At 40.3% G+C, this 1153433-nt stretch overlaps 6 protein-coding genes and 1 long non-coding RNA gene across 15 annotated transcripts; 3 read left to right on the top strand and 4 right to left on the bottom strand.

Moving 5' to 3' along the window:
* The first annotated feature begins 305916 nt into the window (after positions 1 to 305916).
* ADGRL3 (adhesion G protein-coupled receptor L3) lies at positions 305917 to 994096 on the top strand. Of its 5 annotated transcripts, XM_070741950.1 has the most exons (25): positions 305917 to 306001; positions 465626 to 465691; positions 532940 to 533074; positions 549852 to 550095; positions 584885 to 585098; positions 629060 to 629169; positions 677522 to 678322; positions 735980 to 736060; positions 749330 to 749632; positions 753944 to 754047; positions 760268 to 760453; positions 773532 to 773570; positions 775659 to 775842; positions 784409 to 784531; positions 785953 to 786161; positions 786562 to 786738; positions 797043 to 797252; positions 805673 to 805893; positions 851087 to 851153; positions 853860 to 853951; positions 866908 to 866934; positions 880159 to 880327; positions 896756 to 896881; positions 917599 to 917695; positions 991737 to 994096. In XM_070741950.1, exons 4-25 carry the CDS (start codon positions 550038 to 550040, stop codon positions 992531 to 992533), a joined length of 4395 nt encoding a protein of 1464 aa, XP_070598051.1. In that variant the 5' UTR covers positions 305917 to 306001; positions 465626 to 465691; positions 532940 to 533074; positions 549852 to 550037; the 3' UTR covers positions 992534 to 994096. The 5 variants fall into 5 exon arrangements, with proteins under 5 accessions (XP_070598051.1, XP_070598052.1, XP_070598053.1 ...); XM_070741951.1 differs by lacking the exons at positions 866908 to 866934; positions 991737 to 994096 and adding an exon at positions 947296 to 947627; XM_070741952.1 differs by lacking the exons at positions 866908 to 866934; positions 991737 to 994096 and adding an exon at positions 929651 to 929837.
* On the bottom strand, positions 397433 to 465882 carry LOC139162019 (uncharacterized). The gene is made up of 3 exons (XR_011558218.1): positions 465813 to 465882; positions 417308 to 417380; positions 397433 to 397524 (listed from the first exon to the last, which is right to left on the bottom strand). It is a non-coding gene; the product is annotated as an uncharacterized lncRNA (long non-coding RNA).
* A 27733-nt stretch (positions 994097 to 1021829) lies between the features above and the next one.
* On the bottom strand, positions 1021830 to 1029288 carry SYCE3 (synaptonemal complex central element protein 3). Of its 2 annotated transcripts, none has more exons than XM_070741956.1 (3): positions 1028737 to 1029288; positions 1023993 to 1024101; positions 1021830 to 1022085 (listed from the first exon to the last, which is right to left on the bottom strand). In XM_070741956.1, exons 1-3 carry the CDS (start codon positions 1028749 to 1028751, stop codon positions 1021922 to 1021924), a joined length of 288 nt encoding a protein of 95 aa, XP_070598057.1. In that variant the 5' UTR covers positions 1028752 to 1029288; the 3' UTR covers positions 1021830 to 1021921. The 2 variants fall into 2 exon arrangements, with proteins under 2 accessions (XP_070598057.1, XP_070598058.1); XM_070741957.1 differs by lacking the exon at positions 1028737 to 1029288 and adding an exon at positions 1028435 to 1028729.
* A 2771-nt stretch (positions 1029289 to 1032059) lies between these two features.
* On the bottom strand, positions 1032060 to 1049989 carry FBXO40 (F-box protein 40). Its single transcript, XM_070741943.1, is given in 5 exon segments — positions 1032060 to 1032395; positions 1039184 to 1039434; positions 1039437 to 1041066; positions 1043044 to 1043073; positions 1049923 to 1049989. Coding segments are annotated over 4 exon segments (2130 nt in total). The 5' UTR covers positions 1043047 to 1043073; positions 1049923 to 1049989; the 3' UTR covers positions 1032060 to 1032149.
* A 29833-nt stretch (positions 1049990 to 1079822) lies between these two features.
* Positions 1079823 to 1117789, top strand: KPNA1 (karyopherin subunit alpha 1). Of its 4 annotated transcripts, XM_070741947.1 has the most exons (15): positions 1079978 to 1080062; positions 1088892 to 1089025; positions 1092842 to 1092949; positions 1093649 to 1093748; positions 1095719 to 1095867; positions 1099910 to 1100004; positions 1103702 to 1103833; positions 1104156 to 1104244; positions 1104637 to 1104736; positions 1106850 to 1107013; positions 1108839 to 1108917; positions 1113032 to 1113157; positions 1113635 to 1113762; positions 1114448 to 1114626; positions 1115323 to 1117789. In XM_070741947.1, the coding sequence occupies exons 5-15, from the start codon at positions 1095768 to 1095770 to the stop codon at positions 1115508 to 1115510; spliced, it is 1380 nt and encodes a 459-aa protein (XP_070598048.1). In that variant the 5' UTR covers positions 1079978 to 1080062; positions 1088892 to 1089025; positions 1092842 to 1092949; positions 1093649 to 1093748; positions 1095719 to 1095767; the 3' UTR covers positions 1115511 to 1117789. The 4 variants fall into 4 exon arrangements, with proteins under 4 accessions (XP_070598046.1, XP_070598047.1, XP_070598048.1 ...); XM_070741945.1 differs by lacking the exon at positions 1095719 to 1095867 and having other exon boundaries at positions 1079823 to 1080062; XM_070741946.1 differs by lacking the exons at positions 1095719 to 1095867; positions 1113032 to 1113157 and having other exon boundaries at positions 1079951 to 1080062.
* Positions 1117790 to 1121476: 3687 nt separating this feature from the next.
* FAM162A (family with sequence similarity 162 member A) lies at positions 1121477 to 1129421 on the bottom strand. The gene is made up of 5 exons (XM_070741949.1): positions 1129314 to 1129421; positions 1128977 to 1129111; positions 1127188 to 1127290; positions 1124126 to 1124234; positions 1121477 to 1121890 (listed from the first exon to the last, which is right to left on the bottom strand). Exons 1-5 carry the CDS (start codon positions 1129336 to 1129338, stop codon positions 1121801 to 1121803), a joined length of 462 nt encoding a protein of 153 aa, XP_070598050.1. The 5' UTR covers positions 1129339 to 1129421; the 3' UTR covers positions 1121477 to 1121800.
* Positions 1129422 to 1133412: 3991 nt separating this feature from the next.
* Positions 1133413 to 1149939, top strand: MIX23 (mitochondrial matrix import factor 23). Its single transcript, XM_070736156.1, has 5 exons — positions 1133413 to 1133549; positions 1138944 to 1139069; positions 1145785 to 1145931; positions 1148999 to 1149058; positions 1149689 to 1149939. The coding sequence occupies exons 1-5, from the start codon at positions 1133499 to 1133501 to the stop codon at positions 1149737 to 1149739; spliced, it is 435 nt and encodes a 144-aa protein (XP_070592257.1). The 5' UTR covers positions 1133413 to 1133498; the 3' UTR covers positions 1149740 to 1149939.
* Positions 1149940 to 1153433: the final 3494 nt, after the last annotated feature.

Raw genomic sequence — 1153433 nt, 5'->3', positions numbered from 1 at the left:
TGGGTCAAAGTGTTTTTGCAAAGAATTTTGATGGGGGTTTGAATTGGATGAAGGGAACAATTGTACAACAAACTGCTCCTAAAACATATATTGTAAAATTGGAAGATGGTCGAATGTGGAAGCGGCACATTGACCATGTACGAAAGCGCATTGAAACCTCCCCTGAGCAAACCGCTAAAACAGACTCTCCCACTCTAATGGACTGTAACACGCAACACGCCTTAATGGACATTCAAATGGACTTATCGAGCCAGGAAGGGTCCTCCAGCGACGCCGAGCCATCTTCGTCCTCAGAGGTCGTGTTGTGCCTGCCCAATCGACTCAGCGGGCCGGAGCCCAAACTAGGCCCCAGCCGCACTGGGGAAGTACAGGCGAACCGACCTCCACCGTTGGAAGCGAGGACTCAAATGAACTGCGCAGGTCGGAGCGAGCCCTGCGTAGATCGAGCAGATTGGAGGATTTCGTCACGTGGCTTACTTGATTGATGTATTCTGACTAAGGAGGGAGGGGTGTTGAATCCTATGTAAATAGTTGGTTCCCGGAGAAACGCTGTCTGAGCTGGAAACAGGAAGTCGCGCCTGATTGGCTCAGACGCGGGCTGCTCTCTTTTGGCGGGAGCCGCAAATGTATAAAAGAGCGGCTTCTCTCCAGGTTAAGCGAGACGTGTTCCCGCTGATTGTCACTTCCCTTTTAAGAGCTGAATAAAGGAACCGTCTTTACTTAAGCCTTGTCTCTGGACTTTTCACATCTCATATGATGTATGGGGACTTTCCCCCCCTTCATTAACCAGGTGTGGACAAGATAAAATGATGTATCTGGTCTGCGGGCCAGGAGTTTGACAGCCTTGCACTAAAGGTCTTTCAGGTTGTTCAGCATGTCCACTCAGTGGGCTAGGTTTCTAATTCTGACCATATTAGTCCTGCAGGACCCAACACAGCCTCTCACTTTATAACTTCAATCAGGGATTACCAGATTTCCCTGTACCTCTAATTTGGAACATATGAGATACATCAGGCAGCTTCAACAAAACCAGGCTCTCTTTCATTCTTTTCTTTTTTGCTTGTGAGTGAACTTGTGACGCAGACTTTCCAAAGGCTTCACCCTGAGGGGTTCCCATCAATGACATAAAAAGGAGCTCAAAAGCAAATGACTTTCAGTTTATCCTTGGTTCTTTTGCTGTTCTTCTTTTAGGCATTCTCAGAGGCCGTCAGGCAGGCAGGCAGGCAGGCAGGCAGGGAGGGAGGGAAGGAGGGAGGGAAGGAAGGAAGGAAGGAAGGAAGGAAGGAAGGAAGGAAGGAAGGAAGGAAGGAAGGAAGGAAGGAAGGAAACCTTATTTGGTTACTACACCATAATATTACAATGCCAAACTCAAAGAGACCAATGACACTCATTCCCCCACTCAATCATACTTTGTCAGGTTCTGAAAATCACAATATCAACATTTATAATTCATTAGGAACTGTACACAAGTACTAATTATTACATGTGCTAATACTTGGTAACAACCTGCAAATAAATCAATACAAAATTTACCATTTCTTAAATGTACACTTGAGCTCAGTATCAACAAACACAAGAGGGTGCATATACATTATAAACTTGGAAAAATGGAATTTGACAAATAAATTGAACCAGCAAGGACCCTTATTTGCATTTTAAATGTATAGTTAATATTCCAAATCCACAGGCAGAAGAGCATGAACAGAATGTATACACATTTTTAAAAAGAAAACCTTAAACCAGCCCAAGATCAGAGTAGATGAAAATCAATCTGTTGGTGATCTAGTCTCTTCCTTTCATGTGCTATGGGAATAATTAACCATCTTGCAGATCATGAGAATGCTGGTTCAATTTATGGAACTGACAAATCATGCCAGATGGCTGCTATGCTTGCTCCAAGTATGCCAGGTCAAGTATCTTGTTGTAAAGTAACATCTTTCCAGGTCAGGCTGTACTTGTGTCTACAGCCTCATCTGCTTGGTCTTGTCCAACCTTCACCAATATATGGTGCTGGAGAAGCAAGCCACGTGTGCCCCGCTACAACTAGACCACTTGACTGATACGAAATCCACTTCTCCCTGTATTGATTATTCAGGGGTAGTTCCCTCTGGCTTTTAAAGATAACACCTAAATGAATCTACAATTAGAAGGCAAACAAACAAAGCAGGCAACTGGAATCTGGCATGCTACACCATCGTGAACTGATTGCTCAGAGCTGCACAATAATGTCTGATACCTCTGGATCACTTTGCTCTTGCTTCTTGTGGCTGATTCAAACTAGTGGTGGAATGGAGAAAATATTTTGAGTTTCTATTTAAAATTGCTGGGGGGGAGAGTCTCTTTAATGTATGTAATGTAGCACAGCAATGCTACTAAGTACATGGACAACACATAATTGGAAAAATTATGGAAAAATTAAGGAACAAACTTCCTCCGGAGATACGTGCCACCCCATCCCTCCTGAAGACTTTTTGTAAAGCTCTGAAGACCTACCTCTGCCAGTGGGCATGGGGGCCGTAAGCAAGGAGACTGTCTCCAGCCGATGTTGTGTATGATTGAATTGGATGAATGTGGATGACTGTACATGGGGTTTTTAGAATTTTTTATTAATTTTGTATAATTCATTTTTAAAACAATTAGATTTTGTCACATACATTGTCTGCATTTACAATGTTGTATGCCGCTCTGAGTCACTTCGAGAAGGGTGGCATAGAAGTCTAATAAATAAATAAATTTATTTTATTTATTTATAAAATAAATAAATTCCAAATCTGTGGAGAGGGGCGACATATATATATGACGGTCTTGGTATATTCAGGTTTCTTCCCATGTAGGATTTGGAAATTTCTGGCAACATTTCGACGAGGTCCCACTCGTCATCTTCAGGCTGGTGTTTCCATCCTTGTTCTAAGGCGAACACTGCGAGACCTAAGCTGCCTTCCTTCTATAAATACTGGTGGCTGGGTGTGATTTGATGGCTCAGCAATTGCCTGCTGTGTAGAAACTTCCTGATGAGTCAGTGGGGTAACATCTGGGGTCATTGATGTAGCTATTGGTTGTTGATTAGGCGTGATATCCTGAGTAGTTGGAGCTTGCAGGCTACTTGATTGTTTTGCAATATGTGTTCTGAGTCTAGTTTCTGTTTTTATGGCTGGGTTACGTTTGAGGGCTGGTTTCCAGATGTCTGGTAGCCGGGAGGTATCATCCCGCTTGTTCAGATTTTGGGGATATTTTTCTATCTCGATGGCTTCCATTATTATTCTTTTTCTGTAGTGTTCTGTTTTGGAAATTAATTTAGTACTGTCAAAATCAATTTCATGTCCTGTAGTTTTGAAGTGTTGGAAAAGGGAGGTGGTTTTTTCTTTTTTCCTTTAATGCATTCTTATGTTCTGCAACACGTGCATTTACTCTCCTGTTAGTTTGTCCAATGTATGTGGCTGGGCAGATTTTACACGGTATTTGATAAACTCCCTGGTTTTCTAGCTGGATATTGTCTTTCGGGTTTCTTAGGATGTTGGCTATTTTCTTATCTGTACCAAAGGCTGTCCTGATGTTGTGTTTGCGGAGAATTTTACTGATTTTATCTGTGGTGCCTTTGATGTAAGGGAGGAGGGCGATGCCTTTGTCCTGTTCTGTGCCTTGGTTCTTGGGGGGTGTCTCTTTTTGGATTAAGTTGTTGATTGCCTCTCTTTGGAATCCATTGGAAATTAATACATTTGTGAGACTGTGTAATTCAGGTTCCAGGTGGTCTTTGTCGGCCAAAAAGAGACACCCCCCAATTATCTGTTTTATTTAAACTAAATTTACTAGCATAAAGTGTAATTTATTATGACTGCATACTAACAACCTCATACAATCCGCCCTCACATTTTCCCTCAGTAGAAAATGCATAGTAGAATACTATAAAGTGTGTCAGGCCAGAGATCCCACATAAAATGGCTTCGGCCTGGTAGAGAGAATAGTAAGTGAGTACTTGGCTGAGAATAATTAACCTTCTTCTCCAGGCCATATTTCTCTGCCTTTTCAAATTGAATTGTGCACCCCCTTTGTTCAGCCTGTCAGAATTATTGAAAGAAAAGTAGAATTAGCTCCCTTCTCTTGGACACAGAGCTTTCCCAACTTGCTATCAATACGGCCATGCAGATAAGAGGAGGGGAATAGCAAGCTGTTCTGGCTACCTTTCTCTGAGGAAAACTAGCTAATTGCTCCTGAGAAGCAACTGAACTAAACAATAAAGGGTTTGTCTGTACCTTAATTCAGGACCATACACAGTCATACTAGTTAAATCAGGATTCCCTCCCCCCCCCCCCCAAAAAAAAGCATTAAAGAAGATAAAGTGCAATCCTAGGCTGTTGCAATAGGAAAGACTCAAGGCAGTGCAACACAAACAAGCATTTGAGTACAGCACAAGAGAGCAGTTTTATTCAAAAACTTTCAAAAGTCTTTTTGGAAAAAGTTTTTTTTGTTTTGACACAGAATTCTCAGAAGGATGGGATTAGAGTGGGTGCAAAACAGTATGTGTCTTTTGCACATTCCCTATATTGCACTATGATCTTAAAGAATGCAGAAACAGGGTAATGGATGGTTTCCTGCTTCAATCAGACTAACTGGAACTATCTTTCAGGCAGCCACTGAACCAATTAAAACACATTTCCTATCAGCCAAAATGGGCAAATGGTAGACTCCATATGTCCCCACACACCCTTTCAATGTATGTTGTCCTAGGATTATCAAAAGATATTTGGCTCTTCCTGTGTCACAGCAGAGGGTGTTTCAGAACCTCTTGCTGAAAGGTGGAAAAATATGTTGTGCTCTGGATTTTCACCCTGACATCTCGGTTGGACACAGTCAGAGATCTAGAGAATACTGAGAAAAGAAGTGCATTAAGAGCCCAGAAGTGTCTTCCCATTTTTATAGTAAAGCATATGAGTATTGGGCAGTCATGGCTCCCCTCCCCCCCCCATGTTTTGTGAAGTGAGATGAGAATTTTAAGTGGGGAAAAGACAGGTAGGGATTATTCACTGATCAAAAGAGAACAAGCCATATTAAAAGAAAGGAAATGCAAACCAACAAATCCCACTGTAAAATTCTGTAATTAAGCCCTTTCATCAAAGATAGATTTCTTCCCACTTCCTTCTATTTTGGTGCTGTTTTAAACATAGAAAATATTACAGCAGTTAGAGGGAGGATTAGTACAAACAACAAAACATATGGTATCGAAGAAATATAAAAGAAGCATAGACAAGTACTGTATTCTTTTTTATTTAAAACAAAAGTTTGAGAATAGCTATAATTTCCTCTAAAAAGAATGAAAAAGAAGCTCCTAATGATGTTGATATAATAAAATAAATCTCTAACACCAATTAACACTCTGAGGCTTTCTCTGTTGAAAAGATAGCACAATTCAGTCCTTTGGAATGCTCTAATGTTTCACATAAATGATGGTCATTAACAAAATTGAGAGGGATCTGTCTCTATTATCATAAGAAACCACTGAATTCAAGAGAACAGCATCAAGCTATTTATTGTCAGGTATTCATTACTTTAACTGTATTTTGTTCCCTAGAATTCTGTAAAATTCATGTGACTCAGAACAAATCCTTTGAAAAGTAGCCTTGACATCAATCGCCTCAGTGAGAAGGCCAGTGTAGAAATTTGATAAGTAAATAAAATATGCTATCCATATAGTGCAAATATGAGCAGTAAATTGGCTGGACCCTTTAATGTCTCCTGTTAATCACTGACTTGAGTCCAACAGATCCATAAATAAAGAGGCAATAGGTAATTGGCTCAACTCCAAATGATGGATTCACAGTTGGTGAATGTAACCTACTTGATCTGTTCAGTCTTTTCAACATTCCTGTTCCACTGGCCCCTTTTACCATGCCTTCTAAGAGCCTGGACTTGTAGAATCCTTTCCCTCACAATTACAGTGACTCTTAGTTGATGGCTGCAGTTCTATTTTCCTCCCATATCTTTCATTTCCCTTGGACTTCTCTTATGCCAATTACTTTGTCATTCCAGAAGATTTGTTCTCAGCATAGACACTGTGACATGGATTAAGATGATCATAATAATTGAAGATATATTAAACAAACCGAAGACTTCTGCTTAATAGAAAATTATCTGAGAGAAGAGTTAGAAAGACTATATTATCTAATCATGGGTCCAAATACTCCATTCTGCTGCTAAAATATTCTAAAAAATATTAGACTTTTCCATTTTTCTTCAGGAATGCTTCTATCTGGTCATAGAATCACAGGGCTGGAAGTACCTTTGTCATTCTAGAACTAGTTCCATAATCTTCCAGAACTAAGCCTTCCAGAACAAGAAGTAATTTATGTTGCATAAAGTATTAAAGGATCTTCCTGGATTCAAAACTTATGAAAAAAGTACAATAATTTATTCATAAACCCATGAGATTTTATAAATCAAGGTCATTAGCAATATATCAAAGGTACATATAAATTTAATTTACAATCAGAATAGCTTTCATATTATCCAAAGCTCTCATAGTCCATATAAGGGAGAAAAGTCAAGCAGTTTCTCGTCAGCAAGTAAACAAGAGTTTGAAAGTGAAATTAAAAAGCAGGACAAGACTAGGAAGACGCCAGTAATCAGATAAACTCTGTGTTCCAAGGAACTTTGTGCTTAGCTTTATAGAATGAAAAGCTTATCTTCTGTGCAGCTGCTGATTACAAGGGATGTTCTTGAGAGATGCTGCATATGGATGAATGGCTGCTTCTTGATGTGTAAGCAGAGGTAGCTATGGAGGCTGTGGAAAGAATATAAGGCTTCCAGGGTATTTTTTTAATGAATCAGTGAACAGCCACATGTTGGATGCAGGACAGCGAAAAGGGGAGAGATCTGGGGGAATTGATGGGGTGGAGGGACTGACAGTTCTTCCCTTGTCTTGGAAGAACTGAGACTCAGGGCTGGGAGGGCTGGGAGGGACCAAGTCCAGAAATTCTTGGATTGGGTTGGCGTGAGTTGAGGTTGCAGTGAGTCCTTATTTGGTGATGGCAGTGGGGAGTGCCAGGATTACTCTACATTAATGAAACATCACTTTTATGACCACGTTGCTTAGAGGTGAAAGATCTGGTGCCAATTGCCATTGTAACTGAAGGACTACCAGTAATTATCCTGACTTCTGTTTTGGAAATAAATGTTGCAAGGATGATCCTTCATGGAAATTACTGACTTGTCCTCTGAATATAACTTTCTTCTTCAGAGGATGAAGAAAGGGTGAAGAAGACCAGCTATCCTTTACTTGATACTTCAATGAAAGTCTCCAGTGGCAAAATGGAAAAAGCAGAAACATTGAAGGAAAAAGATACATATAGAATCAAGCATTGCTTATTAAAAGGTATCTTAGCACTGCTTCTTTTTCTCCTTCACTGGAGTTGTTTGTAATTGAGTTTTTAGTATTTACCTAAAAAATAATAATCTTCCGCCTCTCTTGAACTGCTTTTCCACAGGTTTCTCCTGCCATGGAGTCCTATCTACCTTTACCCTAGAGTTCATAAAAAAAATCTATTTTCCTGAAGTCCAATGTATGCATTTAAATATGTTACGCTTTACTTAAAAACAAGAGCTTCTTCATTATATAATCATTCTCTCATGTTTATACCTCAAAGATAAGTTTCATGCAGGACTTGAGTGATGGATTTACTATCAGAAACCTTTATTTCAGAGAGAACCAAACATCCTCAAATCCTAGTGAAATATTATATTTATCATAGTCAACAGTTCAACACAAAGTGGAATCTCTTCAATCAAATTATATGGTTCTGAAAATATGTTCCTATATGCTTAAAAGATTTCACCTGGTCAATGATATTCCTATCATATCCCTTCAATATGTTTACTCACCTTCCCTAAATAACCAGAACAGCAGTATTAGCTTCCCATTAGTTCAAAGACAGAATGAAATGTGTGTATATGTACATGTGATTCTGTATATGGTGAGGATTGTGTGTGGAGCCTCACACACATACACAAAGCAGGCTAAGAACTAATCTTACTTTACCTCTGCTGACATTCAGATATTATTGATCAAATGCCCATCTGAAAATATGCATGTTTTACAATTTGTGGTGTATGAAGAGTCTTATTAAGTATAAGCTATCTCTCATCAGTGGTCAGGGTAAGATGTTTATTCCCCAAAAAAATCTCTATGAATATTATCAAGGGCTGCTCTCAAATCAATAAAAGCAGCATAGAGCTGAGATTTAGAATGTTAAATGTATTACAGGTAAAATGATTGAGAATGAAGATTTGTCCTAGTGACTGAAGATCTATGTTATCTGAAATCTGCTTGCTCAGAGATATAGGGCCTATCCAGTCAATTATTTTTAATAAGAATTTTTGAGTAAATCTTTACAAAGGATGCAAAGGAAACTATTAGAATAGTACTTGCCAGGATGAGATGTTCCTCTTTTCTTATAGATGAGGATCATAAAATGACATCCCAACTATACTAGTGAAATAGACAGCACTGACAATCTCAGGTGTGTCAAACTTGATTGCCACCAAGTGAGATCCCTTGGCCAAATTCCACAATATTAGCTGAAGAGAAAACATATACAGAGGTATCCTTCCCATTTCCATTTTTAATATTTTGATTAGAATAAGAGGTTTTTAATTACTTTTAAATATTAGATTTGTTGTACATTGTTTTATTATTGCTGTGAGCCACCCCGAGTCTATGGAGAGGGGCAGCATACAAATCTAATAAATAAATAAATAGAATCCCAGGGAATCTTGGTCTCCAATTTTAAATTCCAAAGAGGTATACTTTTATTTTCTCAAAAGTGTTAGTTAGTATAATTTCCTTTATACTATTTTTGTTTAAGGCTCCTTATTGACCTTGACTATAGATCATAAAGACTATAGACCAGTGATGGCGAACCTATGGCACGGGTGCCACAAGTAGCATGCAGAGTCATATCTGCTGGCACATGAACTGTTGCCCTAGCTCAGCTCCAATGTGCATGTATGTGCCAGCCAGCTGGTTTTTGGCTCACACAGAGGCTCTGGGAGGGTATTTTTTGGCTTCCAGAGAGTCTCCGGGGAGACAGGGGAGAGCGTTTTTACCCTTGCCCGACTCCAGGGAAACCTTTGTAGCCTGAGGAGGGTGAAATATGAGTCTACTGGGCCCACCAGAAGTTGGGAAACAGGCAATTTCCCACCTCCAGAGAGGTAGGGGAAGCTGTGTTCACCCTTCCCAGGCATTGAATTATGGGTGTGGGCACACCTGCATGCTCTTTTGGCACCCGAGGAAAATAAGGTTTGCCACCACTGCAATAGACTGTATGATCCTGATTATAGTCAGTTGCTCAGTTTTATATACATGTAGCCCATCAAAAATCTTACTTTGATGGTTTGTTTGTATTAATATGCTGCCCACTCCAAAAAGGACTCAGAGCAGCCAACAATAGTCATAAATACTGCAACAATGAAAATACAGCAATAAAATCAACAGTGCAATAATAGTGCAAAATCTCACATACCCTCCGATATGGGTGTTCATGCCCCCTGTGGCATATGTGCCATAGGTTCGCCATTACGGACGGTTACATTCCAATATACACAGCATGAAACACACTCAAGGATATGTGGAAACATCTGAACAAGTATTTATTTCTTTTTATTTATTTGCAGGTATTGGTATGAATATAAACAAAAACAAAGTAGGTATAGGTACATTTGGACAATAGGACAGGAACAGTAGGCACAACAGTGCACTTATACACACCTCTTACAAGTACTCCTTACAAGTACTCCTCCAGAGTTTCTTAGTCAAGTAAAGTGGGAATCCACTTGTAAACTACTTCATTGGAGAATAGACGTGACTGATCCACAACTGAGGTTGCTAAACATGTAAGTCTACACTTTGCATCTCAAATTCAGATTCACTTAATTAAAAGTTGCATTTTTTTAAAAGAAACCTTCCCGGTTGATGGATTGCTTTATCTGAGCCCCTTTAAGGGGAATAGGCTCAGTTAAACTAGAAAATACAGTTATTTTGTTAATCACACATGACACTCTGAGTGTGTTAAAGTGATTAATTAATCTAGGCGATAACCTCCTCTCAAATCCTTAAGGTAGAAATCTTTACCCCATCTAATAATCCCTCTAAAGCAGTATTCTCTGGGTGCAATGCACTGGGGACTTGGGTAAGATCTTTCAGATCACCCTATTTCCAAATGCACTGCAGGTGTTAGCTAGCTATTGGAGAGCAATGCATGGATGGGTGCATGCATTCAAATAGGATTTCATAACATAATGATACAAGAGTGTTAGAATTTTCAATTTGCAAATAGTCTCTTTGGAGACCACCTTTGCAACAATCTTTTAAAAACATAAATGATAGTGGCAGAGTTCACTGTCATGGAAACTAAAGACAAAGCAATAGCGGCTAGAATGAGGATTGGGTGAATTTCTCCACAGAATTGCTAAATGGGTTTAGCTTTTCTCAAGACTGCATAAGTGCTATTAGTTGTATGCTCGCAGAATGAAAAGACCAATTGTCTCATTTTTCTGTCAATTGAATTTATATAATGCTACTAGCAGAAACCTGTGTCATTGCTGTATACAATTATCTTTCCCATTGTTTTACAATGAACACTAAATCCCAGCATGTGATGACATGCTTTGTTACTGGGAGATCATTCATCTGCAGAAAGATAAGGATATCAGTGCATTATGGAAAAAGAGAGTGATTCATTCACCGTTCCTTTCATGAATACCTCAGCATCAGGGCCCATAATGCCGTTTGCAGTTTTGTGTGATGAATCTAAGCTTTCATCCATAAAATATAGCTGTAAAAATTGAACAGATTCATGCCTTATTTTTCACATAAATCCAGGGGCAAAGGTTTCGGTGTCAGAGTTACCGCTACCTTCAATCAGAAAGACAAATGCTGGTCTATTTTGCTTTTTAAAAATGGATATTATGTTATAAAAAAATACAGATAACATAAAGAACAGACAATAACATACATCATTGATAGGGTTTTTTAAGAATAAACCATCTCGAAAGCCTTTATAAGTAATGTTCAAATTAGATGTCCAGGGAAGCAGTACCTTTTGAAGTTTCTCTGTAGATGCAAAGATTCCTATCTACCGATCAGATTTAATCTAACTAATCCCCAGGGTAGTTTATTGAAGTTCTACCCTTTCACCAAAATTCTTCCTATTGCCCAAATTCACACTTCACATTTCCTAGCAGGAAAAACAGATCTTAGAAAAAACATATCACTGAGCAGTAGGACAGGCCGGGGTGGATGGGAGTTGCCCTATCAGAAATACAGTATGCCCAGCTGGGTTTAGTGTGGCACCAGTCAAGAGCCCAGGGGAAGAGAGAGAGCAATTTTAATCCAGTAATCTCTGGTGGCTGTCAGGGGCCCTGAGAAACAAGTTGCCAGTGGGGAGACCCTGTTCCTAAAGTTAGGCTCATGGGAACAGTTGGGATTGTTGCTACTGTACCAGCCTCTTTGCTGCATAGCAACTTCCCTGCCTGAGTTCCCCAGGTTTATTAAATTAGATTAGATTGATAGAGTTGAAAGGGAACTTGTACGTTATCTCGTCCAACCTCCTGTCCAAGCAGAAGACCATACACCATTTCTGAGAAATGGCAGTCTCGTCTCTTCTTGAAAGCCACACGAGCTCCTGGGGATGTGCCTAGGTATACCCACATCCAGGGCCGCCATCAGGAATTTTGGGGCCCCATACAGCCTAAGTGTCTGCCCCCCCCCCGGGCCATTTTAAAACTACTGCCCCCCAAATCCCGTGCCATGCCACCATGGCCACACACCCTGGGCAAGCCCTCCCCTGGCCCTCTGAGGTCAAACACAGCCCTGATGTGGCCCTCAATGAAATTGAGTTTGACACCCCTGGCCTAGAGGCTAAATCCTATGACCAAGGGCTAAGAGAACGAGTATGTTTAGCTCAACAAATAGAAAACTGAGGGGGAATAGAATAGTAGTTTCCCAATCCTTAAAGGGCTGCCACAGAGCAGATGGCATCTATTTATTCTCCATGCCACCTGAAGGTAGTACAAGAAGCAATGTGCGGAACCTCACCAAGAAGAAATGCAATCTGGAAATAAAGAAAAACTTGGGACTGGGCAGCATAGAAATAAATAAATAAATAAATAAATAAATAAATAAATCCCTTCATTTTTATTAAAAGAAATTAATAATTTTAAAAAACCAAAATCCATTACTATTAAAACTAAAACAACCAGCAAAACTATTAATAAAGACAGGTGAGGGCTGGGGTTTTTTCTCTGTTATTATTTAAGTGCTTTTACCATATGCTTTAAATCAAGAGTCACTTCTCTCTCTGTTTCTCTCTCTTTTCCGTCATTCTCTGCCTCAATCATTTTCTCATTTCTCTTTTTTTCTCCCCTTTTTTCTATCATTTCTCTCTCTCTTCCTTTTACTCTTCTCTCTCTCTCTTTCTTCCTCTCTTTCACTCTTTTCCTTCCTCTCTCATCTCTTTCTTTCTTTCTTTCTCTTTCTCTCTCTTGCTTTCTTTCTCTTTCTCTCACTCTCTTCCTTCCTCTCTCATCTCTTTCTTTCTCTCTCTATCTTGCTTTCTTCCTCTCTCTCACTCTCTTCCTTCCTCTCCCATCTCTTTCTTTCTTTCTCTCTCTATCTTGCTTTCTTCCTCTCTCTCACTCTCTTCCTTCCTCTCTCATCTCTTTCTTTCTCTTTCTTTCTTTCCTTCTCTCTCTCTCTTTCTCTCTCTTGCTTTCTTCCTCTCTCACACTCTCTTCCTTCCTCTCTCATCTCTCTCTCTCTCTCTCTTTCTCTCTCTTGCTTTCTTTCTCTTTCTGTCACTCTCTTCCTTCCTCTCTCAACTCTTTCTTTCTTTCTCTATCTATCTTGCTTTCTTCCTCTCTCTCACTCTCTTCCCTCTCTCATCTCTCTCTCTCTCTTTCTCTATGTTGCTTTCTTCCTCTCTCTCTCTTTCTTTCTTTCTCTCTTTCTCTCTCTTGCTTTCTTCCTCTGTCTCTCTCTCTCTTTCTCTCTCTCTCTCTCTAACTTGCTTTCTTCCTCTCTCTCATTCTCTTCCTTCCTCTTTCATCTCTCTCTCTTTCTTTCTTTCTCTCTCTCTTTCTCTATCTTGCTTTCTTCCTCTCTCTCTCTTTCTCTATCTTGCTTTCTTCCTCTCACTCTCTTCCTTCCTCTCTCATCTCTTTCTTTCTTTCTCTCTTTCTCTATCTCTCCCCCTCTTTCTCTCTCTCTTTTTCTCACTTTCCCTCTCTTGTTTTCTCTCTCTCTCTTGCTTTCTCTCTCACATTCTTTCTCTCTTGTTTTCTTTCTCTCACTCTTTCTCTCTCGTTCTCTCTCTCTTGCTATCTCTTTCTCTCCCCCTATTTTTTTCTCTCTCTCTCTTTCTCACTTTCTCTCTATCTTGTTCTGTCCTCGCTCTCACTCTCTCTCATTCTCCGGAGGCTGGCAAAAGTGATATTCAATGTCGGGCACGCGGGCTGATGCGCTCTCTCCCCATCCCCCTGCTGCCAGCCCGCCCGGAACATTCAAAGTAAGAAAAACCTTCACTCTTACTTTGAATGTTTTGGGCGGGCTGGCAGGGAGATGGGGAGAGTGCGCATCAGCCCGCTGGAGCTGAGCGATTCTGATGGCGATGGGTGAGTCGAAGGCGGCGGGCCGCTTTAGGGCTCCTGCGGCACCTCGGCCACGCTCCGTCCTGGGGGAGGTGGGGGTCCTGGCGTTTCTCCGACCTCCGGCTGTTGCTGCTGCCTCCTCTGGCACGAGGGTGGGCATTTCGCCCCCCTGTTCCGCCTCGTCCACCCGGCTCCCTCCTCACGCGAGGCCCGAGGGTCGTGCCGGAACAGGCCCACGGCTCTGGCCGTGGCCTGCTTGAGAGCTGAAGGCAGGAAATGGTGGGGCTCGACGGGAGGGCCGCGCTGGGGGGGCGAGAATGAGCTTCACATTTCTGCCTCCTCGCATCCCGGTGATTCTTCAGCCCTTCAAACCCAATGGGCTCTTTATTTATTTACTCATTGGACTCATATGCCACCCCTCTCCGTGGACTCAGGGCAGATTACAACATTTCAATAAAAATACAATATATAAAACACAAATTAATAGAAATAATTCAGTTAAAATTATCTTAAAAAGCGAAACATTTAAGAATCAAAACATCCACATGCCGGATGTCCCGGATAAGGCGAGCGCCCGACCGCCCAAGCCTCGTTCCCAAATGGATTTTTTTACACAGAAGGCTGCTTAGGAAAGAAACAAAATTTAACACAAGCGCAACTAATGTTTGCAAACGGCTTTTTTTTTTTTTTGAGCGACTGGGATGATTGGCTGGTAAAAGGAATTGGGGTGCAAAAGCAAACTACTCGTGCCGGCCCGGGCCCGGATGAGGCGAGCTGCTCACTGGGCACAAATTACTGCAGGCGCCAGGAGGCCCGCCGGCAAAACCAGGCTCCCCTCATTTTTCAATGTGGCCGAGCCCCTGACGCCACTCCCAGTAGTACCGGCCTATCGGTGGCCCTGCCCACATCACACAAATACTCTGCGAGCTGCACTGACTCCCAATCAGTCTCTGGAAGCAATTTAGGTGTTTATTATCAGCTATAAAGCCCTACATGTCTCAGGGGCAGACTATTTATGGGAGCACCTTCTGCTGCATACCTCCAATTAGGCCACAGGGTTGGCCTTCTCTGGGTCCCATCAACTAGACAGTGTTGAATGGCAGGACCATGTGGGAGAGCTTTCTCTGTGGCACCTCCGGCTCTCTGAAACCAACTGTCCCAGAGATTTGGACTGCCCCACCCTCCTAGCCTTCCAGAAAGCTGTGACAACCTGGCTTTGTTGGCAGGCTTGGGGCCATTGAGCAATACCATCTAGCTCAGGCCAAGAAGAAATGAATGTTTTTATTTTTAGGGGGTTTAATTGTTTTAATTGTTGTATACCGTCCAGAGTCCAGCAGGAGTTAGGTGGCTTAGAAATCTAATAAATGAAATGAAATGAAATGAATTGAAGCCTCCATTGATGAAGCTGCCACAACTTCTGAAGGTAAGCTGTTTCATTGGTTGATTATTCTCACTGTCAGAAAGTTCCTCCTTATTTCTATATTGAATCTCTTCTTGATCAGTTTCCATCCATTATTTCTTGTCTGGCTTTTGGGTGCCTTGGAAAATAATTTGAGTTCCTCCTCCCTGTGGCAGCCCCTCAAATATTGGAACACTGCTATCATGTCTCCCCTGGTCCTTCACTGTACAAGCCGTGCCCAGTTCCTGCAAATGTTCTTCATATGTTTCAGTTTCCAGTCCCCTAATCACCCTGGTTGCATTTCTATGCACTTTTTCTAGAATCTCAACATCTTTTTTTATAGTGTGGTGACCAGAACTGGATGCAGTATTCTAGGTGTGGTCTTTCTTCTTATAGTCCTAAGACTTATAATCTTTATAGACTTCAACTTGCTGTCCCTGGGGTAGAAATCCAAAGTAGCATGGGAGCTCATAGACTCCATGATAGCCATGGGCTTCCCCCAAGTCATCCATCCATCCATCCATTTCCTGCCTTTATTAGCAGTCTAATATGCTAAATGCTATTATTTTCACAAATAACTCAAGGAGGCAAACATATCCAACACACTTTCCTCCTCCTTTACACCCACAACAACAACTCTGTGAGGTGAGTTCAGCTAAGAGAGAGTGACTGGCCCAAGGTCACCCAGCTGGATGTCATGGTCAAGCCAGGATTAGAACACACAGTCTCTTGCTTTGTAGCCTAGACCTGACTTGGGACAATGGCCTCAGATTTGGTTTTCTTCTTGGGAGTATGTATGTACGTACGTATGTATGTACGTACGTACGTACGTACGTACGTATGTATGTATGTATGTATGTATGTATTTACGTATTTACTTACTTATTTATTTATTTATTTGTTTGTTTGTTTGTTTGTTTATTTGATTTGATTTGATTTGATTTGATTTGTATGCCGCCCCTCTCCGTAGACTCTGTAGAGTAGTGCAATGTGAGTTGAGAGAGAAGCTTTCCTTAGCTCCTCCATCACAGTAAGATCACACCCTGGTGACTTTGGGCTTCTCTTATATAACCCACCCACCCACCCTCACTCCAAAGGAGACTGGACCCATTCAATTTATCTTCCCCTGGCAACCGATGGATCCAGCTGGGTTTCAAAGGGAGCAAGGAAAAATACTTGCCGATATGTTGAAAGGTCCTGTAGAGGCTTTGGCAGCAGCCTGGATTTAGAAATCTGCCAGAACATTAGACCAGATTGTGCTATGTAGCCTATCCTGGCCCTTCATTCCCATTGCCTGTAATTCACAGAAGAGTTGAAAAAAGTCAAGAGATGCCTAGAGCACTTCTGGAAGAAAACGAAGAACAAATGTGATGAAACATGAGTTAAAGCTGCTATTAACTTTTACCTCATGGTGGTATGAACAATAAAACACCAATACTTCTCTCTTATTGCATTCACTGAATGTCACCCAGCAACCCTGTTTAGGGTCATCCAGACTCCAGTTAAGACTGCCTGGGAGGTATAATGAGGATGGGTCCAAGTGATAGTGAATTCACCCTTGTTGGAGGGGTGTTCCTGGCTCTTTTTTAAAAGGGGCTGTTACACCCTCTATTCAAGAAGCCATCTCTGCACCCCACCATTCTGGATATTTTTTGTCCCGTTTCCCACCTCCTCTTTCTATGAAAGATTTTATTTATTTATTTATTAATAGAGTTGAAAGGGACCGTTAGGTCATCGAGTCCAACCCCCTGCCTGAGCAGGAAACCCTACAGCACCCCAGCCAAATGGAAGTCCAATCTCCTCTTGAAGGTGTCCAGAGTTGGGGAGTTCACCACCTCCCCTGGCAGGCAGTTCCATTGGTTGATCGCTCTGACCGTCAGGAAGTTCTTCCTTATTTCCAGGTTGAATCTCTCCTTGGTCAGCTTCCAACCATTGTTCCTCGTCCGGCCCTCTGGTGCCCTGGGGATTAAAGAGACCCCCTCCTCACCGTGGCAACCCCTCAAGTATCTGTAAACTGCTATCATGTCCCCTGTACACCTTCTTTTTTCTAGGCTGTCCATACCCAGTTCTCTCAATCTCTCTTCGTAAGTCTTGGTTTCGAGTCCCCTAATCATTTTGGTTGCTCTTTTTTGCACCTTAAGACGTTCTGGACCTTTTTAAGTCACATTTCAGGGCTGAATATGGGACTCAAACTGCATTAGTTGCAATCATGGATTATCTCTGGCAGAAGTAGGGCGGAGATGGTGCATCCATCCTAGCTGTCATTGACCTCTCATCTGTTTTCAATACAATCAACTACAGTACCTTTTGGGTTGACTTAGGGAAACAGGAGTGGGTCAGTGGTGGGTTTCTCCCAGTTCAGCCTGGTTCAGCAAACTGATAGTGGCGGCAGCAGGAGGCTCCACCTACCCACCCAGGACACTTCTGTCCATGCACAGAAGCATTGTGCACATGCGCGAGCACACATGTGAATGGTAATGATGGGATGTAGAGCCCACTACTGAAGTGGGTGGTACAGTTTAGTGTTGATTCCTCCGAGGCCAGTTCCAATTGATTTTAATGAATAGTGAAAGTTCCAACTCATGGCCCCTGCCTTGTGGGTACCACAGGACATGGTGCTCTTTCTTCTGCTTTTTAACATCTACATGAAACTGCTGGGTAAAATCATCCATCAATACAGGATGGGGTATCATCAGTACCAGGCAAGGGTTGCCACTCCTGCCGCTCCCGGTGTGCTGCATTCACAGTTTTAGGTGTCCTGTGTGCGCATGTATCCCAGCAAGATTTTGCTGCACATGTGCAGGAAGCACAATCTTGTGAGGAGACATGTGTGTGAGAGAGGGTTTTTTGCTTCCGTGCATGCGCAGAAGCGAAATCTTGCTGGGATGTGCATGTGCACATGCCGGACACCTAAAGTTGCGCACACAGCTCCCATTTTACTACGGGTGCAAAGTGTGGTACACTGATGATACCCAGTTATAAATCTCTGTCCCAGATTAAGTGAGTGATCTAGTGCAGTGTTTCCCAACCTTGGCAACTTGAAGATATTTGGACTTCAACTCCCAGAATTCCCCAGCCAGCATTTGCTGGCTGGGGAATTCTGGGAGTTGAAGTCCAAATATCTTCAAGTTGCCAAGGTTGGGAAACACTGATCTAGTGGACTCACTTTATGGTGCCTGGAGGCTGTGGGGGCCTGGATGGGGAACAACAGGCTTCAGCTGATACCTGGTAAGATGACATCTGGTAAGATGAAGTAGTTGTGGGCAGACTCCTCTGAATCCCCCCCACAACTACCTGGGTGGGAGGTTTTCATCTTTCATTTTGGGATTGCACCAGATAGACTTGGTGCAGAATTTGGGGGGCCTCTTGGACTCACAACTCCTGCTCATCGAGCAAGTGGCAGTTGTGGCTAAGAGGATCTTTGGTCAACTTCATGCTAAGTGCCAGTTACACCTTTTCCTTTTCCTTCTCCGTATGTCCAGTGGGTGCCAGTTTGTTTCTGGATCCAATTCAAGATATTGGTTATGATGTACAAAGCCCTACATGGCATGGGGCTAGGCCAGTGATGGCTCGGTGTTAAAAGGGTGTCCATGTGCCCACACCCATAATGCAATGCCTTCCCCCCCATGCGCTCCCCCCCTGTACACAAGCCTCACTGAAGCCTCCAGACTTCCAGCTGGGCCATTTTCTCCCATCCCTCGGCCTCAGGAGTCTTTCCTGAAGCCTGGGGAAAGTGAAAATGGCCAAAAAGAAGTCCAAAAATCATCTGGCCAGTGAGCACCTGCACACTGGAGCTAACATAGGGCAACACCCCATGTGCCCTCAAATATGGCTCCATGTGCCACCTGTGGCACTTGTGCCATAGGTTAGCCATCACTGGTCTAGGTTACCCTCAAATCCAGCTTTTCCCATCACATCAGCCCATCCTACCCAATCAGACAGGAAATAAGTACCGGTATGTTTCAGACTCCATCAGTTAAATAACTCTGATTGGCAGAGTCTAGGAAAAGAGCCTTCTCTGCCATTCTCCATGCCCTATGGAATGATCTTCCCTCAGAGGTGAGGCAGACCTCCCATTCTCTCGGCTTTCCAAAAAGGTATTAAAACATGGCCTCGTGCAGGGAGCCCAAAGGAGCACCCAGTCCTAAGTTGGGGGGTACTGCGAGAGCCCCCCCTTTACCTTTGTCAACTGATTTGTAACAGTATTTGATTATTCTTGCCTCCTTGATTTTGTTAAAAAAAATAATTTTAAAAATTATATTTAAAATTTTAATTAAAACATTTTCATTTTTATATACTGCTTTATATTTTGATCTTTCATTTTACCCCACCCAGATTGCTTCTTTGAGGGAGATGGGCAATTCAGAAATGAGAAAAATCAATCAATCAATCACTCAATCTATGTGTTTTCTTTCCAACCTGAAGCCTTCTTCCTTTGCTTCTTCAACCACTAAAATCCTTAGTTTTTTTTCTCTGCTCTGTCAACCACTTCTGACTGAAGCAAAACACATCCATTTCATTATGCATGGCTAAAAAGATACCAAACACACATTTCAGTTCAGTTTATATCAGTGATATAAACATTTCAGACAGTTAATATCACCCAAAAGCAGCTCTTTTGTCTACTGAGTATAGGGAATATTTTGTTTATTCCTATAGGCAGCCAGCACTGAAAGGTGATGGAAATTTCTTGAAAAGATTATTTATTCTTCAGAAAGTCTTGGTCTCACACTTAAAGAACAAATAAAACTGACATATTTCAATTTCAGTAGCGTTGACACTTCAAGATGTGCCAGGAAGTAGCTATCTCATGAAGATGATCATCCACTTTTCGGATGCATTCGGATGAATTAAGAGATGTTTAAAACTATTCTTTTTGCAATGTTTCCAACAACAAGGTCATGTGTGAGAATGGTTAGTCCAAGGGAAAAAGTGAGGTCGAAGAATCTGGGCAAAAATTGAAGGTAAACCAACTCCCAATTTTCTTCTTTGTATCAATGTAGATTTTAAGTAAACATTATTTGTGGAACCTTGCCATTCTGATCAAATCATACATTTTTTCAATAGTGTGGATTCCTTTCTTATCCATTCAGTAGGTATGTAGATATAAAAATAAATTTAAATATCATACAAATTATATTTTTCTTGAATGTGTCAGAAACAAATATCAAAAGATTACAGCTTCAGAATATAGAAAACATTAAGTTTGGGAAGGAAGGAAGGAAAAAAAGAAGGAAAACCATTTCTGCCCAATGTTTGCCTGAATTAGATTAACATGGTTGAGTTTCTTCATTCTGACTTGACTCCATGTTTTTCCAACAAATGCTAACAAAATTTCAAAAGCAGTACACAATAAAAGGAAAAGCCAGTTAACATGCTGGAGCCAAGGAATTTGACCCGGTGCCCAAAAAACAATTTAAAGTCAATGCTGCCAGTCAGATATTTGTGGTGGGAATGTCAGAAACTCAACACTCTTGGTGATCTCTGAGCCTGGTTGTATCCTTGCAGGTTCTCCCAATATATTTTAAGATTCAGGCAGGCTTGGCTTGGGAGAGACATTCAGTATGCTTGCTGTCACCAGCAGGTTGCTACTAGTTTGGGCAAAACAATCTGAACTAGGAGGAACCCACCCCTGTTGTTGGCCATCCAGCAGCTGATTTCTGTATTCCTTGACTATACAGGTAGTCCTTGACTTACAATCACAGTTGGGCCCAAAATTTTCAAGTGAGTTTTAGTTTTGCCTAGTTTAGTTATTTGTGAAGCATATACAAGATTACAAATAAAATTATAAACATGATTGTGAATACACGAAATATATAAACATGATTATGAATACATGATATGGTTATGAATACATGGGGACATTAGGAGAGGGACAATAGGCACTTGGTGCACTTACGCACGGCCCTTAGAGACCTCTTAGGAATGGAGTGAGATGAATGGTAGACAGTTTAAGGTTAAAGGTTTGGGGGTTTGGAGAAGAAACCACAGTGTCAGGTAGAGCATTCCAGGCATTTGCCACTCTGTTGCTGAAGTCGTATTTTCTGCAATTTGGAGTGGTTACTTTAAATTGGTATCTGTTGTGTGCTCATGTAGTGTTGCGGTTGAATCTGAAGCAGTCATTGACATTGACATTGTAGCAGATAGTTTTATGTACTACATTCAGGTCAGACCAAAGGTGGCATAGTTCTAAATTGTCTAATCTATATTAATTGTTCTGGTTTCTGGTAGAATTTTAGTAATTACAAATAACTCTCATTAAATGCATCATTTCATGAATAAAGCACAAATTTAAAGCAACTCCGTTTATTTCTCTGCTCTCCTGTATTTCAACACATTCCAGACATCACTCGGTCAGTTATCTCTCTCTTAGCCGCATTTCTCACATTACTTTTTCTGCTTCACTTAGACAAGATTTATTTCCTAACTACATAGCTTTAAAAAAACAGCAGCACTGACTAAATACAATACAAAATGCTTTGGCTTACTTTAGCGTGGCGAAAACACATCCATATTTCTTTTCAGCAACGTTGAAACTCCACTCTTCTTCTCCACTAGCCCCCTGATGTGCCAAATACCTCACTACAATATTTAACCCATTCCTTAATATCTTCTTCCAGACCTTTGCTCTCTACGTTTCTGAATCCTTCTGAATTTAGGGTTAACCCAGCGTGCGTCTGATTCTCCCTCACTAGATCCTGAACTCATAGCCCCATCCTGTGGCTGGCCTCCCACCTGTTCTACTACCTGTAACCCTGGGCCCCCCCACTACTTCATAAACACTATCTGAATCCGAGTCCTCAATATCTTCATCATCCTCCAACTGATCAAGAGTATGTATAACATTAATAAAAATGTAAATGTATCTTAGTTAGACAGGGCTAATCTCAAAAAGTACTTTACCGATTGCTTTCAAATTTTGACACAGCATTCCTTTCAAACAGTCCTTTTGACATACCTGTATTATATAGATATCACACCTGTGACAGGTAAAAATTGATCAAAAACATAGGATTTCCTGGTGATTTTGATTTCCCATTTTGATTGGCTGGTGAAAAGACAAGTAGTTGCTTTGCATGGAGACTGGTGACAAAAATAGCAGGTGCATTTTGATTGGCTGCTGATCAACTGCCACAGAAAAGTCTCCTCAGAACATAAAGGAACCAGGTTTGACTGCAAACCATGGGGTTTGCCACCCATGCTTGGGTAGAGCCAAGAATCCTGTGAGGTAGGCCAATCTTATCATATTTTGGCAGATGGGTCAGGACAATCTCTTAAACCAGGAAGGGGACAGGGAGGGAGAGATATGTACAAATATCACCCCGCTCTCTAATGTCAATCCCTTCAAACTCTATGATATAATTGAGCAGGGGGACTGGACTAGAGCACCTCCAACATCCCTTCCAACTCTGAATAAATTGAGCAGGGGGTTCCAAAATGTATATGTGCACTTTCTCATTTCTTTCTTTTCCACTTAACTAGACTGAGCCACAGCAACGTATGGCTGGGTACAGCTCGTATATAATATATAATCTTTCTTCCACAGTTATTAAGCAAATCACTGTAATTGCTAAGTTAGTAACATGGTTGTAAAGTGAATCTGGCTTCCCCATTGACTTTGTCAGAAGGTTGCATAAAGTGGTCATGTGACCCTGGGCACTGCAGCCATCATGAATATGAACTAGTTGCCAAGCATCCAAACCAGCATTTAGTGGGTATGTTGCAGCAATCATAGGGGAGCAGGGGAAAGGTCATAAGCCACCTATTTCAGTTCTGTTGTAACTTTGAATAGTTACTAAACAAGGACTATCTGTTATTTTGCTATACAGTGATCCCTCGATTAGCGCGGGGGTTACGTTCCAAGACCTCCCGCGCTAATCGATTTCCGCGTTATAGTGGTGCGGAAGTAAAAACACCATCTGCGCATGCGCGCCCTTTTTTTTTCATGGCCGCACATGCGCAGATGGTGGAGTTTGCGTGTGGGCGGCGGGGAAGACCAAGGGAAGGTTCCTTCGGCCACCCAACAGCTGATCTGCTCCGCAGCGCGGAAGCAGCGAGGAGCCGAAGATGGGGTTTCCCCGTTGCCCAGGCAAAGGGGAAACCCCATCTTCGGCTCCACGCTGCTGCCGCGCTGCGGAGCGGATCAGGTGTTGGGCGGCCGAAGGAACCTTCCCTGGCTCTTCCCGCCGCCCAGGCAAAGGGGAAACCCCAAGATCGTTTGCCGCTTGCCGTATTGCAGCTTGGAGCCTTGCTTCGCCTCCTTCGCTGCAATACGGCAAGCGGCAAGTGGCAAGCGATCTTGGGGTTTCCCCTTTGCCTGGGCGGCACTGGGGCCATGCAGAGCCACTCATCTAGGGGGGCGTGGACCGGCAAGGTGCCCTCCGCTCTCTCTCTTTCTCTCCCTGTTACCGGTGTGGTATAAGAGAGAGAAAGAGAGAGAAAGGAGGGCGACTTGCCAGTCCACGCCCCCCTGGATGAGCGGCCCCGCATGGCCCCAGCACCGGACTCCGCCGTTGCCTCCGCCCTTGTTCGGCTCTGCAGCTGAGAGGCCACGTCCACCCCCTCCTCGGTGTCCCCGGCACCCAGCGTCCCCACGCCGCCTCCACCTCCCGGTAATGCGCCCGACCTCTGCCTCTCTCTTTCTCTCTCATATACCACGCCGGCAACAGGGAGAGAAAGAGAGAGAGCGGAGGGCGACTTGCCAGTCCACGCCCCCCTGGATGAACAGCCTCGCATGGCCCCAGCGCCAGGCTCCGCTGTTGCCTCCGCCCCCATTCGGCTCTGCAGCTGAGAGGCAGTAGCTACGTTCACTCCTTTGTCCTCCCCAGCACCTAGTGTCCGGCCCCACGCCACCTCCAGCTCCCGGTAACACACCCAACCTCTACTTGCAGGAACGGGTGGTGGGGCGGCGCAAAGGGGCAAATGTTTCTGTGCAAGGTGGTCGCACAAGCAGCTTAGAAGGAACAATAACGGCGCGGCCACCTCGCCGCTGACACAGCCCTTCCCGGCAGAGCCCTCCCCAACAGCTCCCGCCGCCAGCGCAAAAAAGAAAAGAAAAAAAATCCCCAAAAGAGGCAGGCACAAAGCGGGGGCACAAGGGGAGCTGCCCGGCAGAGGTTGCTTTTTTTCTTCTCGTGGGCAAGTGGAGGGGGGGAGAGAGAAGGGAGAAAGAGAGTGTGAGAGAGGAAGAAAGAGAGAGAGAAATGATAGAAAAAAGGGGAGAAAAAAAGAGAAATGAGAAAATGATTGAAGCAGAGAATGACAGGAAAGAAAGAGAAAGAGACAGAGAAGTGACTCTTGGTGATGACGTATGACGTCATCGGGTGGGAAAAACCGTGGTATAGCAAAAAAACCGTGGAGTATTTTTTAATTAATATTTTTTGAAAAATCGTGTTGTAGCGTTTCGCACTAATCGAGACCATGCTAATCGAGGGATCACTGTACTAATTCTTGATCTAACTAACTATTGAGGGGCAAATGGATTCTATTACGTATATCTAAATGTCCATTAGATCTAGTTTTATATCACAGATGTACATTCATACAAGTGATTAAAAAAACCCTTAATAGTTAATTTTTTGAGTGATGTACTGTATTTAGGTGCAAACAATGTATCAAAATAGTTTGATTATATCAAATTTCCAGCCTACTTCAGAAATAGTGGAGTTTATTATTTGGGGATGAATTTTGAAATAAAATTCTTCCTTAAATCTGCTGAATAGAGAGCTGGAGAATTCACATATTTACTACATTCCAATTGCAAGCATGAACAGTCCATTTGGAATTGGCAGCATATAAATATTACTAATAAATAAATAAATAAATAAATATAAATAAACACACACACACACACACACACACACACACACACATACATACATAAATACATAAATAAATGCATTCATGCATTCATGCATACATACATACATACATACATACATACATACATACATACATACATACTGAATAGCAGTTCTAGATGATTAATCAATAGAAAGTGATGAAGGGCACCTCTGGACCTTTAAGGAGGAGTAGGAGGTGTTAGGAGGTATCAGATGTGGAGATCCTCTGTCTACAAAACCTCCATGTTCTGGCGATTCAGCTTCAGTTTGTATGCCTTCATTCTGCCCTTTATTAAGATTTCTTTTCCTAGAAGCTGGTATTGATGGAACTCCTGAAGCCTTCTTGCTGAGTTCCTTGATACTTTCCAGCATCCCCATTGTTCTCTTGTCTACACATTTCCAATCTCTTATGCCGTAGTGCAACAATGTCATTTATTTGAAAATGAATATTTTTGCAAATACTTTCTCTGTGTTTATGCTACTATCACTGGAAATCAATCAGAGAGAAGATAAGGTGTACCAAAATAGCAATGCAATTCAGTTCAGTATTTTCTCCCAAAAACATATAACTTCATTTAAGATCAGTGAATAGCATTTAAAGAAGCATATCTCCAACAGGGGCCAAAATTGCTAATATAGATTTTTAAGTCAACTGCAGGTCCATTTCTTACAAGAGTATATCTTAGAAGAGTTTTTCATGTTGTTTACAAAGGGAAACAATGCACGATTCTCTGTACAGTATGAGAATCACACCTTCTGGGGAATAGATGCTTGCAATATATATATTTTTCTCCATAGAGGCATAAAATTATTGTCTGATCATTGATCCATGCTCTCTAAAAGCTGATTTTTAAAAAAAAAAAATACACTAGATTTTCAAAGACTGTTGTGGCAGGGAATAAGGAAAGAATCCTTATCTATATAACAAGAAGGAGGGGTGAGATGTGAGGTAAAATAGTGGTGGAAAGTCAAAAGTGAAGATGCATATGTCTTTTATTTGTTGTTTCTTGGCAACTCAGGTGTAATCATTATTTACAGCTAGTGAGACTTTAATCCATGTGGCCATCTATAATTTGTATTCCTTCTTTTTGAGCATTGGGGAAGAAGAAAGATATTTCATTATTTATGAGGGAAAATACTATTTTCTCAGTGACTAATTAGATGCTTTTTTAAAAAAAATCTCTGCTATGAATCTCTGACTGAATTTTATATAAACACAAAATTGTTCATATACATGCATCTTACAATATTTTAACCTATCCGCTTGCCTGCTCTTTTAAATTCCATTTCTTGATTGTAGCATAATTAAGTGTAGATTTATTTATGCTCTGCCACTGATTACCAAGCTGTGTTGCTGGATAGTCAAACACTTTCACTGATTCTTCTCACTCTCACAAAATCTACTCCATCTTTTCTGTTCTTTCTTTCTACAGTTCTTTACTATAACCCTTTTCCTATCTCTTCTTTATTACTGGTAAACAGTTATTACTTATTCTTCATACTCCACTAAACTTTTTATTTCTAAATTTACACCCCATTGTTTAATAATAAATTGTTACTCCAGGCAGAAAAGCTATTTATGCTATTGTATTTTTATTATTCAACTAATAATAAAAATGCAATAGCATAAATAACATGATAACACAAGATCTAACAGCAGAGGTAAATTTCCAGGATATTAAATAAAAATGGCTGTCAATGATAGATTGTTGAGTTTAGATTAAACGGACCGATAGTATGTAAAATCTGGTATTAAACTGTAGTATTAATATAGGATGTTGCTTCTTTTCTATCCAGATCAGGCACCCACTTGAGGCCACATAATTGTAACCCAGTCCAATCATCATGAGGAGACCTTACTGAAGACTAATTTCTCAGAAGGAAATCATTCTTACATCCCTATATCTCATAGTTTCCTCCTCCTCCTCTCCCCTCTCCTCCTCAATAAAAAAGTTGACCATCAGATCTAAGTTCAACTTTAAAAACTGGACTAGGGCCAGGAAATTGTACTGGTCCAGTATCTCAACCAGTTGATGGATGACCTTTTGACTCAGCAACAATTCTTCAATAGGTTTCAACAATGTGTCCATCTCAATATTCAGCAAAAACTACATAGCTGAGAAGTCTGTTTGTTTGCTTTATTTATTATTTATTTATTTAATTTGACATCTGTGCCTCCCAATTCCAAAGGACTCAGGGCGGCTTACAACAATATAAAATTACAACAGCAATAAAAAGAAGTCAAGAAAGAAAACAATCTGAGTACTAAAACACTAATTAAAACTCATAGTATAACAACTCAACAACATGCAAACATACTGTTCATACAGATTCATGCACGTGATCAAGCTAGTTGTTGCTTTAGGCCCCCCAGGCCTGCTGACATAGGCAGGTCTTTGTGGCCTTACGATAAGCCAGCAGGGTGGGGGCAGTATGGACATCGGGGGGGACTTGATTCCAAAGAGCCAGGGCAGTAACAGAGAAGGCCCTCCCCCACAGTCCTGCCAATCTGCATTGCTTAGCTGACAGGACCTGGAGGAGGCTAACTCTGTGTGCTCTAATTGGTCTCTTGGAGGTATGTGGAAGAGACAATCCTGTTATTAATCTGGCCCTAAGCCATATATGGCTTCAACCAACACCTTGAATTATGCCTGGAGACTAATAGGAAGCCAGTGCAGCTCGCGGAGTATAGGTGTTATATGAGTGTACCGAGGTGCACCCATGAAAACCTGTGCGGCTGCATTCTGGACAATTTGGAGTTTCCAAACACTCTTCAAGGGTAGCCCCATATAGAGCACATTGCAATAATTAAGGCAGGAGGTGATGAGGGCCTGAGCAACTGTGCGTAGAGCCTCTTGGTCCAAATAGGGTCACAGCTGGTACACCAGGCAAACCTGGGCAAAGGTCCTCCTGGCCACAGCTGAGAGATGATGGTCAAGGTTCAGCCGTGGGTCCAGGAGAATATCTAAGTTGCGGACCCTATCTGAGGGGGTCACTGTTTCTTCCACCCAGAACAATGGATGGACAGATCGAATAGTCCTTAGGAGGAAATGCCCACAGCCACTCGGTGTTGTCTGGGTTGAGCTTGAGCCTGTTGGCCCCCATCCAGACCCTTATAGCTTCCAGGCACCTGCACATCATATCCACAGCTTCACTGAATTGGCATGGGGTGGAGATGTATAACTGGGTATCATCAGCATACTGATGATACCTCACCCCCATGCTGGCAGATGATATCACTCAGTGTCTTCATGTAGATATTAAATAGTAGGGGGGGAGAGGACAGACCCCTGCAGCATCCCACAAAGGAGAGGCTGAGGGTTGGACCTATGACCCCCCCCTAACACCGACTGCAAGCAACAGAGAGATAGGAGGAGAACCCCGATAAAACGGTGCCTCCCACTCCCAGCCCCTCCAGCCGTCGCAGAAGGATACCATGGTCGATGTGGAATGTCCCCTATCCCGGGCCCACCAGGGATCATCCATCAGCATGACCAAAGCTGTTTCTGTGCTTTTGTATCTATTTTTTCTGAAAATTAAAATAAGAACAAGAAATAGAAATGCAAAATAGAAACAAAGCCCACCAACATCATCAGAGCTGAGTTCTCAAAATGTGAAGTGCATGCAACAGCCTCTACTATGACAGAAATGCCACCTTCTGGCTCCTCACACTTACAATTTAATTGCAAGATGCTTACCAAGATTCCTGAAAAGATTCACACCTTCCCTGACTTATAGTTGAAGACATTTTCTGTTCTGTCTCCTGGTTTCTCATCCCAACCACAAAGTAACTGGACTGTTATACATATTATACAATAGGCTTGTGTATTCCTGAGCACTGAGAAGTTTCAGTAATTTTAGCATTCATACAAAATTCAGTTTCTGTTGTGGTTGGCTCTGGCCCAGCTCCTGCCCCAAAGAATGTGGAGGTGGAGGCAGGGGAAACGTCAACATGTCCTAGGCCTGTTTTGTTGCCTGCAGAGTCAGGGAGTGTAGTTTCCTTGGACAAAGAAGAAGGTGGGGGTGACTTGGAGGATGGGGGCTTGGGACACAGCCCAGAAAGCCAATCACCATTATCTTCGGTCGATTCGGATGACAAAGTGTTAAACCCACACAGGCACAGACTTATGCATCAAAGAGGCCAATTGAGGAAATATTACACCAGATAGGAGAGGCCACCTGTGTTTGGGTGGGGCACCAGTAATTAGAGCTGCTGCTATAAATAGCAGCGTGCTAGTTTGGCCATTGTGGAAGGTTATCTGATCACAGTTCTTCAGGATCGTGCCTCGCTGTTTCTGAACTTTGTTTGTGGATTTTTCACGCCTTTGACACCAAAGCAGAGTAAAGTGTGTGTGTGTTTCACTTCATGGGAAGAAGGAGGGCTGTGACGTTTCTTCAAAGCTACTAGCTAAGTATTTAAGGACTGATTAAGGGACTTGTACAGCCTACAAGGTTGTTTTGGGGAAGAGTGCTCTTTGCAATACAAAAAGGGTGCTTTGTTTCTTTTGAATTTTGTGATAAAGGACATTGTTTTGAACTTTCAAACGTGTGTGTGTCTGAAATTTGTACCCATGAATTTTCGGGAGGCTTCTACCAGAGAGCCCGGCAGAACAGTTTCCATGGAAGATATCTGCTGGACGCTTGTAGCTTTACTATGAGATATATCACCTACAATGATATATTGCTACTACAATAAATTCTTGCTTTCCATCTGATTTCTGTGGGAATTTATAGTCCCTACTGGTTCTGTATAGCAAGTGCTTGACTCTGCTCTCTTTCCTGACCCAATTCTAACACCAAATGACTTCTCACTGTGTACACAAGTCTTACTCCTCAGAGATGAGTTGTCTCAATGCATCACCCATGTCTTCTTGAGCAACCTATGTCTCAGTGATATGCATCATCAGAATATTTTCAGCTTCAATGGGCAGCTGAACAAAGAAGTTAACATTCCTCAGCTCTGTCTGTCTCTAAATCATCCAGCCCTACGAACTTTGCTTGCAGCTTCCACCAACTTTTGCCGAGTCTGTTGGACAAAGCAGAGAAATTTGGCCAATATTATCATTATGCAACTTGTATTTATTCTGAACAAAAATTGGGGAGACTAAAGTATATTAATCTGTATGCAATTATGCTATGTTCCGAAGGAGAACAAATAGCTAAGTAATCAGCAATTGAAACATATAGCATAACCATAAAATTAAAATTCCAAAACCAGAGATTTTAACTTTTTTCAATAGCTTTTATTTTCTAAGGGAGACGTCAATTTTAGCTTCTTGTATGGTTTTTGTTTCTAGTTATTTTTCTCTTCTATTTTAATTTATTTATTCTCCTTTTTAAGATATTATTTTATAGGTTCTAATTTGCATACCACCACAAAAGCAGAGTCATTTTGCATTGACAGGGTATAATTTAAAAAGCTACAGGGAATACAATGCCCTAACCCCAGTACCATTACACACACACACACACATACCATACACTATTTAAAATAGAAGTTGGGAGGTTTGGCCCACAGTGACTAATGCTGCTGCAACCAGCAGAATCCAGTTACATGGGCACCATGGTGAGGATGTCAACTGAACAGTGGTAGACTCTACAAAAATTTTCATATAATTCCAGAAGTTCATTTCACATTTTAATGTCCTGGAAACAATTAATTAGCAGGAATCATGCCTGAACTCAAAATTAGTCATCAGTGATATTATTTAAAATATACGAACTGACGATTCTGCATGTAAAAATGAAGGATTATTTCATCCCTAGTTTTATTATTTATTATTAGATTTCTATGCCGCCCTTCTCAAAATAATAATAATAATAATAATAATAATAATAATAATAATAATAATTTATTAGATTTGTATGCCGCCCTTCTCCGAAGACTCAGGGCGGGTGGGGGGAGCCTCAAACTGCTGCCGCTACCAGTTCTCTGGATCACTGTCTCCTACCCAAACCAGACTGAACCAGTAGCATTTCATCCCTGGATCCAATGTACAGTGGTACCTCTACTTAAGACTTAATTTGTTCTGTGACCAGGTTCTTAATTAGAAAAGTTTGTAAGTAGAAGCAATTTTTCCCATAGGAATCAATGTAAAAGCAAATAATATATGCAAATTGATTAGGAAAGAAAAAAAAGCTCGTAATTTGGGTGGGGGGAGGAGGAGGAGGAAGAGGAGGAGGAGGACAGTCGCTGCTGAAGGAAGAAGGTGAGGTGAGGGGAATTTTTAAAAATCCAAAATGTTAAGGCTTAAAAAAAGAAAGAGGGACTCTGAGGCGGCAAGGAGGAGCACACGCCTCCCACACATCTGGCACGCAGCTGCCTCCCATACACTGCGTCAGAGAGAGAAACCCAGTGGAAATGGCAGGAAAATGGCCGGGCCTTTGTGCTTTCTCAAATTTCCTGGGAATTTTTTTCTGGACTTGGGTTCTTAAGTAGAAAATGGTTCTTAAGAAGATGGGAAAAAATCTTGAACACCCGGTTCTTATCTAGAAAAGTTCTTAAGTAGAGGCGTTCTTAAGTGGAGGTACCACTGTACCTTTCAACCATACAGAATAGCAGCAATCACTCCTGCAGCTAGAAAAATCTTATATTAAACTCTAACAGCAGGGAACTCAACATTCTAAAACTTGTATCAAAGCATCATTAGGCTTTAACACAAATATTATACATTATTCACAATTAGGAAAAAAACAATTAAGATTAGAGAGAATGTACACACAAAAAAACCTCTATCTTTTAACTATCTAGATTTAAATTTATCTATATACCTAGATCTATACCTATAAAACCTTGAATAATTATTTTTTAATTAAAATTATATTCCAACTTTTGTTAAAGAGTTCAAGGCAAGGTGATTTCCACCTATCAGTACAATCCAGTAAAATGGAGATAGACAGTGGCTAAAAATAATCCTTATGTTGATTGAGGATTTGCTGCTTAGCCTAAATAGTTTTTGCATTTCTTAAATAATAAAGGTATTTCATACTTTCAACTATCATTCACTCATAGTTATCAAGCACATGCACTTTTAAAGTGCTTTATGATTTAAAATAATTTATAAATTGCTTTGGATAAAAATGGTGTGAAATGTCACCCATTTTAAAATGTCAGAATGAATAATTATTGCAACAACATATAAATTTTCCATGTCTTTGGTTGGGTAGTAACCCACTAAACTTTTTAATTTAGAAACTGGCATCAATGTCAGATGATATAAAAAAACCATTTTTTTTCAGCTGCAGAATTTTACTATATTTTTCTAGAAGGTCATATTTAAGAGTTTAATCACAAACCAAAAATAACTAGGAAGAACTTTAAGTAGAATAAAAATGCATTCAACATTTGCAATCATAATTGTGTCATGAAATATCCGTATCTTAGATACATTTCACTTTGGTTCTTCTTCTATTCCGTTGATTTGAACAAAAATTTTAATGGTCAGAATCCCCCCCCCCTTTCTAGAGTCTTTAGAAACAATTTTATTTTATCAGTCTGCTGTTGTTGTTGTTTTGCCTCCAAATTCTGCCTAAGGTTACAGTGAATTGATTGCTTAAACAGGACACCCAGTCAAGCCTAGCTGAAATAACTGAAGAGGGAAGGGGGGAGAAAGATACTTGAGGGAGATTTTCCTTTACACTTTGGAGTCTATCTCCAGGGATATTTCAAACTCAGGAATTGAGAACATGCTTTCTTCTTTTTTAGAAAATCAGCCCTGTCAGCAGAGAACTAGGGCTGGCTACACTTCCAAGTAGGTTGAAGCAGAGACATTGCTGAGCTGGCAATGAGTAGCAGAATCCAACAATGATGTCAGCTACAAGCCTTATATTCTTATCAACTTGCCTGAGGTGTGGTTGAAGATCTAACTCAGGAGTGTCAAACTGCAACGGCGTGTCCAATAACGGGTATACCAAGGTATGCCCATATTATTCCAACTTTATGCAAGCTGCATTGGTTGCCAATCAGTCTCTGAATGCAATTCAAGGTGTTGGTTGTTACCTTTAAAGCCCTAAATGGCTCAGGGCCAGACTACTTGCGGAACCACCTCCTCCCTCATACCTCGCTAAGGGCCCACAGAGTCGGCCTTCTCCAGGTCCCATCTGCCAAACAATGTTGATTGGTGGGACCTCATGGAAGAGCCTTCTCTGTGGCAGCTCCGGCCATTTGGAATCAACTGCCCCCAGAGATCCGCACTATCCACCTACCAGTCTTCCAGAAAGCTGTTAAGGCCTGGCTTTTCCAGCAGGCCTGAATTAGGTTGATTGCAAGTATGTATGGGGGGGGGGGGTGTTTCACAACAGTACTGTTTTTATAATATAATATTGTTAATTTTGTTAGATTTTAACTGTTTTTTATTGCTGTTGTATTTATCTCTGCTGCTAGCCCCTCTGAGTCCATTTTGGAGTGAGCAGCATATAAATAAATATAAATGAATGAATGAATGAATGAACAAACAAACAAACAAACAAAAAACAAACAAAAAATGAAATGTATTTGAGGTTGAACGTAGTAGTTGTCCTCTGAGAGCAGACTGGTGGGGAGGTGGGACATTCCCCTCTCTCAGCACTCTGCTGGCCAAAATGGGTGCAGAGGGACACGAGGGGGGGTGAATCTGGCCCACCTGCATCCCGTTTTGGTCCAGCAGAGTGCTACAGGAGTTCATCCAGGCCAAAAATAGGATGCCGCAGGCTGGTCTCTTGCTAGCTCCAGGCTGGCTGTGTGGACCAGATCTATGGACCCTGTGGGCCGGATGACCCCTTGGGCACCCCTGATCTAACTGTAAGACCATTTTATCATGAATCAAATCAGCTGAAATGGTCCTTGGAACCAGAAACAAGAGGAAATTAGGGGAAGAATAGTGGATAAAAGCAAAGTAGAGAGAAGAAAGATGGAGTGAAGAGGCAAGAAGAAGAAGAAAGAATGCTGAAGAGACAAAAGATGTGGGAAGGAAGGAGAAAACGGACAGACCATCAAAGAGACCAAAAGAGGCAAAACTATTCAGATGAATGAAAGAAAAAGAAAGTTAAATCATGAAGTAGAGGAGAGAATGAATTCAACCAGCTTGGATGGAAAATAAAGAAGTACCTCATCTTCTCTTTATCAGAGAAGTAAGATGTGTCCTGAAGAGGCCAATTTTATTTCTTCTAAATTTCTCATTTTACTGCGAGCTCTCTAGGCCCTACAAATACAGTGAAGAGAAAACATTTGCTACACATACTGGTATATGCACACATACTTTAGCATGCACTTTCATTTGAGTATGTGTAAAGGAGGTAGAAAAATATACACATTATAAATGCAAACAATATATTTTGAGCATACTGTTTTCTAACTTCCATATTTTTAGCTGTTGACAACAACATAAAAATATGAAAAAATATGGATTTTACTGCAAATATGTTGCAGATCTTTTTCATTTAGAAGGGCTGACCACCTAAAAATTCTGATAGATTGTGTTTTGTTCCATCAAGCTGTGACTTCCCCTGGACAGTTATATATGATGATTTGTGAGATATGATTAGGGGAGGGGGGTTAATCAAGAAATACCCTGGACAGAAAAAAAAAATCATGAAATAGGTTTCGCCTTGGAGATGAAAAGAGTGAAAAGAAGGGGGCAGGTGTTCTGTTTGGGTGCCCCCAGACTTCAACACCAACTGGAAAAAGCAGCCAGACACGCTGGTAAAAGCAAAAGCACTTTATAGTTTGAAAAATAAACACAGAGAAAAACCTGTTCTTCCCAACAGGCAGGCTATGAGACTTCACAGCAGAGTCCTGATGGCCAGACAATACAGCAGACTTCTTGCTGGCACACCCACCACTGTAGAGAATAAGACCCACACCTTTTCCCCCCAAGGTTTCAGTATTCAAAGTCACAAACCAGAATTCCAAGACGCCAAAGATCACAGCCAGGTCCCAGGACTCCCAAAGATAATACTCCACAAGCCAGGAAGGGTGGGTCTGCCTTTTCAGCCTTTCCAGAGAGCACCACACCCAAACCCAGCTGTTGCCTCTTTAGTGCTGAAAGTACCTGGCTAATTGTCCCCTTCGTTGTGTTGCTCTTCTCTGCCGGAGATCGATTATTGCTTGTGCATTTTCATCTAAGGAATCCAGGCTGCTTGCTGGGGAGAGCTCCCTCTCGGGGGACTCTGGCTGTCCTCCCTCTCCCTCAGCCTGAGATTCCTCCTCCCCGTCTGCCTGAACCTCCTGTTCCTCATCCTCCCCCTCTGAGCAGGAAGCCGGCAGAGGATCAGCCGTTCCCTGAGGGGCCTCAGACGGAATCACAACAGCAGGAAAGAACCCTAAACCAATGTTCCCTCTAACACGCGCAGCGTGCTGGGGCGCAGGCAAAAACCAAGCTCAGCCCAGAGTTTTCCAAGCCCCCCTGGCTTCTCCAGCTCTGTTGCTGCGTGCCGCTTCCCCGGGCAGCCTTGATGTCAGCAGGTCCCTGTGCCTCAGGGGGGGGGGTGCGTGCAAGCCCCTTGCCTCCACTGCCTCCTCTTCCACCATCCCGCTGCCTGAGCCCATTTACAAGGGGCTGGTGGAAGATCCGATGTCGCTTTTGCTCCTTTTTTTGCCTACCTTTAGCAAAAGCGACATTGGGTCTTCCACCAGCCCCTTGTAAATGGGCTCAGGCAGTGGAGCGGTGGAAGAGGAGGCGGTGGAGGCAAGGGGCTTGCAAGTGCAAGGCCATGGCACAAGGCCAGCATGGCGGTCAGGGCAGCAGGGGAATCTGCTCCGGGATGATCTTTCCTTTATTTCTTTATTGGCCAAGTGTGACTGGACACACAAGGGAGGAGAGAGAAACAAATGAGAGAGTGAAGGGGGAAAAGAGGGAGAGGACGCAGGAATGAGAGAGACCTGGAAGGAGAGAATGAGAGAGAGGGAAAAGAGAGAAAAAGAAAGAAAAGAGAAAGAGGGAGGGAAAGAGAGAAGTGGAGAGGAAGGAAGGAAGGAAGGAAGGAAGGAAGGAGAAATGGAGGGAGGAAGGAGGAAGAATGAATGGAGGGAAAGAGGTTGGGAGGATTTTTGGGGGGGGTAATTTTTTTTATTTTTCTGTCAACATACATTCAAACAATACAGTGTACTATCTAATTTTCCATGAATAAAATGCAGTATTTTCTTAGTAACTAATATCAATCATCCCAAAGGTTGCAAAAGATTTTTTTTCTAATTTTGTCATCCAGTTACATACATTTTCTTTTAGTTAAATTCCCTCCTTAATGTTCCTTCAAAAAGTACACCAATTATATTTCTAACTTATTAACCAGTATGCCAAAATGCTAAATTCAATTCAATTTATGCATTAATCCAAATCAGTATCACCTACTGCATATCTTATTATAATCAATACTTCTAACTTTATTAAAACAGATCAGCAATTCCTAAATTCATATATCTAAATATAAAAAATAATTTAAGTTAAAAAAGAGCAAACAAAACAATACTCCAAGCTTAATCAACCCTTCTCAAACTCCAATTTCTTCAATCTGAGCAGAATTTTGAACCAAACCTTTTTCTTTTTTATTTTTTGTATCCCCTTTTAATCCCCTTTTCCTTTGTATTATTTCTATTTTTCTTTCTAGGAAAAAGGATTTTGTTAGAAAAATAAAGGGGTTATTGGATCAAACTTTGGGCACTTGACAAGTTAGTTATGACAGTGGCCATGTACCAGGGTTATGTGAACACCTTTTGGGATTTTCTGACAGGCAGCTGCAGGGATTCACTTAACGACTGTGGCAAGAAAGGTGGTAAAGTGTGGCAGAACTCACTTAATAACCATCTTACTCAGGAGATAGAAATGTTGGCCTCCATTGGGGTCAGAACAGAAGTCGAGGATTATATGTCTGACCAGTGCACTCTTTTAGAAGCAGATCAGAAGATCAGGAGTCCATTTTGAAGCTCCCCAGAAAACATCTAGGGGGGGAGGCAGGTTGTCCTCGACTTACAATGGTTCATTTACTGACTGTTCAAAGTTGCAACGGCCCTGAAAAAAGTGACTTATGCTGCTTTTTCACACTTAGGACCTTCACAGCAGCCCGATGATCGCAGGATCAAAACTTTGCTGCCGTTTCATTTTTATGACTGTTGCTGTGTGTCCTGAGGTCACGTGACCCCCTTTTGTTTCTAACCGATCCACGTCCAGGCATGGAAATGTGCCGCTCAGACATTATACTTTTCTGCTCACACCGGAAAAAAATTAGAGGGAACACTGCCCTAAACTATATTACCTTGTGAGTCCTTTAATGTGCTACTAAGTCTGATAACGGAGAAATTGATCTGAGCCATAAAACTCTAAAAAGCATAGAAGCAAATGTTTATTTTGGATTTCTATTTGAAATTAATGAGGAATGTTTTTATGTCAACAGCCCCATTAAATATTAGGAGACTTATTTCCAAGTAAACATCCACAGAATTATGTTTCTCTTTTTGCCTTATGTCTATATGCCACTCTCTTAGAACAAGCTAGAACAGTGATGGCAAACCTATGGCATGGGTGCCACAGTTGGCATGCGGAGCCATATCTGCTGGCACGCAGGCTGTTGCCCTAGCTCAACTCCAAAATGCATGTGTGTGCTGGCCAGCTGATTTTTGGCTTGCATATAGGCTCTGGGAGGGCATTTTTTGCTTCCAGAGAACCTCCTGTGGGATGGAGGAGGGCATTTTACCCTCCTCCGGCTCCAGGGAAGCCTTTGGAGTCTAGGGAGGGTTAAACACAAGCCTACTGGGCACATCAGAAGTGAGGAAACAGGCCATTTCCAGCCTCCAGAAGGCCTCTAGTGGGTGGGGGAAGGTGTTTTCGCCCTTCCCAGGCATTGAATTTTGGGTGTCGGCATTCACGCATGGAAAAAATGGTTCGCTATCACTTACCTAAAACAAGGGTCTCCAACCTTGGCAAGTTTAAGACTTATGAACTTTAACCCCCAGAATTCTGGGAGTTGAAATCCACAAGTCTTAAAGTTGCCAAGGCTGGAGACCCCTGACCTACAATATATTTGGGACCAATGATACATGAAGATAGGCCAGGTGTCAACATCTAAGCTCTATTAATTGGACAGGATGAGCATTAATCAGATCAATGAGAGGTGCTGTTTTGTTACAACAGAGGAAACAAATCTCCATAAGCAAGACAATCAAAGGAGCAAGCCTGTTAGATGAGAATGACAACTAGAAGCAAAGGCATAAAAGATACACTCTACTGCTGGAACTCACAAATAGTTTTCAGTCCCTTACAAAGAAAGAGGGGCTGAGTTTTCAAGTTGATAAAAAGGAAATTTTTGAGCAGGAAGTTTGTTCCTTGAAAGGCAGAAGGAATACAACAGTGCCCTATAGAATTGTGGTTAGCTAATAACTAATTACTAGGAGGAACAAAAACTAATATGTGCAGTCTAGGTGAAGGGTGCAGCAGAAACCCAAGTTCTAATAGTTGATAATTTACTGCTCTGAGGAACTGAACTGAAGCTGTGCCAGTAAGATAGGTCACGTAGGCTGCCTCCTAAACTCAGGGATGATACAGAAAATCTAGATTTACCACTGATAATTCTTTTTTCCTACTAATCCCTGTGGAACAAACTGAACTGCAAAGAGCAACTTCAAACAACCAGGTCATTGAAGATCTAGGAAGGAAGCCCAAGCACCTGGGAACTCAAATAATTATCTGGATGATGAAAGGCAGGCACAGCAAGGGATTTATTAAATTTTGTCTTTGGCCAAAGTATGATGAGTTTGATCAGGGGGACTTTAAAATGAATCTTCTCAGGGTCTGAAGGTAAAAACCTTGAAGTGTGGATTTCAGATTATTATTTGTACAATGTAAATGGACATAGGAACCTATTAAAACACTAAAAGTTAAATCAGAAAAATAATTAAGTCATAAATTTTGCAGTATTTGTTGTCTATGTACTAATGCTCAGATTATGGAAACATTCAAGAGGAACTTTTAGTAAAAGCAAGTGCACTGTTACAGAATTCAGTTCCTGATAAGTATGTGAAGGAGACTGTGCAGTTTGCTCTTTGAGCTTGGTGGGTTTTTTTGAAGATGTTTCATTACCCAAACTAACATCACCAGTGCTATTAAGGAGTGGGGTTTGCTCTCAATTTATATTCTAGTGCAGTGATGGTGAACCTTTTTTCCCACCTGTGCCAAAAGTGTGTGCGCATGTGCTGTCGCATGCATACATGTGCCTACACCCATAATCCAATGCCTCTCACATGCCCCCCTGCTCATGTGCATGCAAATTCCTGGTGCTTCCCTATTCCCTGTACATGACCCCCCCCTGCCCCGTTTCCTGACTACTGGTGGGCTTGGTAGGCCTGTTTTTGCCCTCCCCAGGCTCTAGGTGCTGATTGCTGGTGGGGAGGTGCTTTAGTCTTTTTGTTCACTTTTTAGCTTGTTGATGGTCTCTTTTGCTTGGTATATAGAAATTGTTTATATCTATGTGTCTATTGATGGCTAATTTGTCAGAGTGTCAAGCTTCTAGAATTCCCCAGCATTTTTAGACTTGGCTTGGTCTAGGATAGTCACAGTTTTCCAACTGAAACTATGGTTAAGTCTGCCAACTGTTGTGAAATTAAAGGGTTTTTGTTAGATAGGGTGAATGGAAGAGGCAGTCAGAAGTGGCTTCAAAACAACAGCTCTTTATTTGGCAACTATTTACAACCCAGCAAAGGCTCTGTCTGACAGCCAGCCCTTTTATGGGGAGCTGCCAGATAGTCTAGCCAATCAGTAGTTAGTATTTTCCCTGCAAAATGGAATACATGAAGCCTATGTGCTTCAGTATGAGACTGTAAGAGTTTTCATCACCTTTTTTGACTGCTACTTGCTGTTCATATTCATACTTGTCCTACACTTGCCTGCCTGCCTGCCTGCCTGCCTGCCTGCCTGCCTGCCTGCCTGCCTGCCTGCCTATCTATCTATCTATCTATCTATCTATCTATCTATCTATCTATCTATCTATCTATTAGATTTCTATGCCGCCCTTCTCACGGTGACTCAGGGTGGCGTACAAAATTATAAATACAACAATAGGTAAAGAAATCTAAATTACTATAAAAGAATTATTCAAATTACTAAAACATATTTAAAATCCCATATACAGTCATGCATATTCATCCAATTAAATCATACATAGCAGAAATAATCTCATCACTCGTGGCCCCCATGTCCGCCGGCAGAGGTAGGTCTCTACGAAAGCTTTGCGAAAGACCAGGAGTGGGGCGGGCAGTACAAGAGCAATTTCACAAAGAAATTATAGCCCTATGACCTAAGGAAGTGATGAGCTCCCCTTCTGGGCAGAATGGCTTGATTAATTTGGATTCCTACTGAGTAAAAACCTCCAAGCTAGGTGGGGACTTGCATTTCTCAATGTCACATTCTGTTATCCAAATCCACATTTTGGATTTGTTTCCATTTCCTGTATTTCAAATGTATTAAACCTTTTTCATTTTTCATTGTTGCAAAGAATGTTTGCAAACATTTTGAAGTGCACAACATTTTGCTTTAAATTTTTGCCTAATATATATTTTTTTAAAAAACATTTTCCCTATTTGAGTAAAACTGTGAGCCAACTGGCAAAATTCTCAGAAGAAGAAGAGTTTGGAAGTACGTATAAGAAAGTGTTGGTTTATGTATTTCTCTAAACATGTATCACTACACAATTTCACATTCACTGCAAAGAAAATGAACTTCAATCCTTAATCTCCACACAGTAACATTCATATATTATGCATTCGTGATTGTCTATAGTATATTGTTTTTAGCAGAATGAATTTAACCTTACTAAAGAAGGTTCAAGGATGTATAAACTTGAAGAAAAATGAACATGGCAAGAAAAAAATATTCTGTTCTTTTCAAAAATAAAAATCTACCTGGGATTAATGAAAGGAAACAATGTGTCCTTTCATTGTGTAGGAACTTGCTGCTGTTTACAATATTGCATCTATCTTCTAATGAGTTTTTTCAGGATCAAATGGTGATTACATCTTTGGGGCCCAAGGACAAATCAAAGTCTAACAGTATTTCATCCTCAGGACAACTATAGTCTTAACAATCTCACTCAAACATGATTGCTAGTCATACAGATTATTCTTTTCAAACATTTCTGTGTTATATATGCCTTTTATTTATATTGATCAACCTGTAAAATATATGCCTTTTATTTATACTTATCCACCATCTTAAGTCCTGGACTCTATCCAACAAGATGCAGGCTCACTGGAGAGAAAAGTAAGATTCTGCACTTAGGAAAAACCAAATGCACAGGTACAGAATAGGCAGTGCTTATTAGAGGGATTTAAGTGTCCTAGTGCACTGCCAATTTAGTAGGAGAAAGCAATGTGCCGCAGCTGCCAAAAAAGCCAATGTAGTCCTGGGTTGCATCAACACAGGGATAGCATCAAGCTCACAAGAAGAGAGAGGACTGTGCAATACTGCACTAGTGAAGTCGCATTTGGAATACTGTGTCCAGTTCTGGCCACTTCAATACCAATAAGTTCGTAGAAAGAGTGCAAAGAACAGCAACTATGATAAAAGGAATGGAGGCTAAACTATATGCTGAATGGCTAAGAGAACTAACTATGTTTAGCCTAACATACGATGACACATTAGCTATCTTCCAATGCTTGAAGGGCTGTTATAGAGAAGAGGGGGGTTGGTTTGTTTTTCAAAGCACCAGAGAGCAGGACAAGAAGTAATGGGTTGAAGCTGTTAAGAGGACGATCCAATCTTGAAATGAGGAGGAATTTCCTGATAGTAAGAATGAATAAAAGCTTGAATCCCAGCAGTTATGGATACTCCATTATTGGAGGTTTTCAAGAAAAGATTACACAACCATTTGTCTGGGATTGAATAAGTACTCCTGTCTTGGATGCATTAGAAGACCTTCTACAAAATCCCTTCCAGCCCTATGATTCTATGACCTGTACTTGTGGTGTTAAAGAATATTTTTATAAAGAACTAGATCTTCTATAATGCAATTGCATGTTAGCATTTTATGTACAATTTCTTTTTAAAGTAAAGTGTCTAATAATATTAATCAGGAACTAGGATCAGCAGCATATTAAAATGGCTATAAAACAAGTTCTGAATATTACTAGTATTTATTTTTGTATAATAAAAGAAATGTTTTTGCAAGATTTTTTCATAACAAATATGTCTTTTCATATCAACAGAAATCTAATTAGGTTTGTCACAAAATAAAGATTCATCGGGAAGTTGGATTCATGTTTATTAATTATTTATAGCACAATTTTTATTCCTCCCAAATGCATATTTTCTAAAACAACTACAAATAATATTTTTAAGACATGTAATACTTCATGACTTTAAAAACAGCAAAATATTTAAACCAAAGTTCTAAGCACAAAGGGAGAGAGAGGTATAAAATAGTTTTCAATGAACTATATGTAAATGTAGACACAATCATCCAGGCCAACAGCATATAAAAGGTTATGTCATGGCAATCGGAGCAAAGTTTATTAAACTGAGAGGTTTTGTTATTCATCCAAGTAACTTCTTCAGTCAAAGTTAGGAGTTAGGCATAGAGCTCTCTGACTCTATGCTTAACCATTTTAAGCTTTGTCAAAGCTATGCTTTGTCATTTTGACTAAAGAAGTTACTTGTATGAGGAACAAAATGACTTAGATTAATAAACTTAAGTCCAGTTGCCATGATTTAACCTTTTATTTGCAATGAACTGTTGTTACTTGGTTTATTTATGCTTGAATCCTAAATTATCTTTTCGGGGGTTTTTTTTGTTTTTTTTTTAAAACCTTCATTAAGTTGGTAGGTTAAAAGTGTGGGAAAGAAAAGGGGAAAAAACTTCCAACTTTTCCTCAGTACAGATATAGTTTTATAATTAAATAATCTCTTATTCTAAATTAAATATAACATAACCAATATCTAATTCTAACAACATGTACAATATTTCTACAATCTTAAACAAATTTAATTTTCCAGTGATTAATTCAAAAGTACTCATTATCAAATAATTATAAAAATAATCTCTATATTAAAAAGAAACATTAAAAAAACTCCTTAAAATAACCAAATAGTCAATAATAACATATCCATCAATTCATTTTTCCAAATCCACTCTTTCATTACTAACTGTTATGTTTCTTTCATCTCTGTACATTATGTCACCACACTAATGTAATCCTAAGAAAAAACAAAGTCCCGTATTTCCTGCCTTCTGTTCATTCATCATAGCAAAAGATCAGTACTCTCAATGACACTTTGTCTTTACATTTTATAAAAATCTCATTTAAAATACAGTTCACCATAATCTTCACTCTTTAAGCCCACATATTTATCAGTCATCAAAATTAATTGATATAGACCACATTCCCAGGAGGGAGAGACTATATTCCACCACAGATATATATATACACAGGGGTGGGCTACTGCCCGGAAGGGGGGAGGACGCAGTGGGGCAGTGAAAATGGAGCTCCTCCCCAGAGCACCCAATTTGCACTGAAAGATAGTGAAAGAAAATGCAGGATGTCTTGTATAAGCCAGGCCCACAGTGGGATAGTAAAAATTTTGGTATCCCTTCATTGCATATACACACCCTTAGCAAACATATCTTTCCTTTTATAATTGCCATTACTAAACCAAAATTTTATTTCAATAGAGGCCATTTGTACATTGTGCTAAATCCATTTTTTTAAAAATGTTTTTGGAGAGAAGAAGCCATTTTATTATAAATCTGTACCAAACCTTCAATATAGCACGTCCAAAAATAAACATTAAAATCTCTATAGAAAGCACATCTTAAGTAAGCATGTTACTTCAGTCTTATATCTTATGTTTCCGATAAACACCTCTTTTCCTTTATAACTTCCAATCCTTCATCCATAATCTCCCGGCTGTTGCTGGTCGTGTATCCCCTTCTGCTCCATTTATGTACAGAAGTCTAATACAGAATACAGAAAACATATACAGACATACATTTGATTGGTGCATTTCCTCTTGTTGCTGCTTCTATCATCAAGTGAGATTGTCACCTTGTCCACATGGATGTCCCAAGTGAGAAGGGGAGGCCCTCAACAGGCCCTACTTAGATTGCCATTTCACCTGCTCAGTTAGAGCCCTTGAAAGAAGAACTGGCATCCAATTAGTAATTGGAAGGCCATTGCTGGAGAGACGGAGTAACGACACGGACACCAGAGCTGGATTTAAATTGGGTCATTTTTATTAATATAAATTTGCATAATTTATTCAATACTTTGCATAAATTAGCATAATCAACTATGACCCGAAAATGGACCTGCAGGGTCAAACAAATACTTCCGGGACGGAAATGACGTTATGCCAAAAAACATTCCTGGGCAACTCATGGGCGTATCTCGATGCAAGTCCAGGTGAGGGCCAGGCCGTCACCTGCGACCCTGCCATGCTGTGCATGAGGGGGGTCCCACCGGCTAACCGGAATCCGGGAATTAAAGGTGCAGGACCCAAAGACAGGTTCCCCCCAGCTGCTCAGGCAGAAACTCCCTCCATGAGCTTGCGGAGAACCTGTCAATCATCCCCAAAGATGCCCAAGGGAGAACGCGCGGTTGCTAAACCACCCCAGTTTTCCACCCCTAACCTGCCTACCCAAATGACCAAAGGTAAGCCAATTAACCTAATAAATGCAAGCACCCCCTAACCGCTCATCCATCACCTCAGTGTGGAATGGGCGAAAAAACAGCTCGGCTAAGAGGCAGGACTGCAAAAAATTCCCATTCGGCCCCCTAAGGGCGACCCCTAAGCACACTGCAAAATAGTGGAGGGCGGGCGGGTGTCTGCTCGAGGCTCTGCAGTCCGGGCGAAAAGGGAGAGCCCCGGGCCTGCTCGCCCTTATATAGGGCAAGCAGGCCCCGCCCGGACCAATCAGGAGCCTGGCCAATTAGGCCTGATCTCCCGAGCGAAGTCTCGCATCGCGAGACTTCGCCCGGGATCCAAAATGGCGGCCGCCATGAGGGACCGTGTCTCCCGGTCCCTCCAGCAAAGCCTGCCGCCGGGTAAGTCCAGCGCTGCCATTGCTGGAGAGACGGAGTAATGACACGGACACCAGAGCTGGATTTAAATTGGGTCATTTTTATTAACATAAATTTGCATAATTTATTCAATACTTTGCATAAATTAGCATAATCAACTATGACCCGGAAATGGACCTGCAGGGTCAAACAAATACTTCCGGGGCGGAAATGACGTTATGCCAAAAAACATTCCTGGGCAACTCATGGGCGTATCTCGATGCAAGTCCAGGTGAGGGCCAGGCCGTCACCTGCGACCCTGCCATGCTGTGCATGAGGGGGGTCCCATCGGCTAACCGGAATCCGGGAATTAAAGGTGCAGGACCCAAAGACAGGTTCCCCCCAGCTGCTCAGGCAGAAACTCCCTCCATGAGCTTGCGGAGAACCTGTCAATCATCCCCAAAGATGCCCAAGGGAGAACGCGCGGTTGCTAAACCACCCCAGTTTTCCGCCCCTAACCTGCCACAGGAGTGGGGGTCAGATCTCTATCTTGGCCCCCCGACTCCCCCCTCTAGCTGCGCCAGCTCACGCAGAGACCGCTGCAGGTCCTGTAAGAAAATGGCGTTCCCCCATTCAGACAGGTGAACGCCATCGGCCCGGTAAAGCCACGGCCGGTCTATTGTGATAAGGGGATGGGGCACTACAATCCCACCTAGTTCCCTAACTGTTTTACCCATAGCCCTATTCACCCGTCGTCTAGCCCGGTGAATGGCCCTAAGCGAAGAGGCGTCCCTCCACACAAGCCTAGGTAATATTTCTGACCACACCACTTGCGTGGTGGGCCAAACCTCACGAAGCCTTCGCAGGTCTTCGTGTGCCTGGATGATCAGCGCCAGGCCTCCCAGTATGCACAGGTCATTGCCACCTAAGTGCAATACCAGCCACCTGGGTGCGGCCACAGGACGCTGCCCACCCAAACCCACTTGGGCACGACTCCAGGAGCCGCCCCCCATACTGCCGGGCGCAGCCACAGAATGCTGACCGCCCAGCAACGCCGGTAGGAGACCCTCCCACCGCATACCTCTCCGGCCCATCCAGGCAACCTTGACCCACTGCCCCAGGGACAGCTGGGTCCCGATGGCGCTCCTGGCTGCCGAGCGGCCGGCCCAGAAAATCATGCTGTGGCCACACAGCAGCGCCGTCGGTTTCATGTTAGCCTGGGGACCTGAAAGAGGACACACACAGAGAGAGGTTACCTAGCCTAAGCCCTGCCTGGGATCCTCAGCGGGCCTAACACAACCCAAATATGCCGCTGACCGCCAGCGGCCGATCTCCCGAATCCGATGGGCCGGGAAACCAGAAAGTGCCGCGCTAGTGGCGGCGCCGATACGGAACGAATGCGTTCCGTAACCGGCGGGATCCATGCCCACCTGGGCCATTGCCCTGGATACTAGCGCCCAAAATTGGAAACGGGTCAGAGGGGTACCGTCCCAATGCCTAAACAGGTACCCCTGACCTGACCCCCGCAGCCCACAATAAAGCTGTAGGGCGGCCACCGGACACACCGACTGGTCGGTGGCCGCACTAAGTTGGATGGTAACCCCTCTGCGCAGCTGATCTGTCTTAGACCGCCTTACTACAAGGGACACCCCCCCTTGTCTAAAGGCCAGATCAGCATACTGGAAGGCACGGAGCGAAGTATCAGCCTGAGATGAAGCCATGGCCTCGCTGACCCTAAGGGCCCCAAAAAACATGACACAAGTCGCTGCCCTAAAAAGACGGGCCTCGTACAATGAGGAACACAGACTGCCAAGAACCACGTTGATTAAAGACAGCTGCTCCACCGTCAGAGCCTGACGAGTGTCACCAGGGGCCCCAGCTTGCTCCCTAAGCCAGCCTTCCAGCATCTTCCGGATGCGAAAGTCACCCGAAAGATCTGCAACCCCCCCCCCCCCCCGCCTTGGACAGAAAGGCGAGGCCGGCTAACCGGGACCGAATCGTCCTAACTGACAGGCCACGCTGCCTAAGCTGGACGCAAAACTCGGCCAAGTGCTCTACAGAGACAGGCCAACTAAGCTGGTAACCCCTGCCCTGCCTGAACTCCCCAAACTCCTTACCTGCACGCTGGTATGCCCTGAGGGTGCCGGGCGCTACAGACAAGGAGATTGCCCGGGATGCCTCGTCTCTCCACCACTCTGGATCCCCCCAGACTCCAGAGGTGGCTGGGGAACGCTTCTGGCAACTCTCGGGCCCACGGGGCCAGGGTCCGAAACCTGGACAACTGACCACGGGACAAGGCATCAGCGACCCCATTATCCAACCCGGGGACATGCTTAGCCAAAAACAATGCATTTAGAGACAAGGACCTGTGTACAAAATGGCGGACAAGCCGCATGACCCTGTCGCTCTTCGAGGACAGGGCATTCACCACATGGACAACCGCTAGGTTGTCACACCAAAAGTGCACGGTCTTGTCCCTAAACTGCTCCCCCCAAAGCTCTAAGGCCACTATTAAGGGGAAGAGCTCCAAGAACGTCAGGTCCTTAACCAACGAAGAGGCACTCCATTCCGGAGGCCATGCCGACCAGCACCACTGGTCACCTAACACTACCCCAAAACCACAAGTCCCCGCGGCATCAGAGCAGAGCTGCAACTCAGCTTCCAAAAGAAGCTCGTGCCTCCAGAAAGACAAACCATTAAACCTGACCAAGAAATCCCGCCACACGCCGAGGTCAGCCCTGACCCCAGCGCAGAGGCGGGTACGATGATGGGGCAAACGGAGCCCCTTCATCGCGTCATACAACCTCCTGGAAAAAGCCCTACCAGGCACAACTACCCGACAGGCAAAATTAAGAATGCCTGCCAATTCCTGAAGCTGCCGTAGGGTCACCTTCCGGCAGCCCAGCACCTCATCCAACTTCCTTTTAATCTTGACCAACTTCTCTAGGGGCAATCTGGAAGATTGCTCCTCTGAGTCCAATTCAATACCCAGAAAGGTAATCCTGGTGGCGGGGCCTTTGGTCTTCTCAGAAGCTAAAGGCACCCCTAATTGAGCACAAAGGGCTTCGAAGTCCCGCATCAGAGCAAAATATTGCTCCGAATGCGCAGGCCCCGCCAACAGGAAATCATCAAGGTAGTGAACGACAGTACCCAGACCACTTTGCCTCCTGAGCGCCCACTCCAAAAAGGTGCTAAAACTCTCGAAAAGCGAGCACGAGACAGAGCAACCCATGGGCAAGGCTCTGTCCACGTAATAACCCCCCTCGAAATGGAAGCCCAACAGCTCAAAGTCGTCTGGGTGTATGGGGAGGAGCCGGAATGCCAACTTAATGTCGCATTTACCCATAAGGGCTCCCACCCCACACTTCCTAACCATAGTCGCGGCTGCATCAAAGGACGCATACCGGACTGAACACAGCTCGTCAGGAATGAAATCATTCACTGACTCCCCTTTTGGAAAAGACAAATGGTGGATCAACCTAAATTCACCACTCGCCTTTTTGGGGACCACACCTAAGGGAGACACACGAAGATTCGGGAAGGGCGGTTCCGGGAAGGGCCCGAGGACCCTGCCCTCGGCCACCTCCTTCCGAATCTTCTCCCTAACAATGTCTTCATGACCAACAACCGACCTAAGGTTGTCAGACATGAAGGCCCTCCTAACACCCATGTAAGGGATCCTAAATCCCTCCGAAAAACCTAGCAAGAGAGCGGCCGCTCTCGAGCGAGGGTGGTAGTCACCCAACCAACCCTCAAGCACTCGCAAATCAATTGGGCTGGGCCCCTTTTCCCCCAGCAGGCGGGGGAGGCTTTGGAAGACCCAAGCCCTTCTTTTCAGCCCCCTTCTTGGGGCGGGGGCACACGGCTGCGGAATGGTTCCCCCCACAACTCCCGCAGGCATGACGAAACCTGCAAATGGGACGAAAACACGCCCCCTTTGCAGCGAACTCGTGACACACCAAAGAGGCCCCTTTCCCGATGGCACCCGCCACAGCCACGGGCTCCTCTTCCATAAAGTGACCGCTATCGGTCCTATCACAGCCCTCCTTCCCTGACATATGCGTGGCCTGGAACCACAGGTCCGGAACCACCATATCCCAGGGCAAGTAGGGGTCATGAGCAATACGCATCCTGAACCCCTTATCGTAATGCCTCCATATGGTGCCCCCATATTCAAAGTGGGCCCTCGCTATAAGGTCGATGTACTTCAGCAAGGCAGCAGCCCTACCCGGCTGCCTCTGAATTACCACCGACGCAAAGGTCAAAAAAGTGTACAGCCAAGAGCTGAAACACTTTGTGACCTTTGTTTTCTTAACCTTCTCCCCAGGCACCACCTCCTTGTCTTGCTTGGGGACCTCCCTGTTTAGAATGGAGAAAAGGTCGACATACTCCCCCCGCCATATTGCTTCCTTCACCGACGGGTGGAGATGATAACCTAAAGGTGTTGCGGGCAACCCACAAGGGATGGCCCCAGGCTTGATGCTGGCGAACGGGTCCCACACCGTGGTGGCCCCCGACCCCAGCACACCAAGCCCCGAAGGATACACAAAAGGGGGCGGTGGCATAATGGCCGGTGGGGGAGAGATCCAACCCCCCACCCCCGCCCCAGGTGGGAAAGACACCCCTGGCGCCCCCACTGGCGGGGCAGGCGGAGACCAGACCTGCCCGCATGTGCCCGCAGCAGCCCCCATGAAGCTGTTGCCACTCCCCAATGCAGGCGGGATAAACCCGGGACCCTGCACAGGCAGGAGCGGTGATGTGCCTACATGTGGTGCGACCTCACCTGCCCCGTAAGGGGTAGAAGCCATCCACGGTGGGCCCATCCTTGTTGGGCCCTGGAACGATGACCACTGCCCCGACTGGGCCATCTGCCCGGTGTGGGCCGTCTGCCCGGTGTGGGCCGTCTGCCCGGTGTGGGCCGTCTGCCCGGTGTGGGCCGTCAGCGTGTTGTGGGCCACTTGCCCCTCTGGGGTTGACTCCTCTTCGGGGTCGGTGCCCCATGCTGCGGTGGCAGTCGAGGGAAGCCCCTCCGGGCCTGCACCCGACCGCCACCTCTCCAAGTCATCAAGCCGCTCCAAGACCCTGGCCCAGGAGAGAGAAGGGGAAATCTCGGGTTGAGGGACTGTGGGCATAAACCCCACCACCACCCCCGCCGGGATCCCACCCGGGGGGCCCTCTGCCGCAGCCCGAGCCCGGGCAGACGGCCTGGCAGCCCTCCTGGGCCGCACCACTGGTTGGGGCGGAGGGCCCTGAGCTTGACGCTTTTTAGGAGCCATGACCCTAGTAGCAAACCAAATAGGAGAAGAGGGCGTGACAAATCCCCCCCGAAGGCCCTGCACTCCCAGGCAAGGCCTGCCCTAACCAGCAGGCCTCGAAGCGCAAACCTCCCAGGAGGCCAAACCACCAACCCCTCCCAGACGGTGGCAGGAAGCCCCACCACCAGGCCTTTTATGACAAGGCCTCAAGCCCCCAGGAAGACCCCCGCGGGCCCGCGAGGCCACCCAAGGGCAGCACACCACACCACCACCAACGATGCTAATGCGGCTCCAAACCGGAGCGGAGCCCAGCCGATGCTGGCTCCGCTGTGACAAGAAGGGCTTCTCGCTGTCCTACAGGCCACAAAATGGCGCCTCGCACGAGGCTGTCCACAAAATGGCCGCCGCGAGCAGACTAACAAATGTCTGCTCGAGGCTCTGCAGTCCGGGCGAAAAGGGAGAGCCCCGGGCCTGCTCGCCCTTATATAGGGCAAGCAGGCCCCGCCCGGACCAATCAGGAGCCTGGCCAATTAGGCCTGATCTCCCGAGCGAAGTCTCGCATCGCGAGACTTCGCCCGGGATCCAAAATGGCGGCCGCCATGAGGGACCGTGTCTCCCGGTCCCTCCAGCAAAGCCTGCCGCCGGGTAAGTCCGGCGCTGCCATTATCTATATAACTATGCATTTTTAATTTATAAATATACTAGTAGCTGGATACCTGTGCTTCGCTACGAAACTATGTGATTGGGTTTGATAAATTGACAGTTAAAGCTTGAAAATTAATGAGTAGTTATGATTGGGCTTGAAGCTTGAAAAGCTTGAAAATTTATGTAGAATGTATAACTCCTTAGCATCAGAGCATGTTAATATAAAGCAACTGGCAGTTAGAAGAAGGTTCTTTTCAGGTGGGAGGGGGAGTAGACTGTCTAACTTCCCAGCCCACAGACTGGATAAGTCACACGTGGCCATGCCCATGCCTGGTTTAGTGAAGGAGTAGCATCAGAGCATGTTAATATAAGGCATCTGGCAGTTGGAACAGAGTTCTTTTCAGGTGGGATGGGGAGTAGAATGTCTAAACTCTCAGCCTACAGACTGGATGAATCATGCACTGGCCACACCCATGCCCAGTTTAGCAAAACAAAGAAAAAGGTAGGCTAATATGTTAATATAAGGCAACTGACAGGTGGGAAAGAGTTCTTCTAAGGTGGGGAGGGGGAGTAGAATGTCTACCTCCTTAGAATCAGAACATGTTAATATAACACTGTATAAGAAATACTAATAATCTGATGATCATTTTGAAAAATCCTTTTTTACTGAGGACCAAAAGGAACATATATGTCAAGTTTCAGGTTTGTCAGCTTTATGGTTCTGGAGATTTTATGATGAGTGAGTGGTATTTGGCTTTGATATATATAGATAACTGAGTATATTTAATTTAGTCTATGTATTTTTAGTTTATACTTGTACTAGTTTATACTTTTTCTTGTTCTGTCTGCATTTTGCTTTTTAAATTTGGCCTCTGACTCTAAATGGAATAAAATAAATATTCTTCCAAGGTAGATTGTAATATTTGCAAAGATTATTGCAAGATATTTTGTTCCAAACGGAGGTGTTAGTTTTTCATGAGTTCTATTTCTGTTTTTATCTTTGATCTCTGTAATTGCCCTCAAGTTTCTATATATTACAACTTCATGCTACAGATCACTTAATCAAACAAGGCTTTCTGCAAAACATATGTTTCATTTAATTGCCTTTCATTGCTATTACTTTTGTTTGTATGCAAATAAAATTGTTAGACCAAATTCATTTCTTTCCTATAACTAACCCCCAATCATGTGGATCATGTTTGAGCAGACAGGCATAAATGTGAAATACCCCAACTCTACTGCAGGTGGAATTCCAGCGGATCCTCCCAAAAAATAAGGGTGACAGTACATATTTGTTCAACCAAATTCAGTTTGTTCCAATTAAGTGTAATGCTACAAAATGGATATGACAATAGCAATAGCATTTAGAATTGTATACCATTTTATAGTGCTTTATAGCCCTCTCTAAGCGGTTTATAGAGTCAATATATTGCCCCCAGCAATCTGGGTCCCCAACCTATTTTATTTTATGTATTTATTTTATTTTGTCAAGTATGTATTGGTGGTACATATAACACTTTATATACTTGAGATGGGTACTAATAAGAGGGAAACATTAGGACAGGGATGGTAGGCATGCAGATGCACTTCTGCAAATTCCTTACTGACCTCTTAGGAATCGGGTGAGATCAACAGTGGATAGTCTAAGAGTAAAGTTTGGGAGGGTTGGTGATGAAACTACAGAGTCAGGTAGTGAGTTCTTAACTCACTATTGACTACTTGGTTGCTGAAGTCGTATTTTCTACAGCCAAGTTTGGAGCAGTTTACTTTGAGTTTCTATCTGTTGTTTGCTTGTGTATTGTTGTAGTTGAAGCTGAAGTAGTCATTGGCAGGAAGGATGTTGTAGCAGATGGTTTTATGAGCTATGTTTAGGTCGTGTTGAAGGCGACGTAGTTCTAAGCTTTCTAAGCCTAGGATTTGAAGTCTGGTTGCGTAAGATATTCTGTTGTGAGGAGTGGAGGGCTCTTCTTGTAAAGTATCTCTGGACACTTTCCAATGTATTTAAGCTGGGTTGGCGCAGCAGGTAGAGTGCTGTAATGCAGGCCACTGAAGCTGATTGTAGATCTGTAGGTCAGCGGTTCAAATCTGATCATCGGCTGAAGGGTTGACTCAGCCTTCCATCCTTCCAAGGTAAGTAAAATGAGGACCCAGATTGTGGGGGCAATATGCTGGCTCTGTTACAAATTGCTAATGCTAACATGTTGTAAGCTGCCCTGAGTCTAAGGAGAAGGGCGGCATAAAAATTGAATAAATAAATAAATAAATACATTTATGTCTGAAATACGGTGTGGGTTCCAAGAAGATGAGCTGTATTCAAGGATTGGTCTGGCAAAAGTTTTGTATGTTCTAGTTAGTAGTGTGATATTGGAGAAGAAGCTACGTAAGATTAGATTAACAACTCTTGAAGCCTTTTTGGAGATGTTTTTGCAGTGGGCTTTGGCACTTAGATCATTTGAAATGAGTATTTATAGAGTGAGGGTTATCTGCAAGGTCTTGTCTATTCAGCTTGATATTCTGATGCTTTTTGCCAATGTGTAGGATAGAGCATTTATAAGTTGAGATTTGTAGTTGCCAGATGTTTGACCATTCTGACACAAAGTCAAGGTCTTTTGGGAGGGTAACAGTGTTATCAGTGGTGTTGAATAATTTTACATCATCAGCAAAGAGAACACAGTTGCTTGTAAGTTGATTGCAAAGGTCTTTGTATAGCATATGAAGAGTGTAGGTCCTAGTACACTGCCTTGGGGTACACCACTGTTAACAGGAACAGAATTAGATAGAGCATTCCCTATTTTGATCACTTGTTTGTTTGATTGGAATGCAGTTATCCAGTCATGTAGGAGTCCAGAGATGCTGTAGGATTTCAGTTTTAGAAATAGTTTGTTATGAACCACTGAGTCAAAGGGTTTACAGAAATCTATGTAAATTGCATCTATTGATTTGCCCTGATCGAGATAGGTAGTCCATATGTTTTTTGCAGCGTAGGAATTGCAGGTAACAGGATTTTTTTTTTCTGAAACTAAGTTGTTTGTTAGAGAGTAGGTTGTTAATTTCTAGATAGAGGGTAATGGATTAGTTTATGGTTGATTCCATGACTTTGTATATGACACAGCATAGAAATATTGATCTATAGTTTCCTACTAGACTAGGATCTCCTTTTTTGAAGATGAGGATGGACGACAAGTTTAGTAGGGTACTGGGCCTGAAGGATTTTTCAATGGTTCAGCTATGGTTGTGGAGAGCTTTTTTAGAAAGTATGCACATAGTCTATCAGGCCTGATTGATAGAAAAGGTTTTAGGCCGTGTAGTGCTTTTTCAACATTGTCTTCAGTGAAGTCTATTTGTGTTAAATGGTTGTGAGTATTTGTGGTACGACTTGGGAATTTTGGGCATGAGCCATTACTGTTTACAAAGACTGAGCCAAAGAATGTGTTGAATAAGTTAGCTAACCTAGAATGCTACTTTCATCATAGTATTTTTTGTTGTTGAGTCCTTTTAGTGGTCTCAAGTCCTTAATTTTTTAATTTACAAAGTTGTAGAAGGTGCGGTTGAATTTGGTGCACAGAAGTTTTTCCTCTTGTTTGCTGTGATAGTTGAAGCATTCCATCTTTATTTGGTGGCATATACTTTGTAGCAGTTTTTGAAGTTGATTACGTAGCCTATTTTGTTTTTTTGCCAAAGGGATTTTTGTTTTGGGATTGTAGCTTCCTTATTGCATACTTTTGTGATGTCAGACTCGTCATTTTCTTCTAGTCCAAATAAAATTACATTATGACATTTTTGCTTGCACTCAATGGAATTTTTGACTATAGTGTAGATGTCAGTGGTTGAGTTGGTAGGTCCTTGTGTTTGATGATGGTGGAGTGTTGTTGAGTATTTGGCTTGTTTTGATTTTTCCCCCCCAAGATGTAAAACATGGTTCTACGTATGTTAGTAGTCATGATTCTAGGCATGCCTGTAGTCGGGTTTCTAATTTTATTTCAATGCTTTCTATGGTTGTTTTTTGGGTCTTTGTGGTTGTTTCTAAGGTATGGATCCTGTACCTTACTAATAACTAAATAATGTAATAAATTAGAACAAAGACTCTGTCTCTCATAAGGCTTATTTTCTATCTCTCTTTCACAGGAGTCTGATCTAGATGTTAATAGACTCACAACCAATTATGTTAATAGACTCACAACCAATTAGTCAATGTTGCAAAGTTCACAGTAATTAATCTATTAACAGTAGATCAGTAAACAATGACATACTAATCAATTCAATAATTACATTCTAATTAATTATTTAAATTCTAGTAAATCAATCTAAACTATTAATTAATTAACAATTAATTAATAATCAAGTATTGAAGTAATTAAGTAGGCAACAATTAATCAGTTGGACAATCAATCAATTAGGCATTGCTAATCAGATAATTAATACATCATTAATAACTTAAAATTATCATTTAATCAATGATGATTAATTATTCTGTTAACAATAGATCAGCAAACAATATAACTCTAATCAATTAATATCAATTAAAATAATTAAACTCTAATTATTTAATTTCTAATAAATCAATCTAGACTATTTAACTATTATTTATTATTTATTTATTTATTTATTTATTTATTAGATTTGTATGCCGCCCCTCTCCGAAGACTTGGGGCGGCTCACAACACGTGGAAACAAATCATAAATAATCTGACAAATTTAAAATATTTAAAGATTTAAAAAAGACCCCATATACTAACAGACATACACACAAGCATACCATATATAAATTAAACATGCCCAGGGGGAGATGTTTCAGTTCCCCCATGCCTGACGGCAAAGGTGGGTTTTAAGGAGTTTACGGAAGGCAGGAAGAGTAGGGGCAGTTCTAATCTCCGGGAGTAGTTGGTTCCAGAGGGCCGGTGCCACCACAGAGAAGGCTCTTCCCCTGGGGCCCGCCAACCGACATTGTTTAGTTGACGGGACCCGGAGAAGGCCCACTCTGTGGGACCTAATCGGTCACTGGGATTCATGCGGCAGGAGGCGGTCTCGGAGATATTCTGGTCCAATGCCATGAAGGGCTTTAAAGGTCATAACCAACACTTTGAATTGTGACCGGAAACTGATTGGCAGCCAATGCAGACTGCGGAGTGATGGTGAAACATGGGCATATCTAGGTAAGCCCATGACTGCTCTCGCAGCTGCATTCTGCACGATCTGAAGTTTCCGAACACTTTTCAAAGGTAGCCCCATGTAGAGAGCATTACAGTAGTCGAACCTCGAGGTGATGAGGGCATGAGTGACTGTGAGTAGTGAGTCCCGGTCCAGATAGGGCCGCAACTGGTGCACCAGGCGAACCTGGGCAAACACCCCCCTCGCCACAGCTGAGAGATGTTTTTCTAATGTGAGCTGTGGATCGAGGAGGACGCCCAAGTTGCGGACCCTCTCTGAGGGGATCAATAATTCCCCCCCCCAGGGTGATGGACGGACAGATGGGATTGTCCTTGGGAGGCAAAACCCACAGCCACTCCGTCTTATCCGGGTTGAGCTTGAGTCTGTTGACACCCATCCAGGCCCCAACAGTCTATTATATGGTTAACTATTAATTAACCATATAATAATTAATCAGCTGGACAATTAATTAATTAAGCATTGCTATTCAAGTAACCAATACTTCATTAATATCTTAAAATTATGATTAATCAATGGGTGATGAATTAAAGTAGTGTAGTAGGATGAAAGGGAAGATTTTTGTAATAAGTGACTTTTACTCCCTGATATAGTATTGCTGTATTTCTACATGTGGTTATTGCTTGTCCTTTGGAGTTGCTTCAGTCAGAGGATTCTGATCTGGTGTAGTTTTAAAGTGGTGGTGAATTGAAATCTAGTCCAATGGAAGTTTAAATGCAATCTGAGGAGTTTTAAGGATTCTTTATACCAATTTTTGTGAGAATTTTAAGATGATAGTAAGGATTTTGCCTCATTCTTTTTTTTTTTAAATAATTTTTTATTGATTTTATAGGTTTACAAAAAACAAACATATAACAGTGCACAGTGCATGTGCCCATCACCAAACAACACACACACCCCCTCACCCCCACCACCCCTATAGGAGGATTCAAAGACTTTTAAGTTATTTGTCTATCTATTGATCCTTGGCTCTATCTTGAACGCTTTTTTACTAAAAGAGTGATTGTAGTTTATTTTCCGTATTTACATCACAGATTCTACTTAACATATAATCTTTTACCTTGTTCCATCGCACCATCAGCTTCTCTAGTTTATTCTCATCAAAATTATTTAATCTTATTTCCATAATTTCAAAATGTATGTAATCCACCATGTACCAGTACCAATTCTGTAGTGTCCATTTTGTAGAGTCTTTCCATCCTAATACTATCACCGCTTGAGCACTTTCCAATGCTACAGTTTTAATTTCTTTAAATTCTCCTAGTTCCCTATATTTAATTAGGATTGCTGTTTCTTTTGTAATTATCCAATTAATATTTAACATTTTATTAATTTCATTCTGGACTACCTTCCAGAATTTCTGTATTTCTGTACATTCCCAGATCATATGCATAAAGATTCCTTTTTTTCTGGCATCCATGCCAGCATTTACCCTTCTCTTTCCCCTGGAAGTGTGCAAGTTGTGCAGGTGTATAGTACCACTTATGTAAGATTTTTCTTCTCATCTCTTTAACTCTCGTGTTTTTAATCTTATATATATTTACTATTATTTCTTCCATTTCTCTTTCGTCTATTTGTAAGTCATCCTGCCAACATCTTGTTAAACTTTTAACTACTTCTTCTTGCCTCTGCAATAGCATTCTGTATATGTTACTGGCTTGTGCTTTACTTTCATTTATCTTTACCCTTATTATTTTTTCCAAGCTATTTTCTTCTCATAAGAAGGCTTCTTTATTCTCACTTTTATTTAAATATGTACATATTGCATTAATCTGCAACCAATGCTGTTTACCGATCAACCATTCCAATCTAGTTCTACTAACTCTTCCACCTTTCTCATATAACTGTTCCATTCTCATTACCCCTTTACTATTTAATATTTTAATAATTCTAGTTAAATTAGCCTCATCCCCTATATTCAGTGCATGTAACGTTGATAGCTTGGATATCTTTATTCCACTTGTCCTCTGCCATTTAAGCCATATTTCTAAACATGCTTTAAAGGAATCACTTAGGGTACTGGTTTCAATTCTATTCCAACTTTTAAATAATAATTCTTTATTATTTATATTATTAATTTCTCTTTCTAATTCTACCCATTTCTTTTCCCTCCATAACTGTAGCTTGATTAACCTTTCGATTTGAAATGCATTTCTATATAGTACTAGGGATTGGCTTCCCCAACCTCCTGCTTTTTCTTGTGCATACTGCCAATGCTTCCTTAATCTAGATTTTTTCTCTCCTTCAATCCAAAAGTTTAGTCTATTATCCCATTCTCTTAATTTTGCCTCGGGAAAACTGCCCGGTAAAACTTGAAACAAATACATCATCTTTGGTATTATCATCATCTTAAGGGCCCTTATCTTAGCCATTCTTCCTAATTTTTTACCCTTCCAATTTTTGATCTGCTTCTGGATTTTTTTCCATATTAAGTTATAATTGGCCGTTGTTATTTTTGATGGATTTTTAAATAACCAAATTCCCAAATATTTCATTTTTTTACAACCTAATTTCAATCCTGAGATTTTTTGAATTTCAATTTGCTCTTTGGGGCCAGTATTTAAGCATATTATCTCTGATTTTTCTATATTAACCTTAAGCCCAGATTGATCTTTAAATTCCTGAAGTAATATCATTATTTTTTTCATCATTTCAATTGGGGTTTCAGACATTACTATAGCATCATCTGCAAATAAGTTTAATTTCAATTCAAGTTCCCCTATTTGATAGCCTCTCCATTCCTTATCATTTCTAATTTTATTTGCTAAGGTCTCGATTGCTAATGCAAATAGCATTGGGGATAATGGGCAACCCTGTTTAGTTCCATTTTGAATTTTAATCATTTCTGTTCTATTGCCATTTACTCTAATTTGAGCTACATTATCCTTATATATTGTTTCTATAACTTTACAAAATTTATTTCCCATATTTAAATCTTTACATAGTTGAAATAGGTATTCATGATTAACTTTATCAAAGGCCTTATAAACATCTAATTTTAAAATGCTTAATTTCCTTTTGGTACTGGTAGCATGATGTAGAACAGCGTTTCCCAACCGCTGTGCCGCGGCACAGTAGTGTGCCGCGAAGTTCCGCTTCCAAACCGGAAGTTGAGTGTCCCGGCTTGCTTCTTCACACCTTCATTTTCGCGCCTTTCTTCTTCGTGCCTTCCTTCTTTGCAGCAGGTGAGCTTGGGACTCGGCGGGATGGTAATAGCAGCGGCTGAGGCTTTCACTTGTGGCATCGGGAGTGCTAATAGCGGCGGCGGTGGGAATAGCGGGGGGGGCTCCTGCAAGTGGAAGCCTCAGCCCTGGAGCCCCCTCGCTCCCATGGCTTCTCGTCGATGCCTCTGCCTGCCCGATCCGCGGGAGTGGTAATAGCGGCGGCGGCGGGAATAGCGGGGGGGGCTCCTGCCCGCCGCTGCTATTAGCACTCCCGCGGATCGGGCAGGCAGAGACATCGACGAGAAGCCATGGGCGCGAGGGGGCTCCAGGGCTGAGGCTTCCACTTGCAGGAGCCCCCCCCCCGCTATTCCCGCCGCCGCCGCTATTACCACTCCCACGGATCAGGCAGGCAGAGGCATCGACGAGAAGCCATGGGAGTGAGGGGGCTCCAGGGCTGAGGCTTCCACTTGTGGCTGTCCCCGCCCGCCCGATCCTTCCTTCTCTCCGGATTTTTTGGGGTGCGGCTTCTTCCACAGCGGTGGCTGCAGTGGCGCTGGCGATCCGGCCGCTAGCCGCTCTAAGCGCTGTGGGAACGCCCACCCCTCTCACAGTCCCGTCCCGGGCTGTCAGTAAAGGGGCTGCTTGCTTGGAACATTCAAACTAAGGGAAACCTTCGCTGGCCTCCACAGAGAAGAAAGGAAGAGAGAGAACGAGAGAGAGCAACAGAGAGAGAGAGAGTGAGAAAGAACAAGAGAGAGAAAGCATGAAAGAGAGAGAAAGAAAATAAGAGAGAACAAGAGAGAGAGAGACTAAGAGAGAGAGAAAGCATGAAAGAGAGAGAAAGAAAATAAGAGAATGAGAGAGAGCAACAGAGAGAGAGAAAGAACAAGAAAAAGCACGAGAGAAGAAAAGCAAGAGAGAAAAAGAGAGATAGCAAGAGATACTGAAAGAAAGCAAGAGAGAGAGAGAAAAAAAAGAAAGCAAGAGAGACAGGAAGAGGAAAGGAGAGAGAGAGAGAAATGAGAACAAAAAGGGGAGGAGAAATGAGAAAATGATTGAGGCAGAGAATGAGAGGAGAGAGAAACGAGAGAGAGAGAGAGGTGATTCTTGAAGCATATGGTAAAAAGCACCCAAATAATAAGAAACCCCCCCCAGCCCTCACCTGTTTTTGAAAAGAATAAAAGAGAATTAAACCCCAGCCCTCACCTGGTTTTGGAAATGGTTGGAGTGTGTATAGAATACACACACATAAGGGGGGGAGAGAGACAGGGATGGAAAAAGAGGAGAAGTGAGAGGGAGAAGGAATGAGGGAAAAAGGGAGGAAGAGAGAGAAATGAGAAACATGAGAGAGAAAAGGGGGAAAGACAGGAGAAGTACCCATAAATGAGACAGTGGTATAAATTTCAGGAGGGATGATTGATGATTGACTGTATTTATAAGGGGATGTTACATGGGATTGTATATATGAGGGGGTTATTTATGTATGTATGTATGTATGTATGTATGTATGTATGTATGCATGCATGCATGCATGCATGCATTTATTTATTTATTTATTTATTTATTTATTTATTTATTTATTTATTTATTTATTTATTTATTTATTTATTTGATTTGTGTCATTTTGGTTGGTGGTGTGCCCCAGGATTTTGTAAATGTAAAAAGTGTGCCGCGGCTCAAAAAAGGTTGAAAATCACTGATGTAGAACATTAATCACGTTTCTTATTGGTTCAAAGATTTTCCTTCCTTTCACAAATCCATATTGATCTTCTCCAATTATTTTTGGTAATATATTCTCCACCCTATTTGCCAATATTTTCATAAATATCTTGTAGTCCTGATTTAACAAGCTAATGGGGCGATAGGAACTAGGATCCGTTAAATCACGATCTGGTTTTGGGACCGTTATAATTTCTGACATTTTCCACGTCTGTGGAGTTTCAAAAGTTTCCATTACATTATTAAACAATTTCTCCATATACGGTAATAATTCATTCATATACACTTTATAATATTCAGCTGTAAAACCATCTGGACCAGGAGCTTTAGCAGGTTTCAATCCCTTAATAACTCTAGATATCGCCTCACTTGTAATTTTTGCATTTAACATTTGACTGTCCTCTTTCTTTAATTGCTTTTTAACCTCTGAAGTTTGTGAAACAACATACTCTTTTTTGTATAATTCCCCATAAAAGTCTCTCATTATTTTTTCCATTTCTACAGTATTACGTTTTATTAGACCATCCTTATCTTTTAAAGCAGAGATAAAAGATTTCTATTTTCTTTTTTTTAAATAATGTACCATTTGCTTCATAGATTTATTGTTCCAGCTTCTAATTCTATGTTTCATAATCATCTTCATTTTATTCCAATTTTCCTCATCAAGTAATTGTAATTGCTTTTTCTTAAATGATAATAATAAATTCCATTCTCTGTTTCTTGTAATTTTTAAGGTTTCTTGGATTAATTCTATCTCTTTTAATAGATTATTCCTCTTAACATTCCAGGATTTCCTAAGGAAAGCTTCCGTACTAATGCAGTTACCCCTCATCACTGCTTTATGTGTATCCCAGACTATTGTTTCTTTAATCTTGCCTGTTGCATTAATACTAAAAAATCCATTGAGTTCCTTTTGTAATTTAGTTCTACTCTCCTCATTTGCAGAGACAATGGGGTTATACCTCCAAATTCTTTGTTTGTTACAAACCCCTATTTCTAACACAGCTAACATAGGAGCATGATCTGATAGCCAGATAGCTTTCACTTCTGCTTTCTTCAACTTAACCTTATCTGTTTTATTAATTAACATGTAATCTATACAGCTAAATTTATTATGTCTTGCAGAATAGAAAATATCTCTTTTAACTACATTTTGATGAAAGTCCATCATATTAATTTTATTTAAATGTAACTTTTTCTTATCCCCCTTCCCTGTTGTTAATTCCAAATTAAAATCACCTGCTAAAACCACTATACCTTCCGCAAAGTTATCTAATTTCCGTTTTACATTTATTATAAATTGTTTTGCATTTACGTTAGGGGCATAAATAACCGCTAGAGTTACTAGATTATTTCTTATTTTCCCCTTAATAAATAACATTCTACCATCCTTGTCTCTCTTAATATTGCTTAACTGAAAATCCACTCTTCTGTGAACCAAAATTGCTATCCCTTTTGATTTATTCGTTCCTTTTGACTGATAAACTTTTTCCCATTCTATATTTGTTACTAATTTATTTGTTTTTCCCTTCCCTTATGGGTCTCTGAAAGGAATAAAATATCTGCCTTACAGTCTTTAGCCAGCTTCATGATTCTACATCGCTTTTTCTGTGATGAAAGACCATTTACATTGAGATATAGAAGGCCTAAATCACCCATTTACATAAACTAAATGCATTTCCTCTTTCAACAAAACAGAGCCTGCCGGAGAATTGTTTATTTTCCCAATGAATCCACACCCTGGTGCCCCTAACCTGACCTCCCCGCAGGGGAAGGCAACGGAAAAAAAACCTTCCGTTACTGAGAGGCACTCTTAGATCTCCCCCATTTTACAAGACAATAAAAGATTCCCCCCTCCTTCCCTCCTCTCCCCTTATTAACTAGCATGAACCCCCAACAAGAAGTACAAAAGTATGGGGAAAAAAAGTTAATTAGTTGAAAAACTTAATACCATATTAGCATGACAACTCAGTTCAGTTTATTATTTTTTTCTTCTGTCTGGTGACACGCGGCTCATCTCGCTTCTCCGATTGCAGTGAGGCCAATTCTCTTTGAAGCTCGGCGATTTTCTCCTCTTTGGTTTGTTCTGACTCGCGAAACGGTTCTGCTGCATCTGGCCGGTCGATCGATGCCTGGGTCTGCATTGCTTCCTCTGGATTTAATCCCAATTGTAAAAGCAGCTTTCTTCCTTCTTCTAATGACTTTGCCTGAAAAAATTTGGTATCTTTAAACACAATAATGGTGGCTGGATATCTCCAAGAAAATTTGATCCCATTTTCATACAGCTGAGAAGAGACCTCTCTCATCTGATTTCTCATCTTGAGAGTCTCGGCAGATAAATCTTTTAAAACACGTATTGGAAAAGCTTTGTAGCGTAAGTTTAAAATCTGTTTGAGTTCTTTAAAAATCTCTGCAGTCTTCTTTCTGAAACAAATCTGATAACAATGTCTTTTGAATTACCCTTGCGAGGTCCAAAAGCCCAATGCGCTCTTTCAAATTCTTGCAACTCACATGTAACTTTGTTCTCGATAAACCACTGGAGGATTTCTTGAATAAGTTGTTTGCCCCCCCCCCCAAAATCTTTGGGGAAGCCTCTCAAGCGTATGTTAGCACGACACTGTCTATCTTCAAGATTTATGATGCGAATTTCCTGGCGAGATTTCCCAGCTTCCAACTTTCCAATCCTTTGATCTTGGGTTTTAGTTTGTTGTTTCAATTCCGCCATTCCAGCTCCCAGTGCCGATAAATCTTTTTTCATCTCTTGGAGCAATTTGCCCATATCAGCAAAACCTTTAAGCAGCGAGTCCATCTTCTCCTCCAGCTCCACAGCAGACGCCATTTTCCCTTTGTGCTCAGTTCTTCCCCCAACCGCGTTAAAAAAAGTTGTTTGCTTCAACTTTTAACTCCTTCTGGTAAAGTTTTCCAACAGCTTATTCAATCCACTTTTGGTAAGCTAGAGAGGGTAGTTAAGGGTTAACTTTTATTTTTTCTTCTTCATATGGGAGAGCTTTCCCTCAGTGCGTCTAGTTCAGGCGACGCATGCGTAGATCTATCGGATTTTGCCTCATTCAATGATTGTTTGGATCAGGAGCTCACTTCAGATAAGGATCAAACTGCTTTTAGACATTTATACTGTAAAGTATAAATCCCCTATAGATATGAGAAAAATCCCCTTTTGATTTGTGTAGGTTCCTTGAGAGCTGTAGTGGCAGAGTGGTTCAAATGCAGTATTGAAGAGAAATTCTGCTGACTGGCAGCAGTTCAATTCTCACCGCCTCAAGGTTGACTCAGCCTTCCATCCTTCCAAGGAAAACTGAGGGCCCAGATTGTTTGGAGCATGCTGACTCTCTAAACCACTTAAAGAGGGCTGTAAAACACTGTGAAGTAGTATATAAGTCTAAGTACTATTGCTATTTCCTTCTTTTCATCCCCATTCAGCTTTTTTCATTCTTGCCATATTTATTCTTCATTAGTGTCTATTGTATTTTTTTTTCTTGTTTTTAACATTTTTATTTATAAGCATCCAGAATTGTTTGGGAGTCAGGCAGCATATAAATGCAGCCACGTTTTATAAGCAGCTTTTTGATTTGGATTCTTTTCAGTCAGAATTCAATAGACCTGGGCTATAATATTGAGGTTAATTACACTTATGGATGATCTTTGGAGGTCTTGGAATGGAGATAATGTGTCCATCCTGGTTCTTCTGGTTCTCTCAGCAGCTTTTGATACCACTGAACATAGTATATTGTAGAATCAGCTTCAGAAGTTGAGAATGGGGGGCATTATCTTGTGGTAGCTTCTGCCCCTTTTTCTACAGCCAGTATCAGTCATTCTAGTGAGAGAGAAGAGTCCAATCCTAGGCCCCTACTATGTGGATTGCCTCAGGACTCTCTTCTATTTAAGCATCTATATGAACATTGGGAGACATCATCCACGTAGGTGGATTTCAGTATCATCAGTATGCTGATGATACCCAATTACACATCTGTTGCCTATGCATTCACACTGTTTAGATGCTGGTTTCAGTGCCTAGAGAGGGATGATGAACCTTTTTTCCCTCGGATGCCGAAAGAGAGTGGGCATGTGCTATTGTGCATGCATGAGTGCCCACACCCATAATTCAATACTTGGGGAGGGCGAAAACAGCTTTCCTCGACCCCCCTCTGGAGGCTGGAAACAGCCTGTTTGCCAACTTCTGGTGGGCCCAGTAGGCTCGTGTTTCGCCCTCCCCAGGCTCCAAAGGCTTCCCGGGACCCAGGGGAGGGTAAAAACGCCCTCCACCATCCCCATGGAGGCTCTCTGGAAGCCTCTGTGCGAGCCAAAACCCAGCTAGTCAGCACACACATGCACCTTGGAGCTGAGCTAGGGCAATGGCTCATTTGCCAGCAGATATGGCTCTGCATGCCACCTGCGGCACCTGTGCCATAGGTTCGCCATCACTGGCCTAGAGGTTATGAAAGCCTAGATGCCTGTGACTTAATCCTAGCAAAACAGAGTAATTGAGGAATTTGGGGGGCCCAGAGTCTAAGAGAGTTGACAACTTTGGTTCTTGAAAGGCTAATGCTGTCACACAGAGATCTTGTGCAAATTTGGGTCCTCTTGGATTCACAGATCCTGCTGAAAGAGCAAGTGACAGTAGTGGCCAGAAGATCTCTTTATTCATTCATCTTGTACACCAATTCTGCCCATTTCTGGTACTGGAGGCCTTGTTCAAAATCACCCATGCCTTAGTCACTTCCAACTTTGATTATTCCAATGTTCTGTACCTGGGACTGCCCTTGAAGACTATTCATAACTTGCAACTGATCCACAATGCAGTCGCACCTGAATTTTGGTTGCCCCGGGGCTTACCCAAGTAAGACCACTGTTGCGTGAGCAGCACTGGCTTCCAGTCACTTTCTGATGCAATTCACGGTGCTGATTATCACCTTTAAAGACCTATATGACTTGCCCATGTTACTTGCAGGACTGTCTCTCCCTGAGGGTATCTGCCCACCCTACTAGGTTAGAAATGAAGGGTACACTCCAGGTCCCCTCTATTAAACATTGTCATCAGATGGGATCTCAAAAATGCATCTTCTCGATGATCACCCCACATGGGCTAGAGGATGAACTGCAAGGGTGATTAGTCTGGAGCCTGGCTTGGGTGGACAGGGAGGATGTTTTGTTTTAATTATTTATTTATTCAATTTCTATTCTAAGCTATGTTTTTATGGATTGTTGTGAGTTGCCCAGAGTCAACATATGAGATAGGCTGCCATATATGTCCTGTAAATAGATAAATAAACAGTCAGATCACCAGCAGCTATCTACTATAATGCTGTGCTATAAAATAGTTTTTACATTATCTTCCAAGGATCCAATGCAAACAGTATTCATCTTCATTCTAACTCATGGCGATTTTCAACTAAATGCAATTGCTGAAATTCCAGGAACTGATATGTCCAATATACACCTAATCATATACTTGGAAGATACTAGACTGAGATATTATGAAACATTCCCAGAAATGAAGACGTGATAACGTTGTTAGTCTCCAAAAAACATGCTTATTAGAAATATAAGTTTCAAATTTGATTATCTCAACAATGAAAACTGAAACACTAAGATTAATGGGACCTACTAGAGCAATGTTACATCAGCTGGCAACTTCATTATTTTGCTTGATAATTTATTTAACTGAAATTGAGAATGATGTCAAAGCAGAGAATATTGATAAAGATGGAAAAAATAAAGTGATCTTCCCAAGGATATACTGTAACTGCCTAATTAGCATACATTTTTTTATTTAAAGGAATAGACAGTTTGCAGAAGAAAAGTCAGGATAGGGGAGTATCATTGGCCGTTTCTATTTAAACTTACAATAAGCCACAAAGTATCTTAGAAGTGTTTAAAGTCTTCAAGTAAGATAAGCACCACTCACCGATTTATACAAAGCTATTGTAATGGTTGCTTAGGAATTTGCTTAAGATGCTCAAGTAAGATTCTTTTTTGACTTTCACTCTCAAGATGGAAAAAAGTAATCCTCAATTTACAACTACAATTGAATCCAAAGCTAAGGTGAGTTTTGCCCCATATCACAACTTTTCTTGCCTCAGTTGTTCAATGAATCACTGCAGTTATTAAGTTATTAACACAGTTGTTAATTGACTGGGACTTGATTCCAGAATTCTGCAGGAATTGGCAGATGTGATCTCAGAACCATTGAACCATATATTTCAAAGATCCTGTAGCACTGAGGAAGTACCTGAGGATTGGAAAAGGGCTGATGAGGTTCCCATCTTCAAAAACATAGATTCAGGAAACTACAGACCAATCAGCCTGCATCAATACTTGGGAAGATCCTGGAAAAGATATTTAGAAATAGATCTGCGAAATATGACAAATGGATTTGTCAAAAATAGATCATGACAAACAAATCTTATTTCATTCTTTGATAAAGTGACTAAGCTAGTGGACCAGAAAAATGCAGTAGACATAGTATACTTGGATTTCAGTAAGGCATTTGACAACCTACTTCTTGGTAAGCTTTTAAAAATATAGGATAGACATCACCACCAGGGAGATTTGTAAATGGGTGACCAATTCAGAAGCAATTATAGGTAGTCCTCAATGGAATTTGTTCATTTGTTTGTTTGTTAGAGTTGAAAGGGACCTTGCAGATTATCAAGTCCAACTCTCTGCCCAAGCAGGAAATCCTACAGCACCCTAGCCAAATGACAATCCAATCTCCTCTTGAAAATGTCCAAAGTTGGGGAGTTCACAACCTCCTCTGGCAGGCCATTCCACTGGTTGATCGCTCTGACCATCAGGAAGTTCTTATAATAATAATAATTATAATTTATTAGATTTGTATGCCGCCCCTCTCCGAAGACTTGGGGCGGCTCACAACAATAATAAAAACAATGTTACAGTGGAACAAATCTAATATTAAAAGGGGGAAAAAAATAACCCCATCATTTAAAACCAAACAACACATACATACCAAACATAAAATATAAAAGCCTGGGGGAGGTGTCTCTGTTTCCCCATGCCTTGCGATACAGGTGGGTCTTGAATAAGACAAGAAGGGTGGGGGCAGTTCTAATCTCCGGGGGGAGTTGATTCCAGAGGGCCAGGGCCACCATAGAGAAGGTTCTTCCCCTGGGGCCCGCCAAACAACATAGTTTAGTCGACGCGACCCGGAAAAGGCCAACTCTGTGGGACCTTATCGGTCGCTGGGATTCGTGCGGTAGCAGGCGGTTCCAGAGGTACTCTGGTCCAATGCCATGTAGGGCTTTAAAGATCATAACCAACACTTTGAATTGTGACCGGAAACTGATCGGCAGCCAGTGCAGGCTACGGAGTGTTGTAGAAATGTGGGCGAATCTGGGAAGTCCCACAATGGCTCTCGCAGCTGCATTCTGCATGATCTGAAGTTTACAAACACTTTTCAAAGGTAGCCCCATGTAGAGAGCATTGCAGTAATCGAACCTCGAGGTGATGAGGGCATGAGTGACTGTGAGCAATGACTCCCTGTCCAAATAGGGCCGCAACTGGTGCACCAGGCGAACCTGGGCAAACGCCCTCCTCGCCACAGCCGAAAGATGGTGTTCCAATGTTAGCTGTGGATCGAGGAGGACGCCCAAGTTGCCAATAATTCCCCCCCAGGGTAATGGATGGACAGATGGAATTGTCCTTGGGAAGCAAGACCCACAGCCACTTCATCTTGTCTGGATTGAGTTTGAGCTTGTTGACACCCATCCAGACCCCAACAGCCTCCAGGCACCGGCACATCACTTCCACTGCTTCGTTGACTGGACATGGAGTGGAGATGTATAACTGGATATCATTGGCATACTGATGATACCTCCCCCCATGCCCTTGGATGTTCTCACCCAGCGGTTTCATGTAGATATTAAATAGCAGGGGGGAGAGGACCGACCCCTGAGGCACCCCAAAAGGGAGAGACCTAGAGGTCGACCTCTGACCCCCCCCCACTAACACTGACTGCGACTGACCGGAGAGGTAGGAGGAGAACCGCTGGAGAACAGTGCCTCCACTCCCAACCCCTCCAAACAGCGTAGAAGGATACCATGGTCGATGGTATCGAAAGCCGCTGAGAGGTCAAGAAGCACCAGGACAGAGCACAACCCCTGTCCCGGGCCCGCCAGAGATCATTCATCAAAGCGACCAAAGCAGTTTCTTCCTTATTTCTAGGTTGAATCTCTCCTTGGTCAGCTTCCAACCATTGTTCCTTGCCTGGTCCTCTAGTGCCCTGGAAAACAAGGCTCACTTACTTCCCTCTATGTAGAATTAAGTCTACATAGAGGGAAGTAAGCACCCCAAGGTTTCTTTTTAGGCTCAGTACTCTTTGACATCTTTATTCCCTCATCTAAACTCTTTAGGGAATAGTTTATTCCCTAAATGAAAGGGGAACCCATCAAATTTGCAGATGACACTAAATTGTCAGGAATAGCCAACCCCCAAGAAGGTAGGGTCAAGATCCAGATGAATCTTGACCAATTTGAACACTGGGCCCTATCTAACAAAATGAAATTCAATGTAGATAAAAGTAAGGTGTTAAGTCAGGACAGACGAGACTGAATTTGGACATGTAGGCAGTCCATGTCTCATTTTGTGAGTTTAAAAATGAGTTTTTTGAGTTGATAAAATCAAGATCATGTGAAGTATTAGTATCACTTTATTCATCAGAATACTATGTCAAATTTTGGTCATCATAATATTTAAAAAAATGTAGAGATTCTGGAAAGCATGCAGAAAAAAAATCCAACAAAGTTGATTAGGGGGCTGGAAACTAAAACATGTGACAAATGATTGCAGGAATTGGATTTATTCAGTCTAATGAAAAGAAGAGATGATGTGATAGCACCTCAATATTTGAGGGGCTACCACAAAGACAACAGGCTAAACCTATTCTCCAAAGCACTAGAAGGCAAGGCAAGAAACAATGGATGGAAACTAATCAAGGAGAGAAACAACCTAGAACTAGGGAGAAATTTCCTAACATTGCAAACAATTAATCAATGGAACTGGTTTTCAGAAGCTGAGGGTGCTTCATCACTGGAGGCTTTTAAGAAGAGACTGGACAGCCACTTGCCTGGAATGATAGAGTCTCCTGCTTGAGCAAAGGGTTGGACAAGAAGACCTCCAAGGTCCTTTTCAACTTTGTTTGCTTCCTCCTGCACCACATAAGCATGCCTTGTGGGTGCACATAAGCGCACATGCAGTGCAACCCGCCCCCCCCAATTTTTAAAAAACCCATCAAAAACAAAATAGTGATGCATGCACAGTGTTAGGCCAAAAACATTGTTTTGAGTTGGAGACTTTGACCTGCCACAAGAAGTATAGTACTATGGGAATTGGGGAGGGATGGTTGCATGAGAGGGAAAAATATTAGCCACAACAAATTATTTCCAGAGATTCAAGGTCATCCTTTGTTCAGCACCAGCCAGAAGTACAGGGGAGGATCGTGGGCATTGAGAGAACTGGAGTGGTCCATGTGATGAACATGTGGGTAGGGCACAAGGGATGAACCTTAACCTGGGTGGAGAACTGTAGGAAAAGTTAGTATTGGGTTGACTACAGTTCGTAATTAACATGGCTCTGTTAATAAATTGGAACTTGGAAAAAAGGCCAAGGTTTGGATTCTGATTTATTCCTCAGTTGTTAATTGGAATGCTGACATGCAGTGCTAGAAACTCAGCTTCTACCCATGCACCAAATAAATTGTTTTTTTTTTTTTTTTTAAAAAGATGGCGGTGCTCATGGACTGGCACCACCCAATCCGGTTTGGTGATGTCATTGTGATGTCACCAGTGGGTCACTACTGGTTCAAGCGAACCGTTCCAAACTGGGAGGAACCCGCCTCATAGATGGATGGATGGATGGATGGATGGATAGGATAGGATAGGATAGGATAACATATCTCATTATGCAGTCATTGACTCTAGGAGATGTGATTAACTAGAGCAGTGTTTCTGAACCTTAGCAATTTTCAGATGTGTGGATTTCAACTCCCAGAATTCCTCAACTGGGGAAGTCCACACTTCAGAAAATTGCCAAGGTTGAGAAACACTGGTATAGAGCATCTAGTTGCTTAATAAATTCATTTTGCTCACACCTTTTGCAATTCATGGAGCTGGAAAGCTGATAAATTTGATCTCAAAGAGATTTCTTAGCTAAGCAAACTTCCTCCAAAGGAAATCTATTCTAGTTTGGGTTCACAGTGAGGGGGCGGTTATTGTTGCTGTTAAAATGCACTAATTTTGGTACATTTTTACTAAATGCATTTTGGGAAATTACATTATGTAAGCAGAATAAAAAAAATCATTTATCATTAACCTAACTGTTCTCATATCTATGGGTGGTATGTGACTTCCTCAATTTCAGGTCCTCTACCAGAACACTTGGAATTTGAGGGCTTTGCCCAAGATCTTAGATTTTCCCTAGCACTGCAGTCTTCTGGACAGAGACCTCTAATGGCATTCCTGGGAGCTGTTCCAGCTCCTGTTCCAGCTTAGGAGTCACAGCCCCAAGTGATCCTACCACCACTTTCTATGATGTATTTTTTACATCAACTCTGGTTCCTCCTTCAAGCTCTGATACTTAACCAGCTTCTCATCGTCCTTCTTCCTTATGTTGCTATCCCTTGGCATTGTTAAGGAGTGTGCAGAACCCTTGAGTTATCTAGGACATGCACAGAGGAAAATGTGGGATTCTAGCAGATATCCAGGAGGTATGAGTAATTATTCAGTCATACAAGACAGATAGTATGACAGTGTATAAAATAGTGTTTACTTTAGAAATAGCACAATCAAGTTAAATAGTCAGTATTTCTCAATACAATAATAATATTACAAGCTTGTCTTTGTCTTATATATCAGACATACATTACAGCTTACAAATACATCAAATAATGATCAAGCTTACTCAGTCTCAGTGAATCAGCAAAAGGAACAGAGAAAGTAGAGAGAAAGAATCATGCTTTCTGTCTCTCTCTTATGGCAATTTGCAACACAACCTCTTAAAGCTATAATACTTCAATACAAACAAACATTCATTGTTAGCTTGTTTATATATTGCAAACCCAACTGTTTTGTACTAACAGACATTACTACATCTATTACCACCTGTTGTGGTTGGCTCTGGGCCAGCTCCTGCCCCAAGGACGATGGGGCAGGAGATGTGGGTGAATCCTCCCAGTGTCAAAGGCCTGTTTTACTGCCGACTGCTTCGGACAGCGAAGTATAATCAGAAGCAGGGAGTGACTGTGAAATGGGACCCTCAGAGGGGGTCAAGGCAGACAGCCGATTAGGAAGCAATTCATCCTCCTCCTTATCATCACTGGACTCTGATGAAGAAGCAGTTATAGACACACACATGCGAAGGGCCATGAATAGAAGAGAGCAGCTACATAGGTATTACAAGAGATAAGAGAGTTCAGCTGTGGTTGGGTGTGGTTCAACTAAATAGGGCTGTGGTTAAATGGGCAGCATGCCGGCCTCTCAGTGTGGAAGATTATCTGTTCATGATAGTGGATGTGGCTTGACTCTCCGGATTCTCCAAGGACTATGTGCTTTGATATCAGGACTCTGAACATAAATCATAGTTAAACATGTGACTTTGGACCACGTCTGAAGGAGATTAGCTGTGATGACTTCACAGCTACTTGTTAATTGCTTTGAGTTTGGTTTTTTTTGTTATTTCACTGTATTCAAGTCTGGTTGCTTTGAAAGTGAGCCCTTTGACTACAAAAAGGGGGTTTTGCTTCTATTTTTCTGTGGGTAAAGAAAGTATTCTTGACTTTTCACGTGTGTGTGCCTGTTTTGGCTACCTTTGCATTTAATTAGAGGCTCATGCAGAGAGCCGGCAGAACACCACCATTGTGTTCTGGTCCTTGTCTACTACCACACTGTCTGGTCATTTGGCTAGTACCTGCCTGCCTGTCTAGATATGGATATCTCACAGGATCTTAGCTCTCTTGTTCTCCATAATCTTCTGTGGGATCTTTTCATCTGGACTTAAGAGGGTCTAGCCCCGTGATGGCAAACCTATGGTATACAAGTGGCATACGGAGCCCTCTCTGCAGGCACGTGAGCCATTGACCAGCTCAGCTCCACTGCACATGTGCAACTGCCTCCTGCTTGCTGGCTGATTTGGGGGTCAGAAAAGCTCATGCTTTCTCCTCACTTTCTGCCACCCGTACCTTCCCAGATCTCTGGAGATTCCACCCCAGTGCTGTTTGGGCACATAATGCTTTTTCCTCTCTCTCAGCTCCATTTGGGGAAAGAGGCTTCTCCCCCCACCCAGCTCTATTTAGGGATGGGAGACTTTTCCTCTCTCCCACCACTGGGATGTGAGGCCAAAGCTGGGGGAGGGGGGAATTGCATGTGCATCACGGTGGATCACAAGCACATGTGCAGGGGGGGGCATTTGAGAGGAGCACTGCATTATGGATGTGGGCACTCATGCACGTGCAACAGTGCATGCACACACACTTTAGGCACTCAAGGGGAAAAAAAGGTTCAACATCACTGGTCTAGCCCATATTCTATGCAGAAGTTCCTATACAATTCTCCTGGATATTCTGGGTTTGACACTTTCCGACCTCAATCTCCTTCTTGATGGCTAGTGTGCAGTTTGGGTTTTGGATTTGGTAGAAACCTTTGTACTTTGTCAGGAACTTCCAGGTCTTCACATCAGCAGTTTCCATGTCCTTCTTTGGCCAGCCTCTTCAGGATCTCTTATTCTGGGAAGTTGTTGTCTACCGAACCTCCTAATTGAGGTGCCTGTATGACTGTAGAATATCAAAATTGGTCTGTATGTATGATGTCTGGCCCTCTAATAAGTTTGCCCCACCAGTCTTAACTACCTTCCCTTTCTTGACTACCATCCAGCCCTCAGAGAATGCATAGTGATCCAGTTCTATGGAGGTTTGAGGAAATGTTCTGTCCCCATCAAAGAAAGTTACATCCTTTTTGATAAAATAAACTTTATCAACAGTTTAAAAATAACATAAAAACCAATGTAAACTAATACAATAATGGAGAGAACAAAGAAAAAGGATAGGGGGGAAAGAAAAATAAAAGTGCACCGAGAAATAATAAAAAGAAATATATTGTAGTTTTGATGATTAATATAAAAGGTTATTGGAAAAATATGAGCTTTTTTATAATTATAGCCTAAGAGAAAAGTTGTAATCATTCTTATAAAATATTTGCTGCAGAAGATATCAAGATTCTGCCTCCCAGTTCTTTTTATTCTGCATCCTTTCTCTTTGACAAGAATTGTTTTACCTCCATGGCACAAAATGTCTGGTGAAGGCACATCAAAGCCACACCGTGTCACACCATTAAGTCAAAGTTTTGTTATCACAAAGCCCTCGTCTTGCAGAATACTTTGACTGATTCCAAACCCACCCACCCCACAAAATATTTATCAAAAGCATTTTGGAAGGTAAGTAAGGCATATTTCTGTCGGATCAATGTATAAGCCCTAAGGAGAAACAAATGTCTAAATACACCTGAAAGTCAAGTTCTACTAGCAGGCAACTCAAATTGAGCAAATTCTCAGTGTGCTTTGAGGAGGAATTAAGTGCTTTTAAATGCACATAGCAAATTAAACATGATTAACTTGCTTAAAGTTTAAAATACATCAGTTTAATTATATTTATATATTTGGTTGATTAATTGATTCTCAGTATTTTCCTTTTGCAGTTTAAATGGTGGCAGTGAGAACTCCAGATAGCCCTCAACTTACAACTGTTAATTTAACAACAGTTCAAAGTTATGGCTACCTCACTAATCTGTTTTTGAAATTATTACTTCAAGAGTAATAACCACATTGACAGAGTGGTTAGAGGGCAGTACTGCAGGCTACTTCTGCTGACTACCAGCAATTTGTCAGTTTGTGTCTTACCAGGCTCAAGGTTGACTCAACCTTCCATTCTTCCAAGATCGGTAAAATGAGAATCCAGATTGTTGAGGGCAATAAATTGCTTACAGAAGGCTGTAAAAGCACTATGAAGTGGTACATAAGATTAAGCATGATTGCTATTGCTATTACCATCACACATGAACACAATTTGGGTATTTGGCAAACTAGATGACACTTGAAATGGTTACAGTGTCTTGCGGCAACAAGGAAACTCAATTGTGGAATCCAGATTCCAGTAATGACTGTGTGATTCATTTAATGTCTATGATTCAATCTTAAAATGAGCTCTGGTCACATGATTCATTTAAGAATCGCATCACTTAGTGACTGAAATTCTTGCCCCAATTGTGATAATAAATTAAGGACTATCTGTACCAAAGCACTTACAAATACTACCAAAAAAAGGGCTAAATAAAAATTTGTATCTCTTCTGGGGGATGAATTTTGAACCCTTCAGCTTTCTCTTCAGCCATTCCATTACAAAAACTTTACTAGCTTTCCTATTGTTATATTTTATTTCAAGCTTCTGATCAAGTAGAAGCTCTATTTCTTTATAAAGAATGTTATTGAAAATGGAACACAAGTTCATTTCTGTAATTAATCAGCTATGCTCACCAACACAAACAGCAATTAGTATCAGAGAATTAGATACAGACTTTTTTTAAATAAACAGGGATACCAAACAAATATACCTATTCTATTTTACTCAATGTAATTAAAGCAACATTAGCACTGAGTATTATTAATAATATTAGTATTAAGGGCCTCAATATAAAAATTGGACATAATATAATTAATCTCTTTGATATGGTCTTTTTTCTTAAAGAATTAGGTTTTGTTGCAGTTCTTAGTTAAAATAAATTTCATGCAATTGTTGGTTTATAAGTTGACTGTAATAAATCTTTGCTTTGTTAATTAAATTCAGTAAAGAATAATAAAACAGCTTCAAGAAGTTCCTGGACTTCAGATTGAAATGGACCAAAGTATGGAAGAGTAATTATCACAAAGGTTCCACATCAATTATAAATGTGTAATTAAGACCTCTTTTGCTGAAGATTAAAACACAACTGAAGTCCTGCCAACATTTTTCATTATCACTGTTTGATAGACAAGCAGCTGTTAAAATGACTATGCTTCTCCTTTTTTTATAGAGGTAAAACTTCTATTCCATTGCCCCTTGGTTTCCTAAATGACAATAGACTCTGTTTTCTTCATTTACACATTAATTATTAAAAACCAAGTAATATGCAAACTATACAGTATAATAGAAGTCTAGGAATATCACATTTCAAACATTATTTTAATATATTTCAGATAAGTCAATTCATTCATGTCATTATAAAATCAAATTTGCTTGCATTCCAAATTTATATGGCTGCACAATTCACATGAAATACTTTGTGCAGGATATAATAAATACAAAAGCCATTAAAAACGTTTAAAACTGTAAATGTAAAGATAAAACCACAGCAGGAAAAGTGTTACACATAATTCAGACAACATATGGGCTCCATATTATCTAGGAATCCCCAGAGAGCTGAAAAACCAAGTTGTAAGGATTCCTACAAGACTGTATGGGTGGAGCTAACTTCACTTTGAGGGGGATGAAGGTGGATGCCATGGGAGAAAACACTCACCTCCCAGGTTCTGTCCAATGAAATTCTTTTGCAGCATGCCTCTTTTGCCAGACCTGATAGGACAGGAAAATGTAATCAGGAAGAAATGGTAGCTCAGATAACCTGGTGCCATGCAATGTAGGGCTTTAAAGGTCAAAACCACACCTACAGAGGTGTAATATATATTCTCTTAAGGGCACACCTAACTATCCTTGAGTTAATAGAAACAAAAACAAATTTCATCTACGTAACATCATTGTCGTTTGCCTTAATCCACTCCATACACATCTCCTTCTAGATCAGGGCAGCCAAACTCATGGCTCGGATGTATCATATGCTGGCTACATATACACCCAGTTTAGCAAAAGGGGGGAAAGTCCTGATACGTCACGTGATACTGCCATGATGCCGCAAGTTTGACATCACTGCTCTAGATCAACCCCTATAAGAAACTTTCAGAAGCAATTATAGGTAATCCTCAAATTACAATTTGTGTAGTGACGATTCAAAGTTACAGCAGCACTGAAAAAAAGACATCCCAAAGATCCTGGGATCAAAATTCAGACCCCTGGCATCCTATTTAAGATGGTTGCAGTCTTCCAGGTCACGTGATCACCTTTTGTGACCTTCTGACAAGCAAAGTCAATAAAGAAGTCACATTCACTTAACACCATGTTACTAAAATAACAACTGCAGCTTCACCTGCGGCAAGAAAGGTCATAAAATGGGACAAAACTCACTCAATAAATGTCTCATGTAGTAACAGAAATTTTAGGCACATTTGTGGTCATATTAAGTTGCGGACTCTCTGCATAGTGAGAAATAGCATAAAATGACTTTGTAATGAAATTAATGCAATTAGTAACCATCTAATCTCTCTCTCTCCTCTCCCCAGCCTCCTTCCCTCTCTCTTCTCTCTCTCTCTCTGGCTCATTCATATTTCTTTTCTCCAGAAGCTTTTTTTGTTAATTAATAAATTAATTAATATACTGACACATAAACATTGTTTAGAAAGTTAAATATGGGCTGGATTATAAATTTCCTTGATGAATACATCAAAAGCTCCTCACCAAAGTGCCATGAGGCATTGGGTAGGGTAACTCACAATTTACAATTTCGTTCTACTAAGTTCAAGATTTCTATTAATGACTTGAGAAAGAGAATGCAGAAACAAAATGAAACAACGAAATTGTTCAAATATAGACGGAGACAAAAGACATTTCTTCATTTAGGAAAAAAAATCAAAAGCACAAGCACAGTGTGAAAAGTAATGTCATTTTTAATATATGTGTGTGAAAATAGATTATAGTGGATTAGAAGCAGAATATGAATCAAGATTTAATGCTGCTGCAAAAGGCCAAACTTCATTTTAGTTTGCATCAGTAGAGATAGCTTCCAAGGTAGGGAAATGAATAATTGTATGGGTAGTTCTACCTAGCAATCACTGACTGTTCAAAGTTACAAAGGCTCTGAATGAGGAGACTTATGACTAGGGATCATTGCAGTGTCTCCATAGTCACGTGATCATGGTCCAGGCCAGGGGTGGGTTCTTATTTTCTTCACGGATGGTTTGATCCTTTATGTGCCAAGTGGGTACGCGCAGGTACAAGTGCACAGTGCTAAAAACCCAGCTTCTGCACATGCGCAGGAGCAAAAAACAAGGTGGCACCTATGGTACCAAGAGAGCCAGTTCAAGGGTGTGGCAAGCCTGGGTCGCTGTCATTCTAGTGACTCAGGTCACCAAGTTACTACCAATTCCATAGAACCGGTCCAAAGCAGGAGGAACTCATCTCTGGTCCAGGCAGTTGGCAACTAGCTTGCAGTTACAATGATACAGGATCCTGCAGTCATATGAACACCATTTGTGACTTTCACTGTCCACTTCCAAACAAGAAGAAGATAGTAGGAAGTTGCAAATCATGGCCATGTGACATTGCAATTAATGACTGCAGGACTTACTTAACACCTACTACTGGAACTGCCATTGCAAGTTGGCACAGCCGAGAGATTTTTTCCTTTACAACCACGTTGCTTAGCGACCGAGTTCCCGTTCCCAGATACAGCTGTTTACTGAAGCCTATATGTAGTTTATTTTGCAATTGTATCCAGTTCTGAGGACTACCTTTTAAGAATAATCTGGAAGAGTTGCAAAACTCTTGTGGGCTGCCCAGAATCCCCTTTGGGGGAAATAAATGGCTATATAAATTTAATACATAAACAAAAAGAAAAAGAACAGAAGCTTCAAAACTAAGTCTTATAAGCAAAGATTAAGTTTCTGTTTGTGTTTAGCCTAGAGAAAAGATAACTTTGGGAGAGGGCGGGCGACTGGCATAATATCATAACAGCAACAACAACAAAGCCATAATTGCTTTGTAGTAAAGATTTTGATGTATAGAAAGATTCCACAGAATGTTAGAAACAATTTTCTAATTGCAAGAGTAAGTCAGTAGCAAATCAAGTTAGCTAGAATTGATACTCTGTAAAAGCAAAATTTAGTTAGTCATTTGGCTGAGTTTCTTGCCTTTTGATTACTGCACTGAGCAAGCAGCTGGAATCAATGGCCTTAAATGGCTTATTCCAGCTTGATGAGTCTATGATCCAGGCACCAGAGGCAGAAAATGAGCAAGGAATAAGCTATCATAGACACAGGATGCAGGCAGTAAAACAGATGAGGAAATGAAGTTACTATATATGATCTGCAAAAATCCAGAAGACCAGTAGAGGGCAACAAAGAGAATGACATTTTCATCCTACATTACTGCCATGCTGTGCCATTCTGTGCTTATCCAGATTTTTATATCCTAGATCCGTAATGGCGAACCTATGGCATGCATGCCACAGGTGGTACATGGAGTCATATCTGAGGGCATGCAAGGCATTGCCCTATGTCAGAGAGCTGAGGTGGTGAAGTGGTTAGAATGCAGCACTGCAGACTACTTCAGCTAACTGTTAGCTGTAGTTCAGCAGTTCAAATCTCACCACCGACTCAAGGTTGACTCAGCTTTCCATCCTTCCGAGGTGGGTAAAGTTAGGACTGCTGGTTCTGTAAACCACTTGGAGAAGGCTGCAAAAGCACTATGAAACAGTATATGTCTAAATGCTATTGCTATTGTCAGCTCCAGTGTGCTTCCGGTAGGCCTCTTGGGTCCATTTATCACACCCACAAGCTCCAGAAGCTTTCCTGAAGCAGGGGGAAGGCAAAAATGACCTCCTCTCCCCCCATCCACCCTCCAGAAGGCCAAAAATCAGCTGGAATCCATTTTTTGCCATCCACAGGCTCCAGAGGCTTCAGTGAGCCCTCTGTGCATGCTTGGGGGGGGGCAATCAGGGGGTTGTGTGTGCATGCACAGGGACGGCATTGCATTATGGGTGTGGGCATGTGCAGTGAAGGGCTACCAAAAAATTTACTACCACACTGTGGGCGTGGCTTATGCAGGATGCTCTGCATTTTCTTTCAACATCTTTCAGTGCAAATTGGGTGCTTCGGGGTGGAGCTCCATTTTTGCTACCCCATTGCATTCCCCTCCCTCCGGACAGTAGGCCACCCCTGGGCATGTGTGCATGCACTATCATGTGTGCATGCACCCTTTTGCACCTGAGCAAATCACAGTTTGCAATCACTGTTCTAGATGCAATAGTCCTATTTTCTTATCAATTTTACTGCCCCCCCCCCCAGGAAAACTACTCTTTTCCCACATTCATTTTCCACATGTACATTGCTTAAAGTCATAGGTGCCTAAAGGCATTCTACATTTCAGTTTCCACACAATTTTCCTTCTTTGTCTGATAATATGAAAAGAACCATCTTTGCTGCACCTTGCACCTTGCTACTTGAAACCTCAGCAAATGTGCCACAATAAGTTGAGAAAAAGCATGAGGTGCAAAGTGATTGCATCAGAGACAAATCAGAAAAGGTGAAATATAACTACAGGAGGAAACAAGGCAGCCTGATTTCCAAGTTAGACACTAATGAAGATTTGAAAAGCGATAAGTTTAACCCCAAATAATTATTTGATAAGGTCAGAGCTTTGTGAATTGACAGCCCTAAAACTAGAAGTTAATATGCTAGCTGTGTTTGAAATAAAAGTGGTTTGCTTTGGCAGCTGAAGATAAGAAATCAGTATGGATGGGGGTCTTTCTCTAGGAAAGTTTGCATTGTTTGACAATAAAACATTCTGTATGAAATGTATGGAATGTAGAAACCATGTATATTGTAGATGTGGGTCTCAATAAGAACTTGAGAGTGTTGTTGTTGTTGTTGTTATTTGGTGGTCACACAGTCAGTCAGATGTTTACACTGGATTTAGCATTTTTATCTACATATGGATAGGCTGATGTTGTTTGATGGGGTTAAAGGTATCAAGCTGTTTCAAGTAAAGCTGCATTTTGCAATTGACTAATGGTAATTTTGCCAGTGCCAGTGGTATTCAAGTGCTACTGTAGATATTTTGGATTTCACTCAAGGCACCTTTTAATATTGGTACTATCTTTGCTTTCTGTTGCCATGATACTTCTACTTCTATTTACAGGTCTTTTTATTCTGTAATTTTCTCCACTTCTTTCTCCTTTATTCTGCTGTCTCCAGGTACTGTAACATTCACTATTCAGACTCCTCTAGTCTTTCTTATTGACAGCAGCAGCTATACATAAAATATACCAGAATTTCCCAGATGCCGTGTTTTTCAGAATATAACACACATCTTTTTCCTCCCTAAAAGAGGCTGAAAATTTGGGTGCATCTTATACTTCGAATGTAGCTTTTTCAAAGCTTTTTTTTCCAGCTCTAACTAGGTGCTAATGATCTTCCTGGTTTCCTATTCCCTCTGAATAAGGTTTTTTCCAGCCCTAAGTGTTTGCAGACTTGCTTGCATTCCTACTCCCTCTGAAAAAGGCTTTTTCAGCCCTAACCAGGAAAGAAAATAATGTGCTGAAGCTGAACAGACTAAGGATGCTAGCCAGATGAATACCTGGTAGGTAGATTTTTCCCCTCTATTTCCCTCCCCAAAACCCAAGGTGCGTCTTATACTCCAGTGCATTTTATACTCTGAAAAATACAGTATTTTGTCAGGTAAGGAGTTATAAAATGAGTCCACATGTCCTTATAGAGGGTACAATATAACAGGACATGAGCTGTGGTTCAAGGGTGCCTTATCCACATGGGCACAATCTGAGCTTCTATGGGATTTTTTCGTACCAGACTTCCCTCATTGTGGAAGGACATGCTAGAGTTAGTGCTCTCCGAAATTTACAATTATATAAATTCTCTCTGTGTCTCTTTGTCTCTGTCTGTCTGTCTACCTCTCTCTCTCTCTTTCTCTTTCTTCCCACCACACACACTTTTAATGTCATCATTACTCTGATGATATTATATTCAAAGTAGTAGGAACTATATTCTTTCTAATTCTAATTCTTTTTTATGTCTGTGGAAATTTGAAACAAGGATGAACATACATTTCAGCTCCAGAAATAAGGTGGTAATGTCCCTACACTGCAAATTAAAGCTGTTTTTTTTTAGAAACAGGAAAGAAAGCTTGGGACTACTGTGAGTAAGGAGTGGAGAGATCGTGTTTCACTCATCCTAGGCAGATTCAAAAAGAGTGTCAGTTGAGAGATAAAAGGCTGACCATAGACAGATGAGGACAGTTCATTGAGTTAATGGGGTATTGTTGAATCAATAGCATATATATATAGCAATATAGCAATATATAGCCGCTCCGAGTCTCCAGAGAGGGGCAGCATACAAATCTAATACATTAAATTAAATTAATATTATGAAGAATAGCAGCTTCTAACAGAAATGATGGCAACCTGGCAGCTGAGGACAAAATGGCTGCACAGGTCAAATGCAGCCATTATGAGAGAATGAGTGTGCCAGGTAATGCAGCCAATCAGAGCTGGGACCGCCACCGGGTCAAAGTGGATCACTTCACACACACACACACCAAATGACTTAAGATAGTTCAGGCCAGAAATGTTGAACCAAATTGGGAAATTTGAGCAGAGGTTACATTTGTACAAGGGTGGAAAAGGAAGGAAAATGACAACATTATTTGCTGCATTCAAGAAGCCTGGGTGGCCAATATAGATGATGATGGACCAAGCAGAAAGGGCAGCCCGGTCCCTATTTGATGGATCAGAGGATTCCCACTGGACCTTGGGAGAATTATCTGGTCCCTGCCCTGCAATCCTAGACACTGTCTCCAAGTCTGTGAGAACACTGTAATTCCTGACTTCAGCACTGAAGAAGACAAAGAGTACAGTTACAGTGGGAGACATTCCTTGGATAGGGTACTTTAGGATCATTGCTCTTGATTACCTCTCGTCCCCAAATAGCCCAGCAATTTCAGTTCAGTCTGAGCAGTACCAACACAGGGTTTAGATGGAGACTGGTAGATTTTGAGGGGGGAAAGGGCTGATTCCAATATTGAAGGGTCTGGCTACTGAATGATTGTCCATCACTAGCGTTCCTGGAGGCAGATGTGCATGTGTGTGGCAGACGGGTGGGTATTGGGGCATAATTTGGTTTCTGTACATGCGCAGGAAGCCAAATCTTGCAAAACAGTGGTGAAAATTGCTGAAATCTCACGCGGGCAAGCATCCTCGTGCGAGATTTAGCTTCCTGCGCAGAAGCCAAATCTTGCACGGGGGCACATGTGCGTCTGCTGGTCATGTGCCGCTGTGCACATATTCTTGATTTTACTACCACTCTATAGACTGGCCTGCACTGGCAGCAGCCCATCATTGGGTCTGGCCTTGCCTGCTAAAATCAAAAAAAGCTCTGGTTTCCTGTAGAAAGCAGGAAAGATCAGAAATCTGATACCCCTGTTTGCCTACTCTTTGAATCCTAAACACAAAGTGTTCGGCGTGACCATACCATTTTTTTTTTAAACAACTTTGCTATGACAATTTCTTGCAAAGTGATTTGACTCAGGATTGCCTGAGGCGCAACCTGAGACATTGAGCAGGAGGAGAACATCCTGGTTGTGAGGGCTGTGCAGACCATTCATTTCCAAGACATGTTGTACAACTGCAATGCTCCTGAAGCACTGAGCAACACTTGTTTCCCCAGCTGTCTGTGCATTTGTGTCAATGCACATATCACAGTTCCACTAGTATGCCAGTCAAGCAGAGCAGAAAAGGAATTCCGGATGGCTGCTTGAAAGGCTTTTAAAGTAAATTTGGTGGTACAGAAAGTTCCCGAGGGATTTGTAATACTGTAATCCCAAATCTATCTCCCAATTTTTTTTTTACAACTTTCAAGTTAATTTGTCATGCTTAGTGTAAGAAAATTATATGACATTGATGAGATTTCTTTGCTGTTAAATGAAATGGATACACACCTTATTTTAAATGTTTAATAGTCTCAACTGAAAAATCTTGGCGTTTTGGAAAGGAGTGATTGAACTTTATTCATCTGGGACCAAACTGACACTTGTAATCTGCTTGCAAAATGTATTCATTTTAACCAGGAGTGGATTCCCATTTTTGCCACTACCGGTGCACTGCGCATGCAGCTTCTGTTCTCCTGTGTGCATGCATCCCAGCATGTTTTTGCTTCTGCGCATGCAAAATCTAATGAGGGGATGCACGCACAAGAGAGATTTTGGATTTTTTTTGCCTCTGCGCATGTGCAGAAACGATTGCTGAGATATCGTGCATGCATGTGCCCCCTCATGAGATTTTGCTTCCTGCACATGCACAGAAGCAAAGACACACTGAGACAAACACACACACGCGCAGGAGAACAGAAGCTGCACACACAGCGCAACTTTCTCTACTGATGCGCCATCCTCAACCATACCAAATAGCAAATCGCTACGGATTTTAATCCTATAAAACGTTCTTCCTTTTTGTCTCTGGCCAATTTATCAACAAATTTCAATATGAAAGTAAAGAAAGTAAAGAAAAAGAGAAAAAATATATAATAAGTTTTAAATACAGGTCTGAGATGCATTCAGTGAAACATTATATAATTTTCTTATGATAGGAATTGTCTTACTGGTAGTTGAAAAACATTCAAAGAAAGATTCAGATTTGACACTGCTAAGCCTTCCTTATGTTTATTAATATTTGATGTAATGCTTAATATTTTTTATATTAATAAAGAATTACTTAAACCCATGTAAAGAGCAGTCGAATTGGGAGTTGGAAAAAACCCAACATTTGTATAAGTATAATGATTTTAATTTTGTCATCAAGCCCTAATAATAGAAAATATTGCTGCCACTTTAGCTTCATTTTAGTCTTGCACAAAAAAGAGCCATGATTATATTTTAAATTTTGAATTTAAATTTAATTAAGTTAAATCATTTGTAATAATTATTTCTAAATATCTTCCTCTTGGATTAATGTGAAGTCCAGTCACTCTTGAAACACTTTCTGTGATTCTTTATCAGTGTTAATTATTAACACAGCAAAAAATGTGACAAGTTCACTTCTCAACTTACTGTGAGTTCATTTAATTCAGATTTCAATTGAGACATATCTCTGGTTGCACTTTTAAGAAAATGAGCATATCATCTTGAAACAAATCCATTATGGTTAAGTTCTATTTTTATATTTTGGCCTTAAATATTTTTATTCTATCATTCTCTGCTTCTATAATGTTCCCACATAGTTATTAAAGTTGTAGATCCTTTTAAGGAAAATGTACTACTGTAGTTCTCATTAGTACATTAATACACGGGGATTCAGAGCCAGATGTTTTGAGATGGAATTCTCTGACCTACACTGAGCAGTTTCACTTTCTCTGTCAAATGTGTAATTTCTCCATGTGAGATTGAAATACAATCTGAAGATCCTCTTGGACTCATAAGTCAAATAACAGGTGGCAGCTGCAGTCTTAAAGGGCCTTTGCACAGGTTCATGTTCTGGATCAGTCACACTTGTTCCTGGACTGGGAAAGCCTCTATGGTCATCTTCAATTGGATTACTGCAATGTGCTCTAAAAGGGGCTGCCCTTGAAGACTACTCATGAGCTGCATCTAATCTAGAATGAGTGATGTGGACAGTGATGGGTATGTCTCAGTATGAGCACATCTCTACTGCTTTGCAAGCTGCACTGGTTCCCAGTTGGCTTTTGGGTGGCTGTCTCTCCGTTGCTTTTTGATAGTAGATGTTCTACATGCAGTTACCTTGCTCTCAGATCCCTAGAGGAGAGACATGTTGGGCACCTCTCAAGAGAAGGAGCTGCAAAAGATGCAGCAATGATCCCCCTGTTGGCATCTTCATGTCTTTTTCTTTTTAATGCTTCTCCTTTTTCCTCTTTGCCTCATAATATTGGTCTTTACTGGTCTGTGGCCTTTTGAAAACCTCTTCTCTCTTAATTTAAAATATTGAATTTCAGTTTCAGAATATTTCAACTGCATTTTAAAGAGAGAAATCCTAACCGCAAAAGCATTTTAGAATTGATTATGCAAGGAGATATTGCAGCTCACTGGATAGAAGAGTGGGAAGGACATAGTCTTCCCCTCAGACAAACAAAACACATTGTGCACTGAAAGAAGCGACCAATTTACTTCCGCATAGAGTGGTGATGGTGGAAGGAAAAGCCTATTCAGAGAGTTGCTTGATGCCTTGTCAGTATGCTTTTGCAGAAACTGAAAGGTGACACAACTCTGCAGGCATACTGATTAGAATTTCAAGGTTGAGTTCCAAAGTCCTGAGTATGGTCTGTCAGACAGAGCGGCATACCTGAATTGCCAGATCCTTTAACAGCAATACAACCTCTTTGCTTCACCTCTCTCATTCTGGAGGCTTTCTTATAAACTCAACATCAATAAATTGCTTTTAGGTTATGTTTATGTTTGGCTCATTTCCTAAATATTGAATTTGTCTTTGTCCCCCCTGCTAAAACTGGCATGAGACAGAACCAAAGTCCCCTCTGTGCAACTTTTTACCCTAGTTAACACCCATGATTAAATTAATGCTGTTAATAATATATGATAACGGAGGTTCTGGCAGGCACTCCAGCTCTTAGTCAATGCTTTCTGTTCAGCATAAAATTGCTTCTCACTCAAGACAATTGTTACTCTCCTTCTGTTTATACAGGCTGAAACTGGTTGATAATAAATGCCAGTATTTGTTGAAAAAAATGCCATTATTCAAGATATTGTATAATTTGATGAATGGGCTCTTTGTGCCTCTTGGGAGTTGGATAGGAGGCTACCATTTATTATCTAGGATTTCATGGGGTGCAATAAATATATAGCTTGCTTCTCATCTCCCCATTTGTCTATTTAAAACTTGATTCTTGGTGTCTTCATGGATATGTTTATGTCATTTCCTTTGCAACAACAGGGAAGTAGTTTGCTACAGCAGCTGCCTGGGAGACCATTCGTTATTTTGCGTTTTTGTCTGCCCAGCAAAACCTGCAGTCCTGTTAATCTTTGGAAATCTTATTTCCAAATACTAAAAAAGCCAAACTCTTATTAGTCCCTGCTCCAATAGGATCATCCAGGTGCTGCCACCTGCAGAAAGACATATCTTTTACATTTATGTTTCATTTTGTAGAGCAGTGTGGTGATGACGAAGTTTGCCTCCCACTTGGAAGTTTAAGAATTCAATTCTTGGTAGTGGCAGAGGTTTCTCTCCTAAGATGGAAAGAAAAACTATCTGCTCCAAACTCCACATGGCATCAAGAAGCCAATTTGGCCAGTAAGTACTCAGCTCCATCCAGTTGCCCCAACTCTATCCCAAATTAAGGGATACAAAGTTGTAAAAAATACCATCACATTTTGTAGTGATGACAAACCCAACTGAGATCTGCTGATCCCTTCAGCAAACACTCGCAGGCCTAAATGTACACGCAAGTACACACACACACAGGATTAAATAAACACTCTACCCAGTTTGTTGTGTCTTGGTCAATGGCCCATTTTGTGTACCAAGATCAAGAAACCTGGAAGGAAAGACAAAGCCCCCTCAGATTTGAGAGGCCAGGAGCCCTTGGTGGCAGGCTGACATTTGCATTGGTGCCAGACGTCATGGCACTGACTTCCTGATTGATTGGGAGGTCTCGCGCAGCAGCACGAGATCTCCCAGCATCCTCTGCACAGCCCCACGTGGCCAGAAGGGACATGGGGGGAGCGAGCGGCCATTTTAAAGGCCTGCAAGCTGCTCAGCTCTCCCCTTTTTCTGCCTGGTTGCAAGCAAGAGCAGACACTCACCCATTCTCCATTCAATCCAGGGTGCTTAAAGGGTCGCCCATCTGTGGGCCAAGTAGGAATTTTTGCAACTGCAGCACATTTGAGTCTAGATTGTTTTTCGCCCACTTCTCCTGTGCGAAGAAGTGAATTTTGGTTATGTGGTGTGTCTGGGGTTAAATAAGTCGGCATGTAGCAATTGACTAATTTCTTCTCGGTCACTGTTTGGCAGTAACAGGGTGGGAAAGGGTATCAGTAGCAACCATGTGTTTTCTCTTGGGCATCTTTTGGAAGATGATGGGTTGCCCCTTTCCACAACTCAAGATGTCTACATAACCAGGGTGGTGGAGAGGGGGTGCTTTTGGGGCTCACTTACGTCATTTCTGGTTCCAGGTCATGAGGGTGAGCCCTCCCACATGCTTGAGGCATGGCTTACATGGCTGGACATAGACTTAAGAGTTATGCCCATTTATATTGTACATAGGGTACATTGTACATTTAGTGACCTCTGCAGGTCTCTATGTTTTTTATTTAATAAAGTGACCCTTATTACCCAGCTTTCATGTCCATGTGTTATTCCGCATCCAACACAATTGCCCTCTTTGTAATGAAGTACTCAACCATATTTCTTCTCAACATTTTCTGTGATTGCTTTCAGTCAAATGCTCTGGACAATTACATATGACAAGGCAACAGTGAGACATGTGCATTTAAAAGGCATCCTCAAGGGCATGATTGGAGATACAACAGCCATATCTCCTGTTGTCCCTCCATCTCCCAAGAAGTGCCAATGAGTATTAGTGAAGAAAACACGGGATAAACATGAAGATCTACCAAATTTGGTTTTTATTATTTTTTTGCTATTATGTGTTGACTATAAAGTCATCTTAGTTGAACATTTCTCTGTTCTACCAAATTTGTGCACCTCAACTATAGCAGACTTTACATTATGAAAAGTTAAACAGGTTGCTTAATGTGCCTCCTAGGAGTTGACTACACAGCTGTCATACAAAGATAGTTATCAAATTTGGTCTAAAAAAAAATCAGCCAATTAATCATTCCAGAAATATATAACAACTTATGCTCTTGACCCAGCTTAGGTTATTCTTCATAACAAACACAATGTAAATTGAGAAGAAGCTGAGCAACAGCTCTCCTGTTTTGTACACAGGGAAAAAAATAAGATCAACTAAGCAACTAGTTGGAAAGCACTGTTAAATTTCAATTAAGGGCAGTACCTAGACTGAGACTTGAGGCATTCTGTAGATTGGGATAGGGAACTCTATCCCCTTTATGACTTGTGCACTACAATGCCCAGAATACCAGAGGCAGTTCCTCCCAGTTCGGACTGGTTTGCCCAAACCAGTATTGATCGGCTGGTGACGTCATGATGATCTGGTTAGGTCGGTACCAGTCCATGGGCGCCACCATCTCTTTTTTAATTTTAAAAAATTCATTTCCAGCATTGCACATGCATCATCATCTTGTTTTCAGCTTCTTCTTCTTTTGCGCTCGTGGGAAGGAAACAAACCAAGTAAGATAGAATTAACCCCTGCAGAATACCTGAACCATGCAGGCTCAGGAATTCTGGGAGTTGAAGTCCACAAGTCATAGAGGGGCCATAGTTCCCCACCTCTGTTGTATATGAAGATCCCCTTTCAGTGTTTTAATCATGCCCTTTTTGGGACTGAAAAATATAACATATTCTAAAGAAAAGAGTATGCTAAGAGGGAGTTTTTCCAACTATCGGCATAGGGCTGGCTATATGTTGTCACAATTGCATGCTTTGGCCTCAGCTGCCACAACTGCATTTTTAAAAGGAATCTGGCAATAGGCCAAACCTAGTCAAAAAACCCTAAACATTCTCTAATGCAGTCACCAACTGGTGGTCCATAAGAAAATTTTGGTGGTCCGCAGATAAATTATTTGCATTTTTATATTGTACTAAATCAGGGGTTCCCAAACTTAACAACCAAGACTTGTGGACTTCAACTCCCAGAATTCTCCATCTGGGAGAATTGCCAAGTTTGAAGAACTCTGCACTAAATATTATTTATCTTTTTTTAAAAAAAATCATATTAATGATCCACAAGATTTAAAATTGTGAATTTAACAGTCCCTGAGGTCCAAAGGATTGGTGACCCCTGCTCTGATGGGCCATGATATAGGACGGCTATGTTTATTATTTATTAAGTTATTTAATTTTGAGCCAGACTTTGCTTTTGATAAAATATGATACTGTTGATATTAAAATTTTTAGATACTTTTACTTTGCTGTAATTTTATGTTATATTTAATATAATAACTGTAATTTAATACTGTCTAGACAGGATCCTGCATCTCACTTATAGACAGGTGTAGGCTGCTGCCCAGATTGGGGTGGTGGTGGAACGCAATGGGGTAGCAAAAATGGAGCTCCACCCCAGAGCACCCAATTTGCACTGAAAGATGTTGAAATAAAATGCAGAGCGTCTTGCATAAGCTACAAGCACAGTGTGGTAGTAAAAATTTTGGTAGCCCTCTGCGCTTATAGATGTTAGTTTGGTTGTTTTGCAAATGCATTTTAAGTCTGTCTTAAATTTTTATTTCTATTATATTTACAATAAATTGGAATTGAAATTGAATAAATTAGAATTGATATCACACACATCGAATACTCCTGTTTCCCAAACCTAGCCCAATTCTTTAGTCTCTACACCAAACTGACACTCTTAGTTGCTATCTTGATTTCAGTAGTATATTGAGAAATTACCTCCTCCAAGAAGATCGTAAGGAGCGATAGCACTTCTCTATTCATTTTCCAGTGTGCAATGAAACAAATTAAAATATTTTAAAGACAATCATTTTATTAAATATTTTAAAACATACCATAATTAAGAAGAGAAATAGCAATAACAAACAATAGAGCATGGATTGTAAATTGAAATAATAATAATACTTAAACCATAACTCTATTTTTTAAATCTGAATTTAGCATGTCATTAACAAAGCCAGACGTGTTCCTTGCTGAAGTCACTTTCCGAAAGAGCTGAACCTAATAAAGAGTTTCTTTGGAACCGACTGCCTCAGACTTTTCACTGGCAATGCCGGACGGTCGGACCTACGATCTTCCACAATGAACAACCTGCCTGTCGGACAGGGTCCTGATTTCTTTGACCCAGAAAAGTCTACCTGGGACAACTACATAGCAAAATTCGATATCTTCCTGGAAGCCACGGGAATGAAGGATGCTGACAGCGACAGTAAGAGAGCCATCTTCCTCAATTATTGCGGCTCCAAAATCTACGACCTAGCCCAGACACTGACAGAACCGCTGCCGGTGAACTCCATGACATGGGACACCTTGAAGTCCAAGCTCGCCTCCCATTTCAACCCCACCAAACTGGCCATCGTATACCAGCACTAGTTCTCACGGATGAGTCAACACGACAGCGAATCCATCAATCAATACGCGACCCGTCTTCGCACCGTCATGTCAAAATGCAAGTTTGACAACCCTGAAGCCTGGCTCAACGATGCCTTAATATTCGGCATGAAGAATGCAGCCGTATGAAACAAACTCCTCACAGAAGATGAGCCATCCCTAGAAACGGTGATTAAGACGGCTCAAACTGCTGAGATCTCTGAAGCTGCCGCTAAAGAGCTGAAACAAAATGACAAGCAGGAAGTCGTCTCAAAGATAAAAAAACAGCCTACCCAGTCCGATTTCTCAGAGGAGCAAAATCTACCAGCCAATGCCGATGAAACCTGCTTCCTACTGAAATCTGACCCCTCAAGACAACAAAGACAACCACGACCCATCTTCCCCTGCCCCGGCTGCCGAGGGAACCATCTGCGCCTGAAGTGCCCTTTTCGAGATTCAATCTGCCGCCGATGCGACTGCCGAGGACACATTGCAGAGGCCTGCAGAGCCCCCCTGCCCGAGGACTCCTTCTCCACCCAGCGACCTCCTCACCCTCAGGGTCAGCCTGGCCAGATGCGCAACAGCTGCACTCCTCGTTTTCCTGCCTGCAGAAACAACGCCAACACCAACCGAGACTACGTACGAGGTAACCTTGCTCATTTGGTTAATAGCACTGTAACCAAGGACTTGAACAAAATTGTCATTTCACTGTTTCTTTTTTTTTTTTTCAAATCTTTTTATTAATTTTCTTTAAAATGACAAACAAACTTACAAACATTTAACATACATTGTAGGGATGTATCATCCCTGCTCTTCTCAAAAGTATAATTGCAGATACAGAAAAAGGAATACACAGTTGAATATCTAATTCAATGCTACTAATACAAAAAATATCTAGTAAAAAAATTAACTGTCATATAAAAATTTCTAATTAATTTCAAGTCAAAAAAATCTTTAGAAAAAACAAATTTCTATTCTATCTATGTAAACTAAATCTAATATAAATCTTAATAAGAAAAGATCATCTAAAATATCTATACTTGTTACTACTCTTCTTTCTTTATTTTTTTATTCTTATCTATCCATTCATAAACATTGTTCCATGTTGCGTAAAATTTGGTTTCTTCCTGTTCATTCAAGCGTCTTGTCATCATGTCCATTTCCGCGCAGTCTAATATTTTTGCATTAACTCCCTCTTCTTTGGGGATATCTTCCCCTTTCCAATTTTGCGCGTATATAATCCTTGCCGCTGTAAAAATATGTATAATCAAGTACAAAATTTCTTTTTTATAATTTTGGTTAGTAATTCCTAGCAAACAAAACTCCGGGGTGAAATCTATTTTCTGCTTTGTAATTTCTTTTGTCATTTTTTCTATCATTTTCCAATACATTTTAGCTTTATTACATGTCCACCATTGATGGTAATAGGATCCTATTTCTTTCTTACATTTCCAGCACAGAGGTGATGTCTTTGGGAACATTTTTGCTAATCTACTTGGTGGGAGATGCCATCTATAAAACATTTTAATTTGGTTCTCTTTCAAAGAAACTGATTTAGTCATTCTCCAATTGCACATCCAAACTTTCTCCCATGTATCTAAATCAATTTCTTTACCTATGTTTCTACACCAATGTATCATACTATCTTTTAATGTTAATTCAATATTCTTGTGGGTAATCAAATATTTATATATTTTTCCAATTACTCTGTTGTGGTTTTTAGTGATTAACTCACTTAACAGGTTTTTACTTTTGTTAAATATATAGAGTGTACTATCTTTCTGGTATCTGGATCTAATCTGCGCGTAATGCCACCAATCAATTTGTATCCCTTCATCTTGTAATTTAATTCTAGATTTTAATTTCATTTGATTGTCTAACAAGTCTTTATATCTTATATTTCTTGAGTCATTAATGGAATTTGGATGTATTATTGCGTCCAAGGGGGTAACCCAATCTGGAATTGTTAAAAAGTGGTTTTTCTTTATGTCTTTCCAGACATCAAATAAATATTTTCTCAGCGTGTGTCTTTTAAAGTAAGAATGGTTTTTATCTTTATCGTACCACACAAAAGCATGCCAGCCAAGCATGAGGTCATGTCCTTCTAATATTGATGTTCTCATGTCCTCTAAAGTTATCCAGTTTTTAATCCATGTTAAAGCGGCTGCCTGATAATATAGTTTCCAATTTGGGAGCGCGAAACCCCCCCTCTCTTTTATATCTTCTAACATATTTATCTTAATTCTTGCCTTTTTCCCTTGCCATAGAAATTTTTTAACCACATTTGTTAAGTTTTTAAAAAAGTTAGCCCCTGGATTGATTGGGATCACTTGAAATAAAAATAATACCTTAGGTAAGATATTCATCTTAATCGTAGCAATTCTTCCCAAAAATGATATTTTTAGATTGTTCCATATTTCTAGATCCTTTTTAATTTCATTAATTAATTTTATATAATTATCATTTTTTAATGTTATTGTTTTGGCTGTTAGCCATATTCCCAAATATTTTACTTTTTTAACTATTTGCATTCCAGTAATACATTCTAAATTGCTTTCTTGTATTTTACTCATGTTTTTAGTTATAATTTTTGTTTTATTTTTATTTATTTTCAAACCTGCCACCTTGCCATATTGTTCTATTGTTTGGATTAATCTTGGTGCTGTGACTAACGGATCTTCCATTATAAAAGTCAAATCATCTGCAAAGGCCTGGACTTTGTATATCTCTTTTCTAACTGTTAAACCTTTTATCTTTGGATCTGATCTTATTTTTATTAAGAGTGCTTCTAAAGTCATAATGAAAAGAAGAGGTGATATGGGACATCCTTGCCGCACTCCTTTATTTATTTTAAACGCTTCTAATTGTTCATTATTTAATATAATTTTTGTCGTTTGTTCTGAATAAATAGCGTCTATTAAATTAACAAATTTGGGGCCGAATCTCATTTTATTTAATTGCATCTTTATAAATGTCCAATTCACGTTATCAAAAGCTTTTTGCGTGTCTAAGAACATTAAAGATAATGTTTTATCTGAATGTTGCTCATAATACTCTAATACATTAATAATTGTTCTAAGATTATTTTTAATTTGTCTACCTGGAAGGAAACCATTTTGGTCTGAGTGAATTTTGCTATTTATCACATTTTTCAATCTATCTGCGTATATTGCTATAAAAATTTTATAATCTACATTCAATAAAGATATTGGTCTATAGTTTTTAATTTTTTCTTTTGGTGTATCTGGTTTGTGAATTAAAGTTATCAAAGATTCCGACCATGATTAAGGAATTTTACCATCTACTCTACATTCATTAAAAATTTGGAGCATATTATTTCTTAATACTTCATTTTCTATTTTATACCACTCTGCCGGGATAGCGTCCGGTCCCGTGGCTTTGTTGTTTTTCTGCTTTTTAATAACTATAAGGAGTTCTTCCATCGTTATTGGACTCTCCATCTTTTCTTGTTGCTCTTCTGTTATTTGTGGTAACTCTGCACTCTCTAGGTATTTAAATACGGCTTCTTCTTCAATATTATCATCTTTATACAATTCTTTAAAAAAGTTTTGAACTATATTTGCTTTTCCCTCTGGGTCATATTTTATTATTCCATCTTTATCTTCTAATTTTCTAATTAATTTAGATTGTCTCTGTTTTCTCAGTTTATATGCTAACCATCTACCTGATTTATTGGCGTGCTCAAAATATTGTTGCTTAGCTTTCTTTATTTTTTCCAATAGCTGATTTTGTTCTTGTAATCTAATTTTGTGTTTAATTAAATTTATTTTTTCCCCAAATCTTTATTTTTCACATTTTGTTGTGATAGAAACTCTAGTTGTTTTAATTCATTTATTAATTGTTCATATTTTCTTTTTCTTTCTTTATTATATTTTGCAGTATAGGATATTGTTAATCCTCTTATGTATGCTTTAGTTGCATCCCACAAGTTCTGAGCGGTGGTGTCTGTATTTTTATTAATTTCGAAAAATATTTTTAATTCCTTTTCAATCCATTCTTTATATTCTTTCTCTTTCAAAATATTTCTATTCATTTGCCAATTGCGATGTTTTTTAATATTTCTCATATAGACTATAACTGGGTTATGATCTGCCCAAGTATTAACATCTATTTCTACGTCTTGTATGTACTCTGCTGTTGTTTTGGGAGCCCACACCATATCTATTCTAGTCCAAATTTTGTGGGGGTTTGAGTAAAAAGTATATTGCCTGCTATGAGGATGCCTTTCCCTCCATATATCATTCAATAGCAATTCTGCTTTCATTTTTTGAAAAGTTGAGGGCAGTAAATTCTTTTTTTTCTTTTTACAACTTTTCTTCACCCCCGAATGGTCTAATTGTCTATTTGTTATGGCATTAAAATCTCCAATAATTAACATATTTTCCAAATTTAATTCTAAAATTTTTTGATGTAATTTTTCATAAAATGCAATTTGGTCATCATTTGGGGCATATATAGAAACAATAGCAAGCGATTTGGGTTCAATATCAATCTGGACAATCAAAATTCTACCTTCATCATCACTATATAGTTGTTTGGAATTTATAGAACTCTCAACATACATTGCCACTCCTCTTTTCTTTTGGTCTGCTAACGCAGCATACATCTTTCCAATTTTATTATTTAACAATAAATTCCGATTACTTTTTTTTATATGCACTTCTTGGAGTATCACAATTTGAGCTTTTTGATTCTTAATTTTGGAAAACATTTGTTTTCTTTTTTTTGGTTCATTAAGTCCATTGACATTTACTGAAAAGATTTTTAAATCTCTCAATGTAGTCATTTGTTGTATTTCTTGGTTTCGCGTTGAGGTTGCTTTCTTCTGGTCCCTTGGTCCTGGTCCTCCACTTGTGCAAGTGCCCCCATGGCTTCGGCCTGCATTGCTTCCAGTTCTTTTGTTATCTGTTCCATTTCGCATATTCCACTGTTTTCATAAAAGTCTCTTGCTTGGTCTAGATTCTCCAATTTATATCTCGTTGATTTCCATGTCAATGATAGACCTTGTGGAATAAGCCAACGAAAAGTTATGTTTTCTTTGATCAGAAGTTTGGTCAAGAAATGATAGTCTCTTCTAGTCTCTCGAACACGTCTTGGGATTTGTTTTAATATTTTTATTTCTTTGCCTTGGTGTTGTAGTTGTCCCGCTCTTGACCAATGCAATATATCATCTCTCATGCTTTTTCTTACAAATTTGATGTGAATCTCGGGTGGAAGATTAAAACGGCGAATATAGCTGTTAGAAATTCTGAAGACTTCATCGATTTCTCTTTTTATGTCATCTGGGTCCATCTGGAGGATTTTCCCAATAATGTCAGCCATAATGGCCTTTAAATCTTCATCTTTTTCTTCTATTACGTTTTGAAATCGAAGTCCATATGACACACGTTGCATTTCCAGATGTGTAATTGATTCATCATACCCTCTGTAACGTGAAGCAGCTTTGTCCTCCAAGTGACCAATTCTTTTCTCCACCTTTTCCGCCTTTTCTTTCACTGCCTTCATTCGTACTTCATTATCTTGCAAGGCTTGCTTAATCTCCTTCATCTGGTCTTTCATTTCACCTGTGTCAACTTTCATTTCCGCCATCTCTGCTTTAATTTCATCTCTCTGTTGTGTTGCGTCTTGTTGAGATTTTAGCATAAAGTCATTTAATGTTGTTAATGTCTCTTGGATTGAAGCCAGAGATGGTTGTTTCTCCCTGTCCTTTTCCTTGGTGAACATAGTTGCAGATAAAGTCTGCTGTGCGGGAGATGGATGTGGTGAACTTTGCGGGGAAGAAATAACAGTTGTTTGCTTCTTCATTGTTTTAGTATGGGTGGAAGAACTTGACATTTTCAAATTTAAATTTAGTGTTATTTTATGTTAGCAGTATGTAAAGAGATTCTATAAATTCCAAACCCACAGTAACAGTCATACTAAATCAATAGCACTTAATTAATAGCAATAAAAGTTCTAATTCAAATAAAAGGCTAAATTTCAAATACACTTAAAATTTAAAATATATCTAATTAATGCTCAACTTATTTATTCTTATTACTCTAGTCAAAGTTTATATCAAGAAGATGTGAAGAAGAAGAGGGGGAAAAGGGGGAAAGGTTAGTTTAACACAGCTGCAAAGATAAGGAGGAAAAGTCAGCACAGTGAGAGGGAGGGTAAAAGCATGTGAAGAAAGGGGGCAATCAGAGTTAAAGACTATTATTCAATTAGGAGGAACAGGGGACCAAAGACCAAAAGAAAATTTAGCAATGCATAAACAGAACCAATTGTAATATAATGTAATATAGAATTAAAATTCAAAAATTGAAATTATCAAAGGGAAAACGCAAGAGGAAAAAAAAACAATTGATTGAAGATCTAATTTGTTGTCAGAAACACCTTAATGAGTACTGCAAAGGTATTCCGTTTTTTGAAGAAGGGTATAGTCTTTAGAAAATTTATAAAACTTTTTCCAAGCAAATGCAGTTTACTTTCACGAAGTTAAAATGAAGTCGGTCCGTCTCTCACAGCCCAGGAAGAAATCTCTCCGCAGTAAATCCAATGAAAATGCTGTTAATCCACAAACCGCTATTAATCCAAACGAAATCCAATGGAAATAGTCCAACAGAATAATCCAAAAAAAAAATGTCGATTAAATAATCCAAATTTTAAAGTTCTCAAATGTAGGAAAAGAGTTTTTTTTCCCTTTATAAATGTTTATTCAGAATTTGTAGGTAAATAGTGAGCAGTCTGGTCCTTCCGCTAGAAAAATCCCAGCCCGGACTTCATTTTTCAACTTTCGGTAACCAAATGTTTCAAAAATGTTTCAAAAGAGGAAAAAAAATTTTTTCAACCAAATAATGTCATTTTGTAAATAATAAATCCTTTAATGTCTCATTCTAAAATCTTCTAGATCTCCTTGTTTGCAAAAATTTAACAGTTCAAAACAAGTGAAAGTGGTTAGAATAAGTTCCGGCTGTTAATTCGCGCCTGGATACAATGTTGTTTTAACAACTTTCTCTTTCGCCTTCGTTTAGACTCCGATTCAAATTTCTTGTTTTTTAAACTTCTTGTTTAGCATGGAACATAGAAAAAACTTTTACCTTAATTGTAGCTTCTTTGGCAATATTCCTTTTTCGATTAGGGTTGTTCAGTTTCTCTGCTTTTTACTCTCTTGATGTTTCTTGCTTCCCACTGGTTAGGTGGGATCGCAATGGCCGTGTCCTCTTGGGAGAGGACCGGTGCTCCCTGCACCAGAGCTGCAGGATGAACCCTCTGTCCTGGAGCCTCGGCGATGGCTCCCCGGGCAGAGGGGAATCCCCTTTTCTAGGATCGAGCCATCCGGACTCGATCCGATCGCGCTGGGGCAACCTCTGGGAGGGTTGGAGGGGTCTAGAGGCAGAGCCCTGCCAAGAGACTCCGCTGCGATCCTCAGCGAAACCGGAAGCCAATTTCACTGTTTCTTAATGAAAGACCTTGCCAGATGGAACTAGACACTGGGTTTAGATTTACCATAATGCCTTGGGAAAAACTTAAGTTATGCATGCCTGCTCTTACACAGGCTAAATTAGAACCAACTGCTCTTGTGATTAGGGATTTTCAGGGGGGAATTATTCCTGTTATGGGAAAGATTAATGTACCTGTAGCTTTTAAAAATGTGAAATGTATGCTACCTATGATTGTGGTGTCTGGAGCCAGACACTCCCTCTTGGGCTTACAATGGATGGCTCCCCTGGGTATTATGATTACTGGTATTCACAATATAACTGAGCTGAAATCCCCTAAGTTCCTACAGGAGTTTCCTGATGTCTTTAGCTCCACCTTGGGCTCCTACAAAGGCCCACCAATCTCCTTTTCCCTAGACCCTAAAGTTCCCCCTGTGAGGCTTAAACCACGTAGAGTCCCCCTGCCTCTACTTGCCAAACTAGACCAGCAACTGGACAAACTAATAGCGCAGGGCATCCTGGTCCCTGTTGACCATGCCCCTTGGGAAACCCCCATAGTTACCCCGTTAAAACCTGATGGTTCATTGAGGGTTTGTGCTGACTATAAGTCAACTCTTAATAAGGCCCTGCAACACCACTCTTATCCAATTCCTGTTGTCCAGCAATTGCGCCATTCCTTGGGGGAAGGGAAGATATTTTAAAAAATCGATTTAGCCCAGGCATACCAGCAATTGCCTGTAGATGAGCCAACTGCCCTCGCGCAAACCATAGTAACACACAGGGGTGCATTTAAATGCACAAGATTGCAGTTTGGGGTGAGCGTAGCCCCTGGAATCTTCCAAAGCTTAATGGAAAGGCTACTATGTGGAATTAAAGGGGCCATACCCTATTTTGATGATATATTAATATCAGGAGAAAATCAACTTCAACTAAACCATAGAATAAGGGAAGTTCTAAAAAGATTGCAGCAAAAGGACCTTAGAATTAGAGCAGATAAATGTGTGTGGGGTACCCACAGTGTGGAATTCCTAGGGTACCGAATTGATGTAGAAGGCATTCACCTAACCCCAGATAAGATAAGGGCAATAAGAGAAGCTCCAGAGCCCCAGAACAAAACTGAATTACAAGCATTTCTAGGCCTTCTTAATTTCTATTCTGTTTTTTTAAAACAGAAAGCTACAGCAGCTGAGCCTCTCCACAAATTACTACAGAAGGGAACATCTTGGACCTGGGGGGGAAACAGAACACGAAGCATTTACCAAAATAAAGAACCTTTTATCATCAAACAGTGTAGTGGTCCAATATAGCACCTTGCTATCGATGAGATTAACATGCGATGCTTCGCAGTATGGGGTGGGAGCTGTTTTGGCACATGTATTGCCAAATGGCACAGAAGCCCCGATAGCTTATTTTTCAAGGACTCTCTCTAGCACAGAATGAAATTATAGCCAATTAGATAAAGAGGCCTTAGCCCTAGTAGCCGGGGTTAAGAAATTCCACAGTTATATTTTTGGGCGCAAATTTGAACTAGTAACAGATAATAAAAACCCTTATTGGGACTCTTAGCAGAAAATAAACCCACACCTCCATTTATGTCACCCCGTCTAATTAGGTGGACTATATTCTTAGCAGCTTATAACTATGAACTCAAACATAAGGGAGGGAAAGAAATTAATCACGCAGATGGTCTAAGCAGGTGCCCCATGACCTTAGCAGTAGAAGACCCAGCCCCAGCTTCAGATGTCTTAGTCTTAGAATTAGAGGATAACCCAATTACTACTGCTAAAGAAATAGCTGAACACACAAGACAAGATCCTGTATTGCAAAAAGTAGTCAACTATGTATTAAGGGAATGACCTAATGAGAGCCATGATGATTGCTTGAAAGACTTCAAAAACAAACAGCAAGAATTGTCTTATCTTAAAGGGTGTCTCTTGTGGGGAGACAGGGTCATTATTCCTTCTAAATTAAGAAACAAGGTTTTGGAATTATTGCATAGGGGACACCCAGGTATTGTGCGAATGAAGAGTTTGGCCAGAGGACATTTATGGTGGCTAGGGCTTGATTCAGAAATTGAGAAATGGGTAGCCACTTGTGATCCCTGCCAAGAGTCTAGGCCAAACCCTCCCAAAACCACCCCAATGGAGTGGGAACAACCAAAGGGACCATGGTCAAGGATTCATATAGATTTTGCAGGCCCAATTGGGTCACAATCCTTTCTAGTAATTGTGGATGCTTATTCTAAATGGGTAGAAATCATTGCCATGGGCAGCATCACCACTAGCGCCACCATTAAGGCCCTGCGCCATCTTTTTGCCACACATGGCTGCCCTGATATATTAGTGTCAGATAATGGTCCCCAATTAACTGCCAGGCAAATGGAGTTGTTTTTAGACCAATTAGGCATTAGGCATGCGCTCATCTCACCTTATTCCCCTTGGGCTAATGGATTGGCTGAGAGATACGTGCGTGTGGCCAAAGAAGCCCTGCATAGGTCAGGACCAGGGGAAGTGCAAGAACACCTTGACCAATTTTTATTAACCCAGCACATCACCCCAAATGCTAAAACTCAAAAAAGTCCTGCTGAACTCTTGACGGGGAGAAAACTAAGGTCCCCAATAGATAGGCTTCATCCCTTGTATTGTGAAAATAAAAATAACCTTGTAAATCCTGAAAGAACATTGTATTTGGGTCAAACTGTATTTGCTAAAAACTTTGATGGTGGACTTAATTGGATAAAAGGGACTATAATGCAGGAAACCGCGCCAAAGACTTATTATGTACATTTGGACGATGACCGAGTGTGGAAAAGGCACATCGACCATCTACGAAGGCGCCAAGAGTCAACAACTGTACCAAACTTTCAAACTGTTCAGGATAATAACTTGGATTGTTCATCCTCGCTTCCTACAGAAGATTCCAACAGACGGACTTTGCAACAGAACTAAATGGATATCCAAATCTACTCACCAAATCCACGATCTTCTTCCAGCGATGCACAGCCAGCATCCCTGGAGGCCGGTGCTGTGTCCGCGGACTCAACACTGGGGGCCATTCCGCAACCGAGGCCCTGGACTTCCAGTGGAGATACTAACGAGCTGACCTCCTCTTCGGCCGATTGCCAAGACTCAAATGATCTGCGCAGGTCCGAAAGGACTGCACGCAGACCAAGCCGATTGGATGATTTTGTCACCTGGCTTTCTGTGTAACCTTTTGTTGAACTAAGGAGGGAGTGGTGTTAAATATGCATTGAAGCAATGTAAATAAGTAAATGTGTGTTGAACGTTTTGATTGGTCGAGACATTGACAGTTGGGTTTCGGCGGGAAGTTGAAAAGTATATAAGGAGCATCTGGCTCTGTGTTAAAGCCAGACGTGTTCTTTGCTGAAGTCACTTTCCGAAAGAGCTGAACCTAATAAAGAGTTTCTTTGGAACCGACTGCCTCAGACTTTTCACTTACAATTTAATTTGCCATTCTTCTATAGAAAGGGTTATGGAGTACTTAATGCTCTCTAAGCTTGATTGTTTGCTTGCAGATATTTCATTACCTGACTAGGGAACATCATCAGTGTTATTTAGTAAGGGAATGTCTATAAGTAAACAGCCAAGCTCATAGAACACAAAGGACTTCACAATCCAACCTTGAGCTATGTACTATATATTCCATTGCCTAAGCAAAAAGAGCTATTGTTTAAGTCCATAATAAGTTAATATTCAGAAACAGCTGGGACAGATATCTCCCCAATACACTGAATTGAAAGGAGGAGGAAACACAGCACAGTCTTACAACTTTCTGTTATTATATCCATGCTCAATAAAAGTAGCTTTAGCATTCCTGTAGAGTTGATTGCCTGTTCTCCGAGTGAGTCTTCTACATATTGGGGCTTACAGTATTCTTGCAGCTGTAACCATATTCAAAACCAGTTCAGTATACTTCGTGAAAATATGAAGTGTGATAATAGTCACTTGAAAAGTAGCAGGTTCAGAAAGTGAATCCAGTCTTTAGCATTCATTTTATTCTGTTTTATATCATTTTCTAGAAGCTAGAATTTTAATGTAGCCTCCATGGAATGAAAAAAATTAATCACCCTGATTATTACATTTCCACCAATTTTTAGACAATGAAATACCTTTATTACTTCAGTATTGAAGTAATATACCATCAATAAAACATCTTGAATGGTTTTCTCCAGCTGTAATACTCACTGTAAATTTAATATTATTCTATTGGTATTCCCATTGTTGCATGTCACTTGTTTTGTTCGTTTCTGCATTCATTTAATCATATTGTCATTGACTTGTTCAGTTTCTGAATCCTGTCTGAAGCAACTCTAGCAGTTGTTTGAAGTTTTCTATCGCAAGTTTTTCTAATTCTGATAAGTCTTTAAGTATTCTGCTTCAATTTTGAAATTATACTTTAGAATTATCAATTATGCAGAGATATTGAAACCACTTACATAAGTGATGGCAAACCTACAGGTGGCATGCAGAGCTATATCTGCTGGCATGAGAGCTATTGCCCTAGCTCAGCAACAACGTGCATATGTGTGCCGGCCAGCTGATTTTTGGCTCGCTCACGGTCTCCGGGAGGGCATTTTTGGCTTCCAGAGAGACTCTGGGGGAGGGAAGGCATTTTTATCCTCCTCTGGCTCCAGGGAAGCCTTTGGTGCTTGTGGAGGGCAAAACACAAGCTTACTGGGGCCACCATAAGTTGGGAAACAGGCCATTTCTGGCCTCCAGAGGGCCTCCTGGGGGGCAGGGGAAGCTGTTTTCGCCCTACCCAGGCATTGAATTATGGGTGTGGGCACTTGGGAATGTGTGATAGTGCACACACACGCTTTTTCAGCACCCAAGGGAAAAAAAGGGTTGCCATCACTGACTTAGGTGATTGTGAACATTTTAAAGAAAAAAAATCAGAAAAGATTCCACATTTTTCTTATTTAAGTGTTAGATTTTGCAGCCTTTGCAAGTTAGTGTCTCTCCACTGGTCACATTTTTTGTACATTCACTTTCATGGAAATAGATATTTAATACAGAAGCAAGAAGCCTGATCTAGTTATATACTTTTAATATTCTGCTTATTATTGAATTTCTCTTACAGGCTTTATTTTTTCATTTGTATTCAACCAAATATTTATGCAAACGAACTGGAAGTCTTGTTCTCTCAATTGAAACTCTTTACCCATGACATCAGCAAAGGGCTGTCGTCTTCGGCGCTACTGGTGCGCCCTCTGAGGCCGCCGTGGATGCGTGCACATTGACGTGAGATTTGGCTTCTGCGCATGTGCAGCAAGTGAAATATTGTATGAGGATGTTCACGCAAGTGAGATTTTGGCAATTTTCGTTGATATTTTTGCTTTATGTGCAGAAGCAAAAAATCACCAAAATCTCTCTTCACACAAGATTTTGCTTGCTGCACATCCTCCAGAAGCCAAAAGTCATGTGTGTGTGCGTCGAGGATGTGCACCTCTGTGAGCATCCCCAAAAGTACTACCAGAATGTAGCACCCTACCGTTCTGGTAGCAGGCCATCACTGCATAACATGATATAATCTAGCCAGTAATCCAAGTTAAAAAGATAGCTGGGTAACACTGGTTTTATTTTGATAATGCCTGATTCTTTTGAATGTTGAGAAACCTTAAGCTTGATACCCAGTCTATTAGATCATATAAAATTAGACATTGGTCTCTATTAGTCTCTCATAATTTTTAGAATGATTTCAAATGGACAAGTTGACAAAGTGTTAATATTTACTGCTGCAATTCTTCATAACAAATAGAGCTTTAATTTTGTCCATTTTTGGGTACCGACTATTATAATTTTCCAAGTTTGCAAACAAGTCTTCTTAAATAAATTATTCATATTTGTTGTTGTTGAAAACTATTCTCAGGTACTTAATCTTTTTATGGACCCATCTTTTCAATCAAATTGCTATCTATTGGCATTTATATATTTTGCACTTCGGTTTGCAAAGATTACATCAACATCATCATTATCATTATCATCATCATCACCTATTTGGGTCATTGAACAATAAAATTTACATTAATTACTAAAATTAAAGCCATCCCATTGTTCCAATAGTTAAGCCAACCTCTACCATAAGAATCATTAAAATTGAAGGTGTTAGCATGTATGAAAGATAATACTAAGCCAGTCCTAAAACCCGCTTCTCAATCACTGAGGTAACATATTATCATTTCCATTAATCTGCCAATTTCTAGCATTTATGACTAGCTTATAATATGTGGAATAATGATTTTATGACTTCCCCCTTTTTATATATAAAGGCTACAATTGCTTGCCTCTAAATTTAACCTATTTACCAACTGCATTAAATGTAGACTCATGATATTGCCTCTTTTGCCCTTAGATTGTCTTACATCAACATTAGTTAAATCTCAGTCAGGTGCCATGGAATGAATAAGTCATTATTTGCATCCATTTTAGCTCTGATGTCTCCCAGCTAATATCGAAATTTTATTAATTTAAATAGATGTTCTTTAAGCTAGTTCCGTATCTCCTTTATCTGCAATATACTTTGAGAGGAGATCAACATTAATTGCAGAAGGAAATGTGCTGTAACCATGATGCAATTAGGTAGTATAATATTAATCCAAGGACTTCATAAATGAGGCCATAAGCTTCAAGGATACAAAAATAGCTCATTTAAACTTTGGAAGGCCCCAATACTATCAGTCAGGGGAAACTGTTTTTCCTCTGCCATCACACTTCCAACTGACTTAGCTTTCTTTCAGCATGAAAACTCTTCTCAAATTTAACTTGGTAGTTCATCCAAAGCAGATGGTGAAATTCCTGTCCTTTGGAACACTTGTTGCTCTTCATTCATAACTATGCCAGGCAAGTGCTTTTTTTTTTTTAAAGCTCTTTCTTCTCCAGTCTGTGTGCATGTCACAGCACTTTTACTATTAGGAATATTCATTCATTGGCTAAAAATAAGCAGAGGCCTTTTTATAAAATAAGAGGTAGAAAGTGGCTACAAGTTTTACATATTTTGACTTCTAGAAGGAGTAGAAATCAGTTCTTTCTTGTTTAATGGAAATGGAAATATGAGGATTATGGCTCATTCTGATATGATATCAGCCCCCCCCCCTTGCAAACAACCTTATCAGTAGGTCCTTGTGATCTGTCGCTGAAAATGGTTCTCCTTTTCCAGAATCCCATGGGATTGGGTGGCATAAAAGTCGAATCAAATAAAATAAATAAAATAAAATAAATAAAATAAATAAAATAAATAAAATAAATAAAATAAATAAAATAAATAAAATAAATAAAATAAATAAAATAAATAAAATAAATAAAATAAATAAAATAAATAAAATAAATAAAATAAATAAAATAAAATAAATAAAATAAATAAAATAAATAAAATAAATAAAATAAATAAAATAAATAAAATAAATAAAATAAATAAAATAAATAAAATAAATAAAATAAATAAAATAAATAAAATAAATAAAATAAATAAAATAAATAAAATAAATAAATAATAGGCAGAATCTGAATCTGTAGAACAACCTTTGTAATTGATCACTGTTTCGCTTTGTTTTGATGTCCTTCTCTTAGTTTTCCATCCAGTGATCTCCCAGACTGCAGATTGCTCAGGTGAAAGTCACAGGAGATTTGAATACCTTGAGGGGATTCTAGCTTTGCACTCTCTGCCCTTTAATGCCATAAAATGCTGAAAAGATCAGAAATGTCAGGAAGATGCTGACATATTGCCTACCCTAACCAAATTTTAAAAATCGCAAAAATGTTTCATAGTGCAAATACAGCATGAAACTATACTTTTCTCTTTTCCTAAGTTGTGCTTCAACAGGGCAAATGTTTGTTTGGTTGACTATATCCCATCAGAAATCAATGGAGGTGAACTTGAAACTTGTAAGGCCACAGTGAAATGGCAAGCTACTTCGTAAATTTCTAGAAATACAGGCAACTCTCTGTATGGAGCCATTTGGTCAATCAGCCTACACTTTATTTATACTGAATTATTGCTCCAATTCCTTCAGCAAGAAGGAAAAAGCAAATTAAACTTAACAAATAGTAAAGCATTGAGATTCTCTGAAACTCAGGAAACAGGGAAACTAGTGACTCTTGTTATCCTAGATGAGTAATAATTTATCCAAACTGACCTGCATGAGACATTTTTAGTACTCTGTTAAATCTACCCTCCAATTTCTCAAGTGTTTTATTTCTGTGCAAAACGTATTAGTTTTTCTTCCTCAGTGTCAGGGCTTATTTTCTTTTGGTGATTCAGGCAGCCCTTGTTATTCACAGTGATTGTTCCATCCAGGAAAAACTACACTTAAAGTGACCATAGATAATACAATTATGAGAAAACATACTTTATACATGCACAAAAGTCTGTCTACCATTTTTCAGATATCTAAACTCTACAACACTCAAATTGCAGCTATGTGAAATCCTTCACTGTGGATAACAAGGTCTGGTCTGCATTTTCTAGCCATGGATACAGCAGATAACAAGACCACGGATAATGAGGGCCTCCTGGTTTCATTTTTTTTTCTTTTCTTTTTTTTCTTTTACTATTGTGTGATGACAGAGGAAACGTATTCTTGTTTGTTTTATAGCTGCTGCAATATGATACCCATTTTTGCCTTTGAAGATGCTTAATCATTTTTTCCTCCTTTTTTCCTCCTATTCTTCCTTCAAGTCAACACACCCAGAGATTGTGAACTGTATGTACTGTCAAACACTGTGCAATCAATCGGATTTGGATAAATGATGGTATCACTGATGGTAAATGAAGTCCCTGGAGAGAGAGGTTAAGTCATAGAATCCAGTCAGATATCATAAATGAACTGGAGGTCCAAAAAAGTTGCGGAGAGAACAAGGGAGCTTCGATGCTACTGCTGTTTTTCATAGAGCAATTCTTCCCCTTCCCATTTTATCTTTACAATATCCTTGTCACCCTCATGGAATATGAGTTGATCTGGTAATCTTGGAAGTTCTTCTTCATATCTGTTCTCCCTTTACAGAAACCTCAGAAGCCAATGGACCCCTAGAGCACCATTTACTCAGATTCTTCACATCACCTCTTTGTCATTTTGCACGACACAGTAGTGTCCTGTCCCCTTTCTACTTAACAGACATCTTCTATTCTCTTGTTCTTCAGTGCTTCAGTGCCTCTTTTTGTTCCCAAAGGGTTAGAGTCTGTTTCTTCTGCAAGCTTTTTCTTCTTTCCAGCATTACAAAATATATTTTATGGTTCTTGTTTCTAAGTTGTTACTGTCTGGCATGGGGCGTAGTCTTTTTAAAAGACCTCTTCCTTTGGAGAATTGCTTCTCTATCAGATCCTTCCTACACACACACACACACACACACACATACACACACATCTGATCAGTTTTGTCCTCTGATTGCTTGGAATTTCCCACTTGCAGTTTTGGTCCTCTGACTTTTTGTTTCCAAAGAATGGCTACAAGCTAGTAATTGCTGCAAAAGGGGCGTTCACAGTGAAGGGTAACCAAATTTTTTACTACCACACTGTGGGTGTGGCTATGCAGGATGCCCTGTATTTTCTTTCAACATCTTTCAGTGCAAATTGGGTGCTCTGGGGTGGAGCTCCATTTTCGCTGCTCCACTGCGTTCCCCTACTCCCGTCCGGGCAATAGCCCACCCTTGGGCATGCATAAGCACACCATTGGGCCTATCATCCCTGTCCTACCTCCCTGTTGTCCAATTTACCTGTACCTTCTTCACTTTTATGTTTATACCAATTCCTGCTATCTTGTACATGTTTTGACCAAAAAACAAACAAACAAACAAACAAATAAATGCCTGAAGCATTGCATACCTTGACTGTAGTGTCTTGGCCATTCATCTTTGAATGAATTTTGAAGATACCACTAGTAGAAGGCGTTTCCTCTGTGGGTCCAAGTTTGTACTGTTAATTCAGAGGTGTTTTGGGGTTGTTGTTTTTTTAATAAAAATCCCTGTTTAAGTTTGCCAATCTTCCCTGGGAAACTCTGGTTCTTAAAGAGAACTTTTACAAAATGGTGTAACATCTGTATATGGCATCAAAGAAATTGTCTAGAATGGGGTTCTCAGCTCCCAGACCATGGCTCATTAAACTGGGATATGGAAGCGGTGGGCAAGCACGTGCATAGTTGCACTTGTGTGCACAGTGGGCAGGCAAGCATGTGGGCACAACTCCATTTGTGCGAGCAGCAGATATGTGTGCTTGCCACTTGTGCAAATGGAACTGCATGTACGTTTTCGCACTTGCCCACCGCTCATCACAACCATTCTTTCCCCACTCTAGGCCAGTCCAGAAAACTGGAATGGTTGGAGACTACTGGTCTAGAATAAATAAAAGCACTTCAAATTTATGTGAACAAGAAGAGTCTGGGATAAAATAAAATAAAAATAAAATATGTATGATAATTGCAGCAAGGTTATTGTACACACAGAATGAAAAGATTTGGCAATATCTACAATGGAGAAATGGCTGGTGAAGGTAATACACTTTGTTCAGATGTCCAAATTAATTTGCTTGGTTGGCGAAAATATGTACAATTTGTTAACTGGAAATCCCTAATGGACTTTTAGCTAGCTTCTCCTGAAGTTCCACCCAGGTGACAGTCTCCACGGTGTCGGGCTTGACCAGTGTGGTAGTGAGGCTGTAGATCGCAGGGCCGCAGTAGTTCAAGAAGATAGCACGCTTCCTGTCATCGGAAGCATCTTGGAGGTGGCTTGCTTGAAGAAATATTATGAATTTGGACATATAGGTCATCCAAGTGTCTTGATCGGGGTTAAAGAAAGCCGGCGCTTGTGCCATGGAGGAGGCCATTGGGAACGTGTAGGTCGGGCACCCTCGTCGCCACTGTTAAATCAGCAGACTGGAGACCACAGGCTAATAATCAGCTCTTTTATTAGCAGTGATAGTAGAAGTGTTTAGCTCAACTCTCAGTCTCCAACACAGACAGTGGCTCGAAACCGCAGCTATTTATACTCTTTGGGAAAGTGGGAAACACTTTGACAGTTCGTTGAATTTGGCGGCAAGTCTATTCGACTTGCCACGTCTTAGCCAATCAGCGTTTGTTTGAGAAATGGTTTACAGAAGACATAACAGTATGACTTATAGTTTTGATGGTGAGTTAGGATAAATTATAGAAAGGGGATGGTGTAGCTTTGGAGAAAGAAGCAAAATTATAATTGTACAGTATTTATAATTGTTGAAAAAATTGAAAGTTGCTTTTTGTATTTTTTTTCCCTTATCTTTTTTTCTTTCTTGCAGTCTTACCTCTGTCTTTTGAGTTTTTTCTTCTTCTTTATATACTGGAAGTCAGTTCAGTCACATAATTAGCTCCCTTATGGTCATTATGAGTCTCAGGAGAAGGGCGGCATAGAAATCTAATAAATAAATAAATTACACACAGTAGTCTTCAAGTAACAACCTTAATAAAGCTTACCTCCTTACCTTCTATGTGACTGAACTGTCTTCCAATATATAAAGGGGGAAAAAAGGGGGGGGAATCAAGGATAGAGGTAAGACTGGTCGTTAAATGAACTCTATAGTTTCCAAATGAACCAATGATTTCCTTTGGGCTGGTTTTGACGAAAACTGTAAAATAAATGCCAGTTTTCACTAAATTCATAGCAAAACATGGTTGTCATGAGGCACAGCAAATGGCTGTAAATGTAGACTAGTAGGTGATTAGTCAAATTGTAGTCATCTGATTATGGGCCTCTTCATAGGAGCTTTGAATCCAGGTTATAAGTATCCCCCGGGGATATCTATTATAATTTTGACAAGTTCTAAGTACGGGACTATCTGTGTACTCCAGTGATGGGCTACCAAAAATTTTACTACTACACTGTGGGCATGACTTATGCATTTTGTTTCAACATCTTTCAGTGCAAATTGGGTGCTCTGGGATGGAGCTCCAAATTTTGCTACCGGAACTTCGTTCCTGACCGTTCCCATAGGAGCCCATCACTGGTGTACTCATTTAATTGATGGAACCAGTGGTGAAATCAATTTTTTTAAACTACCAGTTCTGTGGGCGTGACTTGGTGGGCTTGGTGGGCATGGCAGGAGAAGGATACTGCAAATTTCCCATTCCCTCCCCACTCCTGGAGGATGGATATTGCAAAATATTCATTCCCACCCCACTCTGGGGCTTGCCAGAAGTGGTGTTTGCCCCATTCTCCGAACTACTCAAAATTTCCACTACTGGTTCTCCAGAACCTGTCAGAACATGCTGGATTTCACCCCTGGATGAACCCTTGTACTTGCTTCTTTTTAATTTTTCTCTTCTTACTAATCACGAAGCCATGACTAGCAACTTGCAAGATAAACCCAAGATCTTTTCAGCACTCACAACTGACCCCATCTCTCAGAATACAAAACTTTTCCATCGGACCTCATCTCTGCCTTATCTTTTGCTCTTGTTGAGCTCTCCTATTGGCAAACTCCAATCTGTTTGCTGAGTGATCATTAGAAGCAATTTACAAGAGTTTTACATTTTGCCTAAAAGTTGAGCTGAGAGTTGAGCAAGAGGAGCAATGATAATATACAGCAATTTCTGTACTGCCTGTAGATAGCAAACATTGTTAACCAATGGATGATGGAGGTCAATGGGCCATAGAGTCATTAGGTTATTTAACAATGTATTGTGTGTTATAAGAAGACTGGGTACACTAATGACATTCACTGTTTCTGCTGCAGGAAATGGCTTCTGTGAGCAAAGATAAGCATTCATAGCCCAGAATGTATGTAACAGCCAATCATCCAAATGAGAAAAATTCACTTGAGTGGTATTTAATCCACTTACTTATCCAGACCTTTCATGAAAATAGAACTCTTAGTAATTTGCCAGCTAGGAAACTTGCTGTTCAAAGAACAGGGTATTAGTGCTAGGCAAAGCTCATCTCAATTTAAAATGGGTTAAACTGAAGTACTCACAATCAGGTCTTTACTATAGGCATTAGTCTGAGATGAGCCAGGATCCAAAACATGGATGCCAAACAAAAAGTGATCAAATTCAGGAATAAATTAGAAGCAAACCACCAACAATGAGGTAAATAAGATTAGGGTGAGCTTCAAAAATTTTAGGAAGCATTTTTTCTGCTCGGTTGCTGGGTGAGTATGGCCATGGTGATTGTGGCCTAGTTGGCCTCCTGCACACGGTAGGTCACTTTTTCACCCTCCTGAAGCCTCCACATGCACCCTGCACTTACCTGCATCCAAAAGAGGCCACATGGGGATTTCTGGGAGAGGAGGAGAGGGGTGCAGGGCCAGCCAGGAGTGGGATTTTGGGGTTCTCCAAACTGCAAAGAATCTTAGCTAGATGTTCCCCCGAACCCCTGTGAACCCTCAGGATCCCACCCCTGCATAAGAGATACAAATGTAGTTTCATAATGCCAATGAAGAACAAAAGACAATGTAGGAAATAATGTAAGATTGTCATGAAAGCAAGAGAGGGTTTAAAGTGTGGAAAAACAGAGTATCAATGGCATTTATCTACTTAGATTGGTCCAGTTTGCTCAGTTTCTTTTTAAAAGGGCTCATTTTGCTAAACCCAGGTCTGCTGCACTATCAGCAGTCAGCTACCCAGGCACTTCTGGGTAATCATCAAAATCCATGGTACTGATAGAGACAAATCTTGGTGCAACATAGAGTGCCACATAAACCTTTTGTAGCTTCTGCCTAAGCTAGACATGCTACTTCTTCTTTTCTCCTTCACTTTCTCTTCCTCCTCTCCAACAGCGGCAACTGGAAACCCAAGGTGTCCAAATGTATTCTTCCTGCCATACCTTCTCCCTAGGCGCCAGTCCCCAGGCACAGGGGTGGGCTACTGCCTGGGGGGGATGCAGGGGGGTAGCGAAAATGGAACTCCACCCAGAGTACCCAATTTACACTGAAAGATGTTGAAAGAAAATGCAGGGCATCCTGCATAAGCCACGCCCACAGTGTGGTAGTAAAAAATATGGTAGCCCTTCACTGCCCAGGCATCACTTTCCAATTCTAAGCCTTTAGAATGATAAGTCAGTAGGTAGACAGGTGTCTTTGTAAGGGGAAGAGACTAAATTTGGCACAGAACAGTTGTCTGGTCCTGGCCCTACCTTAAAGTGAAGCCTTAATAATAAGTTTCACATGTCAGAATAGAATGAGGTAGACCATATACAATTCTGATATTTTAAGGGCTTTACAGTTTTGTAGTAAGAACATGAATCCATGTGCGGGCATGGGCTTGTGTATGTTTGTGTGTGTGTATGTGTGTGTGTGTGTGCATACAATGAAATGTTGATGGCTGGTTCTCTTAAATGGGTAATCAACAGTAGATGGAATCAATGAGTTGCAGTAAACACAGCTAAGAGGTCAGTGAATGGAGTTACAAACTGCAAACTGCCTCCGCTTCTTCTTGTTCTTCAGAGCAGGCAACCTTACAGTATATCACTAAATATAACAAGACTCTATGTGCCAAAACCTGGGTGCCTGGAGAGGGAGAAAGTCTATAAAATATAGATTATGAGAAGATAAAATGAAAGTGAATGGGGAAAAAACCCAGCCATAATAGGAGGGAAGTTTAGAGTTCCTAGAAAGGATAGAAAATACTGAGGATTGAATATAGAAATACGAATGGATTAAATATACAAAACGGAAAAAAACTAAGAGAGGTAAAATGTAAGGGAAGTAAAATGTATATTTCAAAAGTATGGAATATATGGATTTGGATGAAAGGAGATGTAAATATTATGTATGAATTACTCTTATAATGATATGGCAAAGAATAGATACCCGGTATGTAAATAATAGGCAGATGAGGACAATTATGCATAAAATATGGAAAATTATTAATGAATTTCTATAAAATATGGGGGGGGGGGACAAGAAAAATATTTGAAAAAAAAAGAAAATACTGAGGGTTATTCTCTGGGAAACGGAGAAAATATGAAAAGCCATGGAAAATCATAAAGATAGCAAGGAGTTGTTAGTTCTTGGATGACACCTCCACATATGCCTAAAATTACTCTTGATACCCAGAATACCAGATGAAATTTAGCTTTTAGATTTTTGAATTTAAAAATTAAACTAGTTTTGACTAGAAAAATACTGTAGTTTTTTTAAAATACAAGATTATTTGCATTTGATAATTTACTATGTGCGGTAATGGGCAGCCAAAATTTTTACTGCCACACTGTGGGTGTGGCTTATTTTGTGGGTGTGGCTTAATGGTCATGTGACTGGGTAGGAGTGGCTTGCCAGCCATGTGATCAGGTGGGAGTGGTTTGAACAATCATCATCATTCAAGTGAACTGTTAAGTCCTCGACTTACAACCTTACCAGTGTCACTTGCTGGGTGACAATTTGCTTTGTGTTTCTCGAGTTCTCCTTCCTGGGTCGCCCCCCTCCCTGCCTCAGGCTGGGTAGCTAGGTGAATGGGTGCTGTCAGAAGTATAAATGCTGCCAGCAGCGCTTCCACCCACACTTTCTGCTTGCACCTCAGGCAGGAAGTGGCCAGTTGAGGCTGGAGGGGAGCTGGGCAGGAGAGAGGGAAGCTCGTCTGAGGCCAGGAAGGAGGAAAGAGGAAAAAAGCAGATGCAGCAACAAGGAAAAAAGGAGAGCTGAGCCGAGACCAGTAATCCAGGAAGTGACAGCAGCCAATCAGCTGGAGCTGCGTACGCATCTTCATTTCTGCTGGTGGAACTGCGTTCCACCCCGTCCTGCCTGCTGCCCACCCCTGACTATGTGTTAATAAAATTAAGATGAGAATATTTGACAAATATTGGATTTCTGGTGTGTTGATTATTAGTATTTTAAGACATATTATAAATTGGGGTTACTTGTTTAAAGTGTGAGAGAGTGGAAATTGTATTATTTCTGTTTTAAAAGAAAGTCAGGAATCAAATTTGTTATACATTTACTTGATATATTTTTTATAGTTTTTAAAATTGTTTTGTAATTCCCTTTCCCCTTGCCCTTTATGATGTTTGTATTTTAACGTTTGATGTTAAACTTTAATAAAAATATACATTAAAAAGTAAAACTATCTAAGTGCCAAAGCTCTCTGGGCTCATTACAACACAAATGTAAAAAAAAACCAGAAAAGTAAAGAAAGAATGAACTATATTGAACACTGGAAAATATAAAACAAAAAGTAAGTACTTCCACAAATAATGTCCTCATTATCTCAAAATATCTGCAAGGGTGCTTTAAGAAACAGAATAAAAATTGGAAAATTAAGACATTTTTTAAATAATTAAAAATAGAAGACAATTTTAGGAAGATTATTGAAAAATTGAAACTCTTGCAAACAACACTTCATATAGCCTAGTATTGCCCCAAGGATATTTTTATTTGGAAATTTCTGGCGACGTTTCGACGAGGTCTCACTCGTCATCTTCAGGCTGGTGTTTCTGTCCTTCTAGGGCGAACACTCGCCCTAGAAGAAGGACAGAAACACCAGCCTGAAGATGACGAGTGAGACCTCGTCGAAACGTCGCCAGAAATTTCCAAATCCTACAAGGGAAGAAACCCGAATATACCAAGACCATCATACCTGTACCCGTGAAAATCTACGAAAACAAATATATATACAGTGTGTGTGTGTGTGTGTATGTATGTGTGTGTATATATATATGTATATATATATATATATATGTATATATATATATATATATATATATATATATATATATATATATATACCTCAAGATGTACTTTTAAATATCTGTAATATTTTTTTAAAAGGAAGCCAAAATAAATAAATATATTAAAATGGCAATAATAGGATGGGACCAGGGGTGTGCCTGGACAGGGGAGGGGGGGACTCATTGGGGTAGCAAAAATGGAGCTCCACCCCAGAGCACCCAATTTGCATTGAAAGATGTTGAAAGAAAATGCATAAGCCACGCCCACAGTGTGGTAGTAAAAATTTTGGTAGCCTTTCACTGGATGGGACCAAATGTTATTTTAATCATATACTTATAGATGTAGACTTAATATTAAAATGATATATAAATAGCCTTTATTAAAACTTTATCTCTGTCCAGGATGTCCTTCATTTCTTTTTTCCTTCTTTTGGTTTAATTAAACAAATATAAGACAGTTAAGTCCAGGGATTGAAGAGGCTTGAGAGAGGCTTCAAGACTACAGCTATTTATTAACCATGTACATGATCTAGCAGAGAGCTAGGCTGACAGCTTCCCCTTTTATAGGGAGCTGTCAGATGGCTCAGCCAATCAGTGATCTCTACTTTCCTACTTGGTTATTCCAAGGTCCACTATTCAAGCGAAAAAATGGAGATCATTGATTGGCTGAGCCATCTGACAGCTCCCAATATTCAACAAAGACAAAACATATGGAGATGAAAACCATTAGTGAAAACTATTCACTATCAGTGGCTGTTGACCTTACTGAATCATGAAGCAAAATGAAGTAAAACTCATTGGTGTTTTGATGTCCTCCAAATTAATGTTATTACAATCCAATACAGCTCATCTCAGAAATGGAAGAAAACAGACAGATATTTTATTTATTTGTGAAATTTATAACCATATAAATGTATACTTGTGTGTAATACAATACACAAAGAGCTATGAGGACTCAACTACACAGTACAAGCTGGATCCACTGGAAGGTTATCACCATGCTGGACAATAAGGATAAATGTGGTTGCTGAAAGAGAGTCCAATTGTCGAAAGGGCATCACATCTGTTTGGTAACTGATACAGTGTCTCAAGATGACATCTAAGAAAAGACGATCTGAATAGAAACAAGGGGCAACATCATGCATTATAGAAAATTATATTCCCCTGTTTTGCAATCCTAGAATTTAAAATTAACCCTTGAAATTATTTGCAGTAATCTTTTGTATCACTTTTGTAAAGATAAAAGAAAAAAGATTATTCAAAATTAATGTATGAATTCAGTGTCACAGAATATGATGATCAATATTAGTTGTGATTCTTTTAAAGTAGGATTAGCAATACTTTTCCTTACTGAATTTCACAGTACTGTACCTGCAAGTTAATACAGTTACTTGTATCTATGCAACCTTTGAGCTTGGAGATGATGTGGCTCTGAATACCAATAGCAAGGGAACAGAAACTTTTTTCCTTTAATTGACTTCCAAAACTCCCTTGTGACAACGCCAGTGTTCTTCATTCTTCCTGAATACTGCCAAATACAGATGCAGCCAAATCTACATGAATTCACATCCTGGGCTGATTTCCCCTAGGGCTCAGCCTTGTGTCAAATGGGTTTTGCAGATACAATCTGAAAGACAGTTGATGAGGTATTGATTGATCTGCTTGAATTTCTTTCTTTAGAATCTCTTCTATACCCATTACACTCCTAAAATCTCTGTTTGGTGAAAATCATTTCATCTTCAAGTAGTTGGCAAACAACAACGACAAATTATCCTTGGGAAATATCCCAAAAGATTACAGTTTTAGGTTGTTAAAACTAGGACTTTTTTATATAAAAAGAGCATCTGACCATTTCTGAGTCCTGCTTGCTTGATTTGAGCAATAGGCCAAACTGTAAACTTGATTTAGTTTTTCTGTTACCAGTATAAACTCTTCAGTTTCCCTTTGATGATGGTGATTTCCATTCAGTCAAATCCAACTCTTGGCCATTTGGTGGGCCAGATTTGACCTGGCACTATTTCTTTGAGTTTTTATATGCTCTGGCTTTGTCAGCTTTGATAGTTTCCCTGTATCTGTTATGTTTCTTTTCCCACTTCTATCCTCCCAAATTATTTGAGCTTCTAGATGAAACAAATTAATTTTAAATGGGCAATGAATGAATATGACATTTAAAACGTATATATTACTGTGTGGTTCTTTTATTCCCTACAAATGAAACAAATAAGACCGATTCATTTTCATTAATTGGCATATTAATGAATGCTTCTAATGCAGCTACAGCTGTGAAAAGCACATAACTGTATTTCATAGGAAAGAGCAGCTTTGACCCTTAAAATACAATCATGTCTTGAAGTTTAAGCAATTGTATCATTCATTCATTCATTCAATCAATCAATCAATTAATCAATCAATCAAATGTATTATAATTAACCAAATAAAACAGACTCTTGTTCAACCCAAGAAAAGTGGCCAGTCTTTTCAAGCATACTTTCATCAATTGACATACTCTTTGCAAATTAAGCCTCCCATTTTTCCATCTTTTACCAGTATTATTTTAAAACTCTTCTTCCTGCTATAAATCTATTAATAACTATTTTATTTTTAGGGTGAACTATGAAGCTACCAATGCTGCCATCCAGTATCGGGTTCCTAGCGTACCAGTAGCAAAAATGGAGATGTGTGCGCAGCTCTGGATGACCGGCAGGCAAGCACATGCATCAGAATGAGATTTGACTTCTACACATGCACAGGAAGCAAAATCTCATGAAAGGACTCATGCGTGCGAGAGATTTCGGTGGGTTTTGGCAATTTTTTACTTCCGTGCATGCGCTGAAGCAAAAGAATTGCTGAAATCTTGCACACCCATGCATCTTCTCGCAAGATTTGCTTCCTGTGCATGTACAAAAGCCAAATATCGCTCCGACACATGTGCATGCCCACCTGTCACCCAGAGCTGCACGCACATCAGCACCAATAGCGGTGTTAAATTGGAACCCCCACCTGCTGCCATCCACCCGCACCCCCAAGTGTATGCAATAGACTTCAACATTTGCAGTTTGAAGATGTGTCAATTTCAACTTGTAGAATTCCCCAGCAAGCATTCTGGGGGAATTAAAGTCCACACATCTTCAAACTGCCAAGCTTGATAAACACTGTAATAGGATGAAATCTTAACTATTTTCCATGAAAAAATCTTTCTCTTTTTAAATAAGTTTTATGACTCCTTATTAGCATTGAAGCTTCTGCAGGAGAAGTCAGGGATGCTACGAAGTGACACGTTGGGAGAGATTGTTATATCATTATGCAGTGTTGTTCCTCAAAAGAATTCTAGGAAACACTCTTTGAAGAAGTGGCAAAGTCTCAATGGGAATTTCATGCCTGATGAAAAGTAACACTGTTTCCAGAGACAATGTCTGGAAAAACCCAAGGACAGTAATTATCTGTTCTAGAATGTAGGTACAGTATGACGGCCATTTGTCTGGCTTTTGTTTTTCGTCTATCCATAGTATTCTCAAGAGTCATCTCCAACACCAAAAGCATTAATACTGTACAACAGAGCTCAATTAAAGCTAAAGTCTTCTTATGGAAATGGTGGCTAAGCAATATTTTGTCACCTTATTTTAGATTTCTGAGGATTTATTATCTAGTTTTAAAAATATGTTATTTTTCATAGTACAGGTGGATCAAGTTACAAGGAGGGTTAATATTTGTTGAGAGCAATGTGTAATGTACAGTACAATGGTTAGCTTAGCAGAGCAAGTGATGTTGGTTCACCAGCACTCTCAGTAGGAGTGCTTTCCACTTTTCTTTGCTACCGGTTTAGGAAAGGGGGTTCACGCATGCAATGCTTCTGTGCATGAAGCTTCTGCACATGTACAGAGCATTTTTCATGATGTCTGGGTAGATGGGTGGTGCCTCACACCACCTCCACTACCTGTTTGCCAAACCAGTGTGAACTGGTAGCAACCCACCACTGCTCTCAATGCAATGACAACTTTGATTCTGGAAAGGAAGATTGTTGTCTTGAATTTGTTTTGTGACTGAAAAGACTGGTAACAGATTGCTCGCTGCAGCCCCTCTCATTGAAATACTAATAAAACTGAATAAAATACTCTTGACTGAATAAAAAATGGGCCAGTTTGAAACATTTGCATCAACTTAATGATAAGACCTATGAATCACTCAAAATATGAAGAAATGTAAAGAACTGTCCCCCTGAGCATTTCATGTCACCCTTAATTTTTATGAGCATTCATATCACCATGATCGCTGGCCCACTAATAATATATGGAGTAGTATAGGTCCCAGAATTGAGCATAATGGCATTGCATTTTATCTCACTTTAGATGATCTGCTCTAGAATCTTCTCAAAAATCAGTGTCAGACTGACTAGTTTACAAATCCTTATGTTCCCCTTATTTTGGACATAGAGGCGATTAATTATTGTCTTCAAGCAATTCATCATTTCTCAAAAATAATAAATGTTATCCAGATTATCAGCAGTATTGATCATTTTCTCCCACTACAATGCTAGCATGCACAATCTTTGTTAGCACCTCAACAGCAGCAGCAGTAGCACCATATAATAATATGGAAAGTGGATTGTCAGCTAGAAATGGGGGGTGGAATTCAGCTCCTGTGAGGCGTTATACAATTTCAACTAGTTCTTCTATGTCACTGAAACCACTACTGATGAGTGGGCAGTAACAGCTTCCAACGCCCAATTTCAAAGCTGATTACAAAGTCTGAGTGGTGGAAAGGATCCAACATTATGTACCTAAGATCAGAATTTACAAATAGCCATTTATTTATCAAAAGACTGGGGAGACTCTTTCTTGTCTTAATGCATTGTGCCACCAGGGTTTCAGTTAATGCTTGGTTTTTAGTATTTTGGAGAACTGGATTAAATTTCAAACTATTTTAATATTAAAGATGATTTTATATTATTCCCATTTATGCAAGCTCCCTTGGAAGGCAGTCTAGAAATTGAATGAATGAATGAATATATGAATACAGTGTTCCCTCGATTTTTGCGGGTTCGAACTTCACGAATAGCCTATACCACGGTTTTTAAAAAAATATTAATTAAAAAATACTTCGCAGTTTTTTTCCTATACTACAGTTTTTCCCACCCAATGACGTCATACGTCATTGCCAAACTAATAATTTTTGCAAATAAATAACAAAGAAATAATTATTGTTAATAAATAATTATGTTTATAAATATCAGGATCACTAAGTGTCTTATTCAATGGTGAGTACCAGTAATAATGGTGAGTAAATGGTTGTTAAGGGAATGGGAAATGGTAATTTAGGGGTTTAAAGTGTTAAGGGATGGCTTGTGATACTGTCCATAGCCAAAAATGGTGTATTTACCTCCGCATCTCTACTTCGCGGAAATTCGTCTTTCCCGGGTGTTCTCGGAACGCATCCCCCGCGGAAATTGAGGGAACACTGTACATGAATACATACATACATACATACATACATACATACATACATACATACATACATACATACATTTTCTGTGGGTTCAAGAGGACATGCTGTTGCACATTTCATCTGTTGATACAGAGGTGATTCTGAAGTCCCAATCTGCAAGTGCAGTCTATTTATTTATTTTATTTATTTTTATTTATTTGATTTTTATGCCGCCCTTCTCCTTAGACTCAGGGCGGCTTATAACATGTTAGCAATAGCACTTTTTAACAGAGCCAGCATATTGCCCCCACAATTTGGGTCCTCATTTTACCCACCTCGGAAGGATGGAAGGCTGAGTCAACCTTGAGCCGGTGATGAGATTTGAACCGCTGACCTGCAGATCTACAGTCAGCTTCAGTGGCCTGCAGTACAGCACTCTACCTGCTGCGCCACCCCGGCTCAGTCCTAGCACAACAGGGCCACTGAAAGTTCTTTTTTAAAAAAAGCAATTGTGGGTGTTGTTCTGTGATGCTGTTCAGCGTTTTCTATCAGTCTATCAGCATCCATCTTCAAAGCCAGTGGAAGTTTCATAGCACAAGGCAGTGGGTTCTGTCAGTGGCTACAACTTCTACAGTAGATTCTAGGCTGGGTATCAAGTGGCTTAGGGTCTCTTTCACAGCATCTTTGTAGTGTGTGTGTGATTGACCTCAGGGTCAACCTGATAACTTGGGACTCGATGCTAGTGGACTCAGTACAATCCAAGATATCCATCTCCTCATTTAGTTCAGGACTAGCCTTCTGGAAAAAAATGTCAAAATTATCTAACATCTTTTTTTCCTTGTTCTTCCTACAGACTGTCTTTAGATATTTCTTTGCCTTACATTTCCCCAAGACTACCATATTTCAGTGGTACCAGCCTAATCCTTTTTTTAAATTCAGTGCTCAGATTCCTCTATTTTAATGGGAATTTAAGATAAAGTGCCTGCCTACAATATGCTTCTCCAAATGTCTCTAGCACATGCATTTTCCCCTATATTTTTTATATGTTTTATTCTATGCTGGTAATCTATTTTAAATTTAGAAATGTTTTAGAAAAAATTAGAAATATCTTCTTCCCCTGCTGGAACCCAATATTTTGTAGAGTCTCAGCAAATTTTCCAGATTCTTTCAAATGCTAACTATGGCACAACTTTTGTAAAGGTGTGCGTGAAATAAAAAAGCCAAATACAAAACAACAGACTTTGAGAAGGTTATGTTCCAACTCACTCAAATATGTTGAGCAATGGTGTAATGAGGATTCCCTTCTTGTTTTCAGCACAGAACTTTAGGGTGGTCATCCAGCCTGAATGTTATCTTCTGTGCAAACTATTCATATTTTTTTAATAACACCACTAACCACAGGAAGCTACCCACTTTCTACTGCTTTCCTGAAGAAATAGCTGAATAATAGGGTTCAGCTCCAAAATCATTGTGGTAGAGTCATTTTGACTTTTCTAATTGTGAACTTGAGACTTGTTTATGCAGATGCCTAGTACTTTTTTGGGGGGGGCACTAGGCAGCCTGCTTGCAAAAACAACACAAATAATGTTACAGATTATTATGTATTTAGCGACCTGAAAATATTATCTGTTACTTACATGTACAATGTTTATAAATTTGACATTTCTGTACCTGGTAATCTGTTTAAGAGGAAGAACACATCACAGAATAGAATGATGTAAAACATCCTACCTAACTATGAGATACTCATGCATTAACTTTTAACTTCCTTTGTAAAGTCAAAGCGGTTCTTGGAATCAGTATGGGAAAATATTTTAGCAATCATCTAAACTAACCCACAATTCAGGGCAGGTTGTGTTCATATTTACAATAGAATAAATCTGGAAGGTCTTCCAGTCCAATCCCCTGGTCACACAGGAGACCCTAAACCCAAGATGGCAAACCTATGGCATGAGAGCCACTGCTGTAAATCAGCTCCAGCATGCATGTGCATGCTGGCCAGCTGATTTTCAGTTGTCCATGCCCCCTTCCCTCCCAGGAATCTCCAGCGGCCCATTTTGAGGGAAGCAAAGGGCTCACTCAGAGGCTCTGGGAGGGTGTTTCTGGCCTCTGGAGGGCCTCTGGGGAGGGGGGAGGCCATTTTTGCCTTCCCCAGGCTTCTAGAAAGCCTCTGCAGCCTGGAAACAGGGAAAAAGAGACATTCTGATCTCACTGGAAGTCGGCAAACAGGCTGTTTCTGGTCTCCATAGGGCCTCCGAGGGAGTGGGGAAGGTTGTTTTCATCCTCCGCAGGCTTCTAGAAAGCCTCTGGAGCAGTGAAGGGCTACCAAAATTTTTATTACCACACTGTGGGCGTGGCTTCTGCAAGACGCCCTGCATTTTCTTTCAACATCTTACAGAGCTCCATTTTGGCTACCCCACTGCATTTCCCCCCATCCAGGCAGTGGACCACCCCTGCTATGGAGCCTGTGGAGATTGAAAAATGGCCCCACCGTGCCATTGTGTGCCAAAAAGCGGGGGAGCATGAGGGACATTGAATTATGGGTGTGGGCATATGCAGGTGTGACCCCCCAACATTCCTTCCACAATGGCAAAAAGTTTAGCCATCACTGCCCTATACTATTTCAGATGGATGGCTGTCCAGTCTCTTCTTAAAACCTGATTAATTATTCTCACTGTTAGAAGGTTTCTCCTTTCTTCCAATAAAAGAGGCCTCCTATTCCACTAACCAAGAGCTCTTACCATCAGAAAATACATCCTAATGTCCAGCCTGAATCTATTTCCCCAGTTCCATTATTTTGGTTTTGGTTGATGTCTCCAGGGTTACAAAGCCTTTTCTCTTTTCTCAATGATAACTCTTTAGAAACTGAAAACTTGTATTATATGTCCCTTCAGTCTTCTCCTCCAAACATACCCAGTTCCTTGAACCAGTGATTACAGAACCAGTTTTACAGTGCCTCACTTCCTTCTGAACTCATTCAGTGCCTCACTTCCTTCTGAACTCATTCTGTTTTGTCAATGTCTTTTAGATTATGTGTTCAGTATTAATGCAGTATTCCAAGTGGGACCTTGCCATAACAGAGGGAGTGGTTGATTGTGTGTCTGTGGTAAAGTCATTGACAACTCTTAGCAACCACATAGATAAGATTTTTCTCCAGATAACCTGATCCTTCAACTCTTCCCTCAACATTGCCAAACTATGTACTAAGTCTGCATTGCTATTAATCTTCTCATCATTCCCATCACACATCTTTTCCTACAAATGACTGTATGACTGTAATTTTGTCGCTTGTATCCTTACAATTTATATTGACTGGTTACTAATATGATTGGATTGCTTATTTTTACCCAGACTATCATTATGTGTTGTACCCAGGGGGTGTGCCACCATTCCTGGCCATACCGGAAAGGCTGGGAGCACGTATGCATGGGCCTGGTGCGACATTTCCGGATATTTTAGTTTCTGTGCATACGCAGAAGCAAAAAGGCCTGGAAATAGGCCAAAATTAGGTAGATGACTGCCGCCGCTCACCCCACTGCCTCCATTGCTCACCCAGCTGTCCCCCCTGCTTGCCGCCACTCACCCTGCTGCCCCCGCTGCTCACTGCTGCTTACCCCGCTGCCCCCACTGCTTGCTGCCACTCGCCCTGCTGCTCCTGCTGTTCGCTGTCACTCCCCTTACTCTCCGCAGCTCCTGCCATGATTGGTAGCTCCACCATGAGTGGCTCACCCACCCCCCGCTCTGCCACCCCGCCCAGCCCTTACCTTGCTCTAGTGTGTGACCTCCTAGAGGGGCAAGGAGAAGATGGGCTATGGTGCAGGGAGCAGGGCGGGTGGCCCTGAGCTCCAGCCACACAGCCTCTCTGTGCTGTCCCACACTGCAGGCATCTCTCTCCTGTGGCACAGGAGAGAAGAGAGCAGGCTACGTGGCTGGAGCCCAGGCAGGCCACATTTGTTTCTTGCCCCAGCTGCCACTCTAGGAATCACAATGAGATTCTTGTGCGCGGACATCCTTCCGGCAGCAAAAATTGCCAGTTTATTTGCTTCCACGCATGCGCAGAAGCAAAAAAAATTGCTAATTTTTACCAGAATTGCACCAGTTGCACACCCAGCAGCAATGAAGCTAACCTACACGCTCCATTGCCATCACTGGAACGGCATTCCCGTCATTTCAGCATATAGCCCATCCCTGGTTGAACCTTATGATTCTTGGCAAACTTATCTTTTCTTTTATGTACACTGAGAACATATGTACCAAGACACATTCTTTGGGTGTCTAATCACACTCAACCAATAAAAATTCCATTCCATTCTGTTCCATTCCATTCCCCCATCATTACTGTAATTGAGTTTATCTACCTGCCAGTTATTCTCTTCTACTTTTTTCTTCTACCTTTCCCAGCATTAGAGATTTTTTCTAGAGATCTAGGGCTCTGCATAATGTATCCAAAGTACAATAATGTGACCCTGGACATTTGTGCTTCAAATGAGAATTGAATTATTTGTCCAATAAGCCATTTTGTTTCTATGGCTCCCATGCCATAGGTTCGCCATTTTTTTTCTTTAGCTGAATTCAGAATAGATTGGGACAATCATTTCCTGTTATCTACTCTTTTCATCCTATAAATACATCCAAAAATAGCACTTGCCTGTTTAGCAGCTGCATCACATTTTTGGATCATATTCAGCTTGTGATCTGATAGAACACCCAGGGCCTTTTCGCATGATTTACTATTAAGGCAGGGCCTTGTATTTGTGTCTTCTCTTTTTCTCCCAAATCAGTAATTCATATTTCATCCTATTCATTTCAGCCTGTTGAAGCCTGGCAGGATATAGTTTTCTTTTTTAAAATCATCTCTTTTTCATCTGAGGTGTTATCTACTCCATCATGTTTTCTGTTATTTACAGTACAGGTCTGATACAACACCTCAACCCCTTCATTCTAGGCATTAATAAAATAGGTGAGCAGCAGACGGCACAGCGCAGAGCAACAGGGCTGTCTATGAAGTGCAAGTTGGTCTAAAGCCATTTATGAGTATTCTCTGGGGACAATAATTTGGCCAATCTATCCACTATTTGTATCATCTAGCCCAGGGTCTCCAATCTTAGCAACTTTAAGATTTGTGGACTTCAACTCCTAGAATTCTTGGAGTTGAAGTCCACAAGCCTTAAAGTTGCCAAGGTTGGAGACCCCTAATCTAGCCCCTACTTTACCATTTTAGTAATAAGTATTTTGTTTATGTTCCCATCAAAGACAGGCAGATGGAATATTGTGAGTTAAGACATTCTGCCATTACATGCTATTAATTTACCCCTTTCTCCATGCAACAGCCATCAGCCCCTTTTTGTTTCTTAGTTACCCCAAATACTTTTTCCATTTCCCCCGAAAAGAGATTTTTCACAGGTTTTCTTCCCCATAAGCTTCATTTCATTTCATTTCAATTCCTAAAGTGCTTGGTGACTATTTTGCAGCTTTTGTAGGTGCTATGCCCCTTCTCCCATTTCCTATATATGTCTCCTTTGTTCCTTCTTCTATGTTCTGTCAAATGAAGTTGCCAGTAAAAGAGCACAGGAATTTATTTGTTGGACCTCAAACATTGGCCAATTTAGATTTCCAATAGATGTCAGTGTAGTTGAAATCACTCATTGTCACTATTGTCTGTTTCAGGCTGGCAGCTGGTCATCTGCTGTCCAGGCTGTCTATAATAAACTCCCATGACAGCATCACTTTTGTTTCTCTCTCTTTTTATTCTTATCCAAACACTCTCAACAAGAGTTCCATGCTGTGGTTCATTGACTTTGGTGGAGGTACATGGTATGCTTTCTTCATGTGCAACACCATCACAGATCCTTTCTGCTGAGTCAATTATTTTATTTTATCATGTTTTGGCCAATGATTTCATACTGCATTTGTCCTCTTGAGGTAGAGAAGTTCCTCCCATTTGCAAGAAATTTGGAGGTCTAAAACATCATTAATTACATCAACACACTAATTAACAACTAAAAGCCACACACAACCATATAGCGATAATATTTAGACTTATATACCACTCACGTGCTTTACAGCCTTTTCTAAACAGTTTACAGAGTCGGTATATTGCTCCCAATAATCTGGGTCCTCATTTTACCCACCTCAGAAGGATGGAAGGCTGAGTCAACCTTGAGCCTGGTGAGATTTAAATTGCCAAATTGTAGGCAGGCAGCAGGCAGCAGAAGTAACCTGCAGTAATGCACTCTAACCACTGTGCCACTGTGACACTTATTTATTTATTTATTTGTTGGTTGGTTGGTTGGTTGGTTGGTTGGTTGGTTGGTTGGTTGGTTGGTTGTCAAGTACGTATTTGTAATATACATAGATATAACATTGTTTATGTATATAAAATGGGTACTGATAAGAGGGAACATTAGGACAGGGACGATAGGCACGCTGGTTCATGCCCCTTACTGACCTCTTAGGAATCGGGTGAGGTCAACAGTGGACAGTCTAATAGTAAAGTTTTTGGGGTTTGGTGATGAAACCACAGAATCAGGTACTGAGTTCCAGGCATTAACCACTCAGTTGCTGAAGTTGTACTGTATTTTTTACAGTCAAGTTTGGAGTGGTTCACTTGAGTTTGTATCTGTTGGGTGCTTGTGTATTGTTATGGTTTAAGCTAAAGAAGTCATTGACAGGAAGGATGTTTTAGCAGATAATTTTATGAGCTATGCTTAGGTCATGCCGAAGGTGACGTAGTTTTATTTATTTGTTTGTTTGTTTGTTTGTTTGTTTGTTTGTTTGTTTGCTTGTTTGTTTATTTATTTATCAAACAAGTATAGTATTATAGTACATATTAACATAACATAAGATAATGTAAGTAGAACGTAGTAATAGAAAGGATAATAAGACAGTAGGACAGGGACATTAGGCACATAAGTGCACCTAACACTTAACGCTCTAAGTTCTAAGCTTACATAACTGCAATGCATAGAAGAGCCCTGTGCACATATTCTGGAGAGAGAGAGGAGTTTCCTGAGGATGGACTCCAGCACAAGCATAAAAGTTTGGAAGAATAAACCTTTGGTCCCAGTAATTGACCCAGATCGAATCCTGCATCATGAAACTTGAGACCACAGTGTTCCCAAGATTGTGGTACATTTCTATAGTTGAGAATATATACAGATGGGATATGAAGTTTTAAGGGTTCTTTGAGACTATTTTCATTTGCACACCTTTCATTACCTGTTTTGGTAATATAAAGGAAAAACCATTCTCAACCCATGTATTAAGTCTAGTTCCATTACACTCCAAGTGGAACCTGTATTTTTTGCATTTGTTACATGTTTTCTAGTGCCTAAAAGAAATCTAACCCCTTCACCTGTGAACCATAATTCACCCACAGAAATTGTCCAGCTTCATTAATCTAGTTCTCTCTGCACTTGGAATATGCATCATTTCAGACAAAGCTTTCTTGAGCTTTTGGGATTTCAATTTCCCAGTAAGAAACTTTACTGGCACAATCCAAAACCCTCCCAATGACCTCTCTCCCTTTCACTTATACAAACATACAAACTTACTCCATAGCCCCCCTGGGCAGGAATTTTCACATTAATCAATTTCATATTCTCTGTATTTCTAACATTAGCTGGCTGCAATTCCAATATTTTGTTAATTTCTAGGCATTTTACAGGGCAACATTAATTTCCCCATTTTTTTATTTTTTAAAAAAATGTGCATTTCCCTAAAGCAAGTTTTTCAAAGCAAATTTCCACAATATAAGCTCTCTTTTAAAATCTTGACTAATGGAGAAAGTATAATAAGGTGACATTCACAGATGTATTCATCTTTAATACTCTAATGCCTACAATACAATCACTATACTAATTTATTCCTACAGGGATTATATTAAATTTTATGTAGCAATAGAGATAAATATCAGGTTGGGCTACCAGATCAGATCTACAAACTTTCCAGTAGCATTAATCAATTTCACCTTTAGAGCAAGGAACCATATTCAGAAAATTGACCTATTCATGGCAATCTATCCCCTTTCTAAATTCTCCTGGTTTGGTTTACTCTCTTAGCACATTTGTTTGAGATTTATTGTGAAAACACATCCCATGAAAATTGCAATATTTTTTATTTTTCACAGTGTGCCTTCATTCACGTGCAAATCGACTGGGTGAAATAGGATTAGGATTCTATTCAGGGCATAAGAATAATAATTTATGGCACACTCAGTCTCTTTTTTAATTCATAATAGAAGAGAACTCGGTTTTTTGGAGTTGAAATTTTTCTATTGAACTGTTAACTGGAGCAATTGATATAAATGGGAGAAAACTTCATCTTCTTCCTTAAAATAAAAGAAAAATCTTCCCATTGGTTTTAGTAGCAAAAACTATATTTAGACGATATTCCAAATTAATCCATACCTCTTTCTTGATTAACTGTGGCCTACGAATGTCCCATTCAAAAGATTTTGCTACCTTGCCCTTTGCTTGAGTTTCCATGTATTGCCTGCAAAAATCTGGATGACCATTAGTATTGGGTTCCTTACCAGTACAGGCTACTCTGCGCACTGGTAGTGAAAACCACGATGTGCGCACAGATCCGGGTGACCGGCAGGGGGGCACATGCGTCCTGGTGAGATTTTGCTTCTGCGCATGGGCAAGAATCAAAATTTTGCCAGGATGCACGTACCCGCTGATCACCCAGAGCTGTGCATGCATTGCACCAGTAGTGGCGGTGAGGAGGAACCCCTGCCTGATTACCATTAGAGGGCTCCTTTAACACCCTCAACTCTCCCTGGTTATATCAGCTCCCCTAGAACAAGAGCTTCACAAAGGTCAGGTACATCATTCAGTCACAACTCTAAATTCCACAAATGGATAAATCATTCAGTAAGGCTATCTTTAGTGAAACTGGGTGTTTTTCTTCCATCTAATTCCTCCTTTGTGCTACTGTATAATTTTGAAGTCACGTTTGTAAGTAATACATATTTTTCAGATACCATTCTTGGATTTTTGATGTTTTCTCCTAGTGCAAAGTCCGAGGTCAAGTCCAAAAGAATTTGTGACAGAATTATTTTACAGCTTGACAGCTGAGTTCAGCCCATGGTTCTATGTCCCAGGCTATTTACAGAAAGCGTGATATATAGTTTTTCTACCAGGTGGTACATTAAATGAGATCTACACGATCACAGACCTAGCTATCTCTGTCTCTGAGTATCAAATTACCCACTAGTCCTCCACTTCCAAAAGTGAAATCCTGGGCATCTGAAGAATGTATTCATCCTGCAAGGAAGGCATTACTTCAAAAGATTGACTCCCTTCTTCCTTAGTGTGACATTTTCCTTCCTTGAGACCTTTCCCTATAAAAGGAGAGAAGGTTACCCCCTGAGAGGGAGACATCATGATTACGTCCATTTATCCACCAGATTCTCCATTTCTCTCCCTCCCTCTCCATTTCTCCACAGCAACAACTTATTCCCCGAGAAGCAAGAGCTATTTCACAGTGTGTGCAATTGGAAATGTGGTTCAGCAGGCAGATAATCATACACCTGAGATAGTCAGGGACAAACAACCCCACTTCAATGAAATTCCAGAAACAGAGTGTTGCATGCTGGCCATTCATTGGTCAGTGTATCACACTTACAGTATTCCTTTCTCCACACTATTTTGCAGAAATTATTTTTTTCAGAACCATCCTATCCCTTTCTGGTCTTTAATTCATCAGCTGTTGAATTCAAGGCATTGCAATGCAATTAGGCCAGGGGTGGGGTCCTCCCACTTCAGATTGGATCTCCCGAACCGGTAGTGAGTGACCCGCTCGTGATGTCCGATTCGGTTGGTGCCGGTCCACGGGAGCTGCCAACTTTAAAAAAAAAGAAATTGCGGATTTTTCCCTGTTTGGATGGCTTCTCCTCTTTCGCTGCTTGGAAAAAGGGCCATCCCGCTTGAACCCGGGTTAATACTAACCTATATTCCTTTGCCCTAAGCATAGCTGATCAGCTCCTCTGCTGGCGGGCATGGGGGCCGTGAGTGTTGAGATCGTCTCCGGCCGATATTATTAATGATTGAATTGGATAAATGTGTATGACTGCATATGGGGTTTCTCTGGCATTTTTGGTAGTTTTGTATAGTTCTTTTTAACGTAATTTAGATTTCTTTATATATATTGTTCCATTTATAATGTATGCCGCCCTGAGTCATCTCAAGAAGCGCGGCATAGAAATCAATCAATCAAATAAATATAAATAAATAAATAAATAAATAAATAAATAAATAAATACATACATACATACATACATACATACATACATACATACATACATACATACATAAATACTGAGCATGAGCAGAAGCAAAATTGCACTAGGGGATGTGCATGCTCATGTGAGTGGAGTGTGCACGCACAAAATATCATAATGCAAACCAGTAGTGAAAGTCAGTGGAACCTATACCTGAATTAGGCCTTTAGGTATTTAAGGGATTGGACTTCAGCCAGAAAAGCCAGGTCAAGGGTAACTGTAAGTAAGAATTTTTTTTTAAATCACACACATTCTTTTTAAAAAGAACCAGAACCAGAGCTTCAATTCCACAGTTATATTTGCCATTTTGACTTTCTTTCCACTCCCTTGCAGAACCAACCAGTTAATAAAGTCTTAAGTCTTTATGGGAATACTGGGTGAGCTTGGGGGACTATTCAACCTCTCACCTTGCTTTACTTCATAGGGTTGCTGTGGGGAGGAAATTTAGAAGAGGCATAAGCCATCTTGAGTCAATAAATAACGAAGATAAATATCCACAACAAATATACTTCAAGTGCTGTAAGGATGGTATGGATTTAGTTGGATTTGGAGGGTTTTGTTTTGTTTTTTGAAAGTTGAATATGTTGAACTCCTAGGAATATAGTTTGCTGCTTTTTTTAAATTCAATAGTGTGGATTAAGGACTTTTTGAAATAATAACAGAAAAGGAAAATAAACAAAAAGAACAAAACACAAAAATACATTATGAAAAAAGTATATCAAAGCATTTTTAAAATAAAAAACTATAACAGAAAAAAATAAAATATGCAGCAATATAGAACACTAAATATAGTTCAGTGCATAATTGCCTAATGCAAAAATTATTCAAATACAAGCAAACATGCACACCCCAAATATGCACATGTATTCTATTACACTTATATAATTCATGGTTTATGTGTAACCTGAAACTATATTTTTGATATTTATTCATACAAAACCTACATTTACCAGCAATCTGCTCATAGACAGGAAATGTAATTAGATCTTGTCTCTCTGTGTGTGTGTGTAGGTCTTGACATATTCAGGTTTCTTCCCATGTAAGTTTCAGAATCACCCTGGTATATTGAAGGAACATCACAAACTATATTCTGTATGTGTCACATAGCTGATGAGGCCAGAATAAGGCTAAAATAGGTCTATCCTAGTCTCCCTTAATTTTCAAATTCAGCAAAAATATGTAACAAATACATAATATAGTTTGTCAGCTATCAATAAATTAACTGCCTTGGAAATGGCCCTGGGTTGGGCCGAGAGGCAAAAAAGGAGCTGTGATGTTCCTTCAATATACCAGGGTGATTCGACACAAAAAACATGTAACCCTTCCCTGGTACAGAGCTGAAGGGATTGGATATTGTAGCCAGGAGGTTAATTCTATGCCTTACAAGGCAAAGGCTGCAAGTTATTATTATTATTATTATTATTATTATTATTATTATTATTATTATTATTATTATTATTATTTAGATTTGTATGCCGCCCCTCTGCGTAGACTCGGGGTGGCTAGTTCAAGTCCCAGTGAGGGTATGGCTAGTTGATGAGGCCAAAATAATGCCGAAATAGATCTATTCTAGTCTCCCTTAATTTTCAAATTCAGCAAAAACATGTGACAAATACAGAATATAGTTTGTCGGCTATCAATAAATTAACTGCATTGGAAATGGCACTGGGTTGGGCTGAGAGGCAAAAAAGGAGCTGTGATGTTCCTTCAATATACCAGGGTGATTCGACACAAAAATATGTAACCCTTCCCTGGTACAGAGCTGAAGGGATTGGATAATGAAGCCTAGAGGTTAATTCTCTGCCTTACAAGGCAAAGGTTGCAGGTTCAAGTCCCAGTGAGGGTATAGCTAACTGATGAGGCCAAAATAAGGCCAAAATAGTTCTATCCTAGTCTCCCTTAATTTTCAAATTCAGCAAAAACATGTGACACACACACACGTGTGTGTGTGTGTGTGTGTGTGTGTAGATTGTTCTGAGTTCGGGTTTTGCCCCGTGTAATATTTTGCATGTCTATGCGACGTTTCGGTGAAATCACATTCACCATCATCAGGCTGAAGTTGTAAGCAAAAAAAACAAAAAACAAAAAAACATATAGCCCCTCCCTGGTACAGAGCTAAAGGGATCAGGTCTGGTGGCTCAGCTGTTAATTCTCTGCCTTACAAGGCAGAAGCTGCCAGATCAAATCCCAGTAAGGGTGTGGCTAGCTGATGAGGCCAGAACAAGGCCGAAATGGTGCCATCCTAGTCTCCCTTAATTTTAAAATTTCAGCAAAAAACATGTCAGGTATATATATATATATATATATGTTGTTGGTTTTTTTGGTTTTTTTTATGTCGGATCACCCTGGTATATTGAAGGAACGTCACGGCTCTTTTTTGCCTCTAGGCCCAACCCAGGACCATTTCAAGGCAGTTAATTTATTTATAGCCGACAACTAAATTCTGTATGTGTCAAATGTTTTCTTTTTCCCGACATAAAAAACAAAAACAAAAAACATATAGCCCCTCCCTGGTACAGAGCTGGAAGGGATCTGATCTGATAGCTCAACTGCTAATGCTCTGCCTTACAAGGCAGAGTCCACCGGATCGAATCCCAGTAAGGAAGGGTGTGGCTAGCTGATGAGGCCAGAACAAGGCTGAAATGGGACCATCCTAGTCTCCCTTAATTTTAAAATTCCAGCTAAAAAAACATTTGACATATATATGTTTATATGTGTGTGTGTGTGTGTGTGTGTGTGTATCAAATGTTTTTAGTTTTATATATATGTAGGATGCTCTGCATTTTCTTTCAACATCTTTCAATGCAAATTGGATGCTCTGGGGTGGAGCTCCATTTTTGCTACCCCACCACGGCCCCCCATCCGGGCAGCACCCCACCCCTGCTGGGGAGGTACAGGTTTGTTCCCTGCATGAATAAGACTATTTTTCCCAAGTGCCCCAATATTTTTTTAGTTTTTAAATAAAGATCTAAATATGCAGCTTTTGGTGGAGAGTACAACCCGCAGTCAACGAATGCACCCAATAACTTCAAAGGCTTGTGCTTCACAAATACACAAACTTTCTTCTTTTGAGACTCCATGAACTTCCCATCTCTTACCATGAAGCCTAGTTCTTCAAACCAAGCTCTAGAAAAAGCTCTTCTGAGAAGTTGTTAAATATTTTTTTTCCCTAACTGGGAGGCTGATTTGTGTTGAGCCAGCCACTTTAGAGACTTGACACATTTAAGTGCTGCAATATCATCTTGGGGAGCCACATCAATAATTCTTTGTTTGGAAGCTTCCTTGGCCTTTAGAGTTGATTGGATTGGGAATTGGAGGGAGAATCCATACTGAGAGATGACATTTGAAAGTTGGGTGGCCCAAGGTTGCTTGTTGTGTGAGTGTTCTTCGAAGCACAGCTTGTTTAATATAGGAACTTCTCTTTATTCCACTCATCTCTTACCATCTGCATATCAATAACATAACATAATAATAAATAACAAATAACTATAGAGAGTAATAGGAGGAGGCTTTTTTATTATTTTTAAAAGATTTAACCAGTTGTTTTAGAAGCTAAAAATGCTGCTGGCCCAAACAATATTGTTAACAGATGTAGCTGGACATATTGCTACCGAGTTACATCTGATAGATAATATTTGTCTCTTAGCATAGCATGTTTTAAATATTCATTGGTATCATCTATCAAGTGATCCAAAGTCAATATTCTTGTTTTCGTCCAATTTTTCCAGATTACTCCCCCACTCCATTTTTAAAGTTGGATTTCCCCATAAAGTCAATTTAGCATGGAAAAAAGCAGATATCTTTTTTAAAGATATTACATGCCAAAGCTTTTAAACTTAATATGATTGTTTTTAGAGATACTAGAGTTCTGTTAATAAATTCATCTGGCTTGTTTAGCAGTTAAGACAAACACAAATTTATCAGAGTGCCCTGGAAATTTAAATAAAAGAGGGGTAATCTATTGGTAATTATCTAAAGAGTGTCCCTATAGAACTGACAATAGAAGAAGAACATGGGTTGTGGTTACTATGGCACCCATGTCACAAGGGCAGTATTGGATTTCATATCAAGTTATCATTCTTCCTGCATATAAAGCCTCAGAAAGTGTTGTGATGATGACATCGTTCTGTAGCATGGCAACCAGAAGCTTTTCCCAACAACTGCAACCAGAATTCTCAACAGTAATGGAATGCTTCTGTATATGTGTGTATGGTGGGGGGGGGAGTAATGATTCATTTGTGTCCAGATGGTGGGGTGGGGGGCTAAGGTAAGCATTTGGTGTAGATGTATATACGAATAGGCAGGCAAGGCAGATTTTGAAATGGTTAGCTAATGATGAGAAACTGACCAAAAGTCTTAGGAACAGACAAGCCCATCAATAAAGTTGACTCTACTGTCTTGGTATTATTGGACTTCACACTGGCGACTTATAAATTAAATTACTTAAATGATATTACTTAATTTAATTTAATCTAGTAAATTCAAAAGGCGAGCTGCTCAAATGATAAAATTCTTTTACAGTGATACCCAGCTAAACCCATTTGAAGTTTAAGAGAAATATAAATGTTCCAAAGTGTTCATAAGAATCATTCTACTTCCTAAATGGGGTCACCAATGAGAGTTTAGGCACAAGATCCCAGAATCTGCATATTAAAGCTACTATATTTGGGTCAGTCTTCACCAAACTACCTATGATGTTCCTGCAGGTGGCCCAAGGCTTCTTAGCTCCCATTTTGATGTTCCTAAAGTATCCCCCTTGTATTTTATGAACAATACAGTGTATTGAAACATCAAGAAAAAGGAACGGTACAGGTGAAGTTTCATGAAAAGGCTATGGCATCCTATTATATTCCTATTTTAACATTTATTAAATGCCTTTCTCCTGCTGTTATAAAATAATATGTGGCATTGCATATGGTAAATGCATTGTGGGGGAGGGGGAGAGAGAGGGAGAATGGTTTTACGCATAAGTTGACATTTCAGTTCTGTAATATGTATCATAACATATTACAGAGAACAACTCAATCTTATTTAAATAGAAGTCAATGGCTATTAAGGATAAATGCCACAAGGGTTTAAACTCTCTTGGAATTAATTTTAGGGTTAATTATCATATTTGCTTGTATGTTTCACCAAAGAAAATGAATTAATTTGAAGCTTATGAATTTGCATATTATTAAAAAAAGGTCTGAAATGTGACTCAACATACTTTTATCTTGAAATTCAGGAAAAACATGGATGACAAATACTTTATTAGCCACTCATCTATAACCTGTCCCCTTACGTTTTTCTTAAGAAGCAGGTGCCACCCATCACTTAGACGTCACCTTGACTCAGAGGTCCATGTGCCTTTTTTAAATTAATCACAGATGGCCAAGGCACTCCTATGTCAAAATCAATTGACAAACTAGCTAACCTGGTAAAACAAGGAGGTTACCTGAACTCAGGGACCTAGCAATTTGCAAGCCTAGAGAGATGTATCTCTATAAAGTAGAAATATTTTCAAATTCACTACCAAAGGCTTTTGACATAAGGCCACCATAGTAATTAACATAAGTAAATTAGTAACTAAATAGTGGTTCCTTTGAGGGAATATTCCAAGAGATTGTTTTGAGAAACTATGATTCATCTACACCAGGAGTCCCCAAACTTGGCAACTATAAAACTTGTGGACTTAATTCTCAGAATACTCCAACCAGCTATGCTGGCTGGAGAATTCTGGGAATTGAAGTCCATTAGTCTTAAAGTTGCCAGGTTTGAAGACTTCTGATCTACCCTAAATAATATAGTTCCCATGTAAAAACTGCTTAAAAAATCACAAAATTTGAAATTATCCAAAGCAGCTCATCATATACACAAAATGGTTGCTTTCAATTTTGATAACATTTCCCCCCCACACAGACCAACATGATTCTATTTGCTTAAAGATTTCTGGGTTTAGATGTTTAGGGTAGAATTGTGGGGTGGGGTTGGGTGTGTGTGTGTGTGTGTGACATTTTTCTACTATTTAAAAAGAAAGACATCTTATTTGGAATGCTCTGTTTCTGCCAGACAATCAGGTGATTATATGCAATTTTGCTTTCTGTCTTATATGTATATATCTGCAGTTATCTGGGCTTGCAAATGGTTTTCATGAGTTCAACCATATGATTTTTGTCCCAGTTCGAAAATGTTTTGGAAGGTTCAGGCATGGTACAAGCAGAGCTCAACTGGCTACTTGATAAAGGGCCACAACTTTTTTCATGTTTCCACATGCATCTTTTACAAAACGTACCACTGTTTAATAATTAGTTTTAATGAGTGGATTCATTGTATGTAGTGTTTCATCTTTTCTCGGCCACCTTCCTTTTCTAGATGCTTCATATCTTTCGGAGCGGTAGAAGTGATCTGTCACCTGTCATATTCTAAGGTGGATCACATTTCTGTATTTATATTATGTACATTCATCTGTATTATCCTGATCTTGACATTTTATAAAAACAAATCAAACTAAATGAAATAACAAGCTTGAATTAAGTTCTGAAATTGCTTAATAAGCTACTGAATCTTATATGAAAAAAGTAAAATATATGTAAAATATTTAATAATAATTTATCAACAAGCCAGAATAGAAAAATATTTTAAGTACTCAATGTAATGTAGTCACAAGAGATATTGGCTTGAAATTTGCATGTGCCTCTGAAGGAGAAACTTGCTTACTGCAACTGTTAATTGCTAATCAGTTGCATCTCTTTGGTGTTTTGCTTCTTTCCCCACTAAATTTCTCAGTGAACTTTCAAAGGCTTAGCATTTAAAAAGATACACTAATTACTTTTTTTTATTCCCAACCACGTTACATAACTTGTGCTGTTTGATTTATTAGCATTTTCAGACGATACAGTCTTGTATTTAGATTATAAGTCATGACACGATGGAAGAAGGACTAGAAAAACAAGGCAATTCTTTTGGAATTATTTGTTCCATTCCATTCAGTATGTCTCTATTTTGTTCCTAGATTGCCCAGTTCTCTTACTTTTTAGATTTTAGGATATGGGATTAGTATTGGGAAATAAAGAATTGGGTCTTATACATTGCCTTTGCTATTTCATTTTTTAAAAATGTTATAGCATAATTACTGGATAATTTATAAATGTAATAAATATTAATAAATGCTCCTAAAAGACACAGAATGAGGAAGGGTATGAAATGGAGAGGATGGATTCAACTAGTTGGAAAGTTAGTAAGAAAAGGGCAGACACTGCAAAGAAAATGAGAGAGAAAGTAGTCAGCATCAACAGTGCTACAGGTTTTTGCTTTTAATTAACTTTTGTGAGTCAACTGAATTGACATATTATGCTATAGAGAAAGAGCTAAGGTTTGAAGGGTTTGCCATTTTTTGTTTCCTGCTTTTGTTGTATCTTCAGTAACTCAGCACATTTTAATGTTAAAATGGTTATAAATCATTGGAGTTTGGATTGACTCTACTCTGTCTCCTCTAGGCTCATGCATCTGTTGTAGCAGAAGCCCAATATTGGACTATATCAGGTTGGTTTTAAAAGAGATTTTGAATTACTCTGGATGGTGTAGATGTCTCTTAACTTGCAGTATCTTTCACCATTTTACCTTTGGATTCTTGCCTAGATTGGCTTATAACATCTGGCTGGGAAGTTATAGAAACATACCTCCTTTTAGTACTGACAATGCCTCTCTCAGGGAGCATCCTTCCTTGTTTAAAAGAGGCAATTATTTAAAAACAATTATAGACCTGCTCTAACTGTCTATGGTTGGGTAAAGAAACGTAAAAGGGGCATCTTAGCTGCAAGTTGTCCTAGAAGAAGGCAATTACCTTTCAAACTGAGTTCAGAGCAGGCTTCAAGGTTAAGATAGGCTTGGTGGCCTAACAGATTTTCTTTATCTAGGGATCAACAAAGCGAGTGTAATTCTTTTGGTTCTTTGTGGTCATTCAGCAGCTTTTGATACATACAGGTTTGGATTACCTGAGAGATACTATTTCTCACGAGGATTTCATTTTGTCATTGGAGATAGTCGACCCTTAAAGCAGATATTATGTTTTGGTTTCCCAAAGAACTCTGTCTAGTCTCCAGTGATTTTTAATATCTATTTGTAATCATTGGAGGAAATCTTCAATAGATCTGGAACTGAATACTGTTAGTATGTTGAATCTAGTCCTCTATGTCTATGACATCTTCAGGATATGCTGTGGCTGACCTGAATACTTGCTTCAAAAGACTGGAAAAAGACTGAATGAGGGATAATAAAAACAATCTAGACAAGAATAAGATACTCATTGAGAAGAGCCGTAAGTCCAAAGAAATAGTAGTTTTTCCTTTTCTAAATATGCAGAATCTTCCAGAAGAAGCAGGTATTTGTTGGTAGTTGTAGACCAGGAGTGTCAAACTCAAGGCCCAGTGGCCGAATCCGGCCCACAGGATGCTTAGACCTGGCCTGCGGTCTATCAGCAAAGGACCAGCCCATGGAGCCTCTCCCAACAAAAAATGGAGCAAAGGACTGCAGGAGGCCATTGTGGCCAAAAACAGTGCTCAGGAGGCAGTTTTTGCTGACAAAAACTGCCCCGGATGCAAGAGATGTCAAGTTGCCCATGCCCATCCTGGCCACGGCCACCCTGGCCCCTGAGGTGAAATTCAACCCTGATGCAGCCCTCAATTAAATCAAGTTTAGACATCCCTGTTCCAGACCCAATTCTTTCTCTGTTTTCCCAGATTGACAGAATAATGAGTACCTTTTCTTTGTGTCCTCCAGTGAAGGGCTACCAAAACTTTTACTACCACACTGTGGGTGTGGCTTATCCAAGATGCTCTGCATTTTCTTTCAACATCTTTCAGTGCAAATTGAGTGCTCTGGGTGGAGCTTCATTTTTGCTACCCAACTGCATTCCCAACCATCCGGGCAGCAGCCCACCCCTGGTTTTCCTCTCAGTTCAGACTAGTTCAAACCAGTTCACTCGAACCAGTAGTGACCTGCTGGTGATGTTATGGTGATGTCATTGAACCGAATCGGACGGTGCCACTCCATGGGAACTACCAATTTTTTAAAAAAATATTTTTTGATTTTTTTTCATTTCAGTTTCTTTCTGAGCATGTGCAGATGTTGAGTTCTGGCACTGTGCATGTGGTTGTCCTCTGTTTTTCAGCTTTGCTTTGCCTTTTTTTTTTGCCATGTGGCATGGGAGGAAGAAAACTGCCAGCAAGGTAAGTTAGAACCCACCTCTGCTTCCAGAGTCCCCCCAAGCCTCTTTTGGCTCCCAGGGTGCTGTAGGGAGGCTTGCTAGGCCCAAAAGAGAGTGCAGGGGGGTTGCATCATCCTCCTACACTCCTTTTGGGTCCCAAGGGACTGTAAGGAGGCTTACAAGGCCCAAAACGGGGTGCGGATGGATGCAGCGTTCCGCTGTGTACACCTTTTGGCTCCCTGGGGGCTGTAAGGTAAGGTGACCAGACGTCCCGCTTTTGGATGATTTGTCCCGCATCCCAGGGCCTTTGAAAAATGTCCCGCTGGATACGGCGGTCCGGAGGCAGCCATGCAGCTCCTCTGTCTGAGAGAGGCTCAGGATGTGCCATTCACCTCGGCCTCTTAATCTGGGGGAAGCTTCAAACAGGTTGGCCCACTTCGGGGCTGGCACTGAGCCCCCAAATGAAGTAGGGAGCCTCCCACAGCTGCCCCTCTGCTCCAGCCCAGCCTCCCAAAGGGGTGCCAGGGGGGGGCTGTTGTGTCCCGGCAGATTCCATCCCTCTGGGCAGGACAAGGGGACAGTGGTGGTGGTGGTAGTTTCCCTTCGAGGAGCAGCAGCAGAGCCAGGAATGTCACATCCACGGCCTCCCCCGCTGCCACCACCACCACCAGTGTCTCCGCTGGGACTGGCTAACTCAGGGTGGAGGCTGATGGAGCCGAGCCCCATCCACCAGATGATCGAAGCTGCCTCACAGGCTCCTCCGCCGGCTGGATACGTTGGGGGGATGCCCGCCTGCTTCTCAGAAGCTGCTGCCATGCACCCCGCCTCAACTTCCTGGTGGCGGGCATTCTGGGCATTCCTCGCGGGGTCCCTGCTGGCACTGCCCCAGCAGCAGTGGTGGCTGTTCCCAGGGCCACCCAGCAGTCATCAGCTGGAGGCCGGCAGCTCGGCCCCAGGGATGAGTGGGGCACATGGCATCCAGCCAGAGGAGGAGCCCACAGGGCAGCTTCAATCATCTGGTGTACAAGGCTCGGCTCCATCAGCCCCCACCCAGGGCCACCATCAGGAATTTTGGGGCCCCATACAGCCTAAGTGTCTGCCCCCCCCCGGCCATTTTAAAACTACTGCCCCCCAAATCCCGTGCCATGCCCACCATGGCCACACACCCTGGACAAGCCCTCCCCCGGCCCTCTGAGGTCAAACACAGCCCTGATGTGGCCCTCAATGAAATTGAGTTTGACACCCCTGGCCTAGAGGCTAAATCCTATGAACAAGGGCTTAGAGAATGAGTATGTTTAGCTCAATAAATAGAAAACTCAGGGGGAATATAATAGTAGTTTCCCAATCCTTAAAGGGCTGCCACAGAGTAGATGGCATCTATTTATTCTCCATGCCACCTGAAGGTAGTACAAGAAGCAATGGGCGGAACCTCACCAAGAAGAAATGCAATCTGGAAATAAGGAAAAACTTGGGACTGGGCGGCATAGAAATAAATAAATAATAAATAAATAAATAAATCCCTTCTTTTTTATTAAAAGAAATTAATAGAAACATAGAAGACTGATGGCAGAAAAAGACCTCATGGTCCATCTAGTCTGCCCTTATACTATTTCCTGTATTTTATCTTAGGATGGATATATGTTTATCCCAGGCATGTTTAAATTCAGTTACTGTGGATTTACCAACCACGTCTGCTGGAAGTTTGTTCCAAGCATCTACTACTCTTTCAGTGAAATAATGTTTTCTCAGGTTGCTTTTGATCTTTCCCCCAACTAACTTCAGATTGTGTCCCCTTGTCCTTGTGTTCACTTTCCTATTAAAAACACTTCTCTCCTGGACCTTATTTAACCCTTTAACATATTTAAATGTTTCGATCATGTCCCCCCTTTTCCTTCTGTCCTCCAGACTATACAGATTGAGTTCATGAAGTCTTTCCTGATACGTTTTATGCTTAAGACCTTCCACCATTCTTGTAGTCCGTCTTTGGACCCGTTCAATTTTGTCAATAATAATTTAAAAAAACCAAAATCCATTACTATTAAACCTAAAACAACCAGCAAAACTATTAATAAAAACAGGTGAGGGCTGGGTTTTTTTCTCTGTTATTATTTAAGTGCTTTTACCATATGCTTTAAATCAAGAATCACTTCTCTCTCTGTTTCTCTCTCTTTTCTGTCATTCTCTGCCTCAATCATTTTCTCATTTCTCTTTTTTCTCCCCTTTTTTTCTATCATTTCTCTCTCTCTTCCTTCCACTCTTCTCTCTCTCTTTCTTCCTCTCTCATCTCTTTCTTTCTCTTTCTCTCTCTTGCTTTCTTTCTCTTTCTCTCACTCTCTTCCTTCCTCTCTCATCTCTTTCTTTCTTTCTCTATCTTGCTTTCTTCCTCTCTCACTCTCTTCCTTCCTCTCTCATTTCTCTTTCTTCCCCTCTCTCTCTTTCTCTATCTTGCTTTCTTCCTCTCTCTGACTCTCTTCCTTCCTCTCTCATCTCTCTCTCTCTCTTTCTCTCTCTTGCTTTCTTATTCTCTCTCTCTCTATCTATCTATTGCTTTCTTCCTCTCTCTCTCTTCCTTCCTCTCTCATCTCTTACTTTCTTTCTTTCTCTCTCTCTTTCTCTATCTTGCTTTCTCCCTCTCTCTCCCTCTTCCTTCCTATCTCATCTCTCTCTTTTCTTTCTCTCTCTTTCTCTATCTCTCCCTCTTTCTCTCTCTCTCTCTTTCTCACTTTCCCTCTCTTGTTTTCTTTCTCTCTCTCTCTTGCTTTCTCTCTCACACTCTTTCTCTCTCTCGTTCCCTTTCTCTTGCTATCTCTTTCTCTCCCCCTCTTTCTCTCTCTCTCTCTCTCTCTCTCTCTCACTTTCTCTCTATCTTGTTCTTTCATTGCTCTCACTCTCTCTCGTTCTCCGGAGGGTGGCGAAAGTAATTTTCAATTACTTTCAATTGTAATTTTCAATTACAATCAACCTATCTCTCCTTCCTTCCTTTCCCCCCTCCCTCTTTTCCTTTCCTTCCTTCCCTTCCCCTTTCTCCTTCTTTCCCTTCTTCCTTCATTCCAACCAACCTCTCTTCTTCCTGTTTCCTTCTCCTCCCTCTTCCCCTTCCTTCCCCTCCGTCTTTCCCTTCCTTCCCTCCCTATTTTTCCTTCCTTCCTTCCCTTCTGTGTCCTCCCGGCCCTCTCTTCCCCTCCCCTCCCTTTCCCCGACAAGGGCAGCCCGTAGAGTCACACCCATCCCGGGCCGAGTTACAAGAGCTGCAGCTGGGCGGGGAGCGCCCCACTCGCTTCGTTCCCGCGGCAGGGCTTGGTCGGGAGCCCGCTGGTCAGGGCTCGGTCGCCGCCACCAGGAATCCAAGAAACCGGGGTCAGGGGTCTCTGGGGCGTCGCACCGGGACGGCGCCTGGAATGTCGGGCGCGCGGGCTGACGCGCGCTCTCCCCATCCCCTGCTGCAAGCCCAACCCGGAAAATTCAAAGTAACAAAAACCTTCGCTCTTTCTTTGAATGCTCCGGGCAGGCTAGCAGGGAGATGGAGAGAGCTCGGTGGCCCCCGCTGTGAGAATGCCTGCAGGGAAGAGAGGCGGAGCGGACGGGTGGGCGAGGGCAGCGGCGAGTAGCCACGGGGGCGCGAGGGGGCTAGAGGCGCGGGGGGGGCGGCCGCGGCTTCGTGCGCGCCCTTGGAAAAGGGTGCGCAGGGGGCCTTTTGGGGGACGCTGGTGCACGCGTGCGAAGCCTACAACTTGCGCTTGTGTGAAATTTTGTTTCTTTCCTAAGCAGCCTTCTGTGTAAAAAAATCCATTTGGGAACGACTCGTTCCCAAATGGATTTTTTTACACAGAAGGCTGCTTAGGAAAGAAACAAAATTTAACACAAGCGCAAGTTGCAACCGCCACCCTGAAGGGGCTCCTACCTTCGCCGCACGCTTTACTCTGGGACTGGAGGACCGCACTGCCAAAGGCTCCGTCGGGGCTTCGAGTCCTGCCTCGCGAGTGCCAGAGGGCCCGCCTTTTTCATTGGTGAGGCAGCCAGCCGGCAAGAGAGGGCCCGTACTGCGCATGTGCGACAGCGGGCAAAACCGGGCTCCCCTCATGGCCGGGCCCGGTACACCACTCCCAGTAGTATCGCCCTATCGGCGGCCCTGCCCCCACCCCAATCTCCCACCTTTGTGGGTGCCTTTGGGAGGGTGCAGCAGTCAGTGAAGGTGCTGCAAGCAAAGCTGCCTCAGCTTGGGAATTCTGCAGCTGGTGCCCTCTGCTCGGAGCACCTTTGCCAACTGCTACACCCTCCCAAAGGTGCCCCCAAAGGTGGGAAATTAGGGTGGGGGCTGATGGAGCCAAGCCCCATCCACCAGATGATCAAAGCTTCCCTGCAGGCTCCTCCGTTGGCTGGATGCCATGCACCCCACTCATCCCCTGGAGGACAAGCTAAGAAGAAGTTGGGGGGAGGGAAGTGAGAGAGGGAGGGAATGTGAGAGAAAAGGAGAAAGAGAAAAATGAGAAACTGGTGAAGGGAAAGAACGGGGGAGAGGAAGAACAAACAAATGAGAGAGAGAAGGGATGAGAAGGAAAAAGAGAGGGAGAGGGAAGAGAAAAACAGAAATGAAAGGGAGAGAGTGAGAGAGAAATGAGGGAAAGATTGAGGGAGAGAGAATGAGAGAGAGAGAAGAGGGAAACAAATGAGAGATTTGTGGGTGGGGGGGTCGCCTGCCTCGGGAATCTTTGCATCCTTTCTCTCCCTTTGCAGCCCGGGAAGGTTTAAGGGAGGGGTGGTGGGCAAGGCTCGGCTGAGTCAAAAGGGCAGGAGGAATTTGTGGAGGGGTTGCCTTTGCTGTTTGTGGCGAGGCCGAGGCTCTCTGCCTCCCCAAGTGGGAATTCTGGCTTCTTGTCCAGCTCTCTCTCTCTCTCTCTCTCTCTCTCTCTCTCTCCCCCTCTCTCTCCCTCTCCCTCTCCCCACCCCAGCCCAGGGTGCCTGGGACCCTGCTGGTAATTTGGGGAGGAGGATGGAAACGCCTCTGACCCCACCCCCACCTCAATTCCTTCCCCAGGCTAAAATAGCTGGGAAGAAAACAGAGACCCCCACCTCCTGCCCGCCTGTTCGGTATATCGGTTGTGAATTTGCTATGGCAGCCTAAGCAGCACGCTGTCCATGCTGGAGTACTGGACAGACATGTGAACTATTGTAAAAAGGGGGGGAGGGAGGGAGACAGAGAGAGAGAGAGAGAGACAGCGAGAGAAAGAGAGAGAAAGAGAGAGAAAGAGATCAGGAGAGAGAGAGAAAGAGAGAGAGAGGGAGAGAGAAAGAAAGAAAGCAAGAGAGAGAAAGAGAAAGAGAGTGAGAAAGAGAAAGCGGGAGAGAGAGAAAGAGAGGGGGAGAGAAAAAGAGAGAGATAGCAAGAGAGAGAAAGAGCAAGAGAAGAGGGAGAGAGAAAGAGTGAGAAAGATCAAGAGAGAGAGAAAGAAAGAGAGGGGGAGGGAGAGAGAAAGAGAGAAAGGGAGGAAGAGAGAGAGAAAAGGAGAGGAAGGAAGAAAAAGAGAAAGGGAGCGAGAGGGAGGAAAAGAGGGAGAGAGAAAGAAAGAGACAAGGAGGATGGAAGAGAGAGAGAAAGAGAGAAAAAAGAGAGGAAGGGAGGAAGAGAGAAAGAAAGAGGGAGGGAGGGAGAGAGAGAGAGAGAGAGAGAGAGAAAGAATTTTTTTGCTAATTTTTTTGGCTAAACTTTTTTTACCCCCACTCCCACTCCACTCAATGGTGTCCCTCTTTCCCAATCTTAAAATATGATCACTTTACTGTAAGGAGGTTTGCTAGGCCTAATGTTGAATGCCCCCCAATGCAGGGGGCCTTCAAGGGATAAAGAAAGAAAGAAACCCTCACTATTTGGGGATCCCCACATGCATGGATTTTAAGTTGACAGCTTATTGTAAGTGGCTGCTAAGTTATCCTCCTCACACTAAGCTAATCAACAGTGGAGCTCTATGAATGCCAGATGATCAATGGGCATGTTCTCAGTTTCAAGTCTGGTTTCAAGTCTGGTTTTTTCCTGTTGCCAAAGACCTTCTGGGGGTTTTCACAGGAAGGGAGAAAGGGAGGGAGGGAGGGAGGGAAGAGTAAACTCTTTTATTCACACTTCATCCTCACTGTTTGGAGATCCCCATGTGCAGAGTTTTGTTGAGAGCTTATTGTAAGTGCTAAGCTATCTTTCCCAGACTAAGTTAATCAACAGTGGCTTTCCTTCCTGCTACCAAAGACCTTCTTGGGTTCTTCATAGGGAGGGAGAGAGGGAGGGAGAGAGAAAGAGAGAAAGAGAGAGAGAGAAAGAGAGAGAGAGAGAAAGAGAGAAAGAGAGGAAGAGAGGAAGAGAGGAAGAGAGGAAGAGAGGAAGAGAGGAAGAGAGGAAGAGAGGAAGAGAGGGAGAGAGAGAGAGAGAGAGAGAGAGAAAGAGAGAAAGAGAGAAAGAGAGAAAGAGAGAAAGAGAGAAAGAGAGAAAGAGAGAAAGAGAGAAAGAGAGAAAGAGAGAAAGAGAGAAAGAGAGAAAGAGAGAAAGAGAGAAGAGAGAGAAAGAGAGAAAGAGAGAAAGAGAGAAAGAGAGAAAGAGAGAAAGAGAGAAAGAGAGAAAGAGAGAAAGAGGAAGGGAGGGAGACAAGAAAGAAAAAGAGAGAAAGAAAAAGGAAGGAAGGGGGGGAGAGAGAGAGAGATAGGAAGAAGAGGAAGGAAGCACCAAAACCCTGCCACTAGATGTGGTTTCAGAAGACACTTTGAAACAGCACAGCAGTTTAGGGCTGGAAGATATCTTGGAGGTTCTGTAGTCCAACCCCGTGCTGCAACAGGAAACCTTCCACTGTCTGGATTATTTTGGTGCCTCTAACAGAGAGAAAAATATCTAGAAAGAAGAAGGAGTTTAGTAGGACAAGTCTGCCATGCAGAGGAATGCAGGTATAGTTCTTTACTTATGACCACAATTGAGCCCCAAATTTCGATTGCTAAGCAAAAGAGTTGTTAAGTGAGTTAAGTGAGCCTTTGAAGTGAGGAAAAGCCAGGCACCCTAACCCTAACTCTTTATGTGAGTGACTTCAAGTTGGCCACGGCCACCCAGTCACATAACCATTCAGTCAAATGATCATTCAGCAACCCCACCCACCCATGCCCATAGAGTGGTACCCAAAAATTTTGCAACCCACCTTTGGTTTAGTGTGTTCGTTTCTGGAAGAAAAAGTTTTTTTTATTACTTGTTGTACTTTGTGGTTACCTCCTAGCTTGATATGTGTAATGTACTCCACATGGTGCTGCTTTGTGATTAGTCCAAAAGACTCAATATAAAAGTTGGCAATAAGTTGGTTTCAGGGAAAATGCCAGGAACCTCTATTCCAACTGTCATTAGATCCAATTTGTTTCTGGACAATATACCCTAATGTTAAAGCCCTCCATAGATTAGCTCCAGGCTATTTGTGGAAACTTTTATATGAACCTTCACACTTAATGAGATCATCTGAGGAAATTTTCCGACAGTCACTTTGAGCCTTTTCTGATGCTGTCCTAATACACTGGAAAGTATACGATACTCTGCAAAGTTCTAATGTTTTTACGATACTCTGCAAAGTTCAATGTTTTTATTTTTCTCACCAGTTGCTTAACCATTTTTAATATCGTATATATGTGATTTTTTAAAATTGCCAGAACACATCTATACTCAGTGGTATATCAAGTTAAATAAATAAATCTCTCCTCAAAACAGATACAGGGAGAATATTCCAATATTTTATTGCGGTGAAACTCTTAAATAAGTCTTGGTACATAAGTTAATGCCCACTAAAGAATCAACCTTCTCTCTTGTTTTCATATTATTTTACAAAAAAATGAAGTGTTTGCAGATAATTGATAGTTTCTTGTAATAGCCAATTGATTCATCTTTTTTTCCAAATTGAATTCCGAAAACAAGTTGGACTTCAAATCATACATTCAAATCAAATCATGCCCTCTTCAAATCTCGGCCTCCAATGAAAATTGAATTAAGGCAGATTTGCCCAGACTTAAGACTCTAGATATTGATTGTGCCAGGATAGATTTTTCAGTTTGTATCTTCCTCTTCCTATCCCTCCTTTTCTTCAACCACTTGTGACTCCCTCTTCCCTTAGAACACTGGCAGTGGCTTATGGTTATCCACACTATTGCTGGGCCATCAGGAATACATACATACATACATACATACATACATACATACATACATACATACATACATAATATCAAAAAGTCATCAAAAAAGTACAACAAAGTATGTTCTTTCTGCGCCAACTCAGGAAGCTCCAACTGCCCAAAGAGCTGCTGATACAGTTCTACAGAGGAATCACTGAGTCTGTCATCTACACCTCTAAAACTGTCTGGTTTGGTTCTGCAACCCAACAAGACTGACACAGACTTCAGAGGATAGTCAGAACTGCAGAAAAAACAATTGCTGCCAACTTGCCTTCCATTGAGGATCTGTATACTGCACGAGTCAAAAAAGAGGGCTGTGAACATATTTGTTGACCCCTCACATCCTGAACATAAATTGTTTCAACTCCTACCCTCAAAACGTCGCTACAGAGCACTGCACACCAAGACAACTAGATACAAGAACAGTTTTTCCCCCAAACGCCATCACTCTGCTAAACAAATAATTCCCTCAACATTATCAAACTATTTACTAAGTCTGCACTACTATTACTAGTAGTTTTTTCTTATCATTCCTATCACCCATTTCCTCCCACTTATGACTGTATGACTATAACTTGTTGCTTGTATCCTTAAGATTTTTATTAATATTGATTGTTTCCTCATTGCTTATTTGACCCCTATGACAATCATTAAGTGTTGTACCTCATGATTCTTGACAAATGTATATTTTCTTTTATTTAGCCTGAGAGCGTATGCACCAAAGACAAATTCTTTGTGTGTTCAATCATACTTGGCCAATAAATTATTCTATTCTATTCTGTTCTGTTCTGTTCTATTCTATTCTATTCTATTCTATTCTAGTCTAGTCTAGTCTAGTCTAGTCTAGTCCAGTCCAGTCCAGTCCAGTCCAGTCCAGTCCAGTCCAGTCCAGTCCAGTCTAGTGTAGTGTATTTCTGACAGTGAGAATGATCAGAGGTTGTGAAAGCTCCAACACTTGAGACTTTCAAAGGGAGATTAGACTGCCATTTGTCTGAAATAGTGTAGGGGCTCCTGCTTGAGCAGGGGGCGGGGGGGTTGGACTAGATGATCTACAAGGTTCCTTTCAACTTTAATAATAATCTAATCTAAATCTCCTTCTTTGCAGGTGCAGAGGTGCAAAGACAAAGGATGACTTTGGCTTTCTAGAAAGAATTTGTTTCAGCTACATACTAACAACCTGATACAATTCCCCTCTCCCATTTTGCCACAGTAGAAAATGAATAGTAGAATAGTATAAAATGTGGCAGGCCAAAGATCCCCCCCAAAAATGGTTTTGGCCTGACAGGTATCACCAATTTCTCTCTAGACCAGATGGCAACATGCCTCTCACCATCTGGAAAAGCTCAGATGGATAATGCTGGGAAGATGTGTTTAGCAGTGATAAAGAAATGTTTTACCACTTATTTCCAAAGAAGGACTCAGCAATACTTCTTGAAGGGAGGGGATTCTATTGCTATGGCGACTGAACACAGCCATCCTGTTTCTTTTGCTTCCTGCTGCATCTGATCTCCCCTTCTGCGCTCCTGCCTTGACGCTACAGACCTCGCAATGAGTTGCATGTCACAACAGACTCTGAGAGTGGGTGGTAAACCAAGACAAAAACTTTAAGAGAATTAACACCTTGAACTGTTTGCTGTAGTTCTTCATTTCTCTGGGTTTATTCCCTATTCTAACTTGGGTCTCCAGATATGAGGTCATGCTTAATTTATAATGCAAAGAGTTGTAATGCACATCAGTCCCATAATTTAGTATTAATCTCAATGTTTAGTGGCATAATTAATCTAATTTTATTTCAAGGTTAACAATATGAATATTAGATTTGAGAAGGGAATTAATAGTAGGAAATAGAAGCAGCATTGCTAAATTTTACCAAGAGGACTCAAGCTGATGACAATGATTGACAGGGCAAAGCAGCAAATTCTAACCCAGGGGTCCCCAAACTTGGCAACTTTAAGACTTGTGGACTTCAACTCCCAGAATTCTCCGGCCAGCATAACTGGGAGTTGAAGTCCACAAGTCTTAAAGTTGCCAAGTTTGAAGACCTCTGCTCTAACCTTTACCACCATTTCTGGGATATTGATGTCAGAGGGTCTATCTGAAAATCAAATCAATGTCATTGTGATGAAATCCAATTCTGTTCAATTTCTCAAGATTATATTTATTTTTATGCCACCTTTTAAAATGAAGTTTACCCAAGCTGGATGAGAATAATTTAAATCAGATCATTTTTGAATAATAATAAAAACATACTATAAATACATTAATAAAAACAATAAAAGCAGCAGACAACTTGGTGAAAATGTCCTATGCAGCATATGTATAAATATAAAATGAGCAAAAAAATCTTACTCTTGGGAGAATAAAACGTTTTTATTCTCTCAAGAGAGCTAGAAAGGCTATCTTTTGAAATACTCACTGGGAAAAATATTCAAGAATCAGGGGGTCAACAGATCTAGAGCAAGTTAATATAAAAGAATCTCTTCATACAAACAAGCTTGATGAGACAGATACTGTGATCCATTAGCTATGGAAACTTCAGGTAACTACATAGTATATCCTACCTATGAACAAATAATGACTTTAGCTGTCAATAACGATAATAAGAAATTGTCATAGCTCATATTCCAAATCCACTATTTTGTATTCACTAGAATTTCCAGATTTTCCTCAGTTATTCCCATAATTTGAGAAAAGGGGATGTTATTGTATAAAAGTACACACATGCATATAAACATAACCTTTATAATTTTTTTAAAAAGTTTTCTATTGATTAATGAGTATTATCAATGAAAAATATCAGTATGCGAGACAGACAGTATACTCTTTTTATTTATTCAACCTGCATCTGGAACTATATTGAGGGAAGCTGTATTAGAATAAGATAAGCGTAGTCTTGAAAGTGGACGAGAAAACATAAATAACCTGTGCTATGCTGATGGCATAGTCATCAAAATTATAGGTTACTGAAGCATCATTTGCTGTAGTAAGTCTATATGTTCAAACATAAATGTAGTTAGTACATCAGTTTATATTAATAAAAAATACTTCATCTATAGGAGCACTCTTCTGCATGCAGTTAACGACAAGGGTACATATAAAAGTACCTTCAAAGAATGGACCTGATCTCACACAAAGCAGCACCACCCAATTCAGAAAGTACTGTATTTCAAGAATGGTATTAGGTGAATTCACTGTGTCTTCAACATAGGTCATCCTACTGTACAAGGCAACCAAGAATCTAAACAATCGGTTTCATGAAGGAGTGTTTGTTTCTGATCAGTCACCACTCTTGGAGCAGCTTCCCAAGATGAACCATTGCCCACAAGTAGTGTTGGGCGAACCGAACTTTGCAAAGTTCGGCATGCCAAACCCGAACCCGAACTTTTTTAAAAGTTTGGGTTTGGCGTCTGCTCGAACACCGCGAAGTGCAGCCCCCCGGGAGGAGATTGGGAATCCCATCTTGGGATTCCCCACCTCCTTTTGCTTGTGGCACTGCAAGCAAAAGGAGGTGGAAAATCCCATGATGGGATTCCAGGGGCAGGCATTTGACGTCACGGGGACTCCTTCCTGGCCAGCCGAAATGGGGAAGAAGAAGTCTCCGTGATGTCAAAGCCCCGCCCCTGGAATCCCATCGTGGGATTCCCCACTTCCTTTTGCTTGCAGCACCGCTGCAGCATCCTTTTCTGTAAAAATAAAAGGAAGCAAAAGGAGGTGGTGAATTCCCCACCTCCTTGTTTATTTTTACAGAAAAGGATGCCACAGCGGCACTGTTCAGATTTAGGTTCGGCTTCGGGTTCACCCGAACTTCACAGCAAAGTTCAAGTGAGTTCGCCGAACCCAAACTTCATTGGGTACGCCCAACACTACCCACAAGATTAAAATTAATCAGGTCTGAATCATGGGGTTTTTTTCAAGACATCTCGAAAGGGCTCCTTTACTGATGCCAAGCCCCCTTGCCTTTAACCATGACACAATGATTCCTTGGCACAAGCATGACACTGTTTTCATCTTCTCCCCAACCCATGGTAAAGATAGGATTATTGCATCCCTAGCTCTACCAGCTTTCCTGTTTATAACAAAATTCTGAAAAGTAAAATTAATGTGGAGTGAATTTAAGTGGATAGAAACAGAGAAGTACTTATGGGATGTGATAGAGGGTATCTTTCCTCTTCTTCAGTCCCAGCCAGTCTCTGCCATTGTCTCCTTAATAGATTGCACCAACCCCAAATTTTTAAAGGGCTCATAAGATATATCCAAGAACAACAGATCACTTTACCCAGCAAGGCTGAAACCATTTAACCAGGAAACAACGGGATCAACCCCTTTCCTATGCTATTTTTGCCATCAGAACACAACACAGAGAAATTCAGACATTTATAAGGATAACTGTATAGGAAGGGGAAAAAAGCAAAATCCTATATAAAAACTCTCCCCAAAGAGCCACTGTCAGAACTCTCTTCTATTCATGCTTTTGCACGCTTTATTCAGCTTGTTTTTGACAAATAAGAGGAGTTATCTCTGTCAAGTGGTGTGTGTGTGTGCGTGTGTGTGTGTGTGTGTGTGTGTGTAGAAAAAAAAAACAATTTCTAACAGAAATAGCTGACAGAGACTCAGTGAAAGATCCATCCTTCTACTGTGCTGTGATGGGTGGATGTTTTTCACACTGTCTGGTGACAAACTAAAGGTCTACTGAACCAGTCACTTTGTTATCACACACTGCACGATATTCGGGCAATGGAATAAAGAAAGGATAAGGATTGGCACCAGGGACAGCAAATTTCATGCAAATATTGTTTTTTCGTCAACTCAAGGATATGTCAATAACTCTTTAATTGTATAGTGAGAAAAGGCTCTGAGGCTAGGAATGCACCTTTTTATAAGGATCACAGATGGCCACAGATGAGCCTCCCATTCCTACAAGAGGTAATCAATCTAATGGGCAAGGTTCAAACAAGCAGGTCAAACGCTTCCAGATACTGCATCTAAGACATCAAATCCATGAAAGAGAACCTGACTAGAAAAATGGCCACTAGTTTAATTTGGCCAATTAATGGCCAAAGTGGCAGTCTAGGTCATAATTAAAATTTATTTCAAAGTATCTAGCCAACACATGTGGGATTTGCTAGATCAGATCTCCAAAGATCTCCCATAACTTGAAAAAGAGGAAAGGAGAATAGTTACTTTTTTGCCTTTTATTATAGCAAACGGTACCTTTTATAATTCTTAATCAAGACTGAGATTAGTTTTCCTCTTCCCATATTCTTGTCAACTGCCAGTTTACTTCATTGCTTACAGCTGTGGTTATATCAAGAGGCTGAATGAGCTCTGCATATAAGGAGAGCGAGTTCAAGAGGCATTCTTCCATCTGTTTAGTTTATCTCTGTATTCCAGAGGGCAATACAAGGTCTTTGACAAGGACATTTCCCATACAGGTCAGAAAATCCTTTAAAGGTCTCTAGAATCCATTGGAATCCTCTTGCCCCTGGAGGTAGATTATGCTACATCCCAGCCACATATTAGAATGAACCATCAACAAAGTTGTTTTGTTTTAACTGGGGAAAAAACAAGAAAGATAATATAAAAATAAAATAAAGGAATCTCTTAGATCTTGGAAGGAGAGAAGATAAGTGTCAAAACAATTATTGTGTGTTAGTCGTAAAGAAATTAATTGCATATATATGGATTTTCTAACCAACTTCAACATTAACATATTTTCCTTTGATCCCACTTTCAACGTTTACCCATGCTGAGCCTTAGTTGCAGATATCTGAAGACCCACTGGCCCTTGGATTGCAAGGTTAGGGCCTGCGAAGCCTCCAAATCAAAGTTTGACTGCTCTGTGCAGCCCATAACCCTGGTCGTGAATCAAGTTCCTCTTCAGGTCTACTGAAGGTATGAAGCAGGGGCGGATTCCCATTCCCACCGCTACCGGTGCACTGTGTGCGCGGCTTCACTTCTCTTGCATCCACATGCACATGTCCCAGCATGTTTTTGCTTTGAGCAATGCGCAGGGGGATGCACACACGCACACAATTTTGGTGATTTGTTTGCTTCCACGCTTGCACAAAAGCAAAAAATCACTGAAATCTCTCATGCGCATGCATCCCCTCAAAAGATTTTGCTTCCTGCGCATGGGCAGAAACAAAACATGCTGAGATGCACACGCGCATGCAGGAGAACAGAAGCTGCATGCACAGGGCCACTGTCGCTACCGGTGCGCTGTCCTCATTCATACCGGTAGCACCCCAATACTGTTATGAAGTCAGGAATAGAACCGGGGTGGCGCAGCAGGTAGAGTACTGCAGGCCACTAAAGCTGACTGTAGATCTGCAGGTCAGCGGTTCAAGTCTCATCACCAGCTCAAGGTTGACTCAGCCTTCCATCCTTCCGAGGTGGTTAAAGTGAGGACCCGGATTGTGGGGGCAATATGTTGGCTCTGTTAAAAAGTGCTATTGCTAACATGTTGTAAGCTGAGTCTAAGGAGAAGGTCAGCATAAAAAAATCAAATTAAAAAAAATACATGGGACATTGGGACATTGTATGCATAAGGCTGTGTGACTACTCACCTATGCTTTTTCGCTTCTCATGAATTCAGGTAAACACTTGAATCTGTGTGCAACCATGGCCAGTAAATCAGTTTATGTAAAATGTTAATTTGAAAACCCAGACTATAATTCATGTGAGAAGAGAGATGAGAATGGGAGGATAATATGGGAAATGATGGCTTATTACCAGTGAAGGGCTACCAAAGTGTTTACTACCGCACTGTGGACATAGCTCATGCAGGACGCCCTGCATTTTCTTTCAATGTGTTTCAGTGAAAATTGGGTGCTCTGGGGTGGAGCTCCCTTTTTGCTACCCCACTGCGTTCTCCCCTGTCCGGGCAGTAGCCCACCCCTGTTTATTAGTATAATGCCATATATAGCAACTGGCAAGGATAAAAGCATTTTTTTTCTATATAAATCTTTCCAGTAAACTGTTTCCCAAGAGGGAAGAAATGACTATGAATCCGGTTTGAAGATCAAGAAGACATTGACAAGTCACAGAAAAATGTCAGAGCTGAAAATATTAGACTACCACACAGTTTTATCCAATGAAAGCCTCTCAGTCAAAGGCATCCGTTAAGACAACAGACAGACCCTTTAATCCATATGAATCCTGCAATGAAAATTGACCTTAATAATGACAGGTAGATGCATGTAGAACTGTGAGGAAGAAACGTTGACAGTAATCCAGTCATATTCATTTTAATAAAAAGGCTTCTCCTTTGGAAGTCTTGAAGCAAGAATAAATTTGCTGTCTTAAAATTTCCCAAATACATAAACATGCTTCCCCCTCACCCCGGCCTGCTATGCGTCGTGTTTTACTCCATAAGTCTGTTTTCCCATGAAGCCCTCTCACATGAGAATGAATTTGATTGTTTGGCTATTGCACAAGAGTGAAATAGGGACCTTATTTATTTAGATGCAAGGCATTATAAGCATGGCTGTAGATAACAAATCTGAAAAGTTTCAGGATGGCAGAAATGGCTTTTGTGAAAACAAGCCTCTAAATTGAAATAAAATGTTTCATTTGGGGGAAATGGCATTTATCATGGATTAATATTTAGACAACATTCTTAATTTTATTCAGGCATACTATAAAATTGGCTCATGATTTCTCTCTGGCATAAAATATGAGTTTTTAAATTGAGAAGCTGCTTTTCATGCTGACCTCTTGTCAACAAGGCCAAGATGGTGTGACAGCTGGCATTTTCATAGTATTTGAGAAATGCCAATTACTAGTAACAGTAACAGCAATGCAGCTATTGCAAGTATCCTCAGCACATTTACTAAATTCTGCAGCAGACTTGTTTTCTTTTTTTTAAAGATGCGTAGAGCTATGCTTGGGATTTGATCATTGATATTCCACAGACTCTCCCCTCCCCCCACAAAAAAAGATGCTGTGGGCAGCAATTGGTTGGAGACATACAATCATATCAGAAAGCTAATATGGTCACAATGATAGAGATATGGAATCTTTTAATAACTTAGCTGAAAAATGTGGGGCTACACCGTAAGGATTGTTATATGATCATTTGTCTCATAGCTGCATCCTCTAGGTGAATACCTTTTCAAGTATTTGGGGAACTATTCAAATTGAGGTTTTGAGTGCTTTGCAGCTATTACTAGGTAACCTTTCATGAATATTATCTGTACTTAGAACCTAGGATATCTTATAAATTGCATATTTCTTAATTTATGGAAAGCATAATTAATCTCCAGTGAAGACTTTCAGCTGTGTAAAGCTGTATGTTCTATTTTTTAATGTCCTGTTTTTTCCCTTGAAGCAGCTCTCAAGTAATTCACAATTAAATAATATAGTGAAAATTTCAACATTAAAACAAACCTATAAAATAACTGGCAAGTATAATCCATTAAAATAAAACAAACTATTATAGAATGCCTATCATAAATGAAGACCAAGAGAATAGCTGAATCAAAAACCTTAATGATAAAATTGTTTTAATGATCCTTTTGAAAGCTCCTGAAATGGAATCTGTTGTTATTAAAAGGATGTCGCTAAACATTGAATTCAGAAGTTTCTCTACGCTTCTGTTTTCTTGCAGGGTTTTCTACAAATGCTTCTCTGCATACACCATAGAGCAGAATTATTTGTATACTTATAATTGAAGTTGTACTTGCCTTAATTTCACAACTCAGAACCCTCCCTTCACCTGCAATAAAAATTGAATATAAGAACTCAAGAATTCACAGAAATAGTGAATTTTATGACTGCAGCCAATAAATACAGAGATTGGGAGAAATACTATAACAGATCTTGAAATAATACCAAAATGCAGAGAAATCACACTGATAAAGGATCATGTTGTCAAAACCAAGATTTTCCCAATTGTACCATCAGAAAGCTGTGGTATCAGAAACAATCAAAAACAAGTGATGCCTCTGAATTGTATTAGAAAAATGACTGAGAATATCTTGGACTGCAAGAAGGAATTATCATTTGATTCTAGATTTCTAGATGAAATCAAATAATTAGAAAAAATACCGATAGTGAAGTCAAAGCTAGATATTTTGTACATATCATGAGACGGCAAGAGTAATTGGACATAAGTTTCATAAAAATCAGTGGTTGAGCATGTCCTTTAAGTTAGTATTGACAACTGACAACTACCTGTGTTAACTAAATGCCTGGCTGATTCATTGAATCAAGCAAAAAAAAAGTCTGGGAAGGCTTTAAAATATTCATTGGTCAATGCAAATTCTAACACATCTAACATTTGTGTCCATGCTTTGTCTTTCCCATTACAGTGGTACTTCGGTTTTAGAACGATTTACAATTCGAACAAATCGGTATTCGACCAAGAAATTCAACAAAATTTTGCCCTGAAATCCGAACAAACATTTGGAACTCAAACACCCATTCAGCCCGGTGCGTCTCGCCCGCATCATCAATACGAGTCAAAGCTGGGGGCTTTGCTGAGCTCTAGGTGCAGGTGGTGGCGCCAGAGGCTGGAGCGGAGGCTGCGGCAGCAGGAAGTGCAATGTGGGTAGAAGACGTGGGCTGCCAGATAGCTGAGAGGCCCTGCGGCGGCAAGATCGGCGGTGGCAGTGGCAGGGATCATGTGGGCCGCCACACAGCTGAGAGGCCTAGTGGCGGCAAGATCTAAGGTGGTGGCCGACAGAAGACACATGGGCCACCAGGCAGCTGAGAGGCCCTGCAGAAGCGAAATCGGCTGTGGTGGTGGCAGGGGTCATGTGGGCCGCCAAACAGTTGAGGACCCTGCGGCGGTGAGATCGGTGACGGCAGCAGTAGCAGGAATGTGTGTTTCAGTTCTCGACCAAATTGGTTCTTGACCACACTTCCGGAAACAATTGTAGTCAAGAACCGAAGTACCACCATATATTCTTAGCATTATGATATGTTTTCTTCATTATAAACTGAGGAGTGGCTTTTTAAAATATTATAATGAAGTAAAGAGTATAAAAATTCACAAAAAGTTCACATCTTTGGACTAAACTAATCTGTTCTGGTTACTGCATTCCTTCTGTTATCACATAGGTGTGCAAGCAAGTATTTACCAACCTTCCTTCCCCGTTTCTGAAGACCAGAAATACTGCTACTCCTGAATTGTTCCCTGTAGTTTTCTTGCTAAGATTTTCAGAAGTGCTTTGTCATTGCCTTCCACCTAGGTCTCAGAAAGAGTGACTGGCTCAAAATCATGTGTCAGACGAAACTATAACTCTTCTGTCTTGTGGTTTCTACAGTTGGCTCTGTAAAAAGCAGTCAATCAAAAATAGCCCAACAAAAAATAATGTAGTTATATACAATCAGTGATGACCCAAACATATGCTTTCCAGAACTCAAATAAATAATATTAATATAACATTCTGACAAAATAATGCCCATTGAGTCATGAAAAGTCAAAAGCAACTGAGCTACTGAGGAACTTATAATCCAAGGTGTTCCAAAGTTTTTAGAAACACAAAAAACTTTTCTAATCTTATCCTAGAAGCAATATCATTAATAAAGGGATAGCTTTGGAGAATATAAACATTTTATTAAATGCTTTTTCTTATTGTTCTTCTTCAAGTCTGCATTGCTATTGGAACTGCTCCTTGTTTGTTGGTGGCCCCATTTTCTATTGAGAGAGTAGGGGAGAAATTGTTCAGTAAGAGAGAAAGCATAGGATATTTTGTCTTTTATGCTTGCATTAAATGCTTTTTCAGACATTTGAGAAGCGAGCAAAGCAACTTTGCATTACCTCTCCCATTCTGCCTTATGAGAAAATGTGATAAGGTAAACATACAATCGAGTCACAAATGTATATGTTTTTAACATCTTTTAAAGCTATGAAAGGCCAGAAAATGCCAGACATCCTTCTGAAAATGCATTTTCTGTGAAATATTTAAATATTAGTTTTAAAATATATAATAGAATAGCTGAAATTATTAAAGTAAATTTAGGTTGTGGTCTAGTATATATTATTTACTGCCATAACTGGAAAGATGGAGATCAGTCCACTCTTATAATCAGTCCCAGCCCTACCTCACTGACTTTGAAATTCTAGTTTAAAAATTAGTACAAAGCATGAATCTAGTAATGTTATATCCCTCAGAGTTAAATACCTCAGAACCATGAGAAGGGCAGCAAATAAATTTAATGAATGAATGAATGAATGAATTATTCAAGAAGCCCTCATTTTAAAAAGTGTGGCATAGTATGAAAAGTAAGCCCCCTGGAATGTTTGAATTGGTGGCACACAAATATCACGAGGCAAATTTGTTGGGGTCCCACCTTCATACCTGCCCCATTTTTTGTTCTCCAAAACAGATTTAATTAAAGAAAACAGCCCATGACCGAACATTTCGGCATTTTAAAATTGCTCTATTATTTATTACTCTTTTCTCAAAATCCAAGACTTCTACCACAGCATAGCTTTCAAAAGTATTAATTACAGTAGCAAATTGAACTCTTTATATTCTTTCTTATCAGTTGATTCTTGAGAGGAAGTGTGTGTAATTACTCAGACAGTAAATTATTAGGAGGAATATAGAAAGAAACTCAACTGTCAGCCACAATCAGTTTGGAGAACAGAAATTACATGAGTTTCTGGAAATTATCAAGACTGAAAATGGACACCACAAAACTGCCAAAATGAATTGTTGCCACTGTCACAGTGAAGCCAATTATGGAATTTTCTAAAAGTTCTTGAAAAATTGCTCTCACTTGTTCACAATTAATATAATACAGCTGCCAATTGCCCTTGCAAACATATTTAGTCCTTGATTTGAGACATGACATAATAAAAGCAATACTGTTAAAGTCTACTACCAGCTACCCAACAAAAGAGAAGATAGGGATGCTACTTCTGAAAAACAAATTGGAGAGGGTCTAAAGTGGCATGAAATAGTATTGATGGGAATTTTGTTATTTAATTATATATCTATTGGGAGTGAAATATTTAAGGACTGATTTCTCTAGGACAGTGTTTTTCAACCAGTGTGCCGCGGCACACTAGTGTGCCGTGAGACATGGTCAGGTGTGCTGCAAAGCTCAGAGAGAGAGAGAAAACAAGAGAGAGAGAGAAAGAAAGAAAGAAAGAAAGAGAGAGAGAGAGAAAGCAAGAGAGAGGGAAAGAAAAGAGAGAGAGAGAGAGAAAGCAAGAGAGGGAAAAAGAAAGAGAATGAGAGAGAGATAAAGAAAGGAAGAAAGAGAGAGAGAAAGAGAGAGAGGGAAGGTGGGAGAGAGGAAGAGAGAGAGGGAGGGAGGGAGAGGGAAAGAGAGCAAAACAGAGGGAGGAAGGAAGAGAGAAAGAAAGAGGGAAGGAGGGAGAGAGAAAAAAGAGAAAGAGGGAGTGAGGGAGCGAGAAATAGAGCGAAAGGGAGGGAGAGAGAGAGAGAGAGAGAGAATTTTTTTGTCCAAACTTTTTTTAGCCACCCCCCTATCCCCACTCATTGTGCCCCATGGTTTTGTAAATGTAAAAAATGTGCCGCGGCTCAAAAAAGATTGAAAATCACTGCTCTAGGACATTCTGGACTCTTCTTCATGAGCGATCTGCAGAGAGGAATAACTGCCAGTTTCAAATAACCCATAATCTCAGATTACAAAAAGTCTTCATTAAAATAGAGCTAGTGTGTATATAAACTGAATTATGGGGCTAAAGGTATTGTCATGATTCTGTTCATTTTGCAACTAATACCTATTCTTGCTTTACAGTATTTTCAGACAACAAACACTTGCACTGACTAATGCAGTGATGGTGAACCTTTTTTCCCTCAGGTGCCAAAAGAGAATGTGTGCACACTATTGCGCATGCATGAGTGCCCACATCCATAATTCAATGCCTGGGGAGGGAAAAAACAGCTTTCCTCACCCCCAGAGCCCCTCTGGAGGCGGGAAACGACCTGTTTCCCAACTTCTGGTGGGCCCAGTAGGCTTGTGTTTCGCTCTCCCCAGGCTCCAAAGGCTTCCCTGGAGCTGGGGGAGGGTAAAAAGCCCTCCCCCATCCTCCCGGAGGCTCTCTGGAAGCCAAAAACGCCCTCCCAGAACCTCTGTGTGAGCCAAAAATCAGCTGGCCAGCATACCCATACACGTTGGAGCTGAGCTAGGGCAACGGTTCATGTGCCAGCAGATATGGCTCCGCGTGCCACCGGTGACACCTGTGCCATAGGTTCGCCATCACTGGACTAGTGCATACACTTCCTAATATCTTTTATTTTTATGTACACTGAGAACAAATGCACCAAAGACAAAATCCTTGTGTGTCCAATCACACTTGGCCAATAAAGAATTCTAATTCTAGTAGGAAGCAATTGCAGTCCTTTTTTTTAATGTCTCAGAAGGCTTTTGCTAGCAGCTTGTTTACAAAAAACAAAACAAAACAGTAGAAATAAGCACAAATTTGTAGATTTTTTAATCTCTGTTCTAAATATCAAAATATATTCTGTGTATCAAATAATATTCATTATAAAAAATCTCACTAAGGCTTCAGAAGATGGAGAGGCGGATGTTTATCCTAGTGTCAGACTCTGCAGGTTCCCTATTTTTAGTAAAAACTGCAGTCTTAAAACTCAGAGTTCTGCAGACAATCATTGTTGATAATAAAGATGGACTGTGGTCTGAATCAATAAAAAAAATTCTCATGCTGCTGGACCAGCTTCCCAAGAAAACATATGGAGCTGTTAGTTTAATTAAAAAGACATCTGTGTTTCAATCTTGGAATGTGGCAGTGAACAAGGCACACACAGAACTCCTCCTTTGAAGTTCTACAAAGTACCCCATAACATTCTGATTAGTAAGCCAGTTAAATGTGGATTGAAAGACATATTTATTATATGCAAGGCACAGCTGGCTTGAAAAGTGTATTCAAAGAGAGCTCGTCAGTGTGGATGAATTATCAAATGTGGGTTGCAAGGGTCAACTTGGTGTCTTTCAGTATTTTTATTAATGACTTGAATGCAGTGAGAGAAGGAAATTCTTCTAAGATTGGTGTATATCATTAATTTGGATAGAGTAGCTGGTACCTGGCAAGACAGAGATAAAGTTCAACATGGGTTTGGTAGTTTAACGAAATGAATTTAGCAGAATGAAATTTAACAGACACAAATAGCAATATTTTCTCCTTTTTTCCAAGAAACGGAAATAAAATAGCAGGTTAGGGTAGAGGTATCTGGCTTGATTGTAGTACTTGTGAAAAGGAACATGGGCTACTTACTGGCTATCAGCAGTGTGACCTGGGAGAAAATGGCAAAAATTAAATTTAAGATTGAATTAATAAACGCTTCAAAATCAAAGAAAATAATAGAATTTGCATTCTGTGCTACATTGATTAAATCCTTCCTTTTAAGCATCATGTAAAATAGAAATTACCTCCCTTAAACAATGTATTCGTTCAAAATTTAAGAGTAGGAATATTGATGTGATGAGTGCAGTGTGATTTATTTGAATAAAGTTTCTCTGAATATAAAATATGTCAGTCTTCTCTTAATTTATAAATGGTACCTTTAAATAAATTAAACTTCATCTCTTGCCATCTTCAGGCAGAAAGGGAAAGAATGGAATTTGGTGAGTTTTTGATATGCTATCATTTCTTAGAATAATGTAACTTAGTGCAAGAATTCTGTTGATAATACTACAAGACCACAAGCAGCCCCAAATCATGCTTTGGTGCAAAATGCATAGGAGCTTGAAAGGGGACTAATATAACCTGCATAAACCCAGCAGTCTAATGACAATACCACACTATCTGCTTAGCCAGGAACAATGCTATAAGCAGCTAATTAACAACAACAAAAAAGGAGATAAAATCAGCTATGGCTTTCGCTAATCCCAATGTTACAACAAAGAACCCAATTCTTTTTAGGTGCATCATAACAGGCCACCCTAGAAATGCTCCACTTCATGTGAAGAACTACCTATTGAGAGAAGCCTGGGGAAAACATTACAGCAAACTCTGTAGAGGGTGCACAGCATGCTCTATCAACCCTGAGAGAACTAAAAGTAAAGCAGTAGGATGTGTCTCCTTTTTTATAGCCATCAACAAATATGGACGCATTTCAACAACTGGGAACTAGCTTATCCCTGTGTCATTGTATAAGAAGGACAGTAAAACTGACTCTGCTGAACCCATTAGTTTCTTAAATATTTTCAGTAAACTCTATGGGAGACACCTGCAATGAAGATTTGGGCACTAGCGGAAACAGGGAGATCTGCTTGCACAACAAGCTGGCCCTGACTGATCAGTACCGCAGGCTTCAACATACAGTATCTTTGACAAATTCACTTTGTAGTATATGTAGCTCTCTCTTCGCTTAACTTTTACTGATCTTAAAGCAGCACTGAATTCCATTTCCCAGACTAAGATGGACCAACTGAAAAATAATTTGCACTTAATATCATGCCAGTGCTATTTGGCATCATAGAGGTTATTCAACATCCCAGTCTAGGGTTCAAAAAGCAATACTGGTCCTAAGAAACCCTATCAGCTTTTATATCAAAGGGCAGGCAAAAACTTGGGTATGACCAATATGGCTATCCAACTCACTCTTGGTGCTTCTGGGTGGCTTACAAGAATAAAACTGAAATACAAAAAAAAAAAATCCAACCCAATAACTCCTCGACCTTCTGGCAAGAAGAATCAAATGAGCCACTTGAAGAGCTCCATATCACTCAAAGGGTCCCCAGGCCCATTGGCAGAACCATGTCTTCAGGGCCTTGTAAAAGAATGTAAAAGTGAGAGCCACATTTTATCCCTGTAGGGATGTTGTTCCACTGGGAGGGAGTCACCACAGAGGCCTTTCTTCTCGGTCCTGCTAGACATATTTCCTTAGGAGAGTGAACCCATAGCATTCCCTTCCTTACCACTCTAATGTGTTGTGTAAAGATGATTTGTCAAGATAATCTTGTGTTGTGGGTTTTTGGCCACCAGCTTCTTTGGGAGCTGAATCAGATGAGGAGGCAACATGGGAGTCAGTGTCAGGGTTCCAAGTAACATTGCCAGCAGAAATAAAACTCCAAGACAGGCATTCTGCCACATACCTCCCAGAGACCAAAAAGAGCACACAGAGTTGGCCTCCTCCAGGTCCTGTTGACTAAACAATGCAGGTTGGCAGGACCATGGGGGAGAGCCTTTTCTGCAGCTGCCCCGATTCTATGGAACCAACTACTCCCCGAAGTCCGTACTGCTCCCACTTTACTGGCCTTCCGCAAGGCCACAAAGACCTGTCTTTGCCGGCAGGCCTGGGGGACATGAATCTTTCATGGCCAAACTGTATGAATGGTGTGTATGTATAAGATTTGACTGCTTTTTTATATAAATGGGTTTTATCACGGGTTTAGTTTTAGAGATTATATTCAACTTCTTTTTATTGCTTGTATTTTTTTAATAGATTGTTATTTTGTAAGCTGCCCTGAGTCCTTCGGGATTGGGTGGCATAGAAGTCAAATAAATAAATAAATAAATAAATACAGTGGTCCCTCGAGTTTCGCGATCTCGATCTTCGCGAAACGCTATATCGCGAGTTTTCAACCCGGAAGTAAACTCCACCATCTGCGCATGCGTGCCCTTCCACGCATGCGTAGATGGTGGAGTTTCCCCGCCGGGCAGAGGCTTCCCTGGGTCTTCCCCCTCTTGCCCCGGTAAGGCGCGAGCAACGGCGTGGGCGGGTGGGCGGCACACGCGCGGGGAAACCCCAGGGCCGCTTCTCAGCTGAGAAGCGGCCCCAGCAACAGCGCGGGGGGCGGGCGGCACGCGCGCGCGGGGGGGAAACCCCAGGGCTGCTTCTCAGCTGAGAAGCAGCCCCAGCAACAGCGTGGGGGGGGCGGGCGGCACGCGCGCGCGGGGGAAACCCCAGGGCCGCTTCTCAGCTGAGAAGCGGCCCCAGCAACAGCGCGGGGGGCGGGCGGCACGCGCGCGCGCGGGGAAACCCCAGGGCCGCTTCTCAGCTGAGAAGCGGCCCCAGCAACAGCGCGGGGGGGCGGGCGGCACGCGCGCGCGCGGGGAAACCCCAGGGCCGCTTCTCAGCTGAGAAGCGGCCCCAGCAACAGCGCGGGGGGGCGGGCGGCACGCGCGCGCGCGGGGAAACCCCAGGGCCGCTTCTCAGCTGAGAAGCGGCCCCAGCAACAGCGCGGGGGGGCGGGCGGCACGCGCGCGCGCGGGGAAACCCCAGGGCCGCTTCTCAGCTGAGAAGCGGCCCCAGCAACAGCGCGGGGGGCGGGCGGCACGCGCGCGCGCGGGGAAACCCCAGGGCCGCTTCTCAGCTGAGAAGCGGCCCCAGCAACAGCGCGGGGGGGCGGGCGGCACGCGCGCGCGCGGGGAAACCCCAGGGCCGCTTCTCAGCTGAGAAGCGGCCCCAGCAACAGCGCGGGGGGGGGGGGCGGGCGGCACGCGCGCGGACAAGCAGCAGCAGCGAGGCGGCGGGGAAACCCAATCTTCGGCTCCTCGCTGCTGCGGTGGAAATAAAAACACCATCTGCGCATGCGCAGATGGTGTTTTTACTTCCGCACCGCTACTTCGCGACAAATCGATCATCGCGAGGGGTCCTGGAACGGAACCCTCGCGATGATCGAGGGACCACTGTACATACATACATACATACATACATACATACATACAAACATACATACATACATACATACATACTCAAAGTTCTATCTTATTGGAGATGTCATATTGGTACATCTGGGAAAACCTGAATTTGAAAGGCCTCCAGGTTCCCCCCCCCAATTCAATATCAGAGTTCTTTCCCCATGTCCATCACATGGTCCCATTGTGTCCCTGTCCCAACTGCTTTCCAGTCACGCCTCTCCAGGTGCAGGCTGAACATCTTTGACTCCCAGGGAAAAGAACGTTGTTATGGCAATACATCTTCCCTTGTCTCTTCCCAACCCCCTCCCATTTCCCACACCACGCCCATCCACCATGTGTGGTAGCCCTGAAGATCCAAAGTAAAATATGGCTTCCAGGGCTTAAAGTCAGAACCAGCATCAAGGCAATCTGAGAGCTCCGAGGGGGGAGAGGGAATGGAGCTGTTAGAGACAGAGACAGAGCTTGAGCCATCCATCAGCCCTCAGATGGAGAGTCAACAGCTCCCAGGACTGGAGGTGGCTGATGAGGAAAAGGAGGAACAGCTAGGTCCAGTGCTTGACATACAGATATGCAGAAGGCAGAGAAGAGGAGAGCATTGGAAATCTATGGGCTGCTCCTTGGGATGGAAGAGTCCCCACTGCTAGCAAAGCCCCACCCTAGCTTTGGGAATAAAAGTCAGGGGGCGGAGATGAATAGGTGTGGCAGACAACTATTCATCTCCTTGCCAGTCCACCATTGATAGCCTGCACTTCCGAATCCAGTCTGGAAATTATCAGAATTCTTCTTGGAATCTACAGCACCTTCTGAGCACTGTGGGTGTTTCTGCTGCTGGAAGAAAGCAAGTGCACCTTCCATGACTTTCTTTGCAAGTGTGAGAAAAGAGAGACTCCTGGTGTGTTGGGCCAGTTCAGGAGGAAAGGGAGCGAGTGTCACTTTCCACAGGACTTAGAGACTTTGTAGCCTGCTGTGAGAGAGCAACTGCTGACACTCTCCTAATAAAGGAGACGTTTCGTTAACTACAAAGGTCTTGCCGTATTTGGGAGCTGGGTTAGAATAGTTGTCTCAAGTCATGTGGGGCTTTCAAGGTGACAACCAGCACTTTGAATTGGGCCTGGAAGCAAACTGGCAGCCAATTCAACTCCTAAAGGAGAGGTGACACATGCACAAATCTAGGCTTGCCTCAAATTCTGCGGGCTGCCATCTTGCCAGCATCTTACCTATTACACCATATTGGCTATCATATTCAGGATTTCCATTGTCATCATTTTCAGCCTAGGTGCCATGCAAGTTTCCATCTCTTGTGGCTTTAACATATGAACACCTAAATATAACACTTATTCAAAGAATTGTATATGTGTGTTAAATAGATTCAACGGCTTTGTATATTTGATGAATGAGGGTCATAGACCAGAACACAAGGTTCTGACAACCAGGAAAAATTTCCCCTCAGATGTTGGTCCTCTTATTATACTGCCATTTGCAAAACTGTGAATGCAGATGGGTTTTTGAAATTTTGTATTGGTGATTGGGCTGCCTGTTTCTTCTTTTATATGTTTTTAAATTTATTTTTGGTGGGAGAGAGTTGCTTTAATCTGTGGTAGGGATGGGTTTTATGATGTTTTATGGTTCAGACTGTTTTTGCATGCAACCCAAATCTGGAGATATGGATGGTATAAAATTATTGTTAACAATTAAATTAAATTAAATATTCATTTTAATACTGACTACATGATTTTTTTCACTAACACTATACTGTAGTTACACATGTCTTACAAAATAGACAACCATCAGTTACCATTTAACAAAAACTAGGTCATTATAAAGAAAAATCATGGCCACTGGTAAAATGTAAAATAGCAGCAAACCCACTTTAAACTTTCTTAAGGATACTCATTTTATCACCTTCTTAAAAACTTAAAGCTCATACAGTAAGATGAAATCCAAACATAATTTATATATATTTAATGAAAAAATAATCTCTCATCTCATATAGTTCATTTAAAACCTTGGTATACAATCTCATCATAAAATAATTTTTACCAAATATACATCATAAATCTGTTCTGTGGAGCTCATTTCTCTGGAGATGCTGGTACTGAATGTAATTTACTTTCTTATTGCTCTACCTGGTACTTATCACGGCTAACGCAATTGAGCCTGTAACGCTAGACAAATTTAAAGGTGTAAATCTCTAGTATGCTCTATTAAAATATTTGTATCTTGCTAAACAATCTTGCTGTATGGGCTTTTTACAAATACATATTTAAGCAGTTATATAGAGATGTTAATTAGTGCATGTCTACATCTCTTATAAAAAAGATTACAAAATAATTTTCATTAAATCATTGAGAAGCTCTGCAATTTAAATGAAAATATTCAAAAGCTCTCTATGTAACAATGCAGCACTTAGATCAGGTCCATCTGGATTAGTAATTACTTTTCTGCAGTTATGTTTCATGTTGCTACATTTGCAGGAACTATTAATGTAATATATTAAAGGAACATTCTCAACTTGATTTAAAATTTGTCTATTTTCTCATAACTGTTTTAAAGTTTGTACAAATATTAACCCATATACCTAAATCGCAGTACTACAAATGGTATAATCGATACCATTTGTGACATTATACATAATATAAAGTATTTAGTATATAATAATTGAGTAACCTTACTGCAATGTTCTTAATTATTTCAGGATGAGATCTATGCATATATGTATAAAATAAATAAGCTCCTAATTTATGTACCTTCCTGTATCTTGAAGTAGCAGCTGAGTGACAGGTTGCTAGGATCCTAAATTTAATTTTTATGTACCATTTCTTAATAAGAAAGAATACAGAATTATATTTTCAATTAACACTGGTTCTCTATTTATCTTGTTTGAAAAAGATCTGAAAACACTAGTCTTTGTACCACTATAAGTAAACATTTTATGATATTTTCAAAGTTTCAGTTCTTCATAGCCATCCATATGGCAAATTCTCCATAGATTAAATTTGATGAAAACTTGTATAACATTAAAAAAAAATCCACCAGATTTTTGAAATTATACAAAGAGGTCTTTTTTTCTGTGTTCTGATCTTATGCATCTACTATTACACATAATTTGCATTAAAACTATGCTCTCATTTCTACCTTTTTAATTCATTAAAAGTCAACTTCTCAATTCCTTGATATATTATTTACAGTTGGAAAGTTATAAACAGAAGATAGCTGTCCTATAAATGACCTATGAAGGAAATACCTAGAGCTCGAACAAATTTAAGACCATAGACAATAGAGCAACAAATATTCATCTTATGTAAGTATAATGTAACTATCTGGACTAATGTTAATTAATATGATTAGCAAATTGAGACAGGTACAAAACTACAGCTAGCACTGATTTTTATATAAGTGCTCATTTTAAACTATGAATTTTGAGCCTGGGTAGAAGGCATGGAGAATGCTGGACAACCTTCTAAACTGGCTCCAAAAATTGGGAGTGTTTTATGGTAGTTCTCTTTCCTTTATCAGTGATTCCACTGACATTTTGGAGGAAAAGCAGTAATGGGCAGCCAAAATTTTTACTGCCACATTGTGGGTGTAGCTTATTTTGTGGGTGTGGCTTAATTGTCATGTGACTGGGTAGGAGTGGCTTGTCCACCATGTGATCAGGTGGGAGTGGCTCGAACGATCATCATCGTTCAAGTGAACTGTTAAGTCCTCAACTTACAACTTTACCAGTGTCGCTCGCAGGGGTGACAATTTGCTTCGTGTTTCCCGCACTCTCTTTCCTGGGTCGCCCTCCCGCCTCAGCCTGGGTAGCTAGGCGAACAGGTGCTGCCAGAAGCCTAAATGCTGCCAGCGTTGCTTCCACCCATACCTTCTGCTTGCACCTCAGGCAGAAGGTGGCCATGTGAAGCTGGAGGAGAGTGGGGCAGGAGAGAGAGAAGCTTGTCCAAGGCCACGAAGGAAGGAAGAGGGGAAAAGCAGGGAGCACAGATGCAGCAGCAGGGGGGGAAAAGAGATGTTAGCCGAGACCAGTAATCCAGGAAGTGACAGCTGCCGATCTTCATTTCCGCTGGTGGAATTGTGTTCCACCCTGTCCTGCCTGCTGCCCAACCCTGAGGGAAGGGTCTATCCCTAAATTCCTACAATGTGGGGCACTCCAGGGCTTAGATCTCTCACTGTTCCTCTAACATCTGTGTGAACCAGGTGGGAGTGGCCACTCCCGCTGCTACCGGTGCACTGCATGTGCAGCTTCAGGTGTCCAGCATGCGCACATGCATATCCCAGTGAGTTTTGTTTCTGCACATGCACAAGAAGCAAAATTTCATGAAGGGATGTGCGCACATGCGACATTTCAGCAATTTTATTAGCTTCTGTTCTGCCTGACTGGGCTCAGGCAATGCGTAACAGTCCAAGGAAGAGAAATCAAACACACACATGCTCTGCTAATCAGCAAACTTGTATTAGATAAACAAAAAAGGGTTACTCAAAAACAGTTCTTAGTGTCCAAAAACAATGAGAGTGCAAGGCTTACTTTAGCCGCATACAAAAACACAGGAAAAAACAAACAACCTGGAATGAGCAACGACGTTTCAGGAGTCCTTTTGAATCTTTGGAGCAAACAGCAAGTCCCAGAGTTTTCACCTCCCACTTGTCTGAAAAAGCTGGGTTGAAAACTCCAACGGCACGGAACAGAAACATCAGAGCAGGAACCACAAAATAACACAGATAAACAGCCACAGTTTGCCTTGGCATTTGTTCCCTTTTATCCCTTTAGCCCTCATTAAGGGAACCACACCCAGCCCTCAGTATAAGAACCACACCCAGTCCAGGTGCTCCTACAATGACTTGTAATACTCCTTAAAGCGATCCCTTCTTTGCATAGCTCTTCGGCTACGCAGATCAATATATTGATCTGCAGAAGAACCCAGGGACGAAAGACTGTCTGAGGGATTGCATGCCAAATCCCCTGGGCTGTCTGCTGAATCCTGCATCCCAGTGGCCTCGTCCTCCTGGCTGTCTGCCACGTCTTCCTGGCTGTCTGCCACATCTTCCTGGCTGTCAGCCAGGCTTTCGCATTCACTTTGTGCCATGTCTCTCCCATCTGTGGGAGCAACGGCTGGCCCAGGCCCAAACACAACAGCTTCAACACATGTACGGAAGCAAAAAATTGCCAAAATCTTATGCGTGTGTCCTCCCTCACAGGATTTTGCTTCCTGTGCATACACACACACACACACACACCAGACACCCAAAGCTGCACGTGCAGCTCCCATTTTATTACCGGTGTGCAGTGTGGCCCATACCGAGTAGGAACCCGATATTGGTGTGAACCCACTGGATGATGCCATCTGTATGGTAATGATATCCAGCTATACATCTCCATCCTTGGTAGAGAGGTGATGCTATTTCAGTTCTGACCCAGTGCCTGGAGCAGAGGTGGAATTCAGCAGGTTCTGATCAGTTCTGGAGAATCAGTAGCGGAATGTTTCAGTAGTTCAGAAAACTAGTAAATGCCACATATGACTGGCCCCACCACCATCTATTCTTTGCCTCTCGAGTTTCAATTGATTGGGAGGAAATTGAGATTTTGTAGCATCCTTCCTCTGCCATGTCCACCAAGCCAGGTCCACCAAGCACACCATGCCAACCAAACCACGTCTACAGAACTGGTATGGGAAAAAATTGAATCCCACCACTGGCCTAGAGGCTGTGAAAGTTTTTGGGGAGGAACTGGATCCTGTCCAAACTAGCAAGATCGGTTTTTGTGCTCCTGGTTCTGATGAAGTGTTATTTTTGTCTCTTCAGGAGAGAGCACTTCCCCAGACAGAGCTGGTATACAATTTGGGACAGGGGCGGGTTCCTCTTACCTTTTTCTATCATCCCTAGCACAATTTTGCTTCCATGCATGTGCAGAGGTACAATTTTACTTCTGTGCATGCTCAGAGAGCTGAAAAATCACCATAAATTAGGGGGGGGGGGGAGATGGCAGCACATATGGATTGGCAAAGACAGCACCAGAGCTGTCACACCAAAATTGCATCATCAGCAGGCCACTACCAGAGTGGTAGATCAGTTTCAGCTAAAGAAACTTTTGGGATTAACAAGCCATACCACAATATAATTAGACAATATATATATAAATGTGTGTGTGTACACACACATTTATATAAATAAATATAATATATATTTTGCTTAAACAAATGTTGGCAGGGGTTTATCCAAATACCCTAACCTTAACCAGTTAATAAGCAACATTTAACTTGCAAGACAACAGGAATGAATAATAATTGCAGTATAGAACAGATTTTTGAAGACATATCATTTGAATTGTGATACTTTGTTATATGTATAATTAATTGTCTAATTATATAGTTGTATGTCCTGTTAATCCCGAAAGGTTTCTTTAGCTGAAACTGATCATTTGAATTCTGCAATGCTCTTATGATTGGGGGGGGGGGGGGAAGCAAATTAAAATTTCATTAGGTAAAACTATAGGGGAATGTTTTTGGGAATTTCCTTTCATGCAGTTGTTGAAAAATACATGCAAAGCAGATATATAATATCATTTTTACAGGAAATAAAGGAACATGGCAACTCACTGCAGTGATTTAGAATTCAGACTCTCTTGATGGTCAAAAGCTCAGCTCATAGATTTCCAAATATCTGTCAGAAATCTAGAAATTTAAAGGATAATACAAAATTATACCTTTGAATAAGGCATATTTAACTGGTTTTTCTAATATTGGGCCTTCTAAAATAATTCTGATAAATATAAAGTTGTTGAATGTTACATTTTAAGCTCGTGATGGCGAACCTATGGCATGCACGTGGCACACAGAGCTATATTTTAGGGCACACGAGATGTTGCCCTATGTCAGCTACATCTGACCAGCTGATTTTCAGCCTGAAGCCCCAGAGTGCAAAACAACTACCCAACAGAAAACCAGAAGTTCGGAAAATGCACTTCCTTTTTAATAGTTGTGCTGTTTTTTGCACTCCAGAGGGTCCAGGGAAGCTTCCTGAAGCCTGGAGTGCAAAATACAGCACAACAGGCAAACTGGAAGTGTGTTTTCTGAATTTCTGGTTTGCCTATTTGGCCATTTTGCAGGAGAGGCGGAGTAACGACACGGACAGAAGAGCTGGATTTAAAACTGGGTCATTTTTATTGAAATAAATTTGCATAATTTATTTTAAATAAATTAGCATAATTAGCATAATTAACTATAACCCTAACAAGGACCCGCAGGGTCAAACAATTGCTTCCGGGGCAGAAAATGACGTAGAATAAACTTCCGGGGCAACTTATGGGCGTAGCTCCATGCTAATCCAGGTGAGGGACCACTCCCTCACCTGAGACCATTGCCATGCACTTGCATGTGGGAGGTCCCGCTGGCTAACCCCTACAAGGGGAATTACATGGGCGGGACCTAAAGACAGGTTCCCCCAACTGCTCAGGTCGCCAAAACCACAAGCCTTTGGAGAGAACCTGTCAATCATCCCCAAAGATGCCCAACGGAGAACACATAGTTGATAAACCACCACCCAGTTTTCCGCCCCTAACCTGCCTACCCAAATGACCAAAGGTAAACCAATTAGCCTAAACAGGTGCAAGCACCCCCTAACCGCTTATCCGTCTCTACAGTGTGGAATAGGCGAAAAAACGGTCGCGGCTAAATGCCATGACCGCCAAAAATTCCTATTCGGCCCCATAGGGCGACCCCCAATTGGCACACTGCAAGATAGGGAGGGCGGGCGGGTGTCTGCAGAGACGGAGTCTGGGCGAAAAGGCTGACTCTGAGCCTGCCCACCCTTTTATAGGGCTGGCAGGCCCCACCTGGACGCATCACTGATCAGACCACTCTGGTCTGATCATTCGGCCGAGATCTTGCGAAGCCTCGCAAGATCTCGGCCGATTCCAAAATGGCGGCGGCCACCGGTCTCTGTGTCCCCCGGGCCTCCTGCAAAATGCGCCGGGGGATGAAGACCACCGGCGGTATTTTTACATCCCAGGCTTCAGTGAGGCCTGTTAGCATGCATGGGGAATGGGTGGTTGTGTACATGCGCAGGGGCAGCACAGGAGATGTGTACATGCATGGGGGGGAGAAGAAGTGTAGGCACGCATGCTAGCACACCCACACCCACCCTTTTGGCACATGGACCAAAAAACGTTTGCCATCACTGTTTTAAGCAGTTAGGCTCAGGAGAACAATTCACTAAATATAGAGCTGTTTTGGTTGTTAAATACTAGATCACTTAAGATTGACAATAAGTTTGACTGCACTCAACTGGGCTTACTTCTGAGTAGACCAGTTCTATAGTGCACTGCAAGCATTGCATATGAGTTAGAAATTAAAGACATTAGGAAGATACTGTTCCATTTGGGGATAGGTTTATGCTTGCTAAATCATCTTCCCAGCATCTGAAATAGCTATGTATTATCTTTTTTGTCACATAATGAAGGTCTGCCTATCTAACAATATAAATATAAACAACACACACACGCACATACACGAGACACCTTTTGTTTTGTGACCTTTTCTGGCTGACTTCCACTGATCACCAGATACTAGGACCAGACTAAGAAACGTAGATTTTTTTTCCTCTCATTTTAGGTGTTACCTGCTTTCCCCCTAAATCATTTCTGTTTCATTGTCCTGTGAGCAAATAAGTGTTTGGAGGTTTTTTGCACTTAGATTCTTTAATATCACCTACTGGTCCAGATGATGTTTCAACTATCATAAGAGATAAAATAACAAGTATTAATTCCTGCCTCCTCTATCATAAAATATGACTCCAAATGGAAAGTAACTTACATTTGGTTTTCTTTCTTTTTCTTTCTTTCTTTCTTTCCTTTTTTTCTTTCTTTCTTTCTTTAGTTATTAATTAATTAATTAATTAATTAATTTATTTATTTATTTATTTGGTTCTTTATTTGGTTCTTTATTTATTTATTTATTTCGCTAGTTAGCTAGCTAGCAAGCCTATGGTGATGTTACATTAGCTAAAATACTACAATGCTAATGCAGAGAAATAGTTTGGCTTCCTAGGACTGCTAGCCCTGTTCGGTTCATGTTTTTGTGCTTTCTAAAGTATGCCAGAGGGGGTGAGCTAGCTAATAATTTAGGGGATGCTAATTTAGGGAATACTAATACCACCATATAAAACCTTAGTTAGACGACACCTAGAGTACTGCATCCAGGTTTGATCACCACACACACACACAAAAAGACATTGAAACTCTAAAGAAAGTGCAACCAGGGTGATAAGGAGACTGGAAACTAAAACATACGAAGGACAGTTGAAGGAACTGAGAATTACGAAGAGAAGGAACAGAGGCAGGGGTGGGCTACTGCCCGTATGTAGGGGGAAGGGTGCAGCGGGGTAGCGAAAATGGAGCTCCGCCCCAGAGCACCCAATTTGCACTGAAAGATGTTGAAAGAAAATGCACGGCGTCCTGAATAAGCCACGTCCACAGTGTGGGGGTAAAAACTTTGGTAGCCCTTCACTGAACAGGAGTGACATCCAGTAGTGGGTTCCTGCCAGTACGGCTAATTGCCACAGTTCTGGCAAAGAAGTACTGAAAGATAGTAATGAACTACAGGCAGGCCTGGCAATAGAGCATTTTAAATTCCATCAAAGACTAAAGAGATAAAATAATCAACACAGAAGCATGTGCTAAGACAGGACAGTTTAAATGTCCATTCACACAGAAGTTGCATGAGCAGAAAACATACTGTAAATTAACTGACATTTCATCTTGATTTGAATTATGAGGATATTTATGTTAGCTGCAATGATGTCAGGGCTCATCGTGTACTGAAGAATTCGAAATATGAACCTGCTGATTTTGAGTTTCGACAGCCATCGTTATTGCTACCCACAATAGCATCTCTGCATTTGTCTTTTTCATGATAGTGTTTGAAGAGCTAAAGCGTACCTCAATTGCCTGATTAATTAACCCCAAGGGCCACCTATTAAACTTGGCAGGACTAATTATTTATTGCAGTATCTTTCCTCTGTCCCTACCAAAAAGATTCCTTCTGCTGAAGGTCAAATCCAATCTCCCATCCAGGCAAAGAGATTTAATGAGGCAGTAAGAGGAGGGGGGAGGAATCTTGGTATATTCAGAAATAAAAGGACATTTGGCTAGGCTATTCATATTCTGCCTGACTGTTTCCAACATTATTCAAGGAAGAGGTGTCACCTGTACTCAACAGCACAAGTTTCAACCACAATTGTGCAGGGGGGAAAAACACTTTCATTTCTTTTCTCATTTATTGCCTATGAAGCAGTATTGCTGCCTGAAACTCTCAATGCATTAATAGGACTGAATTAAACTTAAAACATTTCTTACATAATAAAGAAAGGAAATGTAGGAAGAATTTTAAAATGGCAAAGAAAATCTTATCGAGACAAAGCAAGAATGGCTGACTTACTAGTCCCCAAGGAAATTAAGAGAAGATGAGGTGTAACCCAGAAACCTTTTTATCATGGGACACAGTCATCATAATTCCCCACCAGGGCCACAACATTATTTTAAGTGGGTTGCTTCAAGAACTTTGGGAAATGTTCCAAGAAAGACACTCTCATTTGCTGTTAATCAAATGAGATTTTAGTTAAATGGTTCAAATCTGATGTGTTGTATTTCCATTGAAAGTTCTGTGAAATACTGTACTTTGCATTTGGAAACTTGAAACAATATACTCTAAAGAACTTGAAAGTTCTGTCACAGCTTTTGTGTTTGGTATAATCTTTGAAATGTTTCTAATGGTCACTTGAAACCCAGTTCCAACCGTACCATCCTTGAGGAATCTATTTATGGATTCTAGCAGCATAAGCTTGCCGTAATTCCAAGAGATTCCTTTTTAATGTAAATTTAGTTTAACATTTTCCAGGTGTGTGTGTTGTCTGTAATATATTTTTGCTGATAATGAAAAAGAAGGGAGACTAGTATAGATCTATTTCAAGCTATTTTGCTCTCATCAGCTAGCCATACCCTTACCGCAATTTGAACCTCACCCTGGTATATTCAGCAAAAATATATGAGATGATAGATAGATAGATAGATAGATAGATAGATAGATAGATAGATAGATAGATAGATAGACAGACAGACAGACATATAGATATAGATATAGATATAGATATAGATATAGATATAGATATTTGTTTTCATAGATTTTCACGGGTACAGGTATGAAGGTCTTGGCATATTCGGGTTTCTTCCCATGTAGGATTCAGATATTTGCCAGAAATATCTGAATCCTACACGGGAAGAAACCCGAATATGTCAAGACCTTCATATATATATGTATATATGTATGTATGTATGTATGTAGGTAGGTAGGTAGGTAGGTAGATAGATAGATAGATAGATAGATAGATAGATAGATAGATAGATAGATAGATAGATAGATGGATAGTGTTCAAATATCTCAGGTATATATATGTTTTAGTCTCTAGGCTCCTAATCATCTTTGTTGCTCTTCTCTGCATTTTTTCTAGAGTCTCAACAACCTTATTTGCATCATGGTGATCAAAACTGAATGCAATATTCCATGTGTGGCCTTACTAAGGCCTTATAAAGTGGTATTAACACTTCACATGATCTTGATTTTATCCCTCTGTTAATGCAGCCTAGACCTGTGTTGGCTTATTTGGCAGCTGCTGCACACTACTGGCTCATATTTAAATGGTTGTCTACTAGGACTCCAAGATCCCTCTCACAGTTACTACTAAAGAAGGAGCATATATAAAATATAAAGTAGGAGCAGGAACACGAACGTAAATATTCATTTAAGTTCATGTTCCTGCTGCTACTTTATCACCATTTGATGGATGGTTATTTCATCTACCTTTTGATCAAATCATACCTGTGGTGGTAATCCAATAGATACAATGGATGAAATTATCAATCTGATTTCTTTTCAGACTGACTTTTTTATTATTAAAATAGTTTTTGTTTTCTTCTCATGCTGTTCCAAACTGGGAATAACCTTCAAGGGATTGTGTAGAGAAATGTGCTATAAGAACATTTGTGACTCCTTGTTCCCCTTTTCAGAATGGAGTTTTTCCAAATTCACCCTGCAGTATTTAGGCATATTAAATATATTTCAAGAAAAAGGGGAAAAAAACATGTTATTTACACTTATTTAAATACTTTGTATTTTATTTGTGCGGCCTCCCAAAGAGATGAACAGAAGAAGTGAGAAATGTGGTACAAATTAAAAGTGATCACAACATTGTTCTGCTGACATATGGAATCAATCAACATCAGCCCTGGGGTCGGGGGGGATGACAAAATGTAAGTCAATTGTTTCAACATTTGGGGGCATTGCTTTTGAGTGAAGGATGACGACTGAGAATAACCACAGGACTTTCTAACATTGAAGCCCAGTTGGTACTAATCAATCCGATTATACTGCACGATCACACAGGAAATAATAAAAGACAAACTTTCATCAAGACAACATATTTCAAGCATCAGTTGTTGGAATTTTTCACTTGTTAAAAAATATTAAGGCAAGATTAACTGGGGCTCAAATATACAAAAAGTCTTCCATGTAGCACTGACACTGTCTAAACTAATTCATATGAAGCATTTTAATACAGAATACAGACATATTTACCGGTCGGCAGTTTGGATGCCGGCCGGCATTTGCGGTGGGAGCCAGAAGGAGTGGCTCTCTTCAACACATGGTCTGGGCGATCCCAGGGCATGCTGGGATTGCCCAGAATGCAGCATGGCTGCTCGTGCATGGCTGCTCTATGCTGGCCAGGGGGGTGGGACCCAGGCCTAGATAAAAGGATTTGCACTCCCCAGTCTCTTCCTTTTCAGATCTTCATCACTGGCACCCGCCCACCCTCCCCTTGCGTCAGTGTGACTGTTGGTCGCTGGTTGGGGCTGAGTAGGAAATTTTTTTGCAACTGCAGCATTTTATCCCACAGCCGTTTTTTCACCTGCTTCACACTGAGAATTAGGGTGGGTTTTCCAGCTACCATTAGCTCTATTTGGCTTCCATTTGTCTTAATTCCCCTCGGTCACTGGAGTGGCAGTAAGGGACGGAAAGGGATGTTAGCAGCAGCTGCATGTTCTCCTTTAGGGCACCTTTCGGAAGGTGATGGCTGCCCCTCACCAGAAGCCCCGGGAATGTAGGGCCTGAGTGACAGAGAGGGAGTGCCCTTGGAGCTCATCTACTCAGGTCTTTGTAAGGGGATTTGGGGGGTGAGCCTTCCTACATGCCATGTGGTGTGGCAGAGAGCAAGGAGCTTCACTTATAGTTGCTTAGAAATATTAATTGACAGGGAATTCTGCCCCATTTAGGTTTTACCTCTGCAGGTCTATATTATTTGTATCACAATAAAAGTGACCCATTAATACTAGCTCTCTTGTTTGTGTGTTTCTTTCCATGTCCAAAGCAATCAGTCAGTTACTGTTGCTTTATACATAACATAAACTGCATGTTTTACTTTAAAATACATGTGAGTAAAGGCTCCATTCTGTTTACTGTAATTTATTTGTTCTATATGACTTTCATTTTCAATAGGGATCTACCATATTTCAGCATCATTACAGTTCTTTTCACTTTAGCCAAGTACAATACAGCATTTACTAAGATGCTGGAAAAATATTATTTATTACTCATTGTATAGGCAAAAATGTCAAGGCTACAATGTTCTTGTTTTAAGTAAGGGTTTTTTATTTTGTTTTGTTTTTGGGGGGGGGTTGGGGGTTGGTTTTTTTTTTTTTTGCATTTTCAGATTATTTTTGCATTGGTCTAACTTCATAAAGGCCAAAATATAGAAACCAAAATGTGCATATTGTATATTAAAGCAGTTTAAAAGTCATAAATAAAATAGATGTAAAATCCAAATCAGCTTACTGGAAATCTAAATATCAGCAATGCTAGACAATTAAATACCTAATAATAGTTGCAATTAATTTAGCAACCCATCAGGACATCTGGTGATCTATCACCTAACAGAAGGCAAATAATTTTCTCCTCTGATCTTGCATGTCTTTGGGTTAAAAGAGATGCTTTTAGTTAATTTTGTCACATCATGTAGAAAGGTCATTACAATAGAATATGTAAGATTTTTTTTCAATTTTTTTTTTAAACAATGTGACTCTTCTTTGGGTTACAGAAAATTGCTGGCTAAGTATTTAGTATGAGGGAGTCCACTGTTTACAAACAAGAATTTATCGTTAAATGTCAGTACTGAAGGCCTGTTCCAACCAGCTCTCTCTGGACCAGGTGAAACTTAGATAAAAATTACCATGGGAAATGCCCACTTTAGTTTGTACTCATCACAGTCCCAGTCAATCCACTTTTAGACAAAAGCAAGCAATTTGAGTGAATTGAACCATTCAACAAAGCCAGTAGAAGTATTTAGCCTAAGATGGGCACTTTTCCCCCCCTCTGATGTGGCTCCCAATGGCTCTGTCATGGCAGAAGGATGAAAGAGTTGTCACCCAGTTGTGGGAGCGAAGTGCCTTTGTACTTGCCTTTGCATGGAAACAGGATTCTGCCTGGTACATTTGCTGTTGCCATCAGCAAAGAGGGCTGGGAGAGAACAGCAGGGGCAGATCTTGCAGGGTGGGGGCTATGTCCCAAGCCTGGCCTTCCTCCTCCCTCATCAGCAAGGCCAAGAGGAGAAGGGGGAGGCGTGGGGAAGTGCTCCCCTCCCTGGCCAAGCACCAAGCACAAACGCCCAGTGGGGGGTTGGCTGGTCCGGTAGAAGCATCCATGGTGAGTCAGAGGGTTAGAGAGGCCTGGCCCTGCCCTCACAACTGTCCCACTCTTCGGTACCTCCAATGCGAGCTGCCACCTTTGAAATGCACTACGCCTTTCAGGAAACTGGGCAGCAATGGCTGGGGCCATAGGGGTGGGGTAGCAGAAACATCAGGGCTCCTTTCCCCTCTCCTCAGCAATTCAGGCCTGAAGAAGCATAGAGCGTTGTGGGTGGAGCTCCAGAGGGTCGCTTCAGTGCGTGTTTCCAGCTCCTGTCCCAAAGTAGGATTGAGTAGGGGGTAGGGGAAAGGAAGCAGGGAGCAGGGGAAGTGTAAGGGGGCTTTGAAGAAGCCTAGCTGACTTTCCTCTTGCATGGGGTGGGGAAAAGACACGATACCCCCTCCATAGCTTCCCTGCTGCTCTCCCAGGGGTTGTGTACAGCACAGTGAAAGCGCACTTCACAATGGAAGAGATTGGGTACCCTCCCCCTCCTGGAGCCCATTCCCTGCCCCACCTGCCCAAAAAAATGTGTTGTTGTCCCATACTTTGCCTGCCAAGTGTCTTTGGGGGTGCCCAGGAAGGGAGGAAAAGAAGAGAGGACAGAGAGAGTAATAAAGAAAGAAAAAGAGAGAGAAAGAGAGAGACATAGAGAGAGTGCATGAAAAAAGAGAGAAAAAGAGATGAGAGAAAAATTAGAGGGAAAGAGGGAGATAGGATGAGAGATGAGGAAAAAAAGAGAGATGGGAGAGAGGGGGAAAAGAGAGGGAGAAAGAGAGATGGGAGAAGGAAGAAGAGAGGCAGGGAGAGAGAGAGAGAGAGAGAGAGACCTGTTTCCCATAGGAAAGAAAACAGAAAATACCGGGAGCCACAAAATATGGGTAGATATGGCGGGGGGGGGGGATGTCATGTGACTGGATGGCAGTGAGGGACATTGAGTTGGCCATGCCTACCCAGATTTTGTGGCTCCAAGGGTTTTGCTTCCTGTGGGAAACAGGTCCAAATGGCTTTTTGAATGTTTAAGGTTGCAGACCCCGGCCTAGTATTTCAACCCACAAAGCAGAGGTGAGTTCCTCCCAGTTTTGCACCAGTTTTCTAGAACTAGTAGCAAACTGCTGATGATGTCACAATGACATCACAGAATTGGTTCTGTCAGTGCCAGTCCATGAATACTGCCATCTTTTGGGAGGATTTTTAAAAAAACTTTCCCCCAGTTTTCTTTCTTCTGCACATGCGCAGAAGCTAGGTTCCCGCACTGCGCATGTGTTGGCATCTTGTTTTTGGCTTTGGGGGGGGATTGGATTTTTCAGCACTGCGCATGTGCATGCACACAACCACATGCACCAACAAGGCAAAGCCACACAGCACGGGAGGAAATGAACCAGCAGCGAGGTAAGTTAGAACCCACCCTTGCCACAAAACTATATTCAGGCCTTGGATGAAATTGCTCTGGATTCTGAACTTGAATAAAGGCTAGATATGCTAAACTAAACTAAAACATACTACACTAAAATTCATGTTTTTAGAAATTTACATGAAATTGCCTCAACGGGTTGTCATGGTAAGAAAATTGTGCACCATGGAGCAAACGACCAGTGAACCTTGGCTCTAAACATTTTCATGTCAGCTGAGACATGCTTATTTCCATTAATGGCTGCCAAAATACAGAATGGCATTTGAAAGCATATAAACCCAGGCACAGATAACCCTTCATTGTTCATTCCAGGTCATTGCGGCATTGAAGAAAATACCCAGATATTTGAGTGCCCTAAATTGGTCAGTGCTATTAATTTTCCAATGGTTAATGGTCCCTTGGAGAAAATGAATGCTTTGGGCTTATTGTAATTGAGGATAGGTTGCTCTTCTCTGCAATATTGGGCAACGGCTAAATAAACTAAACTGTGTTGTTTCTCCATATCATATAATATATGTTGGTATATGCATAATTTTATGTTTGTTTGTTTGTTTGTTTGTTTGTTTGTTTGTTGTGTCATGTTTATGTCGTATATATTAGTGGTAGAGACCTTTTGAGAGCTGTATGCAGGGGTTGGGTACTGCCCGGATAAGGGGGAACGCAGAGGGGTAATGAAAATGGAGCTCCACTGCAGAGCACCCAATTTGCACTGAAAGATCTTGAAAGAAAATCAGTGATGGGCTACCAAAATTTTTACTACCACACCGTGGGTATGGCTTATTCATTTTGTTTCAACATCTTTCAGTGCAAATTGGGTGCCCTGGAGTGGAGCTCCAAATTTTGTTACCGGAACTGCATTCCTGATCATCCCCGTAGGAGCCCATCACTGAAGAAAATGCAGGGTGTCCTGCATAATCCATGCCCACAGTATGGTAGTAAAAATTTTGGTAGCCCTTCACTAGCTGTATGCAACAAAATAACTTTAACCTTAGACTGCCTACTGTTGACCTCACCCCATTCTTAAGAGGTCTGTAAGGGGCATGCATAAGTGCACCAACGTACCTACCATCCCTGTCCAGTTGTTCCCCCTTTATTTGTATTCATTTCCTGTACTCATAATCACGTTTATATTTATAAAATAATAAAGATAGTGTTCTGTCCCCACGCCAAGCCCACCAATAAATACACCCATACAAACTGATTTAAACACTAATTATTTACTCCTAATATTTTCTTAGCAATTGGGTCTTTTTTAAAAGTTCAAGAAATCATAAAGAAGGCTGTTCGATGAGACAGCTGCTAATTAATGTCTTAACAACTGGCCAGAGTCCAAGCAGATATTATTCCCTGGAACTTATGCAAGGTTGGCAGAAAGCCTAGAGGTCATTAGCAGAATTCAGGAAAGGTGGGGGGGGGTTACAAGCTGAATAAGAATGTCAGAGAGAGAACTGTTATGTAATGTCGTTGACTTCTGTACTAAAGCATCATGTGGCTAAGCCTTAAATAATCTATGGATGTGGCCAATTAGCCTGCAGCTCTATTCACAAAGAAACCGCCTCTTGCATAACCACTCCTGCCTTCTAACAGCCCTGCATGCCCTAGCATCAAGAAGAGGCTCCTCCTCTTCTCCTGAGTCACTCATGTGCATCTGAAGAGGTGCAGATTGCCCTGGTTGGCTTTCAGCCTCTGACACCAAATCCTTTCCAACATCCTTGCTATTGTGCTTGGGTGCCAGGTGCATTGACCAATGGTAGTGCCACAACCACCTCTCAATCCTCGGGATCCATGACCAGCTGTGCAGGACATGGACGGGCCACAACAGACAGTCGAAAAGAGGGCAGTGAAAATATTTATGGACCCCTCACATCCTGGACATAAACTGTTTCAACTCCTACCCTCAAAGTGTCACTACAAAGCACTGCACACCAAGATATCTAGACACAAGAACAGTATTTTTCTGAACACTATCACTATCTGCTAAACAAATAATTCCCTCAATACTGTCAAACTATTTACTAAACCTGCACTACTATTACTGGTAGATTTTTCTCATCATTTCTATCACCCATTTCCTCCCACTTATGACTGTATGACTGTAACCTGTTGCTTGTATCCTTAAGATTTTATTAATATTGGTTGTTTCTTCATTGCTATGATAATCATTAAGTGTTATATCTCACGATTCTCGGCAAATGTATTTTTTTCTTTTATGTACACTGTGTGTCCAATCACACTTGGCCAATAAAGAATTCTATTCTATTCTATTCTATCTTCCACAAGTTCTACAGTGATGAGGGAATGTAACAAAATATGTAGAAAATTTTAAATTATATATTAATTGTGCTGGATGCTTAATTCATATAAATTTTAATATGTACTGTCAAGATAAATATTTAAAAATGTAGCATGACTGCTTCTACCTGGAATTTGTTTGCAAGAAGTATACTCAGATATTGTACGCATTTTTGTTTGTTTGTGCTTTTTTGTTAAGAAATATATAATAACTGTACCTAGTTCTTTCTTTCCTCCATGAATTTAAGCTATGTTCCACCACCACCCTTATCCATTATCCTCCATGTTTAGTCTGCCACAATCCACGTTGTGAGCCTCCATAACAGAAGGACAAATTGAAGCTGAATTCTTCCTTTCCTCCCAGGAGTGGGCTGCTGGAGGTTCTCGGCATTTGGGAGAGACTCTAGCCAAGATTCTGTGCAGTTCAGAGAACCCCCAAATCCCACTCCTGGTTGGCCCTGCCCACCCGGCCCCTCCCCATCAAGAAGTCCCCAAGCAGCCCATTTTGGATGCAAGTAAGTGCAGGGCTAGCCCGGAGCTCTGAGAGGGCGAAACATTGTTCTACTGGAAGTTTGGGAGGGCTGGAAATGGGCCTGTTTCTGGCCTCCAGAGAGCCTCTGGAACTGGGGAGACCATTTTCACCCTCCCAGAGGCTTGAGGAAAGCCTCCAGAGCCCGGGGAGGGCAAATCCCTCCCCCACTGTCAGGCAGGAGGCTGAGTAGGCCATGCCCACCTTGAGCATGGCCACCCAGCAGCCAGGCAGAGGACCCCTGGCTAAAAATTTTGAAGCCCACCCTGAGTCCTCCCCTATCTCAACCACAACATTGACCAATTGACTGTTCATAGTCATTCTAACAGATTTTGGTTGTCTTCCATAGTGGGATGTAGGTCACCTTTAATTTGTGTTATTCATAATTCTAGATTGAGTAATCTTTTGACAGCCAGATTCTTTGCAATGAAAACATCTGCCTGATGTTTTCACTTGACTAGAAACTTGTTTCTGAGTTCTTGGTCTCCTTACTATTTTCTTTTTCTGTTGACTATATTCATCCTTCTGATTAAGTCTAGTGTGTTTTAATATCAAGTCACGTTCTGGTCTGGGCTAGAAGACATAAATCACAGCACCCTATAATTCAGGGAGACTACACTGCAGTAGTTCTTTTACATCTGTAAACATGGAATTCACATTTTTCTACATTTCTTGTATCCACTCATCAGTCTCATCCCAGACACTATGAAGAACAAGCACATTTTGCTATTTAAATTTGTGCCACATATCCCTATTCATGATTTATCATCTTAAAGAATAAACAACAACTGATAATGTATCTTGCTAGCCTCTGATGGCTAAAAATGTTGGAAAGGGAATTGCAATCAAAGATTTCATTAGAAGAAAGCAATTTGCATTCCGGAGTCGCCATTAAAAATGCAAGGCTGTACAAATCCTTCAAAAAGATGTGCGAGCCTTGAAAATGATTTTGCAGCTTGAGAAGTTGGGAAAGAGATGCTCTGTACTAAGGCTGTGATTTGGATTAAAGAAGGAGTGAAATGTTCCTGGTTTGCTTGTGCCTGACGGTCGTTGGAGAGCCAGTTGCGAAGGGAGCATGAGGTTCTGCTCACCTGCCCAGACGCCGCCATTTGGGTTCTTTTACCCTCTGTGCATGCGCAAAGGATAAAAGAACCCAAATGGCAGCATCCGGGTGGGTGGGTGGAGCCTCACACTCCATTCGCAATTGGCTCTCTGATGACTGACAAGCATGAGCGAACTGGAGCATTTCATTTCCGGATTAAAGGGCTCAGGAATGTACACACACACTCTACTCAACAACAGTTTCTTATACCAAACATGTCTTTCCTGAGTTCACAATGCAGCTGTGGAGGGCAGAATACATGATGCTGAGGGAAAAGGTAGCCACTTTTAGGAGCTGTCAACAGTCACTAGGTGAGCATCCCCTACTTGCTCAAAAGCACCTATTTCATTTTAAATCTAAGCATTGCACAGCCTTAGTTTATGCACATTCCCACACATTCTGAAAAACCCTTTTCATATAATCTGTTCAGTGATAGGTGTGGCTGCTGAAAAGGCAAGTGTAGGAGTTGGTGGAATGGCCTCCCTGGATCCATAGAGAGGAAATAGATTGCATTAGAACTGAGGGGTTTTTTGTCTGATCCCTCTTCTCGCCTCAAGTTACAATGTCAGCAGTCTCTTATTTTAAAACCACCGCAACCAAATGCTGATTCAGAAGACAACTGTCAATCAGGATTTAATCCTGGAAAAGTACATTGATCCCAGACAAAATCCTGGTGTGGCAGACAAAGTGGTATTCTGTCAAAGATCTGTCTGCTTGGTTTTCAGAGGACATCGCTGCAAGGTGGGACCAGAGTTCCTTATTGATTTATTGTGGAGTTGAGTCAATAAAGTGACAGAACAATAGAGCTTTGAATTTTATGGAACATAAGCTAAAGTTCACTTTACAGGCTCAGCTATGATGCCAGTGACATCAAAGATGGAACATTTTTCAGTCAGCAATATGCTTGCCCAGAGGTATTTATCCAGCAGAGCTGAGTTTACAATAAAGTAATGGACATTGTTGTTTAGCATATGACCTCTATCCTATGAAATTATCACCCTTCTGTGGTGCTGCAAACCTCAATGCAGACACACTTAGTCATTTTACATTGGCTTTTCCCAGCATTAACCTTAACATTTGTTTTTAATAGATTGTTTTTAATTTTAGTTTTTATTCTGAGTTTATTGCATTTATAAAATATTTCAGGAATTTTTTTTTCCATTGAGAAGCATTATAAAATACTATATACAAACCAATGAAATCTATGATAACCAGACCACAGTGCAAAAGAAGTATCTTGAGGGAACATGAAGTTACGTGACTGTTTATTCTACGGTTAAATCAATGGAACTGGTGCAAATTAGTAACTTGAAAGAAACACATGGAAATTATGCAGACTTCAATTTAGGTGGCGCCCAACTACAAATTGATTCTGGGTGGCTTACAACATAACAAACAAAATAACAAATACAAATACAAAACTTGAATAGAAACAGTAAACATGGAACAAGATGACAAATCTGCTCAACATTAATATACACCCAACTTGGATCTCCTATCATCCTAGCCCAGAGCATGGGGAAAGAACCAGAACTTTAAGACCTTAAGGAACACAATCAAGGTGGGAGTCCCCTGGATTTCAAGGGGGACCTTATTCCAGAGGGCAGGTGCTGTGATAGGGAAGGCATGCTTTGGGGCGATCCAAAAGAAAGTATTGCTTAATCAAAGGGACCAGGAATGCACTGATCTAGGCAGATCAAACCCTATGTTATCGGTCTTTAGAGTTTTATAGGCTTTATAGACAACCCTTTACTTCTTGTGCTATCCATATATTCTGACCAGATCCCTCAATGTCTTCAACACTGACTTCTGTATAGTGCCTTCACTGGAAAAGTAGGGATACATTCAGAGGTCTATCTAGGTTAAAAATAACCCATGTTGAAGGGGTTAGCCCAATCAACCATCAATACAGCAATGTTTTATGACATTTTGTAAAGGCAGTCCACAACAATTCACTTAGTGATCATTTGAAGTCACACTGAAGCACTGAAAAAGGAGTATATAGATAAATGAGATCTCAAATCATACCTGGAAGCAATCTGGTAACCAGTGCTGTTCATGTAGGAAAGAGGTCACATGGGGTGGTACTGAGGTATACCCATTACTGCCTGTGCTGTTGCATTCTGGACTTGTTCTGAATCATTTTCAAGGATAGCCTTATGTAAAGCAGGGGTCTCCAACCTTGGCAACTTTATGACTTATGGACTTCAACTCCCAGAATTCCTCAGACAGCATAATCCAATATTATGGTAAACTATATACTAAATATGAAATAAAAGGAAAGGATATACAAAACTACCTGCAAGATACAAATATAGAACAGATAACTGAAATGGAAAAAGAAATTCTAGATGAGGAAATTACAATGTCTGAATTGGAAAACGGAATTCACAAACAAGAAAATAATAAGACACCAGGCCCAGACGGTATCCTGGGAGAATGTTACAAAGAATTACAAAATGTTTTTTAAAATTTATTATTAGCAACATACAATGAAGGTCTACAAAAAGGAGAAATCCCAAATTCATGGACAGAGTCACTAATTACTTTAATTTCTAAGGAGGTAGAAGAAAGACAAAAATCCAAAATTACAGGCCAATTTCGCTGCTAAATGCCAATTATAAGATTTTCACATCAATTATGGCAGAAAGGTTAAACAAGTATTAAGCAGGACCATTTATCTGGATCAGAATGGTTTCCTCCCAAAAAGATACATTAAAATAATACAAAATCAATATTGGACATATTAGAATATTACTAATCAAATCCCGGAAAACCTGCAGCACTAGTATTCCTAGATGCACAAAAAGCATTCAATAATTTAAATTGGGAATTTTTTATTAATAAATTTGAAAAGATGAATTTTGGAGAAAGATATATTAGAAAGCTTCAAACAATTTACTCAAAACAAACAGCAAGAATAATGATTATCAGAGATATAACTGACAAATTTAACATTTGTTAAAGGAGTACAACAGGGCTGTCCATTATTTCTCCTGCTTTTCATATTTGCGATTGAATCGTTATTACAACAAAGTAGAGAAACCCCAGAAATTAAAGAACTATGGATAAAAGATCAGGAATATAAATTACAGGCCTTTGCCAATGATGTAATTTTTAATATAGAAGACCCAATAGAAATAGCACCAAAATTATTAGATGAAATTAACAAATTTGGAGATGTGGCGGGCCTAAAAATTAATACAAAGAAAACCAAAATTATAACCCAAGATTTTCCAAATAAACAAATACAAGAATTGGAAGGCAAGTTGGGAATTCAAATAGTAAAGAGAATTTAGGTATAAATTTGACAGCTAAATCTACCACAATCAAGGAAGATCACTATGAAGAATTACTTAAACAGAAAGAAATTTAAATAACTGGAATAAAATGCAAATTTATCTAATTGGATGAATGTGTACAATTAAAATGTCAATTTTATCTAATTTTTTATATTTATTTCAAACTATACCAATAAAACTGGATAACAAATATTTTGATCATTTAAGTAATATAGTAATAAAATTTATTTGGGCTGGGGGGGAAAACAGATTAAAATACCTACAAGACAAAAGGCAACAAGGGGGATTTGGAGTGCCCAACTAGGAACTCTATCAGGCCTGTGCATTGCAATGGATCAAAAATTGATTACACTTAGAAAACAAAAGAATATTATTGCTCAAGGGATATGATCTGCAAGTTAGATGGCATGCATTTGTTTGGGACAAAAAACATAAAACACATAAACATTTTCTAAACCACAAAATTAGAGATTCACTACACAAAACTTGGACAAAAATTAAAAGACATAATTATAGAGAGATTCCAACCTGGTTCTCTGGAATGGAAGCAATAATACATCCAACAATAACAGTTTTGCATAAACCTGTTTGCATAAAATGATTAAATATTTGGACATTTTGGATGGGAAAGGAGAAATAAAAGAGATGCCAGAATTAATAAAACAAGAAATCAAAATAGATTGGTAGCCCTTACTACCAAATTAAATCAAGGCTAAAAGATGACAAAAAGAAATTTAGAATTGCAAAAGAAAAATCAGAATTGGACAGAAATTTATTATTATAAGAAGAAAAAATAACAAAAACTTATAAATTTCTCATAAACTATAAAATGGAGGAAGAAACCGTAAAGGATTGGGCGAAATTTTTTGGATATAATATAGATCAATGGGACAGAATCTGGAACAAAAACTAAAAAAATCAACTGCCTATAAGGAAAACATTTATAAAATATACTATAGATAGCATTTATCCCCAGCGAGATTGACCAAAATGAATTCTAATTTGACAGCAAGATCCTTAGAGATGTATTGATTATAATGATAGTAGAAATGTATGTCAGGTTTTTTGTTTGTATTGTGTTTCATTTGTCTGTTTTTTCTTTTATGTTTTTAAAGTTTATAAATTAATTTTAATTTTTTTTTAAAGAGTACACTCTACTTTTGCCTCTTGTTCCTTAAATTCATCTAAAGAGAGTATTCAGGAGTAGATGTTCACAACTCGCTTCATGATTTTCCTCTGGATTAAGCTGTAATTTGCTAGTTATAATTCCTACCTGGAGCACCCCCCCCCCGGTGTGCCTTATATATCGAATACAGCCATTTTTGGCCTCCCAAAGCTCCGCCCCTCCCATTTTTGCAAAAAATGGGCCATTGAAAAAATTAGCATTCTTGCCCAGCGGGAGGTGAAGCGTTGGGGTGGGGGATGTCAGGCAAGCCCTCCTGCCTCCCCCCCCCCAGCCAAAAACCCAAAGCCTCGCTGCCGCAGCAGCCACTGCAGGAAGCTTAAGCCTCCCGGTCCTCCCCGCCCCTCACCCGTGGCCAGCAGAACTGCCTCCCGAACACTCTTGCCCAACAGGAGTTGAAGTGCCAGGCAAGAGGGCTCAAGAGGCAGTTCTGCCAGCCATGGGTGAGGGGCAGGGAGGACCGGGAGGCTTAAGCCTCCTGCAGTGGTGGTGAGGCTTTGGGTTTTTGGCTGGAGGGATAGCAGGGGGGCTGGCCTGATACCCCCCATCCCAGCACTTCGCCTCCCATTGGGCAAGAGCGCTCGGGAGGCAGTTCTGCCAGCCACGGGCAAGGGGCGGGGAGGACGGGGAGGCTTAAGCCTCCTTCGGTGGCAGCGGCAAGGCTTTGCATTTTTGGCTGGGGGAGAGGCAGGAGGGCCGGCCTGACACCCCCCACCCCAGCACTTCACCTCCAGCCGGGCAAGAGGGCTCAGGAGACAGTTCTGTCGGCCTACTATGGGGGATCCTTCCAGCCGAGAGCGATGTGCGGGAGGGTCGGGAAGGACTGGGATGCTCAAGCCTCCTTCCATGGTGAGGTCCCGGCTTCCGGGTTTCTGAGTTTTGGGCTTGCATGCATTATTCACTTTTACACTGATTCCTATGGGAAACATTGTTTCATCTTACGAACTTTTCACCTTATGAACCTCATCCCAGAACCAATTAAGTTCGTAAGACAATGTATTACTGTATATACTTTCATACGCAGCCACTTCCTTTACAATAAGGCTATGTAGCATTTGACTAACAATATGCTGATGCTAAAGGCAAAGCACCTATAAGAAATTTTCCTCCTACCTTGACCGCCAGAGTATTTAAAACTATCATACTATGGTATCTATGGGAGCTGAGAAAGATGCTCTATGCTCTATCTTCCTTACTGTACTTAGCTCTCCTTGATCTACGTGACAGCTCTGGAATAAACTTTGCTTTTCCTATTGAGACATACTGTAGTTATTTCAGAATAGACTGCCTTGAAACTGAGTGCTCCTTATAAATCCCCAAAACCCACATAAAAAGCCACACTGCTGAACGATGCTTTTCTTTGAATTGGTCAATTTATGATTTGCTTTGGATAGTTGTAATTTGTATACAGAAGTGATTGGCGCTTTCACATTTGTTGGAGCCATCTCCATTAACTCTAATTTCATATTCATTTGCACTTAGTATTATTAGTGAGTTATTTTCAGTGGTGAAAGAACTTAATTTCAGCGTTCGGTTAATCATCCACACATTCTATAATAGGTTGGGTTTCTCACATTCCTTTAGCTTTCTATATCCCCTTTCCACTTTTTCCATCATAATTGTTTCTCCTCTATTCTTCATTCTCTAGAGTACAAAGACAGCCTCTTTGCTACTTCAAAGGTCTCTCCCAACTGATTCTGCACTTCTGTGTATTTACTGTGCTTGGTTTCTAAATGTTCAAATAGATTTGTAGTTCATTTCAGAATTCACACATTGCTCAATTTGCTTTTGCTAGAATTGCAAACAAAAGAAAATAATTTCCCTTGCTTCAATATATTATTCACAATCTCTCCCCAACCTCCACTACCCCTAGATGGCATAGAAATTAGCAAATGTTGGGAAGATTTTCTGCCTTGAAAGATAGGATATATATATTTGAAATAAATTGTCATTAAGAATGCAATCCTAAACATATTTCAATGGGCTTGCTTTCAGCCTTAGTATGCATGTTAATTTTTAATTTCACATAAACATATATACTGTCACATCAGTATTTAGAATTATAATGGTAATATTCAAGGATTTAAATGGTTTTAGACCACATTACTTGAATATACCCATACAAATTTATCTTAGCTTTAGGATTAACATTTTAAACCTTGTTGCTCAATCCCCCAAAAAACCAAAATGGCCTGACAATTTTAAAATGCTCTCTCCTCAAAGTATCCAAAGATTTTTTTTTGCTGCTCCATAGAAAATTATACTATTCTAGTTTTCATTGAGTGCCCTTTGCTTAGTTTTATCTGCTGTAATTATTTCTATATTTTAATTATTTGAGTATTAAACGTTATTTTCAGAGTTTGGTTATAATTTATATTTTAATTACATTGCAAACCTATGTGACATTTTTAAAAGCACAATGAATATAATAAATCATTTTTAAAAAATTTGTCCATTCATTTCTAGCCCACAATTGGGCCTCAAGGCAGCTTATTCTTATTTATGAAAAAATAATGATACAGCCACACAAAATGGAGTTCAAAACAACCAGTAAATACGCTCATGATAGGATGGTGGTAGAGGCAATAAAAGATCAACATAATCCAAATGCTTGGAGAAATAAACATATGTTCATGTTTCATTGAAAAACCGATTGAGACAGAAGCGTGTCAGACTTCCTGTGGGAGAGATTCCACATTCTAGGGAGAGCGTTTTAATAAGCCACATGCTCCATCCATGTCAATTGAATTTCTGAGAGAAACAGAACAAAGCCATGAACAAATTGGCAGACCCAGCAGATTAAACAACAGTAAAATGATGTCTTGGAGAGCAAAACACCAGGTATTGTATTTTGCACCGGATAATGCTTCTGGATATTTTTCCATAGCACATTTAGGAATCAAATCTATAGCTAATGATAGAATATAAATGTAACAATGGATTTGGAATCTCTGTCACAAAACCAAAGATTTATCTATATACAAACCACTTCAGAAAGTTATCACATCAAAGTTGTACCATCTGTTACAATGTTACTACTGTTGGAAATTTGGAAATTGAAAAGACACAGAAGCATACTTTATTCCAGTCCAGAACAATAATTCAGATTAAGGCTCTCCCTGAGTTTTTGAACAAAGCATTTTAACAGATGCTTGGACTTTTAGTATTAGTTGATAGCCTAATGAATGCCTCCAGTAAGGAAAGCAAATTAAAAGTAACAGCAAATAGCTGAAATAGTATTAACTCGGAGTGTGTAAGATCATTATAGAAATCAAAGAGCGGGATGGCTATATGGATTTTCAACCTCTTTTCATGGACCCTTTCCAGGTCTTCATACCATGATGGTGCTAAACCAAAAGTAGGCTCCGTTTTGCAATTGTGGCCACTCCCAATATGTTTGTTTTGTCACATACATTTTGGTGGTATACAAATATATAATATTTATATACATGATACTAGTAAAAGAGAAACATTAGGACAGGGGACAGAAGGCACTCTGGTGCACTTATGCATGCCCCTCACTGACCTCTTAGGAATCAGGAGAGGTCAACAGTGGACAGTCTAAGCGTAAAGTTTTGGGAGGTAGGTGATGATACTACAGAGTCTGGTAGTGAGTTCCATGCATCAACTACTCGGTTACTAAAGTCGTAGTTCCTGCAGTTGAGTTTAGAGCAGTTTACTTTAAGTTTGTATCTGTTGTGTGCTTGTGTGTTGTTGTGGTTGAAGCTGAAGTAGTTGTTGACAGGAAGGATGTTGTAGCAAATGATTTTATAGGCTATGCATAGGTCGTGTTTATGATGACATACAGTAGTTCTAAGCTTTCTAAACCTAGGATTGTAAATCTAGTTGCATAGGGTGTTCTGTTGCGAGTGGAGGAGTGGAGGGCTCTTCTAGTAAAGTATCTCTGGACATTTTCTAGAGTGTTTATGTCCGAAATGTGATATGGGTTCCAGACAGATGAGCTGTATTCAAGGATTGGTCTGGCTAAAGTTTTGTATGCTCTGGTTAGTAGTGTGAGATTACCAGAGCAGAAGCTACATAGGATTAGGTTAATAATTCTTAAAGCCTTTTTGGCGATGTTGTTGCAGTGAGCTTTGGCACTTAGGTCATTTGATATGAGTATTCCAAGGTCTTTAACAGAGTGAAGGTTGTCTGCAAGGTCTTGTTTTTTCAGCTTGTATTTGGTGTTCTGGTTCTTTTTGCCAATGTGTAGGACAGAGCATTTTTTGGTTAGATTTGGAGTTGCCAAGTCAAGGTCTTGTTATCAGTGTGGTTGAAAAGTTTTATATCATCGGCGAAGAGAATGTAGTTGCTTGTAATTCAGTTTCCAGGAATGGCATGGAGCTGTCTCTGAATAGGAAGGCTGTGTGGCAGACTGGTTGCTTCTCTTTGGGAAATATAATCTTTAGAAAAATTAAGTGAAAAAATACATGATGGGGGAAAGGGTGGGAGAGGAGACCCAGCAGGACAGGATGCTGTACCTCAGAGGATGATGAAAGCCCAGGGTGGTCCACATGTGACCTGGGGAGGTGGCTGCAGTGCAGCTCTTCCACACCACCTAAGGAACCATATGCTACACTTAATGACAGTATATTGTAGTTGCTTAACAACCTCAACACCTTGGGATTAGTTAAGTAAGGCAATCACATGGGCATCTCAGTTAATGACTACCACGTTCATAATTCCATTCTCAATTGTGGTCATAAGTCAAAGACTACCTGTAATGGAAAACAATCAAATTTATTTTCTTGTCACAGATATCTGTAATATCTGTTTAAAATTTGAGAAGACTCAGATTTAAGAGAGAATTTTATTAAATGGTTAAGAACACTTTACGCATCCCAGGAAACACAAACAACTGTCAATGAAGAACTAAAAAAACCCTGTGAGATCCAAAAAGGAACGAGACAAGGATGCCCAATATCTCCTCTCCTGTTTATTTTAGTTCTTGAAATACTAAATACCTAAAAAAAAATGAGAACTGGGAATTGTGGGAGTAAAGATTTTTAAAAGAAACTTATAAGTTGAGGACATTTACTGATGACTTGATTTTGATTTTGTAAGCTGCATTAAAATAAATAGAAAAATTAATAGAAAAATAAAAATAATTTGGTCCTTTAGCAAGTTTTAAGATTAATAACCAGAAGATGAAGATATTATCAAAACACATGAAAATAGAGGATTAAACAGAAATAATGAAGAAAACAGATTTTAAAATAGAGAAAAAAGTAAAATATCTAGGTACATATTTTAAAATAATTATCATGAATGAAGGTAAATTATACATGTCCCACTCCTGCAAAATAATTATGTTAGAGTATGGAATGAAGTTTTAAAAATATGTGTTTAAATAGAAGACAATACAACTGTCATTTTTGGGTTGAATTCCTGTGATAAGAATGAATATTTTGCCTAGAATGATATTTTTGTTTCAGATAATACCTGTTTTGACAACAAATCCACAATTTAAACAATTAAAATGATATATCTAATGTTGTATGGCAAGTAAAACACCACAAGTAAAATATAATTTGTTACAACCTGCAAACCAAAGGGAAAGGTTGGTTAATCTGATTTGAAGTTGTATTTTGCAGCTTCTGGGAACTTGGAACTACAAGATTGAAGTGGATTTTTAGAATTACTACATTAGATAAGCCATATTGAGACTATCTAATAGATACAAATACAGGTTGTATCTGGAAACACCTTTGTGGCTATATGGACAATACTTTTTTATACAGAAGTAATAAGAGATAAGCACAAACGTTGGACGTACTGTGAGAGACTAGTATTCTGTGAAGTGAATACAAACACATAGTTGTTACTGATTTTACTATTTACAATTATCAAAATTAAAAGTAGACAAAAGCATTAATTATTTTAAGACTGATTTGAAATGAAATTGTGTACAAATGATGAACATGTGATCACTAAATCATATAAACTTTACTAAAATTTGAAACAGATAAAAACAAGAGAAAGAAGAGTGTTGGTAATGACCTTTAAAGCCCTACATGGCATCGTACCAGAATACCTCTGGAACCGTCTTCTGCCGCACGAATCCTAGCGGCCGATAAGGTCCCACAGAGTTAGGCTTTTCTGGGTCCCGTCAACTAAACAATGTCATTTGGCGGGCCCCAGGGGAAAAGCCTTCTCTGTGGCGGCCCTGGCCCTCTGGAATCAACTCCCTCCAAAGATTAGAGCTGCCTCCTTGTCTTTCGCAAATTACTGAAGACCCACCTATATCGGCAGGCATGGGGGAATTGAGACATCTCCCCCAGGCTTTTATAGTTTTATGTATGGTAGGCATGTGTTGCATGGTTTTTAAATGATGGGTTTTTTAGATGTTTTTTAATATTAGATTTGTTTACATTGTAACACTGTTATTATTGTTGTTGTAAGCCACCCCAAGTCTTCGGAGAGGGGCGACATACAACTCTAATAAATTATTATTATTATTATTATTATTATTATTATTATTATTATTATTATTATTATTATGTCAATACAACACAGCAAACGAGATCACTATGCTGGATTTCGTATTTTATCACCAGTCTGGCACTTCCCAAGCACCTAGGACTGTGTGATATAGCGGCGAGTTATGTTTGCCGATCCCAGTAAAGCGGCCTTTTGCAATTGACAGATGGAGATTTTGTCAATTCCGATGGTTTTCAAATGTCCGCTGAGATCCTTTGGCATTGCGCCCAGCGTGCCAAGTACCACTGGGATCACTTTCACTGGCTTATGCCAGAGTCGTTGCAGCTCGATTTTTAGATCTTCGTATTTCACTAATTTCTCTAGCTGCTTCTCCTCAATTCTGCTGTCCCCTGGGATTGTGATGTCGATGATCCATACTTCCTTTTTCTCCACAATCAGGATGTCTGGTGTGTTATGCTTCAGAATTCAGTCAGTCTGAAATATGAAGTCCCACAGTAGTTTTGCTTGCTCATTTTCGACCACCTTTTCCGGCTTATGATCCCACCAGTTCTTTGCCACTGGTAAATGGTAGTTCCGGCACAAGTTCCAGTGGATCATCTGTGCCACAGCATCACGTCTATGCTTGTAGTCGGTCTGTGCGATCTTTTTGCAGCAGCTGAGTATGTGATCGATTGTTTCATCTGTTTCTTTACAGCGTCTGCACTTTGGATCGTCTGTTGATTTTTCAATTCTGGCTTTGACAGCATTTGTTCTAATGGCCTGTTCTTGTGCCACCAGTATTAGTCCTTCTGTCTCCTTTTTGAGTGTTCCACTTGTAAGCCATGACCAGGTGTTTTTTATTATTATTATTATTATTATTATTATTATTATTATTATTATTATTATTATTATAAAATGGACTGAATTTTTGGTGATGATATACAAATAGAACAATGGAAAAATGTATGACTGAAAAGATTGACATTTACCCTATGTTATAAACTTAAATATTTTCTATAAAAAGAGATACACCATTTTCTGTAAAAAAAATGGTGTATAATTTTCCTGATTTAGCATAGGATAAATTATAGGTAGGATAGATTATAGAAAAAAGAGAATCATGATGTAATTTTAGACAAGTAATTTTGCAGTTGTAAAGAGGATTGGAAGGCACTTATATGTTTATACTTTCTTTTCTATTTTTCTTCTACTATTTTTTTTTCTTTTTGCACTTTAGCATTCTCATTTATTTCTTTTTCTTTTCCATTCTACTTTAGTTAACTTTTACTCTTATTTTTAAAACTTTCAATATAATTATATTTTTAAAGAAAGAATCACTGATTCTACCAATATGAAGATCTGCTGGAGATCAGCTACTGTTTTGGACTGAGAATGGTTAATGCTAGGAAGAAAAATCCATGGTAATCCAAATTAAGTTTAATTTGTCTTCTTTTGAAAGACTCAGACCTATTTAATAAGGTAAAGTGGAAAGATGTTCACCAAAGAATTTGCTTTAGTTAGTAACTAAGGTGGCATAACCCCAGAATGGGCCCCAGAGGAAAGACAGCCTAATTCTTAATGAATAAGAGAATTAAGGATGGAATAAGGAACAAAATTATTGCCTTTAAGAATTCAGATGGTTCTAATACTGAAGAGACTTGGAGACAGAATAACTGTCTAATAACTCTTAATTGTAGAAGTCAAGCAAAGGAACTAGCTGTCTCTTTAAATAGAGGGCTGCCGACTGGTTCAACCAATCAGCAGTCTTGCTTTTCCCACTTGGCAGAGCGGACCTTGGAGTAAACTGGTTCAATTCATTCAATTCAAACCTTAATATATAACAAATGGAATATTTTTGGGCTCAAAACATCCCCATAAAAACACATTAAACTAAAAACTTCAATCTTTAATAGTTTAATGGCTGATGGTACATAGTTGTTGTCATGTTGACTTGCATATCTAAATTGCAAATAACTCTTTGAGGGTCTCTTATAAGAAGGAACTTTTCTTGATTGGTAGAAGATTGAAAGTAAATACCTAAATACCTAAGTCATGACCTACTCATAGATCTTCTATTGATCTTGGAGACCTGAAGCACTTTCTAGAGTTATTAAAATCTTTGTGATTAAGAGTAATTAATTTCAAGGTGTTCCCTAAAGCACTGAGAAGGTTATGCTTCAAATAATCTATTGAAGCTACCCGTGTTATAGAATGAATAGTTACATTGTCAGTATGGAGAAGAATAGGGAGAGGACAATGGACAGAAGATGGTTAATGAAATTCTGATTTAGCAAAAACAATTACAATATAGTACTTGTTTTTGCTAAATCAGTAAATCAAGTACAATATAATCAATACATAGGTTAAACAATAATGGGACATGAATATGGCCAGTGGTGGGCTATGAGCCGGAATGCTAAATTGAGTTCGCCGCCCGTGGCTCGTAAGTTCTTGCAGGACTAGTGTGATTTTGCTGCTGCACCTGTGGAGATAGCAAAATCACCCACGGAACCGCAGGTAAAACCTTGCCGAAACATGGGCGCACCACAGCTGCAGCAGCAAAATCGTGCTGGTCCTGCAAGAACTTAAGAGCCGTGGCAGCGAGTGCAATTTAGTGTTCCGGCTCGTAGCCCACCACTGAATACAGCCCTATTTTGTACATGTAAAGGTGGGCATTTGTATGGTGGTACTAACATAGATGACAATTAATGGCCTAAAGTTGAAGGACCAGGTCTAAATTCTATCCAATCCAAGAATATAAAAGTAAACCACTTCATTAATTATGGGTAAAAAACAGATAATTTGCTGTATCTCATTTGTCCCCTTTTTTCTTGTACAGAAAGAATAATGAATTATGTCAATCTTAGGGAATTTGTAAGGAGTTATTTAAGGCACTAAAAAGGACAGCTAGAAGATGCCTACCAAACAGTTAAGTTTTAGAAGTTCTTTTAAAATAATGTCTTTGCCAGGGACCTTGCTATTTTTTCAGTTGGGAAATTAATTTTTGAACTTAATATGTAGACTGGAGGCCATTCTGGAAGGGGGTCATCTGGTGGCAGAATGTACAAATCACCACCTGGTGATGTATTAAATAGGCCATAGAAGTATCTATTTCAAGACTCAGAAGAGATCAAGTTGTTATTAGCTGGGTTAGATTTTACTGAGGATTGGGAAATGAGAACAGACAGCCATCTTTATTTGTTATAGCTTGTTGGATTTTGGTCAGGCTCTTTATTTCTTTTTATTTTGTTTCATCTTCTTTAGAAGTTCTTTTATAGCTGTTTTTGTCTTTGTACAAATACGTTTCTTGGAAGAAATATCATTGTTACTTTGAACATTCTTAGATCTAAGTATTACTAATCCTTTCACTGTGACTCCTTCTATATTAAACCAAGACTTAGACTGATTGCTGATTAAGGAGGAGAGTTGATCATGTTTTAGATTTACTTGAGCTAAATCAATAATTTTTTTTAAATTGCAGTGATTTATTCAAAGACATTGTTAGACACCTTTACAGCCTGTTGAGATGGCCAACTAGAAAGAGCTGAGCTGTAACCACAATTAATTAAATTACTAGCCAAGGATCTTAGGAGGGAGGGGGCAGGTCACATGGAAAAGCATCAGTAATGTTAACAGTGAGAGGCAAACGTATTAAAATTAACATATAATCCAAGGAAAGATTCCTCTAGAACCCTAAAAGATTAATTTTCCCTCTTGACCACTAGGCAGAGGCCCATTAAAGGAACCTCATATTTAAAAAACCCACAATAAATGTTGTATTATGCAGAAACTGAGGGCTGGGAACTATCTTCCATTTATTTGCATTTATTTAAATGATTACTTTCTTGTTTCCATGGGAACATTCCAGTGTACCTTCAGTCAAATGAAGCACCAACCTAAAGATAATATTTGAAAAAGTGAATCAAAAGCAGTCATGAGAGTAAAATTAATTCCACACATAATTTTAAATAAGTTTCTCTAAATAAGAAATATTAAAGAAGGATGTAAATAAAAACTTTTCTTCAATCTCCAATGCCTTCTTATTTTAATCATTCTGAGAAACAGTCCAATCTCTAGTAAAAACAGTAAAAAATTATTTAAGATGTTCACAATGCATAAGTGCACTAATGTACCTATTGTCCTTGTCACATTTTAACTTTTTTTCATTTTGCTCATTCAAATTTGTAAATTTCATTTGACAAACAAACAAACTGGAATTGGGAAAGGAAGTGAGTTTTCAGCATTGAAACTTCTAAGAAACTGCTAAACTTTTAGTACCTCTTCTTGCCCTCTTTGCAGTCCTAATTTTCTGTGGATTTCTTTCTGCAGTCTATTTGCCATTATTCAGCTTTCTCTTCCCAAATCTGCCATCCCAGAATGCAACCTTATAACCAGTCATGAACCCCTTTGAACTTAATGGAATGCAGTTCTGGATAAACATGTCCAGAATTGGCCTGTCTGGCTGTAAATAATCTCTGGCAACAACTCAGGCACTTTCAGGGTTTTTTTGGAAATAAGTAATTAATCCAGCCTTTTCATCTTTGAACACAATTAGTTGATTGAAAAGTCTTAAGAATATTTCACAACTGTTCCCAAAGTGGCTTCATGATTGACTTTAACTTTATTCGCTTTGTTCATGTTTCAATAGTATTGAGCTGAATGCTCACGTTGTCCAATGTATGACAGTAGGCCTAGTATCTGCTTAGAAAATGCAAAGCATTCAAGCATTCATTCAATGATTAAATCTACTTTGCTTGCATTCTATCTGAGCAATCTGCCTCCAATATCTGAACTCTGTATCTTCTAGTAATCCAATTTATTTCCTAACAACATTATCATTTTTTTTCCAAATCTGCTTTCATAAGCTTGTGATGTTTGCCCCACCTAAAATTATTTTGACAGCAAAGGTAACAGAGCATCAAACATATTTTATTTTAGTTTCTATCCTACAACTGTTAGAACAGTTACCTTGAACAGTTATTCATTCAACGACCATAGCAGAATTTTAATTCAACCTTTTGGAAATAGTTATGGGTGGGGTTAATATGTATTAATGACAAATGCATGGGTTAAGGAGGAAGGTTAACCTGTTCAAACCTGAAGGAGAAGCATTCTTTTATTTATGATTTGCTTTCATTTTACAAGCCCTTAGATAACATAATTTTAACTATTCCCCTTCTTTTTAAAGGAGAATTAGCCACAGCTGATTCAAATTTCACCATTGGTTTTGTCGATAATTATTTTATGATACTCTGCTGTTATGTGTGTTTATTTTATATTATGTATTTTGCTTTATTGAAAGCCCACAGAGTTATGCATGTGAGATGAAGGACTATATAAATTGAACAAGTAAATAAATAATTTGTCTGTGACAATAGTAGAGCCAGTTTGGTTTGATGGTCAAGCCACAAGGCTAGAAGCCAGGAGAGTGTGAGTCCTATCTTAGGCATGAAAGTGAGCTGGGTGACTTTGGGTCACTTACTTTCTGTAACTTGGGTTACAAGCCGGTCAGCCATTGCAACTCAATGGCTCATACTCGGTTGATCTGAAAAAAGGCAAACCCTGAATGCAGAAAAAGACTAAAGAAGGGGGTAAAATTGTGACAGTAGTATGACCAGCGATGGGCTACGAGCCAGAATGCTAAATTCTGCTCGCCACCGCGGCTTGTAAGTTCTTGCGGGGCCAGCATGATTTTGCTACTGCACCTGTGGGGGTAGCAAAATCACGCATGGAGCCACAGGTGTGTCCATGTTTCGGCATGCGCAGAAGCAAAAAACCCTCACTGAAACACGGGCGCACCTGCGTTTCATGCATAACTTTGCTACCTCCACAGGTGCAGCAGCAAAATCGCGCTGGCCCCACAAGAACTTATGAGTCGCAGCGGTGACTCAATTTAGTGTTCCAGCTCATAGCCCACCTCTGGGAATGACTCTTTTTTGAGATTAACTTCCAATTTGTTTGATTCATCCTTTTCCCAATAAGCTTACTAAGGGCGGCATACAAATCTAAATAATAATAATAATAATAATAATAATTATTATTATTATTATTATTATTATTATTATTATTATTATTATTATTATTATTATTCCCATGGAATTGACATTGATTTCAACATTTCATAAGTGGTTGCTAATTTTTCAGAGTAATAGAGCAATGCAGGACATTCTTGTCACTGTGGCTGCACTGTTAAGGCTACATCACCAGATGGCACACTTAGCTACATTCTGGGGCTACCTGATAAGGTCCAGACACAGGTAATTGTTCTTTGGTCTTGGTCAACTCCATTCCTCACAGCCTTAGCCTTAAACCTACTCAGGTTGTATGGAGGTAGTAACTCCATATGAATCAAGGACACAGATGTATTTTCATTATATTGTTTCTCATGCTGATTTGGCTATCACTTCTCCTTCTGTCACTAAAAGCATGACTCAAGAAATTTACATCCAAGAAAGCAAATAGATATACAATGGAACTGTTTATGATTATTTTTTAGTATTATGTAAAAAGTATATTGTCTCTTACACTTTAAACATGTACATATGTTTTGTTTTATCTATTTAGGTGATGCAGCAACTTTTTTAGAAGCTTGAAAAGCTTGCTTTTATTATAAATATGAATCATAAAACACATTTCCATCTTTGTCAATTTCCCACAATTAGAGTAGCATTCATTTATATACAGGGATATCAATAAATCCCTAAATGTCACTTTAATGTCCACATTAATAGGAAAGAAGGCCATTCCAATTCTTTTCTAACAATATGTTTTTAAATCGTTGCAGATCTTCTTAATAATTTAAATTATTATGAATTAAAATCAGATTGTATGAAAGCTGCAAATAGATGGGAGTAAAAGTTGTGTTTGCATTAAAACACATTGTCATTTTCAGTTGTGGTGCATTATATGCCACATAAAAGTAAAAAGAAAGTAGGCCTTCTCTTGACGCCACAGGCACAACTATAAATTTTTGAGGAACAATATGTCTGTGGTTTCCCCTTGTCTTGTATTATATTGTTTTCTCATTTCCCTACCAAGCCTACAGCCTTCCAATTCCCTGGTCATCTCCCAGGCCTGATCAATAGCTTCCAAGTCCAGAAACAAATGGCCAAATGCTGCCGCAGTGCTATGGCAAGTTTGTATGACCAATCACATGGTTTAAGCAGAGTATGCAAACATAGCAATCTGGCTTTGAAAACTGCAGACACCATTGGCAGTTGAGAATTCAAGACAACAGATGGTTGACACCCTGTAAATCAGCACATTTTGCACTCAATTGAATTGTGCCAAAGGACACTGAATTAGAAGTCTGATACCATTCCTGTTCAGTAGAAAAATCCTTTCTTTTGTGTTCAGATTTTAGCATGGTGCTACAACATCCTTTTGTGTTCAGATTTTAGCACAGTGCTACAACATATTAACTAGATTCCATTATTCATTAAGTGTATTTGACAAGAAGCAGTTCTCCTTGGGGGAGAAATCAACAACCTCATCAATATCTCAATAATGAAAGGAATTCCCCTGTAGATCCTACTCAAGTTGAAATATAAAAGACCCATGCTTAGATTCATCTGTGATGGCACTATACAGTATTCCCATCTTTTTCAGTTCTTGGTTTGTTCAGCTCAGTATGATGACCTTATTTTTTAATGTTTCAGTCAACTGATCTAGCAAACAATTTTAGATTGAATTTCAATGTAGCAACTGCAGTCTGTATTTACTGTCTCCTCAACCATTTGGTCAACAGGAATGAATCCAAAGTAATTGCTGGCATGTTGCTGAATAGAAAAGTATCCATTTATGAAACTGTAATATTACTCCAGGTGTTCCACAGATAGTATTGCTAACAGATCTGTGCAAAGCTGTTACAGATTCATTTTGTAAAGGAATTCATGCCATGAAGATAACATGATTAGCTTCAGCAAAGTAAAAAGGTCGCCCAATTTCCCACAACAAAGCAATTTGGGTGCCCTCTGAGTACTTTAGGGAAGTGGGGTTGGAGAAGGCATTTTCTGAGTGATTGGGTTCATAGGAGCTTAATTCAGCTTCTTCCCGAGAAATCACAACTTGTCAAGATAGGAATCATATAATTACTAGACTTCAGTACACACAGCATAACATACTCTACAAGGCTACGCTCTGGAAACATAACCAGAGGCAGAGGTAGGTTCGGACTGGTTCACAATGATGTCACAAAACCAATTCAGTCGGTGCTGGTCCATGGGCGACACCATCTCTTTTTTTAAAAAAATTATTTATTTATTTATTTATTTATTTATTTATTTATTTTGAAAAGTTTTTTTTTTAAAAAAAAATTCTGCTGAGCATGCACAAAAGCCGAGTTTCCAGCATCTTATTTTTGGTTTTTTCTTTTTCTTTTCAGATTTTTCTGAAAAATTCTGAATGATTTAGCTTTACTAGATAAATGGTTAAAGCAATGGAAACTGCAGTTTAATGTTTCCAAATGTAAAATAATGTACTTGCGCAATAGGAATCCTCAATCTGAGTATTGTTTTGGCAATTCTGTGCTAGCAAAAACTTCAGAAGAGAAGGATTTAGGGGTAGTGATTTCTGACAGTCTCAAAATGGGTGAACAGTGCAGTCAGGCGGTAAGGAAAGCGAGGAGAATGCTTGGCTGCATAGCTAGAGGTATAACAAACAGGGAGATTGTGATCCCGCTGTATAGAGTGCTGGTGAGACCACATTTGGAATACTGTGTTCAGTTATGGAGACCTCACCTACAAAAAGATATTGATAAAATTGAATGGGTCCAAAGACAAGCTACAAAAATGGTGGAAGGTCTTAGGCATAAAACTTATCAGGAAAGACTTAATGAACTCAATCTGTATAGTTTGGAGGACAGAATGAAAAGGGGGGACATCATCGAAACATTTAAATATGTTAAAGGTTTAAATAAGGTTCAGGAGAGAAGTGTTTTAATAGGAAAGTGAACACAAGAACAAGGGGACACAATCTGAAGTTAGTTGGGGGAAAGATTAGAAGTAACGTGAGAAAATATTATTTTACTGAAAGAGTAGTAGATGCTCGGAACAAACGTCCAGCAGACGTCATTAGTAAATCCACAGTAACTGAATTTAAACAAGCCTGGGATAAACATATATCCATCCTAAGATAAAATACAGGAAATAGTATAAGGGCAGACTAGATGGACCATGAGGTCTTTTTCTGCCACCAATCTTCTATGTTTCTATGTTTTCGGTACTACACATGTGGACATGTGAAGCACATGCAGTGCGCCCATGTGGTGTACCCATGCAGTATGCCCACGCAGCTCACCCATGTGGCACGGGAAGAAACAAACTGGCAGCAAGCTAAGTTAGAACCCACACCAAGCAGAGCATCAGTGAGTGCAAAGTAGTATTCACTACTTGATTACTAGCCAATCCAAACATACTGATTCCATCCATTTTCAGTTAAAATGTTGAACAATTTGGAATGCAGAATATTGAAATCAGGCCTGGAGAAGAGGAGTCCCATGAGGAGGATGTATTGACCTTATATCCAAGCAAGAATTTACAATTTTGGGGATTTTTAAAACATAAATTTAGCATTGTAAAGTTTTAAATAGCTCAACTACTGAAACTTTTGGGATGCAACCTGATAGAAAACTAAACCAATGAGCTTCTCACTAATTGACTATGAACTGACATCAAAAGACTGGACATTCTATTTTAACTGTATAGAAAGCTAGCAGGAGGAGGATTTGTTTCTGAGATCCTAAGTCTCACTCTTGAATCAAAGCTCCCACAAACGACCTGGGAAAACAGCATGACTTGCTGCAATGCTGCTTCCTAATGAATATTTCTGTTCTGTTGCTCTGGCCAAACTTCAATTTGGAGCACTGCTCTGGCTTGTCAAGTACATGTTTCAATGATTAGTAATTTAAAACAGAAATGGCTGAATGGGTAGGTGACCCACATGCTCACCACTTGGGCTCAAGAGGTGACTTTCAAAGGCAGATTCTTTCCAAAAGAATCATCAGGTCAGGGCTAAGGATTAGAAAAGTTTTCATTATTTTAATAGTCCCATAAAAATTGCCTCAATGGCTGTACCTTCTTGCTTGATTCTTCAGTATATTGTTCTGCATCAGATTAGCAGAATCTACCCATAACTTTTACAAGTTCTATTTATAGGCCTGATCTTGAAAAATGAACCTGATAGATTGACTGACTAATGAACTCAAAAAAATTATAGATAAGGAATTATAGTAAAATAATAACTGTCTTGTGGTTAGCAAACATTCCCATATGAAAATGAGAAATGTGCAATGCAGAACAGTGGTATATTGTTCACTGGCCCCAGTTACTGTGTACAAAGCTAGTTTACATCAGCAACTTATTCTTATGTAGTTAGCAATGTAAGAGAATCTCAGGAAACTCAGACATGGCTAAATCTGAGTAGTACTTACACACACACACACATATATATGCAAAAAGAATTGGGTAATCGCGTAATATTTTCCTACCTACAGATATTGAAAACAAAAATGTGTTGTGCCCATGTAAAACATATCTGATAGTATAATTCTAAGCAGTTTACAGTCTCATCCATGGACATCCGGTTGCATTCCAGGATTGGCTCTCACCACTCCAAATCCATAAATATCTTTTGGATGTGAATTTGGGAGGGTTGGGGGTTTTATTAGATAGATTGTTGCAGCAATGGCTTTGACTCATCCATCTAGTGGTAATTCCACAGTGATACCTCATCTTACGAACTTAATTGGTTCTGGGATGAGGTTTGTAAAGTGAAAAGTTTGTAAGATGAAACAATGTTTCCTATAGGAATCAATGGAAAAGCGATTAATGCGTGCAAACCCAAAACTCGCCCCTTTTGCCAGCCGACGTGCCCATTTTTGTGCTGCTGGGATTCCCCTGAGGCTCCCCTCCATGGGAAACCCCACCTTGCTTTAAGCAACCAAAAGTCTAGAAGTGTATTGAAAACTGTGCACAGCTTTTTGGACCAATGGACCCCAACTATTTTTTTTTTCAAAATAAATGCATCAGATTGACATGGGAAATTATTTTCTTTGACTTTGGGATCTTTCCCCCCACATCTTAAGTATCCTGACATTTCTTTCTTATTATATTACTCAACAGTATATTTTGTGTTGTTTATTCAGTATAGCTTGATGAAGTTAGTATAATGGTAATGTACTTGAGTGAAAATGCAAAAAGTAGTTGATTTTGATTAGATCATATTCCAGAAATGTTTGTGAACTACCATTGTTATATTTACCAGAAAGGAATATGAGGAACCCCCCCCCCAAAAAAAACAACAACTACTGTATGTGGGGAGGGCCAGATTTTTTACATCCCTTGAGGAAACAATCATAGCTGAGGTCATAGTTGAAGGCAGTGGATGAACAGGAGATGCAATTAAGTGGCTTAAGTCTGGCAGGAACCAGGGAGGAGCCACTGCTGTTATTCCAAAGGAGTGAGCACATTCATTCTTCTGTCTTCCTTTTGTTGCTTAGAAGACATTAACATAGGAAGAAGTTGCTTAAAATAAGCAAACTAGAGTGTGTGAGAGAGTGTCTGTGTTCAAATAATGGAATTCAAAGCAGGAGAAGCCACTGATACAATATTGTATGCAGTGAAGGGCTACCAAAACATTTTACTACCACACCATGGGCATGGCTTATTTTGTGGGTGTGGCCTGATGGTCGTGTGACCAGGTAGGAGTGGCTTGCATTAGATTTCAAACATTTATTTTATTTTCTAGACCAGGGTCCCCAATTTGGCAACTTTAAGACTTGTGAATTTCAACTCCCAGAATTCTCCAGCCAGCTATGAAGACCTCTGTTCTAGAGAATACTATAGCCACTCAGAAAGGAGGGGGAGGCAGAAACCCAGTTCACGTAGAATTAATTCCAGATCTTATCTCCCTATACTTTTCCTAGCCACTTTTGTTTGTAGCAGAATCGCAAGCTTTGGGGTTTTTAAATGCTTTTGGGAAGAACGCAAAGACTGCCCAAAGACTTTTCTTTCAACATCTTTTAGTGCAAATTGGGTGCTCTGGGGTGGAGCTCCATTTTTGCTACCCCACTATGCCCCCCCCCACACAATCCAGGCAGCAGCCCATCCCTGGTTGTATGAGTTGGAGACAAGCTCTTTTGTCAACTTTTATTTTCAGATAGTGAAGGTTGTTAAGACTCTTTTGACTCTGGAAGCTCTCAAGGTACAAAGAGGACTCAGGAAAATCCAAATCCTCCTACTACTACTGATAGTATAGAATTGCATGGATAGAGAAGTTCTCCATTAAAGATTTTCTTCTATATATATTGCAAGAATCAGGAAGAAAGTGGTGCTAGCACAGTGACTGAAAAAGATTAATGGTCTTCAATCTATAAGCTGCTGAATTCAATGGGGCATATTTACAGAATAATCACACAGAGATGCTTGAGCTTGGAGCCCACCACAAAGGCCAGTAGAAGGGGAAAAGAAATAGCCCAAGGATACCATTCCATATTTTCATACCAGCTTGCTTAGCATAAGCAGAACTAAACAGATTGATTAACTTCACAGAAGTAGCTCACACATACTTATCTGAGAATAATTGGGTCTTTGCTAGGGAATAAGCCTAGGTTTAAGTGTATTTCAAGCAACTTTCTGCATGTGAGTACTGTATATACTTGTATGTGTATACATGAGAAAGTAGTCTATGAGTCTATTCATCTGCACTCAGCTTCTTAGATAAAGGAGGTGCAAAAAACAATATAGGGAAAAATTGCAGTTAGGGTACTATAGAAAAATATTAAGTTTTATGGGTTTACAGTATATGATGTTTATTTAGGAGACATAGTCAAGTAGTTTTCTTTGATAGATCTTTATTGAAAAGTAATTTAATGCTCACTAACCACATTTATTTGAGGACTGTCGTATATCACATGCCAATGCATAGCTACATTTGAAGGAAAATGAAGACTTCTCAATTGTTGCATGTGATGTTTCTACCCAAGAGATTATTTGCAAAGTTTCTATAAACCACTGCTCTCTGCTTTCATTGCTTTTATTACCAATTTGAGTTTTATAGAATATTCTAAGGCAGAAGTTGAAGTTGTAGAGTTGAAGTCCACAAGTCTTAAAGTTGCCAAGTTTGAAGAACTCTGTTCTAAGGCTTGTGATGGGGGTCCTAAAAGTATAATTCTAAATGCTGTTATTCAGTGAAAGTCATGTATTTTGAAAATAAATGTCCATTTTAAAATAGATGTCCACACACACCTTAAGGACAGTATTGACTCTTAGTGATTGCCTACACATGTTCTTGAAGTTTTGGTGGCAAGATCCTGGAAATGGGTTCCCTTGCCTGCTTTAGAGGGTTAAGGAAGAATGACTGCTCCAAGGTCACTCAGCTGGTTTTGTATTTAAGGCAGGATTAGAACTCACATTCTCCAAGTTTCTAGACTGATGTCTTAACCACTACACCAAACTGACTCTTTTAAGAAGACAAAGTGTGCCGGGGTGGGTGGGGTGTCAAGCCCTCCCTTCACACATCCTTCCCTCTGTGATTCAAAATCACAAATTAGAGTAAGCTCCAGACAAACATCAAAGTGCAACAGGAAACACCAAATGTGATCAGGTAAATATTCCTTTTTATCTAATCCTAACCTGACATCTCTTTGACCAACTAAGAAAAATATATTTTCCTGAAAGAAACTCCTGCCTTCAACCAACAAGTACAAACCCACATTCAACAGGAAGCCTGACCACAAAGGTGTCACTTCCTGGAAAACCAGCTAGGTGCATTTTCTTAGAATTCTTAGAGGGTGAGCTTTTGTCATCAAGGAACAGAAACAATACTTTTCTATATAAGGCACTATTGAGAAAGATTTAAACTGTGGCCACCTTCAACAGATGATTGGGCATGGTGCACTTGAAATTAACATCATCTTTGATTCAAGCAACTACCTGTGTTCTTTACTCCCAGCTCGGAGTACAAACCTGGTAGACTTCTTTATAACAAAAGGCAATAGGAATTTTGCTTTTTTTGATAGCAAAGAAGTAAAGAGGGTGGGAATTTTTTGTTTTCTTTCTCTCTTCAAAACAGTTAAATGCGGGCAGTGACTCACGGAAAGAAAGCAATGATTAATCCAAAGGGCGAAGGCAGGGTTATGAAGGATGAGCACATTTTTGTGCCAATAACATTTAGAATTTTGAAGCAATGGACTTTCCTATACTAATAGGTAGCTGTGAAAACCATCCCGCAAGAGAGTGCAAAAAACCTGTGGACTGCAATTATGACAAATCATCACTATTGTGTTCCTACCTGGATGAGAGGAGGGGCGTTCAGGTAGCGAAAACAGAACTGCATGTACAGCTCCTGGTGATCCCCGGGGTCGGGTGGGCGCATGGATTAGAGTGAGATTTGGCTTATCCAAATGCACAGGAAGCAAAATCTCATGAGAAGACACATGGGCGTGCAAAATTTTGCCAATCGCTGAAATCTCGCGCACCCGCGCTTCTCCTCACAAGATTTACTCCATCACATGCGCAGGAGCCAAATCTCGCTCTGATGCCAGACATTCCTACGCACCCGCCAGTAACTTGGCAACTGCACTGGTAGCTGAGGTAAGCAGGAACCCCCACCTGCAAATCACGGCTTGAGCTATCTTGCCTTGCATGACATGAGTCTCTCTCACACATTAAATTTCACCTTTTAAGTTGCATTACTGAAATAAATGAACTTTTGCACAATATTCTATTTTTTTGCGTTTCACCTGTATTGTTAGGTTCCTGCACTCCTCTATTTATTCAGTACAAAGACTTCAGAGGCCAATGTGACAAATCTGGATTACCTTCCTGAGCTCAGCAATTTAGGTTCACAAACAGTCAGCTTTGCATTTCAGAATGTGCGTTTTGCAGGTTTGTCAAAATCGAGATTTAAAAAATGTTAGTCCATGGGGCGTGCATAAGCGCAAGGAGCGTGCATAAGCGCACCACTGTGCCTACCGTCCCTGTCCTATTGTCTTCTTTTGTTACTTTTTATCATTATTTATCTAATGTTTTATTTGTACAAATTACCACCCTATAATTGTTTGACAAAATAAATAAATAAATAAATAAATAAATAAATAAATAAATAAATAAATAAATAAATAAATAAATAAATAAATAAATAAATAAATAAATAAATAAATAAATAAATAAATAAATAAATAAATAAATAAATAAATAAATAAATAAATAAATAAATAAATAAATAAATAAATAAATAAATAAATAAATAAATAAATAAATAAATAAATAAATAAATAAATAAATAAATAAATAAGCAAGCAAGCAAGCCTTCTATCCCTCAAGCCATTTGCTTCCTTGACTGTTAGTTTAACAATGTTTCCTTAAAACATGCCTTCATTTTCTAGAAATCCCTTAAAGATACCCATGGACAATTTTCACTCCCATAGGGTATGCCTTGCTGTTGATATTCTAAGTTAGGAATTGAAAGGGTAGCCCCTTTGAGATGGTGTTTTTCCCATTGTAGAGTAAAGTAAAGTAAAAGTCTCCCTTGAGCTACTCCTGGTGACTATTTCTAGGCAACAATAAGGAAATGGTTTGTCATTACCTTCTTCCCTGAATGCCTCAGGAAATTGTAAGAGTGGCAGGAGACTCATAACTGCAATGGTAAGTCTCATGGCCATATGAAGAGGGAAAGTTCTGAAAATGTTTTTCTCAAGCCTGCCATTAAGTGATGATAAACTTCTCCCACTCCCCCAGCAAAGTGCCTCTTTCATTGCTTCTGAAATCAAAAGATAGCTGGCAAGGTCTGTTTTTACAGCCTTGGCCCTAATCTGAAAAGAAAATAAAGCTCCAGCACAGCAATGCCTCTTTGTCTATTCACCCCTTGTTCCCTATTCTTTATGCCCTTTCTCACAAACCTGCTTCCTAATCTTCGAATATTCCTAGAAAATAGCCTATCATTCCAGATTTTGAGCACTACTTATTTAGTGTGCAGTTGCCCAAGCAAAAACATTAAAAAAAAAGGTTTCCAAAGCAGGCAAGCAGTGAAGGATACTGAATGGTAATAGGGCCATGCAGTTTTCAACAGGGCACTTGGCTTCACCACAGCAACTGCTCAAACTGCTTTGTGAACCAAGAACCCTCTTGTACGTATGTAAAACTGAAGCAAAAGAGTCTCTCTTTTTTCTTCCACCCACCTCAACTGGCACTTGAAACCATTAGAAAGCGTGTACAGTCTATGCACAGAAGCCACATCCACCATAGCTTCTGGTTATCTACTGAAAGCTTCTTATGTCCATTGATAATGCCAATGGATGCTGTGAGGTTAAACAAGAAGTCTCATTCAGGCCAAAAAAAATTGTGTCATCAGCTTGATTAAGAGAATTGTGTCACAACCAGACTTGCCAATTTGATTAAGGCACCAAGCTAGAAGCCAGGAGGATATGAATTCTAGTCCCATTTCATGCATGAAAGCCAGCTATGTGACATTGGACAAGTCCTTTTATCTCGGTGCAACTCACCTCACAGAGTGATTGTTGTGGGGGAAACAGGAGGAGGAAGGAGTAATTAAATGTGTGTTGCCTTGAGTTATTGATAAAATTAATAAAGGTGGGATAAATACTGGATTTATTTTAATGCACAGCATTAAATGTATGTGGTAGCAGAAAAAAATTACACATTAGAACCAGGATTTTGTGCTGTTGGGAAAATGGGCTTCACAATAGATATTAAAATATATAAGAAACAATGAAAGAGAACATTAAGATCGTCTCCTTTCAACTACGTAAGCAGCTGTAAATGTTTATTCATAATTTGAATTACCCAGAACAGGTGTGTCAAATTCACAGAGTCATGGCATCATCACATGACGTATTGGGACTTTTTCTCCCTTCACTAAACCAGGTGTGACTCGAATGTGATGCATCCAGCCCATGGGTCAGGAGTTTGACAGCCCTGACCTAGAAGTATTATTTCTCTTTTTTTAATTTGTAGATTTATACACTGCCTTTCCATCGTGATAAGGGAATCTCTACTATAGCATTGGGTGCCATTCCTTCTCTCTCACTATAATCAACACATCAAAATCCCCCCCCCCAATTTTGTTTTTAAATCCCAAGATGGTTAGATTGTCATCTTGTGAAACTGGGGGTGGAGAGAAGTAAGTCTGATAAAATTCTTCAAGCAACATCTGCTCTCTTGCATTTGCTAAGTCTTTGGTTGTGTGGCCTCTTCAATCATCCATAAGAACACAGATGCCCTAGGATGCCATTCAGTGAGTGATGGCATATTGTGATAAATATACTGGTATTCGTTTTCTGACTCAACTCAAATTCTGTTTCTGGTTATAGATTTCAACATGGCACTTGTGCTAATGAGATGTTCAACATCAGTGCTATGAAGCTTAGCTGCTAGGAGACGTGCTATGAGTGTTGTCACATTTCTGTCTTCATTGAATATGAAAGAAAATGGACTAAATGGCATGTCATTGTAGGAAGAACACTGATATTGTCAAGTTGAAGTGTCTCCTCATATTCTCATGACAGCTCTGCCAGATCAATGTTTGTTCCTAGCCCTGCATGGCTTTCCAACTTTACTGAGGATTGGAATGTAGTGAAAGCTTCATAATCAGGTCAGGATCAGCTTGAAAAGACTGACTCAAGAACTCAACAAGAGAACGAACCATTTCATTTCAAATACAAACATTTATCCTGTCAGATACATACTGTTGGCATTTCTTGTTCATGTGGTTTGTTGCCAGATGAATTTCTTTCAGCTTTGCTGATCCATCTGGCTGCATAATCATTTCATCTCTGAAAGCTGAGAGTCAGAGTTTTTCAGGTCAGGATAGACTTTACCACATTCGGTTCCTTATTCATTAATAGCAGAAACTTCAGAATTTAACATAGTCAGACACATTGATTGAACTTAGAAATGTATGTATGCATGTTTTTATGCCAATTTAATCAAAGAAATCTACTGTATTTTTTGGAGTATAAGATGCACTGGAGTATAAGATGCATCCAGTGAAGGGCTACCAAAATTTTTACTACCACACTGTGGCATTTTCTTTCAACATCTTTCAGTGCAACTTGGGTGCTCTGGGGTGGAGCTCCATTTTCGCTACCCTACTGCATTCCCCCCTGTCCAGGCAGCAGTCCACCAACTTAGTTTTTGGAGAGGAAAATAGGAAAAAATAATCTGCCTACCAGGTATTCATCTGGCTAGTCCTTTGTCTGGTTAACTTCAGCACATTAGTTTGCTGGTTTGAGAGCATGTGCTTGCTTTTTATCTCCTGGTTGAGGATAAAAAAGTTTCTAAAATACTTCACTTCTCTCTCTCTTCAGAGAAAGAAACAATGAGAAAAGCAGGCAAAGGGAAGATCACTTACTAGCAAGTCACGGAAGATTGCTTCACTGGTGTTAGGGCTGAAAAAGGCCCAGAAGCCCAGCTGAAGGTCAGAAGGGAGCAGCTATGAAAAAAGCAGGCAAAGGAAAGATTGCTTAGTTAGCAAAGCACGGATGATCGCTTCATTGGTTAGCACCTCATTAGGGCTGAAACAAAGCTTAGTAACAGCTACATTCGGAGTATAAGATGCACTCACATTCTCAGCCTCATTTAGAGGGGGAAAGTGTGTCTTATAATTTGAAAATACAGTAAGTGGCATAAAACTGTAAGAATTTATCATGTAAAAACTCAGTGTACCTTTTTTTTAAAAATCAGACTTATTCATAAAAAGATCTAGAAAATCCCAGGGCACTAAGATAAAAGTACAAATGAGAGGAAAAATTATATCCAGATGATTTGAAACTGTTGGGGAATGAAAAGGAGTGGACAATTAACTTCTGCAGTGTCAAATTCAAGTTCCTTGAATCTCAGCCATGAAGTGTGCAAGTATGTGCTAAGGTCTGTAAGCTGTTGAAATATGTATTAAATTTTGATTACTAAATTATTTACAGATCAATCTAAAATGTTTGTTCAATGAGCACTACACCAGACTTTCAATAAATGGTAGAAAGATTCTTCATTACGCCTCCTTTTAGATTGGAAGACAGTCCATAAACCAGACATCTCACTGATGTTCATCTGTGTTCAGTGAAATTGCCTGCATGATTAAAATATTATTTCTAATTATTCACATTGTGTGTTATTGTATTTCACTGTGAGTCACCAAGAGTTGTCTGGAGTCAGGCAGCACTTAAATTGAATACATTAAACTGAATGATTAGATGTTGTGGTCTAACTGCCTTGCTGCAGGCATTTTCAAACTGCAAACAACACTCTTTTTCTTCCACAGTTATAGGATTCACTAAAAAAAAATGTTTCTCATCACCAGATTTTGTTATGACTTTTACTACTACATACAATTCTGATTCAATTCATACTTCCATCACTCTTCAGGGGAATATCAATGATTCTTTAGTCAATTTCTTGATTAGACAGCTCTTGCTACTTTCTGAATGTTTTGCAGAAGTTCTGTACAGTCATTTGGAGACAAAAGACCACTTCAGTCCTAGATATCGATTCTGCTTTATTTAAGGAAAAAACAGACAGCCAACTTGCTCCCAACTACTTTTGCAGAACATAAATTTGCACATACAGTCTATTTTTTTAGTATTCCCTATATCTGTAAAAGGAAGGAAGCAATTTTCCTTGGTAAGTTTTTATTAGGCTTTGGATAAGTCTGGAAACCTGTGCTGATTCTACATGTGTAAGAGTTGACAACTGGAACCCTTAATACTTTTACTGTGCTAAGGTTGTTCCAAATGTTTCTGAATGTTCTCATTTCTTGTAAACAGCCAACCTTTTGTCATAAATGACATGTGAGTATTATAATAATTACAACTGGATTGGAAGGGACCTTGGAGGTCTTCTAATCCAATCTTCTGCTTGGGCAGGAGACCCTACACTACTTCAGACAAATGGTTATCCAACATCTTCTTAAAAACTTCCAGTGTTGGAGCACTCACAACTTCTGGAGGCAAGCTGTTCCACTGATCAGAAATTTTCTCCTTAGTACTAAATTGCTTTTCTCCTTGATTTTTTTGCAAACAGTGTAGCTTATCATGAAACATGTACCTAATGTAGCCAATCTCCAAGTGGAGATTCTCAGCCATCCAGGTCATTGTTGTCCCAAAGATGCTTTTTCAGTAGGCAACTGGACTTCTGTGGGTTTTTGTTTTGTTTTCTTTGAAGACCTTTCACTTCTCATCCAAGAAATTTCTTCAGTTCTGACTGGATGGAGGGGAATGGAAGGATTTATACTCCTTGCAGACAGCTGGTTATTTCCATTCTTTTAGAGAGTCATTGAGAACAGTTGGAGGTTTATCTATGTCCCCAGGGTCACCTAAATAGTGATAATGTGTACGGAGCTTTCTTGGCTGCAGGCTGTTTTCTGCCCTGTGTCCCTTCACTTTTGAACACAGGCACAGATTATTGGTGATGAGATTAGGATAGAATAGAATAGAATAGAATAGAATAGAATTCTTTATGATTGGACACCCAAGGAATTTGTCTTTGATGCATATGCTCTCAGTGTACATAAAAGAAAAAGATACATTTGTCAAGAATCATGTGGTACAACACTTAATGATTGTCTGTGTTGACTGAGTCTGTGTTGACTGCCTCTCAAACCGAAATGCAAATGGTTCCTGTAGTCTGCCATTTTTCGGGAAATCTATTCATGTTCCTCCACTATATGAAGTGTGTTCATCCCAAAGTGCATAGCTTAATGTCAATGGAGATTCTTAGTCATCCAGGTTATGGTTGTCCCAAAGGTTCTTTTTCAGGAGGCAACTGGACTTTCTTATTGTTGTTGGGGGTTTTTTAAGACATTTTGCTTCTCATCCAAGAAGCTGCATGTTCATCTGTCTGGATGATGGGGCATAGAAGACGTTTCAAGAAAAAAAAATCATGAAAGTCCAGTTGCCTCCTGAAAAAGCACCTTTAAGGCAATGTAGCCAAAAGTTGTTGTTGTTGTTGTTGTGAATTAGATATGTATGCCACCCCTCTCCAAGGACTCAAACATATGACCAGGTTTTTCTTGGAAGTTGGTTTTATAGCAGTGTTGCAAACTTATTCAACCAGTATCTCCAGCCATTACCCCCGGAAGCCGAGTAACGACGCTGAGACATGTTGTGGATTAAATACGGGTCATTTATTGAATTAACATAAATTTAAATAAATTTGAATACGTCAATTTAAATATTTAAATTCAGAACGAACTAAGGACCTGCAGAGGCCAAAACTAACGGGGCGGAAATTCCTACAATAAAATTCCTTGGCAACTTTGGGCAAAACTCCTTGCTGAACCAGGTGAAGGTACCACCTTCACCTGGATCCAAGCCACGCCCCTTCGTCGTGTGGGAGGAATTCACCCTCCAATCCCTGTGGGAAATTGGATCCGGTGATTCCCATGGACATCCTCTCTCCAATCCCCGACGTTGTTCCAACCTCTAGTTCCTGGAGAGAGGCGGTCCATCACCCTTTGAAGGATGCCCAAAAGGAGCATGCGCAGTCACTTCTAATTACCCATTTCCGCCCCTAACCTGCCAAACCCCAATGACCAAAGGGAGGCCTATACCACTAAGTGCGCCGCACCCCCTAACCAATCCAGTCCGCACCGTCAGTGTGGAATAGGCGAAAAAACGGCCGCCTCTAAAGGGGAGGCCGCAAAAAATTCCTATTCAGCCCCGAAGCGACCTCCTCAGGACACACTATTGATAGCAGAGGGTGGGCGGGTGTTCGCTGGAGGGCGCCAGAGCAAGGGGGAGGTCCCGCCTGGATCGCCCTTAAATAGGGCAATCTAGGACCTCCCTATAGACCCAGCAGGAAGCGCGCCACCCTGGCGTGCTGCCGAAAGCCGAACTTCCGGGTTCCAGAGGAACCCGGAAGTACGGAGCTCAGGAAGCTGCCGGCAGCGTCTCCTGGGCTCCGAAGGTAATTTCGGCCAGCGGTTTTACGCCGCTGGCCGGGCATTAGTGGCAGCTTCCTCAAATTGCCTCCTGATTATTGGCAAAGTCATATGAGGGCTTTACAAGATACTTTATTAATATCAACAGCTACATATAAGAGTTTATCAGCAGCTGCTACTTTTGCTGTGGATGATGAAACAATAGGCAGTGAAGTGTTGAGGAATTAAGAGTGCATAAATCAAGAGATTGTTGTTAAATTTTAAGCTTTTAAAGATTGAAAACTGAAAGCTTTCTTTGAAGCTCCAGTTAAGTGTTGTAGCCAAATTAGCAGAGGTGAGAATTACAGAAGTGATTTTTCCTTCCTCCCCATCAGCAGGTAGCAGCATCAAGCTAACCATGGCTGATTGCAGAAAAGGTCGAGTTACTCAGTCATTGTTCATACTTTGACAGGTATCACTGGGAAATCCCAGGACTGCAGGTTAAACAGAGAAGTCGCAAAAATCTTCTGGAAGAAGGCAGTGACATGTCTATGGAGTCACTATGATTCAACCTAATTTGAGGTAGTCTAATTGTCTTTTTAACCAAAGCACAGTATGTCAATATAGATTTGCAAGGCTGAGTAATTGAATTTAATAGTATTGAATTTATATTCTGCATTTCTTCCAGGAGTTCAAGTTAGTGAATGAAACACTCCCTTCTCTTCTTTTTCCTCACAGTAACAACACTATGAAGTAGTTGGGCTGGGAATGAGTGACTGGCCAAAATCACAGTCCAATAATTTTCTATTTGTGGATGTCCCTGCTCCTACTTTAAACCACTGTACACATTGGCTCTTATTGGGGTTGTTGTTGTTGTTTGGGGGGGACGGACAAATGTTTTGCAGAAAGTTCAAATTAAACAATGAACACAAAAAAGCATTACTTCAGGATAGGAATTCATTCTATCTGAAGTTTCAGCTTGCAGTAATTCAAGAGCAGAAAGTTCTCTTTCAAGAAACATCAATTGTTTAGATTTTAGGTAGCTACCAGTCAGTTACCATAATATGATATTTCTTCCAGCTTACTTTGTTGAAATATTGAAAGGTGGGCAAGGTATGTGTTCCTGGGTATTTTTGGACAGATCATACTAAATCTCGTTTCTGGCTGTCCTATACTCCTACAGGACAGTGATCAGTTCCATTTCTTCAAGCAAGCAGACTTTAATGGATCCTCTGCATATAATCTATCATTGCCTGGGTCCGTAATGGTATGTAGCCCACAGTAGGATTGTTGGTAGGGCAAGATCCTCAGAAGAGACCCTCCTCTGTTTCTTGGGCTTTAAGGACACAGCATAAATATGCTTTCAGACTTGCAAGATTCTATTCATGTAACCTTACCACAAAGTAGAATTAGTTCATCTGGTTTGTTTCGTGTCTGAACTACGCAAGACTTAACAATAACTAAGGATGCTATCTTTTTTGATTCTCGCCCAGCCACCCTGTTTAGGGTGACCCGTTCCCTCCTGAATAAGATGGAGATGGTAGAACACTTGCAGGGCAGAGCTGAGGAGTTTGTTCAGTTTCTTGCAGATAAAGTCGCTCAGATTCAGAATGATCTGGACTCCAATTGGGCAATTCAGACCAAGCAACAGGGTCAGATATTAGTCCTGTTATTTGGAACAAGTTTGACCTGGTAACCTCTGAGGAAATAGACAAGGCCAATGAAGCTGTGAGTTCCTCCACCTGCTTACTGGACCCATGCCCCTCCTGGTTGGTCTCAACCAGTTGGGAGGTCACACACGACTGGATCCAGGCATTGATTAACGCTTCCTTGAGTGAGGGGTTGTTCCTGCAGCTGTTGAAAGAAGCGGTTGTGTGACCCCTCCTCAAGAAACTGTCCCTGGTTCCAGCCGAATTGAAGAACTATAGGCCCCATCTCCAACCTGTCCTTTTAAGGTAAGGTTGTTGGTGGCACTCCAGCTTCGGCGGTTCTTGGATGAAGCTGATTATCTGAATTCCTTCCAGTCTGGCTTTAGGACCAGTCACAGCACAGAAAATGGTTTGGTCATGCTGATGGATGATCTATGGTGGGCCTGGGATAGGGGACATTCCTCTATCCGGGTGCTCCTTGACCTCTCAACAGCCTTTGATACCATTCACCATGGTATCCATCTGCAATGGCTGGAGGGAGTGGGAGTGGGAGGCACCAATTTATGGTGGTTCTCCTCCTATGTCTCCGGTCATTCGCAGTCAGTGTTAGTGGGGGGGGCAGAGGTCCACCCCTTAGCCTCTCCTTTGTGGGGTGCTGCAGTGGTCTGTCTTCTCCCCCCCACACACACACACACTATTTAACATCTACATGAAGCTGCTGGGTGAGATCATCCAATGGCATGGGGTGAGGTATCATCAGTACGCTGATGATACCCAGTTATACATCTCTACCCCATGCCAATTCAGTGAAGCCGTGGATGTGATGTGCTGGTGCCTGGAGTCTGTAAGGGTCTGGGTGGGGATCAAGAGGCTCAAGCTCAACCCAGACAAGACCGAGTGGCTGTGGGCATTTCCTCCTAAGGACTATTCGATCTGTTCGTCCATTGTCCTGGAGGGAGAAACTCTAACCCCCTCAGATAGAGTCCGCAACTTGGGTGTCCTTCTGGATTCACAGCTGAACCTTGAACACCATCTCTCAGCTGTGGCCAGGAGGACCTTTGCCCAGGTTCACCTGGTGTACCAGTTGCAGCCCTATTTGGACCAGGAGGCTCTACGCATGGTCAGGCCCTCCTCACCTCCTGTCTTGATTATTGCAATGTGCTCTACATGGGGCTACCCTTGAAGAGTATTTGGAGACTCCAAATTGTCCAGAATGCAGCTGCACGAGTTGTCCTGGTGCATGACACCCATATAACACCTATACTCCATGACTTCCGGTTTGGGAATGGAGCTGTAGCGGGAGCTCCGGGACAGGTCTCTGTCCCCGATGTTCCCTTCCCCCCCCCCAAAGATCGCATTGTGTGGTTAGATCGGATCTGGATGGTCCGATCGAAGAACAGGGGGCTCCCCAGATCCTGAGGAGCTAACGCCAAAGCTCCAAAGGGAAGGGTTTGCCACGCAGCTTTGGGGACGGAAAAACCGTGTCTCGGTTCCCCGAAGACATGGCCATAGCAGCACGACCACACCAGCGGAAGAGAAGAAGATGAGAAGAAGAAGTCAAAAATTGAAGTAGCAGCACAGAAAAGGAAATAAGAAGAAAAGAAGAAAAGAAGGTACAAGTTTATTTCGACAGTTTCAAAACGCTTAGAAGTATTAATTTTTTAAAATAGAAGGCGAACAAGAAAGCAATAAAGGAAAAGAACCATATCCTTGGGCAAAAAGAACTTGTAGTTGGAACTTCTTTACTAAGTAAAACGGCTAAAAATATAAGAATAGAACTAAAGATTACAAATACTACTGTTTGAAATTGAATTTTCATCTCTGAAGAGGATTCTAGGAGATGAGAGTAAATTAAAAAATCAAAGAATTCAAAGACGAAAGGAAAAAGTTTAAATCGGCAGCAGTTCCTGGAACTTTTTCTTTATACTAGTTGCGGAAGGATCGCTTTCTGAAATCATCTTGAAAATAAAAGTATGAAAAGAAAGAATAAATACTGCAAAATAAAAGATACAAACAGAAAATAAAGGTGAGAGTTGGTATGGATTAATTTTACTTTTATAGAAAATTGGAATATACTTCCTGGTGAAACAACAGGAATAAACTTCTTCAAAAGAAAGTGGAACATCTGAACTATTTGTACTGTCTGGAAGGAACCATTATAATAAACGCTTAAATTGCAACAGATACAACACCTATACTCCGCAAGCTGCATTGGCTTCCTATTAGTCTCTGAGCACAATTCAAGGTATTGGTTATTACCTATAAAGCTCTACCTGGCTTAGGGTCAGACTATTTACGAGCCATCTCTTGCCACATACCTCCCAGAGACCAATTAGAGCACACAGTCGGCCTCCTCCAGGTCCCATCAACTAAGTAATGCAGGGCCTTCTCTGTTGCCATCCTGGCTCTATGGAATCAACTCCCCCTGACATCCGCACTGCTCCCACCCTGCTGCCTTTCCATAAGGCCACGAAGACCTGGCTATGCCAGCAGGCCTGAGGGCCTTGAATCAACAACTAGCTCGGCCATGTATATGAATGTGTATGAATGGCATGTATGCATGTTATTGAGTTATTATGAGTCTTAATGAGAGTTTTAGAGTTTAGATTGTATTTTTTGACATCTTTTTATTGTTTTGTCATTTTTTATTGTTGTAAGCCACTCTGAGTCATTCAGGATTGGGTGGCATAGAAGTCAAATTAAATATATAAGTAAGTAAGTAAGTAAGTAAGTAAGTAAGTAAGTAAGTAAGTAAGTAAGTAAGTAAGTAAGTAAGTAAGTAAGTAAATAAATAAATAAATAAATATCTTAATTGCGGCTGCGGACTTCCTTTGCCATTAAACACTCCTGTCTCCTCTTGGCTGCTCTTAAGCACATTGTCTCACATTCTGCAATGTATCCTTAGAAATTATATTGACTGGTTCCTAATATGATTTGACTGTTTATTTGTACCCAGACTATCATTAAGTGTTGTATCTTATGATTCTTGATGAACATATATTTTCTTTTATGTACATTGAGAGCAGATGCACCAAGAAAAATGCTTTGTGTGTCCAATCACACTTGGCCAATAAAAAATTCTATTCTATTTTATTCAATACTTATCCACTCAGAATAGAGAGACAAGTAGCAAATAAGAGAAGATTTGCAGAAGGAGAGATAAACATTTGGGGGAAAGTGGAAGAAGAATGAGAATGCATGCACCGAGACTAACAGGGGACTAGATCAGTTAAATAAAAGGATTAATAATATATGGATTGGAGAACTCTAAGGAGAATCCAAAATATGAACAAACACTTGAACAAGATATAATCAAAATGAGCTACTGAACAATCTCTACTATTCGTAAGTTCTCTATAAACAAGAAGTTTTCCACAGTGAACAAGGGACAACAATAAAAATCTTCCAATGAATTTGAGTCTTGGAACTTGTTTGCTTGTCTGAGGAAACCATTCCACTTTTTCATAGGACTTAGTGCTTTCGTACATTCCTGATTCCATGGTGTTTATCAGCCTAAATGGCAATTTAAGTGAATTGCATCCAAATGAGAAATTAGACATCATTTTTCTTTAATTTAGTGAAAGGGATATGCATCCATCTGCTGTTTGTTCACCACATATTTAAAATAAAATGATTTCAGGATCTGGTAAACAGGTAATCTTTAGTTAACGACCACTGGTTCAGTGACCAATACAATGGCACTGAATAAGTGATACCTACAACTGGTCTCCAAAGTTCTGGCTCTCCCAGCACTCTCCCAGTCATGTATTCATGATTTTTGTGCTTGGCAATTGGCTCACACTCACACTTGGATAAAACAAGAATATAGAAATGTATAAAAGTGTCAATAAACCTAGCAGATAAAGAAGATAGGTATACATGTAAATATATGTATGTATGTATGTATGTATGTATGTATGTATGTATGTATGTATGTATCACATGTTTTTGCTGAATTTTTAAAATTAAGAAAGACTAGGATAGCACTATTTCAGCCTTTTTCTGGCCTCATCAGCTATTTATGTAAATATATATATTTATACAAACACATATACACATATACATATTATTACTTCAATTCTTCAGTCCTTGCTTAAGATATTGTCATTGCTAATGTCTGTGAATGAAGAATGGCCAGCAATATTTCAAAGTGACCCTCCATGTATCACAGCATTATGTCTCAATGCAAACAGAATACAAGTTACTTAAGGCAGATCAAGTTTTACTCAGGAAGTCCTCAATTACCAAATCAGCTGCGTTACTGGCCACCAGTGCAGTCCTTAATGTCTGGGAACAGCAGTTGAGGTAGAAACTGTATACTTAATGATATGTTCAGAGGAAATATAATTTAATTTAATACATTTCATCTGGTCAAATCCACCACCATCAACACAACCCTAATCCATTCCTGTAATTACGCTAGGCGTTGTGACATGCTCTCTATTCCCCTTGCTGCTTCAAATCAAAATGTTAAAAAGAGGAAGCATGTTAACAGGTCCAGCATCAACGCTGCCCTTCCTACCAAATCATTTTAAACATGTAGATCTTTGCATTAGCAGGAGGTAGTGCCGTGTAGCCTAGTATATTGCCCTTGAGCCAGCACTGCATTCAGGCTTCAATTTAGTTTGGGCCTCCAACTTCAAATAAAGCAGTGCCTTTCAGTTCTTGATGCCTTCAGATTGGTGAGCCCTGGTGTTGCAGTGGTTAGAGTGCAGTACTGCAGGCTACTTCTGTTGCCTGCCGGCTGCCTGCAATTTGGCAGTTCAAATCTCACCAGGCTCAAGGTTGACACAGCATTCCATATTTTCGATATTGGTAAAATGAGGACCCAGATTGTTGGGGAAAATACGCTGACTCTGTAAACCACTTAAAGAGGGCTGTAAAGCACTGTAAAGCGGTATATAAGTCTAAGTGCTATTGCTATTGAGAAATCAAGAGCAATCACTGCACTCCTACTTACCCCATCATTGTCCTGATACAAGTCATCTAGTCCAACAGTCACCAACTGGTGGTCCATGGACCACTGGTGGGCTGTGAGAAAATTTTGGTGGTCTGCAGAAAAATTATTTGCATTTTTTATATTGCACTAAATCAGGGGTCCTCAATCTGCTGGATACGTGTAATGAACGCTTGTGTTTCTGCAGAGTCTCCCCCTTCGGCGTCCTTTTGTGCAGGTCAGAGAGGGGAAGAAATTCTGACCTGCGGTCTGCTTTGGGCTCCTGATATGGGGCTGGAGGGAAGTGCCACTAGTAGCGAAGAGCTAGGGGGCCTTATTCCAGTGTGGCTGCATCATGGCCTTGCACTGCCACAGGTCTTCCCTCTGTTTGAAAAGCCTATGCTCATAGTCCTCAGTGAGGTGCGTCTGCTGAGCCTCCTTCTCGGTCAGATCCAATTTGAACTGAGCCAGATGTTTTGCCAACTCTTTCTCATGGTGGCTGCTCAGCTCCAAGTACTGATTCCTGTTGGAGCCCTAAAGAGCTTGGGAGGGCAGGAGAGGAGTGGCTAGGAGGGAAGGGGCAAGTAGAGGCCAGTGGGTGACATCAGCTTGGCCATGCCCCCCCAGTCACATGACTACCTAGCCACATCCACCTAGTTGATCATTAGGTAGATCATACTAGTGGTCCACGGGATTTAAAAGAATGAATTTAGGTTGGTGACCCCTGATCAGGTAATCAAGACAAATTCAGATTTTAAATTCTATTTGTAAAGCAGTAGTAGGATGTGGATCTATGTCACCATTGTAACCAAGTTCCTTAGTTGAGGTTCATACATCACTGCTGCTATGGAGGTATGGGCTCCAATGCTAACAGGATTTGTAAGTTAAGTCAAAAGGAAGGTTAATCATTTTGGATTATCTATGACTTCATTGAAAATATTCAAACTTTTCTATAGTGTAAAATCAATTACATAATAACTGATGTTACAATCCTGGTACTAGCAAGCTTAAAAGAATAGATTTCAGTCCTCTGAACATACATTATAATACTGTCTATTCTAGATCTCACAGTAGCTAGGAGATAGCGGCATAATTGTAATGATACATTGGGATAATTCATTTATAGTCACATCCTTTGATTTTGCTAGCACAGGTGACTTCATTGCTATCCAATTATCACTATGGAAATATCAGCAATTTGCTTCCCCAGACTCATTCCTAATATGTTTAAAATTTAGTCACTGAAATAAATAAACCTTTTCAAAGCATCATTATAGAAACTGCATTTGGAAACTTTTTCTGTTAAGCTGTGAAAACAGTACCATTTTAACTGCCCTTTCAAACTTATTCCTACATGTTCAGCTAATTTCTTTCTGTATAACATATCCTTTATTCACAGTTCAACAAATCGTATCCTAGATAATCTGAAGACTTTATATGAACTCTATACACACAAAATATTAAGCCTCCTCTTAGCTCATTTATTTATTAATTAAATGAAAATGAATAGTTTCCTATCTACCAGAAGCAACTTTAAAGCAGTGAACAATATAAAAACACAACACAATAAACCTACAATTTAAAACAACAAACAACTTCAGACCTCAATAAAACATGGCTTCTTCCATCAACCACATCATGCTGGTTCTATTTCCTGGCTCAAGTGCCTTTTCTGAAGGCCAACAAGGTGGAGAACATCCATATCTCCAGGGAATGCTGTTTCATACGGCAGTTTCCATGACACAAAAAACTCCACCTGAAAAAATAGCTTCACTTGAGCCTAGGCTCCTGCCACTGGAGGGATTCCCTAGGCTTGTCTCGCAGCTGTGTGGAGTGGGTGAGCCTTAACTCTTTGTATGGCATGCTATTAAGAATTTCCACTCCCCTGGCTCTTCCCAGTCTGCAACCCTCCAGGACTTCCATTTGCTCCCTTGAATCACGGCAACTCCAGATGGAACCAGGGAGAACTCCAATTTGGCTGCCTTCCCTACATGCAGTGGTGGCTGCTCCATCTTCTCCGCTCTCACTTTGGATTGGGTTACCAGCATCAGCATCCAGGCATCCACTTGAGCAACTACTGATGCCTCCCGAGGAGGGAGAAATCCAGGCTTCATTGGGGCAGGCATCAGCTTTTCGCTCAATTCTGGACATTGTTAGGTGACAACTCTCTTGGGGTTATCCAAGTAGACTGAGTTGAGTTAAGAGAGCTGGTTTAATGTCAACTGTCCAATTAGTGACTCCAAAACAAGGAAACACTCTCAGGATAATTGAATTCCCAAAGTAAAACTTTATTGGATACACCATATTGGTACTGAAGAAACAAAACCAGCTCGGGTTTCCCGTTCAAATGCTTGCCCTGTTAACAATATTTTCTCCTTCTCCCCATGCCTGGTTGATCACATTGTCCAATTATGACACTGTCTTTTGTTATGAGAACAGTGACCTTGCTGGCTCCATGCTCTCACAATCTCTGCATACATTCACCACACTCCATTCACACACCCACAAATTCATTGGGAAGTTGAAGAGCATTGGGTTTCAAAGAAGCAATCTGTTCAATCTTGACAAATACAGTTAAACTTATCTGAGGGACTGACATCTAGCCACTGCAAAGAATCTACATTTATCTCAATAATTTGTTTCAAATGGTTATGAGGAAGCCTTTTCCTATAATTTAGGGAGAAATTGCCTTCTTGTAACAAATCATTATTTGTCCTGCAATCTAAAGCAAGAGAGTACTGTATTTTTCAGAGTATAAGATGCACCTTTTTCGCCTCTAAAAGAAGCTGAAAATTTGGGTGCATCTTATACCCTGAATGTAGGGTGCATCTGATATTCCCAATGTAGCTTTTTCAAAGCTTCCCCCCCTCCAGCCCTAACTACATGCTAATGATCTTCCTGGCCTCCTACTCCCTCTGAAGAAGGTTCTTTCCAGCCCTAAGTCTTTGCGGGCTTGTTTTCATTCCTACTCCCTCTAAAAGAGTTCATTCAGCCCTAACACAGTGCTAATGATCTTCATGGCTTGCAGCATTTTTTTTATTCCTACTCCCTCCGAAACAGTTTTTTCAGCCCTAAGTCTTTGCAGCCTTGTTTTCATTCCTACTCTCAGTTTTTTTCAGCCCTAACAAGGAGATAAAATTTAATGTGCTGAAGCTGACCAGACTAAGGATGCTAACCAGATCTATCTACTTGCTAGGTAGATTCCCCCCCCCTATTTTCCTCCCCCCCAAACTAAGGTGTATCTTATACTCCGCTGCATCATAAGTCCCAAAAATATGGTGTGAGTGGGTGTATTTCTCTGTAACATGATTTTAAGTATTTCTTCAATATTTGATGAGCCTAGGAGTAAATCTTATGGCACTCTTCACTCATTTGATGAGAACCCACTGAGAGAAGAGTCTTTCAGTTTAGCTTTCAAGCCTGTTGTGGATCCACCAAACAGCCTTGCCATTCAGCTCATACTTACGATAAGCTCTGTGTAATGAATTTTTTATCAAGATAGGAAAATCAAGAAATTAGGGATAGGGCCAATCTTTTTTCACCAGACTTTTGCTCAAATAATAGGATTAGTCTTTTCTTTCCTCTCCCCTGTACCTTACCCAGATCTGACGTGAAAATCTAAATCCCTCCAGAGTAAAACTAGGGTGGGAGAATATCCATTGTGCTGTGAAATCTTCCATCAATGGATGGAGATACTTGAATACAAATCTGTAACTTTAGATTATTTTAAAAATAATTTCTTCTTGGACTGTGACATCTCAAACATTTCTGAAGCAATTTATCACTATAAATCTATAATAAAATAATCTATTAAATAAACATGCCAGAAAGAATTCATGGCTAGAGGAAACTTGTTAGAAATGGCTTTTAAAATTATGCCTGAAATGTGGTCTGTCATACCAAACTAGGGAGAAGGGACTGGTGCTGCTAAGAAACTTTTCTCCTTTTTCTTTATCATGTAAAATGATTTCACCTACTTTTTCGTATTGTCTAATTTTGTACTGTCACATTAATTTTCTTTATTAACATTTTAAGGGGAAGAAATTGAAATAGAAGACCTTTATAACAGCTTTAACTAAAGGAATAATTTCTGACACAAAACTAAATATTTTCCCATCGGTCAATAATTCCTTCATTGTAAATTTTATATAAATCTATTATTGCTGTATTTTTATTGATTAGGCATTCCCATTTATACTTCAAAGTTAAATTGGTGTTGATTGATACTCTCTATTGTATTAATGTCTGAAATAAAGTGAGGATTCCAGACAGGTAAGCAGTATTCAAGGTTAGGTCTGGGAAACGTTTTAGTCTAGTTAGAAATATAACATTACCAGAGACAAAACTTCGTAAAATAATGTTAACAACTCTTAAATGCCTTTTTTAAATAAGAATTATTGCCATATTGGCAAATATAATCACTTCCAGTATGGCTTCTAAGTAGGTCTAAATGCTTATATAATGCCTTGACTCTTGACAATTGCCTGGAGAAATCTCTGCAGTTTTCTTGGTGATATTATAGAATTAGTTTACTCTTGCCTCCTTCCCAGGACTGAAAGAAGGGCAGCGCCGGACTTACCCGGCAGGCAGGCTTTGCTGGAGGGACCGGGAGACACGGTCCCTCATGGCGGCCGCCATTTTGGATCCCGGGCGAAGTCTCGCGATGCGAGACTTCGCTCGGGAGATCAGGGCCTGATTGGCCAAGGCCCTGATTGGTCCGGGCGGGGCCTGCTTGCCCTATATAAGGGCGAGCAGGCCCGAGGCTCTTCCTTTTCACCCGGACCGAGCTACTGAGCAGACGTTCGTTCGTCTGCTCCGGCGGCCATTTTAGGTGGCGACCTCGTGCGAGGCGCCATTTTGTGGCCTGTGGTCTAAGCGAAGAGCCTTTTCAGCGTTTAGCGGAGCCAGCATCAGCTGGACTCCGCTCCGGTTTGGAGCCTCATTGCCTGTTTGGGGGTGGTGGGGGTGCTGCCTTTGGGAGGCCCCGCGGGCTTGTGGTGTCCTGGGGGTGGCTTGTGGCCACCGCAGCTTGGGGCGCAGACCCCGAAGAGGAGCCGGCCCCAACTGGGCAAGTGGCCCACGAAGTACAGATGGCGGGCACCGGACAGGCGGGCAGCACTGGGCAGACGGGCCATGCTGGACAGATGGCCCAGCCTGGGCAATGGTCGTCGTTCCAGGGCCCAACCAGGATGGGCCCACCGTGGATGGCTTCTACCCCTTACGGGGCAGGTGAGGTTGCACCACATGCAGGCACATCTCCGCTCCTGCCCATTCAGGGTCCCGGGTTCATCCCGCCAGCTTTAGGGGGTGGCAACACCTTCACGGGGGATGCTGCAGGTACCTGTGGTCAGGTCTGGTCCCCGCCAGCTCTGCCAGTGGGGGCGCTGGGGGTACCTGTCCCACCTGGGGCGGGGGTGGGGGGTTGGATTCCTCCTCCACCGGCCGTTATGCCACCGCTCCCATTCATGTATCCACCGGGGCTTGGGGTGCTGGGCTCGGGGGCCACCACGGTGTGGGACCCGTTCGCCAGCATCAAGCCTGGGGCCATCCCTTGCGGGTTGCCCGCCACACCTTTAGGGTACCATCTGCACCCGTCAGTTAAGGAGGCAATCTGGCGGGGGGAGTACGTTGATTTGTTCTCCATCTTGAACAGGGAGGTCCCTAAACAAGATAAGGAGGTTGTCCCGGGGGAGAAGGTGAAAAAGACAAAGGTCACGAAATGCTTCAGCTCGTGGCTGTATGCCTTTCTGACCTTTGCGTCGGTGGTCATTCAGAGGCAGCCGGGGAGGGCCGCTGCCTTGCTGAAGTACATCGACTTGATAGCGAGGGCCCATTTTGAGTATGGGGGCACCATATGGAGGCATTACGACAAGGGCTTCCGTATGCGTATTGCCCATGACCCCTACTTGCCTTGGGATATGGTGGTTCCGGACCTGTGGTTCCAGGCCACTCATATGTCCGGGAAGGAGGGCTGTGATAGGACCGATAGCGGTCACTTTATGGAGGAGGAGCCTGCGACGCCCGCGCCGGCCAAGGCCGTGGCGGGCGCCATTAGTAAAGGGGCCTCTTTAATATGTCACGAGTTCGCTGCAAAGGGGGCGTGTTTTCGCCCCATTTGCAGGTTTCGTCACGCCTGCGGAAGTTGTGGGGGAAACCATTCCGCAGCCGTGTGCCCCCGCCCCAAGAAGGGGATTGAAAAGAAAGGCTCGGGTCCCCCAAAGCCTCCCCCACCTGCTGGGGGAAAAGGGGCCCAGCCCAATTAATTTAGGGGTGCTTGAGGGTTGGTTGGGCGACTACCACCCTCGCTCGAGAGCGGCCGCTCTCTTGCTAGGTTTTTCAGAGGGATTTAGGATCCCTTATCAGGGTGTTAGGAAGGCCTTCATGTCTGACAACCTTAGGTCGGTTGTTGGTCATGAAGACATTGTTAGGGAGAAGATCGGGAAGGAGGTTGCCGAAGGCAGGGTCCTGGGGCCCTTCTCGGAGCCGCCCTTCCCGAATCTTCGTGTGTCTCCCTTAGGTGTGGTCCCCAAAAAGGCGAGTGGTGAATTTAGGTTGATTCACCATTTGTCTTTTCCAAAAGGGGAGTCAGTGAATGATTTCATTCCTGACGAGTTGTGTTCAGTCCGGTATGCATCCTTTGATGCAGCCGTGACTATGGTTAGGAAGTGTGGGGTGGGAGCCCTTATGGGTAAATGCGACATTAAGTCTGCATTCCGGCTCCTCCCCATACACCCAGACGACTTTGAGCTGTTGGGCTTCCATTTCGAGGGGGGCTATTACGTGGACAGGGCTTTGCCCATGGGGTGCTCTGTCTCGTGCTCTCTTTTCGAGAGTTTTAGCACCTTCTTGGAGTGGGCGCTCAGGAGGCAAAGTGGTCTGGGTACGGTCGTTCACTACCTTGATGATTTCTTGTTGGCGGGGCCTGCGCATTCAGAGCAATGTTTTGCTTTGATGCGGGACTTCGAAGCCCTTTGTGCTCAATTAGGGGTGCCTTTAGCCTCTGAGAAGACCGAAGGCCCCGCCACCAGGATTACCTTTCTGGGTATTGAATTGGACTCAGAGGAGCAATCTTCCAGATTGCCCCTGGAGAAGTTGGTAAAGATTAAGCGGAAGCTTGATGAGGTCCTGGGCTGCCGGAAGGTGACCCTACGGCAGCTTCAGGAATTGGCAGGCATTCTTAATTTTGCCTGTCGGGTAGTTGTTCCTGGAAGGGCTTTTTCCAGGAGGTTGTATGATGCGATGAAGGGGCTCCGTTTGCCCCATCATCGTACCCGCCTTTGCGCTGGGGTCAGGGCTGACCTCGGCGTGTGGCGGGATTTTTTGGATAGATTTAACGGGTTGTCTTTCTGGAGGCACGAGCTTCTGTTGGAAGCTGAGTTGCAGCTCTGCTCTGACGCCGCGGGGACTTGTGGTTTCGGGGTAGTGTTAGGTGACCAGTGGTGCTGGTCGGCATGGCCTCCGGAATGGAGTGCCTCTTCGTTGGTTAAGGACCTTACGTTCCTGGAGCTCTTCCCCTTAATAGTGGCCTTAGAGCTTTGGGGGGAGCAGTTTAGGGACAAGACTGTGCACTTTTGGTGTGACAACCTAGCGGTTGTCCATGTGGTGAATGCCCTGTCCTCAAAGAGCGACAGGGTCATGCGGCTTGTCCGCCATTTTGTGCACAGGTCCTTGTCTCTAAACGCATTGTTTTTGGCTAAGCATGTCCCCGGGTTAGATAACGGGGTTGCTGATGCCTTGTCCCGTGGTCAGTTGTCCAGGTTTCGGACCCTGGCCCCGTGGGCCCGAGAACTGCCAGAAGCGTTCCCCAGCCACCTCTGGAGTCTGGGAGGGATCCAGAGTGGTGGAGAGGCGAGGCATCCCGGGCAATCTCCTTGTCTGTAGCGCCCGGCACCCTCAGGGCATACCAGCGTGCAGGTAAGGAGTTTGGGGAGTTTAGGCAGGGCAGGGGTTACCAGCTTAGTTGGCCTGTCCCTGTAGAGCATTTGGCCGAGTTTTGCGTCCAACTTAGGCAGCGTGGCCTGTCAGTTAGGACGATCCGGTCCCGGTTAGCCGGCCTCGCCTTTCTGTCCAAGGCGGGGGGGTTTGCAGATCTTTCGGGTGACTTTCGCATCCGGAAGATGCTGGAGGGCTGGCTTAGGGAGCAAGCGGGGGCCCCAGGTGACACTCGTCAGCCCCTGACGGTGGAGCAGCTGTCATCAATCAACGTGGTTTTTGGCAGTCTGTGTTCCTCATTGTACGAGGCCCGTCTTTTCAGGGCAGCGGCTTGTGTCATGTTCTTTGGGGCCCTTCGGGTCAGCGAGGCCATGGCTTCGTCTCAGGCTGACACTTCGCTCCGGGCCTTCCAGTTCGCTGATCTGGCCTTTAGACAAGGGGGGGTGTCCCTTGTAGTGAGAAGGTCTAAAACGGATCAGCTGCACAGAGGGGTTGCCTTACAACTTAGTGCGGCCACCGACCAGTTGGTGTGTCCGGTGGCCGCCCTACGGCTTTATTGTGGTATGAGGGGGTCAGGCCAGGGGTACCTGTTTAGGCATTGTGACGGTACCCCTCTGACCCGTTTCCAATTCTGGGCTTTAGTATCTAGGGCGATGGCCCAGGTGGGCATGGATCCCGCCGGTTATGGAACGCATTCGTTCCGCATCGGCGCCGCCACTAGTGCGGCACTTTCTGGTTTCCCGGCCCATCGGATTCGGGAGATCGGCCGCTGGCGGTCAGCGGCATATTTGGGTTATGTTAGGCCCGCTGAGGATCCCAGGCAGGGCTTAGGCTAGGTAACCTCTCTGTGTCTGTGTCCTCTTGCAGGTCCCCAGGCTAACACGAAACCGACGGCGCTGCTGTGTGGCCACAGCATGATTTTCTGGGCCGGCCGCGCGGCAGCCAGGAGCGCCATCGGGACCCACCTGTCCCTGGGGCGGTGGGTCAACGTTACCTGGATGGGCCGGAGAGGTATGCGGTGGGAGGGTCTCCTACCGGCGTTGCTGGGCGGTCAGCATTCTGTGGCTGCGCCCGGCAATATGGGGGGCGGCTCCTGGAGTCGCGCCCAAAGGGGTCTGGGTGGGCAGCGTCCTGTGGCCGCACCCAGGTGGCTGGTATTGCACTTAGGTGGCAATGACCTGTGCATACTGGGAGGCCTGGCGCTGCTCATCCAGGCACGCGAAGACCTGCGAAGGCTTCGTGAGGTCTGGCCCACCACGCAAGTGGTGTGGTCAGAAATATTACCCAGGCTTGTGTGGAGGGATGCCTCTTCCCTTAGGGCCATTCACCGGGCTAGGCGGCGGGTGAATAGGGCTATGGGTAAAACGGTTAGAGAATTGGGTGGAGTGGTGATACCTCATCCCCTTATATCAATAGATAAGCCATGGCTCTACCGTGACGATGGCGTTCACCTGTCTGACCAGGGGAACGCCATCTTCTTACAGGACCTGCAGCGGTCTCTGCGTGAGCTGGCGCAGCTAGAGGGGGGAGTCGGGGGGCCAAGATAGAGATCTGACCCCCGCTCCTGTGGCAGGTTAGGGGCGGAAAATTGGGTGGTTTAGCAACCGCGCGTTCTCCCTTGGGCATCTTTGGGGATGATTGACAGGTTCTCCGCAAGCTCATGGAGGGAGTTTCTGCCTGAGCAGCTGGGGGGAACCTGTCTTTGGGTCCTACACCTTTAATTCCCCGATTCGGGTTAGCCGGTGGGACCCCCCTCATGCACAGCATGGCAGAAAAGGTCACAGGTGACGGCCTGGCCCTCACCTGGACCTTGCATCGAGATACGCCCATGAGTTGCCCAGGAATGTTTGCTGGCATACGTCATTTCCGCCCCGGAAGTATTTGTTTGACCCTGCAGGTCCAGTTCCGGGTCATAGTTGTTTATGCTAATTTATGCAAAAGTATTTGAATAAATTATGCAAATTTATGTTAATAAAAATGACCCAATTTTAAATCCAGCTCTGGTGTCCGTGTCGTTACTCCGTCTCTCCAGCAAAGTGACTACCTCAAAGTCACTCAGTTAGCTTTATGTCTAAGGCAAGACCAGAACTGCTGGTTTCGTAGTTTCTAGCCTGGTACTTTAGCCATTACACTAAATTGGCTTACTAATGCTTATAAACACCACAAAGTGGTAAAGGCAAAAAAGAGAGAATTTACGAACCAGATAGCTTTTTTATTTTTACTTTTCTTTTTGTTGCTCTTTATATTTATTTTTCTTTTTTTCCTTAGTATGTACAAAAGTAATGAGTAGAGCAGAGATCGTAAAATCATATATTAAGGTTAAGAAAAGGCTATTTTTATATAATAATCTATTTTGCAGTTGTTTATTAATGTCACTTTTAGGTATGATGGAGCAGCTGAATTTTATACTTATCAACGGTTAATGTTTTAGAAATAATAATTAATATAAACTCTGTCTTTTAATTTATCTTTAAAGGCTTAGGTTATCTAAATATAACAGTGTTAGTAAATAAAAATAAAAATCTGGTCAATGCTGTCTAAATACTACAATACCAAATAATAATAATATACTACTTGTTTTTATAATAATGCAATAAAACAATAGACTAGACTAGACTAGACTAGAATAGACTAGAATAGAATAGAATAGAATAGAATAGAATAGAATAGAATTTTATTGGCCAAATATCATTGGATACACAGGGAATTTGTCGGTGTACATGCCCTCAGTATAAAAAAACTTGTGTTACTTGAAGATGTATGTATGTATTTATTTATTTATTTTATTTTGTTCAATACACAATAATATACAATGAAGCTTATAGAGATATAGTAGAGAAGATATAGGAGATATAGGAGAGACTATAGGACAGGGGACGGAAAGCACTCTAGTGCGCTTATGTATGCCTCTTATTTATTTTATCAACTCTCCCACAATTAAGTTTTAGTGAATGATCCTGAGTTTTAAGAAAAGAGGAAAATCCATACAAGCTGTATATACTTTTTTGTAGCCTCGCTTTTTCCTCCTAATCTATTTGGCTCTCTCTTTTTAAAAAAAGTTAAGCTAAAAAGCCTTAAACATTATACCTTCTCTTCACAGGGGAGTTGTTCCTACCCTTTGACCATTTTGCTTGCCTTTCTCTACAACTTTTTCAGCTCTACAATATCATTCTGCATCCTTAACTCCATCTCCTTTATGAACAAATTTAAAAGCACATCTCAATACAGACTCCCTGGTGTGTTCTATTTACTTCACTGCATCACAAGAACCGGCCATTGATTTCTACAGTCTGCTCCCCCCCCCCCCCTTTAAACAGAAAGTTATTTTAAAAGGTTTTGTGTGATTCCAAAGTCTTCTTAGGAGTTCTTGTAGCAGATTACCAAAAGCTTTGAGAAGGCCTTTTGTATACAAGTCATCCCACCTACACTTTTAGCTACTTTATTTTATATAGTAGGATACAAAGCTTTTATACTATTTTATGATTTTGACTTGTGAAGTATTCCACCAAATGACAAGGAAGATATATTAATTAGTTTGCTAGATATAATGTAAGTTTTCTGTTAATACAAGGTATGACAGAAATCCAAGCATAAAACTATATTTCAACCACTGTAAGTCAGCCCCTTGTGAATGGAACAAGGATAACACAGGCATACTTTGCACCAGTGGTAGGTTCTAAAACAGATTTCCACCAGTTCGCATACGTGTACCACGCTTCTGTGTCTGGATGGTAGGCAGAGCCTCCCACCACCGCTGCTACCAGTTCTAAAAACCAATCCAAACCGGGAGCAACCCACCACTGCTTTGCACCCTAATACCCTTACCTGCTTTATGAAATGCAGCATTTCAGAAGATATCATTACTCCCTTATGAAATATGTTTTCTGCCATCAAGGTTCTTTAATAGAAAGGTATATTTTGGACCCTATAAATAGTTATCATACTTGGATATATAATGCAGGTTCTTTAATGTTGCTTCTTTAAATTTGTGAATCGAAACTGAAGTAGCTATATCACATTTATCTTTGAACACCTATATTTGAACCAAATAGATTCTTTCTCGTTTCAACACCAAATGTACAGATAGTTCGCAACTTACAATACATCTAGTGACCATTCAAAGTTGCAGTGACACTGAAAAAAAGTGGCTTATGACCATTTTTCACACTTATGACAGCCATCCTATAATCATGTGATCAAAATTCAGATGCTTAGCAACTGATTCATATTTATGACCGTTGCTGTGTTCCAAAGGTCATGTGATCATCTTTTGCAAACTTTTGGCATGCAAAGTCAATGGGAAAGCCAGATTCACTTAACAGCAGAGTTACTAACTTATCATAGGTGGTGATTCACTTAACCACAGTGGCAAAAAAAACTCATAAAAAGGGACAAGACTCAGTTAACAAATGTCTCACTTAACAACAAAAATGTTGGGCTCAATTGTGACTGTAATTCATTATTCATTCATGTATTTCCATTATTTTTTTTAATAATACTGCTTTTAGATTGAATTAAATATAAAGGGAGGGGATAAATATGCCTCATTTCCTATTTCTTCTGGATTTAACCATAAATAATATCAACTATCTTTACATATCTATTTTCACTATTCTTGGGGGAAGGAAAGGAGATGAGAATGAATATTAGCACTATATCTGTTTTATTTGCATGGCAAATATATTAGTGATAGGTGTGGAAGTGATAGCAATCAAAATATTACCAATTTGAGATACACAAAGGACACCGCTTTGCTGAAAATAAAGGAGACTTAGAAGAGCTCATAAATAAGGAATGCAAACTTATGCTAATTGTTATGAAGGGCAAGGTGAACCTCCATGCTTAGTGGACTTACAATTGACAGTGAAGGGGGTAAGTTTTGTATTCTTTGATTGCTATAGTAAATCAAGATGGATAGTGTATTAGAGATTTGGAAATAATAGCGCCGGTGGACCTTACTCACTGGCGCCTTTTGCTGGAGGGCTCGGGCAGACACAGGACACATGGCGTAGCCGCCATGTTTTCTCAGCCGAAATTTCACGAGATCACGAGATTTCGGCCGATGATCAGGCCAGGGTGGCCTGATCAATGACGTGTCCGGGCGGGGCCTGCCAGCCCTATAAAAGGGCGGGCAGGCCCGGGCTCAGCCTTTTCGCCCGGACCATCATCGCGAGCAGACACCCGCCCGCCCTCCCTATTTTACAGTGTGCTATTCTGGGTCGCCCTTAGGGGGCCGAATAGGAATTTTTGGCAGTCTGGCCTCTTAGCTATGGCCGTTTTTTCGCCTATTCCACACTGTGGAGAAGGATAAGCAGTTAGGGGGTGCTTGCACCTATTAGGTTAATTGGCTTACCTTTGGTCATTTGGGTAGGCATGTTGGGGCGGAAAACTGGGTGGTGGTTTAGCAACTGCGTGTTCTCTGTTGGGCATCTTTGGGGATGATTGACAGGTTCTCTCCAAGCTTGTGGTATTGGCGACCTGAGCAGTTGGGGGGAACCTGTCTTTGGGTCCCGCCCATTTAAGTCCCCTTCTAGGGGTTAGCCGGCAGGACCTCCCACATGCAAGTGCATGGCAAAGTCTCAGGTGAGGGAGAGGTCCCTCACCTGGATTAGCATGGAGCTACGCCCATAAGTTGCCCCGGAAGTTTATTCTACGTCATTTTCCGCCCCGGAAGCAATTGTTTGACCCTGCGGGTCCTTGTTAGGGTCATAGTTAATTATGCTAGTTATGCTAATTTAATTAATAAATTATGCAAATTTATGTTAAATAAAATGACCCAGTTTTAAATCCAGCTCTTGTGTCCGTGTCGTTACTCCGCCTCTCCTGCAATATGAATTCTAGGAGGAAACAATGACTAGATAAGATTATGAAGAATAAAGATATTTCAATGCAACGAAGCTCTGAATACTTAGAGCAATAGATTTCTAGCAGCTGAGAGAGCTGTACACCAAGGAGTGAGAGATAGAAGACAGATGCCTTTGAATTATGGATTTGGAGATAATTACTGGGAGTACCATGGACTATAAGAAGTATCAGTCAATCCATCACAAACCAAATAAAGGCTGATGGATCTCCTGAGCAAACGAAAACATTTTGGATGTATGGTTTGAGCAGATTATAAAATAGAAAAAGTAACTCTTCTACACAGGATAGAGAGACGTAAAGAAGAGGAAAACAATAACTATGGCAGATGGATAGGATCTGAGATATTAATATCTATAGAAGAGTTACTATTTTTGCTGAGGGCGAGGAAAGCCTGATTAAGTGCCATCTATATGACTATTATTTCTATACTTTCCTTTCCTCTAATATTAAAGTGCAGTTTATTTTCTTATGTGTCTTAATATGTACTTAATAATACATATTACCTTTTTATCTTCTGCTATCCATTCTTCATTTTATATTTATTACCATCCATAATGACTTTGCAGCTCAGTAATCTATTTTTAATTGGTCACCCATTAAGTTTAATTTCCTTTTCCCATATACACACTCTCCTCTTTTTGATATAGAAACACTTGTTTTCTTTTTTATCATATTCCATGAGTGCACATTATTATCTATTCCTTTTACAGAAGCCACCTTCTAATCCACTCTGATCACTTTACTGATGGAATGGAAAGGGGATGTAAAAACCAAAACAAAGGAAGGTTATACACGGTCCTAAATTAACCTTCATGGGTAGCTGGGACTAAAACAGCTTATCCAGTTGGTATATTCTTTTCCCCTGTCTGTTTTATCAGTAAAACTTAATTACAAGTAGGAAAACTGTATTTTTGTCATAGAGAAAATTAGGGCGGGAGTAAACTGTGCAGGGGCGGATTCCTCTTACCTTTCCTACAGGTGCGCATCGCAATCTCCTTGCGCGATTTTACTTCCGTTCATGCTCAGAAAGCTGAAAAATCACACACAAAATTTTTTTTTAAATGGTGGTGCACACAGACTGGCAAAGACAGTAATGGCATAATCGGCGGGCCACACCAGTAAGAACCCACTTCTGCAACTGTGCTAGTTTTTTCCCTCCGCTGCTGCTTGAAAAAGGGCCCTCCCGCCTGTCCACTGGGTTTGTATTTACCTTTATTCCTTACCTACCAACAACAGTGTCCATATTTTTTTTACTAATGGCATTCAGTTTGGGGAGGGGCAGGTTTTTTAACTTGCTTGCCAATTAAATTGTACAATGCCACAGTTTTCTGATTGCAACCTTTTAAAACCTGTGCTTTGGAAAGAATCCTCGCACTTGTTTGGGGGCTAAAAGGTCACAAAATGCCCTCTTTCTATTCTGCAAAATAAAGCTTTTAAAGAGATTTCTGCCTTGCGTGACTGATTGGTCTTTGCACACCAGGCTTGTTAAGGTCCTCTTCGAAAACGATAGACGAACATCATCATCATCAAGAAACCCAGATCCTGCTAACTCGGACAACATTATTTTTCCTTAAGCTTTTCAATATTGTCTTCCCTTCTCCATAGTTTGAACTCTGTATAATTACAAACCTCTATAAACATTAAAACTGAGCAGGAAACTCTAGCAATAATGTTTCACAAAGGGTCATTTCCATCTCCATTCCCCAAAATTTTTGGATTTAAATAAGCCAGTACTTCACTGAGCAAGTGAACAAAGCGTGCTAATATCAGAGTTTTGCAGAAAAGCCTTTGGAGAAATTGGTTCGTCTGCCTGGCTGCTGCTTTCTACAGACAGCTTCCTCACCACTGCCAGCCCACTGTGAGCGTCTGAATGCACCATGCTGAGCAAACAGAAGCTCTTTCAGAGACCCTGAATCAAGGGCGCACAATTGCCATTGGCTCAGGCTCTGTACTAGGCTTTGTGTGGCCTGTAAAGGCCTGCTCTTCTTGAGGGGGAAGGGCGTGCATTATTTCTTTACTTTCTCCTATTTTCTTTTACAACGCTTTGGGTCATATGATAGAATGGGAAGATGAAAAGAAAGACTGTAAAACACACAAAAGCTGGAACAAAAGGTAAAAGGTCATATGTAGGCTGAAATGAAGAATACATGTTTGCTGAAATAAGCAAAAAATGGCTACGTACAAGACCAGGCTTCCGTCCACTTCATGATATGGAAATGAGGTTTGGGTTTATGAGAAGAAACATAAAGTGACTTAAATGCAAGGAGAATGGGACATTTGAGAAGTATGTGTGGAAAGGCTATGTTGAGGTTGCAAAAATGTATATGTAAGATGAGCAAATGATTGAGAAAAAGGAAAAAACAGAACATAGCTTTAAAAAGGTTTAAAGAATAAAAAGCCTCATGTTAAGCAAAATATAGACATGGTAAATAAAACAAGATAGTTGGCAAAGATAGAAAAGGTACAGAAAAATATAGTAAATAATGTTGGTGTAAATTTTTATTTTGTTTATGTATCAATAAATATAACTGTATTTATCAAATTACTTTTTATTCTTGCCTTCAATTTCTTTTGCCTACTATTTCTATACTCTGCAAATATCTTATTCTGAAAAAGAATTACATGATGTATTGGTACGTGCTTCATTTGAAATCTTTCTATATTCATTTTACTTTATTAACTTTATTTATGTTTAGATTTGTTTAATGTTAAATTTTACTCAGAGGGAGTTATAAAAGTAAACTTTCAAAAAAACTGCATAATTTTTCTTCGCTAATAGGTAATGGTCTGACATTCTACCATTTTTTGACAGCGTCTTGTGCTGATTAACATTCACAGCATTTTTGGAAGTAATGGGAGCTAAAATGTATTCTAGAAAACTAGGGGCACTTCAACAGACATCTTCATTTCAATTGCTTCACTTCAGATGATTGGAGATTGAAGATTCTTATAGTCTGACAAAGGAACTGTTGCAGCATTACAAGAGACGTTATCAAACAAAAAAAACAAGCTCAATGAATAGAAAAGATTATCAGAAAAAGAAGATTAATGAGAGAGTGTGATGTGAACTTCTGAAGAGCCCTGTAGAGCAGTAAGGATGCAACTGCTAGTAGTTGCAAAATAAAGAAAATAATAGGAGGGTTCTGACTTAGTGCCAGAAGGAAAAGAAATAAAGATGTCACCAGAACATTTGGCTCATAGGTATGTTAACCAACAGGGATGGAATTGAGATAGGACAAACTCCTGATGAAATTCACCAATAATTAATGACCACTCATGCATATAAGAACAATTGAGTCATCAAATTGAGCCATCAAAAATAACTACATTTATTTTACCACATATTTTTAAATTCCAGGAAGAAAGTTCAAGAACTTAAGACATATTTTCATCTGGTTTTGTAGTCCTGTTGGGAGGCAAATTAAATCATTCAATAAAAAATAAGGAAAAAAACCCAAAATCTTTATTTTTAAAAAATAGAAATGTCATGAAATCAGCTGCCCTTATTATCTGGGCACTAACATTCAGAGCATAAGGGGGGAGAAAATCAAAATTAGATCTAAGAAGGCACATGTGCTATTATAGGAATAGCTAAACTAGCAGGATGAATAGCTGTAATGTAAAAATTGAAAAATTATATTATAGAATTGTATTATATATTGAAAATGTTCATACTTCCTCAGAAATACAAGAAAATAGATTTCAAAATACCCTTCTATTCCATATTCCATACTTTCTATATTGTATTTAGTAATTTAGCCATGCCAAGGAGAAGAAATGGGAGATGTTGGCCAAAAACAACTTGTGGATCTTTAGAAAAAACTTGGGAAAGTTGATTATTCTACAGTCTATTAGGCAATTGGCAAGCATTCTTGACTCCTTCAAAAGTTGAAGTACAGTACATAGGGACAAGGTGTTTTTTTTTACTTTATACTAACCGGTTAAAAAAAACCTAATCAGTAAAATGAAAGTAGCAACAATATTCAGGGAAGTGGCATCTTAATGAGAGCATTTTTAAGAGGAAATAATGTTGAGTAAGAATAAACATCTTGGACTTCGTGTAAGTTATTTTAATAAGCTCAGAGAAACTAATATAAAAAAGATAATATGAGGAGGAATTCCTAATAAGGGGGAATATTATAGGAATAGTTTCAAGAAACTGGTAGAAGCCAATGAAGCTGCAGAAAATAAATTAGTGATGATCTGAAAATAAACAAGGAGAGAAATTAGAAATTGGAAAGAGGAACATACCAAGTAAGAGTATCTCCAAGGATCCTGAAATTGTAATTATGGTGTCAAAATCAAAAGGATAGTTACTTTGGCAAAGGACACCAACAAAATGGTTTCTTCAGATATGTTCTGAAAAACAATAGACAGATGCAGGTTCTTTAGTCTATTTGCAGGAAAGATGACAACTTACTAACTGATAACGAGGAACAGGCAGAGATCTTCTATTCCTGTTCTGATTCAGGATTTGGCAATTGTGCATAGGAGGTTGAAGGAACAAAATCATAGGTGTCAGCCAGAGGGATGGGGAGAGTGCAAAAATGAATGCCATAATGTCATGACAGAAACCCAATGTGTCACAAGTATGATGAAGTTTGCACTGGGTTATAACAATGTATGTTTTGTTATTTTTATGTCATTGAGGTCACTAGCAAATGCCCATCAGGTGGACAGCAGCATAATGATGAAAGGACAGTCAGAAAAATATGTTTATTTCGAATAAATTCAAAAGTCCAGGGCTAGAATAAATGCATTATAGGATATTGAAGCAACATGGCTCAGTTGAGATGTATTATCTTTGAAAATTCTAGAGAAGTGCCAGACAATTGAATGAAGATAAATATACTTATTTTCAAAAAGAAAAAAAGAAGTATTTGGGGAACCAGATTAGTCAGTCTAATATCAGTATATAGGGAGATTTTGAGACTGAGAGCTGATCAATAAGTACTTCAAAATTAATGCAGCAATTAATAAAAGTCCTCAGTGATTTCTCAATAAAGATATGAATTCTTAAGTTTCCAGGATTCTACCTCTATCTAGCTCTTTTTCTAGAGGGTTGGTTTTAAGACATAAGCATCACAATCATGCTTATGACCCAAGAAAAGCAAACAAAGTGAAATCAGTGGGTCTAGAATCACAAAAAAATGATTTGGGGGGAGTCATATGCAGTCCATATAGTGCCCTTATGTGGTCAAAAAACAATGTGAGTATGTGTTGTGAGTATTATGCATTTGATTTGCCATATAATCTGCTGTTTCCCTGATTTTCTCATCTGACGCTATCTGCTAGTATAGCATATAATTTTGCCTTTTTCTTTTTGCTAGAAATTTGGGTCTGGGTCATTTGGGCTTTGTCCTGGTCTCCCCAGCCATACTCTGCCAAACTATTACCACAATTTTATCAACTGTATCAAGAATGCATAATAAAATTGGGGAATGAATGCAGGAACGCTACACATATGTTTATAAATAAAAATCATGCAGATTACCATATTAATGAAAACATTTATTTCCTTGAGGTTCTTCTCACTTCGTGTGTGTAGGTGCATGTGTATGTGTGTGTGTGTGTGTGTGTGTGTGTGTGTGTGTGTGTGAAATGCCTAAATTTGCTGACATGTTTTCATAAGCAGCTTCCTAAGTATTAGGACTGTTATATGCCAGGAAATTAATATTTCTTCTGTAGTACTTGTTGTATGCAAACCCAGCTAGCATCTCTTCTGACCGGAATAAAGCACAATCCATGACTGCAAAATCAGGACAGGATTTGGTTCAAAGTGATGGCCAAAGTAGAATTAATTCTCTTATCTCCCAGTTTTCTGCATTTTTTATTAGTTAGTCCTCAAATTTCTTTACATATTCTGAAGGCTCAAAGTCTCCAGGTTCAATGCAACCCCGTCAGCTGAGTTTCTATCTTGACCAGACTGAAACTACAAAAATATAATGGCATGAACCATTTTTCTTCACCTGATGACAAAAGTTGGTTCTGTTAATACGTTAGGTGTTGTGGTGAATTTTATGAGTGTTCTCACTGTCCATCCTTCAGAATAGGTCAGATAAGGGTTAGAGCTAGGGTTAGGGTTAGGGTTAAAAATACGAACTGTAATAAAATAGTTTTTATAATTATAAAGCATTATAATTAATTAAAACGGGGGGGGGAGATGTCATTCTTACAAAAATAGATTTAGGGTAAAATCAGTGGTTACAGGCTGGTTTACTTATTTATTGCACTGGGGAAAGCTTTATTCATGAGTCTGTAATTCTGAATGGATATAACTATTGCAACAAAGGAAGTTTTAATGGATAAGAGATGTAATAATTGCAACAAAGGAAGTTTTATGAATGTAACTAATCTGTGGCCTTCGCAAGATTATGCAGCAAACTGTGGCAGTGTTTCCAGAAGCTTACATTTAATATTGCTGCTGGAATGTTTTTCCTTGTCTTTTATTATTCTTGGAAAGGCAACCAAAAGCCATTAACCCTCCTTGTCTAAATGCACTGACTTGGACTGAACCCAATTCCTAAAGGAGAGGTCTAAGTTATGTGAAACATCCACGCGGTTAGCAGTAAATGACACTATACCTGACATTTCCATTAGAAAGCTGAAAGACTGGGTGATAGGAACTGGTCTATGACAGAGATATGTGCTACTTCGAGATGCCCTGGTAGTGTGTGAAAGTGTGAATTTGAAATCTCCAGAGGCCTCCATGGGCTATTTCATTTTGAAAGTATGATAGATAATTTTAGGTGGAAATGTTTTAGCCTCTGTACATCAACCTGGCACTGCAGTTCTTGAATAAGTACAGGTAGACTAAACTCTTGGGTTTAAACTCAGCTGACAACAACATAGCACAAATGGATAAGAAACCTTATTGTATGCTAGGAAGAAGGCATTAAAAGAGGTGATTGCCCTATTACCTTCATAATAGCCCCCTTCATTACCACCCTTCCCAGTTTAATAGACTTTTTCCCCCTCTGCTTTTCCAGCTGAGAAGCTGAACAACTTTTTCATTGACACCTGAGAAATCCTGATTCACGCCTTTGGGAAAGATATGCTACTAATCCAGTCTAATTTCCACACATGCAAATGAATGAGATGGTAAAGAAGAGGTAGCAGTTTGAATAATAGAAGGGACCCTACTATTTTGGACTGAAAGTGGAGAGCAAGCAAACAGCAAACATAAAGGTGTTTTTGGACACAAGTTTATATATATCCCACAGTGTCAATATGGCATATCTAGTATTTATATTGAGGACCTGGATACTGCATGAGTCAAAAAGAGAGCAGTGAAAATATTTACTGACCCCTCGCATCCTGGACACAAACTGTGTCAACTCCTACCCTCAAAACATCGCTACAGAGCACACCAAGACAACTAGACACAAGAACAGTTTTTTCCCGAACGCCATCACTCTACGAAACAAATAATTCCCTCAACACTGTCAGACTTTTTACTAAATCTGCACTTTTTTTCTACTAGTTTTTTCTCATCGTTTCTATCATCCTTTTCCTCCCACTTGGGATGGTATGACTGTAACCTGTTGCTTGTAAAAATCCTAAGATTTTTATTAATATTGATTGTTTCTTCATGGCTTATTTGACCCCTATGACAATCATTAAGTGTTGTACCACATGGTTCTTGACAAATGTATTTTTTTCTTTTATGTACGCTGAGAGCATATGCAACAAAACAAATTCCTTGTGTGTCCAATCACATTTGGCCAATAAAATTCTATTCTATTCTATCCAATTCTATTCTATTCTATTCTAATAAAATTATTTTTAAAGTTCATGTTAATTTGAATTATCATATCATAATACCCACACCATCTCAGGCTGTGGCCTTCTAACCATAAAAGTTTCTTATTTCCCAACAATATATATTCCTTCATTTGCACCAAACAACAAGCAATGAAATACAATTTTACGTTCTCCTTTTTTGCTTGCATCTCATAAAACTTTATGTTTAGCTCTTGTTTTTTCCTACTTGTATATCTAAATATACAAAGTTACAATGGTACTGAAAAAATGACTTGCAACCAGCCATTATGCCTAACAACCATTGTGGCATCTCCAGAATCACGTGATTCAGGAACTTGGTAACAAGCACATAAACGCATCACTGTGCCTACTGTCTCTGTCTTACTGCCCTATTGTCCAAATTTACTGAACCTACTTTGATTTACTTTATTTTTATACCAATTCCTGCTATCTTGTACATGTTTTGGCAAAATAAATAAATAAAATAAAATATTTACAATGGTTGCAGCATTCCATGGACATGCAATTGCCATCTGTTACGAGGAAGCCAAATTCATTTAACGACCACATATTTGCACTTAACTGCAGAGATTTGCTTAACAAAACAGATTATGAAATTGAGCTGCAACTCAATTAATAACTGCTTTGCTTGCCAGTAGAATTTCTAATCCCAATTTTGATTGCAAGTCAAAATGATCTGTACATTTTTTTGCCATTATTTAATGACACACCCATTGTTAAGGTTTCAATTCAAGCTTTGGTTTTATTATTATTTAAGAAAAAATTAGGGATGCAATGGTTTAGTGCAGTGTTTCCCAACCTTGGCAACTTGAAGAGATATGGACTTCAACTCCCAGAATTCCCCAGCTAGCATTCACTGGCTGGGGAATTTTGGGAGTTGAAGTCCAGATCTCTTCAAGATGCCAAGGTTGGGAAACACTGGTTTAGTGGTTAAAGACACTGACCTTGTCAACTGGAAAGCTGACAACCCGGGTTTGGGACCCAATCACTGCATGATGGGATGAATACCTGTTACAAAAGGATATGTGAAGTATGTAAATAGATAAATAGGCACCACTTTGCTGAGAAGGTAACAGCATTCTGTGTGTCTTGGCATACTGTCATGCTGGCCACACGGCCACAGAAGTGTCTTTGGAGAATGCTGGCTTCTTTGGCTATGAAATGGAGGTAGATACAATTTTCTAGAGTCAGACACAACTGGACAGGGGAAAATGTTACCTTTACTTTTTATTTCAGAAAATAAGCCTACTCAGCTTTTATGAGTCCCACCAATTTAAAGATATCCACTGGTAACTTCATATATTTTAAGTATATGCAACTTGTGAACCTGTCAGAGGGTTTTTTATGTTGAAGACAAAGTGAAGCAACCAGAGAAGGGTAAGTCAAAAAATAGGACAAAGGGGAAAATACAGAGAAAGCCCTAGATAATAACAATGATTGAGAACAAAAATTGAAATTTCCGGACAGTTAGAACAATTAATCAGTGGAACAGCTTGACTCCAGAAGTTGTGAATGCCCTAACACCGGAAGTTCTTAAGAAGATGTTAGATAACCATTTGTCTGAAGTGGTGTAGGGTTTCCTGCCTAAGCAGGGGGTTGGACTCCAAGGTCCCTTCCAACTCTGTTAATTCTATTCCATTCTATTCTATTTTATTCTATTCTACTCTATGCTACTCTACTTTATTCTATTCTAAAAAAAGAGGTAATGGAAAAATTATAAAACTTCCCTGCTCTTTCATATGCAATCTACCTGGACATCAGATTCTTCAAACAAACAAAAAACCCACAAAGTTATGTGCCTGTGTAAGATGTAGTTGGACTTTTGGAGGAGCCACAGGGTTTTATTTTTAGTAGTTATTTTTAAATAAACCTTATTTGATAGAGCATTAATTTTTTATAAACCATTGCAAGTTTATAAATGGAAATATAATTTACTCAATAAATGTATTTCTTTCCCTAAACTCTTTTTCTCCTTTTGTTTTGCTGACTGCAGGTCAATTATAGAGTTGGAGGGGGGAAATTGACCCTTGTCTTTGGTGGAATATTCAGGGGCAATGCTATATATATATTGCCATTTTTGAAATTTGTTTTGTATTAAAATTAATGTGGCTGTCAGTATGTAGATATACTATAATTTAAACCCTTTCTAATAATAGAGACTGTGCTAAATCACTTCTTTGTTTACTACCATAGTGACAAGGAAATTGTGTCATCACCCATGAAAATGGTGTGGTGTTCTACTAGATATTGTAGCAATTTTTCTTCATTGAGAGAGTCAAATTGATTCTAAATTGAAGAAGCACATTTTTCAGGATTGTGAGTGCCTCTGCTAAATACTGTATCTGTTTCTCCATCATAGTCATCTAGTAAATATGTGAATCAGATCAATCTACTGTACTTCAGACAGATATTTTTGATTGTAAAAAGCAAAATAAGATGAATCCCATCCAAATCTATAAGTGATTGAGTGCTTTAGATGTGCACATGTTTTCAGTTCTCTGTATAGATCTACAATGGGGAAAGAGGGAGGAAGAAGAATGACATTAAATGATTGAATTCTGTGCCATCTAATTCTGGTGCAATTTAATACTGTCTAGCAATATCACGGAACCTACAGGTTCTGTCCTGGGCAGCGTTTGTAACCTAGAAGACCTTCAAGACCTCATAGTTGGCTGTATTACCACAACCAAAAGGTCCTTATTAATGATTGGGGTTTGAACAAAAGTATCAAATGAAACACTATGGGGCTTTTCTTTTTCTTTTCTTTTTTTGGTTCTGGAGCCATCTTCTTCACCTTTTCTGTAAATGAGCTGAAGAAAGTGAGAAAGTCTGCAGATGATATAAAACTGCTGAGTCTGCAGATGCACAAAATTAGATGGTAGCTAATACATTAGATGAGAAAGAGAAGATTAAAAAAAATCTAGATAGGTTTAATTAATAGGTTGACATAAATGTAATGGAATTTAAGTTCTTCATCTGGGCAGAAAAAATGCAAGGCAGAAGAATAGGGTGGGAGATACCTGGTCTGGAAGTAGTAAATGTAAAAGGACCTGGGTGCCCTTATTGAAGTTAGATATGAGCCAGCAATCTGACACAATTGTTAAAATAGCAAATTCTCTTTTGGGGTTAATAGGACCACAGGAGTCCAGTTCATGGGAAAGAGTTGCTTCATTCTATTCTGTCTTGTTGGTCAAATCTAATTTAGTTTGGGCTTTAACTGTGATAAATGGGTGCAAGTTTGGAGACAGCCTAACAAGAGGGGGAACAGATGTACAATAAAGTGCCATGAGGAATAGTGAAAGGATCTATGTTTCTTATCCAGCAGTCTCCAGATGTCTGACTTGTTGTCACACATAGGCTAATTCTCTGTTGCTCAAGAGGGCAAAGTTGGAATCAGTGGATTAAAACTACAACAAAGAAGGTCCATGCTTACAACACTAGCATTTAGATTTATATACTGATTCACCATGCTTTATATCCCTCTCTAAGTGGTTTAAAGAGTCAGCATATTGCCTCGCTCATTTTACCCACCTCGGAAGGATGGAAGGCCCGGTGAAATTTGAACCGCTAAATTGCAGGCAGCTGGCAGGCAGCAGAAGTAGCCTGCAGTACTGCACTCTAATCACTGCACTACCATGGGTAATCATTATCAGGAAGAATTTATTGACCATACAACTTGTCACCCAACTATGGAGGCTGTTACTAGATATCTTCAAATGAAGGCTAGATAGTTGTCTGAGAGAGAGATGCATCAAGTATGGGATTAGGCTAGATGAGCTCAAAGGTCCTTTACATCTCTGATTCTATGAAAAATAGTCAGGTCTCTGTTTGAATGCATCCAATAAAGATAATCCTACTATGGTATCAGGCTGAATTACTGGTTCTATTACTGACCTGTAATTTGCTGATCGGTAATATTCTGCTGATAAGAATGTTAAAAACATTCAACTAGAATCCACTGCCTGTTACTTTAAACTATTATTTGGCATCCTGCACTATGTAATGAAAGAAAATAAGTCCTGACCTTCTATGTCCCATTCCTTCAAAGCACTTGAAAAGTACTTTCAATTCCCGCTCTGTATTCTCTTCTCAAAGCAAATATTAACACTTCTTTCAATCTCTCTTCAAAGCACTTAGTGTCTGGTCCCCTCTCATTTTCTGAATTAGTTCTACTGTATCTGAAGTCATCTTAAACTGTGGTACCCAAAGCTCAACACAATCCAGAATCAAGCTCAAGAAACAGCTAAAGGATTAACACAATGCTGCCCATCACTTCATTCTGAAATGTCATTGAATCAAAGTACCTATTCAATATTCCTTATTTTGCTTTCAGGAATCATTTTGAGACCAAACTATATGCTCAGGCAATGGCATTCCTTGCAAATATCATTTTATTCCGTTCAAGAGCCTCTCCATGTCATTTTATAATTTGAAAGACTTTCTGCCAAAGGGAACCTATAAAATTGCTATAGTTTTCATAGATGTTGCCCATCAAAAATTCGGGGAGCTTATTGATTTTTTTAACTGCCCCAATGTTTTAAATATTGATTTTGGACAAAAGGGTTTTGTTTTGTTTAAAATTTGATAAGCTTTTTATCCACCAGAGGAAAGTCTGTTTGCAAACTCTTATGTCGAGAACATTACATCCTTTTTTTTCTTTAGAAAGAAAATAGAATTAAGACAATCCATCACTGTGAAATGCCTGAAATTGGACATATTTCTTGGTAGATAGCGACCTCTACAAGATTAACCTTCTCCCTTTTGTCTAAAGTTTTAGGTGTTTTCTTCAAACGTTTTAATGGGCCTATAGAACTTTTCTGTTGAAAAGTTACTATTATTGTTGGGTTTCCTATGCTACTCAGTGGAATTCATAAATCAGTTTAATCTCTGTTAAACCAATATATTTTCTGAAGGATCAATCTGAAAGATCAATCTACAGGGATGGGCTGTTCATAAACTTGTGTTGTTGTTGTTAAGTCTCAAGAGAATGCATTATTAACAGTGGCAAATCACCAAGCAGTAGAAACAGAGTAAATTCCCTGTCTGACTTAATGCATAGTCTTTCCAAACTACAGTCAGAAAGGTCTCAAAATAAGTCTACTTCACTCATTTGTGTGACATCATTAATTAATCAATCAATTAATTAATCAGATTTATATAGCTGTCCATGTCATGAAAAGTGATTTTGGATAGCATATGATAGTTGAAAAAAACAACATACAAAAATATAAAATATAACAATCTATATTAAAAGATAAGTATTATATTATAAAAACAAGCCATAGGCAAAGAGAAGATAAACCTAAGCATATATAGATCATAGAGTAATAGCATTGGAAGTTTACTAGTCCAAAACCCTACTTAAGCAGAAGACCCTACACCTGTGATGGTAAACCTATGGTGCGTGTGCCACAAGTGGTACGCAGAGCCATATCAGTGGTACGCAAGCTCAGATCCAGCACGCATGCACACACCAGCCAAGTGATGTTCGCAACTTCTGGGCCCACTGGGAGTCAGGAAACAGCCTGTTTTCAGCCTCTGGAGGGGTGCGGGACACCCGTTTTTTGCTCTCTCAAGCTCCAGAGCCTAATCCTGTCAGTTTCTGTTGTTTATTGACTTTATTCAAGGCACGTGTCACCTGCTTCCAACTGCAACATAGTAGTCTGTTAAATGGTTCTCAGCTGTCTGCCCCGAGCTATTAACTGAAGGGCAGAAGAAGAAAAATAAACCTCTCTTGCACTTTATTTTCAGCTGGTTCTCCGAACTGCACAATCAATTAACTAAATGGTTCAGGTAAACTGGTGTGAACTGTCTGAATCCCCCCCTACTGCCTATATTGCTGCATTCTATACCAGCTGAAGCTTCTAGACACTCTTCAAGGGTAGTCCCACGTAGAGCATATTATACATGACTGATTGTAAGCAGGGTCTGCTGATCCAGGAATGGGTGCAACTCGTGCACAAGGCAAAGCTGTACCAAGCCCTTCCTAGCCATGACTGCCACCTTCTGATCAAGCAGGTGTCATGAATCTAGGAGTACACATTGGGTCTCTCTAGGGCCGTGCCACACCATCTGGCACTAAAAATAGTAAAATTCTGGAATGAGTGGGCCCTAAAATTCAGAGCCACTCAATCTTGCCTGGGTTCATCTGAAGCCTGGTATTCTCTATCCAGGCCCTCACAGCCTACAGACACTGAGATAAGATTCACAGCATTGTTTAATTCACCACAGATGGGATGTTCAAACGGATATCATCAGCATACTAATGATACCTCGACCCATGGTGATTGGATGGACTCATCCAATCTCATGTGGATATTAAAGAAGAAATGATACGATACCAAAGCCTTTGCATTCCACATAGTAGGGGCTGAGGGTGGGATCTCTTTTCCCCAATCATCATGGCTGGAATTGACCCTGAAGAAAGGAAGTGAACAAGTACAATATTGGCCCACCCACTGCCTATCTTACTTCCTGCCTGGTCATTGCAACCTTCCGCCACTGAATTTGATAAACAACTACCATCAAATATCATTCCATCTCTGCAAAAATGTATATATTATACAGATTATACAGAATGCACAAGGAAACTCAGACACACATTTTAGTTTGGGTTCTTTGCCATGATGGATGCTAATGAATATAATGAGCAGCTAAGTAACCATCTTCCCTTTCCTAATCAGCTTACTAGGATTTCCTGCATGATGCTTTCCTCAGTAGGATTCAGGTAAAGTGTATCCAGATGTCTTAAAACAGGAATAGGGTGGTTTTGTTTTCCTTTATTTTGTTTAGCAAAACTCCAGGGAGCTGCATAATTTACAACATATACAGGCAGGTTAAAATACAAGACCAGATATTTGGTTATATTTATAGGTGCTCTGACTGTTTTCATATACAAATTAGGCAATGTCCATCATCAGTCTGGAATGCTTAGGGTACCCAGCAGTATTTACAATTATGAAGGAACCATCATGTTCCTATTTAATAGGCAAGTTGCTACTGGAGATATCTTAGGAATTATAGTTGAGTTTCCTATTGTCTTAGCCACAATTTCCTCTTTCTGTACCGTTGTTCTCTTTAACTGGACAGTAAATCAATTTCAATATGAAAAGTGCTCAGTTTGCTTCTACTGCTTATTCTGAACATTTCTCAAAATAGGTTAAGAAAATATAATCTTGAATGTAAATAATGACTTAAGAACAATATTGCTGATGTTGGATTTGCTGTTGCCGAAACTGTATTGTAATATATTATTTGGAAACTTGGAAAGTGTTGATTTCACTGTGTTGTGTTCTCCAATAATTGCTTGCAAAGCATTGTTAAAATCCTGAACAAACCTTTCAATCAATGTATTTGGTGACAGAGTGTTGGCATCCCATTCTTTTTGGGGAATTTCTAAAACTGTTGTTGGTGACAGACTATTCTGGAATATCTGTTTTCACAAGGAGTTCTGTCAGTACATCTATGATATGTGTGTGACTGTTCCTGAAGTTGCTCACCTGAGGACACTGAACATCCATCCTACACAGCTGAGCAAGTTGTGCTCATAAGTGGTCCTAAAAAGTCTATTTAAATTTTTATCTATTTATTTAATTGATTTCTATAGCCATTTATTGCAGCAAAAAACTCTGGGTGGCTCACAATTCAAAAACAATTAAAACCCCCAAAACAGTTTAAAACAATGAAAACAATAAAGCCATTAAAATACTTTTTTAAAAAAAATCCCGTTGTATGACAGGATATTCCCGTGACTGAACTGCCCCTGTCTTTTGAACATGTCTGAAATTGAGCAATTCATTGCAGGTTGTTCAATATGTTACTGTATTCCAAGCCATCAGAAAAACAACCAGCTAGCACCTTCAATTACTCCATAGGTGCTATGATGACCCTCTCAATCCACATATGAGATGAACAGGGTTAAACATGAGTTAATCATGGCACTGATAAAGCTCAATATGCCAATGTTTTTGTTTGCATTCCATTTTACTGTGGCTTCTTGTGCACTCTTGATCTAGATGGTAGAAAATATATCAAATATTATGTTTGATAATTCTACAGGGGCCTTCCTAAGCTCCGTTTTCACTGGCAGAGGCATTGTGGGCAAGTCTTTCACTGTTTCCAGGGCGTCCCTACAGGCCAGATCTAAACAATCCACAGGCCGGATCTGGCCCACGGGCCTTGAATTTGACACTCCTGTTCTAGAAGATTCAAAACTTTTTAACTCTTCTGCTATATCTAAATTCCACACTGCCGAATTCAAAATAAGGCATCACTGGTGACAGGAATATCCACTTTTGTTTTATTCATTGCTTCATTTTTATTACATATTAGCTACTTTGTTTTAGGTGATGCACATTTTTTACCTTCTAGATTGTATTATTATTTTAGATTGAATTGTGTTTTTTTAAATAAATTGTATTGAGTTATATACATATTTAAAAATACACATAAACAGAACATTGTGTTATTAGTTCGTGAGATTGAATTGTTATTTTTGCAGAGGTAATTAGCCTACCATTTTAATAGTGTATGTTACATTTTAAAATTATTGTTATGCCAGCATTTTATCTTGCCCATTTGATTTTACCTTTGTCTTATCCCCCCCCCCATTTTTGCTCATCACTGACTGATTAAATATTATTTCATTACATAGCAAAGGAATATCCATCTTGAAGAGTCCAGAGACAAGACTTAAACAAGACAGTTCCTTTATTCAGCTCTTAAAGACAAGTGACAATCAGTGGGAACACGTCTGGCTTTACATGGAGAGCAGCCGCTCTTTTATACTTTTGCGGCTCCCGCCAAAAGAGAACTGTCAGCGTCTGAGCCAATCAGGCGCGACTTCAGATTCTGCATAGAGACAGCGTTTTTTCATGGAACCAACTATTTACATAGGATTCAACACCCCTCCCTCCTTAGTCAGGAATACATCAATCAAGTAAGTCATGTGACGAAATCCTCCAATCTGCTCGGTCTACGCAGGGTTCTCTCCGACCTGCGCAGATCATTTGAGTCCTGGCTTCCAACGGTGGAGGTCGGTTCGCCTGTACCTCCACAGTGCGGCTGGGGCCGAGTTTGGGCTCCGGCCCGCTGAGTCAAGTGGGCAGGCACAACACCAGCCTCTGAGGACGAAGAGGGCTCGGTGTCGCTGGAGGACCTTTTCTGGCTCGGTAAGTCCATTTGAATGTCCCTTAAAGCGGGTTGCGCGTTAAAGTCTATTAGAGGGGAAGAGTCTGTATTAGCGGTTTGCACAGGGGAGGTTTCAATGCGCCTTCGTAAATGGTCAATGTGCTGCTTCCACATTCGACCATCTTCCAATTTTACAGTATATGTTTTAGGAGCAGTTTGTTGTACAATTGTTCCCTTCATCCAATTCAAACCCCCATCAAAATTCTTTGCAAAAATACTTTGACCCAAGTACAATTGTCTTTCAGGATTTACATACATAGAATTATGAGTACAATACTTGGGGTGTAATCTATCAAGTGGGGATCTAAGTTTCCTTCCCATTAGTATTTCAGCAGGACTTATGTGTGTGTGGGAATTTGGTGTAATATGCTGTGTTAACAAAAATTGGTCCAGATGCTGTTGTACATCTCCAGGGCCTGACCTGCGCAATGCCTCTTTTGCAACCCGAACATACCGTTCTGCCAACCCGTTAGCCCAGGGCGAGTAAGGCGAGATGAGAGCATGTCTGACCCCCAAGTTATCTAAAAACAATTCAAATTGCCTGGCTGTCAATTGGGGCCCATTGTCTGACACTAAGATGTCAGGACAGCCATGGGTGGCAAACAAATGGCGCAGAACCTTAATTGTAGCACTAGTGGTTATATTATTCATTGCAATGATTTCAACCCACCTGGAAAATGCATCTACCACTATTAAGAAATATTGAGACCCCACTGGCCCTGCAAAATCAATATGGACCCTGGACCAAGGCCCTGCAGGTTGCTCCCACTCAGCTGGAGTTGTTTTGGGGGGATTGGGTTGAGACTCTTGGCATGGATCACACTTGGCTACCCACTTTTCAATATCAGTATCCAGACCTGGCCACCATAAGTGCCCCCTAGCTAGACCCTTCATCCTGACAATACCAGGGTGGCCCACATGTAGCATAGTGAGTACTTTGGTCTTTAGACTTTCAGGAATGATTACTCTATCACCCCACAACAGGCAACCTTTAACATATGACAATTCCAATCTTTTGGTTTTAAATTCACTTAAGTTTGTTTCTACAGAGTCATTTTGCCACCCCTTGAGTACACAGTTTACCACCTTTTTCAAAATTGGGTCTTGCTGCGTGTGCACAGCCACCTCCCTTGCTGTTGTTAGTGGGTTATCTTCGAGTTCTATCATCAAAACATCAGCAGATGGAGCAGGGTCCTCTACTAACTCTGCCATTGGGCACCTACTAAGACCATCTGCGTGGTTGATGGTTTTACCCCCTTTGTGAATGAGCTCGTACTGGTACCCTGAAAGAAACAAGGCCCACCTAATTAGTCTTGGAGACATAAATGGGGGAGTTGGTTTGTTAGGGGCTAGGAGGCCTAGTAAGGGCTTGTGGTCGGTAACCAATTCAAAGCTCCTGCCAAAAAGATAGTTATGAAACTTCTTCACCCCAGCCACTAACGCTAGAGCCTCCTTATCTAGTTGGCTGTAATTTCTCTCAGTATTGGTCATTGTTCTGGAAAAGAACGCAATTGGGGCCTCTGTATTATTCGGCAAAACATGTGCCAAGACCCCTCCCATGCCATATGGGGACACATCGCACGTAAGCCTGACGGGTAGCAAAGTGCTATACTGGACTACTACACTTGTGGAAGTTAACAACTGCTTTATTTGTGAAAAGGCTTCGTGCTCAGTTCTCCCCCATGTCCAAAGGGTTCCTTTCTGAAGCAGCCGGTGTAGAGGCTCTGCTGCTGTTGCCTTCTGTTTTAAAAAAACAGAGTAAAAGTTTAGAAGGCCTAAAAATGCCTGCAATTCTGTTTTATTCTGTGGCTCTGGGGCTTCCCTGATGGCTTTTAATTTTTTAGTAGTGGGGTGGATGCCTTCCCCATCGATTCTATATCCTAAGAATTCTACACTGCTGGTTCCCCACACACATTTGTCAGGTTTGATCCTTAGCCCCTTATCTTGTAGCCTATGTAAAACTTCTCTTATTCTTTTGTTGAGTTGAGATTGGTTTTCTCCTGAAATTAAAATGTCATCAAAATAGGGAATGGTCCCTTTAATTCCTGACAATAAACGTTCCATTATGCTTTGAAAAATCCCAGGGGCTATGCTTACCCCAAATTGTAATCTGGTACATTTAAACGCACCCCTGTGGGTGACAATGGTTTGTGCGAGTGCTGTCGGTTCATCGACAGGAAGTTGCTGGTAAGCTTGGGCTAAATCGATTTTTGCGAACACTTTCCCTTCCCCAGGGAGTGAAGGAGCTGTTGTACCACTGGAATGGGTTGGAGGGATTTGTTGAGCGTTGACTTATAGTCAGCGCAAACCCTCAAAGAGCCATCAGGTTTAAGAGGCGTGACTATGGGTGTTTCCCAAGGCCCCTGCTCTACAGGAACTAAAATGCTCTGGCTTATGAGCTTATCTAGCTGTAGGTCAAGCTTGGGAAGGAGCGGGAGGGGTACCCTGTGTGGTTTGAGCCTGACAGGAGGAACCTTGGGGTCAATAGAAAAGGAGATAGGAGGCCCTTTATACGATCCCAAGGTGGGGCTAAACACCTCTGGGAATTCCTGTAAGAAATTTGGAATGCTATCAGAGTTAACAGTACAAATACCAGAAATTTCAATTCCCAATGGTTCCATCCAAGCCAACCCCAGGAGAGAGTGTCTAGCCCATGCAACAACAACCATAGGAAGGGTACATTTAACAGTTTTAAACATAATAGGTACATTCACTTGGCCCAGTACAGGTATTATCCCCCCTTGAAAATCTCTAATTACCAATGAAGTTTGTAAAAGGTCAGACTTTGAGAGGCTAGGCATGTACATTATAAGCTTTTCCCATGGCATAATAGTTTATTTAGACCCCGTGTCAAGTTCCATAGTGCATGGCTTGTTGTTTAGAAGCAGTGAGATTAAAATCTTGCTCCCATTTTTCGTTGCCGTGCTATTTACAGAAAATCGATTGTTACCTCTTGAGTAGTCGCGGTTAGCGGTTGAGTAGTTCTTGCGGCCGGAAAACCGAGGAAACCGGTTTTTGCCCGGTTGAGGTGTTTGGGTCTGGAACCGAGGAGGACGAGGTGTGGAAAAAGATTCCTCAGGCAAGGGTGCTCTGCAGGCTTCGGCGATGTGGCCGCGTTTGTTGCAGCGGCGGCAAATGGCGTCCCGGAAAGGGCAGCATTGGCGTGGATGGTTCCCTCGGCAGCCGGAGCAGGGGGCGACGGGGCGAGGGTATCTGAGTTGTCTCAGCTGGTCCTGTTGCAGCAGAAAACAGCTGTCCTCGTTGAGGGCAGGTGGGCTGAGGTCGTCTGGGGCCTCTGCGCGGGAAACCGTGGAGTCGATCTTGGCGACGACTTCCCGCTTGTCATGCTCCTTCAGCTCTTTGGCAGCAGCGTCGGCGACCTCTGCGGTTTGTGCCAGCTTGATTACTGCCTGGAGAGACGGCTCGTCTTCGGTGAGGAGCTTGTTTCGGACCGTGGCATTTCTCATGCCAAAGATTAGGGCATCAGTGAGGCGAGCTTCCGGGCTGTCAAACTTGCATTTTGACAGCACCGTTCGAAGACGCGTAGCGAACTGGTTAATGGATTCTGATTCGAGCTGGGCCATTCTTGAGAACTGGTGCCGGAAAACGACGGCTGCTTTCGTAGGCTTGAAGTGGCTCGTGAGCTTGGTTTGCAGGACGTCCCAAGCGACGGATTTGGCTGGAAGCAGATCGGTGAGAGTCTGGGTGAGATCGAATATCTCTGGGCCGCAGTAATTCAGGAAAATTGCCCGCTTCCTTTCGGCGTCAGCGTCCCTCATTCCGGCAGCTTCGAGGAAGATCTCGAACTTGGCCATGTAGGCGTCCCAGGAGGATTTCTCCGGATCGAAGAACTCAGGAGCCCGGCCGATTTGAAGGTTGTTCATCTTGCACGCGTGGTTCTTCCGTCTGTCGTCGCCAGTGAAGAGTCCAGAGACAAGACTTAAACAAGACGGTTCCTTTATTCAGCTCTTAAAGACAAGTGACAATCAGCAGGAACACGTCTGGCTTTACATGGAGAGCAGCCGCTCTTTTATACTTTTGCGGCTCCCGCCAAAAGAGAACTGTCAGCATCTGAGCCAATCAGGCGCGACTTCAGATTCTGCATAGAGACAGAGTTTTTTCATGAAACCAACTATTTACATAGGATTCAATACATCTGATGTGGACTTTTGGGACTGTCTAATTTACCACTATTGGGTTAACAATTTATTCCTATTTGAATAATTGCCTGGATTACTGAATTCTATTTTATATAGGTTTCTCCAAGGAGCAATGCCTGGAACACTTGTTGAAAATTAAAACTTAAAATTTAAATTTAAAAAAATTGCCAGTAGTGACTGATAAGCAGTAACAAGGATGACCCGCCATCTTCCATACAATCACTGAGAGAAACATTTAATTTCTCAACTAAACTCTGCACTTCCATTCTTTTTTGTCCCTTATTTTTCTCTGCAACTGTATGTGTGGTGTAAAAGCTATTGGGTATTCACTGCCACCTTTCATAACATATGACATAATTGCACCGATCCCATTTTGCGAAGCATCATAAGCCAATTTCACCAGTAAGTGCAGGTTATAATGGATGAACACTGCATCCGATGTCATCATTTTCTTTGTGTCTGTGAAAGCTTTTTCAAATGGTTTTGTCCACTGCCATACCCTCTTTGCTTGTAATTCAAAGTGTTGAGTGCCGAGGCTAAAGTTGGCAAAAATCTCTTATATAAATTAATTAACCTAAAAAATAACACATTTTCAGAATTGAGAAGGCCTTGGTAATTATGACTGCTTGAAATGGGTCAGTCTTATGTATCACATACTATTAGGTTCCAAGAAATAGCATTTGTTTGCTTGAAGACCGTAGACAGCCACTCTGTAGAATGCTGCCTTGATGTTTTGCAGATGCACCTCACTATTTTCTCAGGAATCAGGGATGTCATTGCATTAGAGTCCCACAACATTCATGTATATGTGGTCCCTGGCTCTATGGCAAAGTGCTGCAGTTAATGCTATTCCAAAAATGAATCTGCTACAATTATGGAAATTTTGCATCTTTTTACACTAAAAAGTACAGTGATACCTTGTCTTACAAACTTAATTGGTTCCGGGACAAGGTTCTTAAGATGAAAAGTTTGTAAGACGAAACAATGTTTCCCATAGGAATCAATAGAAAAGCGATTAATGTGTGCAACCCCAAAATTCACCTCTTTTGCCAGCCAAAGCGCCCATTTTTGCACTGCTGGGATTCCCCTGAGGGTCCCCTCATGGGAAACCCCACCTCCGGACTTCGGTTGCCAGCAAAGCGCCTGTTTTTGCGCTGCTGGGATTCCCCTGCTGGGATTCCCCTGCAGCATCACAAAAACACGGAAGTCCGGAGGTGGTGTTTCCCATGGAGGGGAGCCTCAGGGGAATCCCAGCAGCACAAAAACGGGTGCTTCGCTGGCAACGGAAGTCCAGAGGTGGGGCATCCCAGCAGCGACGGTGGGTTTGTAAGGTGAAAATAGTTTGTAAGAAGAGGCAAAAAAATCTTAAACCTCGGGTTTGTATCTCGAAAAGTTTGTATGACGAGGCATTTGTAAGATGAGGTATCACTGTACTTTCAAATCCCCCCCCCCTTCTATATGTAATTGAGAAAGTTGCAACGGAGTTGCAAATGGATAGATCTGGTGTAAAGTGGTAGGTGCTTGCAGTGAGAAGCAAGGAAATTAACCTGGGTGTGAGGAATCTGACTGTATTCATCTGTAATGAAGAAGCTCCAGCAAAAGAAAGCAGGATCCTTAGATATTAAAGTAAAGAATAGCAATAGCACTTGGACTTATATACCACTCCATAGTGCTTTACAGCACTCTCTGGGTGGTTTACAGAGTCAGCACATTGCCCCCAACAGTCTGGTTCCTTATTTTACCAACTTTGGAAGTCTTGAGTCAACATTGAGCCTACTGAGATTCAATCTGCCAGAATTGAACTCCTGAAAGGAAATATATCTTGAACTTCTTTACAAAAACAGCATGGAATCTATAATAAAATTGGAACTGGATACTTATGCAAGGAATGGGGAGATTGTTCCAAGCAATCTTAAAGGACATTAAGAATCTTAAAGTTTTTATCTTTTCTATCTCTACTTTACACTTATATTATGTTAAACATACTACAATACAATACTATATTTGTATGACAAATAAAAATTTAAAAATAAATAAATAAATAAACAGAAACAAAACTGAAAGAGTAAGTAAGGGCATAAAGCGATGGATTCTCTCCCTTGGGCAAAACTGTACAACCAGATACTCAGAGAGAAGGAAAAAGAGAGAAGCAGAAGTTGTGGCTAGGAAAAAAAGAAGAAATAGTATATAAGGTACATCTTAAGCAGTAAAGGGATAACAGTCAAATTTAAAGCAAGAGAGGTGGAAAAACAATTTACGGGTAAGAGGTAAACAGGAAGAAAGCACAAAGCCTGCTTCCCAAGGCGAACTAGCACTTCGAAGAGGAAGCAAAGTGGGCTGAATTCAGATAGGCCAGAATGAGGATGGATAGGCAAATCACATGACACTTTTTGCAAAGGCAAGCTATAACCTTGAGCATCTTTGTCTCAGATTGGTCTAACACCTGGCAACTTCAAATATCAACCAACAAATGCTCTACCCTCCACATCGGCAAAAAGAATCCAAACCTTATATATGAACTGAATAAACAAATTCTCACAGCCAACCCACTCTCAGTAAAAGACCTTGGAATACTAATATCAAATGACCTAAGTGCTAAAGCCCACTGCAACAATATCGCCAAAAAGGCTTCTAGAGTTGTTAACCTGATCCTACGTAGCTTCTGCTCCGGCAATCTCACACTACTCACAAGAGCCTACAAAACTTTTGCCACACCCATTCTTGAATACAGCTTATCTGTCTGGAACCCATACCACATCTCGGACATCAACACCCTTGAAAACGTCCAAAGATATTTCACCAGAAGAGCCCTTCACTCCTCCACTCGAAACAGAATACCCTACGAAAATAAACTAACAATCCTGGGTCTAGAAAGCTTAGGACTACGGCGCCTAATACACGATTTAAGTATTACCCACAAGATCATATGCTGCAACGTCCTACCGGTCAATGACTACTTCAGCTTCAACCGCAACAACACAAGAGCACGCAACAGATTCGAACTTAATATTAACCGCTCCAAACTTGACTGTAAAAATATGACTTTAACAATCGAGTTGTCGAAGTGTGGAACTCATTACCGGACTCAATAGTGTCAACCCCTAACCCCCAAAATTTCTCCCTTAGACTCTCCACGATTGACCTCTCCAGGTTCCTAAGAGGTCAGTAAGGGGCGTACATAAATGCCCTAGTGTGCCTTTCATCCCCTGTCCAATTGTCTTTCCTTTATCTCATATATCATATATATTTTCTTCCTTTCATATATCTTCTCTATTTTTGCATATTATCTTTATATATATTACTTCATGTCTATTCTCTTCCATATGTATTGTGTATTGGACAAATGAATAAATAAAATTAAAATAAAATCTTTATTAAGTGAGTGGGGACAGAACTGGATTGCTCAAACTCATACTGTTTAAAGTGTAATCCTCTTAAGGAGGTTAACACCACTGAGCAAGTTTTTCAGACTGTATGAATTCATGTCTCCAGGACCAGTTTATTCAGCTCAGTATGTCTGGTTGTTTAAAGTTATTCTTGTACACCTACATCATTGTCTGTATACCTGCATGGATATTAGACCTTAATGGAAGTTGCAAAGTAAAACTGTTATTTTCATAATCGGAGCTTTATATTCTTCCTATTGGGTCCATGGAGGGGTAAATCACCTCTTAGTGCTCCTCTTATTAACTAAAGAGTTGGCAACTGGTTTGTTCATAATGAAATGGATCAATTCAAGGAATCCTGCTGAAAGATCCCTTTGGGAAATGCTTCTGAAACTCAGGTCTAACCCTTTCATTAAAGTATGAGCTATATATGAGCTACAAGTAAATAAGCCTTCTAAGTCTAATGCTGAAAGTTAATAGGTAGAGTACTTAGCTACGTATCCACTAGAAACAGAGACCCAAAAACAGCTGGATTGGGTCTGTGTGTGTGGTTACGTTACACAGCTGAACTGCTGAATTTATGATCGATATTAATGATATGATATATGATATGATGTGATGTGATATATGAATGTATTATATTATGTATTGTATTATATTATATTATACTATATTATACTATACTATACTATATCATATTTTATCTTCCCATGGTCCTATTATTTTAGGAATGTATATTGGCATCCCATAAAATAGCTGAGGTATAATATTTGCTTCATAAATCTTTAATGCTGCTGGAATAAGCTACTTGTGCTACAGACTTTAAGAACTGTTATTGTTGCTAACCTAGTAGTTCATATGTGACTACCAACATAATATTTCTTAGAAGATTACACCAATATTCTAATAAAGTTACATTCCCACCAATTGGCTTTACCTTTTCTTCTTTTGCAGAGACTAGAATTTTTTAAAAGAATTAATGGCCAGCTGCTCTGCTATCTACTTAATCAGGACCTAGTATTTTTTATTCTGACTGATGAGAGAGATTAATAAACAAACATCCTCATCTGCACATACTATAGTAAGTCTTTTAAAGGTCTATTGGCAATCCTAGGGGACAGAAAAATATTTAACAACTTAATTTATATAGAATTTCAACAAAGTAAAATTATATTCTTGTCTCATATCTTAATAAATAAAATTATATTCTTGTCTCATAGCCTGATGATCTCATTCACACATAGATATTATCATATAATGAGTTACTATACAAAATGAAAATGGAAGTTTCTTTCTAATTCTTTCTTCCAAAAATTGAGCCCACCACAGATCTGAAATCCACAAAGTTGCTTCTAAAGACTCTTAGACAGAATGTATATATTTATTAACCAAATAGTTGAAATCAAGTCTTGATTTATTGTCCTTTGTTTTGCATTAAATCCCATCGGCATGAGCCATCTTACTATGCAACCAATCTAGAAATTTGCAGTAAAAACATCTAATACACATTTTTAAAACACACAATTTATTTATGACATGTAACAACCAGTGCCAGTTGTATGTCACTTTATTAAATGGATAAAGATCCCAAGCCTTTGGCCTTTGGGCATATTCTCTATACCCTCTACATGCTAAGAAGAGTGGCAAGTATGATAATCCACCATTCAAATGTTCTGGGGCTATAAAGCCAGTAGCTTTCCCAGACTGCAACTGTGAAGTAAACTGACACAAGTCGGAAGATGTAGCAAGCAACCATTCCAGTAATAGATAGATCCAATTAAAGATTCATTTCTGGAATCTATTGTGAAGATGGAACTAAAATATTCATGCCAGACATCAGCTGAGATCAAAAAGTCAGTACAGGGTCCATTACCCAATGCATCCCCACTAATCAATGCCAAAAATGGCAGACCTTTTTAGCTTAGCAGCTGAAATATTGGTTGCCAGTTGCCTCCAAGGCATTCATCTTTTGCTATCTAATTAAAGCTTTGTAGTGTGATTTCTGCAAATGCGGTGTTTATGGATGACTTAGGCCCATTTTTTTCCTGCAAAATTCCCTGGCAGAGAATCATGTTGAGTTCAAATTCATCTTTGACATCATCTTTGACATCTTTGACTATTACTAATTCCAGTTAGTATATAGTCGGACATTTTATGTTATCATTCTGGTATCACGACTTATATGGACACATTGAGGAGTCATGTGCAGATCCTCAGTGGGGCACAGTACAGAAGGTACAAAGTACTCTTTAATATATAGTAGCTGCTGACTCTTTTTCTGCCTTCAGCAGCCTGCCAGTCAATTTCTAATCAACACCCTAGTGCAAGTTGCTCTAAATGAGAATTTCTAACCATTGCTGCTATTCATGTTTATGGTTTTTGCCAATTTTCTGTTAATTATAAAATGATTTCATTGAATTCGATGCATTTGGCAGCTATTCATATTGTTTTTATAAAAGAAAGATGGGATGTATGTAACAGCCAGAATGTTGTGTGGCTGTCACTCTAGGCGGTTTAAGAGGGTCATAATCTAATCACATCTAATTCTGGAAGATGCTATTTGGTTTTTGGAATACTTGTGGGACTGTGGTGTAATCCATTTTCATGTTAGTCAACTATCTTTTTTGCTGTCACTTTTCATACTTGCTTCAATTTCAGCTACTGAGATAGTTGGATCCCATCCTTCCCCAGTGTGGAATAGCCTCCAAGTAACAGAGATTGCCAGAGTTCCCAGTCATCATGCCCATTCCATTAACTTCTGATAGTTCAGTCCATTTAGCAATGGTGTCAAACTGGTGGTCTGCAGACCAAATGCATCACACACAGGCCACACTTACCCTGACTCTGCAAAGAAAAAAAATGTCATGTTACATCATGTGGCATCACGTGACGCATTCCAGTTTGACTCCCGTGGCTTAGCTGGACTTGCAGAGGTCTGAATTTACCAGAAACATATAGAGGTATTATTTCTATGACATTTATTTATTTATTATTTATTTATTCAATTTTTATGCCGCCCTTCTCTTTAGACTCAGGGCGGCTTACAACATGTTAGCAATAGCACTTTTTAACAGAGCCAGTATATTGCCCCCACAACCCGGGTCCTCATTTTACCCACCTCGAAAAGATGGAAGGCTGAGTCAACCTTGAGCCGGTGATGAGATTTGAACCGCTGACCTACAGATCTACAGTCAGCTTAGTACAGCACTCTACTTGCTGCGCCACCCCAGCTCTATATTATTCATTCATTCATTCATTCATTTGATTGATTGATTGGTTGATTTGAATGCCACTCCTCTCCATAGACTCGTTAGCTACAATGTCATAAGTAGCATAAAACAGTTGTAGTGCAAGGGGGATAATAACTATGGTTTTTAAATTAATATTCTGCATTAGGTTAATGTTCAGAATAACCTTCAAATTACAGAAATCTTGTGCCCAACCCTGTCAAGCATATCTATCAGGCCTGATGTTTCTGGATTGCTGAATTGTTTGTTTGTTTGTTTGTTTGTTTGTTTGTTTGTTTGTTTATTGGATTTGTATGCCGCCCCGCTCCGTAGACTTGATTGATGAACTTGTAGGATTTAATCTGATTTTGTTTCACCCTATTCAGATTCCAAATACTAGTTCAGGAATTTCTCTTTATTTGGGGTGCCAATGTGTAACTGAATGTCATCAATGTACTGATGGTACCAGATTTCAAACCAATGAACTTCTCTCAAAGACTTCTTATTCTACCTACATAGAAAACTTGTAAAATAGACAACTCAGTGATCCACGACAAACTACTCCTAAAACTCAAATCCTATGGCATCTCAGGATCCCTCCATAGCTGGATTACAGCATTCCTGTCAAATAGACAACAAGTGGTAAAATTAGGAAGCACCATATCCACCCCATCCCAGTTAAAAGCGGTGTTCCCCAAGGTATTGTACTGGGACCAACGCTCTTCATTCTCTACATTAATGACCTTTGCGATTACATCACAAGTAACTGTGTCCTCTTCGCCGATGATGTAAAACTCTTCAACACCACCGATAACACAACTATTCTCCAAAAAGACCTGAACTCTGTTTCCAAGTGGTCTAACACATGGCAACTCCAAATTTCAACTAGCAAATGCTCTGTCTTACACATTGGGAAGAAGAATTTGAACTTCAAATACGAACTGAATAATCAAATTATCACAGATAATCTCCACTCGGTTAAAGACCTCGGTATACTAATAACAAAAGATTTAGGTGCCAAAGCCCACTGCAACAACATAACCAAGAAGGTTTCAAGAGTTGTAAACCTAATCCTACATAGCTTCTGCTCTGGCAATCTCACACTGTTTACCAGAGCTTACCAAACTTTTGCCAGACCCATCCTCAAATACAGCTCATCTGTTTGGAACCCATATTGCATCTCAAACATTAACACCCTTGAAAATGTCCAAAGATACTTCACCAGAAGAGCACTTCACTCCTCCACTCAAAATAGAATACCCTACGAGACTAGACTTTCAATCCTGGGCCTAGAAAGTCTAGAACTAAGACACCTTAAAAAAAATCTAGGTATTGCCCACAAGATCATATGCTGCAACATCCTGCCTGTCGGCGACTACTTCAGCTTCAACCACAACAACACAAGAGCACACAACAGATTTAAACTTAATATTAACCGCTCCAAACTTGACTGTAAAAAATATGACTTCAGTAACCGAGTTGTCAAAGTGTGGAACTCATTATCGGACTCCATAGTGTCATCCCCAAACCCCCAACACTTTACCCTTAGATTATCTACGGTTGACCTATCCAGATTCCTAAGAGGTCAGTAAGGGGCGAGTACAAGTGCACTAGAGTGCCTTCCGTCCCCTGTCCTATTCCTCTCCTATATCTCCTATACCTTTCTTCTATTCCTATAAATAAATAAATAAATAAATAAATAAATAAATAAATAAATAAATAAATAAATAAATAAATAAATAAATAAATAAATAAATAAATAAATAAATAAATAAATAAATAAATAAATAAATAAATGAGCTTCATAGGTGAGCAATGATGAAAATACAATTTTTTAAATCTATAAAATACAGACTTGACAAACATTCCTCCACAGCATAGCACAGTTGCTTGAATTTGAACATTAACTGCACACACATAGTGTTTTCGTATCACAAATCCCTCTCCAGAAGGAGGGATGGAGCTTCAAAACAGAGTTTAGTTCTGGAACATTATCCCAGTAAACTAACGTATGACTTTGGGTCTGTCAGCTCAGCTCACATTGTCCCATAGAGGCTGTTCTTGCTATAGGAACTGATGTAGGAAATGTTCACCGGATATATTTCCTGCATGGCAATGGATTGCTGAACTCCTCAGGAGAAAACATTTCTTCCATAGCCATGTAAGTCATGGGCAACATCAGTAAACAAAGAAGTATAAACTCAGAACCTCATTAAAAATTCAATAGTCCAGTTTCCAAAAAAGCACCCAAAGTGTTGTCCGTACACTACAGATTTTATCTTCAGAAGTACAAGATATTACATTTCTTCTTGCTGTTTCTGTTCAAGACATAAATCCAAGAATCCAAGCCCATAGCTCTGTGTCAGAAAGTATGGTATGTCAAGATTAGTAAGTGCCATTCATTCTGTCATTAATTAAGTTACATACAGTGTATTTAAAAATCTTTAAAGGCTGTGACAAAAAGAATCCATGATATAGACTAAAATATTTTTACCTAGAGCAACTGTGATATTGAGAAAGATATTTAGATCTGTTTAGACTCTTGCATAATATTAGAAATATAGGTATTCTGTTCTGAAAATAATTCTGCACACCAAATTGCATAGCAAAGAGTATATAAACTCTTTCTGAAAAATGCTTTGAAAGTATTGTTAGCATTGATGCTATTGTATATATATATATGCTGGTCCGGCATTAATTTAAAATATATTTGTCTCCTCCAATCTGTGAATGGAGGGAATGTCAGCTCAGATTTGCTGAGAATATAGTAACAGAGAAAGAAGTTGCTGAAAATGAATGGATGAATGGGTTGGATACACAAATTGTAATGAAAGCAAGTGGCTAGAATGGAAAAGGCGAGGGAGAAGCTGCTACCTTCATTTCAAGGACTTGAGATGGAGTGTTGACCCTGCTACCCTTCTTGCTGTCATTACACGAGTAGAAGAAGCCATGAAAGGAAATGGTTGGAACTCTGGAAGGACAGAGAGGAAATACTGTTTTTGTTCTTTATGGAGAGCTTCTCTTGCACCACTCTACGTGCACATGGTGAGTGGCTATCTGTGAAAGTCTTCTGTATTCAAAGGCCTCTCCCTCCATAATTCAGTGGTTCTCAACCTTTTAATGCCTCATGATGTGGTGACCACCCCTCCCAACCATACGTCTACCACCAATTCTCCCAACAGAGCTTTAAGGTGATTGGCAGGAAGGACAGAGGGACACCCCCACTGTAAAAACCTGATTGGTCAGATTGTAAAAATATGTTCCAGGTTGCGAAAATAGATGCTTTAGTTTCTAACATCATGGGAAATTTGTCTTTTCCCATGGTCTTAGATGACCCCTGTGAAATGGTCATTTGACCCCCCCCAAAGGTTGAGAAAAACTGCTCCAGGTGAGGACTCTGGAAAACTAGGATCTCAATCAGTGGAAATTCCATTGATAGAGAAGGTCTCCAAGACTGACATTCACCCTCTACAAATGCAGGGGAACCAAGCTAGAAGTCCTAACCATATTTACTTGGGGAATAAGAACTGTCATAGTAGATACCCATTCCAATCTGCATTCATGCTCAAAATATGCAAAATCACAATGTAAATTCCTCCTTGCATACCTTTCTCCTGCAACATCATAAGGAAATATTAAAGAACAGAGTTTGTTTTAGGGTATTGTGACTTAGTTTGGGATACTTGCTATACTGAATTTAATGAGAGTTATCACAGTAATAAGTATTCATGAGCCATCTTGTTTACCTGGTTGTAATCAGGGAGAAGAAGATGTCCCAAGGATACTACTTAAGTTTTCATCTTAATGTATAACGAGTAAGCCAGGAATAAGTAAATCTTGCAAACCATTAACCTGGGGACAAGCAATATGTAATTCATAGAATTTAGTATAGATTAAGCATACATAGTTAATACTTCCTGGACCCAAATGTCCATAGTCTGAGTCAGAGAGAACTGGAGAAGTCTGTAAGAAATGTTTATGTGTGTGCATACAGATAGGGAATCAATTAATTTTACAAAGGGTGTACATTTTTCCACAGGCAATTAATTTGAATCAATAGCCATTTATTTATTGGGCTGTATTTTTTTTCTCCTGGTTTATTTATTTATTTATTTGTTTGTTTGTTTGTTTATTTATTTATTAATTAATTATTTATTAGATTTGTATGCCGCCCCTCTCCACAGACTCGGAGCGACCTTGATCTGCTTATGTAGCTTCTGGCTATTTATACAAGAAAGCACATAAATAACCCCTCCCCCACACACACAAAGACAACATATCTTTCATATCTGACTTGCATGGAATTTTGAACTATAATAGAACCCCTTCAGTATGTAACTTTTCCTTGATATGTAGAACTTTCCCCTTCAAATCTTCAAGAGAATGGGCATTGTCTGACATTCAGAATTGTCCCAGGAGGTGAGGGAGATAGGTTAGGTAGGTGGTTGAGTCTGCTGCCTCTCAAGTACAAGGATATTTGCCAATTTGGACTCTCTACAGCAGTGTTTCCCAACCTTTTTTGAGCTGTGGCACATTATTCATATTTTCAAAATCCTGGGGGACACTGAACGGGGGGACGGGGGCGTGCGTGGGGGGCTAAAGAAAAGTTTGGATAAAAAAAATATCTCTTCCTCCATTTCACTCTATTTCTCCCTCTCTCTTTCTCTCTCGTCCTTCCTTCCCTTCTTTCTCTCTCTCCATCCCTCTTTCTTCCTCTCTTTTTTGCTCTCTTTCTCTCTCCCTCCTTCCCTCCCTCTATGTCTTTCTCTCTCCCTTGCTCTCTCTCTGCCTCTCTTGCTATCTCTTTCATTCTCTCTCTTTCTCACTCTTTCTCTGTCTCTCTTGCTATGTCTCTTTCTTTCTCTCTCTCTCTTTCTTTCTCTCTTTCTCTGTCTCTCTCTCTGTCTCTCTTGCTATCTTTCTCTCTCTCTCTGTCTGTCTCTCTTTCTCTCTCTTTCTCTCTCTCTTTCTCTCTCTTTCTGTGTCTCTTGCTATCTCTCTTTCTTTCTCGCTCTCTATCTTTCTCTCTTTCTCTGTCTCTCTCTCTGTCTCTCTTGCTATCTCTTTCTCTGTCTCTCTTGCTATCTTTTTCTTTCTCTCTCTCTCTCTCTATCTCTTTCTCTCTCTCTCTCTTGCTATGTCTCTCTTTCTCTCTCTCTCGGGCGGGGGGTGGAGTCTTCGGAGAGGGGCGGCATACAAATCTAAGTAATAAATAAATAAAGAAAAGTTTGGACAAAAAAAAATCTCTTCCTCCATTTCACTCTATTTCTCCCTCCCTCTTTCCTCCCTCCCTCTTTCCATTGTATCTCTCCCTCCCTCTTTCCTTTCTATCTCTCCCTCCCTCTTTCCTCCCTCCCTCTTTCCTTTCTATTTTCTTTCTATCTCTCCCTCCCTCTTTCCATTGTATCTCTCCCTCCCTCTTTCCTCCCTCCCTCTTTCCTTTCTATCTCTCCCTCCCTCTTTCCTCCCTCCCTCTTTGCTTTCTATCTCTTTTCTTTCTATCTCTCCCTCCCTCTTTCCTCCCCCTCCCTCCCTCCCTCTTTCCCTCCCTCTTTCCGTCCCTCAGCAGCGGCAAAGAAGAAGGAAGGCAGGCTGCAGAGGGCACCGAGGACAAGAGCGCTCGCTCGCTCCCTCGCCCTCTGACTTCCCTCCCTCGCTGCTGAAGGGACGAGCGCGGGCACGAGCGCGCGCGCGGGCCTGTTGCAAGAAGTTTTTGTTTGTTTGTTTTTTCCTTCCCCCGGCTCACAGGAGAGAGAGAGAGAGAAAGAAAGAGTGCAGCCAGGGAAAGAGGCCTCGAGCCGAGTGCGAACTGCAGGATGCGGCAAAGGACTCCTTGCCAACCAAAAAGGGGGTGGGGGTGGTGAAGGCAAAGCCTGGGAGGCGAGGAAGGGAAGAGCGGGAGAACCCCAGACAGAACGGCTGAGGGGAAGGAAAGACGGAAGGAGGGTGGGATTGAGAAGTGAAGCCAGGGAGGGCTGAGAGAAAAGGGGAGCGGCGCGCGCGAGAGAGGGGGGGCGGGCATTCCCGAAACGGACGGAGAAAACCCTCTCTCGCAGCGAAAGCGCTCCCAGCCAGGGGGCTGCGAGAGAGGGCATTCTCCATCCGTTTCGGGAAAGCCCGCCCCGGCACCCGCAGCACCCCGCCCAGCTGGAGCTTCCCTAGGAGCTCCGCGGCACACTGGTTGGGAAACGCTGCTCTACAGCAATAATCTGGCTATGTTTAAATAGATATACAGTGATACCTCAAGAGAGGAGAAAGTTGTGGGGGAGATGAGCAGAGTGAGGGGGACAAAAACGGGAGGGAAAGACTCATGGAGCTCAAGAGAGGAGAAAGGTGTGGAGGAGATGAGCAGAGTGGGGGGGGACAAAAACAGGAGGCAAAGGCTCATGGAGCTCAAGAGAGGCTCTTTTCGCCTTGCTTTGTTGGGACTGCCAGCTCTTGCCACCTCTGGCTGTCCCTCCCCCCACTCCATTCGCCTCAGCTTCGTCTGCCTGCTGCTTTTTTTTTAAAGCCTTAATGTTTTGGATTTTCCTAATGGGCTTGCATCCATCATTGGCTTTTCCATTGATTTCTATGGGAAACATTGTTTTATCTTGCGAACTTTTCACCTTATGAACCTTGTCCCAGAACCAATTAAGTTCGTAAGACAAGGTATCACTGTATACCTTTTCACTTATATATACTCTATTTTTGAAGTATAACACACACTCCCCCCCACACACAAAAGAGGCTGAAAATTTGGGTGTGTCTTATACTCTGAATGTAGCTTTTTTGAAGGGTTTTTTTCCAGCCATAACAAGGCGCTAATGATCTTCCTGGCACTTACTGGCTTGCAGGCTTTTCCATTGCTACTCTCTCCAAAGGTGGGTTTTTTCCAGCCCTAAGTCTTTGCAGGCTTTTTTTTTCATGGTTACTCACTCTGAATAAGGTTTTTTTAAAGCTCTAACCAATCAATACTGAAGCTGACCAGACTAAGGATGCTAGCCAGATGAATACCTGGTAGGCAGATCCCCCCTCCTATTTTCCTCCCCCAAAACTATGGTGCGTCTTATACTCCGATGCATCTTATACTCCAAAAATACAGTAAATATATGATGTTTAGGTTTCCATTATGTACCAGATTTGGCTGACTATGTTAAATATAGCATTGTTTTAAAATATTTTGGTTTTTTCAAAGTACAGTGGTACTCGAACGCTTTGGTTCTCGTACATTTCGGATAACGAACAAAATTTTCAGCAAAAATTTGCTTCGGTATCTGAACAAAAATTCAAATACCGAACAGCCAGAGAAAATTTTATTCATTATCCGGCAGCTTCGGGGGGGCTGAGGAGCTCTATAAGAGCTCCAAGCTGCAGGAAGGGTGGGGGCTGCTGCAATTCCGGCAGCTTAAAGGGGCTGAGGAGCTCTATAAGAGCTCCAAGCTGCAGGAAGGGTGGGGGCTGCTGCAATCCCACTCCTTTCTGCTCCTTTCCTTTCCTCAATGCTTCCTCTTATTACCTGTAAGCAGCTGCAAAACTTTCTCCCTCCCGTCAGCTGCAACGGCTTCCCTTCGAGGAACAACAGCGCCGGGAACGTCACGTGATGAAGGGAAGCCACCGGAGCCATCTCAGCAGTTGCCGCCGCTCCAGCAGCTTCCCTTCATTATGTGACGTTCCCAGCGCTGTTGTTCCTCGAAGGGAAGCCGTTGCAGCCAACGGGAGGGAGAAAGTTTTGCAGCTGCTTACAGGTAATAAGAGGAAGCATTGAGGAAAGGAAAGGAGCAGAAAGGAGTGGGATTGCAGCAGCCCCCACCCTTCCTGCAGCTTGGAGCTCTTATAGAGCTCCTCAACCCCTTTAAGCTGCCGGGATTGCAGCAGCCCCCACCCTTCCTGCAGCTTGGAGCTCATATAGAGCTCCTCAGCCCCTTTAAGCTGCCGGGATTGCAGCAGCCCCCACACTTCCTGCAGCTTGGAGTACCGAATTTATTTATCCCATTGGAAATAAAGAAAATAGATTTAATTGGTTCCCAGCGAATTAACAGGGGCTGGGAATCAATTAAATCCATTTCCATTTTTTCCTATGGGATAAATAAATTCGGTACTCGACCAAATCGGTTCTCAACCACACTTCTGGAACGAATTGTGGTCGAGTACCGAGGTACCACTGTATTTTATAATCTTCACTGTAAGATGTTTATGAAAGCATGTGAAACAATTGGTCTATAAAGTCTCTTAATAGCCATGCAGAAATAAAAGTACATGATGCAGCAAACATGCAAACAGTGTGTACATGAATGGTTTTAATAAATAACTTGCATGCTGGGAAGATGTGTATATTGTAATGGGGTGCATGCTGAGGGGATAGAGAATAAAGGCTTTTTCTTGGAAGGAACAATGCAGCATGATATCTTTGAAAATTTCTGTCCTGTTGCATCCATGCCGACTACTTTGGAATGACTGGTGACTTTAGTCGATGTGACTACAAAGCTGTCAGTTTCCTTAAATGTGCTTTTATCTAAAGTGTGTTTGTGCGTACGCGCATGCACACAAAATGTAGCTTACTATTATTTGTTTATTCATTCATTTTACATCACACATCAAAGTGGTTTACAGTAAAAAACAAAACACAAATCCAACTGTATAATAATAAAACACAAGATAATAAAACATTACCTTCAATTTGTGCCTAAAATATATAACAAAAGAATTTAATTGCAACTAGGAAAGGGCAGGCACCACAAGAACAACAATCTCCCTGTAGCATACATATCACAATTTTGTTTGATTTAACTTAATTAAACAAGACATGGTTTTGCCATTGGGTAAGGAGACCCAGAGTGATGCTTCAAGTGCCTTATTTGATTATGGTTGTCAGGGGAGTGGGGCTCACTGGGTTTTGTATTGGGGTTTACTTCTGTAAATTGCCCGGAATCACAGTGAGTGGGTTGATGGTCATTATGTATTTTTTGAGTCGGTTGAAAAGGCCGGCATAGAAATCTAAATAAATAAATTAATACATAAATACACACAGTAATGGGCAGCCAAAATTTTTACTGCCACACTGTGGGTGTGGCTTATTTTGTGGATGTGGCTTGATGGTCATGTGCCTGGGTAGGAATGGCTAGCTGGCCATGTGAGCAGGTGGGAGTGGTTTGAACAATCATTGTCGATCAAGTGAACTGTTAAGTCCTCAATTTACAACCTCATCAGTGTCGCTTGCTGGGGTGACAATTTGCTTCGTATTTCCTGCTTTTTTCCTCTTTCCTCCTTCCTGGCCTTGGTAGGGGGCCATGTGAGGCTGGAGGGAAGCTGGGCAGGAGAGAGGGAAGCTCATCCGAGGCTAGGAAGGAGGAAAGAGGAAAAAAGTGAGGAGCGTGCAGCAGCAGAGGGAAAAAAGGAGAGCCGAGCCAAGACCAGAAAACCAGAAATTGACTGCCACCGGTCAGCTGGAGCTGTGCACACAGCTTCATTTCTGCTGGTGCAATTGTGTCCCACCCCATCCTGCCTGCTGCCCACCCCTGCATACACACCCACCCACACACACACATACACACATAATATAAACCAGGCCAACAATAGCTCAGGGAGTGTTGTCAGATGTCTTGGTTCTAGGTTTTCTAGGGTTATAACTCTCAAAAGCAGAACCTTTAACCTGGATTGATAGTTATGTAGTAACCCCTCAATGGCTGAATTCATACAAGTTGCCAAACCCAAGCTAGATAAACTATCTACAATTTAGTATGTTGAGTTAATCAGGCCATGTACTCCTTCCTCAGGTGTCTGCTAGATTTCAGCACTCATCATTTTGGAATCAAAGGAGAAAGAAAAGTTTATTGGAGCAAGTAGAATCTTTGCCAGTATCCTCTTCTGCCTTGGCAGAACAATATTTCAGTCCACACTTTGTCTAAATAGTTTTCTTTTAAAACTGTTCCTCTAGCTTTCAAATCTAATCCTGTTTCCCTGGGTCTCCATAACTGGTAGGTGATTTTTAAAAAAAATATCCCCTCAAGCTATTCCTATTCCAACAAACACCACCTGCATTTAAAATCAAGGATGAAATTCAAACCTCTTCCCTACCGGTTCAATGGGCATGGCTTGGCGGGCACGACAAGGAAAGCATACTGCAAAATCTCCATTCCCTCCCTACTCTGGGACCAGACAGGGGTGGTATTTGCCAGTTCTCAGAACTACTCAAAACCTCTGCTATCAATTCTCCAGAACCTGTCAGAACCTGCTGAATTTCACCTCTGATTTAGATGGACAATACCTGGTGAGGAAACTTAGTAATGTCCCTTGAGATTAAACTCTAACAGCAATCCTTCATATAAAATCCTTCATACCAACGCGCCTACCATCCCTGTCTTAATGTACCCATGTACTGTATTCGTAAAATTTCCTGTACTCATAACCATGCTTGTACTTCTTATATATTTACAATCATGTTTACACTTTATACGTACTTATATATAGGAATGAGTGAGTGTATGCATGGTTTTTACTGTTTTTATGTATTTTATATTACTTGCTGTTTTTACTATTGTCAGATTTTTACATTGTTTTTAGTAGCTGTGGTTATTGTTAGCCACCCAGATTTCTGTTGGAGTGGGGTAGCATATAAATATCACTAATAAAATAAAATAAAATAAAATAAAAACTGTGTGTGTAATCATATACATGCTTAACTAAATACATACATACACACATACATACATACACACACAGCAGTTTCCTCATGTAATAGTTCTACCCATCACACCCTGCTTGAATTTCTTACCAAAATGTTTTGAGGCAGAGAACACGAAAGCAGGACTTGACTTCCATGAAATCCCCAATGTATCACCAGGGCTACCTGTGGAGCACGTTCAATAACATAGGGCAGTGATGATGAACCTAAGTGGCATGCGGAGCCATATCTGCTGGCATGCAAGCCATTGCCCTACCTTAGCTCCAACATGCATGTGTGTGCTGGCCAGCTGATTTTTTGGCACACACAGAGGCTTTGGGAGGGCATTTTTGGCTTCCAGAGAGCCTCCGGGGTGATGGGGAAGGTCATTTTTACCCTTTGGAGACTGGGGAGAGTGAAATATGAGCCTACTGGGTCCACCAGAAGTTGGAAAACAGGCCATTTCCAGCCTCCAGAGGGCCTCTGGGGGTGGGGAAAGCTGTTTTCTCCCTCCCCAGGCATTGAATTATGTGTGGGCACTCACGCATGCACAATAATGTGCACCCACCCTCTTTCAGCACCCCTCTTCAGATGCAAAAAAAGTTCACCATCACTGACATAGGGAATCAAATTCCACCCTACTCCACTCTGCTCCCGATTTCAGCATTTGAAAGGGGGAGTTTGAAGACACAAGCATCCTCCAACTACTGTAGTACTCAGACCTCTTTCCCCAACAGTGGGCCTTTCTCCACCCCCTTTCCTGCCCGGTCGCACAGCCGGGCATGCCTGCCCCATTCACCCACCCACTCAGGGAGGTGGAGGGTAACTCCCTCTGCTCTTCCATTTATGCAGCTGTCTGGCTCAGGAAATGTAAGAACTATTTCTCCCAGTGTTGCGACTCACACCAAAGAAAGAGGCTCACCAGAAAGGAAGTCCAAAAGAGGCATCAAGTTTCTTCCCTGAACGGAAGCTACAGCTGCTTGCTTCCTTCAGTTATGCTACGCTGCTGCCCTGTCCATGACCCAATTCTGCTTGCTTGACAAGTGCCATGACCAACTGGTCCCTTTTTTCCTCCCACTGAAGAAGAAATGCGCCAAGGACTTGAGCAATCTCTTCCCAGGAGCGCTCCGCCATCGGCTTAAGAAAAAAATAACAGGACAGCGGACTGGACTGCATCTTCTTCCTGTTTCTAGAGCAAGTGAGGCGCTGGGGAGGGGGCTTCTTTCACCTCTTCGTCAGCGACTTGCTAGTTGTCCCTGAATGGGCACAAATGTAGGAGCCAAAGTCCACCTGAGAAGGGCCACTGTCGCCCTCACAGGCGGCAGATGTCGCTTTGCCTATCTTGCCTTCAGAAGTCATGTGCAAGTGTATGAATGAGCAAGTTGCAGTGGAAGTGGACGGCCACCACCGCCACCATTTAGGCTTTTGGGTAGACTCCCATTCCTGCCTCCTAAGTACCTCCCCTGCCCAGATCATAAGAAGCAAAGGGTACAATCAACTTAATTAAAGTGCATCTGTGACTTCCAGTAACTTGGCACCCCAGATGTTAAAGGATTTTAATTTTATCTGCTGCAAAAGATAAAATACCCAAAGTATCGGGGAACTGATCCAAGGTGTAACAAATAGAATAGAATAATATTCTTGATTGGCCAAGGGTGATTGGACACATAAAGAATTTGTCTTTTGTGCATATGCTTTCACTGTGTATAAAAAGAAAATAAATACTTTAATCAAGAATCATAACATACTAATAAGCAATCAAATCATACTAGGATACAATATAAATTATAAAGATACAAGCAACATAGTTATGGTCATAAGTGGGAGGAGATAGGTAATAGGAAGGATGAGAATAATAACAACAATACTGTCTTAGTAAACCGTTTGACAGTATTGTGGGAATTAGTTATTTAGCAGAGTGATGGCATTTGGGGAAAAAGCTGTCCTTGTGTCTAGTTGTTCTGGTGTGCAGTACCCTATATCAGTGATGGCGAACCTATGGCACAGGTGCCACAGGTGGCACATGGAGTCATATCTGCTGGCATATGAACTGTTGCCCTAGCTCAGCTCCAACATGCATGTGTGTGCCAGCCAGATGATTTTTGGCTCACGCAAAGGGTCTGGGAGGGTGTTTTTGGTTTCCAGAGAGCTGGGGGATGGGGGAGAGTGTTTTACCCACTCCCAGCTCCAGGGAAGCCTTTGGAGCCTGGGGAAGGCAAAACACGAGCATACTGGGCCCACCAGAAGTTGGGAAACAGTCTGTTTCCACCTACAGAGGGCCTCCAGGGATGGGGAAAGCTGTTTTTGCCCTCCCCAGCATTGGATTATGGGTGTGGGCACTCACACATGTGTGAGAGCGTGTATGCATGCTCTTTTGGCACCCGAGGAAGAAAAGGTTTGCCATCATTGCCCTATAGCATTGTTTTGAGGGTAGAAGGTACAAACCAGCTTCTGGCTGGACAAAAAAAGGCTACTTAATACTTACTTACTACTTATTAGAAGTAGTAAGGCTCAAAATCTGAGCCTTAATCTAATTCCAAATAGTGGCACTATATAACACTATAAGATATTTATGCGGCATCTTATACAATGTTTTTTTTCTGGAGTCTATGCTTGTTTTAAATGTGATATGTATGTATATTTATTGTTTTCTGTCTTTTCTTTTTCTTTCTTTTGCTCTTCTTTTCTTTTCTGTCATTTTAATGTATATACTTAATAAAGATTATTTTCAAAAGTAGGAGGCTAGAGAGAGATAAAAGTATTTCTTTTCATTCTCACAGGATGAAACCTGAAACAATGTTGGTGATTCCCAATTTGCAGTAAGCTTGATATGACGACAATTTTTGTCTTCACAGATTTATCATAATTAACTCATTGGTATCAATGGTTACACCAACCATTGAGTTGCTTTAGCATATTATGGAGCATCTGGATTGTGAATTCTAATATTTATGAATTCCTGGAACTACATTATTAGGAAAAAATTAAGTCACACCAAATAGTTATTATACTGTAGGGTATCCAAGTGTAAACTATTGGTTTCTGTTGTGTATACTCCCTTGCAGCTTGAGGAATGTTCAGATTCAGAGGATGAGTGGGATTTAGAGATCATAAATTTCCCTGTTCTACCAACAGTTAGCAATGTTAGTGAAGACTACGGAGCTAATGACATAGACATGAGTTTGGGTGACTCAAACGGTGACTAAAACGGTGGAGACAATAGATGGAGGGATGCTCATTTCAGACACTTTCGGAGATGTTTGGAAGAAAGAGGGAGGAGATATTACAGAGTAATTAATTAATCAATTACCTCACATCCAGGTGTAAAATGGAAGAGAAGCTAAATTCGTTTAATCTTGCAATCTAAAGATGGTCGCATCCAGGACTTGCTCCAGAACATAAGCTATCATGTGTGATTTATTACTTGCTTTTTTATGACTCCTGGCAGCCCTGATTAGCCCATAAATTTTAGAATGACTTGTGGAATGTTTTTTATGTTACTGCCAAGCTTATCTATTTAATTGCTGAGATAGAGATGAGGAGAGAAGAAAACTGCACGCAAAGTTGATGTGTTAAAAGGAGAAATAAAGAGGATGTATTTTACAATGAGACGCATTGAGAAATCATCTATTCCAAGTATTATCTGTATGAGCCTGAAATCAGAACAGGTTCTACTACAGCGAAGGAAAGTAATACAAGGAATTATAATCCTATTCCATTTAGCGTAGTGCATTAGAAGACTAGCATTGCAACTCAGATCTGATACTGGTACCATGCATGATTCTTTTACAGTACATCATTAATCAGAAGCTGTGATATTGGGCATTTTATAATGTGAAGTGCTGCAATAGAGATGATTCACTCAAAACTGTTCAGTCCTGAAACCAGACTGCACCAGAAAAAAAATAGCTATGATAAACGAGGGGCTGATTAAACTGATCATATACTATTCTGTTTTTGGAGGATTTACTTGCATTATGCTTAACTGATTGACTGTCACAGTTAATTTTATGAAAGTAAGTTTAATTTTGAAATGCTGAATTCTTTGAGAAAATTTTGCACCTTCCATATTCACTTCTACCCATTGGTTCTTCACTTCTACCCATAAAGTTCCACCGTTGTTTACTATTATTTCTTTGTTATCCTTGCAAGAATGGTAGGACCAAGCAAAATCTATTAAAGACTGGATAGAATAAGCACAGAAGTAATTAGCGAGCAAATGAAGCACCCTACATAATTTTTCAGTTCATTAGAAATACTGCACTAATTCTACATCAACTCAATTAAAAATGTGCTTATATTAAAATATATATAAATATAAACCATGGATTACTGAGTAGAATGTATGAACGTGCAAAAAAACAGTATGAACAGTGGATAATTACAGGGAAAGCAACTGGGGACATGTTATTACTTCCAATATTAGATTTCGTTTCTTCACACATTTTGTTTTCAAACTGCAAGGATGACATTTTCCTCTAAAGCTATTATTTGTAATGACAGTCAGTAAAAGTCAAGCATTCAACATTATATATTATTGAGCTATTGTTCTGTTTTCATATTTATTGTTATATATTTTCAATCCTATTTCTATGCTGCTTCAAGTTCCTCATAATTAGGCAACTTTACAAACTGACTAACAAATAGATACAGATATTAAATTACTCCTGGAAAAAGAAAATTTCACATAGAGATAATTATGTAGGTACATTCAGGATTCAGGAATTTTGAAATCTAAAAACACAAGTTTTTGCAAGAGACACAGAAGGAACTTTGTATTTCAGAAAAGTCACATAAGAAGAATAGCAAAGTAGTGAACAGGGCAAGAAAAAACTGGGAGCTGGGCTTGGGTCCACGTATACTTTCCCCTAACTTCTTGAAAGGAAAGGCTGAATCTCCTTTTAGGAACCTGAATTTCCAAACATGCTAAAGGAAATAATAAAGAAAACCACCTTTCTTTTCTCGTTGCTGGTGTAACCAGTAGAGGTCAAGACTAGGAAATTGGAATGCAAACTCATTAAGAAGCCATTATTTCAATTCTTTTCCACCCATCCATTTGTCTTTTGTGTCAGATCTTTCAGAGTATAAATCTGCCAGCAGTAAATTTTTCAGTCGTAATTGTTCATTTGTTACATATATGCCGTATATTAAAACTGTATATAGTTTAAGAAGCCAATGCAACGTATTTCCAATATTCATATTTATCCCTTCTTACTTCCCTTTCTTGTTATTTTCTTCCAGTTTATTAAGTTAGAAATTAATTGAAAGAATTAAGAAATTAGAAATTAATTGGATTTAAAAATACATCAAGGAAGACTCATTGTCTATTCCATTTTTAAATTTTTGAAAAAGGATACACTCAACTCTTGTCTTTCTTTTCTCTAGACTCGTCATACCCAATTCCTGAAACTGTTCTTCATTTCTTTTTGTCTCCAAGCCCTTAATCGACTTAGTTGCTCTTTGTACTTTTTCCAAATGTCAACATCTTTTTTGTAATGTGGTAACCAAAAATGGATGCAGTAGTCCAGGTACAGATTTAAAGTGATATTAATTAATTAATTAAATTATTTATTAGATTTGTATGCCGCCCCTTTCCAAGGACTCATGACTTCACGTGACTTAGATTCTATGCCTCTATTTATAGAACCAAGAATTGTATTAACCTTTTTGACTGCTGCTGCACACTGCTGACTCATGTTTAAGTGATCATTCACTAAGACTCCAAGATCCCTGTCACATTTTCTGTTTTTGAGCCAGGTTTCACCTAATCTGTACATGTATCTTTGCTTTCTTCCTGCCCAAATGCAACACCTTGCTTTTCTCCATATTAAATTTCATATTGTTGGACAGACCCATTGTTCAAGTCTATCAATATGTTTTTGGATCCTGAGCTTGTCTTGGTTATTCCTGCCAGTTTAGTGTCATTTGGAAATTTGATGAGTTCACCTTATATTTCATCATCTAAGTCATTTATGAAGATATTGAAGAGTACCGGGCCTAAAATGGAACTGTGTGGTACTCCACTACTTATTTCCCTCCATGTAGATGTTGTACCATTAAGGACTGCTCATTGAGTATGGTTTGTCATCCAGTTACAAATTTGGTGGTGATGCTGTTTTTTGCAAGTCTTTGTTCATTCTGAGCCTTTGCTTTCCTGGTGACATTTTGCCTTAGTTATATGTTCTTCTTCCATTTTTTTTTAAAAAATATCCTTTTTTCTTTCAGTGATATTGTGTTGAGCTAGGCTTTTAGGGTAATATTTTTCAGAGTTTCCCATGCTTCTTGAGTTGCTTTCCCCTTTAAGATTTTCATCCGTGGGATTTTTTTTTAGGTTCTCTCTGAATTTGTTAAAATCAATTCATTTAAATTTTAAGACAGTGGTTGAATTATATTGTACTGCTTGTGTTTGCATTATATTGAAATCCAATATGACACAATCACGCATGTGACCACATCACAAGGAATCATTTATGATCTACACGAACTTATTAAAAGTCATTCCTCCACCCCACCCCCCAAATGCAACTGTGCCATTAGGAGATACAGAAACAAGGAACAGATGAACCCAGGGAAGCTCTTTTATAGTTTTATACTATTTCAGCCTTTCTACACCAGCTGATCATTATATAAGATGAGAAAGATTTTTAATGTCCTGCCGTTATTTTCAGAAAATTCCATTACTGCTAATAAAATCCAAACTATGCATTCCTGTATTCATTTACTACAAACAAATCAAGAAGTAAACCTTTCAAATGTGGAAAAAATATATTAAAAACTGCTGAGATGTATTAGGTTGGCCATTTCTGTATCTTCGGATTTTTTAGATGGTTTGGAGTTGTCTTCTATTTTGACAATACTGGTTTTACAAATTCTGGGCCATTTCCAAGATTATGTTCTTTGACATTTATTGCTTTAAAAAGCACATGTAACTAGAAAGCTGGTAAAAAAAAACCACAAATATACTGGCCAGCTGTCACAAACTCTAGAATTGACATACTTTTCAAAGTCCTACCTGAAGTGAATCCTTACCTTGGTAAATTCCAGATTTTCTTTTGCTGAAGGAGGATAACTAGCTATAAACACATCAGGGTTCCAAATAGCATCCAAAATTAAATCAGAGCTCAAGGCAAAGTATTCCTCAAAGTTCCAATTTATTAACAGAGTCATGTTGGTGTATCTGGGTAAAACCCAAATCTGAAGTCCTCCATGGTTCACCATCCAGTTGAAAGTTCAAGTCCTAGCCCCCACACCCACAAATCCATCACGTTGTCCAATCTCCAATTGCCATACTGGCAGAGTCCACCCATCTCCTTTGGTGTAGGTGCAGAGATGCAGAAACAAAGAATGACCTTGTCTTTCCAGAAATAATTTGTTATGGCTACATACTAACCTCCTCATACAATCCCCCCTCCATTTTCCTACAATAGAAAATGTATAATAGAATGATATAAAGTGTGGCAGGCCCATGATCCCAAATAAAATGGCTTCTTCTGTTTTGTTTCAATGGATTTTTTTTTCTCCCTACAATTCTTCTAGTAGAGCAATGTAAAGAGGAAAGATAGGGAGAGAAGATACATAAGAAGCTAAGGAGACAAATTAGAGTTACCCTGAGACTTAACATGCAGAGCAGAAAATAATGTGTCTGAGGGATGGAATCACTAATGGATAGCAGGTAATTCTTTCCACTATGGGAATATTTTATTCTTTCAGTTCTCACTTCCTTCCTTCGAATCCCAGGAAGTCAACCACCACAGCATCTATAACAGATAGCTATCAAAGTTAGTTAAATATACAAAGCTAAGGAGATTCTGTCCTCTTCTCAGACAAACTGTTCCATTTTTGAACAACTCTTATCATTGTGTCATTTTTCTTGAAGTTCAACAAAAAGTGCAACCTTATAATGTTAATTAATTTCTTATTTGGTCTTCTACATGGCAGCCCTTCAGGTGGTTGAATACAGGCATCATGTTTCCCTGCAGTTTTGTCTTCTTCAGACCAAACATACCTCATGCCTGTACTTGTTCTTGAAAGTGTTTTCCTCTACATTCCTCATTATCCTGGTTGTTCTCTTCCATTTCATAAAATGCTGCCTTAGAAATGAATGTAATAGTCTATGTGCCGCTTAACCAATGTAGGATAAGGAATGGTGATTTCTCTTGATCTCGACACTGCATCACTATTGATGCAGTAGAGGATTTTGGGAGTTTTGTCCTTGATCACCACATTAGCTCACATTTAGCATGTGCTTCACCAAGACACCCAGATCCTTTTCACATACACTGCTGCCAGTATATTGTCTCCTGCCATGATATACTATTGCCTTTGTTTTTCGTATCAAATTGCATTTTTCTCTGTTGAAATTTATTCTTTTGGATTTTGTCCAGTGTTTCTGCTTATAAAAATCCCCTGAATTTTAATACCGTCCTCCAAAGTGTATGTTATTTCCTCTATCATTCTGTCATTTGCAGATTGGACCATCCTTTTTTTTCATGCCTTATCAGTCATTTTCAAGATACCTTAAAGAGCACAGGGTTTCCAAGGGCAGAGATCTCTACCCATGGCAGAGCTGACATTTACCAACCAATCTGAAAATTGCCTCTTGTCTGTTTCTCTGTTAGAAAAACAGTCTTAATGAAGTTTACATCTGCTATTTATAGATTGTGAACCTGTTTCCAAAATGAAGGACTGTAACTATAATTATTATTATTTATTAGATTTGTATGCCGCCCCTCTCCGAAGACTCGGGATGGCTCACAACAATAGAAACAATATAACAGTGAAACAAATATAATATTAAAAATAAAACATATATAAAACCCCAGCAATTAAAACCACACAACACATACATACCAAACATAAAATTCAATTCAATTTATTAGATTTGTATGCCACCCCTCTCCAAAGACTCGGGGCGGTCTTCTATAAAAGACTCAGGGGAGGATGTTTCAGTTCCCCCATGCCTGGCGATATAGGTGGGTCTTGAGTTATTTATTTATGTATTTATTTATGTATTTATGTATTTATGTATGTATGTATGTATGTATGTATGTATGTATGTATGTATTCATTCATTCATTCATTCATTCATTTATTTATTGGATTTGTATGCCGTCCCTCTCCGCAGACTCCGGGCGGCTAACAACAATGATAAAAAACAACATGTAACAATCCAATTTAATAAAACAACTAAAAACACTTTTATAGAAACCAAACATACAGACAAACATACCATACATAATAACTTTGTGAAAGACAAGGAGGGTGGGGGCCATTCTAATCTCTGGGGGGAGTTGATTCCAGAGGGCCGGGGCCGCCACAGAGAAGGCTCTTTCCCTGGGGCCCGCCAAATGACATTGTTTGGTCGATGGGACCCAGAGAACGCCTACTCTGTGGGACCTTATCGGCTGCTGGGATTCATGCGGTAGAAGGCGTTTCCGGAGGTATTCTGGTCCAATGCCATGTAGGGCTTTAAAGGTCATTACCAACACTTTGAATTGTGACCGGAAACCGATCGGCAGCCAACGCAGGCCATGGAGTGTTGCAGAAACGTGCACGAATCTAGAGAGCCCCACGATGGCTCTCGCGGCTGCATTCTGCACGATCTAAAGTTTCCGAACACTTTTCAAGGATAGCCCCATGTAGAGAACGTTGCAGTAATGTTACCCCTCTTTTTGACATGAAAGAAGAGGAAATCTTGACCTTCAAGTAAGTAAGACTAGGAAAGTTGCAAGTCTGAAAAAAAACCCTGAAGACGCGCTACTGTTCAGCACAGACAATATTAAACCAAGACACGGATTATTATCATTACTGTAACCGTTCCCTGCCTTCTTTCCCAGCAACCTCAAGAAATTATTGCAACTTCGCATTATTTTGTTCATTCATTTGAAATTATGACATTAATTGGAATTTCAAATATGGCTGTCAAAGTTGGGTCATCAGAGAAACTGAATACAGTTAAATGGATGTCTCTGAATAATGGCCCTGGAGAAAATTGAGTAAAACCTGAAGATTCACCAGAAGCACTAATAATGAAGCCAAGGTTTAAAATATTTTGAACACATCACATAAAGGCAAGAGTCACTAGAAAAAACATTAATGTTTGGGAAATTGAAGGCAATAAAAAAAAGAGGTTGAGACAAAGTAGGTTGAATAGATGCTATCACTTATGACACAAGCCTATGCTTGCAAAAACTCAAAGAAGCAATTATTGCAAATGGGCATGCTGATGTCCATTGGGTCACAAAGAATCCAAAGTAATGAATAATAACAAAGGGTTGGCTAAGTTTGTAACAATCAGCTCCAGAGGCTGAGTGTTAACAAGACAATTAGACAGAACTTGTAAATAACTAATTGAGTTGGAGAAAGAACATTAGTTGAGAGTTCTACTAAAATAATATTGAAGTAAGGGCTAAATGATTTTAAAATTAAGGATTATATAATATGAAGCAATACTGGTCTGCAATTTGCAAGATTTCAGGAATTAACAGAATAGTGATTTTGCAGCTTCATGAGGTGATTTTTTTTCATGAAGAGTCAATTAATTGCAAAATATAGTATGGCTATTAAAATGTTTGATAAGATTGATAGTAACAATTAAAATTTATTAAAATACAATTGAGATGTTTTTGATGTGTTAGAGAATAATGGCAAGTTTATACATTTGTATATGTGCTCGTCATTATTAATATAACAACATTAGTGTTATGTATGTAATATCATTTTCTAGCATATCTGTTATTTGATTAATCATTGTTCAAATTTGTGCCCTCCAGATGTTTTGGAATTAAATACAGCTGAGAATTCTGAAGGTAAAGTCCAATACATTTGGAGGGCACTGGATTGGAAACAGCTGCAATGCAAGAAGAGCAAAGAATTATTAATATTTTATTTGTACTGGGGAGAAAGCAAAATTAAATAAGAAAGTAGCATGTAATTCCTGGGAGAGCAGCTGAGGAAGGGAGCAGCTGGCTTAAGTGACTGAGCCGGACACTGCTTAACACTTGGAGCATATTCATTTTGGGATCTGAATCAATTCTTAAATCTTGAAGCAGCTTCAATAAAATTAGTATGGCCTCAAATGTTGAGCTACAGATTTGAATCTTGAATCCCCATCAAAATTGAATCAAGTCTGATTGCCACAGGTGTCACATGATCCCTGTGCTTTGCATTACTTAGCAGCTTAGCTGCTGATTTTGGGCCAAATGAAACTTCTGGACACCTGTTTATTTTTTCTGAGGGAGTGCACCCCCATCCTATACAGGCTGAATCATATCATCCAAGACTGATTTTGTATTGAGAAATTGTACTTTTATTTGCCTGAAATTATTTTATTAAAGTACAGAGAAGTGAACCTAATAAGGGTAACTTCATAAGTCATGCAAACAAAATAGAAGATTGAGCATTGGTATCAGATAGCCAAACTTTAGTGACAATTGATACCTTGGATATACTGGATTTTTCAGAGTATAAGACGCACCGGAGTGAAAGACACGCCTGGATTTCAGAAGTGGAAACAAGGAAAAAAGTGGAAAAGTGAACCAAATGGTGTAGTAATATATTATTTAATAAAATACCAGTGTAGCAGAATACTATTATAAACATGTATACTTTTCACAACCATGTACACTTTTTATAAATTTCAAACCTGACAGCTTTAAAACTTGTGGACTTCAACTCCCAGAATTCCTCCTCCAGTCATGCTAGCTCAGAAAGGGGAGTTGAAGTCCACAAGTCTTAAATGTGTCAAGTTTGAAGGCCCTTGCACTCCTAAGCCCTAACTGAGGTGTCTTCAAACATGACAGCTTTAGGACTAGTGGACTTCAACTCCCAGAATTCCTTCTTCAGTCCTGCTAGATGGGGTAATTAGAAGGCAAAAACAGGGCAATTTTTGCCCATTTTTTCACAAAAATGAGGTGAGCAAAAGGTCTGGGAAACCTGTAGAAAGCTTTCTGCAGGCCTCCCGGACCCTCTGTCCAAAAATGGGATGTGGGGGTGGGACTTCGGGACAGCAAACAAATGTTTGTATTGGGAATATAAGACGCACCAACATTTCCACCCTCTTTTAGGGGTCAAGAGGTGCGTGTTATACTCTGAAAAATACGATATTTAAAGGGACTTTGGCAGGATCATTGAGGATCATTATATTTACTTATTTATTTATTTATTTATTCACTTACTTATTTATTTTTGCTAGAGCAGTTGATGTATATGCTGGGCAGCAATAAATAAGCTGACGTTTTCTAATGGTCCATTTTAGGGGCTTCCCAGAGGTGTTTCTTAAGCTCTGTTGAAATAGGAAGTTAATGTACAGAATGCTATGGTTTCTTTTGATCCAGCCTGCCTTTTCTTGTATTCTTAAGCAATTCATTTGATAGCTCGGCTCTAAGAGCAAGTTATCTGGATGACAGATTGCTTGCATGAGATGGATGGTACCTAACAGAGACTGACAAAAATGTATTTGGTTTAAGATAGTAAACTTTACCAGAAGGGCTTTACAGTGAATGCTGTGAGGGATGAGATAAAAACGCAGAAATAAAGATCTTAGATAAAGACTTATGCTTCATAGAAGGAGATAGAAGTCTGTTAATATACCTATGAAATAATCCATTTAAAAATCAGAAAAAAACACTTTCATAAAATATGTTGCCTTTATTATGAGTATGGTACATTAAAGCTGAATTTACTTTTGGTAGAGACTTAGAGCAATCGCTGAGAATTCCGATCAAGAAATTTGAGAAAGGTTGGTAAAACCTTTCTCAAGCAATTTTTTTTGGATGGGGAAGAAGAAGATGCTGTTGCACAAACTGAAAAAGTTTATAGAATAAATTCTAGATTTTCCAGAACCAGAAATGTTCCAAGGGATGTTATGGTACATTTTTGTTAAGAAGGCAGAAGAATAGGTTTTACAGCAGCTTTTTTTTCTTCAAGTTTTTAATTTTTTTAAATTTAACATCAGTATCTACATGGACTGGTATTGTCTGGGTACAGTTCATTTTAAGAAATAATAGTAATAATAATATTCATAACATTGATGGTGATCACATAATAATATTATTTACTTGTACATAGTAACTAAAATAATTTCCACCATATAACAATTTATAATAACCTTTTCCAAGTTTTTGATTTTTAGCTCTATTTCCTGATCTTTAATAAAACAGTTTGCACCAGCTTTTTAATATAAAATTTAGAGTACAGATATAATTGCTTTAAATTTAAAATACTGTAATTCCTATCAGAATTTTATGCGAGAGAAGATCCCATTATGGTGAGACAAATTGGAAGGTATGATTGTTTATTTTTAAACAACAGAGATTTTGAATTAATTCTGTTCAGAAGGTAAGAGAGTTTCTAGAAGATTTAAAGGAGAATTGGAAGAGATCCAAATGGAAGTGTTAGAAGAAATTACATAAAGATTGCAATAGATGTAACAAGAATGTGAAAGACATGGTACTGAATTGGGCGCTGCATGTATTGACTTTTCTAAATTTTTGGCCTGATCATAAATTACAAATGGAACATGGAATATAAATGGGAGTAGATGCTCCTCAAAAGAGGATTTTTCTAATGGAAACTGGTGTTTGATGCAGGATTGGAATGGAGTGACCCCCACTACTAAATGGACAGAACGTATGAGAAAAATATTAAAATCACTCAAGACAAATTACCTTTTAGATGGCTTTTAGATGGCTATTAATTAAAATGTTACATAAATAAGCAATAATGGAAGGCTGCAAAAACACATTTAAATATTTTTTGAAACTAATTGAAATAAAGGCACTGATTTAAGAATGATTTAGGATGCAAGTAATAGTTTTATTAGAGGTTATTTAATGCAACATTATACTGAACTTAAGAAGCAACAGAAAGGATGAAATACCTGTACTCTGGATGAGAGAAAAAGAAAAGAAAAGAGTTAGAAACTTCCACAGAAGATAAGTATATCTCTCAACAAATTAAGCTTTCATAGCAACAGCTATCTATATTAACATTAAGAGACATGGAAAAACATTAAACTATGTAAAGCAAAACAACAACAACAACAACAACAACAACTTTGAATTTGTGAGTAAACCAGGGAACTGACTGGCATTTAAACTAAGATAATTAAACCTAAGAAAAGAAAGAGAAACCAAACTGTGTTGAAACATCAAGAGGGTGATACTGTTATGAATAGACAATATGGCTTTGCAGAAAGTGTTACATCAGTATTATTCCAGTTTATATAAAGGACATGATACTTCTTTGGAGAAAATAGATGAATAGCTTAGAAAATAAAATTTACCAAGGATTGCAGAAAAATAAAGACAAATTATGAATAGACCTATAGTATAACAATAAGGAAAATTTTGGAAGCTATGAAAAAGAATAAACCAAGAAAGGTACCTGGATGGATTATCAGGTTTGTATTATAAATGTTTTGAAGATGAACTTTTACAACCCCTATAAAACAATAATTTTTAAACTGTAAGGAGAGGTGATGTCAGAAATTGGGAAAGAGGCCAGTGTAACAAAGAGGGATAAGATCTGTCTCTAATAAGAAATATAGACCAATACAATTATTTTAACTGAAAGACTGAAAATATTTTTGCAAACATTTATTCATAAGGATTAATACAGGCTTTTATGTAAAAGACAGTTAAAAGGTAATGTCAGAACTCTGGATATTTGGAACATTAGGAACAATATAATGAAAAACAAGCTGCATTGATTGTTTTATATGCGGGAAAGGCTTTTTACAATTTGAACTTGACTTTCCTACTTAAACGTTTTGGAAGATATGAATGTTAAGATGAATTTTATAAAATGGGTAAAATCAATTTATACCTCACAGAAAGCATAAACAGTTGTTACTGTAGATCTAACAAAACCATATGAAATCAGGAGTAAGACAAGTCTACTCACTGTCCTTGTTTATTTTGTTTCTTGAAACACTGCATGGAGACATAAGATAGGATGAGAAAAATTGTTGGAGCAAATATTAAACAAAAGATTTATAGATTAAGAGCATTTGCATTTGATTTGGTGCTTGTCCCTTAACAAGAACTGAAATATTAATGGGTATCTTAAAAAATGATGCATTGGCAGAGTCTAATATTAATAATCAGAAGATGAAGATGTTAACAAATATAAGAAAATCTAAGATCAAACATAATTGGTGGGTAAAACAGGTTTTAAAATTGAAAGTTATTTATTTATTTATTTATTTATTTATTTGATTGATTGATTGATTGATTGGATTTGTATGCTGTCCCTCTCCGTGGACTCAGGGCAGCTCACAGCATATGCCAAAAGCATAACAATACAGCTTATCCAATTAATATGCTAAAAAGATTCTTAAATATTCTAACTTTAAAACATTCATTTGCATTCATTCAATAATCACACTAACAACATTCATTGGTCAGGGGGAAGGTCTAATGTCCCCAGGCCTGGCAGCAAATATGTGTTTTTAAACTCTTTCGGAAGGCAAGGAGGGTGGGGGCAGTGCGAATCTCCAGGGGGAACTGATTCCAGAGGGCCGCTCCCCCCACAGAGAAGGCTCTTCCCCTAGGCCCCACCAGCCGACATTGTTTGGTCGATGGGACCTTAAAGAGACCAACTCTGTCGGACCTCACTGGATGCTGGGATTCGGATCTGGTTTTCTTCCAATGCTTCTCTAGACTTCTCTTCTAGTGTTTCATTCCCCGGAGCTCCTCGGTAAACCAAGGAGATCTCCAGGGTCTGTTGCCACAGAGAGGTGGCAAAGGCACAATTCGTTCTAGAGCCTCCATCGCAGCTGTATTCCAGGCTGCAGCAAGAGTTTCTGCTGAACTGTGTACAAGTGAATCCAGCAAAACCCCAAGCGCCCTTTGAAAACCTTCTGGATCAGGCGTCTGGGGCGGAACCTCCTAATCGGTTCCGCCTCCCTGCGGGGGAGGATTGGAGCCTTAAAATCAAGCTGCTATAGAAAATGATCTGACCATGACCAAGGCAACATCTCTAAGCCCCTTAATATCAGATCATTACTCAGCTGCCCCGAGAGGAAAACCATGTTGAACGTGTGCCCCCTCTCATGGGTTGGGCCCTGAACTACTTGGGTCAGGTCCATGGTTGCCATGGCAGCCATGAACTCCTGCGCCAACCCAGAGGATTCACCGAGTGACAGCAGATTAAAATCCCCCAAGACAATAAGCTTGGGGGACTCCACTGCCAGCCCGGCTACCTCCTTGAGTACCACAGGCATGGCTGTTGCCATGCAGTTGGGAGGCAGGTACATGAGCAACAAGTCCACCTGTATCCCTAAGTCCAACCTCATAAGAAGGGACTCACAACCTGCAATCACAGAAGCAGTGGGCCTACGTAGCTTGATGGTCTTTGTGGCTATAATTGCCACTCCTCCGCCCCTTCCCTGTGGTTGTGGCTGGTGTCATACCTTAAACCAGGCTGGGCAAATTTCCGAGAGGGGAACTCCTTCCTCTGGGCCCAGCCAGGTCTCAGTCACACATGCCAGATCTGCCTCCTCCTCCAGGAGTAAATCCTGGATGAGGGGAGCTTTATTTATAGGAGACCTGGCATTAAGCAGCAACAGCCTGCGCCCAGGGTCCAGATTTCGCTTGTCACCAGTGCTCCGAGTTGGTCCATGGGGCCAGAACAAAGGACTACTTTCAAGCAGCGGTCCCTTTTCCCCATGGCAACAGCAGATATGTCTCATGCCATATCTGCCTCTCCCCAACAAGACTGCCCCAGAGATAGCCCCCCCCTCCTCCTGTCTTTGGGCCGCCATGTAAGCTGACCCCACTCATCCAATCATTCATCCTATTTCTACCTCCCATCCAATCCATTCCAACCAATCCCCTTAAAAAACCCCATAAATTAGTTAAGATTAATTTAAAAATTAATTAAAAATTAATTAAAAGTAACTTTAAAAAGATTATAAAATACTATGACAGATATGAATTGTTATTTCAAAATAATTGTGTTAAAACAATGGAATGAAAAAAGTTATATTAAGATGGAAGAAAATGCAATTATTGCTGCAGAGAATTTCTGAGGTTAAGAAGAATATTTTACCTAGCATATCATTTTTGTTTGAGACAATACCTGTTTTGACATTGACATCTTGACAACGGCAGAAGAGTGTATATAAATATGAAAGAATGATTGATTCTGAGAAATAGAAAGCATTTGGAATTAGAGTGAAATAGAAAGCATTTGGAGTAAGATTTGGATGGCATAAATATTTGTGGTATGACAAAACTTAGGTTAATGTTTTAAAAATCATTATGTCAGATATCCCATATTGTAAAGTAAATTTGGAATATAAGTAGGCTTCAACTACAATTGAGTCCAAAATTTATGTTGCTAAGCAAGACAGTTATGTGAGTTGTGTCCCATTTTACTTTTTCTTGCCACAGTTAAGTTAGTAACGTTAAGTGAATCTGGCTTTCCCATTGACTTTGCTTGTGACAAGGACACAAAAAGTGACTCTGGGACACTGCAATGGTCACAAGTACGAAACAGTTTCCAAGCATCTGGATTTTGATCACATGACTGTGGGGATGCTGCAATGATCATAAATGTGAAAAATGATCATAACTTACTTTTTTCAGTGCCATTATAACTTTGAATGGTCACTAAATAAGTAATTATAAGTCAAGGACTATCTATAGATACAAATTAGGTTGTGTCCGAAGAACGACTTTATGATTCAGCACAAGAAGCATTGTATAGATGAGAAATGGTAACAAATGGCTAACTTATTGTAAGACAGAGGTATCAAACTCAGGCTGGATGTGTCATGCACTGGCTAAGCCCACCCACAGTTTAGTGAAGGTGAAAAAGATCACAATATGTCATGTGACAATGTGACACTGTGAGTTTAATACTCCTATTGTAAGATATTAGGATTCTTTCAAGTGTGTTTAAAGGTAAAATCAAGACAAGTGTTGGGAGTAAAGGCATATATTTTTGTCAATCATTTTCTTAATTATTAGAAAGGTTTAAAGTAAATAATTTGAAATAGAACTCTGTACAAATGATGAACACTGACAATTGTCAAAATGTATAAACTTCACTGAAATTTGAAATAGAAGAAAAACACATGAAAGCATATACTGTACAGTATGATAAAATAGGCTATAGTACTTGGTTACAATATATAAATGGAAAATGTATAAATTTCAAATCTATGTTGGAAATACAAACAACATGAAGATACATTTTATCATGCTTGGTAGACTTGTATAAATTTTAAAAGTTTTAGATACAACAATTCAGAGGATCTTAAAGATTAACACATAATTGAAACCAGAGACTTTTGGTTTGGGATTGATAGATTAGTAGTTGGGGGGGGAAAGTGGAACTTTGCTTTTATATATAATTTTAGCAAGATTATTTATATGCATAAAGATAGAAAGAATCGGCACAGTGGGATCATGGGTGGTACACAGGATGGAACTTGTAAAGATGACTGCATTATCCTATAAGTGATTTCCTTAATTAGAAAAAAAACAATATCTAGGTTTACTGGACTGGAAACCCCTTGTAGACCTTTTTGTGTGAACTAGAAAAAAAATAATTTGCAATTTATGGCTTTGATTATTAGAAAAAATAGACAATAGAAAAAGAGAGGTTTTAGTCTTTGAACCATAGAATAAGAAGTCATTTTTTTTTGGTACTTATAATTATTATAAAGAAAATTTGAAGCTACTTCTTTCTTTTTCTTTCTTTTATTCTTCTTTTTTGCATGCTTGGCTTTTTCTTTCTTTTCTTTTTTTCCTTTGTATTAGCTTTTGCTAGTTATTACCTTCATTTCAAAATATTTAATAAATGTTATTTTACATTAAAAACTATGTAATAAACTGTAGCTGTTATATAGAAAAGTAAATATTATTAAATAAACATAACATATATCTTATAAAATAATTTCCTGGTTTGGATGATAGCACACCAATTGTTCAAAAGAAATAGAGTATCCATATAGCATATAAAATGTATCTATACTTTTATCAGAAACCTGAGTTGAATAAACCAAGTGAAACTATTAAAAATATCTGGATTAAAATAAGTGAATGAAGGAATTCATAAAAACTGTTCTGTAGTTGTTGTCTCATATTTCTTGCCCAATCAAAGAGAAAGTCAATTGCAGAGAGTCAATTGCAAATCCAAAGAGATCTGTCACGGATTTGGTAACAGAAATGATAAGACTTGAAGAATGTTGCTTAGAAAGCCAAGTAATTCCTACAGACTTAAAAGATAAAACCCATGTGAAATTAAGAGTGCCGTTTTCTTTGAAAAATAATATTAGATCTACTTACCGAATGAGGCATTTCTAAATAATGAGGATGACTAGTAAGAAGCAATGGCCAGATAATAAAAAGAAAGACCATCTTTCCTGCTTCCCTTAAATGTAGAAAGCAAGCACAATTTAGAGGAAGCTACACTGATTTTGCAAAATTTATTTCTGGTTAAATCATTACCCTAATATAACCAGATAGTTTGTTGGTTAAACTACAGGGCTAAATTGCTTGGACCAACTTAGGGTTTATGCTATCTCCAGCATGCTAAAGGTGGGAAAGAAAAAAAAAACAATCTGGAGACTAATTGATACCTTCCCCACTTTTAACACTGGATGCTCCAACACATAATGGAGAACATCCACACATTGATGCAAAAAACAGAACAAAACCCCTCTTAAGATGTCATATACATAAGTCTTCGAACTTGGCAACTTTAAGACTTGTGGACTTCAACTCCCAGCTATACTGGCTGGAGAATTCTGGGAATTGAAGTTCACAAGTCTTAAAGTTGCCAAGTTAGGGGACACCTGTGCTAGAAGAATAAGGAACAAAGCTATTTTCTTTGGAAAATAAATTAATATAAATTTATATCTATTACTAGAAGAGAACCTAAACAAACATTCCATTATGAGAGCTAGATTTTTAAAAAGTGGTGAATGTTTTATTAAAAACCTGAAGATAGAAAAAGAAAGCCAAGAGATACTAATTTTACAAGAGATAGTATGGAAACCTCTAAATTTACATTATTAAAGTACCGATACTTAACTCTTCACAGAATAATTCTAAGTTTCATACACATGAAAACACACATAATTTCATGTAAATTACAAATTACAAATCTGTAATTTGAATTATGCATTTGGAAATGTTTACTGAAAGAAAACCCAGTCAATCCTAGATCAAATAAATGCTGACTGTTCCCTTGAAGTAATGAACTGAAAGGAGAAATGCACAAATTATTAGATGTAATAAGGACTACAGTAGGCAAAAAATGTGTATTTTAGATAGGTAGGAGGAAAAGAGAATACAAATTCCCAGACACTGGAAATTACTTGGAGAGTCCATTCCTGGTTTTGCTTTAACTTTTCCTTGGGAAAAACTAATTAACATGGAATCACCTTTTTCTGAGTGTCACAAGCACTTTGACAAAATTGTTTTATATTACTGTAATTCAGTTTATGCTTGTTTGTATGACTACCAGGCCTGGGAATAAGAATCTACATAATTGACTCTGGAGGAGGAAGATATCCGGTACAAAACTGTGTGCCCCATTCCTAAATCCTGGAACTGGTCCAGATGGATACCATGATTAATGATGTTGAAAGATCCATGAGAACCAGGATAGCCATCCTCACTCCTGCTGGTGGTTATTCACAAGCATAATAAATGCTCTTTTAGTCCATAGAATCAAACTCGGACCAGACTGCTCAACTTCATGGCACTTGCATTAAGGCCCGAATTCAACAAGGAGAGAACACCAGTGACTTTATGCAACAGATGATGAATATATTCCATAGGTGACCTGTAAATGAGCCTTCAGCTACTGCTTCTTCCCAAGAAGGGATCAGCATCATCAAAACTGGATTGCTGGACAACTGTCTGCAGTCACAACACAGGTGAAAAAGTATTAGCATTTTGCCACCCTTACTACTATTGTGGTCCATCCACGTCCTGTGCAGCTGATCACAGATTCCAACGATTGAGAGACGATGTGGATTGGTATCCTAGGTCAATGTACCTGGCACCCAAGTCTGATAACATGGAGGTTGGAGAGGATGTGGGGTCAGAGGCTGAAAGCCAGCCAGGGCCTATTGCATCTCCAGAGGTGCTCATGAGTGACTCAGAAGAGGAGGAGCCTCTTCTTGATGCCAGGGTACGCAGAAGTGTCAGAAGGCATGAGTGGCTGAGCAAGAGGAGATCTCTGCATGAATAGATCTCTGGAAGACTTGACCATGCCTTTCGGCTCTTTAAGGGTGAGCCTCGTGACGAGCCAGTGTGGAAGTCAACTTTTGAATGTGCTACATGGATGATCAGATCATGCTTTTGAACTATTTATGTTTAATTTCAAATGGAGAAGTGGAATATTTGTTTCTAGGTTTCCTGTCAACTCAGAGTGAGTCGTGTTAATTGAGAGATTTGTGATCAAAGAGAAATATTTGGGGAATTTGATTTATTGCTTGAGACTCTAATGAACAGCTGTGACAAATGGACTTGTTTCTTGCTTTGCTGATGCCTTTAAAAAAAATTAAACTTCCTTGCTACTAAACTATTAGAATTACATGCTTAAATCTTGTCAAATCCGTGTGTGTAGACCTATTTCTTGGGGGGGGGCTCATTGCTGGGACAGAACTACTACTATGAAATAGGTCTTTTTAGTGACTTTAGCACATAGGGTCATCCCCTATCAAGCTCCAACAGAGCTCTGTGCATCTCTTGATCTATCTTACCACTTTGAAGTTCAAGGGAACTTCAGGATCTATAAGAAAACACATACAATCTAAGGTCCCCACCATTCTTTGCAAGGATTGACCAAAACATCTGTTTGGACTATGCCCGAAACCTTCAGGAACAAGGTCAATCTGAATCCCATTCAGGTCCATCAGATACCTGGAATGGACAGAGGAAACAGGTCTTGCTTCCCTTCCATAGAGAGCAAGCAGTTCAGAAACATTCCAAGACAATCAAAAAGGGGTTTCTTTTTTTTAAACATTGTTTTATTGCATAAATGTTTTGACAGATTGTTTGAACAGAAATTGCACAAAAATGAAGATACAGAAAACAAAATAGGAAGTAAGTCAGTACTAATAAAGTATAAGTAAAAATATCATGAAAAAGACTTGGTAACTCATTTTCCCTTATCATTTATTTCCCAACTGTTAACCCCTCTTTAAATATTCCTACTGTACTTTGAATTTTAAACATTGGAGGCTATTGCTAATATATATTCAAATCAATTTATCTATTGCTTTTTATCTCAATATCTCCCAGTTCTGAATCAGTGGCAAAGTTTAATTTTTTTCAGTGATGTGCAAATCTATTCTTGTAGCTATCAACATATATCTTAGTATATTCTGATACTTATCATTTGTTTTCTGGTATTATTCATAATAGAAAATATTTGTGCTTTCAGTCCAATTTTCATTTTTTTAATTTTTCAGAAGCTTTTGATCTATTTTTTCTTGTACTTTTGAGGGATTTTTTTTTTACATGAGCACTGTTTTTGATAAAATGTTCTTTCTTTATTGTAGCATTTCCAACATTTATTACATGATTTGGTTATATAGGTGGAGTTAGGCACCATTTGTAAAACATTTTATAGCAATTTTCCTTTGAATTAAAGCTTGGAGTAAACGTTATTAATTTTTTAGAAGTGAAGAATACAAACTGAGGTCTTCACAGATGATCTAGTGTTCTTAAAAGATTCTTTGGAAACAGGGCAAATATTAATTAAAAAAATAGAAGCATACGGAGAATTTTAGTCTGCCGGACTAAAAATTAACAAACAAAAAACTAAATTTCTGACAAAGAACATGACAGCAAAGCAAAAGGAAGAATTAGAAAAAAGGTTAGGCCTGCAAAGCATAAAGAAAAGAAAATATCTGGGAATAAACCAATAGATACTCATCTATTAAAGAAGACAATTATACAAAATTGGTATATCAAACAAAGATTGAATTAGAAAAATGGGACAATTTACAATTATCACTATTAGGAAGGATATTAATTAATTGAGCATACTTCCAAAATTCCTATTTCTTTTTCAAACCATTCCCATTAAATCAGAAACAATTGTTTTCACAAATCTGAATAGAATATCTCCAAATATACTGTATATGGCAGGGCAAAAAGCCAAGAATTAAGCTAACTAACCTACAGGTCAATAAGAGCAGAGATGGCTTTGGACTACCTGATTGGAAGATATATTATAAAGCAGCCTCCTTAACTTGGAACAGAGATTGGATAAATTTAAGAAATAAACATATACTACAATTAGAAGGCCATGACTGAGAGAAAGGATGGCATGATTATCTATGGGACATTGGAAATAAAACACAGAAATATTTTAATTGGCACCTAATCAGAGATTCCCTTAAATACTTGGCAAGAAATTAAAAGAAAACTTTATTTATTTATTTATTTATTTAATTTATTTGGTTGGTTATTTATTTATTTAAATTTATAGGCTGCCATTCTTTTGATGGACTCAGGGTGACATACAACAGTAAAACCATTGCAAAAATGAAAAAATTATAGATTCCTAACTGGCTCTCAACCATGGAGATGCTAATATATCCAAATACAATATATGTGACCAAAACAATTAAATATAAAGAAATATTAGACCCATTCGGAAAATGGGAAAATGGCAAAAGAAGGTACAAAGATCGAGTGGTGGCCCTATTTACAAATACAAGAAGGAATTGGTATTGATAGGGAAACCCAACAATTGGATAAATTACTAATGGGCCCAGGGGGAAAAATAATATCCAATATCTATAAGTACTTGCTGGAATTTGATAAACATGAAGATAGTAAAAGGGCCAATGATTGATGGGCAAAAAACATCAGACATAATATACACCGGGTGGACTGGGAGCAAATTTGGACTAGGAATATTAAATTAACAAAATCAACAGCATATAAAGAAAAATATTACAAAATGTTCTATCAGTGGCACTTGGCCCCAACAAGATTGGCGAAAATATACCCATATTCTAATCAAAGCAAGGTACCTTCTTTCCTATGTGATGGATGTGTCCCGAAGCTAAACGGGATTGGAGGATAAGTGGATGCAGGAAATAACAGAAACAATGACAGAATATACACCTGAATTCTTTTTATTAGCAATTATTAGGAAACAATATACTAAAAACATCAAAATACTACACACTGGGACAGGGGCAAGGATCACATATGCACAATGATGGAAAGATTCTCAGATACCTCTGGAAAAGAAAATAATAAAAAATATATGACTGTGCTGAGATGGACAAACTAACGATGGAGTTAAATGGACAAAAAGTGCTACTCTGAGTACCATAACATATGGATTAAATGGTATGAATGGATAAAGAAAAGAAAGATTAAGAGACAATGAGGGATGGAAATAGAAGAAGAAACAATAAGGAAAAGCAATGCATAATGTATAGGTTATATAAGTAAGGCCTATATATGGATGTAGATCTGCTCAGAAATATTAAGAAATATTAAGATGTGGAAAATATGAAATTTAATTAAAAAAAATTAAGTTATTAATTTTTTTCACAGGTTTCAAAGTTTTTTTACTGTGATTTCTTCTTTCAATTTTGGCATCCACTTTATCATGTAACAATTTTTTTATTTGTTCCATTTTCATATCATATTTGAATTATATATACATCCCAGGTAGAAGAACTTAGTTTTTTAAAATATTTGAAATGCTGCCATCTTTCTTCAGGTCCTTTCTTTCTTTTTTCCTTGAGATCACTTTGTATTCTTCCAGCAACTTATAAATACATCTGCTATAGAAGATATTCTAGTAGTAAATATACTAGAGTATATTTTTATCTTCCTTAGGCAGTACTGTACTTGCTAGGCTGACAAATTATTTCTTGAGTCTGAACATACAATATGGACATATGTCATTAAAATCTAACCCTAGATTTTCCTTTATGGATCAGACTTAAGCTGCACACCAAATTCACTATTCTTAGAGTAGTTCAATTGTAAATAACGATATCAAATATGTAATACATAAAGCAGAGTGCTTTATTTTCTCTCTCTTATTTTCTTTCACACCTATCTCTCTTTCTAGTCACCTTTTCTTTTTTCTTTATTTAAATCTTTGTGTATGTATTGTTGTATTATATGTATTGTTGTTGTGTGATTTTATTGTAAATACTTAATAAACTTTTTTCAAAAAAAAAAAAAAAAATCTAACCCTAGTTGTCCCTGAAGTAAAAAGCATTTGACAGTGATGCTAATGATGAGATTATCGGATTCCTCTTATCCCTTCAAATTCTTTTCTATTGTTTCTTTATATCACAAATACCTATGAAATCCAATAGTTAAACCAGTTCTATGACTGCTGTTCAGAGATTTTATTCATTTTATTGCCATGGTAGAAAATTTGCTTAATAATATTATTTAAAGATGGGACAGGCAAGTCCATCAATTTATTTTGAATCTTGCCAAATTTTGAATCTTACTCAGTTTTCCCCCTGCCCATTGCATATATCTTTTATTAATTATTCTCTGCCAGTTCTGCAAGCTTTTGTCTATGACTGAAATTAGTGCCACCTGGAATGAGAAATCGATTTAGGGAAGATTATTATGTTTTATGTAAGTCTAGCCCAGAATACTTTAATTTTTCCAAAGTTATTGGGATCTTATTTTATTTCCTCCCCATAATTTTATCATTAAACAAAATGATACAAAATGTTCTGTTTTGGTCTTCTGGCCATGATAACTTTTTTGATCCCAGATCACACCACTCCTGCCCCAACAGGGAAGTCAATTCCAAATGTGATCATAGTTACACACTGGGCCCTTGAAGATTTGAGTCAGTTGAGATTGTGGCCATTAAAATATCTTAAACCAGTGCTTATGTAGAAATGAGCATGTATAATGGGCTAAAAAATTTACCATCAATTCAGGGAAGGCAGTTATTAAAGAATTAAGGACATTAAATGGATTTATTCTTGGATCTATCATTGTCATTAGTCACCATGGCTCAGAAATCTGTTATTAGATCAGGCTGATAAAATCCTATTTGGACTGAGATAGCCTAACAAGTACTATGTTTAGGATGCTGAAGTTATACACAAAGCTTTACTCTCTCTCTAGATAGCACTAAGATTTAGTAGAGTGATGATCCCTGTTGCCTATCTCTGAATTGTTCCAAATTATCTGAATTAATGTGTAGTGCCTAGAACTGAATACAGTATTTGAGGTGAATAATCCTCTTTCAAATAGAACTATTGCTTCCCTTGATCTGGAAGCTCTGCTTCCATTGATGTAACATAAAATAGTATTTGGCTTTTTGGCATCTACAATACTGATCATGTTCAGTTTGTAACCAATTACTATTGAAAGATTTATTTTATAAGTGGTATTACCAGGCCAGGTAATACCTAAGCATATGATTTCTCTTTTCAATGTTTCACTTTTTTATTTCCAGCATATTTCTCTAAATAAGCAAGATAATTCTGTCTTCTACAGAATTAGTTATCCCATTCATTTATTGTCTGTGGGGAAAAAAAGAATTGTGGGATGAAATGCAATATTTTGTGTATAAAGGAAAATGTAAATCATACAATAAAGCATGCCACAGATATTGCTATAATTTTGCCTTCAGATAACAAATGCAAAAAAATTGTATTGTATAGGCAGGTTACCAAATGCAAAGCTTCACCATGCCTGTATTGTAAATCCCTCATTTTAAGTTCTTGACCTCCTGTTATAGAGTACCTAACACTTCTTGAAAGCAATAGGTTATTATCATAGGTGTTTTTTCCACAGAAGTGTGCCACTTCGTATCTTGTCAAGTTTATAAAATTATCTACATTTATAAAAATGTAGATAATTCAAACTGATAACTTGTGGCTAATTGATCATACAGATAAAAGAATATACACACATTCCAGTGTCTATCTGTCTCACTTCAGTCAAAAGGCTATTCAATCCTTTTTCCAATCCAAATCCTTTTATTATCCTATTTATGATATTTGATTCAGTAATACTTCACCATGCATACACGATAACCTAAATTATTTTATAGTTTCCCCTTCTGATATTGATTATGAGAAGACTGGAAAAGATAATATTCACAGTGCTCAAGGAGGAGAGGATCCAGTTGTGCTGTAAAGACTATATGCCAATGAATCCTTACAGGAAAGCGTCTTCTGATAGTTGCATCCAGCAGCAATCCTCAGAGAAAAGGCTATTATACATGTACATTGTACAGTACAGCAATAGTGTAAAACCATACACCGATAAGTTAAGATGGTACAAATCCTAGCTACAAAAGATCATTTTTATTTATTGCAGAGCTGCACCAGTTATGCCAAAAGAGGAATAGGGGGAAGCAAATAGAGTTGTACATGTGGAAGGGTGAAATGTCAGCATCCCCTTTTTTTTTTTTACAAATGACTTTGTAGCCAACCTATTAGTCTGCCCTCACTTCTCAGCCTGATCTGAGTCATAACACTGGTACTGCTGCAATTTTTGTGTGTGTGTTGTTTACTCTGGGGAGGTGTGTGGGGGAGTAAGTGGTGACAATACAGGGGAAAAACATTGACAAGGATAGAGATGTCTGTGATTCAGGCAAGTCCCTGATGCAGGAAGAAAATGGTCTTATGGAAAGCAAGAAAAAAATATGTGTATGCAGGTGGGATGGAGAGGGAGGGAAGGAAAGATATATATACAGTATATATAATATCGAAGAGGTGCATTCTTTTTAACTGGAAACTGGCAGCTCTTTCATGCAATGCCTACAGAGAATGCTAATGCATCAACAAGAAAAAAAATGACCAAAGGAGACTTGGGAGTTACAGAGGTGGGGGGAAAAATTCGTAAATGTTGTTGAAGATGAGGGGTGGAAAAAAGAAAGAAACGCGGCTTGCAATCCCCTCCCCCCAACGTACTCGACAGTAAGAAAAAGCGAAGGAGGAGATTTAACCGTCCAACAGAGCCGGGGAATCTATCGCCACTATTAGCCCAAGGAACCAAAGTCGGACGGAGCACGCTGCGTTTTTTTTACCTCCTCACCCCCTTCCCCTGCTCACTCGAGGGCGCCAAGCTGTAGGTGGAGCTCGCAACTCCAGTGAATCCAGATCCAGATTTTCCCAGCGCGCCTTTTTCTCCCTCTCCTCCTCCACCTCCCCCCGCTCTTGCTCGGCTCTGTGGGGCTTCGGTCCGGGGGGCTACGAGCGGCGTTCATTGGGGAGGGGTGCTGCCTCCCTTCCTCCATCCATCCCTCCAGGCATCGTAGTCTTGGACGTCGGCCCACAGCACTTCCGGGAGGGGGTGTATCTCACTTGTCCTTCGCTCCTGTTCCTGCGCCCAGGACACCGGCGGGAGCGTCGGTCGGACGGTCGCTTAGGGCTCCGTTAAGACCCTCGCCCAGTTCTCTCTCTCTCTCTCCCGGGGAAGGGGGAGGCCAGTCCGGGCTTTGCTTGGAGAAGAGCGAGGAGGGCAAGGGGCCCGCTGGAGAGGAGCCCACCGGCGGCGGGGATGGCGCTGACCGGAGGCTCGCCGTGCCCGGACAGGTGGCGGCGACGGCGGCGCTGCAGCGGCTCTTCTGAGCACTGAGCGGAGCGCAGCCGCAGCGGAGTGGGGGGCGCGCGCGCGCGCGCTAGGGCGCAAGGCTGGCCGTCGCGGCGAGCGAGGCGGAGGGAAAGCGAAGAGGAGTATACAGCGCGGCCCGCCGTGCGGGGCGGCCTCTCCCTGGATTCTGGCTTCGGGCGGGCGCGGCGGTGCGGGACTCGCTCCTCTGGACCCTGCGGAAAGGTAACCCCGGATCGCCCCTCCTTTTCTTTGGAGCTTTTCTGTCGGCGGTGCCGCCACCGGCGGCGGTCCCTCCCTCCCTCCTCCCTCCCTCCCTGCTGCGTCTCTCCCGCGGGGGACTGGCGGTGTTGTGTTCCGTCTTCTTGGGCGTGAAAGGTTCGAAAGTCTCCTTGTCGGCGGGGAGAGGTGCCGGGCATGTGCCAAGGAGGCTACCCGGAAAATGGCCCGTAGATGGGCGTTTGGATGCCATCCGCGGCAGCAGCGCTGAGAGAGGAGGGGAGGGGGAGAGCGAGACGAGGGACAGCGCTTTGTACTGGGGCTGAGCGATGATGCCCCTCTTCCGCTGCAGCAATCTGATCCTAGCTGGCGGCAGGTAACGGCAGTGCCCCCCTTTCTCCGGGAAGGGTTTTGCGTGCATCAGGCGGGAGGAGGTCAGCTACCCAGCTCTGCGGCGGAGCTAATGTGCTAGGAAGCCAAGGCGGTGATGCCATGAAAGGATGGCATCGCGCTTGCTTCCCTTCCCTCCTCTCCCCTCCCCGCTCTGTTTGGGTCGCAGGTAACGCTGAGAAGCTCCATCTTTTAAAAGGCGGGAGAGGCTGGCAGAGGGACTGGTATCTTTTGGCCCTGGCAGCCTTTAAAAGGGAAGCGGGTGAGGAAAAGATCGCCCGATGGACTCGTAGGGAAGGTGTGCTTCTCTCAGTCAGTCAGTCGTTGGATGGTTCTGGTGCCTGCTCGCCTTGGTGGGTCTTTTGAAGCCTGAACATGGTCGAATTGGAGAGGAATTTTTCCCCTTCCCTTCCTTCAGTGACTGTTAATGGAGCCTGCTTTACAGCGCCCCAAGTCTTGGCCCTACCTGGCGTTGTTCTCATTAACGGGCGGGAATTCAATGTCGCCAATAGCAACGGTTCAGCTTCTTCTTTTCAAGCCGCCATAAAAATGCCGTGGCCCAGATGTTTAGATTTTCTTCTCCAGTTGCAAAGATGGGGGAGTCTCTATTTGGTCTATGAGAACGTGGGAGAATGTTAACAGTATTTTGCTTTTACCTACCAGTTCTTCTATGCAGAAGTTACTGTATAAACCTTGAGAAGAAAGGGACAGGTGAAAGTCTCTTAGCTGTCCAAACATCCTTATCCTACACTTCAATGAATGAAATGATACATTTGTTAGTCCTACCTTTCCTCCAGGAATTTAAGCCATAGTGCATTTTCCCTCAGAACAGCAATGCTGGGAACCAGGTTGGACGAAGGAAGGAAGGAAGGAAGGAAGGAAGAAGAAAGAAAGAAAGAAAGAGAAAGAAAGAAAGAAAGAAAGAGTCAACCTAACTCAGGACTGACTTAAACCTAGGGAAGAGTAGTCCTGGTTTTAACTTAACTCTCCATACTTCTGCTTTTTCTGCCATTAATTATCCAGGAGAGATAACTATTTCCTAGTCTCTTCAGATAGATGTTAACATAAGTGTTCTACTTTTATTAGGACAAATAATAATAATAATAATAATAATCTGTCAGGTGTGCCTATAAATTACACTACCTGCTTTCCCTATAAATGCTTTCTTCAGATTGGAAGAGCATTTTTCAGGGCCAAGCTGGTGATTAAAGAACAGAAGCAAACAATGCCTTTCGATTTCTCTTGTGTTTTTAAAGGTAAATCAGCTGTCCTTACAATCTTGCCTCTACTGTGTTACTATCACTGAGGTGATGCAACTTCTCTCTTGTGGCTTCAGCTGCTGCTGTTTTGTTGTTTGTCATGAGTGTTATTCCTTTTTTAGCTTAGCATTCTCAATGGAACTCTATTTTGTTGCATCCTGTTAAAGTATAAAGTAAAAAGAAGATTGGTATTCACAACTAATCTACAGCTGTGCAGAGTGCCTTTTTTATGTATAGGCCTATATACACATTAATTCAAACTGAATTTAAAAAAAATTGAAATCAAAGTATTTGATTTATGAGAATCTACAGGATTTCAGCAGATATGATCAAAACAATATATTGTGAAACTATGAGTAATTTTCATTACTTTAAATGCAGTTGCCTGCAAACTCCTCAGACATATTGATGTAAAGAAATTATTATTTTTTATAATTTCTTTACATTGTGATGTTTATAACTTTGAAGGGTTACCAAGCAGCATTTATCTTCCAAGATAATTTGGTGGTACATCGGGGCCTTCTGGAAGATGAGATTTGATCCATGTCCTTTGTTTTCTGACAGCCAGTATTTTAGTTTGCTTGTATATTCTATAGACCGTGATATCATCTGGAAAATGAACATCAACTTGTATTCTATTGCCATAAAGAACTAAGATGGTGCAATTTTAGGGCACCCTTTGTGTGTGTACCGCCTTTATCCTTGGGTTTGATTGTACAAAAAATTATTTGGATATAGCTTGGAATTTAATTATGTATATTGCCTCTAACTTGGACCTATAACAAATAAATTTGGAATTAAAATTTGCATTGGCTAAGGTATAAAAAAACCCCCTGATAGTTACATCCCTATCTCTCTTTAGCCTGAAATCTATGTATGAAAAACAACAGCAGAGTTGATTCCCCCTATTGGGAATTTGCAGTTATGATTGTTCAAGGGAGCCCTTTGGAGTGCAGAAAGGGAAGAATACATATGCTAACACATAGTTGAGACTGCCCAGAATGTCCTTCATTCACTCATGTTTGTTATTTATTAACACATGATGGGTGAATCTCTACAGGAAAATGGGAGCTTCTGACAAAGGAGTTGTGTTTCTTAAATCTAGCTCAACCTAGCAGTAATAATTTCCTTAGAAATGAAATAGCTTGCTGGTCACTGGAGACCAGCATTTTACCATGTTATTGATTCCTTTCTGATGGGAAAGATTATCTTAGTCTTCCCTAAACTCTTACTCTTTTTTTTACTTCAGATACCTGCTTTAATTGGACTGAAACTAAGATGTAAATTGCCTAATTTTAGGAACTTTTTAGAATTCTTCTGAATTCATTAATGACCTATTTATATCCATTTCATGATACTGTTTGAAAGACTTATTTTAATTATGCATATTTAGTACAATTTCTGCATATAGTTAATTCTGGTTGACTTCTATGGAGAAACAATAGGTGTTTTGTTTTTGCCAACAATGCATTGCAGAGGTGACCAGTTTTTGGCCCAGAATGGTCTGCACAGGCAATTTACAATGTACAAGTTTACAGTAATTTAAGAATTGAAAACATATGTGCGCATGCATGTAAATTAAAAACAGAAGGAACATAGTCCTTTAAAGAAATCAAGTTATTATATTTTATATAGCTTAAAAGCCATGTGGAGCAAAGTGCATGTTAGTAGTCAACCTAAAACCAAATGAAGAAGGTAGCATTCTAATCACATCAAAGATAAAGTCTTGTTTTATATTCCCACTCATCTAGTATGTTTTGATGATGGGACAGCAAGAGGCTTTTCAGATATTTTGGCCCCAAATCACTTATAAGTAATAGCCAACAGGATGACTTATGCCCACAGGCTACTTGGCAATGGAATTGTTTGGACTGTGGCCAACCTGACTTACAAAGATCTTTCCTCTCATGAAGTCACATTAGTTTGCTTCTCTGAAGCATCATAGCAGAGCCAATCGACTGGTAAGATTTGCATTGCTTTCAGATAAGAGCCTTTGGTCATCAAAACTAGAAGTCACTTTTGATGACTAAAGCAGTGCTCCAAGGCCACTTAATTCTGCTGGTTAAAAGCAAAGTGCTGTAGTGTTTCATATTTCACAAGGCCTTTAAAGGAGGAGGGAACTTCAACTGAAGTACTGTTTCAAAGTTCTGCATAGTTCTAGCAGTAGCCAGCATCATTGATAAAAAACTAAAGTGGTTTTTCAATAATATACAATAGATGCCAATCTGGTACAACATTTTGCACTGTTCTAAATCCCGAGCACTCCACAAACAGTTCCTCCCATATCAAGTGTTCCCCCCCACTCATCATTCCCACTGTAGTCATAGATGAGCTGACCTGCCAGGGAGCCCTTTTTATTCTTACCCAACTAGAGCCTGGCCTGTCATTGCCCCTCCTCTCATCCATGGATAAGAGGCAGCTGGGCTGACACTGACAAATGAGGGTCTATAGAGCAATGGGCAAGCAAGACAAGCTATGATTTTAGTTTTGGATTTTTATAGTCAGCTTTCTTTGCTAAATTTTTAGATCATGTTTAGTTAAAAATTAGATTTTCCACAAATTGGCATTTCTGCAAGAGATAGGAAAATAAGCTACTTTGGCATGGGGTAAAGAAGGCCTAGTCAGCAAAATTATTGTTGTTGCCCAAACACATTTGCCGGGATGAGAAACAAATGGCTGGGCCACAAATTTACCTCTCTGACTTTTTGCTTATTTTTCTCCCTTAGCTATTCTTCTGATCCTCTTCCTTTGTCAGTTGCCTCTCCCATTTCAAATCAGAGAAGAGCTCATTGCTTTGTTCTCGTATGCCATCCATCTCATACCCTTCCAGCCCAATTAGAGTAGGTGGGTGGCAGAGTGGAAAAACAATAGCACATGATCATTATCTACTAGAAGAGGAGGTGAGGTTTGTTGCCATGTGCTCTCTTGCATCTAATCACTCAGTGGCAAACATGTCCTGGCTCACTGTGCCACCCATCCTGGTGGTTCAGCTGCTTTCCTACATACAAGACACCATCCTCATGCAGGGAGATGAGATAGTGACTCAATTAGACATATTTGTGACTTAATGCTCTGTTTTATTCAAGACAAACAGTGCCTGAGTTACAGTCATTTTGACAATTAAATTTCCAGATTGTTTTCGCAGCAAAAGTTTCAGAATGGGGAAAAACTGAAAATCTGTCATCAGACACACAATGTGCAAAAATTAACATTTAGGCTTGTCAGTCCTGGAACTAGGAAAAAGTCAATGTGCAAAGGTAAACATGCAATAAAGTAACATTTCAAAGTATTTTAAATCTTTTAAGCAAGAATCACTGCTGCCTTAAAGACTACTTGAAACAGCTTTATTTTCTGTAGTAAATTTAAAATGCTCAAGTTATTTAATGTGCCTTAGTAATGCTTACACTAAACCTGAATGCTAATCTTTTATACCTTTGTGACGTTATGTCTGTATCTGAGTCCTACATAAGTCAAAGAGGATGAAGTTGATTCTTAAATGTGCAATACAGTGAACCCTCGAGTTTCGCGTCCTCAAGGATCGCGAAAGGGCTATTTCGCTAGTTTTCAACCCGGAAGTAAACTCCACCATCTGCGCATGCGTGCCCTTCCACGCATGCGTAGATGGTGGAGTTTCCCCGCCGGGCAGAGGCTTCCCTGGGTCTTCCCCCTCTTGCCCCGGTAAGACCCCAGCGGCGGTGGGCTGGAGCGCGAGCTTGGGGCACCCTAGCTCCGCTTCCCAGCTGGGAAGCGGAGCCGGCAACAGCGTGGGCGGGCGGGCGGCGCGCGCGAGCTTGGGGCAGCCTAGCTCTGCTTCCCAGCTGGGAAGCGGAGCCGGCAACAGCGTGGGCGGGCGGGCGGCGCGCGCGAGCTTGGGGCAGCCTAGCTCCGCTTCCCAGCTGGGAAGCGGAGCCGGCAACAGCGTGGGCGGGCGGGCGGCGCGCGCGAGCTTGGGGCAGCCTAGCTCCGCTTCCCAGCTGGGAAGCGGAGCTAGGGTTTCCCCAAGCGCGCGCGCACCCCAGGCGCGAGCAACGGGGTGGGCGGGCGGAGGGCGGGCGGCAGTGGAAGTAAAAACACCACCTGCGCACGCGCAGATGGTGTTTTTACTTCCGCACCGCTACTTCGCGAAAAATCGATCATCGCTTGGGGTCCTGGAACGGAACCCTCGCGATGATCGAGGGTTCACTGTATATATAGAATTCTGGGTCTGTGATCTTTCAGAGTCTATTAATACTTCTTATAACAAACCACCACAATCACCACAGAATTAAACGGAAGGATTGGAAGATTCCTTAGAAATTATTTAGTGCAATCTTTACACAGTTTAGGAATCCACTATGACATTTCCAAAAGATGACTATCCAACCTCACTTCCAGTGACAGAAAGTGTACTACTTCATTAGGAAATCTGTTGAATATATTTAATTTTTAGAAAATATTTATTATGTTCAGCCAAAATTTACTTCTTTACAATTCAAACTCATTGCTTCTTCCCCTGTCGTATGGAACAATTGTGAAATATTTGGCTTTGTATGAAACCCTGAGAAACCCAAAACAATTATTATGTTTCCCTGACATTATTCTATGTCTATTCTATGTCTGAGTGATATAGAATGAACAGGATAACTGCTTATCTTAAGGTTGGCATGAAACTTTTGATGATGCAGCCCATGATTGCATTTGCATGTTTTTAAGCTGATCACATTGTTGACTCATGTTCAACTTGTGATCTACCAAGACAATCAGATCTTTTTTTAAGGTACTCCTGCCCAGTATGGACACTCCTTTTCTTTGTTAATGTTTCTGGGCATTCTATCCAAATGAAGTTATACTTGCATTTCTGGGAGTTTTTTCTGTTGTTCCATGGTATTCTTGAATCAATATATTGTTCTATATTTGCTATTCCTTATTTTTTTTGCATCATGTGCAAACTTAATAGCACTGCTTTCTAATTTTTCATTCAATGTATTTGTAAATGGATTGCAAAGGCCAGGGCTACATACTATGCTCATATTTCTCTTTAAGTAGTATCTTAAATCCCAGGATGATATAATTACTTTCTCCATTGCTTTTGACTTTTCAATCAACTCTTTCTAGTGGTTAGGATTAAATCAAGAAGAGGCAAAAAACCCTTATCTCTTTGTTGACAACTTGGAAAACTAATTGGTTAGCAAGATCAATTAATTAGTTAGCAAGAGTGCCAGTTCAGTCTAGTCATTCAAGCACCAGGCTAAAAAACCAGAAGAGTGTGAGTTCTAGTGCTGCCTTAAGTATGAAAGCCTACTGGGTAACTTTGGAATAGTCAAAAGAACTATGTCATCTGGGAGTTCAAGATACTACTGAAAGGAAAATAGCATAATTTGGGACCCTGTACTGTGCAGGGGGGAAATTCAGTATGTTCTGGGGAAGTGGAAATTTTGAGTAGTTTGGGGAACTGGCAAATATCACCTCTGGCTGATCCCAAAGTGGGGTGGGAGTTTGTCACATTCATATTCCTAGATAAACACGTGTACCTCCTTCACATGTCTCCCATTTCTCCCTTCCATCACTTTTGTATAGCCTATCCCTTTTTAGCAATCTTCAGTCATTGTGCTGCATGAATGAATTTCATCCCAATATATTTCATTAACGCATTTTGGATCTTGCTTTAAGATTTCTAATTTTTTTTGGTTGTGCACTGTGGTCTGCATATATAGAAAGACTCTGGGATCTTTGGGTCATCCAGCTTAATACATTCTTCCTGTATTTACATGGACATTATTGCAGACATTTATATCCTTTAAACATCTCCCGATCTTGTTCTCACTACTACACACAATACTTTTTTTTACTCTGTCTTCTTCTCCCATTTCCATAGGAATTTTAGTTTAACTCATCTTAAATCCCTCTAGATCAGTTGCAAAGGGCTTTTCAAAAAATATTTTCCCTTATTCTCATTAGTTTATCTCATTTTTTGCCAGAAATTTCTCACCTATGAAATACCGCACATTTCTGTTCACACCATTTACATAGCTGGTTAATCACTCCCAGTATTCTTCTCTTTGTGGTCTATTCTGCTCCCAGCTCCTTCACTCTTCTGCCCATCATTTAATAGTCATTGCAGGGCCTTCAAGGCTGATTCTGGTTGTGTCATTTGTCCGCACATAATCAGTAGTACAGGGGAATGATTAGATAAATTTGAGGGAATCCCAAATAGCAATAGCACTTATATACCACTTCACAGTACTTTACAGCCCTCTCTTAGTATTGCATGTATGCTCCATAAAATTTGCACACACCTCTCTTGACAAGCTGTCTGTTTGCCAAACTCTGCTTCAATTCTCAGTTCTCAAGAACTGAACAAGAAGTAAGCAACAGAAACATAGAAGACTGATGGCAGAAAAAGACCTCATGATCTATCTAGTCTGCCCTTATACTATTTTTTGTATTTTATCTTAGGATAGATATATGTTTATCCCAGGCATGTTTAAATTCAGTTACTGTGGATTTATCTACCACGTCTGCTTGAAGTTTGTTCCAAGGATCTACTACTCTTTCAGTAAAATAATATTTTCTCATGTTGCTTTTGATCTTTCCCCCAGCTAACAAATCTTCATTTGTTGCTTCCTCTTCTCCAAAACGTTTACTCTACAGAGTTGTCTTCCTCACTTGCTATCTAATGGCAGCTGCTCTTCATCCAGGGATCCAGAAGTGACCTCAGTGAAGAAATCCTGGGATTTGTTGTAAAGTTCCAGAGAATAATAGTTACTCTTGACAAGTGTGGGCAGTTTACAGTGATAGATTAAATTGCCTAACATGTAGAAAATGTAGTCTTCTTCTGTAGTCATTGTGGTGTTCTATTTAAGGTGCTAAGTTAGGAATGGAAGACCAATTTTAATAAGCTATGAGCAAAATAAGCTCATTGAATTACTTTGGCCTGGTTTTTTCCCCTCTCTCTCTTAGCTGAACCTATCTTAGAGGATTCCTGTTGTAGGGAGGGATGAGCACCATGTACGTTGCTTTGAATTCCCATATAAAGGATGGGATCAAAACAACTAAGTATCACTTGCATTTATATCCTATTATTCTGTTTTAGAAAATCCATTTCAAGAAATGTTGCATTTCCTCTGTGATACACCCATCTGTATTTGTGTACTGTATATATCCACCCATTTGTAAATTTAGTTTTTGTATTTAAACTAAAACATATCACTATCCTTAATAACATGAATCTGTTATGTGGATATCTAAATTTTGCATTATGGACAGAATATACTGTAGATGAGAAATTTAGTTCTATATGATATTAGTGAAAGTTGTGATCAAAACAAACTCAATTATGAAGCCTGCAAATATTAAATATATATGAAAATATTTACATATTAAATGCATTCATTTCTTGAAAGCTAATAATATCAACAGGATGAAAAGGGTTAAAACTGATTTTTTAAAATTATGAGTCAAGATTTTAACGTATAGTAGATAATAAAAACATATAGTAGATAATAAAAACACATGAATCGACATTATAGAGATTCTGATGTATACCCCTTTATATATTTCCATCAGAACTGCAACCACCAGTATTTTTAAGAAAAAGCATTTAGTTAAATACTCTCCCCTCCCTTAGAATAGGAATTCTTAAAATACCATTTTTATTATAGTACTTTAAAAATTCTGCAGAAGTGAAGCACCATATTTAATAAGGTTTCTGTCCCCTCTGAATATAACCCCTCCCCATATAACTTCTTTTTTTAGAATTTATGTTTTTATATCTGAAAATGTAAAGGAGACTTACATTAGTTTTTCAATTTTTTTAACAGAGTAACAGGCTTATTTTTATGAGTGGCTATAGCAGTTAATTTTCAATTTTGGTTTGAAGGATCACAAGAAAACTTGTTTTAAATTACCTTCATATTATTTGCAAAATTCCCATTTGAATGCTGCCTGTTTCTCATCAGTTATATGAAAATAAGTATATGTCTTATTATTATGTTTATTTTATTATGTTTATATAAGTATAATATTATTTATGCTTGAAATGATGCAGTAAAGTGCAGTAAGTCTGGATTAACGTACTATATATAGAATGATGAACACTGAATGCTATTTTCATTTACTGTTATCTGCAACTTTATTTTTTTTTCTCAGGTTCTGAGTTGCTACTAGAAATAAAGACTTTTATATGACATGGATTTGAGAATGGCTTGATAGAACTGGGTTATCTCTTGCATGACCTCCCCATTAGCTTCTGTTCCAAGAAGCTATACCCGCTTTAAGAGCCCTGGGCAGGCTGTGTTTCAGTCAACTGCAAAAATGCATTTCTGTTAGCTGGTTCAATACCTAAGATTGTCATGAAGCTTTTTTCCCCAGTGCAGTTGGTTATAGTAACAAAGGGAAGAGCTTTCTCTGTTGTCACCAACATCATGATCATATGGTGCTGCTAAAAAGAACTTTTCAGTTGGGTGGCATGATAATACTGTTCTGTTGTATTTGCTGTCTGCTATACTTGATGATAATTATGGTGACTTGTACTTCCTATTTTTGTATACTGTCCTCATAAGAGCAAAGAAAATAGTTAAAATGGTTAAGATGTTTAAATGATACGCAGTAGGTGGAAAGAAGAATTTTACTCAATACCAAGTGCTTTATTTCAAAGATGAAAGTAAGCTTGTGTGGTTGTAAGAGGAGTAGAGGATTTTGGTGATCACTCAGCATTGAACAAATTGCCCTGACATCCTGGTGGTTAATGCTTTTGGTCAATTTGATGAATCTAAAATTTGGCTTCACATTCCAAAGGAGAATGGACACCTTGCAAACTTATCAAATGCTTGCCTGCTCTTGGTTATGTGTACTGTATATGACTTTATTGAGAGACTGGTTAATTGTCAAGGGTATGATATGAGTGTGGTTTCCTTTTATTTCATGCCCAGTATATTTATTTCTCAATGATTTTCCTTAATTTGTTCCATTCCTCTGTAAGGTTCACTTTACTGGAAAGCTTTTGGAATATATTCTTTGATTTGTTATTTTGTTTTACGGTATGATGGTCTTAGTAGGTGGCAAAATCTGGCCAGCCCTACCTACCTCCTACCCCTTCATTCCAATTATATACCTTGCTGAAATTTAAAACAATTTTGGACTCTTATCTGTTCTTGAGAACCATGCTGAAGTAGATTAGAAGTCAAGACTTATTCTGGAAAGAAGAAAGGCAAACAATTTCCATGCTGTTGCCAAGAAAACTGCATAAATCTATTAAAAATTCAAAAAACATGAAAAATGTGAGGATAAACACACGAAAACTGAGAGTATCTAATTCAGCGATAGCAAATTTAACTACCGTATTTTTCAGAGTATAAGATGCACCAGAGTATAAGACACAACTTAGTTTTTGGGGAGGAAAATAGGGAAAAGAATCTGCTTACCAGATATTCATCTGGCTAGCAGCCTTAGTCTGGTCAGTTTCAGCACATTATTTTATCCCCTGGTTAGGGCTTTTAAAAAAAATCTTATTTGGAGAGAGGAACAATGAAAGACTTGCAAGCCAATAAGAGCTGCGAACATCCTTAGAACCTGGTTAGGGCTGGAAAGAAACATTCTGAGCAAGTAGAGCAATGAAAAAAACCTGCAAAGACTTAGGGGCTTGGAAAACATTATTAGCAGAGAGTAACAATGAAAGATCTTGGAAGCCGGGAAGAGCTGGAAAAATTGTTAGTACCTGGTTAGGGCTGGAAAGAAACATTTGGAGCAAGTAGAACAATAAAAAAGCTATAAAGACAAGGCTTGGAAAACATTATTCACAGAGAATAACAGTGAAAGAGCTTGCAAGTGGGAAGTGGGAACGTCATTAGTATCTGGTTAAGGGGGGAAAGAAACATTTGGAGCAAATTAGAGCAATGAAGAAAAAACTGGAAAGATGGCTTGGAAAACATTCTTAGCAGAGAATAACAATGAGAGCTTGTAAGCAGTAAGAGCTGGGAACATTGTTAGCACCTGGTTAGGGCTGGAAAGAAACTTACTTGGAGCAAGTTAGAGTAATGGAAAAAACTCTGCAAAGACTTAGAGTTTGGAAAACATTCTTTGCAGACAGTAACAATTAAAGAATCTGCAAGATAAGACCTGGGAAGATTGTTAGCACCTAGTTAGGGCTGGGGAAAAAGCTTTGAAAAAAGCTGCATTCAGAGTATAAGATGCACCTGAATTTTTAGCCTCTTTTAGGGAGGAAAAAGGTGCGTCTTATACTCAGAAAAATACGGTAATTGATAAATATTGTTTTATGACTAATCAACTATGCAAAATTAGAAACCATATTTTAAATTTGTAACTTGCATCATATCTAAATGAATACATAATAATCGTCAGTGATTCATTTCTGTGAAAGTGCTCCAGTGGAGAGGAAGTTTGAAAAAAGGGCAACAGAAATGAAGTTTTGGTAGCCGAAAGCATATTTTTCTTTATAATTTATGAAGAGAGAAAAAAATTGGAACAACTGGAATTTCAGAGTTCTGCTTTTTGTAAAGCAAGTTATATTCTTGAAATACAAATGTGGGGGTTTTTTCCCTATAGCATTAAATGTTAGGAAAATATTATAAAAGAGTTTTTATTATGAAATATAATTTTCTTTGTTGCCTCTTATTATATGGCCGTTTTATGAAAAGTACATTTCAGTGCATGAAGCTTTGGAACAGAAATTATTCTGATTTATTAAAGGACCCCGAGAGTGTTACACTATAAAATAGAATAGAATACAGAATAGAATAGAAATGTTGCATTGATTCCCCTTCATTACTTTAGATAGGCTTTGACTGTTACCGCAGTGATTTGCAGTATGTGTCCCTGCTCCACAATCTTTCAGGCTCTGGCCTCAGGTTTAGAAACCAAGCGGGAAATCGTCGCCCAGTTTCACTGTTCTGCATGGGTGGGTATCCTGAATGCTAAAACGCATTCCATTGATAATTCACCCTGTGAGGAGCCTTTTCAATGGCTCCCTGTTTTCCCCCTTTTCCAGCTCTCAAAGGCTATTTTAAAAGATGCCCCTCCCCCTGACTCTCTGAATAGATTCCATTGCTATGTAGAACGGGAAGGGTTTTCAAAGACCATGTTAACTTCTTCTTTTTCTTCTTCCTTTAAAATCAGTATCTTGTCAGCAATTGTATTATTTATGCTTTGTCAATCCAAAGTAATTCATGGTTTTTTCATACCCATCAGAGGATATTTTCCTCCAAATTGTATTAATTGTAAAGAGCTATACCGATTCATTCACTAAATTGTGTGTGTGTGTGTGTTTTAACAAATTAATTCATTCATGGCTATGGTCCGTTAGTATGTAGTATTCTGTCAAAGGTGATAAGAGTTGATAATTGCTATTAAAGGCCAGAATCGTAATTGGGGCATCATTCCAGTCCTGATGGCTTCTTGCTCCCCAAGGTGATTCCTAAACATAATATTTTCAGCAGCAAATAGCAGACAAGACCTTTATTTGGAATTAATGCAGGGCCCTTATTTGGAATGGGAGCACATTTTGAATTGAGGCCCTTGGACAGTATTGTATCAAAAATAAACCCAGCCACAATTTAGCATGATGGTTCAATGGGTTTCTACATAACAGTTAATTCTAGCATTTTTATTCCACAATAATAATTTCAGAATGACATAATTCCAAAGACATGTGAATAGGACTGCAGCTTCAGTTTGGTAAGTGAATTTAAGCTTATCCACATACGATGTTTTACCTTAAGTAGAATAATAATACTTCTTTAATTATGACAGTGATTTTGCTGTGAGAGACATTGAAGAATAAATCAAAGGCTCATTGTATGCAATTCATACATTATTTCTTCATACACTTATGATTAAACTGATGATGTTATCTAATTTGGGTAATGAAACATCTGCAAAGAAACAGCAAAGCTCAGAGACCACCAAGGCCTCCTAATATACTTATGGAATTGCGCCCCTGCGCGCCCCTCACTACTGTTGTTTTTCTTTGCCAGACTGAAATAATTTTACTAATAGCCTCTAACTTTTAAAATCTATGTCCTGTTTCAGTAGGCAATAGATCGCGTCAAGTACATATAGATAGGTAGATACAATCAAGTTGAGTGCAATGTCTACATTTCCACCTGTCTCTACTAACAATTCAGAGCTCTTTAAAGACATTCCAGTGCTCTTTGAGATCTTGTCCAGCCACTTTTTGTATTGCCTTTCCTTTCTCCAGCTTTTCTCAGTTGTGCCAGAGATAGGACAAGGTGACATCTATGGTCAGCATGGGAATTTTAAAAACTCCTTGTATTTGAGTGAGCTTGTGGCTGTTGATGGAGAGAAATGAGCAGTAAGGGGAAAACGCTTTGTACATTAGACATTCTTCCCACTCATTGCCATACATTAAAAATATATTTAAGTTAACCAGCGAGACTATTTTTTTCATTCACAAGCAAAATCAGCATTGCTTTTTTTAAAACAAAAAAATTAGAGCTTTTTTCTCTATTTTTATTGTGCTGAAATGATTTTTTTTTAAAAAAAATAGGATTTGATTAAAAAATAAACCCTCTGGCCAGTATGTAACTTGTTTATTTAATGAAAAGAAAGCCAGTCTTTCTTCTTTTTAAAGGTTTTTGTCAGCTTTTTAAAATACAAATATGACATATAACTTAGCTGTAGGCTTCAATTTAGACAAAACAAATGTAGGTCTGAACTTGTTTCATAATCTACAAATCATCCCAAATCCCAATTATATTTCTATGATTTCATTTTTTGTAGAGTTATAAGTTCACAGAGTTCATGATTTTCAGCTGTGGGATTAAAATAATCATATCCATAAGACTGAATTTTATTGTGTCCTCTTGCTTTCAGCCTTGACTTTCCTGTTCTATGGATAATTACTAGGGATTCGAAAGACTGCCGTATATGTTTATGGGGATCTTTAGTTTGGTTCATATACCACTTGTGAAGTTTCACAATTAAAAACTTTCTTTGCCTCCAGCACAATAAATATGCACCAACACTAATTCCTGGTGTGTCCAATCACGCTTGGTCAATAAAATTCTATTCTATTCTATTCAATAGTAACAGCAGCAACAATAGTGACTAATACGTTCTTTATGCTAATCAGCTGGGACTCCATCAGAGGTAGCCAGGAACGTTTCATAAATTTAATTATGTCTCCTACATTATGAATAAGTATAATACAGTACATCGGTAATCTGAACCTGTCATAATTGGGGAAGTTTTACTTTGTGTGTGAAATCTGTCTCAATATCTGATAATGACAATATTTTCAGAAACTAATACAGTATCTTACTAGGTTTGTTATCCATTCTCTTTCTCATTATCGGGTGCAGTGTAGTCACAAAGCTGTTTCAGAAGTTGTAATTATGTAATAAATTGATAGTTAAGACCAGATGTCTATTTAGCTCAAGATAAGCACGGGAATGCATTTAAGGGTAAAAATTATTTGGCTCTCTCCTTTAAGGATTTAAGTTAAGTTTCTTTTTATAGGAGTTTTATCCAATAATGTATGACTTGGTATGAGAAGCCGCTGAAGTCAAAGATAATAATGTAATTGTATCTCTGTTAAAATGAAATAAAATCCATCTCTTCTTCCATCTACCTGATAATTTATTGATAAATGCAACAGAGATATATTGAAAGACCACTTAAAAGAAGCTTTAAATTAGTTTCAAACTGTGCTATAACGTTTATTAGTGCCTGTTCTCAAATAGTAATAATATAATCTATAGATTTCAACACTTTGGCTATTAATGGCATGCATATCATTTCAACGTGCAGAAGAAATAAAACCATATTCATATCAGGAAAGATTAAGATAACATTTTTATTTAGTACTATAAGCTAAACTTACAAATAAATTGCAAGTTATTTTGGATCTGGAATAAAGGTGGTTCCTCCTGGTTCTGACTGGTTCTAAAGAAACAGCAGTAACTTGGTGGCCTGGGTTGCTAGAACTGGCAGTGACCCAGGCCTGTCATGCCCCTGAGCTTGTTCTCCTAGCGGTACCATAGGTGCCGCCATCTCTTCATGCACAGAAGCTTTTTTAAAGTACTGGACATGCACACGCACAGGGTGCACAACGCACACATGGACACACAAACACAAACCAGTACACTTGTGAATTCTAAAGGCAATAGCAGCTATTTTTTGCCAGTTTAAGAAAAGTGTGAAGCCAAACACTGACATTGGAATTAAAATAAATCTTCAACATAAAAGAGTAGGAAATTCAGACATGAACAGAAAGAAGTAATTTTTAGTGGGGGAAAAGGTGCAGGGAGAAATAAGACTCAAAATATACATGAAATACTTTCTGATTGGTTTTATTTATATATTTTTTAATGTCAAGTATATAATTACTTGCATTTTTATTTTTTTTTAAAGCTTTTCTATTTATCTTATCCGCTCTGAGTCTCCGGGGAGGGGCGGCATACAAATCTAATAAATTAAATTAAATTAAATCTTTTTATCATTTCCTAAATGAAGATTTGCCTGAATTTACACAAATGTTGATCCAGGATTCCTAGACTTTTGCTAGACATAGTTCATGATGCAGTTTGCCCACTTCTGATTTGCATGATAATTCTGTTGCTAATCTCTACAAAGAGATTTGGGTGATTGCAGATTAGGTGGAAACCAGTTTATACATTGCAAAATTAGAAGAGAATTTCTATGTGGGTATTGGCTTATTCATCCTCCATATATGAATATTAAGGAGTATGATATTCTTAAGAAAATCCACAGGTTCCTTGACAGATTCCTTGATAGAGAACCCTACTGTGAAAGTGGACAGAGAAGCTACCATTAAAAAGATTCCAAAGTTTTACATTCAAAACAGGGTAAACTATGTTCTAAAGGTTGAAATATTTCTTTCTAGGTTTGAAAAAAATTGCTCTGATCTTCCTCTTGTTTGAGAAAAGCATTTTGCACATATGTAATGCCTTTGATTTCTATCAATGTTGGATAGCAATAATGAATTGATTTCATATTAGACACTTTTCTCTATATAGATCTTAGTTTTTTCCTAATGCATTGCTGTGTTCTCCCATTTTTTTAATAATCCAATTCCAACTACTAAAGATTTCATTGTGTTTCTTTATATCTATGAAACACTTCTTCCTTGCCTTTTGTCTCTTCATATTGTTCTTTACTTTCTTGTTCATATTGTTTTTTAAAAAAAAATCTTTATGATGATTAAAAAAACACTTACCTGTGCCACATCAATTCTAGCTGTTTTAGTAATTCAGTTTTAGTAATTGTAAATAATCATTTTATGAGAGTCAGAAATGATTCTTATATTATTGTTCAAATGGTCAGGCATGGGACTACAAAGCAGGCTTTTTGTACTTCAAAATAATCGTGTCCCAGATCTTCTCCTGTGTGCTGCTTGGAGAGTCCAAGCATGGGGTTATTTTCTCATCTGATTGGCTAGAGACTGAGTTGCAATTTCTTTGGCCATATCTCTTCCTCCAGTCGAGCTCCAGTTTTTTCAACTCAGTCAGCCTAAAAAGACATAGATTAAGTTGCTCCTGATTAATATTAGTAGTTGTTGGATTTCATTAGATTAAATTTGGTTTAATTGGACTTCTACTAAAAAAAGCCACTTTAAAATTGGCTGGGAGGAGACTGTGGCATTTGTGGGAAGCTTGCAGCTTCTGTGCCAAACGCACTGTTCCAATAGCTGACTGGCTGCCATTGCCACATGTTCTGACTTAGGACTGGCTTGCAGGGAGACCGCTGGACTGTCTTTGGCTTAAAAGCCTCAATTTTGGCTGCCACTTGGAATCTCCGCTCGGAGGACCACTCTTGTTAATCAGCGCACTGTGGATGGTTTTCTTCTTCCCAAAGCACTGATCAGCTCAAAACTCAGGAGGGCGTAGTGAGCATTTTTGAGAAGCTTGGAGGAGACAGACTCCTCAGAATAGAGGTTACCTGTAAGATCTCAGCCTATCCCATGCGAATGGCTGTATTGTGAGGAAGTCAGCATTTTAGGTGCAAGGGACCTTATTGCTAGTCTCACACCAAAACGTCTGCTTCTACTTTCACTTTTGCTGTGGCTGTGATTCCTGCTGCTTCTGCTGCTGTGCTTGCTATTTGCTGTTTCCCAGTTATTGTGAGGCACAATGAGTACCACTGATCCCCTTCTGGGACATAATCCCCTGTTGTGCTGGAAGTCTGGAGGAGTGATTCATCAGTTATATTGCTATTGCAGCTACTTTGGCTGAAAGAAGAGCCTCAACTAGCAGTGGCTCTGCTGACTCTCTCACAGGATGGAGAAATGTTCCCACCCCAAGAATATTAGAAAGAAGGCAGAGGATCCTTCTACCAGGTCCAAATCCTCCCATTCAAAATCCAAGTCTTCTGCTTCTGATAAAAATGCCCTTAGAAAACAAAAGGTGTTAGAGAAGCATTTTGCTAAGGCTCAAAAGCAGGCCTACCTTGCTGGGATTTTGCCGAGGTATCTGCAGCTGACAAACCTGTGACCATGGGTCCTTCATCACAGTCTCAGACAGCTGACCAAATGGCATGGTCTCCTAATGTTTTGCCTGATCCTCAGACCAGTTCCCTGGACATTCATCCAATCTCCACTCATAACAGGGCTGGAGCAGTGTGGAGCAGTCCGAGCTCAACGGCTCCGGGCCTGCTGGCATAAGTGTGTTTTAAGCATCTTCTGGAGTGTGGGAGCAGTGCAAATCTCTGGGGGGAGTTCGTTCCACCAGCTGACATTGTTTGGCTAACGGGACCTGGAGAAGGCCAACTCTGTGAGCCCTAACAGGTCGTTGGGATACAATAGGCAAGAGATGGTCCCATAGGTAATCTGGTCCTAAGCCATGTAGCGCTTTATGGTTATGACCTATAAAGCTCTTCATGACATTGGACCAGAATATCTCCGAGACCGCCTTCTGGTGCACGAATCCCAGCGACCAGTTAGGTCCCACAGAGCTGGCCTTCTCCAGGTCCTGTCGACTAAACAATGTCGGCTGGTGGGACCCAGGGGAAGAGCCTTCTCTGTGGCGGCCCTGACCCTCTGGAACCAGCTCCCCCTGGACATTAGGATTGCCCCCACCCTCCTTGCCTTTCGTAAACTCCTTAAAACTGAGACATCTCCCCTTGGCCTATGTAGTTTTATGTATGGTATGTTTGTGTGTGTGTATGCTTTTTAAATAATGGGTTTTTAGATTTTTAATATTAGATTTGTTATTGTATATTGTTTTATTGCTGCTGTGAGCCGCCCTAAGTCTGTGGAGAGGGGCGGCATACAAATCTAATAAATAATAATAATAATAATAACAACAACAACAACAATAATAATAACAATAACAATAACAAGAGTGGAATAAGAGCATTGATGTACAGTATGTGTTCTATTTAATGTTTATGCAGCCACATAGGAGAAGAAAAAGAAAAAAACAACCATTAAGAAGGATCCAGGTATAGCCATAAGCTATCTTATGCAGACATTTTATGGATCATGTTTCCTGCCAATTTTCTAAGCTGGCTATTTGAATGACAATGTGTGATCCTGGGTTGTTTGTTTAAAATAATGCTGGCAGTTTGAAAGATATTTGTGTGAAACTGAAGTTCCATGTTACAGGGTAACTCCCACTGATTTCTATAAAGAACCCATTGGTCAATAGCAATAGTAACACCCCCCTCCAAAAAAAATCCACTCCTGTACCTAAGTGTATTACAAGATATACTATGCAAACTATAATATCTCATATGCAAATTAAAATACAAGATACAGTTAAAGTGGAATTACTACTCAATACAACAACATAATGGTACTTTCATTAGCTAGAACCTAATTGCTGCAATAACCTCCACTAGATATCATATATTCTTAATAAGCAAATAAAAATCAACCACCAATGCAATTTACATAAGCCATTTCAAAGTTCTGCTCTCCACTACCTTCCACAAAATAATAAAACACAATCCAGTGATACTGTTATAATACTGCAAAGAAATGGCAGTCCTTCCACTAGCATGAATGTGAAATAACACTGTTTTAGCCTTTTTCATATTTTATTAATTCAGGGTTTAATGAAAGGCTCAAAGGCAATCAATTCCACAAGTCCATTACAAGATGCATAAAAGCCCCAAATTAAGGTGTTGCGGTCATAATGAATAGAATCATCACAGGCTCCAGGCTGAGTTTCTTATCCAGGCATAAGGGATTTATAAAATATGGAGATATATAGGAGGCTAAATTGATAACATGATTGAACTGTGGAAGTTCTTGTAGTACTGTTTTGTATTCAAATAATCAGAAAAAAGGGGAAGTCAGAAATACAACCATAAATGAAATAATAAATCAAACTGTTCCACAGTTTTAGAGTTTTAGAGAATAGAGTTTGCCCTCAAACTAGAAATTCCTTTTTAAACAAATTCAAATTATACTTTAAAACTAATATACTTCACTCATTGTGAAGCCATTGTGTAAAAGAACTCTCATGTCCCTGACAACTGTAGATGTCAAAAGAAGCCAAAAGCAGGAGTAGTGAAGGACAGGGAGTTTAGTCATGATAAAAGCAATAATTTCTTTGAGTTTAAAGCATTGGATAATATTCAAGCCAAGATCCCTACAAAATATTTCAGACTGTTGTAAACTAAAATGAGAATTTGGGTATGGCTGGGTGCATAATGGGAAGAAAGAATCACCTTGAAGAACAGGAAAAAGATATTTGACCAAGATAATGATTAGATAAAAGAATCCAGGCCAGAATTGCACTGGAAAAACCATATCTGGCAAGACTCTCCATAGGTCTCATGAAGATAAAGGGAGGGATGGGTAAGTGTATTCAGACTTGCGGGATTCTCTTAGTGTAACCTTATAGTAAAAAGTAGTACAGTATTAGCATGCATAATGGTATCCTAGTCTATCTTGAAGGTCCGATAGGATGTCATTGGCATACATACATATATATTTTAAAAGGTAGAATTAAAGGTTAAAGAAGAGAGAGTAAATAGAAATGGCTCCAGATCCTGAGAAATGACAAGTAATAAATGAAAAACAAAGAGGTAAAGACATCTAGGTATAAAAATAATGAGTGAACTGAAAGATAAGATTAAAACTATAAAATTTAGGGATAGGTGATACTAAGCAGAATGCCAACATTTTAGATGCTGAAGTTATCTAAAAAACCCCCACAGATTATGTTTGATTGGTATTGACTGCCCAAAGATGATATAAAATATGGGTAACGGAAGACTCTTTTGGAAGAGATATTTTGAAACCTACTTAAAAGGAACCTGGAAGATTATTGTTTGAAAGATGAATAAGAAATTTAGAAAGACCAACTCTCAGGAGATTAACAAAAAAGAAAAAGAAAAATAGAACATTGGATGGAAATTCGAAACACACAGAAGCATCACAAGAGGGTTTTTTTTTTAAGGAGTGGGTAAAGAAAAGCTTGCTTTAGAAAATCTGGAATGGTTTCTTTCTGTAATGAACAAAATGATCAACTCAGGAAAGAACTGTAAGTGAAGTATAAATTATATAAAAATCAAGGACATGCACACTTGTTCTCTACCTACGTGCTACCTGTGAAACTCTTGTTGATTAAACCATTTTAAGACCACAATATATATTAGATGAGAGGCTGATTTTAGTAAGAATTGAAAAGTGTATAAAACCATCTTGACTCAACCACTCAGATTACTCTCCTATTTGCCATGCTGATTTTGCTATGTGCTATGTATCAGGGTTAATCCTTTTGTTGTTGTTGTCTTAGAACCCTTTCCCACTTTTAAGAATTATGGAGGATTCCCAAAGAGATTTTGTTTCTATTTTTATCATATTAAAAATTAAGATGGATGTAGAATAGGCTTTTATTTATTGATTGGATCATACAAAAATAACAATAGTAAATCCAATAGATACCTTAAGTGATACTTAAAAGTTTGTAAATTTTCAAAATTTCTGCGTAAATATGACATAAAATGTGATCTATTTTCCCACAAACCCCAAAACTAGAGAAAGAGAATCACATGTATTTATTTATTTATTTGTTTGTTTGTTTGTTTGTTTGTTTGTTTATTTAATTGGATTTGTATGCCACCCCTCTCGAGGACTCAAACAAATAAATTTGCTGCTCCTTCATCACTGCTGCTTTTCACAATTATTTGCATAGATTTTAATATATATTATTTTTAAGCATAGCTAGCTTTTATGAGAGGGTCTTGAGGGACCCCCAGTGGTCTGCAGACCACACTTCGAGAAACATTGCTATATACTATTTACTTCCCAAACTGTATTACATGTCAGTTTCCTGCATCTTTTAAGAATGGATGACAAGTAAATAAATTACTTTTTATTAGTAAACATTACTAATTATATTTAGTAATATACAATCTGTGGAAAACTCAAAACTCTTAAAAAATACATGTCCTTGATCATCCAAAGGGGAAACAAATCTAGAATATTAATGTATAATCAAAATTAAATTATTGCTATTGAATACCAATAAACATTTTTATTTTGGGGGAGTTTGAGGACATATGCAAACAAAATTAGCCTATGTAGTGTTCACAAATGAAATATGGACCTCTCAATAAACAGAACCTCTGTTCACCCACATCTTTTAGCAAATACAAGTGTGTGTGTTATATAGAACCCTACTTTATTGGGGTCCTATATCGTACAAAAAAACTATACTGGCGCTCAAGCAAATGCCTCATGGTGGCTGAGAGAGGTTCACAGATCTTATCTTTCCCCTTATTGTACTTACCACTTATTCAAGTGTATGCTTTAAAAGGACTGGTTCATTCTTTAGAAGTTGAGAAAAATATGATTTAAAGCAAACTCTTCACAATTTGTCTGATGGTTTTATGCTTTGCACAACAACTGCTTTTGCCCAGCTAGTTTTAAAAGGGAAACAATTTTTGGGGACTAGATGTAAAAGAACAAGGGCTATGTTCACTTTCTTTTACTTAGTTCACAGTTATATATCGATTGCTAGAGATTATATTTTAGTAGAGTTTAAGTAAGGGGTTCTGTTAGATATATAATACGATTTAGATAAAGAGTGTGTGTGTGAGAGAGAGAGAGAGTGGGGGAGGAAGGAAGAAAGGAAGGAAAGAAAAAGAAAGAAAGAAAAAAGAGAAAGAAAAGAAAGTCTTATCCATGTACCACTCATGATTTAAGTTTCAGAACTTCTGATTTCTCCATACTGGCTTTATGAACTGTGCCTGGCTTTGCCCTATTTCATAGTAAGGTGAAAAGAGCAATTCCATAGAACTAATATTCAACCATAGGTAAAAATAAAGCTTGGAAATGTAATCATTCTGTGTTATACACTATGATTGACCATTTTAAAACTTCAGTTTAAAAAATGAAAAAAAAAAACACCATGATTACAGTCCATCTTAAAAGTTAATGGAATTTATATCTTTACTCCTGCTAATAAATTATTTAATTGCAGGAATCAATCTAGGTTGGTCACCAGGACCAAAGGTTTAGTCTTCTAACCTTTCAGACTAGTTTGGGAGCCCATCCTCAGCAGGGATGGTTTTTATTTACCTTCTCTACCAGTTCGCAAATGTGAGCATGCACACATGTGCACGGGCTTCTGTGCATGCACTTTACTCACAGGCGAGCCTTCTGCGCATGCACATGGCCTCAAAAAGGTGCACAAATCAGATAGTATAGAGCTGGGCAGGTGCACGTGCCCACCCACAATTTCTGCTACAGGTTCTGGTGAACCGGTCTGAACGAGCTGAATACACTTCTGATCCTCAGGGAACTTCTGTTGCAAAAGTTCCCTGAGGCTGAGCTCCCACAGAAGTTCGAGAGTTTGGAAGACTAAATCTTTGGTCCTGGTTACTGATAGAGACTGGGTCCTGCAATATTATCCTGGGACATGTATATTTTCCTTCATTCATAATTATTTACCGTATTTTTGGAGTATAAGGCGCACATTTTTCCTCACCTTAAAAGAGGCTAATAATTTGAGTGCATGTTATACTCTGAATGTAGCTTTTTTCCCAGCCCTAACTAGCTGCTAACCATCTTCCCAGCTCTTACCTTGCAGGCTCTTTCATTGTTTCTCCTTGCTAAGAATATTTTCCAAGCCGTAAGTCTTTACAGGGCTTTTTTTCATTACTCTAACTTGCTCTGAGTAGGTTTCTTTCTAGCCCTAACCAGGTGCTAAGGATGTTCCCAGCTCTTACCTGCTTGCAAGCTCTTTCATTGTTAATCTCTGCCAAGAATGTATTTCAAACCCTGCCTTTGATTTTTTTTTCATTCACTATTTGCTCCAAATGTTTCTTTTCAGCCCTAACCAGGTGCTAATGATGTTCCCAGCTGGCTTGCAAGCTCTTTTCACTGTTATTCTCTGCGAAGAATAGGTCGTTGCAGGGTTTTTTCCATTGCTCTACTTACTCCGAATGTTTCTTTCCAGGTGCTAATGATGTTCCCAACTCTTACTGGCTTGCAAGATCTTTCATTGTTACTCTCTCTTTTTAAAGCCCTAACCAGGGGATAAAATAATGTGCTGGCTAAGGACGCAAACCAGATGAACACTTCGTAAGCAGATTCTTTTCCCTATTTTTCTGTCCAAAAACTAAGGTGCGTCTTATACTCTGAAAAATACGGTATTTTTTTTCCCCCTTTAAGAAAATAAAGACTGCTTTTCTCTAACAAGCACAAAGTGTAAAGTTCATTGGATCATATTCAATACAACAAAATGGGGTCAAATGTTGTATGATATTAGCAATACCAAATAATGGTGCCTATAGATTTTGTAAGGCAAGTTTAGAGCTTTATCCATAGGAAAACATAAATAATCATTTTGTGGTCTGTAGCGGTGAAAAATTAAGTTGCCTTTTAGTTTGTAATATGAATGACTCCTGAATAAAGTGCTCACATTAATTTTGATTTCAGTAAGATGCATATATAATTCAATTTACATACATTAAAAGTTTCTTTTCATTAATTATTTAAGATTCTCTACATTTTTAATCCAGCTGCATTTTTTTTCTGATTGAGTTGATCAGTCTCCAGAGTTGGCAATATTACCTTGCAATATTAAATGAATATTTTCAAGCTTTTTTTCAACACCAGACACTTAGTTGATTCTGGGTATTCATTCATTCATTTTTTAAAGGAACATCTGAACTGTCGATTGTGAAAATAGTTAAGTGGGGCATTAAACAGATCCCCTTATATATGATAGAGAAAAAGAAACAGACTGATATTATGGGTGATAAAAAATTGAATCTTTGGGAATCTTCAGTCTGAGAACAACCATTTCCAAGCAGGCTTCATTAAACCCAATATTTCTTAGAGCAGGACAACCCTTGTTCAGATTTACCTTTAATTGTTGGTTTCTTTGATGCTTTCAAGTCAGTGTTGACTCCTGTTGAATTGCCTGGACTACCTGGACTAGTCCCTTGCCAGGTTATACTTCAGAATTGTTTTGTCCTTGCCTGCTCTCTAGAACTGAGAGAGAAGGACTGGCCCAAGGCCACCCTATTGGCTTTGTTCCTAAGGCAAAATCAGAACTCAACGTCTCCTTTTTTTAGCCTGATGCCTTAATCAATACACCAAACTGGCTCTCTCTGAGATATCAGACAGTAAAAAATAAGTTTCTTTTATATTCCAACAGGATGGGCGAGGAGTACATTAGCACTAGCAGAAAAAAATTAAAATTGTGGGCTGTAGATCTGTGTTGAAACAGACAAGTATAACTGCACTTTTAAGGATTACATAAAAATAAGGGCTAATAACAAAGAGTTTACCCCAGGGGACAAAGACATTTTTAGTGGAAGGGAAGACAGAACCCTGCGATTCCAGAAAACCCTAAATTCTGCATGGTATAGGAAGCTGCACTACCAGAAGATCTTCTACCAATCTTATTTCTCGACCAGAACATTTTTCTCATCTTTTACCTGTCTTGGCATCAGTATAAGTGTTTTCTATCTACCAAACTATATTTTTGCAATATTTTGGTCCCAAATCAACAACATTCACAAATATCAGTAGACATTTTTATTTTATTTGCAGATCATGGCCTGTGCCCCATCTGCAATATATAGAAACTTAGTTCCCATCTATCCTACTATTGACAATGATATTGGTTTGTGTTGACAGAGTTACTGTACTTCTATTTTTATCTTTTGCTCTATTCTACTTGCTTTCTACATTCTAACATTAGTTTTTTCAGTTCATCATTTTACCTTTTGTTCTAGGCAGGATCTTACAAATCTTTACTAAATCCACGAGAATTATAGGCCATCTCTGCTTTCAGGGAATTTAGAGTCTTTTCCTGTTGGAATGATCAGCTCCTTCCTGCTTTCTTCAGATATTTCAACTCTTAAATTGTTAAATGATCTAGTCAATCTCAAAAAGATTTGGCTGTTTCATTTTATTGGTACAAGATGAGACATTAAAGATTGTGCTTCTCCATTCACATTGGTTCTGCTTCTCCAAATTGAAATAGACCTTATTTACGTTATTGTCATGATAATTATAATAAATAAAACTGTTTGAATCACGGAGAAGCAGAATCCATACAAAGAGAGAAGCACAACTTTATAATTATAATTCATAATACTTCTTTACTACCAGAGAATTTCATTTTACTCTTTCCCTAATATTGCTAGGATATATGGCCTCTATGATGGCTATTATCTTTTTGCCAGCTTACTAATGCATTATTTCTTATAATTCTCTCCAGCCTGGATATCTTAGTTCTAAAATGGCCATTTCACAATCATTTCTCAATTCCTTCCAGTGGTGGCTATTACAGAAGCCCTTTTGGAGCATGTTCTTTGCAGCTTGGACTCCTACCACTACCCTTTCTAGGGACCAGAATTCATCAAGCCAGCCTCAATGCTTTCACTCTTATGGTGTGGAAAATGTGGCCCTGTTTCAGTACTAATAAGATTGCTGGAAGTTATTGCATTTTGCAAATCATCTATTAGGGTAAGCATGTAACTACAGATAAAAGAATTTCTCCTCACTAGACATAGATCTTATCCTGGCTTTTCTCATCTCTTTAAAAGAACAGGATCTCTCCTTGTTGACTATCAATGGCATGTTGGCAGCAATCTCAGCATTTTGACTGCCAGTGAAAGGACCCTCAGTTTCTTCTCACTCTAAAGTTAAACATTTTCTTTAACTGTTTATTGTGCAAGTACATTCCATTAGAGACCCAGGTCCATTTGGAACCTATCGTTGATTCTTTCTATATTGACTAAGAAACACTTTGAATGGCTGACTCGGCCTATTTCAGCCTATTTCCTGACTGGAAAGTCTAGATTCTTCTTCCTCCTCCTCCTTCTCATTATCATTTCAGCAGAAGAACAGGTGAACTCGCAAGCTCTTGAATCAGTGATGCTGTATTGAGTCTTTTGTAAGAGTAAGGTCATTTCATTTTCTGACATCCTCTATCAAAATTGCAGCTTTTAATTTAAAGCAGGATAATATATTTTTCCTCTACCCTATCTACTTTCTTCAAAGTGCTGACTTTCTCCTGAAATAGAATGCCATTTTATAAAGAGCCTTCTTTGTTTGGTTAAACACTTGAAAAAGTACTGTCAGTTTCTTCCCAGCTGCTCTCTAGTAGTTTCCTAACATTTTTTTATTGCTTTATCACCTTGCTCAATAGCCTGCCATGTGAGCTTCAGAGGCCTGTATTCATTTTGGTTCTAGCATTGACACATTGACACTGTGGGAACTGTGTAGAGCAGTAATCTATTTTCATCAAGTTTGAGACTTGATATACGCTCAAAGGGAATGTAACTTTGGATTAAGCACTTCTGACTGCTTCCTGGGCTACATTACCTGCCAAGGTAATCATGTTGTTTTCCATCTCTATGTTTGTGTTGTAGAGACAATAATGAAAAAACTTCCTGTAACTTTGCTTTTCTGAATGAATTCATGCTAAACTCTATTTCAAGTGGTTTACCTTATTCCTGAGATCACCATAGCATTCACTGGAAAAATGCAAGAGGGATGTGCCAAATTCACTGAGCAGAATGTTCTGTGGAAGGTCCCATTTAGTTCTAGGCCACGCTATCTAGAGTGGTTTGATGGTTTCTGAAAGTAAGACCTCTGTCTGAACTGGAAGCAATTAGAGGTGTTCTGGATATTTATGTTCAGAAGCCAACAAATCACCTATGGAGTAGGATGAGTTCCCGGATTCTTGAAAATAGTATCTTCCTAGATCAGGGAATTCTGCATATTTCTTGGGCATACTACAGAAATATTCTCACTAAAACTAACTCATGAGCTCTGGAAATTAACAAAGATGTGTGAATTCAGAAATGATTATATACTGGAGTTAAATAACCAGAGTTATATGAGGACTCTGTGCCAGTTCTTCCCTTGGCATCTGTTTTTTTCTGTGTCATTTCCTTTTTGGAATGGTATTCAATCCTTCAAACCCTTGCCTATAGTCTGAAGTGGCACAGCTGAAATGTACTGGTTATTATCGTCATAAGAACTGAAGGCTAGGTGACACATGATGCTTATTTTGTGTAGTTTCTTCTCCCCATTTTACTGTACAAAATGTAAGAAGAACTGTTAGGATTAGAGTTAAGAGTTAGCTTGTGAGATGAAAGTGGAAATAATGGATGGTAAAAGAAGAGAGTGCAAGCCTAAGGCAGCAAAGACAACAGTGGATGATAACTAGAATTTGGTTCAAAATCTTGGCAACATGGAAAAGGTATTGAATGCCCTGGAAGCCTATGGCCAAAGAGTTAGAAGAACCGTTGAACTTACCTGAACGGTCTTCTCGCTGCACTGCGAAGAGAGTCCAACGTGGGTAGTACTTCAGTCTTATTGGTAGGAACTGAGTTTAGAAATTAGCATAATTAACATGTCCCGCCCACCACTGCCCCCTCTTAGCCAGTGATAAAAACGAAGGAATAGTAAAGGAACAAAAACTTTATTTAACAACTGTAACTTCAATTAAACTGTGCACCTGGGCCAAAACAAGGCCGGGCGGGTTTGGACTCTCTTCGCAGTGCAGCGAGAAGACCGTTCAGGTAAGTTCAACGGTTCTTCTCCACTGCACTGCTCAGAGAGTCCAACGTGGGATATACCCAAGCCACACTTCAGGGAGGGATCGGCTGGCCCAGGGGCGCAGGAATACAAACTCCCTGTAGCACTCTTCTGCCGAAGGCTGCTTCCGTAGAAGCAAAGGAGTCTATACGGTAATGTCTGATAAAAGTTGTAGGGGCAGCCCAGGTCGCTGCCCTGCAAATGTCCTCTAATGGCGCCTGAGTAGTCCAAGCGGCTGAGGTCGCCGCGCTTCTGGTAGAGTGGGCTGTAATTCTACCTGGTAATGGTGTCGCTGTGGTTCGGTAAGCTTCGATAATACAAGTCCTGATCCATCTGCTGATGGTTTTAGACGAAACCTTTCCCCCCAGTGAAGATGGGAGAAAGGATACGAAGAGAGCCTCCGACTTCCGAAAGGTGCTAGTGCGGCGGATATAAATCTTAACTGCTCTTCTAACGTCCACCTTATGCCACCGCAGCTCTGATGGGTGAGAGCCATGGGTGCAGAAATCTGGGAGGATAATGTCCTGGGCCCTGTGAAACCTGGTGTTAACTTTGGGAAGAAAACAGGGGTCCAGTCTTAGAGTAACCTTATCCGGATGAAGGACACAGAGGTCCGGCCGGACCGATAGTGCTGCAAGCTCCGACACTCTGCGGGCGGAGGTGATGGCGACTAGAAAGGCCACCTTGGCTGAGAGAAAACGAAGCGATACTTCCCTCAGAGGTTCAAAGGGTGGAGCTGTTAGTGCCCTGAGGACCAGTGGTAAGTCCCAGGATGGAAAGTGGTGTATGACGGGAGGAGACAGGTTTGCCGCTCCTCGGAGGAAGTCCTTCACCCAAGGGTGATGAGAGATTGGGGAAAATGGGTCTGGACGCAGGATTGTCGCTATAGCTGCCACCTGTCGGCGGAGTGTGTTGGGCGCCAACCCCTGGTCTAGTCCCTTCTGGAGAAATTCCAGAAGATGCCGTACTGAGGACGACGAGGGCGTGATGTGTTGGGTCCTGCAAAAGGTGCTGTAAGCCCTCCAGGTAGCCTGATAAATACGTGTCGTTGATGGTCGCCGTGCTGCCTGAATGGTGTTAATGACACTCTCCGGAAGCTGTTTCTCCCTCAGGCGGTCCCCTTCAATCTCCACACGGCAAGCTTCCACCACTGTGGGTCTGGATGCACAATGGATCCCTGTGCCAGGACTAGGTGCTGGAGCGGGATTCTCCATGGTGGTAAGGTTGACAGTCCCATGAGGTCGGCAAACCAAGGGCGTCTGGGCCAGTATGGGGCCACGAGGAGGATGTCCGCCTCCTCGGCCAGAATCTTGGCCACCACCTTCTGCAAGAGACTGACTGGAGGGAAGGCGTAGAGAAGTCCCTTGGGCCATGGTGATAGCAGTGCATTGACCTGCTCGGCCTCTGGTGTCGGAAAGCGGGAGAAAAATCGTGGTAACTGCCTGTTGTGCTGTGTGGCAAAGAGGTCCGCTACCGGTACCCCGTACCTCTGGGTTATCAGTTGGAAGGCCTCCGGGTTCAATGTCCATTCCCCGGGGTCGATAGTCGTGCGGCTCAGCCAATCCGCCTGGGTGTTTTCCACTCCCGAAATATGCTCCGCTCGTATTGATGCTAAGTGTCTCTCTGCCCATGACATTAGCTCGTGGGCCTCCTGCATCAGACGGCCTGAGCGCGTGCCACCCTGATGGTTCACATGTGCTCTGGTTGCCACATTGTCCGTCAAGATTAGGACATGTTGGTTCCTTACCATGTCCGTGAATGCCAGTAGAGCGTTGAATACTGCTCGTAGCTCCAGTCTGTTGATATTGGGGTCCCCCAAGTCCTCTGGGGACCACCTGCCCTGGGCCACTTGTCCCCTTGAGTGTGCCCCCCAGCCAGAAAGGCTTGCGTCGGTGGTGATTGTTACCTCCTGATGAGGTAAGAAGGGGGAGCCCCTGGAGATGGCTGGTGAGGTCCACCACGGGAGGGAAAGTCGCACTGTCGTGGTCAGGTGCACTTTTCGTTTTGAATTGCTGAGACGAGCTTTTTGAAAGGGAAGGAGGTACCATTGGAGGGGGCGAGCGTGAATCCGAGCCCAAGGAACGATGTTGATGCAGGAAATGAACATCCCCAGTAGTTGTGACAGCTGTGCTAGGGAGGTCCTGCTGTGATGCGAGACGGAACGAACTAACGCCCGTATCTTCTGCCTCCTCTCTGATGAGAGGAAGACGAGACCTGCTGAGGAGTCTATTATGGCGCCTAGGTGAAGCAAACGCATAGTGGGCTCTAGATGACTCTTGGCTCGGTTGATAGTGAAACCTGCCCTCTCCAGCGCATCTATTGTCCTGGCCAGGTCGTGCCTGGCTTGCTGAGGGTTTCTGGAGAGAATGATAATGTCGTCTAGGTATGCTAGAAGACGGATAGATCGAGCCCTGAGACTCGCTGTTAAAGTGTCCAAGATCTTGGTGAATGTCCTCGGGGCGGAGGACAAGCCGAAGGGCATGGCCCTGTACTGAAAGTGTTGGTTGAGAAGATAAAAGCGGAGAAACTGCCGATGTTGCGGATGAACCGGGATATGGAGGTATGCCTCCTTGAGGTCGATGGAGGTCATCCAGTCCCCGTGCCGGATAGATGCCAGTATGGAGTGCAGGGAATGCATCTTGAAGCGTTGGTACCTTATGTAAAGGTTGAGTTGCTTCAGGTTCAAAATGAGACGGCAGCCGCCGGAAGACTTGGGGACCACAAACACGATGGAGTAGAACCCTAGCATCTGCTGATGCACTGGTACAGGTTCTATTGCTCCTATGTCTAGGAGGTGTTGGACCTCCTGCAGGATGATGACTCTCTTTTGTGGTTGTCGTAATGAGGTTTCTACAAATCTGTTGGGAGGGTGGTGGAGAAATCTTAGTTGCAGACCCTGGGCTATGGAGTCCAGAACCCAAACGTCTGTGGAGATGGACTCCCAAAAGTCGGTGAAGCACTGCAGGCGCCCACCTATGGGAGTGTCCCGGAAGGAGTCATCTCTGTTTGCGGTAGCCTCCCCGGTTACCTCCTCGAAATGGCCTACGGGATTGCTGGAACTGTTGGCCCCTGTTCCCATAACCTCCTCGCTCGGTACGATAGGTGGGATTATAAGTCCCCTGTCCATATGGTCTGGAGGCCGGGGATGAAACCGAGGTGGTGTCTGAACGAAAGGACTGCCGTCGGTAATAAGGGGCTCCCCTCCTGTCCTGGCGCCTCGCAGAACGTGGTAAGACCTTCTTCTTGTCACGGTCCTCAACAAGAACCGAGTCCAGGGATTCCCCGAAGAGCTTGGAGCCCTGATACGGGGCCGCAGCAAGACGCCATTTTGACTTGGCGTCTGCCTGCCACGAACGGAGCCAAAGCAGGCGTCGTGCTGAGAGGTTTGATGCCAAGGCGCGGGAGGAGAACCTTGCTGCTGCTAAGGTGGCATCCGCGGAGAATTCTGTAGTGGCAATCAATTTATTCACATCTTGGCGCAGCCTGGCGTCCTCCGGGCCTAGTCTGGTTAGCATGTCTTTTAACCAAAGAATAGAGGCCCTGTTAAAGAACGATGCGGCCGATGCCGCTCTGAGAGACCAGGCTGTCAATAAATGCATTCTTCTGGTCATATTCTCCGCCTTCCTATCATCCGGCTTTAGCCCATCTGCCATGTCTGATGGTACGAGAGCATTAGACATCAAGGATGTCACCGGGGTATCCACTGTAGGATACTGGAGCAATTCCTCCACCTCAGGGTCGAAAGTATAAAATTTTCTGTCCCAGGCTGATGGTCCTAGGGCTGCAGTTGGCTGTTGCCAGGGCTTTTTGATGTTTTCTGCGAATATAGGAATGGCAGGGAGGTGTTCAGACTCCCTCTGGGGCTCGTTGATGAGCCTAGCTGCTGGCATGATGCCCACCTCCTGGGCTGCTGGCTTGGCTGAGTTGTCAGGAGTCAAGGTGGCCTTAGCCTTATTCAGTAAGACTCTGAAAAGAGATTGCTTGAAAAGGCCTGCCAGTGGAGGCTGCTCAGGTAAGGTGGTCTCATCTCCTGAGAGTTCATCCTCCTGATCCATGGGCATCTCCCCCATGTCCTGCTCATCCTGGAAGGAGTCCTGCACAGATGTGGCTACCTCTGGCACAGTCCAAGGGCTCTGTCTGCTAGGTCTAGGCAGTGGTGAAGGCCTTTGTTGAGCGCCTACTGCAATGCCTTGCGAATATGCAGAGGCAATCATGTCTTGCAAGGATGGAGACATTGTTTGCCAATTGTCTGTGGGTCCTCTAAGGCCCGCTGCAGTAGGAGTAAATGTTGCAGCCTGAGTGGCTTGTGGCCTTGGTTGAATAGCCTGTCTAGTCCACTCTGTCTCCTGCCCCCCTTGTGATGGGGGGGCGCTCAAGGGGTGATCTGGTGATAATCCCCCTGTCCCAGAGAGTAGCATGCCCTCTAATGGTGCTTCAGTGACCGAGGGGCTTAGGTGCTGAGTGGGGAACATACTGGAGGGGCTAGGACCCTGCTTGGACTTATTCATTTCCAGTTGGGCCTCTAGGGCCTTGATCTTTTTCTCAGCCTCCTTGAGGGCTGTTGCTGATTGTGATGATTTCCCCTTAGATTTGCTACTGTGAGATTTCTCCTTCCCCTTACTAATTGAGGGGGCAGCCGGTTCACCGGTATTGCTCTGGGGTAACTGCGACATTTCTGAGTCAGTAATTGTTCACAATAATTGCAGTTGGAAATGGCTTCTCAATGTAAACCCACGCTGTGAATGATTCAGCTTAGTGTCGCCTACTTAAGGCGTCATAGCTGTCTGGAGCCCTGATTGGTTCAGGAGGGCGTGACCTATGCCCTCGGCTCCTTGTCATGCCCTTCCAAAATGGCTGCCCGGGAGATAGATTTTGCCTTCTCATCCAAGATGGCGGCCGTGACATAGTCTAGGGGGCGAATAATGGCGGGAAAGGACTTGCAGTCCAACAATCTGCCCAGTGCTGGTTTAGGAGGTAAGAAGACTCTCCCTGCGGTTTGTAAAAAACGGGCTCTCTTTGCCTGCCGCATTTCGCTCTTCCCCTTTTCCTCGATCGTTGCCTTAGGGCTGCCTGGTGCTAGCCGCTTGGGCGCCGCCTTCCAAAGCCGCCTCACAGCTGATGGACACCCCGCGGCTGTCCGGGGCTTCCCCTGCCGCCGCGCCGCTTCCAAAGCCGCCCTACGGCCATCTGGGATCCCCGCGGCAATCTGAGGCTTTTCCTGTCGCCTCGCTGCTAGCCGCCGCTGTTAAAGCCGACTCCCAGCTGATTCAGCTGCTTGTGGCAAACCGGGGGTTTTTGCGGCTCCTCTCTGATGGCCGGAGCCGATCCTGGAGGTGTCTGCTTGCGCTGGGTGTCCAGGAGGGCAATTTGGACAAGGGGGTTATGATCGCGGGCGTCAGGGACCCCATACCAGCGGACCCTGTCAGCAAGGCAATACTCCGGGGAGCAGAGGCCTCTCAGGGTTTAACAAGTTGGAGAACTATACCCCAGAGGGCAGAGGCTCTCTTTCCAGGAACTCTTCTTCTTCCTGTAGAAATGGGGAAAAAAGGAAAAAAATTATTAGTGTACAAACTTTATTTTACAAGGAGAACAAAACTCATATGTCCCTACTCTATGAACTGAGTTTTTAAAACTGGCTAAGAGGGGGCAGTGGTGGGCGGGACATGTTAATTATGCTAATTTCTAAACTCAGTTCCTACCAATAAGACTGAAGTACTACCCACGTTGGACTCTCTGAGCAGTGCAGTGGAGAACAACTCTCTGCTAAAGCGTATTAAAGCTATTCATAACATATTATTTAAATTTGTTGTGGCTTTAAATTTAAGCATAAATCTGATAACATAGCAAGATTACTTAGTTTTGTAATGGTTCAATGAGCTGTACTTTTGCTTTTCTTCTCTTTGCACAAGCACTTTTGCACATGCTGCAGTACTCGAGTTATTTAAAATAAAGTGGGGCTGGGAGAAGGATAACTTATTCCATGTGAATATGTGATTTGCAGATTTGGTGTGGTTGTGGCTGGCATTTCCAATGGAGCTGGCAGTATTTGATTTCTTATTATGTTTCAGAGATTGTTGTGTATGTGTAGTGCGCTGAGTTCTCCAGAACTTGGAGCCGAGGGATGGGTTATGAGATTTATACCTCCAGGCAGAATTATCCCTCTCTCTGGGCACTTCCCCAGGAGGATTCTTTACCAGTTTGAAAGCAACTCTGGATCTCAGTGTTCCCAGTTGGCAAAATGTGAGAGCAGATCTAATTTGCATTTGAATAATCAGTGAAGGGAGTACTGTATTATCTTTTTCAACACTTTGAAATGCTGAGGTTGTAGATAGTTCCATTCCCCATTGGCAGGAACTCCTGTCTTACCCCACCTCCTGGCTTCTGAACTCACACCAGCCATATCTCACTCATCTCTCAACAGAGCTTCAATTTAGAAATATCTCTGGGGACCTTCTGTTTCCAAGCAATCACTTGGACAAAAAAAACCCCAGCAGCAGCGCAGTGATTTACAGCTGAATGGCCCTTGCAGAAGAGAAGAGAGAAACAAATAGCATTCTAATCCATTTTGGCCCAGTTCACTTTACCTGGGCCACAATATGCACAGAGAAAGTTGCAAGGCATTGTAAGATCATTCCTGGCTGTGTTTCCCTATTTGTCCAACCAACCATCATTAGAGCTACTGTGAAAAATGCCTAGCTATAAAAACATTGACCTGCCATCCAGTTGGTGTCACAATTTGCAATGATTTTTAAGATAGAAATAGAAGGAACAGGCACCTTTGCAGCTGTTTTGATTTATCTTGTGTGAACTACTAAGGGATTTTATTGAGTTCATACAGTATGTATGCTGTAATCCCCCCCCTCCTTGGTGTGTAGAGTATGAACAAGAAAAATCTAGCTATTGCAGGTATGACTTTTATTTTACATTCTTCTTTAAGATCGTTTCATTGGAACACTATTTGGCTCATGGTATGTGCCAGTTGTTCGCAGCCTTTCAAGACAATTGCGAGGTAGCTTTAAACTGTTTTTGAGGGTGAAGTGAAAGTGCCTTCTGAGTTCCACAGTGCTAGGGCTTGTCATTCTGTCAGATCAGAGAAAATTACTCGCCATGACAAGCGTATTTCTGAACCCATAATAGTTTTTTCCTACCTGACATGAGAGGTATTTGTTGTTCCATTATTGTAAAACTCTGGAGGAGAAATCCAGGCTGCTGTTCTTAGGAAGAAATCAAGTGAAATACAGTAACGGCCAAAGAATGTAGTGGGCCATTTCTAACCAACTAGTTTCACTATCAACTTGGTAATGTGCCTAGTGATGTCCTTAGTTTCTTCATTCAACCTTTCACTCAGGCCATAGCAATAGAAGGTTTCCATTAACATTACAGCCATCAACAAGAATTTTTCTTCCAGGAATTTGACAGAATTACTCTGTAGGATGTGATTGCAATTTATGCATATACACTTCTACATAATTCTTGGGATGTATGCTTTACTGCTTATAATCAAAACACTAGTCTTTTTTTTAAAAAAAGTGGATATTTCTGGCAATGTTTTGATAACATTGACAACTTCACATAATTTGTTAGAAAAATGCTCCCAGTGTTCTGGAATAATTTCCTTCATTTTAGAGACATTTGTGAATACTCTACAGTGAAAACAACAGAGTCTTGTAGCATCTCAGTTTAACAAAAGTATTACTGCATAAGCTTTTTCACAGACTACAGGTGCAAAGGGAGATGTATTATATATGCATCTGTTGTTCTGGGAGTGAAATAGAAGAAATAGTAAAACAAAATTCAGTGGAAAAGAAATATAAGATGTAGAGCTAGAATTTATAATTTAGTTAATGAATAGTTTAGAAGTAAAGTGTTATCAGATAAAGGGTCAAAGGATATGTGATGTATCAAAAAAAATGAAATGTTTTCCACCAATTTTAAATGTATCTACTGTTTATTTCTCTCTCATTTACATTGCTACATTGTTAGCTATGAGAAGTAATTAAATAAAGCAACATGGGGAGGAAGGAAGAAACTATGAAAATGTTCCACATGGGTTTTCAACAATTCATTCTGAAAACTGAGTGCTTGTGGTTTCTAAAAAAATGTAGCTTCAGGAGTAGTGAAATACAATTTATTTGTCTAGCAAAAGTCACAATAAGAACTGCTAGCAGTTCCATTGGAAATAAAGGGTATTGAGAATACCTGTTGACCTGATTGGGCTCTCCTGAAATAAATACAAAAGGGAACTACAAAAGGCATAGATCGCAACAGAGAATGGAATGTATCACTAAAAGAGACTAACAGGGATGAAGAGAATAGGAGACATGGAGACATGTGAGGAAGAACAAATAGCAGTTTCTGAGAGATTAGAAGGCAAGGCTGGAGTGGAAGCAGCAGCTCTAGAAAGTGGAATGTTGGGGTTTTGGGAGATAAAATAATGGCCTCGGACTGAGATATGAGATGTGGGGAATGATCTTTCGATCTTGTCAGCTTTTCCCAGATTCCATAGTCCACATCGGATGTTCCATTCCCCAGAGCTCTCATTTCCTATTCTAAAGCAGGCACTCCTTAAAGTCTATCACCAAATGCTCACGGAAACAGGAAAAAGAAGATAGGGAATGCATGTAGAATATAACTTCTAGAACCCTTGTTTTCTTCTGTATAACAGAAAAATGTGTTGTATGATTCTGCTATTCTCTTATATTATGTCTCTTTGTGTTTAAGCAAGCACTGAGAAACACAACGTGGGTCATCCAGGTCATGATTAAGAGGTGGGGTAGCTTGGAATGGAAGAATTGTAAGACTTCCAGATTCACTTGATTGAGTTGGCTGGTTATATAAAATGAATGAGTGAGTGAGTGAGTGAGTGAGTGAGTGAGTGAGTGAGTGAATGAATTAATGAATGAAATGGCAGCTTTCTCCTCCAGAAGGCTACCAACGCTTGCCCCAGAGGGATCCATGGGACAGTCTTTTTTCTGTATTTTTCTTTACAACCCCAATCTGGATCCAACCCATGCCCCAACTCAATCTTTTCCAAACTTCTCATCCTACTAAATTTCTGCTTAGTTTTTGGAAGGTTATCCTACCTATTCAGAGAGTTCTGAATCTCTTTATAGAAAGTCCTCACTTATGACTGTAACTGAACTTTGAATTAAAGAGAATCATGGAGGAAGGTACCTTGGAGGTCTTCTACTCCATCCCCTTGCCTTATTGCATCCTGGACAAAGGGTGGTCCAATTTTTTCTTGAAACCCTCCAGCAATGGAGCACTCAGAATTCCACAAGGCAAGGAGTTCCATTCAATTATGGTTGCAAAAGAAAATCAACCCAAATCACAGTCATGTGACCATAGGATGCAGTAGATTGCGGTAAATTGTTAAGTTTGTCAGTTGTCAGGAGCCGAAAAGGTGATCGTGTGGCCAGAAGGAGGGGGATAGCTATTAAAACTCTGAATCTGGCTCATAAATAATCCTTGGGAGATTAGTCATTACTTTGAACAGTTGCTAAGCAGTCAGTTGTAAATCAGGGACTACATGCACATGATTTGTTTCCAATATTCTTTTGGGTTGGAAAGGGTTAAAATTGCATAATATCACTCTAGACAAGCAGTGACAGGCAGGCAGACCCCTAGATTTATCACAGAAAAAAGCTTTAAAAATATACAATTAAAAATTGGCTAATAATTTCAAGTCATAACAGAATTATGAAATAAAGTTATAGAAATAATATTGTAATTAAATTTATTTATTTATTTATTTATTTGTCCAATACACAAATACATAGGAAGAAAAATAGACATGTAGTAATATATATAAGGGTAAAAGTGAACTTAGAGGAGAGGATATATGAAAGAAAGAGAATATATATGATAAGAATGGCCAGTGTTGTGCCTATCCACAAGAAGGGCAGTAGAGAAGAAGCTGGTAACTACAGGCCAGTTAGCTTGACATAAGTTATAGTTAAAATGATGGAGACTCTACTCAAAAAGAGGATAAATCAGCACCTAAAAAACAATAACTTATTGGACCCAAATCAGCATGGCTTTACTGAAGGCAAATCATGTCAGACTAATCTCATTGATTTCTTTGACTATGTCCCAAAGATGTTGGATCAAGGTGGTGCCATGGATATTGCCTATCTGGACTTCAGCAAAGCCTTTGATACGGTTCCACATAAAGAGCTGATAGATAAATTAGTGAAGATTGGACTTAATCCCTGGATAGTTCAGTGGATTTCAAGCTGGCTGAAGCATAGACATCAGAGAGTTATTGTTAATGGTGAGTATTCTGAGCAGAGACAGGTTACACGCGGTGTGCCACAAGGGTCTGTTTTGGGTCCTATTCTTTTTAATATGTTTGTGAGTGACATAGGGGAAGGTTTGGTAGGGAAGGTTTGCCTATTTGCCGATGACTCTAAAGTGTGCAATAGGGTTGATATTCCTGGAGGGGTCTGTAATATGGTAAATGATTTAGCTTTACTAGATAAATGGTCAAAGCAATGGAAACTGCAGTTTAATGTTTCCAAATGTAAAATAATGCACTTGGGGAAAAGGAATCCTCAATCTGAGTATTGCATTGGCAGTTCTGTGTTAGCAAAAACTTCAGAAGAGAAGGATTTAGGGGTAGTGATTTCTGACAGTCTCAAAATGGGTGAGCAGTGTGGTCAGGCAGTAGGAAAAGCGAGTAGGATGCTTGGCTGCATAGCTAGAGGTATAACAAGCAGGAAGAGGGAGATTGTGATCCCCTTATATAGAGCGCTGGTGAGACCACATTTGGAATACTGTGTTCAGTTCTGGAGACCTCACCTACAAAAAGATATTGACAAAATTGAACGGGTCCAAAGACGGGCTACAAGAATGGTGGAAGGTCTTAAGCATAAAACGTATCAGGAAAGACTTAATGAACTCAATCTGTATAGTCTGTATAGTGTTTTAAATAGGAAAGTGAACACAAGAACAAGGGGACACAATCTGAAGTTAGTTGGGGGAAAGATCAAAAGCAACATGAGGAAATATTATTTCACTGAAAGAGTAGTAGATCCTTGGAACAAACTTCCAGCAGACGTGGTTGGTAAATCCACAGTAACTGAATTTAAACATGCCTGGGATAAACATATATCCATCCTAAGATAAAACACAGGAAATAGTATAAGGGCAGACTAGATGGACCATGAGGTCTTTTTCTGCCGTCAGTTTCTATGTTTCTATGTTTCTATAAGTGAGAGAAAGGAAAGACAATTGGACAGGGGACAAAAGGCACACCAGTGCACTTATGTACGCCCTTTACTGGCCAGCTTATTCATCAAATTGACCAATGTGCCGTTTCTCCAGTTTTTATCTCAAATTCACAAAGGATTGTCCTCCAGTCTACCTTTTCCCTACAGCTGTAATCCACACAGCTACATTTCAAACCATTGTTCAGTCACTTTGAAAATGCAATTTACATGACACCTGTTTCTATATCCAGTTCTGTTTCCAACGCAAGATTGCCCTTCACTCAACTCCTCCCTCCTTAGCTAAAATCCACTGACTCTGTAGTAAGATAAATTGAAGGTTTGATCATATACTGCTAGTATTGCCTCATTTTCTTCCTATTTTCCTCAGTTGGTTTGGGAGCTGAGCGGAAAAGTTAAAATACCATCATAATGCATCATGGAATGGTTCATCACCACTACCACTCCTGAGCTAGTCAGCTCTGTCACTCCCTTGCCAGGTGTGGACCGGAAATTAGGAAGAGAAAGAACATTCCATAGTGAGATTAATACATCTAAGAAGGCAGGCTGAATCTGGTGGCAGCCCAAATGCTACTCTTCCGTAACCCCATTAACTTGCATCAAAGTCTCTGTTTGCCATTTCCCCTTGCCAACAACTCCACCTCATTATCCACTGCTAGCAAGAATGTGGGAAGACTGAAAAATAATATCTCTGTTCTATTTGGAAGAAGGATTAAATACCAACATTTTATCGGATAACAGCATATAAAAGGATTGGAACAGAATGAATCCTGGATCTATCCATTCACAGGGAGCCTACTAACTGCTTCTGACCTGGCAATTCTATCCTCCGTCTAAGTTGATAACCTGATTGCATCACCCCATTTAGGCATATGGTAGGCAATCAACACGAGGCATTTCTCCTTGAGCCCATCTGGATCTCCCCGGTTCCAATTCTTTTAAACTGAAAAACAGAAATGGACTAATGCTTTAATGCCACATTGGAAAGCTGCAATACACAAGGTAGAGAGAATGATTTTGAACTATATTATGATTGCACTACTGTGAAGAAAGCCAGAACTCCCCACAGCAGACCAAATTACATATACCCTGTTAACCAGTGGCTGATGTAAATCCAAGCTGGTTGGCCCACGGACCCAGGTTCATTCTTAATGGCCCAAGGTCTTGTGAGCTTGGGAGAATAGTTGCCACCTTTACCTTCCACTTCATAAGTCTCAAAGATGCTTTGTTTTTCTTTTCTTTGAAGAAGTTTTGTTTCTCATCCAAGAAGCTTTTTCAGTTCTGACTGGATGGTAGAGAATAGAGGGATTTATATACCTTGCAAAAAGCTGGTCATTTGCACTCTTTTAGAAAGACCTCTGCCTGACCACTACCTAGTTGAAATACAGAAGGTTTCTACAGACAAAATTGGCTGTGCCATGGGTTCCTCCTGTGTCTCCCATTGTGGCCAATCTCTACATAGAAGAGGTAGAAACCAAAGCCCTCACAGGAATTTCATCCACTGGTATATGTATGTGGACAATACTTGAGTCAAGATCAAAACACAGGAATTGGAAGCATTCACCAAACATATCAATTCTATGGACAGATACTCCAAATTTGCATGGGAAGATGTTAAGGAAAATAGTCTAGCCTTCCTGGATTGGTACAGTACACATTTAAAGAAGACAGAAGTCTTCTTTACAGAAGCCCCCACATACAGATCGGTATTTACATATTGATTTTCACCATCCCCTGGAGCACAAATTGGGAATTATCAGAACCTTAAATCACCGAGCTGAAGGCCTGTGTACCAGCAAAGATGGGAAAGAAAAAAAACAACTAAAACACAATCAAGGAAGCCCTCACAATGTGTGGCTATCCCAACTGGGCCTTCATCACCCCCCCCCCCCAAAAAAAAAGATCTTGTAGGAGGTCTTCCATAGCAGACAATGAAGAGAACAATAAATGAAGCAACATTGCCATTCCATATTTTGCTGGAATATCTGACAGAAGGATCTTCAACCAACACAACATAAGTGTGTACTTTAAGCCCAAGAATACACTAACTCAGAAGCTTGTCCACCTCAAGGATAAAACACTCAGAAATTAATTAAGCAACATGGTATAAGCAGTACAATGCCGTGAGATATGTGTAGATCTGTACATTGGGGAAACAAAACAACCAATTCACAAATGCATGGCACACCATAGGAAAACAAACCGATCAAGACAAGATTCAGCAGTCCATTTACATTTAAAAGACAAGGCCCCCCTTTTTGAAGACAGCACAGTCCACATTTTGGACAGAGAGGATCTTTGGTTTGAAAGAGGGATCAAAGAGGCAATCTATGTCAAAATTGAATAGCCCTCTCTCAACAGACAATGTCTTCTATCTCTAGTCTAGCACCCAGTTCTTTCAACAATTTCAAGAAAGATCTACACTCATTTGCATACTGAGGTGACCCTGAGGACACAGATAAACCTACAAATGGCCTCAATTAAAAGAATGCTATCTGCAATCCCATCAGAGCTGAAGAAGCTTCTTAGATGAGAAGAGAAATTTCTTCCAAGAAAAATAAAGTCTAGTTGCTTCTTGTAAATACACCTTTGGAACAACCCTGACCTGGATGAAGAGGATCTCCATAGATATCACATTCCATAATTTCCTTCCTAGTTAGCACAGTTTGAAACACCACCAAGAATTGTATGTGTGTGTCTATGTGTTCATTGTTCCTTGAAGAGAGAAATTCCCTGAAGATGGGCTCTAGCACAACCAAAGTTCAGAAAACAAAATCTCTGGTCCTGGTGACCGACTCAGATTGGATCATGTACTTGTGACATTGTAGTACATTTTTGTTTTTGTTTCTTAAAATTCAAAATCTTTACATCTTATAAACCAGACAGATAGGTGGTTCTGTCTAACAGTGCAATTGTAGTCACACCTATACAGACGACCATTAGGTTCATTGGGTCCTACTCTAAAGTAAATGTGATAGAGGGGTGGCGTACAAATCTAATAAACTATAACTATAACTATAATTATTTCATTTCTGTTTGGTGTTAAAACAGAGCCGCATAATGTTTTTTAATATCAGTTCCTGTAGAAGATTGCCTTTTTAAAATTAAGCTTGCATATACCGTACTTTTTTTTACCACTGTTAAACATTTTTTTAAAAATTATAAACTTGGAATGTATTAAGAATTGTTTGCTGGTATAAAAACAACATATACATCACAACATTAGAATTGTTTTGGATTATTCTGTAATTTCAGTGCTTCAGTTTAAGAATTTAATCCATATAGAGATTATATAGATTCAAATTAAAGCATCCTTGACAAATGACTATTCAAACTTTGCTTGACACATCCAGCAATAAGGAACCAACATCTCTCTGGATAATTGATTTGACTGTCAAGCTGCTTTATCTATTACAAAGTTTCAGCTTTTAAAAACCATTCAGTGGGAATCTGCCTTTCTATAATATAAAATCATTATTCTATGCCCTTCGTTTTGGGTTGTTGCTTTTGGTGTGATGCCACTTCAAAGGAGCGCTATCATATCTGCCTTTAGCATTCCCAAGGCTAAGCATCAGGACATACAGTACTGCTCTTCAAATCCAGTTGCCCAAAAGTGCTTTGAAGAACTTAACAGCATACATGCAGTACTTGTCTTCAGCACTTTATTTCAAATAATTTTTATTGGAAGTTTTCAAAAAGAACATTAAAACTTACATAAATACAGAGTTAAAAAAAGAAAAATGCAGAAAGAAATAGAAAGGGGCTTCTGATTTTTTTTGCAGCAAATATGACTACAAAGTAATCTCTTTCTATAGGATTACAAAAAGTTAAACCTTTTTCTGTTACCTAGATTTATTTTTCCTGTCATCAAAACCACAAGTCATAAGTGCATTTTCCCCATTTCATGGAAAAATCTATAAGGGGTTTCTAGTCGATCATAAATGTAGATATCTGTTCTCCAACCAAGGATGTCAATCTAGATATCTCTGCAAAATCTATCATCTTCATCAATCATACTCTTTGTGTCACACTGCTTCATTTAGTCTCTATCGGAAAGAATTAAATTTTATTTAATAAACCAGACTTATAGAACCCATCTGAAAAAACCTTTGGTAAAATCTTTACTTTTACCATTACTAATTTTAATCTTAAAATCCAAATCATGGGGCAGTTGATGATGGTGATGATGGCAGTTAAGATGACCTTGCTTAAGGACCCTGTGCCCTGTTTTCCCTGATGCAGTGGGTCGTTAAGCAGAAAACGCCTCAGGAGTGGGGGAGGACTTGAGAGGCCTAGTATCAGCCTCCCCAACTCTAAGAATACTCCATGCTCTGCTTCTACCCTTTTGGTGGTTCCCCATATTATTATTATTTATTAGATTTGTATGACGCCCCTCTCCGTAGACTCGGGGCCCTTGAGTCAGCTTTTGCCCCCCTCAATGGATCCTTGCAGGACTTTCCCATCCACTAGGTTCCCACAGATGATCCTCCCCCTCACCCCCATCACCTACCATGCACATATCTTTTGAAGATTTCTGGAACTCCAGAAGTTTCCTCAGCGCTGTGCTTACTCTATACAGAAGCAGAATGGAACGGTCTATCGCTGGGCTGTATGACAGCCTCCTGGAAGAAACTGCCATTTTGGTGCGATCACTGGGAATTTGGGACGTTGAAAATGGTGGTGCTTCTGAAACTTCGTTCTGCTTCCCTAAAGCAGGTGAGATCATCTGTAGGCACTGGGTGAGTTTCCATCAGTAAGCTGATGACACTCAGCTGTACGTTTCCACTCCATGCCAATTCAGTGAAGCAGTGGAAGGGATGTGTTGGTGTCTGGAGGCTGGGAGGGTTTGGATGGGTGTCAACAGGCTCAAGCTGAACCCTGACGTGTGGCTGTGGGTTCTGCCTCCCAAGGACAATTCCACTTGTTCATCCATTACTTGGGGGGGGGGGGGGGTTGACCCCCTTGGAGTTGGTCCGCAAATTGGGAGTCCTCCTAGACCCACAGCGGAGGTTAGAGCAATATCTCTCAGCTGTGGCTAGGGGATCTTTTGCACAGGTTCGCCTGGTGCACCAATTGCAGGCCTATTTGGACAGGGAGTCTCTTCTCACAGTCACTCACACTTTCATCACCTCCAGGCTCAATTACTTCAATGCGCCCTCCTTGGGGCTACCCTTGAAAAATGTTCAGAGACTTCAGCTTGTTCAGCACACAGTCGCAAGAGTTGTGTTGGGCGTACACAGATATTCCCATATTAGTCCAGCATTCTGTGCACTGCACTGGCTAGCGATTGGTCTCCAAATGCAATTCAAGATGTTGGTTAGTAGCTATAAAGCCCTATATGGCATTGGACCAGATTATTTATGGGACCGCCTTCTGCCTTATACATCCCAGCGACTGGTTAGGTCACACAGAGTCAGCCTCCTCCATGCCCTATCAGTCAAACAATGTTGGCCGGTGGGTCCGCAGGGGGGAGCCTTCTCTGTTCAGACCCTGACCCTCTGAAAGCAACTTCCCCCGGAGATCTGCACCGCCCCCAATTTCCTTGCCTTTCGGAAGGTGCTAAAGACACAGTTTCGCTCCAGTCATTGCATGAAAGAAGAATGATTGATTGTTTTTATTGTGGGTTTTAATTTAATTGTAATTTAAAAATTTCTATTATTGTAATTGCCTCTATTTTATTGTTGTAAGCCGCCCTGAGTCCATGAGGAGAAGGGCGGCCTATAAATCTAATAAACCTAAACCTCCATAAGGAAATGTGGACATGCTGAAAATGGCAGCCATTTCCAGCCCATGGGTGAGTGGTCTGTCCTTCTTCCTTAACATAAGTCTGTGGATCTTCAAAAGATAAGTGTGCACTGGATGATGTGGGGGTGAAGACCAGGCACAAAATCTTGAGGTCCCAGTAGGGTGGGATTGGGGTGGAAAAATCAACATCCCTGCAGTCAGTCATAAGGGCAAATGGTTATGGGGGTGCTGCAGCAGCTGTAATTTCAAAACTGAGTCATAAGCACTTTTGGAGGGGGTGGGGGGATTGTATGTGGTAACTTCAAACTGTCTCTAAGTGACCAGTCATTAAGCAAAGACTACCAATATACTCTCTTCTGCTACCATTTGTCTGTCTCTATATATTACTCAACCCTCAAATGTCCATCATATAAATGAAGACATATGATAGTTTATCTTGAGCAATTTTACTATTTTTCTCAGAAATCCTATCCACTTGGGAAGTGAGGAGACTCAATTCCAATCTTCCATCAACTTCAAAATCACCTGTTTTCTAGCTTAGTGCTTAACCATTAGACCAAATTAATATGTCGGAAGAACACCCAGGAGGCTAGTTGCAGTAAACGATGGTTTATTAACGATCAGCAAACAGAACGAAGCAAAAACCCCTTGACAGGTTATTTATACTCACAACTAACTGACAGAACAACTAATCACAGAGCAGTAACGATCCCGCCAAAACAAGCTCCCCAACAACAACCAATAGCTTAAGGGGAAAGGTTTACCCAATCAGGAGATAAATAACACTCCTCCCCCCTTATGTTGGCATATATGTAGTCATGGAGGTACCCTGGTGGTCGATGGGCCCTTTCTGAGCGCCGAACGGGAACTTCCCCTTGGGGTCCACCTGAAGGCCCAGTGACATGCAGTGGGGTAGTGGGTAGTTCCGGCACATCCCTCGAATCACTGAGTTCCCCACCTGATGCTAATTGACCCGTGGCAGGGACTTCAGGAGTTAGTGGACCTGAAAATGTTCCTGACTGACTTGACAGTACCCCATTGTGTGAGGCTGGTTCAGCGGTGACTGAGGGAGGGATCATCCTTTGAGGGCAAGTGTCTGGCAGGCAACGTGGACGGAGCAGGTCAATGTTTCGTCGCCAACAACGTCCGTCGGATAAAATGATGTCATAGGAGCGTGGCCCCCTCTCCACAGACACCGTTCCCAGCAACCAGCTCTGATTCCCTGAGTAGGCATGGTCATAGACTAGGTCCCCAGGGCGCAAAACCCTGGAAGAGTGGGCCGGCCACGGGGACTCCTGTGAGTAGGCCAGGTGAAGGTAGTCTAAAACAATACGGAGCTTACGGCCTAAAAGGAGTTCAGCTGGTGACTTCCCTGTGGAAACACAGGGAGTTGAGTGTTGATGGAACAACAAATCTGCAATTTTGGATTTCCAACTACCTGCGGGCATTTTCTGAAGTGCTTCCTTCATGGAACGCACCATGCGCTCTGCTTGACTGTTAGAAGCGGGGTGCCAGGGAGCTGTTAAGGCATGATGGATGCCGGCTCCCACCAAGAATGTCTCAAATACCGCAGAGACAAATTGCGGGCCGTTGTCGGAGTCCAGCAAGTCTGGGAAACCGTGGGTGGTGAATAACCCCATGAGAGCCTCTAGTACAGCCTGGGCAGTGGTGGATGTCAAAAGGCTGACCTCGAGCCAACGTGAATGGGCGTCCACAACTATCAAGAAGGTTTGTCCCTGATAAGGGCCGGCCAGATCGTATGAATCTGGGACCATGGCCCTGCTGGTGGTTCCCATGAAAGGGGAATGGCCCTGGGAGGCATAGTTCGCGATTCCTGACAAGTAACACATGAAGTGACCCGCCGTTCCTCTTGAAGGTCAATACCTGGCCACCAAACGTATCCCTGGGCCAGGGATTTCATACCAACTATCCCAGGGTGACCATTGTGAAGAAGGGAGAGCACCCTATCCTGAAAAACCTGGGGAATCACCACCCGGTTGCCACGAAGTAGGCAACCCTGTACCACGGACAATTCAGAACGGCAGCGCGCATACGGGGCATATTCTGGAGCAACTGCTATTGGTGGCCAGCCCCGTAAAACCCATGACAACACGGTAGACGGAATAGGATCCCACTGAGATTCGCGGGCTACCGCTATGGCCGATAAGGCCAGTGGGCCGTCAGTGATACCCAGGACGATTGAAGCAGGGGCACGGTCGTCCAGCACAATGGACAGCGGACAGCGGCTGAGAGCATCAGCGTGAGCAATATGCCGTCCTGGGCGGTATTGCAAACGGTACGAGTAATTCGCTAGGAAAATGATCCAGCGAGCCATCTGAGGGGATAGAACCACCGGGCTTTGGCGGTCACTAGCCAAAAGGCCCAGAAGGGGCTGGTGGTCTGTGACAAGATCGAATGACCTGCCATATAAATAATCATGAAATCGGCGGACACCAGCAATGAGGGCCAAAGCTTCCCGATCAATGTGGCCAAAATTCCATTCGGCTTTGGCCAGTGTCCTGGAAAAGAATGAGTTGGGCACCTCGGTGCCGTTGGGCAGTCTGTGGCTTAATACTGCACCAACTCCATAAGGGGATGCATCACACATGAGAACGAGTGGTAAATGAGGAGAGTGCTGAGCTAGAACAGCTGTAGATGTAAGCACGCCTTTAACAGCTGTGAAAGCGACCGCCTCCCTTTGGCCCCAAATATACTCGGGGCTATGGACACCCCGAACTGCAGGCAACGGCACCTGAAAACCCCTCTGTGTGTTGTATGCCTGGCTAAGTCCATTTTCACGAATATTTATTTATTTATTTATTTATTATTTAGATTTGTATGCCGCCCCTCTCCGCAGACTCGGGGCGGCTCACAGCAAGATACAGCAATTCATGACAAATCCAAATAAATTTAAAATATTTAAAAAGATTTAAAAAGAACCCCATTTACTAGCAAACACACACACAAACATACCATGTATAAATTGTACATGCCCGGGGGAGCTGTTTCAGTTCCCCCATGCCTGAAGGCAAAGGTGGGTTTTAAGGAGTTTACGGAAGGCAGGGAGAGTAGGGGCAGTTCTAATCTCTGGGGGGAGTTGGTTCCAGAGAGTCGGGGCCACCACAGAGAAGGCTCTTCCCCTGGGGCCCGCCAACCGACATTGTTTAGTTGACGGGACCCGGAGAAGGCCCACTCTGTGGGACCTAATCGGTCGCTGGGATTCGTGCGGCAGAAGGCGGTCTCGGAGGTATTCTGGTCCAGTGCCATGAAGGGCTTTAAAGGTCATAACCAACACTTTGAATTGTGACCGGAAATTGATCGGCAGCCAATGCAGACTGCGGAGTGATGGTGAAACATGGGCATACCTAGGTAAGCCCATGACTGCTCTCGCAGCTGCATTCTGCACGATCTGAAGTTTCCGAACACTTTTCAAAGGTAGCCCCATGTAGAGAGCATTACAGTAGTCGAACCTCGAGGTGATGAGGGCATGAGTGACTGTGAGCAATGAGTCCCGGTCCAGATAGGGCCGCAACTGGTGCACCAGGCGAACCTGGGCAAATGCCCCCCTCGCCACAGCTGAAAGATGGTTCTCTAATGTGAGCTGTGGATCGAGGAGGACGCCCAATATAGTGCCATCGCCCAGCGAATGCAACAATTGTTGGACCACCGGAACTGGGTATGCATGATGAGCTAAAGCCTGGTTGACAGAACATTTATAGTCCCCACAAATGCAAATTCCCCCATAAGCCTTAATTGCAGTGACAATTGGCGTCTCCTATGGTGCCTGATCAATAGGCTCAAGCACACCCTGGGCAATTAAATGGTCCAATTCAGCATCCACCTTAGGCCGAAGGGCGAGAGGCACCCGCCAGGGTTTGAGGCGAACAGGAGGGACAGATGGGTCTAAGTTAAAAGTAACAGGGGAACCCAGCTTTCCATAAAAAACCTCAGGAAATTGTTTAGCCAATTGTGAAAATGACCCGCCTTCCCCCACCATGTTAATACCGGTAACAGATAGGCCTAAAGAAGTAAACCAGTCTAATCCAAGTAAGCTAGTAAACGGTCCATCTACCACAATAAGGGGCAGTCTCCCTGAAAATGCCTTATAACGAACTGGAAACTGCCCCTTCCCAATAACAGGAATAGCAGTTCCTTGATAATCATGAAGATTTGTAGTGCAGGTATACAGATCATGTTTAGACAAGCGAGGAAAACAACGCTTTGCTGTGCTCCATGAGACCAGCGAATAAGCTGAGCCCGTGTCCACCTGCATTAGGCAGATTGCAGAGCCCAATCCTACGGTGAGTTCAATCTTGTCTGAAGGCGAGGCTGACGTCTGGTGGATGACAGTGGCCGCAGGCTTGGTGCTCCAGAAAATGGGGTTGCAATCAAAACAGTGAGAGGTGACGTCACGGGGCAGCCAACGAGGAGATGACACAGCCCGATCACGTGATGAATATGAAGAAGACGATGCAGATGATGAAGGAGGTTGACGGCGAAATCTGCGAACTCTTGCCAAATGGCCTCGGTTACTGCAACGACGGCAAATTGCATCTTTAAAGGGGCAATTTGCACGGAAAAGATCACCGCCGCAGCCGCGGCATGGAGTGGGAGGAGGAGGGCGAGGCCAATCCTTTGGCGGCTCCCTAGTAGGGGCCGTGGAAAGGCGGCATACTTCTTGTTTCAGGGCTAGAGCCCGTTCCAAATCCTGGGGAAGACAGGAGATTTCGGAGCTGGAGCATGAGGACGTTGCATTTACAGGGGAATCCATGGCTGCTAAAGACTGCGTAGATGCCCGGGCCTCTACTAAAGCTGACTTGAAGGTAAGCTCCTGAATGGCAAGCAAATGGCGCTTCAAACGGCCTTCTCTTACCCCAAAAAACTAGGCGATCTAGGAGGTAATCTTCCAAATTCTCAAATTTGCAGTAAAGAGCCGCACAATGAAGCGCAGCCACGAATTCATTAATTGTTTCCCCCTCGTTCTGGCTGTGATGGAAAAATTTATAATGGCGTGCACAATGGGAGGGGGTGGGGCATAATGGTCCTGGAGGGTTGATAAAAACTCCAGCCATGGAACATCGTGTATGGAAGTAGGAGCAAAAATGGCCCGGGCAGTCTTGAACATTTCAGCCCCGCAAAACCCCAGGAAATGATTGCTTACGGTCACCTGAGATCTCTGTATACCCGTTTGAAATGAAGAAGCAATCAAAACGGGCAACATACGAGTCCCAGATATCCCCTTGAGGGTTTAAAGGGAGAAAAGTCAATTGCGTTGACATCTTGCCTTACGGGAGCTTGTACTTCACAGAAGGATGAATAAGCCGCGTGGAGCAGTCCGGACCCCTCATCGCCAATAATATGTCGGAAGAACACCCAGGAGGCTAGTTGCAGTAAACGATGGTTTATTAACGATCAGCAAACAGAACAGAGCAAAACCCCTTTGACAGGTTATTTATACTCACAACTAACTGACAGAAAAACCAATCACAGAGTAGTAACGATCCCACCAAAACAAGCTCCCCAACGACAACCAATAGCTTAAGGGGAAAGGTTTACCCAATCAGGAGATACATAACACAAATTGTCTAATAATCCATACTCAAATATTCAAATATTTAGAAAGGTTCATACGTGAAGTGCCTAATTCAGTATCACTTTTTCCAATTCCTGTTGCATTGTCATTTTTGTGCAGTTTCTCCTAAAAGTACCATTTCTATTTCCTTCAATATTCTATTATGGCTGTCTAAAAATCCTCTTACTTTCTGAACTGAATTCAGTCTAAATCTCTGAATCTCAAACAAAATTCTTTCTCATTTCGAATAAAGCCAGATAATCCAGTTCTCTCTCATTCTCTAAATTTTATCATTAATTTGTTTTACTTTTTTGCTTTTTAGAACTTTCCACTTTTTAAACATATTCCCTCATCTTCTCTCTCAATTTACAAATTTTTCATCTATTCTTTTTTCAAAAGCATCCATTTTATTTTCCATCTATTCAAGCAGTTTCTAAAGTATATTTTGTGTATCTTTATGTTGCTCTAGCAAACCTTGCCATTTTTCTAGTAGCCATTCTTTGATAATAATCCAAAATTGAAGGTGTCTCCAGCAAGCCACTCCTTCCCCATCTTACTATCTTTTTGTGATTTTGACATTTTTGTTTTGTTTTGATAGCTCTAGATGGTTTCAGCCAGAACACACATCCCATCTCCATGGCAACTAAACATCACAGTCTGCTTCTTTACCTTATCTTTCATTATGTAGAATCCACCAATTAAATACACTCTTTAAGAATAAACATCAAGTATTCCTACATTATTATTAGCTTATTAGCTAAGTGCAAAATCATATCAAAGTACTGTCATAAGTAAAAATGAAAAAAATAAAAAATAAAATAAAAGGACTTATTCATTTAAAAACTTTTAGATTTTTGAATCTTTAAATCAAAGTCTCTTTTCTGGGTTGTTTTCTCTCTTTTTTGGTAATCGTAAAAGAAGGTTTAATTCATTGCCTGTGGTCTTATCTTGCTGTAGAGAAATCTGTCTGTAGACTAATTACTTTCAAAAGTGATTAAGAAACGAGGAAGGCAGAGCTTAATGTCTATCTCTGCTCTACTGCACTTAGGAACATAAATGAAATCCTCATACTCCTGGCAGCAAAACTCCTGAGCTGAGTACAAAAATGTTTCTATTTTTGCAGTTTACTCATAAGGAACTGCCATCCGGAGTACACGTGGTTTATCTCAGTACATCTCTTTTATCCAGAGGGCTTGCACTGGCCAGAATCCACCTTCCAGCTGCAGTATCTGTCTTTGCCTTTGGAGAGTGTCAGTCCAGAATATTTCCCTATTAGCAGCTCCACTTGTCTGCAATGCTTTAAATCAGTTTCATCCTTGGGGATTATATCTATTGTATTGCCCACACCTACTAACGCTCCCATTTTCTGGAATCTATTTCTGTAAGATATTTCCAAGCTCCTGATCATTCCTACTGGTCTTCTGGGAAGTTGTTCCAATTTGTCTAATTATTTTGTTAAATTGAGGTGAAACCTGGTCAGTCCAGAATAGAGTAGAACTATTACTACACATTTTGGAAATGTTGCTGATGCAATCTTTCTTACTTGCAGTCATGTTAAAATAAATAACCCAATTATTATTGATGCTATTACTCCTGAATGCTGCTTCTGTCTAGTAATAGCTAGAAATATACTGAAGTTTCTGAGGAACTTCAGTCAGTGAACTGGCATACAGAGTTATGCTGCAGCGGAATAATTTAGATAGATGGGAGCATACCATCTACGGCCAAAAAGGACAGCAAAAAGAACTTAGCTCACCATACTCAGTGAACTATCCAGCAGAGCTTCATTGAGTAGTGGATGAGCTGCCTAAAAATAATTCAGTGATAGAGATTCTGGTCACAATTCAATCACCTATTTAATAAATTTGTGGAGATAAAGTTCCTTATATATATTTCAAATTAAACACTACTTTTAATTAATAGCCTACTGAGCTTATTAGGGCATTTCTCATCAGAGATAGTGGGATTAGTGCCAGTTACTAAGGAGATTGATAGGATACCAGTGGAAAGGTAATTGCAAGTTCTCCACTCCTTGGTTCCTTATGGCTGGTAACATCGACCAATGAATTACTGTTTGTATGTGCTCTGTTGATGCACTCTGTGAAAGAGGTCATGATGCAATTTCTCTTAAAAAGTTATTTTATATTTTAAAAGATGCTAAGTTTTAAAATAACTGCCACTAAATTGCAATAAGCTTTCTTATAATGAGTTGATTTTATAATTTCTTATAATAAGCTGATGGACAGTACCATGCCTGGTCAATTAAAACTGACCCGGGGAGGTACTGATTATAGAACCATTTCACTTTAACTTCAGGTTTGGATATAGCACCCAAATAGCTTTGATTATCCGGATTGATGGCTTACTGGATGAGAGAAAAGGGCACTTTGGTTTATACATTTTATGTTCCTCTAGGGGTCATATTTTTGAATTTTGAGAATATGTCACAGGCACTCTCACAGGGGGGAGAGGGGGAGAGAGGGAGGGAGGGAGAGAGGGAGGGAGAGAGAGAGAGAGAGAGAGAGAGAGAGATATCTGTGGCATAGTTACATTGTTAATATATGTATATGTTAATATATGTTGATACATAGTTACCTATCTACTACAACAAATCCGCTCCCGTGAACTCTGAGCAGATCTCAAAAAACATCAAGACCAAGGACAAATTGACTTGTACATCGACTACCACATTGGCTACATCAAAATTAAGACGCACAATCCACCATCCAACCTTCGAACCACCATCACCTAAAACCACCCAAACTTACAATCCACCTTCAACCAAAACCAACTCCACATAAGCCAAAACTAGGAATGCACGCCCCTTACCTCCTCAATATCAACCACTGCTAATCTTAAATGCAAACTAATGAATTCAAGAAGCATCATTAACAAAATACCTGAAATCCTTCTCTTATTAAAAACTGCTAAATGCATCATTATATTTATCTGCGAAACTCACCTGAGTTTACCGGTACTATCATGTTTACCGATCTGATTGTGAAACCTGTAGAGGAAGTGGAGTTGCAATATTCTATAAGAAATCACTGAACCTAAAAAACATGAATTCGATCTTCCTGAAACTTATCTGTGAACTGATCTTAAATACCACACTTCACAGCCCCTGATTACGACATCACACATGCGAACAAGCTAACCTCACTACTAATGTGGGCAGTCTCCTATCCACATCCTCTTATATTTCTTGGTGACCTAAGCCTACTTCATATAAACTGGACCCTAAGCAAATGTACAACTGAACCCATACATTCAACCCTTTACAATACTATTACCAGTCTAGGACTAAATCAACTAGTAACAGACAATACTAGACTCAGCAATTGTCTTGATCTCATCTTCTGCAACAGTTTACACTCAATTTACGGGCTACAAATAAACGAACTCTTTTCCAACTGTGGCCATAGCATGATTTACTTTTGTCTCAATATATGTCCCTACAGAAACCACCTCAATGATGGGATAACCAATTACAACTTTATAAAGCCAACTATGATATCATAGATGCTGACCTCTCATCTCTTGATTTGTGTACATTATTCTTTGGCTGTAATACTGCTGAAGACTACTACAATATATTTTTGCTCGAAATCCACAGAGTTATTAAATTATATGTACCAGTAATAATCACCAAAACCAAGAAAAATAAATTACCCATAAAAATAAGGAAGCTCCAATCCAAAAAAAAATTACCTCTTGGGCGAAAAAATAAAATAGGCTATGTTGCAAATTTTAAAAGCCGCTACAAAAATCTGTGTCACCAAATAAAGACTGAATGCACCAATTATCACATCAATCAAGAAGTAAATCTTCTATGCACAAAGTCCACATGTGCCTTCTATAACTTTGTAAACAACCAATTCAAAGACTCAAGATTCATCCAATTCCTTAAAGACTGAAAGGTAAACACTATAATGATGAAACAGTTAAAGCCAATATTTTTAACACAATTCTTCAGCTTAGTCTTTGTTAACAGCAATGGCAAATGCTCATTATTTTCTAGTCGTACCACAATCAACTTCAGTGATCTGACACAAATCAATTTTACAGAAGATAATGTTAGAAAGGCATTAAGTACCTTAAAACTATATCTATTGGACCTGACTATCTGCATACTTCTTAAAAACTCTCCACAACCTTGGCTGAACATCTAAGTATAATTTTTTTTAAAATCCTTCAGGCCTAGTTCCTTACCCAATCTATGTCCATCTCTATCTTCAAAAAAGGAGATCCAGATAACATTGAAAATTACAGCCCAATCTCTTTGGGTTGCATCACCTGCAAAGTCATGGAATCAATCATAAACCAATCCATTACACTCCACTTAGAAACTTATAATTTACCCTCCAACAAACAATTTGGCTTCAGAAAAAAATTATCCTGTAATCTGCAACTCTTACACTGCAAAAGCATATGGACCACTCAACTTGATCAATGTAAAACAATAGACACAATTTAGATAGACTTTTGTAAAGCCTTTGATTCAGTAGTACACACCAACTACTTCTGAAACTAAAATCCTATGGCATCTCTGGACCCCTACATGATTCGATTACTGTGTTCCTTTATAATAGAAAACAAGTGGTCAAAATAGAAGTGCAATATGAATACAGAGAGGGGCGGCATAAAAATCTAATAAATAAATAAATAAATAAAATAAATATCAATTCCTGTCAACAGTGGTATCCCTCAAGGCAATGTTCTAGGACCAACACTCTTCATACTCTACATAAACTATCTTTGTGATTATATTATTTATTTATTCGAATTCTATGCCGCCCAATCCCGAAGGACTCAGGGCAACTGTGCTCTCTTTGCTAATGATGTTAAACTATTTAACACCACTGACAATGCTGCTACCCTTCAAAAAGACCTTGATCATGTAGCAGAATGGTCAAACAACTGACAACTTCAAATCTCAACCAACAAATGCTCTGTCTTGCACATTGGCAAAAAAAGACTCAGAATACAAAATACAAACTTGGAGGAAAGGAAGTTGTAGATGACCCTCACTCTGTCAAAGACCTTGGAGTACTCATATCCAATGACCTAAGTCAGTGATGGCGAACCTTTTTTTCTCAGGTGCCAAAAGCACGTGTGCACGTGATATCATACACTCACGAGTGCCCATACCCATAATTTAATGCCTAGGAAGGGCAAAAATGGTCTCCCTTCACCCCGAGGCCCTCTGGAGGCCAGAAATGGCCGATTTCCTGACTTCTAGTGGGCCCAGTAGAATTCCCTGGAGGTTGGGGAGGGCAACAACACCCCATACCACTGCTCCCAGAGGCTCTCTGAAAGCCAAAAATGCCCTCTCAGAACTTCCATGTGAGCCAAAAATCGGCTGGCCAGCATGCACCTGCAAGTTGAAGCTAAGCTAGGGCAACAGCGCACATGCCATCAAATATGACTCCGTGTGCCACCTGTGGCACTCATGCCATAGGTTCGCCATCACTGACCTAAGTGCTAGAGCCCACTGTAAGAACATTGCCAAAAGGCACTAAGAGTTGTTAATCTAATTTTACATAGCTTCTTCTCTGGCAAGTATTACACTGCTGACTAGAGCTTATAAAACATTTGTTAGACCAATTCTGGAATACAGCTCACCTGTCTGGAACCTGCACTGCATATCATACATTAATAAATTGGGTTCTCAAAGTAATCTCAAAGATTAAGGCCATGATCATAGCCTTCTTGATCACAAAGAATGCCTGCTGGGTATGGAAGGTTGGAAATAGATACCTATGGTAGTTTTGCTGTTGTGCCTCATGAAAAGAGTCTGTTTCTTCAATGCTCCTTTTTTTTAATTCTTTTAAAAGATTTAGTATGGAAAGCACAACCAATGAGTTACATTTTTTCTGCAAAAGCTAAAATTAATTATAATTATTAATTCTAAATTCTTGAGAAATTCTTTATGAAATTTACCTCAAACCTCTCTAATTAATGAATTATAAATTCTTAAGAAATCATTTACCGAATTTCTTTCCAGTGTCTCTAAAATTTTACATTCATAAGGATAGGGTTGTTAAATTTGTCACATTCTGTTTCTAGTTCCTCTCTCTACAAACCACCCCTCGCCCAAATGTTAACATTTGTATTTCTGATTTCTGTGATTTTTGGCATTTTTTTCATCCCTATATACGTTTTTAGCTTTCCTGCAGAAAATCAAAATAGCTCAAAACATATTTTTTTCATTTGTAACATTTGGAAGAGAAGGTTTTTTTTTTTTAAATTTACACTCTGACTTCGTTAGATTATACTACCTCTGAAATGAATGAAAAGGTCTAATGCATCTGCCAACAAAAACTATTTTGCTTTTGCCTTTTCAATATATGAAAATGACATGTCAAGGGAAAAGTTGAGTGACTGACAGATTTAATTTTGGAGCACAGGGAATATTTACCTGGAAGGTCTGTTCCATGCTTTAAAGATACAGTGCTTTAAAGATATTGAGTTTATATAGCAGTGTTTCATTCCGTCCACTGCTTTAACCCACTGAATAATAGGGATCTTTCTTGCATAATTTTCTAGCACCTTTCTGGTATGTTTATTCCAATAGAAACAGTAATTTTAACTTCCAAGTCTTACATATTTCCAGTAATACCAACACATTGAATCAAATAACACTGCAATCAATGGGAGATAAACCATCACTTTCCTTTTAATAATTAAAGTCAAAATGAAATCTTGGTGGTGCCTACCCCAAAATTTTAACTCTCTTCAGTGATACTCTCCTTTAACTAGGTGTTTTCTATTGAGGTTTGCCTTGCTGAATTTGTGGTCTAAATCAATTGATGGGTAAAACATTAATTCATCCCTGCAAAATGATTTCTGCCAGATCAAGGTTAATTCATGTGAGATTTGAATATTGGAAGCTGTGTGGCATATGTGCAGTAGCAACCAATGTATGGTTCATTTACTATAGCTATACTGACATATAGTGTGTCTTCTCTGAAAGACCTTTTGATACCCATTCCTCTCAAAAGACATACCTGGTGGCATTCTTTGGTCTTTTTTTTTCTGTTCCATAATCAGCATTCTGCAGGTGATGGAGACATATTTTCCCCAATTTGAATTGGGCAAGCAATAGGTTAGGTTCTTCTCTGGCAATATTAAACTGCTAACCAGAGCATACAAAACATTTACCAGACCAATCCTCGAATACAGCTCACCAGTCTGGACTCATTGTCCTGGGGGACTTCAATCTGCCATCACCCGGCGAAACCTCAGGGTTGGCACAGGAGTTCATGGCCACCATGACAGCCATGGACCTGACCCAAGTAGTACAGGGTCCGACTCATGAGGGGGGGCATGCACCCGACATGGTATTCCTCTCTGAGCAACTGAGTAATGGTCTGAGACTAAGAGGCTTAGAAGTGTTGCCTGTGTCATGGTCAGACCATTTTCTACTGCGGCTTGACTTCCTGGCTCCAATCCTTCCCCGCAGGGAGGCGGAACCGATTAAGCTGTTCCGCCCCAGACGCCTGATGGATCCAGAGGGCTTTCAGAAGGCGCTTGGGGTTATTCCAGATACACTCGTACACAGTTCGGCAGAGTCTCTGGCTGAGGCCTGGAACAAGGCTGCAGCGGAGGCTCTTGACCGAATTGCGCCGTTGCGACCTCTCCGCGGCACTAGACCCCGTAGAGCTCCATGGTTCAACGAGGAGCTCCGGGAGTTGAAACGCCAGAAGAGACGTCTAGAGAAGCGATGGAGGAAGAGTAAGTCCGAATGCGATCGAACACTTGTAAGAGCACATATTAAGACTTACAAAGTGGCGCTCAAGGCGGCAAGATGCGCGTATCATTCCGCCTTGATTGCATCAGCGGAATCCCGCCCGGCCGCTCTGTTTAGGGTGACCCGCTCCCTTCTTAATCAGGGGGGAGTTGGGGAGCCCTTGCAGAGTAGCGCCGAGGATTTTAACACGTTTTTCGCTGATAAAATCGCTCGGATCCGAGCGGACCTCGACTCCAATTGGAATACAGAGTCGACTGACAACGAGTCAGTTGAGGTGACTGGGGCACGTACTTGTCCACCTGTCTGGGAAGAGTTTGATCTGGTGACACCTGATGAAGTGGACAAGGCCATTGGAGCTGTGAGTTCCGCCACCTGTTTACTGGATCCGTGTCCCTCCTGGCTGGTTTCGGCCAGCAGGGAGGTGACACGGAGCTGGGTCCAGGAGATTGTCAACGCTTCTTTGGGGAGGGGGTCCTTCCCGGATCCCTACAAGGAGGCACTTGTGCGCCCCCTCCTCAAGAAGCCTTCCCTGGACCCAGCCATTCTCAACAACTATCGACCAGTCTCCAACCTTCCCTTTATGGGGAAGGTTGTTGAGAAGGTGGTGGCGCTCCAGCTCCAGCGGTCCTTGGAAGAAGCCGATTATCTAGGTCCTCAGCAGTCAGGATTCAGGCCCGGCTACAGCACGGAAACTGCTTTGGTCGCGCTGATGGATGATCTCTGGCGGGCCCGGGACAGGGGTTTATCCTCTGTCCTGGTGCTTCTTGACCTCTCAGCGGCTTTCGATACCATCGACCATGGTATCCTTCTGCACCGGCTGGAGGGGTTGGGAGTGGGAGGCACTGTCCTTCAGTGGTTCTCTTCCTACCTCTCTGGCCGGTCGCAGTCGGTGTTAGTGGGGGGTCAGAGGTCGACCTCTAGGTTACTCCCTTGTGGGGTGCCTCAGGGGTCGGTCCTCTCCCCCCTACTATTTAATATCTACATGAAACCGCTGGGTGAGATCATCCAAGGGCATGGGGTGAGGTATCATCAGTATGCAGATGATACCCAGCTTTACATCTCCACCCCTTGTCCAGTCGGCGAAGCAGTGGAAGTGATGTGCCGGTGCTTGGAGGCTGTTGGGGTCTGGATGGGTGTCAACAGACTCAAACTCAACCCGGATAAGACGGAGTGGCTGTGGGTTTTGCCTCCCAAGGACAATTCCATCTGTCCATCCATCACCCTGGGAGGGGAGTCACTAACCCCCTCAGAGAGGGTCCGCAACTTGGGCGTCCTCCTCGATCCACAGCTCACATTAGAGAAACATCTTTCAGCTGTGGCGAGGGGGGCGTTTGCCCAGGTTCGTCTGGTGCACCAGTTGCGGCCCTATTTGGACCGGGAGTCACTGCTCACAGTCACTCATGCCCTCATCACCTCAAGGCTCGACTACTGTAACGCTCTCTACATGGGGCTACCTTTGAAGAGTGTTCGGAAACTTCAGATCGTGCAGAATGCAGCTGCGAGAGCTTTTCTAAATTTGCCCATGTCACACCAACACTCCGCAGTCTGCATTGGTTGCCGATCAGTTTCCGGTCACAATTCAAAGTGTTGGTTATGACCTATAAAGCCCTTCATGGCACCGGACCAGAATATCTCCGGGACCGCCTTCTGCCGCACGAATCCCAGCGACCAGTTAGGTCCCACAGAGTTGGCCTTCTCCGGGTCCCGTCAACTAAACAATGTCGTTTGGCGGGACCCAGGGGAAGAGCCTTCTCTGTGGCGGCCCCGACCCTTTGGAATCAACTCCCCCCAGATATCAGAGTTGCCCCCACCCTCCTAGCCTTTCGTAAGCTCCTTAAAACCCACCTCTGTCGTCAGGCATGGGGGAATTGACATGTTCCTTCCCCCTAGGCTTATAAAATTTGTGTATGGTATGCTAGTGTGTATGATTGGTTTTTAACTTGTGGTGTTCTTAAAATTAATTTAATATTGGATTTATCTTGTATTGCTGTTGCTGTGAGCCGCCCCGAGTCTGCGGAGAGGGGCGGCATACAAATCTGATTAAACTTAAACTTAAACTGCATATCGGATATAAATACAATTGAGAGAGTGCAGAAATATTTCACAAGAAGAGTCCTCTACTTCAACCGCAACAACACACACACACACACACACACACACACACAAAATAGATTCAAACTCAACATAAACCACTTAAAACTCGACTCCAGAAAATACGACTTCAGCAACAGAGTGATCAATGCATGGAATGCATTATTTATTTTATTTATTTTATTTTATTTTATATTTTATTATGTTTATTTTATTTTATTTTATTATATTTATTTTATTTTATTATATTTATTTTATTTTTTATTTTATTTATTTATTTTATTTTATTATTTTATTTTATTTTATTATCTTATTTTATTTTATTTTATTATCTTATTTTATTCAATTCTGCTTAGACTCAGGGCGGCTTACAACATGTTAGCAATAGCACTTTTTAACCTGACTTTGTGGTTTCTTCCCCAAATCCCAAAAACGTTAACCTAAGGCTTTCTACTATTGACCTCACCCCATTCCTGAGAGGTCTGTAAGAGGTGTGCATAAGCGCACTATCGTGCCTACCATCCCTGTCCTACTGTCCTATTGTCCAAATTTACGTATACCTACTTTGCTTTTGTTTATTTTCATACCATACCTATTATCTTGTACACGTTTTGACAAATAAATAAATAAAATAAAATAAAAAGAATTGTGCTTTGTGAAGGAGCAATTCTTGCTGCGAAGAAAGTGCCATGGAAAAGAATACTAAAAATAGAGATGTGCAAATACAGTAATAGAAAAAAAATATCATTTGCTCTGTTATGTCCTGAGACACACAGTCATGGCAGCAGGATTAAAAATAAGGTGCTTCAAACCAAAAGAAAAAGCCGAAGACCCTATCTGTCCTCCTGCCTAATTGCCAGATCGAAATCCTTGGTCACTGTGGCAACCAGAGCAACAGGTTTCCTTCACTGCTGATTGAGTGAAGCCCATTGTCTTTGATTAACTCGAAACAAGTCCACAGATAGCGCAATGGTATGATTTATTATAGTGATTGCAGTATTTTATAGATGCTTTTCTTGAAAATAGTGATTGTGTACAGAATCTGATTGATTGCCACTATATGTTCGTATAAAGTTTTCCAAATTCTACCCTGCAAGCTTTATTCAATTGATTGCAGAATGGTTCAGAAGATCTTTATGCTTGCTACATTTTCTCTAGCAGATACTGAATTGGGCACCTACAGATTTTGTTTTTTGTATCTTCTGTGCAGCATTTATACCATGCTACCTCTCCTTTGAAACATTAGACAATAATGGCTTCTTATTCTTTGTTAGCTCTATAAATACATAGCAAACTTTCTCAGCTTATGTTCACTAGGAATTTTCTGCTGATGTTATAATAGTTTAATTCCACATTGGCAGATATAAAAAAACTTCAATATATCCATTCTTATAATAAAAACCCTTATAATCTTAAGTATATAAATGAAGCTCCAGTTAATTTTCTTCATAATTCATTATTATTTAATGAAATAGTATTATAACTTTCACTAACCTTTGTTCTTCAATATTGAAAACTAATATTAAAATAAATAAAAATGAATACTGTTTTCATTTCAATCCTGGCAAGTTTCTTGAAGTCAACAAATGAATCTCTCATTCCTACCCTGGAACAAGTTACCCAGAAGAGATGCTGTCCACAATATTCAACAGCATGTTGCCCTATATGGACACCATTGTTCATGTTGCACAGTGTGCTTTTTTTTTTTTTGAGGCCTCTAGGTGCCCTCACGTTCACTTAACCTTTACTCCATGATCAATAGCTTTTTATGTGCTGTCCTACTCAGGCCAGCAGAGGGGACCTATTGTGGATCCCATCGGTCAAAGAACTCCGGCTGTTAGAATCCAGAAGAAGAGCTTTCTCTGCCCTTTGGAACATCCTGCCCTCCAGATCACAGGTCACCAATTTGTGGTCCACAGATCACTAGTGGTCCACGAGAAAATTTTGGTGGTCCATGGAGAAATCTTGGCCCCTGGGATGGATATGGCAAGAGCAATTAATCCAGCCCACATGGGAGAATGCAAGGCTGCACTGCCCAACATCACCCCACCAAGATGCCAAACCCCACTCTTAAGACCGAGCACAAATCTCACATTGAGTATAGTGGTGCAAGCCACAGAAGCTGGAACAGGAAGGTAAGGCCAAGAACTTGCTGCACTCAGCTTGGGTGTGGTAGGGCCTACATATTTTGGGTCTATATCTCTCCTTCTCTTAGGCTTCCTGGTGGGAGACCCGAGAGAAAGCACCTACTAGATTGTCTTCATCTGCTTCTCTCTGCTGCAGTGCGGAATCAGCATTTGCGTGGCGTCAGCATTCCACCTTGGTATATTTGTGCCAGCTGGTGGCACAAGGCAGTCTTTGTCTCCTGTTGCTTGGGTCTAGGAGCAGTAAACGGCATCCAGTCCAGGGAGCAACCAGAGATTGATGTTCATTGCAGATGCTAGCTCAACCCTCTCCTCTCTCAAGGTGCCCGGCAAAGTTTACTGTGCCACTTTAGTGAGCGCTCCTTGAGAGAGGAGAGTTTGCAGGGGGCAGAACTAGCATCTGCAATGGACAGCAAACTCTCGCTGTCCCCCTGACCAGATGCCATTTACCTCTCTGAGTCCCAAGAGACAAGGGCTGCCTTGCACCACCAGCTAGCGCAAATATACAGAGGCAGAATGCTGATGCCACGCAAATGCAAGTAGTGCTTAGCTCCTGTAGCCTGTAGCATAACAACCCCCACTTTAGCCAGCCTGCCCCCACCCCACCGCACCATTATTTCGTTCCGGACGGTGAAGGTTGCACTCCTTTTTGCACATTTCACCACCTGCAAAGTTACACATTGCACGTGCCATCCCCTATGATGGAGATTTCCGGCCCCACCACAGGCCAATCCCATATTCCAGAGCTGTGGTAGTCAGAGGACTGACCTTTTGGTTATCCTGGAGCAGCTCCTTCACCTGGATGCAGGAAAAGGAAAAGAAAGGAAAGAAGAGAGGAAAGGAAAGAGAAGGAAAGGAAAGGAGAGGAAAGGAAGAAAAGAAAAGCAGAGGAAAAAAGGAAAGAAAGGAAAGAGAAGGAAAGGAAAGAAGGGGAAAGGAAAGAAGGAAAGGACTGGAAAGAAAGGAAAGGAGGAAAGGAGAGAAGAGGAAAGGAAGAAAAGGAAAAGAAGAAGAGGAAAGGAAAGGAAAAGGAGGGAGAAGTGGGGAGGGAAGTGACTACAGCAACAGCTCTGGAATAAGAGACTGACTTCCCTAACATAATCAACAAGCTACTGTCAAATAAGTTTCAATTTTTTTGTTATGTTTAAATAAGCATTTAGAATTTTGTTATATTAAATAGGTGGATTTCATATTAATAAAATGAAAGTTCTCTGATCATTATTTTACAAATGTATCTTTTTAAAAATAAAATTCATATTAATGGACTGCGGGACTTAAAATTATGAATTAGGGTCCATGGGATTTAAAATTATAAATTTGGTAGTCCCTGGGGCCCAAAAGGTTGAGATTTGGCCCCAACCTCCTATCCTTCTATAAAAGTCTAAAGATAGTAGATTCCACCCTCTGCTCTCTGCTCTCCATTTGTTCATCTTTAAAAAAAAACGAATCGTGCTGATGTATTTTCTTTGTTTTATTTTTCTTTGTTTTCATTTTCTTTGGTTATTTTCTTTGTTCTATTTTACTTTCATTTTGCATAAACTTCATTTTTATTTCTTCACTTTTTTTATGATGGTGAGCTACCTTTTATGGTAGAGTAGCTCCATGGTGAGATAAGCAGCAAATAAATATAACAACAACCATAATGATAATGATGCTACTAATATTACTAATGCTACTAATCCTAATACTCATCAGACAAAATGTGGGACACTCATAGCAGCAGTCATAATAAGGTATAGGTGCAAATTTATTCTTTCTTTCTTTCTTTCTTTCTTTCTTTACTTACTTACTTACTTACTTACTTACTTACTTACTTACTTACTTACTTACTTACTTACTTACTTACTTATTTATTTGACTTCTATGCCACCCGATCCCGAAGGACTCAGGGCGGCTTACAAAAAATATAATACAGATACAAATAGATACAAAGCAATGGAAGAAATCGAATATAATATCTAAAATTAAAACCCTGTAGTAAAAACCCATTTGCTATAAAAACAGTTATAATCTCCTTCATACAGTTTGGCCATGAAAGACGTACAGCCAGGTCTTCATGGCCTTACGGAAGAACAGTAGGATGGAAGCAGTATAAACATTGGGGGGTAGTTGGTTCCATAGAGACGGGGCAGACACAGAGAAGCCCCCCCTCCCACAGTCCCACCAACCTTCATTGCTTAGTTGATGGGACTTGGAGGAGGCAAACTCTGTGTGCTCTTATTGGTCTCTGGGGAGGTATGTGGCAAGGGGCGGTCCTGTACACCGCTATACACCCATACACCCGTTTAGCAGTTCCTTTATGCACTGAATAGCAGAATATGAAGGAATTTCTGTTTCTTTAAATTGTCTAGAGTAGATCACACAATAGGAAGGGAAGGATATGAATCTTTAAATAATATTTCCCTTGTTTGTTGTCCTGAAGTTACACTAAGTGTATGCTCAAAATATTGCTTTTTGTTGTATCTCATTCCTGCACCACCAAGTTTTGAAATTCTCTGTTCACTTTTCTCTGGAACAGTTGATGAATAACTGTAATAGGAAATGTGAATCTAAGTAATTTTTGTTACTCTGACTATCTACTGTGCACCTTTGCATTTAGGATCTTACAGTTTCTTATCTCAGTTTACTTCTCTTTGTACAACTTTTGGCAGAAGAGCCTCCCTGTGGAGATCAGGGCAGCTACCTCTTCAGTGATCTTTTGAAAGCATTTGAAGACACAGCTGTTGTGGAGGGTCTTTCTGTGATTTGTTTCAGTTTGATGTTGACTTCCTTATATTGTTGTACTGCTGTCCTATTTCAGGCTAGGATCTTTTTTTCTATCTACAGTAGGCTACCAGGAATTGTTTTGTTTGCAGCACCATGGAAATACATTTAATAAATTAATATAAATAAATATGAAATGCATAAATGTAATACATATTGTATGCAAATAGCTAAGAGAATACACCTGGAAAGCAATTAATTTGTAAATTTTTATGATACTTTGTCTAGTTGGCTAACATTCAGACCTTATAGCTCATTTGATGCTAGGTCATGAGCAAATAATGTTACTCTTTTTGGCAAGGAAAAAGAGCAAGAACAAGGCTCAAGACAGCTAATTAAATTGCTCTTGCCATTCAGTGTCCTAAATGTTTATCTTCCAGACGCTCAGTAAGCTTACATATATTCTTCTCAAGCCAGCCGGCTAATTTGAAAAGTTTGATTTCTTTAGTATTTACCCTGCCCCCAGCCCTCCAAAAAATAAGACGTCTCCTGATAATAACCCCAATTGGGCTTTTGAGTGCCTGGCAATAAGGCAAAGCGCTTATTTCAAGGTTCAAAAATATATAAGATGGGTTTATTTTGGGGAAAACATGGTATTTCTGAATCTTTCTGTACTCATTCTCTCTCCTTCCCTCCCTCCCTCCCTCCTTCCCTTCCTCCCTATCTATCTATCTATCTATCTATCTATCTATCTATCTATCTATCTATCTATCTATGCATGCATCATCCATCCATCCATCCATCCATTTTTAGACCTATATCAGAACAATATAAACCTATATCAGCATTAATATAATATTAAATCACTAATTTTTATAATAACAATGATAACCTTTGATCATTGCAAGACAGATATAACAGGGTTTTTTTCTTAACTCCCAGATGCCTTTTCTATGTTTTTGAAAGATGTCAGATGAACAATCTTTACAATTTACTGAGCCACAGAGAATATCAGTTAATTACGAAACTTAACCCCAATCCCAACCCCATACCCTTAATTCAAGGCTCATATTTTCTTGTTAATTTGGTCTCTTGAACATTCTAACTTCCTCCTCTACCTCCTCTCTTTCTATTGTCCGGAAGGTTTAAGTAAATGAGGTTCAAAAATGTTATTATAATCTGAATCCCCTATGCCCAGTCAGGCCTCATTTATAATCTTTGAACTGTTGTAGAAGTGGAAAGAAATGGCAGTTTTCAGAGACATCACTCAATACTACATAGCAAATGAATAAAGCTTTGGTTCTTAAATCAATGATGACAAATTTTAATCTGCTAGATTGCTCTTGTTTAATCCAGAGGGCACTTGTTAAGGTGACATGTAACTGTAAAAAGGAATGGAAAATACAAACATTATTTATTGCATTTCTTTGAACAAAGGATAGTGGCTTTTATTTACTAAATTACAGGTAGTATTTTCTTTCATATATCAAAATAGTACTTAGAATTTTGGCAATGTGTAAATGTATTACGATTAAATCTTTTAAAAGTTAATTGCATAATCAACTTGCTTCCTTCCCCCAGGAAAGGAAAAACCTTTCCTTGCTTTGGCAGCCAATTGACGCCATCACTTATAAATTTATTAAAGCAATATAAAATGGAAAAATTAAAAGTGTAATCAGAGCCACTGTATAATTTAAAACAAAAACCTTTCCAGGGTACTGCTGTCAGAGGTTGCAGTCATGAAGCCAGTGAGTATGATGAATCAGCCAAAGACTATATACAATATTCTGATATCATAATGGACTAGATATTATGGAATGCATGGTAAAGCACATGCTATAGCTCTGCAGTGCAAAGGGCATTGGTTTCCAGGTTTTTTTCAGGGTCCAGTTGAAGGTGCTGGTGTTGACCCTTAAATCCCTACATGGCATAGGCCTGGTATATTTCAGATACCACCCCTTCCTGATTTCCTCTGTCCATCCCACTAGAACTAATATTTAATATTCTGTTATGTAGGAAGCCACATTGGGTCCTATGTATTGAGCCTTTTCTCATGTGGTACCTGCATTGTAGAATCTTCTCCCCCCCTCCCTCATTTCAGAGAAAAAGTCGACTTCATCACTTCTGAGCTTTCAAAAGTTGTGCCAGCAGGCTTGGTGAGCTGAGGACAGGGAAGAACTTATGAGTGAAATGGTTCCGTTATTATTGATATCCCTCAACCTATTCATTTCCTTCTTTTGTTTAGTTCTGCTTCTATAGTTTTTAATGTTTCTTACTAATAGCCGTGCTTCCCCCAAAATAAGACCCTGTCTTATATTTTTTTCAACCCTGAAATAAGTGTTTGGCCTTATTGCCAAGCGCTCAACAGCCCTAATGGGCCTGTTATCAGGGGATGTCTTATTTTGGGGAAAACACAATGGGTTTTGGTAACAATTGTTTTATATTTATTGCTTGTGGATTGTTGCATGCTATCCAGAATCATGAATCACATTTTATAAGATGAGTGGCATATAAATTAATAGATAGATAGATAGATAGATAGATAGATAGATAGATGATAGATAGATATATAGATAGATAGATAAATAAATATGAACTTAATCCACATAAACATCGAGTTGTGTTCTTTGATTAGACTCATTTTTTTTACTATTTAGCATAAAAGGGGTGATCATTAGGAGAACAAGAAAGAAGCCAAAACAGCTTACAGATATGCAGGATTGTCTGTTACCATCTTGACTTTTGTCTGTGTCTATCCTATAAAGTTAAAACAATGATAAATTTACATTTTGGAAAACCAAAAATGACAGTGGTGTTACTGGGAATGGTTATGGTTTGCTTGCAGAAATAGAGAGTTGCCTTCTAATGCAAATGAGATTGAAAAGAGGTTGGCGGGCGGGGGGGGTTGTCATTGTATAGTAGTTATAACACTCTTAGCTGATATTTATGTGTCTACTAAAGGCTCAACCTGATTCTCTCTGGATAATATCAGGGCCGAGAACTGAGATTCTGTTTTCTACAGAGCTATAAGTTCTGTTGCTTTAAAAAAATATCACATTTTTATCTGTTTTAAAAGAATTTGGTAGCTGAACAAAAAGAAGAAAATGGTTAATAAAATATTCATTTCTTTTAGGATGTGACTATCATGCATGGACTTGGAGTCTTGTTTTTTAAGAAAAAATAGTAGGCTGGTCAAAAGAAAAAAAGAAAAAAGAAATTGTAACAGTTGAACCTTCCCCTGGGTTGTAGCAAGTTTGATTCAATTCTGCCAGTAAAATTTCCACATACTGTACTCAGTTTTGCTTTTGAATCTTTAGGATTCCGTATTAATAATTGTACATTTTGTTATTATTATTGTGCTTTTTATTTAATTGCTGCATACAGATAGTCCTGGTCTTATATACAAAAAATTGGGACTAGAATTTGAGTTGCTAAGCATGGCAGTTGTTAAGTGAGTCATACATATGCTTATGACTTTTTGACCTGCAATCATGTACTGTAGTAGTTACAGGTATAGGTGTGGCTGTTTTAAGCAGTTGCACACTGGTGCGACACTCATGTGTTTGGGAGCATTTTTTTTGCACACCCTAATGACAATAGCCCCAAAATACGTTATTAATTTATATAGTTCTGTGAAAACCTTAACATCTCATTTCAGGTTTTCAGAACGGGTCTATATTGTTGCCATTAATGTTCTCAGTGCTTCATATGGGACCTACTACATTAATTTGAATGAACAAAGGTTGGAACATGTTTTCTTTATTTTAATAGAAACATAGTTAATAATTAAAGATGGTGTATCTGTGTTAAAAAGCAGTTATCTCATGAGTTGCACATCTTTCAAGATTTTTTAATATGGACATTTTAGGTCTTTTGGATATTCCCCTCCCCAAAAAGGACATGAGCTGTTCAGTATAATCCAATAATGCAGGACATGGTCATCAGTTACAGAAAGTCAAATTCTGTGAGGTGGAAAAAAACATTTAGTAAAAACAGCTCAATAGCGGAATCAAAGAATTGCAGCACCGGACTTACCCGGCAGCAGGATTTGCTGGAGGGACCGGGAGACACTGGACTCTCATGGCAGCAGCCATCTTGAATCCCGAGCGAAGTCTCGTGAGATGAGACTTCGCTCGGGAGTTCGGGCCTGTCTGGCCCGGCTGCTGATTGGTCCGGGCGGGGCCTGCTTGCTCTATATAAGGGCGAGCAGGCCCGGGGCTCTTCCTTTTCGCCCGGACAGCAAGCCATGAGCAGACACTTGTCAGTTCTGCTTGCGGCAGCCATTTTGGAGGAGCCTCATGCAGCAGCCACCATTTTGTGCAGCATATGGTGGGCGAGAAGGCCTCCTTTTGCCTTCAGGCGAAGAGGATTCATTGCGGAGCCAGCAGCAGCTGTGCTCCGCCCTGGTTTGCCCCCCAGTTTCCTGGGTTCGGGGTGTGGGGGTGCTCTCCTCCGGTGGCCTCCTGGGGTGTACAGGGTCCCTGGGGGGGGGTGAGGCCTTTGGAATAAAGGCCCCTATAAAGCGGTGCAGCGAGGCCTTGCTGCAACCGCTGGGGAGGGTGGAGGTTTTCCCCTCCAGGGGGTGCATTGGGAGGCCTGCAGCATAAGCAGGCCTTGCCTCGTGGGTGCAGCCTCCTTGGGGGTAGTTCTCTCCCACCCCCTTCTTTATTCTGTTTAACATAAAAATAGTTTGGGGCAGGCCCATGGCCCCTAAAAAGAGGCAAGCCCAGGCCCTTCCGGCCCAACCTGTGGTTCGGCCTAGGAGGGCGGCGAGGCCTTCTGCTTGGGCTCGTGCCAGTGCGGAAGGGCCCCCGGGGGTGGTCCCGGCGGCAGGGGGGGTGGGATTCATGCCCACGGTCCCTCAAACCGAGGTTTCTCCTTCTCTCTCTTGGGCCAGGGTCCTGGAGAGGCTCGATGAGCTGGAGCGGTGGCGGTCTGGGGCAGGCCCGGAGGGGCTTCCCATGACTGCCTCCGCAGCATGGGGTAACGACCCCGAAGAGGAACCAGCCCACGACGTGCAGATGGCTGGCACCGGACAGACGGGCAGCACCGGGCAGACGGGCCACGCTGGGCAGATGGCCCAGCCTGGGCAGTGGTCCTCGTTCCAGGGCCCAACCAGGATGGGCCCACCGTGGATGGCTTCTACCCCTTACGGGGCAGGTGAGGTTGCACCACATGTAGGCACATCACCGCTCTTGCCCATCCAGGGTCCCGGGTTCATCCCGCCAGCTTTGGGGGGTGGCGACAGTTTCATGGGGTCTGCTGCAGGCACCTGTGGACAGGTCTGGTCCCCGCCGGCTCCGCCAGTGGGGGCGCCGGGGGTACCTGTCCCACCTGGGGCGGGGGTGGGGGGTTGGATCCCTCCTCCACCGGCCATTATGCCACCAGTCCCGTTCATGTATCCACCGGGGCTTGGGGTGCTGGGCTCGGGGGCCACCACGGTGTGGGACCCGTTCGCCAGCATCAAGCCTGGGGCCATACCTTGTGGGTTGCCCGCGACACCTTTAGGGTACCATCTTCACCCGTCAGTTAAGGAGGCAATCTGGCGGGGTGAGTACGTTGATCTTTTCTCCATTTTGAACAGGGAGGTCCCTAAACAGGACAAGGAGGTGGTCCCTGGGGAGAAGGTTAAAAAGACGAAGGTCACGAAATGCTTCAGCTCGTGGCTGTATGCCTTTCTGACCTTTGCGTCAGTGGTAATTCAGAGGCAGCCGGGTAGGGCCGCTGCCTTGCTGAAGTACATCGACCTTATAGCGAGGGCCCATTTTGAATATGGGGGCACCATATGGAGGCATTACGACAAGGGGTTCAGGATGCGTATTGCCCATGACCCCTACTTGCCTTGGGATATGGTGGTACCGGACCTGTGGTTCCAGGCCACGCATATGTCAGGGAAGGAGGGCTGTGATAGGACCGATAGCGGTCACTTTATGGAAGAGGAGCCTGCGACGCCCGCGCCGGCCAAGGCCGTGGCGGGTGCCGTTGGAAAAGGGGCCTCTTTGGTGTGTCACGAGTTCGCTGCAAAGGGGGCGTGTTTCCGTCCCTTTTGCAGGTTTCGTCACGCCTGCGGAAGTTGTGGGGGAAACCATTCCGCAGCCGTGTGCCCCCGCCCCAAGAAGGGGATTGAAAAGAAAGGCTCGGGTCTCCCAAAGCCTCCCCCACCTGCTGGGGGAAAAGGGGCCCAGCCCAATTAATTTAATGGTGCTTGAGGGTTGGTTGGGTGACTACCACCCTCGCTCGAGAGCGGCCGCTCTCTTGCTAGGTTTTTCGGAGGGATTCAGGATCCCTTACATGGGTGTTAGGAGGGCCTTCATGTCTGACAACCTTAGGTCGGTTGTTGGTCATGAAGACATTGTTAGGGAGAAGATTCGGAAGGAAGTGGCCGAGGGCAGGGTCCTCGGGCCCTTCCCGAATCTTCGTGTGTCTCCCTTAGGTGTGGTCCCCAAAAAGGCGAGTGGTGAATTTAGGTTGATTCACCATTTGTCTTTTCCAAAAGGGGAGTCAGTGAATGACTTCATTCCTGACGAGCTGTGTTCAGTCCGGTGTGCATCCTTTGATGCAGCCGTGACTATGGTTAGGAAGTGTGGGGTGGGAGCCCTTATGGGTAAATGCGACATTAAGTCGGCATTCCGGCTCCTCCCCATACACCCAGACGACTTTGAGCTGTTGGGCTTCCATTTTGAGGGGGGTTATTACGTGGACAGAGCTTTGCCCATGGGGTGCTCTGTCTCGTGCTCGCTTTTCGAGAGTTTTAGCACCTTCTTGGAGTGGGCGCTCAGGAGGCAAAGTGGTCTGGGTACGGTCGTTCACTACCTTGATGATTTCCTGTTGGCGGGGCCTGCGCATTCGGAGCAATGTTTTGCTTTAATGCGGGACTTCGAAGCCCTTTGTGCTCAATTAGGGGTGCCTTTAGCCTCTGTGAAGACCGAAGGCCCCGCCACCAGGATTACCTTTCTGGGTATTGAATTGGACTCAGAGGAGCAATCTTCTAGATTGCCCCTAGAGAAGTTGGTAAAGATTAAGCGGAAGCTTGACGAGGTGCTGGGCTGCCGGAAGGTGACCCTACGGCAGCTCCAGGAATTGGCAGGCATTCTTAATTTTGCCTGTCGGGTAGTTGTTCCTGGAAGGGCCTTTTCCAGGAGGTTGTATGATGCGATGAAGGGGCTCCGTTTGCCCCATCATCGCACCCGCCTTTGCGCTGGGGTCAGGGCTGACCTTGGCGTGTGGCGGGACTTTTTGGTCAGGTTTAATGGTTTGTCTTTCTGGAGGCACGAGCTTCTCTTGGAAGCTGAGTTGCAGCTCTGCTCTGATGCCGCGGGGACTTGTGGTTTCGGGGTAGTGTTAGGTGACCAGTGGTGCTGGTCGGCATGGCCTCCGGAATGGAGTGCCTCTTCGTTGGTTAAGGACCTGACGTTCTTGGAGCTCTTCCCCTTAATTGTGGCCTTAGAGCTTTGGGGGGAGCAGTTTAGGGACAAGACCGTGCACTTTTGGTGTGACAACCTAGCGGTTGTCCATGTGGTGAATGCCCTGTCCTCTAAGAGCGACAGGGTCATGCGGCTTGTCCTCCATTTTGTGCACAGGTCCTTGTCCCTAAATGCATTGTTTTTGGCTAGGCATGTCCCCGGGTTGGATAACGGGGTCGCGGATGCCTTGTCCCGTGGTCAGTTGTCCAGGTTTCGGACCCTGGCCCCGTGGGCCCGAGAGTTGCCAGAAGCGTTCCCCAGCCACCTCTGGAGTCTGGGAGGGATCCAGAGTGGTGGAGAGTCGCGGCATCCCGGGCAATCCCCTTGTCTGTAACGCCCGGCACCCTTGGGGCATACCAGCGTGCGGGTAAGGAGTTCGGGGATTTCAGGCAGGGCAGGGGTTACCAGCTTAGCTGGCCCGTCCCTGTATAGCGCCTGGCCGGGTTCTGCGTCCAGCTTGGGCAGCGTGGCCTGTCAGTTAGGACGATCCGGTCCTGGTTAGCCGGCCTCGCCTTTCTGTCCAAGGCGGGGGGTTTGCTGCTTGTTTCGGGTGACTTTGCATCCGGCAGGTGCTGGAGGGCTGTATGGGGAGCGAGCGGGGCCCCCTGGTGACACTCGTCAGGCTCTGACGGTGGAGCAGCTGTCTTTAATCAACGTGGTTTTTGGCAGTCTGTGTTCCTCATTGTAAGAGGCCCGTCTTTTTTGGTGCAGCGACTGGTGTCATGCTTGGGGCCCTTGGGGTCAGCGAGGCCTGGCCTCATCTCAGGCTGGCAATTCGCTCCGTGCCTTCCAGCACGCTGATCTGGCCGTTAGACAAGGGGGGGGGGTCCCTTGTGTTAAGGCGGTCTAAGTCAGATCAGCTACGCAGAGGGGTTACCATCTACCTTAGTGCGGCCGCCGACCAATCAGTGTGTACGGTGGCCGCCCTACAGCTTTGGTGTTTTCTGCGGGGATCAGGTCTGGGGTACCTGTCTAGGCATTGGGACGGTACCCCTTCTGACCCGTTTATACTTTTGTGCGTTAGTACCCAGGGCTATGGCCCAGGTGGGCACGGATCCCGCCGGTTATGGAACGCGTTCGTTCCGTATCGGCGCCGCCACTAGCACGGCACTTTCTGGTTTCCCGGCCCACTGGATTCGGGTGATCGGCCGCTGGCGGTCAGCGGCATATTTGGGTTATGTTAGGCCCGCTGAGGATCCTAGGCAGGGCTTAGGCTAGGTGACCTCTCTGTGTGTGTTTCCTCTTGCAGGTCCCCAGGCTGACGTGACACCGACGGCGCTGCTGTGTGGCCACAGCATGATTTGCTGGGCCGGCCGCCTGGCGGCCAGGAGCGCTGTCGGGACCCAGCCGTCCCTGGGGCGGTGGGTCAGGGTTGCCTGGATGGGCCGGAGAGGTATGAGGTGGGAGGGTCTCCTACCGGTGTGGCTGGGCGGTCAGCATTTGGTGGCTGCGCCCGGCAATATGGGGGGCGGCTCCTGGAGTCGTTCCCAAGTGGGTTTGGGTGGGCAGTGTCCTGTGGCCGCACCCAGGTGGCTGGTATTGCACTTAGGTGGCAATGACCTGTGCATACTGGGAGGCCTGGCGCTGATCATCCAGGCACGCGAAGACCTGTGAAGGCTTCGTGAGGTCTGGCCCACCACGCAAGTGGTGTGGTCAGAACTATTACCTAGGCTTGTTTGGAGGGACGCCTCTTCCCTTAGGGCCATTCACCGGGCTAGGCGACGGGTGAATAGGGCTATGGGTAAAACGGTTAGAGAATTGGGTGGAGTGGTAGTACCTCATCCCCTTATATCAATAGACCAGCCATGGCTTTACCGGGATGATGGCGTTCACCTGTCTGAGCAGGGGAACGTCATTTTCTTACAGGACCTGCAGCGGTCTCTGCGTGAGCTGGCGCAGCTAGAGGGGGGAGTCGGGGGGCCAAGATAGAGATCTGACCCCCGCTCCTGTGGCAGGTTAGGGGCGGAAAACTGGGGTGGTTTAGCAACCGCGCGTTCTCCCTTGGGCATCTTTGGGGATGATTGACAGGTTCTCCGCAAGCTCATGGAGGGAGTTTCTGCCTGAGCAGCTGGGGGGAACCTGTCTTTGGGTCCTGCACCTTTAATTCCCGGATTCGGGTTAGCCGGTGGGACCCCCCTCATGCACAGCATGGCAGGGTCGCAGGTGACGGCCTGGCCCTCACCTGGACTTGCATCGAGATACGCCCATGAGTTGCCCAGGAATGTTTTTTGGCATAACGTCATTTCCGCCCCGGAAGTATTTGTTTGACCCTGCAGGTCCATTTCCGGGTCATAGTTGATTATGCTAATTTATGCAAAGTATTGAATAAATTATGCAAATTTATGTTAATAAAAATGACCCAATTTAAATCCAGCTCTTGTGTCCGTGTCGTTACTCCGTCTCTCCAGCAATTGCAGCACCGGACTTACCCGGCAGCAGGATTTGCTGGAGGGACCGGGAGACACTGGACTCTCATGGCAGCAGCCATCTTGAATCCCGAGCGAAGTCTCGTGAGATGAGACTTCGCTCGGGAGTTCGGGCCTGTCTGGCCCGGCTGCTGATTGGTCCGGGCGGGGCCTGCTTGCTCTATATAAGGGCGAGCAGGCCCGGGGCTCTTCCTTTTCGCCCGGACAGCAAGCCATGAGCAGACACCCGCCCGCCCTCCCTATTTTGCAGTGTGCTTAGGGGTCGCCATTAGGGGGCCGAATGGGAATTTTTTGCAGTTCTGCCTTTTAGCCGGGCTGTTTTTTCGCCCATTCCACACTGAGGAGATGGATGTGCGGTTAGGGGGTGCTTGCATTTATTAGGTTAATTGGCTTACCTTTGGTCATTTGGGTAGGCAGGTTAGGGGCGGAAAACTGGGGTGGTTTAGCAACCGCGCGTTCTCCCTTGGGCATCTTTGGGGATGATTGACAGGTTCTCCGCAAGCTCATGGAGGGAGTTTCTGCCTGAGCAGCTGGGGGGAACCTGTCTTTGGGTCCTGCACCTTTAATTCCCGGATTCGGGTTAGCCGGTGGGACCCCCCTCATGCACAGCATGGCAGGGTCGCAGGTGACGGCCTGGCCCTCACCTGGACTTGCATCGAGATACGCCCATGAGTTGCCCAGGAATGTTTTTTGGCATAACGTCATTTCCGCCCCGGAAGTATTTGTTTGACCCTGCAGGTCCATTTCCGGGTCATAGTTGATTATGCTAATTTATGCAAAGTATTGAATAAATTATGCAAATTTATGTTAATAAAAATGACCCAATTTAAATCCAGCTCTTGTGTCCGTGTCGTTACTCCGTCTCTCCAGCAAATAGTGAATTCTTCTCCACATGGTTTATTCAAGCAATCCTGTGATTTTAAGAAAAAAATAAAACTATTTGCATAGATTTATCCATAGCTTAATTATTCTCCAGAACCGTGTGAAGCATTTAAAAGAGACGCATCTCAATGCCTGTGCATACAAAGCAATTCTCCTCAAATCAGAGTAAAGCAGCCATATCTCTTGCAAGGCTCACATGACTGTCTCAGGATATATACGGGTGAAACTCAAAAAATTAGAATGTGCAAAAGTTCATTTATTTCAGTAATGTAACTTAAAAGGTGAGTCTTAATATATGAGAGATATTTATAATATGCAAGGCAAGATAGTTCAAGCCGTGATTTGTCATAATTGTGATTATTATGGGGTACAGCTCATGAAAACCCCAAATCTCAGAAAATTAGAACATTACATGTGATCAATAAAAAAATTATTCTACATAGAACAATATTAGACTTCTAAAAAGTCTAAGCATGCATATGTACTAAGTACTTTGCTTGGCCCACTTTTGCAGCAATTACTGCCTCAATGCAGCGTGGCATGGACACTATCAGCCTGTGGCATTGCTGAGGTGTTATGGAAGACCAGGATGCTTCAATAGCGGCTTTCTGCTGTTCTGCATTGTTCCGTGTCATATCTCTCATCTTTCTCTTGGCAATGCCCCATAGATTCTCTCTGGGGTTCAGGTCAGGCCAGTTTGCTGGCCAATCAAGGACAGTAATCCCATGGACATTGAAGCAGGTTTTTGTGCTTTTGGCAGTGTGGGCAGGAGACAAGTCCTGCTGGAAAATTTAAGTCACCAGCCCCATAAAGCTCCTATATGGATGGAAGCATGGAGCACTCCAATATTTCCCGGTAGATAGCTGTGTTGACTCTGGATTTAATGAAGCACAGCGGACAAATAACAGCAGATGACATGGCTCCCCAAATCGACACAGACTGTGGAAAGCATCTTGCTGTGTATGCCTCTCCATTCTTCCGCCATAATCTGGGTCCTTGGTTTCCAAATGAGATGCAAAAGATTCCACAGTCTGTTGATTTGGGGAGCCATGTCATCTGCTGGTATTCGTCCATTGTGCTTTACACTTGTTTTTCATTATGTGTTTCATTATATTTTAGCACATCTAATATCATTTTTATATTGTTCCTTATTTGCCTCTTATTCAAGAAGCCATTTTGGTCAACGTGTATAAAATTATTTAAATATCTTTTAAGTCTTTCAGCCCTTATTAACATATTTTATATCCGAATTTAGTAGGGATATTAGTCTATAATTTTGAATTAACGTTTGGTCTGTATTTTCTTTTGGAATCAAGGTGATACTTGCTTCTACCCATGTACCGCATTATTATTGTTATTGTTGTGGTTGTTGTTGTTGTTGTTGTTATTATTATTATTATTATTATTATTATTATTATTATTTGTATGCTGCCCTTCTCTGAAGATTCGGGGCGGCTCGCAGGACACAATGTAAACAATACAGCAACAAATCTAATCAATTAAAAATTACAAACTAAAAACCCAATACAGTAAAATTAATCAGCCAATTCATTATATACCTCAAATAATATTTCTTCTATGAAATGTTGCAGTTCTTTGCACAATTTGGTTGGCAATTCATCAGGTCCTGGTGTTTTGTTATTTTTCTGCCTTTTAATTGCATCTATTAGTTCAGTCATTCTAATGTCTTCATTTAGCGTATTGTTTATCTCTTCTGGGATTTTGGGAAGGTCCGCTTTTTTGGAAACACTGTTGTATTTTCTCTTCTACATTACAATAATCTTTTTAATATATTTTTTTAATAAAAATCATAGATAATATTTCCCCCCTCCATTTGGTAACATATATACAGTGGTACCTTAAGATACGAACTTAATTGGTGCCGGGGGGAGGTTCGTAAGACGAAAGGTTCGTAAGATGAAACATTGTTTCCCATAGGAAACAATGTAAACTCAATTAATCCGTGCAACAACAAAAAAAACCCGCAAAAAAAACGCTGCCGCCCGGCTGTCACCTTTTAAAACAGCCGTGCGGCAGGAGATAGGCTTTGAGTTTTTGGCTGGGGGGGGGGGAGAAGTAGGACCTTCCTAACTCCCCCCCCCCAGCCACAAGGAGCGGTGAAGCGGCGAAGTGACGTGGAGGAATGAAGTGACGTCCTGCTCATCGCCCGTGTCTGGCAGAAGCTTCTGCCCGAGTGCTCTTGGCCGGCGGGATTCAAAGTGCTGGGGTGGGAGGTGTCCCGACAGCCCCACCCCACCCCAGCACTTTGAATCCCGCCGGCCAAGAGCACTCGGGCAGAAGCTTCTGCCAGACACGGGCAATGAGCGGGACGAGCGGCGCGGAAGCCTCTTGCAGCAGCTGCCACAGCCATCGGCTTCCGCGCCGCTCGTCCCGCTCATTGCCCATGTCTGGCAGAAGCTGCCACCCGAGCGCTATTGCCCAGCGGGAGGCGAAGCACTGGGGTGGGGTGGGGGGCTGTCGGGACACCCCCACCCCAGCACTTTGAATCCCGCCGGCCAAGAGCACTCGGGCAGAAGCTTCCCCCTCATCGCCCGTGTCTGGCAGAAGCTTCTGCCCGAGTGCTCTTGGCCGGGGGGATTCAAAGTGCTGGGGTGGGAGGTGTCCCGACAGAAATGGGCTCCGAAGCGGCGCAAAGTTATCCTGTCTCTCCACCTCCTCCCCCTGCGGCCGCCTTCCCAAAGGAGCCTTCTGGCTGCCCAGGGGGCGGGATTAGTTTTGTGCCGGGGGAGCGGGGGCTGCCACCCGAGCGCTCTTGCCCATCGGGAGGCGAAGCACTGGGGTGGGGGGTGGGGCTGTCGGGACACCCCCACCCCAGCACTTTGAATCCCGCCGGCCAAGAGCACTCGGGCAGAAGCTTCCCCCTCATCGCCCGTGTCTGGCAGAAGCTTCTGCCCGAGTGCTCTTGGCCGGCGGGATTCAAAGTGCTGGGGTGGGAGGTGTCCCGACAGCCCCACCCCCACCCCAGTGCTTCGCCTCCCGATGGGCAAGAGCGCTCGGGTGGCAGCCCCCGCTCCCCCGGCACAAAACTAATCCCGCCCCCTGGGCAGCCAGAAGGCTCCTTTGGGAAGGCGGCCGCAGGGGGAGGAGGTGGAGAGACAGGATAACTTTGCGCCGCTTCGGAGCCCGTTTCTTTCCTGCTGCCACTACTGCATCTTCTTGAAGGTTTTCCAAACGAAGCACTGCGCTGGCCTCTGAAGTGGCGCAAAGTTCTCCCTGCCTCCTCTGTGGTTGGGAGGCTCCTTGGGGAAGGTGGCAGCAGAGGAGGCAGGGAGAACTTTGCGCCACTTCGGAGCCCAGCGCAGCGCTTCATTGGGAAAACCTTCAAGGAGATAGTGGCAGCAGGAAAGAAATGGGCTCCGAAGCGGTGCAAAGTTATCCTGTCTCTCCACCTCCTCCCCCTGCGGCCGCCTTCCCAAAGGAGCCTTCTGGCTGCCCAGGGGGTGGGGTTAGCTTTGTGCCGGGGGAGCGGGGGCTGCCACCCGACCGCTCTTGCCCATCGGGAGGCGAAGCACTGGGGTGGGGGTGGGGCTGTCGGGACACCTCCCACCCCAGCACTTTGAATCCCGCCGGCCAAGAGCACTCGGGCAGAAGCTTCTGCCAGACACGGGCGATGAGGGGGAAGCTTCTGCCCGAGTGCTCTTGGCCGGCGGGATTAAAAGTGCTGGGGTGGGAGGTGTCCCGACAGCCCCACCCCCACCCCAAAGATCTTCCCGTCTGCAGAGGCTGGCTGAGCCAGAAGATCGCAGTGTGCGTTGCCTGCGCTGGCGAGGGAAGCCAAGCCGGGAGCGATCTTACGGCTCAGCCAGCCTCAGCGGATCAAGCCCGGCCCGGCAGCTGCCTTCCGTCACTGAGCCTCGCCGGCCGGGAAGATCACAGCGCACATTGCCTGCGGCGGCGAGGGAAGCCAAGCCGGGAGCGGCGGCGACGCTGCTCCGGTTGCCTGGTCCTCTCCTGCCTCCCACGCTGATGTTCCCCGCTGCGTCGGGCGCCGCCAGCCCCAAGTTGGACGCACTCTCCCCGCAGCGCCCAGCTGCTGCCCGCCCCGTCCTAGCCGGAGCCTGAGCCGGGTCCACTCGGTCGCGCCTCCTCGCCCGTCGCCCGCCCAGGATGCAGACCTGCTGCCTCTCCCCGCGCCCGCCGCCGGCCCGATCCTGCGCCTCCTGCTTCCCCCCCAGCCAAAAATACAAATGCGGTCGCCCGCGGAGCAATGAGAAGCTGAAGCCGCTGGCGGTTTCAGACTCCCGCTGCTCCACGCTGCTCCGCCCTGCCTGTCATGCGGCGGCAGACCCTCTTTGTGTTTTTTGCTGAGGGGGGGAGCAGGAGGACCTTCCTGACTCCCTCCCCCAGCGCCGGACCTCCAGCCAAAAACCCAAAGCGGCCTCCCAACCTGCCGCCGCCCGGCTGTTACCTTTTAAACAGCCTCCCGAAGTCGAACGCCAAACCCGAACTTCCGGGTTCGGCTTCGGAAGGCTGCTGGGAAGCCCCCCAGCTGTTTTAAAAGGTGACAGCCGGGCTGCGGGGCTTCCCAGTAGCCTCCGGAATGCCAAACCCGGAAGTTCGGGTTTGGCGTTCGTAAGACGGAAAAAGTTCGTAAGAAGAGGCAAAAATTTCCTCAACCCCGGGTTCGTATCTCGGGTTGTTCGTAAGACGAGGGGTTCGTATCTTGAGGTACCACTGTATATAATAGAAGTGCATTATACACATACATATTGTACATATTCATGCAAAATTTTCAAAAAAAGAAAAAAATGGCTGCTTCAACCATTGGAAGATATTTTTTTATTTACACTACTACTGCATGTAAAAAAACCCACCTGAATGTTTAAAATATTTGTATCAAAATATGTTAGGAATGGGGACATTAGTCTTTCCCTCTTCAGGCAAACCATCCAAAGGTATTAAATAGGGACAAGACACACAGTCTCCAGAGAGAGGAAGCATGAACGTCAGCAGGAGGCTCTTCTCTCCACCTATTTCAAAATCTTAAAAATTGTTGTCTGTGCCAGTTGCTTTAACAGAGGCTATGTTAGCAATAGAGTTCCCACCACTGGCATCTTTCTTCAAAGAGGCAGTTGGGGAGGAAAGAATTGTCAAACTCTTGGCAGCCAGTTTTCCTAAAAGCAAGATTCTCATTGAGTCTTCTTTTGACAAAATTAGGGTATATAAATTTCAAGAACTTAATTCTTCTTTCAGCTAAGACAGATAACTCCTTGGCCTTTTTCTAGTGATTCTTCCCAAAGTGATGATCTAGTTGTGCATTTCCAAGACAATTGAGAAAGATACAGCTGTAGAATCAAGCAAACAGCCAGTGATCACTCTTCTTGCTTTTCCATTCTCCCAAAGCATTATATATCTTCATTTTTATAGTGTCTACCTGAATGCCTTCTAAAGGTCAAAGGCACATTTCTCCTGCTTAGTAGACACCATGTATTTCTGAGGTCCCATTTGTTTAATCCCAAAAAAAATAATCAATTGTTGTCCAACCAACGAAAAATATTTCATTCCCGAATCACTTAGAGATGAAAAGATAATTTGATAAGGTAAAGGCTATCACTGTATTCAGACTTTCTCTCACGTGTGTCAAATATACCATGTTTTCCCCAAAATAAGACATCCCCTGATAATAAGCCAAATCGGACTTTTAAATGCATGGCAATATGACCAAGTGTTTATTTCAGGGTTCAAAACAATATAAGACAGGGTCTTATTTTCAAGGAAACATGGTAGTTAAACATTCATGGCTCTCTTTCATGTCAATCAAACTGTAAGTCCCTTGCAACTCTATTTTATAAAAAGACTTGCCATTAGAATCATTCCAGAAGATCAGAGACCTAGAAGTAATCTCTGACAGTTACACAGATAGTCTGAATTTATTTTTAGAAAGCTACTTACTCTGTACTTACAGAGATATAAAACAAATAAGATCCAGTAAATTGTTTTGCAGGTTGTTGCTAGTACATTTCTTTCAAAAAACCAATTTAGTAGATATGGACTATCTGGTGTACAGCAAGAACATGCGCTCCAGAAACAAAGAGGATAGAATAATTGCTATAAAGAAAAGGGATAGGGGGGCAAATATAATCAATCTCTCTATATGGGGCTACCTTTAAAGAGTGTTCGGAAACTACAGATGGTGCAAAATGCAGTCGTGTGAGCAGTCATGGGCCTTCCTAGGTACGCCCTGTCATGCTGAATATTTGCCAGCCCCTCAGAGACATTTAGTAATGAAAGAGTTAACTATGTGTGCCTTACTAAGATCCTCCTATTATGATGTAATATCCTGCCAGCTCACTTCCTTCTTCTTCAGTTCTCAACTCTCTTCTCCATTATCTTCCATTATGTAAAGATGTATATTTGAGTTGTCCCTCGAGACATGTTTTATTTCTGTTTTTATAATAAAGATATCTTGTTTGAATAAACGAATAAGGCTTCTATCCATCGACTCCGCGGGGTTAAGGTCCTAACGGATTTTAATCAATTTTACTAAACCGCGACACGCCCATGTTTCTCCAACACTCTATGGACTGCATTGGCTGCCGATTGGTTTCCGGACACAATTCAAAGTGTTGGTAATGACCTATAAAGCCCTGCATAGCATCGGGCCAGATTACTTGCGGGACCACCTTCTGCCGTATGAGTCCCAGCAACTGGTCCCACATAGTCGGCCTTCTCAAGGTCCCATCAACTAGATAATGTCGCTTGGCAGGGTCTAGGCTAGGGAAAGAGCCTTCTCTGAGGGCCCTCTGGCCCTCTGAGGGGGCCCTGGCCCAGAGATTCACCCACCCCCACCCTCCTCACCTTCCGCAAGAGTCTTAATTTATTTATGATTCTTTACTCATTTATGCCACCAGGCATGGGGTGATTAGATCTTACTCCCTGCCCGACGAATGTCTGTATGGTTGTTGTCTGAATGTGTATGATTGATTTTAAAGTATCTCGGGATTTTAGATTTTTTGTTTAGTGTAATTAATTGGATTTATCTATTGCATTCTGTTGTTTTTTATATGTTGTAAGCTACCCTGAGTCCTCGGAGAAGGGCAGTATATAAATCAAATGAATGAATGAATGAGCATTTCTTCTGATAAAACAGAAAGAATTCCTGCAATTGATGGATTTGACAGTTATTGGCCTATTTCTAATCCACTTTAAGAACAATAGGAAGAGGTCAAATATAATTGCATAACAGACAGGAAGCAGCAGGTGAAGCTAGGAAAAATCACATCAGATATATGTACAATTAGCACAGGTGCCCCCCAAGGCTGTGTACTCTCATCACTTCTCTTCTCTTCTCTCTATACACTAATGACTGCATCTCATACGATCCATCTGTTAAACTACTGAAGTTTGCAGATGATACAACAGTGATCGGACTCATTCGAGACAATGATGAATCCGCATACAGACGGGAAGTTGAACAACTATCCTTGTGGTGTGACCAGAACAATCTAGAACTGAACACACTCAAAACCGTAGAAATGGTGGTAGACTTTAAGAGAAACCCTTCCACCCTTCCACCTCTCACAATACTAGACAACACAGTATCAACAGTAGAGACCTTCAAATTTCTAGGTTCTATCATATCTCAAGACCTAAAATGGTCACCTAACATCAAAAACATCATCAAAAAAGCACAACAAAGAATGTTCTTTCTACGCCAGCTCAGGAAGCTCAAACTGCCCAAGGAGCTGTTGATTCAGTTCTACAGAGGAATCATTGAGTCTGTCATCTGCACCTCTATAACTGTCTGGTTTGGTGCTGCAACCCAACAGGACCGACACAGACTTCAGAGGATAATCAGAATTGCAGAAAAAACAATTGCTGCCAATCTGCCTTCCATTGAGGACCTGTATACTGCACGAGTCAAAAAGAGGGCGGGTAAAATATTTACTGACCCCTCACATACTGGACACAAATTGTTTCAACTCCTACCCTCAAAACGTCGCTACAGAGCACTGCACACCAAGACAACTAGACACAAGAACAGTTTTTTCCCGAACGCCATCACTCTACTAAACAAATAATTCCCTCAACACTGTCAGACTTTCTACTCAATCTGCACTTCTATTCTACTAGTTTTTCTCATCATTCCGATCACCCATTTCCTCCCATGTTGACTGTATGACTGTAACTTGTTGCGTGTATCCTAAGATTTTTATTAATATTGCTTCTTCATTGCTTATTTGACCCCTATGACAATCATTAAGTGTCGTACCACATGATTCTTGACAAATGTATATTTTATTTTATGTACGCTGAGAGCATATGCACCAAGACAAATTCCTTGTGTGTCCAATCACACTTGGCCAATAAAATTCTATTCTATTCTATTCTATAATTATTACATTTGATGTCTGAACTCCCCTTAATTGCCCTCTTCTGATTTCTGGAAAGGGCAGCTCCCTTGTTTCTTGGATTCTCATGGTTGGAGTGCTTACAAGCAACATGATATTTGATTCCAAAGATATCGTGGAGAAGAAACTCAAAAATCATTATTGAAGCATCACTTTAGCCTGGATAAAGTTGTCCTTGGATTCTCTTTACTAAAGAGGGGAGACATCAAATCTCTCTAGTCTCTCAACATTATACTCTAAAATAAGTACTGTAAAATTCTGCTCAGTCATGTAATGTCTTGTTCCTGACCTTGTCTACGTCAAATGGTTAGTAGGCATGGCACTTCAAAGCCAAAGTTTTCCAAGAGCCAGGTAGTGTAAAATGTCCTGAATTCCCACAGTGAAGGCCATGTACACCTGCATTGGTTCTGTATAGCTGAAATAGGTTCTATTTATTCTTAGATTCAGCTCCACAGGTATCTAAAGAATTGGAGAGAAAAGGGGAATGGATGTAGATAGATATAAAACTTCCTCTTCTCCCCTCCTTTCTTCAGTTTGCCTCAGCTTTTCTAGCTTTCCATCTATAGACATGCAATGTTGGAACAACTTCTCTAAGATGTTTAGTGTACCCCGAGGAACTGGTTCATCTCACAATTCATTAGATGAGCCTTCTTGAATTGATCAATTAATGATAGCTCATTTCAACCCCCCTCTCTCAAATACAATTGGATTTCCAATATATGTGCCTGCACTCTTTACTTAATCTTGATGCAATCTGCAACTTCCTTGATTAGTTGTGGTTGTTCTTATAGAATAATCAAAGGCAGTATACATTTTCTACATGCAATTGAAATAGTTACAGGAACATTATTGTCAGTGATAGATATTGTCCATTTGGCAACCCTATCTGTTAAGAATTCGAGAATAAAATTCTCCTTGTACTCATTCTGTAGAAAACTCAGTTGCTCAAAGAAATGTTACACTGAATATGGAAGCCTTGGATTTGCCTGAGATCCACCATACTATCCTGAAAAGCAAAATAACATAGTTAGAGGTTCAGAAATGATAAGTGGTATAAGTGTGGTAGCTGCAGTTGGCTGCTGTGCTTGACAGAATTGCATCATTTCACTAGTGACATCTGAATGACTAACTTAGCTCGCCCTATTTGATGGATGGTGATATTTTTATACCACTTTCTAAATATACTATATATAAAGCTCAGGGGGAAGGCTGCTCTACATACTTACCTGGGAGTAAGTAACACAGAACTCAGTAGAACCTGTTCTTGGTTAGGCAGGCATAGGCTACCATGGTTAGGGCCTTCTTTGGACACAGGGCCAAGCCAGCTTAATCAAGCTGATGTTTTGGGGTTGCCGGCCTGACCTATAAGAACTGCCTCTGCTGGGCACTCACAGCCAGTGGTGTGGAAGGAGGCTTTAAGTGCCATTCGAAGCTTTCGCCCAGCTGCAGAGGATGCTCCTTCTTGTCCAGCATCAGGTTTGCTACGTCGTTGATGGCTACTGCGGCACCCACCCACCCAGCCGCCCTGCCCTGCCTGGCCCGCCTTCTCTTCTGGGCTTGGAGCAGCGTGCAGATGGGAAAACACTCCCTGTCCGGGGAAATCTACCAAGAAGGACCACGCATGTTTCCTGGGGTCACACATGTCCCCCTGGCATCGCTATGTGCCCCCCCGGAGGGGTGCACCCCACTTTTGAGAAACATTGGACTACTTCTGTACTAAAGGAGGACTTGAATCTGGATTCTTCCATTCTAGTCCAATTCTTTAATGACAAAAACATATTACCTGCCAGTGATATAAAAGGAACTGCTTATGTTGTGATCTTTTGGGAAAAAGAAGATTTGTCGGAAATTGATTGTGAAGGAAATTTACCTTGCATACTCCATCATAGATTCATTCCTCAAGCCAGGAAAATCTGATTCTGAAAACATGGTAATGTCATTCATTTTGAGATTGTTTTCCTAAAGACAGGTGCATGTGGCAAATTGCCTGAAACTTTGTCCCAATTTATTCACCAATGTAAGGGAAGTTAAATTGCAACTTGGTGCTTTGATTAATCTCTTGCTAGGAGGCTTTTTATGTTCTGCCTGTATTCCAAACTCTTCATTTTAGTAGAATAAATGTTGAACTAGAGCAATATATTTGTTTTAGCTACTAAAAGACCACCTCTAAAGATAAAAGCCTCCAATAGTTCTTGTAAAGCAGAAGAAATATGAATTTGACCTTTAATAAAAGTTAATAGTAATGCTGAGTTATTTAGCTCAATAAATCTAGATTCCAACAATATGCCTGTAACTACTAAATTAAAATATCACCATACTCCTAATGATATCATGGCATTACTGGGCATCTTCCTATGGTTCTTTATAAAGTTGAGAATATATAGAATATAGGTTGTTACCTTAACCCTCTCATAATAAAATTAAACTCTAGAAGTGGAATGGTTTTATTCATTTATTTCTGCAATTTCTATGGCAGTCCATCTCAGTCAATAACTCTGGCAGCTTACAATTCAAAAATACATATTACAATTAAAAATATTAAAAACACTTTTTGAAAACCAATAAAAACACTAAAACTAAATAATTTAAATTAAATACATAAGAGCAAGATACTTGTCCAATTAGTAATATAGCCAGAAAATGGGGCCCTTCAGCATCCCAACCTCAGAAACAGCCAGGTTTTTAGGGCCTTTTGAAAAGTTAACAGAGTTGAAGCCATTCTATTCTCTGAAGAGAGGATGTTCCATAGAGCAGGGGTTACTGTGGAAAAATCCCATTTTCTAGTCTTTTACAACCAACACACTTTGGCTGACAGGATCTTAGCATGCCCATTCTGCTCACCTGGTTTGGAAAGAGACTCTTGAAAAAAGGTGATCCTTCAGGTACTCTGGTCCCAAGCTACGCAGAGATTTAAATGTAACCACCTTTAATTGCACGTACACACTGCAGCTCACACAGGAGCAAAATTATGTGTGCCATATATCTGGCAACATTTACTATTGGTGTGGCTGCATTCTATACCAGATGGAGTTTCTGAATGGACTTCAGGGGCAGCCCCATGTAGAGCATGTTACAGTAGTTTAAATTGGAGATTACAAGAATGTGAGTTACTGTGAGAAGGGCCTCCCACTCCAGATATGGGCACACAACTGACGCTTCACCCAAAGGTCTGCAAGACCCTCCCAGCTACAGCCGCCACCTGCTCTTCAATCCAGGAGGACTCCCAGATTGCACTTCAGGGTCTATCTGGGATCATGTTCTCCATCCAGAACCAGAGATGGAAGAACCCTGTTTCTAGGGGGTCAAACTATCCACTACCATTCCATCTTGCTAGATTTGAATTGTAGCCTGTTTCGACTCATCCAGTCCCCAAAAGCCTCCAGGCAGTGAGATAGGCCTCACTGCAAAGGCTTTGATTGAGATACATAGCTGGGTGTCATCTGCCTCAAGTAAGTGTTAAATGGTGCTACTGTCTTCATGCATTGAAAAGAAAGGCAGACAATTACTAGTCGCGGTTACAGAGGCAACATGGCCAAAATGAAGCAAAAGAGAAAATGTATTTTGAGGAGCTGCTAGTGGACCAAACACAGAAATTAATTTCATTCCATGCCCTTTAATTCTGATTTGTTGACTAATGAGAAGCTACAGGGTCAAATCTTCAATTCTCTTTCTAAGTAAGTAAAGTTTATAATTATCTCGATCATGGAGGAGCTCATTTTATACAAAAGAAGGAAACTTCAAATTTGCTATCCTGTAAAGCAAAATTTGCTCAACCACTGCATGCTGGTCAAAAGGAAAAGCTGATAATGATGAGAAAAAGTGTTCAGAAAATATTTAATAATAATAATAATAATAATAATAATTATTATTATTATTATTATTATTATTATTTATTAGATTAAAATTATTTAGGAACTTTACATATTCTTACAGGTAAAAGAGTCTTTTTGTGACCACGCTAAACTGTTAATCAGCAGTCATGGAAGACACAGTTAATGCTTCATGGCGTCTTACTAATGTTATTTGTGAATTATATGAAACCAAAACCAATTTATGCAGAGGACGATGCCCACCGGGAACAGAACTTTTTGTTATTAATTTATGATAACATTATTTCTAAAGTAGCTATTGTCATGAGACATAAGATTAAATAATAACAGAATTCAGTCACTTTCACAGTAATTAAAGGGCTGCTAAATATTCTTGTATTTGGAAAGATAAAATTAGGACAGTAATGTTATAATTACTAACCTATATTATATTACATACAAGTAGATAAACAGGCACCATTTTGGTGGGAAAAATAATGGTACTTCATGCAGAACTACAAATCCAACTGGTGCCAGAGCTGCCCAAATGCGACGCAATATTAGTGGAGGGGAAAAAGTCTTGGATGTTGTTGCAGGACACCATTAGCCATTCTGAGTGCAGAGCTAGTTTGCCTACTGTGGTATATTTCTGGATAGTGCGTGAACATGAACTGAACAGACTTAGAAGCCAAACAGCTACTCTGTATTAGCATTGTATTGTCCTGGTTAATGTATAGTTGCCAAACACTAAATAAATAAACCTACTTGACTTATATATCAAGGTCAAGAAATAAATTTCTCGTAAATTCCACACTAGAAATGCTAAAATGTGTTTTAATTTATATACTGTTATCCAACCAAGTACCTCCATCTCATCTTTCAAAAACTTTAGAATCCACAAAAAGATAGTGGTGGAAAGTTTCAGCAATTTTTTGGAGAGAGTGCAGTGAAAGTTACTGCTAATTACCGAATTTGTTCTTAGATGAAGTGATTGAAACAAGGTCCATCAAGAGAACATCCTCTAGCCAGTTTGTGCCAGATGAACCCCTTTTGCTAAATAAATCTGAAGAGTTCTGTGATAATTTTCCTTTGGGGCAGTGATTAGAGAGGGAAGATAGAGGGAAGTAGAAGAGTCTGATTCGTGATTAATCTCATCTCCTTTTCTACTTGATGCCCCTATAATCTCCTCTGGTTTCTTGATCATAAACTAATTTGCAATCTTTTCTAGGATTCTTTGGCTTTTGTACCATTAGGTAGTGTGGCCAAGTTTCAGATGGAAGTAATTTTCACTGATGGTCAGGGAAGAAGAAATTATAATTCAGGGGCATCTAGTATTCTATACCTCTTCTCCAAAATCCTGCTAGTTAAAAGGGTGATTAAAAGCACTGGCATTTATTCGATTATTTATACCCTTCCTTTAATATGTTTTTTAGAAATCACTTAAAGGCTGCAAACATGTACTGTGTGTCATACATTCCTCCTCTTATTTTCACCACCACAACAATCCTATGCGATGAGTTGGGCTGAGAGAGTGTGATTGGCCCAAAGTCCCCCAGCTTTCTTTCACAACTAAGGTGGGACTAGAACTCACAATCATCTGTTTTATAGACTGAAACTTTAAGGACTAGACCAAAGTGACCCTAGTTAATGATAATAAAAACCAACTCTTGCATGGTTTCTGTAAAAAGATTCTAGATAACATTTTTCTTTTGTGAGTAGTGGAAATCACAAAAGGATCATGCTTGTGTACTGCTGTGAAGGAAGTGTTGTTGATTGGCAAAGTGGCACATAGTAGAGCTTGAGAAGAAAACCAGCAGGTAATGCTGGAATTCTTAAATAAAATGAAACTGAATATCATCAGTTTGTATTTTGGATTTCAAGATACAGATGTTAGCAAGACTAACTGAGATTTTGTAGCAGGGGAAACTAATAGGATAACAAACTGAAAAGTTTCCGTAGTGGAGATATCAAAAGCAAAATATTTGGCTTAGTAATGCTAAAAGTTCAAAACAAAAACAAGAATTAAGATCCAAGTTTAAGAATTGTAGCAGTTAGGACTAGGAGCACAGAAATCCTGGTTTGCATCCACCTTCAACCAAAAACTTCATTGACTGAATTTCACTCTCACTTAGCAGGATTCTAATAGAGAAATAGGAAGGAATGCTATGTACACCAACCTCTGATGAATGACTGCATAAAAAGGAAATAGAGGACATATGCAAGAGTTAAAATAGAGTCAGGTCACAAAGAAAGAGAATATACAAATAGCCTGGAAGTTTAAAGATGTTGTCAAAAAGACTGAAACTCAGAATGAGCTGTGATTGAATACCTCTTCCAATCTGTAAATAACAAGGCAATAAGAAGAAACAGTATGGTACCTATTTAATGAAGAAGTAAAATGCTAATAGGTAACAAAGGAAAGATAGAACTGTTTAATTTCTATTTTAGTTAAATCCTCCAACAACAAGAGGCAATTATGAAGAAGTGGTAGAATAAAGATTGCAGTTTAAGATTAATAAAAACATGGATGTGGAATACAGTACTTACTTTGTGTTCAAATCCAATCAACTGTATCCTAAGATACCGGGGGGGGGGGGATCCTGAAGTTCTATCCATTGATTTTCCGAAAATCTGGAGAAGTGTCCAACCATTAGAAGATAATCAATGTATAGTTTGATAGGATCACCTGGGAAGATTCTGGAATAAATTATAAAACAACTTATAAATAATTTGGAAATGATTACTAGAAATGTCATTTGTATAAAATAAAGTTCTGCACAACATCGTATTTTTGTTTTCTATTCAAATCTGGTAATTTTCGTAGAACATTCTGAGACTGTGATGTATATAATGTATGTTGATTTCAGCAAAGTATTTGACAAAGAACTCCATGACAGTCTGATTAGTGAGCTGATTCAGTATAAATTAAATGGTAGAGCAATTATATAGATATGCATCTGGCACTGAAAACTAGTCATCACTGGTTCTTCACTATATGGAGCTACTGAATGCCACAAAGCTACTACCAAGTTCTGTACTTTTTACAGCAAAAATTTGGAAGACAAGAGTTCATATTTACCATATATATTTAAGATATAAAAATGAGTGGAAAACTATTTTTTTGAAGATAGAAACAAAATGATTTTGGTATGTTGAAATATAGAATTCCAACCAGTGGACACATTTGAAATTTGGAGAACATATCAAAGAAGTCTCGGAAACCAGCTTTTTTGGGTGATGTGACTAGTAAAAATACTAACTTCCTTAGCTTGTTTTTTTTTCATGGACAGTTAGGTACAATTTTGATCAAATAATAGACTGCTATATCGATTATAAGTACGTATGACATTTTTAGGGAAGCCAGAAGTATATGTGGTTCTTAAGAATCACTTTGCAGAACCAGAGGCAATTTTAGAAATTAAGATAATAGCTCAAATGTTCTTTCTGTTGCAGAATACTAGCAGAATGCTTGGTTAGCATTTTTTAAAAATTAAAATGATCTGAACAAAGTAAGATCTGCAAACAATGGAATGCAATTTAATACAGACAAATGCAAAGGCAGGAAAAAGAAATTAAATATTTAGATGTGGCCCAGGGAATGCCTGACTAAGATATAGAACATTTGAAAAAAGATCTTGAAATAGGAGCTATGAAATCTGAATTTGAGTCTATAGCATAATGGCAAATGCCATTTTAATGTGCATCAAAGGACGGGAATCAGAGATTTTTTCCAGTGGATTTATGGGAGGGGGAGCATGGATTTGGGGGGGATATTCATAGAGAATGGAAGATGCCAATGGAAACAAATAAATGGGCAAGATATTTCAAAACTTAACTGCTGAAAAATCTGGACACCTCTGAGAATTAGATAGCAAAGATTTCATTTCAGAAGGAATGGGACTCTGCTGTATTTTAACCCCCTTTTCTAACATCTACTGTTCTTTCTCAGATTGGAGACACAGCCATTTGTGAGATTCAGAAAACAAGTTATAGGGCTAGAATATGCTAGGTAAGTTGGCAGAGTGATGTGGAAAAATGCCAATTAGAGCTGCAAATGACGCCACACATATAGTCATGCAAACATGGAACTGGAAAATTGGTACTCTGAGAGCAAGTACTGCTTGAATTTAGAGATACTACACAGTCAGGAAAGCTGACAGGAAAGCAGACAGACATAGGATAGAGCTGATGCCATGAGCGAATATTCAATTCAGAGAGAGGCGACTGAGTCAAGTCATGGAATTCAAGATTGGCTAAGTTGTGGGCTTTGGCACATGCAAAAGGAATAAGTGACATAGACAACCGTTCATTGCACCAAAGCACCCATAAGGTCACCTGGGATATTTGGGGAGTGGCGGTGTCACCTGTCCTACTCAGTTCATATAGCAAATAAAGCCACCTGGGGCATCATTTATTGCCAAAGGTATAATTTACTGAACTGACCTGGTTATAGAAGTAAAGAAGCCAATTGTAACTTTTTAATGGGCAAATAGCATAGTTAAATGTTCCCCTTCTTCCATAAACAGGGGACTTTTTTATCATCTATGGGGACATGTGATAAAGCAAAAAAAAAGAAAAGTGTGATTCATATTTTAATATATAAAATTTTGAAAATGGAGATAAAAATGAAATCAGAACTATTTCTTTGGGGTTTAATGGAAAAAGAACTGGACAAATTTGTTTCCACATTGAGACTGATTCTGAACTTTGTGCTTGACGTGTAAACGAATGAAACCTCTGACTTTGAGTTTTACCAATTAGACTGATAGATCTTTATAGAAATGGCTTGTTAATATTATTATGAAAAAGTAAAAGGTTGTGATGTGATGTTAATGCCTTATTTTCCTGTAACAGGAAGAGTCAGAAGTCAATGCTCCCCTCCCCCCGTTTACCTTTCCTTACTTCTCTTTTCCCTCCCCACTCACTTGTCTATTTACTTGTATTTTGCATTTTATAATATTTTATAACTCAATAAAAATGTTAAGAATAATTTTAAAAATCTTTCCTCTTTTCTCCTGGTCTCCCCTTTGTTAGTTCATTTCCTCCAATCAATTATATTGTTTTGGGAAGAGACTCTTTGTCTTGCAGACTTTTCCAACAGGCGATTTTGGAGTGCTGATATGGCTCACCTCCACGTAGGTGCTCTTACATTCCATTTCCTTCTCCCTTTCATTCCGACACATTCTCTTATCCCCAGAGGTGGGTTTTAGCAGGTCCTGACCAGTTCTTGAGAACTGGTAGCGGAAATTTTGAGAAGTTTGGAAAACCAGTAAATATCACCTCTGACTGACCCCGCCCCCATATTCTCTGCCTTCCAAGTCCCAACTGATTGGGAGGAAATGAGGATTGTGCCATTTCCTTCCCCTGGAGTGGGATGAAAACGGGAGATTTTATACCATCTTTCCCCTGACATTCCCACCATGCCCACAGAATCGGCATTAAAAATAATAATTTTTTTTTGGGGGGGGGGGACCCCACCGCTGCCTTCCCTGTTGCTTCTTATCTGGCTGTGATTAGGGTTTGCAAATCGAGCCATGACAGAGGGCAGAAATGGAACAGGGAGAGAAAAATGTGGAAGGCAGGGTAATACCCGAATTAAAGAGTGCCTGCAGTAGTGGCAAAGAAAATGTCATATTGGCATAGGCCTGCAACAGCTAAGTCTTGTGACCACATTAGAAAAGGTTGAGACACTGTTTAAAGCCAGTCTTTCCTATCCCTTCTCTCTGTTCAAACTTCTTTGCAGACTGCTCCCTAACCTCAAAACAAAGCAATATTCATTTCCATTTGTAACAGAAATGTTTGGGGTTGAGATTCATTTTAGTTTTATTCCCGTTCACGTACTGTTGGGATTTAAACTGTTCCAGGGAAACACAAGAAAAAATAATTTAAACCAAAAATGAATGCAGGGCAGCCTGAAGGTAGCTGAAGAATCTTTTTTATTGTATAAAAAGCTGCATCATCCTTTTAGTATAGACATGATATGAGACCCAGTTTGATGTATTGGTTAAAGGTCCCTGATTAGTAACCACAAGACCTTGAGTTCTAGTCCAAGTTCTAGGCACAAGCCAGCTGGTTTGACCTTGGGTCAGTCACTCTTTCTCAGAAGGAAGACAGCCATGCAAACCACTTCCAAAATATTCCAATGAAAATGCAGGGACTTATCCAATTATAGAGGAATCAACCCTGAATCAAAGACAGAAAATAATAGCACTACAGATTGAGAGGACTAAAAAATCTACAAGTTGCTCAACAAATAGTTGATTCAACAGGTCCTGAGTTGAAACTTGGATCTCACTGTTCCAGTATGCTAGGGATTTTTAGTGGCATTGTTTGTTCAGAATTGGGATTATCTTCTGTGATTTAAAGGCCTAAGATTTCTACATTCCAGGTCAATAGCATTAGTAGTTCTTAAATTTCTTGCTTTTTGAGAAGATAGAATTCTGGGATTAAATTAGTTAAGTGTGTGTGTAGGAATGGTCACTGGCTTTCACGTGACAAACAAAATCAACTAAAACCCTTCTGCTTTTTTCATAAGTGCAATGCATATGACACACATTAAAAAGTAAGGCAGCTTTGTTCACCCAAAACTTTGTTGCCCTTCATTTTAAAGCCAGTGATTTCTACTGTGGATGTGGCTGTATTAGAATTCAGAATCTACATCTCCATTGAACAGAAGGCTGGATGCAGTTGAAAATCTCTGAATAATTTATTCTACCTATGGCTCACTTCCACCAGGCAGAAACAAGTATAGCTAGACAGTAACACGAGCCTTGAGAAAAAGGCAGGGTGAGAGAAGCAGGTTGGTAGAGACAAAGGTATGGTGGCGATTAGGCACAGGAGAAGCAAGAAGAACATTATATTTTAGCACTTAGACATATATCACTTCACAGTGCTTTACAGCCCTCTCTAAGCAGTTTACAGAGTCAGCATATTGCCCCCAACAATCTGGATCCTCATTTTACTGACCTTGGAAGGATGGAAGGCAGAATCATCCTTGAGCCTCGATCTGGCAGTCAGCAGAATTAGCCTGCAATACTGCATTCTAACCACTCGGCCGCCAAGGCTCTTTTAGTACTAGCACAAAACTAAACTAAAGTATTAGCACAAAAGTAAAAAGTTTAGAGAAATCCACTGACTTTTAATGCTGTTAAAAGCTTGACACAGCCAGGTTAGTTGCCCTCCTACCACACATATATTTTCAGTCTTACTTCTTAAAAGCAAGGCACATTTTGTATAATCTTAAAATAGTACAATGCTTATTTGGAGATAAAACTTGTTCACAACCTTGGTTTCTAATCTTAAAGCAACAGCATTTGGAAAATTGGCCTTTGGCAGATCTGTTCTCTCCCTCCCCCCCCCCCCCCACTCTCTCTCATGAGTGAACGGCTGCAAATGGGCCTTGTTCCAAACGATCATTTTAAAAAATGTATTGATTTTGGGGGTAAAGGACCTTTCATAGTCTCTCACACAGTTTTGAGAGCTTGAAAACCATGTTTCTGCATTTATTTATTATTTATTTATTATTTGGATTTGTATGCCGCCCCTCTCCGAAGACTCGGGGCGGCTCACAACAAGTGAAAAACAATCCAATACATGATTATGCTGTGATCTTGCCCCATTTGGTTTTGGGATTTCCCCAAAGCACTCCTGAACAGTTTTTTCTCAACCTCCAGCCTGCTACTCTGGAGAATTCTGGAAGTTGAAGCTCACACATTTAAAAGTTGCCAAGACTGAGAGACACTTCCCCATATCCAGGGTAATTATTTTTTTTCATATTGATAGCTGTCTATGGAGCAGCCAAGAAAAACTACAATGAAACTAGTTAAAACAGAATTGTATCAGTTATAAAAGGCATATTTCAAAAAATACGAGTCAGTGATTTTAATGTTCTGAGCATAGAGATTATCACATCTGTAGAAGAAGTTGAAATTTAAATTGGCTCTTTTAAGAGTGCAATGGGGATGTTATGCTTTGTTATAGTAAATGCTGTGTAGAATTTTGGAACAAAGGACAAATTGAGATGCCTTGGAGTTGAATGATCCCCTGTATAATTGAGTTCCAATTGATTGAATTTTATTTAGCTTATCCTGGTATCCCATGCTGCTCATTCATTTCTACCTGCTCAAAGTGATCCCTTGAAATGCATGCTTGCTTATGGGTTGTAGGTCTGCCTCCTATCCTATCTCATATCTTCCTTGCCATTGCAAGCAAGGATGCAGTAGAAGATAATGGTGTAGAGTAGAAGAGCAGGGTTAAGTAGATTGCATGATGGAACGTCCCAGCTTCACTAAGCATACTCTCCATCCCTGCAGTGTTCCTTCAGGTATTAACTAAACCTAGTCATGTTTATAAATCCAGAAACTGTCCAAACACAAGGTGTATCCACGGTAAGAAAGGGCAAGAATTGGGGATATAATATTTTTGGAAGGTGGAAACAAAAAAAAGTATTTTACTCTTGTCAGCCAAATTCTGCCTCTGGCACTAGCTGTATAGATTGCTGTTGCCTCAGCAAGTATGTCAGCATACTGATAGTGCTATAATGCCTTGCCTTGCCTCCTTCACTTGTGATTTTTGCAGTAATAGCAGATCTGCCACTTACAAGAAATTATGCTACACAATTCTCCTGTCTCTGTCCAACTTCCATATTAGCAAACCTGAATTCATGCTACATGAATTCAGAATGGTCTTGGTCCACTGATGAAAATAAGAAGAGGAGCCCTTTTATGTTCACAAGGTAAACACTACTGTTTCATTCCCCATAAACAGTACAGTTTTTAGAAAGGTCCCCATTCACCACCCATACAGCATCATCAGTAATAAACACTGATAATTGATATGATAGAACCATGAGATAGGTTTTTCCTTTGCAGCCCAGAGTGTTTGTGCCATCATTTTGATATACTGCTGGATCTCCACTACTGCATATTTCTACTAGGCTGTACATCTCTACTACCACCATCTGTCTTTTAATTCTTTTTTCAGACTTCCACGGTAAAATAGAAGCTTTATATGGCCTCTAACTAGTGTCTTATGTGCTTTCATGGGAAGAAAAATTCTTCCCTGCAAACTAGAATTCTCCCTCCCCTTCTGCCTCTTTTCATTTTTATATCGCAAAAAAGTTGCATTGGTTTTGCCCTCAGGACATAACATACAGTAGTTATTTGTGCGTGCATTTGTTGGACCACAACTGTAGTACAAAAAGTAATGGCTTTGTGCCACTCACATCACAATGACACTAAAATAATACTATACTTCCAGGAGGCAATACAGAACAAATCTGAAAAATGTAAACTTAAGAATAGAGTCAAACTGAAATTGTGTGTGCTTACAGAAGTTTCAAGAAGGACTATGATTGAAATACAGACAATCCCATTAATAAATAATACAGCCAATTTTCCCTTGCCATTTTGTGAAAACTTTTTCTGGGAAGGCCAGAAATAAGAAGCCTATTATTTAACTGGATCAATTTGACTCAGGATTTTAATTTTTTTATTTTATTTGTCAAGTACATATTTATAATATACATAGATATAACATTGTTTAAATAGATAAGATGGGTACTGACAGGGACAGTAGATACACTGGTGCACTTATGCACGTCCCTTACTGACCTCTTAAGAATCAGGTGAGGTCAACAGTGGACACTCTAAGGGTAAATTTTGGGAGATTTGGTGACAAAACCATAGAGTCAGGTAGTGAGCTTCTGGCATTCATCATTCTGTTGCTAAAGTCGTATTTTTTACAGTCAGGTTCGGGGCGGTTTACTTTGAGTTTGTATCTGTTGTTTGCTCATGTATTGTTATGGTTGAAACTAAAGTAGTTGTTGACAGGTAGGATGGTGCAGCAGTTAATTTTATGAGGTATGCTTAGGTTGTGCCAAAGGCGATGTAGTTCTAAGCTTTCTAAGCCCAGGATTTCAAGTCTGGTTACATAAGGTATTCTGTTGCAAAAAGTGTAGCGGAGGACTCTTCTAGTAAAATATCTCTGGACACTTTCGAATGTATTTATGTCTGATATGCAGTGTGGGTTCCAGACAGATGAGCTGTATTCAAGGATTGGTCTGGTGAATGTTTTGTATGCTCTGGTTAGTAATGTGATATTACCAGAGAAGAAGCTTAGGTTAACAACTCTTGAAGCCTTTTGGGCGATATTGTTGCAGTGGGCTTTGGCACTTAGTTCATTCCAAGATTGTTGACAGAGTCCGGGTCATCTGAAGATCTTGTTTATTCAGCTTGTATTTGATGTTCTGATTCTTTTTGCCAATGTGCAGGACAGAGCATTTGTTGGTTGAGATTTAGAATTGCCAGATATTTGACCATTCTGACACAGAGTCAAGGTCTTTTGGGAGGGTAGTAGTGTTATCAGTAGCGTTGAAGAATTTTACATCATCAGTGAAGAGAACACAGTTGCTTGTAATGTGATCGCAAAGTTCATTTATATATAAATACTGTTGGTCCTAGTATGCTGCCCTGGGGTACACTGCTGTTACCATGAGCGGGATTAGATAGGGTGCTCCCTATTTTGACCACATTGTCTGTTTGATAGGAAAGCAGTTATACAGTCATACAGTTTATGAACCACTAAGTCGAAGGCTTTACACAAGTCTATATAAATTGTTTTGCCCTGGTCACGTTTTGAGGTTGATATGTTTTTGCAGTCTAGTAATTGTAGATTGCAGGATAATTTTTTCATGAAACTTAATTTCTTATTGGAAAATAGGTTGTTAGTTTCTAGGTAGAGGGTATTTGATTGGTTTATGATTGATTCCATGACTGTGACATGTGACGCAGCATAGAGAGATTGGTCTGTAATTTTCTACTAGACTTGGATCTCCCTTTTTGAAGATGGGAACGACTGTGGCTAGTGACCATAGGTTTGGTAGGGAACTGGTCCTGTAGGATATTTCAAAGTTTATGCTTAGTGGTTCAACTATGTCTGTGAAGAGCTTTTTTAAGGAAGTATGCACGTAGTCCACCACGTCTGATTGACAGAGAAGGTTTTAGGCCACACAATGCTTTTTCAATGTTGTCTTCAGCGAAGTCTATTTGTGTAAAATTGTTGTGAGTATTAGTGATACATCTAGAGAATTTTGGGCATTAGCCATTGCTATTTACAAAGACTAAGCCCAAGAATGTGTTGAAGAGACTAGCTTTGACTGTTTAATTGTAGCATTCTTTGTTGTTGGGTTTAGTGGTGGGAAGGATCTCGAGTCCTTGAGTTTGTTATTTACAAAGTTATAGAAGGCACGGTTGGATTTTGTGCATAGAAGGTTCTCTTGTTTGCAGTGATAGTTGGAGCATTCTGTCTTTATTTGGTGGCATATATTTTTGTAGCGGTTTTTAAAGTTAGCTACATAGCCTGCTTTGTTTTTTCACCAGACCCCTGGGGGGGGGGGGTGTTGATTGCAGCTTCCTTATTGATATGGGTAGTTTGTTTTTCTTGGTTATGGTGCTTATTAGAGGTATGTGTAGTCTGATAGTTCTTTTGACTTTGAACAAAAAGATGTTATAGAGGTCATCAGCAGTGTTACAGCCAGAGAATAGAGTTTGCCAGTCAAGAGTTGAGAGGTTGGCGTTCTATGAGTTCATAGTTGGCTTTTTAAAATTGTACTTGTGTGTCCCATTATTAAGGTGATTCTTGCAATAGTGTACTGTATATGCTTTTTGTATTTTGTGAGGTATGCAAATGCACAGCAGTTAGATTTTTTAAAAAATTAATCTGATACTTCTGCAGTATCTTATAAACTCTTTTTCAGCATGACAAAATGAATGTGCTGCAACTCATTTCCTAGGATTGTTTTGTTGTGAGAAAATAGGAGGGAGAAGTGTTAAGCATGTCCACCATCCTGAGTTACTTATAAAGTAATAAAGGCAGGATAGAAACAAATGTAATAAATTTCCTGGTTTTCCCCCTGTGATTTTATTATTGATGCATAATGATGGTGTTAAAATATCTATTATTAAATTGAATAAGGGTAACAATAAATCTTATTTTATAACTCTCAAAATTAGAACTTCCTCTGTAACACAATTATTCATATCCATATCTTTGTGGGTTGATAAATCTGATGTTTACAAAATCTTTGGCAGATTTATGTTTTTGTAATGTTATTTTCATAAATATTCCTTCTGCAATTTAAGGTTTCAGATATATCTAATGAACAGATTAATAAGAGGAATAAATTGATTCTACAAAGTTTATAACATTTATTTTTAATAGAACTAGATATAGTTGTCTAGGGAATAAAACCTGAGTGGTCTGGTATAGTCTTATTTATTACTAATTAAGATGATTTAGCTATTAATTTAGCATATAGTTAAGATAGAATGTTAAGTAGTAATATACAGTATATGGACTAACAGGCTACATCTTATGTGTTCTTGATTTGAGAATAAGAGGAATTGGAATTGTACCAGGTTGTTGGAAGGTCTCTTTGATATACTGAATTACATATCAATAAGAACTCTTGTGTTAAAATACCCTTGGATTGTTTATAAATTTCATCATTTAAGCCATTCTCATGTGCACTGCTATCTAAAATACAACTCTGTACTTTAGAGGGCAGCCCTTCCACCAAGACCTTGGGCCTAGTGGCTTCCAATATCAAAGACCTTACTACCAGGGAAGGGAGCACCCAGGTCAGGTGATAGGGACAGAGGAAAGCAGTACTGTATTCCCAGGCAAGGCGACCATTTCAAAGGTCCGGCTCCTGGCCCTTTTGCAGGTCCAAGTGACTCCCGATCAGATGCCCCCACTGGTGGTCAGCTGCATTAATTTATCCATCAATGGGAGGTCACTACCTCAGATACCTGGGCGCTTCAGACAGTAAGACTTGCAGTTTACCTCCAGTCCACTTGGTCCAACTGCCTCATGCAGGAAGTAGAGAGTATCCGCTCTCTGGGTAGAATGTCATGTCCATTCCATTAGGGTGGAATACATATCCAGCATTTTAAATTTGAAAGTGTATTGGCTTAGCAGACCACTATCGATCATGCAGTGAGCTCTGCACCCAAATCTGTTTGAAGCTCTCACCCACAAATTCAGCTGACCAGTGGTGGACTTATTCATGCATCCATCTAACACTCATCTTCCCACGTTCTTCTCCAGATTTGCGGGCCAGGAGCGAAAGGAATCAATGCTCTACACAGCCCATGGTCACAGGGTTTCCTGTATGCTTTCCTCCATTCTTCCTCTTATTCCGAGAGTGATAACTGCTGGCTATATATTCGAACAGTATTGGGCAGTGATTCTATTTCAGAAGGTGTTTTTCCATGCAGCTTTAGATCATTCATGTAAAGAAGGTGGGATAGTCTGGCAGATCTTTTTGATGTTTGATAGCCATGGTCTGAGTTATACAGTATTGTTGACAGAGGAAATAGTAGTGGTGATAGTGAATCTCCTTGAAATATTCCTTTCTTGATATTAACTTCTCCAAGTCTCTCATCATTGACTTGCAACTGTGTCTTCCATTGTGCCATCGATCTTTGCACAAAGCTTCTGATGTTTCTACTGACTCCTGTTATTTCTAGGCACTTGATTATCCAGTCATATGGCAGAGAGTCGAATGCCTTTTTGTAGTCAATCCATGTTACATTCAAGCTGGTCTTCCTTCTCTTGCAATTTCCCAAAACCATTTGATACTTTGTTCCTCTGCTATTGGGGCGATTTCCTTGCTGCTCAGGTGGGAAAAGGTTGTTTTCAACTAGATGCTGTTGTACTGCATCAACTACCACACCAGTTAACAATTTGAAAGTTGTTGATAAGCAGATAATTGGCCTGTAGTTGCCTGATGCTTCCCCTTTTATTGGATCTTTTATTATCAGGCAGGTTTTGCCAGATGTTAGCCACTCTTCAATTTCGCCTCCTTGCAGTATGCTGTTAAATTGCTTGGCAATGAGTGAGAATAAGCCAGTTAAATGTTTCAACAAAAAACCAAGTACTGTAGTTCATCTTCACCTGGTGCTGACCAATTCTTGATCTTTGTTTTTTTTCTCTACCATTTCTGCTGTTATTACTAGTTCTTTCATTTCAACTGTTTTTTTTATTCTTACCCACTTCTTTTAACCAAGCTGCATATTTTTAGTCATTTGATTATTTTTTCGTTTTGGGGGCAGAAAAATAATTGTTTTAAACCAGACCTGTTATGATGTGCTTTGGCCAAGAGTAAGAAAAATATCATTAAAATCATAAGAATTATTCTTGTCACCTTCAATTAAATTATATTTACAGTACACTAGGTGTTTGTAATGCAGACTTTTGAATAATCTAAAATTGGCTGAATTAGTCTAATCCCATGCAGATTTGTGTCACAAAATATAAATACTTTAGCGAGGATCATGAAAATAAGTAAATAATGAACATATGTGAGAAAATTGAATGTGAATTTATATATTCTGCAGAACACACTTTTTCATGAAGGCATTCTACTGCAGTTGTGTTCTCATTGTTTACATTTTGCACAGGTTTCATCCTCTGGTCATGTTTGCTTTCCCTGTGCTCCCTGTATAATATTTTAAAGGCAATATTCTTTGGTTTTTCTTTCGCACTTAGAATAGTGATTCTGAAAAACCCCATAACTCAGAACTCCGTATTCTATAAGAAATTTGGAAAGTGACAATTTTAATAGCATTCTTTCTGGGAATATTATTTTCGGGGGAAAAATACAATGCACTTTAAAATCTAATGGAATATGAGAACAAAAGCTCTTCTAGTATCTTTACCTGGATTCTAAATGCCTGTGAGGTATTTCCTGGTAAATACTAGTTCATGAAAAGGACAATTTTCATTTGAAGAATGGAAAAATCATTTTTAACCCAATTTTTACGATTTGTGCATATGCTATTATAAATTCTTTAAAACGGGTTGGGAGTCAAGAGTTCTTTTTTTAAGAAATCACAATGTTTAAAATGAAAAAAGTTTTTTATATATATTTAATTGCTTATGATACTTCTCAATCTTTCCTAATTCCCAGACGAATTACAAAAGACAGTTTTGTGGTAGACAGGTGGTTATGTAAAGAGCTACTTGCAAATTAAAGTCCTAATTGCTTAGCTCGTATATCATACTGTATGTTTCTCCGTACTGAAGGAGCGGGTCCAGCAGTCACATGGGTTGCTCATGTCCAATCCGGTGGAACTGAGCCTAGTGTTAAAAAAGCTTGCTGGATCCGCCCCTTCCCCAGAATTCGCTCAGTTCTCGCATCCTGCGGTTGTATTGTGATAAGCTCGTTCAACATTCTAATACCTTCCCTTTGATCTTTCCTTCAAAATTAGTAAGATTGATTATACTTATTTGTTTACTTGCCGTAATAGCGCCAGCCGTTTGCGGCTCGGCTTTTTTTCCTTTGGGAGAAGTAGCGGTTTCGTTTTCCCGCGGCTTCTTTTGCCGTTTACGATCCCCGCTGCCGCTTGTGGATTCTTTTAATCCTTTGGCCTGGAGGTTCTTGTGCAAGTATTTATTCATTGATTTACTTATATTACTATTGTTTAAGGGCTTGAGAAATACCTCCTGTGGTGCGAGACGCTTGTTTTAGTCTCCTGGACTTAGTCGATCGCTTCCCCTTTAAGATTACTATTACGGAGCGATTTTTTTCGGCGCGAAGGCCTTCGCGCCCTTTTTTAATCTAGGCCTCTCGTGTTGGCCTTCTGCCAGCCGCGTAGGCCTGAGTCCACCGCTCGGATCCTGGAGTGGGCTTTGAGACGCTCAGGCTTAATTCTCCACCGGCTAAGCCTCCAACCAGAGTGCCTTGGTTACTTTAGTTAAAGTTTAGGGAGGCTGGCCACGCTGTATTTGGGGACACGAACTCTGGGTTTGCCCAGATTGCCCTCAAGTCTCAGCAGCTCCGAGGCCTAGGAGCAGGATCCATTCCTCTTGGGAAGTCCTTGAAATTCTTCTCCCTAATATTCCAGGTTATTTGGCTCAGCCTTGTCTTCTGCTAATTGTCAGACTATGGCTGCTTTTCCCAAGAGAGGCACCACTCAAGGTCCCAGAGAGGCCAGGCCTACAGGCGACGAGATTACCAGTATCCCCCAGGCCTCGACCTCCTCTTCTTCAGGGGCCCGCCCCTTGACCAAAGTCACCAGGGCTGAGAAGAGAAGGGACCAAGCCCTACAAAAAATCCATGATAAATCAGCAAAGCGTTTAAAAGTACAGGCCCAAGTACTCAGTAGTCATGACCCCCCAGAGGCTCCTAATCTGCCTTCTTCTGGGGTCACTGTGTTATCTCTGGATGAGCCAAACCTAGACAGACCCCAACCTAACCTATGGGGATTAGGTCCAGAGGAACCAGATATTATTGAAGATTCCCCCCAGCCAGGATCCTCTCAGGCTCTCAGGGATTCTTCTGCCATTCCTGCTGATATTTCTAGTTTACCTCCAGAATTCCAATCTATTTTTTCTGTGTTATCCAAGGCCATTGATGCTAAACTGTCTTCCATCAATGCGCCCTCCCTTCCTCATCCACCTCCTCGTCCCTCCCGCCCCTTGGGTTCTTCCCCATCGATCAGAGCTCCTATTCAGGATGAATCAGACTCCTCTCAGGATGAATATGAGGATATGGAAGAGGATGAGGATCCCTTTCAAGGTCTCTCAGACGATGAGGAATCCCAAATAAAGGTTCCTTCTCCAATTGTTTAAATCTCTCCTCCTCAAAGCTAGAATTTCTACAGGATTAGCGGCCCAGGAGAAACAGGCCTCCACATCCACTGAACCCCCGGAGGAGAATTTACCTTACTTCACAGAGGAACAGGAGGATAACGAGGTAATTCCTATGCCTAAATTGTTTAAAGATGCTTTACTCAAGCAGTGGGATTTCCCAGCCTCTGGGCTTAATCCCACTACCAAGGACAAAAAGTTGTACAAGCTCTCTTCTTCCTATGAGGATCTCCTATCCTTTCCCAAACCGGATGAACCTGTCAAGATCCTTCACTCGGCGGCTGCCGTGCCAGGCGAAGCAGAGGAGGTCCTCCGCCCAGAGGACAAGCGGATTGAACAGATGCTCAAAAGAGGGTTCACCGCAGATTCCTGGGCCATTAAAAGTTCCGCAGCGGCTTCCTTTTTCTCCAGAGCCATGCTTCTGTGGCTTCGCCAACTTCAACAGCATATTCCTCCCGATGACTTGAGAGGTCAACAGGACTTCAACAAGGTATTTGCAGCCGCTCAGTACGTGGCTGATGCCACCTTACAGTCTACCAGATTTGCAGCCAAGTCTATTGCAGCTTCTACAACGGCAAGAAGACTCCTATGGCTTCGCCCATGGCAAGCAGGAGTACGTCAGAAGTGGCAGTTATCTCTGGGTCCATTGAAGCGCGATCTTCTTTTCGGAGATCTTCTGGATCCACTCCTCACGGAAACCACGGACAAGAAGAAAGTATTGGGTCCAACCACCAAAAAGGCCACCAAAACGCAGCCTTTTCGTCGCCCAGGGCGTCAACAAGATCAAGCGGCTACCTATCAGAGAATCCCAGGTCAGTATTCCCCCCGATTTCGTTCCCAAGGTAGGAACTCCAGGGGCAGAGGTTTTCGCTTCCAAAGGGGAGCATCCTCTAACAGGGCTTCAAAGAAACCTAGATGGTAGTTCTTCCTCGATTCCCATAGGTGGTCGCCTAGCCTATTTCGCCTCTAGTTGGCGTCTCACTTCCAAGGACCCCTGGGTCATTGACACTGTTCAAAAAGGTCTTCTTTTAGAATTTACTTCTCCCCCCCCTAAACGTTTTATTTCCTGCCCTTTTCCCAGGTCCTCCTCAGATTGTAACCGTATGGAGGAGGCCATTTCCCATTTATTGTCCATCAGAGCCATTCAACCGGTTCCCCCCGGTCAGAAGGGCCATGGTTTTTATTCCATCCTATTTATGGTTCCAAAATCCTCCGGAGGTTGGAGGGCTATTTTAAATTTAAAGAAGCTGAACCTATTCATCAAATATAGGAAGTTTAAGATGCACTCCTTATCATCCATTTTAGCCGCCATCCACCCGGGGGATTTCATGGTTTCATTAGACCTCACTGAGGCCTACCTCCATATTCCTATAGCCAAATGCCACAGAAAATTTTTACGCTTCTCCTTCCAGGGCAGGCATTTCCAGTATAGAGCGATGCCATTTGGCCTTTCCTCGGCCCCTAGGGTCTTTACAAAGCTCTTGGGGTCTCTGGCGGCCTACATCCGGGCGTCACCCATCCACATTTTATGTTACCTTGATGACATTTTGGTTCATGGGAACTCCCTAGAGGAAGTGAAAGTAGACCTTTCTGTTACCATGTCGGTTCTACAGGACCATGGGTTTTCCATCAACTTTGACAAAAGTCACCTCCAGCCTTCCACATCCATTTTACACCTGGGATCCATTATTAATTCAGAATCCTCCCAGGTCTTCCTCTCTCCTGAGAGAAAAATCAGTATAGGGGAGTTGATTTCACGCATTTTATCTCAACATTCAGTTTCCATAGTAACCCTGTCTTCTCTTTTGGGGAAGATGGTGTCATGCATAGGCATCATTCCCTGGGCTCGCCTTCATGCTAGGGAACTACAGTGGCTCCTATTACCTTTTCAGAGATCGGGCCACAGCAACTCAAGTCGTCGCATTGTCATCCCACCGATTGTTCGCAGATCTTTCAAGTGGTGGAAGTCTCCGGCCATGGACAAAGGATCCCCTTTCAGGTGCCCGGATCAATTTGTCATCACCACAGACGCCAGTCTATCGGGATGGGGCGCCCACGCCCAGGGGATGATAGCCCAGGGCACGTGGTCCCCGGAGGAGGCTTCCAAGCCAATCAATTGGCTAGAGTTAAGAGCCGTATCCCTGGCTCTGAAGCAATTCTCTCCTCGCATTCCCAACCGGCACGTTCTCATTCTCACCGACAACATTGCCACAAAAAGCCACATCTGCAGACAGGGGGGCACGAGATCCAAGGCCCTCATGAGGGAGGCCCTCAAATTAGGTCTTTGGGCGGAAAAACACCTTCAGTCGCTCCTAGCCGACCACATCTCGGGGAGCCTCAACGTCCAGGCGGATTGGCTCTCTCGAGCAACGATAGACCCAGGAGAGTGGACTCTCCATCAAGACCTGTTCCATCAAATCAGCCTCAGATTCGGCCTACCAGTACTGGATCTCTTCGCGACCAATGCGAACGCCCAACTCCCTCGCTTCTTTTCCAGATTTCCATCCCCGGGAGCAGAAGCAATCAATGCCCTCCGGAGCCCCTGGCCCCCAGGACTCCTGTACGCATTTCCTCCAATTCCAATTCTTCCGGACGTGATTCACAAGGTCCTCACAGAGAGGGCCCGAGTAATCCTAATCGCCCCTCATTGGCCCCGCCGGCCCTGGTTCGCGGATCTGCAACAGCTGTCCGTCCAGGATCCCTGGCGACTCCCCGTTTCGGGGGATATGCTTTGACAAGGGGCCTCATTTCATCCAGACCCGGAGTGGTTCCACCTCACCGCCTGGCTGTTATCAGGAGAGACCTAGAACTGCGTGGACACGACCCCGACTCAGTGGAGGTCATTTTAAAGGCCAGAAGAGGTTCGACCAATCGAATCTACGACCATACATGGTCCAAGTTCCACCAGTGGTGTCTTTTGGAAGGGTTTTCTCCCCTGTGCATCCCCATACACAGGATCATTTCCTTCCTTATGCAAGGTTTCCATCAAGGCCTCTCCACCAGCACCCTCCGGCGTCACCTGGCGGCCATTTCCTCTGTCTTAGCGGGGCCCCGCAGACAGCCTCTCCGTTCCTTTCCAGAAGTTCAGGAATTCCTCAAAGGTATAGCCAATCTCAGACCTTCCAAGGTTCACAGATATCCTTCCTGGGATTTGCCACGGGTTCTCCATTCTCTCACTCAGGCACCCTACGAACCCCTAAAATCTGCGTCCCTAAGGTACCTATCTTTTAAGGTAGCTTTCCTAGTGGCTATTACCTCTGCCCGACGCATTTCGGAGTTGGCAGCCCTTTCAATCAGGCAGGATCTCTGCCAATTTCATCAGGACAAGGTAGTATTACGACTGGACCCCACCTTCTTACCCAAGGTCAGTTCCATGTTCCACAGAACTCAAGATATTGTCTTGCCATCCTTCTGCCTCCAACGGGACCATCCTTTGGCAAATAGATGGCACACTCTGGATCTCATTAGAGCGCTTAAGATCTATATCCAACGCACAGGACCTTTTCGGAGGTCGGAAGCCCTTTTCGTAGCCTATCATCCCAGAGTCATGGGTTCCAAGGTGTCTTCAACAGTGATAGGCCGTTGGATCAGAGGGACTATCTCTAAGGCCTACGAGTCGGCCTCCCTCTCAGTTCCAAGGAACATCACAGCGCATTCCACCAGAAGCGCAGCCACTTCGGCCGCTTGGGCGACTCAAGCCCCGTTGGAGGAGGTCTGCAAAGCAGCCACATGGGCCTCGCCAAATTCCTTCATCAGGCACTACAAGATTGATGCTTACGCCTCAGCGGACGCTGCCTTCGGCAGAAGGGTACTCCAATCCGTTATCTCTCACGATAGCAATCTGACCCCACCCTAGGGACCAATCTCTTGGGTATGTCCCATGTGACTGCTGGACCCGCTCCTTCAGTACGGAGAATAGGCGTTGATTGCTTACCTGAACGCCTCTTCTCGTACGGTGAGCGGGTACAGCAGTCACTTCCCGCCCTTGTTTGTGTCTTTCTATTTTCTATCTTCTGTAACCTTTTCCTCTAACTATGAGAGTTGAACACTAAAGAGCTTCACATCTGAGCCTAGTCTACGGATTCGCGAATTCTGGGGAAGGGGCGGATCCAGCAAGCTTTTTTAACACTAGGCTCAGTTCCACCGGATTGGACATGAGCAACCCATGTGACTGCTGTACCCGCTCACCGTACGAGAAGAGGCGTTCAGGTAAGCAATCAACGCCTATTTTCTCCCCTGTAGCTTGCGGTAGTGACGATTCAGCCAGCTATAGTTCATTCAAGAAGATGAAATTAAATAAACCTGAAAAAATGTGAGGGAGAATTGTGTGCTGATTGTGAACATCTCATGAATACATGTTTGAATCGATAGTTGGAATAGCTACACTTGTATAACTACAACTACCATGTTTCCATGTCCTATGTCTTTTTTTTTTTGAGCCCTGAAATAAGCCCTTGACCTAATTGCCATGCAATCAAAAGCCCAGTTGGGCTTATTAACAGGGGATGTCTTATTTTGGGAGAAACAGAGTAACATTTATTGTCTTTTGTGTTTAGAAGGTGTCCTTTTTGTGTACAACATGATGTTTAGCCATGTTTTCATTTGGTACCTTTCTTCTGGAGATATTCAAGGATAAGAAAATTTAAGTGGACTCCTACAATACATGTTCTTCCTATAAATAATCAAGGTGAATTCCTTTAAACTTAACTCAGTTTCATATGCTTTAGCTAGTTACAGTAAAAATGGATGACGTTCAGGCTTTCAAGAGTTTTAAAAAATGTTACTTAATAAATATTTAAATATGCTTTACTTTATTTATATTTAAGTTCATTTAAAGGTAAATGGTTCCATAGGAAAGTTAGACTTTGCCCAGGTGCCACTTTTAGGAGAGTAGCCACTGGTACATCACACAAGGATTTTCTTACCCAGAGCAAATTGCACATCCCTCACAATATTGTGCTGGGCTCAGTTTTTCAGTCTATTTCTGTCATAAACCAATGCAAAATATATAGAATTAAAGTTGTTTAATTTAAGATATACAGTACTATAATATAGTCTATGTGTGTATCATCAAGTCATTGCTTGCCAACTTAGATTTTCTTCAGCAACTTGATTCTTTATATCTTTCAATGATGCACCAATCACTACTGCAGTTGAGTCTATCTTCTGTCTTATTGTCTTCTTTATCTTTTTCCTTCCACTTTTCCCGGAATTACAGATTTCTTTATAGCTAGGTCTTCATATAATGTCTACAATATTATCTGGATTTAATCACTTATGTCTTTATTGAGAATTCTGGATTTGTTCTATGAGCCATGTACAGTATTTGTTTTCTTGGTTAAATGCTATTCTTCAAAACAGTTTCTGAAATTCTGAAATGTATACTTCTATCTGGTGGTGTCCATGTATATAGGTTCTATTTTGGTTGTTGGAATAGTCTTAGCAATGGATGATTTATTGTATTGGCAGAAATAAATTGTTCTGCTTTGTTGTTTCCTACAAATATTTTAAACTATATTTTCTCTTTTAATATTTTCAATTTAGACATGTCAGTCTGCAGCAATACATCTTGCTTGCATGTTCTGTCAATTTCTTATTGACATTGATCATAAAACTTTTCAACCTTCTCTTCCTGCATGAGGAATTGGAGCAAAAACCTGGATAAGCATCATATCTTACTTGCCCTTCTCACTAAAGTGATCATCCACTTCCAGCATCTATATAGATGCTTGTTTGGGCAGCTGGAATGACCTTCATGGCTTAGGTCACAAGTGTCAAACTTGATAGAGTCACATGACATAATGTGATGTACTGTGGTGTATTTTACCTTTGTGTAGCCGGGGTGGACGTGGCCTGCAGGTGATGAATCCGGGCCATAGGCCACAAGTTTTATATTATCACTAACAGAAAACAGAAAAAAAATACAAGATTGAAATATACAGAAGCTGTCAGTGCGAATGTTACATCTAAGCATATTGGTATACTTTTATAGCACCTGTGATCAGATTCTGAAATGCTTTACAGCATTAATGCAATTAATGCACTAATACAAAATTAAATCAAGCTATTGCTCGAACTTAATATCTGGAATTATAGGTAGTTCACAACTTATGGCTACAATTGAACTACAAATTTCCATTGCTAAGCAAGACAATTAAGTGAATTTTGCCCCATTTTTCTGTAATTCCAGGACACTGCATCATAAATGAATGCCAGTTAGCAAGCATCCTAATTTTGATCACATGATTATTGGGAGGCTCAATGGTTGCGTGAAAAGCAGCCATAAGTCACTTTTTTCAGTGCCATTGTAACTTCAAAAAGTCACTAAATGGATGGTTGTAAATTGAGGACTACCTGTATTTAGTAATTTAATTTAATTAATTTAATTTAATCCTACCATAGGATTCAGGGAGGCTTACAGCAATAAAACAATACAATGATACAGTACAAGTCAAATAATAAAAACAATAAAACCCCAATTAATCAATAAAACCCCCTGAACTACACTGTACAGTCATACACACATACATACCAAGCAAATCGCAGTTCGGCTGTGACTAGATGTTACTCTCACGGCCCTCAGGCCTGCCGGCAAAGCCAGGTCTTCAAGATCTTTCAGAAGGCCAGTTGGGTGGTTGCAGTATGGATATCATGGGGTAGTTTGTTCCAAAGAACTGAAGCAACTACAGAGAAGGCCCTCCCCTGCAAGCCTGCCAACCTGCACTGCTTAGTCGATGGGACCCGGAGAAGGCCAACCCTATGGGATCTAATTGGTCTCTGGGAGGTATGCGGCAGGAGACGCTCCTATAGATAGTCTGTTCCTAAGCCATGTAGGGCTTTATAGGTGATAACCAATACCTTGAATTGTGCCCGGAAACCAATTGGCAGCTAGTGCAGCACACGGAGCGAAGGTGTTTTGTGGATGTACCTAGGTATATCCACAACAGCTCGTGCAGCTGTGTTCTGGACTAACAATATTATTGATTCATTATTCATGACCACTTTTCTTCATGACCACTGAGAGCGTGGGTTGCTCGCTGTCCAATCCGAGGACCGAGCCTAGTCTTTAAAAAGCCTGCTGGATCCGCCCCTTTTTTTTCCTCCAGGCAGCCAATATTATTTAATTTATTCTTTATTTATCCTTACATTTAAATTAATAAAATCCAGTGAATTTCTTAGATTAAAAGAAAGAGTCATTCAGTTTTTCACCAGATTTTATATCAATTGAAGAATTTGGGACTCATCAGGCCTAGTATGGATTGTCAATCAATATTCATGTTATTATATGGCATGTTATTATATGGCAAAGAAATAGCCTAATTGTCTACACAATGATGAAACTAAACTTTCAGTCTTCAGATTTTTATTAATAATGGATGATAGCATGTACTGTATACTGGTAGAAAGAATTATGAGATGATATTTAACAAGCATTGTAAGACCACCTTAATTAGAGAGAAACTCTGAAAGACATTGTTAAAGGAATTTGTGTTACAACCCTATTCCTGAATCAGATGGAAACTTTCCTGGATATCTTATATAGTATTTTTAAAATATGAGATATATTATATCTTGAAGAAATAAATATTATATTAAGTTAATGTAAATTTAGAATGAATGAATCTAACATGAACACAAAGTGGATGAATCTGATGTAGAAACCATAAACAAAGTAGACCAATCTGTGTAAATTCTTAATTTCAGTATTAAAGATGCCTTTGAAATGAATTCTTGGTGACTGCATTCATTCAGTTTTCCTATGTCTGCCTTCCAAGTTAGATCAAATCTGGAAACCAAAGACATGTAAGGTGTAATACTACGAAGGTTATGGTAACAGAATCTTGGAAGTTAGAACATGCCTCACCCTATCTGTTTAGATCTTCAGGAGAACTAAGGAGCATTATAGCAATAGCCCCTTGACTTATATACTGCTTCATAGTGTTTTTGCAGCCCTCTGTAAAAGGTTTACAGAATCAGCATTTTGTCCCCAACAATCTGGTCCCTCATTTTACCCACCTCGGAAGGATGGAAGACTGAGTCAACCTTTAGCCTGGTGAGGCTTGAACTTCTGGCAGCCAGCAGAAGTAGCCTGAAACATAGAAACATAGAAGATTGACGGCAGAAAAAGACCTCATGGTCCATCAAGTCTGCCCTTATACTATTTCCTGTATTTTATCTTAGGATGGATATATGTTTATCCCAGGCATGTTTAAATTCAGTTACTGTGGATTTACCAACCACGTACAGTAAGTACTGCATTATGTCTGAGTACAGATGAAGTACACATGAAGTACTGCATAATGTCTGAGATGTTTTCTCAATTTACATTTGTGCCCTGGGCTCATATTTCTTGTTCTGGTTGCAATTCTTCCTCCTGTTCTTCAATGTTATTCCTTCTTCCCATTACATATTGGCCTTGCTATGGATATGGTTTGCCCCTGCCTTCTTTAGAGTTTAGGAAATAGTCCCAGAATTGCCACTCAATTGCTTATGAAGTCTGACCTTGGCATTTATGGTCAAGTTGATGCTGTTTTGTAAACACTTTTGTTATTCTGGGCCAAACTACAAATTACAATTTTCTATGGAGCATGCACAAAAATAATAGCATTATTTGATGTTGTTGCTCAAAATAGTAGCTAGGCTTATTTATGTTGAAAAAAATAAACAGCTTGGGCATGAAATAGTCAGATAATATGCAGAAAAGAAGTTAAGGAACTCTCTCAGCCCTCTTTTATTCCCCACTGCAAATATAGCTTTTTAAAAAAGAGGCTCAGTAGAAAACTCATAGAATTACTCATTATCTTTTGTTTTGTCTTCAGTTCTGATATGTGTAATTAATTTGTCTCCTTATTGTATTACATAAAGTTTTCTCATAATACTTTCTGACATATTACATGCAAACAGTATCTGCGTAATTTGTAGTAGATAGGAGAAAACTTCTCTCTTGCCTGTATCCTTCCTGTTCTGGCAAGCCTTCCAACTTCATATTTTCTTTCAACCTGCCATATTTTTAGAGCAGACTGAGGCTTTAGAAAATAGCAGAAGTACTCCAAAATAGGTGAGTTTAGTTTCCGCTCTACCTCCTGCAAGCTTTTACTTTTGAAAATTAAATTTCTCCTAATTATAGTACAAAATGTATATTAATTAGCAGGCAGGTAAGATGTAAAATACATACAGTATAAGCACCTCAGTACAGGAATACTGTATAGTTAATACACACACACCTCTCAAATCTGTTTTAATTTCTTTTTGACTGCTATAAAATGTAAACCAATAAATTAGTAATTTATTCATTTTATTAAATTCATTTTATTTTCTTACCTTTGAAGATCAGGAGAGAAAAGTGAATATTTCACAGTAATTAGTTACTACTTGATCTAAAGCTTCTAATTTGTAGTTGTTACTGTAGAAATAATGTAATTCGATCTTGAGAGCCATAGAAGTTGTGATCATGCAACCTCAGAAACATGGGACTATTATTCCTTAAATCAATCAGAATTGACTGGCTTCTACCAATACACTAAACCGTTAACTGGGCTCCTAAATCATAGTGGTTGTGTTTAGATAAGACATTGAGTTACAAACAGTTTGTTCTATGGCTTAGTGTGAATCTAGTCAAAGAAAGGTTGAGCTGTTTCAAATGGGAGAAAAAACAGATGGCTGGAGTTTGTTTTCAGCAGATTGGACTAGCTTTATATGGTGCCAGAATATGGCAAATGTTGTAGAATTTGGCACAGGAGAATGAGGAGCACTCATGCCAAATATCAGTCAGATAAGTTAGGGAAATATTGTGGAAAAGAAAGAATAGTAAAAAAACCAAAAACCCCTCAATTCTTCTTCCTAAATGTAATGAAGCTGATTGGCAAGCAAAATTTAAGATTGTACCTTATAGTGAATCAGCTTATATTGAATCAATAAATTAATCTAGTAGCTAACTAGCTAATTGAAAGCAGGGTCATCACATGTTAGGCAACAAATTAGGCAATAAGGCAAACAATAAAAACACAAAGGTTTACTCCACACCACCAGAACCCCTTAAGAAGCTTTGACTAAGGTCATTAAATACATTGAGAACTTTTGTGGAAAAGGACAAATGTCAGAGTTACTCTTATAATCTTTTGTGAAACTTTGAAATACTTGTCGACTTCAGTATAGATTCATTTATGGGGCAGAAGATGTAATTTCTAGTGGTACTAGCTTACCATTAGGTTTCTCTCCCTATAGTATTGTAGGAAGAAAGCACTAGGCAAGAAAACAAATAGGACAACATCAGTGTAAAGATGCTGAACAAAAGGAAGGATTAATAAATTGTGACTGAGGATAAGTGATGTGCTGGATCAATATAGAATACAACAGACTCTTTAGGACAGTGCTTCTCAACCTTTCTAATGCTGCGACCCCTTAATACAGTTCCTCATCTTGTAATGACCCCCAACTGTAAGTTTAGCGCCAATTCTTCCAACAGATCTTTAAGCTGATTGGCAAGAGGTCAGAGGAACACCCCCCTGTAAACGCCTGATTGGTTGGATTGTAAAAATATGTTCCGAGATGCCAGTATAGAAGCTTTCGTTGCTAACACCATTGGAAATTTGTCTTTTCCCATGGTCTTAGGCGACCCCTGTGAAATGGTCATTCGACCCCCCCAAAGAGGTCCCGACCCCAAGGTTGAGAACCACTGCTTTAGGAGATTGCAAGGCATGGGAATGTCCTAAAGTCATTCAGTGTATATTTGAGATAGATTATTGCTTTCTATTCAAGGCAGTAGAATTAAAATATAATTCCATGGTAGTCCCAAAGGTGCTTCTTCAAGAGGCAACTGAACTTTCCGGTTTTTCTTTGAAGATGTTTTGCTTCTCATCCAAGAAGCTTCTTGAATGAGAAGTGAAACATCCTGAAAGAAAAACCAGAAAGTCCAGTTGCCTCATGGAAAAGCACCTTTGGGACAGGCATGGCCTGGATGACTGAGAATCTCCATAGATAATTCCATGGTAGTTTCAGTATGTCAAATTTCCTCGTGTTCTCTCCAGTAAATCCAGTGGATAAAAGAGCTTACATTGATATAGGGTGCAGGGAGAAGTAAGAAATGGAACATTCTGTCCCTGATCCTTTCAAAATGACATTGAAATCAAAATAAAGAACCAACAAACTGAAATAAACAGATTTTAATAAAGTTAGAGTACTGAAAAGTTGTATTGTATTGCAGAAGAAGCTAATGAAAAAAATACCTCAAAATGGGCAAGAAAGGAGATTTTCAAAAAAGGATAGTACACTAGTCTCAAACATACCCAGTAAGAAAAACAATAAAAGAAGTCAGTATGACTATAGAAAAATAAATAAATGAAAAGGAATGTTTCCAGTAATCTGTGAGGATGGCAAATACTAAGAGTTAACAAAGAAAATATTCTTACTTTGACCTATTACTCCAATAACAGACAATTATGAAGAAAAGGCTGAAGGAGCGTTACAGTTTTACAATGGTAAAGTAATATGCAGGAAATATTTACTTGGAGTTCAAATTTCCAAGATCAAATCAACTGCATTTTAAGAAACTAAAAAAAAAAAAAAGGAAAAGATTTCCGGATGTTAGAGATTAGCTGTACCCATCATTGAAAACAGTAGGGCCAGACAACTGAAGGAAAGTGCATATTATATGAAATCTGTGATCTGACACTGGTGCTGGAAAGATTGTATAACAGATGATAAAGCCATCTGTAAATCTCTTAAAAACAATGCCATGATTAGTAGAAATTGTTTTGTGTTGCCAATTACATACAGAACCAACTTTTTATACAAACTCAAGGTATTTTTTTTCTAGTTGTACATTCCTAATAGCAGTAACAAACACATTGCAAAATACAAATGTTCTGCTTAGTGAATGAAAACACAAAAGCTTACTTATTGAGATAACCCAGAGAGACAAAACACTAATTCAGCAACAAGCCAAATGTCAGTTTCTAGTTCTAATTTCATTTAGGTAGGAAGGAATCCAGAGCAGCACAGAAAGAGGTTTGCAGTTGGATGGGTGAAACATTCAATGCCACCAAGAAATAGGCTGCAGCTTCCTTCATATATACCTTTTTACCAGCTGGATTAATTTGCTTCTTTCTTTCAAGTACAATGGTACCTCTACCTAAGAACGCCTCTACTTAAGTCCTTTTCTAGATAAGAACTGGGTGCTCAAGATTTTTTTTTGCCTCTTCTTAAGAACTATTTTCTACTTAAGAACCTGAGCCTGGAAAAATTTCCCAGGAAATTTGAGAACAGCATGAAGGCCTAACCAGTTTCCCATTTCCCCTGGGTTTCTCTCTCTGGCTTTTTTTTAAGCCTTAAAGTTTTAGATTTATTTGATTCCCCTTGCCTCACCTTTTTCCTTCGGCAGCGACTGTCCTCCTCTTCTTCCTCCTCCTGCCACCCAAATTCTGAGCTTTTATTTCTTTCCTAATGGGTTTGCACACATTATTTGCTTTTACATTGATTCCTATGGGAAAAATTGCTTCTAATTACAAACCTTTCTACTTAAGAACCTGGTCACAGAACAAATTAAATTCTTAAGTAGAGGTACCACTGTAAGTGGTTCAAATTAATTTCTGATGCACGGCTGGGCTATAAAAGTTGCCTCACTCATGCTTTGGATCAGCTGAGCCTGTTGTACCTGCCTCCTCTGCAGTTATTACATATGGTCAAGTTAAGGTGAAGCTCTTCAGTTTCTGAATCAGAAGACTCCAATTGATTCCTAAGACATTGACATGTGTTTTTTTAAAGAAAAAGTTATTTCCAAATGAACTGTGAAAAATGATGTTTTTTTAAGTAGGTCTGTTGACACCTGATGTCCAGCCAATACATTCTATAGGGTTAAAGGACAGTAGATTCAGGTCAGGGTGAAATGCTGAATTATGAATTAATATTAAGAGTTAACAAAGAAAGAAAGATACTGCAATCCATATATCTTCAGTGTGCCAGATTAGGGAGTTGCTGTAGTCTTTTTATCTTAACATAAGGGACAAGCGAGGATTGATAAAATGATATAAACAACACAGCTTGGTAAGTAACTTTTTTTTAGAGAAAGGGTGGAGGAATTTATTACACATAAGTTTTCTTAGTTAGCTAAATAAGTCTTTCTGCATAGGTATTTATTATAGCTACAAAGGGGGAAAGGGGTTCCATGATAAACTCCTCACTAGTCTTTTGTAGTACAGGAAATTATGGAAATATCTTGATTTCAGCAGAGCAAAAATACCATTATTATATTCTGATTAGTGAGCTAATGCCTTACAGGTTGCATGGTGATACGATTAGGTAAATATGCAGCAGGCTCAAAAAATTGAAATCAGAGAATGATCATGATTGGTTCCCGTCCCATTTAGTTTGCTACCAAACTAATTATTCTTCAGCATTTCTAATGACTTTGATAAAGAGATGGAGACAATATGTCTCAAATCAGAAAAAAAAATCAACATTGGGAGAAAAAACTGAACAACTTTCAAAATAAACTGATAGATTAGAGGGTAGATCTTCAATCAGTTTGGGCCAACAGGCATATTTGAAATTTGGAGGACATACCATGAACAATGGATCACATCCAGGCTGTTCAGCAAGTCATTGAAAGGCACAAACAGTACCTCATGCCTTTGTGCATAGCTTAAAATTGACTATGAAAAGTCATTTCATTCAATATTTCAGCAGGTAATAATTAAGGTACTGCTTAGCCAGGGCTTTACCATCTTCTCTAAATGGTTTTCATATTGCTCCCAACCTCCTGGGTCCTTGTTTTACCAACCTTGGAAAGACTGAGCCAGTCAGGATCGAACTGCTGGCAGTCATCAGAATTAGCCAGTATTGCATTCTAACCACTGCTCAAGTTGTTTAACTCAGTATTACAGCAAGCAATAATTACTGTATTGCTCAACCAAGATTTAGACACTCTTACATAAACTTACTACAGTCAATATATAAAAAACCAATGGCAACAATTAAAGTGGAAATCAACATAGAATGAGGTGTACAAAAAGGTAATACAATATCACTTATCTTTTTCTTAACTTGCCTTAAAGAAGCATTTTGCAAACTAGACTGGACAAAAGATGGAATAAAAATCAATGGCGCCTATTTAAATCATTGAAGATTTACAGACAATGTTCCCTTCTCACAAGACTCGGAAGAGCTACAAAGACACATTCAAGAGAACCATTTGGCTTAAAAAATAAACCTGGAAAAGAGCCAGGTTATGTTTAATAAATTCACCAAAGAAAGTCATTTTTAATAGCTGGAGATGAACTAGTAGACTACTCCATATACCTTGACCAATGGATCTCAGTGTAAGATGATACAATAAAAGAAACTGAATGACATGTTAAATGTAGTTGGCAGGCATTCGGCAAGCTAAGCATAATTTTCAAGAATTTTCACCTATGCTTGAAGAGAAAGGTTTTCGATCAGTGTGACGAAACATGGACACTAATCTCACAATTGATACAAAATCTACAAGTGGCACAAAGAGCCATGGAATGATACATGCTGTGTATTGCAAGAGAAGCTACAAAGATCTGCACATGAATTAGAGAACAAATGAAGATATATAATATCATAATGATAGTAAAATAATTGAAATGGAAATGGGCTGGTCAGGTAACAAGAAGAACTGGTGGTAGGTGGACCAAGACAGTCATAGAATGGATCTCACTTAATAACAAACATCTACAAAAGAGGCTTAAAACAAAATGGGTCAATGATATTAGCTAGTATTGTAGGCCCAATTGGCAAAATAAATCTCAGGACCATATTGGTTGAAAACATGCAGAAGAGGCCTTCATCCTGCACTGAATATGGCTGAAATGATCATGATATGTCCTGTAAAATATGGCCAGTAACAAAATGCCAGTCTCCTTAACTAATTTTTTCTTTTCCTTGGCATTTGAGTATATTTCCAAGTAAATACAGAAGCCCCCAAACTATACAGTATACGGTACTATTTTTCTAAGCGGAGTTTTTAGGTTCTTTGCAGACCTTAAGGCACTTAGAGAAACAAAGTTGATGGTTAAGCTGTTCGGTGTGTAGAATTTCATTTTTTTAAGTAAAAGAATCTAAACAAAGTAAGCTCAGAAATGAACTGAAAACATTCTACTGTTAGCAAAAGAAATCAAATACATAGATACAGTATGGAGAATGTGTTCTGGAATCCAATACATGTGGAGAAAATTCTGAATTGGGATTTGATCAGAAACTGAAATTCTAATATAGTAATGTCATAGGACTCCAAAAAAGCAAATGCTGTGATAAATTGTATTGTGGAAGCATATGTTCCAAACCCTAGTCTGGTTATTATTTTTAATTCTGGCATGTTTTAATGAAAATGTATATGCACACATTCAGAGAAAGGCAACAAAGATCTATCTCTTTATGAAGAAAGATTGAAGGAAACTGGAAAATGTAATTTGAAAAGTGAAGCTAAGGGTCATACTACAGCATTGTTCAAATCCTTGAAAGAATATCATGTAGAAGAAGGTCATGGCTTGTCCGGTCAAGAAAAAATTTCAGAAGATAGTTTTCAATGAAGCTAAGGAAAATGTCTTAATGTGATAGTGAAAACAATTACCTTCACTTGGGGTGTTCAAACAGAGATAAACATCTATTGAGTTTCTTCAATTTAGACTTGCACTAACTAGAAATTTGGATTTGATGGTTTAAAATCCTTCATGAAGATGTATATCACCTGTATTTAAGGTTTCTCCAATGTGACTGATTCACAGTTAACAGAAATAGATGTTTTTCAACTACAGTATTTTCCCCATAAAACATATTTCTTGTTTCAAACTGCCAAATAAAGTATTTTTGTAATCTTTTGTCCCAAGAGCTTGAGAAACTTGGAAAAATTAAGATCAAGTCAAATTAATAGTTCTCAAATAGGTTCTCAAATCATGGTATGGACCTCAAACTCCACAAATTCAGGTTGTTTTCTCCACCGCCAAGCATCCCACTTTAGAAGAGTTGGAACTAGAAGGACAGTTGTTGGGCAGATTTTTGTGTCTGTTGCTGGTGTTTTGTCTTACTCAAGAATTTACTGGCTGTTACAGCTCCAATTTTCTCTTGGTTTGTTTGCAAAACACAAGATTGCAGATAAAATATTTGTGAATCAATAAATGTCATAGTGCTTGCAAATTCTTCTTAATGAGAACATGGATTATGAATGTGGGCAGGAAAGAGGTTGTTCTGCCTTCCTCACCTGATAGTAAATGTTTTAGATGTTGTCTGAACATACCCAAAAATATTCTTGAAAGAATTTGGGTGCCAATTAATTTTGCAAAACCTATGGGGCCAGAGATGGGGGAACTATGTAAATAGCACCTCACCATAACTGCAAAAGTAGCCATTCAACTATTACATCTCACTATCAACAACTCAAAGAATCTAAATAAATAAAACAGTTTCTTTTAAATGATTGAAATATGGTCCAAAAAAAGGTATCATTAGGAAAGAGGAAGGGATAGAAAAAAGATGCTCCAAACTCCTCTGTCTGTTAACAGGTGCTTTTAACAGAACTGAAATAATTTGAAAGGGAGTAGAGTAAGAATTGTCTACTGTCCAGCTTCTCTCTGTAGAATCATTGTCTTTGGCCACTAATTCGAACTTTGGTCTGAAAAAGAAATAACCGTTCTTGCTCCATTATGTTTCTTTCTGATCTAGCTTTTGACTCACCCGAGAGCTGTCGATGGCTCAGTCCTGACAGGAGCAGTAATAAAGACACAGTGTGTTGTTTATTACTTCAATGAATAGTTTAGAGAAAAAGGCAGGTGTTTGGGGAGTGCCTTCGCCAACCATTTGTTTTTGTTTGCCGTAATTAGGCATCCCATTATATTCATGCCGCATCTTAAGATTGCTATGCATGGTATGTTTTCTATTGCACTGCAAGATGAAAATTGATCACGAATCAATACTGTATAACGATTTAATGCTCACCACAGTAAAAGATGGTTGGTGGAAATTAGAATTTGTGTGTGTGTGTGTGTGTGTGCATTTGTGTGTGTGGTTTCCAGGCTAATCTTGAAAAGAAACCACAGTTCTGTGAAAATGAGACAACGTGGAATGTATATGGTTGGGTATAGTAACTTTACTCAGTCTGAAATAAATTTAGCAGATCTGAAATATTTAGAACTTCATTCATGTTATAATGGTTAATATTTTCTAAATTCTAAAAAATATGGCTTCAATTGGAAGTAAAATTATAATTTAGGAAAATGTAGACTTTGTGGCATCCCAAAGTGAATAGCTGCTTGGATGACCTCTCCTCTTCCACTACCACTGACTGATATTGACACAGAGAAATACTGTGCAGTAAAGTGTCCCCTACTCCAAGTCCAGAAGGATATTGTGTTTACTGTTTTTGATCACTGCTAAGAGCTCTAAAACAATGAAAAAAGTTGCATGCCCTTTTTGTTCTGAAGAAGGTTATCCACTAGAATGAGTGTAATTTCCGTCCATTGCCTGAATCCTGATTGAAATATATCTATATAATCCCAGGAAGAGGTACACCAACATCTTATTCCAGGGCATTGGCATATCTGCCTTCTAAGATTTTTGACAACTTTCTTTCCAGCTCTTGACACGCCTACTGACTTTTCCAAAGGAAAATGGATCCTGGCCACAAGTGGCCAAAGTCATCATCACTTTGTTGGCATCCACAAGCTGAAGTATATCCAAGATAATTTTGCAAAACACAACTCTAGTCATGTACACTAATAGAGCATCGATGTCAAACTCAAGGCCCACAGGCTGCATCCAGCCTGCGATGTGGTTGGATCTGGCCCATGGAGCCATCCTGGTCTACCCAATGTGAAGAGGAAAGACCAGGCTAATGCAGCTTCGGCCTGATCTACCCAATGCAAAGAGGAAACATGGCAGCAGTTTGGGGAGCTGTGTCAAGCTGGCCATGCCCACTTAGTCGGCCATTTATTTTATTTATTATTTATTTATTATTTGGATTTGTATGCCGCCCCTCTCCGAAGACTCGGGGCGGCTCACAACAAGTGAAAAACAATCCAATACATAATCCAATTAATTAAAATATTAAAAGTTAAAAAAAACCCTATACTAACATACACACACACAAGCCATGCCTGCCCGTCCCCCCAAGGTCAACCACAGTTCTCAGTGAAATTGAGTTTGACACCCCTGGCCTAGAGACTGATAAGTCATAAATCATGCCATGTTTAAGATGTTTGTTTTAAAATAAAAAATAAAAAAATGACACCTCATAGTTGAACTGAACAACTAAGCAGAATATTTGTTTGTTTGTTTGTTTGTTTGGACTTATATGCCACTCTATTCCCAGTGAACTCTGGGTGGCTCACAACCAAATAGACATAAAATGCAATATAAAACCCTGTAAAAACAGTATAAAACAATTTAAAATGCACAATTAACAACCAAAACAGCTAAAAAACATGTATGTCTTCCCTGATCGGATCTCGAAGTCATGGCATGTGATAAACGACCCCAAGCCTGCCAGAAAAGAGAGGTCTTTACAGACCAGTAGGGTGGGGGCAGTCCGGATCTCGGGAGGCTGCTGGTTCTAGAGAGACAGAGCAGCCACAGAGAAGGCTCTCCCCGCAGGCCCATCAGCCAACATTGTTTAGCTGACAGGACCCGGAGAAGATCAACCCTGTGGGTCCTTATTGGTCACTGGGATCTATATGGTAGAAGGTGCTCTCGAAGATAGTCTGGCCCTAAGCCATGTAGGGCTTTAAAGATAATGACCAATACCTTGAATATCACTAAACCTGTTCAATACTTATATGTGGATCTGAATGTGAGTTTAGTCTTCATAGATATTTTTATCATTATTGATTAAAGGTATTTTCTTATGTGAGGCACAATTTAAAACCACACTACAAATCATTGAGAATGGTGAAATGCAATCAATATGTATTTACCCAGCTGTGTAATCAAAAGAAAATATTCACAAGGGAAAGCTAATTAAAACATTTATCTTTCTTATCAATATGTAATCTGGTAGACACCCATTTTTAGTGGATTCCCAGGGGTGGCAGAACAGACTGGATTTATTCTTCCTCTAATTAGAAAGGTGGGGGGAGTCCAATTCTAAATTGAGAGAGACCTTATTCAGTTTCTCTTGTTTCCAAGAGCATTCCCGCTATATATGCACAAATAACAAGGTGCTTGAGCACCAAGGCTACGTTTCATTTCTCCAGGAGGGGGCGTAACTGTCAAATTACACCCTTGTCATCCATAAATAGAGTCAGATAAACTCAGACAATGGAATTCCCCTCCCCCCCATACTATCCCACAATAACATGATATGATTAGATGTTAATTTTATTTAGTCACACTTTTCCCAAAATATATTCCTGAATATTAGTTTTAAAATACCAAAGTGTCTCTGTCTTTGTGTAAGATTTATTTATTTATTTATTTATTTATTTATTTATTTGTTTGTTTATTTGTTTATTTATTTATTTATTCGATTTTTATGCCGCCCTTCTCCTTAGACTCAGGGCGGCTCACAACATGTTAGCAATAGCACTTTGTAACAGAGCTAGGCTATTGCCCCCACAATCCACAATGTTACAGAGTTTACAAGAAACTGAATTTTTCTGAACGAACGATTCAAGTCAGACAACAAGCTTCCTTATGTCATCTTAGACCTCATTTTCAAGAAAACAGCATTTGTAATTTGACTGTTAATACAAACCAATATTATTTGACTACTGTTTCATTACTTGGGGGGGAGGGGGTGTTCCAATTAAAAAAGGAATCAGAGTATTTATCTATAACACTGCCACAGTCTATTAAGGAAATTGCATGATATATCTTGATATGAATACATCATTCCATAAAGTACCTTATGGAAGTTTGATTAAGATGCTACTTAATGATGAGCTGGGTGGCAAGACAATCAAAGTATTTTTGTGAGTCCAGAATAGGACATTTTCCAGTTTTTCCAACTGTGGAATATGGTAGGGTTTTTTTTAAAGAAATCTTGAGACGCCTGATTAAGTGTCAAAGCACAAGTAATTGGAAATTGGCAACAAATTAAAACTTGAGCTTTTTGTAATTTATTCATATGAATTTAATTACAGCTCCAGAACCACCAGCCCCTATCTCTCCCCCCCCCCCAAAAAAAAATGTTTCTGTGTTGTACTAGTTTGTAGCCAATCATCCCTATCCAGGGGGAAAATGCATAAATGTGTACAGTATTGCATATATGTGTTATTGAACCAGTCAAAACCAATATAAATACGCATATGCTGAAGGTTATATACCTAGGATGGATATGACAGTTTAATATTATAAAGATGAAAAAATATGAAGGAAAATCACCAACTGGGATGTCACTTAGAATAAATCTCTGTCTTGGGAATGCTGAAGGCCTGATGCACAAAAACACTGTATGCCGCATAATAATTTAGATAGAAGCAGTGAATTAATATAGTGAAATTAAAGTTCTTTTCCACAGTGAATTCTTGGCTGAAGCCACTCAAGCACCCTTCTTCCTCCTGCCTGCCTTTACAAACACGATTCTCACCTGTGTTCATATAGACTTACCAATAGTCTTACTCATCAGAAGAAGTCTTACTTTAAAGGGAGTTTGAAGACAGGCAGGGAATCGGCTTTTGTGCATAGGCACATGGCAGGGGAAACACAGCAAGACAAACCCTGCCTGGAATACTTGCAAATTCTGGTGATGTAGCAAGTGAGAAAGGAAGAGCAGCATCAAGGCAGTAGTGGAGACTGCTAAATGCATTTGAGCTTTTCCCCACTCCTTAGTGGGGGAACCTATTCATATCCTGCCAGAACCCTACGGTTTTGCAGAATCCAGTTCAAAAAATCTTGGGTTAGAAGGTGGTATTCAACAGAGTCATTCAAATTTGATCCTGCAAATACTAATATCCTCAACTAAAAGCTAATTTGGTGGTGTGGTTTCTAGGCTAGAAACTGGGAGACATGAGTTCTAGACCAGCTGGGTGTCCTCAGGCCCAACACTCACTCTCAGTCTCAGGAAGAAGACAAGAACAAACCACTTATCAAAGTGTTGCCAAGATAATGTCCAAAGATACCTCACCACCCTCGAAAATGTCCAAAGATACTTCACCAGTAGAGCCCTTCACTCCTCCACTTGAAACAGAATACCCTACGAAACTAGACTTAGAATCCTGGATTTAGAAAGCTTAGAACTGCGACACCTTAAACATGATCTAAGTATTGCCCACAAGATCATATGCTGCAATGTCCTGCTTGTCAAAGACTACTTCAGCTTCAACCACCACAACACAAGAGCACACAACAGATTCAAACTTAATATCAACCATTCCAAACTTGACTGTAAAAATATGACTTTAGTAATTGAGTTGTTAAAGCATGGAACTCATTATCTGACTCTGTAGTGTCATCCCCTAACCCTCAACATTTTACCCTTAGACTATCCACAGTTGACCTCTCCAGATTCCTAAGTGGTCAGTAAGGGGCGTGCATAAGTTCACCACCATGCCTTCCGTCCCCTGTCCTATTGTCTCGCCTATAATTCTCTATACCTCTCTCTCCAATTCTTTTCTTCTATCCTTTCATTGATATATCTTATACCTATATTTTTTCTTCTACTCTATCATTGATATACTGTATTTTACTATGAGCATATCCTCTGTAACCTTCATTATGTTTTGGACAAAGATAGATAGATAGATAGATAGATAGATAGATAGATAGATAGACAGACAGACAGACAGACAGACAGACAGACAGACAGACAGACAGACAGACAGACAGACAGACAGACAGACAGACAGATAGATAAATGCAGGCATTAGTTCAGGCAGTTGTGTGTTTGTGAATGTGTCATAGCCAGAAATTGCAAGGCTTCCACATTTATCATTAATTTTTGGGTGTACATGCCATATTACAGAGCCGGGGTGGTGCAGTGGTTAGAATGCAGCACTGCAGGCTACTTCAGCTAATTGCTAGCTGTAGTTCAGCAGTTCAAGTCTCACCACCGGCTCAAGGTTGACTCAGCCTTTCATCCTTCCAAGGTGCGTAAAATGAGAACCCAGATTACTGGGGGCAATATGCTGATTCTCCATACTGAAGGAGCGGGTCCAGCAGTCACGCCAATCTGCAGAGGACCAAGCCTAGTCTTTAAAAAGCCTGTTGGATCCGCCCCTTCCCCAGAATTCGCTCGGTCCTGTGATCCAGCAGGACATGTGGTGGCTCGCTCCTCTCTAAAACACCTTCCCTTTGTTCCTTCTTCAATCAGATAAGTAAAATTTCCAATTGCCTTTTTACTTCAAGCTTGCCCTGTTTTCGCGCCAGCCTTACTAGGCTCGGCGCCAAGGGAGAAGCTGCGGCGCGGCTATTGCTGTTTTTTCCAAAGCGCACTGCTCGCACTGCTTCCGGATTGTATTTTTTTTTAACAAAATCTAATTGGCCAGGAGGTTTACTGGCAAGCTAAGGAACTGTTAAAAAAAGGGCTTTTTCCTCCTGCGATGTGGGACTGTTTAGCAAGTTTCCCTTGATTGTCTCCCGGACTTTAGTCTTCCCTCCGTTTGCAAAAAACGTCAGAGCAATTTATTTTGGCGTGAAGGCCCTCAGTAATTCTGGCACTTGCGGATCGCTTACGTGCGTCCCGCCTGGCGCCATTAAGTCCGCCGCTTGGCCATGGAGTAATTTTGTTTTCACGCATACACAGAAGCAAAAATTTGCCAAAAACCACATGCGCACAAGAGCATCCCCTTGCGCAATTTTGCTTCTGTGCATGCGCAGAAGCAGAAAATCACCAAAAATTGCACTCGGGCGAGCATCCCCTTGTGCGACTTTGCTTCTGCACATGCAGAGAAACAAACAAACCCTCGAAAAACAAATGGTTCCGTGCATGGACCGGAAAACACAGCACCAGAGATGTTGCACGCAAACTGCACAATTGGTGGGCCAGTACTAGACTACTATACCTGACCACACTGGTAGAACCCACATCCGGTTGACCTTCTCCAGACAGTGTATACAGTATTTGTATTTTTCCAAAAATGTAAATTGCTTATTTAAACAAAACTTCTTTTATAAGGAGTTTATGATATTTATGTTTTCTGATGTGCCATTAACAAGTCCTGCCTCCATTTTTAAAAAATCCCAAATGATCTTGATTTCAGAAATGTTTTACTGTATTTTCTCTAAATGTATTAAAAATAGGCCATTGAGGTTTTCTTCCTTCCATAATTTTTCCCAACATCCCATTCACACCAACTCTTCTATCTCTAAGCATATTTATCTTACTTGAAATGTGCACTATATTCTCTCATGAGATAACACCTGTACTATTTTGCAGCATTAGCAATTATGGCAATGATGATGTCAGTTGGCATAAAAATAGATGCTACAGTTTGCTATACATGCTTGAATATCTTTGTATATCTTTGGCCAATTCCAAATGGATTATAGCAGTATATATTATAATAAATAGTTATTTTTATACATACTCAAGATAAGATCAGTAAATATTTCTAAATTGATATAATATGAGGAATTATCACTGGGGAGTATAACAGCTGGTGGAAAAGATCTCTAAATACCTACTAGAATTTTTTTTAAAGAGTCTTAGAAAGCCTTAGAAATTCTACATCACAGGGGGAAATTAGTTCATTAATGTTGAATAAAGTTCTTTTTAAATCTGAAAATGTGGAAGGTCCTTTTAATCCATTGTGTTCATCCATAAACGATCCAGCAGGAGCCATCTGGGCCTCCATATACTGAGATATTTTTGCGCAGATGCTTCTAATCCTTAATCATCTGATTCAACATTTTGTGGCTTGATCAACTTAAAAAGAAATGATATCATGTTTGTCTGGTAATCCTTGTATAATAGAGGTCAAGAGTCAAATATAGTTCATTGATTGCATGCATTCAGTGGAAGACTGAATCTATTTCTTAATTCTGAATTTTATTCAGTCAAATACTCCATCAGTTTATTGAGGTGTAAAGGGTGCATGTAACAGCAGAAATTTCAAGTGAAAGAACAATTTACTAGGGAATCAGATTAGGGGCGGTTGCTCTTACCTGAATACTGGTGCACTGTACATGCATCATGATGAATCGTGCGCGCACATGCTCACTATGTGTGTGTGTGCCTCCCCTCATGAGATTTTGCTTCCATGCATGTAGAAAAAGTAAAAAAAGCGCCAAAATCTCACGAAGGGACGTGAATGTGAGAGATATTTTGGTGAATTTTTACTTCTGCCCATGCACGGAAGCAAAGAATTGCTGAAATCGTGCATGCACATCCTGCCATGAGACTTTGCTTCCGCACCTGCACAGGAAGCAAAATAAAGCAATAAAAGAAAAAAGAAAAAAGGTGGTGCCGTGTGATGGACTGGTGAAGACTGCACTGGAGCCATCGTATGCAAATAGCACAATCCACGGGCCACTACCGGAAGAGAGCTTCGGGGTGTACCGGTAGCAACCCACCCCTGAATCAGATAGATTTGTTTGGCCTAGTATCCAGCCACTAACAGTTTTAATGAAGACCATTATACTGAAATGTGACTGTCATTAAGGTTCCAGTCCACTCCCAAGCTCCCCCACTGGTATTCGATAACCAAGAAGACTGTGTAGTTGTATGGTTGTATATCTGTCATTATCAGGAGTCAGGGACTCCTAATAATATTTGTATTTGGTATTCCATCCCAAGAATATGACAAAAATATTAAAATAATTGAGGTAAAGAAAATACCCGACTCAAAATCAGGGAGGGTAACATTACATTACTTATAATTGGTGGTACAGTTTAAGCATAAAACAATATTAAGGAGCTTATCACTTACTGAATATTTATTCAATCAAAGGAAGTTGTATCTATTTACTTCTGTTCTCTACATATTTCTGTTCACATTATAATGTGAATAGAATCCTAGCCATGGTGGATGACCCAAAATAAATCTTCTGGGTAGAAGTGAGCTTGCTACCAAAAGAGCTGGAATAATCTATAAACAATTATAGCATTTTCTAACCTTTGCAGCATATATAGCTCTGATCAAGAGGATATAGGAATTAATGTTGGAAACCTTGGTTACCTTATTCCCTCAACATCCCATAGTAAAAAATGATAATTCTCTTTCTGGCAAGCAACCCACCAATGTCTATTTTGCAATCTAATATAGATTCTATTCATTACAAAGTTTTGGGAAAGGGAGGAAAAAAGTCTGCTTTTTCAAAACATGTTTATAAGGGAGGGATGAGTGAAGAGATAATACCAAATGACATAATTTTAAATTATTTGCAGATTTCAGAGGAGAACATTCCACAGAACAGGTGCCACCACAGAGAAAGTCCATCTGTTAATAACTGTAGCAGGACAAACAGCAGATACTTTATGGAGTACAGGACCTTGCTATATGACTTATCCTAAGAGGAAAACAAATACATCTCTGCTGAAAAAGAAGCAGCTGCACCAATAACAGGAAGCAGAGCTATTCTTAAATTCAGCCTCAGCTGGAATCAGAGAGAGTCAAGAAAGAGGGATAAATACAATAGACAAAGCAACAATAACTGCATAGTCAGCATATCAATAGAGTTCATTCCCCCCCCCCCAGTTAGAGCCCCCACAGAATCAACTGCCCAGGAAATGTTTAAAAAAAATTGTAGCAGTTCTCTCAGCAGATGACTAAGTTGAATGTAGTACACTTGGAGGAAGAATCTATATAATTTTCCAAACTATCAACATAGAAAGAATGCATGGTGTCATCTATGACAATATAATTTATTTATTTATTTTATTTATTTATTTGTCAAACAAGTGTAGTATTAAAGTACATATTAACATAACATAACATACGTAGAAAGTAGTAATAGAAAGGATAATAAGACAGTAGGACAGGGACATTAAGCACAAAAGTGCACTTATGCACGCCTCTTACAGACCTCTTAGAAAAGGGGAGAGGTCGATTGTAGATAATGTAAGGTTGAAGATTTTGGGGTTGGGGGAAAGCATCAACAGAGTCAGGTAATGAATTCCAGGCGGTGACCACTCTATTTCTGAAATCGTATTTTCTGCAGTCAAGTTTGGAGCGATTTACATTCAGTTTGTATCTATTAGTGCTCTTGTGTAGTTGTTGTTAAAGGTGAAGTAGTCACTGACAGGGAGTACATTATGATGTGTGATTTTATGAACAACAGTTAAATCAGTTCGGAGATGACGTAGTTGTAAATTTTCTAGATGTAGTATTTGAAGTCTGGAGGAGTAGGGTAATTTGTTTTGTGAGGTAGAGTGAAAGACTCTTCTCGTGAAGTATTTCTGGACTCCTTCAATTGTATTAATGTCTTATATGCAGCGTGGATTCCATACAGGTGAGCTGTATTCTGACGAATGTTTTGTATGCTCTGGTTAATAAACCAGTGTTTCTAAAGAAGAAGCTACATAAGATTAGGTTTACAATTCTTAGTGCTTTTATGGCTCGCTTTCAAATATTACTGAACTTCAGAACTGTCTATCAGTTTTTACCAGATTGTGATGTGCACTGATCACAATTATTTCTTATTTTTTTAAAAAGAGTAGAATAACAGCTAACTGGAAACTGAAAATGAGAGAGAAAGAGTGTGGTTGCAAAGAAGATAGTTTTTAGCCTGCATCATCAGAAATACATCAGTCCAATTGTGTTCAGTGGTTAGATACCATATATTACTTTTTTTTTAAAAAGATGAAGCAAAAATGGAACAGGTTCAGAGAAGGGGGACCAGGATGACCAGGGGAACTAGAAATATATTTCTATGAAGAGCAATTGAAAGAGATAATTGGCTTTGAGAAAAACCAACTGAGCAGGGATATACTGGTAATAGCATTTTTCAAATACCCAGAAGGATGTCACTTAGAAGAAAGTCAAGACCTCTTCTTTCTTGTTCCAAAGCGTAGGACATAGAATGGCTTATTTTAAGTTACAAGAGGAGCAGTTCAACAGTGGAATCAATTACCCAGACAGATGGTGCGCTCCCCTTCATTAGTTGTGTTCAAGGGAAGACTAGAGAGATGTCTGTGGGAAAATTCCTGCATCGAGCAGGGGATTGGCCTAAATGGTCCCCTACTGCTTAGTGATCCATCATTCTTTCGTATCTCCAGCTCTTCCTTTCACCCACCCTGTGTTCAGAAAAGGAGTCCAGGAATAGTTTACAATTTCTACAAGGTGCTCTGCAGGAGAAGGTATAATGTAATATTATTAGGACTGCTATCTCCAGATGTTAGAGGCAGATACCGTAGTTCAATTCAGGTAGTGAAATTCAGAGACCAAGGAGAGATACAGGATGTGAAAGAGGGGAAACAGGAATAGATACTTATGTTCCTAAATTTTGAGCTGAGCCTTTTGATTTCATTGCTAGAAATATTCATTAAATTTAGGAGAATTGGACTATTTAATTATTGGTGAAATTAGGGGCTCAAATTTTCTTTTTAAACAGTTTGAACCACTCAGAAAGAATCAAATCTTCTGGAATTCACACTGATTGAAGTTTACCAGATAGATACTTCAGGATGACACATTTATTCATCTCTCCCGGAGTTACACAGTTCATTTTAATGTCTATGACAATTTGCTTTGAATTTTCTTTGCTCTTTTACAATTGCAACATCTCATTTATAAAAGTTGGATTTTAAAAGAGATTAACTGCATGAAAGGCAAAGGTTTTCCTGTGTCCAGTTGTGTCTGACTGGGGGCAGTGCTCATCTCTGTTTCTTAGCCAAAGGAGCTATCTTTATCCAAAGATGCTTCTATAGTCATGTGGCCAGCATGACTATATGCCGAGGATCACATAATGCTGTCACCTTCCCATTCAGGTATTTATCTACAGTGGTACCTCTACTTAAGAACTTAATTTGTTCCATGACCAGGTTCTTAAGTAGAAACAAGTCAAAGCAATTTTTCCCATAGGAATCAATGTAAAAGCAAATAATGCGTGCAAACCCATTAGGAAAGAAATAAAAGCTCGGAATTTGGGTGGGAGACAGAGGAAGAAGAGGAGGAAGACAGTCACTGCTGAAGTAAGAAGGTGAGATGAGGTGAATAAAAAAAATCCAAAACTTTAAGGCTGTAAAAAAAAAGAGGGACTCTGTGGCAGCGCCCAGAGAAAGGAAAACGCTCCTTTCGCTATGGGCTGCCCAGAGCAAAGGGAGTGGTTTTTTGTCTGAGTGCTAGCAGAGCTCCAAGCTGCAGGAAAGGTAGGGGCTGCTGCAATCTTGGCAGCTTCTGGGGGCTCTTTTCCTCATTGCTTCCTTTTATTACCTGTAAGCAGCTTCAAAAACGTTCTCCTTCCCTGTGGCTGCAACAGCGGCGATTTCCCTTCCAGTAGCAAGAGCGCCGGGAAGTCTCTTAATGAAGGGAAGCTGCTGGAGCGGCAGCAACTGCTGAGATGGCTCCGGCGGCTTCCCTTCATCACGTGACGTTCCCGGCGCTGTTGCTACTGGAAGGGAAATCGCCGCTGTTGCAGCCACAGGGAAGGAGAAAGTTTTTGAAGCTGCTTACAGGTAATAAAAGGAAGCAATGAGGAAAAGAGCCCCCAGAAGCTGCCAAGATTGCAGCAGCCCCCACCCTTCCTGCAGCTTGGTGCTCTTAGAGAGCTCTTCAGCCCCCTGAAGCTGCCGGGATGGCAGCTTCTGGGGGCTCCTTTCCTCATTGCTTCCAGCAGCCCCCACCTTTCCTGCAGCTTGGAGTAGCGAATTTATTTATCCCATTGGAAATAAAGAAAATAGATTTAATTGGTTCCCAGCGAGTTAACAGGGGCTGGGAACCAATTAAATCCATTTCCATTATTTCCTATGGGATAAATAAATTCGGTACTTGACCAAATCGGTTCTCGACCACACTTCTGGAACGAATTGTGGTCGAGTACCGAGGTACCACTGTACTTTGTTTGATCTGGACTGCCAAAGCCTCCTTAAGTGCCACTGAAAAGCTCCTCTGGCAGCCCAGAAATGCCCGAAATGGCTGGGAATGGCAGGAAACTGGCCAGGCTTTCGTGCCGCTCTCAAATTTTCTGGAAAATTTTTCTGGGCTTGGGTTCTTAAGTATAAAATGGTTCTTAAGTAGAGGCAAAAAAAATCTTGAACACCGGGTTCTTATCTATAAAAGTTCTTAAGTAGAGGGGTTCTTAGGTAGAGGTACCACTTTACTCACATTTGCATGCTTTTAAACTGCTAGGTGTGCAGGAAACTGGGAAAGGATGGGAGCTCACACTCAGGTCTCAAACAGAGGGAGTCAGTTTTCCAGCAGTGGGATTTAAATAATTTAACAACCTGTTCTCTGTCCTAATGATTTTTTCCCCCAGCAGTTCACCAAACTGTTCAGAAAGTTAACAACCAGATTCTTCCAAAGTGCTGCGAACTGGTTGAATCCTACCACTGCATCACAGCCCTTTGTATGACTGAAAACTACACCTCAATTGGAATAAGCTTACAGGCCTTCTGAATGTGCGTTTTAGGGTTCATTAGCAGAATGTCTCACTTCTCTTGTTGTTGTGAGCTGCCCCGAGTCTTCGGAGAGGGGCGGCATACAAATCTAATAAATTCAATTGAATTGAATTGAATTTTGCTTGTTTGTTTGCTCTCGAGGACTGTCAGTTGTCAGTATTGTCTGTGTTGTATAATTTACGATTTCTTATTAATGAAAACTTTTCTTTAAAACCTTTCATCAACGAAGCTACGGGAAGTAATAATTTTTACCTTTTAAACCTGCTGTCATGTTTCGAGTCTGTGAGACTCAAAATGGAAGTTTCAGACCCTGTAAAAAAATTCCCTGCATTTGTGAAACTTGAAATTTCATGACTTTTCATCATTTCAGGGGTTCTCTCTATGAGAATTTTTTTTGGGGGGTGGGGGGCTTAGTTTTTGCTGGGCAAAAAAAGTCACACGTATACTGTTTTCGAGTCTGTGGGACTCGAACCATAAATTCTTTATTTTAAGTGCTTATATTTGGTCAATTTGAAAACTTCTTTCCCTTGGAAACTAGGATGAACATTTCTGCACACAATGAAATGAAAATTGAAATAAAAAAATAATACTGATTGGTTTATTTTGCTCATAAAAGCCCCCCCTTTTTGTGATTTTTTTTACAATTTATAAATAGTTTAGCCTGCAAAATGCGTACAATTTTACTAAATTTGGTGTGGGATTACTAGGTTGAACATAAGAAAAATATAAATGAACTGGAAAAAATGATGCTTATTGGTTTTTCGGAAATAAGGCCTCCCCCCCCGGCTGCTTGCAACCATTTTCGCTTTAAATTTTTTAAAGGTTCCAAATCCGAAATATTCTTAATATCTTAGGCATTGATTTACTAAATTTAACATTGCTGATCATCATTAAAATATTTTTGGGGGGTGGGAGCTAACTTTTTTCTTGGCTAAAAAACTCACGTTGAGACTGGTTCAGGTCGTATACAACCTGGACCAAAAAGATTTTTTTTTAGGTACTTAAATTTGGTCTTTTTGAAAACTGTTTTCACTGGGAAACTAGTTTGAACATTTCTGAACATAATGATATGAAAATTGAACTGAAAAAAATTGATGCTTATATTTTTATTTTGATCAAAAAGCCCCCCCCCCCCCATTTCTTGAGCATTTCTTGTCAGTTTATATATTTTTAGGCTACAAATCTCTAAGGAATGTTCCCCCAAAAGTTTTGATATACTAAATTGAACATTCCTGATCATGAGAAAAATAGAAATGAACTGAAAAAAATGATGCTTATTTGTTTATTTTGCTCACAAAAGGGCCACCCCCCTCGGCCTTGCTGTGTGCCATTATTTTCACTTTTTATATAGATTTGGTTAGAAATATTGGGAATATCCTTTTGAAAAGCAAGCACATGATAGCCAGACAACTAATTTTATGAAAGAAATCCATTTTACTAAAAACAAGTATGTAATTTTGAAATTAACAGCATAATTTTTATATAAATTGAAATAATTGAACACAGCAGGGGGGGGGTAAAAGTGCAATATAAACAAATAGGCATCAATGTTTTCAGTTCAATTTTCATTTCATTATGTTCAGAAATGTTCAAACTGGTACTGGTAATTCAATGCCAAAGTTATTGAAAATATTTGGAATTAGGGGCCTAGAAAAATTTATAAAGTGACATGCTTGAAAAAACGGGGGGAGGTACAGCCCTTTTATGAGCAAAATAAACAAATAAGCATCATTTTTTTCAGTTCAATTTTCATATCATTATGTTCAGAAATGTTCAAACTAGTAATTCCACACCAAATTTAGTAAAATTGTGCGTTGTGTGCAGGCAAAACTATCTATAAATTGAAAAGAAATTCACAAAAGGGGGGGGGGGGGCTTTTATGAGCAAAATAAACCAATAAGCATTATTTTTTTATTTCAATTTTCATTTCATTGTGTGCTGAAATGATCAACCTAGTTTCCAAGGGAAAGAAGTTTTCAAATTGACCAAATATAAGTACTTAAAATAAAGAATTTTCGGTTTGAGTCACACAGGTTCGAAAACAGTACAAGTGTATAGTGGTTTTGAACAGCGCAGCAGGGTTAAATATTCAGAATATTTATTAATATTTTACTTTAGAAATACTTAGTTCAAACATTGGTGGGGTCATGCCCAGATCACAATAGTAATAACCTGACAGGCTTTTATTTTGCTTCTCACCCACTGGTTCATATTGAGAACAGTTCTAGATTTCTCCAAATATAGCCACACCTTTCTTTTAATTAATTGCTATATATTGGTTGGACCTTCATTATTGGTTTAATTTGTTGGTACTGATTTTCAGTCAGTGTATACAGAAAACCTAGTTTTCTGGAAAAAAATATTATAATTTATGTTTCTGTATGCACTTGGCTTGATTTTGCAATCAAGGTCAATTGGTTTTTTCCCATGTATTAAATTAGACACTTCATGTTTTACGATGCTTTTTAATTTCACTCTGGAATAAATTCCTCTTTGAATTACATCTCGTAATTTAAAGTTACTTACTAAGTACTACTAAGTTATAACTTAGTTTACAGGTTTTTTTTTATGAAGCTAGAAAACCTCATCACTGCATATTTATACTACCCTGATAATAAGTCCAATTACAGGGTCTTATTTTCAGGGAAACATGGTACATATTTTATACTAAAGTTTTGATGATATTAGGATTTTTGTTCTGCTATTACATGTTATTAGGAAATCTATTAATTATTGTATTTTTGTTTTATTGATTTATTTTGTATATAATTGATTGCATTGATTGATATTAATAGACTGTATTTTTCAGAGTATAAGACGCACCGGAGTATAAGATACACCTTAGTTTTGGGGGAGGAAAACAAGGGGGGGAAATGTGCCTCTGCCTCCCAGCAATTTGCCTCCTAGCAAACAACAAACAATACAGATGATATACACTGTTTGCACACTGTTCATGTATGCCTGACACATAGAAATAGCAAAGAATTGGAGAAATGTAGATTATGCAGTATATTAATGCCAGAAGTTTTTCTTAAATATAGTCACACTAACTCCTCTCAATTATTTCAAACTATACTTGCACAGATGCTGTTAAAATACTTTCTGGAAATATAGTTATTCCCTGCTATTTAAAAGGAGATACAATAGCATTGGGCCTCTTCAAACCAAGCATTCACTTTATAAAGCTTCTTCATTTTGTAAAGCAATTTGTTAATGATAAAGCAGTTTATTTAATTTTTAAAAAAGTCTAATAAATGGAACATTCTATAGGCATTTTATAGTTATTGACTTACCTCGTTGCATTCAATTTCAGAAGTCTTGTTAGTACAATAAAATTGACTGCTATTATATATATATATAAATGGGTTTTATCACGGGGTTAGTTTTAGAGATTATATTCGACTTCTTTGTATTGCTTGTATCTTTTTGTATTGTATCATATTATTTTGTAAACCGCCCTGAGTCTTTCGGTATTGGGCAGCATAGAAGTCGAATGTATGAATGAATGAATCAATCAATCAATCAATCAATCATATAAAAATCTCCCTTTCCCTCTCAGCAATTTGCCTCCTTGCACTTTAGTTTCACTTTCAGTTTAGCACCTTGCTGGCCTGTCTGCAACCTCAAATCAGCTGAGGGTCGGGAAGCTGATAATGAATTGGGGCTCCTGCTTTTTGCTGTAAGGAGATAAATTGCTGGGAAGCAGAGGATGCAGGTGGCTGGGTGGGGCTACATCCAGTGTGTAAGACGCACTCAGGGTTTCACCCTCTTTTAGGGGATAAAAAGGTGCATCTTATACTCTGAAAAATACAGTAATTTTAATAATAAGTCAACCCCAAAACTTACTTCAATGGTCATTTTTCTTATGTAGAAAACAATGCCATAATCAAAATAGGATAAAACCAACTACTCAAATATTTAACCAGCTCAGAGGAGATTGCAGTAGACATACTAGGATTAATTATACAAAGGCATTTTTCACAAGTTGCCTCCTGTAAATAGCTAAAAATCAGAGAGTGCTTTCTGATGAGAGAAGAGAAGGTAAAATCTCCTCCATAACGGGGTGAACTAAGTCCAGTTTCCTCTTTAACTGTATTATTTTTGTTTTTATTTATATTGTTATTTATATTGTTTTTATTTATATCCACATGGTTTTTATTTATATTTCTTTCTCATCTAGTCAACTATTGACTACTAACAATACTATCATCCTTACTTTAGAAAGCTGGTGTTACCCCAATGGTTTCATCTAGATGTTAAACCACACAGAGGCAACTTCTCCGTACTGAAGGAGTGGGTCCAGCAGTCACATGGGGTTGCTCCTGTCCAATCCGTTGGAACTGAGCCTAGTATTAAAAAAGACTGCTGGATCCGCCCCTTCCCCAGAATTCGCTCAGTTCGCATATCCTGCGGTTGTATTGTGATAGCTCGTTCAACATTCTAACACCTTCCCTTCGATCTTTTCCTTCAAAAAGTAGTAAGATTTATTGTCTTTAATTATTTACTTGCACTAATTGCGCCAGCCGTTTAAAAGAAAAAAAGCAAAAAAGCGGCTAGGCTTTTTTCCTTGGGAGAAGTTGCGGTTTCGTTTTCCCCCGGCGGTTTTGCCGGTTACGATTCCTGCGGCCGCTTGTGGATTCTTCTAATCCTTTGGCCTGGAGGTCCTGGTGCAAGTATTTACCTATTGAATTATTGATTATTTATTGTATACAAATATTTAAGGGCTTAAGAAATACCTCCTGCGGAGTGAGACGCCCTCTAGTCTCCTGGACTTAGTCGATCGCTTCCCCTTTAAGAAATTTTACGCAGCGATCTTTTTCGGCGCGAAGGCCTTCGCGCCCTTTTTAAATCTAGGCCTCTCGTGTTGGCCCCCTGCCAGCCGTGTAGGCCTCAGTCCACCGCGTGGATCCCGGAGCGGGCCTTGGGGGTCCCAGGCTAAATTCTCCACCGGCTAAGCCTCCAACCAGAGTGCCTTGGTTTACTTAATTATAAAGTTTAGGGAGGCTGGCCCCGCTGGGTTTGGGGGCACGAACTCTGGGTTTGCCCAGATTGTCCTCAAGTTTCAGCAGCTTCGAGGCCTCGAAGCAGGATCCATTCCTCTTGGGAAGTCCTTGAAATTCTTCTCCTTATTATTCAGTTATTGGCTCAGCCTTGTCTTCTGTTAATTGTCAGACTATGGCTTCTTTTCCCAAGAGAGGCACTACCAAAGGTCCCAAAGAGGTTAGGCCTACTGGTAATTCTACTGAAGTTCCCCAGGCCTCTTCCTCCTCTTCCTCAGGCACCCATTCCTTAGCCAAGCCCTCCAGGGCTGAGAAGAGAAGGGACCCAGCCCTACAAAAAATACATGATAAACCAGCCAAACTTTTAAGGTGCAGGCCCAAGTGCATATCAATCCAACCCCCCCGGAGGCCTCTAACCTGCCTCTTTCTGGGGTTCCTGTGCTATCCCTGGATGAGCCAAACCTAAATCCACCCCAACCTAACCTATGGGGTTTAGGTCCAGAGGAGCCAGATTTTACCGAGGATTCCTCCCAGCCAGAACCTGCTCAGGCCCTCAGGGATCCTCCGGCTTTTCCGGCTGATATTTCTTCCTTGCCACCGGAGTTTCAGTCTATCTTGACTATTCTGACTAACACCATTGACGCTAAACTCTCATCTTTCAATGTGCCTTCTCTGTCTCATCCCTCTCCACGCTCCTCCCGTCCCGTGAGTTCTTCTCCTTCCTACAGAGCCCCAGCCATGGAGGTCTCTGACTCCTCTCAGGAAGAGGATGAGGACGTGGATGCAGAAGAGGATGATGACCCATTTCAGCGTCTGTCGGAAGATGAGGAATCTCAGATTAAGATTCCAGCCCCAGCTGCTATCTTTCCTTCGCAGCCTTTCAAATCTCTCCTGCTTAAAGCTAGAGTATCCACGGGGCTAGCCGGGCAAGAAAAACAGGCTACTTCTTCCTCAGATCCTCCGGAGGATAATCTTCCTTATTTCATGAAAGAACAGGAAGACAATGAGGTAATTCCTATGCCCAAGTTGTTAAGGATGCCTTGCTTAAACAGTGGGACCACCCAACTGCTGGCTTTACTCCCACTCCCAAGGACAAGAAGCTCTACAAGCTCTCCTCCGTCTATGAGGAACTCCTAACATGTCCCAAGCCAGATGAACCAGTGAAGACTCTCCACTCGACTGCCGCCATGCCTGGCGAAGCAGAGGAGGTCCTCCGGCCAGAGGACAAACGACTTGAGCAACGCTCAAAAGGAGTCTTCTTGCAGACTCATGGGCCTTTAAGAGTGCTGCAGCGGCATCCTTCTTTTCCAGAGCTATGCTCTTGTGGCTTCGTCAGCTCCAACCACACCTGCCTCCAGATGACTTACGGGGCCAACAGGATTTCAACAAAATCTTCGCAGCTGCCCAATATGTAGCAGATGCTACCCTCCAATCTTCCAGATTTGCAGCCAGGTCAGTAGCAGCCTCCACAACGGCCAGAAGACTTCTATGGCTCCGCCCTTGGCAGGCGGGAGTAAGTCAGAAGTGGCAGTTAGCCATGGGTCCGCTGAAACGTGACCTCCTCTTCGGAGACCTTCTGGACCCTCTCCTTACAGAGACCACAGACAAGAAAAAGGTCTTGGGACCTACCACCAAGAAGGCCCCTAAACCGTAGCCCTTTCGGCGCACAGGGCGTCTACAGGATCAGGGCTTCGCATTTCAAAGGAGTCCAGGTCAGTATTCCCCTCGGTTTCGATCCCAATCTAGAACCACCAGGGGCAGAGGTTCCCGTTATCAGAGAGGATCCTCTTCTACCAGGGCTTCCAAAAGAGCCAGATGGTAAGTTTTCCTCCTTTCCCATAGGCGGTCGCCTAGCCTGGTTCTCTTCCGCCTGGCACCGTTCTTGTAAGGACCCCTGGGTCATTGACTCTGTGGAAAGGAGCCTAAAGTTAGAGTTCATTTCACCTCCCCCTAACCGTTTTTATTTCTTGTCCTTCTCCCAGTTCCCCTCCATCTCGTATCCGAATGGAGGAGGCTATTTCTCATTTGTTGACTATTAGAGCTATTCAACCGGTCCCCTCTCTCCAGAGAGGTTTAGGCTTTCTCCCATCCTCTTCATGGTCCCTAAGACCTCTGGAGGCTGGAGAGCCATCTTAAATCTAAAAAAATTGAACCGGTTCATAAAATATAGGATTTTCAAAATGCATTCCTTATCTTCCATTTTTAGCAGCTCTACATCGGGGAGACTTTATGGTGTCTCTGGATCTCACGGAGGCCTTCCTCCATATCCCCATTGTCAAGGTCCATAGGAAATTTCTGCGCTTTGCCTTTCAAGGCAGGCATTTTCAGTGTAGGGCCATGCCATTTGGGCTCTACTCAGCTCCCAGAGTCTTCTCTAAACTCTTGGGATCCTTGGCGGCTCATATCCGAGCTTCTCCCATTCATATTTTATGTTATTTAGATGACATTTTAATTCATGGAAATTCCAGAACTGGGTGGCGGCAGACCTCTCTTTTACCATGTCGGTTCTACAGAATCATGGTTTCTCCATAAATCTTAAAGGGAGCCACCTTGATCCATCCACTTCCATTCTGCATCTGGGAACTATCATTAATTCTGAGTTATCCCAGGTTTTCCTCTCCACTGAGAGAAAACGCAGCTTTTTGGATCTCATTGCTCGCATCCTGCCCCAGCAATCTACCTCCATTGCCACCCTATCTTCCCTTTGGGTAAAATGGTGTCATCTATTGGTATTGTCCCCTGGGCCTGTCTTCACGCCAGGGAACTACAGTGGCTTCTATTACCTCCCAGAGATCGGGCCACAGCTACTCGAATCGTCGCCATTCCACCGACGGTTCGCAGATCCCTCAAGTGGTGGACTTCTCCAGCCCTAGACAAGGGATCTCCCTTCCAGTGCCCCGACCAGTTGTAGTCACCACAGATGCCAGCCTCTCGGGCTGGGGAGCCCACGCCCAGGGTCTTTTAGCTCAGGGCACATGGTCACTGGAGGAGGCTTCCAGGCCCGTCAATTGATTAGAATTAAGAGCCGTGTCTCTAGCTCTAAAACAATTCCAATCTCACACCTCCAACCAGCATGTGCTGATTTTCACCGACAATATAGCCACCAAAAGCCATATTTGCAGACGGGGAGGCACAAGAGCCTAGGCCTCAGGAGGGAGGCCCTGAAGTTAGGCCTTTGGGCAGAGAAGAATCTCCAGTCGCTTCTAGCCGACCACATCTCGGGGAGCCTCAACGTCCAAGCGGACTGGCTCTCGCGAGCGACCATAGATCCAGGCGAGTGGAATCTCCATCAGTCACTGTTCCACCAAATCTGCCTCAGGTTCGGCCATCCAGTGTTGGATCTATTGGCGACCAAAGCCAATGCCCAGCTCCCTCACTTCATCTCCAGGTTCCCGTCTCCGGGAGCAGAGGCAATCACTGCTCTCAGGAGTCCTTGGCCTCCAGGTCTATTGTATGCCTTCCCTCCAATTCCAATTCTGCCAGACGTGATCAACAAAATTCTCCTGGAGAAGGCCCAAGTAATTCTGATTGCCCCTCACTGGCCTCGCAGGCCCTGGTTCGCGGACCTCCAACAATGTCCGTCCAGGACCCCTGGCGACTCCCCGTTTCGGAGGATATGTTGCGACAGGGGGCCTCCTTCCATCCAGACCCAGAGTGGTTCCACCTCACCGCCTGGTTATTATCCGGAGGGACTTAGACCTGCGAGGGTATGACCCGGACACAGTGGAAATCATCCTGAAGTCTAGAAGAGGGTCTACCAACCGGATCTACGACCATACTTGGTCCAAATTCCATCAGTGGTGCTTGCAGGAGGGCTTATCTCCCCTGTGTCTTCCCATCCACAGGATAATCACCTTTCTCATGAAAGGCTCCCACCAAGGTCTCTCTACCAGCACCATCCGCCGACACCTGGCCGCCATCTCTTCCGTCTTGGCGGGGCCTCGCAGGCAGCCCCTCCGCTCCCTTCCAGAAATCCAAGAATTTCTAAGAGGAGTGGCCAACCTCAGGCCTTCTAAAATCCACAGATATCTCACCTGGGACTTGCCACGGGTTCTCCACTCTCTTACTCAGGCACCTTAAGAACCCCTGAACTCTGCGTCCCTCAGGTACCTATCCTTCAAGGTAGCATTCCTGGTGGCGATTACATCCGCCCGACGCATATCTGAGTTGGCAGCCCTTTCTATCAGACAGGACCTCTGGCAGTTTCACCAGGACAAGGTGGTTCTGCGACTGGACCCCACCTTTCTACCAAAGGTCAAGTCCATGTCCCACAGATCTCAGGATATCATATTACCTTCCTTCTGCCTCCAACGAGAGCATCCCCTGGCAACTAGATGGCACACTCTGGATCTCACTAGAGCGCTAAAGGTTTATATCCAACGCACAAGATCCATCCGGAGGTCTGAAGCACTCTTCATAGCCTACCATCCCAGATCCTTGGGATCCAGAGTGTCTTCTACAGTAATAGGTCGTTGGATCAGAGGGACCATCTCTAAGGCCTACGAGACAGCTTCCCTTTCCATTCCAAGGAATATTACAGCGCATTCCACCAGAAGTGCTGCCACATCTGCCGCTTGGGCGACTCAGGCTCCGTTGGAAGAAGTCTGCAAAGCAGCCACTTGGGCCTCGCCAAATTCCTTCATCAACGATTCGTACGCATCAGCGGACGCTGCCTTCGGCAGAAGAGTACTCCAATCCGTTATCTCTCACGATAGCAAGGTACTCCCACCCTAGGGACCTATCTCTTGGGTATGTCCCATGTGACTGCTGGACCCACTCCTTCAGTACGGAGAATAGGCGTTGATTGCTTACCTGAACGCCTCTTCTCGTACGGTGAGTGGGTACAGCAGTCACTTCCCTCCCTTTGTGTGGTCTTCTTTACCTTCTATTCTATTTTCTTATAACACATGAGAGTTGAACATTAAAGAGCTTCACTACTGAGCCTAGTCTATGGATTCGCGAATTCTGGGGAAGGGGCGGATCCAGCAGTCTTTTTTAATACTAGGCTCAGTTCCAACGGATTGGACAGGAGCAACCCCATGTGACTGCTGTACCCACTCACCGTACGAGAAGAGGCGTTCAGGTAAGCAATCAACGCCTATTTAGTGGGATACTTAGGACAGTTATCAGAGTTGAAGAACATTCTTCTAGCACAGTGGTTCTCAACCTTTTTAATGCCGTGACCCCTTAATACAGTTCCTTATATTGTGGTGACCCCCAATCATAAGTCTAGTGCCAATTCTCTCAACCGAACTTTAAGCTGATTGGTAGGAAGGGCAGAGGGATACCCCCACTGTAAATGCCTGATTGGTCATATTGTAAACATATGTTCCAAGGTGCCAGAATAGAAGCTCTAGTTCTTAACACCATGGGAAATTTGTCTTTTCCCATGTTCTTAGGCAGGGGTGGGCAATTAATTTTGCCATAGGGCTGCATGAGAAATTAGGGTGGTTTTAGAGGGCCGGACTAATATAATTAACTCAGTTCTACCCAATACTGTATATTATTGGGTAGAACTGAGTTAATTATATTATAATTATAAATTATATATTATATTATATATTATTCTGTATATTATATATATTATATATATATATATATATAATTATATATAATATATAATATCTTGAACACCCAGTTCTTATCTAGAAAAGTTGGACCGACCTCCGCGGGCCGCGGGCCGGTCACAGACAGTGGGCGGGCCACATCCGGCCCTTGAGCCGCATCTTTCCCAAGTCTGATCTTAGGTGACCCCTGTGAAATGGTTGTTTGACCCCCAAAGGGGTCCCGACCCCCATGTTGAGAACCACTGTTCTAGCACTATTTTCTAGAAATGATGGGCTGGAACTACTCTAAATGCCAACAAGGCAGAATCCTCTCAGAAAATTAAAAAGGATGTCACAGCCAGTGACATGGACATCTGCCAATAGCTGCAGAAGAACTAATAGTTTTTAAAAAAAAAAAACCACAACCACAACCCAGTTTTGATAACATATCCCAGGTAAGAACTCAATTGGTATAGATCCAGAAAATCAGCATCAATTAAAATAAAGTAGAACTATGTAATCACTCTTTTCTCAACAAAACTATATTATAGGGAGACTATTTGAATCTGATGTATAATTGTAAAGTTCTCCTAATTTTCATTAATAAAGGCCTTATTTCTGTCTTTACTGTTATGGTATGGAGGGATATGATTTCTTGCAAACAGGCATTGATCACAATTTCTAACTTCATCCAAGCCCAGCAGCATATCCTGGATATTGGCAATAGAGCATCTGGTCAGCAAAATGAAATTCCTATAGACCAGCCATTTAATCTGCTCTAGCACACAGTAAACTGCTCAACAAAGATGGGAGGTATGAACGCCTTCCTCTTCGGTCTGCCAAATCTCCATGATGCACATGAAGCCTGAATAAGAAATTATTTATGCTTCAAATAGATGTTTTAGCTTGCAAGGGGGGGGGGGGGAGAGTGGGGAGTAAGTTGGTGGGTGAGGGGAGAGCTGTTTTCTGTTGAAACCAGGAGGTTGAAAGCAAAATATAAATTCAGTCTGAGTATTAAAAGGAATTTCCTGATATGAAAAGCTGTTATATAGTGGAACAATTTGAGGTAGACTGCCTATTACTGGAATTTTCTCCAACAGAATGGAACTGTCAAGATAATTTATTGGATACTTAGAGTAAGCAGGGAATTGGACTGTAGCTAGGTTTCACATCATACATTTTTGAATGTGGCACTGAGGAGTACAGCTTTCTAGGTTGGAGATGCTTCCACCATTGTGAACTTGACTCGCTTATTAGAGTACTCTCTGAAAGGAAGACCAGTCAGTGACTGTCTTCCTTTTCCTGCAGTGGGCATGTGCATTCCAGGCATGGAGGACCAGGTCCACATGTGAAGGCCCAATTAAATTGATTTATTGCTAAAAATTTACAACACAGGAATCTTCTCAACTAATTGGGTTAGCCTTTGTTTGGAGTTAGATAATGGTCCATGGAATTCAATGAGGTGTGTGTGTCTGTGTTGATGTGTTGAGTCCACTTATGGCTACATGGGGATTCTAGTCTGATCTTTCTTTTAACCTCGTCCTCCAGATTTTGTCACTTTTTCTCCTACAGTGCATGCTCCCACTGTATTTCTCCTGGCCACTAACCCTTAAGTGTTTGCTTTAAAGTCATATTCTATTTTCTTCCAGGCTTCTTAATGCATCATTTAATAACAAATTACAATCCAAATAAATTCCTGCCTTTTCACTTTTTAAAAATGATTTTATTGATTATATAAATTTAAATTTAAAATATAAATTTAAATTTAAAATATAAATTTAAATTTAAAATATAAATTTAAATTTAAAATATAAATTTAAATTTAAAATATAAATTTAAATTTAAAATATAAATTTAAATTTATATAAATATAAATTTAAAAAACACAAGGCAAACAGAACATACATAACAAGAAAGAGGGGAAAAGGAGAAAGAAAACACACGCACCAAAAAACCAACAAAAACAAAACATTAAGTGGACAAATCCCTTATAGTCATAATATTATTTTTTCAGTTTTATGATGTGTACAATTCACATTATGGAAGTGTCCATTTAATGTTTTGTTTTTGTTCCTTTTTGTGTGTGTGTGTTTTCTTTCTCCTTTTTTCTTTTCACTTGTTATCTACATGAACAATAAACAAACAAACAAAAATACAGAAATAAGGAATTGGAAGAGATAAAATGAGATACTGCTGTAGGAAACCAATAATAATGAAAAAGCTGTAGTTTTACAGCACTTACTAGGCAGCAAAGACAATACAGAGTTTCTTGTTACATAAATTGAAAATAGAAGAACTTGTTTTTTCTCTCTTTATGGGTAAAAAGTGTAGATGAAGTAAAAACAAACAGACATAATTTTAGAATAATGTGTTAATATGGAGGCTATAATTATTATGAAATTAAAATAATAAGATGGAAGTGAAATACTATAGAATGTAAAAGGAAGACTTGGCTTCCCTTCTTGTCAGCCTATATTGTGAATTGTGAAATATTTTCTGGAGATATCCTAATTCTCCCCTCTCCCCACACCCAGAAAAATATGCACTGACATTTGGATGTGTTTGGCTTTATATGCACCTATGTATGTATATATACCTGCTAGCAGTCATACTCTCTATTCCCACAAAAGTTAGACCCAGGACAACTTCCACAATTAATAATTGCTATTTAAAAATAATTTCCTGAAATATAATAGCAATAGCATTTAGATTTATATACCGCTTCACAATGCTTTACAGCCCTCTCTAAGCAGTTTACAGAGAGTATGTATATTGCCCCCAACACCCTGAGTCCTCATTTTACTGACCTTGGAAGGATGGAAGGCTGAGTCAACCTTGAGCCTACTGAGATTCAATCTGCCAAACTGCTGACAGCTGGTGATCAGGATAAGTAGCTTGCAGTACAGTACTCTAACCACTGTGCCACAGAGGCTCTTATAAACCCTTCATTTGTAACATTAATATACCTTACTGGGCTGTATTCTTCTTTCTCGTCCTCTTACATTCAAACCACTCTTCCATAAGAACATAGAAGCAAAGATGCATGTGTTCCCTTTTCCTTTCCCAACAGAAAAAGCCCCAAAAGGAGAAACAGGATTGAAATGAGCTAAATAGAAGGATTGACTCCCCTGAAAAGGAAGGAAAAAGAAAGAAAGGGGAAGAATAGAATGGATGAAGTTAAAAGGAGAGAAAAGTAACTGGGCAGTGAAGGAAAATAAAAAGAGAGAAGTCCAGACTAAAATGACTAACTAGACAAAAAGCCTTCCCAAGGGACAGCATGTAATTGATAGACTATTGTATTTTTCAGAATATAAGACACACCTCACCCCACCCACCCCCAAAAGAGGGTGGAAATGTCAATGCATCTTATACACCAAATATAGCTAGGGTTTGGGAAGCCTGCAGCGTGCTTCTGGAGGCTGGGGAAAAGTAAAAATGCCCGTGTTTTTGCAAAAAAATGGGTGAAAAATGGGTCAATTTTTGCAAAAATGGGATTGTTTTTGCCTGCCCTCAGGAGCTCTCTGCAGGCCTCCCAAACCATCTGCCCACCCCAACAGATGAAAATTGTTCTGTTTTTGTGAAAGAGGGTTTGGGAGGCTTGCAGAGTGCTCTTGGGGCCAAAGAGGACAAAAACCTTTTTTGTTACTTACCTTTTTGAAAACTTGGTGCAGCTTATACACCGGTGCATCTCATAGTCCGAAAAATATAATAATTTTCATCCATTCCTAGCACCTTTATCTTTTGCTCTCGTTACTTTCAACAGCTGTTAATTTTATTAGACAATATAAGACATCTCTTTTCCCAATTCTCAAACGACTTCTTTGCGCTAGGAAACCTTGGAGGAAGGAGGGAGATGGAGTGCTATGCAAATTAATAATTCTTAATAAATGAAGAATTTATTAAGGATTAAGAAATGAACAGAAAGGTCTGTCACATAAAGCAAGATTCTGAGAAGACCACAGAGACAAAAAGGTGGCAGAGGGCTTACTGGTTAAATGTAAGGATGGCTTTCTTGGATCTTTGTCCGTTCTAGCAGCATGCAAGTCTTTGGTCACCCGCACCCCTAGTAACCATTTATTGCCCCCCTGTTTTTTCTATCTCTGTGTGAAGCTAGATTCTTCAAGTCTTAAAATGCCCCTAAAATGCAGCACCCATGAATCTGGGCCCTGGATATTTAATTAATTAATTACATTTATATGCCTCCCTCACTATCCAAAGTGACTCTGGGAAGAAGAATATGACCAGAAGAGGCTACTAGGCACAAGGCATGAGGGGAAGGGTACTTCAAAAAATTTCTTTGGGGATAATAATAATAATAATAATAATAATAATAATAATAATAATAAAAAATAATAATAATAATAATAATTAATAATAATAATAATAATAATAATAATAATAATAATTTATTAGATTTGTATGCCGCCCCTCTCCGAAGACTCGGGGCGGCTCACAACAATGCTATAGGAATGCTATGAAACTAAAATATATGAGGGAGTCAAAAGTTTTTGGTTGTCCCTACATATCCTTTGCAATATTGTACATCACATGCTGATTTTTTTTATCAGACTTTAGCAGCTTGCCTAGCCACCAGCTTCTCTCTCTCTCTGTTTTTTTCTTGTTCTGAAATAGACCAAAGCATTGTAGAAAGTAGTACTGACAGTCCTAGGGGTATGGCTAAATTTCAAGGCATTAACATTTTATAGCTATAGGCTGTAATTGAGTTTTACAGTTTGCAAATGCCGTAGGATGAAACCTCTTAGGGGAGGCTCTTCCTTTGCTCTAGAGTTGTCAGGAGAGTACAGTAGACATCTGGAGTTCTCTGCTCTCAAAATATTTAATTTTGTCCTGTAAATATAGACAAAGCTTACCCAACAAAAGTGGCTTGGTAGAGACAAATAGAATACAATACCTCTTGGTCTGCTTGCAAGAAGGATGAGGTCTAACTGTAACTTTCTGCCATCTCTCCCAGTGGGAAACAGTGTAGAATGTTTAGCGTGTGTGTGTATGTGTTTGTTTGTTTATTATTTATCCATCCACCCATCCATCCATCCATCCATCCATCCCACCTTTATTATTTATAGAAATAACTCAAACCAATGTTTATTTGTTTGTTTGTTTGTTTGTTTGTTTGTTTGTTTGTTTGTTAATTAATTAATTAATTAATTAATTAATTAATTAATTAGATTTGTATGCCGCCCCTCTCCGGAGACTCGGAGCAGCATACCATATCCAGCACCCCTTCCTTTTTCCATTTTCATCAGAACAACTCTGTGAGGTTAGCTGGGGTAAAAGAGAGACCAACTGGCCCAAAGTCACCCAGCTGCTTTCATGGCTGAGGTAGGACTTGAATTCATGGTCTCCCACTTTCTAACCTGAAGTCTTAACCACTAGACCAAATTGGCTGTTGTCTTATTTCAGCATTCTATGCTATGCGCATTACTGACTAAGCAAATACAGATAGTGCTTGACTTATGGCCTCTGATTTAGTGACTGTTCGAAGTTACCACCCCGAGGGCACTGCCAATCTACTTCCAACAGTAGCTTCCTTCCCTGAGTCACATGACCAGGTGTTAGGCCATCAGCCCGCATTTATGGCTATTTGCAGTGTCCTGTGATCACTTGACTGTATTTTACAACATTTTGTCAAAAGCCAGCATTTACTTCTGTTTTATAGCAAAAATAGCCCATAGCAAACAATTGGTTTGCTTAACAACTGCAATATTCACTTCACATGAAAAAGGATAGTAAAATCAGGTTAATCATATGAGTGACCTGATTTACAACTGTCACTGTTAATGGTCAGATTCCATTATGGTCGTAAATGGAGGACTATCTGCAATACATTAATTTTAGGGCTAAAATCCAAGGAATCTTCACAACCATGTTTGTTGATATGTAAATTATTTACTATGTTTTGGGATTCTTTCTTTCACATAGCAATAGGTAGCACAGCAGTGAGTTAAATTTTTTCTCCCTCTTCCTACAGTTGAAGAGAAATGGGAATCCTGACTTGCATTTAAAATAAGAACAAGTGACAAATGTTCATGTTAAGTAGTTTGCAGTTATGTTTTTACTCAGGTTTTTTGGTAATATGTTACAATAAGTAGCTATAGAATTTTGAAACAAGTAATTTTATTGCAAAATAATAGTTGTTTTTTAATGAGATGGCATTGAACATTTAATGCTGCTTTAAGTACTTTGCTTTTCTGTGTATTTTAACATTAACAAAATGGAGTTTCTAAGGCTGAAAAAAGATTGTACTTTCGGCTAGCTTTGTAATAGTTTCCTGGAAAAAATATATATAACAATTGTCTTCCAATTTAGCTGTGCAAATTTTGCAAAACCTCCAATCATATTCGAACAGATCCCTTCTCCTGCAATCTGCTGATGAATATATAAGCCAGCAGTTCCGGAATGAAACATATCCAATTTGCCACTTCATTCTCTTTCTGGCTCTTATGAAATGGAAGTGGAAATGACAGAAAAGAGACTTCAGTTGGTGGCAAAAAGGATTAAAGAGATAAGACAGCACAAACAAACCAAATACAAAACATTTGCTACAAACACGGTGGCACATTATAGTAAAACTGTTCATTCATTCATAGTGTTTCAACTCTAAATCAAACTACATAGTTGCAGAGCTCTCTGTTAACAATGATAGTACAGGGAGGGAAAGGACTAGTTGGAAGAGCAAAATGTACTTATATTTATTTAGTTGATATTGCATGTGCATGCCGCCCAACTCCCAACTTTAAAAAAAATATACCCAAAACAAAATGGAAATAAAAGATAGCAAGGTGCTGGAATTACACTGAACTGGGAAAGAAGAAGCCACAGAGGCTTCACTGACCCTAATCAAAAGCATGGGAGGAAACCTAGGTCTTCAAGCTCCTTCAAATCACCCATTCGGTGAGGGCCATCCAGATCTTAGAGTGAACCTCATTCCAGAGTGTGCACGTGCGTGGGGAGAGCGGAAATGCCATTCCCCATCCCCCTGGAGGCCCCCCGGAAGTCGAAAATGCCCTCCTAGAGTCTCCGCATGAGCCAAAAATCACCTGGCCGGTGTGTGCACATGCGTACTGGAGCTGAGCTACAGCAACAGTTCGTGTGCAGGCTGATTGGTTCACCATCACGACTCTATGTCATATAAGGCTTTGTAGTAACAATCAGCACTCGAACCAACTTGTTACTGCTGCTGCATTCTGAACTGTTGAATGAAGCATGTGAGTACCTGAAGGACACCAAAGCTTTCTCCTGTCTCCTGTTTTCTTGTCTGCAATCTATGTGCTTTCTATCCCGCTGATTTTCAATATCAGAAATAGGAAGACAAAAGTTTTAAGAGAAAGGTTACAGGGGTAAGAACTGATGTGTATATGTGCATTCATAACCCATGGGCCGTGATGGACAGTGCATCCTGAAAAGGAGTGGGGAGGAATTCTAGCAGGAGCACCATGGTTTGCCAGGAGGAGAAAGTCCATTCTAGAGAGAAACCCAAATTAAGATAATGTGTTATTCCAAGATGGAAGAAGAGAAGAGGTTCAGGGCAGCCACATCCCAAAATCTCTCAGGATATATGTTGAGGTTACAGAGTTTTAGTTTTAGCCTGGCAAGAATCTGACTATTAGGTGTATGCAAATGAAGTATTGGCTCTGGTTTAATTTCATAGTGTTGTCTTTGGGTTTGGGCTTGAGAATTATTGTTTACATGAAAGTGGGTTGAACACATTCCAGCTCTATTATCAGTAATTTGGGGCTGGAAAAGGTTCTTTTTAACAGGGGCTGGCACTTAGGTGAACTTATTTGCCTTGAAAAAGTTAAGCAGGATAATATCTGGTTAGTGTTTAGTTGGGAGTCTACCAGGACATCACCACTATGCAACTCAAACATATATTCTGGAAGCAGTAATGAACCATTTTTCGATTACTGGCAAGAAACAACATTGAAGCTGAACCTAATCCGAATAAGACTTGGCTTCCACCTTTTAAAAGTTCCACCGAAGATGAACATGGATCCCCATTATTCCATGTCTGAGCTAAGTTGGAATTTCTATTATTATAAGAGCTTTATAGAAGAAGAAGAAAGGTCCAATGGAGTCCAGAAATACCATCTACAGTGGTACCTCGAGATACGAGTTTAATTCGTTCCGGACCTGGGCTCTTAAGTCGAGCAGCTCTTATCTCGAACGACTTTTCCCCATAGGAATTAATGTAAATAATTTTAATTGGTTCCAGCCCTCAAAAAACTCACAAAGTTAGTCTAAATTATGCAGAAAGACATGTTTTTAATGAAGAAATGTACATGTACATATAAATGAATAATGAAGTTTCTTTCACTTAACTTGTAAACTTTCTTAAACTTTTAAATTTACATATGTTCAACTTCTCTGCCACCCAATCCTGTAGGACAGAGGTCCCCAACCCTTTTTGCACCAGGGACCGGCTTTAAGCGATCAAGAGAGGAATGGGTGAATGAATGGACGGAGGGTGGGAAGGAAGGAAGGAAAGAGGGAAGGGACAGGAACAGAGGAAGGAAGCAAGGAAACTTATGAAAGGGGAGAGTAAGAGAGGAATGAGTGAAGGGAGGGAGGGAGGGAAGAAGGTGGGAAGGAGAAAGAAAAGAAGAAATAGAGGAAGGGAAGGTAAAAGAGAGAAAGAAAAAGAGCAAGAAAGAAAGCTGCAAGCACCCCCCCCGAGCCCCCCAGGCCGGCTGCAACCTTTTAAAACACGCGCGCCGCTTCGCAGCTGTCTCCTGAAGCCGAACGCGGAAGTTAGCGTTTGGCTTCAGGAGACAGCTCCTTGGCGCTTGTATCTCGAATTTGGGCTTGTAAGTAGAACAAAAATATCTCTCCCCTCCCAGCTCTTATCTCGAGTTGCTCTTAAGTAGAGCAGCTCTTATGTCGGGGTTCCACTGTACTAGGATTCATCTGATCACCTAAATTAAGAAGTTGAAGTACTGATAAGTACATTGGAGTTAAAACTCTTTAAATTAAAATGCAATTACTCCGTCAACTTGGGAAGAAATTTATTCTAACCTTTTCCCATAACAAAGTTCTCTTAAATTGCAAAAAATATATTTTATCTTACCATTTGATAAAAGTATATTTGTTTTGAGGTGAATCCAAAGGGATAACTGTCAGAACAAGCTTTTAAATTCTTTGTGTATCCACAAAAGCACCCCCTAAAAGCAGTTAAGCCTTTGAAGACCGAAGAGATGGAATTAGAGCAAGAATTGCTAAGGGCAATGCAGCACTGAAAGAGCTCCAAGTAATTCTAAGTTTAGGGCAATGAGCTGTTACTTTAAATTATTTATTTATCTTTGTCCTTAATGTTTTTATAATGTTCAGTTGACAAAAGTCTGTATCTTGAAATAGAAGCGATTATGTGTAACTCTTATTGTAGCTTAAGTTTTTAGAACTTTCCCCCTCTGAAAATATTGACGGAAACTAAAAGTTTTATTTCCTATGCAAGGTTCTGCTGTCTTATTTGTTCTACCCATAGTGTGCTACTGGTTAACTCTGCCTAAGGGCATCTCATATTGTGAAAGAAAATTGGCATCATCTTTCTCATTAACAAAATCCGATGGCTCTGTAGATTGGTGGCAATTCTTAGTCAAGCATTTTTCACCAAAAAACTGCAGTCCTCTACCTTGAAGAGTCTTCAGTCCAGTGAATTATGAGTTTTTACAGTCTGGTTATTGAGAGTAGACGAAATATGGGAAGAATATTTTTAATGAAATACTGGACAAAGTGTTAAGTTATTGAAATTATTTTTGATTTATGGAAGGAGGGGGGAGTCATCTTTTATATATCTTCTTTTTTCTTTTCTTCCCCCCCTCTACCTCTTTTTCCTAAATTTAGTTTTTATATTTTCCTTAGTTTGTATTAGTTTAATTATTTTTGTACTAGTAAACCTGTAATGCAATTTTTTTTAAAAAAGAGACAGATCTCTATTCTGAGCTGACTTCTATCTTTTCTGTGTATTTCCCCAAAGGATCAGGTGATCAAAGCCACACTAGGCATTTGCAAATGTAATGATGGAGTTGTGTCAAGGATTTGTATCTCATTGCTGCAGTGGCCTTCTGAAATAGAATCATAGCAGTTCAGCTAAATATGGTAGGAATTATCTATAGTATTGGGAACCTTGATATTCCCAGTATCACAAGGATTAGAACTGCCACCCTTTCAGTATAGATCAGATCAGGAAACCAATGCCACATGAATACTGGAACTCTACCTTATCATTGTAGAGTAGACTATAATAATCCAATTTTGAAATGGTTCTCTTTCTTCACTCTTACATGACTCGCTTTAATATAAGAAGGGAGAAAGAGAAATTTGACCACCACCACCCCGTCTATTCAGGTTAACCTGAAGTTTATGTAACTCCTTTGGCCACTGGAGACCAAATAATCCAGTCACACTCCACCCCTCAAGTAATCAGGTAGACCAATCCTACCATCAGCTCCTGGTGCAATCACAATGACAGAAATATCAAAAGTCACTCCTGCTCCACAGAATGAAAGCTAATATATGTGTCCCAGGAGTAATGTTTCAGGATCTGATCTATGTCGGTTACTAGTACAAAAGGTTTAGTTTTGCAAGATTTTGGAAACTTCTCTCTACCTCTCTCTTCTCTCTACAATTATGGTAGAGAGAAGTTAAATCTTGGTGACAACCCAAATTGGATCACTCTTGGCCCCATTGCTTTTTGCCCTTGGTCATCCTGTCTCTCTGTTTAGGTAAGGAAATAGCCTTGAAACAATGTTCCAATAGATTACAGATTGTCTATTAGAGATAAGAGATAGATCATAGATAACATCTCCCTGCTGGCCATGGTTAAATAAGCTGAAATAAGTTAAGTCAATTATCAATCCATAAATGACTCATTTGGCTGTGGCCCTTTTAATAAGATAATCTAGGCAGTTCAAGGAGAGCCAGCCTGGTGTAGTGGTTAAGGTACCAAGCTAGAAACTGGCAGGGTGTGAGTTCTTCTCCCGCTTTAGGCACCTAGCCAAGTGCCCTTCTCTCAACCCTAGGAAACGGGCAAAGGCAAACCACTTCTGCAAAATCTTGGCAAGAAAACCGTACAGAATTTTCCAGGCAGTCGTCAAAAGTCAGCATTGACTAGAAGGCACAATAAATAAAAATAAACGCAGTTCTTGGATCCAGAGTAAGATTTAGAAAATCAGAGCTCCATTTATTCATACTTTTTTACATGAGGAAGACCCCAACTGCTATAACCTTTTTCTTTTTCAGGAAAATGGAAGAAAGATTTATGAGAATTGCCATTCATAAATGTCAGTGCAGTCCTGCAGAAATCGCTGAGAAGCAAAGCGAAACAATGCAGCTCCTTTGTGTCTGTTTTAGAAATGGGGAAAGTGGGGACCTGCTTTGTTTGTATCTATTTTGATGGTATTTGAATAAATCATCTTCCAATTAAATCACTCCATCCAAACTTTTTCTAGCCTTGCTTTGTTTCAGGATTAAATGGGGAAAGTGGGGACCTGCTTTGTTTGTATCTATTTTGATGGTATTTGAATAAATAATCTTCCAATTAAATCATTCCATCCAAACTTTTTCTAGCCTTGCTTTCTTTCAGGATTAAAAGCCTCTGAATGTCACCAATTGGAGAACAACTGGGTGCATTCTGAAAAGTCTTGGAATTTAGTTTTCATCTAATTAGTTTTCACCTAATTAAAAGTAAAAGCTCCCCCCCCTCCCAACCCATCAGCCACATGGCCTAATCAAGGTTCTACCCAGTTGCTTGGAAATTTCACTCCTCCTCTCTTCAGCCACCTGCGGGAATGTCCTTAGTTTTCGGGGAAAACTATTTTGCTTTGACTAAAAAACCCCAACTGTCTCTATTCCCGCCACCCTGCCCCTATCCCTCATCACCAGTGTGGCAACACTGAACCCTCCAAGATGACCTCAGCCAGGCAACTTCAGAATTGACAGTCAGAGGAGCAAAATATGGGCTGAATATATTTCTTTCTCATAAAATTCTTCTTGGCTAGGTCAAAATTGCCCTAATATTGATGTTATTAATCTATGTTTTTTAGTAAAATCAAAGGAATGTGTTTTGGAATATTTTCCAGATATCATTTCTACTGTGGGTTGAAAGATTAACACTTCTCTTCTGATTTTTTTTTTTTAAATAGTGGCACATTTAAATAGCTATTGTATGACATATTTAATTTAGTCCCAATGAAAGAACTTTGATAATGTGAGAAACCTATTGAGAATCACAATTAAGTTATGAAACAACACTTAAAAAAGGTGTTTGAGGATAGTTAAGAAGGTTTTTATTTTATTTATTTATTAGAGTTGGAAGGGATCTTGTTAGATCATCTAGTCCAGGGGTAGGGAACGTTGGCTCTTCTGTGACTTGTGGACTTCAACTCCCAGAATTCCTGAGCTAGCATGATTGGCTCAGGAATTCTGGGAGTTGAAGTCCACAAGTCATAGAAGAGCCAACGTTCCCTACCGCTGATCTAGTCCAAGCCCCCTGCTCAGGCAGGAGTCTCTATACCATTTCGGACAAGTGGCAGTCCAATCTCCCTTTGAAAGTCTCTAGTGTTGGAGCGCTCACAACCTCCACAGGCAAGCTGTTCCACTGGTTGATCGCTCTCACCATCAAAAAGTTCCTCCTTATTTCCCGGTTGAATCTCTCTTTGGTCAATTTCATCCGTTATTCCTAGTCTGGCCTTTTGGTGCCTTGGAAAACAGTCTGACCCTCTCCTCTCTGTGGCAGCCACTCAGGTACTGGAACACTGCCGTCATATCTCCCCTGGTCCTTCTCTTTGCTAGACTAGCATGCCCAGTTCCTGCAACCTCTCTTTGTATGTTATAGTTTCCAGTCCCCTTATCATCCTGGTTGCTCTCTTCTGCATTTTCACTAGCATTTCAATGTCTTTTTTGTAGCGTGGTGACCAAAAATGGATGCAGTACTCTAGGTGTGGTTTAACTAAGGCTTTATAGAATGGTTTTAGTATCTCCCTAGTCCTAGATTGTATCCCTCTGTTAAAGCAACTCAGGATTGTATTGGCATTTTTGGCTGCTGCTGCACATTGCTGGCTCATATTTAGTTGGTTATCCACCAAGACTCCAAGATCCCTCTTGCAGTCGCTGCTATCGAATATGGTTTCACCCAGTTTATATATATGACTTTGGTTTCTCTTAGCTGGGTGTAGGATTTTACTTTTCTCTGCATTAAATTTCATTTTATTTGTTTGGACCCAGTGTACACGTCTGTCAAGACCCAGGTGGATCCCGAGCCTGTCCTTTGTGGTATTGGCTATTCCCGCCAATAAACAAAGGGAAGATGTATTCTACAGTATTTGCCTTTTAACACTCCAACAAGATGCTGCAAGATATTCTTCCTGTCTTCCATTTCTTAATCTTAATCCTAAAAGGCACATGGAGCATGTACTAGACACTGTTCTATTCTTGCATTCCATTAGTGAACTAAAGTTTCTTGGAAGACAGAGGAATGTACCATTTGTCTGCTTTGCCAGAGATGAGCGTTATCTGGCAGCAAAAGGGCGATTTTACAGATCATTTCACCCATCCCATTTGATGATATGGTTGGTCTGATTCAGCTTAAATATTAACTTTCATGGGTATGTTTCAGATGAGAGGTGATTAGAGATGTCCAGAACAAATAAGTGAACAAGTTTTGTTATTTAAGTTTACCATTGGCTTTCTGTACAACTTTGAAACAGGTACATTTTGCAGATTTGAGTGTTGTAGAAAATAAATAATGGGATTTTTAAAATACAGCTTTTCAATTAATGGCAAATATTCATGTACAAATGGTCCAACAAATATTCATGTACAAATGGTAGAGTTATTTTTTGCATTATAACTATCTAGCCATTTAGTTCATAAGTCTCATTTATTTGACCCATTCTGAATTTTATGTGGAAAGACATATATTTCATAATACTTCCTATTATGGTACATATAAGTCTCTAAGAAAAACAATTCTGAAATACTATTGCTGCATAAAGCTTCAAAGATAAACAGTGTGAGTGCACTGGGAATAATTGTTTCAAGTGTTCTACATGCAAGGTTGAAGGCTTGTCTATAATTGTGAGAATTTATTGGAGTCCCTTGTATGTAAGCATAATTTTTTCTTTCTCCCTTTTCTTCAGAAATGCTGAATTTGATATCCTGCAGAAAAGATATATGGATTTCGAGGAGCTAAAGAACTAATACAGGTAAATTACATTATATATTATAGCTGGGTTTAAGTATAGTATACACAATAGCTACTAGTACTGCAAAATGTTTTGGAATGGCATACATTTAATCAAATTGTACTATACATTGAGAACTTACAGGCAATCTCTGCACCTGCAGTACAGAAGAGGTGAGCTGTGTACCTTCTGCATTTCTTGATAGATCTGTGGTGAGCAGTTCAAAGGACACATGATTTGGGAGGTCCTACAGGAGAAGCTGGGAGGGTTATGAAGCAAAGTAAAGTAACATGGTCATTTAACTTTGCTCTTATAAGCGAAGAGTCTGTTTTGTAGTGCTTCACTCTTTACACTTATTCGTTTTGCATTGAATAACCTGCTATTGTTAAAATTTTCTCGACTTAGCCTATGGATTTGACAGCAGTATACCATGATTTATTATACAACGTGTGCCCTGTCCTGGCTGATTGGATTGAACTTTTCCATTATCTATTTTCTGTTTGATTCCAATGTCCATTTTGTGGTATCTAAGTGTAGAATCTATGTTCATGTTATTTGAAGCTGTCCTTTTTCAGGCTTCAAACTCATACACATACAGTTGCTGGATGAAAATAGCAAATTTACTCAAGGCTAAGTGGATAATAGCAGACAAAGAAAGAAATGTAAATGGGAAATAAAGTTTGCTTGCATAGTATCACTTTCAGTAGGGACACTGTAGAAGAGAAGTCAAATCTATTCCAAAATTCAGAGGTCAAGTCAACCAGTCCAAAGGTCAAGGTTTCAGGAATCACAAGCAGAAACAACAGGCCAGAGCAGGAGATCAGAGAGTTGTTTCCAACAGGGGACTGAGTCAGCACAGTTTCCGGTCACAATTCAAAGTGTTGGTTATGACCTATAAAGCCCTATATGGCATCGGACCAGAATACTTCCGGGACCGCCTGCTGCTGCACGAATCCCAGCGACCGATTAGGTCTCACAGAGTTGCCTTCTCCGGGTCCTGTCGACGAAACAATGCCATCTGGCGGGACCCAGGAGAAGAGCCTTCTCTGTGGCGGCCACGGCCATCTGGAATCAGCTCCCCCCGGAGATTAGGACTGCCCCCACCCTCCTTGCCTTTCGCAAACTTTTGAAAACTCATCTATGTCGCCAGGCATGGAGGAATTGATATATCCTTAGCTGCTTTTGATTTTATGGATGGTGTGTTTGGGCTGTATGACTGTTTTTAATAAGGAGTTTTTAAAGACTGTTTTAACATTGGATTTGTATATGATGTTTTATTGTTGTGAGCCGCTCCGAGCCCTCGGAGAGGGGCGGCATAAAAATCTAATAAATTATTATTATTATTATTATTATTATTATTATTATTATTATTATATCAGGCTTCAGCCAGCTAACTTTAATTAGGTTAGTTATTCTCTTGCTTGGCAAGTATCCTCATTGAAGTATCTTCATTCTGCTTTCTACGCTAATCCAAGGGTCTGTGTCTCATCATCTGATCACTCCAGCTTTTCTGATGTTACCTGTGTTGGAACAGCCTCAGGTGATTCCTGACTTGGTGCCCCTTAAGGTTGACATTCCACAGGGAGTCTGAGTCCTGGGTCATGACAGAAGTGGAGTTAAGGCAATTAACAATAAATTTGCAGCACAAAAGTCTTATTAACCTATCTCTTGGATTAATGCATCTATCTATCTTCCTATAATTTCAAGTTCCTTTATTTTTCCACTTTTCACATTCCAGTTACACATTATCCATTTCTTGAAGCTGCATTAAGACTTCTTATCATTTATTTAATTCATTTTGTGCATCTAAACAGAAGTGTATATTCTTGTTTAATTTTTATATCCTGCTATCTTTTTATTGATTTGTTGCTTCTCCTTTTATTATTGCCTCATATTCTTCTATACGGTCACAGGCCCTGAACAGAATAGTCAGAGTTGAAGTGACTCAGTCTGGACAATCTAAGTTGTCTTATTCCTAAAACATCTTGTTTAACACAGTTAGATCCCCCCCCCCCCCCGTTCATTCTTTTCACTTTCCATTTTCCAATTGCATGTTTCCTTTTCTCATGAATTAAATTCTTCTTCTCAGTTTTTGTTCTACCAATGATGAGACTTTGTTGCAATTGGTGACCATTTCCAGATCTATTTGTGAGGATTCTACACTTCCTCAGTAATGAGGAATACTCTCTGATGTGCATTTCTTTCATCATCTAGGAGAAAAGTTTAGTTTTTAAGTATTTTGCAGTAAGAACCATAATGGGTAAAACAAAAGCTGAGTTCATATCTTGTGCTTGGTCATTTTTCAGTACTAAGAAATATACAATATTTTTGGATTATAAGACGCACTGGTGTATAAGATGCACCAAGAGGTCAAAGAACTAAATAAGAAAAACAGTTTTTGTCCTCCCAGCCCCAAGGAGCACTCTGCTAGGCTCCCAAACCCTCTGCGAAAAACAGCCGATTTTCATGGTGGGTTTTTTTGTGTAAAAAACAGGGTGCGCAGAGGGTTTGATCTTGGCGATGAGCCACCACGGCCCAATGTATGTTTAAAGCAATAATTATAGCTTATATGGCCATTAGAAACATCAATGGGCCTGTTTCCTCTATCATGCAACAATGCTGACAAAACCCCCACTTTTTTGGACCTTTATTTGAAACCTGGCCTCACCCTTCCATTTCCTAACAAACATTCCTGTTTTTTAATATTTTTGAACACAGTCTTATAACATCTTGTGTTCTTTATTTTTAAAAAATGCTGCTTATTGAAAAAAGAATCACTTTTACTGCACTTGTATCAAGGGTGCAGTGCAGAAGTCACAGGCTGCCTGTAAACAGTTGAGGACATTTTTTTCAATCCTTATATGAAGAGACACCAAAATTAAAACAATATATAATCCGCTCTTTCTAATGGTGCTAAATTGAAGAGGATTGAAGCTGTCCCAACAGAATCAAACAGGGCATCAAGGATAGCCAAAATTTGGCAAAACCCATTAAATACCAACTTTGAACCCTTATATTTTTTCAACAACTTGAAGGAAAGTGCTGAAAATTGGAAATCCTCATTGCCACTGTGTACTTAGTATACCTGCCAAAAAAGCAGCCTGAAAGTAGTTTTGAAACTACATCAGCCTGAAAATTGCTGTAAATTAATTTTTGAGGGGGTTTTTGGCAAAGTTTGAGCCTGAACCATGTAAAAAGTAAGAGGACTAGGTACATGGGGTTTTGCCAGTTTATAAAGCCTTACAAGCTGTGCAGGTTCCCCAAATATCTCCAACATACTACTGAAACTGCCACTTTTACAGCTTCTGGAAGTTGGCCCAAAATGTCATTTTTGCGGACTTAGCATTTTGCAACCCTTTACTTGAGGTCTCCTAGAGCTCCCAATTTTTTGTCTTTTGAACTAAATTTTTGCACAGCGTAGTTTTATATCATAAAGAAACTATGTGCCAAATTTCATCAAAATCTGAGATGGTAAAGTGGGAATGATTGGTTCACTTGACATGGAATGACTCCCCTGTTTTTGCAAAAAAGTGCCTATTTTTTGCCTATTCTTTCACCAAAACGGGGGTGTTTTTGTCTTCCCCAGCTCCTAGGAGCACTCTGCGGGGATCCCAAACCCTCTGCACACCCCATTTTTTGCAAAAATATGGTGTGGGGGCAGGGCTTTTGGAGGCAAAAAATGGTTGTGTTTGATGTATAAGAAGCACCAACATTTCCACCCTCTTTTGGGGGGAGGAGGTTGCATCTTATACTCTGAAAAATATGATATATAGCAAACTAACTCGAGGCTCCATTATCAAATAGCATCAGGTGATTTTTTAAAACATTTTTTTAAAATATTTCAATCAAGCCCTGACTGAGCATTGCAACCACATATCTACAAATTTGTTTATATTTCCACCCATGCAGTTTACAGGAGCTGCAATTTATGTATTGTACTCTCAATAGAGCTTTGTCCTTACTTGAATTTCTATTCTCTTTAATCTCCTCAGAGAAATTGACAATGACCATCAGAAAATTATTTGCAAGTAATTAATGTAACTAACTTTTGAACTGCTATCTCCTAGCAAGATCCAAACCGGATTCAGTCCACGGGTGTTAGATTCACATGAACCAATTTTCATGGAAATTAACTCAAGAGCTTTACTGTATTTTTTGGAGCGTTAGAATATTTTTTTAAAAAAGATGAATAGTGGGATACCATGGAGTTGTGCTTGGTTGTACAACATATCAAAAATATTTATCAGTTTCCAGAGGAGCTCTGTATGTGGCATTGATTGACTTCAAAACAGCTTTTGATTTTGTTTCTCGACAACAACTGAAGAACAAATTGGAGATTGCTGCTGGCACTTATTAAAACATTGCATGATAGCATCTATGTTCAAATCAGATTGACAGCCAAGGTCAGCTCTCTGCTGTGGTGCCTACTTCCAAGGGTGTTTAACACAACTGTATTTTAGCCCTTTGCTATTCAGTGTTTTATATCAATGATATTGTAGAAAAATAAAAAAATCTGGAAAATCATCTGCCATTTAGCTATTACCTTAACTTTGCCCCTTGGATTGAGATGAGCATTAGGATCAGTTGCCTTCCACTGCATGTATATTATCTGTTTACTGACTATGAGAAAAAAAATAGTATTTTTAAAGAGCCTTCCAAGATTTAAATATAAATAGCAAAATAATGGAAGCATTATTGAATAGATATTTTTCCCATACTAGAGGCACCTGGAGGACCAAATTAAAAGTGGTAAAAAGGAAGGTGGCCAATATGTTAAAGTAAAAAAAGAATGGTAGTCAACATCTTAGACTTTTTTCATATCATAAATAGATTAATGTTTGAGAACAAAGTAAATAGTATGGCTTTCAAATATCTGCTTAGAAGGACCTAGAGCTGTTAGATGTGGTTTAATAAGACATTTTATTTCTGCAATATTTCCCAATCCAGTTGTTCAGGCATCAACAGCATCAATGAACACTTGAGTGTACATGATGTATGTTAACCCTTGGCTTACTAATACCTGGCTTTTGATTGCTCTGATAAATGTCGGTCTTCCTGGTGGGAATCACTTATTTGCACTTTAAGGTATTGTAGGCTTTCACTTAATATGCCAAAGTCAATGGGTTTTGAATAGGACAAACTATTCTTTAAGCAGTTCTCCAAAGTGACGTCAGTTAAACACATCTTCCTTTAATTGAGACCAGTGAAAACTGTTGTACTTGCTCATTATTTGTTTAATATTACATGCCAGAATACCAGAACAGCTTTTACATTGGCCTGTAATAGCCTTCCATCTGCTCTTTAAGAGGGCAGGCATAGCATCTCTCTCCACATGGTGCATGGAAAATCAGAATTATGCTGCACTGCATCCTTTATATAAAAAATAATGATATATATAACATTTTATATACTTTTATGTTACATTAATATAACATAATATTGCATTAATAATTATGTTATGTAAACATTATGTTAATGCAGTTTAGAATTTGAGATATTATATGCTATGTTAGGCTGCATTAATAGAGAGATAGAATTAAGATCACATGAAGTCTTAGTATGTCTTTATCTTGCCTTGGTACAACCACACTTGGAATATGGCATTCATTTTTCATTGTACAATGTAAAAAAAATGTTGAGAAGCCTCCATGGGGCCTCTCTAGGAATCTTCTAGGAGGAAAGAGGGCCTCCACCCTCCCTGTGGTTTCCCCAGTCGCACACATTATTTGCTTTTACATTGATTCCTATGGGAAAAATTCCTTCTTCTTACAAACTTCACAGAACGAATTAAGTTCGTAAGTAGCGGTACCACTGTAATCTGAAAAAATACTACATCTTAATAAAGTAACAAAATATTGATGTTTTGCTTTTGAAAAAATGGTGCCAACTCAGTGGCCAAAATAATGGCTATTTTGCAGCTTTGTTTTGTAATAGTTGCTTCACAGAATATTTTTTTTAAAAAAACTTTAATTAATGTACCAATATTTGAAAAGGCTTCAATGTCTTTGCCTTCAGACTAATAATCTTGGCTTCCTGCAGCACTTATGACTTTGAGAGCCCTGATTTTAATGGAAACCTGTGCTTCTAGGAATCCAACTTTGGCTGTTAACACTATACAAATATGCATTGCAATTGAATCATAGTAGATACAGCAACAATAGTTTCTTATGGAGTTAAAAACAGTAAATCTGTGGTTTCCAGCATGAAGCCCGCAGGGCTGTGCAAAGCTTCAAAGGAGTGCTTTGCTTCAATGATACTTCAAGCAAAGAACTCCTTAGATGCTGCTTCTAAGAAGCCTCTGAAGGAGCAGAGTGACTGGCTGAGTTGCTTCACTTCGCATTGCATATTTAGTACCCAAAAGAGGCATTTGTTCATAGATACTGGATTAACCATCTTCACATGCACAGCATACTCAGAACCTTTTCTTCTGTCTATTATAGGCATGTCAGAGAAGGAGCAACGCAGAATGCTTTATTTATTTATTAGAGTTGAAAGGGACCTTGCAGGTCATCAAGTCCAACCCCCTGCTTAAGCAGGAGATCCTACAGCACCCCAGCCAAATGACAGTCCAATATCCTCTTGAAAATGTCCAAAGTTGGAGAGTTCACAATCTCCGCTGGCAGGCCGTTGCACTGTTGATCGCTCTGACTGTCAGGAAGTTCTTCCTTATTTCTAGGTTGAATCTCTCCTTGGTCAGCTTCCAACCATTGTTCCTCGTCTGGCCCTCTGGTGCCCTAGAAAACAGTGTGACCCCCTCCTCTCTGTGGCAACCCCTCAAGTACCTATCCATGCCCAGTTCCAGCAATCTCTCTTCATAAGTCTTGGTTTCTAGTCCCCTAATCATTTTGGTTGCTCTTTTCTGCATCTTCTCCAGAGTTTCTATGTCTCTTTTGAAGTGTGGTGACCAGAACTGAATGCAGTACTCCAGATGTGGTCTGATCAGGGCATTATAGAGTGGTATTAATACCTCTCTGGTCTTGGATTGTATTCCCCGTTGATACAGTTTAGGATTGTGTTGGCCTTTTTAGCTGCTGCTGCACATTGCTGGCTCATATTTAGTTGATTATCCACCAAGACTCCGCGATCCCTTTCACAGTCACTACTGCTAAGTAGTGTTCCTCCCAGACAGTATGCGTGTATAGGGTTTTTTTTTTATCTGGGTGAAGGACTTTACTCTTCTCGGCATTGAACATCATTTTGTTATTTTGGGCCCACAGCGTCAATCTATCTAGGTCTTTCTGTATTTTGAGTCTATCCGTTGGGTGTTGGCTATCCCCGCCAGCTTGGTGTCATCTGCAAATTTGATTAGTTCCCCCTCTATTCCCTCATCTAGGTCATTGATGAAAATGTTGAAGAGCACAAGGCCCAGGACAGAACCCTGTGGTACCCCACTGCCTACCTTCTTCCATGTGGATTTGGAGCCGTTGAGGACAACTCATTGGGTGCGGTTGGTCATCCAACTGTTTATCCATCTGCATGTGTTGTAGTCTACCCTGTTTTTTTCTAATTTGTGTGTTAGGAGATTGTGATCTACTTTATCAAAAGCTTTGCTGAAGTCAAAGTATATGAGGTCAACGACGTTGTGTTGATCTACTGATTTGGTTATGGTGTTGAAAAATGATATGACATTGGTTTGGCATGATTTGTTTCTGACAAACCCATGTTGGCTGTTGAATATGATCTTGTTTGTTTCTAGGTAGTGGTAAAGTTGTTTTTTGATTATTTTCTCCAGTATTTTTCCAGGTATAGAAGTCAGACTGATTGGTCTATAGTTACCTGGGTCAGCCTTTTTACCTTTTTTGTGGATGGGGACTACATCAGCTCATTTCCAGTCTTCTGGTAGATCTCCTTTGTTGAATGTATTGTCTTTTGTCTTAATGATTGTTTGGGATTGACTGAGTTTACTACTTATGTGTGCTTATTGGGGCTCAAGCACTGAATTAGGGACAGTCCAGGATTAAGAGCAGTCTGTGCTGGCTGGAGAATTCTGGGAGCTGAAGTCCACAAGTCTTAAAGTTGGCAAGTGAGACTTAGATTCACATTTTTTTCCAAATTACATCTGAAGAGTCAGAAATTAAATCTGGAGAAAGGGGCATGGTCACCGCCATGGTGAGATAGCTTCTCTCACGCTCCTGTAAGGGGATGCCAAATCCTCGCTGTTTGGGGGAGCCAATTCCTGTTTGATTGCCTGGAACATATCTGAAGGGGTATGTGAGAAGGGGGTCTTGGTCCCCTGCCATTTTTGGGGTCAGCATATCCTATGGTGGAAAGGCTTTCGATCTCGACCGGCAGCAGGTGAAACGATCTCGGTTGCCATAACTGCAGCGACTACATACTGGAAAGATAGGATTTAAAGTGTCGGAAGTCATCTGGAAGGATAAATTTTTGTGCTGGAGGTTGAGAAGAATTAAGTTTGGAAGAAAGAGTGAGCTACTATGCCAGAGGGAGACCTTGAGAAGGATTTTTAAAAAATTGTTTGTTTTGGAAGTTGAGCTAAAGTGGAAGCAGAAGCGGCTGTACTATTAGTGGACTGTTTAATTAGCATTAAATGAACTTAAAAATTAATTAAAACCCAAGAATTTTATAATCTGCTTTGCTTTTGGAAGTTGAGGGTTAAATTTGGACTTTCTGAGACTATTAGAATTTAAATTTAAAAGTTTTTACAGAAGCCAAAGAATTGAAAGCAATTGTGAGATTGAATACTGGGGGCATCTGTTGGTGAAGTTGAGGTGATATTTGGTTGGATTTGCAACTCACTGAATATGACCTTGATGCAGTGGAGCTGGACAGATTGTTTTTGCAAGAAGTGATAAAGAGGAGCTGAAAACTTAAAAAGAAAGAAAACTTTCTGGATTTGAACTTTAGCTGAACCTGAAAGGGGGAGAAGAAAAAGAAAGATAGATTGATTCTTTTGAAGAAATTTGACTTCTGGGTGATATGAAGATTAAGTGGACAACTGGACAAAGCTTTTTGATATATTAATTCTGGATGAGATGGAAGACATAAGAGACTTATTTAAGGACATACTTAAAGATATTAAAGAGTGGAAAGAAGAAAATAGAAAAGCAACACAGTTTCTTTTACTCAAAGCTTTAATCAGGATTACAGAGAAAACGAGGAAGAAGAGAAGAGTGCCGAACAGCTGGAACAGACTAATCAACAGGGAAACAAGGATGGAAATATAAAATAAAGTGTCATTAGATGGGCATTTTCAAAAGGGACAGATTAAAGGATATAATATTGATAAGACAGATGATTTCATATTTAATGAGTTGAAAGAAGGTAAGGGATGCAGAAAGACAAATGAATTAGAAAATTCTTTGATTGAAGAGGGGGTTGAGGGTCACATCCTTGATGATGATTATAAAAAAATAACCACTAATAAAATTGAGAATAGATGTGATCCGATACCCTGGAATAGGCAGAGGAAGAAAGGAACTAGAACTGAAATAAAAAAGTCTTGAAAGATTTTATATTTGAGCAGAAAGAGAGGAAAGGAGAAAACAATGGTTTATAAAAAGATAAGAAAGCAAATTGTTGAGTGTTTATGTTTGTATAGGTCGTGTTTTGTTTTTGTTTTTTTGTTTCTGTTTCTTTTATGGTATTTATGTATTTTTCTTAATGTAAATAATTAATAAAGATTATTTTTTTTAAAAGATAAGAAAGAAATTCATTGGGGATTGGCAAGGATGGCACCGTGAGGAGGGATGATAGATTGCTAAATATGTATTGATTATAGAATGATGTAATTAGATTCATTTAGGCATTGTTTTGAGATATGTATGACTTTATCAAATCTTAATAAATATAGAACTACAGTGATCCCCCGATCATTGCGAGGGTTCCGTTCCAGGACACCCCGCAATGATCGGTTTTTCGCGAAGTAGCGCTGCGGAAGTAAAAACACCATCTGCGCATGCGCAGATGGTGTTTTTACTTCCGCAGCGCTAGCGAGGAGCCGAAGATTGGGGTTCCTGGGAAGGGGACTCAGCTGGGAAGCGGCGCTGGGGTTTCCCCACCGCCCACGCAAACTCCTCGCTGCCGCTCGCCCGCCCTTCGCCCGCCCACGCCGTTCGCTCGCACCGCTTCCCAGCTGAGTCCTGAAGCCAATTCGCTTCAGGACTCAGCTGGGAAGCGGCGAGAATGAACGGCGTGGGCGGGCGGAGGGCGGGCGTGTGGGCAGGCAGGCGGCGGACAAGCCATTCGCTCGCGCCGCTCGCTCGCGCCGCTTCCCAGCTGAGTCCTGAAGCCAATTCGCCTCAGGACTCAGCTGGGAAGCGGCGAGAATGAACGGCGTGGGCGGGCGAAGGGCGGGCGCGCGGGCAGGCAGGCGGCGGACAAGCCGTTCGCTCGCGCCGCTCGCTCGCGCCGCTTCCCAGCTGAGTCCTGAAGCCAATTTGCTTCAGGACTCAGCTGGGAAGCGGCGAGAATGAACGGCGTGGGTGGGCGAAGGGCGGGCGAGCGGCAGCGAGGAGTTTGCGTGGGCGGTGGGGAAACTCCTCGCTGATGCCCGCCGCTCGCCCTCCCGCCAGCAAGAGGGTGAAGACCTAGGGAAGCCGCCCAGCAGCTGATCTGCCCGGCGCCATCTACGCATGCGTGCCCATAGAAAAAAGGGCGCGCATGCACAGATGGTGTTTTTACTTCCGGGTTGCAAAATCGCCATATAGCCATTTCGCAATGATCGGGATCGCAATACCCGGGGGATCACTGTATATAGAAATCGATTTTAGATTATTGAAATTGCAAAAGATTGGTGAAAGTTAACGACAAGGAAATGCTAAGTTTTTGAATATTAACTGATTATTTTATAGAAAGAAATAATAGAAAAGCAAATGTAGAAAGCTATTATTTACATATTGAAGTTTTGATCATTTTTAATAATAATATCACATGATTATAATATGATAAATGTCTAAGAATTGAGAATTTAAAATAATTGAATGATTAATATCTATGTTTTTTCTTTTTTTGTATGTTCTTTGTTTGGTTTTTAAAGTTTTAATACTAATAGAGTTTGGGGTTTTTCTTTTTCTTTCACAACACTATAATTTGGTGTTTTTTTCCCTTTATATTTGATAAGTCCTTTTTTTGTAAGGATTTTTGAGAATGTTTAAGAAGGAAGAGTAGGCATGATGGCATATCTGAGTTTGCAAGAGGATAATGATATTAATTTAATAAGATTAAAAAGAATTCAATGTTGAATTTAATTAGAAGAAAAATAGATATCTAGATGACAAAATCAGAGGTCAAGGTTGGGAGGATTGATGAATCCCAGAAGTAATTAATTTGGAACTAATAATTTTTTGGGGGCAATTATATTAGTTTTACTAATTCGATACTGTTTTTATTGTATTATGAAGGTATTTTGAAATGTATTGAAAACATTTGTATGGAGGGGGGGGGAAATACCCAGAAATTCAATCTGGGATATTCTGCAGGCAAAGCAGAAGTTCTAGTAATGTCCTGTGTTTTAGAGAAATGGTGGGTGGGCTCAGTTTCTTTTGTAGAAAGGATGGAGATGTTCACAATTAATGAGGGCAAGACATTATGGAAAAATACTAGTTTATAATCATATTGTGAAATGTAAGGAGGGAAGAGGTAGATCTTCACCTGGGGGAAATGTGTTTCAAAGCAGGAGAGATTAGTACTAAGAAGGCTTGCCACCTGCCCACTTTCTGTTGTACTTTCCCCAAGGAGGAACCCAGCAGACCCCCTTGAGATGTTTCACTTGGATGAGCAGATGTAATTTTGGCAAGAGTGTTACTGATTGATCCCCTCGTGACAACTTTTATAAGTGATAATGGTCACATAGCTGGACAAAGTCAGAGAAACAAAAATGACCCCACAGATCAAAATAAGTTATATCTAGTGCTAGTCTGGGTTGCAAAGTGTAATTAAAATATCCAGTGTTCTCTCACTGTGTGTGGTGGGAAAGTTCTTGGGAAGCCTTTCTGGAAGCATCCCCTTAAAAAGCTCCAATTATGTCTTCTCTGCTCCATGCAATGTTCCATGCTAGAAATGACTGGCTTAAAATGGCTTCCGATCTAGTTGGTACTGAGCATGACTGGCTTGTATTTTTGCAGGTGATGGTACTTTCTTGTTCTGCTGTTGCTGGCTGCCAAATTCTCCCTTCCATGCACATGTCACCTACTTTCTACTTCCGGCACCATTTCCTGATTCTTACTTACTTCTTACAAACCACTAAGCCCAAAGCAGGGGTGAAATTCAAAGTTTCCCCCTACTGGTTCAATGGGTGTGGCTTGGTGGACGTGGCAGGGGAAGGATACTGCAAACTCCCCATTCCCTCCTCACTCTGGGGCCAGCCAGAAGTGCTATATGCCAGTTTTCTGAATTATTGCAAAATTTCCGCTACCGGTCGTCCAGAACTTGTCAGAACCTGCCCGTGACCCAAGGGGAAAAGTTGCAGTAAAATTTCTATTAGCTAATACATGTCCTAACTAACAACTGGTCTGGATGTCTTTAAATATACAGATAGAATTCTTTTAGCAACTTTACAGTTTATGATGCTGATGAAAATGTAACTTTGCAATCAACCCTCACATTTACAACTTTTACAGGCCTGTAAAAAAAAAAGTTCGATCTCATGTTCATTTTCCTAGAAGTTAATACAGGTCATCCTTGACTTAAACTATTAATTTAATGACCATTCCAAATTACACCAGCACTGGAAAAAGTGTCTTACGACTGGTTTTCACCAGTGCAGCATCCCCATAGTCACATAAACAGAATTTGAGCCCTTAGCAATTGGCACGTATTTATCATGGTTGTGGGTCATATGATTACCATTTGTAGCTTTATCAATGATGGAAGCCAAATTTGTTTAATGACCTCATGATTCACTTAACAATTGCTGTGATTCATTTAACACTTAACTGTGGGGGGAAATGGTTGTAAAATGGGGCACAAATCACTTAACAACAGCCTTGCTTAACAAAAGAAATATTGGCTCAGTTGAGGTCGTAAATTGAGGACTACCTGTAATAAATGATCAGAAATCTGAACAAGTGTTGTGGTTGGCTCTGGCCCAGCTCCTGCCCCAAGGAATGTGGAGGTGGATGTGGGGGAAACATCCACATGCCACAGGCCTGTTTTGCTCCTGATAGAATCTCCCAACAAAGGCTCCTCTGATGAAAGAAGCGTGAGTAGCAAGGAAGAGGGGAGTTTGACAGACAACCCAGGAGGAGATCAATCATCCTATCATCCCTGGATTCTGAACAAGAATGTATGACAGATCCACACATGCGTAGAGTGATGCATAGGAGAGAACAACTGAAGGATTATTACAGGAGATAAGTCTTCGGAGAGGGGCAGCATACAAATCTAAGTAATAAATAAATAAAGTGAGGTCACCAGTGGTTGGGTGGGGCTGCTGTAATTAGTGCTACAGATAAAAAGAGCAGTGTGCTGGTTTAGTCTTGTGGAAGTTTATCTGATTCATAGTTTCGTCAACACTGTGGTTTTGCTGTTTCCCTGTTCAAGACTGTGTGTGGCCTTTCTGGACTTTGGAATTGGACTCAATTTCCCAGTTACTGGGTGAGAAATTGGATTGCATTTAACCTGTGCCTTGTGTGTACCAGAAAATCCCTTTGACATTTAAAAAAGGGAGTTTTTTCTGCTTTTCTGTTGATAAAGACTTGGTTTTCCTTTCATAGTGTGGTGTGTGTCTTTTTGGACTAATTACCCTGTAATTATGGGCGGTTGGGACACGCCGGCAGAACAAGAATGGTAGGATTGGAATAATTCCCACTTTTGCTTAGTGCCCTAAATTTTTCTTGTATGTGCATAACAGTAATCTGATTATTTATATGCATTGATTTAAAGACAGAAGAAATCCCATATATAAAAGTAACAGTTCAATTAAAAACATTATAAACTCTTTTTTTTTTAACATTACATTTTTCGGATAGACATTGTAATGCCCAATCACAGCTGCACTAAAATTTTGATTTCTGACCTATGTTTCATTGAAGCACTAATCATTTCCAGCTGAGAAAGGTTTTTTTTAAAAAATGAATTGTGAACTTGGTTCTCCAGATGGTATGCATATCCATTATTGCCTGTACTAAATAGGAAGTAATATTTACTTATTGGCTAAAAAACATTGAAAAACAGAAAAAATTCAAAACAAAACTGATGGGAAAGTTAAATGTTCTCCCTCCCCGAACTCAGCTACTAAAAAGAGATACTACTACTGTATATACTCAGCTACTATAGAATAGCTCCTTTTTTTAAAAAAAAAAAGGAAACTAGGTTTCTGGGGATTATGGCTCATCAAAGAGGCAAATGTCTCTCCTGTTCCCCCAAGGATGGGCTGATGCATAGATTGCTGGCAATATTACAGGCTTCTGGCATATTCGAATATACCAGGCATGTTAACATGGCTGGGTGAATTGCAGAAGCCATCTGTTTCTCTAGCAGTTTGGCAAAATCAGCATCTATGTCATTTTCTAGTTAAGAGGAGATTCTCCCTTAGTTAAACATTTTGTTGTTCAGGGGATTGGCTCAGTTTGCACGATTTCTGAGAGATTTCTGCCTATACTTAAAACAAGAAATTTTAAATGCTAAAATCTAAAGCCTTTGGGCAAGTAAAGAAATAAAGAATCGTGATTTCAGAATCCCCGTATTATTTGGTGCATTCTCTGCCTAGAATGCACCAAATAATATGTTCAATGTTCTCTCTTTTTTTTAAAGAAAAAAATTATTTATACACTTATATACAAAACATAAAAGACATTTAAAAACATTGGACAAAAGCGTGGCAAATCTGTTTTGCATTTCTTATTGTGCTCATGCCCTTTTACATAGCTATTTTGTACATATTATTATTTACACTTTCTACACATCTATATCTATCTTTTCTTTTCCCTTTTCTGAACATTCTGAATTTTGAATTTTGAACATATTCAATGTTCTCACTTTAGAGCAAAGCACCTGTATTCCAAGTATTTTTCATCATGGTTAGGACAACATAAATTTGTCCTGACCAAAAATAAATTATTGCGCTGAGTGGCTGTTTTGATTTTTCTCCATGTAGCAGTTCATTTAATTGTTTTCTAATTCATGTTTGGCTTGAGTCTTTATTTTTTAAACATTCAATCCTCCAACTTTGGCCAGTAAAAGAGCTGGAAAAGTTTCCATCCATGCTGACTGCTTTGGCTAGGTTTCATGGAGTAAGAATTAGGACTGGTGAGAGAATAATGCAGTATTGGCAGTTACAATTCCAGGCTGACAAGAATAATTTTGCATTCTGCTGATATGGACAATGTCCTGGTGTGTGTATGTGTGTGTGTGTGTATGTGTGTGTGTGTTATGGGAGGTTAGAGAACTTTGCACTTGCTTTATGTATTTTTCTTTGGCAGAGTAACAGTTGGAAATTCAAAGGATATGTTCTTGAAGGGTAGTCAAACGCTTTGCCAAGATGCTTGATCTGACTTTGGAGAGCAGTGATAGGGATGCCAAATTGATGATCAAATCAAATCAATAATAAAGAGAGATAAAAGATGGCAAGTGTGATGAAGGGAGGATCTCCCTCTCATTCCCAGAGACTGATGAAGAACCAGGTCTTCTTAGCTCTTCCAAACCATACACATGGCTCTCCCTAGTCACGCCCATGTCTCTCCAACCCTCCGCGGACTGCACCAGTTGCGGATTGGCTTCGGGACACAATTCAAAGGGTTGGCAATGACCACAAAGCCCTATGTGGCATTGGACCAGATTACTTGCGGGACTGCCTCCTGCCGCATGTCATTTAATGGGGTGAAAGCTAATTTTTGCAATTTTATTGTATATTCTAAAAATATGTGCTTTACACCAAGAATTAAAATATTCTGTTATTTTTGGCTGTTGTTTAGTTTGATATGGTAAATCTACATCTGATCATAAGTGCCATGGTGGTCCAGTGGTCAGAGTGCAGTACTGCAGGCTACTTCTGCTGGCTGACAGCTCTCTGAAATTTGGCAGTTTGAATCTCACAAGGCTCAAGGTTGACTCAACCTTCCAGCCTTCCAAGGTGGATATAATGAGGACCCAAATTGTTGGGAGAAATATGCTGATTATGTAAAGTACTTAGAGAGAGCTGTAAAGCACTGTGAAGTGGTATATAAGTGCTATTGCTAAGTGCTATACCCCAGAAATACTGTTAACTTTATCTTCTCAAAATGACACCTTGCTACAAAAAATTTTAAAAAAATTATTCATGAATGTTATGTAGCTAAACAAAAAATAATCCATGCAATCATAAACTAACACCAGAAAGCAATTATCTAAGTTTTAAAAATGTTTAAGCGAGTTTCATCAAGTTTTGTTTTGATTCATTCTTTCACATCAGCCACTGACTTATTTCTTGTCCTTTGATATAACACTCATTTTTCTCGTATGTATACACTCTGCTTGCTGGCTCTTTGACCTGTTTCACACATCTTTCTACTGATTGGGCATGACAGGGCCATTGAGCTCCTTGCATTGGTTCATCAATGAACTTCTTTATTTCTTCTGTAGTCAGTTTGCATGTCAAAGGTGGCTCATATATACCTTCAAACCAGTCAATCAGTTCCAGCAGAGTGTATGCTCCGGTTTGATCTCTACCCAGTGCATGGCACCACCTTCACAGCCAGTATCTCCTCCTTCAAGCTTTTGCCACCTTTATTCTTCAAGAAATACACCAGATTATTTGCAATCACTTGAGTGAAACAATGAAGATATCTTCAACCCAAGTCACTGCACACAGAATAATGTTCTTCTTTGATGGTACTGGGAAATTGCTAGTCTAAATTGTTATGGGGAATTGCTGGTCTGAAGAGTTATGATATTTATGTAGTTATTCACCAAGCACATCTAAATTATATTAAAGTAACCAAAATATCTTTACAATCCCCAAGGCATGACACAAAGGTTGAATATCCCTATTGTTGGAAATGGTAAGTTGTCAACACATTGTAATGCATATGTATTAGGCCTAGAGATCTTTATCAATCAGAGGGCATCACACAGTGCAACACAACAAAACCAATTGTAGATTGATCCAGAAGCCAACTCTTGTCTTTTCAACTGCTCTGGCAATACTTTTACAGAATGTTACTCCTATATTAGTGGTTCATTTACTTAGCAGTGGTGGTGGCATCTTTGGCAAATCCCCAAAACAGATTTGGATGTTTTGTTGCAAAAGATGGCAGAACCAGTCAATGGCCAGAATATGCTATTGATATTTTTCAGAAATGATCCACTGCTTAGTAAACTAATCTCTCTTTAACCAAAAGAATGAATAGATTCAGAGATACTGGGAATTGGGCATCATATAAATTTAATACATTATAATTATTATTTTATTAGATAGAAGGAAATGTTACATTATAAAGGGAATATCCAACATCATTTCAATTCCCCAAGATAACTCCATGATGTGCCAGTTGCCTGCCTGAAAATTTTTTGCAAGTGGGTTGCAAAATTGTTGAGTTAGAATTCTTTCAAAGATTTAATCCTTTTACCAATGAATTGGAGTGAAATTTACTAATGCAACAAGATTTGTATTCAATATTGCTTGTTGATGAACAGTTATTAATATACACAGTTCTTATTTAGCAACCACAGTTGGGATTGGCATGCCAGTCATTAAGTGAATCCATTACTAAGTGAAACATCACAATTTTACTGTAGTTTTCTTTTCCTCCACAAACCTGCAAAGGTCATAAATACAAATATTGGTTGCACAAGTAATTTTTCGTTATTATAATTGTGAACGATCATTAGATGAGGTGGCAATTGTTAAACAATGATTACCTTTGCTGCTCACTGTTCACTATTTCCCATCTTGGTATATGACTGTATATATTCATCACAAAAATAGACTGATGAAGTGAACTATATGCAAAAAATGAAAGTAAGAGATGGTGAAATTTGAGGAGTGTCCCAAAGTCAATGGGATTGGCTCACCCCACTCGCACTAGCAGAGAGGGCATAATGCAGATCCCACCAGCCAAAGACTTTCAATTGGCAGGATCCAGGAGAAAAGCCATCCCTGCTTTGATTCATGCCCTATGGAACACATTACCTCCTGGGGTGAGATTGGCTTCCATTCCTCTGACATTTTATAAGAATTTTAAGACCTGGCTCCTGGCTGGAGACAGTTGACTAATTAAAACGTAATTCCACCTCCTGTTTCCCCCACCCCATATGTCCAGGTTCCTCCTTGCCATTGGATATTAATGATTTTATTTGCTAATGATTTTATCTGCTTTGTTTCTATGATTTATTATTTTAATGTTTTTTAATGCTTTTATGTTGTAAACTCCCAGAGTCATTGGATATGAGAAGGGCCGTAAACAAACCAACAAATAACTTGAAGGAGCATTAGCTACTAAGGTGGGAATCATCCCTGCCAATTTTGGAGGGGTGAAGTTAATTCCTGAACATAAAGTAGCTGATTTTGATATTGAGCCCAAATACAAGGTATTAGCTTAATGCACTTTTCTATAAATAATCTTGCTAATAGACCAAGTCAGCTAGCCAACACTGATAATAAAATATGCTGATTTAATCATTCAAGCAAAGGTGCTAGATAAAATGAGGTGGAGCTTTGAGTTGAGATAATCAAAATAATGTGAGTACTATTGTAGCTAAGGTAATACAAATAATGCCTAAACATATTTTTCACATGGATCAAAAGAGCCACTTTTACTTTTCATGCCTAAAATAGAAGAGAGAAAAAGGATTTCAACCCACACTCTATTTAGTTGAGTTTAGAAAGCTCACAGAAGAAACTATTTGTCACAAAAAAATGAAAGCGATTCAGTAATAACTGCATCTTCTTTAATACACATTTGTAGAAGGAAGCTGATGAATGCATCTGAAATTCCTTGGAGATATTTTAAAAGATTTCTTAGAAGCAAATCCTACCATAGAAGTTCAAGACAAAAAAAACTCTCTCTGCCATCCATGTCCTGGAGGAAATGATGTTACTTGCATCTCTGGTGATCCAATTTCCTTTTTTATAAAAAGCATGCATACCATTGTTAACCTCAGTGAAGGAAATTATCAATTACATCCATAAATCACTGAGTAACTGATCGTGATGCTGCTGCGTGAGAATACCTATATGCAAATAAAGTATGCAATTGTTGGAGCTCTTTGTGCCCTAATCCCAAGAAATGAAAGTGTTTTACTTACTCGCCTGTTATTTAATTTTTCTATATTCTATTAATTTTTTTCTATCAGAAAATACATTTTTAAAACTTGAATTTAACTTTCTAATCCAGTATTTCTCAATCTCGGCAGACGTATGGACTTCAACATTTCCAGAATGCTGGCTGAGGAATTCTGGGAGCGGAAGTCTATACAACTTCAAATTTTCAAGGTTGAGAAACACTGTTCTGGCTTTAGGGAATAATACTCTATCTGTCCTACTTTATTTTCATGATCCCTTCATTCTCACCTATAGATGCAAATCAATGTTCAGTGGACCCTCCAGTTTGTAGTAATATATTGACATGATGAAAAATTAGAAATTAAATGAAAGTATTTTCATTTGTTAAGCAGTGTGTCAATTCCCACCAAAACTGGAAAATTTCAAATTGGAACAGGTTAAAATATTTAAAAATGCAGGAAAGTATTCCTGCTTTGAAGCAACAAATTTAAAAATAAATGATAACTGGTACCCAGAAGGCTTCAGGTCTTTTTGGTTACTTTAACATTGTTCTTGCAGCAATCAAATTATTTTGAGTTAAGGTCCTGAATCTCTTTCTGTGTGAAGCAGTTTTAAAATTAAAAAAAAACACCATAGAAGCAACTCAGTCAACGTTTATTAAAACTATACTTCATGTTTTTTGATCCATGGTAAACATTCTGCTACAGTTAAAACTAGGGTGTGTTTTTGTGGATATTTAAATGTGCATAACTAAAGCTAATTTCTCAGAAGGGAATCTGTCCTTGCTCATAAGTTTATAACCTAGGGCAGTGATAGCGAACCCTTTTTTGCTTGGGTGCCAAAAGGGCTTTTGGGTATGCGATAGTATGCACACGGGTGTCCACACCCATTATGCAATGACTTCCCGTGAGCATGTTGCACAGCCCTCCTTGAACTCCCCCTCCCCCACGCATGTGTGCAGATCTCACTGAAGCCTCCGGACTCTTGCAAAGAATGGGCCCAGCAGGCCTATTGGAAGTTCAAAAATGAACTTCCAGTAGGCCCATTGGGCTGTTTTTTTGCCCTCCCCAAGCTTCATGAAAGCCTCCTGAAGCCTGGGGAGGGCGAAAAAGGCCTTCCCCTGTCTTCGAAAGGTTTGCCATCATGGATCTAAAGATTCTCAGTACAATTTCTGCCAACATTTGGACTGAGGAAAGCCATGTTAGGCCCTTTGATTTGAATCTTAACCAGTGACACATTCAAAAAGTCATTATTATGAAGGCCTAATTACTTTTCACATAATCTCTCAATTTCTCACTTAATAAAGCTTAATGTTTTATTCTCCAGTGGCTTGGAATGGAGTCTAACAATATCCCATAGTTGAAATGCCTCTTGCCATATTTGGACAAATCCACTAGTACAATTCTGCAGGTTTTCTTGCATTGTACCACATACATTATTTGGCAATGCAAGTTAATATTTGCCATCCTTGCCAAAGACAGACTGATGTAAAATTGAAATCTATTGTGATTTTTATGAAAGTTATCAAATTCTGATAATTTTAATTGCATTTAGAAGATGCTGGCTTTGAATTATTCTTAAATTGAATAGTCTAGATAGATTTTCAGTTAATGTTTGTCACAAAATACTGTCATCTTAACATGTTAATTTCTTATTTTGTTTTATTGGTCTATAGTTTATAATTGCTTTCTTTTTGGTCTTCAGCTGTAAATCAAATAAATATGCCTGGATAGGGGATGCAGAAAGGAGAGAGGAATATACAGCAACTTATGTCAGTGCCAGACTCCTCACTTCTAATATGTTTTGGGAGAAAAGTTGGAAATATTAGACAGGGAAGATAACTGTACATTTTCTTTTCTTTTTTTCTGTTTTCTTTTGCTGAGATGCTGGAAGTGTGTCCCATGGATTGCTCTACCAAGGACAAAATAGATTTGGGGTGGAGGGGTGACAGGTATTTGTCATAAATTTACAGTGGACAAGTTGCTGTTTACTCTGATTCATTTATTGGCATCCTTCAGTCTCAAAAGACTATGGAATTATGCTCTGGAAAGCATTCCTAAAATGCCGTATTCAAAGCTGGAGTAACCTCTCCAGAGCACAAGGTCTGGGTAGGTTAGTATGGAGAATAGACTGTAACCCAAGCAGCAGATACCCCCTTTCCACGTTTCTGAAATAATCCAATGGAATGGCAAAGCCAATACGATTGATTCCAGTTACATCACAGGAGTTATCAGAACGTGGCTTTACACAGTCTCAAACTGCTTCCAGGCTCTGACTCTGGATTTTACGTCAAGGTTTACTCCTGCAGCCTTTTCCAATTATGGATATAGCCACAAGGCAATGGAGGTTTGCAGTCAGAGTTTCCCTTCTCCTAGAAGTTAGTTTTGCTGCTTTATCTACCATTGGGACTTAGAGCCCTCTTCTACCATCAAAACATTGACCATATTCTCCTGTAATCCTGGAAAGGAGCACTTACAAGGTGCTACCAGCCGGGTCAGCTGAACCAAGGTTTAATGAGGTATTACTCCTCCAACATGATGGTATTTACTCTGATATTCCTTGTAGAATTTACAAAATGCAGCCTACTTCGGGGCAGCCCTAGCTGATTTAGCATTGTTTGGATATTCTTTATAAATGTTATACATTTACTGGCCATAATTTATAATTTTGAAGGTCATACTTAACCTTAACAATTTGAGAAGCCCGGTAATAAAAGGCCTTCTTATATTCAGTAGTAATATTGCAATCTGTTAATGCCGAGACCCTGAGGAATATACCCAGATGGCTGGAAAAGTACCAACTTTATCTGAATAAGCTCACTGGACATCCCGCAGAAATACTATACTTCAAGCCAACAAATAGAAAAGGATCTCTCTGAGTTTTTTTCAGCTTTTGAAATGATTGGGGTTTTTCCTTAGAATTCCCTTCATTTTTAGTCTTGGACTGTCTGATTAAGTCTGAAATACATTTATGCATGTGCATTTAATTTACACTAATTATCTCACACCTGTAATTCTGAGAGGGTCACATATTTGTTTCCAAGCCCATCATGAAGGAAGATAACTGAGAATGCTGTGCCAGAAGGCAAAGTTATATAAGAGCACTCTTCCAGAATAATGCTGCTTTTGGAGAGTAAGTCCCCATAAGCAAGAATTAGCTCTCAGTAGAAATTCTGAAGATACAGAAATAAAAACAGTCGTTCCCTCAGCCGTTACTTTATTATATGTATTTTATTTCATGTATTTATCTGCATCCCAGCTTTATTATTTTTGCAAACAACTGAAGGCAGCTAACATGCCCAATACACCGTCTTCTTCCTATTTTCTCCACAGCAAGAGCCCTACGAGGTGAGTTGGGCTGAGAGAGAATGATTGGCCCAGGTCACCCAGGTGATTTCCATAGCTAAGGCAAGATTTGAATTCACAATCTCCTGTTTTCTAACCTGGTGCCTTACGTACTAGAAAAAAAATGGTACAGTTTACTTCTATGTAACATCTATAGGAAGCCACTGGGTGGGTTACAAGATAAGGTAGCCTTAGTATGCTGATGATACCCAATTATACATATCTTCCCCTGGTGAAGTTAGCAATACTGTTGACATCCTGTATTGGTTTCAGTTTGCTTCTTGATTCAATTCAAGATGCTGGTTATGACCTCTGAAGCCAAACATGGCATTAGCTTGGTTATTGAGGAAACGTCATCTCCTAAGTCATATATACATCAATCCCAACAGAATGGACGTTATGGGTCTTGTCCATGAATGAATGTCATCTAATGGAATGCAGGAAGAGAGCCTTTCTACTATGGCATCCATCCTCTAGAACACCATTCCAATTTTCAATAAATTCAATCTTTATTAGTCAAGGACCAACAGGGAACATCTTCTCTTTAGGATCAGAGTGGTCTTGATCTTACTGGTCATCTGGAAGGATCTGAAAATAGCTCTGCTATTTCACCTAGGAATCTGATATAGTGGTGGCATGGAGCCTGAAAAATGACTATTGTTAGTGAGATTGATTATACCCTCCTACAGATTATTATTTTGTTCTTATTATTTTGGGTTTTAAAATTTTTTAATATGTTAATCCGTCCAGGGTCATGTATGTGAGATGAACGGCTATATAAATAGAATAAATAAATGTACAGATAAATCAATGAAACCTATGAGTAGGGGCAGAATGTTGGGGTGGGGGAGGAGGAGAAACAGGACAATGTCTCTCTTGTAGGCTGTGATACTGGACACAGGCCTCCCCCTTCCTTTTTTGATGAAGGAAGGGGGAGGCCTGTGTCCAGTATCACTTTTTTGATGAACTGAGACAATCCTACTCTGATGATGGTTGGTTTTTTTAAAAAAATTGCTGTTCATTGGAAATTATCGTATTTTTCAGAGTATAAGATGCACCTTCATTTTTGGGGAGGAAAATAGGGAAAAAATAATCTGCCTACCAGATATTCATCTGGCTAGTCCTTAGTCTGATCAGCTCCAACACAGCTTTTATCCCCTGGTTGGGGATAAAAAACAATTTCTAAAATACTTCACTTCTCTCTCTCTTCAGAGAGAGAATCAATGATAAAAGCAGGTAACGGGAAGGTAACTTTGCTAGCAAAGCAAGGACGATCACTTCACTCATTAGCACCTCATTAGGGCTGAAACATTAGGGCTAAAAAAGGCTTCTAAAGCCTAGAAGTCCAGTTGATTGTTGGAGGGAGCAGCAGTGAAAACAGGCAAAGGGAAGATCACTTAGCTAGCAAAGCATGGAAGATCGCAACACTCGCTTAGCCAGCAAAGCACGGAAGATCACTTCACTTATTAGCACCTGTTAGGCCTGAAAAAAAGATTAATAAAAGCTACTTTTGGAGTATAAGGCACACCCAATTTTTCAGCCTCTTTTAGGGAGGAAAAAGGATACGACACATATTGGCTTTATATTGTCCTGTTTCTGAATTGATCCTTCTAATAAATTTCTTACTACTGGAGTCCTTATGAAAAGAGGATACTTGTTCCTGTCTTTTGATCTGTGGTAAACAAGTACTACTTTTATTAATCCCTAACGGTTCCCTCATCTCCTGCAATATCAGGCAGTCACAACATTGTGACCATGGATTTATCTCTCAATATATTTTTTTAAATTTTTTTTTAAGAATTTATCTATCAGTTCTACTGCTTCAGGATTTCTTTACTGTTTGTAATATTCCAAACAACAAAGTGCCTCTTCTTTATACTCCAGTGGAAAAAACTTTTAAAATACAAATTAAGTAAAGCTATCCAAGTAACCCTCTCCAGTGATATTCCTACTGCTTTCATAAATGTAAGAAATGTATGTTAGAACCTCCAGCCACTTAATAATGTCAAAAAAAATAAATGAAGTATCTACTTTATAGAACTTAATCTTACAGAGATAAAATATTTTAGAATATGTATCATAACCCTTGTTGAAAGAGAGATAAAGAATATTGAAATTTGGATGAGTCTGAACTCTTGCTTCTAAAATGAATGTAATAACTAAAGATAATTTTAATATTCTTTTTTAAATGAATTCATTTTTAGAGAAAGTAATAAAAATAAAAGAAATGGTCCCTTTTTATGGATCGACAGAAAGCTAAGTAACTGCCAAACTCATGTATCAACCTATTAATAGAATATAATTCTTTATTGGCCAATGACTATATATTCAATGACTGAAGCATAGCATATTATTACATAGCAACCATGATGAGCTCATTAAAATAATGGGTAAAATGACAGAGCAACTTAACTTCAATATATTATAAATATTATTTGATTCTCCAGCAAACAGGATTCAGAGATTATTAAAGCATATTTCTGACCTATTTAAAATTTGGCAACATAAAAATCAGCTCTGGCCTGATGTCTCCTACCATCCTTTAATTATATAACTTGAAAATAGATATAATCTACAATATTAAATCTGGAAACTCTAATAGTAAGTATGAAATATTTTAGACATGGTTTTCTTAGATATTGTAGTAAATAATTCCTTCTCTTTGGTACTTGAAGATCTATTATAAATTTTTAAATTAAACAACAATATGTTTTTTAATTGACTGGACTACATTGGCAACTGCACTTAATCTGTGGCAACAAATTTTAAATTTCATAACATTTTCGCTAATATGTATGTGAGAGAATTCCTAATCAAAATTTTTTAAAGGGAATTTCCACGTAGAAAGTTAGAAGTGGATTTTACATACAATCTCAAAAATGTATTATGTAAGAACAGTAAGAAGAGATTTTGAAGAAACTACTTTTTAAAGAACAAACTTGCAATAAATATAAGTTTATAGGTAAGAAATGGAAGTCTGACTGTGCAAACCTTCTGCGAATTTTTTATTTGGTCTCTAATAATGTTTAGGATAATGCTAAAAGATTATTTAAGTTGATGCGTTATTGATTTAATAATTATACAGCTCACTTATTGATTTAGTCAGGTGGTTTATTACTTACATACATGGCATCGGACCAGAATACCTTCGGGACTGCCTTCTGCCACACGAATCCCAGCGACCGATTAGGTCCCACAGAGTTGGCCTTCTCTGGGTCCCGTCAACAAAACAATGTCTGGCGGGCCCCAGGAGAAGAGCCTTCTCTGTGGCTGCCCTGGCCCTTTGGAATCAGCTCCCCCGGAGATCAGGACTGCCCCTACCCTCCTTGCCTTTCGCAAGCTACTGAAAACCCACCTATGCCGCCAGGCTTGGTGGACATAACTGATCCTTAGCTGTTTCATTTTATGTATGGTTTAATTGGATGGTATGACTGTTTTATAATGGGTTTTTATAATTGTTTTTAATATTAGATTTGTGCTTTGTATTTGTTGTGAGCCGCTCTGAGTCTTCGGAGAGGGGTGGCATACAAGTCTAATAAATTATTATTATTATTATTATTATTATTATTATTATTATTATTACTTTACATTGTTTATGTATCACTTCAGCTCAGAAACATTATTATTTATAAGGATTATTTATAAAATTCGCTGAATAAAGATGAGAATTAAAATAATCCACAAAGCAACATACAGTATATTAGAGAGAAGTATAGTTCAATTACAAGGAAGTCCATCATAAAAGCTTGAGTTTTTAAAAGATGCCTAAAACGCATCAGTGTTGGTCTAGTGAAATGGTTCTACAGGACTGTAGCCAGCATAACAATCTGCAAGACACTTTATGAGTGGTGAATGAAATGTCATCCAAAGTTCATGTGCTTAGGATACACAGATTTTTTTCAAAGTAACTTTGTACAAACTTGTTTAGCATGTTTGTATTTTAGCATCAAGATTTTACCGTGGTTTGATGGCTGATCCTTTAGCACAGATACAACATAGGCATGAAAGTGAACTGGTGAGGTCTAGTGGTTAAGGACCAGAGCAGAACCTAGAAAAATGTGAGTTTTAGTCATGAAAACTGGCTGGGTGACTTTGGGCTAGTTACTCTCACTCAGCCCATGATGCCAGGCTCAGGAAACAAGTCAATTCCTGTTGCAACCAGTGGACAATACTTGGTTGAATTGAGAAAAGTAGAGCCCGTACTTGCAGGAAAATGCTGGGAAGGTGGGGGGGAATGAAAATTAGTTATATCATCTACCTCAATCCCCAAGCAATTGAACATTCAATGAATTTTACTAATCCAATCTTGAGAATGCCGCATAGATTTGAGCTGCAGTATTGATATAGATAGTCCTAATTTAGCAACTGCAGTTGGGGCTGGCAACTTCATCATTACTACTGGTTGCTAAGTGAAAAGTCAAATAATTGTGATTATACTCAGCTTTCCTTTCCTTTAGTCAGTTGACCCCAAATGATGGAGCACGTTTCTGGAACTGAACTTATGAGGAAGATGGATAAGGGAGCAAATATTGCAACCTCTTTTCCCCAGTCCCTTGGTCTTTGTAACACTCACTGAGGCATTGGGATGATTAGTAAGAAGAGAATTGATGTTTGTGTTTAAAAATCATTGGAGAGGAAGGGATTACAGGAGAGTAAGGGAACTGACGAGTGTCTTGTCAATGTCAGACAGCAAAGAAGTAACCATCTGAAGCATTCTTATGAACTAATTAAAGTCACAGTGTTGAATTTATTAACTAGCGGTTGGCAGTTTTAGGGCACTGCAAAGAAAAGGAGCTGAGAAAAGGATAACTCATTTAGGCAATATCTCCCATTTTGCAAGGAAGGGGGAAAGGGGAAAAAACAGATAGGCACACTAATGGTGTGCAATGACTGTAATAGTGTATACATAGCAGAGAGAGAGAGAGATGCTGTGATTGGGAATAATTATGCAGTTACTTTTTCATTATAACTCTGAAGTCACTGTCCAAACAGTCGCTAAATGAGAACTATCTGTAATCAGATTGGGTAACATATACAAATATGTTTGCAACCATATAAAAATAAATTACTGAACATTTAACAACCCATACCTAAACACATTTTTAATGATTAGGGAATATTTTGATAACTTTATTTAGACGCAGTGTCTAAAACTCTTCTTAAGAAATCAGCAAAAATAACATATGCCAGAAAATTTACAAACTGCAAATGGAGGAGAAGGAAGGGAGGGAGGGAGAATTGATTGTTTGATTTTGATGTATTAATGGCTAAAACCAGGATACCTCAAAACCAAATTGATTTAAGAAGGCCTTTAAGAAAAACGTAACTGTGTACAGATTTATATTTTGCTTGTCCCGCTGTTATTATTAAATATATATTTGTAAGACAGTTTGAATATTAATGCTTTGGGAAAATGAGAGAGAAACTGATTGATTAAATAACATCTGGAGCTTGTGGCTATGTAATATATAATAGCTATCAATTATGGCTGAGAAGCAGCTGGCACTTCATTGAGCAAGACAGCATTTGATTGGCTTTGCAGACACTAATGACTTTTAATAAAAAATCCAAGGTAATTTTGAAAAGAGGAAGAAGGTAGGGGGAAACAGTTCAGGTAATTATTTTATAGCTAGAACTGAAAGTATATTAGAGTTCTGACAGAGCATGTAATTATTTTTAAGGTGTTTATATGAAGAATTAATAACTGGGCATATTTAAGACTCATAAATATCTGAAAGAGACTATTCAAATTAATGAATGCTTTATGATAGAGACTTGGCAGTTAATTTTCAGAAGATTTACAATACAATACTATACATGTTTAGTTAAATTCAGTGCACCATACTCCAGGCCAGCTGAGAAAGGGGTGTAGCGTGAATTGTACACATGTAGCTAACATCTATTTTCTGATGCCACTCACAAAGAATCCAATGGCTATAAAATGGAAGGACCACTTTCGATATGACTTGAAAGTTGCTTGAACTTTGAACACTGAAAGAAAAAAGAAGGAATAGTTCTTATAATTTATGGCTTCTGGGTGAACATAATATACAGTTAGCCCTCAATGTATTATCAGTAGCTTAATGACCTCCAGTGTTGTTTATGGCTGAAATTTAAAATTGTGATGGCTGCCACCCTGCCCCCAGAAACACGTGATAGCATATTGGCCACTTGGCATCCAGCAACTATTTGCAGCATCCCATAGTCACGTGACCATGATTTACAACCTTTTTTGCTAGAAAATGGAATTCATTTCCAGATTCCATCAAAAAAAGCCCTTTGCAGACAATGAATTCACTTAACAATTGCAACCTTCATCTGACAACCACTGCTAAAAAAGTTTATAAATTTGGGCACAGTCATGTGGTAACCCACTTAATGACCAGCATGACCAACAATGATAACTCTGGACTCAATTACCATAATAAATCATAAAACTATCTGCACTGCAATATAAGCTGAGAATATATTTCATTGGCATTGCATAACATTCTCAATATTGGTGATTCTCCTACGTTTGAAATCCCCTTCTGTCGTTTGTTCTGTTTTTTAATGGGTTTTGGGTTTGCTTTTGTTTTCTTTGCTACCATCCAACAGTTTTAAGCAATTGCAGACTGTGCCCAGTTCAGTTCATATAAGAGAAATGTTGCTGTCAAAACAGATCGTGGAAGGTATCTAAGAAAAATGACAGGTGCCACGTTAACCACAATTGGATATGTTTCTCTTATGAAAGTATATTTGATCATTGCAAAGCTACGTTAGCATATGGGAGTTTTAGATTTCTTTTCTCCTCAATTGATCTTGCTTCAGGGCTCTTTGACAGATTATGCAATGCCAGCAAATGAATACATGTCAACACATCCATGTTCTGTTAATAGGTAGATGCTGCATCAATTGGGAATAACTACTATAATGACTAAAATTCATAAATATGTATATATTTCTAAATATTCATTTAGCATTAGTAGGCTAAAAGTTTCTAAAATCACCTCTATTTTTATTTTTTTTAAATTCAAAAATCATTTTGTATTTTTGTAATCAAGAAAAAATTTATACAATGCCATTATAATTCAAAATGTTGAACACTAATGTGATTGTTGACAAAGATCACAATATTGAATAAGGTCAGAATATTGAATAAGGAAGTTTTTCCAATGCTAATGAATGGCCAGGAGAGCTGGACATTTGAGAAAGCGTAAGGGAAGATAGATGAAATTATTGATTGGAAGTTGGTTACTAAGAGTATCATAGACTTCAAGAAGAACCAATCAATCTGTTCTTGATTAAAGAAGAATGTCTATTTCTCCTGAGGCTGTAATCAGTAAATAGAAATTTCCATGTCTTGAGCAAGTGATGCAAATGGATGGTGGCTTTTTTTCTAAAAAGCATGGTTCCAAAAGTTAGGGGAAGCAGGAACAGATCACAGATAGGGCAAAAAGATTATTGTAAGATCCCTGGAAATACTACCTAGCAGTTATTACTAAAGACCAGTTAGGTTGGCCAGTAGTGGAACATACTTGGAGCTGAACCTAATTTGATGACATCTAAACACAAAATAATAACCTCTTTTCTTTTTCTGTATATATTTATCATCCTTATCATGTTTGTAACAAAGGAATGCATATTCTGGGATTTAAACTGGTATATGCTCTGGACAGAAACATGTCTTCAGAGTAAGTGATAGTATAAACTGCTCATCAGTGCCACAGGCAGATAGCTTCTGTGCCACGCCACATTGAGGCAGTAAACCAAGTTCTGAGTACATATGCAGGCTTATACTTTTCAGAGGTCCAATGTTGTTCTATGTACAATCCTTTTTTTAATTGATCGCATGTAATATTCTAATTTTCTGAGATGGTGGATTTGGGGATTTCATGAACCCCATAATCATCACAATTATGACAAATCACAGCTTGAGCTATCTTGCCTTGCATGTAATGAGTCTTTCTCATATATTACATTTCACCTTTTAAGTTCACTACTGAAATAAATGAACTTTTGCATGATATTCTAATTTTTAGAGTTTCACCTGTATGTTTGAAGAGCTCATACAATCTTCTATTTTATTCATGCCTCTGTTGTCTTAATGCTTGCTAATTTAACACCAATTTTTTTTCTATTTCTGATTATAAAAAGGTAACTTAACATAATGGTTTTTGATATATTAAAGTTTCTACTTGGGCTTTACCAGACCTTTAGGGAGTGAAACCCTTTAGACACTGAAACCCTTTGTTTCATTCCAGCTAGTCTATTATTCTAGCCATCTTTAATCTTCCATCAATATTATTGTAATTTTTTTTATTGTTTTCAGCTGTTCAGAGTCATTGGAAATCAATGCCATACAAGTTTAATATATTACAGTTGATTGCATGGTCACCCAGATGTTTAGACTGGGTTTGGCATTTATCAAGTCTTCCCCAAGTCCTTCCAACCTATCAAGTCCTTTCCTTGAGATAGGCAGGTGTTATTGTTTAACAATAATAAAGGAATTGTTGTAGGATACAGGTGAAACTCAAAAAATTAGAATTTTCTTGGAGGCCAGTTTGGTCTGTCTAGTACTCAGTAAGCTTTTATGGTGTACTAGCTTCAGTGTATTTTCTTCACTGTCCAGATATTCTTCCAATGCCCTTTTTCTTCTTCAACCGTCTGGTATACTTGCAACATTTCATAGCCAGCTGTGCTTCTTGTTAAATAGAGTTTGTCAATGTTGCTGCATGGATGAAGGGCATGATTCATTGTCATTATTTATCTGGTCTGCCTATCCAGCGCTTCTACTTTAGTTTGAGTCCAATCCACTATTCCAGCTATATATCTTGCAACTGCAATTGCCAAGATATCAATCACCTTGATATTATTTCTGCCACTGACTTTTGACTTTAAGATCTTCTTCATTCCCATGATGTATTTACTTCTAACTTTCTTCTTGACTTTTGTGTGTTTGATGTAGTCAGCCTGATGGACGCTGAAATATTTGTAGTAATCATCTTCATCCAACCTTTTGTGTTATTTCCATTGGGCATCTTCATTCCTTCACTTTTCGCTATTTTATTCCCTGTTGATGAGGGTCACACATTTATCCAATCCATACTTCATGCAATATCTCGGCAGCATATATGGACAGAATGGAACAGTGATTACATTTCAGATGGTGTTTTTCCATACAGCTTCAAATAGTCCAGGTGAAGAAGGTAGGATAGCCTGACAGATGATTTTGATGTTTGATAGTCATGGCCTGATTTGTTCAATATAGTTGGTAGAGGAATCAGTGAAACTGAACTATATCAGTTGTCGCATCAGTTAGTAGTTTGAATGTTGTTGGTAAACAGGAGATTGGCTTGTTGTCTGGTGCTGATTCTTTTGTTGGATCTTTCATTAACAGGTAGGTTTTGCCAGATGTTAACCAATGCTCAGTTTCACAATTTTGTTGTTAAACATCTTGGCAATCAATGAGTGCACATCCGTCAGATATTTCAGCCAAAAACCATTTACCTCATGTTCACCTGGTACTGCCTTTGGGGAACTTTGAGTTGCAGCTGCAGCTTTTCAGTGGCAAGTCTGCTGTGATACATCTCTCCTTATCCATAATTAAATGGTAAGAGGACAGATCTAAAGAGAGGAAAGTTCTCCTTTTGATAATGTGCCAATCCAGGTTTGAGGGTTTGCCATCAATAGCTTCTTATGGCAGAGAAGGAAAGATTATTGTCATTTGGAAGCTTCTGCATGCAGAGGTGGGCTGTTAAGGTGGAAGGGTGACCTGTGCTCACCCCCGTGGCTCTGAGTGCTAGTGGAATCCAGCGCAATTCTGCTACTGCAGATGTGCAGGTAGCCAGAATGGCGCACAGAGACGCAGGTGTGCCCATGTTTCAGGGCAGTTTTTTGCTTTGTTTTCTTTGCTTCAGTTATAGTTGAGGACTACATGTACTTTACTGGTTGCAATTCAAGTTTTGAGTTACCACCTTTAAAGTCAGAACCTGTGTATCTGTATGACAGCCTCTTCCAGAGAGAATCTGCTTAAGAAGTAAAATCTTGTTCCATGTATAAGTTGATATCAAAAAGACCGAGGATGAGCATTCCTTGTACAAGGGTTATCTAGAAAGTAAGGTTAAAAGGCAAGTAGCTCTCATAGGGAACGTTTACAGGGAAAGTTGGTATTACTATTGGAAGAGAATGAGCAGTGCCAGTGGTAGGTAGATCATTGACTGGCGTCGTGGTGAAGGTTAGAGATGAGTTTCCTCATTCCGTTTCCCTCCAAGTGCAAAATCCACGCTGTAATATGCTATCTGAATGCTAAGGGCATGAACGCTGCCGTGATGGGTGCCCAAGATTTGTGCACGATGGGTGCCCAAGATTTTTCTCGCCAATTGTTGAGTTTTGGATTTTTTGGCTGAAGGAGAATGGGTATGGCACCACTGCATTGATTGACGTTTGCTCTCTGTATGGTGATAAGCCCAAGTTTCATCTCCTGTCACTATATAGTTGAGAAAAGCCTCACTTCAATCTCGTGCCTGGTAAGTTTACTTTCTGGATAACTGTCTTACAGCCCCCTTCTCTGGAAAACCAGACCCACTGAAATAGATTAAGGTGTGTTCATTTTCCTTGCTATTCGCGGAATATCCATAGGGATATTAAAACTTTTCTCATCGAAATGGCTTGTGGGGATGTCATGGATGGTGACTCCTGAAGATGCCGCAGCATATATTTTTGAAGACACACACTGCAGCTGCAACTCAAAGTTCCCCAAAGGCAACACCAGGTGAAGATGAGAATTAAAAGGGTTTTTATAAGGACAATCATATTTGGAGATGTTCTGCTTTCAGTTTAGTTATTTTGTACCTACTGTTTAGCCGTAATAGTTATCTTAGTCGTGAACTGTGACATGCATGTCTTTCAGAGTCATTTCTTATTGGAGGGACATATAAGCTCATGAAAAGGAAAGAAAATGGGCACATATTCAATTGTGAATGTTCCCCTGAGCGATGACATCTCTTTAATGCTTTTCCTCCATAAAGAAAGGAAGGAAATGTTGCCCTGCTCTGTGTTTTCTGTACAAGCTGTGTGCTTGTCTGGCCGTTTTCAAAAATGCCTGAGCCATTTGTACAAAGACAAAAATCCCTGGATGTCAGGAGGCCATTCTTCCTGCATATAAATTCTCACTGAAAGCTATAATTTTGGCACAGCCAGGCACCTTTACAATAGTTCCAATCATATTTATATTTATATTTAATTGGATTTGTAAGCCGCCCCTCTCAGAGGACTCGGGGCAGCTCACAGCATATACAAAAAACACAACAATAATATAAATCCAATTAATACTACATTAAAAACAACCATTAAATTCTATTATAAGAAGGTAAAAACCTATCAAACCAATCATTCAACACTCATACTTGAAACATTCATTGATCAGGGGGAAGATCTAAGAGTCCGAAACCTGGCGGCAAAGATGAGTTTTTAAGCTCTTTTGGAAGGCAAGGAGGGTGGGGGCAGTGCGAATCTCTGGGGGGAGCTGATTCCAGAGGGTCGGGGCTCCCACAGAGAAGGCTCTTCTCCTAGGTCCCGCCAGCCGACATTGTTTGGTTGACGGGACCCTAAGGAGGCCAACTCTGTGGGACCTCACCAGTCACTGGGATTCGTATGGCAGAAGGTGGTCTCGAAGATAATCTGGTCTTATGCCATGAAGGGCTTTATAGGTCATAACCAACACTTTGAATTGTGCCCGGAAACAACAATCAAGGTTGCAGGTTGTAGAGCACAGTCTCTATCTGAGTGTCCAGTTGGGAGAACAGGTAATGGCTCACTCAATGAAATAAGGATTCAGTGCATCTGCGTTTATCGGCAGGCAAACCCAAACTCGGCAGATTTCTTTAAGGGTCTAAAACAGTCACAGCAAACCTTGTTTTGCTTGGGTACCAAAAACGTGTGCAGGCACAATAACACACGTGCTTGTTGAAATGTTTGTAGGTCACTTATAAATCAGATGCTGAGGCAGGATCACTCTCTTTATTAACAGTTAAATCATAACAACTCGGACAGGAATTCATCTGTCTCTCAGTGAAAGCTCCCTTTTATACAGTAACTAACAAGCCAACTGCTAACTGCAAACTGTACATTTCCCACTTTTTGAGCCACCGGGACACTATACCTGTGCCCACACCCATAATGCAATGCCTTCCCCCTGCGCATGCTCCAACTCCCCCCCATACTGCACCCCCATGCAACGCATGCAGACCCTACTGAAGCCTCTGGACTTCCGGTAGGCCCGTTATGCCATCCCTCCCCCCCCTGGTTTCCGGAAATTATTGAGTCTGTCATCTGCACCTCTATGACTGTCTGGTTCAGTTCTGCAACCCAAGGCAAACACAGACTTCAGAAAATAAATAGAATGCAGAAAAACAATTACTACTAACCTGCTTTCCACTGATGACCTGTATACTGCAGGAGTCAAAAAGAGGGCCGTGAAAATACCATATTTTTTGGAGTATAAGACGCACCTTTTTCCTCCATAAAAGAGGCTGAAAATTTGGGTGCGTCTTATACTTCAAATGTAGCTTTTTGAGGCTTCCCTCCCCCCAGACCTAACTATATGCTAATGATCCCCCTGGCTTCCTAGCTCCTCCGAAGAAGGTTTTTCCTAGCCCTAAGTCTTTGCAGGTTTGCTTTCTTTCCTACTCCCTCTGAAAAAGGCTTTTTCAGCCCTAACCAGGGTATAAAATAATGTGCTGAAGCTGAACAGACTAAGGATGCTAGCCAAATGAATGCCTGGTAGATACATTTTCCCCTCTATTTTCCTTCCCTAAAATTAAGGTGCGTCTTACTACAGGCCAGTTAGCTTGACATCAGTTGTAGTTAAAATGATGGAGACTCTACTCAAAAAGAGGATAAATCAGCACCTAAAAAACAATAACTTATTGGACTCAAATCAGCATGGCTTTACTGAAGGCAAATCAAGTCAGACTAATCTCATTGATTTCTTTGACTATGTCACAAAGGTGTTGGATGAAGGTGGTGCCGTGGATATTGCCTATCTGGACTTCAGCAAAGCCTTTGATACGGTTCCACATAAAGAGCTGATAGATAAATTAGTGAAGATTGGACTTAATCCCTGGATAGTTCAGTGGATTTGCAGCTGGCTGAAGCATAGACATCAGAGAGTTGTTGTTAATGGCGAGTATTCTGAGCAGAGACTGGTTGCAAGCGGTGTACCACAAGGGTCTGTTCTGGGTCCTATTCTTTTTAATATGTTTGTGAGTGACATAGGGGAAGGTTTAGTAGGGAAGGTTTGCCTATTTGCTGATGACTCTAAAGTGTGCAATAGGGTTGATATTCCTGGAGGTGTCTGTAATATGGTAAATGATTTAGCTTTACTAGATAAATGGTCAAAGCAATGGAAACTGCAGTTTAATGTTTCCAAATGTAAAATAATGCACTTGGGGAAAAGGAATCCTCAATCTGAGTATTGTATTGGCAGTTCTGTGTTAGCAAAAACTTCAGAAGAGAAAGATTTAGGGGTAGTGATTTCTGACAATCTCAAAATGGGTGAGCAGTGTGGTCAGGCGGTAGGAAAAGCAAGTAGGATGCTTGGCTGCATAGCTAGAGGTATAACAAACAGGAAGAGCGAGATTGTGATCCCATTATATAGAGCGCTGGTGAGACCACATTTGGAATACTGTGTTCAGTTCTGGAGACCTCACCTACAAAAAGATATTGACAAAATTGAACGGGTCCAAAGACGGGCTACAAGAATGGTGGAAGGTCTTAAGCATAAAATATATCAGGAAAGACTTAATGAACTCAATCTGTATAGTCTGGAGGACAGAAGGAAAATGGGGGACATGATCGAAACATTTAAATATGTTAAAGGGTTAAATAAGTTTCACGAGGGAAGTGTTTTTAATAGGAAAGTGAACACAAGAACAAGGGGACACAATCTGAAGTTAGTTGGGGGAAAGATCAAAAGCAACATGTGAAAATATTATTTTACTGAAAGAATAGTAAATCCTTGGAACAAACTTCCAGCGGACGTGGTTGGTAAATCCACAGTAACTGAATTTAAACATGCATGGGATAAACATATATCCATCCTAAGATAAAATACAGAAAATAGTATAAGGGCAGACTAGATGGACCAAGAGGTCTTTTTCTGCCGTTAATCTACTATGTTTCTATGTTTCCTCCCACTTATGACTGCATGATTGTAACTGTTGCTTATATTCTTATGATTCATATTGACTGTTTCCTAATGTGATTTGATTGCTTACTTGTACTCTACGATACCCTACAACTATCATTAAGTATTGTACCTTATGATCCTTGACAACTGTATCTGGTCTTTTTATGTATACTGAAAGCATATGCACCAAGACAAATTCCTTGTGTGTCCTATCATACTTGGCCAATAAAGAATTCTATTCTGTTCTGTTCTTATTATACAAGCTGTTCTTATTAAACCTTCTACCTCCACGCAATAAGCACCCTCGTTATCATTCTGAATAAGACCCACTACTGTTAGATCTTGTGTTGTGCAAGATTGGTGACAAACCTTGCACAACACAAGTTTAGGATACGACTTTTCCGCTGGAAATAATTGGTCCTTTTCTCTTCATAAGATTTACTGAGAATTTAGCCCAGTATGTATTACATTGTTAATGCTGTGCTCATTCTCTCCCTCACTCTCCTCTCCCTTTCACTCTCTCTCCCCTTGAAAAACTACTTCAGTCATGGTTATTGGGATCTCAAGTTTTCTTGACTGCAGTATTTTTTACCCTTTCCTATTACTGTGAATTATGGATGAAAGGGAAATGTTTCTGCAGTGAGGGCTTTTATGTAACAGAAGCTGCCACAGTGCTCTGTGAATGTAATTTAGGAGCACATCCTCAATGGTTTGCAGGACTAGAGATTATGGCTATGTCCTTCTACCCCATCTGAAATGGGCTAATTTCCTTACCCTTGCAATCTGAACTTTGCTTCCTTCGTTTAGAGGGTGCCATAAAGTTGATAAATTGGGGGGAAAATCTGGGAGGGAAAAAAAATCACATTTTCATTGTGCAATTATATAACTCTGTAGTGGCAATTCCCCTCTCATTGGCCATAAAGATTCATCCTTCTATTTCTAATATCACAAACATCTAGTTATTAATCAAACATCTGTGACACTAAGAAACAATTGCAGCTACAGCTGGTCAAAGAAAGTGTTGGGTGATTTGGGGGCTTTTTCAAGAAGGTAAAGAATGAAATAGGGGTAAACAACAGGAGACAAATATCACAGGTGTGGTGGTGGGTATTGGGTGGAGAAGGAAGAGGGGAGAAATGGCAAGCTATGGGACCAGTCAAGGAACTTCAACAGCAGAGAATTGGGCCTTGGAAACAAAAGCATAGCTAAGAAGAAGAGGCACCATCATATTTAAGATTAGGTTGGCATTGTTTTTTTCCCTTTCTTGCATGGATTGGACCTCAGCACCCAGGCCTTATTTATTACAAAGAGTAGATACTATTACGGTTTAGAATTCCCTAGATTTTCCCTAGTCTTTTAAAAATAGGTGGATAAGTAGGGAATCAATATTCTGCCTGCACAATATATTAGATCAGCTTTTACAACTGGATCATATGCTTTAGTATGATTATGGGAATTCATCCATTGTCTTATCACAATACATGAATAAGATTATCATACCAAGTTATAAAATAATTATAATAATATATTATTATTACGTAATAATGTCATGTTTGAACATAGGATTTTAATGGGAAGCTGTGTTTGCTGTGTTTCTCCCCTTTCCCCTAATTTTTTGACTCCAGCAGCTATGGATAAGAGGACTGCTAAGCTTGTTACAATTTCCATATCATTGGCCTCTTTTCTGACTTTCATTCCTCACACCATGGAAAGCATTTGTCTTATTCTGAAGTAATAACACCCAAAGGATGCCTGTATCAGGTATTTTTGTTGAACTTCAGGATGTGTATATGCATGACTATTTCTTCTCAATACAAAAGATGCTATCCTGTCTCTGTCACATACACAAAAAACCCTTGGCATTCCAAGAAGGAAACAAAAGAATCCTCTGTACTTCCAGAAATTATAAATGAACAATTCTTGCTTCCCCACACATGCTATGAAAGAAGTGTGTTTGAGTATCTAGTACATGAACTATTGAATATCCAGGAGTCACCAACATTATTAACTTTATTATTATCTTTTTGACCTTTATAAAGAGGAATGGAAACTAAGATTTGGGGTGAAGATTATGTTTGTTAATATCTGTAGGCAGTTACTCTCATGTAATATAAGCAATTTAATTGAAACCAAACTGTTTGGTGAAAGTACAATACTTTGGGAAATTAAGTAATGAGTAAGATACAGCTTGCCTTAATGAAATGAGTTCATGAAGCATGGAGTTTTGATTGTTCAACTCTAAGAACTGACTGTTATTACTTCTACCTATACAGTAATACCAGAACGTCATATTCTTCTCCAAGTTTAATGCGCAGCTATCCTGCACAGATTCAGATACAGAGTTATCAGTATATTGGTTATACCTACTATCATTAGTCTATTCTGTTCATATCAAGAGAGGCTATGCAATTGCTGATCTAGCATTTTCTGCCTTCAGTGATGCTTTGGATGAGGGCCAGTACATTAAAGCTGAACAGGGAAAAGAGAGATTGGCTGAAATAAGATAGTTCTTGGTCTGGGACATAAAGTGCATGTTCTTGATGTGAAGGTATGGGCCTTTCCTTGGTGATCTGCCACGATGAAAGTCTTTCACTAGGCACATAGGTGGCTTCAGGAGCATCAACATTTGTCAAGTACTGTATAATCAATTCTGTCTAGCTACAGTTTCTTACATTAATAATTTTATAACAATATTACTGATTGCATTTGCAACCAATCACTATGTCATGCATATGGTGACATCATCATATAGATGCTGCAGTTATATACTTGCATCTCAATGTCCAACAGAAGTGTATAGTTCCTGAAATTTGCATGGTGATGTTAACATTCATCTGCATCCTTGCCATTTGTATACTTGCCCCCCATACAAATGACCATTACTGTCTTGGACTCTATTATGTTTATGTATATGACTGTAAGTCTATTAAAATAAAATATATGCAACTATCTTAAAAAAAATCCAGAAGCTGCAGCTCACATGAAAGGCTGCCAGAAATTTAAGTCAGATCATGTTTCACTAAGCCTTAAATCATTATGCTGTAAGCTATCAGTTCTAGTTGCTTACTAGTTCAGGAAGTTGTTACCTGTATATAAAGTATCTCCACTGTCATCCAGTCGATTACTATTCCCACCCATTAAATCAGCACTTCTCCTTACTTGACACGCTGAAAGATAGATAGAGCTAGTTGTCATTGGTGAATTGATAGATGCTTCAATGTATCTTAACTACAGAAAGGAGTTCAGCATATTAAGGAACATTGAAAAATGTTTGGATTGTCATCCTGTTTCCTTGAATTAATATGCTTATTAAACAAAATGAAGCAAACTAAATTACATTTTAGCTGCCATGTTGAATAATTTCAGTGCTTGAATCTCCATGTTTTCAAGGATGCAGAGGAAATAGAAAACCATGGGTAGAATTGTTATATTTTATTCAAGATCTTACTTCCAGGAGGATATTATTTCATTCTTTATTATCTGAATTCTGATTCATTTTGCTTCATGTCCCTGTGCGTTATTTGATCTTAGGGGATGAGTCAGCTGAAGAAAAGGGATAGCCAATAGTTCTTATCCCCTAGAACAGTGACGGCAAACCTTTTTTGGTTCGCGTGCCAAAAGGAGTGGGTGTGCTAGCATGTGTGCACATGCCCACACCCCTTCCCTCCCCCCCGTGCATGTGCAACTCCGGCAATGCTGCCCCTCGTGCACCCACACAGGCCTTTCAAGAAGCCTGGTAGGCAGTGGTGGGTTCCTACTGGTGCAGTCCAGAATGCCGCACCAGTAGGAACCCACTGATGTTGCCATTTTCAATTATTTCCCCCCCCCCGGCATCTCCGTGTTGGAAGAAGCCTTTCCCTCCACCCTCGTCTTAATGCCCACCTTTATCCTTCATCCAAAGCACAGTTGAGGGCTTCTTCCAACAGAGAGGCCAGAAAAAAAGTTGCTGAAAATTGCATCGTCAGTAGGTTCCTACCGGTGCGGCACTCTGGACCTCACCGATAGAAATCCACCGCTGCTGGTAGGTGAAAAAAAATGCCCTAATGGGCAAACCAGAAGTGCATTTTTCCGAACTTGTGGTTTGTCCGTTGGGGGATTTTTTTTGCCTTCAGGGTCCAAGGTCAAAAATTGGCTGGCCAGCACATGCATGCATGCTGGAGCTGAAGCATTGAAAAGTCTCGCGTGCCCTCCCATATGGTTCAGCATATCCCCTGTGGCACGCATACCATAGTTTCGCCATTACGGCTCTAGAACAATGTTTCCCAATTTTAACAACTTTAAGATGTGTGGACATCTATTCCCAGAATTCCCACATGATGACTGGAGAACTCTGGAAGTTTAGGTGCACACATCTTAAAATTGCCATGGTTAAGAAACATTACTCCATATGTAAAATAATTACATATAAGCAAAATAATTTTCAGAATTTCACTATGAATTTTCACAAGAAAGAAATTTGAGAGAATTAGGCTACCTCTTCATTTTTTGAGAACTATCAAGGAATACTTTCTAATTTGGGCATATATATCTCCTCAAATAATTGTTTTTAATAACCAGGCACATGAATATAGGTTTTCCAATAGATTTCCTCTCATATTGAAAAATCAAGACCAGTCAATTTATGGCCACAGTACAGTCCATAAATATTGTTGACAAGATAAAATTAGATTAAATTAAATTAGATTAGATTAGATTAGATTATCACATTATTAGTAGCAAATGATTTTTGTGCTGTAACACTTCTCCAGCATAAAAGAAGTGGGAGAAATGAGTATGGAAGTGTTGTGGTTGTCTCTGGCCCAGCTCCTGCCCTAAGGAATGTAGAGGTGGATGTGGGGGAAACATCCACATGCCACAGGCCTGTTTTGCTCCTGATAGAATCTCCCGACGAAGGCTCCTCTGATGAAGGAATCATGAGTAGCAGGGAAGAGGGGAGTTTGGCAGACAGCCCAGGAGGAGATCAATCATCCTTATCATCCCTGGATTCTGAACAAGAACGAATGACAGACCCATGCATGCAGAGAGTGATGCATAGGAGAGAACAACTGAAGGATTGTTACAGGAGATAAGTGAAGCCACCTGTGGTTGGGTGGGGCTGCTGTAATTAGTGCTACAGATAAAAAGAGCAGCGTGCTGATTTAGCCTCGTGGAGGTTTATCGGATTCATAGTTTCGTCAAGATCATGGTTTTGCTGTTTCCCTGTTCAAGATTGTGTGTGGACTTTCTAGACTTTGGAATTGGACTCAATTTCCCAGTTACTAAGTGAGAAATTGGATTGCATTTAACCTGTGCCTTGTGTGTACCAGAAAATCCCTTTGACATTTAAAAAGGGAGTTTTTTCTGCTTTTCTGTTGATAAAGACTTTTGGTTTTCCTTCTATCATGTGGTGTGTGTCTTTCTGGACCAATTACCCTGTAATTATGGGCGGTTGGGACATGCCGGCAGAACAGGAAGTAGGAATTTACTTATTTGAACAGCCATTTGTCCAGAATGATATAGCGGTCTCCTGCTTGAGCAAGCAGTTGGGCTAGAAGATTCCCTTCCAACTCTATCATATTGTTACTGTTAATTACAAGACAATCGCTTTCTGGGTTTCTCCCCCCCCCCCCCATTCATTCTTGTTAGAGCAGCATGTTGTAGGTATTACTGGTTAAGGAACATTGGCTGATGGGATCTCAAAACAGAGGCTTCTCTGAGGTGGCGCACATATGTACACGCATGCACATACAACTTTCTCCATCCTAAGGTGAGGTTGGCCCCCATGCCCGATGGCCCCCATCTTGCAGGGCCATATATCTTTTGGTTCTGAATACCTGATTTTGTGCTTGAGCCTGGAGCTCTCGGTATAAAATGCTAGCCAATGTCTGGCTGTGCTGAGATATACTGTAATATACATCTGTGACCTACCATATGTTTCAGAGTATAAGACACACTGGAGAATAAGACACACCTTAGGTTATTGTGGGAGGGGGGAATAGGAAAAAAAATCTTAACTACCAGGTATTCATCTGGCTAGTATTCTTAGTCTCTTCAGCTTCAGCACATTATTAGGGTTGAAAAAGCCTTTTTCAGAAGGAGTAGGAATGAAAACAAGCCTGCAAAGACTTAGGGCAGGAAAAACTGCTTTGGAAGAAGCAGGAATAAAAAAAATGCTGCAACCTTGGAGGATTGTTAAACCCGTGTTAGGGCTGAAAAAACTTTTTCAGAGGGAGTAGGAATGAAAACAAGCCTGCAAAGACTTAGGGCTGGAAAAAACCTTCTTTGGAAGGAGTAGGAAGCCAGGAAGTTCGTTAGCACCAAGTTAGGGCTGGGGTGGGGAAGCTTTGAAAAGGCTACATTCAGAGTATATGACGCACCCAAATTTTCAGGCTCTTTTAGGGAGGAAAAAGATTTGTCGTATATTCCAAAAAATATGGTATGTGTTTTATTTTGGGTTTATTTTTTAGTAATTGTATGCAATTTTGTTTATTTTTCTTTATTGTGGCCAACCGAGAGATGGACATATAGATCAAATTTTTAAAACCCCTCCTCGTTGGCAAATTAATTATCTAGTGGCAAAGAAAGGTGGCAATGAAGCATCAATGCCATTGCAACTACTTCATTTCCCTTCTTTTTCTTTGTATCTTTCATTCTTTTCTCTGACACAGAATTGCAGACAGCTGCGCCTTTAAAAATTAGCTCTGTGTTATTGGCTGAAAATGGTGAATTGAGTGCAACTACTCTGTTGTATATTTGAAATTCTTTGTGAAGAAATTGGGAAGGGAGATGACAATGAAGAATGTCAACTTGTGTCAGCTGAGAGTTTTAAGAATTGCCTATTGCTAAATGTCCCATTTCCTGCAGAATTGTTTTAATGCTAGTATTCTATGCTTCTTATATGATAGAAGGTATATGTGTGTGTCTTTCCCTCCCTCCCCCCTCCCTCTTAGTCTCTGTCTCTCCCTCCCTCCCTTCCTGCCATTCTCTCTCTCTCTCTCTCTCTCACACACACACACTTTAACATATTTTATTAGAAGATAATACAGTCTATGAATGAGGAGAAAAAAATGCAAACAGAACATAGCCTCTAAATCTGGAATTTCTCTTATTTTTAAGAAAACAAAATGGAAAGAGCCATAATCACCAACCAGGTTGGACTGTTAGCTTTAGTCTTTAAATTTATTATAAAACTTCCAATACCTCTTTGGATTCATAATTTGACCTGTACCTATCCTTGCTATGGCAATGTCTCTTTCTTTCAACTACCATGTGTTCAGTTCAAAACAATTTCGGAGTCTTGTACTGATACTGATTCTGTTCCGCTAAAGATCTGCTTTAAACTGTTCCCAAATCATGTAGTTTGGACTAAAATATATTTTCTGTTAAATATATTTTGAGTTAAGAGATTTATTCACTAGAGAAAAAAGTTGCAAGTGATTGTAAATAGGGTGTTATTGTTTGAAAGCTGTGATGTATTACTATAGGATATTAAAGCATGAAGGATTTGATTTATAACACTGAATAGTCAAGGTGAACAAATAATAAATTATAGCATTAGCCCTGCTGTAGATTTTCCTTCGCCAGATGTCACACAACTTGAAACTGAAACAAAGGGTCTCCTTTCTTCTCCCTCATCATGCCCCAGTTGATAACGTTAAAATTAAAGTGGTGTTGAAAATGCATGTCCTTCTGTCAAGTGACTCCCACGGACTTCAATGGGAATGGGAGGGGGGACCCTTAATAAGACCAGGGAAGACTAGTGGACGTCCGCTGCAAATCACAGCCATCATTTTGCACCAGTACTACTTAAAGATGAGGAAGGAGTACATTGCCATAGTGAGCTCTGCTGCTAAGGAGCGGATGAAAATTAAATAAATGAAGGAAGAAATCTATTCAGCAACCCAACATATTAGTCCTTGTGGAAAGTTGTATTATTAAATCTTTCATGTTTCCTTTTTTTTCTTTGCCAATGTACTGTACATATTCTGCTATGACTGAGTTCAAAGTTCTACACAATTGTTACACAGTATTTATATAACATGCTATATTAGATTAAGCAAACTGTTTCGCGGCTTGATATGATAGCCTGTTTCACAGTGTAGATAAATAGTGGCCATCTTCCCATAGTAATGGCAAACCACAAATAGCCAAATCCTGTGGAGCCTAGACCAGCCTACTGCACAATTAATACAGTACAGTTTTATAGAAAAAGGATGAAAATGGAACAGGCTGTCAGTGAACTCATGTAGACTATCTCTCCATAACCATAGGATTCTCCACCCAGCCAACCCGATTTTACACTGTGGTATTGAGAGAGAGTTTCAACTTGGATAGAAAATCAAGAATCGTTAGATGCTCCTCTCATCTTTCTCTAGCTTCTTAGTCTGCTTCTTCCTGAAGTCAGTAAATTGATCACAACAAAATGGGAATGCAGAGGAAAACGCAGAGTGGTTTGGCAAGGAAAATTCTATGTGAGACTATGGTTCCCTTGGACCACCAGCCCTGTGCCACCTGCAAATTACCACAGAAGTTATGCCATTACTTAAAGGAAAAGATATTTTTTAGGGACAGGGGGAGGGAGAAAGAACAGCAGGGAGAAAGGAACCCCCTCCCCCAAGTTATTGAGTAGGGGAAATTTTTTTCTGTTTCAGGGAGAGAATGGAAACTTATTTGGGGAAAATAATTAAAATATATGTGCTATTTTTTTTTACTGATTTATATTCAGTTTGCCATTTGAAGTACAGTGGAACCTCAAGATACGAACCTAATTGGTTCCAGGGGGAGGTTCGTAACACGAAAGGTTCGTAACACGAAACATTGTTTCCCATAGGAAACAATGTAAAGTCAATTAATCCGTGCAACAAAAAAAAAAACCCCCCGCAAAAAACCGCTGCCGCCCGGCTGTCACCTTTTAAAACAGCCCGGGGGCTGTTTTAAAAGGTGACAGCCGGGCAGGGGGGCTTCCCAGCAGCCTCCCGAACCCGGAAGTTCGGCAAAAGTTCATGGTTCGGGAGGCTCCGGGCCGCATTTGCCTTCCTCCGCCACCACCAGCATCCAGCTCTTCCTCCGCTTCTCGCTTCTCTACAAAATGACAGCCGGGCGGCGTCCTGGAAGCTGGGAGGGGGGCGGAATATGGGAGGAGAGAGGCAGCCTCCATGCTTTTCTTTCGGCGGAGCGAGAAGCAGAGGAGGAGCTGGATGCTGGTGGTGGCGGAGGAAGGCGAATGCGGCTTGGAAGCTGGGAGGGGGGCGGAATATGGGAGGAGAGAGGCAGCCTCCATGCTTTTCTTTCGGCGGAGGAGTAAGTGGCCAAAGACGTTCCGCCCCCCTCCCAGCCTCCAAGCCGCATTCGCCTTCCTCCGCCACCACCAGCATCCAGCTCCCGGCCAAGCAGCCAGGGTAGCCGAGCCGGGCATGGCGGGGAAGATCGGCGCGGGAGGCAGGAGACGGCCGCCGTCACCGCCATACGTGGCTGGCCTTTTTGTCTGGGAGGGAATATGACGTGCCGGCGGCAGAGGGGCGAGGGGCGGGAGGCAAATCGCTGCGTCTCCAGCCCCTTTTGGCCGAGCCCCGCCCCCCTGGCCAAGCAGCCAGGGAAGCCGAGCCGGGCTTGGCGGGGAACATCAGCACGGGAGGCAGCTTCTGCCGGACACGGGCAATGGGCGGGACAGAGAAGTGGGGAGAATCAGGAGGCTCCTTTGGCAGCTGGGGGCTGCCTGGCTTTGTTGTTTTGGCTGCAGCGGGTGCCAGGCAGCCTCCAGCCGCCAAAGGAACCTCCTGATTCTCCCCGCTTCTCTGTCCCGCCCATTGCCCGTGTCCGGCAGAAGCTGCTGCCTGATTGCTCTTCGCCGGCAGGATGCAAAGTGCTGGGGTGGGGGGTGTCCTGACAGCCCCCCCACCCCAATGCTTCGCCTCCCGCCGGACAAGAGCGCTCGGGTGGCAGCTTCTTCTAGATACGGGCGATGGGTGGGACAGAGGGGTGGGGTTAAGCCCATGTGGCTGGGCTCCGCAACAGAGACCCGGCGGGGAGGAGAGCGGAGCTCACAGGGCTGGGCTCTGCAACAGAGACTGTCAGCCAGCTGGTCGGGCCGGTGAGGCTCTGCGGCGGCTGCCTGCTGGGCTGCTAAGAGGGGGAATGGAGCCCACATGGCTGGGCTCCGCAATGGAGACCGCCGGCCTTCCCAGGCTGCTGGGAAGCTGCCCGGCTATTTTAAAAGGTGACAGCCGGGCTGGGGGACTTCCCAGCAGCCTCCCGAACCCCGAACCCGGAAGTTCGGCAAAAGTTCGGGGTTCGGAAGGCTGCTGAGAAGCTCCCCAGCCCGGCTGTCACCTTTTAAAACAGCCGGGCGGCTTTCCAGGAGCCTTCCGAAGCCGAACGCCAAACCCGAACTTCCGCGTTCGGCGTTCAGAGGCTCCTGGAAAGCCGCGCAGTTGTTTTAAAAGGTGACAGCCGGTCTGGGGAGCTTCTCAGCAGCCTCCCGAACCCCGAACTTTTCGTCTTACAAACTTTTCACCTTACGAAACTCCTCCCGGAACCAATTAAGTTTGTAAGACGAGGTATCACTGTATATATATATATAGTATGTAAATATACAATTATATATTTCCTTTTTTGAAAAGAAAACCTGGAGAAAAGCATCCGTTTGCCTTTAGACATGGCTTATTCGGTGCCATTTTATGAGCCAATCTTGACAGTTTCTGCTTATTTTTTAAGGCACACATATGCACGTACACACACACACCATGGAGAGATATGTAAATATGAACAAGAGAGAGAATAACTTGATTCAAAGAGAAAATTCTGGGGGAGGTCCTATCGGTGTGTTTTTCCTTCCCCAAGATGTATCCAACATTTTCTTATAGCTGTTAATGTAACTGGTCCTCAGACAAATCATAAGGATTCCAATGCCTTATTCTAACAGGAATGTTCTGTCAAATGTTGGCAGCAATATTAACAAAGTTTCAGTGACACCCAAAGATTCATTTCTTTCTTTGAAAATAGGGTGAGGATCAGGGAACCCACGCTGTTCCCTCTCCCCATCCTGGGCTTCTTGGAATAGTGGCAAGCTGTAAAGGAAGGAAGGAAGGAATTAATAATATCTCACATCCTTTCTTATACAGTAATACCTCATGATACGAACTTAATTGGTGCAAGGAGGAGGTTCGTAAGACGAAAGGTTCGTAAGACGAAACATTGTTTCCCATAGGAAACAATGTAAAGTCAATTAATCCGTGCAACCAAACCCCCCCCCCGCAAAAAAACGGCTTTCAGCGGGCCCCGCGGCTGTTTTAAAAGGTGACAGCCGGCCTGGGGGGCTTCCCAGCAACCTCCCGAAGCCAACCCGGAAGTTCGGGTTTGGCGTTCATAACATGAAAAAAGTTCGTAAGAAGAGGCAAATTTTTTCTGAACCCCGGGTTCGTATCTCGAGTTGTTCGTAAGACGAGGGGTTCGTATCTTGAGGTACCACTGTATTTTGTTTCCTTTATGTGTTATTTTTAAAGATTTTTTTTAAAAAAAAATCAGATTCCAATTGAAATCCTTCCCATAGTGTAGTCCATAGACACTTAGTTGATTGATGAACGGGCTGAACTGTATATCTTGCAACAAGTAAGAATTTTCAGCAGTTTCCAAGATGTGCAATACAAGTATAATTAAGGCATCCATTGTATAAATAATACATAAATTGGAGAAGAAATTGAGATAAATACAAATAATTATTTAAAATGTTGCAATGCTGGAAATTCAGTAATTTCCTGAGACCCAGCAGGGAAGGAGAAATTCTGTACTCTAACGCAGTATTTCCCAACCTTGGCAACTTGAAGATATCTGGACTTCAACTCCCAGAATTCCCCAGCCAGCTTTTGCTGGCTGAGGAATTCTGGAAGTTGAAGTCCAAATATCTTCAAGTTGTCAAAGTTGGGAAACACTGCTCTAACAGAAGCCATTCCAAAACAATAACGTGCCACAGAAAAACAGGCCCCAAAGCTCAGTTCCCTTCACTGCCCACTAGCACTGGTTCCTCATAAGATCTGATCAGTCAAACTGATTTTAGTTAGAGCAAGCAGACCTGTCCCAAGTTATTAAGGGTTTTATAGATCAACACCAGCACCTTGTATCTGGTGACAATCAATGCAGGGCCTGCAAACCTGATGTTACAAGTTACCATTGCTTGAAGTGAACAAATATGGGGAGCGGGGAGCATATTCTGAAGTAGTTCTAGTTTCTGGACAACCTTACATAAAGCACACACAGAGGTCCAGCTGGCTGATCATAGCATGCGTTATTATAAAAGGTGCTTCTGCACCAGGCAGGATTACATTTGGTGTACCAGCTGCACCTAAGCTAGGCTTCCAGCCATGGCCCATATATCTGCTAACTTAGCGGAGCTGTGAGTTTAGAACAGTGCCTCTTAATTATTTTCTGTTATTCCCCCCCCCCCCCGCACCAGGAAGAATTAATATTTCATGCCCCCATAATTCCCCGATATGGGCCCCAATGGAATTTTAGTGTTAATATTTATTGTTTTATTTATTATAAGCTGCAAACAAACTATTGGCTGGGAAGGCTGCTTTATTGCTTACCTGGGAGTAAGTCACATTGAAATCAGTGGAACCTGTTTTTTGGCAGCAGGGGTGATGCAGGCTACTTCAGCTAACTGTTAGCTGTAGTTCAGCAGTTCAAATCTCACCACTGGCTCAAGGTTGACTCAGCCTTTCATCCTTCCAAGGTGGGTAAAAGGAGGACCCAGATTGCTGAAGGCAATATTCCGATTCTGTAAACTGCTTAGAGAGGGCTGTAAAAGCACTATGAAGGAGTATATAAGTCTAAATGCTATTCATGGCTACAACAGAGCCTGCCGAGAACAAGAAGAACCCACTCACCACCTGGCCACCTTCTCTTCTTGGAAAACATTCAATGTCCGGGGGAATCAATCGACAGAAACCACACGTGTTTCCCGGGGTCACACGCAACTAAAATACCATAGTCAGTGATATTAAAAGCCACTAAGAGATCCAAAAGAACAGAGGAGTTGTATTATTCCAAGTCCTGAAACAGGTCAAAGATGAAATCCTAAGTATGACTATCAATATGACTTGGAGCTCTAATTACTTGAGGCAAGCTCATGGTCACCACAACCACATGACTACCAGTTTAAAAAAAGTTCAGTCGGACATTCCAATTTCTCAGGAGAAAAAAGATCTTGTGAAGTTGGAAGGTCTGACTGAATACAGTGGTCCCCCGATTATCGCGAGGGTTCCGTTCCAGGACCCCTCGCAATGATCGGTTTTTCGCGAAGTAGCGGTGCGGAAGTAAAAACACCATCTGCGCATGCGCAGATGGTGTTTTTACTTCTGCTGCAGCAGCGAGGAGCCGAAGATTGGGGTTTCCCCGCTGCCCACGCAAACTCCTCGCTGCTGCCGCGCCCGCCACTTGTCCGCCGCCTGCCTGCACGCGCGCCCGCCCTTCGCCCGCCCACGCCGTTCGCTCGCGCCGCTTCCCAGCTGAGTCCTGAAGCGAACTTTCGCGTTTGGCTTCGGGACTCAGTTGGGAAGCCGCGCGGCTGTTTTAAAACATCGCCGCCGGCATGGGGGGCTTCCTAGCAGCCTCCCAAACCCGGGTTGGGGGTCCGGGGGGTGCTGGCAAGCCCCCCATGCCGGCGGCGACGTTTTAAAACAGCCGCGCGGCTTCCCAACTGAGTCCCGAAGCCAAACGTGGAAGTTCGCCTTTGACGTTTGGCTTCGGGACTCAGTTGGGAAGCCGCGCGGCTGTTTTAAAACGTCGCCGCCAGCATGGGGGGCTTCCCAGCACCCCCCCGAACCCGGGTGGCCGGGCGAGCAGCGAGCGAACGGCGGGTGGCCGGGCGAAGGGCGGGCGAGCGGCGAGCGGCGGGCGAGCGGGTGCTGGGGGGGCTTCTCGCCCTCCCGCCAGCAAGAGGGGGAAGACCCAGGGAAGCCGCCCAGCAGCTGATCTGCATGGCGCCATCTACGCATGCGTGGCCATTAAAAAAAGGGCGCGCATGCGCAGATGGTGTTTTTACTTCCGGGTTGAAAAATCGCGATTTAGCCCGTTCGCAATGATCGGGATCACAATACCCGGGGGATCACTGTATTTTAAAAACTGGTGATTACATGGTCTTCTTTTGTTGCCCTGCAAGCCAGAGAACAGAGCTGGAAAGCAGGTTAGTGAGGGAATGGTGGTTGCTGCAGGATTTTACAAGAGACCATCCAGGCCAAAAATGGGCCGGGGTGGGGGAGGAGGGCAAGCAGGCACGGCTGCTCCATTCCCAGCTGATCAGCGTGGCTACCAGTCATGCCCCTATATGGCATTGGACCAGAATATCTCCGGAACCGTCTTCTGCCGCACAAATCCCAGCAGCCGATAAGGTACCACAGAGTTGGCCTTCCCCAGCCGATAGTTTGCTTGCAGCTTATAATAAGTAAAATAATAAATATTAACACTAAAATTCCACTGTGGCCCAGATCAGGGAGTTGGGTGGGTTCCAAAATGTTACTTCTTCCAGTGTGTGTGTTTGTGTGTGTGTGTGTGTATGTGTGTGTATGTGTGTGTAACAGAAAATAATTGAGGAGTGCTGCCTGAAATGTTGACTTCTATGTAGTGGAATATAGTATAATTCAAAAGAATATGAACAGCTCTGGTCTTACAGTTGAATAATTTCTCCCCAAAGTAACAATTATAGGGCAGTATACAAATGAAGCATTAATCCCATTCTCACATGATAATTGACTCAAGCCTTTTCTGCAATGGAGTCCAGAAGACCTGACATACAGAAACTTATCATTCATTTGTACATAGACCTAATTCCTCTAGAATACCATAAACCACCACAACCAATATAATGCTTTAAAATTAAATATTCTACTCACTGTTAGTTTGAAACAGAGTGCCTTATTAATGTGAATAATTGAACTTCTCTATTTTATGAGTCCCTATCTAATTGGAGCACTTTTGCTTCTGTAACATTTTGCTTCTATAAGAGATGCATGTATGAAGCATGCATCTCGTTATCAATTTGGAACAGTATGTTGATGCTTAAAATAGTTTTAAAAATTGTAATTCAAAGTGCAAAGTAAAAGCTACATTATTGCTTGAGCTGGTGACAGTCTTGACCTTTGTATTTTGTGTCTAATCAGATGGAGTAATTTATAGACTAGTAAAATAGGGAGCTTATAGACTAACTTGCAAATCGTAATTACACTAAAGTTCATAGTCATCCTAACATTTCCAGTGTACAGTTTAGAAATTTTATGAATGTCCATGTCTTTGTGAAAATAATTAGAGCCTCTAGACATTAACCTTGCACTATATTTCAGTCTGCAACATATAATTTAATTAGATGAGCAAAAGGCTTGTTGAATAATTGATGTTTTACAGACTTCCAGTGTGGATACTGTCTGTAAATTTAAAGAAAAATATTTTTATTCCTAACCATTTTAAACAATAAAGTAAATGTTTCATTAGTATCTGCTGACAGAGCATTAAAGCCAAGTTATTTATTCTCTATAAAAATGAAATGCTTCTGAGCAGCTAATTATCAACTCATCTATTTTATTTTTTTAAATAAAGACTTTAGCCATAGATAAGACATATTAAATTCAGCATCTTCAAGGATTAATAGAACTTTCAACAATTCCAAGCTAGCAAACAATAATGAGAAAAAGAAACATATATATATTGTGATATTTCCAACATAATAACACTTCTTTACAATTATAATTATTTGCTTGGATTTCTTAAAAATATTTTCTGCTAGATTAAAACACTGCATAGCTTAGAAATTTGAATTTGTCTTTGTTTTTTCTGCTTTCAGGGGTTTCTATTTTAAAAATATATATTTCTAATTAATGTTATATTATGAATTGAATAATATACTCATTATTCTTCTATTCATAAACCTATTAAAAAAATAAACAGATGTTGGAAGTCCAACTCATTATTTACTAAATTTACAGATGTGGAAATTGCAACCCTTACCAATCCAATTACTATAAGAGAGCATAGAGGAATTTTTAAATGTAACTGGTGAACAATAAATGGCTATTATTACTGCAGGAAGCTATTAAGTCAATGTGTCAATATGAATTATACATTATTTTTCAAAGGAGTCTCTAAATCCTGTTTTTTTTAATAGCATTGGATTCTAGTATTGGATTCTTTTTTGACATCAAATAAAAAGAAACTCAGAGAAAAGTCCTAAATAAATCAATTACAGAACATGGAACGAAAGAAGCAATAAAGAGACTGAATTTACAGAAATAATAAAAATAAACTTTCCAAAAAATGTTGATTAAACATTTAACTCAAGTAATGAATGAGATACAACAGTGCCAGTACATCTTTTTCCATGACAATAACTTTTTTTTATTTACAAAGGAAACAATCCAACTCATTTATTATCATAGAAATTTCAATTGAATCTAGATATGCATGCCTATATATACTGTACTTATACTACAAGAAAATTGAGGAGGTATTAAACCAGTATTAAATGAATGTCAGAGACAAATAATTAACTTAATGTGAACAAATAGAAAACTGAGGATTAGGCTCAGTACAGTTTTTTACAATACCTGAAAGAATGAGATGAACTGGCAATGCCAAATTTATTATCAAGTCAACTGTGTAACTTGCATCACAAAATGGATTATATTACTTTCCACTTAGATTATGTCTACTTAGGGAGCAGGTCTCCTAGATCAGTGATGACAAACCTTTTTTTCCTTGGGTGTCAAAAGAGCATGTGTGTGCACTATCGCAGATGCACGAGTACCCACACCCATAATTCAATGCCTGGGGAGGGCAAAAATTCCCCTATCCCCCTGGAGGCCCTCTGGAGGCTGGAAATGGCCTGTTTCCCAACTTCTGGTGGGCCCAGTAGGCTCCTGTTTCGCCCTCCCCAGGCTCCAAAGACTTCCCTGGAGCCGGGGAGGGTAAAAGCGCCCTCACCCATCCCCCCGGAGGCTCTCTGGAAGCCAAAAACACCCTCCCAGCCTCTGTGCAAGCCAAAAATCAGTTGGCCGGCACATACATGCACATTGGAGCTAAGCTAGGGCAACGGCTCACGTGCCAGCAGATATGGCTCCACATGCCACCTGTGGCACTCATGCCATTGGTTCGCCATCACTGTCCTAGATGGTTTGCATAAATACTTTTCACTTGATACAAATAGAAATGCACAGCTTTAAAAAAATCACACAGACATAACTAGTGTATTAAATACTTGTATGAACATTGTCATAACCCCTGGCCTCAACATTAAATATTTATTTTCATGAAGGAGTATCTACAAAAATGTGATCAATGAAGAGAGCCAAGTACAAATTAGTAGGAACTAATCTTCATAAAATAAAGATGAAATACAAGTAGTTTGAAATTCTTCATTCACAGTGGTCTGAATGATCTACAGGTTTCACTAACTTCAAATATGCAGTATATCTCAAAAGGAATGACAAAAAATGGGTGGTATATTTGTGTTATAAGTTGAAAAGACTGATAACATAGAACTCAGAACATTTGTTGAGGCATATTTATACATTGCTATTGTATTCAGAAACTGAACTAAGTTGAAGAGTGCAGAATTTAAATAAGACAATAGATATATAACAATGGGAATATCACTTAGGGAAAACTACTACAAGATGTTTTACTGCTGGTATATTACCTCTGTGTTGAATACCAAAACAGATAACTCACTTCTAAAACCTGTTAGAGATATAATAGGTCAGATCATTTTTCACATTTGGTGGCAAGGCTGTACAGTTCAACAATTTTGTAAGTCACTTTATGATAGAATGAAACAAATATTAAAGGATGAATTCATTTTTCTGCCATCTATTTTTCTGTTTCACATTATTAAACCTAATATTTCCACAAAGAATACTACGTTGTGTATATGATTTAGACTGCCAGAACGCTTTATGCTTTCTCCCTAGTGGGTGGAGTTATCATCCAGAATGGGTCGACCTCATCCACTCAGCTTGGAGGACTGAGTCAGTCAATCTTATTTAAGGGCTCTGCCTTTGCCTGGAGTCCCCAGTTACAACTCAGCCCTCAGTCAGGATTGATGTGGCTTAGTCATCTGCTCCTGGATTCAGAGACTTCCTTATTTGATTACTGCATTCTTCAATTTATGAGTTGTTTCTTCCCCGGCTTCTACATTGACAGCTAACAGCCGAGAGGATTGCAATATCGAGCCTCAGCTTTTCACGCCTCAGCGACTGCCTGTGGCATCAGTGGCATCGAGCTGTACAGGGCCAGTCCCTTGGCTTTGCCATGGGGGGGATCTAGCTCACCTCCTGGGTCCCAGCATCCATACCTCTGAATAGGGGCTCCCGCTCTGTTACTTGGGAAGAGGCAGTGATCTTGGGAGTTCTCATATTCCCCCCTCCCACAACCAACAAGCTGACATTAACGCTGAGAAGAGGCAGCCTCCAAACTTCCCATTCTCACCTTGCCCATCGTGGTCACAGCTGCCTAGTGCTAGTGCAACTTGACCACTATAATAGTGGCCAGGTTGCACTAACATGACACTTTGCTGCATGACACTGTTCTCGCGGGGGTCTCCTGACTTATTGTCCGGCTGCCGCCAAGGAGAGCACTGCGGTTGGAGTCTCACGCTCATGGGCTTGTCGATTGACTTTCCAATTGGACCATTAACACACAGCCAATTGCCTGTCAGCCCTATATGCTATCATGCCCCAAAAGCTTCAGGAATTGATAGCCTTATTCCTTGCTGCCATCAGCAGCCATTTTGATTAGCCTGAAAGGGCATGAAAAGGATGTGAAAAGTTCCTTCCTGCATCGCTATAGCTGGCAAATCCTCTTCAAAATCAGGGAAGAGCAAACAAAAATTGGGTTCCCGTCCAGAGATGAATGCCAGCCAAGGACATCCGGGGCAGCCACTTTAAGGTGGGAGGAGAAGTCTGACCACTGCAAGCAGTCTAAGGCCACTGAGTTTGATGAGCACCACAGGGATGGGGACATTTAAAAAATATGTGCCACTGGTCCCGACCCACAGCCTCTAAGGCAGGGTGAGGCGCTCTCTGCTCCTGCATCAGTGAGGGATCCCCACTGTCTTGACCACATGCAACTTGACATTTCCACAACCAATTTTGGGTGCAAAACAGAGCTGAATATGGCTCCACTGGTCCCTCCTCTGCTACAACCATCAACCGGCAAGCATTCACAATTATGACAATGGTGACAAAGTAGCTTTATAACCAGTCTTTACATTTACAATCTGTAAATGAAAGTTAAGCTGAAGTAAGACCACAAGCACAGTCAGTTTTACTTAGTTGCCAGTCCCAAATGTGGTCACTAAACACGAAATGAGGATTACTTCTATCAACCCAACCAAAAGAGGCATAAATATAGTGGTACCTCATGATACGAACCCCTCGTCTTACGAACAACCCGAGATACGAACCCGGGGTTCAGAAAATGTTTGCCTCTTCTTACGAACTTTTTTTGCCTTACGAACTCGCCGCCGCCGATCGGTTTTTGTGATCTGCGTCTCTCTCGGCAGGTCGGGAGGCTCCAACTGAGGTGGGGAATCCCAATACGGAATTCCAGGGGCGGAGCTTTGTCATCACGGAGACATCCTTCCTGGCCAGTCAAAACATGGACTCCAGGAAGGAGGTCTCCATGACGTCAAAGGTGTTGGAGGGGAGAGAGAACCGTGCGTCAGAGGAGCTCTCCGCAGCCGCCCCATCTGGCTGCCACTTTCCCCTCTTGCCCTTCGCTTCCTCCGCTTGGAAGTGAGACGAAGAAGCATTGGGCGAGGGGATTTCCCCCATCTCGCTGTCAAAATGTGTCCGTGGGAGACCCAGCCATCCATCGCCCACTGCCCCCTCCTGCCAGAAGCCCGCAAAGAGCCAAAGCTGGGTGTGGAGAAAGGTGAAACTTTCAGCTCCTGGATGGACCGGAGAGCCTGGAGACACCACCTTCCCGCCCGCCTGCCCGCCCGCCCTGCCCTGCCGGTCGCCCTCCCACCCTCTGTCAACAGTGCCTGTCCCACTCCCTCCAAGAGCTGCAGCGAGGCCGCCTGGGAGCCACTGCTTCCAGGAGGGTTCCCCTCGCTAGCCTCCTCTAGATCTGCCGTTCAAGGCTTTGGTAACTTTGGAGGATCCCTGCCCAGCACACACACGCTCTCCCAGCACAACTTGCCCAGAGGATTTTTTTCCACCTCTCACGATCCCTCCAATGCCCCAACCTGAACTTTAGCTTGGGGGAGGAAGGGGGTTGGCTCCCCACACGGGAGCCACCCAAAGGCGAAATATGATTTGAAAAGCTCTGGTGCGCAAAAAGCTTGGGGACAGCGTGACTTGGTAACGTGAGGAGGAGGAGGAAGAGCCGGGCCAGGAGGAGTCGGAGTCGGAGGAAGGCAAGATCTGCTCCCAACACCCGCTGGGAACGCGGAAACCAAGGGTTCTCAGCCAAGACTTCTGAAAGAGACCAAGCTTTATGCAATCTCTCTTGGGATTAAAGGAGCGGGCGCTCGTACACAAAAAGAGGCGCTAGAAACACACGCTCAGTATCGGAGCTTCTTTCCTGAGCCCGAGATATCAAGGAAGAGATTTGGAGGTGCGTGTGTGAGAGAGAGAGAGAGAGAGAAAGAAAGGAGAAGGGTCCTTTCTCAGAGTCCAGAGATCTATAGGCTGATGCTTCTTTTATACAAGAATCTCAATGGGGGGGGGGGGGGGCTGGCAATGAAAAGAATCCAGAGCCCTGGAATAAAAGTCAAGCCGGGCTGTTCAGAGGCACAAAAGCCCAATTCCTTCGCTAGAAACACACGCTCAGACGTTAGTTTTGGTAGGGGCAAATCGTTTATTCGGAAAGGGACTGGTTTCCTCAGGGCTTTGAAAAAGTTACGATCTGAAGTCCATTGTCCCAAAATGCTTGGATTGGTAAATCGCTTTTGCTGGTTCCTTTTAAGTCCTTGGTTGCTTGGCCAGAAATTGTAGACCAAAGAATAACAGAAGACCTCAGGCATGGACTTATGGTTGCAAGATTTCCTCTCAGGCCAGATGGCAAGTTGATCAGGTCCCAAAGTAGGGAAAGAAAGGAAAGGAAAGGAAAGGAAAAGAAAGGAAAGGAAGGGAGAGAGAAAGAAAGAAAGAAAGAAAGAAAGAAAGAAAGAAAGTTACGAAAACTTCAGGGAGGGGGTTGGAGAGAAACACTCCCCACAAAACTTCCTCCCCTCCTCCTTTTTTATAGTGAAACCGGAGTGGGAGAATATTATTGGACTGAACAGAAAAGCGGGGAAAAGAGGGTCATGAAGGGAGAACTTTCGCTTCTTCCACCATCCGCTTGCCGAACATTCCCCTTTTGATGTAACAGAGAAACATTGCTGTGTTTTGGTGAGCCTTCTTGAGCTGCCTCGTCCTTCCAGCCGGGAGCATGCTGGGAACAGTAGTCCTCAGACTGCCATCACCTGGCAGAGGGCGGCGTGATCCCTTCGGTGGGAACTACATTGCCGATGAAACCAGTCCTGCAGTAACCATGTGGCTGTGCTGTTGAGCTCTCCCCCCCAATCAGGTTTTTAAAAAGACAACAGAGGATGGTGGAGGTGACTTCCCAGCTGAAGTGTCCCCCCCCCCCCCAGCACATTGGGCTCTGCAAAGCTTCTTTAAATGCTGTAACTCCCCTTTGAAAAGCCCGCCCAATTTCCTCACCGGGTTTCCCCAATTCTGCTTCTAGTGAAGAGATTGGGTTTTTCTGCCTCGGAACAGCCCAGTTTGACTTTTATTCCAGGGCTCTGGATTCTTTTCATTGCCAGCCCCCACCCTTGAGATTCTTTTATAAAAGAAGCATCAGCCTATAGATCTCTGGACTCTGAGAAAGGACCCTTCTCCTTTCTTTCTCTCTCTCTCTCACACACACACGCACCTCCACCCCCACCTCCAAATCTCTTCCTTGATATCTCGGGCTCAGGAAAGAAGCTCCGATACTGAGCGTGTGTTTCTAGCGCCTCTTTTTTGTGTACGGGCGCCCGCTCCTTTAATCCCAAGAGAGTTGCATAAAGCTCGGTCTCTTTCAGAAGTCTTGGCTGAGAACCCTTGGTTTCCGCGTTCCCAACGGGTGTTGGGAGCAGATCTTGCCTTCCTCCCACTCCTCCTCCTCCCGGCCCTGCTCTTCCTCCTCCTCCCCACGTTACCAAGTCACGCTGTCCCCAAGCTTTTTGCGCACCAGAGCTTTTCAAATCATATTTCGCCTTTGGGTGGCTCCTGTGTGGGGAGCCAACCCCCCCTCCTCCCGCAGGTTGGGGCATTGGAGGGATCATGAGAGGTGGAAAAAAATCCTCTGGGCAAGTTGTGCTGGGAGAGCGCGTGTGTGCTGGGCAGGGATCCTCCAAAGTTACCCAAGCCTTGAACGGCAGATCTAGAGGAGGCTAGCGAGGGGAACGCTCCTGGAAGCAGTGGCTCCCGGGCGGCCTCGGTGCAGCTCTTGGAGAGGGTGGGACAGGCACTGTTGGCGGAGGGAGGGAGGGCGACCGGCAGGGCGGGCGGGTGGGAAGGTGGCGTCTCCAGGCTCTCTGGTCCATCCAGGAGCTGAAAGTTTCGCCTTTCTCCACACCCAGCTTTGGCTTTTTGCGGGCTTCTGGCAGGAGGGGGCAGTGGGCGATGGATGGCTGAGTCTCCCACAGACATATTTTGACAGTGAGATGGGGGAAATCCCCTCTCCTGACGCTTCCTCGGCTCGCCTGTCCCCACTCTGTTCTCCTACACTTCGTCCGCCCACCGCTTTTTAAAAAAACTTAAAGTTTTGGATTTTCCTAATAGGCTTGCACGCATTATTCACTTTTCCATTGATTCCTATGGGAAACATTGTTTTGTCTTACGAACGTTTCACCTTACGAACCTCGTCCCGGAACCAATTATGTTCGTAAGACGGGGTATCACTGTACATGCAAAATAAATTGTTGCACTTACGAATTCCTTTGCTATCTGTGCCAGGCTGCTTCAATTGGAATTTAAGAAAAATAAAACTCAGTCCATTTTGAACTTCAAAAGTGAATTTATCCGAATCAGAACTGAAAGCATCAAAGGTAAAGCAAAGACTGGAGAAAAAGGTGTGATACAAACTCATATCAAAAGATCCCACTTGCCCCCCCCTTGGAAAATAGCCAATCCCCATTGTCCGTTTTTGTCAGGTGGACGCATCTTCACAACCACATCACACTTATGGAATGCAACTTCTTGTCTCCTTCTGGTCAACTGCTTTCCAGGAAAGCGAAAGTTATCCAGCTTTTGTGCTAAGAAAACAAAACGTATCAGGGCCTCCTGAATCTTCCCTACCCAAATCCCATGCCGTTACTCATGGCAACCGAAGCATGTGTAGAGTTGAAACATAGTGAGGGTGACAATCTGTTTCTACTATTTCTGTGGTCCCTAAAGGGAATAGATTTATATGTGTAGATACCCAAGGCATGGAAAGCTAAATCCAATAAATAAATAAAAAACAAATCCAAAAATAAATCCAAAATAAATCCCAACAATCCAGAGGTCGTCTCCCAGCACACATCTTCCATCACTATCACTTCATGCAGCTTTGAAATATTTGCAACCAATCAACCAAGAATCTTCTCTCTTCCTGTTAGACCTCTAACATTAGTTAAGAATGGAAAGAATCAAGCCATGTCCAAGAAAGTGTTTACATAGGTTTAACTGATGTAAAAGCCATTCACACTTTCAATTCTCCCAATCGTATTACAGATTGCAGTGTTTCATACAGGGGTTGTCCTTGGGGGGGAAAAAAAGAGAAACTATTGCTAGTCCAGAATGCAGAGACACAAATAGTAGGGGTAGTCTTGTATGTCTCTACTGGGTGTGTGTGTTATAATTTACCTCACCACCAGTCGCTTCCTCCTGCACCACATTGGTGTACATGCGCAGTGCCAAAAACCAAGCTTCTGCATGTACTCAGCTTCTGCATGTACTCAGCTTCAAACAGCTTCTGCATGTACTCAGAAGGTAGAAAAAAGATTAGGGCTGGTTCAGAGATGTGGACAACCAGCGATCATTCCTGGTTTGGTGAGTGGGGGGATTCTCACTACTGGTTAAATGGAACCAGTCCAAACTGGGAGTAACCCACCTTTGGTCCCTACTGACTTTCTGAAAACTGTTTAAATTATGATTGTTCTCCCCGGCCTTGAGATAGGATGGTTTTCTAGATGCTATGGGTTTATGATACGGAGTTAGTCTTCCATATGACCAGTCAGTCATGTGTTTGTGTGTTTGAGTATATGCATATATTTCTATTCATTGTAAGCCATCCAGATTCATTGAGGAGTTAGGTGGTAACTAATAAATAAAGATTAAATTTCTTTGAGCCCCGATTAACAGGATTTGCTAGGTGAAAAGGATAAGGCTACACTACAAGAATTCTGATCAATACTTTCGCTTTCAGATGTGAATTTTAAATACAGGCAATCAAAGCTTCTTGTTTTATTTCTCTCACCCTAATGGTGTGCTGGGAATTAAAACTGCCTCTCAGAGGAGCCAACTTTCAGCTGACTATAGTTTACAGAACAGCTATTAGCCTATTTATCAATGTGGGAATCCATTCTTAAAAATCACACACGGACCACACTAGCTGAAAACTTAAATCAAAACAAAAGCAGCACACATTAACTAAACTGAGATGAGAAGATAGACATTTCTTTGCTAGACAGCAAATGAAAGTTAATTAGTTTACATATTAAACAGTTGGTTTTTTAAAAAAATTAATACTATAGGTGGCGTTTTTATTGTTTTAATCACATTTTAATTATTGTGTTTGGTGGGTTTTTTTAACATAAGAATTTTGACTAATTTAATCTGTTGTAAACTATTCTGTGCAAAACTGCTTCTAGAAGAGCAACGTACAGATTTAAACCACAAAATTACATAATTATTTGAGTGCCAGACACACTGAGAGATACTCACTGTTCTTATTCAAATTTTGAAATTTCTGCAAAATTGGAGATACCACATCTGCCCTTTGGATAGTATAGTATATAGTCTGGTCAAGAAAGAGCAATTTCATGTTATAGTAAACAATATGGCAGTTGGAATGATGGATGTAGGTAAAAGGACTATAGTGAACAATAAAATCCTCTATATATCAGTGTATTCATTTATTTTTCTGTTTGTTTGAAATGATTCCTTTGAATGATGCTTTTTGGAGCCTGAATATACTAGTCATGAATCTCCCAAGGAATAAGCATTTGTCTTTTCTTCAAAAATATCTGTATCCACATTTGTTTCTCCATGTGTACCAACAATGAAAGGCAGGAATAAGAATACTGTAATTACTAAAGTTTGTTGCAAAAATCGAAACCAGAAGCACACAGAAATGACTGATTCAGCTGGATTCAATAATGTATTTAGAAACATAATAACAGATGAATTTACCATACCATTAGCAGATTATTTCTTCAACTAAACACAAGCAGGAGAGTTAGTTTCATTTCAGCAAAGAGGACAGAGAACAGAGTGGACTGAGCCACACCCAGCCTTAAACTTAAACTTTTAGTTTCAATTCTCTACACAGACTCAGAAGTGGTTAGCTCCCATTGACTGACTTAGTTGCTATGCCTATTCATTGGCTAACCTTGTTAACATGGCTCTCCCAGTTCATGAATATCTTAACAATAATGTATTAGGCTGGAAAAAAGAAACTAAATTCTGACTGGCCAAACCTGTCAACTAAGTCATCCTATTTTACAAAATGTATTTTAACTGCCGCATAATTATTCCATTCAATTCCTAGGATAAACATAACTTTTGTGAATGTAATGTTATACTAAGAATATTCCTGTTTTTGTAATTAAAGGCTATGTGCTAATTGGGAAGCAATTTGTGTATTTGCATGCCATATCATGTGTTATTCTCTTTTTGTTTTTATAAGCCAAGTGTTTAATCAGCCAATCCTATTTAATTCGTTTTATTTGCATTAGGAACTTTAATTCTCTAACACTGCTATCGGTTTGTACAAGTATGCATTATTCATCAGCAGTTGGCTCAAAAGAACAGGAGCATTTTTGTCAATTCTTCATGATCATTTTAGACAATCCTACAGTTGCAAATGAAAGATAAATGTTTTAACGTTTCATTGGAGATTTTGATTACATTTTTCTAAGAATGAATCAGTGTTTAGCCAAAAATTTATTCTTTCTTAAAAAGAAACACTTCTAAAACAGATTTTAATTTAAATTTGTCAGTGTATGAATTAAATTACATTGAGTAAAATATGTTGTAAAAAAGAGAGAAAGAAAACAGTTTATTGGAAACTAAGATTCAATCCAATCAGAAAAGAGTTGGTCTGAGGCTAAGTCATCATGAAAGTCACTGGATTACATTGAGCTGAGCTCTTTCCCTAAGCCTAGATTGTCTTACGGGATCTGTGTAAGGAAAAATGAATAAAGCTCTGAATGCCATCATATATTCTTCTGAAGAAAGGCAGGATATAAATAAATGAATACCCACCTGTAGGAAGATTTTTCTTATGGGAAAAATGTATAGATGTATACAAAATGTATAGCTACTTCGAATTTTTTAAATTTTTGCTTAATCCCTTCACCATTAATATTGTACAAACTGCAGAATTAATATTTCCTTTTTAACATAAAACCTTATTTGGTTTTATGTTAAAGAGAAAAGTAATATAATTTGGATAATAAAGGGCATTTATTTGTTTGCTTATTTATTTATTTATTTACTATATGTCTAATAAAGGGCAAAAGGGCATGATCCTTTTAAAGGATAAAAAATGGATAAGTTCACACTAAGTCTTCGGAGAGGGGCGGCATACAAATCGAATAAATAATAATAATAATAATAATAATAATAATAATAATAATAATAATAATAATTGATGCATTTATTTACAAATTCCTTCCTCCTCCTTCCCTCCCTCCCTTCCTTCTTTCCTGTTATTGTCTGATATTTTGACTTCTCCCTTAACTATATACAGTGTGTTACTCTTGATTCCATTATAATTCATTGAGGAATACAGGTTCCATCTCTCCAATAGAAATCCTGTAAGAAATATCTACCATCATTCTGAATTAAAAAGCATTCAAATAAGGATGCTGCGCCATACTTTCTCAAGCTTTTTAGTGTTAGTTAACCTCAACTACGGTACCTATTGTCTGATAAGGATGACAAAAATTATCAAGGGGTTCTTTTTTAACATTGTCAGTTCTGACCAAAAAGTGCAAATCAAATATCTATCTAATAATATCTTTGACCAGCCTTTGCAATAAAAAACAAAAATAGATTGATGCAACAATTCTTTATTGGAAAATGGAAAAAATGATAGGGCAATAAATCAACATACAGTATCTAATTAAATTATTGCACATAAGATAAGATATTTGGTCACCCGATATGTAAGATTAGTTTCACTTTAAAAAGTGGATTAGACAAGCTAAACAGTTAATAATAACTAAATAACTAACCAATAATGCACAAAGAGATAACAATGCAATATTAGGGGTATGAGTTTTACCTGACAGAAGGTCATTCTTTCAGGGAGAAAATATGGTCACTAAAGATATTTCTAACATGATAGCATATCATTGCAATCATTCTCAAGTCTGTCTATATATTATTACATTATCTTTTTGGTAGCATTGATAGCACAGGCCCCAGACTTCCCAGAACAGTTCCATTGTAGATTGTAGGAAACTGTAGGATGCAGTGATAGCAGAAATATTTTGCTGTTGTGACCATCTCTATAGAATAGGATTGACAAAAAATTACATCCATTGTACTGATTTTGAGTATTCTGTTGCTCGCACTATAGTGTTCTGCTGTTCCTCTTATTTCATTGCCTCTAGGTTTCTAGGAGATGAAATAAAATGAAATTCTGTTCATTTAAGGAGTCCACTTAGAAAATTCATGTCCACTGTCTGAACTAGCTCAATCGGGCACATAGCTTAATGCTTCAACAAAAAATTATTTTTAAAAATTACATTTTTAAAGAATTGCAGAGCATTTACAACCATGTACATTCATCAGCCTTTGTACATTGTTCTAATTGACCATACAATTTTGCAGAATAGAAACAGAAAATCAAAACTGTTACCTATATATGTCTTGCAATGATCTGGAAACCCTGATGAGGTGGCCTTGGCATGAATTATAGCCCCCCAAAGGCAACATCCAGGAAGATCTTCAAAACCAAACGTATGTGTCCTCAGGTAGCAGAAATATAGGGCAGCAGAATAAGGAGTCCGTTGACTCAGCCTCTAATCTGTCATATTTACTTTCTCCATAACATATCATATGAAATTACACACACACACATTTAGTGCTTGATAGATTATGCATATAAAATCTTGCTTAATAGTCAAACCAAACAGTACAATGAAGTAACTTTTATGGAAGCTTCTTAAATACATCCTAAAATTTGGTAAAATGGCTTATATTCTACTTTGTGTAGTCTCTATATATTCCTTCACTGTCCCTGGTGCTACAAATTCCACCTCTATAGGTTAAAATTCAGCATTAAAATCTAATGTCACATAACCAAAAAATAAACTTGCTGAATAAATCTTACACTCCTTTGATTCTCAATAAATGCCCATGTAACCCCTGAAAAGATTCCCTGGTAGTTTAAGAGATCTACCAGACATGATAGACTGCATCCTTTAAGTCTGAGCGGGAGAGAGAAAAACAAACATTGCAATTGAGATGCAGTATGTCATCTTAAAAGGATATGCTCAGTCTCTCCATTCTCAGTTGTTTCATTGAGATAGACATAGTTGGAGGTTTTTCAGAACCAGTATAGATCTAAAGGTACCATATTTTTCGGAGTATAAGACGCACCTTAGTTTTTGGGGAGGAAAATATCTGCTTACAAGATATTCATCTGAAGCTGACCAGACTAGCGTATTTAGTCTGGTCAGTTCAGCATATTATTTTATCCCCTGGTTAAGAGCTTTAAAAAAACTTTATTCTGAGACAGTAACAATGAAAGAGTTTGCAAGTCAGTAAGAACTGGGAACAGTTGCACCTGGAAAGAAACCTGGAAAGTTTCTGGGAACAGTTGCACCTGGAAAGAAACAGCCGGAGCAAGTAGAGCAATGGAAAAAACCCTGCAAAGACTTAGGGATTGGAAAACATTCTTCTTAGCAGAGAGTAACAATGAAAGAGCGTGCAAGCGGTAAGAGCTGGGAACATCATTAGCACCTGGAAAGAAATAGCCGGAGCAAGTAGAGCAATGGAAAAAGCCCTGCAAAGACTTAGGGATTGGAAAACATTCTTCTTAGCAGAGAGTAACAATGAAAGAGCGTGCAAGCGGTAAGAGCTGGGAACATCATTAGCACCTGGAAAGAAATAGCCGGAGCAAGTTAGAGTAATGGAAAAAGCCCTGCAAAGACTTAGGGCTTGGAAAACATTCTTCACAGAGAAAAACAATGAAAGAGCCTGCAAGATAAAATCTGGGAAGATCGTTAGCAGCTAGTTAGGGCTGGGGGGGAGAGCTGCATTCAGAGTATAAGACGCACCCTAATTATCAGCCTCTTTTAGGGAGGAAAAAGGTGCGTCTTGTACACCAAAAATACGGTAGTTCTCAACTTACACAATCACAATAAGAACTGGGAAATTCATAATTAAGCAGTGTGGTCATTAAGTGAGGTATCATGCGATTGCACGCCATTTTGCAACCATTTTCTTGTAGTTGTTAAGTGGGCCATATGGTGTTTAAGTAAGACATCACATGACTGAGAGTAGTAACGTTCCATGCTGCCTTCCCCAATGACTTTGCTTGTTGGCAGCTATCTGGGAAGGTTGCAAATAGAGATCATGTGATCTCTATTTGCAACATAGGGACATTGTGCTGGTTGTAGCACAATGTGCTACAGGGACATTGTGCTGGTTGTAATTCACTTTTTTCAATGCTGTCCTAACTTTGGAAAGTCTCTAAATCAGGAGTGTCAAACTTGCAGTGTCACATCATCGCACAACTCCCCCTCCCTTCACTAAACTGGGAGATGACATGGCCAGCACGTAATGCATCTGGCCCATGGGCTGCAAACTTGACACTCGTTCTCTAAGCGAATGGTCAAAAATCAAGGACTAATGGCTTTTGTAATGGCATTTGAATGAAAGAGGGAAAAATATGTCATTATGAGTTTTACCTCTGTCGTGAATTGCTGAAAAAAGTGGCGGCATCTAATCAGGGCAAAGGATGATTGTCTAGTTATTTCCCCTTTCTTTTGCAGAAGAAAAACATAACAAAGCCAAGCTATGTGTATGTTGCACCTAGTTATTATTTCAGAGTGTTCTCTAGTGGTGGGATTGAGAGATGGGGAATCTATATCTGAAAGGAAAACCATTGTTTGTATATGTAAGCCCTTAATTAGAACTACAATGGATTTCTATTAAAAACAATAGCAATGGTAGAGGCAAGCTTCCATATGGTTTCTATATAACATTTCTTGGCCTTCAAATACCCTAAATATGCATGCATGGAGTGAATTGGATATTTGGCCCAAATGTCTGCATAATTAACTGCTTCTGTTGAATTTTTTTGCTTCATGTTCTTCTAGAGATTTGTGGGTTTAAATTGGTAAGCAGAATACTAACCTTTCTTTTTATTGATTTGATTAGGAAATAGCTTACAGGTTGTCTAGATGTCTTCAAAAAGAGGAAAATCCAAAACTGTGAAGCAGCGTCCATCACGGCACAGCGGTGGTGGCAGCAACGCTATCTTCTCCTTCATCTACCGACGAAGAAGATGAAAGGGTAATGTTTTATTTGAAATGAATGAAATAAAACAAATGAATAAAAAATTCATTGTAGATATAAAAGAATGGCAATTTGGGGAGATATGCTTTTATATGCTGATTAATTGAAACCAGAATTAATAAATTAGAAAGCAGTAGCTCCCAATTAGTGGACAAGCAGTCACTTACTGAAATGCTATAACAAATTTACAGAAAGCTAATCAAATGTTACGAACCAAATTTAGATACAGTAATACCTCATGATACGAACTTAATTGGTGCAAGGAGGAGGTTCGTAAGACGAAAGGTTCGTAAGACGAAACATTGTTTCCCATAGGAAACAATGTAAAGTCAATTAATCCGTGCAACCAAAAAAACCCCCGTAAAAAAACGGCTTTCGGCGACTGCTGGGAAGCTGCGCGGCTGTTTTAAAAGGTGACAGCCGGCCTGGGGGGCTTCCCAGCACCCCCCCGAACCCGGGTTCGGGGTTCAGGGGGTGCTGGCAAGCCCCCCAGGCCGGCTGCGACCTTTTAAAACAGCCGCGCCGCTTCGCAGCTGTCTCCCGAAGCCGAACGCGGAAGTTCGGCTTTAGCATTCGGCTTCAGGAGACAGCTGCGAAGCGGTGCGGGTGTTTTAAAAGGTCGCAGCCGGCCTGGGGGGCTTGCCAGCACCCCCCCGAACCCGGGTTCGGGGTTCGGGGGGGGTGCTGGCAAGCCCCCCAGGCCGGCTGCGACCTTTTAAAACAGCCACGCCGCTTCAAAGCTGTCTCCTGAAGCCGAACGCTAAAGCCGAACTTCCATGTTCAGCTTCGGGAGACAGCTGGGAAGCGGCGCGGGTGTTTTAAAAGGTCGCAGCCGGCCTGGGGGGCTTCCCAGCAACCTCCCGAACCGAACCCGGGGTTCAGCAAAATTTTGCCTCTTCTTACGAACTTTGTTCGAGTTACGAACCGGCGTTCGGGAGGCTTCTGGGAAGCCCCGCCGCCCGGCTGTCACCTTTTAAAACAGCCGCGCGGCTTCCCAGCAGTCTCCGAATGCCGGTTCGTAACTCGAAAAAAGTTCGTAAGAAGAGGCAAAATTTTTCTGAACCCCGGGTTCGTATTACGAGTTGTTCGTAAGACGAGGGGTTCGTATCTTGAGGTACCACTGTACTTGGAAACACAATCATACAAAACCTACTATTCTGCTCAGCCCCTATTTCATAAGAGTATCAGTGATCTGCATTGAGTATATTCCTCTACATGAGTTACACTGGACAAACTCATAGGCTCAGTTTTCCATCTTCATTCAACCAATCTTGGTTCCTGAAGAGGTGCCACTTTATTATCAGATCTTATTTTAGGTAAGAAGGTTAATACTAGTTGCGTGAATCACAGAGATAGTGATGAAGAATTGGTGACCAACCTATAATTGCAATTCACTGAACAGACATCTATGAATCCACAAAACTGACCCTTCTACCTTGCTTGATCTCAGATGGTGATGAATAAAGAATCCTTCAAAAAGCTCAGAAGCATCAGGAGCTGGGTTTAGAAAGAGTCAAAATACTTTTTCTGACCACAGGAAGATGGTATGGCATTGTTCCTTCCATCTCAAAAACGTAACCAAAGAAAGAAATGCTCAGTATCATATTAAATGTTCTATGTGCTATTTGCTGCCAGAATAATGGGAAGGTTTTCAAAAGCCTGAAGCCATAAAACAATTTTTTTCTGGCTTTGATCCAGCTTCATTTCTTCATGAAATTTAAGAAGTATGTTGAAAAAAAATGCTCCGCTAAAGTAGTGTTCAATGTTTTTTTTTAATTAAATAGCTGGAGGAATCTCTAGGGAGAAGGAACATATTAACAGTTATCTGTATCAGAAAAAGTTGTTAAGATTTCTTTTAGGAGAGGCGTGGTTCACCCATTTTCTGAAGTTTCCTCCCATATCCTCTCTACTTTGGAACTGTAATAATTATTGCTCTTTTTTGTGGGTGATTCAAAATTATAATTGTTTTATTTTAAAATGGTGCTTTAAAAGGTTATTTTTGAAATCATGATTTTTTTAAAAGAAATAAATGTATGCTTTGAACATTGTCTTTTAATATGTTGCTTGTGTATGTATATGTGTGTGTGTATATACTGTATATGTGTGTGTATATATGTATATATACACACACATATACAGTATACATAGAAACATAGAAACATAGAAGTCTGACGGCAGAAAAAGACCTCCTGGTCCATCTAGTCTGCCCTTATACTATTTTCTGTATTTTATCTTAGGATGGATATATGTTTATCCCAGGCATGTTTAAATTCAGTTACTGTGGATTTATCTACCACGTCTGCTGGAAGTTTGTTCCAAGGATCTACTACTCTTTCAGTAAAATAATATTTTCTCATGTTGCTTTTGATCTTTTCCCCAACTAACTTCAGATTGTGTCCCCTTGTTCTTGTGTTCACTTTCCTATTAAAAACACTTCCCTCCTGAACCTTATTTAACCCTTTAATATATTTAAATGTTTCGATCATGTCCCCCCTTTTCCTTCTGTCCTCCAGACTATACAGATTGAGTTCATTAAGTCTTTCCTGATACGTTTTATGCTTAAGACCTTCCACCATTCTTGTAGCCCGTCTTTGGACCCGTTCAATTTTGTCAATATCTTTTTGTAGGTGAGGTCTCCAGAACTGAACACAGTATTCCAAATGTGGTCTCACCAGCATTCTATATAGCGGGATCATAATCTCCCTCTTCCTGCTTGTTATACCTCTAGCTATGCAGCCAAGCATCCTACTTGCTTTCCCTACCGCCTGACTGCACTGTTCACCCATTTTGAGACTGTCAGAAATCATTACCCCTAAATCCTTTTCTTTTGAAGTATTTGCTAACACAGAACTGTGTATTTTTGAAAGTATGACTTGGTACAGTAGGGATCTACAGGAAATATAACAATCTAGGGCTTTTTTGTTTTTCTAACTTTTACATAATAATACATTTTTGCAAGAAATACTTCTGTATAATAAAGAAGGAGAATGGCAATATTAACAACAATGGTTTGACCCAAACACACACACTATATTGGAGAGCTTTGAATCCTTATACAGAATGCCAAACTGAACTCTAACTTATGTTGACAGAACTAGAATAAAAATGTCACATTCTACTAACCCAAGAGGAAATAAATTTAAGGCTCCCAGCTGGCCATGTTCAAGAATCTAAGAGGTGAGAAAATAAATGAAGTCAAATATAATGTTAGTTTTCCCACCTCAGAAGAGTTTTGATAGGCAGAAGGTTTAGTGAGGTGATAAAGGTCATTCCGAGAATGCATCACTCTGCTTGACTCATCTTCTCAAACTCCATATATGGAACTACTGTTGTCTGCAATAGTATACAATTCCATGATTACCCTAGAGACAACAGAAGAGCCATTTACTTGCAAAATACTTTGTAAGGCTCTTTTGTAGGTTCCTAATTTAACAGTACTTCAAAGCAGATCCTTGTTTTAATTCCAAGAGCTATTCCAATGAGGTGATTCAATAGAAACTTTGCCAAATTGAGAGAAACTTTCACTTCATGAGAAGTAGAGGAAGAAATAATATTAAGAAAATTGGTTACTGTTTTACTTCCACTAACATAGAGGTGTCAAACCTGTGGCATCATGTGATGCATTGGGACTCCCCCCCCCCCTTCACTAAACAGGGCATGGGAGTGGCCAGCACATGATGCTTCCCACCTGCAGGGCCCCAGCTTGCCAGCCCTGCTCAACACAAATAGCTTATATGGACAATCCCAGAGGTGTGGAAGAAGCTGTAAGGTTTTTGCATTCAAACAGATGAATAAAAATGTTGTGACTTTCATGAGCTTCAGATTAATAATTTCAAAAGTTATGGACAGATCATAGTCTCAATTTGCTACTTGTTCTGAAAAATAAAGTTCATATATGAAAGATATAAAAGATCACCTCTCTTCTGGAAAGCCATTAAGACCTGGCTTTTCCGGCAGGCCTGGAATTAGGATTGACTGCAAGTATGTATGGTTTTTTAGGATATTGTTGTTGTTTTTATTGTATTGTTGATTTTATCACTGTATTTTTATTGCTGTTGTATTTATGATTATTGTTAGCTGCTCTGAGTCCTTTTTGGAGTGAGTGGCATATAAATACAAACAAACAAAAGCTTACCATGAGTGGATCAATACTTGATAAGGATTTTACTATTACAATATATTCCTTTCTATTCAGGTAAAGACAAAATTAGATAAAGTAATTCCCAGAATATGATAGATTTTAAATAGTGTTGGTTGAAGATTCTTTTAAAATTTGGCTGGCCATCCTTGATGCTTAGGACTTACCACGTTAAGTATCAGAAGACCTTGGTACCCAATTTATAAGTAAGAGTAGATGTTTTTGGTACTTTATATGGTAATTCTTCCATTATCCCTTATAGTGTGCTATATAAAATAATTGTGATAAAGTGTAACTTTAGATAAAGTTAAGACCCCCTCTGGGTTATGAGGCTCAGAGGGGCAGCCTCAGCCTGATCAGACAAATGACAGGTTGAGGTTGGGGTCAGCTGCAATGGGTTGGCCAGGAGGCTTCAGGAAGGACTGGAAGCAGTTGTCTCCATTAGTGACAAGGAGGAGATGAAGTCCAAACCTTCCCTGATCCAAGGACATGTAAGGCAGAGAGGAGACAGGAGCAATGTCGATGAGCTAGATTGCACATGAGGAGGCAACCTCACTTTTCAGGAAGGGCCACACCAGCACCACCTACTTAATCCTGCCCCAAGAACTTGAACACCAGTGGAGCAACATGGCCAATTCCATGCTTTATGTGTTTGTGCCATACATCCTGACCCATTTTACTTGTGGATAGTTTCCCTGGACTTCCTGTATGCCTGTTAGACTTGTTTTACCCAGTGACTTTTGCAGTACTGAGCTCCGAATCCAAACCTGTACAATGTGGGTACTTTCTGAGGACCTGTTTTTTGTGGGGTAGGGGTGAATAAACACCCCTTCAGAACTCTCACTCTGTGTGTGTGTGCATGTGCATGTGTGTGAGAGAGTGGGGGGAACAGGGCAGCACAACAATCAGCATGCAAGTTCAAGATTGAATCTGATTAAATATGAGCCAGGCAGAGTCATAAGATCCCTTCCTTGGTTAGAATGACATTGAAGAGAAGCTGGTGCTATTCATTAATCCCATCCATGAAGAGTCATAAAAAGAATCCTGTTAGATGATCAGAACAATGACCTGATCTTTATTAATTCTGGTAGCTCTCAAAAACATTAGCTATGAAAAGTTTCACAAATAAAATCTGTTTGGTTTGTACTGTACATTATTTGAATAATACTGTAACTTCAGTTAGTTAATAAAATATATTTGAGCCTGTTAAATAGTTTACCTCCAAGGAATTAGATAAGCTCTTGGATCTATCTGAACTTACCGTATGTTACTCATAAATGGAAGCCTTCCCCAAAACTAAATATAAAGACCCCCAAGACTCTGTGCCACCAGTGATCATCTCCTGAATAATGGTTATAACTTGTAGACAAGAGTTTATTCATATTGCTTTACAAAGAGGCAGTAGTGAAGCCATTGCTGCCAATTTTAAACATTTTTATATACGCAATGTGACCTGCCACTCCCAATTTTTAGGTCAAGCAGTTAAACCTTCAGCTTGACATGTACATATTCTGTGTGATATGCTAAAGCTCATAAAGCAACATTGTCCAGGATAATATTTCATTTTACTGTTTTAATTTAACTTATGATATTATTTCCATATTTCTATTATAGTAAAATTAAAATTATCAAAAGCTTGGGCTGTTATTTTCATCAATAGCTATATTGAATCTTTCTGTCTTTATCACCCTCTCTCTATCTCTTTTGGCTTATATCTCCCTCTGCTGATAAAGAGAAAATAGTGCAGTGTTTTGGTTGGGTTTTTTTTGGTGTGTTTGTGTGTGTGTGTGTGTGTGTGTAAGTGAGTGAGTGAGTGAGTGTGTGTGTGTTTTTTAATAGATGGAAGTAGAACTTGAAGAGGGACATTAGCAGAGTAAGGTTACATTTTTGTACTAGATTTAAAATGTCCATATTGCCATTTAATCTCATTCAAACATCAAGATGCAAAAAAAATATTGAACCAAGATCAAGATCCTTACACAAGAACCTCAAGATCCTTACACCCTGCATGCTGTGCCGTTTGCACTATTGAATTGAATTGATTATCTAAATTCTTTTCAACCTGGTTTATAAATCTGGATTTATGATGGAGGAAGTCTACTTGTTCTAATGGATGGTCTATATTGAGAGATGAGAGAGGAAGTGGGACTGTGATCCTGTTTACATTGTTAACATTTTTTGGGAGGTCTTGCCATAGTAAAGGTTCAAATTGCCATATTGCAATAATTCGTTTCATATCTCTACTAGCAGAAAATTGTGCTGGGAGTTTTTGGTGCATCCACAACTTCTGGGAAATACCCTGGAAAGTGTCCCCCATGTTGTTAAGTAGCTATGTGAAATAGTTGGGAAGGTTGTAATGAATGTGCTGATGATACTCAATGATGCTCATCTTTCCTGTGAGCTGCTGAGGTTGAATGCCCCTGACTATCTCCTGCATGTGGAAGAATGAACTGATTCTCCTAGAAAAAAAGAAAACACAAAGAGAAAGAAAGAGATCAAATTTGGAGGCCCTGATAATCACTTGCTACTATTATCTTTGCAGTGAACGTTGAATATGTGGTGAATCCCAAGATTTTTTTCAAAAACATATAAATAATTTATTTAGCAATACTGTATGTATTGATTTTCTTTGGAAATTTGTGTTCCTTATTTTTTTTCCCACCCTATATTTCTCTTTCTCCAAATAAATCCCATTTTTATATCTAGAAATTTGGGTCATAGGCTTAATATGAGAATTACCCAGTAACACGCCACCCTGCCAGAATCTAAAACCAATTTAGACTAAGGGAAAAGATTGGCTTAAAGTCACCCAAATGGCTTTATGCCGAAAGAATGACTAGAAATTGGATCTCCTCTCTCCGATGGTACTATTTAACATCTGTACCACAGTGGACCCATAAGTTACACCTATGGCAGAATTTATAAATAATGAAAAATAATTATCCTTTATTTGCTTCAGTTAAATCAATTAAAATTGCTCTGCTGAGCTCTTTATCTGACTTTTGAACTCACAATTTGAAGAATTCAGAGATCTAGAACAGGCTTAGGGAATGACAGCAAGCATAATCCAGGGACTAGAAATTCTGTCCTATGCAGAGAGAATAAAGGGGAAATGTTTGGCTTTGAGAAGTTAAGACAGCAGGAGAATATGATATCACTCTTCAAATGCCTGAAAAAAATATCACACAGAAGAAAGTCAAGGCCTCTTCTGACTGTACATAGACTTCAAGGTGTGGAATAATGGACTCCGGTTACAGACTAACAGATTCCAATTGAATTTGCGCGGGTGGGGGGGAACGGCAATAACTGTAAGAGCAATATGACAGATGGCTTCTTCTTCACTATCCAAGTAGAGTCAGTACAACTGTTTGCCCTTAATACTTATATTTACATACTTGCACTGAACAGAGATTTGGATTTGATGGCTGGAGTGGTCCCTTCCAGTGCTATGGTTCTATAAGTTGCAAGCATAAGGAAACCTTAACAACACCAATTCCTCCACCAACCCTCTCAAAACATGTGATCCATGAAGTTGCAGGAAAATAAAAATTCAGGCATGCATTTTCATTTTACAGAACCTGCTGATTGTGCTACTGAGAAGAGAAACAAATGAATGAGTTGGCTGGTTCCTAAATATAAATAAATGAATAAACAAATGGACAAAAAATACTGAAAACAGGCAGGTGTAGGCTCAATTTCCTATCATTATTCTAGTTTAATGGGAAAAAAAGGACTAGGGGATGACATGATTACCAGAGCTGGGCTGCTCCCGGGATGGGGGGGGGGGAATGCTGTTCTGGTAGCGGAAATGGGGCTGTGTGCACAACTCCAGCTCACCAGCGGTCTGGCACATGCACTTGGTGCAAGATTTGCTTCCTGTGCATGCACAAGAAGTAAATCTTGCACCGGATGCACACGACTGCGACCACCGCCCACCCGCTACCCGTCCAGAGGTGTACCAGTAAATAGAGGTAAGTGCAGCCCCTTGCTGATGATAGCAGTGTTCCAGTGTTCCAGTAATAGCAGTGACATGCTATCAGTGTTCCAATATCTAAGGCACCAATCTTTCATACCTCCGTGACTTCTAAATTCATAATTAAATGCCGCGGACCACTAATATGATCTGCCTAATGACTGTGTGGGCGTGGCTAGGTGAGCATGTGACTTGGTGAGCATGGCCAACTCAATGTCACTCATGTTGCTGGGTGCGTCACTGGCCTCTACTTGCCTCTCTCATCCCAACCACTCCTCTCCTGCATGTCCGAGCTCCTTAGAGCCCCAATAGGAAGCCCTTGTTGGAGCTAAGCAGCCACCAAGAGAAATAGTTGGCAAAACAGCTGACTCAGTTCCCAATTGCATCTGACCGAGGAGGCTTAGCAGAAGCACCTCACTGAGGACTACGAGTATAGGCTTTCGAAGAAGAGGGAAGACCTGAGGGAGTGCAAGGCCAGGTATCAGTGCCTGGAAGTCACTGGGCTGAGATGGTCAGCCAGCTCCAGGCCATGATGCAGTCCCTCCAGCTCTTCATCGTCAGTGGGGGCATAGTTTAAGGACCCCTGATTAATGCAATATAAAAATGCAAATAATTTTTCTGCGGACCACCAAAATTTGGTGACTGCTGATCTAAGGGGCTGTGATAAAGAAAGAGTCAACCTATTCTCCAAAGCACCTGAAGGCAGGACAAGAAGCAATGGATGAAAACTGATCGAGGAAAAAAGCAGCCTAGAACTAAAGAGAAATTTCCTGGCAGAACAATTAATCAGTGGTACAATTTGCCACCAGAATTTGTGGATGCTTCAACATTGGAAGTTTTTAAGATGAGATTAGACAACCTTTTTCTGCCTAAGCAGGTTCCTGCCTGAGCAGTGATCTGGACTAGAAGACCTCGAAGGTCCATTCCAACTCTATTATTCAGTTATCCCAAATATACAATATATATATATATATACAAATATGTACAAAAATGTATATGCATCTCTTTCCTTGCCAAAAAAACTGCCAGGACTTGGCCAGCAGTCACTAGAAGTCAACAATGATTTGAAGGCAAATCCATAACACCAACAACTTTTATCAAAAAAGGAGAACCACTCTACCTTTCTTTAGTGAAACACCCATGATGAAGATTTTAAAAAAAACCTTTTCACTATGTGAACTTTTGTGCAATACATTTTATTGTTTCTTCACCTCTCATCCTTGTCTGGAGAAGGAGGAGAAGGGAGTATTACTTGTATTAACTGAATGCTGCTTCTCTGCCTTTTGTCTAAAATCAAGGGTAACTGAAATAAATACACATACTGTACTTCTGGGAGTTAACTCCACTGAATACATTGAGACTTTTTTTGAGTAAACCAAACAGTTTACTCAGTCTTTGCAATCATGACGAGCCTTATTCAAATCCAGGATTATACTGAAAGAGTGAAGGCTTGGCAATTATTCTTGAAAAGGAAATTTAGAAGGTAGTAGCAGTTATTTAAATATGATAATTCTCTGTCTTGTCACTACTTTTTATCTTAATGCTTTTTCTAAAGCTTTGAAATTGCTGCCTTCGGATAGAGCATATAGAAGAATAACATATAAGGTCTTCTCCAAATAATACTCATTGGATTTGCAGGATGAAAGCAGCAAATGAAAAGTGCATCTCCCTATGCCTTAACACACACCTGCTCATCAAAAAAATATACCAATGTATATTTGATATATAATTGATATATATAATTGTTCTTCTGTAAAGAGATGAGGAATATTAATTTATGGAATGTTACTTCTTTTTTCCATTCCATTATTCTTACTTAAGCTTTTAATTCTGCAGTTCACCATCATCTCCTCTGTTAAGAAAAGCAAATGCTATTTTTAGAGAGAGAGAGAGACTGTCAGTGGGGTATATTTTTGGAATTTCTGTCTAATAACTCAATCCTTGTGGAGTAAACATTAAAAATCATGGCATTTACGTCTGAGAAAACAGATTTGCATTACATATAGGTCTTGAAAAATATATTGGATTAAAGATAAAGATTTATCATGGATACTCACACAGATATCATATATTCATTCAACAAAGAAAAAATGTTGACATCTTTGTTAAGATTAATGAGCAATGTGTTGGATATTCAAACTTCCCTAGCGATGCAAAACAATTTCTAAACAGGAATGAAAGGAACTGAATTAAATACTTTTGAAAACTTGTGGATTGTATAGATCCAAATATTTAATATGCACACTACAAGGGACAAATTTAAGTCTGCGAATGCAAGTCTTGGAAAAGTACCTATTGCCTGAAGCAAACAACTTGCCAATCTGTCACTCAGTTTTCATAAGTGGCTATTGTAAAGTACTTCATTAGCAAGTATGCTGGTGTTAATTAGGCAAATAGGTGGGAATGAGTTTCATTTATAAATGTGTTATTGATTTCTGCCCTGTTTTTTATCAGGTGCTCTCAGGCAAATGCAGCAGACTCTCTTGGTAACTTAGAGTGGGATGGCGAGGGCGGGAGATGGAGAGAAACAAAAGGAAAAAAATACTCCTGAGCAATAGCAAAGGGTATTTTTGTATTTGCTTAACCAACCTTGTAATTTGCATTCAGATTGCCATTTTATGATGCCTTTTCTTTTATATTTAGGAGGTAATGCTGACTCCTTAGTTGTTTTGAAATCTGAACTCTACACATCTGTTTTTTGCTTATTTCTTGAAAGGGTTTCATTTTCCTGTTTAAAAATATTTCTGCAGTAAACATATGCTATGCTCATAATGACCCTCCAATAAAATATGTCTATAACTCAATGTATAATTATTAGGAGTAAAGTAATTGAATTTGGTTGGAATTACTTCTGAATAAACTGCATAGGAGTGAACAATTGATACAGAAATAATTATTTTTGAATCATTACTTCCAGTGTGATAATGGTTATTCACCATTACAATAAACATAGTCATCATACTTATTTTGATACTGCTGTGGATTCTTTTCCTTCAAATGTCACATAAACTCAAATTATATCATGTATAATTAAAGAACTTTAGTTCACATAATAGTGTTGTTATTTTTTCTGACTTTATGAATACTGTACATCTACTCATGGATTTTTATTCTATTCTTTATAATATAATGTGTGAAGTCCTCAAATACTATATACCATGGTTGGTTGAATAAACTATGGCTTAACACATGAATTTAGACATTCCATTGCCCTATATCAATTTTTGATTTTCTTTTCTGGCACCAGTTCTATATGCAGATGATAGTGTAGGTGTACAGCCACACAGAGATAATATTCCTAAATACATGTACTGCTACGTATCTGTCAATCTCTACATATTGGAAGTACAGTTGACCAGCCTGCTTGATTTTGGGCATGATGTGTCCCAATCAATGAAGGGCTACCAAAATTTTTACTACCACACTGTGGGCGTGGCTTATGCAGGACAGCCTGCATTTTCTTTCAATATCTTTCAGCGCAAATTGGGTGCTCTGGGGTATAGCTTCATTTTTGCTACCCCACTGCATTCCCCCTCCCCCCTCCGTCCAGGCAGTTGCCCACCTCTGGTCCCAATCAAAAATTACTGCTGTTGCTCAGGATACTTCCCTGTGGAAGGGGAAAATACAGTGCTGAGAGAAAAATAACTACATCTCCTTTCCCATTTCAAGTCCAACCCTCTTGTTTGCATGAGATCCAGTTACCCAATGCAGTCAATTAGTGGTGGTATGGCAGTGAGCACAAGAGATTTTAATTGATATCAGCGGAGCAAAGTCAGAAGAATACTCAAAAGAGTAGCATGGAGCTTAAGTAGAGGACTGAAACTCTCAGGCATTTGAAAGGACTGTAATTAGTATTTTAAAGTAAGAGATTGTACAGGGAAAACGAGGAGAAGATCAAAGATGTTTAATGTAGACCTTGGAGAGAAAGAAGTGAAAGTTGACCAAAATAAAGGTATAATTGTAAATGAAGATAGAAGGAGAAGAAGGAGAAGAGAAGGAGGAGGAGGAATCTGAAATTAAATGCTTATATACTATTATAGTTTTTTCTTTCTTTTTCTTTTTTAAGTATTTATAATAGTATAGTAGACATTTTGGCACTAAATTAAAAAATGTATACTTTTTTCATATTACAAAAATGTGACTTTTTCCCAACCCTGGGAAGAAGGCAATAGCAAATCACTTCTGAAAAACTTTACCAAGATTACTTTCAATTAATCTTATTGCCAGATAAGTGTGTAGATGCTTTCAGACTTTACAAGGGTTTGATTAACTTATGAATAAGTGGATAAATCAGTGGGCTCCATTATTTTTGATGTCTCCTTTTCAGTTTTTGCACTTCAACTGTTTTTCAATACCAGTGTGATCTGCCTATACACAAGATACTGTATATTATCCCTAGAATGAAAGCATGGGTTTATAATTACTTCAAAGGATGGTTTACTATCACTTCGCTATGGATTATAACAGTTGAGTTTTAACAGTAAAATAAAAAGGATAAAGAGAGTAGATAGGCTTAACTTCAAGAATTATTAAAACTACATTGGCTAAAAAACTTGGAGACAACTAAAATGACTTTTTTGGAAAGTTACATAAGATAAAATGTACAGGACTAAAATAAAATCTACTGTATATTGGGAAAGGCTGGTTGGGAGGTGTTGTGGTTAGCTCTGGCCCTGCTCCTGCCCCAAGGAATGTGGAGGTGGATGTGGGGGAGACATCCACATGCCGCAGGCCTGTTTTGCTCCCAGGAAGCGTGAGTGACAGGGAAGAGGGGAGTTTGGCAGGGAAGAGGGGAGTTTGGCAGACAACCCAGGAGGAAATCAGTCATCTGTATCATCCCTGGATTCTGAACAAGAATTAATGACTCATCCATGCATGCGTAGAGTGATGCATAGGAGACAACAACTGAAGGATTATTACAAGAGAAAATGAGGCAACCTGTGGTTGGGTGGGGCTGCTGTCAAAGTGCAGCCTGGTGTTTTAGCCTCATGACAGTTTATCTGATTCATTGGTTTCGTCAAGATCATGGTTTTTGCTGTTCAGGATTGTGTGTGTGGACTCTCTGGACTTTAGAATTGGACTTTCATTCCAAAGTGAAGTTTACTATAGGGTTAGTTTACAAAATGAACTATATCATAGTGGAAAATTGCAAAAAGATAGATTTTTTAAATTATTATCTTTAAGTACAGAGGAAGGATTGGTTGAATGCAATAATGTGAATATATACAACAATGCAGATTTCCCCGTTGTTGTTTTTTTATGTAATGTTTTTAAAGTTTTTCCAAATGTGATGGGACAGGAAGATGAATTAATCTTTTTCTATTGCTTGTTGCTTATTCTTGGCAAATGTTGAAGTGTCCCTTGTAAGAAGCATACCAAATTATAAAACAATTGGTAAATTAGTTTTATAGCTTTATGATAGAAGTCAATTACATTTCCTAAGAAATTACATTTCTTAAGAAATACACAAGAAATACTGACATTTTAGGATGATTCCCAAAAGCCTAAAGCAGATTCAGCAACTATTTTAACATTTTAAATAGTTCCCCAAATTTCCCAGTGGCTCCAAACATTTTAATTTTCTTATTGTAAGCATATGATTTTCCCCAGATATTATGAATAAAAAGCTGATAATTACACAGGAACATTGCTAACTATGAACATCATTATATTGCCATGATTAATATAATACATTTTGGTGCACCACCCATTTATTTCTTTATTTGAGTTATTTAAAAAATTATAGCTTCCTTTCTGATTTTTCTTCTCAGGAAATTTGGATGTAAAGTCATCAAATAACATTTCTCTCAGAAGATCCCATTATGTAAAGAGATCAGATAATAGATGAGAGTCTTGGCTGCAGTGTTGGAGACTATAATTTATTTTTAATCAAGGATAGTGTGCAGACAGTTCTTTCTCTTTCATAGTTTAAAATGGACCAAATTAGAAAAAGGTGAAAAGCTATTCCAACATTTGGAAAAACTTTAATCAGTTCCTTATTGTAAATCGTCTTCCTATTATATATGGTCTTAGAACTACCCCATTGATCTGCATCATATTTAGGGAGAGAATGAAAAGTTTCCAATCTGATGAAAGAGAAATGTGAAGCTCTGGATTAGTGATGTTGGATTAACATTTCTTTCTTATAAAATCCTGAGTTTGGGAAACTTAGGCCAGCCATACCGGGAAAACAAGAGCCTCGGTGGGGCAGTGGTTAGAATGCAGTAGTGCAAGCTACTTTTGCTGTTCAGTTTGGCAGATCGAATCTCAGTAGTCTCAAGGTTGACTCAGCCTTCCATCCTTCCAAGGTCGGTAAAATGAGGACCAGATTGTTGGGGGCAATATGTTTACTCTCTGTAAACCACTTAGAGAGGGCTGTAAAGCACTATGAAGTGGTTTATAAGTCTAAATGCTAAATGCTATTATTAAAACAGATAATTTCACAATTTAAAGTTTTCCTAATCTAATGTTATACATTTCCACCCTGAACATGTCTCTTCTATAGCCTGCAGTGATATTTTCTATCTGGGAAAATTGATTTGTATCTTTGCCGTTGATCTTTTATCTGAATATAAGATTCCCACATGGGGAATAATTTTCTTTGCTTTTTTGACATTTTTTTCAAAGCTGTTACAGATATTATGAACAAAAATGACAAGAGAAGAAAGCAATTCTTTTCTTGACATAACATCAAGGCCTAGTTTTTGTAGGATTTATTTTGCTGTCACAGCCAAATTTGTGTAGGACTTTATGCCAGAATAGTGTCATAATAGTAATTTCAAATGTTTCAGAGCTATTTTTTTAAAAAAAAACAAAGTGTCTACTTCTAACTACACAAGTTCTCTTTCTTTTGGAATCTTTTACAACCTTCATTGAGGATTTCAAAGTCAAAAGAGAAGGCAAATACTTGTCTACCACCTTTTCAGCCAAGCCATCTTGTTTATGACACTTTTTTGAAAGTGATTTGTAGGGTATTTTTTTAAAAAATCAACTACCAAGGGTTGAATGTAGATCTGCATTACAGTTCACTGTGCAAAGGTGCTGAATAAAAAGTAAATAAAGGTTTAGATTGAGAGACAATTTGTTGTAGTGGTTAAGGCAATAGTCTAGAAACCTTGGCACATGGTTCTTATCATTCCTTAGGTACAAAGCTAGATGGGTGACCTTTGGCCAGTCCCTCTCTTCTTACCTAGGAAGCAGGTAAGGACAAACAACTCCCAAGAATGCTGTCACCAGGGGCCAGGACTGACTTGATTGGTTATCCATGCTGTGTTTTGTTGCTTTTGATAATGTTGTTGTTATTTTATAGCCCATTCACTTATCATGTCTGTCCTTTGAAATTAGTGAAATCAAATACACATTATTAAAGAATGCTGGTGATAATTTTGCACAGGTTTATTCTGGTGTGCTTGTCAATTATCAAAAGCCACCACCACCACACCTTTATGTCTTTATTGAGGCAGTATTGAAAAATGATTCATCAGTGTTCTATATAAAAATGATGGGTATAAAGTCAGGATTTGAAAAAAAACCACTGCACTTTTCAAATTTTATGAACATTGGTACCCCCACAAGGAAAGCAAATAACAAACATGCATTATGGACCAAATTGCCCTATACAAACTTGAGCATGAAGTTATGATGAAAGTACAAAATGGCACAGACCTCATGACATGGCATATATTCTAACAATTCAACATTACTGAATTTCAACACCTGTAGAATCAGGCAGCAGCATAACAAAATTGACAAAAGTGAAGGGTCTGAATATGCTATATGTTGTAAGCCGCCCCGAGTACTCGGAGAGGGGTGGCATATAAATCCAATAACTTAACTTAACTTTCTGAATGCGCTGAACATAAGGGTGGAACATTGCAACGCTCACTTGATTTTTCTGATGAAGTTATCCTGCTGTCTGGATTTATAATAGTTGAATTAAAAAAAGAACCTAAAATAAATGTGTACTTATTTGACCAATTATTGCAACTGCCTGAGAGACAATGAAATAGATAGTGCAGAATAAAAAAGATAGTAACAAAAGTACTGCAGAATAAAGAAGATAGTAACAAAAGAATCCAGAAGGAGTTGGGCGGCTTATAAATTTAATTAATTTAATTTAATTTAATCTGATGACTGTTTGAAAATTGACATTTAATATTGGTCCATACTGACACAGTTTTGAAATGACTAAAGATCCCCCTAAGACTTACCTTCTTAGGATAACATATTGATAGCTGCTAAGAATATGAATTTATCTCAAGATATTTTAATATAATCACTTCAGAAAGTGATTTACATATACCTAAATTAATTACTCCCTCACCTTATTCCCAACTACTTATTCTCTCTCATTCCTGGCTGTTCTCAAATCTCTTTTAGCCAAAGAGCTATGGTAATTCCAACAAATCACATGTATTTAAACCCATAGTATCAAGATTCTCTGGAACATACAGTGTATTCATATATATGATGAAACCAGCACAATACTGCTTGACCTTGGCATATTTCTTATTTTGATTATCGAAACAAAATAGTGACAAAATGTCTAAATATGCTCTTGACTTCTTGATAACTGTTTTAAATCAAATGTTACAGTGCATATGTTAAACTGAATAGCAACAGTTACTTTTTAAATTAATTGTAACTTTTATTTTTATTTCTAGGTTTTGAGTTTTGGACATTTCTCGAAGGTGTTGGTTTTAGAGCTAGTTTATTCTGTTCTACGCCCGCTACACTGAATTGCGATAAAGTGAATATCCCTGAGAGGATTACCATCAGAGAGAAATCTTTATATATTTCTTCTGAAAAACTTCCACTGTTGAAGTAACCTCATATTTTGGGCCACAGTCATGTGGTCATCACAGTTGCTGCTGTCCTTCACAATTCTCTTGGTATCTACAGTCCATGGTAAGTACATAAAATAATGTTGGTTTTAATGATATGTAATGTTTTCTGGGACTGAAGATTTCCAGCACCTTCCAATTTGCAACTAGTGGAAAAGAGTTTGCTACCATTTTATTTTAAATAATGTGGGAAATAAAAACACATTTCTTAAAAATAAAGGGGGGGGGACGTTTTCAGATAATTTTCTTTAATTTTATTAGTCATATCTTTCTAACCTATTATTCTGTTAACCTAATCTAGGTATTGCTTGTATAGGTATACTATATTGCAAGTGTTTTTTTCCGAAGAAGGGAAAAATGCATGTCCAGAAGTAAAGCATTATGGAGGATTTTTTTTATTTCTACTAAGAAAGAGCTTGAGGAACAACGGATGTTTATGCAATGTTAATTGTGATCAGAACAGATTTAGTAACTTAAAGCAAGGAATACCCAAAGCTGTCAATCCTGCTCTTTGAGGAGATTGATATTCTTTTTGAAATTGGCAGGATACTTATCTGTGAATACATTTTTCTACTGAATATTTACTGTGCTTATGTTGTGCTTAAATCTTGCTTTATTTCCCAGGGAAACTGAATACCATTAGGATTATATCAATTGTACTCACTAGTAAAGTAGAGGCAAGGGAATTAATAATATATGAATTTAAAACTTACCGTATTTATTTATGAATTTGGAATGTATTTAAAACTACAGCAAATGTGGATTTAATTCAATCTTACTTTGTCCTTGTTTTCCTTGAGAAGAGTTATAAATGTTAAAAATGGTGAGCCAGAAACGGGCAGGCTAGGAAGAACTGTTATATAAAGTTTGAGCAAATATCTCTGGTGTTCAAGGCCATGATAATGGAAAAGTAGCCATTGCCTTGAAAGTTAGGAGGGAAAGGTGTAAAATTTTAGCCTTGGAGAAAACGTATGTACAGTGATCCCTCGATTATCGCGAGGGTTCCGTTCCAAGACCCCTCGCGATAATCGATTTTTCACGATGTAGAATTGCGGAAGTAAAAACACCATCTGCGCATGCGCGCCCCTTTTTCATGGCCGCGCATGCGCAGAGGTGGAGTTTGCATGGGCGGCGGTGAAGACCCAGGGAAGGTTCCTTCGGCCGCCCAGCAGCTGATCTGCTCGGCAGCGCAGCAGCAGCGAGCAGACGAAGATCGGGGTTTCCCAGCCGCCCACGCAAAGGGGAAACCCCGATTCGGCTCCTCGCTGCTGCCGCGCTGCCGAACAGATCAGCTGCTGGGCGGCCGAAGGAACCTTCCCTGGGTCTTCCTCGCTGATGCCCCCGCTCGCCCGCCCGCCTGCCGCCCGCCAGCAAGAGGGGGAGAGATAGAGAAAGAGAGAGAAGGAAAGAAAGAGATGAGAGAGGGAGGAAGAGAGTGTGAGAGAGGAAGAAGCAAGATAGAGAAAGAGAGAGAGAAAGAAAGGTGAGAAAGGAAGGAAGAGAGTGACGTCATCGGGTGGGAAAAATCGCGATATAGCGTTTCGCGAAGAACGAGATCGTGAAAATCGAGGGATCACTGTACAGAGGTTTCTGTGTTTGGATATTTTGTGCGTATATGGTTATATTTTATCTGCAGTAAATCTGATTGTGCCACATCTGTGAGTTTCATGGTGTCTGGAAAGACCAAATTTATTGCCATGCTTGGCATGAAGCCTGAAAGCAAAACTTTACTACCTATATTCTCAGGGTTACAAAAGAGCCTCTGCCTTGAATCAATTTGTGACACAGATCAGTTTACTCCAAGATAAACCAGGTAACTACTATAATGGGATGGGATGGGATGGGACGGGACGGGATGGAATGGAATGGAATAGAATAGAATAACAGAGTTGGAAGGGACCTTGAAGGTCTTCTAGTCTAACCCCCTGCTTAGGCAGGAAACCCTACACCACTTTAAAGAAATGGTTAGCCAACATCTTCTTAGATGTTGTTTTGTTCTACTAGGTAGAACAAAATCGATCATAAAGTTCCATAGCAATCTTGACCCAAAGTCTGGCAGTCATTGCTAGAGCAGCTGCAGCAGCCACAAACCTTCATTACTGAGTAACTGCCTTATTGCCTGAGGATTAATATTAATGATCTAGTCAAGCAAATGACCACCAACTGTGAAATCCTTCACTTCCAATAAGGTAAACACACAGTGCAATATTACTGACTTTCAGCGGTTAGTCTAGGATGTTGCCTGGCATTTAAAAGAGGCTTCACTTACCAGCTTAAACGGGAACCATCAGATGTAATAATGAGGAAACCCACTAAGCAGATATCCTCAATTTCTGATATCTTTTATGTGAGAATGTAGGAAGAGGACAGAACAAAAATGATTTCCTTTCCTTCCTTCTTCTGCTCTGCCAGTTTCTTACTGTAGGTCTTCCATTGGTACCCAGACTTGATTTAATGGAGACTGTTTGGATATCAATGGAGGCACTCTAAACATTCCATATCTGGGTTGTCAGAAAAAGTGTTATTCAAACAATGAGTCTTAACTTCAAGGAGCACACAGAAATCAAGTGCATCCTAGACATGTGGAACTATAGTCATATACTGTATTTAGGCATTTATGTTACTCTTCAAACTCAGGCAGAAATACAGTTGAAAATTCTAAACAGACTCTGGCACGGCATACAACTGAATTAGCATGTAACCCAAAATATTTTTTACCCTATGTCCTGTCTTCCATCTCTGTTCTGCTCCTGGAAAATGTTGGGAGAATTTTCTGAGACACAGTCCATCTCATGAAACTACTGGAGTCAGAAGGGAGACTTTTTCCTTATCTCAACAGATCTGTACTCAGCAACACTAGGACCATTATGTTGTGATGGAATGTGCACTTGCAGGAGCAATGGGAGAGATTTTTGTCAATACAGAACCTTTCCAAAAAGTGGTCCACATTAAGAGGCTGCACAGTCTGTAGATGGATGGGTGGGGAGAAGAGGTTCAGAGTAGCCACATACACCCCTAGATTTTCTCAGGGTATATCTGGTAGGTAAGAAGATTACAGCTTCAGTTTGGCAAGATTCTGTTCATTAGGTGTAAGCAAACAAAGGATTCGACTCAACTAGATTTTGCTATCTTGTCCCTGGGCTTGGGTATGGCAGTTGTTTAGGCTTAATTCCATCAAACAAGGATAATGGGAGTTATATGTTGGAATGAAAGTTGGAGTAAGTTTTGTCATATTAAGTTGAATAATATAAGAAATTATTAGGGATGGTTTTCTTTTACTGAACTGTCATCTTTCAGAGAATTTTCCATCTAGTTTGTCACAGGGTGCCAGCATTTGCCTGAAATGCTATAGTGTTTCCTGCCTAAGCAGGGGGTTGGACTAGACGTCCTCCAAGGTTCCTCCCAACTCTGTTATTTTATTATTCTAACCAAGGATAAAACTCACAGACTTAAATGATCCCTTCCAACATGATTCTGTAGAGAAAAGAAGAAAGGAATATTGGGGATAAAAGGTTGCTCACAACTTCATTCAGTAAGTTTTCTGTTATCTTTCATTCTTTGGCCATTGCTGACAGCTAGTTCTCTGAAAATAAGTCTGCTCATATGACATACACAACTAGGTCAAGGGGGTTTTCCACCCAGCTGAGTCAAGGATTTTACCTATAACCTGACAGTTAATCCCAGGTAGCTGATTAGAGCTAAATTAAATCTCCTCGGGGCTTTTTTGTTGTTGTCTCTGATACATTTTACAGTATTAGTTTTTGTCATTCAATGTCTCATGTCATGAGCATTTGCTTTCTGAGTTTCATACATCCATATAATATTCTAAATAACATTTCTTATTTTTCAACAAAATTACAATCCATTCATTTTCAGTACCTCTCACATTCCTTTTCCTCTTAATATCTGTCTTTAGTATTTTTTCACCTCTTATGTTTTTTCTCCCTATTTTAATTCCAACAAACAAAGATGTGGTCATTTCCCAAGTTATATATTCCTAATATTAATATCTTTTATTTCACTTAGTTCCTGAACATTAATTTAAAAACTTATCATTTAATTCTCCTCTTTTCCAAATCATTATTTTCCCTTACTAAATATATATTAACTTACTTATTTCAATCTTTATATTTTCTTCTATTTTTCCATCTTTATCTTTTCCATTTTATAACTTCATTTCATGTTATTCATACATATATTTTATCCTTTTTTTGTAGGGTAAGATTTTTTTATTTTTCCTCCATACAAACTTTTTTCCATACATTTCAAAATATTTTATCCTTTTTACAATAAACAATTTATTTGTAATTATATAATACAACTAGTACACATATACATGAACACTAATTACTATCTCTTTTATTATTATTATTATTATTATTATTATTATTATTAATTAGATTTGTATGCTGCCCCTCTCCGTAGACTCCGTAGACTTATCCCAACACATATAAATTCATTTCTACATCTTATTTAAAAATTACATATTTTCAATCTTAATATTTTCAAATATCAAACTTATTAAAATGCATTGTATATTTAAATGTTTATGCTTTTCTATTTTGCAATAAACAATTTTATCATACTTATGTAATACTGAATTAACGAAACATCATCTATCAGCAAACCTATATTAAAAAATATCATTTTTCTTTTCCCCCATACAAAACATATGTAAAAGTTACATATTTCCAATCTTCATCTTTTTTATTATCAAGCTTATACTCAGAGATATTACTACCTATTTCTTTTTCCTTTATCCCTACTTTTTTACCCTGCTCCAAAGTTCTAATCCTCTTTTCTTTTTCTTTTTTGCTTGCCTCCACCATATTTCTTTTAGCTCTCTCTTTTCTATCTTAAACTCCTTTTTTAAAAACTATGGTCTCTCTTTCTCTCTTCTCTTTCTCCCTTTTTGTTGTCTAATATTGCTTCATTTTTTTCCTAGTTTTTTTCTTTCTTTCCCCTTCTAATTTTCTTTTCCTTCTTTATCTTTCCCACACCAGAAATCTTCCCCTTCTTCTTCACTGCCTTTTTCACTCTCTGTATATCAATCATCTCTATATGCTGTATTTTCTTTCTTCTTGCTTATTTCTTGGTTCTTGTGTTTCTTTCACTTTTCCAAAGTTCTGCATCTTTTCCTCATTTGTATGAAATGTATTTGTTATTTTTTGCATTATATTTTCCAGTTTCTATACGGTCCATGACTTGAGATATTTCTTTCGTTCCCAAGCACTGCTTTTTTTTTTTACAAAAGTCTTAGTGTCCTGGGGTATGCTTTCCACATCTTTGTGGTATCATTTATACCATCTTCTTGGTATCATTTTTGTCACAAAGTTTAATCCACATTATTTATCCAACAAAAAGGACAAATCCAAGAGTCACACCCTCTCTTTTTTCTCCCAAATGGCACTCCTGCTTCAAACTTCTCTTCTTTGTTCTATGCTCTCAATTCATTGCTTTACATTTATGTATTCAATATGATAGTCAATTTATATTAGCTGCAGTTCAAATATCAGTGTTTTTTTCCTTTAAGATAAGGTATTCAAAGCCACATCTTCTTTAAATCTTCCAAAAAAACCTTTCCAAACATTTTTTACCCATAGTTTCAATATACTTGACCCGCCGCTAATCCTTAGCTTCCTTATTTTTCCTCCTCATTCCTCCCCACTTGGGGATTGTTTTAAAAAACAAACAAGCTTTTTTGTCACAAATCACAAATCACAAAAATCACTCACTTTTCCTCTTGCTCAAACTTGTTGATTCTGGTTCTTCTTCAACTTTGTGGCAGCCATGTTTGCTGCCACAGCTTCTCACCATCAGCTAGGGGCTGACAGCTCAAGGAGGGGAGAGTGTGGCTTCACTCTACCCTCGTGGGGGTCCCGCTTTGCTTTACCCCCTCTATGGGGGGCTTAGGTCCAAATACAGACACTCAGGCATGAAGTGTTTGGAGCGAGCTACAGAGGTCATGTTCCAGCTTCCGATCTTACTGAAGGAGGAACCGGAAGTCCAAATCTCCTTCAATAATGTGTCATACAAATATGGCTGAGCGGTTTAATAAAGTGTTAACATTTGTTAGTTCTAGATAAGGCAGAACTCTAAGGTGCTCGGTCATTTTTTCACTTGGTATCCACTGAATGCAGATTGAAAAGGGGCCAGGAGGGGGTATGTATGCTGCCAACCAACTTCATCCACAGTGCTGCTAATCCCAATCCAGTTGCCACAAGTTATTGGACTGCTGTTATCTTTCTTCATTTGCTGTCACCCCAAATGTCAAGATTTGGCAGCTGTTCAGCTTCCATTGTGATGGCTGGGACAACTTTGCTCCCTTGTAATTAAAAGTTACCAATGGCTAGAGCTAAGGGAAATGTTGACTCAGTCACTTCATGTTATTCTAATCAAGTCACAGACTTGCAGCACAGTTTCTTCAGGGGAAAAGAACGTCTAAACTGGATGGCCTAAAGCAAAAATGTTGGTTAATTCACTGTGTCAGTACCAGTATATTTCAACCATCACTTTAGAATGGATAAGTGGCCATCATTTGAACATGGGTAGAGTGCACTATGTGTAGCTTTTGGGGTTTTATAATGTGTATTAGTCATTTTTCATTGACTTTAATTCCTGTATTTTACTTGTCTGCTCTGAAAAATGTGTTAACCATAAAACGAGGAAGTGGAAGAATGGTTTTCCCCTTTTCAGAAAATGACTTAGTAATTTTAAAGGGGAAAAAGTATTATGTGTTTTAATATAATTTTTCAAGGTTTTTCTAAGTTGACTCATTAAAGCAGCTGCATCTTTAAAGCAAACTCTTACAGCAAAACCATGAAAACAGATCAGAATACTTTAAAATGACAAATTCCCGTATCTTTGTGTTTTGATCCTGTCTTTTAAATGATCTACAAAACATGCCAGTCCTATTAATATTAGTTGTCACAAGCACACACATACACACACACACTATTTTGGATTTCTTGTTGGTGTTCATTTGCATGAATATGATCGCCAATTAAAAAAGGGCAATCATGTTGAATTTAAATATCCTTATGAGTATTCTATGAGTATAATGTTCTTTTCTGTATTTTTTGGTGGCTTGAAATAAATAAATGTGAGTAGATAAGTAGGTACTACTTTAGTGTGAAGGTAACAGAAATGTCCCGGGACAGAGCTGTTTCAATGGCTTACAGAAATGGAGATGAGCATTGCCTCCTATAGTCAGCAACAACTAATGGAGTAAGGGGACTCCACCTTTTTTAAACCTTAAAATAAAAGTGACCTGTTGCAAAATGTTTTATCGCTGGCATTTGTCCCCATTAAGAATATTTATTTATTTATTTATTTATTTTGATTTGATTTGATTTGATTTGATTTGATTTGATTTGTATGCTGCCCCTATCTGAGGATATATCAAAGATGTTTCCAAATTCATCACCCAGGTGCTGTAAATGCAAAAAAAAAAAAAAAATGGAAAATTTTATCACTTTTGGTGGACTTGTCCGAAGGCAAGAACATACTGGAATAGAGTAGCTATACGGTTAGAAGAAATTACAAAAGAAGAAATTGAGAAAAAACTGAGTTATTTTTGTTAGATATTTATAACCAGGTTTACAAAAAAGAAATTCAGTACCTTATTATTCATATTTTAACAACAGCTAGGATTGTTTATGCACAGAAATGGAAAAATGAAGAGATACTGAAAGAGGCAATGATAATTTAAAATATTATGGATTGTGCAGAAATGGATATGCTTACCAGGAAATTGAAAGGGAAAGAGGATTCTGATTATTACAAAATATGGAATAAATTTTATAATTGGCTAAAAGAAAGAAATGACAAATGAATTATACAGGGATACTGTTTAGTAACTTAATAATAGAAGTAATTTTATTTACAGTATAAATAAAGAATGCTAAATCATAACATTGACAAAGTAATGTATAATGTACTTTATATATATATAAAGTATGTTATACTGTACGTTATATTATAAATAAAATACATTATACACTATACATTTTATATATATATATATATATATATATATATATATATATATATATATATATATGTCACATGTTTAAGCTGAATTTGAAAATTAAGGGAGACTAGGATAGATCTATTTCGGCCTTATTTTGGCCTCATCAGCTAGCCATACCCACTGGGACTTGAACCTGCAACCTTTGCCTTGTAAGGCAGAGAATTATCCTCTAGGCTACGGTATCCAATCCCTTCAGCTCTGTACCAGGGAAGGGTTATATATCACATGTTTTTTTGCTGAACATGTTTTTGCTGAATATATATAACGTATAATGTTATATATATATATATAACACATGTTTTTGCTGAATTTTTAAAAATTAAGGGAGTGTCAGCGTTCCAAATAGCATCTGAGAAATAAACCAAGTCCCAGTCCAATTCTCTCAGTCAGAGCTTGATTTATTAACAGAGCCTTGTTAGCTACGCCATTGTCATTCCGATTCTGAATACTTCCCAGAATCCCACCTAGGGTAAGGTTCATCTTACATCCCCCACACCCACAAGTTCATCACGAGAGCCAGTCTGTGTGCAGGGGCTTATCAACTTCCTCTTCTCTTCAGTTGAGGCAGAACAAAAGGTGACCTTGGCTTCGAGAAAGGAATCTTTGGTTGTGTCTAGTAACTTTCCCCTCTGACTACTCACTACACCTCCCATCCCCCCTTGTGTTGTGTCAGGCTGAACTCTCTAACTCCACATGAAGACTTCGGCCTGACAGGGAGACTAGTACTATTTCGGCCTTGTTCTGTCCTCTTCAGCTAGCCATACCCTTACTGGGATTTGATCCTGCAGCTTCTGTCTTGTGAGGCAGAGAATTAACCTCTAGGCCACAGGATCTGATCCCTTCAGCTTTGTACCAGGTAGGGGCTATCTATGATTTTTTTCTGTCGGATCACCCTGGTATATTGAAGGAGCATCACAACTGCCTTGGATGATCCGACAGAAAAAATTAACTGCCTTGAAATGGTCCTGGGTTGGGCCTAGAGGCAAAAAGGAGCTGTGACGTTCCTTCAATATACCAGGGTGATCCGACATAAAACACACACACACACACACACACACACATATATATATATATAATAACTTCTTGTGTTATTAACACAATGTGTATCTATTATTGTTGTGTGTGTATCTATTCAAAAATGATTTTTAAAATGAAAAATAAAACTGACCTGTTTTTATCAATCAAAATTTAAACTACTCTGTTTTTTTAGGATAAATTCTGAAGTTACTTTTTATGGTTTTTGTATTGTGGTTTTGTGCTTGGACAAAAATGCACAAAGAAATGATGACATCCAGGAGGATTCTGTAGATCCTTCTCCCACAATCATGTAATTGAATCTTCCCTCTCACTTGCTTGTTCTGCTGCTGCCACCATCCATTCTCTTCCAGAACCAATCCCTCCCTCTCTGGATTGGTTTACTTTTCAAGCAGTTGAGTAGTAAATGTCCCTTGACTTTTCCGAGGTGCTTAGCTTAATGGAGATGAAGAGTGTTCCAAATAAGGATGAAACCAGTCACATGGTGCCTCCTAGTGGTCAATGTAACAGAATGAGCAGGTTGATTCAGTAAAGAAATTCAAGCCTTTCATTATGGCTAACAAGATTAGGCAACTAATATGAATGAAAGTCAAAGAGAGAAATGAAAACAAAAAGAAAAACGTCAAAACTAACGTGAAGAGATTTGTCTCAGCTGACTGCTTTCCAAGCAAGGTTATGTACATTGAGAACAAGAACAGAAGGAAATAGGAAAACAAATGCAAATAAAGAAATCAGTATAACTCAGATGATTTTTCAATATACCTACTCAAAATTTAATATCTCATATAGCCTTAGAGTCAGCTTTTTACTTATTATTCTATCTTCAATCCAGCATTTTTGGATTCAGGTTTCTTCCTTACCTGGCATTTATCCATCTGTAGAAGAAATGTTTTTTTCTCTTACACAGCTGCTACATTCTTTCTTTTTTTAAGTTCATCTGATAGAGGAATTTTCTTGCTGCTGATGGGTTTTTCAGAACTTGATTTTCCAGGCTCTGATAATCAATGCCCAGTATCAGTATTGACAGTTTTAGATTGGACTGACAAATCAGATATAAACTTTCCTTTAACTTTTACACTTTTTTTGTCTTGAACCTCTTGGGATGTGATTTTCAATTCACAGACATACATATGCACACACACACACACACATTATGTACTGTCCGTCTACATAAACAATAAAAGGACTGCTGTAAGAAGCAAATAAATATATGTACTTGTAGATGGTAACAGAAAATTAATACTAATTATCAGTACCAGCATTGATGATGTTACCTAGCTAGGTAATAAAATAACTGCAAGCAAATAACCAAGCTTTGAGAGCATCAAAACTCTATAGTTCAACCTTGAGCTACAGATATTCTCCTCTTCTGGAACTAATGTAAAAATCTATATTTGCTTAAGCAAAAGATATTAAAGATGTTTCCCTGATTAAATATGAGATCCAAGCATGTGAGGGAACGACTTATTTATGACTTTATGTGAGAGCCCTTTGAGACAAATCTAAACAAGAAACCAAAACCATGAATACTAATTCTATCTTTATTGTGAGATTAGAGAAACAAAATATTGCCTCAAAGCAGTCCTCCCGTCCCCTTCTCAGAAAACTGAAGTGGGGAGAGGGTTTCCTCTTCTGAGGCGCTTTCCACACCCCTGTTCCTTTTGCAAGATGAGGTCTCTTTTGTATGACCATTGTCTAGGCTGCAGTTCTTCCTCTTCCTATTACCCAAGGTTATTTTAACAGACCATTAATCTTGCTTCTCTGTTCATAATAACACACATTAATTTTTAAAGCCATATCCCCTAACTGGTTTAGGAATTTAGCACTGGAGGAATACACAGGATTTCAGAAGGAAAAACAGGTTATGAAGTTTTGTGCTGGGCACAGAATCTTTAAATGTATAATGTATTATAAACAGCTCTTCATTTAAGAGAAAGCAGCTGTAGCATTTGAAGAATAGATCTCAGAAATATGAAATGGGGGGGGGGAGGCTTCTACTCCACTCTATGAAGAACTCCTAAAAGTGTGCACCCCCTCCCATCTCATAGGAGACAGCTGTAACAAATGAACGTACCTGAGTTTGGTCCTTTATACTATGTATGTATTTTGCTTTCCTTTTCTGCCTTCTTCCTTAAAAGAAAATCTGTGTTCGTTCATTTTATCACAGATATTTTCATTGGCAAAAGGCTTATTAAAAATTATCACCATAGAAACAGTGCACACTTGTTTCTAGCAAAACAGCTATGTATTCAAGATTATAGTCTAGATAAATATTGAACGCTGAGTAAAACAATTTTCTTAACATCCACATGCCTTTCAAAAGTTTTTACTTTTACATATTTATATTCATACTTTTGTTTCCTGATAAATACTATCAATAGGAATGCATATTAATTAATGTTCAGTGCACAGATAATGTCTAAAGAATTAATACTAATTAATGGTCTATGTGCAACAGAAACAGTGCAATTGCATATTTATAGTAATGTCTGACATAAGCATATAGGTCAGTGATGGCGAACCTTTTTTTCCCTTATGGGTAAGCGCAAGTGCCCATACCCATAATTCAATGCCTGGAGAAGACGAAAACAGCTTCTCCCACCCTCCGGAGGCCCTCTGGAGGCTGAAAATGGCCTGTTTCCCAACTCATGGTGGGCCCAGTAGGCTTGTGTTTCACCCTCCCCAGGCTCCAAAGGCTACGCTGGAGCCGGGCGAGGGTAAAAATGTTCTTCCCCATCCTCCCAAAGGATCTCTGGAAACCAAAAACGCCCTTCCAGACCCTCTGTGCGAGCCAAAAATCAGCTGGCCAGCACACACATGCATGTTGGAGCTGAGCTAGGGCAATGGCTCGTGTGCCAGCAGATATGGCTCCATGTGCCACCTGTGGCACCTGTGCCATTAGGTTCACCTGTAGGTAGTAGTACTTGCATAATGTCATCACTTACATGTTGACATTTAGCCCCCTATGCTTATTCTGATCTCCAAGCAGACATGCATTAGTATAACCCCCATCTCTCCATTCCTTTGTTCCTTTGAAATAATTGCTATATTTGATTATGGGAATTTTCCCATCAGGGCTCTTTTATATTTATTAAATAAAATTTGCATTTCTCTGTTATGAGTTCAAACACATTTTGGTTATTTCTTTGACATTTAGTGTGCAACTAACAAATAGCTTCAGATTCTATATCAATTGACATAGACCTCAAATCAATTAAGAATACTCTTTCTTTCTCTCTTTCTGTCTCCGGGACCACTAAATTCATAATTTTAAATCCCGCTGACCACTAATATGATCTTCCTAATGATTGGGTGGGAGTGGCTAGGTGATCATGTGACTGGGTGAGTATGACCAACTTGATATCATTCATGTCGAGGGGCACCTCGTCAACCTCTACTTGCCCTCCCTCCCTGCCAGCCACTACTCCCCTCCCACCCAGGCTCCTTAGGGCCCCAACAGGAAGCAGTACTTGGAGTTAAGCAGCCACCATGAGAAAGAGTTGGCAAAGGAGCTGACTCAGTTCAAATTGGATCTGACCGAGAAGGAGGCTCAGCAGAAGCACCTCACTGAGGAGTATAAGCATAGGCTTTCCAAACAGAGGGAAGACCTGTGGCAGTGCAAGGCCATGATGCAGCCACACTGGAATAAGGATTACCAGCTCTCCGCCACCAACGGCACTTCTCTCCAGCCTTCATCCAAAGCCCCACACCAGGAGGCTGAAGCAGACCCCAAATCAGAATTTCTGCCCCCCTCCGACCCATACAAAAAGACATTGAGGGAGGAGACTCTCTGCAGCAACACAAATATTCGTTGTGCATTTCCAGCCATGGGGCCATAGTTTGAGGTTATTTAGTGCAATATAAATAGCCAAAAAAAAATTTGTGGGCCATCAAAATGTTCTCATGGGCCACCAATTGGTGACTGCTGTTCTACAGGAATAAGAAAATGTGCCACTAGTTTCTTTAAAAATTCCAATAATTAGAGTACATGAGAGCTTCTCACAATTTTAAATGAAATGTTTCCTAGTTGATAGGGTCTTTAAAAAAAAAAAAAAAAGGAGATAGGAAATTCTTTTTATCTACAAGGATGAGAACGTCTATAGCATAAAAAACCATATCATTTTATGTTGTGGTTAGCTCTGGCCCAGCTCCTGCCCCAAGGATGTGGAGGTGGATGTGGGGGATACATCCACAAGCCGCAGGCGTGTTTTGCTCCCAGTAGACTCTGCAGACGAAGTCTCCTCTGACCAAGGAAGCGTGAGTGACAGGGAAGAGGGGAGTTTGGCAGACAGCCCAGGAGGAGATCAGTCATCTGTATCATCCCTAGATTCTGAACAAGAATTAATGACACATCCATGCATGCATAGAGTGATGCATAGGAGACAACAACTGAAGGATTATTACAAGAGAAAATGAGGCCACCTGTGGTTGGGTGGGGCTGCTGTCGTTAGTGCTACAGATAAAAGTGCAGCCTGGTGTTTTAGCCTCATGGCAGTTTATCTGATTTATTGTTTCATCAAGATCGTGGTTTTTGCTCTTCAGGATTGTGTGTGTGGACTCTCTGGACTTTAGAATTGGACTCAATTTCCCAGTTATTAGGTGAGCAATTGGACTGCATTTAACCTGTGCCTTGTGTGTACCAGAAAATCCCTTTGACATTTAAAAAGGGAGCTGTTTCTCCTTTTCTGTTTATAAAAACTTTTGGGGTTTCCTTTTATCGTGTGGTGTGTGTCTTCCTGGACTAACTATCCTGTAATTATGGGCGGTTGAGACACTCCGGCAGAACATTTTATTTCCAGGACCAGACAGGGTTCCAGAAGCTCTACATAAGACTGAATATGTTCATATTTTACCATATGATATAAGTTACCGGTAATCTAATACTCTTATGAAAAATTGATTAATATATTAAATACAATATGAATAGGTTAAATAATATTGAAAAATAAATACAGTAGTAATAAAGGATTATTTTTTTTCTAGGAAATATCTTAGCAAGGGCTATTTTTATTGTCCCATTGTCATAAAAATAATAAGAGCTAATAAGGTAATTCATTTGTAAACATCTTCATGGAAATTCTGGGATTTAAGATCAATCTCATTTTCTACCAAAGACTCATTTGATGCCAAAGATCCCTTTTATTTTCGGTGTTTGGGGTGATCCCTTTTATTTGGTCCTATGATTGAGAAATAAATTGTTATGTTTACATATGTGGCAGTGAACTGAAAGGAATTTGAGAATATGTTGAAGGCACTAACTTGACCACTGCCAGTTGTTAAATGTCCTACTAAATGTCCTATTAAGGAAGTCACAGTGACAAAGAAGATAACTTCTAGCTAAAGAAGTTGCTTTCTAATAATGGATCAGTTGGGGTCTTTTCATCCATAATTATTTCTTGATCTGTTTCTTTCAACTGTTTGCTGCTGCATTTGGTTTACTGGGGTCACGTTGAAGTACTAATCCCGTCTTAACATTCCTCCAGATTGAATTCTCTGGAGGAATATTGGGTTGCTGTTGGATTGTACTAGACTTGTTTACACTGAAGTTTTTAAATCAGTCAGTGATTTAACCCAACATATGCAGCAAGGAGCACACACACATGGTTTCATATTCCTCCTATGTGTGAGGGTGGAGGAACACTGGGTAATTTTGTTTTAGACAAAATGGGTTATTGGTATGAATCTCTGCAGGGAAAGTTAAAATGTACTTTCAGTCATATATTAATAGGTTTGTTTTAATTTATTACTCTATGATAGTATATATTAGCTATGTTGATCATTCTATTTGGCTGGAAAGTCATGCCAAATGATATGGAATGATTGAGATTCTTTCATAGTTTTCCTTACCTGTTTTTTCCTTTGATTTTATTTTTATTTAATGTATAAATACATTGCAATATATGAAGATATTAGTAGCAGTCAAAGAAGTTTAGAGGTAAAATTTCTTCAGCTTGCTGTTGGAATTTAATTCTCTTTTTCGGGTAACACCTGAATCAAGTGAAAATTCTTATGTAGTGAGTAGTGGTGTTACATTTAATGAATGAACAACTAAGGCTAAATTTGGGTAGATGGAACTGGAGAGTTTGTTGTATGACTGATTACATTTCTAAAGAGAAAAATAGGTAGCAGTTTGGAAATGCCTCTAGAGTCACTATTTTCTTAGTAAATAAGAACTCTTTTCTATTTACTTAGAAATCTAGTTGACCTCTGTGGCAAGAAGTGTTATCATTTTCTGGTAGTGTATTAAATATAAATGTTCGTGACATGAAGATTTTTGGCATTGGAAAACTCATTTAAACCTCTACAATGTGTTTTATGTGGGCCAAACTATAGTACTGCATAATTGTACTGACCTTTTTAATAGTTATCAAGCCAGATTTAAATTCTTGCTAAACATCCAAATTCCCAAGTAACCTCATTGCTTAGCAGTTTGCTACCCCTTATATATATATTTATGTGCACCTTACACAGATCACTGAAAAAGGCATTCTATAGACACGGATAAAGAAATATGTATTATATTTCATAGACTTGTGGTCCAATGTTTAGTACTAGCTTTTTTAATATATCTAGAATTAGTATTTTAACTATTATTTTCCAGTGTTATATCTCATGATTAAAGATCATCTGTAACTGTCCAAACCAGTGTAAATTAAGATATGGATTCTTAACTTTGCATTGTTTATGTCATGCATATAATGGTGCATGTACATTGGGAGAATATCCAATAATGGGTTTTGTTTCAATTAGTTGATAATAGTGGCATTAATACTGAGCTTTGTTATGGAAGTTACCACAATCATTGCCCTGCAGTCATTAAGCCAATGTTAAGAATAGTAAGGATACAGAACATTTATTTTTTGTACATTTCTTTTACAACTTCTCAGTTCATTTAGAATATAATGCAATCAATGATATAAATCCAAAAAATATTCTATAATTTGATATATAGTACAGTGTTCCCTCGATATTCGCGGGTTCGAACTTCGCAAATAGCCTATACCACAGTTTTTCAAAAAATATTAATTAAAAAATACTTTGCATTTTTTTCCTATACCACGGTTTTTCCCGCCCGATGATGTCATACATCATTGCCAAACTAATAATTTTTGCAAATAAATAACAAAAAAAATAATTATTGTTAATAAATAACTATGTTTATAAATATCAGGATCACTAAGTGTCTTATTCAATGGTGAGTACCAGTAATAATGGTGAGTAAATTGTTGTTAAGGGAATGGGAAATGGTAATTTAGGGGTTTAAAGTGTTAAGGGAAGGCTAGTGATACTGTCCATAGCCAAAAATGGTGTATTTACTTCCGCATCTCTACTTCGCGGAAATTCGACTTTCGCGGGCGGTCTCGGAACACATCCCCCGCGAAAATCGAGGGAACACTGTATATCAGTTTTTAGAACTGATCTTAGATTTCCAAATGTAATTATTTTTCTTATAACATGGAAGGAAATAAAATGAAACATGACAACTATTAAAAAGAGCCAATAAAAAGCATCAGAGAAACAAACTGGAGAAATTTCTGAAGTGCAATTAAAATCATTACTTGTATATGAAATAGAGCATACCATTGACCAGCAACTGTGTCTTCCATTGTTCCATTGATCTTGCACAAAGTTTCTGATGTTTCTACTGATTCTGGTTATTTCTGGACACTTGATTATTCAAAAACATGGAAGGGAGTTCAATACTTTCTTGCAATCAATCCAAGCTACATTCAAACTGGTCTTTCTTCTATCATTATCATTATATTCTGAATAAAATTGTTGTTGTTGTTGTTGTTATTATTATTATTATTATTATTAGTAGTAGTAGTAGTAGTAGTAGTAGTAGTAGTAGTAGCAGCAGCAGCAGCAGCAGCAGCAGCAGTAATAGTATCCTGAATCAACCCAGTAATTTTCCACACTGATTCAAGCCTTGTAGATATATGTTTACAAATGTTTGTTGACTTCGCAGCCTAGGACCAAAAGAGAGTGACTGGTCCAAGGTAATGGTGAAGAAAGGGCCAGAACTTGGGCATCCTTTGTTTCTAGTACAGCTCCTTAAATTGAGCAGCCGCATCAGAGTTTTAATACCTGTCAGCTATGTTATACAACCCAAATTACTGTACTTTGCAACTTACTATTTTAAATTATTGTATTATTAATGTAACAAAATAAGATGATAGAAGGAGACCTGGGGAGTGTTTTTTGTTAGTGAACAAAACATCATCACAAGAAAGCACATTCTTTTGAAATTGCCGATTAGAAACTATTGATTTGCCTGAGAGAGAAGTCGATTTTTGATCCTAGTAAGTCTTGGTAAGTCTATAATGGATGAACCTAGTGGAAATGAAATCCTTCTCCCATGCTTCCTGGAAGGAGAGTCCAGCGTGGGTTTAGCTCAAGTCTTATTGGTAGGACTGAGTTTCAAATTAACATAAATACATAATAATTAGGTACCGCCCCCTTGCTGCCCCAAGTATCCAGTTTTAAAAAACTCAGTCGAGGTTAAGGACATGAGTTTTTTCTCTCCCTCTAGGTTGAGTATGTAAATGTTAATTAAATGATTATGTTGAACCTTGTAATTTTTTTTCCTTTTTCTCTTTCAATAGGTTCCTGTTCTGATGGGGTCTCTGCCCTCCACGGGCACCACCCCCACCTTTTCTCCTTTTGGGGCCTCTTCTCTCAGCGGGTACTGCCCACCGAGGAGCAACCGGCTATTATTATTATTATTTCATGACCTGGTGGTCTTAATAAGCCCAAATCACCCCAGATGGGGGGGGGGTCCGTCCCTCCCCATTGCCGGGGGCGGCGGGAGACACGGACGCCATAAAAAAAGCCGCGGCGGCCATTACAAGCCGCCAAACAGCTGATTGATCGCTCGCAAACGGCGAGCTGCAGACAGCGGCTTCAACAACCACCGAGCGGCTTGCAGAGAGTCGGCTGGCGGCGAAAGAAATGTTTTCCCGGCTTCGCTGGTGGGGCGCTCGCCCTATGAGGCGATTCTTCGCGCCCGCCATGTTTGGAAACAAGCCGAGGGCGCGAATGGCCTCAATTCGCCGTTTTAAATAGGCGCGAACTGGGCAGCTAGCCAAATTGTCAGTGCTATAGTTCTGCCCAGAGACAGTCGACGAGGTCACGTGGTCTGCTGACAGCCAATTAGAATGCGGTTTCGCTGTCAGTCCTGCCTGCATGCCATCACTTGCGAGTGAGAGCTTTCTGTTACTGACAAATGACTGTGGGTGTGCATTGCTTTTGTGGATTCGATTGTGAGTACGCTGCCCCATATAATAATTAAATATGGCAGACCAGCTTGTCATTGGGGAGGAGCAGGCCCAGACAGTTAAAACACCTGTAAAAGGGAAGGATAAGGCCAGCAAGCCTAGGAGTAAGTCCTCCCAATCGAGCTCTTCTCTTCGTGAGGCTGAGAGGAAGATCAAGGCCCTAGAGCAGCGTTTGGAGGCGGCCTTGTCCCCCCCCATCGTAGGAGGACTGACTATAGGCCCTTTCCAGCCTCTTCCTCCATCTGCTCTTTCACCTGCTGTTTCCACGGGGCTCCAAGGCACCGCAATGGAGAGAGACTGGTCCCCTGACAGGCAGATTCCCCCTCCATTGCCATCAACCGCAGCGAGGCCTGAGAGTCCTTCCTCTTCTCATAGCCAGGCACTGCCTCAGGTGGGGCTACAGACACCAAACTATGTTCCCTCATCTACCTTCACTCCAACGGCAGCGGGTCTTAGAGACCATACAGATGCTTGGCAGGCCTTTACACCTACTCTACAGGACATTGTTGCCAATGCATATACGCAAGGCATAGCTGCAGCAACCCAACGGGCCAATGCCTTCCCATCTCAGACTACCCAACCCAGAGACATCTGGTCAGCACCACCGCCCCCTACTGGGTTGGATTCTATGTCAATTGACCACTCCAACTTTGAGGAAGACAGTGACCACGTAAATGGCCTGTCGGATGACGAATTCACCTTTCCAGAGCAGCCAGCAGTGGCCGGCCTTTTTAAACCCTCCTTGTTTAGGGTTTTATTACACAAGGCGAAGCAGGCCTTAGATGTGCCGGGATCAACAACACTAGTGGAACCAGGAGATGGGCCACGCACTTCGGCGGCATTATGCAAGGAGCCCACCAAGAAATCAGACAAGGTTCCTGCGCTAGAGATTTTTCTCGAGAATATTAAGCGCCCATGGCAACATCCGGCGGCGGCGCAGGGGCCTTCCAACCTGGAACGCAGGTTTTATACATTTGATGACAGCATGGAGAACCTGCTACAGTTTCCCCCTGTGGACAAACCAGTGGCCACATTGGTCTCCCGTGCTGTCATACCTTCGGAGACAGCTGACAATTTAAAACCGGATGAAAGGAGGGCGGAGACACTTCTCAAGAAGACCCACCAGATGGCCGCATGGGCTCTTCGGGCAGCATCCACTGCCTCGTTCTTCAGTCGGGCATCCATCATGTGGATCCAGGAGGTTCAGGCGAGGCTGGGTCCTGACGAGACTCGATTGCGACAGGACTTGAACAAGCTCCTCGCGACGGCGGAATTTTCCACTGATGCCACCCTGCATGCCGCTAAATTTGCCTCCAGGGCTATGGCTTCCACCATTTCGTCGAGACGTTTACTTTGGCTAAGAAACTGGCAGGTAGATGCCAAGTCGAAGTGGACATTGTCTTCGGCTCCCTTTGAGGGCACAAAATTGTTTGGGAGGCCCTTGATCCTGTCCTGGTGGAGGATAAGGACAAGAGGAAAGTCCTTCCAAGCTCTTTCCGCCGCCAGGACCGAAGGACTGGTCCGTACTCCCGTAGGCAGTCCTTTCGGTGGGACTCGTGGTCGGCCACTTCACAGCCGGCCAGGCCTTACTCACAGGGTGCCTTTTCGACATCATATAGGAACGAGAGACCTTATTCCCAAGACCGGGGCAGAGGCTTCTCCCAAACAAGACGGCCTTTCCGGGGATACCAGCAACGGAACGCTCGACGTTCCAAGTGACTGCCTGGACGACATTCCTTTGGGGGGCAAGCTACAAAAGTTCAGCGAGGTATGGCGAACTACTACTTCAGACCCCTGGGTATTAGCCACTATCTCCCGGGGGCTACGGATCGAATTTATGTACAGCCCTCCACATCATTTCGTCACGTGCCCCGTACCCAGGGATTCCGCAAGGAGGTCTCTCTTGGATCAGGAAATTCACCACCTTTTGCAGATCCAAGCGATCGAACCCGTTCAGGACAGTTCCAAAGGTACGGGATTCTATTCAAAGGTGTTCCTCATACCCAAGGCCTCCGGGGGTTGCAGACTCATCTTGAACCTCAAATGTTTGAACCAATATGTTCTTTACCGACGGTTCAAGATGAGCTCCCTCCGCTCCATCCTGACCTCTGTTCAAACAGGGGACCTTCTTACTTCAGTCGATTTAAAGGAGGCCTACCTACATGTTCCCATACACCCGGCCCATCGACAGTTTCTCAGATTCTGTCTACACAACGTCCATTACCAATACAGGGCAATGCCCTTTGGCCTGTCATCGGCCCCACGTACTTTCACGAAGATACTGGATGCACTGCTGGCCGATCTGCGGTCCCGGCCAATCCGAATTCTAGCATATTTGGACGACATCTTACTTCTGTCTCCAGACCGCCAGAGGGCACACAAGGACTTGCAAACCATGATGCTTTTTCTACAACATCATGGCTTTACCATCAATATGCCAAAGAGCCACTTGATTCCTGCCACCAGACTCATTCACCTGGGTGCAGTGATAGACACGGTCTCCCAGAAGGTATATCTCTCTCCAGAGCGGCAACTCAACATCTGCTCTCTGGTAAACAGCCTTCAACAGGAACGGAGGGTCCCATTGTCTTTCCTGTCCAAGGTGCTGGGGATCCTGGTCTCCTGCGTGGACATTGTTCCTTGGGCCCGTTACCATTACCAACTGCTTCAGTGGACTTTACTCCCATTCCAGCGACGACGATTAAGCCATACACACCGTCTAACCTCCGTGGGACGCGAGTTACAACTTTCCCTGAGATGGTGGAGATCCCCAGCACTGCTGCAGGGCACTCCCTTCGGACAATTCCGTCATACTATCCTCACCACGGATGCCAGTCTGTTGGGGTGGGGCGCCCACGTCCACTCCCAGGTGGCTCAGGGGTTCTGGAGCCCCCAGGAACTACGCCCAATCAATATCAATTTTTTGGAGCTGCGAGCGGTCCGCTTGGAATTGCTGACCTTTTCCACCTTACTGGAAGGTCAGCACGTCCTCGTACGCACGGACAACGTGGCGACCAGGGCACATTTAAATCACCAAGGTGGAACGCGGTCTCTCAGGCTGATGGAAGAGACGGTCCTTCTCTTCGACTGGGCGGAGACTCATCTCTCCTCTCTGCATGCAGAACACATTGCGGGGGAGGACAACAAACAGGCGGATTGGCTCAGCCGCCAGGAACTGGACCCGACGGAGTGGAGACTCGATCCGTGTCTATTTCAAGAAGTCTCGCATCGGTTCGGGGAACCGGTGGTGGACCTATTCGCCACCCCCCAGAATACCCAACTCCCGAGGTTTTACTCCCGATTCCCATCTCCGGGAGCCGAAGGAATCAATGCACTACATCTTCAGTGGCCAAAGGCCCTACTGTACGCCTTTCCTCCGATTCCGCTTATTCCATCAGTGGTAAGGAAGATCCTGATGGAGAAGGCGGAGGTGCTCTTGCTAGCGCCTCATTGGCCTCGGAGACCTTGGTTTGCGGACCTCAGGGAACTGTCCATCTCCCCACTGTGGAGGATCCCGGACGACCAAATCTCCCTCAGTCAGGGGTTCGTGTACCACCCGGAACCCCAATGGTTCCACCTAACCACATGGCATTTGAAGGGGACAGGTTGAGGAGCTGTCACCTTCCCGAGAATGTTATCGCAACTATTCAAGCGGCCCGACGCCCTTCCACCGTCCGAATTTATCAGGCAACATGGGCAGCCTTCCAATCTTTCTGCAATGACAGGAACCTACGACCAGAGGATTCCTCAGTCATACCTGTCTTGGAATTTTTGCAGAAAGGTTTGGAGAAAGGTCTGGCGCCAAACACGCTAAAACGCCAGGTTGCAGCGCTTGCCACCATTATAAAGTGGGACGATGGGGGATCTTTAACTTATCACCCTTGGATTAAGGACTTTCTCAGAGGGGCTACGAACACACACCCTCCTCCTGTTCGTCGTTTCCCCACATGGGACTTGACTTTGGTCCTTCAGGCCCTCACGGGGCCACCGTTTGAACTGTTAAGGACTGTTTCATTGCGTTACCTCTCCTTCAAGATGGCCTTTTTGGTGGCAGTCACCTCGAACTGTCCGCGTTGTCGGTAAGATCAGATTTGTGTCACTTTTATCCGGACAGAGTTTGTTTACGCTTGGACCCCACCTTTCTCCCAAAAATCAACACACACTTTCACAGAGCTCTAGAGTTGGTGTTACCAGATTTCTGTGCTCGTGGTAATCACCCCTTAGAGCTTAAGTGGCACAAGGTAGACGTACGCAGAGCGTTGAAACTTTACATCAGGCGTACCAACAGTTTACGCAAAACTGAGGCCTTGTTTGTGTCATTTAGTTCTAGTAAACTGGGCTTCAAGGTGTCTTCAAATACCATTAGCCAGTGGGTAAGACTGTGTATAGTTGAGGCATACAAGGCGAGTTCAAGGACTCCGCCGAGTGGTATACAGGCTCATTCAACAAGGAGTGCGGCTTCCTTGGCGGCTTGGGCGACGCAAGCACCCCTTGAAGATATCTGCAGAGCCGCGGCATGGAGTTCACCCACAACCTTTATTCGTCACTACAAGTTAGATGCCTTCGCTTCGGCTGAAGCGGTTTTTGGCAGGCGTGTACTCCAGAAAGTGTGCGGGGAGGTACAACCCATGGTTCACCAATCTCCCTCCCTGGAACATTAAAACTTGGGTATATCCCATGCTGGACTCTCCTTCCAGGAAGCATGGGAGAAGAACCGTTGTACCTACCTGAACGGTCTTCTCGATGCCCTGGAAGGAGAGTCCAAACCCTCCCTAAGAACCATGGGAGTTCTAGTTTTGGTTGTTATTAGTGTTTTAGTATGGTTGTTCAATAAAGTTGATTATTCTTACATCTCTTCGTTTTTTAAAACTGGATACTTGGGGCAGCAAGGGGGCGGTACCTAATTATTATGTATTTATGTTAATTTGAAACTCAGTCCTACCAATAAGACTTGAGCTAAACCCATGCTGGACTCTCCTTCCAGGGCATCGAGAAGACCGTTCAGGTAGGTACAACGGTTCTTTCCTTTCATCCATTCTGTTTCGTTCTGCTCCGTTCTTTTCTTTTCTTAAGTGACTCAAGGCTAACTGTTTGTAAATTGAACCGTCACCTACAGTGTTTTCCCCAAAATAAAACCCTATCTTGTATTTTTTTTGAACCCTGAAATAAATGCTTGGCTCTACAGTATTGCCATGCACTCAAAAGCCCGATTGGGCTTATCAGGGATGTCTTATTTTGGAAGAAACGAATTCCAATAGTTTTACAAAACTGAACACTGGACATTTATATATGTATGTATACACACACACACAGAGAGAGAGAGTCTCTTCAAAGGTTGGAAGGGGAAAGAAAGGCTCAAGCATTCTGACTACACACCTTCCCTAAAATCATATGCTATCCCTCTTTTAAAAATGTAATTATTTTTATTTTAAAAATACCAGGTGCAAGATTGCAGGAATAAACACTGCTTTGTCCTACACTGCAGACAGTAAAACAGATTTTACATCTTTCTATATCAACTTTGTTCTAATCCTAGACAAGTATCAGTATCTGAAATTATTCCGTATAATTCTGAAGTAAAGTGATTCAGTAATTAAGACATCGTGTGACCCTTCTGTCATTAAATGAATCACTGCAGTTATTTAAGGAGCCATGAAACTGCAACTTGAAATTTCACTGCATGTTTTTCTCAGCTTGTTGGAACCCAGGCGTGAAGCACCCAGATCTCAATTATGTTACTTCAGGAATGTTGTCACGGTCATAAGTGTAAATACCAGTTATAAAGTTACCTTTTCAGTACCATCATAACTTTGAATGGTTACCAAACAGAGCAGTTCTTAAGTAATATAATGTGTATGTTTCCTATTTTATGTCTATGATTCCTTATTTTAGTTTTAACGCTCACCTCTTCATCGGCAAATCAACAGTTTGCAATGAATCCTGAGAACCTTGCATGGTATCTTACCTCTATGCCATTTGCTATGTTTGAGATGACATGGCCTAGCCAAGAGTAAATAGGGGATGGTGACAGGGAAGCTCTAACGGATTTTAAAATCAGCTATGTATTAATGGTGGAGACGCTCTCCAGGTGATGGAATACATCACAATAATAAAGCTTGGGTTCATTTAGTATGGAATCTTAAGAACCCAGTTTATCTTTAAAAATGGTCTTGGTCCATAGACTTGAACTGCTAGATCATAGGTATATCATATTCCTTTTCAATAAAATTTCATTTCCAAAGTTGAATGTGACATAGAATGCACAAAGGGTATTACCGACAGATTTATTTATATATTTATTTGCACAACCATGATCACATGCCACCTAGAATAGTTTTGACAGTTGATACAGACAGGAAGCAGCAGGTTGAGCTAGGCAAAATCTCATCAGATTCCTGTATAATTAGCACAGTGGGCCCCCAAGGCTGTGTGCTCTCACCACTTCTCTCTATATACCAATTACCGCATCTCAAATAATCCATCTCTTAAACTACTGAAGTTTGCAAATGATACAATAATGATTGGTCACATTCGAGACAAGGATGAAACCACATACAGACGGGAGGTTGAACAACTAGCCTCGTGGTATGACTGGAACAATCTGGAATTGAACACACTCAAAACTGTAGAAATGGTAGTAGACTTTAGGAGAAGCCCTCCCATACTTCTACCTCTTATAGTACTAGAGAACACAGTATCAACAACAGAGACCTTCAAATTTTTATGTTCTGTCATATCTCAAGACCTAAAATGGTCACCTAACATCAAAATGTCATCAAAAAAGCACAAGAAGAAAGTTCTTTCTATGCCAACTCAGAAAGTTCAAAGTGCCCAAGGAGTTGCTGATCCAGTTCTACAGAGAAATTATTGAGTCTGTTATCTGCAACTCTATAACTGTGTGGTTTGGTTCTGCAATAAGACAGACACAGACTTCAGAGGATAATCAGACCTCCAAAAAAAACATTTACTGCCAACTGTCTTCCATTGAGGACTTGTATACTGCACGAGTCAAAAAGAGGGCTGCAAAAATATTTACTGACCCCTCACATCTTGGATATAAGTTGTTTGTGCACTATTGAACAATTCACTAAGGCTGCATTATACTATTACCATTAGTCTTCTCATTGTTCCTGTCACCCATTTCCTCCCACTTATGACTGTAACTTGTTGCTTTATGATTTATAATAATATTGATTGTTTCCTGATTGCTTATTTGTACCCTACGACAGTCATTAAGTGTTGTACCTCATGATTCTTAATAAATGTATCTTTTCTTTTATGTACACTGAGAGCATATGCACCAAAGACAAATTCCTTGTGTCCAATCACACTTGGCCAATAAAGAATTCTATTCTATTCTATTCTATTCTATTTCCATTCCATTTCATTCTATTGCGAGCTACTGCTTAGATTATTATCCTTACAATTGTAATTTTAGTATCATTCATGACTATATTTTTTTATTAAACTTGCGTAACTGCATAATTATATTTTTTGCATTCAGTCCAAAGCTTGCTTTCAAAAGCACAAGAAAGCAAATAAGCAGTGAAGGGTTTTTCTGTTTGGTTTTCTTTATGAATTTACATTAACAGTTCTTTAATTTGTGCTTCCTTATGCCTGCCTTGTTAGATAGTTGTGTCATTGATTTTGAATCTGTTTGAGTGTATAAAAGCAGTGTTGATTTTATACATCTGAAATTACTAACAGCTGATGTTTAAGCCAAAGATGTAAAACTGGAACAAACATTGATAAAACTTACCATTTTAAATACCCACCCCTGAATAGAGTTGTCACAAAACACAGATGGCCATTGGATGCCCCAAAGCATAATCCAGATTGCCAGAACAGCTGGCTTACAAACAGAGCTGCAGAATCAAGCCAAAGTCCTGGTTTTGATGTAATGCTTCATTTTTCCACTTTTTATCTGACAACCACTCTTAACACAACAAGCAGAATGAAGAGGAGAGGGAGCTATATCAGATGGAAGGGCAGGATGAATGCGGTGACTTGAAAGCCATCAGGTTACAGCTCCATGAGGAAATGGTTCTCTCAGGATTCTCTAATGTTTGTCCCAAATCTCATGGCATTATTTCCCAAACTCACCACCATGCTCCTCATGGAACAAGTAGGCTCTGCCAAATAGAGTCAGTTCTGGAACTGAAACGGAATCAAAATTAATTTGCCTGTGTTTCCAAGTTGTATATATTTTGTTATACTCTTGATGCTAAGTCAATAATTGCATAAAGAGGCTGAAAATTTCCAACAGGTAGAATAGTAAGTTATTGCTGGCATTCCTGGTTTACTGGTCTTCATCATGTTGATGTTTTCTGGCTACCTAGATTCCCAACTTTAAAAAAAAAAACCCTCATGGAACCCCCACCTCCACCCCCCATGATTTGGATGGTCCATCTTTTCATTGCCTTCCAGAAGGCTATTAAGAACTTACTCTAAGTGAGCCTAATATTTGTGTTTCTGAGAGGATGGGTATGTCTAAGAGGGTTTAAAATCTGTTAGCTAGTTTAGGGTATTTTTTATAATATGGCCAGCCATATTTCTTTTCTAGTAAATGAATAAATAAACATGTTTTCCTTTGGGTCATCATTAAAGTGTAGAAAGCACTGTAGAACACTGGAGAGATGAAATTGAAGCCATTCATACACACTTGGCTACTTTGTAATTATGCTATTTTAAAAATGTCACAGTTCATTTCATCAGTCATCAAAATTTCACTAAGATTATCCTTTAAATTTTCAACGATTGTACATTTTTTTCTAGCTAGAATGTTCTAATTTTAATAGTTAGAAGATAAATAAATAAATATTCCTCCATACTCCCAGTGATTATTCACACACACACACACACAAAATACACAAAACCAGAACAAATGTATATTCTCTTTGTTACACAAACCTAACATAGGCAAACCTAACATAGGCTGGATTTTCTAGCCTGCTTGTTTATAAACCATCTCATTCTTAAGGTTTCTCAGGAAATGAAAAAGGTAAGATGGAATTTGCTAGCCTGCTTTCCTATCAGAATGTCCAAAGTTATAGAGAATAGCTGTATGGATTTGTAGGTCTGATTTGCACCTTTGTTGTAGGTTTTATTATTATTATTATTATTATTATTATTATTATTATTATTATTATTATTAATAGTAGTCGTATTACATTATTGCATGCAGATTAGCTGTCCTAATAGACTTGGAGAATCACAAAATGTTCTTTTATTCCAAATATATATTACTGAGCTTCCTCTGCACATGCCTTCATATCTTCCACGTTGGTCTCTATTGAGTTGATTTTTTTTTTACTTGGTTTTGTTTCTGGGAAGTTGCCACACTAGTAAGCAAGGCTGCAGCCATTCACCATTTTATCTCTGCTGGAAACTAATGATGTTGTTCAAGATACAGGCTTTTTCTGAAGCTGGTTTTCTGCAATATCCTCCTTTCTGTGATGAATTGAAAAAAAAATCCTAGGACATCATGACATACAAGAATACAATTTTGGGATAGAGGACAAAAATTGATTGATTTGGTTTTAGTTTACAATAATGTAAAGACTCATCCCAAGGAAAATATCAAATGCCATTATTGGGCCATTATTTTTCTCCAGGGTACAGAATTAGTTCATGTCGCCCTTAAACCTTATAAAGCCAGAACACTAGTTCCAATATTATTCATAACTCAGATGGGACTCTATGCAATGAAGAATACCATGAAAGTGCTACAAACCAAATTTTAAAGAGCCATTCTTGCTGCCTTAGGAGATATAGCCCTTGCCACGCTTAGACTTGAGGGGGGGGGATGCATATAATAGAGTTAAAGACCTGGAGCATGAAGATTAATTATTCTCCAATGGCCTATTAGCCTTATTATTAGTGAAGGGCTATTTTCTTACCTAGAGGGGTGCTATAAAGTCTGAGTAAGCATGTTATAGGTTTCTTACTCTGAATTATAAAAACACCAAGCATGTACGGATAGATGTAATAGAGGTCATTAAGATGCCCCAGAGTAGAAGAGCTCGATGTCAAGGGGACTTTGGTTGTTGGCTAAATATTAAACATCTCTCACATTCCCTAGCTGGGGAAGAATTTCTTTGGAAATGCAATAACACATTACCATCATAGTCAATAGATATGCCAACCCCCTTTATCCGAACAGATTTGCCTTTGTGGTTGAGAAGATATCAAAGCAATTGTCCATGTACTGCTGTACTACAATTTCTAAGGGCACCGTTCCAGTGGGGCAGCAGGAAGGAGGGAGGAGATCGCTGCTCCGCTGGACTATGGTTTAACATCGTAAACATAGAGCTATTTTTGTTTTAATTTTGACAACCAGCATACAATCCCAGTGAGGTGAGGGTCCCCTTTCTCAAAAGACCCTGGTGTTTTGCCTCTCCGTGGTGGTTTTAGGCTATTTTTTTCCACCGGAGAGCTGGGAGCCCGAACAGACGATCAGCTGGGGCTCGGAAAATGGTGGCTGCTATAAATGGACTGTGAGCGAGAGAGACGGAGAGACGGAATACAAAGAACGAGCAAACTGAGTTTCTTGAGCTGCAGTTAGTTGAAGACAGCTAATTATGGTGTGGATGAGGTGAATGGATATGGTATGTGTGGTACATACTCTTGATCAGTTGGAGGATGATGAAGATATTGAGGACTCAGATTCAGATAGTGTTTATGAAGTAGTGGGGGGCCCGGGGTTACAGGTAGTAGAACAGGTGGGAGGCCAGCCACAGGATGGGGCTATGAGTTCAGGATCTAGCGAGGGAGAATCAGATGCACGCTGGGTTAATCCTAAATTCAGAAGAATTCAGAAACGTAGAGAGCAAAGGTCTGGAAGAAGATATTAAGGAGAGGAATGGGTTAAATATTGTAGTGAGGTAATTGGCACGTCAGGGAGCTAGTGGAGAAGAAGGGTGGAGTTTCAACATTGCCGAAAAGAAATATGGAGGGGGGGGGGTTTTAGCCCGCTAAAGTAAGCCAAAGTATTTTGTATTGTATTTAGTTAGAGTGGCTGTTTTTTATAGCTATGTAGTTAGGAAATAAATCTTGTCTAAGTTAAGCAGGAAAAGGAATGAGAGGAATGCAGCTAGAAGAGAGATAACGGACCAATTGATGTTGGAAATGTGTTGAAGTACAAGAGAGCAGAGAAATAAATGGAATTGCTTTATTCATGAAATGATGCATTTAATGAGAGTTATTTGTAATTACTATACTTCTACCAGAAACCAGAACAGTATGAATGAAATACTTGGCACACCTGATGCTGGAGATGCAGGAGGGGAGGGGGCAACTATCTCTGGAGTGACAGAGGGTCGGAATATTCCAGTCTTGTTGGGGAGAGGCAGATATGGCGGGAGCCATGGAGCTAGCGATTCCAGGGAAAGGAGGGATCGTTGCTTAATAACGATCCCCTCTTCCGGCTCCGTGAGCTCAATCTTGGGCACTGGTGATGAGTGTAATTCTGGCCCCGGGCTCAGGCTGCTGCTACTCAATGCCAGGTCGGTGGTAAATAAAGCTCTCCTCATCCGGGATTTGATTCTGCATGAGGAGGCCGACCTGGCATGTGTGACTGAAACCTGGCTGGGCCTGGAGGGAGGAGTTCCTCTCTCTGAAATCTGCCCAGCCAGGTTTCAGGTATGGCATCAGCCTCGACCCCAGGGAAGGGGGGGAGGAGTGGCTATTATAGCCAGGGAGAGCCTTTGCCTGCATAGACTCGTTGCTCCAGAGATTGCGGGTTGTGAGTCCCTCTTGGTGAAGTTGGAATTAGGGGTTCAGGTGGGCTTGATTCTCACGTACCTGCCTCCCAGCTACATGTCAACAACCCTGCCTGTGCTGGTCGAGGAGGTAGCCAGGCTGGCAGTGGGGTTCCCCAGACTTATTGTCTTGGGGGACTTTAACCTGCCGTCACTCGGCGAAACCTCTGGACTAGCACAGGAGTTCATGGCCACCATGACAGCCATGGACCTGACTCAAGTAGTACTGGGTCTGACTCACGAGGGGGGTCACGCACCCGACATGGTATTCCTCTCTGATCAATTGAGTAATGGTCTGAGATTAAAGGGCTTAGAAGTTTTGCCTTTCTCATGGTCAGACCATTTTCTATTGTGGCTTGACTTCCTGGCTCCAATCCTTCCCCGCAGGGAGGCGGAACCGACTAGGTGGTTCCGCCCCAAATACCTGATGGACCCAGAGGGCTTTCAGAAGGTGCTTGGGGTTATTCCAGATACAGTCGTCCACAGTTCGGCAGAGTCTCTTGCTGAGTCCTGGAACAAGGCTGCAGTGGAGGCTCTTGATCGGATTGCGCCGTTGCAACCTCTCTGCGGCACTAGACCCAGTAGAGCTCCATGGTTCAACGAGGAGCTCCAGGAGTTGAAACGCCAGAAGAGACGTCTAGAGAAGCGATGGAGGAAGAGTAAGTCCGAATCCGATTGAACACTTGTAAGAGCTCATATTAAGACTTACAAAGTGGCGCTCAAGGCGGCAAGATGCGCGTATCATGCCGCCTTGATTGCATCAGCGGAATCCCGCCCGGCCACTCTGTTTAGGGTGACCCGCTCCCTTCTTAACCAGGGGGGAGTTGGAGAGCCCTTGCAGAGTAGTGCCGAGGACTTTAACACGTTTTTCGCTGATAAAATCGCTCAGATCCAAGCAGACCTCGACTCCAATTGGATAACAGAGTCGACTGACAATAAGTCAGTTGAGGTGACTGGGGCCCGTACTTGTCCATCTGTCTGGGAAGAGTTTGATCTGGTGACACCTGATGAAGTGGACAAGGCCATTGGAGCTGTGAGTTCCGCCACCTGTTTACTGGATCCGTGTCCCTCCTGGCTGGTCTCGGCCAGCAGGGAGGTGACACGGAGTTGGGTCCAGGAGATTATCAACGCTTCTTTGGGGACGGGGTCCTTTCCGGATCCCTACAAGGAGGCACTTATGCGCCCCCTCCTCCAGAAGCCTTCCCTGGACCCAGCCATTCTCAACAATTATCATCCAGTCTCCAACCTTCCCTTTATGGGGAAGGTTGTTGAGAAGGTGGTGGCGCTCCACCTCCAGCAGTCCTTGGAAGAAGCTGATTATCTAGGCCCTCAGCAGTCAGAATTCAGGCCTGACTACAACACGGAAACTGCTTTGGTCGTGTTGATGGATGATCTCTGGCGGGCCCAGGACAGGGGTTTATCCTCTGTCCTAGTGCTTCTTGTCCTCTCAGCAGCTTTCGATACCATCGACCATGGTATCCTTCTGCGCTGGCTGGAGGGGTTGGGAGTGGGAGGCACTGTTCTTCAGTGGTTCTCCTCCTACCTCCGGTCGGTCGCAGTCGGTGTTAGTGGGGAGGGGTCAGAGATCGACCTCTAAGCTCTCCCCCCTGCTATTTAATATCTACATGAAACTGCTGGGCGAGATCATCAAAGGACATGGGGTGAGGTATCATCAGTACGCAGATGATACCCAGTTGTACATCTCCACCCCATGCCCAGTCAACGAAGTAGTGGATGTGATGTGTTGGTGCCTGGAGGCTGTTGGGGTCTGTATGGGTGTCAAAAGACTCAAACTCAACCCTGATAAGATGGAGTGGCTGTGGGTTTTGCCTCCCAGGGACAATTCCATCTGTCCGTCCATCACCCGGGGGAGGGAATCATTGACCTCCTCAGAGAGGGTCCACAACTTGGGCATCCTCCTCGATCCACAGCTCACATTAGAGAAACATCTTTCAGCTGTGGCGAGGGGGGGGTTGCCCAGGTTCGTCTGGTGCACCAGTTGCGGCCCTATTTGGACCGGGAGTCACTGCTCACAGTCACCCATGCCCTCATCACCTCGATGCTCGACTACTGTAACGCTCTCTACATGGGGCTACCTTTGAAAACTGTTCAGAAACTTCAGATCATGCAGAATGCAGCTGCGAGAGCAATCATGGGCTTCCCTAAGTATGCCCATATTACACCAACACTCTGCAGTCTGCATTGGTTGCCGATCAGTTTCCGGTCACAATTCAAAGAACTATAAAGCCCTTCATGGCATCGGACCAAAATATCTCCGGGACCGCCTTCTGCCGCACGAATCCCAAGTGACCAGTTAGGTTCCACAGAGTTGGCCTTCTCCAAGTCCTGTCGACTAAACTATGTCATTTGGCGGGACCCAGGCGAAGAGCCTTCTCTGTGGTGGCCCCGACCCTCTGGAACCAGCTCCCCCCCAGAGATCAGAATTGCCCCCACCCTCCTCGCCTTTTGTAAGCTTCTTAAAACCCACCTCTGTCGTCAGGCATGGGGGAATTGAGATATTCCTTTCCCCCTAGGCCTATAAAATTTATGCATGGTATGTTTGTGTTTATGTTTGGTTTTTAATAAGGGTTTTTAAATTATTTTAAATATTAGATTTGTCATATGCTGTTTTATCATTGTTGTTAGCCGCCCCGAGTCTACGGAGAGGGGCGGCATACAAACCTAATAAATAAATTAAATAAATAAATTAAGAATATACGATGCCCATAGAGCATAATGATTGATGGTACCTGTTAATCTGAACACTTGCATTTAGAATGATTTTGAAGCCGCAGAGTGGGTTAGTGGTCTCCAGATTTTGGCAGCCTAGGTCACTGCCTCCTATTAGTCTAAAAGCAATTCTGATAGGCACATAGGGAATTCCCTATCTGTAACAGTATTTTAGAAAAGCAAACTTTGATTAAATAAAACTCCTGCTTTCATATTCCAGTGCTAGCATTATCAATAATGGGACTAAATTCTGTATACTGTGTTTGAAATATGCTATCAAAGATTGTATCTCCAATTACTATGATTTTATATGTTTGTGTGTTGATCATTGATTATCATTATAATCAGGCAAGGGCTATTGTGGTGGAAATGTCAAAACTGATGAAGAGCTCTATTTTATTTATTTATTTATTTTATATTAATTGGATTTTCATGAGGTTTATAAGTTCAATATCAATTCTCTGCAATAAATTGACTGTTTCAAGTACCAGTGATTCTAAAAATAGACACTTTCCTTTACAGGTCTCCCCCTTCTTCAAGTATTTTTATGTTTCTTAGAACCCTATTCTGGAGGAAACATTCTTAGGTTATCCTTGGTTTTATTAAGAAATCTAATCTTTAGGGGATTTATCTTGTTACTCTCCTATCCCATTCATATTAATAAGAAAAAAAATTAAAACTCAGCATGGATACAGAAAAAAGTACAGTATGTGTTCATCATCAATGTTATATTAACTTTATATTATGGGTAGACCTTATAATATGAGCTGTTCAGAAATACAGAGGGAGTTTAATTGCCCTCATGACCCCAGAGTTTTTTGTAACCATCTGACTAGCTATTTGGGAAACAGAATGCTGGACTGGTGACCATTTGGCTTGATCCAATAGGCTTTTAAATGTACTGTCTTCATTTTGGATGCAAAAATGCCACTTTTCAAAAAATTGTAACTGTCAGAAAAATTGGATGAAGTCAGCAACAAAGGCAAAACATATTTTTTTTAAAAAAAAATGTTTTTATTCTCTATGAGCTACTTTTTGAAAATCAAAGGTATTTACAGTTGGTGGGCTTCTTGTTAATTGGTTTCTTCAATCTTATCGCGCAACACTCTATAGCAGGGATGGCGAACCTATGGCATGGGTGGCACAGGTGGCATACAGAGCCATATCTGCTGGCACACGAGCCATTGCCCTAGCTCAGCTCCAATGTGGATGTGTGTGCCGGCCAGCTGATTTTTGGCTCCCACAGAGATTTTGGGAGGGCGTTTTTGGCTTCCAGAGAGCCTACGGGGGGGGGGGTGTTTTTACCCTTGGAGTTGGGGAGTGCAAAACACTGGGCCCACCAGAAGTTTGGGAAAAAGCCGTTTCTGGCCTCTAGAGGGCCTCCTTGGGGTGGGGAAGCTGTTTTCGCCTTCCCCAGGCATTGAATTATGGCTGTGGGCACACACGCATGCACGATAGCACCTGAGGGGAAAAAAGTTTGTCATCATTGCTCTATAGAAATGGGCTGACCACAATATCTAAAATAGTTTCCTTCCACTGTGTGATAAGCAATAATTTTATCAAAAGAGGATGAATGATGGGGACCAAAGACAATATTTTTATTAGTATTTGAAAAAAATAAAGGGGTGTGGGCTCAATTCTGATAAAGAAAACCCATCTGTAGAGTTTGGGCTGTTCAGTGCTTCGGATACAGTTTTGAAATGGTGGTTTTGAGTGCATGAGATTACTAGAATAGTGTTATTTGCTCTAATTGCACTCCTATATACTCTGAAACACTGCACAATCCTACTATGAAGCAACTTCCTTCTAAATTCTTGCCTGTTGGATAAATAGGTTTCTTCAGTTACACTTGGGTGAGTGGAAGACACTCTTCATTGGTTTGAAGAGAGGTTTGAAAGGCTACATAAAATGACCCAAGTTGCTTTGCAAATCATTTTGATTTGACATTTCTATAGACTATGGAAACATTTTTGTTTTAGATACTTTGCTTTCTGCTAAGCATCTCTCTTTTTTCCACAGCTTTTAGTCGTGCTCCTGTTCCTATGGCAGTGGTCCGGAGGGAACTCTCTTGTGAAAGCTACCCAATAGAGCTCCGTTGCCCAGGAACAGATGTTATCATGATTGAAAGTGCCAACTATGGCAGGACAGATGATAAAATCTGTGACTCAGATCCTGCTCAGATGGAGAATATCCGCTGTTATCTGCCAGATGCTTATAAGATTATGACTCAAAGGTAAGGGTTGAATATTCTTGCCGGATGGGTTTTACTTTAATCTTGCTTGCTATTTATGAAAGTCTGTTATTGTTTGAGGCTGTTAAGGTATTTGCAATCTGTTTTCATGATTCACATCTACAATAGTGTAAAAATGAAGAAAACAGTGAGTTACAAATCACAGAACTTTATTCAGATTTTCGGAAATGATTTAAACCTAAACTCCGTTATTGTACAAGAAACCCAAGTTGTAATGACCTTAATTTAGACATGTTTCATCTGTGGTCCCTTTATAGTTTTGCATTTCCTTTTATCTGGTGCCTTTTCTTTTTCCTATTGACTTGCCACACTAAAGCACATATTTTCTCTTGTCCTAAATTTCCCAGGGATTAGAAACTGGTCATGGAAATATGTATTACATTAACTTCAGATGTGACTAGAAAACATTTAGAAGTGGATATTCTTTGACTGTAATCCTTATAGCTCCATGCTTTGTTTCCCTCTGCCCTTTTTTCTTGTTTGAACTTAGTCCCACTTTTAATTTAGACCTTTGTAGATGTCACAGATGCTTCACATATGTTCGCTCCATAGTCCTTGCCCAGCCATGTAAGGTGAATTGTAGATGAGGGACGTGAAACTGAGTGACAGAGTTCTAACCTATTGAGTTCATGGTAAAACCTAGATTTAATCAGGATTCCTTAGTTAATAGTGCATTAATTTAGACAGCATACCACATAATCATAAAATTTTCTTCAAAATTTAATAATTCCTTTTCTGAGATTTTCTTCCTTGATTTTGCCCTCTGGACTTGTTCTTTCTTGAAAACAAACAAGGAAATCACTTCTGAGTGTGATACTCACTCATTACCAGCTGAAAATAAATGTATAATCCTTTTCTTGCTAGCTAACACTGCCTACTTAATCTTGCTTCCCCTTAAATGTATATGTGCAGTGTTATAATCTCTATTTGAACAAATATATTGATGTAAGCTTTGAGTTGGCCTTTTCTTTATATAAATATCAGAGGTGGGTTCCAACTTATCTCACTGCCGGTTCGCTTCCTCCTGCACCACGTGGCCATACCTTGCGGACATGCATGCTCAGTGCAAAAAAAAAATCATAACATTTTTAAAAAACATCCTAAATGGTGACACATGCACAGTGCTGGAAACGTAGCTTCTGTGCATGCACAGAAGAAAAAATAAATTAATTAAAAAGATGACTGTGCCCCGTACTGGCACTGACTGATCTGGTTTGGTGCTGTCATCGTGATGTCACAGGTGGGCCGCTATCAATTCGGGTAAACCAGTCCAAACAGGGAAGAACCCACCCCTGATAAGTATGTCATGATTCTGACAGAATATCTGTTTTATAAAGAAGCAGCATTATTCAACAAAATGTTCCTAAATTTCACAGATGACTGCAATGTTCTCAGAGATTATCCACAATTTATTTCTGAAATACTTAATGTCTATTTTTGTTGAAAAGCTTTCTAAATATCTGACCACATTTTTTTATCATTTCATTTTAAATCCTCATTAACATTAGCTGTAGTAAGCATTTATATCCAGAAAATATAAAACCAAATGCATTTTTAACTTGAAATCTAGCCTCACCTGCTTTCATCTTAAAATAATAATTGATATTTGAACCTGTAATGGAAATGATGACATACATTAACTATTATCTGACTTCATAGTCTCTCTCTCTCTCTCTCATTTCTATTATATAATAATTCTATTACATATAAAGTCTTGTGGTGGTTTAATTATGAGATTATTTATTTATTTATTTATTTATACGAATATTTTTTTAATGCCGCCCTTCTCCTTAGACTCAGGGCGGCTTACAACATGTTAGCAATAGCACTTTTTAACAGAGCCAGCATATTGCCCCCACAATCCAGGTCCTCATTTTACCCATCTCAGAAGGATGGAAGGCTGAGTCAACCTTGAGCCAGTGATGAGATTTGAACCACTGACCTACAGATCTACAATCAGCTTTAGTAGCCTGTAGTACTGCACTCTACCTGCTGTGCCACCTCAGCTCTTTGTTTGCTGCTTATTTACACTTTTAGAGCCATGCAAGATTTTCACCTTTAGATATATTATATATGGTTTTCACTTTAATGAAAATATAAAGTTCATAAGAAAATAAATTCCAGAAAAGCAAATCTGGACTGTTTTTGTGCAAGAAATACAAGCAACACATTAAAATACTATATGCCTAATATTCTTGTCATTTGAAGGACTGTCATTCTTATATTTTCTAGGTGTCTTCTACTTGAAAGAGTACTACAGTGATCCCTCGAGTTTCGCGATCTCGAGTATTGCGAAACGCTATATCGCGAGTTTTCAACCCGGAAGTAAACAACACCATCTGCGCATGCGTGCCTTTTTTTCTATGGCCACGCATGCGTAGATGGTGGAGTTTCCCGCCGGGCAGATAAGCTGCTGGGTGGCTTCCCTGGGTCTTCCCCCTCTTGCCGCGGTAAGACCCCAGCGGCGGCGCGAGCAACGGCGTGGGCGGGCGGCACGCGCGGGGACACCCCAGCTCCGCTTCCCAGCTGGGAAGCGGCCCCAGCAACGGCGTGGGCGGGCGGTGCGCGCGCGCTTGGGGAAACCCCAGCTCCGCTTCCCAGCTGGGAAGCCGCCCCAGCAACGCGCGCGCGCGCTTGGGGACATCCCAGCTCCGCTTCCCAGCTGGGAAGCGGCCCCAGCAACGGGGTGGGCGGGCGGGTGGTGCGCGCGTGCTTGGGGAAACCCCAGCTCCGCTTCCCAGCTGGGAAGCCGCCCCAGCAACGCGCGCGCGCTTGGGGACATCCCAGCTCCGCTTCCCAGCTGGGAAGCCGCCCCAGCAACGGGGTGGGCGGGCGGGCGGTGCGCGCGCGCTTGGGGACATCCCAGCTCCGCTTCCCAGCTGGGAAGCGGCCCTAGCAACGGTGTGGGCGGGCGGGCGGCACGCGCGCGGGGAAACCCCAGGCGCGAGCAACGGGGTGGGCGGGCGAAGGGCGGGCGGCGGTGTTTTTACTTCCGCACCGCTACTTCATGAAAAATCGATCATCGCGAGGGGTCCTGGAACGGAACCCTCGCGATGATCGAGGGACCACTGTAGTCTGTAATTTTGCTGTAAGGGCCCTGTTAAAGCTGAACCAGGACTTTGAAATTGCCCATTAAGAGTTGCTAGCAGACTAGATAGGCAGGCATACAGATCACTTATAATCATAGGGCTGAAGGTCATATAGCTCAGTCCCCTGACCAAGGCAAGGATCCTTATATCATCTTGGACAAATTAGTGTCCATTTTTTATTGAAAACCTCCAGTAATGGAGTACTCAAAATTTCTATACACAACTAATTCCACTGATTAATTGTTCCCACTGTCAGGAAGTATCATGATGTGGCTTTACAATAATGTAGAATTAGCTTATCTAGCCATGTTTCCTGTCTGGTTTACCCAGCAGGGCCGATGATTGGTGAGAGCTAATATTAGGGGTCTATCATGTGGCAAATAAAGTGGTGAAGCAACGGGGCTGGAGGAACCTGGATATTCCAAGGCTGTGCAGAGGAATCTTCAGAGGATCTGTGGATAAAATCGCTCAGATTTGTTCCTAGTCCTGCAGAAAGGCCTGGGTCTTAGTCTTGCTTTGCTCTCTGACAACAATTTGAACTCATGTGGGAGTTGCTGCTCCCGCCGCCCCAGTGCACTGCACACACATCTCCGCATCTCTGGTTTGCGCACGTGTGTATCTGAGCACGATTTTGCTTCTGCACATGCACAAGAAACAAAATCTCACGAGGGACATGTGCATGAGAGATTTTTGGGCGGGTTTTGCTGATCACCAGCTGCCAGCAGTTTGGCAGATCAGTAGGCTCAAGGTTGACTCAGCCTTCCATCCTTCCAAGGTCGATAAAATGAGGAGTCAGAGTGTTGGGGGCAATATGCTTACTGTCAGGCTGGTTTCTCTCAGAATTTATTAATAGCAAAACTCAGAGTCCATTTTCAACTTCAAAGGTGAACTTTACTAAATCAGAAGTGAATGCATTGAAAGAAAAGCAAAGTCTGGGGAGAAAAGCGCGATAGTTGCCCATTACAAAGTGACCCCAAATGTCCCACTTGGCAATTCACCCAATTCCCATTGTCCATCTTTGTCAGGTGGACGCATCTTCACTGGCGTGTCATACTTTTGGAATGCACGCCACCAACCCACCCCTTGATCACCCCTTCTCAGGAGAAACAAAACTCTTGGCCTTCTCCAGGAGAAACGAAACTTTCTTAGACTCCTCCAGCAGACTTCCCCTCTCCCAAATCCCAACACCTGCCCCCACCCCCACCCAATTTCTCATGACAGCTGAAGCGCAGTTGAAGGATGAAACACAATTCAATTCAATTCAGTTTATTAGATTTGTATGCCGCCCCTCTCTGAAGACTCGGGGCGAGACTGACACTTACTTACTGCTTAGAGAGGGCTGTAAAGCACTGTGAAGCAGTATATAAGTCTAAATGCTATTGCTAAATGCTATTGCTATACAGAATCTGTAGCAAAAGGTTTCATGGGGGAGGAGGACAGTGAACAACTCTCCATTATTATTTCTGCTATTGTGGTTGCAACAATCCTCCCCAAAGAGCTTAGATGCAGGGACAGCTTATATAAACAATTGTAGATAGGAATATAATACATACTACTTAAAAACAAATGAATGCTATGGCATCTTCCTGCACAGCAGTTGGTACCCATGGCCCTATGAGAGGAAGAATCCAGCTGAGCTCCCTTCTGCAGTCTTTGTTGCCTGCATTTCTCCCTCACTCTGATTTTCTAATGCGATAGCACAGTGTTAAAAAAAAATCAAGGGAAATGCTATTTAATCCATACTGGGCATTAGAGGTTGGTGGCGATCCTCTTACAACTCTCCTAGTGGGAGATCCTTTTCGAGAGTAAAATCACCAATCCATTAGTCTCTTCCTTGCAAATTGGATATAGGCCAAATTCACACAGACATGATGTAAAAAAGAGGGAGGGGGGAATGGAAAAATGATTGAATTCCTCTTCTGGCTCAGTTAGAAAGAAGAGGTGTGATTCATCTGACTTGAAGGGGCAATATTCCAGACCAAATCTGTTGGAAACATGGTCAGAAATTATTACTGACGTTTAAAAAAATTAAATCTCCTGAGGAGATTTATTTTATCCTGGGGGTTGAGGAAGATAATATAGTCAAAACTTTAAGTTTTTAACCAATATCCCCAACCTCAAAGAGGGAGAAAAGGATGAAAGGAACTGTAGACCAGATTAGAAACCTGCAACCTAATGGTTCATTGTTTCAGAACTATTCCCTTACTTAAACTTAGAAATGGATTGACCAAGGGCAAAAAAGCAGTGAGAGCAGGAGCAACTTTTGATTTCTTGCTGCCTTGTTGTGCCTTTAGACAATTTAGGATTGGTCTACAATTTCTGGAGTCCTTTGGAGCCTCTGCAGGGCTAGCATGAGACCAGTCTATTTGATTTGCAGTGCTTGAAGGAGAGGGATCAGTCTAACCTGGAGGACTAGGTCGGGCCAGTCTGTTGAACCTCTGAGTAGTGGTGTGCAATGAATGAACCACATTTCAATTCCTCAGAAGTCGTAGGTCCCAGATTTTGGATGCTTTTTGTAATTTAACTCTTTTGAGATATCTTTGTTCAAACTCTGTATCCCTATGATGAACTCTTTTGCCCAGTTAAAGGTTACAAAGACAAGAATTTCTGTAGTATACAGATCCTTGATGGCAAACCAATGTCATGCATGCCACAAGTGGCACGCAGGGCCATATCAGTAGGCAAGCGAGACCAGCTGATTTTCAAGCTTTCTGGGCCCACTGGGAGTTGGGAAACAGCCTGTTTTCAGCCTCTCGTAGGGTGGGGAAGGCCTATTTTTTGCTCTCCTCAAGCTCCAGAGCCTTTCTAGGAGCCTGGGGAAGGCGAAAACAGCCTATCCCCCACAGAGGTCCTCTGCGGCTGGAAACATTCCATTTGCCAACTTTCAATTAAACCAGAAATTCTGGAGATTTTTTGAGGTGGGGGTGGTTTTTCTCACCCAGGCTTCAGAGCCTTTCTAAGAGCCTGGGGAAGGCGAAAATGGCCTTCCCCATACACACACAGGAGGCCCTCCAGAGGCCCATTTCCCAACTTGAAGTCGGTTCAACTGGAAGTCAGCAAACAGAAAATTTCCAGTCTCCGGAAGACCTCCAGGGGGTGAAGACCGTTTTTGCCCTCCCCAGCTGCTAGAAAGGCTCTGGACCTTGGGGAGAGCAAAAAAATGGACCTTCCAGTTGAAGCAGAACCAGAAAAGCTCTGAAGCCTAGGGAGAGCAAAAAACAGGTGTCCTGTCGCTTGCTGGGAAGGGTGGAGCCACGCGTGCATCCACAGAGCCCCCACATGTAATTCTGGATGTGGGTATTCATGCGCCCCATGCACCCCCTTATTTGGCACACAAACCAAAAAAGGTTTGCCATCACTGATATAGATGGTTTGATGCTGATATCTCGGAAGAGTCTAAAGTAAACCATAAATTTATTTTTTATACTGAGAAGGGAATTGTATTTATTAATCAAATGGTTCCTCCTGACTCTAATTTGATTATGTGAATCTGTGTTGATTAATACTTTGCTTCCAAATGTACCTGATAACATATGTGATTTATTGTTATCGGTTTATTTATTACATTTTTATCCCTTTCTTTCCCTAAATTGGTTAGGGCAGTATTTAGACCACCCACCTTCATAGGAATTGGTAAGCATACTGAAAAATAATATCTACCGTAAATATTTTCAGTTGATATTTTAGAATCATTTAAAAAACTATAATCAAACCATCCTTACAGTCAATCAAAACATTAACATGTCTAAATGCCAGAAGGGGAAAAAAGACATTACAAGGATTTTAACCATGTTGAAAAGTTTCAAGTCTGCAGGTTATAATTCTTTTTTTCAAGTTCTGGGGAGAAAGTTTTTAGCAGGTTCCTCAAAAACTAAATCACCTTCTTTTCACAAAAAAATTAGTGCAAACCTGCACAATCATCCTTCTGATCCATTGTAGTTGTCATCCAAAATCCTGTTCAGTAGTTCATTACGAAGGAGCTCTTTTTCAATGTTAGTATTAAAGCTTGGGGCTATATTTGATTATTCTTTTAGGTGGATAGGATCACCTTACTTTTAAATTGGTATAATTGTTGTCAATCATTATTCATTTTGTTTACTTTTTATTTATTTGCATTTTGAATCAGTGTTAACTTCTGGTAATTGTCTGGACTAGTCCCTAAAACATTTTTTTACAATGTTTTTGGAACAGGTTATCCCTACTTTCTTCCTATATCTGAGAGAGGGTGACTGGCCCAATGCCTATAACTTGACAAAGATACTTATTGCAGAGAGAGGGGGGAGAGAGGGAGAGAAAGAGAAGAACATTTAAGAAACAAAACAGATTTATTTATTAATCACATTTGTATAGACCTTTATCTCACTCTTCTGGGAAGCATATAAATAATAACAACTAACAAAAGCAACAATACAAAAATATAAAATCCAGATTTATTTATTAACAAAATTTATATAGCCACCATATCTATTTATGTTTCCTATTACAAAGAATCAGTGGTATTCCATCTATGTCTGACATATATTTAAATGATTGCTACTGTTTATACAGTGATCCCCTGTTTATTGCGTCCCCAACCATTGCGAACAGGGTACTTCGCTATTTTTCAACCCGGAAGTCAAAATACCATCTACGCATGCGTGTATGGGCACGCATGCGTAGATGGCAACCGGGAGATCAGCTGCTGGGCGGCTTCCCTGAGTCTTCCCCCTCTTGCTGGCATCAGCGAGGAGTTTCCCCACCGCCCACGCAAACTCCTCGCTGCCGCCCGCCCTTCGCCCGCCCACGCCGTTCATTCTCGCCGCTTTTGAGCTGAGTCCGGGAGCGAATTCGCTCCCGGACTCAGCTCAAAAGCGCCGATAGCAAGCGGCAAGGAACGGCTTGTCTCGGCGCTTTCGAGCTGAGTCCGGTCAGCTCGAAAGCGCCAAGACAAGCCGTTCCTTGCCGCTTGCTATCGGCGCTTTTGAGCTGAGTCCGGAAGCGAATTCGCTCCCGGACTCAGCTCAAAAGCGCCGATAGCAAGCGGCAAGGAACGGCTTGTCTTGGCGCTTTCGAGCTGAGTCCGGTCAGCTCGAAAGCGCCGAGACAAGCCGTTCCTTGCCGCTTGCTATCGGCGCTTTTGAGCTGAGTCCGGAAGCGAATTCGCTCCCGGACTCAGCTCAAAAGCGCCGATAGCAAGCGGCAAGGAACGGCTTGTCTCGGCGCTTTCGAGCTGAGTCCGGTCAGCTCGAAAGCGCCGAGACAAGCCGTTCCTTGCCGCTTGCTATCGGCGCTTTTGAGCTGAGTCCGGAAGCGAATTCGCTCCCGGACTCAGCTCGAAAGCGCCGAGAGCCAGCGCCCCCCGGACCCCCAACCCGGGTTTGGGGGGCTGCTAGGAAGCCCTCCATGCCGGCGGCAAACAGCCGCCCCGCCCCCAATCTTCGGCTCCTCGCTAGCGCTGTGGGAGTAAAAACACCATCTGCACATGCGCAGATGGTGTTTTTACTTCCGCAGCGCTACTTCGCGAAAACCCGCTCGTTGCGGGGGGTCCTGGAACGGAACCCTCGCAACGAGCGGGGGATCACTGTATTTCACTTTAAAAACTGCATCGGTTAATTAAAAAAACAAAAGATACAAATGGCATATGTGAAATGAGTTAGTACGGTAAATTAATGCAGATGGAAAGAAAGGAAAAAATGTATAATATATACTGTAGTGTAACTCCAAATAAATTAATTACAGTGGTATCTTGGTACTCAACTGTTTTTGAAACTCATAAAATTTGGTACTCGGTACATTTTTACATGAACATTTTTGAAATTTTAAAATCAAATCTTCAACAGCACCTTCAACAGAGAGACCCAACTATTTGGACCCAACTTTTACTAATATTATCCAAGGTGTCCAATATATATGTGTTGTCCCAGCTGAATGCAGTCCTGCACTTGATGGAGCCCTTTTCCCAGCAGAGATCTTCTGAGCCGGATCTCTTCCAATTCCTATTGAATTTATTGTCATCCCTGCTATCAAGTCTTCTCTCACAAGGAGGCTATATGGGTCATTTCTCCCCTCCCCCATTCAATACATTCTGAAATGCTTCTGGTTATAAACATGCAAGACAGTTTTACTTTATTGCATGAATTCAGAGCTGAAATGAGCATCAGCTCTAGTTTACTATTTACCATTAAAACAACACAGTTCTACAACTAAGTTTACCCAGACACATAAACATTAGAATTATTTTATGCAATGGGTGGTAATGAAGCCAAACAGAAAGGCATTTTGTAGAGCAAATTTTTGGCTTATGAGAAAATGTTTCAATATTTTATTAGCTTCAGGGTATTTTTATTCTCAATTATTTGGATGGAGTTCAGAGATATTTGCACAGTGTTGCTGAGGCCAAAAAATTTCTTATCTTCAGCTCCTGCTCAAATCTTGTTGGAAGATTGCAAATGTTCTATGTTCTGTGTTTCTGCTTACCATGAACTTCAGACTACTTATCTTTACCTTTTAATTAGACTTTTCTTTGTTCTATATAATTGACCTTGATAACAGAAAAAAAAATGTTGAGAATAGTCCCTTTTCCAACTGTGATTAACTTTTTCCTCTCCCTCATGGTTTTTCAAGCTTGCTGACAATTTATTTGGCAGAAAAAGATTTTTTTTTCTTTTTTAACTTTTCTATCATGTTAGTATACACAGTACTATTATCACTAATAATTAGATATTCAATGCATGTAGGGACTGTTCAAACATTGGCTGAAATAACTTTTGACTAAAGCAGGTTGGGAATTTGTATGGCTCAACCACAGGCTTTCCACTATTACTTCATTAACTGTTTTCATCCTTTTTAGAAGATGTAATACAACTTTAAATCCCATTTTAGTTGCCCATTAAAATAATATTTTGGGATTCCTTATATTTTTAAGGAGAATATATATAAATGTAACATGGATCAATATTTGGCAATTTGTTGATGTTTCCCAACATGAATACTCACTCCTTCTTTCACAAATGCTCACAGGATCTCATGCATTGGCCTGCTAATATGGTACAAGTTCTGCCCCTCCCTTTTCTATGTAGATAATCCTGAACTTGCAACCAGTCACTTAACGTCCTCTCAAAATTATGGAATAGTCAAATAAAAGTTATGACCCTATCTCCAAGTTACAGCTGATATACCTCTCCAAGGAAATAGTTACATTTTGGGTGCCTGGCAGCCAACTCACTTTTACAAACGGTTTGATTTGATCATCTGGTAAAATGATTTAAATAGTTTATTCTTGAATAGCCACAAACAAGCCTTCTGTTTCTTTTTTAATGTTCCATTGCTTTGTTTTGTAATGTCCCATTGCTTTGTTTTATCTTTAGCCTTTTCCCCTTTGTCTTTTGTAGAAATAGACCAATGTATGTATGTAATGCTTTTCCATGCCATTTCAATTCATACATTTTATTTCTTGTACATTCTGTGAGTTCCTATTTTTAAATGCTTATTCTTGGCTGCCTTACATTATCAGCCAATGTATAGCTTTTCTTCTTCAGTAGTTTGTTTGACTTGAAGCAAACTTCTGCCTCCAATTGTGCGGGACTCATATAATACATCCATATTACTACAGGGATGTAATGCATAGTCAATAGCTTTCCTGTTTTTCAGTCCAACAGTCCAGTTCAGCTTAGAACCAGTTTGATCTAGTTGCTACACACCAGGCTGGAAAGCAGGAGACCATGAGTTTAAACTCTGCCTTAGCCACGAAAGCCATGGTGATTATTATTGTTGTTGTTGTTTATATATTTTTTAAAAAGCTGCCCATGTATTATGGATTTCCCCCAAAGTTATGTATTTTTAAAAAATATACTTAATTGATGAACCATGTGTAATTATCAGTACTGCATTCTTGTTTTGATAGATTTTGTTGTTTTCATAATGTTATTTTTTTACTTAATGGCTGCCAATTCAGAAAGACTCAAGGCAATTTCCACTAAAAACTCAATTAAAAAAAATAAGAAGAAAGTTCATAAAAATGAAGCAAAACTGTTATATATATCACAGTACTTGCCAAGAATGTCCTCTTTCACCTGTTTTTTTAAATTTAGTTTTATAACATGTCTCTTGCAGTAATTGGAAATCTGGAAATATTAGGGAACCACGGGATGCAGAATATATGATTCTGCTATCTGCAAATGGTTTCGTAGATCAGCCAGAAACATCCATTCTTACTGTCATTTCACATATGTTGATCCCCTACATGATTAATCTATAAATTATAGGAAGTCGGGTTTCATGCTACTGATTCTCAGTAATGCATGAATTGTGGTTTGAGAGTGTATACTGTATTTGACTTTATTGCTTACGGCAGTATGTTATGTCAGTAGCATTCTGAACTAATATACCTGTTCTAATAAAACTCTAATGTGGACACAAATGAAGAAAGATTCTTAATGCTACATGAGAGGCAGAAAACCTAGGATTGCAGATATAATAGAAAATAAACATTGATCCTTTTGCACACCAAAAACTTTCATTAAATTTCATTAAAAACAAATTTAAAATTGTTGCTAATTTTATTATTTAAGTAATTTAAAGTTCTGGTATTATTGTTTAGTTCTGACATATTATTTTTAGCCTTTGTAAGCTATACCATTTAGTTTACTTAAGAGTACTTCTTGTCAGTTTATTTAAATTATGCAACCTTTTCTTGGGCATTCTGATGCTGTTCTAAAATTCCTCTGGTGTTAAGGCTTGAGAAAAAAATAGTTGAGACTACTAAATAGGCAATTTCTTTGGACAGGAAGTTAAAATTTTATCAAATTCATATAAACCACTAATACCTACTTTGGAAGCATAAACTTGGGATTTGAACCACTGAACTGCTAACCTTCGTTAACAAATATAAAATTTTGTTTGTATGAACCAGTGGTAAATGTGGTGGTTATATTTTCTGAGAGAGAGAAATCTTGTTTTTATTCTACAGAGTCCTGATCTAGATTGCGTTCATAAAAATTACACAATTACACAGCAAGAACAGACAGCTTCCATTCAATTCCCAATCCTTAGCAAAGATTTAAGGACTATAACATAGCCTCTTCCTCTTCTGGAAGATTGAAGTAAGTTTGCTACTGAAATGATGCATCTGATGAAGAAGCAATTTCCAGGGTCTGGGAGGAATTAACATAATATTATAATTAACACATAGTCTTGCATTCGTCTGATTGCTGTTAATGATACATATGTTGAATTGCCTGTAATTTTACTATTTTTAGTGAATGTAGTGAAAAGTGAAGTAGTGAAAAGTGAAACTGATTATTGGTAGCACCAGAAAGATCTCTCGAGTGGGCAACAAAGTGGCAAGTGCATTTTAACCTAAACAAGTGCAAAGTTATGCATATCAGGGCAAAGAACCCCAATTATACCTACCAACTGAAGGGGACCAAGCTTTCTGAGACAACCAAAGAAAGGGATCTTGGGGTTTTGGTGGACAGCTCAATGAAGATGTCAACCCAGTGTGCAGCAGCAGTAAAAAAAGCAAATTCCATTCTTTGCATGATTAGGGAGGGAATCGAAAATAGGTCGGCAAGTGTTGTATTGCCTCTGTACAAATCGATGGTGAGGCCACACTTATTTATTTATTTATTATTTATTTATTACTTAGATTTGTATGCCGCCCCTCTCCGAAGACTCGGGAATACTACCGTTTGGGGGGGTGCTAGCGAGCCCCCCATGTCAGCGGGGACGTTTTAAAACACCCGCGCGGCTTTCCAATGAGTCCCGAAGACAAACGCGGAAGTTTGACGTTTGTCTTCGGGACTCATTGGAAAGCTCCGATCGTTTTAAAACAGTTGCGCCGTTCTCCGCTGACTCCTGGCGAACTTCCCCGCTTTAGGAGTCAGCGGAGAACGGCGCAACTGTTTTTAAAACGATCGGAGCTTTCCAATGAGTCCCGAAGACAAACGTCAAACTTCCGCGTTTGTCTTCGGGACTCATTGGAAAGCCGCGCAGGTGTTTTAAAACGTCCCCGCCGACATGGGGGGCTCGCTAGCACCCCCCCAAACCCGGGTTCGGGGTTCGGGGGGGTGCTAGCGATCCCCCCATGTCGGCGGCGACGTTTTAAAACAGCCGCGCCGCCCCCAATCTTCGGCTCCTCGCTAGCGCTGCGGAAGTTAAAAACACCATCTGCACATGCGCAGATGGTGTTTTTACTTCCGCAGCGCTACTTCGCGAAAACCCGCTCGTTGCGGGGGGTCCTGGAACGGAACCCTCGCAACGAGCGGGGGATCACTGTATCTGTTCTTTTTGTATGATACAGTAGAGTACACAGTGTCATTGGTATTTCATAGGTAAAGGTAAAGGTTCCCCTGCACATGTGTGCTAGTCGTTTTCTGGTTCTACGGGCGGTGTTCATCTCTGTTTCTAAACCAAAGAGCCAGAGCTATCTGAAGACATTTCCATGGTCATGTGGCTGGCATGACTCAATGACGAAGGTGCATGGAGCACTGGCACCTTCTCACCAAAGTGGTTGCTATTTTGCTATTTGCATTTTTACATGCTTTCGAACTGCTAGGTTGGCAGAAGCTGGGGCAAGTAATGGGAGCTCACTCCATTATGCAGCACTAGGGATTCGAACCACTAAACTGCTGACCTTCTGATCAACAAGTTCAGCACCTTAGCCACTGAGCTACTGCACCCCTCATTTCATATTGATTGCTAAATGATTGCATTGTTCTTCAAGCATTGCACAGCAAAATTAAGTTGTTATTATTTTAGTAAAAATACTTGCATAAAAGAGAAAATGCAAAAAAAAAAAAAGGACTGCTGAAACGTAAGCCAAAAACACCCCTGATGTTATAAATGATTAGTGAACTAACTGTTTGATTCATGTAGATGGCACACTACAGAAAATCAGAATCTATTATTATTGTCCCGAGCTGCTTCTGCTCTAGATGTCGATCCAAACTAGGAAATAGGGAAATGAAAGCTAGTGTCAAAAAATATGCTGGATTGGAAAATGGAGAATTGTGCCACAAGCATCAAGAAAAATTTTCCCACGAAACGCACTAAATGCAAAAATTTAGTCAAGCCATAATTTAACAAGAATAAAATGTAGCAAATCCTGTGATTCAACTACAACTTAGATTCAATTCCCTTTCCAACTGCATTTAGTTTAGCTTCAAAGGTTTTCTATTAAAAGTACTGAAGTAAAGGAAAGAAATTAGAAATGTTACATAATAATTGATATACTTTATTTATATCCCATCTTTATTATTTTTATTTATATCCCATCTTTATTATTTCAAAACCAACTTAAACTCACCTAACATTCCTTCCTCCCCCCCCCCCCATTATGCCCACAATAACCCTGTGATGGGAGATGAGCTGGGAGAAACTGACTGGCCCAAAGTCACCAAATGGTTTCATGCCTAAAACAGAACTAGAAATCACTATCTTCCAGTTTCTAGCCTGATGCCTTAATCCAGTGTTGGTGAACCTTTTTGTCCTGTATGCATGCTCGTTATTGCACATGCACGTGTGCCCACACCCATAATTCAATGCCCCTTGCCCTCCTGTGCATGCTACACACACACACACACACACATGTTGCCCCGACCCATGCATGCGTGCACGACATACACATCATCCCCTGTCCAATTGTCTCTCCTTTATCTCATATATCTTTTCTTCCTTTCCTATATCTTCTCTATTTTTATATCTTTTCTTCTATCATTTTATTTATATATATTACTACATGTTATTCTCTTCAATATGTATTGTGTATTGGAGAAACAAACAAACAAACAAACAAATAAAATAAAATAAATACATAAATACTTCACTCCCCTGTTTCCCCACTCCCAGTGGACCTGACAGGCCTATTTTTCACCCTCCCCAGGGTCCTCCCCTCTCCTCCCAGAGGCCCTCGGAGGCCAAAATTGCCCCCCCAGAGCCTCCGCATGAGCCAAAAATCAGCTGGCCAGTGTGCACATGCATGCTAGATCTGAGTTAGAGCAATGGCTCACGTGCCAACTGTGGCACGTGTGCCATAAGTTCGCCACCATGGCCTTAAGCGCTAGATCAAAAGGGCTCTTTATCCAAGGGATTGTCTGAATTGATTATTCATATTATCCCAAACCATATAGAGTGGTACCTCTACTTAAGAACTTAATTTGTTCCGTGACCAGATTCTTAAGTAGAAATGTTTGTAAGTAGAAGCAATTTTTCCCATAGGAATCAATGTAAAAGCAAATAATGTGTGCAAATCCATTAGGACAGAAATAAAAGTTTGGAATTTGGATGGGAGGAGGAGGGGGAAGAAGAGGAGGAGGACAGTCGCTGCCGAAGAAAGAAGTGAGGTGAGGGGAATAAAAAAAATCCAAAACTTTAAGGCTTAAAAAAAATGGCGGAAAACTGACCGGGCCTTCGTGCTACTCTCAAATTTCCTGGGAATTTTTTCCGGGCTCGGGTTCTAATGTAGAAAATGGTTCTTAAGAAGAGGCAAACAAATCTTGAACACCCGGTTCTTATCTAGAAAAGTTCTTAAGTAGAGGCATTCTTAGGTAAAGGTAACACTGTATCTATTTTTTGAATAATGGATACAGTTATTTTCACCGCAGTGTACTATGTAAAAATAGTTTACTATGTAAAAATCATAAGATAGGGAAACGTGAGCAAATGTTCCGAAATGGTTCCAGGGTCACTTGTTACAAGTGGCATTATTATCTCTTTCATTTAAGAAAGCACATAGTAGAATATTCAGGTGGTCTTGCAAAATGTTTACTGACATTTGAGCACAGGTAAAATAGGAAGGTTAAACTAGCTGATATTTAGTTGAAATTCAGTCTCGCATCGGATCTTTTCCCCCTAATATTCCACCTAAAGCACTTTTCTTCCATTGTGATGCTGTTGTTCTATAGCCAAGGTTCACTGCTAGCTTTGATGAAAGACCAGTATGACAACAGTTTCTTTAAAATGGACCTTATCCAGCTCAAATGAAAGTTCTCAGTAAATACAAAATGTGCAACCCAACTGGAAGGAATGTTAACTTCAACAAGTAGTTAAGCACAGGCAAACAAATTCTTCCTTCATCATCGATGGTCCAGCTTCCAAACAAAAGACTACCTTGAACAGTAGTGAGGTTTGGAAGGAGTTTGTAAGTCTGTAAGAAATTTCAATACTATTTTCTCAAACTTAGCAAAACTAGCTTTTGTTTCTATCATTGGGCCATAAATAATTTTAGAGCTGCTGGTACAAAATCACCTGATTTTGTGGAAAAAAATTTCATTCTTTTGAGCTAAAGATTCACATAAGATATTATCCCAATCCCAAGAAATAATAATTCTTCCTCCCTCTCCCCTCCTTCTCCCATTAAGTGCCATCATTTTCATGTTATTTTTGCTGAATTAAATTGCCTCTTTACTTTTATATTTGGGAAAAAAAAGCAGTTTACCATGCTTAGGGTACAATTCAGATTGTAGCTTTTACAGATGTTGGCCTTTTGTTGCATTTCTCCTGCATATTGATTTGCTTATTTGTTATTGAATGAAAAAAAATCAGGGTAATCAGATTAAGTCAATATAATTTACAATTTAAAAGATGGTACTGTATGGTGATGATGGTAATATTTTCTTAACATATCCTGGAAAGAGTATCCAACAATCGATGGCTAATTGGATTGGAACTGTTTTCACAAATGACTTCACAAATAACTAACTGTTTTAGTATTAAATAAAATAACCAAACTATATTTTAAATGAAAATTAATCTGAAAAATGTAATAAGAAATATAAAATTATTATAGCAAAAGGCCATCAATTTTGAAAAAAACCTGTAACAAAATCATAATAAATTATTGTTTTAGAATGCACAAGAAATTCAAATTGTCTTACAATTTAAAATAAAACTTGTAATTGATATGTGACACCTTATAAATAATCTTAGATGTATAAAGGGCATAATCACTGTTGAAATTTTTTTAAACACTGTTAGGGACATTTTATCACGAATGGTAGATTTCTGCAAAAGTGAAAAGATACTGGATACAAATACATGTGGTGATGCAGAGAGCTCTAAAATTAACTTTCACATGAAACCAGAACTTTTCTTATTAAGACTTATGGACTGTCAACTAGAATAGGCTCATGGACAATTGGTTTTATATATGACAGCTGCAGTGAAGCTATTATATGCACAGAGATGAAAGACTATAGAAACACCAATAATGGAGAAAAGGATTTTGAAGATGGCTGAGTTTGCAGAAATACTAGAATTCAGTTGACTTGTTTGATTAAGGAGGGAACTACAACTTCTTTTATATTTGAGATATTTTAATGTCTCCAAGAAGAACTGTAAACTTAAATCCATTTTAGTTTTTTAACACAAATAATTCTTTTTAAAACTTGCTTGGTTTGTATTAATAAGAACTTTCTTTTTCTTGAACAAGATTATTGATTTGCAGCCAGAGTATATGAACTGAAGAAACATACAGTATATTGTCATGTCTTGATCTATCCAGCTATTGTTTCAGGGGTTCTATGAGTGAGGAATAAAACAGCTTTCCTCCAAGGGGTTTCCTATTTTCATACCACTTTCAAACTTTCCAAAATGCACCAAAAGAATTTTCTAAGACATGTGTTCAGTCTGAATATCTTTAAAGAATGGAAATTTAATTTTCAGAAAGATACGAAAATTTGACAGTCTGAAAGTCTTCCCACAACTTATCAATCATAGGGCTAATAGGGACATTGAAGATCTTCTAATCCAACCCTCTGCCCAAAACAGGGGTCCTTATTCCATCACAGGTAAATGGTTGTTCAGTCTATTTTTTCAAAACCTCTAGTGATGGAGCATCCATAGCTCGGGAGGCAAGCTGTTCCATTGACTAAGTGCTCTCACTATCAGGAAATTTCCACTTAGTTCCAGTTTGTATCTTCCTCTAGATTCTGGTTTGGAATAGTTTCCATCCATTGCTTCTTATCCTGTCCTCAGGTGCTTTGCAGAATAAATTGACCCTTTCTTCCCTGTGACATCCTTTCAACTATTGGAAGATGGTTATTATGTCACTCATAAGCCTTCTCTTTGTTAAGATAACTATACCTAATCTACTTAACATTCATCATACAGTTTAGCCTTTGGACTGGTGGTGAAATCCAATTTGTTTACTATCGGTTCTGTGGGCCTGGCTTGATGGACATAGCAGGGAAAGATACTGCAAAATCCCCATTCCCTCCCCCCTTCTGGGGGAAGGATATTTCAAAATCTCAATTCCCACCCTACTCTGGGGCCAGCCAGAGGTCGTATTTGCTGGTTCTCCAAACTACTCAAATTTTTCACTACCGGTTCTCCAAAACCTGCAAAGATTTTACCCCTGCTCTGGACCCCTTAATCCTCTTTGTTGCTGTTCTTTGCACCTTTCTAGGGGCTCAGCATCTTTTCTGGTCATCAGAACTGGAGATAATATTCCAAGTGTGGCCTTACCAGTGCAATAATAAAGGGTACTATCACTTCTCATGATCTTGATGCTATCCATCTGCTGATGCAATCTAGGACTTCATTGGCCTTTTTGGCAGTTGCAGCATACTTCTGGCTCATATTTAAGCAGTGATCTAGTAAGACACCTAAAACGCCCTATTCTGTACCTGTGTATTTAGTTTTTCTCATCACTGAACTGCAACTTATTGCGTAGGGCCAATGCTCAAGTCTGTTAAGATCCTTCTGAATTTGGACTCAGTAACAGTTATAAAAATTCATCTGCTTTTCTGGCCCTGAGGTAACAAAGCAAGAGATCAAGGTTGTTATGCTGCACACTGCTTTGTTCCTACTTTGTTCCTACAGCTAGAATACTTAATACTTAAAAGTTTCAAATTTTGTTCTGCTGAAGCATGAAAGACTGAGTCATTATTATCTGAGCAAGTAACATCACAGAATATTTACTGTAGGAGATACTTTACCGTAGGTTTCCTGAACTGAAGAAATTTAAAGAGCTACCCTAAAAAAGAGGAGAATAGTGGCAGTATTCTATATTAAGGGAACTAAGACAGCTATGAGCAAGAGTGATATGATGTTGCAGGAGGTATATTGTTTTATTTATTTATGTTATTAGATTTCTAAGCAGCCCAACTCCTTCCAGACTCTGGGCAGTCTACAACAATTAAAAACAATCAAAAATAATTAAAACCCCTAAAAGTAAAGCCATTCATATCTTCTTGGGCAGAGCTAGATGGTCTTGCTCAACAGCCCCAGGCCTGGTGGCAGAGCCAGGTGTTCACAACTTTCTGGAAAGCTAGGAGAGTGGGGGGGCGGGGCAGATCTCCGGGGGCAGTTGGTTCCAGAGAGCCAGAGCCGCCACAGAGAAGGCCCTCCCACATGGCCCCGCTAACCAACACTGTGTAGTTGACGGGACCTGGAGAAGGCCAACTCTGTGGGCCCAACTCTGTGGGCCAATTCTGTGGGAGGTATGTAACAGAAAAATCCCTAAGTAGTCTAGCCCTAAGCTATGTAGGACTTTATAGATGATAACCAGCACCTTAAATTGCGTCCAGAGACCGATTGGGAGCCAGTGCAGCTCAAAGAATGTTGGTGTGATGTGGGTGTACCTAGGCACACACACAACAGCTCGGATAGCTGAATTCTAGACTAAATGTAGTCTCCGAACACTTTTCAAGGGTAGCCCAATGTAGAGCGTGTTGCAGTAATCGAGCTGTGAGGTGATAAGAGCATGAGTGATTGTGAGAAGGGACTCCTGATCCAAATAGTTTAGTTTAATTGGATTTGTATGCCGCCCCTCTACAAAGAATCAGGGCGCCTCACAGCATATACAAAGACACAATAGTACAATTAATCCAATTAATATTCATTAAAAAATCTTTAAAAATTCTAACTTTAAAAACTTTCATCAACATTCATTCAATAAATCACACTAAGAATATTTGTTGGTCATGGGGAAGATCTAACAACCCCAGGCCTGGTGACAAAGATGAGTTTTTAGATTCTTTTGGAAGGCAAGAAGGGTGGGGGCAGTGCGAATCTCTGGGGGGAACCGATTCCAGAGGGCCGGGGTCCCCACAAAGAAGGCTCTTCCTCTAGGTCCCGCTAGCTGATATCGTTTGGTCGACGAGACCCTAAGGAGACCAACCCTGTGGGACCTCACTGGTCGCTGGGATTCGTGCGGCAGAAGGGAATCTCGGAGATAGTCTGGTCCTTTGCCATGTAGGGCCACAACTGGTGCAAAAGTCTTCCCTAGCCACAGCCGAGAGAAGTCTTTTTGTGTGGGTCAGAGGAGGACAGAAATTCTGACTTGTGTCTGCTTCGGCCTCCTGGTGCAGGGCTTTGGGTGAAGGCTTGGGGGAAGTGTTGCTGGTGGCAAAGATACGGAGGGCCTTGTTCCAGTGGAAAAGCATCATGCCCTGGAACTGGCTGACATCTCTGCCCTCTGAGCCTCCAGGCACCTGTACCTGGCCTTGCACTCCCACAGGTCTTTTTTCTGCTTGGAAAGCTTTTGCTTGTAGTCCTCAGTGAGGTGCTTCTGCTGAGCCTCCTTCTCGGCCAGATCCAATTTGAACTGAGTCAGCTGTTTTCTTAACTCTTTCTCATGGTGGCTAGTTAGCTCCAACAACTGCTTCCCATAGGGGTCCTAAGGTGGGGAGGGGTGAGTAGAGGCTGGCAAGGCACCTCTTGACTTGAATGATATCAAGTTGAACATGTCCACCCATTCACATGATCACCTACCCACATGCACCCAGCTGGTCATTAGACAGATCGTATTAATGGTCCACGGGATTTAAAATTATGAATTTAGTAGTTCTGCGGTCCAAAAGGTTAGGGACCCCTGGTTTAAACTATTGCCAACTATCCTCTGCTCTTGATCCATGAGAATTTGAATGAAGATGGCTACTAGCTTTGAAAAAATTGTGAAGACAGCAAGGCCTGGAGCAAAGGGCTGAAGAAACTAGAGGTACATGTGGTTTTTCATCAAACCATCATAAAAGTATCATGGGTGCAATAAAAAACATATCCTAGATATGCTAAAAATTGGGCTATAAATCCACAGTAACTGGGAAAAAGAGGGTTGGCACACATCAGTCTCATCAGGAGGATGTTATACTACAGACATGTCAAACTTAAGACCCATGGATCAGATCCAGCCTGTGATGTTAGATCTGGACTGCGGGGCCACCCTGGAGACAGCAAGGGTCCATCTCCCACTGCCTCAGCCCCCAGCCATCCCCAGCCTGACCGAACTGGGCGCTTCATCTAGGTGCATGCGCAGGAGGCGTGCATCTAGATGAAATTTGCCATAGGTTTGACATCAAAGTACTAGAACATATGAAGAGAGCAGGAAAGCTCAGGACTGAATATTCACCAAGGAAGGATGCAAAGGATACAGGAGGTCAGAATGGGGTTTCAGAGTGGGGACTCAAATCTATGGTTTCAAAGGTTCTAATATTCCTTCATTGCCTAAAGCTGAATAGCAGTGAGACCACAGGATTTAACTTGTGCATTATTCTAGGCTGAATAGCTTAATATGAATGTGTCAAATTGTTATTCAAACATATGAGGTTTGAAGAACAAATGTAGAAATACAATATTTTTAAAAATAATAAAGACCTGAAAATAGAGAATAGCAAAGAATAAACTTAAGACAGGAACTTTGACTGCAAAAATAAAGAACACGCATTAGATCATTTTGCTCTGCATGGATATGTTTCATCATTCATTTATATGACTTTAAATAAGTTCTTAAGCCCTGAAATATATATGAATGCTGATGAAGCATCTGAAATATGAGCATGCTTCATATTGGCTAAACAACCTCTGCTTTCCAATTCTAAAAAGATGGATACCAAATATGTGTCTTTTATTGTATTATAAAATGTATAAACATTAGAATATACTTTGTACATACTGCAATAAATAAAACTCCATAAATAAGCAGTAAAGTCCCTCTTGCTGAATATAGAAATAAGGAGAACTTTTCCTCCCCTTTAATAAAAGACTGAAGCAGTAACCAAGCAATAACAGATGACCACCTGGCACTTTGGCTAGATTTTTTATTTTAGAAAATTTTGTAGCTGAGTTGTAAGAGTAGGGGAAGAAATTACACCAGGAAATTGAAAGTTGGCACATGAATATAGAGTTCGATAGAGCCCTTGCATTCATGCCAGAGTTCCTGGTTTTAAAAAAACAGGAGTTTGGTAGATCTGTATCCGTGTAATTGAACAGGAATGGTTGGGTTCTTAAATTCTAATGTAAGAATTATTAAGTATTCTAGCAAGTTTAGTATATTCACTGTCACAGTAATATTTAGCATGGCGATTAATGCATATTGTACCAGCAAGGAGTCATGAAACGCTTGGCACCACGAGACAAGCTGGACCAAAATTGAACTGCAAGATGCTCTGTTTTGATCTTACTGTATAAAAAGATCTTCTGACAAGCAATACAAACGTTCTGTTTCCTCTTTTTAAATCTTGTGTAAAACATACTACATTTGACTGTCTTGTTTTGATCATTCCTATCAAGGGGCGTATTCACTTTGATAGCTCCTGAAACCATTGCCAGCAATTTGTCATATTTGATTCAATTTCCTGCTTTCAGGCTTTACAGCCATGACGACTGTAAGAGATTGTTAACTCCCTCGATTTCCCTCTCTTTTGAAAACAAGCTGAACAGCACCATTTATGCTTTCTGTGGTGTGTACAATTGTAGCTTATGTCAGGGTTCCAAATAGCATATGAAATTAAATCAGAGTTGAGGCATAGCATTCCTCAAAGTTCCAATTTGTTAATAGAGGCATGTTGGCACATCTATGAGAAACCTGAATCTAAAGCAAATGAGAGTTTCTCCATCCAGTTTAAAGTTAATTCCCTTGTTTCCACATCCACAAGTTGACCAGTCATCTTCTACCAACATGTCCGCTACTCCCATCAGCTTTCAGGCAGGTATTGAACAAAGGATGACCTTGAGAATCTAGAAGGAATTGTTATGGCTTCATCTCTACATCCCTCATGCAACACTCTCTCCCAAGTTCCCACATCAAGAATACATTCTAAAGCAGAAAGTGTGGCAGGCCAAACTCACCAAGTCAACAGCTATGCTGGGAGTTGAAGTCCACAAGTCTTAAAATTGCCAAATTTGAAGACCTGTCCTAACCACTGCATGCCTTTTGTGGAGGTCCCTGCCTTGTAACTGGTCCTGCATTTGTCAGGGTGCTGTTGTTACCATTATTTTCTAGTTAGAGAGGAATATTATGGGCATTGACAGGAAGAATTAGAAAATTAGATACCATGAAGTAGGTACTCCTGGATAAATTTGATTAGAGCAGTTTTTAAGAGCATTGTCCTGAAATAGTTTCCATGAATTCAAAATTGACATTTAAATGCTTACACTATAATGGGTAACTTCAGCAGTATCCCCAGGGTAGGCAAGGGGGCAGAATGCAGCAGCAGCAGTAGTGTGCTGTTGTGACACAAACTCTACTCCATGGGTAGGTTCTACTTAGCTTCCCCACCAGTTCGCATCGCAACAGAAGTCAACATTTTGCTCGATGCATGTGTGTCACTTCCCAGAAATTACCTTCTGCGTATGCGCAATATTAAAAAGAATAGCTTCTGTGCATGGGCAGAGACAAAAAATAAGATGGTGGCACTACAGCGCCACTGAGAGAATCAACTCAGGGGCGTGGCTGGCCTGGGTCATTGCCGGTTCCAGCGACCCAGGCCACCATGTTACTACCAGTTCCTTAGAACTGGTCTGAACCAGGAGAAACCCACCTCTGCTCCACTCCTTTTGTATGTGTATCGTGAAAAAACAGTGTTTGCCATTTTGATGAAAGCAGCAGGATCTGGCAAATGGGTTGCTTTGCTTACCGGATAGAATACTTATTGCCTCCTTTTCTTTTCTGTCCTGAGATAATTTTAGAGAACAGGTCTCTGGATGCTCTAAACAGGATTTGAAAGAAGTTATTTCCGCCTTGGGTAAATACATGTCTCGGCTATTTATTAAAACAGACACCTCTTTTTCCAGACTTCCATACAAGTTAGGGGGAGATGTCACTGCCTTAATGAATCCAATCATTGCATCTGTGTATCTTTAATGCAACTCTTAAAGAAGCAGCATAATAGTTTCAGGCTCATGTGGAAGCCAGGAAAATAATGAAAGGGCTGTTAGGACTAGCAAAGTGATGCTACTCTTGCAAAGACTCTGAAGCATTTCTTCCAAATCGTTTTCAAAGTTTGCTGCTTTCATGTGCAATGCTCGCCTCAGAACTTTTTCTCTTATATACACCTGTTCCTGTCTCACAAAAAAAGATCTGCATTTTTGTGAACTACCTTAGCTCTGTAGCGTTGTGCCTTTTCAAGCTGTTCCCCATTCAGAAGAGAAGAGTGTCTTGTCTCTGCTATAATGGTGCAGCTATGTAATCCTGGAACAGTTTTTCTTTGTCAGAACAATGTTTGTTTTCATGTTTTTAATTGCTCGTTTTATTGTGGCTTCTGAGAACCTCAGCACAAACCCTAATAATTTCTGTTTCAAAGTAATAAGGACTCCTTTTGAAGTAGGGCAGTGAATAGGTTTGTGCCAAGTGAGCCCCTGTAGTAAAGCTTGTATATAAGCCTCAACATTAGAGCAAAACCATGCCAGCAAAATGCACATCATTATCCTCAGGATCACTGAAGCTATGTGTTGAAGATAGAAGATATATAACTCTCGTGGTAGACGTCCCTGTCCGCAAATAAAGTATTTTTCTTAGTTTTCACAATTTTTCTTTTGTATTAGCTTATAATATAAAACACTAAAATACAAAAACAAATCATAGGAAAAAATAGAGAAGGAAAAAGGAAAGGAAAGAATGTAGAAAATACGGAGAAAAGAGAGAAAAGATGTTGACTTCTGCCTCCCTTTTGGTGCTGTAAAAGATAGTAATATCAAACATCAACTTTTTACTTTTATATAATAGCATAAACTAGCCATTTCTATATCAACAAATCCAAGTAAGTGGGTTTCACTTATCTTCCCTACCAGTTAGCATCGCGATGGAAGTGCACGTTTTGCTTCAGTCACATGCACACTCCTGCCATGTCACACAAAAGACCCTCTGTGCATACACAGAGGGTTCTTTGCCAGCCACGGTGACCAGAGAACAAGTTCAGGGCCGTGGCCAGTCAGCCATTGCTACCGTTTTGCGACATTGGCCAAATTTTTGCCAATGGTGCATGCAAACCAGTCCGAACTGGCTGAATACTACCTCTGAACAAATCTATCTAATCCCAGGTAAATCCCAGAATCAAAGTTTCATTTATTTATTTTCATTTCAAGCACAAAAACCCAGGAGCAGTTTCCAAGTACAGTGGAACCCCGACATAAGAGCTGCTCTACTTAAGAGCAACTCGAGATAAGAGCTGGGAGGGGAGAGATATTTTTGTTCTACTTACAAGCCCAAATTCGAGATACAAGCGCCAAGGAGCTGTCTCCTGAAGCCAAACGCTAACTTCCGCGTTCGGCTTCAGGAGACAGCTGCGAAGCGGCGCGCGTGTTTTAAAAGGTTGCAGCCGGCCTGGGGGGCTCGGGGGGGTGCTTGCAGCTTTCTTTCTTGCTCTTTTTCTTTCTCTCTTTTACCTTCCCTTCCTCTATTTCTTCTTTTCTTTCTCCTTCCCACCTTCTTCCCTCCCTCCCTCCCTTCACTCATTCCTCTCTTACTCTCCCCTTTCATAAGTTTCCTTGCTTCCTTCTTCTGTTCCTGTCCCTTCCCTCTTTCCTTCCTTCCTTCCCACCCTCCGTCCATTCATTCACCCATTCCTCTCTTGATCGCTTAAAGCCGGTCCCTGGTGCAAAAAGGGTTGGGGACCTCTGTCCTACAGGATTGGGTGGCAGAGAAGTTGAACATATGTAAATTTAAAAGTTTAAGAAAGTTTACAAGTTAAGTGAAAGAAACTTCATTATTCATTTATATGTACATGTACATTTCTTCATTAAAAACTTGTCTTTCTGCATAATTTAGACTTAACTTTGTGAGTTTTTTGAGGGCTGGAACCAATTAAAATTATTTACCTTAATTCCTATGGGGAAAAGTCGTTCGAGATAAGAGCTGCTCGACTTAAGAGCCCAGGTCCGGAACGAATTAAACTCGTATCTCGAGGTACCACTGTAGAAACAAAGGTACTTATGGTGTTTTTTTTCCTTTTATCAAAGCAGTCAATTTAGCCATCTCTGGTAACTCCATCAGTTTTTGCAGCCATTTGTCAATTGTGGACAAAGTGTCCTTCCATATTTATGCATAAAGTACCGTATTTTTCAGAGTATAAGAAACAACTTTTTCTCTCCTAAAAGAGGGTGGAAATGTTGGTGTGTCTTATACACCAAATACAGCCATTTCTGGCCTCCTGAAGTCCCATCCCCATGTCCAGTGAAGGGCTACCAAAATTTTTACTACCACACTGTGGGCGTGGCTTATGCAGGACGCCCTGCATTTTCTTTCAACATCTTTCAGTGCAAATTGGGTGCTCTGGGGTGGAGCTCCATTTTCGCTACCCCACTGTGTCCCCCCCATCCGGGCAGCAGCCCACCCCTGCCCATGTTGCATGTTTGTGAAAATGGACCTGTTTTTTAACAAAAATGGGGTGCATAGATGATTTGGGAGACCTGCAAAGTACTCCTAGGAGCTGAGGCAAGGCCAAAAAAACCCTGTTTTTATGAAAAATTGCCAAAATAATTGGCTATTTTTCACAAAAATTAGGGTGTTTTTGCCTTCCCCCAACTCTTAGGAGTACTCTGCAGGCCTCCCAAACCCTCTGCATGACCCGTTTTTCACAAAAACAGGTGAAAATGGGCCCATTTTTTTAAAAAAAACTGGGTTCACAGAGGGTTTGGGAGGCCTGCAGAATGCTTCTGGGAGGTGGGAAAGACAAAAAAAAATTTCTTACTTACTTCTTTTGAATCTTGGTGCCTCTTATACAGCAGTGCATCCTAAATATGAAACTTTTTTTCCTTTTAATGAAAAAATAATTGGAAAAAAATCTTGAACTTTGACATTATATACATTGACAGCAGCAAGATTACCATATTTTTCGGACTATAAGATGCAATGCTGTATAAGACGCACCAAGATTTCAAAGAAGTAAGTAGTATTTTAATATTTCTCCAATATTTCTTTGCCTTATCAAATGCCCACTCCAAATGATAAAAAGTCCCTTCTTTCCATTTCCAACTTCCAACTTCAAGATAGATTCAAGTTAGAATTCGGAATCCTTGTATAATCCTTCCCACTAACCACTGTACTACACTGCACTACATTACATTCTTTATAAAGGAATTAAGGTTTCAGTATGAAATGATTTGATTTTTCATTCCTGACAGTTCAAACAAGAACCATGCTTAGCAGGAAATAAATGCTATTTAAATAATTGAGCCTTATAAGTGTGCAGTCTGATGAAATAGCTATCTCCCAGTGCAGAACTGTAATGTGTTCTCAGAAAATGGTAATTGCAGCAATGAAATTAAACTTTTGGAATAGCAAGACAAATTCAGAATGAGAATAAGGAGGAAATTCAGTAATTGCACTGGAAGAATCAGCCTAGTTCCATGATGGCGAACCTATGGCACGTGTGCCACAGGTGGTACATGGAGCCATTTCTTCAGGCACATGAGCTGTTGTCCTAGGTCAGTTTGGATGCTTCAGGGAGGCCTAGTAGGCCCAAAATGGGTTTGGGGGGTTGCATGCATGAGGGGGCAGGGGAAGTCACGTGTGCATGCGCAGGGGGCACACGGGAAGCATTGCATTGCATTGCGGGTATGAACATACATGTACTTTAGGCACCTAAGGAAAAAAGATTAGCCATCACTGGCCTAGTTGCTACTTATAAATTTTTTAAAAAGTTTATTTAAGCTTTTATTATTTAAAACAGAAAGTCAAATCATTGTTCTTACAGATCCAATACCATTTCTGTTATCACATTATTATTACAATTCCTTTCATTGTGTCATGAGCAAACCAAATACAGTACAAATAAAATCCTTATATCAGTATATAATCGAATGTTGATATTTCCTAGTCTTTTGCATTTACACCTATACTCTATATTGTCAATTTTGTTTTTTTATTGCGGATCCATCTATACCATTTTCCCCATATTTCTTTATTTTCTTTATTTCTTACTCCTTTTATTTCATTTGTCATTAAGCACAACTGAAATTTTTTTCAATAATTAAGTTTTCAGACGGGGTATATTCTTTCTTCCATACTTGTGCTATTGAGATTCTGACCGCAGTAACTATGCGCGTCATTAGATAGAGCTTTTGTCTGGGATAATGTCTTTTCCAAAGACCAGGAGCATGCCATCTGGGGAGTATTCAATTTCCTCTTCCAATATTTCTCTAAGCCACCTATGTGTGGTTTTCCATATAATTTGGATTTTGGGGCACGACCACTTATGAAATTTTATGTATCTTGTTATAGGAGAGAGGGTTGAGGGAGAAACTTAACCTGATGGAATTGAAATATGGTAGCAGAGGAATGGGACTGAATATTGTCACATTGTTCAGCTTCTACGTCTGGGGATGGGTTCCACTTAACTTCCCAACCGGTTCGCATTGCATCGGAAGTATGCATTTTGCGTGCCTAGATCACTTCACAGAAATGACCCTCTGTGCATGCGCAAAAGCCTTTGTGCATGCACAGTGGGGGTTTTTTACAGCCACAATGACTGGAGGACTGATTTGGGAGCATGGACTGCCGGCCATCGCTGCCGGTTCAGCAAGCGGTGGCAAATTTTCACTATCGGTTGTAAAGAACCGGTCCGAACTAGCAGCAATCCTCTACTGGCGCTTGTGTGTATTGTGTGTGTATATATGTTTGTGTGTATTAAAGAATGGATGGACAGATTCAGGTTGAAGAGTGACGCTGCCTCTTTTTCTTACCATCCAGATGGTCATCAGTGTGTTGCAATACTTCAACAATCAGGAATGCCTTCTATATTCTTCTGTCTGTTTAAATCATTTTTCTGCTAAATGATTTAAATCACATTTCTACTAAACCAGAAAAAGAATAAACAGCATTGTGCACCACTGTTGTTTCTCAGCAATGTCCCCACCCACAGGTTGTTGGTTTTTTACAGTTTTGAGTTGCTGTAGATAAAATAATGTTCTGTTCCTCTGAGTTTTTGTGTGCAGGCTTATAATGACTTTGATGTGGGCTGAGCTCTGTTAGCTCTTGGCTTCCTTTTGTTCCCGGTTATCCATTCATAGTTTTCATTTTTTTTCCTCTATGCATTATTTCTCAGTACATTTACTCCTCATTCTCTTAGAGATTGATTTTGAGGAGGCATTTTTCCTCACTTCTCCTTTCCCTCCCACTTCTATCCTATTTACTTTATATTTTATATGACTTTATAATTCAATAAAATATGCTAACCTGAGTAGGCATGAAAGAACATATTTATTTAATGTCACTTACTTGATTCATGAGTTTAGCTTTTGCTTGGTACTTGCAACTTAATTCAGGATAGCTAGATTTTTTTTTCAAATGTGAACCACCTGATGCAATTCCTCACCAGATAAATAGGAATGCAATTCACTATACAGTACATGATAATTCCATCCCAGGATGTTGTTTGGCTTAACAATCATGTACACAATTATATAAAATTGTGTATTTAGGAAGATCATGGAATCATGGGGTGATATGATTGGAGGGGATCTTGAAAGGGAAAGATTCTTTTTTGTAGTGAGAGATATGTAAAAGATGCTGTTGGCTATGATAGCAAAAGTTATGTATGAAAACAAATTGTTAAAAATTGTACAGATCTTCAGTGGGATGAACTAACAATTAAATACAAGTGATACTAATGCCAGTTAGGTAGGGATAAATATATATTTTATGCTATATGATTCTATATAGATGTATTATTTATTGGGGGAGAGAGGGTGAAAGGATAGTAGTAGAAATTTGTTAACATATCTGATTATTGTGTTTCTGATATTTATAACTCAATATCAGATTTATCTCTTACAAAAATAGACAGTCATCTTATATTATCAGAAATCATCTCATAAAATTTTCCAATGTCCAAACTGAAAAACTGGCTTGGTTTTGTTTTTTAGAATTAGGAGTTGTGATGTTGAAGCATTCACATTTATTTTTTAAGCTTAATGTGACTCTGACCCTTGCATGCTTATTTATGCACTAATACTGAAGCAACCACTTCCAACTACATTGAAGCAAATGTATCAATTGATTTTTGTAGTACAAATTCTCTGCTATTTTGAGTCTATCACATTGATATGCAAGACCAGGTTCTTGACATAGATAAATGTGAAATGCTTCTCTGAGTCAGGGACTGTGCTCATTAGGAAGTGCTTTAGCTGTCATGTGGTTCAATATAAGATGGATCAGCTAGCAGAATTTTATATTGTATAGTTCTCCAGAAAGTGAAGATTGGCTTGTCCAGCTGGAAGCAAGACATTTGTTATCTTAATACAAGGAAACCCATTCACATGACACTGTGCTGCTTATAATGGATCACCTACAAAAGTATCCAGACTGGGGGCATTTGGCCATGAATGCAACTAGCAGAGATAGAGAATTATTCTAAGATTGTAGTTCAAAAATGTTGCCTAAGATAGCTCTATAGGCAGCCTGGTTTTCTGCCTCTCAACTTTAATAATTCTATAATTTTTACCCGTATTCTCCTTATATTTTACTTTTTGATTTGCCTTTTATTTTAGTCAAATTAAGAGCAACTGGTACACAAAACCAACAAAGTGACAATGGATGTCACAATAAAGGTTTCAGAAGAAATAAGATTAGGTACTGTCACTGATCCAATTGAACCACAGACCAAACAAGCCATCTCATAAACTACAGCTGATGACTGATTGAATCATATGTAAATCCAGGGATTATCTGTTGAAAGCCTTGATTTCTTGGCATTAATTGCAAAGAAAACTCATTTTGTGTGACTGATTTACTCCACAGCAGCTGCAGATTAGGAAACAAATAAAAAAGAAGATTGTTTTGCAAAACCTTTCACTATTTAATATGGATCTTACAGATCAAATTGCAAAAAATGTTTCTCTCAGAAGCTTCAGTCATTTCTATTAAAAGTATGAGAGAATTTACAGAACAGAACAGAATAGAATTCCTTATTGGCCAAATGTGATTGGACACACAAGGAATTTATCTTTGGTGCATATGCTCAGTGTACATAAAAGAAAAAACCCACATTCATCAAGAATCATAAGATACAACTAGTCATAGGTTACTAATAAGCAATCAAATCATACTAGGAAATAAAACAATATAAATCATAAAGATACAAGCAACATGGTTATAGTCATAAGTGGGAGGAGATAGGTAATAGGAAGGATGAGAAGAAGAATAGTAATACAATCTTAGTAAATAACACTGTTGTGGGAATTAGCTGTTTAGCAGAGTGATGGTATTCGGGGGGGAACTGTCCTTGTGTCTAGTTGTTCTGGTGTGCAGTGCCCTATAGCATTGTTTTGAGGGTAGAAGTTGAAACAGTTTGTGTCCAGGATGTGAGGAGTCTGTAGTTTTCACTCGCGCAGTATACAGGTCCTCAATGGAAGGCAGGTTGGCAACAATTGTTTTTTCTGCAGTTCAGATTATCCATCGAAGTCTGTGTCTGACTTGTTTGGTTGCAGAGCCAAACGTGCTATCAATAACAAGTAAGATTTTCTATATTTATTAAGTAGAATGGCTAAACATTTAGTTTTGACATTCAGAATAATTAATATAGAAAGATTTTACTGGTTTTATTGTTTAGAGTGCTAAAGAAATGAAATTAATATAGAATGATATATTTCTGCTAAAACTAAAACTCAGATGAGTTGTCTATTGAAAACAAATTTGATAAAAATAAAGAGAACCCTGAAATACATTAGTGTCATAAGACTGTTGTGACGCATTAGTATCATAAGACTATTATGACTCATCTCTCAAGTACCATGAAAAAGAAGCAGTGGAATATAATCTACCAGAAAATAATCTTTTCATCACTCTGACTGTAGAATATCTTGTTAGAATAGCCAGTTAGTCTAACATTGCAGTTAGTGCATGTTAAGTGTCAAACCAATTACATTTTACACAGTTCACTCTTTCCTTGAATATCCTATGGAAATGAGTATTTTAAAAAAACCTCCCTTTTTATGACCTTGTAATATCTTAAATCAGGGTACAGTTGGAGCATCTTGATGAAATTGAAAGTTTACTGGATTATTAGTTAAAAAAATATAAATTTAGAACATTGAATAATAGAGTTAGAAGGGACCTTGGGGGGGGCTTCTAGTCCCATCCCCTTCTCAAGCAGAAGACCCTATACCACTGATGGTGAACCTTTTTGGCATTGCTTGCTGAAAGTCCAAGTGAGAGAGCACTGTTGTGTTCATGCATGCCGGACTCATTTGTGCATGCGCACACAACCCCCCATGCCCCACACTGCATATGTGCCCTACACTGCACATGTGCCTTGCACTGCACATGCGCACATGTAACTGCCCACTGTGCACATCCCCCCCCTTTCTTCCAAGAGAGCTGGTGCTGCTCTTAATGATCTTACCGGCACGTTCCCTATCGAGACAAAGGAGCAGCCATTCCCAAGGCTGGGCGTTCAGAGCGTCTCCAGCCAGCACATAGCACTGCTGAGAGGGGGGGCAGAGAGCCTGCTGCCAGCTAGGGAATGGCGGCACCCAGTGTGGAGGAGCCCCACCAAAGGCCATGCATTCAGTGCTTCCCCGGACGAGCAGCCGATGAGGGTAAGATGGAGGCTGCCTGCACAGATGACCCTATGGCCGCTGTGAAAGCGGGGCCGAGATGCCCCTCTGCTTGCTCCACCAGCTGTGCAGCTCCCCTGGACATCGCTGCCTGTCTCTGGTGTTCTTGCTACACAGCCCCACTAGCCACCCAGCTAGCACCTGAGTTGGCCAGTCACTCTTGCCCTTCTCACTAGCTGCTCCTGCTGCTGCTCTTCTAGGGCGGTGTGGGGAGAGAGCCGGGAGCTGGCATACTCTGACTGGCAGCAGCTCTTTGGCCCCCCACCTTGGCAGGTGCACTGGCTGGAGAAGCTCTGAATGCCCAACCTTGCCAGGGCTCGTCCCCACTGGGAGCCACTATTTGTCAGCCACTAGCAAGGCTCTCTGACACCCCTCCCCCCTCAGAAGCACCATGTTCAGGCTGGAGAAGTTCTGAAGGTTCAGCTTTGTCTGGGCTCCTCCCCACTGCATCTGTGCAAGCACCCCCTCCCCCACCCTCACTGCCTGCCCATCCATTGGTGCTCTGTGCCTCCTGGGGCTGCGCAAGAAGCCTGTGCAGGCAGGAAAGGAGGGAAGCCCAGGTTAACTTGCTCTGCTCCCTTAGGAAGTGACCGCCAGGATCTCATATCTGCATTTTTTGGCATGCATGCTTGTTGCTGGTCTTTTCATGTGCATGAGTGCCAGAAACCAGACTAGCTGGCCAGTATGCATGCACAATGGGTGACTGCTCTTCTGGTTTCTGGCATGCCCGTGCACATGAAAACCAGCTGGCCAGCTCACTGAAACCCAGAAGAGAAAGGGATGATGGGTTCGCATGCCCAGAGAAATGGCTCTGCATGCCCCTTCTGGCACATGTGCCATAGGTTCACCATCACAGTTCTAGGTTGTTTCTCTTCTTGGTTAGTTTCCATCCATTGTTTCTCATCTTGCCTTCCAGTGCTTTAAAAAATAGTTTGACCCCCTTGTCTTTATAGGATCAATATTGGAACACTGCTATCATGTCACCCCTAGTCCTTCTTTCCATTAGACTAAACCAGTGATGGTTAACCTTTTCGGCACCAACCATCTTTCAGCTGTGGCGAGGGGGGCGTTTGCCCAGGTCCGCCTGGTGCACCAGTTGCGGCCCTATCTGGACCGGGACTCATTGCTCACAGTCACTCATGCCCTCATCACCTCGAGGTTCGACTACTGTAATGCTCTCTACATGGGGCTACCTTTGAAAAGTGTTCGGAAACTTCAGATCGTGCAGAATGCAGCTGCGAGAGCAGTCATGGGCCTACCCAGGTATGCCCATGTTTCACCATCACTCCGCAGTCTGCATTGGCTGCCGATCAGTTTCCAGTCACAATTCAAAGTGTTGGTTATGACCTTTAAAGCCCTTCATGGCACTGGACCAGAATATCTCCGAGACCGCCTTCTGTCGCACGAATCCCAGCGACCGATTAGATCCCACAGAGTGGGCCTCCTCCGGGTCCCGTCAACTAAACAATGTCGGTTGGCGGGCCCCAGGGGGAGAGCCTTCTCTGTGGCGGCACCGACTCTCTGGAACCAACTCCCCCCGGAGATCAGAACTGCCCCTACTCTTCCTGCCTTCCGTAAACTCCTCAAAACCCACCTTTGCCGTCAGGCATGGGGAAACTAAACATCTTCCCCTGGGCACGTTGAATTTATATATGGTATGCTTGTGTGTGTGTATGTTAGTATAGGGGTTTTTCTTAAATTTATAATATTTTAATTAAATTGGATTATGTATTGGATTGTCTTTTCACTTGTTGTGAGCCGCCCCGAGTTTTCGGAGAGGGGCGGCATACAAATCCAAATAATAAATAAATAAAATAAAGTGCCAAAACTGGAACACGCCTGCATGTCAGAGCATCAGAACTGGCCAGCTGCTATGTTCTGGGTTCCGGCACATGCTGAAATCCAGAAGAGAGCAGCTGGAGATGGTACACGTGCCCACAGAGAAGAACAGACGTGCCATACGTTTGCCATCACTAGGCAATTCCTGTAACCATTTTCATAAGTTTTTTGCCTCCAGCCCCCTAATCATTCTTGTTGCTGTTCTCTGCACTCTTTCCAGAGCGTCAACATCTTTTTTATATTGTGGTGATCAAAAGTGGATGCAGTATTCTAAGTGTGGTCTTATTAAGTCTTTGTAAAAGTGATACTAGAACTTCATGTGATCTTGTTCCAACGCTCTATTAATGCAGTTTAGGATTGCATTGGGGTTTTTTTTGCTGCTTCTGCACATTGTTTGCTCATATTTAAGTGATTCATTTATCCTGCGCCTATACAGTTGATTTTTCTTGCCTAAGTGTAACACCTGACTTTCATCTATGTTAAATTTCATTTTGTTAGATAGGACCCAGTGTTCAAGTCTGTCAAGATTTTTTTGGGTTTTGAGTTTGTCTTCTGGAGTGTTGGCTATTCACCCCAGCTTAGTGTCATCTGCAAATTTTATGAGTTCCCCTTTCTATTCCTCATCTAGATAGTTTATGAAGATATTGAAGAGTAATGGACCCAAAACAGAACCTTGGGGTACTTCCCTCCATATAGGTGTAATTAAATTGAGGATTACATATTGAGTACGATTGGTTAACCAGCTGGTGGTAGTATTGTCTATCCATCTACGGGACCGTCTCCTGTCGCATACCTCCCAGAGACCAATAAGATCACACAGGGTTAGCCTCCTTCAGCTCCCGTCGACTAAGTAATGCAGGTTAGCAGTGCTGCAGGAGAGGGCTTTCTCTATTGTCTCCCCAGCTCTATGGAACCAACTCCCCCATGATGCCCATACTGCTCCCACCCTACTGGCCTTCCATAAGACTGTGAAGGCCTGGCTTTGCTAGGAGGCCAGCGGGCCATGAATTTAATAATAATAATTATTATTATTATTATTATTTATTTATTTATTTATTTATTTATTTATTTATTATTTAGATTTGTATGCCGCCCCTCTCCGAAGACTCGGGGTGGCTCACAACAGAATAGAACAAATCATAAATAATCAGAAAACTTTAAAATTTATACAAGATTTAAAAGAACCCCATAAACTAACAGACGCACACACAAACATACCATGCATAAATTAAACATGCCCGGGGGAGGTGTTTCAGTTCCCCCATGCCTGACGGCAGAGGTGGGTTTTAAGGAGTTTACGGAAGGCAGGGAGAGTAGGGGCAGTTCTAATCTCTGGGGGGAGTTGGTTCCAGAGAGTCGGTGCCGCCACAGAGAAGGCTCTTCCCCTGGGGCCCGCCAACCGACATTGTTTAGTTGACGGGACCCGGAGAAGGCCTACTCTGTGGGACCTAATTGGTCGCTGGGATTCGTGCGGCAGTAGGCGGTCTCGGAGATATTCTGGTCCAGTGCCATGAAGGGCTTTAAAGGTCATAACCAACACTTTGAATTGTGACCGGAAATTGATCGGCAGCCAATGCAGACTGCGGAGTGATGGTGAAACATGGGCATACCTGGGTAAGCCCATGACTGCTCTCGCAGCTGCATTCTGCACGATCTGAAGTTTCCGAACACTTTTCAAAGGTAGCCCCATGTAGAGAGCAACTGGTGCACCAGGCGAACCTGGGCAAACGCCCCCCTCGCCACAGCTGAGAGATGGTTTTCTAATGTGAGCTGTGGATCGAGGAGGACGCCCAAGTTGCGGACCCTCTCTGAGGGGGTCAATAATTCCCCCCCCCAGGGTGATGGACGGACAGATGGGATTGTCCTTGGGAGGCAGAACCCACAGCCACTTCATCTTATCCGGGTTGAGTTTGAGTCTGTTGACACCCATCCAGGCCCCAACAGCCTCCAGGTACCGGCACATCATTTCCACCGCTTCATTGACTGGGCATGGGGTGGAGATGTAAAGCTGGGTATCATCGGCATATTGATGATACCTCACCCCATGTCCTTGGATGATCTCACCCAGCGGTTTCATGTAGATGTTAAATAGCAAGGGGGAGAGGACCGACCCCTGAGGCACCCCACAAGGGAGAGACCTCGGAGCCGACCTCTGACCCCCCACTAACACCGACTGCGACCGGCCAGAGAGGTAGGAGGAGAACCACTGGAGCACAGTGCCTCCCACCCCCAGCCCCTCCAACCGGTGCAGAAGGATACCATGGTCGATGGTATCGAAAGCCGCTGAGAGATCGAGGAGCACCAGGACAGAGGATAAACCCCTGTCCCGGGCCCGCCAGAGATCATCCATCAACGCGACCAAAGCGGTTTCCGTGCTGTAACCGGGCCTGAAACCCGACTGCTGGGGACCTAGATAATCAGCTTCTTCCAAGGACCGCTGGAGTGCCACCACCTTCTCGACTGGACGATAGTTGTTAAGTACGGCTGGGTCCAGGGAGGGCTTCTTGAGGAGGGGGCGCACAAGCGCTTCTTTATAGAGTGATGGAAAAACTCCCCTCCCCAAGGAAGCGTTGGTAATCTCCTGGGCCCAGCTCCGTGTCACCTCCCTGCCGGCCGAGACCAACCAGGAGGGACACGGATCCAGTAAGCAGGTGGCGGAACTCACAGCTCCAATAGCCTTGTCCACTTCATCAGGTGTCACCAGATCAAACTCTTCCCAGACAGGTGGACAAGTACGTGCCCCAGTCACCTCGACTGACTCGTTGTCAGTCGACACTGTTTTACAATTGGAGTCGAGGTCGGCCCGGATCTGAGCGACTTTATCAGCGAAAAACGTGTTAAACTCCTCGGCACTACTCTGCAAGGGCTCCCCAACTCCCCCCTGGTTAAGAAGGGAGCGGGTCACCCAAAACAGAGCGGCCGGGCGGGATTCCGCTGATGCAATCAAGGCGGCATGGTACGCGCATCTTGCCGCCTTGAGCGCCACTTTGTAAGTCTTAATAAAAGCTCTTACAAGTGTTCGATCAGATTCAGACCTACTCTTCCTCCATCGCTTCTCTAGACGTCTCTTTTGGCGTTTCAACTCCCGGAGCTCCTCGTTGAACCATGGGGCTCTACGGGGTCTAGCGCCACGGAGAGGTCGCAAAGGCGCAATCCGGTCAAGAGCCTCCGCAGCAGCCGTATTCCAGGCCTCCGCAAGAGACTCCGCCGAACTGTGGACAAGTGCCTCTGGTATAACCCCAAGCACCGTCTGAAAGCCCTCTGGGTCCATCAGGCGTCTGGGGCGGAACATCTTCATTGGTTCCGCCTCCCTGCGGGGAAGAATTGGAGCCAGGAAGTCGAGCCGTAGTAGGAAATGGTCTGACCAAGACAAAGGCAATGGTTCTAAGCCCCTTAATCTCAGACCATTACTCAATTGCTCGGAAAGGAATACCATGTCAGGTGCGTGCCCTCCCTCGTGAGTCGGACCCTGTACTATTTGAGTCAGGTCCATGGCTGTCATGGTGGCCATGAATTCCTGTGCCAACCCAGAGGTTTCGCCGAGCGACGGCAGATTGAAGTCCCCCAGGACAATAAGTCCGGGGAACTCCACCGCCAACCCGGCTACCTCCTCGAGTAGCACAGGCAGGGCTTTTGACACGCAGCTGGGAGGCAGGTACGTGAGAAATAAGCCCACCTGAACCCCTAAGTCCAACTTCAGCAAGAGAGACTCGCAACCCGCAATTTCCGGAGCAATGAGCCTACGCAGGCAGGGATTTGTATGCCGCCCCTCTCTATAGACTCGGGGCGGCTAACAACAATGATAAAAACAGCATGTGACAATCCAATAATAAAACAACTAAAAACCCTTATTATAAAACCAAACATACACACAGACATACCATGCATAACTTGTAATGGCCTAGGGGGAAGGAATATCTCAACTCCCCCATGCCTGGCGGTATAAATGAGTCTTAAGTAGTTTACGAAAGACAGGGAGGGTGGGGGCAATTCTAATCTCCGGGGGAAGTTGGTTCCAGAGGGCCGGGGCCACCACAGAGAAGGCTCTTCCCCTGGGGCCCGCCAAACGACATGGTTTAGTCGACAGGACCTGGAGAAGGCCAACACTGTGGGACCTTATCGGTCACTGGGATTTGTGCGGTAGCAGGCGGTTCTGGAGGTAGTCTGGTCCAAAGACATGTAGGGCTTTAAAGGTCATGACCAACACTTTGATTGTGACCGGAAACTGATTGGCAGCCAATGCAAGCCACGGAGTGTTGAGGAAACATGGGCGAATCTTGGAAGCCCCACGATGCCTCTCGCGGCTGTGTTCTGCACGATCTGAAGTTTCCGAACACTTTTCAAAGGTAGCCCCATGTAGAGAGCGTTGCAGTAATCGAACCTCGAGGTGATGAGGTCATGAGTGACTGTAAGCAGTGACACCCTGTCCAAATAGGGCCACAACTGGTACACCAGGTGAACCTGGGCAAACGCCCTCCTCGCCACAGCCGAAAGATGATGTTCCAATGTCAGCTGTGGATTGAGGAGGACGCCCAAGTTGCGAACCCTCTCTGAGGGGGTCAGTAGTTTCCCCCCCCCCCAGGGTAATGGACGGACAGATGGAATCGTCCTTGGGAGGCAAGACCCACAGCCACTCCATCTTGTCTGGGTTGAGTTTGAGTTTGTTGACACCCATCCAGGCCCCAACAGCCTCCAGGCACCGGCACATCACTTCCACTGCTTCGTTGACTGGACATGGGGTGGAGATGTATAGCTGGGTATCATCAGCGTATTGATGATACCTCACCCCATGCCCTTGGATGATCTCACCTAGCGGTTTCATGTAGATATTAAATAGCAGGGGGGAGAGGACCGACCCCTGAGGCACCCCACAAGGGAGAGACCTAGAGGTCAACCTCTGACCCCCCACTAACACCGACTGTAACTGACCGGAGAGGTAGGAGGAGAACCACTGAAGAACAGTGCCTCCCACTCCCAACCCCTCCAGCCGGTGCAGAAGGATACCATGGTCGATGGTATCGAAAGCCGCTGAGAGGTCAAGAAGCCCCAGGACAGAGGACAAGCCCCTGTCCCGGGCCCGCCAGAGATCATCCATCAACGCGACCAAAGCAGTTTCCATGCTGTAGCCGGGCCTGAATCCAGACTGCTGAGGACCTAGATAATCAGCTTCCTCCAAGGACCACTGGAGTTGGAGCGCCACCACCTTCTCAACAACCTTCCCCATAAAGGGAAGGTTGGAGACTGGATGGTAGTTATTAAACACGGCTGGATCCAGGGAAGGCTTCTTGAGGAGGGGGCGCACAAGTGCCTCCTTATAAAGGGCCGGAAAGGACCCCCTCCCCAAGGAGGCGTTGACAATCTCTTGGGCCCAGCTCCGTGTCACCTCTCGGCCGGCCGAAACCAACCGAGAGGGACACGTATCCAGTAGACCGGTGGCGGAACTCACAGCTCCAATGGCCTTGTCCACTTCATCAGGTGTCACCAAGTCAAACTCCTCCCAGATTGATGGACAAAGATGTTTAGCCCCATCACCTCGACTGACTTATTGTCAGCCGATAATTTGACATCTGTGATGGCCAAATTGTGTTGAATAGTATGTATGTGTGTTGATTGGACTGTTGAGTTGTGGGTTTTTAAACTGGGATTTATAGTTTTAAATTTTTATATTTGACTTCTTTTTATGCTATTTGTATCTTTTTTTATATTGTTGTAAGCCGCCCTGAGTCCTTCAGGATTGGGCGGCATAAAAGTCAAATAAAATAAAATAATAAAACAAAATAAAATAAAATAAAATAAAAATTTTCCTTTTTGGAAGATGGGAACTACATCAGCTCTTTTCCAGTCCATGGTAGCACCCTGTTGTTCAAGAACTTTGAAAGATATGTTTTAATAGTTCTGAAATAACATATATCAATTCCTTCCGAATTTTGGGATTTAATCCATCAGGAACCAGTGATTTGAATCTATCTAGAGATAATAGATGTTTTCTTGCCTTATTCTTGCATATTTTAATTTGCATTCCTAATCTGCCGTTTACAGTTCTGCTTTTGGTGAATTGAGTATTGTTTTCTTTTTGCATTAAGACAGATGTAAAGTATGAATTAAACAGTACTGTTTTCTCTCTACTGCTGTTACTTTTTTGCCATCTTCTCCAATTAGTGGACAAATCTTTGATCTTTGTTTTTTTGGGGGGGGGGGGAAGAAGCTGGTTTTATTGTTTTGACATTTGTTGCAAGTCTTACTTCATTCAAAGTCTTAGCTTTCCTAACTTTATCTTTGCAGGTTCATGCTATTTGTAGGTATTCTGCCTTAGTTATGTATCTCTCTCCATTTTTTAATTTATTCTTTCCTCCCCCTTCCCTCAGTTGGTTTGAGAGTTCCTTGTGCTACCATGCTGGGTTTTTTCCTTGGTTTTCTTTGTTAGTGGTATTGAATTGTTTAGTGGATTGGACTACAATTGTATTTTCTAGAGTGTCCCAAGCTTCTTGAGTTGATTTCCCCCTTTAAGACTTTTATCCATGAAATCCTTCCTAAGCTCTCTCTGGTTTTGTTAAAATCAGCTCTAAGACTAAGACTTAAAGTCTAAGACCCTGTTTTGATTATGTTGTGTTGCTTGTTGTGTCCATTTTATATTGAATTCTAATATGACATGGTCACTCTCCCTTAAAATTCCCTCTATCACTTCTTTGCTGTTGATAAGAAAAAGGTCCAATATAGCTGCCCCATAGTTTCCGTCACAATCTTGGGTGACGAAATTGTCAGCTAGGTGAGTCAGGAATCTGTTCAATCTCCCATTTGTTGCAGTGTCTCCCAGTTCATGTCAGGGTAGTTAAAGTCTCCCATTAGTATTGTGGTGTACAGTGATCCCTTGAGTATCGCGAGGGTTACGTTCCAAGACCCCTCGCGATACTCGATTTTTCGCAATATAGTGGTGCGGAAGTAAAAACACCATCTGCGCATGCGTGCCCTTTTTCCATGGTCGCGCATGCGCAGATGGTGTTTTTACTTCCGCACCTGGGAAGACCCAGGGAAGGTTCCTTCCGCCGCCCAGCAGCTGATCTGCTCGGCAGCGCCGCAGCAGCAAGGAGCCGAAGATCGGGGTTTCCCCGCCGCCCACGCAAAGGGGAAACCCCGATCTTCGGCTCCTCGCTGCTGCCGCGCCCGCCACTTGTCCACCCGCCGCTTGTCCGCCCGCCGCTTGTCCGCCCGCCGCTTGTCCGCCCACCGCTTGTCCACCGCTTGTCCGCCCGCCACTTGTCCGCCGCTTGTCTGCCCACCGCTTGTCTGCCGCCTGCCTACCCGCCCGCCACTTGTCCGCCCGCCGCTTGTCCGCCGCTTGTCCGCCCACCGCTTGTCCCCTGCCTGCCCGTCCGCCCGCCGCTTGTCCGCTGCCTGCCTGCCCGCCTGCCCGCCGCTCGGTGCACGAGAGAGGGATAGTGAGAAAAAGAGGGAGAGCAAGAGGGGGAGAGATAGAGAAAGAGAGAGAAGGAAAGAAAGAAAGAAAGAGATGAGAAAGGAAGGAAGAGAGTGAGAGAGGAAGAAAGAGAGAGAGAGAGAAGAGTGGAGTATTTTTTAATTAATATTTTCTGAAAAATCGCGATATAGCGTTTCGCGAAGATCGAGATCACGAAAATCGAGGGATCACTGTATTTCCTTCATACATTGGTTGACTACACTGGTTTTAAAAGGAATAATTATAAATTATGAGAAAAATGCCACTACTAATATATTCCAATAAATAAATAAATAACTTGGCAGATCCCTTGAATTGTCTGTTTATTATACCTTTCAGATTTCAGGCAAATAAACAGATTCTTTGTTCCTATTGCAGATAAACAAAATGCTTCTTCTTTTCTGGCACAATAGAAAATATAATATAAACTACATCAAAGAGAAAATAAAAGCTTATTATGTCATTTTTTGGGAAAACTGTTGAACTGAAATAAGGGACCGGCAATAACATATGGCATAATAGGGTCAGGTTTCTGGCAGATGAAATAACTAATATATGAAGAAGGAAAGGGATACATTTATATTGATGTGTTTTAGTTAAACATAAAGCTTTTTACATTCCCTGAGATCTATGTTGTTGAGATATTTATGTTCTTATCTGTGCAAATTAATTCAAAAGCAACTAGAATAATGAAATATATTAAATTCCCTTTTAAAATATATAAATATATTTATGATTATTTCAGCATGGTATCAAAAAAAGAGAGAAATATTTTAAATTCCTTGACAGAAAAAGAAAGACAAATAGTATTACAGTTTATCAAAAAAATCTTTACTGATATATCTTTTATCACATTGTTTGGAAATGTTGCCTGTTGAGAGACAGATTTGTTTATGGAGTTGTTACTATTTCAAAACATGTTAGTAAATAAGGGCTTTATATAAGATAAAATATATTTTAGGTAACTGTTATAACAATAGTAGTAAATAATTATAGGATTGGCAATTAGCAGAAAAATAAAAAAGGAATTATTCATTTTGAATCCATAAACCATGGTTAAAACTTAATAAAAACTATGAAATACAAATGGATACTTTAGCTTAGCTGTATAAAAATGTACTTAACCATAATTTATAGACATTTAATAATCATCAGGGTGCCATTTAATAACTAGAGTATACAGACTATTTTTAAAGTAACTTCAAAATGGAGTTGCATTGAAATATTTATTTCAAAAATTCTTGTTTTGGCAGAGAAGGTAAAAATTCTTCAAATTTTTCAAATCTTGGGCCATCATTTTATTATTTTTATTTCAGCTTATTAATTTGATTACTAGTATGATCTGAAGGCCCTGAATATCTTGATTCCATCTACAGCTCTGTTTTCCGGCAAAAAATAATGATGTATTTTGGTTGATTAGCTTTCAGCGTTCTGAATTGGCATTTGAATATACAGTATATTTTATTACGATAACTATCTGTCTGTCTGTCTGTTTGTCTGTCTGTCTATCTATCATTTTTAAAATAGTGGGTGGGTGGGTGGGTGGGTAAGTGGGTGGATGGATAGATGATAAATAGATAGATAGATATAGCTATATAAAATATATTCAGATAGACAGACCAAGCAAACTGAAATTGGAGGTTTTTCTGCTTTTAACAGATGGCAGTATTACTGCCAAAAAAAATCAATGGGTACATGTCTGAAGTCATCAGGAATCAAGCTTGTCTTGAAAAAGGCTTAATCTTTCTAAAGTACTGTAGTTATAATATAGTTGAATTAAATGGAATATGATCATTTTTATTTTCATTTTTCAGGTGTAGTAACCGGACCCAATGTGCAGTGGTTGCTGGCCCTGATGTGTTTCCTGATCCTTGTCCAGGAACATACAAGTACTTGGAAGTGCAATATGAATGTGTCCCTTACAGTATGTATTATTACTATTACTATTGTAGTTGCTGTTATTGTTAGTAGTTTATTACTGATCTGAATACCAAATTCCTATAATTATTAGCATTCGGGATTTTTTGGATTATTTCATGCTCATATAAGTGGCTTCTGAGCAATGGTACATAGCAAAAAAGTTGACTAATGTAGAATTGTGGTTCTCAAAACCACAGAAAGCCATCTAATTTCCCTTTCCACATCCCCAATATTTGTATTTATTTCACAATAATTATAGCCTTATGAAAAATAAATGGAATTTTAAATTGTGAAACAGTATACAGGTAGTCCTTTATTTACGACCATTTGTATAAAGAAAGTACAAAGTTACTACTCTTTTTTTTCTCCTGGTTTCTGACAAAAGCCACCATGGAGGAAACTTGATTCAACCCTATGACCATGTGATTTGCGTAATGACCACAGTGACTCACTTTATGACCATTTTAAAAATGGTCCAAAAATTCGATCTGGTCACATGGTGATTCAACTACATCCGAAATTCCGGCCCTGGTTATAAACTGAGAACTACCTGTATTCCAACGTTCCAATTTCTGAAAGAGGACAAGCAAGGAAGAGTATTTCCATATTTTCTTGTGGGATCCACAGATATTTCACTGGTCAATACAGGGTCCTAGTTTAGCTCCACAATTGGGATTAAACTCTTCCTTCAGCTTTTCTTTGATTTACAGGCCTTGGAAGCTCATAAATGTGAGGACTGGTCACAGAGTTACTTTTTCGTCATTGTCCTTAACTGCAAACAGTTGTTAAAAGAGGCAGTTGCTAAGTGTGGACTACCTGTGTTGAAATTTAGTTCAGAGACAAAAAATAAAATTTTGGTCTACTTTCAGCACTCCTTTTCTTAAATGAAGAGATGGGAACTTCTGCAGTACTTAACATGAATGTATAGCTTAATTATTGCTTGTCGTTTAATTATTGTAGTTTAATTATTGCTTAATTATTAACATTGTCTATATTTTTGTTGTGACATGTATGAAAATATGATTTCAGCACTGCCCTTCTGTAATTACTCCCAGAACAATCTTCTTTCAGTCTAAAACAATTTCAAACATTAATGCTAGTGAACAACTTTGCATTTACTCCCTCACAACTGTAGGTTTTTGATAATTGATAACTGGCTTTTATCTTATAATGTATTCTTCATTGCCCGAAGGAAAAGTATTTGAAGACTCTCAGAGTAGAGTCATTTTGGGAAGAGGGAAAGTGAAGGTTAATTAACGAATGAAGGGAGCAGATCTCAGTTGGAGACTGAATGAATAGATATGTAAATGAGTTTTGGTCATGCCCATTTTACTACTGAAAGAAATTGCATCATCCCCACAATAAACAGTGCCCAAAATATGCATGGCTGATCTGTCTATCTCAATTTATACTGAGCCATTTGACCAACAGGGTTGACAAAGGAGGTAATAAGGTCTTAATGGTTTAAGTGTTGTTTTACAAAAAAATTCAAATCAACTTAATTCAGTTCAAATACTGGATAACACACTAAATTGCATCCACTTAAAAATGTCCCATCTGAATAAGTTGATATTTATTAATACATTCATCTTTATTAATCTGATAATTTATGAGTCAAAAAGAGGGCGGGGAAAATATTTACTGACCCCTCACATCCTGGACACAAATTGTTTCAACTCCTACCCTCAAAACGTCGCTACAGAGCACTGCACACCAAGACAACTAGACACAAGAACAGTTTTTTTCCGAACACCATCACTCTACTAAACAAATAATTCCCTCAACACTGTCAGACTTTCTACTAAATCTGCACTTCTATTCTACTAGTTTTTCTCATCATTCCTTTCACCCATTTCCTCCCATGTTGACTGTATGACTGTAACTTGTTGCTTATATCCTAAGATTTTTATTAATATTGCTTCTTCATTGCTTATTTGACCCCTATGACAATCATTAAGTGTTGTACCACATGATTCTTGACAAATGTATATTTTATTTTATTTTATGTACGCTGAGAGCATCTGCACCAAGACAAATTCCTTGTGTGTCCAATCACACTTGGCCAATAAAAATTCTATTCTATTCTATTCTATAACCAACTTTACACAACATTGAGGCAAATATGGGTTCCCACAATACGATTGACTCAAGTATCCAGACACATTTTAATTGAATCTGATATTTTGTGCAAATTTAAGGCCTTGAGCATCTTTCCTCAAGGCAGAAAAGTGGGGAGTTAGATTTTTATTCCATAGCTTAGGAACAATAAAATAAAATGTCTTCTGTTTATCAACAAACATATTTGTGTTGTGTTGTGCCTCCAAAGGTGAGAGTATATTTAGGAGGATTTATTTTGCTGAAGTTAGTGTTAGAAATTTGTATTAAAAATCTGATTCTCAGTTGATTAGACAATGAAACATCTAGAAATTTTCAAAGCACTTAGATTAGAACCAAAATCTTCAACTGTATTGTATCTATGAAGCACTGGAGATTCAGACAATGGTGTTACCTAAAGGAGAGTCACCTTGGTGACAAATAGATTGGTATTCTAAATCAATTTATGGCCTTGAATTCCTTGTTTGTTGCCATTATTTATGATTATGATTGATCATAAATAAATAAGGTTCTCTCCTTGAACAATAGAATACTGTACTGGGAAAGATAGGATTTCACTCATTGTCAAAGTCTGTTACTTAAAAAAAAAAAACATTTTTAAAGATTGCTTGCTCTTAAGGAGGCAATTGTCTTTAAAAGTTTCGAGAGAAGTAACTTGCTAGATGCCAATTTTTTCTTTACGTCTACTCCAGCAGTATCATAAAAGGATATAACAACAACTTTCAGAGCATCACAAGATTGTACACTAACTCATTTTCAAGCTTGACATAGCCTTCCACAGTCTGCAGTACCCCACAAAACAGCCAGGTTTTACACACACAAAAGTGTCATAAATCTGTCATGAGAAAGATAAATACCAAAACTAATAGATTTGAGGGGATAATTTAAGATCTCCTGCCAGGCCCCTTCCTCCAAGAGATCCCCAATACATATTTGTTATGATGAATTATCAATAGTCACACTAAATGTCCTGACAAACCATATACTGTCTGAATAGGGAGATCTTAGACCTTGCATTGTGGACTGTTTTTTAATTTTTCAAATTTAGAAAACACCCATATCCCTTAAGCTTTCCCTTTGACTCAGGAATAGGAAAATAAAAAGAGCTTTGAATCTTCAGAGCTCAAAAACTAGAAATACAGAACACTAGAAATCTTCAAAGCACTTATTCTCAGTTGCTATGCTTTGATTTGCTGGCTCTTCTATGCAAATAGACGAAGTCTACTTTTTACCTGTTATGCTTTTGTATAAATGGAATCATACAGCAACATCTTTTGGGATAAAAATAACATTAATTCCTTCTTTACATGAAGATCAATTTACCAGATGCTTTAGAATAAGGGACCCCAATCACCGGTTGTAGCCCATTGGGAATCAGGCCATGCAAGCAACAGGTGAACAAATGAACATGCAAAACTCCATTTGTGCCAGTAACTGGTGCGCACGCTCATACATGAAGCTCCCACTTGCACAAAAGAAATGTTGCATCATGCACTTGCCACTTGCAGAAAACTATCTCCTCCACCACCATTGTCTACGGAGAGGGGCGGCATACAAATCCAATAAATCCAATAAATTATTATTAAATTATTATTATTATTATTATTATTATTATTATTATTATTATTATTATTGCTGTTGCTGCCACTGCCACCAGCACTAGGATGTTGTCATAGGAAGAATTTCAATTTCCTAGGACACTAGGATTCTGTTCAAGTGTGCTAGGTTTCCATGAGGGATGTCTAGAAACTAAGAATGTTCATGGCGAAATGAGGCATCAGGAGGGCAAACAAAGCATTAAGATGTAAATTTTATACATTTTGAAATGTGCATACATGTACAGAAGGCGCAAGGCCCCCTTTTCTATTCCCTGGAGATGATCCTGGAAAATACAGCTGATTGTGTACAGATAAATTATAATCTTATCAAACGTTTGCATCTAGAACTCACTCATTTCATTGTATATACCTGTGGAGCTATACTTGTGGAAGCTGAAGTCAACAGTACCACTTCATTCTGTCCCTCATATGTTGAATTTTACCCAGAGAGTAAAAGGCCTAAAAGCTGCTTTTTTGTGTGTCTGGAGTTATCGTATATATGAAATGAGGAATTACAAATACAGTTTTCAATGCAAAACAGAAGAACTAGAATTCATCAGTAGAGTTAGGCTCCTCTCTGATGCGCTGTGCAGAATGGAATAACTGACTGTGGTCACTCACCATGGGTATCTCGCCATGGCCAACTTGCCGTGGCCATTTCACCGCAACCAACCTAGTACAGTGATCCCCCGCTCATTGCGAGGGTTCCGTTCCAGGACCCCCCGCAACGAGCGGGTTTTCGCGAAGTAGCGCTGCGGAAGTAAAAACACCATCTGCGCATGTGCAGATGGTGTTTTTAACTTCCGCAGCACTAGCGAGGAGCCGAAGATTGGGGGCGGCGCGGCTGTTTTAAAACGTCCCCGCCGACATGGGGGGCTCGCTAGCACCCCCCCGAACCCCCAACCCGGGTTTGGGGGTGTGCTAGCGAGCCCCCCATGTCGGCGGGGACGTTTTAAAACACCCGCGCGGCTTTCCAATGAGTCCCGAAGACAAACGCGGAAGTTTGACGTTTGTCTTCGGGACTCATTGGAAAGCTCCGATCGTTTTAAAACAGTTGCGCCGTTCTCCGCTGACTCCTAAAGCGGGGAAGTTCGCCAGGAGTCAGCGGAGAACGGCGCAACTGTTTTAAAACGATCGGAGCTTTCCAATGAGTCCCGAAGACAAACGCGGAAGTTTGATGTTTGTCTTCGGGACTCATTGGAAAGCTCCGATCGTTTTAAAACAGTTGCGCCGTTCTCCGCTGACTCCTAAAGCGGGGAAGTTCGCCAGGAGTCAGCGGAGAACGGCGCAACTGTTTTAAAACGATCGGAGCTTTCCAATGAGTCCCGAAGACAAACGTCAAACTTCCGCGTTTGTCTTCGGGACTCATTGGAAAGCCGCGCGGGTGTTTTAAAACGTCCCCGCCGACATGGGGGGCTCACTAGCACCCCCCGAACCCCCAACCCGGGTTTGGGGGTGTGCTAGCGAGCCCCCCATGTCGGCGGGGACGTTTTAAAACACCCGCGCACCTTCCCAACTGAGCCCTCAAGCCAAGCGCCAAAGGCGAACTTCTGCGCTTGGCTTGAGGGCTCAGTTGGGAAGGCGCGCGGGTGTTTTAAAACGTCCCCGCCGACATGGTGGGCTTGCTAGTACCCCCCCGAACCCCCAACCCGGGTTTGGGGGTGTGCTAGCGAGCCCCCCATGTCGGCGGGGACGTTTTAAAACACCCGCGCGCCTTCCCAACTGAGCCCTCAAGCCAAGCGCCAAAGGCGAACTTCTGCGCTTGGCTTGAGGGCTCAGTTGGGAAGCGGCCCAAGCGAACGGCGTGGGGGGGAGAAGGGCGCACGAGCCGCGGGCGCGCGGGCAGGCAGGCTGCGGACAAGCCGTTCGCTCGGGCCGCTTCCCAGCTGAGTACTCAGCTGGGAAGCGGCCCGAGCGAACGGCGTGGGCGGGAGAAGGGCGCGCGAGCCGCGGGCGTGCGGGCAGGCAGGCTGCGGACAAGCCGTTCGCTCGGGCCGCTTCCCAGCTGAGTACTCAGCTGGGAAGCGGCCCGAGCGAAGCGGCAGCAGCGAGGAGTTTGCATGGGCGGTGGTGGGGAAACTCCTCGCTGATGCCGGCCAAGAGGGGGAAGACCTAGGGAAGCCGCCCAGCAGCTGATCTGCCCGGCGCCATCATGCGTGCCCATAGAAAAAAAGGGCACGCATGTGCAGATGGTGTTCTGACTTCCGGGTTCAAAAATCGCAAATTACCCTGTTCGCAATGGTCGGGGACACAATAACCGGGGGATCACTGTACAGCCATTTTAGCTGTGGCCAAGTTGCCACAGGACAATTCACCTTGAGATAATTCCATACAGAATAACTCAAAACAATAAATGTTATCTGCCATGGTTTCTTCAACTTTATTTCCATCGACAAAAATGAAAATAATGTTGAAGAAACAGTGGCAAACAACATCTATCGCATTGAGTTATCCCAATCTGGATTGTCCTGTGGCAAGTTGGCTGCAGCTGAGTTTTCCCTTGAAAAACTGGCCATTTTTAATTCACCAGGGTGAGTTGACTACGACAAGTTGTTCTACACCCTGCTGAATATGTATCAGGGCTTCTTATCAAAATATAGTTTTCATAAGTCATCTGATACAATAATACAATAAGAATATATCACATTTTATAGTCTTTTAAATTGTTAAATATAATAACAAATAAATAACTTGTTTTGTACTTATTTTCTCCGCTGCCAGTAACCAAAATTTTGTCACTTTTTTATAGCAAGAGAGATTTTTTTCCTGTCTTTGCCTTCAATCCACAGAACAACTGTGTTCGTTTGCATATCTCCCCTCCTTTACCCATTTTCTTCTCAGAACAATCATTGTTTATATTAGCTGAAATCTATGTTATTCCCTTGATAAATCTGTTAGCATTTGTAAAGAATTCCTTTTTAATGCCATTCTTCGCTTTCTCCTTCACAGGTCCCTGGGATCAGAAACTGTTTCTGATTCTCACCTAAGAAACTGCATGTGCAAATTGATTTTTTGTGCATAGCTTTACTCAAGACACTGATCTTTGTAAATCTTAATAATGCTTTATTTTTAAAAGAAATGACTCCCGATTCAACTTTAAATCAAAGTTCATCTGTTTGCCAAGGTCTATTGTGATAATGTGGAAGAAGAATAAGAAGCTAATACTGGAATGAAATGGAAAAAAAAACAGTCCTTAGTTCCCACTTAGACAATAAAAGACGTCATACTTTAATAGACTTTCATTTGAAATGTATTTCTGAAGCAAAGAAATACAGCCAATGGCATAATTTATATAATTTATATATTCATATATAATTCACATACATACATATATATCAGCAGTGGGTTGCTCCCAGTTCGGCCCGTTTCTTAGAACCAGTAGTGCCAATGGTGGAAGACTGCCCATCTGCCTGGAACGCTTCTGCGCATTCACGCACGCAAATCAGTAGTAAAGGGCTTTCGAACCCAGTACTGATGTACATAACATAAACATAGCATATATATAATTTCACTATACTTTATATTTCTATTTTCACAAACCATCCTTAGTTCCATCATGACTATACATCAATTCATATATTGATTTTTTAATCTTTAAATTTCCCTATTCTGTCAAACCATGACTTTCTCAATCTTCTCCTTAGCCTAGGCCAGAGGTGCCAAACTTGCATTGTCACATTGTCATCATGTAGTATATCATGACTTTTCCCCTTTGCTAAAATGTGGGTGCTGTGGCCAGCGTGTAATGCATCTGACCTGTAAGCTGCGAGTTTGACATCCCTGCCCTAGACTATTTACTACTTCTCCTGCAGTTTATTTATTTGCAGTTGGATCCTCATTTTAACTCTCAACAATCTCAATATACAGTAATACCTCATCTTACAAACTTAATTGGTTCCGGGACGAGGTTCTTAAGGTTTGTAAGATGAAACAATGTTTCCCACAGGAATCAATGGAAAAGCGATTAATGCGTGCAAGCCCAAAATTCACCCCTTTTGCCAGCCGAAGCGCCCGTTTTTGCACTGCTGGGATTCCCCTGAAGCTCCCCTCCATGGGAAACCCCACCTCCGGACTTTTGTGTTTTTGCGATGCTGCAGGGGAATCCCAGCAGGGGAATCCCAGCATCGCAAAAATGAGCACTTTGCTGGCAACGGAAGTCTGGAGGTGGGGTTTCCCAGCAAAGGGATCATCAGTGAAATCGCAGCACCGCAAAAACATCGAAGTTCTCGAAACCCCACCTCTGGACCTCTGTGTTTTTGCGATGCTGCGATTTCACTGAGGTTCCCATCGCTGGGAAACCCCACTTCTGGACTTCCATTGCCAGCGAAGCACACGTTTTTGCGCTACTGGGATTCTCCTGCTGGGATTCCCCTGCAGCATCGCAAAAACACAGAAGTCCGGAGGTGGGGTTTCCCATGGAGGGGAGCCTCAGGGGAATCCCAGCAGTGCAAAATGGGCGCTTCGATGGCAACGGAAGTCTGGAGGCGGGGCATCCCAGTGGCGGCGGTGGGTTTGTAAGGTGAAAATAGTTTGTAAGAAAAGGCAAAAAAATCTTAAACCCCAGGTTTGTATCTCGAAAAGTTTGTATGACAAGGCGTTAGTAAGATGAGGTATCACTGTACTTCTTTCATATTAGTCACTTACTTATGTGTTCAGTCCACATTCATAAGCACAGATTAATCTCCAATCTTTTTCTTGGGTTCTCACCAAGACTTAAGTAATCCATTCCTGTTTACTTCTCCTGTCATATTCAGTTTTCACTTCCATATAACAAGGAGGCAGAAACACGTCCTTATGTACAGCCACTTTCATTTCTTTTGGTGAACAATCAGTCTCCAAAACAGATCACCCATAGCCTTTCTTATCAATATTTGCACTTTGTAAAATTTCTCTACCCACTTTCCCATATTTAGTAAACTTTCTACCAAGGTACACAGGTTCATCTTATTTGCTTCAGTTTTCCATTATTTATGTATATCTTTCATTCATTCACTTAATTTTCCACCCATCTCCTAGAGTGTTTCTTATGAACTTGTGGCTGTGACCTTTCTTGTTTGAGTACACTTGTCTCAGTGGATGGCTGCCCAATCGGATTATATAGGATTTATCCAGATGCTTATGAAACATTGAGTAACCTTGCAATGGGACTAGTACTAATTAAAGCTGATTAAATGTCAACACTATTTTGATCACTGTATGGAAGGCAAGAGGAACAAGAACTGCTTAGAGAGCTTATTGTTTAAGCCTAACAGCTTAGCCAGAAGCTGAAATGTTTAAACCTTCTTGGAATGATGGAAGACCAAGATTGGATCTTCTGTATGTTTTGCAATCCACTTCTAAACCACGACAAGGGTCCTAGTTAGCTTCCCATGGAAAACAATAAATGGGATCCTTTTTATCATATATAAAAGCAAATTTTGATAAGATGTTTCCACTTGCTTGTTCATTAAACCCCAAAAATATGTTTACATTCACTTTTAAAATCTATTAAACCAGAATATATATGTGGTCCCAATATTTTCTTTCATGTCCACCAAAGATTAAAAGTGTACTTCCGTTCAATTACATTTCCAACAAATATCTGAAATTCCCTTGTATGTTTTTAACAGCTTACCTGGTGTCATATACTAGCAACCCACATTTTTTAAAAAAAAGTTTTAAAAAATTATAATTAAATATAAATTTCAACCCTTTCTTCCATATATTCTACCATTGATACAACTATATATTAGATCATATAATCTTTAACCTGCTCATCATCTGTATCCATTTTCAATAAAAGTTTGCACACAGGGGTGGGCTGCTGCCTGGACGGGGGGTGGGGACGCAGTGGGGTAGCGAAAATGGAGCTCCACCCCAGAGCACCCAATTTGCACTGGAAAATGTTGAAAGAAAATGCAGGGCATCCTGCATAAGCCACGCCCACAGTGTGGTAGTAAAAAATTTGGTAGCCCTTCACTGTTTGTACATCTTAGCTATAATATGATCATGATTTGTACACAACTCCACATCAAATTCAGTCTTACCATTTTCAGATTCATAATTTTTCTTATCAACCTTAAACCTTTCCATTAACTCATCAAACCATTGGAGTGTAAAGCCTTTCCAATTCTTACATTTTCGCTTGTTTTAAATTTAAATTCTCCTTGGGAAAAGTTTAGCAGATCAGCATATGTTAACTATTTTTGCTTAAATATTATTTTGCTTCTCATATAAGCTCTTTGGGATGAAAACCATAATGGGATGTTAGAAGATAATTTTGCCTCCAAATTCTCAATATGGCAAGTCTAATAAAATTATTTTTAAAGTCTACATTAAACTTAATTTTATGGTATCACAAATAGCCATACCAACCAAATCTTAAATCATGTCCTTCCAATTCCAATAACTGCTTTTTTCTTAGTCACTCATTTTTTTATTAGTGCTAAACAATAAGCTTCAAAATACAATTTTATATCTGGTAATCCTCTCTTTCTTTAATATTGTGCAACAGTTTGCATTTAATTCTTGCTTTCTTGCCTTGCCAAACATATTTGGAAATATCTTTTTGCCATTGCTTAAATGTTGTATCAACTGCCAATACAGGTATTGTCTGGACTAAGCAAAGTTTTATTATGTTGAATATGTGTATAACCTTTGTCTGACCTATCTCTCACCACTTTCTACACCACCTGAGAGTTTTCATTATCTTTCACTATATTTTGTACATCTCTGGATGTATATAAAACAGTTTTTTTATGTGCATTTTTATTTGTACACTTTTATATGTGCATTTTAACATAAAAGGGATGCACATAAAACAGGAGGAAAATATAAAACTAGTTAGTATAGATATTATCACCTGGATAAAAGGATTGCTAGTTACTATCCTAAGAAATGAAAACAGAAACTTGATAGTTTCTTTGTTGCTGACAAAAAAATGACATAGCTTGCCCATTAGTAAAAAATCAAATATATTCATACTAATGAATGATAAGAATTAGGGGTGGGCTTCTACAGGTTTGCCTAGGTTTGGGAGAACTCATACCTAACATTATGGCCCTGTCAGGTTCCAGAAAGGAGCTGGAAGGGAATGCTCAACCAGGCAGTAAGTCAGATGTAATCTTATTTCTAAGTCTCCGGCACTAATTAACAATCATTCAGTGTTCAGTATGAGGGAGTTTATTGTCAATAGCAAACACCAGTGCTTCCACCACCAATTTAAAGCACTACACACCCCCACCCCACAACTCCACTCTTCCTCCCAATGTCATGTGACACAAGCCACGATTCATTCGTCTCCAGGGAGCTGTTTGCATGCCTGTTATTATTCCCCAACAGCACCAGATACGAAGTATCTGGAACAGATGCAGCCTCCCCCGATGCCGGCAGTGATTTATGGAAGTTGGTAAGTGATGAGAACCTCCCCTGACTTAATGGCAGCTTAGCAATTTCAGAACTGATAGGCCCATTTGGAGAATCTCCAAATCCCACCCCTGGCTGGCCCCTCCCCTCCCCAACTACTCCTCCCACCCCACCCGGCCCCTCCCAGGAATCTCAATGCGGCCCATTTTGGATGCAAGGTAATTGCAGGACCCCCGCAGAGGTTCCCCCGCCATGGTGCCGGAGGTTGACTAAGCCAAGCCCACCCAGCAACCGGACAGAGAACCCATTGCTGAAATTTTTAAGAATTAAATAAAAGATTTCCAACTCAGTAATATATTTAAATAAAATCTCTTTTCATCAAATTTTATGAAGATCCAGGCAATACAAAATAATGGTATTTTCACTGCTTTTTGATATTACTAATGGGGCAAAAATGCGACAAAACTGCAACCTGAAGAAAGTGAGAGCTCTTTTCTCCAGTTCTTAATTATTTTGGTGCCAAAACAATATTTAGGGGAATTGGGACTTTTTTTTCATAGATTTAGAGGTTATTTAAACTAGTGATTCAAAGTGCCTACTCAATATTGAAATCCATATTAATGCATCACTGAAACTGACACTGGCTAATACTACCATATTTTGAATTTTTCTGAAGAGAAACCCACCACTTCTCCGCATAAGTGGTCACCCTATTAGATCAGTGTTTTATTCCTCAGGTGCCAAAAGAGTGTGTGTGCATGCTATCGCTCATGCGCAAATGCCCATACCCATAATTCAATGCATGGGGAGGGCGAAAACAGCTTCCCCCACCTCACAGAGGCCCTCTACAGGCTGGAAACAGCCTGTTTCTCAACTTCTGGTGGGCCCAGTAGGCTCGTATTTTGCCCTCCCCAGGCTTCAAAGAGTAAAAACGCCCTCCCCCACCCCCTAGGAGGCTCTCTGGAAGCCAAAAATGCTCCCCAGAGCCTCTGTGTGAGCCAAAAATCAGCTGGCTGGCACACACATGTATGTTGGAGCTGAGCTAGGGCAATGGCTCACGTGCCAGCAGATATGGTTCCACATGCCACCTGTGGCACCCATGCCATAGGTTCACCATCACTGACCTACAAAATACCTACAAAATAATTTATCTGAATTCATTGAAACCCACTTTTTGAAGTCTAAAATATGCTTGTATATTGCACTCAGCTTTAGTTTATGTTAAAGTTAAAGTAAATTTCCAGTCTTAAATGTTAATTTTGTGCTAATGTTCCAGCTAGTCCGCTTTCATTTCCATGACTATCTTTTCCCTATTGGTTTGTAGCAAGTCAAGATAGTTGATCCTCTTTTGGCTTCCTTTGTCCTCTAAAGGATAAAATTGCTCCAATCGTCTAAGAAATCACTGGAAGGACTGTCTGAGCAGAATGTATCTTCCAGCTCATGTCAAAGTAATTATCATCATTACTAATTATGCCTGTTCACAATATCTGCATTGCTTTAGGACGGCATCATCCACAATTTTTTAATTGGACAAGCATTTTTTCAAATTTGATTATTTTACATTGTTTACTTTCCTCCATAAAATTACAAAACTGGTTTAAAATGATTTTTCTTTTATATATTTGCCCCCTCTTACAAAAAATAAGGAGCCATTAGACGGTGAGGTGGGTGGCGTGTAAATTAAATAAATAAGAATTTGGATGGATTTTGATTATTGATTATGTGCCGTTACATCAGTGTTGATTCTGATACCTAGATTACTTACATCTGCCCCATGCTTCTTGGTTGGAAACAATCTTCTGATTTCTTTAAATTTGCTGGCATATTTGGTTAGAAACTTTACATATTCTTCTTCTGTTGCTTGCCATATTTCTATATATATTCCATCAATTCATGTAGTCTTCTGATTTACTAATGACTGGAGTGCTGATTTAATATAATCTTTTATTGCATAAAACTACTTATAAATAGGGGTATTTTCTAAGACCTTTTGGATGTTAACATCTCTGTGTTGAGAATTCCAGTACATACTTAACATGATGGCCAACTGATTGGAAGTGATTGATCTGTATACCAATACCAATACCAAAGAAAGGACAGATTATGCAAAATACCATACACTATCCTTAATTTGATAAACTAACAAAATAATGTTTAGGATCATCCAATACAGATTAGAGCCCTACATGAAAAGGGAGATGTCAGACCTGGAAGCTGGCTTTAGAAAAGACAAAGGAACAATACATTGTAGATGGAGTAGAGCAGGAAAAGAATTCCCAGGAAGACTAAAACCATCTTTATTGAAATTAGCTATTGTAGCAGAATCTTACAAGTCTTGCTTTGCTTCCTCCTCCTTTCTACAGTTCAGTGAATTAGGGATTGTAGGAGATGAACAGGCTGAGCTAAAAGACAAATCAAAAGCATCATCAATCTGGACTCCCTGAAAGACATCTAAGTCCAGCTTCCTCTGAAGTTCATTGGCTCTTACACGGACCAATTTGCATTGACCAATAGTAGATCAGATTCTTGTGAATAGGTTCAATGGAATAAACAGGCAGTGCTTTTGAACTCTGTCTTGGCTTCTTGGTTTTTTGTGCCTGACAAGAAGGAATCTATTTCTGAAAATTAATTTGCTGGGCTTCTGTTCCTTTTGCCTAGCTCACAATTCCTTCATGTCTCTGATGAGGACATCCTTCTTATTTTATTTATTTATTTATTCATTCATTCATTCATTCATTCATTCATTCATTTATTAGATTTGTATGCCGCCCCTCTCCGTAGACTCGGGGCGGCTCACAACAACAATAACACAATATATAACAAATCTAATAAATTAAAAAGTCACTAAAACCCCTTATTAAAATGGGTTTTTTACCTCAAGGGTTCCCAAACTGGGCAACTTTAAGACTTGTGGATTTCAACTCCCAGAATTATCCAGCCAGCTGGCTGGAAAATTCTGAGAGTTGAAATCCATAAGTCTTAAAATTGCCAGGTTTGAAGACCTCTGTTCTATCTGCCGATACATTCTAGATTGGTTTAAAAGAAAAATAAATCAGCATGCGTTTAACATAAATATTTGATTTGATTTGAAATCAGTATATGCTTCACTGATTATAGAAAAACCTTCAGTTGTATCAAGCTGTGAAATGTCCTTAGGAAAAGAGGAGTTCCATTGTCTTTAGGAAGTTGCATTCATTACAAAACATGGCAAACAGACTGAGGCTCTTACAAAAGGCCAGGAGGGTGGGAATGGATATACTTTGTGGGACATGATGTTCCAAAGAGCGGGAACCACAGCAGAAAAAATCCTCCTGACCTCACTGAAATTCCGTGATGGACAGATCCACGGTACAGTATCTCCCTTCAGCTGGAATGAGTGGGACAGAATCTCATGGAGTGAGATGGTTTAAGGGGCTTTAACACTTATAGCCAACATCTTGAGTTGGACCCATAAGCAAACCATTTCTCCATTATTGCTATTTTCATTATTCCATCTTTAAAGCTGGCCTTTTTTGTATTTTTGTTTTTGATTTTGGGTTTTGAGCTTTATTTGTTTATTAATTTATTGATATAGCTGCCCATCTCACAATTGCATCTAATTCCGAAGTCTTCTCATTCAATTTCATCAAGATTCATCCAGACAACAGCTAATTTCTTGTAACTATGTGCAATTCGTTTGGCCTCAGAAACAGGTTTTCACTGACCATATTTATTTAACATTTCAGTCATGCCTCTTCATCTTTCATCCTACTTTTCACAATTTCCTGTCAGACCACCTAATTTTGTGTTAGAAAAGACTGAACTAAAATAATCGAATAACACTTTTTTCCCCTGTTACTTTTTAGCATTTTGCCACTTGCCTGTGTAACTGGTATATTGATTATTTTCTGTTTCTTTTTTTTCCTTTTTATTGTCCTTAATGTTTTTCAAAAACAAACTAAAATCCATTCTGAGATTTATCTTTTTTGCCACTTTTGCTGCAGTTCCTGAATACATCTCTATATTAATCCTTGTTGATCTAGGCTTCTTTCTGTTTCCTACATATGTCTTTTTTTCCAGATCTTCTCTTCTGGTATAGCTACATTGGTCTCTGCTGTTTCTCTCCAATTTTTTCCCCAAATTAAAAGACTCTGTCTTGAACTTCCTTTTCTATTAGCTTCACATCAACATTCTGATTCTCTTTTCTTGAAAATACATTTTTAAAACTTTAAAACATTTTTACACTTAGCTTTAGCTTCTCTTAAAATTAAAAAATCAGAATTAAATGGTCACTACTTGCTATTTTGCTTCATCAATACTTTATTGATAGAATCAAATTGGATTCTTTGCTTCTTACTTCATTCTCTGGAGCAGAAAGAAAAGCCACACATTTCCTTGACAATTTGCTTTTGGAAGCAATAATTTGCATCTTAGTTGGGCAAATCATGGTGGATTCTAACAAAGGCATTGCTTTTATTTATTCTAGTTTCTATTTTATTTTAATTATTCTAAACCCAGGCCCTTTTTACAGTATAACCAAATACTTAGCAGGTTATAATGCTCAGAACAGGAGTGTAACTGTTCCCTAACTTTTGTTTCTATTCCTTTTCAATAAAATATATTCTTTAGTAACTAATAGAGATATTCCACTGGCCTCCTTTATGCCTTTTAAAGGGTATTTCCCTTCTTATAATGTTCGACTGATTTCCATTTATTTCTTATTATTTCTGAAAAATAATAAATTGTCTATGTTTCTGTTGCTAAGGATAAATTCTCCATGTCTCAAATCACAAGACAATACAGTGGTACCTCTATTTATGAGCTTAATTCGTTCTGTGACCAGGTTCATAAGTCGAAAAGTTCATAAGTAGAAGCAATTTTTCCCATAGGAATCAATGTAAAAGCAAATAATGCATGCAAACCCATTAGGAAAATCCAAACTTTAAGGCTTAAAAAAAAGCGGCAGGTGGACAAAGTGAAGGCTAATGGAGTGGAGACAGACAGCGAGAAGCAAGGAATGGAGGTCCTAACGAAGGCTAACGCTACCCCAAATTGTTCCCAAAATCACCCCGCCAGATGCTTCCTATGCCACCCCAAATCGCCTCCAAAATCACTCCTCCAGATGCTTCCTATGCCACCACAAATCACCTCCGAAATACCCCTCCAAAAGCTTCCTACACTGCCCCAAATCACTCCCAAAATCACCCCTCCAGATCAGTGTTCCCTCTAATTTTTTTTCGGGGTGAGCGGAAAAGTATAGTGTCTGAGCGGCAGTCCCTTTGCCACTGGGCGGCATATAAGTATAAACAAACAAACAAATAAATAAATAAATAAAGTGTAGGCGTGCACTATCACACATGAGCAAGTTCTTGCATCCATAATTCTATCCTTTCTATGTCTTCCTCCCTCTTTCCTCCCTCCCTCTTTCCTTTCTATCTCTCCCTCCCTCTTTCCTTTCTATCTCTCCCTCCCTCTTTCCTTTCTATCTTTCTCACCCCCTGCCTTTCTCCAAGCCCTTCCTTTTCCCTCTCCCTATCTAACTACCCCCTCTCCCTCCTTTCTATCTCTCCCTCCCCCTTTCTCTCTCCCTTCATCTTTCTTTCCCTCTCTCTCTCCATCCCTCTTCCTTTCTCTCTTCCTTCCTTCCTCTCTTTTTTGCTCTTTCTGTCTCCCTCCTTCCCTCCCTCTATGTCTTTCCCTCTCCCTCCTTCCCCCCTCTCTTTCTCTCTCTCTTGCTTTCTTTCCCTCTCTTTCTCTCTTTCTTTCTTTCTCTCTCATTCTCTCTCCCCTCCTTTTTCTCTCTCTCTCTTTCTCTCTCGTTCACCACGCCAGCAACAGAGAGAAAAAGAGAGGGAGAGAGAGTGGAGGTTGCTGTTGTCTTCACCTCCGCCCGGCGGCTCTGCAGCGAAGAGGAAGCAGCCATGCACCCCCTCGCTCTCTCAGGCATCCCCGGCACCCGGCCACGCTCCGCCTCGCTCCCGGTATCCCGGCCGACTTTTGGAGCCGTTTTGTTTTCGGCCAGGCGGAGGCGGCGCGCGGAGGCGAAGACACGGCGCCCAGCCACGCTCCGCCTCCCGGTATCCCGGCTGACTTTTGGAGCCGTTTTGTTTTTGGATGGGCGGAGGCAGTGCGCGGAGGCGAAGACACGACGCCCGGCCACGCTCCGCCTCCCAGTATCCCGGCCGACTTTTGAAGCTGTTTTGTTTTCGGGCGGGCTACCGGGAGGTGGAGCGTGGCCGGGCACCGTGTCTTCGCCTCCGCGCGCCGCCTCCGCCCGGCCGAAAACAAAACGGCTCCAAAAGTCGGCCAGGATACCGGGAGACGGAGCGTGGCCGGGCGCCGTGTATTCGCCTCCGCGCAGCTCTGCAGCGAAAAGGAAGTAGCCACACGCCGCCTCCGCCTGGCCGACTTTTACCTGCTCCGGAGCCGTTTGTCTTCATGGTGCAAAGCCACACAGTCCCGAATCCCAGATCGCTCGCTTCTCTGGCCAGCAAGCCGGCTGCCCAGGAAAGCATCGCGCTTTTTCAACGTGTGGCGCTTTCCTGGGCAGATGGCTTTGCTGACCGGAGAAGAGAGCGATTTCGGAGTCCGGGACTATGTGGCTTTGCACCATGAAAACAAAACGGCTCCAAAAGTCGGCCGGGCTACCGGGAGGCGGAGCATGGCCATGTGCCGTGTCTTCGCCTCCGCGCGGCTCTGTAGTGAAGAGGAAGCAGCCATGCATCCCTGGTGCCCGGCGGAGGAGCAGAGGGGGCGGATCGGGCGGGGGGCAGTGACGAAAGGCCGAGGGGGCCGGAGGCAACATGGGGAGGCAGGGGCGGCCACGGCTCCCTTCCCTTCTGCTGCCGGCGCCTCCCCCCCCCCCGCGGGCTGGCAGGGGGATGGGGACTGCGCGCCCATGGAAAAGGGTGCGCGGGGGGTATTTTGGGGCGCACAGGCGTGCAACCTACGGGGAACGGTGCTCCAGATGCTTCCTATGCTGCCCCAAATCACTCCCAAAATCATGCCTTGAAAAGCTTCCTACGCCACCCTAATCACTCCCAAAATCACCCCTCCAAAAGCTTCCTACGCCACCCCAAATTGCTCCCAAAATCATCCCTCCAAAAGCTTTCTATGCCACCCCAAATCACTCCCAAAATCACCCCTTCAAAAGCTTCCTACGCTGCCCCAAATCGCTGCCAAAATCACCCCTCCAAATGCTACCTATGCCACCCCAAATCGCTTCCAATGTCTTCCAAAATCACCTCTCCTTTCAAAATGCTCCGAGTCTCATTGCTGCCTTTCTTCAATCCATTTGCTTTTATTAGGACCTCGATTTGGGGTGGCATAGTAAGCGTTTGCCTTGTTTCTCCTTGCTGCCTTTCTTCAATCCATTTGCCTTTGTTAGGACCTCAATTTGGGGCGACGTAGGAAGTTTTGGAGGGGTGATTTTGGGAGCAATTTGGGGTGGCACAGGAAGCATCTGGAGGGATGGGGGGCAGCGAGATGGGGGGCAAAGGAAGCGGTAGGCTAGGGGGGATTTTGGAAGCGGGATGGGGCAGCTGTCGGGAGCAGAGGGCTAGAGGGGAAAGTGGCAGGGATATGGGATGGCTGCAGAGAGCCATTTTGGCCGCTGCTTGCAGCAGCAGCAGCAGCCGAGAGAGAAGCGAGGGTTCGTAAGTAGAAAATCGTTCATGAGTAGAGGCAAAATAATCTTGAACACACGGTTCATATCTCGAAAAGTTCATAGATAGAGGCGTTCGTAAGTAGAGGTACCACTGTATATAGATGGTATTTGTAATAATTCAAGATATTCCTATTGATTCATATTTTCTGTCCTGTTTCTAATAATAATTTTCCCTGCAAGAAATCAAGCTATTGTTAGTTTTAAATTATTTTTAATAAATTCACTTATAAGAGGCAAAGCTCTACAGCAGAGGTGTCAAACTCAAGGCCCGCAGGCTAGATGTGGCCTGCAGGCTGCTTAAATCTGGAAATAGCAAAGGACCAGCCCACAATGCCTCTGGCAGCCAAAACATGGTGTGGGGGACCCTGCCCCCCATTTTCAGCCTGGATGGCCTCCTGCAGCCCTCTGCCAACCAAAACAGGGTTTGGGGATCCTGCACATGGCTCTCCCACATCCGACTTTGGCTGCCAAAGGTACTGCAGGGCAGTCATTTGCTATTTCCAGGCCAGGTTTAAGCACCCTGCATCCCGTGCTTGATTTATGAAATAGCAAAAGACCAGCCCTTAATGCCTCTGGCAGTGCATGCCCCATTGGCCAGTAGGGTGTTGCACCAGGCCCTGTCTTCCTTTCCCCCTCTGCCCGCCAGCCTTCAGAGGAGACCATAACCCTGCCTCTCTTCCACCACAACCCCCCAGTTGGCCTGCAGAGGAGAACTTCATTACTGATCTGGCCCTCAAAGAAATCCAGTTTGACACACCTGCTCTACAAAAATGAACCTGTGTAAGTGTGATTTGAGCAGTCAGATAGGGACAGGAATTCATATGAACAACAACAAAAAAACAAACAAAAAATCACCCACAAATCTACAACACCATACACGTTCAAGGGAAGATAACTTTGTTATGTTTCTAGTTAACCTGAGGTAAAATCAAAAATCAGTTCAGTACCATAAGCTGGAGCAGAACACTTATGTAAAGGTAGCTTGACTACAAAATGCTAAAATTATTGATTTTAAGGAAAACTAAAATGTACAGTCAAACATGTAGCAACAGCATTTATACTTATATACCGCTTCACAGTGCATTACAGCCCTCTATAAGTGGTTTACAGAGTCACCCCCCCTTGATTTCCCCCAACAATCTGGATCCTCATTTTACTCACCTCAGAAGGATGGAAGGCTAAGTCACCCTTGAGCCTGGTGAGATTTGAACTGCCAGGCAGCAGAAGTAGCCCGTAGTACTGCATTCTAACCACTGTGCCACCATGGCTCAGTAGCTTGGATTTGGAGAGTGCTGACTTTAATTCCATCAAAACAAAGCTAATTAGGATTTCCTGATAGTAAAAGCTAGTGGGTAAATCAGCTCAGGATGTTTGGAGTGCTTCAATTAAAGCAATACTAAAAGCAAAGCAGCAAATAGTTTCCCAATGGGAAAGAGGGGGGGGGGGGGTCAGAGTGTCTGTACAAAAAGATTAATAAATATTGAAAACAGAAAAAGGACAAAAGAGGCAAAGTTTAGTAAGATGAAGAGAAAACTGAATTGGAAAAGAATTGGGGGAATATTTGAAGGGATATCAAAAAGACAAGGCCTCTTTATTATCGTATGATCAAGAATTCGGGGCAATCAATTTAAAATCACAAGAAAGCATTTTAATGGAGCATTCTAGCAGTAATTTGATGGTAGAACCAATTATCCACTTAATGATGATTCCCTGTTTACTTAATGTGCTCGGGAAAAAGGGCAACCATATCTGGTTAATGCTTTTAATGTTTAAATGCTTTAAATAGTCGGAGTTGTATTTGATAGCTCAATGGCCCCTTCCAACTCTGTGATTCTAAAGAGATCACTAAGGAAGTTTACAGATAAAGAATTGCAGAGCAAAAGCTTGGGGGGGGGGGTCAAGTAAAGGTTAATGAGGAATACTAAGAACAACAAAAGAAGAAGAAATTATATACCAGCTGCTTTATGAGAATAGTAAAATGTTAACTCATAAGTATACTCAATTACTCAATTTCTCTGACTCAGCCTCCTCCTATAGGGGAATTTCTGTTCCCCCAGGAATCTGGGATAGACAGGTTGAAGGAGCAGGATGCTAATTTGAGATTAAAAGAGATATATTTAGTCAATAACTAGTAATTCTGAATGAGTCAAATTTGTGAAGCTTGATAAATTGTATCCTAGGATACAGGAAAAAGCCTGATGAACATTTTGTGAACTTGTATTATTATTATTTTTATATATGAATTTTGGAAACCAAGTAGAGTAATATGTTAGTGACAAGAAAAGAAATATGGTTCCAATCTTTTAAAAGCTGTGAATAGAGAAGAGTAATAGATTGATTGCTGTAGTATAATTTCTTGGAAATATTTTATTGATATTGATTGATCCATTGATCTATAAGCATCTTTTGGGGGGTGAAATTTTTTTAAATTTTTCTTCTCCAATCACGTGTACAGAAAAAAAGATACCATTAATTTCAAATTAATTTACAATATATCATTTTTGAAGTTTCGGTATACACAGATTAACCAATGCCACCTCCTTATAATTTAACATCTGGACCAAAAAATAATTATTCCAATTCCTTATATGATAAAAAAAAGTTTTTTTAAAAAAAACTGTATACATTTTAAGCTGTTACTATTTTTAATCACATCAAATTAATTAGATCAAAATGTTTCAATTTTCTCAAAAATCTCCTCCATATCAATTTTCGTATATGCTTTAAACCCTCTTCGTTAATAAATGCCCTTTGGAATAAAAGAGAAAAGAAAAAGAGCATTAAGGGAAAAGAAAAGGAGCAAATATTTCCAATTACCTCCAACAAGGTATTTAAATTAAAACCAACCATTACAAAAAAAAAAAAAGTTAAAATATATATAGAGGGGGCAAAAAAGGAGAACCCACCATATAGTATATCCCAAATATCGCCAGATTAATAAGACAAATTAAAAAGGAACCTAATTAAAAATAATTCCCTTTAATGCATAAAAATACAGAATAGTAATAAAGATTAAAGAAAATTAGAAGATAGCAGGGAAAAAATAAGAAAAAAAATAAAAAGAAGATAAGAAAAAGGGAGAACAAAAACAAAACTAAATACTCCATACATTCATCATACCCTATTCTGGTTATAAGGCTTTCAATCCGTAACACTTTCAATCCAAAAAATCATCATATCCTATTCTACAAAAAAAAAGTCACTGTATGGCCAGTGTAATCATCTTCCCTGTACTAATTATAACACTTTCAATCCATCATCATACCCTATTCTAAAAAGAAAAAAAAGGTCACTGTATAGCCAGTGTAATCATCTTCCCTATACTAATTATAAGCATCATGATTATTATGTTGTACAGTGATTATTAGCGTTGTGAAGAACATTTTGAGCTTGGAATATTTCTGAACTTGTAGCCATTTTAAGCTTTTGATGTAAATACCCATATTCAAAGAATTTATGCTGACCTAACAAAAGATGGTTATTTTGTAGTGAGATTGGAACAATACCATGTCCATTATCACAACTGCATTGTTTTATTTGCTGCTACTTCTATTTTTTTACATTAGATTTGTCTTTTAATAAAAGTCCAGCAGAAACCTAGTAAAACAGAAGAAACGAGTTATTTCCTTGTTACTATTAGTTGAGATTAATAGGATAAGAGCAGGATAGTAAGTGTAGTAAGTGTAAGAAACTAGAACTTGTAAATCATTTGGGTATGAAACATTTGCAAGAAAGCAACCAAGCTCAGAGAGCAGCAAGGACCCCTTTTTTCTCCTTTACAACTATTCTCCGTTACCAGTACATATTACATAGCATGACAAGTAAGTGGATGTAAAACTGGTGCAAAATTGTGTACAAAAGATATTCATCAATGTTTCATTATCAAATTAAAACAAGCCATTGAGTGGGATGACACAAGGTTGAGGTTTATATCATCTACTCTTCTAAAGTTTGAATAATGACTTCAGTAAAAGATAGAATGAATTTGCAGAAGACATAATATTAAATGGCACAATTAACGGACTTAACATTCAAAGCAGTTAAATATGTTTAACAGAAAAAATTCATCTAGGAAATTAAATGAATAGGAACAGAATAGGGGATGCCAAGGTTAGCACTATTTGGGAGAAACGGTATATGGATTGTACTTAAAGACATCTTGACTATAGCAGTGGTTATCTAAATCAGCGTTTCCCAACCGGTGTGCCGCGGCACACTAGTGCCGCGAGACACGGCCAGGTGTGCCGCAAAGTCTTTGGAAGCTCCAGCTGGGCGGGGCGCTGCCAGTGCCGGACCGCCAGTGCCTCCGACCTGGAGCTCCCACTCGCAGCTGTCCCCCGGCTGCTGCCCGATGCAGCTGTTTCCGGCGCTCTCCTGCTGGGCCCCAAAGAAGGAAGGCGGGAAAAAGGAGGCAGGGGCGGGGAGGTGCGGCAGTAGGAGTAAAGGGAGCCGCGGCAGCCCCTGCCTCCCCACGGTGCCTCCGGCCAAACGCGCCCCTGGCTTCTCTACCCTGCCCCATTGCCCGCCCGATCCGCCCACTCACCGCCACCGCCTCCTGTCTTGGGGCGCTATCTGCCCCCTCTCCTCTGCCGCTGGAGAGAGAGTGGAGGGCGCCGTTGTCTTCGCCTCCGCCCGCCGACTGTGCAACTAAGAGGCAGCAACCATCAACCCCCTCGCCCTCCCAGACATCCCCAGCGCCCGGCCACGCGCCGCCTCCCATTAGCCCGGCCGACTTTTCCCTGCTGCCGTTTTCTCTTCATGGCGCAAAGCCACACAGTCCCAGACTCCCGGATCGCTCGCTTCTCCGGTCAGCAAAGCCATCTGCCCAGGAAAGCGCCGCGCTGGGCAGCCGGCTTGCTGGCCGGAGAAGCGAGCGATCCGGGAGTCTGGGACTGTGTGGCTTTGCGCCATGAAGAGAAAACGGCAGCAGGGAAAAGTCGGCCGGGCTAACGGGAGGCGGCACGTGGCCAGGCGCTGGGGATGTCTGGGAGGGCGAGGGGGCTGATGGCTGCTGCCTCTTAGCTACAGAGCCGGCGGGCGGAGGCGAAGACAACGGCGCCCTCCATTCTCTCTCCGGCTCTCTCTCTCTCTTTCTTTTTCTCTCTGTTGCTGGCGTGGTGAACGAGAGAGAAAGAGAGAGAGAGAAAAAGGAGGCGACAGAGAATGAGAGAGAAAGAAAGCAAGAGAAAGAGAGGGAAAGAAAACGAGAGAGAGAGAGAAAGAGAGGGGGAAGGAGGGAGAGGGAAAGACATAGAGGGAGGGAAGGAGGGAGAGAGAAAGAGAGCAAAAAAGAGAGGAAGAAAGAAAGAGGGATGGAGAAAGAGAAAGAAGGGAAGGAAGGAAGAGAGAGAAAGAGGGAGGGAGAAATAGAGTGAAATGGAGGAAGAGATATTTTTTTTGTCCAAACTTTTCTTTAGCGGCCCCCCCCCCCTTCAGTGTTCCCCAGAATTTTGAAAATTTGAATAATGTGCCGCAGCTCAAAAAAGGTTGGGAAACACTGATCTAAATTGCATTGTAGTCACCATTTCCAGGATCAGATCAGGAGTACTGTATATCCAAACTCTTTCTTCCTCTGGTTGCTTTCTTGACTAATTACTACTAGGCACGTATTTTAAAGACCCAGAAATACTCTCTTTGTTGTGATTGGAGCTTGTATTTTTGAAGATTCCTGTTACTAATTTTTCTTTTGCAGATGTCTAATTTCATTTTCTATTTTTCCATGGATTCTGTTGATTGATTAATAACAAAATTGTACGTCGACTACTGTGTTACTGTGAATAATATTGTCTTCTTTGTAAGTTTCAGCTCATTGTTATGTTATGTCGCCTTTCCACATACAGAGTAACATTATTCCCAATATTCACTTACTTCCTTTACATCAGGATTATTTTAGCTTTGAAACAAAAGCTGCACTTGGATTTGAGCTGACTTCCAGGATACACATTCCAGGAGACTGGAAAAGACCAAGCAAAAAACTACCATAGATGATAAAAACTACACCTTCAAAATTGAGGGCTCCCTAAGGATTTTCACAGACATGGCAGCAAATAGTAGTGAAATATTTCAAAGTATCACAAACTACTCATCCAGGGAACCTATTTCTTTGCTACAGAATTGTATTAGCCTCTTCGAGTCTTCGCAGAGGGCTGGCATACAAGTCTAATAAATATATTTATAATTATATATTTCTAGCTGGATATTGTCTTTGGGGTTTCTGTCCCTGTTCTAGGGCGAACACAGCGAGACCTGAGCTGCCTTCCCTCTATAAGTACTGGTAGGTGGGTATGGTGTGCTAACTCAGCAGACACAGAACAGGACAACGGCATCGCCCTCCTCACTTACATCAAAGGCACCACAGATAAAATCAGCAAAAATCTCCACAAACACAACACCAAGACAGCCTTTGGCACAGATCAAAAAATAGCCAACATCCTAAGAAACCCCAATATCCAGCTAGAAAACCAAGGAGTTTATCAAATACCATGTAAAATATGCCCAGCCGCATATATTGGACAAACTAATAGGAGAGTAAATGCACCTGCTGCAGAACATAAGAACGCATTAAGAAAAAAAGAAAAAACTTCCTCCCTTTTCCAACACTTCAAAACTACAGGACATGAAATTGATTTTGACAGAACTAAATTAATTTCCAAAACAGAACACTACACCAAAAGAATAATCATGGAAGCCATTGAGATAGAAAAATACCACCACAATATTATTATTATTATTTATTGGATTTGTATGCCGCCCCTCTCCGCAGACTCGGGGCGGCTAACAACAATGATAAAAAACAACATGTAACAATCCAATTTAATAAAACAACTAAAAACCCTTATTATAAAAACCAAACATACACACAAACATACCATACATAACTTGTAATGGCCTAGGGGAAGGAATATCCTAACTCCCCCATGCCTGGCGACAAAAGTGGGTCTTGAGTAATTTGTGAAAGACAAGGAGGGTGGAGGCCGTTCTAATCTCTGGGGAGAGTTGATTCCAGAGGGCCGGGGCCGCCACAGAGAAGGCTCTTTCCCTGGGGCCCGCCAAACGACATTGTTTGGTCGACGGGACCCGGAGAAGGCCAACTCTGTGGGACCTTATCGGCCACTGGGATATGAACAAGCGTGATGATACTTCCCGCCTACCAGACATCTGGAAACCAGCCCTCATTAACAAATGTATCCCAGCCATACAAACTGAAACCAGACCCAGAACAACACAGTTAAGTAGCCTGCTGAGTTAGCACACCACACCCACCTACCAGTACTTATAGAGGGAAGGCAGCTCAGGTCTCACTGTGTTCGCCCTAGAACAAGGACAGAAGCACCAGCCTCAAAGACTTTTGTCTCAGTATTTCAACCATATCTCAGAAGAGGAAGCAGCATTCACTGGGATACATCCAAAACATTTGTTTTTAAATACATCTCTACTGGGTCACTTTCCAACCATAATAAAAAAAATTAGCAAAGAATAAAATCAATATATGCTCAATTATATTTATAAACACAGTGAGAACAATGCTGCACATCTACAAAATCTCCACCTACTTACCATCTTATAAGATTTACAATGAGCTGCCTTTCTGCCTTTCTCAAAATCTGCTCACAACCACTTTCACCGACTAGTTTGTAGCATTGAAGAAATAGTTTTAAATCCATCTTAAATGCACCCAAGAATGTGAGGATCTGGAATACAGATGAACAATATTTTATCATTGAGAACCTAGATGCTAAAATGCATAAAAATGTGATGGTGGAACATGCATAACAAGACAGGAACTGGGACAACGAGTAACCCAGGACCTAAAACAGTAGCACTAAGAGCTTGAATTGAGCTCTGGTCATAAGGCAGAACTGATATACAGATAGTTCTTGACTTATGACCACAATTAGAACTAGAATTTCCTTTGTAAGTCATTGCCGTTATAAGCCACCATATGACAAAACCTATTTTTAGTACTGTTGTACGTCGAGTCTAACCTACCCAGGCTTTATGCTCTGTGGAATCCAGAGCATGATACTATGGTCTTTCGAGTTTGAAGGATGCCAATGCATGTCCAAAGTTGAGTCACTGTGGTCTTAAGTGCAAATCCTGAAAATCAGAAAAAAATTTTTGCAAATCATGATTACATGCCCACAAGATGCTACAACCAGTCATAAATGTGGGACAGTTACCAACCTCTGAATTGACTGTGGTGGTGGATCAACGGTCAGATATTTGAATTTAGGAAGCAGCTGACTTTTTCAGAGGTTGTTTCTAATTGGAACTGACTACCTATAAAGCTCTGCAGAGGGAGAGTGTGTATGGGTAAGTTCTGGACCAATGTCAGTACAGTGGTACCTCTACTTAAGAATGCCTCTACTTAAGAACTTTCTAGATAAGAACCGGGTGTTCAAGATTTTTTCTCTTCTTAAGAACCCAAGCCCGGAAAAATTTCCCAGGAAATTTGAGAGCGGCATGAAGACCTGGCCAATTTTCTGCCATTCCCCCTTTAATCCTGGCCATTTCAGGCTTTTCTGGGCTGCCAGAGGAGCCTTTCGGTGGTGCTTAATGAGGCTTTGGCAGCTCAGAGCAAACGGAGCATTTTCCTTTCTTTGGGCGCTTGGAGAGGGAATAAACCTCCATCAGTGCCCAGAGAAAAGAAACGTTCCCTTCACTCTGGGCAGCGACTGCCCTCCTCCTCTTCTTCCTCCTTCTCCTTCCATCCAAATTCCGAGCTTTTATTTCTTTCCTAATGGATTTGCAAGCATTATTTGCTTTTACATTGATTCCTATGGGAAAAATTGCTTCTACTTACAAACTTTTCTACTTAAGAACCTGGTCATGGAATGAATTAAGTTCTTAAGTTGAGGTACCACTGTATTTGAAATGAGGACAAAGGAAACCCTGACATAGACTTTTGCAATAATTCAGGCATTTATTGAATTAATAAATGTAGTGTTGATGCATAGGAATTGCTAAATTTGATAGATCTTCAGTAAAAGTGATGGTTAGATTGTTTCATTGTTTCACCTGTGCTTTAGAACAAAAACCACATTGAAATATGCAGGAAGGAATTCAGAGTACACTTAGTGATATGGTCCAGCCATTCTTTTTTGTAAATGCTCTCTAGACAGAAGGATACTTCTTTTTTTAAAAAAATGGCTTGTATTTAAATCAAGCAGCAATCTTATTGACAGTTGCTTGAGAATAAGCCATATTAAAAATTGAGGTTTTCTTCTGAGTTAGCATGTACAGGATTTATATTAGGTGGATTGAAGAGATCACTTTGCAGTGCTACAAATACATTTGGGATAATGACTACTATAAATATATTTTGAATAGTATTTGCCTTCATTTGGCTTTGGCTGCTGACTGTAGTGGAAGCAATCTCTGTCATCTAAATGATCAAATATTTGTTTGCTTCTTCTTCTGGAGCTTAAATGTGAACTGTATTAATCATAGAAAGAAAATAGATTCTTGGGACACGCTTACAAGATAACATAGCTATGCTTTTTATTTGCTTTCTTTGAATGAAAGAATCACAGGTGATCAATTAGCTTAGCCAACAATGGTAGTATATAAACAAGAAAGAATGAGGATTGGAGGGCAATGCAGGGAGAAGAGTGGGGCGAGGGAATCAGGATGTGCAAAGGAGGATTATAATGCACTTTTGAAATATTTAGCAGCCATGTGCATCATTATTTTAAGATTATCTTCAATATTTATTTTTATTTATTTATTTGTTTTGTCAAATACGTATTGGTGGTATACAGAGATACAATAATATTTATATACATAATACTAGTAAAAGAGAAACATTGGGACAGGGGACGGAAGGAACTCTGGTGCACTAGCGCATGCCCCTTACATCATCTACTCGGTTACTAAAGTCTTATTTCCTGCAGTCAAGTTTAGAGCGGTTTACTTTAAGTTTGTATATGTTGTGTACTTGTGTGCTGTTGTGGTTGAAACTGAAGTAGTTGTTGACAGGAAGGAGGTTGTAGCAGATGATTTTATGGGCTATGCTTAGGTCGTGTTTAAGATGATGTAGTTTTAAGCTTTCTAAACCTAGGATTGTAAGTCTAGTTGTATAGGGTATTGTGAGTGGAAGAATGGAGGGCTCTTCTAGTAAAGTATCTGGACGTTTTCTAGATGTTTATGTCTAAAATGCAGCGTGTGTTCCAGACAGATGAGCTGTATTGAAGGATTGGTGTGGTGAAAGTTTTGTATGCTCTGGTTAGTAGTGTGAGCTTACTAGAGCAGAAACTATGCAGGATTAGGTTAACAACTCTTGAAGCCTTTTTGGTGATGTTCTTGCAGATGCACTTAGGTCATTTGATATGAGTATTCCAAAATCTTTTACAGAGTGGGGGTTGTCTGTAAAGTCTGTAATTCATATCTGTAATTCCTGTCTGTTAGCCATTGACATGAAAAGAAGATTGGAAGACCTACTTATGAATGGTATTTAGAAAATGTATCAGAGCAGGCTATGAGCACCTTCATGTTTTGGAAATTAATTCAGAAATTGAATTGACAACTTTTATTTGGTTGTGCTTTGTGCATTCCTAGTTAGTGTACAAGATTGAACTGTTCACATGGTTTTGTTTGTATGTCTTGTTTTTGTTACAGGAGCAATGGAGAAAGGACTTTGAGCACAAAGGATCATACAGTATTTTCTTCCCATAATACGACTTTCCAGGCAGACAATTTTAAATAAAGCTTTATTTTATATATGAAAGTAAGCTTTTGAAATAGTTGAATAATAGAATTCAAGATCTGTATTTTAGGTTTTGTTACTGGATTGTTATTGTGATTTGCTTCTCTGTATTAATAAAGGCGAAACATACAAAGGGGAAATATAATAAAAGAGCATGTGGAGAAAATATAATTATATAATTGCATGAGAGAAGAGCAAGAATGTGTGACTTTATTTCTTTTATCTGGATTAATGGAAGTTGGAGCATGGGATGACTGCATTTTCATGCATGGAAAGAAGAGTAGTACTGAAACTGGGTTGTATTTATATATGATAGGGATATGATTATAGAACAGGGCTGTCAAACTTGCAGCTTGTGGGCCAGATGTGTCACATGCTGGCCACGCCCATGCCCAGTTTAATAAAGGGGAAGAAGTTGCAATAGATCACATGACACCATCGTGATAGTGCTAGTTTGATACCCTTGCTGTAGAAGGAGAAGATGCTGAGAATCCAACTTAGTTGGGAATAAAATATGCAGGAAGTGGTGTGTATATGTGAAAAAGGAAGCAGTGGAGTTCAACTTGGTGTCTTTTATACAGGAGTAACTAATATGTGAGTGTGCAGAAGTAACTTATATGTGAGTGTGCAGCTGTAATGTCCATTTGGAATGGGAATTTTAAATGATAGGAAAAAGGTGGCACAGGTGGTAATAGGTATATTAGGAAACTATTCTTGCAGGGAGGATGTGTTCCCTTTGATGAGGGGATATTATGTGTTTGTAGATGCAAAGCAGTGAAATGGGTATGTGTGGAAATTTGGGGGAGGGTTGAGTATGTGATACCATACTGGAGTGGAGAATCTGTATGGGAAATGGTAGTATCTATGGAGGTGAAATAGGATAGAGTAGCATGTGGAATGAATATTGAATGAGTGCAAGGATACATTGTGGGGGAAGTCAGATAACATGCAAACAAAGTGTAAGCAGAGGTCTTAACTATATTCTCCAAGCTATTAATTTGTAAGTTGCAGGGCCCTCAGGAATTAATGTCTTTGACATGAATTATAACGACATCAGTTGTCGTTAAAATGATGGAGACTCTACTGAAAAAGAGGATAAATCAGCACCTAAAAAACAATAAATTATTGGACCCAAATCAGCATGGCTTTACTGAAGGCAAATCATGTCAGACTAATCTCATTGATTTCTTTGACTATGTCACAAAGGTGTTGGATGAAGGTGGTGCCGTGGATATTGCCTACCTGGACTTCAGCAAAGCCTTTGATACGGTTCCACATAAAGAGCTGATAGATAAATTAGTGAAGATTGGACTTAATCCCTGGATAGTTCAATGGATTTGCAGCTGGCTGAAGCATAGACACCAGAGGGTTGTTGTGAATGGTGAGTATTCTGAGCAGAGTCAGGTTACAAGCGGTGTGCCACAAGGGTCTGTTCTGGGTCCTATTCTTTTTAATATGTTTGTGAGTGACATAGGGGAAGGTCTGGTAGGGAAGGTTTGCCTATTTGCCGATGACTGTAAAGTGTGCAATAGGGTTGATATTCCTGGAGGCGTCGGCAATATGGTAAATGATTTAGCTTTACTAGATAAATGGTCAAAGCAATGGAAACTGCAGTTTAATGTTTCCAAATGTAAAATAATGCACTTGGGGAAAAGGAATCCTCAATCTGACTATTGTATTGGCAGTTCTGTGTTAGCAAATACTTCAAAAGAAAAGGATTTAGGCGTAGTGATTTCTGACAGTCTCAAAATGGGTGAACAGTGCAGTCAGGCAGTAGGGAAAGCAAGTAGGATGCTTGGCTGCATAGCTAGAGGTATAACAAGCAGGAAGAGGGAGATTATGATCCCGCTATATAGAATGCTGGTGAGACCACATTTGGAATACTGTGTTCAGTTCTGGAGACCTCACCTACAAAAAGATATTGACAAAATTGAACGGGTCCAAAGACGGGCTACAAGAATGGTGGAAGGTCTTAAGTATAAAACGTATCAGGAAAGACTTAATGAACTCAATCTGTATAGTCTGGAGGACAGAAGGAAAAGGGGGGACATGATCGAAACATTTAAATATATTAAAGGGTTAAATAAGGTCCAGGAGGGAAGTGTTTTTAATAGGAAAGTGAACACAAGAACAAGGGGACACAATCTGAGGTTAGTTGGGGGAAAGATCAAAAGCAACATGAGAAAATATTATTTTACTGAAAGAGTAGTAGATCCTTGGAACAAACTTCCAGCAGACGTGGTAGATAAATCCACAGTAACTGAATTTAAACATGCCTGGGATAAACATATATCCATCCTAAGATAAAATACAGGAAATAGTATAAGGGCAGACTAGATGGACCATGGGGTCTTTTTCTGCCGTCAGACTTCTATGTTTCTAATTAGGTCATATGAGATTTGACACCATATTTGTTTCACTGTGTGCTGCAGTCAGCTTGTGCTGAATGACTAATATTTATTTCAAAAAGGTGCTTTGGGCCATTTAGGTGACCTTGTTCACATGGAAGACGCTAAGAGATCGTGCATTTTGCTTCAGTGATGTGATTCAGATGGTCCCAAATTGTTTTGCACGAAGCTCCTAAGCAGACTTCAATGCTCACCTCCCACCCTGTCCCAGATGTATTCATTTACCAGATATGCTGGCCAGGAGCCGTGAAAAGCCTGCTGAGAATTTTGGCAGTGTGAATCAGAGGTTTTAAGGCATGCTTAGCTTGCTTGGATCTTTTGCAGGGACAAAGGCGGTGCCAACAATGAGGGGACTCTGAACGCTTGGTAGCCCAGGCAGGGATAGCAAAGATCCTGGACGGCCTATTATGCGCAGCTGTAGTGGTGCACCTTCCCTCAAGGATACAGCAACATATGTGTCATAGTTTGTACCACAATCATCTACTCCAAATCACCCTCGATGTGAATTGGAAAGTTGTGGCAATGTGGCATGGTTGATCAAGTAGCTGCAATGTAAGGAGCAAGCTTAAAGTTACCAGTAGCTTGCTACTAGAGGGAAAAGGGAAGAGCCTTGAGGAAGAGGAGGGAGAGTTGTTACTAAGAGTCGGTTGAGATTTCAAAAGGACTGAGTGCAGAGCAGGAAGGTAACTGGCTCCTCTCTCATTCTCATGAAGATAAAAGGAGGGAGGGAATTCTGTTACTATGTTTTTGCAATAAAAATACGTACTGACGTACAGGACATGGCTTCCTAATCTGATCAGACACAAAGGACTGACAGCTCTGGGATACCATATAGCAATATTTGGTGAACCTTTTTGGCACTGATTGGCACTGATTGCTGAAACAGCGGTGCATGCACAGGGAAGATGATCTTCCGGTTTCCACCACGCGCATGCTTACACTGGCCACCTGGTCTTTCAGTTTCTGGCGTGCATGCGTGCATGAAGGCCAGCTGGCCGGTGCTTATGCATCCACCAGAAACGGAAAGATCATCTTCCCAGCGTGCACATAGGTTTCTGGTGCTCCTGTACACATGAAGACCAGCTGGCCAGTGAGCCGGAAGCCAGAAGAGCAAAGGGCGATGACTCACGTGCCCGGAGAAATGCCTCTGCATGCCCAGAGAAGTGCCTCACGTGTGCCATCAGGGCCATATAGTCTGGCCAAGAGTTTGCACAAGGGCCTCACATGGATCACCCGTCAAAGTTCATGGTGCTGCTGCCCAGCTTCACAGTTATGTATATGAGGAGGTTTGGAACGACACTTAGTAAATCCCTCAGCCAACCCTTTGGGAAAAGTCTCTGAACCTTCTCCAACAAGTCCCTCTTAGCTTACTCTCAGACTGCAAAGCAGTGCTTTATTCAGAGCTCTATGTATCAAAGCATTCTTTTAAAGCTTTGCATAATCATACAAAAAAATCCCTCATGATCGTTTCTAAGTCTTTCATAGCCTTTCTGCCTAGGATTAAAACTGTTGTTTACTTCTTCAGCACTTTCTCTATTTTAATCTATTTTTGAGCTACAGAAAAGAAAGCTATCTCTCTCCTTTAAATGTTATCATCAACTACCAGTTGACTATGCATGCAGTTTTATGTTGTTAAAATAAAACTTGATGATATTCTATCCTCTGGATATATCAGATTGTCACTGTTCTGGCTAGTTGTGATCTCCTTCATTCCTGCCATTCTTATACTTTATTAGCTCTTTAAGATTTTCAGAAATGGACATATTATTGCCTCATTCTCTTTTCTTTTCCGGTTTTCCAAATTCAGTTTTTATAACAGCTTCTTGTCTTTATAAAGGCTGCTAAGAAGCATAATTAGAATTTATGACATTCATATAAACCTTACTGCGTTTCTCATTCTAATTCTCCAGATTCCTAAGAGGTCAGTAAGGGGCATACATAAGTGCACTAGAGTGCCTTCCGTCCCCTGTCCTATAGTCTCTCCTATATCTCGTATTTCTTCTCTACTATATCCTCTATAACATTCATTGTGTATTATTGTGTATTGGACTAAATAAATAAATAAATAAAAAATAAACATGGTGATCATTAGTAAAGGTAAATCTCCTCCATCTGTTCTTTTTCTACTACCCATCTTAGGTTAGCTATCCAATTTCATTTTTTCTGTCTTTTCTGAGATCTTATGTTTTTTGGAATTTTGTCTCTTTATGTAGCTCTATTCTCCCTAATAATATTCTAAACAAAAAATGTCTAAAGGATTAATCTAATTGCACACTTTACATTTTTGTTGTTTTGCTTAAGCATATAAACCAATATTTTCCTATTCCAAGACCCCAAATACATTTTTGCAGTTGGCATAAAATTACTAGTACTTTAACTACCTCTTCTCCTGAAACTTTGAATAGTTCCATGGGTATTCCATCCATGCCTGATGCTTTCCAATTTGACAGTCTCTTAGCTTTTTAATGGAGTCAGCTCCTGAATATATCCTTTCTACAAATGTTTCTGTCATTCTGTAAGCCCATTTGAAAGGGGTTCAGTATAATCTTCCTTTAACCTCATTTGCCTCTTTCAGATATTTTCGGTGAACACTCTTTAGTATTCCTATATTAACTGTAGATCCTACTGTGATTTCTCTGATCTTCTCTCTTTTCCCTTTTCTTTTTAATATTCTTCTGTTTGTTGACATGCTTGATTAAGCTATCACTCCTAGCTCCATTTGCTTTATAGTTGAAAGTCTCTGCTCAGCCATTGTATAGCCCTGTTGCCCAAGGCTATCCTGATAGCTTGTTCTGAAAGTCACATAAATCTTTTCCTCTTGGGAATAGTCACTTATTCTCATAACTTTTCAGTTTCTTTTTCACATAAGGAAGTGTACTCAGGGTTTTTTTTTACTTTATATTTTAACTATATATTTTTCAGGTTATGTCTTTCTGGAACACCGACTCTCATTAATATAACATGGTTTATTTATTCAGCATTCTGTCAGCTTCAACGGAAATATGGTTTTGGTCATAAAATCACTCAAGAAACCATAATAGAGTAAAATTATAATAAATATCCATAATATAAATAGAGAAGTACAGGTTTGCACAACTAGAAAAGCCCCTGGGCTCTCAATATCCTGTTTTCAAGTGGCTTTAAATCATGCCAGCCTAAACTTGAACCTCAGAGGAGAGTGGAGGCTGTTCTTTAAAAATGGGGGCAGGGGTTTTACAGGGGGGGAAATGCCTTCTAGACCCACACACCTCTCCCCTAAGGACTGTGATGTTTCCTGAGCTTCCCTGTCTTGGATGCACATCAGATAGGTAGCATCCAGAAGGCAGTTCTGAGAAAACCATAGCATCAATTCATATAAGGCTTTAAAGGTTAGAGCCACCACTTTGAATTACCCTCAAAAGCTTATTTGTAATTAAAATAACCCCTGCGGCATCTTATGTTATGTAGCCACAATAGCTGTCACCTAGCCGTATGCTGCATTCTGTACCAACCACAGCTTTCAAGTGGTATTTATTTCTACTCATTCTCTGAATCATATATCATGCAGCGTACATAGGATATTCAATTAAATGTAGTTATTCTTAGTACAACCAATTTGGCATGCCTTTATTTTTGCTTTGACCATTTCAGATTTTCTTGGTTTGTAGAGCTCAAATTCCTATCAAAGACTAGGCTTTGACTTGTAATTTTGGTTTGGCCACATTTCTGTCTCCAGATCTACTTGTGAAGGTTCTATGCTCTGCTGCAATAACTAGAGCAGTGATGGCGAACCTATGGCACGGGTGCCACAGGTGGCACGAGGAGCCATATCTCAGCTCCAACATGCATGTGTGTGCCAGCCAGCTGATTTTTGGCTCACACAGAAGCTCTGCGAGAGTGTTTTTACCTACCAGAGAGCCTCTGGGGAGATTTGGAAGGGTGTTTTTACCCTCCCCTAGCTCCAGGGAAAGATTTGGAGCCTTGGGAGGGTGAAACACGAGCCTACAGGGCCCACCAGAAGTTGGGAAACAGGCCGTTACCGGCCTCCAGAGGGCCTCTGGGGGGCGGGGTAAGCTGTTTTTGCCCTCACTAAGCATTGAATTATGGGTGTGGGCACTCACACATGCTGTACATATTTGCAGACGTGGGCTGCTGCCGGTTCAGACCAATTCACCCAAATCAGTTGTTCTGATTCTGCGTGGTTTGGAGGACCAGCAAACTGGACCCCTGACTGCCCCTGCCCATTTTTCAGGCTGTTTTCAGCTGTTATTTGGGCCATTTTCATGGCCAAAATTGGCCCAAAAAACGGCATGAAAATAGCCTGCAAAAAAGGAAAGCAGCCTGAAAACGCCCACCCAGTCATGCCCACCCAGCAAGCCAATCATTTGGAGCCCACCATTGCATCCTTCTGATCCACTTCAATAGGGGTCAATCTATTGAACAAAGCCATTTTGGATAAATTACTATATACCACTTTCAGATACTTGGCCAGCAAGATTTCTTCCATCATGTGAAGGGGAGACATGATAGCAGTGTTCCAGTGTCTCAAGGGTTGCCACAAAGAAAAAGGAATCAACCTATTCTCCAAAGCACCTGAGGGTAGAACAATAAGCAACGGGTGGAAATTAAACAAGGAGAGAAGTAACTTAGAACTAAGGAGAAATTTCCTGACAGAAAAGTTGATCAGTGGAACAGCTTGCCTTCAGAAGTTGTGAATGCCCCAACAAATTTTAAAGCTGGTGTTGGATAACCATCTGTCTGAAGTAGTGTAGGGTTTCCTGCCTAAGCAGGGGGTTGGACTAGAAGACCTCCAAGGTCCCTTCCAACTCTGTTGTTGTTGTTGTTGTTGGTGGTGGTGGTGGTGGTGGTCTTCTTCTTCTTCTTCTTCTTCTTCTTCTTCTTCTTCTTCTTCTGTCACTGTCATTCTATTCTGTTTTTCTATTATTTTTATCCTATGTTCTGCGTTCTAAAGTTTTTCATGGTGAGCAAGAAGATATGTATCCTCTACTATTCAGTATAAGTGTGATTGTGTGTAGAGGCAATCCTCAACTTACAACCATAATTGAGCCTGCCTATTACAGTCATAGGTTGTGATAGTCATAAAACTGAGCCATGCATGTGACTGATCCAATTTTATGATCTTTTTTGCAGCAGTACTAAAACAAATGCTGCATTTGTAAAGCAAACCCATTGTTCACTATGGACATTTTTGTTAAAAGATGGAAATGAATCCTGACTTTCAGCAAAATATCATAAAAGTACCAAGTACACTGCAAACATCCATAAGTGAAGGCAGTCCAGTGACCAGAGGGTGGGGGGCAGCCATCAGAATATTGGAAGTGAGTTGAAGTAGCCTTGGGGAAGTCCTTTGTACTTTCAAATATTCACTAAGCAAATGTTAATAAATCGAGGACTATCTGCCTATGTATACAGGTATGCAGAGATTCTGTGAAGCAGTCAATGAGAATCCACTTTTAGAAAGTAGTGAAGTCTATTTTGTCTTTTATAAATTAAAAGGTACCTGATATATTAAAAGAAGTACTGAACCTTAACTTGCAGGACAATCTTACAAGACTTTTTTTTTTTGGACTTCAGGAATTAATGGAAAAGACAATTATTTGGCTTGTACCATCATTTAATTTTTATTTTTAATGCAATACAAGTAGTCCTCAACTTACAATTGTTTAGTGTCCGTTCAAAAATACAACGCCATTGCATCATCCCCATAGTCACATGATTTACATTCAGATGCTTGCAAACTGGCTCATATTTATTATGGTTGCAGTGTCCCAGGGTCACGTGACCATAATTTTGCAACCTTCTGACAAAGTCAGTGGGGTAGCCCAATTAATTCAGGTTAATTCATTGCCGACTGCCAGGAGTTCGATTTTGACCAACTCAAGGTTGACTCAGCCTTCTATCCTTCCAAGGTTGATACAATGAGAACCCCGATTGTTGAGGGCTGGCTATGTGCTGATGTTGTAAACTGCTTAGAGAGGACTAAAGCACAATGAAGCGGTATATAAGTCTAAGTGCTATTGCTACTGATTTAATAACTGCAGGGATTCACATAGCAAATGTGGCAAGAAAAGTCGTGAAATGGGACAAAACTCACTTAACAAATTTCTCACTTAGGAACATAAATTCTGGGCTCAATTGTGGTCATAAGTCAAGGACTAGCTGTACAATCTAATTTACAGTTTGCAAACCAATATGTAAATCAATATGCAATCATTATCATTCATTTTTGTACTCCACTTTTATCAATGCACAGTAACTATAGTAGAAGACCTGTTAAACATACACTGCACACAAAAAATAAAGGGAACACTTAAACAACACAATATAACTCCAAGTAAATCAAACTTCTGTGAAATCAAACTGTCCACTTATGAAGCAACACTGATTGACAATCAATTTCATATGCTGTTGTGCACATTCAACTTTGTACAGAACAAAATATTCAATGAGAATATTTCATTCATTCAGATCTAGGATGTGTTATTTGAGTGTTCCCTTTATTTTTTTGAGCAGTATATTTTTAACATGTTTAACATATAGGATTAAATTATTTAATAGGAATGGGGGGAAATTAGGAAATAGATTTTAAAAAATCATTCCTTCCCAGACAGAACGATGTAAGGAACCTGACTCATTTTAAATATTTGTTCTTCCTTCTAGCTTTCTAGATGTTGAGTTGTGCTGCTTGTAATACTAGGAGTTCAGCAGTTGCATATATCAGAAGAAGAAAGCATTGCATTAAGAAAGTCAATATAAGTAAACAAAGTAAATATAAGGCAACAAGACCTGAGGAGGAATTATGACTACATATGCCAAATCTACTTCCTTCGTGGCCTGTCTTCTAGTGACCTGCTAAGGAAATGAGTTTTGTTTTATACACTACTGAAAGAAAAGGATACTTCTGAATCAAAAAATGCAGAATACTGTCAGGTCCCAAGTGTGCTTCCATAACAATTTCCATTCATGCTTGTTAGCCATAACAATGAATACTAGCTCCCAGTCTCCCAATTGCCTCTAATTGGATAATGCCAGGCACTCATTGTGATGTAATCTATCAAAGCTCTCAGGTTCTCAGTTCTTGCTGCCTTCTCTGCTTAAAATTGTGTTGTTAGATTTCCTCTCAGCATTCTATATTATGTTCACAGTATTTAGTTGCCTTTGGGAGATTATTTTTCTTTTTCCTTCCATTCATGTCTGATTGATCTCAAATTCTCAGAAATCTCCTGGGTAAGTCCCTGCAGTTTTCTTCCCAGGGTTTTTAGAAGTGTCTTTGCCTCTTTCCCAGGGCTGAGAGAAACTAACCAGCCCAAGGTCACCCAGCTAGCTTCATTCCTCAGATGGGACTAGAACTCAGGTGTCAGGCCTAGAAGCCATCTTTTACCTTTTTGTATTCATTTTCTACTCTTAGAAAATAGGAGGAGGGATTATATGGAGTAGGTGATATGTCTAAATAACATTCTTTCCAGAAAGTCAAGGCTACTGTGCCCGGCAGCTGCAATGACGTGACTGGGAAGCATCTTCAATTTTGGATGGTGCCTGATTGAATCGTGTGATGGACATGTGGGTGCTGGGCAGGGACTTGAACATATGTTTGGGTGGAGAAAATCTGGAAGCTTTCTGATTCGGGTTTTCTCAAATGTTGCCAACATGGCATCTCTAATAAATTGGAACTTTGAGGAACTTCTAGCCTTGGAGTTTTATTTTGTTGGTGGTGTTTAGTGGAATGCTGATATCAGGCCTCCTTGTTTCTGTCGCATGCTTTACATCAGGGGTGTCAAACTCATGGCCTGCATACTGGATGCATCACACACTGGCCATGGCCATCTCTGGTTTAGCTAAGTGAGAAAAAGTTGCAATATATCTCTTTCTTTCTCTTTGCCTCTCTTGCTATCTCTCTTTCTCTCTCTGTCTCTCTTGCTATGTCTCTCTTTCTTTCTCTTTCTCTCTCTCTCTGTGCCTCTCTTGCTAAGTCTCTCTTTTTCTCTTGCTATGTCTCTCTTTCTTTTTCTCTCTCTCTGCCTCTCTTGCTATGTCTCTCTCTTTCTCTCTCTTTCTCTGCCTCTCTTGCTGTCTCTCTTTCTTGCTCTGTCTCTCTTTCTCTGCCTCTCTTGCTATGTCTCTTTTTCTCTCTCTCTCTGCCTCTCTTATATGTCTCTCTTTCTTTCTTTCTTTCTCTCTCTCTCTCAGCTGACTGCAAGCGGCTGAGAGAGAGCCGCTTGGACTTGCTGCTGGACACCGTCAGGGCTCCCGCTTGCAGTCAGCTGAGAGAGAGAGAGAGAGCGATCCCTCTCGCCGCCGCCATCTCCCCGCGACTGCCTACGGCTGCTGCGGCCACCCCCCCCCCCCCCCGCTCCCATCGCCAGTGCCCTCCTGCCGGGCCACAAAGGACACTTGCCGTCGACGCCAGAGAACCTCCAGCTGGGCGGGGCGCTGCCGGTACTTCCATCCTGGGGCTCCCGCTCGCAGCTGTCCCCCGCCTCCTGCTCGATGCCGCTCTCCTGCTGGGCCCCAAAGAAGGAAGGCGGGGAAAAGGCGGGAAGAATGGAGCTCTCCTTCTTCCTGCCTTCCTTCTTTGGGGCCCAGCAGGAGAGCGCCGAAAACCACGGCATCGAGCAGGAGGCGGGGGACAGCTGCGAGCGGGAGCCCCAGGACGGAAGTACCGGCCGCGCCCCGCCCAGCTGTAGCTTGGCGGCACACCTGGCCATGTCTCGCGGCACACTAGTGTGCCGCAGCACACCGGTTGGGAAACGCTGTTCTAAACTACCAATTGGGTAAATACACTGCTCACAAAAATAAAGGGAACACTCAAATAACACATGCTAGATCTGAATGAATGAAATATTCTCATTGAGTACAGTGGTACCTCAAGATATGAACCCCTCGTCTTACGAACAACTCGTGATACGAACCCGGGGTTCAGAAAAATTTTGCCTCTTCTTATGAACTTTTTTCGAGTTACGAACCGGCGTTCGGAGACTGCTGGGAAGCCGTGCGGCTGTTTTAAAAGGTGACAGCCGGGCAGCGGGGCTTCCCAGAAGCCTCCCGAACGCCGGTTCGTAACTCAAACAAAGTTCGTAAGAAGAGGCAAAATTTTTCTGAACCCCGGGTTCAGTTTGGGGGGCTGCTGGGAAGCCCCCCAGGCCAGCTGCGACCTTTTAAAACAGCCGCGCAGCTTCCCAGCTGTCTCCCGAAGCCGAACGTGGAAGTTCGGCTTTGGCGTTCGGCTTCAGGAGACAGCTGGGAAGCCGCGCGGCTGTTTTAAAAGGTCGCAGCCATCCTGGGGGGCTTCCCAGCACCCCCCAGCACCCCCCCGAACCCTGAACCCGGGTTCGGGGGGTGCTGGGAAGCCCCCCAGGCCGGCTGTCACCTTTTAAAACAGCCGCGCGGCTTCCCAGCAGTTGCCGAAAGCCGTTTTTTTGCGGGGGGTTTTTTGGTTGCACGGATTAATTGACTTTACATTGTTTCCTATGGGAAACAATGTTTCATCTTACGAACCTTTCGTCTTACGAACCTCCTCCTTGCACCAATTAAGTTCGTATCATGAGGTATTACTGTACTTTGTTCTGTACAAAGTTGAATGTGCCGACAACAAAATGAAATTGATTGTCAATGTCAATCAGTGGACAGTTTAATTTCACAGAAGTTTGATTTACTTGGAATTATATTCTGTTTAAGAGTTCCCTTTATTTTTTTGTGCAGTGTATGTTAAACAGGTTGTCTTGGCCAGGGCTTGTTATCCAAGAGCTCCTTGTCAGCTCGACCTTGGACCAGTCATACTCTCTCAGCCCTATTTATCTCACAGGGCTGTTGTGGGGAAAATAGGAGGAAGAAGGTGTGCTGGATATCTTAGCGGCCATGATTTTTAAATATAATAAATGCAGGATATTAATAAACAAACTCCAGGCCAGTTGCTGAGTCTAGTGTCACAATTCCTTGTTTTTAACACACTTCCCTATTTTGGAACAATAATTATTTATGACTTTATTTGCCTGTATGTTCACTATAATTACAAATATAGAAAATGGCTATTCTTTAAATATGAGCTCAAAAATGTTCCTTTGTTCTTTTAATATAGGACTATCTAGTGCTATTTTTCCATCCTTACATTCTGATTTTGACATTGGACAGCAAGTCTTTTAATGTTTGCAACAATCCAAAACCTGTTAAAATCCTTTAAATTATATTGTATTTGTGCTTTTTGCTTTTTGTAAATCAATTCCTGTTTTTAGTTTTTGAAAACTCTGTACCATTAAGAAAGCAATTACTTAATGCACAAATCATTATTTTTATATTGCTTAATTGATGGGCAGTTGGTTTGAAAAAGTATATCATTGATTAATTCATTAAAAAAAAGCTGAAGTTTTTATCATATAATATTGTGTTTGATCTATTGTTTTTTTCTGATTAAAATGCAGGAAGAAATGTGTTATTTACTAATGTATTTCTATTGGAGGTTGCAGGCTATGACATCTTTTCGGGAATATATTCTCATTTGGAGAGAATTCCTGGAATTAATGTAATTAGGGATTTTCAGTCATTGTAGGATCCTAAAACGTTTCACATTAAAATTAATACAAGTTTTATAATGGTGTTAATGGTTTCTTGGAAATGATGCTGCATGCCTTTTAATACTGTAATGTACTTTTTTTTTAATTTAAAGACCTTAGATCTTAGATACATCATGTTCACAAACTGTAACTGAAAATGAACCAGAGGCTAAAACTTCAATGCAACAGCAAAGATGTCTGCTCAGTACAGTAACATTAATCTATTTTCTTTTTCTCTTTCTTGCTTTTCTTCTTTCTCTTCAATAGAAGTGGAACAAAAAGGTAATTAAATAGCTTTCACCTGTTTTATACATGTACTCATTCTAAGCAATTCGGGGATAAAATGTTAAATGCTTGAATGTTAGTTGAAGCTCTTTCATCATTAACCTACACCACTTTAATCTCTTTTATTAAAGATTTGATCAGGGAAGGAGTGGCTGCTATTTAATACTAACATGTCATCTTTTTGCAAGAAATGTTTAATAGTACCATTCTTCTTTCCTACAGATTGTTTTAACAATTATAATGTATTCCTTCTGCTTCCTCACAATTTATGGGAAGCATATGAAATAATTTTCAAGAATACTCACATGCTGTGGTATTGAAAATTGTTTTTGTATAATATTTAATATTAAACATTAAAAGATACACTCTCATGCATGCCTACTTATAAGTAACTTTTTGGACTTCAGTGTATATCTTTTTGAGTGTGTACAGGCTAGAGCTTTGAAGTATAAATTGAATGAAGAAGGGTTTGAATAGTTCTTGTCCAAAAATTGAAAAGCTAAATTTTCTGTACTGCATGTGGTTTGATGCCTAGTACAGTTGAGCAGACCACAAAGGATCAAGACCACACTGCATAGTTTATTCTCTCCAGCTCATTTGACCCAAAGCTACCACTTTTGGGAAAGTTTGGATCTATAAGAACATAGGGAACATGTATTTCTGCATTTGAGTGTATACTGTACAAACTTAATATAGATTTCTGAAGATCTAGGATAAAGTTGATGGGTATACTTATTACACATTTAGTTGTTGAAGTTAGCATTATCAAAACCATGAAAAATATAATAGTAGAGTATCACTTATTTAATAATGAATTTATTTATGCACTTACTTGCTTATTTTGCTCATGTATTTATTATTGTTTGAAACTGACCCCTGCAGTTATTCATGACAATGAATAATCAGTTGAAATCATATTAAGGAAAAGCAAGCAATATAAAAGAAAGCATAGGAATTGTCAGTGCAAAATCACTAGCAACAATAAAAAGAAGTAACATTAAATGTATCTATAAAATTGCACTAATGAAGCAGGCCATTAAAAAAGTTCTAAAACCACTAGAATTGTTTTTAAATGCTTGCAATAGAGATCACTTTAAAAAAAACATAATATAGATGCCAGACAAAGGCATTTTAGAAACAGGCTTTTGTGACTTCCCTTCTGTGGTGAGAGCAGATTGAGATACCTATAAATTTTTTAAGGCCCAAATGATTCTTCAGGATATATCGTTTAATACTGTTTTGTCTAGACTGAATCTTAGTTTATTAGCTTTTTAATCGATTCTTTATTCTGCTTCTGAATATCAATTGCCTTATTTGTATTAGGAAAGGAGGACTGGGTGTCACCGGCAGCATATTGATAATAATATGCATATTTAAAAGCTCAGGAAATAAAGTCCCAAGAAACCCATTTCATAATTTCCTTGAAATAAACAATCATCTCCTCATTTCCACTTTTGGAATTAGCTATCCAAATAGGAGGGGAATCATTGTGCTAACTTCATCTTCATCCCAATTTGTTCATAAAGTGAATGGGATTAAAAGTTATTGAGAAAAAAAATGACATTAATTCAAAAGTGCCCGGTGAGGGTAACATACTATAATTGTTTTAAATTTCCAAATTGGACTACTGTATTAACAATAGTTTATTAAACTTGAATGCTGCTCAAAGCTCCTTTTGAAGAGGCCAGGGCAGTCCATGTTCCTTATGGCACATCCATCATCATCCAGTTAACTGAAGTGGATTGGTCACTGTACACTAGCTTTTTCATCATGGTAGAGATGACCCTGGGCCAGGTTTCTCAGAGAAAGAAACTCACGGTGCTTTTCCAGCTTCTTACTCTTCACTCCTGCAATTTTTTTTCAAAGGTCAAGAACTAATCGAATAGATGCACAATAACTAGCTAAGAGAGTATTTCTTAATTTTCATCTGAGTATAAATTTGGTTCATTGAACACAAAAACACCCTTGTGGGACACTTGTAGCTATCATTTAAATACATATTTTTAATACCTCATTCCATTTTCAATGCAAAGACAAAGGGACTTTTCCCCCCTACAATTTGCTTTGTTCAAAATTCTGATATCTACTATGCTTGGGAATGCCTATGGTTAAGATTACAGGAAAAGGGATGAGGAAAGTATGTCTATTTATAATCATAACTTGAAAAGAACTAATATAAAAATAAATTATCTTTGTAATCAGTTCAAATGCTCCCATTTAAAATGTATTCATAGTGATACCTTTTAGTGACAGTCCAAAGTGTTCAGTATTTGATTTTGAGAAGGATTCTTTAGGGCACTTCTGCAGCATCACTGTTTCTGTCACCCCTCATCCACACAAAAGGAAATAAATTGCTAGGGAACTTTTCCATTCATGTTTTTGAGTATATCAACTGTGTAGATTTGTCTGATGTTCTGTAAAGGGGGAAAAAAGAGGTTGCAGAGTCAGAAATGAAAGTTCTGAGAATCAGAACTTAGTTCCCAAAAGAAAGTGATATTCAAAGCTAATCATCAAGCTATAGAGAGTGTTGGGTGAAGGTGCTCCTATAGTCCTGGTGCAAAGGAATACTACTGTAGAAAGAAAGGCAATACATCTTTCTTTGAAATTACATTTTTTTAAAAAGATTGAAATAAAGAGAAGATATCTTTCCAAACAGTAACATGAAAGCTGAAAGTTCTATTCCTATGTTGAGCTGCTATTGCATTTCAGCCATTCTTCTTTTGAGGGACAAAGATTATTTGCTGAGAATACTTGGGTCCCGGGATCCTTGGAAATTCAGCCTGACTCTAAGGGTTTGATCTAAGGCATGGCTGCCCAACCTTTTGGCTTTCCTGGGCTACTTTGAGTGAAGAGGAATTGCTTTGGGCCACATAGAAAATATAACTAATAATCACTTAATAATGTTAAAAATTTACAATCTTGTGGTGCTACATTTTTAGCTGTCCAGGGCCATATGTGGCCCTCAGGCCATAGGTTAGATACACCTGATCTAAGGCCCTATATAGGATTAAAAGATGTTTTCTGATTCCTTGAGCCACTCACAAGGTAGCAGAAGTAAAGCAAATTAGGAAAGCCTGGTTTAAACATTACCACTGCCATCTCCCTACACTCATGTAAATATTACATTATTTCCTTAGCATTAAGAGCAAGTAGGCTTAGGATGAAAATTGCTGTTGGAAGAAACCAAGCATTTGGAGGGAATCATTTTGAAAGAAACCCAAGGTTCACTATACTAACTGCAAAAGGAAGAGACATAGATGTCATTTCCCTTCAGTGTTTTCACCTCAGAAGATACCATAGAGCAGTGATGGCGAAACTTTTTTTCCTCGGGTGCCAAAACAGTGTGCACATGCGATATTGCGCGTGCATGAGTGCCCACACCCATAATTCAAATAGCTTTCCCCATCCCTCCAGGGGCCCTCTGAAGGTCTTTTCCCAACTTCTGGGGGGGGCAGTAGGCTCATGTTGCACCTTCCCCAGGCTACAAACGCTTCCCTGGAGCCAGGGGAGGGCAAAAACGCCCTCCCCCATCCCCCCGGAGGTTCTCTGTAAGCCAAAAACGGCCTCCCAGAGCCTCTGTGCAACCCAAAAATCAGCTGGCCAGCACACTCATGCACATCGGAGCTGAGCTAGGGCAACGTCTCGAGTGCCAGAAGATATGGCTCCGCGTGCCACCTGTGGCACCCGTGTCATAGGTTTGCTATCACTGCCATAGAGTATATGAAACTTTTCCCACACCCAATCGTCTCTGGCAAACCAAGTAACCAACCATTTTTCCTCAGGGAATTGTAATTCCAGGAATGTGTGTTTCTGATTGGCTGGAGGGCCAAACCACAATAAGCAGAAACAGGGCTGCTATCAGGAATTCTAGAGGATGAAATGGGTGCCTTGTATGTCAATTGGGAGTTGGTCTAAAGGCTAAAAAAGCACCAAAGAGGTTAGCATCTCTTGCCAATTTCTAAATGGAGCTGATTTAGATTTGCAATATTGATATAGACATGTCGAGTAAAGTTTCTATCCTACTTCCTTCTCTGCCTTATTTTTCAGCCATGGTTGTTGCTGAGCTCAGATCTCTTACAAAAGTCTTGGCATTTCAGATTCAATATTAACATATAATTCTTTTTGAAATGCCAGTCTTAATGCCAAGTTGAGCTTTAGTGAGAGATTGGCCTCGGTAGGTAAGGCTGTGCTATACAATTTATATGGGGACACTTCTACTCGTGTTTTGCTTTGGTCCTTTCAATCCAAGATGATGCCACATTCATTCTTTGAAGGTCGTGTAAAAATAATAATTGAGAATCCTCCAGGCTCAGTTGCCAGTAGAAAATTTATGAAGATGAATTAATGCTGTAAGAAAATTTCCCTTCTGCTCCAGTTGCAAACACCATCCAGTATAAGGATTGTCCTAAGGACCAAAATAGGAGAAGAAAGAATTTGCAGGCCATATCTGCTATTTTTCATTAATTGGTACATATATCCCAGCTGATGCTGTTTGCATTTTTATAAACCAACATATTAAATGCAAACACAAATTTCATGTCATACCTTGTTTGACTTAGCTTTACACAGGATAGGGAAATTCTGTGCATTACACTGTTTTGACTATTTCCATTTTTGCTGGGATAATGAGTACAGAATTTAATGTAGTAATTGTATACAAAAATAGACCTATCTGAAACAAAAATGCAATAACATTATAATGCAATGGATTACATTCTGAAAATTTGAGTACAGGTAGTTCTCAACTTATGACCACAACTGTGACCAAAGTTTCCATTGCTAAGCAAGGAAGTTAAGTGAGCCACACCCAATTTTATTACCTTTTTGCCATGGATGTTAAGCAAATCACTGCCATTGTGATCACTAAGCAAATTTAGTTTTCCCCATTGATTTTGCTGGTTAGAGCTGGTTGGGAAAGTTGCAAATGCCGTGTGACTATCAGAATGCTGTGATACTTGCAAGTGCAAGGACTGATCATAAATTACTTTTTTCAAGGCCATTGTAAGTTTGAGTGATTGCTAAACAAATAGCCATAAGTCAAGGACTACCTGTACAACAGCTAATCATTTAGCAAACTTGGCATTTAAAAATGCTTATTAAAAAGCAATGGAATTATATCTAAAACCATACTTTGATATTGGAGGGAAATAATAGTTACAAGATCTGTGGAATAGAACAGCAGGTCAGTCTTGGCAGTTGTCAATTGCTGAAGTAATGTTTTTTATTTTTATGTATTTCAGAGGACATTTTAATGTTTTAACTTAGTCTTCCTGTATTGCATTTTGCTTTTTATTGCTACTATTTCTTTTCCTTCCTCAGGACACATTCTTTTAATTGTTTATTATTTGCTATGGATTCATTCTGAATGTATTTATGTGGTAATTCATCAGCCCTTTTTAATATTTAAACTGCACACCATAAGAATGATTTCTCTGAAATAGAGCATAAATGTCTTTTTAGTTGCTTTTTTGGTTTTATAGCAGTATATGTTGTATACGTAATGTCAAAGTTAAAATTTATAATCCCTATAAATTTCCCCTTATAACCTTTTTAGTGCACAGCACCATTCATGTAATTTTTAGAGTTAGAAGAAGACTGATATTTTTAGTTCTTCTCCTGGAACGTGCGTTATAAATGTCTAAGTGCCAAGAAAAGTCTTCCATCACATTAAATAATCAATTTTACTTTTAACCTCTTCCTTCCCTTCAGTTTTTCTTTGCCCTGGACTACTAAAAGGAGTATACCAGAGTGAACATTTATTTGAATCTGATCATCAGTCGGGAGCCTGGTGTAAGGATCCACTGCAGGCTTCTGACAAGATTTACTATATGCCATGGACACCATACAGAACTGACACCCTGACAGAATATTCTTCCAAAGATGATTTCATTGCTGGAAGGCCAACTACAACTTACAAGCTCCCACACAGAGTGGACGGCACAGGGTTTGTAGTGTACGATGGGGCTTTATTCTTCAACAAAGAAAGAACAAGGAACATTGTCAAATTTGATCTACGGACAAGAATAAAAAGTGGGGAAGCCATCATTGCCAATGCCAACTATCACGACACATCCCCTTATAGATGGGGAGGCAAATCTGATATAGACCTGGCTGTTGATGAGAACGGCCTCTGGGTCATCTATGCAACAGAACAAAATAATGGCAAAATAGTCATTAGTCAACTAAACCCTTATACCTTGAGAATTGAAGGGACATGGGATACATCCTATGACAAAAGGTCTGCTTCCAATGCATTCATGATCTGTGGCATTTTATACGTAGTGAAATCTGTGTATGAAGACGATGATAATGAAGCTACAGGAAATAAAATTGACTATATATACAACACTGAACTAAGCAAGGAAAGTGTAGTGGATGTTCCATTTCCAAATTCATATCAGTATATTGCTGCAGTGGATTATAATCCAAGGGATAATCTTCTTTATGTATGGAACAACTACCATGTGGTTAAATATTCATTGGATTTTGGACCAATGGACAGCAGAACAGGTAAGTTTCATTTTCTGTCATCTCTTGATTTGCAATCAATTTAATCCAGGGCTAAGGCCAACCTTTTTCCTTCCATTGAAAGCAGCAGGATGGGAGTTTGACTGGGAAATAGATCATGTTTATCTGTGAGTGTTTTTCTTTCACTTTAAACAAAAACAATGATGGGATTTATGTAACCCTTTATGTAATCCCTTAGGAGGTTTATCATTTATTCAGTTAACATATTGTTGATATGTTCATTGATATTCATCTGCATTGTCATTTATAAAAGCATAGGAAACTGACAGCAGAAAAAGACCTAGTGGCCCACTGAGTCTGCACTTTGACGTTTTTTATTACTATGGTTTTATTTTTATTTTTGTTAGATGATGAGTATGTGTTTATTCCAAGCATATTTAAACTCAGTTACTGATGATTGACTCACTATCCCTGCTGAAAGTTTGTTCCAAGCTTCCACTACTCTTTCTGTGAAGTAATACTTTCTAATATTACTTTTGAACTTTCTTCCTGACAGTTTGAGGTTATTCCTCTTTGTTCTTGATTTTTGCTTAATATTGTACAGCTCTACTTATACCTTTAATATATTTAAATGTTTCAATCATGTCTCCCATTTCCGTCTAGACTGTACATATTCACAATCTCTCTTGATACTTTTTCTCCTGCTGATTTTGCACAATTTTTGTGGCCTATCCCTGGACATATTCAATCTTATCAATTTATTTAAAATAAACTAGCTCTCCAGAACTAAACACTGTACAGTATTCCAAATGAGATTATCTAAAGCCCTATTAAGATTATGATTTGTATTACAGTTTAATGTTATATGTAAATTCATAAATTGTGCATTATTCAATGAACCATGTTTAAACAAAATGTGCAGTTCAATGCTCTTTCCTCTTCTTAATCCTTTTTCCCATAAAACAACAACCTTCTAAGGTAGGTTGGGCTGAGAAAATATGGTTGGCCCAAGTCACCCAGCTGGCTTCAATATCTACTAGAAGGCTTAAACTCATAGTTTCCCAGATATTCCAAGCTTTTATAAATGACCAAAATTATTTTTAGTTGACAGCTGCTACATGAATGTTATATTTTTTTAAAGCACCATTCACTGTTTAGAAAACAGTGTACTGTTGTAATATTGAACATTTGTATACTGTTGTTTTCTGGAAACTTTAATGTACATTGAAATGAGATGGTTATTTCCATTTTGTAGTCAAAGGAATGAAACCAAGGAATGAAGGAATTCAGCAGAGGATTAGCAGACCATCAATTTTCAGCAGCAGAGCAGACAAAATGGGAATTAAATAGAAATACAGAGGAAGGAAATGGACTCATTATTTGGCAAGGAAAGAAAGGTGCCTTATGTAGTACAGGGAATAGAAAGATAGCCAGCAAGATATGTTTTTATTTCTTTTGTTCCTATAGCATTGCTTTTTTTTTTTGAAGAGTAACATTTTACCTAATCTCTGGAGTGACATAGAAGAAATCTAAAAATATACAGCTGTGACTCATTTCCTGGTAGAATATTGTAACTGTTCCTACACACTATCTTTCAGTACAAACAAATCTGAACTTGTTTATACTAAAGTTTTAAAATGTCAATTGGCCCTTATTGCCACCTTGTTGAAAATGTCATTGATGTAGTTGTAGAATACAGAACTACAGGCAGTCATTCTTTATGTGGATAATTGTGTAAGGAAGATCATGAAGGGCATCTTGCAGGTGCTCCGTATATAGTGTAGCCTTTTTTTGCAGGGGCCATGATTGAATAAAAATCTTAAAATATATGTTCCAGTTTCAAAAAGACCCTTAAATAATTTGAAATGATACAAAAAATAAAATAGAATATTTAAAAGGGAAAAAAATCAGCCCATATTACAGAAACAATAGTCATTGAGACACAAACAAAACATTGCTTTGTAGCAGTGATCATCTCCCAGACCAGGGGTAGGCAAAGTTGGTTCTTCTATGACTTGTGAACTTCAACTCCCAGAATTCCCGAGCCAATTATGCTAGCTCAGGAATTCTGGGACTATCAATTTTCAGAGGCTTTCTGAAACAGTCAGATTCTGGAGGCTTTCCTGAATGCCAGTAGAGATGGTGTGAGGTGACCTCGAATAGGGTTTTGCTTCAGAGGAGAGAAGTAGTACAGAAAAAACACACCCTTGTGTTCCTGATTATGTGAAGGATAGTAATTCAGAAGTCATTTATCATTATTACTTACCAGAAGCTGTTGAGGGAATGTGGTTACACAAATATTCAACTACAACTTAGAGCCTAAATTGTAGTTGTCAAGACTGAAAGAAGCACAGTTAGAAGTTACACAAGATGCTTATATCTCAGTCCGGAGAAGCAGCTCTCACATTCACATTAGTAGTAATAATAATTTGTTAATTGAAAGGTATCGTGGCCATATCAAATCAAAATAAAATACGGGACCTAATTCCAGAGTAAAGTAGATAGATGGAAATACCCACAGAAATTTCCAGGAACAAGATTAAGTGTCAAAAGCTTATCAACAGACCCAAAGTCCTAGACTATGTAAATACTACCAAAGAATGACAAAATGCAACCATCAGATCCTCCTTATTTTCCTTATCTTCATGTTTAGAGCCTCTGACTTCTCAAGTCAGAGTGATTCAGAAACCTGCAAGTTACAGAAACTGATTTTTCCAGGTAAAAATTATTGGATCAGAATAATCCCTAGATGCTATTAAGGTAACAAGCATACTTATCACTTCAGCAATAAGAAATTGACATTTTAATCTTGTTTATTATGTTTCTGGATTACATATCATTTACAGCCCAAGGGAAGGAAAATGCAGTAAAATAGGACCTATTATATCATAAAGGAAAATCAAACTGATGTTTGTTATTTTGGGAAAGAAATGCAAATAAAGGATTATGAATTGTTTCTATACTTTCATTATTTTGAATACTTTAAGATGATGCTTAACTGAAAGCCTTAGGCTAGTTATTTTTGTTTAAAAAACCCTCTAAATAAACCCACTACAAACAATTGCTTCCCTTTTTACTATAATAAAAAACATAATATCAATACAAATAGAAGAATATTTTTTGGATTTGTTAAAAATTAAAACCTTTAAACAGTGATATTTAATAGAAATTTTACTTATTATATTTTGTAATTGCACACAGACATACAGTAGACATACACTTCACTTGTCTAGTTTTGGGGGATTTTGTGTTTGTTTGTTGCCTCCACAAGGCAACCTAAAATTTTGTGCATATAATCTATGTACATAAAAGCGAAATACCACTCACACATCATCACGAAATCTCCTGATCTGTAAAGCCTACAAACTTGAAACCTGGCCCATATGTTCCTCTTGGCTTCAGCAAGGCTTTTTCAAAATGACTATCAGATAATTAGTTATCTCTTATTTATTTATTTATTTATTTATTCATTCATTCATTCATTCATTCATTCATTCATTCATTCATTAATATGCCACCCCTCTCCAAGGACTCGGAGTAGCTTCCAACAACAGTACAATTTACAAATCCAATATTAAAAACCAGAACATATTAATAAATCCTTATTAAAAACAATAACACAATTTAGCAAACCATACATAACGCAGAACAGCTGGGGAAATCAATTTCCCTGTGCCTGGCGACATAGGTGCATTTTCAAGAGTTTGTGGAAGGCAAGGAGGGTGGGGGCAGTCCTAATCTCCGGGGGGAGCTGATTCCAGAGGGCCGGGGCCGCCACAGAGAAGGCTCTTCCCCTGGGTCTCGCCAAGCGACATTGTTTTGTTGACGGAACGCGGAGAAGGCCGACTCTGTGGGACCCAATCAGTCGCTGGGATTCATACGGCAGAAGCCGATCTCGGAGATATTCTGGTCCGATGCCATGTAGGGCTTAATAGGTCATAACCAACACTTTGAATTGTGACTGGAAACTGATCAGCAGCCAATGCAGACTGCGGAGTGTTGAAGTAACATGGGCAGATCAAGGGAAGCCCATTATTGCTCTCGCAGCCGCATTCTGCACGATCTGGAGTTTCCAAACACTTTTCAAAGGTAGCCCCATGTAGAGAGCATTATAGTAGTCGAGCCTCGAGGTGATGAGGGCATGAGTAACTGTGAGCAGTGACTCCCGGTCCAGATAGGGCTGCAACTGGTGCACCAGGCGAACCTGGGCAAACGCCCCCCTCGCCACAGCCGAAAGATGGTGTTCTAATGTCAGCTGTGGATCGAGGAGAACGCCCAAGTTACGGACCATCTCCAAGGGAGTCAATAGTTCCCCCCTCCCAGGGTAATGGACGGACAGATGGAATTGTCCTTGGGAGGCAAAACCCACAGCCACTCCGTCTTTTCAGGGTTGAGTTTGAGCCAGTTGACATCCATGCAGACCCTAAAAGCCTCCAGGCACTGGCACATCACTTCCACTGCTTCACTGACTGGAGTTGGTGTGGAGATGTACAGCTGGGTATCATCAGCATACTGATGATACCTCACCCCATGCCCTTGGATGATCTCACCCAGTAGTTTCATGTAGATATTAAATAGCAGGGGGGAGAGGACCAACCCCTGAGGAACCCCACAAGGTAGGGACTTAGGATTCGACCTCTGCCCCCCCACTAACACCGACTGCGAATGACCAGAGAGGTAGGAGGAGAACCACTGCAGGACAGTGCCTCCCACTCCCAACCCCTCCAGCCGGTGCTGAAGGATGCCATGGTCGATGGTATCAAAAGCCGCTGAGAAGTCAAGAAGCACCAGGACAGAAGATAAACCCCTGTCCTGGGCCTGCCAGAGATCATTCATCAGTGCGACCAAAGCAGTTTCCGTGCTGTAGCCGGGCCTGAACCCTGACTGTTGAGGGCCTAGATAATCGGTTTCTTCCAAGGACCACTGGAGCTAGAGCGCCACCACCTTCTCAACAATCTTCCCCATAAAGGGAAGGTTGGAGACTGGGCGATAGTTATTAAGTACAGCTGGGTCCAGGGAAGGCTTCTTGAGGAGGCAGCGCAGGACTGCCTCCTTATAGGAAGCTGGGAAGGACCCCCTCCCCAAATAATTGATAATCTCCTGGACCCAACTCCGTGTCACCTCTTTGCTGGCCAAAACCAGCCAAGTGGGACACGGATCCAGTAAGCAGGTGGCGGAACCCACAGCTCCAATGGCCTTGTCCATTTCATCAGGTATCACCAGGTCAAACTCCTCCCAGACAGGTGGACAAGGACGGGCCCCAGTCACCTCGACTGACTCATTGTCAGTCGACTCTGTTATCCAGTCGGAGTCAAGGTCCATCCGGATCCGAGTGATTTTATTTATTTATTATTAACACGCATTAATGCTAAGGAGGTAGACATTCTACTCCCTCTCCCCACCTGAAAAGAACTCTATTCCAATTGCCAGTGGGTGTGACCAGTGTGTGACTCATCCAGTCTGTGGGCTGAAAGTTGGACATTCTACTCCATGCTAGAGTTCAGTTTTGTAGCGAAGTACAGGTATCCCGCTACTAGTAGGATATATAGAAAAGTAAAAATTCCCCTTTGGAAGAATAAGCAAATCATTTAAAGGAGTTATAGATTCAGTACAACATTCTATTAATAAAAATTAGCAATGATTAAAGGAGTACTGATGGAAAATTGCTGACTCCTCTACTCCGCTCAAGCCTGGGAACCATATTTTAGCCAGTGCTTATCAACTTTTCTAATGCCACGACCCCTTAATACAATTCTTCATGTTGTGGGGACCCCCAACCATAAGTCTAGTGCCAATTCTCTCAACAGAGCTTGAAGCTGATTGGCAGGAAGGTCAGAGGGACACCCCCACTGTAAACGCCTGATTGGTCAGATTGTAAAAATATGTTCCAAGGTGCCAGAATAGAAGCTTTAGTTCCTAATACCCTGGGAAAATTGACTTTTCCCATGATCTTGGACAACCCCTTTGAAACTGTCATTAGACCTTCAAAGGGGTCCCAACCCCCAGGTTGAGAACCACTGTTTTCTAGGCAATATGCAGACACAACTTCTAATATGAACAAGACTCAGATCAATTTGGATCAAATGTAAAGTACAATAGTGCCATTATGGGCATGTTTTGGGGAATGTAGGAGATTAAATCATGTTTTCCATTCTCATTTATTTTAAAATTGTTATTGTAACATTAAATTTGTACATCAGCCTTCAGTCCAACTGCATATTAATTTAAAGAAAAATCCAAAAAGTGATATCATAAAATAAAAAGTTAAAAGTAAATCAGGAGAAAAAGGAGGCAGATATATACTTTATCAGGCAAGGTTTACATTTTGAATTTTAAATGTTAGACCTTAGTCAAGGAATTGTGCTCAAAATGCATGCAACGTTTTATTTTTTTTTTAAAGAAAACTATAGTGGCACACAGTAGGAAAACAGACCATTTATTTACTTATACAAACAATGAAATGTACATTGCCTCCTCCTGAGATTCTAGGCAATTTACAATAAAGCAATATATGTATCACTAAAAACATTAAATATTAAACTGCATGTATATAGTGTTTATTTCTTTAAATGCTGGTTAATACCAGCACTTAAATTCCACTTGGAAGCTACTGTACTGGGAAGCCAATGCAGACCCGCAGAATTAATGCAATATGTACCTAGTAATCAACTCATATAAGTACCTGAGACAATGTATTTTATAACTGAAACTTTCAGATGTTCATATGCAACTTCATGTAGAGTCAGTTGTATTGATCTAAATAGCTTATAGTTATAAGGATATGAACCACTATAATCAAATCCTCTCATCCAAGTAAGACTACCACTGGTGCACTAGGTAAAATTAGGCAAAGGTCACACTAGTCACTATTTCTACATGCTGATCTGGCAAGAGCCCTCAGTGCAGGAGGAAACACACACACACAGCCATGGACTTGTTCTTCAGTAACCCTGTACAGAGAGTTGTAGGGCAGCCCCAAAGCACAAACAGTAGTTCTTTCTTCCTAAAATTTGCTATTACTTTATTTGTTTCTTTCATCCACACACATACAGTCCTCAGGCACCAAGACTGACAGCTTCTCTGGCCTGAACAAGGTTGCCATATGTAGTTGGATACCATGTTACAAAAGTAATGCACCACATTTTTTTCCCAACAATTATTTATTAAACACAATGAATCTTACACAAAAGAAAGAATTATGTTCCTTCTACACTCCCTATTTTTCCACGTAATCTCCGTCCCGTTCTGTGGCCTTCCTCCAGCAAGACACAAGGGCATGTATGCCCTGTCGGTACCACTCCTTTTTCTGGTCACGAAGCCATTTCTGCACTGTGCGAACCACCTCTCCCCTCTCTGCCCAGTGACTAACCGTACTTCTGTCAACTGCAGATTCTCCATAAACTGTACACAAATGTTTGTGAATGTTCCCAACAGTTTTTTTCTCCGCAGTGAGAAATTCAATGACGACACACTGCTTGTAACGTACATCACTTACAGATGTCATTTCAAAACACTGCTGTAGCTACGCTATCTGTCTGAAGTAACGCAAAATTTACACACGCTCTCCTGACAATTCAAATAATGTATATCTAAAGTTTCACATTTGTACCCTTACTATAGGCTGAGGGGAAAAAATGGGGTTCATTACTTTCTGGGCGACCCTCATTGATGATACTGAACCCCAAATCATAAGATATCTTTCCTAGCAGCTATATATAGATGATAAATAACAAGAGAGAGAGCATTGACCATGGGGTATTCCACAATGGGAGCAACCATGGTACTAATCTCTCTCCTCCAATTACTACTGATTGTAACAAATTGCTATGGAAGAAGCTGAACCATTTGCAGACAGTGCCTCCAGTCACTAAACTTTATAGCCATCTAGATGGACAGCATGAGTCACTGGTGTTAAAAACTGCTGAAAAGTCCAAAAGCACCAAGCATATTGTCCTATCTAGGTCTCAACATAGGTCACCAGTCACAGTTACTAGTGTGTTAAGTGTGTTAAGCATGCTTTACTTCCAGATAAACATTCATTAGATGAAAACTTTCATATAGAAAAGTTAGCAATAAACTCACCAGATAAATAATACAATTGTTGCTTCTCCACTGCCAGTGATCCTTTCTGTCCAGGACAGCTTCATCTATGGAATCTATGGAAGGTAGAAATAAATTACATTTTACAAATTGTCTTTTCAATATAAGCGTAGCAATATATATATATATTACTATAGTAAGTAATATATATAGTAAGGCTGAAATAGCGCTATCTTAGTCTCCCTTTCATTTTAAATATTCAGCAAAAATATCTGATACTATAGTATCACGCCTGTATTGAAAAGACAATTTGTAAAATGTAATTTATTTCTACCTTCCATAGATTCCATAGATGAAGATGTTTTGGCTGAATTTGAAAATTAAGGGAGACTAGGATAGATCTAGTTTGGCCTTATTTTGGCCTTATCAGCTAGCCATACCCTCACTGGACTTGAACCTGCAACCTTTACCTTGTAAGGCAGAGAATTAACCTCTAGCTACAGTATCCAATCCCTTCAGCTCTGTACCAGGGAAGGGTTACATATATATATATGTATCATATGTTTTTTTGCTGAATTTTTAAAATTAAGGGAGACTAGAATGGCACCATTTCGGCCTTGTTCTGGCTTCATCAGCTATCTACACCCTTACTGGGATTTGATCAGGCAGCTTCTGCCTTGTAAGGCAGCGAATTAACCTCTAGGCCACCAGATCTAATCCCTTTCATCTCTGTACCAGGGAGGGGCTATATGTTTTTTATGTCGGATCACCCTGGTATATTGAAGAAACGTCACAGTTCCTTTTTGCCTCTAGGCCCAACCCAGGGCCATTTCAAGGCAGTTAATTTATTCATAGCCGACAAACTATATTTTTGTATGTATCACATGTTTTTTTGCTGAATTTTTAAAATTAAGGGAGACTAGTATGGCACCATTTTGGCCTTGTTCTGGCCTCATCAGCTAGCCACACCCTTACTGGGATTTTTATATATATATATATGTTGTGGTTCAGCCTGAGGCTGCTCAGGGACCAGCTGTGTCTCTGCTGGCTCCATGCCCAGAGGAGGAGGACAGCGAAGAGGAGGGGGCTGAGCAGTCGGACGGGGGAGGAGAAAGTCAGGAATGGGACAAAGGAGAACAGCATGAGAGCCCTGGGGGGAGGCTCTCCCCAGCCAGTAGCTTGGAGTCATTAGGGGATGAAGCACAAGCCGTCATTGACTTGCGACAGAAACGTTCAGATCAAAGAAAGGAGCAATTAAAGAAGTATTATCAGCACTGAATTAGGAACAGCTGGGCTTGGGTGTGGTCCTCCTTAGCAGGGTTTAAAAGGCAGGCAAGCCCTTGAAGCCATGTGGAGTGTTATCAGTTGGAGTTACAGTGACCTGCTTTGTTCTCGACGTCTCTGTTCCTGGCTTGTGGCCCAGCAGTTTGGAAGACCCGTGGGAGGTGTAGGTCTGCTATCTACAGCCTCGTCTTGGCAGCAAGAATCCTGTATTGCTGCATGGACTTTTGCCTTTGTGGATATATTTGAAGATACAGCGTTTTCCTGTTTGTAAGGACATTTTCTGTTACCTGTGTTTTTCTTGAATTTTATAAACTGCCTTTGCCTTTTACCGGTGTGTTTGGCTTCTCTTTTTGGGTTGGTCTTGGCTTCCAGAGTGACCCAGACAGAACAATATATATCACAGATTTTTGCTGAATATCTAAAATTAAGGGAGATTAGGATAGCGTCATATATATGACTAGGATACCGTCATATACATACATATATATATATGTATTTATCACATATTTTTGCTGAATATTTAAAATTAAAGGAGACTAGGATAGCGCTATTTCGGCCTTGTTCTGGCCTCATCAGCTAGCCATACCCTTACTGGGATTTGATCCCGGGGCTTCTGCCTTGTAAGGCAGAGAATTAACCTCTAGGCCACCAGATCTGATCCCTTCAGCTTTGTACCAGGGAGGGGCTATATGTTTTTTCTGTTGGATCACCCTGGTATATTGGAGGAACGTCACAGCTCCTTTTTGCCTCTAGGCCCAACCCAGGGCCATTTCAAGGCAGTTAATTTGTTCATAACCAACAAACTATGTTCTGTATGTATCACATACTTTTGCTGAATTTTTAAAATTAAGGGAGACTAGGATAGCGCTATTTTGCCCTTGTTCTGGTATATTTGGGTTTCTTCCTCTGTAGGATTCAGAAATTTTTGGCGACGTTTCAACAAGGTCCGACTCGTCATCTTCAGGCTTGTGCTTCTGTCCTTGTTCTAGGGCGAACACAGCGAGATCAGAACACTACAGCAAAAGAATAATCATGGAAGCCATCGAGATAGAAAAACATCCCCAAAATATGAACAAGCATGATAATACCTCCCGCCTACAAGATATCTGGAAACCAGCCCTCATTAACAAACGTATCCCAGCCATACAAACTGAAACCAGACTCAGAGCACACATTGCAAAACAACTAAGTAGCCTGACAGCTCTAACTACTAAGGATATCACCCCCAATCCACAAACATCAACTGATCAGCATACCTCAGTTACATCAACGACCCCAGGTGTTACCCTACTGGCTCACCAGGAAGTTTCACCACAGCATGCAGCTGCTGAGCCATTAAACCACACCCACCCACCAGTATTTATAGAGGGATGGCAGCTCAGGTCTCACTGTGTTCACCCTAGAACAAGGACAGAAGCACCAGCCTGAAGATGACGAGTGGGACCTCGTCGAAATGTCACCAAAAATTTCTGAATCCTACACGGGAAGAAACCCGAATATACCAAGACCGTCATACCTGTACCTGTGAAAATCTACAAAAACAAATATGTGTGTGTGTGTGTGTGTGTGTGTGTGTGTGTGTGTGTGTTCTGCTGGCGTGTCTCAACCGCCCGCAATTACAGGGTAATTAGTCCAGGAAGACACACACCACACGATAAAAGGAAAACCCAAAGGTTTTTATAAACAGAAAAACAGAAACAGCTCCCTTTTTAAATGTCAAAGGGATTTTCTGGTACACACAAGGCACAGGTTAAATGCAGTCCAATTGCTCACCCAATAAGTGGAAAATTGAGTCCAATTCTAAAGTCCAGAGAATCCACACACACAATTCTGAATAGCAAAAACCACGATCTTGACAAAACAATGAATCAGATAAACTGCCATGAGGCTAAAACACCAGGCTGCACTTTTATCTGTAGCACTAATTACAGCAGTCCCACCCAACCACAGGTGGCCTCATTTTCTCTTGTAATAATCCTTCAGTTGTTGTGTCCTATGCATCACTCTACGCATGCATGGATGTGTCATTAATTCTTGTTCAGAATCCAGGGATGATACAGATGACTGATCTCCTGGGCTGTCTGCCAAACTCCCCTTTTCCCTGTCACTCACGCTTTCTTGGTCAGAGGAGACTTCGTTGGCAGATTCTACTGGGAGCAAAACAGGCCTGCGGCATGTGGATGTCTCCCCCACATCCACATCCACATTCCTTGGGGCAGGAGCTGGGCCAGAGCTAACCACAACATATGTATGTATGTATGTATGTATGTATGTATGTATGTATGTATGTATGTATATGTAGATTGTTCTGAGTTCGGGTTTTGCCAGTGTCTATGCCAGCGTTTCACAACCGGTGCCGCGAGACACGGTCTGGTGTGCCACGAAGCTTCTAGGGAAGCTCCAGCTGGGCGGGGCGCTGCCGGTGCCTCCGACCTCCCGGCTCCTGCCCGATGCCGCGGTTTCTGGCACTCTCCTGCTGGGCCCCAAAGAAGGAAGGCAGGAAGAAGGAGAGCTTCATTCTTTGCGCCTTTTTCCCGCCTTCATTCTTTGGGGCCCAGCAGGAGAGTGCCAGAAACCGTGACATCGGGCAGGAGCCGGGAGGTCGGAGGCACCGGCAGCGCCCCGCCCAGCTGGAGCTTCCCTGGCGTCGGCAGCAAGTGTCCTTTGAGGCCCGGCGGGAGGGCAGGTGGTGGCTGCAGCGGCTGCAGGCAGTCGTGGGGGGTGGCGGCTGCAGCGGCGCAGACAGTCACGGGGAGATGGCGGTGGGAGTGGGGGGTGGCTGCAGCGGCCGCAGGCAGTCGCGGGGAGATGGCAATCACGGGGAGATGGCGGGGAGATGGCAGCGGCTGCAGGCAGTCGCAGGGAGAGCTCCAGGGTGGAGGCACCGACGGTGGCAGTTGGACGTGCTGCTGGACGCGGTACATGCTGGCGCTGCGGGCCTGGCATATACGGCGTCCAGCAGCACGTCCAGCTGCCGCCGTCAGGGCTCCCGCTTGCAGTCAGCTGAGAGAGAAAGAAAGAGAGACATATAAGAGAGGCAGAGAGAGAGAGAGAGAAAGAGAGACATAGCAAGAGAGGCAGAGAAAGAGAGACAGAGCGAGAGAGACATAGCAAGAGAGGCAGAGAAAGAGAGAGAGAGAGAGAAAGAGAGACATAGCAAGAGAGGCAGAGAGAGAGAGAAAGAAAGAGAGACATAGCAAGAGAGAAAGAGAGACAGAGCAAGAGAGACAGAGAGAGAGAGAAAGAAAGAGAGATAGCAAGAGAGGCAAAGAGAAAGAAAAAGACATATAGCAAGAGACTGAAAGAGAGAGAGAGAGCAAGAAAGAGAGAAAAAAGCAAGAAAGAGATAGCAAGAGTGAGAGAGAGAGAGCAAGGGAGAGAGAAAGACATAGAGGAAGGCAAGGAGGGAGAGAGAAAGAGAGCAAAAAAGAGAGGAAGAAAGAAAGGGATGGAGAGAAAGAAGGGAAGGAAGGAAAAGAGAGAAGAGGGAGAAATAGAGCGAAAGGGAGGAAGAGAGAGGGGTTTTTTTGTCCAAACTTTTCTTTAGCCTGCCCCCCCCGCCCCCCCCCCCGCCCCCGTTCAATGTTCCCCAGGATTTTGAAAATATGAATAATGTGCCGCGGCTCAAAAAAGGTTGGGAAACACTGGTCTATGCGACGTTTCGGTGAAATCACATTCACCATCATCAGGCTGAAGTATATTTACAGCAGCACGAAGCTTATAACTTCAGCCTGATGATGGTGAATGTGATTTCACCGAAACGTCGCATAGACATTCAAAATATTACACGGGCAAAACCCGAACTCAGAACAATCTACATACATATACCCGTGAAAATCTACAAAAACAAATATGTATGTATGTATGTATGTATGTATGTATGTATGTATGTATGTATGTATGAATATATGGACGTCTTAATTAATTGAAAGCAATAGAACTATATTTTAAAATACAAGTTATTAGTATTCATCTCTTTTTTAGTGAGCTAGAATTTTTTTAAAAAGTTGTCCAGTATTTTTTGGCTTCTACATATATTTGGGAGGTGTCCATTGTTATATGAATTCTCATCCCTCAAAAGTTTTGTTACACTGTCAGTAACTAAAGAACTATTCTACTGACAAGTATGGTCAGTCCCTCAGAAAATCCTTATTGAGGTGGCATATAATTGGAAGGAGAATAAATGATGTGATTTCCCCCCAATTTCTTTCCTACAATAGATAGATTTATAATGAAGCAAGGAAATGTGAACAAATATCCCATAGAGGATTGTTGGAGGCCTGAGATACATTTTAATGTAAGAAAGAGAAAAATAAATTTGGAAAATAGAGTGATTTATCATGCTTGTTTTTAAATTTATGATACCATTTGAAGAAATGAAGCTCTTGATGATTTCCAAGTTAGCCCCAAATCATAGTCATAAATCTGGCTCCGTGGGTTGACTCTATTATAAATAAATACATTCAGGGCAGGAGTAATATAATTCAGATTTGCTCATGATGGACAAATTTGAACTCAGCCTCCTGATCCCAACTATTTTTGACAGCATAAAACATATAAGTGATATCTTGGCATTGAAGCATAATCTTTCAAGGTTATATTACTGATTTATTAATTTTTGCTATTATACATGATGCAACAATTTCTGCTTGTAGGAATGCTGCTGGAAACCAAAGGAAAAAGGCCCAAATTCTTCAGTAAACTTATTTTGTGTAGGATCCTTGGCCCTTATCATTATCTACTATTTACATATATTTTCCAATGTGGGAAGAGGAAAAAGCATTCATTGTGTAGCAGATGAGTCTGCAAATAGAATCTGGTCTTGCATTTCTTAAATAGTTTCTGGTAGCAAAAGATGAATGTTAGCAGAAAGGAATAAATTATTTTCATAGCAAAAGAAAACATTAAATGCATATATGTGTGTGTGTGTATGTATGCGTATATATATATGTGTGTGTGTGTGTTTTAATGTCGGATCACCCTGGTATATTGAAGGAACGTCACAGCTCCTTTTTGCCTCTAGGCCCAACCCAGGACCATTTCAAGGCAGTTAATTTATATATATATGATGGTCTTGGTATATTCGGGTTTCTTCCCGTGTAGGATTTGGAAATTTCTGGCGACGTTTCGACGAGGTCTCACTCGTCATCTTCAGGCTGGTGTTTCTGTCCTTGTTCTCAGGCAAACACTGCTGCGACCTTTTAAAACAGCCGTGCGGCTTCCCAGCTGTCTCCCGGAGCCAAACGCGGAAGTTCGGCTTTGTCGTTCGGCTTCAGGAGACAGCTGGGAAGCTGCGCGGCTGTTTTAAAAGGTCGCAGCCGGCCTGGGGGGCTTCCCAGCACACACCCCCAAACCGAGGTTCGGGGGGGTGCTGGGAAGCCCCCCAGGCCGGCTGTCACCTTTTAAAACAGCCGCGCGGCTTCCCAGCAGTCGCCGAAAGCCGTTTTTTTGCGGGGGGTTTTTGGTTGCATGGATTAATTGACTTTACATTGTTTCCTATGGGAAACAATGTTTCGTCTTACGAACCTTTCGTCTTACGAACCTCCTCTTTGCACCAATTAAGTCCGTATCATGAGGTATTACTATATATATATTCTCAGCCTTCTCACCTTTTTCAATGAATCTTGATCCTTAATCATACCATACTTCCCTCTGATGGTCAAATTACAAACCTGTTTTTTAATTGTATGCATAGATGTACTGTAGTTCCAAATTGGTTGAACTGGGAGTGAATTTCCTCTTGGACACTACAAACACCTCCCAGATGTTTCTCTTCCAGGAACAATTTAACAGTTTGGGTAAATAAATATTCTGAACCAGAGGTGGATTTGACATTCCCCCCCCCTCCCCACAAAGTTCTTACTTTCAGTGAGGAACTAAAATGATTCTCAAAGAACATATTGTGAGAACTAAATTCCTCCCAAAAAAGTCAAATTATTTTAGCCTTCGAGATGGTATGAAAAATCTTACATTCTCCATTGCATCTGGAAGGAGAGTCCAATATGGGTTATTCTCAATCCTATTGGTCGAGACTGAGTTTAAAATTAACATAATATTAGGCACCGCCCCTTGCCTGCCCCCAGTGAGCTCAGTTTTAAAAACTCAGTCTATGTAGCGAGACGTATGAGTTAGTTGTAATAAAGAAATGTTTATTTAAATCTGTTTTTTACTTGCTTTAACTCTTTCTCTTCTTGTTATTTCTGTTTCTACAGATGCTGCAGAAGATGGAAGGGGTTTTTGCCCTCTGTGGGCAAACTCCCCCACCGAGTTTTCCCCAGGAGACCTCTTCCCTCATGGAGGGTACCGTCCCATAAGAGGAGCAGCCTGGTGTCACTGGCCTCCGTGGCCAAACTCGGCTGGGAGCCGAAGGTGGGGGGGTCCGCCCCCCCCCCCACTGGGAGGCTCGGGGACGCGGCATCCCCCGAAGACAAATTAATCTCCCTCGGCACTACCCTGATCCCAGGGGAATAACCTGGTGTTTGGCACCAGTTCCGAGTCGCCGAGAGCGCCCCCGCCGCCGTCAGAAGCACCGCGGCGTTCTTCAAAGCGCGCTTATCGCCGCCCATATGTTCGGCGGTCAAACAGGCAATTCAAATCGCCGGGATCACAGGGAGAGAGCCTTCCATATGTTTGGCGGTCACCCGACTCCCAGGGAATGCGGAAGCAGGATCCGCCGGTGACATAAGGCTTGCGGTGGGGACGGTAGGGCAAGCAGCCTTCTGGTTTCCCCTTTGCCTCAGACTGCGCTCCGCGCTCGCCATTTTGAGCGGCTGAAGGGGAACTCCCCCCCTCCTTCGTTGCCTTCAGCGACCTGGTTTAGGCGCGAAGAGCGGTTGGAACGGCTGGCAGGCGCATGCGTACTTTGCAGCAGATACGGGGGCCCATTTTGAGGGAGTTTATCAGTCGGAGGAAACAGCAGTAATAAAAACAGCTCTGTGCCGTTAATTGCTTCTGATACTCTATTTTCTGCCTCACTGTGAGTACTATGGATACCTGTGGCAATGCAGATCCATCCCCTGCTTTGGGGTCTGTAGTTTCTACCCCGGTGGCCAAGCCCAAAGATAAAGGGAAGATAAAGGTGAAATCATCCCAATCATCTTCCTCAGCTATCAAGGAGGCCGAGAGGGAAATTCAGGCCCTTGAACAAAAGTTGGAGGCAGCCCTCCACAGTGTTCCACTGCCCAAGTCTGGACCACCGCTGGGCCTTGATGTGACTGCTGGCCCACAAACCCCAAGAGAGAGGGTTGATAGAGACTGGTCTCCTGATCACCCAGCTCTGACTCAGCTTCAGATTCCCAGAAGTAGGCCGGGATCAGCGACCCAGGAGAGACCAGTATGGGGTTTTTCACCTCAGGCCAAAGCGGTCCCAGCAGCTACCTTCACTCCTACAGCTGCGGGGCTCAGGGATCACCCTGATACGTGGCAGGATATGCCACCGGCCTTTCAGGAATTACTTACCAATGTCTATACCAAGGGCATAGCAGTGGGAGCACAACAAGGGCCTCAACAGCCAAGACAAGCCACAACCCGGGATCTCTGGTCTGCACCGCCCCTTTCAGGTTTAGGATCTGTGCTTGAAGAGCCAGTGTTAATGGAGGATAGTGACAAGGACTATGATATGTCAGAGGATGAGGCACCTCCAGAACAACCGCTGGTAGCAGGACTGTTCAAACAGTCCTCGTTCAGGACTCTCCTATATAAGGCAAAACAGACTATGGAGTTGAAGGATCCGGCCCAACCATCTCAGGCCGTGCCATCTAGATCCTCTACTCTGTTAAAGGAGCCTAAGCCTGAAACAGACCATGTCCCGGCATCGGAAATTTTTGTACAAAGTATTAAGAGACCGTGGCAATATCCGGCGGCAGCCCAGGGGCCATCAGTGGTAGAGAGGAAGTTCTACACGAAGTAGAGGCTCTTCTGCAATTTCCTCCAATAGACCAGCCGGTGGTGACACTGGTTTCCAATGCTCTGGTTCCTGCTGAGATGGGTGACAACTTGAAGCCAGAGGACAAGAAGGCTGAGGTGCTCCTCAGGAAGACCCACATGATGGCCGGATGGGGGTTCCGCGCAGCAGCAGCTGCATCGTTTTTTAATAGAGCCTCCATCGTCTGGATCGAGGACATGATGTCTCACTTGGGGCCAGAGGAAGGACGGATGCGCCAGGACCTTAGTAAGTTGTTGGCTGCGGCAGAATTTTCCGCCACCTTACATGCTGCTAAGTTCGCGGGGAGAGGGATGTCCGCTACCCTCGCATCACGCCGACTGCTATGGCTGCGCAGTTGGCAAGCTGACACCAAATCTAAATGGCGCCTGGCATCATCGCCCTTTCAAGGGTCTCAACTTTTTGGAGACATATTAGAAAAAGTCCTCATAGAGGACAAGGACAAACGGAAGATACTTCCAAGGTCCAAGAGTGGTCAAGATCGTCGTCAGACTCCGTACAACCGACGTCAGTCCTTTCGTTGGGACACCTCACGGTCAAACCAGCAATTTAGGTCCTTCCCCCAGGGCAATTTCAACCAAAATGCCTACAGGAATGACCGTACCTCCTTTCAAGACAGGACCAGAGGCTATCAGTCAAACAGACGCCCATTTCGAGGTTCCAACCAGCGTGGGTTTAAACGCCCCAAATGACTTTGCTTTGACACAGCCAGTAGGAGGGAAATTACACCTTTTCAGCGCCTCCTGGCGTGCCACCTCCTCAGACAAATGGGCTCTATCGACAGTAACACAGGGACTGCGGTTGGAATTCATTCAGCCCCCGCCCAACCGATTCCTACACTGTCCACCACCAAAGAACCCCTCCAAACGGAAGGAACTACTTCAAGAAGTAGGTCACCTCCTACAGATTCAAGCCATAGAGCCTGTGCCAAAACACACAGAGGGCATGGGATTTTACTCTATGGTGTTCATAGTCCCCAAAGCATCCGGGGGCTGTCGTTTAATTCTGAATCTGAAACAATTAAATCAATTCATTCTTTACCGGAGATTCAGGATGCACACCCTGCATACCATTCTAGCGGCAGTGCGACCTCAGGACTTTCTCACTTCCTTAGACCTGAAGGAAGCTTATTTACACGTGCCGATATTTCCACCACATCGCAAGTATCTACGATTTTGTGTGGAAGGGACGCATTATCAATACCGGGCCATGCCATTCGGCCTATCATCGGCCCCTCGTACCTTCACAAAATTGCTGGATGTGCTCACAGCACATCTCCGGGCACGATCCGTCCGCCTGATGGCATACTTGGACGATATCATCGTGTTGTCCAAGTCCCAGGCAGGGGCGCACCGAGACCTCCACCTTACGATGACGTTTTTGGAAGAACACGGCTTTACCATCAACGTTCCCAAGAGCCAATTGATCCCTTCTACAAGACTTTTACATCTGGGATCGGTGATAGACACCAAGTCGAGCATCGTGTCGCTCTCACCAGACAGACTGGACAATATCTTGGCTTTGATAGCTTCCATCCAGAGGCAACCAAAGGTATCCCTAGCCCTTTTGTCCAGGGTGCTAGTAACCATGGTTTCCTGTATAGGGATTGTGCCATGGGCCAGGCATCACATTCGTCCATTACAAGGATTTCTGCTGCCGGCCCAGAAGGCGAAACTCAGCCAGTCAAACCGGCTAATCAGGCTACCACAGAGGGTCAAAGCCTCCTTGGCCTGGTGGACTTCACCAGCACTATTCCAGGGCTGTTCCTTCCAGACTCCCGATCAGGTAGTCATGACTACGGACGCAAGTTTGTCGGGTTGGGGCGCACACATCGGTTCCCATGTGGCTCAGGGACTCTGGACCAAGGAGGACCTCTACCCTGTCAACATCAACCTCCTAGAGCTCAGGGCTGTGTTTTTGGCGCTCCAACATTTTGTGGCCTTGGTACAAGGGAAACATGTGTTAGTCCTAACGGACAATGTGGCAACAAAAGCTTACCTCAATCATCAGGGAGGCACGAGATCACCTCGCCTCATGAGGGAGACCATGACCCTTTTCAACTGGGCCGAGTACAATCTGGCTTCTCTATCTGCGGAGCACATAGCTGGCGTCAACAACGTCCAGGCCAATTGGCTCAGTCGAACCACCTTGGACCCCACAGAGTGGAGGCTGGATCCGCAGTTATTCCACAAGATCACACTACGATTCGGGACACCGCTGTTGGACTTGTTCGCCACTCACAGCAATACACAGCTCCCCAGGTTCTATTCTCGATTCCATTCTCACATGGCAGAGAAGGTCGACGCCCTAAGGTCGAGCTGGCCTCGCGGTCTGTTGTACGCTTTCCCTCCGACAAATTTGATCCAGAGAGTGATAGACAAGATTCTACTGGAGGAAGCGGAGGTGTTACTTGTGGCACCACATTGGTCACACCGCCCGTGGTTCTCGGACTTAGTAGCGCTGTCGATCTCCCCACCTTGGAGGATCCCGGACAGAATAATCTCCCTCAGTCAGGGGTCAGTCTTTCACCCAGACCCCCAATGGCTCCAATTAGCCGTTTGGCATTTGAGAGGAACAAACTGAGGGAGCATTGTTTACCGGACAGTATCATTGCCACAATGCAGGCCGCCCACCGGCCATCCACATCCCGGATTTATCAGGCCACGTGGTCGGCCTTCTGTAAGTTCTGCACCGGGAAAGACATGCAACCAGAAAGAGCCCAAATACTGACGGTCCTAGAATTCTTGCAGTCAGGCCTTGAAAAGGGACTGTCTCCAAACACCCTTAGGAGACAGGTGGCTGCATTGGCAACCGTTATTCGGCTACCGGAATTCCGCTCTTTGGCAATTCACCCTTGGATACGGGATTTTCTTAAAGGAGCTTCTAACAGTCATCCCCCACCTCTTCATAGGTTTCCATCGTGGGACTTATCTCTGGTGTTGAAGGCCCTGACTGGGCCTCCCTTTGAGCCTCTGAGATCCGTTCAGCTCAAATTACTTTCCATCAAGACGGCCTTTTTAGTGGCTATTACTTCAGCCAGACGTGTATCGGATTTGTCTGCATTATCCATCAGACCAGACCTTTGTATATTTCATCCGTACAGGGTAGTTCTACGTTTAGACCCGACATTTCTTCCTAAGGTCAACTCGATATTCCACAGGACGCAAGAACTAATTTTGCCGGACTTTTGCTCGCACGGGAGCCATCCTACAGAACTTAGGTGGCACAAACTAGATGTTAGGCGAGCGGTTAAAATCTACATTAGAAGGACCGAGGCCTTTAGAAGGTCCGAGTCATTGTTTGTTTCATTTGCAGAACCAAAAAAGGGTCTGGGCGTCTCTCCCAGTTCAATCAGCCGATGGATCCGGGACTGCATAGGGGAGGCGTATAAGGCTAGAGCTCAGAATCCACCTCAAGGGGTCACGGCGCACTCTACTCGCAGTGCGGCCACGTCAGCAGCTTGGAGAACTCAAGCCTCGATCGAGGACATATGTCGGGCTGCGACATGGAAGACTCCTTCTACATTCACTAGACATTACAGACTGGATGCCTATGCTTCAGCTGAGGCATCTTTTGGGAGAAGGGTATTACAGAGGGTGTGTTCCTCTCCAGCTGCCCTGACTTAACAATCTCCCTCCCATTTAATTGGAACTTGGGTATATCCCATATTGGACTCTCCTTCCAGATGCAATGGAGAAGAACCGTTGTACCTACCTGAACGGTCTTCTCAGTGCACTGGAAGGAGAGTCCAAACCCACCCAGCATTGGATTGTTTCAGGGAGGCTGGGCTCGGTTGTTTGCTTATTGTTATATATATATATATAGATATTTGGTTCAATAAAATTGTGTTGGATTATATTACCTTTCGTTTTTAAAACTGAGCTCACTGGGGGCAGGCAAGGGGCGGTGCCTAATATTATGTTAATTTTAAACTCAGTCTCGACCAATAGGATTGAGAATAACCCATATGTGGCGAGGGGGACGTTTGCCCAGGTTCGCCTGGTGCACCAGTTGCGACCCTACTTGGACCGGGAGTCACTGCTCACGGTCACTCATGCCCTCATCACCTCGAGGCTTGACTACTGTAACGCTCTCTACATGGGGCTACCTTTGAAAAATGTTCGGAAACTTCAGATCGTGCAGAATGCAGCTGCGAGAGCAATCATGGGCTTTCCCAAATATGCCCATGTTACACCAACACTCCGCAATCTGCATTGGTTGCCGATCAGTTTCCGGTCACAATTCAAAGTGTTGGTTATGACCTATAAAGCCCTTCATGGCACCGGACCAGATTACCTCAGGGACCGCCTTCTGCTGCATGAATCCCAGCGACCAGTTAGGTCCCACAGAGTGGATCTTCTCCAGGTCCCGTCAACTAAGCAATGTCGCCTGGCGGGACCCAGGGGAAGAGCCTTCTCTGTGGCGGCCCCGGCCCTCTGGAACCAACTCCCCCCAGAGATTAGAACTGCCCCCACCCTCCTTGCCTTTCGTAAACAACTTAAAACCCACCTCTGCCGCCAGGCATGGGGGAATTGAGATCCTCTTTCCCCCTAGGCCTTTACAATTCTATGCATGGTATGTATGTATGTATGTTTGGTTTTTATATTAATTGATTTTTAATCATCAATACCAAATTACTATTGTACACTGTTTTATTGTCGCTGTTAGCCGCCCCGAGTCTCTGGAGAGGGGCGGCATACAAATCCAATAAATAAATAATAAATAAATAAATATTGGACTCTCCTTCCAGTGCACTGAGAAGACCGTTCAGGTAGGTACAACGGTTCTTTGCAAGCCACACCTCTATTTACCAAAATAGCAAGTTATTATTATTTACATTCAACTTTGTTTCAAGATATGGCTGACAATGTTTTTCATTTTCCATTTCACATTTTCACTTTCCTTTTTTTTCCATGTGTGTCCATCAATTTCCCTTCCCTATCTCCATCCTCAGATTTTCCTTCTTTGTTATTTCTGCAAGGAAAAGAAAGGAATATGTAATGTCAATATTTTACATGGGTGAGCAAGACTGGTTCTCAAATGCAGAGTTCAATTAATTTTGAAAATAGAGTGCTGCATTTCACAAGGAATTCATTTGAATTAGTAGCTAATTCATTGAATTACTTCATTTTCATTGAAATACTAACCCTTCACATTGATTCTATACCTCTGTTTATACAATCGAGGTAGTGAAGGACTGCAAAAAATTTAACTACCACACTGTGGGTGTGGCTTAATGTGCGGGTGTGGCTTAATGGTCATGTGACTGGGTGGGAGTGGTTTACCGACCAAGATAAGTTTTCAAATAGGTGCTTGGACTCTTTCTCACATCATTTGAATGGCCACAAACAGGACAAATGATAGACAGCATTATTTGTTGAGTAGCACAGTAACATTTTAAGGTTTTGTACTGAACCCACAAGGTTTAGTATGATAACAGATTAGGCAAGTAGTTCAATTTTTTTAATTGCTATAAAAGTTCAGTTCTAGATAACAATTAAAATGATTAAAGCGTTTATGGGTAAAAACGTACTATTTAATTATTTCCTATTTTAAAAGTAATTAAGGATCACACTAAGGTACTAGAGAAGGAAGGATAATAAAAAAACTATTAAGTATTCAATAAATAATGCGTAAACTTACAACCCTCACTGCGTGTCCCCCCACCCGGTGGGGGCAACAGCCTATCACTGAACCAAGGATTGTATCCTTGTATTTAAAAAAATGCAGTAGCAACCAAAAAAGCGAATAAAATCTTTGGTAAAATCAAAATCATGTAAAGTATTACTACCATTTTATAAATCCATAGTGAAACAACACCCAGAATACTGCATCCAGTTTTGGTCACAAACATTACAGAAAGGATGTGGTGGCTTTGGGAAAAGTGCAAAGAAGAGCAACTAGGATGATTAAGAAGGGCTTGGAGATTAAAAAACAATAATATAAAGAACAGATGCAGGAATTGGGTATGGCCAGTCTAGAGAAAAGAAAGACTAGCACTCTTTACTAGCACTGATGATGAGACCTAGTTAGGGTAATGAAACATCTGCAAAAAAAACATGCAAGCTCAGAGAGCACCAAGAACCCCTCATTTCAACCCTGAGCTACACTCTCCTTTATCGGCAATGTTATAGCAGTATTCCAGAACTTCAGGGGCTGCCGCAAAGAAGAAGGGGGGTGGGCAGCTTATTTCCCAAAGCAGCAGAAGGCGAGACAATAAACAATGGATGGAAATTAATCAAGAGAGAAGCAACTTAAAAAGAAGAATAAAAGAGACATTTCCTAATAGGACAATTAACTAGTGATACAGATTGCCTTCAGAAGTTGCAGGTGCTATCTGAAATGGTATGGGGCTGTGATGGTGAACCTATGGCACATATGCCACAGGTGGCACGCAGAGCCATATCTGCTGGCACGCAAGCCGTTACCCTAGCTCAGCTCCAGCGCACATGTGCGTGCCAGCCAGCTGATTTTCCAGCTCACACAGAGACTCTGTGAGGGCGTTTTTACCCTCCCCAGGCTCTCAATAAACCTCTGAAACCTAGGGTGGGTGAAAAATGGCCTACCAGGCCCACCAGAGGTTGGGAAAAGGCCATTTCCACCCTCCAGGGGGTAGGAATAGGCCATTTTCGCCCTCCCCAGGCATTGAAGTATGGGTGTGGGCACTCGTGCATGAGCAATAGCATCTGCGCAGATGCTTTTGGCACCTGAAGTAAAAAAAGTTCAACATCATTGATATAGGACAGTGATGGCAAACCTTTTTTTCCTCAGGTGCCAAAAGAGTGTGGGGGCATGCTGTCATGCATGTGCGAGTGCCCACACTCATAATTCAATGCCTGGGGAGGGTGAAAACAGCTCTCCCCCCCCCAAGCCCTCTGGAGGCTGGAAATGGCCTGTTTCCCAACTTCTAATGGGACCAATTGGCTCGTGTTTTGTCCTTCCCAGGCTCCAAAGGCTTCCCTGGAGCAAAAACACCCTCCCACACACCCCTGGATGCTCTCTGGAAACCACAGCTTTCCGAAGCCCTGCAAGCCAAAAATCAGCTGGCTGGCATACACATGCATGTTGCAGCTGAGCTAGGACAATGGCTTGCGTGCCAGCAGATATGGCTCCGTGTGCCACCTATGGCATCCGTGCCATAGGTTCACCATCATTGGTATAGAGTCTCCTCCTTGAGCAAGGGTTTGGACTAGAAGATCTCCAAGGTCCATTCCAGCTTTATTTTAAGTGATTGAAATAATACAAATTTATTTTTTGGTCAAGCCCTGGCCTCTATTGGATTAGAATTCCTGTCAGGTACATATGCAATCAAATATAGATGTGTGCAGAAATATTATTCCTCTCTGGGGAAGAAGAAAAATTATATGTAATAAATCATCATCTGTTTTCTTAATCCAAAAAATACATTTCCTCGTCAGTCAAGATTATCTTTGGCCCCATTGCTTTGTGTGTCACCTCACTCTCAAGTAACTCCATACTTTTGGAATTATATTTTCTGGTAGGTCCTAAATAAGAATGAATTTGTTATCAATAGTTTATATTAGGAAAAGTTGCCTAAATTATCTCATAAAACCTCCAAATATAGATAAAGAATACAGAATTCAGAATAATAGTCTTGGAAGAGAACTTGGAGGAATTTTAGTCCAACCCCCTACCCAAACAAGAGACCCTATGCCAGTGGTAGCAACCCTTTTTTTCCTCGGGTGCCGAAAGAGCGTATGCATGCGTTATTGCACATGTGGAAGTGACCACACCCATAATTCAATGCCTGGGGAGGGTGGAAACACAGGGGAATGGAGGCCCTCTGAAGTCCAGAAATAGCCTGTTTCCCAACTTCTGGTGGGCCCAGTAAGCTCATATTTCGCTCTCCCCAGGCTTCAAAGGCTTCCCTGGAGCCGGTGGAGGGTAAAAACACTCTCCCCCATCCCTCCAGAGGCTCTCTGTAAGCCAAAAACGACCACCCAGAGCCTCTGTGTGAGCCAAAAATCAGCTGGCTGGCACACATATGCATGTTGGAGCTGAGCTAGGGCAACAGCTCATGTGCCAGTAGATATGGGTCCACATGCCACCCGTGCCACCCATGCCATAGGTTTGCCATCACTGTCCTCTGCCATTCCAAATAAATTTCTGTCCAGACACTTGTTAAAAACCTCCAGTGATAGAGCACCCACAACCTCTGGAAGCAAGACCTTCCTCTGGTTAATTGTTCTGTCAGTAAATTTCTAAGTTGGATCTCTCCTTGATATGTTTCCATCTGTTATTTCTTGTCTTTCCCTCAGGTGCTTCAGAGAATAGATTGATCCCATCTTCCCTGTGACAGACCTTCAAATAATGGAAGATTGCAATCATGTCACCCCTAGTCCTTCTTCTCACTAGACTGGACATACCCAGTTCCTGCAACCATTCATCATAAGTTTTAGCCTCCAGCCCCCTTCTTCTTCTGTGTTATTCTTGTTATTCTTCTCTGCAACGCTTATAGAGTCTTTTTGTGCATGAGGGTGACAAAAACTAGATGCAATATTCCAAAAGAGTATGAAGAGACACTAATAGCACACATGATTTTGAGACTATCCTTCTACTGATGTATCCCAGGGTTGCATTAGCTATTTTGCCGGCTGCAATACATTGCTGGCTCATATTATCTATTTGGACTCCTAGATCCCTCTCACGTTTAGTGCTGTTGAGTAGGGACTATGCACTTAGTTTTTCTTGCCTAAGTGTAATAAATCTTAATTTTCTCACAGCTGAAATACATTTTGGTGCATAGGGATAGTCAGGAAATAGAGAATTTTCATGCAGTTGAAAATAATTCCTTGAATATATACTTGTATAAAGTGTTAAGAGAGTATTTTCAAATTGATTCAAACTTTCATAAATCAATTGTACAGGACAAACTATACAAATTTTGGCTTCTTTTATCATGTTTAGTTCCATAATTGCTAGAAGAGGTTTTAATCAGCACCCTGATTTTTATTAAAGACATGATGATGTTGTCTGACTAGACTAATGTTTGTTTTCCTTTCAAACTAGAAAGCCCAATAGTTTAACATCATTTTAACAAGAAAAAGGGCCTGCTTATTTTATTATTATTTTTTAAATTGTGAGGCATTGTGGCTGATTTTTCTTTTCTTTGTCTTGTTTCTCTTAAAATATCATAGCCAATCAGAATAAGCAATATATAATTGAAATTCAACATAAAGAAAAGCAAAGTCTTACACTTAGGCAAGAAAAATCAAAAGTACACATACAGATTAGGTAAAATCTGGTTTACTAGCAGTGACTATGAGAAGGATCTTGGAGTCCTAGTGGACAACCAATTAAATATGTGCCAGCAGCAATTCTAAACTGCATTAACAAAGACATTGAATCAAGGTCACATGAGGTACTAATACAAATCTAAATAAATAAATAAATAAATAAATAAATAAATAAATAAATAAATAAATAAATAAATAAATAAATAAATAAATAATACTGTTATAAAGCCTTAGTAAGACTAGCCTAGAATACCGCATCAAATTTTGATCACCACAGTATCAAAAAGATATTGAGACAGTAGAAAGACTATAGAGAACAGCAACAAAGATGATTGGGAGACTGGAGGCTAAAACATATGAAGAACAGTTACAGGATATGTGCATTACTAGTCTAGTGAAGAGAACGACCAGGAGAGACCTGATAGCAGTGTTCCAATATTTGAGAGCCTGTCACAGAGAGGAAGAGTAGTCAACCTATTTTCCAAAGCACCTGAAGGCCAGACAAGGAAGAATGATGTAGACTGACTAAGGAAAGACTCAACCTAGAAATAAGAAGAAATTTTCTCACAGTGAAAACAATCAATCAATGGAACAGCTTGCCTTCAGAAGTTGTGGGTGGTTCATCACTGGAAGCCTTCAAGAAGACAGTAGGCAGCCATTTGCCAGAAATTGTGTAGGGTCTCCAGCTTGAGAGGTTTGGACTAGATGATCTACAAGGTCCCTTCCAACTATGTTATTCTGTTCTGTTCTACTTCTTTATATTAGGAGTGTTGAAGGAGAAGCTAAAATTCTCATCAGGGCGAGCAGGCATAATCTAATCTGTACAGACTAACCGGTATTTGGTTTTCTAGTTGCCAATATCTATTGCCAAATTGCATTGCAATGCAAAGTAAAGTTCTGATACAGTCACCAAGGAAGATCACCATATGATGAAAAATACAGGATAATCACTTTGATATAAATCTAACTATCAATAAATGAAATTCCCCCCAACAATCTGGGTCCTTATTTTACCGACCTTGGAAGGATGGAAGGTTGAGTCAACCTTAAGCCTGGCGAGATTTGAACTGCCAAATTGCAGTCAGTCAGCCAGCAGAACTAACCTGTAGTAATACACTCTAACCACTGCGGAACCATAGCTCTTTGAGCAGATTTGATATATTGAAGAAAAGTATGAAAGCAGAGAGAGCATAATAGCATTCTTCAAATACTTGGGACAATTTTATATTGAGGAAGACAAAAATTAATTTAGGCAGTAGAACTGTGATGCAACTAAGTTACAATAAATTAAATTTAAGTTGACTATAGGGAGAAATATCTTAAAAGTAAAAACAGCTTAGTTGTAGACTCAATTACCTAGAGCAGAGGTGTCAAATTCACATCATTACCGTGGCATCACATGATGTATTGGGACTTTCCCCCCTTCTCATGGGCATGGCCAGCACATGATGTATCCAGCCCACAGGCTGCGAGTTTGACAGCCATGACCTAGAGCAAAGGTAGGCAATATGGTGCACACAGTATCAATATAGCTTCCCGATATGGCTTCTCTTACTACCATCCAGACTTCTTGTTCCACCTAAAATGGATGTAGAATGTAGGATGTATGCAAGAATTGGGTATGGCCAGTCTAGAGAAAATAAGGACTAGTGGAAACATGATAGCAATGTTCCAATATTAGAGGGACTGCCACAAAGAAGGGGGTGTAAACCTATTTCCCAAAGCACCAGAAGGCAAGACAAGAAATGATGGAAACTAATCAAGGAAAGAAGGAACCTGAAATTAAGGAGAAACTTCCCAACAGTGAGAACAACCAACCAGCAGAATGGCTTGTCTTTAGAAACTGAGTGTTTCATCACTTGAGGCTTTTAAGAAGAGATTGGACAGCCATTGTATGAAATAATATATGTCCTGCTTGAGCAGGAGATTGGGCTAGAAGACTTCTGAAGTCCCTTCCAACTCTGCTATTCTGTTACCTGATTAAGATTGGTGATGAAGAAGCTTTCAAGATGCCATCTTCCTGTTGGATTGGGTTGCCTGGGCCTTCTAGGATTTTGATGAAGCTTGTCTTGGTCATGCAGCTGGCAACTCATAGTGGTAGTGCTTATTTATCATGTATAGTTCAGTTCAAGATATTAACATGTATATAAAAATAAGTTCTAATTGATTTATATCTAAATGAAGTTCAAAGAATAGTGAAGATTCAAAAAACAACTGAATAAAGTTGTTCAATACACAGAGAATGTGAGATTGCGCATGTGCTGAATTGGTTTCTAGGCATTTCACCTCTGGCTCCGAATTAATATATAATGTAAAGGGTTTTCTCTCCCTTAAAAATACTATAAATCCTTCTTAGGAAAAAATAGGAGGTACAGGAATCTACGGGCATCAAAGAGAATTTGAAGATTTACGATTTCAAGTAAAGACAGAGGTGCTTTCGCTGTAACAAGGAAGGGATAAGTGAGTACAATAAATCTTAAAATGGCGGAGGGAGGGAAAAAAGAAGACGCTTCCAGCTTAGCGAACATTGAAAAAAAACTGGATAAATTGCTGGACATTTGTTCGGGTTTTGAACAGAGATTTATTAAAGTAGAAAGTACAATGGATGAGCTGGCTTCAGAAGTAAAGCAAATTAAACAGGAGGAGGAATCCTCTGCTGGAAAGATACAGAAAGTTGAAAAACAAGGGAAGGATCACGATGAAAAAATAAAACAAATGAATGATAGAATTGCTAATTTGGAGGACCGACAGAGAAGAAGGAATTTGCGTTTACGTGGGTTCAGAATGGATTCTGCCTCTGATTCAAAGCTAACAGAAGCTGTCTGTGCTTGGTTAAATAAACAGACAGGCGTACATGTCAGCTTGGAAGATTTATTGCGAGTTCACTGGGGGGCCCCCAGAAGAGACAGGAGGCAGAGAGACATAATCGTCGCTTTCCTCAGTGAAAAAAAAGCAGAGATGATTTATAAATCTTTGAAGACCTCTACGAGCCTTAAACAAGACGGAAATGAGATAAGGGTTCTGAGGGATCTTTCCTGGGAAACTCTGAGAGCGAGAGCTGTTTTGAAACCAATTGCAAGCCGGTTATATCAAAGTGGAACCAGATTTAGCTGGGGCTACCCAGTGGCCATCTTGGTGTTCCAGGAAAATAAAATGTACAGAGCACATTCATTGGAGGAGGGAAAGGCTTTATTGGATCAACTGGGGATTAAGTTTGATGGAACCGGAGCACTAGCACATGAAGGAGAAGAGGCTTATGACAGTCGGAGTACCCCAGACGAGGAGGAAAGACGAAGGGAAGAGCAGCTGAAGGAGTTAACCGGGCAGGTGGAGGTCATCAGAAAGGAGCAGAGAAAAACACGGGCTCTGCATGAGAAGAGAGCCAGAAAGTGATGGTGTTTGGTCTCCTTGTCTTGTTGTGAAAAAAAAAAAGAAAGAAAGAAAGAAAAAGAATTATTACTATTATTATTATTGTTATTATTATTATTATTTTTCTTGGAGATGCCTTGGGATTCCTGTATATCTGTCATTCAGTGGGGGAAGTCTAAGGGGGAGAAAAAGGTGGTTTAAGAATTTAAAATTAAAGAAGGAATTATTTAAAGGAGAAAGGAGGGGGGGAGAAGATTTATCTTTATTATAATTAAAAAGGGTGGAAAGAGGAGCTAGTTGATTGGGAACACAATCCAGATAATGTGCCTCATGTATGGGCAAGTTTTTTTCTTGTCTTCTCCCCACTTGGTGGGGGGAGCACAGGGGGAGGCACGTTGGGGGGGGGTAATAGGGGTAAAGAAAGGGGGGAAATAAACCAAGGGCAAAACAAGAGGGGAAAAGGGTGATTTTGGTATATTATGATGGAGTGTAAGATAATGGTTTTAAATGTGAATGGTTTGGGATCGGATTTGAAACGTTTTAGGATATTAAGGATGGCTAAGCAATATAAGGTGGATATTATGATTTTGACAGAAACACATAAAAGAAGGAGAGGAAGGGATAAATTGATTAACGATAGAAATTGGAAATGGGTGTTTGAATCTAGAGGAACGCAGAGTAGCCGAGGCACAGCGATTCTGATTCATCAGAGGGTTAATTTTGAAGAGATTGGAATTCAGAAAGACAGAGAAGGAAGGTGGATATTTGTTAAAGGGAAAATAAATCAACAGAAGCTGACATTAGCAGCAATTTATGCCTCAAATGTGAAAACAAAACAATTTATAATAAATACTAAGAGGAAGTTAGACAACTTTATGGAGGGCTCAACTTTTTTGGCAGGAGATTTTAATATGCAATTAACAAATGGGACTGCAAATAGCAGGATGTTACATTTAAACACACTTAATATGGTGGATCTTCATGCAGATATTTTAAACAGAGCTACATATTACTCAGCAAGATATCATACATTTAGCTGCATAGACTACATATTAATGAATAGGGGAGGCAATATACAAGTTAAAAAAGTAGACATTAAAAGTATATGGATATCAGATCATGCCCCACTATTGGCAGAATTGGAAATAGGTCAGGAACGTAATCAAAGAATTTGGAGATATAATGCAGTTGTAACTGCTAGGGAACAAGATAAAGAGAAATTGCAAACAGAGTTATCTGAATATTTTAGAATTAATGATGTGGGTGGAATTAAACAATCAATTGTATGGGATGCATGTAAGGCCTTCATGAGGGGACAATGTATATGTATGGAAGCAGATATTAGGAAGAGGTGGGGTAGAGAGAGGGAAAGGAAGATAAGGGAAATAGATTTGATACAAGAGCAGTTAAGATTAACTAAAAGTAGAGATTGGAATAGTTTATTGAAATTGAAAAAGAAACAATTGATGGTGTATGATGAGATCAAATAGAACAAGATGAGAATGATGATGCGACAAAAAATACAGAGCTGGGGGACAAGATCAATGCAGCAAATTGCGAGATATCTGAAGAAGAGGAAAGAAAAATCAAGTATTTTAGCATTGAGGGACACTAGTGGAGTGGTTAGATATGGTAATGACCAGTTAGAGGAGATAATGAGGAAATATCATGAAGATTTGTATAAAGAGGAGAAAGTGAAGATAGGAGTCCCCAAGGTTGGGAAAATAGTAAGTGAAGAAGATAAATAAATTTAGAATGCAGAAATTACACAAGATGAAATTGCTAGAGTAATTAAAGGGTTAAAACAAGCCAAAGCACCGGGCCCAGATGGGTTTACAGGGGAATTCTATAAAACTTATGTGAATGTGTTGTTGCCGCATTTGGGGAAATTGTTTAATAATATATCGTTAAATCGTGATATTCCACAGACATGGAAGCTTTCAGAAATCGTTACCATTTATTTATTTATTTATTTATTTATTACTTGGATTTGTATGCCGCCCCTCTCCGAAGACTCGGGGCGGCTCACAACATGTAAAAAGACAAATCATAAGTAATCAACAATTTAAAATTTTAAAGATTTAAAAAACCCCATAAACTAACAGACTCACACACAAGCATACCATATATAAATTCAACGTGCCCAGAGGGGGGGATGTTTCAATTCCCCCATGCCTGACGGCAAAGGTGGGTTTTAAGAAGTTTACGGAAGGCAGGAAGAGTAGGGGCAGTTCTAATCTCCGGGGGGAGTTGGTTCCAGAGGGCCGGTGCCGCCACAGAGAAGGCTCTTCCCCTGGGGCCCGCCAACCGACATTGCTTAGTTGACGGGACCCGGAGAAGGCCCACTCTGTGGGACCTAATTGGTCGCTGGGATTCGTGCGGCAGGAGGCGGTCTCGGAGATATTCTGGTCCAGTGCCATGAAGGGCTTTAAAGGTCATAACCAACACTTTGAATTGTGACCGGAAACTGATTGGCAGCCAGTGCAGACTGCGGAGTGATGGTGAAACATGGGCATACCTGGGTAAGCCCATGACTGCTCTCGCAGCTGCATTCTGCACGATCTGGAGTTTCCGAACACTTTTCAAAGGTAGCCCCATGTAGAGAGCATTACAGTAGTCGAACCTCGAGGTGATGAGGGCATGAGTGACTGTGAGCAGTGAGTCCCGGTCCAGATAGGGCCGCAACTGGTGCATTCCGAAGATGGGTCGAGATTTAAGAGAGCCTGGGTCTTACCGTCCGATCAGTTTGGCAAATCAGGATTATAAAATATTTATGAAAATACTGGCAAATAGATTAGAAAATATTTTACCAAAAATAATTGAAGAGGATCAATATGGATTCGTGAAGGGAAGGAAAATAAGTCAACCAATTAGAAATGTAATGAATGTGATGCACCATGCTACCGCTACTAAAAGGAAATTGGGAATTTTGAAATTAGATGTTTATAAAGCGTTTGATAAAGTTAACCATAGCTATTTATATAAATTATGTAATGAACTAAATATGGGGGGGAAATTTTGTGAAACTATAAAAGAGATTTATAAAGGAAATGAAGCGTATATAAGAGTGAATGGACAAAGAACGCAGAGTATTAAAATATTAAACGGCACCAAGCAGGGATGCCCTCTATCTCCAAAATTATTTGTAATAGCAATAGAGATCTTAGCTAATAAGATAAGACAAGATAACACTTGGGCAGGATATAGAATAGGGGAATTAGAAATGAAAATAAATTTATTTGCAGATGATGCAATTATATTGACCCAGACCCCGATGGAGATGATTAACGGTATAATAAATATTTTACAAGAGTTTAAGCAGGAATCGGGACTGTCGGTTAATATGGAAAAATCAGAGATTATGTGTTTAAATATAGATCCGAGAGAACAGATAGAAATCAGGAAAGAATCAGGGTTGAAATTAGGACTTAAAAAAATAAAATATTTGGGAATTTGGTTATTGAAAAACCCAGTGAAAATTGAAGAGATTAATTATAGATTAATATGGAGGAAAATGTTGAAACAGATGAGGAGCTGGAAAGATAAAAAGCTAAGGAGACTCTCTAAAATAAGAGCTTTAAAAATGATGATAGCTCCCAAGATGATGTACCTATTTCAGGTGCTGTTGGGGGGGCTATCGGTATGTAAGGTTAAAGAGTGGGACAAAAAACTAAATTATTGGATTGAAGAAGATAAGAGACCAAGAATAAGAAAAAAGTGGTTAATTGCGAATGAAAAAGAGGGGGGATGGGGAGTTCCATGTTTGGAGCTGTATAGGGAAGCTTTTCAAATGGAAAGGTTAATGGAGTTGCAATTAGGTGAAAATAAATGGGTAAAATTGGAAAAACAGATAAACGGGATGAAGAATAGAGAATTGATTTTTAGAAAGTGGAATAGGAGTGACAGGTAAATTAATAGGCCCAATGAAAGGGACTATGGAAATTTGGAAAAAATGGCAGGGGAAAATAGGATTATATAAATCTAAACTGTCATCGCTTTATGTAATAAATAGAGAAAATGAAACTAGGGTTATAGGAGAGTTGAAGGGAAGAGGGATAACTAAGATAGAACAGTTATACGAGAAGGATGGCAGGCCAAGTAGAAATCGTATAGAATGGTGGTTAGGTAAGGGAAGGTGGCTACAAATAAATGCAATATGTAAATATCTTAATGAAAGGGAGAATAAAGAAGTATTATGGAGGGAGGAGACAGGGTTAGAGAAAATAATAAGAGAAAAAAGTGAGGGGATAAAGGCGCAAGCAACTAATATATACAAATTGCTAGTGCAGTCAGAAGGGGATACGATTGATGGATTGACTAAATGGTGGCAAAATGAGATATCAGTAGAGGTACAAAAAATGGAAAATATAGTAGAGGATATAAGGAAAATTAAAAATACAAGAATCAGGGAAATGAGAAGGAAAATATTACATAAGTGGTATTTTACTCCCGTTCAATTTGCATATTTTCAGCAGAATGTCAGGGGGAATTGCTGGCATGGATGTCAAGACAAAGGAGTGTTTATGCATATGTTTTGGGAATGCCCGATAGTGCAGGAATTTTGGCAAAAAGTGAAAGAGGATATCAATAGAATGCTAAATATACAATGGACAATCACTAAGGAAATGGCAGTACTAGTAAAAAGTAATGCGATGGGAGAATTTAGAGAAATAAAAAAAGCAGCAATAGAAAGCGCTCAGGCAGTAATAGTTCTGGGTTGGAAGGATGCGACAAAATGGACAATGCAAAATTGGTATAGGTACATGGTGGACCATATTCAATTTGAAATTATGGAAAAAACGATAAATTTGGATAATGAAACTGAGTTGGACAGCTGATGGGACGGTGGGACAAGGTAAGACGATATATGACAAGCAGAATCCGAGACCAAGCTACAAGAAATAAATTGGAATCACTCTATAATATGTAAATAGATATATTGCTCTTGGGTCAAGTGGACTATACAAGAAACACCCCCGATTTGGTGGTGGGGAATGTGTGTGTGTCGGGGTGGTGGGCACAATTCAGTACGCACTGTTTTATGTTGTGTGATGTTAAAATTGTTTAAAATCATTAAAAAATATTTACAAAAAAAAATACACAGAAAATGTTATGCTAACTATGAGAGAAAAACAGATGATACTAAGAGAGGAGGAATGTATTGTGGAGAAAGAAAAATGTTCTACAGAAAGGCACAATAGGAAAATAGGCAAATTATTTCTCAGCATTCATAAGCACAGGTCAGAACTAAAGGCAACCCTTATAACACCCAAAACAGACCTTGGAGCCCACCTTAACATCCCACAGAAATACCCATTACTTAGAAAGTCAATCAAGTGTAAGTTAAATTTGTGGTCACTACTGCAAAGCAGCAAGTGAAGAGGTGGAGGGAAAGTTCATATTCTGTGAAACAAGTGGCTTCGAAATGTACAAATGTTTCCATTACAGGAAGAGCTTATTTCTGAAAATGAAGAACTAAATGAAGGATAAGTTACTAACATAATAATGCTTGACTGCACTGACTTAGCAAATGAAACATTGGAATGTGCCATTAAATGTGCGTTTCTCATCTCCAAAGCAGAATTCATTGAAATAAGTAAGAAATGAAAATATGGGGGTTGGTATAAAAATTTAATAGCCCTGGAACAGAGAGATTAAGATTGCAATTTTATGGATAAATTCCTGGAACTAAGCACCATTGTACTTAGTGGGGATGAATATTGAATAGATGTGCAAGGGATTACACTGTTAAAAATAAAGCAGCCTAAAACAAAAAGAGATTTGAAAGAAACAAATCCCCAAAAGAGATTAGAAATGTAGTAGAGTGTTTAACCACTGAGACTACTCCAGGATAAAGCTATATAATACAGTACTGTAAATGATAGCTAAAGTAGCCAAATATCAACATAAGTCATCATACATACAAAATTCTATCATACATATTAAATCTTCAACTGATAGGCCACAGATAATTAGATGCAATTTTGACATTGCTCAGCTCATCCCACTGGTGCATTTACGATAAGTACTGGGTGATTTTCCTTTTCAACTTTGTAGTGTCTAGAGCTGGGTTTCATTTCTGGAGAACCAGTAGCAGAAATTGTGAGTAATTCGGAGAACTTCCATCTATTCTCTGCCTCCCAAGTACCAGCTGATAGGGAGGAAATGGAGATTTTGCAGTAACCTTCCCCTAGGAATGAGGAAGGAATGGAGATTTTACAATACCCTTTTCCTGCCATACTCACCACACCACACCCACTGACATACCACAGAAACAGTAGTAAAAAAAACGTGATCCCCATCACTGGAATGTCCTTTCGGAGACGCAAGTGAGCAGAATTGTACACTGTGTTCTAAAAACAGTCACATTATAAAGTTGTTGAAATCACAGCAACTTTATGTAAATGCCACTTTTAATGCTTTCTCCCAGTATGGAGTTATTGCCTAGCGTATTCACTGGAGGTGGTGCTGGAGAACACTCCTGCAAGTCCCTTAGACTGCAAGGTGAGCCAACCAGTCAGTCCTAGAGGCGATCAACCCTGACGGCTCTTTAGAAGGCCAGATGCTGAAGATGAAACTCAAATACTTTGGCCACCTAATGAGAAGGAAGGACTCCCTGGAGAAGAGCCTAATACTGGGAAAGATTGAGGGCAAAAGAAGAAGAGGACCACAGAGAATGAGGTGGCTGGATGGAGTCACTGAAGCAGTAGGCATGAGCTTAAATGGACTCCAGAGAATGGTAGAGAAAAGGAAGGCCTGAAGGAACATTGTCTATGGGGTTGCGATGGGTCAGACACAACTTTGCAACTAACAATAACAAGTGGATTCCCTTTACATGGTCAGTTCTGAGTCCAGTAGTAAGCTTCGTAAAGAAAATGTAGAATAGGCTGAAAGAAGATTAATGAAGATGAGCAAGAGACTGTGAAGAGAGACTGAGATTTTCATCTTTGAGAATAATAGGATAGCTTAGTTCAAGCTTGTGGGGAAAAAATGTCAAACAGAAGAAACGTGTGCCCTGCACTTTAACATTGTAAAAATAAGATATGGCATGACATGAAATAATAATGTACAGTACTTGCTGAATGCTATGAAGGAATTGCCTAGGGAGACCATGGGAATTTTTCACTAAATGGGTTCAAGAAAAGGTTGAAGGGACTGTCTGGATGTTTTAATTTGTATTTATGTATTGATCGAAGATTTGGAAGTGATGGGACAAGGGAAAAGAAAATGCCATCTTTAGAGTTTTTAAGACATCTGCCCCAGAACAGATATAATATTTTCAATCCTTTATGGAGGGGGATACTGTTGAGCTCAAAAAGACAAAGAGTGGCTTCCAGCTCTTGGTCAAATACTACAGCAGCACAGAATAGATAGTACAGTGATGGGATGGCCTCATATGCTGTAGAATAGGAGATAGTATCAAATAGGAGAAAGAATGAATGCAGAGGGAAGCACCACTCAGGAGAATTTAAGTTCTTGAGGCCGATAACTTGCATTCATGCAAAGAAAGATAAGGTTTATTTAGGAAATAATATTAATAATTTACTGAAAGAGTAGTAGATGCTTGGAACAAACTTCCAGCAGACGTGGTTGATAAATCAGAATGCTTTTTTCCTTGTTTTCCTCCTCTAAAATCTAGGTGCGTCATATACATCGGGCCATCTCTTGAATGGAGAAGGACTTGGGAAGGCTGGGTTGTGCTTGCACCAGGTCTTCCACACCTGAGCTGCACATTTATTCATTTAATGAACACACTAGAACAGTGGTTCTCAACCTTTCTAATGCCGCGACCTCTTAATACAGTTCCTCATATTGTGGTGACCCCCCCAACCATAAGCCTAGCTCCAATTCTCCCAACAGAGCTTTAAGCTGATTGGCAGGATGGTCAGTGTGATACCCCCACTGTAAACACCTGATTGGTTGGATTGTAAAAGTATGTTCCAAGGCGCCAGAATAGAAGCTTTAGTTCCTAACACCATGGGAAATTTGTCTTTTCTCATGGTCTGAGGCGACCGATGTGAAATGGTTGTTTGACCCCCAAAGGGGTGCCAACCCCCAGGTTAAGAGTTAGTTCATTTAACATTTGTCAAGACAGTAATTCAAGAATTATCTGTCTATCCAATCAGAGGTATGTCACATAGAAACATGAAGAGTTTATACTTTCAAAATAGATAGATGATGATGATGATGATGATGATGATGATAATAATAATTTATTAGATTTGTATGCTGCCCCTCTCCGGAGACTCAGAGCGGATAACAGTACAGAGTATCTCTGCTAACATTTCTACATCTTTATCCCTAGTGACCAGTAGGCATTTAGATGCAGAAAGTCAGTCCACTCCTTTGTAAACCGCTTAGAGAGGGCTGTAAAGCACTGTAAAGCTGTAAATAGGTCTTAGTGCTATTGCTATTCCAATAATTTATTTTCAAATTCTGGGAATATTTAACAGAGCTGCTGTTACCTGGACCTCATAGTATCCTATTGTAAAAATGGAAATGATATTTGACATGTTGTATTTCTTTAGAACTATGTAACATTCTCTAAGATCATATCTGTTACATTGTTTCACTGAAGCTCAGCAATTTCACATTCAAGATATTTAAGAATACTTCCTAGACCAATTATTTACTGGTTTTCTATTTGACAGGAATGTTTAGAGCTCTATTTAATGACATCAGAGCCTGATTCTTCAGTTTGCTTTGCTGATAATACCAATTTTGCCCTGCGTCATCTGCCACAAAGATAATAATAATTCATTTTTCCTCTCAAGATGACCCTGAACATTTTGGCTTAATAAATAGTGGCTTGTGCCCAGCACTAAATTATTGTGGGAAGGCATGTTGAAATTGTCCTCCAGGGTTATTCTGTAGAATTTGGTCTTTTTCCTAGTTTACTTGATATATGGAAGATATATATCATGCAGCTGTTTTTTTCTCATCCTTCTTCTAGAGCTCATATTCAGCGATGACTGTATTGTACTAGATCTTTTCATTCTATCAAGCTTCCAGTAAGCTTTCTTTCGAATCAAGGTTTCCAGCTCCCTGGTTCATGGTTTGGAGCTATCTAATACCTGATTAAAAGCATTCTTTATTCTTCTCCACCTCATTGGTTTATGCATTTGTTCCTTGTGGCCTTCTAGATTAGCTGTTATTTCTCTTTCACTGTGATTTATCTACTTAGGATGGAGGGCTTGGTCTCCATATTCCATAATTGAACTGATTGTTGGTGTTGTGGTTGGCTCTAGGCCAGCTCCTGGAGCTGGAGATTTTGATGTGGATTTGTGGGAGTCCTCTGTTTATTGGAGACCTGTCTGGTTGCCAGCTGACTTGGACAGTGAAACTGGCTCACAAACAGAAGCAGACAGTGGGGAAAAAGAGGCAGACAGGGGGATGGGTGCAGCCAGCCCACCAGCCAGTTCTCCAGCTAGGGAGTCCTCAGACTCAGAAGGGGACGATATTATGGATGACCCAATCTTGGATCCCCGTGTGTGCAGGATTCTGGGACAGAGGGATCAGTCACGCAGGTGCCAAAAGAGATAAGGGCGTGCAGCTGTTCAGGGGTTAATTCAACTACAGAGTCTCTGATAAATACGGGAGTTTGGGAACACTGGGGCATGGGCATTTATCCATTTGAGTGTGTGTTTGGGAGAAGAAAGAAGATTTAAGCAGCATGGGGCTGCTTTCTGTTTTCAAGAACTCTTGTGAACTCTGTCATACTTCAGTTCAGAAGAGCTGTGGGGAATTTGGCATGTGAGAACTCTGGCTTTATAGCTTTGTAAATTACTCTTCTGTTTTGGCATACGCCTCGGCATCAAAGAAACTGGGTGTGAGTAATTTGTCACCTCTTGGGATTACTGAGCAGTAATTGGGAATTGTTTTACAAGACTCTGCATATAAAAGAGATTGATTTAATTTTCTTGCCGTGTGTTTGAAAATTATTCTGAACTCATAGGGGGCTAATTGCCATTAGCCCAACAGAACAGTTGCCAACCAGTAAAAGGGGATAAGACCTGGGACAGATACGGTGACCATAGAAAGGGAATGTTCAGCACGAACATTGTTCAGCACAAATGCTGAATTCGAACCCAAACTTTTAAAAAAGGTCGGGTTCGGCATGCCGAACACCACAAAGTTCGGTACAAACCCGAACTGTGCACGTTTGAGTTTAATTATACTACATATATGTAGTATAATAGTATTTTCTATCATATCTATAAATATTAAGGAAGAATAAAGTCGGTCCTCTCCCCCCTGCTATTTAATATCTACATGAAACCGCTGGGTGAGATCATCCAGGGGGATGGGGTGAGGTATCATCAGTACGCCAATGATACCCAGCTGTACATCTCCACCCCATGTCCAGTCAATGAAGCATTGGAAGTGATGTGCCGGTGCCTGGAGGCTGTTAGGGTCTGGATGGGTGTCAACAGACTCAAACTCAACACTGATAATATGGAGTGGCTGTGGGTTTTGCCTCCCAGGGGCAATTCCATCTGTCCATCCATAACCCTGGGGGGGGATTATTGACCCCCTCAAAGAGGGTCCGCAACTTGGGCGTCTTCCTCGATCCACAGCTTACATTAGAGAACCATCTTTCAGCTGTGGCGTGGGGGGGCGTTTGCCCAGGTTTGCCTGGTACACCAGTTGCGGCCCTATTTGGACTGGGACTCACTGCTCACAGTCACTCATGCCCTCATCATCTCGAGGTTCAACTACTGTAATGCTCTCTACATGGGGCTACCTTTGAAGAGTGTTTGGAAACTTCAGATTGTGCAAAATGCAGCTACGAGAGCAATCATGGGCTTCCCTAGGTATGCCCATGCTACACCAACACTCCGCAGTCTGCATTGGTTGCCGATCAGTTTCTGGTCACAATTCAAAGTGTTGGTTATGACCTATAAGGCCCTTCATGGCATCAGACCAGGATATCTCCAGGACCGCCTTCTACCACACGAATCCCAGCGACTGGTTAGGTCCCACAGAGTTGGCCTTCTCCGGGTCCCATCGACTAAACAATGTCATTTGGCAGGACCCAGGGGAAGAGCCTTCTCTGTGGTGGCCCCGACCCTCTGGAACCAGCTCCCCCCAGAGATTAGAGTTGCCCTCACCCTTCTTGCCTTTTGTAAACTCCTTAAAACCCACCTCTGCCATCAGGCATGGAGGAATTGAGACATCTCCCCCGGGCCTATACAGTTTATGCATGCAAATTATCCTTAGGTTCCATTTGGAAAATTAATGTCATTAAACAATTTCCATGTCATTAGCACCAGGATGCACCACAATTACTAATTCCATTTGTCATGATCTGTCCATCTAGAGCAGACCTGGGCAAGGGCAGCCCACAGGCCGCATCTGGCCCACCCGCTGTCTGTGACCAGCGGGCCCTCTATCTGTGACCGGTTTCCTGGAGAAGAAAGCCATGGAGTAGGGCGGGGAAACAAGCACCTCGAATAAACAGGACAAAAAAACACCCACCAGTAAGGCTCTCTTAGAGCCCCACCGTCACGGGACAAATCAGGGTCGCCCTTTTTAGTCCCATTTTGTCATAGGAAAGCAACAATCCCTCCTTTCCTCATGGATAATGCGGGGGTGGGGCCAGCCAGGCCTTGGGGGGTGGGCTGCTGGAGAGGGGCAGCATGAGTGAGGACATGAAGGGAGGAGGGGGGAGAGCAGAGGGGCAAATAAATAAATAAGGAACAGGGGAAGGTTTGCGCTCTTTGTGTGTGTGTGTGTGTGTGTGTGTGTGTATTGGGGTAATTTGGGAGAAAGAAAACAAGGAAGTGGGTAGAACTGAGTTAATTATACAGTATTAGTCCGGCCCTCTAAAAGCATCCCAATTTCTCATGCAGCCCCACGGCAAAATTAATTGCCCACCCTTGATCTAGAGGACCTGTGATTTTTCACAGCTGGTGCAAATTTACAAGTCAATGTGGAATGTACAGACCAGTAGTGGGCTGTAAATCCCGTCACTACCGGTTCACTCGTGCGTATCACGCTTCAGCTCATGTGCAGAAGCATCCTGGATGGGTGGGCAGGACCTCCTGCTGCTCACCTGCTATCAGTTCACAGAACGAGGCAAATTCATACCAGTGCTTTTGCTGATCAGTTTGCAGATCACAATGTGTTTTGTGATTGTAGAAGAATATCCTTATTATGAGACGATGCAGGTTCAGCTGCAAGCATTGTATTTCATTCCCAATCTCTTTATGTGACACATTCTTTCCCCTAAACTCATTCTCTGTAACTGAAGACCAGCTGCTAGTAGAGGGATAATGCTATCTCATCCCTGAAGTTTCCACCCACTGGCAATTATGATTGCCTCAGCTCTTCTGAACTAATTAACTTGCACTCTATGAATGTGTATCCTTGTTATACTAAGCATACACTCAGAACCTCTGCCCATGGCAATCTTATTATAAATGTCATATACAGTACAATATATATACGAAGCTGGTAATTAAAAACATACGAAGAACAGTTGCAGCAAATGGGCATGGTTAGTCTAGTCTAGTGAAGAGGAGGATCATGGGAGACATGATAGCAGTGTTCCAATATTTGAGGGGCTGCCACAGAGAGCTATTGTCCAAAGCACCTGTAGGCCAGACAAGGAATAATGGATGGAAACTGAACAAGGAGAGATTCGACCTGAAAATAAGGAGAAATTTTCTGACAGTGAGAGCAAGCAACCAATGGAACAGCTTGCTTTCAGACATTGTGGGAGATTCATCACTGGAAACTTTCAAGAAGAGATTGGATTGCTACCTGTCAGAAATAGTGTATGGCAGTGATGGTGAACCTATGGCACGGGTGCCACAGGTGGCACGCAGAGCCATATATGCTGGCACGCGAGCAGTTGTCCTAGCTCAGTTCCAACGTGCATGTTTGTGCTGGACAGCTGATTTTTGGCTCCAACAGAGGCTCTGGGAGGGCGTTTTTGGCTTCCAGAGAGCCTCCAGGGGGATGGGGAGGGCATTTTTACCTTCACCCCGGCTCCAGGGAAGCCTTTGGAGCCTGCGGAGGATGAAACATTAGCCTACTGGACCCACCAGAAGTTGGGAAACAGGCCATTTCCGGCCTCCAGAGGGCCTTCAGTGGGCGGGAGAAGCTGTTTTCGCCCTATCCAGACATTGAAGTATAGGTGTGGGCACTCGCACATACGTGATAGCATGTGTCCACACTCTTTCGGCACCTGAGGAAAAAACGGTTTGCCATCACTGGTGTAGGGTCTCCTGCTTGGGCAGGGAAGTTGAACTAGATGACTACAAGGACTGTTCCATCTCTGTTAATGTTAAATTCCACACCCTTACTATTTTACTGGTTTGTTACCTCCAGATCTGGTTTTCTTAAATGTGATTCAGGATGGGAAATTATTTACTTACCAAAATATTAACCCCCCCTACAGAAATTCATAACAAAGATAGCAAAATTTTCACATAGGCAAAAAAAAAAGAATTTTAAGTTACAGAATCTTGGAAAGTGGATATATATATACACAGTATATAAGATCATATGCTGCAACATCCTGCCTGTCGGTGGCTACTTCAGCTTCAACCACAACAACACAAGAGCACACAACAGATTTAAACTTAATATTAACCACTCCAAACTTGACTGTAAAAAATATGACTTCAGTAACCGAGTTGTCAAAGTGTGGAACTCATTACCGGAGTCCATAGTGTCATCCCCAAACCTCCAACAATTTACCCTTAGATAATCTACGGTTGACCTATCCAGATTCCTAAGAGGTAAGTAAGGGGCAAGTACAAGTGCACTAGAGCAGTGTTTCCCAACCTTTTTTGAGCCGCGGCACATTATTCGTATTTTCAAAATCCTGGGGAACACTGAAAGGGGGGAGGCGGGCTAAAGAAAAGTTTGGACAAAAAAACCCTCTCTCTTCCTCCCTTTCGCTCTATTTCTCCCTCTTTCTCTCTTTTCCTTCCTTCCCTTCATTCTCTCTCTCCATCCCTCTTTCTTTCTTTCTTCCTCTCTTTTTTGCTCTCTTTCTCTCTCCCTCCTTCCCTTCCTCTATGTCTTTCTCTCTCCCTTGCTCTCTCTGTCTCTCTTGCTATCTCTTTCTTGCTTTTTTCTCTCTCTCTTGCTCTCTCTCTCTCTTTCACTGTCTTGCTATATGTCTCTTTCTTTCTCTTTGCCTCTCTTGCTATCTCTCTTTCTCTCTCTGTCTCTCTTGCTATGTCTCTCTTTCTTTCTCTTTCTCTCTCTCTCTCTGTGCCTCTCTTGCTAAGTCTCTCTTTTTCTCTTGCTATGTCTCTCTTTCTTTCTTTCTCTCTCTCTCTGCCTCTCTTGCTATGTCTCTCTTTCTCTCTCTTTTTCTCTATCTATCTCTCTTTCTCTGCCTCTCTTGCTGTCTCTCTTTCTTGCTCTGTCTCTCTTTCTCTGCCTCTCTTGCTATGTCTCTCTTTCTCTCTCTCTCTGCCTCTTATATGTCTCTCTTTCTCTCTCTCTCTCAGCTGACTGCAAGCGGGAGCCCTGACGGCGGCAGCTGGACGTGGTGCTGGACACCGTATATGCCAGGCACGCAGCACCAGCATGTACGACGTCCAGCAGAACGTCCAACCGCCACCGTCAGGGCTCCCACTTGCAGTCAGCTGAGAGAGAGAGAGAGAGCGATCCCTCTCGCCGCCGCCATGTCCCCCAACTGCCTGCGGCCGCTGCGGCCACCCCCACTCCCATCGGACACTTGCCGTCGACGAAAGAGGAGCTCCAGCTGGGCGGGGCGCTGCCGGTACTTCCGTCCTGGGGCTCCCGCTCGCAGCTGTCCCCGCCTCCTGCTCGATGCCGCGGTTTTCGGGGCTCTCCTGCTGGGCCCCAAAGAAAGAAGGCGGGAAAAAGGTGCGAAGAATGGAGCTCTCCTTCTTCCTGCCTTCCTTCTTTGGGGCCCAGCAGGAGAGCGCCGAAAACCGCGGCATCGAGCAGGAGACAGCTGCGAGCGGGAGCCCCAGGACGGAAGTACCGGCAGCACCCCGCCCAGCTGAAGCTTGGCGGCACACCTGGCCATGTCTCGCGGCACACCAGTGTGCCGCGGCACACCGGTTGGGAAACGCTGCACTAGAGTACCTTCCGTCCCCTGTCCTATTGCTCTCCTATATCTTCTATACCTTTCTTCTATTCCTATATCTCTTCTTCTATTCTTTCATTGATACGTTCTATTACTATATCTTCTATATCTTCTATATCTTCTTTTCTATTCTTTCTTAGATATATTTTACTATAACCTTCATCATGTATTTTACTATGTGTATATATATATATATATTTACATATTTACAGCAACACGAAGCTTAAAACTTCAGCCTGATGATGGTGAATGTGATTTCACCGAAACGTCGCATAGACACTCAAAATATTACACGGGGCAAAACCCGAACTCAGAACAATCTACATACATACATACATACATACATACATACATACATACATACATATATATATTCCATTTTACAACAACACGAAGCTTGGAACTTCAGCCTGATGATGGTGAATGTGATTTCACCGAAACGTCGCATAGACATGCAAAATATTACACAGGGCAAAACCCGAACTCAGAACAATCTACATATATATATGTAGATATATATGTAGACCATCCTAGTCTCCCTTAATTTTAAAAAATTCCAGCTAAAAACATTTAACATATATATATATATATATATATATATATATATATATATATATATATTTGTTTTCGTAGATTTTCACGGGTACAGGTATGACGGTCTTGGTATATTCGGGTTTCTTCCCGTGTAGGATTTGGAAATTTCTGGCGACGTTTCGATGAGGTCTCACTCATCATCTTCAGGCTGGTGTTTCTGTCCTTTTTCTCAGGCGAAGACTGCGAGACCTGAGCTGCATTCCTTCTATAAATACTGGTGGCTGGGTGTGGTTTGATGGCTCAGTAATTGCCTGCTGTGTAGAAACTTCCTGGTGAGTCAGAGGGGTAACAATTGGGGTCGTTGATGTAGCTGGGGTATGCTGGTTAGTTAATGGTTGTAGATTAGGCGTGATGTCCTGTGTAGTTAGAACTTGTAGGCTGCTTGATTGCTTTACAATGTGTGTCCTGAGTCTGGTTTCTGTGGCTGGGATATGTTTGAGGGCTGGTTTCCAGATGTCTGGTAAGCGAGAGGTATCATCCCGCTTGTTCATATTTTGGGGATGTTTTTCTATCTCGATCGCTTCCATGATTATTCTTTTGCTGTAGTGTTCTGTTTTGGAAATTAATTTGGTACTGTCAAAATCAATTTCATGTCCTGTGGTTTTGAAGTGTTGGAAAAGGGAGGAGGTTTTTTCTTTTTTCTTTAATGCATTCTTATGTTCTGCAACACGTGCATTAACTCTCCTGTTTGTTTGTCCAATATATGTGGCTGGGCAGATTTTACATGGTATTTGATAAACTCCCTGGTTTTCAAGTTGGATATTGTCTTTTGGGTTTCTTAGGATGTTGGCTATTTTTTTATCTGTACCAAAGGCTGTCTTTATGTTGTGTCTGCGGAGAATTTTACTGATTTTATCTGTGGTGCCCTTGATGTAAGGGAGGAGGGCGATGCCATTGTCCTGTTCTGTGTCTTGGTTCTTGGGGGGTGTCTCTTTTTGGATTAAGTTGTTGATTGCCTCTCTTTGGAATCCATTGGAAATTAATACATTTGTGAGACTGTGTAATTCAGGTTCCAGGTGGTCTTTGTCGGCTAGGCGTTGGGTTCTGGAAATGAGGGTCTTGGCTACGGAATTGATCTGTGCGGGGTGGTGGTGGGATTTTGCGTTCAAGTAGCGGTTGGTGTGTGTCTTCTTCTGGTAGACGGTGTGTCCTAGGGAGCCATCGGGTTTTTTGTAGATTAGGACATCCAGGAAGGGAAGTTTGTTGTTGGTTTCTATTTCCATGGTGAATTGTATTTTGGGGTGTAGGCTGTTGAGATGTGTGAGAAAGCTGTCCAGTTTTTCTTTCCCATGTGGCCAAATTACGAAGGTGTCATCTACATATCTAAGCCAGAGTTTGGGTTTGTATTCAGATTTGTCCAAGGCATTGGTTTCAAAATATTCCATGTATAAGTTTGCGATGACGGGGGACAGGGGTGATCCCATGGGGGCTCCTTCTATCTGTTTGTATCTTTGTCCATTGTGGATGAAGTATGTATTCATCAGGCAATGGTTGGTCAGATCTAAGATGTGCTTCGGGGGGTTGTATTTGTTTTGGATGGCTGTCAGGGCTTCTTTGATAGGCACTTGGGTGAAGAGAGATATGACATCAAAGCTTACGAGAAGGTCACTGGGTTGTAGGTTTTGTTCCTTTATGATTTCTATGAAGTGGAATGAGTTTTGTACATGAGACATGATGGATTCTGCATAGGGCTGGAGTTGTTTGGCGAGAAATTTGGCAAGATTCTGTAGGGGTGAGCCTATGGAGCTGACTATGGGTCTGAGTGGTGTTCCTTCTTTGTGTATCTTGGGGAGGCCATAGAGCTTGGGGCATCTGGATGATTTTTCTCTGGGGATGATTCTTTGCTGGATTTCTTGACTGATGGGAGAAGCTTTTATTTTGGATTTGGTGGTTTTTTCCAGGTAGGTGGTAGGATCTGTGCTTAGAGGTTTGTAGGCGGGGTCTTGGAGTAGGTTGGATAGCTTGTCTTGGTAGTCAGATGTGTTCATCACCACAGTGGCATTGCCTTTGTCTGCTGGGAGGATGATTATGTTATTGTCTTTCCTCAAGTTGGTGAGTGCTTTTTGTTCATCTTTATGTAAGTTGCTTCTGGGTGGAATGCTGGAGCAGAGGACATTGGTGACTTCGAGTCTGATTTTGTTGGCTTCATCTTGGTTGATTTTGGTTAGGCTGGCTTCAACTCCGCATATGATGTTTTCAGTGGGGATGCGTTTGGGGGCGACTGCAAAGTTGAATCCTTTGGAGAGGACGTTGGTTTCTGCTGTGGTGAGGGTCCTGTCCGATATATTGTGTACTGTATTCTTCATGAGTTGCTGTGGAAAAGGTTTTGGCTTCTGGTGTTTTTCCAAATTATGGAGTTTCCTGGTGTGTATATCTGTATTGAGGGAGGTTTCTGTTTCAGCTCTCCAGAGGGCTAGTTGTTTGGATTTGTCCCAGAGTATTGGGTGGATTCTGTTGCTGAGTTTGAGGTGAAGACTGAGTAGGTCTTTGTTGGTTTGGTCTAGTAGGAATCTTTTTCTGTGGAGTTCGTTTCTGATTAGGGCTAATTCAGTTCTTTTCAGGATCCGTTCAGTGGATGGGGTTTTAGAATGGAATTTTAGTTGGCAGCATTTGGGGATCAGGTTTCGGTCTCGGCAGTTGCGTAGAAATTTGAGGTCACATAGGATGGTAGCTCTTTGGACCTCGAGTTTCTCGTAGGTCCTGGTCAGCAAGAAGGTATCCTCCCCGTAGAGGTAAGATATTTGTTTTCGTAGATTTTCACGGGTACAGGTATGACGGTCTTGGTATATTCGGGTTTCTTCCCGTGTAGGATTTGGAAATTTCTGGCGACGTTTCGATGAGGTCTCACTCATCATCTTCAGGCTGGTGTTTCTGTCCTTTTTCTCAGGCGAAGACTGCGAGACCTGAGCTGCATTCCTTCTATAAATACTGGTGGCTGGGTGTGGTTTGATGGCTCAGTAATTGCCTGCTGTGTAGAAACTTCCTGGTGAGTCAGAGGGGTAACAATTGGGGTCGTTGATGTAGCTGGGGTATGCTGGTTAGTTAATGGTTGTAGATTAGGCGTGATGTCCTGTGTAGTTAGAACTTGTAGGCTGCTTGATTGCTTTACAATGTGTGTCCTGAGTCTGGTTTCTGTGGCTGGGATATGTTTGAGGGCTGGTTTCCAGATGTCTGGTAAGCGAGAGGTATCATCCCGCTTGTTCATATTTTGGGGATGTTTTTCTATCTCGATCGCTTCCATGATTATTCTTTTGCTGTAGTGTTCTGTTTTGGAAATTAATTTGGTACTGTCAAAATCAATTTCATGTCCTGTGGTTTTGAAGTGTTGGAAAAGGGAGGAGGTTTTTTCTTTTTTCTTTAATGCATTCTTATGTTCTGCAACACGTGCATTAACTCTCCTGTTTGTTTGTCCAATATATGTGGCTGGGCAGATTTTACATGGTATTTGATAAACTCCCTGGTTTTCAAGTTGGATATTGTCTTTTGGGTTTCTTAGGATGTTGGCTATTTTTTTATCTGTACCAAAGGCTGTCTTTATGTTGTGTCTGCGGAGAATTTTACTGATTTTATCTGTGGTGCCCTTGATGTAAGGGAGGAGGGCGATGCCATTGTCCTGTTCTGTGTCTTGGTTCTTGGGGGGTGTCTCTTTTTGGATTAAGTTGTTGATTGCCTCTCTTTGGAATCCATTGGAAATTAATACATTTGTGAGACTGTGTAATTCAGGTTCCAGGTGGTCTTTGTCGGCTAGGCGTTGGGTTCTGGAAATGAGGGTCTTGGCTACGGAATTGATCTGTGCGGGGTGGTGGTGGGATTTTGCGTTCAAGTAGCGGTTGGTGTGTGTCTTCTTCTGGTAGACGGTGTGTCCTAGGGAGCCATCGGGTTTTTTGTAGATTAGGACATCCAGGAAGGGAAGTTTGTTGTTGGTTTCTATTTCCATGGTGAATTGTATTTTGGGGTGTAGGCTGTTGAGATGTGTGAGAAAGCTGTCCAGTTTTTCTTTCCCATGTGGCCAAATTACGAAGGTGTCATCTACATATCTAAGCCCAGCCACATATATTGGACAAACAAACAGGAGAGTTAATGCACGTGTTGCAGAACATAAGAATGCATTAAAGAAAAAAGAAAAAACCTCCTCCCTTTTCCAACACTTCAAAACCACAGGACATGAAATTGATTTTGACAGTACCAAATTAATTTCCAAAACAGAACACTACAGCAAAAGAATAATCATGGAAGCGATCGAGATAGAAAAACATCCCCAAAATATGAACAAGCGGGATGATACCTCTCGCTTACCAGACATCTGGAAACCAGCCCTCAAACATATCCCAGCCACAGAAACCAGACTCAGGACACACATTGTAAAGCAATCAAGCAGCCTACAAGTTCTAACTACACAGGACATCACGCCTAATCTACAACCATTAACTAACCAGCATACCCCAGCTACATCAACGACCCCAATTGTTACCCCTCTGACTCACCAGGAAGTTTCTACACAGCAGGCAATTACTGAGCCATCAAACCACACCCAGCCACCAGTATTTATAGAAGGAATGCAGCTCAGGTCTCGCAGTCTTCGCCTGAGAAAAAGGACAGAAACACCAGCCTGAAGATGATGAGTGAGACCTCATCGAAACGTCGCCAGAAATTTCCAAATCCTACACGGGAAGAAACCCGAATATACCAAGACCGTCATATATATATATATATATATATATTTGTTTTTGAAGATTTTCACGGGTATATGTACCGTATTTTCCGGCGTATAAGACGACTGGGTATATAAGACGACCCCCTAACTTTTCCAGTTAAAATATAGAATTTGAGATATACTCGCCGTATAAGACTACCCCTCTTCTGACTGTCAAAAACTGAGTCTAGGTCTATGATGTACTTGCATTGAGAAAAAAATCATTTCTGAACATGATAACACAATATTTTAATTACTAATGATGAAGATCTTATTGTTAAAATTATGAATGAATTATTTAGAGAGAGAGAGCCAAGTGGGAGCACTCTTCTGTCTATCTCTCCATATGTCTCTGTCTATCTGTCTTGTCTGCATCTCATATTTCTCCTCACCACAATTAAGTTTATTATTATAACTCATCATAATTTGTCAACACAAAAAGGTGAACATGGCTATTTTTCTTTCTCCTACCATCTATTCTGTAGGTATCTTTCAGTCTAACATGCAGCATGCTGACACCTATGTGAGAATCTATTATGGAATGAGAATCTGTATGTGATATCATGATATGGCAATCCAAACAGCCCATCCATTTTTTCCTCTTTCCGCACTTTCTGTCTTTATCCTCTTGCAATGTCACTTAAACAGATTTTAACTTGTCGGGTTTAATTAGTGACCCTGCCAATTTTCAGTACTGTGCAGTGTGCTATGATACAGAGCAGGGTGAATAATATGACCTCAGCTTTTAAAGTTATTTTAAAATGTTGCCTAAGAAATATGGAAAGATGATTCTTTTTGGAGGAAAAGTACATTTTCAATGGTTAAACATAAGAACAAATACAAACAGGCAGAAATAAATGCATCCAGTTTAACATTCAATCATTTCCCTGGCTCTTTTTATTGAAATGAACAAGTTCATACATTCAATTTTGCAACCACTAATAATGTTGGTCAAGTAGGTACAAAAATACCTGGGGAAATGATCAAAGTCTTTCTCTCTGCCCCTCTCTCTCCCTCTCTTTCTCTCTTGCTATCTCTCTTTCTCTCTCTTTTTTTGCTTTCTCTCTTTCTCTCCCCCTCTCTCTCCTTCTCTTACTATCTCTTTCTCTCTCTTTCTGTCTCTCCCTCTCTCTCTCCCTCTCTTGCCATCTCTTTCTCTCCCTCTCTTGCTACCGTGTTTCCCCGATAGTAAGACCCCCCCGATTGTAAGACATATGGGGGGTTTCAGGGGGGTTGGCTAATATAAGCCATACCCCGAAAGTAAGACATATGTCTTACTTTCGGGGAAACACGGGGGTATTGCGGGGGGGGAGCCCTGGGTCTTCCCCGCTGCACACGCTTTCTCGACGGGGAAGGAGGCTGAACCGCAGATATAACATTGGGAAGAAGGTGCAAGGAATCGCGCGAGGGGGGGATAGCGGCGGTGGTTTGGATTAAGCGATCGTAATCCCCCAAAAGGACGAACTCCAGCCTCGGAAGGCCAATGAACCAATGGCTATGAAATTAAGGCTTTTCTTTGAGAGAGAGAGAGAGAGTGGGGGATAGTCGTCGTCGGAGCGCTAAAGACCAGGGCAGAGAAAGCGCGAGCTGCATGCGGGAGAAGCAGAGGAGGAATCAGGCAAGCCGAATGGGAGCCTGTTCTGTGTGAGTCCGTTCCGGGTTTTGCTTACAGCCCCGGGCATTAGCAATAGCAGCGGCGGCAGGAGAGGCAGCCCTTTGCAATGTGGTCCGCCTGTCTCGGCACTTGCAGAGCGAGGATGTAGAGGTGGGTTTGCGGAGGAATTGCTGGCGGGGAATGGAGCGAGGGAGGGCAGGGGAGGGATTCCCATTCGGCTTGCCTGATTCCTCCTCCGCTTCTCCCGCATGCAGCTCGCGCTTTCTCTGCCCTGGTCTTTAGCGCTCCGACGACGACTATCCCCCACTCTCTCTCTCTCTCTCTCTCAAAGAAAAGCCTTAATTTCGTAGCCATCGGTTCATCGGCCTTCCGATGCTGGAGTTCATCCTTTTGGGGGATTACGATCGCTTAATCCAAACCACCGCCGCTATCCCTTCCCTGGGTCTTCCCCGCCGCCCACGCAAAGGGGAAACCCCAATCTTCGCCTCCTCGCTGCTGCGCCGCTAAAAGGACCCTTTCAATTTTTTTTCCAATGTAAGACATACCCCCATAGTAAGACATAGGGGGGCTTTTGGGGGTTAAAAAAAAGTAAGACACTGCCTTACTATCGGGGAAACACGGTATCTCTTTCTCTCTTTCTTTCCCCGCCTCTCTCTCTTTCTCTCTCTCCCTCTGTTACTATCCCCCCTCTCTTTCTCTCTGTCCCTCTCTTGCTAACCCCCTGTCTCCCTCTCTTGCTATCTCTTTCTCTCCCCCCCTCTCCCTCTCTTTCTCTCTCCCTCTCTTGCTATCTCTTTCTCTCTTTCTTTCCCCCCTCTCTCCCTCTCTCTTTCTCTCTCTCCCTCTGTTGCTATCCCTCCTCTCTCTTTCTCCCTCTCCCTCTCTTGCTATCTCTTTCTCTCTTTCTTTCCCCCTCTCTCCCTCTCTCTTTCTCTCTCTCCCTCTGTTGCTATCCCCCTCTCTTTCTCTCTGTCCCTCTCTTGCTAAACCCCTGTCTTCCTCTCTTGCTATCTCTTTCTCTCCCCCCCCCTCTCCCTCTCTTTCTCTCTCCCTCTCTCCCTCTCTTGCTATCTCTTTCTCTCTTTCTTTCCCCCCTCTCTCCCTCTCTCTTTCTCTCTCTCTCCCTCTGTTGCTATCCCCCCTCTCTCTTTCTCTCTCTCCCTCTCTTGCTATCTCTTTCTCTCTTTCTTTCCCCCCTCTCTCCCTCTCTCTTTCTCTCTCTCCCTCTGTTGCTATCCCCCCTCTCTTTCTCTTTGTCCCTCTCTTGCTAAACCCCTGTCTCCCTCTCTTGCTATCTCTTTCTCTCCCCCCTCTCCCTCTCTTTCTCTCTCCCTCTCTTACTATCTCTTTCTCTCCCCCTCTCTCCATCTCTCTTTCTCTCTCTCCCTCTCTTGCTATCTCTTTCTTTCTCTTTCTGCCCCCCTCTCCCTCTCTCTTTCTCTCTCTCTCCTTCTCTTTCTCCCTCTGTTGCTATCCCCCCTCTCTCTCCCTCTCTTGCTATCTCTTTCTCTCCCCCCTCTCTCCCTCTCTTTTTCTCTCAGCAGCGGCAGCAGGGTGATCAGCTGTGAGGCGGAGCTACGGAACCGAGGCACAGACGGCGGCGGCTAGATATGTCGCGTGTGGGTGAGCCTGCGCTCTGCGCAGCCGCACCCAGCTAGGAGGCGGTGTTCTCGCCCCCCCCCAGCTGAAACTGACGTCCGGCCGGGGCGATTCTTCCCCGGCCGGACAGGCACGCTTGTGCTGCCAAAGGCAGCGTGTGGGCGAGCCTGCGCTCCGCTCAGGCTTGCCCAGCTGGGAGGCGGTGTTCTCGCCCCCCCCCCCAAGCTGAAACTGACGTCCGGCCGGGGCGATTCTTCCCCGGCCGGACAGGCATGCTTGTGCTGCCAAAGGCAGCGTGTGGGCAAGCCTGCGCTCCGCTCAGGCTCGCCCAGCTGGGAGGCGGTATTCTCGGCCCCCCCCCCCAGCTGAAACTGACATCCGGCCGGGGCGATTCTTCCCCGGCCGGACAGGCATGCTTGTGCTGCCAAAGGCAGCGTGTGGGCGAGCCTGCGCTCTGCTCAGGCTCGCCCAGCTGGGAGGCGGTGTTCTCGCCCCTCCCAGCCATCGCAAATATCGGCGCCACTGTCCTATATCCGGCGTATAAGACGACCCCCCACTTTGGTAAAGATTTTCAGGGGTTAAAAAGTCATCTTATACGCCAGAAAATACGGTATATAGATTGTTCTGAGTTCGGGTTTTGCCCCGTGTAATATTTTGAGTGTCTGTGCGACGTTTCGGTGAAATCACATTCACCATCATCAGGCTGAAGGTACATACATATACCCGTGAAAATTTACGAAAACAAATATATATATATATATATATACATACATACATACATACATACATACATACATACATACATACACCCACTAAAACCCTCATTGTGTATTGGACTAAATAAATAAATAAAATAAATAAATAAATTGATTTGGGCAGCTATATAAACAAATGAACAGATAAAAAGGCAGTTTTATATATCTATCTATATATATCTATATATATCTTTATCTATACCTATCTATCTATCTATCTATCTATCTATCATCTATCTATCATCTATCTATCATCTATCTATCTATCTATCTATCTATGTATATGTATGTATGTATGTATATATATATATATATATATATATATATATATATATATATATATATATCTAGAATAGTCCTAAAAATGCGAGTTCCAGGTACATACGTGAATGATGAGGCAGCAGCCATCTCGATCACCGGAACATAGAGACTTTAATAAAACCACTTAGCTTTCGTTAGCGTGCTGCTAACTTCGTCAGAGTATTAAAATGCCGTGGGAGACAAACATCTTTATAAAGCATTACTCAGTCTGCTCATTGCCCGCATCACGGGGCCACACCCTTCCCTCCCCCCTGCGGTAAGCCTAATTGTGGGCTTAATTGTGGGCTTCAGCCAGCAGGATTAAGCCCACAATTAGGCTTACCGCAGGGGGGAGGGAAGGGTGTGGCCCCGTGACGCGGGCAATGAGCAGACTGAGTAATGCTTTATAAAGATGTTTGTCTCCCACGGCATTTTAATACTCTGACGAAGTTAGCAGCACGCTAACGAAAGCTAAGTGGTTTTATTAAAGTCTCTATGTTCCGGTGATCGAGATGGCTGCTGCCTCATCATTCACATATATATATATATATATATGCCTTTTTATCTGTTCATTTGTTTATATAGCTGCCCAAATCATGCACAGTGACTTTTCATTCTAACCCTTATTCCTGTTGATGTTGGTCTGATATCTAAATCTTCCACCATTTGCTCCTTCCATTATTTACAGTACAAAAGCCGCCTGAGTCTGCAGAGAGGGGCGGCATACAAATCTAATTAATAATAATAATAATAATAATAATAATAATAATAATAATAATAAATAATAATAATAATAATAATGGAGAAGATAGGTCATTATTAGCCTCCATTGCATTTTGAATGTTTTCAAGTAAATTCACTTGTTGATCATTTAAGATCAAATACAGTGGTACCTCAAGATACGAACCCCTTGTCTTACGAACAACTCGTCATACGAACCCGGGGTTCAGAAAAATTTTGCCTCTTCTTACGAACTTTTTTCGGGTTACGAACCAGTGTTCGGAGACTGCTGGGAAGCCGCGCGGCTGTTTTAAAAGGTGACAGCCGGGCGGCGGGGCTTCCCAGCAGCCTCCCGAACACCGGTTCGTAACTCGAAAAAAGTTCGTAAGAAGAGGCAAAATTTTTCTGAACCCCGGGTTCAGTTCGGGAGGTTGCTGGGAAGCCCCCCAGCCCGGCTGTCACCTTTAAAACAGCCGCGTGGCTTCCCAGCAGTCTCCAAACGTCGAACGCGGAAGTTCGGCTTTGGCGTTCGGCTTCGGGAAGCTGCTGGGAAGCCGCCCGGCTGTTTTAAAAGGTGACAGCCGGCCTGGGGGGCTTCCCAGCAAACTCCCAAACCCCGAATTTTTGCCGAACCTCCGGGTTCGGGGTTCGGGAGGTTGCTGGGAAGCCCCCCAGGCCGGCTGTCACCTTTTAAAACAGCCCCGCGGCTTCCCAGCAGTCAGCGAATGCCGAACGTGGAAGTTCGGGTTTGGCATTCGGCTTCGGGAAGCTGCTGGGAAGCCGCGTGGCTGTTTTAAAAGGTGACAGCCGGCCTGGGGGGCTTCCCAGCAACCTCTCGAACCCCGAACTTTTGCCGAACTTCCGGGTTCCGGGTTCGGGAGGTTGCTGGGAAGCCCCCCAGCCCGGCTGTCACCTTTTAAAACAGCCCCGCGGCTTCCTAGCAGTCGCCGAACGCCGAACACGGAAGTTCGGGTTTGGCGTTCGGCTTCGGGAAGCTGTTGGGAAGCCGCGCGGCTGTTTTAAAAGGTGACAGCCGGCCTGGGGGGCTTCCCAGCACCCTCTCGAACCCCGAACTTTTGCCGAACTTCCGGGTTCCGGGTTCGGGAGGTTGCTGGGAAGCCCCCCAGCCCGGCTGTCACCTTTTAAAACAGCCCCGCGGCTTCCCAGCAGTCGCCGAACGCCGAACACGGAAGTTCGGGTTTGGCGTTCGGCTTCGGGAAGCTGTTGGGAAGCCGCGCGGCTGTTTTAAAAAGTGACAGCCGGCCTGGGGGGCTTCCCAGCACCCTCTCGAACCCCGAACTTTTGCCGAACTTCCGGGTTCCGGGTTCGGGAGGTTGCTGGGAAGCCCCCCAGGCTGGCTGTCACCTTTTAAAATAGCCGTGCGGCTTCCCAGCAGTCACGGAACGCCGTTTTTTTGCGGGGGGGGGGGGTTGGGTTGCACAGATTAATTGACTTTACATTGTTTCCTATGGGAAACAATGTTTCATCTTACGAACCTTTCGTCTTACGAACCTCCCCCTGGAACCAATTAGGTTCGTAAGACGAGGTATGACTGTACATAGTTTAGACTATGAACATTTATAATAAGATAAATAGCATTTATTAAACTGTTTTTGTATAAAGTGGTTTTAAACTGTTATACTCAATGAGAACAAAATAAAGATGGTATTAGGGAAATGTTCAAGTAAATATATAGAAATGTGTATATTTTTAAAAATATATTAATCAAGGGAAACTTTAGCAAGACCATAGGTGAGTCCCATGCTTCCAAACAAAATAAATAAAAATGATTAAAACCAAAATTCTGAGACGTACAAACACATTTTAATATGAATTTATATTAGAAATAATGGGGATGGTTTAAGTTTGTTAGATTATTAGTGCTGCAACCAAGTCTGCAAACAATGAGCAGAAAGAAATAATATAAAAGCATTTATTATTTTTTGTGTGTGTATTAATCATATGTAACTCATTATGTGGTAAAATATTTTAAAAATCAAGATCTAATCTGTTTATTAGCCTTCTGAAAATGATTTGGGAAATGAAAATCAAATACTTTTGCTTCAAAGTATTGAGTAAATGAAATGTTTAAAGGAATTCAAACATTAACCCCACCCATAACCAACTTATTTTACATTTATACCAAGCCATGCTTTTGCATCCTTGATTGGTGGGGAACCAAATGTTGAACTTAATTGTTTTATGTAAACTACACAGTTATATTGTGAAGTAAACCTTATTTGTATGGCTATCATAATAACTGGAAATTTGGTAGCAGCATAATTTGTCATTATCAGGATCAAGCTTTAACCCCCAACTCATAATCCCTTCAATAATGTTTAACATTACTTAATTTGAATGTACCGGTAATTAGATTATTTTAATGAGTTAAATTAAGACTCCCAATATGAATAGAAGAGTTAGAAATTCATGTGTTCTATTTTGTCAACAGGGCAAATACATCATGGTCAAGTTTCCTATCTTGTTCCTCCAATTCATCTAGACTCAGATCTTGAAAGACAATCATTTAAAGGTGAGTTGCTATTTAAATAATTCTACACTAAAAGATTCATTTGTTAATCTGAATTTGTCTGCATATTGATCCCACAAAGTTCTTAAAAGGATTTGTTGTTGTTGAACAGATTTTAAAATGTTTATCTTTCTGGAATAAGATTTAGTCTGTATTTTTTTTGCAATATTGTCGTATATGTAATTCATGGTTGTTTTTCTAATACCTTTGTCATACTATCTGGGTCTTATTGTTACTCAGAATGAATTGAATAATTCCCTAAAATCAATACTCAGAATTAATCGAATATTCCCTAAAATTCAGATTTAACATATATTAAATACAAAGTACACATACTTTGCTAATCAACTTATGTTTTATTCACACTTCATATTTATTTTTGTTTTCATTTATTTTTAATATTTTGTATGTTAATATTTGTTACTATTCTTATAAGCTGCCATAGTCATGTTTTGGGAGATGAGCAGCTTATACATTTGCTATAAAAATAAATAAATTATAGAAAGCAAAATGTACATCACTAATCACACAACAATTTATAGTCATCAAAAATTAAACCAGACAAAAAGGACACTGGTTATCAAATTTAGGCTGTGATCTAGTAGATGAACGGAAGTGTGCATATTTTCAATTATTTTCCAATGTAAGAATTCATCTTTTTTGTTTGAATTCACTGTCAATATACAATGCTACTATGCATTTATATCAAATATTTTAACAGTAGAAATTCACACTACTGTCTTCAGTTTTAATGGGATGCTCTGGCCCATGGCTTGGCTGAACATTTATTTTTTGTAATTTGCTACTGGTCTGGATAAACCTTTATATATTATCCTAAAGAAATCACATATATCTATCTTCTTTGTAACAAAGTGGTTGATACCGTGAATATTCCAATTAAATGGGCTAAATAACATAATAATTAAGTCAATTCATAGGGGGCTTGAAAATCAACTCAGAGCGCTTATCAATTTGGAGAAATATTCTATAAATCATCCAAAGATTCAGTATTGGTCCTGTATTCTTCAATAATTTTTATTAATGAGATGGATGAAAAGATGAAGTGAATATTTACCAGATCTGTAGATTGTCCAAAACTGGGTGACATTGCTATTCAAAGAACTTGTTTTTTAAAAAAATAAAAGCTATCTTGATGTGTTAGAGAAATAGCCTGAGAGATAACAGAATGAAATTTAGCAAGAGATAAATATAAATTTGACTTGGCTCTTTCTCTGGTGGGAAAGAATTTGAAATAATAGTTGTTACAAATCAAATATGAATCAGTAGCATAATGTGGCTACAAAAGGATCAAATACAATTTGAATTGGAATTAATAGAAATATAGTTCCCAAATCATGAAAAAATAGTGCATCTTCCTTCTAAGTATTGAGTCAAAATACTCAGTGAGAAAGATTCAGAGAAACTGAAACAGGTTCAAGAAGGGTCCTAACCCCACTGCTTTCCTATTTACTTTTGCATTTTGCATCTTATTTTATATTATAACTCAATAAAAATGTTAAACTCGAAGAAGGGGTCAGGAGAATAATCAGGGATTGAAAATTAAATCTTCCATTGCTACTTGGAATGTTTAATACTGAAAATACAATTGAGGGATAAATATAATCACAAACACTTGAAAGGAATATGTCACACAGAAGGTAGCCAAAATTTATTTTTGATTTTAAAACCCTGCTGTTCTGTTCGGGTCGTATGTGACCCGAAGCCAAGTTTGAGTCCCTGTAAAAAATTTTCCCTGCATATCTGAAACTTGAAATTTCATGACTTTTCATCATTTCAGGGGTTCTCTCTATGAGAATTTTTTTGGGGGGGTGGGGGGCTTAGTTTTTGCTGAGCAAAAAAAGTTACAAATCTTATGTTCGGGTCACATACGACCCGGACCGAAAACACTTCATTTGAAGTGCTTATGTTTGGTCAATTTGAAAACTTTTTTCACTTGGAAAGTAGTCTGAACATTTCTGCACACAATGATATGAAAATTGAAATGAAAAAATTAATCCTTATTGGTTTATTTTGCACATAAATGTGCCCCCCCCCCGTTTTTGTGATTTTTTTTCAATTTATGGATAGTTTTGCTTGCAAAATCCATTCTATTTTACTGGAGTTGGTGTGGGATTGGTAGCTTGAACATTTCTGAATATAAGAAAAATATAAAGGAACTGAAAAAAATGATTCTTACTGGTTTTTTAACATCAGAAATAAGGCCTCCCCCCCCCCCTCGGCTGCTTGCAATCATTTTCACTTTTTATTTTTTTATGCTCCAAATCCGAAATATTCTTTAAAATCTTAGGCATTCATTTACTCAATTTAACAATGCTGGTCATCAAAAAATATTTTTGGGGTGGTGGCTAATTGTTTTCTGGGCAAAAAAAAATCATAACTTCAAATCTGTTTCTGTTCGTATATGACAGGACCAAAAATATTTTTTTTAGGTACTTGAATTTAATCTTTTTGAAAACTTTTTCAACTGGAAAACTAGTTTGAACATTTATGAACATAATGATATGAAAATTGAACTGGAAAAATTGAGACTTATATTTTTATTTTGATCAAAAAGCCCCTCCCTCCCCCCATCCTTTCTGAATTTCGTGTCAATTTATATTTTTTAAGGCTACAAATCCCTAAGGAATTTTCCCCCAAAAGGTTTGATATACTAAATTGAACATTTCTGAACATGAGAAAAATATAAATGAACTGAAAAAAATGGTTCTTATTGGTTTATTTTTGCCACAAAAGGGCCACCCCCCCCCCGGCCTTGCTGTGTGCCATTATTGTCACTGTTTATACATATTTGTCTATAAATATTTGGAAGATCCTTTTGAAAATCAACCACATTGTAGCCAGATAACTAATTTTATGAAAGAAATCCATTTTACTAAAAAAAAGTATGTAAGTTTGAAATTAACAGCATAATTTTTATATAAATTGAAATAAATTTATATGCAAAATAAACCAATATGCATCAATTCTTCCAGTTCAATTTTCATATCATTATGTTCAGAAATGTTCAAGCTACAAATCCCACACCAACTTTAGCAAAATAGAATGCATTCTGCTAGCAAAACTATCCATAAAGTAAAGACTATTTCACAAAAACGGGGGGAGGCACATTTATGTGCAAAATAAACCAATAAGGATTAATTTTTTCAGTTCAATTTTCATATCATTGTGTGCAGTAATGTTCAAGCTACCAATCCCACACCAACTTTAGTAAAATAGAATGCATTTTGCAAGCAAAACTATCCATAAATTGAAAAAAAATCACAAAAACGGGGGGGGGCGGCACATTTATGTGCAAAATAAACCAATAAGGATTAATTTTTTCATTTCAATTTTCATATCATTGTGTGCAGAAATGTTCAGACTACTTTCCAAGTGAAAAAAGTTTTCAAATTGACCAAACATAAGCACTTCAAATGAAGAGTTTTCGGTCCGGGTCGTATGTGACCCGAACATAAGATTTGTAACTTTTTTCGAACAGAACTTAAGGAATTTCAGAAATAAAGGGTACCATAGAGTAGGGAAGGTCCATTTAACCTTAAGAATAGTTTGTGAAACTATTTTCCAGAGCAGCTATGGTTTTCTTTCACTATTGGCTGGGCAACCAATTATAGTGGAGCTTCAGAGGAGGAAATTAACACCAAAGATTATTGAATGTCTAAAATGATAATGAAATTAATTGGAATTTGTCCATCAAAACACATACATTTCTAGCGATGTTCCTAACTTTATATTTAGAATGTATTTAAACATCATATTGAGTTTGGGCAAGGAAATGCCATATTGCCTTCATAGAAGAAGCTAAATTAGAAGAAAAAGTAAACATGAGCTTGATTCAGAAAACAGACAAACAACCACCTTTATGTAAGGTAAAAATGGAGGCATCCCTGTGGATTGTAGCCCAGAAACTATTAGATGGCAGTGCTCATTTCTGTTTTGGAGCTCTTGGTTACTCTGGATCAAAGTCTTATGATCAAGGATCAATAGAGACTGTTATGTAAGACATATATTAAATACAGATAACCATATATTTCAGAGTAAATGTGTACTATCACTAAACAACTCAGTAATTTCTTCATGGACCAGATGAAGAACTCCTTCCTATCTTTTTCTGCATTTAGATGACAGTTCCCCAAAGCTACGTATCTTCTCTATGCAGAATATTTTTACAAACTCTTATAGTCATTGGTGTTACACCCTTATAGAATTATTATTGTGGGCTTTATTACTATTTAATTTTCCTAGTGCCTTTAAGGAAAAAATCCAATAGTACCGCATATCCTTGCAGCCAGCGGCATTTCACTTGGGCCAATGGGCCTTCCGTGTTTCTTTTTAATAATCAGGTTCATTTCTGCATTCTTCTTCAGAATGCACAACAGCTGTGGAGGGAAGTGTGAAAGCTCTCCCCCAACCACTTGGCATGCAAGCCCTGTCTCTTTTGTACATGCATTTAGTCTTTCTGAGTCTCACCTTTCCAATATTCTTATAGGACTATAGCCTAAAGAGCTCCCTTTTAAAAAGTGTAGCTCCTTCTTCAGTGTCTTACATTGAAACTCTTGGTTACTTCCAATTATCATCAAAGTGTCCATCCACTTCAGTTTGGGGGGGGGGGGGGTTAGGGCAAAAGTACAGAATGCATTTTCTCTTGCCTTTCTAATTTACCATTTTTATTTGTCTTGTTAAAATGATCGGTAAATCATTTTAGATGCTGTAAAGTTAATTTCAAAACTAATTATTCTTGAAAAGAAATGTATTTAATTTTTTTTTCATGAAAATATTTAAAACACTCACCAATGGAATTAAAACAACCAACAAGGACAATTTATTTCTTACTTATATATTATTTTCCTAATAATGAATTGCACCTAAGGTACATTAAGTAAAAATTAGGCTGATTAGGACAGATTTAAAAGCGTAACAAATAACAAATGCAGGAGATAAAAGTTTTTCTGATTCAGTATGTTTAAGCATGACTATGGCCAGGCTCAGAGGTGGGTTCCTGCTGGTTCTGTCTGGTTCTGTAGAACTGGTAGCAGGAATTTTCCCCTGCTCGCTGAACCATCAACAATGACCAGCTGGAGACACCCCTGAACCAGTCCTCTGGCTTGAAATCTGTCCACTGGAGTCAAATCTACGTGAAAATAACAGTCTGTGCATACACAAAGCCTTCTGCACATGTGCAGACCAATTTAACCCGAGAGTGACAAATTAATATTGCTTGTTACCATCGCACATGCGTGCAAAATGTGCACTTCCAGTGCAACCCCGAACTGGTACGGAAGGTAAATAGAACCTCTGAACAGGCTATACTACATTTATTATTATTATTATTATTATTATTATTATTATTATTATTATTTAATTAGATTTGTATGCCGCCCCTCTCTGTAGACACTTAACATATGGTTGCCTTTAGATTCTTAAACTATATCTTCGGTAATTTAAAGATGAAGAATAATCTAAACCTACAAATCAATGTTGTTGATCCTGTCATGTTGTTTTATATTGTGTACTATTTTAATTATTATTTTGTTACCAAAGTCATATAAAAAAGTTGTGCCCTCTAAATGTTTTGTACTTCAATTTTTATTACTCCAGTAAATATGGCCAATGACATGACATTCTGGGAGATATAGACCATCTGGAAGACATCAGATTGCCTGCTCTGAGTAAAAACTAATTTTATAGAGTGACATGTTAAAATGATATCCTTCTTTTCTTATTGCCAGTGGCGATATAACAATAAAGTCTTATGTCATGACTGAGTTGATAAAAATATGTTTTAAAAAAAGGAAAACAGAGGGGGAGGAGTTGTTCTCCAGATTAAAATATTTTTACATTTGTTGAAGAAGGAAGGAAGGAAGGGAGGGAGGGAGGGAGGGAGGGAAGGTTAGGGAACTTAGGGTTGTTACTAACCGTAACCTTTGCAGATAAAAATAACTTTATATCAATATTAACTATGATTTCTAAATTGTTAATGTTGATAAGCATAAAGTTGTTCAAATTTTACATCAAAACCCAAAAATCCTTAGAATCAACACATTCTGGTATTTTGTAATACTGAAACTTCTGGAAGTTTCCTGGTATTTTACAATTGTTTATTAATTCCATATTTAGCTTTTGATGTAAAATTTGAACAACTTTTTGATTATCAACATTAACACTTTATAAATCATAGTTAATAGTGATATAAAGTTATTTTTATCTGTAAAAGTTTGAGTTTTTCAAACGTCAGAGTATTAATAATCTCCAGTCAACACTGAATAAATACCACTGAACCCAAATAATATATTACTTATGCTTTATAATAATACAATATGTAATATAAAGGAAAAATCTAGTTTCCTATTCCATTCAGGGCTACAATTTAAACATTCACACTATTCTCTGCTTAAAAGCATTCCAGATATTAATAGAGTAATTAATTCTGCTATTAAATGACTGTTATATTTTCCCTAACAAAATCTGCCTTTCTATAACGGAAATTTCATTGTACCAAAGAATTGTTTTCTTCCAGTAAAACATAATGTAGAGACTTCACAAATTTTCTTAAGAATCATATATTTGAAAAGCACATACAATCTTCTATTTTCATGCTAATATCCAACTTAGAATACCCACAGAAAATAGCTTCTAGCCTCTGATTGATTGCAGTCCACTGTAGGAAACACATAGCTTCTTTGATTTATTAATACCACTATCAAACAATTATAATTATTTTTAAACAAAATCTGTAAACGTTAACCATAACTCTAGGTCCTGTCCTTTCTTAATTTTCTTCTGTTTGGTATCCTTTAAGATATTTTGAAGTGTGTTCTAACATATTGTGTCAGTTTTAACTTTTCAAAATTAATATTGCTTAAGTCTTCCGTCATTCAATTTGGAATCTAGTTTCAGGTTTCCTGATTATACTCATTGCTTCCCCTGAAAATGCATAGTTTGTTGAACTCTTTCTTTACGAAAAGTAGTCAATTGCTCATACAGTTTCATGAGATGAATATGCTTTACATAAAATTTTTGAACCAGCTATATATCTACTTACATGTAATTTGTTTGCTAGTCAGAGCCAGTGTTAATCCAGCGTGACTTGTCCTTAACATATGCATACTGAGTTCTAGTAATAGCTTTATTTCAATGTGCTTTGCTGGTCATCATGAATCATCTATTGATGCTCGACTCTATTTTCTTGTGTCCATGTTTCCCCAATTTTGAGGACAAGCAAAATATTTGCATTCCTCCCATATGACACATCAGCTTTTGTTTAGCATTCATCAAACGTACAGTAATAAAATTTCATCCAGACAATCAGCAAGTTCCCACAATACCATATCAGCAATTCATCTGGCTCTAAATTTTAAAACTCATTCAGGGTTAGTTCAATTTGCTGATTCTGCTTCTGTTATTCCCGAGCTTCAATCATTCCTCTGTGTTCTGCTCTTCACAATGGCCTAGTGAAAGACATATTTTCTTGGTGAAGAACATCCAATTAAACTGAGGTTTGAGCAGTTTTTTTCCCCATTTCTCTTCTTACCTCATTGCTGCTTCTGTTCTGCCACACTCGCCTTCACTTCAACTCCCCGTACCCACCCATTTCTCCCTCCTCCAGGGGAAAATATTTGTGGCTCAACATGTGGGATAGTGCCTGGGCATCCTTGTAAGTGCTGGGATAGTTAAGCAGTCAAAGTTTTCTTGCAGGGTATCTGGAGCCAATAGACATTCAGGACATTGCTAATGGCAGATGGGTCCCTGAGTCACAAGCATCACCCCCAGACCTCAATGAAGACTTAAAAGCTGACACCCATGCCTCTCGCTCCTTCACTGGCTGTTAGAGTTGCCTCTGCTGGGGATTTCTTTTGTTTACCTACAGTAGTTGGTATTGGCATAGAAAAGATTGAACATTTACCAGAGGAAATAAGGAAAGATACAAAACACAAAAGAGGTTGCAGGCTGGTGCAGAGATTTTACATTTGGCAAATAAACTGCTTTCTTCTCTGCATTGCCTAACTCGAACACATATCCACTGGATTAATAAGTAATGAGATTGGAGAAAGTTCACATCTATGTCTGTTTGATTGGATAGTGTCACATGTCATTCTCCTTCTGGTTGAATTAGAGTATTCTTCGTGCACACCTCGTGATTTTTGCTTGCTTTGCAGAAAGAAGGTTGGGCCAATGGGTATATTCTGTCAATGTTGGGATTACCTCCTTGCATTTCCCAAGAGTGTTTGCAATATCAGCTGCAGAGTACGTACTGCACCTCTTGAAAGCCCATACCATTCCCCTTCCTCCAGTTTTTCCTCTACCCACTATTTATTTATTTATTTATTTGACATCTATGCCACCCAATCCCAAAGGATATGGCCATGATACTTTTTAAATTCATAGGCCCCAGGCCAGCCGGCAAAGCCAGATCTTAGTGGTCTTACAAAAAACCAATAGGGTGGGAGCAGTACGGACCTCGGGGGGGACTTGGTTCCATAAACCTGGGGCAACAACAGAGGAGGCCCTCCCCCGTGGCCCCACCAACCTGCATTGCTTGGTCGATGGGACCCGGAGGAGGCCAACTCTGTGTGTTCTTATAGGTCTCTGGGAGGGAGGTATGTGGCAGGAGACGGTCCTGTAAATAGTCTGGCCCTGAGGGCTTTATAGGTGATGACCAACAACTTGAATAGCACCTTTCACTCAAGAAATTGTAAGTAGCTCTCTGCGCCCTTACCATGTGCATCCCAGTGCTGTCCCATCACCCAGTGCCTGAATCTCAGGCCACCAGCAGGAGTAAAAAACACAATGGTTACCTACAGGTAATGGGGGGCAGTGGAGGTGCTGAGGAAAATAGAGTTAAGTTACAGAATGCAGGGCACCCAAAATGCAGGTATATCTGAAAAAAATAATTCAATGGAAGTATCTTTTAGTCTTTTCCCAATTCTCCTACTTCTATATTTGGCTCTTCTTTCATTTTTGTGTACAATAACATGATTCACATATAACGGAGGCAGAGGTAGCATTGCAATGCTGCAACCCTGTTTTTACTATTTTGAAAAGCATTGGATCAAGGAGGGCGTGGCCAAGGCACTGTAGTGACACGGAGTTCCCCTCATTCCGTAGGGTAATCCCAATATCCTGGTTGCCCGAGGGTCAATCGGAACAAAACCCAAACTGCCCTGGAGGGACGGGGAGCAGGAGGACATCATTGGCAAGCTGACGGGGGGCTGCAACACCCCACCCTCCCGGGAGCTGATAAAGAGCCCTAGATCAATGGCTCGGAAAAACGGCCCGTGAAAACCGTCCAAGCCGCGGTGAACACAAACGAAAGGATGGGTTAAGTTTGAAGTCATCTTCAAAAGAGGAATATAAGCAATGTGCTGGAGGAAAAACAGAAAAACAGAAATTTAATTTGGTGTGGGTTTTTTTGTTTGAGAAGAGATATGAGACTTTTACCTTAACCGGAAGGAGTGAAAGTGATTAAAGTGCCAAGAAGAACAATAAGTGGCTAACTGGCAGATAGAGGACTTTTAGAAAGAATTGAGGAAGCAGTAACTAAAACCCAATCTTGTAGAATTTTGAGAATTTGGGAATCAGTTGTAATCAAAGAATTATTGGATCTAATTTAGACTGATTTAATTTGGCTTAAAATATACAAAGGGATTGAATGAAGAAAAGTTTCTTTTTTATGGAAAATAAGAGTGCCATCTGCTGATTGAAGGATTTATAAAAAACAAACAAAAACTATGCATAGTGATTGTTTATACAGCTGCTGACCTTGTGTTGAGAACTTTGAAAAATACTAGTGAGCCTTTGTGGGTTTTTTTTCTTTTAATGGAGATAAAGAGAGATGGTTTTTTTTAATTGCTGGCTGAAAGAACTTGGAATGAACTTTAAAAGATTAGACATCAACCTCAATACTATACTGCTTATAAAAATTAGTACAAGGTTGTTGTATTAATATTTTATACACCTGGATCTATAATAGAGGCTGAACCAAGATACCAACAACATGAAGGTGAGTGAATTTGAGGATTTTACAACTATTTTCAAAGAATTTTGTGAAGATTTAAGAAGAGACATTATGGAATTTGAGGATGGAGTAAGAAAGCAAATACAGAAAGTACTGAATAACAATGACGTTTCTAAAAATGATGACATCACTATGGACATTGACAATATGACAGAAACTAGAAAATAAGGAGTTGGAGAAGAAGAAGAATTGAAAGTTGGAGAAGAAGTATTGAAAGAAGAACAGTTGGAAGAAAACATAGAGAATGACAGAAATTTGAAAATGGTCAAATTAATGGTTGTAATAAATGCCAGGATGATCACATTGGGGTGAACAGTGGAAAAGAAAAAAACAGGGTATGAACAGAGGTATTGGATAAGGGAAATTAAGAAGGAAAAAGTATATAGAGGGAAGGGACTGAGAAAAATAGAACTAACGCAATGAACATACATTAAAAGGAGAAAGGAAGAAAGGAAAAGGAGAAGCTATTGGGGATACAAAATAACAAGGAAGAAATCAGGGGAGTCTGGGAAAATTGAATGGAATTTAAAGAAAATGGATGATAGAGATTTGACTATTAGATAAATAGCTTTTTTCTTCTTAGATAATACTTTATTATTGTGTGTAATACAAAACATTGTAGAGTTAGATGAAAGAGGTTTTTTTTGTACTGATTAATAGTTTTTCTTTTTTCTTTAGTTATTAAGTATGATTATAACTATTTGTAATGATTGTGGAAAGTATAAATTGAATGTAAATGTAGATGTTTGAATATGGAAACCTTGTAATTTTAATTGGAAAAATATTCTCTTCCTTATTAGTGTTCTTAATTTGAAATAATACTTTTTTAAATCATAATTTGATGTTTTAAAATAAATATAGGTGATATGGAACTTTTAGGGGATAAGGGTTTTCAGTTAGGAGAAGAGTTGAGAGAGGGAAAGAAAACAAAGAGCGATGAATAAGAAAACAAAGATGGGATGACGCACAGTTGAGATTTAAGTAGAGTTATAGTAGTTAACATTTTGAAGCAAATATTAGCGGTAATTTACTTGGAAGATGATAGGGTTATCTGGATGACAAAATTAGACAAAGGAGGCAGCAAGAATTTGCTAAGATATGTCAAAAATAATGATAAAATATTTTTATATGTCTGTTAAGCTGTACTTAAGGTACATGATGTTATATGTATGCTTTTATGGTGGAGAAAAGATAAAAAATATATAAAAAAAGAAAAAACATTGCATCATGCACACCCTTCTAAGGGAATGGATAAAAACAAGAAGGGATAACTAAATATAAATAAATAAAGTTAATAAATAACTGCCAATCATTTGATACGCTTCAATTGTTCCCTCATTTTAATTTGCTATCTTGACATACAGCACCCTTTAAGACCCAGTTGATCTAGTTTGCAGGCCTTTGTTTCTATTCCTAATAACAGTGAGTTACCATAACTTTTCATCTTGCATGGTACGGCTACATTACCCCTGCCTTTTGGCAACCCACATTTCTGTTCAGCAGTTCTTTTTCCCTGTTTCTCTCATCATCTGTTTTTGGTTGTCATTCCTGTCCATTGGGTATGCTTCTTTGGTTGATTCTCTTCTTTATTAGCATCTTCTGGTTCTGATATCTTCTTGTTGTGCCCATATCCGTCATCGAACATTTCCACTCCTATTTTTATCAACAGTCGCACAAAAAAGTGCTGCTTAGTTTTGTCCAAACTAGTCCCTTAGATTTTGAAGCCATGATATTTTCCAGCCTGGACTTCATTTGCCTTCAATTTTCCTCTGGAGGAGTAAGTGAAGTGTGCCGTATTTTTCCAGGTGCCACATCACATGTCCACCTCGCTTTTTTATGGTTTTAATGATCTCCCTTGGCTTTCCCAGGTGGCTTATCACCTCCTCATTTCTGATTTTGTCATCCCAGTTTATACCTAACAGACATCTGTATTTCCACATTTAAAATGCTTCCAGTAATGTTCTGTCAGAGAATTGGTCTCTTCTCCATAGAGCAGAATAGAAGAGATATAACATCTGACAGTTCTGATACAGCACCCCCTTTCTTTGATCTAATACATTTTTTCTTCCTTTCTACCAGGTTTGTCTTCTTTTATTTGCCTTTCCTTTATTGATCTAATTGCCTTTATTGATCTAATACAGTTTTGTCTCCCTTCCTAAATTCTGAGCTTTTGCCCAAACATTGTTCATTTTTACATGCTTCTTTGGTTGATTCTCTTCTTTATTGACATCTTTTATTTTGTGGAGGAACTCAACCATCTCTCAGGTGTTATAAGTCTTGAGTGCAAAGTATTGTCTATTTATCTTGACTTTTGTTTATTAAATCACTACTTTCAGGTTAACAAAGCAATGTTTCATTTAAGGAAAAGTTCATTAGCCACTTCCTGCTACTGAATTTTTACAATAGGACTCAGTCTTCTTTGCCGTGTCTTGGAAAACTGACTGCTGTATATTTCTTCTGGACTCTCTCCAGCAGCCCCAACTCATTTAGCAGGGAGCAGTCATTCAGAACTCTCAACAATGGGTATTAAGATACATTCCTTGTAATCAATAGCTATTAAGGAGATTCGATTCCCTTTCCTCCTTGTCTTTTTTTCCTGTTGAATATCATTGCTGGTCATCTACTTGGTCTTCTTCTTCTTTACACTCTTACTAATTTCAATAAATATTGAAAACTTTGTTTTGAGATAAATTTGTTCCTTTGGATACAAAAAGATAAAACAGGAAGTAGCCTAAGAATAATTTAGCTTCATTGCACGTTTCAAGTATTAATTATAGAGCCATAAAATCAAGGAATTGGAAGGGACTATGGAAGTCGTCATGCCATCCTGAGTAAATAGCAATTCAATCTTTTCTTGAAATTCCAAAGATGAAACATCACAACTTCAGCAGGCAGGCTGTGAGATTTAAAAAATAAGTAGTTTGCAATGATAAAATAGTCCCATGTATTTTCAAGAATTACCCAGATGTTGTACCCCAGATGTACAATTATCATCTGAATGTAACTGTATTCTTAGAGATTGTCAAGTAGGTGTGCTTATCTTAACATTTAGACATTGTTGTAATTTTTTTTTCTCTATTCGGTTAAGTTGGATTTAATTTTCCCCCCTGGTATTTTAATATCCTTGGAATCCCTAAAGAATTCATATATTCTCAACTCTAGCAGAACATTTCATGCACAGAAAGAGGAGCAAAAATCATAAGATTTACCACTAACTTGTTTTTGCTTTGAATTGATAGCATCAACATCTGGAGGAACAGGCCTGGGTGGGACTACCACAGGCACAACAAGCAGAGTTATTACAACCAGCACTGTACACACAACCACTATATCAGCCCTGGGTAGAAGGAACAGAAGCACAACTACACTTTCTCCAGCTTTGGATAGCCTGAATGAAATGACAACACACCTGCCACCTGCCTCTTCCCAGCTGCCTGCAGTTGGTGCAGAGAGTTGTGAAACTGTGGAAGCTCGTGAAATCATGTGGTTCAAGACCCGACAAGGACAGGTGGCTAAGCAACCATGCCCAAAAGGCACTGTGGGTAAGCAGCCGTGCCCAAAAGACAATTTCTTTGCTCTATTAAAACAATTAAGCATGAGTTACTTAATACTAAACAAATAACAGGGTATCAAACTTTTGCTTGTTCTTCACCTTCTTTCTGTCTTTTTGTGAAATGATCTGTATGGAGGTTAAAAAAAATAACATCACAAGGTCTTTGTTATGTTTATTAATTGACTTTTTAACAATGGTTGGCCCGCTTAGAGCCTGGATTCTGGAATGGTTGAAGAGAATTTCCTCTGCAGAAATCCTAATTTCCATGTGAGATCGTAAGATGGAAAGAAAAAGGAAGCTTCCAAATGTCCCCTATTTATTAGATTTTTTTAATCCTGCCTTTATTACTTTATAAATAACTCAAGGCAGTGAACTTATATAATATTCCTTCCTCCTATTTCCCCACAGCAACAACCCTGTGAGGTGATTTGGACTAAAAAAGAGTGACTGTCCCAAAGTCACCCAGCTGGCTTTTGATACAGATCCTAACAAGCAATGATAATTTTCTCATTGAAATTGGCAGGATAGTGCATGGAATGCCAGCCCAAGGTCCGTGAATCAAATTAAATCGATTTTTATTGCACTTCTTAAGCAATACAAAGCAAATATAACAATATGCCCAAAGATGTAAGAAAATGTAGATAAAAAGCTTCACTCAGAAGTAGGCCTAAGGATAAAACTAAAGGATTAAAATGAATAACAAGGAGTGAGTATAAGACAATTTCAGCAAAAAGAACGTTTTAAAATTAAAAGCTTCACTTAGTGATTTTGATTTTTTTTAAATGAAAGAACTTAATCCTTAACTTAGAGTTAGACCATGTTTAGCTGATCATAAACCAGAGCTCCAGGTGTTTTTAGTTATTTTTTTATTTTAAAGGCACTCAGTAGAACTTGGCTTATGGCAACTATCACAAAGCCTTTCAAGTGTCTCATAGAGTGCAACAATTTTTGGTGATATTGATGTGGAACATCCCGTCTCAAGGTGCCTTTTTGGACCTGTAAAATAAGAATATCTATCCTCCAATTGTTAATATATTCTTGTTGCCTATGTTTGAATAATTGTTTCTGTTCAGGATACTGATGGATGAGGCAAATGAAAATGGATTTTCATGGCACAAAAGCTTCCTTTAGTATAGAAAATATTTGTGTAAATTTTAATAGAGGTATCTGGAACTAATAAAGTGGAATGTTATTTGAATATTCAGTGCTGAGCCAGATTGAATTATTAGTGCTTAACAGAGATGCTTGTTTAGTGAGATCGACAGCTGGAAAAATTGGAAAAATTAAAAAATAGAACAAATAAAGTCAATAATACATGCTAAGGAACATGTCTTTTCAGTAGTACAGTAATGCCCTTTTTGATTAGCCTTTGAATAACATTTATGCTGGCAATGGTTTAATTTTCCCTGGTATTATATGAGTTAGGCAATCTATTAATAAGAGGTTGTTTTATAATTTTGTTATACAGTATGACATTGTAGCATAACAAGGTTGTTATTCATTTTATATATTATCATGATATATACAGTGTGACCTAAATATATTGTTGAGCTTGTCAGTTAATTAACAAACTATAATATTAATATTAAATACTGTACCTCTTTTCCGTTGGATTGGTATTAAAAGAGATAGTACTTGCTTTTAAGATGCAAATCATAAATTGGATTGGAATTAAAACACAGCTGCTCCTGTTCTAACATAACAGTGAGTGAAAGACTGGAGGATGGAAAACAAATTATTTTGCTCAGCATTTCTCCTTATGTTCAGAATATATATATGAACCAGCAAGATTCAGAATTAAAACGATCTGCTCTACTTCAATAGAGTCAGTGATTATATATTTTTTAAAATACTGTAATTAGTAAAGTTATTAATAATATTCTTGACTTTTCAACATTTTCATGTAAATGTAAAGATTGGCATGCAGAATTATTTTCAGTTTGTTTTCCCCACAATTTCAATTATGGGAAATCGTCCCTGTTTGGCATCTGGCCCGATATGTAGCTTTTCTTAAGAATATATCGGCTATGAAGGTCTATGGCTTTATTTGCAATATTTTAAAGATTGGGGGTGAGGATTTTTTAAAGTTATCCTTGCACATAAAATAATGTGGATTGAAAGGATTCCTCAAGAAGAGAATAACAATGATGGAGTTGGTAAAGGTGAGAAAAAAACAAAAGAATAACAAATTTCCAGGCCCAAATGGAATAGTGGGATAATTTTATAAGAAAATACAAGCACCCCTAGATTTCGTAATGCTGGAAAACTTTAATGACAGACTAATGAATGCAAATATACCACAATTCTGGATAGAAGCTGTTATTTCATTTATTCCCAAGGAAGACACAGACCCTACACAAATTAGGAATTACAGGCCTATCTCACCACTCAATGTGGACTAAGATATTTGCAGCTATTATCTCAGAAAGATTTTTAAAACTTCTAAATGAAATCATATGCATAGACCAAAATGGGTTTCTTTCAAAAAGGAATATAAAAAATAACATAAGAAATATAATCAATGTGCTAGAATATTAAAAAAACCCATTCTGGAAAACAATTAGACATAATTTTTCTTGATGCGCAGAAGGCTTTCAACAACCTAAACTGGAAATTTATAATCTTACAATTGAAAAAGATAGACACAAAAAAGTTGCAAAACAATACAAATTCCAGAAAGAAGAAAACAAAATAGATAAAATTATATTATGACAGAGGACAAAATGATCACAAAACTCTATAATAATTTATTGGGCTATAAGATGGAAGAAGAAGTTGTAAAAGAAGTGATAATAAAATGAGCTTAAAACTTCAGGTATAACATAGAATTAGAAAAGTGGGAGAAGGTTTGGAGTAAAAGTTACAAAATGACAAAATCCATTGCCTATAAAGAAAACATCTTTAAATCTTCCACCAGCAAGGATTGCAAAAATATACTGTACTTAAATGCATCACCAGAATGTTGAAAGTGCAAACATAATGCAGGAAAATACTACCATATGTGGTGGTCCTGTTCCTAAGCAAAACAATACTGGCAAAGGATAAAGAAATTGATTGAAGAAATATATAGAAATGAAGCTGGAATTATTTTTGTTAGGAATATTTACAAAGAATCAGGGTAAAAAGACACAATATTTAATTTTACATATCAGAGCAACAAGAAAATTTGTACAGAATTGGAAGAACAATAACATACCAACAGAAGATTGTGTGGTCAAAAAAATCTCTGAGCGTGCAGAGATGGATAGGCTTACTAAAACAATGAATGATGAGGAAGAATCAGAACATTATAAGATGTCAGACAGCTATCCCATATTCATCTACATCCATTTCTTATTGGTTTGTCCCTCTTTTCAACCAATTATAAATCTATAATATATACATATAATATAAACATTTAAATATGGCTTTCATAAGATCATTCATTATATGAGGATGGAGGTTCATTCTACAAGCTTGTGGGTTGGTTTCCGAAAGATAGGTAACACCTTCAGAGGAATTTAGGGGATGTTACTGTCAGTATTCTTCTGCTTATAAGGCTTCATCTGTCAGTGGATCTTGTGATGGTGAGGGAGGATCCAATGAGGATCACATCAGGCCAGGATTTTATGATAGGTTTTGTGATGGATAGGTGTGGGTATGTCAAGTAAGGGCCTTGCATTGGGTCACCTGTGGATCACCAGTGAGAGTCTTACAATGGGTTTTGTGAAGGGGAGGTTATGTCAGGTGAGGGTCATTGCTGGTTGGGAAAGATTGTGTAGGTTGGTTGAGGGTTAGTGCTGTCTCTGATTGGCTATATGGTTGATTAGAATTCTGAGGGCTTCATAGGTTGGTTGTAGGTCAATGTATCTGTTGATGGAATGTGGTGTGATGTGGCAGGCTTCATTGAAGCAGGTGATAGTGTGGCCAATGATTCTTGTATAGCTCCAGTCAAATTGGTGCTATCACCTATCGTATGTATCAACTTCTCCTTTCAGTCACATTAAGTCCTATAATTCTTTGACTGTTTTTTCAAGCTCTGGGAGCTGACTCCAAGAATTCAAAGCCTGTCTCGAATTCTGGACTTCAAAGTAGCATTCTGTGCCAGTGCATTGTCTCAGTTATAGCATGAGTTTTCAGCCAGATAGTTATATCAGAAATCTAGATATATAGGAACAAAACAATATTTGTTTTTTCAATCACAATGATATTTTTCTAAGATATAAATTAATGCTTAGACTAGGAAGCAAAGAATTATCTTCTTCAAAAAGTTATCTTACTGATTATTAGTTCAAGCATGACATTGTCAATGTAATTTCAGGCGTTTCGACGTTCCTGTGCCTTGCTCCTGGTGGAAACTGGGATCCTCAAGGGCCAGACCTCAGCAATTGTTCCTCACTTTGGGTCAATCACATCACTCAGAAGGTAACTGTTCACTTACAATTGATATATTTGTGCTAACAAATGTATATTACAATCATTCTGCATTCATTTAAAAACAAGATTTTGTAATCAAAACCTTTAATAAATCAAAACAAACCATTGTATGCAGCAAAAGGAAGAGCCCTGGAGAACTATGTCAGAATGTATTTATTATAACCACTAGTCACAATGCACATATACAACATTTCAGGAGCATATGAAATAGTTTCAAAAATAAGTACTTTGTGTAGTTCCTACATTTTATTGTGCTTTGATATCATATTTTATTATTATTATTATTATTATTACTCAATTTTAAAATGTTGTTCTAATTATTTATTATTATTTATTAGATTTGTATGCCGCCCCTCTCCGTAGACTCGCTAGTTTCACATTATAAAATGAATAAAGGTTTTCTCAAACTCTTTTCAAGTTTTAAAAAATTGCTAAAAACTATAACAGAATAATAGAGTTGGAAGGAACCTTGGAGATCTTCCAGTCCAGTCTAATGGGATGTGAAATAAACTGACCAGTTCTTCTAATATTTATTCTTTTATTCATGGACTTAATTTAATTTATTAAATTTATAAGCCGCCCAACTCCTTTTGGTCTCTGGGCTGCCTACAGCAAAGTAAAAACAATGTAAAAAAAACAGTTAAAACCCCCAAAAGTTACTCAACAAACATTCATTTCTTCTAGGCCAGAACTGGATGGTCCTACTCAACAACCTCAGGCTTTCACAGCCTTCCGGAAGGCTAGGAGGGTGGGGACAATACAGGTATCTGGGGGTACTTGGTTCCAAAGAGCCAGAGCTGCCATAGAGAAGGCCCTGCCACGTGGCCCCGCCAATCAGCTCTAATTGGTCGCTGGGCAGTACAGTAAGATGGCCCCGTAAATAGTCTGGCCTTTAACATTTTTATAATTTTTCATATAAAATATTATCTAGTAGCTCTAGTATAGAGTATAACATTTTTATATATTAAATTATAATTTTATATATTATTATTAATTATATATTATACAGATAATATATGCTGCTAAAGCCTCAAAAGAGGAAGAAATTGCCAAATCTGTAAAGAAGGGGGATAAAACCTTCTTCAGATATATTAGTGATAGGAAGAAGAAAAACTGCAACATCACGAAGCTTAGTACCGGCAATAATACATACATTGATGGGAATAAGGAGGTCATTGACCATTTCAATAGCTACTTCTGTTCAGTTTTCTCAAAAGACACCTTATAATATAATACTATAGATGGATATAGCATTGCTTCCAGCTGTACGGATTCAGTTCCAGTGATCTTAGAAGCCGATGTCTTAGAAGAACTTGAACGATTAAAGATAAATAAGGCAATGGGTCCAGATGGCATCCACCCCAGAGTTCTTAAAGAACTCAAATTTGTCATTGCTACCCCCCTGACTGATTTGTGTAACCAATCCCTGTTAACAGGAGATGTTCCTGAGGATTGGAGAATGGCCAGTGTTGTGCCTATCCACAAGAAGGGCAGTAGAGAAGAAGCTGGTAACTACAGGCCAGTTAGCTTGACATCAGTTGTAGTTAAAATGATGGAGACTGTACTCAAAAAGAGGATAAATCAGGACCTAAAAAACAACTTATTGCACCCAATCAGCATGGCTTTACTGAAGGCAAATCATGTCAGACTAATCTCATTGATTTCTTTGACTACGTCACAAAGGTGTTGGATGAAGGTGGTGCTGTGGATATTACCTATCTGAACTTCAGCAAAGCCTTTGATACGGTTCCACATAAAGAGCTGATAGATAAATTAGTGAAGATTGGACTTAATCCCTGGATAGTTCAGTGGATTTGCAGCTGGCTGAAGCGTAGACATCAGAAAGTTGTGGTTAATGGCGAGTATTCTGAGCAGACACAGGTTACAAGCGGTGTGCCACAAGGGTCTGTTCTGGGTCCTATTCTTTTTAATATGTTTGTGAGTGACATAGGGGAAGGTTTGGTAGGGAAGGTTTGCCTCTTTGCCAATGACTCTAAAGTGTGCAATAGGGTTGATATTCCTGGAGGCATCTGTAATATGGTAAATGATTTAGCATTAAAAGATAAATGGTCAAAGCAATGGAAACTGCAGTTTAATGTTTCCAAATGTAAAATACAGTGATCCCCCGCTCGTTGCGAGGGTTCCATTCCAGGACCCCCCGCAACGAGCGGGTTTTCGCGAAGTAGCGCTGCGGAAGTAAAAACACCATCTGCGCATGTGCAGATGGTGTTTTTACTTCCGCAGCGCTAGCGAGGAGCCGAAGATTGGGGGCGGCGCGGCTGTTTTAAAACGTCGCCGCCGGCATGGGGGGCTTGCCAGCACCCCCCGGACCCCCAACCCGGGTTTGGGGGGCTGCTAGGAAGCCCCCCATGCCGGCGGCGACGTTTTAAAACAGCCGCGCCGCCCCCAATCTTCGGCTCCTCGCTAGCGGGCAGGCAGGTGGCGGACAAGCCGTTCGCTAGCGCTCGCTCTCGCCGCTTTCCAGCTGAGTCCTGAAGCGAATTCGCTTCAGGACTCAGGTGGGAAGCGGCAAGAATGAACGGCGTGGGCGCGGGACGCGCGAGCAGGCGGCGGACAAGCCGTTCGCTAGCGCTCGCTCTCGCCGCTTTCCAGCTGAGTCCTGAAGCGAATTCGCTTCAGGACTCAGGTGGGAAGCGGCGAGAATGAACGGCGTGGGCGCGGGACGCCCGAGCGGGCGGCGGACAAGCCGTTAGCTAGCGCTCGCTCTCGCCGCTTTCCACCTGAGTCCTGAAGCGAATTCGCTTCAGGACTCAGGTGGGAAGCGGCGAGAATGAACGGCGTGGGCGTGGGGTGCCCGAGTGGGCGGCGGACAAGCCGTTCGCTAGCGCTCGCTCTCGCCGCTTTCCACCTGAGTCCTGAAGCGAATTCGCTTCAGGACTCAGGTGGGAAGCGGCGAGAATGAACGGCGTGGGCGGGCGAAGGGCGGGCGGCAGCGAGGAGTTTGCATGGGCAGTGGGGAAACTCCTTGCTGATGCCCGCCGCTCACCCTCCCGCCAGCAAGAGGGGGAAGACCCAGGGAAGCCGCCCAGCAGCTGATCTGCCGGGCGCCATCTACCCATGCGTGCCCATAGAAAAAAAAGGGCATGCATGCACAGATGGTGTTTTGACTTCCGGGTTCAAAAATCGCAAATTACCCTGTTCGCAATGGTCGGGGACGCAATAACCGGGGGATCACTGTAATGCACTTGGGGAAAAGGAATCCTCAATCTGAGTATTGCATTGGCAGTTCTGTGTTAGCAAAAACCTCAGAAGAGAAGGATTTAGGGGTAGTGATTTCTGACAGTCTCAAAATGGGAGAGCAGTGTGGTCGGGGGGTAGGAAAAGCAAGTAGGATGCTTGGCTGCATAGCTAGAGGTATAACAAGCAGGAAGAGGGAGATTTATTTATTTATTTATTTATTTATTAGATTTGTATGCCGCCCCTCTCCGTAGACTCGTGATTGTGATCCCGCTACATAGAGCGCTGGTGAGACCACATTTGGAATACTGTGTTTAGTTCTGGAGACCTCATCTACAAAAAGATATTGATAAAATTGAACAGGTCCAAAGACGGGCTACAAAAATGGTGGAAGGTCTTAAGCATAAAACGTATCAGAAAATACTTAATGAACTCAATCTGTATAGTCTGGAGGACAGAAGGAAAAGGGGGGACATGATCGAAACATTTAAATATGTTAAAGGGTTAAATAAGGTTCAGGAGGGAAGTGTTTTTAATAGGAAAGTGAACACAAGAACAAGGGGACACAATCTGAAGTTAATTGGGGGAAAGATCAAAAGCAATGTGAGAAAATATTATTTTATTGAAAGAGTAGTAGATCCTTGGAACAAACTTCCAGCAGACATGGTTGGTAAATCCACAGTAACTGAATTTAAACATGCCTGGGATAATCATATATCCATCCTAAGATAAAATACAGGAAATAGTATAAGGGCAGACTAGATGGACCATGAGGTCTTTTTCTGCCGTCAATCTTCTATGTTCTATGTTTCTACGTTATAGTGTTTCATATAAAATAGTCTGTAGTAGTTCATTTTTAAATACACTACACTTTATTTATTCTGTAATTGATCTCTTATCATATTTGAAAAGTGGAGGAATAGTTTTATTAATTTGGTTGCACTGGGGATTATGTCTCCAAACATTGTTCATGCTATATTTTTAGTGTCTTTATAGTTTTATATGATTTCATTATTTATAATATTTATCAAAATTATCTGTATTCTATAGATAAATGACACTATTCCTTAGCTCCCTCTAAATATAAGATCTGTAATTCGCCCAGTTTTTGGAGGGCCATTTGAAGAAATTTTCTTGTGCTTTATTAGGCTCGTGCAATACTCCCCTTATATGTCATTCCCAGAAATTGTTGACAGGAGAACAAAATGGCAGGTGCAATCAGATAACTGAATCTCTGCCTCTTTTTATGTCTATGTGATGTATGAACACACCTTAAAAGGGAGCTGAGCTTCAATCACCTGGTCTTGCCTGCTTTTGATCACTCTTGTGGATGCTTTTGTACATCCATATTGCTTCTTTTTCAGTTAAGGAGTGATCATTGCTACCCTGATGTTTTGTGATTTGGCTTCTTTAATTTCCTAAAACAATCAGTTTTTTAAAAAAAAATAATAACAGTGAAATAAAGCCACTGTCTTTAGTTCAGTGGTTTCTTTATAACAATTATACCTTAAAGCAAGGATTTGTGCAATTTATGACCTTCAGATGCTTCCAGAGGCCTCGTATGATCAATAAAGAGGGAATTTGGGAGCTATAGTTCAATATCATCTGAAGACCACAGATTCATCATTCTTGGCTGAGACTGCAATCCTATTTAGACCTACTTAGAAATATGCCCCCTTGAAATCAGTGGTGCATATCATATAAATTAACTATAGGATTACATTCTTATTAGTATTTTGAAACTTCATTTTATTATAAAACAAATATTTAGTATGTGTTTTACCTATACCTTGTTCAATCTGTTTTCTTCCCCAAATCCAGAATATTTTTTTAAAATCCAGTATTTTGTATAATCCCCTGTTCAAAATATAGATCAGCTATTTCTTCCTTCTTTTAAACAAAGCAGAGCTGCAACATTACATTGCTCATTGGTTATCATAGAGATGATAATCTAAATCTGTTTCATTTGTCCCAGCTGTTTTCCAGGCAGAACATAAATTTTGTAGATATTATATACCTCAAGTCCCTCCAATCTTCTTAATAATTTATATACAGTGTACTGTCAACTTTTCAAAGGGACTTACAATATATACAGTATATACAGATGTTACTTTAGTTCATGCTCCTTGTGTATGAAGTTTACATTACTTTCCTCACCTTCTAGCTAGGTAGAGCTAATGATTTCCAATAAGGATAATTGATGGAAATATTGGTTTTCCTGTTACTTCCCACTTTCTCTCTTACTTTGAATGGATTAGTCCAACTTTTTCAAGTGCATGACTTATTAATTACGTGGAAAGAAATATAATTGTTGTTTTAACAATTGTCAATTATTAAAATTTGTATTATTTATTATGTTGGCTCAAACAAATCAACACAAGTAAGAAAGCTCTTTCCTGTGATTAAAACAATCGGTACCCCACACAGCTAAAGAGATCAACATGTTCTCTTTGTGAAAAAAGGACATATACAAAGAACCTACTGAAATGGGTACTGGTAAATGCCACAAATTTATGGGGCAGGAAGCACCTGTCTGTTCTCCAGGTGTGACATCGGACCTTTTTTTAGAAAGAGAAATTGTATGCTCTGATGCTTTTCCTGAATCATGGGAAGGTGTTGGGAAAGCAATTTGACATTTAAGAACTGACACTGTCTGCTGTGATTTCAAAATCTATCTATGCATGGCAATTTCAGAATATGCTTATTTTAACAGATGATGGTATCCCTTGTAGCTCTAGCAGGAAAATGTATTTGTAATGTACTGCCATTTTAGGGAATTTGTATAGATTTTATTAATATTTAAAGTCTTTATGTTTGATGTGAATTCTATTCAAAGAACATTTCACACAAAATTCCAGAACTATTAATGGCCTAGCAAATGCTTCAAGCCCTTTCAAAACCTCGATAGTGCTATACTGTTATTGCTAATGTCAGCTGGATTACTTTTAATGTTCCCTCATCATGAAACATATAATACCTTGTCATGTTTTCACTTTTTTTTCAACCACAGTTGAAATCAGGAGAGACAGCTGCCAATGTTGCTAGAGAACTTGCTGAACAAACGAAAAGCCACTTGCATGCAGGGGATATCACTTATTCAGTTCGTGCCATGGACCAGTTGGTAGGATTGTTGGATGTGCAGCTTCGAAACCTGACACCTGGTGGGAAAGACAGTGCTGCACGAAGCTTAAACAAGGTAAGAATCAGCATTTTCTAAACTCATGATTGTATCTTAGGTATTTAGCCATGAGAATTCCTCTGTACTTATTACTGGGGGGTTGGGGCATTGTGATCCTTTTGAATAGAGCTCTTTGCCTGTTGTAAAACCAGTTGTTCTCTATTTGTACAGCTGTAGTTTCAGAAAATATCAAGATAGAGGAATTGTGTAAAATAATTTTCTAAACTTTAATGTCTATGGATTGTAGAAATGAATATAGGGTAAGTAGTAAATGTATTAAACCAAAAAAGTCTCCTTTTTAAATTCTCCTTTCTTGAGTCCAAAATAACATAGAGTTTGAGTTTCCCTTTACCCAGTTTTTAAGTAGAAGGCAAAGGGTAGATTATTAATAACATAGTGATTCTACAATTTCCACCCATTCTAAAATTAACCATTTGTCTAGTGGTGTGTCTTTCTTCGGTAGGCCATATAACATTTTACTAGATTCTAAAAATCTAGCATTAGTTTCTCCTACCATAGTTATTGCTACACATGACATTACAGCAGTGGTGAAATCCAATTTTTTTTTACTACTGGTTCTGTGGGTGTTGCTTAGTAGATGTGGCAGGGGAAGGATACTGCAAAATCTCCATTCCCCCCCACCCCAATTCATGGAGGAAGGATATTGCACAATCCCCATTTCTACCCCACTCTGGGGCCAGCCAGGGATGGTATTTGGGGGTTCTCCAAAGTACCCCCTGCACACAATACACCCTCCGCACATTCACATGCTCCCCCCAACATTCCTGCATACACCTCAATCTCCTCACGTGTCTGCGCAATCCCTGCGCCTGTGTCCCACCCCTGCGCATGTGCACACAGCTCCCCCATGCACCCCGTCCCCTGTGCATGCATGGCAGAGACCTGAAAAGCTGGCCAGCGTGTGTGCATGCATAGCAGAGCTGAGCTGAGTGATGGCTCACATAACCGCAGAGGCAGCTCTGCATGCTATGCGTTCACCATCGTGGACCTATGCTGTAGAAATAGTTTGCATATCTGTATCATATTGAGGAAACTCCAGTTTTTACAGCACTAGAAAATGCTACTGAAGGTTTTTTTCCTTACTTTTTTATTTAGTCAGTTTTACTTCTACAAATCCCACCACCACCGCGCACTGTTCTTCACTTTCCCTCTCCTCCAAGAATTACCATGTGAGAAAAGGAAGAGGATTGCAAAGAAAAAAGTTGCTGCCTGAGTTCCTAGCTCTGTGTAATGAAGTTCTGAATATACTGTAGATGACATTTTTCTGGTTGAAACTAATGGATTTTGAGACCCAAAGCATTTGGGAGATTGGAGAACACTAAATTGCAGTGGCAATGTAAACAACATGGAAGAGCTCTGGAAACTGATTAAGTCTTACCTTTTGCCTTTATTTCTAGCTGTCATTCTTCTGCCCTTTGCATTTATGGGAAAAGATGGGGGGGGGGAGAGACTAGTCTCAAAGATCAAAAATATTATCTTTCTTTTTTTCTTTCTTTCTGGATTTCTTTCTGGATTTCTTTCTTTCTTGATTTCTGATAACCTTCCTCCCCTTTTTTTCAAATTTGTTTCCATTGTCAATTTTGAAGAAACACCCCCCCCCCCCTTTCATCCTCTTCATACTGCTGTTTATAGCTGAATCCATAGCTATGCTATTGTGAGACTGGTTGTATAAAAAGTATAGTATGCCCCAGATATCTATTTGATAACTCCAGTAATAAGTATTTCTTTTATATATACTGTATATTCATATTGAGGTGAAAAAATGAAATCACTGCTTCATATGCAAAACTGCGATAAACATAACAAATTATTATAGAAAAGGATGAGTTAGAATTTCATTATTGGAGAAAATTTTGTTCATTAACATGGAGAAACAATCATTTCTCTTACTAGCTATAGGAATCAAGTACAACTTGAAATAGAACTGTCCGGAGGTTTTTCAGGCCAACATAATCAAAATGTTGCAAAATATCTAAAATAGCGTGTTATACTTAATTGTTGAAAGCATTTTGGGTTTTATTCTACTTTTTTTTTTCAGCTCACAGATTAAAAACGGCAAGAGTAGTTCAACAGTGGAACTAATTACCCCACTGAAAGATTTCCTTTCCATTGTGTGAACTCAAGCAGTGTTGAAGCAACCATTCAGCTGGGATGTTTTAATTTGGGTCCTCTCACTGAACAACAGCATTGATCCCAACTGCCTATCTAGTTCCTTCCAACTCTAGGCCTCTATGTTTTGCCCAGTTTTGAAGTTGTTTTTCCTGCTCTCCAGTGAGCAAATGCTGGCGGGCTGGCAGCCTACAAGCCCCCTCTGGCCCCACTGCAGGAGCAGCCCAAGCCAAACAGCCAAGCTGACTATAGTTGGGCTGTCCAATCTCAGGAACAGGCGAATTGAATGGCAGGCAGCACTGCAGGAAGCATAGCCAGAGCGATGGGCAAACAGAGTCATGAGCAGCAGATCAGCTTGCTGCAGACCTGGGAATCGGGGGGGGGGGGGGTGTTGGACATTTTGCTCCTTGGAGCAACTCTTGGCCTTTGCACAATAAAGAAAAACTCGCAAGTGTGAAAAGTTGTTAATTGCCTTACATTCACAAGACATTTTTCTTTACTGTGCAAGGTTTTTCCCTGCACACAATGGCTGAGAGACGCTTGCAATGGGGTGCAATTTGGGCATGGAAGGAAGGGCAGGGGATAGGGCAAGGCGGGCCATAAGATGCGCACATCTTGTTGGAAGTTGTCAGCTCTGGATCTTGCAGCTTTTTCAGGATTTTCTTTTAGAAAACACCTCTCCAGACGAGCTTGAAATCTTCCAAAGTTACTTAGGGAGGGAGCAGTCAGGCGGCATTTCCCCCCACCTGCCAAAAACTCAGAGAAGCAAAAACAAGCAAAAAAAGCAAAAACTGAAAACAAGATGGTGGCACATGCACAGTGCTGGGCACTTGGCTTCTGCACACTTGCAAAAGAAAAAAAAAAGCAGCAACAAATTTAGAAAAAAATCCCCCCCCAAAAAAATTCCCCCCAAAGATCTGTAACATCACCAGCAGTTTGCTACTGGTTCTATAGAACCAGTGCGAACCGGTAGGCACCTACCTCCTGCCCAATATAAATCAAATGTTAATATTTGACAATATGGCAGAATTTTTACTGCGATGTCATTACATGCATATTTAATCATTTTGCATGATCAGGGCTAGGACCCATTCTGAAGATCAGCTTCTTTCAATGTGATCTACAAAAACTCCCAAGTGGCAAATAATTAAATAAAATAGATAAAAAGCTTTCCTGACTACAACTCCCATTTGAATAGTCTGAATTCAATTAGGACAAAATAATTAATTCAAAAATAATTAACCTTTCAGGCCACTTAGAGCTTTTGCGGTAATCCTTCTCTTGTTTCTCCTCCTGGTGTCCGAGGACTAATGCATATAAAGTTACTTAATACATGTGTGGAGGAAAGGTTGTAAGGAAGCCTTTTGCCTCCTGACAATTTTACTTGCTATTGTATAATGTAGGGTAGCAGTGGCATAATTTCCCAGTTAGCATTGTTCATTCTGTTATTTAATTCTGTTATTTAATTAGGTCCTTCTTGAAATCAGTGGTTCAAGTGCCAGTGTGCCCACTAGTTTTTATAACTATTCTAATTGTGTGAAATAATTCATTGCATTTGGTTATTAAGAGATAATATTCCTCTTGTTGAAAGCCCTGAGCAAAAGCCAGACTTGAAGGAAATCAAAATATTTTATTCAGTTATCCCTGAAGTTGCTAAGCAACCAAAATGTCAATTAGTTTCCTTGGGAGTAAATATTGACATACTGGACCTTTAGATTTACTAGCTTCACAGCATTCAGGCATCCCTTTCGAAGATGATATTTCTTTTTCTTTTTTAAATAAAAGGTGCCACTACCCTTAATATTATTTTACATTTTGCAATATACCTGAATTATATTTAATAGCTGTTGTGGTTGGCTCTGGCCCAGCTCCTGCCCCAGGGAATGTGGAGGTGGAGGCAGGGGAAATGTCAACATGTCCTAGGCCTGTTTTGTTGCTGGCAGAGTCAGGGAGTGTAGTTTCCTCGGACGAAGAAGAAGGTGGGGGTGACTTGGAAGAGGGGGGCTTGGCACACAGCCCAGGAAGCCAATCACCATTATCTTTGGTCGATTCGGATGACGAAGTGTTAGACCCACGCAGGCGCAGACTTATGCATTGAAGAGACCAATTGAGGAAATATTACAGGAGATAAGAGAGGCCTCCTGTGTTTGGGTGGGGCTCCAGTAATTAGAGCTGCTGCTATAAATAGCAGTGTGCTAGTTTGGCCGTTGTTGAAGAAGTTCTTCAGGATCGTGCCTCGCTGTGTCTGAACTTTGTTTGTGGATTTTTCACGCCTTTGACACCAAAGCAGAGTAAAGTGTGTCTGTGTTTCACTTCGTGGGAAGAAGGAGGGCTGTGACGTTTCTTCACAGCTACTAGCTAAGTACTTAAGGACTGATTAAGGGACTTGTACAGCCGACAAGGTTGTTTTGGGGAAGAGTGCTCTTTGCAATACAAAAAGGGTGCTTTGTTTCTTTTGAATTTTGTGATAAAGGACATTGTTTTGAATTTTCAAACGTGTGTGTGTCTGAAATTTGTACCTGTGAATGTTCGGGAGGCTTCTACCAGAGAGCCCGGCAGAACAATAGCAGTAAAATTTTATTTGTCTGTATGCATTTATCTGGAATACATGTGGCTGTAGCTCATTAAGGATACACTTTTTACTAGTAGTCTGAAAAGGTGCTACCAAACTCTCGGATTTCTTTGAAAATTTCTCTCTACGTTTTCATGGCCAAAGGAGGCAAAAATTTTAAAAGTTGGGGGGGGGGATTTTTGCTGATTTTTTTTCACGTAAGGAAGAAATGGAGTAATGATGCAACTCAAGAATAAATGGCAGTTATGTTTCCAGTTCAGTTCTGATTGCAGCCGTAGGATCCATATTCGCCCCGAGTCTACGGAGAGGGGTGGCATACAAATCTAATAAATAAAATAAATAAATTAGAATCATTTTAATCTAGAGCAGGAGTCTCTAAACCTGGCAACATTAAGACTTTTGGACATCAACTCCCACGGCTGCCTGCGGAATTCTGGAAGTTGATCTACAAGTCTTAATGTTGCCAAGACTTGATCTAGAATAAGGCTAGAATAAAGCTTTGCATGTCCTCTGTTAGCAAGACATATTAATATATTATTGAATTATCAGGAATTATTGTTATCTCCATCCCCTCAGTGATACTCTTAATGAACTTGCTGGTTAGTGAAAGAATAATATTGTTCTTTGGGGAAGTATAATTCATTGAAAGATGCTGTGTTGTGACTCCCCCTCCCCATCTGCTAGCTGATGGGTAAAAGATCCCACTCCAAAAGACAACACTCCTATTACTCACTGCACTTAAACAAACTCTTGCTGTTGATGGAGCGATCATGTGGGGAAGAAAAGACAGTTTGTTCCGGAAGCTGTGTAATCCTTTAGGAGATGCCAAATATAGAGTTTTGAAGGCCACACACGGTGGCCACGGGGCCTCAGTTTTCCTAACAGAGTTTTCCAAATCCTAACCTTAACCCCGCTTTAAGTCAAGGCAGTTTGTCAGTTTAAGAATAACATTTTAACACAATTTGGTAATTTTAATATGTTTAGAAGGCATTCCATTTCACTACTTCAGCCTCAGCTCTCCTTTCTCCAGACACAGGAAAGGACTGAGATAACTCTATGGCACAGATTTAGAGGCCTTTTAGAAACTATTAAAGGGAAATTACAACCCACTGGGATACTATTTTGCAATTCTATGGTGGCAAATGGTGGCAAAGCAATTAGCTTTAAAAGAAAACAATGCAAATCAAGAAACTTCTGTGTTACTACCATCACCTGCTAAGATAAGCTCCCTCCAGGGCATACAGTTATTTACATTTTCTTTTTTTTGTGTCCCCCAAATCACTATTATGCTTTTTTCTTCCTCTTCCTTTCTTCCTCTTATTTCGAAGAATGTCAGCAGAGCTATAGCTGAGACACTGGGTTAGTTTTGACTACCTCACACTGGATTTAAGGATTTTGTATAATTTTGATGACTTTGTCTATTAGTTTTAGGCCTTAGTGTATCGTATTGTCCTCTCTTTCAATCCCATTTATTTCAGAATCTCATTGTATAATACACCTTCATAAAATATTCAAGATTCTTAGCAAACATTTTGTTTTTAATAATATCATAATGATGTTTAGGATACCAAGTATATATTTTGGATTTAGAAATCAAGAAAAATATAATTACAAATGTAGAGAGGGGGAAAAGGGGGGAGGTAAAAATTTAAAGAAAAAAGATATATAAAATAATTTCTTCTCCATCAAGGCAAGTCAATAACTTATCATTTTCTCAAACAGTTCAACCAAAAATTTCTTCATCCCATATCTCATTTTTTAATCTATTAGCAGTAAAAAGCCTCATAATTTAATCATCAAATACCCATTAAAAGACACACATGCGATTTCATATTCTTTCCTTTAAACAATAGCTTACAATTGAACTTTTAGAGAAAATATATCATTTTCTCTAAAAGTACAATGGCAAACTTTTTCTCATATATTATCCCATATCAGTAAACAAAATTTTAAAGCTTCATCAATTCAAACTTAATCAAGAAAAAAATCCATTGCTACCAAAAGCAATATATTGAAATTTTTGATCTTTAATCCTTTCAAATAATCTCCTACAAATTATTTTCATCTTCTTTCAGAAACGCCTTCCCAAGTTTAACACTTTCCTTCTATTGGAACACTAGAGCTTATCTTTTTCTCTAAACATACAAACAAAACCCCTCTCATCTTTCATAAATCCAAAATAAGAAAGTTGTCCAAATCACAGTTCTGAATAGAAATTTATATATCTCAAGCAGGGCCGCCGATAGGGGGGTATTACTGGTAGTGGTGTACCGGGCCCGGCCATGAGGGGGCCCGGTTTTGCCCGCCGTCGCACATGCGCAGTACCGGCCCTCTCTTGCCTGCCTCACCAACGAAAAAGGCGGGCCCTCTGGCCCTCACGAGGCAGGACTTGAAGAAGCCCCGACGGAGCCTTTGGCAGCGGCGCGGTCCTCCAGTCCCAGTAAAGCGTGCGGCGAAGGTAGGAGCCCCTTCGGGGTGGTGGTTGCAACTTGCGCTTGTGTTAAATTTTGTTTCTTTCCTAAGCAGCCTTCTGTGTAAAAAAATCCATTTGGGAACGACTCCATTCGCCCCCGCGCCTCTAGCCCCCTCGCGCCCCCGTGGCTACTCGCCGCTGCCCTCGCCCGCCCGTCTGCTCCGCCTCTCTTCCCTGCAGGCATTCTTGTATCCCTCCTTCTTCTTCTGCCGTCGCCGCCGCGGCCTTCAGCCCGGCTCTGCTTTCCCGCCCGAGCGCCTCGTGGCTTCGTGGAGGACCTTGCTGGCCCCCACAGCGGTCAGGGTCCCTCAGCGCTGTTGGCGGGTCACTCAGAGTTGACCCACGGCCGGTCTCCTGCCTTTTAAGATCCGCGCTCCGTTTCTTCTCTCAGCGGACTTGCAGACGGCAGTTTCATGGACACGTCGGATCTTTAATTTTACCTCAGATTGTTTGGTTTTAGCACGTCCCCCCCCCCCAAAAAAAAACCCCACCTGAAGAAGTGGCACCTTAATAAATTATGACAGTCACTTCCCCGGTTTCCCTCTTTATATCTGTACAGTATTTGTATCTGAGTGCCCTCCTGGGGTGAAGCACAGCATCCTACATGAGGAAAATTGCATCCCTTTTTCAGGCCGGGATTGAGCGAAGTTTCCACGATGTGAGGGAAGAGAGGGCCGGGAGGACACAGAAGGGAAGGAAGGAAGGAAAAATAGGGAGGGAAGGGAGGGAAAGACGGAGGGGAAGGGAGGGGAAGAGGGAGGAGAAGGAAACAGGAAGAAGAGATAGGTTGGTTGGAATGAAGGAAGAAGGGAAAGAAGGAGAAAGGGGAAGGGAAGGAAGGAAAGGAAAAGAGGGAGGGGGGAAGGAAGGAAGGAGAGATAGGTTGATTGTAATTGAAAATTACAATTGAAAGTAATTGAAAATTACAATTGAAAGTAATTGAAAATTACTTTCGCCAGCCTCCGGAGAACAAGAGAGAGTGAGAGCAATGACAGAACGAGAGAGAGAGAGAGAGAGAAATAGGGGGAGAAAGAGATAGCAAGAGAAAGAGAACGAGAGAGAGAAAGAGTGTGAGAGAGAAAGCAAGAGAGAGAGAAAGAAAACAAGAGAGGGGAAGTGAGAAAAAGAGAGAGAGAGAAAGAGGGGGAGAGATAGAGAAAGAGAGAGAAAGAAAAGAGAGAGAGATGAGAGAGGAAGGAAGAGGGAGAGAGAGGAAGAAAGCAAGAGAGAGAAAGAGAGAGAAAGAAAGTAAGAGATGAGAGAGGAAGGAAGAGAGAGAGAGAAGAGTGGAAGGAAGAGAGAGAGAAATGATAGAAAAAAGGGGAGAAAAAAAGAGAAATGAGAAAATGATTGAGGCAGAGAATGACAGAAAAGAGAGAGAAACAGAGAGAGAAGTGATTCTTGATTTAAAGCATATGGTAAAAGCACTTAAATAATAACAGAGAAAAAAACCCAGCCCTCACCTTTTTTTATTAATAGTTTTGCTGGTTGTTTTAGTTTTAATAGTAATGGATTTTGGTTTTTTTTAATTATTATTGACAAAATTGAACGGGTCCAAAGACGGGCTACAAGAATGGTGGAAGGTCTTAAGCATAAAACGTATCAGGAAAGACTTCATGAACTCAATCTGTATAGTCTGGAGGACAGAAGGAAAAGGGGGGACATGATTGAAACATTTAAATATGTTAAAGGGTTAAATAAGGTCCAGGAGAGAAGTGTTTTTAATAGGAAAGTGAACACAAGGACAAGGGGACACAATCTGAAGTTAGTTGGGGGAAAGATCAAAAGCAACCTGAGAAAACATTATTTCACTGAAAGAGTAGTAGATGCTTGGAACAAACTTCCAGCAGACGTGGTTGGTAAATCCACAGTAACTGAATTTAAACATGCCTGGAATAAACATATATCCATCCTAAGATAAAATACAGGAAATAGTATAAGGGCAGACTAGATGGACCATGAGGTCTTTTTCTGCCATCAGTCTTCTATGTTTCTATTAATTTCTTTTAATAAAAAAGAAGGGATTTATTTATTTATTTATTTATTATTTATTTATTTCTATGCCGCCCAGTCCCAAGTTTTTCCTTATTTCCAGATTGCATTTCTTCTTGGTGAGGTTCCGCCCATTGCTTCTTGTACTACCTTCAGGTGGCATGGAGAATAAATAGATGCCATCTGCTCTGTGGCAGCCCTTTAAGGATTGGGAAACTACTATTATATTCCCCCTCAGTTTTCTATATTGAGCTAAACATACTCATTCTCTAAGCCCTTGTTCATAGGATTTAGCCTCTAGGCCAGGGGTGTCAAACTCAATTTCATTGAGGGCCACATCAGGGCTGTGTTTGACCTCAGAGGGCCGCGGGAGGGCTTGCCCAGGGTGTGTGGCCATGGTGGGCATGGCACGGGATTTGGGGGGCAGTAGTTTTAAAATGGCCGGGGGGGGGGCAGACACTTAGGCTGTATGGGGCCCCAAAATTCCTGATGGCGGCTCTGATCTCAAGTCACTTTACTTTGGATATTTATGTGACCCTTTTAGCTATCAAAACATTTGCTTGTTTCATCTGTAAGTCCTCTGTAAGATCTTGGCAAATATTGTAACCTCATTTTGAAATCCATATCCAAAACAGCCTGATTATTAAGATTCCTATTCTATCTTCTCTTCTTAAATCTGTTTTCATAATAGCAGACAATCTTAAGAGAAAGTTCTGAGGTCATTGTTGCTAAATGTCCTTGAATGCTTCCAAAATTAAAATAGTTTTCTCCATTCTGTATTGGTAGGTCTTCTCCTTTATTTATAATATTTAGGTTTTTTTCTCATTGACTCTAGTAACCAGCCTTCAGGGTCTTTTCTTATCCTGTTTTCTCTAATCCATAACATTTTCCCATGGAAAGATTTCATGCACTTAAAACTCATTCTCTTCATATACTTTAATAGGATTTTAAACAAGCCTTAGGATTATATAGATTCTTATAATTAGTTCCAAAATCTTATTTCCAGTCAATCTGGCCCCTTAGTCTACTTATAGTGATCCAAAATATGGATAAAGAGATCATCCCATTACTACTTATTTCCAAATAAAGCATTTTCTTTCAGTTTTTAAATTTGCATGAAATTTCTTTTGGTAAGGATTGAAAGAAAATCACTCAGTTTATAAAATGTGTCTTTCTGAAAGTTATTAGTATCCAGAAAGCAATTTGTAAGGTACTATCTCCAAAAGTGATTAAGAAAGGAAATGCGTGAACCAGTCTCCTTTTGAAGGCTCCAAATTGCACTTTGGACAAAACTATCTCTCTTGCCTCTAAAACCCTCAAGAGAGATGCTTCCCAGTCTCACCATGGGAAGCATCAACAGGGGTGTCAAACTGGATTTCTTCAAGGGACGGATCAGCATTGTGTTCTCCGCAGGCTGGCCACTGGAGAGGGAGAAAGGACAGATGCCTCCTGGAGCACCCTGCTGACCCAAACAGGGTGCATAGCGCTCCCATTTTGGCTGCCAAAGGCACTGCAGGCTAGTGATTTGCTATTTCCAGGTTGGCCACATTTAACCACCCTGTGGGCCAGTTTCGGACCGCGGGTCTTGAGTTTTACACCCCTGATCTACATGAAGCTCAATGCATGATCCAAGTTCTCCCCTTTATCGGAGAACAATGTTGAGACATCAATCCATTTATCATATCCTCATTCTGCCATGGTCATTGGCTCCACGGAAAGCAAAGATATCTTCAGTCCACCATTATTCCCTGGCTTAAATAATCTGATAATAGTCCATATTACTAGTCCAACTACACAGATAGAATTTTTTTCTTTAATTCAACTGTATAAACTATTAGTCAAAGACAGGTAAGAACAAAATCTACGAATTGTCTTTTAATGGCAATTATAATATCAATAATAAAATAATAAATGTTTCAAATATATTAATGTGATTATATACCTTTAAAATGTATCAAAACAGATTTTGGAATCAAGTTTTATTATTCTTTATTCAACCTTTATTTAAGCCACCTACAGTCAACTCTGGGGAGATGGAAAGCATAAATGTTTATTAAATAAATAAATAAATATAAATCCATTTTAGTACTTTTCTCTGGATTTTCCTCTATATCCCTCTCAATAAAATAGCTAACAATTTTGGCAAGGATTTTCTGCATAAATCTGTGTAGCATACCCAAGAAAGAAAATACAGTATTCAATTTGTAACAGTTTTGCAACTTCTTTATCTTTCCTATATAACAAGCAAATTATAATTTACTCAGATTAAATATATATTAGAGAAAGTTTTTGCCAACATTGAATTATTTGTACATTTAAAAGATGAATACTTCTGAAACAACATTGTATATACCCATGGTATATAGAAGACAGTCTTAACAAGTCTGGATGGGAGTACCGTATTAATTCTCACTGTGAATGCAACACTATTTGTGTTTGCACTCTGTACGTTCTGGTGCAATGCAAAGCACTTTCACTTTTGAGAATATTTCTATGTTACCATGGGTTTTTTTAAATTAAAAAAAGTATAAATTATATAAAAGCCACCAATTCTTAAACCTATATAGTTGTCAGACAATTTACTATTTCCACAAGATCAAGGAATAATTATCTACCTTGAAATTTGGGGTTTTTCAAATGTTTTTATGGAAACATATTATTTTGAACCACTATGATTATTTTAGTGGTTCTCTTGAATAATGACCAAATTATTTATTTGCTTTAATAAATATTTTATAGATACTTCCAAAAGCTCTGCTCTTTTTGTTGCTTTGTTTCTGATCACTCAAATATTCACAACTAAATTCACTTAAAGCAGTGCTTCTCAAATAGTGGCGTGGACCTCCTAGGGGGGCACAGAGACCCCAGGGAACATGCTTTTTTTGCAGCAGGGAGTAGGATGCACGTTCTACCTGACAGTTGTTCCAGTGCCTCCATCACATTCTTCAGCGTTGTGTCCAAGGGAGCCCATTCTAAAAGAAAATGTCTCGTGAGTTCAATCAAACTTCTCAAACTCACAAGATGTTTTCTTTTAGAAAGGGATGCCCTGGAACACCGAGGAACGCAACGGAGGTACTGGTACAAGTGTCAGGTAGCATACGTGTCTCAGGGTGGGGCGCAACTTGGGGGTGGCAAGTCGGGTGGAGCGGGTCACAAGATGTACATCAGTGGAGAGAAGGGGTGTGTGAAATGTTTACTTCTTCCTGGCGGGGGGGGGGGGGATAACAATTGATAAGCACTGACTTAAAGAAATTTTCTAAATTTCCACAACACTCATTATACTGTTTCTAAGTTTTTTATGTTGTGAGAGAGAGAGAATAAGTAAATAGAATTGTAAGCTTGTTATTTCTTCATAAATTATTTCCATAGAGATATTCTTGATAAGGTCTACTTAAATTTCTCTAAAATAAGCTAGTTTAGCATATTGCAGTTCAGTTTATGTTTTTTTTAAAAAACCAATAATTATGGTACATAATTAGCAAAAATTCCAGGTTCTCTTAAATTATATTCTGATGATTGAAGTTCTATATTTCCCAAGAGACTGACTGAGACTGTTGAGTTATAAGAGAGGACATTCCTTGTGGCAGAACCCTAACTGGAAATCCTAAGTCCTAAATCTTTGCTCGGTTTTAATACACCATAAACATTGCTTTGTTGCTTACTTTTAACTAACTTAAACAGTCTAAAAAATAAAGAAGTATCTTTAGGATAGAAAGATTTGAATGGAAATCTATAATGTTTATACTTTAACTTAATAATTTTAAAAACTTAATTTTTGTAATTGGTGTTTAGTAGTAGGATGCCCAGCTTAAAGTCTAATATTATTAAGGAAAAAGTATTCTTGTATCATTGTTTTATATATATTTTGTTTTCCCTGATGCTAATTTGTTAAAATTCTGTTTTCATAACTGCCATCTTTGTGGAACCAGCTTCAGAAACGGGAACGTTCTTGTAGAGCTTATGTCCAGGTATTTTCCATTTTCTCATTAAATATATCATTGTTTTGTCTGCTCTTTACAACTATTATTATTAAAAAATCATACAACTCTTTAGAAAAATAGGTAATTATCTACTCTAGGGAATCATTAATAAAAAATAGGGGGGGGGAATCTTGTTGAAAAGTAGAATGTGTTTGAAAGTAAAGATCTGATCAGAAAAATCCCATTAACCAAAGTTATTATTTCTGCAGCAACTTATTCTTTAGATAATGCTGTAGCAATACGTGAATGATTTGGGTGATTTCAATTCTTCCCATTTTCACAAGTGAATGGCACAACGTTTTTTATATGTTAGATCTGAAAATCAATTATCACATAATCCTATAATTTATATGTGAATGGTAGCTACCTGTCAACCTGTCCGTCCTGATTGTTCTGTTTTTATAGATTATATTAATATTAAAAAATAACTAGATAAGGGGCTGGCATGATGAAAAATAAACTGCTGATTGCTAAAATTGTCTTATGAGCTACATAAGCACAAAGGTTTATTGTCCATGATATTCAGATATCCCCACTTTTAAAAATACATACAAAATATCAAGGATAATTTGCTGAAATTTTACAAATAGTTTTGGTTTTTAGTGATTGTTAAAATTAAATTAATTAAATTAAATTAAATCTTCCTTAATTGTTTAAGAAAATATTTCCCATTGCCATTCTTTTATTCCAAGAGACAAAACGTTGTTTTGAAAATGCTGCTAGTATGAGTGCATAGTACCTCTATAAACCTAAGCACTCTGAGAGAAACTGGAAAGGAAATTGATACATTTAGAACTAAATAAATATGGAGGCCAACCTTATTGGTTGGAGAGTTAGAGTGTGGAGAGTTGGCAGAAGCAGGTATTTTTTTCTTATTTTACTTTCCAAATATTTTTAATGGTCTTCTTCATCTAGACTCTTGATTTTATTTCAATAGGACATCCTGATTCTTTCAGTTTTCACCATTTCCCCCCTGTTTGTGCTGAGGGTGGCACATCCCATCCGCCAAGTCCAAACTCCAATATCTTGCAATATCTTGATTGGATATACAGACTGAATCGAGCAGCAATTTTATTTCAGATCATCCATATAAACTAAGGAAGTAGGATAATATGGCAGATGTTTTTGATATTTCATAGTCATGGCCTGATTTGTTCAGTATTGTTGACAGAAGAATCGGTGCAATGACAAACAATAGTGATCATAGTGATCCCCTTAAAAGTGTCCTCTCTTAATGTTAGCCTCTCTCAATCTATCACCATTAATCAGCAACTGTGTCTTCCATTGTGCCATTGACCTTTGCAAAAAGAAAAAAAAATCTTCTGATGTTTCTCCTGACTCCTTTTATTTCTAGGCATTGATTATTCAGTCATGTATGAGGAGTCGAATATCTTTGCCCATAATCATGCCAAGCTACATTCTAGTTGGTCTTACTTCTCTTGCAGTTTTCCAAAATTATCTTGTCAATTAAGAGCTGATCGTTTGTTCTTCTGCTGTTTGGGCAGTTTCTTTTCTGCTTAGGTAGAAAGAGCTTATTTACAAGTAGATGCTGTTGAACTACATCAGCTACTACACCAGTTATTATTCTTACTTGTTTTAGCTGAATATACACAAAGTATATTTTGATTCCAGGATTAAGAATTAAACTATAAAAGCACACAGCTAATTAAAGACTGATCCCAGCTTAAAGGTTGGCTTTGATTTATAAAGAATGAGGATTACACTTGAAAGTAAAAGTGGGGGTGCATTGAGGTTAACATATACTGTAAGCAAGCTTATATGCAAGTCTCTGTCTATAATTTATATTGTAAAGATTTTAAGGTGGGCAACATGTATTAATTTCCACACTTGGTGGTTCACAATCATAAATAAAATTTCTCTTTATTTTATTAAATGCCTCTTGATTAATTTAGAAGGTGTTATTTTTGCTCCCATGTAACTGTTCATTTTTAAATTTTCACTAACATTTGAGAGCAGTAGTCTGTTACATTGGTAAATGTGGTCCTGTTGCTTGTTATGTTCTTTTTAATGAATGGAAGTGGCTTGCCAAAAATCCATTTTTCTCCTCTTTCACAGGCTATGGTTGAAACAGTTAATAACCTTCTACAGCCACAAGCTCTAAATGCATGGAGAGACCTTCCTGCCCGTGATCAGCTGCGGGCAGCTACCATGTTACTGGACACTGTGGAAGAAAGTGCCTTTGTGCTTGCAGATAACCTCCTTAAGACTGATATTGTGAGGGAGAGCACAGACAACATTCGTAAGTAGCAAAATAAATTTCAGTTCTATGTTAGTTAGTTTTTTTGAGAACAATTAGTCCATTATTTATATGTGGTAGATATATAGAAGAACTCACTTCTACAAATCTTTAACGGTTTACAGAGTCAGCATATTGGCCCCAACAATCTGGGTCCTCATTTTACCCACCTCGGAAGGATGGAGGGCTGAGTGTTAAGAAGGTAGTGTTACATGTTGTAGTCTAGTTGGAATGAAATAAATATGATAGTCCATGCTTAGTGAAAATGTCAAACACATTTTCATGGGTTATAGAAGCAAGATAATATTGGCATTTCTCAATAGTATTCTGCACATTTCTAAAAGAATGTTCATCAATCATACTTGTTGTTTGCTTCATTTAACTAGCATAGGTAATAATGATACAAAGTATATTAGGTGTGAATTCATTCAGAAGACTAACAATTTACTGTTATCAAGAATGAAGGCATATCCAATAAGCAGCCAAGTAATACAGTTCATAGATTCTTTGGAAATTATATTTATTGGAAAGGTAAAATACAAATGTCAATGCAGTCCTGGGCTGCATTAATAGAGGGATAGAATCAAGATCATGTGAAGCATTAGTACTGTTTTATAATACTGTGGTAAGAGCACACTTGGAATATTATATCCTGTTTTGGTTACCAAGATATTAAAAAGATGTTGAGATTCTACAAAGAGTGTAGAGAAGAGCAAGAAAGATGATTAGGGGACTGGAAGCTAAAACATACATGGTTGCACGAATTGGGTTATGTCTGTTTTAATGAAAATAAGGTCTAGGGATGACATGATAACAGTGTTCCAATATCTAAGGGCCTACCACAAAGAAAAGAGGGTAAATCTATTCTCCAAAGAACCTGAAGGCAGGACAAGAAACAATGGATGGAAGCTAATCAAGGGGAGAAGCAATCTAGAACTAAGGAGAAATTTCCTAATGGAAATTAATCAGTGGAACGACTTACCTCCAGAAGTTGTGGGTTCTCTACCCTGGCGGTTTTATGAAGTGATTGGACAACCATTTGTCTGAAAGGATATAGGGTTTCCTGCTTGAGCAGGGGATTGGACTAGAAGCCCTCCAAGATCCCTTCCAATTCTCTTGTTCTGGGAGTTAAACAGTGAATGAATGAATGAATGAATGAATGAATGAATGAATGAATGAATGAATGAATGAATGAATGAATGAATGACACAATACTTTAGATTGTGACACAATGGTTTATTGTTTCTATCCTATCTGTTACACATGTACTGATGCATTCAGAAATTGCAGTATTGCACTACTTAATGATGTTACTACGTAGGAAAATTAAATCTGCATAGAAAAAATTACAGTGAGTACATGGAAAGTAAGAAGCATGAATAAGGGAAATCTTAATACAGTGAAAAATTAAATGAATCAAAGACACATTAACAACTTAGACAGCGGTGCAGAAAATGGACTAGATCTTTGCTAAAAAGATCGTGTTATTTATTACACAAGATAGAAAAGTCATAGCGTTGCTTGCTTCCAAAACCAGAAAGGATAAAGTAAGGCAATATATGCACCCAATGATCAAATAATATTGCTTAGACTTTCAGACACCTCTTTAATACAGATAGTCTTCAAGTTAGGACAGTCACTTAGGGATGGTTCAAAGTTATGACACCCTCTCTGCCAAAAACATTAATGACCCGGTCCTGAAGTTTGTATATTGCAGCACCACTGCAGTCATTTACCCTTACGACTGACCACAGAGATGGTGCAATATGCTCCCTGCCTATTTCTCACACAAGCATTTGGCCTGTTTTGCAAGCCCACTTGGTTCCACATGCTCTTTCCCACCCCATCACCAATTGCTCATTTAACCTTCAAAGATCTCCAGAGTTGAAGATGTTGGGGTAGGAAAGGAGAACAGACTGGGCCACATAGCAGAAAAGCATCCTGTCTTTTTTCTGGCAAAGCTGTTTCCTCTCCCCTCCCACATTATAGGCCTCCCCACCACTACTATTATCTCCATTAATGCTAATTACACTAGACTAGTGGAATTAATGATAAGGGGGAGGCATATGCAGCCAATGGCAAAACTTTTCTTCCTTCAGGCCTCCCTCCTCTTTGCAAAAGCATTTGTAGGAATGTGAGATCCACTGTGTTCCTTCATGAGGATGGTTGAATAAAGGAAAGGAGAACACAAGGGTATTTGAAGTACGAGATAAAAAGAATCAACCTATGGATAATGGAATATACCCATCATAAATTGAGGCCCACTGATGTTTTGCACTAACTGATTTACACCGGAGACAGCATCGTTGTAGTAACCTGATAAGATGGAAATAGTACAGTAGTACCTCGATTAACGAACGCCTTGGTTAGTGTACCTTTTGGATAAAAACCAAAAATTTCAGCAAAAAATTGCTTCGGATACCGAACAAACATTCGGATACTGAACAGAAATTTTTGGTTATTATTTGAAATGTTACAAAGTGCTAGGAACCCATCACTTGCCCCTGTGGCTGTGGCCGCTGGTGGCGGTGGTCCCATGGAACGAAGAGGGCCAGCACATGTGTGACTTCTTCAGGCCGGGACGGTCGCTGGTGTCCATGGTGTCTGCCCTCTCGATCTGGCGGTGCTGGAGGCACTCCGTGTCTGAGTAGCTGCAGTGCTTGATTTTGATGGGCGTCCAAAGATACTGGGGTGGCTTGAGGGTGGCCTGACCCTCCCGGGGCACCAGCAGTGAGAGGGACAGGCTCTTCTTTGAGCAGGGCGGTGGCGGCAGCTTCATCCTCTTCGTTAAGATTTTCAGAGACCGAGGCGAAGAAAACCGCGCCCGGGACAAGGCGGGCAGGCAGGTGGGAGGCGGTCTAGCCATGGCTGCAGAGCCCTGGCAGTCCTGAACAGTCACCGCCACCGCTGCCTCAGCGAAGCCCCACCGTGAGTTGCTCGCTCCTCCTTCGCTGGTTCTTCCCACCAGCCTGCACACCCCACAGGCCCGCTGGCGCTGGCGCGTTTCTTCCTCTCTCCCTGAAAAGAAACCACCGGTGTCCTCAAAGAGAAGTCACCACCAGGAACAGCAAACTCAGTGCCTGCCTCGTCATAGCCGAAGGGACGCTTTGCTGCTCCCTTGGCGAGGTGACAAAGGCAGAGAGGCAAGAGGTAAAGAGGTAAGGAGAGGGGCAATGGGTGTGGGGGGGAGAAAAAAATTCTCAATTTTCAATTTTCCCCATAAGAAATAAAGGCTGGGAACCAATTAAATCCATTTCCATTATTTCCTATGGGAAAAATTGTTTCAGATAACGACCATTTCGGTTAACAACCAACCTTCCAGAACGGATTGCGGTTGTTAACCAAGATACCACTGTACTCCAAAACATCAAGCAAAGACAATATGTTACAGAGTATTGCTACTAAACACCTTAGCTAACTGCAATTGCCCAGATTATCTATATCTCCATTTTATAAGTACCAAAATTATTTCTAAAAGAAAATTGATGTCCCCCTTCTCTACTGAGGTACTTTTTACCATGTTGATTAAGATGAGGAGACTGAAATAACATATTTAAAAGAATCTTTGATAAATGATATTTCAACAAAGATGTCATTTGGTAGAGGATTTTGTAAATGAGTTTTGGTTTTAATGCCAGACATGGAATGGAACCATACTTAGGAGATTTCAGCAGATATTATTTAAAAATGAACTTAGCTGTCTCATAACATATCTTGGGATTTTGAATCTAGAAGTGTTAATTATGCTACATTTCGGGCCAACTGTCAATTGTATGCTTATATTTGCAGAAATATGGCATTCCACTAGCCACAATCAGCTATTCTGTGGGTACAGACTGAATCATTGAGGCCATTAGTTTCTGGGACAGTAATGGAGGCCACTAATGTTTTCATCATGGATTGTTAAAATACAATGAAGTGGCAGAGTTCAGTTGAGCTCTTTAACCCATTGTATCTGAAACAATTCCCTCAGACTGCATGGCCTAATAATTTGGTCTCAGGTGACTCATGTTCCAAGCATTAAACATAAATGCTATAATTGCTAGATGCCAAGTTAAAAGAGATGAAATAGAAAAAAATATGCTGATGGTCTCCTTGTTAACCTTATTCCAATGCTCGGGGGTGGGGGAAGGTACCAGGTGCCAGATTTTTCTGTTTCAATATCTAGAATTAGCTACTTTCTAGGATTTAATCAATAAATCAATCAATTAACTAATCAGGAAGATTCTGATTAGTTAATTATTCATTCCTAATAAAAGTGCATTCAAACATATATCCATCTGTACTGAATTTTGTATAAGATACATACCATATAATTTTAAAATATATATAATTGAGTGATGGAATGGCCCATCATTCTAACTCTCTGCTCCACACAAGAATCCAAGTTAAAGGACAGCTGTTTAGGCTCTCTACTTCGACATATTTGATGAGGGGAAATTCAACATCTTTTCAATTATTAAATTTTAAAAGATTTTTCCTCCCCTATCATTTAATCAAAACCTACTTTTTAATAACTCATACCCATTGACTTTCTTCAATGACATCTTTACAGATATTTGAAGATAACTATTGTATATTCCCACCACCGCCAAATCTTGTTGGTTCCATGTTGGATCTATTACAAAATAAAGTCAAGGCATTTCCATGATTGAGGCCTTGTTCTTCATTTGATTTTAAAATTTCATTTCTGTTTTTTCCAATCACATCACATTGTCAACCTATCCTCAAGTTGTAGTCAAGTGCTTGTCCAAAAAATATGGACTGTTTTGTTCCCAGTCATGGCCGCCCTTTTCAGTAATAAGAAAATCTTCTTTCCTGATCAATGGCACCTGAAGTAGAACAATCATGATATTTTTTAAAAAAGGAGACAAGAAGGATCAAATTAATTCTATCCCATCTGCTGGATGGTACAGGATAATATTGTGGTAGAAGAATAAGCAGAGGAGGCTCTATAATGTTTTAATTTAAATATAGTTCTTATTCAATATTGTAGAATCAGGCTGTGGGAGAAGCTAGCTGTTTCTTCTATTTATGCCCTTTTTTGTCAATTATGAAATTAAATACAGTGGAATTAAATTCACTGTGCAACAGTCCCCAACCTTTGTGACTTGCTGCCCAACTTGGGGCGGAGAGAGAAAGGGAATTGGGCCATGCATGGCCATTTTCAAATAGGCCATCCCTCAGTAGTCCAGCCACTTGTGCAGCCTAATTTTGAATAGGCCTGGCCTGGTAATGGGTTGCAGCCCAGGGCATGGGGGTCATTTCTTTAGGCTACTTATAACGTGCATTCATAAAGAGGTAGTTCTGCAAGGTTACATTTTTGGGGGGGGGGGGCTATTTCATAATTCTTATATTTGTTCATTATTCTAGATTTTGATAAAACCTCACTTTCCCTACTACCAGACATGCTCAGCAATACACCTATTTTGGCTTGTCTATTTAATAAATGTAAATGTGTGCCCATCCCATATACATAATGCAAGGCAATGAACAATTAAAACAAATAAAAATACAGTGATCCCTCTATTATCACGAGGGTTCCGTTCCAAGACCCCTCGCGATAATCGATTTTTCGCGATGTAGGGTTGCGGAAGTAAAAACACTATCTGCGCATGCGTGCCCTTTTTTCTATGGTCGCGCATGCGTAGATGGTGGAGTTTGCGTTCCCCGCCGCCCACGCAAAGGGGAAACCCCGATTCGGTTCCTCGCTGCTGCTGCGCTACCGAGCAGATCAGCTGCTGGGCGGCCGAAGGAACCTTCCCTGGGTCTTCCCCCTCTTGCGGGCGGGCGAGCGGCGGGCATCACCGAGGAGCCGGGGTTTCCCCTTTGCGTGGGCGGCCGGGAAGACCCAGGTTGGGGGTTCGGGGGGGTGCTGGGAAGCCCCCCAGGCCGGCTGCGACCTTTTAAAAAAGCCGCGCCGCTTCCCAGCTGACTCCCGAAGCCAAACCCGGAAGTGGTTTTTTTTTTTAAATTAATATTTTTTTAAAAATCGCGATATAGCGTTTCGCGAAGATCGAGATCGCGAAACTCGAGGGATCACTGTAGAGTAAAACAGGGATCTATAAAACAGAGCTTCCAAGAACCTTCACAACGTCCTACACTCAGATTTTTATAAGTGGACAGTGGAGCAACCCAATTTAGTGTATATGGGCTTGAGATGGACCCTCTGTACTCTTGTCCATTATTGCATTGAAGTCGACAACTTCTCCAAAATATATGTTATATCTGTCTTTCCTGGAAAATCAAAAGCTTCAGAATGTTTCAAGTAAGGGTTTTTAAACATCCTTCCAAACCATGATAACCTGGAATCATCAGCAAAGTGATGTTACTTCTAGGGCATATAATCTCTCAAACGCAATTCTGCATATTGCTAACTGCCACAGCAATAACCATATTCCAGCTGCAATGGAAATCAACAGAGCCAAGATCATTAGCCACCTGTTATATATACATAGGTGCTTTTTCTATTCCAATGCAAGCTCTAGTGATGTTATTCAATCAAACATTTTGAGTGTTTGTGGCAAGGGTCCCATTCTGTATCATATTCCTTTCTGAAACTGGAATCCAGCCTAGTTATCATGTGCAGTTGCTACTTGAAATATTGCCATAAAATTTCCTTCTTTTTCTTTTTTTTTTTTTTCCCTTTTCTCTTTTTTTCGGCAATTCTTTGGCCATCTTTATCTTGTGGGATAATTTTTTCTGATCCAAATTTGATGATACAACGGGCCTTCAACGCTGATATTTAGAGTGACTTAAGGAAAACCCCAATCCTCTATGGACAGGACTTATTTAGGAGCTCTATCATGTACAAAAGCGTTCATTTTCACATTTTACACATTTTTTGCCATTCAGAAGGAAATTTCATTAATGTCTCTGAACAAAAAAAATTTACGTGAAAGGACTGCCCTTTGCTTGCAGTACCGCTACGGCGTTCTTTTTCGTAAAAATAACAATGTTTATTTTTACGTGAAGATCTCCCTTTGAAGGAGATGGGGAATCCCTCCCACGAAAAGATTCTGGGGGCGGAGCCTTGACATCACCGTCAGGTTGCTAAGAACGCCAAGGTGATCACTTCCTGGATTCCATGGAATCCAGGAAGTGATCACCTTGGTGTCCTTAGCATCCTGACGGTGACATCAAAGCTCCGAACGCCGAACGCGACCTTGAACTTTGCCCGAAGTTTCAAAAAATTTCAGGTTCGTGTTCGGCATACCGAACACTGCAAAATTCGGTACGGACCCGAATTGTGCGGGTTCGGTTCGCCCATCACTATTCTTAATCCATTCTCATGTCTGTTCAGAGGAAAAGGTTTTTCTAATGTTAGTTAGATATTCACCAATTATGTGCTATGTATTATGGCCATTATCAATGTGTTAGAGGCTTGCAGTTTGGGTAACTGTAACTATGCAAGTTCCAGTTTTCATATTTTTGCAAGCAATCAGCCTGCGGTCAGATTAATTCACTAATAAAACAAGACATAGATGGAAATAGCCTCTTCTGCCCCAAAGAGAATGTTGGTGGCAGTGCAAAACAGTACAAAAATTTGAATGTTGATTTTTATTGATTGGGATAAAATTAAGAACCTCCATTTTGCCAGATCAAATGAAGAGTTTCCCAGATGTAAAAGGAATGTTATTGAATATTTGAAATACATGGAAATATAATTTCTATTTTGTAACAAAATGTTGCCTTGTCATGGAAACTATGAATTTTGATATGCATTGTTTGGTTATTTTGCTTGTATTTAAGGCTGAAATGATAAATTATAATTTCTATGGTGTTTATAAAATTAAGCTCATTTCGAAGCATATTTTATCCTTTGGAGAAGTATGCAGATACAGGAATATCTTTCTGTCATGCCAAAAAGACAACTTCTGTGTTGGTTAAGATTCAGAAATATAAAAGATATTGCCACATTGAGCTTTATATGCAAGGAAATTCCTGTATCATAGAACCTGAATATAAGCTTATTCAATTAATTCTCTCTGCCTTGCAAAAGTTGGTGTTTATTTGCCGGCTAAGCAGCTAAGAGAAAGAATATTACTACTTTTTTTTCTCTTTTGGCTGTCACTGCATCCATGGTTATGTTTCGGGGTGTGAGATTCTTGCTAGGGATTAACTTCCTTCTTCCAGCCAATTTTCCGATGTCCAATTTGCAATGAAAAAAAAAGTTGAAAGGTAATGTTTGGCGAGCCCTTCATGCTCCCTACTGTTTTGGTAAATGAAGAACAAAATAGAATTTTTGTGTGTGTGAAAGTCTCTAGGAATGATGAGCATGGGTTTGGCATCAGCCCTTATCATTTTACAAATCATCTCCAGTACTTTGCTTTGCTCTGCAGGGTGCTTTGATGCCTGTTTATTCAGCTAAAAACAGCCAAATCAAGTGCTGGGAAGAAAGAGAATTATATAACACCTTAGCCTATTCAAAGTCAGCAGAACACCCCCTCCAAAAAAACCACCTCCATTTAAGACATACTGATTCGAACAAACTATTCTTTCTCCTCTTGTCCTATCATTCATTATCAATACATTGCATTTACACACATTCCATTTTTCATACTAATAGAGCTGGAAGTTGCAAGGCTAAGCACAGATGGAAACCTGGAAGATCTTAAATTTCCACAGAATACTGGCTTTGGCAGCACCATCCAGCTGTCAGCAAACACATTGAAACAGAACGGTCGAAATGGTAAGCTCAGCTCTTCACTGTTACTTTTACAAGTGGAGAAATATTTTCTTTTAAGTTTAAATCATAGCACTTTCACCATCTTACCAGCTATAGCTCATTATTAAAGTAAGTCAAAGTGCTTTATTGAACCATGCAGACAATGTGCAATGGCTGAATCACCAGAACAAAGTCTCTGGTTCCTTAGTTGCCCTGGTCTCTAGCAGCAGCTGCTACTGTTAAATGCCAGGCCAGCCTGTAATAAGTTCTTTCCCATCTGAGATATATTGTACATGAGAGGGCTGGGTTGGAATAAATAACAGATCAGCCTGAGCACAGAAGATAGTCCCATCTTGGAAATCAAACTACCCAGCTACAACTCCATGGGCAAGGGAAGTGAAGTAGCTGTAGTCGTTTGGGAGAGTGATGGCTTCAAGAGGTACTGCTGTGCAGATAACCATAGTCCTGTTTGTGTAGTAGGCTTTAGGAATCAGGTGGAATTGCTATACCAGGTATCTTGGTGTATAATCAGAATACCATGATTCTGTTGCTACACTTACAGTTGAGGTTTTTTTTAACTTATATTGCTTTCAATTTGCCTTCCTTGCATCCAGAATCAGAGGTGCCCTGGGGTTCAAGACCACCTTAGGAACAAGGCCAGCTATTTGAGCAGCTGTCAAACAATATTGCTTGGATTTGCTCTGAGCTGGACTTCAGCTATGTCAGACCTGTCAAACTGATTGAGACAAGTCTGGCTTGTTATTTGGGGAAAGTCTGAACCGATTGATCCCAAGAATCAATATGCATTGGACCCATGTCTCTCCTGATTGGTCAAGGCCTCCAAGGAGATTTATTTATTATTTATTTATTTAATTGGATTCATCTGCCATCCAACTCCAATAGGACTCTGGGCAGATGATGTATGGTTAGTTGATTGTGCTCCTTCAAGTTAGTCCTTGAAGGAAATGGTCTAATCTGTGCTTTAAAAATGGGTGATCTGCCCTCTCTTCAAGAAACCATTATTGCACTGAATGGTAGGCACTATTTTTGTTCTATCTCCATCCTTCCCCTTTTTTGAGGAATCTTGCTGAAAAAGTTATCAGCAAGACCTCTTTACACAAAGATGTGGTGCTAAGGTCCATTGATCACGGTTATAGATAAACTCTTATGGGTCTAGAATGAGGTAGTACATATCCAAGGGAGAGGAAAAAATTCTGCTCCAAGTCTCCTGAACTGTTCCAAAAGAATATTATACGAAAATAAGAATATGGACAGTGCCTGGCTCACTTTGCTCACATTAGTAGGTTGCTGTACCACTAATCCGGCAAGCAGTTCTACAACTTTTTAAAACTCCATTAAGAGAATGCTTTCTGATATAAAACAAAAGATAATGGGTTAGAAATTCTGGGAACTGATTTAATCAATTACCAAATTTTCTGTTCCAGGTGAAATCAGAGTGGCCTTTGTCCTGTACAACAATCTGGGCCCCTATCTGTCCACAGAGAACGCCAGCATGAAATTAGGGATGGAAGCCATGTCTACTAATCATTCTGTCATAGTGAATTCTCCCATCATCACAGCAGCGATTAATAAGGAGTTCAGCAATAAGGTTTACTTGGCTGATCCTGTTGTGTTCACTGTCAGACACATTAAGGTGAGGAATGCTTCCCGGGCAGGAAGCCTCATATTTTGGGATGGATTATTTTTCATTATTCCTAAAAACATCATACAAAGTGTTTACTTCCTCCCCATCCCACAATATATGATACTTTTCAAGCAAAGCCAATCCTCCTCCACAGAAGTTATCTGAGCTACTTAAAGATATATTATCTTCATAAAGCACTTGGAGTTTATAATTGTTTTGTAGTAGGAATGAAAAAATTCTGCAGAGATGACTTTAGCTCTAAACAAATCAAATAATTGGGGGAGGGGTAATTTTTAAAATGAGAAGAGCAGTGTTTTTGTGATGTTCATCACCCTTTGCTGCTAATGACTAGGAGAACAGAGACGGTTCAATTTAGTATTTTTTTCATCTATTTATTTCTTCCCAATAGCAGTCAGAAGAAAATTTCAACCCCAATTGTTCATTCTGGAGTTATTCTAAACGCACAATGACAGGATACTGGTCAACTCAAGGTTGTCGGCTCCTCACAACCAACAAGACACACACAACATGTTCCTGTAATCACTTAACCAACTTTGCTGTTCTGATGGCTCATGTGGAAGTGAAGGTAAATGATGGATAAATTCAACTATTAAAAATTGGAAATGGTTACAGACTGGAAGATAGTGTCATTTGTATGTGAATGATATTACAATTATATACCTCATGCTGAGCAAGTGGTGCCATTCACTTATCTGTCCAGTGCCTGCCTGGGGAGAAACCAGTTTTAACTCAGCCTTGGCAGAACATACAGCCTTTGGGCTTTTCTCTACGCTTGAGGGCCTGGTGATATGCATATTAGATGAGGAAGCACTCTCTAACCAAGTTGGTGTGTAATTTGGGTCTCCTGGACTCATGGTCCTTCTGTGGGAACAGTTGGAAGTCATGTCTAGGGAAGGACTTTGCAGTGTCATTTGTACCCTTTTTTACAGCTGGGAGATTTGCTGGTACCTGGGTTAATTACTTCTTCTCTTAATTGTTTAACATATTCTTCATGGCTCTTCCTTGAAAATTACCTAGAATTTGTGCTTCATGCAACAGCATGCAAAGTTCTATGTGCTACATATTTCACCTGTGTTACACCACTGCTACATAGGTTGCGCTGGCTTTTAGTTGCTTTCCCGATACACCTGTTTATCACCTTTAAAGCGCTATATGACATGGGGTGAAGTTATTTATGGAACTGCTTTTCTGTGAAGGTATCTTCCCATCCAATCAGATCCCATAAGGTGAGCATCTTCAGGCCCCTTCCCTTAAATATTATTATCTGGTGGGATTTTGGAGGTGTGCCTTCTTTGTGGTAGTCCTGGCCTTTTGAAATAGCGTCTCCACTGAAATTAAGAGACTCCAACATTGTTAGGATTCCAGAGGGTTGTGAAGGCATTGGGCCAGAATGGAAGTGAAGCCAGCATACGTAATATGATTATGTTATAATAGGGTTATGTTGGGATATTATATTGTTTGTGGAGTTTTGTGAGTTGTATTTATTTTTGTTTTATATATTTTTGCTGCAAATTGCCTAGGATTATCATGCATAAGACAGGTGGTCATATGTGTTTTCTAAATAAATATATCAACTGAACAATAATTTTAATTAAAAAATAACTTTAAACTTCTTGAATCATCTGGAATAATTTTGTCTGCTTATCCTGATAAAACTAAATGGAAAATCAAATTAAAATGGTTGTGGATGCACTTTTACAATAAGGAAAAATAGTAATGAGTCTACTGTTGTCTACCAGAAGGACAAAGTTATAAAGTATAGATTAATTAATAAATTCTTTGCCATATGCTGTTTTCCCAAATCAGGAGGACATTGGTTGTTTCACCATTGTGCCACCATATTGGAATCGGATCAGAAGATTGGTAGATCTGTTGATTATTATGTTTTTTAGCTTTAGGTAAAAGCCCAAAGAGTGACCCAGAAGTTTGGCAGGTGTGTTGATTTTTAGGCTTAAATAAAAATGAGATAATCCCACTATTTGGTCTGTTCTGTGAAAGTTTAATATTACTTTTTGGTGACAGCATTTCAACCCTTATTGCCTATAATGAAGGGGCTACCCTCTATTATTAATCAAATCTGAAATAAACATAGCTGATAATGAACAGTTTCAGTATTCATATTATATTTCAGGTGAAGTAGTTGACAGGGCAAGAATCAAAATCTGGGAAGACATAGAAATTAGATAGGCAGACAGACATAGTAGTCTAGTTTTAGTGTAGTTTCTGCCATTAGGCTAGAAACTGGGAGACTTTAAATTCTAGTCCCACCTCAGGTACAAAATTAGCTGGGTGATTTGAGCCAGGTATTGTCTGTTGAACTCTGACAAGTAATGGCATACCATTTCTAAAATCTTATCAAGAAAACTACAAGGACTTGTCCAGGTTAGGCATCAAGGCTGACTCAAAAGTAGAGGAAGGGAAAAGGGAGGGTGGGACCGAAGAAGGAAGGAAGGAAGGAAGGAAGGAAGGAAGGAAGGAAGGAAGGAAGGAAATGTTAAATAATGATTTTTCTTGTTATGGTAGCAACAACTGTAGATCATTGCACTGCTCATTGTTTCATTAGTTAAACTTTTTTGGTTGCACATTTAGTAATAGGGAGCAGTTTTAGTAGTTTCACAGGTGTTGCCTGCCACATTTAAATATGGTTTAAGCAATCTTAGATGAGAGTAGTGTACCCACCCTACCTCAGAGATTAGTGTATCACTTTTGCATCTGGTTCACACTAAGAGAGGGCCATATTAACAACCATATTAAAAGCTAAAAAATAGCAAAAAAACAAAAACAAAAAAACTTGTTGGTTAAATTTTGTTTTCATAATGATCACCATAAGAAAGGTCATAAAATTTGTCATGGTCATATGGTGACTCACTTACATATTCAGCATAAAATATGACAGTAATTCCAGGTTCAATTATGGTCATAGGTTAAGGCCTATAATACACCACAAGTGTATTATTTTCAGACCCAGAGAAAAGGTCTGAAAGAGATTATTGTAACCATGAGCAGACCATTGGGATTTTGTGGAAAGGTGAAAACAGGCACAAGACTTGAAATGTGTCTGGGCTGAGTCCTACGGGATTGGGCAGCATATAAATCAAATAAATGAAATTAAATTTATTTGATTTATTTGATTTTTATGCCACCCTTCTCCTTAGACTCAGGGCGGCTTACAACATTAAGCTTGTGGGGTAGGAATAAATATTTCCCAGCCTATCAAATGCGAGTAACATATCAAAAAATGTCCATCACCCAAAGCTACTAGCTGATTTTCCAGGTATCTGTTAATTCAGGAAGGGAAGAGGAAGGGGAAGAGGAAGAAGTGTCACAGTCTACTTGAATTTGGTTTCCGCACCCGTTCATGTTTCTTGTGTTTTCATTTTAATGTTCCTTCTGTCTCAAGGGACTTTTGAAACGTTCTGTGGAAAGAAAAAAAAAATCAGCAAATTCTCCATTGACTCAATTCATCATGTAGATACAGCTATTCCTAACATGGAAAGGATCATATTATACCTGCTTGTCATATAACTGCTAAAGGCAATTGGTTAATCTGACTTTTAAGTTGTTTTATTATTGCATTCTCTTCTGTTTCATTACGACTATACATTTGGGGACCCATTTTGTGCACTGCTTTCTTGTCATTTGATGAAGGGTGGTTTAGAACTATTTTAATGAATACATAAATAGATGGTTGCTTTAAATGAATGCATAACTTCAGGGCTGGATGAATTTCATTCTAGTTTCATAAACACAATTTAATGGAACTTGCTGATGCACTGTTAATCTCTTGTCCCTGTATTCATAAAATGTGAACACACAGCTAAAGCAGAGAGAAAACAACCTTGTCAGTCAAAGATAGATACCAGGGAAAATACTATAACTCATTGTTAAGTTATTTTATAAATACCTTGATAACTGTATAATTTATAGAAACTATTTTGAAAGCAGACCCATATAGAAAATGTAATTGAGATTATATACCTTAACTGCACGAAAACTATAATTATTTAATTGTACTTTGGAGAGTAAGATTATAGAGTTATCTCTAACCTGGATATGAAAATTAATTCACCCTTGGTTCTCTTAGATGTTCCTGATGCACACCAAAATTTTGGATATGGTTTTCACTGATCTTATACTTAATCCATCTTTAGAATGATATATACCATTCATTTTCTTAAGCTCTTAGATAATCATGTATTTAGCCTCTCTTGCTGCCATGGATTTATTTTGATGCAGTTGAATGCTGCTTTGGGGGACACCACTATTAACTATTGCTGGGTTTGATATAGCATTTCCGATATTTACTATTTGTTGCCTGTTTGATAGGAATGCAGCTATCCATTTGTGTAAGGATCCAGAAATGCTGTAAGAACTTAGTTTTAATAGAAGTTTATCGTGTACCACAGAATCAAAGATTTTGCAGAAGTCTATGTAGATTGCATCTATTGCATTACTCTGGTCAAGCTGAGAGGTCCAAATATTTGTATGAGTTGCAGATTACATGACAATTTTTTCCTGAAACCAAATGGCTTATTAGAGAGTAGGATTTTTGTCACTAAGTGGAGGGTGATGGATTGGTTTATGATGGCTCCCATGACGTTACAGGTGATGCAGCAAAGGGAGATTGGTCTATAATTCTCAACTAGGCTGGGGTCACTTTTTTTTAAGATACGTATGGCTGTTGTTAATGACCATAGGATAGGCAATGAGTTCATTCTAAAAGATATTTCATAGACGATGCTTAGAAGTTCAGCAATGGCAGAGGAAAGAGCTTTTTTAGAAAGTAGATACATGTTCCATCAGAACCAATAGACAGAGATGGCTTAGTTTGTGTAGTGCCCTTTTGATGGCATCTTAAGTAAAATCAATGTGGATTAGATCATTGCAATTGGTTGAGGTATGATTAGGAAATTAGGGGGAGATGCCATTGCTGTTGACAAAGACTGAATTGTTGAGGAGATTAGTCTAAAATGGCATCATTGTTATAATCTTCAGCATTTTGTCCTTTTAGAAGTGGGATGGTTTTTGAGTCTTTAGGTTTGGTGTTTGGATTTTGTGTGTAACAGCTCTTCTTCCTGTTTGCAATGCTAATTGGTACATCCTGTTTTTATTTAGTGGCATGAGGTTTTGTATTGGTTTTTAAAGTTAGCTACATAGCCAGTTTTATTTTTCTGCCAAAGGGATTTTTTAAAAAATTGGAGTTTTCTTATTGATAAGAGTAATTTGTTCTTTTGGACTTTGGGAGTTACTAAAGGTACATATAGATTAATGACTCTTTGAACTTCAAGTAGAAAATTGTTATAATAGCCTTGTGCAGAGTTGTAGTCATTGAATAAGATCTGCCAATCTAGAGATGAGAGGTCAGCAGCAAGGGGCGGCCTGTGGGTCACATTTGGCCTGCCCGCTGTCTGTGACCGGCCCGCCTGCTGTCTGTGACCAATCCACGGACGTCGGGGTCCGCTCCAGTGCGAGGATGAAAGAGCTCACCGCGTCTGCTGGGACTCCTCCGGTTCCTGCTTTCCTGATGAATCATGAGGAAAGCAGGAACCGGAGGAGTCCCGGCAGACGCGGTGAGTTCTTTCATCCTCACACTGGAGTGGACCCTGACCTCCTACTGAGAGCAGCCGAGTACAGAAACCACGCAAACACTCCAGCGCAGTGACTGTGGTGTACCGTGTTGCCATAAAGCAAACAATTAGTGGTCTGTAGAGTGGGTCTGGGTGTTTAGGTCAGGCCAGTGTCTGGGTCTTTACAGTATTGGGTAGAACTGAGTTAATTATATTAGTCCAGCTCTCTAAAACCATCCCAATTTCTCATGTGGCCCCATAGCAAAATTAATTGCCCACCCCTGGCAATTGAGATTGTACTTTGCAAAATGAGATTGTAGTTTGCTTTATTGAAGTTGTATTTAGGAGTCCTATTATGACATTCTTTGTATTCTTTGTATGGATATAAATTTAGACAAAAGTCAATCATGCTGTGGTCACTGTTAGAAAAGGTTCTTTGATAGGAAGGTTATAAATTGTGTTTAAACTGTTGCAGAAGATTAGATCAAGGCAGTTGTTTAATCTAGTGTTGATAGTTACCAATTGATCTAATCCTAAAGTAGTGATTGCATTACACAGGGGCAAATTACAAATTACAATTGCAAATATAGTAAGCAAAACTCATAAGGAATCTAATAGACTACATTAGTCTAAAAACCATAAGCTTTTCTTGAGCTCAAAGGTATAGCACCCAAAAGCTTGTGACTTTCAGTAAAATGGTGTTTTAAAATGGTACCACCAGACTTTTTGTGTGACATGATAAACAGCTAAAACTTGGATTCCATAGGAAAGACTAAATTTCAGTCTAATGCTGATCCTGGGTATTTTTGTACAAACTGTTTGCCTAGAAGATATGTTTAACATATTTAACCTTAGTATTCAATTAAATGACTTTAACATTGACTTTAAAATGTTCAAGGGAATAAGGCAAGGTATATTCAAAATTCACCAGAAGGATTTCACCTTCAATTTTTGTCGAAGCCATCCTATGCCGATGGAAGACAGTATTATATTCATGACTCATATTTAAGCAATACCTCGGTTACAAAGCAAAACATTACACTGACAGAGCTGTTTTACTAGCAAAAATAAGTATAATAGGATAATTGCTGCTTATTCTAATGAAGTGAATGAATGGTAGAGTTGTGATATTACCTAGTACAGTGATGGCAAACCTATGGCACGGGTGCCACAGGTGGCACACGGAGCCATATCTGCTGGCACACAAGCCATCTCAGCTTCAATGTGTATGTGTGATTTTTGGCTCGCACAGAGGCTCTGGGAGGGCATTTTTTAGAGAGCCTTCAGGGGGATGGGGGAGGGCGTTTTTACCCTCCCCCAGCTCCAGGGAAGCCTTTGGAGCCTGGGGAGGACGAAACACAAGCCTACTAGACCCACTAGAAGTTGGGCAACAGGCCATTTCTGGCTTCCAGAGGGCCTCCAGGGGGTGGGGGAAGGTGTTTTTGTCCTCCCCAGGCATTGAATTATGGGTGCGGGCACTCACACATGCCCGATAGCGCGCACACATGCTCTTTCAGCACCTGAGGGAAAAAAGGTTCACCATCACTGACCTAGTATATTGTGTGTGTGTGGTGAAGTAGTTGTCTGCTGGAAAAGTATTTCTGCTGTTCATTGAGTTTGTTGACATCTGCACATATTTTCCACCGTAATACTTGATCAGTATGATAATTCCATCCATTTTCTAGTTATGTATTAAAATTCAGTTTTCAATCAAAAGTAGCTGTCTGAAAAGGTGTATTACTATTATAAATTTGTTGTCTGCCAGAAATGAGGTTCATGTTTTGTGTTTATATAATTTACAAAATTCTCCTTGGTATAAATCTTCCTTGTATGGTTTAGATTTTAAATTACCTCAAGTCATATGCTTTTTTATTCAATTTTTATTCAATTTTTATTTTATTTATTTTTATTTTTTATTCTTTTTTTTAAATTAACTTTGCATTTTTCAAGATTCTTTGTTCACGGTGTACGAGGGGGAGGAATATAGATGCCATTTCATTCAATATTGATGAAATGGCATCTTTCAATTACGGTATTATCTAAGTGTGTAAGTACTGTACATGCTAGTTGAAATATTAGGAAATGATATAAATCCTCTGATGGTGACTCTTATCCCATAGATTTGCTGTTCAGTTTGTAGAATAATTGTCTATTTCGGGCAAATGTGCCCCTATGAATATATCCTAGAATCAGTGATGCTATCAGGATTTCCTAAGGCTAAGGAAGTGCTTGATCTACACATAAATGGATGTTGACCTTTTATAGGGGTAGGATGACTAACAAATCTAAGCTGATGAGTATGAGGAGAACTTTTGCCATAAGATTGTTTATCAGTCTCACAAGTCAGAGTAGCACATGCATGTTTTCATGTGCTTCCATTGCTTCCTACCTCTCTGCTTGCCTTTGATGTATGCTATACTCAGATTGTATCTGTCCCCTTGTGTCAGTGAGATGGCACCGATAGTTTAGGAACTACTGGATTGATTGTATTACGGATACCCATGATTAAAAAATGCTACTGCTATATTTCCCAACCTCTTCAAGGGCAATTTTAATAATCAAACTTTCATTACACGAAGAAACAGATGACAAATGAGACAGAGAAAGAAAGATGAATTAATTTCTATAAAGCTCTCCTGCAGAAAGAATAAATAGTGATTATCTCTAAATTGAAGTAGCTAAAATGTTCACTATCTTTGGTCTCTAACACTGCTGAATCACTCAAAATGTTGATGCAGCCAGTTAATTGATAGAGACAGATTCAGGGGAAGTTGGAATACTAAACAAGGTTTCTCTGTTAAATCCAGAAGGTATATGAACTAAAGACAAAAAACAAAGGAATTATTCACTCTGGCTTGTCATTGAGTTGACAATTAAATCAACTGTTCTGTTTAAGATGAGCAATAAAATAATTGTGTCAGCATCTCTGGAAGACCCTTCTAAACAAATTCCTCATGCAGTACAATGGAATTTGAGCAAGTTATGCGTATTAAGGAGAAAGACACATTTTATTAAGCTGAATTCAAGTTCTAATGATACTTCAAAGACATGAACACCAAATTATGGCTGGAATGAAAATGTATCTATTCCTGCAGATAGGCAAGTGACTGCTTTGAATACTAGAGAAGGAAAACATTGTAGCTAATTTAATTGAACTCATTCAACATCTGTTTCAGTTCAAACTTATGGAGGGATTTCATGCTGGGGGAAGTTTACTCAATCTACATATGGCTGCTGTATTTGATAGAGTATCAGGATACATATTTCTATTTCAACATATAATTTCTATTACGGGAAACCTGAAGTATAGATAAATAGTTTTTAAAAGCAAAGAGAAAGATGAATAAATTTTCCTTCTATCCTTGGAAACCTCATTAGATATATATCCTTGATTTGCAGTACTTATAACTCAGTGCTTCTCACGCCCCCCCTCCCCCCGGAAGAAGTAAACATTTTGTGCATCCCAAACTCTCTGATCTGGGCCCCATTGAAATTTTAGTGTTAATATTTTTATTTTACTTATTATAAGCTGTAAGCAAATTATTGGCTGGGGAAGGCTGACCTACCCACTTACTGAACTCAGGGGAGCCTGTTTTCAGCTAGGCAGGCATAGGCTACTGTGGTTAGGACCCTCTTGACACAGGACCAGGCCAGCTTAATCAAGCCAATGTTTTGGGGTCACTGGCCTGGCCCATAAGCGCTGCCTCTGCCAGGCAATCACAGCGAATAGTGTGGAAGGAGGCTTTAGGGTGCCGTTCGAAGCTTTCACCCAGCTGTCCATTCATGGCTACCCAGCACCTGCTAAGAACAATAAGAATCCACACAGCCATCCTGCCCCGCCTGGCCATCTTTTCTTCCAGGCTCAGAGCAGTGTGCAACTAGGAAAATATTCCCTGTCTGGGGAGATCGATTGAGAGGGACCACACATGTTTCCCAGGGTCATATGTGCCACCCTGGCATTGCTTTGCACCCCCTAAGGGGACTGCGCTCCAGTATTTGAGAAGGACTGATATAACCACAGAGGAAAATAATGTGAATGGTGGAAAACAAATGTAAAATACCAGATATTTACGTTAAAATTTACATTTTGAAAATTGCTAGCTTTGCCTTCTTAATATTCTAATACTATAATAGTTAAATCATTCCTATATACTATAATAGTTTAAAAAGTGAAATTCATTTTGATGTTTATTATTTATTACTTTTATCTTCTTAAAATGTACCACCGTATTTTTATGGCGAAAGGATGAAAAATGCAATCAATATTCTCTCTAAATATTTTATTTCATTTATTCATTTATTTAACCATATTTATAACCTACCCCAATTCAGGCGGAATCTCAACAGGATCCATCAATATTGCAGGCAGAGAATTTAAAAATATATAATTTATTAAAATAATCAGTGAATAATCAAAAACCTCGTAGGGCTCCATGAAGCAAAACTAATTAAGGGCCAATATCATATTGATCTATAATTGGCCTGTGCAAAGTGATTTAGATTCATTTTATTTAAGCAATTCCTGCCTTGGAGATGATGCAGTTTTCTTCACTGAAGTGAAGGTGTAACCTGCTTTACTTCTTTGAAATAATTCAGATAATGTTTGGTGCTTCAGACCAGATTGAGTGGGAGAAAGACCCGCTCAGCATTCCATTGCAGCCCTGGATGAAAGTATTCCAGACCAGATAACTTCAGGATCTCACAGGCCAAAGTTTTCCATCTCGCAGACCTTCAGAACAAACCAACGTTTTTGCAACCTTAGAAATTTTCAGAAAAAAATCCTCTTAGACATCTAAATAAATAAATAATAATAATAAATAAATAAATCTCCTGCACTACTTTCTAAAAAAGTGCTTCCTTTTGTTTTCTCCCATAGTGCAAGGAACATAGATGAAGTTTAAGGAGAGTTCAAACCAGGCTGATGGGAAGCAACATGGTGGCTTTGATTCTGAAGCAGCTTCCAATTTTTTTAAAAAAAAATTGCCAAAGCAAAGAACCCTGCTTTAAGTCTCATGCTGCAGTTCAGATTTGATCGGGATTACTAATGCTATTAATTTATAATATGTATCATTTATGCTGATTGTCTTTGTGTAGCTGATATCAAAACTCATATGATGCTCTTCAGGATACTAATTTTAAAACAAAACAAATGGGGGGAATTGAGAAAATCTGCAATTATGTTAATATGCACACTATACATTTGTGAGAGAAAGATGGAGAATGTGAAAGTGTCTCAATTAGACTGAGCTAGACTGGATTTTGAGAGTCAATATATAATTGATTTTTAAAAAATTATTTGCAGCATGGAGATGCAGTCCATGATCTGATCCTGGATGTCATCACTTGGGTCGGTATTCTTCTGTCCCTTGTCTGCCTCCTGATCTGCATTTTTACTTTCTGCTTCTTCCGCGGACTCCAAAGCGACAGAAACACTATCCATAAGAACTTGTGCATCAGCTTGTTTGTGGCGGAACTTCTCTTCCTTATTGGAATCAATAGGGCAGACCAACCAGTAAGTAACCAGTGAGAAAAGCTGGATTTTATCTCTTTCCTTATCTCTGGTTTAGTAATATTACACCACTGGCCTGTTTTCCATTAAAATTAAAATTATAACTATCTAATTAGTAATTGCTTGGAATTGTGGGGGCAGCCATTTTCACATACATTTTCAAATAAAATGCCCCAAAACTATGAGAAAGCTTTCAAGCTCATAAAAATTCATTTTCATGCTGAATTTTAAACATCATGAGGGGTGGAATTGGAGATAACAGTTACTGTAACCTTCAGCATTTAGAAGGGTTTCCCCCCCCCCCCCCAGATATACCTTTTCTATATGATCTATTTTCTGGCTGACTGGCATTTTCATAAATACAGAAAGCTTAGGTTGGTTTTATATTAAAAGTTTTGTTCAGTCATTTAATTTTTTCCATCTCTTCATGACCCAGTGGATATACTTTTGCCAGGACTGTCTATCAAAATTGAGTTTTTAATAAGCTGGTGCTTATTTCATTAATGAAATAATCTAACCTCTTTATTTTCTGTCAACCTCTTCTATGATTGCCTTTGATTTTTCCAAGCATCAATGCATTCCCCAATGACCACTGCCCTTGGATTATGTGGCCAAAATATTTAACTATATTTAATAGTCCTTCTCTGAAATATCTTTTCATGTCTATAGTTATCAACATTTTGTGTCCAGAAAGATAAGATATGTGCATTGGTTAAGGTTTATGCCTAGAAATGGAAGATATTAGCATCTGACAATTGTTGCTTTGGAGAAAGAATGGGAAAAGAGAGAGCCATGTAGGTCAACTTGAGCATCTAAATTAAATCTCAAAATCAGAAGAACCAACTAGCAAACTTTTATTTCACCCATTTGAATGTTGGAATTGCCTCTTCAAAATATTTGTTTTTCTTATTTTAATACTCAGCAGCAGAATCAACAAGAAATTCTTCAACACTTCCCTGTTTCCATCCAAATAATATCATTAGCATCTCTGAACTTTTTGAATTTCCCCCCAGCAATTTTTATTTGAATTTATATTTCTTCTTGTCCCACATGTCTTATATTATATGGTGCGTTTAAGTTAAATAAATAAGGTGACAATGCATAGTATAGGCAAACTTTTTCCAATCTGCACTATTCAGTTGATTCATTAAAAAACCCCTCAATTTTTACGTAGTCCCTTAATTCAGGGGAGAGTCGGGGAGACTGGATGGAGCTGAGTATTTATTGGCCAAATATCCTTCCTGATGCCTATGTGGAGTTTGCAGCAAATATTTTTTCTTTGCGCTTAGCAGAGAAACATCTGCTGCTACCTAGGATTGAACTCTCAACATTCTGAGTGGGTGGTAAGCATCTTCACCATTAGGTCACTCATTCATATGCTTTATAGTCTGTTCTAATTATTAGTTCCTGGTCCTTATGAACATTTTTCAATAAACAAATAGCTTAGATCTTTTGCTTTTTCATTACCTGCCAAATGGAAATTATATGCATTCAAGTATATCTGCCTCTTGTGAATCACCTTGCCCAGTTGCCATTCTATGTATTGTTCCAGTGTGTATTGCAAAATACCGAAGACTATCTTGGTACTGTAAAAGATAAATGTATTTATTTAATAGTTTGAGCATTCTTTACTGCTGCCTTTTTTTGTATGTATTGGAATATGTACTGATTTTTTCCACTTTTCTAAACTACAAACAGCTCTCCCAACTACATTGTCATGCAAAATATTTAAAAGGTTCTGGTGATGTTTCATCAATTTCTGCACTTTTGTTGTTAACAGTGCTTTTGTTCTGCTTTTTAATACCTGGTTCTTGAATGTCTGGGTTTAGTGTAGTGGTCTAATCTTCATATTTGAACAATTTCTGGATCTATTTTGTACACTCCTATATATTTCACAATGTCGCCCTTATATCAACTTTGTTCAAAAGATCTTTACCTTGTTAGTTCAAGAACATAAAGGTTCTTGATTTCTGTAATTTTTCTCAGATATCTCTTCTATTCAATTGTTATCCCTGGTTTCTTTGCATTGCTTTTTTCAATATAACATCTGTTTTTAGCTTTTATCTGGAGACTTTTCAGCTTGCATTTGTTGCCTTTTGCTTGCTTTCTTCAGCTGCTTCAATTTATCATCTATCATCTATCGCAAACTCCTTAAAACCCACCCCTGTCATCAGGCATGGGGAAATTGATTCCCCTGGACCGTTTTTATTTTATGCATGGTTTGTGTGAGATGTATGATTGCTTTTTATATGAAGGGGTTTAAATTCTTTTAAAATATTTGATTTGTACTGTTTTTATTGTTGTGAGCCACCCCGAGTCTTCGGAGAGGGGCGGCATACAAATCCAATAAATAAATATTTTTTCCAAATATTGCTTCATCTTTAGCAATATCCGAACTTTCTGAAAAGCACCTTTTATCAAATGTAATTGATTCTTTCACGGCATAATTGTATAGAATATTATTGGATAATTGTTAGATGGATGGAACCAAGAACAACACAAGGAGTTACTTCACAGTTTTTATTCCTGTTCTCCTGTAGACAGGAATTGTGTCAGACTAAATCACAAATCTGCATAACTGTTAGATTATAATCCATAAAAGGTTAGGGAGGATCTGACCTGGCTCTCTTTTCCTGCATGCCACATTGGTTGAGCTGGCACTTAGCTCTCTGGGAAAGATCTCCTCCCACTTGTAACTCAGAGTCATCTGAACTGTAAAGTGGCAAATAAGTTTAATAAATACATTAAAAAATAAATAAATATGTTGGATACTGCATCACAATAGTCCTGTTCAAAATGCATGTCAAAATTGGCAGAATATAATCTATTTATCTGGTGATAAAACTTATAGGCCTCCATACCACAAGGTTATTCTTGTGATTTATATTTAGTGAATTATTTTTAGTTATATAATATGTTTTGGATCACTCTTCAACAAGTTGGCATTGTTCCAAAACCTGATTCCATCACATAAATTCATCAATATTAAACAATAAATAAAATAATAATAGAAAAATTTACACCTGTATTTATATCAATGTATCACAATTAAATGAATTCACAAGATTTAAATTAAACAGATCAGTGATTCCCCACCCCACCCCAATTCATAGAACTGTTGCTCCAGGTTATGTTCCTTTGTATCTAAGGTCCTAACATTCTCAATCTTAGAGAAGCTGCTGCTAATTTGAGTCTTAAATCCTCAAAGGGGGAAGCCTGTGGAGAACAAGAACAGATTGGAGCGCTGCTATTTCCCTCTCAATCTCTCCTCTTCTGAAGGAGAACAGAAATATTTAAGTCTTAGTTTACAGAATGTTTGGACAAACCTGTAATAGGGAACAAAGTTGAACCATCAAGCCAATGGGTTTTGCTTTACTAGAGCTCTTCATGCAAAAGTAGCCATTTGGTGGCAGGGTTGTAATGCTGGATTTCCTGTTACAAGTAGGACATTAGATGAGGTGATCTAGAACAGGGTGTCAAATTCACGACATCATGGCATTGTCATGTGACATATTCTGACTTTTTTCTGCTTTGCTAAACTGGGTGTGGGTGTGGTCAGTGCGTGAGCCATCTGGCCCACAGGCCGGGAGTTTGACAGCCCCCCTGACCTAGAAGGTTCTTTCCAACTCTTTAATTCTGTGATTCCATCATAAGGATCACCATGTGTATCTCTGCTTCAAAAAGGAAGCAAGTTTAAAAAAAAAAAAAAATCAGTATTGGAGCCTGAAATTAATATAGATGGAGTATACAATGTAGTTTAATATTGTCTTCATCCATTTTAATGACTACTACAGAGTGCGTTGTTAGAGATCCTCTTATGATTCGTATTATCTGTGGTTTAACATCCAGCTTGGAAAACTATCAACTTCCAGTGGAATGAAACAAGAAATGAAACTTTTATTAATTTGTCTTATTTACTAAGTTTATTTTGGCTTCTATTATCTTTTGCATATGCTGTGGATATAATATACTGAAGGACTATGCATAGTCCCAACCTAAGAAGGAAAATTAGAAATATTTTCTTCCTTTTTTTACCTAAAGAAGATATTGTATCTCATAACTAAAACAGATGGTTCAACCTACTCAAGATGGTACTCCTTCAAACAAGGCATGTGTTACAGGAAATAATTACTTTTAAACAGAGCTTTATTTGGATTAAATATGTCTTCTGAAACTTTAAAGATCTGACTCTGAAATCTTTATATCAATTTCATTCAGAATGAAAAACACTGCCCCTTTTATATTGCTAGGTTAATTGTGGATGCCCCATTCATTCCGTTCAGTTATTTTATGTTAACAATAAATGGAATGGAATGGAATAGAATAGAATAGAATTTTATTGTCCAAGTGTGATTGGACAAACAAGGAATTTGTCTTGGTGCATATGCTCTCAGCATACATAAAAGAAAAAGACACATTTGTCAAGAATTATGTGGTACAACATAATGATTGTCATAGGGGTCAAATAAGCAATGAAGAAACAATCAAATGTAATGATAAATACTGCAAAAAACTTAAAGCACTGCAAAAGATTACAGTGTACTGAAGAATAATGTTCATGAAAAACCCTCACCCATGTAGTCTTATCTATATAATCTTTAAAGAAACTCTGCTCTTCATAATAGTATGTTCCCTATAAAGACAGATAAACAAAACTTTGACATTTTGATTTTATCGGCATTCCAGCCCCTCAAAACTTTTTCTAAAACAGTTAATTGGCTTCTTTTGTTTTCCATGAACAGAGGTATCAGAGCTTAGATTCCTATTTGGTCCTTTCACCCTCATGCTTGTTTGCTATTCTGCCTTTATTATTTTTAATATCCAACACAGTTTTCTACTACTATTTTCATTTGCATGTTGAGAGAAAAATATGACATTTATCTAATTTGGAGACATTTCCAGATATATCATGGAATTCAATGCAGTTCCATTTATGCTAATTCCCACTATGGGCAACAGAATTGTCAACCTTCAATAATCTAGGTACAATAAAGTCCACACCACTTGGTACTTTTGATTATCATTTGATAGGTAGCCAAATAAAAGTAGTGCCAATGTCAGGAACTTGTCCAGGCTACTAAAAGCAACCAAGCCTTTGTAACAAGTCTCTTCCAGCTGCTACAAAACTTAAGAAAATCAGGATGCTAAATATTACATCAAGCTAGTAATTATAATGTATCTCAGACACATAATATAATAGATGCCCTAGTTCATTAAGCATTTACATATACATGACATTTAGAAAACAACTGTCTTATATGGCACAGTTGAGGAATATTGAAATATAGTTCAGTGATTAAAAACTCTTATGTACAGTTGCTTATTCATCATTAAATATCCTATACTTGACAAATGCTACAATTCAGAAGGGATTACTTATTAAATGCACATACAGCATACATATTTCTTCCCATTTTAAATAGGAAAATTACTGATGTGACAAATGTCAGTGAGATACTTTGAATTCTAGACATTTAATAGTTTTACTAGTTTTACTAGATTATTAGATACAAATATCTTTTTTATCTGGGAAAAATGTCCTTGGAAACCGTCTAGCCCAACTCATCAGAAGGGCTTTAAACTAACACCATGTGGGGTGGGCAACTATATTTCAGAACCTAACATCAATCAGGGTCCCTCAGCAAGCAAGGTCAGCAACGAACTAAAAAGGGAAAAGAAGGGAGACACACACAAACACCAACCAGAAGACATCAAGGTCTCACCCAAAAACAGGCACAAAGAACTCAAATGCCTCTATACCAATGCACAAAGCCTAGGGAACAAACAGGGCGAACTAGAAATTCTAATCCACAAAGACAAATACAACATAGTTGGAATCACTGAAACCTGGTGGGACGATACACACAACTGGAATATACAGTTTAAAGGATACAAACTCTTCAAAAAAAATAGATCACACAAAAAAGGTGGTGGAGTTGCACTGTACATAAAGGACCACTACAATGCCACAGAAATTCAAGTTACAAGAGAAGAAAACCCTCTGGAAAGCTTATGGGTCAACATTAAAGAAAAAAAATGCAACACAACAATTGGCGTGTACTACAGACCACCAAACCAAACAGAAATAATGGACAGCCTTTTCAACAACCAACTAACTGAAATAAGCAAGAAAAACAACATAGTAATAATGGGAGACTTCAACTACCCAGGCATTAACTGGAAAAATAATTCAGCACCAAGCGAAAAATCGAACAAATTTCTGACATGCCTTGCAGACAACTTCATAGTCCAAAAAGTAGAGGAGGGAACTAGGGGGGCAACCACACTGGACCTAATTCTCACAAATAGACAAGAAGTGATAATAGGGGTCGAAACAGATGGAGTGCTGGTTGAAAGCGACCACAACATCCTCAAGTTCAATATAATAGTAACACAAACAATTGGGCCCAACAACACCAAAGTCCCAGATTTTAAAAAAGCAGACTTTAACAAACTCAGAGAAAACTTGAGAGCAATCCCTTGGACTACAACCCTGAAAGGAAAAACCACACAAGAAGCCTGGGAGATCTTAAAAACCACGATCGCAAAAGCCCAAAACAATGCTATCCCGGTGAAAAAAACCCACACAAAATTCAAGAACAAACCATCTTGGTTACACAAAGACCTAGCAAACAAACTGAATGATAAAAAAGACAGGTACAAAAAATGGAAAGAAGGACACATAACCAAGGCAGATTACCAACAAACAGCCAGAATCTGCAAAGAAAAAATCAGGACAGCAAAAGCCCAGTATGAACTAAGCCTAGCAACAAAAGTCCAAGACAATAAAAAAGCTTCTTCCAACACATAAACACCCCTCAAAAAATCAAGGAAGTAGTTGGTCCACTAAAAAGAGGAGATGGCACAGAAGTAATGGACAACAAAGAAAAAGCAGAACTGCTTAACACCTTTTTCGCACCTGTTTTCCTGCACAAAGAAACAACAAAACAACAATTTTGTATCACAGCGGCAGAAATCAAAACTGGAACAAAACACTACTTTAATAAAAATACAGTAAGAGATCACCTATTGGAACTCAATGAGTGCAAATCACCAGGACCAGATGGACTGCACCCCAGCGACCTAAAGGAGCTTGCTGATGTCATCACTGAACCTCTGTACCACATCTTTCAACAATTCTGGATCACAGGAGACCTACCAGATGATTGAAACGAGCTGACGTGGTCCCTATTTACAAAAAAGGCAAAAAAACAGACCCAGGAAACTACAGACCGATCAGCCTAACGTCTATTCCTGGGAAAATATTAGAAAAGATAATCAAGAAACAGATCTGTCACCACCTTGAATCGAACAACGTAATAACCACTAGCCAACACAGATTCATCAGAAACAAATCATGCCAAACCAACCTCATTTCATTCTTCGACACTGTGACCAAATCAGTAGACCTAGACTTTAGCAAAGCATTCAACAAGGTGTGTTTGTGTTTTTGTTTGTGTTTATTACCACAACCTTCTACTCTCCAAAGTAAAGAAGAGTGGGATCGACAGTAACACAACAAGATGGATTGAAAACTGACTGACCAATCGTACCCAGTGAGTAACACTCAATGGGACTAAGTCCACATGGAAAGAGGTAGGCAGTGGGATACCATAGGGATCAGTCCTTGGCCCAGTACTCTGTAACATATTTATCAACAACCTAGATAAGGGAATAGAGGGGGAATTAATTAAATTCGCAGATGACACCAAGCTGGTGGCCAGCACCCCAGAGGATAGACACATTATTCGCTTTCCCATTGATTCCTATGGGAAACATTGTTTCATCTTACGAACTTTTCACCTTACGAACCTCGTCCCAGAACCAATTAAGTTCGTAAGACAAGGTATTACTGTAGATAATTGATAGCATCTCTCCAACCTCTCCCAAATATGTCTCTTGAGATCTTTAATTCAAAGGTGAGCATATGGGAGAAGCTTCTCTACTTCTTTTCTCGTAAATAGTTAACTTTTAATATGAAGCAAACCCTGCTTTGCTGCATTTATAGTATTTCTCACCATTCTTTATTTGCAAATTTGTTCATTCTCTATTCTCTATTCTAAGGTTCTATTAAGACCCTTAGAAATAGCAATGCCTTTCCATATGTCTATCAACCAAGCTACTAATTTTCTGGGGAAAAAATTAAAAGTTGTGTGGTTGTTGTTCAGCAACCTTTTCCTACTTTAGAAATTGTTGAAAGCAGTATATGTGGTTTTGTGATGTGCATTTTTCTTAACAACAATAATTAAAAGTCTGAATCCTGAAAATAAAGAATAAATAAATCACAAGATCCATCCATACGTTTATACCTCCAGTTTAATACGTAAATAGCAGAAGGCTCATCTAACTCCATAATTTGCACCCACCCTTAATCAACATACACATATAATTATTGTTCTACCTTGTCTTTTTTGTTCTTCCAGATAGCCTGTGCTGTGTTTGCCGCTCTCCTGCATTTCTTCTTCCTCTCTGCTTTCACTTGGATGTTTTTGGAAGGAGTACAGCTCTACATCATGTTGGTGGAAGTCTTTGAGAGCGAACATTCACGTAGAAAATACTTCTATTTGGTTGGCTATGGCATGCCTGCTGTAATTGTAGCTGTTTCGGCAGTAGTAGACTACAAAAGTTACGGCACTGGAAAAGTGTGAGTTTCATTTTGGGTCCCATTTGTCATTTGGGAGGGGAATCTGAAAAACTAGTAGTGAATATGGACTGAAAAAAGACAATTGTAAATAAATAGACACAAAAGGCATTTTAGTAAAGGTAAGTTTATAGACTGTGTGGAAGAACCATTTTCCATTTTAGAAGAATCAAAACATGCCTAAGATTAAGAGAGTATGGAAACTACAAATATCAAAACATGAAACTAAGTAAAAATTGTGCCAAGGGAGCAGTGCAGTTCAATCTCTACATTAGTTTTACTTTGAGCCAATTTTGAAAGCATGGTGAATAATTGATAACAAATTTTATCACTCATAATTAGTCATATATTAGAACATTTTAAATCTGTGAATTATATTCCACAAAGACCACTAATGTGTTACATGGGACAGAAATTTTATTCTGTGTTTGAAAGCAATAAAATGACATTGAGTGCTGAAGAAATGTTACATCCATATACTGAGAACTGTTGTCTCCAGAGCTAACATTGGACTGCTCTTCAAGGGGTGGTCCGACTTTATTTTGCCTACTTTTTAGAATGGGCACAACAGTACTGAATCTGGAAAGCATGAATTTATTAATGGATTTTATTTGCATGTACTGTATCTTTAAAATATGGTAGATCGCTAGTTACATTACCATATAAATCCACCAGGGTATGCTCATCACATGGACACCAAAAATCTGAATTTCTTAAATATTTCTGATGACAAGCAGTCTTTTCCTATTACAGAATATCTCTTTTTTTAACCCCATTTTGTATGTTATTTGTCTATTCATTATTTGTCTAAGTACACAGAAAAGCCTCAAAAGGCCTTTCTTTACAAAGGAGCAGAAGACTGGTTACGCTTTTGGCTGATACTTTGGGTCCCTTGTAGTGGTGGGCCCCAGCCTAAATGGTGGGGAGCACGGTTCGGTGGCAGCAATGTAGCGCGTAGGCTAGCTCCAGTGGCAGTGCCGGGCCTGTGCACATGTGTGCATGCGCCACCAGCGCTTCCTCAGACCTACACCTGGCCTGCCCCACCGTGAGCACTGCCTTCCCCCACCGTTTGCTGCTCGCCGCTGCCTGCTGCTGTTTGCCCCCCACCGTTTGCTTGTCACCGTTCGCCTCGCTCACCTCTCGCTCTTGGGATGAATGGTGGCAGTGCGGGTGGGGGGGGAACCGGCGCAAGAGGCGAGCGAGGGGTGAATGACAGGGGAAGGCAGCGGTCATGGCAGGGCAGGCGCAGGTCTGGGGAAGCGCCGGTGATGCATGCACGCGCGTGCATGCCCAGCATTGCCACTGGAGCTAGGCTACATGCTGCCCCACCGCAAGTGCAGCCTTCCCCCGCCATTCGCCCCTCGCTTGCCTCTCACGCTGGCTCCCCCACTGCCCGCACTGCTGCCGTTCACCCCAAAAGCGAGAGGCAAGTGAGGCAAATGGCGGCAAGCAGGCGGTGGGGGAGACAAATGGCTGCTAGCGGACAATTACTTGTTTGCCCATTTCAGAAGTGAAAAAACCCAGAAATTGTGTTCTCGCACGTGCGGGGGGGGGGAGCAGCCGCGCGCTCCTGGTCCGTTCCAGTAGGGCCGGGAATTGTAGCCTGCTCTTGGTCCCTTGCTTAAAGTTGAAAATCGCAATATTTCTGGCTCATCCAGATTTACATCTGACCCTCTCTGGTGTCTTTGTCAAGTATTTATTTGTATCTCGCCAATTTTGTCTGTGAAATGGGACTATGGGTTTTGTTGAGAAGCAATCACATGAACTCCTTTTGTATTCTGAAGTATTTAGTCTGCCCCTTGTGGTTGTAAATCAAGCAAAATTAGGCTGATATAGGGATTTTGTGAGCTAGACAATTATGGTTCTGGTTTTAACATAACATTGAGAATTTAGTTAAATCACTATTTATTTATGTAACTTTTTCAAATCAAAAGTAAAAAGACTAAGCACATTTCGATATCATATTAGCAGAGATGGAATATACTGAAACTTTATTGAACTGCAGAAGGGGAAATTTCAGAGTCTGGAAAAGATGGATATTGTGGACAGGTTGCCATTCTCCGCCCCGCCTCCCAAGTCTGCTAAAATGCTTTATAAACTAAACCCTAACCCTAACCTTGAAGAGTCTGCCCAGTGGAACAGCCCACCTTCAATCATGTAGAGCCCTTGTTTCATGCAGGCCCTGTTACTTTCATTGCTTGTCTTGATTGTCTTAGGAACTTGGGAGTTTAACAACCAGTTCACTTTTGGAAAGTACTGAGTGTCTAGAAATTGGTGGTCATGCATAGCTTCTGCAATGTTTTGATTGCCCTTAGAAACTGTCTTCTCAGACTTTACTACTTCTCAGCCTGTTTAATACATTCTTCTCACCAGAACGCATTCACAAGCTTCACAAACAATGTGAAGGGGTCAAAGAGAACATGGATGAAAGATCACAGAATGAAACTTTGGACTAATAACTAGATTAAATAGGCCTTCACAGGTTCTATGTGTACACATATCTATGACTTATGACCAGTGAGAGGCTACCAAAATTTTTACTACCACTCTGTGGGTGTGGCTTATGCAGGATGCCCTGCATTTTCTTTCAACATCTTTCAGTGCAAATTGGGTGGTCTGGGGTGGAGCTCCATTTTCGCTACCCCATTGCGTTTCCCCCTGTCCAGGCATTAGCCCACCCCTGCTTATGACAATGCTCAGTGATAAACAAAGTATCTATCCAATTTTTGCTATTATTCCTGTTTTAAATATCAAAGGTTGTTAAATCATTATTAGCACCCTGTTTCCCAAAAAATAAGCCCTCCCCCCCAAAAAATTCCTCTAGTTAAGGTAAAGGAGACAGAGCTGGAAAACAGGTAAGACGGCAAGAGGAGCCCCGTCTTGCTCCACCTGCCCCAAGATAATAAGACATCCCAGAATATCTCCAGAATCACCTTCTGCCGCACGAATCCCAGCAACCAGTTAGGTCCCACAGAGTGGGTCTTCTCTGGGTCCCGTCGACTAAACAATGTCGTTTGGCGGGACCCAGGGGAAGAGCCTTCTCTGTGGTGGCCCCGGCCCTCTGGAACCAGCTCCCCCCAGAGATCAGAATTGCCCCCACCCTCCTTGCCTTTCGTAAGCTCCTTAAAACCCACCTCTGTCGTCAGGCATGGGGGAATTGAGATATTCTCTTCCCCCTAGGCCTATACAATTTATGCATGGTATGTTTGTGTGTATGTTTGGATTTTAATAAGGGTTTTTTAGTTATTTTAAATATTAGATTTGTTATATGTTGTTTTTATTATTGTTGTTAGCCGCCCCGAGTCTACGGAGAGGGGCAGCATACAAATCAAATCAAATTAAATAAACAAACAAACAAAAAATAAAATAATAAAAATAAAATAATAAAATACAATAAAATACAATAAAATAAAGCCAAGCGCTTATTTCGGGGTTCAAAAAATATAAGACAGGGTCTTATTTTCATGGAAACATGGTATATATTGTTACTTTGAAAGGTGAGAGATTATTTATCAATTTAGGCAGAAACCAATAAGATTTTTAGGGTATTTGTAAGAAACCTTTTTACTTGAATATGATTTAGAGCTGCTGCCACATTTTTGGCCTGTCAGATAGTAGTGAGCAAGATTTGCAATAAAAATAAATTGGGGGAAAAAAACCAACACAGTCAATTCAGTTTTGTTTTTCCTACTTTCTTTTTTTATAAAGCATGAAGATTTTTTTTTGTCATACTTGTGAGTAAAATTGTATTTTTCAAAAGAATTTAAAATTCAGTCTACATTTTGGGATTGTTTTTACCCTGTTGTTGTTGTTGTTATTTATAAAAGAAATCCCTGATCAAGGAACTACCAGCGCGAAAACCACAACCCCACTAATACTGGCAGGACAAACTACTGTATACAAATGGAGCAAACCCAGTTGGGTATTAAAACATCTGCAAGCAAACAATTAGCGCAGCAAGGACTCAACAAATAAATATCTGGCATTAAAATTCATAGAGGAATACAAATTGAAATGCTTTGCAGATGATATAGTATCACTCATTATAAACCCACAGTGCACTGTAATGCAGCTGATGAATGTCACTGAATTTTCTAGATACAAAATCAATGAAAACCAAACAAAAAATAATAACATATTTAACACCAGACCAAGAAGATTTTGTGATAAAAGAGTCTGGCTGATAAACAACAACAACAACAACCCAGTAAAATTTGGTAAAAGGCGAAAGATTTATACGATCTGAAGAGAAACCAAATGTGGGGACTTTATGCAGGATGCAATAAAGACATACTATACTTCTGAACAATTGTAAGAATTTATGAAAAGAAAAAAGATATCTAGAACATGAAAGATCTTAAAATTTACTTGGCTAGGACACATTATTATAGTAAAAATGAATATACTGCCTAATATGAACTTTCTATTTCAAATGGCACCTATACCAAATTGGGTTAATAGGAAGGTTTAATAATCTTTTGCAAGATTCAGAAGAAAGATAGTGTCAAGCCGATGCAGAAGTTGGGGATAAATTTTCTAATTTTAAATTTTACATACTTGTGCAAGCTGTTTATTATTGATAACAGAAATAGATAAAATCCCTAAATAGTAGAATATTAATAGCAGAAAAAACTTCAGTTGTTAAAGGGAAAAAAGAATTTAAAGGTTTGATTTTTAAAATTATGGAAATTTCTAAAAACAAGATTAAATCAGGGGTGAAATCCAACAGGTTGTGACAGGTTCTGGAGAACCAGTAGCAGAAATTTTGAGTAATTTGGAAAACCAATAGTGGAAATTTTAAAGTTTGGAGAACTGGCAAATATTACCTCTGGTAGGAATGGAGATTTTACAATATCCTTCCCCAGGAATGGGGAGGGAATGGAGATTTGCAGTATCTTTCCCCTGCCACGCCCACCAAGCCATGCTCACCAAGCCATGCTTAAGGCCAGCATCTTTCTTTACCATTATTTTTATTTACTTCAAGGACAACTACAGTAAGAAATACTTGATTACATGTGCCACTATGGTGCATCTACATGCAGAAAATAGTTTAAAGACAAACAAGAATTGTTCTATGAAGGTAGGAATTTACCATGGTTTACAAATTACTGGGAGAATAAAAAGTGACCTCAAGAAAGAAAGAACGGAGGAGTTTGAGTAAGATGACAGAATTTAAAACATTTATTTTTAAAAATAAGACTAGGACATGTACTTAAACTGTTATTGAAATATGACATAGAACAAATAAAAATGATACAGTGAATGCAAAATCTCAAAGAACTGCTTGCAAAAGAAAACCAGGGAGCGTTCTTCAGAATGGAGGAATGGTTGGTAAGGATGATAGAACCTGTGGAGATAACTAAATTAACTTCTCTGATTAAAAAGAAAAGTATCTACATTTATGGCTAACTGGAAATCTCTTGTAGACTTTTTGCATAAAACAGAAAAGTTGCGCTTATTTGTGGTTTTGGTGATTGAAGAAAATAGACAATAGAAGTGTGACCTTTCTCCCCTGCACTGCTCGGAGAGTCCAATGTGGGTTGTTCTTCAGCCTCATTGGCAGGGACTGAGTTAAAAATTAACATATTTATTATGTCCCGCCCACCTCTACCTCCCCAGGTTCAGTCTTAAAAACTCAGTCATAGTGTAGGGACTATGAGTTTTCTTCTCCTGTATGTGAGATTTATAGGATTTCTTACTAACAATTTTTCTCTCCTTTTCTCTATAGGAAGAAGACCTGGATTTTCGAGAGCCACTGCCCTCCAGGGTATTGCTCTCCGTCTCTTCAATCCCTGAGAGGCCACTGCTCTCCGGAGTATTGCCTTGCAGACAGGGATCGCTGGATTGGGGTCCCTGACGCCCGCGATCAGACCCCCCCCAAACCACTCTTCCAGCGCAACGAGCCTCCGAGTATCGGTTCTTACCGATCAGAGGAGCAATCAGCACACAGAATTTCCCCATTGGGGAAATCAGCTGTAAGGCGATCCCAGCGGCTCCCAGACAGCGTTCCTGCCGATCGGCAACGAAAGGAAAAAAGATCAGCTGTTCGGCGGCCCTTTCAGCGTCCAACGCTTTCCCGATCGCTCGGAGGAGCAGCGATCGGATGAATTGAGGGGGGGGGGCGTAGAAGGAGATTGCCGAGCCGCCCGAAGTTGCGGCTGCCATTTTGGCGCAGGGCCAAAGCCTCTGGGTCCCCCTCCGGCCGTTTGAAGGGCAAGAGATGAGAGAAGCCCTCTCAGATCCAGAGAATGAGCTGTCAGAGGATGAAGCCACCTTACCTGAGCAACCAGTAATGACAGGCTTATTCAAAGCATCCCTTTACAGGGTTCTTCTGAACAAGGCCAGGACCACACTGACTTTGACAAGTGCTCAAAAGATAGCTGGCCAGGATGTGGGTATCCTACCCGCTGCTAGGCTCATTAACGAGCCTCAAAGGGAATCAGAAAATATCCCTGCAGTGCCTATATTTGCAGAAAACATAAAGAGGCCCTGGCAGCAACCAGCAGCAGCTCTGGGTCCCTCGGCACTGGACAAGAAGTTTTACTCCTTCGATCCAGAAATAGAGGATTTACTCCAGTATCCGTCAGTGGATACCCCAGTTACCTCATTAATCTCTAATGCCCTGGTTCCATCGGACTTGGCGGATGGCTTGCGACCCGACGATAGGAAGGCTGAGAACCTGATTCGAAAAATGCATCAACTCTGCGCCTGGTCCTTGAGGGCAGCAATGGCGGCATCCTTCTTCAACCGGGCCTCAATCCTTTGGCTTCGCGATATCCTCCCCAGGCTTGGCCCGGAGGACACTCGCCTCCGCCAGGATATTAATAAACTGATCGCTTCCACGGAATTTTCCGCCGACGCCACCTTGGCGGCTTCAAGGTTTTCATCCCGGGCCATGGTTACCAACCTTTCCACTCGACGCCTAATATGGCTCCGCTCATGGCAAGCAGACGCCAAATCGAAATGGCGCCTAGCAACCGCACCCTATCAGGGGGCGAAACTCTTCGGAGAATCATTGGATCCAGTCCTAGTCGAGGACAAGGACAAGAAGAAGGTGCTGCCGAGGTCGGCAAGGAGGCAAGAGAGGCGGGCAGCGCCATATTACAGAAGGCAGTCCTTTCGGTCGGACACGGCTGCGCCCGCAGCTCCCAGCACCAGGACCTATGGACAGAGCTCCTACACACAGCCATCCTTCAGGTCGGACAGAACCAGTTACGGAGACAGAAACCGACAGTTCCAGCAGTCCCGCAGACCCTTTCGGGGCGGGAACAGAGGAGGGTATCATAAACAGAAATGACTCACCCATCGAAGTGCCCATAGGTGGACGCCTGCAGTCCTTCTCAGAATCCTGGGAGGCTATTTCCACAGACAATTGGGCACTGGATACCGTGACGAACGGACTGCGAATCAACTTTTTACGCACCCCTCCAGACAGATTTTTGCAATGCCCGACACTTTCTCAGCCGCAAAAACGGTCCCTGATTGCCCCGGAAGTACAACACCTTTTGGACATCGGGGCGATAGAACCGGTGCCAATCCAGCAACAGGGACTGGGATTCTACTCCATCGTCTTTGTGGTTCCCAAAACATCCGGCGGTTGTCGACTAATTCTAAACCTCAAGCAGCTGAACATCTACGTTCGCTACCAACGGTTCAAGATGCATTCTTTGCAGTCAATCCTGGCATCTATCAGATGTCAGGACTGAATGACTTCCATCGACCTCAAAGAGGCGTATCTGCATGTACCGATGCACCCGCATCATCGACGATTTCTCCGCTTTTGTATACAAGACCAGCATTATCAGTACAGGGCCATGCCTTTTGGCCTTTCATCGGCCCCCAGGGCCTTTACCAAGCTTTTGGATGTGTTGACAGCCGACCTGAGAACCAGGTCCATTCATCTCATGGCCTACCTGGACGACATAATCGTCTTGTCCAGCAGTCCTCAACAGGCCAGGCTAGACCTTCAGCGGACGATACAATCTCTAGAGGCCTGCGGCTTCACGATCAACTACGACAAAAGCCACCTGCAACCAACCAGGAGGCTATTACATCTTGGTACTCTGATAGACTCTGCAGCCGGGATCGTTTACCTGTCATCAGAGAGGCAGCAGAGGGTGAGGACGCTGATAGCTTCCATTCAGCACCGCACCAGGGCCCCCTTGGCCCTTCTATCCCAGCTGCTGGGAGTCTTCATTTCCTGCATCAGCATCGTCCCATGGGCTCGGCTACACGCCCACCCACTTCAATGGCTCCTTCTCCCCTTCCAAAGAGCACGCATGAGCCACTCCAAACACCTGGTGCGTCTCACTTTACCGGTCCGTCACTCTCTGCCCTGGTGGACGTCTCCAGCGCTAACCAGAGGCTCTCCCTTCCTGCACCATCGGGAGGTGACGATCACCACGGACGCGAGCCTCTCCGGCTGGGGAGCACATTGCGGTTCCAGAGTGGCCCAGGGTCTCTGGACAGCAGACGACCTGAGGGACCCCAATATCAACCTGCTGGAACTAAGGGCAATCTTCAAGGCACTCCACTCCTTTGCAGACAGGATAGAGGGACAACACGTCCTTGTCATGATGGACAACGTAGCAACAAGGGCCCATATAAATCATCAGGGAGGTACGAGGTCGGGCCGTTTGATGGAGGAAGCTCATTCCCTGATGTCTTGGGCGGAAACGCATCTGGTCTCGATCCAAGCAGAACACAGCTCAGGATCAGACAACACCCAGGCGGATTGGTTGAGCCACACAACAATCGACCCGGGGGAATGGTCATTGAACCAGGAGGTTTTTCAGGACATTGTACATCGTTATGAGGAACCGGTAGTGGACTTGTTCGCTACGCACCTCAACCACCAAGTGCCCCGGTTCTATTCCTGATTCCCATGCCCGGGAGCCAACCGTATCAATGCGCTCCTTTCCTCATGGCCAAGGGGACTGCTCTATGCCTTCCCTCCGACTTGCCTTCTACCCAGGGTAGTCTCCAAGATACTCTCAGAGCGGGCGGAGGTGATCCTTGTCGCTCCATTTTGGCCGAGGCGACCATGGTTCGCGGACTTGATGGACCTCTCAACCTCCCCTCCGTGGAGGATCCCGTACCACAGACTCTCCCTCACGCAGGGGTCGTTAGTACACCCAGACCCCCAGTGGTGGAGGCTTGCCGTGTGGAAATTGAGGGGGACCGCTTGAGGGCAGAATCTCTGTCGGAAAAAGTCATTCATACCATCCAATCGGCTCGACGTCCATCAACAACTCGCATTTATCAAGCGACATGGGCAGCTTTTTGTAGATTCTGCAGAACTCGAGAGATCCCACCTCGCTCATCCTCCGTTTTACATCTATTGGACTTCCTACAGAAGGGGCTAGACGAAGGGCTGACCCCAAACACCCTTCGCAGGCAGGTGGCAGCTATAGCCACGGTCTTAAGACCAGACCCCCTTCGCCCAATCTCCCATCATCCATGGGTTAAAGACTTTCTCCGGGGGGCTTCCAATCTCTCTCCTCCGGTTATCCATCATTTCCCATCCTGGGACTTGACTTTGGTCTTACAGGCCCTTACTGGACCACCATTTGAACCACTGAGAGAAATCACACTTCGCCTCTTATCAATCAAAGTGGCGTTCTTAGTGGCCATCACATCTGCTCGCAGAGTGTCGGAGCTCGCAGCGCTGTCAGTCCGGCCGGACCTTTGCGTGTTCCACCCGGATCGGGTTACTCTTCGGTTAGATCCCAGTTTCCTGCCGAAGGTCAACACGAGATTTCATAGGTCCCAGGACATAATATTACCGGACTTTTGTACCCACGGCTCACACCCATCAGTTTTACGCTGGCACAAAGTAGATGTCCGTAGAGCACTAAAGATTTACATTCGACGGACCAATTCTTTCAGGAAATCAGAAGCATTATTCGTCTCCTTCTTCCCAGGATCCATGGGCAACAAAGTGTCTTCTAAAACTATCAGTCAATGGATCCGGTCCTGCATCATGGAAGCATACAGGACACGAGGTACACCTTTGCCAAAGACAATCACGGCTCACTCTACCAGAAGTGCAGCCACCACAGCCACCTGGAACACACAGGCGTCGATCGATGACATCTGTCGGGCCGCAACCTGGGCGGCCCCCACGACTTTCATCAGACATTACCGTATAGACACGTTCGCTTCATCGGAAGCGGCATTCGGTCGCAGAGTGCTGCAACGGGTTTGTGTTCAGGCACCCCTGGTCCAGCCTATCCCGCCCTAGTTTGGTTGCTTGGGTATATCCCACATTGGACTCTCCGAGCAGTGCAGGGGAGAAGGACCATTGGACTTACCTGAACGGTCTTCTCGCTGCACTGTGAGGAGAGTCCAAACCCTCCCGGCTTCTTGGCCCAGGGGTTCAGTACGTTTGACAGTTTAACTTCTTAGTTAATAAAGTTGGTTACTTACACTATTCCTTCGTTTTTCTTGACTGAACCTGGGGAGGTAGAGGTGGGCGGGACATAATAAATATGTTAATTTTTAACTCAGTCCCTGCCAATGAGGCTGAAGAACAACCCACATTGGACTCTCCTCACAGTGCAGCGAGAAGACCGTTCAGGTAAGTTCAACGGTCCTTCTTTTATAATCATATAGAGTTAGAGGTGAATTTGAAATCATACAGTACTGTACTTATATATGCTGCAAAGAAACCAGAAGCTTCTTTCTATTTCTTATTCCTCCTTCCTGCCCTTGCTTTTTTCTTTCTTTCTTTCTTTCTTTTTTTTATTACTGTTTTTATTCTTTATTAGTTTGCATTAGTTTTGATGGTCTTTGTAAAACTGTCAATAAAAAATATTTTAAAAAAGAAAAACAGGAATGGTTATGGAAGATTCAATAAAAATTACGCAAAGCTATAATTTGAGGAAGAAATGGCATACAGTGTTTTTATAAATGGTAAATAACTCTTCCAATAATAAATTAGACAGATCATTTAATGACAAACATTGAAAATTCCATAATAAAGATTGAAGAAAGTAGTTATTGTGTAAATGAAACCTCAAAAATGTTAGGAAGAAATCATTATAATATTCAGAAAATCCTAAAAGTAACATTTCAACTAAAGCTACAAGTATCTTATTAGGAATAAATCCAGAAAACATAAATGAAAAGTATCACAATTTACTAAGATATATGTTGACAGCTGTAAGAACAAAGTTGGCACAACATTGGAAACAGGAACAATCTGCCAACATTATCAGATTGGGAGACCAAAATATGCAGCAAGGGCAATTTGTAATAAGAGCTTAACAAATTTTATGCAGGAATGGTTCCCTTAAATAACGCATACTACACCTCAGGGCAAATTTAAACATTTGGAATATGGTTTAAAAAAAATTATGAGATCAATTAAAAATAACAGATGAAAATACTTAAACAGAATACTTTTAATGTTTAGTATAATGTTCAGTGAAAAGTGTAACTATCTAAATTATGGTTAGTCATTTGGGGAAACAAATGAAAGGGAAGGCAAGAATGTGTTACTAAAAAGTTTTCCCACAATACTTTTTATTCATGCTTACTAGTTGTTTCTTTTTGTTCCATCTTATTTTCTTTCTTTCTTTCTTTATTTCATTAACAATAACAATAGTTAAAACCAAAACAAGAACTAAGTAATCTGGTTTGAGTGTTATAATCTCATTTTTATCATAGAATTGAATTGAAATGAATTGAACTCTTTATTGGCCAAGTGTGATTGGACACACAAGGATTTTGTCTTTGGTGCATATGCTCTCAGTGTACATAAAAGAAAACTAAGATTTGTCAAGATTCATGAGGTACAATGCTTAATGATTGTCATAGGGGTCAAATAAGCAATGAGGAAACAATCAATATTAATAAAAATCTTAAGAATACAAGCAACATGTTACAGTCATACAGTCACAAGTGGGAGGAAATGGGTGATAGGAATGATGAGAAAAAAATAGTAGAAATAGTAGTGCAGACTTAGTAAATAGTTTGACAGTGTTGAAGGAATTATTTGTTTAGCCGAGTGATGGCGTTCAGGAAAAAAGTGTTCTTGTGTCTAGTTGTCTTGGTATGCAGTGCTCTGTAGCAAAGGTGGAAGTTGAAACAGTTTATGTCCAGGATGTGAGGGGTCAGTAAATATTTTCACCACCCTCTTTTTGATGCGTGCAGTACATATGGGTCCTCAATGAAAGGCAGATTGGCAGCAATTGTTTTTTCTGCAGTTCTGATTATCCTCTGAAGTCTGTGTCGGTCTTGTTGGGTTGCAGAACCAAACCAGACAGTTATAGAGGTGCAGATGACAGACTCAATGATTCCTCTGTAGAACTAGCATTTCCTAATTTATTTTCAAAATGCAAATTAAGGTAAAATTATTCAAATTGAGCAAAATTATTACTTGCTCTTAATGCAACACATTAGCTTTCATAGCAGGAATGGGTTCTATTTACTTTCCCCACCGGTTCACATTGCGACAGAAGGGCACGTTTTGCGTGTGCACAGCACTTCCCGGGAATGACCCTCTGTACATGCTCAGTACTATTTAAAAAAGCTTCTGCGTATGCGCAGGAGCAAAAAACAAGATAGCGGTGCTGTAGGGAAGCAGTTTGAGTGTGTGGCAAGTCTGAGTTACTACCAGATCTATAGAACCAGACCGAACCAGGAGGAACCCACCTGTGCTTCATAGAGGTATTCTCTAACAAGATTGGCAAAATGTTGCAATTCATAGGTTTTGTTTTAGTTAGTTTGTTCTTTTATCATTGCTGAAGATTTTGATTTGTACACGCTGGTTTTCTATTAAATATTTCTATTTCTGTTTAAAGGCCATTTAGTTATTTTTGCAGCGATTTGAAGGAAATCTCAGTTTTCTATAAACGTTTACCCTAGGTTGGCTTGCTATTTGATATATTTCATTTATTATTTCCTCTGTGACAGAAATATTACAGAAATCTTTACAGTCCAAATGTTTTATAGCATTTCTAATTATTATAGAAGTTTTCAAAGATTTTATAGCAAATTAAGTTTTGGCTTGATAAAAGGCAGCTGTGCAGAATATTTCAGTTGGGGGTTTTTTACTTTCTTTTTAAGGTTTCATTTCCCATTTAAAAAGATAACTTTTTTAAGAAAGCCCTTCAGATAATTCATTCTTTCTTATTATACCAACTCCCCTTCAGGCATTACTCTGTTCTACACCTAAACAACACCTAGTTGTAGTGTACAGTTCTTGTTATCTCAATTGCATTGATTAATAAATAGCTGACTGCTAGCAGGAGAACTGGTAGCTAGTTGACATTAAAAAAAACAACTCTGGAAAGAAGGGGAAAGAACTGCTGGACAAGACTTAGCATTAGCATTTAGCATTTAGACCTAGGCTTCATAGTACTTTAAAGCCCTTTCAAAGCAGTTTATAGAATCAGCATATTGCCCTCCCAACAATCTGGGTCCTCATTCTACCTATTTCGAAAGGATGAAAGGCTGAGTCAACCTTGAGCCGGTGGTGAGATTTGAACTGCTGAACTACAGGTAGCAGTTAGCTGAAGTAGCTTGCAGTGCTGCACTCTAAACACTTCATCACCCCAGCTCTTAATATGCTCAGAAGCAGTAATTTATTCCAGTTGAGGATGAGTATAAAGTGGGAGCAGAAAAATCTTACCAGATTGTAAACAGTCCAACCCCACTATAGCCTAATCTTGTTTGGTGCAAATCCAACCAGTCAGTTGCTTTGTACTAATTTAAACGTTGGTTTGAAAGTCCAGTACTAGTACAATACTGCACTTGTACAATACTGGTATAACACTGGTATTGTATTGGTATAAGTAATGGTATTGATAATCCAGTACTGTTGTCATCTACTATTGTCTGGGACAGTTTTACCCCCTCCTAGCTCTCAGGCAGCAATGCCGATTTCCAGTCTAGGAACAACCAGTACTGTACAAGGAATTGGTGGCTCCATTTTTTGTACCTGTGAAAGTCTGTACCTATGTATATAAATTAACATATGTACAACAATTTTTTGCTAAATTATACAGTAGGGTGCTTATTCCAAGGTGACCATTCAGATTCTGTATTGAAATGGGGAGCTGGTGAAGTAATATTTGGAAGCAGGTAATCATCAAGATCTTAGGTACAAATCAGGAAGAAAAATCATTTTGCAGCAAACATGTGCTTTTGCCAGACTCAATTCCATCAGTTATGGAAGCAGCAAAAACTTAAAGGTCAACCTTGCAATACTGGGCAAAGAAAGTCTTCATTTCAAACAAACATTAAAGTGCAGTAAACAAGGGGAGAGGGAATCAAGGATCTGAATTCAACAGCAAAATGAAGATTGGTTCCACAGTGATGGTCAGAGGAAGAATTTAAGAAGATCCATTTTGAGGTCTACAAACTGATTCATCAGCTCATGTGCCAATCATGTGTCAATTACAAAATTGTATGCCCTTCCTTTGTCTTCCCCTCTCTGAAATGTAAGGCTGAACCCTCTGACTTTGGTGACAGGCGATGTTTGAATTGATTGAAAGCAAAATAAAAACCAGAAGAATTATAGGACAAGCTTTCACCTGAGTGGCAAATCAGCTTGAAATTGACACTTGGTTAATGATTGGAAAGGTTAAAGAGTTTTCTGTCTCCTAATAAGTATGATGTGCTTGCTTCTTTATGTGACAGAAAAAATATGGAAGGACAAAAAGAGGATATATTAATTGCCTAGAGCCAGATACCATCCCAAGATGAAACCTTTCCTATACTCTTCCAATGTATTTCACGTCAATGTTTGAACTGTTAATGTCACAGTGATCTCCATTTCTGGGCAACATACTGAAGCATGATGAATTAAACATGTTTCATTCATTTCCACAAAACCTTTCAAACAAATAGTCTGGAAAGTCCAGACCAAAATAATATAATGGCAAAAGAAAAATCTTTGGCAAAATAGTGAATAGACAAAAGAAAGGAAGACAAATAATCAATCTGAAATTCAGGCATTGTTTCTAATTCAATAGAAAACATCAGCTAAGAGGGGGGTGTCTTTTTCATCATTTAAAAAACACCTACTTAACACCTACTTTCTCCCCAATGTTTCTAATAATGAAAGAATGCCCATGGAGATTTCAATTGGCATAATCCTGTATTTTTCAAGGTTATCCCACCACCATAGCCTTTACTCCCTGTTTTTTTTTTTTGCAAATATAGTCTTCAAGGTCATATGTTCAAGTAAAGGAGAGATTAAAAAACCAAATATAAATACACCATTAAGAATCTTATGTAAATAAAGCAACATGAAAAAGAAATTCTCTCAAGGATGACTATAGATCAGTGCTTCTCAAATAGTGGGGTGGGGCCCCTGGGCGGCGTGAAGCAATACAAGGTGTGGTGGTGACCCCAGGGAATATGTGTTGTCCCTCTCAATTGATTTCCCTAACCAAAAACAGGCTCCACTGACTTCTATGTGACTTAATCCCAGGTTAGTGGGCAGAGCAGCCTTCCCCAGCCAATAGTTTGCTTGCAGCTTATAATAAGTAAAGTAATAAATATTAACACTAAAATTCCACTGGGTCCCATATCGGAGAGTTGTGAGTGCGAAATGTTTACTTCTTCCTGGGGAGGGGGAGCGCGTAAGAGAAAATAATTGAGAAGCACTGATGCAGATATAGAAAACATCCCTCCATGAGATCAAACGCAAGCAGAAGTATAGAAGGTGAACAATTTGTTACCTCCTTTGTGATTGACTCATGTAAATCAATTCCATGCATAAATTGGAAATGCTCTTTTGGCAGTCTGTTCCACTAGCAAATTGCTCTTAGTGGTAATTATATTAATTGAGAGCAGACCTGAAGTAATTTACCAGGAAACCTGTGTCAGAAGGTAATCTGTTCAGTTCTGGAGGGGTTTTTGATTCAGATCTGTAAAGTTTCCAGAATATACTAACAGATTTTTAAAAAGCAGAGAGAAAGAGCATTGATTCAAAAAACAAGTCCCTCATCAGTGCCATGGAGTATATGGCAATGGGCTTCACATTTGACCCTTAGACTCTCCCCAGTGCCTTCCCCAGTGAAATTAATATAGATGAAAACATAAACAAGATGGTAGTCATACAACAGAGACTCCGTTCAACATTAATTCTGATCCTGAGCACGAATCTGTAAATGAAATTAAAGACCAGTTTGAGAAGATCAAGAAGTCATCTCGTTCCAGGGGTTTACGACAAAGTTTTGTTCCAGGGAGAGGAAATCAATATTGTTGTGAAAAAAAGAAAACAACCTAGAAACCCCTAAGGCAGGAAGAAAGTTTAACCTTCAGAAACCAAGAAATGAAATTCCTGATGCATTGAGCCATAGGCCAGGACTCTTTGTTTTCCTGCAGCTCAGATAAAACAATTATACCATAACTGTTCCCCCTGACTGAAAATTTGTGTTAATGCATTCTCAAATTTGAGCTCATCTTTGTCCAGGAAGCTGATTGTCAGTCAAAATGCAGATGGATAGATATCCATCAGGCAAAATGAAAGTGGGAGAAATGCCAGACAATGATATGCTACTTTTATTTCCATCAAACTTAAATGTCACATGCTAAAGAGCTCCATATAAAGACTGTGAAACAATTACATGAATTACATTTCGATTCTGATGCCTTTTTACTAATAATTGTGTATATTCTTTCTGCTACCTGTATCCAACTCCTATTCATGAATGATGCTGCAGGCCCATAAATTTGACAATAAATTTATGAGCCAATTCCCTGGAAATGTTAGCAGCCATAGGAGGTGACTTTAATGCTAGGGTAAGAGTCTCATATATAGTCCTTTACTTTAAATTTGAACTTACTGAACAAGTTGAACAAACATTTTTACAGTCAGTGACCAGTACAAAAAGATAGACTATGCATATGTAAATAAATAAATAAGTAGATAAACTTAAAACGGCATAATAATGTAGGTATAAAACCTATTTGATTTGATCTAGTCTAGTTAACTAAAACCAAGTATCTATAAAGTGTATCTGCCTTATTTGCTATATTACAGTACAATCCTTGGCTGGTTGCACATATGAATAAATAAAAGAAAATGAATAACTTTCTGGCATACATTACTAAAGGGATATAAAACACAGATTTTTGCCTAGCTAAGCCTGCCAATATTGAACCTACATTAATAATATAATTTCTTAGCCTCCCCTTCCTCCATACATTATTTCCTGTTTTAAAAAATGGCTATGCTTAACAATTATATATTCATTCATTCATTCATTCATTCATTCATTCAACCACGTACAAGGTAGTAGGTATTGGTATAAATATAAACATTAGTAAAGTAAGTACAGGTAAATTAGGCAATAGGACAGTAGGAAAGGGACAGTAGGCAGAATGATGCACTTATACACCTCTTAGGAATGGGGTGAGGTTGACTGTATATAATCTAAGGTTAAAGATTTTGGGGGTTGGGGAGGAAACCACAGAGTCAGGTAGTGCATTCCAGACGTTGATTCCTCTGTTGCTACAGTCAAGTTTAGAATGGTTTACATTAAGTTTAAATCGATTGTGTGGTCATGTGTTGTTGCGGTTGAAGCTGAAGAAATCATGAACAATATTTAGGTCAGATTAAAGGCAACGATGTTCTAGGCCAGTGATGGTGAACCGTTTTTTCCTTGGGTGCTTAAAGAGCATGGGCATGTGCTATCATGCATGCGCGAGTGCCCACACCCATAATGCAATGCCTGGGGAAGGCGAAAACAGCTTCCCCCACCACCCAGAGGCCCTCTGGAGGCTGGAAACAGCCTGTTTCCCAACTTCTGGTGGACCCAGTAGGCTCGTGTTTTGCCCTCCCCAGGTTCCAAAGGCTTCTGTGGAGCTGGGGGAGGGTAAAAATGCCCTTCCCCCATCCCCCCAGAACCTCTCCGGAAGCCAAAAACACCCTCCAAGAACCTCTGTGTGAGCCAAAAATCAGCTGGCTGGCATACACATGCACATTGGAGCTGAGCTAGAACAACAACAACTTCCAGCAGATATGGCTCCGTGTGCCACCTGTGGCACCCGTGCCATAGGTTCGCCATCACTGTTCTAGGCTATCTAAGCCCAAAATTTCAAGTCTGGTAGAATAAGATATTCTGCTGCGAGCAGAGGAGTGGAGAACTCTTCTTGTGAAATATTTTTAGACTCTCTTGATTGTATCTGATATGTAGTACAGGTTCCAGACAGATAATTTTTACAATTTTACAATTTTGAAATTATATTGATTCTTTAAAGCTGCTGTATATTCCAATTATATTATTTTGATTAGTTTAGCATAATAAAATAAATAAATTAGCTTAGTGTAATAAAATACAACTTTTAAATGATTCCAGTACCAAATTTGCCCCAACTAAACAAAAGATATGCCATTGTAGCCTATCAAATAAGATGTGCAGCTTTCTTGTAGGTGCCTTCTGTAAGTAATTTACATCTAAAAATATAAATGAAATATTTAGATGTAAATTACTGAAAGTGGGGATTGACCACGCTCGTGCGCCCCCTCCTCAAGAAGCCTTCCCTGGACCCAGCCGTACTCAATAACTACCGTCCAGTCTCCAACCTTCCCTTTATGGGGAAGGTTGTTGAGAAGGTGGTGGCATTCCAGCTCCAATGGTCCTTGGAAGAAGCCGATTATCTAGGTCCCCAGCAGTCGGGTTTCAGGCCCGGTTACAGCACGGAAACTGCTTTGGTCGCTTTGATGGATGATCTCTGGCAGGCCCGGGACAGGGGTTTATCCTCTGTCCTGGTGCTTCTTGACCTCTCAGTGGCTTTCGATACCATCGACCATGGTATCCTTCTGCACCGGCTGGAGGGGTTGGGGGTGGGAAGCACTGTTCTCCAGTGGTTCTCCTCCTACCTCTCTGGTCGGTCGCAGTCGGTGTTAGTGGGGGGCCAGAGGTCGGCCCCGAGGTCTCTCCCTTGTGGGGTGCCTCAGGGGTCGGTCCTCTCCCCCCTGCTATTTAATATCTACATGAAACCGCTGGGTGAGATCATTCAAGGGCATGGGGTGAGGTATCATCAGTACGCTGATGATACCCAGCTTTACATCTCCACCCCATGTCCAGTCAACGAAGCAGTGGAAGTGATGTGCCGGTGCCTGGAGGCTGTTGGGGCCTGGATGGGTGTCAACAGACTCAAACTCAACCCGGATAAGACGGAGTGGCTGTGGGTTTTGCCTCCCAAGGACAATTCCATCTGTCCATCCATTACCCTGGGGGGGAATTATTGACCCCCTCGGAGAGGGTCCGCAACTTGGGCGTCCTCCTCGATCCACAGCTCATATTAGAGAACCATCTTTCAGCTGTGGCAAGGGGGGCGTTTGCCAAGGTTCGCCTGGTGCACCAGTTGCGGCCCTATTTGGACCGGGACTCACTGCTCACAGTCACTCATGCCCTCATCACCCTGAGGTTCAACTACTGTAACGCTCTCTACATGGGGCTACCTTTGAAAAGTGTTCGGAAACTTCAGATCGTGCAGAATGCAGATGCGAGAGCAGTCATGGGCTTCCCTAGGTATGTCCATGTTTCACCAACACTCCGCAGTCTGCACTGGTTGCCGATCAATTTCCGGCCACAATTCAAAGTGTTGGTTATGACCTTTAAAGCCCTTCATGGCACTGGGCCAGAATATCTCCGAGACCGCCTTCTGCCACACGAATCATGAACAATATTTAGGTCAGATTAAAGGCAACGATGTTCTAGGCCAGTGATGGTGAACCGTTTTTTCCTTGGGTGCTTAAAGAGCATGGGCATGTGCTATCATGCATGCGCGAGTGCCCACACCCATAATGCAATGCCTGGGGAAGGCGAAAACAGCTTCCCCCACCACCCAGAGGCCCTCTGGAGGCTGGAAACAGCCTGTTTCCCAACTTCTGGTGGACCCAGTAGGCTCGTGTTTTGCCCTCCCCAGGTTCCAAAGGCTTCTGTGGAGCTGGGGGAGGGTAAAAATGCCCTTCCCCCATCCCCCCAGAACCTCTCCGGAAGCCAAAAACACCCTCCAAGAACCTCTGTGTGAGCCAAAAATCAGCTGGCTGGCATACACATGCACATTGGAGCTGAGCTAGAACAACAACAACTTCCAGCAGATATGGCTCCGTGTGCCACCTGTGGCACCCGTGCCATAGGTTCGCCATCACTGTTCTAGGCTATCTAAGCCCAAAATTTCAAGTCTGGTAGAATAAGATATTCTGCTGCGAGCAGAGGAGTGGAGAACTCTTCTTGTGAAATATTTTTAGACTCTCTTGATTGTATCTGATATGTAGTACAGGTTCCAGACAGATAATTTTTACAATTTTACAATTTTGAAATTATATTGATTCTTTAAAGCTGCTGTATATTCCAATTATATTATTTTGATTAGTTTAGCATAATAAAATAAATAAATTAGCTTAGTGTAATAAAATACAACTTTTAAATGATTCCAGTACCAAATTTGCCCCAACTAAACAAAAGATATGCCATTGTAGCCTATCAAATAAGATGTGCAGCTTTCTTGTAGGTGCCTTCTGTAAGTAATTTACATCTAAAAATATAAATGAAATATTTAGATGTAAATTACTGAAAGTGGGGATTGACCAGGAGCTATTCTGAGTGTCATCTATGGTTCAATAATCAATGGTGTCTTGTTACACTATTTGGACAAGTACTTACTCTACTTGGACAACTTCAATATGAATAAATAGTCATCTTCTATCTTGGCAGTTATTTGTGGAGAATTTGTCCCTTCAAGTTTTAAATGCAGAAATGGGATCATCTTATATCAAGTGGTTGAGAAAAGTAAATATTTTTCTATTTTCACATACAAAAAGCATTACAATACTGATGGTGCTATAAGACTACAATTTGACAATTTATAAACAAACACTGACACACCCTGGCTCTATAATGAAAAAAAACCTGGTTTGACAAGGAATCTGTTAAAACGGGTGTCAAACTTGTGTTATCACAACAGCATCACATGATGTATCAGGACTTCTTTCCTCTTTGTTAAAGCAGGCAGGGCCAGCATGGGTGCCACAAGTTTGACACCTCTGTGTTAAAACAATGAAGTATGTGATTTCCAGCTAATATGCTCACAGAATCAGCCAAAGCACTGCTTCCTATTACTGTAGATATTCAAATACAAAATATGAGTATTCTACTTACAGTATTGTATTTTTAATAAAGATAATTGTAAAAGTATAGCATTGTTTATACTTAGGAAAATCCCTGGATATCCTCATTAATTCTTTATCAAATTCTGGTAAACTAAGTCCCAGATCTTATAATCCAAATTCTTAGGTATTATTACTCTCCCCACATGTCTAGGTACCAATTTACAGCTGAGTAGACTCTAGTGGTGCTTATGCTGGACCCTAAAGTTTCTATTCATATTGAAAATTACATGTGCCATTCAATTGATCTCTTGTATTTTGATCTATGACCATAATATTTTTATTTATTTATCCAGAGTAAATAAAATCAACAATCACCTCAATAAAAGGTTGAGTAAAATTAAAACATATAATCAGACTATGGAATTCTGCTATGTTAAATATCTATGGCAACAAGCTACCAAGCTAAAGCTTAAGCACATGCACAGTTGGGTTGAATTATCCATGTTTCTTCACAGCAGAATTAGTAGGGAAAATGGGATTGAGGAACAATTCAGAAGTCAAGATACACAGACGGCCATTTAATAAATAAAATGAAGGTGATGATGATGATGTTCCAGTAGCAATCTGGTCTCAGGGAGAAACTTTTATATAGAATGGAATGGAATGGAACGGAACTTTATTTTATTTTATTTCACTTTATTTGCCAATTGTTATTGGACATACAAAGAATTTGTCTTGGTGCACATGCTCTCCGTGTACATAAAAGAAAATATACATTTGTCAAGAATCATAAGATACAACACTTAATGATAGTCTGATACTTTAATTATAAATAAGCAATCAAATCATATTAGGAAACAGTCAATATAAGTTGTAAGGATACAAACAACAAAGTTACAGTGATACAGTCATTTGTGGGAGGAGATAGGTGATGGGAACAATCAGAATATTCATAGTACTGCTGACTTAGTAAATAGTTTGGCAGTGTTGAGGGAATTATTTGTTTAGCGGAGTGATGGTGTTCAGACAAAAACCTGGTTTTGTGTCTAGTTATTCTGGTGTGCAGTGCTCTATACAGAGAGATGCTCCTTAAAAAAAATTCCTTAATTTTTAGCAAATGGTCACATGAGTATGAAATCCGTAAAGAATCACAGAAAATAATAACAAATAAAGAAACCATTTGAGAGCATTTAACCTAGGCAGCCGTGTCGGCGCCATCTTGGAGAGGATATGTAAGGAAGCTTTCAAGCCATCATCCAAATCCAACCAGAACTAATTCTCCTGAAGCAGGACATGATCTACTTGTGATGAATTCCTGATTCCCCCAAAAATAAACCATTACCCCTATGATAGCCTTCCTTGAATTCTGATGTTTCTGTGCCTCTGTCCTCTCGGCTTGGTGCAGTCACCATTTTCCAAGACTTAGTGAACGTATAATTTCATCAGAGCATAAGCACTCTGCAGGAGACTTTATTCCTTAGATCAAGACTCAGCAAATTTCTCACCTTCTTCTTGCCCTCTGCAGATTAGGAGATAGGAGTATAAACACGTTTGCAAATAAAATAATTAAAATGCTCAAAAATAAGTTAACTAAAGTGTATGTTTACTACCATTGTAAGGTTAAATATAGTTGTATGCTTAGATACACTTCCAAATCAGGCTTCACTGCATGTAATTCTCTTAGCAATGGTAGATAAGTGATTCCTGATTGCCTCCTTCCAGGGTGATTCTTTTTATTTCCCAGAATAACCTAAAACAAGTAATGTAAAACTAGTTGTCCAATATTTCCATTATAACACCTTAGGCAAAGTAGTTTATTGTAGAATCTAAAATAAAGATTTTCCCCTGGGATCTAAGTAGAGAGGGCAAAACAACCAACAATGCTAAGATCTTGGGCTTCATTTCAGTCAAAGATTCAGATCTACTTTAGAAGGCAAATAGATTTTATGCAATGATGGCAACAATAAAATACAAATAAGGTGAAGATTTTGTGAAGAAAGAAGATACCAGTAATACAAAATACAGAACTGGATAAAATGAACTCAAAAGCATATAGTTTTTATCTTGTTTAGAATTATTTTTGTACCATCCTCTTTATATTAAAACATATATCAACAGTATGAGTGATTGATATTTCTAAGAACAAGGCCTCAAGCAAAGCACTCTGGAATCTAAAGACTATAAATGCCTTCTAATTCTCAAGAAAGCCCAACATCTCAAGACATCTCTCCAGTTCATGGTTTTCAGATGACAGATTGAGAAATAGGAATCACTTTAAACTATCCTCATCTAATTATTTTTAAAATAAATAATTGCCTAGATGATTTGGTTCAGTAGACTGTAACTCTTCTACACAAAACTTAAACATTGATGCACCCAATTTCCTTTTTTTGTTGTTGTTTTAGCCAATATCATTTAATAACACTGTGGCCTAATCTGCCCCCATAAAGAAGATAAGAAGTAAGTAAATGTTACTAGAATGAAAGAAAACATGTAGAAGTGCCAAGACTCTGAGATATGTGTCCTCTCCAGATATTTGTTTTTCTTTATAACATAGATGAGATATGGAAGATAGATTATAGGTAGGTAGGTAGGTAGGTAGAGAGAGAGAGAGAGAGAGAGAGAGATGATAGACAAATAACAGATAGATAGACAGACAGACAGTCAAAAAGACAGCCATGATGGATTGATGGATGGATGGATGGATCTATTGTATATCCTAGCCGTTCCAGGGGAACGAGGGATCGTTGCTTAATAATGATCCCTTGTTCTGGCTCTGTGAGCTCAACCTTGGGTACTGGTGATGAGTGTAATTCTGGCCCTGGGCTCAGGTTGCTGCTGCTTAATGCCAGGTCGGTGGTAAATAAAGCTCTCCTCATCCGGGATTTAATCCTGGATGAGGAGGCCGACCTGGCATGTATTACTGAAACCTGGCTGGGCCCAGAGGGAGGAGTTCCTCTCTCTGAAATTTGCCCAGCTGGGTTTCAGATATGGCATCAACCTCGACCCCAGGGAAGGGGGGGAGGAGTGGCTATTATAGCCAGGGAGAACCTTTGCCTACGTGGACTCATTGCTCCAGAGATTGCGGGTTGCGAGTCTCTCTTGATGAAGTTGGACTTAGGGATTCAGGTGGGCTTGTTTCTCACGTACCTGCCTCCCAGCTGCGTGTCAAAAGCCCTGCCTGTGCTGCTCGAGGAGGTAGCCGGGTTGGCGGTGGAGTTCCCCGGACTTATTGTCTTGGGGGACTTCAACCTGCCGTCACTTGGCAAAGCCTCTGGACTGGCACAGGAGTTCATGGCCACCATGACAGCCATGGACCTGACTCAAGTAATACAGGGTCCGACTCACGAGGGAGGACACGCACCCGACATGGTATTCCTCTCTGAGCAATTGAGCAATGGTCTGAGACTAAGGGGCTTAGAAGTATTGCCTTTGTCATGGTCAGACCATGTTCTACTACGGCTTGACTTCCTGGCTCCAATCCTACCCCGCAGGGAGGCGGAACCAATTAAGATGTTCCGCCCCAGATGCCTGATGGACCCGGAGGGCTTTCAGACGGCGCTTGGGGTTGTTCCAGATGCACTCGTCCACAGTTCGGCGGAGTCTCTTGCGGAAGCCTGGAACAAGGCTGCAGCGGAGGCTCTTGATCGGATTGCGCCTTTGCGACCTCTCCGTGGCGCTAGACCCCGTAGAGCTCCATGGTTCAACGAGGAGCTCCAGGAGTTGAAACGCCAGAAGAGACGTCTAGAGAAGTGATGGAGGAAGAGTAAGTCTGAATCTGATCGAACACTTGTGAGAGCTTTTATTAAGACTTACAAAGTGGCGCTCAAAGCGGCAAGATGCGCGTATCATGCCGCCTTTATTGCATCAGCGGAATCCCGCCTGGCTGCTCTGTTTAGGGTGACCCGCTCCCTTCTTAACCAGGGGGGAGTTGGGGAGGCCTTACAGAGTAGTGCCGAGGATTTTAACACGTTTTTCGCTGATAAAATCGTTCAGATCCGGGCGGACCTCGACACCAATTGGAAAACAGAGTCGACTGACAGCGAGTCAGTCGAGGTGACTGGGGCCTGTACTTGTCCACCTGTCTGGGAAGAGTTTGATCTGGTGACACCTGATGAAGTGGACAAGGCCATTGGAGCTGTGAGTTCCGCCACCTGTTTACTGGATCCGTGTCCCTCCTGGCTGGTTTTGGCCAGCAGGGAGGTGACACGGAGCTGGGTCCAGGAGATTGTCAACGCTTCCTTGGGGAGGGGATCTTTTCCATCATCCTATAAAGAGGCGCTCGTGCGCCCCCTCCTCAAGAAGCCTTCCCTGGACCCAGCCGTACTCAATAACTACCGTCCAGTCTCCAACCTTCCCTTTATGGGGAAGGTTGTTGAGAAGGTGGTGGCATTCCAGCTCCAATGGTCCTTGGAAGAAGCCGATTATCTAGGTCCCCAGCAGTCGGGTTTCAGGCCCGGTTACAGCACGGAAACTGCTTTGGTCGCTTTGATGGATGATCTCTGGCAGGCCCGGGACAGGGGTTTATCCTCTGTCCTGGTGCTTCTTGACCTCTCAGTGGCTTTCGATACCATCGACCATGGTATCCTTCTGCACCGGCTGGAGGGGTTGGGGGTGGGAAGCACTGTTCTCCAGTGGTTCTCCTCCTACCTCTCTGGTCGGTCGCAGTCGGTGTTAGTGGGGGGCCAGAGGTCGGCCCCGAGGTCTCTCCCTTGTGGGGTGCCTCAGGGGTCGGTCCTCTCCCCCCTGCTATTTAATATCTACATGAAACCGCTGGGTGAGATCATTCAAGGGCATGGGGTGAGGTATCATCAGTACGCTGATGATACCCAGCTTTACATCTCCACCCCATGTCCAGTCAACGAAGCAGTGGAAGTGATGTGCCGGTGCCTGGAGGCTGTTGGGGCCTGGATGGGTGTCAACAGACTCAAACTCAACCCGGATAAGACGGAGTGGCTGTGGGTTTTGCCTCCCAAGGACAATTCCATCTGTCCATCCATTACCCTGGGGGGGAATTATTGACCCCCTCGGAGAGGGTCCGCAACTTGGGCGTCCTCCTCGATCCACAGCTCATATTAGAGAACCATCTTTCAGCTGTGGCAAGGGGGGCGTTTGCCAAGGTTCGCCTGGTGCACCAGTTGCGGCCCTATTTGGACCGGGACTCACTGCTCACAGTCACTCATGCCCTCATCACCCTGAGGTTCAACTACTGTAACGCTCTCTACATGGGGCTACCTTTGAAAAGTGTTCGGAAACTTCAGATCGTGCAGAATGCAGATGCGAGAGCAGTCATGGGCTTCCCTAGGTATGTCCATGTTTCACCAACACTCCGCAGTCTGCACTGGTTGCCGATCAATTTCCGGCCACAATTCAAAGTGTTGGTTATGACCTTTAAAGCCCTTCATGGCACTGGGCCAGAATATCTCCGAGACCGCCTTCTGCCACACGAATCCCAGCGACCGATTAGGTCCCACAGAGTGAGCCTTCTCCGGGTCCCATCAACTGGACAACGTCGGTTGGCGGGCCCCAGGGGAAGAGCCTTCTCTGTGGCGGCCCTGACCCTCTGGAACCAACTCCCCCCGGAGATTAGAACTGCCCCTACTCTCCTTGCCTTTCGTAAGCTCCTTAAGACCCACCTTTGTCGTCAGGCATGGGAGAACTGAGACATCTCCCCCGGGCATATACAATTTATGAATGGTATGTCTGTAGGTATGTTTGTTTAGAAAATGGGGTTTTTAAAATATTTTTTAAACTGTAATTTAGATTTGTTGTAAACTGTTTCACTTTGTTGTGAGCCGCCCCGAGTCTGCGGAGAGGGGCGGCATACAAATCTAAATAATAAATAATAAATAAAATAATAAATAAAAATTTCTATACAGAATATATGCCTGAAAATGAATGATTTAATGACTGAATTATTGTGCTATCCTACAAATATATTCAGTTCAAGACAGAATACAGTGATTCTTTTTAGGAAATAAAAATCAATTCATCATTGTAAAGTTGTCATTAAACACAGGAATGTTATTAAGCTGGTTTGATTTGATTGGTATGAACAGGGTATAATTATTTTCCCATTCTTCTTGGGGTTCTTTTGGAGGGATGTTGAGTCTTGGCTCCGAGCTCCTGAGCTCTGGATCTTCCAGACCTTTTCTCCTTCTTGCAGAGGAGAGGCTTTCTGCAGCTTGGAGTAGTTACCTGTAAGTTACAGTTAAGCGGTGGGTGTCCATTGGAGCCATTTCTGTACATGGGGCTGGAGTGGGGAATAAAGGCTGTTTGTTAATATAGTTGAGCTTTAGTTAAGAGACAAATGTACTGTCCAACATTTTTAATACAAAGCAATTTGAATTTGAAGCAGCCATTCTGTCCTTAGGAGAATTGCCATAGTACTAAGCTCATGGCATTCTAATTTTAAGCTTGAGATGTTTTAGATTGAAAATATTGTTATGTTCCTTAAAAAAGAGAGAGAGGGGAGGTGGTGGAGGGAGAAGCTATTCTTCCTGCAAGAGCAAATACACAACTAGGGAACGGCATAAGGCTACTGTGCCAATCTGGAAACTGTTTTAGACTGATATGTATACATAAATTTGGCAGGGTTAAGGAACAGAGTTGGTTGAACTTAACATGGCATGCATGAACAGTTTTGTTTAGTTTTGTATTGTTGTTCTGTCTATTTGTTTTATGCCACTAATATTACTGTATGTAAGGAAAATTGAAACCTGAAAGCTTTGCAGCTCCCCAGCCAGCCAGGTCAGCTCAGCCAAAGTAAAAGGAGTGAAACTGACAAGGGTTTTATCTGTTCCATCTTAACTATTAATATATAATATATACATCTTAATTTCAGTATTGTATGTTCCAGCCCCAAAAGAGATTCCTTGGTTTCGCTCCCATTGATTCTTGCTTTATGTGGAATTGAGTTGAACGGAGCAGCACAGTATGCGCCAATGGTTTTTCAATGCTTAGTCTTTCCATGTCAAGTTAAGTGAAGTGATATACAGTGATCTCTCGGTTAGCGCGGGGGTTACGTTCCAAGACCTCCCGCACTAACCGATTTCCGCGTTATACTGGATGCGGAAGTAAAAACCACCATCTGCGCATGTGCGCCATTTTTTTCATGGCCGCACATGCGCAGATGGTGGAGTTTGCGTGTGGGCGGCGGGGAAGACCAAGGGAAGATTCCTTCAGCCGCCCAACAGCTGATCTGCTCCGCAGCGCGGAAGCAGCGAGGAGCCGAAGATGGGGTAAAGGCAAAGGGGAAACCCCATCTTCGGCTCCTCGCTGCTGCCGCGCTGCGGAGCGGATCAGGTGTTGGGCGGCTGAAGGAACCTTCCCTTGGTCTTCCCGCCAGATCACTTGCCGCTTGCCGCTTGCCAGTCCACGCCCCCCTGGATGAGCGGCCCCGCATGGCCCCAGCGCCGGACTCCGTTGCCGAACGCCGAAACTGGAAGGGGCGAGGTGGGGGAGAACGGGAGGCTCAGCATTCCGTCAGTCGCAGCGCTGGCTGTCAACTTTTCTTTTTAGCACTGGGGAGGCAAGTCAGCTCCTGCCCAGTTTTAAAAAGAAAAGTTGACAGCCAGCGCTGCGGCTGACGGAATGCTGAGCTTCCCGTTCTCTCTCCGCCCCCTCGCCCCTTCGCCCCCCTTTGTTCCTAGGAGAATTGCTGGTGAGGAGCAGAAGGTCTGTCTTGCCTCAATCCCCAGCACTTCTCCTAGGAACACAGGGAGGCGAAGGGGCGAGGGGGGGGGGAGAGAAAACGGGAGGCTCAGCATTCCGTCAGCCGCAGCGCTGGCTGTCAACTTTTCTTTTTAAAACTGGGCAGGAGCTGACTTGCCTCCCCAGTGCTAAAAAGAAAAGTTGACAGCCAGCGCTGCGACTGACGGAATGCTGAGCCTCCCGTTCTCCCCCACCTCGCCCCTTCCGGTTTCGGCGTTCGGCAACGGAGTCCGGCGCTGGGGCCATGCGGGGCCGCTCATCCAGGGGGGCATGGACTGGCAAGCGGCAAGCGGCAAGTGATCTGGCGGGAAGACCAAGGGAAGGTTCCTTCAGCCGCCCAACACCTGATCCGCTCCGCAGCACGGCAGCGCTGGCTGTCAACTTTTCTTTTTAGCACTGGGGAGGCAAGTCAGCTCCTGCCCAGTTTTAAAAAGAAAAGTTGACAGCCAGCGATTGTTCCGCTGCCGCCAGCATGGCCTGGCTGGCAGCGGAAGATGTAACGGAGCCCACGGGGGATTCGCCTTCCTCCCACCCGCAGCCGAGACTGATCGTGGGCTCCTTCGCAACCTCGGAGAGCTTCCAGGGCATGAAAGCTCACGAAAACCAGGAAGCTCTCCGAGGTTGCGAAGGAGCCCACGATCAGTCGGCTGCCGGCGGGAGGAAAGCGAATGCCACGGGGCTGGGCTCGGCTCCCCCCTCGGCTCCCCCCCTTACCAGCCCCGCCGCGGAAGGCTCCATTCTGTTCCCTGCCGGCCCGATTGAGCGGCCGGCGGTCTCCATTCAGGGAACAGATGTCCACCCCCTCCTCGGAGTCCCCGGCACCCAGCGTCCCCACGCCGCCTCCACCTCCCGGTAATGCGCCCGACCTCTGCCTCTCTCTTTCTCTCTCATATACCACGCCGGCAACAGGGAGAGAAAGAGAGAGAGAACTAGCGTGGACTTATTTTTTATTTTTTAATATTTTATTTTTTTAATTAATATTTTTTGAAAAACCGCGTTGCAGCGTTTCGCGCTAATCGAGAACGCGCAAATCGAGGGATCACTGTATACAGAAGGAAATCTTATGAATGACAGGCTGGCAGTACAAGGTCACTTTAAGAACAACAGGGATAGAATGTATCCTTAGGTTATCCTTCAGTTAATATAGATGGCTTTAGTTAATGTCTTCTGAATGGCAATTATGTATGGTTAATGCAATATCAGCATAAATCCAAGTCATATTTCATCTACATTAGTTATGATCAGTGACTGATACTAAGAATTCCTATTTGGTAAACAAGAAACTGATGAAAAACCAGCTAAAAATTGGTGGGGAATGCTAAATTGAATCATAAATAAAACAGAGACCTGGTCAATTTTATTTTTATTCATTTAATCTATATCATAAATAACATATATTGTATTCTTGAATGTATGAAATAGATAGCAGGTAAACATTCAGAGGTTACAATAGGGCATAGATAATTACTAGGATTAGATTATTCAGTTTTACAAATATTGGTACAACTCTGCTTTGCAGTCATTCTAAAAGGAAATTATCATATAGATTGATGTATATAAAAGGCTTAGGTAAAACTGGAGACCATCAGTCAATGTCTAATGTTAACATCAGAAAAGCTATATTTTCTTTGCAGGCTTGAATTATCTGGAAACCCTTTTTTAAAGCTTCACATGCCTTTTCAGCCAAAGTTCCAAGTAGCATTTCCACAGTTATTTCTACATAAATATAACTGCCTCAAGATTGTATTATAGAGTAGAAATTTTTCCAGTATCCAACTTCTATTTTCCTCTAGTTTAAGCCCATTGTTTCTTGTTTTCTGGAACAACTCTGAAAAATTCTTCCCGTCAGCTTCTTTAAATACTAGAAAATATGTCTCCCTTTAATCTTTTCTTCCCCAGGCTAAACATACCAAATATTTCTCCTGTATATTGACACTGTCTTCCTATATGTTCCATACAGTCATATTTAGATATTAAATTTGATAATCATGTTTCCTGACCTTATTCAAGATATAGAGAACGTACACCACTCCTCTCAGTAATTTCACTGGAAATGCTTAACCAGCGAGAAACATGGGGGTGCAGTTGTTAGACTGCACTATTGCAGGCTAATTCTGATGGTTGTCAGCAGTTTGATTCTCACTGACTTATGGTTGATCAACCTTCCATCCTTGATAAAATGGTGATCCAGATGGTTGGAGGCAATACAGTGACTTCAACGTGTGCTATAAAGCACTATCAAGTGGTATATAAGCCTTCTCTACTAGAATATCATGGAAAACTTTGTGAAATGCTTCACTGAAGTCAGGACACACTTACAGTAAGTCCTCCATACTCCTGTGTTCAACTAAACTTGCCACTCAAAAATAAAATGACCAAATAAAGTTAATTTGGCATGATCTATTCTTGATAAATTCTTGTTAACTCTTGCCAAGCAGTGCATTCTTTGTAAAATGCTCATCAGTAAACTATTTAATTATCTGTTTCAGAGTTTTGACTGGTATCAATATATACCTGAATCTTCGTTTTTCCCATATTTGAATATATCCAATATTTTGACACTATGATTATTCTCCACTGTTTGACAAAAATAAAACAGGAAGGAGATCCAACATTACATTTGCAAGCTGCTTAAAGACTATGGGCTGGAATGGGGACCCTCAATATATCAGGCAACCCTTAATATAAACGCCATATATACCATAATAAATATTGACACAGAATTTCAGAGCAGAAAAACAGCAACATATAAAGGAAGGCTCTATACTATCTATCAGTAGCAAAGTTCCTTTTTCAATAATAGAATTCTTACTATAGACATCTTTGTATTGGAAATCAAAGTTTTGTTTCTTCTATAATAATTTTATTAAAGGTTTTAGTTACAACAGTAAAACTGAATTCAGACTAAACAAGAAAAGGAAGAAGGCTACAACAAAAAGGTGCAAAGGAGAAAGTGAAATGAAAAGAAACATTCTTAAGAAAACAACTTCTTATACTCAAACCAACTCTTAATTAACAAATATAAAAATGTCAGCAAAATGTCCAAACAGAGCCCTAAAACTATAACATTAATTAACATGAAAAACAGTAAGTGTTCCCAATATCCTAGTGTGAACAAAAAAATTTAAAATCCCCAAATAACAATATGTCATATTCAAACAAACAAATCTCAATTTTAAGCAAATCCACATTTGCAAGCAAAAAAGAATCCCAGTATCTTAATATAAACAAAAGACTGGAATTTAACAACAAAGATTGGTAATATTTCCTTTAATTAAAACAAGTATACAAAACTTCACAATTTTTAAATAAAGAGACTAGGATACATAAAATAATTGTAGGGAGAAAGCTTAAACACCATATTAACTGTAAGTAGGTCCAATACATAAACATTTTTCCAGTCCAGATATCAACAAATAAAAAACCCACCCAAAATTACAACATGCTCCCTTTTGACCTCAGTCAAACTGATTTTGTCTTCCTTCTTTTTACATAAAACAATCTTGTTCTTTAATCCATTCTGATGATTGTCGATATTTGCTTCACATTTCTTCACACCTTTAAACAGAAATTTTTATAATTAGAAAAAAAATCAATTACTTTGGTATTGTCATTTTTGTTTCCTTCTTAATTTAAAGCCTTATTTAGGATATTTTGTGTCTAATGGCAAAGTCCTGTTTCAAATATTGTTCATGTTGTTTTGGGATCTACTCTGTTACATATCATTTTTTGTAACATCCTTTTTTGGGAACAAGTCACAACATAGCTGATATTGGTGTTGATATTATAATTCCTAAATATATTTCTGAATGCCATTATAAGTTGCTTGTCTTGTTATGTCTTCAATATCAAAACCACAAAAGAAAATTGTGGCATTTTATTTTCCACAAAAATACATTTTTCCTTTAAAATTAATTTCAAAATCTTAATATCTAAAGTCCAACATTGAAATTATTTCTAAGTCCTTAACCCATTTAAAAATTTCTAAAGCCAAAACCTTTCCTTCCTTCTTGCTGTTTATTTTAAATACTGAAAGGTATCTTCATTTTCTTATATTAAAGATTGAAGGCACCATCTTAATGTTTTCAGTCTTGTTATTTGAAGGTGTCTAACTTCTTTAAAACAGTCAATAGGTAATTTCTAAAAGAGGTTAAGAAGAAAAGTGCAAAGTTAGTGTCCTTTGAAAGACACTGTTTGCAACTGGAGCAAGTATGACAAATTCTGTCATCTTACAGGTTCTCCCATCCTCCAGAAACTGCTGCTTTGCTGTCTCCTTGTAAGAAACAACAAAATGGAATATGCATTGGGTGATCTCATATTCTTCCTTTAATGAACTGAGATTGAAAGGCTGGAGCTATCTTCAGTCTGCCATTCTTTCTGGGAAGTCCTGAAATCAAAGTTGGTGTGCCACATTTGCCAACAGAGCAGGACAAGAAAGGGGGAGAGGTTTCTCTCATACCAAGATCCACTAGTACATGCATTTTACTCCATTCTTGTAATCATAGTTCCCTCTAAGCTGAGCAATGAGCAATCGCTCACTTAAAAATCATAATCAACTCAGAGTTTTCCAAACCTGCCCAGAAGCCGAGAGGGAAATTTTATTATTATTTCTGTGTCGCCCAGTCCCGAAGGGACTGCCGCTCAGACACTATACTTTTCCGCCCACCCCAAAAAAAATTTAGAGAGAACACTGCTTGTAATTATATGAGTGATGAATAGTTTTTGTTAAGTCTTCTCACTCTGAGAGAACCCAAGCAACCTTGATTTTAAACATTATTTAAGATATACAAGAACTTCTCCTTATACCTTCTTCACTGGCAATGCAATAGACAGTTGTCAAACACTCAAAAGTAACAAAGGTCAAACACCAAAAATCTCTACCACTGGATTCCAGTATGGGATCTCCCATATGCACCTAGTCAGCCTCAGTTACATTTAACAATTAATTCCCTAGCAAGCCTTGTCCAATAATACTTAATCAGAGTTTTAAAATGTTTTTGGTTAACCATAGAATCAATTGAGTTATTCTTAGCATATCTTTTTACTCAAATTAGATTTTTTCCTCTTAATGTTGCCATTTTTTGAGAATCTGAAGCACTGTCATCTGATGGCATATTTATTAAGTATGGTATAAATGAGTCAATTATATTCAGGAGTTTATCTGTCTTGGATATTTACATTTGCTTGTCCTCCAATTTACTTGCACTGACTTGCAGTGACCTCTCTATCTAATATCTAATAACATCCCTAATGAAATATTTTTAAACCTAAGAACTAATTTAAGGGGAAATGGCACATTCATATATATCATCAATTGTTTAAGACTGAACTAGTCAGAAAGGTTAAATTTATATTAGCAGGATATTGAAAATGGTTCCTTAATGAGTAGTTAGATATCAATGACTAAATGAAAATATGCTCAGTCCAATGGAACTATTTAATCAGGGAACTACTTAAAGCCTATCAACTTCTTGATGCTTGAAGGACTAGTAACCCATTAGTTAGAGGTTATATATCAATTAATCCTCTAAATTGTTCAAGAAAAATGATATCTAAATTTGATTAAGTTCATACTGCTAGCATAGATACAGTTGTAACAGACATGATCTCCCATTCCTTTCCATTTGATATGCATACTATTTAGCTCTACCATACTTCACTTTTAAACAGAAACCAAATCCTTTTTCTATTGCATAATATTTTGATTAAATACTATATTCAGACGATCTACAAAATGATTTTCAAGTAAATTATCTGAATTTAAACCCTATGTTTTATTAAATACCATGAAAACTGCCTCTAATAGATATTTAGTACGAATTGTATGTCATGTTTAAAAAGAATTACAGTATAAAAAAAATACAATGGAAGTGGAAATTTTTAAAAAATAAACAGGATTTCCTGAGATTTATTCTCTTTCAAATAGAAACCGCAAAGGCTTATTAATACTGGACACTAAATATATTAATGTTCATTTCATTTATGTAAAATATAGAAACTATGAGTTTGAAAATAATTCAGTAGTATTAGTCCCAAGATGATGGTCTATATGTGAAAGAAAATAAAATTTATCTCTAAGAAGATTGTCTTAGTATGAAATGCTGATCCAGCAAAGTATGATAATAAAGAATAGTGATAAAGATTGTTACAAATCTGCAGTTGTAATTTATTTATTTATTTATTTATTTATTATTTGGATTTGTATGCCGCCCCTCTCCGAAGACTCGGGCGGCTCACAACAAGTGAAAACAAATCATAAATATTCCAATTAATTAAAATATTTAAAGATTTAAAAAACCCCATATACTAACAGACACACACACAAGCATACCATGTATAAATTAAACGTGCCCAGGGGGAGATGTTTAATTTCCCCATGCCTGACGGCAAAGGTGGGTTTTGAGGAGTTTACGGAAGGCAGGAAGAGTAGGGGCAGTTCTGATCTCCGGGGGGAGTTGGTTCCAGAGAGCCGGTGCCGCCACAGAGAAGGCTCTTCCCCTGGGGCCCGCCAACCGACATTGTTTAGTTGACGGGACCCGAAGGAGGCCCACTCTGTGGGACCTAATCGGTTGCTGGGATTCGTGCGGCAGAAGGCGGTCTCGGAGATATTCTGGTCCGATGCCATGAAGGGCTTTAAAGGTCATAACCAACACTTTGAATTGTGACCGGAAACTGATCGGCAACCAATGCAGACTGCAGAGTGATGGTGAAACATGGGCATACCTGGGTAAGCCCATGACTGCTCTCGCAGCTGCATTCTGCACGATCTGAAGTTTCCGAACACTTTTCAAAGGTAGCCCCATGTAGAGAGCATTACAGTAGTCGAATCTCGAGGTGATGAGGGCATGAGTGACTGTGAGCAATGAGTCCCGGTCCAGATAGGGCCGCAACTGGTGCACCAGGCGAACCTGGGCAAACGCCCCCCTCGCCACAGCTGAGAGATGGTTTTCTAATGTGAGCTGTGGATCGAGGAGGACGCCCAAGTTGCGAACCCTCTCTGAGGGGGTCAGTAATTCCCCCCCCCCCGGGTAATGGACGGACAGATGGAATTGTCCTTGGGAGGCAAAACCCACAGCCACTCCGTCTTATCCGGGTTGAGCTTGAGTCTGTTGACACCCATCCAGGCCCCAACAGCCTCCAGGCACCGGCATATCACTTCCACCGCTTCGTTGACTGGGCATGGGGTGGAGATGTAAAGCTGGGTATCATCGGCATATTGATGATACCTCACCCCATGTCCTTGGATGATCTCACCCAGCGGTTTCATGTAGATGTTAAATAGCAAGGGGGAGAGGACCGACCCCTGAGGCACCCCACAAGGGAGAGACCTCGGAGCTGACCTCTGACCCCCCACTAACACCGACTGCGACCGGCCAGAGAGGTAGGAGGAGAACCACTGAAGCACAGTGCCTCCCACCCCCACCCCCTCCAACCGGTGCAGAAGGATACCATGGTCGATGGTATCGAAAGCCGCTGAGAGATCGAGGAGCACCAAGGACAGAGGATAAACCCCTGTCCTGGGCCCGCCAGAGATCATCCATCAACGCGACCAAAGCGGTTTCCATGCTGTAACCGGGCCTGAAACCCGACTGCTGGGGACCTAGATAATCGGCTTCTTCCAAGGACCGCTGGAGCTGGAGTGCCACCACCTTCTCGACAACCTTCCCCATAAAGGGAAGGTTGGAGACTGGACGATAGTTGTTAAGTACGGCTGGGTCCAGGGAAGGCTTCTTGAGGAGGGGGCGCACGAGCGCTTCTTTATAGAGTGATGGAAAAACTCCCCTCCCCAAGGAAGCGTTGGTAATCTCCTGGGCCCAGCTCCGTGTTACCTCCCTGCTGGCCGAGACCAACCAGGAGGGACACGGATCCAGTAGACAGGTGGCGGAACTCACAGCTCCAATGGCCTTGTCCACTTCATCAGGTGTCACCAGATCAAACTCTTCCCAGACAGGTGGACAAGTACATGCCCCAGTCACCTCGACTGACTCATTGTCAGTCGACTCTGTTTTACAATTGGAGTCGAGGTCGGCCTGGATCTGAGCGACTTTATCAGCGAAAAACGTGTTAAACTCCTCGGCGCTACTCTGCAAGGGCTCCCCAACTCCCCCCTGGTTAAGAAGGGAGCGGGTCACCCTAAACAGAGCGGCCGGGCGGGATTCCGCTGATGCAATCAAGGCGGCATGGTACGCGCATCTTGCCGCCTTGAGTGCCACTTTGTAAGTCTTAATAAAAGCTCTTACAAGTGTTCGATCAGATTCAGACCTACTCTTCCTCCATCGCTTCTCTAGACGTCTCTTTTGGCGTTTCAACTGCCGGAGCTCCTCGTTGAACCATGGGGCTCTACGGGGTCTAGCACCACGGAGAGGTCGCAAAGGCGCAATCCGGTTGAGAGCCTCCGCAGCAGCCGTATTCCAGGCCTCCGCAAGAGACTCCGCCAAACTGTGAATGAGTGCCTCTGGAATAACCCCAAGCGCCGTCTGAAAGCCCTCTGGGTCCATCAGGCATCTGGGGCGGAACATCTTCATTGGTTCCGCCTTCCTGCAGGGGAGGATTGGAGCCAGGAAGTCAAGCCGTAGTAGAAAATGGCCTGACCATGACAAAGGCAATGCTTCTAAGCCCCTTAGTCTCAGACCATTTCTCAATTGCTCGGAAAGGAATACCATGTCAGGTGCGTGCCCTCCCTCGTGAGTCGGACCCTGTACTACTTGAGTCAGGTCCATGGCTGTCATGGTGGCCATGAACTCCTGTGCCAACCCAGAGGTTTCGCCGAGTGACGGCAGGTTGAAGTCCCCCAGGACAATGAGTCCGGGGAACTCCACCGCCAACCCGGCTACCTCCTTGAGTAGCACAGGCAGGGCTTTTGACACGCAGCTGGGAGGCAGGTACGTGAGAAATAAGCCCACCTGGACCGCTAAGTCCAACTTCAACAAGAGAGACTTGCAACCCGCAATTTCCGGAGCAATGAGTCTACGCAGGCAAAGGCTCTCCCTGGCTGTAATAGCCACTCCTCCCCCCCTTCCCTGGGGTCGAGGTTGATGCCATATCTGAAACCCGGCTGGGCAAATTTCAGAGAGAGGAACACCTCCCTCCGGGCCCAGCCAGGTTTCAGTAATACACGCCAGGTCGGCCTCCTCATCCAGGATCAGATCCCGGATGAGGAGAGCTTTATTTACCACCGACCTGGCGTTAAGCAGCAGCAACCTGAGTCCAGGGCCAGAGTTACACTCATCACCAGTACCCAAGATTGGGCTCACAGAGCCAGAACAAGGGACCGTTATTAAGCAACGGTCCCTCCTTCCCCTGGAACGGCTAGCTCTGTGGCCCCCGCCATATCTGCCTCTCCCCAGCAACACAGGGATATTCCGACCCTCTGCCACCCCAGAGATCTGTGCCCCTTCCTCTCCTGTCTCCCGAGCGTCAGGTGGGCCAAATCTATCATTCACACTACTATCAATCAACTCATCCATACCATAAACCCCCCCCCAACCCAATTATACCAATCATTCCACTCATACCCACAAGTATACTTATCCCAGTCATCCATTACTTAGCACCCCAATTATATTAAAAAACAATTAAATTAGTAACAGTATAAAATAGCAATTGATAAAAATTTAAAACACTAAAACATTAAAATTATACTTATATAAATATAGGATAAAAATTATAAATTAGTAAAAATTGATTTTCTTTTGATGGTATAAAATCAGATCTTAAAACACTTTATAATCATCAGTAATCAATCAGTCAGTCCAGTTGTGGTGTTCCTTGGTCTCCATGGTCTAAGGTCTTAATCTAGTTCAAAGAGTCTTGATGTTAAACCTCCTCTCTTTCTAGTTGTCTTTTAAAATCAGACCACAAGGGGGTATAGTTCTTCAATCCATCCACAATCCACATAGTTCTTCAATCCATCCACAATCCACAAGGGAGCATAGTTCCTCAGCGATGATACACACAAATACACACAAATCAAGAATCAAGGTTAAGAGGGGAAGGGGGGGGGAAAGTTGGAGAAATAATCCTCAGTTCTTAGTTTTTTAATCTCCCCCTGGCCCCCAGCAGCTCTCACCCACTGGTGCCATACGGGGGAGGGGGCTAAATTATTGCCCCTAGATGTCTTCATTCATCCATTGGCATTGAAGCTGGCCACCGCCACTGGGCTCCATTCCTTCCCCCCCCCCAAAAAAAGCTGTCTCTCTCCCCCACGTTGTCTCTGTCGTTCCCCGACACTGCCTTCTCGACACCGGACCTCTCACCTCCGGAGTCGGGCTGGAGATCTATCCCGGTGGGGACTCGACTCCTCTCACTCCCCTCGGTTCCTCTCATCGCCTCCCTGCCGGCGCTACGACCCTCCGTCCTCCATCCGGTCCGGTCCCGCCGCCCTTTCTCCGCATTTCTGCGCACCAGCAAGATGTTTCTCCGGTGCCATGCTCTCCCTCGGCTCTCCCTCGGCATCTCCACAGCTGTGGCTCGGCGTTCCTCCGTCCTCTCCTTTCTCCAGAAGGCAGCATCTCCCAAAAGGCTGCTTCCTCTGCGAGGCTCCTTGCCGCGGTCTCACTCGGCGTCCCCCCCAACAGGCGGGGACATTCCCAGCCCTCAAGCTCACAACAACAGGGGGACAAAGTGGCCCGTGGACTCTGACCCATCGTCGACCGCCTCAGACCTGGACTGACCCATTTTCCTGATGATTTTCCGTTGTTTCAGAGGAGCAGCGGACCCACCATGCTCCTCACTGCTCGCACCGGAACCGGATATGGTGCCCAGATATATGTAAAGTGAAATATTGTGTTTATATAAAAACAAATACTGAATGGATTGAAGGCAAATTATGGGATTCAGGCAAGAAGAGAGAAGATAAGGAAGCTAAGGCCTGCTCTATCAGGTTTATCCAGATTGTCTCTGCTGCTCTACCCAAAACCATTTTTGAAAAATTATTATGATGGACTGAATTTATTAAACCCATTTTTCTATTCTTATGAAGCATTAACTATCGGCCATTTTTTTAAAAAAAAAAGTGGATTCATTTTGCTTATTCAGCTACTTCTGGTAAAAATCTAAAAACTCAGAAACATTGCGGCTGTAACTAGTGACTAATTTCAACAGGAAGAAGTCATATAGGGAAAAAACCCTTAGGAACAAAAATTAAAGTGAGGCATAATAAAAGTAAATAGTGGAAATTATCAGCTGTAGAAATTCAAGATGAAAGTGTTTGTCTCTTGCTCCAAGATCAACATCGGAAAGAAAGATGTAGTGCATGCAGAGGTATGTGCATGTATTGCACAACTCATGAGATGAAGGCGCCAAGCTAGTAAATGCACCAACAAATGTATTCTTTGCAGGAACTAGCAGTACAGAGAAATAAGAGGAAAATTAATGCTGGAGAAGTTATCAAGCATACAACCATTTTCTAAAGTAAAACTGCTTGATCTGGAGGACTAAGCACTCCAGAAAGATATTCAGAATGCCCAAAGAAAGCACAAAGACAAGCCCAAAATCAGAGAAGGAATGATGAAATACTGCAGAATTATTTGGTGCACTGATTTGACAGCAAAAAGCAGAAGACCAGATATCAATCACTATATCAATGTAGAAGGAGGGGTATGGATTTCTTTCTTTGGATATCATGCCATTCAAAAACAGATACAGAATATTCATTTGGTATGTGCCTTATGTAGATGAAATGTCTAATCAATAGCAGCTATCATGACATTTCCACAGAAACAAAAAGACCATTTAACACAGAAACATTTCTGATTAATGGATCTGCAAGTGAATGCAGAAATAAGTTATCCATCTTGGGCAGAAATGCCTTTGAATTGCATCATACAAAGGGCAAATTGATTCATCCTTCATCAAACATGAGCAGTGAAAGAGAACCAAGATGCAAATTCCACAGAGACTTCTATCAGAGCACAGAAGACACTAACACCATCTGGGAACAAGTATTTTAGCATCTTAATTGATTATTGTGCCATTAAATAAATATCTTACAAAGTATAAAGATGCAGTACATAAATGTAGGTGTTGGGCATACACAAATTGAACATGAAATTGTTTCTGAATAGTGACCCCAAGGAAATTACTCAAATTGGAGGGCAGTTGTGCAAATTTCATAAACTCAGCTGTGGTCTTCAAAAAGATTTTGGGGAGGGCAGAATGAGTCCTGATTAATATGCTTCCTCCCACCTTTGATTTGGGAAGAAAGTGTTTCATTTGTAAAAAGTGCTACCTCCATAACCTACATTTATCATGCAGCCTTCTTTGTTGTTCCATCATTGTTCTGAACCTGTGGAAGATACATGTATGCTTGTCACTGAGCATACTTCACCTACTCCAACCATCAATAGAACAATTTCCTTTTTTTAAAAAACCTCCAGGTTTACATTAGTTTTTAATTTGTATATTGCCACAGGAATATCAATCAAATAGTGTCCTAGAAGTTCGAAACTAAGAGTTCAGTATCTTCCAAAGAATCCTGCATGGGAAGTCTTGAGTCACAATGCCAAGGAAAACATTACTTTGGAAAGAGAATACCTTAGACCAATGATAGCAAACCTCAGAAATAGCTGACTGACATGAAATGGTCTCAGCAAATGATTAGTGGAGTATGGTGTAATTCTCACAGAAGGATGTTAGGTATCGCAAAACTAGATCTGAAGTCTGATTCTAAACAGGTACATTTTAAATAACTTTCCTGAAGAATGCAAGCTATGGTATCATGCAGTTTTCTGGCAGAAGATTTCAGTGAGTAACTATAACCACAGAAAAAAATACACAAACTGCTTGTTTTCATAGGGGAAGAACTCAGCATCTCTGCCCAGAATTGCTTCAAAAAGAAAAAGATGGGGACGGTGACTTTGTGGGTTGGATGAAATCGCACTCTCTAAGTTGGCATTGATGTATCTCCTCAACTCTCCCAATTTTTCAGGGTCATGGAATACATTTTGGGTTTGGGGAGCATGGCTCCCAGCTCAAATTCTATTGCATAGTCTGTAGACCAGTGAGTGGGGAATTCATTGCAGTCTTCCTCACTAAACACCCCCTCTAGGTCTCCATATTTAGTCAGGATCGCCTGGGAACATAGTCTCACTTGCAGGAAAAGCCATCTGGGGACAGTTTGCATCCAGGGCGTTAACGGTTGCTCTGATATTTTGATAGAGGTGTGGGCCTGATTTGCAGGGTTAGCTCCCATATTATACTGGGGGTCCACTTCTCTAAGCCAACCCCAAGATAATTGCTTCTGACAGTTTGGGGACAACTATAAACCAGACAAGTTCTTGGTGGTGTTCCATTTGCAAGTCCACAAACTCGGTAAGGAGAGCAGCAGGGGCCACCCCAATTAGCGATCCATCCACCTGCTGGAATTGGATGGGATTTGCTAGGGGCCTGGTACAGATCCCCAGCTTCTCAACCCCTGCGTTACTGATTAGGCAACTTGAACAGCCTATGTCTATCGTAGCATTTACATCTCCCTCCTTCCCTATCGCTGGCTGTGCAATTTTTGCTTGTATGAGGAAGGGGCGAACTGCTTCACTCACCATCAGGTCATCTTCACCACTGCCTCCCTCATTCCATCTTGGAGCTGATTCCTTCGCTGGCGATGTCTTGGTGTTGTCAGAGGGGGGAAGGGATTCTCCCGCTCTTAGGTCCTAGTGCCCCAGCTCTGCTGGCCTCGAAGGCTCCTTCTGGGCCCCGGAGGTGGCCTGGCCCTCTGTAATCAAATCCAATTTGAGACCACAAACCAAACCACCACCTCCCCTAGTAATAATACAAGGGGTGACAAAAATTTGGACTCCAGAATATTTAGGAGTCAATTACAATACTTGATCCATTGGAAGGGGCACCCTTTTTCCAAATTTACATGGGTAAAAAGTTGGAAAGTGAAAGCTGATAGATTAGTCAAGCAATTCCATGATAAGCAAAAAAGTCCTCCCGCGGGGGGAGGGGTGGTTAAGAATGTTGAATAATCCCTTATGATATATTTACTCTCTCCTTTTCAAGATGCTTTTTGTTGAGGGGAGGCGGCCTGTGAGGCCAAAGCCATCGTTGACTTGGAAACTTTGGCCTTCCACTCTTACGGTGTAGAATGTGTTCCTGTTTTGGGAATTTGGGAGGGGCTGTTACATGAGGGCTGTAGAGATGTAGCCATAAGAAATTCCTTTTAGATTGTCAAGATCATCCTTTGTTCGAACCCTCCTGGAAGCTGATGGAGTAACAGACACATTGGCAGAAGAAGACTGGTCAACACGATGAATTTGTGGATGTGGAAACAAGGGAATGAACTTTAAACTGGGTGGAGAAACCAGTGTAGCTTTAGATTCCCTCAGATGTACCAACATGGCTCTGCTAATAAATTGCCACTTTGAGGACTACTTTGTCTCAGACTCTGATTTAATTTCTCATGCTATTTGGAAGCCTGACATGGAAGTAAACAGTAGTAAAGTAATCATTTTGCAACCAATATGGATAATTACATACAAACTTTTGCACCTGCAACCATACACTTTGGAGCAACTACACAAGAGAACTTTACCTAAATGAGATGGCAGCAACCTACAAACTTTATATCATGTGGGGGTGGGGGTGGCCGGTATGTATGCAATACTTCAGTTTTACCAGAACAAATTGCAACATACAACTGAAGCAGGATAAATATTGTTCATACTTTGAAAAAAAAAGAGTAGAAAAGATGGTATCAAAAAAAAGTCCAAAGAACTATAGACTGGCTAGTCTTCTATTATTATCTGGAATGATTTTAGAGCAGATCATAAAATTGTTCAGACTGTGATACTATTCAGTAATAACCAGGAATCAGCATTTGCCTTATCTTTTTTTTTAATTGGGTAATTTTCTTAGCAGATTTTGGAAATGCTGTAAACTTTCATGATTTCACCAAAGCATTTAAGAAAGTACTTCCAGATAATCTCATTAAAAGTTAATTAAGTATATGCCATAAATCAAGGGGATACATGACTGATTCAAAATGTTACTAAAAGAGTACTCATGAACAGCTCATTAAAAAAACCTATTATCAACAGAAATATTTTTTGAAAATGACAGAAAATGATAAAAAAATTATCAGAAAATAAATTTATTTTATTTTGAATTGGTCAGACTCCAGATGAATTATTGTGTACAGCTCTAGATATTACATTAAAAAGGACTCAAACTAACTGGAACAGGTGCAGAAAAGGGCAATAGGAATAATTTTAGGCTAAAAAATAAGCCCTATGAAAACAGATTGAAGGACACTTGGAATGTTTAGCCTTGAAATGAGAAGACTGAGAAGATTGTATGATTCTTAAAATTTGTTTAAAACAATCACTGGAGAAAGCAACTATGTTTGGAATAGTTAGCAGCAAAAGGAAGCCAAGCTGTCAAAGAACAAGATGGCTGGACATCATCAAAGCTGACACCAGCCAGAGCATAGAAAAATTCAAAGAAGTAATGCAAGATTGGAAGATGTGAAGAGACCTGGCTCCTAGGATCACTGAATAATAATAATAATAATAATAATAATAATAATAATAATAATAATAATAATAATAATAATATGACTGAATGGACCCATTCTTTATCATCCCAGGATGCAAGAATGATGACTTAAATTATAGGAAGACAAATTCTAAGTTAGAAAAAGAAAACTTCCTAATAGTAATAGTAGTTTGGCAGCCAGAGTGGACTCCCTATTCCAATGGAGATGGTCAAATGGAGGCCATATACAAGGGAGCCATCTATTTGGGCTGCATAATTTGGATTTCTGCATTGACCAGAGTCTGGACATAATGACTTAATGGTACCTTCTAGTTCTGGTATTTTATCTGTCTTCTAGCTAGTGATATCTATTTTGTCGCTACACAAACTAGAAATGGAAATTTAATTTCCAATATCATTAAATGCTAGGGATATTAAACATAGACAAAATTAAGTGATGAATAATTTAGATTAGGAATCTCCTGGCTTAATCATAAGGTTGATTTCTAGAAATATTCATGAGGAAGGGAGAAATCTGTATCTGGTTAAGTTTCAGACCTGCTAATTTATTTTTCTCTTCACTTAATTTTTAAAGATTTTCTTAAGCAAAAAAGTCACCTACTGTGAAGCTGATAGGCTGCAAAGAATGGCTGTAGCTAGATTTTATGGTTGTTTTCACAATTATTTTTAATTGTGAACATCTTCAAGTAAAATCTGTGCTATTTCCTTGTTTCATCCAGAAGTAAATACCTGACTTTCTCAATAACATTACCAAAGACAAAACATATGAACCAATTTCACTGAAGAAGCAGTGTAGCATTTCATGCCTCTTAATGGAATGTTATACAACTCTCATTTCTCTCAATTCACTTATTTCTGATATTTCATGTGCTATTGCTGAATGCCATTTTTCTTCCATTATCATTACAGATGTTGGCTTCGACTTGATACCTATTTCATTTGGAGTTTTATAGGACCTGCAACTTTGATCATTATGGTAAGAATTCCTAATTAGCTATGCTGTTTTCTGGAAATGCATCTTTAGGATCTTGTATGTCTTGCATCAATTGTAACTTAATTATGGAAGGATGATGCCATAAACCTGTCAGTGGTGTTTTCCACCATGGATGAACATTATTAAAAAGTTTTGCTTTAAATCCCTGAAGATATTTTCACTGAATAGGAAGAAGCAGACTTGGCCATACAACCATAGCTCAAAGAGAGCAGAGAAGTGAGCCTTTGCAGGAGTTTATCTGATGTACCAGTTAGACTCTTTGTTGGATTGGGAGGTTCGTCAAACAGTCATTCATGCCCTGGGTCACTTCACAATTGGATTACTATAAGCATGGGGTTACCTTGGAGGCCACTCAAAGCTACAGCTGGTACAGAATATGGACTTACAAACACTGATAGTGATACTGATAGTGGTACTACTAGTCACATGACTTCACTGCTTGGGAGCTGTACTGGTTACCAATTGGCTTATGGGTGCAATTCAAGATGCTGATTATGACTTTTAAAGCTCTTCAGGACTTTGGATCTATATCTCCGAGGGACCAGTTATTTCCAATTGTGTGATCCTCTGTTCCATTTGATACAATCAAGGAGGATGGATGTGCTCCGGCATAATTAATTAAGCAATTTCATTTTATGAGATACAGAATATCTCTTCTCAGTTGCACCATCTGCCTACTTGCTGAACACTACCACTAACCCTAGATGTCCATATGACTCCTACCTTTAGGCTCTTCAGTTCAAAACTTAGTTGCTTTTCCAGGCCTTCACTCAAAATGGCCCCTTTACTTAAGTTTAGTTTTTATAGCTGGTTGTATTTTTCTTCCAGTCAGCTGCAAGTTCTTGTTCTACTGTATGTATTGGGTTTTTTTTGTTTTTTTCTGTATAAGAGTTAAGAAGTTGAGTAGCCTCAAAACTGCATAATACATGAGTAAGTGTACATATTTCCTTAAAAGACTATTTCTCTGTAAAGCTTTCCAAGAATATTCATTCTTATATTTTTCAGTTAAAATTAAAATCAGAGGAGACATTTTGAGAACTCACACTAATTTGTGTGAAAATAAATCTAATTGCTGTACCTGTAATCTTTTACAGGTGTTTTCCTTGTAAGAAAATGATTCAGTGCAAATTAATATTTTTCCACAAGTGTTTTTTTTTTACCCCACGTCATTCACTTTTTCTGTTTCCTAGACAAGATAATGCAAAGACAGACTGATAGATAGACTGACTGATTGGCTGTTGGGGCTAGTTTATAGAGCAATCAAATTCTACAATGCATCATTCTAACCAGCATGTCATAATATTTGTGAGTTTTGAAGGTAGAACAAAAACCTGAAATAGAAGAGAATTTTAGATTTTAAATGGCAAGTCACATTCCAGATATAATTTATGTAGCCATGTACAAGCAAATCAGCAAGATCTCTATTTTTACAGCTTTAACTTTTTAACTAGTTACAGTATTTGTGAGAGGCAATTTTCCAATTTTGTAGAAAACCAAGTGGTTCAACAGTGTATTGTCCCCTAAAGGTTAATATCTCATAAATGTATTTCTTTTTAAGCAAGGGAAGACATTGAGTAAATTCAGTCAGTTGCCTCCTCAGATTCACTTGGATTCTTGGTGTCTGTTGAAATCGTTATCCTTCAGAGAAAAATTGCCTCTCACAAAATCACTGCAGTGAGCTTTGAGAAAATATCGAAAGCCCCTCTGAGTGCAATCCCATTGAAATCATTTTACATAATTCATTGTAAGATTATGATAAATAACAATGGTGCTCTCAAAATTGGAAAAGATTTAAGAATGAATGCCTCCCTTTTAAAGGATCAAAGTATTTTAGAAAATTTTTGTTTCGTAAAAACACTCTTTTTAAAAAATGTTACAGTACTTTGAAAATTTCTGCTAAATCTGGTTTGTTCTGAGTTAAAGGTGACACTTTTTAAAATTCAGGATCTTAATGACTTACACCAAACTAGTAGTTGAATATGTTGGAATTGCCTGGTTTTCATAATGTTTCAGGACATTTATAGAAACACTCTTGCTAGGGAAATATTTCTATCTTGTTTATTGAAATCTACTTTGTCTATTTTTTTATGGTACTGCTTTTTATTTGCAATACCCTACATACAGAGTTACTTCATTTTGTCTTTGTTCAATTTTATATATCAATCCTAGAATTACTTGAAGAATAATGTGTCATGTTTCTCTTTTACTATTACAAAAACCATTAAAACAAGTTTATTGTGGTTTGCATAGTTTTGGGGGGTTTATTTACTGCTTTTCTACGAAAAGCTTTCTGTTGTCCATGCAAACTAATAAAGTTCAGTGGACTTTAACTGCTGTGGATAATGCAAAAGCCTAGTCAAGTCTATTGAGTACATATCAGTTTATTCCTCTTCAGACTTGGAGGAGGGAGGTTACAGGACACGAATTCTGACATTAAAATGAATAATTATTTAAATATACTAACAGAAAAAAAGTTCCTAATCTTCAGGAGGACAGCTACTCTTTAGAACATAGATTGACTTTACTTCATGGTATGGACAAGTAATTCAGTCTTGAGCATCTCTCTTTGCTTTTGTAACTATTATAGTTCATAAATAGGTATACTGTACTGTCAAAGAAAACTAGATTCATCCTTTTTCTTCTTCTGATAACTTGCCATTTTATTTTATTTATTTGATTTTATTTCAGCTTAATGTAATCTTCCTTGGAATTGCCCTTTATAAAATGTTTCATCATACTGCCATTCTGAAACCTGAATCAGGGTGTCTCGACAATATCAAGTAAGTAAATCCTTCCCCCTTTTTGTTTCCAGCTGAACTACACAATGGAGTACAAAACTAAGACACCTGTGTCCTCACACTGTATTTATGTCCTGAGTGAAATTAAGAGGGAGCTAAATGCAGAGAGAACTAAATAACTAAACTAACTGCAGCCAATTTACTGTGGATTTAAGCCATCCCATTAGTGTCCATATTTTATTATTCACTTTTTCACACAAATGTCTTGCTTTGTGGTAAATGGCAGGTAAGTGATATTCAGGCATAGCAAGCACATTGGATTTTATTTTTCATGAAGCCATGGTGAGGGTCAATAATCTTTCCAAAGGATGGACATAGGTGTCAAAATAATAATAGGAAAAAATAGCCAAAATTTCACAAACCTGAGGAGTTTGCTGACATTTTAGCAATGTCTTTCTCAACATTTTGTGTAAGAATTCAGAATTCTTGTGAGACTTTGGTCATGTAATTGTATATAGTTTGGCAGTTATATGGCTGTCATTTAAAGTAACAATATAATTTGTACTCAAGGTTGAAGCAATGAATGCAGAAACAGGAAATAATTTTATGTTGTTGATTTATTTCATATTGCTTGCAATATTTTGAATGCATGGGTGGATTTTTTCCCCCTTGGTTCAATCTTAGTAAAAGTAATATCACTTTTCTATGGTGTAATATATTGAATGTCTGTTTCTGCTTCTCTGTTGGACTGATTATATGGCACTTGGATGTTTGTATGTTTAAATAAACCAAAACAGAAACAAATCATGAGCACAGTTTTGAAAAATGAATACTTTGAATAACAACCTCTTGGATTAAACAAAATTGGCAAACAGATTTTTTTTTAATATTAGAGGAAAGTCAGGCCCATTATTTAAAAATAATATTATTAAAACTAGTATTTAGAAAGACATTATACAGATTGAATCAGAAAGATTATCAGAGACTATTACCCAAAAAATCCTGGTTGCCTTTCATGAGGAGATTTACTACCTTTGCAATATCTTTCCTGTGACACTTACAAATACTTTCCAAAATTACATTTGGAAGAAAAAGCAAGCAACACGTATGTCAGACCTTTAGCTACTCTTAACCCTGTAAAGTGGTCATTCCATCTCCTCATTTAGATCACTATCTTATTGTCAAATGCTCTTGCAGATTACTTTTTGCATGTGCGCGTACACACACACATGCACATACACACACATATACACATGCGCATGTATATGTATAAAGTCCTGGTGACTTTTTCCAACAGCACAATAGATGCTTCTAACTTCCCCTATCCCCCTCCGAACAGTGATTATTTGAACACGTAAATGTCAAGTGATTACCGTTGAAAGAAAGAAGATGGAAAACTGTGAAAAGCACATACTGAAGCTGTTTTTGAAAAAAAAATGTTTAAAATGGTGAAATAGATTGAAAAGGCAATTGATGGTCTGTATTTGGTATTTGAAGAGAAATTGCTCAGCCTATGGAAGGATTTCTCTTTTAAAAGCAAGAGAAAAAGAATCAATCCATCATTCTTGTCAGTGAGCATACCTCTGTCCTGTGTCTTCATTGTGTGTGTATGTGTGTGTGTGTGTTTGTGTGTGGTGGGGGAAGGTAAAGAGAAGTGTGTCAAGAGAACTTCAAGATGACAGCTAATCTATGATACTCTTCAAGACTTCAATGAGTTTGTGGCTCATAAATTGGGATCTATTGTCTTAAAGCTTCATTGAATTGGATAATAATCTCCTGGCTTGATTTTTCTGTTTGTGCTACCTTCCTTGATACTCATCTGGGGAAAAAATCTATCTAATCTACTTCCCTTTCCAACATTCCTAAGATTTCCAGAATTAAAAAATAGGTTTGGTGACACTCTTAATGACAATAATAAGAATAGTTTTCTATGTAAGTATGTAGATACATATGAACAAATCATAGACAAATTAATGCCTTATCCCTACATCAGTGAAGGGTTACCAAATTTTTTACTACCTGCATTTTCTTTCAACATCTTTGAATGCAAATTGGGTGCTCTGGGGTGGAGCTCCATTTTCGCTACCCCACTGTGTTCCCCCCCCCCAGGCGGCAGCTCACCCCTGCCCTACTTCACATACAATCACTGACAGAGATCTTATAAGATTTGGTGAACAAGGTGATGACCCTCTTTTGGAATGTGATCTGGTTTCTTATCTGCTGGAGAAGAGAGATAGAAATGGGAGCATGTCCTGGCAGTCTTCCCACCCTGGTGGTCCTGTCAACTTACTTGAAGGTCAAGAGACCTCCTCTTGGCAGTGCTGCTGGTCCATAATCATGGATCATCATATATTTAATTTATTTAATTAGTTAAATGTTTATGCCGCACAACTCCCTAGGGTCTTAGAGCAGCTCACAATAAAAACATAATATAAAAGACGTTTCAATTTAAAATAGTTGCAGTAATCCAAAGATTCATGGGCCGACCTCGCTAATCATCCCTCCAAGGTCAATGACCTCGGCCTGTCAAAAAAGCCAGGTCTTTACAGCTTTCCAGCCAATAAGGTGGGGGTAGTACAGATCTCAAGAGGTAGCTGATTCCAGAGAGTCGGGGCCACCACAGAGAAGGCTCTTCCCCACGGACCTGCCATTGTTTAGCTGACGGGACCCAAAGAAGGCCATCCCTGTGGGCTCTTACTGGTCACTGGGAGGTATGTGATAGAATTCAATTCAATTCAATTTATTAGATTTGTATGCCGGCCCTCTCCGAAGACTCGGGGCAATAGAAGGTGGTCTCGGAGGAAAGATAGATTTATAAAACTATGTGCAGTGTCAGATAAATTATATCCATTTCTGTCTGTTATCCAATGAACCTGATTTGTTCCAAGAAAAATTCTTAGCGTGATGCCTTGCAGCCAAAAGAATCAAAAGGAGCATGTTTGAACATTTGAACACTGGTTGCAAATGTAACAATTAGAAAATAGAATAATAGAGTGGGCAGAGACCTTGGAGGTCTTCTAATCTAATCCAGTCCCCTGCTTAAGCATGAAACTCTATACCATTTCAGACAAACAGTTGTGTAGTCTCTTTTTGAAAACCTCCATTGATGGAGCACCCACATTTTCTGAAGGGGGGCTATTCCATTGGTTGATTGCTCTAACCCTTTGAGTTAGAGTAATCCTATTTTCTCCTTAATTCTAGGTTGCTTTTTTCCTTGGTTAGTTTCCATTCTTTGTTTCTTATCTTGCCTTGTATTGCCAGCAATTGTCTGAAATCCATTAAAGCAGCTGTATCTTTTTCCAACATCACATTGTTCCCCTCCACAGCTGCTTTATGATAACGGGAAACAACTTATTTAGTTGAAGGAGTTGCAGAGAAGTGCTGTGTTGAGTTGTGGAAATAACAACATGAGATAGATTTCAACAACTTGGAGTCTGACAGCTAGCCCTTTTATAGGCAGCTGTCAGATGTAACAGCCAATAGGAATTGAGCATTCTCATGCTCAAATGCTGGACCAGGGTGAAGCCATGTATGCAGACCGTACATAACACCCCTCCCCTCCTAGATGGAGTAATCCATGCGGCATACATAATCACGCACGTAGACCAGACATTTAGGAACCCTCCCTGACCTGCTCAGCTCAGTTGTGGGTGAGGCAGCAGCCTGAACAGATATGTTTGCTGCTGCTCCAGGGTCTGAGCTCCTGGAAGCTTTCAGGCATAGCTTCTCTGGATATTGAAATCGGTTCATCATGCGATTGCCACTGGAATCTTGTTGCCTCTAGGTAGGTGTTCCGGCTCCATCGGGCTTGATTTAAATAGGGAAGTAGTATAATCATTTGCATTTTGCGGAATTTGTAATTTGCCTCACCTTATTGCATAGAACATTGGGCCCAGGATTTTTTCCAAATCCTCGGCATAATTGCAGACAAAAACTAGGTCTCCTTAGGAGAAGGACCTGGTGGTTTGGTTTGGTTTGGTTTGGTTTGGTTTGGTTTGCTCTCGGATTTTGGCATGTAGTTGGGGTGCAGACAGTCTAATACAGAGTAACGCCTGCGACCCATGAGAGGTTCAGCTAGACTGCGGCCTGTGGTTGTACGTGGGGTGATATGTTGGGCCAGGAGAAATTTGTCCATCCTGGCCTGCCAGTCCCCGGGGCCTAGTCTCCCCAAGGGCTCCTTGGCGGACTGGATGAATCTCTCTGCCTGTCCATTCAATGTCAGATGGAACAGCATGGACAGTGCTTGGTGGATCCCTAAGTCCACTAGGAACCCCTCGAGTTGAGTAGCAGTGAACTTCTTTATTTGGCAACTTCTCTGTACAACCAGCAACTTACAGTCTGACAGTTAGCCCTTTTTATAGGGAGCTGTCAGATGTAACAACCAATAGGAATTTAGCATTTTCCCACTCAAACACTGGACTGGGGTGAAACCATACATGCAGACAGTACATAACATGCTATATTCACAACCTTGCATAGTCCAAAATACCTTTTTGCCTTGAAATTCAAAGTACAGTATTCTACACCTGCATAATTTACATAACTTACTTTTTCCAGAAAGCATTACTAGATTAAGTCTGTAAAAATAATTGGTTTAAACTTGGAAAATAAGAATACCGACAACCACCACTGTTTTTATTTGTCACATTAGTATATGTTACATTCAGTATCTGAAGTAGTTAGCTGGAAATTGTGAGAAGGCTGGATATTCGATCACATTGGTTAATCTAAAGCAAAGGTTTTCTTCCACATGCTCTGAATCTTAGTTTAGTTGACATATGTTGACACAACTGGTAGGTCTGCTGTGATTAAAAAAAGAATTTGAATGCACATGTTTCTTCAGATTGCTCTTTATGGTAGATAGGGATACATATCTACTTAGAACATTCAATTTAGTTTATTGTACAGAATAAGTTTCTGTATTACTTTTTCTTCAGCTAGACTAATCAGGTAGAGAAGCTGTTTTCAACTATTATTCACAAAGATACATTTCCAGTGACATATTCTTGAGAATCTGAGAAGGAAACAAAAAGAAATAAAAGCTTTTCTACCGATATTGTCTTAAGAAGTTAAGATAGGTACACCCAACTCTGCAGTCAGAAAAAGAACTTGCTGTATATTTGCAGTAAGTACAAAGTTATAGCCATGCTTTATGGAACAAGTAAAGAGAACAGTAAGTGGCCATATTTCAGCTCTTAAGAAAAGATGATGTGATTACATCAAATCAGTTCTGGGCAGTTGGAATTCAGACATAACTTTTAGATCCTCACAAAGAAAAAAGCTCTGGTTCTTTAGACAAATCATAGGAAACCAGGATTGGGTTCTACTTCCCTACCAATTTGCATTTTGTCGGAAGTGCGCATTTTGCATGTGCTCATTTCGTCCTCTCTTGTGCATCACATCACATAGTTCTTTGCCTGCCACTTTCAAGGAGCGGTGACTGGAGAATTGGTTTTGGGTCATGTCCAGTCAGCCATCTCTGCTGGTTCAGTGAATGGGGGGTAAATTTCCACCATTGGGAAATGGAAACATTTATATTCCTTTTAGTCATCTGGTCAGTATAGACGAACCAGTCTGAATCAGCAGCAACACACCACTGGTGTGTTGGACAGGTGGCTAGAAATGAACAGAGTGAATTCAACTGTACCTTCAAGAGGACAAAAAGAGTTGTAAGAGTTGGTGACTTGCTACTATGAGAAATAGAAAGTAGAAATAATAAGAGCCGTGGTGATGCAGTGGTCAGAGTGTAAAACTGCAGGCTACTTCTGCTGATCACTGGCTGCCAGCAGTTTGGCAGATCGAATTTCATCAGGCTCAAGGTTGACTCAGTCTTCCATCCTTCTGAGATGGGTAAAATGAGGACCCAAATTGCTGGGGGCAATATGCTGATTCTGTACAGCCTTCTGCAGAGAGGGCTGTAAAGCACTGTAAAGCGGTATATAAATCTAAATGCTATTGTTATGCTGGCCAGATCTGCTGACTGTCTGTGTGCTGTTTCCCAGAAGGCACATGAAAAAGCAGGTGCCTAGATTCATCAAGTAGACCTTCCAAAGAATCTATGGAGTTTCTTAGTCATCTAGGCCATGGTTGTCAAAAAGGTGCTTTTTCAAAAATCAACTGGATTATCTTTGTTTTTTTCTTGAAGATATTTCATTACTCTTTCAAGAAATATCCTCAGTTCTGCCTGAATGCTGGGGAATGAAAACATTTACAGTAATACCTCGTCTTACGAACCTAATTGGTTCCGGAAGTAGGTTCGTAAGGCAAAACGTTCGTAAGACGAAACATTGTTTCCCATAGGAAACAATGTAAAAGCGATTAATCTGTGCAAAAAAAAATCCCAAAATGGCGCTCCGCTGGGTGCCACCGCCTGACTGTCACCTTTTAAAACAGACGGGGGGATTCTCGGCGTTCTCCCGAACCCGGAAGTTCGGGTTCGGGTTCCGGAGGCCGCTGAGAAGCGCCTGTCTGTTTCAGAAGGTTACAGCTGGGCGGTGCCACTTGGCGGAGTGCCGTTTTTGCAATCGGCGGCGGCGTTTTCGGCCGATCTGGAGGCTAGAAAGAAGGTGGGGAATCCCAATAGGGAATTCCATAGGGCATAGGCGGAGCTTTGACGTCACAAAGATGTTCGACCGGTCGGACGTCTTCGTGACGTCAAAGCTCCGCCCATGGAATTCCCTATTGGGATTCCCCACCTCCTTTCTAGCCTCCAGATCATCCGAAAACGCCGCCACCGATCGCAAAAACGGCGCTCCGCCGAGCGGCTATAACCTTCTGAAACAGCCGGGCGCTTCTCGGCAGCCTCCAGAACCCGAACCCGAACTTCCGGGTTCGGGTTCAGGAGAACGCCGAGAAGCCCCCCGGCTGTTTCAGAAGGTGACAGTCGGGCGGCGGCGCTTCTCGGCGACCACCCGAACCCGAAAAGTTAGGGTTCGGGTTCGGGAGAATGCCGAGAAGCCCCTCGGCTGTTTTAAAAGGTGACAGCCAGGCGGCGGCGCCCAGCGGAGCGCCATTTTGCGATCTGCGGTGGGTTCGTGAGCCGAAAAAAGTTCGTAAGAAGAGGCAAAAAATTTCCGAACCCCGCGTTCGTATCACGAGGGGTTTGTATCACGAGGGGTTCTTATTATGAGGTACCACTGTATATTTATTTGTTTGTTTATTGGATTTGTATGATTGCAGTCATCTAGTTGGTAGCAGTTTGAAGGTTGGTCATGGTAAAAGAAGCCATCTATGTTAAAATTGAACAACCCTCTCTCAACAAAGGCAGGTGGATACAACACTATCTATCTCCTATTTACAACACAGTCCTTTGAGCACTTCCAAGAAGATTCCACACCCATTTGCATTCTGACCTTGAAGACATAAATAAACCCCCAGCATTCAGTCAGAGCTGAGGATGTTTCTTGGATGAGAAGTGAAACATCTTTAAGGAAAAAACAAAGTCTAGTTACCTTTTGAAAAAAGCACTTTCAGGATTGAGTCACAATATAGTAGACTCAGTAATTACCCCAGTTTCCCTTGGGATACAAGAGCTGCAAAACCCAGCCATTTTAGGACATCCCTGACATTGTTTTCCTTCAAAAGGATAGAGGAAAGGTTTAACTATTATTGACTCAATTGTAATTAATTTAGTTAAATGTGGATATTTAATATTGTAATTTTTGGTCAACTAAAGTCTACACAATCATACATATAGGTTAGATTTAACCTATATATAAAAACCTATGTATAAAAAGCCAAATTTAATAAATATATAGTCATTATTAACAGGGTAGATTGTAAAAATGGTTAATAAGGAGCTGAAAATGGGTAGAACTTCTTAAATAGGTCATTTTAAAAGCAGAATTGCAAACAATTCCATGGTACCCAGTGCCTTGCTCATAAAAGGAATAAAATTAAATAATCCCTGAAACGAATTTGCAACTTTATTGTTTAATTGGTTCTACTGTCAAACTCTAGTTAGGACATTTTTTGAAAATACAAACTTCTTTGTGATCTCTTTCCAGATATCTGCGTGGTATTGAAATAACTGCCCAATCCATGAACTTTTTTCTCAAAACTATCAATTCCCAGCTCTTGCAATTTCTTTTTATAAATTTGATTTCTGCCCCAGTTTCTTTGAATTTTTCTTAGAATTGGACACAGTGCTTGACGTGAGGCCTGACCAAAGTACTAAAGTGAAACCATTACTTCCTGTGATTTGAAAAACTATACTTTTCTTGATGGTTTTCTTAAAATGAGTTTAACATTTTTGCAGCCACATCACACTGCTGACACATATCCAGTTAGTAATTGACTACTATTCCAAGGTCTTTTTCACAAGTACTTTTACTTAATGAGATATCACTCAGACTATATTGGTTCATTTGATTTCTGTTTCCTAAATGCATAACTTTGCATTTGTTAAATTTAATCCTTTTAAATTTTCATCACTTTCTTCTGAATTGTTCTCTTTTAAGATATTAGTTATTCCCCTCAATTTTGAAACTATTGCAAATTTGATAACCCCCTCTATATCATGGTTATGATATTTAATTTAGATTAAACATGTTATTTTAGTGTATTAACTACAGATTGACAGTGAACTACTGATTGGTGACTGATTTCAGTACAATGTTAGAATCATTACTGCATCAATCTAATTTAGAGGTCTTCAACTTGGCAACTTTAAGACTTGTGGAATTCTATGAGTTGAAGTCCCCAAGTCTTAAAATTCCCAAGTTTGGGGACCTCAATTGCTATCACAGTTTCCAGCCAATGTTTATCTAACTACTGAACCAGAATGTCAGAAAGGATTCTTTGAAATGCTTTGCTCAAGTAAAAATATGTGTCAATATCATTCCCATGGTCTACCAAAGAAGAGATAAGGCTGGTCTTCAAAATTTGTTTTAGCAAAATAATGTGCATTTTTGGTAAAAACTGGATGGTTTTCAAGCTTATTACAGGCCGCTCTTTTGTTGTTGTTGTTGTTGTTGTTGTTGTTAAGAATTGGCCAGATTTAATCTTTGTCTCCCATGTCTTCATTTCCCAAATCTTTGTACTATTATCAGACACATAACTGTGGACAAGCATTGTGTCAAATAATTGTTTAATAATAAGAATATTAGTAATGATTTTGATACTTTAATAGAATTTACATTTTGTTCCCCATGTTTTTTCACATCTTTGTGAAGCCACTGAAAAATATTACTAAGAAATTGTGTACATTTTAAAGCAGCTGTTTCCTGAGCCCTCAAAGCTTGCTTCATAGCTGAGGTACAAATCTGGGAGAAGATGTCTGTTGTTTAAAATAATATTGTTCATATCATTGTTGCTTAAGATAACATGGGCATGTCTGCATGCTCTCTGAGGCACATATTGCACCTTGAATCTGGATTTCTGCACAGACATAGCACCAGTAGTATTCACATAATATGGTTTGTGGTTGTGACAGTGCAGTAAAAACTATTTTGAGACACACATCTTAAACGTCTATGGAGATTCTTGAAAAAGCATCTTTGGGACACATATCTTAAAATTGCCAGGTTACAAAAATACTGGACTAGATTATATGTCTATTATATTCATCCCCAAATGACATTGACAGCCTACCAAAACTCACTGAAGCAAAGGACAAGGCAGCTAAAAGTAGGTAGAGCCTATGTCAGTGATGGTGAACCATTTTTTTGTTTGAGTGCCAAAAGGGCGTATGCTTGTGATAGCGCATGGGTATGTGCGTGACCACACCCATAATACAATATCCTCCCCATGCATGCGTGCAAAACCTCCCCGCACTGCCCCCCCTCCACGCATGAGCACAGACCTCACTGAAGACTCTGGGCTTCCAGTAGGCCCATGGGCTATTTTTTGCCCACCCCAGGCTTCAGGAAAGCCTCCTGAAGTCTGGGAAAGGTGTAAAATGGTCCAATGGGCCTACCGTAAGTTCAGAAAGTTCAATCCAGGGCTGTTTGGATGATGACACTTGGATGATGGCCAAAGATTCCACATAGTGTTAAGGCAGAATCTCCTAAGCTGTCAGGTGTACCTCTCTTGTAGAGTCCAGATGAAATTTGAAGAGTTTCATAGGTAAAATAAATCTACTTTTCCCAAAGTTTCATTGTATCATTTTCATTGTTCATTTATGTTCATTTTGGTGTTTACATATTTAGGGAAAGTGTGTACTTTTAAGATTATACTAAAGGGAAGTGCAAAAGGTTTAGAAATTCTATTTTAAGGCAAATGGAAAGTCTATCCTTCAATCCCCAAGAACAATAGTTTTGAAATTATTTAAAGAAGCTCTTCTAATTATCTTTCAGGTTTCGTGACTGTGTGTTTGTATGTGTAAATATGTCAGAGAGATGCATTCAAATCCTTTTATATAGCTTGAGGGTAATATGTAAAAGATTTCACTCACTTGACTCATTTCATACATATTTCTTGTCCATCGTTGGTGAGTAATATTACTAATTTCTTTAAAAATGTACTTCTGGCAAAGTGGTGTAGCTTACTCTGCTCAGACTTCATACAACAATAAAACTAAGAAGTCCAAAAACAAACTAGGAAAAAAGGGCCTTTGACAAAAAATATAGTATTGTCAGTCAAACTTCAAAGACAGTCTGATTTATATTGAAGTATCATACAGAAAGGATGCAATAGCTCACTAATCAACATTCTTAACTCTTGGATTATTGTGATGGGTCTTTAATGGTAAGTATCAAAATGTACTGTGCGAGTACTCAGTAAATGTGATTCTTTTTTAAAACTTTGGGTAATAATGCTTCAACTGGCAACACAATTGACAATTCTAGAAGCCAAATAATGAATTGAGGTTTTTGCATAATTTCAAGGCCACACCACTTATAACTCATTATAAAAATTAAGTAGGGAAATTAGTAAAACAAGAGGTACTGAAACTAAACTTGGCTCAGAAATAGCTGTTTTTAGCAAACAGCTGAAGTTGGTAAAACATACCCCCCAAGAACTATTTAAGATCCAATAGTGTATAGAAAAAGTGCTTCAGATCAGACATGGCCATACATTTTTCAGTTTTTGAAGCATTATGGAGTTCCTTCATCTTTCTTTGGTTTAGTTACATTTAAAAGTGTGGGAGTTGTTTTGGTGGGTAATACAATGTCAGCAAAGAGCTTTAAAGAATCTTACAGTCAATAATATATTTAAGCTAATCTCATCATTTCTGACAGTTTTTCTTAAAAGATTATGATGTTTCTCTGCACAGAAGTTTTATTTTTAAGAATGATTGAATTGGCATGCTTAAATGTTTGTATTTTTCCTTGAGATCTCATACATGTGTATTCATACACATATACAGACAGGGAACTGTTTTGTTTGTTTTTGTTTTTCTTAGTCTTCCTTTTTTAATTTTTTGGGGAGTTTGCCTTAATGTTTCTCTTTGCAGTTTATTTTTAAATTAGGGAGTTATAATAAATTGTGAATTCATTTCCTTTCGAACTAGCAATTTTTCATATTGACAGAAACAATTTCTTTATTTACTTATTCAATTTTTATAGACACCCATTTCAGCAAACAAGTCTGAGTTGCTCACAATTGATATGACCATATCAAACCAATATACTACCGGTATTAAAAAATTGTTATACCATATCAATGTAGTGGCTAAGGATTTAGACTAGGAGTAGGCTGATTCTAGTCCAGCCTCAGCCATGGAAGCTGGCTAAGTTATTAGGCCAATCTATCTCCTTCAATCAATCCTACTTCACAGAGTTATTATTTAGAAATAAATAGGATACAACAAATATATAGCACTTTACATTCCTGTAGAAAAGGTGAGAAATAAATGTAACAAATGAATAATAAATTTAACAAACAACTGAAAGAGAAGAAAATGCTTCCGATTTTTTAAACTCAGAAATCTTAATCTATTCCTTTTAATGCCTCAATTTTACTAAATGATAATGATGAGAGGCATCCCAGTAAAACAATTCCAAAATTATAATAGGTATCATCATTCAGAATTCTCAACAGTAAGTGTCTGATTATTGGAACAGCTTTCCTCCAGAAGTTATGAATGCTCCATCACTGGAGGTTTGTAAGAAGAAATTGAACAAACATTTATCCTGAATGGTACAGTCTCCTACTCAAGCAGAAGTTGAACTAGAAAACTTACAAGGTCCCTTCCAACTCTGTTATCCTATATTGTATAATTACTTTTAGCATCATCGGTGTAGTATAATTTGTGCTTTTATTTAAGACAGCTGATAGAGAAACAGTTTCAACAAAAAAACCACCCTCAAAATGTTTGGAATAATACATTGATCATGGCATAAATTTTATAGTAATTTTTGTTCCTTATTCAGATGCAGAGTATTAACTTAAGATACCAACTCTCACACAAATATAGCTTGGTGGTTGGGAAAATGATGTTCCATGTAACTGATGAAGTGGACTATAGTTAACATCATTCTTTGTCAGTTTTCCTGTCACAGATTACATACCTCCCTGTTGTAATGACATCTACACTTCCAGAAAATATCTATTCAGTAGTAATAGATATGAAAAAGGAAAACAAGATTTTTGAACTACAGCCTCATCCTTTATTCAAAAATTCATGCAGATCATAATTTTCATGTTATATTTTTAAAAAGAAATTGTCATGCGTGGTTATTTTCATGTTATAGTATGTTTGTTTCTGAAATGACAAATTTCAAAAGCAGGGCATGAAAATCAATGTTTAGGCAGAAAGAGTACAGCTGAAAAAAGGCTGTAGAAATTATTCTTATTAAAGGCTGTAGAAATGTATTGTTAATTAAACAACATTGGTGATTTTTCCTTGGTTGTTCATATTTTTGATAGGCTACCAAACATTTATCTTTTACTGGCATTAAAAAAGGTTAGTTTTGAATCTGGTTGTCCAATTGTTTCTCTAGCTTTCTATGATTTGAATTGGAGATGAACTTGTTTGATTGTTTACCTACATGGTACCTTTTTGTCATTATATTCTAATGCTGACATTCTTGTCTTTATGTCTATGCATTCTTCAGCTTTGAGGATAACAGACCCTTCATCAAGTAAGAATGACCCGAATGACTGATAAATTCTATTTATCAGTGTGTTCTCATGAACTGGCTGTCAGATCAGTATTTTAAAATCATTATAGCTTCTGTCATTCACCTTTGAGAGAGGCAGAAGAGCAAACTGTGAGGGGAAAACTGTAAGGCTTAAAGTTTTATGCTGTATCTATCTTGATTGGCAATTACTTGGACATCTTATTCAATACTATTTATTATAGCTTTGAGATACCTTTTCCATTATATCCAGGCCATTTATTGAGTTTTAGTTTATACTGGCTGATGCAGGTGATTGGTGGGATTCTTTTTAAATGCAGGCATCCAAATGCTCTTTATTTAATGTGAAATAAGGATTCTAAACTGACATCTTAAAGATACACAGAAATTAATAAATAATCAAAAGTATTTAAATCTCTTATATACATTTTTTGAAAACTGAAGGCTTCTAATAGTACCCCTGTGTTTAGAACAGCTGAATGTTAAGAGACACAGCAAAATATTAATTATGGGCCTTAGATAATGCACTGCATTACCAATCCAAATCCTGCAATCAGTAGTATTATCTTTGCAAGTACTGCTACTTTACAGTGGACTTTCAGTTTGTTCTTCTGGTGAAGAATCATTTATGTTCATTTATTTTGTCTCATTCTCCTCATTGTCATTCTTTTACAAAATTATGAGATGCAATCTATTACACTGGGTTGTGATTACTGTATAGAGTCCAAATCTTAATTATGTATAATTGTTAGCCAGTGTAAAAATATACTAGTTTATAACAAAATATTATCAGCTGCACCTTTTGCATGCATCAGTTTACACACAGATGTACTTCCTGCTTGATGTACATTTGTTACTGATTTGATTATACACTTCCTAAATCAATCATCGGTCCCTCCGGCATTTAACAAAAGATTAAGAGGAAGATTTTCTACTATATATTTTAGGAACAATAGCAGCCTCAAAGAAAAAAAATTAGAAGAGTTGCTGAATAATTATAGTGCTTTTTGGTAGGAGGTAAGATTAATAAGCTATTAGAAGTTCTGGTGGTTCTTAATTCTTGCAGCAGATTTTGCTCTTTGCGGGTGGTTGTCTCATTACGCCAGCAGAAACTTCTACCACTACCATTATTCCAGGGGTAGCTGGGTAAATGGCATGTGTTTAGTTTGGACCATGGATTCTAGAAATCAGTGGAAATACTTATAAAAAAATATATCAATTAATAGGGAAAGTGCAGCAAAAAAGGAAAAAGCTACTGCCTTAGCTTCTCCCTTGGCTGATCTAAGTGGTCCTAGGGAAATGTTCATTTCTCTGAGAAGGATTTTTTCCAATAGCATCAATGGGAGAGGAAGGGCTAAAGTTGAAAGAAAATATTTGAAAATAATGAAAGAAATCAATTCAGATGATCAGCCACCTTAACCCTTAGAATATACACCCTACATTATTGTTTTGCAGTACCTAAAACTCAGCTAATCAGATTAGTACTTTATTTCAGTCATTCAACTGCCTTAAATAACACAAGGCATATAAACACAGTCACATAAAATTAAAAACTGAATATGAATAAAGAAAGATGAACTGAGCATAGCAATGATGGGTGAAAATTTTTAATTCAAATAAACCATTTAGATCTCTGACTCTATTAGTAATAAATCTTCAGCTAAGAAGGTTGAGGTTAAACGGATAAGAAACAGACAGCACATGGATTCCCAGAAAGTTTAAATTAGTTTTATACTTCAACATAATTTTGAAAGTATGTACAGGTTTCTCTATGTCCCTATTCATACTAAGCAAACTAAGGTGGGGTTATTTTGAGTTTCTTTCTCATACTTCTTTCTATTGCTAGACTGTGACAAACACTAGACAAGTTTTCTTCAGATCTCTCCATAATGCCTTCCTTTTTCTTTCCCTCTTAATGACTCTCCCATGTCTTCCACAAGGTCAGACCTATATTTTTTATAAGCAACCATCATAAATTATAACTAAAAACAGATAAAAAGTTAATAGTTATTGTCATGGTTAAACTTTAAACAATTTTAATCAAATCAAAATATCCCTACTGAGATCCTGCCAAATCTTACTGGCTATTAAACAGAAGTTGACAACATTACAAGAAAATGCATCACTCTGGCCAGCTAAAATATAATTGAGATACAAACAACCAAGACAGCCTAGCTGCACAGATGTGTGTGAGCTTCTGTTTCCTTGGCTTACAGTGACAAATTCATTCAATGTATGAGGTTTTCTGGAATTGCCCTTCCATAGACTGTAGTTTGCAAGGCATTACATTGTGTAAAATCCAATTTTTTCATCGTTAGTAAGAGCAGTATGATGACAAAAACCATCATATTGATTGCACCTTTTCCCCAGTATGCACACTGGCAGTGGAGGAACACATTCTCATTCTTGTAGTCTAATATTTCATCAGGAAGGTAAAATATAAAACAGTAGAAGTGATATCTAGTTTCTAACAAGGAGACCAGTTTGAAGGCTCATTCAAATATCCTCTCTAGCTCCAACTGGAAAACACCTTACTAATCATGACTCTATGACAGAGCTTTCATCTCAACCCAAATTAATGTGCAGTTCATCCATGCTGTAAATGGGGGTTCCAAACAAAGCTGAAGAAAGCAGGAAGCCTCCATCCATCTCATGGAGAAGATGTGATAGATGGCGATGCCTGCGAGTCTAAGCATTTGTCAAAACCCACATCCTCCACTGCGAAAAGCTGTTGGTGATGTCACTCCCCCATCAGGAATTCCACAGATCATTTTCCTTAATTTATTCCCTATTAAAGCTAAAGAGGCAGAAAGAGCTAAACTGTTGAAACAGAACAAGTGATGCTAGAATATTTTGTGCCATCTCATATGTGTCTATATACAGTATGCCTCAGAGTGGAAACAAATACCCAAAGAGTTGGTAGGTTTCCCATCAATAAATGGGTTCAAGAAAAGCCTAGCTATTAGTGCCTTATGTCCGGTTACCTGCATTGGGCTTAATGAGCTAAATCCTTCCTATTCTATGATTTTGTGAAGAGGAAAAAAATCCAAACTTGTTACTACAAGAACACAAATAGTCAATAAACAAAATTATCTATTCAGATTTAAATCTTTATGCACAGATGGTTAGTCTGGCTAAAATACATATGCTGTTGGAGGACTTTGGTCCTGCTCCTTCATTGCTACATAATATGCAGCCCTTTGTCTGTTCTTTGTTTGTTCTTTTCTATTAGAAATTCACAAACACACTAATTCACAAATAGCTAGCAACTATTTCGGTTTTTCTGGGATCTTCTTTTCCATATAGGTGTCAGGGCTCCAACAAATGCCCTAATTGACTCATGAGCCTTGAGCAAAGTTTCAAAAGAAATCCAGTTAGTTATTAGGGGCACCATGTTGGCAGCTTGCCAAGTGTAGTCAACTCTACTGCACATAATTTACGTCTCACCTATGACCCTGTTCCCCCTCTTCCCAGGCTGTATCATAAATCACATTCTCCAAGAAGCATTTCCCCAGCCTGTATAAACCACACTTCACAAACTGCCTCTGGTAATCTGAGATCGTACCTTGGAGGAAGGTATGCATGGAATGTGCTTGTAAACGTGGTTGAACTTCTCTGAAAGATCTCCCCCCCCTTTCTGCCCATGACAACTTGAGACCAGACTAGAAATGCTTTGCGGGTTGACAGTAAGATATGAGCTTCTCTTTCTCCTATTCACTAGTTACAAGCAGATATCTTCCTTTCAACAAAAAATATGAAGTCATGAAATGCTTATAGATCTAGGAACTTTGATATGTAACCCTTAGCCCTGTTTCTGAAAATTGTATGAATGTGGGAGTTTAATGTAAGGCTGCAAGCATCTTACATTCTATTAGTCTTACCAGGTAAATTAGACAGAAAGCACGACATGATCACTAATTGTATTGTAAAGTTAAATGTATTAACATAATCTTGCAAGTTTGAAAGTACAAATCTCCTCCCATCTCTTCTACCACCAAGAAGATCTCTTCTGAACTCTAGTCTGCCCATTATCCAGGTCTGGACTGTGCTATTTCTTATTTGACTACTTCCCAGGCAGCACTTCTGGGCCCAATCCCCCAAGGTCTATCCCATGCAAATTGTACCTATTTTTGCTTTGATAAGATCAAGATATCTATTTCTCTATTATTTCTATTTCTAATTGTCTTTTCTAACAATCTCATTCAGATTTGTTATCTTGGTTGTGATTCTGACAAAGCTTGAAAACTAAGATGATTATCGAAGTGGAATATGCAAACCAGAGGTGGGTTCCTCCCACTTCAGACTGGTTTGCCCGAACCGGTAGCAACCCGCTGGTGGTGTCATGATGATGTCAAGGAACCAGAACAGTTGGTGCCAATCTGTGGAGGCTGCCATCTCTTCTGGATTTTTTTTTTTATTTGGGGGGAACATTTTGGGTTTTTTTTCTTCTAGGCATGTGCAGAACCTGAGTTTATGGCACTGTGCATGCATCTTTCTGATTTTTTGCTACTGTGCATAAGCTTGTATGTAAAGCGCCCACATGCCCACGAGTCATGGCCATTCAGTATGGAAGGAAGCAAACCAGCAATGAAGTAAGCTAGAACCCACCCCTGATGCAGACCGTGTTTGCATCAGAGAAACATTTTTTTATAAAATCAGGAGAGTACAGTTTATTCTCAGATATGAAACCAAGATTTATAATTAGTTTTGCAGGCCCAGGGCATAGGTGAAAGAAGATTTTTAACATAATAAAATGGGTTTGAACCATTTTTTTCTATCTCCCTATTGCCTTGTGAATAGTTGATACTGATTGTCACATGAATAAATTTATACTTCTAAGCAAATTGTGCAAATTTTTCCTCCATGAACAGTGATGCATTATCTGTTATTAATGTATCAAGACATTTTTATCTAATTATTATGTTTTCTAAAACAATTGATGAGAGCAAAACCTATAAGATTGGCAGAAGTTGCAGTCTGAAAATGATGGAATTACAGTCTATATCAACTAAATGCTTTTGGCCTCTAAATTCATAAATATTAAATTGGAGTTAATATTTACTTCAGTTCTCTTCCAGATTCCTGGCACTGGAGCAACAATTAGTGAGTTTTTGTTCACTAGAAATGTTTGTTCTTCTGGCAAGAATTGCAGCAAGCCAGCTACAAAAATTTAAAGAATTTGACTTGGCTACCATGCGGATAGTTTTATACATTCTGTTCATTTAATGATGCTTAATTCATCTTTTCTTCAGCACTTTGTGCCAAATTGCAGCACAACCAGCGGAGGGTTGCTCCCGGTTTGGCCCCGTTCTAAGAACCAGTAGTGCCAGCAGCGGGAGGCTCCACCCACCCACCCAGGATGCGTCTGCGCATGCGAACTGGTAGTAAAGGGTTTTAGAACCCACTACTGCGCACAATCATAACAATTTTATCAACCTAGAAAATTAATATCTGTAATGTTTTACATCTCTTTCTGAAAAGGTTTAATCTTGTGGGCATGCTGTGTGAATGCCTTGTATGAAGTCTACTATTGCCTGTGGCTCTGAGTCAGCAGAAATAATATGTTGAAAAAAGTGATCAGAAATAGTGTTTGAGGCAGGCACGTCTGCTTCGTTTATTCTAAAAACGTCATATTAAGCTTGAATCAGATAACACTAACGATTATCACAAAAAATAGCTCCTGTTATAGGTGTTTTCCAAGGATAATATGCAGTACAAAGATAGGCAATACAAAAGTCTTAGAATCTGAACAAGCCCCTAGCATCTTGTTGCAAATTAGTCCAAATCTTTTGAACTACATCAGGAGAACCAATGACCGGAGACTTTTGTACATCTGGAATGATTCCAGATCATTTGACTTCAGCTCTGCTATATCATCTTGGGGGGAAAAATGCATCCTTGCCTTTTCCATTTTGTATTAGATATTAACTATGTAATCTCAATCGTCTTTGCCTTTTTTGAATCCAACTTATACACAATCCATGTATTGATAACATTTGGATTGAAAAATATGGAATATTATCTTGCTAGCATGGAGCTAAGTACAATTGATTAATAGTCTAAGCATTCTTTATTACTGCCCATTTTGAATATAAAGCAATCTTTCCAAGTCTCTTCCTTTTCTCCATACATGTCTATAAACCACAAATAAAACCTCATACTGTTGTCAGATTGTTTAGAGTTCTTCTCATATTTCACCAATTCTTGCCATTAATAATGTTTTCTCACACTTGACTTCACTTTACAGACTTTCCAGTCTTTTTCTAGAAGATCTGGGTCTAGTTCAGGGATAAAACTTTAGCTTTTATATGTATTTCTGACTTGGATATTTTTTCTGTATAGTTCTTTTTTATTTTTATAGCAGCTCCTCTTTAAATATTTTTTTCCAGTAAATCTTTGCCTTTGTTTTTTCTATTGTACCTATTTTTGCATAAAAGTTTCCATCCATTGCTATATTTTTCACAAATAAATCCCATTCAATTGTTATCTTTATTTTCCTTGCCTTATTGATTTAGCTATAATTTACTGCCTTATCTTGCTGTTCTCAGAAACTCTGCATTTAGTTGGATAAATTTTCCTGTTATTTGTTGCCTGTTGCTTTCAGTTATATTCTGTAGAACAGCTGAATTCAGCTATTTCATTTTCTTTTCTTTTTCTATTTTGGAATGTTTTTGTTTGCCTTATCCTTAATAATCTCATAAATTTCAGAGCAGAATTATTTAGACACCCTATTCATCAAGTTAAATCAAATAAATATATTCATAACCACTACCTATAAAATATTCCTGAGGTCATATTAGATTTGGCTGATAATTTTGCTTTCTTTTGATGTCAATTCTGCAAGAAGTTCATGATCTAAGCCATAGTCAATTGATAAGTTAATACTTTATTATTGTCATTGTATGTATATACACAGTATACCCATAGAATGAAATTCACATAACACATAAAGACCCAACCCAACACACATAACAATCCTAAAAACCTTGCCCACCTGCATTAATTCCCCCACCTGAACTACCCAAATATCCACACAACAGACCAAGTAATACTGCCAAACAGTTCATAGTTTCTCCATCTTGATTTGCAGTGTATATAATTAATTAATTATAGTGTTGTCCGTATGGTAGTGCCCACGTTTAGTATAATCTTTTAGGTTATTGGAAGAGGGCATTTATGATGATAAACACTGGATTTTTTAGGCACAATTCCATGAATATATTTCTTTCATTTTATACACCATGGCCAAATATTTTACTTCTCATTATCATTTGATTTCCAAATTTAGCATTCCATTTTCCTATAATATTTATATTTCATTGAAATCTTCTACTTCCTCTATATCTGTAGGTGGAGCATAGATTTGGATTACTAATATTGATTGGCTTGTCTTGGACTGGAATCAAAATCATTCTATCACTTTATAGAGTTGTATCCAAGCACTGACTTGACATCCTATCATGGCTACTTTATTTCTTCTATGATTTGACAGTCTTTTCGTGTTAACTGACCCATTATACTGCATTTCTTTTCAGTGAGTTCTAGAATATCAAACTTCAGTTTTGGCATTTAATGGCATAAAGTTTTTCTAGGTTCATGGCTATAATGATGGTATAAATAATTTGCAGCATCAAACTTTTATCTTTGGTCATATCAGTAGCAAGATATCTTTTCAGGTGTAATCAAAAGGAACAATACCATTCTCCTCGCTGCCCTTTTTCCCTATATAGCTGTCTGGAAACTTCCTGTCTCTAGGGAATCATCTTCCAATATCATGTTGACATTCACCTAAGTATTAAATGTACATTTGTTTTCTTGACGGATTACTAAAGTGGATTACTTCTGTCCTCCAGTGAATCATATTTACTCTGATCCCTTGGCAAGTATGAATAAGCCTTCTGGGAGTATACAGCTTCGGCAGTATAACTCATAGTCTCATTTATTCAAGCTATTTTACCACTAGAAAGCAACAGTCCATGAAGAGGCCAACTTATGTTCTTTGCTGAAAGCAAGCATTCTGACAGATCAAATTTTTCCTAGGCAAAAATATTGATCCTATTTTTTGAAGACAAAACTGACATCATTCTTATTTGCAGTAGCAACACAGATCTTTTTTTTTTAATTGCAATGTCTGTGATCCACATGGAGAGCAGCTATCTGGATTTTGATTTCACTTCCCATAGCAATTCTTTTTCCAATTGGCTTTCCAATAAGCCTCCTAGTTGTAATATCAAAGGTTTCTGGGGGAGAAAATTCCACAATCAGTCCTCACATCTGCAGAACTTAGAAACAGGAATTTCTAAAACTGCTGGGTGATTCAAACTTTCTGATACTCATAAATTTTTAATAAAATGACAGGAGACTTTTCATTAAAAATATTAAGTTAGCTTATTTAAGATATGTAAATGGCCTTATAGTTCTTTTGCAAAAGATTGTGTACAAAATTTAAATCCTGCGTTTGTGGAGTCATTTTCTTATAAGATAGTATCTTCTGGGAAGAAGTTATAATCCCAACGTATAGATATAGACATAGACACAGAGAGATAGTGGATATATGCATAACGTTTATTAAACTTCCCATGAGAAAATTTAGAGATTTATTCCATCATCATAGTAATATTCTCAGGCATACAGTTTGTAGCTCTAGAAAAACTTCTCATGGCCCATGAAAACTAGTGAAACACCAGGATACTGTTAAAAATAATGCAGAATTTTTTTCTTAATTTTTTGTGATATTTTAGGATTACCATTCCTTGAATAATCAAATATTTTTTATAATCTCCTTATATTGTCCTGAACTTCCAAACAAAAAATAAAATTATCATGCATTTTATTTTGCTACAGTGCTTCATTCATTTAATGCATTCTAGAAACATATAAATCCCTCATATTTGGGCTGCAAAAATATGAACAATCGCTAATTGGCAGCACAGTAGTATAAAGATAAAGGTTTCCCCGCACATTAGTCATTTCTGACTCTAGGGGTGGTGCTCATCTCCGTTTCTAAGCCAAAAAGCCAGTGCTGTCCAAATTTTCGTAGTCATGTGGCCAGCAGCACTAAATCCAAAAGTGCACAGAGAGCTGTTATCTTCCCACTAAAGTGGTCCCTATTTTTCTACTTTTAATGTGCTTTCGAACTGCTAGGTTGGCAGAAGCTGGGACAAGTAATGTGAGCTCACCCTTTATGCAGTGCTAGGGATTCAAACTGCTGAACTGCTGACCTTCTAATCAATAAGCTCAGCATCTTAGCCATTGAGCCACCGTGTCTCAGCCACTGAGACACAAGAATTGATAGTGTCTAATGGGCAACTGAATTTTTGCAGTTTTATTATTGTTCCACATAATTTCAAACCACATGGGTCTGTAACAGGTAATGCTGATCTGAATTCTTTCACTACTACTTTGTTATCTATAAAAAATATACATTGTAAATGGCTTTTGCTGTAGTCCTATTGCTCCTATTTCTTTCATTTCTAATTCAATGAAAATATTGAATAACTTTGGTGTTAATCAAACATGTTTCAGATTTCTAAGTTGATTTAGTACAGTGATGGTGAACCTTTTTCCCCTCGGGTGCCGAAAAAGCGTGCGTGTGTGCTACACACCCATAATTCAATGCTTCCCTTGCCCCCCTGAGGCCCTCTGGAGGCTGGAAAAGGCCTGTTTCCCAACTTCTGGTGGCCCCAGTATGCTCATGTTTCACCCTCCCCAGGCTCCAAGTGATTCCCTGGAGCCAGGGGAGGGTAAAAATGCTTTCCTCACCCTCCCGGGAGGCTCTTTAGAAGCCACAAATATCCTCCTCTGTGCCTCTGTGAAAGCCAAAAATCAGCTGGCTGACACACACATGCATGTTGGAGCTGAGCTAGAGCAACAGCTCACGTGCCAGCAGATATGGCTCTGCATGCCACTTGTGGCACCTGTGCCATAAGTTCACCATCACTGATCTAGTAACTGTTACTATATAATCAGCTCTGTGCAATTCTGAGACTTCTTAGGAAAATGGTGCATAAAGATAAATTCACCTGGAAACAGCCAAAGAGAGGCTAAACACAATATTCCTGGTAGTTTACCCACTTTTAGACACCATACACATATAGCAGTGTTTCTCAACCTTGGCAGTTTGAAGATGTGTGGATTTCAACTCCCAGAATTCCCCAGCCAGCAATGCTGGCTGGGGAATTCTGAGAGTTGAAGTCCACACATCTTCAAACTGCTAAGGTTGAGAAACACTGACATATAGGAATGCTTTGTTTGTTCACCGAAATGACCTATCATAGACTTGAAGTATTCTCCTTTGCATACACTGGAATAGTCCTGAATCAGGCTAATCCACAATTTATACCGGGGTGGCGCAGCAGGTAGAGTGCTGTACTGCAGGTCACTGAAGCTGACTGTAGGTCAGTGGTTCAAATCTCATCACCGGCTCAAGGTTGACTCAGCCTTCCACCCAGATTGTGGGGGCAATATGCTGACTCTGTTAAAAAGTGCTATTGCTAACATGTTGTATGCCGCCCTGAGTCTAAGGAGAAGGGCGGCATAAAAATCAAATAAATAAATAAATATACTGTAATCTTTTATAGCTTTTTTTAAAAAACCTCTTACAAATTATCAGATTAATCTGATTCAAAATAACTATGATATTCCAAGTCATATAATGTTTTTGTAACCCAAATTCCACCACCAATAAAATAGTAGCTAACTTCCCACTAGTACTTTTCTGCCACCATTATTTCCGTGATCTTTTTTTATTCCTTTAGAGGCAGTTTTTCTAAAGGATGGAATCAGTGTAGGGCAGGGCTGTCAAACTTGCAGCCTATGGGCTGGGTGCATCACTCGCAGGGGTGTCAAAATTGCAGCCCATGGACCGGATGCATCACTCCAGTCACTTTACTCCGCAAAGAGGGAAACAGTCGCAATACGTAACATGATGGCAACATGATGTTGTGAGTTTGACACTCATGGTGTAGGGGCTTCATCTTTCTAAATTCTTCCCAAGACTATTTAGAGGTCTTTTAAGTAGGGCCCTAGAAATTCTTCCTTGAATTTTGTAGTGATGAACACTTAATGCTTGTTTACTTATTTTTGTGTTATTAATACGCTTTGTATTCTGAAAACCTGAATTTTTTTTCAATAGGTAGAAAAGTATGAAGTTAAATAGGTCATAAAGAGAATAGAAATAGAATAAAACAATCCAGCCTCTCTTTAAATATTAGTGGAGTTAATGGCTATGGAAGTCAATCATACAAAGCTAACTGTTTCAAAGATCCTAAACACAGGGCCCATCATCATAAGAAGGAAAGACATTTCAGAGAACAGGTGTCTTGTTAAAAAAACTTCCACCAACTGTCAAGCTGCAGGTTGCATAGCAGAGAACAGGGCCTCGCTGGAGAATTGTATTGTTGGTACATGGAGACAAATTTAATTGAAGACAACTGTTTCAGTTTAGTGATATCAGCTCCCTGGGTGAGTAACAGCACAGAGATATATGCATGATAATTTCCCTATTCAGCAGCCTAGTTGATGAACCGTAGGTTCCAGAATATTCCAAAGGAAAACCCTAGAATTTCCAAAGGATTATATTAGTGAGTTTTGAAGTTACTAATGCCTGTGTAGCCAGGCTATTTTTATTCAACAACGGGCTCCACAAATATCACCTGGTTGAGCAGCAATGGCAGATCTGGGAAGCCCTTCAGAATATGAACCTATTCCTTCAGGGGTCTACAGAATAGGGAATACCTTTAATTTCTATTCCTACCACTGGAACCACTGACCCACAATGCTTGTGTTCTATTGATGTGGTCCTTATCTGTTTTCCACTATTGCGTTCAAGCAACTATTTAAGACTTGTGTGACCTGTCCTAATTCTGAGGTCACCAAGTAATAGAGTTGGGATGACACCTTACCCCAAATGTTCTCATTACTGTATCAAGCGACTTCGTAGATATTATAGATGGCACTGTAAGTAAATTGAATCATTCCACAGAAAGACTGTTTGGGGGCCAAATTACAGTACTGTATCCCAATGCTATACTTCAAAACAGGTGCAGGGCTGGGAGTACATAACAGCACTTCAACAGTTCCTAATCCATAGAGCCAATACAGATTGATACTGAAATCAACAATAATTAAATATAACAGAAAAATACCATAGGAGAACAGATTGAAAGCATTTTCAGAATGGAAAAGGGAGGTGATGAATGATGAATCATGCATTACAATATTACAAAGCGAATTTTGCCCATTACATAGTGGTGTGTGCTGTTACATAGATATGTAACTTTCATGTAGACACAAAGGGGGAAAAGGGGCAGATGTTATACTATAACATCATGACACATGTTTTGTCATTTTGGCATCATGGACAGCAGTTGTTGGTTTGTCCATACCATGTCCATACTGATTATGTTCCTCTCATGGAAAAGTAATTCATCACATTAGCCAGGGGAGATTCTCTTATAATTAAGCCAGAAAGAACTCAAGACTGAAGTGGATCTAGAAAATTAGTATTTATTAATAGTTAATACTACACTATTTTGGATTGCTTTTCTTTTAAAAAACAAGCAATGCTTACAACAAAACAGTTGAGCAGAATTTATTTTGAAAGCTGCCTAGGTTGTATTTAAATTTTGGTTCAGGTTATTTAATATGCAACTCATTTGAAAATACATTATGCAAAGAATTTTGGAGCCAGCTAACTGCAGAAAATATTCAAAATGTATAAAGCCATCTGCTAGTGTTCCACCACTGCATTTTTAAAAAATAATAGGTCTGTTGTTCTGTCCTTGGGTTTTTTTTTTCCAGAGCAGTTTATGTAAGATCAATATGATGAAGCTTTAAAAATTAGGCATGTAAGGAAAGGAGGCAAATTTAAAATATTTTTGATTTTCCTCTACAGTGTCACATATCTCTATATTTTATTACATCTACACTGCTCTACTCAAAGACATTTGCTACAAACCTGTTTTTCTAGAGAGGCATTTTCATGCTCATGACATTTTCCATCTATATATTTTCTTCAGATATGAATTTGATAATAAACTGCATTGAATTCCAGAAATTCATTTCTCACAAATATTCACCTTCTGCCTTTCTTTTCATCAAAGAATAATCTAAAATACTGTTGTGTTCATTGAATTGTTTTCTTTATCAGTCAAATACACTTCTTTTCTGTCCTTTCTTTTTTCTTTCCTTCTTTCTTTCTTCCTTTCTTCCTTCTTTCCTTGACAGGTCATGGGTTATAGGTGCAATAGCTCTGCTCTGCCTATTGGGACTCACCTGGGCCTTTGGACTTATGTATATTAATGAAAGCACGGTGATCATGGCGTACCTCTTCACCATTTTCAATTCTCTGCAGGGAATGTTTATATTCATTTTCCATTGTGTACTCCAAAAAAAGGTAAGGATGATGCGATGTTGATTTTGATGATGGTGGTGGTGGTGGTGGTGGTGATGTTGGATCTTTTAAAGAAAACAAATCAAATGCTTAATAACCTAATAACAACATATGTATATATGAATGTATGTATGTTATTAGGCTATAATACAGGCTCTTATATTTTGCAATTGTTGCACATTGATTTTTAACTTTGGTTTGCTATGATTTCAAAATAGTTATTATTGTTCATGGAGCATTTCATTAAATGTACATTATTTAGAAACACACTTAAAAAATAATCCCTCTGAATTTCTGTCCAAATAGTACTATTCTATTTGATTTTACCACAGCAGCAGTGTGGCACTAAAATCTGCAACTTTTCAGGAGGTAGAGTGTTGACCTGGCTTTTGTAGTGGAAGTTTTTGTGATACTAGAGAACCGATTTGGTGTAGTGGTGAAGGTACTAGGCTAGAAACCAGGAGACATGAAAGCCAGCTGGATGACCTTGGGCCAGTCCCTCTCAGGCAGCCCAACCCATCTCACAAGGTGGTGGTTGTTGTGGGGCAAAATGGAAGGAGGAACGTGTGTTGGGTATGTTTCTTTCCTTGAGTTATTTGCAAAAATAATAAAAGGTGGGATATAAATAAATAATGAAATATTCTTGAAAAATGTGCTTTTGGTGGATACTAGTGCAAGCTGGTTTCATCTGCTCCGTCCACATAAATGTAGAATGTGGGTTTTGTTAGCCATCAAAGAACATAAAATTTCAGTTTCAGTTTAATTAGGATCAAAGAAATCAGCCAAAAGACCTTGCATTTCATTGAACATAATATTGGTATACATTAAAACAGTGTTTTTCAACCAGTGTGCCACGGCACACTAGTGTGCCATGAGACATTGTCAGGTGTGCCATGTGGAAATTAAACATGGGTCCCCAAACTACGGCCCACGTGCCGGATAGGGACCGCGGAGGCCATGTATCCGGCCCACTGCTAGCCGCCTCCATCCAAACATAAACATTCCCCTCACAATCTCTCCAGCTATTGCGACAGGAAGAATGGAGGCACAGAGAATGCTCACTGACCAATCATCTTCTAGGATTCATCCCAACCACTAGTGATGAACCAATAGCAGGCCGTCTCTCATCCACACCCAGGAAGGTCCCCGCTCAGGCTGCCATGCACTTGTCATTGTGTGGCCGCGACAAGTAGTTGAAGCTGCTACTCCTCCCCATGGTCCCAATTTCTAATCCTAGTCAGGACTGGAGGTAAATGTTGCCACCACTAGATGAAGCCTCAGCCTCAGCTGGTTATATCTATCCTGATGGTGTATATATATATATTTGACCTTTTTCTTTTTATAAGAGGCCCCCGCAGAGGGTGATATACAATGCATCACAATGTTATATGTATAATATGTACTGTGTTAGAGTGTCATTTTGTGTCATTTTGGTTGGTGGTGTGCCCCAGGATTTTGTAAATGTAAGAAATATGACGCAGCTCAAAAAAGGTTGAAAATCACTGCATTAAAATATAGAACATAGGGTAAAAATGCATTTTGAACTATGTCTTTTGAGACTAAATACTCCCAATTTTTTTTCAAAATTATATAGTAGATCCATCTTTTGTATAGGTAGATACAGAAAATTATAGGCCAGAGAGTTTTAACATATCCTGGATAAATTATTATTAATAAAATAAGTAAACATACAGAAAATCACATCTTGTTAAACAAGAAAGAGTTTGTCTAATGTTAATGTTATTTCATTTGAAACTGCTTTGAATGTCAACAGACATATAAACGGGTGTGATCTACATAGGTTCACTTTATCCATTGGAATTGGAATTTTATTTATTTATTTTGTCCAATACACAATACACATTGAAGAGAATAGACATGTAGTAATATATATAAAGAAAAGGATAGAAGAAAAGATATAAAAATAGAGGAGAAGATATATGAAAGGAAGAAAAGATATATGAGATAAAGGAGAGACAATTGGACAGGGGATGGAAGGCACACTAGTGCACTTATACACGCCTCTTACTGACCTCTTAGGAACCTGGAGAGGTCAATCGTGGATAGTCTAAGGGAAAAATGTTGGGGGTTAGGGGTTGACACTATTGAGTCCAGTAATGTGTTCCACACTTCGACAACTCGATTGCTAAAGTCATATTTTTTATAGTCAAGTTTAGAGCGATTAATATTAAGTTTGAATCTGTTGCATGCTCTTGTGTTGTTACGGTTGAAGCTGAAGTAGTCATTGACAGGCAGGACGTTGCAGCATATGATCTTGTCGGCAATACTTAAATCGTGTTTTAGGCGTCGTAGTTCTAAGCTTTCTAGACCCAGGATTGTTAGTCTACTTTCGTATACTGCTTGTAGATTGTTTCCAAGTTGTTCTAGTGATTCAAGGTTTAGGTTTCAAAAAGACATTGACGGAATCTTTCACTTAGACTCTAGAGTAAATTTAACACCATGGGATAAAAGGAGAGGTTTAATTTCTGAGTAACTGAACGCAGTGGCTTGTGGGTTCTTTCTAACTCTTTGATTCATTGAAGTCCTTTAATGGATTGCTAACTGATTAAAGACCAGGGAACAGAAAGAAGGAATTAATGGATAATTTTCATAAGGTGGAAGTATCCAAAGTGAGGTCTCCTAAGGATTTGCAGCGAGATTGCTTTTTAATATATTCATAAACCACCTGGAATTACAGATGAGCAATATAGCATACATCTCCAAAATTAATCTTTCCAGCCTGGAAAAGGGACTTTAAAATGGCAAATGTAATTCACTGTAAGCAAGCAGCAAGTGATGAAGTACATTCCAGGATCTTAAAATTCTTGGCAATGTACCATATAGCAGAATGGAACCTTTAGAGGGTTAGAAATATTTCTCCAATGCTTCCTGGAATAGCAATATGTCCACAGAGTAATGTACATTGAGACGGTTGGTCCAGGTAATGAAGAAAATAAAAAGCAATTAAACATTTAAAATGGACATGATGTGATGAGTGTGAGTGGAAGCAAGGTTTTAGCTGGGAGATTAGCAAGGGAATTCAAGGAGGAGATTCTTTTGGAGTGGGCACCCTTTTCTTTTTCTTTTTATCTATCTGCTTCTTTCAGTCCAATCTAGTCTTCATCTATAATTTCTCTGTTTTCAATATACCACAGGAAGGAAATAATGAATATTTCTGTGGGAGTTTGACTAGGGACATGGGTAGGCAAAGTTGGCTTTTCTATGACATGTGGACTTCAACTCCCAGAATTCCTGAGCTAGCATGATTGACTTGGGAATTCTGGGAGTTGAAGTCCACAAGTCATAGAAGAGCCAACTTTGCCTACCCTTGGGCTAGGAGAATTCATAGGGAAGGATCCAAGCAAGGACCTTCAAAATAGATAGAATGGACACATACCTAACAAAAGAGAAGATGAATTTGCATTATATGTAAAACAATAACTATACCTGTACACCCTGAATGCATATGGATTCATATAAAAGGAAAAAAGAATGACATCGCGATAGGATTATATTACAGGCCACAGAAAAAATAGAACTTTTTGCTAACCAGGTAACTAATGTATGTAGGAAACATAGTATGTTGGGGAACTTTAACTACTCTGTCATCAACTGGGGAACAGACTCTGCATGAAGTGGGAGATAAAACAGGTTCCTTATGAGTCTATCTGACAACTTTGTCATCCAAAAAGTAGATGGAACTAAAGGGTTAGCTATGTTGGATTTAATTATTACCAAAAGAGATGAAACAACAGAGGGGGTTGAAGTTGTAGGAACTTTGGTGAAGAGTGGCCACACACATATAATAGAACAAAATCAAAATAGTATCTTAGACTTTAAAAGGATTGATTTCAACAAACTTTGAGCTTGGGGAGGATTCCATGGATTAAAATCTTAAAGATGAAAATAGCTCAAAAAACTTTGGAAATCTGAAAAATGCAATTATAAAAGCCCAGTGTACCACAATACTTCTAAAAAAGAAAAGTAAGAAATCAAAGATAAAGCCAGCATGATTGCATAAATAACTCTATGATAAACTAAAAGACAAAAGGAATAAGTGTAAAAAAATGGAAAGAGGGATGCATAACTAAGGCAGAAGTTGCTGAATCTGCAAGGATGAAATCAGTAAAGCTAAGGCTCAGAATGAACTAAGACTTGCAACCAATGTCAAAAATAATTTTAAAAGTTTCTTTCCACACGTAACAAACAAGAAAAAAGTCAAGGAAATAATTGGTCCACTAATGGAGGAAGATGTCAAGGAAATGCTGGTAGCAAGGAGAAAGCAGGTTGCTTAATTCATTCTTTGTATCTGTCTTACATGCAAAAAGAAAAAATAGCCCAAACCTACAAAAAAACAGAACCATAAAATACAAATTAAATCAGGCAAGAAAATGATAATAGAACACCTGTCCGCCTAGATGAGTTCAAATCAGCAGGACCAGATAGATGACCCAGAGTTCTGAAGGAGCTGGCAGACATGATCTCAGAATCACTGAACTATATCATTCAAAGATCCTGGAGCACAAAGGAACAATGTGATTCCAAAGGACTGAATGTGGTTCCAAAGGACTGAATGTGGTTCTTATTTTCAAAAAAAGTGGGGAAATGGATTCAGGAAACTGCAGACCAATCAACCTGACATCAATATCTGGTAAGATCCTGGAAAGGATAATCAAGGAATACAACTGCAAACACCTAGAAGCAAGCAAAGTTATAACCAGAAGCCAACATGGATGTGACAAAAACAGATTGTGCCAAACAAATCTTATTTCATCTTGTGACTGAATTCGTGAACCAGTGAAATAATGTGGACATAGTCCACTTGGACTTTGGTAAGGCATAAAGCGGACTGTTAACTACTTCTTAAGTTAGAAAAATGTGGGATAGATAGCATCACCACCAGATGGATTTGTAACTGGCCAACAAACTATAGTCAGTGTATAGTTCTTAATGGAACTACATCTACATTAAGGGAAGTAAACAGTGGGGAACCCCACTATTCTGTCTTAGATCCAGGACTCTTCAATATCTTCATAAACTATTTAGAAAGAGAACTCATCAAATTTGCAGATGACACCAAGCTGGCCTGAATAGCCAACACCTCATAAGAGAGATTCAAGATTCAAAAGTATCTCAACAGACTTGAACACTAGGTTTTATCTAACAAAATGAAATACAGTTGTGAGAAAAGTAAGTTTTTATACTTAGACAAAAAAAATCTGAAATGCACAAGTATAGAATAGGTGCTACTTGGCTCAGTACCAGTAACTATGAGAGGGATTGTGGAGTCCTAGTGGACAATCACTTAAATATAAGCCAATTCAATCCCAGACTGCATTAACAGAGGGATAGAATCAAGATCACATGTGATGTTAGTACCACTTTATAATATCTTGGTAAGACCAAAGTGAATCCAGTTTTGGTCATCGTAATGTAAAAAAAAATGTTGAGACTCTGAAAAATGTGCACAGAAAAGCAAAAAAGATGATTAGGGGGCTGGATTAGGGGGCATAGCTAAAACATATGATGGAATTTGGAATGTCTAGTCTAGTGAAAAAAAGGGTCATAGGTGTCATGATATTAGTGTTTCCATATTGGAGGGGCTGCCACAAAGAAGTGTCCGGGCTATAGCACCAAAAGACAGGACAAGAAGCAGTGGCTGAAAACTAATCAAGGAAAGAACCAAGCTAGAATTTAGGAGAAATTCTCATTCCAACAGTGAGAACAATTAACCAGTGGAATGCTTGCCTTCAGAAGGTGTGGATGATCCATTACCTGAGGTGTTTAAGAAGAGATTGGACAGCCATTTATCTGAAATAGTCAGGTTTTCCTGCTTGTTAAACTGGTCTCTTCCAACTGTTATTTTGTTAACTATCTGTTCTGTTAAATAGTGAAACTGATTGGCATCTTTAAAAAAGTGATTGCGTTACCCTTGGATCTGTAATATCCAGGAGGAGGAGGAGGAGGAACTGACCTGCATATTGAGCTCCAGAAAACTAGACTTTGAGTTGCTCAGGGGAAATGTAGGTGAAATCCAGTGCCTTGAAATCCTAAAAAAGAAAAACATTCAGGAGGGATAGGAGATGGGAAATTCTATAAAATGCGATATTGAAGAAGCCATCAGAAACTATTCCCGTAAGAAGAAGAAAAATGGGACAAAAGTTAAAGAATCCAGTTTGGATATATGCAGAATTTTCTAAAATGTAGAAAAGAAAAAAGGACATGCTTAACCAATGGAAAGAGGAATGATTAGAAAGAATCTCTATCAGATAAACCAAAGCTCAGAATGAGTTGAAACTTAGGAGAGGTATCTAAATAAATAAATAAAAGGTATGTTTAAATTAAAGGAAAACCAGAGACAATATAGATCCCCCGTGGAGAGAAAGTGGTGTACAATATTCAGTGGAGTTTGCTCTTGTCATGTCAACTTTTTAAATAGGTTTAGTATGTAAACATAGGATGATTCAAGAATGGATTTCCAGCAAGCCAGAAACAGTTCATGTTTGTTCTTACTTTTTCTGATATCCAAAGTTACTCTGTTAGCACCCACCCATATATTCTTTTGCAATGGCCTATTATAGAACTCATTTTTCATTAATAAGACTACATAGAAATTGGCCCCTAAATGGCACATCTGGATCTTAAGAATGACCATTTACCTCAAAAGGTCAGTCAGCCAGCTGGAACCATGGCTAGACGATGCCTACTACTTTTCATCTGGTTCATTTTCGCTTGAGTAAAAGGGCAGAGTCCAGCTTGACTCTACTAGTCATCTTGATTAATCTATTAAGATTTGTGTCACTATTAAAATTGTCCATCTTCTGATGAATGGAATGGAAATGTTATGAGACTATTGTGAGTCATTTTAGCATAGTTCATCATGGAAAAATAGCATGCAGATAAGGATAGTAATGGAAAGATGTATTTGTAATCCAATATATGGCCTGGGGAACATATAAACAAAAGGCAAGGAGGCATATAAGAACTCACTGTTTCATGCCATGGTTGGAAAAGAATGGATAAATATAACAAGTTTAACCTTAACAGTATGATGTATTCTGGCACCCTGAAAAAGTCCAATAGTTTCTCAGTAACTGATTAGTCCCACGGATTGCTACTATAATTATACAGTATTACTACTCTTACTGCTGCTGCTGCTGCTGCTCATACTAAATAACAACTACAACAGGTAACTTTTTTATTTTGATTAAGGAATCCGCAGTGAAATGGTCAAACTCAAATCATTTGGCTGCTAAAACAAAAAAAGTAATTAAAAAACTTGCCCAGTTAAAATAGCAAATGTAGTTTGATGGAACTACAAGTTGTAAGACAAAATGAAATCTCTGTATATGATGATGATGATGATGATGATGATGATGATGATGATGACGATGATGATGATAGCAATAATAATAATAGCAATGATAATAAGAATGACCAAGAATGTCCAAGTATTTTATAAAATGCATCAAAAAATTGCAGCTTCCTACCAAAACACCAGTAGAACTGTAAAAAACTGGGCTACTTGAAACTGAGTTTCATATTTAATGAATAAAGTATTAATAATAATAATATATCTCAAAAATATTGAATGGCTCTTATAAAATATGCATGTTAACAAAATTTCCATCTGTCAGTTCCAAAAGGCCATATTGCTTGGATTCACAATTCATTATGGCATCCTATCAGAGGTCTTCAAACTTGGCAACTTTAAGACGTGTGGTTTTCAACTCCCAGAATTCTCCAGAGTCCAGACAGCTACAAATTCTGGGAGTTGAAGTCAACACGTTGCTAAGTTGCTAAGTTCGTCCTAGGGAAGACTTGGATAGAATGAAGGCCAAAACCTGCTAAACCAGCTGTGATTTCACATTTAGTTATTATGCCAAATCAAAATAAAAAATATTTTATAGAATAAGATCACTTGTTATAAAGTAGTAGAGTAAAAGACATAACTAAATAAAAATGCAATTGATATTTCTTTGTCATCATTAACCAGCCAGATCCACATATGCAGTTCTCAGTTGTGCTATTTTGTTCAGATAAAGGGCCATACTGTATTATATATAATTTTGGAGTTCTGACCTCACATGAAATAAGTTGTTTTAATGCAAAGATCCCCAAAGGCTGTCTAATGTGGAATCCTAGATATGACTCTCTCTTTTTTATACATTCAGATAATATATGTGCTGTGTCCTCCATCTCTGAAGCTTAAAAAAAAAGTACATTCATCAAAAGAAACTTGGCTAAACCTTCCATTTTTAACTGTTACAGAAGGTGTGTTTAAAGCAGCTAAATGTGCCAGCTTACTGAGGATAGCAGTATCTTTCAGAGTATCTATAGTATATCCAAAATTCTTTGTGCAGAAATCTTTTCTCTTGTCTCCCAGAAAATGTCAGGCAAGAAACAGAGAGACCATATATTCCTGATATAATTTCTCAATTGTGCAATTCAATTGAGGTTTTGCTTATTCTATTAGGAAAAATATTTTAGGCCTTCAGTTTCAAAACCTTGATTTGCAGTAATAATTGTATGGCCTGAAAAGAACAATTCAAATTAAATTCCTAATTCAAGTCTAAACTCTGCAGGTGAGGGGTTTTTTTTATCCACACCCAAATACACAACTCAGAATACATTAGCATCACTGTTCAGATGCTATGGTTATATTTGTTCTAGTAATGGCATGTAAGCCTCAAACTTCATCTTCATTTAAAAGCATAGTGGTAGTGTTGATTTTGCATGCATAGAATCTGAATCTAATGTTTTGTAATTTTTAATATTGAATTGCTATCTCCCCTTTTCTGGGTGAACTCCTTTGATGATGAGGGAATCAAGATCCAGTCTCACAGAAGGCTACATCTAAATAAGGAAAAATGTTGGATTGCTCAACTGACTCACCATTTAATAGCCATCTAGGGCTGAGATGGTATTTTTAAAAACCATGATCTTTATTTTGATATATGCTGCTCAAAAAAATAAAGGGAACACTGAAATAACACATCCTAGACCTGAATGAATGAAATACAGTAGTACCTCAAGATACGAGCTGCTCTATATACGAGCATTTCGAGATACGAGCTAGGAGTGGAGAGATATTTCTGCTCTACTCCCGAGCTCAAATTCGAGATACGAGCCCCTCCGAGCGCTCACTGCCTGTCCCTGTCAGTGGCCCAGCCACCTTCACCCGCCCGAACAACCGCCAGAGGGGCTCCTCCGGAGCGCCGCACCTCTTGAGTGCCCGGCCCGAGAGGCACGAAACCGCCGCTTATGCCGGGCGGCCCACCTGGAACGCTAGCAATGCCACCGGGCCGATTGCCGAACGGGAGTGGGGCGCGGGAGGAGGCAGCGCCGCACCGGACCCCTCAGGCCGCTCCGTCCGGGATGGGGCTCCTCCGGGGGGGCGCACGGGGGCACGGGAGGAGCCCCATCCCAGGCGGAGCGGCCTGAGGGGTCCGGTGCGGCGCTGCCTCCTCCCCCGCCCCGCCCCCGCTCGGCAATCGGCAATCGGCCCGGCGGCATTGCTGGCGTTCCAGGCGGGCCGCCCGGCATAAGCGGCGGTTTCGTGCCTCTCAGGCCAGGCAGACAAGAGGTGCGGCGCTCTCACGGGGAAGGGAGAAGACGGTGGCTCAAGCCCTTCCCCGTGCGCCCCTCCGGAGGAGCCCCTCTGGCAGTTTCCGGGCGGGTGAAGGTGGCTGGGCCGCTGACAGGGACAGGCGGTGAGCGCTCGGAGGGGGCACAGCCCGGAGCGAGACTTGGCCTCTGCCGCGGCTGCTGCCCGCCTGCTTCTCTCTCCCTCCTTCCCCGCGGTGCTTGGCGAACAGAAAGGCGGTCGCCTCGCCTGCCACGCCGCTCTGCTTCGCTCCCTCCCTCCGCAGACCCAGAGACAAAACAAACAGAAAGGAGGCGCGGAGCGGGGGGAGCCGCCTGGCAGACCGCCTTTGTGTTTTTGGCTGGGGGGTGGGAGAAGGATGACCTTCCTGACTGCATGGCATCCTGCATGCAGGATGGCATGCATGGCAAAGGGGCGGGGAGGATCGGGAGGCTCAAGCCTCCTTCGGTGGTGGCGGTCGGTTTTTGATTTTTGGGCTTGCACGCATTAATCGCTTTTCCATTGATTCCTATGGGAAACAATGTTTCGTCTTACGAGCTTTTCGCCTTACGAGCCTCCTCCCGGCACCAATTAAATTCGTAAGTCGAGGTATTACTGTATTCTCATTTAATATTTCATTTGCATAACTATTCCATTTGCACAACAGCATATGAAATTGACTGTTGATCAGTGTTGCTTCCTAAGTAGAGTTTGATTTCACAGAAGTTTGATTTACTTGAAGTTATATTCTGTTTTTTAAGTATTCCTTTTATTTTTTTTACCAGTGTATTAATAATCAAAGTATTATTAAGGCAATGGTAGCCAAGTCTTAACAATCTATGCAACCCAAAATAGAATAGTAAAAATCATATTGTCTACAGATAGCAACATATGTCGAGTACCTTCTGTAGTACAGAATCCTTCATCAGTCATGGTAAGTCATTAACATATAGATTGAATAGCAATGATGCAACTATGCACCCTTGTCTTATTCCTTTGTAAGTAAGATAGTCAATCCTCCTTGTCATGACTTCTTTAACCCTAAATTATACCCTGAAGCAGCTTACAATATACTCTTTGCAGTATTTGTATAAAGGACTTTGGTCAATGCAAGCAGGTTGTGTTCTGTGTTGAGGACAATTAATTTCAATTTCCTATGAAATATGAAATATGATTTTTACTATTCCAATATTTTTCTGTTTACTCAAATGTTGCACTAATGTTTATAAAGACAGCAATCGACTGTGTCCACTTACTGATATATTTGGTAATTAGATGGTTCAAGACAAAGCAGTAGTGGATTGAATGTGTCTGAAGCCAGCTTTTTCTTCTGCAAGAATGTACAATACTTGTCAGCTACCTAATTCTCAACTCTCCTCAAGAGGAACCTGGCATATATTTTAGCCACAACATCTATTAGATGCATGAGCCTGCAATTGCTAAAATTCTTTTTTGGAACTACAACTGCCATCTTCCTCCTGACTGTAATATGGCAGATATTATTCACCTGTATGAATAAACCCACCAGGAAAAGGTGCTTGTGTCTGGATAGTTTTTGAATAATTTGGCTGGTGGGAAGCCCTCAACAGGGGCTTTATTTATTGCTCTTCGTGCCTTTTTGTAATAGATTTAATCTTGTTTTACTAATACTGATGGTCAGAGGGGTGTAGTTTCAGTAGGTGGTAAATTGCTATTTAGTAACTTTCTCAATAGCTCCCAGAGAGCAAACAGGTGATGATAATAATTTCCCCATGTTAAAACCTGTGATTGGTATATTGAATGTGAATCTCCATTTTTTCAGAATCCCAACTACAATGTGCCAAAATATAGCTGAATTATGACTTCTTGCTGACAGCTCATGTCCTGACCAATTTGAAGCAGCATGGCTTTCTCTCCCCACACCCACCAGTTTGATTTAAGGAGCTTTTTGTATCCTCTTCTTAAAGACAGCATCCTATGCTTATAACGAAGGAATGCCTCTGAGCAATTCTCCTAACTCTGTCTTCAATTGCTTTTTCATCAAATGACATTCATTGTCAAACTTGGGAGATCTATCTATAAGGAAATTTTGGAGGAGGGTTTGGATAATAGATGTTTTTTCCTCAACATGTGGCACAAATTTATACATAGAAGATTGACTGTGGACTTCTAAGACCCAACTGAGAGCATTCTCTGATTTGAGACTATATTTCATTGCCTTGGTAGACATACTTTGGACCATATTAACTGTTTTATTTTATTTTTACTCATCTCTCAGTTAGTTATAAACCATGTTATATGAGCTTATGTCCAAACAGACTAGGGAGTTCCCACTCACTGGCTGGTGATCACTCTATCTTGGGTAAATAATGACCTCTGGAAACGTCAGCTTTACTTTTTGATACAAAAATTAAATCTAACATGTTTGAATGTAAGGTGAATGGATGGGTACACAGAATCATTATCCTTGCCTCCCAGAATTTGAAGATCACATTTAAAAATCAGCAATGTGAAGTTTATATCAGCAGTATTAACTTTAACTTTTGATGTTGATGATTATGAAAAAATTATTTGAAAGTTCCCTAACCCTAACCCTAACCCAACTCCCTAGTGACTCAGGGTAGCTCACAACAAAAACAAACATGAATCAGTATAAAAACATTACAATTTAAAATAATTGCAGCCATCCATACATTCATGGGCTGACTTCGTTAGTCATCCCTCCAAGGTCAATGGCCCCAGGCCTGTCGGAAAAGCCAGGTCTTTACAGCTTTCTGGAAGGCCAAAAAAGTGAGCGTAGTGCGGATCTCAGGAGGTAGCTGATTCCAGAGAGTCAGGGCAACCACAGAGAATGCTCTCCTCCGTGGACCCGCCAGCCAACACTGTTTAGCTGATGGGGCCCGAAGAAGACCTCTGGATCTTACTGGTCACTGGGAGGTGTGTGGTAGAAGGCGGTCTGGAAGATACTCTGGCCCTGAGCCATGTAGGGCTTTAAAGGTAATAATCAACATCTTGAATTGTGACCGGAAGCCAATAGGAAGCCAGTGCAATTCAAAAAGAATTGATGTAGCATGGATGTATCTGGGCACACTCATAACAGCAGCTGCATTCTGGACCAACTGTAGTCTCTGAACACTCTTCAGGGGTAGCACAATGTAGAGTGCATTGCAATAATCCAGGTGATAAGGGCACGAGTGAGGTGATAAGGGCATGAGTGACCATGAGAAGAGCCTTTCTATCCAAGTAGGGTCACAATTGATGCACTAGTTGAACCTGTGCAAAGGTTCCCTTAGCTACATCTATCAGGTGTTGATCTAATATTAGCTGTGAGACTAGGGGGACATCCAAATTGCGAACCTATTCTGAGGAGGTTAATTTCTGTCCCCCCAGAACCAAGGAAGGACAGTCGACATAGTTCTTCAGAGGCAGTATCCACTGCCACTCGGTCTTGTCATGGTTAAGTTTGAGCCTGTTGACTCCCATCTAGACCCTCACTTCGTGGAGGCACTGGCACATCACATCCACTGCTTCACTGAACTGACATGGGGTGGAGATATATAGCTGGGTGTCATCAGCATATTGCTGAAACCTCACCCCGTGTCGTCAGATGATGTCACCCAGTGGTAAATGTTAAATAGTAGGGAAGAGAGGATTGAGCCGTGAGGCACCTCGCAAACAAGGGGTCTAGAGTCGACCTCTGCCCTCCTACCAACACTGACTGCGATCGACCAGAGAAACAGGAGAAACCACCGTAATACAGAGCCTTCCAATCCCAGCTCCCTTAGTCGAATGGGTTATTCTCTCCTACTAAGCAGGTGTCTCGTAAAGCTATTTTATCAAATTCAGGTGCGGGGGATCTCACTATATCAATTGATGTTCTATACTAGAAACTATTCTAGAAGTGTCCAAAATGAAATTCCTAATTTCTGAGCTCAAAATATTTTTTTAAAAATTGAAACTATTCTAGAATAGTTTCAATTTTTTAAAAAATATTTTGAGCTCAGAAATTAGGAATTTCATTTTGGACACTTTTCTGAAATGATAGGGACATAATTTGAACACTTCAGGTAGAACAAGTGTGTGGACTTTGCTCTTATACTTGGCAAAATTCTAATCTTTTTTTTTAAAGGGACCAGTTAAACTCTGTAGGTATTCATACAACTAATGACACCAAGGGCACATTCTAGAATTTGGAATTCAGATGCCAAAATACAGTATATGTTAACTAAATATTTCCCCCTTCAATATTTTTAAAGTGTAATTGAGAAAAGTAATGCAAAATAGCTAAATAGAGTTTCCAGAATCTGAAACATTATACTTGAGAAGTGAGTAACTTTCTAGATTACTGTAAAGGCTTTCTGGCAGAAGATGTCTAGCAAGGACTGAAGAGAAAGCATCATATACTGTAATACTGATCTTTAGTCTGAATGGAAGTAGGAGCCTTCCAATCTTAGACAAGTAAACAATTCCCTAGGTTATGGGGAATTAAAAATGATTAGTATATGTAGCTTAGTAAGCATCTGGATGCTTCTGTGATCTCATGGGCATTATTTTACCTGGATTGAATGTTAGTAATTCTTGCCTGTGATTATGTCATCAATATCTAGCTACCCAACTTCTCTTGGTCTTTAATTCTAAAAAGCTGGAAATATTTCTTAATAATCAGTGCAATTTCTCCTCCTTTTCCATAGTTCACGTTCTTTTTTTAAAAAAATCTATCTTTTCATTACTGTATTTCACTTATAGATTTCTTATTCGGTCTCAGTTAATAGACATAACCATAATCTTATTAGAATATAGAAAGTGAAAATAATGAAATTTATGAGTAATGATCTTTCTGAATTTTTTAATTGAACTACTCTCTCACATCCACATAGTGGGCACAAATCCATTTGTCATAAGTCATTTTGTTTATTGTAGGAAAAGAAAGGTAGAATACTAATAAGCCAATAAATGAAGGCCCTACATTAAGTCCAATCTCCAACTAGCACAAAATTCAGCTGAAACATTTTTAATCAAGTAGAAATTTCTTATCACAGTTTAGCCAGCAGGGAAATGGCCTCATGGAATGGAATTTGAGTTAAAAGTGGTTGAGAATAATTATGGCATGCATTAATAGACAAAAAGCTGTATTTGTCAATTGGTTGAATTGGTTATTAATTCCATTTTTCTATTCTTATTGAATATTTAAGGAAAAACTAAAACAGTATTCAAAATGTAAAACAAATATTAAAATTATAATAGGAAAATATTAAATAAGTGGGGTTTGTTTTCATTTCCCAATTTATGCTCTGGGTTTTTTTCACTGTATCTATACATTTCTACTGCAATAGACTTTGGCTAAATATAAATAAATATTAACTTAACAATTAATAGAATACAGTAATACCTCATCTTACGAACCTAATTGGTTCCCGGGGGAGGTTCATAAGGCGAAAAGTTCTTAAGGCGAAACATTGTTTCCCATAGGAAACAATGAAAAATGAATTAATGCGTGCAACGGAAAAAAAAATGCAAAAAACCGCCGCTGCCCAGCTGTTTCAATTGAAACAGCCGGGTGCTTCTCAGCGTTCTCCCAATGCCGCACCTGGAAGTTCGGCAAAAGTTCGGGTTCGGGTGGCCGCCAAGAAGCCCAGCCGCCTGGCTGTCACCTTTTGAAACAGCCGGGGGCTTCTCGGCGGCCTCCCGAACGCTGAACCCGGAAGTTCTGGTTTGGCGGTCGGGTTCAGGAGGCCGCTGGGAAGCCCCCCGGCTGTTTCAAAAGGTGAGAAACAGCCGGGGGGCTTCTCAGCGGCCTCACGAATGCCGAACCCGGAAGTCGGGTTTGGCGTTTGGGTTCAGAAGGACACTGGGAAGCCCCCCGGCTGTTTCAAAAAGTGACAGCCAGGCGGCGGGGCTTCTCAGCGGCCCCCCAAACCCGAACTTTTGCCGAACTTCCGGGCTCGGCGTTCGGGAGGCCGCCGAAAAGCCCCGCCGCCCAGCTGTCGTGCTTTGAAACAGCCAGGGGTCTTCTCGGTGGCCTCCCAAACACCGAACCCGGAAATTCAGGTTTGGCGTTCGGGTTCAGGAGGACGCTGGGAAGCCCCACGGCTGTTTCAAAAGGTGACAGCCGGGCAGCGGGGACGGGTTCGTAAGACGGAAAACATTCGTAAGAAGAGGCAAAAAATATCCGTGCCCCAGGTTCGTATCTCAGGTTGTTCATATGGCGAGGGGTTCGTATCATGAGGTACCACTGTATAGGGTTTTTTCATGTAAATTGATTTAAAAAGTAAATTATAAAAATATCTGCATTTTTGTGGCTATATTACAAATAATAATTTGCTGAGAAATTAAATGCAATAGAGTTGGCAAGAAACATACGTGACCCTGATATTGATTAAATTTCTTCTGAACTATGTAGCCATTGATAGGATATATTATTCTATTCTACTTCAAATTGAAGACGTTTTAGATGGACTTGCTCTGCTTTATGTTTTCTCATACTCTTACGTTTGCTGGTTTATATTTTAAAGTTTAAAAAGTTCAATCATCTTGTACTTATCTATATTGAAAGGTGATTAGATGAATGAATGAACAAAGATGTGGAGCATATTGGAAGAGGAAAATGGAAATTTCTGAATTAGATAGATAAACTTTCCTTTCAAATCTCCAAAATAATGTAATTTGATTTCTTACTACTCCTTGAAAAGTCTGGATTGTTAATTGAACACCTTCATAGCAAATACTATATATTTTAAAATATGACAGTAGCAGCCATAATAGATATCCACAAACAATTATAGTTGAATAAATTTCCCAATTCAAAATCATTTTCAAAATTGAAGAATGGATTTCCTGTTAATAAATATCACAATTTAATTTGTTAGGTACGTAAAGAATATGGGAAATGCCTGCGTACACATTGTTGTAGTGGGAAAAGTACAGAGAACTCCATCGGCTCAGGAAAAACTTCTGGGTCACGAACTCCTGGACGATACTCCACAGGATCACAGGTAAAAAATATTTCTTAAGTTGAACAATATGTTACTTTGCCCAAATTATTAACTTTTCAGTCATAATTATTAGAATTCTTTTCAGCCAGTTTTTATAGCAGTTTGCTGCATGTCAGATTCTGCCCTAAATTTCTGTGTTTTGAGAAAAAAAATTACTTAGCTTTTGTTATTAATTGAATTTGGAAAAAATGTGTTCAACATGGCTAATAGGAAATATATATATATAAAAAATATTACAAATATTACAGTCTTAAAAGTATTGACATCCTGACTTGTTCAGAACTTTGAAACGCTCAAAATGAAAAGCTCATTTTGCCCAGGGGTCCCATTTTTTGTCATGCATGCTTAGGCACAGCTCCTTCCTTTCTCTTTGAGAGCCACATCATAGCACTTCTGATGATATGCAATTATCTCTTTTCCTATATATAATTTATTTCTAGAAATATTGAAAAATCCTTGAAAGGAGAAGTGGACAGGAATAAGCAAAATACAGTTTAACAATGAGTTTCTGTAACTGGTTTTCCTTTAGTCTTGCTACGCTGATCCTGAGGGTCATAAGCTTTTCCTTCATGTGATTGCAGAGTTGTCTTTTGTGTCTTGGGGAAGACTTGATGGGTATCCAAACATACTTTAGGCATTTACTTTAAAAAAAGCTTTCTGCAATTGCTCATCACAGGTACAAGCAAATCATTGGATGTAAATCATGAAAGCCATAGAGGTACAGAAGGCCCTCCATTACTGCTCTGGCACTCAAAACTTTCACGCTGTCTCCAAAATCCTCTGGAAATTATCATGCTTTCCCTCATGCTTGTTCAGTGTCAACCACTCAAAGCCATTAGCACTCAAGCAATACAATGAATTGGATTGGATTGGATTGAATTGAATGAATGAGATTGGTATAATTTTAGTTCTTCCATATAAATTGTTAACCATAGGCAGCAATGCTTCAGCAGTTTCATTGAAAGGCTTGAACAGATCACATCAACTTCACCTTGCCCTATTCCAGCATGGATGGCGGCTTACAATTGAGCTTCCTTGACATCTGTCCCATGTGTGATATCTTCCAACTTATAATTGCACTTAATTTTATTAAGGCAATGTCTGTCTTCCTATTGACCACTCTGTGGAGCTACTGGGACATATAGACCTTCCTGTTCACTGGTCACAGTTTCCAGAAACATTCTGTATGCAAGGAGAAGGGCAAGCTCCTATAAATTCTGACTGGTTTGCAGTTTTCTATCTGCATGTATAACAGGTATATCAATGGTTCAAGTGAGAGGTGATCAGAAAACACTGGATTTTTCACACACATACAATGCACCCCATATACCAAATTTACCAAATCTGGATAAAGATTCTTGTAAACATGCAACCCTTTGGATTACCCAGTCCCACACCATGTAGAGCTTAAAAGGTGACAACCAGCACATTAAATTGCATCCAGGAACATACAGTCACCAAAGCATCTCATGCAGAACTGGTGTTAGGTGTGTGCTGTATATCTGGCACTTTTTATTACCCACGTAGACACATTCTGCATCAGTTGAAGCTTTTGAATTTTCTTCAGGGGCAGCCTCATGCAGAGCACATTTGCGGTACCTAAATGAGAGGTTACAAGGGTTTGAGTTACTATGAGCAGGGTCTCTAGGTCCAAGAACGAATGCAACTAACACACCAGGTGAAGGTGTACAAAGTCTCTCCTAGCCATGGCTACCACCTGCAGGAGCCATGAGTCTAGGAGGTATCCTGGATTGTGCAGAGGGTCTAACCCCATCTGCAACTAAAGATGGAAAATCCTTGTTTTCACAGTGTCAAGAATCCATAGAAACTCTGTCTTGCTAGGGTTGAATTGGAGCTTGCTTTGTCCCATCCAGTCCCCCAAATATGCCACTGTCATAGAAAGATGGGATACTTAATTTATTTTATTTTGGGGGAAGGGATTTGTTTATGAATCTTGGCCAGAAGATGAACATTGAATAGCTGTGGTGTGTCTTGCTTACCTTGGTGGGCAGGAATGAAACTTTATTAACTGTGCAGTCAGGCGGTAGGGAAAGCAAGTAGGATGCTTGGCTGCATAGCTAGAGGTATAACAAGCAGGAAGAGGGAGATTATGATCCCACTATATAGAATGCTGGTGAGACCACATTTGGAATACTGTGTTCAGTTCTGGAGACCTCACCTACAAAAAGATATTGACAAAATTGAACGGGTCCAAAGACGGGCTACAAGAATGGTGGAAGGTCTTAAGCATAAAACGTATCAGGAAAGACTTAATGAACTCAATCTGTATAGTCTGGAGGACAGAAGGAAAAGGGGGGACATGATCGAAACATTTAAATATATTAAAGGGTTAAATAAGGTCCAGGAGGGAAGTGTTTTTAATAGGAAAGTGAACACAAGAACAAGGGGACACAATCTGAAGTTAGTTGGGGGAAAGATCAAAAGCAACATGAGAAAATATTATTTTACTGAAAGAGTAGTAGATCCTTGGAACAAACTTCCAGCAGACGTGGTAGATAAATCCACAGTAACTGAATTTAAACATGCCTGGGATAAACATATATCCATCCTAAGATAAAATACAGAAAATAGTATAAGGGCAGACTAGATGGACCATGAGGTCTTTTTCTGCCGTCAGACTTCTATGTTTCTATGTTTCTAACTGTTACTAGATCTGGTCAGATTAGCCATAATTTTGTTTGTTTGTTTGTTTGTTTTGTCAAAACATATACAAGATAGCAGGTATTGGTATAAACTTAAACATAAACAAAGTAAATAAAGATAAATGAGGGCATTAGGACAGGGACAGACCTCTTAGGAATGGGGTGAGGTCGACGGTAGACAGTCTAAGGTTAAAGTTTTTGAGGTTTGGAGAAGAAACCACAGTCAGGTAGTGCATTCCAGGCATTGATCGCTTTGTTTCTGAAGTTGTATTTTCTGCAGTTATGTTTCAAGTGGTTTATACTGAGTTTGAATCTATTGTGTGCTCATGTATGGGTTACAACAATTGAAGCTGAAAGATTCATTGACAGGTAGGACATTGTGGTAGATGATTTTATGAACTACATTTAGATCAGATTGAAGGTGACGTAGCTCTAAACTATCTAAACCCAAAATTTCAACTCTGATGGAATAAGGCATTCTGTTGCAAACAGAGGAGTGGAAGACTCTTATCGTAAAATATTTTTGGACTCTCTTTATTGTATTAATATCTGATATGCAGTGCAGGTTCCCGACAGGTGAGCTGTATTTGAGAATTGGTCTAGCAAATGTTTTGTATGCTCTGTTACAAATGTAATATTGTGAGAGAAGAAGCTAAGCAAGATTAATAACTCTTAGTACCTTTTTGACAATGTTGTTGTTACAATGGGCTCTGGCACATAGATCATTAGATATGAGTACTCCAAGGTCTTTGACAGAGGGAGGGTCGTTTACAAGGTTGTGTCCTCCAAGCTTGTATTTTAGGTTCTGATTCTTTTTGCCAATGTGTAAGACAGAGCATTTGTAATAAAATATTTCTAGTGTCTTGCTAAGTGGTATGAACAGCCCTGCTTTATTCTAATTTTGAAATAAAGAGAAAAATGGATAATGGAACAATCAGTTATCTGGAAATGTCCATAATTGTCTAGATGAACAATGTTTGAGAAAGGGTGAAAAATGTTGTAAATGGAAAAATAATCTCTCCCCCCCCCCCTTCCATTTTTGTTGTTTCTGCTTGGACACTTGAATGAGATGCCTTCCCACAGCCCAATGTTTTATTCTATATCCCAACTTCCAATGTTGCAGCCTCTTTTTTGTAGTAGACCCATGAAGTTACTCACCACTCTCTTTCAGTGCCTTTCAAGGTGCTGATCTCAGATTCATCTCCGTTATTCTCCCAATTTGCTTCACAATAAATATCATGAAACAGCCTTCTCACTATTCCTTTCAAAGGAAACATATTCCTCATTTCTTTCCTTGCTCCTATTATTATCAACTGCTGCCTCAGACTTAACTTGCCCATCTCTTATATAATGTGCTTCCAGAAAAGACTAAAATAGTGACACTACATTTTTTTTTTAAAAAAGACAAAACACTGCTGCACTTTACCATTTTGAGCTTGTCTTTTAAAAAGGCCTCTACTACATCAGAATAGGTTGTATTGTTGGGAAGGAAATGAGCTAAAGAAAGAAAGAAAAACTGAAGCCCTAAAGAGCTAGGAGAGAGCAGAAGCAGCAATGAAAGGGAGAGAGTGACACCAGAATGGCAGCAATGATTCAGGGACATCAGAAGACCCAAGCTTTTAACAGAAATTCAGTCCCTGGTAGTGCGCCAGAAATCTTCACAGTGCCGGTATTGAAGAGCAACCCAAAGACTAGCCGCTCCTTTGAGATTTCAAGAATGTATCTAAGTGTACAGCTTCAGGCCCAGAGCAGTATAAGCAGCAGAAGAGAGTCTATGAAAAAATTCCCAAATCCTACCTGACCCCAGGACCAAGTGCTAGATAGCTCATTCTACTTCGTCCACACTATACTTTGCAAGATAAAATACTTTGCAAGATAAAATAGGATCTTGGATTATAAGCAGTGGTGGACTGCTGCTGGTTCAGATCGTTTCACCCAAACTAGTGGAGGATATTTGTACCGGCAGCAATGGCTGGCTGGCAAGGCCCCCAAACCAGTCCTCTTGTCTCCGCTCCTTGAAAGTGGCTGGCAAAGAACCCTCTGTGCATGTGTAAAGGCTTCTGTGCATGTGCAGAGGGTCATTTCTCTGATGTGATGCAAAACACGCACTTCCGAAGCCATGTGAACCAGTAGAGAAAGTAAATGGAACCAGACCATGATTATAAGTGATAACACTAGTGACATAGGGATAGAATACATGAGTAGGTTAATCAACTTTGGGAAGAATGTTTAAGAGCAAACAAAATTGATCACTCAGTTGTATAAAACTTTTCATACTAAAAAGCCTGCTTATAGGAATTGTCTTCTTCTCCATTGCATCTGGAAGGAGAGTCCAACATGGGTATTACTCCAATCCTATTGGTAGAGACTGAGTTATAAATTTACATATTAATTGAGCACCGCCCCCTCTGCTCTCCCCATGAGCCAGTTTTAAAAACTCAGTCACTGAGTAGAGACATACTGAGTTGTGGCTTAAGATTTTAATAATATAAAATAAATTGTGAATGAGTTGTTTTCTGCTTTACCATTTTAATCCCTTTGCTTTGTTTTTCAGGCGTGAAGACACAAGAGGATTCAGACGGTCTGGGGTCTCTGCCCTCAGCGGGCACCACCCCCAACGAACCTCCTCAGGGGTATTGCATTCCCCCAGAGGGAACACCCCGTAGAGGAGCATCCAGCCTGGGGGTCCCTGGCCTCCGAGGCCATACCGAGGCTGTCAGCCGAAGGTGGGGGGGTCCGCCCCCCCCACTGGGAGGCTTGAAGCCGGCTCGTAATCGATGGCTTAGAGAGACGGAGCCGAGCGCCTCACAGCTGATGGGGAATAGCGCGGCGAGCCACTAGAGGGACAGCCGCCGCCGCAGCCGCCGAAACCGCCGATGCCAGCGCGACCGAAACAGCGGTCAATAAGGGCACGGAACCAGTCTCCCGGGGCAGCCGGACCCAGACTGGGAGGCCTCAAGGTCGGGGAGCCCCAGGCAACAGCTCACGGAGCCGCGGAGGCTGGGCGCCGCCATGTTTGGGGCTGATTAAGGCGGCAAGCGTCGTTTGGGCGCGAAATCGGCTGGCGGCTGGCCAATTAGGCACGAACGGGCTGGGACGCCCTAGTGCGCAAGCGCAAATCCCGGGCAACCGAGGGCGCCATTTTTTCTCTGAATTGTGCTGACGAGGTGGGCCTGATAAACTACCGGAGGTCAGAAGGCAAGAAAGCGTGAATTACATTGCCTGGCAGTCGTGAGTACTATGGAGGAGACTCAAGGAAAGGAGGCCCCGAGTTCTCCCGCACCATCTAAGGAGAAAGTTAAGGGGAAGCCTAAGGAAAAGGCAAAATCCCACTCATCTGCCTCCTCCTCCTCCATCAAAGAGGCTGAGAAGCGCATTAAAGCGCTGGAAAAAAAGCTTGAGGCAGCATTGCATGCATCCCCAGCGGGGCTCCCTCTGGGCCAGAGACATTCTTCAGACCCCTTATCACCAACTACCTTCGGGCCTACAGGGGTGACATCAGCAGGAGATTGGTCTCCAGACCGGCAAGTCTTGCCCCTGCCCCAGAGCATGCCTTCCCCCAGCACATCATGGGCTAGACCAGGTTCAGCGGGCCCTACTGGAGGGAGTTACCAGGGGCCAGCAGCCACTTTCACCCCTACTGCAGCAGGCTTGCGATCCCAGCCTGGGGCGTGGCAAAATCTGCCTCCAGATCTGCAGGACCTCATCGTGAATGCATACTCACAGAATGTGGCACCAGGGGCTCAACAGTACGGGAGACCCCCCCAGCAAACGATGGGTTCTTGGTCGGCACCGCCCCCTTCGGGTTTGGGGTCCTTGTTAGAAGAACAGGATCAGTTTGAGGACAGTGATCCGGAATTTGGCCTTTCAGAGGATGAAAATGCACCGGAGCAGCCACCTTCGGTTGGCCTGTTTAAACCGGCGTTGTTTAGAACCTTACTATCTAAGGCCAAGCAGGTAATGAACCTTCCAGGCGCTGCCAAAGCAGCAGAGGCCGCTGAGTCAGAACAAACCTCGGCCTCGCTACTGGATTAACCCCAACCCGAGTCCGACCACTTTCCTGCTTCAGGCATATTCGTAAAGGGCATAAAGAGGCCGTGGCAGCAACCAGCGGCGGCACAGGGCCCTTCTAACATCGAGATAAAATTTTACACCTTCGACGAAGAGGTGGAAAAGCTGCTGGAATTCCCACCAATCGACCAGCCGGTCGTGACGATTGTCTCCAGCGCCTTGGTTCCCTCGGAGACCGGGGAAAGCCTCAGACCGGAGGAGAGAAAAGCGGAAATGTTACTGCGCAAGGCGCACCTGATGTCCGGCTGGGGATTCAGGGCGGCAGCAGCCGCGTCGTTTATCAATCGAGCGTCACTAATGTGGATCAAAGAGATGCAATCTCGACTGGGGCCCGAAGACGGGCGTCTCCGCCAGGACTTAAGTAAATTATTGGCGGCGACCGAGTTTTCGGCGGACGCCACCCTTCACCCGGCTAAATTTTCCACAAGGAGCATGGCAACCACGTTGTCATCACGCCGGCTTTTGTGGCTGAGAAACTGGCAAGCCGATCTTAAGTCTAAATGGCGCCTGGCCTCCGGCCCCTTCCAGGGCTCCACCCTCTTTGGAGATCTGTTAGAAAAGGTCCTAGTGGAGGACAAGGATAAGAGGAAGGTCCTCCCTAGAGCCAACAGACAGCCGGACAGAAGGTTCACTCCGTATTCACGGCGTCAGTCCTTTCGATGGGACCCTAACACGGCTTCTAACCAGGGCCAACGCTCCTTTTCCCAAGGCCAATACAACCAGCAGGCCTATAGGAGCGACCGCGGCGCCTTTCAGGACAGACAGAGAGGCTATCATCAGTCCAGAAGACCCTTTCGCGGAAATACCTCAAGAGGGTTCAAACGCACGAAGTGACTTGGCCGCACTTCAACCCCTAGGAGGAAAACTGCAGGACTTTGGCAGGGCCTGACAAGCAACTTCCTCCGACCAATGGGCTCTGGCTACAGTCACACAAGGGCTCAGGCTGGAGTTCGTACAGCCACCGCCAAGCCGCTTTTTACACTGCCCACTCATAAAGGACATTCAAAAGAAACTACAACTGCGCAGGGAAATTTCACACCTGCTAGACATTCGAGCAATAGAAGCGGTCCTGCAGCTGGAGGAGGGCAAGGGGTTCTACTCCATGATTTTTATCGTTCCCAAATCCTCAGGAGGCTGCAGGTTGATTCTCAACCTGAAGCAACTGAACCTCTTTATAAAATACCGGAGGTTCAGGATGCACTCGCTGCAGACCATTCTAGCGTCCATCCGAAAACAGGACACGTTAACATCCATAGACCTCAAGGAGGCCTACTTGCATGTCCCGATCCATCCGGACCACCGCAGATTCCTTCGATTTTGCACCGAGGGACGACACTACCAATACAGAGCCATGCCGTTCGGCCTGTCATCGGCCCCACGAACGTTTACGAAGCTCTTGGACGTGTTGACCGCCAGCCTAAGGGCTCGATCCATCAGACTCATGGCCTACCTGGACGATATACTCATTTTGTTCAGGTCCAGACTAGCCGCAGAGAGAGATCTCATCGAGACACTGCGTACGCTGGAACTCCACGGGTTCACAGTCAATGTGGAGAAAAGCCAGCTGACACCTACCACCAGGCTCCTACACTTGGGAGCGATTATAGACACTCAGGAGGGCACTGTGTCACTCTCACAAGAGAGACAAAACAACATCAGACTTTTGATAGCCAGTATCCAGCGGGGACCAGTCCCGCTTTCATTGCTGTCAAAGGTACTGGGAACCCTAGTATCTACCATTGGCATCGTTCCATGGGCCAGGTTCCATATCAGGACATTACAATGGTTCCTCCTTCCTGTTCAAAAGACCAAGGAGAGTCATTCTCACAGACGGGTCCATTTACCCCGGAGGGTCAGGGACTCCCTAAATTGGTGGACATCGGCAGCAATCAGCAGGGGATCTCCATTCCAGACAAGGGACCAGATCATCCTAACCACCGATGCCAGTCTTACCGGATGGGGTGCCCACGTCGGAGCTCACATGGCTCAGGGACTGTGGACGATGGAGGACCTTAGCTCGGGCAACATAAACTTCCTGGAATTAAGAGCAGTATTCTTGGCTCTACAGACATTTGCACCTCTGGTTCAACATCAGCACGTGTTGGTGCTTACGGACAACGTGGCGACCAGGGCCCACCTGAATCATCAAGGGGGCACAAGGTCGCAGCGTCTCATGGAGGAGACGGAGGCTCTCTTTCTTTGGGCCGAACAACATCTACGGTCCCTAACAGCAGAACACATCACGGGAATCAGCAATACACAAGCAGACTGGCTGAGTTGGTCCACCTTGGACCAGTCAGAGTGGAAGTTGGACCCGGGCCTTTTTCAACAGGCAGTGCAGCGGTTTGGCCTTCCGCTGGTGGATCTTTTCGCCAGCTCCCAGAACACCCAGCTTCCAAGGTTCTACTCTCGATTCCCACAGCCAGGAGCGGAGGAGGTCAACGCTCTCCGGACATCCTGGCTGCCGGGACTGCTGTACGCATTCCCACCAACGAATCTGATACCACGAGTGGTGGAAAAACTCCTGTGAGAAAGGGCGGAGGTGTTGTTAGTAGCCCCTCACTGGCCTCGACGGCCGTGGTTCTCCAACCTGGTGGCACTATCGGTGTCCCCGCCCTGGAGGATCCCGGACTACCTGATATCGCTCAGCCAAGGGGAACTTCAACATCCCGATCCCCAGTGGCTTCAACTGACCGTTTGGCATTTGAACGGGTCAGGTTACGAGGATTGAAGCTACCAGAGAAGGTCATCGACACAATGCAGGCTGCAAGACGTCCATCTACTTCTTGGATCTACCAGACGACATGGGCGGCCTTTTGCAGTTTCTGTGACAAACGAAACATCAATATTGAACAGGCTTCGGTCATTACAGTTCTAGAGTTTTTACAGACTGGTCTTGATCGAGGGCTAGCGCCCAACACTCTAAAACGACATGTGGCAGCACTCGCGACCATAATACGAGTGGAAGGAGTCAGATCCTTGACTTACCATCCCTGGGTGAAGGATTTTCTGCGGGGAGCATCGAATCAACACTCCCCACCGATTCGGTAGTTTCCATCATGGGACCTCCAGTTGGTCCTCAAAGCTTTGACAAAACCACCGTTTGAGCCTCTAAGATCTATTCCGTTGAGACTACTGTCACTTAAAACAGCCTTCCTAGTGGCGATTACGTCGGAGAGTGTCAGAGTTGGCGGCCTTGTCGGTACGTCCTGACCTTTGTATCTTTTACCCAGACCGAGTGGTGTTGAGATTAGATCCTTCCTTTATACCGAAGGTCAACTCGGAGTTTCACAAGAAACAAGAATTAATTCTCCCAGACTTTTGTACCCACGGCAGTCACCCGTCTGAATTGAGGTGGCATAAGATCGATGTACGCCGTGCGGTCAAGATTTATATCAGACGCACAGAGGTTTGTCGGAAGTCTGAAAAGTTGTTTGTTTTGTTCGCATCGGATAAAGAGGGACTTGGAGTTTCATCGGTGTCCATTAGTCGTTGGATCAGGGAATGTATTGCGGAGGCGTACAGAGCCCGTAACCAACCAATACCACCAGGAGTGACTGCTCACTCAACGAGGAGTGCGGCGACCTCAGCGGCCTGGGCTACTCAGGCGTCCATAGATGACATCTGCAGGGCGGCAACGTGGTCGGCGCCATCGACTTTCATACGACATTATAAAGTGGACTCCTTCGCCTCAGCAGAGGCGGCTTTTGGGAGACGTGTTTTACAACGTGTTTGTTTATCTCCAACGTCCCCGACAAGACCTTCTCCCTCCCATGGGCCGTAATCTCTGGTATATCCCATGTTGGACTCTCCTTCCAGATGCAATGGAGAAGAACCGTTGTACCTACCTGAACAGTCTTCTCAGTGCACTGGAAGGAGAGTCCAAACCCACCCGGTACAGTTATGGGTGCAGGGACGCCGGAGTGGTCTATTAGTCAGTTCTTGGTTGTTAACAATAAAAGTTGGTTATCCTCTGACTATGGTTTTTCGTTTTTAAAACTGGCTCATAGGGAGAGCAGAGGGGGCGGTGCTCAATTAATATGTAAATTTATAACTCAGTCTCTACCAATAGGATTGGAGTAATACCTATGTTGGACTCTCCTTCCAGTGCACTGAGAAGACCGGTAAGGTAGGTACAACGGTTCTTCCCTGCTTGACTGAGTTCCCACCCCCAAACTTGACCTATAACTCTTACTTTCTGCTTATTTGTCTGCCACTTTCTTTTTGGCTTGATCTTCTCTCTTCTCCTGTAAACAGGGACTCTTCCTTTATATAATGCAGAAAGGAGAAGGGTATACTGAAACTCTAGTCAGACTTCTCCCACAATAATCTCAGTACTGGGTGCTGAGAAGTGCTTCATGCTAGCTGTTTGATAGATGGATTTGGTGGTTAGTGTGTGCTCATGGGCGCCACACCAGAGACTCATCTCTCCTGGCATTGATCGTTCAACATTTATGTATTAAGTTGGTAAATACAGAAACAGATTCATGAATGATTGAGGGATGGGATGTTCCAAATTTGTTTTTGTATTAAAAAGTATAAGGAATTTTCTTCTTTACCTTTACTTAGGAAACAGTGTGTGTGTGTGTGTGTGTGTGTGTGTGTGTGAGTGTGTGTGATAAAACACACTGCAGAAAACAACACAAACTACATGCATGCACTTGATGTCATGACCCAGGTGTTGAAGGACAATGTTGTGTCACAGTGCTACATCAGAATGCACAATCTGTTGCTTTGGCATTGAATGAACTTCTATGAAATAGTGTCACATGCTGGTTCTCCCCTGATCAATAGAAGATTTCTGAACAAGGTTTAAAGTGTTGGTTGGAACACAAATGAAATGCTAGCAGTTTGAAGGGCATTGCTTCCACATGGTTTTCACTGGTTAAATATTTGGTCTGCTGACTATCCAGCCAGTGCCCTGAATACCTTAGAGAAGATGCTCTCAGTCACCCTAAGGAAAACCAAAGCTGCCTTCAAGTCAGGTTCAACTCTGACAATGATAGGAAAGGTTTATAAAGTACCTATATCGGTATTCTTCAAACATTCATTCTTTTTCTTTTAAATTTTCAAAAGCCTTTAAGTAATTTGCACTCTTACAAATACGATTGGTTTTGCTGCAATGTTTCTTAGCCAGATAGTTTGTTAATCTAAATTAATTGTTCATTAGTTAGATGGAAGTTCCTTATTGTTAAAATATAGAGTGAGCAATGATAATAAATATATAAAAACAAATATTTTTTAAAATGCTAAGAAGTGATAAAAGAGTCAAAAAATACTAATGTTATTCATATCCCTAACATGATTTAAAAGTTATCAGTATCTTGTGAAAGGATTTTTGACCCAGAATTTCACACGTAGAAGATGGGGCAGCAAAATGAGAAGAACGTAACCAGAATTTGCAGTCTAACATGGTTATTTTTTTAACCTCATCTTTGCCATTTCAGTTTGCGGATTTGGAAGGTTAGGCAAAGTCATCTAGAAACCTGTATATAATGTGTGTGTGTGTGTGTGTGTGTGTGTGTATGTGTGTGTGTGTGTGTGAGAGAGAGAGAGAGAGAGAGAAATATTATCTGTTCACAGATGTTCTTTGTGCTCCATCCCTTTTCTTGCTTTAATTTTGACAAACCTTTATCAAACCTTTTTTTAAAATCTTAAAGTGTGCTCATGAAAGAAGGAAGCTCAAGTAGGATATGAAGGAATCTTAACATGATTTTTCTAGATCACACCATAGCAGAGAAATATTGAGAATTTTTAAGTCCAGGCATCTGCCAGGAAGAAGGAACCTCTAATATTTTATTTATTGCATGTTATTTTTTATCATAACATCAGAAACTGTTTCACAACTTTCTAGGTTTTTGTAGCACAGAATAACTATTTTCTTAGTTTGGTTTGAAATTTCTGAGCTTTGTGTGGGAGGTACAATAGCAACATTTTACCTCTAGATAATAATTGTCATTTGTTTCCTGCACAGATTAATGAAATGGTTTGCAACATGCAGGTTTATTTATACACCTATTTTCTGTAATTGACACCTTTTTGTCCTGAAGCTCAAGGCAATGTACCTGATATCTTATTCTGCCTCTTTTTTCTGCAACATTCCTGTTAGGTAGGTTGAGTTGAGCTATAGAGAGAGATAAATGATAGATTAGTTAGTTAGTTAGGCAAGCAGGCAGGCAGACATATGGCAGATTTGAATCAATTTTTTACCCAGTAATAACTATTTATTTCCAAATTCCTGAATGACTGAAATTAGATTACTATTGATTCCTAATTAAAAAATCTCTATATGTAGAGATTATAATTATAAACATTATTTCTATATTTTATTCCTGCAAAACTGGTATTTAATAAATAAATAAATAAATAAATAATCACTTCTGAAATTGATATTTTACTAAATTGTATATAATAATTGTACATAATAACACAGCAGCAGTCATGTGTGTGAACAATATTTTTTAAACTTTTTGTTTTTGCTACTTTCCACATCGTGGAATGAAAACCAGTTAATTAAAACCCAAATTAAAAATATTCAGTTAAAAGCCTGTTTTAAAAAGTTTATTTTAAAAATCAGCGAGCCAACAAAGAGCTATTGGCAGTGAAGGGCTACCAAAATTTTTACTACCACACTGTAGGCGTGGCTTATGCAGGATGCCGTGCGTTTTCTTTCAACATTTTTCAGTGCAAATTGGGTGCTCTGGGGTGGAGCTCCATTTTCACTACCCCACTGCGTTCCAAACTGTCCAGGCAGCAGCCCACCCCTGGCTATTGATATCTGTGGTTGAGGGGCAGGAAAAGACATAATGAAACATGCATCATAATCAAACTATCCCCTTACATATTTAGATATGCTGTGCAGAAGTCTGAATATGTTGAACATATGCTAGGACACTACGTTGCAGTTTACACCATTTTGATGTCATCACAATCAGAAACAATAGAGAAATTTGCATAGACAAATTTTAATATTAAATCGACTAAATTGGAAAGGGCTCCTAAACTGGTGGATTTCCAATTGATTGGTTTAAAAAAAAATCTTAATTGCTTTTATTTTATCGCAGGATGATAATAATGCATCTTTAAGTAAATGTCACCTTAAAAAAAAACAGTTCTCCTATAAATCTATCCAGTTCTAATTCTCCTTTCTTGATAGATACGGATACTGAGATATTGATTGACTATTATTATCTGCCCAGTCTAGCTTGAATGTGAGTGCACTCATTTCAGAGGGGGTTTGGCCAGATAGTACTATTGAGACAGCATTAGTTATTATTTATTTATTTATTCGACTTCTATGCCACCCAATCCCGAAGGACTCAGGACAGTTTACAACATAATAGCAATACAAAAAGATACAACAATAAAAAAGAAGTCAAATATAAACTTTAAAAAACTAACCCCAGTAAAACCCATTTATATAAAAACCAATCAAATCTTATGCATGCACACCATTCATAAAATAACATTTGGCCATGAAAGATGGACAATTCATGGCCCCCAGGCCTGCCAGAAACACCAGGTCTTTGTGGCCTTGCGAAAGGCCAGTAGGGTGGGAGCAGTACGGACATTGGGGGGTAGTTGGTTCCATAGAGCCAGGGCAGCCACAGAGAAGGCCCTCCTCCGTGGTCCCAGTAACCTACATTGTTTAGTCGGCGGGACCTGGAGGAGGCCAACTCTGACTTATTGATCTCTGAGAGGTATGCGGCAGAAGACGGTCCCTTAAATAGTCTGGCCCTGGGCCATTTGGGGTTTTATAGGTAATAACCAACACCTTGAATTGTGCCCGGAGACTAATAGGAAGCCAGTGCAGCTCGCGAAGCAAAGGTGTTATATGGGTGTACCGAGGTACACCCATGACAGTTCTCGCAACTGCATTCTGGACTATTTGCAGTCTCTGAACAGTTTCAAAGGGTAACCCCATGTAGAGTGCATTGCAATAACCAAGACGGGAGGTAATGAGGGCCTGAGTAACTGTGCGGAGACCCTTCTGGTCTAGGTAGTGGTGCAACTGGTGTACCAGGCGAACCTGGGCGAAGGTCCCCCTGGCCACAGCCAAGATGTGATGGTCAAAACTCAGCCATGGGTCCAAGAGGACACCCAAGTTGTGAACCCTATCTGAGGAGAACAATATCTCTCCCCCCCCCCCCCCGAGCAATGGACGGACAGATCGAAAAGTCCTTAGGATTCTCACAGTTTGCAGGCTTCCATCACATTCACCGCTTCACTGAATTGGCATGGGGTGGAGATGTATAACTGGATATCATCAGTATACTGATGATACCTCACCCCATGTCCTCGGATGATCTCACCCAGCTATACTTCTTGATAACGTGGGTAGTGAATCCTTTCTTTGTGACTGGCTTGAGGTTTGGTAATATCAGTAAAATGATGATAAACAATTATGCATCTTGGACTGAGGCCATCCAAGTAATATTGTCAAGGTCTTGTCCTAAATTCTGAAAGCTACCTAGGTCTGCCTGTGGGAAAAGCAGAGTGAGGCTCAATCCTAACAAAAATGAATGACTGCTAATATTTGGACCCTGGATCTTGGAATCTTCCTTTTTTTCATGAATGAGTTGCATTTGTTCCTCCAAGCATGATGGACTACTGAGGGATGTATGTATGAATGTATGTATGTATGTATGTATGTATGTATGTATGTATGTATGTATTGAGGATGGGTTGTTACTTACATTAATGCCTCTTTGCTTCCTCCCATTATTATTATTATTATTATTATTATTATTATTAATTAGATTTGTATGCCGCCCCTCTCCGCAGACTCAGGGCGGCTCACAACAGTGATAAAACAATATACAATAACAAATCTAATATTAAAAGTATAAAATAACAATTTAACATTAAAAGCCATTATTTAAAAAGCATACACACAAACATACCATACATAAAACTACACACGCAAGGGGAGATGTTTCAGTTCCCCCATGCCTGACGGCAGAAGTGGGTTTTAAGAAGTATACAAAAGGCAAGGAGGGTGGGGGCAATCCTAATCTCTGGGGGGAGCTGGTTCCAGAGGGCCGGGGCCGCCACAGAGAAGACTCTTCCCCTGGGTCCCTGGCTATAATAGCCACTCCTCCCCACCTTACCTGGGGTCGGGGCTGATGCTATACCCAAAACCCAATTGGGCAAATTTCAGAAAGAGGAACTCCTCCCTCTGGGCCCAGCCAGGTTTCGGTCACACATGCCAGGTCGGCCTCCTCATCCGGATGAGGAGAGCGTTATTTACCACCGACCTGGCATTGAGTAACAGCAGCCTGAGCCCAGGGCCAAAGTTACACTCATCACCAGTGCCTTGAGTTGAGCTCATGGAGCTGGAAGAAGGAATCGCTATTAAGCAGCGATCCCTCCTTCCCCTGGAACGGCTAGCGCCATGGCTCCCACCATATCTGTCTCTCCCCAGCAAGACCAGAATATTCTGACCGTCTGTCACCCCAGAGATAGGTGCCTCCTTCCCTCCTGCCTCTCCAGCATCAGGTGTGCCAAGAATTTCATTCATACTGTAGCCATTCACCTCATATATACTATAGTCCCACCCACCCACCCCATCCCATCCACCACCACCCTCCCATCCACCCCCTTTCAATCCACTCCATTCATTCCAGTAGTCATAAGCATCCATCACTAAAACCCCCAAATCAAATATAGAATTAAAAATACAGATTAATACTAATTAATTAATACTAATAAATACCAATGGCTCCAAAGTTAGTACTAATAATAAATAGCAAGGATATAGATAAAATCAATAACTTAATTTACATTAAAAACTTACACTAAAAACAATTCATTAAAAATACAATACATTAGATTAGTTTGAGTCAATCCTTTTCAAGTTTCCTGAGTCACCGTTCTTCCACAACGGGTATGGTAAGATTCTTCCAAAGGCAATAAAGGGAAATGACTGTTTTTTTCAAAAATAGTAGTCCACAGGAGGGGGAGGGGGATATCGCCTTAGTCTCCAGTCTTCTAAGTAACTTCTCACCCATTGTTGTAACTTCAGTATCCTCCTGGCTCAGCTGGCTCCATACAGGGAACGTAGTCCTTATTGGTCAGATCTTGGTTTCCACAGGTTGTTTTCGAATGATGGCCCTTCTCGTAAGTTGACATCTCCGGCTTCCTGGTACACCACATGATCTTAAAGTGGCCACAAGCTTTCACCTGCTTTGTTTCTGCTTGGTTCCGCATACACACATGCACGTTTGCCTCGCTTTCACTCTGCCTGGCTTCCACTTGCTCAGCTGCCGGTCACCTCAGCTCACAATCTCAATTTAAGTTGGCAGCCTCAAAACAGTCCAAAAACCCCTTAATTCCTTTCAACCACAGTTTTAGGGACGGAGACAGAGGCGGAGGGGGCGGCATCCAAAGACAGCCACCATCTTCCATCGAACAGCTGATCTCACTGTATTTTTCCTTTGATCGCTCTTGTCTCAAAACCCCCCGAATAAAGCCCTCCGCAATTTCAGTCTCTGCCACAGATTTTCCCACATCAGACAGTATTGAAAAGGGTTGTCTCGAGCCAACCAATTATCTATATCCTAGATCTTTTGCCGTAGTCTGGTGGGAGCAGCGTCTCCCAGCTACCTCCTGCTTCCCCACCGGAACTGGAAAAGATTTGGCCACGCCGCATGGATGCAACACACTGTGTACGCACACATTTGCAGTGCCAAAAAATTAAAAACAAACCCACCCACCCCCCAGTTTAAAAAAAAAAGCCAAAAACAAAATGGTGCTATGCCGGAAATTTGGTTTCTGAGCATGCTCAGGAGAAAAATAATCTAGGCAAAAATTTGAAAAATTAAAAAAAACGTTTTAAACATGGAGACATCCATGGACTAGCGCCAACTGAATCTATTCCTTGATGTCATTGTGATGTCACCAGAGGGTTGCTACTGGTTCGGGCGAACCAGGAGGAATCCACATATGTACATACGTACATATGTATGTATTTAGTTATTTATTTATTCACCTGCCTATTTATTTTCTATAGCCACTGAGCTCAATCAAGTGACTCTTATACAGTGTTCCCTCGATTTTCGTGGGTTCGAACTTTGCGAAAAGTCTATACCACGGTTTTTCAAAAATATTAATTAAAAAATACTTCGCGTTTTTTTCCCCTATACCACGTTTTTTCACGCCCGATGACGTCATATGTCATTGCCAAACTTTCGTCCACCTTTAATAAATATATTTTTTAATAAACTTTAATAAATAAACATGGTGAGTAATAATCTAAATGGTTGCTAAGGGAGTGGGAAATGGTAATTTAGGGGTTTAAAGTGTTACGGGAAGGCTTGTGATACTGTTCATAGCCAAAAATGGTGTATTTACTTCCGCATCTCTACTTCGCAGAAATTCGACTTTCGCGGGCGATCTCGGAACGCATCCCCTGCAAAAATCGAGGGAACACTGTACTCACAGTTCATACTTACCAAACAGATAACAGCAAAGGCCAAGAAGGCCTTTGTGCACATACTTCTTATATAACAGTTATACCCTTTCCTGGCCTGTGAGATCCTTCTTGTCTTAGCCACTAATGAAAGGATTGCTGTAATGCACTTTACATGTGGGCTACCTTTGAAGATTATCTGAAAGCTTCAGTTAGCCAGAATGCAACAGCACAAGTAATGATGGCAGGCTTCATGATGCTACTGTCAACACATTACTGCACAAAATAAACTGATTATCAATGGGCAGTGCAATCCAAGGTGTCAGTTATCACCTATAGAGCTCTTCCTGGTGTAAATCCAGGTTATTTGAAGTGTGCCTTCAATTGTTTCTGTTTGTCCAAGGAGATCTGGCAGAATGGTTATGTTTTGGGTCCTGTTGATTAAGCTGTGTAATCTTGTGGGCCCTTGGAAACATCTTTTTCTTGTGGTGACATCTGTCTTCTGCTTTCTTTCTCTCTCTCTTGCTATCTTTCTCTCTCTCTCACACACACACAGACATACATACTGAGATCCAGATGACCCTACCCTGAAAACTTTCAGGAAGCTACGACTTGGTTACTCTCCCAGGCTTTGGGGAGGGGGGGTCCTCTTACCTCCATACTGGTGTTCTGTATGTGCATTGCAACATTTCACATGCACAGAAGCAAAAGAATCGCTGAAAATTGCACATGTGTGAGTGTCCCTTTGTGTGATTTTACTTCCGCACATGCACAGAAGCAAAAAACAGCTGAAAATCGCACACGGGCAATTTTGTTTCCGTGCATGCACAGAAGTAAAAAAAGCCAAAATTTAGTAAAAAACCAAATGGTGCCATGCCCGGACCGGCAAAGACAGCACCGGAGTTGTCATACACAAATTGTACAATCGGCAGGCCACTACCTGACTACCACACCGGGGCGCACTGCTAGGAACCCACCTCTGTTTTGGGGTAGGTTGGTGGTTGAACCAATTTCAGATGGGCGTGCTTGTCTTCAGGCTACTTGTGCTTTCTTTTTTTCCCTTTATTTTTTAAGGACTAGAACACATATAATATCATTACTTTAAAGGAAAGTTGGAATTGAAATTTAAAATTAATTTGAATTTAAATTAAATTCAGGTTTATCTTACATTTGTTTGAAGGGTGGCATAAAAAGTGCAAAATAAAGCTGTGTTTTGAGTACAGTTTGAGAATTATTATTTTATTTTACTGAAATTGTTTACTGTTCATATGTTTCATTAACAGAATTTAGTGCCAAAAAGGTATAAGGAAAATGTTGAGGCTCATTGCTAGCGAAATGTAACTAGTGAAAAATATAAGGCATGACCAGGTGTGGACTTCAAAAATTTTAGGGGTTCTCTGCCCAGTTGCTGGGTGTGTGTGACCTTGGTGGGTGTGGCCTAGTCGGTCTCCTGCACCACAGCAGGGAGAGGCATATTTGCTCTCCTTGGACTCCAGAGGCTTTTTTCAAGCCTCTGGGGAGGTGAAAATAACCTCCCCAGGCTCTGGAGGCCCTTTTCTCGAACTTCCGGTAGGCCTGGTTTTTGCCCTTCCGAGTCTCTGTGGACAGCCTGCACTTACCTGCATCCAAAACAGGCCACGTGGGGACTCCTCGGAGGGGCTAGGTGGGGCCAACCAGGAGTGGGGTTTGAGGGTTCTCTAAACTGCACAGAATCTTAGCTAGAGGTTCTCGTAAACCCCTGTGAACCCCCAGCAACCCACTCCTAGGCATGTTGTATTTCTTCTACTCATTACATTTCTAGATTTATGGAGCTCAAGGCACCATAAGTAGCATATCTTCTTCTCTTTTCCCACAACAATGACTTGTGCGGTTGGACATATTAACACATCCAGAAATTTTCTGTGGCTAAGGATATACTAAAGGCAATATTTTAACTACTTTACTGTACTGGCACTTGTACAGCTTGCGAGTTTCCAATTGGGAAAAAATACTGCACTAGATGGATTTATTCACATTCTGTCATAGTTTTGTGCAACTTTCTGACTTGGAGTCTACTTTATTACTTTTTACCTTGTTTAAGGGACAGAAAAGAAAGGTTCATGAAATTGTGTTGTTATTAGAATGAGGGGGCTGAAAACAAGACACTTTTTTTGCATTTTTGGTGACTTCTAAGTATAAATTGTATTGAACTTTTAACATACATAACAAAGTGACTCCTTTGTTCCATGGTAGAAGGTGTTCGGTAGTCTTATAAATGCATGAGCTTCTGAAAGGTTTGAGGCACTTGGTTTCCCCAAGTCAGAAAAGAAGTCCAAGACTTTCAACTTGACCCACTCTAGGTGTCTCTGGAGGGCATGCATATAAGCTGCATATTGTCCACCCTTGCTCTAGGAAATGCAGGGAGCTCTTTGCCCAAAGAGAACCATTTCAGAGAAAAGAAATCAAAACACCTTGCTTACTTCCTGCACTGCCAGAAGCCATCTCCACCAGAAACAGAAAGAAGCAGGTCATTGTTTCCTATGGATCTTCTGCTTGATGTTCATCTTCTGCCCCTTCTTCTTGTGCTTCTGCAGAGCCGAATTCGCAGGATGTGGAACGACACTGTTCGAAAGCAATCAGAATCCTCCTTCATCACTGGTGATATAAACAGTTCAGCATCACTTAACAGAGGTAATTATGGACTTTTCAAATACATATGACCTTTGTAATTATGAAGAATCTAAACAGCAATGCTTTGTTAACCTTGCAACATGTAGCATCTTGTTCCCTTGAATTAAAATGTTACCACAGAATAAAAGATCCATTGTGCACTGTATTTCATTAATAGAAAATACTTCTTTTAACTTTCTATCAGTTCTTTAACATAGATATTAAATGTTGTTGAAAGTCAGTGGCAGAAGGAGTAGCGGCAGTGAGGCAGAATAGTTTTGAGGTCTGTCTTCTTAATGTTACTACTATTGCCAACACAAATATTGTCGAGCTTAACTGCCATCCATGAAAGGTATTGGTACATCCTGCTAAACACTGAAGTCCAAGAGAAGGTTCCATGATGGAAAAAACTTGCTGTGTAAGTGGAGTTGTGCCATTTTCCCAGCATAGCCTTCCTGAGGTCTTCAGAGGTCAGTGGGAAAATCCATATTAATATCACCTACACATAGTAATGTAATGAAGAAGTTTTCAGCCAGCCTCAACGTTGGATCTAAAATTAAAGTTTTCCCAAATCAAACCAAAAATCCGTTAAAAGACGTGCCAGAATTCTGAGGATAGGAAAAACATTCCTCTTCTGGGGGGGAAATGTAAGTAATGGCAGTTTTCTGAATGGTTACCCTTCTGAAGGCATGAGAACTAGAGCCATGAAAATAATGGCATTTTTGCTCATGCTACACTAGCTTCAATAGCTGTAAAAAAGGACAGATGGATCTCTAACTTAAAACTACAGCCAGGGAAAAAAAGCCTGAGGTTACCATAATTCTATTTCATGTTTGAGATACTACCATATCTTTCCTTGTTCTTGCCTTTTCAAGGCTGAACTTGTACAGTTCTTCCAAGTATTTTTCATTCATACCAATGACTTTCCTGACTGTCCTTTGGTGACATTGTTCTGGGTTTTTTTCCTCAACTTTTCTTAAGTATGGTTCCCAGAACACTATTAAAATCTTAAGAAGAGCTTAGTAGAATACAGGAAATAATAGTCCTGTGATGCAGAAACCTTATTTTTCTTGATATAGCTCATGTTTGCCTTTTATACTCCAATGTTATACTATAATTAGAACTGAAATTTCATCGTCCTTTTCACAAAGCCAGTGATTCCCATTCCATGTAGACTTCTGATAAACACTGGATTGTTTCCAAAGAGTTTATATCACTCATCATGATATTCTGCCCTATAATTTTTCCAAGTAGATGCTATACTCTCATCTGTAGTTACCCATGTTCTCCTGGAGAACAAACAATGCTTGCCCTCTTTCAGGCATTTGGCTCTTCACCTGTTGTCCAAGGTTTTTGAAAGATAATGGACAACCCTGTCAGTCAGTGTCTTCTATATTTTAGGATATAATTCATCCTCATTCAAAGTTAGCAAGTATTACATGTGTATTAGCCTCAAACTACAGCCCTTCATTGTACTCTTTATAATCACCTAGTGAACTGTAAACTACCTTATTGGAAAAGACTGAGACCAAATAGGAACTAACTTCCTTTGTTAAGTTATTCTGCCATGAACATCTAATTACCATTGTTGTAAATTTATTAAAAATTATTCTTCATGTTCAAGATATTTCAATAGTATTAAGAAACAAGAGTTTGATTGAGGTGAATGAGATCTTTAGAAAACCACAAGGAAGAAACCTTGCAAAAATTTGCAGAAGATGCTGAGAGATACCTTCAGGATGGATAAAAATCAATGATTTTTTTAAAAGAAAAGTAAAAAAAACCTGATTTCTTTCATTTAAATTGGAATTTTTCAATTTAAATTGGATTTTTTAATCAAATTTATTTTAATAAAATGCTTTTGGAGTAAAAAAAATCTATCTAAAGATAAATTTCTATTTAAGATAAATTAATAATTTCATTTATTCAGCATGAAATGGAGCTTAGCTATATAGCACAAGGATATATGTTCTGCAATGTTTACATTTTATATAAATTCATTCAATGAATCCGCAATCATCTTCAGGGTCAACAAATCTATGTACACTACAAACTGTGTGATTGTTTAAAGAGAAATGCATCTGTACCACCAAGGTCTAAGTGTGAGGAGGAAGGACAAGCAGTAAAAATGAAAGTGAAATTTTCTAAGCAGCTTATAAATATAATATAAAGAGCATCTGTCATCTCAGGTCTGTTAGAGGGCATCTACTCACCTTTAAAAATTATGGTTTAAATCAAGTTTATTTAAAGCAAGCCTTTTTTATTAGTGATTTAAATCGTGGTTTAAATTGTGATTTAAATCAACTTGATTTAAATCAAATCCACCCTGGACACCTCTCTAATTTCAAATAAGCATAAAAAGCAAATGAGGTATGTAGCACAATGTGATTTGAAAGATTGTTCTCAGCACCACTGCACAGAAGGGACCGAGACTCAACTACATTATTAAGTAGTCACTTAATAAAAGTAGTATTAACCTCATGTGAATTAGGAAGATGTTTCTGTTTAGAATTACTTTGCATTCACCATCTCTGCCCTGCCACCTTTTCATTAGTTAATCAAATATATTTTTCTGTTACTTAAATTCTGAGCCACAACAGTACATGTTCTTGGGACATTTATCTTTGTTTCTGAAATCCATTTCTGATCAACTAGAGCAGGGGTCCCCAAACTTTTTACACAGGGGGCCAGTTCACTGTCCCTCAGACTTTTGGAGGGCCGGACTATTAAAAAAAAACTATGAACAAATCCCTATGCACACTGCACATACCTTATTTTAACGTAAAAAACAAAATGGGAATGTACTATTTAGAGGGGGGGAAGAAGTCTGAAATTCATATATGTTTATGCTTTGTTTTTAATTTTCTTTTGTTAACATCTGATTGGCCATACAAGGTTTTCTTGGTTTATAGAAAAATGTATAAAATGTTTATAGAAAAATATATAAAGAAAGAAGGAAGCACTTTGGCATAATGGTTAATAAGTTAGAAATATAATTGGCGTTGTACTTTTTGAAGGGACATTAAGGAGGGAATTTAATTAAAAGAAAAGTATGTACCTGGAGGACAACATTAGGAAAAAAACCTTTTACTTTTGCAACTTTTTTGATGATTGATATTAGTTACTGACAAAATACCGCATTTTATTCAGGGAAAATTAGATGGTACATTGTATTGTTTGAATGTATGTTGAGAGAAAATTTAAAAAAAAATTACACCCCCCCCAAAAAGTCCTTCCTTCCTCCGCCCCTCCATTCATTTCATTCGTCCTTCCTTCCTTGTTCCCTCCATTTCTTCTTCCTTCCTTCTTCCTTTCCTTCCTTCCTTTTCCCTCCATTTCTCCTTCTTTCCCTCCCTCCCCCCTTCCCTCCTTTCCACTTCTCTCTTCCCTCTCCCTTTTTTTCCTTCTTTCTCATTTGTTTTGTTTCCCTCTCCCTCGTTCTTTCCCTCCATCATTTTCTCATTTTTCTCTCTCACATTCCCTCCCCCTCACTTCTGTTTTCTCTCCCTCTCTCTCTTGCTTTCTCTCTCTCTCTTCTTCTCTCTTCCTTCCTCTCTTCTTTTTTTTTCTGCCCTGCAACACGCGGCGGGGCAATCGGCTGCAAGCAGGAGCTCCAAGACGGTGGCACCGACGTCGGGTCGCAGTACATTGCTGGCACTGGCCCGCTGGCTGGGCTGGGACGGAGGTGCCAGCCCCATGCCCAGCGCAGCAATGTACGGCGTCCTGCAACACATACAGCCGCCGCCGGTACCTTGCAGCCAACCACCCCACCGCTGCCCCACGGCTACTACTCAGTGCCCTCCCGCTCGACCCACGTTTGGCTGCGCTACCTTCGTGGCTTGCCCTGCTGCCCCGCACCCGCTAAAGCTGCCCGGTGCAGCTGAAGCGCGGGGCGGAGTAGGCGGCGGCTGCTTCAGGCCCGCCCCCGAGCTCAGCTTCCTTTAGTTTCCTTTGAGGCAAAGCTGCAAAGCTCACCTGCTGCCTCGAAGGAAGCCAAAGGAAGCTCAGCTCAATGAGGATCGGCTGTTGGTCTCTTCAAGCTGCTGCCGCCCACTGCAGAGATCCCTTTGCCCGAACAGAGGCGGCGGCGGCGGGTTCAAGGGACCAACAGACGGTCCTTTTCGGGGCTGCATTGTTGCAGCCTCCGAGACCGCCCACCGAGGAGATCCCTTTGCCTGGAGGCGGCGGCGGCGGCGGCGGCCTCAGATGCTGCAACAACGCAGCCCCGAAAAGGACCGGCTGTTGGTCCCTTGAACCCGCCTCTGCCGCCTCTGTTAGGGCGAAGGGATCTCCGCAGTGGGCGGCAGCAGCTTGAAGAGACCAACAGCCAATCCTCATTGAGCTGAGCTTCCTTTGGCTTCCTTCGAGGCAGCAGGTGAGCTTTGCAGCTTTGCCTCAAAGGAAGCCAAAGGAAGCTCAGCTCGGGGGCGGGCCTGAAGCAGCCTCCGCCGCCTACTCTGCCCCGCGCTTCGGCCGCGCCGAGGCCAAGTAAGCTGAGGCTAGGCCCGTCGGCCCGGCTCCAAGTGCGGGGCCTGGGGCGGGCAAGCATTGGGAGGGCCTCGCCGTCGCTTGGCGGGATAAGAGCTCCCCTCCCCACGATCCGGGACGGCATGGCCGTCAACAAGTTAGTGCGCAGGGGTCCTGATGGCTTGCTTACGGCCCCCTCCAGCCGCTCTTGCAGGGCTTCCAGGCTTCCCGCGGGGCGGCGAAGAAGCAAAAAAGCAGCACTGGAGGGACCAAGACGGTCTGCAGCTGAGTGTCTGGAAGAGGAGGAGGAAGAAAGCCAGGGGGCGGGGAGGAAAGCGGGCCTGCAATTGGCCAATTTCTTTCTCGCCTTCAGGGAGAGGAACTGCTGCTGCTCTGCCATAGGGTGCTTTCCTCCCCGCCCCCTGGCTTTCTTCCTTGCCGCCGCCAGACGCTCAGCATCAGAGTGGAGGGGAGATTCGGGAGCTTATGGTAAAATCTCGTACGTTGCCGCGGGCCGGGTAAATGGCCTCAGCGGGCCGCATCCGGCCCGCGGGCCGTAGTTTGGGGACCGCTGAACTAGAGTAACTGATCTAGCTGGCATTCCAGCATAGAGAGACCTAAGTGAGAATCTTTTTTCTATGAATTGAATAACTAAAATTAATATTTTCTTTCCCTAGCTTCCTTCAAATTTGTCAGTCTTCCCAAACCTCAGTATCCTCCACATATCCAGAGTTTTATTCCCCAGAATTCTCAACAGTGGCCAATCTAATGATTTATTTATCCCCCCCCCCTGTCTGTCTGTCTGTCTGTCTGTCTCTCTCTCTCTCTCTGTGTGAGTGTGTGTAATCACTTTCTTTTCCTTGAAAGTATAACCAGAACAGGAGGAACATAACTAACACTTTCTCACTCACCATCTGACCTTTTGCAATATGCCTCTTTCCATAAGAGAGTACCTATTATCTATTTTAATTTTCAGGGCAATTTTGGAGGGAAAATTAACCATTGAGGAACTCAGAAGAAGCATTACCATTTAAAAGAAATGTCTCACTTTAAAATATTACAAATTCCTTCATCGTCTTTTTTGGGGGGGGGGCAAACACCTCACTACTTAGTTGCAGCTATGCTTACAAGGTTGAGAAGAGCTTTTAATTTTTTCCCACTCATCTTGCTAGACACAGCAGTAATATCAAAACCATATTTGCTTCCCCATTAGCCTCTGTCAATCTCACTTAAAATGTAATCTGCCTTCCTCAGGTGAGAAATAACATTTGAAGTAAGCATTCGTACCGCAGTGCTAAGAGAGAAAAAATCTTGTTATCCAGGAAGCTTAGCTTAACACTTCTGCTAAAAAGAAGACACTGCACTAAATTTTCATGTTAAAGTACAGAGGTTCCTTTAGATAATTTATGTTTCCAAATATAACAGAAGTAAATTCAAAGAGTAAATTTATTTTTTAAGTATAAATATTGATGGCAATATTAATTATTGCCTTTTAAAAACCTTTCTCCCCAACTGGAGGCAGACCAAGCATTTATAAGCCATGGATCATCCATACATGTATCTTGACTTGTCTCACTGGGGTCACTGGTCGCCTTTATCCCAGCCCACCATTTTAAGTAAATTATTTGGCAGCATGTGTGAGGAAAAGATGCCACACTTAGGAAGCAGACAAATAGCAGAAGAGAACCCAAAGCAACTTCTGATCCTGAGAATATGGAGCAAGGAAGACATAAATATTTTTTAGGCTTAAATATTGTAAGTTCTATGACATGCCCATAACTATCTAGCTATCTTCTGTAAAAACAAATAAAATGGATTTCTGATCCAGATTTGGGGGGGAGGGTAGCTTTAAATGACAATTTTTTTAAAAAAATAATGTGTTTCAATTATTGCCTTCCTTGTTAAGTCATTTCAAAATCTTTCCATTAAGCTTGTTAAGCCCACCCACTACATTAGATATTTCCAAGATAAGTCATCTTTCTATGGCCCCAATGCCCATATAGTAGACATGAATTTATATTGATAAAGCCTATACATTATCCAGTTCTATTGCAGACCCATAGGTGGTAATAGTTGGTAATAGGCAGAAAAAACAGAAAACAGGAATGGCAGGGTGTGGAGAGGAATTTGCTCAGGAGCTGTCGCAGTCTTGGCTCTCTGCTTGGGTTTTTAAATGGCTTTTAGAAACCTCATTGTCCCAAAGAAAACCGAGAACCAGGTAAGTTTATCATTCTGATTATTTGAGTATCTGTTCACCCTCTTTTATGGCAAAGAGGGGGATTCTTCCAAAATGCAATCCTACTGGTAGGGAGCAGAGAGCAAATTTCAGGCACATTCACCCGAAGACCTCATGTTTTTCTACTCTCTACCAAGCCCGTGCAATTTTCATCTTTTCTATTTCCTTCCTTACCAATTTTCTTCACCAATGTTGTCTTCTTTTCCTTACCCAAAAATACCCCACCCCTTTAATAGCCTGAATTCTATCTGATCACTTATTTCAGTGAGTTGCTGATCCCCTCCTTGTCATCTAGCCAGCTGCTGACAATCCATTTGACAATCTGATCTTATATTCTTATCTTTATTGCAAAATGAAAATTCTTATTTAGTTTGTGCATACAATATGCATAAATTGTTATATGTGTGGATTTATGGTTATATAAAATGCACAGAGACAGTTGTATAGGGATGTGGGAGGTAGAGAAAGAGTACAGATGGATGAATGAAGGTTATGTGTGAATAAGGGGGAAAATAGAAAGTGTATTGGAGTGGAACTACAACAAAAAAGATGGAAGGTTGCTATGGTAATAGAAGGGCGAATAAAGTGAATTCTGGTTCTTTTCCTTCAGAGGTAAAAATAATAATAAATTAACTATTTTAGCTTGCCTATATTTGTAGCATTTGACTCGGCCATAAGAAAAGTCTTTATGAAGTGTAGAAATTTCCCTGCCTTAGTGGACTAACATGGCTATCTTTTAAGAGTTGGGTTTAGTTTTTGATCCAAAGAGCCTACCCTTTGCTTCTTGTTTTAAAATTATTGTAATCTATTGAGATACAGCTGCTTCATGAGGAAGTTAAATGAATCATTCAAATTTACACACATTGAGTGCCCTCAAAGAACCCACCAAATAAATCTGCATCTTCCTTGCATTACCCTTGGGGTATTGGTGGACAGAAGAAATGTCCCAATGACTTTGCAGAGGTAAGAGCTGAACCTATAATTTCCTGATCCCTAACTCAGGAACTACATTGTATCAGCTCTATTTTCCTTTGCATTGAGTAACACCAGATTTTTGTCCATAAATAGATGGTTTGGGTTATTTTATCTCAATTTTGTTTGATTTGAAATATTATTTTCCATGTTATATTGCTTTTATATAACTTAAATCCTCCACAAACACATATACACCCAACTATCCTGTGCTATGTGGCTTAAATCGGAATCATTTGGATAATAAGGCATCAGTAGTTTGGAGTTTCAACAAGTTAGCTCTCACAGGGACAATTATATTACAGTCTGCATGATTCTTTTTAAAACTTCAGAACAATTACGAAGGGGGTAATTTGTAAACTCATGAGAAGTGGCTTGGTCTTGCCTGAATAAGGCTCTGCGATTCTCCTTGTCATGGCAACACAATCTGCTTCAAGGAGGCACTTCATGTGACACAAAGCCTCAACAGTCATGAGCAGAGGGCTCTTGCAGGAATGGGAATTGCTGAAAAACACAGAACAGGAAGGAGAACAAAATCAATGCAGTGATTGCATATTGCTACCATGCCATTTGGTCAAGTGCTTTTTAAAGGAACGGCTTGTTTAAAGCATCCAGCAAGTGACAAAGGTTCGCATGATCCTAATGATTAGGAACGCAGCAGTGAGATAAAGCTCCTTGCCCCAATTCCTCCAGACCAATAAATAGAAAGAAAACAGATGCTGGGTTCTGCTTTGGCACAGGGGGAATTTCCTTGAGAAAATGTCTCTTCAAAAGAGGCTAGTAAGGGAAGGGAAAAGACGGCACCACCCTACTTGTTCCCTTCATGAAGAAACTATTGTTGCACACAATGTCCCAAAAGTTTTATTTTCTCTACTTGTGAAAGGGAAATTGGGCCTTGGATGTGCCATATCCTAACTTTGCCTATCCACTTTCTAGCAAAAGAGGATCAAGCAGCCAGAATTTCACTTTTGTCTCCCTGCATTAGATAAGTCTATGGAGTCTATGGAGAGGGGCGGCATACAAATCTAATAAATTGTTGTTGTTGTTGTTGTTGTTGTTGTTGTTGTTGTTATTATTATTATTATTATTATTATGACAACAAGTGGCTCAGAGCAGGAAAAATAGCCCAGAAGGGCAAACCCTCCCCTGCCTACAGATTGTTCTTAAAATATATGTTGCCATCTCCAATCAGGGTGAGAGAAATTTGGATCTTCTGCCAGAAGGATCTTGGCAGCAGTGGGGAAGAAGGGTCAGACTGAGAGAAGTGAAAAGATGGAAGATTTATTGAATAGGGAGATGTGCTTGAATCACTGGGTGGCTCATTTACTTCCTCTTTGATATATTCTTCTGGAATTTCTTTTGGCGTGACTTATGGGCAAGGACGATCTCAACAAGTTATTTATTCCAGCCTAATGGGAAGAAGAAGAATTTCCAAACTAGAGGCAGTTGGTTGATTTGTTTGTTAAATTTTTTCCCTGCCCGTCTTGCTAGAAGGCAACTCTGTATTTCTTACAACATTAATATATGTGCAAACAGGAATGCAGGCTGAGACTATCCAAATAAATACCCCATGTATTAGAAATGAAGTGGTGGCAGCTGTTTCTACGTAGCGAATGTGAAGTGCTATAGATATCCTGTTGGATCTTTCCTTGATGGCTGCTGAGAAGAGGAGAAAGACCAGATAGATATTTTTTTTCTTGTGGGCTCACCTGGGTGAAACTGACTACATTAAGGAAAGAAAAGCTGCCAACCAGGTAATGTGGAAGCTTCCTGCAGAGGAGAGGAATGGGATGATAGCAGCTTGGGTGGAAAGGAGAGACCAAAAGTGTGGAATGACAGCTGCTGGTACTACAGCAGTGAGCCTGGGAATAGAAGACTAACATTTCATGTTGTTCAAACCACACACAAGTAAACACAGTAGGGAATTTCCCAAAATACCTTTCTCCTTGGGTTTTGCAAGACAGAAGGATGGGAGTCAACCAAAGCATTTGGCTTGCTTGTGAATTCCCTCTCTCTTTCTGCCACCTGCCAATGTTCCCTACTAGCCCAACTGAGCACCAGCCACAACTGCACCTATCCTATCTCTGACTATAAATGCAAACTTAACATTCCCTTACTTTTGGTTATTATGTCAAACTAAAAACATCAGTGGTTTGGCATTCTGCCTTCTACTTGTTACGGCTCACAGAAATGTCAAGATTGGGTAAACATTGTAAGGTATGTAGGCTCTTGTAATTGTGAATGTAACATATATGAGTATCTTTATCCATCTCTGACTATCTGATGACTTTATTCTATGTGAAGTGAAAAATATTGGAAAAATGTAAATGACAAAACAATATTGGTAACAATAGCAAGAGATAATCAATTTATGTATTTTCATGAACTGAGTAAATTAAACCCATATCCAAGCAGGCAGACCTTGCTTCTGAAGGCCACTTAAAAAGTAAAAATTTTGAAATTTGATTTGTATCTCATGAAACTTAAATATTTTCAGAAGCTCATATCACATTTTCTCTTACTGTAGCCAAGGTGTGGTTTCTGTAAGTGGCATGTGGTATTCACCCAGCAAAACCACTACCTCTCCCCAAATGCACAAATAGGTTTCTTATGCCTTTTTAAATCCTTGTTTTCAGTCTTTGTGCATCACACAGTCTTGCACAGATGCATCAAAGGAAATGTTAGGCCGCTGAGGAAAAATTTGACTTGAACCACTTCCAGTCAATTCTTTTTCTGCCTTTCTCTTATGAAAATGCAAAAAAGTTACTTTTCCAATTTATTTTCCTCATACTTGTTTTTATTTTCTTATATAAAATACCTCTGACTTTTGTCTTATGGAAAAAAACCATCTGAATGCTCAGAAATGTGAGGACACTCGTGGCACTGTCATTGTGTGATTTGCCTTAGATGATAGCAGATAGTTTCCCATCCTACCAAAATGAATGAAAAGGGCCTATAATCTCACTTTGGGGTACCCGTTTGAGAAAGATGTTTTTAGCTACTTGTCCAAACCTTGGGGACTTGTCTACAATCTCCATTCCCACCCATGGAATGGCTATCAGACCTATTTCAGGTGCCTTAGCTACCTTCTATAGTTTCAGCCATTTGAGTGAAAGATGCATAATTACTAATATTTCCAACTGATTCCACATCCTCTTGAAATAAAAATAAAATGGAAAGAAGCAGCCCTCCATTGACTCTAGAAGAATAAAAAGAAGCCCACCACATGCCTTTTGTCAGGAATGCAGACAATTCTGTTTCTATCTCCAAATCTTTCTATTGCATCATTGTCAAAACTCCTTTTGTTACCTTCTTTACTATCTATTTTTTCTTATTTCTGACAGTGGGTGTCAGTTCATTCCACACTTTGAACGGCGCCCCTTTTTGATTCAATATCAGATGAACAAATTCAGAAATCTTGTAAGAGATTTTGTGGTTGAGTACCAGTCCTGTTCCTTTTGATCTTGATCCTCATAACATAATACAACATGATGGACTAATGTTAGTATTTTGGGGGAGAAATGGAAGAAGTTATTCCCTGTGGGCATTCCTTCTCCTCTTTGTGAGTTTCCCTATTTGAGTTTCTACTATGTCTCTCAGTCTTCTCTTCATTTGTACAATTTTCTTTATGATACTTTCCAGCCTCATACTCCTGATTTCATACCTCAGATAAGCATTACAAGCTGGTTGAATAGATATTTCTGCGTCTGAAATAAGATTCTAACATTAAATATACAGCACACCAGATTACAAACTATATAGGTTTCAATATTGCAAATGTCTGGGTACAAATTATCAATATGCTATCTTTAACATAGTACAGTAATAGGTTTTTTTCCAGTAATGTAGGAAAATATATTAAAGTTTTAGTACTCTTGGTTATTACTTTTGCAGAATTAAATGTTGGAATATACCTTTAAAAGAACACATATTCTAATCTCACATTCTGAAAGCTAAACTAAAGTTGTTAACTATTAAAATATTCTCTTGGATTGTCTTGTATTAATTAGTGTGCAGGTTCTTTGTGCAGTTGCCATATGCATACAGAATAAACATTTTTACTACTTTTGATTACTATTTTTGATTATTACTTTTACAGAATTATAGAACTGAGTTGGAGAAAAATACAAACTGTAGGTCATCAATCTTTTCCATAAGTATAGGTATCCCCTTTCTATACCTAATATATTTTATTTCTTTTTCCTAAGTGTAGAACTTTGCATGTTCTATTACATTTAATTCTATATATTCAACCTAAATTGTCTAATTTATCAATGTTGAATTTTATTTCTGTCTTCTAGGGTATTATTTATCCCACCCAGTTTTGTGTCAGCTGCAAATTTGATAAGCATTCTTCCACTTCTTCATTCAAGTCATTAATAAAACTGTTGACGAGTAAAGGACTCAGGATTGATCCTTGTGGCACCCCACTTGATACCTCTCTCCACTTTGATGAGGAACCACTGATGAACACTATTTGAGTATGATTTTCAAGCCAGCTGTGGATCCATGTAATAGACATGCTATCCATACTTAACTAGCTTCCTAATCAGATTTCCTGAAATTAACATATTTAATGTCTACTGAATCCCCACAATCTACTAAGGAAATTTTCCATTCAGAAAATATGGAATTCTTCTTGACAAATCCATGTTGAACTTTGGCACTCACTGTGTTATTCCCAAACTGTGTTATTCTCAATCAGTCTCTTTATGGTCTTCTCTAAAATTCTCCTAGCTACAGTGTCAGATTGACTGTAGCTCTGTGCACTGGATCCTGCTTTTTCTCCTTTTTGATGAGAGGGACTGCAATTGATCTTCTTCTTATGGCATCTGATCTGACTGCAATTGATCTTCTTCTTATGGCATCTCATCCAATCTCTGGGATTTTCGAAGAGCAGACATTAAAGATCAGCCAGACCATCAGCAAAGTCCTTTTGTACACTAAAAAGCAATACACCTATCCCTCATTCAAAGAATCCCTTGAAAATCTTCTGTCAATTTCAAGTTTCATTTCTGCCCCTTCATGTTCCTCTTCACAGTTGCCTGGTGGAATATATGCCCTCTCTTTGGAGAACACAGAGCCAAAATACAAGCTGGGTAGCTCTGTCTTTCTTGTTGCATTTTAGCATTTTGTCATCTTCATTAAACAGCTGGAATACTACGATTTTGTCTTCTTTTTTATTCACATAATTGAATAGTTTCTGTTCTGTTTGGTATCCTGTACCAACTTCGCTTCACATGACTTTAGTTTTTCTGATAGCATCTCTGCAGCTTATGTATATGTATCCTTTCTTGGTGATCTATCCTTCTTTCTATCTCACATCTGTATCCTTTTTTATCTTCAGATCTTCAGTAAATTTTTGTGCAGCCACCTTGACTTCTTAAGCTGTCCTTCCTATTTCTCCTAATTGGAATTGCTTGCAATTTTGTTTTTATACATTTTTTTAAAGTGTCTTCTTCATCTTCTCCTGCTATGTAATCCTATTTATCTTGCTCTGACTTTATTAAAATATGTTTTGAGATTTTCCAAAATATATTTTTGACTGCATTCACCCTATACATTCCCTTTTTGTTTCTGCTTCTTTTGAATAAATAATATTTTTCACTTGGCAATATTTGAATCATGGGAGTCATCGTGCCAGGTCTCTGTTATGTCTATTAAATCTATGCCTTCTTATGTTAACAATTTTAACATTACTGTGAACATTGCAAAAGCTATGCATTTTATGAGCTAGTGTTGTTTCTGATTTTTCACTGAATGTTTAATAAGACCTATTGTAACAACAAACCTTCTTCTTTCTCCAGCACACAAGTGCATATTGTAGGATTTTCATCTCTAAGTTGTACACAATTCAGTAAATCCTGCTAACCAAGCTTGCCATATTTTGGCCAATATAAGTTTAAATTACAAGTCCTTGTAAGATGCAACCCATTTCATATAAGGTAGCACAAGCCATGAACACAGAAACCAAATCAGTGGTCATGTGATTTAAAAAAACATAAACAGCATAAAAGCATAAAAATGCATACATATTAATAACATCCTAAGATTAAGACAATTATTTTCCTGCAGAAAGCAATGGCAAACAATGAAAATAAAATAATCCTTAGAACATGTGGAACTTCATTAGTAAGATGTTGTTCTAAAAAAAAATTGAAGGAACGTGTGGGCAAATTTGCACTGCGAAAAAATACTGCAAAATGGCTTAAAACAAGACAGTAAGGTGGACCCCAAAATAGAATTTTATGTGTGTTTGAATACTGATTGGGTAATTTGCTGACCTGAAATGTTTCCTGTTTCTTCTACTTGAGCTTCCAGAGTCTTGAGCTTCTTCCCCAGATCTTCAAAGATTATAGTAATATAGTTGTAAATGTTCTTTGCAGAATCATTGTCCTTATGGCACAGAATTGACAGTGGGCTTGATAAGCCTTGAGCTTGATAAAAATGATAGACGTGGAAAATGGATGAAGATTCATATAACTGGAGGAGGTCAAGCTTTCCCATCTTCAAAGAAAAGAATAGTAAGATCCAGGAAGCTATAGAATATTCATCTAATATTTTCAGACAGATCTGTTTATCAGAATTGCCAACAACAAAAACCTGGTTGGGGTATCTAATACCTGGAAGGCAATCTTTCAAAATGCTCTTGAAGAATTGGCTGAAAATAACATTTACCTGAAGACAAATGCAGCATTAAGCACTTCATCCATTTTCTAGGAACTGTTTCTGTCAAACTCCAACTAAAATACTACTTCTGCGACCTACAATTCACAATTGCCTGAAGGAAAATATAACCTCATAAGATTAAATAAGATTAAATGAAAATAGAAGTAGAGTAGTTCTGACTTTTCTTTTAATTGCTTGCTATTTGACATCTTCACTAAGCTACTGTTTCTTTTCACATTTTATTTGAAATGTGTCAAAATTGGTCATTTTTGCTGCTGTTAGCATTTCTCAGTAACCTTAGCAGATTTTGTGCATTTCATTTCCCAATACAAGCTCTGTAATTGCGGTAATTCTTTAATTTCAGACATTCTTCTTGGTTCACAAGTTCCTGTTTTCATCTCCAATATGGATCTAGGTTGGTTTTCAGCTTTTCAACTTAGTCAGCTGATTTTCTTCCTTCCCTTCTTGAAACAATATGCTATGATTACTATAAGTGTTATCCATGCAGTTTTTTTGCAAAAGTATAGTCACAATCCTCTATAGATATGGTTTCTTTCCAGATTGTGCATAGAGTACAGCCCCCCCAATTTCTGCTGTTCTCCTGTTAAATACTAACCAAGCCTAATCTTGTTTAAAAAAATTAAAACTAGTTAGCTAAGAACTGCCACTTGCTGTGACATTTATTAATTTAAAATAGGTGTTTGATAACTCACCTTTAATTTCCTGTAAAATCAAGCACTCTGCCATTACCTGATGCCCTTCCCATTCTTATGTTTTCTCTCTGAATCAGATCAAGGATATCTGATCTTTTGTGTCTTTCTCAACAAGATTGGTTCAAGTTTCCCTGGAATATTTGATCAGTTTTTGCCTTAAACAAATCTTAAGTTAAATAAAGTCAACCACCAATACTATTCATTTATCATTCTTTCAAATGACTACAATTAAGTCAGTCAGCTCTGAAATCCAATCCTTTATACCTGAAAATATGGTATTTCTCCATCTTATTTTTTGCTATTATCAGAACTGATAATAAACCAATCTTGGTTCTGAACGTGTGAAATTCTAAGTAGCCACTATGTAATTAAGTGCAATTTACATGTCTTTAAGGACCTGAGTTTTCTCAATTATTTGTCAATGTGCTATATAGCATTACTATTCCAAAAAAAGTATAAGGAAGAGCATGACCATTACATTAAATCTTAAAGTGCCCTCAATGCCTTCCCATGCCAACAAAAATTGATCAAATTGCTCTTCTCCTTCGTAAGTGTAAAAGACAAAGTTGCCTAGAAAAATTGCCTAGCTATTTTAGAAATGCCTTAATAGTTAGAAAACTCCATTTATTTGGCATTTTCACCTTTAATGTAACATGTTGTATATTATTTAAGATGATCAAAGCATTAAGGATGAAATGTAAACCAAATAAATAATAAGAGCATTAACCCAAATATTCCTCTTGGACAGTAAGTAGATGTGTGATTCTATTTCTTTACTAATGTTATATATGCTGGGGGTTTTTAGCCTTTTGTGTTAAGCCCACAAATGCCTCAAGGCTTATGTGCACAGTGTAGCATTATAAAGCATTCCTGACAGATGACTGACCCGTTTCTTCTGGAAAGAGAGCATTATTCACTTCCCATTATTCCATATCCTGCACTCTGAGGGAACGGAAAACAAATTGTTAGGCACTTAAAGAAAGTCATCATTTTCTCCTTCAGGTATCTTTTCCAAAGACTAAGGACTCAACTTGTATCTGCTATCATCATTGTCTTTCTTTATTCTTAGTCCTATTTAAATCCTTTTCAAGGTGTCCAATATTGGAAACAATGAATCAAATGGAGTTTGCCCAGCAAGATGATAAAGATAATAATTTGGACAAGGAAGAGAGAGAGTTTAAAAGATGTGTTCCTCTTTTTTACAGCTGCGTCTATATTCCAGGATTCCGCCACCACCACTCCAAAAAAACTACTCTTCTCCTCAAATTTAACATTGGTGCCATTTAGGTTTACTAATGCCTTGGGTGAAAAAGTGGAGAAAAACCTTATCAAAAATTATGTTATTACAAAACTAGGTAGAATATTAATACTGAAGGAAACAGAAACAAAAAAAAATATTTGATAGGTTAGGGAAAATTTATTTATTTATTTATTTATTAGATTTGCATGCCGCCCCTCTCCGAAGACTCGGATTGGCTCACAACAGTAGTACAAAATACAAATCCAATGTTAAAATCAAAACAGTTTTAAAACCCTTAATTAAAAACAATCATACAACCCAAACAAACCATACATAAAACGGAGCAGCCAAGGGGAATCAATTTCCCCATCCCTGGCGACAAAGGTGGGTTTTTAGGAATTTGCGAAAGGCAAGGAGGGTGGGGGCAGTCCTAATCTCCGGGGGGAGTTGATTCCAGAAATGGACTAGAAATAATAGAATGAATTATTTTAAAAGGCAAAAGCAAAACTCTTCACTTTAAAAAAGGAAAGCAGATATAAAATAGGGATGATAACAGTTTATGTGAAATATACCGTATTTTTAGAGTATAAGGCACACCTTTTTACCCCCCAAAAAAGAGTGAAAACCTGGGTGTGCCTTATATACCAAATGTAGCCCCACCCATCTACCCCCACCTTTTGGCCTCTGCCTCCCAGAAATTTACCTCCTTGCAGCAAACAGCATAGAGCCTGATTAACACAAGCAACTGATCATTGGCCTTCTGACCCACAGCTGATTGAGGCTGCAGGCAGGCCATGTTCAAGGAGGCAAATTGCTGGGAGGCAGAGGCAGAATTGTATTTTCTTATGCTAATCAAACTGCTGAAACTGGATGCAAGAAGGTAAATCAATGACTATAGATGTCTATAGAAAGGTCAAATTATTAGACTTACTTTTTAAAGTTTGCTTTATTATTGTTTTAAAAAATAATATTCATTTTTTAATTAAACGAAGACGCTTTTTAAAAAATAAATGCTTGATCAGAAGAGGCCCAGTACTATTGTATCTTCTTAATATTGTAATATTGTATAATGTATAGTTCCAGAAAGCCACATCAATTTTAACAGCATCTGTACAAGTATAATCTGAAATGTAACAGTGTTCTGTTTTAGTATTAAAGATTTAGTATTTATTTAGTATTAAGATAAGGCAGCTGAGTTAAACCCTGTCTTAGTCATGTTTGGAGTAGATCTATTTAAATAATTGGGAGGGGTTAGTGTAACTACCTTTAAGAAAACTTTCTGGCATTAATATATTGCCATAATATACACTTCTCCAATTCTTTGCTATTTCTATAGGTCAGGCACACATGCACAGAAATGCACAGCGAACAGTGTATATCATCTGTACTGTTTGGCAAATTGCTGAGAGGCAGAGACAGATTTTTTTCACCCTTGCTTTTCTCCCCCCAAACTAAGGTGCGTCTTATACACCAGTGCATCTTATACTCCGAAAAATACAGTATTTGGAAATTGTATTTGATCTGAAAATAATCAAAAGACATGGATGCCAAAAGGGAAGTACAAGTGCATCAGTGAGTTTCCAAATCAAAAAGAAATATTCTTTCCTCTCTTTTTGGAAGTGATTAGAGCCCCCCTTAGTTACTGCTTCCAGCTTTTTAATAAAGATGGAAAGACGCAAAGGTAGTTCTTGTTTAGTTAGTCAACAACTCAATCATTAAGGGAAATGGCCACTAAGTAAACTTTTGATTGTGCTTATTATCTTATTTTGGCTTGGCTTGGCTTCAGTAGTGGATTCCACTTTGCTACTGGTTCGGGAATGGGAGCATGTGCGGGTGCATTTTGCATGCATGCAATACTTCTGCGAATGTGCAGAGCATTTTTTATGATGTCCGGATGGATGGCAGAACCTCCCACTGCCGCCACCACTGGCTGTTCACCAAACCTGTGTGAACTGGTAACAACCCACCAACTGCTTGGCTTCATCACTGTCATAACTGTGAAGGTTATTGTACAGGGCAGTTGCTAAACAAGTACTACTTGTAACTTAAAATCAGCTGACAGTTTCTGACTAGTCCTGGCTAAATGTATTAAAGGCTTTTAAATGTATCAAATGTAATACAGCAGACATCCATTGGTGCTGGGTAGCCAATAAATTTAAATAAATAATCTTTTTACTTTTTACTGAAGGAGAAGGGATAAGATCTGAGGCTCAAATTCTTTAGCCTGATGAATTAAGATAAGTTGTATTATCTCAGAAATACATCTTTCCTTTATGTCCTTTTCACAGAATATCTGAAGAAGTAGGCTTGAAAAAAGCTCTTTTAAAAGAAAGTTGGGGAAGATATGTAGTCAGTTAAAGAATGGCATAAATGATTGTTTTCTGGTGGTAGTATGAAGTGATACCACAAGTGGCCTATAAACATCCCTTGAACAAATTATTATGTTCATTTAAATTTGATAGCACAGATTCTAAAATATGGAGAAGATTCTAGAGATTGAGGGGTTTTGTTCCTATTGCTCAGATTTCTTTCCACCCAAGCCCCATGCATTTTGGTTATATGTATTCAGGTAATTACTGTAAATAAAGCCAGGATATCTTACAATAATAAGTGAAACAGATCAGCTACAATTGCCTAAAACGTCAATGCAGTCTTAGGCTATATCAACAGAGGGATAGAATAAAAATCAGTGTTAGTACTGCTTCATATTGTTGTGGTAAAACCACCCTTGGAATACTGCGTCTGTTGGTCACTATGATACAAAAAAATGTTGAATCTTTAGAAAGAGTGTAGAGAAGCGCAACAAAGATTATTAGGTAACTGGAGACTAGAGTATGTGATAAATGATTGCAGGAACTGGGTATGTCTAATCTAATAAAGAGAAAGTCTGGGGGTGACATGATAGCAGTCTTCCAATACTTGAGGGGCTGTCACAGAAAAGAGAGGGTTGGCCTATTCTCTGAAGCACCTGAGGGCAGGACAAGAAGTTTATCAAAGAGAGATCCAATCTAGATTTAAGGTGCAATTTTCTGTCGGTGAGAATAATCAGTGGAATGTCTTGCCTTCAGTAATTGTAGGAGCTCCATCTCTCTCTCTCTCTTTATCTATCTATCTATCTATCTATCTATCTATCTATCTATCTATCTATTTTGACTTCTATGCCGCCCAATTCCAAAGGATTCAGGGCGGCTTATCCGTGATCCATCCAGTGATTTATAGCCAAACTTTTTACTGCCACACTGTGGGTGTGGCTTATTTTGTGGGTGTGGTTTGATGGTCATGTGACTGGATAGGAGGGGCTTGTTGGCATGTGACCAGGTGGGAGTGACTTGAACAATCATAAGCATTCAAGTGAACTGTTAAGTCCTTAACTTACAACTTCACCAGTGTCGCTCGCTTGGCGACAATTTGCTTTGCATTTCTCGCATTGTCCCTTGCCTCAGGCTGGGTAGCTAGGTGAACGGGTGCCGATCAGCTGTTGAGAAAAGAGGGGGGAGGAAGTGGGCCCCCTGCAATTCCTGCCGGTGCTGGTCTCCCTACTGCTTTCCGAGGAGGAGGAGGAGGATGGGAGGGGGGATTTTAAAATATTGGAAAACCGAGGGAGAGTTACAAGGTTATTATTGCCGCACAATGCCTTTTTGTCTCAGCTGTAGGCAAAGTGAGGGCTTCGCAAGGGGGGAAGACCGCAGGCCAGAACACTTTGGCACAGCTTGGCTCAGCTCTCCTTTTTTCCCCTGCTGCTGCTGTGCACTCCTTGCTTTTTTCCTCTTTCCTTCTTCCTGGTTCAGGGGGTGGCCACGTGAGGCTGGAGGGGAGCTGGGCAGGAGAGAGGGAAGCTCATCCGAGGCCAGGAAGGAGGAAAGAGGAAAAAAGCGAGGAGCACAGATGCAGACACAGCAGCAGGGGGGGAAAGGAGAGCCCAGCCGAGACCTGTAATCCCGGAAGTGACTGCCCCTGGTCAGGTGGAGCTGGGCATGCAGCTTCATTTCCGCTGGTAGAACTGCATTCCACCCCATCCTGCCTGCTGCCCACCCCTGGATCCAACCCTGCAGGAATGATCAGACAGACATTTATCGCAAGTGGTATAGGGTTTCCTGCTTTAGCAGAGGATTGGACTAGAAACAGGGGTGGGTTCCAACTTTTCTCATTGCCGGGTTGCTCCCTCCTACACCGTATGTAGGTTTGCCTTCATACGTATGCATTGGCATCCTTCAGTCTCAAAAGACAAAAAGTAATAAAAAGGCTGGGGGGGAAACAAAGCTGAAAAAAAGATTGTGACTGTATGCACAGTGCCAGAACTCAGCTTCTGCACATATTCAGAAGAAAATAAAAAATTGAAAAAAATTGGGGAAATTTTTTTTTAAAAGCTGGTGGCACCCGCAGACCTACACCGACCGATCTGGTTCGGTGATGTCATCGTGATGTCACCAGCAGGTCGCTACTAGTTCAGATGAACCGATCTGAACCGAGTGGAACCCACCCCTGACTAGAAGACCACCAAAGTCCCTTTCAGGTCTGGCATTCTGTATTCCTTATATCAAGTTGTTGTTTTTATTTATTATTTGCTACACTTTATTAAAATAATTTTTAATAATCTTTCTTCATCCTAAAGCAGAAATAGTTTGAACATGTGGAAGTCATTAATGAGTTTTATTCTCAGTGCAATGGATATTCATCCAAACCAATTCCATCATACATTATGCATATTGTTACTGTAAGTCACTTTCTCTAACCTACTAAATTTGGAATAGCCATGCTGGCTAAGAATGATGGGAGCTGTAATCCAGCTCATTATAAAGGAGAATAGGTTGGGGAGTCTGCTCTAAATCATTGTTTCCTAAAAATTAAAGAAAGGATAGGAAATTAGTATATTCAGATTTATAAATTATAACTTGGTAATCATATGATTTGCATCACCATGGAATATAGCATATATGGTAAAGCTTGGCAAGTAAGCTCAACTTTTAATGCTAAAATAACAATTTTTATTTCAAAATAAAACACTGAAATGCAAATTATTTTTATTTCAAAATGTAATTTTTAAACATGCTGTATTAAAACTGTACACCTTTGTCTATGTGGTAAAAACATCCATTCCACATTTAGTATGGTAGAGCAATTAAGAGCAAAGAAACTTGGGTTCAGCTCAAGCATCAACCATGGATGCTTATTGTGTGAGTTTAGGATAGTCAGTATGTCACAGGCTTGTTGCTATAAATACAAAATTGCATCAGAGAGCCTTATGAACACCACCCTCTCGGGAAAAGATTATTTTGATCAGCAGGAAGTTTTTGAAGATGTTCCCATTGTCAGAAATTTGAGGTTCTAGGTCTGCAGGAAACAAAAGTCTCCTTTTGACTTCCAGTCTGTAGAACTCCCTAAGCAGTTGCCTTCTTCTCTTCTTCTAGGATTTAGAAAGGTGTACATCACTCGTTGATTTTAATGTTGGTATTATTTTCAATTGCATTAATATTGTTTACTCTGTATTTTTATTATTACGGTATATGATGCATTCAGTGTTGAATGAAATGGAACAATGGGCTATAAATTCAATTCAACATCATCATCCAAATCCAAATTAACTTAATGGGGATATGAGCCATAGTGATGCAGTGGTTAGAATGCAAGCCAATGCATTAACTCGCTGCTGGCAACTAGGAGTTTGAGCCTAACCAACTCAAGGTTGACTCAGTCGTCCATCCTTGCAAGATTGGTAAAATGAGGACCCAGATTGTTGTGGGCAATATGCTGATTCTGCATATTGAGGGACATATGCACTATGAAGCAGCGTATAAGTGCTATGCAAGTTAATATTCTACAATTATTTGGGAATGGAAGGCACTAGGCTTCCTATAGATGGTCAGCTGATATTTCCAAAAAGGAAATTCTATACCTGAATTCCATTTGCTTGGTTTTAATTTGGTAGAGGGACATCCAGTTTCCCAAAAATTAATAAGATGTCCATTTTCACTGGCATCCAATTGGAGCAGCAAGAATGCCTTCACTTTTTTTCTTAGTCATTAGGTTCCTGTTCAATTTGCCAAAATACTAAGCATTTCTCCAGGGTTTTTTTTTTTTGTACTATTATAATTTATCTAACCTTGACACAGCAAAGCCTGCCTCAAAGGTTTGCTCTGTACAGTACACTTTTATATCATTATTGTCACCATTCTTTCCTCTCCTATAGTTCCTATAGTATTTTATGATCAACCGGACAGCCTGCAATCAGAACATATACCATCACTCAGTTTTTGCCCGTGCAGAATTATTTCTTGCACAAGGCCAGCATCCTGGAATTAAGTCAGAATCTCATCTTGTGCCAATCATTGACAGAAGGTGTTCCATTTTTTAAAAAAGCATCAATCCTTGAAATGTTTGGCAATTACCATTCCAACTCAGTTAAAATAAAGGAAAGCTTCACAACAAGGCAATAATCTTTAATCAGGCTGTTTGTTTGGGAAGACTTTGGAACGTGCTTGTTTACTCTCATGCTGGGCAAAAACATTGTTTTTGGTTGATTTGTTTTTTTACTTTGATTGCTCATATCAATCTTGTCTGGAATCTAATTTCTATAGATAACGGTTTTCATATCTGTGATTGCTGAATTATGAAGAAGGGAAATAACTTTTGGGTGTTATTTCTGGGTGGATTACGGTACTTTATATCAAGAGCAAAGTAGAATTTATACAAATTGGGCCTTATTGAGGGCACCTTTGGAAGAGTTCAAATACAAGGTTAGGAACAGTTCACCATGAAGGAAATCTATCTCTGGGGTTGTTAAGAGTCCACAAACAATTGATGACATGCAGTCAGTCAATCAATCAGGAAATTTTGCCAATTTTGGCTACTAACATGTTTGAGAGTTAGTTCTTTATAAAACAAAAAGAAAGAGAACAGAACTGTAAATATGGAATCTGAAACCATAATACCTGAATGTAGTATAATAAGTTTCTGTCTTATCACAAAGTATTCACCTGTACAAGCTGACCTAGTGGAGATCCTGTTAGAAAAAGACAATGAATGCTATAGCATTATTGCGCAAAGCAATCTTTTTTTACTTTTTGTGCTATTAATTGAATATCATAAATCATTTTGCCTAGAACCTAGAGGAAAAAATGTGAAGAAAAATTGTGACTAACATGATGGTGTTAATTGTGCCATTTTGTTTTGGCTGTCTTCCTTATATTTGTTTGGCTTTTTCTACCAAGTTTCTCACAAGGGTTGAATGTGACAAGCATGCAGAGTAACTCTTCAACTTACATTACTCAAAAGTTGGTTTTGCATCACCGCAATCCATTTCTGTCTTCATTGTCAACAGTGTCTGCTTTGATGGCATTTAGCTTGCCGCTTAAAATATGGCTGCTTTTAATCAGGACTGTTTAAATTGTTGTCAGTCTGAATATTTTCTTTCCTTTTTTTTAATTCAAATTTGCCTGATTGACTTTTTTTTGCTTTTTTGTTTTGTTTTGTTTTGTCTTTCTCTTGGCTGCTCCAGGAGCCATGGCTAACCATCTTATAACCAATGCTCTCCTTCGTCCTCATGGCACTAACAACCCTTATAACACATTGCTCGGGGAATCGGCCGTCTATAACAACCCTTCTGTCAGCATGTACAACACACCAGGTGTAGTGGAGTTTCTCTCATTTTTTTAGTGAGAGTCCCATGATGTGCTTTTATAGACACAATTTTTCTTTACTTCTGTTTTCTTTTCCTTATTTCTAATTGAGCACAAATATTTCCCCATGCATTTCACAAAGTCCTTCCATTTTTTCCAGGCTTTTTGGCAAAATGCCCAAATTAATTTTGGAAAATATTTTTTCATCCTATTAATCAGATTATGTATACATATATATTTTCATTTTGATATTTTCATTTTTATTTGTTCTTCCATTGTATCCATTTAATCTCTTGTATATTTATTTGTCAATCATTCATTTGAGAAACAGGAACACTGCCAAGGTAAGTGATGCTTACCATTTATTTTCAAAATTTAAAGCATAATTAGAGGAGGACAGAGTATAAATCAGATGTGTCTCCCTCTAAAAAAATGGTAATAAATTGAAGCTGACTGTCTTTACATTCCACTGAAATTAGTACAGCTGAATATTAGCAAATTGTCCACTGGTTTCATTTAAAAAGCCACAGTTGATTAATATACTATTCCATGTGACCCGGATTGAATTAGTTGACCTCATAATCCTGCAGAATAATGCACGGATGTTATTAATTACAGCTAAGGTTGTGTAGTTGCCTGAAATTTAGGTCACAGCAGTCACCTCAAGATCCTGAAATAGGTGGATAATGATTTCTCTTTCACCCAGATGTATTTTATGTTTTGAAATGAATTTAATTACATCTAAAAACTACTATTCAGTCTATAACATTATTCATATGCTATATTTTATTGTCAAAAAATAACTCATATCCAAAAATAATGGATAATTGTGTTGTATAACATCATAAGAAATTATTGAAAGTTTTTCCTTGCAAATATTATGTGATTGTTACAACATACTACAACTTATTATTTTTTACACCACATGAATTGGAACTAAATTTCCCCCATAAAATTTTACATATGTCTGCTAATAAGTCCCATTAGATTTTAAAAGATAGTGCATTCCCAAATAACCATCTGCAGAACTGCAACATTACAACTCAAATGTGTTCATCCGTACAATATCTTCATTCTAATTTGGACCATATTATATTAAAGTTATAATACATATTTTCAGCTAGAGATTTAATAGTAAAAAAAACCAGAGTCCCTGCCCACAAACTGAATGACAGAATTATTCATTTAATCATATGTTAGCTTTGTATACTTTTATACAAAGTTACTTTTGTTTCACATGAATTTATGTGCAATTTCAGAAAACATTGTTTGGAAAAATGTGATCTCAGGGCTTATCTTGCCAATATTTAAATTTGAGTTTCTTGGTAAATGCTCTCAGGTTAAATCTCATTAAATCACCAATATGTTGAAGTTTCCATATTAGACTGTGGAATCTTGAAGTTTTTCTTCTGAATTCATTCTTCTCTTGGTTTTAAAGATAAATTTGTATTCACCTTACAGTTATTCTTCAACTTATAACCATTCATTTAGCGACCATTCACAGTTACAATGGCACTGTACAAATTGACTTGCAACTAGTCCCTATAATTATAACCATCACAGCATCCCCATGGGTCACATGATCAAAATATGGGCAATTGGTAGACAGCATGTATTTGCAATGGCTGTAGCATCTCAGGGTCTGCCATTTGTGACCTTCCCAGTCAACTCTGACAAGCAGGAACAATAGCGGGAGTTTATTTTATTTATTTATTTATTTATTGTTTTGTCAAGTACATATCAGCGGTATACAAAGATGTAACAATGTTTACCGTATATACTCGAGTATAAGCCGAGTTTTTCAGTCCAAAAAATGGGCTGAAAAACACAGCCTCGGCTTATACTCGGGTCATTAACAAAGTCACCACACGAGGGCACCATTGCTTGAGCCAGAGCGAGGAGGCACCAGCTTTTGTCTCCTCTGGCATGCCGTAGTTCCTCTCCCTGGCTCAAGCAAATGAGGCAGCCATTTGCTCCAACCGAAAGGAAAAAAGTAATGGTGAGTATTCCTCTCTGCATTGCCTTTAGTCAGATTAAAAAGGCCCCCTGCTGTCAGATTCTCCTCCCCCTCCTTTGAAAGGATTTAAACTGTTTAAAAAATTGTATTTTGTGGTAGTTGCTGTCCTTGCTTGGATAGGATCTAATAATGTATTATGAGGCAGAGCTAGACAGGAATTCTTTTTCTATCTGTCTATCTTTCTATCTATCTATTTTTCTATCTGTCTGTCTGTCTATCTATCTTTCTATCTATATCTATCTGTCTATCTATCTATCTATCTATCATCTATCTATCTGTATCTATTTCTATCTATCTATTTTTCTATCTTTCTATCTATCTATTTTTCTATCTATCTATTTTTCTTTCTTTCTATCTATCTATCTATATCTATCTATCTATCTATCTATCTGTATCTATTTCTATCTATCTGTCTGTCTGTCTGTCTGTCTGTCTGTCTGTCTATCTTTCTATCTATATCTATCTATCTATCTATCTGTATCTATTTCTATCTATCTATCTATCTATCTATCTATCTATCTATCTATTTTTCTGTCTGTCTGTCTATCTATCTTTCTATCTATATCTATCTATCTATCTATCTATCTATCTATCTATCTATCTATCTATCTATCTATCTATCTATTTGGTTTTCTATGCTGATAACCTCACAGCAGCTAATGCTGAAGCTCTTCTTTGGATACACTTATTTATTTGTTTGTTTGTTTGTTTATTTATTTAATTGGATTTGTATGCAATCCTTCTCCAAGGACTCAGGGTGGCTCACAGCATATATAAAAACAGAACAATAATGTAAATCCAATTAATGATGAGAAGGAATCCAGTTTTGAAGGATTTTAACTCTTAGGTTTTAGCTTTGTTCCTGATCGAGCTACTTTTTTTACTTTTTAATTTATTGTTAATATTGTTAATTTGTTTACCCTCTTTTAAATTTACAGAGCTAGTTTACTGGTTTTCTTTAAAATAAATATTCTAAAACATGTCTCAATTAATGTAATTTTATTGTTTTCCATTTTTATAAGTTACCAGTAGCCACTGCATTTTCTAACCTCGGCTTATACTCGGGTCAATACGTTTTCCCAGTTTTTGTGGCAAAAATTGGTGCCTCGGCTTATACTCGGGTCGGCTTATACTCGAGTATATACGGTATATACATGATACTAGTAAAATAGGACAGGGGGTGGAAGGCACAGTGGTGCACTTATGCATGCCCCTTACTGACCTCTTATGCACTACTAAAATCCTCCCCCACCCCAAAAAAAGTTAGATTTGTTTAAATGACATGCTTCGTTTAACAACTGCAGTGATTCAGTTAACTGTGGCAAAAAAAATGGTCATGAAATCAGCTATGACTCGCTTGGCAATTGCCTTGTTTTGCAGTGGAAATTCCAGTCCTCGGTTTATGACCAAGTTTGGGACTGGAATTTCCATTGCAAAACAAGGCAATTGTCAAGTGACGCATGGACCTGATTTCATGTCCTTTTTTTTCATGACTATCTGTACTCCAGTAAAATCCCCTACATCGGATTCTGAAGTTACACAAAACTCTGATCCCAATATATTTCATATATATTGCTCAAAAAAATAAAGATCCTAGATCTGAATGAATGAAATATCCTCATTGAATACTTTGTTCTGTACAAAGTTGAATGTGCAGAACAGCATGTGGAATTGATTGTCAATCAGTGTTGCTTCCTAAGTGGACAGTTTGATTTCACAGACGTTTGATTTATTTGGAGTTATATTGTGTTGTTTAAGTGTTCCCTTTATTTTTTTGAGCGGTGTATATGCAGATAAAGTGACACAGCTTTGCATGGTCACACATACACAAAATATTTGTATCATCTATGTAAAAGTATATGATGTAGAAGAAAAGGAGGGGGAATATTGAATTTAGCAGTTCACTGATTTGCCCTTGAATCTGAGTTATAATCATGTCTGTTGATTAGCCCTATTCACAGTTCCCTGAGAAATTGTGGTGGTAGAGAGAAATCCCTAGGATAATAATTAAAATTGTTTATCCTGATTAATTGTGATGGTTTGTATGCTAGCTGCATTAGCAAGATGGCCTTCCTTAATGACCAACATTCTAAAAAAAACCAGCAAGTTCATATGTTATACTTGCACCTTGGCTCTGACAACCAACTACACTTCATTTAGAAAAGAACATTATTCCTTGCTAAAGATTTAAACCTGGTTTGAAAACCATGCATAATCTGTACTGTACCTGGCATATTTTCTCCTTGCATAATGATCTTACTTGCCTTTAGATTTCATCCTGTTTTACTAACTGATTAAAAACTACAAGCATTTATGCTTTTTTATCATAATAGACTTTGGAGAAATGGAACTCCATTTATCTGAAGTTTGATCTGAGTGAAAACACATTATTATATTGAGCTACTGCCAAATAAGCCAGATCAAATTACATATAAATTCATTGAATGGCTTTAAGTGTGAAAAATCCAGCAGAATTCTTAAATAGTATGTTTTCAATAGACCTTACTTGTATTCCCTGTTTTTAAAAGTAAATAATAATCTGACCCCTCAATAACAAGTATAGATGGTTATCCATCTATGTCTGTCTATCTGTATAGCTAAAAGGTTTATATCTACGGAGAGGGGCGGCATAATAGATAGATAGATAGATAGATAGATAGATAGATAGATAGATAGATAGATAGATAGATAGATAGATAGATAGATAGATAGATAGATAAAGGCACTCATGTAATATAGTAAGAATACCCCCACTTCCAAGTTAAAAAAACATCAGACTCTAACTAGGCATCTTAATAACCTCACACCAACTATAAATGCTGAGCTCAACTCCCATCCTGGCCCAGGGCCTGGCAACCATGACACATCTCCAGAATTGAGGTTTCAGTGGGAAGAATTGGATAAGCACTGCTACAAAATGGGTCCCAACAGATAACATTTGATAGATGGGACCTTCTGGTGGGGCAGATGAATGCCTTCAAATCAAATCCCAAGGATGGGGGAGGGAACTGTAGCAAATGGATTTTCCAGACAATCACTGCCATATGTGAATAAGGAATTTAAGACTGAAAATCTACCGTAATCTGTTTTCTTGCTTATAATTAAAAACCTAGATCACAAGGCAAAAAAAATTCATGTTGTATGTATAGATAAGTAAAGCTTGATGTAGAAGATCTCAAAATTTGGCATATTTAGTACATAGAATTCCTGTCCCAGGAAATAAAATTTATAACAATAATAAAACAGTACAGGCGATCCTTTTTAGTGATCACAGTTGAGGGAGGCAACTTGGTTGTTAAGTAAATTGTTGCTTAGTGAAATGACAATTATGCTCAGTGTCTTATTTGAACTTTTATTTGCTTAACATACCTGTGAAGGTTATAAATGTGAGGATTAGATGCAAAGTTAACTTTTCCATCAACATCATAACTAAACAAGGATTACCTCTATGAATTATACTGTATGTGGGAGGTAAACTCTTGTCTGCAACTCCTGATCCAAAAAGGTTGGGATACGAAGGCATAAAGTGAAATCCTTTTTTCCCCGTGCCAGACATAACCTGTCAAACTAGGTAGTGAGCTGATGCAAAGACTGGAAAAATCAAACAATAAAGAGTCAATCAGGAGTAAGAAGCGCTTTAAAAAAGAAAGGGACAGCTCCATTTTTTCTCTTTTGTTTTTTTTTCTCGTAGGAGGAGCTAAAATATCTCCACCGATGCTGGCACCTGATAAATCAGTGCCCCCAGCCTTTAGAATCTGAGTTTGAAGATCCTGGGGGAAAATATTTCCATTTAGGGAATAGTGATGATGGATTCTGATTATAGTTTTGGATTTCATTTAGTGAAGAATCATTTGTACTATGTACTGGTTATATTTTGTTTTACTTATTCTGCCTTCATTCTGTCTGTATATTCCTGACTGGTGAGTAAATTCTGCAGAAGGCATTGTCTTTTGTTACTGTTTTATTTTCTATTTTTGTCTTCAAATCTTGACTAATTTGCCTAATAAAAATTTAAATTCTGAATGAGTTGCTAAATCTTATTCTGACAAGGAATTTAGCCCATAGCACATGCCAGCTGCCTGACTTAAATAGTGAGAATAAAGCAGGTTTGGAACTTGCTGTTGCTTGAGTAAACCATTGCAATGAGAGTCTTTTTTTTTTACTGGATTAAAGTGGATGGTAACAGATTTACCCTATAGACTCTTTCCTGAGAGTTGTGAAGTGTGCAAGAGGATTGTAAGTGGAGGATCAAGAGTTCTTCCTGACATCAAGCCTGCTTGCTGTTTGTAAATTCCTTCTGACCTAAATCGCAGATATTCAGGAACTGAGGGGATAGCCTGGAGGGTATGTTTGCTACGGTCGTTCCTCAGTACTTAGGATGTCATTTATTACATAGATTATATTACTTTATTGTTTGATGCTATGCTTAGTGTTTGATCTCACTACTTTTCTGGAATATAAGCCATTCAGAGTCAAACTTGATCGAAACAGCAGATAGACCTAATAAACAGCAGATAGACCTAATAAAATAAATAAACTAGAAAAGCCAAAGGACTTGGGGTTCTTGTTCTATTTGTAGGTAGTACAAGCATATATTATTGCATAGATATTTCCTTTGGCTTAGGATAACAGTACCTTTTGAGTAATACTTTTCAAAAACTGGTAAACTGAAACGACTGTTTTATCCCACTTCAATTCCATATTTTCTAGTGTAGACCCAAATTTCAATAGACCTTAAGGGTCTAGACTTTAAAATCTTCAAATATTCATGTTTCCAAAATATTGTTTTTCTTCATCTTAAAATATCTAACCTGCAGCATCCTTACATTGATGGAAATTGTTGATGAAGTAATCAGTGAAATTGGCTGTTTCTCTCCAGGCCCAAGGAAGAGCAAACATCCAAAGAAAAGAAAAAATGGAAAATTTTCCCTCCAGGAAAATGAAGGCAAATATGATTCATTTAGCATTGCCTCAATAAAGCATATAAGATGTATCATGTCCCAAAACTTCAGCAATCATCTGCAACAGTTGTACCATGTTTGTTCTTCACCCCAAAATAATATGAACTTTATCTAGAATCAATTACTAGGAGCATGAAAGCAAAACGTGGTGGATTAGATGCCAGCGCATCAATCCTACACCTTATTTGTCAAGATGCTCACTGAATAGCAGTGTGGAAGTCATTGCTCATAACAAGCAGGAAACCAAAGTCAAAACATACAACTTCACAAAGGGGCCTGGCCACATATCATTTTTAAAAGCAAAATCACAAAGCAAATATTTTTTGTAGTAATTTGCAACCAGTTCCAACCTCCACTATCCATAGCAGCTTCTAGAACTATAACTGAGCTCCAAAAGCCATTCAAAGTTAATATTCTGCAAACTTTTCATAGAGGGAGTAATATATCACCATCCAAAAAAACCAAGAGAATCTTGGGACTTAGGAGATATTCTCCATTAGTACACTAGACAAAAACCTATCAAGAAGAAGACAAAAAAATTCAAATGAACTAATTGCCTAGTTGGTGCAAGCAACAGAGGATTTTTCACCCATGATGCAAAATTCAAAGATATATGGTTGCTTTACAGAAATTGAATTCAACTTTTTTGGACAGCAACTAAACAAATTCATCTTTGGGTAGCAATTTGGTAATTTGATCAAGAAAGTTTTAAAGTAGAATTTAAGGGGGAGTAAGTAACAAATCGATAAGTACCAGTGTAATAGTTAAATACAGCAGTAAAAAAAATCTTTTGGAAAATAAAGTTTAGTCAAGAAGCAAAGAAAGGACACACAATTTTTTAAAAAGGGAGTTTGAATATAGGACATCTAACCCATTATGTTAAATGTGTCAACCCTGTGAGCAGGGGTGGGTTCCACTTACCTTTGCCACAAGTTTGCATTACATCATTTTGCGCGCATACGTTCTGCTCACATGCATGCGCACATTGTCTCATACAATTTGGCTTCCATGCATGCTCAGTAGCTGAAATCGGCCTGAAACACCGCTGAGTACCTGATCAGCTGTGCTTCAGGTGAAGGAATAAAAGTCAGTTTAAGCCCGAGGGCACTTGGAAGGGCCCTTTTACAGGCAGCAGAACAGGAAAAACCTTCATAACAGTAAAAAATTCACCCAAAATCCCCCCCAAAATATGGCAGTGCCCATGGATCAGCACTGATCAAACCAGATCCATTATGCCATTGTCACATCACCAACAGGTTGCTAGTGGTTCAGGTGATCTGGTCCGAACCGGTGAGAACCCACCCCTACCTTTGAGGAAAGCAAAGTCAAGAAACAGATGCAGAAGTGATTCCAGGAATATTCTATATTATCGCAGAGTAAAAGAATTTAGAAAGCTTGTCCAAGTTTGTTTTGCCTCATCTTATACCAAACCAAATCTATGTGGATTACTTTAAGTTTATTTTCATATTTTCCAGAACTAACTCATCTTCTTTCCTCTCTTAATTGTTCATTGCTCTCTTCCTTTCCATGGCCAGATTTACATTTCTTGATACTACACTAACACACAAATTATGAGTAACAAGAAAGCTGAGCTAGATGTGATAAGACACAAAGTCAAATATAAGATTTTTCCACCTCTGCAGATTATTTTACTAAAACATGGACAGCAATCTCTAACGTTTATTTAATTTTTTAGCAAACTGCTTTTCTAGCACACTGCAGGAGGTTTAAAGAGATGGACTTTGTGGTTCCTTCTGGTTTTTAAATTTAATGATTCTCTCTTTCATTGTTGTTAATTCAGTGAAGTAATTCATGTAGCAATCAAAACACAGTAGCATGATAAAACTGATTAAAAGGCAGAACTCTATCAGCAGAAAACAGGAATTCTTATCTCCATCATGTTGTCCTACTATTGCAAGGACCATGAACTAGGTGAGGGATTATGGTAAAGGGGCAGGGATAATATCTGTGAAAAAAATTATACAACACACACTCACACATATTTTGACTTTTTATAGGATAATGGCAAATCAACAGAAATAGGCTGGAAGAAAAACTTAACAAGTTACCACTGAGTGACTTTATAACAAAGAGTTAGCAGGCTGCAGAAGAATCTAAGTCAGTTAATTAATCCTGAATCCTTAGTAGTCAGAACATTTATAATTCTCAAAAGATTTTTAATAATGTTAAGACTTCTGTGAAAATAATGAGTCCCTCAGTGAGAGAAATGTCTGGAACTGTTTAGATTAATTTTTTACTCTAACAGAAATAGAGGTATAGAAAAGATCTGACAAATTGAAAACCCGGTGCTAACTCCCAGTTAATAAGGCAATCTAGACAGAATTCTTTAAGAAGTTTATTTTTATAGGAATCAAATTCTTCATTGTGGTTTTATATCCTTTTTAGCTGAAGCCAGTAAAATGATCAATTATGTGAGATTTGTGGATACATTAAACTGCAAACAAGACTCTCATTAAAAGCCTTCTTTTTTCTTTTTTTCATAATCAAGAATAGAGAGGAAAAATAACAAAACAAATAAAAACAAAATTCAAAAAGAGAAAACAAAACAAGGCAATTACAATAATATAAACTATATGATTACCTCTACTCATGCATAAATGAATGCTTTTTATGATTTTTATGATGTAAAAAAATAATAATAATAAATAATCCCACTCCATTGCAATTGCCCTGATAGGTCTATAGGCAGTTCAGACATAAGATGCAAGTAACATCAACTCCCTGGGTAAATGAAATGTGTCTTTCAGTTTTGAAGAACTAATCTTGTGACAATAGTAATGGCATTCTATTGTCCAGCTCTGTTTCTCTGCAGTAGCTATGAGATTCCAAAGAATACATACATCTAAAAATATTAAACTTTGTTTGAAATTATTGTATGCTTCCCCAAAAATAGTTATTCAGGAAATTTCAGTACATATATTTTAATGATGCACATTTTTTCCATACAAACAAAATAGGCTTTATGAAATTTATGATATTATTTTTGTTATATAAACCACATTCTAAAACCTAATAAAGTTGCCAATATTGAGGTTAAAGAATGTTCCCACTATTTAGGAAAAATATGGGTCATTAGTTCCTAATGACATTTAGACTTTAAGTCTTGAATATACGTATATAGTGATAATGAATATTTATAAAGACAAATTGTAAATGTTGGAATCTCACAGAACTTTTATGACCCTTTCTAATTACTTTGAGGCTGAACATATCACTGGTCCAAGTGAAGATATCAACAAATGCTTTAATTGTATACACTGTCAGAAACTGATAAATATTATCTTATAATAACATAGAAAATGATTTTTAAAATGCATCATTATCATCCAATTAATTATCTGATGAAGAGATCCTCGCATCTATCCAATTTCCATAAGGGCATTTTCAAATCAATTTAGAGATCTGGATTACCTCAGAATTTCAATTTAGCATTTAGAAGAAGGATAAAAATTTATTTGACTCAGTAGTAATGGGAGATATAGCAAATCTGTTTCAATCCACTTACCATAGCTAAAGGTGTTATATACAAACATTCCAAGCAAGAATTTCTGGCAAGTAAAAATATAAAAATGGGCACTAGTCAAAATAAATATAGAATGGTACAATTCAGTATTCAGAAAACTGAAACCTTCATCTTTAACTGACCTTTAATATTTTTTTCAAAGCTGTCTTTAGAACTGAAGAACTCTATGAAACTGTATGCGTGAAACTGTGCACTGAGTATATGAAAATGTTTTCTGGATATGTGTGTAGGACATGCCTCTATTGCCTGCAAGTTTCCTGATAATTATTTACATAAATTACATGGATTAATGCAAAAATTATCATATAGACCATCCCATGTTAGGATCCTAATTTATTCAATTTTGTGATAGTGGGTTGAATTGTTTATCCCAAAATTACAGTTGAGAATATCTTAATTGTTAAAAGAAGAGGATCCATTTTAAAATATCCCAAAAGTTCACATAAAAAAATCAAAAACTTGTTAACTCAAATTCAAGAATTATCATCTAGATATAACTAGTAGTTTTTCTTTTTCGTTGTTCCACCGATACCTTTTACCCTCATAACACTGTTTAAAAATTGCATTACTTGTATTTGTATGCACAGCAATTAAGCAGCAAAAATAGACTGGGAGAAAGCTATATACATATTCATGACGTTTTTATTTCCCCAACTTGTTTAATTTACCTTAGAGAACAGAGCATTTATATATATTCTATTGCTATTTTCACCTTTAAAAACACCTCCTAAATTTGTTTATAAACATAAGTTTTCTTAATTTGTTTATACATTTTAAAGATTTCATACATAACATTGCTTCAGGCAGCTACAAATGCCATGAAAAAATGTAAACAGTTCAAAGCAAATGTAGCATTAATAATGTGAGCCCAGTAGCTTTATCTATCTACAATTACTACCTACCGTCAGATAAACAGTTTGCTGTTTAATTCAAAATTTAGCATAATACCAACCCAATAAAGGATAAATATATTTACATAGGTTTTGTTAAATTATGCACATTGCCACCATCCAAAAGCATACACATAGTCCTCAAGTTACAGCAGTTCATTTAGTAACCGTTCAAAGTTACAACAGCACTGAAAAAGTGACTTATTGCTGTTTTTCACACTTTGCAGTATCTCTGTGGTCACATGATCAAAATTCAGTTGCTTGGAAACTGGTTCGTATTTATGATGGTTGCAGTGTCCTGGGCTCACATTATCACCTTTTGTGATCTTCTGATGGGCAAAGTCAATGGGGAATCCAGATTCACTTAACAACCATGTTATCGACCTAACAACTGCAGTGATCCACTTAACAACTAGTAGCAACGAATGTCATAAAATATGGCAAAATTCATTTAACAAATGTTGTGTTTAACAAAATAAACCTTGGGCTCAGTTGTGGTTGTAAGCCGAGGACAACCTGTATTTAGACCCGCAGAAGCATAAGGTTGAAGTAAGCCACTTAGGTTATTGAGCCTAATCTCCTCTCCAATGTAAGATTCCAGGGGAGTTGTCATTGGTGTGTACTAGCCTCTGCTTGAATGCATCCAGTAAAAGAGAGCCTATCACCTCTTTGAGCAATAAGTTCCACTGTGGAACTCAACCTGATATGGAGGTCCCCCCCCCCCAAATATTCAACTGGAATTTGTTTTCCTGTAACTGAATTCATTGTTTAGTATCTTGCATCTTGCAATGATAAAGAGTACAATCTGTGTAAGGTACTTTCAAGGGTTTGAAGAATGTGTTCCTATTCATTGTCAGCTCAACATTTTAAAATGTATCTGTTTTATTAACATTTTTCTATAGAATAAAAGTCATTTTTTAAAAAAAGGAAAAGGGAAAACAAAAAATAAATGAAAAAGAAACTAAAATTAAGAAAACCAGAAATGACTTCTAACCTTTTCAACATATAATTACAATCTTATTATGCTTTGTGCCTCTCAACACCTCATTTAATCCACATACTTTTTAATCTTTAAATCCATAAATCTTGTCATTTATTTATTTCAGTAAAAAGTTGATATAAGATTTCCAGTCTTTTTAAAAAGTTTGTTTTTTCTCTGATCAGACAGGTAAGTTTTGCAAATAACTTGTTTTACATTGTGATTGGTCTTAGCCTGAACATGTCTCTTAGAAACAGTAGACGTCCCACTCTCATGGGTTTATATTTTTTAATTATTTATGAAGCTACAACCCAAAGCATTGGCTGATAGCTCTTCACAAATGATCATTTCATTTAAGAATGCTTATTCTTAGGAAAGAAGGCAATGTTTGCTGGGGAAGAATACACTAGAGCTTCACATGCTGCTTTTGATTCACTAATATCCACAGTACATTCTTAATTTTAAAAAGTTTTTAAAATGCATTAATTGATGATGGTAGAAGAGACAGAAATCATAACATTTTTGGAACCAAAAATGAATAATGAATAAAAGAGGAATCTGTTTGCTATGTTCAAAATGGAAAATAAAAAGATTTACTACTTATGGTAACATAAATACTAGAAAAGAAATTTCCATGTGGAAATGGTGAACTGACATCACACAAGTTAGACAGATCAAACATTATAGCCAAAACTGACAGCTGAATGCTGGATCCCAAGCACTGAAATCTTTCATGAGAAAGGAAAGGTTTTTTAAATCACCCACATGTACTCCAGACAACTGTGTTTTATGTCTGTAGATGGCAAGTACTGAGAGTTTCACAGTCATTTGAAATTAGCTGGGAATCATTAGATGTCATCAATCATAGCCATTAATGTAGCCTTCATGGAGCCAGGGTTTGACCAAATCTTACTTCTAAAACACTTTAGATTTAACTTTTTAAAAATTACTTTTTAAAGAACCTTCAGAATGTTTAAAAAAATGTTTTTGTAATATACAACAAAAAGGTAATTAGCCTGCTGATTTCAATAACTTTTAAATGCATTAAGGGTTTAAACTTTGATGTTAATTAAAAGAATCCTTCCTGTGGGAAATCTTCTATGTTTACATCTGAATAACTGATAAGGTGACTTTAAAGGCTGGTCACTAAAAGTCTCCAGAAACAAATAAATGCATCAATAGATCCAATGAGGGTGGTTTTAGACTTAAACTACTATGATAGGTAAATAGAATGGTATTTTAATACATTTTATTGACCTAAATGTGGATTTGAAAATGCATTGTATAGGCAGATGGAAAAAGATGAATCAGTGGATATGTAAAAAGACGAACTGTTGATTATACAAGGGAAATGGACTGAGGCTTTAAGAATTTTAAAAAGCATACAAATAATAAATCGGAAGAGTGATATGAATAACCATTCTATATTGGATTTACGAAAGGGATTTGTTAAAGTTCTAAGGAATTTTAGGAGAGGAGGCAGTAAGAATTTGGAGAGAGATGTGGATAAACGCTTCATACTGGGTCTACAAAAGACATTTTCTAAAGTTATCAATGACTTTGTGAAAAAAGAAGAGATGTTTAGATATTATTTAGAAGGACCTCTGAGAAAGGGAAAGGAATACAAAACTAGTTTATTTGATCAATATTAAAATAGATGGATTGTTATTTATGGAAATATTTAAGGGATTTATGTGGACTGTGACTGGATGATGATACTTTGAAAGTTTTGCATATTTAAAAAAATAGGTAGGAAGTTGTTTAGGTAGAAATTGTAACTAATGTTTAAAAAAGAAGGCTTTAAAGTCAGTTTATTGCATACAATTTGCAATAATTTTACTGATACTGCTTAACCTTTAATAGACTTTTTCTAGTTAAGATGGAGTGAGGAGGTTTTAAAAACTTGTGTTTGGAAAATGGGGTAAGATATATAATGAAAATATGGTTGGTTATATCTAAAGAGATGGTAATAAGCTATTAATCTATTATACTGTCTATACCTGCTGGGGACAAATAATTGATGTGTTATTTTTTACCAATAAGTTACTTTCAACACAAACTATTGCACAAAATAGTTATACGGACTGCTTTGAACTTCCCCATGTACACTACTTTGAACTTACAAAGAAAATACTAAGTATAAGGCTAATAATTAAAAGAATAAATTAAGCTGGAATAAACAAGTTTTATCATTTTATCCTGATGGGATAAATAACCCTAATGGGAGACAAAAGAGTTTGAATACTGTATCCAGTGTAGTTATCTCTGAGCAAAAGAGTTCATGTGAGAAAAGAATTGTAGCACTGCACACACACTGTACAGTTTTTAAGCCATAGTTTTATCGTTGTCAGCTAAGCTGTCACATCCCAGGAACCTATCCACTTTATTAAAATATTTTTGAATTAAAGAATGGCTTAATAGAAACGGACCTGGTTTATTCAAAGTTTGCTCTCTTAATCCAGGCAGCAACTCTATTAAGAAGTTGCAGGGATATCTTAGCACTCAACGTTTTTATAATTGAAATGTGCAAAGAGAAGATATAATAAAATAACATTTTCAGGTTTCAGGTAGACACAGTATAGATGGAGAGATGGAACACTGTACCTTAATACTGAACACTTTTAGCTTGCTTTATCTGTGTGGTAAATTTCTTTTCAATTAATAGAATTTATTTATCTATTTTCCATAATTATCTATGCTTATAGTAGTTGAAAGGGTAGCCCTTAGTCCGATGTCAGAATAGTTGGTGATCAGCTGTTTTCCATTCTTTGAGAAAAAAAGCAATGGAATATGGGACAGAATATGAGAACAAGGTTAAATGTTTTTTTTTCTTCTTTTTCTGATATTGAAGGACATTCCGGTAGCACCGGGAATGGTGGCCCGCCACTGGTACTAGACTTCTGTTATTCTGTCTAAAATTATATTTTACTAATAATATTAGAAGGAATAATAGGAAAGTTAAATTATTGAACAGATATCAGCTTAATTATAAAATATTTTTGATACTTTATCATTTTGATTCTATTCTCCAAAACATTTAAAAATAATGTTCATTTGCAAACTCTGTTAATCAAATTCTGCTTTCTGGTCAATATTTACATTGAAGATTGAGTTCTTTCAAATATATAAGTTTGCACGGTGCATATTTTTGCATTAGACAATCAATTTTTAACTGCAACTGAATTGAACCATACTGTACAAATATTAAAAAATAATATTTTTATTTTCTAAAATGGATATAGTGCTCGTTTAAGTTCTTATAGAATTGGAACAATGACTTTTAATATGTGTTCTTTAATAGTATTCTGGCATTAAGATCCCCTACAACAAACACATTCCCTAGAGGAAAAGTTACAATCAGTGAATATATAATGTAAATATGGGATATCCCTGGCTTTGATGAAGTGGACAAGTCAACCCTTGATGCTGTCAGTTGCCACCCATTGTCAGTTAGATCCTTGTCCCTCTTGGATGGGAAGAGCCTCCATGATGATGACTAGTGGATGGATCCAGACACTGATTAATACATCATTAGAGGAGGGGATACTTCTGGAAGCCCTGGTTCACCCCACCTTAAAAAATAACCATCAGTGGATCCCAACTGCCTGGACAATTTCTGTCCAGTTTCTATTCTCCCATTCTTAGGGAAGGTTGTAGAAAAGGTGATGGTCTGGCAGCTACAGAGGGTGCTAGATGAAATGGATTATCTGGACTTGTTTCAGTCAGGATTCAGGCTTGGTTATGGGATGGAGACGGCATTGGTTGTACTTATTAATGATTTCTGGTGAGAGCAAGATGGGAGTAGTGCAATTATCCTTGCTCGACTTGACCTCTCAACAGGTATCAATACCATTGACCATGGTATCCTTTGGGGCCATCTGCAAGGGATGGGATGGTGGCACAGTTCTGTGCTGGTTCGATTCCTTTCTCTGTGGCAGGTCCCAATTGGTATTGAAAGGGAACGAGAGGAGCCTAGGAGTAGACCTCTGTCCCCCCACTAACACCAAAGGTGAACAACTACAGAGGTAAGAAGAGAGCCACCATAGAATGGTGCCCCCCACTCCCAACCTTTCGAGACATCAAAGAAGGATACCATGGTCGATGGTATTGAAGGCCACTGAGAGGTCAAGAAGCACCAGGATAGAAAAACAACCTTTATTCCAGGCCCACCAGAGATCATCAATCAGCATGGCCAAAGTGGTTTCCATGCCGTGACCAGTTCTTAAACCAGACTGAAAAGCAGCAGTGGGCTACGAGCTGGAATGCTAAATTGTGCTCGCTGCCGTGACTCGTATGTTCTTGCGGGGCTAGCGTGATTTTGCTGCTGCACCTGTGGAGGTAGCAAAATTGCGCATGGAGATGCAGGTAAAACTTCATCAAAACATGGGTGCACCTGTGGCTCCTTACGCGATTTTGCTACCTCCACAGGTGCAGCAGCAAAATCGCACTGGCTCCACAAGAACTTACAAGCCACGGCAGTGAGCACAATTTAGCATTCCGGCTCGTAGCCCATCGCTACTGAAAAGGGTCCTTCATCCAAGAACCGCCGGAGTTGGAACGCTACCACCTTCTCTACAACCTTGCCGAAGAAGGATAGGTTGGAGACTGGGCTAAAGTTTTTTAACTCGGCTGGATCCAGGGACGGTTTCTTGAGGAGGGGTCACACAACCACTTGTCATTTAGTGGTTGAGGAAAGAACACCTCACTCAAGGAAGCGTTAATCAATACCTGGATCCAACCACGTCACTTCTCTGCTTGATGAAACCAGCCAGGAGGGACACGGGTCCAGTAAGCAGGTGGAGGAACTCATAGCTCCCATTGCCTTGTCCACTGTATCAGTCTTTACCAAGTCAAATTCATCCCATAAAACAGGACTAAGACCTGTCCCTGTCATCTTGTTCTGAATTGCCCAATTGGAGTCCAGATGATTCTGAGCAACTTTATCTGCAATAAACTGAACTTCTGACTCTTGTTTGAGAAATAAGTGGCAGTTATGGCTAGGATAGCCTTTGTACTTCATATTGTGCGGCAATTGTGTTTTTTTCTGGACTAATCCCTAGTCATCTCATGAGTGGACTACTTTAATGTGCTCTACATGGGGCTGCACTTGAAGAGCATTTGGAAGCTATAGTTGGTGTACAATGTGGTGGTGTAGGTATTTTGGGGGGGGGGGGGGAAATGGTCCCTGTGAAACCACTACTCAGCAAGCTGCAGTGTTACCAGTCTGCTTCCAGAACAATTCAAGGTGCCGATGATCACTTTTAAAGCCCTTTATGGCATGGGTACAGGTTACTTGAGCAACCGTCTCACCCCACTGGGATTGGCCTGTGTCACTCATGCCAGCAGAGGAGGCATGCTGTGTGTCCCATCAGTCCGGGTATTCTGGCTGATTGTGTCCAGGAAGAAAGCCTTCTCTGCTATTGCTCCTACCCTCTGGAACATCTTGGCCCCCAATGTGAGCTTGGCCCCAATCATCATATCCTTAGGACCTAAAGATGTGGCTCTGCCAGTTGGCCTGGGGCCTCATTGGTGGAACAGCACAATGGATGTGGCTGATTGAGTGATAACAGATCCCATTTCCCCTCCACCCCGTCCTCTCCCATGTGTTTTTGATTTTAATGTTTGCTTTTAACTTTTTATATTTTATGTAACTATAACTTACCCTAAGTTACCCTATAGTAAGATGGCAGCCAATAATGTAAATCATCTGACAAGTGAATCCAAAAAAAGTAATCACAGTCAGGCATTTTAAAATCCCCAGAGTAAAACTTCATTGGATGTAGCATTTCGTCACTGAAGAATTAAAACCCAGTTCTGAGGTTTTCCCGCACAATATTATAAAGTTAAACATTAGTTTCCCCTTCTCCCCCCCCCCCCCCCCTAGTGATCATGCTGCCCAATTATGAATCAGTCTTTTGTTTTGAGAACACTTCATTTTTGTCAGACACCTTGGTGGGTTCTCAGCTCACAAATTCTATTTTTGGATCAATTTCATTCTTTTCTCACCCTTCCCTTCCCCCAGTACAATGGCAATTGAATAGCAATAAATGTTGAAATATTTAGAAGCAATTCAAACTTGACAAATAAATTTAATGAATAAATAAATGTTATCAGTTATTTTCTTCATATGAAATTTTAAGAGAAGAAAAAGTTAGTACTGTATCTCCATATTCAATATTCTTTTTTGTCACTGAGAATACTTCCATTGCCAGAGACCATCATTTCCTTGAGAACTTGAAAGCAAAAATAAAAGTAGAACTAGAGAACCATTTACTTTCCCAAGTACAGTGGTACCTCTACTTAAGAACTTAATTCGTTCCGTGATCATGTTCTTAGGTAGAAACGTTCTTAAGTAGAAGCAATTTTTCCCTATAGGAATCAATGTAAAAGCAAATAATGCATGAAAACCCATTAGGAAAGAAATAAAAGCTCGGAATTTGGGTGGGAGGAGGAGGCGGAGGAAGAAGAGGAGGAGGTCAGTCGCTGCCGAAGGAAGAAGGTGAGGGGAGGGGAATTTTTAAAAATCCAAAACTTTAAGGCTTAAAAAAAAGAGAGAGAGGGACTCTGAGGTGGCGAGGAGAAGCACGCACCTCCCTCCGTTCACTCTGGGCTGCCAAAGCCTCTTTAAGCACCACTGAAAGGCTCCTCTGGCAGCCCAGAAAAGCCCATGATGGCCAGGATTAAAGGGGGAATGGCAGGAAACTGGCCGGGCCTTCGTGCTGCTCTCAAATTTCCTGGGAAATTTTTCCGGGCTTGGGTTCTTAAGTAGAGTCAAAAAAATCTTGAACACCTGATTCTTATCTAGAAAAGTTCTTAAATAGGGGCATTCTTAAGTAGAGGTACCACTGTAATTTTTTTCCTTACAAAGGTCAACTTTCCTAATGGAAGTTAGCAGTTTGGCAACCCAGAGCTCTATATTATCTGTTTCATATTATGTTAGGTTTTGCTAAATATTCTATTTTCCTTCTTCATTTTATTTTGTAATGTTCTCCTCTTCTATTTTTTATTTTCCCGGTTGTCATGCTCACACACATTAGTATCGCAAGGACATAGAATTACATAAACAGCATTTGAGCTTTGGCACGTTTGTAAAGCACCAGGTAATTTCAAGAGTGAATAAAGGTAAATATGCATGTCCCAGGATAATTTTGCAGGATCCAATCTGAATAATACAACACTACATATACTGAACACAGATGGTCAAGATTTACAATTGTCAAATCAAAGACTTATGAAAGTTGCAGGACCCAATTTGAGTCAGTCACCTGGACCAAATCTTTCTTCTTTCAAGCTTTCAAGTTCGTACTGGAGCATCATCAGATATTTTTTCTCTCTCTAGAATATGTGCACATACTGAATGCGGCCACACCAAGCTCTAGGCCAAAAAGGTCAGCAATAGGAATGGCAATGGTGATGGTGGGTGGCGAGGAGGCAATGACCCTGGGGGTGTCCCATTTTCACATACCTGTTACAGCTGTTACTACTGCTCAAAGCTCTGAGCTGATGACTGTTGGAGTAACGTTTTGCAGAAGCTAGCCCACCCAGATAGCCACAGCAGCTAACCAGCCTGACTCAGACTAGGATATCAGGAACCTTTATCGTGAAGATAATTGAAGACACGTACTGCAGAGTTTCTTAGGAAAATATTTACTTCTTTAGTAGCAAACCTACACTAACTATTTAGACTGTAGCTCTCTAGTAGTTAATATACAAAGTACTCACAATTCTCTACCTACTATTCACAGTTACAATATTTAGCTACAATTCTTCATCCACCACAAGTCACCTAATTTACAAGCCACTCTAAACCATACTAAGCCAAAATACCTTCAAGTCAAGCCACAAACCACACCTATGCAAAGGTGCATTATGTACTTTTGCCAGCCAATCAGGTTACATTAAAATTTGCATATTCACCATGACTAGGCAGTTTTACATTGTTAAAGTTATATAATTCTTCTCTCTGCAATTTGGAATATTCTCTCAGGTAGGCCTGATCCTACAGTGATGGCAGTGGAGAGAGTGGGACATGTGGCAGGGAGGTGGCAATGGCCAGGTGCATCCCATTTTCATATGTCTCATTGATGCTGCTGCCACCATGTCAAGCTCTGGGATAAAGAGGCTTAGGATAGTTATGGCAGTGGCAGTGAGTGGGATGGCTAGCAGAAGGTGACAGAAGCAGGGAATCCTATTTTCACACATCATCATTGCCATCATGCTAAACTCCAGGCCGAAGAGGCTGGTGATAGTGATGGTAGCAGCAATGCGTGGATGGGCAGTGGAAGTGGTGGCAAAGAGGCATCCCATTTTCCCACATTGCACTGCCTCCAGGCTTAAGAGGCTAGTGACGGTGATGGCAGCCCCTGTGGGTGGAGTGCATGGTAAGAATGTGGTGGCAGCCAGAGTGTCTCATTCTCACACCCACCGCCTCACTAAGCTCCAAGCCAAAGAGGCTGGGGATGGTGGTGGCACTGGGGTGTATAAATATTGGGTGCTCCTGGCTGTCACCGCCTCCTTTGCCACACCCAGTACCACCACCACTGTCCTAGGCTCCGCAATGGTAGCAACAGCAGCAACAATATGTGTGAAAATAGGAACCTCCAGTCATCACTGCACTCTGCCCACCCACTCACTCACTTGTCAGCCACCCTTGGTGAGTTCTCCACACAACAAATTGGCCACATGGAGTTTTCCTGCAGCAACTTGGTGGTAGTGAGTTGGCAGAAGTGAGTTGGACATTCCAAGTTGTCCCATCCTGGATAATATTAGCTCTTGAACTGACAGGAAGGGGTCATAACTCAAAAACTATTTCTAATTGAAGTTCCACCCAATTTTTGCATGCAATATTTGGGGCTTTCATTGTCTGGTCCTGTTGTGGCCTGTCCATGTCCCACACAGCTGGTCATGGATCCGAGGATTGAGAAACAGTTGTGGTGCGGTACCATAGGCCCATGCACCTGGCACTCAAGTCTCATAGGAAATTGGAGAGGATTTGGTGTCAGAAGCTGAACGCCAATCAGGGCCTTCTGCACCTCCCATGGTGCACATGAGTGACTCAGGAGAAGAGGAGGAGTCTCTTCTGGATGCTAGGGCATGCAGGGCTGCTAGAAGGCAGGAGTGGATAAGCAAGAGGAAGTCTCTTCGTGAATAGATCTGCAGAACAATTGGCCATGCCCTTAGAATATTTAAGGCTTAGCCACATGATTCTTTAGTGCGGAAGACAACTTCATTTTGTTCCATTTGTTTGCTCGGACTTCTCTCTTGGATATTATATTTCTTGAGGGGGCTTGTCGTTGGGACAGAACAAGTGCTACCCACCATTTGGGTATTTCCTCTAATGCCTTGAATACCTCTGGATTTCAGAATTTATGAGCTCATAAGCATCAGCCAAGGAATAAAACATTTTTAAAACATAATATATTGCTACGTGGTTGCATTGGTAAATTGCATTCATAGAAACATAGAAACATAGAAGTCTGACGGCAGAAAAAGACCCCATGGTCCATCTAGTCTGCCCTTATACTATTTTCTGTATTTTATCTTAGGATGGATATATGTTTATCCCAGGCATGTTTAAATTCAATTACTGTGGATTTATCTACCACGTCTGCTGGAAGTTTGTTCCAAGGATCTACTACTCTTTCAGTAAAATAATATTTTGTCATGTTGCTTTTGATCTTTCCCCCAACTAACCTCAGATTGTGTCCCCTTGTTCTTGTGTTCACTTTCCTATTAAAAACACTTCCCTCCTGGACCTTATTTAACCCTTTAATATATTTAAATGTTTCGATCATGTCCCCCCTTTTCCTTCTGTCCTCCAGACTATACAGATTGAGTTCATTAAGTCTTTCCTGATACATTTTATACTTAAGACCTTCCACCATTCTTGTAGCCCGTCTTTGGACCCGTTCAATTTTGTCAATATCTTTTTGTAGGTGAGGTCTCCAGAACTGAACACAGTACAGTGAACCCTCGATCATCGCGAGGGTTCCGTTCCAGGACCCCAAGCGATGATCGATTTTTCGCGAAGTAGCGGTGCGGAAGTAAAAACACCATCTGCGCATGTGCAGATGGTGTTTTTACTTCCACCGCCGCCCGCCTCGCGCCTGGAGTTTCCTGGGGAGCGGAGCCGGGGTGTCCCCAAGCGCGCGCGCGTTGCTGGGGCCGCTCCCCAGCTGGGGAGCGGATCTGGGGTTTCCCCAAGCGCGCGCGTTGCTGGGGCCGCTTCCCAGCTGGGGAGCAGAGCCGGGGTTTCCCCAAGCGCGCGCGCGTTGCTGGGGCCGCTCCCCAGCTGGGGAGCGGCCCCAGCAACGCGCGCGCGCTTGGGGAAACCCCGGCTCCGCTCCCCAGCTGGGGAGCGGCCCCAGCAACGCGCGCGCGCGCGCGCGCGCTTGGGGAAACCCCAGATCCGCTCCCCCAACGCGCGCGCGCTTGTAGAAACCCCGGCTCCGCTCCCCAGCTGGGGAGCGGCTCCAGCAACGCGCGCGCGCTTGGGGAAACCCCAGATCCGCTCCCCCAACGCGCGCGCGCTTGGAGAAACCCCGGCTCCGCTCCCCAGCTGGGGAGCGGCTCCAGCAACGCGCGCGCGCTTGGGGAAACCCCAGATCCGCTCCAACGCGCGCGCGCTTGGAGAAACCCCGGCTCCGCTCCCCAGCTGGGGAGCGGCCCCAGCAACGTGCGCGCGCTTGGGGAATCCCCAGATCCGCTCCCCCAACGCGCGCGCGCTTGGAGAAACCCCGGCTCCGCTCCCCAGCTGGGGAGCGGCTCCAGCAACGCGCGCGCGCTTGGGGAAACCCCAGCTCCGCTCCCCAGCTGGGCAGTGGAGCTGGGGTGTCCCCGTGCGTGCCGCCCGCCCGCCCACGCCGTTGCTCGCACCGCCGCTGGGGTCTTACGGGGCAAGAGGGGGAAGACCCAGGGAAGCCGCCCAGCTTCCCAGCTGGGGAACTCCACCATCTACGCATGTGTGGCCATAGAAAAAAGGCACACATGCGCAGATGGTGGAGTTTACTTCCGGGTTGAAAACTCGCGAAATAGCCCTTTCGCGATGCTTGAGGACGCGAAACTCGAGGGTTCACTGTATTCCAAATGTGGTCTCACCAGCATTCTATATAGCGGGATCATAATCTCCCTCTTCCTGCTTGTTATACCTCTAGCTATGCAGCCAAGCATCCTACTTGCTTTCCCTACTGCCTGACTGCACTGTTCACCCATTTTGAGACTGTCAGAAATCACTACGCCTAAATCCTTTTCTTTTGAAGTATTTGCTAACACAGAACTGCCAATACAATAGTCAGATTGAGGATTCCTTTTCCCCAAGTGCATTATTTTACATTTTGAAACATTAAACTGCAGTTTCCATTGCTTTGACCATTTATCTAGTAAAGCTAAATCATTTACCATATTGCCGACGCCTCCAGGAATATCAACCCTATTGCACACTTTAGAGTCATCGGCAAATAGGCAAACCTTCCCTACCAGACCTTCCCCTATGTCACTCACAAACATATTAAAAAGAATAGGACCCAGAACAGACCCTTGTGGCACACCGCTTGTAACCTGACTCTGCTCAGGTTCATTTTACAAAATCTCAAAGATTATTTAAAAGTGCAATTATTTCATTGGGAATGATTATCCTATTTTCTGTTGATGTTTTCTAAACTAAAATATTAACAACTGTTTTATATTAACAACTGTTTTAAATGAATTGAAAGCCAAATGCCATGCTTGCTTCCTATTCTCTCACTGCTTGTTGTACACCAGCCATTCCCTTCTCTCCTTTGGCATGTCTTTGCCTCCTCCCAAGCAATTATGCCCTGCAGGAGCCATTCTGAAAATGAGGTCCCTTGGGTGCAAATAAGATGTCAGACACGTTCCACTGCTGGATACTGATAACATTGTGTCTTGATAGCAGCGCCTGGGGACAAGGTCTCTGCCATTTGTGACCTTGCCCCCACAAGCTGCATTCATTTTAGATTCATCAATCTAGCATGCATAAATTCACAGTTGGGAAATATAGTCCACATTCAGTACAGTTACGTTCCTCTCATAAGCCAAGGTTAATATGAGCAAATCAATGTCCTGTTCTATAGGAAGGTGTATCTGCTTTCAAAGTTCTAAGTGATCATTTAATGCTGGCAAGTCATTGAAGTATTCTGTATCTGTTTGCTGCCTCCTACAGATTGTCCAGAGTCTGCGGCCTACATATGACAGTCCTAATTTGGATGGCCATATTAAAATAGGTGACAAGTCATTCTGAACAGAATCATGGTGAGGAAGGTAGTGTATGAGGAGGAAAGAGAGTTGCTGAACTAAACAGAGAAAGTAGGAAATGGGTGATGTAGTTTTTATGAATTGGGACTTGGAATATTAACAATGTTCCTATTCCCACCCCACCCCATTTTTTCTCCTTTTTCCCCTTCCATATTCTGCCTGTCTGCTTGTTTAATAGAGATATTGATGATATAATTAGGGCTTGCTTATGCATTTCTGGTACAAGGATTCATGGGATACCAGGCATTTTCTGGAGAGTATAGGGCAGTCATGGCAAACCTTTTTTTCCCTTGGGTGCCGAAAGAGCGTGGGTGCATGCTATCGCACATGCGCAAGTGCCCATAATTCAATGCCTAGGGAGGGCAAAAACAGCTTCCCAGGCCCCCTAGAGGCCGGAAATGGCCTGTTTCCCAACTTCTGGCGGGCCCAGTAGGCTCGTGTTTCACCCTCTCCAAGCTCCAAAGGCTTCCCCATTCCCCCCAGAGGTTCTTAGTGAGCCAAAAATGCCCTCACAGAGCCTCTGTGTGAGCCAAAAATCAGCTGGCCAGCACACAAATGCACATTGGGGCTGAGATAGGACAACAGGTTGTGTGCTGGCAGATATGGCTCTGCATGCCACTTGTGGCACCCATGCCATAGGTTCACCATCATTGATCTAGTAACTGTTACTGTATAATCAGCTCTATGCAATTCTGGGACTTCTTGGGAAAATGGTGAGCTAGGATAACAGCTTGTGTGCCAGCAGATATGACTCCACATGCCACCTGTGGCACCTGTGCCATAGGTTCACCATCACTGGTATAGGGTTTCTGTAGTCCTCAATTGTGACTTTTGTCCTGGATATTGATGAAAATACAGAACAGTTGTGTGAATCTGGGAACTTGAGCATGTCAAACATATCCTGTTCTCTCAATCCTTTTATAGAGACATTGGAAGATCTCCCATCTTAGTTTTCACAAGGCTTTTTGACCGTATTGATTTTCATGTTTTTGCTCTTCTTTTTGATCCTACCATCCGATGTTGTTCTCTTTTGCATAGCAACTTGAAAATTTGCTGGGAATTAACCAGCAATAAGCGTTAGATACAACCCCGCCCCTCACTTAAAAACTTGTGTTGTTGTATTTTTGTGCAGAAGCGAATCCTCTCAACAACAGAAGTTCTAAGTCACCTTGAAAACTGTGTTTATTATAAGAAGTGAACATAGATTGATTAAGTGCAAATCTAGCCAGAATAAACTGATTTCACCTTTTGATTAATTTATTTGACCATGGCAATACTGCAGTTATATTTTTATTTCAGCAAATCCATTGTGATAACTAAACTAGTGGGATGGATGACATGGCAAAATATGCTTGAGAAACACAGTCAAAGAATTCTCAATTCTGCTCATCAGTCTGAAGGGAGGGGAGTCACTCCTAGAGCTTGACTCTTTAGCATTGTTATGAATGATTTGAAGAAAAAAATGGAAAGACTGCTTTATGGGTTTGCAAATGGCACACAACTGGACAGGAATGCTAATAATCTAGAAGGCAGAAATAAATGAAAAATGAGTTTGATAGATTAAGGAAATGGGCTGAAAATAACAGAATTAATCTAAAAGAGATAAATGAAAAGTGTATGTGCTCTAGGAAACAAATTAGATTCAGAGGTGTAGAATGGAAGGTTATCTGACTTGGCAACAGGGTCGGGATAATGATCTTAGAACCGAAGTTAATTACAAACACCAGTGGTATATGACTACGGTAAAAAAGCAAATGCAATTTTAAACGGCAACCATAGATGCCTAACTTTTAAAGCACAGAAAGTAGTACTTCTGTATTGGTCAGATCCAAACTTCTAGTGCTACTGTGCCGCTATGTAAGAAGAATCTACACAAACTGAAAGTGTTTTGAAGAAGGCAAAGAAATATCAGAAGACTAGAAACAAAGAAGAAATGGAAAAAATTGACAGATCTGAAGACGTGTTAGCCTTCTCAATGTTTGTAAGAGCTGCAACTTCTTTATTGTCTCTGAACACAGAACTTAACATAATGCTTTAAATTATAAGAAGTCAGATTCTAGAAAAGAGAAAAATATAGTCATAAGAGCAGCTTGATGTTTAATACCAATTTCCTAGGGAAATGATGAGCTTCCATTCACTAAGCGGAAATGGTGGTTGGACAGCCATCTGTTGGACATGATTTTCATTTAAATTTCTCCTTTGAGCAAAGAATTGGACTGTATAGTTAAACAGCCTCTTTCAATTCTATGATTTCATAAATATTAATGATTTGTTTTCCTCCATAAACTACAGTGAGAAATGCTGTGCTGTGGTAATAAAAACATTATGAGAAAAAAATAGAGAGGTCTGGCTCAGTATACATTAATGAGGGAATAAAACATTTCATTTGCAAGGAGTGAAAAAGAGAAGGTAAAATAATATACATACTTAATGCAGAATTAGAAAAAAGAGAATTTATTAATTTAAAATTGCATTCTAATACAATTATTAGAATTTAGGGAGGAGTGGTATTGCTATTCGTAACATATCTCATGTTCGATGTTTGACATAATTAAGAAGTACATTAATATTCAGCATGCCCTTTAAATACTCACGGTCTGAGTTCTTATTTATTAAACATGGAAAAGTCAAATTTGCATCCATGCCCTCATTCAGAAGCCTATGGTCTGCCTTTCATTTCAACAGAGTTAAATAATGGGGGCTTCAACTAAAACACTGAGGGAAACCACACTATTTAACTATTTAACAATCCACTGTATTCTCGTTTGTTTCAAGGAGGTCGTTATGAAGAAATTTTCCTTGGGGAAGTGATTGATTGGACTCAAATGCACCATTTTTGTCTATGATTTAAAAAAATAATATCTGAAGGGTTTTCTGGACCCACTTGACTTGTGTTTTTAGCCAAGATATGTGAGCATGACTACCTACTTCTGCTGCCTTGGTGTTGGGAAGTTGAGGAGTGTTGGGATTTTCTATTAATTTCCTTTGGCCTTTTATTAACGTCCATAATTTCTCTTAGGTTCACTTTGAAACAATGGTCCTTGTGAACACATTTAGCAGTAGGTTTCAAACTTTTGGTCGGGCCATGTTTATTGTTGATTACTGTTTGATACCTAGATTATGTTATCTCACACAACACTCTATTTTGCGCCTATTATTTATATAAGACTACCAAGAGAGGTCATGGTATCTTTGAAATATATTGCCACTATATGCTGAAGTGATTTGGTACTCTTACTGTCTGTCTCAAAAGCAGCCATTAATTCCTTTAATCAGACCTACAGTCAATGGTTAATTTATCTTCTAGATAATATTTCATTTTATGTGTCGAGCTGTGTTTCTCAACTTTGGCAAGCTTAAGATTGATGTCTTTCTTTGAAGATGTTTTGCTTCTTATTTTATCCAAGAAGCTTCTTCAGCTCTAACCGGTTGGTGGGGAATGGAAGGATTTTTTAAATATATATTTTTGCAACATCTGGTCATTTCCATATATTTACAGAATCGTTTAGGCCATTTGATAGCTTCTCTCTGTCCCCAGGGTGACCTGAGTAGTGCAAACGGGTGTGGAGCCTTCTTGGAACTGCGGAAAGGACTGTGTTGTGGAGTTGTACTTTCTGCAGGATGTTTTCTGCCCTTTGTCCCTTAACTGTCTGTCTTGTCTGCATCTCAAACTGAAGTGAAAATGGTTCCTGTGGTCTACAATGTTTTTTCTGGAAATCTGTTCATATTCCCATACTGTTTGAAGGGATCCCAAACCGCATAGCTTGACTGATGACTGAGAATCTCCATAGACGTTTAAGACGGGTGAACTTCAACTCCAGAATTCCCCAGCCAGCATAGGTAGTTCAGTGTAAGGAGACAGCTGCATAAATGACTTCCTAGCAGAGCATAGTGTGGCGTAGCATAGCATAACCTTTCAACAAATGAAGGGCTGACATGGGGAACAAAAGTGTAGGAAACTTAGGAAAAAAGGGAAAGGTGCAATCATCTGAATGAAGATGACCTGCTCTTGTGGAGAGGGTGGAGGTTTCAAAGATATGCATAGGTTTAACTATTAGAGTTCAAACATATATTAGAAATTGAAGTTATTTTACATTGCGAATGAAAGTAGGAGTCTATAGGCAGATAATGCAATAATTGTAACTTATACTTTAGCAAATTGTGACCATAAAAAAATCTATAGATGGAGAAAACCATGCAACATTTTGAATAAATGAGAAATAGGGAATATTATGAGAGAAAAAAATAATATAGGAAAAAAATATTGGAACATTTAAATCGAGGTTGTCAAACTTGATTTAATTGAGGGCCGCATCAGGGTTGTGCTTGACCTTGGAGAGCTGGGCGGGAGCGTAGGGAATGGCCATGATGGGGATGGCCACGGTAGGCATGATACAACTCATGGCACCTGTAGTGGCCAAGTGCTAAGGCAGGACTTCCCTGAGACCCTCCCTCACATTATAGTCTCCTTCCTTCTTTTCTTCCTTCCTTCCTTTTCTTCTTTTTCCTTTCCTCTTCCTTCTCTTTTCTTCTTCCTTCCCCTCTTTCCTTCTTTCTCCTTCCTTGCTCTCTTCCAATTATCTCTTCTTTGCCTTTCCTCTTTTTCTTTCTCTCTTCCTGTCCCTTCCTTGATGCTTGAGTGCCAAAGGGAAAACATTTCTTCTTTTAGTTTGTTTCGAGAGCTATCTGCCAGCCAAAACACGTGGCATATCCAGAGCTCCATTTTCATTAGCAGAGGCACCACGGACCAGTCCTTTGCTGTTTCCAGGCTGGCCCCATGGGCTAGATCTAAACACCTCTTGGGCTGGATTCAGCCCCTGGGCCTGGAGTTTGGCACCCCTAGTTTAAACAAAACAAGAATGCCTTTTGGAGTATAGAAAAAATGTTTATTTGTTCTGAGTAGATGGTTTATTCATGCACCAAGATGAAAAAGAATTATTAAAATGAGACTGAGTTGATAGATTATAATAAAAGATTTAGAGAGTACTGAAAAATACAAAAATGATGAGAGTTTCTGAATATGAGACAGATAGCTATTTCATAGGATCAAGAGTAGATCTTGGGAAAATAGACAAAAAGATGTAAGAGATGGATAGAAAGATGTCAAAGAACCTAGAGTGAAATGAAAATAGTGGTAAGAGAATGGGTGAGTGCTATAGATAGATTAGTATAGGTTAGAATATAATTCATCTTGGAACAGGATGAGTGAAAGATGAATGCAACAGATTTTCCACATTTCCCAGCAGAATTAATGGAAAATGAATGTAAGAAAAGAAGGGTTGGAGCTTAGAGAAAAGAATTATGTGAAAGAAGCAAAGGAAGGAAAAAGAGGTGGAAGGATACAGAGAAAGATGGCATCAGGACAGAATGGCGTCAGAAGACATGCAGCACAACAGCTGAGAATGGCAGTGCAAATACTACCTAGTGCAAAACCGCATATTTCAGCATTAACTAAAGAGGGAGCAAAAGACGATAAATAACTGATGTGACTGAGTGTGATTGTATGGTTTTATGACTTGGGTTTTTTAAATTAGTTTTATAATTGGGCTTTCAAATTGTTTTCGTCTTGTTTCACTTTTGTATGTTGTGAGCCGCCCTGAGTTTTTAGAGAAGGAAAGTACAGTATATAAATCCAATCAAATCAATCAATCCTGGAATAAATCTGATCTTTTTTAAAAAAGAAAAATATTTAATTTTTAATTAAAAGGTAATATTTTTTTTAAATGTTTTTTGAAATTTTAGAATTTTTAAAAAATTCCATTCCATTGAAATTGCAGTTCATTCATAAGATGCAAGTAACATCAACTCTTCTATTCCCTGGGTAACTGAGACCATAAATATGTTTTCTATTTTTTGTATTTTGTTTTCATTCATTTCTCTTATTTTTTGCTCTCTGTTCTTAATTTTTAAAAGAACAAAAGACTCAAAGACTAAAACATTAGATAAATTTATTACCAAAAAATAAAAACCTTCATAAAACATTTTTTTTAAAAAAAAATTCTTAATTACATTTTTAAAAAACCTAAATCTTTAAGATTTTTTAATTTTTTTAAAAAAAGAAGAAATAATTATCATATTCTCTCCCTGGAAGAAAGAAAGCAGTCATCTGGAGAAGAGACCTCATCAAGTGTTACCAGTGACAGGAACAAAAGTAGCCCAAACTTCCCCAAGGGGGGGACAGGAGTGTGTTGTGAGAGGAGACGCATTTCTCAGAGGAATAGAATCATCAGTTTGTAGATCGGACAATCTATCAAGGGAAGTGTCCCCTAGCAACAAAGATTAAAGATATGACTAAAATCTAGGTTGTATATTCTACAGAATAGCACAAAAGCATGTGCAGTTATTCTTATGTGGAAAGAAACAAAACAAAAAAATATGTGATGGAATGATGGTCAAAAATAGGCTGTGGATGAGACAAAAAAAAGCTACTGCAAAAATAAGAATGAGAGAAAGACATATATAGAAAAAAGATAGTTGAAGAATTTGGAGTCAAAGAGAACAACTATTAGAAAGATTAAAAGAGACAGAAAAATATAGAGTAAGGTTTAGTTCTAATGGTTTTGGAAGGGAAGAAAAAAGAGCAAACAAGTAGCTGGCAGCAGAACAAATGGAATTAAAAACAATTTGGGATGAAATTGAAGAAGCAGAACACCAGAGAGAGTATTTTAAAGATTTCTATGAGAATAATATGTCAAGAAGTCAAAATGAAACAAATGCTTTAAATTATATTGCCCAAGAAAATAAATAGATGAATGCTGAATGCTGAAAATTACTAAGACTCCAGGAGGAACATTACAGTGGGACTGGGAGATGTATTAGGCTATGGAGGTGGTTTGTGTAGGAAATGGTTGTGCATCTTTTTTAATGCTTGTGTGAAGACTGTGTGCCTAATTATTCTGCTGCTTCAAAGAGTGAATGCAAAACTACAGAGAGATTACTATGCTAAATATGTTTGGTCAATGTGGTGGTCTGTCCGCATCACATTTCTCGATCCTGTCTCTCGACAGTTGTGGCACGGTACCATCAGCCCCTGCACTTGACATCTGAATCTGATAGCGAGGAGGTCAGAGAGGATTTGGTGTCAGAGGCTGAAAGCCAACCAGGACCTTCTGCACCTCCCGAGGTGCACATGAGTGACTCAGGAGAAGAGGAGGAGCTTCTTCTTGATGCTAGGGCATGCAGGGCTGCCAGAAGGCAGGAGTGGCTAAGCAAGAGGAGGTCTCTGCATGAATAGATTGGCCATGCCCTTAGACTATTTAAGGCTTATTCACGTCATGATTCAGTGTGGAAGTCAACTTTCATTTTGTCCTATTTGTTTGCTCAGAAATTATTGTTTCAGTGATGATTGACAACCTGGCAATTTGGACTAATTATATCCACACTTCCTGTCAATTCATAGTAAGTCCGTGAAGGAGATATGTGTGATCAAAGAAATGATCTGTTTGCTTTGGTATTGCTTGGCCCATTGTTGAGATGCTAATTAGTAGCTGGCACCGAACAGACTTATTTTTCTGATTTCCTGAACTTTTAAAAAGCAAGCCTCACTACTCAGAAAATGTTAGGAGCAAATGCATAAATGTGTAAAATCAGTGTGTGTATGCCTGTTGCCTGGGGGGCTCATCACTGGACAGAATGGTCAGGTCCTGGTGGAATGGGGCAAGAAAGGATAATGATCAAAGATAGTAATTAGTTGGGAACTGCAAATATTGGGATGTTATGTCAGGTAAGGCAAGCTGATCAGATGTTTGCTTCTCAGAAGAGAAAGGTATAGTTGTGAGAAACCTAATTTCATGGCTATTGATATCTAGAGAAAGCATATGAAAAAGTGATCAGGTGGAACTACAAGATATTTTGCACAAATAGGGAACTGAAAGTTGTTAGCACAATGTAAAAAAGAGCAATATATGATAGAAGAAAAGCATGAATTGAAAGGGTAAATTGAATGCTTAGCCAATTATTTAATACTAAGCAGGAAAATGACAAAAGAAATCTAGTTGAATTAAAGTATTTTAGCCAAATCTTGGTGAATAGTATGTGGACATATTGTAATGAACGTTTGTCAAAAGAAACAAAACTGGCTTTGCATAAGAAAATACTTTTGCCCACTTAATTGTATGCAATTAGAGCTGGGAAAATCTAAAAGTTCAATGCAATGGGAAAACTAGAACATAGGGTAAAACAAGAAGAAAAGGTGATGAGTGAATGGATGTTGGATCAATAAAGATTATTATTATTATTTATTATTATTATTTATTAGATTTGTATGCCACCCCTCTCCGTAGACTCGGGACGGCTCACAACAGTGATAAAAACAATACATGGTAACAAATCTAATAATTAAAATCTAAAATATCAGTTTTACATTAAAAAGTCTAAAAAGAAAAAAAAACCAATAGATAAAATACATAAACACAATCATATCATGCACAAAATTACATAGGCAAGGGGGGGGGATGTCTCAGTTCCCCCAAGCCTGATGACAGAGGTGGGTTTTAGAGAGTTTACGAAAGGCAAGGAGGGGGGGGCAGTCCTAATCTCTGGGGGGAGTTGATTCCAGAGGGTCGGAGCTGCCACAGAGAAGGCTCTTCCCCTGGTTCCCGCCAGATGACATTGTTTAGTCGACGGAACCCGGAGAAGACCAATTCTGTGGGACCTAACCGGCCGCTGGGATTCATGCAGCAGAAGGCGGTCTCGCAGATATCCTGGTCTGGTGCCATGAAGGGCTTTATAGGTCATAACCAACACTTTGAATTGTGACTGGAAACTGATTGGCAACCAATGCAGACTGCGGAGTGTTGGAGTATCATGGGCATATTTAGGAAAGCCCATGATTGCTCTCGCAGCTGCATTCTGCACGATCTGAAGTTTCCGAACACTTTTCAAAGGTAGCCCCATGTAGAGAGCGTTACAATAGTCGAACCTCGAAGTGATGAGGGCATGAGTGACTGTGAGCAGTGACTCCCGGTCCAGATAGGGCTGCAACTGGTGCACCAGGCGATCCTGGGCAAATGCCCCCCTCGCCACAGCTGAAAGATTTTTCTCTAATGTGAGCTGTGGATCGAGGAGGATGCCAAGTTGTGGACCCTCTCTGAGGGGGTCAATAATTCCTCCCCCCAGGGTAATGGACGGACAGATGGAGTTGTGCTTGGGAGGCAAAACCCACAGCCACTCCGTCTTATCAGGGTTGAGTTTGAGTCTGTTGACACCCATCCAGGCCCCAACAGCCTCCAGACACTGGCACATCACTTCCACTGCTTCATTGACTGGACATGGAATGGAGATGTAAAGCTGGGTATCATCCGCATACTGATGATACCTCACCCCATGCCCTTGGATGATCTCACCCAGCGGTTACATGTAGATATTAAATAGCAGGGGGGAGAGGACTGATCCCTGAGGCACCCCACAAGGGAGAGACCTCAGGGTCGACCTCTGACCCCTCAGTAACACTGACTGTGACCGACCGGAGAGGTAGGAGGAGAACCACTGAAGAACAGTGCCTCCCACTCCCAACCCCTCCAGCTGGCACAGAAGGATACCATGGTCAATGGTATCGAAAGCCGCTGAGAGGTCAAAGAGCACCAGGACAGAGGACAAGCCCCTGTCCCGGGCCCGCCAGAGATCATCCATCAACGCGACCAAAGCAGTTTCCGTGCTGTAACTGGGCCTGAAACCCGACTGTTGAGGACCTAGATAATCGGCTTCTTCCAAGGACCGCTGGAGCTGGAGCGCCACCACCTTCTCATCAAACTTCCCCATAAAGGGAAGGTTGGAGACTGGGCGATAGTTATTAAGTACGGCTGGGTCCAGGGAAGGCTTCTTGAGGAGGGGGTGCACAAGTGCCTCCTTGTAGGGAGCCAGAAAGGACCCCCTCCCCAAAGAAGCATTGACAATCTCCTGGACCCAGCTCCGTGTCACCTCCCTGCTGGCCGAAACCAGCCAGGAGGGACACGGATCCAGTAAACAGGTGGCAGAACTCACAGCTCCAATGGCCTTGTCCACTTCATCAGGTGTCACCAGATCAAACTCTTCCCAGACAGGTGGACAAGTACGGGCCCCAGTCACCTCGACTGCCTCATTGTCAGTCGACTCTGCTATTGAATCGGAGTCAAGATCCGTCCATATACGAGCGATTTTATCAGCGAAAAATGTATTAAAATCCTCAGCATTACTCTGTAAGGGCTCCCCAACTTCCCCCTGGTTAAGAAGGGAGAGGGTAACCCTAAACAGAGCAGCCGGGCGAGATTCTGCTGATGCAATCAAGGTGCCCCTTTGTAAGTCTTAATATGAGCTCTTACAAGTGTTCAATCGAAAGATGTAATGCAGTGACTAATATGAAAAAAGTACAGTACATAGAAGAGGTTTGGTGATATGGAGAGAATGTATGAAGTCTGAAACTTCAGCGAGATGTATTAAAGTACTATGAATGAATGGAGAAAATGATTGAGAAAAGTCATGGCTGAATACAATTCATATGTTTAAAAAACAAAGGGCAGTTTACCAAGCAGTTGTATGAATGTGGTGAAGTAAGAATGATTTGTAGGGTTCAGAAGGTATACAAAGATGTGATGAGTGGTGCTATTGCAAACTATATTTATTCCTATTCCTTTTTCTGACCTTGTGATTTATTTCTTTGGGAAAAACCGCGCACGTATTTTTAACTTTTTTTTTTTTTTTGAAAAATCGCGATATAGCCTGTATAGCGTTTCGCAACGATCGAGATGGTAGCAATTGCTGAAAAATCGCGAATTAGCCCGTTCGCAATGATCGGGATCGCAATACCCGGGGGATCACTGTATTCCTTAGTTCTTTGCACTTTGCAAAACATTGTTTTCCCCAAAAGGAAACAATGGCATGATGGATTTTTACATATTTAAGAAATTATTTGAGGCTTCATTTGTTGTGGTAAAACATTTGAGAATTCAGTTGCAATTCATTAGCTCATTGTTACTTCATCTTTTTCTTTGCCATGTTCAGTTTTATCTCTTCTATACAAGTATTTCACAGATCAATCCTGCAACTCTCCAAAGATGATCTATGTGAATTCAGTACAATGTTCTTCGGTGCTGAGACTTGTTTTCTGCATAGAAATTGATTATGTAGGAATATTGTCTGTCTATGTTTTGAAAAAATAATTTCTCCTGATTGCCAAATTGCCCTATGAGAATAATTTAATCACTCACGTAACAATGTCTATGAAAAAAATAGTGATCCTTTGGAACCAAAACAATAAAGGTCCAAAACAAAATTTCTTTCTTGTGTTAAAATACCCTCTAACAATGACCTCTGGGCTCCCAGCCAAACAGATCCTTGACAAGAGGTTGCCAAAACAGAGAAACAGTGCATCCTCAATCATGAAGCTCTGGTTATATTACAGACATAGGAATCCCCCAACTCCATAGATTCAGCTATAGAGCAGCTAACCAGACCCAACCTTGCAGCTAATAACTTAAATGTCTTGTCAGCCCAATTTGCATTTGTTAAATCAAAAGACAGACATTCCTTCTAGTATTATTGTTAGATGGTTTTATTCACAATTGCTGAAATGCAAGCCTGGGTTTTGTTATCTGCTACTTTCTTCTTCATTCCTCAGAGTTGCTTTAAACTGAATTATTATATCAAAGGACATTCGGAATTCCCATAAGTTTCTTATTTTTCTGAAATTGTGCTAATACGGGAAACATGACTTAAATATGAACAATAAAAATTTCAACTAAGAAAATCTATTTCAAAGAACTTTTACTTTCAAAATTTGCATCTGTCATTGCCTTAATTTATAATATCTAGTTGCAGGAAAGAACATGACCAATATCAAAGACATTCCAGATTTTGATGAAATCAGTTACTCAATCAGCATAAACAATATAAAAACATCACTATCAACAATATGATCTATGTTCATTAAAATGACCTACTAATAATTTAATTTTACTGAGGAAACTGAATAGAAAATGTCAAAAAGAAAAGGAAAACTATAGAGGCAGAAGCAACAGAAGCAGTAACAACAATAACAACAACAATAAATATTTGTGTTACCCAATTTAGACTCAGAGGTATCAGATCCCTCTGCCTCAAACTGAGTTACTAAGTCCGCAACTGCCCCTAGACTTTCTTGCTTTTCTAGAGTTTCGTCCCTCTTAACACTTTTGGGTAGTATTTCTCACCCTAAATAAATGTGATCCACCCAGGGAAGGCCTGCTGTCTTTGGCGCTACCGGTGCGCCCTCTGAAGCTGCCGTGGGCACACTCCCAGTAGGTTCACGCGTGCCTGGCGGCAGTGTTCCCTCTAATTTTTTTGGGGGGGGCAGAAAAGTATAGTGTCTGAGCGGCAGTCCCTTCGGGACTGGGCGGCACAGAAATAATAAATAAATAAATGAGTGAGTGAATTAATTAATTAATTAATTAATAAACAAACAAACAAACAAACAAACAAACAAACAAATAAAAAACCCACCCTGTTTTGCCTCAGAGAATTTCAAAATAAAATACTGTACTGTGTGTCTATAACAGTGAGCTCATAATAGGGCAACTCTATCAATATCAAAATGCCACTTAAATAGTTGAGCTAGTTTCAAACTAGATTTTGATTTTCTTTCTCTCTTCCTTACTCCCATTCTTTTTCTTTCTCTTTTCCTTCCTCTCTTTTTTCTATATGTTTCTCTCTCTTCCTCTCTTCCTCTCTCTCTCCTTCCCTCTCACTCTTTCCCTCTCGGCTTCTGGGCAGGTTTGGAAAACTCTGAGTTGATGATGATTTTTAAGTGAGCGATTGCTCACTGCTCAGCTTAGAGGGAACTATGCCTGGTGGTGTGAGATTTCACTTCAGTACATGGGCAGCAAGAGAAATCATGTGTGAGGATGCTCACACAAGCAAGATTTGGGTGATTTTCGCTGACATTTTTGTTTTCGCGCATGCACAGAAACAAAAAATCAGCGAAAATTGCTGAAATCTCGCTCGCGTAAGTGTTTTCACACAATTTTGCTTGTTGCGAATGCGCAGAAGCAAAATCTCACGTGGAGAATTCTAAGTAATAAATAAGTAAATAAATAAACCTGCTAGGGCATGAGTGGCTGCCCCGGTGCTGTTCCAAGTGAAGAAATATGGCTCTCTTTGCTTATTTGTTGACTATAAGAATCTAAATGCCATTTGCGTTGAAAATGTTTACCCCCTTCACCCCCATGAAGGACTTGCTAGCCCATTTAGCCAAGGGGAAGATTTTCGCTAAACTGGATTTAAGAGAGGCTTACTACCGAGTCCAAATTAAAGAAGGAGATGAGTGGAAAACTGCTTTCAACTGTCCTCTAGCTGGTTTCCAGTTTTGGGTGTTCCCATTTGGTCTACAGGGGGCACCAGCAGTGTTCATGCAACTGATTAATGAAGTGCTCCATGAGCACCTTTACAAGAAGGTCTTGGTTTATTTTGATGGTATTCACATTTACTCGGAGACCATGGACAAACACATGAGACTGGTGAAATCAGTCTTGAAATGGTCATGGCTGCTGAGCTGTATGCTAAATTGTCAAAATGTGAGTTTCACCAGAATAAAATTGACTACTTGGGTTACCACTTATCACATGAGGGCATTGAAATGGATCCTGAGAAGGTATGGCAGTTATGGAATGGGCGGCCCCATAAACAACAACAGAGTTTTCTAGATTTTGCCAACTTTTACCAGCAGTTTATTCCCTCTTTTCCCCAGATTGCACTGCAATCCTTAAAACAAGAGGGGAGACCAAGCCTAAGCCTATTGAGCCCCTGGAGTGGACTATAGAGTGCCAGGCAGCTTTCAAGAAGCTCAAGCGACTATTTGTAGCCAGACCAGTCCTTAAGCATCCCGACATGGATGGCCCTTTTATGATTCAAACTGATGTCAGTGGTGTGGCAGTCGGAGCAGTACTACTGCAAGTAAATGCTGATGAGACTCTATAACCCTGTGCTTACACTTTCGGTAAATTAACTGAAACTGAAAGGAGGAGAGCAATTTGGGAGAAAGAAGCTTTTGCTGTCCATTGGGCCCTACTGACCTGAAGACATTTCTTTGAAGGAGTCAAACATCTTTTCAAAATGTGTACTTTATGGCTGATGCCTTGTCTAGTTTGCTCCAGAATAACAGCACATAGCAGGAAATATTCCAACCTGTGATCCCTTCTAAACAACTGGTGGTCCAGTGGTCACTAGGTCCCAAAAGAAGGTAGACTCAGATCTTTTGACTGATCTAAACTCTCAAATCACAGAAGTGATTGAAAATGGACAAATGGTTTTTGTCTCACTCAAATGAGTGTACCATTCGTGATGGCCTCACCTGGATGGGAGCCAAGCTCTATGTCCTCGCTCTTATTAGGGAACTGGTGCTGCAAAAGGACCATGATTCAAAGGCAGCAGGTCATTTTGGGTTTGTGAAAACATTGCTCTTAGTTAAAAGGCAATTTTGGTGACCATCATTGAAAAAGGAAATTGAGGCTTATGTGGCTAGCTGCTCCATATATGCTGCCACAAAGAGGCCACCTGGAAAACCACAGGGGTTAATTCAAAATGTTACTAAACCAGGGGCTCCATGGAAACAAATATCCATGCATTTCATTGTCGAATTACCTGAAAGTGGAGGGCAATATAGTCATTTGGCTAATCACAGACTTGCTTTTTAAACAGGTCCATTTTGTGTCTTGCTCCAAGATTTTGACAGCAAAGATGTTGGCTAAACTCCACTGCTCAAAAAAATAAAAGGAACACTCAAATAACACATCCTAGATCTGAATGAATGAAATGTTCTCATTGAATACTTCATTTGCACAACTACTCCATTTTCACAACAGCATGTGAAATTGATTGTCAATCAGTGTTGCTTCCTAAGGATAGTTTTATTTTACAGAAGTTTGATTTAGGGTCAAAGAGATTTTAAGATGTTTAGATTCTAAGAATCTGAAACTTTTCTTGGATGTTCTGTCTTTATTATATTGATGGTCTTTAACTGTAATAAAGGTTTACTTACTTACCTGAAGTTATATTCTGTTTTTAAGTGTTCCGTTTATTTTTTGAGCACTATATTTAGTCAGCATGTGTACAGGTTACATGTGGTCCTTGAATGAATAATCTCAAATAGGTGAGTCCAATTCACCTCCCAATTTTGGAAGGAGTTCCTGGCTTTGTTAGGCTCTGCCCAGGGCTTAAGCTCCACCCATCACCCTCAAAGAAATGGGGAGTGTGAACGGACTAACTCAGTCATGGAACAATACTTCGGGTGTTATGTTAATTACCAACAAGATAACTGGGCCGACCTACTACCTTTTGCTGAGGTACCTTACAATAACTTTGTTCATAATAGCACAGGATTTACCCCATTCAGAGTGGTGTATGGTCAAGACTTTGTAGCCATCCCTGAACAGGAGAAACCTCAGATTCCCTCTCTAAGGGAGTGGATCAAACAGCTTCAAATGATTTGGCCCATCACTCACAAAGCATTAGACAAACCTCAATAAGCCCATAAAAAACAGGCTGATAAGAAGAGGGTTAGACCAAAGGAATACCCAGTCAGTGATAGAGTTTTCTTGTCAACTAAGTACATATAGGCTACACAGAAGTCGAAGAAACGTGGGCCTAAGTATGTAGGCCCTTTTCCCATTGTAAAAATTATAAACCCAGTGGCAGTACAATTAGAACTTCCAAAAACCCTTAGAAGAATTCACCCTGTTTTTCATGTCAGCCTTTTGAACCCCAACAGACATCTTCTCTTTGGTCTATCCAGATCTCTCCCCCTGTGCCTTTACTATCAAAGGTGAACAGCATTTCTAAATAAAGGAAATCCTTGACTCTAGATAACATAGGAACAAAGTACAATATTTGATAGCCTGAAAGCACTTTTCTGCCTCACTTTACGAATGGGTAAATGAGTGAGATATCAGAGCCATTCCAAATACCCTGATAAACCATGAATGTGCTTTCCTTGTTGTATTTACATTTTTGTGTGTGTTTACATATTTTTGTTTTTCTTGTTCTGTTATGTTCTGTGTTTCCCTAGGACTAACATACCTATTGTAGGAGGCAGACTCCATGCTGCCTGCCATAGAAACAGGTAGAGGAGGAAAGGTTAGATGTTCTGCCGGCATGTCCCAACCCCCCGTAATTACAGGGTAATTGGTCCAGAAAGACACACACCACACAATAGAAGGAAAACCAAAAGTCTTTATCAACAGAAAAGCAGAGCAAACTCCCTTTTTAAATGTCAAAGGGATTTTCTGGTACACACAAGGCACAGGTTAAATGCAATCCAATTTCTCACCCAGTAACTGGGAAATTGAGTCCAATTCCACAAGTCCAGAAAGTCCAGAAAATCTTGAACAGGAAAACAGCAAAACCACAATCTTGACGAAACTATGAATCAGATAAACTTTCACAAGACTAAATCAGCACACTGCTTTTTATCTGTAGCACTAATTACAGCAGCCCCACCCAACCACAGGTGGCCTCACTTATCTCCTGTAATAAACCTTCAGCTGTTCTCTTCTATGCATCACTCTCCGCGTGCATGAGTCTGTCATTAGTTCATGTTCAGAATCTAGGGATGATAAGGAAGATTGATCTCCTCCTGGGCTGTCTGCCAAACTCCCCTCTTCCCTGTCACTCACGCTTCCTTGATCAGAGGAGACTTTGTCGGCAGATTCTATCAGGAGCAAAACAGGCCTGTGGCATGTGGATGTTTCCCCCACATCCACCTCCACATTCCTTGGGGCAGGAGCTGGGCCAGAGCTAACCACAACAGTTAGGTATTTGGGAGGAGGGAAGTTGTGCTGGAGAGATCTTTTCATGTGTCTGATTATGGGTTTAGGGAGGAAAGTTCTCATCATATATAGCCAGGCTGGACTGACATGTTTACAGCCTGTTCAAGGTCAAAGATGTGGCAGAACAGATGTGGAAGCTCTACCTGGAGGTGTGTCCACATGACATCTTGGGCCACTGGGATTGGATGATTTGCCCAGAGGGTTATGAGGGAGAGATTTGGGGTTACTTCTATATGCAATTTATGTGCTTTTTACCTTAGATCTTGCTTTCATTTTGTCACTATCAGTTCTTATCTAGTAAAAGTACTCTTCCCTAACATTATGGAGTTTGGGGTTTCCTTTCCTGGATTTTGAATGGAAGCACACCTGACATTATGCTTTTTTCTATTTATCCATGTTGCATAACAATGGAGCTTCTGTACCTAATTATCATTGTTAAGTGAGGACTACCTGCATTCTATTTCTCATTAGCGTCTTCCTGCTACCACGTTGGCTGAACAGTGTGGAATGGACAGGAATTATGTAAGAATAAGGGCAGAACAGCACAGAATAGATGAAGGCATTTTTCAGAAGGGCTATTGTAGTGTCCAAGGAGCTGAAGTGGATCAGTTACCTCAATGTGAATTTCATTTATATGTATTTTAATCTCCAACCTTCCCTTAAAGCATCTGCAATGTTTGCTTTTTCAAAAAACCTACAGAGGAATATGTAGTAAAAGTATTCTTGCTCTTTAAAATATGACTTTTCAGAACAGAAAAATAGAAGTTATGAAAAACAGAGAGTTTATATTAATTTAGGTTGTCAGATTCTGTTATTTTGGTATGAATACAAACCATTGTTTTCATGCTATTCCATATGAGAAACTACTTCAAATAATCGAACAAAACTACACCACCTGGTATAGTGCATACATGTGCAAACAATCATACACTTTAATATAACTATAGTTAATCTTTAAAAAAAGAAAACTACATTTTTTTACATAATAAAACATTCAATCTCTATAAAATTCTGTATATATTTTACAAGTACATGAGAGATCATTACTATGTTTCTTGTTAGCTTCTGCATTAGTTTTTTTAGATTAGGAAGGCCCTGTGCATAAATTGGGGAAACTGGTTGATATCTAACTGTGGAAATCCAGGAAAAACAACCTGTAGTAAAATGAAATTGGATTTTCAACATTGTTAAAGGCTAATATATTTATTCCAAGCGTTTCCATTTATTAAGACAGTTTTCACTGAAGTTTTCCTATTAGACAAAGAAGTGTTCTTGGATCCAAATATTTTATCTATTGCATCAGGCTCTGCACTAAAATCTAGGAATGCTTAACAATATCTCTGAAATGTTTCTCAAAACAACAGTGTTTGTTTAAGAGTACACTGAATATTATGGTTGAAAAAAGATAATATGACGTCCACAAAGAGAAACATCTATGTTAATACAGAATTGGATTTCAATATTTATGCATCAGATGATGTAATTAACAAAAAAAGTATTTATCAATATAATAAACATTAAATTTTTAAAATATGGATATATATACCATGATACTTTCAATTTCAGTTTCTAATTCTGATTTTTTTTTTCCTTTTAAAAAGCTGACAATGAGGTGAAAACAACTTCATTTATTATTATAAATGTGTGACTTATACTCAAACAGAAACAACCCATGTAAATGACATCATTTGCTTCAGGGAGTTGAAATAGTTTTTGTTAATACTTTTTTCTGCATATCATCAATTTGCTTTTGATTCATATTTCTTCTATTGTCACTGTAAGCTTACTTGTTGTTTTTTCTTTCCTTTTCTTCATGCTGTCGTTTAGAGCCCTACAGAGAGACAAGTATGGGAGTAAAGCTAAACATTGCATATCAAATGTAATTTTTTTAGTTCACTTTTTAATGCATCATATATCAGTGATGTACATATTTAAAACAATTCATCTCTCACAATACAGAATCAAGAATAATAAGCCATATTTTATAACTATATACAGATAATAGATATGTTGTGTCTGTTTCATTTTGTTTTTCATCTAGTATGTTTAGTTTTGTGTAACTGTATATGCGAATGACATTTCTTTTTAATTAAGAACATTTTTGTCTGCAAAGTCATATTGTTTTCTTGCTGTGGCACATTCCATGAGAACTGTATTTCATTTTCAATGCAAGGCAATATTTTATTTTCCTCAAATATATAAAAAATATAACTTCCAATTAATAATTGTATGCTTTTGCTGAAAAAGCAAGGAGCAATGCCTTAACTGGTAGGCATAACCAGTCTGGAGTGATCCACTAATCTTTGCAATCTCCAACCATTATGTGGATTGTTAATATCAATTTAAGCTACAAAAAATGAATGATTTTGTTCTGCATCTGTAATGGCTATTTTTCACTCGTACGTTTTTCTATATGAAATACAGATACCCAAATTTCAGTATGTTAAAATAAGACTGAAAACACATGGCGAGAACTTGGGGGGAAATATACTTAAGATCAGAAAAATTGCAAGGTATGCAGTCCACAGGGCTTCACAGATGCAGATTGAATTCATTGTTTTCAGAAACTTTTGTCTTCTGAAAGTGAAAGGCCAACAAAAGGCCAGCAATTTACTTCAACAAAACAGTGCTGGTTTAGCCTTGTCTGCTCTTTCTGGCAATAGCATCTGAAATAATAGAAAAATGTGAATCCTTTGCATGTCTCATCTTTTGCATGCATTTAAAAGATTACAATATTAGAGATACTCAGATGAGTGCTTGAAGATTGTTATTTAGTTATTCTAAATAATATCGCCCAAAAGCTGCAGTGAGGTGCTTTTTTTGGTCCTTCCAATTCCATCTATTTGAGAAGTGTGTTGATTCACATGACTGACAGAATCAAATAGGAACTGTGTCACAATACTAGGGATCAGCTAAGAAAAGGAGCTAGATTTTATTGTCATACTGCTTGCCCTAAGGTTAAAAAGAAGAAAAAGCATGTTTTTTGTTTGTATGACAAAACCCTATTTGCAGTATCTTACTATCTAAAGATGTCATCAGCTAGGAACTCGGTTACATTGCATCTACCAGGAAAGTGTGAAGATGCAGCTGGACATGCTAAGACAAAGAAACAGTGCTTATGCTCCAGTTAAAAATACCAAAGCTTCAAATCTCAATCATTTAATAAAAATTAGTGCAAAGAAAAGAAAACATCTACTGTAATAAATCTAGATATTGTTGCCTGACACCTGTCAGAAGCTAGGCAGAAGTGAGACTACTATGTAGTCTTGGTCCATGTTTCTCAACCTAGGCAACATTATTATGCAAGGACAATTCCCAGAAGTCCCCAGCCAGCAATCTACAGTGTAACCTGCTCATTGAACATTTAAGATGGAAAAAATAGTTTTCCCAATGAAGGTTATATAAAATGAAAATATAAATTGATCTAAACCAAGCCACCCAAAGTGGTCAGTTGGCAAATTCCTCCCACCACTTTTTTGCCAACCTGCCCACCCTACCTAAATACCTTAACATGCTCCATAGTATCTGTCCACAACACTCACCCACAACACTCACCCACCCTCTTGCCCAGTGGCCTCCGTGCCTGGGACTCCCACCTCTTCCCATGTCATTACATGAGATCCTTAGTTAATAATCCATACAGTCCAGGGGAAACTGGGACTGATGGGATTGCCATCGTTAAGCAATCTAGTGATATATTGCACTTTTCAACTGCTTTTCAATTGCAGTCCAGTTTCCTTTGTAACCTGAGGACTACCTGTAGGACTACCTACTATCTTTTTCAGCCCCTCCCCCCCCAAACCCAATCAGCTAGGTGCAATCATTTTGAACTTGACACTAAACTGTTACATAGAATCCTCCATTCAGCCTTCTTGGCAGTGATGTTAAAGTGGCTTGCCATTGTCTTCTTTTGAGTGTTTATTTCGCTGTGTAGCCCTAATGTTTGCTCTTAACCTCCTACCCAACTGGGCTAGACTTATGTAGCTTCTAAGCCTGATCAGCCACAGGCTGCCACAACTGAGTTTAGGACTATTTGTTGTTCAATCACTAAGTCATGTTTGATTCTTTGCAATCCCGTGGACTATAGCACATTAGCCCCCACCCCTTCCATTGACTTCCAGAGTTTGCCCTAATTCATGTCAATAGTGCTATCTAATTGTATTTTCCTCTGCCATCCACTATTCCTTATTCCTCAATCTTTCCCAACATCAGGGTCTTTTCCAATGAGTCATTTCTTCTCATTTGGTGGCCAAAGTATTTGAGCTTCAGTTTCAGTATCTGTCCTTCCAAATCAACAATCAAGGTTGATTTTCTTTAGCATTGACTATAGAATAACATAGTTGGAAAGGATCTTGATAGTCTTCTAGTCCAATCACCAGCTCAAGCAGGGAACCCTATAAGATTTCTGACAAATACTGTAGTTGCCCAAGCTCTTCCTAAAAACCTCCAGTGTTGGAGCATCCACAATTTCTGGAGGCAAGCCATTCCATCGACTAATTATTCTGTCAGGAAATGTCTCCTTAGTTCTAGGTCGCTTCTCTTCTTGATTAGTTTCCATCCATTGCTTCTTTCTTCCTTGCATGCCTAACCTGCATTTTATAGCATTTTTTTTATTGGTTAGACTGCAGTTAAACAGTTCTGCTTTCTCTCTGCTGCTCAACATTTCTTGCCATTTTCTCCCATTAATGCAGTGTTTTCCAACCTTTCCAATTTTTCTGATCATTATGAGTGGGAGAGGGGATGGTTCTGTGTGAGTGGCAGGCAAACCTGTGTGCATACAACTCTATATGCGCAAGTGGTGGGCACGCACACCTGCCACTCACACAAATGAAGTGTGCATGCACAGACCTGCCCATTGTTTGCAAAAGTGGGGATGCATGCACTCACCCGCTACTTCTAAAGCCCGGTTCCAAACAGCTCAGAGCCTGGTATTGGGCCACAGTCTGGAGGTTGGGGACCCATGCATTAATGAATCAATAATTTCTTTGACTTTTCTTTCTTGCGTTTTACATGTTGAAAGAAGCTTATATTTGTTATTTTTGTCTTTTCTAGTTCATTTTGAGCCTTAGCTTTCTTGACTTTATTTTTGTTGGTTCAGGCTGTTTGCTTCTTTAAATTGTTTGTTCCTCTTTTTACTTTTTATACTTGTCCTTTTTGTTTTTCAGTTTATCAAAGAATTCTTTGTGCAGCCATACTGGTTTCTTTTAAATTTTATTTGATTGTTTTCCCCTTGAGGATTCTCATCTATGGAATCTTTTTGAAACTCTCCATAAGTTTATTGAAATCATCTCTTTTGAAGTCAAAGACTCTAGATTGACTTTGTTCTATTGATTGGGTTTGTATAGTGTTGAATTCTAATATTGCATGGTCACTCTCTGCCAAGGTTCCTGTAACTTCAACCCCTTTTATCATTTCATCTTTGTTAGTGAGGATTAAGTCCAGTATGACTGACCCTCTAGTTCCCTTCTTTGCCTTTTGGAAGACAAAGTTCTGTGCAAGGTTTGTCACAAATCTATTTAATCTTCCACTAAGTGCAGAGTTTGTCTCCCAATTAATGTTGGGGTAGTTAAAGTCCTCCATTATTATTGTGGTATGCTTCCTGTATACCTTAGTTAACTGATAGCAAAAAGTTCACATATTTCCTCTGTTTGGTTGGTTGGGTGGCTTGCAGTATACACCTATGGCAATGTCATTATTTTTTCCTGTTCTGCTGTATTTCTGTAGAGATATAGATCTACTTCTTTTAAACAAGTTAAATCCTTCTAAGTGTATGTCCCATTCATGGTTTCCATCTGATTTGATCGATCTCCTTGCAATCCAAGGGACTTTCAAGAATCTTCAATACAATTCAAAAGCATCGGCACTCAGCCTTCTTTATAGTTAGGGTCATCTACACACAGTGTTTATTGAGAAGGTCCTGGAAGCCATTCTCTCCTAAAAGTCTGGAAACTAGGAAACTGCATGCATCCAAGAGCCTTTTTTCTTTCACGCAGCATACTTTGGAAGGCAGTGCTAACATTTGTGACATAAAGTAGCCAAAGAGCTGGCCGAGATAGTGATTCTCTTGACTACTATAATGTAAAGTGGCCTGCTCCCTGCCCTGATGATCTCATTATAATTACTGTCCTGGGAAGTGTATCCTCATGGGCACTTCTCACCAAACTCATCTGGAGACCCTTCTCAATGATCTGGAGATTCTTGCCTAGGACTAGCTATTGGAAAATTTGCCTGGGAGGGAGAATAAGGACCACAAACAGTAGGAAGAGTGGTGGATTTCCCTTGCATCTCAAACAATCTAAAGATGGTAAGCTCTTTTAGATTACTGCTTTTGGGGAGGATTCTATGGGATTCTGGGTGCCTTCCCCAATGCTCTTACACAAACTAATATTGCCTTAGCTACCTTATCAGCCACCCAAGCCTTGGTCCATTCTATTCCTTTTTTATTCCTGATAGGTAAATACAAATGAAATAATTGATTGAAGTGCTGTTATTTAGGAGCATAGCTGAAGTGGGCAATTAACTGAAGACGAATCAATCTGAGTTGATTTGGAGTACAGTTGTAAATTAAAGGAACAGATTAGCCCGGGTTGATTTGAATTATCATCATGATTACTCCAACCAAGGATTTCAGACTGTTGATATGATCACAGATGCTTATTTTTATTATTTTAATTTTTTTACTATATAATCTGATGATAAGGCTCTATGGGTAGGTTTTGTTGTATTACAATATGTCAAGATTGTAGCGATAGCAAATGTACAGTGAGAGGGATAGTGGGAAAACATTTTCCATGTTCATAATTATAGTACATATTTGTGTTTAAAGGGAAGATATAAGAAACTATTAATTCCAGCAGGTAAATTAGTTAGCAGGGACCTTATGATTTCATTCAGAAAACTAACATAAGAGGAAGAGGGGCGGCATACTAATCTAATAAATAATAAGGATAAGAATTAAAGTCAGTCCTCCCAGTGCTGCTTCATATATCTCATCCTTTTTGGCGCCCATTGGCACATTCCTGCTCTGCTCTAAAAAAAGACAGTGGAGAATCAAGTGACAGGTTTCTTGGCTTTCTACCTGTCTCACATTTAAAGAATGCAATAAATGTGTGATAGTTCATAATATTTAGGAACTTTGTGTGCCTTAATTTGTGAATGGGAAGAAAGTAGATCTGGATCTTGTGATAGATCTCTGGGCTAGATTGATAAAGTGTCAAACATTTAATATTTTAGCAGTAGCAGTAACAAAATTATTAATTTCTTCCCATTCCTACTGAAATAATATAGCTGGTATGAAAACATTTGTACTAAGTCGGACAGGATTTTAGTATGGAAAATTTCTGAACCCTCTTTGCCACTGGTATTCTGACCCAGTTTCTGTATTCATTGTTTATCCTTTACAACAGACACAGATTCAGTGCTCAAAATTCAAGGGGGGGAGAGGAATGATCTAAAGTCTGCCTATCACTGCCTTACTCCTTCTTTGATTATATTTGATCATAATTAGATACATCTGGACTGCCAATGCTTAGGTCATTTAGAATAAGGTGGGGAAACCTATGACCATCTGGATGTAGGACCAGAATTCCCATATCTAAGATTTTGTTTTCAGTGTTCAATATATAAGATAAATAAGTTGCAAATATATATAACATGCAATTGCCGCTAATCAGTAAAAAGTTAGGTTTTGGGATTAAGAGTCCAATCCCAGAGCCCAGGAATCCTTCTTGAATCCCAACTGTTTCTGGATATCTAGAAGGTCTCCTGTATCAGTTATTGGCCATTTTGAAGCAGTTTAGATTATAACATATTTACTCAAGCTTTGGTTCTATCATAGTTAGACTACCCCAGTGTAACCTATATGGAGCTAACTTTAAAGAGTATCCAGATACTTCAATTGCAGCAGTTAAGATGTTAACTAGTATGCAATAACATCATGTATGCTTTAAAATGCAAAACAGATACTATGAAACCCACAGGCATATAGGCTCACTATTTTAAAGCATTCTTATCTTTTTTTGAAGCTTCACTACTAGCCTGAAAAATTATATACTTGCTAGGCTTACGGATCTGTTCATTTCAAAGCATACAGAACCCCAGAATTAATTTAGGCCTATCTTGAAACACCTGTAGTTGCCAGTTGTTTTCTCAGCACAGTTAAATTGGTTTTATCTCTAAAAATGTTAGAGCGAGACTGTCTGAAGGGAGTGTCTTTCACAGTATGAAAGTGAACGGGAATTGAGATTGCAAGCAAGGCTACTGTTTTTAATGCCCCATTTGTTGAGCACAAAACAAAATATCTTTATTTGTGTCAATTCCAGGTTTTTTAAAGTGTTTTTAACTCCCATTCTTTTAGTCTAGAAGAAAAGAATCAACCTCTTTCTCTTCAACCAGTCCTTTTGAGTTCATATAATAATAAGAGTTTTTTAAATTGGACTTCAACTGTTTGTATTTACATGTTGACTTTTTAGCCATTTACAGTGTACTATGGAAGGAAAACCATTTACAAATTGAAACAATAATTAATGGATAAGATTTAAATCCACATTTTTCGTGTCTTGAAACCCAATATAATTTATTTTCTCTTTTTTACACATTTACTATATATTGCAACCAACAGTGTATTATTGTTTCTTAGGACAATAGCCATGCAAATCAAGAGTATATACAAATAATTTTTGGTACAAATCAAATTTTCTTGTGTGATATTTTTCAGAGGGGCTTCTGAACAATGCCAGGGATACAAGTGTCATGGATACTCTACCACTGAATGGTAACCACGGCAATAGCTACAGCATTGCTAGCAGTGAGTACTTGAGCAACTGTGTGCAAATAATTGACCATAGCTATAACCACAGTGAGACTGCCTTAGAGAAAAAGATTCTGAAAGAACTCACTTCCAATTATATACCTTCCTACCTGAACAAACATGAATGTTCTAATGAACAAAGTAGGAATCTGATGAACAAATTTGTCAATAATCTTGGCAGTGGGAGTGACGATGCCATTGTTCTCGATGACGTCACCTTGTTTAACCAGGAGGAGAACCTGGGCTTAGAACTCATTCATGAGGAATCAGATGCCCCACTGTTACCCCCAAGGGCATATTCTGCAGAGAACCACCAGCCTCACCATTATAGCAAAAGACGGATTCCACAAGACAACAGTGAAAGTTTTTTTCCCTTGCTAACCAATGAGCACACAGAAGATCTCCAGTCACCGAATAGGGATTCTCTTTACACTAGTATGCCTGCTCTGGCCAGTATGCCAGGCACAGAAAGTGTCACCACCAGCACTCAGACCGATCCCCCATCAACTAAAGGTGGCGATGGCGATGATGTGTACTACAAGAGTATGCCAAACCTGGGCTCCAGGAACCATATCCAACAGCTACACACTTACTATCAGTTGGGGCGGGGCAGTAGTGATGGATTTATAGTTCCACCAAACAAGGATGGGACCGCGACAGAAGAAACCTTGAAAGGACCAGCTCACTTGGTCACTAGTCTATAGAACACTAAGTAAACATTTTAATAAAACAAATGCTCCCTGTACAACATCTGGATTATTGTCTGGATTTAAATCAAAGCAGTGGTAATATTGTGTGTTCTCCTACTCCATATTGTTCTAAACAACCAACAGTTCTCATAACTTTTTAAACGGAATTGATAGGCCCACGAAGGAAAAAAGGCTAACTGCCTGTTGTTCCCCCTTACCCAACACATACACTGGGGTCACATCAGAGAGACCACATGCTAATGAATGAGATACAAAAGGAAGTGGTCCATTGTGTGGCCTTCTCACATTATACCGTATTTGTTTAAGCATCTTTGGGTGCTGTCTTCTTAAGTACCAAGGACCTGACTTACAAAAGGCCAAACATGCATTTGAAACTACTAGCAATGATGCGTCTAGATTGGAGTGCTGCACAAAACAAAAGCAAAAATAGCAAAACTGTTTATTCTGAATCTGTATCACATAATAGTTTGGGGTTTTGGTTTTTGATTTTGGGTTTTTTTATGTACGTGTGTCTCTCTTTCTCTCTCACACCACTTAATTTAGCCAAAGCTCACTGAACTGTGGAGCAAACAACATCTAATGAAATAGAACGAAAGTTGGTAATTGTATGCTACATGGTATATTTTTATGTTTTTCTGTATTAACTGATGATAATTCTAATGGCAGAAAAAAATGGAACAGTTCCTATGTAATGTACAGATACTAGCATTGCACATATAGTCTACTCTTTGTTCCGCCAAAACTTGCGTCCCTGTTAATGTGGTGGAAAAAAAACTTTTTTCTGTTGTGCTGGTCTTGCAAGTTTGTCTACCAGTAGAAACAATTCTTTTCATGTATTCTTTATTTGGCCTTTTTTCCCTCTTTCTCTCTCATTTAAAAAAAATCACTGAGTAAACAAAGTAATGATTCCTTAATTTTGGGTTATGTGATATCACACTCTGTGTTTGTTTGTTTGTGTGTGTGTTTGTGTGTCAGTATGCGATACTGTGCATATAGACACAGATAAACATCCACACAATATACTCCGTTTCTTCTATCTATGGATTTGCAGTTTCTTTTTTTCAGATTAGAAACTTGACCCACGTGTGTTTCCAGGGCACAATTGATGAGATGCAGCAGCCTTTGTGGTCATCAGTCCCTTCACCAAGGCATTATGTCCCTTCCAGTAGCTGGGATTTCATAATGGGACTTATGCAGATGAACATAATGCCTTTACAGGAGTCAAAATCTAACCTCAGGCTAGGAACTTTCACTGCGATGGTTTGAAAAACTGCTTCATAGCAAAGATATTTTTAAAAGCCTATTTTGAAGTGGTAAAAAAAATATATATACAAACCCTTCCATTATTTTTCCTAACAGGAAATGTATTTATTTGACAAGATTTAAAGTAATGTAGACCTTCCCAGGAGGTAAATTAGCAGCACAGATTTTACTCTTTTTTTAATTTATGATGCATTTTGTATGGTCACCCAGTTGAATGACCTCATTACTAATATTTGTTGTAACAGTGAAATTTGTTTGCCAACCAATAAACAACTGATTAAGATTTAGAAGGCACTGTATATATGTCCTGTACAATCAGTCTCTTCTGATTTATCTCCCTTTCTATCTTTAATAAAAGAATTTTAGTTCTTTTAGTGCTGAAGGTAGCTATATAAATGAAAGGATTACTCAGCACAGACTGATGTAGAGAAGGAAATAAACCAGGTATCTAAACTTGTGAGGCAGGCATAAAAAAAGGAAGGGCCTGGGGTTTAGCTGGGGACACGCTAACATTAGCTTTAGCTAAAAAGAGGAGCTATTTTTTTTTACATACATTTTTCTACCATATTTATACTGTATGTAGCATTTACTGTTTGATGGATCTTTGTAGATCATACCACCAGCCCATAACATAGTGGCAGGAGACAGTCCCTATGCACTTTTTATGTAGCCATTTTGAAGAGTTAATTCCAACAGATAACGGAAGGCCCTTAACTCTACTACTGATAATATGTGAGTGCTGTAGGGCACCCCTGGGGTAATCTGTGAATGCAGAATTCATGTTTGCAGTTGTGGATAATAGCAATAGCCCTTACGATACTCACAGGTGACAAAACTGGGAATTAATTCAGTCTTCCTGTTACAGCTACCCAGAATACTAGAACAGGATGTAATACAGGTACTCCTCGACCTTCAACAGTTCGTTTAGTGACTGAAGTTACAATGGCACTTATGATCATTTTTCAGACTTATGATTGCAGCAATTCCTCCACCTCCCCGCCCGATTAAATGCTCAAAATCTGGACACATGGCAGCTGACTCATATTTGTGACAATTGCAGTGTCCCAGCGTCATGTGATCACCATTTGCAACCTTCTTAGGTTGAGCAAAGTCAATGGGAAGCCAGATTTACTTTACAACTGTAACACTAGCTTAACAATTGCAGTGATTTGCTTAACAACTGTGGCAAGAAAGATCATAACATGGGGTAAAACTGACTTAACACACGTCTCACATAGCAACAGAAATTTTGGGCTCAATTTTTGTCGCAAGTCGAGGACTGCCTGTATACAGAGCAAGGGACTTCTTGGTCAGTTTTGGGATTTGCTTAATTATCTTCTCCCCATCATAATCCCAAGAAAAATCCTAATTGTTACATTATTTCCATTTTCAGAAGCATTTGGATGAATTCCTTGAAACAGAAGTAGCAGCTGCTTCAAGGAAGTTCCAGCTCTTACTTAGTTGAAGCTACTGTACAGTATTATGAAGGGCACATTACTTGCATTAATGGCATTCACGTACAGTAATGGCTAATTTGTTTCTGTTTTGTGAAACAGAAATGCAAACACATTTGAAGTCTCTCCTAGATCTTTTGTTTTTGTTTTACTTCTTGGTCCTCAATAATTCTCTGGAAAGGCAATATTACCCTCAGTTGCTTTAACTGGCTTCTAAATTCAGGAGGAGATCAAATAGCTGTGCTGAATTGTATCCTTTTAAGAGATGTGGATAAATCCCTTTGCTATTCCATACACCCCCAACCTAAGTGCTCTTTTGTTGATACTTGCTTGCAGGATTTTGCAAAATAAAATTAAAATCCACCAGTTCTATCTGAAGTTGATTTATTGAGACATATACATTAATCATTTTTAAGTGACTTGATTAGGAAAAGATTAGAATAAACAAAGAAAATAGAAGAGGACATCTCAGGAAATGAGGTATGACCAACATAATTTATTACTTTTGTATGTGTTGTGCACATTCTTCCAGCTTTGAGGAACACCTCGGGTACATTTGCCCTGAATTTACACAAAAGCAGACCAATATTTTTCATAACTCTATCTTTTAGACCAGTGTAGGTGATAATCAAGACTGAATCAATATGTGGAGGGAAATGACATTTCACCCACTCTTCCCCTCTCCCAATCAACAGACAACACATAGAAATGTTCATCAATGTTAACTGTCCTTTGCAAAAGACAGTTCTTTTATTATTGCATTTTCTTACTTCGGTGTTCTAAAATCAACAGCATAGACTTCCACCACCTGTTCTCATCTTTCTCTTTCATGTGTGTTCTCCCACGCAAATGTACAAACATCAGCACCCAATCATTCAGTTCTATGCAGGCGCAAGGCATTGCCAAGATTCAGATGACAAGCCAAATAAGGCGTCCTTGCTCCCTTGCCATACTGTATGTGCAGGGGAAGATAAGAAAGAAAGATTAAGGCAGCTAGTGAAAGAGCAACCATTGCACAAACTGTGACAAAGAAGGTGTCTTGGTGAGAGAGAAGTCCAGTAAGAAAGCTACCATGAAAGAACTTCAAGTATATGGCTTAGTTCTGAGGGGCAAACAGGAACACACAACATGTTAGAGACGCACAGGCTACTAAACTCTAGATCTGTGATGGTGAACCTATGGCACGCTTGCCACAGATGGCACATGGGCACATGAGATTTTTGCCATGTTTCAGCTCCAGCACACATGTGTGCCCTGGCCACCTGATTTTCAGCCTTGGGAAAGGCCATTTCGTCCTCCTGAAGCCCCAGAGCCAAAAAAAGGTCCCCCAATGGACAAACCAGAAGTTTGGAAAACCCACTTCCAGTTTGCCATTGTGCTGGTTTTTGTGCTCCAGAGGCTTCAGGGAAGCTTCCTGAAGCCCCAGAGTGCAAAAAACAGCACAATAGGCAAACTGGAAGTACAGTACATTTTTTGAATTTCCAGTTTGCTGTTGTGCTGTTTTCTGCACTCGGGGGGGGGGGGGGTCACGAAAACTTCCCTGAACCCTCCAGAGTGCAAAAAACAGCACAACAGCAAACCAAAAGTGCATTTTCCCAAACTTCTGGTTTGCCTGTTCATTGATTTTTTCACCTACCAGGCTTCAGAAAGGCCTGTTCACATGCATGGGGGCAGTGCAGGGTAAGTGTGCATGCATGGGGGGAGGGAAGGGGTGTGGGCATGTGCACGCATGTTAGCATACCCACACACACACACCTTTTGGCACGCAAACCAAAAGAGGTTCATCATCACTGCTCTAGGTAGTGGGAGAGCCATTTCATTGACTCTGGAAAACTTAAATGCTGAATATAGAGCTCACAACTGAAGACTAAATCATATTCTTCTCCCTGTTTGATTTGTCAGTTTATTTGGCCGCACGTATCTTCCTGTATAGACTTCTACATTTTAAACATACACTCAAAACTTTGTTACTTTATATTAGATAGCTGAATACCAGAAGAATAAATTAGGGACAGAAACACTAGTTGGTCTCCAAAAACCAAGAAAGACACACTGAAGTTCTTCTAAGTAGTTTTGTTAATTGTTTCTTGCCCATGGATTAAATCTTTCCAAACTAAAGCAAACTATTTACCCCATTAAATATATTCTCTGAGGTCTCTTATGGAAGAGCTGTTCTGGTTCTTTCATGCACTCAAGTGATCTAAACTTCACTGTCTTTTGCTGTCTGGAATGCACTCCCTTCTCCGGGAATCTAGAGTACATTCCATCACAACCTCTTGTTAACCTAATTATACAACTAGTAAGTGGTCTTTGTAAACAAAAAATGTTGCAATGTATGACAACTGTACAGGATTGCTATTGTTCAAGATTCCACTGAGGACAGGAAATTAAGAACTCAGGTGGCACAATTACACATTTCCTTTCTGTTTTTAAGGTCTTGCTGAATTACAGTTCCAGCAAACCTAGGCAACCTTGCCAATAATTAGGGATGCAACAAAGATAGTTTGTGGCATCCCTAATTAGCGATGAAGGAATGAAGAGTGACGAATTATCCATCCCTACCTCACATCAGAAACCTTTTCCTAACATTGGGATGTCATTTCACATACCCAAACTTTCTTGACCAGCCATTGTTGATAATCATAAGGATACCCATCCCATTCCCATTTTACAGCAATCTGAAGAAGTTACTGCTTTTAATATCTGAAGAAGCATTTTGTTGCCAGAAATCAAAAATGGAAAACTATTTTTAAAAATGTGGACTGTATATATTTATGTTTTACTTCTTTTCTATTTTCTATTAAGTAACATTATGAAGTAAACCATATGACTTCAACATCACATGAATTGATATGAAATGAGAGAGAATAGCTATCCTTCCAATATTTCCCTTTTAAGAAACTTTCAATTGCCATCATAAAACTATGCAATATCTAACTATATAGTCCCTCTGTTAATTTCCAATATAATTTAGAGACTATGATCGTCTACAAACATCATGAATGCTCAAAAAGAAAAATAAATTTTCTTTCAAAGGGAGCCACCCTAGCACAAGACTAATTATTGCAAGACCTTATTAATTAATGTTTTTTGAATACTAGATTCCTAACAATTATATTTATCTACACCATTTCCCCCCAAAAAGGCCATGAGACTTTTATTGAATTAATTCCCTGCATTACTAAGGGGGAGCAGGGAAGGGGCGTTGGTTTACCTGATATGCCTCTTCTCCTAGCCAAATAGCATGGGAAAGAACCCCAATTGCTGCTGCAGAAGACGGGACCAATATATGAGCGGGGCCAAGCCCCTTGCTGCTCAGTTGCTCAGCACAGCGCAGTAGGAGCTGACGTTCCCCGCAATCCACTTAGGTCTGTTGTATGCTAAATGCGAGCTGAGTAACTCATGCTTAGAGGTTTGTTTTGATGAAGTATTGCTTTTGATGTGATTTGATGAAATATTACCATTTGGTGAAACTATCAATCCTGGGATGGAGAGACCGTGTCTGTCCAGTCTGAATACTGAGTCGTAACTGGGGATCTAGGCAAGGTGGAGGCCTCTAATTTAAATGAACAGACTCAGTCCTCATCTGATTGGATGGGATCAATTGGATGACAGTTCCATGCATTATGGAGAAAGGGATAGGAAGCAAAACTGACATGCAGGATGTCATTGACAAATAAAGCCATCTGCATTCACCATATCTTCCGTACCTATGTCCCAAACCTGAGTACCCTTCTGTTTGCCACCTTTCTGATTCTTTTGGGCCCATCACCTCCTTTTCTCATAACAGAGGTTAATATGAAAAATGTAAAAATTGACAGCAGACCTAGGAAAACCTTCATATGAATTACTTGGATGGTTAAAGTGAACCCAGACGTTCCCTTCCACGATTAGGAATAATAAATTTAAGTTTGCTGCTTGGTAGATACATGAACATTTCCCTTCATTTATTTATTTATTATTTATTTATTACTTAGATTTGTATGCCGCCCCTCTCAGAAGACTCGGGGTGGCTCACAACACGTGGAAACAAATCATAAGTAATCTACATTTTAAAATTTAAAGATTTAAAAAGACCCCATATACTAACAGACATAGACATAAGCATACCATATATAAATTAAACATAAATTAAACATTCATAATATGAGCTCTCCATTCCCCTTGAATCATAACTTTTGTTTTTCTTTCTTTTATCTCCCTCACCCTTGCCCAGATACAATAATTAATTTAGTTCATTATCCACTCATATCTTCACAATAAGTTAAGCGGTATCCTTACGTCATTTTGGAATATGTGAATGAGTGTGTGCAAATTTAAATATTGCCACATATTGGAAACTTCCCTAGTACTGAGGAACTAATCCTGTGATGGCAAACCTATGGCACACATGCCACAGGAGGTACACAGAACCATATCTAAGGGCATGCAAGATATTGCTCTATGTCAGCTCCAGTGCATATGTGCATGCTAGCTACTTGGTTTTTGGCCTGTGGGTGGCAAAAACCAGACCCAAAGGGCCTACCAGAAGTTTGGAAATGAACTTCCAGTTGGGCCATTGGGCCGTTTTTCACTCTCCCCATGATTCAGGAGGCTTTCCTAAAGCCTGGGAAAGATGAAAAGAATCTTCCCGCCCTCCCCATCCCCCTAGAAGGCCGAAAATCAGCTGGAATCAATTTTTTGCAATCCAAAGGCTCTGAAGGCTTTAGTGGGCCCTGTGTGCATGCACAGGGGGGCGTGGTAGTGCGCGCATGCATGGGGGGAGGGCATTGCATTATGGGTGTGGGCACGTGAGCAAAAAAAGGTTCGCCATTACTGAACTAATCCTTGATACCTTTTTACCCTGGTTTTGCTTCACATGAAGACTTTGCCTGAGTTTGGAATTGGATAGAACAAATACAATCTGAAAACGATTACATTGCAGGATTCCAAATGCCCCATTATTTTGAGATGTTCCTAAATTGTGCAAAATTGTTACCATTTTGCTTACAAACACAGGCATTTTCTGTTTTGAGCATAAATGCAAGGTAAAGGGAGTGTGGTAGAAAAGCAGCATGTGAAAGAAGATTCTTCCAATGTGAGGCACTCCTTTCTAGAATTCTAGTCCAAATTATAGTTTCATCTCGTTCTTAGGGATACACTGCCTCTCTCCCTTGAATTCCCCTTCCCTCCCCACCCCCTGCACATGTGTTTTGTGCTCATTGAGAAAGTCTGTTTCACAGGGCTCTAGGGAGGTCATGCTTCCGCTTGAGTCTTTTATCACTTTCTGCATTTTGCCATTGTTGCCTGGTATTTTCTTCGTGTTAATGGATGGTTCTGTTTTGGGAGAATTGATTAGCTATTAGTATAAACATGCAGGTCACTCAGGGTCCAGGGTCTAAGCCAGTGAGTGTCTAAAGAGGTTGGAAAACAGAAATCTAAAAAGCAGGAGTGTTTACGCTAAAGTGGACTTTATTTCGGGTGGAATTCTTTAAAACAAAAAGTTCTTAGTACAGTGGTACCTCTACTTAAGAACGCCTCTACTTAAGAACTTTTCTAGATAAGAACTGGGTGTTTAAGATTTTTTCGCCTCTTCTTAAGAATAATTTTCTACTTAAAAACCAGAGCCCAGAAAAATTTCACAGGAAATTTGAGAGCGGCACAAAGACTCAGCCAGTTTCCTGCCATTCTTTTCTGGGCTGCCAGAGGAGCCTTTCAGTGGTGCTTAAGGAGGCTTTGGCAGTGCACAGCGAATGAAGCATTTTCCTTTTTCTGGGCGCTTGAAGAGGGAATAAACCTCTGCCAGTGCCCAGAGAAAAGAAATGTTCCCTTCGCTCTGAGCAGCCAAGAAGTCACCACAGCGAAGAAAAGGCGCCGGCTACAAAGCAAGTGAGCGAGAGGAGAGGGGAGCCCTTCAGCATGGGAAGGAAGAGGCAGCAGGTAGCAGCAGCAGCCGCCAGTGTATGGAAGGGAATGTATGGGAGGCAGCCTCGCACCGGGTGTATTGGAGGCGCATACTCCTCGCTGCCTCACAGTCCTTTTTTTTTTAAGCCTTAAAGTTTTAGATTTTTTTGATTCCCCTCACTTCACTTTCTTCCTTTGGCAGCGACTGTCCTCCTCTTCTTCTTCTTCCTCCTCCTCCCACCCAAATTCCAAGCTTTTATTTCTTTCCTAATGGGTTTGCACACATTATTTCCTTTTACATTGATCCTATGAGGAAATTTGCTTCTTCTTAAGAATGTTTCTACTTAAGAACCTGGTCACAGAACGAATTAAGTTCTTAAGTAGAGGCACCACTGTATTTAGAAGTGCAGCCAATCTGTATGTAAGTCATTGGAACATGATGTTTTTGCACGTAATGAAATGTGAGTACTGATCTGAGAACTAATCTGAGGAAGATCTTAAGCGACCCAAGCTTTGACCTTAAATGAATAGTGAGCAATTCCCTCGCAGAGCCTTCCAACCTGCTAAGAAATATAATTGGGAATCTGCAAGATTTTTCATGCCCTATTCTCTCAACCCATCTTGAAAGAATTGACAAAAAATCCTGATGAACAATATAAATAACCAGAATCTAGCTAATTTACCAGAAAATTATGAAATAAAGAAATATCCTAATTATTACATCTATTATCATCCTGGAAAAAACCCTTGAATTTTGATAAAACTTAATTATGCTCTCCATCCTTTAGTGTCTGGGAAATGGATAACATGCTAGAAAGTTTGAATAATACAGATCCTATGTTTCCTTCTCTAATATGCATTCAAAACTCTCCTGTACCACAAGTTAGAATTTTTTTTAATTATTCAAATATAAACCAGCCTCTAAGTAATGGTGACTAAGAAATGGAAGGTCTCTTCAATAAAATCCTCCCAGTCTTCACTAAAAGCCTGGCATTTGCTGATTGCAGATATACAGTATAAAAAATGAGATTCTCAACCTATCTAATAACATCTAACCTGGATGCTTATTGGCTTTGATTGATTTCAGACAAACATTTGTGTACTGCTTTGAAAGCTGAGATCCAACTCACCCTGGTAACATGTAACTAGGTGATTTTACTAGTTTCATATAGACATGTGTTTGTTGACTTCCTTAATCTTCCTTTCTCCTCTCCAAATCCAAATAAACTTGTTTTTATATCTGGACATTTGGGTCTATTGTTTTTTTTAATAATTTCTCATAAAAGGTGTCTAACATAGTTATTACTATTTTGTTCATTTGTTGAGCTTTTGTTCTGGGTTTGTATTTTTGGGCTATGGAAAGGAATTATTAAGTGACTTTATTCTTTCTAGAGCTGGGCTATGGGTGCCCTCGTCAAAATGCCTAGAAACTCTTCACTTGGCCAGATGCCAATCTTCCACGGGAGAAGAATCCTTGGAAAGCAACACATTTTCACAAGCAAAGCTCCTCCCTCCCAAATTTCCATCTGCCCCATACTTCTACAGGTTATTTTCCAACATATTCCTTTCTATTACAAAAGAGCTGATTTACACATACCGGTAATATTCAGTTATGAATTGTTGCAAAAACTCTACATACCAGGGGTGGGTTCCTCACATTCAGACTAATTTGCCTGAACAGGAAGAGACCCACTGGTAACATCATGTTCACGTCACCGAAATGGATTGGTTGATGCCAATCAATGGGCACCATGATCTTTTTTAAATTTATTTTTAATTTATTTTTTTCCTTCTAAGCATGTGCAGAAGCTGAGTTCAGCACCATGGATGCGAAATTTTTTTAAAAAGTTTTAATAAAATGTATCTATAAAAAGAGCTGCGAGTATTAACTCCAGTATTGACTTCATGATTGTACTCTTGCTATCATTTTTTTTTATTGCTACTTGCTGCAGATGCCACTGATGAAATCTCAACATTGGCTTACTACTATAAGATACATAACCCTAAATGCAAATTAGTGAAACCATTGAAACCTAGCCTAAATAACTGGTGTTATAAGGAAGTGAAGTTGCTCTTGGCCAGCATCATTAGTAGAATTACATATTTTCATATATATGCCGCTCAGCAAAATTTTTCTACAAGTAGAAACCTGGTATTACATGCCAAATTGCATCATTACCTTGCATTGGTGGGTTTGGGGTTGGTTTTTTTTACTGAATTCACGATTTTAAGGTACATAACTGAGTGAGGTCTACTACATACCCTACAATAGATGAAAGGAGAATTACATACCTACCCTTTACAAGTGAGAAAGCATATGTACTTTTTGGAATGTGGTCCTCTGAATTCTAAAGCTAAGTGCATCTCTTGACTGGAATGAATACCTAAAATGATTCACAAAGATCATCACATAGTCTCATTGAAAAGAAGAGGAGGCCAGGCTACAGAAGCTGGCTAATCAAGGCCCAGGCAAGCGTCTACAAAGTGGCAGCTTGAGGTTATACCAGGTAGCCAAAGTCCCACATTGTACTGATTCAGCTGCTTCCCTCAGTCGGTATTCTTCAGACATTCTGGCCCTTAATCTTAAACATTGGTTATGGTGGTAAAGGCTTGTCTGCCCCTAAAATTTTACTTATATGCTTATAATGAACTGTGGATAATCTATTTTGTAGCCTCACAGGTTTTATCAGTGGAAAGAAAAGAATTTAAATGGGAAAGAACAGAAGGACAGAAAAATCAATTTTGGTAGGTACAGAATGCATGAATCAAGCATGGGATTCAAGAGTGGGAGAGTATAAGTTAGATACTTGTAAAGCCAAGCAACATTCACTGGCTTAAAATAAGTTGCATTGCCTAGCTAATGGCTCTAAAAGCTATTATTTTTCCTACCTAAGACAAAGTTTTTCAATGTAGAAATATCTGTTATAATTTCTAACTTGGTAAGTAATTATTTTTAAATATACCCTTGGTTTTTTCTCAAGTATATTCCTAAGTATTTCAACTTTTTAATAGTAATGTTGCCTTGTTCCTATGTACAAATATTTGCTTTTCATCCTCTGCTAAATTTCATGTCGACATTTGGGTATTTTTGTTGATTAATCCAATAATAATTTGCAAAAAACCATATTGCTTTTATGTCATTAAGAGAAGACTGAAGATGGCGACCAAGGAAGACACCTAACCATTTCGCTGGAGTATAGCTACAGGGAAAAAACCAAATATCCTAGGGGTAGAGACAGGAGAAGAAGCAACTTATCAAAAAAAACAGAATTAGACTGAGTCCTAAGAATTAATAAAATAATAATCAGGGACTAGGACTAGCGGAACCATACTTAAAAAACAAAAACGATAAACCATGTGGAAGTCGAAGCCAGCTGGGGAAAAGGCAAGTGAGAAACAGAAACTACCTTGCCACCATCCTCCAAGTGCCAGAGGCCAGATACTCCGCCACGATATATCATGATATCATAAGTAAGACTTCTTTGGTTTCTTCTGAAGCCCAGTGAGAGAAATCCCGTAGCCCAGCCTAACTCAGCGAGATAAATTTATTTCTCTCCCAATTTACCCCAGCAAGGTATTCCACCCCTCACTCACCCTGGGAGCAGCCCTTCGAAGCCAAGCGAAATCCCATAGCCCAGCATAGCCCAGCAAGTGAAATCTATTTCTCTCCCAATTCACTCCCAGCAAGTAATTCCCTCCAGAGCCCAGCATGTGCCTGCAGCAAGAGTTTCCTTTCAAAGCCCAGCAAGTGAAATCCAATAGCCCAGATGAGTTCCTAACAAGGGATCCCCTCTGGAGCCAAGTGAGTGCCTACAGCCCTTCATAGCCCAGCTGAGAGATTCACTCCAAAGTCCAGCATGTGCCTGCAACCCAGTGAGAGAAATCCTGCAGTCCAGCTGAGTTCTGCCCCAGCAAGGGATTCCCTTCTGAGCAGCAAGGGATTCCCAGCATGTGCCCTCCAAAACCCTCCGAGGTAAATCCCTGCAGCTCTCTGAAGCCCAGCTCTCCCCCAGCAAGGGGTTTCCCTCCGGAGAATTCCAAAAACAGAACAAACAAACAAAAGACTCTCTAATTGAAAATCTCTTAACTCATATCAGAATTAGTATGTGATGATTCACCAACTGCCTTCTAACTCCCACAAATCTCTCTAGACTGGATTGAATTTAGGCACAATAAAAATGGAGAAACTGCTTTAAAAGCAAAAGGATTTTTCTCTCTTCCATCATGCTTAAGATTTTGCCTCAGTGGGAGAGCTTCATTTTTATTTTTTTATTATTTATTTTGTCCAATACACAATAATACACAATGAAGGTTATAGAGGATATAGTAGAGAAGAAATACGAGATATAGGAGAGACTATAGGACAGGCGACAGAAGGCACTCTAGTGCGCTTATGTACTTGTGAGCTTATGCTCACAAGAATTGTTAACATTCCTATCCTGGCAATAAAGCAAATAATTGCAAGGAGTGAAGGGGCCCATAATCAGAGTAGTAAATCAACTCAATCTACATTTCAAACCAAGTTGCAATGGAAAGGAATTTTATTACACTAAACTTAAACGCTGAACTTTGCCTGTTAAAAGCCTGTTTTCTTCCTTGCTACAACTTCCATTTTCTTTGCCTTGGATTACCGTAATTGCAGATTGATGCAGAATGATTATATTATTTGATAATTTGATTAGCTTGATTTATTATATGATTGTTTATATATTATCAATTAATTAATTAATTTATTTATTTTATTTATTACTTAGATTTGTATGCCGCCCCTCTCCGAAGACTCGGGGCGGCTCACAACACGTGGAAACAAATCGTAAATAATCTGACAATTTAAAATATTAAAGATTTAAAAAAGACCCCATATACTAACAAACATATAAACAAGCATACCATTATACAGATTAACTAATAATAACAATTTTATTGGCTATTTGGTTAAGTACTATTAGCTAGTCACACATTGATTGATTAATTAATTTGTTAGCTATACTGTATACTAATTAATAATTGTGTTGGCTATTTGATTGGTTAAGCACTATTGACTATTCACACATTGATTAATTAATTTGTTAGCCATACATTAATTATTGTTTAATTAATTTTGTTAGATATTCACTGATTACTGATATTAATCAATTTGTCAGACACTATTTGATTATTGACCATGTCCCCCCAAAACTCAAAAAGTTTCACAATCAAGCACCCACAAAATGAAGACATCTCTACCAACTGAAAAACATATGAACTTCACAACTCAATCAAGTTAAATCAGTAGATGCAATTTACATAAACTTTTGTAAGGTATAGAGGTATAACAAGCAGGAAGAGAGAGATTGTGATCCCACTGTATAGAGCGCTAGTAGTGAGACTACATTTGTAATACTGTGTTCAGTTCTAGAGACCTCACCTACAAAAAGATATTGATAAAATTGAACAGGTCCAAAGATGGGCTGCAAAAATGGTGGAAGGTCTTAAAACATATCTGGAAAGACTTAATGAACTCAATCTGTATAGCCTGGAGGACATGGGGAAAGGGGGGACATGATCAAAACATTTAAATATGTTAAAGGTTTAAATAAGAGAAGTGCTTTTAATAGGAAAGTGAACACAAGAACAAGGGAGCACAATCTGAGGTTAGTTGGGGGAAAGATCAGAAGCAACATGAGAAAATATTATTTTACTGAAAGAGTATTCCTTGGATGCTTGGAACAAATTCCCAGCAGACATGGTTGGTAAATCCACAGTAACTGAATATAAACATGCCTGGGATAAACATAGATCCATCCTAAGATAAAATACTGGAAATAGTATAAGGGCAGACTAGATGGACCATGAGGTCTTTTTCTGCCGTCAATCTTCTATGTTTCTTCTATGTTTAAAAGAATAATTTGGGTTGGTTGTTAGGAATACCTCATCAACATATTGAAATTTATGAACTTGAGTTGCTAATGTAACTCTCAAAATATTATCTTGGCATATTTTTATTGTTAATGGTTCTAAAGCCAGTAAAAATAAAAATCGGAAAAAGGGGTGACATTGTGTTCCCTGCAGATGGTGCATTGTTGTGTTAAGGAGTCATTTATGTTGCCATGGATTTTTGCTCTTTATAAATATTTGTGTCCAAGTGAAAAAATTATTATCACAATTCTTCTTTCTCAGAATTGCAAATATGGAAGCCATTGTCAAAGACTTTTTCTACAATAAGAAAAACCATAGCCACTTTGTCAATAACTTTTAAAATATATCTTTCAGATCTCTTTGGAACAAATCCAATCTGATCAAAATGTGTCATTCACTTAAATAATATATTTTGTTTATTCTTTTTGTAAATAGTGCCAAAAAAAACAAATAATCTACTTTTAATAATAAAACAGGAATGACTCTGCGCAAGTTTCTTTATCTAAAAAATAAATAAAATCACTTCAGTTAATGATGTAACCAGAATTTATTGAAAAAACTTGTTGGAAAAATATCATTGAGTCCTGCCTCTTTATTTTTGTCTTCAGTCGATTAAGGAATCCTTTTTCTTGATCTGTAAATTTTGTAAATACTGTTTTAATCAAATATTTGTTAATGCTTGGGGAAGCATGCTTAACTGCATCCCGAAGAGACGTAATTATTTTTTTGTTTTTGTATATTTGATAGGTCAATTTATCTGAATTACCTGAATTGAAAACATTTTTCTTGATTAACTTCTTATAACTTTTTACTTTATTATCTTTACCTCATTCTGTATTATTTTTATATTTTATTCTAAATCCAAAAGTAGATTGAATGTATGCCTTTATTCTAATGGTTTTAGATCATTGATCATTAGACCAAAGAATCCTTCTGTTTCTTCAAGGTTTGCTTTCTAATTTAATTTAATGCCAGAGAGATCAACAAACATCATGTGAGTATTCTGCTAACATCCCATACTGTCAGTTAAGAGATATCAGAAGTGAAATTGATTTGAAAGATTTACAATTTCTGATAGTGCTTAAGTATAATATCCTCTTGTAATATAAAAGTTCATTAAGTCTTCATCTTTTTGATCTGGAAATTTCTCTGTTTAGTCTTACAATTATTGGACTATGATCTGGATAAGATGCCACTTCCACATTTTTGAGCTTGGTTGACAAGGAGTTAGAAATCCAATATAGTCTATCCTTGAATAAATGTTAAACTGAAGAATAATAAGTATTCTCTCTGTTGGATATTTATATCTTTACACATCCAAGAGAGAGAACTATGATATATAGGCTTAGAGGTTTGGGTGAGGTTTGCCAATTGGAAAGAAAACCTCATTCATATCTCCAAGAATCATTTATTTATATGGCCACCAACTCAAACAATATGACTGAGCAGCATATAAAATTATTAAAGAATACAAAAGAAAAAAGCATCTTGGTAAATGCAAGTAAAACAAAATAAAGCAAATCATGATCAGAAATGAAATGTATTGTATTCTACCAATCTACTCATCTTGGATTAAATGCTTTGGATGGGTGGGGGAATCATTGATTAACTTTCTAAAGGTCTACAGGACTGCACCCAACTGTATATGGGAAGAGGGGAATCATTCTAAAGATCAGGATCTGCCACCAAAAAGGCATGTCCCCTAAGATGACATTCATTCAGAGAAGGGACTCGGAGTCTGTTCTGCCTGCTGTAGCATGTGGAATAAGCAGATAACCATTGGCAGAATGTAATCTCACAAAAAAACCCTGGGCCATGCCATATACTGTATACTATATAGATGATATCTAGTACCTTGAATTGCACCCAGAAGCCTATTGAGAGCCATAGCAGTTCATGGAGAAGAGATGCTACATAAATATAAGATATGCCCATTACTACTTGCATCCCTGCATTCTGGACCAACTAAAGCTTTTGGATGGCCTTCAAGAGGAGCCCCACGTACAGCATTATTGCATTATTACAATTAAGGCATGAATGACCATGAGCAGGTACCTTTGAGCTAGTATGAGACAAAGCATTAAGCATCAACTGGCATTAAGACAAAGTTATAAAAAGACCATTCTGGTCAAGGCTGCCACCTGTACATCACATCTGAACAACGTGCCATTTGCCTCAGAGACAAAGATAAAATATTTCTAGTTCCAGAATCTGTGAGGCTCCAAACTCCATATCCTTACATCTCCAGATACTGAAATATACTGACAGTTTCACTGGGGGCAAACATATGCAATTCAATATCATTTGAATATTTATTTATTTATTTATTTATTTATTTATTTATTTATTTATTTATTCATTTATTCATTTATTCATTCATTCATTTATTCATTTATTTATTTCTATCGTTACCCAACTCAGCCAGATGACTCTATGGATGACACTAAACTGACAGGAATCTCCAGAAGACCCCAGAAGACCAGCTGAGGATCCAAAAAGATCTTGATAGATTTGAATAATGGGCCCTATTCAACAAAATGAAATTTAATATGGAGAAAAGCAAGGTTTTACACTTAAACTAGAAAAACCAAATGTACAAGAATAGAATTGGTGAAATTGGCTAGTCGAATGCATAGGTCATTAAGTGCACATGAGTTATCTCAAGGTGAGGAAGGCCATGGGGGCCTATTGATAGATCAGCCACCACCACCCATGGAGACTGGAAGTCTGACCAAGATCATGGTCTCCAGAAGGCCTCCCCCGACCCACTGAGATAACTCATGCTCTCACATGCTCCCCCCCTCCCCATCCTGCTGTGCCAAGTCACTTACTTTATGAAGATCTAGTGAGCTGTCTTCTCTCCAGTCCCTCTGCTATCCAAGATCATGGTCCCCAGAAGTTTACAATCTTCACACAAAATATTTGCAAGCTCACACAATGCTTTGAGGGAATGAAATCAAACTGTATCAAAGCATCCATTCGGCTTGCAAACATTTTGCGTGGAAACTGGAAGGTTCTGGGTGCTGTGATCTCACAGCCTGAAGTTCCACGAAAGCATGGCCCTCAGAAACTTCAAGTCTCCGTGCAAAATGTTTTCAAACTGATCGGATGCTGGAAGCATCTCAAAGAAACTGTGGCAGAGAGGAGACAGATCTTTGCAAGGTAAGTGAGTCTAGTGTGGCAGGATTGGTGGGGGAAAACAACTGTGGAGACCCAGCAGGGGTTTGTAAGGGTGAACAACTGCTGTGGTGCTGCAACATTCATAATTTGGGAATGTATCATAAATATTTGGGGGCATTATCATGTAACTGAATAGTGAACTGTCACAACTCAAGGATTACCTATATAAATAAGAATATAAAAACAGAAAATAGAAAGTTCAGTAACATTTTCTAACACAATATATAACCAAATGAGATAAAAAACAATAAAAACATCCTTAAGTAAAACAGTCATTGAACAATCAATTTATATATAGTATTAGGAAATGAGTTTCATTATGGTTAGTTACAATTCATATAATTCCATCTGAATACTTAATTTCAAATAAATATTTCTTAGGTTGGAGCTCCCTCTATTGAGTAAAAGAAAAATAAGGGAATTTTAAAAAGTAAATGAAGGATTTCAATTCAAATTATTCCAAATAAATTGAATAGCATATAATGTGGTTGTTTCAGCAAAGTAATAATGTCTAGATCTGAATTAATAAAATTCTTAGCTTTACAATTGTGCTAAAAATCTATTTCATGTCAAAGCAGTATTCCTCTGTATTTGTCAATGAGTTTTTTAGTAGCTATCCTTGTAAATAAATTGTGCCATTGTAAATTTAATTGAAATGAAAAATACTGCACTTCCGAGTAATTCTGCAGAATTATTCAGAATTACTCAGAATTTCTATATATCAGTGATGCCAAACCTTTGCTCAGGTGCCAAAAGGGCTCGTGTGCAGGCCCACATCCATAATGCAATGCCCTCCCCCCACGCATACATTTAGAACCCTCCCACACACACACACACATGTGCGCAGGCTTCATTGAAGCCTCCGTACCTCCAGTAGGCCCATTTTTCACCCTTCCCAGGCTTCAGGAAAGCCTCCAGAGCCTATGGATGGTGAAAAATGGGCCTAGCAGATTTACAAAAAATTAGTTTCCGAACTTCCGGTAGGCCTATTGGGTCTGTTTTTTGCCATCCACAGGCTCCAGAGGCTTTCCTGAAGCCTGGGGAGGGCAAAAACAGCCTTCCCCCTTCCTCCAGAAGGCCAAAAATCAGCTGACTAGTATTCACACACTGGAGCTGACATAGAGCAAAGCTTTGCATACCCTCAGATATGGTTCTGTTTGCCACCTGTGACACACATGCCATAGGTTCATCATCACGGTTATATGAATGTTCTATGTTTTATCCAAATCTTCAAATGTCATTTTCTGTTTTTCCCTTCTCCAGCACTAGAGGTTTTCAAAAATAGACTGAACAGCCATTTGATTGGGATGGTAAAGTCTCCTGCTTTGAGCAGAACTTTGGACTAGAAGACTTCCAATGTCCCTTCCAGTCTTATGATTCTATGTTCTATCCACCCTTCATATATTTGTTTTGCAGTTCTTACATTCATTCTCTATATGATTTAATCATTTTAATGTACTTACTGATTTCTTTTCATTTTAGCCTCTAATCATTCAGCACACTACCTCTTTTATACCATACACGCTTCTCAAGTTCCGTATTCTCATTGCATTCAGATAACTTGCATATTTCTCCTAAGACTCGGGTCTCACTTCCATATAATAAAATAGGCAAAAAGTCTCATACACAACCATCACTAGATCTTTGGCTGAAAATAAATATTACAACTGGTCCAAGAATACTGATCATTCTGTTTGAGAAGCATCTAAAAGAGCTGAGGAAGCTTCATCATTGTCAGGCTTGTCTGATGGATCTATTATAATTTTCTGATACTCAAATTAACTTTTTACTCCAGTATAAACCATAATAGAAATTATCATCACATAGGCTTAGAAGTGAGATTCCAGAGATTCCAGAAGTATTTCTTTTTTCTTTTTTGCACACATTACAGAAAAATAGCATGCAAAGAATTATTACCTATATATTATCTAGATTGGGGCGTCAAACTCATGTCATCACATCATCATGTGATGTACCGTGACTTTTCCCCTCCACTAAATTGTGGTGTGCACGTGGCCAATGCATGATGCATCCAGCCAGTGAAGGGCTACCTAAATTTTTACTACCACACTGGGCATGCGTTTATGCAGGATGCCCTGCATTTTCTTTCAACATCTTTCAGTGCAAATTGGGTGCTCTGGGGTGGAGCTCCATTTTCGATACCCCACTGCATCCGTCCCCCCGTCTAGGCAGTAGCCCACCCCTGCATCCGGCCCACAGGCTGCGAGTTTGACCTCCCTGATATAGATAATTAATTCTGTATTTTCAATGGACAACTCTTAACCTAGCAGCTGACAATATCGGTCCCACCCAATCTTTGTGTTTCATTTTCCAGAATCAACTTTTCCAATTTAATTAGGATGTGCAAAAGAAACATTTAGTTCTCCCTACTCAATAAAATCTGGAGTCTACGCATTGCCCAAAATGGAGAAAAAAGGGAGAGGGGATGCCTACTGTTCTTATTGTGGGGGTCTTTTCCTTTACTATTTTTTCATTATACAGCCATCACTAAACTCTTTTCTGGTTTATTAATGCTTCTAAGTATCTAAGGTAATCTAGCCGGGTAGAAGATATAGAGATTAACACAGAAATATGAAAACAAAAGAACTAAATTGTTTAATCAAAAATGTATCTTACTATGGACCATTTATTGTACAAAGTGTCTACAGTATATACAGTAATACCATCAATACCAGCCTACCCAGCACTAAAAAAAAGTCCTGACTCCCAGACCAATAGAGTTATTCTCAGGCTCCCAGGTCTGTTCTTTTATTCACACCTTTCAATTCTTCTCTTCCAATTCCATCCTCCTGATAGAATACAACCCAGGAGGGGATACCCTATGTCAGTGAGGGCAAATCTTTTTTTTCTTTTGGTTCACATGCCAAAAGGTATGTGTGCTAGCAGACATGCACTTGCCTACACCCCTTCCCTCCCCCTCCACATGCGAACACCCCCCCCCCCCATGTGCTGCTCCCATATATGCACACAATCACCCCGTCCTCTCATTGAAGCCTGAGATGTGAAAAAATGGCCAAACAGGCAAATTGGAAGTTAGGAAAAATGGACTTCCGGTTTGCTCATTGTGCTGTTTTTTGCATTCTGGAGGGTTCAGGGAAACTTCCTGAAGCCATGGAGTGCAAAAAACCAGCCCAAAGGGCTAACTGGAAGTTTGGAAAATGCATTTTCAGTTTGCCTATTTTTATCACTCCAGGGCTTCAGGAAGCTTCCCTGAAGTGTCCAGAGGGTGAAATCGATAGGGTTTGGCGAGGATTTTTTTGTATGGATAGAGTTTGATGAGGAATTTAAAAAATATATATCAAACCCCCAAATTGCTGGGTTTGCTCTCAACAATGGTGTCCCTGACGTAGTTAATACTTAAAACTTCTGGAAAACAAAATGAAATTACTGATTTTTCAAAAACAAGTTCCAGAAATTAGAATTGCAAATATGTTAAAGAAGATTGTGTTGCAATTAAAGATTTTCACGTTTATTGTACTATAGCAATTTCTACACTGAACAGTTAGTTAATATGAGTTTAGTACATGATTGCTAAATGTGTTTACACAGAAAAATAACTTCCTGGATTCCTATTTAAATGGTTTGCTCTGGGCTATAAATGCCTTAGAGTATTTCCTATGAAGAGGATATCCATGCACATAGCCATGGGTGGGGGGGAGCCATGGGTTGGGGAGAGCCTGAGGTCAGGAGTGCATTCATATACATTGCCTATTTATGCTCTTGAAGGCTCTAGTGTTAGGTGAACCTTTTGTCTCTCAAAAGCCTGGGAGAAGCAGAATGGAAAATATTTGCCAATACTTAAGTAGGGCAAAGCCAATAATGGATCACGTTGCCACTCACTTGCTATCTAAAATCTCTTTTTTACTGTGGCATTTGTTATTGCTTCTTTCCTATTATTGGCACCTCTTTTACTGTTCCTTTCAATGCACCAGTCTTATAAGGAAGGAACAGCCCAGAACTGCCAGAGATATGAACAGCTTGTTTGCAGAAGGCATTGATATCAGGATGAGACCCGTTAGGAACCATTATGTGGAATCCAAATTTTAGATATGGCTTTCAAGACTGGCATGTAGCAAATAGAAGGTGAGGCCATGACAATTGACATTACTTTCAACTTATTTGTGACTATCTGTGATGTATTTACATACTGATTTTTTAAATAAGTATAATAAACTGAGAAACAATGATTAACTTTAAAAAATGAGTTACATATATTTGTAAGATAGCATACGTTGCTTAACTTTGGTTGCTTAGTATGTGTATTTGTGTATGTGTGTGCGTGTATTCAGAATACAGTGGAACCTCAGTTAGTGAACACAACCCGTTCTGGAAAGCTGGTTCCAATCCGAAATGTTCACTATCCAAAATAATTTTCCCCATAAGAAATAAAGGAAATAGAAATAATTGGTTCCCAGCCCGTTGACTCGCTAATATATAAGTGTTACAGGTTATATAGGTATGGTTTTTTTTAATGAGAAGAGTTATAATACAGTACATAAAGAGTTAAATAAACATAAAAACATTAAAGAAAGCATTTAAGCGTAAGAAAACATTTAACTAAACATAAGAAAACTTACCTTTTTGACTGCAATGTGATGACGTGAGTGGATGGAAGTGTAGGGTGGAAGGGGTGGAACTACTGCTTGGAGGGGGAATCCCCCTCCGTGACAACAACTGGCATTGTGAATTCGGGGGTGACTTCCCTTCTCTGTTCCTTTGAGATTGAAGGAAAAAACTAGTACAGTGTCTGTTGATTCTGCCTTTTTTAAAACACTTTACGGTAATACGGTAGATATTGCATTATCATTTAACATGTTTAGGCTCCTGTTGCCCACCACACTGTTAGGGAAAGATTTTTCTTCAAACAATTGCAATTCTCCCCATTTTGCCCTACCTCTTCTAGAATTTGAGGCCTTTGCTTTGTTAAAGTACTCACTCCTTTTGACACATTAGCTTCTTTAAGTTGCTGCTTTTTCTTTAAAATATTCGAGATTGTCGACTTCGCCATGCCATATTCAGCCGTGACATCCGATACATGCATGCCTTGTTCAAACTTGGAAATAATTTCCTTTTTCAATCCAATTGTTGGCCATTGCCTTTTCACTACAGGTGCACTGCTACTATCTTAATCTTCTTTTCAGCCATGATTGAGGACTATATTATTAAAATAAAGCCCTAAAATCAGTAAAAACGAAGCAGCACGATAAAGATAACAACCGACCGAACATAACTGTGTCTTGAGCGCAAATGATGCTTGGTTTGAGATGCAGGGACGTGTGGGGGTGACATCAACTGTTCACAATCCTAAATTTTGTTCACTAACCGGTGCAAATTTTTGGTCATTAACTGAATTGTTCACTTACCCGGGTGTTCATTAACCGAGGTTCCACTGTAGTTTATACAACATGTAAGTTGTTTTCAGGTATATGTGAATGTACGTACACACATACATATGCTGGAAAAACTATTCTGCTTTTGGAAATAAATAAGTTAGAAACAGTCTATAATTAGCTTGTCATGGACTGTCTTCATAATTAACATTGGCAGCTGCAGCTTAAATATCAGGACATTGCACAAAATTTCATTACAGACTGTCAACAATCTACTCTGTGTCAGATATTTTTAGTTATATTACTTGCAAAAACATATCAGCCTGTAAGAGCTCATCTCTGCAAACTATACATTTTATTAATAGTATAAGTACTTTGCAAGCATTAAAAACACATAATTTGCAGAAAATCCCATAATTTCCTAATCTTTGTAAAATTGTAAACAGTAAAATCTGAAATTACCTAAGAAGATTCATTGCCAGAACTATAAAACTATTACCATAAATAACTATGCTAAAGAAGCTAGGATCAAAAGTTCTTTAGAAATAATAATAGAAAATATTTTCTTGTTTGATTGGCATCTTATTATAAAATTTTACATAATTTATGTATTTGTTTATGCTGAAGGCTGAGAAACAGCTTTTTTCAGGCAACTGGGCAGATGAACTGCTGGGCTTGCTTTACAACAATTGTCTCAGCTTTGACTGGTAAACAGATTTGCCAGGTTTCAGTTTCTAAAAGTTGCTTGATTTGGGAAGAAAGCTGTGTATATTGAATGATTTATACAGATCCCAGAAATGATACAAACTATTTTTACTTGGCTTACAACCCACTGCAACTTTATCTGCAACTTACCTTTTAAGGTGAGTTTTGCATTCTTCAGAAATGATAGTGCCCAGGACCAAATCTTCATGTCATTGTTTAAAGTTAGATACATTATTTACTTCAAAACATGAGTCATTTATTAACCAATTATTAATTATTAACAATTCCTTTTTATTAAATAATTCTAATTTAAAACCATCAGTTGGAAACCTATTGAGACTACACAAGGCTTTCCAGGGCCAGTGGTCATGCACTCCTTACCTACTCCATTTTCAGATCATGGAAGACCAGAAACAAAGTTCAAACAGAAGAACTTAAAAACCTAATGGAGTAGAGACATCAGAGTGTAGAACTTCTCTGTATCATAGATAAGTCATAGGAGATAACATAGAAGGAAAAGAAAAAATATGAAAAAAATAACAAGTGGATGAAAGAAACAAACTGAATGTATTCTAAAAGGAACCATTTAGAGAAAAGCATATTTGAATTGGGTCTCAGGTGGGGTTTTCTTTGGTAGGTTGTAGTCCATCCCTAATGTTGACCTCATACTCTCTAACCCTTTTTGAGCCAACAGCAGCTGTACTGCATGAAAACTGCTCTCTTCACTGCTGATGCATGTCTCTATTGCCTCTGTTTCTCCTTCTCATCTAGCTCCATTGGATCCCTAAAGGCCTTGGGCCTGCTTTCCACTCCACTGGGTCACACAGCCTCCTCTCTATCTGTCACTGATTGCACACTTAATGTACATTTAGAAGAGGAAAATTGGGCAGGCTGCTACATTCTTCTGCAATCCATCCGAGAAACTGGCACCATTTTTGGAGCAGCCACGATTCATTTCATTCACTCCTAAAATGGTGCCTGCTTCAGGAAGAGATACATACAACCTAGGGATGAAACAACCTGTTTTGCGGTTGCTCTTCTTAAGCAGAGCAGACTACTCTGTCCCTAAGCCACATGGCTCTGTTGCAGAAGCAGGGGCCATTTTCAGAAACAATATATTGTGTGTGTCCCCTCCGAAAATGGTACCTGCCTCTAAGATGAAGCCATGCGTCCCAGCAAGGCCAAGAAACATAGTGGCCTGCCCTTTTTTTCACATGATCTCTGGAACTCTTCTGAAGGTAAATGTGCAATTGATGATGGGGAATGGGGAAGGGTTTGTGGGTCTCAAGACTTGAGGGACAGGAACAGATTCCAGTTTTGTAACTGTGAAGGCTCTGTAGAAGAAAGAGATGAAGTTTCATATAAAGCCGTTTCCTGAGTAAAAAATGATTTGGCAAAAGGAAAATGTGGTTTCTCAGGCATAGACAATAGTTACCTTGGAAATAAATACATTTTCCTATTAGATACAATTACTAAAGTTAAGGCTTGTTTGTGATGTGCTCTTATTTATCTGTTTAAAACCAAAAACAAATCACATTGTTCAAATCAAGCTCAATTCCTGGTGACTTTAAAATATCTATGTAATTTTCCCAGGAGCAATATAGAAAGGTTTTTGTCTTTTTGTGAGATTTTTCCAGATCAATTTACAGCCCAAACTTTCCTGGTGATCTTCCACCCAATTATTAATCTGATCTGGTCTGTGTTGACTTCTTCAACCAAAGATGGTCAGGTACTACCGGATAAAATTACCTCAGATACACACTTTAGGCATCTTACCTATAAATACTGTAGTCACTTTTCTAGTTCATAGAATATTGTCCTGGCTTTTGAAGACAAACAAACATTTGAACCAGTCTTGACAATAACCTTTGAAATTCAAAAACCCAGGGGCACTTTTCCCAGATTTCATTCCATTCTTAGGATACCGGGATGTTATAACAAAACCATGAAATATCTAATGTGGAGTAAGTAACTATTCACAGAAAGCTGGGATTCAAAGTCAGTGATTGTGCGACCTGTAAGATCAATGATTCAACAAAGCCATTATGGGTCATAGCTTCTTGGATGAGAAGTGAAATATTTCCCCAAAAACAGTCCAGTTGCCTCTTGAAAAAGCACTTTCAGGACAATCATGTCCTGACTGGGAATCTCCAGACATATTTCATTCTTGTTCATCTGGGGATTTTTAAAATGTTGGCATGTCATCTCATGCTTCTATGTTCTGCCACTAGAGTCCAAATTTTGAAATTTGTTGCAAAAAAACAACAAAAACAGTTTGAAATATGGTTTCTTTCCTCTTTCCTCCTTCCTGGCCTTGGACAAGCTTCCCAATCTCCTGCCCGGCTCCCCTCCAGCCTCACGCAGCCACCTCCTGAGGCCTGGAAGGAGGAAAGAGGAAAAAAGCGAGCAGCAGGGGGGGGGGGAAAGAGCTGAGCAGATCCGTACCAAAGCAGTCTGGCCTACTGTCTTTTCCCCCTCACGAAGCTCTCACTCTGCCCGCAGCTGAGATGAAAAGGCATTGTGCAGCCATAATAACCTTGAAACTCTCCCTCGGCTTTCCGATATTTTTTAATCCCCCCCTCCCATCCTCCTCCTCGGAAAGCAGCAGGGAAACCAGCATCTGCAGGAGTTGTAGGGGGGCCTTTTCCTCCCCCCTCTTTTCTCAACAGCTAATTGGCACCCGTTCACCTAGCTACTCAGCCTGAGGCAGGGGGTGACCCAGGAAGGATAGTGCAGGAAACACGAAGCAAATTATCACCCAAGCAAGCAACACTGGTGAGGTTGTAAGTCAAGGACTTAACAGTTCACTTGAAAGATGATCATTTAAGCCACTCCCACCTGATCACATGGCTGGCAAGCCACTCCTACCCAGTCACATGGCCATCAAGCTACACCCACAAAATAAGCCACACCCAAAGTGTGGCAGTAAAAATTTTGGCTGACCATTACTGCCTACCACCATATCTTTTCTGTTATTGTTATGCTTGGGGAGGGGAAAGGAAGAATCAGGAAAAAAGGGGTTTGCATTTGGGTCAATGTTAAAAGGGGGGGATGACATTGCCATAGGTGTATACCAAAAAGTAGAGAAGGGAACAAGGGGATCAGCCATATTGGATTTAATTCTCTCTAACAGAGAGAAAATAATGTGTTGAAGCTACTGGAGCCTTGAGGGCAAGTGAAAGTGCAATACTGTATTGGAATTCAACATTATGTAAACACAAGCAGTAGAATAAAGTCAAACTAGAGTCTTGAACTTTAAGAGAGCTAATTTCAATAAAGTTAGAGAGAACTTGGGAAGGATTCCATGGACGAGAATCAGATTCTGAAAAACTGAATTATTTTTTTTCCAGGTAAGGTGTATTCCCAGGACTAATGAAAGGAACATGGAAGCAATGGGGGCTGTTCAACACTCAACATTTGTGACTGGATGAATGTAGCACAACTATATGATCTATGAAGCTTCCTTGTCTTATATTCATGGGGATAGGTGTAAGCTATGCTTGGGGACAACACATTTATTAAAATGTATCACCTGATTGGGACTTATATTACACAATAAAACTGCAATAATACTGCAAATGGTAGCCAATACATACTATAGCAAAATATAATAGAAACCTCCTTTCATCTGTCTTTGCATATACCAAACAAAATTCCACTAACGACTTTGTCTTCAGATTCTGTATAGTATCTGTTGTTTGCAAAGTAGTCATGACAATACTGTAGTAACTTTTCAATCAGTTTCAATGGAGATTTCAAGTGGGTGGAACTATGCCACCCTCTGCATGCATTGCATGACATGACTGGTCTGGAGAGTCGCAGCAGGACTAGTGTAATAACTACCATAAAACGTACTCAGCACTATTATTCACTTTCATAATAGATGAGATGCACAGCACCCTTATCTTTTGAACACAAGAAAGAGAAAGAGAACTTGGTCCAAACAGTCCCTCTGTATTTTGGTACTGTATTACCTTACAAGGGCAACTGTTCACTCTCATGAGGGTTCACTCCTCAATCTTGAATGTTTTCCGCTCCTCTTTTGTCAGTCACTTTCCCATCCCCCTCTACCTTCTTGAACATGCAAAAGGGAAGAGGGTTAAGCAGATTCTTTGCATCTTTTTAGTGCATCTATGCTTCTACCTCATCACTTTCCAAAGGTGACTTCTCTCCTTGTCAATAAATGGCAAGAATATCAAATGTATCATTTTCTTCTCTACTAATTTCACTATTATGGGTATGTTCTTTATCTCATGTCAGAAGGTACTTTTCTCTCTACATGGGGCTACCTTTGAAAAGTGTTCGGAAACTTCAGATCGTGCAGAATGCGGCCGCGAGAGCAATCATGGGCTTTCGTAGATATGCAGATGTCTCGTCAACACTCCGCGGCTTGCACTGGCTGCCGATCAGTTTCCGGTCACAATTCAAAGTTTTGGCTATGACCTATAAAGCCCTACATGGCATCGGACCAGGATATCTTCGGGACTGCCTTCTGCCGTATGAATCCCAGAGACTGATTAGGTCCCACAGAGTTCTCCAGGTCCCGTTGACTAAACAATGCTATCTGGTGGGACCCAGGGGAAGAGCCTTCTCTGTGGCGGCCTTCTCTGGAATCAACTCCCCCCAGAGATTAGGACTGCCCCCACCCTCCTTGCCTTTCGCAAGCTCCTGAAAACCCACCTATGTCGCCAGGCATGGGGAAACTGATAGACCCCTTAGCTACTATGTTTTTTTGTATGGTTTGTTAGGTTGTGTGATTGTTTTTATAATAAGGGTTTTAAAATTGTTTTTTAAACATTGGATTTGTAAACTGTGCATTGTTGTTGTGAGTCCACGGAGAGGGGCGGCATACAAATCTAAATTATTATTATTATTATTATTATTATTATTATTTTCCCCCCTCCAACTCTTGACTTGCCACAAATCAGGAAAAAAATTGTCTTTATTTCATCTTCTACCTCTTTACCTCTCATGAATTATATTATTCTATTTCCATCTTTGTCTTCAAGACACATTCAGCTAACCTATCTCTTCTCTGAATTGTCTATTACTGTATCTATGGATACTATCTGTGTTGTTGGCCTACTAAGATTTGGGGTTTTTAAAATTGATCCTTATGTGTGAGTGCCATCTTGTGGTCAAATGATTCTCATCTTACTTACGGTATTTGTAATTTAGGGCTGCACTCCTACGAATACTGATGGGAATAAACTGGATTGAAATTCTATTTTTTTCTTTCATGTAAATATATATAGCCAGATCAAGACATTAGTAACTTTAGTTTCAGTAACTCCCATTAAATAAATAGACCTTTATTACAGTCAAAGACCATCAATATAATAATAATAATTTTAAAAATACAAAAAAAACCCCAGAAAAACTCCCATTCTTAAGGTTATTAATTTCACAGATTAATATGGAAAATAAATTTGATAAGAATATGTTCTGTGACATCATCAATGATGAAAATAAAATAAACTCATACTGTAGTTGCGCATACTGATTAAATGTTTGAAAGCCTTTTCATTCAAGAATAAAAATTGAAAAAGACACAGCTTAGGAACATATTTTTTAAATGTATTTTGTAAATAAACATTGACCACACTATTCAAGACTAACTATTCCATCACTGATTTCAAAAACAGTTATTATTTTGGTTCAGCGCTTTTAGTCTCCTTCAACATTTCTTGCCAGTTTTTCTCCATTTCTTCCTTACAAGTGAGAAAGGCATCTTCCAGACGTCTCATTGAATTGGCCAAGTCTGGATTAGCACGCATTACCACCATATCATAAGCCATCCAAGTAGCCTGCACTGGGACACCCAACAGACAAATTCAGTGATTCAATGGGTGCATTTGAATGGGATGAATGAGAAAGTAAAAAAAATAAACAACAGAACTATCAATTCTAATTCTAAATATTTTTTTCAAATATGGTATTTAAGGATTCAAGCCAATTGCTTGAAAATTTTTGTATTACACTACAGAAAAGTTTATTCATCTTGTTTGCCATTTCACTAATTATGAGGGTAGTTCTGTGTCACTATTTTTAATTACAAAAGTTCTTGTTTTGACTGTGTGCACTCCTGATTACTTTTAACATGGAAACTATGCTGTAATGTACAGATATGTGATAAACAAATTTGTTAAAAAATTAATCTCACAATGTTAAATTAATCCATTAAAAACAGTAATGTAAATGAATGAATCAGGAATTGTTCCATAAAAAGAAAGTTAAAATATCTTCCCTGAAATGCAGTCCTGATGAAAACTGGAGTATGTCAAGGGTGTTGTTGTTGTTGTTGTTATTGTTTGCATTATCTCATTTACATTGTCATTGTTGTTACATGTTTAGAATGTCTAATTAGAGAGACCAAATTTTTATTTGTAAAATAATGAGAGCCTTTAATGAGAGCAAAAGCAATCAGTCAAGTGACTGCCCTATTTGGCAATCATTTGAAATTATAACAGTACTGAAAAAACAACTTTATGACCAGTCTTCATACTTATAATCATCGCAGTGTCCCTACAATCACATGATTGAGATTTGGGTGCTCTGTAATTGATGGGCATTCTCATAGCATTCTGCAATAACATTATCACCATTTGCACACTATATATCCAGCTTCCGAGTCCTCGGAGAGGGGCAACATACAAATCTAATAAATAATAATAATAATAATAATAATTATTATTATTATTATTATTATTATTATTCTGACAAGCAGAATCAATGGAAAAGTTGGCAGTAAAATTGAAAGTTGCAGTATTATTATTATTGTTGTTGTTGTTGTTGTTATTATTATTATTATTTGTTAGATTTGTATGCCGTCCCTCTCCGCAGACTCGGGATGGCTCACAACAGTAATATGATTCTTGCTTAACAACTGTGGGTAATTCATTTAATGACTGCCATGGAAGTGAGATCATAAGTCCATCAGGGTCATGTAATATTTTGCTTAGCCTTATTATTGGAGTTTTTCTTCCAGAGTTTTTTTTTTAATGCATTAACATTTCCAATAATACAATATTCTTTCATGAACTGAAAAACCTAATATGGAAAGAAGGATTTCAATACAAAGACATATATTTAATCTTTTCCCCCAACGTATTATCTTCTTCCTGGACAATTATTTTCTCATATGTTTTTAAAATGTCCTTAATACATATGGAATATTTTATATGAAAAGGCAGGGGGAAAACACCTGCCATCATGTTTAATCAAGATAATTAAACAAAAAATTGCATTCTTTACTAGTGTGCTTATAATTGGGTCTGCACATTTGCAAAACAGTGACATTTTCTATAAGAAATTATTTTAATTTAGTAGTATTTTTTAAAAAATCTTCCAAAAACATAAAAGTAGTAATGGTACTTAACTATTTATGGAAAAATACTTAAATGAGCAATTTTTCTGGAAAAGCAAAGTAACAAAGTTCATAAAAACAAATTACATGAAGCTTAATTCCATAAAATAATAATTTGCAGAAACAGATCACATTACATAAAATTGTTCCAGCAAAAAAATAACTATGTGCTACATATGACCAGTGCTACTAAATGGGAATGTACTGTATATCCAACACAGTATCAAATTTAATAAGTTACTAATAAACATTGTAATTTGAATGTACATCTACAAAAACTGCAGTAAATTCTTATTACTCTGAATTGACTATTTGTTAGCAATATATAGAAACACTTCAGGAATATGTCACACCTGATAATTTTTCCATGTCTTCCAGAAGTTTTTCCAAATCCCTGTTCAAATCCTCAAGCATTTTCACCATGTTATCATAACTTCTTTCACAGGGTTCACATTTAGCCATCTAATAGAAAACAAATGATATTAATAGTAGTGTACTATGTGAACTTATATCTGATGAATGCAATAAAATGATTTTAATATTTTTTTAATAATGATGTTAAGCATTTTATCAAACCAGAAGATTCCCAGCCTAACTTAGAAACAATAAATTAAAATAGTTCTTGAATGCAGACTCAATCACTTTTCAGAGGGCACTTGAAATAGTTCTTAAGTTTGGTTGAGGCCCTGGTCGCTGCTTGAACAAAGCAGTGGTGATGCCTTCAAATAGATCACATCAGTACACTCTTATTGTGCAGACTTCGGCATGTTTCCTGATTTCAGGAGGACCCTGAAGGATCTTTGGTGGATGAAGCAGCAGAAGCCCACAGCACCGAGATGAGAATATATGCAGTTCTGCTGTAATAACTACTATCAGGACCTTGTGTATCAAATTGCTTTGTTCCAAGTTAGATTCCAGCTGGGCAAGTCGTATGGATTTGCCTGAGGCTTGACCCTGTGTTATCTATAATTATTTTGATCTTAGTAGACTTGGGGAAGTGAATAGGATCCTTAATACTGTGGATACAGTACCTGTATTTTGATTCAAGCCCATACTGGTTGATCAAGGCATGTTGGTGGATCTGTCTAATGGCAAATTTTTCCTTAAGAGAATGGATGGTCTTGATGCTTGAAACAAGCTATGGTCTATGGTCCTTTTCAAGAAGAAATCATCACTGGATCCTGCATATCTGAACAATCTTCATCTAGCTTCCAACATATTTTCCTAGGAAGGCCCAAGCTTTAAAAAGTCCTGGAAGAAATGGATTATGTAGATCTTTTCTAGACATAAACAGTCCAGGATACAGTCCTGAGAAAGCTTTGGTCACACTTGTAGATAAATTTTGGTGGGCTTAGGATGGCAGTAATTCATTCATTCATTCATCCTTCCCTATCCTTTTTTGTTTTTACTTTTCATCAGTCTCCAATTTCATTAATCATGGTAATTCTTTGGACTGGCTTAGTTGATTAAGTAATGTTCTGCAATAGTTTATTTCTTTCTTCAAGTCCAGCACCAACCAGTGTTATTGGAAGGAGAGCAATCTACTCCTAGGCCCCTACTTTGTGGGGGATCGCAGGTGTTTTTCTCTCCTTTTTAAAATTAGACTGCAGTTTTACTGATCATATTCAATTTTACATCTCCACTATAGTTGCTTCAAGTGAAGCTAGCAAGCTTCTGTCACAGTGTCTGGAGGTTATGGGATCTGAGTGGTGAATCACAGACTCCAGTTCAATCCTTCCAGGACTGAGTAGCTGTCAGTTTTGGGTCTTATGAGAACAGGAAAAATGTTAAACCTTGTCTCTGAATGGGGTAATCCTGCCCCATTTGAATTTAACTGGCAATGGGGGGGGGGGTTGTCTTGTCCATCAATTGTACCTATTCCTGGAGCTGGGAGCCCTGTTCTCAATGCCTTATTCACCTCCTGTCAGTTTTCCTAGGTAGGACCAGACCAGACAGGAAACACAAGCAGATGAACACATTCTACTTTATTGTAAGGCTACATGAACACAATCTTACAGGACTAAAAGTACTACATTTTTTTAAATAGGTAGTCCTGGGCTTTTAACTAGTTAATAACTGCTGACAACCACAACGGGCACAGAACCAAGCACTTGTGGGCAATGTAAACATTGTGCCACCCTCCTCTAGTTACAATCACATTTTGGGCACTTGGCAACCTGTTCTGCAACCTGTTCACATTTAACAACTAGCTGACAAGTGCTCTGCAATCATGTTGTCACAGTTTATAATATTCTCTGCTTGCTTTTCAGGAAAGTTGCTAACAAAGGGGACAAAGATGTTGACATGCCTCACCCCACCCCAGCAGAGTGAGGGATTTTACCACACCTCCATGCAAACAGGGGAAATTCTTCATCACTCTGGAGGAACAGAACTTTCTGAGTAGATCCTTTCAGAATGCCAGTTCGCTAGTATTTTTTCCTTGAGAGAATGACCCTAATGAAAGAAGTGGATTCAATAATCCACCTCTTTTGCTAGCATTCTTTTCCTCATCTTTCTGGATATTGCGAAATCCTGAGGCTCAGAGGCTTCCCCTTGGAGCAGACCTGGGCAAGGGGCGGCCAATGGGCAGCATCTGGCCCACCCGCTGTCTGTGACCGGCCCGCCCGCTATCTGTGACCGGTCCACGGAGGATGAAAGAGCTCACTGTGTCTGCCAGGACTCCTCCGGTTCCTGCTTTCCAGGAAAGCAGGAACCAGAGGAGTCCCACAAACTGGTGGCAGTTCATCATCTCATCATTAAATAATGATGTAATTAGGTCCTCCATATTTTCATTGTATTGTAAATCTTTGCATTGTTTATCATACTGTTTGTTTATGAAAAGATAGCATATGTATACTATATACAGTATTGGGTAGAACTGAGTTAATTATATTAGTCCAGCCCTCTAAAACCATCTCAATTTCTCATGCAGCCCCATGGCAAAATTAATTGCCCACTCCTGCCTTAGAGGATAGTTACAGTTTGTTTATAAGAAGCTTCCTGAGGCCACCCAAACCATCTCAGGCCAAAGAAAATTGCCAAAAAGGAGGGTTTTGCTACAGAAAGCTAAATCTGCAAGTTACCAAATATGCTATTTTAAACATTTCAATTATTCTAAGGTGGCGTACCCAAACTCTTCAGCTTATTGACTTGTAAAAAAAAATTAGGAAAATAATTAAATAAAATCTACTTTACTAATAATAGTGCAAATAATAATACTGACCTTTGGTTAATCCCATCAACCTTGTGGCTTAAGATTGATCATTTTGTGGAACCTTGATCTAAGGGTTATTTCCACAATCATTTTGTAGTATGGTTTATATATTTTTAAAATCAGAATGTTATATCAGAATGAAATATGCTACCCATTACTTCCTTCTATTATACCTGTCCCAGGTTATTGAGTAAATACTAGATTTACACATTTTAAGGTTGCCCTTGAATAATATTAGAATAAAGGAGGAAATACTATTACAATACTTGCATAGCTAATGGTGATTTATGTCTGTCTCACAGATGAAAGGATGAGATAAATAAAGTCATGGAAATGAGGAAGAAATAATATGCTGGTAGTTCATATCTGAATAGTTTTTATTTGTAAGTCTGGATACATAGCCTATGTTCCATTATTCCTTGGTAGGAATTCTTCACGCAGGGATAATGCTAAAGACTAAAGACATCTCTCCTTTGTTGAGTGACAAGATATTATCTGTACTGGCATCTTAGATCTTGTTCTTATTTTCTGTTTGTGAGTACACTACTGTATGAATATTGTCAATACATTTTCCAAACACTGAATGATTTATAATTAATTTGTAAATTGTTTCTCTAAAGCAATTGGGGGGGGGAAAGGATACTGAAATGACCTTCACAGCTGAAGGAATACGGACTTTATAGTTTCAAGGTTGAGATACATATCTCATGTATCAATTAATCTGAAATACTTAGGGACTAATCTTATTGAAAGCAACAATAAAGTCATACAACCCCATTTATTGGACTTGATTAGATTGTTGATTGGAAGTGTGTCATACAACAATACTGTGTTCTGGATTTAGTATGCAAAATGCAATTTTAATGCATACTTCATAGAAGCATAATTATTTTAAATAATGGATAAGCTGCTTTAAATGAAACAATTTATTTTTAAGCCAAATCTGAATGTGAATCATTCTCTATCCCAATTACTTTGAATTTGGCTGTGGCTTTACTTCATAAAAATTGTTCATAATATCATAACAATTTTGGATTGTATTTTGTTTATTTAAACAGAGAGATATTGAATATGTTTTCCTTCTAGATCGCAAATAAAATTTAATATAATAGAACTATTTGGGAAGACCTCTTTACATATTTCAAAACTGAATTTTGCTCTCCACTAAATGTTTTTCATTTTTCTTCCAACTTCAGTATATACACAGACACATTGTACTTCGCAGATTTTGTACTACAAATATACAAGCCAAATGCAAAAACAATATCATAAAGTTTTATATTATTTAAACTACTTTAATTCTGCAATGTCCTACTTACATATCAATATATTCATAATCAATGGATGTTTATTAAGCTTATTATATAATTCAATATAGGCACATGGATCTTAACATTAGTCAGAAGTCCATTGGACTTACATCCAAAGAAAGTTACACTTAACATTGCTGAAATATAATTTATCATTCAGACATTTTTTCTTTTAACTTCAAAAACATAAGTTGATCTGCAAGTAAATTCAAGTCGATTAAGTAGGGACTTTCTACAAATCGGCAACAGGATATTCATTCACTCCACTGACCTTAGTTCCATGAAAACCTATGTCGGCGTGGGGTATAAATTATTATTTCCCGCCCCCCATGAAGGATAAAATAATTTTTATAAAGGACTTTTAAATAACCCCGTGGAATAAAACTAACTAACTAGGGAGGGAGAGGGAGGGTGTCAAGCCAGCCTCCTCTCGGCCGCCCTCAGTTTAGCGGACCTCCTTCCGCCCCGGTTTCCCAACGGCTTCTAACGGCCTGCCCGTTCCCCTTCGCAATCAGTTTGAGCTCGACCTGCTTCCCTTGGGCCGCCTGAATCAGCCGCCCTGGGCTGACCTACCTTCTCACCCGCCATCCCCCCCACTTCTCCGGGGCAGCTGCGCCTGGACCTCCGCTTCGCCCGAGGAAGGAGAAGGCGGCGCGGTTGGTGTTCGAGAACGCGCCTCTTTCCTCGCAAGCCCTCAGCGTTTGCACCCGTCCTTGAAACCGGGCCGCAAAAACAGCTGAAGCCCCATCCGCACGATTCAGACCACACACAAAATCATGCTCCCTCTGGTCCGCAAAAAACCGGTCCCTGGTGCCCAAAAAGGTTGAGTGCTGCTGTTCCCTTAGAAAATGGCATTTCCAACTTTTTTAAAAATATAATCATTGCTGATATTCCAATCTTTAGTCCTCAATATGACAGCAAGCTAGTATTTCTGGGAGATATATTCCAATCTATCTGAAAAGCTCTAGGTTGCAGAAGGCTACACTATTTTCTTCCCTTTTGTATAGAACACAGTTCCATGTTAGAGATTACTACTTGAAGCTTCCCCATTTTATCAAAAGCTACTGTTCCAAAATAAATTTAGGGACATTTTTAGAGATGCACAGATACAAATATAGAGTTACAATTGTATAACTCTACCAAATAGGCTTAAGACAGATTTCATTCATTGTTTGTTTACCAATGATTTATTGAATTAACTACAATTGTAGAATTTGTTTAACATAGAGATATGGATCGTGTAATTTCCAGGACTCCAGTTGATTACTTTTTTTGGTGGTATTAATTTTTTCTTTATGTTTACACCATTTTGTTTAATTGGATATTTTTCTTTAATGTATATATATATTTTATTAGTTTGTTTTGTACTATAATATTTTCAAAAATCATTGTTTTAAAAGAAAAGGGGATATAAGGAAGATTCAAACCCCTATTTGGTTGGTGCAGATTGCTTCTCTTTTTGGACCCTTAGATAATTGGAGGATGAAGAGTACCTGACGACTGAATCGGCATGGCACAGGTAAGTGGAACCCATCCCTGCAAGGAGGGTGGTTTTTAAAAAAAATAAAAATTAAAAAATTAAAAAACCAACCAACACACACACACACACCAATTTAAAGGCTCACATCAGCATTAGGATCCATTGGGCAAGTAAGCAATGAATGGGGAGAGAGGTATGAATTTTGGGAATGCGAATCGGCAAAAAAAAAAAATTAAAAATGGGAAATATAAAGAAAAGTTTAGGGACTCATAGAACTAAGTAGCAAATCTGAAAAGCAGAAACTTTTGGGACTTGGGCAACCAGAAAAAAGGGAGGCAGACGAAAGTATGCAGAGCTTTTTGCTTTTTTTGTTTTTGTTTTTGTTTTCCATTTCTCTTCAGCTAATTCTCTTATCTCCTAATCTCTGCAAATGTCTTTCATCTCAGAGGTCATGACATACAAAATAAGCAGAAAGATAAAAATAACAGGGGGACCCAATGTCAACAAATGAATATTCTTTCCTTCAATTAAAGTGCAGTGTACATCTTTGACATCTATGATTGCGGAAATTTTCTAGTCAGCTTTCTAAAGGTTAAGAAGGTTGAATTAAGGCAGCCGATGAAAGTGAGAACTGAACCCAAGTAATATTATTATTATTATTATTATTATTATTATTATTATTATTATTATTATATTTGTATGCTGCCCCTCTCCGTAGACTCGGGGCGGCTCACAGCAATAATAAAAACAATGTACAACAAATCTAATATTTAAAATATCTAAAAAACCCTTATTTAAAAAGCAAGACATACACACAAACATACCATGAATAAACTATATAGGCCTGGGGGAGATGTCTCAATTCCCCCATGCCTGACAGCAGAGGTGGGTTTTGAGAAGTTTAGGAAAGGCAAGGAGGGTGGGGGCAATCCTAATCTCCGGGGGAAGCTGGTTCCAGAGGGTTGGGGCCGCCACAGAGAAGGCTCTTCCCCTGGGTCCCACCAGATGACATTGTTTCATCGACGGGACCCGGAGAAGGCCAACTCTGTGGGACCTAACTGGTCACTAGGATTCGTGCGGCAGAAGGCGGTCCTGGAGATATTCTGGTCCAATGCCATGAAGGGCTTTATAGGTCATAACCAACACTTTGAATTGTGACCGAAAACTGATCGACAACCAATGCAGACTGCGGAGTGTTGGTGTAACATGGGCATACCTAGGGAAGCCCATGATTGCTCTCGCAGCTGCATTCTGCACAATCTGAAGTTTCTGAACACTTTTGAAAGGTAGCCCCATGTAGAGAGTGTTACAGTAGTCGAACCTCGAGGTGATGAGAGCATGAGTGACTGTGAGCAGTGATTCCCGGTCCAGGTAGGGACCGGGAGTCAAAAAATTATATACTTTTTACTGAAATAACTACAGAAGAACCCAAATAATTAATTAAGCCTTGGGTCTAACAGATTGGTGTTCATGTTATACTGTGAAAAAATAAGAACATTAAAAGTTTTAATATGTGCCTAAAATTTAAGGAATACACCATTACAGTGTATCCTGCACAATTTTGTGTGATTTTTAGATACTGATATGCACTCCTTTGATGGTCTCTGAGCTTATATAAAATAAGAGAAACTCCAGACCCTACTAGCACTGATGCTATTACTTAGTTTGGTAATGAAGTGTCTGCATGAAAATCACCAACCTCAGAGGACCCCACAGTTCAATCCTAAATTACAAATATTGTAATTGATACTTTCCATTATCTTACCTAAATCTTTAGTAAAAATATTAATGAGTAGAGAGGCCCAGAATTGAACCTTTTGGCACCCCACCCTACTTAAGGCTTCATTCTACTTAGATGTAAAAAATAAAGATATGCCTATGCCATTTCCTACAATCAATTATATAAATAATCTAATAAAAAATTAAATAAGGAATGTCTTGCAAGACATCTTTTTCAGGAATCTATGCTGACCAATCAATGTTATCAAGCTGTTATATAGAAGACCATCTCCTTAGAGCTAAAGTAATTTTATTCCAATGTGAATTTGGCCCTTCAATTGGGTTAGTTTAGTTTTGAGTACCCTTAATGATATCTATTAATAAGAATTCAAATAAAATAAGCAGCAGATTAAAACCTGTAGGAAAGAGGAAAAAATAGATAATAGCACTATTGTAAATAATATTCATAGATAAAAAGATCCTGTAGAACTTCTAGAGCCATTGTAGGAACCAAAAATTATAACACATGATTATAAATACATGAAATGGATATGGATAAAAGGGAATTTCAGGACAGAGACAGTAGGCAGGCTGATGCGCTTATGCATGCCCCTTAAAGACCTCTTAGGAATGGGGTGAGGTCGACAATAGACAATAGAGACAGTAGAATTAGAGCATAGCATATCATCCTGACCAATCAACAAACTATAAAAAATCCCTTGTTGACCTATTAAAACAAAATGAGCAGTGCATTTCAAAAAAATCTCAATTGCTTTGACACATGGTTTTAGAAATCAGTGCAGTCTTGTTGAAATTTCTTGGATCCAGGTCCACATCCACGTCTGTGTTTAAATGGGGAATCCAAATTCTTTTCTGTGTGTTCTTGAGGTAAAAGCATGCTAGTAAGCAAAATAGGATCCTGTTTATGTTCCACTTCATAAAAAGGGCAAGTTTTCAAGTGTACAGCTATGGATGGAATATTGCTGAGTTGCCACCTATTGATAGTGGAGAACAGGGTGCTAAATTTCCAGATCTAGCAAAAGAGATGAACAAAAGAGAATAAGAAAATATTAGTACTGTGATAATAAGATGTTGCAAATAATTCTTCCCTATATTTTGTCTACAGTATATACCATCTAAAATTGAATTAACATGCCCTTGTTTAAATGCTTTAGTGGAGATGGTTGGAAATGATAGTAAAATTTCCAGATAACTTTATCTATGGATGTGGTATGGGTAAAGATGTTAATATACTTTTTATTTGAATGTTCATATTTCTTTGAAAATATATAATTCTTTGGCTTCATGGAAGATCTAAATAAGATCCAACTTGGAACTAGAGAGAAATTTCCTGACAGAACAATAAACCCAGAGATCTCCCCAGTCCGTGGACTGATACTGCTCCGTGGCATGCCAGAAATAGGTCTGCGCAAACAAGCGAAGCCCCATCCATGGTGTTGTATCCTGTAATGGCTACCTTGTATCTCTGTAAATAGTTTGTTCCTTGTTAAAGCGCTGTCTGAGCCAGAATCAGGAAGTCGCTCCTGATTGGCTCAGACGCGGCTGCTCTTGCTTTGGCGGGAACCGCAAATGTATAAAAGGAGCGGTTTCTCTCAGGTAGAGCAGACGGTACTAGCTGAAAGTCACTTACCTATTCAGAGCTGGAATAAAGGTACCGTTCTCACCTAACCCTGTCTCTGGGTCTACTTCACTGGCGACGACGGACGAAAGAAACCACGCGTGCAACATGAACAACCTCCAAATCGGCCGGGCTCCTGAGTTCTTCGATCCCGAGAAGACTTCCTGGGACGACTACTTAGCCAACTTCGAGATCTTCCTCGAGGCAGCAGGAATACGGGACGCCGACGCCGATCGGAGACGGGCCATCTTCCTAAACTACTGCAGTCCAGAAATCCGCGCCCTCGCCCAGACTCTCACCGACCCGCTGCCAGCAAAATCCGTCGCTTGGGACGTCCTGCAAGCCAAGCTCGCGAGCCATTTCAAGCCAACAAAACCAGCCATGGTTTTCCGGCACCAGTTCTCCAGAATGGCTCAGCGCGAAGCGGAATCAATCAACCAATTTGCAACGCGACTTCGAATGGTACTTGCGAAATGCAAGTTTGACAACCCGGAAGCTCGCCTCACCGATGCCTTAGTTTTCGGCATGAGAAACGCCTCGGTCAGGAACAAACTCCTCACCGAAGACGAACCGACCCTACAAACAGTGATTAAGCTAGCACAAACCGCAGAGGTCGCCGACGCCGCTGCGAAAGAGCTGAAGGAACACGAAAGACAAGAAGTCATCGGAAAGATAGACTCCACGTTTTCCCGCGCCGAGGACCCAGACGACCTCAGCCCACCAGCTCGCAACGAGGACAGCTGTTTCCTGCTGCAAGACCAGCCGAGACAACACAGAGTTCCTCACCCCGCCGCCCCCTGCGTCGGCTGCCGAGGAAACCATCAGCGCCAACGATGCCCCTTCCGGGACGCCATATGCCGCCGCTGCAACCGACGCGGCCACATCGCCGAAGCCTGCAGAGCAGCTGCACCGGAGGAAACCTTCTCCGCTCCGCGCCATCAACGACCCCAGAATCAAACACCTCAACCGCGAGAAAACCGACCTTTCCGTTTTTCGGGCCGAAAGAACTACTCAGCCGCTAACCGCGACTACTCAAGAGGTAACACTAAATTTTCCGTGAATAACACGGCAACAAAAAATGGGGGCAAGATTGTAATTTCATTACTACTGAACAACAAGCCATGTTCTATGGAGCTTGACACGGGGTCTAAATACACCATTATGCCATGGGAAAAGCTTAAATTGTACATGCCTAGCCTATCTAAATCTGAGCTATTGCAAACCTCATTGGTGATTAGAGATTTTCAAGGGGGAATAATCTCTGTTCTGGGCAAAGTGAATGTACCTATCGTGTTTAAGAATGTTAAATGTACCCTGCCTATGATTGTTGTTACAGGGGCTAAGCACTCTCTCCTGGGGTTGGCTTGGATGGAACCTTTGGGAATTGAAATTTCTGGTATTTGTACTGTTAACTGTGATAGCATGCCTAACTTTTTACAGGAGTTCCCTGAAGTGTTTAGCCCCACCTTGGGGTCGTATAAAGGGCCCCCTATCTCGTTTTCTATTGACCCCAAGGTCCCGCCTGTCCGGCTCAAACCTCGCAGGGTACCCCTTCCGCTCCTCCCCAAACTTGACCTGCAGCTGGATAAGCTCATAAGCCAAGGCATTTTAGTTCCTGTGGAGCAGGGACCATGGGAAACACCCATAGTCACGCCTCTAAAACCAGATGGCTCCTTAAGAGTTTGCGCTGACTATAAATCCACGCTAAATAAGGCCCTCCAACATCACACTTACCCCATTCCGGTGGTACAACAACTCCTGCACTCCCTGGGGGAAGGGAAAAGGTTTGCAAAGATCGATCTCGCGCAAGCTTATCAACAGTTACCTGTCGATGAACCGACAGCAAACGCGCAAACAATTGTGACCCACAGGGGTGCCTTTAAATGTACCATATTACAGTTTGGAGTAAGCATAGCCCCAGGGATATTCCAAAGCATAATGGAACGATTGTTATCAGGGATTAAAGGGGCCATTCCCTATTTTGATGACATCTTAATTGCAGGGGAAAACCAAGAACAGCTCAACAAAAGAATAAGGGAAGTACTTCAGAGACTTCAGGACAAAGGGTTAAGAATTAAGCCTGATAAATGCGTCTGGGGAACCAACAGTGTAGAATTCCTAGGTTATAAAATCGATAAGGAAGGTATCCACCCCACGACCGAGAAACTGAGAGCCATTAGAGAAGCCAAGAGCCACAAAATAAGATGGAATTGCAAGCTTTTTTAGGCCTTCTTAACTTTTACTCCGTCTTTTTAAAACAGAAGGCAACAGCAGCAGAGCCTCTACACCGCTTACTCCAGAAAGAAACCCCTTGGACTTGGGGGAGAACTGAACACGAAGCCTTTGTACAAATAAAACAATTATTAACTTCTAAAAGTGTGGTAGTCCAGTATAGTACTTCGCTACCCATCAGGCTAACGTGCGACGCTTCCCCGTACGGCGTGGGAGGAGTCTTGGCTCACGTTTTGCCTAATAATACAGAGGCCCTAATTGCTTTCTTTTCCAGAACGATGACCAGTACTGAAAGAAATTATAGCCAACTAGATAAGGAGGCTCTAGCTTTAGTGGCAGGGGTGAAGAAGTTTCATAATTACCTTTTTGGGAGAAGTTTTGAATTGGTTACCGACCACAAGCCCTTACTAGGTTTCTTAGCCCCCAACAAGCCTACTCCTCCATTTATGTCCCCAAGACTAATCAGATGGGCCCTTTTCCTCTCAGGATACCAGTACGAACTCATCCATAAAGGGGGTAAAACCATCAACCACGCAGATGGTCTCAGTAGGTGCCCCATGGCAGAGTTAGTGGAGGACCCTGCCCCATCTGCTGATGTCTTAATGATAGAGCTCGAGGACAACCCACTAACTACTGCAAAGGAGGTGGCTACACACACGCAGCAAGATCCAATCCTAAAACAGGTGGTAAACTGTGTACTTAAGGGATGGCAAAATGACTCTGTGAAACCTGAATTGTGTGACTTCAAAACCAAAAGACTAGAATTGTCATATGTAAAAGGTTGTCTGTTGTGGGGGGATAGAGTGATCATTCCTAAAAGCCTAAGGGTAAAAGTACTCGAAATGTTACATGTGGGCCATCCTGGGATTGTCAGGATGAAGGGCCTAGCCAGGGGGCACTTATGGTGGCCAGGTTTGGATGCTGATATTGAAAACTGGGTAGCCAAATGTGACCCATGCCAAGAATCACGGCCTAACCCCCCCAAAACAACTCCAGCAGAGTGGGAGCAACCTGCCGGGCCATGGTCCAGGGTCCATATTGATTTTGCAGGGCCAGTGGGGTCACAATACTTCTTAATAGTAGTGGATGCATTTTCCAAATGGGTGGAAATCATAGCAATGAACAACATAACCACAAGTGCCACCATCAAGGTGCTGCGCAGGCTGTTTGCTACCCATGGTTGCCCTGATATCCTAGTGTCTGACAATGGGCCACAATTAACGGCCAGGCAGTTTGAATTGTTCTTAGACAGTCTTGGAGTCAGACACGCACTCATCTCGCCTTACTCGCCCTGGGCTAATGGTTTGGCAGAACGCTACGTTCGCGTGGCAAAGGAAGCATTGCGCAGATCAGGCCCTGGAGATGTACAACAAAATTTGGACCAGTTTTTGCTAACCCAGCACATTACCCCAAACACTCACACGCACATAAGCCCTGCTGAGTTACTAATGGGAAGGAAACTAAGGTCCCCACTAGATAGGTTACACCCAAGGTTTTGTACAAATAACCAAATGTATGTAAACCCTGAAAGACAAATGTATTTGGGTCAAAATGTGTTTGTAAAAATTTTTGATGGAGGTGTAAACTGGATGAAGGGAATTATTGTTAAACAAACTGCTCCTAAAACATATATTGTAAAACTGGAGGATGGTCGAATGTGGAAGCGGCACATTGACCACGTAAGAAAACGCATGGAAAACTCCCTGGAGCAAACCGCTGACACAGACTCTCCCATTTCAACAGACTTTAACACGCAACCCAATTTTATAGACATTCAAAGGGACTTATCGGGTCAGAGAGAATCCTCCAGCGACGCCGAACCATCTTCCTCCTCCGAAGTCAGCGTTGTGTCTGCCAGGCCGAATCAGCAGGCCGGAGCCCAAAACAGGCCCCAGCCGCGCCGGGGGAGCAACAGCGAGCCGACCTCCACCGTCGGTGGCGAGGACACAACTGAACTGCGCAGGTCGGAGCGAGCCTCGCGGAGACCCAGCAGATTGGAGGACTTCGTCACATGGCTTTCGTGATGGATGTATCCAAACTAAGGAGGGAGGGGTGTTGTATCCTGTAATGGCTACCTTGTATCTCTGTAAATAGTTTGTTCCTTGCTAAAGCGCTGTCTGAGCCAGAATCAGGAAGTCGCTCCTGATTGGCTCAGACGCGGCTGCTCTTGCTTTGGCGGGAACCGCAAATGTATAAAAGGAGCGGTTTCTCCCAGGTAGAGCAGACGGTACTAGCTGAAAGTCACTTACCTATTCAGAGCTGGAATAAAGGTACCGTTCTCACCTAACCCTGTCTCTGGGTCTACTTCACATGGGATGCAGGCATCACACGAAATCATCTCCCCTCCAATCTGCAGAAAACCTCTCTCCATGGAACTAGTCCTGGTGGTCACTGAATTAACCAAGAGAACAGCTTTCCTCCCAAAGTATGGGTATTCCATTATTAGAGGTTTCCAAGCAAACATTAAAAGCCATTTGTCCAAGATGGCATCAAGTATCCTGCTTGTGCAGGCAATTGGACTAGAAAACCTCCAAGGTCCCTTCCAGCCCTATGATTCTATTACCTTTCTATAAATATTATCACCTAGTCAGGTTTGTAATAGGATATATTGTCCCTCAGATTGTCAACTTCTAAGTCATTTCATGTTTCAGGATTAACTGTAATGCACTGTTCTACCTGGGACAAAATGGATAATCAATACCGACCTCCAACTGTAAGTATCATATGATCCTTAAACTTTGCACTGTTAATTGCCTAGCTGCCTCATTTTGCACCAATGGTTAAGTTGACACTTGTAAAAACAGTCCTAGATTTTGTACATTCTAATAATCCAAAGATATAACTAAAGCATATTCTTGACTTTTTCAGAGATGTTTGCAGCTGGTAATGTAATTACATTAAGATGCTCTTCACCCCAGCTGCCAATTATATTCAATGAGAGATAACAATCAAAGAGCATTGCCATGCTGCATATCTAACATCACACAAAATAGGATGAAATTCAGTCTCCATATACAGCTTCTACTTACCAGTCCTTCTTGTCTGGATTTAATCAGTTAATTGCCTATGGTTTGACCAATCATTTTGAAATTTATCATCTGGAGACTCTGACCCTTTATTTGAGAAGTTTAAATCAAATCCTATAATCATGCAATTCTGCTTGTCACTGGATTATTTAAACTATATGTTCATGCTTAACTAAAATTACAGGTAGTCCCCGACTTTAGACCACAACTGAGCCCAAAATTTATGTTGCTAAGTGAGACATTTGCTAAGTGAGTTTTGCCCCATTTTACAACTTTTTTGGCCCCATTTTGCCGTACCGTTTTTCCCAAAATACAACATCCCCTGATAATAAGCCCAATCAGGCTTTTGAATGCAAGGCAATAAAGCCAAGCATTTATTTCAGGGTTCAAAAAAATATAACACAAAGTCTTATTTTCGGGAAAACATGATAATTATTAAGTAAATCACTGCATTTGTTCCGTTAATAGCCTGGTTGTTAAGTGTATCTGGCTTCCCCATTGACTTTGCTTGTCAGAAAGGTCACAAAAGGTTATCTCATGACCCTGGGAAACTGCAACTTATAAATATCAGTTAATTGCCATGTGTCTGAATTTTGATCACATGACCCTTGAGATGCAGCAACTGTTGTTAAGTGTGAAAAATGGTTATAAGTCACTTTTTAGTACCATTGTAATTTTGAACAGTCACTAAATGAATGGTTATAAGTTGTTGTTGTTATTGTTGTTGTTGTTGTTATTATTATTATTATTATTTGGATTTGTATGCTGCCCTTCTCCGAAGACTCAGGGCGGCTCACAAGATACAAAGTTGAGGACTACACTTTGTAATTATAAAAATATCCATAACTTAGAAGCCAGTAGAAATATCCCTCTGTCCTTCTATTTGGAAAATACTGCTGCATTTTTGGTATCCCCAGCACTTACCTTTCCACAGGCTCTCCATGATGTTCTTCCATGAGAATATTTTTTCTTTTTCCATAGCAGAAAAACCATTCCTCTTTCATGCAGCAGAGTAGCACAGATATTCCTCATCTGTACTGACACCTGAGCCAGTTGAGACAAGCTAACACTATCCAAAAATCCAGCAATGTACTTCAGAATCTCCAAGGGAAGATTAGTTAGAGCAATCCTTTCATTCCTTTGTCTACTTCTTATAAGGTTACTTTTTTGGCTCCTGAGAGCACAAGATCAATCTCTGGCTTAACAGCAAATGCCATAAGGTGCTGATTGTAGATAATATTTGTCTTTTGCCCAGAAGGATGCCAAGGATATTGAACAAAAGTGCATCCCAAATAGGCCAGTGGGCAGCGACGTTGGAACCAGCCATCTAAGGAGGACTGGATATCTGTATGAACATTCTTGAAATGTGAAGAAAACTAATCTCTCCTAAAAAAGTGGTTGCAAGAGAATGTAAATGCAGAGCTGCTTTTGTTATATCTTTGGGTTACACTCTCAGTATGGAGCTGCAGATGGAGATCCAGTGGGTCTTTTGTATCCAAAATATCTGCTAGAACAGCTCCTGAAGAAAAAGGTTGGGCATCAAAGCTGTACGTTTGAGTCCCAATATCGATATATAAGGCATCAGTGGACTTTGTTTTAGATATCTCATGACCTTTTAGTTCCCTCTCAAGAGCGCACAACAGTGTAGTTTTTATTGTGTTTGATTTGGGAAGTTCTTCAACATCTATGTCCAGCTCTGAAGTATCCAGGGATATGTTCTTACCTGGCTTTTTATGTGCCATAGGATCCCCAAGCTTTGCTCTTTTGCCACAGTAACTAAGTGGCGATCTGAAGGTGGTCTCAGTCTTCAGTTCTTGAACTTCCAGGTTTCCATACACAAAGTCTTTTTCTCTGGGAGTGCAAGCAGGCATCTGACCAAAATGAATAAGCATCCTTCCATGGTGCACCAAGTACATGTTATACTCTCCAACAGGAACCTCATTCTTCAGCCTTTCTAGCACTCCATCTTGCCAAGGAGCCAACCCTGTTTTTTCAGCTGCTAAATTGATTTGATGGTTTTTGTTTTTTTCAGTGCCTTCTGTACTGCTGGCTTCTTCCACAGTGCTTCCAGAAGCATGCTCTTTATGTGGAGATCCACTTTCAGATGTATGTTTTGTATTGCTAGGTGACAGGTCTGCTGCTTGGCATGCTTTAAATTCTTTACTAAACATACTTTCCCAACTTTTGTAACCAATCAAATCTACCCCTTCTTTATTTTTTGCCAGATTTTCACATTCTTGCTGGGTGAGTACAGCTGCCTCAGCTTCATTTGTTGTGCTCTGCTCAGCAATTCCTCCAACAGCTTTATCTTCAAAATAGTCTATATCATCTGTTGTTTCTTCCAGGGTACAAGCCTCTGTGCATTCTGGGAAGAGCTCAGCCATTTTGAGTGCGTTGAAGAGAGCTGCCTGATCTCTCAGAGCTATGGCTACATCCAGGCACTCTTCCTTGGGCGGTTGCTTCATAATGTTCTCATGAAGAATGGCTTCAGAATCTACATATGGCCAACGGTTCCATTCCATAGAACAGGAAACTATGCTGGCAGGGCAAACTTGGAGATGTTTTGCCACTTTAAAACGGGCCATTGTAAAAGGGCAGCCATAAATAGAATTAAGGCATGAGACTTGTTCTAAGGGACAAAGAAGTTTATGATCATCCTCTTTGCACATATGAAAGACAGCACCACAGTGAGAGTGGCAACTGATCACTACACATGAGACTGAAGGCTCTGCTGGAGCCTGGCAATATTTGTTGAAACACTTCTCACAGTGTTTATGCAGTCCAAGTGGAGTCTGCCGTCTGCTAATCTAAAGGAAGGCAGGGAGAAAAAGTATTCAAAGCATTTAGGAACATGGAAACAATTCTGCATGTGGAAATGTACATGAAATGTTTTACACAAAAAAGGTTTGGCAGGTAACCAGCCACTTTCAAAATAACTATGTCATGTAGCTACAATTTTAATATAAAAATCAAGTAACAATTCAGGTTCATCCATAACTAAATTAGAAAATTAAGGTTGTCCGAATCATTGCAAAACATGAATCTTGAACCTACAGTGAAATCAGAATAGAATAGAACAGAATAGAATAGAATAGAATTTATATTTGTATTTGTATTGCATTTTATTTTGTTATAAACTGCCCTATGTCCCAGTGGATTGGGCAGCATAGAAGTCGAATTAAATAAAATAAATGAATAGAATAGAATATAGAAATTTTATAGTCATTTTAAATGTACACTAACCAGCATACATTAAAATGAAATTTCATTGAATTCAGCTTTCAAAAGATATATTATGCATATACTGTACACACATATATGCACATATATGACACAGAGAAATATCACAGTCTAGTTCAAATGTATACATATGCATGGTGGGGGGAAAACCTGTGAGTTTGCAAGACACATGGCATAATGAACTACCGTATTTTTCGGAGTATAATACATACTGGAGTATAAGACGCACCTTAGTTTTGGGAGAGGAAAACAAAGAATAAAGGCCTCTGCCCCCCAACAATTTGCCAAACAGCGAACAGCACAGTTAATATACACTGTTTGCTATGTATTTCTGTGCATGTGTGCCTGACCCATAGAAATAACAAAGAATTGGACAAATGTACATTATCGCAGTATATTAATGCCAGAAAGATTTCTTAAATGTAATCACATTAACTCCTCCCAATTATTTAAATAGATCTACTCTAAACATGACTAAGTCAGGCTCAGCTGCCTTATCTTAATATTAAACAGGTCACTGTTACATTTCAGACAATACTTGTATCGACACTGTTAAAATTGATGTGAGTTTCTGGAAATATAGTTATTATCTGTTATTTAAAAGAAGTTACAATGGCACTGGACCTCTTCAGATCAAGCATTTATTTTAAAAAGTTTACTTTGTTTGAAAAGGACAGTGATGCAAACTTTTAAGAAATACATTTTTCTATATTCAGATCTTAAGAGCTTTAATAATCTTACAATATCTTATGGGCGTGGGGTTTATGCTTGTAAAATATAGTCTCTAAGATATGTTTGACACTTGATACTTTTATGGATCTATTGGATGGTTAGAAAAATATTATAATATCAGCAGTTTAGCAGTGAAATGTTTTATTACAGATAGTGATAAGCTCCCTTTTAGTGGCAAGCTAGTAAAAGCTAGTAAAGTACAGTACTGTCCAAGCAGAGGCTGGACATCAGCCTGGGATACATTAATTTACATTCTTTTACTGATTAGGGAATTGAGATTTGAATATCATAGAATTTCAGTTTCAGTTAAATTTGCTCATTTCTACATTTAATTGTTTAACCGTAGTTGAGGACTCCTAGAATTGTTTATGATGGGTGGCCAAATCTTTTCAATAATTTATATTCACTAGCACAAAGAGCAATTAGCATCAGATGGCTAACAAGTGTATGAAATTATTAAACTATCAATTTAAGCAATAGTCAAGGATACTAAGTGTTTTAGCACTCATTATTTATTTAATTATTGGATTAATATCCCACTTTTTCATTTAGGAAGAAGAGAAAATAGCAAGGAACAGAGAAACAGAAATTTAACAGAATCCCACTCATCATTCTAAACCATAGCATGGTTTAATTATTTCTGTATAAAAGTGACCGTTGTAGTTCAAACCTGATTTAGCAGACTGCCAACTCAATTAACATTTGAGAAGCCATTATTATTAGATCACCACCTCAAAAAAATATGAAAGGTAAATGACACTAACCAAAACCCCCCCCTATGGTAATAATTATTATTTTTCAAATGTACCTACCATAGTTCCAGTCAGTTGTCTTTCATGTCACTAGAAGAAAAATTAAAATAGTTAATAAAAAGAGATCAGCTCCTTCCTGAAATTTAGAACAAGATGTGTGATATTATATTCAAAGAGATACTATCAAAAAGCAATACTAAAAGTACAGTGTAAATGTCATTAGCTTACAGATTGTATTTGACATTTTATTATTAGGATAAAAGGATAAGGACGAAAAAGAATTTTCACCAGAATTCCTAGGATGGCTTGAGATTCTATTACCTTTGAAAATCATACCTATTCCTTGCATCATTAGGCAGGGCCAAAACTACTGATGTGCATGTCAGCAATGAAACATATTTAATCTCAAATAAAATAAGGTCATTTGGGCAGGGGGAGTTAACACAGTTATGACGAATCCCTACTTCTTTCTCCCAGTCAAGACCAACAGTAGAATAAAGAAGGAATATTGCACTGTTAATAGAGCCAACCAGACCTGTACATATATATCTTGAACATTGTCTACAAAAACTCTGTATTTTGTAGTGTCACTCTGTTAATGTGTAGATGTTTTTGGTAAATCAAAGTGAATGTGATCAATTCTTAATACTAATATTGCAATAGATTTCTCTTCTAACTATAATAAACTTTTCACCCTGGAGGACATAAAAGCCACAGATTCAGACATGACCTCTTCAATGCTATTAGTTGACTATATAATGAGTTTAAAACATCCTCCATAGTGTAATTGATGCCTCCAATGCTAGGATTACTAAAACTAATTACCGTAATTGATTTAAACCTAAGAGACAACAAAAATTCAACTGACTATTCATTGTTCATATTTCTATATTTTAAAAGATATGCAACTTTTATAAATGAACTGTCAGAAATTGTCATATTGTGCAGCATATATCCATACTAAAGATGGAGGAAAGCTTCACCAGATGATATTCTCATTATTATCAGCCATTAAGGTTTGAGCGCTTTTAAAGAGTTTGTTTCTTCAGATTATGAGGTTGTTACTAAGTCAGTTGGACAAAAAGAATTAAGTGAGATTGCATTTGCATAATACTGTAGTAATATAAATAAATAAATATTTACTTTTTCAAGTAAATACTTTTTATATGAATTATTTAAAAATTTTGTTTGAAATTTAAACAACATATGAGACTCATATTTTTACAGATTTCCATAGATAAGGGTATGTGAGACTTATTTCAATTAGTTGACCTGATATCAACTAATGTATCAATTATATCAACTAAATTTATGCAGAACTTTGATAATTATAATCAGATACAGTATATATCTTCAGCGTGCAATAATAATACAGTATATGTTAAATGTCAGTTCCTTTTGTATTCAGAATCTCTTTCCATTGTCCAATAACAGGTCAGTAGTCCCCAAATCTAATTTGCTATATGAGGTGATGAAAACCATCCTTGATGAATTCCACATATCAAATAACACAAGTCCAATGAATCATAATATTCTGGAGTTGGAAGGGATTATTAGGATAATCTAGTCCAATCCCTTTAAACATGCAGGAAAATTAATCAGATCATCTTTGAGACATTACATTTTTACCTGTCTTCAAGTTAGTGTTATTATTATTAAAAGTATTTGTTGGCCATCTTATAATTTGAGCATTGTGGAACTCCTTGTGACTGCCTGAACAAATCCCTACAGTTTTCTTGGCAAGGTTTTGCAGGAGTAGTTTGCCATGGCATTCTTCCTGGGACTGAAAGAGAATCATTGGCCCAAGGTCATCCAGCTGGCTTTGTACCTAAAATAAGATTAGAACTCAAGGTCCCTGGTTTCTAGTCTAATGCCTTAATTTCTAAACCAAACCAGGTCATGACTCCTGACATAACTTTGCTGACTATTTCTCTCTTCTTAAAAACTTCTAAAGATGAAGAACTGCCAATTATTGTTAGTAGGCTGCCATACTGTTTCACAGATTTTAATATCAGAACGTTTTTTCCTTACATTTGTGCAAAATCTAAATAGCTGCAAATTGCATCCATTATTTCTGATCCTAGTTTCTGAGTCATAGAAGACTAGTTCTTAATCATTTTCCCTATGACATTCTTATTCTATAACATTCCCTATGACATCAGTCTTCTTTTTACATTTCAAGTTCCATCAGCCTATCTTTAAAGGATATATTTTCAAGTCCTTGCATCATTTTTGCAACCAGCCTTAGAAAGTGTTTTAACTTGCTCATACCACAGTGTGATCTCATCAATGCAGAAAAAGGACTATAAGCTGTCAATTTTCTGCTAAATCAATAAAACAATTAAAAATAGATGATCTCTTTGCCAATCAAGGAATGTTAAGTAAATGAAACATCCCTCCTTTTTCCATTCTCACTGGGACCAGAATTGGAATTGTAAATGGAGTAAAATGTCTTTTAAAGCTGTCATTTATTGTCTGGGTGAACATGTCCAATGGAAGTCCTTCCCTGTGTCACTTACTGGTATAGTTGATCCTTCCAAAAAATCTCTTCTAAGTGAAGTTCAAGAGGATGCCTTTAGCTTTCATTATAGTTTCTACTTTTGATCAACTAAACTAAACTGCTTTTGTAAATTATCTCCTTGACACATTCAAATTTGAATTTTGAATTTGAATTTTATTAAATTTATAAACAGCCCAATTCAGGATGGATTCTGGGTAGCATACAACGATAAAACAACATATGGTAATTTAAAAAACCCCAAATACAAAAAGAGTCATCACTTCTAGGCCAGAACAGAGTGCTATAGCTCAATGGCCCCAGGCCTACCCCAGAGCCATGTTAAAGCTTTCCGGAATTTATCAGATTAACTGTCTTTATTAAAGTTCCAGTCTGTGGTTCTTAAAATAGCTAGCATGCTGATAGATACATAGCCATCTTGAGAGAGAAGAAGAGTGAGTAGGAAGAAAGAGAACTTTATTAGTACTAAATCAGCCTAAGTTTTATTCATTGCCATTTATGATGAAAACCCAGAATACTTTTCAAATGTTCCCACTATGGATGTTCTACAAAGTATAGCCGCTATTTATGCCAAACGAGGCAGCTATAACTGACTGTGCTAATTGTGTGAGTAACATGCCAATTGATAGTATATCTAAAGCCTCGGTTTTATCAGTGACCTTGACAAAGCAAAGCCAAAATAAACAGCTTTCAATGGTAGGCAAGGAAAACAATGATTTATTAGAGGTTAGCCTCATTATTCATACAACAGCCTTCATTATTTTGTCAAAGGCTGAGCTTTATGAAACTTTACAAGGATTAAAGAGTTTTAGAAAGACATTGTTAAACTATGGAACTGTTGAACCGTTTTCTGCTCACACAAGTCTTTAACAGCTCAATTGGGTTACTGATATCTAGCAAAGCAATAAATTCAAATATTCCTCACAAGAATTCAAGACCTATTCAGTTTAGTAATATTCCAGTTTCATAAATTCATAGCAAAAAAGCTGACTAAGCACATTTAAATCTACAGGCAATCCTCGATTTGGGACTACTGTACAACAACAACAACAACAACAATAATATAATAATAATAACAACAACAGAGTTGGAAGGGACCTTGGAGGTCTTCTAGTCCAACCCCTTGCTTAGGCAGGAAACCCTACACTACATTGTAGTGAGAAGGACCAGAAAGGTGGGGGAAAGCCATTTTCCATTGCAGTTTTAGTTTCACAGAGGCTGGGGGAGGAGCTACTGGCTTGGACTGTGAGTCTAAGTGAGAGAAAGACCAGAAAGAAAGTGGCCCGCTTACCTAACGTACATAATTGAGGCAGGAATTTTCATCATAAGTCATTGTGATCATAAGTTGAGTCATCATATCACTGGATTCAATTTTACAACCATTTTAGATGTTCATAAAGCAAGTCTATGGTAATTAAGCAAATTACATGGTTGTAAATCAGTACAGCTTATCCAATAGGTGTGATCATGTGAGTGCAGGACAGTCTGCAACTAGTCATAAATGCAAACCACTTGCCAAGCACCCAAAATGCAATCACGCAACTCCAGAAGTGGTACAGAAGTTATAACTTTGAGGGCAAGTTGTAAGTAACCTTTCTGCATCCAATGTAACAAGTCCTCAACTTATGACTGGTTGAACAACCAGACATAAGTTGGGGACTACCTATACTGTTGAAATAAAGACTTACAAAGAGTTGACCGACAGACCCATTAGAAAGAAGAGTACCTGAATGCCAGCTGAACTTACAACAGAATATACTTTAGATCAGATAGTCTGATGAATCTGAGATCAAAGAGATAAGTTGGAGAAATAATAACTTTGGGACGACTATCATTCAACCTGATTGTTTATTAAATAATGAATAACATATTGGAAACTTGTCAAATGCTGAACAAATATCTATAACAACATTTAGATTCACAGGACAAGCACAATACTCAGAAAAGTGATTTGCTCAAAACTGATCCATATATTTACCAGATATCATAGCATATAGCCCAACTGCCTAACAGACTGGAGCTTTGAATATGGCAACAAAGATAGTCAATAGTACAGAATCTATACTGGACTGCCAAGAATGATAATACTGTACTGTGTTATAGATTACTATGATGTTTTCTACAACCTACAATTAAATTTCAATAGCTCAAGTTAATGCTGTCTGCCGACCTGATAATTACCATTCCTATTAATTTTAAATGTGGAGAAACAGAAGATATATATTGCCAATAATTCATGCTATCTTTATAAGTATTCATATTATCTTTTAAGGTTGTCTCCCCTTCAGTCTGAACTTTCATCAATCTTTTCAAGTATGGGCAATTGGCTATAAAGATTATCAGAAGCAAATTAAAGAAACTTTCATGTCATCTACTTTCAGCCAGAGGAAATAAGCCTTTCCTTTAAGAAATCAATGAATGTTAAGTAGTCAGTTTTGATTACTGTCAGGTTTTACACTGAATAGAGTTTATTTTGTTCTAGTCCAAATTCTGAGCTAATACATAGCTGAAACTCAATTAACACTTCTGAATCAAAAGCTTAACCTGTTAGAGATAACAGATTTCATAAATGGAAGACACATTTGCCAATGTCTTGCTCCAGCATGACACCCGAATGAAGTTGGATTCTTGAAGTTAGCTCTTAGACATGCTACAAAATTAGTGAAGTTATCCAACAGAGATTGCCCTTTTTGCAGCTCCCCCATCATTAGGCTAACATGAACCCTACTTGAGCCTAATGAGAAAATCACAGTATCTCATAGAGAGGATTAATTTACTATGGCTGTAAATATACTTGCATTCTTATAACATTTGGGTAGCAAAAAGGCAAATGCTCAGTGTCAGCTCTGGCTACTTCAGCTACAGTCTTGGGCAAGCACTGAAACAGGGGCCATGTGTTGGGATTACAGTTCAACCATCTGAATTGAAATATATTGTTAATCATTGGGTCTCATGCTGGAACAAGGCATTGGGAACTGTGAATTTAGAGGCTCAACTCTCAATGAGCTTTATTTCCAGCTTTATTATTATTATTATTATTATTATTATTATTATTATTATTAATAATAATAATAATTAGATTTGTATGCCGCCCCTCTCCGCACATTGTTTAGCCGACGGGATCCGGAGAAGGCCAACTCTGTGGGACCTAACCAGCCGCTGGGATTCATGCGACAGAAGGCGGTCTTGCAGATATTCTGGTCTGGTGCCATGAAGGGCTTTATTGGTCATAACCAACACTTTGAATTGTGACTGGAAACTGATCAGCAACCAATGCAGACTACGGAGTGTTGGTGTAACATGGGCATACCTAGGGAAGCCCATGATTGCTCTCGCAGCTGCATTCTGCTCAATCTGGAGTTTCCAAACACTCTTCAAAGGTAGCCCCATGTAGAGAGCGTTACAGTAGTCGAACCTCGGGGTGATGAGGGCATGAGTGACTGTGAGCAATGACTCCCGGTCCAAATAGGGCCACAACTGGTGCACCAGGCAAACCTGGGCAAACGCCCCCCTCGCCACAGCCGAAAGATGGTGCTCTAATGTCAGCTGTGGATCGAGGAGGACGCCCAAGCTGCGAACCCTCTCCGAGGGGGTCAATAATTCACCCCTCAGGGTGATGGACAGACAGATGGAATCGTCCTTGGGTGGCAAAACCCACAGCCACTCCGTCTTATCAGGGTTGAGTTTGAGTCTGTTGACACCCATCCAGACCCCAACAGCCTCCAGGCACCGGCACATCACTTCTACTTCCACTGCTTCGTTGACCAATGAGCCTAAAAACAATCTATACTCTCAAAATGTCTTAACACACTTCAGAAACAATGCACAGCCACTGACATTCCAGTGCTAACAACTGTGTGATGTCATTAGTACATTATAATTCTGTCCACTCTGGCTCTAAGCTGATCAAAAGAGAAATAAGAGCACTCCTGGTCTTCTTTTGATTTAATGTCCTAAGGGAGGGAGCCCTGGCACTGAAAACAGATTCTAAAGATGAGGTCATACCTTAGGCTGACTATCATCTATTGACGGAAGTAGAATATATACAAGACAGAAAAGAAAGTAACCAAGATAAGTACACTGTAAGAATACATGTAAACTTATACATAAACTGTGCAAGTGCTGATGGGATTTAGGGAGGTTAGTATATGAAGCAGTTAGCTCAAATAGGTTAATGCTTAATATCTATCTTCAGTTAATCAACTTGATATATAGTTCTTATTTTCTAGTGGAAGTACAGTGTGTAAACCTGTAGTCCCAACTTTAACCAATCCTTTAAGCTTCAGAATAGTCTAAACATTTGGGAAAAACAATTTGCAATTTAACTGCAAAGTTATTCTTTTAGATGGTGATTTTGACATAACAATATAGTGTTTATCTTTCAGCTTGTGTTCAAAAAGTTTTTTTTAAAAAAGCCTTACCGTTAAATGTACAATCTCTTTTCATGTACATAAAGTTCTCTTGGATTTATCCAGTTGAGTTGAAATGGCCGGAGAATGCTTGGAGCAAAACACTGCACAAAGAAATCTGAGGAGGCAGGGAAAAAAATAACTGAAATGGATCCATGTGACACGGACTGTTAAAAATAAAACTGATGTACTCAGCAGCATGATTCACTTTATGGAACACGGTCCTTTCATGGTATTTCTCTCCACTACTGCTACAGTGATATTTAACAGAGTTTATTTATTTTATTTATTTATTACTTAGATTTGTATGCCGCCGCTCTCCGAAGACTCGCTGTTGCTGTTGAACAGGTGATTCATATTTTAATAAAGGAAATATTACCAGTAAAAGCAATGATATTTTCTTTGCTGTATCATAGAGAAACTTTTGCATTCCTTCTTCCTTTTATTTTTCACTACAAATATTTTTCCTTTGTATTTTTCTATACAAAGCAGCTAGATCACAAATCTTTATTAGCTTTCTTGTCTGGAAACATAAAAGTTTAAACTATCTTCATTAATCTTACTGACATTAAAAGTTAAGTAATACCCCAAATCCAATAGTTTAGATTAGTGATGGGCTACCAAAATTTGTACTACCACACTGTGGCCGTGGCTTATGCATTTTGTTTCAACATATTTCAGTGCAAATTGGGTGCTCTGGGGTGGAGCTCCATTTTCGCTACCCCACTGTGTTCCCTCCTGTCCAGGCAGTAGCCCACCCCTGATTATCACTATATAAAGTGTATGTACACACACGCACGCACAGCTCTTCTAAAAGTATACACATTCAACCTCATTTACTGCAATAGGAAAAACATATCCAGAGCCCAGAAGGGGAAAAGAGGGGGGGGGGATCAAAATTTTCCTACCAGTACTGTGTACCTGACCAAAATTTTGCTACCAGTACTGCGTACCTGACCGTACCCGTAGGAGCCCATCACTGGTTATACCTCATGATTCTTGACAAATGTATCTTTTATGTACACTGAGAGCATATGCACCAAAGACAAATTTGTGTGTCCAATCACACTTGGACAATAAAGAATTCTATTCTATTTTATTTTGCAAACTTGCAGACAAGCAAAGACATTGGGGAAGCCAGATTCACTTAACAAACCATGTTACTAATTTAATAACTTTAGTGATTCACTTAACAAGTGTAGAAAGAAAACTCCTAAAATGGAGCAAAATTCACTTAACAAATTTTTGACTTATCAACATAAATTTTGGGCTTAATTGTGGTCATAAATTGAGGACTACCTCTATGTAATTCATCAGCTCAGGCCAGAAAATAAAGGGACGCTCTGAATGGTTAAGTTAAAATACTGTATATTTCTTGAAGTTTGTAGGAGCAACATCCACAGCATAATTTACTCTCCCAGAGTCATAAATCACTCCTGCTCATTTACCACTTTTTAACAGCGCGTATTTCTCCAGACATCTCCCTGCTTTCTTCAGGGACACTAATTTTTCTGTTGTATTTTTCTTGTTACTTCATCCTCTGATTCCATCAAATACATCAGCAGAATTTGGTATTTACTTTTCTATCAATATTGAAAAATAGATAAAGCACTGAGTAGCATTAATTCAACTAATCAGTTTGCTTTGCTTTTCCCTCATGAGGTCACCCCTCATAATCCTTCTCACAGGTGCATGAACTCACAAAGGAGAAGTAAATGAAACCTTTGGGTGGGCTGAATGAAAGATATTCACCTGAGTTTTTATCTCTGTGGGTGCTTTACTTAGTTACTGAGGATTGATCGGTTAAGTTGCTTCTGTTTTTATTTAATTTTATTGACATAGTTTAGGTTTGTTCTATTTTACAAAATTTGTTTATTTATTCATCTATTTTTCATATGTTTTTGTAGATTTTCACGGGTATATGTATGTAGATTGTTCTGAGTTCGGGTTTTGCCCCGTGTAATATTTTGAGTGTCTATGCGACGTTTCGGTGAAATCACATTCACCATCATCAGGCTGAAGTTGTAAGCTTCGTGCTGCTGTAGATATAGTTTGTTTGCAACTGCCATTTGTTCCTTATAAATAGTGATGGGGGTGGAGATTTGGTTTGAATGTAGCAAGTAGATTGGGTGGCTATGTTTTAATGATTTGATTGGTTGGTGGAATCACATTTAGTTGAAGGATTGACATGGTGATGATTATGATATGTTTTTTTGTTTAGGTCTGGTTTCCAAATTTCTGGTAGGCGGGACGTGTCATCACGTTTATTCATGCTGAGGGGGTGTTTTTCTATCTCTATGGCTTCCATGATTATTCTTTTATATACGTGTTCTGTTTTGGAAAGTAATTTAGTTTTTTCGAAGTCAATTTCATGTCCTGTTTTTTTAATGTGCTGGACAAGGGAGGAAGTTTTTTCTTCTTTTTTGACTGCATTTTTATGTTCTGCAATGCGTGCGTTTATTCTTCGATTAGTTTGTCCAATGTATGTGGCTGCACATGTTTTGCATGGTATTTCATAGATTCCTTGGTTTTCGAGATGGATTTTGTCTTTTGGGTTTCTTAGGATGTTTGATATTTTCTGGTTAGTGACAAATGAAGTTTTGATATTATGTTTGTGGAGAATTTTACTAATTTTGTCTGTGGTGCCTTTAACGTAAGGGAGGAGGGTGATGCCATTATCCTGTTCTTGGTCTTGATTTTTGGGGGATGTCTCTTTTTGATTAGGTTTGTAATTGTTTTTCTTTCAGATCCATTAGAAATTAATACATCTTTGAGTTTGTTCAATTCAGTTTTTAAGTGGTCATGGTCAGCTAGGCGTTTGGTTCTGGTGATGAGGGTTTTGGCTACTGAGGTGATCTGTGCAGGGTGGTGGTGGGAGTGTGCATTTAAATAACGGTTGGTGTGGGTTTTCTTTTGGTAGATGGTGTGTCCTAGGGTGCCATTGGGTTTTTTATAGATTAGGACATCCAGAAAGGGAAGTTGATCATTGGCTTCTGTTTCCATAGTGAATTGTATTTTGGGGTGTAGGCTATTGAGATGTGTGAGGAAATTGTCCAGTTTTTCTTTTCCATGTAGCCAAATTACAAAAGTGTCATCTACATATCTCAGCCAAAGTTTGGGTTTGGGTTTAGATTTCTCCAAGGCATTGTTTTCAAAATGTTCCATGTACAGGTTTGCGATGACAGGTGAGAGGGGTGATCCCATGGGGGCTCCTTCTATTTGTTTATATCTTTGTTCGTTATAGATGAAGTATGTATTTGTCAGACAGTGGTTGGTCAGATCTAAGATATACTTGGGGGGCTTGTATTTGTTTTGGATAGCTGTTAAGGCTTCTTTAATTGGTATTTGGGTGAAAAGGGATACGACATCGAAACTCACAAGTAGATCACCAGGTTGTAGGTTTGGTTTTTTAATTATTTCTATAAAGTGGAATGAATTTTGTACATATGAGGTGATAGTTTCTGTATAGGGCTGAAGATATTTGGCTAAAAATTTGGCGAGATTTTGCAGAGGTGAGCCTATGGAGTTGACTATTGGCCTGTGGCATCCCGGGGTACTGGTGACGAGTGTAATCCAGGCCCTGGGCTCAAGCTGCTGCTGCTCAATGCCAGATCGGTAGTAAACAAAGCTCTCCTCATCCAGGATTTAATCCTGGATGAGGAGGCCGATCTGGCATGTGTGACTGAAACCTGGCTGGGCCCCGAGGGAGGAGTTCCTCTCTCGGAATTATGCCCAGCCGGGTTTCAGATATGGCATCAGCCTCGACCCCAGGGAATGGGGGGGAGTGGCTATTATAGCCAGGGAGAATCTTTGCCTGCGTAGACTCGTTGCCCCTGAGATTGCGGGTTGTGTGTCACTCCTTGTGAAGTTGGATTCAGGGGTTCAGGTGGGCTTGTTACTCACGTACCTGCTCCCAGCTACGTGTCAACAGCCCTGCCTGTGCTGCTTGAGGAGGTGGCCGGGCTGGCGGTGGAGTTCTCCGGACTTATTGTCCTGGGGGACTTCAATCTGCCATCACTCGGCGGTTCCTCTGGATTGCCACAGGAGTTCATGGCCACCATGACAGCCATGGACCCGACACAAGTAGTTCAGGGTCCGACTCATGAGGGTGGACACACACCCGATATGATATTCCTCTCAGGGCAATTGAATAAAGGTCTGAGACTAAGGGGCTTAGAAGCATTGCCTTTGTCATGGTCAGACCATTTTCTACTGCGGCTCGATTTCCTGGCTCCAATCCACCCCCGCAGGGAGGCGGAACCGATTAGGAGGTTCCGCCCCAGACGTCTGATGGACCCTGAGGGTTTTCAGAGGGCGCTTGGGGTTTTACCAGATTCACTTGTCCACAGCTCGGCAGAGTCTCTTGCTGAGGTCTGGAACAAGGCTGCAGCAGAGGCTCTCGACCGAATTGCACCTTTGCGACCTCTCTGTGGCACTAGACCCCGTAGAGCTCCAGGGTTCAACGAGGAGCTCCGGGAGTTGAAATGCCAGAAGAGACGTCTAGAGAAGAGATGGAGGAAGAGTAAGTCTGAATCTGACCGAACACTTGTAAGAGCTTTTATTAAGACCTACAAATTGGCTCTCAAGGCGGCAAGATGTGCGTACCATGCCGCCTTGATTGCATCAGCGGAATCCCACCCATCCGCTCTGTTTAGGGTGACCCACTCCCTTCTAAATCAGGGGAGAGTTGGGGAGCCCTTACAGGGTAGTGCTGAGGAATTTAACTCGTTTTTCGCTGATAAAGTCGCTTGGATCTCTTTGCGATGTTGCCTCCTGATTGGGTGTCCTCTTCTGTGGTGAGAGACCTTACCTTTTTAGAATTTTTTCCACTGGTGGTTGTATTGGAGCTATAGGGTGACCAATTTAGAGATAAAAACGTGCATTTCTGGTGTGATAACCTGGCTGTTGTGCATTTGGTTAATTCCCTGACTTCTAAGAGTGAGAGAGTCATGCACCTGGTTCACCATTTTGTGCGAGGGGCATTGACACTGAATATGCTGTTCTTGGCCTGACATGTTCCGGTGCTGGAGAATGGAATGGCTGACGCCCTGTCACGTGGTCAGTTGTCAAGATTCTGGGCACTGGCTCCGGGGGCTCGAGAGGCACCAGATGCGTTCCCACAGCATTTATGGAGCCTAGGCGGGCTTCCGAATACTGGAGAATCAAGGCAGGTAAGGCTATGTCCCTCTCCCTAGCGCCTAGCACTCAACGAGCCTACCAAAACTCAGGTAAGGAGTTTCAGGATTTTTGTCAGGCACAGGGCTACACCCACACTGAGCCCATCCCAGTTGACCACCTTATTGAATTTTGCGTGCTGCTTAAGCAATAAAAACCATTCGTAGCAGGTTTGCCGGATTGGCATTTATCGCCAAGTCTCAGGGTTTTTCAGATTCTTCAGGTGACTTCTGCATTAGGAAGATACTAGAGGGTTGGGCAAGAGAAGAGTTAGTGCCCCCCATCAATGGCAGGCAAGCGCTGTCAGTTCAGCAACTGGCTGATCTTGGTAAGATGTTGGCTGCTCTGTGCTCCTCTGATTTTGAGGCTCACCTTTTTCACGCAGTGGCCATAGTTATATTTTGGGGGGCATTTCACGTGAGTGAGGCCCTCGCCTCCTCTCACTTGGATGGGTCACTCCATGCCCTACAATTCTCCGATGTCACGTTTAAAGGGACAGGGATTTCCCTGTCAGTTAGGCGGTCCAAGACAGACCAGTTAGGCAAAGGAGTTAAGGTTTATCTTGCTGCTGCCTCAGACCGATCGGTGTGTCCTGTGGCAGCGCTCTCTTCTTACAGGGGGTGGGTCTGGGATACCTATTTAGCCATAAAGATGGCTCCCCCTTGACTAGATACAAATTTTGGGCCATTACAGCGAGGGCGATGGCTGCGATCGGGCTCGATCTGGCTTTATACGGAACTCACTCATTCTGGATTGGGGTTGCTACTACGGCGGCTGCATCGGATTTTCAGGATGCCAGGATTCAGGTGATAGGCCGTTGGTGGTCCTCCACCTTTAAGACTTATGTTCAGGCCCCAGTTCGCAGGGACCCAGGCAATGAGCATGTCTAACCCTCTTTTCTCCCCTAGGTAGGCCACTCGGGGAAAAACCATCGGCGTTGCTGTGCAGCCACAGCATGGTGTTCTGGGCCAGGCGGAGCTCTGCAAGATCATCCCTTGGGACCCAGTTGTCTTTGGGCCGTTGGGTCAACATCATCTGGCTCAGAAGGAGAGGCCTGTGTTGGGAGGGGCTCCTCCCTTTGCTCTTGGGCGGACGCCACAACGTGGTTGCACCCAAGTGGTTGGTCTTGCATCTTGGGGGCAATGACCTTTGTGCATTGTGGGGGCTGGCATTGATTTGTCAGGCCCGTGAGGACCTGCGGCCTCTCTCGCTTGCTTGGCCGTCCACGCAAGTGGTCTGGTCTGAGATCTTTCCTCGGATCGTTTGGAGGGATGCCATTTCCTGAGGGCTATTCACAGGGTTCGTAGGAAGGTGAATAAGGCCATAGCCAAAATTGTTTTAGAGTTGCGTGGCGTAGTGGTGCCCCACCCCCGTATTACTGTTGATGAGGTTTTATCGTGCCAACGGCGTTCACCTGTCTGAACAAGGTAACACCAAATTCTTACAGGACCTTCAGAGGTCCCTCCAAGAGCTGGCACAGGTTGAGGGGGGAGTCAGGGGGCCAAGATAGAGATCTGCCCCCCCCTCCTTGGAAGGTTAGGGGCAGAAATTGGGAGGTGTTTAGCAACTGTGTGTTCTCCTTTGGGTATCTTTGGAGATAAGGGGCAGACTTTCTCCAGAGCTCATGATGTCACCACTGGCCTGAGCCAGGGATTGGACAGCGAGTCTCCCCACATGCATAGCATGGCTCAGTTCCAGGTGAGGGCGTGGTCCCTTCACCTGGATCAGCAAGGAGCTACGCCCATAGTTACCCAGGAAGGTTTTATTGATGTCATTTTCACCCCGAAATATTAGTGACCTCTGCAGGTCCCAGTTATTGTTTAATTAATGATTTAATTAATGATTTAATTAATGTTAATTAATAGTGACCCAATTTTAAATCCAGCTAGGTCCCCCTGTGATTACTCCGCTTCCGGCGCAATTACCTGCCAGCCGACTTATCTGCCGGCTGGGATTTGCACCAGAGCCGGGAAACACAGCATCTGGTGTAGCCACCATTTTGAATGGCCAGGATCTCGTGAGATTTCGCGAGATCCCAGCCACAGGCCTCACGCATCTGGCACAGGCCTATGATGCAGCTGGGGGCGGGCCTGCCTGCCCTATAAATGGGGCTGTGCAGAGCTTGGGCCCCCTTTTTGCCCCAACTGCCGAAGAGCGAACACCCGCCCTCCCTCCCTATCTTTCAGTATGCTTATTGGGTCGCCCTAGGGGGCCGAATAGGAATTTTTGGCGGTCACGGCACTTTAGCTGCGATCGTTTTTTCACCTATTCCACACTGCGGAGCAGGATGGTTTGGTTAGGGGGTGCTTTGCATTTTTAGTCTGAATTTGGTTAATTGGCTTCCCTGTGATCACTGGGGTAGGCAGGTTAGGGGTGGAAATTGGGAGGTGTTTAGCAACTGCGTGTTCACCTTTGGGCATCTTTGGAGATGAGGGGCAGACTTTCTCCAAGAGCTCATGGTGTCACCACCAGCCTGAGCGATTGAGGAGGGGGTGCCCCTGGGTCTCGCCCCAGCCAATTCTCAGCCAGGGATTGGACAGCGAGCTGCCCCACATGCGTGGCATGGCTCAGTTCCAGGTGAGGGTGTGGGCCCTTCACCTGGATCAGCAAAGAGCTACGCCCATAGTTGCCCAGGAAAGTTTTATTGATGTCATTTCCGCCCCAAAATGTTAGTGACCTTTGCAGGTCCCAGTTATTGTTTAATTAATTAATTATTTAATAATTATTTAATGTTAATTAATAAAGTGACCCCAATTTAAATCCAGCTTGGTCTCCGTGTGATTACTCCGCTTCCGGCGCAATTAGTATTAGGGCCCAGTACTTTTTGTTATTTTTAACAATTACTTGATTTAGGAGGTGCTTATTAATTTTGTAGTTAATATCCTTACTAGAAAAAGAAATTATAATGATGTAACTGCAAAAATGACAAACACAACCTTACTCTGGATCAACAGAATTATAACTTCTAAATCATTCTGCACTGGTCTAACCACCCCAAATACCGTGGTACTTAAGAACTTAATTCGTTCCGTGACCAGGTTCTTAAGTAGAAACATTCTTAAAAAGAAGCAAATTTTCCCATAAGATCAATGTAAAAGCAAATAATACGTGCAAACCCATTAGGAAAGAAATAAAAGCTCGGCATTTGGGTGGGAAGAGGAGGAGGAAGAAGAGGAGGAGGACAGTCGCTGCCAAAGGAAGAAGGTGAGAAGAGGGGAATCAAAAATAGCGCCGGCGGACTTACCCGCTGGCGCAGTTTGCAGGAGGGTCGGGCCGACACCGGACTCCTGGCGGCCGCCATTTTGGGTCTCGGCCGAGAATTAGGCCAGCGAGGCCTGACTGCTGACGTGTCCGGGCGGGGCTTACCGGCCCTATTTAAGGGCACGCAGGCCCAGGCTCGGCCTTTTCGCCTGGACATCAGCAGTGAGCAGACACTTGGCTGGGTGCCTGCTCTCGTCGGCCATTTTGGTTGGCCTCGTGTCACTCGTCCGCCATTTTGTGGCCTACAGATTCGGCGAAAAGGCCTCTCCAGCGCGGCAGGAGCCGTTTCTTCACTGCGGAACCGGCATCGGCTGGTTGCCGCACACGGTTTGCTTGCTCCGGTTTCCCCCGGGATCGGGGGGTCGTGGGGGGCGCCTGTTGGGGCGGAGCGGCTCAGTGCTTCCCTCCCCAGGGGGGAGGGGTATTCGGGTCGGGGATGCATCTTTGCCAAGGGGTATACACCCCGGGTGGCGCGGGGCCTCCCCTGACAGGGCTTGGGGGCTTGGTGGTCGGCCTTGCTGCCCAGTGGTCATTCATATAATATTGTAGCAATTGATACAGATATGGCCCCAAAGAAGAGGCAAGCTCGGGCCCCCCCGGCCCAGTCAGCAGTGCGGCCTAGGAGGGCTTTGAGGCCTTCTGCCCGGGCTCGGGCTAACCTGAAAGGGACACCTGGGGTTGTCCCACTGGAGGGGGTGGTGGGGTTTCTGCCTCCAGCCCTCACCATGATTTTTCTCCTTCCCTTCCTTGGGCCAGGGTCCTGGAGAGGCTCGACGAACTGGAGCATTGGCGGTCCGGCTCGGGCCCGGGTGGACCCCTCCTGCATGCGCCGGCTGCCCTGGGTCGTGCTCCAGATAAGGAGGCAGCCCAAGCCGGGCAGATGGCCCAGACCGGGCAGATGGCCCAGACCGGGCAGGTGGCCCAGTCTGGGCTGATGGCCCAGCCGGGGCAGATGGCGGCGTTGCAGGGCCCTACAAGGATGGGCCCCCCGTGGATGTCTTCAACCCCGTATGGGACAGGTGAGGCTGCACCACACATGTCCTCCACGTCGCTCCTCCCCTTGCCCGGTCCGGGGTTTAACCCACCTGGTTTGGGGGAGTGGAGCTAGTTTCATGGGGTCCCCTTCAGGCACATGTGGCCAGGTTTGGTCCCCGCCGGCTGTCAGCGGTGGCGCCCCCCCCAGGGGTAGCTTTTCCACTGGGGCCCGGGGCGACTGGGGCGGGGGGTTGGACCCCTCCAGCACCCGCTATTATGCCCCCACCCCCTTTGGTGTACCCACCGGGGCTGGGGGTGTTGGGGATGGGGCCCTCCACCGTGTGGGACCCGTTGGCCAGCGTTAAGGCGGGTGCCATTCCATGCGGGTTGCCAGCCACTCCCTTGGGGTTCCACCTCCACCTGTCTGTAAAGGAGACGATTTGGAGAGGGGAATATGTGGACCTCTTCTCCCTATTGAACAGAGAGGTCCCTAAGCAGGATAAGGATCTGGTGTCCGGGGAGAAACCCAAAAAGACTAAAGTCAGCAAGTGTTTTAGTTCGTGGTTATACGCTTTCCTGACTTATGCCTCGGTCGTGATTCAGAGGCAGCTGGCCAGGGCCGCTGCCATGCTCAAATATGTCAACCTAATTGCTAGGGCCCATTTTGAGTATAAGGGTACCATCTGGCGCCACTACGACAAGGGTTTTAGGATGCGGGTGGCTTTTGACCCCTCACTACCCTGGGACATAGTTGTGCCGGACCTATGGTTCCAGGCCACATAAATGTCAGGCAAGGAAGGGTGTGACACAACCGATAGCGGTCATTATATGGAGGAAGAGCCCATGGCTTCCACGCCGGCCAAGGCGGCCACGGGGGGAGTGGGGAAGGGCGCCTCCCCTGCATGTCATGAGTTTGCAGTGAAAGGGGCGTGTTTTCGCCCCTTTTGCAAGTACAAACATGCATGTGGGAATTGTGGGGGGACCCATGCCTCTTCCGTGTGCCCCCGCCCCAAGAAGGGGGTGGAAAAGAAGGGTGGGGGTCCAGCAAAACCACCCCCGCCTACTGGGGGAAAAGGGGCCCAGCCCAATTAACTTAAAAGCACTTGAGGGTTGGTTGAGGGACTACCACCCTCGCTCGAGAGCGGCTGCTCTCTTGCTAGGTTTCTCAAAGGGATTCAGGATCCCTTACATGGGGGTTAGGCAAGCCTTCATGTCCGACAACCTCAGGTCGGTTGTAGGACATGAAGACATTGTTCGGTCCAAGATAGCGAAGGAGGTGGCCGAGGGAAGGGTCCTTGGGCCTTTCCCGGAGCCGCCCTTCCCGAATCTTAGAGTATCCCCATTAGGAGTGGTCCCCAAAAAGGCGAGTGGTGAATTTAGGTTGATTCACCACTTGTCTTTTCCTAAAGGGGAGTCAGTGAATGATTTCATTCCTGATGAACTTTGTTCAGTCCGGTACGCATCCTTTGATGCGGCCGTGGCCGTAGTAAGGGAGTGAGGGGTTGGAGCCCTTATGGGTAAATGCGACATTAAGTCGGCATTCCGGCTCCTCCCCATACACCCAGACGACTTCGAGCTGTTGGGCTTCCATTTCGAAGGTGGTTTTTATGTGGACAGGGCTTTACCCATGGGTTGCTCTGTCTCATGCTCTCTTTTTGAGAGCTTTAGCACCTTCTTGGAGTGGGCGCTCAGGAGGCGCAGTGGTCTGGGCTCGGTCGTTCACTACCTTGATGATTTCTTGATGGCGGGGCCTGCGCGTTCGGAGCAATGCTTTGCTCTAATGTGGGACTTCGAAGCCCTTTGTGCTCAGTTGGGGGTGCCTTTAGCCTCTGAGAAGACCGAAGGCCCCGCCACCAAGATTACCTTCCTCGGTATTGAATTGGACTCAGAGGAGCAATCTTCTAGACTGCCCCTGGATAAGTTAACTAAAATCAGAGGTAAGCTCGATATGGTTCTGGGCTGCAGGAAGGTCACTCTTCGGCAGCTCCAGGAACTAGCTGGGATACTTAATTTTGCCTGCCGGGTCATTGTGCCGGGCAGGGCCTTTTCAAGGAGGTTATACACTGTGATGAAGGGGCTCCGTTTGCCCCATCATCGTACCCGCTTATGCGCAGGCGTCAGGGCTGACCTCTGCGTGTGGCGGGAGTTTTTAGAACAATTTAATGGGCTGTCTTTTTGGAGGCACGAGCTTCTTTTGGAAGCTGAGTTGCAGCTTTGCTCTGATGCCGCGGGGACTTGTGGTTTTGGGGTAGTGTTAGGTGACCAGTGGTGCTGGTCGGCTTGGCCTCCGGAATGGAGCACCTCTTCCCTGGTTAAGGATTTAACCTTTTTAGAGCTCTTTCCCCTGATAGTGGCCTTAGAACTCTGGGGGGAGCAGTTTAGGGACAAGACTGTGCATTTTTGGTGCGACAACGTAGCGGTTGTCCATGTTGTGAACGCCCTGTCCTCTAAGAGCGACAGGGTCATGCGGCTTGTCCGCCATTTTGTGCACAGGTCCTTGTCCCAAAATGCATTGTTTTTGGCTAGGCATGTCCCAGGGTTAGATAACGGGGTTGCTGATGCCTTGTCCCATGGTCAGTTGTCCAGGTTTCGGACCCTGGCCCCGTGGGCCCGAGAGTCGCCAGAGGCATTCCCCAACCACCTTTGGAGCCTGGGCGGGCTTACGAGCGGTGGAGAGAAGAGGCCTCCAGGGCTATCGCCCTCTCGGTAGCACCAGGCACCCTGAGGGCTTACCAGCATGCAGGTAAGGAGTTTGGGGATTTCAGGCAGGATAGGGGTTACCCCCATAGTTGGCCTGCCCCAGTGGAGCACCTGGCAGAATTTTGTGTCCAGCTTAGGCAGTGTGGCCTTTCAGTTAGGACAATTAGGTCCAGGTTAGCCGGCCTCGCCTTTCTCTCCAAGGCGGGGGGGTTTGCAGATTTTTCTGGTGACTTCCGCATTCGGAAGATGCTGGAAGGCTGGATGAGGGAGCGACAGGGGACCCCTTGTGACACTTGTCAGGCCCTGACAGTTCAGCAGCTGTCCCTGATTAATCAGGCTTTGGACAGTCTGTGTGCCTCTATGTACGAGGCCCGTCTCTTTAGGGCAGCGACTTGCGTCATGTTTTTTGGGGCCCTCAGGGTCAGCGAGGCCATGGCCTCCTCTCAAGCTGACACGTCGCTCCGTGCCTTCCAGTACGCTGATCTAGCCTTTAGGCAGGGGGCGGGGTATCCCTTGTAGTACGGCATTCTAAGACAGATCAGCTGCACAGAGGGGTTCGTATTGAGCTTAGTGCGGCCGCCGACCAGTCTGTGTGTCCGGTGGCCGCCTTACAGCACTATTGTAGCTTGTGGGGATCGGGGCAAGGGTACCTTTTTAAACACCTGGACGGTACCCCTCTGACCCGTTATCAATTCCGGGTGTTAGTGTCTAGAGCAATGGCTCAAGTAGGCACGGATCCCGCCGGCTATGGAACGCATTCATTCCGTATCGGCGCCGCCACTAGCGCGGCACTTTCTGGTTTCCTGGCCCAGAGGATTCGGGAGATCGGCCGCTGGCGGTCAGCGGCATATTTGGGTTATGTTAGGCCCGCTGAGGATTCAGGGCAGGGCTTAGGCTAGGTAACCTCTCTGTGTCCTCTTCCAGGTCCCCACGCCAATACGAAATCGACGGCGCTGCTGTGCGGCCACAGCATGATATTTTGGGCCGGCCGCTCAGCAGCCAGAAGCGCCATCGGGACCCAGTTGTCATTGGGACGGTGGGTCAAGGTCGTTTGGATGGGCCGAAGAGGTATGCGGTGGGAGGGACTCCTGCCGACATTGCTGGGAGGGCGGCATCCCATTGCTGCGCCCAGATGGCTGGTCTTGCACCTCGGTGGCAATGACCTGTGCCTGCTTGGGGTTCTACCATTGATCATCCAGGTGAGCGAAGACCTGCGGTGGCTTCGCATGGTGTGGCCCACCACGCAAGTGGTATGGTCAGAGATCCTCCCGAGGATCACGTGGAGGGACGCCATTTCCCTTAGGGCCATTCACCGGGTCAGGCATAGAGTAAATAAGGCCCTGGGCAGGATAGTCAGGGAATTAGGTGGGGTTGTAGTGACCCATCCCCTCATCACTGTAGATCGGCCGTGGCTTTACCGGGCCGACGGCGTTCACCTATCAGAACAGGGGAACGCCATTTTCTTACAGGACCTGCAGCAGTCTCTGCGTGAGCTGGCGCAGCTAGAGGGGGGAGTCGGGGGGCCAAGATAGAGATCTGACCCCCGCTCCGTGGCAGGTTAGGGGCGGAAAACTGGGTGGTGGTTTAGCAACTGCGTGTTCTCCTTTGGGCATCTTTGGGGATGATTGACAGATTCTCTCCAAGCTTGTGGTGGAAGCGACCTGAGCAGTTGGGGGAAACCTGTCTTTGGGTCCCGCACCTTTAAGTACCCTGTTAGGGGTTAGCCGGCGGGACCCCCCTCATGCAAGTGCATGGCAGGGTCTCAGGTGAGGGAGGGGTCCCTCACCTGGACTAGCATGGAGCTACCGTGTTTCCCCGATAGTAAGGCAGTGTCTTACTATCTTTTTACCCCCAAAAGCCCCACTGTGTCTTACTTTGGGGGTATGTCTTATATACCCCCAAAGCACCGGGGCTGGCTCGTCTTCAGGCTTCGGCCCGGGCAAGGCCTCTTCTCCTCAGGGCGGGCGGGGCGGGGCCTGCCCGTCGGGCCCGACCTCCATCCCTCCTGCGCCGCGGCGGGGCCGGTCCACGATGCGCATCCTGGGGGTGCCCGGCTGGCCGGCTCCGGAGGCTGCGGCTCGTCTTCGGGCTTCGGCCCGGGCGAGGCCTCTTCTCCTCCGGGCGGGCGGGGCGGGGCCTGCCCATCAGGCCCGGCCTCCATCCCTCCTGCGCCGTGGCAGGGCCGGTCCGCGATGCGCGTCCTGGGGGCGCCCGGCTGGCCGGCTCCGGAGGCTGCGGCTCGTCTTCGGGCTTCGGCCCGGGCGAGGCCTCTTCTCCTCCGGGCGGGCGGGGTGGGGCCTGCCCGTTGGGCCCGGCCTCCATCCCTCCTGCGCCGCGGCGGGGCCGGTCCACGATGCGCGTCCTGGGGGCGCCCGGCTGGCCGGCTCCGGAGGCTGCGGCTCGTCTTCGGGCTTCGGCCCGGGCGAGGCCTCTTCTCCTCTGGGCGGGCGGCGTTAGGCGGCGTTGCACGGCAGGCGTGGCTGCCCGTCGGGCCCGGCCTCCATCCCTCCTGCGCCGCGGCGGGGCCGGTCCACGATGCGCGTCCTGGGGGTGGCCGGCTCCGGCTCCTCCCGCTGCTGCCCAACGCCGAGGATGCCCCGCGCCCAGCCCGGCTATGGCGGCAGGCAGGCAGGCAGGCAGCCCCAGGCGCGGCGGGGAGAGCAAAGCCGGCGGGGAGAGCGGCGGCAAAGCGGCGGGGTCCAGCCCTCTAGCCGGCGCCTCGCCAGCTATCCGCCGCTTCTTTCTTCTCCGGAGCCTGCCGCCGCCGCCGTGCTTCCTCCGCCGGCCGAGGAGTCCTTATCCGCGCCGGGTTTGGGAGACTCTCCTGGGCGCGAAGCTCCCTCGCCAGCGCCACGAACTGCTCCGATGCCTCCCTCGCTTTTAATACCGTGTTTCCCCGAAAGTAAGACATATGTCTTACTTTCGGGGTATGGCTTATATTAGCCAACCCCCCTGAAACCCCCCATATGTCTTACAATCGGGGGGGTCTTACTATCGGGGAAACACGGTATGTCCATAAGTTGCCCAGGAAGTTTATCTGACGTCATTTTCCGCCCCGGAAGCAATTGTTTGACCCTACAGGTCCATTGTTTGGGTCATAGTTAGGTATGTTAAGTTATGCTAATTTAATTGCATAAATTATGCTAATTTATTATTAATAAAAATGACCCAGTTTAAATCCAGCTCTTGTGTCCGTGTCGTTACTCCGTCTCTTCTGCAATAGCGCCGGCGGACTTACCCGCTGGTGCAGTTTGCAGGAGGGTCGGGCCGACACCGGACTCCTGGCGGCTGCCATTTTGGGTCTCGGCCAAAGTCTCACGAGCCGAGACTTCGGCCGAGAATCAGGCCAGCGAGGCCTGACTGCTGACGTGTCCGGGCGGGGCTTACCGGCCCTATTTAAGGGCACGCAGGCCCGGGCTCGGCCTTTTCGCCCGGACATCAGCAGTGAGCAGACACCCGCCCGCCCTCCCTATTTTGCAGTGCGCTATTGTGGGTCACCCTAGGGGACCGAATGGGAATTTTTTGCGGCTTTGCCTCTTAGCCGGGCCGTTTTTTCGCCCATTCCACACTGGGGAGATGGATGTGCGGTTAGGGGGTGCTTGCACCTGTTAGGCTAATTGGCTTACCTTTGGTCATTTGGGTAGGCAGGTTAGGGGCGGAAAACTGGGTGGTGGTTTAGCAACTGCGTGTTCTCCTTTGGGCATCTTTGGGGATGATTGACAGGTTCTCTCCAAGCTTGTGGTGGAAGCGACCTGAGCAGTTGGGGGGAACCTGTCTTTGGGTCCCGCACCTTTAAGTACCCTGTTAGGGGTTAGCCGGCGGGACCCCCCTCATGCAAGTGCATGGCAGGGTCTCAGGTGAGGGAGGGGTCCCTCACCTGGACTAGCATGGAGCTACGCCCATAAGTTGCCCAGGAAGTTTATCTGACGTCATTTTCCGCCCCGGAAGCAATTGTTTGACCCTGCAGGTCCATTGTTTGGGTCATAGTTAGGTATGTTAAGTTATGCTAATTTAATTGCATAAATTATGCTAATTTATTATTAATAAAAATTACCCAGTTTAAATCCAGCTCTTGTGTCCGTGTCGTTACTCCGTCTCTTCTGCAAACACCAAAACTTTAAGGCTTAAAGTTTCTTCTTAGGTAGAGGTACTGCTGTAGTTATATAATTTTAGCTTTCTTATATCATAAACCATTTTTGTACTAAATTAGAATAAGATTGATACTTGTTTAGATTTTGGTACCTATAACCCAATATTAGTGTTTAATCAAGAATGGAAATTAAAGCACAGCAAAGCATTCTCAGAAACCATAGATTATATCTTCCCTGTAGCAAAGCTTTTTAAAACAAAGCATTATTATTTATTAGATTTGTTAAGGCTGTCCAATTCCTGAACGATTCTAGGCAGCTTACAATATGTGTAATACAGTCTTCGAAAACATAACTCCTATAAAACAGCATTTATAACATTTTTAATAAAAGACTTAACAGGGACTCAGAGACACCCTTACCCCAGGCCTGGATATACTAATCATGATGGCAACATGAACTGTTGTATTCTTCTATCATAAATTAAACCCCTTCTTGTGATACAGGCTAGGTATTGATAGAAAACTCTGAGGCATGTAATTTGTTTCAAGTTAGGCACTTGGAAAAGTTATTTGGAAGTTAAAATATTTGAAGACACCAGGCATGAGATCCACATCTCTTTAATACAATTCAATTCAAATACTGAATATGGTTTATTATTTATTAATTTTACCTTTTGATTCATATCAGTGGGAATGCATGCAGAACGTTTCTGCAACACACACAAACACCGGCAAGCACACGTGAGCCTGTCAGTAAGACCAAGGTGCAGATGCCCTTCTGCTTTGTAGGACTGCTGATTGCTCTTTTTAAAAAGGCATCATGGCTCTGCCGCTGGTATTTTCAATACAATTAATGCAAAATCTGAAGGTACCCTATTCCAGGGGTAGGCAAAGTTGGTTCTTCTATGACAAATGGACTTAAACTCCCAGAATTCCTGAACCAGCATGATTGGCTCAGAAATTCTGGGAGTTGAAGTCCACATGTCATAGAAGAGCCAACTTGATTACCCCCGGCCTATTCAATATATATTGCTCAAAAAAATAAAGGGAACACTCAAATAACACATCCTAGATCTGAATGACTGAAGTATTTTCATTGAATACTTTGTTCTGTAAAACGTTGAATGTACACAAGAGCATGTGAAATTGATTGTCAATCAGTGTTGCTTCCTAAGTGGACAGTTTGATTTCACAGAAAACAATTTATTCCTTCAGTTTAATGGGTTTATTCTTGTATATGTCAGGGTAAATGACTCTTTTAAGATATGGTAGCAGTTGGTGTTAATAGGGAAATAATTTCCATTTGCTGAATGGAAGAGTCTCCTCTAAGTAGCTGCTAGGATCAAAGAAGAAATATGGGTTGGAATCAAATGTCTTTCAAGTGACATCTGGCCCAAGCCTTTAAAGTGCCACAAGCAAATTGGGCAAAAATGTTTTTTGAACCTTTTATTTCATTTCATAGGCAAACCTATGAAGGTCTCACTGAAATGAACAACACTTCAGCAGTGTCTAATGGCTGTTTACTTATCTCTCCTTGGTCTAAAATATCTGACAAGCCAGAAACTGTAGGATGAGACAGACTTTCAGTGACTAACCGTGTACATTACGCTAAATACCATTCAAGTATTTTAATATTGCAGGTGCAGACTTGAAGTATTATAAATGATACTGATATATGTGGGTTAATTATGTGGGTACATTGAATAAACATAACTTTGAGTTTCAAATAACACTATTTCATTGTTGTCTTGGGTGACATCTGTGAAAAAAAATTTCAGGTGCTCAGGCATGAAAATGTGCCACTCAGACACTATACTTTTCTGCCTACCCCAAAAAAAATTAGAGGGAACATTGATTTGTGTGCGACTGCTCTGGTGTCAGTCCTTCGGGCCCCGCCATCTTTTTTCCTTAATTTTGGTCTTTTTTTGTTTCCACGCATGCATAGAAGCAAAAATCACCGAAATCTCTTGCATGTGTGCATCCCTCATGATATTTTGGTGCGTTTTTGCTTCCTGTACGTATGCGGAAGCAAAATCACACTGGGGATGCACATACACACGTGTGTATAGCGTGCACATGCATGCAAGAATTCTCATACCGTGCACGCAGTACACCCGTAACAGCAAGCAAGAGGAATCTGCCCCTATCCAGCCCAATAAGAATAGGATACTTAAAACATAGGCACCAATTCTGGAAAGACCAACATCCCGAATCATAAATAACAGAATAGAGGCTAACCTATCAACATTGGTTTCATCATCATCATCAACAACAACAACATTTTAGCCATTGTCTATCCACTGCAGCATGAAAGTTTCTTCCACGTTTCCAATCAATAGGGTCTTGAGCTTTCTCTTGCCAATTGGGCTTGCAATACCATATTCTGCAATTGGTATTGCAAGTGACCATAGAACAAAGGGATTAATAGAGCATAATGCAAGCACCCCTGCTTGAAAGTAGATATTTATTTGTTTGTTTGTTCGTTTGTTCATTCATTCATTCATTGATTCATTTGATTTTTATGCCGCCCTTCTCCTTAGACTCAGGGCAGCTTACAACATGTTAGCAATAGCACTTCTTAACAAAGCCATCATATTGCTCCCACAATCTGGGTCCTCATTTTACCCACCTCAGAAGTATGGAAGACTGAGTCAACCTTGAGCCTGTGGTGAGATTTGAACCACTGACCTACAGATCTACAGTCAGCTTCAGTGGCCTGCAGTACAGCACTCTATCTGCTGCGCCACCCCGGCTCTATGGGTTGGTTGTTCCTTTCATCTATCTTAGCAGCAGGTTTTCATTGCATTTTCTAATGAGTTTTACTCTGGATTGATAGAAACGTATCAGGCCCAAATTTTGACCAATGCATGTATCCTACTATCCTACTCCTTGCAAACTTCTTTTTAATCTCATTTTGAGATTTCTTCGCAAAATAAAGGACAAGCCAGAAAAAGGGGCAAATCTAAAAGGGGTTCATTAAAGATAACAATATTTAATTGAAATGTTTATAAGTTTGGTTTATAAAAAAAATTAAAGAACAAAACTTTACAAAAAATGTATATTCTAAGAAAAATGTCTAAAATCAAACAGTATATGTACATTTATTTTAAAGAAGCAATTCAATTTCCATATTTTTACATGACTGAAAGACTGCGGTTAAGTGGTACTGTTTGTAGATTAAAAGTTAAAAGACAAGTTGTGTTTTTAAAAAAATTAATAATCTAAAGAATGGCTTTCTGAAATAAAGGATTGTCCTTTATAAGGACATATGATCACTATAGATATGTAGCACACAATATGAGAAAACAGTGATAACTAAATAGACTTTGTTTAAATCCCTATCTGTCTATAAATTGGTCAGTAGCAGATTGTGGTTAAATCTGCCATTCCATTGTTAATTGTTTCCCAGGTCTCTGTCATATCTTATCATTGTTTTGTGTTCCTTTCTAGCTGTATAGTAATTGTATACAAGTAGTCCTTGATTCACAACAGTTCATTTAGTGACGGTTAGAAGTTTCAATGGCATTGAAAAACATGACCATTTTTCACACTTATGACCATTTCAGCATATCCAAAGTTACTTGATTAAAATCCAGACTTTGGCAGAATCAGAATTAGAAACAATCTTTATTATAGTTACAGACTAGCACAAGAATTAAATATTAAAATTAATATGTTCTCTAAAAATTATTGGAAAATAACTAAGCAAAGTAGTAATAGGAATCTTTAGGGGGGGTTTTCCTTATCATTACAGCAGCACAAATTTTTGCAACTGCAAGAAGGGTGGCTGAATTGGAATCCTGAAGGAGATGGTTCACATAGAAATTATCTGATCTCCCTAGAAATCTCTCCAATAGAAGGAAGATATAAGTTGATCTGATGTCCCTGTAGAGCTTGCAACACAATAAGACATGTGAGTTATCTTGAACTTACCCATTGCCACATGTACACACTCACTCAGCTATTGAGGTTTTATCATACCTGCCCTGCAGGAGCGCTAAGGGGAGAATATTAGATTTGGCTCTAAAAATGCTATTCTGCTTTTAGGAAAAGTCGAGATACTTTCAGATACCTTGCTGGTTCCCCAACATCCCATTTTATCTGATTTTTGCTGTGGAGAGATATACTGTTAAATTCTAGCTCAAACTCCATGCCTCTTATTCTGTTGGTAACCCCTTTCTTAGCTTGATATTAGGAATATTAAAAACAGTGGGGAAGGTCCATAGAAGGCTATCTTATGCTTTATTACTTGTTTACAGGAAGAAGGGAAGTTGTCTATCAAGACTTAAAGGGGTCAAGCCCTCTGGGAAGAATAGAATTTTCAGCCAGGCCCATACCTGAATCTGACATTCCTGTCTCAATTTTCAACTTTGATGTCCCGCTAAGTGCAGCTAAAATGGATTGCAGGAATTTTGTTTGTGTGGTTTAAAGATTCTTTCTTCAAAAAAAAAAATCCTTTTTGCACCTCATAGAGAATTTGCCTCAATTTTTTTAGCCTCAACTAGTTTTAAGGCTACAGGACTTAATTGTCCCCCACCCATGTAAAAAAAAGTGTTTGATAGCATTTGAAGATTTGTTAAATAATTCAGATGTGCCTTCCAAGTACCATTCTTATGGAAAACCACCCCAAAGTACTTGAATGTATTCATTCCTGGTGTACTCCTTTGTACACTTACTGAGACATTACACCCTACTTTGAAGGTGGAGTTAGAATATAGATTTTGATATAGTTTTTGTATGAGATAGGGCAGGTGTTTATCAATGGTAGTATTTTTAAGTTTATTCCAGAGGGTACTTCTGGATAGCGAATCAAACAATTGTTTAAAGTCAAGGAAGGCCACAAAAAGAGATTTCTTTTTATATGTACCCTGTTTCCCTGAAGATAAGACATACCCCGAAAGTAAGGCATGTCAGAGGTTTTGCAGGATTTGCTAATATAAGGCACCCCCCGAAAATAAGGCGTAGTCAAGTTTACATACGGTACGGTGGAAAAACATACGGTACCATTCAAAGCTGTTCATAGCGGTACCGTAATAATGTGGCGTCCCCTGCTGGCCCCTTCCATCGCTTTGTACCGTCCAGTACAGCAGACACAGTCTGCTGCTGTCTCACCGCCATTAGTCTCCACTACAGTGCGTAGACTGTAGTTCCTCTGGTGGCCGGAAGCTGCAATAGCGGGAGTATACTGTTGTACCATATAAGTGCCGTCGTTTGTGTGTGTGGGTGCCATACTGACAGGTACCGTACCATAATCAGTGTACTGTACGGTACACTTTCTTTGTGGGTGTCAGCTTTTCTGCCTGTGAATTTGTCTTGAGAAATATAAGGCACCCCCCAAAAATAAGACGTAGCACAACTTTTGGAGCAAAAATTAATATAAGACAGTGTCTTATTTTCGGGGAAACACAGTATATTTTTGTATAAGGGGATAGAGTACCAAAATATGATCAACTGTTGATCTTCCTTCCCTGAATCCAGCTTGTTTTTAATTATGGCCTCTGAGATTATCCAATCTTGAAGTTTGAGTTTAGGTGTTTAGCATACAACTTGCTAACAACACTCAGTAAACTAATGGGCCTGTAGTTTCATGGATTCTTATTGCTTGGCAACTGGTTCATATTTATGATGGTTGCTGGATCCTGGGGTCATGTCACTTTTTACAACCCTCTGACAAGCAAAGTCAACGAGGAAGTGAAATTCATTTAACAACTGCACTGATTCATTTAATAACTGTGGCAAGAAAGGAAGTAAAATGAACCAAAGCTCACTTAATAATGGTTTCACTTAGCAACATACGGTAAGTTTGGGGTGAATTGTGTTCGTAAGTCAAGGGCTACCTGCATATCATTCACCAGCCTGTTTTCATGGGCAAAAATGGCAAGAAAAAAAAGAGAAGAAGGAGTATCTTTCCATTCTTGTTTCCATTCTATTTTTAAAGTAATATGAAGTATATATTAGATGCCAATATAAACTCAAGCACAGACATTTGAGATATAGAATTATTCTTCCATTAATAGAATTGTATTCCAGAAATGGCTTTGAAATGAGATTTCCTAGTTTTGACAGTTTCACAGTGGAAAATGACTTACAGACTGGGAGAAGGGATAATTTAAATGTTAGCAGTCCACCCTTTCCCAAGAGTAATCATATGAGAGATTATTGCTACTAAAACTGAAGCTCAAGACAAACTAGGGTTACTATTGTTGGGGAGCCCTTAATGCTTCTCCCTTTCATCCGGCATTTTAAAAATAACAAAAGAAAAAAGTGTATTAGGATCTCCTGCCCAAAGCTCAGAAATGAACAAACATAAGGAACTTATGAACTTATGTCTCTCTTGAAATTCAAGAATTGCCTTGGATGTAATTGTAATTTAACTGTAACATTTGATTTTTAAATCAGTGTGACCAGTTCTCTAGATCAGTGTTTCCCAACCTTGGCAACTTGAAGATATTTGGACTTCAACTCCCAGAATTCCCCAGCCAGTGAATGCTGGCTGGGGAATTCTGGGAGTTGAAGTCTAGATATCTTCAAGTTGCCAAGGTTGGGAAACACTGCTCTAGATATCAAGTTTACTGGTAAAGATTTATGTAGTCAAATATAAGATAAAGCAACAAGTACACAAAATTCAAATTGAACTTTAATGGATCTATGGTAAGAGTGCAGGATGTATTTTCCCAATGGGATTGGCCCACCCAACTTGTTCTGGCAGAAGGAGCCTACTGTGGATCTCATCAGCCAAGGAATTTTAGATGGTGAGGTCCAGGATATTCCAGATTTTGGAATATTTTGCTGCAGGTGGTAAAACACACACACCTTCCCCGGCCTCTCTTTTAGCCTAGCCTTCAAGAAAAATCTTAAAAACTTGGCTATGCTAGCTGGCATGGAGTTCTGAAGGAGAAGCTGTTGGGCTGAAAGTGATTGGTGCATTAAGACAGAAAGCACATTTTAATTTTGTCCTAGTCTACCTCTACCCCATGCTTTTTTTGGTCAGTTTTGTTTTTTTTGTAATTTTAATGCTTTTATACTTATAATTGTCTAAGTACAGTGATCCCTCGATTAGTGCGGGTGTTACGTTCCAAGACCTCCCGCACTAATCGATTTTCCGCGTTATAGTGGTGCGGAAGTAAAAACACCATCTGCGCATGTGCACCCTTTTTTTCCCCATGGCCGCGCATGCGCAGATGGTGGACCCGGTGGCTGGGGAGGTGGATTCGCCGCCCCCACCAGCCCTTCTTGCTCTGGGTCAGAGCCGCGGAAACCTTCGGCTCGCCGAGGCTGCGTCTGACCCCTTCGTTTTTATTGCAGCGAAGGAGGCGAAGCAAGGCTCCAAGCTTGCCTGCCGCCACCGCCGCTACGCCTCAGCCACCCCCTCTGCTCTGCAGGGACTTCGCATGCCACGATCTCCCTCTCTCGCCCTCCCCGCGCTTCTCCTCGGCGGCGGCCAAGCGGCAGACCCGAACTCTCCCGGGTCCCTCTCTATCCTATCCCCACCACCACCACACACACACACGCCGCCGCGGCCATCCACCCCGCCGGGTTCCCCGCTTGCTCTTCGCCTTCTCCCGCCTCTGAGGCCGACCAGTCCAAGCCGCAACAGACACACACACATATACACGCACTCCCTCTCTCGCGCTCACACAGACGCACTCAGACAGAGAGAGACAGAGACACACAGCGGAGAACAGGGCAGGGGAGAAGGAAAACGGGGGGCAAAACAGAGAAGGGGGCAATTTTTAAAAGAAAAGAAAAGGAGCACTTATGTAAAGAGAGGCGCTTGGGTTGCTCCTGCTTCCTCCTGGGCATTCCCCCCCCCTTTTCACATTCTCCTTGGTTTAATGGGAGACCAAAGGCGAAAAAAGAAAAGAAAAAAAATCCCCAAAAGAGAGGGACAAGAGGCAGGCACAAAGCGGGGGCACAAGGGGAGCTGCCCGGCAGAGGTTGCTTTTTTTCTTCTCGTGGGCAAGTGGAGGGGGGGAGAGAGAAGGAAAGAGAGAGAAGGAAAGAAAGAGATGAGAGAAGGAGGAAGAGAGTGTGAGAGAGGAAGAAAGAGAGAGAGAAATGATAGAAAAAAGGGGAGAAAAAAAGAGAAATGAGAAAATGATTGAAGCAGAGAATGACAGGAAAGAAAGAGAAAGAGACAGAGAAGTGACTCTTGGTGATGACGTATGACATCATCGGGTGGGAAAAACCGTGGTATAGCAAAAAAACCCGTGTATTTTTTAATTAATATTTTTTGAAAAACCGTGGTATAGCGTTTCGCACTAATCGAGACCGCACTAATCGAGGGATCACTGTATGTATATATTTTATCATGTTGTAAGCCACTCCGTCACTTTGAACTTAGAAATGGGTGGCAAATAAATGTAATAATAATAAAAAGTTATCTAATATTGTTGTTGTTAGTTGCAAAGTTGTGTCCAACCCATCACGACCCCATGGACAATGTTCCTCCAGGCCTTCCTGTCTTCTACCATCCTCTGGAGTCCATTTAATCTCACATCAACTGCTTTAGTGACTCCATTCAGCCACCCCATTCTCTGCCATTCCTTTCTTCTTTTGCCCTCTATCTTTCCCAGTGAGTCCTTCCTTCTCATTAGGTGGCTATAGTGTTTGCGTTTCATCTTCAGGATCTGGCTTTCTAAAAAGCAGTCAGGATTGATCTCCTAGGACTGACTGTTTGATCACCTTAGTCCACGGGACTTGGAGGAGTCTTCTCCAGCACCATGATTCAAAGGCCTCAATTCTTTGGCGCTCAGCATTTCTTATGGTCCAACTTTCACAGCCATATATTGCAACTAGGAAAACCATAGCCTTCATTATGCATTTTTTGGGCAGTGTGATGTCTCTGCTTTTTAGTATGCTGTCTGGATTTGCCATAGCTTTCCTCCCCAGGAGCAAGCGCCTTTTAATTTCTTGGCTACAGTCCCCATCTGCAGTGATCTTGGAGCTCAGAAAAATAAAATCTGTCACTACCTCCATTTCTTCCCCATCTTAGTTTTCTTAATATTGAGTTTCAAGCCAACTTTTGTACTCTCCCCGCATCAGGAGGCTCTTTAGTTCTTCACGCTCTGCATTAGAGTGGTTTCATCTGTATATCAGAGGTTGTTGACATTTCTCCTGGCAATCTTAATTCCAATTTGATTCATCTGGCCCTGCCTTTCTCATGAGGTGCTCTGCATACAAGTTAAATAGCCAGGGTGGCAGTATACTGCCTGGCAGACTCCTTTCCCAATTTTAAACCAATCAGTGGTTCCGTGTCCAGTTTTCACTGTTGCTTCTTGACCCACATATAGGTTTCTAAAGAGACAAATAAGAGGGTCTGGTACTCCCATCTTTTTAAGAACTCAGGGCCGCCGATAGGGCGGTACTACTGGGAGTAGTGTACCGGGCCCGACCATGAGGGGGGCCCGGTTTTGCCCGCTGTCGCACATGCGCAGTACGGGCCCTCTCTTGCCGGCTGCCTGCCTCACCAATGAAAAAGGCGGGCCCTCTGGCACTCGCGAGGCAGGACTCGAAGCCCCGACGGAGCCTTTGGCAGCGCGGTCCTCCAGTCCCAGAGTAAAGCGTGCGGCGAAGGTAGGAGCCCCTTCGGGGTGGCGGTTGCAACTTGCGCTTGTATTAATTTTGTTTCTTTCCTAAGCAGCCTTCTGTGTAAAAAAATCCATTTGGGAACGAGTCGTTCCCAAATGGATTTTTTTACACAGAAGGCTGCTTAGGAAAGAAACAAAATTTAACACAAGCGCAAGTTGTAGGCTTCGCACGTGTGCGCCAGCGTCCCCCAAAAGGCCCCCCCGCGCACCCTTTTTCAAGGGTGCGCATGAAGCTGCGGCCGCGGCCGCCCCCCGCGCCTCTAGCCCTCGCGCCCCCATGGCTACTCGCCGCTGCCCTCGCCCGCCCGTCCGCTCCGCCTCTCTTCCCTGCAGGCATTCTCACAGCGGGGGCCACCGCGCTCTCTCCATCTCCCTGCTAGCCTGCCCAGAGCATTCAAAGTAAGAGCGAAGGTTTTTCTTACTTTGAATTTTCCGGGTTGGGCTGGCAGCAGGGGATGGGGAGAGCGCGCGTCAGCCCGCGCGCCCGACATTCCAGGCACCGTCCCGGTGCGACGCCCCAGAGACCCCTGACCCCGGTTTCCTGGTGGCGGCGACCGAGCCCTGACCAGCGGGCTCCCGACCGAGCCCTGCCGCGGGAACAAAGCGAGTGGGGTGCTCCCCGCCCAGCTGCGGCTCTTGTAACTCGGCCCAGGGTGGGTGTGACTCTACGGGCTGCCCTCGTCGGGGAAAGGGAGGGGAGGGGAAGAGAGGGCCGGGAGGACACAGAAGGGAAGGAAGGAAGGAAAAATAGGGAGGGAAGGAAGGGAAAGACGGAGGGGAAGGAAGGGGAAGAGGGAGGAGAAGGAAACAGGAAGAAGAGATAGGTTGGTTGGAATGAAGGAAGAAGGGAAAGAAGGAGAAAGGGGAAGGGAAGGAAGGAAAGGAAAAGAGGGAGGGGGGAAAGGAAGGAAGGAGAGATAGGTTGATTGTAATTGAAAATTACAATTGAAAGTAATTGAAAATTACTTTCGCCAGTCTCCGGAGAACGAGAGAGAGTGAGAGCAATGAAAGAACAAGATAGAGAGAAAGTGAGAGAGAGAGAGAAAGAGGGGGAGAGAAAGAGATAGCAAGAGAAAGGGAACGAGAGAGAGAAAGAGTGTGAGAGAGAAAGCAAGAGAGAGAGAGAGAAAGAAAACAAGAGAGGGAAAGTGAGAAAAAGAGAGAGAGAGAAAGATGGGGAGAGATAGAGAAAGAGAGAGAAAGAAAAGAGAGAGAGATGAGAGAGGAAGGAAGAGGGAGAGAGAGGGAGAAAGCAAGATAGAGAAAGAGAGAGAGAGAGAGAAAGTAAGAGATGAGAGGAAGGAAGAGAGAGGAAGAAAGCAAGATAGAGAAAGAGAGAGAGAGAGAGAGAGAAAGAGAGAGAGAGGAAGAAAGCAAGATAGAGAAAGAGAGAGAGAGAGATGAGAGAGGAAGGAAGAGAGTCAGAGAGAGGAAGAAAGCAAGATAGAGAAAGAGAGAGAGGGGAAGAAAGAGAGAGAGAGAAATGAGAGAGGAAGGAAGAGAGTGAGAGAGGAAGAAAGCAAGATAGAGAAAGAAAGAAAGAGATGAGAGAGGAAGGAAGAGAGTGAGAGAAAGAGAAAGAAAGCAAGAGAGAGAAAGAGAAAGAAAGAAAGAAATGAGAGAGGAAGAAAGAGAGAGAGAGAAGAGTGGAAGGAAGAGAGAGAGAAATGATAGAAAAAAGGGGAGAAAAAAAGAGAAATGAGAAAATGATTGAGGCAGAGAATGACAGAAAAGAGAGAGAAACAGAGAGAGAAGTGATTCTTGATTTAAAGCATATGGTAAAAGCACTTAAATAATAACAGAGAAAAAAACCCAGCCCTCACCTGTTTTTATTAATAGTTTTGCTGGTTGTTTTAGGTTTAATAGTAATGGATTTTGGTTTTTTAAAATTATTATTGACAAAATTGAACGGGTCCAAAGACGGGCTACAAGAATGGTGGAAGGTCTTAAGCATAAAACGTATCAGGAAAGACTTCATGAACTCAATCTGTATAGTCTGGAGGACAGAAGGAAAAGGGGGGACATGATCGAAACATTTAAATATGTTAAAGGGTTAAATAAGGTCCAGGAGAGAAGTGTTTTTAATAGGAAAGTGAACACAAGGACAAGGGGACACAATCTGAAGTTAGTTGGGGGAAAGATCAAAAGCAACCTGAGAAAACATTATTTCACTGAAAGAGTAGTAGATGCTTGGAACAAACTTCCAGCAGACGTGGTTGGTAAATCCACAGTAACTGAATTTAAACATGCCTGGGATAAACATATATCCATCCTAAGATAAAATACAGGAAATAGTATAAGGGCAGACTAGATGGACCATGAGGTCTTTTTCTGCCATCAGTCTTCTATGTTTCTATTAATTTCTTTTAATAAAAAAGGGATTTATTTATTTATTTATTTATTATTTATTTCTATGCCGCCCAGTCCCAAGTTTTTCCTTATTTCCAGATTGCATTTCTTCTTGGTGAGGTTCCGCCCATTGCTTCTTGTACTACCTTCAGGTGGCATGGAGAATAAATAGATGCCATCTGCTCTGTGGCAGCCCTTTAAGGATTGGGAAACTACTATTATATTCCCCCTCAGTTTTCTATTTATTGAGCTAAACATACTCATTCTCTAAGCCCTTGTTCATAGGATTTAGCCTCTAGGCCAGGGGTGTCAAACTCAATTTCATTGAGGGCCACATCAGGGCTGTGTTTGACCTCAGAGGGCCGGGGGAGGGCTTGCCCAGGGTGTGTGGCCATGGTGGGCATGGCACGGGATTTGGGGGGCAGTAGTTTTAAAATGGCCGGGGGGGGGCAGACACTTAGGCTGTATGGGCCCCCAAAATTCCTGATGGTGGCCCTGTAAGAACTTGCCACAATGTCTTGTGATCTACACAATCAAAGGCTTTAGCATAGTCATTGAAGCAGGAGTAGACATTTTTCTGGAACTGCCTAGTTTTACCATAATCCAGCATTTGTTGGCAATTTGATCTCTAGTTATTTAATATCACTATATTAACTAGATCTATATATTCTTGAGGCTTCAATAGAGTTTTGGACTTCATTGTAGGAAGAAGGCTGAAAATAACTCATATGGAACAGCTTATCCTTTCAGCATGGCATCAACTTATCAGATGGCTTAGTGTGTTAGTGGCTTGCCAAAAACCATGGCAGCCCCCGCCCTTCATTCTGAAGTTTGACAGACCATTACTCTCCTGTTTTTTTGCAAAGAACTGAAGCATAAAATAGGTTATTCTAGATTAGATGTAAAAAACAATATTCCAAGTACCTTGTGTTTATAGCACAGCCAAGCACTGCTTTTCAGGATGTTCAGAGAGTAAATCCGCCCTCCCCCAAACACATTAGAAACTGATCATTTCATTCAATAGGTTTCATATCCAATGTTTTTATTAGTTTGTGGATTGTTTTAAGATTTATCCCAAGAGTCAATATTGGAAATGTACTACTAATGCCATAATTTTTTTAAAAAAAATCCAGTTTCTTTGTTTTTGGTATAGTATGATGTTATTTGTGCCAAGAGATGGCTTCTGGTAGAGCCTACATGTTTTTGTTTACAGAGTGAACTGAATTTAGGGTTCATTCTGTAAAAAAATATGTAATCCATGGAACCTGCCCCCCCCAAAAAAAACCCCACATGAAATAAAATTCTGTTAGATCTCCTAAAAATATCTTTTACTCATTTCCCACCAAATGATGCGGACTTCCCAATTAAAGTCAATCGCACCCTCTTTCCAAGATTTGTTGAATCAAGTTGCAGAAGGATCATTTTAGGAAATGTGCCATGTTCAATGCACCAAGACTATCCAAAAAGAATTCGGTTTTTTTTTTAATTTCCCTTTTTAAATCACCATTATTTAGGATTGCTCGTGGCCCATCTGCCTCCTTTTTTCCCCCTTGCGAATTCCTCCCCGTGGGCAACCTCGCTGTCTTTAGTTCACCCCGTCGAAGGTGCGCCAACACCTAGAAAAAAAGCCTGCAACCTCCGCTGTTTTCAGTGGCCCGACTGAGCAACGCGATGGATCTCGCCCGGTTATACTTTCCGCAGGTAAAAAGAAACGGCTCGTTCGTTACGTATCTCGCGCGTCTTCCATGGAATGTTTCTTGCGCTCCCGCGGCAGGTCAGCCCGACATTAGATCTCGTCGGAAACGTTAACTGTACACAGGCCCCCTTCTGTCCCTAGACTTATTTACCCTACAGGCGGACCGGAAGCTGCGCCAGCTCAATCGCGCCTGCGCGCTGTAGCTTTTCTCACCCGGCTTCGCCTGGCATAGAGGGAGAGGCGCCTGTGCGCGCCTTGGGCCCAAGGAGGATTTTGGTACCGTGTAGGCCGGCTCTCTAGCCGGCCATAACAGCAGGTACTGGCGGAGGGGGGGGGGACGACGCGACCGTGGTAGATCAGTTGTGTGCGCCTGATTCAAGGGGCCGGCCTTGCCTAAGAGAGTGCGGCCGCCGGGGCTGTGAGCAGGCCCGAGAGGAGGCAAAAAGGAGGGCTGGGAGTATGCGCGGGCCTTTGGGTTGGGGGCGCCCGCAGACTGAGCCTGGCGTTCCCCAAGAGGAAGCGGACAGGAGAGGGCGGGGCCCCTCGAGGGGGCTACTGCTTCCTCGCAGAGCGTTGAGTGGAGGTGGTGGGGACACTTGCGGCGCGGACGGGGTTTTTACTCGGAAGGCATGAAGTGGCTGGACACGGCCTATCTTCGCTCTTCAGAGGAATAAGAACGAAAGTTCGCCCTTGCATTTCCTTACCTGGGATGGTCTTGATAGCGCCAGGGACTCTGCTTGGCACCTTTGGAAGATTTGGGTACCCTTTTGCCCATTATATGAAGCTTTGTTTCTGCAAGCTTATTGTAAACAGAATTGTCACACAAGTCTTATTTCCTTTGGGGTGGGTGGGAACAAACCCTGTAATTTTATTTTATTTATTTATTTGTCAAATAAATGCCGTTGCTCTAAACCGCCCTGAGTCTCACGGGATTAGGTGACATATAAGTCTAAATAAATAAATAAAAATCTAAATAAATAAACAAAACAAAACATGTAAAGATAGCATTGTTGTAAGCCGCCCAGAGACCCTCAGGTGTGGGCGGCATATTTATTTATTTAATTAATTAATAGCAGGCATTGGTATAAACGTAAACAAAAGCAAAGTGGATACAGGTAAATTTGGACAATAGGACAGTAAAACAGGGATGGTAGGCACAATGGTGAGCTTAGGCACACCCCTTACAGATCTTAAGAATGGGGTGAGGTCTAATGCAGACAGCCTAAGGTTAATGTTTCTGGGGTCTGAGGAAGAAACCACAGAGTCAGGAAGTGCATTCCAGGCGTTGATCACTCTGTTGCTGAAGTTGTACTTTCTTGCATTCGAACTGAGTCTTGCCCAAATATTTAAGAGCGTGCAGATCTTTATTTTTCTGTTAGCTCTTATCATTAGACCCAGAGCATAGCCATTCCAGATGAAACAATTAACCAAAATGCCCCCCCCCCCCAAGATAACAGTATTTTAAGTAGTATATATCCTGTTGACTTGCGCATAGCTTCAGGGATTTCTGAGATACTACTACAAATAGCCATTCTTGTGAGGTTCAGGGCTCAAGTCAGTGAAATTCCATGCACATGGAATTTTACATCCTCCTTTCACTATCAGTCTTTCTTCCTGATATCTAGTTTCCTTCTTTCTAGCGGCTGATTTTGGATCCTTTCAGATTCAGAACAATATGATTGCTTCAACAATCAATTAAAAAGGCTTGTCATGGATAGAGAAATGTTAGGTATTTTGATATTAAAGATGGATTATGGTCGTAAATGGGTATTTTGTCCAGTTGCACCCATTCTGTTACAAAGTGAATGTCAAGTATGTGACTTAGGCATTCTCCAATTCAAAAGAGGACAGTTAAATCACTATGAGAATGATATCTATCTATCTGTTCTGGGATTTTTCTGTTTCTGACACAATTTTCCAGGAGGTTTTTTCCTTTAATTATGTGCAATAATTTATATGTATATATTTTTTTCTTAGTTTGTTATATGTGTTGCGTTTCTGAATTGTTTTTTCTTATACTATTATTATTATAAACCTGAGAAGAAGTTGAATCTCTTAGGGTGAGTATGTTGCTATTTCACCAGATTTAAGCTAATCCCAACTACCTTTTTTCTACCTGCCTCACTACCGGTATGTCTTATTGTCATTTCAACATGAAGGCTTATTGTCCATTTGTATCATAGTGTCTGGATTTATATATGTCAGTGTCCTTGATTTTGTTTACAGTAGTTTGATTGCAGTATGTTTATTAAAATACAAAATACCCCCAGAACTAACTATACCAATTCCACTAACAAATTGTCATTATTCTCCAAAGCACGTGAAATCGTTTTCTTAAGAAACTATGATCTGTGCAACAAAAAAAAACCTCCTTGCTTAATTGAGTCAGTTTTGCCTTTGAGAGAAATTCACAGACATACAAATGCATTTTAAAAAATTTTGGATAGGAGTAGCCACCGTTTATGGAAAAGCAATAAGAGGAAGATGAATAAAAGGGGGAGAACTGATGCGTCTAATTAATGAATGTTTGTAGAACTGGATGACAAATCAGGCATCCAAATACAGGTTTATAGAGGAGACTGACTAATTAGTAGATGAATTCAGAGTAAATATGGCATTTAATGGAAAAATGTTTGCCTTTTGGTAGGAGAGACTGGGTTCTTGACTGCACATTATAAGCTTGCAGAAATATTGGGAGTACATTGTTTTTACTATAATAGAGGGAAAGGAGACAAATTTAGACTTTTCTATAAATCATGAACATATGAATGATAAAGAGAAAGTATCTGTATGTAGAAGTCAGATAGCAATACCAGTTGTATAGTGTTTTACAGCCCTCTCTAAGCAGTTTACAGAGTTAGCATAATTGTCCCCAACAATCTGGGTCCTTGTTTTAATGACTTTGGAAGGATGGAAGACTTAGTCAACCTTGAGCCGGTGAGGATCAAACTGCTGGCAGTCAGCAGAACTAATCTTCAATACTATATTCTTACCAATGTGCCTCCATGGCTCTTGTGCTTTGTAAGTAGAAAGTAATGAGAAACCAGTTCCGAAGACCATCGTATTAACAGAATAATAGCAAATTTCAAAACTAAATCTGGGTCTAAAATCTTCTGAATGTAAATCTAGACAAGCATCAATTCTAAAATATATCTGTTTATGGTTCGCTAATAATTTCCTTTTATTCCAGCAAATGTGATATTGTGTTATGAAACAAAATTTCATAAATATTATTAAGCATTTTATAAAAATTAATTTCTATTTCTATTTGATATTAAGTTTACATCAGACTAATTCCTGGCCCAAGTCAAGTATCTGTTAAATCCCACTCTAGAACCCTCCTTCTACACTTCAAATTATGTAGCTCCCAGCCTAAGTAAAGCTCAGTGGAAGATTAATATAGCAGATTACTGATACCAGCTGCCCATTTTATTTTTGCTTTATTGCCCAGAAGAAGTGAAGTCATTTGAAAAGAACAGGACTTCAACATATCCATTTATGTTGGATCATTTTTTTCTGTGCTCATATATGTCATAGACAAATATTTCCAGTGCCATTTAGTCCCTGTATTTAATGTTTCAATCCACATCAATAATTGAGGAAAATAATAAATCATATTTTTTCTTCCACCAGAGAATGAAATATGATAGCTGATTAAGCATATATATATATATATTAATACATTTAGCTGGATGTAAGCAAGCTAAGAAGGAGCTCCCTAGTATCTTAAGAGTTGTTGGAAATAGTATATGGGTTATTGCTCAGGTAGCTTACCTTGCTACATTAGCCTCAATGTGTATTGACTATCATTGGAAATGGCTTGGTACAGCAAGCTATTTAATATTTGAAAGTGGTACTTTACAAAATGATGGTGTGAGGGAACCTGCAGTACTGCAGGCTATTTCTGACAGCTGGCTGCCTGCGATTTGGCAGATGGAATCTCACCAGGCTCAAGGTTGACTCAGCCTTCCATTTTTCCATGGTGGGTAAAATGATGACTCAGGTTGTTGGAGGCAATATGCTGACTCTGTAAACTGCTTAGAGGGGGCTGTTAAAAGCACTGTGAAGCTGTATATAGGTCTAAGTGCTAGTGCTATATCTCGCTGAAGGCTGTATACTTCAAATACTTTGCCATTTGCCTGTCTTTATATTATTCATAGGTAATTGTTTTGCTGATAAAGCCAAGTAGCTGTTTATACCTCTGCCTATAGAAATCAGATGAAGAAGCCTTCAAAGCAACTGTATAAATTCTTCCACTGTGTACATTAGCACAAATGATTTTATTGATGGTTTTTTAAAATAAAAAATATCAGCTTTTGAAATTTAAATCAGTTTTTTAATCAAAATAAAACATTATTTTTATTTTAATAAAATGCTTTTGAAGTAAAAAATCTGTCTAAATATATTGGTAGTTTTCTATTTAAGATACACTAATAATTTCATTTATTCAGCATGAAATTGAGCTTAGTTATGTAGTATGCGGCTGTATATTCTGCAATATTTACATTTTTGGTAAACATATTCAATGAACCCAACTCTGCAAGCTGAAATAACATGCACTGTATTGACGCATTCACACAATTTCACAGTAACTGTGAGATAAATCATAAAACAGAGTTCAGGAATATTCCTTTAGCCCATTGTTTTGCAAATCTGTATGATTGTTTGAAAAGAAATGCATCTGTACCACCAGGCTCGAAGAGTGAGGATGAAGGGCAAGTAGTCAAAATGAAAGTGAAACCTTCTAAGCAGATTATAAATATAATATTAAAAGCACCTGTCATTTCAGATCCATCATGGCAGTGCCTATTGTTGGTTAGTTAACAGCAGGTCATAGGAGCCACTGCAGAATAGAGATGACAGTTGCTCTTTAAAAATTATGGTTTAAATTGAGTTAATTTAAACCAAGCCTTTTTACTAAGTGATTTAAATCACAATTTGCTTGTTGCCTAGGGGTAGCGGTAGTTTTGATGCCAAAGACCATTTGGGAGCATCCCCTTGAATAATGTGAAAATCTAAAAGCAATAGAAGTAGAAATGTAATGAGTGATACAGTTTATTTGTATTTCCTATTGCTCTGGCCTAAAAGCAAAACCAAAAAAAGGAACCTCTCTAGTGTTAAAATTCTGCAGTAACTTTCAAAAGAAAACACAGCAAAATAAATTTAGCTTCAAAATCAATTGTAACATACATTTTGCAAGATCAAAAAAATTAAAGAACTATATCTGGGAAGGAAGCTTTTTGGATGTCTTTATTAATCAACTTTATTACATTTCAAAGAAGAATAAAATACAAAATAACGAAAGGAAAATGGGGGAGGGGATCAAAATGGGGAAAAGTTAAAAGGGGGATTCAGTTATATAGTAACCTCTTACTCGTAAGTTAAAACACAGACGTAATATACAATACTATTTAAACCATCAAAATAATAGAATTTTGTAATAAAGTAACTCTTCTATTTAAAATAAACATAAAATAATATATAGTAAACATGTCTAATAATAAAAATACATAATATTTTTATCATCATGACAGAGCTAATCATTGAATGCTAAAATCAAAACTTCAGTTCTATTTTTCTCAAAAAGTCCAAGATTCTACCCAGAGTGACAATTGTAATTTATCCTATCTCACTAGGTCTTTGTTAATATCATTCCACACTTCATAGTTATTCTGGAGGTGGAGAAAGGAAGGGAAGAGAAGAGAAGGAAAGGGAGGAGAGGAGAGCAACAAAAATGGTGTTAGAGGGACTGGAGGCTAAAGCATATGATGAGCAGGAATTGGGTATGTCTAGTCTAAGGAAGAGAAGAACTAGGTGACGTGGCTACCTTCCAATACTTGAACTTGAAGGGCTTAAGTTGAAGCTTCAGTATAATTGAGATTTAAAACATTCGTGTACTACACTCTGACTATGTTTATAAATTGTCCTGTTGATTCCAACGTACTCAGTTCTTCCGATATTATAGTGTAGAAAGGCTGTGGCTAATTCAGGGGTCTTCAAACTTTGTAGAGTGCAGGTAGTTTTCAACTTATATCACTTAATGACTATTTAGAATTATAAATTTACAACCTGTTTTTGTATTTGTGACAGCCACACTGCTATGTGCGGTCACATAATCATATTTTGGGCTTGCCTTTATTGTCATTTGCAGCATCCCATGATCACATGACCGTTATTGGCAATGTTTCTTGCTGATTTCTAGCATTTACTTATAGGTTCCAGCAAAAAATGCCTATTGAGAAAATTGATTTGCTTAATGACCGTGGTGTTTTCTTAATGACCACTACAAAACATACCAAAAATTAGGGTCCAATCATGTGAAACCTTGGCTTTCAAATTAAGACTAGTTATGACCATAATTCTGGCTCAGTTACATTTACAAATTAAAGCATACCTATAGTCCATTCTTTGTAAATCAATCCAGAAGTGATTGTGGTTTATTTTCCAGCCAAACATTTCCCATAGACAGTATCTTTCAGAGTGTAGTGAATGTCAGTTAACTTAGATTCTTTCCTCAAATTCTGTTTTAGCCTAAAATCAGTTTATATAGAAAACTTGTGCTCTATCAATCTACCTAAGATTTTAAAATGTTTAATTGTTGGAGGTTGTTTAGGAAAGGGATAGGGAAGTTTTCATTACTTAAGTGCTTTGCTGCTCTTTTTTTCTTTTGTAGGGAGCTGCGTTGTTAGCTATATTAACATCCAATGTCTTATTCATTTTATGGGAGCAGCTATCACTTTTCCACTATGGTATCTTTAACTGCACTGAATATTTTCTCAGATATCTCTAGCTAAAGTTTTAGGTTGGATTTCCCGCCCCCCCCCCCGCCCCCAATTCCTGGGTTTATGGTCACAGAGGTATGCTTTTCCATTTCATTTCCTATAGCAATTAAATTTCTCTTGGCCCTGATATTTATATTTGTAACCCCTTCGTTTGACTTAAAATCATGTTAACAACAAATTTGCCTATACAGTGATACCTTGTCTTACAAACTTAATTGGTTCCGTGACGAGGTTCTTAAGATGAAAAGTTTGTAAGATGAAACAATGTTTCCCATAGGAATTAATGGAAAAGTGATTAATGTGTGCAAGCCCAAAATTCACCCCTTTTGCCAGACGAAGCGCCCGTTTTTGCATTTCTGGGATTTCCCTGAGGCTCCCCTCCATGGGAAACCCCACCTCTGGACTTCTGTGTTTTTGCAATGCTGCAGGGGAATCCCAGCAGGGGAATCCCAGCATCGCAAAAACGAGCACTTCGCTGGCAACGGAAGTCTGGAGGTGGGGTTTCCCAGCGAAGGGAGCATCAGTGAAATCGCAGCATTGCAAAAACACCGAAGTCCTCGAATCCCCACCTCCGGACCTCTGTGTTTTTGCGATGCTGCGATTTCACTGAGGCTCCCCTCACTGGGAAACCCCCACCTCCAGACTTCCGTTGCCAGCGAAGCGCCCATTTTTGCGCTGCTGGATTCCCATGCTGGGATTCCCATGCAGCATCACAAAAGCATGGAAGTCTGGAGGTGAGGTTTCCCATGGAGGGGAGCCTCAGAGGAATCCCAGCAGCGCAAAAACGGGTGCTTTGCTGGCAACAGAAGTCCGGAGGCGGGGCATCCCAGCGGTGGCGGTGGGTTTGTAAGGTGAAAATAGTTTGTAAGAAGAGGCAAAAAAATCTTAAACCCCGGGTTTGTATCTCGAAAAGTTTGTATGATGAGGCGTTTGTAAGACGAGGTATCACTGTACTGTCTACTGTTGGTTGTTCCAGTACTGACAGCCTTGAGTTTTGTTTTTCCTTGACAAACAATAAAGCATTTTTAAGAATGAATATAAAACATCTTTTGACTGGTGACCTTAAAGAATTTAAAAGGGGGAGCAAGTCTTTTGAGAATAACGAACTAGTCTTCATACTGTCTCCTACCTTGATGGCCAAGGTTCTGTATAGGCTTAGGCATAATCTGTTATCTCCATTACCCACTCCAGGGTCTCCAGTTTCCCTATTGCCTCTTGGATCTACTTTGGAAGGAGAGGTAAACCTCCACTTGGGAGAAGTCAGCAGCACATAGTCCAATCTACATTTCTAGTGAAATCCTTCTCAGAGAAAGACTTTATCCTACTATTTGTGCTTACCGTTTTCTCCTAATACAGAGCTGTCCTGTTCCTGAGTTTATTAGCTCTTGATATAATTTAAATGCCATTACATTATTATAACTCTTGATCTCCTTAACCTTGGCACTGAGCTCCATCCTAGTGATAGTGTTTATTATTCCCAGTAGCGCCAGGGATAGTTTTACCACTTTTATTCTTTACGTTGTTCTTCCTTCACATCTCTCTACCTTACATTCCTCTTTCAGCTTTGTTTCTGTTGAGTGATTATACTTATAATGAACCCTAAAACCCAAATTCAGGTAAAGCTTTTAGGTATTTACAGTAAGAATCTATTAGTGTGGGACTTTTTTTGGCTGTGTTTTTAGCTTGGTTGAATTCTTGGTAGTCAAGATAGGGAATAAATAAAAATGAGAAAATAGTAAGTCGGAAGCCTAAATTTTTGTGTCTCTTTAACATTACATCTGTGGTGGCTATAAATTACGGTATGTGAACTTCAAAGGAGGAGGGAAGTTGTAGAAACTTGAAAGATACAATAACTAGCTTTAGTCCATTTATTAAAGAAAGAGAAAGAAATCACACTGATTATTGGTTCATTTTTCCAGGTAAATTTATTCTGATTGTATGTTTGTTTGTTTTTTTGTTTGTTTTTTTGTTTATTGGACTCATATGCCGCCCTTCTCTGAGGACTCGGGGCAGCTTACAACATATAAAAAGTGCAAAATACAAAAACCTATTTTGAAATGTGGCTTATTTCAGTTTGCTTGTGTTTTCTTCTCCTTTTTTATTTTGGAGATTATGTTGAATTTGCTTGTTTTTCTTACTAAGGCAAGATAGTTGTTCAGAAATATCTCTACTAATAATTAGATGAAATGAGGTCATTATTAGGAGAAGACAAAAAATAGCTTATCAAACTGTGGGTTTTTTTCAAACAAGATAATTCCTCCAAACTCTTTCTACTATTGATTTTAATTAATACACTTGAAGTAAAAATATTAAGTTACATGTCACTTGATACAGATTTCCTTTCTAATTATTTCATTGTTTAGAAACCATGACATCTTCAGGAAAAGAAAATTTTCGACTCAAAAGTTATAAAAACAAGTCTCTGAACCCTGATGAAATGCGTCGCCGTCGGGAAGAAGAGGGCCTTCAATTGCGGAAGCAAAAACGAGAGGAGCAGGTAGAATGAAATTGAACACTGAAAATGGAAAGGGCTATACAGTATTCATTTATATGCATATACTGTACATATACATACAATGATGCATATGTACATAAAATATTTAGTGGAAATTATCCAGAAGCAAAAGAAACGGGGGAAATGGAGCAAAAAATATTATCTGTCAATAAGGTTCAGAAATGAATACAATTATCTCTAATTATAAAATTTTCTAATGTTTTATGTTCCTGCATTTTAATTTTTTTTAAGCCAATGGATTTCTCAAAATTTTAATCGGTTTAATGGAATTCTTAATTGATTTTAAGAAAGACATACTTTTTGGGCGGTAATTAAAACATTTTTAGGTGCGTGTATATGTGATAACAGTTTACTTATTTACTAAAAGTTGTATATTTAAATAATTTATTGGCATTGACCATATCTATGAATTTCCTGGATGATGAAGGGCCAGTTAAGTAAAAAAGCCAAATGTTGACTTTATCTTCAAAAGTAAGAGAAAGAATATTCCAGGAACTTAATAAAGGCCGATCAGTTTGACATTGATATCTAGGAAGATGCTAGTGCAATTCATAGTGACAGATTTGTGAACATTTGAAAAAAAATGTAGTGATTACTTGAAGTTAGCATGGATTTCCCAAGAACAAATATCGTTAAGATACATTTTATTTCAATTTCAAGGCATGATCATAGTCATTAATGCCGTGATCCCAAGAAAATGCAGTATATAGCACAGATAATAAATAATAAAGTTGAGATAGTTACTGCAGAATTGCTATTATTCTTATATATTAAAAAAGCATTATATATTACTTGAATACTCCAAGTGTTAGAACTCAGCTGTTTTTTGTGCCCAGTTAAGCTTTTACAGTTCCTTGTTTTGAGAAAGCATGCAAATTAAATTTCTAAGGAACATTCCAAGTTCCTTGCTATGTCTCAAATGCATTTTTTTTCTGTGAGGCTGGCAGTATACAGGTGAAACTTGAAAAATTAAAATGTTGTGCAAACATTCATTTATTTCAGTAATGCAACTTGAAAGGTGAAACTTAAACTTGAAACTTAAAAGGATATTGCTAGCCAATTAAACCTAGCATCTCTTCCAAGGATATATTTTTGACTAACCTCTTCATCCTGCCAAATATTTACCAAATCACAACTCTTTAGTATAAGAAGGCATTTTCCCTAACTCAGTTCAGTGGCCACCCCACAGCAATCTTAGAAGGGAGATAAAAGGTCATCCCATTTGGCAAAGGCTTTGTTCATATGACAAAAGGGCTAACAAAACTATGAAATACATTTATTACAGTGTCTCTTTTAGGCTGACATACATTCATAGTGGATAACACCACGTTTAAAGAAATCCAATCATTCCATAATTCAATGTCCCCCTACCTCCCCACACCGTGCATGCATACATGATTCCCCTGTGCTGCCCCACCCTCCATGGATACGTGCACGATCCCCCCATTCCCCCATTTGCCAACTTCAGGTTGGCCCAGTAGGCCCATTTTTCATCCTCCCCAGGCTCCAGAGGTTTTTTGGAACCTGAGGAGGGCTAAAATGGCCTCCCCTGCCCCCCTTCAGAGGTCCTCCGGAGGGCAAATATGCCCTCCCGTAGCCTCTGCGCAAGCCGAAAATCTGCTGGCCACATACGTATGTGCACACATACATATTGGAGCTGAGTTAGGGCAACAGCTCGCATGTTGGCAGATATGACTCTAGGCCCTAGGTTCGCCATCACTGTTCTGTATGAACTTTCTAACATAGTTGTGTTGCAGTAATTTAAAGAATTCACTTTATATTTTTCATAATGTAATAATGCTTTATATTGTTGTATTATATAGAATAATAATATTATAATAATTTACAAAATAACATAAAACATGTTGAGTATTCTGCTCCTGAAAACTATTGAAATTCAAAAATTCTCTTTCATTCTACCCTAGGCCAAAAAAATTAGTACGATGTCAGTTTATGTTTATTATTACCTATTCTCCCACTTACAGAAAATATGTCACTGATTATTTTAAAATATGCAAAATAAATAGGAGTTTGATTAGGAGCTATGAGCCCCTTTCAATATTTAGATCTGTGACTCTCAAACTAAATAAACTAAGGAAGCCAGCAACTAAGAAAGTTTGGAAACTTTTGATCTAGTTGATAATCTTCTGGAAAGGCTAGTATTTCATGTTTTAGAGCTGCTGTAAAGGGAACGGGATGATCTTGCTCTGCTACACTTACATTCCACTTAAAGTGGACTAACAAAACTGAAATTCAGAGATGATTACTTTAGGTTGAAGGATATTACTAGCCTTTAGTCATTCTTTATGGATGTACAGCAGAATATCCAGTCTTTAAGCAAGTAAAAATAGATATGACAGTTGAAAGTGGCGGAGGGATAGGGTTTTTTGAGTATATTGCACAATATTTGTATTTTGCCTCAATCTATACTCTCTTCCACAGTATACAATGGATATAGAAAGTCTACACATCCCTGTTAAAATGCCATATTTTTGATATGTCAAAGATAAATTGCATCAGATTTTTAAAAATCTTTAATACAACTAACCTAAGCTGTATAATTCAATTGTAGAACAAACTAGAATCTTTTAGGGAAAAAAATAATTTATAATAACAAGTATAATAAGTAAATAGTAAGTGTGCACGCCCATATAAGTATGGATATGGCTTTATTCAGAATTAACCAATCACATTCATAATTAATGTTAAATAGTAGTCAGTACATGCCATCAATTAAAGTGACTCTGATCAAGCCCATATAAAGTTCAGCTATTGTAGGATTTTTCTGACAGTTGCTCAGTTGCCTCTTACAGCAAAAGCCATGGTCTACAAAGAACTTACAGAGCATAAAAGGGTTCTTATTATTAGAAGGTATCTGTCAGGAAAACAGTACCAAAAAATTCCAAGACATATCATGGACTATAGTGAAGACAGTCATCAACATTGGAGAAAATAGGGCACAACAGTGACAATACCAAGAATGGGATGTTTCTCCAACATTGATGAAAAAACCAAACTTGTCTGAGACGATGCTAAGACACCTACAACAACATTAAAGGAGCTACAGGAAGTTCTGGCTGTCAAGATTCCAGGTAGCATCCAAATTTAAATCAGAGTCTAAGTCAAAGTATTCCTCAAAGTTCCAATGTATTTCCAGAGCCATCCTGGCACCTACACTGGGGAACCTGAATCTGAGCTTCCCACCCAGTTGAAAGTTCACATGCCTTGCACCCCATCCACAAACTTGTCACGTTGCCCACTCAGGTTGTGCCAATGTGGCAATTCCTCCTTCCACTTTCACCCTGATGATGGACATATGATGGCCTTGAACCCCTTGAAAGAGTGCTTTGTGGCTGCCTTTGCTCCCTCATGAAATCACCCCTCCCAAATTCCTATAAACATCAGGCCTTCTACAAATAGTGTGGCAAGCCATTGATTTATCGCCAAATGTATGGTAATACATTTGAAATATTTCAATTTGTTTTTCAATTGGATAGTACAACTTTTATGTTAAAGACGAGGAAAAAAATCTTCAACTGATTTTTTTTTACATCTCAAAAACCTTTGACATCTTTTTAACAGAGATGTGTAGACTTTATATCCATTGTATATAGCTAATTGTATAATCTCCATTTTCTCCAAGAGTTATATTATTTTGTATCCCTCCCAGCATTTTTTTTCAACATTACTGATGAGTTTATAGGGTCTAGGACCTTATAATTGTTTGATAAATTGTGAATTGTTTTATTTTCTAAATCAAATACTTCTAATTTTAATATCATTGCATTTCTCTTCTAGTTATTTAAACGTAGAAATGTTGCCACAGCTGATGAAGAGACAGAGGAGGAAGTTATGTCCGATGGTGGTTTCCATGAAACACAAATAAATAACATGGAAATGACGTCTGTAAGTCCATACTAAAATGCCAAATCCAGTCTGAACATCTGACTGACTGTGTGACCAGCCATTGTAATAATTTCATTACTCATCATTTCTAAAGCTGTAAAGCAAAATATAATTCTCCGGAATCAAGATATCTACTAATTGCATGAACATTCTCAAATTAAGTATAAGCATACTGCATTTTTGCCTTGGAAGAAAAAAACCAGATAAATAACAGTATATGCACTATATATGTGTTACAGTATTTATAAGCTCTATTTTCAGTAGTTTCAAACCTCTTACTGATAAATAATCACAAGCTATTTATGTCACATAGTGACATAATCATTCTATTCTGAATAGGAGAAACAATCTCTGGAAACCTCTAAGTTACAATATTTATGCAGGATATTTGCAATGCTGGGGTGAAAATCCTAGCTTAACATCATTTTCAAAGTTATACCTGATTATTTAAAGGAAGACATGAACTACTGAACGTCATTCTTGCTAGCTGTTGTCCCATATCTTCTTTCAACAAGATTTTGCTTCTAACAAAAGATAGTCTTTGACTTAGCAACCACAATTGAGCCCAACATTTCTATTGTTAAGTGAGTTTTGCCCCATTTTACAGCCTTTCTTGCCACTTGTTAAATGAATTAATTTAATTTTTTTGAATTTTGAAGCAGGGTTTTTAGGTCATTTTTTTCCCATTTGGAATTGTAGAATGCAGTTATCACCTCCGACATGACTGAGATGATCTTTTCCAATAGTCCAGAACAGCAACTCTCAGCTACCCAAAAGTTCCGGAAACTTCTTTCAAAAGGTGAGTGCAAGAGTACTAGAGAAAGTTGCTGCTCCTAGGCATGTCTTGTGGGTTGACCTGTCCCAGCCCAGAACCGGGCTGGCACAATGGTTAGAGAGCAGCACTGCAAGCTACTTCAGCTAATCGCTAGCGGTAGTTCAGCAGTTCAGATCTTACTACCGGCTCAAGGTGGACTCAACCTTCCATCCTTCCGAGGTAGGTAAAATGACCCAGATTGTTGGGGACAATATGCTGATTATTTAAACTGCTTAGAGAGGGCTGTAAAAGAACTATGAAGTGGTATATAAGCAGTGAAGGGATACCAAATTTTTACTACCACACTGTGGGCGTGGCTTATGCATGATGCCCTGCATTTTCTTTCAACATCTTTCAGTACAAATTGGGTGCTCTGGGGTGGAGCTCTATTTTTGCTACCCCACTGCGTTCCCCCCCGTCCGGGCAGCAGTCCACCCCTTAGCAGTTACTACACACTAACAGGATGCCAGGTAAGGAGCCGTGGAGAACTAGGGGCAAAGAAACTTCCCTGGATGCTCATCAGACTCATTCCCATTCAACTTCCTACATTAAAAAAGATACTGTATATACTTGAGTATAAGCCGAGTTTTTCAGCACAAAAAATGTGCTGAACAATCCGACCTTAGCTTATACCTGAGTCACTGATTTTAACTCTTAGATTTTAGCTTGGTTGCTGATTGAGCTACTTTTTTTTACTTACGTTATTGTTAATACCAGATTGTTTTTGTTTACACTCTCTTAAACTTACAGAGTTAGTTTACTGGTTTCCTTTGAAATAAATATTCTAAAACATTTAATCTACTGATGCCTCAATTAATGTAATTTTATTGGTTTCCATTTTTATAAGTTATCAGTAGCCACTGCATTTTCTACCATAGGCTTATACTTGAGTCAATAAGTTTTCCCAGTTTTTGTGGCAAAAGTAGGTGCCGTGGCTTATAATCGGGTCGGTTTATACTCGAGTATATACAGTAATTAAAAATATTGGATGGATGGCATCTTACAAATTTAGAGCAAATATTCAACTATTTCTGTGTTTATGATCCCTAAATCCTCCTAGAAAAATACAAGAGGAATGGTTTCTTCCGTGTATTTATGTTTCATGTCCAGAAAATAGACAAAGGTAAGTAGAGATCATAGGTCATGTCTTGGTGGAGGGTGAGGGTAATCTGGTAATTTGATGTCTTGAAGCTGTACAGTGATGTGAATTCAAAATGTAATCTAGAGCATTCATAGATATTGCACCTGACTCAAATAATTTAAAGCAGCTGCTCCAGCAAATCTTTTCCAATCCAGCTATATGCCCACTCAGTAATAATTTTGTAGCTGAACTCATAGTGGGTTTTCAGAATGCCAGATAATACCAAGCACCATCCCAAAGTGGTTGTAGAGGAAAGAAATTTAGAGAACAATATAAAGTAATTCATATTTTATATAACGTCTATGGATATTTATATATAGGAGAAGCAGGTGGATAAAATGAGCTTATATTTCTAAGTACTGTAATATATTTTAATTCCCTGTTCCATTCATCATTCATTCATATACATGTTTATTCCTCGTACTTACTACACTATACTTTTGAATGATGAGATCACAGAAAGTTGGAAAACAGAGAGTGAACTAATGCACAAGCTGTTCATAGAAGTTAAATATGAAGATTTTTCTGTAGATGAAATCTGCTCTTTCTCTACAAGATTAGAGTTTATTCAGTTTTGCAAAACAGTGTCCATCTAGGGATCCAGTGTTCCACAGTGGAGGAAAATGTCCTTACCTGGGTTGCTCTTCTCTACTCGCCCTAAGAGGAGGATCAAACATACAATGTGTCTCTCATTTGAAAAGGTACCGGTCTTCTCCCTACCCCTCCGCAGCAGCCTCCCTTCCACAGACTATCCCAGGAACAGCTCTTGGCTCAACAGCTGAGTCAATAGATACCACTTGTGCCACCTCTGCAGGTGAACAGAACTCCCTCAATCCCCATGAAGAGCTGAGAGACCATGGGGTATGAAGGGACTAAGCCTAGAGACAACCAGCAGCCAATCCCCCATCTCCCACGACCATGTGATCGGCGTTTCATCTGGACTTCTGCCATTGGATGCACCAGGTAACCTTGGCAGATTTCTCCCCACTCAATCCTCATTGACCCATTTCCCTCTATGGCAAAGGAGACTACACTATCACACAGGGGACATGCTCTCTATCTAACAAGTGAGGCAACCAATATCTTGAGGGAGAGGGAAAGTTGCCACCTTGATGGGCATAGACTGCATCTATCCCTTTCAAGTGAATACTCACCCAGCAGAGGAAAACACCTGTTCATATTTTTTATCCTTCTATACTCTGAAGGAGTTTCTCTCAAAAACTGAAAGGGAGGGGCTGCTTCCTTCCACAGTAGGACCATGCAAAAACTTTAGTGTCTATCAGACTGAATGGGAGGAGCAACCCAGAAGAGGATTTCCCTCTACCCACTGAAGGAAAAGGGATCTTCATAGTAATTGCAAGGATTTGTTGGCTTCACATAGATTTCACATAGCATCTTTGGTTTTGGGTTCTTGTTTTGTAGATCATGCACAACATCTTTTGTAGTTTTCCTATATCCTCTCACACACACACCTTCATATAACCTTTAAAATATTTATGTAATCATTTGCTTAAATCTGCAACACAAGATGAAGATCTAAATGCTACTCTTGGTCTTTATTAATAGCTAAAGACAACATTTAATGTCTGATCACTAGCATATTGAATATAACCAGTTGCTAGAAACATAGAAACATAGAAGACTGACGGCAGAAAAAGACCCCATGGTCCATCTAGTCTGCCCTTTTACTATTTCCTGTATTTTATCTTACAATGGATATATGTTTATCCCAGGCATGTTTAAATTCGGTTACTGTGGATTTACCAACCACGTCTGCTGGAAGTTTGTTCCAAGGATCTACTACTCTGCTACTGCTTAGTTTATCATTTTACTTTAAAAAAAAAATGTCCACAATTGGTCTCTATTTTACCACCTGCTGAATTACTGTTGCACTTAGAATACTTTTATAATTTAATTGAAATTTACCTCCAGGCAACTTAAATCCATGGTTCTTCCATTTGGATTCTGAAACTATAAAGAATATCATCTGCATAGTATTCCTATTCTCTTCCAAATATCCTGTCCTTAAGACTTGATTTTGAATAATTCCTTCAACCCTCTTCACAGACCTTAGGTTTTGGTTCCTTGATCATCCTCATCACTTTTTCCATGAACATGTTCCAGTTCTCTTGTATCTTGAATCCAGTTGTCCTGAATCCTTAAAATGTAGGGTCCAGAATGAAACACAGTACTGTATTTGGGATCGTTAGACCAGTGCAGAATGATTTAGAAGTTATAATTCTGTTGATCCAGATTAAGGTTGTATTTGTCATTTTTGCAGCTACATCATCATAATTTCTCTTTCTAGTAAGGATATTAACTATTCCATTCAATTTTAAGCCATCTTCAAAATTAATAAGCATTACTGCTACCTCCTAAATCAAGTAATTGTTAAAATAACAAAAAGGACTAGGCCCTAATACTAATTCTTATAATTCTACCCTCAATGTATTCATCTTTATTCTCAGCATCTTTCACAAACTTTCATTTTCCATAGCACTATGTTGTTTAATTGTCATATGGGCTTCTTTTTATGCCCTCCATTTTTTATTCACTGGAATTGTTTGTGATAGTGCTTTTAGAATCTCCTTTTAAAGAAACTCTTATATATCTTAAGTGCCTTTTCCCATTAGAGTGTTCTGCCACAGGATCTTGTTGATTATTGCTCTAAATTTATTAAAACCCACTTTTTGAGTTTTAAAGTATGTTTTTACGATAGTCAAATTTAATTGAATATTAATATTTTTATTAGAATCATGCTAAGACTAGCTAACCTTCACCCTCTGAAGGAGTAATTTGACACAAGTCAGAAATTTGGTTAGAACTATACTTGACAGAGTTTTTCTCAGTGATTGATTTGGATAATTAAACCTCCCCTCTTTTAAAAAAAATATTTGCAATTTGGTTTTAGATACACTTGCAGTGTCTTTTCCTTACATTGGCAAACAGTAATTGATGCCAACAATAGTAGTTTTTATTTGTTGACCCACTCCTTTTCCCATAATAGTACAGTGAGTGGTACCTCTGCTTACGAACTTAATTCGTTCTGTGACCAGTAGAAAAGTAGAAAAGTTTTTAAGAAGAAGCAATTTTTCCCATAGGAATCAATGTAAAAGCAAATAATGTGTGCGATTGGTGAATCACAGGGAGGGTAGAGGCACTGTTTCTTCCCAGGAGATTCCCAGAGAGGCCCCACGGAGGCTTCTCCCCGCCTTTTCCTGCCCTGTTTCCTCCCAGGAGATTCCTAGAGAGGCCCCATGGAAGCTTCTCCCTGCCTTTTCCCATTACAGTTTCGGAGGCTTGGGTTTGTAAGTGGAAAATGGTTCCTGAGAAGAGGCAAAAAAATCTTGAACACCTGGTTTTTATCTAGAAAAGTTCGTAAGTAGAGGCTTTCTTAGATAGAGGTACCACTGTATTCTGCCACAGGATCCTGTTGATTATTGTTTTCTACACTATTCCTAGATTTCTTCAGTTGAATTTCTGAGTAGTTATAGAGTACTCACTATTAGTTTATTTAATATTTCCGGTTTGTTTCCAAAGACACTGAAGACAAATGGCAAAGAAATAAAATCAAAACATAAGGAAAAGTTAGACTTAAAATTCAAAATAAAAAATATTGAAAACATTTCAAAATGCCACATAGAAATATGCTTTTTGGCACCTTCTCTGTTTCAGGGAGTAGAGTCAAGTCACATTTCTGAGAGGCTGCACATTAAGGATGCAGATATTTAGCAAAAAACCTGCATTATTGATAGTTACAGTTAAGTGTATTGTAAACTAATCCAATGACATTAAATTGAAGAAAATTTATGAACTGGAAAGTGTCTTGTAGAATGAAACATATAGATGAACAAACAGAATCGCTGAATTTCAGCTGCAAATCTTCTGTCTTTGTATTTCCATTGTATAGCAAAAACTCCTTTTTGTTGCTTTCTCTTATTGAAGTAGAAATTGGGAAGTGTATTTCTCCTAGAGACACCTGTTGTATCATTCCCATGTTCTGCCTTTTTTTCCAGCTGTCCTTATCTTCCTCCTCTCTTTGTGTGGAAGTCAAAGAATCATTCAGCAAACACTTCTGTTTCCAGAACCATTTAGATAGCTAAATTACAGTTTGAGACTATTGAAGTTCCAACCATATCTGGTTCCACCCCCTTGTTTGCATATTTGTTGTCATCATTAGATAGGAGGAAGGACTGCAACATTGAGCAGAGTGGTGAAGACTAATTTTCTAATCTTAGTCCTGGGACAGGAACTTGCATGAAATAAAATAAAATAAAAAGTTTGTTAAGGAAATAACAGTGATAAAATGGCTTCTTTCAAATCTTTTTAGAGCTTACAGTCTCTTATGTACTTTTCTCTGTTGTGGGAGAAAAAGCCTATTGCATAAGAACAGGCCAGAGATGGAGGAGAAAGAAAACTGATCTGAGAGGGAATGGAAGGGAAGGAAGCCTGGGGAATTTCAGTCTATCTAACTAGGGGCATGTTCTTTAGAGACAAATCTTTTAGAAAGAGAAGGAAATAAATAAAGGACAGTCCCTGTCTGAATTTGTTACCCTAGAATTGTTTGGTTTATAGGAGTAGAAAGCCAGTTGGTGAAAAGTTAAATTCTGCAATTTATGTTTGTGTGTATGTTAAAGAGAAATAGTTGGGATGATATATGAGTGCACAAATTGTTTAAAACCTTTAACATGAACCTATTTACGTACTTCATACTAAATTCTATCATATATTTTATAATTAAAATCATTTAAAAGTTGGAGGTGAGTGAAACTACATGTTTATAATTTAATTAACAATTAATTACCTTTATTTTTATTTTATTTGCTCCCTTTTTAAGAAAATAGCACCTGATTCAAAATATGATTTAGACCATATCTTAAAAGAATGCTTTTGTATTTATGATATAGACCATACTATAGCAATCTGCCCAAAGGTTAAATTGCTTCATATTTAAAGAATAACAGGGTTACTTTAATATGTTTGTATTTTGTATCATCTCAAACAGAACCAAATCCTCCTATAGATGAAGTTATCAGCACACCAGGAGTTGTTGCCAGGTTTGTGGAGTTCCTGAAACGAAAGGAAAACTGCACATTACAGGTGTGATGCTTGCGTCACTAGTTTGTAAAGTGCATTAGTTTGTAAAGTGCATATTCATACATAATTTTAAAAATCTAAAATTACTGAAGTCAAGCTACTGTATAATTCAAAAGCTTTTGTCGTGAAAAACTTAGTAGTTCAGTTTTAAATTTTTTGTTATTTACAAAGAACATTGTTTCATTTTAGTTTACTCAGTTGGGAGGAGTGAATGTTTTATTTCCTGTTTCTCTAGTTATAAATTGTTTAAACTCCCAAATGGATGCATAAGTATATAAGTAAATGCATCTTTAATAGTAAACTTTAATGACACTTTGGATGTACTATGACATTTTCCCCTCTTGTTTGTGTGCAAAATCCCTTGAGTTTAAATTAAGGCAGAAAACAGAATTCATCAAGGCATTTTCTCACTTACAGGTAGTCCTCAACTTACAACCACAATTGAGTTCAAAATTTATGTTGCGGAGTGAGAAATTTGTTAAGTGAGTTTTGCCCCATTACTAATTTTCTTGCCACATTTATTAAGTGAATCACTGCAATTGATTAATTAGTAACACTTTTGTTAAGTGAATCTAGTTTCCCCATTCACTTTGTTTGTCAGAAGGTTGCAAAAGGTGATCACATGACCAAAGGACACCGCAACCTTCACAAACATGAGTTAGTTGTCAAGCATCTGAAGGTAAATCATGTGACCCACGGGGATGATGTAATGGTCATAAGTGTGAAAAATGATCATAAGTCACTTTTTTTCAGTGCTGTTGTAATTTTGAATGGTCATTAAGTGAACTGTTGTAAGTTGACGACTACGTGTATCAATTCATCTAACGCTCCCAAGGATATTAAAATTAATAATAATAATTTATTAGACTTGTATGCCACCCCTCTCTGAAGACTCGGGCGGCTCACAACAGCAATAAACAGTACAATACAAATCTAATAGTTAAAACTATGACTAAAAACCCGCTATCTTAAAAAACAATCACCACTATACAGTCACAATCACACATAACTCTTAATGGTCTCATGCCTGGCGACATAGATAAGTCTTCAGGGTGTTGCGGAAGGCAAGGGGGGGGCAGTTCGAATCTCTGGGGGCAGTTGATTCCAGAGGGCCGGGGCGCCACAGAGTAGGCTCTTCACCTAGGCCCCGTCAGACTACATTGTTTAGCCGCCTCCCCCCTTCCATCACAGCTCAGGGAAAGGGCAGAAGTGCCTGATGGGCGCCGCCATCTTTCCCTGAACTGGCGGGGGCAAAGTGGAATGGGGAGTGCGCGGTTTTTCAAATGAAGAAAAACCTTGTCGCTCCCCACCCCCAACTCTGACGCCCAGCTCAGCTGGGCACCCTTGGAAAAGGTTGCGCGGGGGGGTATTTTTCAGTGCGCGCCTGCGCACGGGCGCACCTTAAAGGGAACAGTGCCAGGTGAACCTGGGCAAATGTCCCCCTCGCCACAGCTGAAGGATGATGTTCTAAAGTCAGCTGTGGATTGAGAAGGACGCCCCAGTTGTGGACCCTCTCCGAGGGAGTCAATGATCCCCCCCCGGGTAATGGACGGACAGATGGAATTGTCCTTAGGCAAAACCCACAACCCATAATGCATTTTTCTTACATTACTGTTACGATTCTCTTAATCATACTGTATCTTAATCAGTGACATTGGTATATTTACTAGGGAATACATCTAATAGATGTCAGCAACGCTTGCTGTTGCATAAACTTACCTACCATAAGTCTACAAAAGTGGAATATATGAGATTGTTACGATTTACATTGCTTTGTTTGGTAGAGTTCTCTAACAAATCTGTCCAAAGGATCAGTATTAGCTGGAACTAATACTAGTTTTGTCCATGAGCCTTGTAATGTTGTTTAGTAGACTGAAGACTAATGGCTGCTGTTTACCTTCTCTGAAGCTTTCCCTATTGTTATGAATTTGTTTTTCTCTCTCAAAAGCGATGCAAGCCCAGACTCTGATACTTTATTATCTGTAATTAGGGATACGAAAATAAAGATGGGTAGTTCGGGTGGCATTCCCCCCCCCCTTTTAAATGCACCTTAAGATGCTCATTTTAAAATGGTGGGCTTTAAGCAGCCAAATCTTTTTCTTTCTCCTTCTTTTTATGGATTTTCCCCATAGGACTCCTCTCCGAGGTTTAATGTTACTTAAGACAAATGATCCAAATAGCGTGTACCAGTCTACAAATAATGTACACTGTTTTATTAATGCTTTGAATAGCTTCTGAAAACTGAAATCTCATAAGAAGACTGTGCCTACCATTCTTCAATTTGCACATGCCATTCTTGTGATGCATTAGAAGCCCTCAGAAGCATTGTGAGAATGGCATGCAGAGTTTGGAAGGGCTCAGAAGCTTTTTGAGGCATTGTGAGAATGGAGCATGCTATTAGGAGAACTTTGGGAAGAAGGCTTGGCACAGCAAACAGCCACAGAGGACCAGGATGGGTGGTGCACCTTGTCAGCAGTGGGAGGAAGATGATGGTCAGCTCTGCATTTCAGGAGTAGCTGGGATTTTCCAGCTGAAACTTTGGAAATCAAGTGTAATTATAACTTGTTCATTGCTACTGTAACTTGGGTCACTGAATGAATGTCAGTAGGCAAGGACTCTCAATTGTGATAGATTACTAGATGGACAGACATATGGAACTTTTTTTTATCATTGACCAACAAACAGAATCAATAAATTGAATAATACAAAACTAGCAACCACTTGTGGGTAAAGCTTACGCATAAAATAATCAAGAGAAATTTCTCTTGATTATTTAACAGATGGTGCAACTCAAAGCTATCAGATTGCCCAGGAAATTTAAAGAAAAGAGAGGTAATGAACTGGTGGCGAATGCCTCTGTAGAACTGCTAATACAGAAGAACGTGGCTGTAATTTCTTGGGCACCCATATCATAAGAGCAGTAGTGGCAGGCAGCAGCCGGTGCACCCAGGTAGGTAGGTCTGGAGCTGTGCATGAGTGCAACTGGCAAGACACTGGTGATTTTCCCCGGTTTCTTTTTGCTTCCGCACATGCGTGGAAGCAAATAAATAGGGGAAAATCACCCAAATCTTGCATGCGTGGTGTCCCTTTTTTTGCAAAAGCAAAAAAGCAGCAAAAATTGTTGAAATCTCACGCGAGCATCCTCACGCAAGCACGATTTGGGCGAAAATCACCATTTTGCTTCCATGATTTTGATTGCTGCACATGCGCAGCAGCCGAATCTCATGCAAGCAAGCACGCCGGATGCGAGTGTGAGCGCCAGTGACTAGTAGCCCATCACTGAAGGGCAGTATTGAGTTTCATCTGGAGTTTTTCCATGTTTCCCTTCCTGGAAGCTGTGGAGAGAATATTAAATTGAGCTGAAGATAAAACTCCTAAATTTGAGAACTGATATATTAATAGACTGTATTAGACACTAAAATGTGGTTATTTGGAATTATATTATGAATTAAAGCAACAATTTCTGTTTAACCTTCTATATCTAAGAAACTTATCTTTAGATCTATCTTGATCTAACTCTCTAAGTTAGATAGTATCAGAGAAACCATAAATGCTTAAATACTCAGATACTTAAGACATCCTTGTGTTTCTTGTTATTATTGGTTACTTATATGTTTATACAAATTAGTATAAACTAATGGAATTTAATGTTATATTTTTAAAAATCAATGGCTGAAGCTTTTTCCATCTTCTAATGCAGTTTGAAGCCGCCTGGGTTCTGACTAACATTGCCTCTGGAAATTCCCTTCAAACTCGGATTGTGATCCAAGCAGGAGCTGTTCCTATCTTCATAGAACTACTCAGCTCAGAATTTGAAGATGTGCAGGAACAGGTTAGATTCTCAAAAAATAAAAAGGGAAAAGGAGAAATGAAGTAGTATGGATTTCCCCACAATTGAAAATTGTTTCTTTTTTAAATAGCACTTTATAGGCCCTAATATAGGATCTTTATAGTGTAACTTTATCTTACTAGATTGCTATGTTGTGTCTTGTTTTAATGTGACTTTGTGATTTATTATTGTTTAAATTGTATTATTGTTTTACTGATGGTTAGCCTGGAGGTACAGTCTTTAAATTTTAAATGCATAATATAATATTCAAAAAATCTTTGTAGTGGAAACATATTTAATTCTGGCTCTTTTCTTTCTTTCTCAGGCTGTTTGGGCTCTAGGTAATATTGCAGGTGATAGTACCATGTGTAGAGACTACGTACTGGACTGCAACATCTTGCCCCCTCTATTACAGTAAGTGATCCAAATGGTAATCAGATTTATTCACAAGGGTGATACAGTCTTTGGAAAAGAAACTATTTACCAGCAAAGTACATCAGAATAGTTCCAGTATATGAACTGACAGGCCATCCTATAAGTAAATAATCTGGATTTGTTCTGTGCTTGGATGGAATATCACAGGGAAAGGTGACTTATGCCACCTTCATTTCCTTGATCAAGGTGAAATAAAAAGTATAGTGTAGATAAAATAAGGTAATGTTTCACAAATTGGTAATTTTTCATTAACAATAAATAGACATTTGCGGTTGCATCTCCTAAGCCTGAATAATAAATATGTAATATACTGTCAATCTAATATACTACGCAGGAAGATGATATTGCAAACCTCTTATTTCTATTTTCAGATTGCTTTCCAAACAGAATCGTCTTACCATGACTCGGAATGCAGTATGGGCACTATCTAATCTTTGCAGAGGGAAAAACCCTCCTCCAGATTTTGTTAAGGTACAGAATAAAAATCAAGAAGTGTTAATGTCCCAAAGGTGCTTTTTCCAAAAGGCAATTGGATTTTGTTGAGTTTTTTTCTTTGAAAACATTTCACTTCTCATCCAAGAAGCTTCTTCAGTTCTGGTCTTTTTTGTGATTGTTTTTTTTTCTCCTGTTGCTTTTTTATTTGTGGAAAAAGTTGTTCACAGTAGGTTTATTTTCCCAGAATGCCTTGTTTACAATTTCTTTCTCATTCTGAGCTCTACCAATTGCTGTTTTTTCTACAAACTATAAGTAATCTTTCTGGAATATTTCTTCGGAATAGCAATCAGCTCCTGCACAGAGAAGTGGCCAATTTCTCATTATTATTAGTAGAGGGTACAAAATACTTTAAATACAGTAACTGAGAAACAATGGGAAGTTTCTTTCCTTTTTTGCAAACTTAATCAAAACCATTGATTTTTTTCAGAGTGAGAACTGAGATCTACGTAGAAGAAGACAGAGGTCCAAACTATAGAAAAATGTGATAGGAGCTAAAACATAGGTCCTATGGTTAAATAAAAACATTTCTAAAGAAATAGTAAGCAAGACTTCCCAACACCACCTGCTTTATTTTGGGTATATTGCACAGGATGTCAGTTTTGTGCTCATCTGCCTACATCATAGGCTTGTGTTTGGTGCATTGAGATCCTGTGCTCAGGGAAGACGTTCATTCTCTTGAATACTAGATACTTGAGCTAGAGGTGGAAAAATACAGAGGGGAGATAATTTGGGAGGTATTAACTTTATTTCAGTCTTCAAAAAAAATAACTCGCTTGCTATCAAGAAGAATATGGAACTTGGGGAAGGACATAATTGTGATGGCCTCTTTGGATTCTTCCCCGGATGCCTCTCCAGATGCCACCTCAAAGGAAGATGAGCCAGTCCCAGGCATATCATAGGAAGAGGCAGCAACAGGTCTGGAGGTGGCCGATGCCTTTGAGCAGAAAAGAACAAGTCCTAGCACAGTGAAGAGATAACAGGGAGTGATCAGATGAACTACCAGCTGAGCATGGGTCAGTTGAGGCCCAGCTGCAGCAGGACAGCCCTGAGGCTTCAGATGGAAAGAGTGTGCAGCTGCAGCTAGATAGCAAGGAGGAGGAGGAACCACCCAATTCAAGAGCACACAGGGTGGAGAAACCACCCAATTCAAGAGCACACAGGGTGGAGAAGAGACAGGAGCAATGGAGGTCAGCCCACTTACTTACAAAGCAGCAGCCTTGCCCCTCTTGATGAGATGCACTGAGTGCTAGCTATTTAGCGCAGCAGGAGGAGGGAAGCAACATTGGGAACGATGCGCCTATTTTTGTGTCTAGCATTTACCAGCCTATTAAGCTCAGCTTTCTGACCATGACCATGTAATTTAGACCCTGGTATTTTGTCTCTTGGATTTGCCTCTTGGACTTGTTTTTGCCTTGAACCCTGTCTCCAGACAGGGTTTAAGGTGGTGGCCCTTGGTATTTGGGCCTTGCCTTGCTTATATTTTGTCTGGCTAGAGAGTTCTGGGAGTTGAAGTCCACAAATCTTAAAGTTGCCAAGTTTGAATATCTCTGTTTTAAAGCCACAGTTATCCATTAGGAATTTAGACAGGTAGTCAGTCATTTTTATGGGCATTGAAAGCAGGAATCCTTTCCCAACAAAAAGTTTGTTTACCTCTGTAAGGTTCCATGTGTTATGCAAAATCACAAAATGATTCTTGTGTATCAAAATGCATATGTATTACTAAATGAACAGGCATTTAAAGGACAAGCAAATTGTCATCTCATAAACAATTCATATTTCAGTTTGGGTAAAATCTGAAAGGAGAATTGGTTTCTAAATTTTGATTTCATTTTTCAGTAGAAACTGTGAAATTCTTCATTTCAGAATATTAAAATCAACAGTAATAACCCAATTGTTCTTATATACATTTTTTCACTCCAATTATTTAATCTTGGACTGGTTCAGTTTTACAGTCTACACTTTGATATATTGTGAGGAAAAAATTGTACATAAGAATTCAGTTTTGACGACCTTCTGAGTAAGAAGCATTTCTTGAGTCATTTTCATAGAAACCATTTGATTAATTATTTTCCTCTTTCTTCCTTTTCAGGTATCACCCTGTCTGAGTGTACTCTCATGGCTGCTGTTTGTTAATGATACAGATGTTCTTGCAGATGCATGTTGGGCTCTTTCCTACTTGTCAGATGGACCCAATGATAAAATTCAGGCTGTGATTGATGCCGGAGTGTGTAGGAGACTTGTAGAGCTGTTGATGTAAGGGATTTTAGATCAAGTAAATGTGATTTATCATTAAGTTATTCTGTTTCCTGTATCAGTGTAAGATCAAATCAATGTTTGTTTCACATTCAGTGACTGATTCATCTGGTTCCAGTGCCTCCTTTAAGCATTTAAACAAATAGTCAACTTGGCTTTACAGCACATTTTTCTATCTAGCTATGATTTGGCTATGATCTTGATGAAGAATAATTTTCAAAGTAAGGTCTTTTCTTTATTTGGAAGTAAAGCTTGACTATTTGCAATATGTCTTGTAGGTGCCCAGTCTTTTGCCACTTATTGAAGCCTATATAAACAACTCTTCCTTTTTAAGCTTCACAGTTCATGAACAGCTGGGAAGGGGCATCTTGACATTGCTGGACATGTAACCAAGATTAACAATTGGAGGCTTTTGTGGGAAACTGCATACATCTCAGTGAGATAATAAACTCAGAGGGATTAAGGGTGACTGGGTTGTCTATACTAAATGACAGAATATCATGGACAGAATCCTCAGTTAACACTACAGCTTTAATGAGGCCAATATAGTCACATTTTGCTTAAAGTGATTCATATCTACACACCTTTCGTTCCCACACACAAACAACAGATATTTACCAACTGGCCAAGTAGGAATGGGAGTAATAAATTAGAGCTTCATAATTGTGTGTGTGTGTGTTTGTGTGTGTGTGTGTGTGTGTGTGTGACACTTACGTATTCATTACACACATACATATATACATACAGAGAGAGAGAGAAAGGCTGATATTTACATTTTAGAATGTTAAGCTATATGATCCAGCATTTTTTACACATTACAAACATAAAGTCGAGAATTGTTCATGTTAAATTTATAATTTTGGGAGATCAGAGTGTCAGATGAGGGGGAAATGCTGGATCACATAGCTTAACATTCTGAAATGTAATAGTAAGCAAGTATGAACTATACTTGCATTGTAGGAAACATACAAAGAGGCTGAGTTGAATCTTTTTATACATTTCAGGGGGGAGCGGGAAATCTACTTTACTCCCAAATGAACTGGTAAATTAGGAAAGTATAGAGTGGTGCTTATTTTTTTTTAGTAATTTGCTATAGTTTCTAAGTAGTGAAAATCTCTGATCAAAGAAGAGGAATTTGTTTAAACATTGGTATTTGATATATTCTGCACTCCACTTAGGGTAATCTTTTTCTTCCATTCAATGACTATCTCCCCCATCCCCCAAAACTACAAAATAGTATCTTTTTTTTAAAAGGATTAACTGAATTAAGAAATACTTATTTTTACACATGGTTTACCCATTTGGCAGTAGAAGATAGATCCTTATTCATTTTCCATCTTGTATTTTTAAATTATTGGTAATTTAATTCTCTGAACTGCATATAGTTTTCATATATGGACTCACACAGTCCCTTCTCAGACTGTGATATAGCTCTGTCTCTTGATAATGCGGTTTTTCTTTAACCATTCATGACTTGTTTTTAAAGTCTGTGACAAATTTGGTTTCAGCCTCTGTTAACAGCAATATTACAATAAGCAATATTCAGTATTACTGTTACACAGAACCCAAAAGCAAAACACAGCCAGAAATGTTACAATGTCGTATGTTCGTGAATATTCATTGAAAAGAATGAATAGTATCAAAACAATTATACCACACAGCAGTCATCATCTACCTTTGAATAAACATTTGTGTATATTTTATAATCTAGTAATAATTTCCTGTAGTATTTTTGGATCAGGTTTGGATTTTTTGGAGTCTTACTATGCTTCTTGAATATAACAGAACAATACATCTGTTAAACTGCATCCTTTTTTTGTTTTAGGCACAGTGACTATAAAGTGATATCACCGGCCCTGCGAGCAGTTGGGAATATTGTTACAGGAGATGATATCCAGACCCAGGTAATAATATTTCACACAGGAGCTTAATATACTCATTTCAAACAAGTCATTGAACAGTAGTAAATTTGCCCATTTAAGGGACATCATAAAAAGACACATTTCCCCCCCAAAAAAGGCAACATGGTTCCCTTATACTACAGATTTTAGTGCTTTGAGGTTTGCTGAAAATTACTTTACAGAGTCTGAGACACATAAATTGCTGAATAGGTATGCCTCACCCTATTAATTTTATCTATTTGAAATGCAGTTAAATCTTTAGATCATAAATAATTGTACATGATCTGTTAACATTCCTTCTTAAAGATTTAAAAATTGGATCTATCTATAAATATATATTACCTTTTAATTCATATATTTCAACTGTTGATAATAAAATACAAAATTATTGAATTAGTACTTAAACCTGAACAATTTTTTACATAGAATTGGAATAAAAATTAGTATTAAAATGTGAGCTGGAAGAGGGAGGGCCAAACTCATTCTTCACTCTCCTCTATGTGCTTTCCTTTTTGTGAGAGTCACACATATTGTTGCTTATTAGCATATTAAATGAATCCATTGCTGAGTGGTTGAGCATCTATATATGTTTTCATTTTCTGCAAAGCCTGGAGATCCATCATGTATCATAAATGGTGTACAAATATTTAAACAGAAACAAAAGTATGCCAATAAGCTCCTAATCTTGAACTAGGACTTCAAAAACTTCCTGAAATAATGGAAAGTTATTGGACAATACAAAGACTTTAGCTAACTACCGTATATACTCGAGTATAAGCCGACCCGAGTATAAGCCGACCCGAGTATAAGCCGAGGCACCAGTTTTGCCACAAAAACTGGGAAAACTTATTGACCCGTGTATAAGCCGAGGTTAGAAAATACAGTGGCTACTGGTAACTTATAAAAATGGAAACCAATAAAATTACATTAATTGAGAAATCAGTAGATTAAATGTTTTAGAATATTTATTTTAAAGAAAACCAGTAAACTAGCTCTGTAAATTTAAAAGAGGGTAAACAAAAGCAATCTGGTAATAACAATAAATTAAAAAAATAAAAAAGTAGCTCACTTAGCAACCAAGCTAAAACCTATTTCTAAACCTAACCCAGGGCTCTTTAAACTTGACAGTTTTAAGAGTAGCGGATTTCAACTCCCAGAATTCCTGCACCAGCCATGCTACTTCAGGAGTAGGAGTTGAAGTCCACAAGCCTTAATCTTTTCAGGTTTGAAGACTCTTGCATTTCTAACCCTAACCCAGGGCTCTTTAAACTTGACAGTTTTAAGACTAGTGGACTTCAACTCCCAGAATTCCTGCCCCAGCCATGCTACTTCAGGAGTAGGAGTTGAAGTCCACAAGCCTTAATCGTTTCAGGTTTGAAGACTCTTGCATTTTTAACCCTAACCCAAGGCTCTTTAAACTTGACAGTTTTAAGACTAGTGGACTTCAACTCCCAGAATTCCTGCCCCAGCCATGCTACTTCAGGAGTAGGAGTTGAAGTCCACAAGCCTTAATCTTTTCAGGTTTGAAGACTCTTGCATTTTTAACCCTAACCCAAGGCTCTTTAAACTTGACAGTTTTAACACTAATGGACTTCAACTCCCAGAATTCCTGCACCAGCCATGCTACTTCAGGAGTAGGATTTGAAGTCCACAAGCCTTAATCTTTTCAGGTTTGAAGACTCTTGCATTTTTAACTCTAACCCAGGGATATTTAAACTTGACAAGTTTTTAGAAGCCTGGATAGAGTTCATGCCGTTCCCCCCCCCCCCTTTAGCTTGCTGGCTGGCTCGCTGGCTGTATCTCCCTCCCACCCTGATCCTCCCTCCTCCTCCGTCTCCCTTTATTGCCCCATGTGTTGTTCAGGGGAAGCAGATTTGCTAAAGAGATCCACTTGTGACGGCAGCAGGGGGAGGAGGAGGAGAGCCAGAATAGCCCACAGCCCTGGGGGGGGGGGAGGAAAGAGGCTGACCTCCTCCTCCTTCTTTCCCTGCTACCGCGCCAAGTGGATTTCGTTAGCAAATCTGCTTCTCTCTCCGGCTGGGGGCTTCTAAAGCCTGGAGAGAGTTCATGCTGTTCCCTAGCTTGCTGACTGGCTCGCTGGCTGGATCTCCCTCCCACCCCTGATCCTCCCTCCTCCTCCGTCTCCCTTTATTGCCCCATGTGTTGTTCGGGGAAGCAGATTTGCTAAAGAGATCCACTTGGGACGGCAGCTGCGAAGGAAGCGGAGGAAGAGGAAAGAAAAAAGAAGCCTCGTCTCTTTCCTTTCCTCCTTTTCCTCCACGACCGCAACTAACAGGAGAAAACAAAAGAGGAGAAGAGGAAGCAGCCGACAGCATATTGATTTAGCGGTATTTAAATATTTTTAAAAGAAAGAAAGGAAGTGAGAGAGACGAGTTGCAGGGCCCCGCCCCGCCGCCATTTCTATAAAATGTCAGGCGGCTCCATTTTTGAAGCAGCTGTGGATTCCTGCTTGTCTTCTCGCGCCCCCCCCCAACTCACCAGCTTCCCATCGCCTCCCCCCCTCCCTTTTCTGAACTCTTGAATTTGCCTTAAAGGTGCCTCCTCGGCACCGGCATCATTCCTCTGCACCACCCTTCTCCTAATTAAAAGTTGGAGCCGCGGAGGGTGGAAAAGTGCGACCTCTGCAGCCCAGTCCCTGTGTCCGGCTGTCAGAGATGGCACTACGTATTTACACAGACAGCAATGCCCTCCCTACCCTAGCTCCCTCACCCGCCCAAGCCACCAATGCCTGCCGGACTCCAGGGGGCGCCCTCTTGTGGTGACTCCTCAGTGACCCGAGTATAAGCCGAGGTCGGGTTTTTCAGCCCATTTTTTGGTCTGAAAAACTCGGCTTATACTCGAGTATATACGGTATCTGCAAGTATATGTGTTTCCATTCTCTTATGAGTTCCATTCAAAACTGTATATACAAACATTTTTTAAAAAAATTATAGGCTATCTAAAAACCAGTTAAGCTCAAAATCCTAGACCACAGCCCTTTCCTCTGTTGTAATATAACTTGTGTAGCAGATGCCAGTCAGCATAACCTGCCATTGATATACAGTTCAAGCAGCAGATTTAACACGTAGAGATTTAGCTGGTAACTTGGTGGTGGCTGGCTGTCAAAAAATAAAACTCTGTATATGTTAATACTTCCATGAGAATTTATTTGAAAACATATTGGTTAGATTTTTTTTCTCCAGGAGCTCAAAATGGCTTACATGGCATAGTCAGCTTTAATTTTATCTTCACAACAAAATATCTTGAGTTTGATCGATCTGAAAGTTTCAAAATATCCCAGTGAGCTTCTGTGTAAGTTACATCCCCAAATGCCTCTAACCCAATATTTTCATCATTGCACACACATTGGCAAAAGCTGGATGATAAAAAAGGAGCAAGATTGCTACCCCTACCCAAGCTCCACAAAACACATAAAGTTCTGTCACGGTATAAAAGGAGCTACTCTGTGCTTACAACACTCGTTTGCTTAACAAAAAAGAAATTTTCCATTTTTTACTTAAAAATCGTTTTCTTAGCATTTCGAAGGCACAGGGCTGTACATCCATGAACATAGTCTAGGGCACCTCCACTAGCTAGATATGAATGCAGATAAGTCCCCTCAAGTGACCTACATGAGATCTCCATCCAGGATCCAGTTAAACTAGAAAACTACATGGAATCAATCTGATATGCAGCTTGGATGGTAATACCCATTATTATTCTATTGTTTTGAATTTCACATTTCTAAATCTTCACTTGAACACACACACACACACACACACAAAACCACTAGTAAACAGCAAAAAAAAAAAGCAAACACATCAGTGTAGAGTGCTGCTCCTGATGCCATAGCATGATAATCTAGCGCAGGGGTAGGCAAAGTTGGCTCTTCTATGACTTGTGGACTTCAACTCCCAGAATTCCTGAGCCAATCATGCTAGGTCAGGAATTCTGGGAGTTGATGTCCACATGTCATAGAAGAGCTAACTTTGCCTATCCCTGGTCTAGGGCCACACTTTCTGATGTTGTTTTGCGCTTCTCTCAATTATCATCCTTATTTGTCTGAAGTAAATACATAGTCTGAGTATAGTCTAAAGTCTATTCTCCCTTTTTCTAGGTAATACTGAACTGTGCAGCCCTGCAAAGTTTATTACACTTGCTAAGTAGTCCTAAAGAATCTATCAACAAGGAGGCATGTTGGACAATATCAAACATTACAGCTGGAAACAGAGCACAGATTCAAGTAATTAATCATTTTTGGATGGGAGAAACAGGGACATATTTGCAAGGGCAAAGTGAGACGTCTTTATAAAGCTTTTGAAAAGGATGTAACTTTCTCCTGATAATCAAAGAATGTTATATTGTATTTCTAAGCAGAAACTACCTACATTAACATTTTGGAAATACAGTCCTCATTTAGTGACCACAGTTGGGATTATTTCAGCTTTCATTTGCTTTACAGACCCACAAAAGTTATAAAAGTGAGGTTAGTTAACTGCAAAGGTAGCTTCATGTCCAGTGTAACTGAATGGTTTCTGTACAAGGTAGTTGCTAAACAAGGACTACCAGTTAACTGGTATCAAATAATATAGTGTAGACATACATCTGGATAAATGCACATTGCTATGACTACCACACTAAATTCTTATTTAAATTAAATCTAGGAAGAGGTGGGATTTGTGTATAATTTTTATTTTATATTAAATCCTTTGTTTTTCAGACTGTCATAGATGCCAATATTTTCCCAGCTCTAATAAATATTTTGCAAACTGCTGAGTTTCGGACAAGAAAAGAAGCAGCTTGGGCTATCACTAACGCAACATCAGGTGGCTCTGTTGAACAAATAAAGTAAGTAGTAGTGATTTGCTTATAACTGATTATGAGAACCATTACAAAACATTAAGGGTGGTGATCCAAGAACTGCATGTTCTTGAACTTCTTAAAACACCCCCATAGATCATGCTATTGAAATTCATCAAAGTGCCATTTTTGGCAGTGCAGATATTTGTATTGTGGTGCAGAAGAAACATAAGATTCTACAGTGCTTAATGCATTATTTTACATTTTAAACCTCCCAGACTTTTCAAAAAATGAAAATAACCAGTTTTGGTTCCATCTTCCAATGACATCACTGCCAACTTTATTCCATTCACTCAAAAACCAGAAAGCCCCCCTCCCAAAAAACCCGAACATCAACCAAACCCTATCTCTATTACATAGCAATTGCCTGCCCTTCTTGTAAATGCTCCCAAAGATATTTTAAAATAGAATTGTGGTAAGAGCTGATTCTATGTTTTCATTAATGCTTTAGATTGCTCTTGTAATATTTTTAGCAGTTTTTGGATTCTTTATTTTACTATTGACAATACTTTCCCAGAGAAAATTGATTAATAATCGTCCTTGTTTATTTAGGGCATATAAGCGATATTAATTTTACATTTCAAAATTATCTGTCCTTGCATGTGATTTAACTATGATGTGCACGTTGACCAATAAAATCTTCAGGGTGACTTCTAATTGGTATGGTTTTCAGATATCTAGTAGAACTTGGTTGCATCAAACCACTCTGTGATCTCCTTACCGTGATGGATTCAAAGATTGTGCAAGTAGCACTTAATGGACTGGAAAACATCCTGAGGCTGGGTGAGCAAGAAGCAAGAAGAAGTGGCACTGGCATAAATCCATACTGTGCCCTAATCGAAGAAGCCTATGGTAAGGATGATGGCTAGAAACCAGAAGGTTGAGTTTGCTCTAAACCTATACTTCCCAACTCTGAGTAGTGTCTGAGTATTAATGGGGATTTAATTGCTGACTGGTCGTCGAATCAGACAGAACAGCCTTCATCTTTGTTATATTCTTTTTAGTTGCCTCCTATATTCCATTTTAAATAATGTTTGTATATTGCCATAGAAAAAGTTGGTACAAATATAAATCTGTTTTTTGTTCTCAAAATAAGAACAAGATTTGAAAACTTTAAAATAAGAACAAGATTTCTTATTTCTAGTTCTATTATATAACCCAACAAAAGGTTGTAGACGGCATATCTTGCCATTAGACTTTAAGTTGTACTTGGCTATATTGGGTAAAACAGATATTTTATTTGAACTGTAACATTAAGAGATTTGGAGAATATCTAATTATTTATATACTGCATTCTCTGTTGACTAACTGGTATCTGCAGATTCTAAGATAGTAAAGAGAACAATAATTAATAAGGCTCAACCAACTTTAGTGCCAAAGGCATCTATAGCATAAAGTAGTGCAGAGCTAGTTTTCTTTACAGTTTGCATAAGAATAAGTGAGTGTGGACTGTCTGTTAGTTTGGTTTCTAAGTTTAGGGAAATGCTGAAACAGAGCAACTATATCTTCCTGTTCAAAATGTGATGAAAGTTCTGTATTTTCTTGCAGGTCTGGATAAGATTGAATTCCTGCAAAGTCATGAGAACCAAGAAATATATCAAAAGGCCTTTGACCTGATTGAGCATTACTTTGGGACAGAAGAAGAAGACAGCAACATTGTCCCACAAGTAGATATTGACCAGCAACAATATATCTTCCAGCAGTGTGAGGCTCCCATGGAAGGTTTCCAGCTCTGAAGTGCTCCTGTCTGCCATTAATGTAGAGCTCTGAGTGGTCTCATTTACCATAAATGTGTGAGCTAATTTGCTTGCTTTGCACATACACTACCTTAAACACAACTGGAAAAATATTTGGCTCTTAGTTGTAGGATGCCACTTTGGTAAGGGCTTATCTTAAATACTGAGCCCATTGTTCAGAACTGGCACACTTCTGTAAAGATACCATTTTTCCTGATTTTTCCTATTTTCCTAATACACTGAAAACGTAACCCTAGAATCTCAAACAAGGACAATATTTCCATGTGGAGCATTCTTCACGATCTACTGAGACTTTTGAGAGACTCTTCCTTTCCATGCATTCCTTTAGGTGCCTGCCTTGTTCAGTGAATTTAAGAGAAATATTTAATGCACACTCAAATTTGAGAGGCATTCTTCTGTGCGGCAGCCTGGATTCCTGTTAATTTATAAGCATATATGGTTAGAATTATTCTACTTGCATTTATGGCAGCCCAAGAATACCTTTCTCCAGGTTCTAGGAATATTGCTAATTGTCAGCAAGCTGATTACAGTGCTCCCATTTTAACTGCATAGGATTTGGAGTTGCTCACTTTTTTCAATGCAGACAGGGAATCAGCTCATCCTATTAAAAATATAGCACTTTGTTTGACATGTTCTAACTTGGGCCATTGATAGAGAAAATCTCTCTACAACTGTCTAAATTAGCACTCTCCCCTAAAGCATACTTTCACATCCCGATTAGCAGGGTGATGAAAAGTTGCAACTTAATTTTTTGTACAGCTCCATCAAACTAAGCTGTAAGTGGTTAATATTCTAAACAATTGATGCTAGGACACTTGATCACTAGTTTGCATCTGCTTTCACAAACTGCAGTTTCTAAATCGAACCAGACAGGTTGGTTATTAGCAGCTTCATTAAAAATACCAGAAACCATCTGCTCTGTATAATGGATTCCAACACACCCAAATAATAATCTGCCTCATGGTTAAACTATAAGCATTTCAGCCAATTAACACTCTTACACCTTTTATTTAGCTTTCAATACAACTATCTCAAATGAAAAGGTAGTACTTCGGCCTCTGCAGTCGCTCAGAGATTCCATTTCTTGAAGAATACTCTGGGTAAGATGAGGTTGGAGGTCTCCAAGAAGCTTGGCTTTAAGATCTTGGAATTGAATACCAATTGCTTTGATCTTCTACATTCATGTCCTTTGATCTTGATAGTATAATATAATTATTTCAGGAGTGTTGTCCTATGAATGAATTAAGTGGCATTTTCATTCAAACGCGACCTTTGTTTACACTTTACAAAAGAAAACTAGCATCACTTGCAGCACATTGCTTTGTCAAAATCTGATCCATATCCTGTGTCCCACATAGCTTTCATTGATATCTGTTCTTCAGCAGCCATCACAATCAAAATTACTGCATTTATGTTAGCATTCTCTTATGCTGAAGGTTACACTGTCAGTTGAATTTCCTGTTTGATCTTAGGATTTTGAAAATACAGCTAAGATGGCTAGGGTGGTACATTTTGCAATAAACTAATTGTCCATTTTGTTGATTGTCCAGATTGTTGGGCCCCAGGTGAGAGAAGGATTTTATGGGCTCATTTTAATTGTTGTATACCTAACAAGTTTGACTCCAGATGTGACAATCATGCTTCCTGATTGGCTAGGATTGCTTTGGGAAGAGATTCCCATTTTTAATACCAGAAGTCAGATGGGTAAAATAACCTGTTACACATAGGAAAGCAGACAATATGTAGTTTGCAGTTCAAAAGTAAATGAGCAATCTTTTACAACATTTTTAATTTTATATAGTCATCTTTTTTTCTTAAAGAATGGTAGAAACACTGATGAAAAAAAGTTCATTTCGTTTCCACAGCGATTTTTTTTGTGGCTGGGTTTTTTAAAAGATAAATTACTGACTACATGTCATTTCTATATAATATGCTTTAAATCATGTACTTTATTGCATAGTTGTTCTAGAGGAGCTACTTATTTTGTAAATCGGTTTCAATGAAGTGTGTTTGTGATACTGAAACGTATCACCTACATCAGAACTAATACATGTGTGCATATTTAGTTTGTACATGCACATACACACTCTTCTGGGACAATTACTAATGTGTATGTATATATGTATATTTACACAAACTTCACAGTGGAAGTTTTTCTCTGAAGCTCCTAGAACAATAATGGTGCATTGGTGTTTCTTCTAGTAAATAATGACAGTTCCCTCTTTAAAAGGGTGAATTAAATCATATATTCAAATGAATGGAGTGCATATGTGTTTATAGAAGAGTTAATTAGATTTATTATATAGGTGAAATGTAGAAATAGACTGTACAGTCCAGAGTTGTATAATTGAAGTATTTTAGATAGCTGAAGCTGTAAAATGTTACTAGTCATGTAGCCTGCTGAAGGTAGTTATTTGGTTTGGGTTTTTTTCCCCAATGTGGAGCAAGGAGCTGAGATAAACTCCTAAAACAAGTGTCAATACTTTTCAGGTGTGCACTGGGTGATTGAATGGAATGTGAGGGGACTGTAATTGTTATGTTGTCTTAAAGTGATTCAAAAAAGTGGGGGAAGGAGAGTTTGGAAAGATCATCTTTGAAGAGCTTGTAAACCTTTTGTTTTACAAGGGAAAGCCAACACTGTATTTAGTATCCTATTTACATATCCACAGTTATAGTCAAGACTTTTGGTAGTAGCAAAGATTCCTCTAATACAGCAGGATGGTTCTATGTAAGTGGCAGGCGTGCACACATGCACGGTTCCATTTGAACAGAGCTTTATGTTCAGTGTCCACCACTTGCACGAGCACCCACCAATCACGAGTGGAACTAAGCACACACGCTGCTCGTGCGGCCCGGTTCCAAACAGGCCACAACCTGGTAGTGGGCCACAGCCTAGAGGTTGGAGGACCCTTGCTCTTAATAGTTCCAACAGAGGCCAGAAGAGTGAAGGAAAATGAATATGGAAGGATAAACTGTTCTTTTCCTTCCATGATAGCTTGTACTTTCCATCACTTCATGAATTCAGGGCCATTTTCAAAAATTAAGGCCAACCCTCTTCTATAATTCTAGATAGTCCTACAATCACAATTGGAACCTGAATTTTGTTGTAGGCTTTAGTCGCAGTTATATGTCAAAATACCACTTGATTGGACCCAATTATTTGACCATTTTTAGTTTCATCATTTAGTGAACCATGTAGTTGTAAGTCTGAATCTATTGTACAGGAAGAGCTCTCTTTTTTGCTAGAAATTCAGTCTTGTGGCCATGGGTCACCTTTTGCAATGGCAGGAAATGCTGTACAGATCACCCTTTCTGAGAATGTTGTAACTCTGGTTGTTAAAACAACTAGTCCTTAGTTTAGGACTACCTGTACCTTGATCTATTATTTTTGAACCTGAACTGCAATGGTTATTTTCAACTGGAAAGTAAGGAAGAATTAGATCTGGTTCTGCCAACAAGATTGGCCAAAACTACAGAACATAATCAAATGAGGAATTACATTCCATAAAATGTTTTCTTTTTGTCTTAAGAAAAATGTGTATTTTTTTAAAGAAAAAGTTACACATCACTGACAAATCCCAAAAATATAAGGACAGAGTAGGACACTTCAGGAGATTTTAATTTAGCATTAATGCAGATAAGATTACCTTTGTCATAGTTTTTGGAGAAATGTAGAATAATGAAAATTTGAACTTTTAAGTTGCTATCCAGTTGCTAGAATGCCATTGCTAAATATGCACGGACAGCACTATGGTTAGCCACAACTGTTGTGTAAGGACAACCCCCAATGGAAAATTGCCTCTTCTGTCAAATTGTTGGCAATTAGCAACTAAGAAAATCTCTCTGCAGTCAGGAAGAGACAGATCTTGTGTGTTCCAGTCAAATGTCATTTTATCCTTTTAAACTAAATCCAAAGTGAACAGTTACTAACCTGTAGTTTAATGCCTTATGAAATGCATTATTTATATACCATTATTAAGCACAATACAGCAAGAATTGCAGAGAATGTTTGTGCCCCAGATACATATTCTGTGCTGAACAAAACACACAAGATTTTAGTAAAGCCTGTATGATTCCATTAGTAATACACAAGGGAATTTCTCCATTCAGTTCTCCATTCAGTTCTCCTTTGATCATTAATGAAAAGTTGCAATGCATCATATTTTTAATTTGTTTCCTTTTTTCCTGCATTTGATTTAAATTTAAAGCTTTAATTTTTAAACTTTTAAATATATCTTCATCTTGAGTTGTATCATCACTAAAACCGCAAGGTAGGCAGCCTGCTATCCACAGGTATTAAAGTATCAGTAGACAGCCAATTGTCAGCCAACTTCTGTGACAATCTGACTTTATTTTACAATATTTTTCAATTTAACCAATTTTTCAAATTGGCATGCTCAAGAACCCAGACATTTTTTTTTGCAATGGAAAAAAGCAAGTGGCTTCACCTGGGTGTGTGGGTGAGGTGTATGAGGATATATCCCCAATTGTCAATTTAAAATAGATGAAATAAGCAATGGATGGTATCAGGTATGATTGGCCATTCCTATCATGGAAGTCATTTTGTGAGAATGCTTCCATCATGCTGCCTCCTTCCCCATTTGTTCTCTTACTACATAATTCTGAAATGAATTTGTCCTGGATCTCACAGATAGAAATTCATCTTCATAGGTGTTCATTCCTCGGCATTTGAATGTGCTTTCTCATACTATTCCATAATAGACTCCATGGTATAGGTAGTGTTCAACATACAATATAATGACCGGTCAAAGTTACAACGGCACTGAAAAACGTGACTTACGACTGTTTTTTCAAAGTTATGACATTTGCAATGTCCCCAGGGTCATGTGATCAAAATTCAAATACTTGGCAATTGGATCATAACCGTAGCAGTGTCCCAGGATCATGTGATCACCTTTTGCGAACTTCTCACAATGGGGAACCAGATTCACTTAAGAACTAATTTATCAGTTGCAATTATTCACTTGAAAACTGTGGCAAGGTCATAGAATGGGGCAAAACTCACTTAACAAGTGTCTCAACAGAAAATTTGGGCTGAATTGTTGTATGTTGAGGACTACCTGTATTAGAAACTACTGGGCATAAGCAGCTTTCCTCCGTCAAGATTAATATTAAAACTGATGTTCAAAACAGGCTTTTCTCAACTCTATTCTTACCATAGTTCATCTCCTCACCAATTGACCTTACATTTACAAAGAAAATGAAATATGGTCTTTCCAACTGATGCTACTTGCTTTGCTTTCAATATTGTCAGCTATACTTCTATATGCAATGGGCAAAGCTGGTTCAATACCAACTCTGCACATGCTGCAACTACAGTACAAAGTTAAGATTCATTGCTCTTGCCAGCCAAATAAGATATTTATTTATTTATTATTTATTACTTAGATTTGTATGCCGCCCCTCTCCGAAGACTGTATATTTATATACAGTATAAACTTTAGTAGCAACTTTTGGAATAGATCTATTTTTAAAATTCCAGCCTTTTGCATATTTTCAACTATCCATTCAATAACAAAAATGATTTCCCATTTGAAATAACTTGGCGTAAGCAGTATTAGGAAGTAATTAAAAGTGCTGTATGGTTTCTTAAGGCTTTCATATTCCAGGTAGCTTTTGAATAGCTGCTGTTAGATTATTGTTTATTAAATACCATGCATTTCTTCAAATGTCAGGAAATGATTTTTCATTTCTTAGGCTTATGCTATTTCAGTATTCTGGTTTGAAATTAAATCATACATGGCGCTTATGAAATGGAAAAAATGCCCAAGAGTAAAAAGAACTTTGGATACAATCATTACACCAGTCAGCCACAATTACTAAGAATAACATACTAAAGAGATACAACTTTAGGGGTATACTAACAAGGCAGGTTATCTGTTTAAGTTTGCATGTCCATTCATGTACATGTTACCCAGTTCAGATGAATTCAGTATCCTGGAGAGATCCATTTATTATTAGACCAGGGTATATTTTACAGGTTACAAAGATTTTTTTAATACATATATATATCCAGAATCCAGGATTTAAAGAAACATTCTAATATAGATTCAGACTTTCAAAAAATAAAAGGTGCTTTTGTTTTAGTTAGAAATGGTCTTCCATCAGAAAGGATGAAAATTTTAGAATTGCCATTGAATTATAAATTCTCTTTTTGAAATGTGAAAAGGGTGAAGTAAATGTTTCTTAAGTTGCTCTTCCAATTCATGATGAAAACTGCACATCAATAGGTCGAATCTTCTTTTTGATTATGGCTTGGCAGAAGTACTTTTAGCAGTCTCTTCTATCTCGTCATTGCTTATGTGCATATACCGCAGTGATCTATATTTTTTAACATCCTGCAGCAGAATGACCATAACATGGAAAGTAAGAGAAGGTTAATCCTGTTGTTATTTCTATAGTATAGCAAATAGATGCCTTAATGTTTACTTATCTCTAATTCTGAAAATATCCCTACAAGGAGTGGACAGAAGATAAATTTGGTTATCTAGTTAGATTACTGGATAACAGTAAATCAGCAAACATTAATATGTCTAACTTCAGCAGTAGTGAGACCAAAACACAAGTGCTTCCTAAAATAAGCCAGAGATATATATCTAAGCTACAGACCTTATTCAGATTAGTTCAGTCTGAGGCTCATGAGAGTGCAGCAAATGTTACCTCTCACGATTGCCACCATTTTTCCATTTACATTCATTGTTCTAAGGATATACACACATATAATTCTACAAGCTTGAAATCTGCGACAGAAGAGAGGTAAGGAGAGTAGCCTATGTTTTTACTGGGTAGCTTCTTCATCTTCCAAGTATGTTTGTATTTTTTGGATTTATGTGCTACCCATCTCTTTGGAGGTGACTCTGGACAGCTTACTAACATTAAAACCAGAAACATTAAAAACAGTAATCATAATTATACTAAAAATTGATTTAAAGCATAAACATGGGAGGTAGGGTCTTCAATCTACTAACCACCTCCACAGTGATGCCCCCTTGCTGGGGGACCCAGGCTCGCTAGTAGAGCTAGATCTTCAGGCCCTTGGGAAGGTTAAGAGGGTCAGTGCAGATCTCACCTTGGGGATATAGCAATAGCATTTATATGCCCTCTAAGTCATTTACAGAATCAGCATATTGCCCCCAATAATCTGGGTCCTCATTTTACCCACATCAGAAGGATGGAAGGCTGAATCAACCTTGAACTGGTGGTGAGATCTGAACTGCTGAACTACAGCTAGCAGTTAGCTGAAGTAGCCTGCAGTGCTGTACTCTAAGCACTGCACCACCACATTTGATGTTCCAAATGGCAGGGCCCACAGAGATCTCTTCTGGATCCCACCTGTTGGAATTCCTTGGCTGACAGGATCCATAATATGCCCTCTGCTGGCATGGATGAGGCGGACCAATCTCATTTGGTTGAGGTGGTTCCTCAGCTGGGACCCATGCCATACAGGGCTTTAAAGGTATGGCACCTTGAACTGAAGTCAGAAGCTAAGCAGCACCAATGAAGCTCGTGAAGCAACAGTATAACAAGGGCCAGTCAAGGCTCCAAGAATTGCCTCCACTGCTGCATACTGCACTAGCTATAGCTTCTGAGCTATACTCTTCATTAGAGTGCATTGCAATAGTCCAGGCATGAGATGACTAGGGTTTGACTGATCCAACAAACTGGCACCAAAGTTGGGCAAAGACTCTCCTGGCTACAACTTTGAGCAGAATTGAGAGTCCAGGAGAACCCCCAAGTTGCACACTGGGGCTGCCTGGGGTAATGGAACTCCAACCAGAACTAAATGTTAAGAGTCCTGGATCTTGAGGCTCTAAACATCCAAAGCCATTTGGTCTTGCCAGAGTTCCATTGAAATTATTGTCCTCTATCCAGGCCCCCAGAGTGTCCAGCACTGGAGAGGAGCAACAGCATCACTTTCTTTGGACAAATGACACATACAATAACATTAATCATAAAATCATTGTTATGAAGTATATAAGGAAGAGAACATCCAATGAATGTTTGATTGATTTGATTGACTGACTTACCGTATTTTTCGGTGTATAAGATGCCCCTCCCCCAAAGAGGGTGAAAATTTGGGTGCATCTTATACACCAAATGTAGCCCCACCCAGCCTCTGAAACAGGTTTCAGGGGCTGACACAATCCTCTGAAACAGGTTTCGGACTGGGGGGAAATCCTCTAAAGGAAGGTTTTAGGGACTTAAAAAAGTCTATGAAACAGATTTCAGAGGCTGGTAAAGCAAGGTGCAGAGCTCACAGCTGTTTGGGGGTATTCCAGGAGGCTGATTCTCCCCAAAAACTAAGGTGTGTCATATTCCAGAGCATCTTTTATAGTCTGAAAAATAGGGTGTTTCCTACGCCATGGAAGATATTTAAACAAAAAGCAGAAAATAATGCAGCCTTATATGACAGTTGCAGATTGATTGGCAGGGGGTAGGAAACTCATACCTTTTTGTTAGCCATTGCAGAGTCTTCACACTATTTTCAATGAGCTTTGAAATATAATTGAATAATGGCTGATCCATTAATGCTATTTTTCCCACTTTCAACCCTGTAACAATTTTTTACTAACCTGTTTCCCTATAAGAACTGCAGATACAAAACCCACAAGCAGGAAAGCCATTGCAAAGTAGGCAACTCTCACACGAAGTTTGCTCCTTGTTGCACTCATCATCTTTGCCCTTTAAAAAGCAAACACACAGCGTTATCACATGGAAACGGTTATGTCATATGTAAGCTCTTGAAGGCAACGCTCCCATTGTTTTGACTTACACTTAAATTTTACTTGTTTAATGGTTTAAAAGCATTTGCTCTGTTTTTATTGTGCTTTACTTTATTGTGAGCTGGATGGCCATTTAAATTAGATAAGAACCTAGATGCTAACACTTTGCCAGTTTCCAACAGGAGAAAATATCAAATCTATCTGATGGATCATCTTTCTTGCAATTCAATTCTAGTTGTCTCTTTTGCATACTGATAGGTGGCTAAAACAATAAACTTGAAGAGATTCCACAGATGAGTCACTGAAAAGCAATCATACTTCCTGTTAATTATAGTAGGATTTTTGCAATTTCCTATACAGGATTACAAGAATAAATGAAATAGCACGTTTGCATGACAATAGCAATGACAGTGAAATGTAAAAAATGGGCTTATACTAAGAAAGTTAAGAACAGTGGACAACTTTCTCCAATCTGAATGTGAACCAGGTGTATGAGCTTTAAATTCCAGAATTTTCATTAACTAGGAAATACAGATGAAACTCAAAAAGTTATAATATTGTGGAAAAGTTCATTTATTTCAGTAATGCAACTTAAAAGGTGATGAGATTCATTGCATGCAAAGCAAGATAGTTCAAGCTGTGATTTGTCATAATTGTGATAATTATGAGGTACAGCTCATGAAAACTCCAAATCCACCATCTCAGAAAATTAGAATATTGTGAAAAGGTGCAATATTTCAGGCTCAAAGTGTCCCGTTCTAATCAGCTAATTAAGCCATAACATCTGAATAGGTTCCTGAGCCTTTAAATGGTCTCTCAGTCTGGTTCAGTAAAAATCACTATCATGGGAAAGACTGCTGACCTGACAGTTGTGCAGAAGAAAAAGTTGTGCAAGCAGAGGGATGACCGCAGCCTGGAGAGGATTTTCAGGAAACGGCCATTCAAAAGTGTTGGGGACTTTCACAAAGAATGGACTGAAGCTGGAGTCGGTGCATCAAGAGCCACCACATACAGACGGATTCTGGACATGGGCTTCAAATGTTGTATTCCTCTTGTCAAGCCGCTCCTGAACAACAATGTCAAAAGCGTCTTTCCTGGGCTAAAGAAAAACAGACCTGGTCTGTTGCTCAGTGGTCCAAAGTCCTCTTTTTTTGATGAGAGCAACTTTTGCATCTCATTTGGAACCAAGGACCCGGAGTATGGAAGAAGAATGAAGAGGCACACACAGCAAGATACTTGAAGTCTAGTGTGAAGTTTCTGCAATGTCATCTGCTGGTGTTGGTTCACTGTGCTTCATTAAGTCCAGGATCAATGCATCCATCTATCAAGAGATTTTGGAGCGCTTCATGCTTCCTTCCGCAGATGAGCTTTATGGGGATGCTGACTTCATTTTCCAGCAGGACTTGGCACCTGCCCACACTGCCAAAAGCACCAAAACCTCCTTCAATAATCGTGGGATAACTGTGCTTGATTGGCCAGCAAACCTGCCTGACCTGAACCCCATAGAAAATCTACTGGGAATTGTCAAGAGACAGATGAGAGACATGAGACTGAACAACGCAGAAGAGCTGAAGGCCACTATTGAAGCATCCTGGTCTTCCATAACACTCAGCAGGGCCACAGGCTGATAGCTTCCATGCCACACCACATTGGGGAAGTAATTGCTACAAAAGGGTCCCAAACCAAGTACTGAGTACTTATGCATGCTTATACTTTTCAGAGGTCCAATATTGTTCCATGTACAGTCTTTGTTTTATGGATTGCATGTAATCTAATTTTTTGAGATGGTGGATTTGGAGTTTTCATGAGCTATACCTCATAATTATCACAATTATGATAAATCACGGCTTGAACTATCTTGCTTTGCATGCAATGAGTCTCTCTCATATATTAGTTTCACCTTTTAAGTTGCATTAATGAAATAAATTAACTTTTGCACAATGAGTTGGGGAACAGCTTACTGAATCATACTTACCATTCAGTTCAGCATCCTAAGAATTTTACAAGAGTTTTTCTGCAGATAAAATATATCCTCTGAACAAGACATTCCATTTAGTTGTCAACAGATATTCTCAGCAAATTAACAGAACATAGAATAACAGAAGGATAGAATAACTTAGAAATCTTCTAGTCCAACCTGCTACTCAAACAGAAGACTTTATACCAGTTATGGCGAACCTTTTTTTCCTTGGGTGCTGAAAAAGTATGGGCCACTATTCCCTCTAGCGTGCACGGCCATATTCAACCTTTTTTAGCCTGAAGCAGATGAAAATCCACTTGACTGAATAGCCCAGAGGATATGTTTTATAAATCTAATGTTTTAAAAGCCTCTCTATCGGAACTAAAACAGACAGGCCTTTTTGGTAGTTCCGAAATGACTTTAGTATTTGGTATGAGTTCCCAAATGACAGGCAACAATTCTGTTCTCTACATTTGTCAGACTAAACAGAGAGTTCTGTGTCAATCTTTGGACAAACAATATTTCAAACTCATTGGAAAAGAAAGATGGAAAAGTGGTCCTGCAAAGAGAATTTGGGGAAAATGGTGTAATCTTGAGAAAGAGAATTTCATGAGGATATTCTTCTAGTTCTTGATTGGAGTATTTTGGAGACAAAATTATCTACAGCCCAGACTGCATTGGTAGCCAGATACAAACTGCATTATAAATACAGCAAAATGGCTCAACTGATAGCAATTCCAAAGATGACTATACACTAAAAGCTACAGCTGAGCTTCTAAGAAAACAGCACACTGGCCTCAGATTACCGATCTTGTATTAACATGTCCCCATATCCCACCACCACCTCCCACCCACCACCAATGACCATCTGCTTGTTATCACATGAAAAATATTTATCTACTCGAAACAACTGGTGTCAGTAACAATCATTTTTAATAGGTAATGAACATACGAAATATGCTGAGGTATATCTTCTCTTTTCTTGTAGCGGCCTGACCACAGCAACAGTTTCTTATCCCATTCAGAAACTTCATGGGCAAATGGAGAGGAGCGTACTGTAGGAGAAACAAAAGACAAAATTCCCCACCTGAAAACTCAAGACAAAAGGCAGCATTAGAATTGAATTACAGTGTTCCCTCGATTTTCGCGGGGGATGCGTTCCGAGATCGCCCGCGAAAGTAGAATTTCCGCGAAGTAGAGATGCGGAAGTAAATACACTATTTTTGGCTATGAACAGTATCACAAGCCTTCCCTTAACACTTTAAACCCCTAAACTGCAATTTCTCATTCCCTTAGCAACCATTTAGATTATTACTCACCATGTTTATTTATTAAAGTTTATTAAAAAAATATTTATTAAAGGCGGATGAAAGTTTGGCGATGACTGATGACGTCATCGGGCGGGAAAAACTATGGTATAGGGAAAAAACCCGCAAAGTATTTTTTAATTAATTTTTTTTTTTAAACCGTGGTATAGCCGTTTCACGAAGTTCAAACCCGCGAAAATCGAGGGACCACTGTATATCATCACAGCCAAGGAGCCCCGGGGAAACAGGTTTTCCTAAGGGTACCATACTTTATAGGCAGAGAATACAGAATAACAGAGTTGAGATCTTACAGTCCAACTCTCTGCTCAAGCAGAAGATCCTATACCAGTGATGGTGAACCTTTTTTGGTTCCCTGTTTTTCAGGTTTGCTGGATACCCTGAATATACTCCTTTTTTCCAAAAAGAGTGATACCATCCAGCCCATCCCAGAATCTATCTACAGGGCTGACTGTATATTATTGGTCCGCTCTGTTTTACTAAAGTTTAAGTATGTTTAATATCTTGTTTTGGCATCCCTATATCAACTTTTGTACAATGTTTAAGACTATGCTTAGCTCCATACATATATCTCTGAAGAGTGAATTCCTTATAGCACAAAACAAAAAAGGAGCAGAAAAAAACCAAGCAAATTTTGACACCTGTGACTTCCTGAACTTTTCTTCCCAAGAGTTCAGAAATAGCTTGTCTTTGCCATCTTCCTACAACTGAGAGAGAGGGACTGGCCCAAGGTCACCTTGCTGGCTTTGTGTCTGGACTGGAACTCATGGTCCCCTGTTTTCTAGCCTGACACCTTAACCACTACACCAAACTGAGGACAAATTAAAAATTTTCTCTGAATGGTTTAGGTGTGGGAGTTTGGTACATATATACAACTTCTTAAAACTGAAGTTTTTCTTTTTTGCATATACCGTTTTAAACCTAAGGGAATAGAAAATATAATGTAGTCATCTACTGGCTTTGTTCATCCAAAAACATAACTCGTGGTGGTCCCTCTAACCAGAACAAATCAGTTACCTGGATTGATACACCACAAGCTATAAAAATCATGGTTTGCTAGCAGTGGTTGTTTTCACATAACATACCAAGAAAGAAAGAAAAATAAGCAATCACATTTTGGTTCCGCATATTGTGTCAACCTCCATTCATAATCTTTAGGCCCTTAATATTTTCTCATTTGTTCCAATTTAAAAGTCTGATCAAAACCAAATTTAATTGAGACAGGGGTCTTAGTAGAACTAGAGAGCACAAGTTCCTGGAAACGCCTTAATCAATCGCCTTATTGACTCACAAATAAATCAAACTCTCCAACTCTTTGAAAAAGCAGCCGATTGAATTTTGGGGCATATATCTACACCATGTGAATTGCTCCCAAACGAAGCATACACAGAATTGGTGAAGAAATTATGAACTTACATTGTCCTTTGAAATCCGGGGTTTTTCCATCGGCCTTCTCAGTCTTGCAACACAGCCTACTGGTTACGGAATACGGTCTTTTAGCAGCACGTGCCAACGAAAAAATGCATTTGTCCAGCCTCCTGACAATTTTTTCTGGAGGAAAAAAGAAACAGGTTTGATTAAATTAAAAATAAAATACGAAGACGTAACCAACCCGTCGCTTGCCTTCCGATTCCTCTAGCTCGGAAGAGAACGGGCAAGATGATCGATCGGGGACTGAGCGGAAAAGAAGGAGCTCCGTTTCCGAAGGCGAGAAAAACTAAAAGCTGCCCTAGCAGCCAGCAGAAGCACCCACCAACAGTCAGCGGTAACTCAGGCATGGCCGCAGACCGCCCTTGGATATTCCGCGGTACGACTTCGCGTTTCCGACGCTTCCGCTCTCCTGTCCAGCGTACTGGCTAGATGGCAACGCTCGCCCCCTTGCCAAGCGGGAGAGGTTGAGTGGCTGAGGCCACCTAGTGGAACCAGCGCGAACTTCAAATAAAAGCGAGAGCGGAGTGCAGGGAGGAGAATAAGGATTGCCCCTTGGGATGTTGTGAATATATCTGCTGCTGGCTTCATTACTGTAGAAATTAATGAGGGAGTGTATGTATGGCTTTTTAGGGGTAGAACGTATTTTATACTGCTTTTGTATTTATTCCTCTTTTTGTTACATTGTTGGTACGGAGAGGGGCGGCATACAAATCTAATAAATAAATAAATAAATTTGAGCCGGGTTGGCGCAGCAGGTAAGAGTGCTGTACTGCAGGCCACTGAAGCTGACTGTAGCTTTGTAGGTCAGCGGATAAATGAATGAATAAATAAATAAATAATTAAATACATAAATTTGGCCAATAAAGAATGCTATTCTATTCTATTAAGGTGATGCCAATATATTCTGATAAACATATGAGGTTTGGATTAGTTCTTTCATTGTAAAAGGTAAAATAAATGCGGAATAACAGTGGCTAGAGACTAGAATGATGGATCTAGCCGGAAAAGAAGGGGGCAATAAAAAAATCTCAGATTTCGTAATACTAGTCCATACAAGTTGATCATCAACCAGAAATAACACCTTTTTATAGTGGCATAGAATTCCTTGGCAGGGATGTGGTGGCTCAGGAGCTAAGATGCTGAGCTTGTTGATCAAAAGGTCAGCAGTTCAGCATTTCGAATCCCTAGTGCCGCATAAAGGGGTGAGCTCCAGTTACTTGTTCCAACTTCTGCCAACCTAGCAGTTTGAAAGCACATAAAAAATGCAAGTAGAAAAATAGGGACCACCTTTGGTGGAAAGGTAAGAGTGTTCCATGCACCTTTGGTGTTTAGTCATGCTGGCCACATGACCATTGAATCCTCTTTGGACAGCATTGCCTCTTCAGCATTGAAACAGAGATGGGCACTGCCCCTAGAGTCGGGAATGACTAGCACATATGTAGGAAAGTTTACCTTTACCTTATAATTCCTCCACCAGACAAGCCCTCTTACCACCCTGTTACTCTAAGAATCTGGTAACTACTTTGAATGCCTGCATTGTAAGTAGACATTTGGCCTCTCATTTTTCCATCAAAGAGAATCACATAGCCCATTCACATTTGCACCTAAATAAAATACAAATACATCCTGGCAACATCTTATTTCTGCCATACCCATAAAAATACTATCATCTTCTCCCCATCTCAGGAGCAAGACAGGTTTAACCACTCACCCCTTCAGGCCAATGGGATCCAACAATAGCTGTAAAGTGTGTGTATAAGATACCTTTCACCCTCTTTTACATCAGAGGGGAAGTCAGATGATTAGGATCAAGCAGCATTTATTGGTTGTTCTAGCTAATACACCTCCTCTCCTCTGGTTCTTAGGCAATCTCATTTTCTCTCACAATGCTGTTGTTTTCCTTACAGAGTTGGACTCAGTAGTTCTAAGCCAGTGTTTTTCAATCTTTTTTCTTCAGGGGAACCATTTGGTGTCGTCAGATTTCTGGCAGAACCCTGATTGAAAAACACTGCATTAAGAGGTACATCCTGAAGCTGAAATAGAATTCTTTTATTGGCCAAGTGTGATTGAACGCACAAGGAATTTGTCTTTGGTGCCTATGCTCTCAGTGTACATAAAAGAAAAAGATACATTTGTCAAGCATCATGAGGCACAACACTTAATTATTGTCATAGGGGTCAAATAAGCAATGAAGAAACAATCAATATAAATCATAAGGATACAAGCAACAGGTTACAGTCATAGTCATAGGTAGGATCGGTGATAGGAATGATGAGAAGACTAATAGTAATAGTAATGCAGCCTTAGAGGATGGAGGCAGAATCAGCAAGTGCTGCTACCGCGTGGAGGTCTGTGGCTGCAGAGTAGCAGAAAAAGGGCGAGAGAGAGGCTGTGCCGTGTACCCTCGCTGGGAGTGCCGGGCCTCAGCGGGGCAATAAGCGGAGGACATTCACTCCATTCCACCCGCTTTCCCTCCCCATTTTTTGGCAACTGTGGGGGCCAGTGGGAGGGTCAGTGAAAGCAAAGCCAGAGCGAACGCCTCCCGCTCCGCCTTCTGCTCCTCGTGCCCTCTCAGGCCCCGAGCGTGAGGGGAGTAGTAAGGCATGCTGTTACAGTGCCCTGCGCAGGGAAAAGGGAGATAATGAGTGAATCTGGAAGCTGGTTGCCTAGAAGTTATTCTTCACCAGCTCTTAAGGGCTCCATTTTCGAGAGACTTGGACTTTGATAATAGGTGGTTGTATACTTGGGTAGAAAAATAAGGCTAGAAAAACTAATGCATAATTCCACCTGTCTGTGAGTGGAATGGGGAGGGGAGGAATGTGTATGTATTTTCTACATTTTTATAGTTTTCTATTTCACCATTAGCAACTCTTTGGGCAGTGCACAACATCTAGATAAAATATGAAAGCAACAGCTATAAAAATATATGCTGTGTAAAAGAATGGTTCCAGAATGTCAAAAGGGATAGAGATGATTTCATAGGGGAGAATGCTCCATAATGGGGTACCATGGCAGATACCATACGTCTACTGGGATGCACAAATGTAGATCTCTAGCTGATGGCATCTGTAGCATGCCTTCTCTGCCAAATTTAATATAGAAGAAGCTGAAATATCTGGGGAGAAGCAGTCCCTCAGGTAATCTGATCTCAAGCCACAGTGTGTTTAAAATGTGCGTCACAATGCAAATCCACCAATTACTGCAACCTTGGGGGATTGAACTAGATCACCTCACTTCCAGCTCTAGGATTACCTGAGATTGAAGAAAAAGCTCCTAAATTGAGAGATTCCTACAGCTCAGGAGAGGCATCATGCAACAAAAGCAGCCTCTCTTTATTCAATTTGTATTGAAACAGAAATTGTATCTCTTCTCTTCCCAGAGATGAGTCACTGTCATTGATAGGATTCTCTTGAAGAAGGCAAATACTGTACATCTTAAAGGATGTCAGCAACCTGAAATAATATGTCCGGGACCCATCTCACTGATAGTGCCTAATTTTTTTATCACCACTGATGAGTTACTACCCCTTCTCCAAAACACAAATCAAAGGCATTACAGGTAAACCAGTTGCGACTGGAATTATATTTATAAACCAAATGTCACACGACTGCACCAACTTGCAATAGCAACTTCCCAGGTCAAGCCAAACCATTCTTTGTGTTATCCAGCCACAACATTGGTAAGATTTCTGAAGGCTTCACATGTGGAAGGTGGCCAAAGAGGCAGAGCTAGAGGGAGATAAGAGGTGTGGGAACCTGTAGCACCCCTGTGGTTGTAAGTGCAGGTGGACTGCCAAGCTCTGGAATTTGGTTCATGTAGCCAGGGTTTTTTCCTATTTTACTGTCTCTTACCCCACTATTACCTTAAACAAAATGAAGTTGAATTCCTAAAAGAGTGATGGAGATAATATCTGAAAACAAAGTCTTTGGAGCTATGCCCAGATAGTGCCCAAATAATTCAATTTTACAACATCTTTTAAGGAGAAGTTCAAATAAAATTATCCCTAGAAGTTCATTTCCAACAGCCGTTTGGAAGAGTGTATTTTCAACCCCTCTTCGGTCTCCTTTTACGGCATGCCCGGGTTCCCACGTGGCTTCAAGGTCGGCTGCATATGCTGGTAAATGAGTTTTTCCCCCCTCCTAAACCGGTTTTCCTGAACAAGAACCTTGAAACTTCAAAATAACTTTGCATCCCAAATAAACTGCCCCGAGAAAAAGGACCGGCTGCAAATAACTGGTTTTCACCGCCAACTGCGGTTGCTTGTTGCTTTTTAAAATCGATCTCAAGCAGTTCAAAAATCTCTATAACCAGCTGCACCCCAGCGAGCACTCTCAGCCATCCGCAGCGCCAGGAGCAGCCAAACGCGCAGCGCAAACAAAGGCCCCCGCGACTTCCGGCCCGGCTCGGGATCCCGCGGAAGCGTGCTCACGGCGCGGCGGAGGAGCAGGAGGGGGGCGGGCCTTGCCTCCGTCGCGCCTTCCCATTGGCTGCGTTGAGACCTTCCAACATGGCAGCGCCCGGCTCGGTTCTACATTGCGAGGACTTCGCCGAGTTTCAGGTACGGGAGGGGAGAAGTGACGCTGGCGGAGCCCGGCGGGGAGGCGGCCCGGGACATTTGCTCCCCAGCGGCCGACCGGCGCGCGCTGATTGGCCTCCCGATCTGGACCTGCTTGCGCTTCTCTCGCTTGTCTGGAGTACCTTTGCTCGCGCCTAGGAGGGGAAGCGGGATGGGCGGGCGGCGGGCGGGCAAAAGCAACGTGGAGCAATCTTGGGGAGTCCCTCCACCCGTGTAGAGAAGAACGGAAGGGCTCGTTTTGAGGGGGGGGGGCTTGGAGGAGAGCCGGGTTCCTGGATGCTGCAAAAGGTTCCCTTTGCCCAGCACTGCCCGACAGTCGTGCACGTGCGTGGAGGGACGCCTGCCCGGGTGTAGTGTGTGTTAGAGGTTTTAGTTTACGCTCTTCCTTGTAACTTTCTGTAAAATATAGATGGGCACGACTTGCATTGGAGGAAGGGAGAGAGGAGAGGGTGAATGGTCTACCTCTCCGGAAGACCTTGGGGAATCCCTACGGAAAAGCTGAATGTCAGCCAAGATTGTCTTCCTTTGTCCCGCGGAAAGGCAAAGGTCAAATGGCAGATAATAGGAGATGGGAGCTGAGAGACTATCGGCAAAGAGGGAAAAAGTTAATTTTTGTTTCTTTCTTTCTTTTTGATTGATTGATCAAACTTATTTTCCGCCCAATTCCCAAAGAACTCTGGGTGGCTTCCAGCAAAATGACAACATTAAAAACAATATAAATACTTAATTAAAACCTTGATGAAAACCATACATATCTCGCACTATCACTCATGGCCAGATCTAGACAGTATCACATTCGATCAATATTTACTTGATTGATTGATTGATTGATTGATTGATTGATTGATTGATAGGCCGCCCTTCTGACAGACTCAGGGCAGCTTACAAGAATAAAATATCAACAAAGGTAAAAATAGTACAAACAATTAAAAACTTAAGAAAAATAAAAACCCAATATAAAATCAATCATTCACACTACTGGCCCGAGCGAAGACTATCGCTCACAGCTCCAGGCCTGCCGGCATAGATTTACTGTATTTCTTCTTGTGTTATATTAATTTCTGTAATTTTTATGCTACCTTCAGTATGTTTTTAAAATGTGTTACAAGGGCATAGAAAATGAAGTCTTGTTCTCTTCATTGTTGTTTTAATCATTTTGAAAGGGAGAAAAAAAGAATATTAGGACAAGACCTGAAGTGTTGGCCTCTTTAGATGAAAGTAGACATGGGACTGAAACAGGTGGTATTCAGCAGGTTCTGACCTGGTAGCGGAAATTTTGAGTAGAGAACCGGTGAATACCACCTATGACTGACCCCGCCCCATCTATTCTCTGCCTCCTGAGTCCCAGCTGATCAGGAGGGAATGGAGATTTTGCAGTAACTTTCTCCTGGAGTGGAGAGGGAACAGAGATTTTACAGTATCCTTCCCCTGCCACATCTACCAAAGCACACCATATTCACAGAACGTATAGCGAAAAAAATTGAATTCCACCACTGGACTGAAACCATTGTTCTTAGAAGTAAATACATGTACTACTTACTTAATGACCATGAATGGAACCAGCAACTCCGTTGTTAAGGGAAGGGAACACTAAGTAAAACTATGAATGTACTTACAATCTTATTTCAGCTTTACAGGTTGTAAAAGTGGGGATCGATTGCAAATGTTTTCATCACTATTGTAACTGAACGGCCACTAAATAAGGTCTGTCTGTAGAGTAATGGCATAAAAGGGCTAGTAAGGACGAAGATGGGAATTATGATAGTTGAAAAAAGAATGAGTAGATTCTATTACTTTATTTTGTAGTCTAAAAGTTAATTGTATGAAGCATAGCAGAACAAATAATTAAGCCACAGTTGGGTTTACAAGTTACTGCAATGGCAAAATGCTGCATTAATTACAAATTCAGAATTGATCTCAGAATCAGTTGTGAGATGCTTTGAGACCCTTTAATGCAGTGATGACCTATGGCACATACGCTACAGGTGACACATGGAGCCATATTGGAGGACACGCTAGGCATTGCCCTATGTCAGCTCCAACGTGTATGCATGTGCTGGCCAGCTGGTTTTCAGTCTTGGGGAATGCTATTTCGCCCTCTGGAGGCTTCAGGGAAGCCTGAAGCCTGAGTGTGAAAAACGGCCCAATGGGCAAACCAGGAGTTTTGAAAAACAGACTTTCGGTTTGCCCATTGTACTGTTTTTTGCACTCCGGAGACTTCAAGAAAGCTGGGTTTTTTTTTAAAAAAAAAGTTTGGCTGTTTTTCCACCATTCCAGACTTCAGTGAGGCCTGTGTGCATGCGCGGGGGCGGTTGTGCGCATGCGCAGGGAATGACACGGGGGTGCACATGCGTGGGGAGAAGGGAATGGCTGTGGGCATGTGCACTACCTCGTGCACACACACCCTTTCAGCACACAAACCAAAAAGGTTTGCCATCATTGCTCTAGTGTTGAACAAGGGACAGCCCATCATGGATGAAAGCACCCTAGTGGCAGTAGCAAAGTAATGTATCCCTTAAAGAGTACTAGTTGTTTAGGTGCATGGTGATTATTTTTCCATTTCCCGATTTGCATTATCAAAATTGACTATATAAGGTATCCTTTTTTTTGAGAATTTCCTTTCAAGATTTTTATTTGTTTCTTGAATTTCAAGGCACCTGACTCAAAATGTCAGCTTACAATTATTAAAAGAGTCCATATTTTTAAAAAATGAATATGGACACAACCATATAAAAAAGCAACCTCCATGAATCCAGGAGAGATGGCATTGATTTTATTCGTTGCCAGAGACTCACTTCTGTGGTAATAGGATATGAATGCCCAGATGATATAACGGTACAAGTTGGGTAGGATAAAAGTGGTTTTTCTTAGATAATGACAAATAAGATCATTCACAACAGGGATATTTTAGATTGACATAGTGTTTTATCTGAGTAAAAAGGACTTTCTGATAAGTGGTTTTGGGTAATGGAAGGGAAAAGTTTGGTAAGCTCAGCATTATAGTGTCTTACAAAGTAGACAGTTGGAATCACTTGAGGGTTGAGCAATTTACATTTTAAACCTCCTGAAAGAGGCTGGGAACAGCCACGAAACTCATATTCTACACAACAACAGTGGACTAGTTCTAGATATGTAATCCAGAGCACGTAGTCCTTGTCTTTGCTTTGGAACTATGGTGAGGATATAGAAGGTATTGTATTGACTCTTGGCTTTGATTAGTGCCTTCCACTTTGTGGAAGTGAATATAATCAAACATGGGTATACCTTAGGTTTGAACTTACACTATGGTAATAAAAGAGGAAAAGCATCATTACTTCTCTCTTATTTCATCCGTAACTATCAGCCTGTAATTGTTAGGATGGCAGACATCTAGAAAGGCAAGAATGGCTAGATGCCTTCTTAGCCACTATGTAACTGTTGAAAAAGTTGTTCAGATTACTGTATATAAAATAGAATTGCTGAGGTCTTCACTCCATGTGGGCAGAATTCATGGTAGTTAGTGACCAAGACAGTTCTCCCAAGACTCCTTTTGACTGGTGCACTCTAAGTCAAATTTTATAGCATGTCCCCTATTGCTTTTGGGTTTCTCTTCTGGCTCCTTTGGGGAAAGATGGGAGTATGAAAGAGGTAATATGCCCTTTCTTAAGGCAACTGTTTGATAACTGTCACCCATTCTCCAACCTTCCCTTTTTAGGAAATGTCAACTAGGTTGTCTTGCTTCATCTTCAAATTATCTTGGAGAAAGCAGATTATCTAGATCTTTTTCAACCAGATTGATCCCGCCTAAAATGTTTCCCCTGGAAGAAACTGCTGCTAGTAAGGCTGAGGCTCAAAAAAGAAAAAAATATCTGGGATGCGTTTGAATTGCTTCTCCTGGAAGTGAAAATAGCTTCATTGATAATAAACTTCCAAACGCTGGTTAAAATCAGTTTATTTCAGAAGGCTTTGAAGTGAATTGTGGCATTGTCAGGATTGTGTTTACAATTTTAATTTAACTTTATTTTATGTTTCATTTATTGTGGTTGTTTTATTGTATTATGAAATTGTTGTGAACCAATCAGGGTGGTAATTTATTGTAAATTCGATAAATAAGTAAAAGAGTGTGTTGTTTGAAAGTACTCCCATATTCAACTAAGGTAACATGAGGGTGGGGAATTCACTCCTACTTGGTGAGAGCGAAGTTAGAAAAACGGCAGTTTCAACAAGAGCTAGGTTACTATCATTGAATTTCTGCTTCAGGTTTGGTTGGATGAACAATATAAATGACTGTTCATGGATTTTAACTTCCATCCTTTTCCGAGAATGTTAATATTAGAGCACATATGGTGAATGAGATGTCCCTGAAATGGAGATGTAGAGGGAGAAGGCATCGCAAATAGGAAAAGACTATCAGCATAAGATAGAAGAAGGCATCAACAAGCAGAGGATATAGATGGATGCAGATTGGGCATCATGTGTACTCTAATGACATTCATCTCTGTTTCTCCATAATATGTCCATGTTCAATCAGATTTATTTGTGAGAAAGCATGTCCACACAATATCCTGAACCACAAACTAGTCAATTAATTTACCCCATTGTGTTCGATAAATAACCAATGTAGATAATTTATGCTTCAATGCACTATACAGACTTATAAAACTGAATGAGTAAGTCATGACTAGCTTAGCCCTGAGAAATGTACTTTGTAAATACAATAATAGAATTTTAGGATTGGAAAGGATCTTGGAAGTCTTTTTGTGTAAGTCCCAATTCACGGGACGAATCCTCAGATCATCCCAGAAAAATTGCTGTCTTGTTTGAAAATATCTGGTGATGGCGCACCTATTACTCCACAGAATTTAGCCACAAGCCCCTCGCCATCTTTGTCACTTATCTGTGGATTTTTTCCAATTCCTCAGCATCTTGTACGAGAGAAAAAGGGTGGAACGATATATTCCAATTTATTGAATCCCAGGTCAAATATACTTTTACGATACAAAGTTATTGTAGGCATTAAAACATACTCCCACAACTTGATTTGCTATTCTTTTCTTAGAAAGCATCAAATGACCTGTCCAATAAAAAGCATCACACAAAAGTGTTCAAGTTTCGACAGTCATTTTTGTTGACAATGGCTTTTGATCAGGGGATTCCTGCCCTGGGCAACATTTGGACTAGAAGACTTCTTAGAGTCCCTTTAAATCTTATGATCTATTACAGTAATCTGGCACAACCAACATGTAAAGTGCTATATAAGTTTCTAGGAATTTTAAATATGTGGTTCAAAAATATATTACTTGATCTGGTTTTAACATACTGTGGGTTGGGTTTTTTTAATTTAGATTTTGCAACATTAAGTCTTAAGTTTTTCCTCCCCTGCCCCCTCCCACCCAGGAATTGCTCAGGGTAACAAGAACAATTGATGACAGAATAGTCCATGAATTAAATACTACAGTTCCAACAGCTTCTTTCGCAGGAAAAGTTGATGCTAGGAAAACTTGTGAAGAACTTCATCATTCGGTAAATATATTTGTCCTTCCTCTTCCTTTAACTTTTTTTCATTTAAAACCTGATTTTGTTTTCACCAGGTGTGACTACACTGGCATTTTATATTGCTACAAATATAGATTAGCAAGTGCCAACCTCTAGATAACCACTAGATGACAGCAAAGGTTGAGAGTTTTCCATAGCAGGAGTCTCACAAATCTTAAAGTTGCCAAGGTTGGAGACTCCTGTTCTATAGTTCTTTCCTGCCATCTAATTGTTTCTTGCAGTTCATATCTGCCGGCCTTTTTAATCATAAGCATATGTTGCTCCTTCATTGTTATTGTCACCAATTTTCCTGCTTGTGTCATATACAACAAAAGATGCTTAATTCAAAAGGGAGACACAGATTATTGTACTTTTTTCTCCTCCATAGTACCATATAGCCATGGAATATGTGGCAATGCTGCTCCTTCCAAACTCCCTCTTGTTCTTGTGATTTTTTAAACTCTTTAATTTGTATCCTGATTTTAATTATTTAAGTACACTTATATCCAAAAAATATATAAAGATAACTACATTTATTTGTTTATTTAATTAATTATTTCTTCAGTTTCTATGTCGTCCAACTCCCTAGGGCAGTGATGGTGAACCTTTTTTCCCTTGGGTGCCGAAAAAGCGTAGGTGTGTGCTATTGTGCACGCACGAGTGCCCACACCTATAATTCAATGAGTGGTGAGGGTGAAAACAGCTTCTACCGACCCCTGGAGGCCCTCTGGAAGCTGGAAACGGACTTGTTTCCCAACTTCTGATGGGCATAGTAGGATTGTGTTTTGCCATCCTCAGGCTCCAATGGCTTTCCTGGAGCCAGGGGAGGGTAAAACTTCCCTCCCCCATCCCCCCAGAGGCTCTCTGGAAGCCAAAAATGCCCTCCCAGAGCTTCTGTGTGAGCCAAATGTCAGATGGTCGATACACAAATGTATGTTGGAGCTGAGCTAGGGCAACAGCTTGTGTGCCAGCAGATATGGCTCCGTGTCCCGTCTGTGGCACCTGTGCCATAGGTTCGCCATCACTGCCCTAGGGACTCTAGGTGGCTCACAGCAAAAATATAAAAAAATAAATGATAGTACAAAAACCTCTAAAACAGTTTGAAAACAATTTACAGTACAGTGATCCCTCGAGTTTCGCGATCTCGTTCTTCGCGAAACGCTATATCGCAATTTTTCCACCCGATGACGTCATACGTCATCACCAAGAGTCACTTCTCTGTCTCTTTCTCTTTCTCTCCTGTCATTCTCTGCTTCAATCATTTTCTCATTTCTCTTCCTTATTGGTTTATTTTGCACATAAATGTGTCCCCCCCCCCCTGTTTTTGTGAATTTATTTTAGGTTTATTGATAATTTTGCCTGCAAAATGCATTATATTTTACTAAATTGGTGTGGGATTGGTAGCTTGAACATTTCTGAACATAATGATATGAAACTTGAACTGGAAAAATTGATGCATATTCATTTATTTTGCAAATAAAAGTCTCTCCCGGCCTATTTTAATTGATATAAAAATTATGCTGTTAATTTCAAACATACATACTTGGTTTTAGTAAAATGGATTTCTTTCATAAGATTAGTTGTCTGGCTGCAATATGCTTGCTTTTCAAAAGGATATTCCAAATATTTCTAGCCAAATATATATAAAAAGTGAAAATAATGGCACACAGCAAGGCCTGGGGGGGGGGGTTGGCCTTTTGTGGCAAAAATAAACCAATAAGAATCATTTTTTTCAGTTCATTTCTATTTTTCTTATGTTTAGGATTGTTCAATTTAGTATATCAAAACTTTTGGGGGAATATTCCTTAGAGATTTGTAGCCTAAAAAAATATAAATTGACAAAAAATATAAATTGACATGGGGGGAGGGGCTTTTGATCAAAATAAAAATACAGTGGTACCTCAAGATACGAACTTAATTGGTGCCGGGCGGAGGTTCGTAAGGTGAAAAGTTCGTAAGACGAAGCATTGTTTCCCATAGGAATCAATGGAAAAGCAATTAATGCGTGCAAGCCCAAAACTCAGAAACCCGGAAGCCGGCCGCCACCACCAAAGGAGGCTTGAGCCTCCCTTTGCCCCACGCTGCTTCGCCCTGCCTGTTGTCCTGGGTGAAGTGCTGGGGGGAGGGAGTCAGGAAGGTCCTCCTGCTCCCCCCCCCAGCCAAAAACACAAAGACAGGCAGGGCGGAGCAGCGTGGAGCAAAGGGAGGCTGAAACCGCCGCCGGCTTCAGCTTCCCATTGCTCCGCGGGAGCGGCAGACCGCCTTTGTATTTTTGGCTGGGGGGGGAAGCAGGAGGCGCAGGATTGGGCCGGTGGCGGGTGCGCCGCGAGGTAGCAGGTCAGCATCCTGGGCGGCGGGCGAGGAGGCGCGGCCGAGCGGACCTGGCTCCGGCTCCGGCTAGACCTCCAGCGAGGATGGGGCGGGCAGTGGGCGCGGTGGCAGCGGTAGCGGCGAGGGTGCGTCCGATTCAGGGCTAGCGGCCCCCGACGCAGTGGGGAACATCGGCGCGGGAGGCAGGAGAGGACCGGGCGACTGGAGCAGCAGCGCGGCTTCTTTTTGCCTGGGAGGGAAGGTGAAATGCCGGCGGCTCTAGCAGCTGCTACGAGCGGCATTTCACTTTCCCTCCCTTGCAAAAAGGCCGGCATTCTGGGATGATGGGGCCGGACTTCCCAGGCGGAAGGCATGCCCCTCTCCCCGGCATCTTTTTGCCTGGGAGGGAAAGTGAAATGCCGCTCATAGCAGCTGCTAGAGCCGCCGGCATTTCACTTTCCCTCCCTTGCAAAAAGGCCGGCATTCTGGGATGATGGGGCCGGACTTCCCAGGCGGAAGGCGTGCCCCTCTCCGCGGCTTCTTTTTGCCGAACTTCCGCGTTCGGCTTCGGGAGGCTCCTAGAAAGCCGCACGGCTATTTTAAAAGGTGACCGCCGGGCTGGGGGGGCTTCCCAGCACCCCCCCGAACCCCGAACCTTTGCCGAACTTCCGGGTTCGGGGTTCGGGAGGGTGTTGGGGAGCCCCCCAGCCCGGCTGTCACCTTTTAAAACAGCCGGGCGGCTTTCCAGGAGCCTCCCGCAGCCGAACGCCAAACCCGAACGTCCGTGTTCGGCTTCGGGAGGCTCCTAGAAAGCCGCGCGGCTATTTTAAAAGGTGACCGCCGGGCTGGGGGGCTTCCCAGCACCCCCCCGAACCCCAAACTTTTGCCGAACTTCCGGGTTCGGGGTTCGGGAGGGTGTTGGGGAGCCCCCCAGCCCGGCTGTCACCTTTTAAAACAGCCGGGCGGCTTTCCAGGAGCTTTCGAACGCCGAACCCGGAAGTTCGGGTTTGGCGTTCGTAACTCGAAAAACATTCGTAAGAAGAGGCAAATTTTTTCTGAACCCCGGGTTCGTATCACGAGGGGTTCGTATCTTGAGGTACCACTGTATAAGCCTCAATTTTTTCAGTTCAATTTTCATATCATTATGTTCATAAATGTTCAAACTAGTTTTCCAGTGGAAAAAGTTTTCAAAAAGACCAAATTCAAGTACCTTAAAAAACCCATTTTGGTCCGGGTCTATATGACCCGAAACAGAGTAAACGTGACTTTTTTTTTTGCCCAGAATTTTTTTTTCCCCCACCCCCACAAATATTTTTATGATGATCAGCCATGTTAAAATGAGTAAATGAATGCATAAGATATTAAAAATATTTCAGATTTGAAGCCTGCGTAAATATAAAGTGAAAATGTTTGCAAGCAGCCAAGGCGGGTGGGGGGAGGGCTTATTTATGATTGTAAACAACCAATAAGAAATATTTCTTTCAGTTCATTTATATTTTTCTTATATTCAGAAATGTTCAAACTACCAATCCCACACCAACTTTAGTAAAATTGAACACATTTTGCAAGCAAAACTATCCATAAATTGAAAAATATTTCACAAAAACGGGGGGGGGCATGCATTCTATCAGCAAAATAAACCAATAAGAATTACTTTTTTCATTTCAATTTTCATATCATTGTGTGCAGAAATGTTCAGACTACTTTCCAAGTGAAAAAAGTATTCAAATTGACCAAACATAAGCACTTCAAATGAAGAGTTTTCAGTCCGGGTCAGAGTGACCCGGGAACAGAAGAAGTGTGACTTTTTGTTTTTCAGCAAGAAAGAAACCCCCCACCCCCCCAAAAAAATTCTCATAGAGAGAACCCCTGAAATGATGAAAAGTCATGAAATTTCAAGTTTCAGATATGCAGGGAAATTTTTTTACAGGGACTCAAACTTGGCTTCGGGTCACATAAGACCTGAACAGAACAGCAGGGTTAAGTACATTATATTGATATAAGCTCTATTGTGAGACACTGGAACAATATCAGAGTCAATAACTGTTCTATTCTGGGCTTTTCAGAGTGAAACAAACGGTTAAAACCCACAATTTAAGCCTTGAATTACACCCTTTATTTGAAAAAGCAACAGTTATGAGCAGAATTCAGTCTTTAAAAGTTCATGGAATAGTTTCTCTGCTGCAAAGTTATCGGATAAGCTTCCGGGAAAGGTGCTAGCTCCAGAGTTAATGGCATTCCAGCAAGATAAGACAGGCTGAGTCATACGGTATAAAATTCAGTTCACCCCATTCTGACAGGCAGGCAGCTTCTAGCAGAGCACTTTTGCAGAGCAGAAATCAGGTATTTAGGGGAGCATGTTCTAGAACCCCAGATCTAACACAGCGTCCATGAAATCAACCTTGAAACTCCACCCAGAATTTCCCAAGATCCTTCCATTTTATACCTGCTGGGAGTGGTCAGCAAACCCCCTAGAGTTAAAACTAAAAATTACTTCCTTTTACCATACAAGTGTTGTCTGCTTTGTAACCACCTGAATCTAGCATCTAAGAGTGACTCATCCACTCTAATGTTCCCTTCATCCTCTGACTGGGACCAATCCCCCATTGACATATCTGCCACCTCTGGTGGTTCCTCCGGTTCATCCAGGTCTATTTTTCCATCACTCTCACTCTCTGAATCAGCTGGCAACCACACAGTCCCAGGATATCCAGAGGGGCCTGGCTCATCCTCCTCAGAATCTGACATTACCAGAGGTGGATGAGGAGCACTCACAACAATAACGTTCTAATAGAAATTTTATCAAAATATCCATATTTCCATTTTATCCTTTTTCTATATATTATTTAGTCTTGATATTTCTCCAAATGTGACCAAATATATGCTTATGTTTTCAGCCTGATTTTATTTTTTTAAGATGGAGCTGAGTTCTTTAATTTTGTACATTTATATCTATGGTATTTTACATGCTTTATTGTAGTCCAACGCTGTTGCTTTTATAATCAGTGGCCACTGTTCTATCACCTGATTCTCTAGATTACTAAAGCTTTGACATAAACATGTAGATGCAAGTTTACTTGAGTGCAATGTAATACATGCTGTTTATAAATGCCATTTTGCAATTCTTAATTCTGGAAAAGGATCCATAGCCAATTGCAGGAGTGTCAAACTCAAAGCGACACGTTGTCAGCACATGAATCATAACTTTTCTCCCCTTAACCAAAATGGGGGTGGGGGTGGCCAGCACATGATGCATCCAGGCCACAGACCGCAAGTTTAACACCCCTGGCGTATTCGGACAATGGAAACTTTATCTTTTGTGTTTGCTTTCCTCAAAATGTCCTTTCATTTTCTAGCAGGCATAATAGGAAATAAATTAATCTTCACAAGTTCACATACATAATTTGCGCATATCCTGTTGAATAATTTGACGGTGCTAACTTGTTTATCTCAAAATATTTTTGAAGCAAGATAGCTATTTCCTCTTTAAGTTATTGTAATTTAGCCAGCAAAATGTCAATGTTTTTACTTACTTACTTACTAACAAAACCCTACTGGGATGTACTCAAAATATTGCAATTGTATGTTACAGTCTTTGTAGAGGGGCAGCATACAAATCTAATAAATTATTATTATTATTACATTCCATGGAAAATATTTTTGTTTTGTCCTGCATAATTGTTAACTTGTTATATAACAATGTTTAGAAGCTGTCGTCTAGAATCTAAATGGAAAATATTAGATTGTCATTATATTGATAAATGCTTGGAAGATAACCATCAAATCTTCAATTCCTTTAAATTCATGAGTTGTATTTTATTTATTTGTATAAGAAAGATGACACTTTCATCATCGCCATTGGTACATAGGAGGAGAAATGATGACTAAGTTAATGGAGGTTTCCTCTTGATTTCAGGTGCCTGCCTATTTAAGGTAGCTAAACACAGCTTAGTTATTTGTCGAGTAGATCTACATAAATAAAAATACTCATCTATTTCAGAGGCCATGAAATAGGCAAAAGTTGAACAGAGAGCATTGCAATTGAGCATATAGACAACTCAAGGAAAGTTTAAATGAAGCTCCTTTAGGACCCTTGCCACACACACCCTTTTTTAAAAAAAAGAGTGAATGTAGGTGGTTGCTAATTTCTGTATTTTTAAGTGACAATGATTTTTCTGCTAACCACTTATTTAATAGCTATAGTATCTGGGTGAGCTATGAACAAAAAGTGCTAAGAACAATAAGAAGCTCTTTTACTATGTCCAGTACATGTGCACGGAAAGTGGTAATTTTATGAAAACTACCTCAATTTCTGCTTTTATTTTACTCAACATTTTACTCATTATTGGATTGCTTATCTGGTTTTCTTTGTTTATATTTACTGTCTATTTAGTTGAAAGAAGCTCATGAAAGTAGGGAGAGAATAATCAAAAGCTGTATTGCCCAAACTTCTAATGTAGTAAAACTTCTGCAGGAAGAGAGGAAGAAATCTCCGGATGACATAACACTACTAAAACAACTCAGGAAAGAGCAGACAAAAGTAAGTAGCAGAATTTGGTTGCTTTATGTTTTATTATATAAAATATGAATAAAAGATTGACGGCCCCAGTGGCACAAGAAAGTAAAACATGTGAAATTACAAAAGTAGTTATCTGTGGTTTGACATTATGATCATCCTAATGCTGAAAAAGGACCAGTTCTCTCTAACAACTGTATCGGTCAATAGATATTCTTCTATGCCCATGCTTCATCATTCAGAAAACAGACAGAAATACAAATCATGAAAATCATGGTTGTTGTAGATTGTATTATTAGATAAAGCAATGCTGCCTTCAGTTAAAGCCCAACTCCTGGCACCTAGCATCTTCATGGGCATATCTGTGGTTTTCTCAGCCACAGCATGGACCTACCTGTTAGTTCAACTTTTCAGATTCGCCTTGAGCTCTGAAGGTTCATTCTCAACTATAAGAGAAAACGTGAGAAAACACATCCAGAAAATCACATTTTCTGATTTTTAATGAATTTATTTGCAAATTGTGGTGGAAAATAAGTATTTGGTCATCTACAAACAAGCAAGATTTCTGGGTCTCACAGACCTGTAACTTCTTTAAGAGGCTCCTCTGTCCTCCACTCATTATCTGTAGTAATGGCATCTGTTTGAACTTGTTATCAGTATAAAAGACACCTGTCCACGTTGTCTCTCATAGTTGATGTCTACCTATGATGTCAATTACAGGCCTCTCTCACCTTTTTAAGTGGGAGAACTTGCACAATTGGTGTCTGACTAAATAACCCACTCCACCCCACATTTTTAAGCAGTCCTTGGGATGCTTATTTAGATATAGAAAAACAGGTGAATGATTCAGACTCTTGTAATCAGAGTAAAGATTGGAGATCCAATGTTCTATCAATTTTTTACATGTTTGTTATCTTAAAATGTACTGTATCCATTTCAGCTGCTCTCAAATATTTGGTATATTATTTATTGTTAAAACAATCTGAGTATTGACAAAAGAAAAAAGGTTTCCTGAAACAAAACATACTGTGAATTCATTTTTTGTCCAGAAGAGAGCAGTACAGGGCAAGGCGACTAACATACTTTGGAGCACTGCAACTCCAACTGTTAGCTGGAACCCTCAATTTCTTTCTAAAGGGTTCCAAAGAGGTCGTCAGCTGGATATAACATAACGCTCTACTATCTAGATACTTGACATATGAATGTAATTTTAGACATCAGAATCTGCAAATTTTTATAAGGCAAATGTGAAATGATGGGATTTAATATACATTGCTATATTTCTGTCTTTGTAATTGGACAGACATTCTGGTCTCAACTCATTTGTATTAAAATTAACTGCAATTATTACTAAAAATCAAGCTTTGGGTTTTTTTAACAATTAATTAGGAAAAAAGAGTTCATTATTCAGGAACATATGTTGCAGAGGTGGTATTCAGGTGGCTTGCACCGGCTTGCATAAACCGTTGGTGAAAATTTGGCAAAGGTCACTGAACCAATAGCGATGGCTGGCCATGCACCTGGACTGGTCTCCCAGTCACTGCTCTCTCACCCCGCCCACCATGTTCATCGCTGCCATGTTCTTCGCACATGCGCATCCCATTGCCTTACAAGTCCAATGGGATGTGCATGCATGAACATAGCGGCGACACTCTCAAACAGGAGCCTTCTTTGCCATCCGCTTTGCAGCAGAGGGGGCTGGCTGGGGACCACTGAAAACTCCAGTCAGCTTGCCCAAACAAAGACACAATGGTGAGGGAGGAAGCGGGGCTACTAAAGGTAAGGAAATGGGGGCGACTGGCGAAGGGAGGACAGAGGTAGATAGGTGGAAATTCCAAACAATTTCCTGTCTTTTTCTGTGAGCAAGGATTTTGGGGGGGGGGGGGTCATGTGACTGAGTGGGCATGGGTGTGAATTATGTCAAGTTGGCCACACCTACTCAGTCGCATGCAACACACACACACACCCAGCCATGCTCACCGAACTGGTAATGAAAATTCAAAGTGTTGGTTATGACCTATAAAGCCCTACATGGCATCGGACCAGAATATCTTCGGGACCGTCTTCTGCTGCATGAATCCCAGCGACCGATTAGGTCCCACAGAGTTGGCCTTCTCTGGGTCCCATTGACTAAATAATGCCATCTGGCGGGACCCAGGGAAAGAGCCTTCTCTGTGGCAGCCCGGCCCTCTGGAATCAACTCCCCCCAGAGATTAGGACCACCCCCACCCTCCTTGCCTTTCACAAGCTCCTGAAAATCCACCTATGTCGCCAGGCATGGGGAAACTGATATGCCCCTTAGCTACTATGATTTTTTATGTATGGTCTGTTACGTTGTGTTTTTGTTTTTTATAATAAAGATTTTAAATCGTTCTTTTAACATTAGATTTGTACATTGTGTATTATTGTTGTGAGCCGCTCCGAGTCCTCAGAGAGGGACGGCATACAAATCTAATAAATTATTATTATTATTATTATTACCCCTACTGGTATGTTGAATAAAGAATTTGTCATATTTGTTATATTTACAGCATCTACATGACAACATCACTGTGGTAGTCTAGTTATTTGTGGTTTTGCATCATTATGCCACTGAAATAAATGTGTAATTTGCATCATTTGCTTGATGGCATCATTATGCTATTATTGCAAATCATGGAAAAATTAGGTCTGCCGCATATAAAATGTTGCATTAAAGTTTGGTAAATCAAGATTTTTCTGCATTGCAATAACCTATTCAGAAGTTTATTTGCTGTTTTTTCAATTTTTCAGCTAGAGTGAAAAGAAAAAAGATTTTCTAATTTCTCACCAATATGCATTTTAGCTTTAGCTTTGTTCTTAATGTGTATAAAATGCTTACCACTTCTAACACTTAATTCTACAATATTCTACAATGAAATTCCAATTTTTCATTGGAAGATTTATTTACTGAATGGTGAGGAAACTTGATTAAATGTTCTGTTTTAATCTGTTTTAAGTATATTTTTAATATTGTTATCGAAATTTATTTTTATACAATCGGTCTGTTCATGGTCAATCCCATCTATTATGCTAAGTCTCTAAGGCCTTTCTTCTCTTCTGTCTTTCTTAGTTGAAATTAATGCAGTCAGAGTTAAATGTCGAAGAAGTGGTAAATGACAGAAGCTGGAAGGTAAGGAGCAGTCCTAAGTTATGAATTTTTGTCATACCATGTTAAGCCTCTAGTTGATGGGGGAAGAAAGCTAGAAAGAGAACTATAATTCAAGTTAATCAAATATGAAAATCAAGTAGAAATATCTTACATACAAAATAATGCATATAAATATTCTTCAATTGTAATGGAGCCCAGGACTTCTATCATAAGTCATAACTTGAGACACCCATGTGACCAATCTGATTTCACAACCCTTTAAAGTCATTAAAGTGAACACCACAATTGTTAAGGGAACACCACATTCATTAAGCAAGTCAAAAGGTATTTCTTGCCATGAACCAGTTGAATTGCAACTGACCATAAAGATCATGTGATTGCTGTCATGTGACCACAAGGGTGCTGCCATCAGAACTTTGGAACAGTTCTGTCATAAAAAAAACTTCTGTTTGCCATGTGTGGAAATATTTCAGGGGCTGTTATTTACCCCCTTTTATTCTGAAAGCCACAAACGTGGACAAGTAGATATTACTTTTTGTGTGTGTGAGCACATATATTTGGTTCTGATTACTGCTTTGCAGCTAATTAAATTTTTAAATACTTGGCTCCATTCATGTTTGTACCAATCAACTTTCTGTTTTGCTATTTTAGATATTTAATGAACGCTGCAGAACTCATTATAAGCCCCCAAAGACACAATAGTGCAAATTCGCCTGAAAGTGGTCTTCAGTAATGCAAATAAACTGGAAAAGAAACATGGAACAAAATGCACGGGACCTCTTGGAAAGTGATACCCACGGGATCTATAAAATGAGTGATTTTGCTAATAAAGATAAACCAACTGTTAATTTGTACAAGACGTATATGAGAAGAAAAAACATTAAAAAAATATTCATATGGAATGTGATGTCACCTACTTGACCTCTTTTGATACGGCAGCAAATGTACTTTATGTTTATCCACTCTCATATACCTGGAGATTTTTTACATATAAAACAATGTTGTACTCTGTTAAATGTGTAGGTTCTTTTTAGACTGTGAGAAATATTGAGAGTAAACAAAATTTTATTCTAATTACCAACATTGTATAATCCTGGAGTAATCACATCACATTGTGATGGCATGTTTCAGAGATGTGAAAGCCCAGGGGACTGCCCTGCACATGTGTGGCACATGTGTGGCAGCATGCAAAACCACACCTCCCCCAGTCCTCAGAAAAACTGCCCTCCATGGAATCAGTCCCTAGCACCCTTAGACATTTTTGTTGATTTTAGTAAAGCACACACATAAAATTAGATTGAATTTTGGAATGTTTTGCAGGAAGATAGACCTCAGGTTTAATTTCTGAATATGATAATAGTAGTATATGATCGAACTAAAGTATAGTGGTGCCTCTACTTAAGAACTTAATTCGTTCCGTGACCAGGTTCTTAAGTAGAAAAGTTTTTAAGTAGAAGCAATTTTTCCCATTGGAATCAATGTAAAAGCAAATAGTACATGCAAACCCATTGGGAAAGAAATAAAAGCTCAAAATTTGGGTGGGAGGAAGAGGAGGAGGACAGTCACTGCTGAAGGAAGAAGGTGAGGTGAGGGGAATAAAAAAAATTCAAAACTTTTAAGGCTTAAAAAAAAGGAACTCTGAGGTGGCGAGGAGGAGCATACGCTTCTCCCCGTGCGCTGCCAAAGCCTCCTTAAGCACCACCGAAAGGCTCCTCTGGCAACACAGAAAAGCCCGGGATTAAAGGGAGAATGGCAGGAAACTGGCCAGGCCTTCATGCCACTCTCAAATTTCCTGGGAAATTTTTCCGGGCTTGGGATCTTAAGTAGAAAATGGTTCTTAAGTAGAGGCAAAAAAACCCTTGAACACATGGTTCTTATCTAGAAAAGTTCTTAAGTAGAGGTGTTCTTAAAGGTATCACTGTACTGTGAAAATAAATACAATACTTAGCAAAGGGTTCCACGTTGATATATATGATATCCCCTTAGTCGTTTAATGTAACACTTAAGAGATGCTTGTAGAGCCATTGGATACTATACAGTATCATGTTGGACATGATGTGGCATTAAATTGATGTTGACAGCATGAGAGTCTTTATGACGCTCATAATTATGGAAATATTTCAGATCTTCTAACAGTGCACCCATCACCATTGTAACTGAGTCCATCCAACTGGCTGTTGTTTATCCATTCCAGTTCGAAGGACAGTTGTTTTACCTGTGTGATATTAGTTTTGTATTTTTTATATTTAATTTTACGTCTCCATGTGGTTATGTCCATGTAGAAAAGCATCCTTTTGGTTGTTTGAAGACAGGTGTTAGCTATGAAGCAATCATTGGAGCCCTGGTGACACAGTGCTTAAAGTGCAATATTACAGGGAAGCTCTGCCTACAGCCAGGAGTTCACTCAGCCTTTCATCCTTTCGAGATTGATAAAATGAGAACTCAGAATCTTGTTGGGCAATAGGCAATAATGCTTCTACATTGTAAATAGCCTAGAGCATTGTTTCCCAACCTTGGCAACTTGAAGATATCTGGACTTCAACTCCCAGAATTCCCCAGCCAGCGAATTCTGGGAGTTGAAGTCCAGATATCTTCAAGTTGCCAAGGTTGGGAAACACTGGCCTAGAAAATGCTATATAGCTGTGATGGCAAACGTATGGCACAGGTACCACAGGTGGCACATGGAGCCATATCTGAGGGCACACATGGTGTTGCCCTATATCAGCTCCAGCGCACATGTGCACACTGGCCAGCTGATTTTTGGCCTTTCGCAGGGTGGGGGGAGGCTGTTTTCACCTTCCCCAGGCTTCATGAAAGACTCCAGAGTGTTCTACGCGCATCCACGTGTGGGCACACTTGCACACCCTTTTGGCACCCGAGCAAATTAAGGTTCACCATCACTGGTATAAAGCATTAGGGAATAGTATATTAATCTCAATGCTATTGCTGTCGCTAGTACAGAAATAGCTAGACCAGTCCTTCATTTTGGTTTTCTAAACCAGTGTTTTTCAACCAGTGTGCCGTGGCACACTAGTGTGCCGCGAGACATGGTCAGGTGTGCTGCGAAGAAGGAAGCTCAGGTTCCGGTCTTGCAACTTTTTGCTGAGAGAGAAAGAGAGAGTGAGAGAGAGAGAGAAAGCAAGAAAGAGAGAGAGAGAAAAAGCAAGAGAGAGAGAGAAAGAGAGAAAGAAAGCAAGAGAGAGAGAGAAAAGGAGAGGAAGGGAGAGAGAGAGAGAAATTAGCAAAAAGGGGAGGAAAAAAGAGAAATGAGAAAATGATTGAGGCAGAGAATGAGAGGAAAGAGAGAGAAACAGAAGAGAGAGAGAAGTGACTCTTGATTGAAAGCATATGATAAAAAGCACCTAAAGAATAAGAGAGAGAGAGAAAGAAAAGAGAAAGAGAAAGCAAGAGTGAGAGAGAGAGAAAGAAAGAGAGAAAAGGAGAGGGACAGAGAGAGAGAAATGAACAAAAAGGGGAGGAAAAAAGAGAAATGAGAAAATGATTGAGGCAGAGAATGAGAGGAAAGAGAGAGAAACAGAAGAGAGAGAGAAGTGACTCTTGATTGAAAGCATATGATAAAAAGCACCCAAAGAATAAGAGGGGGGGAAAACCCAGCCCTCACCTGTTTTAGGAAATAGTTCAAGAGTGTGTACACACACACACAAAGGTGGGGAGGAGACAGGGATGGAAAAAGAGAGGAGAGTGTCTTAGAGTGTCATTTTGTGTCACTTTGGTTGGTGGTGTGCCCCAGGATTTTGTAAATGTAAAAAATGTGCCGCGGCTCAAAAAAGGTTGAAAATCACTGTTCTAAACTATTCAGTCCAGCTATATTTTCATTGTCCATATTTCCACATCTTGTTTGAATGGGGTTTTTTAACAGGTTTAGTACACTGCTGGCTCATATGTAAAGGGGTTGTCCACTAGGAGACCTAAATCCCTCTCCCAATCACTAATTCATGAGTCAGGTACCACCTATTTTATATATTTTATACCTGTACATTTGGGTTTTCTTGCCTAAATGAATGACCTTAATGTTTTCAGCACTGAATCGCATTTTGTTGGATAGTCTGTTTTTCAAGTCTGTCAGTTGCTTCTGTATATTGAGAGCATCTTCTAAAGTGTTCACTATTTCTTCCAGCCTGGTGTTTGCAAATACGATGAGTTCCCCTCCTGTCCCTTTATCTAAATAATTTATGAAGGTGTTAAATAGCCTAAGACAGATCTTTGAGGCACTCCTCTGCCTGCTTTTCTCCATGTAGTTGTAGATCCATTGAGGATTACCCACAAGGTGAAGTTGGTCAACCAGTCATGAATCCATCTAGTGATGCTGTCTATCCCATACTTTTCTATCTTACTAAGGAGTAGGCTGTTGTCTACTTTGTCAAATTGCCCTACT

The sequence above is a fragment of the Erythrolamprus reginae genome, chromosome 2 (assembly GCF_031021105.1).
Source record: "Erythrolamprus reginae isolate rEryReg1 chromosome 2, rEryReg1.hap1, whole genome shotgun sequence".
In the NCBI taxonomy this organism is placed as follows: domain Eukaryota; kingdom Metazoa; phylum Chordata; class Lepidosauria; order Squamata; family Dipsadidae; genus Erythrolamprus; species Erythrolamprus reginae.
This window is presented reverse-complemented; position numbering and strand designations above follow the sequence as displayed.

Coding starts and splice junctions, on each gene's coding strand:
- ADGRL3 (XM_070741950.1), top strand. CDS start 550,038: ATGTGGTCATCACAGTTGCTGCTGTCCTTCACAATTCTCTTGGTATCT. Junction 629,170..677,521: donor ATATGAATGTGTCCCTTACA/GTATGTATTATT, acceptor CCTTCCCTTCAG/TTTTTCTTTGCCCTGGACTA. Junction 760,454..773,531: donor CTGCACGAAGCTTAAACAAG/GTAAGAATCAGC, acceptor TTGTGGAACCAG/CTTCAGAAACGGGAACGTTC.
- SYCE3 (XM_070741956.1), bottom strand. Junction 1,022,086..1,023,992: donor AGACATGGAAAAATTATCAG/GTGTGACATATT, acceptor TGGGTGTCCCAG/TGCAGGCTACTTGGATGGCT.
- KPNA1 (XM_070741945.1), top strand. CDS start 1,088,897: ATGACATCTTCAGGAAAAGAAAATTTTCGACTCAAAAGTTATAAAAAC. Junction 1,104,737..1,106,849: donor CTCCTCCAGATTTTGTTAAG/GTACAGAATAAA, acceptor CTTCCTTTTCAG/GTATCACCCTGTCTGAGTGT. Junction 1,108,918..1,113,031: donor GAGATGATATCCAGACCCAG/GTAATAATATTT, acceptor CCCTTTTTCTAG/GTAATACTGAACTGTGCAGC.
- FAM162A (XM_070741949.1), bottom strand. CDS start 1,129,338: ATGCCTGAGTTACCGCTGACTGTTG. Junction 1,129,112..1,129,313: donor TGAGTTACCGCTGACTGTTG/GTGGGTGCTTCT, acceptor TTTTTCCTCCAG/AAAAAATTGTCAGGAGGCTG. Junction 1,127,291..1,128,976: donor CCCGGATTTCAAAGGACAAT/GTAAGTTCATAA, acceptor TTTCTCCTACAG/TACGCTCCTCTCCATTTGCC.
- MIX23 (XM_070736156.1), top strand. CDS start 1,133,499: ATGGCAGCGCCCGGCTCGGTTCTACATTGCGAGGACTTCGCCGAGTTT. Junction 1,145,932..1,148,998: donor TCAGGAAAGAGCAGACAAAA/GTAAGTAGCAGA, acceptor TGTCTTTCTTAG/TTGAAATTAATGCAGTCAGA. Junction 1,149,059..1,149,688: donor TAAATGACAGAAGCTGGAAG/GTAAGGAGCAGT, acceptor TTGCTATTTTAG/ATATTTAATGAACGCTGCAG.